Source organism: Pongo abelii, chromosome X (assembly GCF_028885655.2).
Source record: "Pongo abelii isolate AG06213 chromosome X, NHGRI_mPonAbe1-v2.0_pri, whole genome shotgun sequence".
NCBI lineage: Eukaryota > Metazoa > Chordata > Mammalia > Primates > Hominidae > Pongo > Pongo abelii.
This window is the reverse complement of record NC_072008.2, coordinates 69342235-70495667: the sequence shown is the minus strand read 5'-3', so window position 1 is coordinate 70495667 and position 1153433 is coordinate 69342235. Positions and strand designations below refer to the sequence as shown.

General features: G+C 40.1%; 5 protein-coding genes, 1 long non-coding RNA gene and 7 pseudogenes across 28 annotated transcripts; 7 read left to right on the top strand and 6 right to left on the bottom strand.

Annotated features, from left to right (window-relative positions):
* Positions 1–54233: 54233 nt before the first annotated feature.
* Positions 54234–55686, top strand: LOC100461734 (cyclin-Y-like protein 1; annotated as a pseudogene).
* A 25194-nt stretch (positions 55687–80880) lies between these two features.
* On the bottom strand, positions 80881–89858 carry LOC100456955 (eukaryotic peptide chain release factor subunit 1-like; annotated as a pseudogene).
* Positions 89859–103094: 13236 nt separating this feature from the next.
* LOC100461352 (homeobox protein NANOG-like) lies at positions 103095–104019 on the top strand (annotated as a pseudogene).
* Positions 104020–140788: 36769 nt separating this feature from the next.
* On the bottom strand, positions 140789–217254 carry MSN (moesin). The gene is made up of 13 exons (XM_002831744.6): positions 216961–217254; positions 168101–168184; positions 157183–157278; positions 155380–155654; positions 153900–153983; positions 153106–153252; positions 151815–151911; positions 147306–147469; positions 145797–145927; positions 145386–145546; positions 144106–144198; positions 143529–143753; positions 140789–142992 (listed from the first exon to the last, which is right to left on the bottom strand). Exons 1-13 carry the CDS (start codon positions 216970–216972, stop codon positions 142828–142830), a joined length of 1734 nt encoding a protein of 577 aa, XP_002831790.1. The 5' UTR covers positions 216973–217254; the 3' UTR covers positions 140789–142827.
* A 72061-nt stretch (positions 217255–289315) lies between these two features.
* On the bottom strand, positions 289316–343907 carry LOC112130758 (uncharacterized). The gene is made up of 5 exons (XR_002912958.3): positions 343748–343907; positions 332882–332996; positions 332287–332460; positions 305849–305963; positions 289316–289411 (listed from the first exon to the last, which is right to left on the bottom strand). It is a non-coding gene; the product is annotated as an uncharacterized LOC112130758 (long non-coding RNA).
* Positions 325178–326643, top strand: LOC100460616 (FERM domain-containing protein 8-like; annotated as a pseudogene).
* Positions 342781–364954, top strand: LAS1L (LAS1 like ribosome biogenesis factor). 12 transcript variants are annotated; one of them, XM_002831742.5, is made up of 14 exons: positions 342781–343138; positions 343883–344008; positions 344988–345057; positions 346179–346260; positions 347717–348001; positions 348337–348383; positions 349226–349335; positions 352499–352584; positions 352934–352984; positions 353285–353491; positions 353840–353987; positions 359079–359572; positions 362574–362724; positions 364635–364954. In XM_002831742.5, exons 1-14 carry the CDS (start codon positions 342840–342842, stop codon positions 364759–364761), a joined length of 2283 nt encoding a protein of 760 aa, XP_002831788.1. In that variant the 5' UTR covers positions 342781–342839; the 3' UTR covers positions 364762–364954. The 12 variants fall into 12 exon arrangements, 10 of the variants coding, with proteins under 10 accessions (XP_002831788.1, XP_002831787.1, XP_054400640.1 ...); XM_009234927.3 differs by having other exon boundaries at positions 342792–343138; positions 362577–362724; XM_002831741.5 differs by lacking the exon at positions 352934–352984 and having other exon boundaries at positions 342787–343138.
* Positions 364955–369631: 4677 nt separating this feature from the next.
* On the bottom strand, positions 369632–828666 carry ZC3H12B (zinc finger CCCH-type containing 12B). 8 transcript variants are annotated; one of them, XM_054544659.2, is made up of 11 exons: positions 828178–828309; positions 787438–787506; positions 761286–761390; positions 501337–501465; positions 499097–499266; positions 424913–425007; positions 388117–388880; positions 380244–380383; positions 378260–378494; positions 377502–377608; positions 369632–375712 (listed from the first exon to the last, which is right to left on the bottom strand). In XM_054544659.2, exons 7-11 carry the CDS (start codon positions 388722–388724, stop codon positions 374292–374294), a joined length of 2511 nt encoding a protein of 836 aa, XP_054400634.1. In that variant the 5' UTR covers positions 388725–388880; positions 424913–425007; positions 499097–499266; positions 501337–501465; positions 761286–761390; positions 787438–787506; positions 828178–828309; the 3' UTR covers positions 369632–374291. The 8 variants fall into 8 exon arrangements, 7 of the variants coding, with proteins under 7 accessions (XP_054400634.1, XP_054400635.1, XP_054400638.1 ...); XM_054544660.2 differs by having other exon boundaries at positions 501341–501465; XM_054544663.2 differs by lacking the exon at positions 828178–828309 and adding an exon at positions 811274–812000.
* LOC100433890 (AP-1 complex subunit mu-2-like) lies at positions 408625–410186 on the bottom strand (annotated as a pseudogene).
* Positions 467008–477370, bottom strand: LOC100937566 (transducin-like enhancer protein 1). Its single transcript, XM_063721182.1, has one exon. It carries the CDS (start codon positions 468215–468217, stop codon positions 467615–467617), a length of 603 nt encoding a protein of 200 aa, XP_063577252.1. The 5' UTR covers positions 468218–477370; the 3' UTR covers positions 467008–467614.
* LOC100433520 (peroxiredoxin-like 2C) lies at positions 520556–521214 on the top strand (annotated as a pseudogene).
* LOC100458660 (mortality factor 4-like protein 1) lies at positions 552308–555700 on the top strand (annotated as a pseudogene).
* ZC4H2 (zinc finger C4H2-type containing) lies at positions 828620–944120 on the top strand. Of its 5 annotated transcripts, none has more exons than XM_054544669.2 (6): positions 828620–828818; positions 831216–831332; positions 938540–938711; positions 940275–940447; positions 941320–941482; positions 942625–944120. In XM_054544669.2, the coding sequence occupies exons 3-6, from the start codon at positions 938556–938558 to the stop codon at positions 942736–942738; spliced, it is 606 nt and encodes a 201-aa protein (XP_054400644.1). In that variant the 5' UTR covers positions 828620–828818; positions 831216–831332; positions 938540–938555; the 3' UTR covers positions 942739–944120. The 5 variants fall into 5 exon arrangements, with proteins under 5 accessions (XP_054400644.1, XP_063577250.1, XP_063577251.1 ...); XM_063721180.1 differs by having other exon boundaries at positions 828633–828818; positions 938285–938711; XM_063721181.1 differs by lacking the exon at positions 831216–831332 and having other exon boundaries at positions 828700–828818.
* The last annotated feature ends 209313 nt before the right edge of the window (positions 944121–1153433 follow it).

The window sequence follows — 1153433 nt, the reverse complement described above, 5'->3', positions numbered from 1 at the left end:
AGAACTCTTTTTGCTAGGCAGAGTGGGGAATGTGTGGTCCTAGGCAGTGAGAGGTGAGGAATGGAGGGATTGAATGATAGTGGGAGAGAGGGTTAGAAAAAGGGTCAGAGGGAGAAAGAGAAGAGATGGAGAACCACATTAGGGAAGAGTTGTACTGAGATCAGCCATGAGTATAGAAGAAATGGGTGGGGGGCTCCAGTCTTGGAAGAAACTGAAGCTCAGAGAATGTCTTGTCCAAACTTGCACAGTAAATGGTGATGGTTTTTTGACCATTGTGTGATAGGTACTTAGTAGATGGAAAGTACAGTGCAGATGCTAGTTATCATTCATAGTTCACCCTGTGCTATTTCAAGTGGAGATAAATTATCCAAAAAAATGTACTGCCAACACAGTCCCTAGCCAAGACTCTCCTTGGATTTTTCTTTAGGAGGCAATATTGGGTGCATTCTCTCCTTGTGCTGCATTGAAAGTTATTTGGGTCAGATTATTCATATGCAGCATCTGTCAGTCAGCCTCTCAGCAATACACAGGTCTACCTGTCTTTATTGACTTGTGGCAGCAGGACCTCTGGGGTTCCCACACATGAATTGAATGTTGTAGAAAAGATGACAAAAGAGACATATCTCAGAAAGCAGTATAGTACAAGGGGGGAAACTTTGGACTTCAAAGTGAAAGAGGTGTTGCTTTAAATTTTCAGCTGTGTCACATACTGGCTGGGTGACCTTAGACAAGTCCCTCCCCTTCTCTGAGGTTCAGTTTCCTCAGCTGTAAAATATGAAAATAATACCTACCTAGCAAAATCCTGAAAATCACTAATGAGGCAAGAGATATATGGCTTGGAGAAGGTGCCAGTGAAAATAAGTCTCTTTTCTTCCCTACTCTTAAGGAATTCCAGTCTGATTGATGATGACAAGACACACACATCAAATGGATAAACCCTGTTAGGCAGACTAGAATCAAGTTGAAAACTGATTTCAAAAGCACTCTTGAAATTGTCCATGTCTTTTCACCTCAGTTCCCACTACCCTGGTCCAAACCACCATTATATTTCATCTGGGCAATTGCAATAGGCTTCTCACTGAGCCTCCTGCTTCCACTTTTGCCCCCCTCCAATCAAACCACTCTTCCTACAGCTGCCAGACTGATCTTTTAAATATGTAAGTCATATCATGTTATCATCTTTCTTAAAACCCTCCAGTGGGTCCCCATTGGACTTGGCATAAAATCCAAATTCCAGATAGAGGGGAGAAACAAGGACTTTGGCATCAGACTGCCTGAGCTCTGATTCTGGCTCTACCATTTACTAGTTATGTGACCTTGGGCAGTTATTTAATTGTTCTGTGCCTGAAAAAGTGAGATCATTATAGTAGTTTATAAGGCTATAGTGAGGATTACAAGTGTGTGTGTGTATCCACTTAGTATAATACATGATAAGTGCTACATTACCATGATGCTATAGCATCTGGACCCTGCCTTACTCTTCAACTCTGTGTTGCCCTAATTCCTCCCTGCTGGCCTTCCTTCAGTTCCTTGAATATGCCAAACTCTTTCCCATTCTTGGAAATAACACATACATTTCTTCTTGCTTTGGAAATTCTTTCCACATCCTCTTCTTCCTTCCAACCCATATCGCTCTTCCTGTTCTTTTCATGATTGGATTTTTATCTTCTCAGATAAGCCATACTTGATTCCCTGATTAGATTCCACCTTGTTATTCTCTTTGACAGCAACTTATTTTCTCCATAACACATATCACAATCTATAGGTATTTTATTTAGTTATTTGCTTACTTGTTTATTGTTTGCTTCCCTCATGAAAACATAAAGTCTATGTGGTCAGGTCTTTGTCTATCTTGTTAAAGTAGGGTAAAATGCTATGAAGAAAAATAAAGCAAGGTAAGAATGATACTGGCTAGTTAGATGCATAAGTGGAACCTGGGATATTCCAAGTGAGTCACGTAGCACTACAGATGAGGGTACTCAGTAGGCTTGGGGGCAGATAATAGTGTAGTGAAAGTTAAAAGGATTGTGAGAAGGAGTGGGATGTTCCAGGGGAGTCTAGCTGGGAACTTTCTCTGTGGTCCTTTTGTTGTTATTGTCAGGTAGGAAGAGAAGGAGAAGCTGCAACCTCTACCAAGCTGAACTTCCGAAGCTCTGCCCAGCAGCAATGGACTCAAGCTGCCCTGCAATGTCTCTTAGACCAGAGCAAAGTGGAGAGCCTCTTAGGCATTATAGGGCTCAGCACTTCCAGTGATGGGCTGTGTGACCTTGGGTAAATCTTTGGTACTCTCTGATCTGTGCCTTCCACATCTGTAATGTGGGCTTTGGATTACCTCATCTGTGAGGGTGCTTTTGGCCAGGACATCCTACAAGTCTATGAAATCTGAACAGGTAAACTCCCTGACCCCTTACATGGGATCTTCTGCTCCAGTTCTCTCTTCACTTATGCCTGGAATGAGGGCCTCATTCCTCTTCACCATCCTCTGCATAGAATCATACTCCCAGCTCTGGCTGGAAGGATGTGAATGGAGCAGGGGAGGAGGCCATTCTGTGAAGAGATAGCAAGAGTTTTCCATGAAATGAGCAAAGAAGTGGAAAATTAGCAGGCTATGGAAATGACCTTGCTAGCTACAGAACACTTCCCAAGTTCCTTTCAACTTTTAGGGGGAAGGAAGAGAAATGGGAACCAAAACAAGAGATACATAGCAGTTTTTTTGAGGATGAACTCCTGCCGTGGTGACTCCAGGGTTTGAAGGAAATTCTGGGTAACAGACTTTCTAAGAGGTCCTCATCCTTTTGTGTGATATCTGAAGAGCACCCTTTGCTCCACAAAGTTCCAGAGACCAGGTAAGAGTAAGTCTTACCTTCCAATATATTATGCTTCCTATGGGCTCTTCCTTTTGGTCTTCTTCAGTCACCAACTTGTCACTACTATCTGGGGCCTCAAGCCACAAGACTTTACAGGTGACAGGTTCTCGGAAGTAATAATATATCACTGAGATCTAGAATGTGCAGGCTGAAAAGGTGCCTAGAGACCTTCCAGACAGGGGTTCTCATGAAATCTTCCATATGTCTTGGAGTGTGGGGGTAGCAGGGACAAAGCATAGTATCAATGACTCTCAGTGAGTGGTTCATCAGAATCTTGTGCAGAAAGAGCAGAGTTGCATGTCATGTGAAATCAAGGGAATTGAATTCTAGAGTCAGCACAAAAGCAAAAATTGAGACTGGTCAAAATTTCCCTTGAAAATCCTTTAAATCACCAGGACCTAGATAGGCATTTAGAAGCTAAAAAATCAAGATTTAACTTCTGTTTGTTTCTCTGCATATTTTTGTCATGGCCCCTCTTCTCTCTCTGGGTCAGTGGAGATCAGTCTAAATTGGGGAAACAATGACATAGTAAATAAAGCACCGTTTGTCTTTTTGCCAAGCAGCATACAACTAAATTTCTATAAGTTAAATATATGTATGATGTAACAGCACAGTAATAAGGGAAACTACTCCCTCTATTTCACCTCTACATTCATTGGCCCTGACCACAGCCTTCTCTAGGATTGGACCTCATTATTGTTCACATCCCTCTCCTCAACTGTCCTCTCACTTTTCTCATTACCTATCATAATGAACCATATAGGCAGCCTACTATGCTTGTGCTTGGTCTTGGACCCAAGATCTCATTAAACTTGCATCTCATAACAGCCTTATAGGGTATTCAGATCATGGCTCATTACCCCATTTTACTAAGGAAGAAACTGAGGCCTAAGTCACACACTGCCAGTGGCAGACCTGTCTTGGTTCCCATTTTAGTGTTCTTTCTACCACACTATTCTCTCTCTGGACATGTAAAAGAATAATAATAGCTGCAATTTATCAAGCGTTTATTTTTTGCCAAGCTCTGTGCTAAGCCATTTGCATTTATTAACTGAATTGAGAAAATGATAGGTGGTGTATGCAGAATGAATTGGAGAAAAGATTGGGGATCATCACAAGATAGAAGGCTGTTGACATTGGTTAGATGGAATAAAAACACATACTAGGAAGCTTGGTGGGAATGGAAAGGAAAAGTGAGAGACTTTTATTGGATTAGCTAGCAAACAACAGGATCTTGAGGTCACAGGACACATGAGTTTGAATGGAAGGAAAGACAAGTAAATGTGTGATTTAAAGAAGGATGCTGTCTGCCGGGCGCGGTGGCTTACACCTATAATCCCAGCACTTTGGGAGGCCGAAGCGGGTGGATTACGAGGTCAAGAGATCGAGACCATCCTGGTCAACATGGTGAAACCCCATCTCTACTAAAAACACAAAAATTAGCCAGGTGTGGTGGTGGGTGCCTGTAGTCCCAGCTACTTGGGAGGCTGAGGCAGGAGAATCACTTGAACCCTGGAGGTGGAGGTTGCAGTGAGCCAAGATCGTGCCACTGCACTCCAGCCTGGCGACAGAGTGATACTCCATCTCAAAAAAAAAAAAAAAAAAAAAAAAAGAAAAGAAAAAGAAAAAAAAAAGAGAAAGATGCTGTCCAGATTGCTATCCAGCATCTAAGAAGGCTATTCAGCATTTGGGAAGCCACATAGTTTCTGGAAGAATTCCAGCCTAGCATATACACGCTTTAGTTACCATACACCTGTCTAGTCCTCCTTAAAGATGAAATTTCTTTCAAACATAGGTCTTCATTGGTAGCTCAAAATATTTGCCTCACTCCCCTCCATGTGCTGTCCATAAATCCTGCGACACAGACCCTCAAAACGTCATCTGCTTTCACTTATATAATGGGTGTGTCTGAGGAAAAGGGTGAGTTTAACGGGATCATCCTCAAGATTCTGGGTCTACATAATCTAAGTGAGGAGGCTCCTTTCTGTGTCCAGCTCCATCCTATCCTTCAGACACAAATTTTTACCTAAATCTCAAGTTAAACATGCTTAAAGCATGCCCTTCACTCAACCTCCTTGATTTCCTAGTTTCTATAGACAATCTCTCCATCCTCCCAACCCTGACTCCAAGCCTTAAGAATCACGTCACACTTCTCCCTCCCTTTGGCTCCCCACATCAAATCAATCACAGGACCCTGTCAGTTCTCCCACTGCAGCAGGACTGACATCAGTGTGGGTCTTTTCATCTGCACTGCTCAAGTTAAAGCCTCATTACCACTGATCTGGATTATTGTAATAACTGTTTTTCCAGACTCCTGTCTCTCACTACTCTGATATATTCTGTACCAGTTACCTACTTACTGGCCCCTTATGATTATCTGTGTAACAGACTAGTCAATGGAGACACAGAGGTAACAATGGTCTTACCTTCAAGAAACTCACCATCTACTTATGGAATACATGTGAAATAACAATGAAAAAATAACCCCCATTAAGCGTTAGGTTGGAAGCATAAACTAAAATTCTGTAGAAATGTAGAAAACGGAATAAATGCAATATTTTGTTGTGGTTTTGAGGGAAAAGGATTTTACAGAAAGGCTTCACAGAGGAGATGACACTTGAACAGGATATTAAAGGTTAAATAGTTGGCTTGGTGAAGAAGGGGAAGAAAGGTATTGTAGGCAAAGTCAAGTCTGTGTGTGATGGTATGAGGTGTCATACTGTAAAACAGCCTGAATGGCCAAAATACAAGAATCTTGTCAGTAAGGCAGGATACAGGTTTCCGACAAACCTCTTTTGGAGAAAGTGGGGGTAGGGGTGGAACTACAGAGCGACCTCAGACAGAATTCAAGCTCAGGGCACTGTCCAGGTGGCGGCTCGTTTCTTGGCAACAGGATGAGAGCCCAAGAAATGTGTCCAAGGGGTCTGCCAGCAGCAAGCTCCTGGCCCCATTTTACCAGTGACTGGATTGGCCCCAGTCCTGTTTCTGCCAAAACACAGTCAGCTAGCCCCACTTATCTTTCCAGCAGCTGCTCCAGAACTGCTCCCCATCCTAACCCAGGACGTGCTTGCACTTTTTTCAAAAGCTTATCTGGCCCTTACACATTCCTCTCCTGACCTCATCACTGTTCTACAGACACAGATTCGGAGCACCCAGATATTTGCTTTTAATTCCTTGTTACAGTTGGTAGCTGGTCAGACATGAACAGTGCAGGAGAGGACACCACCTCTACCAGGAATGTCAGGCAACTACAAGGTGATGGTCAGGCAGTTGTTACACTGTGTCTCTAAAATAATAACTGGTAGCAGCCAGTGCCAGGGAAAGACAGTCTCCCAATAGAAAAACTCTTGAAAAGTGATCAGCAGCTTCCCGATAAGATCTCAGGAGGTGGGCTCAAGCATGTGCATTAAGAGGAAAAATGGTGGCGTTTAACTGGTATATGACCTTCTGTGAATATTCAGCTGGTAAGGGAAGAACATTTCAAGTGAGCATGCATGTTTACTGGAGCAGTTTACTCCAGTAAACACACTGTGCATGTTCTCCTCCCAAGTGCTAGTAGGCCACTGCACATACAGACAGCCCACCCCAAGGGAAGAATCTGGGGAGAAGGGCTGCAAGACCCCCAAAGTATGCCAACTCCAAGCCAAAAGGTCAAACTGTGCACTTGATCTCTCAAGTTGCCCACTTGGCCCTCTCTCAAGGGTACTTTACTTCCTGTTCTAAAACATTTTAATAAATTTTTGCTCCTGCCCTAGAACTTGCCTCAGTTTCTCCTTCTGCCTTATGCCTTCAGTTGAATTCTTTCATCTGATGAGGCAAGAATTGAGGTTGCTGCACACTCACATGGATATGGATTCACTGCCAGTAACACCCTCATCCCAAAGTGCTCACCCTTGGCTTAAGCCTCTTAGCTCATAGCCTTGCTGACTCATACTCTGAGTGCTGCTTGAACTCACTCCTAAGTGAGATATTTCCACTCACTCCTTCAGAACAGGGATTTTCTGTGCTTTTGCCACTTGTGGATTCCCTATAGCACTCGGTGCAGCGCTGTGTGGATTGAAGGGATCCAGTGATGTTTGCTGAGTAATTGAGAAGGTACTGAGCTCTAAACCTCAGGGCTTCATGTCCTTCTCTGTGATCTTGGAATGTAATTCGTCACTACACATTTGGCCAGAAATTGTCCCCAAACTTGCCAGCCCATGTCTTGATCTCTCAGTGACCCCTCCCTTCAATCATGGCTCTCTTTAATATCACTCACCTAGAGCCTGGACTCACCTAGAGCCTTGACTCACCTAGAGCCTTGACTCACCTAGAGTCTTGCCATGGACTCTCTTTTTCTCTCCTCTGGACCTCCAACCCCAGTCTGTCTCCCCTGGGTTCCCCTAGCTCTTGCCCCTCTCTCTGCAATGGCCCCAGCCTCACCTCCTCCCCTCTCTCAGCCTCCTCTCAGCCCAATTCAATACAGCTTTATTCTCTAGAGCCTTCTCTGCAGCCCCTGTCCCTGTCACTGTGCTGTTGGATTTACGCCAGACTCTCTCCCCTCCCCTTTACAGCTCTCCCGCAGCCCTTCCCCAGGGTGGTCTTAGGGCCAGAGGCTCTCCCCAGCCCAACCGGCACCAACACATTCCAGTCTGGTGCAGCAGGGTCCCAGGTGACTCATGCCCTTATTTAGCAGGCAAGAAGAAGCCTAGCTGGATGGCCAGAAGGCAGGCTACTGGGAAGTTTGAAACCCTTTAACAGAGCCAGCAGGCTGACCACATCATCTCTGGTCACTGAGCTGTTTATGACAGTCCAGGTTGCAGTCCAGGAGCAAGTTGTGCAGTCCAGGAGCAAGTTGTACAGTCCAGGAGCAGGCTGTGCAGCCGTCTTCCAATGCTGTAGGCCCTCTTTTCTCTCTCCCTGTCTCCTGATACCTAGGCCACACTCACTTCCTGGCCTTCCAGGCACTCCCACCAGTCGGGGCCACCAGGACTCTGGGTGGTAGGTTGCCAAAGAGAGCTTTGCAGCTGCGGCATCCCCACCAAAGCTCCAGCTGCAGGCACTGCAGGTTTCTCACCTGCTGGAATTGCAACCCTGTGGTGCACACCTCCCCCATCCTTAAGGTGAAGGTGGCGCAGGACAAGCCCTGCACTAGCCAGCCACATCCCAGATCTGGTTAGCCAAGGCACGTGGACGCCTGCAACAAGGATCCGAGCAAGGTAAGCAGTTGGGGCCGTAAGAAAGGAACAGGTGGCCATTGCGCTCTACGGTGCGACCAGGCTCCCGACGGGAGGATGCATGCAAGGGTGTGGTGGGAGGTAGGGCTGAGGGAGGGAGCACGTCAGGACCAACTCCACCCCTGAAAGCTTTGAAGCCCTGCCAACATCCCACTTTCACACCCCAAACTTGGAGGTGTTGAGGCCACCACCAAGGTGCGAAAAACAATTTTCTTCCCTGCCATGCTGGGAGCGCACCCTGCAGAGTCAGATCCTGAGAGAGTAGGCTGCCAGGGGCCTCTGTAGAGCTGGATTCTCCCTAGTCTGAGAGGTGCAGCCTGGGCAGAGGCGCCTGAGCCCCCTCTCTAGAATGCAGGTGTTGACTCCCTACCCTACCTAACACTGGGAGAGGGCGAGGATTTCCCTCTGCTCCATCCAGCTCCAAGAAGCTTTTCTCCACTAAGCCACAGTTTATTCATATGTCAAATGGGGATACCAAAATCCATGCACAGAGCTACTGTGAGGATTGCATTCGGTAATGCAAGTGAAAAAGCACAACACAGATTTTGGCAGACAGTGTGCACTCACTTTTACTTCTTTCCTCTTGATTCTCCAACCTTTAAATGATAGAATTCTGGCACATTTCCTGCGGGGTTGGATTCTGCACCACCTAAGCACAAATCATGCTGAATTAGCTACCTCAGCATCAGGCTTAGTAGGAAAGTGGGGGTTGGCAGACAAGGTCCAGAAAAAACAACAACAACAACAACAACAACAACAACACCAGAGAGGAGAAACCAAGGTGACTGAAGAAATTCAGGAAGAGAAAGAGACCAAGAAAGTGGAAAGAGACACTAGCAGGGACATAGAATCTGAAAACAAAGTGGAGCTCTGGGGATTTGAACATGGAAACCACAGGAAAAAAATTAGACCCCAGAAAAAAATGGGTGAAGCCTCAGAGATCTAGAGAGGATACTGGAAAAAAAGATGATGCCACAGGGACATAGGGGATAGGGAACTCCAAGAGACCAAGGAACCCCAGAAACCTAGGAAAGAGGTAAGATTACAGAAAATGGATGAAGCACCAGTGATACAGGGAGGGGTCTCAAAGAAACAGGACTGCAGAAAAGGCGTAGAATCATGAGGAGGAAGAGAAGCGTTCGTAAGAGAAAAGAAAACTGCAGAAGAATATTAGAAAGGTATTGTGCCAGGGATTTAGGTAGGGGAACATGGAAAAGAGAAAAGCCCACAGGTCTCAGATGGCAGATAGGAGGCAGGACTAGCTTGCAGCTCCCACTCGGACAGACAGAGCAGCATGTGAAGACTCACATCATTAACTTTTGCTCCAAGAACTACCGCAGGAACATACCAGGAAAACTGAGAGAATTCACAGACCCTCTGAAGGAACTGGAGCCACTGTAGGCTCCCTGAGATGCCAAAAAACTGAGTCTGCTTGCTTTGTCAGCAAGGATGCTGGTGGTCACTCGGTGCTGTTGGGGGTGGGTGGGCACAGCGGGAGTGAGACTGGCCTTTAGAACTGCAGGCTCCTTGGGAGCAAGGTGAGGCCTGTGAATATCTGCTTTCCCCTACTTCCCTGGTTACCAGTATGACTCAGCAGAGGCAGGCATAATCCCCCTGGGACTATAACTCCATTGTCCTGGGAACCACACAATCGCAGTAAGCCCTGCCCAAGGACAGTGTGAGCTCGGGTAGTCCTATCCCTGGCTCCACCTGGTGGTGTTTCTCTACTGGCCTTAGTTGAGGAAGACAAAGGACATAATCTCTTGGGAGCTCTGTGGCCCTGCCCACCACCTGAGAAACCTGAATACTAAACCAGGCGAACCCAAGGCAAGTTTCTCCCTATACTACTCCAGCTGATACACTCTTGAAAGCACTACCTCCTGGCTGGATGCCAACAAACAACCCTCCTAGATTAAAGCAGGAAGAAATAGGAACTCTGAACAGACCAATAACAGGCAATAGGAAAAGGATTCCGTATTTAATACAAGGTCCTTGGAGAACTGGCTAGCCATATGCAGAAAATTGAAACTGGATCCCTTCCTTACACCTTATACAAAAATTAACTCAAGATAGATTAAAGACTTAAATGTAAAACCCAAAACTATAAAAACCTTAGAAGAAAATCTAGGCAATACCATTCAGGGCATAGGCATGGGGAAAGAGTTCATGATGAAAACGCCAAAAGCAAAAATATGCAAATGGTATCTAATTAAACTAAAGAGCTTCTGCACAGCAAAGAAACTATCATCACAGTGAACAGACCACTTACAGAATGGGAGAAAATTTTTGCAATCTATCCATATGACTGAGGTCTAATATCCAGAGTCTGCAAGGAACTTATACAAATTTACAAGAAAATAACAAGTAACCCCATTAAAAAGTGAGTAAAGAACATGAACAGATACTTCTTAAAAGAAGATATTTATGCAGCCAACAAACATATATTATAATTATAAAACATAATTATAATAGAACATGTATGTTCATTGCAGCACTATTCACAACAACAAAGACATGGAATTAACATAAATGCTCATCAGTGATAGCCTGGATAAAGAAGATGTGGTACATACACACTGTGGAATATTATGCAGCCATAAAAAGGAATGAGATCATGCCCTTTGCAGGGACATGGATAGAGCTGGAAGCCATTATCCTTAGCAAACTAACGCCAGAAACAGAAAATCAAGTACTGCATGTTCTCATTTATAAGTGGGAGCTGCATGATGAGAACACATGGACACAAGTGAGGAATGACATACACTGGGCCATTTCAGAGTGTGGGGGGTGGGAGGAGGGAGAGCATCAGGAAGAATAGCTAACGGATGCTGGGTTTGATACCTAGGTGTGGGCTGATCTGTACGGCAAACCACTGTAGCACACATATACCTATGTAACAAACCTGTACATCCTGCACATGTACCCCTGAACTTAAAAGTTGGAAATAAAAAAAAAACAAGGAAATCCTTTTTTGCCCCAGGTCACAAATACATTTTCCTAATTTTTTTTAATTAACTTTACACATTTTTACTAACTTTACAGGTTTCATCTTTAATATTTAGATGTTTAATCAATTTTGAATCCATCCTTGTATGTAGTGTTAGCTAGGGATTCAGTTTTATTTTTCTTAATATAGTGAGCCAGTTTTTCCAACATTATCTGCTAAATAATCCATTCTGTCCCCATTAATTTTTGGTGGAGCCTTTATTGTATATTAGGTTTTCATTTATACCGATTTTTTTTCTTACTTGTCTGCTTCCATCAAATGAGAAGATCTACTTGACAGCAGGGACTGTCTGCCTTGTATGCTCAGGACATAGCACAGTGCCTAATGCATAGTGAGTGCTCCATAAATATTTCCTGATTGAAATAATAAATAAATGCAGCAACCATAATATTTATTCTGAGCCTATTAATTGACCACAACTTGGGAGAAAATATTTCAACTTTAAAATGAACATTTATGTTTCATGTATTTTGCAATAGCCCATTAAAAAATGGCCCCATTCTCTCCTTTCAGCTAGCTTGTGATCTGAGGAAGAGCACACAATGAAGAAAATAAAATAATGATTTTCTTCGTTATTTTATTTTCTGAATATCTCCCATGTGCAAAGCCTTGTGCGAGGTATTTTACATGCATTATCTCATTTAATTAAAATCGAGTTGTAAAAATTAGAATGTGTCCAAGGGCATTTATGTCTCTAATAAATTGAGTTTTGAAATGACATATGATATGAATTTTGTTGTGATGAACATTGGTTTGAAAATTTTTTAGCAGCTGATTAATTTTTATCTTTTAACAAACCCTTAACCAATAGATAAAACAACCAAAAGAGATACATGGATTCCTCAAGCCATTTAAATTTTTGCTGTTTGGTCAGTTGTGAGACAACCCCCTTGCCCTGCCACCAGAAGCCTCAGCTTCTGAGCAGTGCAGTGTGAAAATCACTGCAGTGGCCACGAAAGAACTGTAGGTTCCAATGCTTCATCAAACTAAAGTATTAAGACAGGCCACTTTTACTACTTTTCTCCATTGTCTGATTCCTTGCTGCATTCCAGAACAGGGTTCTTTCTTCAAACCCTGGATTCCAGTGTCTTCTGTCCATCTCTAATATGTTTCTCATTTATTTTGTTACTTTGGTAAAATATGAATAACATAAAATTTGCCCTTTTAACCTTTTTAAGTGTACAGTTCAGTGGCATTAAGTACATTCACATTGTTGTACAAACATCACCACCATCCACCTCCAGAACTTATCATCATCCAAAACTGAAAACCCACACTCATTAAACAATAACTCTCCATTGTCTCCTGACCCCAGCCTCTGGCAACCACTATTCTACTTTCTGTCTCTATGAATTTGACTACCATAGGTATCTCGTATAAGTGGAATTATACAATATTTGTCCTTTCCTGACTGGCTTATTTCACTGAGCATAATGTCTTGAAGGCTCATCCATGTTGTAGCATGTGTTGGACTTTCCTTTGTTTTTAAGATTAAATGATATTCAATTGAAAGTATATACCCCATTTTGTTTATCTATTGATGGACATTTGGGTGCTTCCACTTTTTGGTTCTTGTGATTAATGCTGCTATGAACATGGGTATGCAAATATCAGTTTGAGTCGCTGCTTTCAATTCCTTTAGGAATTACACCGAGAAGTGGAATTGCTGGATCATACAGTAATTCTGTTTAGCTTTTTGAGGAACCACGATACTGTTTTCCATGGCAGCTGTAGAATTTTAAATCCTCACAAGCAATGCATGAGTTCCAATTTCTCCTCATAACTGACAACACTTGTTGTTTTCTGATTTTCTTATAATAGCCATCCTAATAAGTGTAAGTGTGAAGCGGTATCTCATTGTGGTTTTGATTTGTATTTCCTAATGATTAGTGATGTTGAGCATCTTTTCATGTGTTCATTGACCACTTGTATATCATCATTGGAGAAATTTCTATTCAAGTTACTTGCCCATTTTTAATTGGGTTGTGTGTTGAATTATAAGAGTTCTTTATATATTCTAAATACATGACCCTTATCAGATTTATTATTTGCAAATATTATCTCCCAGTCTTAGGTTGTCTTTTCATTTTCTTGATAGTATCCTTTGAGGCACAAAGGTTTTTAATTTTAATTGAATTCAACTTATCTTTTTTTCCTTTTAAATCTTATTTTTTTATGTCATATCTAAGAATCTATTGCCAAACCCAATTCATTAAGATTTACCCGTGTATTTTCTTTTAAGAGTTTCATAGTTTTAGCTTTTACATTTAGTTCTTTGATCTATTTTGAGTTCATTTTTGTATGTGGTTTGAGGTAGGGACCCAAATTTATTCTTTTGCATGTGGCTATGTGGTTGCCTCGGCACCATTTGTTTAAAAGACTATGCTTGCCCATTAACATGTTTTGACAGTCTTATCAAAAATCAGTACTGAAGATATATGGGTTTATTTCTGGATTCTCAGTTGTAGTCCACTGATATATATGCCTATCCGTATACCAGAACCACATTGTTTGATTATTGTATCTTTGTAGTAAGTTTTGAAACCAGGAAGTGTGAGTCCTCCAATTTTGCTGTTCTTTTTAAAGATTGTTTTGGTTATTTGCAATTCCTTGAGATTTTCACATAGACTTTCCTATTTCTGCAAAAAACATCATTGAGATATTGACCGTGGTTGCATTGATACTATAGATCATTTTATAGTATTGACATCTAGATAATATTAAAGTCTTCCAATCCATGAGCTTAAAATGTCTTTCCATTTATGTGTGTCTTTAATTTCTTTAGGCTATGTTTTGTAGTTTTTAGCGTATAAGTCTTCTTTTTTTTTTTTTTAAACAGAGTCTTACTCTGTCACCCAGGCTGGAGTGCAGTAGCAAGATCTTGGCTCACCGCAACAGCAACCTCCACCTCCTGGGTCCAAGCAATTCTCCTAGCTCAGCCTCCTGAGTCACTGGAATTACAGGTACACAGCACCATGCCCAGCTAATTTTATTGTTGTTGTATTTTTAGAAGAGACAGGGTTTCTCCATGTTGGCCAGTCTGGTCTCTAACTCCTGACCTCAAGTGATCCACCTGCCTTGACCTCCCAAAGTGCTGGGATTACAGGCATGAGCCACCGTGCCCAGCCAGTGTATAACTCTTTAGCCTCTTTGGTTAAGTTTAATCCTAATCATTTTCACTATTTTGAAATTTTTATAGTTCTTACACTTTTGCTGTATGCAATGGAATCATTTGTCATTTTTCACAATGTACATAAGTTTTTAAAATATATTTTTGACAATTCTGTTGTGTTCCTCTTCTAGTAAGGGGGTTCTCAAGTTACTCTTGGCTCTAGTTTCAGTTCTGACACTAATATCCTGTGTGGTCTCAGCCAGGCCCCCTTCTACTCTCTAGGCATAAATTTCCCTATGTACCATTAGGAGGTGAAGGGTGGCTTAGAACAGTAATTTTTTTTTCAAACGTGTTTTGCTATTCCTAAGATGTGTTTCTGAGAATATGAAGGCCAGAGTGGGATGATCAATATATTATCAATATATGATCTGTTTAATATATTGTGCATATAATTTTGCTAAAAGAAATAATTTTTTCTTCAAAAGTAGGAGGAATAGCTGAAATTTAAGACTCCTTCTAAGTCTGCAGTTCTGTATTCCTAAGCCAGTATGTGTGAGGAGGAGATGTGTGATGAAGAGGGCATAAACTGGATAAAGGGCAAATACTTTTGGGGAAGGAAGAAAGAAAGGGGCAAAGCAAGTGAAGAAAAATCAAGTGAATATACTTGCTTCCCACCCCCTTCCCCAAACACTCAGAGTTTTCAGGCCCTTAAGAACCATTCTATGGGCTCAGGAAGCATGACTTTAGCCTTCAGAAATACCCACAACAACATTCTTTTCTGGAAAGCCCCACCCCTGTAGCACCCCCTGTCACCATGACTACTACTGCTGCTTGGCTGAAGACATAGATCACTGTAAGGCAAGCTACCACTAAACTTGTCTTTCACTGGCTTTATGACTTGGACTGGGTGTCTCTCATCTTAGGCATCATCTTGCCTAAGGTGTACCTCAGAAGCTAACCACAGCCCTAAACAGGCCCTGGATTGACCTTCAGTACAGGAAACAAGAAGCAAAGCAAGAAACAGACATGAGCAGTACTATTCTGAGGTTTTTCTTAACTTAAAAATATGATTTAAAGAATACATACAGAAAAAGAACATGAACCATACAAGTAGCATGTGATAAAATAACAATGAAGTAAAACACTTGCATAACCAAGACCAGGTCAAGAAATAGAACAATACCAACACCTCAACATTACCTCATGTGCTCCTCCCTATTTCCGTCTCCATCTTTCCCCACTAGAGGTAACTACTATCCTAGTTTTTACAGTAATCATTTCTTTGCTATTCTTTATAATTTTACACCATAAATAGGCAATGTGTTTCCTTATTCTTCTCTCCCTTTGGCCTATAGTAGTTAAAAGCCCAAGCTTTGAAAAAGATGGTTTGAAAGTCTATTTTTGCTATCTATTAGCTGTGTGGCCTTGGGAAAGTTACTTTTCTTTGTATGTTAGATTTCATACCTAACAGGCCAATAATTGTATATTGTACAATTACAATTCTACAATTCTAATAAGACTCTGATAAACGGATCGAAATAAATTAGAAAAGTACTTGATACATAGCCTTGTGCTCGTTAATACTTAGCTATTACTGTTATTCCAACAAAGTGGAAAGGAAAGTATGTTCTTCTCAGAGGAAGGTGCTAGGACATGGAAGGCATCAAAGGGGTGGCAGGAGAGCTACCAGGTTCCTGCCTAAAGGCCTCATTCTTCCGCAGAAAATTAAGCTGACCATAAAACACTTTCAAAGTGGCAGTAGTGCCATAAGAAGTTGTCATACTAAGAGTGACAGTAGCACCAGCAACTGCAGTGATACCAGGAGTTTCAGTGGCCCAAGCAGCTCTAAGATCATGAATACTAGTGGAAACTCCATTGCTAGTGAAATCATAGTAGCCATTGAGAACACAAGCAGCAGCAACATCAACAATGCCAGCATAGAAGCAAGCACCAATGCAGACATGAGCGTCAGTGAAGAGGTGGGCACCTGCAGAATTGAGACTGGCAGCAAAACTGCAAGTGCAGCCAATACTATGATCTTCAATGAAGACATCAGTGTCAATCATAGCTGAGTGTCAATGAAGGCTTGAACACCTTCAGGAGCTTGAGCCTGAGTGCACTTGGGAGTCTGAGTTCCAGTGGGAGTGAGAGTGGCAAAGAGCAGTCCACTATTTTGGCCCTCAACCAGTCATACTGTATCTCCAGGTGAGTACCATGCTTGTCCCTACCTCCTGTGCCCTGGCTTCCTTGCTTACAGGTCTGTCCAAAGGAGCCCAATAAATGAAAGCCCAGGTGAGTAGAAAAACATCATAGGAACGGCAGCTTGGGAGGGTTTGAAGAAGCAGGGGATTAAGCATTTTCACAGGTAATATGCAGTGAAATTTACCAAAATCCTCAGAGAAGTTAGGGCAGAAAGAATCCTCCTTCTTTGCTTGCCCCTAAGCACCCTGACAGCTTCCCACATGAGAAAGATACTGGAAATCTTTTGCTTTGTTTTGACTTATACTAGGACCATCTAACCTAGGTAGAAGGAAAGGCCAACTTGGGAAGAAAGATAATTGTTTTTAGGACCCCTTTCCATCAGCACCAGCTGCCAGCCAGTGTTCATGAATAGGAATGTGGAAACCATGCCTCTCTCCACTCCATATTTCAGAACTCTTTCAATACCCATGAGTAGGGCTCTAGCTTTTTCTCCTTTTTATTCTCCATCTATTACAGTACCCCTACCTACCTAATTTCAGATCCATGCCTACATGGGTTCTTTTTCTGATAATCTCAACTTACTGAGCCCTGGGCTGGGCACCAGTGGTTCCAACCCTTTCCATGCTTTGGGAACCTTAAAATCAGGGATGCAAGCTGAGTGAAGTTGCTCACACCTGTAATCCCCACTACTCAGGATGCTGAGGCAGGAGGATCGTTCAATCCCAGGAGTTTCAGGTTGCAGTGAGCTATGATCACGTCACTGCACTCTAGCCTGAGTGACAAAACAAGACCCTTTCTCTAAAGAAAAAAAGAAAGTTACAAGTGCTAGAGACAGATTGTCAGGGTTTGCACCCTGGTTCCGTCACTAAACACAATGTGAGACTTGAGGCAAGTTATGGGAGTGATAATAGTATCTAGCTTATGAGGTTTAATGAATTTTAAAAATCAGGGCCCCAAGAGTCTAAAGAAGAGAAAGCCCAGCAAGAAAAAGACCCCGTGTTGGGAGGGGAAGAATAAACTATTTGTATGTAGCAGTACCAGGGAGGGCTTTAACATGACATTTGAACTGGCTGGCAAATGATTAGGCATTTACTAGGTGGGAGCAGATAGGCATACCAGGCTGATGAACTACCATGAGCAATGGCCAAGAGGCATGAACCAAGCACATCATGTTCAAAGAAAAGTGAGAAGCTGGAATACAGGATATAAGGGAGGAAAGGGCAGGGGATAAATCAGGAAAAGCAGGATAGGGCCCAGCAAAGGAGCTTGGACTTTATCCTGTAAACAAAGAGGAGCCATTGAGGGATTTTGAACTGGAGAGAGGCATGATCAGAATTGAGGTTTAGAAAGAGGATGGAAATGCATCTGAAACAATCAACAACGTGGTCTCTAGGTGAGGTTGTCTTCAGTGTTTATCTCACCAGTTCATGAAATGTGGATTTTTCATTTCCCATCTCACCTCTCCCAGGGACCAACTCTGGGAGTCCAGTTAGCCAGACAATGCGGCTCTGATGGGAACTCTCCATGGGCCCAGTCCACCTTCGTCATGGATGATGAGACTGAACTGAACAATGGTACACAGATCCAGTGAAGACACCTTATTATCAACAATGATAAGAGTATCATTGTTGAGAATAATGATACTCTTATCATTGTTGAGAATCATATCATTATTGCCAAGTCTAAGTAGGATACTTTTGGTCCCCAAGATAGTGGAATTGGGCAGGGATGGGGGAGGTTGGAATGGTTCCTTCTATAGGAGGCCTTTGCAATAAGGCAAAGTGGCTTATGGGAGCCCTTCAATGGTCCAGTAGGTCAAATTTTCTGTCTCTTTTGTGTCTAGAATACAGATACCACTCCATTTTAGCCAGGGAAGTTACAGAGGGAAACCTAACACCTAAGACAGAAGAAAAGGCACAATTCCAGGCACTCATCAGGATGGGAGAGGGAAGTTAACAAGCAGAAAGCCACCTTTTAGCCTAAGCCCCCAAGGCCCATCCCAGGGTCCATGGGAAGTAGGGAGCAGACTCCTTTCTGCAGACTCAGACTGACCTGCCATGGGCATAAATCCTAGGTCCACCAATAGCCTGAAACTTAAGAAGCAGGTGCGTCTGAGTGAGGTGTGGTTTGCCTCCTGCCTAGAAGTGACAGTGAAAGAGATCTGTGCAGACACCTCTTTCATGATCAGTTGGCATACAACCAACATTGTGGTCGTCTTCTGGTAAGGCAGTCATGAGAGTTACCTTCTTTTCTGTATTATCCATTCCTTCTTACCTTACCTCTTCTTTTAAAATTCTTGTGAAATTATTTTTTTACCAAATTGTGAAATATAAACAGTCATCCCTCAATGTCTGCAAGGTATGAACACTTATTGAACATTCTGTCCTGCCATGTCTGGATTTTAGGAATTACAGGCACCAGAAAAGACACAGAGATAAAAGGAAAAAAAATGAAAAAATAATTGCACTGATAGCTGGTTTTGAAAGGCTACACAGACTTCCTTCATGTACCCACACCTAATTTATTGAGTGGCCACCAAGGCTGTTTACTTAGTGGATGTTTAATAAATACTTTTAGGAAATTAAAAACTGAAACAGCCATACACAGAGACCCAGGAATGCAGTCTCACATGTGAATACACAGTCCTACTCTATACACTGCTGCTTAACAAGCCCATGTGAGCCCAACCACCTCAGTGCCTTCTCACGCACACTTGCATAGTACATATATCCATACTTATGCTTACCCATACACACTTGTAGATGCACACATCTCTGTTTCTACATACCCATACATGTCCATTTATATTTTTCTCATACATTATTCTCACAATAATGCATATTCCTACATATACCATGCTGCAACACTAACCCACACACATGCTTCTCCATCAATGCCCACACACATTCACCCACAAGTACATGCAATCACATATACATATTCTTCTGCTTATATACACACCATATCCAACACATACTAACTCACATTTTACACACACTCACATTTCATGCATGTGTACATTTCCACACACACACTTACACACATACACCTGTATTTATAGGCATGGCCACACTCCTAGACATACCCGTGCTCATGTACTTACGTACATCTCTGATCACATTCCCTACACCTACACATACCTATGGTCATCTACACACTCACACCTGAGTTTTTTCTATTTATTACACATGCATACGCATTTCCATGCACAAGCACATTCACATAATTAGTTCTACATACAGACTCACGCCCAAGGTTTCCCTTTTGTTTTCTTGCTCCTTAAGAAGAAATTATCTCAAAAGAGGAAAATCACCCATCCCTCCTCTCCGTGCTCTTTCTTAGATAACCATTCTAGTTTGTGTGTGTATATTGTCATTATTTCCCGAAAAACCAAGAATTGCTGGCTTCCTGCTCTGTGCTGGTAAGTTGTTTCCTCCTTTCCCTCTCCCCTTCTCAGTCTCTACCTCAAGTTCACCTCAAAGTGGGATCGGCCAGGCCAGTTTTCCTCAGGTGCCATACTCCAAGTGGTGCATTATTTTTCTGATCTAGATACTCTCACAGGACCCTTTACTACAAAGCCAGAAAGGTCTTTGCAATCCCTCTCTGCTCCAGTTAGCCCTTGATATATTATGTAAGAGAAGATAAATAAATGCTGGCTCTTGAGGGTTTTTATTAATAGAAAAGATAATTCCACAACCTCCTAAAGAGTTTAGCAGCCCTCGCTCTCAGTAGGTTTATCCTGAAGTCTGACTCAAATGCTCATACTGTAGCCAAAGTCCATTTCTTTTCTAACAGTGTCTGGAGAGAGAAACTAACCACCTCCCTCCTTTATATAAACACAATAGACTAAAACACTGTTAATCTTTAGGCCTGGTCTTCACTGAGTTAAACATTGGAAACAACAATTTTTCAGTATCTGTGAGAAATTTGTGGTGATTTATGGGATCAGATGAAAAGAGAGATCTTTTAGCCAGAGAACAGCCTTGATCCCACATCTTAGCTTCCTTTAGCTCTCAAACCCAATATTCATCCCTTCTGTTTGGTAATAGAGATTTTGAAACCTTCATTCTGAAATATGAGCAATATAACCCCCTTCAACATATTTGCCACAAGGATTTGTGTTTTCCAAGGGGAGTTCACAGAGGTCAAGGCATAACCCAAGAACTGATGTTCAGGTGTGAGGTGGGTAGGATTAGGGAGGCAACAGATATTTTTTGTCCCCCACAAAGCCCTCCCCCTTGACCAGCCCTATGAGGCCCTTGGTCAGCATTGCTGGCTAAGTCCCTGCTTTCTGCATTCCTACCCACCTCTCCCCACCCCATCCTTTGTCTGCTTCTCCAGACAGTAATATCCAAGAGCAGAAGCAGAATCATTGTCCAAAAAACATGACTCAGGATTCTGCTGATGGAGGTCGATGAACTTACCTCAGTGAGTCCCACTGACTGACTCTACCTGTGAGTGCCCCTGAAAGAGCAGGTTAGCGGGCAGGGGATTAGAGGCCTTGGGGATGCCTTCAGGGAATGCATGCCTGGCTAACAACTCCACATTCTTCCCAAGTGCCCTGGGTGGTCCTACATATACACTGTCAGCCCCATGAGACTCCATAGGGCCCCAACTCTCACCTCCATAAAGGTGACATTGGTGTGTTTTCTGAGATGGTAACTTCTGTTTCTTGCCTTGAACCAGGTCTCATCAGAAGAAAACCTTACCCTGGAGAACATTTGCTGTTGTAAGTAATTTATCAGCTTGTGATTTCTCCACCTAAGAAATTCTCCCGGCCTTCTGTCCTTCCTTGGTCCTTCCCATTGGCCTCTGTACATGAGGAAGCCTAGCATCTGGTCTGTGGCATCTCAATTCATGCTACCATCCAGCCCCGTGGAGATCATGGCAGTGACGCTGGCTGACCTGGTGCTCCATTTGCTCCCTTTCACTAATTTATGCCTTAATCCTACCATGCCCAGTGTGTTATCTTTACCCAGACTATTCTAATAACTGTGATCAATACTGGGACTTCCGAGAAGATCATTGGGAGGGCAGTGCATCAGCTGGGACTTTCTGTAAGTAGATACTGGTTTCAGTAAATTAGGCCTGATGTTCAGCAAGTGCCTCTGATGCACTAGGCACTATGCCAGAGGCTGGGGCGGATGATGGATAGAGAAATCATGGGTCAGTTCTGACCCTAATGTGTGCTCCTTAGGTAATTTCTGGAGAGGGCGGGAGGTAAATAAATCAAGTCCACACAGAACGAGCTTTGACTCAGGAGCAGTAAGAGGGAGGGCAGGTCAGGGAGAGCTTACTTGAGGAGGTGACATTTGAGCAGAACCTCAAAGGACACAGAGAATTGCTTCAGGAGAAAGCGAGGGAAGGACATTCTGACTGGAGAGAGAAACTTATGTAGTGAGATAGAGTTGAAGAACTATGAGAAGTAAAAGTGAGGAACAGCAAGTAGATTTGAAATGTCACTACATACTCCAGAGTTGTGAGGAACAAGATCAGAGAGTTTTGTGATTCAACCAAGATAGGCATCTGAATATGAGGTTGAAGATTGAACTTGATCTGCCAGACAATAAAAAGCCACTGCTTTTTGAGCAGGAGAGTGACATGATTGGAGTTGCACCTTGGGAAAGGCCTGTAATATGTGGAGGTGGCATCCAAAGACAGTAAGAAGCAACTAGATTAAGTCCAAACCCTGTCTCTGAGACAGCAATTTCCTCTATCTTATGACCTCAAAGCAGTTTATAGACCCTGGTAGGACGCCCTGGTGTGTATATGTTTGAGGGGTATGTTAGTTTGCATGTGCACGCTTCTGTATGGATATGTGTGAATCCTTGCTAATATATATCTAAGTATGTGTACATAAAAATGCACTTGCATGGTCTATATGCTGGTGTATCAGTGTGGAGGCACGTATAAATAGAATGCCTAGGTGTGTATGTGTACAAGTACTTGCTTGTTTGTGTGTATGTGAATATATGTACCCATATGGAAGTACACGGGAGGATCCATGTAGGAAGATATATGTGTGTAGTTCTATGAATATGTCTAAAAACTATCTGTCTGCATGTACATGTTGCATTTGTGTGCATCTACTCTCATGTATGTGAGTATGTATCTTGACACACAATTAAGTTTTAATTGCAGAGTATCCCCTTTTGGATTGCAAAGGATGGATTTTCATTCCCAGACTGGTCTTTTCCATACCCTCCACCACCCTCCTGACCCACTTATATCCACTGCAAGCTGCTGAGGGAATGTACATCTTCTTTAATATTTGCTTTCACAAAACAGAATAGGAAAGGTAAAACATTCTCGGGTCCACTTGAGGTCTGAGAGAGTTTGCTCTGGGACCTCCAAGCCCACTGGGGGAACTAAGGCTTTCTGTAAATTAGGTTGGCAGAAAAAAACAGACTACAGCTGGGTACAGTTAGTCAGTGGAGAAAGCCTGCTGATTGCTGATTGTATTAACCATGTGCAAATGGGGAACAGGCTGGGAAACACTGGTAGAGGTAAGGAAAACCCAATATGGAGTTGATCCCTGATCAGAATGCTTCAGTCAGCATTTGACATGTTTTCCCTTGGACAATGACAGCTGGCTTCCACTCACCAGTGACCCTAACCTGCCAGTATACAGGCCCTAGGCCCTTACCCCTTGCCCTCTCTTTCTTTAGATTTGTCCTTCTCTTTAACATTGTCACATCCCTGACTATCAGCACTGGCCCACATACCTTCCTCTCAGCACTAACACAACACTCCTATAGTAGACAGAATAATTGCCTCCCTAATATATCTTTATCCTAATCTCCAGAGCCCAAGAAAATGTTACCTTACATGGCAAAAGAGAATTTGTAGATGTGATTAAGTTAAGAATCTTGAGATGAGGGGATATCCTGGATTATCTGGGTGGGCCCAGTGTAATCACAAGGGTCCTTATAAGAGGGAGACGAGAGAGTCAAAGTTAGAAAAAAAGTAATATGAAGATGTAAGCAGACAGTGGAAGACAGAGAGGGAGGAAGGCAGCAGAGAGATTGGAAGATGCTACACTTCTGCCTCTGAAGATGAAGGAGCGGGGTAGCAGTCAAGGAATGTAGACATTCGATAGACGCTGGAAAAGGCAAGGAAATTTATTTTCCCCTAGAGCTTCAAGAAGGAATGCAGCTCTGCTGAACCATTTTAGACTTCTGTTTTCCAGAACTGTAAAAGAATGCATTTGCATTGTTTCAAGCCACTAAGTTGGTGGTGATTTTTAGAGAAGCATTAGGAAACTAATACAACCTTCTTCAATATTGCCTGGGCTCTCCCTATTAAGAGTTTTCCCAAACCCTGTCCACACTTTGCATTGTCCAGTCCTCCTCCCCTCCATATTATTCTTGACATTTCCCTTCAGCATTGCCCTGCTCCTACCCCAGCCCCCCCTCTAGTAGTCCTGCCCTACCCTGCCTTGGTTTCCTTAGTGGTTCCTGGCCTCAACTCTGATTCTCTTTGGTGACCATGGCTTGGTGTACTCCATGAAGACCCCCACAGTCTACAGAGCCTCGTGGGGAAGGATGCAGGGAAAACATGGCTGCTTTTTTCAGGAAACACCAGGGCCTCTCCTGGTTGTGAAAGGTGAGGAGAAGGCAGTCTTGCCAGGCCCAACCCTGATGTGCTTACACCTGCCTCCTCTTCACATCATTACCTTGCCCTTGACTTTCCTTAGGGTCAATCCTGTGATTTTTTGCTATGGGTGAATTCATCAAAAGAGGCCTGTCTTACCCACTCATTGATAAGATTCCTGAGTTCTATGAGGGCTTGAACTAGGCTCCATTTTGGCCTGAGGAGCTCAGCAGCTTGGGATCTATGTTCAGTGTGCCCCTAGCTGCAAGGATCACTGGTTTAAATATGGGAGAGAAGATCAGGAAGGGGAGGCCACAGGAGTTACAGAGGACTCTGGAAATACAGAGAGATCTGTGATTTACTCAGTGGGCATCTGATAGACTAAGAAGGCAAATTCAAGACAAAGAGAACTGGATTTATATCTTAGCAGCAGGGATTGAAAAGAGACATCCAAAGGACTTATTGAATAGTATTGTTACTTAAAAGCAGTGTTTCCTAAGCCAACTTTAAAAAAATGGGTTTCTGTTCACTGTCATTTTGTAGGGAAAAGGGGACTGTTCAGTGGCCGAGTGAATTGGGAAGTGTTGGTTTAAGAAAGTGAAATGTGGGGGTCTGTTCGAAGATGGCCGAATAGGAACAGTTCTGGTCTGCAGCTCCCAGCGTGATCGAAGCAGAAGACGGGTGATTTCTGCATTTCCAACTGAGGTACCTGGTTCATCTCATTGAGACTTGTCGGAAAGTGGCTGCAGCTCACGGAGGGTGAGCTGAAGCAGGGAGGGGCCTCACCTCACCCTGGAAGAGCAAGGGTTGAGGGATTTCCCTTTCCTAGCCAAGAGAAGCCATGACAGACTGTACTGGGAAAATTGGGACACTGTCACCTAAACACTGCGCTTTTCCAATGGTCTTATCAAACAGCACACCAGGAGATTATATCCTGTGCCTGGCTCAGCAGGTCTCATGGCCATGGAGCCTTGCTCACTGCTAGCCCGACATCAAACTGCGAGGCGGCAAACCTGGCTTGGGGAGGGGCGTCCACCATTGCTGAGGCTTGAGTAGGTAAACAAATTGCCGGGAAGCTTGAACTGGGTGGAGCCCACTGCAGCTCAAGGAGGCCCGCCTGCCTCTGTATACTCCACCTCTTGGGGCAGGGCATAGCTGAACAAAAGGCACAAGAAACTTCTGCAGACTTAAACATCCCTGTCTGACAGCTCTGAAGAGAGAAGTGGTTCTCCAAGCACAGTGTTTGAGCTCTGAGAACTGGCAGACCGCCTCCTCAAGTGGGTGCCTGATCGCCATGTAGCCTAACTTGGAGACATCTCCCAGTAGGGGCCGACTGACACCTCATACAGCTGGGTGCCCCTCTGAGATGAAGCTTCCAGAGGAAGGATCAGGCAGCTATAATTGCTGTACTGCAATATTTGCTATTCTGCAGTCTCTGCTAGTGATATCCAGGCAAACAGTGTCTGGAGTGGACCTCCAGCAAACTCCAACAGACCTGCAGCTGAGGGACATGACTGTTAGAAGCAAAACTAACAAACAGAAAGGAACAGCATCAACATCAACAAAAAGGGCATCCACACCAAAAACCCATCTGTAGGTCACCATCATCAAAGACCAAAGGTAGATAAAACCACAAAGATGGGGAGAAACCAGAGCAGAAAACGTGAAAACTCTAAAAACCAGAGTGCCCCTTCTCCTCCAAAGGACTGTAGCTCCACGCCAGCAATGGAACAAAGCAGGATGGAGAATGACTTTGACAAGTTGACAGAAGTAGGCTTCAGAAAGTGGGTAAAAACAAACTTCTCTGAGCCAAAAGAGGATGCTTGAAGCCTTTGCAAGGAAGCTAAAAACCTTGAAAAAAAGATTAAATGAATGGCTAACTAGAATAAACAGTGTAGAGAAGACCTCAAATGACCTGATGGAACTGAAAACCACAGCACAAGAACTACATGATGCTTGCACAACTTCAGTAGCTGATTCGATCAAGTGGAAGAAAGGGTATCAGTGATTGAAGATCAAATTAATGAAATAAAGTGAGAAGACAGGTTTAGAGAAAAAAGAGTACAAAGAAATGAACAACGCCTCCAAGAAATATGGGATTATGTGAAGAGACCAAATCTATGCTTGACTGGTATAACTGAAAGTGACAGGGAGAATGGAAAAAAGTTGGAAAACACTCTTCAGGATATTCTCAGGAGAACTTCCCCAACTTAGCAAGGCAGGTCAACATTCAAATTCAGGAAAGACAGAGAACACCACAAAGATACACCTCGAGAAGAGCAACCCCAAGACACATAATTGTCAGATTCACCAAGGTTGAAATGAAGGAAAAAATGTTAAGGGCAGCCAGAGAGAAAGGTCTGGTTACCCACAAAGGGAAGCCAATGAGACTAACAGCAGATCTCTCAGCAGAAACCCTGCAAGCCAGAAGAGTGGAGGCCAATATTCAACATTCTTAAAGAAAAGAATTTTCAACCCAGAATCTCATAACCAGCCAAACTAACCTTCATAAGTGAAGAAGAAATAAAATCCTTTACACACAAGCAAATGCTGAGAGAATTTGTCACCACCAGGCCTGCCTTAAAAGAACTCCTGAAGGAACCACTAAACATGGAAAGGAACAAACAGTACCAGCCACTGCAAAAACATGCCTAATTGTAAAGACCATCAATGCTAGGAAGACACTGCATCAACTAACAGGCAAAATAACCAGCTAACATCATAATGACAGGATCGAATTCACACATAATATTAACCTTAAGTGTAAATGGGCTAAATACCCCAATTAAAAGACACAGACTGGCAAATTGGATAAAGAGTCAAGACTCATCAGTGTGCTGTATTCAGGAGACCCATATCACGTGCAAAGACAAACATAGGCTCAAAATAAAGGGATGGAGGAAGATCTACCAAGCAAATGGAAAGCAAAAAAAAGCAAGGGTTGCAATCCTAGTCTCTGATAAAACAGATTTTAAACCAACAAAGATCAAAAGAGACAAATAAGGCCATTACATAATGGTAAAGGGATCAATTCAACAGGAAGAGCTAACTATCCTAAATATATATGCACCCAATACAGGAGCAAACAGATACATAAAACAAGTCCTGAGAGACTTATAAAGAGACCTAGACTCCCCACACAATGGTAATGTGAGACTTTAACACCCCACTGTCAATATTAGACAGATCAAGGAGACAGAAGGTTAACAAGGATATCTGGGACTTGAACTCAGCTCTGCACCAAGCAGACCTAATAGACATCTACAGAACCCTCTATGGCAAATCATCAGAATATACATTCTTCTCAGCACCACATTGCACTTATTACAAAATTGACCACATCGTTGGAAGTAAAGCACTCCTCAGCAAATATAAAAGAATAGAAATCACAACAAACTGTCTCTCAGACCACAGTGCAATCAAATTAGAACTCAGCATTAAGAAAATCACTCAAAACCACACAACTACATGGAAACTGAACAACTTGCTCCTGAATGACTACTGGGTACATAACAAAATGAAGGCAGAAATAAAGAAGTTCTTTGAAACCAACGAGAACAAAGAAACAATGTACCAGAATCTCAGGGACACCTTTAAAGCAGTGTGTAGAGGGAAATTTATAGCACTAAATGCCTACAAGAGAAAGCAGGAAAGATCTAAAATTGACACCCTAACATCACAATTAAAAGAACTAGAGAAGCAAGAGCAAACACATTCAAAAGCTAGTAGAAGGCAAGAAGTAACTAAGATCAGAGCAGAACTGAAGGAGATAGAGACAAAAAACCCTTCAAAAAATCAATGAATCCAGGAGCTATTTTTTTAAAAGATCAACAAACTTGATACACCATTACTAATAAAGAAGAAAAGAGAGAAGAATCAAATAGACACAATAAAAACTGATAAAGGGGATATCACCACCGATCCCACAGAAATACAAACTACCATCAGAGAATACTATAAACACCTCTATACAAATAAACCAGAAAATCTAGAAGAAACTGTTAAATTCCTGGACACATACATCCTCCCAAGACAAACCAGGAAGAAGTTGAATCTCTGAATAGACCAATAACAGGCTCTGAAATTGAGGCAATAATTACTAGCTTACCAACCAAAACAATTCCAGGACCAGATGGATTCACAGTCGAATTCTACCAGAGATACAAAGAGGAGCTGGTACCATTCCTTCTGAAACTATTCCAATCAATAGATAAAGAGGGAATCCTCCCTAACTCATTTTATGAGGCCAGCATCATCTTGATATCAAAGCCTGGCAGAGACACAACAATAAAATACTGGCAAATCGAATCCAGCAGCACATCAAAAAGCTTATCCACCACGATCAAGTTGGCTTCATCCCTGGGATGCAAGGCTGGTTCAACATACGCAAATCAATAAATGTAATCCAGCATATAAACAGAACCAAAGACAAAAACCACATGATTATCTCAATAGATGCAAAAAAGACTTTCAACAAAATTCAACAGCCTTTCATGCTAAAAACTCTCAATAAACTAGGTATTGATGGAACTTATCTCAAAATAGTAAGAGCTATTTATGACAAACCCACAGCCAATATCATACTAAATGGGCAAAAACTGGAAGCATTCCCTTTGAAAACTGGCACAAGACAGGGATGCCCACTCTCACCACTCCTATTCAACGTAGTTTTGGAAGTTCTGGCCAGGGCAATCAGGCAAGAGAAAGAAATAAAGGGTATTCAACTAGGAAAAGAGGAAGTCAAATTGTCTCTGCAGATGACACGATTGTATATTTAGAAAACCCCATCGTCTCAGCCCAAAATCTCATTAAGCTGATAAGCAACTTCAGCAAAGTCTCAGGATAGAAAATCAATGTGCAAAAAATCACAAGCATTCTTATACAACAATAACAGACAGAGAGTGAAATAATGAGTGAACTCTGACTCACAATTGCTACAAAGAGAATAAAATACCTAGGAATCCAACTTACAAGGGATGTGAAGGACCTCTTCAAGAAGAATTAGAAACCACTGCACAACAAAATAAAAGAGGACACAAATAAATGGAATCAACATTCCATGCTCATGGATAGGAAGAATCAATATCATGAAATGGCCATACTGCCCAAGGTAATTTATAAATTCAATGCCATCCCCATCAAGCTACCAATGACTTTCTTCACAGAATTGGAAAAAACTACTTTAAAGTTCATATGGAACCAAAAAAGAGCCTGCATTGACAAGACAATCCTAAGCAAAAAGAACAAAGCTGGAGGCATCACACTACCTGACTTCAAACTATACTACAAGCCTACTGTAACCAAAACAGCATGGTACTGGTACCAAAACAGATATACAGACCAATGGAACAGAACAGAGCCCTCAGAAATAATACCACACATCTACAACCATCTGGTCTTTGACAAACCTGACAAAAACAAGAAATGGGGAAAGGATTCCCTATTTAATAAATGGTGCTGGGAAAACTGGCTAGCCATATGTAGAAAGCTGAAACTGGATCCATTCCTTACACCTTATACAAAAATTAATTCAAGATGGATTAAGAACTTAAATGTTAGACCTAAAACCATAAAAACCCTAGAAGAAAACCTAGGCAATACCATTCAGGACATAGGCATGGGCAAGGACTTCATGACTAAAACACCAAAAGCAATGGCAACAAAAGCCAAAATAGACAAATGGGGTCTAATTAAACTAAAGAGCTTCTGCACAGCAAAAGAAACTACCATCTGAGTAAACAGGCATTGTACAGAATGGGAGAAAATTTTTACAATCTACCCATCTGACAAAGGGCTAATATCAAGAATCTACAAAGAACTTAAACAAATTTAAAGAAAAAAATCAAACAATCCCATCAGAAGTGGGTAAAGGATATAAACAGACACTTTTCAAAAGAAGACATTTATGCAGCCAACAGACACATGAAAAAATGCTCATCATCACTGGTTATCAGAGAAATGCAAATCAAAACCAAAGTGAGATACCATCTCACACCAGTTAGAATGGCAATCATTAAAAAGTCAGGAAACAACAGGTGCTGGAGAGGATGTGGAGAAGTAGGAATGCTTTTACACTGTTGGTGGTACTGTAAACTAGTTCAACCATTGTGGAAGACAGTGTGGCAATTCCTCAAGGATCTAGAACCAGAAATACCATTTGACCCAGCCATCCCATTACTGGGTATATACCCAAAGGATTATAAATTATGCTACTATAAAGACACATGCACATGTATGTTTATTGCAGCACTATTCACAATAGCAAAGACTTGGAATCAACCCAAATGTCCATCAATGATAGACTGGATTAAGAAAATGTGGCACATACACAGCATGGAATACTATGCAGCCATAAAAAAGGATGCATTCATGTCCTTTGTAGCAACATGGATGAAGCTGGAAATCATCATTCTGAGCAAACTGTCACAAGGACAGAAAACCAAACACTGCATGTTCTCACTCATAGGTGGGAATTGAACAATGAGAACACTTGGACACAGGGTGGGGAACATCACACACTGGGGCCTGTCGTAGGGTGGGGGTATGGGGGAGGGATAGCATTAGGAGAAATACCTAATGTAAATGACAAGTTAATGGGTGCAGCAAACCAACATGGTAGATGTATACATATGTAACAAACCTGCACGTTGTGCACATGTACTCTAGAACTTAAAGTATAATTAAAAAAAAGAAAAGAAAGTGAAATGTGTTTCTTTACTATAGGATTTCTCTAAGCTATGAATGTATTAATACGTGTAACAAAGGGACCAGTCCAGAATGCAGTATTTCCCAATTAGTTTAACTCTGTGAATCCTGAGGTCTACTGCTATTGCCACCTCATGCAACAAAAATAATCAGAACACAGTTTGGGGAATAATCATTTAAACTGCTGAAAAAACAGTGACATGAAGAGAAAATTAGACTTTTCTCTCCTCATCCAGAAGGCAAAATTATAAAATTTACCTATAAAATTCAATAAATCCCTTGAATCAGCTACATGCTGGACAACTGGGTAGCTATATTTTTCAGTGTCCATGGAAGGAAAATTGAGGCAGGGCAAGAGAACAGCAAAACAAACTCTCTTTCCTTAAACTTCTCTAAACTAAGCTAACTAATCCCAGCTACTTTAGCCTTTGTTCTGGGACCCCACGAAAATGTTTGTCTCAGTGCTCTCTGTTTTGCATCTCCATAGCTAGAGTCCACTGAGGTATTTCTTAGAGTCTGACATTATCTGACTGATAGCTCCAAGGTTCTGAAAGTGAACCTTGGGCCAAGAAAGGTTAATTTGCATGCCTCCAGATACACAAGGAATTGAGTGCCAGCATAGCCTTAGTACCTACGTTTTGTAAAGATCATTTTTGGGCCCTTAGATGCAAAATGACAGACATATAGCATGAGTTCCCATGTCTTATACCCATGACAAACATCCGAAATTAGTCATAATACTGTTTATCTCTGAGTCTGTACACATCCTCAGAATCCTTCTCCAGACAGCTCTCCTAGTACATGCTACTCATTGATCAGGGCTGGAAAATGAAGGAAAATCTCTCAGCCACTTCTTCCCTAAAGAGAACCTGTCACTAATGTTTGAATGGGGTAAGGAAGACATCAGGTGACAGTGGGTAGCCAAGGAATGTGTACCCTTCTGCTGGGGCAAAGGTGTAAGTGTTTTTTTTTTTCCTTTCTAGGCCATGAGAGCCCATACAACATTGCCCAGACAAACCTGTGCCATGTGCCCCAGCCAATCACCTCCAGGACCACTCAGGGCTACCTTGACCCCACATCTCTGAGTCAGGTGCCTGAGGACAAGCAATTTAAATTTATTTTGAAGCACAAGAGCAAACTACCCAGTGTATTGGAGAGAGGTAAGGGCTGAGTCCCTGCTGCCAGGCTCTGTGTCTCCTAGAAGTACAGAAACAGCATACGGGCCCTTTGATCCAGCCCCTCTCTGAAAGGGAAAAACAATTTTTTTCTCTCTACTCTGCTCAACACACTCACAGCACATTTCTGTGATCAGATGTTTGGGGGTGGGGGTTTCTTACACCAAACAGTTCTCCAGGAGACACCAGCTAGGTGTCCTGTAAGTCAATTACTATCTCCACATAGATTAATGTCAGATCCCACAGTTTAAGAGCTCAGTCCCACAAGACTGCCCCCTACTTCAGACATCAATTACAAGTCTCAGGTTGTGACCTGTACTTCTGACAGACTGGCTACAAACTGAGGTTCCCACAACCCCTTCCTTTGGTTTGATGAGTTTGCTAGGATGGCTCACAGAATTCAGGAAAACTCTTACAATTTCCAGTTTATTATAAAGGATACAGAAGAAGAAATGGATAAGGCAAGTGGGGATGGGGGTGGATCTTCCATGCCCTACCTGGACACACCACCCTTCCAGCAACTCCACGCATGTTCAGCTACCCAGAAACTCATCAAATCTTACTGTTCAACAGTTTTGATAGAGCTTGATCTCTAACCAACCCCATTCCCAGAGATCTGTAGGTGGGGCTGAAAGTTTCAGCCCTCTAATCCTCTAATTGCTTGGTTTTTCCAGTGACTGGTGCCATCCTGAGGCTATCTAGGGGCCCCACCCTAAGTAACCTCATTAGCATAAACTCAGGATGTATCAAATGGGCTCATTATGCATAACAAAAAATGCTCCTGTCATTCAGAAAATCCACAGGTTTTAGGACCTCTATGACAGTAACTAGGGAGAAAGACCAAATCTATTTCATACTATACCACACACCCCCTGCTCTTCTTACCCTGTCTCTGTCCCCACAGTGCTCCCCTACTCCTAGTATCCCTCTCACTGCCATCTAACTCTTCTGGTGTATTCTGGGGGACTACCAACTCTGTGTGTCCTAACTTCATCTCACCCAACTTCTACTCACAGAACTTAGCGTGAAGAAAAGACTAAAGAAAAAGAAAGTCCCTGCTGTACTGGACCCTGCAGAGAAACCCTACCTTACCTTTAGAAAGTTCCATGGTATAATCACCACAGGAAGAGAATTATCACAAGCTCTTTGGCCTGGATCTGTCTACACTGTACCAAACAAGCCACCTGCCAAAGCTTATCATGATAAGTCACTTCTGGCTGAAGGCAAAAGAGCTGTGTCCTAAGGGTTTGGCCTTGGCTTAAGATTCCAAAGCCATTTTAGATCAGGGCTCAGCCCCCTCATGCATTTATGCTCTGCCTTACTAGTGAGGGTACCTCATCCTAACAGCATATCCATAATCCCCATATGTCTCACTCTACAGGCTAAGCCAGTGGCCTCAACCCAGTAGAACACACCCATCTTCTCAGGCAAGAGCTCTCCAACTAGACCTAGCCCCCAATTAATGCTTAGATGTGACAGGTAACTGCTTTCAGAATGTGTTTTGATGGCAATTATCAATGCTCCTTGCTCACCACATAATCTCTTATACAGTCACAGTGACTGACTTGCCACCATTAAGATCATGTGGTCAGGCAAAGACTGAGAAACCCATCTGGAATGTTAGAGTGGAGTTGAGTTCTGCAGCTGGTAAAGAATAATCTACAGGACCCTGTGGATAGAGGGGATATATGGGAGTCTAGGGAATTTGTGGCAAGTGTATTGTCATGTCCCAGGAAACCTTGGAAATTGGATTAGACGGCACCTGCCCAACATCTTGGGATCTTCCAAGAACATGCTGATGCTGTCTTACAAGGAGGGCCCAACCACTGCTGGCATCTTCTGCCGCTCAGCCAGTGCCAAGACTTGCAAGGAGATAAAGGAGAAACCAAATTCTGGGGCCCAGGTGTCCATGGTTGGAGGGTCATTGTTTGTGGCTGCATCTGTCTTGACTGTAAGTCTGCCTGTGTACATGGGGTCCACTCCAAGGTTAGAGGGAATGCCAGGAAGAAACCAAGATACTTCCCTCCCCTACCTCAGGCACACAGCCCTGAACTTCTCAGAACTGTTCATGTGAGCAGAGAGCCATATTATTATTACCTGAACCAACCCTCATATCTTCAGGTGGCAGGTGGAGATGCTTAATGGTCATAGGGCAGGAGCACAGCATGGGCCAGGAGGGCATTTATTTATCCATCAGCTATCCCTTTAGTGGGTGTAGGTCTAGGTCCAGGACATGTGCATTTTATAAGAGTGAATTTACTCAGGAATTCCTGTGCAGCATTCCTGAGAGTATTCTGTCCTCAGGCATGTACACACAACGGATGACAGCCATGGAGGGGCATACCAGCCAGCAGAGAGTCCAGTCTCTCCAGAGGTAAGATTCCTAATTCCAGACTCATACCTGGGACTTGGAGAGAAAAGTGAAAACGGTTATGTAGATGAAGAAAGGAAGAAAAGGGGAGGGAATGTCACTTCTCAATACTTCAAACATTTCCAGCCAGGATTCTTCATGCATCATATATACTTCTATTTCAAGCTCTACCTTAAACCAGTTGTGTGCCCTTAAACAATTAACTTCTTTTCTCTACACTTCAATATTTCCCCACTGCTATATACTAGGGTGAGGAGATTCTCCAAAGTTCTAATCAGCACTAGTGCTCTGACAAAATTAGCCAGACCTTACATGGCTATTATCCCCCAACACTCACAGAGATACACAAACACACATTAAACTGACCTTCCTCTTTCCTGGGTTTGTCCCCCATCCTCTGGACTTCATCTGTCATCCACTGGCAAGACCAGTAGTGCAGCTTCCAGAAGGCAAATGCCTGCTGCTAAAGTACCTCTTTGGTATCCTGAGCCACATTGTGGCCAACTCTGAGGAAAACCAGATAATAGCTGTTGCACCCAACTTGCTATGGTTATCCAACCGCAAAAGACCAGAAGATGAGAGCCAGAATATAGGCAAGGTAAAGAGTTCACTGCCCCTTCCCCCATCGGGCCCTACAAGCCACCTCTCTTTTACCTATAGATGCTTCCTTGCCCCATGTTACGAAAAGAGCACAAGGGCAAGGGTCAATACCAGAAATGCCCCCCTCACTAGCGATGTAAATTCTGACAAGTCATGTGACCTCACTGAGCCTTCATTTCTTCATCTCTAAAATGAGGTTTGTATTAGGGCCTTATGGAGGGAAGAAGAGATGGCATATACAAAAGGGATTTGAAGCGCTAAAGCACTAGCCAAATAAAAGTGAAAGTGATTTTATTTGCCTCTTCTACCAGAATATGAATTTCCTGATACCAGGGACCTTGTTTTATTGCTTTAGATCTCCAAACCCTCACCCAGCACAAGGCACAGAGCAAGCACTTCTTAATGGATATTTGAAAAGTGAAAAAATACATGTCGTATAGCAAAATGGGCCAATCAGTGACTGGCTATATGATCTTGAATAAGTCACTTTACTTTTCTGTCTACATTAGTCAAATGAAAATAATCAGTGTTTGAAATGCCATGCATCTGCTGAAAAATACTTGTTCTTTTGCCTAGTATACAAGGCTCTCCAGGCTAAGTGAGTTGAATTTGATCTGATAGGAAGCAGAGAGTCATCAATTTTTGAGCAGCCCCTTATAGTGGGGCTTCACTCCGGGCCCATCCACTGACCACAGGCCTTGCTCTCAGGTTACCCAACTGGTTCAGTAACTGATTGAAAATACTCCTGAAATCTTTGGAGAATATACCCTTTTGCTGTTACTGAAAACACAGGCTGTAAATGCCAGCTGTGCTGAAGATATGCCATGTAAGAGGGTAGCCCTCAAGCCCTCAAGCCCTCAGGGGCCAGGGAACTTTGTTTTCAATGTGTAGTGTGCTGGAAAAAGCACTAGACTAGAAGCCAGGAGGGCAGAACTGAGTTCCAGTCCCATCTGTGTCACTGGGACTAGATCTTGGAAAGATCCTTTCCTTCTCTAAGTCTTTGCTTCTCACAAGTGGGCCATTGGGAAAATCACAATTGCTGCCCAAAATGGGAACGAATTGTGACTGGATATGTGGAGGGAATGCCTGACCTAGAGAACATGTTCTAGTCCCATCACTAGTAGTTTTGCTTCTTCACTCCCAAAAGATGTGATGAGAAGCACTGTGACCCAGGTAAACAGAGGCACAGTTTTGCAAAGCACCCTGATCCTACAGGCAGAGAGGCATAAATAGAAGTTTTATGTGTTTCCACTGGGAACCATAGGCAGTAGCTGAAGGAGTAGCAGGAGTAGAGTGTCAGCAGCTGGTGGTCAGCCCCAATGCCTCACACATGGCCCACAGCTGGGGAAGTTGTTCCTCTGAGTAGAGAAGTTTAGTGAGCTCATATCCTCATGCATATGTACGCCCACACAGGCACACACGAAGGCAGCACAGATATTACAGGACGGGGTATATATGTATGTCCTGAGCCACTAAGTCCTATCCCCATTTGACCCATGGCTAATAGTAGGATTTGTAAATTTGCCTTCTCAGCTTACCACCTCCCTTCTTAATGGTCTCATTCTTACAATGTGATGCCCACTCTTGATACTTTTCCCCGACAGATAGTCATTACTCTCTACTTTCTTTCCTGGTACATTATTCAGAACATGTCCTGAGATTTAATCCCAGCTCTGAAATGTCCTAGCTACGTTACCTTGGGCAAGTGGCATCATCTCAGTGAGTCTCAGTGTCCTTGTCTGAGAAATGGGGAGAATGAGAACTTTGCTGAAGTGTGGGTGAGCCTTTTAAGTTGGATGATTGTAAAGTGCCTACTGCAGTGCTGGCTGCTAGCAGGGGCTTAGTAAAATGGCAGTTCTCTCTCTCTCTCTCTCTCCCTTTCTCTTTTTATTGAGACAGAGTTTTGCTCTGTTGCCCAGGCTGGAGTGTAGTGGCACGATTTTGGCTCACTACAACCTCTGCCTCCTAGGTTCAAGTGATTCTCCTGCCTCAGCCTCCTGAGTAGCTGGGATTACAGGTTCACACCACCATGCCCAGCTAATTTTTTGTACTTTTGGTAGAGATGGGGTTTCGCCATGTTGGCCAGGCTGGTCTTGAACTCCTGACCTCAAGTGATCCGCCTGCCTCAGACTTCCAAAATGTTGGGATTACAGGTGCAAGCCACTGAGTCCAACCATGACAGTTCTCTCTTCTTCCCTGCTTTCACTCTACCTCTCCATAAAAGGCTGCTCTGAGTGAAGAAGAAAAAGGGTCCTCACCATGTGGGACTTTGAGCCCCCATCCCCTGTTCCATTTCTATCTTCTTTATGTCTTTGACCTTTTTGGAATGCTGAATAAAGGTTTGGGCTTGTTGAAAAAGAGACATCCATAACTCTGGAACAAAGCAAGCCCTGAAAGGAATTAAAGCCTGTGCCTCATCGACCTACTGTTTCATAAAACTTCAAAGCTGGGAGGTTCCTTGCAATTCCTGGTTTTCCCTCCCTAAGTTACAGATGGGCCTGAAGAGAGGCAGCTTTATGCCTGAAGTTAAACAGCAAATTGATGGCAGAATAGATTTCAGAGCCCAGGAAATGCTGTCTCATAAGCCCCCAATACGTGCTCCATTGCCTTCTGAGAGTTCATGACCCTGTTCTTCATGGTATCCAGAACTCTTCCCCAGTCCCTCCTCCCCTAGACATGGGCCATATCCTATGTCAAGACTTATGGGCTTTACTTAGCTCTGAGAGGTAGATCTAGGCCACAAAGCAGAGGCCATGGTAGGAATGGACATGCAGGATCCCAGCAGAGACAGAGATGGTGGTGCTTGGAGGCTTCCTTAGCAATCTGAGCAGGACCTGACACTTGAGTAGCAGATGATTACCCACTATGCCACTGAGCCCAGTACCCCTAATCCTGGCAAAATCCCATTGTCTACCCCTCTATCTCTGATACCACCCTCAACTGCACTCCAGACACCTTCCATATGGTTGCTCCTATGGCTACCACTCTAGCACCCCAAGTTCCTAGGCAAGGGCTTGGAGCCCCACTGTCTTCAGAAGGTAGCCCATGTTAGGTCTCTGGGGACATACACAGAGGTGGCAACATTACCCACCAGCATCTCCACTGCTTCAGACCCCTTTTTGCCTTCTATGTTAACCCCCTGGAGCATGCCTTTTCCTAGTGGTCTAAGCCATCTTACTTCATCCCTCTGACTGTGCTAACCCTGCTCTTCAAGTTGAGCATGTCTACCTCATTTCCGATCCCTTCAACACTGCCAAGCATGTCATCCATCTTAGAGAAGTCAGTGATCACTACTGCCCCCAGTACCTACCCACATATGAAGCTATAACTATGTCCTGAGAAAATTGAAGAGGGAAGGAATGGTGACAGGGAGAAGCCTACAGCATTCTAGAGGGTGCTGAGCACCCAACCATCCACTAAATAGAAGCAGAGGGGGAAGCAAAATAATGCCCTTCAAGGGCTTCTGTAATCAAGTCACCTGACTGTAGTTGACTAGCCACCCTTCAAAGCCAAGAAGGACTCCCCAGAAAGCAGCAGAAAAATCTACCTGGAAATGGCTAAAAAATTAATCAAAACAGGATGTTTGAAATAGGAGTCAGAACAAGGAAGGGCCTAACCACATTCACATCACATGCTATCTGATCCCTAAGAAAGGGAAGGTTAGAACTAATCCTCAGACTCCCTGAAGAACTACTTATGCCTAGATGGCATGATGTTCTATGGGCAGCATAGACCTCTGGAGCCTATGGATACCACTTATACAATGTAGTCATAAGCTTCTGAGCTAAAAGTGGCAGATCAAGCCATCCTCAACAGTATTTATTATGCTGATGTCCACAGAAATGGGGTCAAAAGTGCTTTCAGCAGGTGGGCCTTTTCTTATTTAAGTAAATACCTGCTGCCATCACTGTTTTGGAGAGTCATGTGATACTTGACCCAGTCCAGTACAAGTGAAACCCTAAGATATCAGGTGGCCAAAACCTTCAGTGAAGCTCAAGGCTCTTATCAAGGAAATTGTCATCTGATAGGAAGGAGGAAGGAGGGCTGTGGAAGGAGGGATTGAGGTGGTACAGAGAATAAGTCAGAAATAGCAATGACATTGGTGTATGGTTCAGTTGGGATGCCACCTCAGTTGGGATCTTCATCCCAGAACTAGACCTCCTTTGAGGTGTTCCAGAAGCTACTGAGATCTCACTGCTTCCTCCTTATAGCTTCTGGTTTTAGAGCCAGACAGCACCAGCAAAACGGCCTCCTCCATAACTGGAAGTTTCTTGCAGAAGGGATGTTGATCTCTCCAGGGGTACTTGAACTTGGAGCATAGAGTAGGAAAAAGATTCTTAATTTCTGTTTTACCTATAAAGGGAGAGGTCAGAAGGGCATTTGCAGAATCCAGAGTGTTGGGGGATTTCGGTTAGTAAAGGAGGTAACAGAGGTGATGCAAAAGAGATCCTTATAGTGTGGGAAATAATAGCATAAGAAAGGACATAGAGCTTCTTGAATCTCCTCCACCTAAAATCCTCCCATAAGGGATGCCCCGGGTTTAACCAAGTGTGAGAGACCAAAGAAAAGGTATTGGGGTATCTAGCTCTTTCCTGAGAGCACGGGAGGCCAAGTTATTGGGATATGGGATACGAGGTAAGAAGCCAGCAGTGGCAAGAAAAGCCAGGGAGAAGAGAGGGCTAAATAAATTGGGGACATGCATTGTTCCTACAGCCATCAAAACAGTGGATGGGTAGAGAGATGAGGCTAGAATTCCAGTCACTAGATTTACTGGGTCTATCAAACACAAAGAATCCTGGTCCTCTGTGGGCCCAACAAAAAGCAAACTAACCACTGTTAGCCCTTCCTCCTGTTTCTCCCAGCCAGTGAAAGCCATACATTCCACTGTATATATTCTTGAAGAACAGCCAAGGATCACTGGCAGCGTAGGCTCAAATCCTAAGGCCTTCTGCACCTCCCTCCCTGCATTGGTCAACCCCAAAGTGAGTACTCAACTGGGCCCAAAAGACTCTCCACCCCTGTTCTGTGGGTTATTGCAACAGAGTTAATAATTTAAAAGGACCCATCTGGGCTCTAGGTGGCTATGCATTTGCTGTCAATGTGCTCTTACCATTTATCTTTTCTGGGACAGGCATCCACTGAAAATGCCTGGGAACTACTAGCAAGATGGCTACCCTGTGATGGGAAGACTGACAAAAGAGCACAAAAAGAGACAGTACAAACACAGGTTCAAGCTGCAATACCAGGGCCTCTCCCACTGGACCCATCCTCTTCACCCATACCCATGTCTATACTCAAAGTGAGCTCTAGCCCTCTCTCCCAGAAGCTCCCTCACTTCTCTACTTTTACAATTTCCTCTTCCCACTGCATTTGGCCCTTCCCCATGGTTCCTAGAAATCCCTCAGCCTTCACCAGTACCACATGAGAAGGCCAGTGTTAGCTGGAAAGCAGAGTATTAGCAATATCCTTAACCTTCTGTGTGCTCTTGAGAGTTACTTCCCCTTCTCTGAATTTAAATTTACTTACTTGGAGCCTGAGATTAATAATCTCCATTTTGTGTACTACATATGAGTAGTGACAGTTGAGTTCAAGCCAACAAATGTTTATTAAAACCTGTCTATGATGTGTCAGGTATCAGGGAAGTAGAAATGAAACAAATATTTTCCCTGCTCTCAGGAAGCTTATAACTTAGCTGGATAATTAAGTGAAAGAGAGTCAAAAAGGCAGGACACTGTGGAGGTTGGGTGGGTGAGGTTTCTGAAAGCTTTAGAAGTTTCTAGGCAGTGGTGAGATACAGAAAGGAGTAGAAGCTGCCACTAGGAAGATTTTTTAATCCACTTCCTGCCTCCCAGGCAACTTCACAGCAGGTTTCCTTGGCTCTAAGCCCTCCCACTGCTGCAGAGTCTGGAGGGGTACAATTAAACACAAGTAAGCATTTGAGATCCACTATTTAGGTGTCCAAGATTCAGCCAGTTCTTTGAGGATCTGGAAGTTCAGATTGTCCATACCTTGGTCATATCTCACTGACCAGTGAGGCATGATCTGTAGAGAAAAAGCAGTGAGGTGTCAGGGAGATACCACCAAACTGAGGAGCTGTACACCTAGGTACTAGACCTAGCTCCGGCCCTAAAGTGGGCTTCAGGAGTCCCCATCTGTGTCATCAGCAGGAAGTGCAGGGTTTCATAGTTTTTAAACTGTGCTCTCAGCACCCTGGAGTTCCTCAGGAGCACCTTAGGTAGAGCGAGGGATCATAAAGAATTAATCAGGGAGCTTCTTGGACTGGAGTCTTCATTCTTAATAATTCTACTTGAATTTCTTTCATAGACATCCATGTGTGTTATCATTGGGAGAAAAGCTGAGTCTACACAAGTTGAAAATCACCATGCTATGAATGACTTCTGATTATGCTTGTTTTTGACTTTGCTGGGCTGTGGGCCTAACTCTGTGAAAATTCAAGCAAGTTCTATAACCATTCCAGGCCTTGGTGGCTATCATTTCTTCCTCACAGAGAGGAGAGCTTGGCTCACATCTGTGGCCCCCAACCTCTCCACCACCAGGACCATCTCATCATTTTTCCTGTACTGGGACTCATATTTGGGAAATTTTTGTCTGCTGAATAGGTTGCATTTTTTAATAATCCAATTTCTTACTTTTGCATTATTCAAAGACACATAAAGACCAGTCAGAGCCTTTGATCACCATGAGACAAGCTGTGCTTCTGAGACAAAAAAGAATTGATATTTGAGTGAAGCTCGTGATGCAGCTTTATTGTGGGCAAATGTGCAATTTCTGCTGTTCCTCTTACAATATCAGAAATCTTTCCACACCCTCCACTGCTCTCTTAGAGGGTCTAGGTTGGAATCCCCCAAGGAGGAAGATTTGGTTTCTACGAGCCCTTTCCAGCTTGGGGGTGTTAACGCCTGGGGGTGTTAATAGAATAAGGGACAGGAGTCTGAAGGGAAGGGTTTATTGCTGCCTGTATGAAGACAAATGGTAACAAAGACTATGGGGGCTTAGGCAGGGTCTGTCTCCAGCTTGTTTTGTAGGGAACAGCCAAGCCAGTGTGGCTCCTCTGTTGCTTCTCATATGCTGCTTCCACCTTCCCACTGACTCATTCTGCCCAAATCTTCATTTGCAGTGCTGAAGACCATCAAAGGATTTCATGAGTTTCAGCTTCAGGAGGATGAAGACAAAGAAGCAGAGGCCCAGAAGGACACTGAAGTGGAGGCCCCGCCCACCCAGACAGGCACAGGTTAAGCCAGCCCAGGAGATCAAGAAGCAGGCTCAGCCAGCAGAGATGCAGACTGAACTTGCCCAAGAGATGGCCAATACACAAGCTGAGCCTATGGAAGCACAAGATGAATCAGTTGATGCAAAAGCCATGCTGGCCCAGATGCAGTTCAAGCTAGCCAAGCTAACCACAAAGCTAAGACAAAGGCCAATGCAAAAGCCAATTTGGCCCTGGCACTAACTGAACCAGTTGAGGTACAGGCTAAGTCACCTAAGGCAAAAGTCAAGCTGGCTCTGGTGCTCTCTGAACTGACTGAGGTACAGGTGAACTCACCCAAGGCAAAGGTCAAACTAGCCCCGGCACTTGTTGAACCAGCTGAGTCACAGGCCAAGCCAGTCAAGGTGCAGGCTGAACCCACTGAGTTATGGTTCAAACTATGGGAGGTGCAGCCTGAGGAACAGACTGAAGTAGCCAAGGAGCAGGCCAAAGTAGCTGAGAAACAAGCCCAGATAGCTAGCTGATGAGCAGCCTAAGTCACAGGCCAAAGCAGCTGAGCAGCAGGCCCAGGGGCAGCCTGAGGCACAGGTGGAAACTGCCAAAGAAGCAAACAGAATCTGCTGGATAACAGGTCAAACCAGCCCAGGAACCAGCTAAAGACCAAGTAGTGGAACAGGTCAAATTAGCCAAGAAGCAATCCAAAAATGCCAATAAACAGGCTGAGGCACAAGTCAAGTTATCCAGGGTGTAAGTATGGTCTGTGCCATCCCAGGTGTAAACTGAGGCACTGGCCAAGGCATCCAAGGAACAGGCTGAGACACACATCAAACCAGCTAAAGTACAGACTCAACAAGCCAAAAAGCAGGCCAAGCCTGATAAAAAGCAGGCTGAGGCACAGGCTGAACCAGCCAAGTAACAGGCTGAGCCATATGAGGAACATGCCATACCAGCCAACAAGCAGGCTCAACCACTCAGGAAGGAAGTATGAGCCAGGTGAGAATCAGGCAGAGGCACAGGTGGAGCTGACTGAAGTCCAGGCAAAGAAGCAGGCTGAACCCCCATAAGGTTCAGGGTGAACTCAGTGAGGTATAGACTGAGCTGGGCCAGGCACAGGCTAAGTCAGCTGAAGAGCAGACCAGAGAGTATGCTGAGCTGCAGACCGAAGTATCTAAGATACCAGCTGAGGTGACTGAGGCTCAGGCCAAACCAACTGAGGAGTAGAGCAGGAACAGCATAAACTGGGTGAGCCAACCAAGCCACAGCCCAAGCCACCTGAAAATCAGCCTGAGCCAACAAATGTACAGGTTATGCCAGTCACCACAGCACTGTCACCATCAGAACCTATTGTATGCCCCAAGGAATCAAGCCAGCCAGCACTGAACCACAAACACTCACGTTTCTGTCATTCTGCAGGTCAAGTCAATCATGTCCTGCTCATCCTCAGAGATGGGTCTGAGGCACCAAAAAGCCTTCTCCTCCAAGTTGAGTTGATAGATGGAACCAGGGAGCCCTCACAGGCATCTGCTCAGGCAATGGAGCAAGAAAGAGCACAGGTCAATGCCTGCAATGCAAGGTTTGACATGTTCCACTCTGCTGTCTGATGGTGGCCTTCTCAGCAATTTAAAACCTCAGACCATAAGGACCCTTAGAGAAGTTAACAACCCATTCTCTTGCTAGAGTATGTAAGGGTCTTTAAGGGTCCATTTTAAATGGGGAAAGGGAGTATCCAACTCACTCTGAATCCTGGGCATCCTTTTGGAACTGTTGGGTGCTAGCTAGCAAAGAATCTCACCAGTTGTGGTTGGGTAGACAAGTGGACCACACAGGGCTGCAGGGCCTGAACCTGGCTTAGGGTACCATGGAACGGCATACTGGTGGAGCTGGCTTGCTTCTCTTTCTGCCTTCCTGTTGTGCCAGATGCCTACTGCCTCCCTAGTAGAACCTGGCTTCTTCTATAGGGGTGAGGCCAGCCCATTTCATCCTTCTACGGACTGGAACTGGAAGCATGCATGACTAGAAAGTAGGTAAGAGAGAGAAAGGGGCTAAGTTTGGAGTAACTGCTCTGCACCCAGGGTCCCCCACCCACCCTACCCCATAAAGTGTGTAGACCACAGGTATTTCGAGAATGGTTTCCACAGCTTCAAGAATGGCACTTTGGTTTCAGGCAGGAAATGGCCATTGTTCAGTTTGACTGCAGGCTAGTCGCTAGAAGAGACCATAGTGTTCAGTTGGTTCAAAATCTGCATCTTACAGAAGAGGAAGAAGGCCCAGGGTCACATAGCACATTTTAATTCTAGTGGCAGAGCCAGGTCTGAAAACCAGTAGTCCAGACTCTATAATTTAATCTGGATATTTTTTCTTCAGGAAAGGAAGGTGAATTATAAACAACCAAAGTCTGAGAAGGGGTATTGCATAGTGATTTAAGACACAGGCTCCAGAGCCATCTTGCTTCTATTCAAATATCAGTTATTGTTGCTTTGAAGCTGTGTGACTTTGCGCTATCTACTTACACCCAGCCTGTTTCCTTATCTTGTAAGTGAGGATATTAATACTACTATCTAGGACTATTGCAAGGATTAAATGATATAATACATTTAAGAGCTACTAGAGGACCCCTGGCACAGAATATGCACTCAATGACATATTAGCCAGTATTTGCTGGCCAACTTGGTGATGTATATTTTATTTCAAATAGGGACATGTGAGATAAACATACTCAGCTAGGATGTGGCTGAAGATTCAACATAATAACTGATGTGTTGTGTGATCTTGGATGGGAAACTTTATTTCTCCATGCCTCTGCTCTTCATCTGTGTAATGAGGATAATTACTGATAAGAAGTGATAATGAGAGGTTGTGTATAACAGTATTTTGGGGAATAAAAAGAAGTGAACAGGGGTGAGATAAAGAGTGGTTATATAATTGATAGGGTGATTGGTTGGAAGTGGGAAACACATTTAGCATAGGAGAATTCAGACTTGCAGTGATCAAACCATGTTCGCCTTTTCCGCAGAATAGAAAAGTGTAGGGCACAGAGGAGTAAATCCAGGATTCCCAGTTCTCAGCCACATAATGGCATTGAAACTGGCTCAGGGCAGTTCTGTCAAGCTGGGATGGAAAGAAAAGTATATTCAAAGGCTTCACAAGTCCTCTTCTATCCCCATCATTGGCACTGCTTTCAGACTTTTGTGTTCTTTAATGGTCCTCTCAAACTCCCAGTGGTCCAAGCATATAGCACATAGCCTGATCCTCTTCTTATTCTCCTTCTCTCCCCTCATAATTCCCTTACATCCACTGTCACTCACATCCATGCCCCACCATTATGCATAGGTCAGGCCCTCATCAACTCTCACCTAGACTAATATATCCTAATATAGCTTCTCACACTTCTATCCTCCGTATTAAACAGACTGATTTTCTCAGATAATAGGAGAATTAAAATAAGAGGCAAAAAGGAGAAATTATTATAATAAATAATGAGGAAACATTTTCCTGGAATCTAGAAAAGAGACCACAGATGAATAGCGATCAAAGTGCTCAATAGGGAGATAAAGAAAAACATCTGAACACATTGTAGTAAAATTTAAGCACATTAAAAAGAAAGAGAAAAAAATGTAAAAGCTAGCTAAAGAAAGAAAAGCTCATCTCCAAAGGAACAATAATCAGATTAAACTCAAACTTCTCAACAGGAATATGGGATGCAAGAATTGTAGCTTCTATGACACTGTTCTAAGCACTTTACATATATTAACTCAATCCCCTAGAAAGTCTATGGAGTAGGTACTATTATTCATTTTATAGATGTAAAAACTGAGAAAGAGAAAGGTTAAATAACTTTCACAAGGTTACACATCTAGTAAGTGGCAGAGCCCGGACTTACTTAAATCCAGGCAGTCTCGTTCTAGAATCCATGCTCTTAACCACTATACCCTATAGCCTGTATTGAAGTAACATTTGAAAAGATTTTAAATGAAATAATTTTATGCTTTTGGTTCTTGTCAAAATAACATAAACTCACATTTCTCTGATCTTTCCCCATTACTACACTTAAAAACCCTGGAAGTAACACAACAGACAATTATAAAAGAACTCAGAAAGTTGAAAAGAGGAAGGCAGACTGACTAGATATTTCAATCTTGATGAATGACAATGCAGTGAATTCCCTGAATTTTTTTGTTTTTTTTTTTTTTTTTTTTGTATCTTCTATGTATCCCAGGCTGGGCACTGCAACTAAGAACTGCCAACAGTAATAGATTTTGTTGTTGCTGTTGTTGTTGTGAGATAGATGTTGTGGTCTATTTTTGTAAAAATAGATTTTGTTGAGACTAAAGAAAAGATTGTTCTCTCTAGCCAAAGGAAAGGGAAGGGAACAGCAAAGCAGGATAGAAACCCTTTTTTTTTTTTTAACAATACCAGCCTTACAACAGCGTAACACAGTGGACAATCCTCTTTTTTGCAGTGCCAGCAGAGATCAGATAGAAAGTATTATTTCCCACTCTTCACCTAGTCAGCAGGCAAGCCCAGGTGAGCTCTTTCTCCCTCTGCTAGGAGGGTGCCAGCACACACAAACGGGAGTTCTAACTCCTATACTCCACCCAATAGCAGCAGGCAGGCTCAGGTAAGTACTTTCCTCCCATGCCAGCAGTGTCAATAGAGAAGGAACAGAACATCCATCTCCTTTCCCCTAACTGGAAGCAGTAGATGACCCAGGGTGGTGCCCCCCATCTGTAATGAGCCATTGTCAGGGGAAACATAGTGAAGAGTTTGGACTCTCACCCCTGTTCAGTGGTGGTAGCAATGCCCCTGACTTTTACAACTAGAGAGTAAGAGGAGAATCTAGGAAAAGAAAGGGACACTCTTTAAACCTGCGTAGGAAGTACTGGGCAGACACCTGACAGATCCCAACATGAAACTGATCAGAATCAAGATCTAAAAGGTATGAGAACTGAATCAAAGTATGGAATGCCATCCAGACTTTCAGAGTGGCCTCTGAGTGACACACAAACTACACAGACTCAAATAGAAATACAAGAGATCTGAAATTTGTAACATTGAAACCACAGCTCTCAAAAGTAGGCCAGGATTCAGTTTAAGTTCATTGTTTCTTTGTTGACTTTCTGTGTTGATTACCTGTCTGCTGCTGTCAGTGGAGTATTAAAGTCCCCCACTATTATTGTGTTGCCATCTATCTCACTTCTTAGGTCTTGTAGTAATTGTTTAATAAATCTGGTAGCTGCAGTGTTAGGTGCATATATATTTAGATTGTGATAGACCTTTTATCATTATATAATATCCCTCTTTGTCTTTTTTAACTGTTGTTCCTTAAAGTTTATTTTGTCTGATATAAGAATAGCTACTGCTTTTGGTGTCCATTTGCATGGAATATCTTTTTCCACCCCTTTACCTTATGTTTATGTAAATCCTTATATGTTAAGTAAGTCTCTTGAAGACAGCAGATATTTGGTTGGTGAATTCTTATCCATTATGCTATTCTGTATCTTTTAAGTGGAGCATTTAGGCCATTTACATTCAGCATTAGTACTGAGATGTGAGGCACTATTCTATTCATCATGCTAGTTGTTGCCTGAATACCTTTCAGTTTTTTTAATTGTGTTATTTTTTTATAGGTCTTGTGAGATTTATGCTCTAAGAACATTCTATTTTTGTGTATTTTGACTAAGAAGGTTCTATTTTCATGTATTTTGAGGTTTTGTTTCAAGATTTAGAGGTCCTTCTAGCCGTTCTTGTAGTGCTGGCTTGGTAGTGGCAGATTCAGCATTTGTTTGTCTGAAAAAGACTGTGTCTTTCCTTCATTTTTGAAGCTTAGTTTCACTGAATAAAAAATTCTTGACTGACAATTGTTTTGTTTAAGGCTAAAGATAGGACCCCAATCCCTTCTAGCCTGTAGAATTTCTGCTGAGAAATCAGCTGTTAATCTGATTAGTTTTACTTTATAGGTTACCTGATACTTTTGCCTCACAGCTCTTAAGATTCTTTCCTTCATCTTGACTTTAGATACTCTAATAGCTATGTGCCTAGGCAATAATCTTTTTGCAATATATTTTCTTGGTGTTTTTGAGCTTCTTGTATTTGGATGTCTAGATCTCTAGCAAGGCCAAGGAAGTTTTCCTCAATTATTCCCTCAAATATGTTTTTCAAACTTTTAGATTTCTCTTCTTCCTCAGGAACACCAGTTATTCTTAGGTTTGGTCATTTAACATAATCTCAAAATTCTTGGAAGATTTGTTTACTTTTTTAAATTCTTTTTTCTTTATCTTTGTCAGATTTGGTTAATTCAAAACCTTGTCTTCCAGCTCTAAAGTTTTTACTTCTATTTGTTTAATTCTATTATTGAGACTTTAATTTGTATTTTGCATTTCTCTAAGTGTGTCCTTCATTTCCAGAAGCTGTGATTGTTTTTTATTTATGCTATTTCTCTGGAGATTTTTTATTCATATCCTCTAACATTAAAAAAAAATTTAAGTTGGTATTCACCTTTCTCTTGTGCCTCCTTGAGTAGCTTAATAATTAACCTTCTGAATTATTCATCTGGCAATTCAAAGTTTCATTATTGGTTTGGACCCATTGATGGTGAGCTAGTGTGATCTTTTGGGGTTGTTAAAGAACATTGCTTTGACATATTACCAGAATTGTTTTTCTGGTTCCTTCACATTTAAGTAGACTATATCAGAGGAAAGATTTGGGGTTCAAGGGCTACTGTTCATATTTTTTTGTCCCACAGAGTGCTCCCTTGATGTGATGCTCTCTCCCTTTCTCTAGGGATGGGGCTTCCTGAGAGCCAGACTGCAGTGATTGTTATTTCTCTTCTGGGTTTATCCACCAATGGAGCTATCAGGCACTGGGCTGGTACTGAGCAGTGTCTGCAAAAAGTTCTGTGATGTGATCCATCTTCAGGTTTCTCAGTCGTGGAGACCAGCACCTACTCCAGTGGAGGTAACAGGGGAGTGAAGTGGACCCTGCGTGGGACCTTGACTGTAGTTTTTTTTAGTGTGCTGTTTTTCTCTACTGCTGGTTGTGCTGGCTGTAAAATTGTCATGTGAATAGCCTCAGGACCTCTGGCTAGCCAGGATGTTACAGGTGGTGGGATTAGCTGTTGATTTCTCCTCTCATGGGTCAGGGTTGTTCTGTTATGAGTTGCTGTAGTGGTTTAAGTTGGTTGTTCCCAAGCTAGGAAGTGGCACTTTCAAAAGAGAGCATCAGCTGTGGTAGTATAGAGAGGATACAAGCTTACCCTAGGGTTGCCTGGATAAGTACTTGGGTTTCTCAGGTGGTGCATGGGGCCATACAGCTCCCAAGAGATTATGTTTCTCATCTTTGGCTACCAGGGTGGGTAGAGAAAGACCATCAGGTGGGGAAAGGTTTAGGCATATCTAACCTTAGACTCTTCTTGAGTTGGGCTTGCTGCAGCCAGTACGGGGGATGGGAGTGTGTTTCCCAGGCAGATGATGTTATGTTCCCAGGGGATTATGGTGGCCTCTGTTGTGTTATACAGGTCACCAGGGAAGTAGGGGAAAGCCAGCAGTAACAGGCCTCACCCAGCTCCTACTCAGGCAGAAAGGCCAATCTTACTCCTGCCACACTCCCCCAACAGAAGAAGTTTATATCCAGGCAGCTGGTGAGCAGGGCTTGGAACTTGCCCCAGGCTACAAGCATCTTTGTTAAGAAAGCAAACAGGGATTTTCTTGCTGAGAAAGCAAACAGGGCTTTCAGCTTTGCCCCTCCACACTGTGGCTTCTGTGCTCATATCTGCACTTCTTGTTCACCCCCACTCCTGGATTCTACCCTGGAAAATTTGTGCTTGGTCAAAATTATTACAAAGTTCACCTGGAAGTTTCCTTCTCCCTGTGGTCTTTCCCCAATTCCACTGGTGCCCTCCCCAAAGACCCCTGTGAGATAATGTCAGAAATGGGTTCCCTGGGCTTCCTTGGGTGCCAGGAGTGCCTACAGGGCCCTTCCCACTGCTTCTTCTACTTTTATATTTTGCTTGGCTCTCTAAATTTGTTTCAGTTGTAGGTAAGGTTAAATCCCTCTCCTGTGATCTGGATTTTCAGGCTCCCCATTGAGGATGTGTGTTCAGAGGCAGACTTTCCCCCTCTCACACTTTGGGCACTCAGTTTTTCAGCTCTTTCTCGGAGTTTTCAACAGCACACTGCTTCTTTTAAAGGGTCTATGAATTCTTTGGTTTTCCTGGTATGCTCCTGCAGTAGTTCTTGGAGCAAAAGTCTACATGCTCTTCTGTCCATCCACGTGAAACCTGCATCTTGCCTCCTATCCACCATTTTCCTAAAAGTCTACAAAGGAAATTATTTTTGAGAGAATAGATGTGATTTTTAACTAGTCATGGAATTAATGTTTGTGCATTAGTCACAGCAATACAAAGTCTTCCCAAGAACATAAGTGTAATTTTTATTTATCATCCATGTGTTTTCATATCCTTAGAAGCAAGATGTATACTCAATCAATGTTATTAAAATTTGCAACTACTAATGGAATTATTATTTTTGTTTGTTTGGACCATAAAGGCACAGTAATATTTTGATTTTGCAAGTTTACTCCCAACAATTCTAGGTATTTAGTATGCATTTTAAGCTAATTGTGAATGATAAACAATCACAGAATACCTGTAAACATATTCACACTCCTCTCAGAAAGTCTGTCCTTGTAGAAACTAGGCTCTTTGTCAAAGTGATTGACAAAATCAAGTTTGGTGTCATGTCCTGAAGCTGAGAGGATGTTTAACCTGGCCTGAAAAAACAGACCCCTACTTCACGTCTGCTATCTTTGTCTTTGTCAAAAAATCCTGCAAAAATATGAAACCTCAGAACCTCTCTTCAGAAAACGTGGAATCCATTGAGTTAGAGCAGAAACAAACTACTGTAACCCAACCTCACACTGCAGCATTTAGTGGAGTCCCCCACCTGGTACTGTAGAATCAGAAACAAGAGCTGATTCTAGCTGCAGGGTGCTCTGGCTTTCTCCTTGGCAAGACCCCTATCCCCATAGAAACCAAGTGAGTCAACCAGAAAACCTGCAGCTTGCAGAGAAGGGTCCCTAGAAAAGAAGGTCTGGCACATGGTCCTATCCTCTATCCTGGTTCCTTTGAAAGCCAGCAAAAAATGATATTGGGTCATAAACTGCCTCTTACACTCTGTGCCCACAAAGATGGGAAGCCAGATTTATGGAAGAAAAGGATGAGGTTTCCCTCTATGTCCCAGTTTTCCCTATATGTCCTGAAATAGAAGGTTAGATGCAGAGTTAAATAGGAAAGTTAGGCAGAAAACAATTTTGCCTGGCTCTTGATATCTAAATCCTTACACTACTAACTTACGTAGTATACCAGGCCATCTAATGTTAGCAGCTACTATTTGTCAAGCAACTACTATGGGCCTTGTCACCATCTACACACTTTATAAGCATTGTCTCATTTAAATTTGATTTTTACAACAACCCTCTAAGGTAGCTAATACTCTAAGCCTCATTTTACAAATGAAGAAACCAAGGTTAAGAAAGATGCCCAAGGTCTCATAACCTTGAAAGTGATAAGGCTGGGATTTGAACCCAAATATGACTTCCACTCTGCTATGCTCTCTCTAAGACTGAAGTCCTGCATATCTCTTTGCCAGTTCTCCTACCCAACCTCCCATCTCCAGCAACCCCACATATACTATACCTTATTACACTTCCAATGATCATCTGCTCAGACTATCACCTATCAAACTTTCTCATCTCAACTACCAGCTTTTTGTCTACTTATTTTGCTAGCTATTGAGAGAGGTATATTTATGTCTTTTGGTTTACTAATCATTTCTTTTACATGGTCTAAGCTGCTATTAAATCTATCTGTTGAGATCTTTATTTCAATTTGTGTGCTCCTTTCCTTCTAGAATTCCCATCTGGTTCTTTTAAATAGATTTTAGCTCTCTGGAATTCTCCTTATTTTAGCCATCTTTTTTCTTTTTCTTTTCTATTTTTGTGAACATATTAATCATAATTATTTAAAAGTCCTTGTCTGATAACAATAATATCTGAAACATCTATGGGTCTGTTTTGTTTCTATTGGCTATTTTTTCTCTTTCTCTTTCACGGTAAACCAGAATACCTCTGGTTTCTGGGGTGTTAGCTCTCCAGGGTTTCCAATGGAGAATTTGGCATGTTTACCCTTGATGGGTCCAGAATTGTAATCCTTGACTCGACACAGTTTAATGGCACTTTACTTTCTAAAGTTTTCTATTTAGCTTTTTAGCCTTCTGAGCTCCAGAATTTGGCAAACATCTTAAGGCGAAAACCAGCTATTCATAGGCTCAGTTCTCTACCTTTCCCATGTAACTGTGCTCTGCCATATTCTCCTGTTTTGTTTCTCCAGCACCAAGGCACTACCAAAAGCTCTGTTGGTTTCTCTAACTCTCAACAGCAGCCTTCTGACTGGGGCCATGTCTGTGTTTTCAGCCTACTGCAAACCAGAAAGCAGAAAATACCCACAGAGAAAAAGTAGCTGTACAAATGTTAGTTCACCTCTCTGCAGATTTTACAGGCTCATAGGTGGAAGGAGCTTGCCTTGTCTCAGATGAGACTTTGAACTGTGGAATTTTGGGTTAATGCTGAAATGAGTTAAGAGTTTGGGGGACTGTTGGGAAGGTATGATTGGTTTTGAAATGTGAGGACATGAGATTTGGCAGAGGCTGGGGTGGAATGATATGGTTTGGCTCTGTGTCCCCACCTAAATCTCATCTTGAATTGTACTCCCATAATTGCCATGTGTTATGGGAGGGACCCAGTGGGAGACAATTGAATCATGGAAGTGGTTTCCCCCATACCGTTCCCATGGTAGTGAATAAGTCTCACAAATCTGATGATTCTATCAGGGATTTCCGCTTTTGCGTCTTCCTCATTCTGTCTGCCTACTGCTGTCCATGTAAGATCTGACTTGATCCTCCTTGCCTTCTGCCATGATTGTGAGGTTTCCCCAGCCACGTGGAACTGTAAGTCCAATTAAACCTTTTTCTTTTGTAAATTGCCCAGTCTCAGGTATGTCTTTATCAGCAGTGTGAAAACGGACTAATACACCAACCTACACCACCCTACCTCGGTCTTAAGATGCCTGCATGCACACACACCCTCACCTACACTATTTCTCATTCTCTGATTTTGCAACTTGCCTTGCATCCTAACATCAAATCTAAAATGGTCTCTCTGACATTCCAATTTCTTTTTAGCAGCAACACAGCAACAATATTTTGTTGTCTTACTTTGAACCATGATTAGTTAAAATCCCCAGATATCATGACTCCAAATAGTTGCCAGGTGAGTTCTCCTCCTTTACTTCTCATGGAATTCACTAAAAAAAAAAAAAAAACTTTTATTTTAGGTTCAGGAGTACATGTGCAAGTTTGTTATATAGGTAAACTTGTGTCACTTTTTTTGTAAAGATTATTCCATCACATACATACTAAGCTTAGTACCCAATAATTATTTTTCCTGATCATCTCTCTTCTCCCATCCTCCACCCTCAAGTAGGCCCCAGTGGCCATTGCTCCCCTCTCTATGTCCATGTGTTGGAATCTTTTAGCTCCCACTTATAAGTGACGGCATGCAGTGTTTTGTTTGCTGTTCATGCATTAGTTTGCTAAGGATAATGGCCTCCAGCACCATCCATGTTCCTGCAAAGGACATGATCTCATTCTTGTTTATAGCTGCATATTATTCCATGGTTTACATATACATTTTCCTTATGCAGTCTGTCATTGATGGGCATTTAGGTTGATTCCATGTCTTTGGTATTGTGAATAGTGCTGGGGTGAATATACACATGCATGTGTCTTTATGGTAGAAGTATTTATATTGCTTTGAGTATATACCCAGTAATGGGATTACTGGGTTTAATAGTAGTTCTGTTTTTAGCTCTTTGAGGAATCACCACACTGCTTTCCACGATGGCTGAACTCCCACCAACAGTATATAAGTGTTCTCTTGGCAGACAAGTCAGCTCAGGGGAGGCGGAGGCAGCGTGGCAGCGGGGGTGTGGCCCAGGCCCGAGCCCTGCCGGGGCAGGGCCGCGGGGCGGGCGGGTGAGCCCTGGGCGAGGTGGCCTCTGCTTGCGCAGTGTCGCCGCGCCATTGTTGGGGGAGGGGCTGCTGCTGAGCGAGGCAGAGTAGGGCGCGAGCGAAGGCGCCAGCGCGGCGGAGAGGAGCGGAGGCGCCCCATGGGGAACACGCTGACTTGTTGCGTGTCCCTAAATGCCAGCCCCAAGCTGGGCCGGTGCGCCGGGCCCGCGCGTCCGACATCTACGAGGCGGCGTCCGGGGACGCGGTGGCGGTAGCGCCTGCTGCTGCGGAGCCTCCCGAGTTTGATTTCGGAGAAGGCGAGGGCCACCACCTGCAGCACATCAGCGACCGCGAGATGCCCAAAGATTTAGCTTTGGAGTCAAACCCTTCTGACCATCCAGGGGCAAGCACAATTTTACTGCGCAAATCTCAAACGGATGTGAGAGAAAAGAGGAAGAGCAACCATTTAAACCATGTATCTCCAGGGCAGCTTACTAAAAAGTATAGCTCATGCTCAACAATATTTCTATACGACGGCACAGTCAACCAGCCTAATCTTAGAACCACAGTAAAATGTGTGACCTTAGCAATATATCACCACATAAAGAACAGAGATGCAAATAGATCCCTGGATATTTTTGATGAGAGATCACATCCACTTACATGAGAAAAAGTTCCAGAAGAACAGTTTAAGCATGATCCTGAGCACAAATTTATTTACAGATTTGTTCATACTCCTTTTAGTGCCGCACAGCTAACAGCTGAATGTGCAATAGTAACTTTGGTTTACTTAGAAAAGCTTTTAACTTATGCTGAAACCAACATTTGTCCCACTAACTGGAAAAGGATTGGTCTGGGAGCCATTCTTCTTGCCTCCAAGGTTTGGGACCATCAAGCTGTATGGAATATGGACTACTGCCAGATCTTCAAGGACATTACAGGTGAGGACATGAATGAAATGGAAAGGCATTTTTTGAAGCTTCTTCAGTTTAATATTAATGTTCCTGCCAGTGTTTATGCCAAATACTACTTTGATCTTCGCTCCTTAGCAGATGACAATAACCTGAATTTTCTATTTGCTCCTTTTAGCAAAAAAAGAGCACAGAAACTAGAGGCTATTTCTAGATTGTGTGAAGACAAAGACTTGTGTAGAGCCCTATGAGAAGGTCTTTCAGCACTGATGACTTCATTGGTATTCAGCACTCTAAAGCCATCCTCTCTTAAAGGGAGAAATGAGGGGTTATAACGTCACAGGACCTTTATCTACAAAGACTGGAGAAATATCACCTTTCCTGCTCAAAACCCAGCAAAATTAGTGTTTTCATCAAAAGGATAGATCTCGAATTCAAGAGATTCATGGACAACAAGGATTATACTCCATAGAAAAGAATGGGACCTTGTCAATGCAACAAAACATTCTTCTGTCCTTTTTAATATAAACAGAGTTACAAAAAACACTCCAAAGTGAAGGTTCCTTTCCCACACAGATATTTGCTTACTATATGGGCCGATAGCTGTGAACTATGTAAGGTTTTTTTAAACAATAGTTTAAATTTTTAGACTTTAAAGACACTAACCATATAACTTTTATGTTTTTTCCAATTTTTCTCCCTCCCCACATTTTGCTGCATATGGCTTTGAATCAGTGCAGTATTATCATTAAAACATGGGACTCTAAAGCCACTTAGGAGCAGACTGCACCATTGTTAGGTAATGAAGGGTTCTTCCTCCCTACCATTGAAGCTGCTAGTCGTCGGCAATCATTTTAAGCCAAAAAGCTGCTGGATAACATTTGTCATTCATATTCTTTGCAAACATTACTTTAGCATTTTAGCATGTTTGGGGTCATAAGCAGAGGAAGTATCAGTTATTGATATCTCTTCTTTTATTTATTTATTTATTTTTTTAATTATACTTTAAGTTCTGGGGTAATGTGCAGAACGTGCAGAACCACATGTGCCATGGTGGTTTGCTGCACCCATCAACCCATCACCTATATTAGGTATTTCTCCTAATGCTATCCCTCCCCTATCCCCCCACTCCCCAACAGGCCTCAGTGTGTGATGTTTCCCTCCCTGTGTCCATGTGTTCTCATTGTTCAACTCCCACTTATGAGTGAGAATATGCAGTGTTTAGTTTTCTGTTCTTGTGATAGTTTTCTGAGAATGATGGCTTCCAGCTTCATCCATGTCCCAGCAAAGGACATGAACTCATCCTTTTTTATGGCTGCATAGTATTCCATGGTGTGTATGTGCCACATTTTCATAATCCAGTCTATCATTGATGGACACTTGGGTTGATTCCAAGTCTTTACTATTGTGAATAGTGCTGCAGTAAACATACATGTGCATGTGTCTTTATAGTAGCATGATTTATAATCCTTTGGGTATATACCCAGTAATGGGATCACTGGGTCAAATGGTATTTCTAGCTATAGATCCTTGAGGAATCACCACACTGTCTTCCACAATAGTTGAACTAATTTACACTCTTACCAGCAGTGTAAAAGCATTCCTATTTCTCCACATCCTCTCCAGCATCTGCTGTTTCCTGACTTTTTAAAGATCACCATTCTAACTGGCATGACATGGATTTGCATTTCTCTAATGACCAGTGATGATGATCATTTTTTCATATCTTTGTTGGCTGCATAAATGACTTCTCCTACTTCTATTGGGGTCCATGTTGCATTTCTTGTGAACTAAGAATGATGCTTCTCATTTTCTGATAATTTTTCCCTTGTTAAATAAATGTATTAATACATATTTTCATAATGCCAACCAACATGGTGGCTTAGTGACAATGAAAAAAAAAGTAAAGCAGTTTTAAGCTTTAATATAGTTCGGGCCCTCGAAGGCACTGCAGCATGAGTATAAATGCTATGAACCTTTTAAAAAACATCGTTTGAAAAAATTTTTTTAAGAGATGAGGTCTTGCTGTGTTGTCCAGGCTGGAGTGCAGTGGCTGTTCACAGGTGCAATCATGGTGCACTGCAGCCTAGAACTTCTGACCTCAAGCCATCCTCTAGCATCAGCCACATGAGTGGCTGGGACTACAGGCACAGCTGGCACTTGTCTCCTGAATAGTTTAATTTTTTGTTTCAGTCACTTTTGAAGATAGCAGACATTCACTGAGGCAAACAATTAAAAGCTTTATATTAAAAATTTGCAAAATGAAGCTGGGTGTGGTGGTGCATGCCTATAGTCCCACCTGCTTGGGGGGCTGGGGCTGGAGGACTGCTTGAGGTCAAGTATTAGAGGCTGCAGTGCACCATGATGGTGCCTATAGGAATTGGTACTACACTCTAAACTGGACAACATAGCAAGACAACATCTCTTTTAAAAATGCAAAATTAAATGCGAAAGAAAAGGGCTGGACATAGTGATTCATGCCTATAATCTCCGTACTTTGTGTGGCTGAGGTGGGAGGATTGCTTGAGCACAGGAGTTCAAGACCAGTCTAGGCAACATATTGATACCCTGTCTGTAAAAAAATAATAATAAATAAAAATAATTAGCTGGATGTGGTTGCACGTGTCTGTAGTCCTAGCTACTCTGGAGGCTGAGGTGGGAGGATCACTTGAGCCCAGGAGGTCAAGGCTGCAGTGAGCCATGATCATGCCACTACACTCCAGCCTGGGTAACTTCCAGACCCTGTCTAAAATTAAAAAAAAAGAAAAAGAAAAAGGTTCAAACAAGTTTTTGTAAAGGTTTGTGGTTTGTAGCATTTATACTTCTACATATATCAAAGCTTAAAATTACACTAAACTTTTGAGATACCTTGTATCTCCATAAAATGCCCTCCTCTTTTTAAAAGTAGCTACTTGCAGGGTTGTGCTCTATATGCTTTGATCACCAAAGTTTCTTTAATGTAAAGTAAGATTTTGAAGAGCAGTGTTAATTAGCATGTAATAAAAGGAAATGGACCCTAATGATAGAAGGTGATATGAACAGTTCTTTTATCATCCTACATGTTACCAAGCTGCAGGTGTCCCATTAAGTCCCGCTATTTAAGAAACTACTTACGTAACCCTTAGGAAGTCTTACTTCAGGCTTTAAAAGGCAAGGAGCAAATAATTTTAGGAGACTGATAACAATGTCACCTAAATTTGAAATATTAAAAAGAGATTAGTGTTCTAAACTAGATGAAATCTATTTCTGGCCGGGTGTGGTAGCTCACACCTGTAATCCTAGCACTTTGAGAGGCTAAGGCTGGCAGATTACCTGAGGTCATGAATTCGAGACCAGCCTGGCCAGCATGGGGAAACCCCGTCTCTACTAAGAATACAAAAATTGGCCGGGCGTGATGAGGTGCACCTGTGGTCTCAGCTGCTTGGGAGGCTGAGGCAGGAGAATTGCTTGAACCTGGGAGGCGGAGGTTGCAATGAGCAGAGATGGTGCCACTGCACTCCAGCCTGGGCGACAAAGTGAGACTGTCTCAAAAATAAAATAAAATAAATAAAATAAAATAAAATAAAATAAAATAAAATAAAAAAGCTAATAAACTCTATTTTAATTTTAGAAAAAACTGTTCTCTTTTCTCCACAAGCTTTCCAGTATCTTTTATTTTTTTGATATTTTAATAATAGCCATTCCAACTGCTGTGAGATGGTATCTCATTGTAGTTTTGATTTGCATTTCTCTAGTAATCGGGAATATTGAGCTTTATTTCATATGCGTGTTGGCCACATGTGTGTCTTCTTTTGAAAAGTGTCTATTAATGTTCTCTGCCCACTTTTTAATAGGGTTGTTTGTTTGTTTTTTTCTTGGAAATTTGTTAAAGTTTCTTATAGATGCTGGATGTTAGACCTTTGTATGTTGCATAGTTTGCAAATATTTTCTCCTGTTCTGTAGGTTGTCTGTTTACTCTGTTGATAGTTTCTGTTGTTGTGCAAAAGCTCTTTAGTTTAATTATTTCCCATCCATCAATTTCTGCTTTTGTTGCAGTTGCTTTTGGTGGATTCATCATGAATTCTTTGCCAGTTCTTATGTCCAGAATGGTATTGCCTACATTGTCTTCCAGGGTTTTTATAGTTCTGGGATTTACATTTAAGTCTTCAATCCATCTAGAGTTGATTTTTATATATTGTATAAGGATGAGGTCCGGTTTCAATCTTCTGCATATTGCTAGCCAGTTATCTCAGCACCATTTATTGAATAGGGAGTCCTTTCCCCATTGCTTTTGTCAGCTTTGTCAAAGTTCAGATGGTTGTAGGTGTGTGTCCTTATTTCTGGGCTCTCCAGTCTGTTTAATTGGTCTATGTGTCTGTTTTTCTATGAGTACCATGCTATTTTGGTTGTTGTAGCCCTGTAGTATAGTTTGAAGTTTGGTGATGTGATGCCTCCAGCTTTGTTCTTTTTGCTTAGAATTGCCTTGGCTATTTGGGATCTTTTTTGGTTCCATATGAATTTTAAAATAGTTTTTTCTTTTTCTTTCTTTTTTTGTTTTTTGAGGGGGAGTCTCGCTCTGTTGCCCAGGCTGGAGTGCAAAGGCACGATCTCAGCTCACTGCAACCTCCACCTCCCGGATTCAAGTGATTCTTCCACCTCAGCCTCCCAAGTAGCTGGGATTACAGGTACCCATCATCATGCCCGGCTAATTTTTGTATTTTTGTAGAGATGAGGGTTTCACCATGTTCAGGCTGACCTTGAACTCATGATCTCAGGTGATCCACCCTCAGCCTCCCAAAGTGCTGGGATTACAAGTGTGAGCCAACACATCTGGCCTTAAAATATTTTTTTCTAGTTTGGTGAAAAATGTCATTGGTAGTTTGATATAGCATTGACTCTGTAAATTGCTATGGGCAGTATGGCCATTTTAATGATACTGATTTCTCCTGTCCATGAGCATGGAATGTTTTTCCCTTTGTTTGTGTCATTTTTTATTTCTTTGAGCAGTGTTTTGTAATTATCATTACAGAGATCGTTCTCCTAACTGGTTAGTTTTATTCCTAGGTATTTTATAATTGTGGCAAATGTGAATGGGATAGCATTCCTGATTTGGCTCTCGGCTTGACTGTTGTTGTATAGGAATGCTACTGATTTTCGTAGATTGATTTAGTATTCTGAAATTTTATGAAGTCGTTATTAGCTTAAAGAGCTTTTGGGCTGAGACTATGGGGGTTTTCTAGATATAGAATCATGTTGTCTGCAAACAGGATTAGTTTGAATTTCTCTCTTCCTATTTGGATGCTTCTGATGGTTAATATTGAGTGTCAACTTGATTGGATTGAAGGATGCAAAGTATTGTTCTTGGGTGGGTTTGTGAGGGTGTTGCAAAGGAGATTAACATTTGAGTCAGTGGACTAGGAGAGCAGACCCACCCTCAATCTAGGTGGGCACCATCTATCAGCTGCCAGCATGGCTAGGATAAAAGCAGGGAGAAGACATGGAAGGACTTGAATGACTAAATCTTCTGGCCTCCATCTTTCTCCCATGCCGGATGCTTCCTGACTTAGAACATCAGACTCTAAGTTCTTCTGCTTTTGGACTCTTGGACCTACAGCAGTGGTTTGCCAGGGACTCTTGGGCCTTTGATCACAGACTGAAGGCTGCACTGTTAGCTTCCCCACTTTTGAGGTTTTGGGACTCAGACTGGCTTCCTTGTTCCTCAGCTTGCAGACAGCCTACTATGGGACTTCACCTTGTGATTGTGGGAGTCAACACTCCTTAACAAACTCCCTCTCATATATACATCTGTCCTATTAGTACTGTGCCTCTAGAGAACCCTGACTAATACAATGCCCTTTATTTCTTTCTCTCGCCTGATTTCTCTGTCTAGGACTTCCAATAGTATGCTGCATAGGAGTGGTGAGAGAGGGCATCCTTGTCTTACGCTGGTTTTTAAGTGGAATGCATCTAGCTTTTGCCCATTCAGTATGATGTTGGATGTGAGTTTGTCATAGATGGATCTTATTCTTTTGAAATATGTTCTTTCAATATATAGCTTATTGAGAGTTTTTAACATGAAGGGATGTTGAATTTTATCAAAAGAATTTTTGCATCTATTGAGATAATAATGTGGTTTTTGTCTTTATTTCTTTTTAAGTAATGAATCACATTTATTGACTTGCATATGTTGAACCAACCTTACATCCCAGGGATAAAGCCTACTTGATTATGATGGATTAGCTTTTTGATGTGCTGCTGGATTTGGTTTGCAAGCATTTTGAGGTCTTTCTAACTTTACGATATGGGCATTTACTGCTATATATTTTCTTCATAACACTTTCTTATCTGTGTCCCAGAGATTCTGGTATGTTGTATCTTTGTTCTCATTAGCTTCAAAGAACTTCTTGATTTATCTTAATGTTATTATTTACCCAAAAGTCATACAGGAGCAGGTTGTTTAATTTCCACATTATTGCATGATTTTGAACATTTTTTATTCTTTATTTGTATTTTTATTGCACTGTGGTCTGAAAGTGTGTTTGGTATGATTTTGATACTTTTGCATTTGCTAAGGATTGTTTTATGTCCAGTTGTGTGATCTATTTTAGAGTATGTGCCGTGGGGCAATGGAATGTTCTGTAGAGGTCTATCAGATCCATTTGGTCTAATTTTGAGCTCGGGTCCTGAATATCTTTGCTAATTTTCTGCCTTGATGATCTGTCTAATACTGTCAGTGTAGTGTTGAAGTCTCCCATTACTACTGTGCAGCAGTCTACATCTCTTTTTAGGTCTGTAAGAAGTTTCTTTATAAATGTGGGCACTCCTGTGTTGGGTACATATATATATATGTAGGATAGTTAGTCTTCTTGTTGAATTGAATCTTTTACCATTATGGAATGCCATTTTTTGTTTTTCTTTTTAATCTTTGTTGATTTAAAGTCTATTTTATCTGAATTTAGGATCGCAAGCACTGCTTTTTCTCTGATTTCCATTTGCTTAGTAAATATTCTTCTATCCCTTTCTTTTGAGACTATGTGTGCCATTGTACATAAGATGGGTCTCTTGAAGACAGCATACCATTGGGTATTGCTTTTTTGTCCAGCTTGTCACTCTATGTTTTTTAAATGCGGCATGTAGCTCATTACATTCAACGTTAGTATGGATATGGGTAGATTGGATCTTGTCATTTTGTTGTCAGCTGGTTACTATGCCAGCTTATTTGTGTGGTTGCTTTATAGTGTCACTGGTCTGTGTACTTAAGTGTGTTTTTATAATGGCTGGTGAATTAGTCTGTTCTCATACCACTATAAAGAAATACCTGAGTCTTGGTAATTTATAAAGAAAAAAGGTTTAATTTGCTCACCATTCTTCAGGCTGTACAGGAAGCATGGCAGCATCTGCTCAGCTTCTGTGGAGGCCTCAGGAAACTTACAGTTGTGGTGGAGGACAAAGGGGAAGCCAGCACTCCACATGGTTAGAGTAGGAGGAATCAAGAGAGGGGGGAGGTGCCACACACTCTTTAAACAACCAGATCTCACCATCATGATAACAGCACCAAAGAGATGGTGTTAAACCATTCATGTAGGATCCACCCCCATGATCCAATCACCTCTCACCAGACCCCACCTCCAACATTGAGGATTATAATTGAACATGAGATTTGGGTTGAGACACAGATCCAAACCATATCATTCTTCTCCTGACCTCTCCCAAATCTCATGTCCTTCTCACATTGCAAAGTACTATCATGCCTTTCTGACAGTCTCCCAAAGTCTCAACTCGTTCCTCATTAACTCAAAAGTCCAAACTCTCATCTGAAACAATGCTAGTCCATTCTGCTTATGGGCCCATAAAATTTAAAAAAGATAGCTACTTCCAAGGTACAATGGAGGAATAAGCATTGGTTAAATACTCACATTTCAAGAAGGAAAAATCAGACAAAAAAAGGGCTACAAGCCCCATGCCAAGTCCAAAACCCAGCAGAGAGCCATTAAATTCTAAAACTCCAAAATAGTCTCCTTTGACTCCAGGTCAAACATTCAGGGCATACAGGTGCAAGTGGTGGGCTCCCAAGCCCTTGGACAGTCCCACCCCTGTGGCCTTGCAGGGTTCAGTCACCACTGCTGCTCTCAAGGTCTGGCATTGAATGCCTGCAGGTTTTCCAGGCACAGAGTGCAAGCTTCCAATGGATCTACAATTCTGGGGTCTGGAAAATGGTGGCCCTCTTCTCACAGCTCCACTAGGCAGTGCCCCAGTGGGGACTCAGTGTGGGGAATCCAACCCCACATTTCCCTTCCTCACTGCCCTAAAAGAGGTTCTCTATGGGGGCTGTCCCTGCAGCAGACTTCTGCATGGACATCTAGGCATTGCCATACAGCCTCTGAAATCTAGTTGGAGGCTCCCAAGCCCCAACTCTGGCCTTCTGTACACCCACAGGCTTAGCACCACATGGAAGCCACCAAGGATTGTGGCTTGAGCCCTCTGGAGCAGCACCCTGAGACATATCTGGGGATCTTTTAGCCATGGCTGGAGCTGGAGTGACAGGAACACAGGGATCAGTGTCCTAAGGTTGTGCAGGGCACTAGGACTCCGGGCTCAGCTCACAGAACCATTCTTCCCTCCTAGGCCTGTGGGCCTGTGATGAGAGGTGCTACCACAAAGATCTCTTAAATGCGTTCAAGGCATTTCCCAATTGTCTTGGCTATTAACATTCAGCTTTTCTTTAGTTATGGAAATTTCTACAGCTAGCTTGAATTCCTACCCCAGAAAATGGGTTTTTCTTTTCTACCACATGGTCAGGCTGCAGATTTTCTAAACTTTTATGCTCTGCTTCCCTTTCAAATATAAGTTCCAATTTCAGATCATCTCTTTGCTCTCCCACATATGAGCATATGCTGTTAGAAGCAGCCAAGAAACATCTTGAACACTTTGCTTCTTAGAAATTTCTTCCACTAGATACCCTAAATCATCACTCTCAAGTTCAAAGTTCCACAGATCCCTAGAGCAGGGGCACAATGCTGTCAGTCTCTTTGCTAAAGCATAGCAACAGTGACCATTACTCTAGTTCCCAATAAGTTCCTCATCTCCATCTGAAACCTCCTGAGCCTGGACTTCACTGTCTATATCACTATCAGCATTTTGGCCACAATGATTTAACAAGTCTCTATGAAGTTCCAAACTTTCCCTCATCTTCCTGTTTTCTTCTGAGCCCTCCAAACTCCTCCAACCTCTGCCCATTACCCAGTTCCAAAGCTGCTTCCACATTTTCAAGTACCTTTATGGCAATATCTAACTCCTGATACCAATGTTCTGTATTAACTTGTTCTTGAACTGCTATTAAAAAAACACCTGACATGGGAAATTTATAAAGAGAAAAGTTTAATTGACTTACAGTTCTGCAGATTGTACAGGAAGCATGGCAGCATCTGCTTTGCTTCTGAGGAGGCCTCAGGAAGCTTACAACCATGGTGGGAGGCAAAGGAGAACCAGCACTTCACATGGCCAGAGAAGGAGGAAGAGAGAGAGTGGGAGGTGCCACACACTTTTAAACAACCAGATCTTATGAGAACTCACCATCATGAAAACAGCACCAAAGGGATGGTTTTAAACCATTTATGAAGGATCCACTCCCATGATCCAATCACTTCCCACCAGGCTCCACCTCCAGCATTGAGGATTATAATTGAACTTAAGATTTGAGTGGGGACACAGATCCAAACCATATCAGCTGGTAATAATCATTCCTTTCCATATTTAGTGCTCCTTTCAAGATCTCTTGTAAGGTGGGTCTGGTGATAACAAACTCTCTCAGCATTTGCTTATCTGAAAAGGATCCTGTTTCTTCTTCACTGAGGAAGCTTAGTTGGGCAGAATATGAAATACTCAGTTGTAGATTTTTTTTCTCTAAGAATGTTGAATATAGGCCCTCAATCTCATCTGGCTTATAGGGTTTTTGCTGAGTGGTTCACTGTTAACCTGGTGGAGTTGCTTTTGTAGGTGACCTACCCTTTCTCTCTAGCTGTCTTTAATTTTTTTCTTTCATTTTGACCTTGGAAAATCTGATGATGATGTGTCTTGGGGGTAATTTTTTTTGTAGAATCTTGCAGAGGTTCTCTGTGTTTCCTGAATCTGACTGTTGGCCTCTCTAATGAGATTGGGAAAGTTTTCATGGATAGTATCCTTAAATATACCAAGTTGTCCAAGTTGTTTGTTTTCTCTCATCACTTTCAGGGATGCCAATGATTCATAGATTTGGCCTCTTTACATAATCCCATATTTCTCAGAGGTTTTATTCATTCCTATTCATTCATTTCTCTTTAATTTTGTCTGACTGTCTTATTTCAGAGGGCCAGTCGACAAGTTGCAATATTCTTTCCTCAGCTTGGTCTATTCTGCTTTTAATATGGGTGCGGTGGCTCACACCTGTAATCCCAGCACTTTGGGAGGCCGAAGTGGGTGGATCACCTGAAGAGTTTGAGACCAGCCTGGCCAGCATGGTGAAACCCTGTCTGTACTAAAAATACAAAAAGAAATTAGCAGAGCATGGTGGCAGACACCCCTAATCCCAGCTACTCGGGAGGCTGAGGTAGGAGAATTGCTTGAATCTGGGAGGTGGAGGTGGCAGCTAGCCAAAATTGCACCATTGCACTCCAGCCTGGGTAACAAGAGGGAAACTCCATCTCAGGAAAAAAAAAAAAATACTTCTGATTGCATTCTGAAATTCTTGTAGTGTGTTTTTCAGCTCTCTCTTATCAGTTATGTTCTTTTTTATACTAGCTATTTTATACTAGCTATTTTGTCTGTCAGCTTCTGCATCATTTTATTGTGATCCTTAGTTTCCTTGGATTGGGTTTTGCCATCCTAAATCTTGATGATCTTTGTTCCTATCCATACTCTGAATCCTATTTCCATCATTTCAGCAAACTAATTGTGGTTAAGAACCCTTGTTGGAGACCTAGTGTAATCATTTGGAGGACATAAGACACTCTGGCCATTTGAGTTGCCAGAGTTATTTCATTGGTTCTTTCTCATCTCTGCTTGTGGGTGTTTCTTTAACTACTGGGCTGTCTCTGATTGAAATGGTCAGGCAAGTGCAGGGTGGATGTACTGGGGTCCCAGGTAGGGTGACCCTGCCCAATGAGGGGACGTGAGGACCAGGACCTACATGGAGAAAAGTTGGCCACTTTTCCATGAGGCGGAGGTCTGGACAGGCCCCTGGTTCTCCTGGACTCTCCAAAGCCTGGAGACAGCAAGGATGAGCACTGCAAGACAGCAAATATAGCAACCCACTCCTCCCACTGGGAGCTCTCTCTCTCAAGGAGGTGCAAAGCTGCTACTCGCTTGATATTCCCAATGGGTTGTGGCTGGAGACCCAGGCCGAGAGGACCCACCCAGTGAGGAGATATGGGAATGGGGACCCATGTAACAGTCCGTCCACTTTTCTGTAAAGCTGCTGCAGTATTCTGGGGGTCCACTCCAGTCCCTAGTCACCTCAGATTTTATAGCACCTGAGGTATCAACAGTGAAGGCTGCAAAACAGCAGAGATGGCAGCCTGCTCCTCCCTCTGGGAGCTCTGTCTCAAGGAGGTATAGGTCTATTGCTGGCCCAAACACATTGGTGGGGGTGGTTGTAGACTTTGGCTGGGAGATTCCTCCAAATGAAGTAAAAAGGGATCTGGGACCACGTGAAAAAGCAGTCTGGCCACTTCACTGTAGAGCTGCTGCACTGTGCTGGGGGACTGCTCCAGTCCCTAGTCACCTTAGACTCCATAGAGCCTGAAGGCAACAACAGCTAAGGCAGTGAAACAACAAAGATGGCTGCCCATCCCTCCCCCTGGGAACTCCATCCCAAGGAGGCCCAGAACTGCCACCAGGAAAAGTGGCTGATGACCCCGGTCAGGGGGTCTCACCCAGTGAGAAGAAGCAGGATCAGGGACCCGAATTAAAAAAGCAGCCTGTCCGCTTTTCTGTAGGGTGACTCCAACAACAGCAAAGGCTGCAAAACAGAAAAGATGGTGGCCTGCCCCACCCCTGTCTGGAAGCTCCGTCTCAGAGAGGTGTAATGCCACTACCAGCAGCTGGCTAGAGTTCCAAGTCAGTGGGTCTTATTCTGCGAGGTGACATGGAAGCAGGGCCTGTAGACCATCACTGCTCAGCCCCCTGGATTCAGCCTTTTTCCTAGGGGTATGTATGGCAGTCTAACCTCCCACTTTGCTGAAGTTGCAGCCACTTTTGCTAGGAAGCCCAGATATCTAAGGCTCCCTAGGGCTTTGTGTGTGTCTGAGCATCTGCTCTGCCAAGACTCCACATAGCTCTGCATATCAGACTGCAGACCCCGCTGGAGTGGGTTCATGAGGAAATCTCCTGACCCAAGAGTTGCAAAGACCCATGGGAGAACCATGGGTCCTCGAGGTCACTCACTCACTCATTGCTTTCCTGGGTGGGGGTGGCTTCTCTGGCTCTGTGTTGTTCCTGGGTGGGCAGTCATCCTGCCTTGTTTTTCTCCATCCTCCATGGGTTGAGTTATTTTCTTGATGGCTGGTATTGGTTTTTCCTTTCCATATTTATCCACATTCTGATCATTCTGATGCCACTTCTATTATTCCTTAAGGAGCTCTTGTAAGGCAGGTCTGATGGCAGTGAATTTCCTCAGCATTTGCTTGTCTGAAAAGGATTTTATTTCTCCTTCACTTATGAAGCTTGGTTTGGCCAGATATGAAATTGTGGGTTGGAATTGATGTTCTTTAAGAATGTTAAATATTGACCCCCAATGTCTTCTGGCTTGTAGGGTTTCCACTGAGAAGTCTGCTTCTCAATGCATTAGTCTGATGGGCTTCCCTTTGTAAGTGACCTGGCCTTTCTCTCTGGCTGCCCTAAACAATTTTTTCTTTCATTTCAGTTTTGGAGAATCTGATAATTATGTGTCTTGGGGATAATCTTCTCATGAAATATTTTACTGGGGTTCTCTGCATTTCCTGAATTTGAATGTTGGCCTGTCTAGCATGGTTGGGGAAGTTCTTATGGATGATATCCTGAAATATGTTTTCCAAATTGGTTCCATTCTCCCTAGCTCTTTCAGGGGAGAGCAGAACCAATTTGGAAAACATCTATGACCAATCAGTCATAGAATCGGTCTCTTTACATAATACCATATTTCTCAGAGGTTTTGTTTAATCCTTTTCATTCTTTTTTTCTCTATTCTTGTCTGCCTGTCTTATTTCAGAAAGACAATCTTTAAACGCTGAGATTCTTTCCTCCACTCGATTTATTCTGCTATTAATACACATAAATGCATTACGAACTTCTTGTATTGTGTTTTTCAGCTCCATCAGATCGGTTATACTCTTCTCTATCCTGGCTATTTTGTCAGCTCCTGCAATGTTTTATTGTGATTTTTAGCTTACTTGCATTGAGTTAGAACTTGCTCCTTTAGCTCAGCGAAGTTCATTTTTATCCATATTCTGAGGTCTACTTCTGTTATTTCAGCCATGTCAGCCTCAGCCCCATTCTGAACCCTTTCTGGAGAGGTGATGTGGTCATTTGGAGGAGAGAGGGCACTCTGGCTTTTTGAGTTTTCCACATTCTTGCACTGATTCTTTTTCATCTTTGTGGGCTTATCTACCTTCAATCTTTGGGGTTGCTGGCCTTTGGATGGGGTTTTTGAAGGGAGGGTTCCCTTTTAACAGTCTCACCACTTTACTGTAGTGATACTATGGTTTGCTGGGCATCCATCCCAGAACATAGTCACCTCAGAATTTCTAGTAACTAGAGGTATCATCAGTTAAGGCTGTGAAACAGCAAAGATGGCAGCCTGCCCCTTCTTCTTGGAGCTCTGTCCTGGGGGTGTACAAATCTGTTGCCAGCCTGAACACACCTGTAGGAGGTGGCTGGAGACCCTGGTTGAGAGGTCTCACCCAGCCAGTAGAAACAGGATCAGGTTCCTGCTTGAAGAAGCAGTCTAGCCCCACTTTTGTAGAACAGCTGAGCTGTGCTGGGATACCATTTCTGCCCCTCATGGTGTTGGGTTCTCCAAAACCTGGAAGCTGGAATGGCTAAATTGCAGAAACAGCAAAGATGGCAGCCTGCCCCTCTCTCTAGTAACTCTGTCCCAGGATGCTTTCAAACCCTTGTCAGCCAGAGAACATCAGTGGGAGAGGCTGAAGACCCTGTTTCGGAAGTTCTTCCAGGTGAGGAGGAACAGATCAGGGACCTGCTTAAAGAAGCAGTCTGGCCACGCTTTTGTAGAGCAGTTGTGTCATGCTGGGGTACCACTTCTGCCCTCAGATGGTTTGAACTCTCCTAAGCCAAGAGGCTGGAATGACTGAGTTGTCCAAACAGCAAAGATGGTGGCTCGTCCCTACCCCTGGGCACTCCATCTCAAGGAGAAATCAAAACTCTGTCTGCCAGAGAATATGGGTGGGGTTGGCTGGAGGCCTTGGTTGGGAGGCCCTGCCCTAAGATGAGGAATGGATCAGGTCCCACTTAAAGAAGCAGTCTGGCCACATTTTAGTAGAGCAGCTGTGCTGTGCTGGGAGGCCCCATCAGTCCCCAGTTGGTGTGGTTTGGACTCTCCTACACCCATATGCTGGAATGGCTGAGTTGTCCAAGCAGAAAAGATAGTGGCTTGCTCCTAGCCCTGGGAACTCCATCCTATCTCAGGTAGGCACAACACCATTGCCAGGGGGCTGGCTGGAAATCCAAACCAGTGGGTCTTATCCTGTGAGGTGCCAAGGAAGTGGGAATCACAGGCCAATGCTACTTGGCCTCTGGGATTCAGCTCCCCTCCTAGGGGTGTATATGGAGGTTCAACCTCCCACTTTGCCTGAGTTGCAATCACCCTGACCAGGGATCCTGGGGCCAGAGTATGTAAAGCTCCTGGGACTCTGCACCCCTGGGCAGTTGCTCAGCAGAGACTTCATGCAGCTTTGTGTGTCAGACCAAGTCTTGGTGGAGTGGATTCACGAGGGGATCTCCTGACCCAAGGGTTGCAAAGGTCCATGGAAGAAGTGTGGTTGCTAGGGGTTACATATTCATTCACTGCTTCCCTGGGCAGGGAGAGGTTCCCTTGGCTCCATTTCATTCCCGAGTGGGCTGTCGCCCTGCTTTGCTTTTCTCCTTTCTGCATGGGTTGAGCTCTTTCCTTGATCAGTCTCAATGTGAGAACATGAATGTTTCAGTTGAAGTTGCTGTATTTACTTGCCCCTTTTATTTCTCTCCATGAGAGCCAAGAGTCCTCACTGCTTCTAGTCAGCCATCTTTGGTCCAGCTTTGTTTCCTTGATGAATACCAATGCATGTGCCTGGAAGTAGAGTTAAAGGTGCTGTATTTACTCACTCCTTCTATTTCTCTCCATGAGAACAGTGCATACTAGCTGTTTATAGTCAGCCATTTTCAGAATTTATTTTTTAATCTAAATGTGATAGTTTACACCTATATATGACAAACTTTGTCTTACTGATTTCAGCCAGTCAGCCTTTGCTTATTTAATTCTCACAACTTTGAGGAAAATATGGCTTATTCCCTTTACAAAGAAAGTGAGGCTCAGCAACATGACTTCCCTCAATTTACCCAGCAAGATTGAAGCAGTCAAGGCTGTAACCCAGGTATTCTAACACATAATCCAGCTCATGGGTCTCTCTACTTATCTCTGCAGTTTCCAGCCCTACCATAGGCTTTCAGGACATGCTTAGAAACTGGATTATGCTGAATGGCCAGAGCCCTGCGGCAGAGACTCAGACATGTCAGATGAGACTAATTTACCCCTGTTGTGGACTAGCTTGTGTCACTCCAAAATTTACATATTGAAGCCCTAACCTCCAACATAGTGACATTTTGAGATGGGACCTTTGGAGGTAATTAGGTTAGATGAGATTATAAGGATAGAATCTTCATGATAGAATTAATGCCCTTATTAGAAGAGGAAGAGAACAGAGATCATTCATTGATTCTGTCTCCCCAAACCCCTCCCCCGGCTTTCTCCCTCCCATGTGAGGGCATAGTGAGAAGGCAGTCATCTGTTTGCAAGCCAGGAAGAGAGCCCTCATCAGGACCCCACCATACTGGTACACTGATTTCAGACATCCCAGCCTCCGGAATTGTGAGAAATAAATATCTGTTGTTGAAGCTAGCCGCCCAGCCTATAGTATTTGTTATAGCAGCCCATCAGACAAAGACAATCTCTTCCACAGGATTGCCAAGAGAAGACTTGGAATTAAACCAGATATTTGACTGGTTTAAACTCGATATAGTCTTGTGAATAAACTTGTGAAATATGAAACTACAATAAGACCAGTCAAGTGCCACTGTAACTGGTTAAATGCAGTATCCAAAGAGGGCAACTGTTTGATGGTAACTTGAAAGGTTTTGTATTTGGCTGGATTTGAGAAACACGCTTACACTGCACTTGAATATAGATATGGAAGAAGCACTTAAATATCTGCAGGTGATCTCAATCTGGGACATGCAATAGGCATCAGAAAAGACCCAAAGTGAAAGAGGGGCTTAATTTTTAAAATGGCAATTGAAGAGAATTGTCACCATTTTGTGCTAGTTCCTGGGTGAGGCCCTTTCTATAAATGAGCACATTTAAAATAGATTAACTCAAGACTTGCAAGTAGATCCAGATCCAAAAAAAGAAAGATTAAAATAGGGCATTGTTACATGTGCAATCAATTTTAGAGTCTCCTTGCTCTTCCATGAACTTGCCAAGTATGCTCTTGCCTTAAGGCAAAGCAAAGATGTCCTCTCTATTTGTCAATATTATACCAGAAGCCCTAGCTAGTGCAATAAGACATGAAAAAGAAATAAAAGATATACAGATTGGAAAGGAAGAAGTAAAATTTTCTTTATTTGCAGATAACATAATTCTGTATAGAAAAATCTAAAGGATCTACAAACAAAACTGTCCTGTGAATATAAGCAATTATAGCAATGTCACAGGATACAAGGTCAATATACAACTGTCAAATGCTTTCTTACATACTAGCAAAGGACAGTTAGAATTTGAAAATCTTAAAGCAATAATAGTGATAAAATTAAAAATGATAAAATATGTGTAAGTCTCACAAAATATGTATATAATGTGCTTATGAAAAACTACAAAACGTGTGAAAAAATAAAAAAGATTTACATCTTCAGAATAAACAGAAAGAAATTTCATGATTATGAATTGGAAGATTCAATACTGTTAAGATATCAAAATCTCCCATCTGATGTATATATTCAATGCAATCCAAATGACAACAAGCTATTTTTGGAAAACAGATTCTAAAATATATTTGATGCTTAAAATATGTTTGATTTGGCCAGTGGGACCCCTTTCAAACAGGCTCATGTGTCCTTTTGACATGCCCTTATCATTCTTTGATACTCCCTTAATTTCTAGCACAAAAAGATGTTCTAGGCTCTTGTGTTTTCTTTGTTCCAGGACTGAAATAAGCCATTTCTCCAAGGATCCCTGGTTCAATTTAGTGGAGAATGGTATACACGTCCCTCAACTTATGATGGGGTTACATCCCAATAAACCCATTGTAAGTCAAAAATATCATAAGTCAAATATGCATTTAATACTCCAGTAAGCCCCTCATAAAGTCAAAAATGGAAAATTGAACCATCATAAGTGAGGGACTGTCTGTATGTAGAAATCCAGACATGGGTGCAAGGTGTGCTTAATGCTACTGTGATGTCAATCCTTCTAGTTATTCTCAGTGGGCAGCCCTATCATACACATGCATGCAGATACACACACACACACAATGTGTGTTTAAGTATATGCATATACATTTTATAAGCCATATGTATGAAATAAACCATAAGCTATTCTTACACATCCAATTCCATTCCAACACCATGAGAATTGGGTGGAAACGATTAAGAATTAGAACAAGATGCAAAGAATGGGGGGCATTTCTCTGAATATAATTTTTTGTATAGTTCTGACCTTTCAAACCATGTTGATGTTTCACATTCTCAAAAATAAAACAAAATTCACAAAGACGCAGGTTAAAAAATAGAATATAAATGGAAATAAATGGAAATACATAGCCTTCCTTTTTCTATATTTTTAATTCCCATCTTCAAGAATGAGAAAACTATTTACATTATCCACAACATATTCATAAAGTAATTTGTACATACACAAAGCAATTTGGGACTGCTAACGCATAACTGAAAAACAAACCTATTAACTGGAATCCAATAGTTGTTTACACTTTTTTTGTCTTTATAGAGAATATAGTCAAATTACTATGTTCAAAACTTACTTGGGTTAATTTATTTTCCCCCTGTTTACTCTGATGTTTTTATTCATCTGAAATACTTTTAGATTCATTTATTTCCATTTATATTCTATTTTTAAACCTGCGTCTTTGTGCATTATGTTTTATTTTTGAGAATGTGAAACATCAACATGGTTTGAAAGGTCAGAACTATACAAAAAATTATATTCAGAGAAATGCCCCCCATTCTTTGCATTTTGTTCTAATTCCTAATCGTTTCCACCCAATTCTCACCTACTTTCATAGGTAATCATTCTCATTAATTTCTGGTTTATCCTTACTGTGTTTCATTTTGCACGAATGAACAGATGTATGTATATTTTCTTTTTTCTTTATTTTTTTGCATTATATTTTCCTGTTCAAATCCAGTGCCGCTAACTACCAATGTAGCAAGTATAACAATTCATATACATATATATATAATACTTTCAGTTCTAGGGTACAGGCGCACAACGTGCAGGTTTGTTACATATGTATACATGAGCCATCTTGGTGTGCTGCACCCATTAACTCGTCATTTACATTAGGTATATCTCCTAATGCTATCCCTCCCCACTCCCCCCAACTCACAACAGACCCCAGTGTATGATGTTCCCCTTCCTGTGTCCAAGCGTTCTCATTGTTCAATTCCCACCTATGAGTGAGAACATGTGGTGTTTGGTTTTTTGTCCTTGTGACAGTTTGCTGAGAATGATGGTTTCCAGCTTCATCCATGTCCCTACAAAGGACATGAACTCATCATTTTTTATGGCTGCATAGTATTCCATGGTGTATATGTGCCACATTTTCTTTTTTTTTTGCATTTTTTTATTATACTTTAAGTTTTAGGGTACATGTGCACAACGTGCAGGTTAGTTACATATGTATACATGTGCCATGTTGGTGTGCTGCACCCATTAACTCATCATTTAACATTAGGTATATCTCCTAATGCTATCCCTCCCCACTCCCCCCCACCCCACAACAGGCCCCAGTGTGTGATGTTCCCCTTCCTGTGTCCATGTGTTCTCATTGTTCAATTCTCACCAATGAGTGAGAACATGCAGTGTTTGTTTTTTTGTCCTTGTGATAGTTTGCTGAGAATGATGGTTTCCAGTTTCATCCAGTCCCTACAAAAGAGATGAACTCATCATTTTTTATAGCTGTGTAGTATTCCATGCTGTATATGTGCCACATTTACTTAATCCAGTCTATCATTGTTGGACATTTGGGTTGGTTCCGAGTCTTTGCTATTGTGAATAGTGCCTCAATAAACATCCGTGTGCATGTGTCTTTATAGCAGCATGATTTATAATCCTTTGGGTATATACCCAGTAATGGGATGGCTGGGTCAAATGGTATTTCTAGTTCTAGATCCCTGAGGAATTGCCACTGTCTTCCACAATGGTTGAACTAGTTTACAGTCCCACCAACAGTGTAAAAGTGTTCCTATTTCTCCACATCCTCTCCAGCACCTGTTGTTTCCTGACTTTTTAATGATCACCATTCTAACTGGTGTGAGATGGCATCTCATTGTGGTTTTGATTTGCATTTCTCTGATGGCCAGTGATGATGAGCATTTTTTCATGTGCCTTTTGGCTGCATAAATGTCTTCTTTTAAAAAGTGTCTGTTCATATCCTTTGTCCACTTTTTGTTGGGGTTGTTTGTTTTTTTCTTGTAAATTTGTTTGAGTTCTTTGAAGATTCTGGATTAGCCCTTTGTCAGATGAGTAGATTGCAAAAATTTTCTCCCATTCTGTAGGTTGCCTGTTCACTCTGATGGTAGTTTCTTTTACTGTGCAGAAGCTCTTTAGTTTAATTAGATCCCATTTGTCAATTTTGGCTTTTGTTGCCATTGCTTTTGGTGTTTCAGACATGAAGTCCTTGCCCATGCCTATGTCCTGAATGGTATTGCCTAGGTTTTCTTCTAGGGTTTTTATGGTTTTAGGTCTAAAATTCTTTAATCCATCTTGAATTAATTTTTGTATAAGGTGTAAAGAAGCGATCCAGTTTCAGCTTTCTACATATGGCTAGCCAGTTTTCCCAGCACCATCCGTTAAATAGGGAATCCTTTCCCCATTGCTTGCTTTTGTCAGGTTTGTCAGAGATCAGATAGTTGTTGATGTGTCATATTATTTCTGAGGGTTCTGTTCTGTTCCATTGGTCTGTATCTCTGTTTTGATACCAGTACCATGCTGTTTTGGTTACTGTAGCTTTGTAGTTAGTTTGAAGTCAGGTAGTGTGATGCCTCCAGCTTTGTTCTTTTGGCTTAGGATTGACTTGGCAATGTGGGCTCTTTTTTGGTTCCATATGAACTTTAAAGTAGTTTTTTCCAATTCTGTGAAGAAAATCATTGGTAGCTTGATGGGGATGGCATTGAATCTATAAATTACCTCAGGCAGTATGGCCTTTTTCACTATAATAATTCTTCCTACCCAAGAGCATGGAATGTTCTTCCATTTGTTTGTATCCTCTTTTATTTCCTTGAGCAGTGGTTTGTAGTTCTCCTTGAAGAGGTCCTTCACATCCCTTGTAAGTTGGATTCCTAGGTATTTTATTCTCTTTGAAGCAATTGTGAATAAGAGTTCACTATGATTTGGCTCTCTGTTTGTCTGTTATTGGTGTATAAGAGTGCTTGTGATTTTTGTACATTGATTTTGTATCCTGAGACTTTGCTGAAGTTGCCTATCAGCTTAAGGAGATTTTGGGCTGAGACGATGGGGTTTTCTAAATATACAATCATGTCATCTGCAAACAGGGACAATTTGACTTCCTCTTTTCCTAATTGAATACCCTTTATTTCTTTCTCCTGCCTGATTGCCCTGGCCAGAACATCCAACACGGTGTTGAATAGGAGTGGTGAGAGAGGGCATCCCTGTCTTGTGCCAGTTTTCAAAGAGGATGCTTCCAGTTTTTGCCCATTCAGTATGATATTGGCTGTAGGTTTGTTATAAATAGTTCTTATTATTTTGAGATACGTCCCATCAATACTTAATTTATTGAGAGTTTTTAGCATGAAGGGTTGTTGAATTTTGTCAAAGGCCTTTTCTGCATCTATTGAGATGATCATTTGGTTTTTGTCTTTGGTTCTGTTTATATGCTGGATTACATTTATTGATTTGCATATGTTGAACTAGCCTTGCATCCCAGGGATGAAGCCCACTTTATCATGGTGGATAAGCTTTTTGATGTGCTGCTGGATTCAGTTTGCCAGTATTTTACTGAGGATTTTTGCATCTATGTTCATCAGGGATATTGGTCTAAAATTCTCTTTTTTTGCTGTGTCTCTGCCTGGCTTTGGTATCAGGATGATGCTGGCCTCATGAAATGAGTTAGGGAGGATTCCCTTTTTCTATTGATTGGAATAGTTTCAGAAGGAATGGTACCAGCTCCTGCTTGTACCTCTGGTAGAATTCGGCTGTGAATCCATCTCGTCCTTGACTTTTTTTGGTTGGTAAGCTGTTAATTGTTGCCTCAATTTCAGAGCCTGTTATTGGTCTATTCAGAGATTCAACTTCTTCCTGGTTTAGTCTTGGGAGGATGTAAGTGCCCAGGAATTTATTCATTTCTTCTAGATTTTCTAGTTTGTTTGCCTAGAGGTGTTTAAAGTATTCTTTGATGGTAGTTCGTATTTCTGTGGGATCGATGGTGATCTCCCCTTTATCTTTTTTTATTGCATCTATTTGATTCTTCTCTCTTTTCTTCTTTATTAGTCTTGTTAGCCATCTATCAATTTTGTTGATCTTTTCGAAAAACCAGCTCCTGGATTCATTGATTTTTTGAAGGGTTTTTTGTGTCTCTATCTCCTTCAGTTCTGCTCTGATCTTAGTTATTTCTTGCCTTCTGCTAGCTTTTGAATGTGTTTGCTCTTGCTTCTCTAGTTCTTTCAATTGTGATGTTAGGGCGTCAATTTTAGATCTTTCCTGCTTTCTCTTGTGGGCATTTAGTGCTATAAATTTCCCTCTACACACTGCTTTGAATGTGTCCCAGAGATTCTGGTATGTAGTGTCCTTGTTCTCATTGGTTTCAAAGAACATCTTTATTTCTGCCTTCATTTCGCTATGTAGCCAGTAGTCATTCAGTAGCAGGTTGTTCAGTTTCCATGTAGTTGAGCGGTTTTGAGTGAGTTTTTTAATCCTGAGTTCTAGTTTGATTGCACTGTGGTCTGAGGACAGTTTGTTATAATTTCTATTCTTTTACATTTGCTGAGGAGTGCTTTACTTCCAACTAAGGGGTCAATTTTGGAATAAGTGCCATGTGGTGCTGAGAAGGATAGATATTCTGTTGATTTGGGGTGAAGAGTTCTGTAGATGTCTATTAGGTCTGCTTGGTGCAGAGCTGAGTTCAACTCCTGTTTTTTTTTTCTTAAATATAAAGTAGCATACCATAGGTTTTTTGCAATTTGATTTTTTAATTAACAATATATTCTAGAATTACTCCATAAAAGATCATCCAGATACTCCTCATTCTTTTTATTTTACAAATGTATAATTCTCCATTTTGTGGATGTACTGTAGTTTACTCAACCATTCTTCTATGTATCAGCACTTAGGCTGATTGTAATATTTTCAATTGCAAACAAAGCTAAGATAACTAACATTATGTATGCATATATATTGCTGGAGGTGTATGCCTAGTAAAGGGTTTCTGGATCAAAAGGCAATGGAAATCCCTGCCAGGATCATATTGTTGTGACTGAGAGAAGAGTTGATCTTCTATAACTCTCCTGGAAAAAGCAGGCAGTGCTTCAATTTTCCCACCAGGGTAGAGTCAGTGGGGTCCAACAACCAGCTGAGACTTCAACCCTACCCAGCAGCAAAGAGACATAGGAGGTGAGGTGGTTCAAGGCATAGAGGCTAGTTATCACTACAGTTAACCTTCTCAACCCCAAGTCATTAAGGCCTAATGGAGAGCTGACTGTCCACCTGAATCCAACAACATGTGACTGAAAAAAGCAGTAAGAATTGGTGCTAGTCAGCAATCTACTATCACCAAATGCCTAGTTTCACTGGGACCTAGTGAAGAGCTAAACCTATACAACCACCCAACAGCAAAAAGGCTAAACAAGGCAGTGTGAAGCAGGGATACTGACAATTCTTCTTCTTTCCTGTTATGAACTGAATGTTTGCGTCCTCCCCCACCATTCATATGTTGATGTGTAATCTCTAATCTGATGATATTTGGAGGTGGCACCTTTGGGAAGTAATTAGGTCATGAGAGTGGAGCCCACACAAGTGAGATTATTAGTGTTCTTATAAAAGGCCAGAGAACTAGATCACTCTTTTTCCACCATTTGATGAGACAAGTAGAAGTCAACTGTCTACAACTTGGAAAAGGGATCTCACCAGAACCCGACCATGCTGATACCCTATTCTCAGACTCCCAGCCTCCAGAACTGTGAGAAATAAGCATTTTTAATTCTTAAATATGGTTTAATACTCTTTTCCATTTCTGTACATCACAACACCAAGATTTCGCTGCTTAGGATCTCTCTGCAAAAGCTATAGAGAATGCAAAGGCTACAATTTTCACCCCCTCTTATGTGTTTGTATGTGTAAGTGTAATACATGTCAGTATATATTGATATACACATCAATATATCATGCAATATATATCACCAAAGAGAACAAACTGATTAAAGAAATACAAAAATTTGGCATCTTTTCCAAACTTAAATAGTAAAAATTAAAACTGCAAAAGGAGTTGCATACCCTAAATGTATCATGTGAAACAACAAACATATTCAAAAATGTAAATTTACATCCAATTTCTCTGGTCTTGTCATATCACATCAATCCCATTTACAATGGCAAAACCCTAAGATACTGCTGTGAAGAGAGCATTTTTACTCATTCTTGGGTGTTCTGCAAACAAATAGCAGAGCCTAAAGCAAAGAAAAAAAAAAAAAGCCTGTTCCAATGAAGTCTCCCATGTTGGTGAACACCAAAGAGTCAACTCCTCTCACTGGGGGTTGAGACATCAGGTTAACAGACAGTCATTTGGACCTGAGAGTACAGTGTGAGAACCAGAAGCTTTACATTTAAGACATACTCCCTTCATTTAAGTGAAATAGGATTATTGGAAAGATAGGCAGGTCTGTAACCTGGGAACAAGATGTTGGTTCAGATCAATAAAGCTACGGGTGACTGAGTCAAGTCAGTAAAGAACAGCAGTCAGGCACTAAAGTGTTAAAACTACCCAATTTGAAAACCAAATGCACCCCACTATCCTAGTCAGTGTGGAAGTGATATCAATTGACTTTGGTCCTTCAAAGTCCATTCGTTATACTTTTTTCCATTGCTACCACTGGACACATACTATACACTTTGTTCACTGTCACCACATCAAGCATGACATGCATGCCAGCTGGGTTCAAGTCTGACTTATAGCCCAGATGTGAAGCATAAGCTTCTAGATTTCAGGCCAACTTTTGAATCCAACATAATCTTAAGTCCATGGTGCCAGAAGCTGTGTCCCATCCCTTCCCACCTGCCCCTAATTGCTCACGTGAGAGGTGATTGTAAGTCTCACATTTGAAACAGATGTCCTAACCCCACCAGGAGGTCACGAGTTTGTAATTACATGCAGTTATACATGTCTGTCATTCCTGAAAAACCTTGCCGTTCATTTTAATAAATCAAAACATTCACATAATCTCATGCCATCCAACACAAGGAAAACACACCCACCTTCTTTTAAACAAGAATTGGCCCAAGCAAAATAAAATCATCTTTAAATTTCTTCACTTCCACTTAGATTGCATGTTTTATTTCTCCCAATCCCGGCAATAGACAGAAGCCCCATCATATCCATCCCAAACTGATTTCTAGTAGGCTAGCTAAGTTTATAAGGACCCTTGTCAAAACAATTGATTCAAAGGGCTCCCAAATGCCAGGCACAAATGTATCTGCCAAACAAATGGAAACAAACAGTGCACTGGCCCAAATGCTTCAGGAGTCAGTTTGATTTTGCAATGCAATTTACATCCTTGAAACTTCCAGTCTGGTGGGGGAGTGGGTAGCGTGAGGGAGTGAAGTTGAAATTGCCTCCTAGTAGCTCACCCTTTCAACATTAAACAGAGACCAAGAGAGAAATGGTTCCAACATTTCTCCACATATAGTTCTTCTTATGTAGTCTAAGCTGAGAATGCCATGTAAATGGGTCACTGCAAAATGCAATAATTTAATTTTTCTCCAATCAAAATAAGAAACAAACCAGTCTGATCTCACTTCTATTAACTTTTGAAAGTTTACAACAATTAAAGTATTTTTGATTCTATGTATGAAGGTTAAAAAAACTTTTTTTTTTCATAAAATACAAGGGCAACCAATTTCACCATCGAGTAAAAGTAAAAACTGGGATTCCTTTTTACATTACTCCAAAGTCACATTTAGGAACTTAATTGTAGGCTGCTGTGCTGACATCATGACAAACCAAAGTGTAGGACTGGGTCTGGTTTTGTTTCAGTTTTCTTTTCAATATCCAATGCTCATGGATTAAATTCTGGAAATGTTCCAATTGTGAGGCAGGGATCTGTTTGGATTCCACCATGGGTATGCTTCAACATCCATGTTGGAGGGTGAGGCACATTTTGCTGACTACCTACTAGTCACCAAGGTAAAAAAATTAATCGTCTCCTGGTATTCTATTCCCTGGAAATCTACTCGGTACCACAAGATACTTCCACTTCTACCAAATCCTTTTACAAACTGAAACATTTCTTGTGATTTATCTGTGATAATTTCCAACATAGCTCCAAATTTTTTATAGTTGTTAGCAAACCATTCCAACAGGCGTATGCTCTCAATAAGCTCATGTTCCCATCCAGTCTCTTTGTCTATGAAATGAGATGTATCCTCTTCTGTTCTTTTTTTTTTTTTTTTTTTTGAGACGGAGTCTCGTTCTTTCGTCCAGGCTGGAGTGCAGTGGTGCGATCTTTGCTCACTGCAAGCTCCGCCTCCCGGGTTCATGCCGTTCTCCTGCCTCAGCCTCCTGAGTAGCTGGGACTACAGGCGCGTGCCACCACGCCCGGCTAATTTTTTGTATTTTTTAGTAGAGACGGGGTTTCACCATGTTAGCCAAGATGGTCTCGATCTCCTGACCTCGTGATCCACCTGCCTCGGCCTCCCAAAGAGCTGGGATTACAGGCGTGAGCCACTGCGCCCAGCCGATGTATCCTTTTCTTGCTCTGGAGTTAGATAGAGAATTTTCTCCTCTTCTGTGCCTTGTCAATGAAGAACATATGTCATTATATCCAGATTTTCATAGACTACTAGACTCTACAGCTCCCATTTCCAAAGCCTTTAGCGAATCTTCAACACCAAAACAGTACTTGCCCATGTCCTGGCTGACTTCATCAAACTATCGTCCTATTAATTTCTTCTCTTGAATGAATTTCACATTGGAGAGGACTTCAGTAGATAACTCAATAGGTTGGTTGAATCCATTTTCACCACCATAGGATATACAAACTAACTTTAAAACTTTTTATTGCAACCTTTGATCAAATATATCAAATTGACTTAGTTCAGTTTTAAAGTCAGCAGATCCAGCTAAAACTAGACCAGCCACATTTACTTTGTCTCCAGAAATAAACAGCTACACAGCAGTCTCTGCTACTTGCCAAACGTAGTTGTATCGCTTTTCCATTCTTAAAGAGGCAAAACACAGGGAAGACTGACCTCTTCTACCGTGTTTCTTTGGGAGATCCACAATGAATTTGTGCAGGACTTGTGTTTCCTTGGAGTATGCCAAAAACTGCACCACTACCATCTATTACAATGAAGCCAAATTTGCTATCATCTGAAAGTAGTGCTATAAGAACCTCTGTATGGAATTTGTTGTCACACAAATACAGTGAAGTATTAATTGGTTTGAAAGGTTCAAAGTCAATGTTCACTTTCTTTTCCTTTCCTTCTTCTGTTACAGTTGTTCCACAGCAAACAACCAGACTATTTGAAGGTACTTTGTTATAAAGTTTGAGCCTTTGTTGTACAGATGTAATGGCTCCCAAGACTGAAAGACAGTTTACTCATGACTTAATGTTAGATGCAGTTCCAAACTCATCTGCTAACATTTTTGCCACTCAGAGCATTTGTTTCTTTAAACCACGCAGTGTATAGTACTTTGTTATAGCAGCCTAAACTAAGACAACTCCCCCACCATTCCCCATTGTCAGCAGGGTCCAACTAGAAGCTGAGCTTCCATTTTTACCATGCGGCAACAAAACGGTATGATTCAGTGCTCCACTTCCATACTCCCTGGTGTCAGTGAGGCCAACAGGAAGCTGAACATATCCAGCCCTTGTGCTACTTCAACATAGAGACTATGTGCTTAATGTTAAGTGTAATTAAGCATCTCACAATATAATTTCCAAAATGTTTGGGATACAATAAAATATCACTCATCATACCAACAACCAGGAAAACCACAATTTGAATAAGAAAAGACAATCAAGAGATGCCAACACTGAGTTGATAGAGATGTTAGAATTGCCTGACAAGGATTTTAAGGTATCCGTCACACAATTGCTTTAACAAGGACTTACAAATTTCCTTGAAATAGATGAAAAAATAGAAAATGTCAGAAAAGAAATTCAGGTTATATTTTAAAATAATAAATGGAAATTATAGAACATAAAAATGCAATAAGCAAAATTTTTTTAAATTACTTGATGGGCTTAATAGTAGAGTAGAGATGACAGAGGATAGAATCAGTAAATTTGAAGGCAGATAAATAGAATTTATTCAATCTTAACAACAGGAGTAAGTAGAATTTTTTTTTTAAAGAAGAGGACCTAAGGGACTTGTGAGACTATACATAAAAAAAAAAATCTAACATTCTTATTACCAGAGTTCCAGAAGTAAAGGAGAAACAGAGTATGGCTAAAAGAATATTCAAAAAAATACAGGCTGAAAACTTCCCAAATTTGGTGAAACACATAAACCCACAGATTCAAGAAGTTCAGTGAATTGCAAACAGGATAGATCCAAAGAAACACATGTCAAGACACATGATATCTAGCTTCTGAAAACTAAATATAAAGAAAACATCTTGAAAGCAACCAGGGACAAATAACACTTTTCCTGTAAGATGATATGAATTCAAATGAAAATGTATTTCTCATCTAAAACCATAAAGGCCAGAAATAAGTAATAACGTATTTTAAGTACTGAAAGAAAGGACTTGTCAAACACAAATTGTATATCCAGCAAAAATATCTGTCAGGAATGAAGGGTAAATCAAGATATTCTCAGATGAAGAAAAATAAAAAGAATTTGTTGCTAGCAAATCTATCCTTAAAAAATAGCTAAAGGAATTTCTCTAAACTTTCTTAGAAAGGAAATTATAACAGAAGAAGACTTGGAATTTCAAAAAGGAAGAACATAGGAATACAAAAAAGAGGTGTAATAGCAAGAGATAATCCTACTTCTCCTGAGTTTTTAAATCTTATCTGAAGATTGAAGCAAAAATTATAACACTATGTGATAATGGTGCTCAATGCATGGACAGTAAGTATTTAAGACAATTATATCTTATTTGAATGCACAGGATAAAATGACTTAAGTGAAAGCAAGGTTTCTATATTTAATATGAAGCATTAAAAATTTGATACCAGTACACAGTGAGATGTTAGTATACATATGGTAATCTCTAAAGCAATTACAAAGAAAACTATGCAAAGTGGTATACTCAAAAACAGTATATGGTGTGAGTTGGTTGCAGGTAATATTTTAAAGAGAAAGAAAAAAGGTATAAATAAATCAAGATGTAATCCAAACTTTTTTACTTAACCAACAAGATGTTAAAAATTAAAAGGCAAATAAAAGAATTGAGAAATAAAGAAAACTAGCAGAGCACACATAATAAGGTGGCAGAAATAAGCATTAACATATTAATAATTACCTTATGTATAAATCATCTAAATACACCAATTAAAAGAGAGAGATTTGGGGGAGGGAATTATGTTTAAAACTGTGGTTTACAAGAAATTCACCTTAAATACAAAGGCATAGGTATGCCAAAAATTAGGGAAAAATGCATATTATGTAAACATTAATATCAGATAAAATAGACTTCAAAGCGAAGCATTGAAGGAGGGCCTCAACACAGTGTCCATATTCAAAGACTGGGAGAGTATTTTGGGGGGGTGGGTTTCAGGCATTTAAGAAAATGCTTTCAAAATATGAGTGTCCACTAAGCTAACTGAATGCAGACTTCAGTAGCCACACGTAAAGAATACAGGCTTTATAAAAAATGGTTTACAAAAGTCACTAAAAAGTAACAACAAGCAGCAAAACAAATTTAGGGGAGCAGGGATACTCTGACACCAAGTGCTGCCACATCATAATATACAAAATGTTCAGATTTCAACAATAAATTATAAGACATTCAAAGGCACACTCAGTAAAAAAAAAAAAAAAAAAAAAAAAAGAAGAAGAAGAAATTAATAGAAAACATTTCCTGAGAAAGGCTAAGCATTGGACAAAGACTTTAAACCTAATATCTTTGGCCAGGCACAGTGGCTCACGCCTGTAATCCCAGCACTTTGGGAGGCCGAGGCAGGCGGATCATGAGGTCAGGAGATTGAGACCACCCTGGCTAACCCAGTGAAACCCCATCTCTACTAAAAATACAAAAAATTAGCTGGGTGTAGTGGCACTCACCTGTAATCCCAGCTACTCGTGAGGCTGAGGCAGGAGAATTGCTTGAACCCAGGAGGCGGAGGTTGGTTACAGTGAGCCAAGATCGTGCCACTGCACTCCAGCCTGGGCGACAGTGAGACTCCATCTCAAAAAAAAAAAAAAAATCTACTATCTTTAATCATGGACAAAAAAAATGAAAGGAAACCAGGAGAACAAAGTCTCAACAAATAAAGAATATCAATCAAAAGAAGTCATTTCTTAAAAAGAAACAAACACAAAATCTGGAGATCAAAAGTAAAATAACAGAAATAAAGACTTCACTAGAGGAGCTCAATGGTAGATTAGGGCTGGCATAAGAAATAATCAGTAAAGTTGAAGATAAGTCAAGTAAGAGTGTGCAGTAAGAGGAACAGAAATACAAAGAAAAAATAAAAATAGGCCAGGCGCGGTGGCTCACTCCTGTAATCCCAACACTTTGGAAGGCAGAGGCCAGCGGATCATGAGGTCAGGAGATTGAGACCATCCTGGCTAACGTGGTGAAACCCCGTCTCTACTAAAAACACAAAAAAATTAGTCAGGCGTGGTGGTGGACGCCTGTAGTCCCAGCTACTCGGGAGGCCGAGGCAGGAGAATGGCGTGAACCCAGGAGGCAGAGCTTGCAGTGAGCCAAGATCACGCCACAGAACTCCAGCCTGGGCAACAGAGTGAGACTCCGTCTCAAAAATTAAATTAAATTAAATTAAATTAAATTAAATTAAATTAAATTTAAATTTAAATTTAAATAAATAGAGCCTTAGAGACCTGAGGGAAACCATTAGGCATACCAACATTTGAATAATGAAACCTCCAGAAGGGAACATAAAATAAATGGGCGAAAGAATGTTTAAAGTAATAATGTCCAAAAGTTTCTTGAATAATCATGAAAGATAGGAATCCCCACATCCAAGAAGCATAATTTACTCCAAGCAGGAAAAGCTAAAACATATCCACGCTGAGAAAAATTATGATCGAAGTGTAAAAAGCCAAAGACAAAGAGAGAATCTTGAAAGCAGCAAGAGAAAAGTGACTTTCCACAAATGAACAAGGTATCTTCAATGAGAAACAAATCAATTTCTCTTCAGAAACCATGGACTTCAGAAGATGGGCATAATATATTTAAAGTGCCAAAGGAAAAAAAAACTATGAACCAATAATTCTACATTCAGCAAAACTTTTGTCCTTCAAAAATAAAGGCAAAATTAAGACATTCCCAGGGAACAAAAAACTGAGGGAATTTGTCACTAACAGACCTACCCTAAAAGAAATTATAAGGGAATTGTTCAACCTGAAATGAAAGAACACTAGACAGTAGCCCAAAATCATACAAACAAATAAAGAACAATGGTAAAGGTAGCTGCATTGATAAATATAAAATTCCCTGTTACTGCATTTTTGGGGTTTTTTGTTTCTTTGTTTTTTGTTTTTGTGTTGTTGTTGTTGTTATTTGTTTGTTTTTTGAGACAGGGTCTTACTTTATTGCCCAGGCTGGTCAACAAAGATGTTAATTGTAAGATATTAACTGTAATCTCCAGTGTAAGAAAAAAATTTAAAAGCCATACTGAAAAAAAGATAAGTAAATTCATATAGCACATTTTGGGTGGGGTGGATGATGAGAAATTACTTAATGGGTACAATGTACATTATTTGGTCAATGGTTACCCTAAAAGCCCTGACTTCACCACTACACAGGCTATGCATGTAACAAAATTACACTTGCATCCCATAAATTTATACAAATTTTAAAATTAAAAACAAAGCATAATAATCAAAAATAAATATATATTTATATTTTTTCTTATATTACCAAGTAATTCATATTCATGCTACAAATATTAGAAAATACACACCAAAAATATGTATATATATATAGAAAAGATTCTACAATTTTCTTCACTCAGATCTACTGGTTCCAGGGAGTCTCCCAATGTTTGTCCAAAGAGAATGCACATGATTTGTTTTGGGGCAAGATGGGACTACCCTATCCTCTATCTAGAGATTCCCTCTCTCTACAAGGTGGCTGGAACAGAGCAGTGCTCAGCAAATAACCATGTTTAACATGAGTGATGATAAGTAAACTCAAGAATGCTCTTCTGATGCAAGGATGAACCTGCCTGTCTAAGCACAAGCCCATCGCTGAGTGTTTGGGTTTCTTGCACTTGCAAAAAATGCTAGAATGACGCCCCCCAACATTTGTGGTTTCTTAGGCTACTTTCTTGGGACAAGTCTGAGTCTATCTCAGTTGACAGGATGCCCGCTGCCCCCTGTCTTTTCTAAGTCTTTGCTTAAATATCTTCCCTGACAATGCCCAGCCAGTCCTCTTTCCTCAGCATTGTCCACAACGTGACTCTGCAGTCACTGCTGCATGGGGCCTGTTCTCTCAGGTAGGATGCCGAAGGGAAGGCACCTGTTTCTGGACAGGAGCCAGAAGCTCCTGAGCCCAGGAGCATTCCTAGAAAGGAGGTTTCAAGCCACACCAGCCCACAGTCAGACTGAAGTCATTTGAAGACTAGGAAACTAGAAGGTTTTCCTCTTAAAATATCACAGAATACACATCCACTATAAAAAATTCAGACTATACAGAAAAGTGTGAAGAAGTGAAGACCACCCCCACCCTGCCTCCCTGACAGTCAGGCTGTGCTGTCTGTGCATTTGACAGGCTTTGTTCCCAACATTCACTTTATTGCAAAAATGGGTTTATCATAAATTCTATTTTATAAACTACTTCTCTCAGTTAAGTGAGAATTCCTCTGTCAACAGGGTTGGTGCTGTCTTACCAGGCAGCCAAGCCAGCCACTGCTGTCCCTTCTTATTTCTCAAGTGCCTTGGAGGGCGTCCACGCTGTGTCTGTGGACACCACCAAGTCTGTTCTTGTGGGGTAGGGGCCCAGGACCCCAGGACTGAATGGAGGAAACACAGACTCGGATTCCTTTTGGCCACCTTCTCATGGGGCAGCCTTCCTGGACACTGCTGGGGTTCTGAACCCTGAGCACGTGGATGTGCCATAGGAGGTCAGGACCATAGAGGGCCCATGACACAGGGACATCAGCAGGGGGTCCGGGCACACATCCTGGAGCCAGGAGGTCCTGAGGTACCTAGCGCCACCCCACCCCCAGGCAATCTGTGAAGGCTTAGGGTACTGGGCCCCACCCTGAGAGCTGAGAGTTGTCCTGCCCAGGCCCCCCTGCAGGATATGGGCCAGCAAGTCCCACACACCACTGGGGGACACCTGTGTAGAGAACTGGGGCAGGGAGAGCCCCAGCCGGGCCTCAGGGGGCTGGGAACGCACTGCCCCCTAACTTTCCATATCCTGAAATCAAGGGCTGACCAGTTAGTGACTTGCACTCCAACAACCAAACTGCAAATCCCAGTGGCTTCTAACAGCAAACGTCAATCCGTTTTGCTTTTGAGTCAGCTGAGAGGCTTCACCACCGGGCCAGCTCCACGATTCCTCGGTGCAGGAAGACCCTCGGCTCTGATGTCACCAAAGTGAGATCGTGAGAGACCTGGGCTCAGAGCTGGCAGGAGCAAGGCCTAGCCGAAGGGAGTGGGTACAACAAGTGAGAAAGCAATTGGAGCGGGGGTGCTCACAAGTGCCAACTTCACCCTTGGTGATTGAGAAGGGGTTGAGGGGCAGACCCCAAGGCGGGGAGAGCCCGGAGGCAGCCTCGGCTCCAGACTCCACAGGCCTGAGAGCTCCTGGGCCCCACCAGGGCCGCAGCAGAAACTCAGGCTGAAGCAAATGACAGCGCTTTGTGGCAGAACCCAGCACAGCAGGCCGTCCCCTCCCAGGCGCCTTACTCATGGTTAATAACGCATACAGTGATACAGATTCCTGCATCCAACACGGCCAGGAAGCCATACATCAGTCTAGGAGGGGGGTGCGTCTGCACCTGTTTAGTGACAGAATCAAGGACTTGGCAGGCCCCAAGTTTCCTGCAAGTGTAGCCTCCACAAACCCACCACGTTGGCCATCTTCACTCTGCATGGGAGTTTGGAGGCCCCGAGCTTGGGGCACACAGCTTGCCATCCTGAGGGGAGAGAGGGCAGTTCTCCCAAAGTCGGCCCAGCCCTGAGAAACAGGAGAAGTTCAGCCCCTGGAGGCGCAGGGGAAGTTCATAGAGCACTTGATTGGTTCTCACAAACAGCGTTCTTCACTCATCCCCTAATAAGGCAAAAAGACCAGATAGGAGGGTGCCCACCAGGCTCAGGCCACGGTCTTCAAGATGCCGGCCATCGGCCGGGCGCGGTGGCTCAGGCCTGTAATTCCAGCACTTTGGGAGGCCAAGGCGGGCGGATCACGAGGTCAGGAGATCGAGACCATCCTGGCTAACATGGTGAAACCCTGTCTCTACTAAAAATACAAAAAATTAGCCGGGCGTGGTGGTGGGCGCCTGTAGTCCCAGCTACTCAGGAGGCTGAGGCAGGAGAATGGCATGAACCCGGGAGGCGGAGCTTGCAGTGAGCCGAGTTCGCGCCACTGCGCTCCAGCCTGGGTGACAGAGCAAGATTCCGTCTCAAAAAAAAAAAAAAAAAAAAAAAGATGCCAGCCATTTTCTTGGCATCTGCGCCTACATGTGTGTCCCACATCACCTTCCTGCTGCACCTGGTGGGCCAGTTGCTGCCTTATAGCCAGCAGGGGGATAGCTCTGTTGGCCTGGAGCTCCTGAAACCTGGTCCTTTCTCTGGGCTGCACCCATCTGACTGAGCTCCGTTGACCTGGACTTGCTGCTCACCCTGCCATGAACCTGGTGCTAGGTGCTGGCCTCCAGCCTCAGCAGCTCCGCCAGAGTGTGCCTCAGTGGGTTCAGGTTCCTTACCACCACAGTGGCCCTCTGCCTGTGCTCTTTGCACTTCTGCTCAGCGAAATATTGGCTTCGATTTTCTGCAGCCATCATTGGCTCCTCAGCCTCAGTTTCTCATTCTTGAGCAAAATAGCCGTGGCATCTGCATCTCTCCTGATGGAAGTAATGCTCTTCGTGTCCAGATCCAGCTCCCCCTCACTTTCCCCATTTTCCCATGCGGAGACCTTCAGTTGGCTCCAGCTTCCAGTGCACATGTGGAAGAGCCTTCTTCCAAATATGTATGTAATATATATGTAATTACATATATATTATGTCATATGTAATACAATATATTATATTTATAGGAAGTAATGGAGGAAATGAAGAGCAAAAAAGATTAATACATATAGAAAATAAATAGCGAAATAACAGAACTACACCCTTTCTTACCAATAATTGCTTTCTATGTAAATGGATTTAATTCTCAAATCAAAAAGCAGATATGGCAGAGGGAGGGTTTTTTTTAAGGTTCTATCTATATGTTCACTTTAGATCAAAAAGTTTTCTAAAAGATATATTCATAGTTATTAATGGCCCTATTCCCACTACAAATTTTGAAGTACTCCTAATCCCATAACTTGCCTGTTTTAGCTATGGTAATGGGTGGAAAGAGTAATTCACCAGTTTTAAAGATCAGACTCTGTATCAAAAGCACCTTTGCCCTTAGGAAGAGTGAGTATCAGACTCATCCTGGAGTATATTGGAGTCATCTTATCTATTACTCCAAACCTCTCTTTTTATTTCTGAGCCTTGCTTGGACCTTGGCATTCCATTTGAATTCCTTCTGACTGGAACATTTGTGTTGTATCTGTAACACTGGCACTGAAATAAAGACCACATGGTTAAAGAAATCTTCCCTATATTATACTTTATGGTGTTGGAGTGAAGCCTTGTAGCTTCCTTGCCCCCATGTCAGAGGAAGTCTTACGGACACCATAGGGTAGGAATAGCCTTTCCTGAGTCTGAGAAATTGGTCTCTTTTAAGACAAATCTCAGAAATATCCACAACGAAGACTTGAGCTTTTTAAACTAGTGAGAGTGCCAAGTGCTTTTTAGAAAGGACCCATGTGTTACTAAACTTTGAAATTGAGTTGCTGGAATGAAGTAGATGTGACTCTCTCTGTGGTACATGACGAATGTACTATGTACGTTCAAGTATTCAGGCACCATGTCTTACATACTGAAGAAGAAAGAAAAAGTGAGGCCCACCTTGCTCTTATAACATTTGCAATTGTTACTGTATTGAATACAGTATAATGACTACTTTGGCTTCAATCTTAAACCTGGAAACAAATATCCTTTTTTCCCCTCCATTTCACCAAGCCTTTACTTAAAATCTTCAGTGTCTTATCAAATATAGCTCTGTATCAGATGCTAGACTATTCCTAACATTTGACAAACTGGAGTTTAACTAAAGGCTCCACAGGGGAAAGTTTCTGGTCTTATTAGTATGTATGAGCAAGATCTGCTAAAACTTACTCTGCTGGGTAAATGGTTGACTGAGTCAATCACAGGATATTATCTCCTCCATAGTTTTCAGTAATGTAAGTGTGGACTAGTGCATATTTCAGACAACTGCTCTGCCTGTGCAATGGAAAATAGCCTTTAAGGGTTTCTTTGCAGACTGATTTCACTGGATGGATACTTAATGCTGTGAAACATGATAGGATTAACATAATGTTGGTGGATTTCTTGAATAGAATTTGTCTTAACATTCTTCTTTGTTAGATAAAATAAAGCCTGTTTGTATAGAGGCTTTATTTTTCTCTCCTATATTTGTAGCTAACCAGCTCAGGTTTTTTATTTTAATTTGAACTGGGTTGAATCTCTGAAGAAATCTGTTCAAGACCATGCTATAAGACAGTGTCAGCTAATGGAGCTGGAAAGGGTCTACTCTACTGACAGCATTTCCTTGGATGACCACAGTTTTGAAGTAGAGTTTATGATTATCCAAAGCTTTGTCTAGGAGTAAAATATTATGGCCTTAACACAAAGGTGCTGCATAGCATATGAATTGATTTCGGAAATTGAACACAAGCACCATACTGAAGGACTAGCAGCCAAATAACTGCCTAGGATACTGATGGTTGTGAAGACTAATTCAAATGATTGGATCTTTGAAAACTTCAGTGTACCATAGTTTTTAGGATCAGAATTAGTTTTCCTCTCACTTGGCCTTGCAGCTAAAAGGAGAAATGTTTCAATTTATGTGAATACTTGCACATTTTAATAATTCATTTCCCGAGTATAACCACTCAAAGGGGAGCAAATTTGGATGGATTTACAACTTCAGAGGCATTATGAGGAAAGAGCAATTTCCAAGGCTGTTTTGATAACCCTGGGGTGATAAGCAGTGATCTCTCACACGCTTACTTCAATAATTCCACATGCACTTGTACCTCATTATTTCCCTCCTCACGAGTCAATTTTATTCTAGTCTCTGCCCCATCCCAGGGAATCCTAAAGGAGAATTAATTCATCTAAGTAATCTCAAAAAACTGTAGGAAGGGTGCTCTCCCCTAGAAGCTTCACCCACAGTGCTTTGATGTTGTTACCTTGAGGTGCTTTGGACAGTCATGGAATTTTTAGGCTGTGTATAGTGATCATCTGTTAATTTTAAGGCCTTTCTCATTTAAAGAAACATTCCTCAGTGTAACATTTGGGAAGAGATTCTTTCCTCTTGCTAGTTTAAAGGTGTGATTTACACCTCTTGTTTATTGCATTTATATATGAAAATAGACTTTTAAAACTATCCAACACTAATGGTCGATATAACATGATTTCCATTTTTTTATGTCCTTCTAGAAGAGATTGGAAGTTAGGAAGTACTGCTTTTGAGGTTCAACTTCATTATCTTCTGCATTGAAAAATATTTGGGCCATGAGAACTAGCGGAAATGAGTTTGAATGTGTATTTTTTTTCTAGTGAATGTATTTTAACCACAGCGTTCTAAACTGAGAAATCTAGAGAGGAAAAAGTGGGTGTTCACAAACTTTGTGGTTGGGGGAGTGATTTTACACGTCTGTATATTCATGACTTTGGGAGTGGAGAGGATCATTGAAGAGAGAATTGCACAGAAAGTCCTGAAGTTGAAAACACTTTTGACCAGCTTTGGCTCAGGAGAGTGGGGCTGCTTGTAGAACTGGAAGTGAATAACTTTTTCAAGCAATATGAGTGAGTGGGTCCCATCGACAGGGTTCCAGGACCTGGAACATTTTTAACAGAAGGAATTGGTGAAGCAGCTTACACAGTTGCTTTACAAACTTCCAAGGGGCTGATTCTGGCTTCGAGATGGAGCATTGGAGCTGGTTTTGTTTTGTTTTCCTCAAAGAACCTGTGGTTGTGCTTTGTGTGTTTTGTTTTTGTTTTATATTTGGGGGTCCCAAGGGAAAGAGCTTCTGAACTCTTTCCTTTATGAACTCCCACTGTGTTCCTGTAAAGTTCCTTTTCTTTCACAGTGTTGTAAGTTACATTTTCATTATGTCTCATCACATCTTCTTTACTGTAAAAATATTAAAAACCTGTTTCCAAGTGAGACAGCTAATGAAGCTCTAATTATTACAGACATATTTTTGAGATGTAAAAAAAATTTTAATTAAATGATAAGTCTTAGAGGTCAGTGAGGAATAAAATGGATGTAAAATGGGATGCATTAGAATTCTGCTGTGTGTATTGTCTTCTGGTTGAAATAAATTATGAACGGTGACTAATAATAAAAAGTCAATACTCAAAAATAATTCAAAAAAACTCACTTTAGATCAAAATTTACAAATAAATTGAAAGTAAAATAATACCAAAAGATATTCCATGCAAATAGCAAACCAAAAAAAGAAGAGCTAAGGTGGCTGTATTAATATCAGACAAAATAGACTTAAAGACAGAAATTGTGACAAGAGACAAAGGACATTATATATTGATAAAAAGGTTAATCTATCAAGAAATTAGAAAAAGTATAAACATATATGCACCTAATAAGGAGCCCCAAACCTACGAAGAAAAACTGACAGAATTAAAGGGAAAAAGTAGACAGTTCTAAAATAATATTTGGAGATTTTAATATCCCACTTTCATTAATGGATATAATAACTAGACAGAAGAAAAATAAAGGGCTTAAGCCACACTAAAGCAACCAGACCTAATATCTATGGAACACTACACCCAGCAACAGCAGGACACCATTGTTTTGCTTATTCTATTATTCCGTTTTTCTCAGATGCACATTAAACCTTCTCTAAAATATACCATATGTTGGCCACAAAAAAAAAAGCATATATATTCTCTGACAACAATGTAATGAAACTAAAACTCAATAATAAAAGGGAAACTGGAAACCCGACAAACATAGAAATATTAAACAACATTAAACAAAGAAGAAATTAAAAGTAAAATTAGAAAATACTTTGAGTCAAATGAAAAAGAAAACACAACACATCAAAACTCATGAGAAGGCTCAGAGGTAAATTTATAGCTGTAAGTGACTATATTAAAAAAGAAGAAAGAAATCCAAAATCAATAACCTATCTTTGCACAATAAGAACAAGGAAAAAAAGTAAAATAAAACCAAAGATAGGAGAAGGAAGGAAATCATAAAAATTAGGAGATAACATATAACAAAAAGGTGAGTAGAAAAGCAATAAAGGGAATCAACACAACCAATAATTATCTGAAAATATCAACAAAATGTACAAAGTTTTAGCTTCACTAAGAAAAAAAGGCTCAAATTACTAAAATCAGAAATTAAAGTGAGAACATTACTATAGATTTTACAGAAATAAAAAGATCAATGAGATAATACTTATGAACAACTATACACACAAATAAATAGATAGCCTAAATGAAATGTATAAATTCCTGGAAACATATAAGCTACCAAAACTGATTGAAGAGGAAACAGAAAACCTGAATGAATCTATAGCAAGGGAACAGATTGAGTCAGCAACCAAAACCCTTCCAACAAAGAAAATTCTAGGACCAGATGGCTTCACTGTTGAATCCAACCAAACATTTAAAGAATTCACAACAATCCTTCTCAAACCCTTCCAAACATAAAAGAGGAGGGAATACTTTCTAAAGTATTTCTTGTGGCTAGCATTCCCTGATACCAAAACCAAAGACTCTACAAGGAAGAAAACTATAGCAAAATGAATCCAACAGCATATTAAGATTATATATAATGACCAAATGTAATTTATTCTAGGAATGCAAGTATGATTTAGGAAAAGCAACCAGTGAAATATCAAACATTAATAAAATGAAAAAAAAACTAAAGGATCACCTCAATTGATGCAGAAGAAACACTTTCTAAGATTGAACACCACTTCCTTAAAAATTCAACAAACTAGAAATATAAGGAAACTTCCTCAACATGAAAAAGGACACTTACGAAAAACCCACAACTAGCATTTTATTATTATTATTATTATTATTATTATTATTATTATTATACTTTAAGTTCTAGGGTATGTGTGTACAATGTGCATGTCTGTTACATAGGTATACATGTGCCATGTTGGTTTGCTGCACCCATCAACTCGTCAGTTACATTAGGTATTTCTCCTAATGCTATCCCTCCCCCAGCCCCCCACATCCTGACAGGCCCCGGTGTGTGATGTTCCCCGCCCTGTGTCCAAGTGTTCTCATTGTTCAATTCCCACCTATGAGTGAGAACATGCGGTGTTTGGTTTTCTGTCCTTGTGATAGTTTACTGACAATGATGGTTTCCAGCTGCATCCATGTCCCTGCAAAGGACATGAACTCATCATTTTTATGGCTGCATAGTATTCCATGGTGTATATGTGCCACATTTTCTTAATTCAGTCTATCATTGATGGAATTTGGATTGGTTCCAAGTCTTTGCTATTGTGAATAGTGCTGCAATAAACATACGTGTGCATGTTTCTTTATAGTAGCATGATTTATAATCCTTTGGGTATATACCCAGTAATGGGATTGCTGGGTCAAATGGTATTTCTAGTTCTAGATCCTTGAGGAATGGCCACACTGTCTTCCACAATGGTTGAACTAATTTACACTCCCACCAACAGTGTAAAAGCATTCCTATTTCTCCACATCCTCTCTAGCATCTGTTTTTTCCTGACTTTTTAATGATCGCCATTCTGACTAGTGTGAGATGGTGTCCCGTTGTGGTTTTGATTTGCATTTCTCTGATGACCAATGATGATGAGCATTTTTTCATGTGCCTGTTGGCTGTGTAAATGTCTTATTTGAGAAGTGTTTGTTCATATCCTTTGCCCACTTTTTGATGGGGTTGTTTTTTTTTCTTGCAAATTTGTTTAAGTTTTTGTAGATTCTGGATATTAGCCCTTTGTCAGATGGGTAGATTGTAAAAATTTTCTCCCATTCTGTAGATTGCCTGTTCACTCTGATAGTAGTTTCTTTTGCCATGCAGAAGCTCTTTAGTTTAATTAGATCCCATTTGTCTATTTTGGCTTTTGTTGCCATTGCTTTTTGTGTTTTAGTCATGAAGTCCTTGCCCATGCCTATATCCTGAATGGAATTGCCTAGGTTTTCTTCTAGGGCTTTTATGGTTTTAGGTCTAACATTTAAGTCTTCAATCCATCTTGAATTAATTTTTGTATAAGGTGTAAGGAAAGGATCCAGTTTCAGCTTTCTACATATGGCTAGCCAGTTTTCCCAGCACCATTTATTAAATAAGGAATCCTTTCCCCTTTTCTTGTTTCTTGTTTTTGTCAGGTTTATCAAATATCAGATGTTTGTAGATGTGTGGTGTTATTTCTGAGGCCTCTGTTCTGTTCCATTGGTCTATATATCTGTTTTGGTACCAGTACCTTGCTGTTTTGGTTACTGTAGACTTGTAATATACTTTGAAGTCAGGTAGCATGATGGCTCCAGCTTTGTTCTTTTTGCTTAGGATTGTCTTGGAAATGCAGGCTCTTTTTTGGTTCCATATGAGCTTTAGGTTTTTCCAATTCTGTGAAGAAAGTCATTGGTAGCTTGATGGGGATGGCATTGAATCTATAAATTACCTTGGGCAGTATGGCCATTTTCACAATATTGATTCTTCCTGTCCATGAGCATGGAATGTCCTTCTGTTTGTTTTTGTCCTCTTTTAATTCATTGAGCAGTGGTTTGTAGTTCTCCTTGAAGAGGTCCTTCACTTCCCTTGTAAGTTAGGTTCCTAGGTATTTTATTCTCTTTCTAGCAATTGTGAATGGGAGTTCACTCACGATTTGGCTCTCTGTTTGTCTGTTATTGGTGTATAAGAATGCTTGTGATTTTTGCACATTGATTTTGAATCCTGAGACTTTGCTGAAGTTGCTTATCAGTTTAAGGAGATTTTGGGCTGAGACGATGGGGTTTTCTAAATATACAATCATGTCATCTGCAAACAGGGGCAATTTGACTTCCTCATTTCCTAATTGAATACTCTTTATTTCTTTCTCTTGCCTGATTGCCCTGGCCAGAACTTCCAACACTATGTTGAATTGGAGTGGTGAGAGAGGGCATCTGTGTCTTGTGCTGGTTTTCAAAGGGAGTGCTTCCAGTTTTTATCCATTCAGTATGATATTGGCTGTTGGTTTGTCATAAATAGCTCTTATTATTTTGAGATACATTCCATCAATACCTAGTTTACTGAGAGTTTTTAGCATGAAGGGCTCTTGAATTTTGTTGATGGTCTTTTCTGCATCTACTGAGATATTCATGTGGTTTTTCTCGTTGGTTCTGTTTATGTGTTGTATTACATTTTTTGATTTGTATATGTTGAACCAGCCTTGCACCCCAGGGATGAAGCCGACTTGATCATGGTGGATAAGCTTTTGATGTGCTGCTGGATTCAATTTGCCAGTATTTTATTGAGGATTTTTGCATAAATGTTCATCAGGGATATTGGTCTAAAATTCTTTTTTTTTTGTTGTGCCTCTGCCTGGCTTTGGTATCAGGATGATGCTGGCCTCATAAAATGAGTTAGGGAGGATTCTCTCTTTTTCTATTGATTGGAATAGTTTCAGAAGGAATGGTACCAGCTCCCCTTTGTACTTCTGGTAGAATTCGGCTGTGAATCCATCTCATCCTTGACTTTTTTTGGTTGGTAAGCTATTAATTACTGCCTCAATTTCAGAACCTGTTATTGGTCTATTCAGAGATTCAACTTCTTCCTGGTTTAGTCTTGGGAGGGTGTAAGTGCCCAGGAATTTATTCATTTCTTCTAGATTTTCTAGTTTATTTGCATAGAGGTGTTTATAGTATTCTCTGATGGTAGTTTGTATTTCTGTGGGATCGGTGGTGTTATCCCTTTATCATTTTTTATTGCATCTATTTGATTCTTCTCTCTTTTTTTCTTTATTAATCTTGCTAGCGGTCTATCAATTTTGTTGATCTTTTCAAGAAACAAGCTCCTGGATTCATTGATTTTTTTGAAGAGTTTTTTGTGTTTATATCTCCTTCAGTTCTGCTCTGATCTTAGTTGTTTCTTGCCTTCTGCTAGCTTTCAAATTTGTTTGCTCTTGCTTCTCTAGTTCTTTCAATTGTGATGTTAGGGTGTCAATTTTAGATATTTCCTGCTTTCTCTTGTGGGCATTTAGTGCTATAAATTTCCCTCTACACACTGCTTTAAATATGTCCCAGATATTCTGGTACGTGCCCACAACTAACATTATACACAATGATGAAAACCGAAAACTTTCCCCCCCTAAAATCAGAAAAAAAGACAAAAATGCTCCCTTTCCCAACTTCCATCAAACATTGTATGTGAAGATTTAGCCTGGGCAATTAGGCAAGGAAAAGAAATAAAATACATCAAAATTGGAAAGGAAGACATAAAACTATGTCTGTTTGCAGATAAAATGATCTTATATATACAAAATCATTTAACCTCCACAAACTTCCTGATTTAATGAATTCAGCCATGTCTCAGGATACACAATCAATACACAAAAATCAGTTGTATATGTATAAACAAGCAATTAACAATCTGATAAAGAAATTAAGAAAACAATTTCATTTACAATAGAATCAAAAAGAATAAAATACTTAGGAACAAATTTAACCAAGACAATGCAAGATATATACATTGAAAAACTATAAAACATTGCTGAAAATATTATAGATCTAAATAAATGAGAAGACATCTTGTGTTCATGGATTGGAAAACTTCATATTGCTAAGATGCCAATACTACACAAAGTGACCTAGGAATTCAATGCAATCTCAATCACATTTTCAAAGGCACTTGTTGCGGAAATGAAAAAGCTGATTCTAAAATTCAGGTAGAATTGCAAGAGACCCTGTGTAGCCAAAACAATTTAGAGAAAGAAAAACAAAATTAGAAGACTCACGCTTCCCTATTTCAAAACTTACTACAGAGCCACAATAATTAAAATATTGTCAAACCAGCATAAGGATGGACATATAGATTAATGGGATAGAATAGAGATTCCAGAAATAAACACTTACGTATGTGGTCCATTGATTTTTTATTTTTATTTATTTATTTATTTTTGAGACAGAGTCTTGCCCTGTCACCCAGGCTGAAGTATACTGACCTGATCTCAGCTCAGTGCAACTTCCGCCTCCCAGATTCAAGCTATTCTCCTGTCTCAGCCTCCAGAGCAGCTGAGATTACAGGCACCTGCCACCACACCCAGCCAATTTTTGTATTTTTAGTAGAGATGGGGTTTCACCATGTTGGTCAGACTGGTCTTGAACTCCTGACCTCAGGTGATGCACCTGCCTTGGCCTCCCAAAGTGCTGGTATTACAGGCATGAGCCACTGCTTCCAGCTGGTCCACTGATTTTTAACAAGGATGTCAAAATCCTTCAATATGGAAAAAATATTCAACAAAGAATGCTAGAAAAACTGAATGTCTACATGCAAAAAAAGTGGACATTCTACCTCACACCATATACAAAAATTAACTCAAAATGAAAGACCTAAGTATAAGAGGGAAAAGTATAAAACTCTTAGAAAAAATATGTAGTGAGTCTTCAAGACCTTGGATTTGGCAATGAAGTCTTAGATATGCACCAAATACACAAGAAACAAAAAAATAGATAAATTAGACAGTGTTAAAATTAAAAATTTTTGTGCATCAAAGGTCACTACAAATGAAGTAAAAACACCATCCACAGAATGGGAGAAAATACCTGCAAATCACATGCCTGACAAGGTTCTAGTACCCAGAACTGTTACAACTCAACAACCAAGTGACATTTGACCAAATTAAAACATAAAAAGGATTAGAATAGACATTTTTCCAAAGAAGAAGACATGCAAATGATCAGCCAGCATATGAAAATATTTTCAACATCATTAGCTATTGGGGAAATACAAATCAAAATGACAGCAGGAGACCACTTTATACCCACTATGGTGGCTATAATTTCTTTAAAATAGAAAAAATCAAGTGTTAGGAATGATATGGAAAGATTGCAGCCCTTATACTTTTGTGTTGGGAAATTCTACTTTTAATATATATCCAAGAAACAAGTATTCAAACAGAAACATGTGCATGATGGCCATGGCACTATATACAATAGCCAAAAAGCGGAAAGAATCCAAATGTCAACTGAGGAATGGATGAACAAAATGCAGTATATCCATACAGTGGAATATTACTCGGTCTTAAAAAGAATGAAGCACAGGCGCGGTGGCTCATGCCTGTAATCACAGCACTTTGGGAGGCTGAGGTGGGCGGATCATGACGTCAGGAGATCGAGACCACTCTGGCTAACATGGTGAAACCCCGTCTCTACTAAAAATACAAAAAATTAGCTGGTTGTGGTGGCATGCGCCTGTAGTCCCAGGTACTCAGGAGGCTGAGGCAGGAGAATCGCTTGAACCTGGGAGGCAGAGGTTGCAGTGAGCAGAGATGGTGCCACTGCACTCCTGCCTGGGTGACAGAGTAAGACTCCTTCTCAAGAAAAAAAAAAAAAAAGAAGGAAGCATGAATACATGCTACAATATGAATGAACTTAAAAAACATTATGTTAAGTGAATGCAGCCAGATGCAAAAGGTCACTAATGTATGATTTCATTGATGTGAAATATCCAGCATAGGTAAATGTAGAGAAACAGAAAGCAGATTAGTGGTTGCTCAGGGCTGGGGGTAAAGGGCAGTGGGCAGTGGCTACTTAATGGTTATGTCATTTACTTTTGTAAGTATAAAAATGTTTGGGAACTAGACAGAAGTTATGGCTATACAACATGTTCAATATACTAACTGTCACTAAAATGTACACTTTAAGATGGTTAATTTTATATTACCTGAATTTTACCTCAATTAGAAAATACATAGAACTTAATGAAAACAAAATAGAATATATTAAAATATGTGGGATGAATTAAAATAGTGCCGACAGGAAAAACTACATCATTAAATGTTAATTTAAAAAGGTCTTCTCTTTTTTAAAATGTCTACTGCAAAAATAAAAACTAGTAAAAGAAGAGCAAAGTAAGCCCAAGGTGAACAGAAGGAAGTAATTGGTAAAGAATTTTTTTTTGAGACGGAGTCTTGCTCTGTCACCCAGACTGGAATGCACTGGTACGATCTTGGCTCACTGCCTCCCAGTTCAAGAAATTCTCCTGCCTCAGCCTCCTGAGTAGCTGGGATTATAGACATATGCCACCATGCCTGGCTAATTTTTGTATTTTTAGTAGACACTGGGTTTCACCATGTTGGTCAGGCTGGTCTCGAACTCCTGAACTCGTGATCCACTTGCCTCGGCCTCCCAAAGTGCTGGGATTGCAGGCATGAGCCACCTTGCCCAGCCCAAACACCTTTTTAATTAATGAAATTTAATATTTAAAAAAAAAAAAACAGCTGGGCACAGTAGCACATGACTATAATCCCAGCACTTCATTAGGCTAAGATGGGCAGATCACTTTAGCCAGAAGAGTTTGAGACCAGCCTAGACAACATGACAAAAACCTGTCTCTACAAAAAATATAAAAATTAGCCTGGCATGGTGATGTGTGCCTGTAGTTCCAGTTACCTGGGAGGCTGAGGATCACTTGAGCCCAGGAAGTCGAGGCTGCAATGAACCATGACAACACACCTGCACTGCAGCCTAGGCAACAGAGTGAGGTCTTGAAAAAAAAAAAAAAAGAAAAGAAAAGAAAAAGAAAAATTAATGAAACAAAGAGCTGATTCTCTAGGAGAAAAAAAATGACAAAATTGATAAACCTCTAGCAAAACTGACAAAGATTAAGACAGAGACAATATATCCAAATATTAGGAATAAAGTAGAGAGTATCTCTATAGAACCTGCAACTATTAAAAAGATAATAAGGAATACTATTTTAAAAGTTACACTGAAAAATTTGACAAGCAAAAGGACCAATTTCTTAAAAACCTCAAACTTCCAAAATTCAATAAAGATGAAATGTGCAATCTGGATGTTTCTATAATTATTAAAAAAATTGAAATATTAATTTAAAAGCTCCTGAATGAAAAATCTATAGGATCAGATGGTTTCACTACAGAATTCTTACAAACATTTAAAGTAGAATTAACACTGATTTTACACAAACTCTTTCAGAAAATAGAAAACACTACTCAATTCATCTTATAAAGCTAGTATTACTTTAAAACCAAAATCAGTCAAAGACAGTGCAAACCAAGAAAAGTATAGACCAGCATCTTGTAAACTTAGATGTGGAGATCTTCATTTGAATTTAAGTAAATCTAATCCAACAGTCTATGTCATAGTTCATTCAGGCTGCTATAACAAAGTACTATAAACTAGGTAGTTTATAAATAATACAAATTTATTTTTCATAGCTCTAGACACTGGGAAGTCCAACGTCAAGTCACCAGCAGATTCATTGTCTAGTGATGGCCTATTTTCTGACTGAAAGATGGCACATGATTGAAGAAGATAGCTAGCTCCCTGGGGTCTTTTATGAGGGCACTATTCCCAATAATGAGAATTTTGCCTTCATGATCTAATCACCTTCCAAAATTCCCCACCTCTTAATGGCCTCAACTTAGTGACTAGATTTCAACATATGAATGTTGGAGGGACACAAACATTCAGACAATAGCAGTCTATGAAAAAGAATAATACAACATAAAAGCATAAGAGTTAGTCTATGTCTGCAGCATTCTTTCAATATTTAAAAAGCAGTTTTGCTGGACTGAGCTGGTTGCCTCCTGCTATTGTGGAGGTGACTCACTTCATCCCAACTTCTTGATACTTTTGCTTCTGGAGGTCATATTTCTCTAAGATCCTCCAGAAAAAAAGTCTTAAAGCCACCTTAGCCTTTTTTCCGGTCCAGCTCTTAAATTTTTTCCTCCTCTTCCCCAATAATAACATGAGTGTGGATCCAGCTTGTCCACAAAGCCTGCCTTGCTCTGAAGCATCTGACTGTAAAGAATTTTCACCTACACCTGTAATTTGTGGGCCTGAAGAAAACTATCCATCCTTGCAAATGTCTTTTGCTGAGATGCCTCACACAGAGACTGTCTCTCCTCTTCCTTCCTCCACGGATCTGCTTATTGAGGACAGCCGTGATTCTTCCACCAGTCCCAAAAGCAAGCAACCCACTTCTGCAGAGAAGAGTGCCACAAAAAAGGAAAACAAGGTCCCAGTCAAGAAACAGAAGACCAGAACTCCAGAACTGTGTTCTCTTCCAACCAGCTGTGTGTACTCAATGATAGATTGCAGAGACAGAAATACTTCAGCCTCCAGCAGATGCAAGAACTTTCCAACATCCTGAACCTCAGCTACAAAGGTGAAGACCTGGTTCCAGAACCAGAGGATGAAATCTAGGAGGTGGCAGAAAAACAACTGGCCAAAGAATAGCAATGATGTGACTCGGAAGGCCTCAGCACCTACCTACCCCAGCCTCTACTCTTCCTACCACCAGGGATGCCTGGTGAACATGACTGGAAACCTTCCAATGTGGAGCAACCAAACCTAGAGCAATTCAACCTGGAGCAACCACACCCAGAACATCCAGTCCTGGAGCAACCACTCCTGGAACACTCAGACCTGGTGCACCCAGTCCTGGAACAATCAGGCCTGAAACAGTTCCTTCTACAACTGTGGAGAGGAATCTCTGCAGTCCTGCATTCAGTTCCAGCCAAATTCTCCTGACTTGGAGGTTGCCTTGGAAACTGCTGGGGAAAGCCATAATGTAGTACAGCAGACCAGTAGGTATTTTAGTACTCCACAAGCCATAGATTTATTCCTAAATTACTCCACAAACATGCAACCTTAAGATGTGTGAAGATGGGTGAAGTTGCTATTACTCAATTTCAGTCTGGGCACTGGCTGAATCCTTCCTCTCCCCTCCCCTCCCTCATAGGATTTTTGTTGTTTGGAAACCATGTGTTCTGGTTTCCATTATGGCTATCCAGTCAATTTGATGGAGGGTAGGGTATGCTTGGAGCCTACTCAGAGAGGTTTCTTTCTTTTTTCCTATTAGATCTTCCCGGAGAAAAGACATTTTAATAACCCTGGCTGCTAAGGACAACATGATAGAAGTTGTCTCTGGCTATAGATAAGTAGATCTAATACTAGTTTGGATATCTTTAGGATTTAGAATCTAACCTCAAGAATAAGAAACAAAAGTACAAATTGGTGTGATGAAGGTATATTCCTATTGTTTGGGATTGGGCTTTACTTATTTAAAAAAAAAAAAAAAACTCTGTTGAGGCCAGGTGCGGTGGCTCATGCCTGTAATCCCAGCACTTTGGGAGGCCAAGTCAGGCAGATCACCTCAGGTTAGGAGTGCAATACCAGTCTTGCCAACATGATGAAACCCCATCTCTACTAAAATACAAAAATTAGCCTGGCGTGGTCTCAGGCGCCTGTAATCCCAGCTACTCGGGAGGCTGAGGCAGGAGAATCACTTGACCCCAGGAGGTGGAGGTTGCAGTGAGCCGAGATAGAGCCACAGCAATCCAGTCTGGGTGACAGAGCCAGACTCCGCCTCAAAAAAATAAATAAATAAAATGAAATAAAATAAAATAAAAACTCTATGGAGGTGCAGGGTGAAGGATTCAGGTGAAGAGTGAAGGGTTAAAATGTAACATACTTCATTGATTTCCTCAGCCCTTTATGGCTCTGTTTTACTATACCCCCTATTTTGTTGGTTACGCTAATATTTGTGGAAAGAGGTCTTGCATTTGCTGCGTTATAATGACATCAGTACTACTTTGGCTGGTTTAAGTACAAATGAATAAAACAACCATTTTTCCTTTAAAAATATTTAAAAAGCAACACATGTAATATCAATGGGCTAAAGAAGAAAAATTGTATGATCATATTAATTGATAGAGAAATAACATTAAACAAAACTCAATAACCACTAATAATAAAAACTCTCTGAAAACTAGGAATACAGGGAAATCTGATACAGAGCATCTACATTATACGTACAGTTGACATGATATTTAATAATTAAAGACTGAATACTTTCCCATGAAATTGGGAACAAATCAAGAATGTTCACTCCCTGTTATCCCAGCACTTTGGGAGGCTGAGGCAGGCAGAGCACAAGGTCAGGAGTTCGAGACCGGCCTGACCAATATGGTGAAACCCCGTCTCTACTAAAAATACAAAAATTACCCAGGGGTGGTGGTGGGTGCCTGTAGTCTCAGCTACTTGGGAGGCTAAGGCAGGAGAATCCTTGAACCTGGGAGGCAGAGGTTGCAGTGAGCTGAGATCGCACCACTGCACCCCAGCCTGGGCAACAGAGAGAGACTCTGTCTCAAAAAAAAAACAATATATATATATATATTATATATTGTATATATAATATAATAAATATATATACAAATATAATAAATATATACATATAAAATAAAAAAGAATGCTTACTCTTATCACTCTTTTTGTTGTTTTTGAGACAGAGTCTTACTTTGTCACTCAGGCTGGAGTGCAGTGGTATGATCTCAGCTCCCTGCAACCTCCATTTCCCAGGTTCAAGCGATTCTCCTGCCTCAGCCTCCTGAGTAGCTAGGATTACAGGCACATACCACCACACCCAGCCAGTTTTTGTATTTTTAGTAGAGACGAGGTTTCACCACGTTGGCCAGGATGGTCTCGATCTCCTGACCTCGTGATCTGCCTGCCTTGGCCTCCCAAAGTGCTGGGATTACAGGCATCAGCCACCACACCTGGCCCTTATCACTCTTATTTCTAGCCATCACAATAAGGCAAAAGAGGAAACAAAGAAAACAGATTGTGAAGGAAGAAGAAAAACTGTCCCTATTTACATGTGAAATGATGATCTACGTAGGAAATATCAAGAGATATACAAAAAACGTATTAGAACTAATATGGAAACTCATCAAGGTCACAGGACCCAACATCAACACATAAAAATCATTCGCATTTTTATATAGTAATAATGACCATGTGGAAATCAAAATTTAAAACACAATATAATGTGCAATCACTCAAAGAAAATATTTAGTTATACATGCAAGAAAACATGTATAGTTCTGTAGGCTAAAAATTACCAATGCTAATGAAAGAAAACGATGAAGACCTGAATAAATAGAAAGGCATTTGTATTAGTCCATTATCGCATTGCTATAAAGAACTACCTGAGATTGGATAATTTATTTTAAAAAAGAGCTTTAATTGGCTCATGGTTCCACAGGCTGTACAGGAAGCATGGCTGAGGAGGCCTCAGGAAACTGACAATCATGGCTAAATGTGAAGAGGAAGGAGGCACAACTTACAAGGCCAGGGCAGGATGAAGAAAGGGTGAATGGGGAGGTGCTACACACTTTTAAACAACTAGATCTTGTGAAAACTCGCTCACTATCACAAGAACAGCAAGGGGGAAGTTTGCCCCCATGATCCAATCACCCCCTACCAGGCCCCTTCTCTAACATTAGGGATTATATTTGACATGAGATTTGGGTGGGGATATAAATCCAAACCATATCATTCTGCTCCTGGCCCCTCTCAAATCTCATGTACTTCTCACATTGTAAAATACAATAATCCCTTCTCAACAGTCTCCCAAGTCTTAACTCATTTCAAGATTAACTCAAAAGTCCATAGTGCAAAGTCTCATTTGAGACAAGGCAAATCCCTTTCACCTATGTGAAAGCCTGTAAAATCAAAAACAAGTTAGTTATTTCCAAGATACAATCAGGTACAGGCATTGGGTAAATACAATTATTCCAAAAGGGAGAAATCAGGCAAAACAAAGAGACTACAGGCCCCATGCAAGTCCATAACCCAGCAGGGCAGTCATTAAATCTTAAAACTCCAAAATAACCTCTTTTGACTCCATGTCTTAAATCCAGGCCACACTGATGCAAGGGGTGGGTTCCCAAGGCCCAGAGCACCTGTTCCCCTGTGGCTCGGCAGGGTACAGCTCCCTCAGCTGCTTTCATGGACTGGCATTGAGTGCCTGCAGCTTTTCAAAGTGCATAGTGCAAGCTGTCAGTGGATCTACCATTCTGGGGTCTAGAGGATGATGGCTGTCTTCTCACAGCTCCACTAGGCAGTGCCCCAGTGGAGACTCTGTGTGGAGGATCCACCCCACATTTCCCCTCCTCTCTGCCCTAGTAGAGGTTCTCCATGAGGTCTCTGCTCCTGCAGCAGACTTCCGAATGGACATCCAGGTGTTTCCATACATCCTCCAAAATCTAGATGGAGGCTCACAAGCCTCAACTAGTGCCCTGTGTGCACCTGCAGGCCTAACACCATGTTGAAGCTTTCAAGACTTACAGCTTGCACTCTGTGGAGCAGTGGCCTGAGACATGTCTGGGGCCCCTTTTAGCCACAACTGGAGTTGGAGTGACTAAGATGCAGGGAGCAGTGTCCCAAGGCTGAGCAGGGCAGCGGGCTCTGGGCCTGGCCATGAAACTATTCTTCCCTTCTAGGCCAGGCCTGTGATGGGAGGGGCTGCCACAATTGTCTCTGAAATGCCTTCAAGGCATTTTCCCCATTGTTTTGGCTATTAACATTCAGCTCCTCTTCATTTATGCAAATTTCTGCAGCTGGCTTGAATTCCTCCCAAGGAAATCAAAATTTTTTTCTACCACATGGTCAGGCTGCAAATTTTCTAAACTTTTATGTTCTGCTTCCCTTTCAAATATAAGTTCCAGTTTCAGATCATTTCTTTGCCCATGCATATGACCATATGGTGTTAGAAGCAGTCTGGCTACATCTTGAACATTTTGCTGCTTAGAAATTTCTTCCATCAGATACCCTAAATCATCACTCTCAAGTTCAAAGTTCCACAGATCCCTAGAGCAGGGGCACAATGTTTCCAGTCTCTTTGCTAAAGCATAGCAAAAATGACCTTTTCTCTAGTCCCCAGTAAGTTCCTCATCTCCATCTGAAACCTCCTGAGCCTGGACTTCATTGTCCATATCACTATCAGTATTTTGGTCACAACCATTCAACAAGTCTCTAGGAAGTTCCAAACTTTCCCTCACTTGCTGTCTTCTATTGAGATCTCCAAACTGTTCCAACCTCTGCCCATTGCCCAGTTCTAAAGTTGCTTACAGATTTTCAGGTATCTTTATAGCAATGCCCCACTCCTAGGTACCAATTTTCTGTATTAGTCCATTCTCTCATTGTTATAAAGAAATACCTGAGACTGGGTAATTTGCAAAGAAAGGAAGTGTAATTGGCTCATGGTTCTTCAGGCTGTACAGGAAGCATGGCTGGGGAGGCCTCAGGAAATTTACAATGATGGTGGAAGGCAAATAAAAAGGAAGCATGTTTTACATGGCCAGAGCAGGAGGAAAAGAGGGTGAAGTGGGAGATGTTACATACTTTTAAACAACCAGATCTCATGAGAACTCACTCACTATCATGAGAAAAGCAAGGGAGAAATCCACTTCTATGATCCAATCACCTCTCACCAGGCCCCTCCTCGAACACTGGGGATTACAATTCAACATGAGATTTGGGCGGGGACACAAATCCAAACCATATCAGCATTCTATGTCCATGGATTGGAAGACTAAATATTCTTAAGATGGCAATACTATTCAAATTGAGCTAGAAATTCAACACAATTCCTAACAGAACCCCAGCTAAGTTATTTGTAGAAATTGACAAGCTGATCCTAAAATTTATATGTAAATTCAAAGAGATCAAAATAGTCAAAACAATTTTTAAAAAGAAGAGCAATAATGGAATACTAGCACTCCTCAATGTCAAATTTTACTACACAGCTACTGCAATCAGTGCAGTGTGCTACCTGCATAAGGACGGACATATAAAATTTTTAGTTCTGAAATAAACCTTCATATTTACAGTCAATGATTTTCAACAAAAATGCCAAGACAGTTCAATGCGGAAAAAATAATCTTTAAAAAACAGTACTAGGATAATTGGATAAACACACATAAAAAATAAAGTTGAACCCCCTACTTCACACCATATATAACAATTAACTCAAAATTGGTCAAAGACCTAAATGTAAGAGCTGAAACTATAACACTCTTAGAATAAAATATTAGGAGTAAATCTTTGTAACCTTCTATGAAGCAATGATTTCTTAGATATGACACTATAGGTAAAAGAACAAAAGAAAAAATAGGCAAACTGGACATCATCAAAGTTAAAACCTTTGTGCTTCAAACGATGCTATCAAGAAAGTAGAAAGGCAACCCATAGAATGGAAAAATACATTTGTAAAACATACATCTAATAAAGGACTTAAATCTAAAATATATAAAGAAAATTTTAACATCAACAATAAAAAACAACATAATTAGGTAAAGGATCTATATAGACATTTCTCCAAAGAAGATATTTAAATGGCCAATAAACATATGAAAAGTTTCCCAACATTATTTTTTATTAGGGTATTATAAATTAAAACCACAGTGAGATACCACTTTACATCCACTAGAATAGTATCTTAGTCAATTTTGTGTTACTATAAAAGAATACCTGAGACTGGGTAATTTACAAAGAAAAGAGATTTATTTTGCTCACAGTTCTACAGGCTGAGAAGTTCAAGGGCACAGCCCTGGCTTCTTATGAGGGTTTTTTGCTGCATCACAACATGGCAAAGAGGGTCAAAGGGGAAGCAGGCACCTGTGAAGACAGGAAAATCCGAGGGACATCCTGGCTTTATAACAATCTACTCTCACAGTAACTAATCCATTCCTACAAGAACTAATCCAATCTTGTGAGAGTGAGAACTCACTGCTACGAGAATGTCACCAAGCCATCCATGAGGAATCAGTTTCAATTACCCAAATACCACTCACCAGGCCCCACCTCCCAACATCACTACACTGGGAATCAAATTTCAGCATGAGCTTTACTGGGGACAAACAAACCATAGCAGATGGGTAAAATTTTAAAATGACAAAAATAAATGTTAGCAAGAAAGTATACAATAGGAATGGAAAGAAAGTATATACAATAAGTCACATTCAGGGTAAGGTCATCTGAAAAACATGTCCTTTGACTAATTCCACTGCATTCTTCAAATCTGTCAAAAGACTGATTTGATTTTAATGAAACATTTACTGGGCCCCTGTTATTTGCAAAGTCCCACCATAGACACCATGGAGGATAAGAAAAAATCTAGTTTCTATTTTCGAGGCAGAAGCAGTTGCAAAAGCTAAAATTAAACTCAAATTAAGGAAGAAATCATATATATGCTCCCCCAAAAAAGAAAATATTCTGAATGCTTAAACTCATGCATCTGTGTGCATACACGTACACCATAAACAAAGTTGACAAATGGGATGGAGGGTATATTTAAATTATCTATAACAAAGGATATATTTCAAGAATTATATAAATAATTCTTTTAAATCATAAAAAATCAATTCCTCAATTTAAAAAATGGCAAGGGACATGGAAAGGCAATTCAAATGAGTACAAACACCAGTAATCAGTACACATGGGAGAAACTCATTTATATTTTAAAAAATTTTTTTAAATTTAAATATTTAACCTATTAATTCAGCACCTAATAACATAAAAAAAGATTGTTAGAATTAACCACATGGAAATATAAATTAAGACAACTTTTTGTTATATAAATTAATACAACAGTTTGGCCATACACATTAAAACTTGGTAGGTTGCAGGCAAGGTGGCCAAATAGGAACAGCTCCGGTCTGCAGCTCCCAGTGAGATCAATGCAGAAGGTGAATGACTTCTGCATTTCCAACTAAGGTACCCAGCTCCTCTCATAGGGAATGGTTAGACAGTGGGTGCAGCCCATGGAGGGTGAGCTGAAGCAGGGTGGGGCATCACCTCACCTGAGAAGCACAAGGGATCGGTGAACTCCCTCCCTAGACAAGGGAAGCCTTGAAAGACTGTAGCTTGAGGAATGGTGCACTCCAGCCCAGATACTACACTTTTCCCATGGTCATCGCAACCAGCAGACCAGGAGATTCCCTCTGGTGCCTACGCTACCAGGGCCCTGGTTTTCAAGTACAAAACTGCGTGGCCATTTGGGCAGACATCGAGCTAGCTGCGGGAGTTTTTTTTCATACCCCAGTGGTGTCTGGAATGCCAGTGAGACAGAACCATTCACTCCCCTGGAAAGGCGGCTGAGGCCAGGAAGCCAAGTGGTCTAGCTCAGCGGATCCTAACCCCATGGAGCCCAGCAAGCTAAGATCCATTGGCTTGAAATTCTTGCTGCTAGCACAGCAGTCTGAAGTCAACCTGGGAGGCTCAAGCTTGGTGAGGGGAGGGACATCTGCCATTACCGAGGCTTGTGTAGGTGGTTTTCCCCTCACAGTGTAAACAAAGCCACGGAGAAATTCCAACAGGGCACAGCCCTCCACAGCTCAGAAAACCCTCTGAAGCCAGACTGCCTCTCTAGATTCCTCTTCTCTGGGCAGGGCATCTCTGAAAAATAAGGCAGCAGCCCCAGTCAGGGGCTTATAGATAAAACTCCCAACTCCCTAGGACAGAGCACCTGGGGAAAGGGGCAGCTGTGGGCGCAGCTTCAGCAGACTCAAACACTTCTGCATGCCAGCACTGAAGAGAGCAGCGAATCTCCCAGCACAGTGCTCCAGCTCTGCTAAGGGACAGACTGGCTCCTCAAGTGGATCCCTGACCTCTGTGCCTCCTGACTGGGAGGGGTTGACAGACACCACACACAGGAGAGCTCTGGCTGGTATCTGGCAGGTGCCCCTCTGGGGCGAAGCTTCCAGAAGAAGGAACAGGCAGCAATCTTTGCTGTTCTGCAGCCTCCACTGGTGATACCCAGGCAAACAGGGTCTGGAGTGGACCTCCAGCAAACTCCAGCAGACCTGCAGCAGAGGGGCCTGACTATTAGAAGGAAAACTAACAAACAGAAAGGAATAGCATCAACATCAACAAAAAGGGCATCCACACAGAAACCCCATCCAAAAGTCACCAACATCAAAGACCAAAAGTAGATAAATCCACGAAGATGGGGAGAAACCCATGCAAAAAGGCTGAAAATTCCAAAAATGCCTTTTCTCCTCCAAAGGATCACAACTCCTTGCCAGCAAGGAAACAAAACTGGATGGAGAATGAGTTTGATGAATTGACAGAAGTAGGCCTCAGAAGGTGGGTAACAACCCACCCTCAGAAGGTGGGTAACAACCCACCCTCAGAAGGTGGGTAACAACCCACCCTCAGAAGGTGGGTAACAAACTCTTCAAAGCTAAAGGAGCATGGTCTAATCCAAAGCAAGGAAGCTAAGATCCTTGAAAAAAAGTTAGATGAATTGCTAACTAGAATAACCAATTTAAAGAACATAAATAACCAGATGGACCTGAAAAACACAGCACGAGAACTTTGTGAAGCATACACAAGTATCAATAGCCAAATCGATAAAGCAGAAAAAAAGATATCAGAGATTGAAATCAGCTTAATGAAATAAAGTGTGAAGACAAGATTAGAGGAAAAAAATGAAAAGGCATGAACAAAGCCTCCAAGAAATATGGGACTATGTGAAAAGACCAAACCTATGTTTGATGGGTATACATGAAAATGATGGGGAGAATGGAAACAAGTTGGAAAACACTCTGCAGGATATTATCCAGAAGAACTTCCCCCTGCTAGCAAGACAGGCCAACATTCAAATTCAGGAAATACAGAGAGCACCACAATGATATTCATCGAGAGAGCAACCCTAAGACACATAATCATCAGATTCACCAAGGTTGAAATAAAGGAAAAAATGTTAAGGGCAGCCAGAGAGAAAGTTTGGTTACCCACAAAGGGAAGTTCATCAGACTAACAGCAGATCTCTCTGGAAAAACCCTACGAGCCAGAAGAGAGTGGGGGTTAATATTCAACATTCTTAAAGAAAAGAATTTTCAACCCAGAATTTCATATCCAGCCAAACTAAGCTTCATAAGTGAAGGAGAAATAAAACCCTTTATAGACAAGCAAATGCTGAGAGATTTTGTTACCACCAGGCCTGCCTTACAAGAACTCCTGAAGGTAGCACTAAACATGGAAAGGAAAAACCAGTACCCGCCACCACAAAAACATACCAAATTGAAAAGACCATCGACACTATGAAGAAACTGCATCAACTAATGGCCAAAATAACCAGCTAGCATCATAATGACAGGATCAACTTCACACATAACAATATTAACCTTAAATGTAAACAGGCTAAACACCCCAATTAAAAGACACAGACTGGCAAATTGGATAAAGAGACGAGACCCATCAATGTCCTGTATTCAGGAGACTCATCTCACTTGCAAAGACACATATAGGCTCAAAATAAAGAGATGGAGGAATATTTCCAGAGCAAATGGAAAGCAAAAAATAGCAGGGGTTGCAATCCTAGTCTTTGATAAAACAGACTTGAAACCAACAAAGATCAAAAGAGACAAAGAAGGGCATTATATTATGGTAAAGGGATCAATGCAACAAGAAGAGCTAACTATCCTAAATATATATGCACCCAATACAGGAGCACACAGATTCATACAGCAAGTTCTTGGAGACCTACAAAGAGACTTAGACTCCACATAATGATAGTGGGAAACTTTAACACACCACTGTCAATATTAGACAGATCAACGAGACAGAAAAATTAACAAGGATATCCAGGACTTGAACTCAGCTCTGGACCAAGCAGAACTAATACACATTTACAGAACTCTCCACCCCCCAATCAACAGAATATGCATCCTTCACAGCCCCACATTGTACTTATTCTAAAATTGACCACATAATTGGAAATAAAGCACACCTTAGCAAATGAAAAAAACGGAAATCATAACAGTATCTCAGATCACAGTGCAATCAAATTAGAACTCAGGATTAAGAAACTCACTCAAAACCACACAACTACATAGAAACTAAACAACCTGCCCCTGAATGACTACAGGGGAAGTAACAAAGTTAAGGCAGATATAAATAACTTCTTTGAAACACATGAGAACAAAGACACAATGTACCAGAATCTCTGGGACACAATTAAAGCAGTATTTAGAGGAAAATTTATAGCACTAAGTGCCCACAAGAGAAAGCAAGAAAGATCTTAAATTGACACCCTAACATCACAATTAAAAGAACTAGAGAAGCAAGAGCAAACAAATTCGAAAGCTAGCAGAAGGCAAGAAATAACTAAAATCAGAGCAGAACTGAAGAAGATAGAGATACGAAAAATGCTTCAAAAAAAATCAGTGAATCCAGGAGCTGGATTTTTGAAAAGATCAACAAAATAGACCACTAGCCAGAATAATAAAGAACAAAAGAGAGAAGAATCAAATAGATGCAATAAAAAATGATAAAAGGAATATGACTATTGATCCCACAGAAATACAAACTACCATCAGAGAATACCATAAACACATCTACGCAAATGAACTAGAAAATCTACAAGAAATGGATAAATTCCTGGACACATACACACTCCCAAAACTAAACTAGGAAGAAGTCGAATCTCTGACTAGACCAATAACACCTTCTGAAATTGAGGCAGTAATTAATAGCCTACCAACCAAAAAAAGTCCAGGACCAGACAGATTCACAGCCAAATTCTACCAGAGGTACAAATAGGAGCTGGTACCATTCCTTCTGAAACTATTCCAAACAATAGAAGAAGGACTGCTCCCTAACTTATTTTTTGAGGCCAGCATTATCCTGATACAAAAACCTGGCAGAGGCACACACACAAAAAAAGAAAATTTCAGGCCAAGATCCCTGATGAATATCGATGCGAAAATCCTCAATAGAATACTGGAAAAGCAAATCCAGCAACATATTAAAAAGCTTATCCACCATGATCAAGTTGGCTTCATCCCTGGGATGCAAGGCTGGTTCAACATATGCAAATCAATAAATGTAGTCCATCACATAAACAAACCAATGACAAATTCCATATGATTATCTCAATAGATGCAGAAAAGGCTTTTGATAAAATTCAACACAGCTTCATGCTAAAAACTCTCAATGAACTAGCTATTGATGGAATGCATCTCAAAATAATAAGAGCTATTTCTGAAAAAACCCACAGCCAATATACTGAATGGGCAAAACAAAAGGCATTCCCTTTGAAAACCGGCACAAGATAAGGATGCCTTCTCTCACTGCTCCTATTCAAAATAGTATTGGAAATAAATAAAGCGTATTCAAATAGGAAGATAGGAAATCAAATTGTCTCTGTTTGCAGATGATAGGATTGTATTTTTAGAAAACCTTGTCATCTCAGCCCAAAAACTGCTTAAGCTGATAAGCAACTTCAGCAAAGTCTCAGGATAGAAAATCAATGTGCAAAAATCACAAGCATTCCTACACACTAATTATAGACAGAGAGCAAAATCATGAGTGAACTCCAATTCACAATTGCTGCAAAGAGAATAAAATACCTAGGAATCCAACTTACAAGGGATGTGAAGGACCTCTTCAAGGAGAACTACAAACCACTGCTCAAGGAAATAAGAGGGGACACAAACAGGTGGAAAGACATTCCAGGCTCATGAATAGGAAGAGTTGTGAAAATGGCCATACAGTCCAAAGTAATTTATAGATTCAATGCTGTCCCCATCAAGCCACCACTGACTTTCTTCACAGAATTAGAATTACTACTTTAAATTTCATATGGACCAAAAAAGTGCCCACATAGCCAAGACAATCCTAAGCAAAAAGAACAAAGCTGGAGGCACCATGCTACCTGACTTCAAACTATACTACAAGCCTACAGTAACCAAAACAGCATGGTACTAGGACAAATACAGATATATAGACCAATGAAACAGAACAGAGGCTTTAGAAATAATGCCACACATCTAAAACCATCTGATCTTTGACAAACCTGACAAAAACAAGCAATGGGAAAGGGAAAGGGTTCTCTATTTAATAAATGGTATTGGGAAAACTGGCTAGCCATATACAGAAAACTGAAACTGGACCCCTTCCTTACACCTTATATAAAAATTAATTCAAGATGGATTAAAGATGTAAAAATAAGACCTAAAACCATAAAAACCCCAGAAAAAAGCCTAGGCAATACCATTCAGAACATAGGAATGGGCAAAGACTTCATGACTAAAACACAAAAAGCAATGGCAACAAAAGCCAAAACTGACAAATGAGATCTAATTGAACTAAAGAGCTTCTGCACAGCAAAAAAAAAAAAAAAACTACCATCAGAGTGAACTGGCAACCTACAGAATGGAAGAAAATTTTTGCAATCTATCCATGTGACAAAGGGCTAATATCCAGAATCTACGAAGAACTTAAATTTACAAGAAAAAATCATACAACCTCATCAAAAAGTGGGCAAAGGATACGAACAGACACTTCTCAAAAGAAGACATTTGTGCAGCCAAGAAAAATATGAAAAAAAGCTCATCATCACTGGTCATTAGTGAAATGCAAATCAAAACCACAATGAGATACCATCTCAAACCAGTTAGAATGGCAATTATTAAAAAGTCAGGAAACAACAGATGCTAGAGGGGATGTGGAGAAATAGGAATGCTTTTACACTGTTGGTGGGAGTGTAAATTATTTCAACCATTGTGGAAGACAGTGTGGTGATTCCTCAAAGATCTAGAACCAGAAATACCATTTGACCCAGCAATCCCATTACTGGACATATACCCAAAGGATTATAAATCATTCTGCTATAAAGACATATGCACATGTATATTTATTGCAGCACTATTCACAATAGCAAAGACTTGGAACCAACCCAAATGCCCATCAATGACAGACTGGATAAAGAAAATGTGGCACATATACACTATGGAATACTATGCAGCCATAAAAAGGATGAGTTCGTGTCCTTTGCAGGGACATGGATGAAGCTGGAAACCATCATTCTCAGCAAACTAACACAGGAACAGAAAAGCAAACACCACATGTTCTCACTTATAAGTGGGAGTTGAACAATAAGAACACATGGACACAGGGAAGGGAATATCACACACTGGGGCCTGTCAGGAGGTGGGGGGCTAGGGGAGGGATAGCACTAGAAGAAATACCTAATGTAGATGACAGGTTGATGGGTGCAGCAAACCACCATGGTAAGTGCATACCTATGTAACAAACCTGCACCTTCTGCACGTATATCTTAGAACTTAAAGTATAATTTAAAAAAAGTCCATAGTAGTCCCATTCTACCCAGAGAAATCATTTTTCCAGCCAATCTGCCTAACAAAAAGTAATAAAAGAAATGCACGAGCCCCAAATTCTCCAGCTTGTCGGTGGCTTGCTTCATAATAATAATGATAATTTTATTTAGTATGTATCTTCCTGCTCCTATGCTGTCAGATGTCCCTTCTCTTCTTTGGTGGCTCAGTGCCACTAAATACATTTTGAACACTTATTTGTTTAGACCTGCTGAGGAATCACATTTTGTTTTGTTGAGCAGATCTTTCCCTGTGCTGCTTTGCCTGAGTTGAGAGCCAGCCAACAAATTTGAAGCCCCCTCACCATCTGTTCCAATTTTTATATTTGCATTGTTGGGCATCAATGAAAAGGTGAAAGTGCCACTGTGCCCCCAGGGACAGGGTAACGTGGAATCACCTGGATGCTGCCTGATCTTATGCCAGACAACAGAAAGCACTTAGGCCATGTAGTTTTCACCCCAAATAAGAGCTTCAATTCAGAAGCATTGAACATGTTAAGGGTTCTGACACTGTCTGTAGATAATAAAGTAGTATTAGAGATTGTTGGGGGTGGGGACTGACTGGATAACTTTGGGGATTCTAGGCCTTTGGGTCTGTTTCATGTATGCCTGGTGTCAGCTTCTGCTACCTTTCTTTTTGAGTCACTGATGCCCATCCACCTTCCCAATCTGCTGTCTCACTCTTTCAAAATTATCCTAACCACTAAACCACCATGGACAATTCTTTTTTTAACAAAGCATGTTTTTTATTGTGGTAAATTATACACAGCATAAAATTTATCATTTTGAATGTACAATTCAGTGACATTAAGTGCATTCACAATGTTGTGTAATCATCACCACTCTATTTCCAGAACTTTTTCATGATCTCAAACAGAAATTCTAATCATTAAGCAATAACTCTCCATCCACATTCCCCATCCTCTGATAACATTTTTTCTACTTTTTGTCTCTATTAATTAACCTATTCTAGATATTTCATATAAGAGGACTCATACAATATTTTCATTTGTGTCTTGCTTACTGTTTTTTAAGGCTCATCCATGTTATAGCATGTATCAGAACTTCATTCATTCTTAAGGTTGAATAATATTCCATTATATGTATGTACCACATTTTGTTTATCTATTCGATTGTTGATGGATTCATGGGTTGTTTTCACCTTTTAGTGATTGTGAGTAATGCTGCCATGAACATTGATGTACATGTCCCATTCTTGAACAAATCCCAACCTAGCTTTAAGGTAGGTCAGTGACCTCATACAGTAGGATTGTGACTTAGTTTAGACATGTTATTGGGGTGAGTTCTGAGCAACTTAAAAGCGTGTGAGTAACAACTACCTTCTCTCCTGCAGTCCATACTAACCTTCTGCCTCAGTATCGGTTAAAACTAAAATAATTACCATATAATTCAGAAATTCCACTCATAGAAATAGACCCAAAAAAATGAGTGTACAAGACCATTAAAATACCTGTATCCGAATATTCATAGTAGCTTTATCCATAATAGGCAAAAACTGGAGCCAGCCCAAACGTCCATCAAAAGGAGACTATTCTAGGTCACTGGAATACAACTTGGCATACTGTAACATGGATGAATCTCACAGACATTATGTTGAGGAAAAGAAGCCAAACACAAAAGAGGACATACTGTATATAAAGTTTATACAAAGTTTATATACAAACATACTATACATAAACTTTTTTTTTCTTTTTATTATTATTATTATTATTATTATTATTATACTTTAGGCTCTGTGGTACATGTGAGCAACGTGCAGGTAAGTTACATATGTATACATGTGCCATGCTGGTGCACTGCACCCACCAACTCGTCATCTAGCATTAGGTATATCTCCCAATGCTATCCCTCACCCCTCCCCCCACCCCACAACAGTCCCCGAAGTGTGATGTTCCCCTTCCTGTGTCCATGTGTTCTCATTGTTCAATTCCCACTTATGAGTGAGAATATGCGGAAGCATTCCCTTTGAAAACTGGCACAAGACAGGGATGCCCTCTCTCACCACTTCTATTCAACATAGTGTTGGAAGTTCTGGCCAGGGCAATTAGGCAAGAGAAGGAAATAAAGGGTATTCAATTAGGAAAAGAGGAAGTCAAATTGTCCCTGTTTGCAGACGACATGATAGTATATCTAGAAAACCCCATTGTCTCAGCCCCAAATCTCCTTAAGCTGATAAGCAACTTCAGCAGTCTCAGGATACAAAATCAATGTACAAAAATCACAAGCATTCTTATACATCAATAACAGACAAACAGAGAGCCAAATCATGAGTGAACTCCCATTCACAATTGCTTCAAAGAGAATAAAATACCTAGGAATCCAACTTACAAGGGATGTGAAGGACCTCTTCAAGGAGAACTACAAACCACTGCTCAAGGAAATAAAAGAGGATACAAACAAATGGAAGAACATTCCATGCTCATGGGTAGGAAGAATCAATATCATGAAAATGGCCATCCTTCCCAAGGTAATTTACAGATTCAATGCCATCCCCATCAAGTTACCAATGACTTTCTTCACAGAATTGGAAAAAACTACTTTAAAGTTCATATGGAACCAAAAAAGAGCCCGCATCGCCAAGTCAATCCTAAGCCAAAAGAACAAAGCTGGAGGCATCACGCTACCTGACTTCAAACTATACTACAAGGCTACAGTAACCAAAACAGCATGGTACTGGTACCAAAACAGAGATATAGATCAATGGAACAGAACAGAGCCATCAGAAATAATGCCACATATCTACAACTATCTGATCTTTGACAAACCTGAGAAAAACAAGCAATGGGGAAAGGATTCCCTATTTAATAAATGGTGCTGGGAAAACTGGCTAGCCATATGTAGAAAGCTGAAACTGGATCCCTTCCTTACACCTTATACAAAAATCAATTCAAGATGGATTAAAGACTTAAATGTTAGACCTAAAACCATAAAAACCCTAGAAGAAAACCTAGGCATTACCATTCAGGACATAGGCATGGGCAAGGACTTCATGTCTAAAACACCAAAAGCAATGGCAACAAAAGCCAAAATTGACAAATGGGATCTAATTAAACTAAAGAGCTTCTGCACAGCAAAAGAAACTACCATCAGAGTGAACAGGCAACCTACAGAATGGGAGAAAATTTTCGCAACCTACTCATCTGACAAAGGGCTAATATCCAGAATCTACAATGAACTCACACAAATTTACAAGAAAAAAACAAACAACCCCATCAAAAAGTGGGTGAAGGACATGAACAGACACTTCTCAAAAGAAGACATTTATGCAGCCAAAAAACACATGAAAAAATGCTCACCATCACTGGCCATCAGAGAAATGCAAATCAAAACCACAATGAGATACCATCTCACACCAGTTAGAATGGCAATCATTAAAAAGTCAGGAAACAACAGGTGCTGGAGAGGATGTGGAGAAATAGGAACACTTTTACACTGTTGGTGGGACTGTAAACTAGTTCAACCCTTGTGGAAGTCAGTGTGGCGATTCCTCAGGGATCTAGAGCTAGAAATTCCATTTGACCCAGCCATCCCATTACTGGGTATATACCCAAAGGACTATAAATCATGCTGCTATAAAGACACATGCACACGTATGTTTATTGTGGCATTATTCACAATAGCAAAGACTTGGAACCAACCCAAATGTCCAACAATGATAGACTGGATTAAGAAAATGTGGCACATATACACCATGGAATACTATGCAGCCATAAAAAATGATGAGTTCATGTCCTTTGTAGGGACATGGATGAAATTGGAAATCATCATTCTCAGTAAACTACCGCAAGAACAAAAAACCAAACATAAACTTTATATAACCTCTTTATAGTTTAACATATTGTATATAAACATTATATAAACAATATAAAGTTTATATACAAACTTACTGTATATAAACTTTTAAGTTTATATACAAACACTGTATATAAACTTTTAATATAAAGTTTATATACAAACTTACTGTATATAAACTTTATATAACCTTTATATGAAGTTCAAAAAAGGCAAAACAAATCTGTGATGACAGAGGTCATCAGTCACTACCTCTTGGGGGAAGGCATTGATGGGAGAGTCATGGAGAAGTTCAGCAGTTTTTTACAAAACTAAACATATTCTTACCATATAATTCAGGAATCGTACTTCTTAGTATTTATCCAAATGAGTAAAAACTTATGTCCGTGCAAAAAAGGGTACGCAGATGTTTATAGCAGCTTTATTCATAACTGCCAAAACTTAGAAGCAACCAAGATATCCCTTCAATAGGTAAATGAATAAATAAACTGTAGTACAACCACATAATAGAGTATCATTCAGAGGCAAAATGAAATGAGCTATCAAGCAATGAAAAGACATGGAGGGACCTTAAATGCATATTACTAAGTGAAAGAAACCAACCAAAAATGGTCACGTACTATACAATTCCAACTGTATGATATTCTAGAAAAAACAAAACTACAGAAACAGTAAAAAGATCAGTGGGTGTCAGGGGTTAGGGAGAGGGAAGGATGAATAGGTGAAGTACAAATGATTTTAGGGCAGTGAAAATACTCTGTGTAATTCTATGATGGTGGATACATGTTATACATTTTTCAAAGCCCACAGAATGCACAACACCAAGAGTGAACCCTAATGTAAACTATGGACTTTTAGTGATAATGAGATGCCAAGGTAGTTTCATCAGTTGTAACAGATAAACCACTCTATTGTGAGATGTTGATAAAGTAGGAGGTTATGCATGTGTGGGGGCAAAGTATATAGAAACTCTATATTTTCACTCAATTTTGCTGTGAACATAAAATTGCTGTACAAATAAAGTACATTAAAAAATAATGTTCAAAGAACTAAAGGAAACCTTTCTTAAAGAAAAAAAGGAAGGAGTAAAAATGAAGGAGTAAGAACACCTATATATTCTATCCTCTATAAATGCAATAAGAAAACTGGTTTTAAAATTGTCAGAATCAACTCTTTTGGACATAGACATTAACTAAAGTCTTACAGCAGTCTGGGGACCATTCATTTAAAAAAAAAAAAAATGGCTGAATCTTACTAAGAACAGCAAGCCACAAGTCTTACAGCATTTTTATCTTTAGTGTTCCCACCTCCTCTTTCCCAGTTCCATGGTACTTTTGAAAACCAACAGCCCACTATCATGATGAAAATTGGCAATGTGGTAACAACTACACAGGGCAAAACAGGGTTGAGATGCTTCAAAGCCTCATTCAGAGATAATTTGCTATTATATGACCTCTTTGGTTGTTCCTTTGAAGACCTGACTGAGTACAAAAAGACCTTTCCCAGGGGGTTTATCAGAAACAGAGGCAACTGTTTTACCAGTACACTATCTGAGGTGTGGATAAGAGTTGGTGCAAACACTAAACTAACCAAAAAGTTTAAAAAAAAAAAAATGAAAAATGGGACACTCATAGGGGCTTTGATAATCTCCTACATATTCCTGGAAATGTAGAGGGCCATTCACATGTTTAGGGTTGTATCCATGGTCAGGGCTGAGCACATGCTCGTAAAAGACTTGAGAAGGCCCTAAGCTCTCACCTCCGGCTGTCATTAAGGTGCTGCACAAGCAGGAAGTAAAGGTTAAAATGAAGTTGTAAACTGCCTGGCTGAGGGTTGAAATCGTGTTTCAACATGTACACAGAGCCCTTCAGTGAAGACTGTTAGGCTTATTGGTTCTAGGCATTTCAGTTAATATTTGTCAAATTTTTAGCTGGCCACTAAGATAAGAAAGCAGAGGCTTCAATGGCTACACATGCAAAAAAAAAAAAAAGACTTTGCAGAATTAGTAGTGAAAATTTATGAAATAAACAAATAGAGACAAGAACAAACCCTGGGGAGGAGGAATACCTCATTCCAGCATACTATCTATCTATATGTTTATCTACATTTTAAAAGAAAAACAAAGAAATTAAAAGGATTAAAACCACACAAAATATGTTCTCTGAAAACAATGGAATAAAATTAGAAATCAATAAAAATCAAATTTTGAAAACGTATACAAATATGTGTTAGTTAAACAGTACATTCCTTAACAACAGGAGATCAAAGAAGAAATCACAAGAAAAATTAGAAAATAATTTGAGATGAGTGAAAACAAAAACCTAACTTGGAAAAATGTATGGGAAGCAGCTAAAGCACTGCTTAGAGGGAAGTTTATCGCTGTAAATGCCTATATTAAAAAGAAGAATGATCTTAAATTAATAACCTAGTGTTCCACCTTAAGAAACTAGAAAAAAAGAAAAATAAACACAAGGCAAGCAGAAAGAATGAAAGAGTAATTATTAAAGCAGAAATAAATTAAAAAGAGACTCAACGAACAATAAAGAAAATCAACAAAACCAAAGTTGGATCTTTGAAGAGATCAACAAAATTGACAAAGCTTTAGCTAACCTGACCAAGAATCAAAGGGAAAATTCAGATGACTAAAATCAGCACTGAAAGGGAATATGTTAATCTGAAGCTTACAGAAATAAAAAGGATTATAAGAGGATACAATGAAAATTTGTATGCCAACAAATTAGATAACCTAGATGAAGTGGACAAATTCCTAGAAAAATACATATTACTGAAAGTGACTCAAAAAGAAATAGAAATTTGAATAGACTTATAAGAAGTAAAGAGATTGGATTTGTCTTCAGAAAGCTGCTGACAAAGAAAAGCCCAGAACCAGAAGGTTTTACTGGTGAATTGTACCAAACATTTAAACAATTGAAACCAATTGTTCACAAACCCTTCCAAAAAATTGAAGAAGATACGTTCTCCAACTCAAACAAATGGTAGTCTGACTTTTAGTTTTCTGAGGAATCTTCATACTGTTTTCCACAGTGGTTGTACTAGTTTACATTCCCACCAGCAGCGTAAAAGTAGTCCCTTCTCACATCCATGCCAACATCTATTATTTATTTAACTTTTAATTGTGGCCATTCTTGCAGGAGTAGGATGGTATTGCATTGTGATTTTAATTTGCATTTCCCTGATAGTGATGTTGAACATTTTTTATATGTTTTTATATGTTTGTTGGCCATTTGTATATCTTCTTTTGAGAACTGTCTATTCATATCCTTCGCCCACTTTTTGATGGGATTATTTGTTTCTTTTTCGCTGATTTGTTTGAGTTCCTTGTAGATTGTGGATATTACTCCTTTGTCTGATGCATAGTTTGTGAAGATTTTCTCCTACTTGGTGGGTTGTGTGTATACTCTGCTGACTATTTCTTTTGCTGAGCAGAAGATTTTTAGTTTAATTAAATGCCATCAATTTATCTCTGTTTTTGTTGCATTTGCTTTTGGGTTCTTGGTCATGAAGCCTTTGCCTAAGTCAATGTCTAAAAGAGTTTTTCCGATGTTATCTTCTAGTATTTTGATGATTTCAAGTGTTAGATTTAAGTCTTTGATCCATCTTGAGTTTATTTTTGTATAAGGTAAAAGATGAGGATCCACTTTCATTCTTCTACCTATGGCTTGCCAATTATCCCAACACCATTTGTTGAATAGTGTGTCATTTCCCCACTTTATGTTTTTGTGTGCTTTGTCAAAGATCACTTGACTATAAGTATTTGGCTTTACTTCTGCGTTCTCTATTCTATTCCATTGGTCTATGTACCCATTTTTATACAAGTACCATGCTGTTTTGGTAACTATAGCCTTGTGATATAGTTTGAAATCAGGTAATGTTATGCCTCCAGATTTGTTCTTTTTGCTTAATCTTTTTTTTTTTTTTTTTTTTTTATGAAGTATTTATTGATCATTCTTGGGTGTTTCTCGGAGAGGGGGATGTGGCAGGGTCATAGGATAATAGTGGAGAGAAGGTCAGCAGATAAACACATGAACAAAGGTCTCTGGTTTTCCTAGGCAGAGGTCCTTGCCGCCTTCTGCAGTGTTTGTGTCCCTGGGTACTTGAGATTAGGGAGTGGTGATGACTCTTTTTTTTTTTTTTTTTTTTTTTTTTTAATTTCTGAAGTATTTATTGATCATTCTTGGGTGTTTCTCGGAGAGGGGGATATGGCAGGGTCATAGGATAATAGTGGAGAGAAGGTCAGGAGATAAACACATGAACAAAGGTCTCTGGTTTTCCTAGGCAGAGGACCCTGCGGCCTTCTGCAGTGTTTGTGCCCCTGAGTACTTGAGATTAGGGAGTGGTGATGACTCTTAAAGAGCATGCTGCCTTCAAGCATCTGTTTAACAAAGCACATCTTGCACCACCCTTAAACCATTTAACCCTGAGTTGACACAGCACATGTTTCAGAGAGCAGGGGGCTGGGGGAAAGGCCATAGATCAACAGCATCCCAAGGCAGAAGAATTTCTCCTAGTCAGAACAAAATGGAGTCTCCTATGCCCACCCCTTTCTACACAGACACAGCAACAATCTGATCTCTCCTTCCTTTCCCCACACTTCCTCCCCTTCTCTTCAACAAAACCGCCATCGTCCTCATGGCCCGCTCCCGATGGTCGCTGTCTCTTCGGAGCTGTTGGGTACACCTCCCAGACAGGGCAGCCGGGCAGAGGCGCTCCTCACCTCCCAGACAGGGCGGCTGGGCAGAGGCGCCCCTCGCTTCCCAGACGGGGCTGCCCGGGCAGAGGCGCTCCTCAGTTCCTCCCAGACTGGGTGGCAGCCGGGCAGAGGCGCTCCTCACCTCCCAGACGGGGCGGCCGGGAAGAGGCGCTCCTCCCTTCCCCGACGGGGCGGCCGAGCAGAGGCACTCCTCACTTCCCAGAGGGGGCGGCCGAGCAGAGGCGCTCCTCACTTCCCAGAGGGGGCGGCCGGGCAGAGGCGCTCCTCACTTCCCAGACGGGGCGGCCGGGCAGAGACGCTCCTCACTTCCTCCCAGATGGGGTGGCGGCCAGGCAGAGGCGCTCCTCACCTCCCAGACAGGGCGGCCGGGCAGAGGCGCTCCTCACTTCCCAGACTGGGCGGCCGGGCAGAGGCGCTCCTCACCTCCTAGACGGGGCGACCAGGCAGAGGCGCTCCTCACTTCCCAGACGGTGTGGCGGCCGGGCAGAGGTGCTCCTCCCTTCCCAGATGGGGCAGCCAGGCAGAGGCGCTCCTCACTTCCCAGACGGTGTGGCGGCCGGGCAGAGGTGCTCCTCCCTTCCCAGATGGGGCAGCCAGGCAGAGGCGCTCCTCACTTCCTCCCAGACGGGGTGGCGGCCAGGCAGAGGCGCTCCTCACTTCCCAGAGGGGGCGGCCGGGCAGAGGTGCTCCTCACTTCCTCCCAGACGGGGTGGCAGCCGGGCAGAGGCACTCCTCACCTCCCAGACGGGGCGGCCGGGCAGAGGTGCTCCTCATCTCCCAGACGGGGCGGCCGGGCAGAGGTGCTCCTCATCTCCCAGACGGGGCAGCCGGGCAGAGGTGCTCCTCACTTCCTCCCAGACGGGGTGACGGCCGGGCAGAGGCACTCCTCATCTCCCAGACGGAGTGGTCAGGCAGAGGCGCTCCTCACTTCCCATATGGGGTGGCGGCCGGGCAGAGGCGCTCCTCACTTCCCAGATGGGGCAGCCGGGCAGAGGTGCTCCTCACTTCCTCCCAGACGGGGTGGCAGCCGGGCAGAGGCGCTCCTCACCTCCCAGACGGGGTGGCCGGGCAGAGGCGCTCCTCCCTTCCCAGACGGAGTGGCCAGGCAGAGGCGCTCCTCACCTCCCAGACGGGGCGGCCGGGCAGAGGCACTCCTCACCTCCCAGAGTGGGCGGCCGGGCAGAGGCGCTCCTCACTTCCCAGAGTGGGCGGCCGGGCAGAGGCGCTCCTCACTTCCCAGAGTGGGCGGCCGGGCAGAGGCGCTCCTCACTTCCCATAGGGGGTGGCAGCCGGGCAGAGGCGCTCCTCACTTCCCAGATGGGGCAGCTGGGCAGAGGTGCTCCTCACTTCCTCCCAGACGGGGTGGCGGCCAGGCAGAGGCGCTCCTCACTTCCTCCCAGACGGGGTGGCGGCCAGGCAGAGGCGCTCCTCACCTCCCAGACGGGGCGGCCGGGCAGAGGCACTCCTCACCTCCCAGAGTGGGCGGCCGGGCAGAGGCGCTCCTCACTTCCCAGAGTGGGCGGCCAGGCAGAGGCGCTCCTCACTTCCCAGAGTGGGCGGCCGGGCAGAGGCGCTCCTCACTTCCCATAGGGGGTGGCAGCCGGGCAGAGGCGCTCCTCACTTCCCAGATGGGGCAGCTGGGCAGAGGTGCTCCTCACTTCCTCCCAGACGGGGTGGCGGCCAGGCAGAGGCGCTCCTCACCTCCCAGACGGGGCGGCCGGGCAGAGGCACTCCTCACCTCCCAGACGGGGCGGCTGGGCAGAGGCGCTCCTCACCTCCCAGAAGGGGCGGCTGGGCAGAGGCGCTCCTCACTTCCCATATGGGGTGGCAGCCGGGCAGAGGCGCTCCTCACTTCCCAGACGGGGTGGCGGCCAGGCAGAGGCGCTCCTCACTTCCCAGATAGGGCAACAGGGCAGAGGCGCTCCTCACTTCCTCCCAGACGGGGCGGCCGGGCAGAAGTGCTCCTCATCTCCCAGACGGGGCAGCCGGGCAGAGGCGCTCCTCACTTCCTCCCAGACGGGGTGGCAGCCGGGCAGAGGCGCTCCTCACATCCCAGATGATGGGCGGCCGGGCAGAGGCGCTCCTCACTTCCCAGATAGGGTGGCCGGGCAGAGGGGCTCCTCACATCCCAGACGATGGGCGGCCAGGCAGAGACGCTCCTCACTTCCTAGACGGGGTGGCGGTGGGGCAGAGGCTGTAATCTTAGCACTTTAAGAGGCCAAGGCAGGAGGCTGGTAGGTGGAGGTTGCAGAGAGCTGAGATCACACCACTGCACTCCAGCCTGAGCACCATTGAGCATTGAGTTAGCGAGACTCCGTCTGCAATCCCAGCACCTCGGGAGGCCGCGGCAGGCAGATCACTCGAGGCCAGGAGCTGGAGACCAGCCCGGTCAACACAGCGAAACCCCGTCTCCACCAAAAATACAAAAACCATTCAGGCGTGGCGGCGCGCGCCTGCAATCCCAGGCACTCGGCAGGCCAAGGCAGGAGAGTCACAGGAGCCCGAGGCAGGGAGGTTGCAGCAAGCCGAGATCCCGGCAGTACAGTCCAGCTTCGGCAACAGAGGGAGACCGAAAAAAGAAGGAGAGGGAGACCGAAAAAAGAGAGAGGGAGAGGGAGAGGGAGAGGGAGAGGGAGAGGGAGAGGGAGAGGGAGAGGGAGAGGGAGAGGGAGAGGGAGAGGGAGAGGGAGAGGGAGAGGGCGAGGGCGAGGGCGAGGGCGCTTAATCTTGATTTGTCTATGTGGGCTCTTTTTAAAATCCGTATGAATTTTAGGATTGTTTGTTGTAGTTCTGTGAAGAACGATGATGGTATTTTGTTGAGAATTGCATCGAATATATAGACTGCAGCTGGGCACAGTGGCTCATGCCTGTAATCCCAGAGGCCGAGACAGGCAGATGACTTGAGGTCAGAAGTTCAAAACCAGCCTGGCCAACATGACGAAACCTCGTCTCTGCTAAAAATACAAAAATTAGCCAGACATGGTGGCACACTCTTGTAATCCCAGCAACTCAGGAGGCTGAGGCAGGAGAATTGCTTGAACTCAAGAGGCAGACATTGCAGTGAGCAGAGATTGCGCCACTGCATTCCAGCTTCAGTGACAGAATGAGACTCCATCTCAAAAAAAAAAAAAAAGAAAAGAAAAGAAAGAAAAAGCATATGTAGGTTGCTTTTGGCAGTGACATACTTGTTGTACTTTCTAACTTGTCCTAGACATCCTCTTTTCTTAAGCAACCAGTTATTTTACTTTAGGACAAGAATTTCCCATACAAGATTCTTTGTAACATTTCTTACCATAAATACCTCTTCACCTTTATCATCTTTAAATTAGATGAGCTGCTTTTATTCTGTTAGGAAGTTATGGTTTGTATTACATGTTGTTGTGTGAGTCCTGAGAAGAGGGAGCAGATAAGGAGGTTATCTACATGATGTAGAAGTTATCCCCCATCAAGGGATTGCTCGGTTAGATTTCTTGTTTGTTTGAATAAGTGTGGGCTATATTTAAAACCCCTGAGGTAAGAATATTTAGGTTGAAGTTATTGGTTATAGATCTAGGTAGCTTTCCTGGGAGAAATAGGGCTATTAGAGGGAAAGAGGAATTTAGAGTTTGGGTAAATATAAAGCAGACACCCATCTTAGAAAGTATATTCTTGTCCTAAAGCGGGGTGGGGTATTTAGATATTACCAGAAACTCTTGGGAGAATGGTAATTTATCCTTTAAGTAGAATAAAGTGGTGTGAATTTTTCTACTGAAGGAATGGGTGCCACTTGGCCCCATTACCTGACAGGATTTGGAGGAGAGTTGCTTAGAGAAGATTACTAGAGAGTAGGCAGTTCTTGAACTTAAAAAAGAAATTTATTTTACTTGCCGCCTCCAGAGTTGGCCTTGGCTTTGTCTTGTTGATGATGACTCTGATTTGGAAGCCAGTCAGAGAAGAGAGTACATGCAACTCAAGGCCATTAAGGGTTGGGATTCTGTTCTGGGGAACATTTTGACCCTTAGGGCAGTTTCATTTTCAGTAGCCGAGCTTGTGGCAGAGGGGACAAGCCACGCAGGACTTTTTCACATTTATCCCATTAAGGCAGTTTGCGTTTCAGTGGCCTGGTCTTTTGCACGATGGCAGTTACCTGTAGGAGTGTCCTTAGGGCTACCTGGAGGGGGTTGGGGGCTTGTAAAACAGCCAACAGTTGAGACTGCCTAATGTTCCTGTGTTTTTCTTTTTTCTTAGCTTTGTTCTCCTTATTCTGCTCTCAGTTATAAAAGAATGAGGAGGCTAATTTGAGGATTTCCTGCATAGGGGCCATGCTGTATTACAAAGAAAATTAGACATTTCTTTTTGAGAGTCTGAGGGTTAAATTTATCTCAGTGTTTTAGGAAGCAACCCCGAGGTGAGTCTGAGGGAACAGATGAGATTTGTCCCATGATGGGACTGAAAATGACAAGCTGCTGGGGGGTAATGTCCACTGGGGTCGTGAACCGTACTTTGTCTCAGGGCATCCCGCTGAGGAAAAGGGTTCCACTCACGTCCACTGAGGGACTTCGAGATGCACTTTCCAAAGGGGCATCCTACCTATTGGAAGGATCTCCCAGCATTGTGGCTGATGGCCCTGGGGTTTTATGCTGGATGGCTAGTCCAGGTAGGAGGAATGAGGATGAAGGGAGAACACAGCCTGGAACTAGCCCAGGAGAAGGAATGGGAATGGGGAGATTCACCTGAGGCCGCTTGAGATCATCTGATTTGGCAACATCCAGAGCAGGTTTGGCTATCTTTACAGTAGAATTTAGAATGAGAAAGAGGGGGTCTGAGTTCCCCAAAACATGTGTAGGTTAGCTTTAGTCGAGCTTTAGCTGCCAATCGTGCTACATGTAGGGATTGGGGACTCTGGGGAGAGAGCTTTCCTCTCTTCCAAGCAAGGCAGACAAACCTGTTCACCCTCTGACCTTCAGGCTCCACCAGAGAGTGGCCCTGGCCAGTGACATCAATTGCCAGAAAGATACTGGAATTTTTTCACAGGAAGACTGGAAAGAAAAACAAAACTCTAAACTCCCACCCAATTGGGCAGTGGTCAGACGTGCTATCAGGACCTTCTGGTCTTCTGGGGAGTGGCCTCAGCTGGGATCATCAGTTGTCTCCAGGCTTCGACACTGTCCACCAAGAGGTTGGAGTTGGGGATGAGAAAAGGGAGAAACTAGGAGACATGTTCTTAAGCAGTTCCTAAGCACTCCCTGAGTAGTTCCCGAGCATTCTTCTAGCAGTCTCAGAGCACTCACTGATCAGTCCCACACACTCCCCATATGGGCCACCAAAATGTTGTGGGTGCAACTAGCTGGGGCTGATGTTGTGGGCAGTAAAGGAATTTACCAAGACAGTTAAGGAAAAATAATTTATTAGAGAAAGTACAAAGACATGTTGCAAGAAAGCAATGGGCAGCACAGCAGGGAAGAGGCTGCCTGCAAAGAAGCAGGGGATGGACAAAAGTTTTATAAGGTCGTGCTGGAGGAGGCTATGTGCAAGTGAATTTGTGCTGTATGCTAAGAATATGTTGGGGTAATTTTTAACTGCCAGGTCTTTCCTATCCAGGTGCCCAGGGGAAACACTATGCTGCTTTTAGCTGTCTTGCAACCCACATGCTTTCTGTTTCTGGTGTGGCAAGATACTGACTGTGGTTTTTCACACAAAGAGGTGAGCCCTGCAGACCGGGTTAGGTCCCTGTTCTGCCAGCCTGGCTCCTCCCTGGTTCCTGTTAACTTATTGATTTACTGGGGCCCCAAAGTTACCAGGGACTTGTGGTAAGGAGAGGAGGGTAGTAGAAAGTGACTGATAATGAATATGAAGTTTCTTTTAGGGATGATAAAAATGCCCTGAAATTAGATAGTGGTGGTATTTGTATAACTTTGTTTTTTTTCTGTTGTTGTTGTTGTTGTTGTTGTTGTTTGACATAGTTTTACTCTTGTCACCCAGGCTGGAGTGCAATGGTGCAATCTTGGCTCACTGCAACCACCGCCTCCCAGGTTCAAGCGATTCTCCTGTCTCAGTCTCCTGAGTAGCTGGGATTACAGGAACCTGCCACCACGCCCAGCTAATTTTTGTATTTTTAGTACAGATGAGGTTTCACCATGTTGGCCAGGCTGGTCTCGAACTCCTGACCTCAAGTGATCCACCCATCTCAGCCTCCCAAAGTGCTGGGATTACAGGTGTGAGCCACCAGGCCCAGCCTATAACTTTGTGAATAGACTAACATCCACTGAATTATACACTGAAAGTGTGGAATTTGTAATATGTGAATTTCATCTCAATATTAAAAAATTATAATTAAAAAAGAAAGTAAAAGATGCTATGAGATTTATCAAATAGAGAATATGAATATAGAGGTATAAATTATTTTTAAAAATAACCAAACAGAAATTCTAGGGTTAAGAAAAGTTCTTCATCCTGAAAGAAAGTGACTCTAGACAGCAATTCAAATCCAGACATAGAAACAAAGAGCAGTAGTAAAGTTATTTATGGAATAAAAGACAGTGTAAATTCATATTTCTTCTCTGTTCTCCTTAACTGATTTAAAAGACAATTGTATAAAGCAATATGTATACTGTTGGGTCTATACCATATAGAAATGTAATATATTTAACAGTAATACCCCAAAGGAAGTAGATGAGAGCAAATTTATATTAAACAAAGAAAATATAACAAAATCCATAAATGTATACTTGCTTTCCTCTTTTTCTCCATTTCTTTAATAGACTTGAAATTGTATAAAATGATAATTATAACAATACATTATTGCATTTGTGACTTATATAAATGTAATATATATATATATATATATACACATAACAATAATAGCACAAAAGGGGGAGATAATAGAGCCATGTAAGTGTTTCTTTATCTCACTAGAATTAAGTTTGTATAAGTTGAAGGTGATTTTCACAAGTTAAGACGTATATGGTAAGCCCTAGAGCAACCACTAACAAAATAACTAAAAAAAAAAATAGCAGAAAACACTAAATAAAGTGTTACATTAGGAAATACTTACTGCAAAAGAAAGCAATAAAGAAGGAATAGAGGAACAAAACATGGGAACCAAGATCAGAAGGAATAATTCAGAAGAAGAAATAATTCTGGATTTTCAAGTTTCAAGAGTGGATTTTAGCAAAGACCCTTTGGGCCCACACTGATTGCAAAAAAAACACACAGCTCAGCAAATCCCTAACAGACAGTACTTGGGCAGGGTTTTACTTTGCAAAGATACTGCATTTGCAAGGAGCAGTTTATGGAGCTATCTTTATTTTGGATATTTTTCCACAAGCCCATTTCTATTTGGGTGAGACTAAATTCTGCCACTGGTAATAAGACCCTTACCTTACCTTCTCAGAAATGTAGGCCACTGAACAGTTTTTCACTTATCCAGAAAAGTGGCAGCTGAACCACCCTGCTGCCAAGTTGTTCTATTTACATAGACCCAAAACTCACCAAAGATACCCCTAACCAGGATGAGGAAAAAAGTTGTACTGACAGATAAAGACAAGACAAGGGGCTCAGGCTAAACTAGAAGTTTTCTTGGAAAGGTCAGTGGATATGTAAAAATAGTGGGTGGAATTGACACTTCCTAAACCCCTCTGACAAGATCCAAACCAAGGGCTGTGAGAAAAATTAAGTTATTCTGGGATTGGAAGACTTTCAGCTATGGGTGGGTGAACTGGTTGGGAGACAGAAAACAAGAGGTTAAAATAACAATGTATTTTGACAGCAAATTCTACCACAGGACAGGTCTGCAATTTCACATGGTTATAAATGATCTGAAGAGCCAGGTAATGCATTTAGTGAAATTGAGTTGCTAATTCATACAGCAAGTATTCACGTAGAACCTATGTACTAAGTTTGGTCTGGCAGTGGAAGATTTTGTGATGAAAAAGACATTGCACCTTTTTGGAGGGATTGTATAATCAGGTTGAGATGACATAATGTAGATTCACATGTGAAGAGAGCCACTCAGTGTCATTTCATTCATGAGCTGAAGCCAGGGGAGGAGCAGACAATATGGCACATTAGTGAGGAGGGGAGGATGGACAGGAGGTTTCCAAGGGAAAGCAAGACTGAAGCTGGTCCTAAAAGATTAGATGTTGGGACTTTGGGGACTCAGGGGGAAAGAATGGGAAGGGGGTGAGGGATAAAGGACCACAAATTGGATTCAGTATATACTGTGCTCGGGAGATGGGTACACCAAAATCTCACAAATCACCACTAAAGAACTTACTCATGTAACTAAACACCACCTGTTCCCCAAAAACCTATGGAAATAAGAAGTTAAAAACAATTACAAAATAAATTTTAAAAAAGGTTATATTTTGGAATTCAGAAAGAAAGAGGAAGATCATCCCAACTAGAGAAAGCAGCACATTCCTAGGGAGGAGCCATTAACTCATTCAACAAACATTGAGTACTTACTGTGTCCAGGTAAGTTGTTGGAGAATACAACTGTGAACAAAAAAAGTTCCTGCCTTTGTGAAGGTTATATTCTAGATGGACAGATGGGTAATAAACAATAAGAAATAGATAAATTAGATCATATCAGTTAGTGAGAAATGTTATGAAAAAATAAAACAGGATAATGAAATAGAGAATGAATTCAAATCATGGTTTGCCTTTTTATTAGCTGTGTAACTTTAGGAATGCTGTTTAACTTTTTTGTGTCTTAGTGTCCTTCCTCATCTATAATATGGTGCAGTAACAGTATTTATCTTGTAGGAGCATAGTAAGGGTGATTTAATTTATGCAAAAGGGCTTAGAACGGTATCTGGCACATTGTAAGCCATATAAGTTAGCTATTATAGGTGTGTATGTGAGTTGGGAAGTGGGGACTAATTCAGAAAGGGTGATAAAGGGGTACCTCTGTGAGCTGGGACCTGAATGATGAGGAGCCGGTCATGGGAAATTCTCTGGCAAGAACATTCCAGACAATGGGGCAGTTAAAGGCCTGATACTTGGATGAGCTTGGGATATTAATGGAAAAGAAATAAGGACAATGTGGCTGAAACATAGTAAGCCAGGGAAGGGTGCTAAGAGGTGAAATGAAAAAAGAGGTGAGCAAGGGCCAGATTACATAGAGCCTGGAAGGTAACAGTACAGATTTGAATTTTATTCTGAGTGTGATTAAAGAAAAAAACCTATGGGAGGTTTAAAGTAAGGGAGTGATGTAACCTAATTTACACTTGTAAAAGGTCTCTCTGGCTACTGTGTGAAGAGTGGACTGTAGGAGAGCAACAGTGGAGGCAGAGAGACCTGTTGGGAAGTCATTTCAATTGTCCTGACCAGAGGTAATAATGGCTCAGATTAGGTGATGAATTGGAGGAAGTACAAAGTAGTTGTGTTTGGAGTCATATTTGAAAGTAGACTGGATAGGCCGGGCTCAGTGGCTCACACCTGTAATCCCAGCACTTTGGGAGGACAAGGTGGGCGCATCACTTGATGTCAGGAGTTCAAAACCAGGCTAGTCAACATGGCGAAACCCTGTCTCTACTAAAAATACAAAAATTAGCCAGAAGTGATGGTGCGTGCCTGTAGTCCCAGCTACTTGGGAGGCTGAGGTGGAAGAATCGCTTGAGGACAGGAGGTGTAGGTTGCAGTGAGCCGAGATCATGCCACTGCACTCCAGCCTGGGCAACAGGGTGAGAGTCCATATGGAAAAAAAATAAAATAAAATAAAGAAAGAAAGTAGACTGGACAGGCCTTACTACCGATGGACTGGTTCTAGGAGTGAGAAAAGAGGAATGATGGTGCCTGATTTGGGGGCCTGAGCAACTGGGTAAATGGTGGTATCATTTACTGAGGTGAGGAAGATTGAGGGAGGAAAGGACTTGGGAAGAAAATCAAGAGTTCTGCTTTGACTAAGTAAACTTTAAGAATCGTATTAGATATGCAGGTAGAGGTTTCAAGAGGGCAGTTAGTTGTCCAAATTGAACTTGGAGAGAGTTAGGGACTAGAGAGATAAACATGGGAGTCATTAATACATAGGCCATAATTAGTCACTGAACTGGGTGAAATCACTTGTGCCTTGCAGAGAATGTGAGACCAACTCAGGTAGGAATGGAGAAGCTGAACAAAGAAAAGAAGAGTAGAAGTTTCTGACAAGTTACTGGCAGCAGAGGATAGAAAGTTGACTGGAGATCTAGTGAGGAGGCCACTCACTAGAGGCAACGGTCCCAGCAGCAGAAGAGAAGCAGATATGGCATTAAAAAGCTATTTGCAGAATGAAAGGCAGGAGATTGGGCACAGGGACCGCGCTAGGGAAAGAAAATTGTCAAGGAAAAATATCCAAGTTCTTATTCTGGAAAAAGGTGTGGATAGTGGCGCCACCAAGTGAGAGAGAGGCATAAGAAGATGAACCAAGTGGAATAAGAATAAAAATAACGTATTTGTTATTCTGAATTTGAAGCTCTAGGAAACATTTAAATCTTGCCTCTGTCACTCCAAGCTATGTGACTTTGGGCAAGTTACTTATCCTTTCTGTGCCTTAGTTTCCTTATCTGTAATAACTGCCCTTGTCTCAGAGATACTGTGAAGATATGTGGTAATACCTGTAAAGCACGCTGAACGGTAAGTATTTAATAAATGCTAATTACAATTATTATTACAATGGAACGTCATTATGAGAAAGTCTGGAATTTTGAGGGATGCCAGGTCTAGTATGCCTGGAATGCAAAGTGCTGTGGGGAGATAGATGATGACGGATAGTGGAAGATAAGACAAGTCAAATAGTGAAGAGCCACTAGGCTAAGGAATTTGGGCTTCTTCTTCAAAGAGGATCCAGAGTGAGGGTTGCCTTTTTTTTTTTTTTTTTTTTGAGACAGAGTCTTGCTCTGTCACTCACGCTGGAGTGCAGAGGAGCCATCTCCACTCACTGCAATCTTCACTTCCTGTGCTCAAGTGATTCTCGTGCCTCAGCCTTTCGAAGAGTAGCTGGGACTACAGGCATGTGCCACCACACCTTTTGCCATTACTTTTAATGGCAAAAACAGCAGTAACTTTTGCACCAACGTAATAGATTTTTATGGAGACTTCATTATGTAGTCATGGTTGATTAAACTATTGGCCATTGGCAATCAACTTGACCTTAAGCCCCTCTCCCCTCCCTGGAGGTTAGAGGAAAGTCCCAACCTTCTATTCATGCTTTGTCTTTCTGGTGATCAGTCCCACACTGAAGTTATTAGTCAATCATTAGCATACAAAAAGACAGCACTTTGGAGATCCCAAGGATTTTAGGAGTGGTATGCCAGGAAATAAGAGGAAGACCAAATATATGTATTTCACAATATCACAGTAGTCCATTTATTTTTATTGCTGAGCAATACCCCATTTATGAACATACAATTGTTTTGTTCATTCTCCTGTTGATGAAAGTCTGGCTAGCTTCCAGATTGGCACTATTGCAAATAGCATTGCTATGTCTTTTGGTGGACATAAGCACTCATTGCTCTTGGATATATACCCAGCACCTCTACCCATTATTTTTTAAATTAATTTTTTTTAGGTCTTTGTAGATTCACATACAGTTCATGTCCTTTGTAGGGACATGGATGAAATTGGAAATCATCATCCTCAGTAAACTATCACAAGGACAAAAAACCAAACACCACATGTTCTCACTCATAGATGGGAATTGAACAATGAGAACACATGGACACAGGAAGGGGAACATCACACTCTGGAGACTGTTGTGGGGTGGGGGGAGGGGGGAGGGATAGCATTAGGAGATATACCTAATGCTAAATGATGAGTTAATGGGTGCAGCACACCAGCATGGCACATGTATACGTATGTAACTAACCTGCACATTGTGCACATGTACCCTAACACTTAAATAAATAAAAAAAAAAGAAATTATACAGAGATCCCATGTACGATTTACTCATGTTCTCCCAGCAGTATCATCTTGTAAATTAGCCTTCAATATCACAACCAAGATTTTAACATTGATATAGTCAAGACACTAGGTATCACAAGGACCCCTCCTGTTGCTCTCTCATAGCCATATCCATTTCTCACATGCTCTTCACCCCCTGCCTTGTTCTTTAACTGCAGGCAACCACTAATTTGTTCCCTTCTCCATTTCTATAATATTGTCATTTCAAGAATAAGGAATTTCAAGAAATAGGGAAATGGAGAATAATGCTATAGTGGCTTAAAACAGAACAAATTCTGGAGGTCAGATTGTCAGAGACGTTTGAGCCAGAGCTACTTCATCTAGAATAGGGGCTGGGTAAAAAAAGGCTGAGACATACTGGGCTGCATTCCCAGGAGGTTAGGCATTTTTAGTCACAGGATGAGATAGGAGGTCAGCAGAAGATACAGTTCACAAAGACTCTGCTGATGAAACAGGATGCAGTAAAGAAGCCAGCAAAAACCCACCAAAACCAAAATGGCAATGAAAGTGACCTCTAGCTGTCCTCACTGCTTATTATACACTAATTATAATTCATTAGCATGCTAAAAGACACTCCTACTAGCACTATGACAGTTTACAAATGCCATGGCAACGTTTAGAAGTCACTCTATATAGTCTAAAAACGGGAGAGACCCTCAGTTCTGGGGAAATATCTCCTCTTTCCTAGAAAACTCATGAATAATCCACTGCTTGTTTAGCATATAATCAAGAAATAACTACAAGTATACTCAATCAAGCAGCCCATACTGCTGTTCTGCCTATGGAGTAACCATAATTTTACTTTCTTGATAAACTTGCTTTCACTTTACTCTATGGACTCACCTCAAATTCTTTTTTGTGAGAGGTCCAAGAACCCTCTCCTGGGGTCTGGATCAAACCCCTTTCCAGTAACAAGATGAAAGTCCAAAATGGGCTAAAACTGAGCTAAAACTAAGGTGTCCACAAAGCTGCATTTCTTCTGGAGACTCTAGGGGAGAATCCGTTTCCTTGACTCTCCCATTTTATAGAAGCCACCTGCATTCATTGTTTTATGGTCCCTTCCTCCATCTTTAATATCAGCAACATAGCATATTCAAATCTCTCTGAATCTGACCCTCTTCCATCTTTAATGACTCTTGTGATTATATTGGGCCCGCCTGGATAATACAGCACACTTTCCCTATCTTAAAACCCTTAACCCAATGACATCCCAAGTCGCTTTTGCCACGTAAGGTAACATATTTATAGGTCCCATGGATTAGAACATGGATGTCTTTAGAGGGCCATTATCTTGCCTGCCACATCCATCTTCCTGGAAGAAGTCTACCTGTTTTCCATTTAAAATAAATAAATAAATCATTTACACACATACAACCCAATATCCAAAAACAGACATCCTCTGGTTGTGGCTGGAGGGGATCTAAAACTCCTTCACTTTCCAAGGCAACAACAGTTGGGATAATCATTAGCAGAGACTCCTAAGGCCTCCTCCTACACTGATGTTCTAGGGACTTAGAACTATATCTGCTACCTTAGAATTGAAGCTGTGCAAATGTCTCCTCTTCCTAGTATATGTCTGCCCACCCCCAAGAGGACATACTGGAATCATCAAATACACTGGTGCCTGGATCCCAATACTAGAGATTATAATTTGATTTGAGGATATGGTCTGGGCTTTGGAATCTTTAAAGGATTCTATGTGCAGACAAGTTTTTGAGCCACTGCCTCAAAAGGCTGTTGTAAGGATTTAAAGCTCACAAAACATATGATAACTGGGCCGGGCCTCATGGGCTCCCACCTGTAATCCCAGCACTTTGGGAGGCCGAGGCAGGCAGATCACTTGAGGCCAGGAGTTCAAGACCAGCCCGGCCAAATGGTGAAACCCCATCTCTACTAAAAATACAAAAATTAGCCAGGCATGATGGTGTGTGCCTGCAGTCCCACCTCCTAGGGAGGCTGAGGCAGGAGGAGAATCGCTTAAAGGTTGCAATGAGCCAGGATTGCACCACTCCACTCCAGACTGGGCAGCAGAGCGAGACTCCATAAAAAGAGAAAAGAAAGAAAGAAAGTAAGAAAGAAAGAAGGAAAGAGAGAGAGAGAGAGAGAAAGAGAGAGAGAGAAAGAAAGAGAGAGAGAGACAGAGAAAGAAAGAGAAAGAGAGAGAAAGAAAGAAAGAAAGAAAAAGAAAGAAAGAAAGAAAAAGAAAGAAAGAGAAAGAAAGAAAGGAAAGAAAGAAAGAGAGGAAGGAGAGAAGGAAGGAGGGAAGGAAGGAAGGAAGGGAATATATGATAACATTTCCTTGCAAGTGTTGGCTTACCAGGAAGGAAAGTGGTAAGTGAGAGTGCCAGGTCCAGGACAGTTTAGAAGGTTTGTCTGGCCTCAGTTTCCTCATCTGCAAAATGAGGATAACCATATCTAGGCTACAAAATGTTTTATACATGTTTTATAAACTATAAAGTACTACCCAATAGCTTTTGTACATACACACACTCTCCATCCTCACTTCACACTCCATTCCCCACTGCCTTCTGCAGCAGGGCCCAAGGGAGTTTCCCTGACCTTTATTGGCACTACAATATGTGAGGATAGTAGGAGGTAGGAAAAGCCTGAAGGCCTTCCTGACAAAGAGGCAGGACAGGGCCTGACCATCCCGAGAGAAATCAAGAGATACAAATAAGTACCTCTTAGGTCCCAATGCCAGGCAAGTCCAGGAGCATCACATGGTCAATGCAGGATCCACACCCACAGTAGAAAAGTTGGCCTGGAACTACAGAAAGGGCACAGACTATTAAGTTAGACAGTCCTGTGACCTTGGGAAGTTATTATACTTTTTTGAGCCCATTCTCTCCTATATAAAATGGGGATAGTCATATCACCCCTCTCCATAGAACTGAGGTATAGATGAAATGAGACCAAAGATAAGAAGGTAATATATAAATAGAAATTGCAGTGAAATATCTTACAGCTACCCACTCATACTACAAAGAAAGATTGAGTCACTGTGAAGTCTTCCTAAATTTTATTGGCACTGAAATAGAACATGGATTGAGCATAAACCCCTCCAAAAACAATTTTTAAAAAACCCAAAAAGTACACAAAAAACCCCTGAATACAAAATCTAACCTTTTTCCCCAGCCTCCCTAAGGGTAAGTTACTGACTTTAAGGCAGCTATTAATAGATTGCCCCACAATTCCAGGTTTGAATTTAGCCAATACAGGACATATCACCAAGTGAGTTAATTCACAGCAATGCACACAAGACTCCTCCAGGTCAGGCACAGAGTAGGGGGTGGTGGCCAGGGGGAATTGAGGGAGGCTCTAAGCTAGGGGCACTGCATGGTGGGACAGGATGGCCCCTTGAGGACTGAACCCTGGGGAGAAGACATACAGTAATAATAAAAACAAATAACAAGTACTTTAAGAATGGATTGTATGACCTATAGTGACAGATGACATCACTAATACTGAAAGCTTCTTATATTAATAATTTTGGCAAAATGTCATTTTGTAGTATAGTATATGCTTTCCAGGTGTGGGGGTGGTAAAGGAATGAGGCCAAAATGATCCTGCCCCAAGACTAATATCTTCTAATGGTGCATTAACAAGGAAGGCAGAAATCAATATTTAGATATCAGTAGAATACATAATACTGTAGAAAGAAGAAGAGCACACATGAGACAGAGAAGGAGGTGGATGCTCCTGGATTGAGAGCAAGGGGTGGGGGTGTGGAAGGGACTAGGCCAGAATCCCCAGCAGCTCTCTGGTTTACAGCTCCAAGGTACAGAACAGCTGATGTCAAGACCTGGGTTAGAGGTTTGTCAAACAGAGGCAGGGCCCAGTCACCTCTTTGGAGGGGAGTGATGAGAAGGGGATTTTGGTCACGTGAGAGGGTTGAGTAAACTTGGATCAGGGCACAGGCTTCTCTCACCATACTCAGCTTCTTGCACTCACTCCCTAGTTGAGCCTACTGGCATCAAGCTCTAGATTCCAAGGCTGGGATGGCTGTGGAGCAGGAGCTATGGCCCAAGTAGCTCTAAGAGGGGAAGAGACCTAAAACCCCTGGCAGGGAAAATACTGACACTAGGTGTGAACATATCCTCTCTTTTCACAAGAGTCCTGATGGGGCTGGCTGAGCTTTTGGGTACTCATCCCTACTGTTATTGCTGGAGAGGATTTGGGTATTAAAGCAGGGAGGAGCAGATCCCACGAAGTGACCGCAGATCTGGAATAATAAGTAAGGGGTAGCTCTGCCCATAGAGCTCACTTTAGACAGGCCTATACTCCTATAAGGAATTGGGGTAGGATCTTCTACTCAGCCTTGCCAGAATAGAATGGCCAATGACCTTCTAGTACGTTTGGTGAAGGCTCTTGAAGGCACCATTTCCCCCATTCACCCTGGGGAGAAATTGAGTCCCTAAAGTCAACGACAAGGCTTATTGAGGCTGAGTTTGTAACAGGTCCAATCTGGGAGGTAGAAACAAAAATTACTGAACATCTTTTTATCCCCCAATCATTACAAAGCCTAAATAACTCTAAACGGGATGGGAGGACAAATTTAAGGTCAGGTGACATCCTGGAGCAGATATCCAAGGTCCTGTCTCATTCCCTAGACCGCGTAACACTCCAACCCTGTAAATCTCAGGACCCTGAAGAAGACAGTGGTAAGGGAGGGGAGGGGAGCTAGCTTCCAACCTACTCCACACTTGACTCCCATAGGACAACAGTAAGTGTAAGGGCATTTGCAAAATCAAGTGGAAAGTACCTCTAGGCTGGAGAAGTAGGATATTCTAGCAATACAGATTAAATGGAACAGAGAAGAGAAAGGAGGTTCCATTGGCACCATAGTGAGCCATTCATTTGCCCAGGGAAGTGGGTGGGGGCTAAGGGGCTAGGTTTGGTCCCATGGCTACATTAAATGCTTGGCATGACTCCAGCGCTGCTCTAGTTAGTGGCTCCAGCACAGTATGAGTTAGGTGAGTTAGGTGTAGGAGTGTGGGGACAAGGAAAAAGGGAGGAGGGGTCCCTAGAGGCTGGGTGCCCATTACATAGACTCAAATTCATCAATGCGCTGCTTGGTGTTGCCCTGCCGGATCTGGCGCAGGGTCTTGTATTTGTCTCGGCCCAGCCGCATGTTCTCAGCATGGATCATGTCATTGGCAGTCTTCTTGGACTCATCTCGGGCATTGGCCAGCTCCGAAGTGAGGGCCTGTGAGGGTGCACGGGAACACAGAGGTCAATGGCTTTCTCTCATTTTACCTCCTGTTATTGGACCAGACCTCCCTTCTCTTCTGTTTCCTTCTTTCTTCCTCACCCTTTCTCTCTATATATAAATATTGAGAGTCATTTCCAACTCTGTTAGAACTGCAGTGGGGCAAGAATATTTAAAAAAAAATAAAACAAACTTAGGGGACCAGTTGATAATGGGTATCCTTTAAGAGTAGAACAACATACCAAAGATTCAGGTGGGAATTTTGTCAGCTAGATATTTTCTTAATGTAAGAGGTGAATGGAGTGAGTGGGAGGTGGGGCAGAGAGAAAATCTCAAAAAGGGAAGAGATAGCCCAAGGTTTGATTAATAAGTGAGAGGTGCCTATCCTTAAAGCTGTCACTTAAGAAAGGCTTGGGCTCCCATACAACACTGGGACAGGATCTTATACCTATCCCCCATGATGGTCTAGGGAATGTCATGGGCTACTAAATCAATGCATATAGTTTCCTTGCCCCTTGGCCCTACTTATATACCTTCAGGTGCTTCTGCACACGCTCATTCTTCTCTGCCTCAGTGGTACGTTCCTCCTCACTGCGGTCCTTGGCCATAGCATCAGCCCGTAGGTCAGCACTAGCCTCTGCCCCATTCTCATCCTGCTCATCCTGCTCATTCTCAGCAGGCTCTGCCACATGAGGTGTACTCATGGCAGTCTTCAGCTCAGCACGGGTCTTCTCCAAGTCTTCCTGTACCATCTGGGCCTGTCCAGTGACAGAAGGAGAGAAAGACTGTCAGTGAGACCAGTTAAACTGTGGCATCCTGTATATGCCTAGAACGGTCTGGCAAGAGGCAGGCACCAGGTAGGACAAGGCACTTCATCTGCCTGATCCTTAGTTTCTTCAGCCATAAAACAAGAGCAGTTGTACCAACTTCCTAGAGGTATTAGAGAACTCCAGTAAGTATTTGAGGAAACCATGAGTGCCTTCTCCCATGCTGCCTGCTGTGGGAAGTATGAAAGAGGGAGGGAGCCAAAACATAAGGAATCTAAGGAGCTGTTACCTATGCATATGGTACCCATTCCCTCAATGCTTCGCTTTAGGCCTTGTGTCTTACCTTCTGCTGCCACTCCACAGCCTCACTCTCCTTCTTCTGTCGGGCCATCTCCAGCTGGGAGATTCGAGCTGTCAGCTCTGCCATTTCCAAGGCCTACGGATAAATTGGAAGCCTGTGAGAGCTGGGCCTTCTGGTCCTCAGGACCCAGGTGTCTTCAACCCAAGTCCCCTGGGAGACTAGTAAGGGACCTATTGCTCCACTTGCTTGCTGCCTCAGAGACTCTTTTACCAGACCACTTCATTCCAGTCCCATCTTCCCTGACCACCACTTCCTTTTAAGTCAGAGCTCCCCCACCTAGACTGTAGGCCTCCTGAAGACAAACAATATGCCATCTCTGTCCCTTCCTCATTATCTCTCCCCCTGCCCCTCTTGGCAAGTATGCAGCTGGGGGCCTCAGTAAAGCTTTGGCCATCATTGGGTCACTTCCTGAAGTGGCAGATCCTTTCCTGATATCCTAGAATGCTCAGGATTCAACTAAGAGTCTTCCCAGGACAAGTACAGGAAAGACACTCAAGTGTCACAAGGCGATCTGAACAAGGTAAAAAGCTTATGCACACCTTGGGTAAATCTCCCATGCATGACAGCTTCCTCATGAGAGACAGGTCTTGGTTCCCTCTATTCCCACCTCCAACAGCACAAAGGAAGAGTATATGTCAAGGAGTTTGGACCACAAGTTCTTAACTTCTGAGTCACAGAACCCTTGGAAACTGTGATTAAAGTATGGATGCCAAATGCCCCCAAAATGCATAGACACATAGTTTTGCATGTGATTTCAGGGAGCAAAGCTTTCAAACAGAGGCTGAAATGGGTTCTAATCCTTATTTAGCTACAATTGTGTGACCTTTGGTGAATCTCTTCTCTGAGCTCTAATTTCCTTATCTGGGCATATTATCTCATATGAGGTTAATCCCATAGGGTTACTGGGAAGAAGAAATAAGTAAGGAAAAGGGAAATATTTCCAACACAGCAACATACAGCAGGAACTCAAATATGAGTCCCTTTTGTCCCTTTCTCTTTCCCTTTCCTTTGCCAGGTCAATCAGCTCAGATACCCAAGGGTTAAGAAAGTGAACAGAAACTAAGGGTTAGGGAAGACTGCAAAAATTCCTGGGCCACACTAGTGACTTCTCAGCTTGCTTCTGAACTAGTTATTTGCTGGAGGCCCATGGAGTGGTAGCCTGCTCTAAAAAGCCAGCATGTAAGCAAAAGTAGCTACAAGTAAGTAGGCAAACAAGGAAGAAAGCTCAGTTCCCACAATCCCAGCCCACTCTACAGCTTTACCAGCTGTTCCTGAGTCTTTTTCTGGTCCCGGGAGGCCTGCAGCAAGGCCTCCTTGGCCTCTTCAGCTTCTTGACGCTCCTTGGCTAGCTTTTCAGCCTCGCTCTGGGCACGCTTCCGTTCCTGCTCAAGTTCCAGAGCCCTACGGGTCTGTTCTTCCAGTTCTGAGCAGAAAAGGAGGGGAGAACGGCAGTGAAGAGCACAGAGATAAAGATGACACAATAGCTTCGTTCCTGGAAATGATCCACCCCAAGACAAGGCTGGCAGAAAGTTCTGAGCTCTCTTCTTGCCCACTCTTCTAGTCTGTAGCCACACCTGAACTACATTGTCTGAGTCTACAGCTCAGGCAGAAGGTTCTCCAGCTCAGAGTTGGGCCTGGAAAAATCCAATCTCCAAGGTGACTCCAGGCCTCACCTTGCTGAGCCTTCTTAGTCTGTTCCTCGATCTGCTTCAGCCTCTCCATCAGCTCCTCCTTCTCCCGTTCAATCTTCTCTTTCTCCTTTTCTGCCATTTCACGCTTCTTCTTCTCATTTTCCAGCATAGCACTAGGGAAGGAGATAAAATGGATAGAACAGGATAGCAAAGTTCCATAAAAGCCCGGGGAGGCCAGGTGCAGTGGCTCACACCTGTAATCCCAGCACTTTGGGAGGCCGAGGCGGGCAGATCATGAGGTCAGGAGATCGAGACCATCCTGGCTAACACAGTGAAACCCCGTCTCTACTAAAAATACAAAAAAAATTAGCCGGGCATAGTGGCATGCGCCTGTAGTCCTAGCTACTCAGGAGGCTGAGGCAGGAGAATTGCTTGAATGCAAGAGGCGGAGGTTGCAGTGAGCTGAGATTGCGCCACTGCACTCCAGCGTGGGCAACAAACAGTACAAGACTCCATCTAAAAAAAAAAAAAAAAAAAAAAAAAAGCCTGGGGAATTCCAAGGCTTGCTGCCTCTGGGTCTCTCAACCCAACCTTCCCAACACACTCAGGGATTGTGAGTTTGGGCCACCCTCCCTTACCTCTATACCCTTGTCCTCATATCACAGCCCCACATAGGCCAGTGTACATGCGGCCCTGTCAATATACCCCTGAGTCAGGAATCCTAGCTCTCCCACCAACCCACTGGGTGACCTTAGCTATGTCACTGCTTTGCTCTTGTTCCCCTATCTTGAAAATGGTCCAATAAGACCTGCCCTATCTACCTTGTTAGGGAGACAAGTTTTGGCTCTGTGCTGGGATGAAGTGCTTCAAGTCTAGTAATCTCTACGGCTAGTGCATCAGTCCTCAGGTCTAACGCTGCCTGCCCTAAAGCCCAGCTCTAGGCTTCTTTTTCCCAGAGTTTGTTACAAATCTGGAATAAGTATTTGCTTTTGCTTTTTCTTGCCCTAGCACCTCTTCCAGGAACCTTCTTATCTCCCTTGGCTAGGTATTCTCCATCTGAGCCCTCAGAATACTTGGCTTACCCTTCTCCCCATCCCTCTTCTAAGTTTTTGTCTCCATAGCACTTCTTAACCATCTTATGTACCACATAATTTGCTTATTTATTATGTTCGTCTCCTCCCCACTAGAATGCTAGCTTCACAAAAGCAGAGATTTTTGGTCTTTTCTTATTCATTGCTCAATAAATATTTATTAAGTGAATGATTGACATGGCCTTTGTACCTTGAGTTATGTATATATTGTTTCCCCTCTCTCTGCTACTAGACTGAGTAGACTGTGAGGTCCTACAGGGCAGTTTCCTGCTAGATCCAGCTCTGTAAAAACTGCCCCTCAAACTTGGTAAATGTTTTCTGAATAAATGTGAATATTGGTGTCTAACCTCTCATCTATGAAGTCCTAGGTTGGCCTCATGTCCTGACTTAGCATGCAGGGCACCTTTGAGAAGCTTCCTTGCCCCAGCCCTGGCCCCCCACATCAGTGTGCAGCACCTACCGCTCCATCTGCTTCTGGTGCTTCTCCTCCCGGGCCTGTGCCTTCATCTGCTGCACCTCAATGGTGTCAGGCTTACGACGGCGCATGTATAGTTCATGGTTCCCCATGCACAAGGCCAAGATCCGCTTGTTAATCCGCAGCCGGGGAGCATAGAAGACAAAGTCCTGGTGGGAAATCAGCAATCAGAAAGAATTTGGAAGGACAGGTGAAGGTGATCTTCTGCCTTCTGAAAAGCTAAATCCAAAAGCACTGGAAAGAATATTTAATCTGCCTCCCCCTCCCCCTCCCCCTCCCCTTCCCCCTCTCCCTCTCCCTCTCCCTCTCCCTCTCCCTTCTTCGGTCTCCCTCTCCTTCTTTCGGTCTCCCTCTGTTGCCGAAGCTGGACTGTACTGCGGTGATCTCCGCTCGCTGCAACCTCCCTGCCTCGGGCTCCTGTGATTCTCCTGCCTCGGCCTGCCGAGTGCCTGGGATTGCAGGCGCACGCCGCAACGCCTGACTGGTTTTTGGTGGAGACGGGGTTTCGCCCTGTTGACCCGGCTGGTCTCCAGCTCCTGGCCTCGAGTGATCTGCCCGCCTCCGCCTCCCGAGGTGCTGGGATTGCAGACGGAGTCTCGCTCACTCAGTGCTCAATGTTGCTCAGGCTGGAGTTCATTGGCGTGATCTCGGCTCGCTACAACCTCCACCTCCCAACCGCCTGCCTTGGCCTCCTAAAGTGCTAAGATTACAGCCTCTGCCCCGCCGCCACCCCATCTAGGAAGTGAGGAGCGTCTCTGCCTGGCCGCCCATCGTCTGGGATGTGAGGAGCCCCTCTGCCCGGCCGCCCCGTCTGGGAAGTGAGGAGGGCCTCTGCCCGGCCGCCATCCCGTATAGGAAGTGAGGAGTGTCTCTGCCCAGCCGCCCATCGTCTGGGAAGTGAGGAGCGCCTCTGCCCAGTCGCTCCATCTGGGAGGTGAGGAGCACCTCTGCCTGGCCGCCCCGTCTGGGAGGTGAGGAGCGCCTCTGCCAGGCCGCCACCCCGTCTGGGAGGAAGTGAGGAGTGCCTCTGCCCGGCCGCCCCGTCTGGAAAGTGAGGAGCGCCTCTACCTGGCCGCCCCGTCTGGAAAGTGAGGAGCGCCTCTGCCCAGCTGCCCCATCTGGGAGGTGAGGAGTGCCTCTGCCCGGCCGCCACCCCGTCTGGGAGGAAGTGAGGAGCACCTCTGCCTGGCCGCTCTGTCTGGGAGATGAGGAGCACCTCTGCCCAGCCGCCCCGTCTGGGAGGTGAGGAGCGCCTCTGCCTGGCCGCCACCCCGTCTGGGAGGAAGTGAGGAGCGCCTCTGCCCGGCCGCCACCCCGTCTGGGAAGCAAAGAGCGCCTCTGCCCGGCCGCCCTGTCTGGGAGGTGAGGAGCGCCTCTGCCCGACTGCCACCCAGTCTGGGAGGAAGTAAGGAGCGCCTCTGCCCGGCCACCCCGTCTGGGAGGTGAGGAGCACCTCTACCCGGCCGCCCCGTCTGGGAAGTGAGGAGCGCCTCTGCCCGGCCACCCCGTCTGGGAAGTGAGGAGCGCCCCTGCCCGGCCGCCCATCGTCTGGAAGGTGAGGAGCGCCTCTGCCCGGCCGCCCCGTCTGGGAGGTGAGGAGCACCTCTGCCTGGCTGCCACCCCATCTGGGAGGAAGTGAGGAGCGCCTCTGCCCGGCTGCCCCGTCTGGGAGGTGAGGAGCGTCTCCGCCCGGCCGCCCCGTCTGGGAGGTGAGGAGCGCCTCTGCCTGGCTGCCACCCTGTCTGGGAGGAAGTGAGGAGCGCCTCTGCCCGGCCGCCCCATCTGAGAGGTGAGGAGCATCTCTGCCCGGCCGCCCCGTCTGGGAAGTGAGGAGCGCCTCTGCCCGGCCGCCCTGTCTGGGAGGTGTACCCAACAGCTCCGAAGAGACAGCGACCATCGGGAGTGGGCCATGAGGACGATGGTGGTTTTGTTGAAAAGAAGTGGGGGATGTGTGGGAAAAAGAAAGGAGAGATCAGATTGTTGCTGTGTCTGTGTAGAAAGAGGTGGGCATAGGAGACTCCATTTTGTTCTGACTAGGAGAAATTCTTCTGCCTTGGGATGCTGTTGATCTATGGCCTTTCCCCCAGCCCCGTGCTCTCTGAAACATGTGCTGTGTCAACTCAGGGTTAAATGGATTAAGGGCGGTGCAAGATGTGCTTTGTTAAACAGATGCTTGAAGGCAGCATGCTCTTTAAGAGTCATCACCACTCCCTAATCTCAAGTACCCAGGGGCACAAACACTGCAGAAGGCCGCAGGGACCTCTGCCTAGGAAAACCAGAGACCTTTGTTCATGTGTTTATCTCCTGACCTTCTCTCCACTATCATCCTATGACCCTGCCATATCCCCCTCTCCGAGAAACACCCCAAGAATCATCAATAAATACTTAATATAAAAAAAAAAAAGAAAACTAGTAAAGAGGAAAAGGTCCAATATTTGGAAAAACAGCAGGTTTAGAGGAAGTACATAGAATCTAAGAACAAATGATGTTTATTTTGTTAGACTTGCATGTAATTATTTTGTACTTCCCTGATTTTGCTTTATCTTTGTTAATGCTATAATTAAAAACACATTTGGGTAAAAAAAAAAAAAAAAAAAAGAATATTTAATCTGACCTCCTGCACTACAGATGGGGAAGACTAATTATCAGAGTGGTAAAGTGACTTGCCCAGGGTTAGACAGTAGACAGACCCAAGACTAGAAACCCAGATTTCTTGACTCTGAAACCCGTGTTCTTCCCACAATTTCTTTCAATCTTTGCTTATAAAACCACAATTTCTTTCAATCTTTAAGTTGAAGGATTCAAACTTTCTCTGCTAATTAGGGTACATGCTAGGTCTCAGTTGACCTCTTTTGGAAGCCAAATGACCCCTGAATAATATCCTGGTGGGTGTAGTATGGGTGGCTGGACTGTTTCTACAATCTCCTAAAAGCCTAGACCCAGCCCCTTAAATCCTTTTTGGAACAAGGCAGGCTGTAAATACATATATAAATACATAAATCTCCTGATCACTGCTTGTCCTGGTTGTTGTTTTTAAAATGAGCCCTTGATCTCAGCTGGCTTTGTTACTTAACTTTTTCTGATAACAGCTGAGCACAGCAGCAATAAAAGAAAACACACAAGAAAATCCAGTGAGTACTACAAATACCACTGGACCAAAGTCACCAGCTGATGGGCACCACCATCTCCTCTGCCACTGACCACACACTGCTACTGTTTTATATAGCTTGGGGTGCAGTGGAGGGAGCACAGGCTCTCAAAGTCAAATTACCTAGATACAAATCTCAGCTCTACCATTTTTAGCTGTGTGATCTTGGGCAAATCACTCCATCTCTCTAACTTCAGTTTTGTCAGCCATAAAATTAGTATGCTACTTAATACCTACCTGACCATGTTGCTGAGGGTTTAAGGAGACAACATGTGTAAAGTCCCTAGCAGGGGAAGTTCAGACACCTCAGGGCTGGAGAAGAATGGTTGAGCCTTCATGAAAAGGGTCAGGCTCAGCATTGTCACTGGGCCTTGTTGGCCATGCAGTATCCCAGAAAAGGAGACACTCAGCTCAGTTTCCTACCCTACCCACAATCACCAGCTGTCTGGTCTTGTCAGCTGCAGGCTACTGAGTGGGTAAGAAGTATGGCGAGTGTGTTAGAGAAATGAACGAACTTAAAGCACTTTTTTGGTCTTGGATTGCTCTGGAGAAAAGTCTGAGAGGGCAGCAGTAAAGTTCTACCAAGAAGTTTGTAGGATAATCTTCAGATTTGGACTTCTCTGGCCACAGCCCTTTCTCCACAATAAAAAAAAAAAAAGAAATCAAGGGCTGGGCATGATGGCTCACGCCTATAATTCCAGCACTTTGGGAGGCCAAGGCAGGCAAATCACCTGAGGTCAGGAGTTCAAGACCAGCCTGGCCAACATGGTGAAGCCCTGTCTCTACTAAAACTACAAAAATTAGCCGGGCATGGTGGCATGTGCCTGTAATCCCAGCTACTCGGAATGCTGAGGTTGTAGTGAGCCAAGATTGCACCACTGCACTCCAGCCTGGGCGACAGAGCGAAACTCCATCAAAAAAAGAAAGAAAGAAAGAGAGAGAGAGAGAGAGGAAGAAAGGAAGGAATCAAATATGTGAACAGTGTCCACTTTCTGGGACCCAGGGGCTTGGAAATATGAGATGCATTCGGTTTCCACCCCAGAACCTCAGGGCGGCAGAGGCAATGGCTAAGAAGCAGTACTTAACACTGCCTGTGGCTCTCCCACATCCACAGTGAGGGAGGCAGGTAGCAGAGTAGAACCAGGTACAGGATGTCTGCTGGCCACTTCTTGGCATCAACATCCCCCTCCATTCCCAATCTCTATTTGTGCTTCCTGTTTGTGCACATGCACGCACACACACACACAAACACATCAGAAAAGGAAGAGAAAAAATAGAATAGCATGATTGCTCATTATCCAGGCCTTGGCAAGTATCTGTCTTGGTCAGAGGGAGGAATCACTCACCGGGGCTTTTTTGTCAATGGGCTTGATGACAAATTTCTTATCATTGAAAGAGATGTTCCTGATTTCACTCCAGGGGAAGCCTATCTTGGGAGTTAGTCTGTAGAAATAGAAACCAGTAACATCAGGACAAGGGCAAGACAAGAAGGGCATAGAGAACTGGTGGCTTGCCCTCACTGTCATCTCCAAGCTTCTATGTCTCTCTCTCTCTCTTTTTTTTTTTTAAATAAATAGAGACAAGGTCTCACTACGTTACCCAGGTTGGTGTTGAACTCTTGGGCTTGAGCGATCTTCCCTCCTCAGCCTCCCAAAGTGCTGGGATTACAGGCATGAGCCACTGAGCCTGGCCAAACAAACACTTCTCTCTGGAGGAGGTAGACTCAGTGCCAGCTCAGCCAGTGTCATCACACGCCACCAGGTCAGTTGCCAGCATTGAGAGTTCACTAAAGATCTCCTGATACTACAACTAACATATGATTCCTTGTCTCAAGTTTGTTTTGTTATGTATTTGTTTGAGGTATGGAACTTGTAACAATTCCTCAAGGGAATCCCCAGCCCTATTTAACTGAGTCTCTTCTATCCAAGCTTACAAAAGTTTGAGAGAAAGTAAATAATGAACTCCAAGATTCAGGAGTTATATGGAGCAATAATCTATTGCTCTCCATCCTCACCAAGAGCACACCAAGTGAAAAATATAAGCAAGTGGGATAAGGCTACAGTGAGAGGATTATAGGCCAAAAGCCACTTAATCATCACAGGAGACTAATTACAAATCCTGATAAGATAGTCTAGGCCTGCACGATCCAATAAAAACATAATGACTGTCACATATATAATTTTAAGTTTTCTAGTAGCCACATGAAAGTAAGTAAAAAGAAATGGATGTAATAAAATTATAGTAAGTTTAGTTAACCCAATATATCTAAAATATTATCATTTAAACATGTAAATAAATATTTTTTAAAATATTAAGACATTTTACATTCTGTTTTTCACACTAAGTCTTCAAAGTCCAGTGTGTAGTTTACACTTACAGCACATCTCAATTCAAAGTAGCCACATTTCAAGTGTTCAATAGCCCCATGTGGCTGGTGGCTACCATACTTGACAGTGTGAGTCTAGTCAATACAGGATTTAGAGGCCTAAGGGAAGTTGTGAAATCATCTGGGCTGGACTAAATTAGGTAGAAAAAGAACTGAGATGGGACCCAAGAGCTATAGCCCTGCTCTTCGGTGAAAACTGAGCCCTAGATGTTAACGTGACCTAAATAAACTAAAAGAGATCTGAGATATACCTGTCATTCTGCTCATAGATGTTGAGACCCAGGGCATCCACCCCCAGCCACAGCTCTGAGCCTTTCTTGTTCTTGATGCTGAAGTAGTTCACACCATACATCTCCAGATCTTGAGCAATCTTCAGATATTCCAGGACAGCATCCTCCCTAAATGACACAGAGTTGGGGGTCACAAAGTGGGGCTTGTGAGTCAGATCCAAGGAGATAGAAAGCCTGCTTACTCTGTACTTCTGACAAGGATCTTGCTATCGGGAGTGGGAAAGGGGACAAAAGGCAAGCAGATGATGGAGAACAGAGCACAGCATGACTTTTGCAAAGCAAAATCTCCTAACAAAAAACTAGGGTCTAAGCTCCCAAAGGGAATAAAGGTGGGCTGACCCTTGCTGGCCTCTGGCATGTTGGCTGCCATAGAAGCAATTTTCTTTCTCTCATTCATTGTGACAGCCTCTTATACAGGCACATTCTTAGCAGGGCTCAGAATGTGGTGATGGCAAAATGATGATATTTGTCCTTCAACTAGACAACCCTCAAAAATGCTTTGCCATGTGTAAGAGCTCCCTCCATTTCTTGATAGTCAAAACTGTTTGGGCTACCAGTTACCACCATTCAGCAAAACAAACAAACAAGCAAACAAAAAACAGCCTTATAATGGTCCTAGTTTGCCTTCTATCGTCCCTGTTCCCTCTTTCTCCAACATCCACCAACGTCCCTTGTCATCAGTCTCTTCTCCCTAGAACGCATTCTCATTCACCCTGTAAGGGAAGTGGGGCCCACCACCGCTTGGGCAAGCTTACCTGAGCATGCCACGGTGTTCCTCATGCCACACCTGGATCCGCTCCTCCCACTGGTCCTTGTTGAGTTTGTGCTGTTCCAGGACTCTGGAAAGACAATGGGTGATGAGTAGTTTAAAGCACAAAGTCCCTGTGCAGGAGAGAAGGGAAGCCCATTTAGCTTTCTAAGGGGCTGACGCAAAGAGGATGTAGAGTCAGCCAACTGAGGTCACACTGGAAGCAGACTGAAATTATAGCAAGAAGGTATTAAACTAGACACAAGGAATTGCCTGAAAGGTAAGAGAGCTACAAGAATGGATGATCAAAAACAACAAGGGGAACACCTTCCTTTGTACCTTCATCCACAAATCAAATGATGTGCTGTGGTCCCTAAGCATAGCAGTAATGTGTCAGGAGTTTGTGCTGACTTTAGGGCTAACAGTAGGGATGGACCTCATGGAGCCAGGTACACTCTCTCCTAGATCCTCTTGGGACCAACAGTCTATGTTTGTAAGAATACTGCTCAGAAATGAAAGGATGGCCTTTGGCTACAGAGCAATGAACTGAGTCTTAATGGCTTTGAGAAAAACCAACAGGCCCAACCTCCAAGACCTACTAGATTATAAACAAGGTTTGCTTTAAACATGCCATCTCAGATATCATGGCAATGACTCAGGTAGGGTCCCTAGGGTACAAGCACTATCCCTAATATCTTATGGGTGTGTTGTACATATATGCCATAACTCCAATGGGACTGAGGCTCCCAGAATGAAGCAAAGCTTTTCCTTCTAATCCAAAAGACTATGGAAATGGCCATTGGGTATAGTAGGAAAAAACTTAGTGTTAAAATATTAAGGTGCTAAGCTTCCAGGTCTGGCTCTGGCTCTGCCTCAGATGAGCTGCACCAGATGGGGAAAGTCAGTGTGTGGGTACCTCTGCATCTCTATTTCCTTGGCCAGGAAATAAGGATATTGCCTGCTTTGTTCATTTTGTGTGTTATTGTGATACAAAAACAAAAATAATGAGTGTTTTAGAGCTTTCAACTTTGAAGTTTACAAAAGGAGAAAGCTCTGTACACTAGCTGTCAATATTAAAAGACTATTTGAGCTCCCCATGTCCTTGGTTTGCTTATTTCTCTCTCTCCCCTGTGAACTTCTGATATAAGAAATCTAAATCAGTAAAAAGAACTGAGAAAATGGAACCAGGGAGGGGTGAAAGAAATTACTCAATCTCTGGTTCTATATAAGCACCCGCCTCCAGGGTAATAAAGTTCTGTAACCAGGTAGACAGAGGGAAAACAAAAAGGCTTTTTATTTGGAAAGCCAGAAAAACAACAACAGAGTATGACACTATATGCAAATGTCTCTTGAGCAGCATAACACAGTCTTCAGACAGACTCCAATGGAGAAGAACAGATCTGGCATCCCCTGTGAGGCAGGGATTGGTCAGCTGTGGGCTGCAGCCCCTTATGGCCAAGGCAAAGGAGGGCAGGGAACCACCTCACCTCTGTGGGAGCAACTTGTCTCCGGCCAGGTAGCCAGACTTATGCACTTCCTTGTTGAAGTCGCCATACTTAGACTGGACAGCATACGAGGCCAGCAGCACAGCGGTCTCAGGCGGGCAGTAAATATCATCATTGAGAATGCCCTCTTTCACTTGCAGAAAGAACAGGCGCTGAGTGATGTCCTGAATCAATTCCTCGGACACATCCTCGGGGTAGAACTTGGCACGGAACTTAAAGAGCAGGGGGCTTTCCTTCCGCACGTCCTGGGCAGTCACCTGGGAGGAGTAAGGGTTATGGACTCTCAAAAAATAGGTTTTAAGGGTGATGGAGTGGCTGTAGGGTGGGAAGAAAACACTGAAAGATAAACAATTTGCATAATCTTAGACAGCTGGGTGGCAATCCCCCTGGTAATTAAGAAAAATAATACATTACTTTCACTGGGGACTGAATCCCATGTCTGTAATCACTTTCTGTTGGGAATTTCTTCCTGAAATTACCTTAATACCGACTGATGATCAGAAATCTTCAAACCACTTTTATCTGACTATATCCAACTATCCCCAAATTCTGAGAGTAGGCATAAGCTCTTCTTTTAAGCTCGTCTTATAAGTCTCCTCCAACTTCATGAATGAGCAAAGTAAGGACTAGGATACATGACTGAGGACTGAGAACTGGCTAGACAAGAGCACAATAGACCATTTTTTAAAGCCTGAAATGGAATACTAGTGGCTCCACACTTGTCCAGCAAAAGACTCAACTCTTTAGGAAAACAAGACTCTACCAGCAGAAGGTGGGGTACCTACTCCCTAGACACAATCAGAGAAGCAAACTGCAGGACAGTATGGAGACTTCTAAGGACAAGGCCAGCCAGTTTGAGGATACGAAGATGGAAGGCTACCAGGTTCCCGTGAAGATGCTGCTTGGGGTGGAGAGCTTGCATGGACTCAAACCATCCCATTTGGGGTCCAACTGAGGTAAAAGATCAAGAAAGAGGGAAACATCTATATGGGGTTCAGACATCAGTTGACTACTGGAGAAGGCGCAGCATAAGACTGTGAGATCTTTCAGATTTTTTTTTTTCTAGTTCAAGAATCTGTGGCTCTTTTTAACAAATCCTCGGCCAAGTGCAGTGGCTCATGCCTGTAATCCCAGCATTTTGGGAGGCCGAGGCGGGCAGATCACAAGGTCAGGAGATCGAGACCATCCTGGCTAACACGGTGAAACCCCGTCTCTACTGAAAATACAAAAAATTAGCCGGCCATGGTGGTGGGCGCCTGTAATCCCAGCTACTCGAGAGGCTGAAGCAGGAGAATGGCGTGAACCCAGGAGGCGGAGCTTGCAGTGAGCCGAGATGGCGCCACTGCACTCCAGCCTGGGCAAGAGTGCGAGACTCCGTCAAAAAAAAGACAAAAACAAAAACAAAACAAAACAAAAGCCCACAAATCCCCTAAAGCCATTGAGTTTGGAGAGATGAAGGGGATACCAATCCTCTCTTGAAGAGCCACTAATGGATTTGATCCAAAATAAGTCAAAGTTCAAGCTAGTGTTCCCAGTAGAAAGAAAAGAGTCTCTTCTTCTTTGAATGCTGGCCATTGTCGCTGTTAGAAGTCAAAGTAGAGACAGAGCAAGAGCTTTGCCTTGCCTGTGTCCTCTGTCCTTATTCTGATCCAAGTGGTCAACAGACCACCCAGTCACAAACACAGCCCTAGGTATCCAGGATTTGCCAATTAGCACATGGTACCCTCCCAGGAATGTTCCGGAAAAGAAAAGAATTCTAAACCCAACAGAGGAATAAGCAGTTACCTTCTTATTGAGTTTCAGCCAGGTGGAGAAACCTTTAGTGTCCTGGTACTGCAGACCAAAGAACCAAACTTCCCTCAAGCCAATAGTTTTCACCACCTAGAAGAGAAAACCAAAAAAACCAACCATTGATTGAATACTTCCTCTGTGTGAGGCACAGAGGACACAAAGTTTGAAGTCAATATTATATCTACCCTTAAAGGGTTTAAGGTGCTCAGCGTCTGGCAAGAAAATATACTTGGGCAGCAATCAAGAACTGATGTCGGCATCTCTCTACACAAAGTATTGCTCAGGCAGAAAAGCGATCTATTACTTATGAGCACTGACACATACCAAGAACCTTACATCCATCATCTCCTTTAATTTTCATAATACCCCTATGCTAGACTTACAATTAGGCCCATTTTATAGATATCAAAAATGAGGCTCAAATAAATGAAATAACTTGCCCAAGGTTCAGGTTGTGAGTGACAGAATTAGGGTTCAAACCAGGTCTGTTTGACTCCAAATCCATGCATATCCAGTGATTTCTGCCACCTCCTCCTTCCCTCTACAATGTCATGCCACTTCCCACTTCCATGATGGATTAAAGACTGAAGGTGGAGATTGTTGGATTAATTCCTGCACCTTGTTCTCTTGGGTTGCTCCCACATATTGTCCTTTATCCTTAGCAACTGGGGGTAATACCCACACCCTTAAGACTGAGTTCCATTTACAATACCCCAAATAAAGAATGTTTGAGAAGATAAAACGGGTACTGTGAAGGACTCTGAAGCCATGCTGTGCCTGGGTTCTGAGAGGATTTTTTCCAACCCTGATCAGAGCCCAGCCATGATTCCTCTTACACAGGTTTAGGGTGGAAATGAGGGTAGAAATAGGGTAAGTACCTCAGTGTAGTAGCTGAGGTGCCCCCTGTTGTTCTGAGCCTCCTGGCTGAACAGTGGGCAGGAAAGGGAGGCTTGCCAAGAGAACACAGATGAGCTCTGTTCTCTAGTCCCTGACATTAGCATGTTAATAGTCTGGCCCTCAGCTCAACCCCAGCATACCCACCACTGTCGATGGCAGCAGTGAAGCTGAGCCACATCCTAATGAGGTCAGGCTGGCCTTAGGCAGTCTTTTTTATTTTGTTTTTGGGGGAAGGATGCAAGTGGAGGGTAAGGGTAAGGTGAGAAAGAATCATAGAAATATACCTGGAGATGGAAGCAGGGAACAAGGACCCAGTTTTGCTGATGTCCCTCCCTTATGAACAAATTAATATCTCCCTTCAAAATACACACACACACATGCACACACACACTCACTCACAAAGACACACATACACACACTAACACTGTATCCACAAAGTTTCTATTATGGATCCAAAGTCAGGCCCCACAGTCACACCCAGAGTTTACAATCTAGAGCTTCAGAGGCCCCAAAGAAAAAAGTAGCTCATATTTATTAAGTATCAATCATGCGTCAGGCGCTGAAGAGTAAACAACCCTGTGAGATAGCAATTATACCCATATTATAGATGAGGAACTAAGGCTTAGAGAGGTAATGCATCTAAAATTACAGAGCCATATAGAACCATGATGTGTCTGACTATAAAGCTTGTACCTTTTCTTCTCTAGCATGCTATGTCCTAATGCCAAGTACTCATATGAGCTTAGGACTCCTGAGCTTCTCAAGTGATTAACTGCCTTGTCTCTCCTTTGGCCCAAATTTTCCATCCAGATAATAAACTTTGATCACTTCTGCATCGAGATATGCTTCCTGGCATTCCCACTAGACCCAAGTAACAACCACTTTGGGGAGAAGCCATGTCCCCCAAGTCATCAACCTTCATTGCTCACCAGGTCACCCTTCCCCTTCATAGCTTGAATCAAGTATCAGGAAACCTGAGCAAAATGTTCATGTCTGTCTCCAACTAGCTGTATGATATCAAGGTAGCACATTTCATCTCCGGGCCTCGCCTTCCTTATCTATCCAAATTGGGGAGTATGGCTTCAATGATCTCTTTTTTCTTTTAAGTTCTATCATTGTACTAATTACATTACAAGGTTATTTTGCAAATGGTTAATAAAAACAATCCCATTTCCCAACTACCTCTTGCTGATGTGGATAATTAGAAACATGTTTAGAAAAGATCAGTGGGGGTGGGAGGTAATGAGGAAAAGTTCAAAAGCCTTCCAGAATTCAATGGCCAGCTGATTCCCTGACTCTAAGTCAACAGGCAGCTGGAACTGCCAGAAAGTTTCAGATGGAGAAATGTGAATGCTTATGTTGAAATGTAATATTGGCTTTTTGCAGAGGATGAAGGTAGTGGGTGGGCGTGAACAGAAAAGATTTTTTTAAAGCACCTCGTATATCATCCTAGACCTAAACAGGGCCCAAGGCCCAATTAACAGTTCTAATCATTTTCCACAGGGTTGCAGAAGAATAGTGTGTCCAGATGCAATTGGTGGGAAAAGGCAAGATCCAAGAAACAATCCAGCTGAGAGAGAGAGAAAAAAAAAGAGAGAGAGAGAGAGAGAAGACCCACTAAAGATGCTGAAGAGAAGATGGACCATGAGGGCCAGGATATTAGGTCATGGGGGGAGAACAGACTTGGAACAGAAGTAGTAGAGTAGTGCTATGGTTTGGATGTGGTTTGTCCCCACCAAAACTCATGTTGATGCTTCATTGCCAGTGTGGCAGTGCTAGGAGGTGGAATCATTAAGAGGTAGTATGTAATGAGAGGTGTTTCAGTCATGGAGACCCCGTCCCTGTGAATTACTTGACCTTTTGTCACATTATGAAGCAGCACAAAGGCCCTCACCAGAGGCTGAGCAGGTGCCGGTGCCATGCTCTTGGACTTTACAGCCACTACAATTATGAGACAAATAAGCCTCTTTTCTGTATAAAGTACCTAGCTGCAGGTATTTTATTATAAGAACATAAAATGGGCTGGGCGTGTTGGCTCACGCTTGTAATCCCAGCACTTTGGGAGGCTGAGATGGGCAGATCACGAGGTCAGGAGATCGAGACCATCCTGACTAACATGGTGAAACCTGGTCTCTACTAAAAATACAAAAAAATTAGCTGGGCATGGTGGTGCGTGCCTATAGTCCCAGCTACTCGGGAGGCTGAGGCAGGAGAATCGCTTGAACCCGGGAGGTAGAGGTTGCAGTGAGCTGAGATTGCACCACTGCACTCCAGTGTGGGCGACAGAACAAGATACTGTCAAAAAAACAAACAAACAAACAAAAACAAAACAAAAAAAAAACCATAAAATGGACTCAGACAAGGAGCAACTGGTCTTTGGCTGTACTAACAGACTAATTGTAGAGGCTAAGAGACTCCAAGACTGAAAGGAAGTGAGGTAAGCACAGACTATGTAGCCAGTCCCAGAAATCCCAGGAGTGAGAGCGTTAGCCTCTTTTTGCACCACATTGTCTGTTTCACTATTGGGTGGGGGTAGGGGTGTGATAAGAAAAGGAGGATTGGCCAGGCGTGGTGGCTCATGCCTATAATCCCAGCACTTTGGGAGGCCAAGACAGGTGGATCACCTGAGGTCAGGAGTTCAAGACCAGCCTGACCAACATGGTGAAACCCCATCTCTACTAAAAATAGAAAATTAGCTGGGTGTGGTGGCGCATGCCTGTAATCCCAGCTACTTGGGAGACTGAGGCAGGAGAATCACTTGAACCCAGGAGGTGGAGGTTGCAGTGAGCCGAGATCACGCCATTGCACTCCAGCCTGGGCAACAAGAGTGAAACTCTGTCTCAAAAAAAAGAAAAAAAGAGAGAGAGAGAGAGAAGGAGGATCATGGTGACTAAAGTAGTTCTGAGATCCACAGTAACTGAGGAGAAGTTGGACAAAGTCATACCTAAAGTGATGTCAAAAAAAAAAAAAAAAGAGAGAATTCACGCTCAGTGGTGGGGAGAGGGAGGGTGATCTCTCTGAGCACTGTCTCTTCCTTTGTGAACATAAAGAAATCAGAAACATAAATTTTCCACTTCCTTAGGCTCTAGGGCTTAAAGAGATGAGTAATATCTCTCAGCCTGCACTGAAGTCTCAAAGTGAGAAACTGAGGACGTGGCGGGAAGGAAATATGGTCTGAAATCAGAATTGAAACTGAAAAAGAACAAAGAACAAAAATGGATGACTCCTGACCCCAGGCTACAAGGAAATCTCTAAGGCCCATGGGGGTGCTGTGAACCATTTTATCAGGCAACTCTAAACCCCTTTTCCAAGCCAAGTTTTTCTTGCTTCCAGCTTTGCTTCCAGTTGAGACCTCCATTCCAGAGGAAAGAGAAACCTTATTTTCAAGTGAGAGCTTAGCATCTAGCTTCCAGTTCCAGGAATAACCTCTGTGGCTCCAGTGACTAGGGTCCTTATCATTCCACTCTGAGAAATGGTCCTATCCCTGAGGAAAAAGAAGATTCTTTATTGGCTCCCTTTGAACCGACAGCCAGCTTATCTGATCTGAGCCAGTATTTCTCAAAGCTCCAATGGAAAAAATCCTTAAGCAGCAGAAAATAATGAATACATATACCCAAGGGACATAGTGGGTGTGATAGGATGGGGTAGGGGGAGATAATAGGTAGATGGCTGTAACCCAGCTATAATTTCCTTGAAGCCTCAGGTTTAATTATTTATGCAAATTTTATATTCTACTCCATAAATAATGAATTTTTAAAATTATTGCAAGTAAAATTAATGCTCTAGAATATTAAATCACATTCATCTCACAGCTTTGTATCCCTCCTGGAACCTGCCACATACACCTAAAGAAACCAGGACTTCAGTTTTTAAGACACTAGCTTAAGAAACTGGAGGCTGTGTATTCTACTCATCTCCATGACTGTGGAGAGTTACAGGGTTCAAGCAACATAAACTGGAAAACTGAGGTGCCGTGAAAAGAAAAGATCTGCCTCGGAGTAAATCCTCATTAATTATCAGGAGCTTCTAGAAGCAAGAAAAAAAAACCCTTTACCTCCTTTTGACATGTGGCGGCAACCTACATCTGAGGTCTGTAGAGGGGAGGGGAGATCAGGTCAGCTTAGGAGCCCAGAGATTCTCTTCTTGAATCCCCCATGCATTTATCTGAGTAAACAAACTAGTGATGTCATCAGCCACTTCAAAAGCCCAGAGCATGGCCGGGCGCAGTGGCTCATGCCTGTAATCCCAGCATTTTGGGAGGCTGGGGCGGGCAGATCTTTGGCGCTCAGGAGTTCGAGACCAGCCTAGGCAACATGGTGAGACCCCATCTCTACTAAAAATACAAAAAGATAGCTGGTGTGGGCACCTGTGGTCCCAGCTACTTGAGAGGCTAAAGTGGGAGGATCACTTGAGACTGTGGGGTGTGAAGGTTGCAGTGAGATCACACCACTGCACTCCAGCCTGGGTGATGGAGCGAGACCTTGTCTCCAAAAAAGAAACACACACACACACACACGAGTGTGCACGCCTAGAGAAGAATGAGGGAGTAATGCTGGAGCTACAAGAGAAGAACTGTGTGAGAAACAATGTGCAAAACTTCATCAATGCCCAAACACCTGAGACCCCCAAGATACCATGACAGATTTGGCAGCATCTGCATCAGCCACCCACCTGAAAGCAAATTATTGCACCACTGGAAAGCACCAAGATGGGCTACCACTATTGCTGTTTCTGTTATTACACATTGCCTGTGTCAAGTGGTCACCTGCTCTATAACAGAGAACATACTCAGCTGAGGTTCTAAGTTTCTTTCTTTTATCGTTTTTTGTTTGTTTGTTTAGAGATAGGGTCTTGCTGTTAACCAAGCTGGAGTGCAGTGGTGCAATCATAGCTCACTGTAACCTTGAACTCCTGGACTCAAGTGATTCTCCAGCCCCAGCCACCCAAGTAGCTAGGACTACAGGCATGCACCACCACGCCCAGCTAATTTTTAAGTTTTTGTAGAGATGGGGTCTCGCTATGTTGCCCAGGCTGGTCTGAAACTCCTAGCCTCAAGTGATCCTCTCACCTTGGACTCCCAAAGCACTAGGATTACAGGCATGAGCCACCATGCCCAACCTAGCTAGGGTTCTAAGTTTTAGAAGCAGGTAAAGTGGAAGAAGTTTCCAGAGGACAGTTGACCAAAAGCATTAGAAAAACTGGAAATGCTATGTGCCCTGGTTTAAGCCCCAGCTATACCACTTCCTAGCTATATGACCTTAAACAGATAATTTCACCTCTGTAAGCCTCAGTTCTGCATCTGTAAGATGGAGATCCTCCTACTATAATAGATGTTAGTTATTTTATAAAATGAAAAAAAAAAGGTTTACTGTCCTTATTGCAGAGTATTCAAGTCCTAAGTACTTTACTGAGCCAGAAGAACTTCCTGATTTCATAGCTCCCTCATCTGAACTCTCAGGGCAATGCCACCTACTTTAGTCCTTAATAAGAACCACCAATATTAGAATGCTTGGTATGCACCAGGCATTTTACTTATTTGAGGATTAAATCACAAAATCTGAGATTAGCATGATTATCATTTTACTAAGGAAAGGAAAGTACTGAGAGGCTAAATGAGCCATCCAAGGTCACACAGTGAAGTAACAGGACGGAATTTGAACTCAAGGCTGGTTCTAAATTCTGTGCTTTATATATCACCCCATGGAACCTGACCTCAAGGGCATTTATTTCATTCTTTGTGGGTAGAGAGTTGCATGTGCCTTTCTATGCTTTTATAGGTAAGGAACTCCAAGTTCCTGAAGAACAGAGATGGTGTTTCACAGTGTACACCTTCAGTCAATATTAAATGAATTAGTAAATAGATGAATGAATCAATGCTTTGAGATTTCACACCTCTGTCCTTGAGCACAGCCCTTTAGTGGCACCTAGGTAATCCAAGATCAAAAGCTTTAGAAGTTGAAGCAAGTGACAAAATCACTATAGCAAAACATGTTCTCTCTCCCCTCTAGCTGTAGCACACTCACAAGAAGAGAGGTAAATGAGAGAAACTATGAGTCCTACTTCCCTTTCCCACCAGGCCTTAGACCTCCTCAAGCTATGGCATCCCATTGTTGCCTATTATTTATTGCTGGTGCCAAGGAGTACTTCCTCTCTGGTTGGCTTCCTCTCTGGTCATTGGCCAGATGACTGCTGCGTTCCAGGATGGCCATAAAGCTTTTGCCAATTCCTGCCAAGGAGTCTAGCTCCTTCCTCCCAGGCCCAGGCTCCACCAGGAGGGCCTCCTTGAATGATGGGTCCCAAGGGCCAGACAGAACAGACTTCCTCCCTTATGCCTCATCAAGTTAGAGAGAGAAGAGCTCACATCCCCCAACTGCCTATGAACACATACCTCTACGGATTCCTGACCTGACCTGCCTTGGCCTCAAGAGGGCCAAATGCTCAATTCCTTGAGTTCAAATCTTTTTTCCTGTATTTTTTCACCTGTGGGGTCCACCTCAGTCCCTCTGACTCACAGAATGTGACTGCCCCCCTCCTTCTTATGATAGTCCTTCAGAGGTCTGAAGACAGAAAACATATCTTCCTTGAGTCTTCTCTAAGTTGAATACTCCCAATCACCCCAAACAGAGTAGTGCAGTGCAGGAAAAGTATAGTTTTGTGATCAGAGTTGTATTCAAAATTCCATATCACAACTTACTAACTACATGATCTAGAGTATGTTCTTTCACCTCACAGAAGCAGAAGCATTGTGAGGATTAAAGCGCCTAGCCAGGAATAGTCCATAGTATGTGCTCAATAAATGATACTTCTCAAGATAACAATGATGAGAAGTCATGGACTTCTTGGTTTCCAAGTCTGTTAAAGGCTTTGTTTTGGAAGCAGTAGCATTCAGAACTAGCATACCAATCTGCCCAGGGTTCCCTACTATCTGGGGTTCCCTACTGTCTGGGCTTCCCTCAAATCCACGCCCACAGCACACAAACCAAACACTAACAAAAAACTACCAGGCATTGAGGTTTTTTGAAGTTAATAAACCTCTTTGTTCAAGAATTTTTCTGCCCCCACTAGGCTCCAAATCATGCCTTCCTCATCCTCCACAGCCATCCCCCTGCAATGCACATATACAAAGCCCCCAGTGTTGAGGGTAAAGGATGGCGTCATCTGGTTTGGGAGGGGGAATTAGTAGAATCAGGGCTCTTGGAAGGAGTATAGGTAAATGTCAAAGGAGCCTCTGGCTCCCAGCTGGTCTGTAAAATCTGCACTGACTAACCCCCTCCCTCTCTAATAGCTGCTACCCAGAATGATACTGCTGTCTAAAGCAAAGGGCCCAAAAGCCTATGTGTTCTATGGACACTTCCTCCCTTTTGTCTTAGAGACAGTAAAAAGCCTGTCAAGGACGAGATGATCCCCCTGCCAGCTAGCCCTACCTCCTCACATATGCCAGTAGCTGATCATACTCAGGTGAGGCATTTCCCTCCTTTTTACAGAAAAGGATTGTCTGAAATCCCAATACTAGGAACAGAAATGGGAGAGAAAGAGAGATGGAATGCACAAATAAATGCCAGAGATAAATTTTTTGAGAGATAACCTGATTTGAGAAACAAGTTAGGCATTGTACAGATGAGAAACTGAGGCCCAAAGAAGGGAAATGTTTGTATCACAGGGAGTTAGTGACAGAGCCAGCCCTACAGCCCAAGATTCATGACTTTCTATCCAGGCCCTTTTGCCTTCACTAGGCTGTCCCTTTAAAAGTTCTCCAATATAACCTCCATGTGAAGAGAGAATGCAAAGCACAATTATAATTAGAATGCATTTAGTCATTCCAGACTAGCACCGTAATCACTTGTGAGCTATGTGAATGTAAGCACATCATTTTAATTGTAGTAAACTTGTATTTAAATATTCCTCAGACTAATTTGTATTTTCACAAATTAAGTATCAATGATTACACTTTGCCATTCAAAGTAAAACAAACACAAAACAAACTCCAGAGAAGTAAGTTCCGCCTAAATCTAAAGTTAGATATTCTGAGGATCATTAAGCCTATTTCCCAATTCTCCTAATTCTAGATTATTTTTCTTTACTTTTTTTTTTTTTTTTTTGTAGAGACAGAGTCTTGCTCTGTCACCTAGGCTGGAGTACAGTGGCGTGATCATAGCTCACTGTAACCTTGAACTCCTGGGCTTGAGCAACCCTCCTGGCACAATCTCCTGAGTAGCTGGGACTATAGGTGTGCACCATCATGCCAGGCTAATTTTTAAATTTTTTGTAGAGACAGGGTCTCGCTATGTTACCCAGGCTGGTCTCGAGGCCCTGGGCTCAAGCAATCCTCCCATCTCAGTGTTAGGATTACAGACATGAGCCACCACATCACGTCAACTCCAGCTCAGTTAATAATACAAGAAGCACAATGGTATTGGAAAGGGAGCTATCATTTATTACTTCTCTACTATATGCTGGATGCTTTCTTCCAGCTAATACTTTCTTTCCTATTTGTGTTTTCTTATCTTTTTCACCTATTTCTAATTTATCTTTTTGGATTGGACATCCTTATATGCCACTATAATCAGATTTTTGAGTAACAGGTAAGATACAAACATAATACACTCACAAAAATCCTGTGAGGTAAGTATTAGATTTTTCTGGGGGGGAGGGGATGAAGATACCAACTCAGAGAGTTCAATAATTTTCCCAGGGTCTAACTAGGAAAATGAGGATTTTGTGTCCTCATCTGTAAAATGTGCCAGTACTAATTCATGCACTCACAGAGCTTTATGATAGTCAAATGCTTATCATAATACTTAGCATACACTGAGTCCTGGATAAATGTTAACTCTCATCTGTATTAGCCACAGACAATAATTTTCCCACTCTATGTAATAAGAACTCAGAAGGTGTACCCAAGCTGTCCTCAAATTTCTAGCCCTCTCCTACCCGTCTCCATTCTACTCTTGTCTTTTCTCTCACCAGTCAGGAGTATTCACAGGAATAGAATTAGCTTATTTGAACACAACCTCCTTCTTTTTTTCTTCCTCTCTCCAACCCTGGGGAAGTTCTCATACGGTAGAAGGACACAGAGAGCAAGGAAGAAAGGGAAGCAAGAGGGCCTGGAGAATCCATCAGGGTGATATGCAGCCTAACATCCTGGACAATAACTCAGACCTCCACCTCATCGGAGGCTGGTGGAGAAATGGGATAATGGCCTGTCTGGTGAGGGCCCAGCCTCTGGAAATGGGAGCCTCATTTTTGCTCCTAGAAGTCTGGCCACAGACGGCACATTCCCTTGAATGCTAAAAATGTCTGTAGCTCCCATTTGTTTATTATAGTATACAGTACATCCTTTCCAACAATAATGATTCACAATGAAAGGACACCCCTTGGGTTGGAGATGGGAATGACCACTTCACTATGGCGAGTAAGCAATTATCTTCATGGCATGCCTGCAGGAGATGAAGCAGCCTCCTACTGCATCCATCAACTCCCATGTTATCCTAAGTCCCAACATTCTTTTGAGAGAAATGTACATAGAGCTTACTACCTCAGGGAGAGTAAGTTAGTTTCCTTCTACTAGGAAGCAAAAACATGGGACACAGGCAGTGTGGTGCAGTGGCAAGAATGTGGAGTGCAAATCCCAGCCAAATATCATTTGGGTGCAATTAGGTTATTTAACTTCTGAGCCTCATCATTAAAATGGAGAAGACATCACTTACATGTTTCAGAGTTAAAAGGAAGGCTCCATATGCTAAGATTTTTAAAGCATCTAGCATAGAATATACACCATTTTCTTTTCTCCCTTATTCAGGACCAAAGATAAAATTAATCGGGACCATAGGGTACAGGTTGCCAAAGTTTAACTTTGCCTCCTTTCATATTAAGGCTGGAATCAGCCTTCATTTTGACCTACCTTGGAGTGAACAGGAAGAGAGATTCTTTGACAAGAGGCAAAAGGCATGGATTGTTGGCATTGTGGTGGAAGCTATTCAGAGAAGGAGAGGAGGCTAAGGAGTCTCCGCCTTACCTGGTCAAATAGCTGCTTCCCGGTGGTGTTGGGCTGGATGGCAAACTCCAGCTCTGCATCCATGGTGGTCACACGCACACTGATCTAGGATGAGATCAAAGGAAGCAGGTTAGTAATCTGGCTCTGTGTTCAACAGAGCCTGAGACAAGTGTCTCTGCTCAACCACAGAGGAAGGAGCTAGGATGCTAAGAGCCTGGGCAACTTAGATATTGATGGGGATGAAGGGAGAATATTGACCCAAACACAACCCCTGCTCCCAAGCAGCTTATTGAAGACAAACAACACAGCCACAGAGCAATACTTACCAAAGAACAGACAAGCATGAAGGTCGGGCGCAATGCCTCATGCCTGTAATCCCAGCACTTTGGGAGGCCGAGGTGGGTGGATTGCTTGAGGCCAAGAGTTTGAGACCAGCCTGGGTAACATGGCAAAACCCCATCTCTACTAAAAATACAAAAATTAGCCGGGCATGGTGGTGCACACCTGTAGTTCAAGCTACTTGGGAGGCTGGGGTATGAGAATCGCTGGAACCCAGAAGGTAGAGGTTGCAGTGAGCCGAGATCGCACCACTGCACTCCAACCTGGGCAACAGAGTGAGACTTTGTCTCAAAAAAATTTTAAAAAAAGAATGCAGATCAGCCTACAACTAAGAGCAGGCAAATGATAACTGTACTTCTTCCAGGAAGGCCTTTCGATCTATACTAGACAGCTTCAGCTCACAGGGTTCTCTTCTCACCTCTGATCTACCTGGATTATCTACAGCACTGGTAAACAATTGCAGACGCAAATTAATATCAGGACAAAGAGCACTGGGTTCCACATGATAATCTAAAGGGCAGAAAAAGCTTTCAATAAAATCCAACACCCCTTCATGTTAAAAGTTCTCAATAAACTAGGTATTGAAGGAGCATAACTCAAAATAATAAGAGCCATCTGATAAACCCACAACCAACATCATACTGAATGGGCCAAAGCTGGAAGCATTCCCTTTTAAAACCGACACAAGACAAGAATGCCCTCTCTCACCACTCATATTCAACATAGTATTAGAAGTCCTGGCCAGAGCAATCAGACCAGAGAAAGAAATAGAGGGCAACCAAGCAAGAGGAGAGGAAGTCAAATTATCCTTGTTTGCAGATGACATGATCCTATATCTAGAAAATCCAATAGTCTCGGCCCAAAAGCTCCTTAATCTGATAAATAACTTCAGCAAAGTCTCAGTGTACAAAAATCAACATACAAAAGTCACTAGCATCTGTATACACCAACAACAGTCAAGCCAAGAGCCAAATCAGGAAGGCAATCCCTTTCAGAACTGCCACAAAAGAATAAATACCTAGGAATACAGCTAACTAGGGAAGTGAAAGATCTCTACAAGAACTACAAACCACTGCTCAAAGAAATCAGAGATGACACAAACAAATGGAGAAACAGTCCATGCTCATGAACAGGAAGAATCAATATCGTTAAAATGGTGATACTGCCCAAAACAATTTATAGAATAGATTCAATGCTATTCCTATCAAACTACCAATGACATTCTTCACAGAACTAGGAAAAACTATTTTTAAATTCATATGGAAACAAAAAAACAGCCTGAGTAACCATGGCAATCCTAAGCAAAAAGAACAAAGCTAGAGGCATCATGCTACCCAACTTCAAATGATACTAGAGGGCTACAGTAACCAAAACAGCATTGTACTGGTACAAAAACAGACACAGAGACCAATGGAGCAGAATAGAGAGCCCAGAAATAAGGCCACACACCTACAACCATCTGATCTTTGACAAAGTCGACAAAAACAAGCAATGGAAAAAGGACTCCCAATTCAATAAACGGTGCTGGGATAACTGGTTAGCCATATGCAGAAGATTGAAACTGGACCCCATCCTTATCTCATATATAAAAATCAACTCTATATGTATTAAAGACTTAAATGTAAAAGTAATGTAAAACTCAAAATTATAAAAACCCTCAAAGAAAACCTAGGTAATACCATTCTGGACATAGGAATGGACAAAGATTTCATAACGAAGACGCCAAAAGCAATTGCAACAAAAGCAAAAATTGACAAATGAGATCTAACTAAACTAAAGAGCTTCTGCACAGCAAAAGAAACTATCGACAGAGTAAACAGGCAACCTATGGAACCAGAGAAAATATTTGCAAAGTATGCAACTTACAAAGGTCTAATATCCAGCATCTATAAGGAACTTTAACAAATTTACAAGAAAAAAAACAACTCCATTAAAATGTGAGCAAAGGATATGAAGAGACACTTTTCAAAAGAAGACATACATGTGGCCAAGCAGCATATATAAAAAATTAACATCATTAGAGAAATGCAAATCAAAACCACAATGAGATACCATCTCACACAAGTCAGAATAGCTATTATTAAAAAATCAAAAAATAATAATAATAATAACAGGTGCTAGTGAGATTGCAAAGAAAAGGGAACCTTTATACACTGTTGGTGGGAGTGTAAATTAGTTCAACCATGGTAGAAAACAGTGTGGCAATTTCTCAAAGACCTGAAAACAAAACTACCATTCAACCCAGCAATCTCATTATGGGGTATATATCCAAAGGAATATAAATCATTCTATCATAAAGATACATGAACGCGCATGTGCATTGAAGCACTGTTCACAATAGCAATGACATGGAATCAACCTAAATGCCAATCAATGGTAGACTGGATAAAGAAAATGTATGATACTATGCAGCCATAAAAAACAACAAGATCATGTCCTTTGCAGGAACATGAATGGAGTGGAGGTCATTATCCATAGCAAACTAATGCAGGAACAGAAAATCAAATGCCAGGCTGGGCATGGTAGCTCACACCTGTAATCCCAGAACTTTGGGAGGCCAAGATGGATGCATCCCTTGAGGCCAGGAGTTCGAGACCAGCCTGGACAATATAGCGAAACCCCATCTCTACTAAAAATACAAAAATTAGCCAGGCAAGGTAGCACACACCTGTAATCCCAGCTACTTTAGTGGTTGAGGCACGAGAATCGCTTTAACCCAGGAGGCACAGGTTGTAGAATACCACATGTTCTCACTTATAAGTGGGAATTAAATGATGAGAACACACGGACACATAGAAGGTGGAGGGTGGGAGGAGGGAGATGATCCGGAAAAAATATTTTAATAACTAATGAGTATTAGCCTTAATACCTAGGTGATAAAATGATCTGTACAATGAACCCCCATGACACGAGTTTACCTTATGACAAACCTGCACATGTACCCCTGAACTTAAAATAAAAATTAAAAACAAAGAAGAACACTGGATTCCAAGCCTAGCATGTAACTGGTCAAATCTACAACCTTGGATAACTCCTGTCCTTTTCCTGGGCCTTAGTTTCCCTCACCTGCGCAAAGGCAGGAATGGAATGGAGGGCAGCCAATTAAACTAGATAAATGGTCCAAAGACCATTTCAGTGCTGATGCCGGTGGTTCTATATACTGCCTTGCATTGTTAATGCTTCCTATATTTATGGCTCATTGGCTTCCTTAGGCTCAAGAGGGGAAGGGGGCCTCAGTAGAGGTGGGTATGGGCAGCATAGAGGTGCTACCAAAGCAAACTCAGTGGGAGGACAAAGGTACAGAAACAGGCCCAGACCAAAATAAGAGACAGCCACACACATGACTTCATGGGCACTAGAAAAAATACCACCTTTACAAATAGATCCTGGAACCTAGGTCAATGATAGCTGAAATTTCATAATTAGAGATTTATTCCTTTGGCTGAAAACTCAGTAGTAATGGTAGCAGTAGTAACAGTAACAGGCAGCAACTTTCCTGTATCAAGACTTGCTACGCACCAGGCACTTCATATGTACTACCCCATTTAATATCAATAATCACCCTGTGAAGTAGAGTATTATCTCCACATTGGAGATAAAGAAATAGGTATTTGTCTAAAGTCACATTGCTATTAAGCAGGGGAGACAGGGTTTGAATCCAGGTCTAAATCCAAACCTCACAATGTAAACCAATATGCTAAATTCCTCTTACAGAGTACAAAATTCTCCCATTAAAGGAAAAAAAGATTGATTTTTAGTTGTTAGACATTTTGCTTAAATAATGTATATAGTACAGCCACAAAACAAGCCAGCTTGTTATATGGTCATACAAAACCTTTATGAAGACTATTTCATGCTCAGGGAAGACACTTTAGTAATATTAAGTGAGGAAGTATAAACAGTATTTCATAGAGTCCATGAGCTCAACTTTGTAAAATGTATACATAGAAGGATGATTGGAATCTTGTCCAAGTATTAGTCAGGCTTGGTTTTGGGGTGGTGATCTTATGGGTGCTTTCTCCCTTCTTTAAACTAAAAAAAAAAAAAAAAAAAAAAAATCTAATCTACATTTTCTAAGGTGGTCACATACTACTTATAGTATTGAGGGAAAGCACCAGATATAGTATTGCCAAAGATGCAAATTTCCATGGAGTGAGTAAGACATTAAACCTTATCAGTCTTTGAACCTCTAGGACTTTCCTGAATACACGGGTCAGGAGCAGGGAAGAGGGGGCCAGGCAGCTATTTTGCCAGATAAACAATTATGATGAGGATCAGGCCCAGAAAACAACTTTGTAAATAAATCTCGCTAGGGAGCCAAGGAGGAAATCTATTTTAGGATTGACAATGGGACAGGAAAGGTCTTGAAGGCAGGAACAAGTAAGGCAAGTACCCCAGTGGGAGTAAGGCAAGGTTAGCCACTTTGATTTGGTACTACCCTAGGCTTCCTGCCAAGTCAGTGATCCCTACAGAATGGGCCCTCATAAAGTAGGATGGGGCCATTGGACTGGAATTTGAGGGGCACCATACTATATCCAGCCTCAAATCACCCTTGAGCTGGGTCAGGGGTGACCTCAAAACACCAATGACTGAAGGGACAGGAGAGAATAGAAAGGGGGCAGTGGGCTTTTTAGAACAATAGACTTTATTCTCACCTCAAAGTTTACGTCTTACTTAGAATTACCTTTCCAGTACTCAAGATTCAATGGGTACTCACGCAAGATGTTGGCTAAATGAATGGGTACCAAACAAGGGGATATTGGAGATAGACACAGCATAATATACACATACAAAGATGGGGACATTTGACATTTTGACTTTTTTGTGCCATGAATCATTCTTGCCTGTCTAGTGAAGCCTATGGACCCCTTCTTAGAATATTTGTAAATGCATGAAATAAAGTAGACACAATAAGACAAAATTACATTGAAATAGTTGAAATATAATCAAAATTTAATAATATGTGCTTATGATCATATTAAGTAATTACCGAGCACTAAGTCTTATTAGTTAGTTATTGCCACTGTAATTTCAAACGTATATTGAGCATAAATAATATTTTGAGAAATATACAATAACTAATTGTGATATAAAAATATGTATGTTAGGGGCTGGGTATGGTGTCTTACGCCTGTAATCCCAGCACTTTGGGAGGCCAAGGCGGGCGAATTACTTGAGGTCAGCAGTTCGAGACCAGCCTGGCCAACATGGTGAAACCCCATCTCTACTAAAAATACAAAAATTAGGCCAGGCGCAGTGGCTCACACCTGTAATCCCAGCACTTTGGGAGGCTGAGGCAGGTGGATCCCCTGATGTCTGGAGTTCAAGACCAGCTGACCAACATGGTGAAACCCCATCTCTACTAAAAATACAAAAAATTAGCTGGGCATGGTGGAGCATGCCTATAATCCCAGCTACTTGAGAGGCTGAGGTAGGAGAATCCCTTAAACCTGGGAGGCGGAGGTTGCAGTGAGTTGACATCGCGTCATTGCACTCCAGCCTGGGCAAAAAGAGCAAAACTCCATCTCAAAAAAATAATAATAATACAAAAATTAGCCGGGCATGGTGGTGCACACCTGTAGTCCCAGCTACTCCGGAGGCTGAGGCAGGAGAATCGCTTGAACCCAGGAGGCAGAGGCTGCAGTGAGCCGAGATCACGTCACTGCACTCCAGCCTGGGTGACAGAGCAAGACTTCATCTAAAAAAAAAGTACATTAGATAGTTTCTGTATAAACTTCTATTATTAAGAAACCTTAAAAAAAGGATAGAATCCAGGAAAACACTCCACAGCCTAAGAGTTGGTAACAAGGTCATGGGTACTGCTATTACTGCTGCCTTTATTTTATTTTTATTTTTATTTTTATTTTTATTTGCCTACATTCATAATTGAACAAATGGCTAAATTACAAAGGAGAGGTTGGTAAAAAACAAACAAGTAATTTTCCTCCATCCAAATTCATATATCCTTCCCACTTCAAATTCTATCCATGGACCCCATAGAGGTCTGAGGACTCCAGGTTAAGGAGCTTCCTATAAATTCATTTCAATTCACCCAATATTAATGGAACCCAATGTTTAAGGAACTATGGTTGGAACAGAGCAGTAGAACCGGTCCCTGATCTCAAGGCACTTACTGAAAAACACAAAAACTAAAATGTACAAGGGAGACCCTGAAAAGTGCCATAATAGAAGAACAGAGGAAAACTTTCGTGGAAATTAGGAACCATAGTTCAAAGTAGTGTTTGCACTGATTTCCAAAGAATAAGCTGGATTGTGGAAAAGAAAGACTGTGAGGGTAAGCACAAGAGCACTCAAATGTCCCAGGTAGAGAAAACAACATGTATGATGGCCCAGAAGGAGGCAAGGATGCAGTCCCTTTAGATGTCAGTCCTACTCCAGGGTGAATGAGGCCTGCAAAGTGAAGAGAGGGCAGAGTCTAGGAAGATAGGTGGAGGGCATTGAAGGCTATGCTAGAAGGCTGGGCCTTAATCCTGTTGGCAGTGGCCAGCCAGTCTAGAGGTTCTGGGCAAGGTGGGGCACAATCAGAACCGGGCTTTTTGGAAGAAAACACCCAGGAAGGAAACTAAGCGGGGGTGGGATTCCAGGGACATATTCCAAAGCCTAGGAGTTCCCTTTAATTCACAATATTGGAAATAATTTTCAAAGGAAGCAAGCCAGTGTCTCGTACAGATCATGACAATTGTAGGTCATGCCAATCCAGCGTCTTCAGGGCACTGATCAAGGGTGGAGCCCAGTGCTGGCCCAGAGTACGTAATCAAATATTCGTTAAACAAATATTTATTAAATAAATCAATTGGTAAAGAAGGGCCCATCCTGAGTAATGAATAAGCATGTCAGAGAGGCTAGAGTTGGCCATGCTTCCTCCCTCGTAGAGGATCACCCTGGTACAAGGGCTCTACTAAAATCTGAAGGTGTGAGCTGAAACCCAACCAGAACCTGTTTTTTCTGAATCTCTACTCAGGGTTTCTGCCATTCCACTATGGCTTCTTCCCCAGGAATAGCAGCCTGAGGTTTCCTGAACTTCAATGTGGAGATAAATAATTTTAGGTTTTTAAAAAGTTGGAAAGAAAAACAAACACAAAAGAATTCCCATTCCTGTCTCCACTTAACTCAGAAGCAAATGTTAGTCCTGTTAGCAGCACTGTAAACCAGTACAACCACTATGGACAACAGTATGGAGGTTTCCCAGAAAACTAAAAATAGGACTACCATATGATCCAGCAATCCCACTACTAGCCATTTATCCAAAGGAAAAAAAAATCAGTATATTGAAGAGATATCTGCATCCTCATGTTTACTGCATCACTACATCACAATAGCCAAGTTATGGAATCAACCCAAGTGTCCAAAACCAGATGAATGGATAAAGAAAATGTGGCATATATACATAATGGAATATTATTCAGCCACAAAAAATGAAATCCTGGCCAGGCACAGTGGCTCATGCCTGTAATCCCAACACTTTGGGTGGCTGAGATGGGCGGATCACCTGAACTCAGAAGTTCAAGACCACCCTGGCCAACACAGTGAAACCCCGTCTCTACTAAAAGTACAAAAATTAGCCAGGTGTGATGGCGTGTGCCTGTAATCCCAGCTACTCAGGAGGCTGAGGCAGGAGAATCTCTTGAACCCGAGAGGCAGAGGTTGCAGTGAGCCAAGATCATGCGACTGCACTCCAGCCTGGGCAACAGAGCAAGACTCCATCTCAAAATAAATAAATAAATAAACAAAAATCCCGTCATTTGCAGCAACATGGATGAGCCTGAAAGACATTATGTTAAGTGAAATAAGCCAGGTACAGAAAGTTAAACACCCCACCAAGCATGGTGGCTCACACCTGTAATCCCCGCACTTTGAGAGGCCAATGCAGGTGGATCACCTGAGGTCAGGAGTTCAAGACCAGCTTGGCCAACATGGCAAAACCCCACCTCTACTAAAAATACAAAAATTAGCTGGGCATGGTGGCACACACCTGTAATCCCAGCTACTCGGGAGGCTGAAGCAGGAGAATCGCTTAAACCTGGGAGGCAGAGGTTGCAGTGAGCCAAGATCACGCCACTGCACTCCAGCCTGGGCAATATAGTGAGACCCTGTCTCAAAAAAAGAAATAATAGATGTTTGAGATGATGAGTATGCTAATTACTCTGATCTGATCACTATATATTGTATATATCAAAACACTGCTATGTACCCCATAAATATGTACAATTTATCTATGCATTTATTATTATGTGTCAGGTTAAAAAAATCAAAATTAGGCTGAGTACGGCAGCTCACACCTGTAAATCCCAACACTTTGGGAGACCAAGGTGGGAGGACAGCTTGAAGCCAGGAGCTAGATCATCCTGGGCAATATAGCAAGACCATCTCTATTAAAGAAAAAAAATCAAGTTAAAAAATAATAAAAATTTTAAAATTAAAATTTAAAAAAATATTAAGTCATGAGGACAAGGCCATTGGTCTATGTTCTCCTGTTTTCTGTGTACGTGTCAGAGGTAGCAGGGAGTAAGGGTAGTAACAGCTGGGGCCTGAAAGTGATAGATAGGATAGAAGTCCTGACAAAGAAGGTCCCTTTGTTCTCTCTTAGATTAATCAGGGATTCAAGAGTGCAAGATGGGCTGCAGGCCCAGACCCACTGCCACAGAGGGCCCACTGGATGCTCACCCTTAGTGGGCACCCATGGTCTTCTTTTCGGGCCTAGACGCTGCTCTCTCCCCAAAGAGAAGACAGTGGTCTTGTTTGGGAGGAAAGAACCTAAAAATGAAGTTTCCAAAGTTGGCAGAAAATTCCCAGCCAGTCCTTCAGTTTGACAGGAATACAGAAGCTGACCCAGATGGCGTAGCATTTCAAGATGTAGTCCCCAGAAGAGAACTGTTTATATGGCTAGATCCCTGCCTAAGCCAGGCCCTGAGGATCTAGGCACAGCATGAGGTTAAAGACTGTGTCTCAGGAGAACATTAAGGTTTGAAGGAACAATAACAAAATGTCAGCATGTGTGTTTGGGGAAGGGGGAGTGTCATCCTCTCACATGCACTGGCCCTCCCACCCGTTGCCCAAGAACAATAAGCCCACTGTTATTTACTGAGCAATTCAACATAGACGCTTCCCACACCAAGCACTTCGCTAAGCACAAACTCATTTCGGTGGTACACTGTCCAAAGCCTTCAACAAACCGGGATCTCTCTCATGTCCCCAGTTAGCTGGACTGAGACACAAAGGTAACCAGGCCAGATGCTACCTCTGTCTTGGCACCAGCAGCTGAGGTACTTTGGTCTCTGGGCCTGCCAGTTTCAAATAAGCAACTCTCTCTTTGCCTATCATCAGAAGCACCCAGGTGAGCAGTGGCCCAGCTACAGCAAAAGGGATTAGCAATGGTTTCCCCTCACCTACCCCATGTCACTGAACTATAAGATGGCTCTTTCCTGGAGAGAAGTTTGGAAGAGTCAGAGAGAAAAGCAGAGAGTAAGTCAAATAATTACAAGTAACTTGCCTGAAGCATGGACCTCCAAGCTGAGGGGATGAACATTACCATCCCCACTTAATAGATGAGAAAACTGAAGTGCGTAGAGGCAGGTGACAGAAGGATGGAAATGAACACTTACTGAATGCCAACAATGTGTCGGCCTCATCACACACAGTCTCACTTAACATCACTGAGGTCACATTTACTCAGCCAACAAGTAGTGGAGGCGGGTCTTCTGGACATTCCTGGAGCTCCTTCCACAACTCCACCCACCTCTCCTGTCATGTTGTCTTCAGACACTGGCTTGGCAACTATTTTGGCTAAGACTCAAACATTCTGGCATAGGAAGCCTGGGCACATCTTGGAAGCACTGCTTGGGAAGGTCCCCTTGTCTCACTGGGGCAGAGGTTGTGAGTCAGCCCAGTTGGGTCTGAGCTCAATGACCTCATTTCCACCTGCCACCTCCCCCAGGGGCCACCCCCGCTGGGCTTTCAGTGGGGCTGCTGGTGTAGAGAAGAAGGCAAGTATAAGTGGGGCAGGGGAGCCAGAAGAAGGATGAGCCCTACCAACGCAATCCCAGAGTTCTAGTATCTTCCCTGGCCAGAGAATAGTCATCACAGCGTCACTCACACTGCCTTCATCAGGTCGGAGGCTAAACTCCATTGTTTAGGCTCCAGTTCCCACCATTTCCTGCTACTAAGAGTGGGGCCAAGGCAGGGCAGGGCAGGTCCTGGTCTGTTTTGCCTCTCTGGATGACGGCACTGTCTCAAGTAGCTATTTTCCATAAGGGGAAAAACAAGGTTTGCTTTGAATCTTTAGCCTAGGGGCCATTCTGCTCCTCCTCCTCCTTCACTGACTCACTCACTTCCCAGCAAGTCAGCCTCTTCCCTGTTGACTTGGAAGTGGTAACTGGTACAGTTATCTGCTAGGACCTCTTCCAGACTCTCAATACGGCCCATAAGACCTGCCTGGGGTTAACCTTTCCTATGCCTGTGCCTTTTCCCAGTAGCTTCTAGAAAGGAGAACAACACCCAACCTCACTCACACCTTAATGGGTTAGCAGTAGTTCTTCAACCACTCCAACTCCTCCAGAGGGCGTCAGAGACAAGGGTCCCCTTTCATTTGTTTTGACCCAGCCCTGTCATCCAAAGCTCCTCAAGAAGCATTTCAACTGGAAGACAAGGGCACACTGGAGACTGAGAGTTACTCCTCCAATTACCATATGTGTGAGGGTTAGCAATGGAAATATAACCACCTTGTCCCTGTGGGAGCAGAGCTCAGGTCAGAGGTGAAAATCGAAAGAAAAAAATCAGAAACAGTGATGTCACTTTAGCAAGTTAGTTTCTTCATTAATCCAGCCTTAATTGCATGGCCTTTTGTTCAACCTCAGGCCCAGGTAGAGCCCTCTTGTTTTTCTCTCCACACGTGAAAGTCAGGAAGAAAACCATCTCCTTAGTGTCTGAACCTAACTTCAGTTCTTACTTTCAAAATCACCTTAGCCAAACCATACCCCCAGGGCAAATACTCTCCAGCCCCAACTCATCTCTCCTTCTTAGGCACATGGGCTGACCCACCAGCTCCTTAGCATGGCCATTCCTCTTTTTACATTTTCTCATTATTTCAACCCATGCATCCTAGAATCTCATATGGCTTCTCCCTTCTGAACTTCAATTTGTCCTCTAAGAAAATAAACAGTCCAGAATCCCAAATTGTCAGATCGGAAAAAGACCTCAGAGATCACTCGATTCGAACCTTGCAACATACAGCTGGGGAAACTGAGGTCCAAAGAAGGTAGGCACTGGCCCAGAGCCACACAGCTGCTAGGCAGTGTGGGAGGAGGGCTAAAAACCTGGCTTTTGAGGCTGGGCGCAGTGGCTCACACTTGTAATCCCAGCACTTTGGGAGGCCAAGGTGGGTGGATCACCTGAGGTCAGGAGTTCGAGACCAGCCTGACCAATATGGTGACATCCTGTTTCTACTAAAAATACAAAAAATTAGCCAGGCATGGTGGTGTGTGCCTGTTGTCCCAACTACTAGGGAGGCTGAGACAGGAAAATTGCTTGAACCCGGGAAGCGGAGATTGCAGTGAGCCGAGATTGCGCCACTGCACTCCAGCCTAGGTGACGGAGCAAGACTCTGTCTCAAAAAAAAAAAAAAAAAAAAAAAAACCTGGCTTTTGATCCACTAGCCTATTTAGTAGGCCATAGTGCCAGCCTGATATTTAGAAAACAGGTACTTCAAGCATACTATTATTGATCTAAAAAAAAAAAAAACTATGTGGAGGAGGCTGGATCAATTTGTTTCTGTGAAAAACTCCAAGCTGGCACCGCTTGGAAGTTTAGCTTTCAACAGAGGGCAGGCCTAACTTTCGGGCTCTGAGACAATCACCACCACCCATTCTAGGGACACTAAATATTTTATAACACCGTGGAAGGAAAACTCAGAGAGCCCTGTTTCCAGAACTGTTTCCTTTGGAAAAACTTGAATAGCAACTGGTTGGGAAGGCCCCCAGTAATAGGCATAGCCAAGACTCAAGCTGGGGATTGAGGAGGGCACAGAGCAGAGAAAGAGGAAGGGAATTTGAGTAATGGGTTCATATCCAGGCAGCCAAGAACAACAGATTCCTTCAACTCCCATAAAACTTCAAAGCTGCTGAAATAAAAGGAGTGCAGACCCATCATTAATAAAGTAAGTCTCCAGATGGGCAAAGCCCTTATCCGGGGCCACACCTAGCTGGGCTTCACTCTTTAGCGTCAGTTTCCTGCTTGACCCAGCTTCCTGCCAGCAAGTTTTACAGGAAGTATTTGTAGACTGGAAACTGACCATTTTTGGCTGCCTGACTATGCCAGCTCTGCCCAGGGTGCCAGAAGAGGGCTCTATTCCCTCTGCTTAGGAACAGACTCCAGCAACCTCCAGCATCATACTTCTGAAGCACACTGGAGCTGATCCAAACCCAAACTTGGGTTCCATCTATTGCTCATGGGAATGTTAAAACTGCTGAAGCCAGGATTAGTCAAATATGCAGTTGCAGGGGGACGCTTCTGGCCCTAATCAAAAAGTTCTGTTTCCACCTAAGCGTGATGGCTCATGCCTGTAATCCCAGCACTTTGGGAGGGTGAGGCAAGCAGACCGCTTGAGCCCAGTTAAAGACCAGCCTGGGCAAAATGGCGAAATTCTGTCTCTACAAAAAGTACAAAAATTAGCTGGGCATGCAGTCCCAGCTACTAATACTTAGGAGACTGAGGCATGAGAATCGCTTGCTTGAACACAGGAGGCAGAGGTTGCAGTAAGCCAAAATCTTGCCACTGCACTCTATCCTGTGCAACAGAGAGAGATCCTGTCAAAAAAAAAAACCTCTGTTTTCAACCCCAGGGGTAGGCTAAGGTTGGCTTCCTACCTACCTTGCTGGTAAGCTAAGAACCAAATCTAGTATCTGGGAAACCCACAAAAAACCCAGGAGCCCTTGTCCTGGAAATAATGGTCTCAGCATTTTGAGCTTTGGAGCCTTTTTGACCGTCCTCTTTCTAAAATTCAGTTTCCTAATCTATAAAACAGGTCTAATAATATTGACCTCACTACAGGGTTATTGGGAGATTTAAGTTAACATAACAGACATGTTTGACACTGGAGGAAGAAAATTGAACATTAATAAAAATAAAAATAATAATAATAATAGACATGAAAGTACTTGACACATCATAAGTAGAATGTGATGATTACTAATCCCTCCCCTTTTAGCCATATTATGACGAATATCCTACCTGTCAGGAATAATTTAAAACAAAAACCTGTTTCACTACAGAGGGTTAGGGGCTGCCCAAGAAGACCTCTAAAGAGCCCTTCTAGCATAAAGGACTCTCACTTTCAGGGAAAACTAAAAGGTGATTACATTTCTAGTTGGCGAGACAATGTGAAACCATGCACAACGGTTAAATACACACGTATTCCAGCATTATTTTAAATATTTTATCTCTTGAGAGGGATGGGGATTTCCTCCCCAAGAAGCAGAATCCTATGGAAAGGCAGAGCACAACACAGCACCTATGCTACCTTATTATTTTCAAAGGCTGCCTGATCTTCCTTCCTTATTCTGGACTCTGCCTTGCCATTTTCTCCAGTTATGTCCCACTAACACACACAAGTCTGCAACCCTCAACACAACCCACTGGGACCTCCAAACTCCCTCAGATGGTATCCAGAAGATCACAAACTGGGTTTGCAAACTAGCTTATCAGAATCACCTGAGGTCAATTTTTAAAATATAGATTTCCCAGACTTGTCCACAGAGATTCTGATTTACTAGGTCAGAAGTAGGGACCATGTATCAGAAGTTAAGCAACTCAGGTAATTCCAAGACCCAGCCAGATTTGGGAGCCCATGGCATAGATCATACCCCCCTGAGCCAACCAGCCTCTCATGGAATGGTATTTTGTGGGGTTTTTTGTTTTTGTTTTGTTTTGTTTTGTTTTAGACAGAGTCTCACTCTGTCACCCAGGATGGAGTGCAATGGCGTGATCTTGGCTCACTGCAACCTCCGTCTCCCGGGTTCAAGCAATTCCCCTGCCTCAGCCTCCCAAGTAGCTGGGATTACAGGCACCCACCACTATGTCTGGCTAATTTTTGTATTTTTAGTAGAGAAGGGTTTTCACCCTGTTGTCCAGGCTGGTCTTGAACTCCTGGCCTTAAGTGATCCGCCCGCCTTTGCCTCCCAAAGTGCTGGGATTACAGGCGTGAGCCACGACGCCTGGCCTGGGGTGGTGTTAATATGATTAGAGGGATGTCTGATAGAAGGGAAACACAGCAAGTAAAGAGCAACTGAAAGGCCGGGTGCGGTGGCTCACGCCTGTAATCCCAACATTTCAGGAGGCCAAGGCGGGCAGATCACTTGAGGCCAGAGTTCAAGACCAGCCTGGCCAACATGGTGAAATCCTATCTCTACTAAAAATATAAAAATTAGCCAGGTGTAGCGTTGCATTCCTGTAGTCCCAGCTACTTGGGAGGCTGAGGAAGGAGAATCGCTTGAACCCGGGAGGCAGAGGTTGCAGTGAGCCGAGATTGCACCACTGTCCTGCAGCATGGGCGACGGGCGACAGAGCAAGACTCTGTCTCAAAAAAAAAAAAAAGCCAATTGAATACAGTCCACATCCACAAAAGATCAAGGATGCAAGGATGCAGTCAGTTCTGCTACTGCCCTCAAATCCCTCTGCACCTTGGCCTCCCTATTTGTAAAGTAGTGCAGTGATTATCCCTGCTCCTCCCTACCTAAAATCATCACTACACACCACCACATACACCACTGTGCACTAAAGTAATGTCTCTGTGGTAAGAGGAACATAGCTTTGTATTCTGAAAACCTGATCCCAAGATCCAGGTCTACCAATAATAAACCATGAACTCTTAAATTTCAACTTCTAACATGGGCATAATGATGCCACCATGGCAGGAGTGTTGTGCAGTGCTTAATGAGGTACATCCCAAACTTAGCTTACCATAAGAATTTGGCACTGGTCAAAAAGTCCAGACTTCTAGACACCACCCCAAGCTTACTGAAATTGACTCTCCAGAGAAGACGCTGGGGAATTAGCATTTTAACAAATGCCTCAGGTAATTCTTTCCATCTGAAAAGTTCAAAGAAACAACACATGGCCCTGATGCTGTTGAAATGAGAGAACAGGACCAGGGATCTCTGGTCATCCAAAATGCTTTCTGGCCCAGAGATCCCCATGACAGGGACCTTGAGGTCAGCACCCAGCAAAGTACGGTCTGCAGGCAGGAAGAGGAGGAGACTTTGAAATTACAATCAGAACGCTAAGTGCACCAGACCCTCAGGCCATTGTCCAGGATCTTCAACCATCCTCGCATCTAGCTAAGAATCAAACAATGGGAGAAAACAGACAGTTCAGATACTTCAGCAGCCAAAGCATGATGATCACAATGCTATAATTAGGGCCCCATTCAAAGACCTCTTGAGTTCTCTGCCTCTTAAACACTCCACATTCACTCTTTCCTGGAAGAACTTTCAGGCAAGGAGCAGATCTTAAATGAAGCTCTCCCTTTCCTTGATGCTCTTAGAACTTGAGGAAAAGAAGAGGCATGGTTGAGAGGATGCTGCATTTGCATACAGATGTGAGTACGTTGGAGGGTGAGGGCAGGAGTCTAAAATAGGTGTGACTAGCAATGGTGTACTAGAACCAGCTTGCACTAGAGCTGATCATGCATATCTCTTCCCAACTCCTCCATCAAGGACTGCATATTGGTAGCCTGAAATCAGCCATGGTGGGAGTATTTACACCATGGGAATTGGCAAACAGTAAAAATCATGGATTTGCTAAAGAGTTGATTGTTAAACATTTACCAGCACACTGGACAAGAGATACATGCAAGTTAAGCATTATTAAACCCATTTTATGAATGAGGAAACTGAGTCTCAAAGAAAGGAACCAACTGCTATTTTCTAGCTGCATGACCTTGACCAAGAGCCAAGTCTGTCTGGCTAGCTATAAATCCCTGGCTCTCCTTACCAGCACCCCAGGGTAGCAGGACATCCTTACTATCAGCCAAAAGGTGGCTGACCCAAAGGGCTCCCCATCAGCTAAAGGCCAAACAAGGGCACCTAATTGTGCCCAGTGCACCACCAAGGAAATCTGAGGATAAAGAGTTCAGGACTAAGACATGAAGCCAACGAGAGACAGTCTCATTCCCACCAGAGAGGCTGGAGTGAGGCAGGGAGTGGGCTAGAAAACCCCAGTAGAAACCACAGGACATTCTTAAGATCTCTTCACAAATACCTGACAGAAACCCTGGGCTCTAGAGGTAGTCTCTGGAACATTACAAGTCCCTAGACCTCTTAAAGCCTCAGTTTTCCTACAGGTAAAATGGGAGTAATAATGCCTACCTCACCGGAGTGTTGCAAGGATGACATTTTATCCTTTACAAATAGAAAAGCACCTGGCTTGGTACCTGGCATGTAGTAGATGTTTCATAAATTTTAGTTCCTTTCTCCTGCAATCCCATTATCCAACCCAGATTCTTCCAGGGTCTCTGGCTCACTTGTATACAACAATAATCCTAGCCCCATGCACACAGTGCTCTACAATTTAAAAGATACTTGCCCATATGCATTCTCTCACTGAATTAAACCCTGTAAGAAAAAGACAGGCCCAAGACAAGTACCATTTTAAAGAAGGGAGAAATGGAGGTTCAGTGAGGTAAAAAGCAACATGCTCAAGTGTGAAAGAAATAGAACTAGAACCCTGATCTCCCCAACTACTAGTATTCTGTTCTTTACTTTTCCAAGTTCATCTTATTTAAGGCTACACAAAGGTCCTTCCAAAGGCTTGCCTATTATCATTTGTCTTTTTTTTTTTTTTTTGAAACAGATTCTCGCTCTGTCGCCCAGGCTGGAGTGCAGTGGCACCATCTCGGCTCACTGCAAACTCCGCCTCCCAGGTTCACGCCATTCTCCTGCCTCAGCCTCCCGAGTAGCTGGGGCTACAGGCACCCACCACCACACCCAGCTAATTTTTTTTATTTTTAGTAGAGATGGGGTTTCACTGTGTTAGCCAGGATGGTCTCGATCTCCTGACCTCATGATCCACCCGCCTCGGCCTCCCAAAGTGCTGGGATTACAGGTGTGAGCCACCGCGCCTGGCTTATCATTTGTTTCATCCAAGAAATTGAGCAGCCTCTGGACTTCAGGTCTGTCTTAGGATGCTACAAAAGAGGCTGTCTTTGGGACAGGAGAAGAGCATTGGTAACACAGGGTAGGAACAGCCCTTGTGGTAGAAGGAGCCACATCTTTAGCTCGGAGCAACCAGCCATGAATGGTGGTTCAGAGATTGGGTCTCTGAGTCCAACCCCAGTAAACTTGGGATACTTACTTCCCCCTGTAGGTCTGACTGTTCCCAACTGTAATGGCTGGGTTTTGCTCAGTGGTTTTGACTTTATTACATTTCTAACAGCTTCCTGCCTCCTCAATCTCCCAAACAGAAAATCACACAAAACTTCAAAATACGAAGTACGTAAAAGTAGAGCTGTTCTGGTTGAAGGGAGGCTGTAGCTCACCAGGTAGCCCAGCCACAGTTTGTAACCCACTGGATTAGCAGCTTGACGGGAGGGAGAGAGCCCTAGGTCTGACCTTCTAGAATTCTACTCATCCTAGCTTTGCCACTGATTCCTTATAGGACTTATATGACTTTCTGGACTTCAGTTTCCCCATCTGTAATGTGAAGTGGTTAGACTAGCTGGCCTCTAAAGGTCCTTTCAGCATTGCGATTTCAGGAAAAAAGTGTCCAGCTATTCCCACAGTAGAAAACTGTGGAGAGAGACCAGCATGAGCAAAGGTCAATCTGTATTCTGAAGAAAGCCCTTCAGGCTCTGGTGACTTCGAACTGAACTCTTCAGGCAATTCCTCAAGCACTGGGTGGGTGGGCAGACAGGCAGGAAGGCCGGCGCCCCACCCTCTTTTGCACAGGAAGCTAGCTACATCCTCTTTTCCCCACCCCAGGCAGCACATCACCAAAGGCCCCCAGCAGAAGCAGTGGGGGGCAGGGAGAAGAGAAGGATGGGGCCTGAAAGGAAGTTGAACATGCAAATCACCTCAGCTAAGGAGCCATTTGTGGGGAGGGAAACAACTGGGGCCCTGAGAAAGAGCAGCAAAGCTGCCCATTATCTACTGGGGCCCAGCTCCCCAACAAAGCTTAGCAAAAGTGGCCTGAAGCCACAGGCTGTCATAAAGAATCACAAGGCATGGGTTGGTACAGTGAGCAGCCTAGGCCCACTCACTCCACCTCACTGAATTTCTGCAGGCCAAACAGCTGGGGCTCTTACACAAGGTGTTTCTCAGATACAGTCTTTCTTAGGGTAAGAACACAGACATGCCATGTGCGAGGGTGGGGTGTACACATGAGTGAACAATCAAGAATACAGGAGCTCTTCATGCCTCTCAAAGCCAAGGAGGCAAGCACTAATCCTCACGGCCTTACCACCAGCCCATTTTCCGGTGCCCACCCCCATACCCTGTGACTGGGGCCCAGCCCTCCCCACATCCTGTTCTCAGAGAACACGTGTCTGCCTAAGGAAAGATAATGTCATTACCATACTTCCCCTCCATAGAGGAGGCTTTGGTTGACTGGGGAGGGAACTGCAGTTCTCTGTCTGACCAGACTGAATAATCTACAGTAAATCTCCCAGTTTCACAGAATGGAACAGGAAGGGTAACTAGGTAACATTAGGAGCACCTTCTAAATTGGAGGATCCATGCCTACAGATAGATGATCATGATTCAAAGCACTCTGGAAAAATAAATTTTCTGGAAAAACACAAATTGACAATTTAGCTTACATTTGGAGACTGGAAGATGACATGCCAATGTTCTTCCTTGATTAACAAACCAGGAAATGCAAAAATACAATAAAATTACAGTTTTAAAAAGGTCCCAAATGTCACTCAAGTCTCGCTACACATGGGTTTTAGATGCCAGCATTGGTATTTCTGCTAAAGCACCTTGAATTAAATGTGCCTACAGTGGCTTTGGCCACTTTGAAAAAGAAAATGATCTCAGGCCATAGGAAGGTCCCCTGACAAACTCAAAGAGGAAGGGGCAGCCAGGAGGTACAACAGCCTGAACCTACCCATTGTTGAAACTTCCTTCTCTCCTCTCTAAACAGCTCGGACTCCCTGGCTCCCCCTTGTCTTCCCTCCCCACCCTATAAATATAGCAAAGAATGTGGCTGAACATCCATCTGAATATTCAGGGAGAGCCTCCTTACTCACGTAAGAAGTTGGAAGGCAGATGTCATTCCACAGCACTGCCTCACTACTGTGCAGACCTTCAATGTGGCATGATCCTTGGTTGGGCTTGTATGGGGGACTTTGGCTGGCTACCCCTAAGCAGGATGTCCCCAACCCCCCACCCAGCCTGCTGTTCCCCTAGGCTAATCTTACAGCCTAATCCAATTCTCATCCCCATTAGGGAACAAGGTTTATCACGTAGGCCTTAAGAAAATACCTACTCTCAAAAATACCTACCTCCAGTGGATGTGCTGAAGGTTGAAAGGTGGCCTCATAACCTGCTGCAAGTGTATTTGTTTACAGCCATTAGCTCACAGCCCTCATTTTTGTCATGACCACCTTCCTGGAAGCAGAGGTTCAGAGAGCCCAAAGAATGCTCTTGGGCTGTATGGATCTATGATTGTTTTGGAAGAGTCCCTTGGTAGCAAGGATAAGATAAGAGACCACATGGCATCCAGCTTATTAGTTTTGGTCCCTATGTAGCTTGAGGTAACTTCTCTAAAAGCTGGCTTTGTTTTTCGAGTTGATAAAGCCACATCTTTCCCTCCAAACCACAAGCTCAGCTAACAATTTACTGAGACTAGTAAAAACGATTTAACCTATCCTGCAATAATACAAGGGTTTTTAGCACCCCTACCACCACAAACATATAACCTTCATACCCCTCAATGCTGAGGTGAGCAAGCATGAACCCATCTAGCCCCCCACACACATATTCATGTCAGTTCTTTGGAGAGAGTAAGAATCCTACCCTCAGCCCCGAATGTTTGGTCTAGTTTTTTCAGACAACAGTGAAGAGGCCAACCAGAATCTCTACGAAAATTACCCAGAAGCCTCCTTAATGGTCAAAGCAACATACATTGTTCCATAATCCAAAGCAAAGCCTAAAAATCTACTATTCTAGTAAGATCTGGAAGAACAAGTAAGGCTACCTCTTACCTACCTCAGGTGTTTCAGAAAGAACCCACATCATTGACACAGACATATGTATACACATACAGGTTCTACATACCACCACTTTATCAGACACCCAATATGGATCGGATCAGGCTTTGAAATAATTCGTGTGTGTGTGTGTGTGTGTGTGTGTGTGTGAATGAGCAAGCACGTGAGGGCATTTTTTGTCAGATGGAGGAAATATGCAGATAAATGGATGAGAAATTACCATTCTATACAGCAAGGGCAGAGATAGAGGTAATTAAAGTGGACTGTGGAAACACAAGCAAGAGGCATCCAGGCCATAATGGGGAAGGTGAGGAGACAAGGGGAGGTGAGAAGTCAGAAGGTTTCTTGAGATAGAGCTGACCTCTCCTGAAGGACAAAGGAGACTGTCACAGGAAAAAGATTAAAGTGAAAAGGAACCTCATGGTATTCTGGGTAGAGAGACAGCATGTACAGGGATACAGAGGTAAGAAATACAAAGTATGACTTTCAAATGACACAGAGAAATATATAAGCAAAAACTCTCTCAAAGGCATGAAGTTAAATATCAATGTCTCCTTTCCCAGCTTCCTGACCCTCTTCCCAGAATTTATCAGAAGAAAATGAATTAAAGATCTTCCCACCATTTTGGCATTAGGTGCCAGCTCATAAGATTTGGGGGAGATGGGCCACAATCAGAGACAGAAATCCCTGAAGACAAAGCCAGGCAAGGTAGACTAATGTATAAAATAAAGATAAGAAGCTGATTATGTTCCCACAGCCCCACTGAGGCACCAGCTTAGTTTAATGAGCACTCCCCACCCTAGCTCACACAGACCTCAGAGGAATCACTCTTTTTTTTTTTTTTTTTTTTTGAGACGGAGTTTTGTCTTATAGCCCAGCCTGGAGTGCAATGGCACGATCTCACAATCTCGGCTAACTGCAACTTCCACCTCCCAGGTTCAAGCTATTCTCATGCCTCAGCAACCCAAATAGCTGGGATCACAGGCATGTGCCACCACGCATGGCTAATTTTGTATTTTTAGTAGAGACGGGGTTTCACCATGTTGATCAGGCTGGTCTCGAACTCCTGACCTCAGGTTATCCACCCACCTCGGCCTCCCAAAGTGCTAGGATTACAGGCGTGAGCCAACACACCCGGCCCGACAACATACTTTCAATACACATGGATAACCTGCCTACCTACAGATAGACCTGGAAAGGCAACCAAACTAAGATCCCTCTGCATCTATACTCCACCACCACCACCACACACACACACACACAAAGAAGAAGTGAAAGCTACCAGCATAACAAGGGCCTGAGGTGGGCCCCAGCCAAGGCTGCCTGGCTTCTGCAAAGGGGCGGAGATCCACTGATTTCACAAACTGTTTTGCCTTCTTAAGTAAGGATTCCTCTAATCATTTTCTCCTTCGTACATCCTCCATTCTTCACACCCCATAACCATCCTTTCTACCCTGGGTCTCATTTGCCTCTTCTCCTTTTCTACTACTCCCTCATCCTGGGACTTTGCGATAGACACACCCACATGGATTCTCAGACAACCGTTCCCTCCGACAGACTGCAGCAGAAGGCACGATGGGTTTCACCACAAACTAGGCCAGTCATTGGCATCACTGTTTGAAGTATCAGTTTCCTCATCTATTAAAACAAAATCATAAAGAGTGCCAGGCGTGGTGGCTCACGCCTGTAATCCCAGCACTTTGGGAGGCTGAGGCGGGTGGATTACTTGAGGCCAGGAGTTCCAGAACCAGCCTGGACAACATGGTGAAACCCCATCTCTACTAAAATACAAAAATTAGCCGGGCATGGTGGTGGTGCATGCCTCTAGTCCCAGCTCCTCGGGAGGCTGAGACAGGGAATCGCTGGAACCTGGGAGGCAAAGGCTGCATTGAGCGGAGATCGTGCCACTGCATTCCAACCTGGGCGACAGAGACTCCGTCTCAAAAAAAAAAAAAAAAAAAAAAATCTTAAAGAGATAGTGCAGTACAGGAGGCACACTCACAAATTAAAAGCAGACTTTAGGGTTCCAAAATTATTTGATCTCAAATCCTTAAAGAGGGCAAAATATGATGGAAAAGATTTAGGGAACCCAGCCATTTATCAAGCACTTTCAATATGCCAGGTACTCTCCTAGATATACTCATACTCTTGAGCTCTTTTAACTCTCATAAATCTCAGTGAAGTAGGTACCATTACTATCCTCCATTTTGGGTTTTTTTGTTTTTTGTTTGTCTGTTTGTTTGAGATGGAGTCTTGCTCTGTCACCCAGGCTGTAGTGCAGTGGTGTGATCTCGGCTCACTGCAACCTCCGCCTCCCGGGTTCAAGCGATTCTCCTGCCTCAGCCTCCCGAATAGTTGGGAATACAGGCACATGCCACCATGCCCAGCTAATTTTTTGTATTTTTAGTAGAGACAGGGTTTCACCGTGTTAGCCAGGACGGTCTGGATCTCCTGACCTCGTGATCTGCCCGCCTCGGCCTCCCAAAGCACTGGGATTACAGGCGTGAGCCACCGCACCTGGCCCACTATCCTCCATTTTAAAGATGGGGAAACTAAGGTTCAGAGACATTAAATACATTACCCAAAGTCATGCAGCAATAAATAATGGTTAAAATGATTCTAATATTTGGTCTGTCATTTATCTTATAACTACCACCCTCCTTTCTCTTGAATCAACTTGAGCAATGTTGATCACTCTAGGCCCCCCCGAAAAATCACAGGAAGACCTGAGGCAATTCTGAGGCATCCTAGATGCTCACCATTAATTATCACCTGAAAACCATTTAAGCCAACCTCACTCATTGACTACTCATAAATATTCTTTAGTCCCTAAAGGGAAATTTATAGCACTAAATGCCCGCAAGAGAAAGCAGGAAAGATCTAAAATTGACAACCTAACATCACAATTAAAAGAACTAGAGGAGCAAGAGCAAACACATTCAAAAGCTAGCAGAAGGCAAGAAATAACTAAGATCAGAGCAGAACTGAAGGAGACAGAAACACAAAAAGCCCTTCAAAAAATCAATGAATCCAGGAGCTGGTTTTTTGAAAAGTACAATTTTAATTCTAACCCTAGGTGACCACAGACACCCTGTATACATGGAAGGAGACACAATGGTTTGGTTAGTTAGTAACCAACATGGAAGGTATTTATGATTGGCTACAAGAAGCAGGATTCAAAGGCCTGCAGTGTGTCTGGCTCAGGAAAGAGGTGACTATAAAGAAGTCATGCGTATATAAGAAATAGGTATACAATAAATTGGCAGTCTAAAGCATAGACTAGCAGAGATTGGCAAACTGTCTCTGTAAGCCACTTATAGTCTTGGTTACATATTCTTTTTTCTTTTTTAAAAAAACAACGCTGGCCGAGGTGGGAGGCTCACCTGAGGCCAGGAGCTCTCGAGACCAGCATGGCCAACGTGGCGAAACCTCGTATCTACTAAAAATACAAAAATTAGCTGGGAGTGGTGGTAGGCACCTGTAATCCCAGCTACTCAGGAGGCTGAGGCAGGAGAATCGCTTGAACCCGGGAGGCAGAAGCTGCAGTGAGCCGCGATCATGCCACTGCACTCCAGCCTGGGCAACAAGAGCGAAACTCCATCTCAAAACAAAACAAAACAAAAAAACAAAAACAAACAAACAAACAAAAAATGCTTTTAAAATGGTAAAACTTATTCTTATGATACATACAAAAACTGGTCCAACAGGCAAGTTCACCAATTCCTAGACGAAACCAAATACTAGTAGTCTGATAACTCCACTGACTATCTGCAAGGCCTCAAACCTGGATAAATATCTCTTTCACATTCTACTTTCCAAAAAAGATGGACAGCAAAGGTTTTATCTGAAAGTTAGCCAGAGATAACTGGCCCACATACCAATTAATCATACATAGCAGCCTACTCCCTTCCTATGCAAAGGCACTGGCAGAAAAAATAGATAATAAGCTTAGACCACTAACCATCTTCCCCAAAAGCTCATTCTCATACGAGGAAGGCCCTGGGCCAAGCTGATCCCCACAATAGGAGGCCCCAGGCCAGGGGCTGAGCCGTAAAGTACCTGACTCCCAGGCCTCTGGCTCAAACCCCTGACCTTAGAGAGCAAGAGGCATGCATGAAGAAGAAAGAAGCAAGAAGGGGATACCTCCCAGCTGGCCAATTAAGGGCTCAAGAAGCAAAAGAACATGTGTGCCTTGCTTCTCTCTCTATTCCCTCAGAAAAGGTTTGGAGAATAAAAGGAAATCAAGCTAAGGATGCCAAACTCAATGGGAGTGAGAGGCTAAGAATGAAAGAAGGCCACCACAGAGCTCCACGGCTAATGACCTCCATTAGTGGCCAACACTACACTAAGGCCTTTCTCCTCTGGACTAAGTCTAGGATGTTCATGATCTGCTTGGCCCTTCTCTCAAAAGTGGTGGGAAGAAACAACCATTCAGGAGTGCCTACCTTCTAATCTCCCACCCTGGCTCTTCACACTTGTTCCTCCTCTAGAAAAAGAAAAAAGCCGGGAACAGTGGCTCACGCCTGTAATCCCAGCACTTTGGAAGGCTGAGGTGGGTGGATTACCTAAGGCCAGGTGTTCAAGACCAGCCTGGCCAACATGGTGAAACCCCATCTCTACTAAAAATACAAAAAATTAACCAGGCGTGGTGGTGGGCACCTGTAATCCCAGCTACTCGGGAGGCTGAGGCAGGAGAATCACTTGAACCCAGGAGGCGAAAGTTGCAGTGAGTCGAGATTGCGCCATTGCACTCCAGCCTGGGCAACAAGAGCAAAACTCCATCTCAAAAACAAAAGAAAAGAAAAGAAAAGAAATAAAAAACATCTACATGTGAAAGTATATACACCTGAAAAGTTAACTACTGCTAAGAATTATAGGTGGATTTCTGGATCCAAGAGGTGCCACAGACAGCCAACCGTGGATGCAGCCCTTCCTTTCCTCCCCTGTTAGCTTCCATAGTCTTCAGCCAGGAGATAGGGGGCTTCTAGGGAATCTAATCTGACTCAAGGGAGAGGATAAGACAAAAAATGCCCTTAAACCAATTCAGCAGCTATTGAACCCCTGCAAAGTGTGGGGTATTTTACTCTGCACTGGGAATACAGAGACTATGACAAGTACTACTTCAAGGGGTTCCCCATCTAGTAGGAAAAAGATACAATTCTTGGACCCCAGAGAATGAAGTGTGTACTATATCCACCCTAAAGCTCCCAGTTACCTTTCTCTCCTAAGAAAAGTTCCTTTTGATACTGGCGAGAGAAAAGAAACCCAAAGTGTCCTACTCATGCTGCTTGCTTCTCTCCATTAAGCACCTTCCCATGCCCCTAGGAAGGACTTGGAACAAAGCCCCCTTTCCTACCATAGAAGGAGCTTATTCTCTACTCGGGATACTACATGTAAAACAGTGGAAAAATAATCAAAGACCACACTGTGATACGGTGTGCCCCAACATGTGCGAGAGCTTGATCCACTCTGAAAGGATAGTAGCAGTAGGGGCTGGGGCCAAGGAGAGGCTGCTCTATGGCTGGCCTCACTCCCTAATCAAGTGTAAAGGCCATCCAGCTGAAGCAGGAAGCAGAGAATAAGCAGTTCTCAGTTCCAGCACAAGACACAAGTCTTGGACACTGAGACAGGGCTCCAGCCCTGCGAGTCCACATGGATCTGAGGAGTGAAGTCACCAGGTCCTTGAGCTCACCAACTCCCTATAATGTTCCCACTAACTGAATGTCTTGATGCCCACAGCATTACTCACCTCCTATCCTGTTCTATCCCTCCCGTTTCCCCCAACCACTGGTCTGCTCATGCCCAGACAGTGAACTCACTCTCTAAAAAGGGCTGCTCACCTCCCTTGGGTGCAATTAGTTAACCCCACCCCTTCCTCCAGCACTTGTGGGTTGGGGGCCATAACTACTATCTCCTCCTGGACCTCTGACCAAGTTTAGAGGATGCCCAATTGAACGGTTAGAAGAGTCCAAAGAGCCCTGGAAAAAGCATTAGCTCAGTGCTCAGATCAGCTGTATCCATGCCATATTGACATAGGCACAGGCCTCCCTCCCCTTTCTCTGGTTCAGTTTTGTCACATGTAGCAAGGAGAGGTTTCTATTAGAGATGTAGTAATCAACCTTTGCCCAATGTTAGAATTCCCTGTGGGAGTGCTCAGAAAATATTGATTCCCAAAGCCTTAACCCAAACCAATTAATCAGAGTCTACACGTGCTCCTACAAACTGGTCAAGATCAATTACACAGGCAAGCTGGACTTCCCCGGGTACACCCTGGCCAAGGTAGATCAGAAGGCAGGGAGCCTAGATGGCTCCATGCCAAACTCAGCCCCCTACTATAAGAAGGGCAGCTCTAACAGTCAACATTAAGTTTCATTCTGGTCTCTTAGGGTCATGAGTTCAAATTTCCCCCTTTTTCCAAACCTTGCTTCAAGTCCACAAGAAGAAAAATTAAAATGTATTGGAACTAGCAAATCCAACCCCACATGCTTTGACATCAAGCAAGCATTACAACTTTTCCTTTCTCTAAAGGACCAGTCCTATCTGCCATTGTGAATTGTTTTTTTCATTTGCCACATATGGTCTCTATGGCCCAATTTTAGGAATCTCCCACTCTTCACAGAGGGAATGGCGACAAGAGAGAGCTGCTCTTCCTGCATCCACAGCCTTTTGGCTGCTCTAGTGACACATTCCCATGTGATGGTATCACATTCCTGAGGGCGTACCAACTGCTTGTGACCAGGAATTACCTGGCCACGGACTGGGATAAACCATCTACCTCATGATGTCAGTTTATCACCTGTTTCTGGTGGGTTCTCTATGAACTACCTCTCCAGGCCACCTCTTCCCTCCTCATCCACATCCGGCCTCTAATGATGCCTGCTCACCCCTCCACCCAGTTATACTCCCTTACAAAATTCAGACACAGCTGACCACTTCCAACTTTTCGGAGCTGGTAGAGTTGTCCATTTGGCTCAGTTCCCCACAGAACAAAACCATTTCTGAGATGTGTGCCACCATTCCCGTACCCATGGTGGGGCAGACCAGCCTCCATTGTTAGGGGAGTATAACATTTCTGAATAAATCAGAGCTTCAGAGCAGGAAATAGCCCTCAGAGGTTAGCCAAACTAACCTCTTATGGAACAGGCTATGGCCCAAAAAGGAGCAAGGACTTGGTCAAGATTGCTCTGGAAAGCTAACAGCAGGGCCCAGAATAAACAACAGCTCTTCAACTAAAAAAGAGTGCCCTTTCCATGATTCTCCAATACCTCTTCCTCTCAACAAAAAGTTGGACTGATGCTCTTGCTCCCGCCAAGGTACAAACAAGACTCTACATTAGCTAGGTCTAAGCAGCCCCCAAACAATTCTCACCTACTAACAAGCAACTCCTAAATGTCCAGGAGCATGGCAAAATAAAATAAGTTATTGGCTCAACCAGGTGGAAAGCACAATTAGCCTTGAAGGCAGTGGTCTGACACTACCAAGAATGGATTACACAGGAAGCCAGTTGCAAAACCAGAGTCAGGCCAGGCCCCAAGTAGGCAGGACACAAATATAACAGGTGGCCATCCCCACACAGCCCCCAAGTGCTCTCTCTCTAAACATTAGTCTTGACTTACAATATTTAGAAGAGAGACTGAAAAGAGGTTGGGCAACCACTGGAACGGGGGAAGGGCCAAATGTTTAAAGCTGAAACTTCCTTTCTAGCTTCAGAACTCTGACCTAACCATGACCAGAGCTTAAGTCCAGGCCTTTATGAAACAACACTGCCTTCCCTTCCCACACTCCACCCCGTGCATAGTCGAAAACCAAAGTCTTCTGTCTCCCAATCAAGCCTTGTCTCCATTACTCATTTTGCAGCCACTTAAAGTCTTTGAGCCCCAGTTTTCCCTTATGTAAAAGCAAAGATAATAATTCCTGGCTGGGTGTGTTGGCTCACACCTGTAATCCCAGCACTTTGAGAGGCCGAAGTGGGCGGATCTCTTGAGCCCAGGAGTTCGCAACTAGGCTGGCCAACACAGGGAAACCCTGTCTCTATTTTAAAAAATAATTATAAAAAAGATAATAATTCCTAACCTGCCAACTGTAGAGAGTTGATGAATATCAAATGACATAGTAATAACAATAAAAAAGAGTTTTACAACTATGAAACTTGTTACAAATATAGAGAATTATCATTACTTGGACACTGGAAGAAAATTACAGGGCAATGCCAGCCAACCTGTCAAGAGATTCCTTCAATTCGCATCTGACTTGGCTATTTTAAACAGAAAACTATTTGGAAAATGGGCAGCTATCCCCTAAAATTATAAATCCTTTCCAGCTTCCTAACCCTAGAATTTCCTTTTCTGGGTTGTTAAACAGCTAGAGGTTCCAGAAGAACTTGCCCCAAGAGGTTCCTAATGGCTCTTTTAAGATTTTCTTTAAGCTTGGTTCTTCTTGCCAAAGGACAATCTCAGTAGAGTGTGGTGAAGGGAGAACTACTCGACTCTCCCTGGAATAAAAGTCTATGCAGGGCACACTCAAACATGTCTTCTCAACCTCCAGTCTTTGAAGGATTGCCTCCTTTCCAATCCGATTCTCATAAATGCGCTGCCTCTACCTGAGTTCGCAGCTGGAGGGATGGTCAGTGAAGGCACAAATGACCTGAGAAGTAGAAACCTATCACTTTCCTTGCTCCAGAGTGCAAAGTTCACCATTTTCCTTATAGTTAAGGTCAGTTACCCACATCAACATAAGAGTAATACTCTATGGATTACTCAGCAACAGCAACCTAACCACTTCACCCTGGAAACTTTTAGGACACGTTTGCATAACTAATTATGTGTTATTTGGATTATCAGAAGAGCCTGTATTCCCTGAGCTCACATTATTTAGAACAGGCAGTCCACAGGTAGCTGAGAAGAGAGGGGATTTTTTTGTTTGTTTGTGTGTTTGTTTGTTTTTCGAGAGAGAGTCTCACTCTGTCACCCAGGCTGGAGTGCAGTGGCTCAATCTCAACTCACTGCAACCTCTGCCTCCCGGATTCAAGCGATTCTCCTGCCTCAGCCTCCTGAGTAGCTGGGATTATAGGCACTCACCACCACACCCAGCTAATTTTTTTAGTATTTTTAGTAGAGACAGGGTTTCACCATGTTGGTTAGGCTGGTCTCAAACTCCTGACCTCGTGATCCACCCGCCTCAGTCTCCCAAAGTGCTGGGATTACAGGCATGAGCCACCACCCCTGGCCGAGAAGAGAGTTTTATTATGAATGGTTGAGAGATGATTATATGGCAATGCCTCATTGGTCCTAATGGTCTATAAATGAGCTGTATCACAGAAGTGAACATTTTCTGATAACTGAGGCTCACCCTTTTAAGGATCATAACTATTCTTAGCAGTGAGCTGAAAGTTTTTCATCTACTGATATACTCTACTGCTTTCGTCAACAGAGACTATTAAAACATGATTTAAACTTCTCTGAGCACCTGAACCCTGTACACTTGATTTTCTACGAGCTAACATTTCAGAGCCTTCCACTGCTAACTTATCCAAGTTTCCCACCAATTCTGAGGTTAACACATAATCATTCCCACTTTACCAATGGGAGAAGTGGAGGCTCAGGGAGGTTAAGGGATTTCTCCAAGGTCAAACAGCAAGTAAGTATGGAAACACAGATATTCCTGCAAGCCTGGCCTACAATAAATGCCTGGAGATACTTTGGATCCACACCTTATCAAGTAGCCCAAAAAATTATTTAAAATGTCATTTCCTTTTCCTTTTGGAACCTGATCTCAAACTCCCTGCCCCACAAAGCTCCCGAAAGTGCCAATCACTAAGAGTGTGCAGGCAGCTTCCTGTTTGTCTGAAGGGGAAGGGAATAATGCCTGCAGTGGCCTGTGGGCCTAGCCCAGTCAGGGTCAACCTCTGGTAGCAGAGGTTCCAGGATTAAAGGCTGGGCAAGCAGAACTCTGCCCCACCCACTGTGGAAGTCTGGGAATAAAAAGGCAAGAGAAAGGTGAGGCCTGCCATGAGTGGGCAGAATAGAGCCAGCATTTCTGGTAATTCTGCTTCTCCTCTACTGGCCTGGTTCCTTCAACATAATCAATACCCTTAAGTTAGAAAGCTTCTAAGACCAGGACCAGTGACCACTAGGCTAGAATTTTTCTTTCAAAATATTTGTATTTCACAAATCACTATCTTCCTCAAGTATTCAACTGGTGGCTCACCTACAGCTGAGTGCTCTGCAAAATTCCACTTTCCTACCACCTGGATAAGATTCCTGATGTGTATGTTGTTAGGAAGGGGATTCTAATCTAGCTTCTCTGATAATTGACAGGCCCTTCCACAGCTCTTCTTTGTTTGTTTGTTTTTAAGCCAGTCAAATTTAGCAGTGGGGGGTTGTACACCTACTTCAGTGGCTGAGGCGTGGTGGCTCACGCCTGCAATCCCAACACTTTGGGAGGTCAAGGCAGGAAGATTGCTTGAAGCCAACAGTTCAAGACCAGCCTGGCCAACACAGCAAAAACCTGTCTCTACTAAAAATATTAAAATTGGCCAGGCACAGTGGTGCAAGCCTATACTTGGGAGGCTGAGGCATGAGAACTGCTTGAACCTGGAAGGTGGAGGCTACCGTGAGCCAAGATCATACCACTGCACTCCAACCTGGGTGACAGAGCAAGACTCTGTCTCAAAAAAACAAAAACAAAAACTTTAGTGATGCTAATGTTAATAAGTTCTGACAACCCAGTACCATCGGTAACCCACTACCATCGGACCAGCCTCCACTGCTCTTCTGTGGAGAACATTGGAAAAGCATGTGCCTACCACAAACACACACATATGTACACTCACAAAGTTTCTTTCCTTCACCTCAGACAGCTCCAACAGCCAGAGGTCTTCTGAGGTGCAGGATTCTCAGTCAGGTACTGTCTGGAATCAAACCACCCCAAGCTGGCAAAACCACAAAACAGGAACGGGACCATGCTAAGCATAGAAAATAAGTTTATCCTACCACTAATCACTCCACTGAGCTCATTTAGACACAGGATCTAAAGCAATCTCTATAGGTGGGGCCTACTGAGTGTAGAAAGGGGAGCAGCTACCATCATCTTTCGTCCCAACAGAAGGGTTCACATATCACATCTTCAGAAAGGCTTCCCTCTCAGACAGACAAATCCTCATTACATCTTCTTTATTTTCCACTTAATGAAGAGTATGGCCCCTTTATTTGTGTAGATTTTAAGTATTCCACCAATTTATCCAGGCATTGGTGGCTCACGCCTTTAATCCCAACACTTTGGGAGGCTGAGGTGATAGGACTGCTTGAGCCCAGGAGCTCAAGACTAGCCTGAGCAACATAGCTAGTACCCTGTCCATACAAAAAATAAAAAAATAACTGGGCATGGTAGAATGCACCTGTAGTCTTAGCCACTCAGGGGGCTGAGACAGGAGGACTGCTTAAGCCTAAGAGTTGAAGGTTACAGTGTGCTATGATCACACCACTGCACTCAGGCCTGGGTAACAGAGTGAGACGCTGTCTCTATATAAAAAAACTTTTTTAGCCAGGCACAGTGGCTTACGCTTATAATCCCAGCACTTTGGGAGGCCGAGGCAGGTGGATTACTGGAGGTCAGGAGTTCGAGACCAGCCTGACCAACATGGTGAAACCCCATCTCTACTAAAAATACAAAATTAGTCTGGCGTGGTGGCATGTGCCTGTAATCCCAGTTACTCAGGAGGCTGAGGCAGGAGAATAGCTTGAACCCGGGAGGCAGAGGTTGCAGTGAGCCGAGATCGCACCATTGCACTCCAGCCTGGGCAAAAAGAGCAAAACTCCGCCTCAAAAAAAAAAAAAAAAAAAAGATTTTAATGTTTAAAAAATGTTCTACCTGTTTGCTGATTTGCTTATTAATGAGCCCCTGTAGACTTTAAAATCGGATTTGACATTAAAAGATGGCCAGCACGCACTAAGTTAAAAAAGCAGAACAATACGGATTTGTACTATCTGTGCATTTAAAGACATATATATACAAATGCATGAAAAAAGAGTCTATGGGCTGGGCGCAGTTGCTCATGCCTGTAATCCCCGCACTTTGGGAGGCCGAGGCGGGCGGATCACCCGAGGTCAGGAGTTCAAGACCAGGCTGGCCAACATGGCAAGACCACATTTCTACTAAAAATAGAAAAAATTAGCTGGACATGGTGGCAGGCACCTACAACCCCAGCTGCTCGGGAGACTGAGGCATGAGAATCACTTGAACCTGGGAGGCGGAGGTTGCAGTGAGCCAAGATCGCATCACTGCACTCCAGCCTGGGCAACAGAGCAAGACTCCATCTCAAAAAAAAAAAAAAAGAAAAAGAAAGATAGAAAGAAAAAAAAGAGTTTATGTTCACATAACTAACTGGTTAATGATGGTTGTCTCTGGAGAATACAGTCGGGGCAGAAGACAGGAGGCTTTATATTTTTCAATGCTGTTTCATTTCTTACAACAAATATGTTTAGTTTCATAATGAAAAATTAATCCAAAGTTGTAAAACAAAGTCTGTATTTATTTAAATCTGTCCTACCACACAGCAAAGATTGTGTCTGTTAACTTTCCTTATATGGCTCAGGACTAAAAAAACAGATGGCAAAAGTCCTTTAAAGACTAGGTGAACTTCAGAAGCTCTCTCTATTTTAGGACAGCCAACCTTACCTAGTAAGCATAAACCTACACCTCTCAAATGCTGGCCCTACCCCTCTCTCAGGAGTGGATGGGAGGAAAATATCTCCTACTTCCCCCAAAATTAGCCTACCTTGGCCAAAACATACCAAGTCTGCAAAGATAAGCAGCTCTGGGCCCTAAAGCAGCCTGGGTGGTGGTGGTGGTGGTGGTGGTGGCAACAGTAGCAATAGCAAGAGTGGATATCCACTGGATGCCCCAACATTATGATCGCCAGGACTTCCTTGCTATCCTCCCTGATCTGTGCCTGTCTCTTCGTAGGCCTCAGCACAGGGGCCAACCAAATCCCTAAACCTCAAGTGCACAAACCTCTCAGGATTAAATTACAGAATACAGCCCTGCCTGCTGGCCATGCCATAATGAGCAGCACAAATACAAAAAATAAAAAATTGAGTAATGTCTCAAATATGTACTGTACAGCCAAACTTTGGGCTACTTCACAAAGGTGGACAGAAATGTTTGCATGGCTACCTGTTAGAATCCACAAAAAGCTTTGATTTGAATATTCCCACTTGACACGAACACTACTGTATTATGTGAAGATATGGGAAAAGGGAGTAGAAATGGCTATGAACATGCTGGCCACTCACAGATAAACAGTCTTTCCAAGGTGCACAAGAGAGACAATGCCTTCCCATTCCCCAGTGCTACCCTGTTCCATTCTGCCAGGGCCCAGCTGGATCCACATTAGGTAGTTTCCAGTGGATCAATGGAATTGTTGTTTGGCTATCTGGTAGATTTAGCTAAAGGAATCTAAAGAAGACAGTTCCAACATGAAAATAGTAGCTATTAACATATCTATTCAATAAATATTTGTTGAGAATCTACTTTATGCCAGGCATCATTGTGTTAGGTACCGGGGATACAATGGGTGGTGGGAAACCATCTCTGTTCTCATGAAGCTTACACACTAGTGGGCTAGACTGACATAATGGAAAGAACATACTCCTGAGAGTCTTGCCTTCAATACCAGTTTCTGCTTCTGCCTCAATACATGACCTTGAGCAAGTCCCTTCTTCGTGTTGATTTATAGGTGACCAGTAAATCTTCCACTGGCTCAGGTAATTTGCTTCCTTACAAAACATAAAGTCCTGGGGTGGACTGGGGGTATGCAAATGGCCAAGGCAGCAGCAAGAAACCAAAGGTCCCAACAACAACAATAAAAATAACAAAAGAAGCCATGAGTAGTATGTGGTGAAAACAAAAAGCAATTAATTGAGATTCTCCACTCAAAGACCTTGAATTTGGCTTAGATGGTTCTTCATGAACTGTTTTCCTAAGACAGATGAGATGGGCAGGCCTCTGAAGGGTATACAGTTAGTGACAGACATGAAGATCTGTCCTTCCCACAGTGCATGGCAGGTTTCAGACCAGAAGACCTGAAAGGTGTTCAGTTTCACTGCAGCTTCTATATGTCTACCTATAGCTAAAGGGATGTTAGGAAACCCTCTACTCTAAACCACTTATTTTATACTAAAGAGCTAAGGTGAAGGTGGCACCTCCCTCCCCAGGCACTTGTGGTCATTCTTGAGCAGGGTTGTGCTAGGGCCAGTTGGAGTCATGCTGCTCAAATGCGTGAGGAGATGGTACTTCCCTGCATACTTCCTACTTAAAAAAAAATAAAAAACAGGCTGTAGGGGCACCTATGTGGGGTTCAGAGAAACTGTAGCATCTGGCATTCTGGGTTCAGAGGCTTGATTGGAATCATATATAGGACAGAACTTTAAAAAGCCAACTGGAACAAACATACTGGAGTGTCCTGGGCCTACCTTCCTTCCTTTGTGCCTCACACCTCACAGACCACTTGCAGATGCATTAGTGCACTGAATGAATCCTCAGCATAACCCTAAAAAGTAGGGTGCTATCACTCTTTCCATTCCACAGATGGGGAACTAAAATCTGGAATGGTTTCAGAATTTGCACTGGTGACTCAAGGCCAGCTAGGCTTTCTCTGTACTTACACTCAGGCCTCTCTTCCCCATAGGTGCTAATACACCTGTCCCTTCTCCAAGGTGTATTTTCTCTATTACCAGTGGTTAGTATGCCCTACCAGGTGCTCATCCAACACTGTTGGATCCCCTGCATTCATTGCTACTGCTTCTCCCTCACCATGTATATTACTGACCAAATGCTCCTCGAAGGTTTGTCCATTCCTAACCACTTCCACCTGGAGAATGGCCCCTTCTTGAGGCAGGAAGAGCTAGAAGCTTCCAAATGCACACGTTTAATGAAAGAGCAAGCCTAGGAGCCCAGATGGCTGCAATTCCACATGGTAAATAACATAACAGAAGTTCTTACAAAGTACAATGGGCACATAGAAGATAGTACAATACTATCTGGGAGTAATAAAGAAAGTGGAAGTGACATGGAGTAGTGGGGGAGATGAAGAAGAGGCACCTGAAATTTCAAGCTGAAGGAAAGAACATAGGCTAAAGCAGAAAGAAGAGGTATGGCATTGCTCTCCACAGTTAAAAAAAAAAAATCATGGTCAGGTGCAGTGGCTCATGCCTGTAATCCCAGCACTTTGGGAGGCTGAGGTGGGTGGATCACTTTAGGCCAGGAGTTCAAGACCAGCCTGGCCAACATGGTAAAACCCTGTCTCTACTGAAAAAATACAAAAATTAGCCAGGTTTGGTGGCACATCCCTGTAACCCCAGCTGCTGGGGAGACTGAGGCACAAGAATCGCTTGAACCCAGGAGATGGAGGTTGCAGTGAGCCAAGATTGGACCACTGCACTCCAGCCTGGGCAACAGAGTGAGACTCTGTCTCAAAAAAACAAAACAAAACAAAACAAATTCAACCTGAGAAAGTTGGATGAAAAAAAGAAAAAGGACAGGTATAGCTTACTTGGACTTGGGAAACCTTGGGCCCACAAAGCTACCACATAGCATACATGTGGGAATAAATGGGAGCTGAGTTGGGAGAGGAAGCTAGAATGGGGTGAGGTACCAAAGGGACCTCCCTATATGCCATGCTAAGAGGTTTCAACTTTCTCTTTTCACATTCATGGGAATGTTATCTATACTAGCAAATGCTGGGAGTAATCTAAATGCTCCCCCAAAGGAGAATGGTTTTAAATTATGGCATAGCCTTTGAATAGAATTTTACATGGCCATTAGAATGTTCATTTCTTAAAATTAAATAGCATTTATCTAAGTTTTTAGTGATGTGTTAAGTAGGGGGAAAGAAGGAGAACTTTTTTATGTACACTATGCACCATCGAAAACTAAGGTACATATATGAGATATGACAAGAAATACAAATAATTATTGCCATGTTAAAATGATGAATTTATACACAATTTCTCTATTTGCTAAACTTTGTCATATGCCATGCTGAGTTTAAAAAAAAGGGGAAATATAAAAAAAAGAACCACTCTTCTTCCATTTGACTTTACATTCCTTCTTCCTCCACCTGCTTGCCTACCTTTGCAAACCAACAGCCATTTTGATCCACCACCTACAACTGGCATTGCTAACAACCCATGTGAGGCACCTAGGAAGAATGAGAAGCTTCCAGCAAGGCAGCTGCTTCCAGCAGCAAGCTCCTGCATAGCCCACAGGCCATTCCGGCTCAATGCTGGAGAAGAATCTTCCCCCTAACAGCACTGCCCAGCACTACCCAACTAAGGCTTCTCTGGTTAAACTGCCCAACGATGCCCAAGGAACTTGTTTCTAAAGGAAGGAAAACAGATGCCAAGACTTCTTCTTGTGCTTTCTCCAGGGGGCTCAGAGCAGGTAAGGTTTACGTTCATGGCCAACTCTTAGGTGGCTGAGATCCAATGTGGGATCCTTGTTTTGCAAGCAAGCACTGGATGAAGTGTCAGTGAGAAGGAAGAAAAGGAGGAAGAAGTAGAGGATGGGTAAAAACAGATCCAGTGAAGGGTACACCTTTCCCAGAAACTTGCTTATTCCCTATCAGCCTTGTAGGCCCTCACAGAAAATTCAGAAGTCCCTCTCCTTTGATCTCCAGGACTAATACCAAAGGAAACCATATTTACAAAATACAGGATCAGTTGAAAGCCCAACACTAGGTGTGTGGCAATCTTCCTGACTAGAAATTCTCCCTTTTGCTCCACCCAAGCCCACATCACCTAGCTCTCCCCGTCCAAGGGCAACATGGTCAACAATGACTCAGATAGAGGAAGGGGAAAGGGAGCTTAGCAATTTAAGACTCAGTCAAAAGCAATTTCATAGCCCTACAAAAAGGGATGTTGTGGGGGAGGGAGTAAAGGAAGTGAAATCTCATATGTGCTCAGTTTTAGTTTGTTTCTTTGTCTTCCCTTTCCCTGATGGAACAATGACCAATCCAACGGTCTTCTATTCTTCCTGAGTCACAGATGACCAAAAATAGCCAGCAACTGTAGTCTGCAGGCTGGACTCCAAGACCCCACCCAAGGCATGTAGTCAACAGTTGTCTCTCCAAGCCAGGATCTCCACAATGAGCTCTCTGGTAGGTAGATCCAGTATATCCCAGAGCAGAGCTCACTGAAATAGAGGGGGCTGCTTACATATTGATAGCCAGAGGAGAAAATGACACACTCAATGCCATTCTTAATGGGAAAAGGAAGCTTCTCCAAAAAGTCACCACTCTGCTCTGCTACACGCTTTCCAAGAACTCTTTCCTAGCCTCTTAAAGACTGGGCACAAATAATCAGAATGTCAGAAAAAGCCAATGTCTCTATTTTGTAGATAAGAAAATTAAGCCTCATAAAAGTGACTTGCCCAAGGTCACACAGGCAGAGATTAAAAACCAAATATCTCACTCTTCTTTCCATTGTACCATTTTTAACTAAAAGGTATTTTTAAAGACACCCAGACAAGTGCCCCAAGCTGTAAGTGTTAAAAGCTCAGCTCTTCCAACCTAAAGTTAGACAGCTCAGGACTGGGAAGGGGAGGTAGAGGGAACTTAGACTCAGCCCACCCAGGAAAGCCAAGTGAGAAGGCTAGGCATACAACAGGCATACTTAAAGAACTAGACTTACCAACTGGAAGGCTTTACCTGCTCCAAAGAAATAGTTTCAAATGCTGAAAGCCCTAGCCCCATCCCACCCCCACACTCTGAACCTCTTTAGGCCAATCGAGACCACTCCTAGGCTGTCAGAGATCTAGGTAAGAAGCTAGAGATGAGTGACCAGGCAGTGCCAAGAGGATAAGGGGAGATAAGAAAGCAGGGTGGAGAAATCACAGTCATTCCAGAGCTCTCCCATCTTCCTCTATCCTTCCCCACTCCTCCCCCATATTAGGACTCTAAACAAGAAGAAAAGAAGTTTGCAGGTGGTATTGTATAAACTTGAAGAAGGCATTCCCTGTACTAAAGGAGAACAGAGGACTAGTTGAGGTGGGGTGGCAAGGAGAGGGAGTAACTTGAGGGGGGAGAAAATAGCCAAATAAGGCAGACTTGACTGGTAGGAATCATCAGGAAAGGTTCCAGAAGTTGACGTCGCAGGGAGGAAGTCTTTAGTCATCAGTTTCCTCTGGCAACTGGCCTAAGGCCAGAAGGAAAAAAACTCCCAACCTTAGGAAAATGCCCAGGCTATGGCAGACAGAAAGGCAACTAGTCTAGATTTTCACCAGGCCCACATCAGGCCCTGCTGGAGCAACTCTTCAAGCACTCAAAGCAGAAAGATGTAGTATAACCCTAAAGCAAATGGCAGATGTTCCCACCAAGCATATGCTAGATCTACAATGGCCCAGGCACCAAGGGGAATAAGGAACCTGGGAGGGGGTTTGTTCTTTTCCATTTACATATTTCTTTTTTAGACAGAGTCTTGCTTTGTCACCCAGGCTGGAGGGCAATGGCGTGATCTCAGCTCACTGCAACCTCCACCTCCCAGGTTCAAGTGATTCTCCTGCCTCAGCCTCCCGAGTAGCTGGGATTACAGGCTCCTGCCAACATGCCCGGCTATTTTTTCTATTTTTAGTAGAGACGAGGTTTCACCATATTGGCCAGGCTGGTCTCAAATTCCTGACCTCAAATGATCCACCTGCCTTGGCCTCTCAAAGTGCTGGGATTACAGGCATGAGCCACCACACTCAAACTCCATTTGCCTCTAATATTGCTGATATTTTCATGTTGGAGAAAAGGAAAATTAAAAGGCAAAGAAGGCATGTGACTTTTCTTCTTTGTAAAGGAATTAGTCAGTCTCCCACAAGTATCTACAAGGATGTTTGGAGAGGAGTTTAGCTCACTTAAAACCCTTGAAAATAGCAAAGATTTGTACGACTTAACTAATGATGCCCAGATTGACTGTTACCTTGACCCTCACCCTCCAACTCCGTACCATAGATTAGTCAACCTCAGTCAAAAATTACAACAGATAAAAAAGAGGCTCTTGGTGAGCTTCATCAAACATCCAGGCTGAGAATCTGAAAAAATAAATGGATCGGCCAGGTGCAGTGCCTCACGCCTGTAATCCCAGCACTTTGGGAGGCTGAAGCAGGCAGATCACCTGAGGTCAGGAGTTCAAGACCAGCCTGGCCAACATGGTGAAACCTCGTCTCTACTAAAAAAATATAAAAATTAGACGGGCGTGGTGGCGCACGCCTGTAGTCCCAGCTACTTGGGTGGCTGAGGCAGGAGAATCTCTTGAACCCAGGAGATGGAGGTTGCAGTGAGCCAAAATCATGTCACTGTACTCCAGCCTGGGCAACAGAGCAAGACTCCATCTCAAAAAAAAAAAAAAGAAAAAAGAAAAAAAAGAAATGGATCATGGGTTGGAGGGAAGGCAGATTAGATCAAGAAAGTAAGATCAGGAACCTTATCTAAACACACAACTTGAGAAAAATAAGACTTGATCCTTCTCAGGTATTTAATGGAGGCCAAGGCTAAAGAGAGGGAAAGAAATACTGATCAAGCCTGACAGGTATGCCTTGTCCCCTCCTAGGCCTTGGCCCCAGTCACTTCCCAAATATATACTCAGGAAAAAATTTTCAGGATTATATCTTGTTTTGTACAACCAAACTGTCATATCTCAACTCTTCTCTCATTAGGCCCTGATCACTACCCTGGATGCACAAAGTATCTTTCAAATTCCCACAAGGTAGAAGGGTTGTCAGGAATGGGAAGAAACTTCAATATTCGAAGTCACCAATCACAGAAGACAACTGGCAAAACAGTTCTACTAAGCAAGCACAGAGCCACTTGCCATACTAGTGGCCTAAGAGCTATGTCAACACTTACCTTATGCCACAACAAGCCGATTGAAAGGAGCATCTGATCTGGTATCTGTGTCATTAGGCACAGACAAAGGTCTGTGCTTTGAAAGTTGCCCAAAAGGCCTTTTCTCCAAATTCAAGACCCAGATGCTGCAGCTGTGCCCTGGCCAGAAAACGTCATACTCCTCCACCTCTAACAACCACACACTGAGAAATCCTCCCCGCCATCTCCACCCTTTCCCAAATACCTGATTTTACAGCAAAGTCAATGAGAGAATTAAAAGCTGTTTCTAGGCTGCTGACATAAAGTTATTGCCAAGCTCTATTCTTTGGTTTAGTTCATGTGTAAGCATGAAGAAAAGACCCTCTCACATACCTACTTAGGCAACAAAAGCAACATTTTAAAAAATTAATTTGCCCAGGCCGGGCATGGTGGCTCACACCTGTAATCCCACCATTTTGGGAGGCCGAGGTGGGTGAATCACTTGAGGTCAGGAGTTCAAGACCAGCCTGGCCAACAGGGTGAAACCCCATCTCTACTAAAAATACAAAAATTGGCTGGGCATGGTGGCGCATGCCTGTAATCCCAGCTATTTGGGAGGCTGAGGCACGAGAATCACTTGAACATAGGAGGCGGAGGTTGCAGTGAGCCAAGATTGCACCATTGCACTCCAGCCTGGGCAACAGAGTGAGACTCCATCTCAAAAAAAAAAAAATTAATTTGCCCAATTCTGGAAAACCAAAGGTATGGTCTCCCCCACAGACCCTTTTTTGCCAATTAAGAAAGGATTGTTGGATCCAAATTACCCTAGAAAGAGTAGCTTCATCTATGCTTATATCTGTGGCTCCCGTTGAATCAGTCAGCACCTCAAGCCTCCCTTCACTTCAGATAAAGTAACTTTCAAGAGAGCACCAGTCTAGGGCCATTGGTTTACACCCACATACCAAAAACACATCACTTTCCCACCCAGAACGGCCACTGCTCCCAAGTGTACACACCCTTTAAGGCCCTGTTCGTGTCCCAGTAAACCCTTTCTCCTCAAAAAGTTGTAGAAAATGCAATGCAAAGTATATATTTTTCTCAAGCCGTTTTTAAGTGAATTAGCCCTAAATCCCCAATTAAATAGGAGATAGGAGATCTTTGAAGGCAGCAATTGTATCATCCCTTCATTTATTTCTATCCCTTATGGTAAATAGTACATAGTAACCACTCATTAAATGGTAAGAATTCAACTACCTGTCTTCTTTCTTATCCATCCCATCTAGCACAAAGTTAGGCATATAATAAAATTCAATAAATAATCATAACATTTGTATATCACTTGCTAGATTCTAGGCACAGTTCTAAGCCCTTTACATAAATTACCTCATGTAATCCTCACAGCAACCTTGTAAGTACTATTATTATTTATGGTTAAGGAAAATGAGGTGCAGAAGTTAAATAACTTGTCCAAGGCTATATAACTAGTTGGTCGCAGAGCTCGGATTTGAGTCCAGGCAGTCTAGTTCCAGAGTCTGTTTTTCAACACTACTCTATGCTTCCTTTCCATGGAGGTTTGAAAGGTCTTTTTTTAGCTTCCTGCCCCAGGCTTGGCCTATAAGCACCTAGAGGTGAGGGGTGAACTTTGAGGCCAGGAGATTCCAGTCTGCATTCAAACAATTTGCTACAGCAGCAAATATTGTCACTAAATTGAAAAAGTGCCATACTGTTCTCCTAACTCAAGGGACAGATCAAGCTGGAGTGCTGAGTCAGAATTCAGAATTCAAAGAGGTCAGAGCTCAAAATTAAACAAGGCAAAGAGAAAGCAGGGAACTGGGGTGAGGGGTGGGCAGGAAGAGAAGACAGTCATCAGAGATCCCAGAAAAACCTGCTATAGCAAAACCATTTTAGGGGAACTCCATTGTACCCATCTTGTTAATGTAATCACCACAGAGCCAGTTCTCTGGAAGTCTATGCTCTCTGGGTGGAGTCATCCTTCTAAGACAGCCAAGTCCAGTGGGAGACCACTAACTTGGGAATTAGGAAATCCAAGTTCTCCTTTCAATACTATTACCAACTATATGTGACCTCGAACAAGCTGCCTAACCCCTCTGGCTATGAATACGAGGAAGAAATTACTCCCTAAAGTTTCTTAGGACAGCAAGGCCTAGTCTCAAGCAGGAAAATGTGACTAGTGTCCTCTCTCTACCTCCCTTCAGCCTACACATATGCCTTCCACCACCCGTCACAAGCCAAAGCAAAACACTTACCTTCCTGGGAAGTGCTACAAAGAGTTCCTGAGACAAGGTCAGAGCCTGAACCATTTCCAAATAAAGAAACCCATGAGGTCAGCTCTACACACACAGAAGAACTTGCTCTTCCCATGGCCATAACTCCACGGTCATGTCACCACCAGCACAGAGGGAGAAGACACTGAGCACCTCGCAGTGAGTGCCATTTAGAAGGTAGGCATTCACCGTCCCTCCCCTACACTAGAGCCAAGCAAGTTAGGTTTTAGTCCTGGCACTATAACCAGTTCACTCAAATCCTTTCCCTTTTCTGGACTTTAGTGCCCCCATCAAGAAGATAAAGGCTGAAGCAGAAGATTTCAGGCCAGCTCAGTTGTTCTGTGGTTCAAAACACTCCTGTGAGAAACCCTGCCCATCCAGAACAACCAGCTAAAGGAAAGCTTAAGGCTAGGGAAGCTCTGGGTTGCCCTAGATGCAAATGCCTTTGAAATGCTGTACCCCATACAAAATTAGCCAGGCATGGTGGCGCATGCCTGCAATCCCAGCTACTCGGGAGCCTGAGGCAGGAGAATCGCTTGAACCCGGGAGGCGGAGGTTGCAGTGAGCCGAGATCGTGCCATTGCACTCCAGCCTGAACAATAGCAAAACTCCGTATCAAAAAAAAAAAAAAAAAAAAAAAAAAAAAGCTGTACCCCACAATAGCCAGTCCTCAGCTCACTGGTGGTAGATACTTTAGGAGGTTTGTTTAGGAGCCCTTAGGAAGGCCTCAATATCTACCAATATATCTAACTACCACACTCACCATGTTAGAAGAAAATCTGAAACATAATCTAGTAGCTTCCAGGTCTTCCTTTCAGCAGAAATAAAAGGGACTATTCTACTATCAGGCAGGCGGTCATTGAAAAATGTGGGAAGAATGGCAGGAAAATCTATGAAGCTTCTAGTGTTTGTCCGAAGCTTTTCAGTCAACCCACAGCCTTCATAATATACTCTCACTTGGTTTATTTCTTTCCACAGTAAGGAAAGACACAGCCCTTTCTCTCCCATGACTCGGGAAGAAATGGCCAAGAGTACTCAAGCCAGTATTCTCCTTGGATCTACTAATGAAACAAACCAACTCCCATGTGAGAAACAGTCCATTCTGAACTCAGCACTTAAGAAGAAACAGCACTCAAGAAGTATAATGGGACAAGAGGATATATTTTAATAAGCGCTGTTCAGTTTTGTATTTCCAATACTGCCTGGCACATGGAAGGTGCCCAAATGTTGAAGAAAGAATGTCTGAAGGAATGAACATACATATAAGAGACTCAATGCTATACCATCAAGATTCTCAAAAACATCAGTACTGGAGGGATTCCTAGAGTTTACCCATCACTGGTACAGCTCCCTCATGACAAGCTGGAGAGACAGAGGGCCTGAAGAAAGGACTTGCCTAAAGTCCCACTTCATTTGGCTCACTTTACTGAGGACAGGAGAGAAGTTCTTATATGGAAAGAGAAGAGAAATTCTCAATTCAGTGTTGCTTTCCATTTCCCAGCACCCATCTTCCAAATTCATGGAATCCTGAGCTAATCCTCCAAAGTGACAACTTCTATACCACAGATTAGAACCTGGAATTGAAAAGTTTTTCAGCTCTGTCAAGCATGAAATGGAAGAAGGGATGGACAGCAAAGCCAGTCAATCATGAAAAGACCACCCCCTTCACTTGAACCAACAGACTACCCCAAAGGAGACCACATCTGTACTCTGTTTTTTCCTTTTTGCAAGCAAAGTAATAGAGCAGGTGGCAGGGAAAGAAGATTGTGAGTTAGGAAAGAGGCACACGATAAATTCAATTCTATCTTTGAAAGATTAGAGAGAGACTATTCGCAATCTGTAACAATGCCAAATTTCCAGCAGCTATGGTTATGAAAGGCCTAACTCTGGTAGTGTTGGTAGCCAGATATTCTCCCCTCTGGGGACCCTGAGTCTAGAAATTCCAGTGGGGGAAACTCCCAGAAAGATACAAAGGGACCTAAGACAGGCTGTTGCCATGCAACACTAGAACAGAGTTCAGAATAATTGTAGCTGTCATATTATCTCATCCAGAGAGAATTAGATTTGGAGGCAGAGGAAATAGACTAGATGACTTCCAAATGTCCTTTCCAGCTCCATCATTCGGTAAAGTAGCTTCATGGGAGGAGGAGGTAAGAGAAAAGTAAGAACAACACCCTAAAACAAGCTACTGTTGCAGACAGATAGAGAATGGAAAGTTAGAAGATTAGTGATCAATACTACTTCTATCACTGACTCACAGAGCAACCTTTCCCTCTCCAAGCCTAACACGATAGAGTATAGATTAGTTGGTATGGGTCCCACAAAGGCCTTCCTGCCCCACCAGCCCCCTCCCTACCCAGAGGGCTGTTAAAAGAAAAGCATAAAGGAAATTCCCAAGATGGTTCCTGCTCTGTCTCTATCATCTACACTTTCACAAAGGGCCAAGTGAACTGAAGAACCCAAGTGGAGAGATGCAGGATCCTCTCTCATATGACCTCTCTTCCTGATCCTTTTCCCCACACTTAAGTCTGTAGGCAGGGCTAATTCAAGGGTTAAAAGACTGAGATTCTGGCTCCTATTTACCAAGTACCACTTTAGTGCCACTCGAGTGGCTCAAGTAATGCTAGGAATGGCAGGAGAATAAACAGTCCACATAGCCCCTGTTAAAGTTTAGCTGACTGCCGACCCAAACACCTTCAAATACTTCAAGGATCTAGGCTCTATGTCTGCTCACATTGATGGTCCCACCAAATGACCATTCGTTGCCTTTCCCCTGATCTGTTGATCTATGGCTAAAACCCCAGCAGATCAAAGAGGTGTTTCACCAAGACTGACCCTCCAACTAAGACCTAGATTCAAGTCCTAGCTTTGCAACTGGCATACTGCATCACTCTAGGTTAGTCTCCCCCTAACATGAGTTTCAGTTTCATCATCTATACAATGAGAGGAATTGGACTTTATAGTTGTGGAGAGCCTTTTCAATACTAGCATTTAATAAATCCCAAGGAAGGAAACCAGAAACTCAAGAACATCTCGAAAATTCAAAATACTCTTTTTTTGGGAAATCCAAAAAAGCCTCAAAGCCTTTGTGATCCTAAAAGAAAAAAAATTAAAGAAGGTAGGGAGGGGGAAAGGCCTTTTTAAATATATATATATATAACTGTCATCATCACCAAAAAATGTAGATGGCAATTAATAAGTTTTTCCATTCTGGCTACTAAAGCAGACTCAGGAAACGGGCAACCAGAAGCAGAGTCCAAGGAATGGCAAGAAGGCAAGGGTGGCGGTGGGTAGTGAGACATGTTTTTTTGTTTTTTTGCTTTTTTTGTTTTTGAGATGGAGTCTCAGTCTGTCGCCCAGGCTGGAGTGCAGCGGCGTGATCTTGGCTCACTGCAACCTCCGCCTCCCAGGTTCAAGTGATTCTCCTGCCTCAGCCTCCCGAGTAGCTGGGATTACAGGCACACACCACCACGCCCGGCTAATTTTTGTAATTTTAGTAGAGACGGGGTTTCACCATGTTGGTCAGGCTGGTCTCAAACTCCTGATCTCGTGATCTGCCTGCCTCGGCCTCCGAAAGTGCTGGGATTACTGGCTTGAGCCACCACGCCCGGCCGGCGTGTTTTAACAGATGTAGGGGAGATTGGGCTGACTAGGAGGGACAATTAGCTATAAAAGTGAAACTGATCCTAGATAGACATGCTGCAATATGAATGAACAAGTTTGATTTTCCACTACCTTTCTCTATCTGTCACATGCTAGAAATAGCCTAAAACACATAAATGAAAATGGAGCAGAGAAAGGGAAATTTTTTCCCCTTTTAATTAAAATTAGTGGTTGGTATTCAGTGAACTAGGGTGTGCCCCTGAACACCTTGGCCTTGGTATGAGGAATAAGAAAAGTAACAGAAGGCACCTGGTGACACTACTGAACCTTACCAGGAGACCACACAAATGTCAATCTTGGCCACTTTGCTCAAATTACTCATTTCCTTTTATCTGAGGACCATAAAGTTCTGAGAGCAGGGGGCAATTTGTTTGAAGCAAGAAAGGGAACTCAAATGTCAAGAACTCAATCATTGGGTCAGAATAAAGGGTCAATGAGATGAGCATCAGAAAGCCTGGACCCCAATCTTGGCTCAGTCACCATGTGCCCTTAGGTAGGTCTTTCCCTGTAGGTCTCAATATCCTCATTAGTTTTTTGTTTTAGGTTTTGGTTTTTTTTTAAGAGAGTTGTACTAAACAGTCTCCAAGGTCCCTTTCAGGTTAAGATTCTATGACCTTAACAGACATAATATAGTTGCTTTTCCTAAAAGTTGACCATTCTTTGAGTCAAAGCATAGAAAATTCTCTAATACTTCCAGTCTATCAAAATTCAGCCCTCTCCTTCCAATTTGATTCAGGTTTCAGTCAATCTGCATAAAAATGCCTACAGTATTTAGGTACCCTCATTACTCCAGGCCTGACTACAAACAGCTTATACTCCATTCTCTCTCCATTCCCAGGAAAACAATAAACACGCTGTCTTGTCTTCTTTGCCACTTTGACTCAGATGAGACGGTTAATGCAAGTTTGAAGCAACTTCCAGGCCCATGAAGCTGTGTTTCAAAGTGGACTATCTCAGAACTGAGGATGAGATATGCCACTACAGAAGAAAGGCCGTGGAGCAATGTCTATTCCCAGAGATCCACCCAACTGTTCAGGCAAAGCCGCACCTTAAGAGGAGTCAGGAGTCAACCACAGAGAGAGACCCAAAGAGCCGCTCCTGACAGGATCTTTATAATCCTGTTTTGGCAGACAATGGGATATTCTCCCCTCTCTCCAAAACCATTACTCTCTCTCTTTGGGGGCGGGGGTTAGGGAAGAAAGTGTGTAAAAGCCTCATGTCCTAAAACCACAAGCAATTTAAAGGAGATAGACAGTGAAAGCACATACTTTTTGAAAACTTGGTGTTTCTGAAGGACAAGGTTCTGGAAAGGCAAGAACGACTTGGCAGTGAGGCTGGTATACAGTAACTTGGCAACCAAAGCTCATCACAAACCCAAAAGGCTGGGCCCCCAACTCGCCTCCTCTCATCCCAGGGGCCTTCAGCCCTTTTCAAGGCTACTAGTCACTATCTCACCTCTACAAGGCTCAAGCAGTCCTGGGGAGACATGTCTGGGAGCACTGCATTGCCTAGGCCAGCTCAACAAGCTGTTTGGCCTAAGGGACTCAAGCCAGGGTGGTCACCAGGCCTTTCTGAGCAAGGGAAAGGCCTCAGCAGCCATTTGGCATGACTTGCACAAAAGCAAGCAGAGCTCATTAGTCAGGCACACCCCTCCTCCCCTCTCCCTCCTGGGCATCCGGCCCCCCTATCCCCACTCCCAGGAGGCTTCTGTTCCTCTCATAACAGCCAGTGGGGTGGAGACGCATCCCCAAATCAACCACCACTCTAGAAAGGTGTGGCCCCACGAGAGAACCCACACCACACAAAACAGTCCGGAGGGGATAGGAGGAGATAGAGAGGCATTAAGCAACAGGAGGGGCAGGGATTTGGAGGCAGAGAGGAAGGAGAAACCGGTCCTCTCTCCCAGGAGATGGGGTAGGCCTCTCCTCAGACTGGTGCCTAAATAAGTGTTGGTGCTCTCGGGTGCAGCCTCGATGACGATTTCCTCACATCTCTCTCCTCACCTCCTAGTGGAAAACAGCTGGAGCCACCCGGTGAGGCTGTGGGAAAGATGAGTGGGGGTGCCGGATCCGCCCCGAGCGGCTCCCTCCTTTCTCCCTGCTTCTCTGTTCCCATGTCCCCTCTTGGGCATTGGCAGCCTTGCCCCAGAAAGGTGCCAATTCCTGGGTTGGGGAAAGTGTTGTCTTCTGGACCAGAATCCTCTCCTCTGTGCCCATGGCCCATCAGGGAAAAGGGGAAACCCCAGGCCCCAACGAAGCCGTCCTGACTGTTGCATCTCAGACACAGGGAACTGGAACCTGAGAAAGAGGCAGGCCTCGCCCCGTCCAAACTTCCAGCCTGGACACCCCCTCAACCTCTGAGGGCGCACCAGACCAGGATCCCACTCCGGTCCCCTCCCTACCCTTGGCTATGGCGGAGGGCGCGGCGTCCCAGGCGGGCCGGTGGCTGGCCAAGCCCTCAGCCATCAGCAAAGGGCTATGAGGCTCAGCCAGAGCCTTTGGGGTCGACAGCGCCCACCCCGGGCACTCACCGTTTTGGGCATGGTGGCGGCAAAGGCAGCGGAGTTGGCGAAGTTTAGCTAGGACTGTCGGGCAGTGCTGAGCACGCAGTACACACGGCTCGGATTCGGCTGGCCGGGGACTCAGATTGGGTCCCTCACTAGCGTCGGGGCGACTGTTAGGCTTCCTGCTAACGGGCCACGACTTCACAAACCCCACCCAGGAAAGAGCCGCCCCTGTCGCGCCGCCCGCTCCTTTATGTGGCCCGGCTTCCGCGCCGCTCCCCGCCCTCGCGCCCGCCTCCCCGCCGACCGCTGGCCTTGCCCCGCCCAGCCCCGCCTGGCCCGGCCCGGCGCAGCCAGGCCACAGCGGCCACGTGGGGGGCCCGGCTGGGCCCGGGTGGACCTAGGGTAGCTACCACTCCCCACCCAGACCCACCCGGCTCCTCTCCCACCCCGGTCACAGCCCCTAGCCTTCCACGTCCTGGCCTTCCAGCCCCACCCCCACTCAGGGCCCAGACCTGGGCCCTGACAGATGCTTACTCAGCCCCTGACTGCAACTTTCCACTGATGGGGAGCTCACTACCTATCACAGCTATCTTTTCCTTCTCTAGATAGCTCTGGCTCTTAGAAAGTTCTTGCCGTGTCTGAACTCCTTTTCTCTATGGCTTCCATCCATGGATCTCAGTTCTGCTCCCTGAGGCCACACAGATCCCCTGTTGTCCCTAACAGCTCTTCAAAGGCCTGAAGATCTCAGGTCCACAGGAAACTTCTCTTCTTTTGGCTAAACTGCTTCACCTCTTAAAACACTTCATCCATTCTCTTCCGTAGGACTCTCCCCATCATATTTCCTACCCATCCTTGCTCAGTCCTCATTTATCTTTCCTTCATCTAAATCCCAGTCTTCACCTTCCTCAAATCAGTGACCTGATCCTTTAGCCGCTCCCCCAGTACATTCACTTTCTGATGTCCTGCTGGGGCTGGCTATAATTCCCTCAGGTTAGATGTGACCTCCCTAGTCCACACCCTTGGGGTTTGTCTGCCAGCTCCCTTTCTCCTTCTTGTCAAGGTCACAGAATCCCAGGATGGCAGTGTTCTAGACTGTTGAAGTTGTCTGGTCAAGTCTAAGTTGGCTCATGACTGTAATCTTAACACTTTGAGAGGCTGATGCAGGAGGATTGCTTGAGCCCAGGAATTTGAGACCAGCCTGGGGAAAGACCCCCTCCCATATCTATATATAAAAAAAAAAAAAAAAAGTGAGGGCCGGGCACAGTGGCTCACTCCTGTAATCCCAGCACTTTGGGAGGCTGAGGCGGGCCAATCACCTGAGGTCAGGAGTTCAAGACCAGCCTGGCCAACATGGTGAAACCCCATCTCTACTAAAATTACAAAAATTAGCCGGGCACGTGCCTGTAATCCGAGCTACTCGGGAGGCTGAGGCGGGAGAATCGCTTGAACCCAGGAGGCGGAGGTTACAGTGAGTCAAGACTGAGCCAGTGCACTCCAGCCAGGGCGACAGAGCGAGACTCTGTCTCAAAAATAATAATAATAATAAATAAGTGAGACCACGTGCAGTGGCTTACACCTGTAATGCCACCACTTTGGGAGGCCAAGGCCTGCAGATCACTTGAGGTCAAGAGTTTGAGACCAGCTTGCTCAACATGGCGAAACGCCATCTCTACTAAAAATACGAAAAAAAAAAACATAAAAATTAGCCGGGTGTGATGGCACGTGCCTGTAGTTCCAGGCACTGGGGAGGATGAGGCAGGAGAATCGCTTCTGGGAGGCAGAGGCTGCAGTGAGCGAGATTGGGCCACTGCACTCCAGCCTGGGCAATAGCGCAAGACTCCGTCTCCAAAAAAAGTAAAATAAAATAAGTCTGAGTTTTAGTTTGAAAGTGGCTGGTCATAGTCCTTTTTTCCTCCTCTCCACTGGCAACCATGTGAAGGCATGGTCTGAGTATCCTTTGTGAGGTAAGGCACCACAGATGGTAAGCCAGTTTGAGACAATGGAAAGGATATTTGAGAGGTCGGGACACCTGGCTTCTACATATAGCTCTGCCATTAACTCATCCTGTGACCACTATGTGGCCTTGGGTAATTCCCTCCCCCTCTCTGGGCTTGAGTTTCCATTTCTGTAGCAAGAAAGGACTGGACTCTGGGCTTCCAAGGTCCTTTCCCACTCTGACATTATAAAGGGATGAGAAAGGAAGTATACTCCCTAGGATAATAGATGAGCCTAACAGGATTGCATATGGGCTGGTCTTGCATTTGCACTCAGGAACCAGTAGTCTCATTCCATCCTCTTCCTTTGCCTTCCCAGACCAACAGTGTCCACGATTCAGTGTGCCTCAGTTTCTCTCACTGCTAACAAGATTCATTGATGTGTGCTAGGGTAAACAAAGTTCCCTGCCAAGATCATTTCCTTGAGCTAAGCATTTGTTCAAAGAGCAGCACTCATCAGAAAGCCCAAACAGTCTCCATGAGCAGTTGTCCCCAAAGAAGAGCAGCACTCACCAGAAAGCCTCAGCAGCAGGAGTAGCAATGACAGCTCATCACACGCCTTAATACTTCCATTGGCCCTTTTCCACCAGAAGTTCAAGGAACTCAACTGATTTCTTCACTCATGTTCACCTAGAACCTACAGGGACCTGGCATGAAGCTAAATGCCTAAAGACAAAGAATTTACTTGACGACTCCAACTTTCTGGAAAGTGGAAACTCCCTTGTGTCATTCCCCACCTCCCATGCCAACCACTCCCCACAACACACATACACAGGGGAGAGTTGGGTAGAGAGTATCAAGCAGCTGAAGACACTACTAAAAGGGAAACAGGGACCAGGTGTGGTGGCTCACACCTGTAATCCCAGCACTTTGGGAGGCTGAGGCAGGCAGATCACTTGAGGTCAAGAGTTCAAGACCAGCCTGGCCAACATGGGAAAACCCCATCTCTACTAAAAATACAAAAATTAGCTGGGTGTGGTGGCATGTGCTTGTAATCCCAGCTACTCGAGAGGCTGAGGCAGGAGAATTACTTGAACTCAGAAGGCAGAGGCTGCAGTGAGCAAAAATCACACCACTGTACTCCAGCCAGGGTGACAGAGCGAGACTCTGTCTTAAAAAAAAAACAAAAATGAAAGGGGGCATAGAAGTCCAAGCAGGAGCAGGGGGTGTCAGAGGCTGGGGGAGCTAAGAAATAGGGGGAAGGGGGCTGAGGGAGAAAGATGAGGTTGGACCTCTGGGGAGGAGAGGATGGCAAATAGAGAGAGAGCATAAACTATCAGAGACTAGTTAGTCCAGTCTTACTCCAGGTCAGGAGAACTGGGGATCAGAAAGAGGAAAAGACTTACCCAAGGCCAGATAGCTAATGTACAGAAGACAAAGAGCTCAGTTAAGAAGCTCTAGCAATAGTACAAGCAAGAAATTTTTTAAATATTATTTTCTCATGTTTTATTTTAGATACAGGGGTTACATGTGCATGTTTGTTACATAGATATATTGCACTCAGGTAGTGAGCATAGTACTCATTAGGAAGCTTTTCAACCCATGTCCTCTTCCTTCCCACCTCTAATAGTTTTCAGTGTCTGTTGTGCCCATGTTTATGTCTGTAGGTGCTCAATGTTAAGTTCCCACTTATAAATGAGAACATGCGGTATTTGGCTTTCTGTTCCTTCACTAATTCACTTAGGATTACGGCCGCCTGTTCCATCCATGTTGCTACTGAGGACATAATTTTATTCTTTTCTATGGCTGCATAGTATTCCATGGTGTATATGCACCACATTTTCTTTATCCAGTTGACCATTTCTTTTTTTTTTTTTTTTTTTTTTGAGACGGAGTCTCGCTCTGTCACCCAGGCTGGAGTGCAGTGGCGTGAACTCGGCTCACTTCAAGCTCCGCCTCCCGGGTTCACGCCATTCTCCTGCCTCAGCCTCCCAAGTAGCTGGAACTATAGGCGCCCGCCACCAAGCCCAGCTAATTTTTTTTTGTATTTTTAGTAGAGACGGGGTTTCACTGTGCTAGCCAGGATGGTCTCGATCTCCTGACCTTGTGATCCGCCCGCCTCGGCCTCCCAAAGTGCTGGGATTATAGGCGTGAGCCACCACTCCCAGCCTCAGTCGACCATTTCTTTATCCAGTCAGCCATTTTCTTTATCCAGTCAACCACTGATCATGGGCACCTACATTGATTTTATGTCTTCGTTATTGTGAATAATGCTGCTATGAACATGCAAGTCCATGTGTCTTTTTGGTAGCATGATCTATTTTCCTTTAGGTATATACCTAGTAATAAGAATGCTGGCACAAATGTAGCTCTGTAATAAGTTCTTTGACAAATCTTCAAACTGCTTTCCACAGTTGCTAAAGTAATTCACATTCCCACTAACAATGTATAAGCATTCCCTTTCTCCACAGCCTCGCCAGCATTTGTTGTTTTTTTGACTTTTTAATACTAGTCATTCTGACTGATGTGAGGTGGTATTTCATTGTGGGTTAGATTTGCATTTCTCTGATGGTAAGTGATGATGGACATTTTTTTTCATATATTTGTTGGCCACTTGTATGCCTTTTTCTGAGAAGCGTCTGTTCATGTCCTTTGCTCATTTTTTTTTTTTTTTTTGAGACAAAGTTTCACTCTTGTTGCCCAGACTGGAGTGCAATGGCATGCTTGCGGCTCACTGCAACCTCCACCTCCTGGGTTCAAGTGATTTTCCTGCCTCAGCCTCCCGAGTAGCTGGAATTACAGGTGCATGCCACCACGCCTTGCTAATTTTTGTATTTTTAGTAGAGACAGCGTTTCACCATGTTGTTCAGGCTGGTCTTGAACTCCTGGCCTCAGGTGATCCACCTGCCTCAGCCTCCCAAAGTGCTGGAATTACAGGCGTGAGCCGCCACGCCTGGCCCTTTGCTCATTTTTTAATAGGGTTATTTATTTTTAGATTATTGATTTGTTTAAGTGCCCTATAGATTCTAGATGTTAAGCCTTTGTCAGTTGAATAGTTTACAAATGTCTTCCTCATTCTGTAGGTTGTCTGTTTACTCTGTTGATAGTTTCTTTTGCTATGCAGAAGCTCTTTAGTTTAATTAGGTCTCACTTGCCAATTTTTGCTTTTGTTGTAATTCTTTTTGAGACGTAGACAAAAATTTTTAACCAAGGCCTATGTCAAGAAGTGTGTTTCCTAGGTTTTATTCTGTGATTTTTATAGTTTGAGATCTTAAATTCAAATACTTAATCCATATTGAATTAATTTCTGTATATGGTGAAAGGTAAGGGTCTAGTTTCATTCTTCTGCATATGGCTAGCCAAGTATCTCAGCACCTTTTATTACATAGGGAGTTCTTTCCTATTGTTTGTTTTTGTCGACCTTGTTGAAGATCAGATGGTTATAAGTGTGAGGCCTGATTTCTGAGTTTTCTATATATTCTGTTCCATTGGTCTATGTGTCTGTTTTTGTACCAGTACCATGCTGTTTTGGTTATGATAGCCTTATAGTATAGTTTGATGTTGCATAGTGTGATGCCTCAAGCTTTGTTCTTTTTGCTTAAGATTGTTTTGGCTATTTGGGCTCCTTTTTGGTTCCATGTGAATTTTAGAACAGTTTTTTCTAATTCTGTAAAGAATGACATTGGTAGTTTGATGGGAATAATGTTGAATCTGTAAATTGCTTTGGGCAGTATGGCCATTTTAATGATATTGCTTCTTCCAATCCATGAGCATGGGATATTTTTTCATTTATTTGTGTCATCTCTGATTTCTTTGAGCAGTGTTTTGTACTTCTCTTGGAAGATATCTTTCACCTCCTTGGTTAGCTGCTGTACTCCTAGATATTTCATTTTCTTTGTGGCTATTGTTTGGTTTTGTTTTGAGATGGAGTGTTGCTCTGTCATACAGGCTGTAATGCAATGGCACAATCTCAGCTCATTGCAACCTCCGCCTACTGAGTTCAAGCAATTCTTCTACCTTGGCCTCTGAGTAGCTGGGACTACAGGCATACACCACCATGCCTGGCTAATTTTTGTATTTTTAGTAGAGACAGGGCCATGTTGGCCAAGCAGGTCTCGAACTCCTGACCTCAGGTGATCTACCTACCTCAACCTTCCAACCTTCCAAAGCTAGGATTACAGGTGTCAGCCACAGCACCCAGTCTCTTTGTGGCTATGGTAAATGGGGATGTGTTCTTGAGAAAAACTGGTACCAGTCCTACTGAAACTATTCTAAAAAGAAATTGAGGAGGTGGGGCTCCTCGCTAACTAATTCTGTGAAGCCAGCATCAGCCTAATACCAAAATCTGGCAGAGACAAAATGAAAAAAGAAAACTTCAGGCCAATATCCCTAATGAGCATAGATGCAAAAGTCCTTAACAAAATACTAGCAAATGAATCCAGCAGCACGTCAAAAAGTTAACATGCCATGATCAATCGGCTTCATTCCTGGAGGGCAAGCCTGGGTCAATGTATACAAATCAATAAATGTGATTTGCCACATACACACAATTAAAAACAAAAATTGTATGGTCATTTCAATAGATACAGAAAAAGTTTTCAATACAATTCAACATCCCTTTATGATAAAAACCCTCAACAAACTAGGCATCAAAAGAACATACCACAAAATAATAAGAGCCATCTATAGGTGGCTCATGCCTGTAATCCCAGCAGTTTGAGAGACCGAGGTGGTTAGATCACTTGAGGTCAGGAGTTCGAGACCAGCCTGGCCAACATGGTGAAATCTTGCCCCTACTAAAAATACAAAAATTAGCCAGGCATGATGGCAGACACCTGTAATCCCAGCTACTTGGAAGGCTAAGGCAGGAGAATCACTTGAACTTGAGAGGCGGAGGTTGCAATGAGCTGAGATCACGTCACTGCACTCCAGCCTGGGTGACAGAGGAAGACTCCATCTCAAAAAAACAAAACAAAACAAACAAATAAAAGAGCCATCTAGCACAAACCCACAGCCAACGTCATACTGAATGGGGAAAAGCTGAAAGCCTTTCCCCTAAAGAACTGGAACAAGACTTGGCTGGGCACGGTGGCTCACGCCTGTAATCCCAGCACTTTGGGAGGCCAAGGTGGGCGGATCATGAGGTCAGGAGTTCAAGATCAGCCTGACCAACATGGTGAAACCTCATCTCTACTAAAAATACAAAAATTAGCCAGATGTGGTGGCACGTGCCTGTAATCCCAGCTACTTGGGAGGCTGAGGCAGGAGAATTGCTTGAACCCAGGACGTGGAGGTTGCAGTGAGCCGAGACCACACCACTGCACTCCAGCCTGGCAACAGAGCAAGACTCCATCTCAAAAAAAAAAAAAAAAAAGAACCGGAACAAGACAAGGATGCCCATTCTCCCCACTCCTATTCAACATAATACTGGAAGTCCTGGCCAGAGCAATCAGGCAAGATAAAGAAATAAAAGGTATCCAAATAGGAAAAGAAGAAGTCAAACTATCTCTCTTTGCAGATGATATGATTCTATACCTAGAAAACCACATAATCTCTGCCCAAAGGCTCCTAGATCTGATAAACAGCTTCAGCAAAATTGTAGAATACAAAATCAATAGCATTTCTATACACCAATAATGTTCAGGCTGAGAGTCAAATAAATAAAGCAATAAATTTTGAGGGCTAGAGCCAGAGAAGTAGTGCCTTCCTCCCCACTTCACCAAACAGAAGCTGGTTATGGTGATTATGGTCAATAGCTAGACATTGTTTAGGGGCTAGACATGAAACCCTTTGGCTAGGAGGGACTCATCTCAGTTATGCCCGTCTCCAGAGCAGAGCAGAGGCAGCTGAGGTGCTATCTTGTTCTTTAAGACCGCAGTGAAACAGCTTTGTTTCCTACCTCCTTGTAAACCATTTCATGCCTATATTCCCCAAACTTCTGATAGTCCCCCCACCTTACCCCCTACTGTGATCCTATTTGAACTGAGAGTTAGATCAATCATCCTGGGGCCAGAGTAATATCCATGAGTAGGTTTAGATCTGATGAGGTTTATGTCAGTGTTTCTAGAGAGAAGACATAGAAATAGGAGCCATACATCCACATATAGGTTGGTTACTCTGTGAGAGGAATGTAAGGGGTATGAAGAGATTTGGGTTTTTAGACAAGCTAAATTCAGAAAGTTCTAAGGGAGACAGGCAAGTCTTTTTCAAGCAGTACAGCTAATGAGGGCCAATATGAGCAGAGGTGGTACAGGGACATTCTGGAGCTGGAGTCCAAGAAAGCTGGGGGCATCTGAGTCAGTGGGCAGGAGATGCAAAGGAATATTTGGTCAGGGCTTTAGGGCCAGACTTGGGGTCCAGTTGGAAAGGCTCAGGATTCCCTGGGGGATGGGAATGTTCTGAAGCTGCAGCAAGTCTGGGCATCAAAGTCAAGGGAACAGTAAGCAAGAACTGCATGAAGCTGATTTATGTGATGCCGGGAGTGATGGCACATGCCTGTAATCCCAACACTTTGGGAGGCCGAGGCTGGTGGATCACTTGAGGCCAGGAGTTTGAGACCAGCCTGGCCAAAATGGTGAACCCTATCTCTACTAAAAATACAAAAAATTAGCTGGACAAGTTGGTACGTACCTGTGGTCCCAGCTACTTGGGAGGCTGAGGCAGGAGGATCTCTTGAACCTGGGAGGCAGAGAGGTTGCAGTAAGCCAAGATTGCGCCACTGCACTCCAGCCTGGGCAACAGAATGAGACTCCATCTCAAAAAAAAAAAAAGAAAAGAAAAAAGGTGGCCAGGCACGGTGGCTCATGCCTGTAATCCCAGCACTTTGGGAGGCTGAGGAGGGTGGATCACCTGAGGTCAGGAGTCCAAGACCAGCCTGCACAACATGGTGAAACCCTGTCTCTACTAAAAATACAAAAATTAGCTAGACACGGTGGCATGTGCCTGTAATCCCAGCTACTCGGGAGGCTGAGGCAGGAGAATCGCTTGAGCCCGGGAGGTGGAGGTTGCAGTGAGCCGAGGTTGCGCCATTGCACTCCAGCAGCCTGGGTGACAGAGCAAGACTTCGTCTCAAAAAAAAAAAAAAAAGAAAAAGAAAAAGAAAAGAAAAATTAAGCTGATTTATATGAAAGTCTACGTCCAAGCTCAAGAGAGAAATGAAATTGGACTTTTAATTATCTGCAAATACATTGTTCCCATCCTAGATCTAAGTTCACTGCAATAAAGAAGCTTCTGCATTTCAAGTGGCATTCCTCCTTCAGGGGATGCAGTGCAGTGCAGAGGAGGCAATACCAGAGACAAACTGGTTGGGGAACAGCAAGGGATACTTTGCAAAAAGAATCCCCCCCAACCCAACAATTCACTGAACGGTAGCAATTGAAAGTTCCCCATCACTCAAAACTTTCTGAGGGCTGCTTTTCATTTTCATCATTGTTGGAAAGTCCTTCTGCTTCACTCAGCACATTTGCTCTTGGGTTTTTCTTGCAGGAAGAATTAACTAAGCCCCTGAGATTGCTGTTCTAGCTTCATTCATAGAAGAGAAATGTGTCAGAGACAGATGAGAAAAAATATCAGCTTGGGGCCCCACACTCTGAGACTTTCTCTCTCTCTCTTTTTTCTTCCCCTGGGTCAGTAGTGCAAAGACTTGACTACTTGTGCCCCTTACACAGAAAAGAGAATAAACTAAAGTATTCTTGAGCTTATTCTTTAGATACTGTTGTCTCCCCTAAGGAAAAAGACCCTCTCACAGCATAATGTGGCTGAGAGTACAAACTGCAGTAGTAGGAAAATCATGCTTTTAACCATCCTCAGTCTTGTAGCTACTTCTTAGGAAAAAAAGCTAGCATCTGGGTAAAAGGAGAGAAGATAATATTAAACAAGGCACCTACTATGTGCTGAGCATTAGGGAGGCCATTTCAATATCTAACCTCAATGTAACCCTCACAAGAAATGATGGTTACATTGGTACAAATGAGGACATTGAGGATCTGAGGAGTGATGTGACTTATCCAAAAGTCACAAAAAGATTTGTTGATGGTGGCACAGGGATCTGGGCCCAGGTAGTGTCAGACCAAAGTCCACCTTCATCCCATCAGCCTGAATCTGTGACCTTCTCAGTCCTGAGCTATGACCAGACATACTCGAGGAAGGGGGTGTATTTTAAGATTCGCATCACCCCCGCACCTTGGTGGTCAGACTAATGGCTCGAGATAGCAGGTGGGTAATCATAAGCAGGGCTGATAAGGCGTTTTGCCAGTATCAAGTGTCTGGGAATATTTATTATTAATCACACTAATGGACCACCATGAGAGGACAAAGTTTCTCTCTGGCTTTTCATCTGATAGAGCTGGAAGCTTTTCAAGCACTTTCCCCAGCCAGCCAATATCAATTTAATTTGACCCACTATCCTCTTGGAATATGAAACTGGCTCCATAGACAGGATCTCCCAGTGAAGTCATCAGCCCCCCAGCCCTGCCCCCACTGACCAGTCACCCTGCATATGTGACCAGTCTGCATGTGCCCAGAGAGAAAACAGCCTGCTGAGCTCATGGCCCGTCTGTGAACCATCCGCATCCATCTGTGACCAGGTGCCTGTTAGGTGCCAGGTTCTATGAGAGGCTCTGTGAGGGGTGCTCACCCCCCTCTCCCCTCAAGCTCTCCTTCCCAGCAGCTCTGTATCTGTTGGTGGTTTTGCTGTTGGTGCCGTCTTTTATGTGCACAGTTTTATCATCTTTAACTCTGCCTGACCCCTGCCATCAGTCACCAAGCCCTGCTCTCTGTCTGTCTGTGTTTCCTTCACAGCTTCACTCCATCCCTTCTCCACTGCCAGTGCCCCAGGTCAGCCCTCCCCGACTCTGGCCTCAACTATCAGAACAGGTTCCTCCCTGGTCTCCCTGCCTCCAGGCTGCCTGTCCAGGCCAGCCTCCACGTGGTCACTTGGTGATCTTCAGAAACACAGCCTTTCATGTGTACTCAGAATTGGCAGGTGAACCCTCACACACACACCAATGCACACACTTACCTTCCCAGCCCTCTCTTCCTCCCACGGCTCCTCAGCACAGGCCGTGCCCTCTAGCTGGGCTACTTACTGCACGCAGCAGCACCATGTGCTTGCTCTTGTCTCTGGGCTTCCCGGGCCCTACCTCCTGCACTACGCCCTCCCTTGGTCTTTCCTGCCCTCCTCGTGCTCTCTGTCTCCCTCAGCCCCGCAGTGCCTGCAGTAGGTTTGCAGTGCTCATCTAGCCTCCCTCCCACATCCTGCTTTGTCTTGTCAGCCGCTGCTTTTTTTTATTTTAATTTTCCATTCCAGGCTGGGCTGTAGTTGCTCCCATAAAGGGATCACGGTTTTTGTTCCATGCAGAAGGAGTCCAGAACACTTCTAGGCATAATCTTGGAGCTCATGATAGGTTGCTCAGCTAGGCCAGAGAAGAGAGGGATCTGCTCATTTCCAGCCTTGCAGGCCTATCAACTTGTATTATGTTCAGTTTCTCTAAGGGCACACATTCCCCTTCACATTGCCTCAACTTATCCTGTTAGGAGACGAGACTAATGGAATAGAATCTCCTATGTCATCACTTCCTCTCTCCCAACTCACAACAACAAAAACAACACACACACACACACACACAGGCATAGATCTTTTCAGCTCTGCTCCCAGTCTGCCTTAGATAAACACTATACTGTGTACAAAGAGGCATTTACAAAGACATTCACTGCAATACTATAATAATCAAGGGAAACAACATAAATGTCCATCACTAAAGCACTAATTAAATACATTATGGTATATCCGTACAATAATTCAGCCTTTTGAAAACACAAGGTATCGGCCAGGCATGGTGGCTCATGCCTATAATCCCTGAACTTTGGGAGGCCAAGGCGGGTGAATCACCTGAGGTCAGGAGTTCGAGACCAGCCTGGACAATATGGTGACACCCTGTCTCTACTAAAAATACAAAAATTAGCCAGGCATGATGGTGGGCACCTGTAGTCCCAGCTACTTGGGAGGCTAAGGCAGGAGAACAACTTGAACCCGGGAAGCAGAGGTTGCAGTGAGCCAAGGTCATGCCACTGCACTCCAGCCTGGGCGACAAGAACAAGACTCTGTCTCAAAAAACAAAACAAAACAAAATAAAACAGAAAAACCACAAGCTATCATGAAAAGATGTTTCTGATCTATTAGACCTATTAGAAGATTCAGGGAGACGTCTATGTCTTCTTCTGAATCAGACTTCTGAATGCCAAGAGGCAGAGCTGGATCAAGTGGGAGAAAGCCACAGTGGGACATGAGGGAGAAGGTTTATATAGTCACAGCTGTCCAAAACTGGAGAGAGTCATTCAAAAAGTACTGAGGTCCTCATAATTGAAAGTTTGTTAACAAAGGTTAGATGACCCCGTACTCTGGGAGGTTGAAGAGAAAATTTCTATGCCCTAAGGGTCTATAAAATCAATATGTAAGAAGCCCTCAAATAAAAACAGAGCCATTTTCAAATCATTATGTCATTCACTACCAAGAACATCTTAGGTAATCAGAGTGTCAATCCATATTTGACAGATAAGGTAACTGAGGCTCAAGAAAGTAAGGTCACTTGGCCATGATCTCATTATAAGTAGGGTCTTAAAACAAGTCTATATGACTTTATTATTCATCCTATAATGAAACAAGCCTATCTGACTTTATTATCTAACTTTATTATTCATTCGTTCAATTATCTGACTTTGTCATTCATTCATTCAACAATTTTTTGTGTGTATGCTTACTAAACAAAAGGCACTGTACTAGGCTCTGTGTATACAGACATGAAAAAAACAAAAGTTTCTACCCTTACAGGGCTCACGACCTAGTGAGGGAGACAGACAAAAAAAAGTAATATAATATATTTTTTCACCACTCCCCACATCCTAAGTGTTGAGGTATGGGGATCAAAGACTTCATCTCAGCAGGGCCAATAAAAACTATTACCCCGGCTTAAAAAGCTCCCACCTACAATGCTCTGAAAAAACAGTCATGGGTGACTGGACAAGGAACAGAAAGCAGGATGGCTCAGGGCTTTGAGCAGACCCTTCCCCTCTTACTAAGACCTCCATGAGAACACAACCCAAAAACTCTTGCTGGCCACTGGTGGTATATATGCTTTATTCATACGTATATGTCTTTACGTATATATAGCAAGATAGCTGCACATTTTTTTTCTTTAGTATATGTATGAGGGAAAGAGAGAGAGAGAAAGTGCCACCTTGAAAGCAGTAAATTTTGGAAACAGAACACCTGGTTTTAGTCTGTTTTTCCAATAACTAGTTCAGCAACTTTAGGTAAATCAATTGATTAACCAAAGCCTCAGTTTCCTGTAAAAATTAAGGTAATAATAATAGCTACCTCCCAATATGTTTGGTCAGGAGGATATATAAGGTTGGCTATAAGAAGGGTCTTTGCAAGGCCAGGCGTGGTGGCTTGCCTGTAATCCCAGCACTTTGGGAGGCCGAGGCAGGCGGATCATGAGGTCAGGAGATCAAGACCATCCTGGCTAACATGGTGAAACCCCGTCTCTACTAAAAAATACAAAAAAAAAAAAAAATAGCTGAGCGTGGTGGTGGGCGCCTATAGTCCCAGCTACTCAGGAGGCTGAGGCAGGAGAATGGCGTGATCCCAGGAGGTGGAGCTTGCAGTGAGTGGAGATCGCGCCACTGCACTGCAGCCTGGGAGACAGAGCGAGACTCTGTCTCAAAAAAAAAAAAAAAAAAAAAAAGAAGGGTCTCCATAAAAATGATTGCATAGGGCCAGGTGCAGTGGCTCACACGTGTAATCCCAGCACACTGGGACGCTGAGGCAGGCGGATCACCTGAGGTCAGGAGTTCAAGACCAGTCTGGCCAATGTGGTGAAACCCCATCTCTACCAAAAAATACAAAAAATTAGCTGGGTGTGGTGGCAGGCATCTGTAATCCCAGCTACTCGGGAGGCTGAGGCAAGAGAATCACTTGAACCCAGGAGGTGGAGGTTGCAGTCAGCTGAGGTCACGCCACTACACTCCAGCCTGGGCAACAAGAGCAAAACTCCATCTCAAAAAATAAATACTTGCACATAGAAAAAGTGTGGTCTTAGCTATGTGTATGTGGCATATAAATGTAGGTTCTGGAGTCTTCCTGGGCCCCCAGATGTGCCTTTGTTTGGCCATGTGTATGTTATCCATACACATGGATAACATACACATGGAGCAAACAGGCTCCCATGCTTGCCTGTTTATGTGCCCATTTGCTTGTATGTGTGTTGTTGGGTCTAATCTGTATTTCCAAGTCAGCCTAATATATAGTAGCCCCTTCCTCCCACCACTTACCTTCCTAAAACACTTTTTCTCATTCTTTACTCCCTAGTCTCAGACGAGAACACATTTTAACATTATTTTTTTCTGAGAAATACAGGCCTCAAACATTCCTAACTATTTTTAAGAGACTTCCCCCTACTTCACACTACACCAAAGGCACTGGTTTATATTCAGCCTAGCCCTGTATTTACATGAAGATGTGAGCCCATATGTGGCTGTGTCTCAGTGGGGAAAATGCAGGGCCATCCCTCATGTTTGAAGTGCCCCTTCAAACCAGCCACATCATGTGTTCCTGGGCCTCTCCAGTGGCTCCAGAGAATGTGGTGTTGGCAAAATCATGCTACAGGGGAAGAGGAGAAGCCATTCTCCAGTTTCCTGTCACACACATACCACTCCCAACTCCCCAGCCTCCACTTTTCTAAGACTTTGGGATTGGGGGCCAAGAGGTCTGGTTCTACTTTCTGCAGGCCAACAAAGTCCTAAATATACTGCCATATGACTGGTTCCAAAGACATCCAGTCATTTATTCTGAGGATCAGAATGCTTGGGAGAAGAGAGAGAGCCCCGTGTTTAACTCATAGAGCCTCTGAATCTTAGAGCATGGTCCTTCATCACTGCCTAAATCCACCTCTCCCATATCCTCGTGAAAGAGTAAAAACAGAAAACAGAATCTTAAAATATTACACCTTTAACATCATCTAGGCTACGTGTCCCAATTTTACAAGTGAGAAAACTACGGCCAAGGGAAGTGAATGGACTTGGTCAGGAAAAAGACTAGTTCTCCTGACTCCCAGGTTAGGGTTCTTTCCACTGGGTCTCCAGACTCAAGAGCAATAAGAATCAAGCAAATTAATACAAAAGATTAATGATCCCATGCTCCTGTTGCTTTGGGGGACATCTGAAAATAGAAGCTGAGAAGTTCTTAAGGAGGGAGAAAAAAATTACAGGGGCTTGCTGGTGGGTCTCTCTGCTGAGAGCAGACCTGGACCAAGTACCTACCATGGCTCGGGGCCAGATCTGAGACCCAGGAGAAATGAGAGTTTCTCTTGTTTAGAAGCTGACCTGGAAACTGAAGAAGTCTTACTCTTCCTGTGACATGGGTTCTGGATCTCCAACAAAAGCTCCTGAAGGCAAGGATTGTGGCTTGCATTCTCTTTTCATCTCCCAAAAACTTACCCAGCTCCAGGCCTCCTGATTGATTGATGATGCTTGCCATAGAGATGAAATCATCCTGGCTCTGTGGGCAAAGGTCTCTGTCTTGATTAACCCTCAGACTGGCTGCATCACTGAACTGCAAGTGCACCAGCCTTCCGGTGCTCCACATTCTAATTGCCCCCATCTTCCAGGGGGCTGGATTAGCACAGCACATCCCAAGGGTCATGGGCTTGCCTGCTGGCCTAGGGAGGTTGCTTCCCATCCTCAGGGCTCTGACCTCATAGACTGCACAGGGGATGAAAGTAGAGGCTGGTCTTGAACTCCTGGCCTCAAGTGATCTTCCCACCTTTGCCTCCCAAAGTGCTGAGATTACAGACATGAGCCACCATGCCTGGCCTGGGATGGTGTTAATATGACTAGAGGGATGTCTGATAGAAGGGAAACACAGCAAGTACAGAGCAACTAAAAGGCCAGGTGCAGTGGCTCACGCCTGTAATCCCAACGCTTTGGGAGGCCGAGGTGGGTGGATCACCTGAGGTCAGGAGTTCGAGACCAGCCTGGCCAACGTGGCCAACGTGATGAAACCCCATCTCTACTAAAAATACAAAAAATTAGCTGAGCATGATGGCGGGTGCCTGTAATCCCAGCTACTCGAGAGGCTGAAGCAGGAGAATCACTGGAACCCAGGAGAGGGAGGTTGCAGTGAGCTGAGATCATGCCGTTGCACTCCAGCCTGGACAACAAGAGCGAAAGTCCATCGCAAAATAATAATAATAATAATAATAATAATAAATATTACTTCTTTCCTTGCCTATTTTTACTAAAATAGAATACATCCCCCCAAAAAAGAGCACCATATTCTCAATCTCAGAGATTTGTTTCTTTCACAGCACTTATAGTTTGAAATAACGTATTTTATCTGTGTATTTCCTTGTTTAATATCTACCTCCCTGTAGTAGACAGAATAATGGCACCCTGAACATACATATCCACATCTTAATTTTCTTTTCTTTCTTTCTTTTTTTTTTTTTCTAGATAGAGTCTCACTCTGTCCCCCAGGCTGGAGTGCAGTGGTGTGGTCTTGTATTTTTGGTAGAGACAGGGTTTCACCATGTTGGCAAGGCTGGTCTCAAACGCTTGAACTCAAGTGATCTGCCTACCTCAGCCTCCCAAAGTGCTGGAATTACAGGCATGAGCCACTGCGCCCGGCCTCTAATTTTCAAAACCTATTAATATGTTATGTTACATTACAAAGAGGAATTAAGGTTGCGGATGGAATTAAGGTAACTAATCAGCTGACCTTGAGATGGGAAGATTATCCTAGATTACCCGCCTGGGCACAGTGTAATCACAACGGTCTTTATAAGTGGAACAGTGGAAGAGGGAGGCATGAGAGGATGTCAGAGTGATGCAGTGTGAGGATTTGACCTGCTATTGCTGGCTTTGAAGAGAGAAGGGACCACAAGCCAAGGAATGCAGGCAGTCTCAATAAGCTGGAAAAGACAAGGAAATTTATTCTTCTCTAGAGCCTTCAGAAGGAACTCAGCCCTGCTGACCATTTTGAACTTCTGACCTCCAGAACTGTAAGAAAATTAATTGTTGTTTTAAGCCACTCATAATTTGTTACGGGACACATGGTAAACTATTACACTCCCCCATTAGATCATGATTTTGATGAGGGCAGGAAATAGGTCTGTTCTGCTCACCATCATAGCCCCAGCATACATTGTAGCACCCAGCACAGAGTAGGACCTCAATTAATATTAGGTTAAATAAATGAATGAAACTTGGGCATGCCTTATGGATCCTGCCTCCATAATGCCCCTTAATGTGGGATGCCATTTCATCCAAGGGGCTGAGCCCAAAGGAGGCTGGCACCTCCCCAGCCAGAACCTGGTAGGAGAGAAGCTGGAAGCCTGAGAACACCTACATCTTTTATGTCTCAGAAAAGGAGCCCTTGTTGGCTGGGTGCAGAGGCTCATGCCTGTAATCCCAGCACTTTAGGAGGCCAAGGGGGGGTGGATCACTTGAAGCCAAGTGTTCGAGACCAGCCTGGCCAACATGGCAAAACCCCGTCTCTACTAAAAATACAAAAATTAGCTGGGAATAGTGGCATGCACCTGTGGTCCCAGCTATTCGAGAGGCTGAGGTGCAAGAATCGCTTGAACCCAGGAGGGGGAGGTTGCAGTGAACCCAGGAGGGGGAGGTTGCAGGAGAGGGAGGTTGCAGTACCACTGCACTCCAGCCTGGGTGACAGAGTCTCACTCTGCCTCAAAAAAAAAAAAAAAGAAAAAGAAAAGAAAAAAAAAAGAGAAAAAAGGAGGCCTCTGGAGTCTATATTAACCACCTGTCTATCCACACAACGATGTGCACATGGTTTTTTTTTCATACCTATATATACAGAGAAATGATGATTCTCGTTCCAGAACCTTTTCTGGAGCACCTAGTGTGTGTCATGTGCAGTGCCAGGAGCTTGCACTTATGTTATTTGTGGATGGTGGTGGTAGTGGTCTGTTTCACGTGTTATTTTTTTGTTATCTCATTTGTTCCTTGCTTTGGTGGGGTAGGGATTCCTAGTCCTACTATGAAAAGGCAAAGACAAAGTATGAGCCCAGCTCAAGGCCACATAGCCAGTGAGCTGGAACCCAGCTCTCCAGACAGACACTGTACCCAATTTTATATATATATATATATATATATATACACACACACACACATATACACACACGCATATACACACGCACACACACACACACACATATATATATATATATTTTTTTTTTTTTGAGATAGAGTCTCGATCTGTCACCTAGGCTGGAGCACAGTGGCATGATCTCAGCTCACTGCAACCTCCGCTTCCTGGGTTCAATTGAATCTCCTGCCTCAGCCTCCCAAGTAGCTGGGACTACAGGCACCCATCACCACGCCTGGCTAATTTTTGTATTTTTTTTTTTTTTTAGTAGAGATGGAGTTTCATCATATTGGCAGGCTGGTCTTGAACTCCTGACCTTGTGATCCGCCTGCCCCTGCCTCCTAAAGTGCTGGGATTACAGGCGTGAGCCACGGGATCCTGGCCATATATATACATATATAAATTTTTTTTAAGCTACCACTTACCAGCACTTCTCCCTCACACACAAGATTGTACACATTGGACCTATGTTGTCTCTTCCCTTAGGCCATATCTTGAGCAGTCTACCTTCTCCCTGCTGAAGTAATACACTCTGCCTTTCGGCAACCATTTTTCCTCCTGGTAAAAAGAAGTAGTAAGTTGAGTAGAAAGGTCACAGGATTTGGCATCCCAGCCTAGATTCAGGTGTTTACTTGGCCACTTACGGACAGTGTGATCTTTGGCATTTTCTCCTCATCCACACCCAGGCCTTACCTCTCATTTCCAGCCACATCTTTTATTTTATTTTTTTATTTTTTTTATTTTATTTTATTTCATTTTATTTTTGAGATGGAGGCTCACACTGTCACCCAGGCTGGAGTGCAGTGGCATGATCTCGGCTCACTGCAACCTCCACCTCCCAGGTTCAAGCGATTCTCCTGCCTCAGCCTCCCAAGTAGCTGGGATTACAGACGCGTGCCACCACGCCTGGCTAATTTTTTGTATTTTTTGTAGAGACGGGGTTTCACTGTGTTAGCCAGGAAGGTCTCGATCTCCTGACCTCGTGATCCACCCACCTCGGCCTCCCAAAGTGCTGGGATTACAGGCGTGAGCCACCGTGCCCAGCCCTCTCTTTTATTTATTTTTTATTTTTACTTTTATTTTTGAGACGGAGTCTTTCTCTGTCGCCCGGGCTGGAGTGCAGTGGCACAATCTTGGCTCACTGCAACCTCTGCCTCCCAGGTTCAAGCAATTCTCCTGCCTCAGCCTCCCAAGTAGCTGAGATCACAGGCGCCTACGACCACACTCGGCTAATTTTTGTATTTTTAGTAGAGAAGGGGTTTCACCACGTTGGCCAGGCTGGTCTTGAACTCCTGACCTCAGGCGATCTGCCCACCTCGGCCTCCCAAAGTGCTGGGATTACAGGCATGAGCCACCGCGCCTCCCAAAGTGTTGGGATTACATGCATGAGCGACCACTCCAGGCCTCAAAAACCCTTCTGATCATTCCTCTCCTCAAACTTGTCCCCTTCCAGAGATCTAAGAGTCATCTTTAATATCTTCTTTTTCCTCACGACCCCCCACCCCCTCCGGCCATTTCAACCCATTGCTAAGTTCTATCAATGAGCCATTCTAAAAACTTTCAAATCGGTCTGCTTCTCTCTATGTCCACTGCCACTACCCTGGTCCCAGCCCAGTCGAATGGACAACTACAGCAGGTTCCTGATTTTCCCACATCGTTTTTGGCTCTCCTCCATCCGTTTGTCCACAAAGAAGCCAGAGAAATATTTTCAATATGCAAAATCATGTCATTCTCCAGCTTAAAAACCTTCAATGGCTTCTCCCCTGTGCTTTTATGATGAAAAGAATCTTTGTCGTGGCCTTTAAAAGGCATTTATGATATGGCTCCTACCTATTTCTCTAGCCTCTCTCTACCAACTCTCCCTGTCACTGCTTGCATTCCAGCCACACTAGCCATTTTTCCATCTCTAAAATGTGTTATGCTTCCTCCAATCCATCCCCCATGAAGGTCTTTGAATACTGTTTATTCTACAAGGGAGCACATGTTTCCCCACCTTCACCATTTACGTAGTTAACACCAATTCAATCCTTCCTTTAGATCAAATATCACTACTTGTGGAACTCTCTAAAACCCATCATATGTCAGGATCCCTACCATATGTCCTTAGAGAACTAACCACCTGGCTGGGTGCAGTGGCTCACGCCTGTAATCCCAGCACTTTGGGAGGCCGAGGCAGGCGGATCACGAGGTCAGGAGTTCGAGACCAGCCTGCTAACATGGCAAAATCTCACCTCTACTAATAATCCAAAAAATTAGCTGGGTGTGGTGGCAGGCACCTGTAATCCCAGCTGCTTGGGAGGCTGAGGCAGGAGAATCGCTTGAACCCGGGAGGTAGAGGTTGCATTGAGCCGAGATCACGCCATTGCACTCCAACCTGGATGACAGTGCAAGACTCCATCTCAAAAAAAAAAAGAGAGAACTAACCACCTTTCCCCCATAGAACTTACCAACTTACTACAGTTTGCAAATATACAATTATTTGAGTCTTGAGTTGATTAATGTCTGTCTCCCCAAGTAAACCATAAGTTTCATGAAGGCAGGAACAGTGTTTGCTTTTTATCTCTATTGAACACCAGTGTCTATAATAAGAGTGAATGAGAGGTGGTGAATTCACAAAGGGCCTTGTACCTCATACTAGGGTTTGTTTTTTTGTTTTGTTTTGTTTTGAGATGGAGCTTCACTCTTGTTGCCCAGGCTGGAGTGCAATGGTGCGATCTCGGCTCACCACAACCTCCGCTCCCCGGGTTCAAGAGATTCTCCTGCCTCAGCCTCTCGAGTAGCTGGGATTACAGGCATGCGCCACCACACTCAGCTAATTTCTTGTATTTTTAGTAGAGATGGGGTTTCTCCATGTTGGACAGGCTGGTCTTGAACTCCCGACCTCAGGTGATCAGCCCGCCTTGGCCTCCCAAAGTGCTGGGATTACAAGCGTGAGCCACCACGCCTGGCCATACTAGGGGTCTTGAATGTTATCCTTGGGATAATGTTTTAAAGCAGGGAAGTGACTTGATCAGGTTTTTGTTTTTAGAAAAGATAATGTCACATGCCAAAGGAAGACAGAATTGAGGGGATGAGATGAGATGGGGGATATAGAACTCAGTTTGGAAGCCATTGTAATAGTTCAGGTAAAAAATAATGAGGATGCGAGCTATGTTATCTCCTGTGGGCCAGCTATCTCTCAACTCATTCATCTCTCAACTCATTCCACAAATGATTTGAAGTAACTCACCACAAGAAAGCAATAAAATTGTAAAATTAAATAAATACAACTTTAAAATCAGGATGAGAGAAGTGAAGATCAGGAAGTTAAAACTGAGGAACCCTGTTGAGGGGGGAAAAGGAAAGAGGAGAAATTATTAACAATAGAGTACAGACATGGAAGCCACATGCAACTGAGCTGTGAAAAGGGACACCCAGTTTTTATTGCAGAAAAGGAAAAGACATACTCATGCTTCAGTTATGGACTTGGATGGTAGTAGAGGTTGAATATTCATTATCCAATATGCTTGGAACCAGAAGTGTTTTGAAACTATGATTTTTCCAAATTTTGGGATATTTGCGTTATACCAATTGAGCATCTCTAATCCAAAAATCCAGAATTCAAAATGCTTCAAAATCTGAAACTTTTTGAGTGCCAACTTTTCGGATTAGGGATACTAGACCTATATTAGAAATGGGGAGAAGAGGATAAATTTGAGGGATTAAAGAGGTATTACAGAACAGATAGGAATTAGTGATTAGAAGCCCTATAATAGCACCAACTTGTGGAGCAGAAGGAAGAGAATGAAGTTTTTGGACATGGTGAATTTGAGGTACCCATGAACCATCAAGGTGGAGGCAGCTGGGCAGTTTTATCTCAATGTTTCCTCCTTCATCCCTGCTCTCTTTCACCTCACCAAGCATTTCCTCTATGTTGGAGCCACACCTAAGCATTTCCACATAGATTCAAAGTTCTGTGTCTTTGAGCCTTCTGCTCCTCAGTTTTACAATCTTTTTCCACCTGACCAACTCATACTCACCCTTCACAATACAAGTCAAATGTCATGTTTTGTGAAAAGAAAAGCTGTCCCCCTCACCACCCCCCTCCGCCACGCCCACAGAAACTCCCTTTCTTCTCTGTGCCCCCGCAATGCTTTGGACACTCAACTCCAGACAAACATACTTTAGGGAAAATCCATGGGGGCAGAAAGAAAGGAAAATCTGTGCTACCGAGACCTGGGAGTAGGAGGGTTCATTACATGAATCCCAGAAGACAGGTAGGAAAAACTCCACTGATACAGATGAGAGCAAGAATCAAAGCAGAGACCTTGAGGGATGCTTTGTCAGAGGCCAGCTATCAGCTATCAGAAGCCAGGAGGGTCCTGATATCTCCAGGCTCAGAGCAGCCTGGGAAGCACACTTGGGGAAGGATAGCCTGAAGGCCTGCCAGCCTAGGCCTGGAGTCTACATGGCTCAGCCTAAACCAAGCCCAGACAGGGGAGGGTGGGGCTGGGCCTCCTCCCAGCCCAGTAGCCCAGGGATGACTCAGGGCTTGGCGTCAGCTCCAGTACTTGGCAGTTTGTGCTAGAAGAGTGAGTGTTAGCTCTGTTCTGAGATTGGGGGTAACTAACTTTTCCATTGTTTTCAAAATCCCCCTCTGTTTGCCCTGGAGTTATGAGTGGCTATTTAAATCCCTTCATGGTGTTCTGACACCTACAGGGAAAAGTCCAAATTCCTTAGCAGGGCATATATGATCAGTCTCATCTCTTGTCCCATCACCCTGCTCTCCACTAATCCCAAGCCCTGGATTGGACTGAAAAGCCATGTTGTCTGCCTCCTCTGGGTCATTGGACATGTTTCCACTGCCTAGAATGTCATTCCGCTAATGGCTTCCCCCACTTACCGGGAGAACTATTACTTTTATTCTAGTCTCAGCTCACCTCATCTGAGAAGTCCCTGACCATAGCTGCTTCCCCAGTATGAATTTGATTCCCCCTGCCCTGAGCTGCCACGGTCCCTTTAGCTTCCTTTTTTCTTTGTACTCAAAGAGTATTTGTGGGAGAAATAAAACATAATGTCCTTTTTATGGGATTATGGGGGTCAGAGAGGTGGTTGGGCAAGTGATACGCAGTTCTGAGACGACGGAGCTGGGCATAATGATGTGCTAAGTTTGAACCCCAGCTCTGCCACTAATAAGCTGTATGATCTTGAATCAGTTATTTTACCTCTCTAGGCCTCCATCTTTCCATCTGTTTGATGGTGGGATAGGACTAAGAAGTGTCTATGGTCCCTTCCAGCTCTGATATCCTAAGATTTAGGGGAAAAGGTAAAGGAACTCATGGGAGAGAAGGAAAGAATATATGAAAGCCAGCCTACCACCACAAAGGATGTTACAGATTTAATTGGCAAGCATCCTGTGACCTTTTCAGCCTGGCAGGTACTGCTTATTATTTATAACATTCCATCCTGAAGTGCTATACAGATCACTAAGCCCTTTTGCTAATGTTATTCCATTTTGCAGCAGCCAGTGAGAGAGGCAGAACAAGCATTTAAAGGTTGGCCCCGTTTTACAGAAGAGAAAACCGAGGGAGAGAAAAAAGTGGTTGTCCCAATCAGTGCTCAAATAACTTAAGATCTAAATACTTGCAGTCACCCTGTGTAGGGTGACCGACATTTCCAGTTTGCTGGGAATGCAGAACTTTTCCGTTTCAAAACCAGGAAAGTCCCAGGCAAACCAGAAAGTTAGGTCACCTTACATAGGTAATTAGCTTTCCAGCCCTCGGTCACCCTTGAGACAATGGGTTGTAGCTGGAGAGCAATGGAGTAGTACCATACCTTCCCAGTGGGTCCCACCTGACAGGGGACCAAGAAGCTAATCCAGTTCCTTTTTCTTCTCCCTCAAACTAGATTACATCTAACTAGGCTTCTCTTGGTTTAGTGATTCATAGCCCTGGCTGCACATTAGAATCACTTGGGAAGTTTTATAAAAACAACTATGTCTGGACACCACCCCAGGCCAATTAAATTAGAACTTTCCAGCTTGAGTACAGTTGCTAGAACTTTCTAGCATCAATATTTTTAAAAGCTCTCTGGGTGATTCGAATGTGCGCTGGGCCTAGGAACTATGGAGCCTAGCTGGTTCTAAGATTTAACCACAGAGTACTTGGGCCCTTGAATAGAAAAACCACCTCCCCAAACGTCTCCTCCTACTCTTGCCTTGCCCAGCCTCCCAGCCTACAAATCTTCCTCTAAACACTCAGAAGCAGTCCTGTGCAGAATACAGAAGCCCTTCCCCACCCCTCCCCTTTCCTGGCAGCTTAAGGTGATCCTCTTCCCGGAATTATTGGCATTTTTGCAAAGGAATTTTGGAAAGCATTCAAGATTCAAAGTACAAAGCACTAATGAAAAATCAGACATTGGGGAGGTATCTTGAAACAAGGGAATAGGTCTAGAGCCCTTGGGAATCACACCACCTAGGTAACCACCTACCTATTCAGCCTAATAACAGAGCCAATTTGAGTTCTCTGACTCAGAAGAAGGGAAGAGGAGGAAGGAGTTCTAATCTAAGGGCTAGAAGACCTGCAGTTTCCACAGGTCAGATGCACTGAGATAAGGGAGAAGCCAGTGGGATGGGGTGGCTGGGGAGGGGAGATCTCTCTGAGGGGATAGGGGTGGGAAGCTAAGCTGACTGGCCTTTGCTCTAACTCACAGCAGGTCCCATTGGTCTTTTTTCCCTGAGGCCCCTGCCCTTGCCTTTCCCGTCAGCCTCAGGCAGGCCATGCACGTCCACATTTGTCAAGTCTGAGCCTCTCAGAAACTAGAAAAGAATGGACTCAGAGGTCATCTGACTCCCTGACCATCTCCTTACACACCTTCAGTGATGAGAAGCTCACTCCCAGTCCCTAGCTAGACAGCCTACTCAATCACAGGAGAGCTAGGGATTCAAAGAGCTGCATTTATATAAGTCAAAATCAGTTTCCCTGAGATTTACATTCTCTCTGGCCCAGATCCTTCAACTGTTTCCCTGACTTGAGTTCCACTCCCTCTCAGCTTACTTGCTTCCCTCTGGACAGACTCCAATTTGTCACTTGTTTGTATGACTTGTCTATGACTTGTGTTGCTTTGTGTGATATGCCGTGCCCAAACCTGGACCCTGGAGGACTCTGCCCAATGTACCTCCTTTCTTCCAAAATAATATATTTATTAGTATAATCCAGGATAACACACACACACACACACACACACCATAATGTACACTCTACATTCTGGTTTATAACCTGCTTTTTTTCACTCAACAGTATTCTTGGGCATCTTTGCATGCCAACTAATATAGGTCTATTTCACCATTTTATGTAGCTTCATAGTGTTTCATTGCATGGATGTATTATATTTTTTTTTTTGAGATGGAGTTTCGCTCTTGTTGCCCAGGCTAGAGTGCAATGGCACGATCTCGGCTCACTGCAACCTCCGCCTCCCAGGTTCAAGCGATTCTCCTGCCTCAGCCTCCCGAGTAGCTGGGATTACAGGCACACACCACCACACCCGGCTAATTTTGTATTTTTGGTAGAGATGGGGTTTCTCCGTGTTGGTCACGCTGGTCTCGAACTCCCAACCTCAGGTGATCCACCTGCCTTGGTCTCCCAAAGTGCTGGGACTACAGGCATGAGCCACCGCGCCCAGCCAACACTGAGTTGTTTTCAATTTTACACTATCAAACAATTTTGTGATAAATAACCTTAGGCATATATTTCTACACACTTAGGTACATTTATTCCTCAGTAAACAAATTTTAAATTTTGATACATGATTTCAGTCTCCAGAGACAGTTTTCTAGCTTCCATTTCCATGAGAAATGGATACAAGAGCTATTATCCCCACGTGCTCATCAACACTTGGTATCATCAGTCATTTTAATCTCTGCCAATATGCTAAAATATATATATATACTTCACTTTTTTTTTTTTTTTTTTTTTTGAGACCAAGTCTCACTCTGTTGCCCGGGCTGGACTGCAGTGGCGTGATCTCGGCTCACTGCAACCTCTGCCTCCCAGGCTCAAGTGATTCTCCTGCCTCAGCCTCCCAAGTAGCTGGGATTACAGGCTCACACCGCCATGCCCGGCTAATTTTTGTATTTTTAGTAGAGACAGGGTTTCGCCGTGTTTGCCAGGCTGGTCTCAAACTCCCGACCTCAAGTGATCGGCCTGCCTTGGCCTCCCAAAGTGCTGGGATTACAGGCGTGAGCAACCACACCCAGCCTATCATTTGTCTTTTGAATTTGCTTTAACTTTTGCAACACAAAATAGTTTTTATTTTACTTTTATGTAGTCAACTGTACCACTAAAATAATACTTATTATTTCTGTCTTATGCCAAGATTTATTTATTTATTTATAGACAGATTCTTGCTCTGTCGCCCAGGCTGGAGTGCAATGGCGCGACCTTGGCTCACTGCAACCTCCGCCTCCCAGGTTCAAGCAATTCTCGTTCCTTAGCCTTCCAAGAAGCTGGAATTACAGGCATGAGCCACCACACCCAGCTAATTTTTGTATTCTTAGTAGAGACGGAGTTTTGCCATGTTGCCCAGGCTGTTCTGGGACTCCTGGCCTCAAGCAATCTGCCCACCTCGGCCTCTCAAAGTGCTGAGATTACAGATGTGAGCCACTGCGCCTGGCCCTGTGCTAAGATTATAAAATTATTAATACATATTTCCTTCTAGTACATTTAGGCTACCATACTTTTCCTCCTCCTTTCTCTGCCCTCCATCAGAACTCACCATCTGCTACCCACTACCCTCTGCTTCCGGCTAGGTGACTGATAAATTAAAGCTGATAAACTGAGATATGATAATATCAGGCCACCAAGTATGCTGTTCTGATATTTTAATAGTGAATTATTGGAGAAGCTAGTGTTATCCCACAGAAGTATCTCTCTAATGGTGACATTTTGTTTGTTTGTTTTGTCGAGACGGAGTCTCACTCTTGTTGCTCAGGTTGGAGTGCAATGGCACTACCTCGGCTCACTGCAACCTCCACCTCCCAGGTTCAAGCGTTCTCCTGCATCAGCCTCCCGAGTAGCTGGGATTACAGGTGCCTGCCACCATGCCCAGCTATTTTTTTTAATTTATTTTTAGTAGAGATGGGGTTTCACTATGTTAGCCAGGCTGGTCTTGAACTCCTGACCTCATGATCCACCCACCTTGGCCTCCCAAAGTGCTAGGATTATAGGCGTGAGCCACCACACCCGGCCAATGGTGACATTTTGAGTGCTGAAACAGGAACGTGAGGGAAATGATTTGGAGGAAGCAGATTCAGGGAGGTGGGGTGGTGTAATGGAAAGTGTATCAAGTTTAAAGATGAACAAATCTGCATTTTGAGTCCCCACACTAGCTGTGTGATGTTGACAATTTATGTCCCCTCCTAAGACCCACTTTCTTTACCATAAAATAAGAAGACTACCATGTGTTCTTTACGATTGTCACCTGTTTGCCATGTGTGTCCTTCCTTTCTGGTCTCATTCACTGGGGCACCCCTAGCATCTAGCACACCACCTGGCAGATAGTAGGTGCTCAGTAAATGTTTATAATCTGAATTAATGGATATATGAGAAAGTAGCTAGCAAACAGTAAGTCCTGTGTACAATGGTTCCCATGCTTACCTTCCCTCTCAGAATCCTCCCAGATCAGGCCTAGCCTTCAGCTACCTCTCATGAAAGGAAGCTCCTAAATTTCTACTCCCTCCAACATCAGATAGTAAGGGACTGCCTTCTGCTTCCTGATTAAGATGTTGAGGTAGCCAAGAATCCCTGTACTAAGGAGGATCTGGAGGCAAAGCGGGACTTCACTCTGTTTCCCTTGGTGGAGCAGGTCATGCTGTCCAGGAGGTGCCAGTCTTCTCTAAGAGCAACACACAATACCCACATGCTGGCTTAGAAGCCAGGTTTTCCTGGCAGACAGCAAACCTCCAATCTGGGAGATTCTGATTTGGGTTCTGGCTCTTTCACTTATTTACCCTGCAACCTTATAAAATGAACTTTCAGGCCAGGCATGGTGGCTCACACCTGTAATCCCAGCACTTTGGGAGGCTGAGGCGAGTGGATTACCTGAGGTCAGGAGTTCGAGACCAGCCTGAGCAACATGGTGAAACCCCATCTCTACTAAAAATATGAAAAATTAGCTGGGTGTGGTGGTGGGTACCTGTAATCCCAGCTACTCAGAAGGCTGAGGCAGGAGGATTGCTTGAACCCGGGAAGCGGAGGTCGCAGTGAGCCAAGATTGTGCCATTGCACTCCAGCCTGGGCAACAAGAGTAAAACTCCATCTCAGAAAAGAAAAAAAAGAAAATGAACTTTCTCTTTTCTGGACCTCTATTGATTCTTCTGAAAAATGAAGCTTATAATACCTGCCCTATTTCCCTCAGGAGGAGCAAGTGAGATATCTAAAGGTCCACAAATTTGTTCTAGCATGCAGAGTTATTTCATTGTGTTTTTACCATAACACCTTGCAGTGAGTATCATGATGCCTGTATTATAAGGTATGTAACTGAGACGCAGGAAGTGAAGTAACTTGCTGAAGATCACACTAGGAAATGGCAGAGGTGGATTCATATCCAGGTTTTTCTGGCAGGGTGTGGTGGCTCACACCTGTAATCCCAGCACTTTGGGAGGCTGAGGTGGGTGGATCACTTGAGGTCACGAGTTTGAGATCAGCCATGGCCAATATGGTGAAATGCTGTCTCTTCTAAAAATACAAAAAATTAGCCCAGCATGGGCTCACGCTTCTAATCCCAGCTACTTGGGAGGCTGAGGTGGGAAGATCACTTAAACCCAGGAGGTGGAGGTTGCAGTGAGCTGAGATCGTGCCACAGCACTCAGTCTGGGTGAAGGAGTGAGACTTTGTCTCAAAAGAAAAAAAAAAAAGCAAAAAACCAAAATCCAGGTCTTTCTGATTATAGCTGCTCCTGCTAAATGCCAGGTACTATGCTAGGCACCGCAGATGCCACCATCAATAATTCCTAGTGCTTCAAGGTACTTACAGATTAGTAGGGGAAGCAGATGTATAAATATACTATCAAGTCACAGAGTGGTAAACATAATGGCAGAAAGCAGAAATGCTATGGGAGAATGGAAGGGAAGCACAAAAAAAGATGGAGCTTAAGCAAATACTTAAAGAGTGAGCAGGAGTTCTCCACATAGATCACAGCAAGAGAAACTCATGCTAGGCAGAGGGACCAGCATGTACAGAAGCCAAAAGTATGGCAGCACACATCAAGTACAAAATACTGTTCTACCAAAGAAAGGGCAAACAAATCAAATGATTAGAATACAATCTAGAAGCAATCTGAAATAGGTAACAGAATTTATGGTTATCACCTGTTGAATTTTATGCAATGAGTATTTTTATTGACAATCCATGATCTAGCAGGTACTCTATCATGTACTGGGGAGATAGCCATGCTGAAAAATCACTACCATCATGGAACTTACATTCTAGTGGGGGAAGACGGGCAATAAACAAGTAAATCAGTCTAATGTATAGTATGTTAGATGGTAATAAGTGCTAAATAATAAAGCAGGGAAGGAGGTGTGGAGGACGTTGCAAATGTAGACAAGGAAGGTCAGTGAATGCCTCACTGAAAGGTAACGATTCAATAGAGGCATGGTGGCTCACACCTGTAATCCTAGCACTTTAAGGAGGCCAAGGTGGGAGGATCGCTTGAGCCCAGGAGTCCAAGACCAGCCTGGGCAACATAGTGAGACCCCGTCTCTATTTAAAAAAAAATGAAATAAATAGAGACATGAATGAACTGAGGGAAGAAGCAAGATATTTGGTAAAAGAGAATTCTAGACAGAGAAATTAACAAAGGACAAAGTTCTTAAGGTGGAGCTCATATGTTCTAGGAACAGCAAGGAGGCTCTTTATGACTGGATCACTGTGGGGTGGGGGTTGGGGACAGAGAATATTAGGAGATTAAGTCAGAGAGGTGGGGAGGTCTATCTTTGGATAGGAGTAGGGTGTGGAAAGCTTAAAGAGTTTTACTTTTCTTTTCTTTCCTTTCTTTCTTTTTTTTTTTTTTCTTAAGATGGAGTTTCGCTCTTGTTGCCCAGGCTGGAGTGCGATGGCACGATCTCGGCTTACCACAACCTCCGCTTCCTGAGTTCAAGTGATTCTCCTACCTCAGCCTCCCGAGTAGCTGGGATTACAGGCATGTGCCACCACACCTGGCTAATTTTGTATTTTTGGTAGAGATGGGGTTTCTCTATGTTGGTCACGCTGGTCTCGAACTCCCAACCTCAGGTGATCCACCTGCCTTGGCTTCCCAAAGTGCTGGGATTACAGGCATGAGCCACCACGCACGGCCTAATATTCTTTTCTTTCTTTTTTTTTTTTTTTTGAGACTGAATCTTGCTCTGTCCTCCAGGCTGGAGTGCAGTGGCATGATCTTGGCTCACTGCAAGCTCCGCCTCCTGGGTTCACGCCATTCTTCTGCCTCAGCCTCCCAAGTAGCGGACTACAGGTGCCCACCACCACGCCCGGCTAATTTTTTTTTTTTTTTTTTTTGTATTTTTAGTAGAGACGGGGTTTCACCATGTTAGCTAGGATGGTCTCGATCTCCTGACCTCATGATCCACCTGCCTCGGCCTCCCAAAGTGCTGGGATTACAGGTGTGAGCCACCGCGACCCTGGCCCTTCTTTTCTTTTCTTTCTTTCTTTCTGTTTTTTTGTTTGTTTGTTTTGTTTTGTTTTGTTTTTGAGATGGAGTTTTGCTCTTGTTGCCCAGCCCGGAGTGCAATGGCGAGATCTCGGCTCACTACAGCTTCCGCCTCCTGGGTTCAAGCAATTCTCCTGCCTCAGCCTCCTGAGTAGCTAGGATTACAGGTGCCCACCACCATGCCCAGCTAATTTTTTGTATTTTCCCATAGAGACAGGATTTCACCATGTTGCCCTGGCTGGTCTTGAGCTGCTGAACTCCTGACCTCAGATGATCCATCCACCTTGGCCTCCCAAAGTGCTGGGATTACAGGCATGAGCTACCATACCCAGCCTGCTTTTCACTTCTCTATGCTGTTTGAATTTCTATCTGCAGGCATGTGAGAGAGGAAGAGACAAAGAGAGGAAATAATGTCAGTTTGGGAGAATGGTAGAGAGTTTGGAAGGTTCTAAAGGGAAACACAGCAAGTAAGAAAGAAGTTTGAAAAGGTGAGTGGGGGCTAAATCACAAATAGGCTTATGTTTCAGGCTAAGGGGTTTTGGATTTTATCCAGTAGGTAGTGGGAAACTAGTGAAAACTTGAAGTAGAAGTGATACAGTCAGGGCTGCCTCTCCCCTGCACCCCACCCGAAAATATGATAGGTCTATCTGTCCAGTATAGAAGCTAGATTGCCCAGGGAGAAACTGGAGGCAGAGAAACCAAGCTGTTGCAACAATCCACTCCAGAGAGAGTAAACTAGGGCAGAGATGAAGGAAATGGATTTAAGAGATTCTCTTTTCTCCCTTCCTTCTTGAGAGATATTAATAGTGCCCTCTCTGGTCTTCACATATAAATATTTAAGGAGTGATATTAATAGCGCCCTCTCTGGCTTTCACATATAAATATTGAAGGGGTGATACTAGCTGACCTTTAGGATCCCTTCTAGCTTAGATACTTTGGGGTCTTGGGAATTGAGGCACACGTTATTCATCCCTTCCCACTCTCTGGATGGCTCATGATCTGCTGCTACTACTCTCCTCTCTTCCATGATGTCCCAATCTGGGCACAGCGTTACTGTTGTTTTGTCAGTGGCTGGTGGAAGCTAAGGAAGAATACAGGACAGGCTTCAGTTATGCTATCTTCAGTGAATCCTCTGGCATCCCAGACTGAATGGAGGGGATAGACACGCCTTCTGGGATATTTTGAAAGCTTCCAAAAATAGCCTCAAGGCCTCAGTCAGAGAGTGTAGGGCTGGGACCGCATTGGAACTCACAGTCTTTGCCAAGTTCCCACCCCAGTCTCCATCCCCTGACTGAATAAACCAGCTTTCCCTCCTTTTTCCTTAACGGTCTGCTGGAGGGCCCCCACCCAGGCCTGAAAAGTTTAAATTTAGCCCTAAGTCACCATTTCTATCTCTTCTGGAGAGAAAGCCCAGGATATAACAGCTTACCCTCTGTAAAGGTCCCTGTGGGCTCTGGGATGGGAAAGAAAATGAGACAGACAAAGACAGGGAGAGGTTGAGACTGAGACACTCACCCATAGATGTCAAAAAACAAAAGGAGAGACTGGAGTATGGGTAAGAGAGAGAAGAAAAGACAAGAGGCAGATCGACAAACAGAAAGGATAAGACAAAAGGAGAAACAGTCCAAGAGACTGGGGCAAAGAAGGAGAAGGACTAAGCAATAGGAAAGAATACAGCGGACAAGAAAAAACAAGAGATATGGGAAAAAGTATACAGAGTTGGAGACAGGCAGAGAGGAAAAGGGAGAGTAGGAGCCATAAAGACAGAATAAAAAAGGAGCCTCAATTATTTGTCCTGCCCTAAACCCTTGCATCAGGCCAACAGCCTGGGCTGGAGGGTTGGGCTGAGCCTTGGGAGTGGTCCCTGTGGAGTCCAGTGTCCGAGGGGTACTGACAGGGCTCCCAGGGGCCTTAACAGACAGAAGGCCCAAGGTAGGTGAGCCCAAGCAGCAGTGAGCCCAAGTGGATCAGGCACTCACATCCACCATGTACTGCAGATGTGTAGATAAATAGTCACCCTCAAACAAGTGTACAAAAAACTAGCCCCCAAAATGAGAATACTTTCCTATCTGATATTTAAAAACATTTTATATTAGTCATCATGAAGGTGATCAGAATATTAATAAACTTCCTTGTACTGATTTCAATGGCTTTTTTTTATTTTTTATTTTTATTTTATTTTGAGACCGAGTCTGGCTCTGTTGCCTAGGCTGGAGTGCAGTGTTGTGATCTCGGCTCACTGCAACCTCTGCCTCCCGGGTTCAAGTGATTCTCCTGCCTCAGCCTCCCGAGTGGCTGGGATGACAGATGTGTGCCACTAGGCCCAGCTAATTTTTGTATTTTTAGTAGAGACAGGGTTTCACCATGTTGGCCAGGCTGGTCTCGAACTCCTGACCTCAGGTGATCCACCCGCCTCGGCCACCCAAAGTGCTGGGATTACAGGCGTGAGCCACCGCACCTGGCCTTCAATGGCTTATTGTTGTTTTTCTTTTGCATTATATACGGACAGGAGCATCACATTCTGTTCATCTTCTAGGGCCTCTAAAGCCTTAATCTGGCCCTGCCACCATGGCTCTGGGTTGCACTGTAGGGTGAAGGGAAGGACATGCTCCCCTCCTGGGCCTGTTTCAATGCCTCTCTGACTGTTCTTCTCAGTCCTCTTTGCCAGGCCAAGGATTCTTGGGTCCCTGGACAGCAGTAGATTCTTTTTAGCATAAAACTGTCCTTTGTGGTGTGGTGGTTGGGTCGTGGGAGCTAGTCAGGGGAAACAAGGAGATGAGTGAAAGGAATTGATAAAGAAGGTGAAGAAGGGGATGTGGTCTGGTGGTAAGACGCTGGACCGAGTAAGTTCAAGGCCATACTCTGCTCTTGAACTGATGAGTGACATTGGACACATGACCATTCTTCTGAAACACAGCCTCTTTCTTAATAAAATGAGACTAATATCCATCATGTTAGGGTTCTCATGGCATTTCTGTGAGAATGAACTATCGAAAACTACAAGTGTGAGAAAGGTTCCTTCCTATTATTACAAATACTTTTAGAGAATGTTAGACCATTGAAGGCTGACATGCTTCCTGATACAGATGATGTAACTGAGGCTCAGAGGAAGAAGAGGCTGGCCCAAGGCAACACAGCCCAGTTTACAGGAGACTAGTCCTAGAATGCAGGTTTCCTTATCAGGCCAAAGTTTTCTGAATTTCACTACAGCAGGGACGAAGGAGAGAGCAGGAAAGCCTGTGAGAGGCCTGGGGAAATACAGGTCACACTGGGGCAGTGAGTTAAAGAATGGAAATCTGGGATCTGGGTTTATTGTCTTAATAAGAACTGAGATGTGATTAACTAAGTGTTTATGGCCATGTTTGCGCTTTGTTTGGTGGTAGGTTAGAGAAGAATTGTAAATATGCGTAATACATAAAGAGCTTTTTATAACAGAAGCCCTTGAAAAGGGAGCATGCCAGCCTACCAAGGGTCCCATGAAGAAGTCACCTCCTTTCCAGTGGGCATCTGGGCAGAAATTTCTAGGAGAAAAGGGGTGCAAAAAAAGTCTCCACCTCGGTCAGATATCACTCTTGGGGATTCTGTGGCTCTCCAATGTCTATGGGGGTAAAGTCTAAACTCTTTTTTTGTAACAAGTAGGTCCTTGCTTGATCCCTCACAATGTCCTCCCCAGCTACATCTCTGGCTTATTCCCACTACTACCTCCCTAACCTACAGCCATATTAAATCTGTGGCTACCATAATATGCCCTTTCTGTCCTGTCTGCCTGAAATGCATCCATGCCAGCCCTCCCTTTGCTTAGCTAAGCTAACTTCTCCTTCAAGGCTTAGCTGAGGATTACTTCTCCTGAGAAATCCTCTGTGATGATCCTTCATCTTCAGTCTGGAGTCCCATATTTTTTGGATCATGACTCCTCCATTTAGCAATCTGGATTAACATTATTTGTTTCCACATCTTTGTCTTCCATGAGATAATAACTACTTTGATAGCAGGGACCATGTCATCTCCATCTATGTAGTAATAATTATAGCTAACATTTATCTAGCTGTGCCAGCCACTTTATACACGTGAACCTTCACGAGTCCCACTGAGGTAGGTACTATATGCCCAAGTCATACAAAGAGACATCACTACATAGCTATCAGAATGGCTACAATTAGAAAAACGGTGACAACACCAACGATGTGAAGAAATTTAAGGAACTGAATCAGTGAAGGATGTGGAGAAACTGAATCACTCATGCATCGTTGTTGGGAATGTAAAATGATACAGTCATTCTGAAAAACAGTTTGGTAGTTTCTTATAAAACTAGAAATGCAGCTACAGTGTGACCCAGTATGTCTTAGTCTATTTCATTCTACTATAACAGCATACCACAGATTGGATCATTTATAATGAACAGAAATTTATTGACTCTTGTTTTCTGGAGGCTCGAAAGTCCAAAATCGAGAGGTTAGCATCCGGCAAGGGCCTTCTTGCTGCATCATCCCATGGCAGAAGAGCAAATAAAGGGTAAGGAAGAGACAGTAAAAGGGGCCCAAACTTCCCCTTTTATAATGAGCCCACTCCCACGATAACAGCATTAATCCATTCACCCCAGCCTCATGGCTTAACAATCTATTATTAGGCCCCACATTCCAACACTGTTGCATTAGGGGTTAAGTTTCCAACACATGATTTTTGGGGGACATATTCAAACCATAGCTCAGTAATTGCATACTTAGGCATTTATCCCAGAGTAGTAAACATTTCTGTTCACATGAAAACCTGTACAGGAATGCTCATAACTGTTTTATTAATAATAGCCCAGGCTGGGCATGGGGGGGTGGGGCGGGTCATGCCTGTAATCCCAACATTTTAGGATGCTGAGGCAAGAAGATTGCTTGAGCTCAGGAATCCGAAACGAGCCTGGGTCTTTAGTTTGATTCCATGTCTACAAAATATAAAAATGAAAAAATCAGCCAGGTGTACCAGCACATGCTTGTCCCAGCTTCTTGAGAGGCTGAGGTGAGAGGATCACTTGAGCCCAGAAGGTTGAGGCTGCAGCGCGCCATGATCATACGACTGCACTCCAGCATGGGCAACAGAGTGAGACCCTCTCTCAAAATAAAGTAATAATAATAGCGCCAAACTAGAAACTGTCCAAATGTCCTTCAGTGGGTGAATGGATAAACAAGCTGTGGTGCATCAATAACATGGAATACTATTCAGCAGTAAAAAGGAATGAACTATTGATATAGGTGACAATTTGGATTAATTTTAAAAGAATCATACTGAGTGAAAAAAGTCAATCTCAAGAGTTACACATTGTAAGAATCCATTCATATAACATTTTTGAAATGACAAAATTAAATGCGTGGAAAACAGAATAGTGGTTGTCAGCGGTTAAGAAGGATGTAGGGGGCTGGGCACGGTGGCTCACGTCTGTAATCTCACCACTTTGGGAGGCCAAAGTGGGCAGATCATTTCAGGTCAGGAATTCAAAACCAGCCTGGCCAACGTGGTGAAATCCCATCTCTACTAAAAATACAAAAATTATCCGGGCGTGGTGGTGGGTGCCTGTAATCCCAGCTACTCGAAGCTGAGGCAGGAGAATTGTTTGAGCCCGGGAGGTGGAGGTTGCAGTGAGCAGACATGGCGCCATTGTATTCCAGCCTGCGCAACAGAGTGAGACTCTGTCTCAGAAAAAAAAGAAGAAGAAGAAGGATATAGGGGTAGATGGGAGGTAGGTGTGACTATAATAGGACAACATGAGAGATCTCTGTGGTAGTGAAAATGTTCTGCATCTTGACTATATCGATGTCAGTATCCTGGTTGTGATATTACACAATAGTTATGCAAGATTTTATGAGTGCAGGTAACTGAGGAAAAATGCAGAGGACTATAGTATTTCTTTCAACTGTATGTAAATCTACCATTATCTCAAAATTAAAATTTCAAAAAATTATTAAAAGGAAATATTGACACATGATATGATATGAACCATTCAAAATTATACCAAGTGAAAGAAATCAGTAACAAAAGACCACAACATGTACGATTTCATTTATATGAAATATTCAGAAAAGGCAAATCCATAGAGATAGAAAGTAGACCAGTGGTTGCCTAGCGCTGGGGTAAGGAGGGTGATAGGAATGGGAGTGACTGGTAAAAGGTGCAGGGTTTTTGAGGGGTTTTTTTTGTTTGTTTGTTTTGTTTTGTTTTGTTTTTGAGGCAGGGTCTCATTCTGTTACCCAGGCTGGAATGCAGCGGCTCGATCATAGTTCATTGCATCCTCCAGCCCCTGGGCTCAAGTGATCTTCCCACCTCAGCCTCCCCAGTAGCTGGGATTATTACAGGTACATACCACCATACCCAGCTAACATTTTCTTTTTTGTTTTATTTTATTTTTTAAGAAATGGGCTCTCACTATGTTGCCTAGGCTGGTTTCAAACCCCTGGGCTCAAGCAATCCTCCTGCCTCAGCCTCCCAAAATGCTGGGATTATAGGTGTGAATTACTGCACCCAGCCTTTAGGGTTTCTTTTTAGGGTGACACAAATATTTTACATTTTGATAGTGGTGATGATTACACAACTCAGTGAGGACACTAAAAGCCAATGAATTGTATACTTTTTTTTGTGAGTCAAAGGCTCGCTGTATCACCCAGGCTGGAGTGCAGTGGCATGTTCTTGGCTCACTGCAGCCTCTGCCTCCCAGGTTCCAGCGATTCTTGAACCTCAGCCTCTCAAGTAGGTGGGATTACAGGCACCCGCCACCACACCCAGCAAATTTTTGTATTTTTTATAGAGACAGAGTTTCACCATGTTGGCCAGGCTGGTCTCAAACTCCTGACCTCAAGTCATCTGCCCACCTCAGCCTCCCAAAGTGCTAGGATTACAGGTGTGAGCCATCTCGTCTGAGTGAATTGTACACTTTAAAAGACTGAATTCCATGGTGATATGGTTTGGCTGTGTCCCCACCCAAATCTCAACTTGAATTGTATCTCCCAGAATTTCCACAAGTTTTGGTGGGGACCGGTAGGGGTGTAATTTAATCATGGCGGTGAGTCTTTCCCATGCTATTCTCATGATAGTGAATAAGTCTCACAAGATCTGCTGGATTTATCTGGGGTTTCTGCTTTTGCTTCTTCCTCATTTTGCTCTTGCTGCCACCATGTAAGAAGTATCTTTCACCTCCTGCCATGGTTCTGAGGCCTCCTCAGCCATGTGGAACTGTAAGTCCAATTAAACCTCTTTCTCTTCCCAGTCTCGGGTATGTCTTTATCAGCAGCATGAAAACAGACTAATACAGTAAATTGATACCAGTAGAGTGGGGCACTGCTGAAAAGATACCCAAAAATGTGGAAGCAACTTTGGAACTGGGTAACAGGCAGAGGTTGGAACAGTTTGGAGGGCTCAGAAGAAGACAGGAAAATGTGGGAAAGTTTGAAACTTCCCAGAGACTTGTTGAATGGCTTTGACAAAAATGCTGATAGTGATATGAACAATAAGGTCCAGGCTGAGGTGGTCTCAGATGGAGATGAGGAACTTGTTGGGAATTGGAGCAAAGGTGACTCTTGTTATGTTTTAGCAAAGAGACTGGTGGCATTTTGCCCCTGCCCTAGAGATTTGTGGAACTTTGAACTTGAGAGAGATGATTTAGGGTATCTGGTGGAAGAAATTTCTAACCAGCAAAGCCTTCAAGATGTGACTTGGGTACTGTTAAAAACATTTCTTTTTTTTTTTTTTTTTGAGATGGAGTCTCGCTCTATTGCCCAGGCTGGAGTGCAGTGGCATGATCTTGGCTCACTGACTGCAACCTCCACTTTCCAGGTTCAAGTGATTCTCCTGCCTCAGCCTCCTGAGTAGCTAGGATCATAGACACCTGCCATCATGCCTGGATAATTTTTTGTATTTTTAGCAGAGACAGAGTTTCACCACGTTGGCCAGGCTGGTCTCAAACTCTTGACCTCAGGTGATCCACCCACCTCGGCCTCCCAAAGTGTTAGGATTACAGGTGTGATCCACTGCACCTGGCCAAAAACATTCTATTTTAAAAGGGAAACAGCATAAAAATTCAGAAAATTTGCAGCCTGATGATGCAGTAGAAAAAAAAAAAAAAAAACCATTTTTTTTTTTTTAGGACAAATTGAAGCTTGCTGCAGAAATTTGCATAAGTAGCAAGGAGCCTAATGTTAATCCCCAAGACCATGGGAGAAAATGTCTCCAGGCCATGTCAGAGGTCTTCACTGCAGCCCCTCCTATCACAGGCCCGAAGGCCTAGGAGGAAAAAGTGGTTTTGTGAGCCAGCCCCAGGGTCCCTGAGCTGGGTGCAGCCTAGGGACTTGGTGCCCTGTATCCCAGCCACTCCAGCCATGGCTGAAAGGGGCCAACGTAGAGCTCAGGCTGTGGCTTCAGAGGGTGGAAGCCCAAAGCCCTGGCAGCTTCCACATGGTGTTGAGCCTGCAGGTGCACAGAAGTCAAGAATTGAGGCTTGGGAACCTCTGCCTAGATTTCAGAAGATGTATGGGACGTGGATGCCCAAGCAAAAGTTTGCTGCTGGGGCAGGGCCCTCATAGAGAACTTCTGCTAGGGAAGTGCAGAGTGGAAATGTGGGGCTGGAGCCCCCACACAGAGACCCTACTGGGGCACTGTGAAAAGTGGGGTACCGTCCTCCAGGCCCCAGAATGGTAGCTCCACCAACAGCTTGCATTGTGCACCTTGAAAAGCCACAGACATTAATGCCAGCCAGGAGGGAGGCTGTATCCTGCAAAGCCACAGGGGTGGAGCTGCCCAAAACCATGGGAACCCATCTCTTGCATCATTGTGAACTGGATGTGAGAACTGGAGTCAAAGGAGATCATTTTGGAGATTTAAAATTTGACCACCCTACTGGATTTCAGACTTGCATGGGCCCTGTAACCTCCTTGTTTTGGCCAATTTCTCCTATATGGAATGGTTGCATTTACCCAACACCTCTACCCCCATTGTATCTAAGAAGTAACTAGCTTGCCTTTGATTGTACAGGCTTATAGGCAGAAGGGACTTGCCTTGTCTCAGGTGAGACTTTGGACTATGGACTTTTGGGTTAATGCTGAAATGAGTTAAGATTTTTGGGGACTGTTGGGAAGGTATGATTGGTTTTGAAATGTAAGGATATGAGATTTGGAGGGGCCAGGGGCAAAATGATATGGTTTGGCTGTGTCCCCACCCAAATCTCAACTTAACTGTAACTCCTAGAATTCCCACAACGGGACCCATGGAGAGGTAATGGAATCATAGGAGCCAGTCATTCCCATGCTATTCTCATGACAGTGGAAAAGTCTCGTGAGATCTAATGGGTTTATCAGGGGTTTCCACTTTTGCATCTCTCTCATTTTCTCTTGCCACTGCCATGTAAGAAGTGCCTTTTGTCTCCTGCCATGATTCTGAGGTCGCCCCAGCCATGTGGAACTGTAAGTCCAATTAAACCTCATTTTCTCGACAGTCTCAGGTATGTCTTTATCAGCAGCATGAAAATGGACTAATACATATGGTATGTCAGGTAAATATCAATAAAGCTCTTATTTAAAAATTATAGACCATGCAGCAAAATGGCAGTATAGACAGCTTCAAGTTCTCATCCTTCCACAGAAATATCAAAAAACAAGCAGAAACTGTCAGAACCAACTTTGTCAGAACTCTGGAAAACAGTCAAAATTTTTACAACAACCAAGTAAATCAAGGAAAAGAGGCAGCTGAAAATGGTAAGTAAATTGTGTAGTGTGTTTACTTGTCCGTGTCCCATCTCCTCCAGGATGTAGTGGCAGTCTTAAAGCAGTGGCATCCCATGTTCCCAGTGTGGGACCCTGATCCCTGGTTCCAGCAATAGCATAGCAGTTATTAATCACAAATCATAGTGTAAGTCCATTCTAATCTCTCTGGAGGCTTCCTGAAAGACTGACACAAGGTACTTGTTTTGTTTATTTTAACTCAGAACTTAGACCATACTAAGCATTCACTTCAGGCTCAGTGTAAGCCTGGATAAGTGTTGGATTGTCTCAGCACAGAGACAATCTGCAAAGACTGGAAGAGGTGTTTGGTTTTGATTTGGGGGTTTTTCGGCAGGAGGAGGAGGTTGCTTTTTTGTTGCTGTTGTTTATTGTTTGTTTTTGTTTCTAGCTTCTGGGATTCAAGGAAATCTCTATGAAAACACCAGCTGAACATAAGCTTTTAAAAAACAACCCAGAAACTTCAGTGACCATAAATGACAAGGGATACAACCTTTGCAAAAATAGATTAGAAAAGTTACTAAACATACAGACTACAACAGCCTTCAACAATCAACAAAACAGCAAACCCTGAAAAAAGAGGAGAATCTGATTTCCACAGTTACCACACTATAATATTCAAACGTACAGTTTTCAACGAAAACAAATCACAAAGCATACAAAAAAATGGGAAAGTAGCAAAATAAATGGATAGAAGCCATCCTCACGGAAGTCCAGACAATGGACTTGGGACAAAGACTTTAAGAGGCCAGGCACGGTGGCTCACGCCTGTAATCCCAGCACTTTGGGAGGCCGAGGCGGGCAGATCACAAGGTCAGGAGATCGAGACCATCCTGGCTAACACGGTGAAACCCCGTCTCTACTAAAAATACAAAAAATTAGCCAGGCATGGTGGTGGACGCCTGTAGTCCCAGCTACTGGGGAGGCTGAGGCAGGAGAATGGCGTGAACCTGGGAGGCAGAGTTTGCGGTGAGCCGAGATCGCACCACTGCACTCCAGCCTGGGCGACAGAGTGAGACTACATCTCAGAAAAAAAAAAAAATTGTATTAAATATGTTCAAAGAGCTAAAGGAAAACTTGGACAAAGTACTAAAGAAAATCAGGACAGATATATATTTGAAATTTTTAATATCAATAAAGAGATAAAAATTATTTAAAAGGGAAAAAGGAATACAAAAATCAAGTAGCAAAAAGGTAGAAGTAAGTTCTTCCATATCAGTAATCACTTTAAATGTAAATTGATTAAATCATCCAATCAAAAGGCAGAAATTGGCAGGATAGTTAAAAAACATGATCCAACTATATGTTGTCTGTCTACAACAGTCTCACTTTGTATTCAAAGACACAAATAGGTTGAACATAAAAGGATGGAAAAAAAGCATTCCGTGCAAATAGTAACCAAAAGATAGCTGGGTGGCAATATATGTATCAGACAAAACAAACTGTTACAAGAAACAAAGAATGAAATTATATATTGATAAAAGGGTCAATTCATTAATAATGTATAATTATTATAAACATATGTGCAACAAACAGTTAAAACCTCAAAATATGAAATAAGCTGACAGAAATGAAGGAAGAAATACACTGTTCTAAAATAACAGTGGAAGACACAATACCCTATTCTAAATAATGGATAGAGAGAAGATGAATAAGAAAGTAGAGGATTTGAACAGCACCATAAACCAGCTAGACCAACAAATATAGAACACTTCACTCAACAACAGCAGAATACATATTCTTCTCAAAACACACATTCTTCTCAAGTGCAAATGAAATATTCTCCAGAATAGACCATATGTTAGGTCATAAAACAAGTCCCAATAAATTTTTTAAACATTGAAACCATACAAAGTATCTTCCTCGACCACATGCAATGAAGTCAATAACTAAAGGAAAACTGGAAATTTTGCAAATATGTGGAAGTTAAATGACATAAGCAACCAATGAGTCAAAGAAGAAATTACAAAGGAGGTTAGAGTATACTTAGAGATGAATGAAGATGAAAACACAGCATACCAAAAATTTGGGAATAAAATGAAGACACTGATTAGAGGGAAATTTGTAGTTCATCCCTTGCTTCCTTCCTTCCTTCCTTCCTTCCTTCCTTCCTTTTTTCCTTCCTTCCTTATTTCTTCTTTCCCTTTCTTTCTTTCTTCTTTCTTCTTCTTTCATTTCTTTTCTTTTCTTTTCTTTCTTTCTTCTTTCTTTTTTTTTTGACAGAGTCTCCCTCTGTCGCCCAGGCTGGAGTGCAGTGGTGCGATCTTGGCTCACTGCAACCTCCACCTCTCAGGTTCAAGCAATTCTTGTGCCTCAGTCTCCTGAGTAGCTGGGACTGGAAATTTATAGTTCTAAATGCTTACATTAAAAAATAAAAAGAGAAAGCTCAAGTCAACAACTTCACTTTACCCACTGAGGAAACAAAAAAACACTAAACACAAAACTAGCAGAAGAGAGGAAATAATAAATATTAGAGTGGAGATAAACAAAATGGAGAATAGAAAAACAGTAGAAAGAATCAATGAAACCCAAAGTTGGTTCATTTTTAAAAATCAACAAAATTGACAAACTTTTGCCCAGAATGACAAAAAAAGAAAGAGGGAATACGCATGTAAGTAAGTAAAATCGGCCGGGCACAGTGGCTCATGTCTGTAATCCCAGCACTTTGGGAGGCCAAGGCAGGTGGATCACCTGAGGTCGGGAGTTCGAGACCAGCCTGACCAACATGGAGAACCCCCATCTCTACTAAAAATACAAAAGTAGCCAGGTGTGGTGGTGCACGTCTGTAATCCCAGCTACTCGGGAGGCTGAGAGAGGAGAGTCGCTTGAACCCGGGAGGCGGAGGTTGCAGTGAGCCGAGATTAAGCCATCGCACTCCAGCCTGGGCAACAACAACAGCAAAAAAAAAAGTAAGTAAAATCATAAATGAAAGTGGAGATATTACTACCAGCCTTGCAAAAATAAAAATTATTACAAAAGAATACTATAAACAATGGTTCATGAATAAATTAAATTAAGTGGACAAATTACTAGAAACACAAAAATTCCCTAAAGCAACTCAAGAAGAAATAGAAAACCTTAACCTACCTATAACAAGTAAAGATTGCAATAGTGGTGAAAAACCTCCCAACAAAGGAAAAACCAGAGCCAGATGATTTCACTTATAAATTCCGACAATTTTTTTTTTTTTTTGCGATGGAGTTTCTCTCTTGTCGCCCAGGCTGGAGTGCAATGGCACGATTTTGGCTCACTGCAACCTCCGTCTCCCGGGGTTCAGTGATTCTCCTGCCTCAGCCTCCCAAGTAGCTGGGATTACAGGTGCCTGCCACCATGCCTCAGGTAATTTTTGTATTTTTAGTAGAGACGGGGTTTCACCACGTAGGCCAGACTGGTCTTGAACTCCTGACCTTGGGTAATCCACCCGCCTTGGCCTCCCAAAGTGCCGAGATTACAGGTGTGAGCCACTGTGCCTGGCCAAATTCTACCAAATATTTAAAGAAGAATTAAAGCCAATTATTTTCAAACTCTTTCAGAAAACAGAAGAAGGGGGAATACTTTCTAATTCATTATTTGAGGCCAGAATTAACCTGATACTAAAGCCAGATGAAGACACACAATGTAAAAAAAAAAAAAAAAAAAAAAAAAGAAAGAAAGAAAGAAAGAAATTACAGGCTAACATCCCTTATGAAACTCTTTCAAGACATAGAAGGGGGAATGCTTTCTAACTCATTATTTGAGGCCAGAATTAACCTAATACTAAAGCCAGATGAAGGCATACAATGTTTAAAAAAAAAAAAAATACAGACTAAACTCCCTTATGAATTTAGAGGCAAAGGTCCTCAACTAAATACTAACAAAGCAAATCTAGTCACATATTAAAAGGATTATACATCATAAAAATGTAGGATTTATCACCTGAATTGAAGGAACATTCAACCTAAGAAAAGCCAATCAATGTAATACATTACATTAATAAGAAGGAGGAGGAAAAACCCACATGGTCTTCTTAATTGAGATTGGAAAAGCATTTCACAAAATCTATACGTTTTGATGATAAAAACACTCAGAAAACTAGGAATAAAAGGAAACTTTCTCAACATGAAAAAGAACATTTATGGAAAAACTCCCAGCTAACATACTCAATTGTGAAAAACTGAAAACTTTTCCCCTTTAAGATCAAGAACAAGACAAAGATGCTGACTGGGAGCAGTGGCTCACGCCTATAATCCCAGCACTTTGGGAGGCCGAGGCTAGTGGATCACTTGAGGTCAGGAGTTTGAGACCAGCCTGGCCAACATAGCAAAACCCTGTCTCTACTAAAAATACAAAACCTAGCTGTGTGTGGGGGTGTGCACCTGTAATCCCAGCCACTCAGGAAGGTGAGGCAAGAGAATCACTTGAACCCAGGAGGCAGAGGTGTCAGTGAGTGGAAATCATGCCACTGCACTCCAGCCTGGGTGACAGAGTGAAACTCCGTCTCAGAAAAAAAAAAAAAAGACAAAGATGCCTAGCTTCATCACTGCTATTCAAAATTGTACTAGAAGTTCTGGCTAGAGCAATAAGACAAGAAAAAGAAATTAAAACATCAGAATTGAAAAGAAGAAATCAGGCCAAGTGAGGTGGCTCATGCCTGTAATCCCAGCAGTTTGGGAGGCTGAGAAGGGTGGATCACTTGAGGCTAGGAGTTGAAGACCAACATGATTAACATGGTGAAACCCCACATCTACCAAAAAAAAATACAAAAATTAGCCAGGTGTGGTGGCGGGTGCCTGTAATCCCAGCTACGCGGGAGGCTGAGGCAGGAGAATTGTTTGAACCCAGGAGGCAGAGGTTGCAGTGAGTCAAGATGGAGCTACTGCACTCCAGCCTGGGCAACAGAGTAAGACTCCATCTCAAAAAAAAAAAAAAAAAGAAAAGAAAAGAAAAGAAGAAATAAAACTACCTCTATTCACAGATGACATGATTCCATATATTTTAAAATCCCAAATAATCCGCAAAAAAAGCTATTAGAGCTAATAATCAAATTCGGCCAAATTGTGGGGTACAATGTCAACACACAAAATCACTTGTATTTCTATTCAACAGAATCCAGAAAGGTGATTAGGAAAGAAATTCTGTTAAAATGGCATCTAAAAGAATAAAATACCTAAAAATAAATTTAACCAAGGAGTTGAAAAACTTGTACACTGGAACTAGGAAACTTTGATGAAATAAGTTTAAGAAAACCTAAATATACAGAAAGCATTCCATGTTAATTGGTATGAAGGCTTAATATTTTTTTAAAACACAGTACTATCTCAAATGATCTACAGATTTAATGCAATCCGTATCAAATTCCAACAGGTTTTTTTCTTACAGAAATGGGAAGGCTAATCCTCAAATTTTTTTTTTAATCCTAAAATTTATATGAAACTACAACAGGCCCTGAATAGCTAACACAATCTTGAAAAAGATGAAGAAAGTCGGAGGACATTTTTCTCAATCTCTAAAATTACTATGAAGGTACAAAAATCAAGACAGTGCAGTACTGGCATAAGTATAGTCATATAGATGAATGAAATAAAATTGAAAGGCCAGAAATGAATGCAGCCATCTGTGGCTAACGGCTAATCGATTTTTGATAAGGATGTTGAAACCATTCACTGGGGGAAAGAATAGTCTTTCCAACATATGGTGCCAGGACAATTGAATTTCTATATGAAAAGAATAAAGTTGGACCCTTATCTGACACCATGTACAAAAATCAAGTCAAAATGTATCAACCTTGTTTGCACATGTTACTAAAATTTTAGAAAGTATCAATCTGGGCAGGGCTTGGAGGCTCACGCCTGTAATCCCAGTGCTTTGGGAGGCCAAGGTGGGTGGATCACGAGATCAGGAGATCGAGACCATCCTGGCTAACACAGTGAAACCCCGTCTCTACTAAAAATACAAAAAATTAGCTGGTCGTGGTGGCACATGCCTGTATTCCCAGCTACTCAGGAGGCTGAGGCAGGAGAATGGCTTGAACCTGGGAGGTAGAGGTTGCCATGAGCCGAGATCACACCACTGCATTCCAGCCTGGGTGACAGAGGGAGACTCCATCTCAAAAACAACAACAACAAAGAAGTATCAACCTAAATATAAGACCTAAAACTGTAAAACTCTCAAAAAAAAAAAAAATAAGTGAAAATCTTCATAATCTAGTATTTGACAATGGATCCTTGGAAAGGAAACCCAAAGTAACAAAAGAAAAAAAAATAGGTAAATTGGATGTCATGAAAATTTAAAACTTTTATGTATCAAAAAACATCATGGTTCAGGTGCAGTGGCTCAAACTTGTAATCCTAGCACTTTTGGAGGCTGAGGCGGGTGGATCACTTGAGACCAGTCTGGCTAACATGGTGAAACCCCATCTCTACTAAAAATACAGAAATTAGCCGGGTGTGGGGGCATGTGTCTGTAGTCCTAGCTACTTGAGAAGCTGAGGCAGGAGGATCGCTTGAACCCAGGAGGAGGAGGTTGCAGTGAGCTAAGATCGCAACACTGCACTCCAGCCTGGGCGACAGAGCGAGACCCTGCTTCACAAAAACGAACAAAAAACCATTACGAAGAAACAGAAAAGACAAGCTACAAAATGGGAGAAAATAGTTGCAAATTATATATGATAAGGAGTTAGTATCCAAAATATATAAAGAATTGCTACAGCTCAGCAACAAAAAGATGAATAACCTGAGTCCATTTTGTGCTGCTATAACAGAATACCCGAGAGTAGGTAATTTATGAGGAACAGAAAAGTATTGGCTTACACTTGTGGAGGCTACGAAGTCCAAGATTAAGCAGCTAGCATCTAGTGAGGGCTATCTTGATGTGTCATCACATAGTGGAAGGCTAGAGGGCAAGAGAGGGTGAGAGAGAGAGAAAAGGGGACCAAACTTGCTCTTTTATAATGAACCTTTTCCCACAATAACAAACCCACTCATGTGTTAATACACTTCATGACCTAATCACCTCTCATTAGGTCCCACCTCCCACCTCCCAATTGTTGCATTGGGGAGTAAGTTTCCAACACACTTTTGGAGGGATACATTCAAACCATAGCACAACCCAATTTAAAAAATGGACAAAGTACTTGAATAGACATTTATTCAAAGAAGATATAAAATATCAAATAAACACATAAAAATATGCTCAACATTTTTAGTCATTAGGAAAATGCAAAACAAAACCACAATGAGCTACCATTTCACAACCATTAGGATGGCTATAACCCAAAAAGAGTGGAGTATTGGTGAGGATATAGAGAAATTGGAGCTTCTGTGAACTCTTGGTGGGAATATTAAATGGTACAGGCACTTTGGAAAACAGTATGACAATTCCTCAAAAAATTAAAAACCAAATTACCATGTCATCTGGAAATTTCAATCCTGGGTATATACTCAAAGTAATTGAAAGCAGGGTCTCAAAGAGATACTGATACATCCATGTTCACAGCAGCATTGTTCACAATAGCTGAAAGGTAGAAGCAACCCAAGTGTCCATCAAAGGATGAATGAAATACACTAAATGTGGTATAGACATACAATGGAATATTATTCAGCCTTACAAGGGAAGGAAATTTTGACACAAGCTACAACATGGATGAAGCTTGAGGATATTATGCTAAGTGAAATAAACCAGTCACAGAAATACTGATACTGGCCAGGCACAGTGGCTCACACCTGTAATCCTCGCACTTTGGGAGGCCAAGGTGGGTGGATCACCTGAGGTCAAAAGTTTGAGATCAGCCTGGGCAACATGGTGAAACTCCGTCTCTACTAAAAATACAAAAATTAGCTGGGCATGGTGGCACACACCTGTAATCGCAGCTATTTGGGAGGCTGAGGCAGGAGAATCGCTTTAACCTGGGAGGCAGAGGTTGCAGTGAGCCAAGATTGTGCCACTGCACGCCAGCCTGGATGAAAGAGCAAGACTCCAAAAAAAAAAAAAAAATGAAAGAAAGAAAGAAAGGAAGAAACTGTATGATTTAACTTGTATAAGGTAACTGAAGTAGTCAAATTCACTGAGACAGAAAGAAAAATTATGGTTTCCCTAGGGCTGGTGGAAGGGCAAAATGAGGAGTTGTTGTTTAATGAGTATAGAGTTTCAATTTTGCAAGATGGAAAGAGTTCTGGAGATTGGTTATATAACAATGTGAATATGCTTAACACTACAGAACTGTAAATCTACAAATTGTTAAAATGGTAAATTTTATGTTATGTGTATTTGTTTTTGAGGAGTCTCACTCTGTCACCCACGCTGGAGTGCAGCGGCATGTTAAGTGTATTTTGCTACAGTTAAAAATAAACAAGTATTAAAAGCTTTAAAAAAGAATAGAAAGTAAATGTTGAAAAGTTGTGGGGAAATTCTAAGTTTCATACATTGTTGGTGAGAATGCAAAATGGTGCAGATGCTATGGGAAGCAGTTTGGCAGTTCCTCAAAAAACTAAACGTAGAATTACCATATGATCCAGCAATTCCACTCCTCAATATACACCCAAAAGAGTTTAAAACAGGTATTCAAACAGATACCTGTATGCCAGTGTTCACTGCATACAGCTATTGCATTCACAATAGCCAAAATATGGAAACAACTCATATGTCCATCAACATATCAATGGATAAATAAAATATGGTATATACATACAATGGAATATTATTCAGTTTTAAAAAGGAATGAAGTTCTTATATACGCTGTAATGTGAATGAGCCTTGAAAACATTGTTAATGAAATAAGCCAAAAACAAAAGGACAAATATTATATAAAGACACTTATAAGAACTATTCAAAATGGGCAAATTCATAGAGACAGAAAGTAGATTAGAAGTTACCAGGGACAGGAGGGAGGCCGGGAGTAGGAAGTTATTGCTTAATGGTTACAGAGTTTCCGTTTGGGATGATGAAAACGTTTCAGAAATAGATAAGTGGTGATGGTTGCACAACACTGTGAATGTAATTAAAGCCACTGAATTGAACACTTGAAAATGGTTAAGTTGGAAAATTTTGTGATATGTATTTTGCCACAGTTAAAAAAATACCAAAAAGAAAAAAATGGTAATAACGGCTACAATAAATATAACTCTTATGGCTATAATCTATTGTAACCATTTATGAAGTACCTACTCCATGCTAGGTCTAGGTACCGGGAAAATAGTAGTGAAGAACATTCTAGTGAGAGGAGACAGACAACTTACACACAAATAAGTTGTCAGGAAATCTACTTTTTTTTTTTTAGGTGAAGTCTTGCTCTGTCACACAGGCTAGAGTGCAGTGGTACGATCTCAGCTCATTGCAACCTCTGCCTCCCGGGTTCGAGCGATTCTCCTGCCTCAGCCTCCCGAGTAGCTGGAACTACAGGCATCTGTCACCATGCCCGGCTAATTTATTTGTATTTTTAGTAGAGACGGGGTTTCACCGTGTTAGCCAGGATGGTCTCGATCTCCTGACCTCATGATCCGCCCACCTTGGCCTCCCAAAGTGCTGGGATTACAGACATGAGCCACTGCGCCTGGCCAGGAAATCTACTCTTTATCCTTAATACTGTTATGGCCCTGGGACTATGTGGCTTCTGTTCTCCATGACCACTTGCTGAGCCCTGGCTTGGGTCAAGCCCTAGAGACTAGGTTGTAGAGCTACGTACTTTATATGTGATCAAGTTCACAGCAATGGGCATTTCCCGTACAAGCAGTCTCTGCCCCTCCCTTTCCTCTGCTCTTTAAGGGGTCAATTTTGCCTTGTTCTGGGCAGGCCTGAGCCTTAAACTCAAGAGCTGTCTTGGAATAACGGAGGCCAGGGTAGGCATGGAAGCCCTATATCCCCTTGCATTCTGGACACTTCACTGGCCTTTACTTCTCCTTGACTCAGTTCCTTGGGTGCATAGAGTGTTCTTGGCATCTTCCCCTGGTTTTTGCCCAGGCCTGTCTGATTGGCTTTCCAACCATCTCTTCCCTTCCCTACTCCCCACCAACCCCTTCAGGGACTTTGTATATATAGCTCCAGGGTTCTCAACATAATGAGAGCCCTGGAGCTATAAATATAATAAAAAATAAAATATAAATGAATAAAAAATAATGAGCTAATACAAGCCCCAGTTAAGTTATCAATTGGCTTTTTGGTGTTAAGCAGGCAAAACCAAACCAACAAGTCACTTATTCTTCAGTTTGGTAAACATTTAATGAGCTCTGTCTCAGGTGTTGGCAATTTCATTTCACAACCAGAATCATGGTAGTAACCATTTCTTGAGCACCTATTGTGAGCAGGACAATTCTCATGGATGAACTCACTGAATTTTTATACAACCCTGTATGTGGGTGGGGCTTATCCTTTTTCAGCAGAGAAGTTGAGGTTCAGAGAGACATGGCTGAGGTTATTGAGAATGCCTGGTACACTTAGACCATTCCAAAGCTCTTGTTTACTCCACACAGACAGCATATCATGTACTCTGCCAACACCTCACCTCAATGTTCCCCCATAATCCTCAGCACACACTGCATGCTTAGCCCCATTTTCCTCTTACATGTCTCACATATAAAATCTCCCTGATACACACTGCCTATATCCTGTGTTTCTTGCATTCCACACAAAAACTGAAATGCACATCCAGACTGACTTTACAAGGACACTGACACCCACAACTTTCCCTCCCCTGACACTTCGCATACACACACACACACACACACACACACACACACACACACACACCCCTCACATACACATATTCCTGCATGGGCCTTGCATAAATAAGCCCTACCTTCCACCTACCCACTCAGGTATGAACACATCTCCTAGAAATACACAGTCACAACTGTGTTCTAGCAACAAAACTGGGTACAGAGGTTCTTCACTCACCCTGCCTCATGCTCCTCCCTTTCTCCTCCTCTCCCAGGCCTGCCCTGTCTCCATGCAAAACCGTCTTCATTTAACTCACACACAGTCTCATACCCACTGACAAGCTCTGGCCAGCCCATATCCAAAGATTGTAAATCCCTCCCACCCCCTTTCCTTGTTTGTCTGCCTCACACTGTGGCATTTGGAATCAGTTCGCAGAGGTGACTACACAGACAGAGCTTTGTCCTGCACCTCAGGGAAGGGCAGTCTGGTAGGGCTATGCCCCTTTCCATCTGCCCTTGCACCCTGCCTCCCTTTCAGTGTTGAAGACATTTCCTTATATCTTTTTATTTCTTAATTTTAATTGAGACAGAGTCTTGGGCTCACTTGGGCAGATCACTTGGGCTCAAGTGATCCTCCTGCCTCAACCTCCGGAGTAGCAACAATTACAAGCATGTGTCACCACGCCCAGTGACTTTTCCCTATATTTGCCTGTATGGTGGGAGAGGTTGAGCTCCAGAACCATGTCCCCTCCCTCCTGTCTTTCAAACATTTGGCTCAGGATAGGGCAGAATTGGAAGTGAGGGCAGGGAATGGTCTGGAATAGCAAAGACCTCCTGGGTTCACATAAAGGCATGGAGACAGGATCTTACCCAAGAACCCAGGCTTAAGATTGACAATTGGGTACTTGTTCTGTAGCCACCACCACTGGTCTCCTTCCCGAAGTTAACTCTCCGTGCCTTATTCTATGATATCCTGAATACAAGGGTGCCAGGGTCTTTCTTCACTACTAAATGTGCCTTTGGGTGACTCCTTCCCTGACCCTGTGTCTCTATTTTCCCCATCTGTCAAAGGAAACCCAGTTATGAGGTCTACTCTATCACCATAAGGAATGGAGAGTACATCAGGGTTATATCAGGCCTGGTGTTGGCTGGGAGTTTTCTCCATGGCTTCATTTTCTCAAGATCTCCCTCTGGGTCAAGCGCCCTGCAGGGGTTCCTTTGTATCATTTTAGAGCCAGAACTGACTTGTCAAAAGCAGTATGTTATAGTGTGATGAGTAAGCTGGCAAGCTTTGTGGTCAAACTACATACACTTGACTGCTTACTACTTAACCTAAGGCAAGTTGCTAAACCTCTCTGACCTCAATTTCTCTGTCTCAGAAATGGGGCTAGTGATATCTCTCTCACAGGGTTGTTTCACGGATTAAATGAAAAGATGTATAAAATACCTGGTCCATTGAAAATACTCAATAGATGTTTGTTGAATAAATGAATACACTAAGTAATACAGTTCTACTCAGGCTTAGCATCACAGATCCAATAAATATCAAATATAATTCCTGCCACTCAGTGTGTGTCCCACTGGAATGTAAGCTCCATGAAGGCAAGTCATTTATGTCTGTTTTGTACCTCAAGCTCCTAGAACAGTAACTTGCAAATAGTGACTGTTTGATAAATAGTTTTGAATGAATGAATAAGCAAATGAATTAATACTATATTGCAGCTACTGTGTTAGGCATATGGGACAGAATTCTACGACGGACAGTCCCTGTTCTCATGGAGGTTACAGTCTAGTTAATTAAATTGATGATCAGGCTGAGAGCAGTGGCTCATACCTATAATCCTAGCACTTTGAGAGGCCAAGGCAGGAGAATTGCTTGAGTTCAGGAGTTTGAAACTAGCCTGGCCAACATGGCAAAACCTCGTCCACTAAAAATACAAAAATTAGCTGGGCATGGTGGCACACGCCTGTAGTCCCAGCCACCCGGGGGGCTGAGGCAGGAGAATAGCTTGAACCTGAAAGGTGGAGATTGCAGTGAGCCAAGATTGTACCACTGTATTCCGGTCTGGGGAACAGAGCAAGACTCTGTCTCAAAACATAAAAACAGGCCGGGTGCGGTGGCTCACACCTGTAATCCCAGCACTTTGGGAGGCTGAGGCGGGTGGATCATGAGGTCAGGAGATCAAGACCTGCCTGGCCAAGATGGTGAAACCTCGTCTCTACTAAAAATACAAAAATTAGCCAGGCATGGTGGTGGGCACCTGTAATCCCAGCTACTCGGGAGGCTGAGGCAGAGAATTGCTTGAACCCAGAAGGCGGAGGTTGCAGTGAGCCAAGATCGTGCCACTGCACTCCAGCCTGGGTGACAGAGCAAGACTCTGTCTCAAAAAAAAAAACAAAAACAAAAAACAAAAAACAAACAAACAAAAAAAACAACAAAAAAAAGTATAAAAACAAACAAAAAACAAAAAAAACCTCGGTATGGTGGTGCATACTTGTAGACTCAGTCACTTGGGAAGCTGAGGTAGAAGGATTGCTTGAGCCTGGGAGGTCAAGGCTTCAGTGAGCTGTGATCATGCCACTGCACTCCAGCGTGGGGGACACAGCAAGACCCTGTCTCAAAAATTGATTGATTAATCAATTAATGAAATTAACGATTGAACCTAGGCTTAACGCTGTGAAGGAGAATGACGGGATGCTGTGAGAGTGACACACAGAAGGAATTTCTTAGTCTGGGATATGGAAAAGAGTCTCTCAGAGCCAGTGAATATCTGAGCTGATGCCTGAGGAAGGAGTGAATCAGGTGATAAGTAAGGAGAGGAGGTGGTGATGGGTTTGAGTTGTTCAAATACCAGAAAAATGATCAGAGTGGCTGAATCGTGGTGAGAAAAGGAGTGAGTAGTAGGAGAAGGAGTTGGAAAAATTTGCAGAAACTAGATCTTGTAGGCTCTTTTGGGCTATGGCAAAAAATTTGGCTTGTGGTCCTCATGTGATGGAAAGACACTGGAGAGTTTCATGCAGGGGATTAGCATGATCTATGTTTTACAAAGATTCTTCTGGATTTATTGTAAAGAATGGGTTGTAGGGGGCAAGGGTAGAAGCCAGGAGACCTGTAAGGAGGCTAGGGCAAGTCATCCAGTTGACAAATGATAGGGACTTGGACTGAATTGGTGGGAAGTAAATGAGGAGAGAGGTGGATGTGTTAGGGATATATTCTGAGTGTAGCAGGACTTGCTGATAGGCTGAATGGTTAGGGGTAATAAGAAAGAGGAGGCAAAGCTAACTCTTAGATTTCTGGCTTGCTACCTGGGTGGATGATGGTGCCATGTTTCTTTGGCAGGAAAGATTGTGTAGGAACAAGCTTTGGAGTGGCAATGTTCTGTTTTGGCTGTCTTTGATTTACCAGTGGTAAATGGAGAATTTACCAAATGGAAACGTCAAACCAAATGGAGATGTCAAATTATCAAATGGTAATTTATCACATGGAGATGTCAAACATTAATCTGGAGCCCAGGACAGAGGCTGAGGCATCTTTAATAGGATTGTAAGTCCTGAGTGTGCTGGAGAAGCCATGGGCTAGGTGCGAACAGAGGAATGACATAAACCGACTTTTGTTTTTAACATGATCACTCTGAATGCTGGATTGAGCATTGACTGTTGGGAGGTAAGTATGGAAGCAGGGAGACCAGGAAGGAGGCCACTTCAGTCATATAGGTGAAGTGTGATGATAGCTTAGAACAGGGTATTGGTGGTGGAGGTGGGCAGAAGAGGTTAGGTTCAGGATAAATTTTGAAAAGAGCCAATGGACTTTGATAATAGATTGAATATGACAGGTGAAGGAGATGGAAGAGTTAGAGGTGATCCCCAGGTTCTGGGTTCATCCAATTATGTTGATGGCAGAGCCATTCACTGAGGTAGAGACCACTAGAGAAGAGCAGGTTTGGGGGAAAGATGTTTAGTTCAATCCCTTTCTCTGCCCTTCTTGCTCCCTATGCTTATTTCTGATCTGCTGCCACCTTCAAAAGGAACCTATTCATTCTACCTGAAATCCACTATCAAATAATCCCTCCTTTATGTTGATGCATAGTGTTTCCTAACCTCTATAAACACCGCACACTTTCTCTGTGGGATGACATGGATTCCTGTGGCTTCAACTGCCATCTTTATGCTGATGATTTCAAATATTCTATCTCTCTTCTCTAAGCTTCTCTGAGCTTGAAACCCACTCTTCTCTGAGCTTGAAACCCACATGGCCAGCCATCTACTGGCTATCTCCCTCTGGACATCCCACGTGCACCACAACCCTACCATGAACCAAACCAAAGCTGTCATATTGCTCCCTGGACATTTGTCCTCTGCTCCAGTGCATGATATAGAGTAGTTGTTAAGACATTGGGTTCTAAAACCAGCCTGCCTTGGCTTATATCCTGGCTCTGCAACTTACTAGTCACTTCAACTTTCTGTGCCTCATTCCCTTACCTGCAAAATGGGAATGATGGTAATGGTACCTAAGCCTACTTCATAAAGTTGTTATAAGAATCAAATGAATTAATCTATGCAAAGCACCTAAACCAGTTGCCTGGCACATAAGTAAGTACTTAATCACCTATTAATTTTACTATGATAATGGTGATGATGATGATAGTGATAATAATGATCTCTCAAATATGTTCCCTTCTGTCCCTCTTGACTGTGACTACCATATTGTAGGCTCCCTTTTTGCCTGGATCACAAGAGCCTGCTAACCTAACTGAATTTGAACATAATGGTAGATATGTCATGCACAGTGCTGGGCACTGTAATGACATAAAAGTTTATTAGATGTGGCTCTTATTCTTCTGGAGTCTGAAGAAGCACTATAACCTAGAACCATCCTGTCCAACATGGTAGCCATTAGCTTCAAGTGGCTATTAAATTTTAACTTTAGATTTATTAAAATAAATTATTATTAGAAATTAAATTCCTTAGTCACACTAATCACATTTCAAGTGCTCAGCTGCTTGAGGTCAGACTACTTAGATTCATAACCTGGATCTGTCATTTCCAGCTGTGTGACCTTAGGCAAGTTACCTAACCTATCTGAGCCTGTCCTTTCATCTATTAAATGGATCTAATAATAGTACATACTACCCCTGCTATCGACCTTACAGGGCTACTGTTAAGATAAAATGAGTTAACATTTGTAAAATGTTTTAGTTGTGGTTTTGGAATTCATTTTCTTTCTTTTGTTTTTTGAGATGAAGTTTTGCTCTTGACACTCTAGGCTGAAGTGCAGTGGCATGATCTCAGCTTGCTGCAACCTACACCTCCCAACTTCAAGCAATTCTCCTGCCTCAGCCTCCTGAGTAGCTGGGATTACAGGCGCCCACCACCACGCCCGAATAATTTTTGTATTTTTAGTAGAGACGAGGTTTCACCATGTTCGCCAGGCAGGTCTAGAACTCCAGATGTCAGGTGATCCACCCACCTTGGCCTCCCAAAGTGCTGGGATTACAGGTGTGAGCCACTGCACCTGATCTGGAATTCACTTTCTGTGTAATCTTGAGCATGTTGTTTCCCCTCCCTGGCCTCAGTAGGGGTAATCAGACTCCTCTATATGATCTCTAAGGTCCCTACCAGTTACAATAGTCTTTAAGAGAAAGGAGCCTGTTTCAGATGGCGTAAAGGAGCTGAGCTAGAAATGAACATGACACATCTGAGGCATGGTAATTAGAACTGCCATTTATCAAGTGTTAACTCTGTATGGGGCACCATACATACATTATTTCATTTAATTCTCACAACAGCCCTGTGAGGTAGAATTTATCTTCATTTTGTCAATAAAGAAGCTAAAGCTAGAGAAATAGCGGTTTGGAAAAGCAAAACCACTGCCCACTGTCACACAGCCAACAGTGAATGGTAAGGTACCCACTCAAACCCAGGTCTGCCTGACACCAAGACAAAACTCAAAGCCACCCTGCCACACCATCTAGGAGGCTTGATGAGAAGAGTGGAGCTGGAGAGTGGAGCTGGAGAGCCTTCCTCCATAATTATATCGGAGTCACTTCAATATAATTATGAAGGAAGCATTGGAGGGGAAAGACTGGAAACAGGGAGACCCATCAAAAGACTGTTGTATACAGATGGGAAATGGTGGGTGTTCCTGAACTGGAGCAGCAGCCTTGGGGATGAAGAGATGGAAACAGATGGAGGACATCCTACTGTTACTCTGTCACTCTATCATTAATTCCCTGAGGGCAAGAACTTTTTTATCTTTGTAACTCACCCACTACCTGTGTTGTCTCCCCTGCCACACACAGACAGCACAACACAGCACTTTGCACACAAATCCACTGTTGGTTAAAACGGAATCACAAGGTCAGGAGATCGAGACCATCCTGGCTAACACGGTGAAACCCTGTCTCTACTAAAAATACAAAAAAATTAGCCGGGCTTGGTGGCATTGCCTGTAGTCCCAGCTACTCGGGAGGCTGAGGCAGGAGACTGGTGTGAACCCGGGAGGCGGAGCTTGCAGTGAGCCAAGATCGCACCACTGCACTCCAGGCTGGGCGACAGAGCAAGACTCCATCTCAAAAAAAAAAAAAAAAAAAACGGAATCAATTAGATTTAATTAACAAGATTTGGTAACTGATTAGATCGGAAGAGAATACAAGATAGCTTCCAAGTTTAGAACTTGGGTCTTTGGAAGAATTTTGAAGTTGCTATCCATGGAGCTGTAGAATGCTCAGAGTAGGCCCTAACTGTCTTGCTTCCCTACCCTAAGATCTATTCTTGGCAGGGGCCAAGCTAGGGTAAAGCTGGCCTTCCCTCCCAAGCATCTGACATTCTGGGCTGGGAAGGAGGCTCTTTCTTCTTGGGCCTCCTTTCCACTTTCCCTAGCCTGGGCAATGAGTCCCTCTTCACAGTATTTGAATCAGAGGAAACAGACTGAGGAAGTGAAGAAAAAACAGGCTGCCTGAGCTCTGAGAGCCAATGTAAACACTCAGTGGTTTCCTGTTGTTGCAGCCCAAAGCGTCCCATGACATCATTCCTGGCCTTTCCAGAACACGCTGGTTCAGCCCAGCCTGTCAACCTGCCAGGGCTGAGTGGCAGTCACCTCCCTTCCCAACCAGGGTTAGATCTTCCAGAAATGGGGAACTTCTCCAAGCCAACCATTTCCCACCCGCCCAGCCAGCCGCCTTGGCCTTTCTAGCCCTATAAGGCATTTAGAGGCTGTGGGCTGGGCACGCTGTCCCACTTTCCAGAGGCCCAATGGCTTTTGGGTCAGAGAATGATTTCCCAAACCGGAAAAGTTATTCTACTTCTTTTAATGGAGATTTGGAGTCAGGGGAGAGGGAGGAAGGTGTGACACACAGCTTATGAGACAGGCCCCAACTGCTTCCTCCCCTCCTCACCCCACCCCAAGGGCCCACAGGTTTATATTCTCAGTGTTGGTCACAGATTCCTAGGAGCAGAACTAGAAAGGCCCTCTGAATACCTTGTAGCCTAATCTTCACACAGTGCAGATGAGAGCACTGTGGCCCAGAGGGGTAAAGAGACTAGACCCAGTCACACATTGGTTAGAGCAGTATAAGCCCTCCACTGCCCGAGGTCTGAACCTGAGCTATCACAAGGCAGGATGACATTGTTGCAAGAGTTCTTGACAGGAAATCCAGAAACCAGGATTCAAGTTCAAATCCCTCTGTGAGATCTTGAATAAATTTCTCCTTTTCTCTGGGTTTTGGCTTAGACAGCTATAATTCAATTTCAAGGCAATAAATACTTATTGAGAGCTTACTGTGCTTGGTAGAGCTGATGGCTCTTGAGAAAGAGAAGAAAGCATGATGAGAACACTCGCCATTTCACAGGCTGGAATGGAAATAAAATGAAAGAAATGGTCTAAATTCTATAAGAGACCTTAAGCCTATGTGGACTCCATATCTCTGTCTCTGAGCAAAATCAAACCATAATCAGGGTTGTGGGGTCCTTTAAGGCTGCATTCCCCTCCCTATTACCTTCACAAGGCAGCAAAGCGTTCTTAATGGGCCAGAGTTTTGTTTGCAAAAAAGATTCCCAGTTCCGCTTCTCATTTAGCTGGGTAGATCTGCATAGAAAGGTGGCAAGGTCCTAAATTACTGTCTGGAAAATCAAGCCAAACACATTATGGTAATTCCTGTAGCCAGCAGTAATAGGATTTCAAGCTGTAGCTATGCCACAGAGCACAGGCAATTCGGAATAGCTCTTTTAGCCAATCAAATCCACCACAGCCTAGCTTAGCAAACACAATTTAGAAGCACGTTTGGGAGCAAAGATGCTTATTTCTGCACTTTAAGATGCATGAAGCAATGTGAAGTCATTCCTTTAGCCAATCAGTTTAACCACAGCATGGATTAGGTGAAACACGCACAGAGCAAGGTACAGACGCATTTAGACGCCTGGAGACGCCCATCCATACACAGATGCATATGCAGGAGGTTGCTCATGCACATTGGGAGACACACAAACTCTCAGAGCAGCCAACAGAAATTTTTAAAAAGACACACACACTCCAACCATAAGCTAGGAAAAGACAGCTACCTGTCTGGAGTTTTGGGTGGCTGCCTTTTGGCCCTCTGCTCATCTCTCTCCTTAGTCCTCCAACAATGGTCTGAATTCAGATCCTATGTTTTCTCTAAAGGAAACTTAGAAAGCCACCCCCAAAACCACTGCATCTATACCCACCCCCACCACACCACATCAGATTCTTATTACCTATCTGTCACCTGGACAACAGCAAAGATCTTCTGTCACGGCTCCCTGATGTCAGTATCTTTTCTCCAATCCATCCTCCATAGGGCTGCCTGCCAGAAGGAATCTTCCTAGAACTCAACCCTGTTCTTACTGCATCCCTTCTCAAAAGCCTCCCTTTCCTCCTCACTGTCATCAGAAGCCAACCCAGACACCTGTCATTCATGGGGTGACTAAAATCTTTTTCATGCCCTCTGCCCTCCAGAAGGCAGATGACACCTTGCTCAGCTGCCTATTCATGTCCTCTTCAAGCACTCCTACCCTCTGTGCTATTCCCTCGAACTAGAACCACCCGGTTCTGCACCTATCAAAATCTTACCTACTTTGGATATATTTTTTTAAGATGGAGTCTCGCTCTGTCGCCCACGCTGGAGTGTCATGGCGCTATCTCGGCTCACTGCAACCTCCGCCTTCCGGGTTCAAGTGATTCTCCTGCCTCAGCCTACCGAGTAGTTGGGACTACAGGCACACGCCACTACGCCCAGCTAATTTTTGTATTTTTAGTAGAGATGAGGTTTCACCATGTTGGCCAGGATGGTCTCGATCTCTTGACCTCATGATCTGCCTGCCTCAGCCTCCCAAAGTGCTGGGATTACAGGCGTGAGCCACTGTGTCCAGCCTTACTTTGAATTTTTGTAAAGAATAAGTGCATCTTTGAAATTCATTTTTTTTTTTTTTTTGAGATGGAGTTTTGCTCTTGTTGCCTAGGCTGTAGTGCAATAGTGCAATCCCGGCTCACTGCAACCTCTGCCTCCCAGGTTCAAGTGATTCTCCTGCCTCAGCCTTCCCAGCAGCTGGGACTACAGGCGCGTGTTACCACCCCCAGTTAATTTTTTTTTTTTTTTTAATTTTTAGTAGACATGGGTTTCACCATGTTGGCTAGGCTGGTCTCGAATTGCTGATCTCAGGTAATCCACCCTCCTTGGCCTCCCAAAGTGCCGGGATTACCAGCGTGAGCCAGCACGCCTAGCCGCAATTAAAATTTTGGTTGTTTTCATCCTTCAAGCCCTGACCCACAAGTCACCTCCTCCATGAAGTCTGCCTCTAATCTCCCAAAAGTGCTGTGTAATAGAACCAAACTTACCCTAGTCAGCCTTAATAGGCATGCATGTATGTTGTATGTCTTCGTCCTCAGAGGAAAGCTGATGGGGGAAGATGGCAAAACTCCCTGATGCCAGTGCCTCCTCTGCAGCAGACAATGTGCTAGCACTCTTCCTGTATTATTACATTACCCACAGTCCCTCAAAGACAGACTGACAAACCTCAAGGCCTCTAGACTCTCAGGCCAGTCTGTTTTGAGCTACTCTATCCTAGTCTTGGGTTTGAGTCCCGGCACTTCCACCAGCTTGCTGTGTGACTATGAACAAAGCTCAATTGCTCTCTGGCCTCGATTTTTTCAAGGGTTCTTTCACTTCTAGATTCTATTCAATACGTAGGATTTTATGCAGCTTCTCTCATGCGGCTGCCTGGGACTAGGTATGTCCACTATCATATTATCATATTCATTCATATTTTTTCTCTCTCTCTATCTTTCCTTGTTTCTGTCTCTTTTCCCCTGTTTTTCTCTCCTCGCTCCTCTTCCCTTCTCTGTTTCCTTCTCTCTTCTGTTTCTCTGTCTCTCTGTTTCTTTCTTTTTCTTCCTGTCTCTATCTGTTTCTGTCTCTAATTCCTGCTCTCTATTTTTCTCTCTCCTCCTTTTTTTCCTCTTAGTCTTTCCCTCTTCCCCCCCACCCCACCTCTTTCTTCCTTTTCTCTGTCTCTTTGCCTCTGTCTCTTTGCCTCTTCCTTTATGCCTCTCTCTTCTCCTTCTCTGATTCTGTCTCTGTTTCATGAACTTCAACCTCAGAATCTGGCTAAATAACTTCCAATCCAAAATAGTTCTGGTGCTTCCTGAGTGTTGCTGGTGAGGAGAGGTAGAAATGGGGTCCCTCTGAGGTTTTCAGAAAGCTCAAGTTCCCTGCTCCTTGGGAAGGGTACCTCACAACGTTAAGGAGGAAGGCAGCAGGATGAAAGGTCTCATAACAGGCCCAGCTGGCTCCTACTCTCCAGCCTTTTACCCAAAGAAACAACACTGCCCACAGATTACAAAGTGTCTTCATCTCCTAAATGATCTGAGCCAGAAGTTCTTAGAAACCATATTCCTACTCTCTTCTGACCCCATCCCACAAAATCATTTTGCAGATGTGAAAACTGAAGCCCATGCATAGGAAAGGACTAGCTCACTATTACACAGTGAAGTAGCAGAACTAGAACTAGAATGTTAGTGTTCTGACTCCTAATCAACTTCTGAAAAGGTTATAAAATTGATTCAATGTCACCAGCCAAAAAGCACTATTGGACTGGGCATGGTGGCTCACACCTGTAATCCCAACACTTTGGGAGGCCGAGGTAGGAAGATCGCTTGAACCTAGGAGTTTAAGACCAGCCTAGGCCACATAGCAAAACCCCATCTCTACAAAAAAAATTAAAAATTAGCTGGGCGTGGTGTTGCATGCCTGTGGTCCCAGCTACTAGGGAGGGCCAGGTGGGAGAATCACCAGAGCCCAGGAGGTTGAGGCTGCAGTGAACTGTGATCACACCACTGGACTCCAGCTTGGGCTATAGGGCCAGACCCTGTCTCAAAAATAATAAAACAAGGCTGGGCCAGGTGGCTGACATCTGTAATCCCAGTGCTTTAGGAGGCCAAGGTGGGAGGATCACTGGAGTCCTGGAGTTTGAGACCAGGCTGGGTAACATAGTGGGATGCTGTCTCAAAAAAAAAAAAAAAAAAAAAAAGCCAATCATGGTGGTCCTAGCTACTCAGAAGAGGCTAAAGTGACAGGATCACTTGAGCCCAGGAGGTTGAGGCTTCAGTGAGCTGTGATCAAGTTCTGCACTGCAGCCTGGGGAACAGAATGAGACTCTGTCTCAAATAAATGTGTAAGAAATAAATAAAATAAAATAAAGCACTGTTGGGGTTATTTTTCTAGTAGAAGAAGAGAAAGCTGATGATTGAAATGGGCAGAGTGGTGACCTAATCAATATCCAGGTTATGAACACTTAAAGGCAGGGTCTCTGTCACCTTTGTCTCCAATGAAAGCCCAGTACAGTATCTGGCCCCAGCTCAGTGATTAATAAATGAGGGAGAGAGCTGTCATCAGGCATTTGAGGGACACTGATGTCTCCTCTGGGACTCTGGGTATTTATGCAGACACTCCAGAAAGCTTGAAATCAGAGGACTGGGGATTTAGTCTCAGTCGGTCCAACACTGGTTCAGCTCCCCCCTCATTCCCCCCACCCCTCCATAAATGAGTTTCTTCTTTATAAAAGAAGAGGTAATGGTATCTGCCTCGTCTGGCTCCCTGGAGCTTGAGGAAGCTGAAATGAAAAAAAAAAAAGAAAAATCGGAAAGAGCTTTGACAAAAACAAGACACTACTCTGCAAATGTGATGGCTGGATGCTATGGTGATGTCCCAGCTAGCAATTATGTTCTCAGCAACAACTGTGGGCAATGAGTGAGTCATCTTCTCACTCTGAAAGCCAGAGGCCTTGAAAGGGGAGAAATGAGGTGAGTCTTTTCTTAAGAGTTTTTTGGAGGGGACCAGAGCAGACTCCCTCCCTCCCAACACACACACATACACACTATGCCCCAGATTCCAGCCTCCTGGGGATTCATAGTCAGCTTAAGCAAGGACTGCATCCCTACCTCTGTTATTTAATTCCAAGACACTGGGGTCCCTAAGTTATTGAGGTTTCTTGGAGACTAGAAGTCAGAGTCCCCAGTTTCCATTCAGTCCCAGTTCTACAGCCAGCCTTGGGCTCCGGTTCTGATTTTCACTAATTCACTCTGTGGCTTCAGGTAAATTACATTCCCTCTCTGAACTCTTTTCATCTATAAAGAAAAAAAAAACCAACAGGATGAACTAGATGCCTAACATTATGTTTCTGAATCTGGACTGGGATTCAGAAGACCTGGGTTTGAGTCCTAGCTCCATCACAACGACTGTACAACCTTAGTCAACTTCTTTCCGGGGCCTCAGTTTTCACAACTATAAAATGAGGCATTTGGGTTAGATGCTTGGCAGTGTGTTTCAAAAGTTCTGAACTGGCATTCAGGAAACGTGGATTCTAGCCCTAACTGCCACAGAGTGAATCACTGTCGGAGTTTAGACTGGTCTCATCTCTTCTCTGGGCCTGTTTCTCTATCTTTATCACGAGGATATTCAAATATAAGTTATCTAAACACACCCTCTGATTCTGACAGCCTGTGGTTCTAGAATTTTACAAGCACTGAAAATGAAGTGAAGAAAGGGAGAGGCCACACCCAGAGTAATTTCTCATAAACTGGCAAGTGGTTGCCCTCTATGGATCTGACCTGGAAGTGCAGGCCCAACTAGACCACTTGCTGTAGCAACCGCTAAAGAACTGAGGCCAGATGGGGGCGCAAGAGATCACTGAGTACTTCACTAGGTAGGGCCAGAATCAGGCTGAGGTTGGCCTACAGACCTCCCAGTACCTCACAATGAGAGACATCCAGATAAGAAGTGTGTGCTGGGAGACTGGACCTTCTCTCCTAGTGACTAGAAACAAGAGGCTTTCCAGGGCTGTGCAGAGAGCATGGCCAGTAGGGTCTCTGCCATGGGCAAAGTGAGTAAATGTCGGGGGTGTGGATGAATAGGGGTGGAGTGTGACTGTGCTATGAGAGAGGGTATGGGAACAATTTAGTTCCATGGCTGAGAAGTTTTCACATGTGGGGCAAAGATATGGCAAGAACTGCTCAAATTAAAGTGTTTTTCAGCATCCCCATCTACTCCCTTCCCTCCTCAGAGAAGATAGAATTTATGCCCGGGCAGAAAAAAGGAATGACCTTAGTGTGAGAGTGAGAACCTAATAATGAGAAAGACTAGGGAGTGCTTGGTATTCAGGGAAGGCCCTACTGTCTAGAGGATTTGTAGTCTCAGTCTTGAGGTATTACTAAATTTGAGGGGCTTCTTGGACTCAGTATTGCAGGGCATTACATGCTGGAGGTGTAGGGTGGGTTCAGATATAGGGTTATGTTACAGAAACAGGTGTATACTAAGGCTTTCATGCTGTCATTCTATAATGTTTAATTATATAAGTAGTTCTAGGCAGGCCATGAAACACTGGGCTCCCCTCCCTCATCTCTCTTTCTTGGTTAAAAAGTCTGACCATCCAACTCAGATGCAAGGGAAACAACAAAGGCAGCCAGTGTTTCTTCTTGTGTGACAGGGATGGTTGCAGCCCTACTTCTCTCCTGATTCACTGTAGAAACCAGGTCAAGTTTTCAGCCTCTCTCTAGGCCTCAGTTTCCCCACCTGAAACAGGAGTGAGCTGGACTTGATGAGCTTCCAGGTTTCTCCCAGCCCTGACATTCTATCTGTTTATTTTTATAATGTTCTGTGGTATTCCATGCTTCTCTGCCCCTACCCAAGTAGGGGCCACCAATTCCCAAAGGTCCTTTCAACCCTAATATCCAAGCCTACTCATTCAAGCTTCCAAGGCTTTCCATTACATCCTAGTTCCACCCCCACCACTTCATCCCACCACCATCTCCTCATGCCACTACCACCATTGCTGCTGCCTAGAATAGGGTACAGTCTTCTCTACTTTTGTTTGGAAATTCTAACAACCCACCTCTGATGCTAATGAGTTGACAAAGATTGATACAGTATTGCTCTGAGGTAACAGAACTCCCAGTTCTGCCACTACTCGCCTTTGTGCCCTTAGGGAAATTCCCCCACTTCTCTAAACTTCATTTTTTCCCAACTCTAAATTAAGGACGGTGGACTAGAATGGTCTCTGAAAGCAGCAAATTGCTCCAACACCTTTCACTTCTAGGCAATGAGAAGGTCGAGATTGTCTTTGATGTTTTGCCATAATTCTGATCCTCTCTCAGTGTTCCTTAAACGGAAAGCTCTCTGCCTACAACCTCCCACCTCTGATAAGTACCCACAGTTTCCACCAGCAACTCCTAGACCTGTCTCCTTCCCTTCCTCAACCTGGTCCCAACACAAACAAAAAGTTTTTTTCTCCCAATCAAGGTGTCTGTGAGTGATAATAGTTTATTGTGAGGAACAGACTCAATGAAGATAACAAACTGCTTTTTACCCTATCAAATAATTTGCCTGCCGGGCGCAGTGGCTCACGCCTGTAATCCCAGCACTTGGGCGGGTGGATCACCTGAGGTCAGGAGTCCAAGACCAGCCTGCGCAACATGGTGAAACCCTGTCTCTACTAAAAACACAAAAATTAGCCGGGAGTGGTGGCATGCGCCTGTAATCCGAGCTACTCAGAAGGCTGAGGCAGGAGAATCACTTGAACCTGGGAGGCAGAGGTTGCAGTGAGCTGAGATCATGACATTGCACTCCAGCCTGGGTGACAGAGCAAGACTCCCTCTCAAAAAAAAATAAAATAAAATAAAATAATTTGTCTATAAGGTCTTGTCATTAATTTATTGCACCACTCCACCACTGCTGATTCCCACAAGCCTCTCCCAGAAAAACCACAAACAGACCCTGGGATGGAGACTTTGAAGGATATTTTGAAGGATATTTTATTTAAAAGTTTTGTAAACAGAATTATTCTCACAGCTTCAGCAACAGCAAGGACTCAATTCAACCTCCCAGTCCAGACTAGTTGCTTGGGGTACTTCTCAGACAACTCAGTGGCTTGATTTGAAGTCAGACCTGAGATGGTCCCTTCTCTTCCTCCTGGAAGCCATTTCCAAAAGATGTGTATGGTGGGAAGCACCACAGGAAAAGGAGGGAGGAAAAAACATACAGGTAGTTAAAAAAAAAATAGAAGAGGTGGGAAGGTAGCAGCGAGGATTGGGGTAGACCCATTGTAGGTACTAAAAAGTGTTTGGAAAAAATAATAAAGAATTAATAAATAAGCAAAATCAAAATTGGTCTTGGTTTGAGATGGAGTCCCTCTCTGTCTCCCAGGCTAGAGTGCAGTGATGCGATTTAGGATCATTGCAACCTCCTTCTCCTGGGTTCAAGCGATTCTCCTGCCTCTGCCTCCTGAGTAGCTGGGATTACAGGTGTGCACCATCATGCCTGGCTAATTTTTGTATTTTCAGTAGAGACGAGGTTTCACCATATTGGACAGGCTGGTCTCGAACTCCTGAGCTCAAGTGATCCGCCCGCCTCAGCCTCCCAAAGTGCTGGGATTACAGGTGTGAGCCACCGCACCCAGCCTCAAAATTGTTTTTTTAATCTGGAAGAGGAAATTGCTTGCCGATTGTTGCCAAAAATCCCAGTTTCTTCATTCCTGTCCATGTGATGTGCAATGATAACATTTCATATCTATAGGTGATTACATACTGTTATCATGGCTGAGATATTGTGACTAATACTGACTAATACATTATGATCAATGATGGCTAATACTATATCTAAAATATTATGAAAAAGTCACAGAGATGAGGACGAGTGGGCAAGGATAAAATGGGATGAAGAGAGACCAGGCACAGTGGCTCACACCTGTAATCCCAGCACTTTGGAAGGCCGAGGTGGGCAGATCACGAGGTCAGGAGTTCGAGACCAGCCTGGCCAACGTGGTGAAATCACGTCTCTACTAAAAATACAAAAATTAGCTGGGTGTGGTGGCACGTGCCTGTAGTCCCAGCTACTCGGGAGGCTGAGGCAAGAGAATCGCTTGAACCTAGGAGGCAGAGGTTGCAGTGAGCCAAGATGGCGCCACTGAACTCCAGCCTGGAAACAGAGCGAGACTCCATCAAAAAAAAAAAAAAAAAAAGGGGGGATGAAGAGGATATCATGCAGTTACAGTACTTTGGTTCAGACCTGACTGACCCGCATCTGCCTGGAGTCTCTGAGGACCTTCAAAGGCCTTCTTATAGCTCTAAGGAGCATTTGTCCCAGGAGCAGTAGGGGGAGCAATGCTACAATCTGGCTATGCTTGGGCACTGAAGGTACCAATTGTCATCAATAGCCATAACCAGTTGCTGTCAGATCTCACAAACAATTAACTATCAATACCCACAGACAATCACAATTAATACTCATAGGCAATTGATGTTGATATCCTGTGGCCACCATCACTCAGAAGTCTCTCATCTGGACCCTAGTCTAGATGGCAGGGGCAGGGATGAGGGGATGGAAGGGGAGAACTAGTTGAGAGGGAGATATAACACTAATCCAGGAAGAACTACTTTCTATCCTTTCTGGTCACTCCAGGGTTAAGAAAAAGGCCTGGGGTAGGGTAAGGGAAAGCTGAAGCCTAGCTAGCCTTGCCCCAGGCCCCTTCCTTCAGGGTGTTCCCTTGATAATAGGGAAAAGTATGACCTGCAGGTAATGGTTAGCTGATCCTGACTAGCAGGAATTGCCATGATCTGGGGCTCCTTCGTATCTGTAACCAGAAACTGGCAAAAGGAAAGAAGGGAAGGTGGGGTCCATCCCTCTGGATCAATAGGCCTATTTACAGGGTCCTACTGGGCCTTAGTTTCTGGCGAGCCAGGGCCACAGCATAATAGTGCTGGAAGTGGACCAGGAGCACAGGAACCAGCAAGACACCAGTGCACATGCCTGCAGTGGCTGTGACAGCAGCAGTGAGCTGGCCCAGAGCAGAGAGGGGATAGACATCTCCTTAGCCGACAGTGGTAAGAGTTATGACAGTCCACCAGAGACATGTAAAGATGTCTCCCAAGTGGGGCTCACTTTGACCTGAGATAGACATGCCTAAGAGCTCCCCATAGAGGAAGAGCAAGCCAAAGGATAAGATTTCAGCCACCCAAATCAGGAGAAAGGCAGACACCTCTTTCCAGGAAGAATGGAGGGTATGAACAAGGACTCTCATGGCCAAGGACTTCTCAAGGAAGCCCAGGAGACGAACCAGCTTGAGGACATAGAGAGAATGAATGGCCCCAAGGATTAGGCTAAGATAGAGTTGCCGTACAGCCTTGTCACCTACCACCAATTCCAGCAATGCAGGCAACAAACAAGATATCAGCTAGACTGAGAGGGCTACACAGGAAGCACACCTTATTAGGGCAGGAAATGGTCCGGGCAAAGAGGTCAGTTCCAAACCAAAGGGGACAGACAGCTCCGGGTATAGCAGATGTGGGGCACGGCGGTAAACAAAACCATTGTTCTGCTGCTACTGCTGCTGCTGGTTTTCCCCCACCCTCATCCCATGTTCCATAGTAGTGAAGTTGCCAGAGAAGTAATTCAGCTGGACTTCCATCTCCTGGAAGAAGATGCCCAGGGTACACACAGCAGAGTGTGGAGATCAGGGAAAGGCACTAGAGAAAAAGATGCTTGTCAGAAATCCCATTTGCCAGCATCTCCACCTCTCTAACTATACTTCCACCATTCTTGGCTTCCCTTTTTGAGGGATGCCCTCAAATTGTGCCGGAAGTCTATAGATTCGAGTCCCAAGCACCATGCCAAGTGTGTAGCCATTGTGGCATTTTGGGAGGGTCCTTTGGGGGTAGGAGTGTCTAGCATGGTGCCACACACTGTTAATGAGCTACCCTGGCCCCTAAGGAAGACTGAGGTTGGTCAAGAAGCACCCAGAGCCACGGTTTCCAAGTATTTTGCAGTCCCTGGCCTTCTATGTGGTTCAGCAGAAGGCATTCATGCATGCAGGCATTCTCACAGGCCTCTCAGGACAGAAAGTCCTGGGTATGGGTCTCCTTGCCACTTAGCTTGAGCCAGCAGCAAGGTGCCAGGGGTGCTTCCGCCAGGCCCCAATAAGCCAACTCCTCCTCTAGGACATCCCAACAAATGTTGGCAGGGCAGTGCAGCTGCTGAATATGGTAGTAGCCCAGCAAGTAGCCAAAGAGCTCAGGATTACAGTCAAAGAAAAACTCTTGGCCGGCCCTGGTGGCTCACACCTATAGTCAGGAGTTCCAGACCAGCCTGACCAACATGGTGAAACCTCTAAATACAAAAAAATTAGCTGGGCATGGCGGTGTACACCTGTAATCCCAGCTACTTGGGAGGCTGAGGCAGGAGAATGGCTTGAACCCAGGAGGCAGAGGTTGCAGTGAGTCGAGATTGTGCCATTGCACTCCAGTCTGGGCAACCAGAGCAAAATTCCATCTCAGAAAAAAAAAAAAGAAAGAAAGAAAGAAAGAAAAGAAAAGTAAAGCTCTTGGACCAGTGGGCCCTGAGCAGCTGGGGTGCCAGGTGGGGATGGCTCAGTCGGCTTGTAGAGGCGGGTACCTGGAAAGGCCCTCATGGTGCTGATGTAGATCAGGTGGCGTATGCCACCAACATCCAGGATCAGTTTATTATCCAAGCCCTCCATGGAAAACTGTGAGCCTGCTTCTAGGCTGGCTGGGATCTGCTGACAAGAGGAGGGATGAATGACAGGGGTTAGGACATGGCCCTCCTGCCTTCCTCTCCCTTCCCAGGTTTGGCCAGGGCAGAAAGGGGGCTGAGAGCCACAGAGGTGATGTGACAGCCCAGGCACCCAGGCAGGGAGCTGGAGTGCCTTTTCCTCCTGGGTCTTCAGGAATCAGGAGGACAGTGAGCTCTCAAGTGTGGTCACAGTGACTGGCCAGTCTCTCCTGGGCCCAGCGGTTCCAGGAGAAAAACCAGCCTAGCCTAGAAACAGATGTCTTTCAGGGGCTCTTGGGAGGCACCTGGTGGCTCTGAGAGAATAGTTGTGCCACGGTATACAGCAGGGGAAGTTACAGACAGGCAACTGCAGACTAAATGGCCAAGATAGGAATGGGGCGTCTCTTAATCTTCTGTCATCACTTTGAAAACTTGGGACTGGAGTGGGGTGGGATGGGGAAAGAAGTAAATGGAAGAGCTACCAAGGGAGGCTAAGTGCAGGGGATAGAGAGTGGAGTGAAAATGGGAGTGACAGGGAAGCTGTAGGGCCTTAGAGATCCCCAGGCCTCCACAGGGAGTAGGAGGTACCTGACGGGAGAAACTGGCTTGGGGGTCAGTAGATCTGACAGTGATGGTTATTGACTCCAACTCCCCTGGTGCCTGGTCCTGGGCACTCCTCAGCAGCAGCACCAGCAGCATTGGCACTAGCAGCCTCTGTGAGTCTCTCCACTGGGCACCCTAAAATTGCTTTGGGCTTAATGAGTCCCTTGCCTGGGAATAGAAAGGAATAAGAACAGGGTGGGGAGTTGGGGAGGAGAGAGAGAGAGAGAGGGAGAGAGGGCAAGAGGAACACAGAAAAGCAAATGGTTGGGGGGTGGGGGTCAAAACACCTACACTGATCAACATTTCAGTGACCCCTATCCCCTGAGAAGAGTTTGCTTAAGCCTCCCATGTTTGTCCCTGAGGGCAAAAAAGAGGGCACAGGCTGGCACTTCCAGTCCAGGAACCTCTCCCAACCCCTAGCCAGCCCCGGTTCACTCACTTGGTTGTTTTGCATGGTCCACGAACACTGGCAGTTAAGGGACTGATGGCTGGTCGAGCGGTGGGGCCGGAGGTGGCTGGGCGGGTGGTGTGGCCAGCCTTGCTGCTGCCCCCGGAGCTCATGGCTGCCCCTGCATGGAGAGATCTCAGGCCCCAGGGCCAGGGTGTGCTCAGGGAAGAGATAGCCAAGAGCTAGGGTTTTCCGGGCGCCTCTTGTTCCTGCTGTGGCCAGATGAGTAAGGGCAACAACTCAACCCAGGGCTATATGTGCCCCTACCTGCTTGTTTAGGGAGGCAGTCCTGGCCCCCAGCCAGAAGGACCCTGGCCAACTTTGCTTCTCCTCCTTCCTCCCCCTCCTGCCACTCGCCGCCCTTAGTTCCAGCCTGCAGCAGAGGGAAAGGAGGAGGCAGCAGCTGGAGGAAAAACAGTAAGTTAGGTGGTCAGGCTCCAGCCAAGAAGACATCTCACAAGACCAGTTAATATTTAGAACAACTTTCTCCCCCATCACCCAGCCCCACTCTAATTCCCCACCCTTCCCCCAGCTCTGCTACAGTCCTCCTATCAGAAGCCTGCAGAGGAGGAAGGGGCGTGGGGGGAGAAGCAAAACAAGGACCAGGAGACAGTCCGGGAGGCCAGATGTGTTCCTGACTGTATCCAGCTGTTTCTGCCCACTCATTTTTCTTTTCTTTTCTCTAGAGGCCCTCATGCCAAGGCAGGGGATAGAGATTGGAGAAGGGGAGGTGCAGAGGAACAAGAGAGAATCCTGCTTGCCTGTGGCCTGTGCCAGAACTGGCAGATACTCCAGCCCCTTTGAGACAAGCCATAGCCCCTCCTTCCACCCTTCCCCGACTCCTGCCTCCAGGACCCATCCCTGAGGATTGGGCCAGTCTCCTATTTTGCTGAGAGTTTGCTAATGGAGCACCCAGATGAATCTAAATTCCAAGGTAGCCCCCACCCCTTGGCCCAGCCTCCATGCCTCTCTCCCTTCACCAGACCAGAAATTTCTATGAGGAATAAAAATTCCTGCCACAATCCAACACCCTCCCTAACTCTTCCTTTTCAGCCCATTCCTCCCTCAGAGCCAGGGCTGAGCTGAATTGAGAGTTACAAGACATGCGAGCAGGCTCCTGGCTCCTCTTCTCTCTTCATTACTGACTTGCTGTAAGGCTGGTGCAGCGGGTGGTTTCCTCAGTGGACTTCATGGCTAGAATGAGAGTGGAGGGGAGTGGTGACAAACATAAAGGTATACAGGGACCTCTGAGTTCAGCTCTACAGAGCTGGATTCTTAACAAAAAATGGCAAATAAGAATTTGGACACTTGGAGATTTTCAGAGTGGGGAGGGTGGAAGCAGCTGCTCCCTCTCTCTGCCCGCCCCCTTTCCCTTCCCCTCACCTGTGCTTCTCCTCAACCACTCCAGCGCATTTGCTTCTTGCTTCCCTAAACCTGCCAGTCTCTTTTATGCATGGTGCTTTTCTTCGGGACACTGCTCTATCCCCTCCAATTGTATATCAACTACTTCTTCCATATCCATCTCTAATGTCTCACCACTTTGTGGGAGCCTGCCTTGATACCTTTCCTCCAAGACAGGGTCCTGTCCTCTGCATTCTCATAACCTGCTTTGGTTTTTTTTTTCTTAGAGTACTTTTCATACTCCTCCCTCCAGCCGTGCTCCTGGCATTGAGTGGGCACTCATCGGCTATTGAACAAACACAAGTTATAACCTCTTAAGGTTACCAGATCTCTCACTCTTCAGAATACAGTCTTCTGCTTTCCTTAAGTCTGACCTAAATCCCACCTGCTTTATTATCCTAACTAGATTGATGCCAGCTCCCATAATGCCTCAGCCTTTTCCTATTTGCCATGGGCTGGTGAGGTCTAACTGGAAACAAACTGTTTCTGCAAATGCCTAGTTCTGCAAATGCAGCCACAGCAGAGGCAGTTTGCCAGGTTTCCTGGAATGACTCTTCCATCCTTGAAGCAGGACCTCTTCTTGTTCCTCATAGGTCAGACCTTTAAAGCTTCTACCAAGTTGCCAAAAGCAATTGCAAAAATAAAAATTAAAATTGCCTGTAATCCCAGCACTGTGGGAGGCCAAGGGGGGGTGGATCACTTGAGCTCAGGAGTTCGAGACCAGCCTGGCCAACATGGTGAAACCCCATCTCTACTAAAAATACAAAAATTAGCTGGGCATGGTGGTGGGCACCTGTAACCCCAGCTACTAGGGAGGCTGAGGCAAGAGAATCGCTTGAACTTGGGAGGCAGAGGTTGTAGTGAGCCGAGATTGTGCCACTGCACTCCTGCCTGGGTGACAGAACGAAACTGTGTCTCAAAAGATAAAATAAGGCTGGAAGCGGTGGCTCATGCCTGTAATCCTAGCACTTTGGGAGGCTGAGGCGGGCAGATTGCCTGAGCTCAGGAGTTCGAAACCAGCCTGGGCAACATGGTGAAACCCTGTCTCTACTAAAAATACAAAAAAATTAGCCAGGTGTGGCAGCGTGCGCCTCTAGTCCCAGCTACTCGGGAGGCTGAGGCAGGAGAATTGCTTGAACTCGGGAAGTGGAGGTTGCTCGACAGAGCAAGACTCCGTCTCCAAAAATAAATAATAATAATAATAATAATAAAACAAAAATAGAAAATTAAAAAATAAAAATTGGCAAATAAGACCTAGTTAAAGAGTTTCTGTATAGAAAAATAAACTATCAACAAAGTAAACACAATCTACAGAATGGGAGAAAATATTGGCAAACTGTGCATCCAACGAAGTCTAATATCCACTATCTATAAGAAACTTAAATTAACAAGAAAAAAACTACAACCCCATTAAAAAGTGGGCAAAGGACATGAACAGACAGTTTTCTTTTTGTTTTTTGTTTTTTTTGTTTGTTTGTTTGTTTGTTTTGTTTTGTTTCTGAGATGGAGTTTCACTCTTGTTGCCCAGGCTGGAGTGTAGTGGTGCGATCTCAGCTCACCACAACCTCTGCCTCCCGGGTTCAAGGGATTCTCCTGCCTCAGCCTCTGAAGTAGCTGGGACTACAGGTACCTGTCACCACGCCTGGCTAATTTTTTGTATTTTTAGTAGAGACGAGGTTTGACTATGTTGGCCACACTGTTGGTCTCGAACTCCTGACCTCGTGAACAGCCCGCCTCAGCCTCCCAAAGTGCTAGGATTACAGGCATTATCCACTGCGTCTGGCTGACGCTTTTCAAAAGAAGACACGCATGCAGCCAACAAGCATATGAAAAAACGTTCAACATCACTTATCATTAGAGAAATGCAGATCAAAACCACAATGAAATACTATCTCACACCAGTCACAATGGCTAGCATTAAAAAGCCAAAAAATAACAGATGCTGGCAAGGCTGTGGAGAAAAGGGAATGCGAATACACTGCTGGTGGGAATGTAAATTAGTTCAGCCATTGTGGAAAGCAGTGTAGGGCCAGGCATGGTGGCTCACTCCTGTAATCCCAGCACTTTGGGAGGCTGAGGCAGGAGGATCACTTGAGACAAGGAGTTTGAGACCAGTCTGGGCAACATAGCAAAACCCTGTCTCTACAAAATAAAAAAATAATAACATTAGCCAGACATGGTGGCACACACCTGTAATCCTAGCAATTTGGGAGGCTGAGGTGGGAGGATCACTTGAGCCCAGAAGTTTGAGGCTGCAGTGAGCTATGATCATGCCACTACACTCCACCCTGGGTAACAGAGACCCTGTCTCAAAATAAATAAATAAACAAATAAAAGCAAGCAGTGTGGCAGTTTCTCAAAGAACTCAAAACAGAATTCCCATTTGACCCAGCAATGGGATTGCTGGGTATACACCCAACCAAAGGAATATAAATTGTTCCATTATAGAGACACATGCATGCCTATGTTCATTGCAGCACTATTCACAATAGCAAAGACATGGAATAAACCTAAATGACCATCAACGATAGACTGGATAAAGAAAATGTGGGGCCAGGTGCGGTGGCTCATGCCTGTAATCCCAACACTTTGGGAGGTCAATGCAGGAGGATTGCTTGAGCCCAGGAGTTCAAGACCAGCATGGGAAACATCGTGAAACCTTATCTCTACTAAAAATGCAAAAATTAGCCAGGTGTGTTGGCACACGCCTGTAGTCCCAGCTACTTGGGAGGCTGAGGCACGAGAATCACTTGAGCCCGGGAGGCAGAGGTTGCAGTGAGCTGAGATCATGCCACTGCACTCCAGCCTGGGTGACAGAGTCAGACCTTGTCTCAATAATAATAATAATAATAAAGAAAATGTGGTGCATATAAACCATAGAATACTATGTAGACATAAAAAGCCTGCATGCAGTGGCTCATTCCTGTAATCCCAGCACTTTGGAAGGCCAAGGCTGGTGGATCACTTGAGGCCAGGGGTTCAAGACCAGCCTGGGCAACATGGCAAAACCCCATCTCTACTAAAAATACAAAAAGTAGCCGGCCATGGTGCTACACATCGGTAACCCCAGCTATTCAAGAGGCTAAGGCATGAGAATCCCTTGAGCCCAGGAGGTGGAAGTTGCAGTGAGCCGAGATCATGCCACTGCACTCCAGCCATGTCAATAGAGCAAGAATCTGTCTCAAAAAAAAAAAAAAAAAAAAGGAATACCACGTAGTCATTAAAAGGAGTGATATCATGTCCCTTGCAACAACATGAATGGAACTGGAGGCTATTATCCTAAGTGAACTAATGAGGAACAGAAAACCAAATACCGCATCCTCTCATTTATAAGTGGGAACTACATGATGAGAACACATGGACACAGAGAGGGAAACAACAGAAACCAGGGCCTACTTGAGGGTGAAGGGTGGAAGGAGGGAGAGGATTGAAAAACTACCTATCAGGTACTGTGCTTATTACCTGGGTGACTAAATAATCTACAATCAAACCCCCGTGACATGCAATTTACCTATATAACAAACCTGCACACGTACCCCTGAACCTAAAATAAAAGTTAAATAAGCCAGCCACAGTGGCTTACGCCTGTAATCCCAGCACCTTGGGAGGCTGAGGCAGGTGGATCACCTGAGGTCAGGAGTTGGAGACCAGCCTGGCCAATATGGTGAAACTCTGTCTCTACTAAAAATACAAAAATTAAACAGGCATTAGTGGTGAGCACCTTTAATCCCAACTGCTCAGGAGGCTGAGGTTGCAGTGAGCTGAGTCTTTCATGCCATTGCACTCCTGCCTGGGTGACAGAGCGAGACTCTGTCTCAAAAAAAAATAATAATAAAATAAGTTAAATAATTTTTAAAAGCTTCTACTATGTAGGTTTTAGGACAGAGGAGAGTGGAATACTCGCTGTTGGAAGACTGCCCTCCTTCAGAATGCCCTCTCAGGCTCCCTTCCCCTTTAATCTACCATACTTTCAGTCAGGCTTGCCTGCCTTGTTCACCTTAACTGTCCCTTGGTGGCCTTGTATACGTGAGAAGTACTAGGTCTGGGTCTTGCCCTCTCCATACGGGAGGGCTAGAACTCTGTCCATATCTTGGGAGCCTGTCCCATACACTCTGTACCTTATTTGGCCAGGTGAAAAGTCTCTGTAAATCCAGAATCTGGCCCCAAACCATTTTTGTGAACTCTTTTCCTACTCCATTTCTCCTGCCACCTCAGACTACTCCTTATTCCCCCAAAACAGCATAATATACCCATCCCTCTGTTTTTCCTTAAGCCATTCCTTCCGCCCAGAATGCCTGCCTTTCCCTCCCCCTCCTGCTCTCCCTTTCTCCAAACCCCGCCCCCACCACACACAGACATCTGTTCATCTTTCAAAGCCCAGTTAAAATGGCTCCTCCTCTTTGAGACCTTTCTTATCTGGTCAGAATATATCCCTCCTTCCTCCCTGTCACCTCCAGCAGTTTATAGTTCTATTTAGCACAGACTCCATTCTCCCTTGTGTACTGGTTATTTGTTTATTCATCTATTCCCCACTGGCTGGTAAACACTTTGAGATTTACTCATCTTGGTGTCCCACTCGCCATTCACTTCTCTCCCACCCACCACCGCAGCCTTGCCTCTATCACACAGTGCCTGGCATCTAGTTTGTGATCAATGTTTACTAAGCAAATGAATGGCTCCTTATCTTTTCCCTAGCGCCGTGGAAGGCTCAAGAAAAATCCTGGCCCATGTGTTGTAGAGGATCCCTGCTTCCATGACCACCCCCTTCTCACCCTCACCCCCAAACCCATGCCTTGGCCCTTGTGCGCTTTTTTTTTTTTTTAACCCACCCTGTGTGTGACCCAAAGGCCCAAAATTGCATCGCTTGGATGATCATTGGGAATTCACTCACATAGTTGCAAAATTATGAAGCTGGAAGGGATTTCAGGGACCCTCCATCTGTCTCCTATTTCACAAAATGAGGAACTGAGGCTCCTAGAGGTCAAGAGATTTGCCGAAGTACCCTCAGCATATTAGGAGCCTAGTCAGAACTAGATCCCTGAAAAGTTTTGATATTTGGTTTGCTTTGCGTGTAGCCACCGCCCACTAACCTTGCACAGAAAAATGGGTAAATGGCGCCACATAGTGGCTAAGAGGCTTAGCGTCACCTAATGGTCCTGTTCCTTAAAAGTGTAATTCCCAACCACATCCTGCTTTGCCTTTGTCTCCGAAAGAGGAGGATACAGGGAGGTCACCTTCCAGGAATATCCCACAGGATATTCACGTAGCCCCAGCTGCTCCAGGCAGGAAACAAGACACAACCGTGTTCTTCAGTGTCTGCACCAGAAAGAGAGGGATTGGGGACAGCAGGCAGCTTGAAAGCCAGAGAGTCAGGCTTCCTAAAGGGGCTTGGAAGAAGGGTCTCAGACCTTCTGTAGCTGAATCAGCTCCGAAGGCTGCCTCCTGGGCCTGTGTTGCTGGGCTAGCTGCTTTACTGAATGGTTCTTTGCCACATTTGGCCTGCCAGGAACTGGCTTCACAGCCTGACACAGGCCCTTCTACCCAAAATACGCAGGTCTGAAAACTCAGCGTCCAGAGCTGAGAGGTAAATACCCCTAGATTCTTTCAATAGAAATTTTAAACAAGCTATCTTGGAGGTTCGGAAGCTGGGCTTTTCCCTCTTCGCACACAGAATTGCACTCTAGTTGATGCGACCCACCACTCCCCTGCCCCGCCCCACCCCACGAAACCTTCCTCATCCAGCAAGAATCTTCTACATTGTTGGTCAAAGGAAAAGGGACATTTAGACTCAGGCAGAAGAGGGAAAGGGAGACATGTTTGGTGTCATATGCCAAGATCTGACAGCATGCCTCATCTGGGAATGGAGATTCTTGGAAGTTCAGGAGAAAACAAGAAGCTCCCTAGGGCTAAACCTAGGGCAGGGCCACCTGCTTGGCCCTGCCAATGAGCCGTCATCCTTGACCCCCATTTGGCCTATGGCTTGAAGCCTGGATGGAAGGAAAATGGGGGAGGAATTGGGCCCCCAGGAAAATGAGGCTTGGCCCTCGCTGGCTCTGGGAATAAAATTGGGGGCTGATGACTGAAAATCAGGCAGAGGCTCAATAACAAATCAAGCAAGAGTCCTGGGGTAAATGAATCTTCATTATTCTCCCATCTGGGCTGTGAGTTCTAGGAATTTGTCCAAAGGATGAGGCCCTGAGTGAGCTGGCTGCTGGCAGGCTGGTTGTGGTGCTTAGAAAATTGGGTGAGGGGAGGAAAGGATAATAAATGAAGGGAAAATGGAGAGCAGTGGGGGTAACAGGAGCTTAGGCAGAGGTCAAAGCATATTTTGTGGGCTGGGATGGAATTTATGCAGCCAAATGATGTTTAAATGAAGTGATCTTAGAAATCAATTTCCTGGTTGGCTTGGAACTCCTAGGAGTAAAGCAAGACAACTTTCCACACATGAAGGGCTCAGACCACAAGTTTCTCTTCCATCCATTCCCCTCTTCAGACCTGGAGCATACAATGCCATTGTCCCCTGGAGTTGTCCCCTCACCCCAAAGGGGTGCTGATTCTGGAGCTGGGATGATTCTAATACTTGTTTTCTAACCTATTTACATCCATGGAGTATTCCATATACTTCAGCTACTTTTCAACATCTAACAGTTAGAATACCAGGGCAATCTGGCCATAATAGGTTACCACCTGGATGGCCATCTAATTAGCACCCCCATAGCTTTGTGAAGTTGGCAGGATGTCGAGAGCTCTCTGTCTCTCTCTCTCTGTCTAACAGAGATGGAGTCTCTCTGTGTTGCCCAGGTTGCTCTTGAACTCCTGGGCTCAAGTGATCCTCCCACCTCCCAAAGTGCTGGGATTACAGGTGTGAGCTACTACACCCAGTGGAGTTATCTCTATTTTGCAAAAGAGGAAATTGAGGTTCAGAGAGATGAAGTTGATTAGATGCAGAATATCAGTACTGGATAGATCTCAGATCATTCTAGTCAAAATCACATTTTGATAATCAAGGCCCAACTCCTCCTACCCCTCAATGCCCATTTCCAGTGACTAGGTACTCAAACACCTGCAGCAACTTGGAAATCTCTATGATCTAAGGCAAACTTTGTCCTTAACCCATAGCCTATTAGGTATGGGGCTTGAACTAGGAACCCAGGGTTTTAGAGAGGAGCTGGCACCTGACTTTGGGGAGCTTAGTGTTTCCCAAGTTGAAAGCTTTTACATGGTTTTAGCTAGTTTGCATCAGACATCCTCTTATGCTGTAGCCAAATCAAGACTCAAGGCGGGAGGGGGCAAAATCACCTGAGCAAAAGAAAGAGATAACAAGCAATAGAGTGCTGAAAATAAGCCTTTATCCTAGAAAAGTGTCTGGGCCAGGTAAAGGATGGGAGAGATGGGGTAGGACTGGAGGTGGGAGGGAAATGAAAAGTCTAACCAACTCCATGGAACCCAGAAGATTTGAAGGATATCCAGCCAGCCTAGGATTAGAAGTTTGGGTGCTGGTTAGAGGAGGCAGCATTGGGGTCTGATCCCAACTGGAGTGCTACTCCAATTGGGCCACTTTGTGCAGACCTTCCAGGTTAACAGCTGCCATGTTGCAGATAAACTCCTCATCCTTCACTGGAATGTCAAAGAATGAAATTTTAAGAGGAGGAATGCATGCCTGGGTGCGGTGGCTCATGCCTGTAATCCCAGCACTTTGACAGGCCGAGATGGGTGGATCTCCTGAGATCAGGACTTCGAGACCAGCCTGGCCAACATGGAGAAACCCCGTTGCTACTAAAAATACAGACATGAGTTGGGCGTGATGGTGGGCCCCTGTAATTCTAGCTACTGGGGAGGCTGAGGCATGAGAATCACTCGAACTCAGGAGGTGGAAGTTGCAGTGAGCCAAGATTGCACCACTGTACTCCAGCCTGGGCAACAGAGTGAGACTCTATCTCAAAAAAAAAAAAAAAAAAAAAAAAAGGTATGTGGGGGGTATAATGCAGCTCTCTTCTAGCTCTGAGTAGCTGTTAAAAAAAAAGGAATGCAGCTCTCTTCTAGCTCTGAGCAGCTGTTTTGGAATTGAAGGTGGGGGAGAAGTATGTCCCGAACCAGAGAAACTAACCTAAGAAATAATCCTGTAGTGTTGCTATTATATAAGTAATAGGCATCATACATAAGACTAGTATTAGTAGGAAAACTGGGGCCCAGGGAGAAGTTATTGTTTACATGACATCAAAACTAAGCAGACCATTTGGTCCGTTTTGGTCAAATTGGTTCACCTGATTGATTTAGTGGAAAACAATCAGCTGAGCTTCTTGGCATGAAGCTTACCAAATAAAAAGTTCCTTCAACTAAATTTTTTGCTTTTCCACTCCATATTTTTGATTCATGGAGACACTAAGTCTGGTTCTCATCTCACCTTGAATCCTCAGCACAGAGGACAGAGGCACTTTTGTACGCATCCCATGCCCACCACTGTTCCCTCTGCCCACCCTGCCCTTGCCAGACCTGGACTTACATCTAAGCAAGAAAAGGGTTCTGTAGGAAATAGCTTAGAATATACTACTTCTTTTTCCCTCTCTCTCCCTCTGCCTCCTTCTCCCTCTCTCCCTGTTTACCTCCCTCCTATGGATATATAAAGGGCTCTGGACTCCTAATCCAGGGCCCAGCCCTCTATACTCTGCTAGCAGGGGCTTCCTCTCAACCAGCTTATCCACTCACTGGTTTTGACAGTAACCATCTGTCCCTGGGGAGACCTAAGGAAGCAGTAGGAATGGAAATGGTTTCCTTGCTCTCTCTTCAGTTAAAGAAACGTGAGGAGGAGAGAGTCATTCCACACAGTCCTCTTATTCCTTGCATGGCCCTGCTCTTGAAAGTCACCCCTGGTGAGGGAGACTTTGTCATATTTAAAGAAAAGGAAAGCAAGGAATTTTTCAAAGGAGTAAGAATAAGGAAGAGAAAAAACAAAAAAGGAAAGGAAAGGAAAGGAAGGGAAGGACATGGGGTCTTTCTCAACCGAGGTTGGCTAGCCTGATCCCTGAATTCTCACTAGGACCTCTGCTGAGTTTTGAAGACCTTGGGAACAATGAATTGCTCTACAACATCTATATCCTCTTCACCCTGCTCAGCATTCCCCCAGGAATTAGAGAGCCATCTTTTGTACAGCTGGGTATAAGTGAATGCATTTGTGAGTATTCATTTTAGGTTTTTTTTGTTGTTGTTGTTGCTGTTTTTTCCGAAAGAGAGTCTTGTTCTGTCACCCCAGGCCAGAGTGCAGTGGCGCCATCTCAGCTCACTGCAAACTCTGCCTCCCAGGTTCAAGTGATTCTCCTGCCTCAGTCTCCCAAATAGCTAGGATTACAGGCACACACTATCGCGCCTGGCTAATTTTTTTTTTTTTTTTTTTTTTTTTTTTTTTTTTTTTTTTTTTTTTTTTTTTAGTAGAGACTGGGTTTCACCATGTTGGCCAGGCTAGTCTCGAACTCCTGACCTCAAGTGATCCACCCACCTCGGCCTCCCAAAGTGCTGGGATTACAGGCGTTAGCCACTGCGCCCAGCCGAGTATTCATTTTGGATGCTTATGGCCAGGGAATGATAGGCAGGAAGCAAAACAATGGAAGAATGGTAGAGAGGGCTGTTGGGGAATGAGAGGAGTAACAATCAAGAGACAAAAGAAGTTAAGGGAAAAAAGGAAAAGAGAAGGTTGTACAGAGGGAGCTTTAAGAAAGGTATGAAGCTGAACCCTCAGCCTGGAGCCACCCCCACAACCCCTCACCCCATGTGGTACTGCCATCTAGTCTAACTAGAGGATGGCACCTCAATATCTGGATACATAGGTCCTGCCTCCTCAATGAGGAGGAGACCAAAGTGTGAAGGCTTCTTTCCAACTTCCATGAAAACACTCCACCAAGAAGATACCTAATGAATAGGCCCTGATAAACTATGCATTCATGAGATAGACACTTATCTCTGGAAAAATAATCTCAGGGCCTGTCTAGGTCAATGCTCCTCTCTGCTCTCCACCACCACTGACTTGAAGGTGAAGAAGCCTAAAGGGAAGTTGCTCCTGCAAGTCAGCCACAGTTTATCTCACATTTGGGGATAAAGAGCCCCTAAATACTCCTCTAGCCATGTTAAAGGACTCTGGAGTAGTCAGCTTTAGGGTGCAGAGCCCAAATTATGGGCCCTGAAAAAGCAAATGAGGACTCTATACACACTCTGTCCTCTTGTCCTCATCCCAGCAATCCAGATAACCCACTGTTCAGGCCTCACCTTCAAGCAGGAGTGCCACACCACTTTTTAAACAGAACCCTGGAAATGGCATAAGACAGCAAGTTGACTGCATATCCTCAAAGGATCAAAAAGCAATGAATGGGCCGGGCACGGTGGCTCATGCCTGTAATCCCAGCACTTTGGGAGGCTGAGGTGGGTGGATCACTTAAGGTCAGGAGTTCGAGACCAGCCTTGGAGACCAGCCTGGCCAACATGGTGAAACCCCGTCTCCACTAAAACAGGCATGGTGGCGGGTGCCTGTAATCCCAGCTACTTGGGAGGCTGAGGCAGGAGAATTGCTTGAACCTAGGAGGTAGAGTTTGCAGTGAGCTGAGATCATGCCACTGCACTCCAGCCTGGGTGACAGAGTGAGACTGTCTCAAAATAAATAAATAAATAAATAAAATAAAATAATTAAAAAGCAGAGAATGAAAAGGTTAGGGAAACATCTTTGCTAGTCATTTTCCTTCAAGTCAGAGGTTCCCAAATGTTGCTTGAGCAACCAGAGCCAGGCTCAAAACCCTAGAAGAATGTGGTAACAAATTGAGAAGGAGTTTCAGATTAGAACTAAGAATTTCCCTAAAGAGGCAATGTGCTATGAGCAAGGCTATACAGAATATTTCAAAAATTAACTGTGCTCTCAAGCTCAAGACCAGAGAAATCATTTGCCTATTGTTCTGCAAGGATGTTCACCTTCCAGATACATTGTTCAGTGCTCTGATACCCACAATCTAATTTCTGTAGGAAACCAGGTCTACATGTCATCTAGTTTATTTTGCATGCAGACATGTCTATACCCAACCTTCAAAGACTGTTCTCCAATTGCCCTGGGAAGTGGGCAGGGCAACTTACAATGAATCCATTTTATAGCTGGAGGAAACTGAGGCCAGAGCAGCAAAGAGATTTGCATCAGATGGCAGAATTGGGAAGGATGAAACTTAAGTTATCCAAAATCCTAAGCCAGTTTTCTATCCCTATATTTTCACTTCTAGGTAGAGGCTGGAGAGAATGAGACCATACAAGACTTGTAAACAGCCCAAAAAAAATAGAGGAAGGAGCTTTGTGGGTGTCAGGAACTGAAAGGTGGAGATTATGTGGAAGAGGAAATCTGTGTATCAACATACAGACTGCCTGCATATCTGCCTAAATCAGCTTGCTTGCAATGAATATAGTTGATGGCCTGGTAGAGGAAAATGTCCACTTTGCAGAACATGAACATCATTTTCTGCCTATATAAAGGAGATAAAAACAGGCTTGAACTCAGGACTAAGGCTCAGTTATCTTTGGGCCAAGTCAGGCACCCTGGTTGCCATGTCATGGGTCCTTAGCATGGGCCCCAGGGATCCCAGAGAGGTAAAAGAGAATCCAAAGCCCAGACCCTTGACCAAAACCTTGTCCAGTCTCAACCATTAAATCCACCCTTATAAAGGACTTTCAGACATTTGCAGAGCCCACAGGTCTCTATCCCAGGCCATCTGGCAAAAGAACTTCTAGAGCTCTGACAACTGGAGGAAATAGGCACAGTGGAAGAAGGTGAGTTTGACAGTCTGTGGAGCAAGAAAAGGGAGGTGATGTGAGGGAATCAGGCAACTGCTCTGGCCCCAGGCTCTGATAATCTTCCGACAATTCCTCTCCCCCAGACATGCACTGGCCTCTTTTTCTGTTTTCTGGGAGGAGGGGGTAAGGTACGTGATACAGTTTGGCTTTTTGTCCCCTCCAAATCTCATGTTGAAATTTGATCCCCAGTGTTGGAGTTAGGACCCAATGGGAAGTGTCTGAGTAATGGAGGTGGATCCTTCAGGAATGGCTTGGCGTCATCTTCATGGTAATAACTGAGTTCTCTCTCTATTAATTCACGTGGAAGCTAGTTGTTTAAAAGAGCCTGACACCCCCTCACCTTCTTCCTCCCTCTCTCGTCATGTGACATATTTGCTCCCCCTTTGCCTTCTGCTATGATTGAAAGTTTCCTGAGGTCCTTACCAGAAGCAGATTCCAGCACCATGCTTCTTGTACACTCTGCAGAACCTGTTTTCTTTATAAGTTACCCAGTATTAGGTATAGCAATGCAAAATGGACTAAGATAGTGGACCTCTAGCCCAGTCCTAACCAGGGGAAATAAGAAGGGGAGAAAGGAAAAGGGATAGGATAGGACAAGAGACCTTTGATTCCTGGAGGAGACAAGTGAAAAGGCAGTTGGGTGGGTATCAACCAACTTAGGTTTTCAGTGAGCTGAGCCCCAGGAATAGAGGTGGGCTTTGCCCAGGCATCCCTGCTTACAGTAACAGGCCTGAGACAACCACAGGGAACAGAGCATCCAGTGACTTTAGAGGCCAACTTGGAGCCTGCTGCTCATAGACACTGGGGGTGTTGCAAGGGGAAGAAGGGGGCAGGAAGACGGGAACATAGGAGAAATTAGCTGAGGGCTGTGAGTTCACCTTCACCACTTCCTTATTCTTATCTATGAGGTGGAAGAAAGAGCAGGGGACTAAACCTGTGGCAAATCTGATCATGGAAGAAGGTCACATTCCCTTTGTTCTCCAGACTACCCACGAAGTTTCTAAACATGACCACAGTTCTTGCGTGGACACGGCCTTCCTCCTGTGCAGATTAAGGCTGTGTGTCTACAGCCTTGTGTGCCTGGGCCCCAGCCCAGCCATGACAGCCTATTTCTGTAGCACTCAACCTCTGTTCCCCAGGCAAGTGGTACAGGACATAGTACACTCAGATTCACAGCCCTGAGTAAGTCACCATTACTCCTTTGGCACACACACACACAAGTTTACCATTAAATACTCACATGCAACTTGCTCCTTGATCAGAAACACATGTACCTACCTCCCCCGAAGATGTATGTGTGTATGACGCACACATACACTATCATAAAATATCCACAAGTACACACACCTGGACATACAGACTCTCACACACTACATATGCATACACTCAACTAAACCTGTACATATACATCTAGCCACACTCAGAGCATTCATATTCATCTCCTTTGGACATAAACATGTCCACAGTCTCTCACAATGAAACCTCCTTTGCAAACACACACAACTATGTTTCTTTACACACTCACATAATGATATACAGACACAGAGACACACAACCACACTCATTCACACAGGCTCTCACCCTCTGTGCTTACCTATACACATCCAGTACTTCCTACATGTACTCAGCAGATTGGTTTGCAAGTACTAATGCTTTATGTTGCTTTGCAAGTTCTCCTAGGTCTGTGTGATATCCTTCCTTCTGGCTCTTTGTCTTATACTCTTTTTCTTTTTTAAAACTTTTCCATATGAAAGTTTTCAAAACTATACAGAAGTAGTAAGAATAGTAAAATGAAGGCCCATGAACCCATCACCCAGCTTCAAAAATTATTTATGCATGTTTTAAGTTAAACAATTCAACAGACATTTCCCATGTTTCAGTTCTCTGCGTGTGTATGATGTTAGGACATAGCGGGGTGGCGAAGGGGAGCTGAAGACATAGTAGGTATTCAATAAATATTAGTTGAGTTGAAAATTTCCAGTCCCTGGATGGGCCTCTGAGGTTAAAGAAATGATGACTAAGTCACTATCCCTGCCCTTGGTGTGGTAGAGGAAACAAACATGAACACAAAATGCCCATAATTCATAGGGCTCAGTATTACACTAGAACAGGGGTTGGAAAATTATAGGCTGGGGACCAAGTCTAGATGGAAAATAAAGTTTTCATTTTGTTTGATTTTCTTTTCTTTTCTTTTTTTTTTTTTTTTTGGAGACAGAGTCTTACTCTGTCACCCAGGCTGGAGTGCAGCGGCACAGTCTTGGCTCACTGCAATCTCCACCTCCCAGGTTCAACCTCAGCCTCTCAAGTGGCTGGGATTACAGGCGTGAACCACCATGCCTGGCTAATTTTTGTATTTTTAATAGAGACAAGGTTTTGCCATGTTGAGCAGGCTGGTCTTGAACTCCTAGCCTCAAGTGATCTGCCCTCCTCGGTCTCCTAAAGTGCTGGGATTACAGGCGTGAGCCACCGCACCCAGCCTGTTTTGGAAAATAAAGTTTTATTGGCACATAGCCATGCCCATTCAATTACATGTTGTCTGTGGTTGCAATGGCAGAGTTGAGCCGTTGTCATAGAGACCATATAGCCCACAAAGATGAAAATATTTACTATCTGGCCTTTTACAGAAAAATTTTGATGACCCCTGCACTAGAGGGCTGGGGAAAAGACTCTGGGAGCTAATTTGATTCTGCCTTGGAGGGAACGTGGTAGTGGTAAGGGTCAGACAATGCCTCCCAGGGTGGCATGTGGACCTGGGTCTCAGAGGCAGAGTGTGAGTCATCATCTCTCCACTGTACCCATGCTCTGTACACTTGGTTCGCCCACCTACAACCTCCATGGAACACATTTGAAGAGCCCCATGTACCCCCCAAATACACATGCAGCCATTCCCTTTTCACATTTTACATCATCAAAGAAGAACTTTGAGGAAAGAGTGACGTCAAGGCCCAGGTTCCCATGCGTTACTTACCCAATGGGTAGAATATGTCTGACAGGACACTCATGCTGGCCAAAATCACCTACTCATTGGTCTCAAAGAATGCATTCAGAAGGGCTGGCAGCTAGGCCTGATGGAAACTACTCTGGGTCATCAAGCACAGACACACGGAAAGTTAGATCAGGAAGGCACCTCAGAGATCCCTGGATCCAAATGCATCCCTCTCTACTGACAGGTGGGAAAACTTACATGAGGCCCAAAGTGATTTGAACAAGGTCACACGACAAATTGGTAGCAAATTGGAACTGAGACTAGAACTTAGGTGTCCTGACTCTTGAAGCAAAGTGCTAGGCATCTATTAATAGTACAAACCTTTTACAGATGGGAAAAATAAGTTCCAGGGAAATGAAGATATTTTCCCAGTGTCACACTGCATGTTAGGGACAGAATTGTAGTGAGAATCCAGGGTGACTGAATCCCAGACCAAGGTTCTTTCAAGTATTAAACATCTAACTCGAGTGCCCAGAGGAGGCCTAAGATGCCCCAGATATTAACAGAAAGGCCAGGGGTCTTTCCACTAAGCCACACTGCCTATCATGGAGCACACTAATGCTTTCCCAGCAAGGGGAGGAGGGTGATGAGAAAATCCACCTTCCCCAGCTTCCCCATTCCTGGAGGATGGCCTTTGCTAAGGGAAGGTCTGAGGTAGTGGTGCTAAAGCATTCCTCCCTTCCTCCCTCTGCTCAGAATCGCACCACACATTTGGGCCCTGTGCACCCAATATACCTAGGGTGTGGAAGATGTTATTGAAGCCATGCAGACTCACTAGCCTCACCATCATGCTCCTGGCACAGATGCCTTTACACAGACAGCTCAGAAACGAGTCTCAAAACAACAACTTGGACACCAGAGAGCTTCAAAATGCTGGAAGAGTCAGTCCCTGAGGTTTTTGGCCCCTGAAAGGCTTTCCAGCTCATATTCTGCCAGCTGAGATGAGTCCTCCCCAAAGCAGGAGGCACTTCTGCCCTCAGTGCCCCTGTTACCAACCCACAACTACCCTGATCTCAGAGGAGAAATGACCATTGGAACCACATGCTGGTGAACTGAAGGAACTGTATAAGACTTGCACCTGCTAACCATAATCTGGGTCATCCCAAGTCTGTCCCTACCAGAGTAGGAACAGAGGCTTGGTGTCTGTTCTCTTCAAGGAGATAAAAGGTTTCAGGAGGGCAAGAAAAATTCTACAGGATCTCCCCAGGAATCTTCTTGTCTTAAATACTATGGATTTCCATATTCTCTAGTCTGAACCCCTCATTTTCCAGATGACCATACCAAGTCCCAGAGTCAATGGCTGGTTAGAGTCATACAACAATACAGACAATGAGCAATGTCCTGCACAAAAGCAAGTTACATTTGGAGGAAGATATACATGTCTGTCCTAGGCCAGCTCCTGGCTTCTGTGGGGTGGAGGTAGTTCTTACCTTGGTGAAGAAGACCATGGCTGCAATTCTGTGCTTCTTATCCTCAGTCTGGTATACGATGATGGAATACAAGAGAATTCCTGGAATCTGGAGACAGCAGAACTCCACCATGGCCCTGGAACAGAGAAACTTGAGCCATAAGACTGGTATCAAAACCAGCATTTAAGAAGGCTGGTATACTGTCTCCATAGCTGAATATGGCCTGGGGACAGTGGCAGCCTGAGGAATTCTTGCAGGAGCTTTTGGGGAGGGACTTGGGAGCTTGGTTTTTTTTTTTTTTTTTTTTTTTCTATAGAGAAGCTGAAGGTTCTCAGATTTGACCCCAAACTCCTAGACTGAGGCCCCTGCTGGCTCCCTCTCTGAGCCAAGCAGAGCCCAAGAGTAGCTGCTAATGGCCAGGGTCCTGCCTGTGACCCAGCGTTTAGATCTGTCTTGCAATTTCAAGGAGTAAAAAGTCTAACGCTTTTGTTTCCCTAGGGTAGACCCTGGGGACATCACATCCCTTCGTTTTTTCACATCTAAGATACAGGATTATTGGGCTCTCATACTACCTCCATCTTGCCCATGGGCACCAAGAGGAGTGAGAAAACAGCCAGGTTGTCTCTTGTTCAATGAATAGGGGTCGGGGTGGCTTTAGGATCCAGAGGAGAAATGAATAGAGAAGTATAACAAAAAACTGACTCTTCAGCCAGCCCCCTTGAATCCTTCTCATGGATCCTGGGGTTACAGCCAGGATACAGAGGCTGACCGTCAGGGTTTCCTCTCTTTTTCTGCTCCTCTCTTTCTCCACTCCATTGAACAGTGCTCAATGACTCCCTGTGTCTGTTTATTGAACGAGCTGCTACTCTCTATCTACTTCCTCAGGGGAGGGGGTGGTATTCCCAGGCCCTCTTGGTACCAGGTTATGTATGAAATAAATGCCATGGCTGAAGGTTATAGGGCTGGCAAGATTTGTTCAGGCTTCTTGAGCTTCAGAAAAATGAATTCCTCCAAGAGGCCTATTTTGCAGAGGAGACTGTACCACTTCTATGGAAATGCTGCAGCCACGTCCTCACCTGGGTAGTGTCAGCCAAAGTGCTCCTTCTGCCCCGCCCTCCTTTAGTGATGCCCGTTCTCCCCCAAATCTCCAGGGCTCAGATAAGGTGAGTGAGGATTATCTCTGAGAGCAGTTCTGCCATGGGCAACTGTCAGAGGACAAATTTGGGGAAAATCATAGTAGTTTGGAAGCCAGAGACCTGAGTTTACAAGGGCTGATTTGTAGTCAGTTTTGATACTCACTCACTGTGGCTTTGGAGGGCCTCTTCCTTCTTGAGACTTAATTTCCTCATCTAACAAGTAGAGATGAAAGCACCCACTTCACTGATGGGCATTAAGAATATGAACATAGCTAGACTCAGGCAAGATGGCCGAATAGGAACAGCTCCAGTCTGCAGCTCCCAGCGAGATCAACGCAGAAGGCGGAAGATTTCTGCATTTCCAACTGAGGTACCTGTTTTGTCTCACTGGGACTGGTTAGACAGTGGGTGCAGCCCACGGAGGGCAGGCCAAAGCAGGGTGAGGCATCATCTCACCCGGGAAATGCAAGGAGTTGGGGGACTCTCTCCCCTAGCCAAGGGAAGCTGTGAGCAACTTTGCCATGAGGAATGGTGCACTCTGGCCCCAACACTATGCTTTTCCCATGGTTTTCACAACCCACAGACCAGGAGATTCCCTCGAGTGCCTATGCCACCAGGGCCCTGGGTTTTGAGCACAAACCTGGGCAGCCGTTTGGGCAGACACTTAGCTAGCTGCGGGAGTCTTTTTTTCATATGCCAGTGGTGCCTGGAACCCCAGTGAGACAGAACTGTTCACTCCTCTGGAAAGGGGGCTGAAGCCAGGGAGCCAAATGGTCTAACTCGGTGGATCCCACACCCATGGAGCCCAGCAAGCTAAGATCCACTGGCTTGAAATTCTCACTGCCAGCACAGCAGTCTGAAGTCAACCTGGGACACTGGAGCTTTGATGAGGAGAGGGGCGTCCGCCATTACTGAGGCTTGAGTAGGAGTTTTTCCCCTCACAGTGTAAACAAAGCCCCTGGGAAGTTCCAACTGGGCAGAGCCCTCCATAGCTCAGCAAAGCCACTGTAGTCAGACTGTCTCTCTAGATTCCTCCTCTCTGGGCAGGGCATCTGTGAAAAAAAGGCAGCAGCCCCAGTCAGGGGCTTATAGATAAAACCCCCATCTCCCTGGGACAGAGCACCTGGGAGAAGGGGCTGCTGTGGGCACAGCTTCAGCTGACTTGAATGTCCCTGCCTGCTGGCTCTGAAGAGAGCAGGGGATCTCCCAGCACAGCACTGGAGCTCTGCTAAGGGTCAGACGGCCTTCTCAAGTGGGTCCCTGATGCCCGTGTCTCCTGACTGGGAGACACCTCCAAGCAGGGGCAGACAGGCACCTCATACAGGAGAGCTCCAGCTGGCATCTGGTGGTTGCCCCTCTGGGACAAAGCTTCCAGAGGAAGGAACAGGCAGCAATCTTTGCTGTTCTACAGAGTCTGGTGGTGATACCCAGGAAAATAAGGTCTGGGGTGGACCTCCAGGAAACTCCAGCAGACCTGCAGCAGAAGGGCCTGGCTGTTAGAAGGAAAACTAACAAACAGAAAGTAATAGCATCAACATCAACAAAAAAGGATGTCCACTCAGAAACCTCATCTGAAGGTCACCAACGTCAAAGACCAAAGGTAGATAAATCCATGAAGATGGGGAGAAACCACTGCAAAAAGCTGAAAATTCAAAACACCAGAATACGTCTAAAGGATCACAACTCCTTGCCAGCAAAGGAACAAAACTGGATGAAGAATGAGTTTGACAGATTGACAGAAGTAGGCTTCAGAAGGTGGATAATAACAAACTCCTCCGAGCTAAAGGAGCATGTTCTAACCCAATGCAAGGAAGCTAAGATCCTGAAAAAAGGTTGGATGAATTGCTACCTAGAATAACTAGTTTAGAGAAGAACATAAATGGCCTGATGGAGCTGAAAAACACAGCACAAGAACTTCGTGAAGCATACACAAGTATCAATAGCCAAATCAATCAAGCAGAAGAAAGGATATCAGAGTTTGAAGATCAACTTAATGAAATAAAGTGTGAAGACAAGATTAGAGAAAAAAGAATGAAAAGGCACGAACAAAGCCTCCAAGAAATATGGGACTATGTGAAAAGACCAAACCTACATTTCATTGGTGTACCTGAAAGTGACCAGGAGAATGGAACCAAGCTGGAAAACACTCTTCAGGATATTATCCAGGAGAACTTCCCCAACCTAGCAAGACAGGCCGGTTGGGAGCAGGCCCCCCAAAATCTGGCCATAAACTGGCCACAAAACTGGCCATAAACAAAATCTCTGCAGCACTGTAATATGTTCATAATGGCCCTAACACCCACCTTTAGTTATTGTGGGTTTATGGGAATGAGGGAAAGGAACACCTGGCCCACTCAGGATGGAAAACTGCTTAAAGGCATTCTTAAGCCACAAACAATAGCATGAGCGACCTGTGCCTTAAGGACATGTTCCTGCTGCAGTTAACTAGCCCAACCTATTCCTTTGATTTGGCCCATCCCTTCATTTCCCAAAAGGGATACTTTTAGTTAATTTAATATCTATAGAAACAATGCTAATGACTGGCTTGCTGTTAATAAATATGTGGGTAAATCTCTGTTAGGGGCTCTCAGCTCTGAAGGCAGTGAGACCCCAGATTTCCCACTTCACACCTCTATATTTCTGTGTGTGTGTCTTTAATCCCTCTAGCGCCACTGGGTTAGGGTCTCCCTGACCGAGTTGATCTCGGCACAGGTCAACATTCAAATTCAGGAAATACAGAGAACAACAGAAAGATATACCTTGAGAAAAGCAACCACAAGACACATAATCATCAGATTCACCAAGGTTGAAATGAAGGAAAAAAACGTTAAGGACAGCCAGAGAGAAAGGTCAGGTTGCTCACAAAAAGAAGCACATCATACTAACAGCAGATCTCTCTGCAGAAACCCTACAAGCCAGAAGAGAGTGGGGGCCAACATTCAACATTCTTAAAGAAAATAATTTTCAACCCAGAATTTCATATCCAGCCAAATTAAGATTCATAAGCAAAGAAGAAATAAAATCCTTTACAGACAAGCAAATGCTGAGAGATTTTGTCACCAATAGGCCTGCCTTACAAGAGTAACTAAAGGAAGCACTAAACATGAAAATGAACAACCAGTGCCAGCCACCATACCAAATTATAAAGACCATCGACACTATGAAGAAACTGCATCAACTAACAGGAAAATAACCAGCTAGCATCATAATGCCAGGATCAAACTCACATATAACAATATTAACCTTAAATATAAATGGGCTAAATATCCCAGTAAAAATACACAGACTGGCAAATTGGATAAAGAGTCAAGACCCATCGGTGTGCTATATTCTGGAGACCCATCTCATGTGAAAACACACACATAGGCTCAAAATAAGAGGATGGAGGAATATTTACCAAGCAAAAAAATAAAAAGCAACAACAACAATAAAAAACAAGGGTTGCAATCCTAGTCTCTGATAAAACAGACTTCAAACCAACAAAGATCAAAAGAGACAATGAAGGGCATTACATAATGGTAAAGGGATCAATGCAATGAAAAGAGCTAATTATCCTAAATATATATGCACCCAATACAGGAGAACCCAGATTCATAAAGCAAGTTCTTAGAGACCTACAAGGAGACTTAGACTCCCACACAATAATAGTGGGAGACTTTAACACCTCACTGTCAATATTAGACAGATCAATGACACAGAAAATTAACAAGGATATTCAGGACTTGAACTAAACTCTGGACCAAGTGGACCTAATAGACATCTACAGAACTCTCCACTCCAAATCAACAGAATATACATTCTTCTCAGCACCACATCACACTTATTCTAAAATTCACCACATAATTGGAAGTGAAACACTCCTCAGCAAATGCAAAAGAATAGAAATCATAATAAACTGTCTCTCAGACTACAGTGCAATCAAATGAGGACTCAGGATTAAGAAACTAACTCAAAAACGCACAACTACTGGAAACTGAACAACCTGCTGCTGAATTACTACTGGGTAAATAATGAAATTAAGGCAGAAATAAATAAATTCTTTGAAACCAATGAGACCAAAGATACAACGTACCAGAATCTCTGGAACACAGCTAAAGTAGTGTTTAGAGGGAAATTTATAGCACTAAATGCCCACAAGAGAAAGCAGGAAAGATCTAAAATTGACACCCTAACATCACAATTAAAAGAACTAGAGAATCAAGAGCAAACAAATTCAAAAGTTAGCAGAAGACAAGAAATAACTAAGATCAGAGCAGAACTGAAGGATATAGATACACAAAAAAAAACCCTTCAAAAAAATCAATGAATCCAGGAGCTGGTTTTGTGAAAAGATCAACAAAATAGATAGACTGATAGCCAGAATAATGAAGAAGAAGAGAGAGAAGGAGCTGGTATCATTCCTTCTGAAACGATTCCAAACAATAGCAAAAGAGGGACTCCTCCCTAACTCATTTGATGAGGCCAGCATCATGCTTATACCAAAACCTGGCAGAGACACAACAAAAAAAGAAAATTTCAGGCCAATATCCCTGATGAATATCAACGCAAAAATCCTCAGTAAAATACTGGCAAACCGAATCCAGCAGCACATCAAAAAGCTTATCCACCATGACCAAGTCGGCTTCATCCCTAGGATGGAAGGCTGGTTCAACATCCGCAAATCAATAACTGTAATCCACCACATAAACAGTACCAATGACAAAAACCACATGATTATCTCGAAAGATGCAGTAAAGGCCTTTGGCAAAATTCAACACCTTTTCATGCTACAAACTCTCAATAAACTAGGTGTTGACGGAATGTATCTCAAAATAATAAGAGCTATTTATGACAAACCCACAGCTGATACCACACTGAATGGGCAAAAACTGGAAGCATTCCCTTTGAAAACTGGCACAAGACAGGGATGCTCTCTCTCACCACTCCTCTTCAACCTAGTATTGGAAGTTCTGGCCAGGGCAATCAGGTAAGATAAAGAAATAAAGGTACTCAAACAGGAAGAGAGGAAGTCAAATTGTCTCTGTTTGTAGATGACATGATTGTATATTTAGAAAACCCCATCATCTCAGCCCAAAATATTTTTAAGCTGATAAGCAAATTCAGCAAAGTCTCAGGATACAAAATTAATGTGCAAAAATCACAAACATTCCTATACACCAATAATAGACAGAGAGCCAAATCATGAGTGAACTCCCATTCACAATTGCTACTAAGAGAATAAAATACTTAGGAATACAACTTACAAGGGATATGAAGGACCTCTTCAAGGAGAACTACAAACCACTGCTCAAAAAAATAAAGAAGGACACAAACAAATGGAAAAACATTCTATGTTCATGGATAGGAGGAATCAATATCGTGAAAATGGCCATACTGACCAAAGTAATTTATAGATTCAATGCCATCCGCATCAAGCTACAATTGACTTTCTTCACACAATTAGAAAAATACTACTTTAAATTTCATATGGAACCAAAAAAGAGCCCGCATAGCAGACAATCCTAAGCAAAAAGAACAAAGCTGGAGGCATCACACTACCTGACTTCAAACTATACTACGAGTCTACAGTAACCAAAACCACATGGTACTGGTACCAAAACAGATATATAGACCAATGGAACAGAATAGAGGCCTCAGAAATAACACCACACATCTACAACCATCTGACCTTTGGCAAACCTGACAAAAACAAGCAATAGGAAAAGGATTCCCTATTTAATAAATGGTGTTGGGAAAACTGGTAAGCCATATACGGAAAAATGAAACTGGACCCCTTCCTTACACCTTATACAAAAATTAACTCAAGATGGATTAAAGACTTAAGCATAAGACCTAAAACCATAAAAACCCTAGAAGAAATCCAAGGCAATACCATTCAGGACACAGGCATGGACAAAAACTTCATGACTAAAACATCAAAAGCAATGGCAACGAAAGCCAAAATTGACAAATGGGATGTAATTAAACTAAAGAGCTTCTGCACAGCAAAAGAAACTATCATCAGAATGAACAGGCAACCTACAGAATGGGAGAAAATTTTTACAATCTATCCATCTGACAAAGGCTAATATCCAGAATCTATAAAGAACTTAAACAAATTTACAAGAAAAAAACAAACAACCCCATCAAAAAGTGGGCGAAGGATATGAACAGACACTTCTCAAAAGAAGACATTTATTTTTGTTTTATTTTATTTTATTTTATTTATTTATTTTTTGAGATGGAGTCTCACTCTGTCACCCAGGCTGGAATGCAGTGGTGCGATCTCGGCTCACTGCAACCTCCACCCACCCAGGGTTCAAGTGATTCTCCTACCTCAGCCTCCCAAGCAGTGGGGATTAGAGGTGCCTGCCACCGTTCCTGGCTAATTTTTGTATTTTTAGTAGAGACAGAGTTTCAGCATCTTGGCCAGGCTGGTCTTGAACTCCTGACCTCTTGATCCACCCACCTCAGGCTCCCAAAGTGCTGGGATTACAGGCGTGAGCCACTGCACCCAGCAAAAGAAGACATTTATGTAGCCAACAAACATATGAAAAAAAGGTCATCATCACTGGTCATTAGAGAAATGTAAATCAAAATCACAATGAGATATCATCTCATGCCAGTTAGAAAGGGGATCATTAAAATGTCAGGAAACAACAGATGCTGGAGAGGATGTGGAGAAATAGGAATGCTTTTACACTGTTGGTGGGAGTGCAAGTTAGTTCAAACATTGTGGAAGACAGTGTGGCGATTCCTCAAGGATCTAGAAACAGAAATACCATTTGACCCAGCAATCCCATTACTGAGTATATACCAAGAGGATTATGAATCATTCTACTATAAAGACACATGCACACATATGTTTATTGTGGCACTGTTCACAATAGCAAAGACTTGGAACCAACCCAAGTGTCCATCAATGATAGACTAGATAAAGAAAATGTGGCACACATACACCATGGAATACTACGCAGCCATAAAAAACGATGAGTTCACGTCCTTTGCAGGGACATGGAAGAAGCTGGAAACCATCATTCTTACCAAACTAACACAAGAACATAAAACCAAACACCTCATGTTCTCACTCATAAGTGGGAGTTGAACAATGAGAACACATGGACACAGGGTGGGGAACATCACACACTGGGGCCTGTCAGGGGGTAGGGGGCTAGAGGAGGGAGAGCATTAGGAGAGATACCTAATGTAGATGACAGGTTGATGGGTGCAGCAAACCACCATGGCACATGTATACCTATGTAACAAACCTGCATGTTCTGCACATATACCCCAGAACTTAAAGTAGAAGAAGAAGAAGAAAATTGAAAAAGAAGAAAGAGTATGAACATGGCCAGGCATGGTGACTCACGCCTGTAATTCCAGCACTTTGGGAGGCCAAGGTGAGTGGATCACCTGAGGTCAGGAGTTCAAGACCAGCCTGGCCAACATGGTGAAACCCCGTCTCTATCAAAAATACAAAAAAATTAGCCAGACATGATGGTGCACACTTGTAATCCTAGCTACTGGGAGGCTGAGGCAGGAGAATCACTCGAAGCTGGGAGGCGGAGGTCGCAGTGAATTGAGATCACGCCACTGCACTCCAGCCTGGGCAACAAAGAAAGACTCCATCTCAAAAAAAAAAAAAAAAACCAATGTGAACATGAACAGGTTTTGTTGGATAAAATGCCCACTACTCACAGGAAGGGTTGTTGTGAACTGTATTCTCTTGATCCTTTCCTGGCCAGGCCCTGGTCCTTGTTTTTGCCTAGGTCAAGACTCAAATCCCAGCCTTCAAGCCTACAACTTGAACCAGCCTCTGACAGATGGATAAGATGCTTCAGCTCAGAGTGTATGTGTAAGGGAAAGGCGTGTACAGGCAAGGGAGGAATGTCCTCCTGAAGACTAGGAAGATGGACATGAATCTTACTATTTTCTCTATTTATTTATTTATTTAGAGATGGACTTTCACTCTTGTTGCCCAGGCTGGAGTGCAATGGTGCAATCTCAGCTCACCGAAACCTCCGCCTTCCGGATTCAAGCAATTCTCCTGCCTCAGCCTCCCAAGTAGCTGGGATTACAGGCATGCGCCACCATGCCTGGCTAATTTTGTATTTTTAGTAGAGACAAGGTTTCTCCATGTTGGTCAGGCTGGTCTCGAACTCCTGACCTCAGATGATCTGCCCGCCTCAGCCTCCCAAAGTGCTGGGTTTACAGGCGTGAGCCACCATTCCCAGCATATTAATATTACTTTTAAAAAATAGAGATAAGGTCTAATTGTGTTGCGCAGGCTGATCTCAAATTCCTGAACTCAAGCAATCCTTCTGCCTTGTCCAAAGTGCTGGGATTATAGGAATGTGCCACTGTGCCATTTCTATTTTCTCAAACATTTACCAGAGAAACTCTTCTCTATGCCTAGTTGAAATTGGAATTAGATTGTGATTAATCCCAGTCCATGCCCCCTGAATATCTGTGTTCCAAGGAGATGGAACATAGATGTGCCCTATCAACCATGTAGCCTTTCTTTGGGTGATTAAAGTTGGATCCCAAAGAGGCCAGCTTCACTACCACTTCTGCCAGGATCCTTCACTCAGCCTTCTGTTCCTCATTTTGTTTAATTTTCCCCCAGGAGACATGAACCTCAGCTTAGATTAGGAAAATCTACAATAAAGACACATGCACACGTATGTTTATTGCGGCATTATTCATAATAGCAAAGACTTGGAACCAACCCAAATGTCCAACAATGATAGACTGGATTAAGAAAATGTGGCACATATACACCATGGAATACTATGCAGCCATAAAAAATGATGAGTTCACATCCTTTGTAGGGACATGGATGAAATTGGAAATCATCATTCTCAGTAAACTATCGCAAGAACAAAAAACCAAACACCGCATATTCTCACTCATAGGTGGGAATTGAACAATGAGAACACATGGACACAGGAAGGGGAACATCACACTCTGGGGACTGTTATGGGGTGGGGGGAGGTGGGAGGGATAGCATTGGGAGATATACCTAATGCTAGATGACGAGTTGGTGGGTGCAGCGCACCAGCATGGCACATGTATACATATGTAACTTACCTGCACATTGCGCACATGTACCATAAAACCTAAAGTATAATAATAATAAAAGAAAAAAAAAAAAACAAAAAACAAACAAAAAAAAAGAACAAGATTAAATACTCTAAAAAAAAAAAAAAAAAAAGCTAAGTGTTTGTTTGTTTCCCACAAAAGAAATTCTTTTTATTTTATTTTATTTTATTTTATTTTATTTTATTTTATTTTATTTTATTTTTTGAGATGGAGTTTTGCTTTTGTCGCCTAGGCTGGAGTGCAGTGGCGTGATGTAAGCTCACTGCGACCTCCGCCTCCTGGGTTCAAGCGATTCTCCAGCCTCAGCCTCCCGAGTAGCTGGGATTTCAGGTGCCCATCACCACACCTGGCTAATTTTTGTGTTTTTAGTAGAGACGGGGTTTCGCCATCTTGGCCAGGCTGGTCTTGAACTCCTAACCTCAAGTGATCCGGCCCCCCTTGGCCTCCCAAAGTGCTGGGATTACAGGTGTGAGACACCGCACTCAGACAAAATGACTTAAAATTTTTTTTTTTTTTTTGAGACAAAGTTTCACTCTTGTTGCCTGAAGGCTGGAGTGCAATAGCACGATTTCAGCTCACTGCAACCTCTCCCTCCTGGGTTCAAGCAATATTCCTGCCTCAGCCTCCTGAGTAGCTGGGATTACAGGCATGCTCCACCACCCCTGGCTAATTTTATATTTTTAGTAGAGACGGGGTTTCACCACGTTGGTCAGGCTGGTCTCCAACTCCTGACATCAGGTGACCCACCCACCTCAGCCTCCCAAAGTGCTGGGATTAGAGGCGTGAGCCACCGTGGCTGGTGATAAATTATTTTAGAAAAGCTTCTAGTGTATCCTGAGATTGATGGAATTCTATGATTATTGTCAGAAGCAACTTTTTAAAATTGATAGTTAACAACAATGTATTGTATATTTCAGGAGCAACTCTTTGAAAGTAGCTAGTTCTAAAGAGAATTAAGGAGGAACAATTAATTTTCTAGAAGGTCTAGCTAAGGAAGTTAAAAAGTTAATTAAGGCAGCAGTCTGACTCAAAGATAGGTTTCAGAGAGAAGCTGAAAGAATTCAGTCTTAGGGGCTGATAGGTAAGGATTTGCAATGAAGTTGCTGGGGCTTGGCACGTTCAATGAAAATTTCTCATGCAGTCCCCACAAATTACTGATGTTAATGAAAGCATCAACTTCTTTTCTTTTCTTTCTTTCTTTTTTTTTTTTTTTTTTTTGAGACAGGGTCTTGCTCTATTGCTCAGGCTGAATGGAGTGCAGTGGAGCAATCATAGTTCACTGCAGCCTCAAAATTCTGGGCTTAAGCAGTCCTCCCACCTCAGCCTACTGAATAGCTAGGACTGCAGGTGTGCGCCACCACACCTGGCTATTTTTTATTTTATTTTCTTTTTGTAGAGACAAGTTTTCCATATGTTGCCCGGGCTGGTCTAGAACTCCTGAGCTCAAGCAAACCTCCTGCTTCAGCCTCCTAAGTTGCTGGGATGACAGGCATGAGCCACTGCATCTGGCTAAAACATCAATTTATTAAACGGTCTTCATAGATTGTTTTATGTCAGGGAAATTTAAAAACTGATTTTTTATGATATTAAGGAATTCTTTAGTGTGTAACAAGAGCAAATATATATATAATATATTATATAATATATATATAATATATTATATATATTATATATATATTTTTTAATAATCCTTATCTTGGCTGGTCGGGGTGGCTCAAGCCTGTAATCCCAGCACTTTGGGAAGCCAAGGCAGGTGGAACACTTGAGGTCAGGAGTTCGAGACCAGCCTGGCCAACATGGTGAAACTCCTTCTCTATTAAGAATACAAAAATTAGCTGGGTGTGGTGGCAGGTGCCTGTAATCCCAGCTGCTCAGGAGGCTGAGGCAGGGGAATCTCTCGAACCAGGGAGGCAGAGGTTTCAGTGAGCTGAGATCACACCACTGCACTCCAGCCTGGGCAACAGAGCAAGACTCCATCTCAAAAAAAAAAAAAAATGTTGATCCTGTAGCTGGCACCAAATCTCTCCAGATCCCCAGGGTTTCAAGGACACTCCTCTCCTCTGAGATATCCTTTTGTGGAAATATTTGAAAAGCACTAGTCTGAGGGAAATAAGCAGATTCAGGGGTGCTAAGCTTGAAATGTTAACTATAAAGTAGGGAAAATTCCAGATGGATCTAAGATTTAAATGCTAAGAAAGAAAGAGACTAATGAATGCATAAGAAGAAGATTGTATAACCTTTAAGTGAAGAAACTCTAAACGTCATACAAAATCCAAAAGCCATACAAGAAAATATTGATGCATTTCACATAACATTTAAAACTTTTGCATCACAAAAATATATATGACAAAGTCAAAACACAAACAACAAAGTGGTATCAGATTTTATAATACATAAAACAAGTAAGAGAGGGGCTACTTTTCTCAATAACAAAAAGATCATATAAATCAGTAAGATTAAGATGAATAACAATGCAAAATGGGGAAAGGGCATGCACAGTAAGTAGACAGTAAGAGAGATGAATTACTGATAAAGATGCTCATCATTGCTCATAATGAAAGAAATTAAAATTAAAGTGAGATACAACTTTTCACGTATAAGATTATTAAGTTTGTTAATACTTAGTGTGAGTGACAGTGTGGGAAAACAGTCCATCTTCTACACAGCCTATTAAGAGTATAAATTGGGCAATCTCATTGGAGGGCAGTTTGTCAGTATTAATCAAAAAATGTTAAGTGTGTGCCAGGTGTGGAAGCTCATGCCTGTAATCCCAGCACTTTGGGAGGCTAAGGTGGGCAGATCACTTAAGGTCAGAAGTATGAGACCAGCCTGGCCAACATGATGAAACCCCGTCTCTACTAAAAATACAAAAAAATTAGCCGGGCATGGTGGTGCACGTCTGTGGTCCCAGCTACTCGGGAGGTGGAGGGACGAGATTCGCTTGAACCCGGGATGCAGAGGTTGCAGTGAGCTGAGATCACATCACCGCACTCCAGCCTAGGTGACAAAGTGAGACTCTTGTCTCAAAAAAAAAAAAAAAAAAAAAGTTAAGTGTGCATACTCTTTGATCCAACAGTTATATTTCTAGGAATTTAGCCTGCAGATATATCATACCTGTGCATGGACATGTGTACAAGGATAGTCACTATAGCATTGTTTCTAGTAGCAAAAGACTGGGTGGAGGGGGTGGAATCCCTAAACATTCATCATTTAGGGACTGATCAGTTAAACTACAGTATAAATTCTACCTCCATCTATATCTCTATTAAAAAGAGTGAGGTGAATATGTTTGTACTGATATGGAAAGTCATCCAAATAGTTAAGGGAACAAAGTAAGGCAGAGAACAGTGTAACTGGTTTGAGTCCATTTGTGTGAATAAAAAAAAAGGTTGTTCTGTAGAAATATTAACATTTTTTCAAAGGAACACACAAGAGACTGTTTTCATTGGGTACCCTTGTGGAATGAACCTGGTAATCTGGCTGTTTGTACTGTTTAAATGCTTTACTATGTGCGGGTATTGTTTTTAATATTTAAAAAAAAACTAGTTAATTTTAAAATAACTTTTACCTACTGCCCAAGAAAAGAGAGTACAGTAATGCCTAAATCCTTTAGTTATTGTTTTTGCCACTTTCAGTGGGAGGGGGACAGGACTAAAGTCAAAGTGTGTGTGTCCCTTGGTAAAACCCAAACAGGAGATTTTTTTTCCCAGTGACAACCAGTTTAATTTAGCAGAGCTTGGAGGCAGAGCACTATACTGAGTATTCTATAAAGATGTATTCTCAGGCCGGGCACGGTGGCTCAGGCCTGTAATCCCAGCACTTTGGGAGGCCGAGTCAGGCTGATCATGAGATCAGGAGTTTGAGACCAGCCTGGCCAATATGGTGAAATCGCGTTTCTATTAAAAATACAAAAATTAGCCGGGTGTGGTGGCATGTGCCTGTAATCCCAGCTACTCGGGAGGTGGAGGCAGAAGAATCGCTTGAACCTGGGAGGTGGAGGTTGCAGTGAGCCGAGATCATGCCATTGCACTCCATCCTGGGTGACAGAGAGAGACTCCGAAAAAAAGAAAAAAATATGTATTTTCAAGGACAAGTAAGACCTATTTCTCTGCACCCTCACCCTTGGAGGCACAAAGGCACAGGAGTGCTGCTAGACTCCTTGCTCTACATGAATTCATCCTTCATAGTGAGGAAGTTTCTGAGGGGGATATCTGATATTGGTGACCCCCAAACATCTCAAAGATGTGACACTATAAAGCAACCACATAAACAAGTGTACAAAATAACCAGCTAAAATGATGACAGGATCAAATCCACACATAACAATACTAACCTCAAATTGAAACAGGCTAAATGACCTAATTAAAAGACAGAGAGTGGCAAGCTGGATAAAGAACCAAGACCATTGTTTTGAAGAGACCCATCTCACATGCAATGACAAACATAGGCTCAAAATAAAGAGATGGAGAAAAATGTACCAAGCAAATGGAAAACAGAAAAAAAGCAGGTGTTGCAATCTTAGTTTCTGACAAAACAGACTTTAAACCAACAAAGATTTTTAAAAAGACAAAGAATGGCATTACATAATGGTAAAGGGTTCTATTCAACAAACTTAACTATCCTAAATATAATATGCACCCAACACAGGCGCACCCTGATTCATAAAGCAATTTCTTAGAGACCTTCAAAGAGACTTAGACCCCCACAGAATAATAGTGGGAGATTTAAACATCCCACTGACAATATTAGACAGATCATTAAGACAGAAAATTAACAAAGATATTCAGGATCTGAACTCAGCACTGGATCAAATGGATCTGTTACATATTTACAGAACTCTCCACCCAAAAACAACAGAATATACATTCTTCTCATCACCACATGGCACATGCTTTAAAATCAATTGCATAAGGCTGGGCACAGTGGCTCACACCTGTTATCCCAGCACTTTGGGAGGCCGAGGCGGGCGAATTACCTGAGGTCAGGAGTTCGAGACCAGCCTGTCCAACATGATGAAACCCCATCTCTACTAAAAATACAAAAATTAGCCAGACATAGTGGTGCATGCCTGTAGTCTCGGCTCCTCGGGAGGCTAAGGCAGGAGAATCGCTTGAACCCAGGAGGCGAAGGTTGCAGTGAGCCAAGATTGTGCCATTGCACTCCAGCCTGGGCAACAAGAGTGAAACTCCATCTCAAAAAAAAAAAAAAAAAAAATCATCACATAATAGGAAGTAAAACACTCCTCAGCAGATGGAAGAGAACTGAAATTATAACAATCTCTTGGGCCACAGCACAATCAAATTAGAAACCAAGACTAAGAAATTCACTCGAAACCATACAATTACATGAAAATTGAATAACCTGCTCCTAAATGGTTTCTCGGTCAATAATGAAATTCAGGCAGAAATCAGGAAGTTCTTTAAAACTAATGAGAACAAAGATACAACATACCACAATCTCTGGAACACAGCTACGGCAGAGTTAAGACGGAAATTTGTAGCACTAAATGCCCACATCAAACAGTTAGAAAGATCTCAGATTAACAACCTAACATCACAACTAAAAGAACTAGAAGTAGCTGAGGTCTAGAGAAAATGAGGGTCAGTGAGCCATCCCTTAGGAGGCAGAGGTAAAAGGAGGAATGACTTCTCTCAGGCTTACTGGCCCCAATCCCAAGAGGCAAGGCTGAAGGTGGAAGCTGGAAGGAAGAAGCCGGTCCATTCCCCTACCCTACACCACCTTCACTGACTCAGAGACTCAGGAAGATAGAGCAGAATGGATCCCACAGAGACCAAGAAGTCCCTCCCTGTCTCATGTTACAGAGATCTAAGAAGAAATTTGCCCAAGTCACACAGCAATTCAGTGGCAGAGCTGGAGCTAGAGCTCAGACTATGTGGCTCCAAATTCAGTGCTCTTTCCATAATATTAGGCTGCCCTAGCAACTCAATGGTGGACAAACAAAATGCCCCCACTAGCTTGCAAGGGAGTCTGGCTGAGATCCCATGGTTCCATCAAAGAGAGGAGATGAAACTGAATCACCCCGGCCTCCCTAAACCCGCATCCCAGCAAACATTCCTCATAACCACTACCTTCACAATCTGGGAGCTGTTTATAAGAACTTTCTCAAATGTTCTGGGATCTCTTGCTCCACTTCCAAAGTCACCTCTGACTGGCTGCCACCGTGATGGACCTTTTTCTTCTCTCTCTCTGTTTGGCTGCAGCTTTCCAGAAGAGCCCTGCTGGACAGCCCCAGGAATGCTGAGGTAGTGAAGCTGACTACACCCTTCATTTAGGTTTTGCTAAACTATCCGAGGCTTGGGGTCAGTAGCCTGCCCTGAAATCTCATATTATCCCTCTTGGCCTGGGTTCCCATTAAGGAACCCCCAATGCTAAGGAAAGGCTCTGCCCCTACCCCTTTCTACCAACTTCCCAAAGATGAGGTGGGCACTTTGGGAGGCTGAGGCAAGCAGATCACCTGAGGTCAGGAGTTTGAGACCAGCCTGGTCAACATGTTGAAACCTCGTCTCTACTAAAAATACAAAAATTAGTCAGGCGTGGTGATGGGCTCCTGTAATCCCAGCTACTTGGGAGGCAGAGGCAGGAGAATCACTTGAACCCAGGAGGCGGAGGTTGTAGTGAGCTGAGATCATGCCACTGCACTCCAGCCTAGGCAACAGAGTGAGACTCCATCTCAAAAAAACAAAAACAAAAGAAAAATGCAAAGATGAGTCAGGAGATAAAGAGGTGTGGAGAAGCGGCCCTCAGTCAAGAGACAGGAGGCAGACTTCTCTGGCTTCCTTGCCCAAAGATGGCTCATTTCTGGCCCCTGGGGAAAAAGGGGAATGGGATAAAATGGATGTCAAGGTCAAGAAAGAGTCTCCTATGAGGGAGAGAGATGACTCTAACTTGACTACTGTTCAAGTTCCTTTCTGCTCTCCAGCAAAAGCTTTCACAGAGCATTGAACTGTCCAGACCCTTGTAGGACAAAGGGAAGAGTGAAGTCCACCAAGAGAGGGAGATGGTGAGGAGGCAACTAAGCCCAGACTGTAATCTTAGCCTTTTGCTACACTGTAACGGTGTAGATATAAAACAGTCTACACCATTCCAGGGCATAGAAATGGGTGTCTTGCTACACTGTAATGGTGTAGACATAAAACAGTCTACACCATTCCAGGACATAGAGATGGGTGTCTTTCTTGGAGCCCCTAGAGACTGATATGGTTTGGCTGTGTCCCCACCCAAATCTCATCTTGAATGGTGGCTCCCATAACTCCTATGTGTCATGGGAGTGTTTGAAATGCTTGTTCCCCAGTGCCATAAAGAAATAGCACTTGAACATAAATTTAATTTTCTCAACAAGGCCATTTTTATACTTTCTGCAGAAAGGGTACACTTGCCAGCAGTTTTGCCACGAGAGTACACTGAACAAGAGACAGGGTCATTTACAACCTGACACGTCCACCCTTCTGCTGTATCCAGTTTCCATGGGGTGGAACGGGACCTCAAATTCTGTATTTGTCCCGACTGGCTAGCAACTTAGAACTTTCTAAAAGAAGCAAAGGCAGAAGAGAACAAAGGAAGGAGGAAGTAACTTGTGGAATGCTGAGAAAGGTAAAAACACCTTCAAATAAGGAAGAGGAACAGGCTATGGCCTAATGCTTTGCTTGGACCAGTATAAACATGCCAGGGCAAATATTTAGGCTAAATTGTGGGAGCTAAGAACATAAAGTACATTGATGTCTTTATTACAGCTAGCAGATATTTAAGAATGTTAGCACAGGTCTTTGAATAAATTTTGCTTCTAAGAGAAGTTACTATTTATTCCTAATTAGACGGGGAGGAAAGTCTTTGAAGAGGAACCTCTACTTTACTTTTTGCAGGAGAGACCTGGTGAATCATGGAGGTGGGTCTTTCCCTTGCTGTTCTCATGATAGTGATTAGGTCTCACGAGATCTGATGGTTTTATAAAGGGGAGTTCCCTTACCCAAGCCCTCTTGCCTGCTGCCATGTAAGATGTGACTTTGCTCCTTATTTGTCTTCAGCCATGATTGTGAGGTCTCCCCAGCCATGTGGAACTGTGAGTCAATTAAACCTCTTTCCTTTATAAATTATCCAGTCTCGGGTATGTCCTTATTAGCAGTGTGAGAACAGAATAATATAGAGACTATGCCCCAAACAGCCACCAGCTACCCTATCTTGGTAAACTCCACAGTGTATGAGAGAGGAGAAAAGAGCTCTTCAGCATTGGGGCAGCTGAGTTTTTGAGACCCTAGAATTGGGCCTGATAGGATTTCTTTAGAGAAACCAAGGTGAGTGTTTGGAGAAAAGATCAACATGTGTGTGTATAACTACACTAATAAGGTAGGCATTAACTCTACTGGGACTGATATTTGGGTAGTATGCAGGGATAGAGCTGTACAGGCTGTTAAAATATTTAAAAACTTCTATACTGATTGGTATCACTCTTCACTTGCACCACCACCGCCTTGATTCCTTCATGAGAACTCCTCCCCCTAGGACCTCCCCATATAATTCAACAACCAAAGGATTAATGCCTGGCATAGCAGGGGCCTCCAGGACTCTGCTCTAACACTAGGGCCACAAGAGTTTGTAGGTTGTCAGACTCCCTTCCAGGTGTCAAATATTTAGACTATCATCCCTAATTATCTCTACATACCCTGGGGAGAAACCAAGGTGCAGAGAGGTCAAGGTCACACAGCTAGTTCTATGGCTGATTGTATCCCTTCAAAATTCGTATGTTGAAGCTCTGACCCCCAGCACCTCAGAATGTGACTGTATTTGGAGACTGAGTCTTTAAATAAGTAATTAAGTTAAAATGAGGCCGTTGGACCGGGCATGGTGGCTCACTCCTGTAATCCCAGCATTTGGGAGGCTGAGGTGGGCAGATCACGAGGTCAGGAGTTCGAGACCAGCCTGACCAACATGGTGAAACCCTGTCTCTATTAAAAATACAAAAAAAAATTAGCCGACTGTGTTGGCGCATGCCTGTAATCCCAGCTACTCAGGAGGCTGAGGCAGGAGAATCGCTTGAACCAGAGAGGTAGAGGTTGCAGTGAGCCGAGATCGCGCCACTGCACTCCAGCCTGGGTGACAGAGCAAGATTCCTCGGGCTTGGCAGCGGGGCAGGATTCCGGGCAGGAGCCTTGACTCTCAGGTGGCGGGCTCTGCGACCCTGCGAGATGGACGGGACGGAAGGCAGTGCCGGGCAGCCCGGCCCCGCTGAGCGGTACCACCGAAGCAGCGTGTCCTCCGTGGGAGCCCGAGCGGCTGACGTGCTGGTATACCCGGCGGATGACACGGTGGTGCCCCTGGCTGTGGAGAACCTGCCCTCGCTCAGTGCCCATGAGGGGCACCGCGCCGTCCGCAAGATCCTGCAGCTTCCAGACATCGCCCTGGATGTCTTCGCACTCTGGCTGGTCTCCCCTCTGCTGGAGGTGCAGCTGAAACCCAAGCACCAGCCCTACAAGCTGGGACGCCAGTGGCCGGAGCTGCTGCTGCGCTTCACCAGTGCCCCGGACGACGACGTGGCCACGGATGAGCCTTTCCTGCGGTTCCGAAGGAACATGTTCTTCCCAAAGCGGCGGGAGCTCCAGATTCGCGACAAGGAGGTCCTGCGGCTGCTCTATGAGGAGGCCAAGGGCAACGTGCTGGCTGCACGGTACCCGTGCGACGTGGAGGACTGCGAGGCTCTGGGCGCCCTGGTGTGCGCGTGCAGCTCGTGCCCTACCAGCCCGGCTGGCCGGCAGCCTGTGACCTGAGGGAGAAGCTGGACTCCTTCCTCCCTGCCCACCTCTGTAAGCGGGGCCAGGGTCTCTTTGCTGCCCTCCGGGGCCATGGGGCCAGGGCCGGGCCCGGCCGGGCGAGCAGGGCCTGCTGAACGCCTACCGCCAGGTGCAGGAGGTCAGCAGCGACGGTGGGTGCGAGACCGCCCTGGACACCCACTACCGCGCCTACCTCCCCAAGTGCCACGAGCTGCCCTTCTATGGGTGTGCCTTCTTCCATGGTGAGGTTGACAAGCCAGCCCAAGGCTTTTTGCACCGGGGCGGGCACAAGCCAGTTTCTGTGGCCATCAGTCTGGAAGGTGTGCACGTCATCGACAGCAGAGAGAAGCACGTCCTGCTAGGCCTGTGCTTCCAGGAGCTGTCATGGGACCACACCTCCTCTGAGGAGGAGGAGCCCATCCTGTGGCTGGAGTTCGACGGGGACAGCGAGGGCACACCTGTCAACAAGCCCCTCAAGATCTACTCCAAGCAGGCTGAACTGATGAGCAGCCTCATTGAGTACTGCATCAAACTGAGCCAGGCGGCGGAGCCCGCAGGCCCCCAGGACAGTGCGACTGGCTCGCACTCAGACCCCAGCTCCTCGCCGGCTCCTGTTCAGCGCCCCAAGCTGCAGAGGCAGGGCAGTGTGGTGTCCAGCCGGATCCAGCATCTCTCCACCATCGACTACGTGGAGGACGGCAAGGGGATTAGGCGAGTGAAGCCGAAGCGCACCACGTCCTTCTTCAGCCGGCAGCTGTCCTTGGGCCAGGGGAGCTACACCGTGGTGCAGCCCAACGACAGCCTGGAGCAGGGCTGAGGACGCTGTACCCCACAGGAGGAGGGCAACTGGGGGCCCTGGCCCGGCACTGTCCTCCTGAGGGGCAGGGGCCAGCTGCAACAGTCTCATGGGTCACCACAGGAGGAGGGCTGCCTCAGCAGATTTCTCAGACCACGGAGAAGTGACTTTTGGGCCCGGGGCCATGCCCGGGCTGTGCAGAGCTGGCCAGGGCCTCCCGCAGGGCCCCTCTGCAGCTTGCCCTCCCTTCCCCCCATTCCCCCGGATGCTGGGCCCTGCTGCTATCTCAGGACCATCCGATCAAGCTGCAGCTGCCACCCTCACCTAGAAACATGCCTTTGTGCCCACCTCAAGATGGGCAGTGTCCCCTGTTCTGAAGTGCCCGGTGGCAGCTCCAGTGGCAGAGGACCAAGGATTGAGGTTTGGGACCTGAAGGTCCAGTGTGTGCCTTTGGCCTCTTCCCTGGACTTGGGTGACCAGTCCCCGCCTTCCTCCTGGTAGTGCTCCAACCCCTGGACTTGGATGATCAGTTTCCTGCCTTCCTTCTGCTGGTGCTCCACCCCCCACTGCCAGGCTGGGCCACCACCCTGAGGAGGGTGGGAGGGGCCTCCCTGGATTGAACCCGGACAGAAACATGGTGAGGGCCCCCACCACACCTCCCTGTTGAACCAGGAATGGAGGGAGCCAGGTAAGCCCCTACCTGGGGTCCTGTGCCCCTCGTTCTGGTCTCCTTTGCAGGCACGAGACACCAGAAAGAGCATGCCTTTCTGATAACCTTTGGTGATGTCACTGCTGGAAGGTGGCTGTCCTGTGGACCACCTGGCCTCCAGACCCACACTCACAGTCTGTGAAAAACTCCTGAAAATCCCCTGGTGGGCACTCCTTGGAGCCCAAGCAGCTCCCCTAGGGGACTGACCGGATCTGCCCTCTCCTCCCCGTGTCTGGGTCTTCAGGTTTTAGTTTGGTCTTTGTTCATCTGAGTTGTGCCGGGGCAATGCCAGGAAGTGCCCTGGGTAACCTCTGGTGCGCGCTCCTTCTCAGGTGGCACCATGGATTCCTCTGGGGGCCGGTGCATGCCTGGAAAAGCCTGGGCCACACGGGACAGTCTCTCTTTTCTCGAGGACACTTGGAAAGGTGACTGATGTGGGTGCTTGGCTTCTCTGGTCCCAGCTTGCCCTCCAGGGAGCAGGGGCTCTGTCTTGTCCCAGGTGAGCTGAGCTCCTGAAAGGAGGGCTTTCCCAGCCCTGGGACCCTCCGAGGTGGGTGTATGGGTCTCACAGGTGCTTCCTGGGATTTCCTGTGGCAGCACAGGGCTTGGTTTTGTCTTCCGTTCCTGGTGGAAAACCATGGGAGAGGAAGCTCAGACCTCTACTCTAAGTATCAGAGCCTGTTCACCCTCTTCCCTTTGGTAGCTTGTGAATGTGCCAGGAGTTTTGAGGTGGGCTTGCCTTCTGGCAGCATGGACTTTATTTGTTAAAATAATAGGCGGAAAGAAGAGGCCTCTTTTGGAATGTCCTGGCCACAGGGTCATGTCAGCTGCCAGTTCTCGTCTGCCATCCTGGAGTTGCTCGGTCTCACCGAACTGCCTGCCCGCCTGTTCTGGCGGCTCCAGCGCAGGTTGTCCCTGCTGCTTTGATTCCAGGTGATTTTATTATTTTTTTTTATTATTTTTTTTGAGATGGAGTCTCGCTCTGTTGCCCAGGCAGAAGTGCAGTGGCGCATCTCGGCTCACTGCAACCTCTGCCTCAAGCGATTCTCCTGCCTCAGCCTCCTGAGTAGCTGGGATTACAGGTGCATGCCACCACGCCCCGCTAATTTTTGTATTTTTAGTAGAGACGGTTTCACCATGTTGGTCAGTCTGGTCTTGAACTCCTGACCTCATGATCCGCCCGCCTCAACCTCCCAACGTGCTGGGATTATAGGCGTGAGCCACCACCCCCAGCTGATTCCAGGTGAATTCTTCTCTGATGGGCGGGCGAGGGTGTGTCCATGTGATGGGTTGGAGTGTGTGTGTCTGAGTACACAGATGATGTGTTTTCCCTTCAGCTTCTTACGTTTTCTGAGCATCCATTGTGCCTTAACATTTTCTGCTTGTCCTTTGGGACAAAGCAGTATTTTACTCATTCTTTGAATGTTCTCATTCTGTTGTATCATGTGACTTATTAATAAAATCAGTTTCTACCAAAAAAAAAAAAAAAAAAAAAAAAAACACTGAAGCTGTTAGGGTGGGCCCTAATCCAATCTGACTGACATCGTTTTAAGAAAAGAATATAGGCTGAGTGCCGAGGCTCATGCCTGTAATCCCAGCACTTTGGGAGGCCGAGGTGGGAGGATCACGAGGTCAGGAGATCGAGACCATCCTGGCTAACATGGTGAAACCCCATCTCTACTAAAAAATAGAAAAAATTAGCTGGGTGTGGTGGCGGGCGCCTGTAGTCCCAGCTACTCAGGAGGCTGAGGCAGGAGAATGGCATGAACCCGGGAGGCAGAGCTTGCAGTGAGCCAAGATGGTGCCACTGCACTCCAGCCTGGGAGACAGAGCGAGACTCCGTCTCAAAAAAAAAAAAAAAAGAAAGAAAGAAAAGAATATTAGGCCTGGCGCGGTGGCTCATGCCTGTAATCTCAGCACCTTGGGAGGCTGAGGTGGGTGGATCATGAGGTCAAGAGATCGAGACCATCCTGGCCAACATGGTGAAACCCCGTCTCTACTAAAAATACAAAAATTAGCTGGGCGTGATGGTGCATGCCTGTAGTCCCAGCTACTTGGGAGGCTGAGGCAGGGAGAATTGCTTGAACCCGGGAGGTGGAGGTTGCAGTGAGCTGAGATTGCACCACTGCACTCCAGCCTGGTGACAGAGCGAGACTCCGTCAAAAGGAAAAAAAAAAAAGAGAATATTGGAAAAGACAGACAGACACACCAGGGATGCATTAATACAGAGGAAAGACCATGTTGAAGACAGAGCAAGAAGATAGCCACTGGCAAGCCAAGGAAAGAGGCCTCAAAAGAAACCAACCCTGCTAACACCTTGATCTTGGACTTCCAACCTTCACAAGTGTGAGGAAATAAATTTCTGTTATTTTAGGCCACCAATTCTGTAGCATTTTGTTATGGCAGCCCTTACAAACTAACACAACTAGGTAATAACAGAGAGAGAAATTCATCCCAGGTCTATTTGCCTGCAAGCCCATGCTCTGAGCAGGTCTTGCTTTCTCCATTTATACAATGAAGGGAGCCAGCTCTTATGAGAATTCAGTGAGAGAAACGATTTAGGATAATATTGAGAGACATGACTCCTCAGAGAGTATTCTTATCTGCCAGGAAAGATCTAAGAGTAGTGCCTTGTGCACAGTAAGTGCTCATAAAATGTGTATGGAGCTAAATGAGGGTATACCTCAACAAAGGGCCTGAAAGGGAAAAAATAACAAGTTTCCTAACCCTAGAGTGCCCAAATCCCAGAAACTGCTGCTGAAAGGAATTCACTGGAAAGCCTTTACTGAATGATGCGAACTAAGGAGTAGAACCAGGGTTGCCCAATTAACCCACTAATTTATTCTCCATACCCACACACTCACATGAAACAATGTAAGCCCTCCCCTCCCCATACCATACACACTCACCTCAAACTCTGACATACACTCTCACTCACATACAGGTACTTGCAAAGCTTACATGAGCTCCCATAGACACATCTTGCCCACACTTTCATATATATTCCACCATAGTCTTATGCCCTACACTCTGATACAAATGCATTTATTCATATATATATTCTCCCAGACACCATAACCTCCTGCCATTCACATATATTCCACATACTCACATACAACTCCACTACAAGCTCCCATATTTTCACATGCATTTCCTTTGTTTACATACAGTTATATGCTCACATATACACATATGGATATTTGAACATACATAGAAAATAATCTAGCTGGGCACAGTGGCTCACACCTGTAATCCCAGCGCTTTGGGAGGCCAAGACAGGAGGATCACTTGAGCCTGGGAGCTCGAGACCAGCCTGGGCAACATAGGAAGACCCCATCTCTAAAAATATTTTTTAAAAATTAGCCAGGCATGAGAGTGTACACCTGTGGTCCTGAGTACCCAGCTACTCAGGAGGCTGAGGGGGGAGGATCACTTGACCTCAGGTGGTCGAGGTTGCAGTGAGCTGTTATCATGCTACTGCACTCCAGCCTGGGTGACAGAGGAAGACTCAGTCTCAAACAAAACCAAACAAACAACTCATATGTTGGACCTTAAACCCCAAGGTGATGGTATTAAAAGGTGGGGACTTTTGAGATATGATTAAGTCATGAGGTCTCTGCCCTTGTGAATGAGATTAAGGTCCTTATAAAATAGGCTTCAGATAGCTGCCTGGCGCTTTTATGTCATCTGCCATGTGAGAACACTGTGTTCATCCCTTTTGCTCTTCTACTATGTGAGGATGAAGCAAGAAGAAGCCATCTCAGATGCAGACAGCAGCCCTCACCAGACACTGAATCTGCCAGTGCCTTGATCTTGAACTTCTTAGCCTGTAGAACTACGAAAAATAAATGTATGTTGTTTATAAATTATCTGGCCTGTGGTATTTTGTTATAGGAGCAGAAATGAACTAGGGCACCTTCACTGTTGTTCAGAGATGGAACTGATCACTCCTTCTTTCGCATTCCCTCTGGCTTCTCTTACAGTACTCATATTCAGCCCCGATTTCTACTTATTTAAGGAGCAAAGCCCAGAAATGCTAAACAACTTGCTGAAGAATTCATTGCTAGTAAGAGGCAAAGACCTGGGTTGGGGAGGTGCTTATCTCATTGAGGGCAGGGATTCCATCTGATTTCTTTGTTTTCTTAGTTCCCAACACAAAACCTGGCACGTAGAAGTGGCTCAGTTTGAAAGGATGGAAAGAAGAGGGATAGAAGAGGAAAGAAAGAGGAAAAGCAAACTTGCTTCTGGGATTAGTTTGGTATTTGGCACTAGTTACCTTCCCTGAAAACTGTCAGACAGAGGGCACTTTGCAAAGGATCATGAACCAGACCATGTAAGGTACCTCCATCCTAATCAAACTCAGCAAGTTGAGGAGAAGGAGGCAGTAAAGGAAAGTGGAGGATATTCTAAGAGAAGCAGAAAGGCTGAGAAGAGTTTGAGAAAAACAAAAAGACAGATAGAATCCTGAGGTGCAAATATAGACTTATTCAGGAGGCCGAAAAAGAGGCCAGGATGTGGTAAGAGGGATGAAGATTAGAAAAGGGCCAAAGATTAGCCAGATTCACATCGTGGCCAAAGTGCTCCATGACAAACTTGAGAAAAAAGGCACCAGTCCAGCCCCGGCTTGAGCTTATAGGGGAGTGCAGAACTCATCCAGGATATCAGTTGCTAAATGTGAGGGGAAGGAGAATCAGGGAAATTAAGGCTCAGAGCCTCCCAGCTCAGGCCTATGTAATCACCTCTGCCCTAACTGGTATACCACAGTAATTGAAGCCAGGGGTCAACTAGCAAAGGCCCAAGGAACATATAACCCAAATAATGAAAGGCTTGAGGCAGGCTCAGAGGACATGGTCAACTCTCAGTTATCCATATGCTAATAAACAGTGGATTATTCACAAGGTTTTTTGTTGTTGTTTGTTTTGAATTCAAACCTGGTTTTAACCACTTCAACGTACCACCTCTTCCTCCTCCTACCACCTTCCCCAGGCAGCCAGCATCCCCTGAGAGACTGACTGTGACTCCTTCTGGGTCTTGAAGGCCTGTACCTATACCTCGCTGGAGTCAGGGTTCTCAGGGAGGAAGCTTTGGAGCACCTGATCCAAGACCTTCGCCGTCTGCCCATAGAGAACCTGGAAGGGAAAGAAGATTAAACAGTCATGGAATGGTTGAGGCTCTAGGCTCTCAGTGGGAGTAACCATAGGTGTGGAATGCTGTTATTGAGTTCCTGTCAGATGCCATAAACACCTTTTCTTTTTTCAAGCTTTCCTCACAAATCACCCTAAAAGTTAGCATGCATTGACAACATTTTGCAGGTTGAGGAAACAGACTTAGAAGGGGACGTAATTTCAGCCAAAGTAATAGAGCATTTAAGTAGGAGGTAGATTCTGCACCCATGGTTCCCTGAGTTCTAACTTCATGTTCTTGCCAATATATCTGTTGCTTCTGAAAGACCTTTCAAATCACAGAGAATTCTTTCTTTTCTTTAATCAACACATGTAGCGATGTATATTATTTCTTTCTGTCCCTTTACTTTTTTCTCTTTTTTCTTACCTTTCATTTTGTTCTTCTACTTTAGTTTTCTTCTTGCCAGCCTTCCATTATTTTCTCTGTCTTCTTTCCTCCCTTACTTTCCATATACATTTGCTTCCTAATATGGAGGATCCTGCTGTAAGAATTGTGGAAATCAATCAGCTCATAACCCCTGTTTTCAAGGAGTTCCCAGTAAAGCACCTACAGATACAAATTCACATGTCCACAGGATCACATGGGATATAAATAAATTCACCCCACTGCTTCTAGTACAGCATAATAAAAAGAGAACTTGGGTTGGAAATCTGGGTCTCAGTCTCTGCTTTGTCACTTACAGTATGACCTTGGGAAAATCACACTACTTTCTTGAGCCTCTGTTTTCTTATCTAGAAAATGGAAACAATAAAACTTGGTCTACAGCCTTCACAAAGGAGCTTCAAGGCTGGGCGTGGTGGCTCATGCCTATAATTCCAGCACTTTGGGAGGCCAAGGCAGGAGGATCACCTGAGGTGAGGAGTTTGAGACCAGCCTGGCCAGAGTGGTGAAACCCCGTATCTACTAAAAAATACAAAATATATATTGGGTGAGGTGGCAGGAGCCTGTAATCCCAGCTACTCAGGAGGCTGAGGCAGGAGCATCACTTGAACCTTGGAGGCGGAGGTTGCAGTGAGTCGAGATTGCACCATTGCACTCCACCCTAGGCAACAAGAGCAAAACTTCATGTCAAAAACAAACAGAAAAATTAGCCGGGCGTGGTGGCACATGCTTGTAATCCCAGCTACTAGGGAGGCTGAGGCAGGAGAGTTGCTTGAACTCAGGAGGCAGAGGTTGCAGTGAGCCAAGATTGTGCCACTGCACTCCAGCCTGGGTAACAGAGCAAGACTCTGTCTCAAAAAACAAACAAGCAGACAAAACACACACACGAGAAAGATAAGAAGATATAAATAAGGAAGAAAGTGTTATGTAAAGCATCCAGTCTATAGTAGAGAAGTAATAAATGATAGCTCCTTTTCCAATACCATGATGCTTCTTGTGTCATTAATTGAGCTGGAGTTGACCTGGCATGGTGGCTCATACCTGTAAACCCAGCACTTTGGGAGGTCAAGGCAGGAGGATTGCTTGAGTCCAGGAGTTCATGGCTAGCCTGGGCAACATAGTGAACCCCATATTGAAAACGCTGTTGCAAAATTGTAACAGAAAATTGTTACAGTGAAAGAGATCTGACCTAACCAATTCCATCTTGCTTCTAACCTCCAAACTGTCTTTGTTCATTCCTGGGCATAGGCCGAACTAACTCTGGGAGGAACTTAGTTTACAGTTTAACTTTGGAACAAAGATGATAACTGCCCTTTCCCAAAACAAACCCCCTTCCTGCCTGGGGAGTAGACTGTTTTCGTAGGACTAATAAATTAGCCACAAGATTAGAAATCATGGTTTAGGGCCGGATGCGGTGGCTCATGTCTGTAATTCCAGTACGTTGGGAGGCCAAGGCAGGTGGATGACTTGAATCAGGAGTTAGAGACCAGCCTGACCAACATGGTGAAGCCCCGTCTCTACTAAAAATAAAAAAAATTAGCTGGGCATGGTGGCACGTGCCTGTAATCCAGCTACTCAGGAGGCTGAGGCATGAGAATCGCTTGAGTCCGGGAGGCAGAGGTTGCAGTGAGCCGAGATCCTGCCACTGCTCTCCAGCCTGGGCGACACAGCAAGTCTCTGTCTAAAAAAAGGAAGAAAGAAGGGAAGGGAAGGGAAGGGAAGGGAAGGGAAGGGAAGGGAAGGGAAGAAGGGAAGGGAAGGGAAGGGAAGGGGAGGGGAGGGGAGGGGAGGGAAGGGAAGGGAAGGGAAGGGAAGGGAAGGGAAGGGAGAAAGAAAGGAAGGAAGGAAGGAAGGAAGGAAGGAAGGAAGGAAGGAAGGAAGAAAGAAAGGAAAGAAAGAAAAGAAATTATGGTTTAGGAGTCATGAAGCTGGAGGCTACAAGATTCTGACCCTCCCCAAATTGCTCCTGGGAAGCAATAACATCACTATTGTAAAACCTGTGAACCCTGAATAGCTGAGACAGGTCCCAGTCAATTTAGAAAGTTTATTTTGCCAAAGTTAAGGACATGCGCACCAGTGAAACAGTCTCTGAAGGTCCTGACGACATGTGCCTAAGGTGATTGGGACACAGATTGGTTTTATACATTTTAGGGAGACATGAGACATCAATCAATATATGTAAGATGAATAATGGTTCGGTCCAGAAAGGCGGGACAACTGGAAGCATAGGTGGGACAACTCGAAGCAGGGATGGGGCTTCCAGGTAGTAGGTATGTAAGAGACAGATGGTTACATTCTTTTGAGTTTCTAATTAGTCTTTCCAAAGGAGGCAATCAGATATGCATTTATCTCAGTGAGCAGAGGGATGACTTTGAACAGAATGGGAGGTGGCTTGGCTGGACAAGGTGGCTCATGCCTATAATTCCAGCGTTTTGGGAGGCCGAGTTGGCGGATCACTTGAGACCAAGAGTTCAAGGCTACAGCAAGCTATGGTCACACTATAACTGTCCAATGGGTTCTACTTGCCTGCTGCCCAGATAGAGCCATTCTATCAAGATAGGAGAATTGCAACAGAGAAAGAATTCAATACACGTAGAGCTAGCTAAACGGAAGACATGAGTTTTATTATCACTCAAATCAGCCTCCCTCAAAATTAGGAGGCTAAGGTTTTCAAAAGGAGAGTTTGACAGGCAGAGGGCTAGGGTAAGGATCCTGCTGATTGGTTGGAGATGCAATCATAGGAGCATGGAAAATGGTGCTTGTATGTGGAGTCCACTTCTGGGTGGGGGATCACAGGGGAATTGCTGGTCTAACTGGGGCCATGCAACAGTCAGAAATGCAAAAGTCAGTTGGGCACGGTGGCTCACGCCTGTAATCCCAGGACTTTATGAGGCCAAAGCCAGGAAACTGTTTGAGCTCAGGAGTTTGAGACCAGCCTAGGCAACATGGTGAAACCCCATCTCTACCCAAAACACAAAAAGGTAGTCTGGTGTGGTGCTGCATGCCTGTGGTCCTAGCTACTCTGGAGGTTGAGTGGGGAGGATCACTTGAGCCCAGGAAGCAGAGGTTGCAGTGAGCTGAGATGGCACCACTGCACTCCAGCCTGGGTGACAGAACGAGATCCTGTCTCAAAAATAATAATAAAATAAAATAAAATAAATGCAAAAGCCTGAAAAGACACCTCAAAAGGCCAATCTTAGGTTCCACAATAGTGATGTTATTTACAGGAGTAATTGGGGAAGTTGCAAATCTTGTGACCTCCGGAATAATGGCTGGTAATCATTTAATTATGCCTACATCTTAGCGGAATTCAGGGCCTTCTCATCCTCCTAACTTGGAGGTCTTTCATTAGTTTTACAAAGGTAGTTTAGTCTTGAGAAGGGCTATTATAATTTAAACCATAAAGTAAATTTCTCCCATAGTTAGCTTGGCCCACACCCAGGAATGACCACGGACAGTTTGTAGGTTAAAGGCAAGATGGAGTGGGTTAGGTCAGATCTCTTTTACTTTCACTGTCATAATTTTGTTACTGCTATAATTTTTTGCAAAGGTGCTTTTAGCACCACTATACTGTAGCCTGGGTGACAGAGTAAGACCCTGTCTCAAAACAAACAAACAAACAAACAAAGGCTGAACTCAGTAACTTACGCCTGTAATTCCAGTAATTTGGGAGGCCTAGGTTTGTGGCCAGGAATTTGAAACCAGCCTGGGCAACAGGGTGAGACCCTATCTCTACAAAAAAAAAAAAAAAAAAAATTAGCTGGGTGTGGTGGCATGCCTACCCAGCTGGTAGGTAGGGGTCCAGTCCTAGCTGTTTGGGAAGCTGTAGCGGAAACATCTCTAAAGCCCAGGAAGTTGAGGTCGTAGTGAGCTATGGTGGCCTCACTGCACTCCAGCCTGGGTCACAGAGTGAGATCCTGTCTCAAAAAACAAAAGAAAACAAAACAACAACAACAAAAAAATTTTTTTTTTTTTTTTAAGACAGAGTCTTGCTCTGCTGCCTATGGTGGGGTGCAGTGGTGTGATCTCAGCCCATTGCAACCTCCGCCTCCCAGGTTCAACCAATCCTTGTGCCTCAGTCTCCCAAGTAGCTGGGATTACAGGCTCGCTCCACCATGCCTGGATAATTTTTGTATTTTTAGTAGAGACAGGGTTTCACCATGTTGTCCAGGCTGGTCTTGAACTCCTGACCTCAAGTGATCCACCCGCCTCGGCCACCCAAAGTGCTGGGATTACAGGCGTGAGCCACCATTCCAGGCCAAAAAACAAAACTTTGAAAAGCTATTTAATGCCTACTATTTCAGGAAAAGAGTCTAGGGATTTATTATTCTAACAAGATAAGTTTCCAGTTTATAGGACCCCTTCTCTTCTATGTAAGGGATGGAAGCAGAGAGACCAGTTAGGAAGATAGTACAGTGATCCAGAGAAAACCAAGGCCTGAATTAGAACAGTGGCCATGAGAATGTAAAGAAGAGGACTGATTAAAAAGATAGTAGATTACGTAGTCTTGGGGGAGGGTGGCACCAAGGGTGAGGGAGAAGATGGAACAGTGGAAGTGAGTGAGGAGGTGAAGTAGTGGAGAATGATAATACTGTTACAGGACCCCACCACTTACCCAAAGTTAGCCTTTTGGTAGGGGATTTCCTCACCAGAGTTCCTTTGAGGTTTGCCAGAAAGATGTTACAGGAAAGGGGTCCAGATCCAGTCCCCAAGGGAGGGTTTCTGGATCTCGTGCAAGAAAGAATTCAGGGCGAGTCCATGGAGTAAAGTGAAAGCAAGTTTATTAAGAAAGTTAAGGAAGGCTGGGCGCGGTGGCTCACGCCTGTAATCCCAGTACTTTAGGAGGCCGAGGTGGGTGGATCACAAGGTCAGGAGATCGAGACCATCCTGGCCAATATGGTGAAACCCTGTCTCTACTGAAGATACAAGAATTAGCCAGGCATGGTGGCGGGCGCCTGTAGTCCCAGCTACTCGGGAGGCTGATGCAGGAGAATTGCTGGAATCCGGGAGGCGGAGCTTGCAGTAAGCAGAGATCACACCACTGCACTCCAGCCTGGGTGACACAGGAGACTCCGTTTCAAAAAAAAAAAAAAAAGAAAGAAACAGAAAAAAAAGAAGAAAGTAAGGGAATAAGAGAATGGCTACTCCAGAGACAGAGCAGCCCCGAGGGCTGCTGGTTGCCCATTTTTTTTATGGTTATTTCTTTTCTTTTCTTTTTTTTTTTTTTTTTTAGAGACAGAGTCTCACTCTGTCACCCAGGCTGGAGTGCAGTGGCTTGATCTCGGCTCACTGCAACCCCCAACTCCTGGGTTCAAGTAATTCTCCTGCCTCAGCCTACCAAGTAGCTGGGACTAGAGGCACACGCTGCCACGCCTGGCTAATTGTTTTGTTTGTTTGTTCTGTATTTTAGTAGAGACAGTGTTTCACCATGTTTCACAGGCTGGTCTCGAACTCCTGGGCTCAGGCAATCCACCCACCTTGGCCTCCTAAAGTGCTAGGATTACAGGTGTGAACCACCGAACCCGGTCTGATTATTTCTTGATGATATGCTAAACAAGGGGTGGATTATTCATGCTTCCCCTTTCTAGACCATATAGGGTAACTTCCTGACTTTGCCATGGCATTTGTAAACTGTCATGGCGCTGGTGGGAGTGCAGCAGTGAGGAAGACCAGAAGCCACTCTCATGGCCATCCTGGTTTTGGTGGGTTTTAGCCCGGCTTCTTTACTGCAACCTGTTTTATCAGCAAGTTCTTTATGAACTGTATTCTGTGCTGACCTCCTATCTCATCCTGTGACTTAGAATGCCTTAACCATCTGGGAATGCGGCCCAGTAAGTCTCAGCCTTATTTTACCCAGCCCCTATTCAGGATGGAGTTGCTCTGGTTCACATGCCTCTGACAATACGATTAACAATATAGGCAAGGCTGGGCGAGTGGCTCACACCTGTAATCCCAACACTTTGGGAGGCTGAGGTGGTTGGATCACCTGAGTCAGGAGTTCGAGACCAGCCTGGCCAACATGGTGAAACACTGTCTCTACTAAAAATACAAAAATTAGCCAGGCGTGGTTGCATGCCTATAGTCCCAGCTACTTGAGAGGCTGAGGCAGGAGAATCGCTTGAACCTGGGAGGTGGAGGTTGTGGTGAGCTGAGATCGTGCCACTGCACTCCAGCCTGGGCGACAGAGCGAGACTCTGCCAAAGGAAAAAAATATATATATATATATACATATATATATAGCTTAACTAACAGCTGCAAGTGCTTACAGTGTGTCATGCACTCTTCTAAGAAGTCCCTCCCCCCTCTCCCACCAGCTCTTCTTTCCTTTCTGAGACAGAGTATCCCTCTTTCGCCCAAGCTGGAGTACAGTGACAAGATCTTGGCTACATAGTCCTAAACACATTTTAGCCAACCTGTAAAATCAGAAGGACTTCACTGCAACCTCTGCCTCCAGGGTTCAAGCCATTTTCATGCCTCAGAATAGATGGGATTACAGGCGCATCACCACACCCGGCTAATTTTTGTGATTTTTAGTAGAGACAGGGTTTCACCATGTTGGCCAGACTGGTCTTGAACTCCTGGCCTCAAGTGATCCACCCTCCTCGGCCTCCCAAAATGCTGGGATTATAGGTGAGAGCCACTGCACCTGGCCAATGCTCACCTCTTTTAATCCACATACCAGTCCTTTGAGACTATTATGCCAGCAATATTAATAAGTGCTCTTATTATTTCCGTTTACAGATGAAGTAAACGAGGCATAGAAAAGTTAAGTAACTTGCTCAAAGTTTCAAATAGTAAGTGGTGAAGACGCAATTCAAGCCCAAGCTACCTGAGTGCAGATACTGAGATTCAGATGACTCTGAATACTGTTGCCATGTATTGAATGACATAGGAGGAGGGACAGATTTTGGGGGAAAGTATTTAAGATTTAGACAGGTTGATATTGGGTTGCCTGCGGGATCACATGAGTGCAGCAGAAAGTTGATTAAATGTGTCTGGAGCGCCACAGAAAACTTAGCTAGAGACTTGAAGAACATCAACATATAGGTGTTTGCTTAGCCGGGGCCACAAGACTGCTCTAGGTGAACTAGATAACACAAAAGTGGAGGTTGAGGTGAAGTGAGGGGGAAGGAAATGGTGGAATAATGAAGGGGAAGCAGTAGCTTGAAGATACATTTGATTAACTTCAGGATTTCACAGACAATGCCTTGGACTTGGAGACTTTATTTAATTCATGCCCACTGGCACTGCTAGGAGTGTCCTACATCACTACAAGCCTAGGGATTCTTAGGATTCTTGAGCATCTGCCGGGACAGATCCATATTCCCTGTGGTAAGTTGAAATCATTGTCCCCCAAAAGATACTCACATCCTAATCCCTACAACCTATGAATGTTACTTTATGTGGTTAAAAGAAAAAGAAAAAAGAAAGAAAAACATTGGACTTCATTGCAATTAAAGATCTTGAGATGTGGAAATTAGCCTGCATTATCTGGGTGGACTCTGCCACCACATGTATCCTTTTAAAAGGGAGGCTGGGGGAGATTTTACAAACACAGAGGGGAAGATGGAGCAGAGAGAGATTTGAAGATGCTGGTCTTGAAGTTTGGAATAATATGCTCCAAGCAAAGGAATGCTAGCAGCCACTAGAAAAGACAAGGAGTGTATTCTTCCCTAGAGCAGCTGGAGGAATCACGAACCTACCAGTACCTTGATTTCAGCTCAGTGATACTGTTATCAAACTTTTGGCCTCCAGAACTATGAGAAAATAAATGTCTGTTGTTTTAAACCACCAAGTTTGTGGTAATTTGCTATAGCAACAACAGGAAACTAACGCAGTGCTTCTTCAAAATTACCACTATTTAACACACTTTGTCCACTAATTCCTAATTCTCAATAGGTCTCAGGCCCCATTTGCCACATGTTAGACATAATGCTCTTGTTATATGCTTTGGTCATGTTTTCTTAGAACACACGGAATAGACAGAACTTCAGCTCTATGTGGATGGAATGGGGATAAATAGGGGTCTTTGCCTGAAAAGTACTATGCAAAATTTTTAGCCTATAAACCCCAAAATGTGTGTGAATGATTGCCACAGATCTAGCAGCTCCTCTGACTGGACTATATCTTGAGGAGTCATAGAAACCACTCCCCAGACTTCTTTGACAGCACACCGTCATGATCCTGAAGGAAAAAGGTTATCTGGTTTCAGGCAGACACCTGGCCAACTGGTTGGCATGGCTACTTGGGACAGAGTAACTGTCAGTCATGAATCATAGGCAGGCCAGGCACGGTGGCTCATGCCTGTAATCCCAGCACTTTGGGAGGTCTGGGCCGGTGGATCACTTGAGGTCAGGAGTTCCAGACCAGCCTGGCCAACATGGCGAAACCCTGTCTCTACTAACAATACAAAAATTAGCCAAGCATAGTGGCAGGCGCCTGTAATCCCAGCTACTCGGAAGGCTGAGGCAAGAGAATCACTTGAACCCTGGAGGTAGAGGTTGCAGTGAGCCTAGAATTGTGCCACTGCACTCCAGCCTGGGCGACTGGGCCAGACTCCATGTCAAAAATAATAATAATAATAAAAGAAAAATAAAAAAAAGAAAAATAAAATAACCATAGGCAGACTATATCTGAGGAAAAGTTGGCTGGAGAAAGAAGCACACATAGAGGATGAATTGGGATTTGTTGCTGTGAAGCGTAAAAGTGCCACTCACAGCAATGCTGTTAAGATCGTTAGCAACAGTTCTCTCTCTCTCTCTCAAGTGTTACATTGGAAAATAACTTCTGCAAGAAGGATTGGGACATAGTCCTAAACATATTTTAGTCAACTTGTAAAATCAGAGGAACTTCATAATACTGCTTTTCTCCCAGAACTCCAAAATACCAAGGAATTTTGCAGAAAAACTAAGTATACCTTGGTGGATGTTGAAACCAACATAGCAGTGGAATGTTGGCAGAGTAAAATTCTACAATTTTCTGCTATGACAGAGAATCTAGAGACCAGTCTACACCTCTCACTGTACAGATGGGAAAACTGAGACTAGTCTAAGTCCACATAGTTAGTGGCAAAATTTAGAGTAAAACTCAGGTCTCTAGGCTGGTACTTATTTACTTATTTATTTATTTTATTTTATTTACTTTTGAGACAGAGTCTCGATCCGTCACCCAGGGTGGAGTGCACTGGTGCCATCTTGGCTTGTTGCAGCCTCCGCCTCCAGGATTCAAGCGATTCTTGTGCCTCAGCCTCCTGAGTAACTGGGATTACAGGCATGTGCAACCATACTAAGCTAATTTTTGTATTTTTACTAGAGACCAGGTTTCACCATTTTGGCCAGGCTGGTCTGGAACTCCTGACCTCAAGTGATCCGCCCGCCTGGGCCTCCCAAAGTGCTGGGATTACAGGCGTGAGCCACCACGCCTGGCCAGGCTGGTACTAATTTAAAAGGCAGGGCCCCTGGTTACCTGCCACAAAAGCAGATTTTTTCAACCCAACTGTAACTATTTCGATATGAGATATTTCCTCTGTAGCCCTGCTTCAGTGTCCAGTGTTTTACTAGGTTAGATCCTGATTCACGGCAATAAAAACATTCTTAAAATCGCATTTTCAGTTCACTGGATGACTACAATCAAGCTGCCACCCGCCGAGGGGAGCAAAATAAAGTTCCTCTTGCAGTGAAGACACACCGTTTCCGGTCTGGTACAGAAGCCGGTTAGCAACCAGGAAATTGGCGGAACCTAGAGGCTGAACTCTTGCACCTAGTGGGTTTACTTTGTGAAAAGCACACTTCCGGCCGGCGAGTTTTTAACCCCACACGTCATTAGGTCGGCGCCCAACTCTCACGTTCCGATTGGCCATGCTGACGCTGGAAGGCGGGCTTGCGTATGGGGTCACGCTCTCCTATTGGCTGCTGGTGCGGTGGCGGTTCGGAGTGAGGGTAGCATGTTGAGGGGAAGGCTGTGCGGAGCGGCGCGGGGCGGCACAGAGCTTGGTGTTGAGCTCAGTATGTCGTGGGAATCCGGGGCCGGGCCAGGTCTGGGTTCCCAGGGGATGGATCTCGTGTGGAGTGCGTGGTACGGAAAGTGCGTTAAAGGGAAAGGGTCGTTGCCACTCTCGGCCAACGGCATCGTGGTCGCCTGGCTCAGCAGGGCCGAGTGGGACCAGGTGACGGTTTATTTGTTCTGTGACGACCATAAGTTGCAGCGGTACGCGCTTAACCGCATCACGGTGTGGAGGAGCAGGTAAGGTGGCGGGTTCGGCCCTTTTGCCTGCGTGCTGGTGGCGCTGCACCTCTTCCTTTGTCGAGTTTCTATAAGGCCCTGTTCTCCAGTCTTCCCCTAAGTCGCCTAAAGTTGTCCCTCTCCCAGATGCCTGGGGGAACGCGGCAGCCATCTCTTGCGCTAATCCCGTTAGCGCAATGGAAAGTAAGGGGTTGTGCCTCAACAATTCTCTTGTTATATCTGTGAGGTTTACCCATTACCTCCAAAAAGTGACCTTCTCCCAACTTGGAGAGGATGCCGAAGGGACTAGTGAGGCCTGAGCCAGGGCTTAAGGAGTAGGTTAGTACCCTAGGGTAGATTTCCGATTCCAATGGGGAGGAAGTCTTGCCTGCAAGACAGTGTTTGAGTGGGGCACCTCAATCCAGTTGGTAAGATTGAGTTGGGAGCCGACTAACAAGGGATAAGGGGCTCCTCTAGCTCAATGAGTTAATTTGGGGGTGAAAGAAAGGGGTGTGTCCACACAACTGTTGATTGACAGTCTACCAGTTAGGTGTCCTGTATACGGCCTAGTCAGCCCCTCATGCCCTGTATACTGTTGGATCCCACAGACATTATCCTGTCTCCTCCTACCTTCTTGTTTTGTGTCTGTTCATGCTCTCTTGAACCAGAATATGATGGGTGTAGCCTGCAACAACCTAGGTTCTGAGGTGGAGGGTGGACCAGTGTAAGGTCTCTTTATGACGGTGCTGGACTGTGACCCTTTAGGTCAGGCAACGAACTCCCTCTGGCAGTGGCTTCTACTGCTGACCTGATACGCTGTAAGCTCTTGGATGTAACTGGTGGCTTGGGCACTGATGAACTTAGACTGCTCTATGGCATGGCATTGGTCAGGTAAGACCTGCATGGGGTAGGGGTGGAGGTTGGCTTTGGGGACTGGAGGCAGGGGAGGCATGTGATAAGCAAAACTTGGCTTCAGGTGTTACCTGAAGCAAAACCCTGCGTGTACCTCATTGTGGATCAGCCTGTGATTATTGCTTGACTTAACAGCTTTTGTTACCCTCGTCAACACATTCCTCTTTTTCTTCCTTTTTCCTGAAAGCCTTCTCTTCCATTTTTCTTTCTATCTTGGAATGTGGAGGAGGGGATTCAGACCAGGTGATCTCTGTGGGTCTCTTGGTGGTCTGATATTTTTTCTTACCTTTGAATTCCTCACCCAGAGGAACTTGTCTGAATGGCTCAATGTCCTCGCCTGTGATTTAATGTGGACTTTCCAACCCTGTCCCTGTCTATTCCTAGCACCACCCTTTTCCCCTTCTCTCCCTCATGAACACTGAAAGATTGCTGAGTTATGGAAGTGGAGACATGGGCTGGGAATTCCTGACTTACAAAGTGACTCATAATGGTTCTAGCTGTATACACGTCGGAAACAAAGGTTGCTACTGAGTTTTCATATCTGTCAAAGTCTTTGTTTATCTATTTTCCCCGTGTCTGCCTTGAGATCCTCCCTTTCTCTTCTTATTTTCTCCATTGGTTAGCTGTGCTCCCCATTATCTGATGTAGTCCTTTGCAGCATTTATAACATATTATGTTCTAGCCTAATACGTTACATTATATCATGATTATTTATCCTAGACCGAACTGTTCAAGGCTAGAGCAGTGTCTTATTTGTCTGTATGGCTTCATTATAGGGCAGACTCTCATTAAATGTTGGAATGGATGGAACTGTCCCTGCTCTGGCTGACACCAACTTGTAAGAATAGGACAGGACAGTCAGTGGAAAAGTGGAAATGCAGGGTTTCAGTAACTCAGCAAAGCGTTTGGAATAAAATGGTTCCTTGGGTTGTGCCACTTATTTCTCCCTCAACTCCAGGTTTGTGAATCTTATCTCAGAGAGGAAGACAAAGTTTGCCAAGGTCCCCCTCAAGTGTCTGGCTCAAGAGGTGCGTATGATTCAGTGAACTTGCTCAATTCTCTCTCCAAGACTGCTCAACAAATGGAGCATGGGGTAATGTGGGCACACAGTCAGACTAGCTCTTCCCATCACTACCAGCCAAGCCCAGCAAGAATCCCAGAGCCTCAGCTTCCAGCCTGAAGGAGGCACAGTTGCTCCCTTGCTCTCATATGACTGGTATCTCAGAGGGCTTGGCCTGCCCAGCTTGCTGGGAGGAGCCCAAATGTAGCACTGGGTGGGGACAGGAAAGATGTGACAGTCACAGCGCCTGCCCTCAGGGAGCTGACAGTCTGAGGGAGGAGACAGCTCAGCTACTTTGAGTCACTTTGTAAATCAGGAATTCCCATCCCATGTCTCTACTTCTGTAACTCAGACATTCCTACCCTGAGGAGTATGTGAAGTGTGTAGAGGCCCAGAGGGCAGGCATACTGTCAGTCATTAGCGCTTCCCGGAGGAGGTGTAGGAGGGAAGCAGGGGTAAAGGATACTCAGGGAGAAGGACAGGGGAGAGGGAGGCTGGAGAATGTGATTGTTAATGCTCATTCACAGGTATTTCTTTGTTGTAGAAGGATGGTTGGTGGTTAGGGGAGGTGTGTGCCTTTTCTGTTTCTGATTTTCTTTTCTTTTTTTGAGACAGAGTTTTGCTCTGTTGCCCAAGCTGGAGTGCAGTGGCATGATCTTGGCTCACCACAATCTCCGCCTCCCAGGTTCAAGCAATTCTCATGCCTCAGCCACCCGAGTAGCTGGGATTACATCTGTATTTTTGGTAGAGACAGGGTTTCACCATCTTGGCCAGGCTGGTCTCCAACTCCTGGCCTCAAGTGATCCACCTGCCCTGGGCTCCCAAAGTGCTGGGATTACAGGATGAGCCACTGTGCCTGACCCACTTTTCTGACTTTCAATACCTCCTCCATAGAGCAGTAAAAAAAGAATAAGGAGAGCTAGTTTTTTTTCTTGGCTCTATCACTATGATTGGAATCTTCTTTCAGGACCTCAATTTCTCTAGTTGTAAAATGGGGCAGGGGGTGGTCAGGATAATTAATCTCTGGCTCCCTTCCAACTTTAATAATTATTTTCCAATTTCTGTACTCACACCCTCCCCTGTAATCAGGTAAACATTCCGGATTGGATTGTTGACCTTCGCCATGAGTTGACCCACAAGAAAATGCCCCATATAAATGACTGCCGCAGAGGTGAGTCCTCAGAGGGTATACCTATCACAGTTAAGCCCAGGGGCCTGGGCTTGGTGGCGCTGAGGGTAGAGGGATAGGCAGGAGGGTCTCCACCTGGAGTCAAGGCTGGGACTAGGGTGAAAGAAGTGAGTCCTCGCCTTGGGCACAACATTTAAAGTGGGGAGAAGTCAAAAGTTCCATAATCAAGATAAATAACATATTAATGTGGAAAAATTCATGATAAACATAATATCAAAACTTTAAGTAAAACAGGATTAGTATTACTGATTTCTCCTTTTGTTTCAGCTTCCAACATGGCTTGGCATATTTTGATACCTTGACTACAGAGGTTTTTTTGCCTGCCCTTAAGTTGTTTTTTGTTTGTTTGTTTTGAGACGAGTCTCACCCTGTTGCCCAGGCTGGAGTGCAGTGGCACGACCTTGGCTCACTGCAGCCTCCACCTCTCAAGTTCAAGTGATTCTCCTGCCTCAGCCTCTTGAGTAGCTGGGTCTATAGGCACATGCTACTATGCCTGATTAACTTTTTTTTTTGAGACAGAGTCTCACTCTGTCACTCAGGCTGGAGTGCAGTGGCACAATCTCAGTTCACTGCAACCTCCACCTCCTGGGTTCAAGTGATTTTCCTGCCTCCGCCTCCTGAGTAGCTGGGATTACAGGCTTGCGCCTCCACGCCTGGCTAATTTTTTTTTGTATTTTTAGTAGAGATGGGGTTTCACCATATTGGTCAGGCTAGTCTTGAACTCCTGACCTCATGATCTGCCCGCCTCAGCCTCCCAAAGTGCTGGGATTACAGGCATGAGCCACTGCACCTGGCTGTATTTTTTTAGTAGAATTGGGGCTTCATCATGTTGGACAGGTTGGTCTCAAACTCCTGACCTCAAGTGACCTGCTCACCTTGGCCTCCCAAAGTGCTGGGATTATAGGCGTGAACCACAGTGCCCGGCCACTCCCCTTAAATGTTGTTCCTGAGGTAGTGCCTCATTAGTCTTACATACCTCTCCATAGTTGAGGTGGGGAGGTTGCCAGGCATGAGCCATCAGCAGTGTCATGAACCCAGGGGTTCCTTGGACATCCACCCCATCCCGATTAAGAATCCTGGATTTAGCCTCACTCTTTGTGATGGGAAAACAGATCTAGAAAAGGGGAGACTTGGCCAAGGCCATGTAACTAGCTAATGGGGCTGATTCCTGCTTCTCCCACTTACTAGCCCCTTGTTTTTGGCATCCCGTCTCTAAGTCCAATAATAGGTTTTTTTCTAGAAAAAGTGCTGGTGAGCAGGATAAAGCAAAGAACAGGGGGATAACCCAGAATGAAAGAGGCTGCTTCTGGGTATTTGAGATTTGAACCTTGGAGCCAAGCCTTTTCCTGGGGCCTTCCCATAATACCCACAAGATGAGGCTGGAGGTCTGCTAGCTGCCTGCCTGATCCTGTGGCACTGCCTGCCTTCCCCCCTCTAGGCTGCTACTTTGTCCTGGATTGGCTCCAGAAGACCTATTGGTGCCGCCAACTGGAGAACAGCCTGAGAGAGACCTGGGAGTTGGAGGAGTTCAGGGAAGGGATAGAAGAAGAGGATCAAGAGGAAGATAAGAACATTGTTGTTGATGACATCACAGAACAGAAACCAGAGCCTCAGGATAATGGGAAAAGTACGGAGTCAGATGTAAAGGCCGATGGAGACAGCAAAGGCAGCGAAGAGCTGGATTCTCATTGCAAAAAGGCCCTGAGTCATAAAGAGCTATATGGTAGGTGTTTTGGAGGGCAGAAAGGGGCCCATGAGCCCAGAAGGCTCAGGCTTAGAGTTAACGCTGTTTATTTCCCTGGCTCAGCATTTCACCTGGGGCTGTGGTGAATCTTAGCTTAAAAAATTACTGTCACAAACCATCTTCCTGGCTAGTTGCTGTAGTATAATGGCTGTCACATTCGCCTCACAAACCATCTTGAGCCCTGTGAAGTAGTTGGGGAAGGAATTCTAGTTCCTCAATTACAACTCAAGAAATGAGGTGAGAGAGGCTCAGAATCCCATCAGGAGAAGGGGTCTGCGCTGGCAGTCCTATCTGTCTCCCCATTCTGTTTTCAGAAAGAGCCCGAGAACTGCTGGTATCATACGAAGAGGAGCAGTTTACGGTAAGAAAGTGCCCTGGACTTGGTGTGCTCTCATCTGCCCCAGCCATTTCTTCCCTCTTGCCAGCTACCTGAGAGAAGTCTTGAGAAGGAATTTGAAAGAAAAGTGACAAAGCATGAGGGAACTTCTCGGAAAGAGAGAGGGGGGAACTAGGAAGGAAACAAGAGGAGCAGAGTCCAATTGGCTGATCCTCCACACCGATGGAAGGGAACAGATGATGAAGTTTGCGGATAATCTGCCCCACTGGGTGGTAGGGAACAACTGGGAATGGGTAGTTGCGCAGTCCTGCAATTCTGCAGCTGACCGGTAGATGGGGCCCAAGAGCTTCCCTAAATCAGGTGAGCTGGAGGGGTGCTGTTTTTAGGGAGGTCACTCAGAAACCATTTAGCTCAGCCCTTCCTTTTCACAGATTAAGAAATTGAAGCCATGGATGAGTGAAGGAACAGGCCCAAAGTCACATATACAGTTAATGATAGAACCAGGATTAGCACCTGGATCTCCCAGTTATCTTTCTTCTATAACTCATTGCCTCCCCTCATCCCTGGCCCTTTGGCCTAAGAGTCTCTGTCTCCAGCCAAATTCCCCCATTGAACATCTCAGTATTTACCCACAGGAAATTCAGTTGGAGGAGGGAGGGAGGGAGAAGGAGGAGAAAGTCTCACATTTGAGAATCAGGCTATTTTTAGTTGCAAGGCCAATAGGGGAGTTGTGGGCCCACCCCTGCATGCCCTGCCCTGTCCCCTGCAGGGCAGTGCTGAGAGGTCCTATGGGAAGGGATCCTGGAGGGGTGGAGGTGGGTTGCTTGGCTGAACGAGCCTTCTGATGGGACCCTCTTTGCTGGCAGGTGCTGGAGAAATTTAGGTATTTACCTAAGGCCATTAAGGCGTGGAATAACCCGTCCCCACGTGTAGAATGTGTCCTGGCAGAGCTCAAGGGCGTTACATGCGAGAACAGGTGTGTAACTAGGTAACCGGGAGCTGCGTATTCTCTAGGATAGAGGGTAGCAGCCTCATTGAAATCGGTTTCCCTATCCTAGCTTGCCAACCTCTGCTCTACAAAATCCCAGGGATAATCCTGATCCCCTCCACAGTGACCCTACATTTGGCAGAACTGTCTGCCCTCAACCCTGCCAACTTCCAGGTGGGGGTTGCCTATACTAGAATGGCCAGAGGCAGGAATGCCCACTATCATCCATCTCCTGACCAGCTGCTTTCCTCTCTGTCAGGTGGCATGTGGAGCTCTTGACAACTAGGAAAATCCCTTGATAATTACCACCTCACTCACTGCCTAGCCCTTGTCTAAGTTTGAGGTAAAAGATATATGTATGGTGGGCACTGCTAGTCTTGTCTTGTTTTTTGTTTTTTGTTTTTTGTTTTGAGACAGTGTCTTGCCCTGTTACCCAGGCTGTAGTGCAGTGGCGCAATCTCGGCCCACTGCAACCTCCACCTCCCAGGTTCAAGTGATTCTCATGCCTCAGCCACCAGAGTAGCTGGGACTACAGACGTGAGCCACCACACCTGGCTAGTTTTTGTATTTTCAGTGGAGACAGGGTTTCACCATGTTGGCCAGGCTGGTCTCAAACTCCTGGCCTCAAATGACCTGCCTGTCTGGACCTCCGAAAGTGCTGGGATTACAGGCATGAGCTACTGTGCCTGGCCTTTTCTCTTTTTTTACGATAGGGTCTTGCTCTGTCACCCAGGCTGGAGTGCAGTGGTGCGAACATAGTTAACTACAGCCTCAACCTCGCACGCTCAAGAAATCCTCCCACCTCAGCCTGCTAAGTAGCTGGGACCAACAGGCATGAACTACCACATCTGGCTAATTTTTTAATTTTTTGTAGAGATGGGGTCTCACTATGTTGCCCGGGCTGGTTTCAAGTTTTGAGATTCAAGAGATTGTCCTGCCTTGGCCTCCCAAAGTGCTGGGATCACAGGTATAAGCCACTGCAGCCGGCCTGGTCTTTTTTTTTTTTTGAGATGGAGTTTCGCTGTTGCCCATGCTGCAGTGCAGTGGCACAATCTTGGCTCACTGCAACCTCTGCCTCCCGAGTTCAAGGGATTCTCCTGCCTCAGCCTCCCGAGAAGCTGGGACTACAGGCACATACCACCACACCTGGCTACTTTTTGTATTTTTAGTAGAGACGGGGTTTTGCCATATTGGCCAGGCTGGTCTGGAACTCTTGACCTCAGGTGATCCACCTGCCTTCGCCTCCCAAAGTGCTGAGATTACAGATGTGAGCCACCACACCTGGCCTGGTGTTTTCTTTTGAACTGCCATTGGAGGGTATTAGCATCCCTTGGATAGTCATGGTTAGGGGAATAGAGGCGGGACCTTCTCAGGGTCTGGCTCCTAGAGACTAAGTTCCTTGTCTCTCAAGTATGGCTGTGAGCCTTTGTTTCCGAAACAAAGTGCTCAGCTCAGTCCAGAGCAGGCGCATAGTATGTCTACCATTCTTTCCTCCCTAGCTCTTGGGGGCTTTCTACCTAAATTCAGCTGGAAGGGCTTTGGGAGACTTTCCGCTAAGAACCTGTGGAGGCAATGCTAAACCTCAGCTAGAGAGAATTTGGAGAGTATAGGTAGGTGGTGTAGGTAGCAGCGTAACCCTGGGTGAGAACTGCAGTGTAGGCTGGGATTGCCCCTGGAGTCTTTTCGTCATGTCCAGGATACTCGTTCCAAAAGTATTTTATCAGTGTTTGTCCAGCCTAGGTTTCTTGGCTCTACCCTTCAGCAAAAGGGTTGGTGGTGGCTTCATTAGCAGCTGGGAAAACTGTGCCCCTAACACAGTAGTGTCTGCTGGTAATGCTGGAGGGAAGGATCTAAGTATGTCAATTTTCCAGGCATTAGGACAACTTGGGAGCTCTTTTTTCCACGTCTAGGCTTGGTCAGTTAGGAGAATGTCTATTATCTGTTTAGTGTTGCTATAAAGGAATACCTGAGGCTGGATAATTTATGAAGAAAAGAGGTTTGTTTGTCTCATGCTTCTGTATCCTGTATGAGAAGCGTGGTGCCAGCATCTGCTTCTGGTTAGAGCTTCAGGCTGCTTCTTTCCCTCATGGCAGAAGGCAAAGGGGAGCCCACATGTGCAGAGATCAAATGGCAAGGTGGAGGGGGAGATGTCAGGCTCTTTTTTAACAACCAGCTCTTGCAGAAACTAATAGAACAAGAACTTAATACTGTGGGAACAGCACCAAGTCATTCATGAGGGATCCGACCCAATGACCCAAACCTCTTCTACAGGCACTAAGGTCAACATTGGGGATCAAATTTCAACATAAGATTTGGAGGGGACAAACATCCAAACTGTAGCAGAGAGCCTCTTGGGAAGCCACTAACTCTGGAGGAATCAGCTTGCTGTTGCTGGTGTAGGTTTGCGCTATTAACCCATTTATGCCAGAGGTTGCAAAATTTTTTTTTTTTTTTTTGAAAAATCAGACCTTGGTGAAGACCTTGAGCAGTAGGATATAAATAACTCCCACAAGCTTAGCATTCCAATAATGGAACACTAGGCATAAATGGGTTAATAGATAGGGATGAGAGATTACCCCTACAGCCTACTCCTGCAACCCCTCTAACTATGTTCTGGGTTTTTAGAACCCCTGGTAATAAGGCCTATGGACCATATTTGGTCTAGCAGTTGGGTCCCCAAGGTTTCTACTTCTAGGATCTAAAAGAAGGTAGCCAGGGAGAAGAGAAGGGGTAGGGTACTGGAGAATGGTCAAGAGAAACAGACTGCAAGAACTGAGTCTAAAAGCCCTTGACCCCATATCCCAGCATTTAATTCCTTCTGTGGATGTGGAACTTTTTCCTGTCTGTGTGTTGAAGTGTATTCAGACACTACTGCTCTTGTTATGGGCCATAGATCAGCATTAGTGCTTGGTAAGCGCTTGTTCAAAACCCACTGATCCCAGCCTCTAACCAGCCCCTGCCCGAGGAGGCTGAAGCCTAAGATCCAATTGTCAACTCCCTTCCTCCCCACTCCTACCCACCCACCACCCCTCTCCCTGTGCTGCTTCAGCCACTTGAGCCAGAGGCATTAGCTGCTTTGGAGGTGGGTGGAGGAGTAGGAGAGGGTCTTCTGCCAGCATCACTTTGCTAAAGTACTGTCCTTTTGTTCCAGGGAGGCTGTGCTGGATGCTTTTCTGGATGATGGCTTCCTTGTCCCCACATTTGAACAGTTGGCAGCTTTGCAGATAGAATATGAAGGTAGGGTTCTGGGGACTCACTGCACCCTTAGGGTTCTGATTCCTGGGTGGGAACACCTGGGGTGGGCTGGGGGCCCTGGGTTGGGGTGTGAAGGCTGTTTCTTGCCATTCCATGGCCTCTGAAAGTCCCTCAGCCTTCCTGGCTGAGCAGAACAGGTAGCCCCACTGACAGTTGTGGGGCTGTCCTTAAGTGGTCTGGAATGGGGTGGAGTGGGATGGGGTGGGGTTGGGGAGTCTTAATGACATTATTGTGCCATGTTCGTTGTGATTTAGCTGCTAGCTAGAGAGCTAGAACAGCAGAATTGGAGGGGCCTTGTGAGGTCATCTAGTCCAACATCCTCATGTTACAGATGGTCAGACTGAGGTCCAGAGAGGGGAAGGTACTGACCCAAAGTCACACAGTGAGTTATTGATAAAGCTGAAGCTAGAACCAGATCTCTGTTTTGTTTATACTTTATTTTGAGTCAGTTGTTGGTTGCCAGATACTAACTGGTTTCTCTCTCCCCACTGTTCTGCTCTCCTCTTTCCTTTGTTCTGCGGTGGCAACTCTGTTGTTGGTGGGGGGCTTGGCTCATGCGCGCGCACACATTCTCTTGCTCTCACTCTCACTTCCTTTCTCTTGCTGTCTCTTGCTCTCTCTTCCGTGCTCTCCTGCTCTCTCCCTCCTATTGCCCCCCAAATGGGTGTCCCTTACAAACCAGAAAACGTGGACTTGAATGACGTCCTGGTGCCAAAGCCGTTCTCTCAGTTCTGGCAGCCCCTGCTCAGGGGCCTGCACTCCCAGAACTTCACGCAGGCCCTATTGGAGAGGATGCTCTCTGAACTGCCAGCCTTGGGGATCAGCGGGATCCGGCCTACCTACATCCTCAGATGGACCGTTGAACTGATCGTGGCCAACACCAAGACTGGTGAGGGAGACTAGCCCTAGCCCTAGGGCCTAAGGCAGCCCAGGCAGGAGCCTCTGCCACTGTCCTCAGCTCTCTGCTAAGAAGCACCAGGCAAACACCTCCCGTGATAAAGGTTTAGGTTTGCCCAAGAGGGCCCCACGGCAGCAGTGGACAAATCTCCCTTTTCCTTTTCTTCTCAGAGCCAACTAAACTGGGCTGGGGCAAAGTGCCCTGAATTCTTTGAGCAGTTGGGAGGTATAGGTGGGGAGTCTGGGGGGATGGGGAGGGACAGAGCCAAACTTTCTGAGGTGAAATGTTGGGTGGGGGGCTCACTGCTTCCTTCTCCTTAGATCCTCTCTTCTCTCTCAGGACGGAATGCTCGCCGATTTTCTGCAGGCCAGTGGGAAGCAAGAAGGGGCTGGAGGCTGTTCAACTGCTCTGCCTCCCTTGACTGGCCCCGGATGGTTGAGTCCTGCTTGGGCTCACCTTGCTGGGCCAGCCCCCAACTGCTTCGGATGTAAGTCTCTTGAATTCCATCCGGTAAGAGGGTGAGGCCCTTCAAGCCTCAGGGCCACACTGCCCTAGAATGACTGAGTTAGAAGGGCCCTTTGGGGACAGTCTAGCCCAGTCTCACTCCCACTGACAGATGGGACAACTGAGTCCAGAGAGGGGAGGGGTAGGGTTTTCTTACCTAAGATCATACAGCTTAAGACCTGACTGAACTGAGTCCAGTGTGGGAATGGATAAGACAATCCCCCTAGAGTGCTTAGCACAGTGGCCTGCACAGAGTAAGTGCACAATAAATGGTAGCTGCTGTTATTATTGAACCCAGGTCTTCTGACTCCAAGCCCAGTGCTGTTTCCTCTATTATCTTTCCAAAGTATACCTCTGATAGTTGTTTAGCAACCTTCAGTTGCTCCCTATTGCCTTCCTGTTAAGTCTAGGCTTCTTAGCCTGACATTCAAAGATCTTTCTGATTCTGGCCCAACTTACCATGGTAGCCATACCTCCTGTGAGTCTCCTTTACCCTATCCACCCTGGGTTCTATGGTCAAACTGAATATTGCACTGGTAAATACCTGTGGTTGTCTCCCTTTCCTTTTCTCTGTCATTTCCTGACCCTGAGCCACTTCCCTCATAATCATGGAAGCCTTTAGCACCTGATTCCCTTCTTGCTTTCTTGAGCAATATCTGTTTCATTTGGATGACTCATCTGACACTCTACAGCTCCTCAACTCCAGTGACTTTCATTCTCCACTACACTCAGCAACCCATTTCCATCATTCGGAGCTATTCCACCTCTGAAAGCTCACATCCCAGCATCCCACTCGGTGACCACCACTTCTCGTCCTTCTAGTTCTCACCCTTGCATCCCATGACATCTGCTCTTTGCCTGCATCCAGATCTCCATCCCTCCATTTCCTGCATCCCTTGACCTTGCTTCCCCTCTATTCCTGTCTGTGGTTGCTCAGTTCGGCCACTCATCATCAGCACCTTCAGCTTCGCCCATCCTTTGGCCATATCTGACTTGCAAACCCCTGAGCTGGAATTGATCCTCCCCATTCTGCTCCCCTGCTCCTCAGCCCGGGTAGCTGAGCTCTGCTGGAGAAAACCACATAGCCCTGCGGATTGCTGCCACTGCAGAGGTATGATTTTTAATCTCGGGCGAGGCCTCAGTTCTGCTTGTCTGAACTTTTACTTGTTTTCTGACCACTTTCTCTCCCATTTCCTCACTATTCTAAACCCTTACCGCTCACCTCAAGCCCCTCCCCCTCTCCCATTTCACCCTAGCTTCCTCGAGCACATGGAGGCATCCGGCAGGGCCCCCTCGACCTGAGGTCCAGCCCTCGTGAACTGATCTGCGGCTGCACTCAACCTTCTCGCCAGTCTCAGGATGAGGTGGCCTTGCCCCACCTCAAAGCCTGCTCCTCCACCTGTGCTCTGGAGCCACCTCTGCCAGCATCGCTGGGGCCTCACCCCAGCCTCTACCTTGCTCTGCTGGCTCTTGCTCTTCAACCTAGGAACGTGCCTGAGCTTTTCTCATCTTAAACAAAACAACAATAACAGCAACACAAGCAAAATCTCCTTTGACCCTGCATCCCTCTGTTGGGTTATCATCAGCTTATCATTCCCACCCTTCCCATCAAAACATCTCAAAAGAGTAGTCTACACTCAACACTCCATTTCCTCACTACCCTCTTACTCCTCAACCTGCTGCAATTTGACATTCACCCCCAGAGTTGCTTTGACCTCCTAATTACCAAATCAGTGGGCCCTTGTCAGTCTCTGTGTCTGCTGCATTGATGCTGTTTACCACCCCCTCCTCGAAAAATGCCTGTGCTTATTACTAGTTCCTATAAAGTGCTGAGACCCAAATCTGTCTAGCCCTGGCCCCTCCCCCAAGATTCAGCCTCCTGTACTCGACTGCATGTCAGACATCTCCCCTTGGATGGCCCACAGGCACCTTACTGTGACCAAAAGAGAATTGGTCGTCTCAGTCCCCATCTCAACTCTAAAGTGATCTTCCTCCTCTGTTCCCTATCTCACTTGGTGGCGGCACCATCTACCCTGTCCTGTTGACTCTCGAATACTTCCCAAATCTGAGGTTTTGTGTTGCCGTGTCTACTTCCCTTAGTGTCTCCTTCCCTCTATCAGACTAAGCTTTTCAAGGGCAAGGACTCTACATCAGCCGTCTGTGCCCCAGCACACCACACAAGTCTAGGCACCAAACAGGCCTCAGTAAATGTCGTTGAATTGAACCGTGCTCTGCTCTCTCATTCCCAGCAGTGCTGTCCTTGGTGGGAGCTGACCCAGTGCCTGGGGAATGAATGAAGTGGGAGTCTGGATGCCAAGACCCTCTTAGTCCCTGATCCCCCTATTGAGTCCAAAAGTCTTTCTTTAACCCTGATGGCATTTGGGACACAGAGGTATTTGTAAGGTTTTAAAAGTGGCTTTGTAGACAAAGTCAGTCAAGACAAGACTTCCAGGAGTTGGAACTGAACAGCCACATTGCCAGATGTGTGCTCCAGACTAGAAGTGATGTGGATGGGTGGGAAATTGGGAGGAGAACCAAAAGGGCCTGGATGAGTCAGAGTTTCGAGAGGAGGCATTTGAACAATTCAAGCAGGAGAAAGAATAAAGCAAGTTTCAAAGTCCAGAAGGAACATGGCATGTGTATATAATGGGAGGGAGGGAGTGACAAGAGCAGCATGGAGAGGTTTGGATAGGTGGCCTTCAAGGTACTTTCCAATCCTAAGTGCCTGCAGAGTGGAAGCTGCTGGTCTCGGAGAAGTCTGGACCACAGAGATCTTCTCCCAACCCAAGCATACCAGAGGGATGCGACACATGCCAGCAGTAACAGCGGCTCACTTGGGTACGATTCCTTGTGCACAGATCCTGCCTTTCCCAGATAAGCAGTCAATCTAGTCCTAATCGCCCCGTTACACAGAGTGGGGAACAGAGGGGGTTTGCCCAGGTATTATGCTGCAAGTCGGAGCTGGGGCCAGAATCCAGATAGCCTGTCCTTAGTCCCATGCTCTTCTGTAATACTCCACTAGATTGTATTATTGCAGAAAGCATCTGTTAAACACAGAACTTGGCTTTTGTTTTCCCCAGAGAAAAAATAAAAGATACTATTGGAAATTAAGTGTCAGGCATGGTGCTGTGTTTTTTTGTAGAGGTTAACTTCATTTACTTTGACACAGCAGTCTTGGGAGGTGGAAGTATTATATATTATACCCTATTTGACAGATAAGACATTGAGGCTCTAAGGAGTGATGGGACTTATCTAATAGCCACATATTTGTTGTTGGTGGGACAGGGATCTTGGCCCAGGTGGTGTGAGCCCAAAGTCCACCTTCATTCCATCAGCCTGAATCTGTGACCTTCTCAGTCCTGAGCTATGACCAGACATACTCGAGGAAGGGGGTGTATTTTAAGATTCGCATCACCCCCGCACCTTAGTGGTCAGACTAATGGCTCGAGATAGCAGGTGGGTAATCATAAGCAGGGCTGATAAGGCGTTTTGCCAGTATCAAGTGTCTGGGAATATTTATTATTAATCACACTAATGGACCACCATGAGAGGACAAAGTTTCTCTCTGGCTTTTCATCTGATAGAGCTGGAAGCTTTTCAAGCACTTTCCCCAGCCAGCCAATATCAATTTAATTTGACCCACTATCCTCTTGGAATATGAAACTGACTCCATAGACAGGATCTCCAGTGAAGTCATCAGCCCCCCAGCCCTGCCCCCACTGACCAGTCACCCTGCATATGTGACCAGTCTGCATGTGCCCAGAGAGAAAACAGCCTGCTGAGCTCATGGCCCGTCTGTGAACCATCCGCATCCATCCGTGACCGGGTGCCTGTTAGGTGCCAGGTTCTATGAGAGGCTCTGTGAGGGGTGCTCACCCCCCTCTCCCTTCGAGCTCCCCTTCCCAGCAGCTCTGTATCTGTTGGTGGTTTTGCTGTTGGCGCCGTCTTTTGTGTGCACAGTGTCATCATCTTTAACTCTGCCTGACCCCTGCCATCAGTCACCAAGCCCTGCTCTCTGTCTGTCTGTGTGTCCTTCACAGCTTCACTCCCTCCCATCTCCACTGCCAGTGCCCCAGGTCAGCCCTCCCCGACTCTGGCCTCAACTGTCGGAACAGGCTCCTCCCTAGTCTCCCTGCCTCCAGGCTGCCTGTCCAGGCCAGCCTCCACGTGGTCACTTGGTGATCTTCAGAAACACAGCCTTTCATGTGTACTCAGAATTGGCAGGTGAACCCTCACACACACACCAATGCACACACTTACCTTCCCAGCCCTCTCTTCCTCCCACGGCTCCTCAGCACAGGCCGTGCCCTCTAGCTGGGCTACTCACTGCACGCAGCAGCACCATGTGCTTGCTCTTGTCTCTGGGCTTCCCGGGCCCTACCTCCTGCACTAAGCCCTCCCTTGGTCTTTCCTGCCCTCCTCGTGCTCTCTGTCTCCCTCAGCCCCGCAGTGCCTGCAGTAGGTTCGCAGTGCTCATCTGGCCTCCCTCCCACATCCTGCTTTGTCTTGTCAGCCGCTGCTTTTTTTTTCTTTTCCTCCATTCCAGGCTGGGCTGTAGCTGCTCCCATAAAGGGATCACAGTTTGTGTTCCACGCAGAAGGAGCGCAGAACACTTCCAGGCATATCCTTGGAGCTCAAGACAGGTTGCTCAGCTAGGCCAGAGAAGAGAGGGATCTGCTCATTTCCAGCCCTGCAGGCCTGTTGGCTGTTTTGTGTATTTATGTAGCTTTTAAGTGCAGACTAATAGCTATCATTTATTGCATGCCCACTATGTGCCAGGCACTGTGCCAGGCATTCTATGTGAGCTTTCTTATTTACTCCTCCCAACAATCCTATACATTAGGTATCATTATTGCCCTCATTTTACCTGAGAATGGAAGTGAGGCACAGAGATGAACCACAGAGCTTGTTCTGGGTCCATGGTCCTGTTGTTTCTATGTTCTGTCTGCTCTACTACACTGCCTTTCAGAGGCAGGTCTGGAAGTTCAGAGACCAAGTTCAAACCCTGGAGTGTTGGGGTATGAAGTGGCTTGAGATTTTGAATCTTTCCTACCCCATCCCTCCCTTTGCTCAGCATCTTCAAAGCCATGGGGCAGGGCCTGCCAGACGAGGAGCAGGAGAAGCTGCTGCGCATCTGTTCCATTTATACCCAGAGTGGAGAAAACAGCCTGGTGCAGGAGGGCTCTGAGGCCTCCCCCATTGGGAAGTCTCCATATACACTAGACAGCCTGTATTGGAGCGTCAAACCAGCCAGCTCCAGCTTCGGGTCTGAAGCAAAGGCCCAGCAGCAGGAGGAGCAGGGCAGTGTTAATGATGTCAAGGAAGAGGAGAAGGAGGAGAAAGAGGTCTTGCCAGACCAGGTAGAGGAGGAGGAAGAAAATGATGACCAAGAGGAGGAAGAGGAGGATGAAGATGATGATGAAGATGATGATGAAGATGATGAAGAGGAAGACAGAATGGAGGTGGGGCCTTTCTCTACAGGGCAAGAGTCCCCCACTGCCGAGAATGCTAGGCTTCTGGCCCAGAAAAGAGGAGCTTTGCAGGGCTCTGCATGGCAGGTTAGCTCAGGTAAGAACTACTTTGTCCCCACATGAACTTCTTTTCTCTTTGGCTGGCTCTTGAGGCTTCCTTCTACCCTAGGAAGAGATGGAAAGTAGCAGGAGGTAGCCAATGTGAGGCAAGCCTGGAAGGCAGCCTGGTGCATAGATGACAGCTGGTTTCCCCCACCTCTTAGGATGGAGCCTGTGAGTGCCAGGGACCACTGTCAGGCTGCTGGCTACCTCACATAAGAGCACATTCTGAGAGGATGACATGGGTATGAGCCCTGGGCAGTAACAGAGGCAGAAGATAGCAAGAAGTAGGGAGTGTGTACATATATGGTTCTGCACGTGTTTTTCACTTGCAGTGAGACAGTGCTTTCTGTGTATGTGTGTGTGTGCCTTGAGGCTGGCTGGTGGTGAGACAAGATTTTGCTGTGTGTATTAGAAAGAAGGAACCTAGGAGGCCGGGCGCAGTGGCTCATGCCTGTAATCCCAGCACTTTGGGAGACCGAGGCGGGCGGATCACGAGGTCAGGAGATCGTGACCATCCTGGCTAACATGGTGAAACCGTGTCTACTAAAAATACAAAAAAAAAAATTAGCCGGGTGTGGTGGCGGGCGCCTGTAGTCCCGGCTACTCGGGAGGCTGAGGCAGGAGAATGGCGTGAACCCGGGAGGCGGAGCTTGCAATGAGCCGAGATCGAGCCACTGCACTCCAGCCTGGGCGACAGAGCGAGACTCCGTCTCAAGAAAAAAGAAAGAAAGAAGGAACCTAGGGCATTAAGTCAGAGAAACAGGAAGTGAGATCACAAGAGAGAATAAGGAGTGCTGTGATTTTTAGGTGAGCACACAAATTAGTGAGGCCAAAGCTAGGAAGAGGCTGCAGGGAGGGTTAGTGATAGGGATCTGCTCTTCCTTTTGAGTACCCTTGCTTAGGTTAATGAACAGGTTAATGAACCTCGGAGGCCGGAACACCCAGAAGGGATGACAGAACAGTGTGGTGTCTGTGTGCTGAAGCCTGGGGAGGGAGGGAGAACAGCTGGGCCTGTGTGATGTGGGGTGTGCAGTGGCAGAGAGTGAGAGGGGAGGCAGTGAATGAGTTTATAGAGAAAGATACTATGGCCTTTGTTTGTCCTTGTATGGACAGGGTGGAAGGGCTGGAACATAAAACATAAAGTCTGTCTCTGTGTGTGTGTGTGTATGGGCGTGTGCCTGTACCTGCTGGCCAAACCATAGCCCAGTGACAAATAACTTAGGGCAAGGAGGGCTGTGTTGGGGGGTCTTTGTAAATATTGAAAGGGAGGGGCATTGACATAAGCAGAATTGTGTGTGCGTGTGTGTGTGTGTGTGTGTGTGTGTGTGTATAGGAAAAAGGGAAAAGTAGGGGCAGTTGAAGAAGTCATGGCCAAGCAGGCTGTCGTACAGCTTTGTGAAGAGGAGGCAGCGTTGCTGAAATCCATGAGGGCTAATAGGTAATCTGTGTGAGAGAGAAGTGATAGCATTGAGGTTGGCGGCTATGGAGGGGTAGTGGGAATAGGCAGTGAGATATAGCCATCCAGAGATGGCCTGTATGTTCACGCCGTCACTGGGGACATGTACAAGGGTATCAGGCTAAAGAAGCAGGGGTAGTGATGTAGACAGCATTGGGGATATTAGTGATGATAGAGAGATGATCGGGTCAGTGACAGAGCCTATGTAGGTAGTGGCCCCTGTGCACGAAGGTGTTTCTGTATCATGGAGTAACGCAAGACATTAAGACAGGCACAACTTCCAGTAAGAGAGCCAGGGGAGGGGGATGGACAAGTAGAGGAACAGTCCTTCCTGAGGAGCTCTGGGTTACATAAAAAGCTGGTCCAGGGTTGACACATTATAGAATGCCAGGGGCATCATGACAGGGAGAATTCTTTGAGTACCAGGGAGATGCAGAAGGCCAGAAATGGAATCTACATGGAATGCACCAGTGAAGGCTTCATTTGAAAACACTGAATGCATTTGTGGAAGGATGGGGAGGGACATTTAATATAATACTGTGTGGTAGGTGTCTCAGTGATAGGACAGAGGGGGATGGGGGATGCCCGGCATCCCCATTCTAAAGTGGAGCATCTGTATGTGGGGGGATGTGAGTTGTGAATGTGGAAAGTCTAGAACGTTAACTCTTTTCCTCTCTCCTTTGCCATTGCTCCTTCTGTGTGTACACATGTGTGGGAAGGTAGGGACAGGAAGATTCCTGGTTGTATGCCAGTGAATGAGGGGTGTGGGAGGCAGGGAGTGAACAGGACAGTCACTGAGTGAAGGGCTTAGGTATGTGTGCTTCTGTATACATATTTGGGTGGCTGTGAGGGGTGGGATGTGTGGTGAGACAGCCATTCCCTAGAAAAGGGGTGTACCTTGTGCATCTTGGGGCAAGAACTGCAGGGGGCAGGGGAACATATTATCTCAGGGAGTCCACCCTGAGATGGGCATGGGGGTGTGTGTGTATCTCTGCATTAAGAAAATATGTGGTATTCAAATAGGCAGGGGAGTGTGTGTGTAGATTTGTAGGAAATCTAGGTCATTCAGCTACTCTGAGGTACTGGTGGGTTTGGGGTTTGGCGGGGAGGTGCTTTGGGAATTCTGGGACATCCAGACCCTCCATGATGTGTCCCTGTGTGTGTGTCTACAGACAGGGAAATAGGGATGAGGATGAAAAGTTGAAGCAGTGATACAGCCAGGTCAGAAGTTGTTGTTTGTGTCCGTGTGGAACATGCCTGGGGAATTAGGAAAAGAGCAAAGAGGGACAAAAATGTCTGTAGTTGTATACTTGTATATGTAAGCACATAGAGGGGGAGAAGGACCATAAAGAATGTGTGGTGAAGCACTCTGGTGGAGAGGGGCTCATGAGAAGTGATACCGAGAGCAGTGAAGCTGGAGATCCTGAGAGAGCCCACCTGTGCTAAGTGGGGTGGGTGGATGGACAGGGTGAGCAGGCCTGTGCGCCAGTCGGAGAACCAGCTCATCAGCCCAGTCTTGCCACTTCCCTTTGCTCCACAGAAGACGTGCGATGGGACACATTTCCCCTAGGCCGAATGCCAGGTCAGACCGAGGACCCAGCAGAGCTCATGCTGGAGAATTATGACACCATGTATCTTTTGGACCAGCCTGTGCTAGAGCAGCGGCTGGAACCCTCAACATGCAAGACTGAGTGAGTGCCCATGGCAAAAGGATTTCTCACCCCCTTTCTCTGCCACCTGTGGGAGGGAGAGAAGACAAGGTGAGGTGGGTGGGGGAGGTAGCTGTCCCCAGTCAGGGCCTAAATGAGTGAAGTGTAAGCCTCAGTCCCTGGCTGGGCCCTTGCCAGCTCTCCCTGTCCCTAGTGTGGAGAGCCAGTGAAGTAGCCACACACAGCTGGGCTTGGCATCCCTCTCAGATTGCATACAGTTTGTGCTTATGGATGGATGTGTGTGTGTGTGTGTGTGCACGCACACACACACATTTTGGGAGGAGAAGGGTCCATAGCTTTCAGCAGATTCTCTAACTGGTCCACCACTCCTAAAAAGTCAAAAATAGATGCTCTCATCCAGCTTTTTCATGTTCCTGAGGAGAAAACTGAGGCCCAGAAAGGGGAAGGGATTTGTCTAATGGTGCACAGAGTAATCAGTAGGCCTCCCCACACTGTCCAGGCACCTTGGTAGCAAGGCCTGCACAGGGCTTCGTGCTCTCCCTCAAAACTCGCCTCTGGATCACAGGCGTTGGGAGCCCTTGGGTCACCAGGGAGCCAGGAACCAAGCAGCCCTTGCTGAGGGGCTATGCTAGTAACACAAAGGAGCCCATCCAAAGGGCCTGTACATTCCAGAATGCTGGGCCATTCTGACCAGAGAATCCTGTGAGTACTAGAGAGGAACCCCTGCGGGCCCCTGAAACTGAGTCTTTCTCTTTGCTGCCTGCCCACTCCCTGGGAGATGAACCCCTCTTCATCTGGGCATTCTGGGAAAGGGCTATAGAATCCAGGGGCCCCAGAAGCAGGCCAGACCCAAGGCAATGCAATGGACTCTGTCCAAGGCCACGGGCCAGCAGGCCTCTTGGAGAGGAGAGGTGGCAGCTGGGGAAGCCAGGAGATCTGTAGTTGGGAGTGGGATTCACATGTCTGAGAGAGAGGTGCCCTTACCCCTCCTTCCCAACCAGCCTGGCCCTGGGTAAGGATGGCTTATTGAGTACCATGGATATCAAGGGTGAAGTGTGGGCAGCTGGAGCTGTTCAGTCAAGAAGGAAGCTGATTCACCCCAGCTCCCACACCCACTGTAGTAGGGAGGTTTCCTCTGCTGTGGAGGGGCATGCCCACCCCTGCTTCTTATCTCAGCTCCACCCCTGACTTGGCTATGTGGCCTTGGGCAAGTCCATTCCCATCTCTGGGCCTCAGTTAACTTGTCTGTAAGATTGTGGGTGATGGGAGGTGGTGGGACTAGATTATCCGTAAGGGTTCTTTCAGCTGCAGTAGTGTAACCATGGATCTGCCTGAGGGTAGGGTGATGGCTTTGCTCTCAGCTGTCACCCTCACCCAGCTGGAAGGACCTTGACTTGTGGGAAGCAGGGGAAGCAAGAGTGTTATGAGCAGGGCCAGGGAGAAGGAGGGCAGAGCCACCCTCCCTAAAGCAATCTTGCGATCGTGGACCTAGTCTTATAGCCCAAGCCTGGCCTTGGGCCCCTTAACCAGCTATTGGGTGTGGGAGGGATCCAGGCCCCCAAGCTGTAAGGCCTTGAAAGGATGCCCTGTTAAGGCAGCTACTTTCAATGTCTTGGGAGTCAGGTTATGTGGGGCCCCCTCCCCTACCTCAACCCAAACAGCTCTGCTTGAATCTGGTTTATCTACTAGGGCTCTGCATAAAGCTTCATTTGAAAAGTTCTTGCCTCCTTCCCTCCCTTCCCCAACTGAGGAGAGGGCCAAGCCAATCCTGGGGACCACACGAAGTCGTTTCTTGGATTTGCTCCAGTCTCTGTGTAAAGCCAGGCAGGAGAGTGGGCCCGTCCCACAGATACACACATGTCAAGCACTCTTGGCCCCTCCAGAGCCTAAAGCTGCCTCCTTCCCTGACTGACCTCCCACTCTCTCCTCAGCACCTTGGGCCTGAGCTGTGGTGTCGGCAGTGGCAACTGCAGCAACAGCAGCAGCAGCAACTTCGAGGGCCTTCTCTGGAGCCAGGGGCAGCTGCATGGGCTCAAAACTGGCCTACAGCTCTTCTGATGGCCATCCCTGGTGCAAGTGTTCATCCAGCCCGGCCAGGGCAACAGCCCACCCCCTAGTACAACTGATGCTCCCTGAGACAACCTGGGAGACAGCCTGGATCAGCCACATCAACTCAGTTGTCCACCACAGGGGAATTTTGAATGTCTTCTGTTTTTGTTTTGTTTTGAAAAATAATAAACAGGCAACTGTAGTTTTGGTGTTTGTGAGATGAAGAGTGTGGGTGCTGGGGCAGACCAGTATAGTTTTCCCTTTACTGTGGAGGCTCCAGACAAGGCTTTGACCAGGAGCTAGGTCCTGAGGTCCTTTGGGCCTCTGGCTTTGATTGCTCCTATAACCAGGCTCCACCCATATCTTATTCCGGACTCCTCAAACCATTTCTGTTCTCAGCTGTAGTATGAGGCCAGCTCACTTGGAAGCATCAGGCCCCAGAGGGATTGCTGGCTACAGAGCCTAGCGAGTGGCCAGGTGGTTTGCTTAGAGCCTCCCTGACAGTGGGAAGAGCCAGGCCACCTTGCTGCTACCCAGCAGGCTTCCTGCTGTTCTCCACACCTGCCCTCACTATGCACCAAACAGCAGTTGAAAGCCAGAGAGAATATTTTCTTTGTCACTTCTGCACTCTTTTGGCCTAGAAAAGTTGAGAGTGGGCTTCCCTGTGGTGTGCATTAGAGCCAGAGAAATATCTTAGGGACTGATCCAGAGCCCCTTCTCTGTGGTCACCAAATCCCCTCAGAAACTCACCTCACCTTAGAGTGCCTACCCCATGTCAGCCGTGAGCTACCAAGAGATAGGGATGAATAAACCATGTTTTCATTCCTTAGAGCCTTCAGCCTGGTGAGGAAGGACAGAGTGACCAAATGATAACCTAATGCCTCTGCTAGGTGCCTTAAGGGATTTCTGTAAATGGCCGCACCAAGAAATGACGGAGAGAGCTTATGCTAAGAAAATGCCAAAGAGGAATTTGGTAAAAGTGCTGTGCTAGAGCCCAGTCAAGAGTTTTAACTTGGATTAGGACCCCTAGAGTGTCTACAACACTTGAAAGGATATACTAAGTATCATTGTGGGTATATGTATAATCATTTTTCTAGCTTTTATCAAGTTGTCAAAGGGATCCATTAGTCCAACAGCCCAGCAGTGTTAAGATCTTTCCTGTGTATGATCCAAGCATTAGGCATGGGCAAAGCAGTCTTGTGCAACATCAGTTTCCTTCCAGCTCTTCCCTGTCCCCTCACAATGGCAAATGCTAGAAGTCTGTTGGCATCTTGGAATGGCAGAGCTGGAAGAGTCCTCAAAGAACATATAGGCCACATCTAGTGAAGGGATTTGCAGATGTGTACTCCAGGAGGTACTCCAGTGCCTGCTCTGTGGGGAGATAGGTGCCATAAGCTCTGGGTTCCCATCCAGCACTTCACCAGATTCTTATGTACTGGAATCATATATGAGATTTCTTTGGAAAGATGTTTTGGTTTGGTTTGGTTTTTGTTTTTTTTTGAGACAGCCTCACTCTGTCGCCCAGGCTGGAGTGCAATGGCACAATCTCGGCTCACTGCAACCTCCGCCTCCTGGGTTCAAGTGATTCTCCTGCCTCAGCCTCCCAAGTAGCTGGGATTACAGGTGCCCACCACCAAGGCTGGCGAATTTTTTTGTATTTTTGGTAGAGACGGGGTTTGGCCATGTTGGCCAGGCTGGTCTCAAACCCCTGACCTCAGGTGATCCACCCGCCTTGGCCTCCCAAAGTGTTGGGATTACAGGCATGAGCCACCGCACCTGGCCAGAAAGATGGGTTTTGCTGCTAAAAAAAAAAATAAATAGGGTCTGGAAGTCACAGTTCTAGTCTACGCCCCCCCACCCCCGATTGTATGCATTGAGACAGTGGGGCAGAAAAAAAAGAAGGGATTTGCCTAAGGCCGCAGAGCAAGTTAATAGGTCAGTATAGATCAGTGTTTTCTAGCAACTGTCAACATCACCTGGGTACTTGTTAGAAATGCAAATTATTGGACCCTATTGCTGACCTGAATCAGAAAGGGTGAGATTGGACAGCAATCTTTGGCTTAGCAAGCCCTTAAAGTGATTCTGATGCACACTGAGGTTTCAGATGCACTGGTATACAGGAAAAAGCTCGCCAAAGACCTGGGTTCCAGGCAAGCTCCACCACTTAAGAGGAGCAACCTTGGGCAAATCATGCCACAGTTTTTTCACCTGCAGGGAGATAATATTTGCCTCACATGCTTGTAAGGATTGAAACAGACAATAGATGGGAAAGTGTTGTCTAAAGCATATCATGCTTTGTACGTGTGAGTGGTGTAGGTTCATGCCAGGGTCGGTAAGCCTTGAAATTGGGACTCAGGTCTCTATATAACCCATTGTCATGCTTTCCCCTGGCCCTCAAAGACTGATCTAAAGATGAGGAGCAGACTACATGAGCTCATTTCTAGTCTAGGTCCAGAGAGTAAGAGCCAAGGGTCATTGTTGGCTGGTATCCTTCTGGAACCTGGGAATTCTGAGGCCAGGTTGAAGGGCTTCAGATGGCAGGGATTGGTGGGTGGGGAGTGGAGCTGTCAGGAAGCAACCTTACTTAGCCTAGTGCCCATGGACCTTTTCTTTCTGATTAGAGATAAGAGCCTGATTAGAAAGTCAACTGCACACAATTTTCATTTTTGTTTCTATTTTTGGAGACAAGGTCTTGCTCTGTTGCACAGGCTTGAATGCAGTGGCACAATCATGGGCCACTGCAGCCTCCAATTACTGGGCTCAAGTGATCCTTCCACCTCAGCCTCCTGAGTAGCTGTGACTACAGGTGTTCACCACCACACCTGGCTAATGTTTGAATTTTTTTGTAGAGACAGGGGTCCTCCTGTGTTGCTCAGGCTGGTCTCAAACTCCTGGCCTCAAGTGATTTTCGTGTCTCAGCCTCTATAGTGCTGGAATTATAGGTGTGAGCCACTGTCCCCAGCCTGAAATGCACACATTTAACTGGGAAACAGGGATAGGGGTCAAGGAAAGAGAGCATAGATTATATTATTATTCAACAACAGTAATTCAGAGATTCCCCTCTGATTGATAGGTAATTCATCAGTGGCAAAGAACATGGTTCCCGCGCCCAAGGAACTCCCTGTTTTGTGGTAGAGACGGTGTGCCAAAGTGAGTGACAAGAGCTAAGAGGTATTGCTCAATATTCCTGCAAGGCCCACCGTTGGGAGGGACTAACAGTAGCTTGACCAGGGGGTTGGACAGCTTGATAGAGGAGGTGACATTGGCACTGGGTCTTCAAAGGCAAGACTACTAGTCAGAACAAGGAGTAGAAGGAAGGTCAAAGTCTGGAGAGGTTGAGAAAGCATGGTTGGGGGCACCAATGCAGGATACAGGATAATTGGAACATGGTAATATGAAGGACTTGGTATTACATGAGGCTTGAGGGGAGGTGGAGAGGGATATGACCAGACTAGTTCATTTTCCACCTGAGATTAGGGCAGAAGCACTGGACGTTTGTTGATTGTCCCTTCTTGGAATTCTAGTAGTTCTTACCACTCTCCTTACCCTCATGCTGCCACTGCCCTCCAAGGAAGTCTTAATGTCTTACTTTATTCTCTGAGTGTGCTTCATTCCCCCACTGAGTGCAAGTTCCCCAAGATGGACTATTCCTCTTCTGTCTGCCTAGCTTAGTATAGGCCAGACCCCTATCGGGTACTCAGTAAGAACTTGATACATGTATGTCCAAGGAATGTGACAGGAAGAGTAAGAGACAGAACAGGAAAAAGGTGGGGAGAGATAAGCACTCTTAGTCCCGTGGAGGATGATAACAAAAAAAGATTCTCAGATTCACAAATAGCCTCTTCTAAAGGCTCATAGACTGGGCTCTGCTGCAACCATCATGGCCACCTCTACCTTTAGAATGAGACTGGCTTGGGGTGCGGTGGAGGGTGGGTAGGAGGCTCCAGAGAGAAGAACCAACTCCACCATGATAAAGGGCTTACCGGCCTGGGAGTCATGAGGCCTGGGCTTCCAGTACCTGCCTTTGCCACTAATTCTGTTCGGCCTTGGTCAAATCTCTTCAGTGCTCTTGGAGCCTCAGTTCATGCACTATACCCTGAAGAGGTTGATGCAGCTGAGCGCTCTGAGTGTGAAGTGTAGGATAGTAGGCTCCTTTTGGCTCTGATATTCTGGCTGAGACAGCAGATGATGTATCGTTGGACCTGAGGCTATTCATTCAGGGGAGAAACTACAGGCTGCGTACAAAAATCAAGTCTGGGCCCTAGGCCCACCACTTGGTTCTGACTGGTGGGCAAAAGCAGGCCCAGCCCTGCCCTGCGGGGAGCACCAGTTCAATTAGCACTTGGAACTGTTAGTCTTCAAAATTTTGAGGACATATACTTACTGTGGTAAAATTCAGATGAACACATTTGGGGAAATCCCTGCCTTTATAGTTTATCTCAAAATATAAGTCACAAGGACATAAATCTAATACTTAGGAGCAAACTAGAGTATATGTATATGTATGTGTGGTATGGCTTTTGTTGTTGTTGTTTTTTGTTTCTTTGTTTTGTTTTTTGAGATGGAGTCTCACTTTGTCGCCCAGGCTGGAGTGCAGTAGCACGATCTCGGCTTACTGCAACCTCCAACTCTTGGATTCAAGCAATTCTCCTGCCTCAGCCTCCCGAGTAGCTGGGATTACAGGCGCGGGCCACGACACCCGGCTAATTTATGTATTTTTAGTAGAGACAGGGTTTCGCCAGTTGGCCAGGCTGGTCTCGAACTCCTGACCTCAGGTGATCCGCCTGCTTTGCCTCCCAAAGTGCTGGGATTACAGGCATGAGCCACCATGCCCGGCCCATTGTTGTTGGTATTCTTAAAGAAACAGAGCCATGAGTGGTTAGTAGACAAATAGTTTATGCAGTAAATAACTGTGGTTACAGTTCATTGTTGTCAGCAATACAGCATTTTCCATCACAATTATAGGTGAAACAAAACCTCATGAAGTAGTCATAGCACATTCATGCTAGTGAGGGCATATTACAAAGCAATGCACGTGCATTATAGGGGCAGACAAAACTGGGGAAGGGCTATATTTTCACTCACCTCTGGTTAACTTTGTGTATTTTGTCATTAAGACTTACATTATGTTTGGGTCAAACAAAAAACCCAAAGAGATTTTATAAAAGTTTACAACCATTAAACAGTATTGTTTAATCCCACAAATGGATAAAGCAAACTACTATAGCTCAACAATACACAAACCAGGACTAAAAATAGTCAATCTATGTATATAGCTAGCTACCGTACAATAGATATTGAATATGCTGAGTCTTTACAAAGGCATTGACTATTTTAGACAAGCAGGTTCCAGAAATACACTTGTTTGTTTCCAATGAGAACTAACTGTAGTGCCATTTCAGTTGAAGACTATGCACTCCTCAGTGTCAGACGTGAGGATAAACAAACTAGGGGAAGGCAGAGGAGGGTTAGGAGGGAGACCTGAGCGGACTCTTTGGACAGCTCAGCATTACTTTCTCTGTGCAGATCCAGACCTGGTTCACAAAGTAGAACAAAGTGTATTGAAATTTTTGGCCCTCAAAAAGGGCATTTGTACAAAGTCCCATACTTACAGCACAGATTGAATGGTAACTGAGTGCCTCTCAAAATTAACTCTTCTATGTTAGAAGAAAACTCAGGGCCAAAGGTTAATGGAAATCAGTGTTTGAATTACTGTATAAAGATAATTTATTCCAAAATAGAAAAAAATGAATTTTAGAGAAGTATTCTCCTGGAAACTAGCAGGGGATGGGCAGAGAGAGAGAGAGAGGGAGAGAGAATCATGCTATGTGTTTTATTACTTAGAAGAAGAAAAGTTTTGTAGACCATTTCCATAAGGCATCTGTCATTCTCCCATACCTGGCACCTTAAGAGAGAGTGCAATGGCTCGATATTACCTTTGAAAAGGCTTCTTTTCCTTTGAGTTGTCTTACAGAAAGGGTGCCCTGGATTGACCATGCCACTCCGGGGTCACACTTCTCCTTTAGATCAAAATGAAAACAACAATAAAATCACAAAAAGAAGAAAAAAAATCAGAAAAGCTACAAAATTGAAGGCCTCAACAGGCACAGACTTCCTATGAGGTCAGAAAATCAGTGAAATAATTAAAATTACAAAGCACCTCTTGCAAAATACACTGTTTCTTGAAAACCACACAAAACGCTTTATAGTAACCCCTGCTGAGTGCTTAGAAGTAAGTATCCTGAAGGACACATGCTTAGTCCCATGAAGGAAGCTTGATTTTATTATCAAGGCAGCCGAGGGGGTCCCAATGCTTCTTTGTTATTTGCTGTTTTATAATTACAGACAAAATGGAAAGTCAAGAAGTGCGTAGACCTCAATATAAAGAAAATGTTTCTCTAATAACTAGGAACCATGCTGTATTTATGTATTCATAGTTGTATAGCTCCATTTGCAGATTCTTGCAGATGAGTCACTAACACTGACACTTTTTACACAAAATCCCTTTTGCAAGGACATATTAAATTTAATAGGCTAAAGAGAACTTATGCAATGTAATGCTTGAAATTGTACACATGATAGCTGTGCAGTGGTAATAAAGAGGCCTTGAAAAATTGTTTTTGTCTATAAATTACTACTGCCCTTTAGAAATAAAAGCTCCCTCACAACCCCTGAGCTACTTCCCTGTGACACACAGTGCCACAAACCTCATGGTGAAAATTCAGTGCCAAACCTAGCTTAAGATGAGTTTTGTACATTTGTTTCTATACAATCAGGAAAAAAAGAGATACAATTTGTATCAACAAAAGGTCATTTCTGGTCATTTGAGGCATTGCTCCTAGCCGCTTTTGGTTCATACCAAAAAGAAGAATGAGAGGAGAATGACAATCGTTTTTAGTAAATCAGAAATACATATGCTGCCTTAAAAAATATTTTCTGTATTGGGAGGAGCTTACACACTTTTTGAGTACTAAATATGAACATGTTCAAGACAAATTGTAGGTGACAAGATGAATCTTGTGCTTCTCTGTAAATTGTACAGCTAGTGGATAGTGTGGTGCCATTCATGATCTTGGTAGGAAGATGAACTAACTGGCACATAGGCAGTAGCATCATCTGAGATTGTCAAATACCCTGATTTAGACACGGGTCCGATTTAGAAAGTCCAAGAAGTTGAAGGTATGAAATGGTGTTTGTGTGAAATAGCAAGCACTGCAGTGGCAACTGTCACTCTGTGGATCTACCTGATAGAAAATACTTTTACTCTTTTTCAATATGCTGGGGTATATGAAGATCAGAGGATAGGAGATAGAATGTAAAGCTGTGGTTAACTCAAGTGAAACATTGGTTAAGATGCAGTATTGATCAACTTGGACAGAGACAGAAAGCCAGAAAGCAGCATGCAAGCCATTGTCAAACCACCAGAAACAACCCTGACTACAGCCTCACATTCAGAGTGTTTCACAGTAAGAAACATTTATAGGCAGTGTCACACCTTCTCATGAAGAAACAAAAGGCCAAGGCCCGGCCTTCTCAACTTTCATGAAAAAACGATCATAGAAGTTAGCAAGTTCCAGCTCAGGAAACAGTGAGCTGATCATGGTTGGAAATATTGAAATATACAATGGATTCAAAAAGGGAATTCGTTCAGTGCAGCTTAAAAAAAACAATAAACACCTCTTCTAGAGGCATTTAGCTATGAAGTTTTCCACCCTGAGCAAGATACAAGTTGCGCAAATGGTGTCGCCCAAACCAAAAGTCCTGCCTTCTAATAACTCATCTAACAATTATTTAACAGCAAGTGCACTCTTTGCATGGATTTAAAGTGCATAACTGAGCCAGCTATTAGTAAAGATGCAGTATCCCCTTTTGGAAACTTCCTTTTTCCACAAAGAAAATCCCCTGGTTTTGTTTCCTAGAGAAATTCTGTTCCACCAATGGTTGACCTTATTACCCAAAGGGTGGACAGGAAGAGAAAGTGGATACATGGCTGTGCACTGTCCTCCATTACATTTCATCCAATGATGTTGAATACTGCATAGGTCAGAAGTCCAAAGAGCATCCAATAGTCCCTCCTTGAGTGAAGCTTTTTTATTCACCATTTAATGCCACATGGGTTTGGCCATCTCTCCTGGGATAAGGGAAGTGGATTGTGGTAGTAAGTCCCCTGGTCCTTGTCAAACTCTTCTGAGCTTGTGTAGCACACACATACTATGCTTGGAACTTGAGCTTAACCATCAGTTTCTCTGCAGAAGACTGCAACCTGATCCCTAATTTGCTAAGGTGAAGAGACTTGGAAGGTAAGAACTGTTAATAAATGTTGGCAGGTAAAATGTGCAAAGGAAACAGAGTTGCTTTGCTCTGGTGCCTAAGAAAGCAATGTTCAAATATTGCCATATAATTTCACTCTCATAACTAGTTGAAACTATGAAATGTGACTTAAAATCATCAAGTCAGATTAGTGACCTATACAGCTATAGATGGACTGTGTAGAGCCTACCCTCTCATTATCACTATATAAAACGTTATACAGAGATACACATACATCTCAAACCAAATATATATATTCATACATGCAATATAGTTGTTAATAATAGATTTAAAATATAGTTCTAGAAGCTTCAATGTGACCCTATAGCTTCGTTAATAAAGATTGAATGATCAGATATCCATGCAATAAAGTATGCATTTACTTTTAAATAGCTTTAAATATTTCTATTAGAAAAAACCTAAAAGGTTAATTCAACATATGATCTGATCCTGATGCTTTTGCTCTCTAAAATTGGATATATCATCCATACTTTGTAATATAGAATATGTGACTATGAAAACTCTGGTAGGCTGGGCGCAGTGGCTCACACCTGTAATCCCAGCACTTTAGGAGGCTGAGGTGGGCGGATCACTTGAGGCCAGGAGTTTGAGACCAGCTTGGCCAACATGGTGAAACCCCGTCTCCACTAAAAATACAAAAATTAGCCGGGCATGGTGGTGCAAGCCTGTAATCCCAGCTACCTGGGAGGCTGAGGCCATAGAATCGCTTGAACCCTGGAGGCGGAGGTTGCAGTGAGCAGAGATAGTGCCACTGCACTCCAGCCTGTGTAACAGAGTGAGACTCTGTCTCAAAAAAAAGAAAGAAAAAAGAAACGAAAAGAAAAAAAGGAAAACTCTGGTAATGGAATCCTCTGGGATTTCTTACATCTAGACCTCTCCCCCTGGGTTTTGTCCTCCATTACCTGCATGGTGCAGTGCAAAGGGGCATGGGACTTGGATTTAGAGGACTTGGGTGTGTGTCTTGAGTTAGTCATTTGCTAGCAGTGTGACCCTGGCTAGCCACTTAATTTCACTGACCTTCACCTTCCTTCTCTATAAAAGAGGTTGTTAGTAAGACGTACCTCACAGGGTTGTTAAGCGCTTAAATGATATAAACACTCTGTAACTTGTAAAGCGCAACACAAATTATTAGTTACTATAATTATTGTATTAGTGTATTATTAGTATTAATATTCATATTTGTATAAAGAAATCAGTACTATGTCATATCAACGTGCAGCCCTAAGCTTAGCAACAATCAAGGCTGCCAGTTGCTGGGCATCTGCTGTGTGGGGATTCTTCTCCATCACTGCAAGGACGATGTTAGAAGGGAAAATATTGCAGAGGTTCTTGTAGGTCTGATACTGGTGCTCTGGGATCATATGCTCCCTGGAATCATTGCACATTCCAACCCAAGGATTCCTCCAAAGCTGCTCCATCTTTTCAGGCACACTCCGTACCATGACTGGCTCATAACATGGTTGCATGAGGCTGTTACTCAAGGGATAGGAGTGGTAGCCATAGGAGTCAGTTGCACAGGGCAGCGGGTCCCAGCTGGCATGCTGTTCCCGGCACAGGGGAGGTCGTCTTTGCCTCACGGGGTTGCTCTCATAGAGGCGGGAGTCAGAAATGCTATCCATCCGAGTCATCACCAGGGCACGGCCTGGCTGGGGGGTTGCCCCAGGATGGATATTGGGAGGCATGGGGTAGTCTGCAGGACAGCTGGAACGTGTTCCAGTTGATGGGTGCTGGGCATGCAGAGCTAAGTGGGGGACTGACTGTTTGTGGGGGCCTTGCTTAGAATCCTCTGGGCCATAGCTCTGCACTCGTGTTAAGGCTTCATGGTAACCATGAGGAAAAGGCTGAAGTCGGTTCTGGGATGCTGAGCGGTGCAGCTTCAAATTGCCTTCAGGATGGGTATCAGCTACAGCCAAATACACGTTGTTGTAAGAGGAATAGTTGTCATTCCTGGTATGGCTCACACGGCTGTCAGAACAGAGGTTAGGATTCCGGGCATACACCCCCCGGTCTACTTCAGCCATGTAATACTCTCGGTTGTGCATGCTGTTGATGTTCAGTTTGGAGAAGTCACCTAACATTGAATAGTAGCCATGGTCCCCCATGGATTCAAACTTTGGGTATTGCTCAGCATAGCTAATAGGGGTCCCATGGCTGTTGGTAACCAGGATGGGAGGATACTGCATGCTGGCCATATGCTCCAAAGAGGCCTTCTGGTGGGGGAAATGGGAGGATCCTGGCACTGGGCTGCTGGCCGAACGGGTGTTGAGTGCACCCACTGCATGGCTTTTGGGGGGTGGGATTGTGGGAACACTTAGGGCAGTCACCAGCGAGGGGACAGAACTAGCCTCAGGCTTACGGGCAATGGACAGCCATTCCTCAGGCTCCACAGCCACAGACCGGATGCTGGGATCTGATTGGCGCTTGGGGGCCACACGTTTGACCTCTGAGGTTATCTCACCTTTGGCACTAGATATCCCTGTGCCACACTTGGCCAGGGTGCCTTCACTCATAGTTTTCACTGTGGACAGTTTGGCACTGATGCGGAGCTCATCAGCCACCGAACGCTGGGGTTGGTTGGCCCGCTCCGGATGGTAGTATTTGCACTTGTGGCCGTAGGTGCATTTTTTGCCTGAAAAATAATGCCTTGGGGTAAGACTCTCTCTCAGTGATGGAACCCTCTGTGCCAGAAACTGTTGTAATAATCTGGTCATTCAGGTTAGGGTTTTACTGTTTGGGGTAAAGGCAGAAAATTAACTGTCCACAAAGATGAGAGACAGACAACACCAAGGAGGCATCATACACTGTGATGGGAGAGAGAAGGTGGAAAGCTATGGAGAAAATTGCAGCATAAAAGCTAAGAGCTGGCTGGATGCGGTGGCTCCTGTCTGTAGTCCCAGCAATTTGGGAGGCTGAGGTGGGTGGATCACTTTAGCCCAGGAGTTCGAGACCAGCTTGGGCAACATTGTGAAACCCCGTCTGTAAAGAAAAATACAAACAAAATTAGCTGGGCATGGTGGTGCACGTCTGCAGTCCCAGCTACTCAGGAGGCTGAGGTGGGAGAATTCTTGAGCCTGGAAGGTCAAGGCTGCAGTGAGCCATGATCATGCCACTGCTCTGCAGCCCAGGTGACAGAGCAAGACCCTGTCTCAAAAAAAAAAAAAAAAAAAAAAGCTAAAGCTGAGCAGTTGAGCAGTTTTAATTTTTCGATAATGTACAACTTTGCCTAGGCATAATCTGCATGCTGAAGCAGTGTAGAGTAACAGAAAGCAGCATAGTGCAGTGCAAAGAGCACAGGTTTGGAGTCCAGTCAGATCTGAATTTCAATTCCAGCTACGTCCCTTACTAGCTGTGTGACCTTGGTAAGTGACTTTATTTTGTGAGCTTCATTTTCCTCTTCTGTAAACAAAGTTCATCATCATGCCTATATTATAGGGTCATTGTAAAGATTAAATGAGATAATGAATACGAAAGTACTCTGTGACTTAAATGTTAATTGAGGACAAAAACCAAAACACCCCACAAAACAAATGATCATCCAAAAAAACAGACATTCAAAGTAGCCTCAGATCAAGCAGCCCATGTCGCAATGTTAGGCACACAAATGTATCAGAGGGACTGGGGTAAGAGCATGAAACACTCTAGAAAACTATATTTATTAAAAAAAAAAAAAAAACTGGAAAGGGGCCGGGCATGGTGGCTCATGCCTATAATCTCAGCACTTTCTGAGGCCGAGGTGGGTGGATCACTTGAAGTCAGGAGTCCGAGACCAGCTTGGCCAACATGGTGAAACCCCTATCTCTACTAAAAGTACAAAAATTAGCTGGGCTTGGCATCATGCACCTGTAATCCCAGCTACTGGGGAGGCTGAGGCAGGAGAATCGCTTAAACCCGGGAAGCGGAGGTTGCAGTGAGCCAAGAGTGCACCACTGCACTGCAGCCTAGGTGACAGAGCGAGACTTTGTCTCAAAAAACAAACAAACAAAAAAACTGGAAAGGACAGATCTAAAGGAAAGGTTACTATTAATTGAAAGAGGGTGCAGTCACCTGCCTGAGACACATGTTCATCTTAGGGCCAAACTCAGTTTTGGTATTGCCCTTTCTACTTCCACAGGCCATATAGATTTCTTCATTTCCCTGCTCCCAGCAACATAGTTCAGGACTTAGGCAGCTAGAACACATGTGCTATTGTCACAAGTGACAACCAGTCTTCCCTTCAATTCTAGCTACCTTTTCCTCATTCAGTTTCTAAGATTTTTCTTTAAATACCTAACAGTGTACATGCAGACACAAACTTTAACTCAAAGACAGTGGACAAGCCAGGATTTCCCATTTGAAAGGGAAACCTGGAAGGGAAAAGTGTTCACAGAATCCTTATGTTTCCGGTGGTACAGAACTCAGTTTTGTATGTAGGTACTCACCATAAGGACATGGTTGCTTCTTATGCTCAGGAACAATGGGTCTCTTTCTTAAGAAATTTTCAAGGCTTGGGCCATGGCGTCCTAGTGGATCATCTGGAGGCATAAATCTGAAAGCAAGTAAGCAAGAGGTGACTGTCTTCCTTTCTGTCCCCTACTCCTTACTAGGAGTTCAGATTTTCATTACCTCTTGCCTGTACTGTTGTCACAGCCTTCTAATTGCCCTTCCTGCCTCAAGTCTATCCTCTGCTAATCTAGCAGTTCTTCCCTTTGTTGCCACTTTATCACATAGAAAGGATGATTTTCCCTGTTCATCATTCTTCCATGAACTACATGTTTGAGCCATGCTGGCATGTCTGCTGGTTCCCCCAACATGCTACCCACTTTCACACCTTCATAACTTTATTCATGATGTCCCCCTCACCTCTCATGCCTAGCAGCCCCCTTTCCTCCATCTGTAAACTTGATCTGAAATGTCATCTCCTCTGGGATGCCTTTTTCTATTACTTCACATAGACAAAGCAATTTTTAAAAAACAAATTTTAACTGTAGCTCTTATAACAAAACATTGTGGTTGTCTCTTTCGCTCCTCCACTACACTTTGAGTCCCTTAAGGGTGAGTCCTTTTCCTTATTCATCCTTTTATCTCTGTGGCAACTAGCAAAATGTATGATACACAGTAAGTGTTTGGTAAATGTTTGTTAAAATGTAATCTATTTCTACTGATAACTTGGTTATAGGCCTACTGGAAAGAAACGCACTTGTCATTCACAAAAGAATACATCAGCAACCGCTCCTCTATAAACTTCTTCCATTCTGGCTTTTCAACTTGAAGGTCTCGGTAGTTATCATTGGACACAATGATGCCATCAGAATCAAAAGCCAGTTTGACTATGAACCGGTCATCATAGCAGACAACCCTCCTGCCTTGGACTCTTCGGGATGGTGTGAAGACAAGAATCTTTTCCTTCTCCAGTTTTCGTAGAATATCTTGATCTGTCAAAATATGATCATATGCCACAGGGCAGAAATCATCTTCGGAAATTAACAATATTACCCCAATATTAAAAAGGCAAAAGTTGGTACTGGATGAAGATATTATTTGCCCTTAGAGGGAAAGTAGGCCCTGTTCCTGGCTACGATATCAATCTGGATTATGACCTTAGGCAAGTCATCTTCCTCTTTGGACTTCAGTCTTCTTTTTGATAAAATGAAGGAACTGGATTCAATGACATTTGAGTTTTAAAAACTACCATGAAGAGTGAGAGTGACACTGATATCTTAGCATTCTTGATGCTTGTTTTGCCCTTTGGCCAAAGCACCAGCTTTTTGGTTGTTGATTTCTAACAGGGAAGTACTGAGGATGTGTCTGCCAGGAGGAAACTAAAGCATCTCTCCTAGGGACTTACATTTTTGCCTTCTGCCTGAGGGAAGGCCAAAACTAGGGTGAAACATCAAGATATAGCAACTGAGTGCTGACCCCCTTTCCTTTTGGTCGCCTAGTTGCTGAGGCAAGAAAGCCTGCTGGCTGGGCTTGAGCAGGGCTAGGATCTATTCTCAGACTGAGGCTCAAGAGCCTGTTCAGCAGAGGGCAAATAGCTTCACACACAGCTCAGACAGCCATTCACGGGACTTTCTCATTAGGCACATCAGGCAACAGCTGATGCTCAGAAGACTGTTGTAAATGAACGTAGAGACCCCTCTGCCATTAGGACTGCGTCATGACTTTTGAAAACCTTAGGCATTTTTGCTTTCCTGAGCCCCTTCCTCCATAAGAAATGTTAAATATTGGCTGGGCATGGTGGCTTATGCCTGTAATCCTAGCACTTTGGGAGGCTGAGGCGGGCAGATAGCTTGAACCCAGGAGTTCAAGACCAGCTTGGGCAACATGGCAAAACTCCATCTCTACTAAAAATACAAAAATTAGCCAGGTGCGGTGGTACGCGCCTGTAGTCCCAGGTACTCAGGGGGCTGAGGTGGGAGAAAAACCTGAGCCCAGGGAGGCAGAGGCTGCAGTGAGCCATGATCACACCATGGCATTCTAGCCTAGGTGACAGAGTGAGACCCTGTCTCAAACAAAGATAAATATTAAATATTGAAAATTTCATTTTCAATTGCTTCGGTATAAAGCCAAGGATAACCCAGCTAGATACAGCATTATACATGCATTGCTATTATATTCAATTTTTTCTTCTGATGTGAGAAGAAAATAAAATTAAGACATTTCCATGGGACCTTAGCAATATCATTGGCCCTAGGTGCCAGACCTACTGTGTCTCCTGGATAAGTTGGCTCTGACTGCTGTGGGACTTTTCTTTCTCTCTATTTTATTCCCTAATTTGCAGACCCCACAATCACTTCTTTGGTACGGAATGAGATCCATTGTCCACCATGGTGTTTTTACTGTCTTGAAAACTTAGTCATGCTCATAACCAGATTCATCTCCCTTTAGTCGGAAGTCATCTCCCTTTAGTCGGAAGTCTATGGTCAAATAGAAAAGCACTCCTTTTTTTAAAAAACTATGTGCTTTATCTTTTGCCGAATTGAAGTTTTCTTTATTTAACTGTCAGATGCTACAAAATAATGATGACTTTCTTTGAATCTTTTTTCAAATATATGCTTAATAAAAATACTTTAAATATACTTAACAACTTTGAAAAATAAATATCTAAATTGGGACCATCCCCAAACTATCTTTCCAGATTTGCCTCTAGATGCAAAGAAATGTCTTATTTGACACAGTACCTGTAATTGGTGCATCAGGGCGGGATTGCTCCTTTCTCCATGCAGGCACAAATACAGTAATATCTTTATGGCCTTTATCTAGAAACCAATCCACAGCAAGTTGTATTCCTCTGCAGGAGAATTCTTCTTTATTCCCATGGCTTTAGGAAGATACAGAATAAGAGGAGAGAAGATTGATAATAGATAGCAAAGAAATATCTGAAGCAGGCTTTTTCTTAGTACCAAGGTATTAATGATAGACATTTACATTATTTTCCTTCTCTCTCTCTTTCTTTCTTCCTTTTGCTTCTTTTCTTTTCTTTTTTTCTTTATTTTGGCCTCACTTTGTCACCCAGGCTGGAGTACAGTGGCACGATCTCGGCTCACTGCAACATCCACCTCCCGGGTCCAAGTGATTCTCCTGCTTCCACCTCCTGAGTAGCTGGAACTACAGGCGCGCACCACCATGCCCAGCTAATTTTTGTATTTTTAGTAGAGACGGGGTTTTGCCATGTTGGCCAGGCTGGTCTCGAACTCCTGACCTCAGGTGATCCGCCTGCCTCGGCCTCCCAAGGTGCTAGAATTACAGGCATAAGCCACTGCGGCCAGCCATGACATTTACTTTCTTGATAATGCCAAGTAACATGCTTTTTAAAGAGCAAATCAAGATATTTTTATGTAATTATTACAAATTTGCCATTATTATTACAAACTTCATTCAAGGCCACAGATGGTTAGTAACAACTCCCAATTTATTGCAGCCCTGATGGCTATCTCCTATCACTAGTTCCATTTTCTCTCTTCTCTTTCTGTTTCTCCTACCACTTTCTTTTCAAAGATTAAGATATTCACAAAAAATGAAAAAAGTAAAGGTATCACCAGAGGTTTAAAGTTTATATAGAGTATTAATCGGGGATAAGTCTTAAGCACATATATATTAAGCTTCAAAAATAACATCGACAGCGAAAAAGATATGCACATAAATGCTCACTGAAAATTCTTATTACATATATCCATTTAATACAATGCACCAACAAAAATCATATTCATGAAAATTTTAAGATGTAGGAAATGCTCATAATTCTGAAAGAGAAAAGAAAAAATACAGACTATATATAATGTAACACCAATTTTGTAGAAGAAAACCTATGTATAAGCTTAGAAAAAATATGAGAAATAAGTACATCGAAATATTAATAAATATTGTTGTTCTGTGTGAGAGGGTTATAAGTGATCTATTTTCTTCCTCTAGTTCCAAAATATCCTCAAAAAATCAAGTATTTCTGGCTGGGTGCGGTGGCTCAGGCCTTTAATCCCAGCAGGTTGGGATGCCAAGGTGGGAGAATTGTTTGAGCCCAGGAATTTGCGACTAGCCTCGGCAACATAGCGAGACCCCATCTTTATTAAAAAGAAAAAAAATTCAAGTATTCTTTCTATAATCAGAACATGATATAAAGGAGAAGAAATTCTATCAGAATTACTTATAGGAATAAACATTGTGAAAACTTAAAAAGCCAAACAGAATTCATTTAAATAGAAATTGGAAGAGGGAAAATTTGCAGATAAATTGGGAAAAGATGCACTAGATTTGTGCCTCGTTTGGCTGTGAAAATTACGATCTCTTAGCATGGTATCTAGTGCTCTGACATATACATAAATCACACTAAATTATAGTTAATTAAACAGCTTGGATGGTAACAAATGGGCATACATGTACCAATTCTACTACAATCAAGTGGCTATTGTCTGTTAAGACTGATCAGAAGAAAATAATTGTTTTGTTAGAAGGCTAATTAAGACAATGTGATGGGGCTTCTCGCTTTGGATTCCTCACCTTCTCACTGGCACTAGCTCACTCAACTACAACAAAAATGAACTCCAACGTATTGTTCCCTTTCGATGAATTCATATGTAATATCCAGGGCCTCATCAATTCTTGTACTGCAAGACTTCCCACTGTCTTATCACTCTTGAGGCAAATTGCAAAAACTTATTAAATGCTTTTATTAACATTTCCAAGCACATGCTAATCATGTTTAAAGCTCCCCAGTGAGTACCATAAAACAATTATACTACTCAACTGAAAGTTGAAAGCACTTAAGAAACAAAAGGAAAATATATTTAGCTGTCAATACACTCTAAGGTAGCCTTAGAGATAACTACCACTGACTCCTAAAAAGTTGAACAATGGGGAAATTATGCAAGACCACACTGCTTAAAGGGTTAATATTGGATGAACTCTGGAAGAGAAGACATTCAGTTGTGAATTTTCCCACTGCTACAGTGCTGGTAAGTATAAAGAATAACAGAACTTGGGAAAATTATCAGAATTGCCATTAGAGAGGATTTGAAGGAAAGGGATGGAATTTCATTTGGCTCTGCAGTGCTATGATCTTCTCCCAAACAGTCTAAGTCCAGAAATAAATATGAGAGTAACATTTGCTGTTAGATACTGCAACTTTATATTTTATTTATTTATTTATTTATTTATATATTTTTTGAGACAGAGTCTTGCTCTGTTATCCAGGCTGGAGTGCAATGGCACCATCTTGGCTCACTGCAACCTCCGCCTCCCGGGTTCAAGCGATTCTCCTGCCTCAGCCTCCCGAATAGCTGGGATTACAAATGCACGCCACCATGCCCAGCTAATTTTTGTATTTTTAGTAGAGACGGGGTTTCACCATGTTGCCAAGGCTGGTCTTGAACTCCTGAACTTGTGATCCACCCGCCTCAGCCTCCTAAAGTGCCGGGATTACAGGCGTGAGCCACCACGCCCAGCCAACTTTATATTTTATACTGCCAAATTCTGTGTTAAAATTTTTTTTTTTCAGCCTTGGCAACATGGTGAGACCCTGCCTCTACAAAAGATTAGCTGAGTATGGTGATGCACACCTGTAGTCCCAGCTACTCGGGAAGCTGAGGCAGGAAAATCACTTGAGCCCAGGAGTTTGAGGTCACAGTGAGCTATGATCGTGCCACTGCACTCCAGCCTGGGTGACAGAACAAGGCCCTGTCTCTAAATATATATACATATAATCATTAAAAATGTAATATATGGTTATAGTATAAAATGTGGAAAATACATAAAATATAAAGAAAAAAACTCCAAAATCCAACTGTTTTACTACAATCCAGAGACAAACACTGTTAATATTTTGATATATTTATGTTCTGATATCAATTTCCTAACATACTGAGAATTATGTTAAGAAAAAATGTAACATACCTATAGCATCCCATTAAAATATATTAAAAATATGCCATTGAAGCATTTCATGAGGCACACCAAATGCCCAATAAGAATCAGAAGGCACTTTCAACATTTATCAAGGTGGCAATGAATACCTACACAACAGCCAAGTATGCAAAGTTTATTGCCCCCCAAACATTTAAGGAATGAATAATTTAAAAAAAAAAAAAAGAGGAAAATAAAGTAAAGCTTTTCAAGTGGCTTGTTTTTGCTTAAACCCATACAATGTCCTTTTGCAATCTAAAAAATGCCGAAAACCCTGGGACCTGCAAATTCACAGAGTATCTTGGTGACACTACAGTTCACTTTGTCTTGTAAACTTGCTTAGGAACCTCTCATGATCCAGGTTCCCAAGCCAAATTCAGCTTAGCAGATAGGTCATTTGCCCCACCCTCTGCAGTTGTTTTCTCTGGGGTTCAAATGTTTGGGCTTCTCCTAGACTTAACAAAGAATATGGTTGTATTTACACTTCAAAGCCTTAATTCCTCTGAAATGGATTTCTCCTCCCAAAAGAGACAGCTCTCAGAATGAATGTACGCTTTAGGATCTTAGCATATATCAATCAGTATGTGGACCGCAGGTGCACTACTACTGCAAATGTTAACCAAATGCTGCTAATGGCAAACGAAGCACCATAATTTTTTCTTTTTTTTTTTTTTTTCCAGACGGAGTCTCACTCTGTCACCCAGGCTGGAGTGTAGTGGCGCAATCTCGGCTCACTGCAACCTCTGCCTTCTGGGTTCAAGCGATTCTCCTGTACAGGCATGCCACCACCACATCCGGCTAATTTTTGTATTTTTAGTAGAGATGAGGTTTTGCCTTGTTGGCCAGGCTGGTCTCGAACTCCTGACCTCAAGTGATCCTCCTGCCTCAGCCTCCCAAAGTTCTGGGATTACAGGTGTGAGCCACCAGGCCCGGCCCATAATTTTATTTTATTTTTGGAGACAGGGTCTTGCTCTGTCACCCAGGTTGGAGTGCAGTGGCGTGATCATGGCTCACTGCAACCTCAACCTCCCTGGGCTCAAGCGATTCTCCCACCTCAGCCTCCCAAGTAGCTGGGACTATGGGCATGCACCCCCACGCTGGGTTATTTTTTGGTATTTTTAGTAGAGATGGAGTTTTGTCATGCTGCTCAGGCTGGTCTCGAACTCCTGGGCTCAAGCCGTCTGCCTGCCTTGGCCTCTCAAAGTGCTAGGATTACAAGCATGAGCCACTGTGCCTGGCCAGCATCATAATTTTAATGCAGGATAATCCAACAGGCTGAGAAACAACAGACATTAACATGTAGTTTGTCTAAGAAATACCAATCTCACCATAAACTTACAGCTAACTAATGAGGAAAACAAACCAAATTTAGATGAACAGTAATAACAAATCCATAAGTAGACTACAGCGCTGAACTTTGAGCATGTGAAATGTGATTGCAGAATAAATGGGACTCATCAGTAATTTACTACTCAGACAAAAGAAAAAGATGCTAACAAGGACTCAACTGGCAATTAAAAAAAAATTACATGGTCTACTCTGCACTATTTTAATATGCTCATAACAATAAGGTTGCACGCTATTTTTTGGCTCTATTTAAATCATGCGAGATGCCTTTAATTTAGCAAAGTAACTCATACAGGAGATCAAAGTTCATTTTCCTGTCAGTATAATAGCTTGCTACTGACATAGACCAGATATGTTGAAACTAATTATCCAAGTAATTAATCTCTGCATTATTCCTTAAAAAGCGAAAGAACCAGAGTGTCCTTCGTGATCAGCAATCCTTGAATAGAAGTCCAAAGAGAAGGAAGATATTACATTACCATGAAGCCAAAGTCCCCAATAATGCCTTAGGTTCTTCTCAACCTTAACTCCGAAACACAAAACCAGACCAGAGCAAAAAAAACAAAACAAAACCAAAAAAATGGTAGGCCTTGGGAATCAGGTCCGATCTAGGGTGTGCCGGGTGGTCTGGTTTGGTGACAGATTGAGTTGGACACATCCCAAACTCCTTCCCCTCAAGAATCACTCTTTCTTATGCCTGTTAGGAGGGGAGCAGAGACACCTTTGGCCTTTTGAACACAGACATTATCCTCTGCTTTTCACTGGCCCACTGCATCATTCTGATTGCTGTAGTATTGTGTGCAGGCCATTTAACTTTCTTGTTACTAATCTTTTGGTTTCCCCTCATTAAAACAAAGGAGCTGTCTAGCCTGCTTTACGTACCTTATAATTATGATGATGTCATGATTTTAAAAAATTGAAAAAGGAAATCTGTAAATGCATTCTCTGATACTAGCAAATATGCCATATATATATATATATATATATATATATATATATATATATATATATACATATTTTTTTTTTAATAGGGTCTCACTCCGTCACTCAGGCTGGAGTGCAGTGGCGAGATCACTGCTTACTGTAGCCTTGACCTCCCGAGCTCAAGAGAACCTCCCATCTCAGCCTCCTGAGTAGCTGTGACTACAGGCATGTGCCACTATGCCTGGATAATTTTTGTATTTTCAGTAGAGACAGGGTTTCGCCATGTTGCCCAAGCTGGTCTTGAACTCCTGGGCTCAAGCAATCCTCCCACCTTGGCTTCCCAGTGTGTCGGGATTATAGGTGTGAGCCACTGTACCTGGCCCAAATATTCTTAATAACACTAATAGCCACATAATACTGTGTGATATTATGAAAAGAGAATTGGAGTCAGATTAGTGTTTTAATTTAAGCTTTGTAAGCTTGGGTAACCTTGGGTAGTTACTCAAACTCTCTGAACCTGAATCTCTTCACCTGCAAAGATGAACCAAATTAGTTTATTCTTATAGGGTCTCCAGTGGGGATTAATTCACATATGTAAAAGAATCTGGCACAGAATCAGTATTCGTAAATGTTAGCTTGTTTCATTTCATTCATTTGAAGTCAGAGGACTTAAGTTCGAGTTCTCACTTTACTGCTTACTAGCTATGTAAACTCAGGGAAGTCACTTACCTTTGCTGAGCCTTATTTTTTCATCTGTAAGATAAAGTTGATGTGAGGATTAAACAGGACTATATACTAAAGTGTATTTCCAGATAGTCTGCTAAGCATTTCCTGTATACAGCAATGGTACGGTTCATGACTTTCTCCCATCCTCACTCTCTCATGTCTCTGTGGGAGCACCCAATACCGTGGGAAAACAAGGCAAGATCCCTGCTTTCAAAGACAATGGCATAATCTAAGTTAAAACTTGCTAGACTAAGGCTTTCACTTTGCTCTGATTGCCTACTGTCTAGGGATTCTAGTGAGTCCATCAAGCAATGATAGACTCAATAGGAAAAAGGCTCCTGATTACTGGGGTTTTTTAAGCAAGGCTGGATTACAATTCATTTGAGAAATAGAAGAAGGGATTCCTATGGCTCTCTGACACAAAATTTAAAAAATGATATGAGAGAGTATGGAATAAATTATGAAGGCACTATAGGTACTATGTTAGTCTACTACTGCTGCTGTAACAAATTATCACACATTTAGTGACTTAAAATAGCACCAATTTATTCTCTTACAAGTTCAAGAGGTCAGAAATCTAAAATCAAGGTGTTGGCAAAGCTGTGTTCTTTCTGCAAGCTTAAAGAGAGAATCTGTTTCCTTGCCCTTTTCAGCTTTCTAGAAGCCACCCACATTCTTTTTTTTTTTTTTTTCCTGAAACAGTCCAATGGGTGAGAAAGGCCACCCACATTCTTTGGCTCATAGTCCCTTTCTTACGTCACTCCATCTTCTTGTTTCTGCCATTCCATCTCTTTCTACTTATTCTGATCTTGCTGCTTCCCTCTAATAAAGACACTTGTGATTACATTAGGCCCACTTTGATAATCCAGGGTAATCTCTCCCATCTCAAAAACCTTAATCACATTTGCAAAGTCCATTTTACCATATGAGATAATGTATTCAGAGATTCCAGGGATTAAAATGTGGACATCTCTAGGGGGCTATCATTCAGCCTACCACAGATATTGTAGTTCAGAGATCATCATTGGAATCAGAAAAATTAGGAAGTTCTTTGTGGAGATGGTGCATTTTGAAGGCTATGAAGATACAAAGGAGGCCACTTCTAAGTTGGGAAAAGACATGAACACAGGTAGTGGGGATAGAAATCAGCATAATTTTCATGGAGACCATTAAAGAGATAGATGTAAATGCAGTAAGCATGAGAGATGCAATCAAATAGGAGGAGGGACAGGCCAGATCACAAAGAGCCTTAAAGCCAGGGAAAAGGATCAAAATTTTGTATAATAACAGTTGAGAGTTACTGAAAGTTCCTAAGTAAACCCCAAAGTGACTTTATAAAAGGAGCATTTTCAGGATGGTTAGTCTAGTAAAGTAGGGGTAGGACAGCAGACCACAAAAGGAACAAAGCTGAATGGCTATGTCTCCTCTGAAGCATCATCACTGATGTTGAAGCTGCCTTTAGAACACCTGAAAACAAGTTGGCAGCAACTTCAGTGGAGGAAGAAAAGGCAAGGGCAGGATAATTTTAGTCTCTGGCCACCTTCAGAAACACATGCCACAGTCAATAGCCATGCTCCTCTTATAATGATTTGCAAAGGAAGAAAATTTCTATGAGCTCAGGGCAGTTTTTTAAAATGAGAGAAAAAAACATACCAGGCTTACCTCATTGCCACATTACTTCCATCAATGACAACTGGCCTCAAATTGTCACTGTTATCTATTTCATCTTCAAGAGACAATTCAGGGCTTGCAATCTCTCTGGAGCTGGGCCCACGAGGCACTAACAGACTCAAGTTGATCTGCCCTTCTGAATCACCTTTGTTCCCAAGTCTGACAAGTTCTGCCAATACATCATTAATAAGTGATTCGGGGCCCAGCTTGTTTAGCACTGATTGAATCTGTTCCTCTGCATAGCCCAGCTTTAGCGCAAACTCCATCTTAGCTTGGTATTCCTTCTCCAAGTCAAGTTTACCATCCTGTAAAATGCTGCTCTGGGAGAAACTTGGACGATCTAGGCAGGGTGATCGACAGAGCTGGCGGTGTGGCTTGGAGTGCATCTCCTTTTTCTTCAACTGACCATCCCTAGGTTGGCAGCTCTTGCTGTTGTCACTACTCTTAAGGCTTATCTGTTCAGGGTCACTCTCAGAGCTCATCCACTCTTCAGAATCAGCATTGCCCTGCTCTGTGCTGTCCTGCTTAGGCTGCTGCTTCTCTTCCTTGGAGGCACTCTTCTCCATTTTTGGTGTCTCTACCTCAGCTGTGGCCGTCATCCCGTTTAGTGGGTTGTCTGAGGTCTAATCAGTTCTTTTTTTTTTTAGCCTGCTTGGAATCCACATGCAGTGGCATTCTTTTGTAGTAAAATGTCGTGGTAGTGATGGTGCAAGAGTTTGACTGTGTGGTTTGGTATGTTCAGATGTTACCAGTCCCTACAAATAAACACACATACCACATCATATTTAGTAAACTTTAGGAAAAGCATTTTAGAATACAGAAGTTTCTTCTTAAGAAACTACAGGTTTTTTGGCATTTGATTTTTCTGCTTACAACTTACATTAAAGATAAAGAGTCCCTAATTCTATAATAATTCTAGACATAAAAATTTCAGTGGTGGTAATAATGCTGTAATTCCCGCACCCCACCCCCTCCTGTTGCCCCCCTACCCCGCCCTGCGACATGGACACAACAGCTAAAGTTATCTGCTTATCACAACAATTTGGAGAAAGAGAAACATCATATTTCAACAAGGTGCAAGAATATATATATATATATATATACACATACATATATATATACACACATACATATATTTCCATGGAAAGACTCTCTTTCTTCCTTTCTGCCAGGAAGTGTTTCCAGATCCCACACCATATCCTTCTTGCTAAGGCTAAAATCCACTCCTGAAAAGCACATGCGGGCTGGGCACAGTGGCTCATGCCTGTAATCCCAGCACTTTGGGAGGCCGAGGCGGGCGGATCACAAGGTCAGGAGATCGAGACCATCCCAGCTAACACGGTGAAACCCTGTCTCTACTAAAAATACAAAAAATTAGCCGGGCATGGTGACAGATGCCTGTAGTTCCAGCTACTCAGGAGGCTGAGGCAGGAGAATGGCGTGAACCTGGGAGGTGGAGCTTGCAGTGAGCCAAGATCGCGCCACTGCACTCCAGCCTGGGTGACAGAGCGAGACTCTGTCTCAAAAAAAAAAAAAAAAAAAAAGAAAGAAAAGCACATGCTCTCCAGCATTCCTCTTACTCTTTACAAAATATCAGGAACCCCATCTACTAGGGAGACTAGAAAACCATTAAAATTGCTTCAGACAATGGAAGCAGGCTCTAAGGGTTAACAGAGAGGTGTGTTTCAGATAAGAAAGGGTGTGTGTGCACTTTCCTGAATGTGTCTGAAATCTCTTTTTTAATTGTAATTGATAAACAAAAGGAGAAAAGGATAAAATCAGCTCAACTTGCAAGAGAAACCAGAACATAATAAAAAGTATTAATTACGAAGAGAATTAGGGACAATTTTTTTTCTTTTTTTTTTTTAAGACGGAGTCTTGCTCTGTTGCTCAGGCTATAGTGCAGTAGCGCGATCTCGGCTTACCACAACCTCCGCCTCCTGGGTTCAGGCGATTCTCCTGCCTCAGCCTTCCGAGTAGCTGGGACTATAGGCACATGCCACCATGTCCGGCTAATTGATGTATTTTTAGTAGAGATGGGGTTTCACTATGTTGGCCAGGCTGGTCTCAAACTCCTGACCTCGTGATCCGCTGGCCTTGACCTCCCAAAGTGCTGGGATTACAGGCGTGAGCCACCTTGCTCAGCAAAAATTTTATTTCTAAACTCCTTCTCTAACCTATCTCATCTGTCCCAGCAGGTTTCAGTTCTAACCTGGCCTAAGTGTGTTCTTTCCTTTGAGCCTCAGTTTCTTCATATGTAAAGTGAGGATATTGATAGCTACCTCATTGGTTAATTGTAAGGATTATATAATATATGTTAGGAAAATGCTTAGAAAAGTGAAGAGAACACAATAGTTTCTGAATATACATAAAGGGGGTAATGATACAAGCATGGGTTTGGTTTTCTTTTTAAAAGAAGACTGACAGTGAGATAAGGCTATAGACCCGTGAGCACTGATGAGGTCTTCAGGCAGAAGCTGTGCTCACTCATCTAAAAATAGGCTACTGGCTGGGCACGGTGGCTCATGCCTGTAATCCCAGCACTTTGGGAGGCCGAGGTGGGTAGATCACTTGAGGTCAAGAGTTCGAGACCAGCCTGGCCAACAAGGCGAAACCCTGTCTCTACTAAAAATACAAAATATAGCTGGGCGTGGTGGGGGGTGCCTGTAATCCCAGCTACTTGGGAAGCTGAGGCAGGAAAATTGCTTGAACCTGGGAGGTGGAGGTTGCAGTGAGGTGAGATCACACCACTGCACTCCAGCATGGACGACAGAGTGAGACTCCGTCTCAAAAAATAAATAAATAAATAAATAAATAAATAAATAAATAAAACCAGGCTACTTATGTGACCAGTGTGCTAGAGATTTCTAGTTACACCTCAATTCTGTTTCTTTTTGTGTGTGTGAGACGGAGTTTCGCTCTTGTTGCCCAGGCTGGAGTGCAATGGCATGAGCTCAGCTCACTGCAACCTCCACCTCCTGGGTTCAAGCAATTCTCCTGCCTCAGCCTCCCAAGTAGCCGGGATTACAGGCATGTTCCACCATGCCCGGCTAATTTTGTATTTTTAGTAGAGACGAGGTTTCACCATGTTGGCCAGGCTGGTCTTGAACTCCTTACCTCAGGTGATCCACCTACCTCGGCCTCCCAAAGTGCTGGGATTACAGGCGTGAGCCACCACACCCTGCCTCGATTCTGTTTCCACAAACAAGAAAAACCTCTAATGGTTTGAAGAATGCTATGGATAACTGCATGCTTACTTTAGGAATCACATTTGGAAACAGAGCCAAATGTAATCAACATCTCAGAAACGACATTCAGTCAACATATAATGACTCCTGGAATGATTACATTACCATTTGCGACTTTAAAAATTTCCCTTAGTGAATTAGTCAACACATAGACACCAATTTCCTTATAAGTTCCACATTTACTATCTGACTTACAATTTATTTTCTTCAGAATAATTTCTAGTGTACACAGGATATTGAAATATTTCCCCTGGATTTATTCAAAGCTTCAAAATCACTTAAAACCAACTGTTTATAAGATTAAATGTATATTTTCTTGGCAAATGGGAGGTACCTATAAAATATAAGCTAGACTACTCTTAGCTAGTGGACTAGCTAGTATGAATGTTAGATAGTATGAATGTTTATTTCATACTATCAAATATTTAGTTCTGTCCAAATTGTCATTGGTGTGAATAATTTCACCATGCTTATGTAGACATACAATAGCAAATTTAAATTCAGGGAAAATATCACAAACATAGGAAACCCTTATTGAAATTACTTATTATTATGGAAGTTTCCTACTCAATAACCTAAAGTAGAAGAGAAATAAGTGGCTTAGCAGAAATAAACTCGGATTTCTCTTTCAAAACCTTAAGCAAGAATATCTGAAGTAAAATGTTGGTGATCTTTCCTAAAACCTGTGTAAGTGTGAAGGTGTCATGTGTTTGTCTATGTGTGTGTGTTTCTTTTATAATGCAAAAATCCTTGGGACAAGATAGCAAGAGTGTGTTTTTATTCAAAAGAACAGTCCCTGAGTGCCAGAGACTGTGCTAAGCCCCAGGGTGAGAAAGATAAACCAGAACCAAGCCTGTCCTCAAGAACTCAACCAACTAGTAAAACATTGGCTAGAAGTGACCCTAGAAATGCACTTCTATAGAAGATGAATATTTCAATTACAGTTCAAGCTGGGATACTCTTGTGAATGAAGGGAGTGTTTACTAATAGTTATGCAAGAACAACAGGCATAAACTAGGGATGTCTCAGGTAAACCTGGGTATATGATTGGTCACCTAAGTTACTTGCAAATTTTCATTGACATACAGAAGAGGAAATACTCAACTCTGTCAGGGTGGGAGATAGGTGTGGTGGTTGAAGAGATTAGGAAAGAATTCAAGAAGCATATAATATCTAGTCATCTGCTGACATTACTTAATTAATTCATTCAAAAATATTTATTTAGTGCCAACTATGCACCAGACAACATGTTAGAAGCTGAGGATATAAAATAAGATGAGGACTCTGATCTCAAGGAGCTTATAGCGATGTGGTGAGGAATGGGGAGACAGACAATAATCAAATAATCATATAATTCATAATTATAAACTGGCTAAGTGATTAAGCATTAAAAAGCACAGGGAGCTATGAGTTGAGCCTTAAAGGAAAGAGTTAAAATTTGCTGGGCAGGGAAGACTTTTTAAAATTACAAGTATATGAAGATTAATATGATATAGTGCCCTAGTCAACACCTCATGCCTAATATTATTGGCAAGGAGTAACAAATGAAAGCATTGAAGATGGCTAAAGCAAAAGAGTCACTTTTGCTCAAAAAAGAAAGGTGATTGGGAAGAAAAGTTTCAAAGATGTTGTTTTAGCTTATGACGTGTTAAAAAGGGTTGTTGGCTGGGCACAGTGGTTCAAGCCTATAATCCCAGCGCTTTGGGAGGCCAAGGCAGGAGGATCGCTTGAGCCCAAGATTTGAGATCAGCCTGGGCAACAGATGGTGAAACCTTGTCTCTACAAAAAAATACTAAAATTAGTCAGGCATGGTTGCACAGGCCTGTAGTCCCAGCTACTCTGGAGGCTGAGGTGGGAGAATGGCTTGAGCCCTGGAGGCAGAGGTTGTAGTGAGCCAAGAGGGCACCACTGTACTCCAGCATGGGTGACAGAGCCAGACTCTGTCTCAACAACAACAAGAAATAGAATTGTTACCTTTTATTGTTACTGTTTGAAAAAATCCACAAATGAATGCATTAAAGACTGGCATACTTTGGAAAATCACATTAGTCAGATGAAATTATAGAACTGGATGTAATTTGTTTTAAGAAGCTAAGAGCTTTGTAACCAGATAGCCACGTGTGGAAGATACAGAGCTTGCCTATAACTTGTTTAAGAATATGATCAAGCAAATGATTGCAAATTTGCATCTGAATCTAAAAAAAGCAGAGAAACATATGCAGGCAAAATCTGCTAAAAGTGACCTCGAGGAGGAATTTCCACCAAGAAAAAAAAGATCAAAGTCTTCTACTTTCTTTTCTCTCCCACTAATCTTTTTATGAGGAAATACAACTTATTCAGCTTGCATTTGCATAGAGAAATTTTCCAAGATGAGTCTTCAGGTTCTACTAAAAACTTGACTTCATCTTTTCCAGAATCTGCCAAATGACATCCTATACAGAGGCAGAAACATCTGGCCATTTCTAGTGAGCCAAAACCTTTGGAAATGTTCAAGAAAGCCCATTAACCACATAGAACAGAGTTACCCAGCAGTAATCAAGTCAAGAACAAAATAGTAAGTTCTCAATTATCTGCAGGTGGCCAAGCCACTTGTTATTGTGTTTTGTAAATGCATGTTTTGATAGAGACTTAGGGATGCCTACTTAGACAGCTGCCCTTCCCGCCACTTCTAGCAATTTTTTTTCATGAAAGGCATTCTCAAAGAAAATACACATATCAAAAATTATCTGCTGTGTGGGATTTCTGGTGGGCCCAGATAATTGAGAAATGACTATAGTTCAATCATCATAAGAATACTAAGCTTTATTTTCTTGGTTTCTCCTCTGAACTGGACCACTGTTTTTAGAATTACTTTTTTTGTTAACTTTTATTTTAAGTTCAGGGGTACATGTGCAGGTTTGTTACATAGGTAAACTTGTGTCATGGGGATTTGTTGTACAGATTATTTCATCACCCAGGTATTAAGCCCAGTACCCATAGTTATTTTTCCTGATCCTCTCCCTCCTCCCATCCTCCACCCTCTGTTAGGCCCCAGAGTGTGTTGTTCCCCTCTATGTGTCCTCAAAGACCTAAAGACAGAAATACCATTTGACCCAGCAATCCCATTACTGTGTACATACCTAAAGGATATAAATCATTATATTATAAAGACACATGCACGTGTATGTTCATTGCAGCACAATTCACAGTAGCAAAGACATTCAACTTAAATGCCCATCAGTGATAGACTGGGTAAAGAAAATGTGGTACATATACACCATAGAATACTATGTAGCCATAAAAAAGAATGAGATCATGTCCTTTGCAGGGATATGAATGGAGCTGGAGGCCGTTATCCTTAGCAAACTAACATAGGAACAGAAAACCAAATACTGCATGTTCTCACTTATAAGTGGGACCTAAAGGATGAGAACACATATAATTAGCTTCTAAGAGAACAAATTCAAATCTGTATCGTATCAAATAATCACATTTTACTTTAAAATGGCAAATAAAATAAGTTATAAAACTTCGATAACAGTAATAATATATAAACAATCATTTACATTTGCATTACATCTTAGAGTTGCCTAAGAGCATTCACATATATGCTCTCAATAGAGCCACATAATTACCTACACAATCCAGTTTTGAGATGTTATGACTTATATAGCCCATCTCCAATCCCCTGTGTCAAGCACATCAGCTAAAGAAGTTACACAAGCCCCTGAAAGAGCTATAAAGTAAAGGCTTTCTCAGATACTTTGGAGATAAAAGAGTTTGAAAACTTTACTGATTCTCAAAATGAAAAGGTTCACATAAAGGCACTCTGAGAAAATTGAAAATTCAAATCTTTCCATTTTTATTTATAATAAATAAATCACATGCAGGAATTATATCATAAAGGAGGTAAAGATTGTTTCTTAACCTCCAACTATACCCATCTGTTTGTGTGCTCTTGAATAGTTTATAGGTAGTAACACTTAGCAAAGAAACAAGTCTAAGAAAGCATATTTTCTGTGGTTTGTAAAAATGGGATTTCCCTCAAGCAATTAGAGCACTCTTGTCAGCCTATCTGGTTTTACATTACCGTCCAAACAAAGTTGTTTTTTATATTTTACCTTCAATGCATTCTCAAAATGATACATGTCACAGCAAAAACTGTCACAATCAGAGCTAAAAACAACTGAGCTTATTCAAAATTTAGGATTTCATTTCAAAGGAGACCCAAGAGCTTTGTATGATTAAACTACGTCAATTCTTGTCCTCCCACTCCCGCACCAAATGTTGACGCTTTAGACAAAATGTTTACAAAAAAGTAACAGTCTGTTGATTTTCATTACTCATTCATTTTTTTCAGGACTTCAAGCAAAGTAGACACACAATATTTTGATTTCAAGACCCATTATTCCCAGGTTTTGAACAGGGGCTCATTTTTCTGCTACCTTCCACAGTCACATGTTCCATTAGAAAGGACGTATGTCTCCAGGATATCTAAAACATTTAGTACTACACACACTCTGTTGTCCAAACTAATTAAAACCACATTGTTAAATGTAACCTCAATTTATACTTGATTCAATCTTCCCCCACAAAAACATTTCTAGTGCTTGACACTCCAGAAGGACAAGAAAACTGTAGGTTACATACTTACTATTTTCTTCTCTCTACATAAAGAAGGTCTAGGAAAAGATCATTTCAAATTCATGCAGAGAAGCTGCATCGTATGCTACAGGAGACGGTCTCTGCTAGAGTAAGGGTTCAGTGAATGTGTGTTCTCTGGCCATTAGTGACAGCTGAGGAGCTGTTATGAAAGTGGCTTCTTCAGAAAACACACCCACTTCTATGATTCATTGGTGAAGTTTATTTTTTTTCTCTCTCTCTCCTCCTCTTCTGTCTTCTTTCTCTCCTCCGTCTCTTTTTCTTTTTGTGCCACCTATCCCCATCCCAAGACCCTTAGTCAAAAGCTATAGGGAAATATGGCTATGTCATTCTATAACTTATAGTAAATTGGAAAAAAAGAGTGCCTTTCTTATGACTTTCATAGTGATAAATATATCTTGAGCATCTCATTCAGTTAACAACACTGGGCTTGATCTTTCTTGATTCTCTCCAATTTAACTGCTTTGTTAAATGTATGGAATAGAGTACACCCTATTTTCTCTCTTTATAATTAAATCATTAGCCAGAATGAGAAAGGACACAAGGTTCGGGGCAATTCTGAGGGGTAGCGGCAGGATTGTAGCCATGACATCATCAGCTGAAGTCTAGTTAGTTCCAAAAATCTCCCAGATGAAATTCGAGATATATTGGGTGGCAAATAGGAGTAGGAGGGAAAGAGGGAATAGAAGGATCATAGAGGTTACAAGTTTTAATTGTTATTATTTCAACTAACATGCTGTTTGTTGTCACTTCCTTTCTCAAACAATTATATATTGCTTTTTTTCAAGAGCTGCTCTGTTTTATCTCAGCTGCAGGAGTAATTCTGTGGCCAGCAAAGTACATAAGAAACACAGTTTTAAAAGTATTTCAGAGGCTTTCAGAACAAGGAATGCTTAATAATGCATTCTTGTTATATTAAATATGTCAACCATGTAATGACATAGGTACACTCTTGGCTGTCCCCCCATGAGTTGAGGATGCTGGTAATCCTTGAAGGCTCCCTGCAAGAATGGTAAGAGGTGTCTTAGTATAGTGAGAAATCTGCATTTGGAGGAGGAGTCAGGGTATTTGGGTTCAAATATTCCCTCTACCACTAATTTTTAATTCCCATCGTGGATACTAGGTACTTAGCACTGCTCTAGGTGCTGAGGCTTCTAAAATAAATAAGATGCAGTCCCTGTGAGGTGCTCACATTCTGGTAGGTGAGATAAACATGTAAACAAATAATCACAGAGCATAGAATATGTTCTCGTAAGGTTGTTTATAAATGCTAGGGGAATACCAAGGAGGTGTAAGAGGTAAGTAATTCTTCTGTCTGAGGTAAGAGAGGTGAAATTTGAGCTGGTTTTATCAGGAAAGGGGGAGTGAAAATGGGGAGGACATGCTAGGCAGATGGTATCGCATATGAAAGGGCATGGAGGTGTGAAAGACAATGGTGAGGTCAAGATTAGTGAGTAATGCTCTCCACACTAGTTCTCTCCCCTCTAGTTCACCCACTTAACTCCTGCTAGTTGTAACATTTGTTTCTCTCCCCAACTAGACAGTGAACTCTACTAGAAGTAAGAACTGTCCACATTCATGTTTGTATCTCTGCTTTCCCCAATCCCAACACCTAGCATACCTTTATGTATGTGATACGTTTTCAATGAATATTTTATTAAATATTTCATCCTTGTAGTACTCTTTTTTTTTTTTTTTTTTTTTTTGAGACAGAATTTCACTCTTGTTGCCCAGGCTGGAGTGCAATGGCATGATCTCGGCTCACTGCAACCTCCGCCTCCCGGGTTCAAGCAATTTTCCTGTCTCAGCCTCCCGAGTTGCTGGGATTACAGACATCTGCCACCATGCCTGGCTAATTTTGTGTTTTTAGTAGAGATACGGTTTTGCCATGTTGGTCAGGCTGGTGTTGAACTCCTGACCTCGGGTGATCCGCCCCCCTCGGCCTCCCAAAGTGCTGGGATTACTGGTGTAAGCCACCGCGTCTGGCCCATCCTTGTACTCTTATAGCCTCTGGCATACTCATAGAAGCCTGAAGTGAAGTTCAGCTGATCAAAATTATAAAGACCATTTGACATTAGACTAGTTATATATAGCCCTGGCTTTTACTCAAATAGTGGTAAGTTGGGTTAAAATGATTTCTTGTGAGTCATTGATTATCCAGGAAAGATATAATTAAAAATCTGTCTATGAGTGACTTTGTATTTCAGTTAACATTAATATCAGCTTGTTTAGAAAGCACTTTTTTTCCCACAGTAGAAATTAAAAATAGTGAAAACGATGTACAGTAACAAACCTCCAAATGTTTAAAAGTTCATGTAATTATATTTATGCCATGAAATCTTTTGATAGTTATATAAATTTAAATATACTAATGATGATGTCAGTGGGAACGACAGTGAAAGGACCTTAAAAAATTTGCTTATCAGTAAAAGCAATGACAACACTGGCAAATTGTTAAAATCAACTTTTCCAGAATTCTGTTAGGCAGGAGAATAGGGTCTGGAAGTAGGGAACATAAGGCGAATTCATACTTCAGCTATGGCAGGAAATATCATCTCCATAGGGTGTAGGCCAAGTAAATAACTTTGTAACTCTACTTCATCCTCTTCATTTACATAGGGTGTACCCCAAGTAATCAATGGAATCCTCTAGAGGGTATTTAAACTCACTAAAATTCTGTAATGGGGCCCTTGAGGCCCTGTGCTCTGGCCCGCTCCCACACTGTGGAGTGTACTTCAATTTTCAATAAATCCCTTCATTCCGTCCTTGCTTTGTTTGTGAGTTTCGTTCAATTCTTTGTTCAAGACACCAAGAACCTGGACACCCTCCACTGGTGACATCTGGAACTTAACGAAAGGTTTTCAATAACCCAAATAGTGTTTATTTAGTCAGGTGCGGTGGCTCTCACCTGTAATCCCAGCATATTGGGAGGCTGAGGCAGGCAGATCACCTGAGGTCAGGAGTTCAAGACCAGCCTGGCCAATGTGGTGAAACCCGTTCTCTACTAAAAATACAAAAATTAGCCGGGTGTGATGGCAGGCACCTGTAATCCCAGCTACTTGGGATGCTGAGGCAGGAGAATTGCTTGAACTCAGGAGGCAGAGGTTACACTGAGCTGAGACTGTGCCATTGCACTCCAGCCTGGGCAACAAGGGTGAAACTCTGTCTCAAAAAAAAAAAAATACAAGTAGTGTTTATTTAAACAACAACAAAACAAAAATTCAAAGGCCTGGCTGAACCTCAGTAAGAATAGGAAAATTTGTGGCATTTGAATGTGCTCTATTCCCGTCTCCTCTTCCCAGAAACATGGTGGCCTTGAAAGCCAACAGCCTCACAATCACAGTAGCCATGAGAATTAGCAGCCTAGAAGCCAACAGAGGAAACTCAACAAATTTAGAGCTTCTCCAAAGTCCCATCTCTATAGAATTATTATTATCTGACCTGTCTGAAAGTTCCTTGGAAAACCTGACTTTTTCAAGGGCTTGTGTTTATTTTATGTGATTTAGAGCTCACTAATAATGAACAGCTTTTTCCTCAGGGATGTTTGTTGAAAACAATTAGAGACACTTTAAAAAAATATCACAGCTGCCTGAGGGGGTAATGACAGCTAGAGCAAACAAGAAGTTGACCAAAAAAACTTTAAAGGAAAAGCTGGGAATCAGATGTCCATAAGGGGCTTTGAAAAGCTTCCACATATTCCTGGGGATCTAGAAGGACACATGCTTGTGTAAGGTTGTGCATGTGTTCATGGAAGACCTGAAAAGTCCCTTATCCCTCACCTTTGGTTGACATTAAAGGTTTATGTAATCAGGAAGTGAAGGCTATAGCAAAGTTGTCAAATGCTTTCTAGGTGTTGAGAGTGTGCCACAATATGCATGCAAAGCCTCTTGGCAAAGGGAGGAAGACTTACTGGTTCAAGGCATTTAAGAGAAATGTTTTTGAACCAATAGCTGACAAATAAGCTATTCCAAGAAGAGATGTCAGTGGCCACACACAACAAATAATACAGACGTTTAAGAATTACTTCACAGGTCACTAAACAACAATTACAAAAACAAACCTTAGGAAGAAGAGAGAATCTGATTTCCAAGGTTGCCAATTATATTATTTAAAATGTTCAGTCTTCAACAAAAAAATTATGAGATATGCAAAGAAACAAAAAAGTATGGCCTATATAGAGGGAAAGAAAAAGTCAATAGACATGAACAGACACGTCTCAAAAGAAGTCATTTATGCAGCCAAAAAACACATGAAAAAATGCTCACCATCACTGGCCATCAGAGAAATGCAAATCAAAACCACAATGAGATACCATCTCACGCCGGTTAGAATGGCAATCATTAAAAAGTCAGGAAACAACAGGTGCTGGAGAGGATGTGGAGAAATAGGAACACTTTTACACTGTTGGTGGGACTGTAAACTAGTTCAACCATTGTGGAAGTCAGTGTGGCGATTCCTCAGGGATCTAGAACTAGAAATACCATTTGACCCAGCCATCCCATTACTGGGTATATACACAAAGGACTATAAATCATGCTGCTATAAAGACAAATGCACACGTATGTTTATAGCAGCACTATTCACAATAGCAAAGACTTGGAACCAAGCCAAATGTCCAACAATGATAGACTGGATTAAGAAAATGTGGCACATATACACCATGGAATACTATGCAGCCATAAAAAATGATGAGTTCATGTCCTTTGTAGGGACATGGATGAAATTGGAAATCATCATTCTCAGTAAACTATCGCAAGGACAAAAAACCAAACACTGAATGTTCTCACTCATAGGTGGGAATTGAACAATGAGAACACATGGACACAGGAAGGGGAACATCACACTCTGGGGACTGTTGTGGGGTGGGGGGAGGGGGGAGGGATAGCATTAGGAGATATACCTAATGCTAAATGACGAGTTAATGGGTGCAGCACACCAGCATGGCACATGTATACATATGTGACTAACCTGCACATTGTGCACATGTACCCTAAAACTTAAAGTATAATAATAATAAAATTTAAAAAAAAAAGTCAATAGAAACCATCCCTCCTGAGTTGGGCATAGTGGCATAAGCCCATAGTCCCAGCTACTCGAGAGGCTGAGGTGGAAGTATTGCTTGAGCCAAGGAGCTCAAATCTAGCCTGGGCAATAAAGTGAGACCCCATTTCTTTAAAAAATATTTTAAAAATACTGTCCCTGTGCAGGCCCAGATGTCAGGCTTACTTGACAAATATTTTAAATCAGCTATTTAAAATATGCTTAAAGATTATAAGAAAGTATGTCAAAGAACAAAAGGAATGTAAGATGTCTTATCACATAGAGAATATTAATGGAAATTCTGAAGTTGAAAAGGACAATAACTGAAATAAAAAATCCACTGGAGAGATCAACAGCAGATTTTAGCTGGCTATAGAAAGAAGCATCAAACTTTATGTTGATAGGTTAAATGAGATTACCTAGTCTGAAGGGCAGAAAGAGAAAATAAAGAAAAATGATCAGAGCCTAAGAGACCTGTGATATATCACCAAGTGTATACACACACACACACACACACACACACACACACAGGAATGTTTTTGAGTTTTTCCAACTTTGAGTTTATTGAATTTTTTTTTTTTTTTGAGACAGAGTCTTGCTCTGTCACCCAGGCTGGAGTGCAATGGCATGATCTCAGCAGCTCACTGCAACCTCCGCCTCCCATGTTCAAGTGATTCTTCTGCCTCAGCCTCCGGAGTAGCTGGGATTACAGGCACCTGCCACCATGCCCGGCTAATTTTTGTATTTTTAGTAGAGACCTGACCTCAGGTGATCCACCCACCTTGGACTCCCAAAGTGCTGGGATTACAGATGTGAGCCACTGTGCCCAGCCTATTGATCTTCTTGAATGTGCGGATTAAAGTTTTCCATCAAATTTTGGAACTTTTCAGCCATTAGACATCAAATATTTTTTGTTTTTTATTTTTCCTCTACTTCACACAACTCCTGTTTGTGTGTGTGTGTGTGTGTGTGTGTGTGTATAATGCTTGTTTAACCTCCTTGTAAAGTTTGTGTCTTCTAGGTTGCAACAGTCCCACACCAAATGATGGTCATGCAAGGATTCCAATCAATCCCTGCCTCAGATTTAGACTCTCCTGATGACCCTGCCTTGGATCCCCTAGACCAGTCAGCCAGAGATTTCCATGCCCTTGCTAGGCAGTGCCATTACCCCTAATCATCAGGAAGGAGGATGAACAAAGAATTCCAGGCAGGCTGTTCATGGTGGCTCATGTCTGTAATCCCAGCACTTTGGGAGACTGAAGCAGGCAGGTCATTTGAGGTCTGGAGGTTGAGACCAGCCTGGCCAACATGGTGAAACTGTGTCTGTACTAAAAATACAGACAAAAAAATTAGTCAGGAGTGATGGCGCATATCTGTAGTCCCAGCTACTCGGGAGGCTTAGGCAGGAGAATCGCTTGAACCTGGGAGGCAGAGGTTGCAGTGAGCTGAGATCATACCACTGAACTCCAGCCTGTGTGACAGAGTGAGACTCTGTCTCAAAAAAAAAAAAAAAAAATTCCAGTCAGCAGTTTCACATGACTAGAGGCTATGGGCTGATAAAACCATGAAAAACAGGGTGTGGAACAAGTTGGCTAAGACTGACTGAATCCAATATGGTGCTGGATTTGACCTAGGTTTCACCTAGGACCTCTCTATATACTCATTAACATACTAAATCACACACCCACCAGCACCATGACAGTTCTGAGATTACCTATTATTGGTGTAAAAATGAGTGGCACCACAGTTCTGAGAAATCTTCACCTTTTTCCAGGAATCTTCATAAATATTCTACTCCCTGGTTAAATAAACCCATAAAAGTAGAAGCTGAAAACTCTATTGTGTGACTGACTCTTGAATATGCCTGCATGCCTCTTTCTTGAGTGTGTACTTTTCACTTTGCAATAAGTCTCTGTACTTTCAAAAAAAGAGAGAAAGAAATTAAAAACCCAATAAAGAACTTCAACAACATAATTGATCAAGAAGAATCTGTGAACTTGAAAATAATTGAAATTATCCAGTTAGAAAGACAAAAAGTAAAAAGAATCAAACAGACTGAAGAAAGTCTGTGTGACTTACAAGATAGTATAAAAATATAATGTATACATTATAGAATTCAGAAGGGGCAGTGAAAAAAAGGAGTAGAAATCTCATGTAAAGAAATAAATGAAAGAAGACTTTCCAAATCTAGGGAGGAAAATGAACATGTAGATCCATGATGTGAAAAGAATCCCAAATAGATCTTCACTGAGACCCATTATAATCAAATTGTCTAAAGTCAAAGATGAAGAAATCATTTTGAAAGCAGCAAGAGAAAAGTAAAATCTTGACATGTAGCGGATTCCTGTAAGACTATCAGTGGATTTCTCAACAGAAACCTTGCAGTCCAGGAGATCTGGTTTGGCTCTACGTCCCCACCCAAATCTCACCTGGAATTGTAATAATCCCCACGTGTCATGGGAAGGACCCAGTGGGAAGTAATTCAATCACAGGGGTGGGTGTTTCCCATGCTGTTCTTGTGATAGTGAATAAGTCTCAGGAGATCTGATGGTTTTATAAAGGGGAGTTCCCCTGCACATACTCTCTTGCCTGCTGCCATGTAAGACATGACTTTGCTCCTCCTTTGCCTTCTGCCATGATTGTGAGACTCCCCAGCCACGTGGAACTGTATGTCAATTAAACCTCTATATAAATTACCCAGTCTTGGGTATGTCTTTATTAACAGCCTGAGAATATACTAAAACAAACAAGGATGAAGAAATAATTTTGAAAGCAACAAGAAAAAAGTGAATCTTCACATGTAAGGGATCCTTGTAAGACTATCAGTGGATTTCTCAACAGAAACCTTGCAATCCAGTAAAGAGTAGGAACACATATTCAAAGTCCTGAAAGAAAAAAAAAAAAAACTGCCATCAAAGAATACTATATCCTGCAAAATTATCCTTTAAAAATAAAGAAGGGAAACCTTTTCCCAGACAAACAAAAACTGAGGGAGTTCATTGCCACTAGATCTGCCTTACAAAGAAATATTTATGGGAACTCTTCAAACTGAAAGAAACACATGCTAAATAGTGATATGAAAGCATAAAATAGAGATATATAGATTAATGTAACAATGTAATGGTGGTGCATAATTTACTTTTAGCCTTTATATAAAACTTAAAAGATAAAAATTTTTAATGGATACAAAATATAAAAAAGCAGATTCTGAGTACACGAACACAAAGTGTGTGTGTGTGGAGGGATGTAAAAGTATAGTATTCTTTGTATGATATTTAAGCTACATTGTTATCGACTGAAAATCAAAGCATAAAACTAGAATATATTTTATGCAATCCTCAAGGTAACTGCCAGAAAACCTTTAATAGACACACAAAAGATAAAGAAAAAGCATCAAAGCAAATCACTACCAAAATAACTCATCAAACAACAAAGGAAGAGGCTGGGTGTGATGGCTTATGCCTGTAATCCCAGCATTTTGGGATACCAAGGCAGGCGGATCACCTGAGGTCAGAAGTTCGAGACCAGACTGGTCAACATAGTGAAACCCTGTCTCTACTAATACAAAATTAGCCAGGCATGGTGGCATGAGCCTATAATCCCAGCTATTTGGGAGGCTGAAGCATGAGAATCACTTAAGCCCAGGAGGCAGTGGCTGCAGTGAGCCCAGATTGTGCCACTGCACTCCAGCCTGAGCAACAGAGCGAGACTCTGTCTCAAAAAAAAAAAAAAAATGGAAGAGAGCAAGATAGAAAAGAGAAACAAAACGTCTGCAACATAGACAGAAAATAATTTAAAAATAGCAATAGTAAGTACTCACTTATCAGTAATTACCTTAAATGTAAATGGATTAAACTCACCAATCAAAGGCAGAGTATGGCTGAATAGATTTTTTTCTTTATTATAGAAATCCATTGCTTGCTAATGAATAGATTTTAAAAAAACAGGATCTAGTAATATGCTATCAATGACAGTCACTTTAGATTTAAGGGCACACATAAGCTGAGAAGTGAAGGGGTGGAACAAATATTTCATGCAAATGGTCACCAAAAGAAAGCAGGAGTGGTCATACTTATATCAGACAAAATATATTTTATGTTTAAAACTCTAGAGACAAAGAAGGTCAACTATGTAATGATAAAAGGGTCAATTCAGCAGGAAGATAAAACAATTATAAATATATACACACCCAACATCTGAGAACCTAAATATATAAAGCAAATATCAACAGATCTGAAGACAGCCATTGACAACACAACAATAGTAGAGGACTTCAATACCCCATTCACAATATCAGATACAGCATCCAGACAGAAAATAAATGAGGAAACATCTGGCTTGAAAAACATTACAAAACAAATGAAACTAATAGACATACATGGAACTTTCTACACAACAGCAGAAGAATACACATTTTTCTCAAGTACACAGGGAACATTTTCCAAATAGATCACATGTTAGGTCACAAAACAAGCCTTAACAAATTTAATAAGATCAACATCATTCCAGGTATATTTTCTGACCATAATGAAAAAAACTAGAAAGCAATAACAGCAATATATATGCTATGGGAAACAAGAAAAGGATAACAAGGAAAGGATGAAGATTATCATCACTTCTACTCAACGTGGTACTGGAAGTCCTAGCCAGAACAATTAGGCAACAGAAAGAAATAAGAGGCATCCCAATCAGAAAGGAAGAAGTTAAATAATCTCTGTAGGTGAAAGACTTATACACTGTAAATTATAAAACATTGATGAAGGAAATTAAATAAGACACAAATGAAAAGACATCCCATATTTTTGGATTGAAAGAATTAATATTGTTAAATGTTAAAATGTCCATACTACCCAAAGTGAGCTATACAGCAAACTTAATCTCTATCAAAATCCACTGACATTCTTTACAGAAATGGAATACACTCCATAAATCATATGGAACCATAAAAGACCCTGAATAGCCAAAGAAATTTTGGGCAAGAGGAACTACGATGGAGGTATCATACATCTCAATTTAAAAATATATTACATACTGGGTGTGGTGGCTCATGCCTGTGATCCCAGCACTTTGGGAGGCCGAGGTGGGTGGATCACCTGAGGTCAGAAGTTCAAGACCAGCTTGGCCAACATGGTGAAACTCTGTCTCTACTAAAAATACAAAAAAATTAGCTGGGTGTGGTGGCATGTACCTGTAATCCCAGCTACTTGGGAGGTTGAGGCAGAAGAATTGCTTGAACCCAGGAGGCAGAGGTTGCAGTGAGCCAAGATCGTGCCATTGCACTTTAGCCTGGGCAACAACAGTAAAACTCTGTCTCAAAAAACAAACAGATATATATATATATATATATATATATATATATATATATATATAAAACAAAGGTATGGTAATCAAAACAGTATGGTACAAGCATAAAAACAAACATAGGCCAAAATAACAGAATTGAAAACAGAGAAATAAATCCACACCATTACAGTCAATTGATTTTCTACAAAAATGCCAAGAATGCACAATGGGGAAAAACAGTCTCTTCAATAAACAGTTATGGGAAAACTGAATATCCACATGCAGAATAATGAAGTTAGACTATTATCTCATACTATACAAAAACCAACTCAAATTGGATTAAAGACTTAAACATAAGATACAAAACTGCTGAATTAACAGAAGAAAACATAGGAAAAACATCTTGACTTGGTCTGGGCAACGATTTTTTGGTTATGATCCCAGAGGCACAGGCAACAAAACCAAAAGTAGACAAATGGGATTATGACAAACAAACAAAAACAAACAAACAACAAAAAAACAAAAAAAACCCAACTTCTGTACAGTAAAGGGAACAATCAACAGAGTGAAAAGGCAACCTATAGAAAAGGAGAAAAATATTTGCAAAACATATATCTAATAAAGGATTAACATCCAAAATATATTGAGAACACTTGCAACTCAATAATAATGAAAATAAATAACTCAATTTAAAAATGAATAAAGGACCTAAATAGACACTTCTCCGGATAACACATATACTCAGCAGAAACCTTACAAGCCAGAAGGAACTGGGGTCCTATTTTTACCCTCTTTAAACAGAATAACTGTCAGCCAAAGATATTTTTATGCAGCAAAACTAAGTTTCATAAATGAAGGAGAAATAAAGACTTCAGACAAGCAAATGCCGAGGGAGTTTTTCACTACCAGACCAACCCTACAATAAATGCTAAAGGAGTTCTAAAATTTAAAACAAAAGATAGATATGTGCCAGGATACCTTTGAGAGCATAAAACTCACAGGTCCTATAAAATAATAACACAATGAAGAAAACAAAACATCTAAGTAACATTCCTCATAATGACTGGAACAGTACCTCACATTTCAATATTAATATTGAATAAAATGATCTAAATGTTCCACTTAAAAGATACAGATTGGCAAAATGTATTAAAAAACACAAACCAGCTGGGTGCGGTGGCTTATCCCTGTAATCCCAGCACTACATGAGGCGAAGGTGGGCAGATCACTTCAGGTCAGGAGTTTGAGACCAGCCTGATCAACATGGTGAAACCCTGTCTCTACTAAAAATATAAAAACTAGCCAGGCATGGTGGTGCATATCTGTAATCCCAGCTACTCAGGAGGCTGAGGCAGGAGAATCACTTGAACCTGGGAGGGAGAGGTTGTGGTGAGTTGAGACTATGCCACTGCACTCCAGCCTGTGTGACAGAGTGAGACTCTATCTCAAAAAAAAAAAAAAAAAAAATCACAAACCAAATATCTACTGTTTCAAGTGACTCACCTAACATGTAAAGATTCTTTAGACTCAAGATAAATGGGTAGAATAAGATATTACATGCAAATAGAAACTAAAAGCAAGCAGGAGTAACTATTCTTATATCATAGAATAGACTTTAAAGCAACAACAGTTAAAAAAAAAAGACAAAGAAGGTCATTATATAATGATAAAAGGATCAATCCAACAAGAAGATATATGTACCTAGCTCTGGAGTCCTCAGATTTATAAATCAATTATGAGACTTAAGAGAAGAGAAAGCAACATAATAATAGTGGGGAACTTAATCCACTGACAGCACTAGACAGCTCACTGAAGCAGAAAGTAAATAAAAAAACACTGGACTTTAATTGCCCTCTAGAGCAAATGGACCTAAGAGATATTTAAAGAACATTCTACCCCCAAACTGCAGAATATACATTCTTCTCATCAGCACATGGAATATTCTTCAGTATAGACCATATGATAGGCCATAACACAAGCCACAATACATTTTAAAAAATCAAAATCATATCAAATATATTCTCAGACCACAGTAGAAAAAAACTAGAAATCAATTCCAAAAGGAATCCTCAAAACTATACAAAAATGTGAAAAATAAACAATTTGCTCCTGAATGATTTTTGGGTTAAAAACGAAATCAAGATGTAAATGACATCCTAAAACTCAGACCAGTGGGCCAGCAGGGCCTCTGGGCTCAGCAGCTATGAAGGAGGGACCCACAACACCCCCTAAGGCAGGTCATTGCTAGAAGGCACTCAGGATGGGGTACTTCAAGCCCCTCTTGTATTTCTTCGAATAAAATCAGGGGGACAAGGGAAAGCCCCAAGGGTGAGGACGGCAGGGAGACTCCCTCCTAGCCTATGGATTAAGGAAGAGGTGAGGAGGGGGCGGGTGCTGGGAACAATAAATTGCTAAGTCCAGAGCCCATCCTCACACACACATACACACCCACATTTCCTCCCTCTCTAAAATCTGCAGCAGGGACTATACAGAGGCCCCGTGTTCCAGCCCCCATCTCTTCTCCCTTTCTGTTGGTAGGAAGTTCCCAATGACCACTCTGCGTGATGTAGCGAAGCCAGGGCAAGACCTGATAACCTCTTTTCTCGATGATCTTCATATATCAGACCTGGATCCCAGAGACCGTGGAGTAGGGGATCTCAAACTTGACCCTAATAAGGGGCTGGCCCTCCACCTCCTTTTTCTCCACTCTAGGGAGGCCAAAGTAGGCTCACATCAGGTACTTCTTGCCCCCTCAGAAGGACTTAATACTCCAAATAACGATGTTTTTCTCCAGCACATACTTGGCACTGCACACGCTGGTCTTCAGGTGCGGGGAGTCGGCATCGTTGGGTATGGGTACAGACATCTCCACACTATTGGCCACTGACTGTTTCTTAAACTGCCTCTTGATCTTTTTTGTTTTTTGTTTTTGTTGTTGTTTTGAGACGGAGTCTCACTCTGTCACCCAGGCCGGAGTGCAGTGGCGCAATCTTGGCTCACTGCAACCTCTGCCTCCCAGGTTCAAGCAATTCTCTTGCCTCAGCCTCCCAAGTAGCTGGGATTATAGGCACGTGTCCACACCCAGATAATTTTTGTATTTTTAGTAGAGACGGGGTTTCACCATGTTGGCTAGGCTGGTCTTGAACTCCTGACTTCAAGTGATCCACCTGCCTCCGCCTCTCAAAGTGCTGGGATTACAGGCGTAAGCCTCCGCGCCTGGCCTGCCCCTTGGTCTTGACAATGATCTCCACATGGCTGTGGGAGAACTTCCCAAGGACAGAGTCAATCCAGGTCAGTGGCTAGACCTGGGTGCTGAGGCAGTAGTACGTGAGCTCAAAGTCATCAATGGGCGAGATGGTGTGGTCATTGCCAAAGCACGAGAGCAACATGCTGGAATTTTACATCCTCCAGCTCTACCAGTTTGTTCTTGTGGCAGCCAGTGAGCTCGAAGAGCATGTAGTCATTGAGGCCCAGCCGCAGCTCTGGCATTCCCGACAGAAACACCTTGAGCTTGATGGTGCCAAAGATCTCACTCAGCAAAATGCTGCCTTTGGCATGGACCAGCAGGTTGGCAGACTCTATGACATCGATGAAGACCTCATTCCTCTTGTATTTGATGCCCTCGGAGCACCAGGACACAGCGTTGTTGATGGTGAGTGGCACCTGTGACTTGCCCCTTTGCAGCTTGTTGCTCTGCTGTGTGGCGTACTCCTGCAGGATCTTGCTGTTGGTGGTCTGCTAGAAGCCTAAGTCAATTAGCTTGTTCAGTAACTCCTAGGCAATGACAAAGTTGTCCTGGATGCTGTCCTACTGTAGCTCCTTAAAGAGCGAGGTCTTTATCGATGTCATAGAGCCTGCCAAAGAACTGGTTGTATGAAGAAATAAAAGAGGGGCTTGATATCCCCCTCGTTAGTGCCTTCTTGCAATGACCTGACTTAGGGGGTATTGGGGGTCCCTCCTTCATAGCTGCTGAGCCCAAAGTCCCACTGGCCCAGTGCTCGGAGTTTTAGGGTGTTGTTAAAAAGATGAATCTAAAAAATAAGGAAAAAAAAAAGAGAGAAAATTTCCATACTGCACAAAGCAATCTACAGATTCAGTGCAATTCCTATCAAAATACCAACATCATTTTTCACAGAATTAGAAAAAACAATCCTAGGCCAGGAGCGGAGGCCAAGGCAGGCGGATCACGAGGTCAGGAGATCGAGACCACAGTGAAACTCTGTCTCTACTAAAAATACAAAAAAAAAAAAAAAAAAATTAGCTGGGCGCAGTGGTGGGCGCCTGTAGCACCAGCTACTCGGGAGGCTGAGGCAGGAGAATGGCGTGAACCCAGGAGGTGGAGCTTGCAGTGAGCCGAGATGGTGCCACTGCACTCCAGCCTGCATGATAGAGTGAGACTCCATCTCAAAAAAAAAAAAAAAAAAAAAGAAAGAAAGAAAAAACCATCCTAAAATTCATGTGGAATCAAAAACAAACCTGAATAGTCAAGGCAATCCTAAGCAAAAAGAACAAATCTGGAAGCATCACATTATCTGACTTCAAATTGCTCTACAAGGCTATAGTAATCAAAACAGCATGGTAATGGTATAAAAGTAGATACATAGACCAAAGAAAAAGAATAGATAACCCAGAAATGAAGCCAAATACTTACAACCAACTGATCTTCAACAAACCATATGAAAACATAAATTGGGGAAAGTACACCATATTCAATAATTGGTGCTGGGAAAAGTAGACAGACACATGTAGAAGAAAGAAACTGGATCTCTATCTCTCACCATCTACAAAAATCAACTCAAGATGGATCAAAGACATAAATCTAAGACCTGAAAACATAAAAATTCTAGAAGAAAACACAGGAAAAATACTTCTGGACATTGGCCTAGGCAAAGAAGTTATAAGTAAGACCCCTAAAACAAATGCAACTACAACAAAAATAAATGGGACCTAATTAAACTAAAAAGCTTCTGCACAGCAAATGAAAGAATCAATAGAATAAGCAGACAACCCACAGAATGGGAGAAAATATTTTTAAACTATTCATCTGACAAAGGACTAATATTCAGAACTACAAGGAACTCACACAAATCAGTAAAAAGAAAAATAAACAATGCCATCAAAAAGTGGGCAAGTGATATGAGTAGACATTTCTCAAAAGGAGATATACAAATGGCCAACAAACATATGAAAAAATACTCAACATCACTGATTGTCAGGGAAGTTCAAATTAAAATAACAATAAGGTATCACCTTACCCTAGCTAGAATGGCCATTGTTAAAGTCAAAATGCAAATAGATGTTGGCTTGGATGCAGTGAAAAGAGAATGCTTATACGCTGCTGGTGATAATGTAAATAGTACGTTCTCTTTGAAAAATAGTTTGGTGATTTCTCAAAGAACTAAAAGTAGATCTGCCATTCAATGCAGCAATCCCACTACTGGGTATCTATCCAAAGGAAAAGAAGTCATTATATCAAAAATATACCTGCACATGTATGTTTATCACAGCACAATTCACAATTGTGAACTGTGGCACATAAGTGCCCATCAACAATTGAGTGGATAAAGAAAATGTGGTACCTGTATATCATGGAATACTACTCAGCCATAAAAAGAATAATAAAATAATGTCTTTTGCAGCAACTTGGATGCAGCTGGAGGCTATTATTCTAAGAGAAGTAACTCAGGAATGGAAAACCAAATATCGTATCTTCTCACTTATAAGTGGGAGCTAAGCTATGGGTATGCAAAGGCATACAGAGTAGTAAATGGACACTGGAGTCTCAGAATGGGGTAGGTTGTGAGGTTAGTGATGAGAAACTATTACCTGGTACAATGTCCATACTCTAGTGATGGGTGCACTAAAATTTCAGACTTCACCACTATACAATTCATCCATGTAACCTAAAAACATTTGTACCAAGAAAACTATTGAAATATATATATATATATACTTTTATATATATATCGTTACATATATAAATATATAGAGAACAAAATTTAAAAAATACAAATGCCCAAGAAGTATAAGAAAAGGTGCTCAAAATTATTAAACAGGAAAATGCAAATCAAAAGCACAATGAGATAACACCTCACACCTGTTAGAAAGGCTATTATCAGTATGATGAACTATAACAAGTTTTGGGCAGGAAGTGAAGAAAAGAGAACCCTTATATATTGTTGGGAGAAATGGAAATTGGTATGCTTTATGGAAAATAGTATGGAGTTTCATTTCAAAATTAAAAATAGAATTACCTTACAATCCAGCAATCTCACTTTTGAGTACATAGGCTAAAGAAATAAAATCAGTATCTTGGAAAGAAATCTGCAATCCAATGTTCATTTGAGCATTATTCACAATAGCTGAGATGAAGAGAAAACCTTAATGTCCACTGATGGATAACAGGATAATGATAATGTGAGATCTGTCTATTTATCTATCTAATAATAATAATATGATATATATAGATAATGTGAGAGATGTGAGATATATAATGGAATATTGTTTAGTCCTATAAAAGAAAAAATCATTCTATTTGTGAAAACTTGGATGAATCTGGAGGGCATTATTCTAAGTTAAATAAGCCAGATGTAGAAAAATATATACCCCATGATCTCACTTATATGTAGAATCTAAAAATGTCAAACTAACAGAAACAGAGAGTAGAAGAGTGGTTACTGGGGGCTGGAGAGAGGAAGATGTGGGAGGATGTCTGTCAAGGGGTATAAAGTTTCAGTAATAATGAAAGACAAATAAGTTCTGGTGATCTAATGTACAACAATATCACTATAGTTAACAATATTGTATCATATACTTGAAATTTGTTCAGAGGGTAGATTTCAAGTGTGCTCATCACACATAAAAATGATAACTATGTGAGGTGATAGATATGCTAATTAGCTTTTTTGGGTGACTATTTTACAATGTGTGTGTACATATATATATGAGTATATTATATCAAAAATATATATATAATCATGAAGTTGTATGCCTTAAATGTATATAACTTAAAAATGTTAAATATACCGAAATTTGGAAAAAATAAAAGATATTAATATAACCTGCAGAATAATCTCTATGAAAATAACTCAAAAATATAATAAAAGAGATAACAAGAGATTAAAATAGTACACTAGAAAATCACTATTCAACACAAAATAAGGCAGTATTGGATGAAAAGAGTAAAAAAATTATCATAATACATATAGGAAATAGAAAGCAAAATAGCAGAAGTCCTTCAAAATCAGTAATTACATTCAATGTAAATGAATTAAACTCTCTAATTAAAAGACACAAATTGGAAGAATGGATTAAAAGACATGATCCAAATAAATGCTGTCTGCAAGAGACATACTATAGGTTAAAAGGCACAAATAGGGTGGAAGTAAAAGAATGGAAAAAGATATACCATGCAAACAGTAGCAAAAAAAGAGCTGGAATGGCTATACTAGTATCAAATAAAATACACTTTGAGAAAAAAATGTTACTAGAGAAAAAAAGTGGCACTTTATAATCATAAATGGATCAACCAGTCAAGAAGACAATGCAATTATAAATATATATGTACCTAGTAACACAGCCCCAAAATACATAAAGCAAAACCAGACAGAACTGAAAGGAGAAACCAACAATTCAACAATAATATTTGAGATCTTTAATACTCTCTTTCAATAATGGAAAGACCAACTAAGCAGAAGATTAATAATAAAACAGATGATTTCAACATTTCTACAAACCAACTAACCACAACAAGAATCTACAGAACATTAGATTTGACAGCTGCAGAATGCTTATACTCCTCAAATACATATGGTAATATGTTAGGGCATACATAAGCATCAATAAATTTAAAAAGATTGAAATAATATAAATTATGTTCTCTATAAAATGAAATTAAATATACAATTAATGATGAAAGGAAGTTTTTAAAATTCAAAAACATGAAAAATATGTGGAAATCAATCAGATGATTCTAAATAATCAGTGGCTCAAATCAGAAACCACAAAGGAGATTAGAAAATACTTTGAGATTAATCAAAACAAAACCACATTATACCAAAATTTAGGAAATGCAGCAAAACAGTGCTTAAAGAAAAGTTTTCTACCTATAAAAACCGACATTAAAAAGAATAAAAATATCAAGTCAATAACCTAACCATTCACCTTAAGAAACAAACAAACAAAATCACAACAAAAGAAACTAAACTCAAAGAGAATGAAGAAAATAATAAATATTAGAACATAAATAAATACATACAATAAAACAGAATAAATCAATAAAAAGTAGTTTTTTTTGACAAAAATCAATAAAATTGACAAACCTTGGCTAGACTGACAGAGATTAAAAAAAGGAAACATAAATTACTAAAATCAGGAATAAAAGGGGATATTAATGCTGAACTTACAGAAATAAAATTATATGGAAATGCTATAGTATGAATATTTGTATGCCAACCAATTATATAATTTAGACAAAATGTGCAAATTCCTAGAAAGACAAAATACTAAAATGGACTCAGGAAATGACTCGAAATCTAAACAGACCTATAATAAGTAAAGAGATTGAATTCATAATCAAAAAACATAAGAACCCAGTTAGGAAGTCAAAGTATCCCAGGGAAGCTCAAAGCTAAGAACAGCTGCATTGAAATAGGTATGAAAATGCTTTTAATTTTATCCATATCAGGCCCTCTCTCAGGTTAACACATCTCCCATTGGGAGCAAAAGTCCAACATACATTTTCTCCTTTGAGAGAGTAAGAAAATAGTAGAACATATATCTAACATTCTGACTTTTTGGGAAGCTGCTGTTTTTGTCTCACTTGACTCAAACAACTTATGGGAAACAGGAATAATTTGGATGGTTAGGAGCCACTAAGAAAAAAGAGGGCCCAGCAGCTGTGGCAGCACCAAAGAACTTGTAACAACAAAGACAGAAGCTGATACAGCTTGGCAAAACTGGGAAAAAGCAACTAGCTCATGGCTTCAGCAGTGGGAGAAGAGAAAAGTGAAATGTATATTCAATGGTCTGGCTTCTCGGGGAGCTGCCTAAAAAGACTGGTTTCTGTCTTGCGTGACTTAGAGTGGTGACAAGAAACCAGCATATTTTGAATGCCTGGGAGCCACTGAAAACAAAAGAATGCGCAGTGGGAGACACATATACAAAAGAGAAGGTGATGTAATGACAGAACAGGGAAAGATGCAGCTGCAAGCTTAGGAATGCCAACAGTCACCAAAAGCAGGAGAGGCAAGGAAGAAATTCTCTCTTATAAACTCTGGAAAGAGTGCAGCCCTGCCAACACCTAGATTTCAGACTTCTGGCCTCCAGAATTGTGAGAAAATAAATTTCTATTGACCTAGCTTGTTACAGCAACCTCAGGAAATGAAAATAAGAAACTTTCTGAAAGCCCACTAATTCACTTTTTATTTTTTAAAAGGAATCATAGATGACATAAAGAAATGGAAAAACATCCCATGCTCATGGGTGGGTAGAATCAATATTGTGAAAATGACCATACTGCCAAAAGCAATCTACAAATTCAATGCAATTCCCATCAAAATACCACCATCATTCTTCACCATTTATTTTCGATTCAAGGGGTACTTGTGCAGCTTTGTTACATGAGTATATTACATTATGCTGAGGTTTGGGGTATGTTTAATCCCATCACCCAGGTAGTGAGCATAGTACCCAAGAGTTAGTTTTTCAACCCTTCCCCACATTTCTTCCTCCCCCCTCTAGTAGTCCCCAGTGTCTGTTGTTCCCATCTTTATGTCCATGAGTACTCAATGTTTAGCTCCCACTTATGTGTGAGAACACACACTCTTTGGTTTTCTGTTCTTGCATTAATTCACTTAGGACAATGGCCTCCAGAAGTATCCATGTTGCTGCAAATGAAATGATTTTATTCATTTTTATGGCTGTGTAGTATTCCATGGTGTATATACACCACATTTTCTATATCCAATCCACCATTGATGGACAACTAGGTTGATTCCATGTCTTTGCTATTGTGAATAGTGCTGCAATGAACATGTGAGTGCACGTGTCTTTTTGGTAGAATGATGTGTTTTCTTTTGGATATATACCCAGTAATGGGATTGCTGGGTCAAATGGTAGTTCCGTTTTAAGTTCTTTGAGAAATCTCCAAACTGCTTTCAACAGTGGCTGAACTAATTTACATTCCCACAAACAGTTTGTAAGCTAGAACCTGCCTTTTAAGGTCAAGCTATACTTCTTTCAAGCTACACAACTTCAGGGATGTCTTTTAAGTTCTCTGAGCAAATAAAACATTACTTTTAATCTATCTGATTAATGAAGTTTTTTATTTTACTTTTATTTTATTTTATTTTATTTTATTTTATTGAGAAGGCGTCTCGCTTTGTCCCTCAGGCACAGTGGCTTGATCTCACTGGAAATTCCACCTTCCTCGTTTAAGCAATTCTCATGCCTCAGCCTCCCGAGTAGCTAGGATCACAGGGGCCTGTCGCTACGCCCAGCTAAGTTTTGTATTTTTTAGTAGAGATGGGATTTCACCATGTTGGCCAGGCTGGTCTTGAACTCCTGACCTCATGTGATCCACCCGCCCCAGCCTCCCAAAGTGCTGGGATTACAGGTGTGAGCCACTGTGCCTGGCCTTGAAGTTTTTAAAAATGTGGTAATACCCAGTGCATAACAGGGTGAAGAAATAGGCACCTGAATATGCTCTTGGTGGCATTTTATTATATTTTTAATAGGCAATTGAATCATATTTATTAGGGTGGATTGGAAAAACAGCCAAATTCTTTTGATCTTTTTTCTTCAATGTTATAATTAACCACATCATTTAATTTTTTTAAGGTAGAGCTTTTTATATTTATTTATTTATTATTTTTTATTTCAATAGGTTTTTGGAGAACAGGTGGTGTTAGTGGTTATTTCTGAGATTATTCTTTTTTTTAAATCCTGAATTATTTGAGTATAAATTATTTTTTTATTATTTTATTTTATTTTATTTTATACTTTTAGGGTACATGTGCACAACGTGCAGGTTTGTTACATATATATACATGTGCCATGTTTGTGTGCTACACCTATTAACTCATCACTTAACATTAGGTGTATCTCCTAATGCTATCCCTCCCCCTTACCTAGACCCCACAAGAGGCCCCAGTGTGTGATGTTGCCCTTCCTGTGTCCATGTGTACTCATTGTTCAATTACCACCTATGAGTGAGAACATTTGGTGTTTGGTTTTTTCTTCTTGTGATAGATTGCTGAGAATGATGGTTTCCAGCTTCATCCCTGTCCCTACAAAGGACATGAACTCATCATTTTTTATGGCTGCATAGTATTCCACGATGTATATGTGCCACATTTTCTTAATCCAGTCTATCATTGTTGGACATTTGGGTTGGTCCCAAGTCTTTGCCATTGTGAATAGTGCCACAATAAACATACGTGTGCATGGGTCTTTATAACAGCATGATTTATAGTCCTTTGGGTATGTACCCAGTAATGGGATGGCTGGATCAAATGGTATTTCTAGTTCAAGATCCCTGAGGAATCGCCACACTGACTTCCACAAGGGTTGAACTAGTTTACAGTCCCACCAACAGTGTAAAAGTGTTCCTATTTCTCCACATCTTCTCCAGCACCTGTTGTTTCCTGACTTTTTAATGATTGCCATTCTAACTGGTGTGAGATGGTATCTCATTGTGGTTTTGATTTGCATTTCTCTGATGGCCAGTGATGGTGAGCATTTTTTCATGTGTTTTTTGGCTGCATAAATGTCTTCTTTTGAGAAGTGTCTGTTCATGTCCTTCACCCACTTTTTGATGGGGTTGTTTGTTTTTTTCTTGTAAATTTGTTGGAGTTCATTGTAGATTCTGGATATTAGCCCTTTGCCAGATGAGTAGGTTGCAAAAATTTTCTCCCATTCTGTAGGTTGCCTGTTCACTCTGCTGGTAGCTTCTTTTGCTGTGCAGAAACTCTTTAGTTTAATTAGATCCCATTTGTCAATTTTGGCTTTTGTTGCCATTGCTTTTGGTGTTTTAGACATGACATCCTTGCCCATGCCTATGTCCTGAATGGTATTGCCTAGGTTTTCTTCTAGGGTTTTTATGGTTTTAGGTCTAACATTTAAATCTTTAATCCATCTTGAATTAATTTTAGTATAAGTTGTAAGGAAGGGATCCAGTTTCAGCTTTCTACATATGGCTAGCCAGTTTTACCAGCACTATTTATTAAGTAGGGAATCCTTTCCCCATTGCTTGTTTTTCTCAGGTTTGTCAAAGATCAGATAGCTGTAGATGTGTGGTATTATTTCTGAGGGCTCTGTTCTGTTCCATTGATCTATATCTCTGTTTTGGTACCAGTACCATGCTGTTTTGGTTACTGTAGCCTTGTAGTATAGTTTGAAGTCAGGTAGTGTGATGCCTCCAGCTTTCTCCTTTTGGCTTAGGATTCACTTGGCAATGTGGGCTGTTTTTTGGTTCCATATGAACTTTAAAGTAGCTTTTTCCAATTCTGTGAAGAAAGTCATTGGTAGCTTGATGGGGATGGCATTGAATCTATAAATTACCTTGGGCAGTATGGCCATTTTCATGATATTGATTCTCCCTACCCATGAGCATGGAATGTTCTTCCATTTGTTTGTATCCTCCTTTATTTCATTGAGCAGCGATTTGTAGTTCTCCTTGAATAGGTCCTTCACATCCCATGTAAGTTGGATTCCTAGGTATTTTATTCTCTTTGAAGCAATTGTGAATGGGAGTTCACTCATGATTTGGCTCTCTGTTTGTCTGTTATTGGTGCATAAAAATGCTTGTGATTTTTGTACCTTGATTTTGTATTCTGAGACTTTGCTGAAGTTGCTTATCAGCTTAAGGAGAATTTGGGCTGAGATGATGGGGTTTTCTAGATATACAATCATGTCATCTGCAAACAGGGACAGTTTGACTTCCTCTTTTCCTAATTGAATACCCTTTATTTCTTTCTTCTGCCTGATTGCCCTGGCCAGAACTTCCAACACTATGTTGAATAGGAGTGGTGAGAGACGGCATCCGTGTCTTGTGCTGGTTTTCAAAGGGAATGCTTCCAGTTTTTGCCCATTCAGTATGATATTGGCTGTGGGGTTGTCATAAATAGCTCTTATTAATTTGAGATATGTCCCATGAATACCTAATTTATTGAGAGATTTTAGCATGAAGGGTTGTTGAATTTTGACAAAGGCCTTTTCTGCATCTATTGAGATAATCATGTGGTTTTTGTCTTTGGTTCTGTTTATATGCTGGATTACATTTATTGATTTGCATATGCTGAATCAGACTTGCATCCCAGGGATGAAGCCCACTTGATCATGATGGATAAGCTTTTTGATGTGCTGCTGGATTCGGTTTACCAGTATTTTATTGAGGATTTTTGCATCGATGTTCATCAGGGATATTGGTCTAAAATTCTCTTTTTTTGTTGTGTCTCTTCCAGGCTTTGGTATCAGGATGATGTTGGCCTCATAAAATGAGTTAGGGAGGATTCCCTCTTTTTCTATTAATTGCAGTAGTTTCAGAAGGAATGGTACCAGCTCTCCTTGTACCTCTGGTAGAATTCTGTTGTGAATCCATCTGGTCCTGCACTTTTTTTGGTTGGTAAGCTATTAATTATTGCCTCAATTTCAGAGCCTGTTATTAGTCTATTCAGATTAAACCTCTTCCTGGTTTCGTCTTGGGAGAGTGTATGTGTCGAGGAATTTATCCATTTCTTCTAGATTTTCTGGTTTATTTGTGTAGAGGTGTTTACAGTATTCGCTGATGGCAGTTTGTATTTCTGTGGGATCGGTGGTGATATCCCCTCTATCATTTTTTATTGCATCTATTTGATTCTTTTCTCTTTTCTTCTTTATTAGTCTTGCTAGCAGTCTATCAATTCTGTCGATGTTTTCAAAAAACCAGCTCCTGGTTTCATTGATTTTTTGAAGGGTTTTTTGTGTCTCTATTTCCTTCAGTTCTGCTCTGATCTTAGTCATTTCTTGCCTTCCACTAGCTTTTGAATGTGTTTCCTCTTGCTTCTCTATTCTCTAGTTCTTTTATATGTGACGTTAGGGTGTCAATTTTAGATCCTTCCTGCTTTCTCTTGTGGGCATTTAGTGCTATAAGTTTCCCTCTACACAGTGTTTCGAATGTGTCCCAGAGATTCTGGTATGTTGTGTGTTTGTTCTCATTGGTTTCAAAGAACATCTTTATTTCTGCCTTTATTTCGTTATGTACCCAGTAGTCATTCAGGAGCAGGTTGTTCAGTTTCCATGTAGTTGAGCGGTTTTGAGTGAGTTTCTTAATCCTGAGTTCTAATTTGATTGCACTGTGGGAGAGGGAGAGCATCAGGAAGAATAATGGGTGGTAAGCTTAATACCTGGGGTGGGATGATTTGTGCAGCAAATCACCATGGCACATGTTTATCTATGTAACAAACCTGCACATCCTGCGCATATACCCCTGAACTTAAAATACATGTTGAAGAAAAAAAAGAAAATGTGGGCCAGGCATGGTGGTTCATGCCTGTAATCCTAGCACATTGGGAGGCCAAAGCGGGTGGATCACCTGAGGTCAGGGGTTCGAGACCAGCCTGGGCAACATGACAAAACCCCCTCTGTAGTAATAATACAAAAATTAGCCAGGCATGATAACATATGCCTGTAGTCCCAGCTACTCAGGAGGAGGAGGCAGGGCAATCTCTTGACCCAGGAGGTGGAGGTTACAGTGAACCAAGATCACACCACTCAACTTTAGCCTGGGTGACAGAGTGAGACTCCATCTCAAAAGAATTAAAAAAAAATTGATATGTATACAAATGGAATACTACTCTGACATAAATGAGAATGAAATAATGTCTTTTGCAGCATCTTGGATGCAGCTGGAGGCCATTATTCTAAGAGAAGTAACTCAGGAATGAAAAGCCAAATACTGTATGTTCTCACTTATAAGTGGGAGCTAAGCTATGCATACACAAAGGCATATGGAGTGATATAATGGACTTTGGAGACTCAGAAGCATGAGGGTAAGAGGGGGCTAACAGATAAAAAACTATATGTTGGGTTCAATTTACACTACTCAGGTGACCAGTGTGCTAAAATCTCAGATTTCATCACCATACAATTCATTCATGTAACCAAAAGCCACTTGTACCCCAAAAGCTATTGAAATAAAAAATACATATTTTTTAGGCTGGGTGCGTTAGCTCACGCCTGTAATCCCAGCACTTTGGGAGGCCGAGGAAGGTGGATCATGAGGTCAGGAGTTCAAGACCAGCCTGGCCAAGATGGTGAAACCCTGTCTCTACTAAAAATACAAAAATTAGCCGGGCATGGTTGCAGGCACCTGTAATCCCAGCTACTCTCTGATAGGTCCTAGTGTGTGTTCTTCCCCACCATGTGTCCGTAACACATTTTCTTTTCTTTCTCTTTCTTTCTTTTCTTTTCTTTTCTTTTCTTTTCTTTTCTTTCTTTCTTTCTTCCTTTCTTTCTTTCTTTCTTTCTTTCTTTCTTTCTTTCTTTCTTTCTTTCTTTCTTTCTTTCCTTCTTTCCCTCCTTTCTTTCTTTCCTTTCTTTTTCTTTCTTTCTTTCCTTCCTTCCTTCCTCTCTCTCTTTTTCTTTCTTTCTTTATTTCTTTCCCTCCTTCCCTCCCTCCCTTCCTTCCTTTCTCCCTTCCTTCCTTCCTTCTTTCCTTCCTTCCTTCCTTCCTTCCTTCCTTCCTCTTTCTCTCTTTCTTTCTTTCCTTTTCTTCTTTTTTTGGAGTATCATTCTGTCGCCCAGGCTGGAGTGCAGTGGTGTGAATCTCGGTTCACTGCAACCTCCACCTCTTGGGTTCAAGCAATTCTCCTGCCTCAGCCTCCTGAGTAGCTGGGATTACAGGCATGTGCCACCACGTCCAGCTAATTTTTATATTTTTAGTAGAGATGGGGTTTCACCATGTTGGCCAGGCTGGGCTTAAAATCCTGACCTCAGGCGATCCACCCACCTCAGCCTCACAAAGTGCTGAGATTACAGGCATGAGCCACAGTGCCCGGTCCCACATCTTCTTTATCCACACATTTGTTGATGGCCACTTAGGTTCTTTCTATATCTTTGCAATTGTTAATTGTGCTGTGATAAACATACACGTGCAGGTGTCTTTTTGATATGACTTATTTTCCTTTAAAGGGGTAGATACCCTGTAGTGGGATTGCTGGATTGAATCATAGATCTACGTTTAATTATTTAAGACATTTCCATAGTATTTTCCATAGAGATTATAATAATTTGCATTTCTACCAGCAGTGTATAAACTTTGCCTTTTCACCACATCCATGCCAACATCTTTTTTTTTTTTTTTTTTTTTTTTTGAGACAGAGTCTTGCTCTGTTACCCAGTCTGGAGTGCAGTGGTGCGGTCTTGGCTCGCTTCAAGCTCTGCCTCCTGGGTTCACGCCATTCTCCTGCCTCAGCCTTCTGAATAGCAGGGACTACAGGTGCCCACCACCACACCCGGCTAATTTTTTTTGTATTTTTAGTAGAGACGGGGTTTCACTGTGTTAGCCAGGATGGTCTCGATCTCCTGACCTCGTGATCCACCTGCCTTGGCCTCCCAAAGTGCTGGAATTACAGGCGTGAGCCACCATGCCCGGCCCTTTTAACTTTTCAATAATGGTTATTCTGGCTGGGATAAGGTGGCGTCTCATTGTGTGGTATCTCATTGCGGTTTTAATTTGCATTTCCCTCATGATTAGTGATGTTGAGCATTTTTCATATGTTTTTCGGCCATTTGTACATTTTCTTTTGAGAAATGTCTATTCATGTAATTTGTCCGCTTTTTGATGGAATTATTATTATTATTTTTTCTTGCTGATTTGTGTGATTTCCTTGTAGTTCTGGATATTAGTCCTTCATCAGATGCATAGTTTGCAAATATTTTCTCCTATTCTGTGGGTTGTTTGTTTACTCTGATGATTCTTTCTTTTGCTGTGAAGAAGCTTTTTAGTTTAATTAGGTTTCATTTATTCATTTTTGTTATAGTTGGATTTGCTTTTGGGGTCTTAGTCATAACTTCTTTGCTTACACCAACATTCAGAAGAATTTTTCCTAGGTTTTCTTCTAGAATTTTTATAGTTTCAGATCTTAGATTTAAGTCTTGGATTTATCTTGGGTTGATTTTTGTAGATGTTGAGAGATAGAGATCCAGTTTCATTCTTCTACATGTCTCTATCCAGTTTTGCCAGCATTATTTATAAAACGGGATGTCCTTGAATTATTAAATTAAAAAAATCACAAAGACAAACAACAGACTTGATCAAACAGAAAAATAATGTCAAATTTAAAAGACAGGTCATTTGACATTATCTAGTCAGAAAAAAAGGAAAAAGAAAAGAAAAAGAGTGAAGACAGTCTACAGAATTTATGAATCACCATCAAGTGGGTTAATATACATATAATAGAAGTGCAAGAAGGAGAAGAGGGAGATTAGATTGGGAAGAGGGCTTATTTGAAGAAATGATTGCTGAAACAGCCCAAATCTGAAGAACCAAATAGACATCTAAATTAAGAAGCTCAAAGGACTCCAACAAAATTTATCCTAAGGAAGTCCATACTGAAAAGCATTATAATCAAATTGTCAAAAGTGAGAGGCAGAAGACAGAGTAAAATGGCTGAATAGAACCCCCAGTAATTGTCCCCACACCACAGGAACACGAAACTGAACAACTATCGACACAAGAAAGCACTTTCATAAGAACCTCCAATCAGGTGAATGGTCACAGTACCTGGTTTTAACATTATATGAAGGAAAGGGGCACTAAAGAGGATAAGAAAGAAAATCTTGAATTGCTGACACCATCCCTTCTGTATTCCTCTGCAGTGCCTGTGAGGCACAGAGAATGAAACTGTGTGTTTGAGGGAGGGTGAATACAGTGATGATGCGACTGTACATTGGAACTCAGTGCTACCCTGTCACAGCAGAAAGCGACACAGGACAGAATTTATCCAGTGCCCGTGAAGGGAGCATTTAAACTAGCTCTAGCCTGAAAGGAATCATTTATCCCATCCAGCCATTGGAACCTGAGTTCTGGCTAGCCACACCACCAAGCATTAAAGCGCTCTGGGATCCTAAATAAATTTGAAAGGCAATTCAGGGCACGAGGACTGGAATTGCTGGAGAAATCCTGGTGCTGTGCTGGGCTTAGATCCAGTGGATTTTGAATGCACGTGACCCAGTAAGACATCAGCAGGAACAGCCAAGATAGTGCTTGTGTCACCTCTCTCCTAACCCCAGGCAGTTCAGCTTGCAGCTCTGGAAGAAACTCCTTTCACTTGAGGAAAGAGAGAAAAAGGTAAAGATGACTTTGTCTTGCAACTTGAATGTCAGCTCAGCCACAGTAAAATAAAGCACCAAGCAGTGTCCTCAGGCCCCCATTCCAGGCCCCAGTTCCCACATGACATTGCTAGACACAACCTGGGCAGAAGGGAACCTGCTGCCTTGAAGGAAAGAACCCAGTCCTGGCAGGATTCATCACCTGCAGACTAAAGAGCCTTTGGGCCTTGAATAAACATCAGCAGTAGCCAGGAAGTACTCACCATGGGCCTTGGGTGAAACCTGGTACTGGGATGGCTTCAGGTGTGACCCAGCACATTCTTAGCTGTGGTAGCAATAGAAAAACACTCTTTATGCTCTAGGAAAGAAGAGGAAAGAGTAAAAAGCACTTTACCTTGCAACTTGGGTATGAGCTTAGCAACAATAAAATAAAGCAACAAGTAGATTTCTAAAATTCCTGACTCCTAGCCCCAGCTCCCAGACAGCATTTCTAGACCCATTCTGGGCCATTAACAGAATATGCCATCCTCAAGGGAAAGACATAAGCTTGGCTGGATTCACCAACTGCTGACTAAAGAGCTCTTGTGCCTTGAATCAAAATCAGTGGTACCCAGGCAATAGTTGCCACAGACCATGGGTGAGACCCACTACTTTGCTGACTTCAGGTCTGACCCAGTACAGTCCCAGTGGTGGTGGCCTTAGAGGTGTTTGTGTAAATCCACTTCTAACTCCAGGGAGCTCATTATGGAAAGAGAGACTCCATTTGTTTGGGGGAAAATAAAGGAAGTGAACAAGAGACTCTGCCTGGTAATCCAGGGATTTCTCTTGAATCGTACCCAAGACAACCAAGGCTACAGTGACCAAAGACTTAGATCACAACACTCAATTCCCTTTGAATACCTGAAAGCCTTCTCAAGAAGGATGAGTATAAACAAAGCAAAGCTGAAGATTACAATAAATGCCTAACTCTTCAATGCCAGACATCAAAGAACATCCTCAAGCATCAAGACAATCCAGGAAACATGACTTCACCAAATGAGCTAAATAAGGCACCAGCAACCAATTTCAGAGAGATACAGATATGTGGTCTTTCAAAGAGAGAATTCAAAATAGTTATTTTGAGGAAGCTCAGTGAAATTAAAAATAACACAGAGAAGGAATTCGGAATCCTATCAGATAAATTTAACAAAGAAATAGAAATAATTTTTAAAAACTAAGCAGAAATTTTGGAGCTGAAAAATTCAATTGGCATACTGAAGAATACATCAGTTTCTCAATAGCAGAACTGATAAAGTGGGAAAAAGAATTAGTGAGCTCGAAGACAAGCTATTTGAGTATACACAGTCAGGGGAGATAAAATAAAAATACTAATAAAAACAACAAAGTATGGCAACAAGATATAGAAGATAGCCTCAAAAGGGCAAATCTAAGTTATTGGCCTTAAAGAGGAGATAGGGAGAGAGATCAGCATAGAAAGTTTATTCAGTCTGTAGGAAGTTCCAAACTTTTCCACGTTTTCCTGTCTTCTTCTGAGCCCTTCAAACTGTTCCAATCTCTGCCTGTTACCTAGTTCTAAAGTCGCTTTCACGTTTTCAGGTGTCTTTTCAGCAACACCCCACTCTACTGGTAGCAATTTACTGTATTAGTCCATTTTCATGCTGCTGATAAAGATATACCTGAGACTGGGCAATTTACAAAAGAAAGAGGTTTAATGGACTTACAGTTCCACATGGCTGGGGAGGTCCCACAATCATGGTGGAAAGTGAAAGCCATGTCTCACATGTTGGCAGACAAGAGAAGAGAGAATTTGTGCAGGGAAATGTCTGTTTTTAAAACCATCAGGTCTCGTGAGACTTATTCACTACAATGAGAACAGCATGGGGCAGACCTGCCCCCATGATTCGATAACCTCCCACCAGGTTCATTTCACAACATGTGGAGAATTCAAGATGAGATTTGGGTGAGGACACAGCCAAACCTATCAGCTTGCTTCTTTGTTTTTAAATTTAGTGTGAAATTTTTATTAGTTTAAAGTAATGGGTTATAAGATGTAATTTGCAAGCCTCATGGCAGTCTCAAATAAAGAAACCAACAACAAATACACAAAAAGAGAAAGCAAAAATTAAAATGTAACACAAGAGAAAATCTTTCTCACAAAAAGGTAGATAAGAAAGAAGGAAGAAAGAGAAGACCACTAAATGAGCAGAAAACAGATAACAAAATGACAGCAGTAAATTCTCAATTATCAATAATAACATTGAACATAAATAGAGTAAACTCTTCAATCAACATACATAGAGTGGCTCAATGGATTAAAAAACAAGTCCCAACTATCTTCTGCCTACAAGAAACACATTTTACCTGTAAGAACACACATAGATTAAAAATAAAATGATGGAAATAAATATCTTGGTGTTGGAAGCAAGTCCCCCAAAGTCTGGCCATAAACTGGCCCCAAAACTCGCCACAAATACAATCTCTACAGCAAAGTAATATGTCCATAATGGCCATAACACCCAAGCTGGAAGGTTGTGGGTTTACAGGAATGAGGGCAAGGAACACCTGGCCCGCCAAGGGTGGAAAAGAGCTTAAAGACATTCTTAAACCACAAACAAAAGCCTGAGCGATCTGTGTCTTAAGGGCATGTTCCTGCTGCAATTAATTTGGCCCATCCTTTCATTTCCCTTAAGGGATACTTTTAGTTAATTTAATATCATCTATAGAAACAATGCTAATGACTGGTTTGCTGTTAATAAATATGTGGGTAAATCTCTGTTTGGGGCTATCAGCTCTGAAGGCTGTGAGACCCCCGATTTCACACTTCACACCTCTATATTTCTGTGTGTGTGTCTTTAATTCCTCTAGCGCCTCTGGGTTAGGGTCTCCCCGACCGAGCTGGTCTCGGCAAGTGGTGTCCATTCGTGGGGGCTCGAATCTAGGTTGAAGGGTCACCAGAGTGATGGTTGGAATGGAAAACTAGCTAGAGGACACCTGAGTACTCTTAAAGTAATCCCCATGGTGAGTAAGAAGGGGAGCTCGGAAGTGTCAGGGTAACAATGGGACAGGTATGGGGTCTGGCTCGTTTCACCTTGGAACTTTTTCACACTGATAATGAGGAGGAACAATTATAGCAAAGTGACAGAAGAGGTTACAGAGCATGTTTATTTGCCAGCTAAAGCTAAAGTGGCAAAGGAAGGAGAGGTTCATCCCTACCCTTCTGCACCCCCCTCCTTATTATTTTGAGGAAAATGACCCCCCAGATCTTTCTTTTCCAGGGGACACTGGGTGAAAAGTAGTTGCCCCAGTGACTGTTCAAGCAGTACCTTGAGCGACAGCTCTTAGTTCTATTCAGGCAGGAATTCAGCAAGCTAGATGAGAGGGTGATTTAGAGGCTTGGCACTTCCCTGTTAGAATACATCCCCCAGATCAAGAGGGAAATATTACAGCTACATTTGAGCCTTTTCCTTTTAAATTACTCAAAGAATTAAAACAAGCAATAAACGAGTATGGACCAGGTTCTCCTTTTGTAATGGGACTGTTAAAGAATGTTACTGTTTCCAGTTGGATGATTCCTACTGACTGGGACACTCTTACTCGAGCTTGTCTAACTCCTGCTCAGTTCTTACAATTTAAAACTTGGTGGGCAGATGAAGCTTCCATTCAGGCTGCTCGCAATGCCCAGGCCCAACCTCAAATTAATATAACTGCAGACCGACTTCTGGGGGTTGGCATCTGGGCTGGTTTAGATGCATAACTGGTCATGCAGGATGATGCCATAGAACAGCTTAGAGGAGTGTGCATTAGAGCTTGGGAAACAATAACTTCAGGTGGAGAACAATACCCTTCCTTTAGTGCTATAAAACAGGGACCCAGAGAACCATATGTTGATTTTATAGCTCGGTTATAGGAGTCTCTTAAAAAGGTGATTTCAGATTCAGCTGCTCAGCATATAATGTTGCAGTTATTAGCTTTCGACAATGCTAATCCCGATTGCCAGGCTGCTCTGTGACCTATCAGAGGGAAAGCACATTGAGTTGATTATATCAAGGCCTGTGATGGTACCGGAGGTAATCTGCATAATGTTACCTTGTTGGCACAGGCAATGGCAGGACTGAGAGTGGATAAAGGAAATACTCCATATCCTGGAGCTTGTTTTAACTGTGGGAAGCATGGTCATACTAAAAAAGAATGTAGAAAAAATCAGTGAGTCAGGCCACCAGATAGGCGAAAAAAGAAAATTGATGAGCCTGAAATATGTCCAAAATGTAAAAAAGGAAAACACTGGGCTAGTCAGTGTCACTCTAAGTTTGATAAACAAGGGGACCCGATTTTGGGAAATGCCATGAGGGCCCCATTCTAAACCAGGGCATTTCTGGCTCAGGCCATTCCCTCACCCCTGTACAATGTCTGTCCCCCGCCACAGCTGGTAGTGCCACAGTAGATTTATGCTGCACAAAAGCTGTGAGCCTTCTGCCTGGGGAACCCCAGCAAAAGGTCCCAACTGGAGTCTGTGGACCCTTACCAGCAGGGACAATGGGATTACTTTTAGGAAGGTCTAGTTCAAGTTTAAAAGGCATACAAATACATACAGGAGTCATTGATTCAGATTACAATGGGGAAATTCAAATTGTTATATCTACTTCTGTTCCCTGGAAAGCAGAGCCAGGAGAGCGCATAGCACAACTCCTGATTGTGCCATATGTGGGAATGGGAAAAAGTGAAATTAAATGAACAGGAGGATTTGGAAGCACAAATAAACAAGGCGAAACAGCTTATTGGGTAAATCAAATTACTGATAAACATCCTACCTGTGAAATAACTATTCAGGGAAAGAAATTTAAAGGTTTGGTAGATACAGGAGCGGACATTTCAATCATTTCTCTACAGCACTGGCCGTCTATGTGGCCAATTCAACTCGCTCAATTTAACATAGTCAGAATTGGTAAAGCCACTGAAGTATATCAAAGTAGTTATATTTTGCATTGTGAGGGGCCTGATGGACAACCTGGGACTATTCAACCAATTACAACTTCTGTACCTATAAATTTATGGGAAAGAGATTTATTACAGCAATGGGAGGCACAAGTTCTAATTCCAGAACTATTATATAGCCCACAAAGTCAACACACAATGCATGAAATTGGGGTATGTCCCTGGCATGGAACTAGAAAAAAATTTGCAAGTTTGAAAGAACCGCTTCAAGCAGAAAAAAAAGTTCCCACCAAAGATTAGGAAAAAAATTTTGATGGCAGCCATTGTTAAGCCTCCAGAACCTATACCTTTAAAATGGTTAACAGATAAGCCAATTTGGATAGAACAACGGCAGCAAAGTAAAGAAAAACCGGAGGCTTTAGAGAAATTAGTTGCTGAACAATTAGAAAATGGGCACATAGCTCCAACATTTTCTCCTTGGAATTCTCCAGTTTTCATAATTAAGAAAAAATCAGGTAAATGGAGACTGTTAACTGACTTAAGAGCCATCAATTCAGTTACACAACCTATGGGAGCATCACAGCCAGGATTGCCTTCTCCAGCTATAATTCCAAAAAATTGGCCTTTAATAGTCATAGGTTTAAAAAACTGTTTCTTTACTATCCTTTTAGCTGAGCAAGACTGTAAACGGTTTGCATTTACAATTCCTGCAGTAAACAACCTGCAGCCTGCTAAGCGTTTTCATTATTTTACAGATGGGTCTAGTAATGGTAAAGCTTCTTATTCTGGATCAAAAAGTAAAGTTTTCCAGATGTCCTGTACTTCAGCTCAAAGAGCAGAGCTTGTAGCTGTAATTGAGGTATTGACTGCTTTTGATATGCCTGTTAACATGATTTCTGATTCTTCATACGTGGTTCATTCCACACAGTTAATTGAAAATGCTCAGTTACGATTTCATATAGATGAACAACTGATGACAAAAACAAAAAAGGAGGAAAAATAGAGATTACAGGACAGCCCATACACAGTTGAATCTAGCATTATTTGGTGAAAAGATCCAATAACAAAAAGTTGGGAAATAGGTAAAATAATAACTTGGGGTAGAGGTTATGCTTGTATTTCTCCAGGCCAAAATCAACAGCCAATTTGGATACCATCAAGACACCTGGAACCTTATCATGAGCCAGATGCCAAGGAAGAGACTCCAGGAGGATCTCAAGTATCCCCCAGTTGCAGCCATGTTGAGACTGATGCTGAGGAGGACCCCAACTGTCATGAGCAACACCTGTCGAACACAGCCACCCACCTAAGGACAGATCAAGAAGCTGTCGCAGATGGCAGAAGAAAACCTGAGGAAAGCGGGACAACCAGTCACAATGAATAATTTAATGGTAGCTATGATAGCGGTTATCACCACTGCCATGAGCATTCCTTCAATAAGGGCTGGTAATAATGCCTGGATGCAACCATTCTATGACACAGTAACACATGCTTTCTGATCTCAGTATTTACCATAATAAATCTGCTCCTATAATTGAGGCATACTGCCCTCAAAAACCTATTTGGAAACAGGATTGGACCCAGTCAGAAAAAATGAATGTACTTGTTTAGGAAGATTGCTTTGTAGAACAGGCAGAGGTGCTGCACAATGATTCCTATGGAATCATTATTAATTGGTCCCCTAAGGGGATGTTTAGATCAAATTGCACCTCTCAGTCTGCTTGCCACTGCCACACTATGTTCAGATGATCTGAAGAAAATGGTAAGATGGTAGGTATAATAAGAAGTATGGCAAAAGTTCTTATTATCTAGAACCATGGTGGTACAGTGGCACCTCAACCTCAAATGATATAGCTGGCTCTAGGAGCTTAACATAAGGATTTAAAATTAAAAGAACAAATATTTAAAGCATCCCAGGCACACCTGACCTTAATGCCAGGAACTGGAGTGCTTAAAGGAGCTGCAGACAAATTAGCCACTAGTAACCCATTAAAATGGATAAAAACACTTGGAAGCTCTGTGATTTCAATGACTGTGCTTTTAATCTCTGTTGTTTGTCTTTGTATAGTCTGCAGATATGGATCCTGACTCCTGTGAAAAGTAGCTCACCATGACAAAGCTGCCCTTGCTTTTATCTCTTTGCAAATCAAAGAAGGGAGACATGTTGGGAGCAAGCCCCCAAAAGTCTGGCCATAAACTGGCCCCAAAACTGGCCATAAATACAATATCTGCAGCAATGTAACATGTCCATAATGGCCATAATGCCCAAGCTGGAAGGTTGTGGATTTATAGGGATGAGGGCAAGGAACACGTGGCCCGCCCAGGGCGGAAAACTGCTTAAAGGCATTCTTAAGCCACAAACAAAAGCCTGAGCGATCTGTGTCTTAAGGGCATGTTCCTGCTGCAATTAATTTGGCCCATCCTTTCATTTCCCTTAAGGGATACTTTTAGTTAATTCAGTATCTATGGAAACAATGCTAATGACTGGTTTGCTGTTAATAAATATGTGGGTAAATCTCTGTTTGGGGCTTTCAGCTGTGAAGGCTATGAGACCCCTGATTTCCCACTTCACACCTCTATATTTCTGTGTGTATGTCTTTAATTCCTCTAGTGCCTCTGGGTTAGGGTCTCCTCGGCTGAGCTGGTCTTGGCATTAGGAAAAAAGTTAAAGAAATGAAAGACCTCTATAATGAAAACTATAAAACATTGATGCAAGAAATTGAAGAGGACATAAAAAAGGAAAGATATTCCATATCATGGATTGGAAGAATATTGTGAAAATGTCCATACTACACCAAGTAAGCTACAGATTCAGTGCAATCCGTATCGAAGTATCAATGACATTCTTCACAGAAATAGAAAAAAATACTTTAAAAATATATATGGAGACACAAAGGACCGAGAACAGCCAAAGCTATCCTGAGCATACTGAATGAAACTGGAAGAATCACACTGCCTGACTTCAAAATATACTACAGAGCTATATTTAAAAAAACAGCATAATACTGCCACAAAATCAGACACATAGACCAATGACACAGAATAGAGAAACCAGAAATAAAACTAGACATTTGACAAAGGTGTCAAGAACGTATAATGGGGAAAGGACAATCTCTTCAATAAGAGGTACTGCGAAAACTGGATATCCATATGCAGAAGAATGAAACTAGACTCTTATTTCTTGCTGCATACAAAAAGGCAGATTAAAGACTTAAATATAAGACCTCAAACTATGAAACTATTAAAAGGGAACATTAAGGAAACTCTCCAAGACATTGGTCTGGGCAAAGATTTCTTGAGTAATACCCCATAAGCACAGGCAATAAAAGCAAAAATGGATGAATGGGGTTATTTCAAGTTAAAAAGCTTCTGCACAGAAAAAAAAAGAAAGAATCAACGAAGTGAAGAGACAACCCATAGAATGAGAGAAAATATTTTAAAACTTCATCTGACAGGGGATTAATAACCAGAATATATAAGGAGCTCAAACAATTCAATAGGAAAATAATCTAAAAATATAATTAAAAATTAGGCAAAAGATTTGAATAGACATTTCTTAAAAGAAGACATACAAATACCAAACAGACATATGAAAATGTGCTTGACATTATTGAAGATCAGAGAAATGTAAATTAAAACTACAATGCGATATCATCTCACCCTAGTCAGAATGACTTCACCTAAGCCAGGCATGGAAAGACAAATATTGCATACTTGCAGTTATTTGTGGGAGTTAAAACTTAAAACAGTTACATTCATGGAGATGGAGAGTAGAATTATTATTATCAGGGGTTGGGAAGGGTATAGAGTTGGGGAGCAGGGATGGTTAATGGGTACAAAAATATCATTAGAATGAGCTGGATGTGGTAGCTCACACCTGTAATCCCAGCACTTTGGGAGGCCGAGGCGGGTGAATCACTAGAGGTCAGGCTTTCAAGACCAGCCTGGGCCACATGGTGAAACCCTGTCTCTACTAAAAATACAAAAATTAGCTAGGCGTGGTGGTGCACACCTGTAGTCCCAGCTATTTGGGAGGCTGAGGCAGGAGAATTGCTTGAACCCAGAAGGTGGAGGCTGCAGTGAGCCAAGATTCCACCACTGCACTCCAGCCAGGGTGATGGAGCAAGACTCCATCTCAAATAATAATAATAATAATAATAATAATTAAAAATAAATAAAATGAATAAGATCTAGTTTTTGATAGTACAACAGGATGACTAAAGTCAATAACCATTTGTTGTACATTTTAAAATAACTGAAAGAGTATAATTGGAATGTTTGTAACACAAAGAAATGATAAATGCTTGATATGACGAATACTCCATTTACTCTGATGTGATTATTACACATTGTATTCCTGTATGAAAATATCTTAGGTACCCCATAAATATATACACCTACTATGTACCCACACAGTTTAAAAATTAAAAGTTTTTTAAAAAGCGAAGGGCCAAGAATCTTGAAAGCAGCAGGAGAAAAAGTGGCTTATCACGTATATGAGCTCCCATTTGATGGTTAATTTCAGGTGTCAATTTGACAGTGTAAAAGCATACTAAGATAGCTGGTAAAGAATTATTTCTGGTTATAGCTGTAAGGGTGTTTCCAAAAAAGGTTGGCATTTAAATTGATGGACTGAGGAAGGAAGATCCACCTCACCCAATGTGTTTGGACACCATGCAATTGGTAAAAAGTCCGGATAGAACAGAAAACAAAGGAAAGTTGAATTTATTCTTTGATCTGGAGGTGGGACATTCATCTTCTACCTTTGGAGAATCATGTTGAGTTGTGGTTCCCAGTGTTGGAGAAGGGGCCTAGTGGGAGGTTATTGAATCATGGGGGCAGACATCCCCCTTGCTGTTCTTGTGACAGAATTCTCACAAGATCTGGTTGTTTGAAAACTGTGTGGTACTTCCCTCTTTACTCTCTCTTCCTCCTGCTACAGCCATGTAAGACGTGCTAGCTTCCCCTTGGCTTCTGCCATGATTGTAAGTTTCCTGAGGCCTCCCCAGACATGCTTCCCATACAGCCTGTTTATCCATGAGTCAATTTAACCTGTTTCTTTGTAAATTACCCAGTCTCAGGTAGCCATCTGTAGCAATGTGAGAACGGACTAACACAAGGTTCTCTTGCTTTTGGCCTCTGGGACCTGCATGAGCAGCTCCCCATATTCTCAGATGTTTAGCCTTTGATGGAAGAGTTACACCATTGGTTCTTCTGATTCTGACTTTCAGATTTGAATTGGGCTAACCTACTGTCTTCTCTGGTTCTCTAGCTCACATACAGTATACTGTGGAACTTCTCAGCCTCCCTAATAGTATGAGCCCATTTTCATAATAAATCCCCTCTCATCTATCTGACTATCTATCTATCTATCTATCTATCTATCTATCTATCCTATTGGTTCTGTTTCTCTAGAGAACATTGACTAATACAGAGTTTGGCACCAGGAGTGGTTCTATAGAAACAAAATTTTAAGAATGAGTTTCATAAATTGGTTTTGGAAGATTTTTAGAACTGGCTCTCTAATGTCATTAAACTTAAAAATGCTAAGGACTCTATTTCCAATAGTACAGAAAGCACTGATTGTCCATTGTATGAACTGTATATAAAGATACACAAAATATTTGCCTTTGATATTCCTAATCAATCACTTATAAGAGGCAAGAAACTCAGTGACTCTGTATATGATACTTTCAAGTATTTGTGGAAAACTAAGAGATATAATGATGGTTGTTTGCTCTGAATGTTGCTGGATGAAGTGATAAAATAAAAGGATTAGCTCAGGGATTTAAATTCCTAGCTCAAGCACTGTATAAATAATCTAAGAGCTTCTAGGTGTGCCCTGAAGGAGAATCTTATCTCCTATAGCCACAGTGCTAAAACTGTTAAAAATCAAACACAGTTCCTTATCATGCAAATGGTTGAATTACAATGAAAGATGAACCCCCAACCTTGTAGGTTGTCTACTGTTAAAGTGAGGGCTTTGATTGGCAAATAATAGGATTCTGTAAGTTGGGAAGGAGATGTGTGAGAAGATAAAGCTGGGGACACAGCTTCTACATTCTGATAAGCCCTTTTTTTTCTTTTTGCCAGAGAAAGTGGCCTCTCCACTCCTAGTAGCAGCAGCCTCCACATTCCTAGTGATATTGGCCTTACCACCTCTGCCTAAGGGATCTAACTGCACTGCCTGAAAAGACAGTAATGGCCTCCAGGGAGGCAGTTATCAAGCCAGACAATGATTCTCCTCAGGACTCACCCACTACCCTTCTTTTCTTCTAGACTCATAACTAGACTCAAGTTCTAGCAGGCCCCTATAGATGAGGTACAAAGTGTGACACATGAGTAGGTTCAGCACACTGCAAAGAACTACTTGAGTCTTCTAATTTATACAAGTGAAAATCTGGGTAAAATGTAATAACATGGAAATTAAGGGTATGGGATAATGATGGAAGGAACATAAAGTTAGATCAGACCAAATTTATTGTAATAAGCCCACTTAGCAGTGATTTTGCATTTAATACTGCAGCTCAGGGAGTTAGAAAGGGCTCTAACAATTTGTTTATTTGTTTAACTGAATGTGCATTAAAAAGTGGTCCACTATGAACCAGTTGGAGATGCCCAATCTCCCTTGTTTTAACATAGAGGAAGGGATTCAAAGGCTTAGGAAGATTGGAATGCTACAGTGGATTTGTCACTTAAAACCTAATCATCTATACTGGGAGGGTCCGGAAAACATATATTTTACCAATACTATGAGAAACATATTTGTGAGGGGAACCCCAGCACCTTGATGAGCTCTGTGGTTTCTTTTCTCTGCAGGCCAGACCTTACAGTGTGAACTTCAGTCACTCAAATGAAAAACTTAAATGTAATGGGAGTAATAGGATCCCAAGGAGGCAGGAGCCAAGTAACAGCACTCAACTGCCAAAGACAAGATTGGCATACTTACTATAATGGACATCAGAGTCAGAGAAACAATCAGGATAGTGTGACTTACATGGACCTATGGCATCGATCATGATATTACTGGAAGTGAAATATAAAAAGCCTACTAAAGTCTTACTTGACCAATATGAGGAGAAAACTTCCATGTCAAGTAAAGAAAAGTCTCACTCAAAGCATAAAATCAGAGAATCATGACCCTTCAAACAATTCTAAGAATTCAGATAGCTTACAGAAACAGAAACTCTTGAATGAAGGATAGGCCAGCTCCTCATGATGAAGAGCATAAGATACATTACTAAAAATGTATACCTTTAGTCTTTCTCCCAGCCTTCTCCAATTGGTCTTATGGCCATTTACCAGGGAAACTGTACATTGGGTAAAAGAAAATAATCAGACCTTCTAGCGACTACTAGACATTAAATCTGAAGTGATCCTAATTCTAGGAGACTAAAATTGTGGTTTATAAGAGTAGGAGATTTAGAGGTCAAGAAATCAATCGAGTTTTAGCTCAGATTCATCTCACAATGGGCCCAGTGGATCTTTGAACTCATCCTGTGGTTAGTTCCCCAGTTCCAGAATGCATAACTGGAATAGACATACTTAGCATCTAGCAGAATCCCCACATTAGTTCTCTAACCTGTGAAGTGAAGGCTATTATGGTGTGAAAGGCCAAATGGAAGCCATTAGAGCTGCCTCTACCCATGATAATAGTAAACCAAAAGCACTATTGGATTTCAGGAGGTATTGCAGAGATTAGTGCTATCATCAAAGACTTGAAAGATGCAGGGGTGGTGATTCTCATCTCATGACTATTCCACTGGCCTATTTGCCCAGTGAAGAAGACAGACAAATCCAGGAGAATGACAGAAGATTATTATAAACTTAAACAAGTGGTAACTCAAATTCAAGCTGCTGTACCAGATGTGGTTTTATTGCTACAGCAAATGAACACATATCCTGGTACCTGTTATGCAGCTAATAACTTGGCAAATGCCTTTTATTCCATATCTCTCCATAATACCCGCAAGAAGCAGTTTGCTTTCAGCTGGCAATCCCAGTAATACAACTCTACTGTTCTACTTCAGGGGTATATCAACTCTCCAATCCTATGTCCTAATTTAGTTTGCAGGGATCTTGATTTCTTTCTTCTTCCACAAGATACCACACTGATCTACTATATTGATGACCTTATACTGATTGGACATAGGAGCAAAAAGTGGCAATGACTCTAGACTTACTGGTAAGACATTTGCATGCAGAGGGTGGTAAATGAATTTGTCCTTCTACCCAAGTCAAATTTCTTGGGGTCCAGTGGTGTGAGGCATGTCAAGATATTCCTTCTAAGGTAAAGGATACATTGTTGCATCTGGCCCATTCTACAACTGATAAAGAAGCATAATGTCTAGTGGGCTTATTTGGATTTTAGAAGTTACAAATTCCAAATTTGGTTGTCTTATTCTGGTTCATTTACGGGGTGACCCAAAAACCTGCTAGTTCTGAGTGGGGCCCAGAACAGGAGAAGGTTCTCCAATATCATCAGGTTGCCCTCCAAGTTGCTCTTCCACATAAGCCATAATATATAGCAGATGCAAAGGTGCTTGAGGTGTCAGTAGCAGATAGAGATGCTATTTGGAGTATGTGGCAGGCTGTTATACATGATTTGCTGTGCAGGCCTTTAGAATTTTGGAGTAAGTCACTGCCATAATCCACAAATAACTACTCTCTTTTGGGAGATCACTCTTGGCCTGCTACTGGGACTGAGAAGAGACTAAATGCTCAACCATAAGTCACCAAGTTACCATGCGACCTGGGCTGCCTATCATGAATGGAGTATTATCTTACCCACCAAGCCATAGAGTTGAACATATACAGCAGTACTCCATCATAAAATGGAAGTGACATATATGTGACCAGCTGCAAACAGGTTCTAAAGGCATAAGTAAGTTATATAAAAAAGTGGCCCTAATACCCATGGTGTCTACTCCTGCTGTGCTGTCTTCTCTCTCTTAGCTTATACCTGTGTCCTCATGGGGAGTACCCTAGGTTCAGTTGACAAAAGAAGAGAAGACTCAGGCCTGGATTACAGATGGTTCTTCATGATACACATGCACCACTCAAAAGTGAACAGCTGCAGCATAACAGCCCGTTTCTGGAACATTCCTGGAAGACAGTGGTAAAAAACAAATCTTCCCAGTGGGCAGAAACTTAGACACAGCATTGTACTTGGTTGTTAATTTTGCTTGAAAGGAGAAATGGCCAGACGTGTGATTACATAACAATTCATGGGCTATAGTCAATGGTTTGGTGAGATAATCAGGGACTTGTAAGACATATGATTGAGAAATTGGTGACAAAGAAATGTGGGGAATAATTACATAGATAAGTCTCTCGGAATGGGCAAAGAATGTGAAGATGTGGCCCATGTGAATGCTCACCAAAGTGTGATCTCACTAGAGGATAATTTCAATAATCAAGTAGATAGAATGACTCATTTTGTAAATATCCATCAGCATCTTTCACCAGCCACCCCTATAATTGCCCATTGGGCTCATAAACAAAGTTGGTGTTGGTGAAAAGGATGAAGATTATGTATCAGGTGAGCAACATGAACTGCAACTCACCAAGCCCAACTTGGCTAAGGCCACCACTGAGTCCCCAATCTGCCAGCAACAAAAACAAATACAAACCTCTGATATGACAACATTCCCAGAGTAATCAGGCATCTACTTGGTGGCAAGTTGATTACACTTGACTGCTTCTATCATGGAAGGAGCAGTATTTCATCCTTACTGGAATAGACACTTACTCTGGTTGTGGATTTGCTTTCCATATAGTCAATGTTTCTGCCAGAACTACCATCCATGGACTTACAGAATGCCTTAATCAACATCATGGTATTCCACACAGCATTGCTTCTGACCAAAGAACCCACTTCACAACAAAAGAAGTATGGTAATAAGCTCATGCTTAGATATTTCTTTTCACTGTGCATGTCTTACCATGTTCCCTACCATCTTGAAGTAGCTGGCTTGATAAAACAGAGGAATGGGGGGAGTTGGCGAAAGTGGCCAATTAGAAGCAGCTGCAGTCCATGGCACTCATGGAGAGGAACAAAATGGGTGAGTGAATACAGCACCGTCAACTGAAATATCCTGATTCTTGCATTGGGACTGATTAGGCAAACAACTCGATCCTTGGAGAATGAAGAAAAGCAGGATGGGGTGACAGCCCACCTGGGAATAACATGGAGCCAAGTGAACCCCCATCCTCAGCCAAAAGAAATGGTGAGTGCAATAGCAAAGACTTGGAACCAACCCAAATGTCCATCAATGATAGACTGGATTAAGAAAATGTGGCACATATACACCATGGAATACTATGCAGCCATAAAAAAGGATGAGTTCATGTCCTTTGTAGGGACATGGATGAAGCTGGAGACCATCATTCTCAGCAAACTATTGCAGGGACATAAAACCAAACACCATATGTTCTCACTCACAGGTGGGAATTGAACAATGAGAACACCTGGACACAGGAACGGGAACATCACACACCGAGGCCTGTTGTGGGGTGGGGGGAGGGGGATGAGATAGCATTAGGAGATATAACTAATGTAAATGACGAGTTAATGGGTACAGCACACCAACATGACACATGTATACATATGTAACAAGCCTGCACATTGTGCACATGTACCCTAGAACTTAAAGTATTAAAAAAAAAAAAGAAGAAGTGGTGAGTGATTGTGCAACTCTGCCAGGAAACCATGCTTCTCCCATGGATCTTTGCAACCTGTGGATCACGAGATCCCCTTGTGAGCCCACACTATGAGGGCCTTGGCTCCAACACACAGATCTGTGTGGAATCTTGGCAGAGCAGCTGCTCAGGCACACACAGAGACCCATGAGCTTTACATAATCTGGCCCCAAGATTTCCAACAAATGTGTGTGCAACACAGGCAAGGTGGGAGGTTTGTACATACCCCTAGGAAGGGGGCTGAATCCAGGGAGCCAAGCAGCATCATTCTGCAGGCCCCCTTTCCATGGCACCTCACAAGATAAGAACCCCTGGCTTGGAATTTCAGCCAGCCAATGGCAACTGGGTGGAGTCTGCCTGAGATTAGAGGGAGCTCCTGGTGGGAGAGGTGGCCACCATCTCTGTGGTCTAGTTGACTCAGCCATTCAAGACTGCTGGCTTTGGAGAGTCCAAGTAGTCTGAATGAGAAAGGGATCCCTCTAATGCAGCAGAGCTGCTTTACGAGATCATGGCTAGACTGCTCCTTTAAGCAGGACCTGATCCATTCCTCTTCACTGAATGGGACCTCCCTGCCAGGGCTTCAGCCACTCCAGCCATTTATCTATGGACAGAGCTCTGATATCTCCATGGGACAGAGACCCCAAAGGGAGGGGTGGTCTCATGGCGAACAGTCTCTGCAGTTTGGTTGACTCAGCCACTCAAGCCTGCCAGCTTAGGAGAATCCAAATGGTTCAGGTGAGAAAGCCCCCCACCCTCTTCATTGCAGCACAGCTGCTTTGCCAGATTGTGGCCCGACTACTTCTTTAAGTGGGACCCCAATCTATTCCTCCTTACCGGTTGGAACCTCCCAGCCAGGGCTTCAGCCATCACAGCCAGTTTTCTACAGACAGAGCTCTGATCTCTCTCTGGAATGGAGTGCATGGGGGATGGGGCAGGCTGCCACCTTGGCTGTTTCAGCTTCTCTGTCAATCTAGCCTGTGGGCCCTGGAGAGCCCACATCAATTGCAGGCTGAAGAGATCACCAACACAGCATGCCTGCTCTACCCAAAAGCAGCCAGATTGCTTCTTTAAGTGGTCCCTCATCCTGTTCCTCCTGAATGGATGAGATCTTTCAACAGAGGTCTTCAACCACTCCTATAGGCATGTTCAGGCTGGCAATAGGGCAGTAACCTCCTGGGATGGAACTTCCAGAGGAAGGAGCAGCCTGCCATCTTTGCTATTTCACAACCTTCACTGGTGATACCACCAGGTAGGAAAAAAACCGAGGCAACTAGGGTCTGGAGTGGAACTCCAGCAAACTGCAGCAGCACTACGGAAGAGTGGCCTGACTGCCAAAACAAAAACAAACAGAAAATAACAACAACAACAGCATTAACAAAAAGACCCCCCAAAACCCCATTCAAAGGTCACCAATCTTAAAAATTAAAGGTAGATAAGCCCACCCACAAGGATAAAAAAGAATTAATGCAAAAATGCTAAAAACTTAAAAAGTCAGAGTGCCCTGTCTCCTCCAAATGACCACAACACCTCTCCAGCAAGGGCTCAGAACTGGGCTGAGGCTGAGATGGCTGAAATAACAGAAATAGGCTTCAGAAGGTGGGTAATAACAAACATCACTGAGCTAAAGGAACATGTTGTAACCCAATGCTGGAAGCTAAGAGTCATGATAAACAATACAGGAGCTGACAGCTAAAATAGCCAGGTTAGAGAGGAATGTAACTGACCTGTTAGTGCTAAGAAACAAACTACAAGAACTTCACAATGCAATCATAAGTATTAATAGCAGAATAGACCAAATGGAGGAAAGAATCTCAGAGTTTGAAGACTCTTTCTGAAATAAAACAGGCAGACAAGAATAGAGAAAAAGGAATTAAAACATGAACAAAACCTCCAAGAAATATAGGATTATGTAGAGACTGAACTTAAGATTGATAGAAGTACCAGAGACAGGGAGAATGTAACCAAGTTGGAAAACATACTTCAAAATATCATCCAGGAAAACTTCCCCTATCTAGCAATACAGGTAAACATTCAAATTTAGGAAATGCAGAGAACCTCAGTAAGATACTCCACAAAAAGATCAACCCCAATACACATAATTGTCAGATTTTCCAGGGTTGAAATGAAAGGAAAAATGTTAAAAGCTGCCAGACATAAAGGCCAGGCCACCTACAAAGGGAAGCCCATCAGACTAACAGCAGATCTCTCAGTGGAAACCTACAAGCCAAGAGAGATTGTAGGCCAGTATTCAACATCCTTAAAGAAAAAAGTTTTCAACCTAGCATTTCATATCCAGCCAAACTAAGCTTCATCAACAAAGAAGACATAAGATCTTTTAAGACAAAGAATGATGAGGGAAATCATTACCAGCAGATGTGCCTTACGAGAGCTCAAGAAGGAAGCACTCAATATGGGGAAAAAAAAACATTACCAGCCACTACAAAAACACACTGAAGTACAAACACCAGTGACACTATGAAGAAACTACATAAACAAGTCTGCAAAACAACCAGCTAGAATCATGATGACAGAATCAAATCCACATATAACAATACCAACCTCAAATCAAAATGGACTAAATGCCCCAATTAAAAGACACAGAATGACAAGCTACATAAAGGGCAAATACCCATCAGTATGCTGTCTTCAAGAGACCAATTTCATATGCAAAGATGCACATAGGCTCAAAATAAAGGGATAGGGCCGGGTGTGGTGGCTCATATCTGTAATCTCAGCACTTTGGGAGGCCAAGGTGGGTGGATAAGCTGAGCTCAGGAGTTTGAGGCCAGCCTGGTCAACATGGTAAAACCCCATCTCTACTAAAAATTCAAAATTTAGCCAGGCATGGTGGCATGAACCTGTAGTCCCAGCTACTTGGGAGGCTGAGGTGGAAGAATCTCTTGAACCTGGGAGGCTGAGGTTTAAGTAAACCAAGATCATGCCACTGCTCTCCAGCCTGGGCGAGAGAGCACGACACCCTCTCAAAAAAATAAAAATAAAATAAAGGAATGGAGAGAAATCTACTCTGCAAATGGAAAACAGAAAAAAAACCAGGATTTGCAATCCTAGTTTCTGACATAGAAGACTTTAAACCAACAAAGATCAAAAAAGACAAAGAAGGGCATTACATAATGGTAAAGAATTCAATTCAACAAGAAGAGCTATCTATCCTAAATATATATGCACCCAATATGGAGCATAGATTCATAAAGCAAGTTCTTAGAGACCTTCAAAGAGACTTAGACTCCCACACAATAACAGTGGAAGACTTTAACACCCCACTGACAATATTAGACAGATCATCGAGACAGAAAATTAACAAAGATATTTAAGACACGAACTTACCTCTGGATCAAGTAGACCTGATAGATATCTACAGAACTCTCCACTCAAAAGCCTCAGAATATATATTATTCTCATTGCCACATGGTACTTACTCTTGATCACATAATTGGAAGTAAAACAATCCTTAGCAAATGTAAAATAACTGAAATCATAACAGTCTCTCAGACCACAGTGCAATCAAATTAAAAATCAAGATTAAGAAATTCACTTAAAACCACACAACTACATGAAAATTGATCAACCTTCTACTGAATGACTCTTGGGTAAAAAGTGAAATTAATATAGAAATTAAGAAGTTCTTTGAAACTAATGAGAACAAAGATACAACATAGCAGAATGTCTGGGATGCAGCTAAGTCAGTGTTAAGAGGGAAATTTATAGCACTAAATGCCCACATCAAAAAGCTAGAAAGATCTCGTTAACAACCTAACATCTCAATTAAAAGAACTAGAGAACCAAGAGAAAACAAACCCCAAATCTAGAAGGAGACAAGAAATAACCAAGATCAAAGCTGAATTGAAGGAGATAGTGACACAGAAAACCCTTCAAAAAATCAGCGAATCCAGGAGCTGTGTTTGTTTGTTTGTTTGTTTGTTTGTTTTTGGAAATAATTAACAATATAGATAGACTGCTAACAAGAATAATAAAGAAGAAAAGGGGGAGGAGCCAAGATGGCCGAATAGGAACAGCTCCAGTCTACAGCTCCCAGCGTGAACAACGCAGAAGATGGGTGATTTCTGCATTTCCATCTGAGCTTTGAAGAGAGCAGTGGTTCTCCCAGCATGCAGCTGGAGATCTGAGAACAGGCAGACTGCCTCCTCAAGTGGGTCCCTGACCCCTGACCCCCGAGCAGCCTAACTGAGAGGCACCCCCCAGTGGGGGCAGACTGACATTTCACACGGCCGGGTACTCCTCTGAGACAAAACTTCCAGAGGAACGATCAGACAGCAACATTCGTGGTTCACGAAAATCTGCTGTTCTGCAGACACCGCTGCTGATACCCAGGCAAACAGGGTCTGGAGTGGACCTCTAGCAAACTCCAACAGACCTGCAGCTGAAGGTCCTGTCTGTTAGAAGGAAAACTAACAAACAGAAAGGACATCTACACCAAAAGCCCATCTGTACATCACCATCATCAAAGACCAAAAGCAGATAAAACCACAAAGATGGGAAAAAAAAACAGAGCAGAAAAACTGGAAACTCTAAAAAGCAGAGCGCCTCTCCTCCTCCAAAGGAATGCAATTCCTCACCAGCAATGGAACAAAGCTGGATGGAGAATGACTTTGATGAGTTGAGGGAAGAAGGCTTCAGACGATCAAACTACTCTGAGCTACAGGAGGAAATTCAAACCAAAGGCAAAGAAGTTGAAAACAATGAAAAAAATTTAGACGAACATACAACTAGAATAACCAATACAGAGAAGTGCTTAAAGGAGCTGATGGAGTTGAAAGCCAAGGATTGAGAACTACAGGAAGAATGCAGAAGCCTCAGGAGCAGATTCAATCAACTGGAAGAAAGGGTATCAGTGATGGAAGACGAAATGAATGAAATGAAGTGAGAAGGGAAGTTTAGAGAAAAAAGAATAAAAAGAAATGAACAAAGCCTCCAACAAATATGGGACTATGTGAAAAGATCAAATCTACATCTCATTGGTGTACCTGAAAGTGACGGGCAGAATGGAACCAAGTTGGAAAACACTCTGCAGGATATTATCCAGGAGAACTTCCCCAATCTAGCAAGGCAGACCAACATTCAGATTCAGGAAATACAGAGAATGCCACAAAGATACTCCTCGAGAAGAGCAACTCCAAGACACATAATTGTCAGATTCACCAAAGTTGAAATGAAGGAAAAAATGTTAAGGGCAGCCAGAGAGAAAGGTCGGGTTACCCACAAAGGGAAGCCCATCAGACTAAGAGCGGATCTCTCAGCAGAAACTCTACAAGCCAGAAGAGAGTGGGGGTGAATATTCAACATCCTTAAAGAAAAGAATTTTCAACCCAGAATTTCATATCCAGCCAAACTCAGCTTCATAAGTGAAGGAGAAATAAAATACTTTACAGACAAGCAAATGCTGAGAGATTTTGTCACCACTAGGCCTGCCCTAAAAGAGCTCCTGAAGGAAACACTAAACATGGAAAGGAACAACTGATACCAGCCACTGCAAAAACATGCCAAAATGTAAAGACCATCGAGACTAGGAAGAAACTGCATCAACTAACGAGCAAAATAACCAGCTAAATTCATAATGGCAGGATCAAACTCACACATAACAATATTAACTTTAAATGTAAATGGACTAAATGCTCCAATTAAAAGACACAGACTGGCAAATTGGATAAAGGGTTGAGATGCATCAGTGTGCTGCATTCAGGAAACCCATCTCACATGCAGAGACACACATAGGCTCAAAATAAAGGGATGGAGGAAGATCTACCAAGAAAATGAAAAACAAAAAAAGGCAGAGGTTGCAATCCTAGTCTCTGATAAAACAGACTTTAAACCAATAAAGGTCAAAAGAGACAAAGAAGGCCACTACATAATGGTAAAGGGATTAATTCAACAAGAACAGCTAACTACCCTAAATATATATGCACCCAATACAGGAGCACCCAGATTCATAAAGCAAATCCTGAGTAACCTACAAAGAGACTTAGATTCCCACACAATAATAATGGGAGACTTTAACACCCCACTGTCAATATGAGACAGATCAACGAGACAGAAAGTTAACAAGGATACCCAGGAATTGAACTCAGCTCTGCATCAAACAGACCTAATAGACATCTACAGAACTCTCCACCCCAAATCAACAGAATATACATTTTTTTCAGCACCACACCAAACCTATTCCAAAATTGATCACATACTTGGAAGTAAAGCTCTCCTCAGCAAATGTAAAAGAATAGAAATTATAACAAACTGTCTCTCAGACCACAGTGCAATCAAACTAGAACTCAGGATTAAGAAACTCGCTCAAAACCGCTCAACTACATGGAAACTGAACAACCTGCTCCTGAATGACTACTGGGTACATAACAAAATGAAGGCAGAAATAAAGATGTTCTTTGAAACCAACGAGAACAAAGACACAACATACCACAATCTCTGGGACACATTCAAAGCAGTGTGTAGAGGGAAATTTATAGCACTAAACACCCACAAGAGAAAGCAGGAAAGATCTAAAATTGACACCCTAACATCACAATTAAAAGAACTAGAGAAGCAAGAGCAAACACATTCAAAAGCTAGCAGAAGGCAAGAAATAACTAAAATCAGAGCAGAACTGAAGGAAATAGAGACACAAAAAACCCTTCAAAAAATTAATGAATCCAGGAGCTGGTTTTTTGAAAGGATCAACAAAATTGATAGACTGCTAGCAAGACTAATAAAGAAAAAAAGAGAGAAGAATCAAATAGGCATAATAAAAAATGATAAAAGGGATATCACCACCGATCCCACAGAAATACAAACTACCATCAGAGAATACTACAAACAGCTGTACACAAATAAACTAGAAAATCTAGAAGAAATGGATAAATTCCTCAACACATACACTCTCCCAAGACTAAACCAGGAAGAAGTTGAATCTCTGAATAGACCAATAACAGGATCTGAAATTGTGGCAATAATCAACAGCTTACCAACCAAAAAGAGTCCAGAACCAGATGGATTCACAGCCGAATTCTACCAGAGGTACAAGGAGGAACTGGTACCATTCTTCTGAAACTATTCCAATCAACATAAAAAGAGGGAATCCTCCCTAACTCATTTTATGAGGCCAGCATCATCCTGATACCAAAGCTGGGCAGAGACACAACCAAAAAAGAGAATTTTAGACCAATATCCTTGATGAACATCTATGCAAAAATCCTCAATAAAATACTGGCAAACCGAATCCAGCAGCACATCAAAAAGCTTATCCACCATGATCAAGTGGGCTTCTTCCCTGGGATGCAAGGCTGGCTCAATATAGACAAATCAATAAATGTAATCCAGCATATAAACAGAACCAAAGACAAAAACCACATGATTATCTCAATAGATGCAGAAAAGGCCTTTGACAAAATGCAACAACCCTTCATGCTAAAAACTCTCAATAAATTAGGTATTGATGGGATGTATCTCAAAATAATAACAGCTATCTATGACAAACCCACAGCCAATATCATACTGAATGGGCAAAAACTGGAAGCATTCCCTTTGAAAACTGACACAAGACACGGATGCCCTCTCTCACCACTCCTATTCAACATAGTGTTGGAAGTTCTGGCCAGGGCAATTAGACAGGAGAAGGAAATAAAGGGTATTCAATTAGGAAAAGAGGAAGTCAAATTGTCCCTGTTTGCAGATGACATGATTGTATATCTAGAAAACCCCATTTTCTCAGCCCAAAATCTCCTTAAGCTGATAAGCAACTTCAGCAAAGTCTCAGGATACAAAATCAATGTACAAAAATCATAAGCATTCTTACACTCCAATAACAGACAAACAAAGAGCCAAATCATGAGTGAATTCCCGTTCACAATTGCTTCAAAGAGAATAAAATACTTAGGAATCCAACTTACAAGGGACGTGAAGGACCTCTTAAAGGAGAACTACAAACCACTGCTCAATGAAATAAAAGAGGATACTAACAAATGGAAGAACATTCCATGCTCATGGGTAGGAAGAATCAATATTGTGAAAATGGCCATACTGCCCAAGGTAATTTACAGATTCAATGCCATCCCCATCAAGCTACCAATGACTTTCTTCACAGAATTGGAAAAAACTACTTTAAAGTTCATATGGAACCAAAAAAGAGCCCGCATCACCAAGTCAATCCTAAGCCAAAAGAACAAAGCTGGAGGCATCACGCTACCTGACTTCAAACTATACTACAAGGCTACAGTAACCAAAACAGCATGGTACTGGTACCAAAACAGAGATATAGACCAATGGAACAGAACAGAGCCCTCAGAAATAATGCCACATATCTACAACTATCTGATCTTTGACAAACCTGAGAAAAACAGGAAATGGGGAAAGGATTCCCTATTTTATAAATGGTGCTGGGAAAACTGGCTAGCCATATGTAGAAAGCTGAAACTGGATTCCCTTCCTTACACCTTATACAAAAATTAATTCAAGATGGATTAAAGACTTAAACGTTAGACCTAAAACCATAAAAACCCTACAAGAAAACCTAGGCATTACCATTCAGGACATAGGCATGTGCAAGGACTTCATGTCTAAAACACCAAAAGCAATGGCAACAAAAGCCAAAATTGACAAATGGGATCTAATTAAACTAAAGAGCTTCTGCACAGCAAAAGAAACTACCATCAGAGTGAACAGGCAACCTACAAAATGGGAGAAAATTTTTGCAACCTACTCATCTGACAAAGGGCTAACTAATATCCAGAATCTACAATGAACTCCAACAAATTTACAAGAAAAAACAACCCCATCAAAAAGTGGGTGAAGGACATGAACAGACACTTCTCAAAAGAAGACATTTATGCAGCCAAAAAACACATGAAAAAATGCTCACCATCACTGGCCATCAGAGAAATGCAAATCAAAACCACAATGAGATACCATCTCACACCGGTTAGAATGGCAATCATTAAAAAGTCAGGAAACAACAGGTGCTGGAGAGGATGTGGAGAAATAGGAACACTTTTACACTGTTGGTGGGACTGTAAACTAGTTCAACCATTGTGGAAGTCAGTGTGGCGATTCCTCAGGGATCTAGAACTAGAAATTCCATTTGACCCAGCCATCCCATTAGTGGGTATATACCCAAAAGACTATAAATCATGTTGCTATAAAGACACATGCACACGTATGTTTATTGCGGCACTATTCACAATAGCAAAGACTTGGAACTAACCCAAATGTCCAACAATGATAGACTGGATTAAGAAAATGTGGCACATATACACCATGGAATACTATGCAGCCATAAAAAAGGATGAGTTCATGTCCTTTTAGGGACATGGATGAAGTTGGAAACCATCATTCTCAGCAAACTATCGCAAGGACAAGAAACCAAACACCACGTGTTCTCACTCATAGATGGGAATTGAACAATGAGAACACATGGACACAGGAAGGGGAACATCACACTCTGGGGACTGTTGTGGGGTGGGGGGAGGGGGGAGGGATAGCATTAGGAGATATAACTAATGCTAAATGACAAGTTAATGGGTGCAGCACACCAGCATGGCACACGTATACATATGTAACTAACCTGCACATTGTGCACATGTATGCTAAAACTTAAAGTATAATAAAAAAAAAGAAATCCTCCTCTCCCCAAAAAAATTCTGCATTGTATTCTTACAGTTAAATACCTAAACATCATCTAAAAATAAAGTTAATTAAATAATAAACATAGTACCTTAAAAAAAGAAAAGAGAAGTATCAAATAATCAGAAATGATAAGGGGGATATCACCACTAACACCACAGAAATGCAAACAACCATCAGAGAATACTATAAACACCTCTAGGTAACCAACTAGAAAATCTAGAAGAAATGGATGATTTCCTGGACACATACAGCCTCTCAAGACCGAACGAGGACGAAACTGAATCCCAGAACAAACCAATAATAAGTTCTGAAATTGAGGCAGTAATAAATACCCTATCAAGAAAAAAAAAAAATCCAGGATAAGAGATATTCACAGCTGAATTCTACCCAAGGTACAAAGAAGAGCTGGTACCATTTGTACTGAAACTATTTCAAAAAACTTAAAAGGATGGACTCCTACCTATCTTATTCTATGAGGTCAACATCATCCTGATACCAAACTTGGCAGAGATACAACAAAAAAAGGAAACTTAAGGCCAATATGCTTGATGAACATCAATGCAAAAATCCTCAGTAAAGCACTGGCAAATCAAATCCAGTAGCATATGAAAAAGCTTATCCACCATGATCAAGTTGGCTTCATTCCCCAGGATGCCAGGTTTTTTCAACATACACAGATCAATAAATGTGATTCATTGCACAAACACAACTAAAGTCAAAAACCACATGATTAACTCAACAGATGCAGAAAAGGCTTTTGATAAAATTCAATATCCCTTCATGTTAAAAACTCTCAATAAACTAGGTATTGAAGGAACATACATAAAAATAATAAGAGCTATATATGACAAACCCACAGCCAATATCATACTGAATGGGCAAAAGCTGGAAGCATTCTCCTTGAAAACTTGCACAAGACAAGGATGCCCTCTTTCACTATTCCTATTCAATATAGTATTGGAAGTTCTGGCCAGGGCAAGAGAAAAAAAATAAAGAGTATTCAAAAAGGAATAGAGGACATCAAATTGACTTTGTTTGCAGATGACATAACCCTATATCTAGAAAACCCCATAGTCACAGCCCAAAAGCTTCTTAAGCTGAGAAGAAACTTCAGCAAAGTCTCAAGGATACAAAATAAATGTGCAAAAATCACTAGCATTCATATACATCAACAACAGGCAAGCAGAGAGCCAAATCATGAATGAATTCCCATTCACAAATGCCATAAAATGAATAAAATACCTAGGAATAGAGCTAACAAAGGAAGTGAAGGATCTCTTCAAGGAGAGCTAGAAACCACTGCTCAAAGAAATCAGAGATGACAGAAACAAATGTAAAAAACATTCTATGCTCATGAATAGAAAGAATCAATATCATGAAAATGGCAATACTGCCCAAAGCATTTTATAGACTCAATGCTATTCCCATTAAACTACCATTGACATTCTTCACTGAATTAGAAACAACTATGTTAAAATTCATATGGAACCAAAATAGAGCCCAAATAACCAAGACAATCATAAGAAAAAGGAACAAAGCTGGGGGCATCACACTACCCAACTTCAAACTATACTACAAGGCTACAGTAACCAAAACAGCATGGTACTGGTACAAGAATGAAACATAGATCAGTGAAACAGAATAGAGAACCCAGAAATAAGACCACACATGTACAACCATCTGATCTTTGACAAACCTGACAAAAAAGGCAATTGGGAAAGGATTCCCTATACGAAAAATTGTTCTGGGAGAACTGGCTAGCCATATGCAGAAAATTGAAACAGGACCCTCTCCTTACACCATAAACAAAAATCAACTCAAAATGGAATAAATACTTAAACGTAAAATCCAAAAATATAAAAACCCTAGAAGAAAATCTGGGCAATACCATTCAGGATATAGACACAGGAAAAGATTTCATGACAAAGACACCAAAAGCAATTGCAACAAAAGAAAAATTGACAAATGGGATCTAATTAAACTAAATAGCTCCTGCAGAGCAAAAGAAGCTATCATCAAAGTGAGCAGACAACCTGCATAGTGGGAGAAAAATTTTGCAACCTATTCACCTCACAAAAGTCTAACATCTAGCATATACAAGGAACTTAAAAAATTTAAAAGAATGGAAAAAACAACCCCATTAAAAAATAGACAAAGCACATGAGCAGACACTTCTCAAAAGAAGGTGTATGTACGGCTAACAAACATTTAAAAAATACCTCAATATCACAGCTCATTAGAGAAATGCAAATCAAAACCACAATGAGATACCATCTCACATTAGTCAGAATGGCTGTTATTAATGTCAAGTCGGCTTCATCTCTGGGATGCAGGGTTGGTTCAACAGATGCAAATCAATAAGCACAATCCACATAAACAGAACCAATGACAAAAACCATGTGATTATCTCAATAGATGCAGAAAAGGCCTACAATAAAATTCAACACCCCTTCATACTAAAAACACTGAACAAACTAGGTATCAATGGAACACATCTCAAAATAATAAGAGCTATTCATGACAAAACCCAAAAGGCAATTTGAACAAAAGCCAAAATTGACAAATGGGATCTAGTTAAACTAAAGAGTTTCTGCACAACAAAAGAAACTATCATCAGAGTGAACAGACAACCTACAGAATGGGAGAAAATTTTTGTAATCTATCCATCTGGCAAAGGGCTAATATCCAGAATCTACAAGGAACTTAAACAAATTTACAAGAAAAAAAAACCCCATCAAAAAGTGGGCAAAGGATATGAACACATACTTCTCAAAAGAAGACATTTATGTGGCCAACAAACATGAAAAAAAGCTCATTGTCACTGGTCATTAGAGAAATGCAAATCAAAACCATAATGTGATATCATCTCATGCCAGTTAGAATGGTGATCATTAAAAAGTCTGGAAACAACAGATGCTGGAGAGGATGTGGAGAAATAGAAATGCTTTTACACTGTTGGATGTGTAAATTAGCTCAACCATTGTGGAAGACAGTGTGGTGATTCCTCAATGATCTAGAACTAGAAATACCATTTGACCCAGCAATCCCATTACTGGGTATATACCCAAAGGATTATAAATCATTCTACTATAAAGACCCATGCACATGTATGTTTATTATAGCACTATTCACAATAACAAAGATTTGGAACCAACCCAAATGCCCATCAGTGATAGATTGGATAAAGAAAATGTGGCATGGCCGGGCGTGGTGGCTCATGCCTGTAATCCCAGCACTTTGGGAGTCCGAGGCGTGCAGATCACGAGGTCAGGAGATCAAGACCATCCTGGTTAACAAGGTGAAACCCCATCTCTACTAAAAATACAAAAATTAGCCGGGTGTGGTGGTGGGTGCCTGTAGTCCCAGCTACTCAGGAGGCTGAGGCAGGAGAATGGCGTGAACCTGGGAGGTGGAGATTGCAGTAAGCTGAGATTGCACCACTGCAGTCCAGCCTAGGCAACACAGTGAGACTCCGTCTCAATAAAAAAAAAAAAGAAATAAAAAAAAGAAATAAAATGTGGCACTTATACACCATGGAATACTATGCAGCCACAAAAAAGCATGAGTTCCTGTTTTTTCAGGGACATGGATGAAGCTGGAAACCATCATTCTCAGAAAACTAACACAGGAACAGAAAACCAAACATCCCATGTTCTCATTCATAAATGGCAGTTGAACAATTAGAAGACATGGACACAGGGAGGGGAACATCACACACCAGAGCCTGTCAGGGGTGAGGGGCAAATGGAGGGATAGCATTAGGAGAAATACCTCATGTAGATGATGGGTTGATGGATGCAGCAAACCACCATGGCACGTGTATGCCTATGTAACAAACCTGCATGTTCTGCACATGTATCCCAGAACTTAAAGTATAATAAAAAATAAAAATAAAACATCAAAAAATGTTTAGTCAAATATCTGAACATCCCGTGACCCAGTCAAGTTGATTCAAAATTTACCATCACAGGTCCACACCTTTGTCAATTTGGGACCATATACATTTTAAACTATACTTAATCTCCAAATATAGACCAACAAATGGTCAGAATTCCACCTAACAACTAATCGATATTGTGTCTCCTAATGGAAACATTCCCCTCTTGGGAACTAAGACCTTTCTGTCAGCAGAGCATAAGGTCTTAGGTACAGGAAGAGGCCAAAATTTTGCTAGCTGTTCACTAGGGGGTATCGTGAGTGGTGCCACTCTCATTTCCACCCTTTGATACTTGGATCCATGAATGCTGGCTATGGGAGAAAGAGCAATGTATATTGAATGCTGATTCTGAGCGTATATAGTCCTATGGAGAACCTCGCCTCAGCCCTGAAAAGTGTTCCCACCTAGCTGACAATGTAACTGCAACTCCAAAAGGCCATTCCACCATGCTATCAAACCAGCTGCTTCAGAATGGTGTGGAACATGGTAAAACCTGTGAATTTTATGAGTATCAGCTCATTGCTGCACTTCTTTTTTTTTTTTTTTTTTGAGACGGAATCTTGCTCCGTCGCACAGGCTGGAGTGCAGTGGCGCGATCTCGGCTTACTGCAAGCTCCGCCTTCCGGGTTCACGCCATTCTCCTGCCTCATCCTCCCCAGTAGCTGGGACTACAGATGCCCGCCACCACGCCCAGCTAATTTTTTGTATTTTTAGTAGAGACGGGGTTTCACCGTGGTCTCGATCTCCTGACCTCGTGATCCGCCCGCCTCAGCCTCCCAGTCTTGGGATTACAGGCGTGAGCCACCGTGCCTGGCCCATTGCTGCACTTCTTTTGCTGTGAAGTGAGTTCCTTGATCAGAAGCAATGCTGTGTGAAATACCATGATTGTGGAGACAAGGCATTCCATAAGTCCATGGATGGTAGTTTTGGCAGTAGCATTGAGTGTAGGGAAGGCAAATCTGTTTGTGATTATTCCAGTAAGAACAAAATTCTGCTCCTTCCCTGGTAAAAGTAGTCCAATGTAATCAACCTGCTATCAGGTAGCTTGGCTGACCGTGCCAATAAATAATGTTGTATTGAGGACTCAGGGTTGGTCTCTATGGCTGGCAGATTGAGTAGAGGTGGCTGTACATAGGTTGGCCTTGGTGAATGGAAGTCCATGTTGCTGAGCCCATGCATAACCTCTACTCCTACCATCATGACCATTTTGTTCATAATCTCATAAGGTGGTGACAGAAGTGGCTAAGAAAAGAGGCTGATTGGTATTCATAGAACAGATAATTTGACTTTTAGTAAGATTTATTTCCCTCAGTCTGACACACAAATATCTTACCAATAAGTCTAGTGTTGTTGCTACTTCCTGTTCACTAGGTCCAGTCAGCATAGTGTCATCAATGTAATGAACCAATCTGATATCTTATGGAGGGAAAAACAATCAAGATCCCTGTGAATTAAATTATTGCATAGGGCTGGCAAGTTGATATACCCCTAAGATAGGACAGTCAAGGTGTATTGCTGGCTTTTTCAGCTGAAAGCAAACTGCTTCTGGTAAACTTCATTGACAAGAATGGAGAAAAAGTCATTTTGCCTGATTAATAGCTGAATATCAGGTACTAGAGAATGTGTTAATTTGCTCAAGCAATGAAACCACATTTGGTACAGTAAATGCAATTGAAATTACCGCCTGGTTAAGCTTATGATAATCCTTTGTCATTCTTTCAAATTTTTGTTTGGCTTTTTTTTTTAATGGTTTCTATTTATTTATTGAACTTCTAATTTTGTTCATGTATTGTTTTCCTGATTTCATCTAATTGTCTATTTGTGTGCTTTTGGAGCTCACTGATCTTCTCCAATTGACAGGCAGTCTGTAGGTCTCTGTTTCTTTAGGGTTGATTGCTGGTGTTTTATTTTGTCCCTTTTGGTGTTGTCATGTATCCCTTACTGTTCATAATCCTTATAACCATGTGTTGGTACTTGTGCATTTGAAGAAGTAGATGCCTATTCTAGTCTTTAAAGACTGGCCTTAGCAGAGGAATCCCTTCACCAGTCTGCCCATCCAGATTCTGGATGGACTATCTGGTAGGTTCTACAAGCAGCCTGCTGCTAGAGTCCTCAGGTGGGATGGCCTATTGTATGGATCAACAGGTGGGTGAGCCTGGATCCTGGGCCCATGGCAGCTGGAGTTGCTTTGGGTCCCATTGGGGTTGATCTGCTGACAGGGTCCTTGGGTGTAGGACTGAAGTCTGTGTCTGTGAGGGGTGGTATGAAGCCTGGATTTGTAGGGGCCAATGTGGTACCAGGGCAGACTCAAATGTGGTGCCAGGGCAGGCTTTGGGGCCTGTCCTAACACTGGGATAGGCCTTGTGCCTGGGTCCATGCAAATGAGCCTGAAGACTGAATCTATGAAAGCTGGCCTGGCACTGGGGTAGGCCTGATGCCTGAGTCCATAGGGGCTGGCCTGGAGCCTTGGTCCACATGGGCAGTCCTGGACCCTGGGTATTTAGGGGCTGGCCTGGTACCATAGTATGCAGGGGTATAAGTCTGAAATTTGTATCTGGTAGAATGAGCCTGGATCCTGGCTCCACTGAAGCCTGAGACTACTGGGACTGGCCTGAAGCTTGAGGCTGGGCTGGAGTCTTGATCTACATTGGCCAGTCTGGAACCTAGGCCCATGAGGGCGGGCCTGGTGCTTGGATCTGTGGAGACTAGCCTGGAAGCTAGATCCATGGGTGCTAATCTTGATCCTAGGGCCATAAAAACTGGCCTGGGGTCAGGGTCTACGGGAGTGGGCCCGGGTTCTAGGGCCATGGGGGCTGCCACGGTGCTGTGTTTCACTGTGGTGGGCCTGGGGCTGGAGTTGGAACAAAGCCATTTGTTTACTTCATTCTCAATGCTGTGCTCCCTGGACTTTGGGGAGGGGTCATATGTGTAATGTGAAACTGTCCTTCCTACCCTATTCAATTTGTCTTTTATTATTTCTATGCACTCCCAGGTGCTGTAATCCCTTACCTAGACTTACCATGTTTCTTCAAAAGAACAATCACTGAAGTGTCCTATTATACCATTTGCTGACCACAATTGTGAATCCCCTGTCACTCTCCAAGATTCAGGCCAGTTGAATTGGGATGTAGTGCGAATCACCACCCCTGCATCTTTTAATTCCGTGATGGTGGCACTAATCTCTACAATCTCTCCAGAAATGTAATATTGCTTTTGGTTTATGATTTTCCTAGATAGAGGCAGTTCTAATGGCTTCCATTTAGGCCTCATTCCACAGGCCAGGGAACTGATGTGGGGATTCTACCAGCTGCTGAGTATATTTATTCCAATTACACTATCTGGAACTGAAGAAATAATCACAGGATGGATTTGGGGCTGCATGGGCCCACCATAAGATGAACCTGAGCTAGAACTTCATTAATCACCTGACTTCCATAAGCCCCTACTCTGTCTGAGGGGCCACAGTTACATTTTGGGTCTCCTAGAATTAGAGTAAGTTCAGATCTAATGCCCAGTAATCCTTAGAAGGTCTGATAATTTTTTCTCCCTTGCACAGTTACCCTGGTAAAAGGCCATAGGTCCCTTTGGGGAAGGCTGGAGAAAGATGAACAGTACAGGTTTTCAGTAGTATACCAGGGTTCTTCACCAAGGAGCCCTCGTCTTCCCTTCATTCTAGGGGTTCTGGGTCTGTATGCTGGTTCAAGTCTTGAAATGGACTTAGGGGCAATGTCGCTTAGTTTTCACTATTCAGGTAAAACTTTTGTTCACTTGACCTAGAACTATCCTGCTTATACAGATCAAGTAAGAATTTAGGAGTCTTCTTATCTATTTCACTTCTATTAATACCATGATCAGTGCCATAGGTCTGTGTGAGTCAGGCTATTCTGATTGTTGCTTTGACTTGGTTGTCCATTAAGGTAACCACACCCACTTTGCCTTTGGAAGTCGACTGTTATCACTTGGTTCCTGCCATCCCAGGTCCAATTACTCCTATTGCATTTAGGTTTTACCATTCAGTTACTGCAGTTCCCACTCTTAAGGCCTGGCCTACAGAGAAGAGTAGTGACAGAACTCAAGAATACTCATTTAAAGTGCATAGGAGTACAATAGATTTTTGTATTTAAAATTATCCATTACAGGATGTCTAACTTTTGGAATGATAGGCCAGTGTATCTCAAATTCCTCCATCAGAGCACTGGAATTGTACACAATGAGCTAGGGTATTCCATTATTTAAATAAAATAGTAATCTTATCTCAATTAATTAATTAATTATAAAACAATTAAGGTAGCATTCTCTCAACTTGAAATTCCCCTTCTGTATGTATTTTTAATCTTTTGACACTTGCTATAACTTCTCTGTATTAAAATATAAAATAAAATAGTAATGTATCTTCATAATTATATACTTAGCCCTTTATGTTTTGTTAAGCTAGTTCATAAAATTCTAAAAGACCTCAGGTCTCTGCAATCTGAACACAATTTGAAACTCACTGGGATAGGTGAAAGACATGAAGTAGATGGATAACAGCATGAGAATACAATAAGAAAAAGCATTAGATTGTACAATGAGAAGACCCACTTGGAGTGGATAGTATGTATCTTCTGGATTAGTAGAAAATAATGTTGGTTGGGTAATAATAAGGTACAGTACTATCTACCAAGGTCTGTCTCAGAGTCCCATTCTCTCCTGAAAGAATGAAATGCTCAGGATGCTCATTCAGAGGGAACAAAGGGCTTTGCCCACGCAAAAAGGCTGGGACTACTGATCAAATCCTTTAGGGGAGGAGATAAATGCTGACAGGAGTGCTTAGACTAGAGAAAGGCCAGAAATCAATTAGCTCCAGAGAGAATAATTTAATCTGCCATAGAATGTGGACCCTTTTGGTACAGAAGCTTTCCTACCCATTCCCTACTGAAGGTACACTTAAAATCCAGAAGGACAAAATAAAAGGCCTCTGAGAAGCCTAAGATGATTGAGTCTAGGAAATAAAGCTCATACACCTTTACTCATAGGAGAACTCCTTCATTCTGCTTATAAAGCCAACTAACTCATGGTATATAATTAAATTTTAATTCAATTTTTGTATGTAAAAGTATAAATAAACATGTTTGATTTAGGAGAAAATGACATCTTTTATAAAATCAAGAAAGGCTGATACTGTTTTCACTCAAAGGAATAATTATGGATAAAAGACATAAAAAACAAAATAAAATAAAAACACTTATAAAATACCTACTATATAAGGTTCTAGGAAATTACTACTCAGAGTGTGGTTTACCACCATGTACATAGGTATTACCTAGGAGCGCATTAAAATGCTGAACCCCAGACCTATTCGAACAGAATATGCATTTTAGAAAAATCCCCAGGTAGGTTTGAGAAGTAATGGTCTAGGCTTGGGAAATATTTCTCCAAGTGTGCCTTTTGAATACTTTCATCAGAATAATCTGGGGAATGGGTTAAAAAATCAAGGCTGTTAAGTTCTACCCAAGATATACTAAATCATATCTCTTGGAATGAGACCTAAGAGTTTGCAGTATAAACAAGTATAGTCAGGCAATAAATATCAAACTTGAAAATAATCAGAATCTATTGAAGGTCTTGTTAACAAATTGTGGGGCTCTGCCCCAGAGTTCTTTGATTCAGTAAGTCTGGAGTGGGCCTAAGATTTTGCATTTCTTTTTTTTTTTTTTTTTTTTTGATGGAGTCTCGCTCTGTCACCCAGCCTGGAGTGCAGTGGCGGGATCCTGGCTTACTGCAAGCTCTGCCTCCCAGTTCACACCATTCTCCTGCTTCAGCCTCCCGAGTAGCTGGGACTACAGGCGCCCACCACCACACTCGGCTAATTCTTTTTTTTTTTTTTTATTTTTAGCAGAGATGGGGTTTCACCATGTTAGCCAGGATGGTCTCGATCTCCTGACCTCGTGATCCGCCCACCTCAGCCTCCCAAAGTGCTGGGATTACAGGCATGAGCCACTGCACCCGGCCTGATTTTACATTTCTAATAAGTGTCTTGGTGATGTTGATGCTACTGTTCTGGGGATCACAATAGGAGAAACACTGCATTAGACATAATTTTCATAAGTTTTGTTATCTGGGTTTCCAAGTCTATAGTAACAGAAAGAATTAGAAGGGGAGTAGCCAGAGGCAGGTATACCAGTAACAGCAAGAAGCAACTTCTGACAGGCCGAGAATGAGGGGGAAAAACAGAAATTATAAAAAAGAGACATAAGAAATAAATATTTTTCTGAGGCTATTGAGTGTAAATGCAAATAATCGTCTGTGTCTCAATCCTGCCCCTCTCCCATGACTGCCAGTCTTCCAGTCCTTGGGGGCTAAGATCGTACCTTATATAATAGAAATGTGTGGTCATGGGTGTTAATTAATATTGAACCCCAATCATCATGAAGAAGTTTAATTCTGTTCAGACTACTGTTTAAGAAGGTATAGAATTGTACAATATATTTTAGAAATATTTTCATCAAGGGTCAATTTTTAAACACTAATTTTTAAATTGTCTGAAAAATTTGTTTTTGGAAAACATGCCCCCATTTCAAATGATGCAGGATAAATGAGGATTACTTGAAACTGAATCTCAAGTGATCTAAAGACAGTAATAACGATAACTGAAAATTTAAAAGCAAGTTAATTTTTTCATGTAATATCCACAGTAATACTTTGAAATATATTATCACAATTTCATAGAGGATAAGTATTTAAACTAAGGTTCAGAGAAGTTAATTAAATTTGTAAAACAAAAATAAAATTCTAAGCCCCTCAACCAACTGAATGGACCCCTCCTCTCAGCCAAGGGCATTCTATTGTTAACCTGAAAAACTAATTCAGGCCATGATGGGAAGTCAGGGTCGGACAAGCCTCATTATGCCCTACTCCCGTTGGAGTTAAGACACAGCTGACCAGCATTAACATTAAAACAGAGATTTTTAAGACTGATGAAACAGACTGTAGCAATAAGACACAAAATTCCAACCTAACTTTACTAGAGTATCACATAATAGATAGCAGGCCCTGAAATAAATAGAAGTATTTTACCCCAAAATATACTTCTTTGTCATATTTTGAAATGGCACTGCAAAGCTGTCTCTTGTGGAGAAAATCTACATTCTGTAGAGAATCTCCATTCCTTTCCATGTCTTTCCCCCCATCCAGGGGAGAATTAAAAAAGTTGGGTAATTTTTAGGTTTGCTAAGAGCTCTGAAGCCTGCTCCCTGGAGCCTTCATCAGCATGATAAAACCTTTGTCTTCACAATCCCTTATCTTCACCTAGACATTCCTTTTTATTGATTCTAGGTCTTTGGATAATAACTATTTTAACCAATTGCCAATCAGAAAAATATTTGAATCCACCCATGACCAGAAAGCTCCCACTTCAAGTTATCCCTCCTTTCTGGAGCAAACCAATGTATATCTACAGGTATTAATTGATGTCTTATGTCTTCCCAAAATGTATAAAACAAGCTGTAGCCCAACCACATGTTGGGCACATGTTCTTAGGTTTTCCTGAGGCTCTGTCACAGTCCATTGGTCACTCATATTTGGCTCAGAATAAATCTCTTCAAACATTTTACGAGTTTGACTCTTTGTCAACAAATCATTATGTATGCCATAAGTACATACACCTACTATGTTGCTGAAGATCACACAGCTAGCTAACCAGTGGCAGGTCCCAGATTTGAACTTAGATCTATCTGATTCCATCTCTCTATGTCATTCTGCTTTCTTAACAGTGAAAAAAGAAGCGAAGGTAGAGAATCTGGATACATAGACAACTCTGCTGGGTCTCTGAAGGCCATACTCCTTGTGGAGCTTCTTGTAAGACAGGCATCCAAAGTTTATTAACATGAGCAGTTTCTCTCACTTACAGAGGAATGACCAACCAAGAAACCACAGGGACTCCCCTAATGCTCCTGTGTGCCATAACTTACAATATATCTTCTTCCTCCTTCACCTTGACAGAATCAATAGAAATAGATAGTTCTATACTCTACATTTTATAACAAACAGAAAAATTACACAAAAAATCAAGAAGGCAATAGAGAACTTGAACAACACCATAAACCAACTAGAAACCTAGTAGAAAAACATAGAACACTTCCAGCAAAGAAAAGCGCAGAACCAGATGGCTTCTCTGGGGAAATGTAGCAAACATTCAAAGAAGAATTAATATCAATACTTCTCAAACCCTTCCCCCCCCCCAAAAAAAAAACAGAAGAGGAGTGAACACTTCCCAATGTATTCTATGAGGCCAGCATTATCCTGATTCCCAATCCTGCTGACAAAATCACAAGTACACAACAATATTCCTTATTTCTATAGATGAAAAATTCCTCATCAAAATTCTAGCTAATCAGATCCAATAGCATAATAAAAGGGTTACACACCAGCAATTAACATCTGAAAAAGAATAAAACAATTCAATTTACAATAGCACCAAAATGAATGAAATACCTAGAAATAAATGTAACCAAGGAGGTAAAAGACTTGTACACTGAAAACTGGTAATTAAAGAAGACCAAAATAAATTAAATGACATACTGTGTTCATAAAATGGAAGAAATAAAATTGTTAAGATGGTAATAATACTCACCTAAAGTGATCTACAGATTCAATGGAATGTCTACCAAATTTACAATGATGCTTTTTGCAGATGTGGAAAAGCTGAACCTCAAGTTCATATGGAATCACAAGGGTCCTCAAATAGCCACACATACAAAAAATCTTTAAAAAGTAAGAAAAAAGTTGGAGGACTCACACTTTCTGGTTTCAAACTTTACTATAAAGCTACAATAATCATAACAGCGTGGTACCATATAAAACTAAGCAGATAGACCAATGTAACAGAATTGGGAGTAGAGAAATAAGTCCATAAACCTATAGTCAATTGATGTTTGACACAGGTGCCAAGACTATTTGAAGAGAAAAAATAATTGCTTTAACAAATACTGTTAGAACAACTAGATAAAAACATAGAAAAGTTTGACCCCTACTTCACACCATAAACAAAAATTAACTTAAATGGTTCAATGACCCATATATGAGTGAAAACCATAAAACTCTTAGAAGAAAACAGGGGTAAAATTTCACAACCTCAGATTTTGCAATGGATTCTTAAATATGACACCAAAAGAAAAGCAACAACAAAAAAATAAATTAGACCTTACAAAAATTAAAACCTTTTGTACTTTAACAAACATGATCAAGAAAGTGGAAAGGCAACCCATAGAATGAGAGAAAACATTTGCAAATCATGTCTGATAAGAGACTAGTATCCAAAATATATTTAAAAATGTTTAAAATTCAACAACAAAAGGACAAACACCCCGATTTTTTAAAAAAAATGGGGAAAGGATTTGAAATAGATATTTCTCTACAAAGATATACAAAGGCAAACAAGCACATGAAAAGATGCTTAACATCATTAGTCATTAGGGAAATGCAAATCATAACCACAGTAGAGTACAACTTCACTCTCACTAGGAAAAAAAACCCCAGAAAATAACAAGAGAATGGTTGGTGAGAATGTGGAGAAAATGGAATCCTTAAACACTGCTGGTGGAAATGTAAATTGGTTCAGACACTGTAGAAAACAGTTTTATAGTTCCTCAAAAAAACAAAACAAAACAAAACATAGAATTTACATAAAATCTCACAATTCTAGGGCTAGGTATATAATAGAAAAGAATTGAAAATAAGACCCAGTGCAGTGGCTTATGCCTGTAATTCCAGCACTTTGGGAGGCTGAGGTGGGTGGATGGCTTGAGCTCAGGAGTTCAAGACTAGCCTGGGTAGCATGGTGAAACCCTGTCTCTACAAAAAATACAAAAATTAGCTGGATGTGGTGGTGCATTCCCGCAGTCCCAGCTACTTGGGAGGCTGAAGTGGGAGAATCAATTGAGCCCCGGAGGTCAAGGTTGCAGTGAGCTGTGATTGTGCCACTGTATTCCAGCCTGGGGGACAGGGTGAGTGAAACCCTGTGCCCTGCTCCAAAAAAAACTTGAAAATATGTACTCAAACAAATACATGTACACATGATCATTGCAGCATTATTCACAATAGGCAAAATGTTCATCAAAGGATGAATGGCTAAACAAATGAATATTACTCAGACATAAAAAGGAATGAAGTACTGACACATGCTATAAGTATCGATACATGCTATATTTCAAAAGAATCTTGAAATAATGGTAAATGAAAGAAGCAAGGCACAAAAGGTCACATATTGTATAATTCCATATACATGAAACATTCAGAATAGATAAATACACAGCGACAGAACATAGATTGGTGGTTGTCAGGGGCTAAGGGCATTGGGGAATTGAAGAAACTGCTTAATGGGTAAAGGATTTTACTTTAGAGTGATAAAAATGTTTTATGAAGGGAATAGAAATGGTTGCACAACACTGTGAATACATTAAATGCCACTGAATTTTTTGCTTTAAAATGGTTACTTTATATTATCTAGATTTCACCTCAATAAGTTAATTTTGAAAAATTATATATGTATTTATTATTTGTAATATTGTTTTCATTTATTTTATTTTTATTTTAAATTTTTGTGGGTGTCTATATTTGTGGGGTACATGAGATATTTTGATATAAGCATGCAATGTGAAATAATCACATTATAAAAAATGTGGCATCCATCCACTCAAGCATTTGTCCTTTGTGTTACTAACAATCCAACTACACTATTATTTATTTATTTATTTTGAGATGGAGTCTTGCTCTGTCACCCAGGCTGGAGAGCAGTGGCATGAACTCGGCTCACTGCAACCTCTGCCTCCTGGGTTCAAGCGATTCTTCTGCCTCAGCCTCCTGAATAGCTGGGATTACAGGTGTGCACCACCACGCCCAGCTAATTCTAGTATTTTTAGTAGAGATGGGGTTTCACCATGTTGGTCAGTCTGGTCTCGAACTTGTGACCTCATGATCTGCCCACCTTGGCCTCCCAAAGTGCTGTGATTACAGGCGTGAGCCACCAAGCCCGGCCACAATTACATTATTTTACTTATTTAAAAATGTATGATTAAGTTATTATTGACTAAGGTCACCCTTCTGTGTGATCAAATAGTATGTCTTATTCATTCTTTCTAACTATATTTTCATAGCCATTAGCCATCCCTATCTCCTCCTAGCCTCTGGTAAACATCCTTCTACTCTCTATGTCCATGAGTTCAATTGTTTTAATTTTTATATCACACAAAAGTGAGAACATGTGATTTCTCAGTCTGTGCCTGGCTTATTTTACTTAACATAATCATCTCCAGTTCCATACATGTTATTGTAAATGACAGGATCTCATTTTTGTGGCTTAATAGTACTCCATTTTGTATATGCACCACATTTTCTTTATCTGTTCATCTGTTGATGGATACTTAAGTTGCTTCCAAATCTTAGCTATTGTAAACAGTGCTGTGATAATCATGGGAGTGCAGATATCTCTTTGTTATACTGATTTCCTTTCTTTTAGTTACATATTCTGCAGTGGGATTGCTGGGTCATATAATAGCTCTATTTTTAGTATTTGTAGCAGCTTCCAACTATACAATATAGTGGTTGTGCTACTGTACATTTCCACCAACAGTGTACAAAGATTCCCTTTTCTCTACATCCTTGTCAGCACTTGTTATTGCCTGTTTTTGGATATAAGCTATTTGCACTGGGGTGAGATGATATCTTATTGTACTTTGATTTGCATTTTTCTAATGATTAATTATGTTGAGCACCTTTTCATATGCCTGTTTGTGGGTTATGTGTCCTTTGAGAAATTATTCAAATCTTCTGCTGATTTTTTTGTCAATTTATTATGTTTTCCTATAGAGTTCTTTGAGCTCCTTATATATTCTGGTTATTAATCCCTTGTCTGATGTGTGGTGTGCAAATATCTTCTCCCATTCTGTGGGTTGTCTCTTCACTTTGTTGATTGTTTTCTTTGCTGTGCAGAAGCTTTTTAGCTTGATGTAATCTCATTTGTCTATTTTTGCTTTGGTTGCCTGTGCTTAAGGGATATTGCTCAAAAAATTCTTGCCTAGACCAATGTCCTGGAGAATTTCCCCAATGTTTTCTTGTAGTAGTTTCATAGTTTGAGGTCTGATACTTAAGTCTTTAATCAATGTGGATTTGATTTTTGTACATGGTGAGACGCAGGGGTCTAGTTTCATCTTTCTGCACATGGATATCTAGTTTTTCCTGCACCATTTATTAAAGAGACTTTTTCCCCAAAGTATGTTGGCACCTTTGTTGAAAATGAGTTCACTTTAAGTGTGTGAATTTGTTTCTGGGTTCTCTATCATGTTCCATTTTTTTTTCTGATTTAATACCAGTACCATGCTGATTTGATTACTATAGCTCTGTAATATAATTTGAATTTGGATGTGATTTCTCCAATTTTGCTCTTATTGCATAGAATAACTTTGGCTATTCTGGGTCTTATGTATGCCTATATAAATTTTAGCATTTTTTTCTATTTCTGTGAATAATGTTGTTGGCATTTTGATAGGGATTACATTGAATCTGTAGATTGCTTTGTGTAGTATGAATATTTTACCAATATTGATTCTTCTAATAGATGAACATGGAATGTCTTTCCATTTTTTGGTGTCCTCTTCAATTTCTTTCATCAGTGTTTCATAATTTTTGAGAAATCTTTTTCTTCTTTGATTAATTCCTAGGTATTGAATTTTATTTGTGGCTATTGTAAGTGGGATTACTTTTTAAATTTCTTTTTAGGATTGCTCACTGTTGGGATGTAGAAATGCAATTGATTTTTTTTGTATGTTAACTTTGTAACCTCCTACTTTACTGAATTTGTTTATCAGTTCTAATAGTGTGTGTGTGTGTGTGTGTGTGTGTGTGTGTGTGTGTGTGTGTGTGGCCTTTAAGCTTTTCCAAATATGTGATCATATTGTCTGCAAACAAAAATAATACTACTTCTTTCATTCCAAGTTGGTTGCCATTTATTTCTTTTTCTTGTTTGATTGCTCTAGCTAGGACTTCTGCTACTATATTGAATAACAGTGGTGAAAGTGGGCATTCTAGTAATGTTCCAGATCTTAGACAAAAGGCTTTCAGGTTTTCTCCATTCAGTATGATACTTGCTGTGGAGCTGTCATATGTGGCTTTTATTTTTTTCAGTTTTAAAAATGGCTTTTATTTATATAAGTCATTGCACATTCCTAATACAGTGATTTCCTGAAAATTACAGTATTTGGTAAACATAAGATTTACAGTTTAGCCATACACAAAGCCTATTTATTTCTTGACAGAATAAAATACTTTTTTTCAAAAAATTAGTCAACTGCAATTTTGCCCAATATTTAATGCATACTAGAATTAAAGCCTATGAAACTAAGTAGTAACAGACGCAATTATCAAACCTTTCATTTGAACACATTCACTTTCAAATTTAACTTCTTATTTCGCCCCATTTAACATTACTTTCTTTGAAAATTACCCAATTAAGCAGTTAACAGTTTTCCATAATATGGTACAGGCCACTGGCATTAACTAGGCAGTTGCCAAGATGTCAAGATGCCTGCAATCTAACCAGATTGAGAAATCTACATATGCCCACAGCAAACCCTGCAAACTTCCAGGGTGACCTGTGTTTCAGTGGAAAGCTTTGCGACAGTTCCTCTTATCTCATTGTTTGCTCTCTGTATACGTTGGGGCTCTCTTTAGCGATGCACACAACTGTGCAGCACTGTAAGAGTATGAGGACAAAGTCCTAATCTGGCTTGCCGGGCCTCTCACCTCTGTGGTGCTCTGCATCGTGATGCTTCTTGTCATCTTTTATTGCCAAGTAAGACTGCCCACTCAGAGCACTAGACAGTGCAAGAAGGCCGGCACTGCCCCCGAGGGGCGGGATTCCAGGAGGCTGAAGTCCCGAAGGGTGAGGCGTAAGGGGAACTGGGGGTCTGTGGCCATGAGAACGATGCTGAGCTTGCAACTGCTGCTGCCCGATGATGGCATTCAACTCTGCCATGGTCACCTGTTTGGCACGTTCGACAGCCTGGGCCACCTGTTGTTGATGTTCCTGAGACAGAAATGGGATGACTTGTGCACAAATCGTATTCAATCTCTTGGCGATTTCAGTCTGTTTGTGCATTTCAATGTTTAATCCGTGTAACATTTTGTAATACATCACATAGTGCCTCTGCATTTCTGTCTTTTCACTTGCCAGTTTCTCACATTCCAATTTAAGGCTGCGACACTGCGCCTGCAGGAACTGGAATTCCTCTTTAATCTGGTCCAGGGACTCCGGGATAGTGAACTTGAAGGGCTGGCCTGCAGCCTGGTGCGGCGTCGGGTGCCTGCTCTGCGGGAACATCGCTCTGGAGGCGGCTGGGGCTCTGTTCCCCGGCAACTCAATTCTCCGGTCAATTTCCAACTTTAATCCCGCCGAGGAAAATTAAGCCGGAAAGCCAGGCAGAAACGGGGAGCGCGCTGGCCACGCACGCAGGCGCGCTCGGCCGGGCGCACCGGCCACTCGGCGACCGCAGTGCTCCGGCTCCAGCTCCCGTCGGTGCGGGCTCCGGCCCTCAGGGCCACATTAGTGGGCGCCCCAGGCCCAGCTGCTTCAAGAACCTGCACGGAGACGTCGGGCGCTCCGGGACTGTGCGCGGGGGCAGTGCTCCAACCCCCCGGCCTCAGCCGCCCGGGCGGGGAGGCGGGGGCGCGGTGACTCCGACCGCACTCCCCTCGGCGATCCGCGTGCGCGGCGCCAGTCCTGGGCAAACAAATCCAGACGAGCTGCTTTTCTTTGCTCTTCTCCTGGTCTGCCTCCTCTTCGGGTTTTCCCCGAGGCGGCGGCGGGCGAGGTGCAGGTGGCGCGGCGGCCCCCGCTAACCCCACACAAACCCGACGCTTTCGGGGCGACTCCCGCAAGACTCGGCTGCGCCCTCGGCCGGGTGCTCGCAGGCTCCCGGGACGCAAAAGGGAGCGAGGTTGAGGACGCGGCGGAGGCTCCCGGCCGGGGAGCGAGGGATGACGAGGCGGAGAAAGTGCGCAGGGCGCGCCGGGAGGCGGCTCGGCACGGCCCGTGCGACCAGCACTCGGTGTTCTCCGCGGTTGTACAAACCCTGCGGCCCGAGGGGGCTACTCCACCGAGAGCAGTCCCGCAAGTGCCCGCTGCTCCTCGAGCCCAGGGAGCATCGGGGCGCTGCGCCTCGCGCGCACTCGCCCTGCACTGCCGGCCCGGCCGCTCCGGACCCTTCTTCCGAGCCCGTTCTTCCTCGGTCTTCTTTCTTTCCTTCCTTCACCTTCGTGTGCTTCGCCGCAAAGGGCGCTCCAGCCCACTGCAAAGTTCTCCCACCACCCGAGGGACTACATCCACGAGATGGTGGGGAAAACAGCAGGAGTGCGCTCCGCCAATCGGCCACCCTCCCCGGCGGGCAAACTCTGCGGGCGAGTCCGGAGTAGTCACAGCGGTGGGGCCAGCGGGGATTTTGGTCGCCGCGGGACGACGGTGGTCTGGGCTGGTGGCGCGGGTCCCGCCCGGCCGTGCGACGGTGGGGTGGCGCAGTCGGCTGCCTCCGAGACGCGGGGCACAGAGTTCCCGCAGCTGCTTCTGCTGCTGCTGCTCCTGCAGCCGCCGCTCCCACCACCACCGCCGCCGCCGCCGCCGCCCGTGCCTCTGGCGCCGGTTACATTAACACGCGGTTTCACACTCCCGAGATAACCAGCGCCGGCCCCGCCCAGCCCCGCTCGGGCGGGGGACGGGAGCGCGGCGCCCTATCTGGATTTTATTATGTGGAGGTATGTTCTTTCTATCCCGTTTTATGAGAGCTTTTTTTTTTTAATCATGAAGGGATATTGAATTTTATCAGAAGCTTTTTGGCATCAATTGAAATAATCATATGGTTTTTATGCTTCATTCTGTTGCTATGATGTATCGCATTGATTGATTTGCATATGTTGGACCATCCTTGCATCCCAGGGATGAATCCCACTTGGTTATGATGAATTTTTTTTTTTAAATTAACACTGAATTCGGTTTTGCTAGTATTTTGTTGAGGATTTTTGCATCAATATTCATCAGAGATATTGGACTGTAGTTTTCTTTTTTTGATGTGTCTTTGTCTGGTTTTGGTTTCAGGGTAATGCTGACCTCATATAATGAATTTAGAAGTATTTCCTGTTCTTCTGTTTTTCGCAATAGTTTTAGTAGGATGGGTACCCGTTCTCTTTAAATGTTTGTGGAAATCAGCAGTGAAGCCACTGGGTCCCTAGCTTTTCTTTACTGAGAGACTTCTTAATATGGCTTTGATCTTATTACTTGTTATTGGTCTGTTCAGGTTTTAGATTTCTTTCTGGTTCAATCTTGATAGGTTGTATGTACCTAGAAATTTGTCCATTTCTTCTAGATTTTCCAACTCATTGGCATATAGTTGCTCGTCATAGCCACAAATGATATTTGAATTTCTGCAGTATCAGTTGTAATGTCTCCTTTTTCATTTCTAATGCTTTTATTTGAATCTTCTCTCCTTTTATTAGTAAGTTCGGCTAAAGTTTTGTCAATTTTGTTTTACTTTTCAAAAAACCAACTTTTTGTTTCATTGATCTTTTGTATTATTTTCTTCATTTTAAATTCATTTATTTCTGTTTTAATCTTTATTTTATTATTATTATTATTATTGAGACGGAGTCTCCTTCTGTCACCCAGGCAGGAGTGCAGTGCTGCTATCTTGGCTCACTGCAGCCTCCGCCTCCTGGGTTTGAGTGATTCTCTTGCCTCAGCCTGCAGAGTAGCTGGGATTACAGGCACCTGTCACCACACCTGGCTAATTTTTGTATTTTTAGTAGAGGCAGGGTTTCACCACGTTGGCCAGGCTAGTCTCAAACTCCTGACTTGAATTGATCCGCCTGCCTCGGCCTCCCAAAGTGCTGGGACTGCAGGCGTGAGCCACCACACCCAGCCTATTAGTTCTTTTCTCCTACTAATTTTAGGTTTGGTTTGCTTTTGCTTTTCTATTTCTTTAAGATGTATCATTAGATTATTTGAAGTTATTCCTCTTTTTTGATGTAGGGACTTACAGCTATAAACTTCTCTCTTTGTACTGCTTTTGCTGTATCCCATAGATTTTGGTATGTTGTGTTTCCATTGTCTTTTGTTTTAAGAAGTTTACAAAAATTGTTTCATCAACCCACTCGTCATTCAGGAACATATTGTTTAACTTCCATGTGTTTTTATAGTTTCCCAAATTTATCTTATCATTAATTTCTAATTTTATTTTATTGTGGTCAGAGAAGATGCTTGATGTTATCTCAATTTTGTTGTATGTTTTCAGACTTTTTTGACCTATCATATGGTCTATTTTAAAGAATAATCCATGTGCTGAAGAAAAGAATGTGTATTCTGCCACCATCAGATGAAATGTTCTGTAAGTATCTATTAGATTCATTTGATCTATACTGCAGATCAAGTCTGATGTTTCTTTGTTGATTTTCTGTCTTGACGATCTGTCCAATGCTGGGAGTGGGGTGTTGAAATCTCCAGATATTATTGTATTGGGAACTATCTCTCTCTTTAGCTCTAATAATGTTTCCTTTACTTATCTAGGTGCTCTAGTGTTGGGTGCATATATATTTAAAATTGATATATCCTCTTACTGAATTTACCCCTTTATCATTATATAGTAACTTTCTTTGTCTCTTCTTATAGTTTTTGTCTTGAAATCTATTTTGTTTGATAAGTATAGCTAATCCTGATCATTTATTGTTTCCATTGGCATGGAATGTCTTTTCCATCACTTTTCTTCTAATCTATTTGTGTCTTTATAGGTAAAGTGTGTTTCTAGTAGGCAACAGAATCTTATTTTTAATACACTCAGCCACTCTATTTATTTTGATTGCAGACTTTAGTTCATTTACAGTCAACATTATTATTGCTAAGTAAAGACTTACTCCTGCCATTTTGTTATTTGTTTTCTGGTGTTATTTCTTTATTTTCTTCTTTAGTGAAGGTGATTTTCCCTGGTGATATGATTTATCTTGCTTTTTGTTTTTCTGTTTCCATTGTATTTTTTTTGTTTGTTTGAAGTTACTGTGAGGCTTGCACCTGCTATCTTATAACCTGGTAACTACTCAACCCTGTTTTCATAAACAAATAAAGAAACAAAAAGAAAACTAATACAAAATTCTATGCCATAACTTTATTTTCAAGTTTTTTAACTTTTTTGTTTCTATTTAGATCTTATTGTACTATGTCTTAAGAAGTTGCTGTAGTTATTATTTTTGTTTGGTTCATCATTTAGTTTTTCTAGCTAGCATTTTAGTTGATTACATGTCACAGTTGCAGTATTATAGCACTGAAGTATTTGGTGTTTTTTTCTGTGCACTTACTATTACCCATGAGTTTTGTACCTTCAGATGATTTCTTGTTTCTCATTAATGTCCTTTTCCTTCTGATTGATGTACTCCCTTAAACACTTCCCATAGGACAGGTCTCTTATGAATGAAATCCCTCAGCTTTTGTTAGTCTGTGGAAGTCTTTATTTCTCCTTCATGATTGAAGGGAATTTTTGCCATATATACTATTCTAGGGTAACAGTTTTTTCCCTTCAACACTTTAAATATGTCATGTCACACTCTCTTAGCCTGTAAGGTTTCCACTGAAAAGTCTGCTGTCAGACATATTGCAGCTCCATTGTATTTGTGTCTTTTTTCTTGCTGCTTTAAGCATCCTTTGTTTATCCTTGGTCTTTGAAAGTTTGATTATTAAATGCCTTGAGGTAGTCTTTGAGTTAAATATGCTTGGAGATATATAACTTTCTTGTATTTGAGTGTTAATAACTTTCTCTAGGTTTCAAAAGATCTCTGTTATTATCCTGTTGAATAAACTTTGTACCCCTATCTCTTCCTCTATCTCATTTGTAAGGCCAGTAACTCTTAACTTTGACACTTTGAGGCTGTTTTCTAGATCCTGTAGGCATGCTTTACTGTTTTATATTCTTTTCTCTTTTGTCTCCCCTAGCAGTGTATTTTCAAATAGTCTGTCGTCAAGCTCACTCTTTCTTCTTCTTGATCAATTCTGCTATTAAGAGACTGATGCATTCTTCAGTATGCCAGTTGTACTTTTTAGATCCAGAATTTCTGCTTGATTTTTAAAATTATTTCAATTTCTGATAAATTAATTTGATAAAATTCTGAATTTCTTCTTTGTATTATCTTGAGTTTCTTCAACACAGCTATTTTGAATTCCCTGTCTGAAAAGTCACATATCTCTGTTTCTCCAAGATTGGTCCCTGGTGCCTTATTTAGTTCATTTGGTGAGGTTATGCTTTCCTGGGTGGTGTTGATGCTAGTAAATATTCTTTGGTGTCTGGACATTGAAGTGATTGATATTGAATTTTAGTTTTCACAATCTGGATTTGTTTATACCTGTCCTTATTTGAAAAGCTTTCCAGAAATTAAAAAGGACTTGGGTGTTTTGATGTAAGCTGTATCTGCTTTAGGGAGCACCCAAATCTCAGTAATGCTGCAGTTCTTGCAGACTCATAGAAGTTGCACCTTGATGGTCATAAACGAGATTAGGGAGAATTTTCTGGATTACCAGGCAGAGACTCTTGCTCTTTCCCCTTATTTCTCCTAAACATATAGAGTCTCATTCTCTGTTCCAAGCCTCTTAAACCTGGGGTTGGAGGTACACAAGCATCCCTGTGGCCATCACCACTAGGACTAGGACCGTGCTGGGTCAGACCTGAAGCCAGCACAGCACTGGGTCTCACTCAAGGCCTGTTGTAACCACTTCCTGGCTACTGCTTATATTCACTGAAGGCCCTGGGACTCTATAATCACCAGGTGGCAAAGCCAGCCAGGCCTGTGTCCTTCCCTTCAGAGAAGTGAGTTCTCCCAGGTCCCAGGTGGGTCCCTAGGTGTCATCTAGGAGTCAGGAAATAGAGTGACAAAACTTAGAAGTCTACCTTGTGTTCTATTGTATTGTGGCTGAGCTGGCACTGAAACCATGACACACAGTTCTTTCAACTCTTCCTTCTCCTTTCTAAAAGAAGAGAACCTTCACTCTGTAGCAACCACCACCTTAGGCCATGAGGAGTTCTGCCAGACTACCACCAATGTTCTCTTAAGGCCCAAGAGCTCTGACATCCGCTTTTGGTGAATGCTGCCTGGCCTGCAACTTACCCTTCAGGGAAGAGGGTTCCCTTCTGGCCCAGGGCAGACCCAGAGATGCCATCCAAGAGTGAAGTCCTGAAATTGAGGACTCCAAGAGCCCACTTGGTGTTATATCCTCCTATAGTCATGCTGATATCTGAAGCCAGCAATTTCAGAGGCTTGCTCAAGGCCCTTGATGTAGCTCAGGGTCCAAGGCGTCTTCAGTTATCAGGTGATAAATGCTGCCAAGACTGGCTCCTTCCCTTCAACGCAGTGGGTTCCTTTCTGGCTCAGGGCATGTCTTGAGATGTCATCAGGAAACTAGAGCCTGAAATGGGGGCCTCACAATTCTGGTCATTGCCCTATCCTGCTGTGGCTGAGGTGGTATCTAAGATGCAAGGCAAAGTTCTCCTCACTTTCCCCATTACTCTCCTAAAGCAGAAGGAAAGGATCTGTTTTGGAGCCTCAAGCTGTGCAGCCTGGGGTTAGAAATGTGGTGATTTCAGAACTCCCTTAACTGTGCTGGCTGGTGTTTCAGTAGATCGTGTGGCCTCCCAGTCCACCGTCTCTGGGCTCAGTTTAGCCCTAGGACTTGCCTAAGAATTGCAGTCCTGATGACCTAGAATGCTTTTCAGGTTTACTTAGAGATACAGAGCACTTTGTCTCCCAGTAGCGATGTGTGAGGGAACTCAAGTTCAGACCACTAGGCTAGGTGACTCCCCTCTGGCTAAGGTTTCTTTAAATGCTCCCTCCATTAGTTCGACATGCATCAGGTAAGTTTGGTCCGGTTTTCCTCTCTGCTCTAAAAGGATTGCACTGAGATTAATGTCTCACAATTGCTGTGCTCACCTTCCCCCACCATCCAAAGAAGCTCTCTGTACCACACTGCTGCTGCCAAGGGTGGGGAAGGGGTGGCATTCGAGATTCAGGAATGTTTTTTCTGTCTCTTCAGTGCGTCTTTCAGCAGTATAGAGTTAAAAGCAGGTATTATGAGGGCTCACCTGATTTTTGGTTCTAATGAAGGTGTTTTTTTTTTTTTTTTTTTCCTCTGTAGATAGTAATTAAATTGGTGTCCTTGCGAGGGTGACGATTGGTGGACCCTTCTATTCTGCCATCTTGGTCCTCTCTGAAAATGCATTTTGTAATATTGTTGTTTCCTTGGAAAATATGTTTGCAGCTGCAGAAAAATAACTAACATTACCTTTGGATTAAACACCTATACTGAGTACTTCCTTGAAATGATTACCTACTGTGAAGTACAATCTGATCCAAAATAGTGGTAAATTCTTCCCTGAGATGAATTATCACCTAGGTAGATATTATTATCCAGATTAAGTAAATTGAAAAATGAAGCTGTTGAATCTTCTTTTCATTTTCTGTGCTTTGTGTTAGAACATCTCCCCAAAGAGTCAGGGTTTTTATTGAGGAATAAAATGACTGTGGGCTTCACTTTTAGGAGTATAATTCAGTAACAATGAGTAGAAGAACTAAGCAGACTGCTTTCCCGTCTTCCCCTTGCAAATTTTTTGAAGATTCTGCATTGAAATAATTATAACACTTTGATTTCAATCAACATTATTAAAATCTTTACAAGCATAAAAAAGGTGAATTCAATACAATTTGTTAGACTTATGAAAAATCTGTAGTGTTACTGTCTAAAAATAACAGAATTTGGGAAGAGAATGACAATAACAAGATATAGATAAGTTCCCTCAAGAGATTCCAGAGTCTTTTTACAAGCACCAGATGAGGCATAGATCTGATGACCTTTGAGTTTATTTCCTACTCTGAAATTTTAAAATTCTCTGATTTCTAAAATTCTCTGAGTTGTCCATCCATAAACCAGTTTCTCACAGCCAGCTCTATGGGCATATATAACATATATTCCCACTTTCATACTTTGGCAAAATAACAATAACAGCATTGATAACATCGATTGATGCTTTGGTATTTTTTATTTTAAATATTTTTTATTTTAAAATATTGTTTACTTTTTACTATAGTCACCCTGTTGTCCTAGCAAATACTAGTTGTCATTTATTCTTTCTATTTTTTTTGTGCTCGCTAACCATCCCCATTTTCCCTATCCCCCAACTGCCATTCCCAGCCTCTTGTACCTACTCTTCTACTCTCTATTCCCGTGGGTTCTGTTGTTATTTTTAGATCCCAGAAATAAGTGAGAAAGTGGGATATTTGTCTTTCTGCCTGGCTTATTTTACTTAACATAATGACCCCCAGTTCCATCAATGTTGTTGCAAATGACAGAATCTCATTCTACTTTTATGGCTGAGTAGTACTGCATTGTTTACATATATTACATTGTCTCTACCCAGTCATCTGTTCAACACTTTGGTTGCTTCCAAATCTTGGCTATTGTGCATGGGGCTACAATAAACATGGGAGTGCAGATATATTTTTGATATACTGATATACTTTCTTTTGGGTATATATCTAACAGTGGGATTGCTGGAACATATGGTAGTTCTATTTTTCTTTTTTTGAGGAACTTCTAAACTGTTTTTCATAGTGGTTGTACTAATTTACATTACCACCAACACTGTATGAGGTTTCCTTTTTCTCCACATTCTCGCCAGCATTTGTTATTGCCTGTCTTTTGAATAAAAGTCATTTTAATTGAGGTGAGATAATATTTTATTGCAGTTTTGATGTGCATTTCTCAGATGATCAATGATATTGAGCACCTTTTCATACACCTGTTTTCCATGTGTATGTCCTCTTTTGAGAAATGCCTATTCAGGACTTTCACCCATTTTAAAATCTGCTTATTATATTTTTCCTTTCCTATAGAGTTGTTTTAGCTCCTATATATTCTGATTACTAATCCATTGTCATATGAATAGTTTGCAAATATTTTCTCTAATTCTGTAGGTTGTCTGTGCATTTTGTTGATTGTTTTCTTTGCTGTGCAAAACTTGTGATCGCATTTGTCCATTTTTGTTTTGGTTGCCTGTGCAATAAATAGCACTTAATAGTGTATTACTCAAGAAATCTTCACCCAGTCCAATGTCCTGATGAATTTCTCCAGTATTTGCCTTTAGTAGTTTCACAATTTGAGGTCTTATATTTGCATCTTTAATATGTTTGGATTTGACTTTTGTATATGGTGAGAGACCGGGATCTAGTTTCATTCTTCTGCATACGGATATCTAGTTTTCTTAGCACCACTTATTGAAGAGACAGTCCTTTCCCCAAAGTGTGTTCTTAGCACCTTTGTCAAAAATGAGTCCACTGCAGGTGAACAGACTTATCTCTGACTTCTCTATTCTGTTCCACTGGTCTATTTGTGTGTTTTTGTGTCAGTACCATGTATTTTGGTTACTATAAGTATTAGTACATTTTCATGCTGCTATAAAGAACTAACTTAAAAATGGGTAATTTACAAAGAAAAAAGGTTAAGTTGACTCACAGTTCTGCAGGCTTAACAGAAAGCATGACTGGGCAGCCTCAGAAAACTTATAATCATGGTGGAAGGTGACTGGAAAGCACATGCATCTTCACAATGTTGGAAGCATGCACATCTTCACAATGGCAGGACAGGAGAGAGAGTGAGGGTGTAAGTGTCACACTTTTAAGCCATCAGATCTCATAAGAACTCACTCACTATCATGAGAACTGCATGGGGGAAATCCACCCCAATGATCTAATTACCTCTCACCAGGTCCCTTCCCTGACACATGGGGATTACAATTCGAAACGAGATTTGTGTGGGGACACAGCCAAACCATATCACTATAGTTCTGTAGTATAATATGAAATAAGGTAATGTGATCACTCCAGTTTTTTTCTTTTTGCTCAGGATAGCTTTGGATATTCTGGGTCTGTTATGGTTCCCCATAAAATTTAGAATTGTTTTTCTATTTCTGTAAAAAGTATCAATGGTATTTGGAAAGGGATTGCATTAAATCTATAGATTGCTTTGGGTAGAATGGACATTTTAAAAATATGGATTCTTCCTATCCACAAACAGAGAATAACTTTCCATATTTTGGTGTTCTTTTTCATTTCTTGCATCCATGTTTAATTTTAAAAAATTTCACTTCTTTGGTTAAGTTAATTAATTCTATGTATTTTATTTTATTTGTAGCTATTGTAAATGGGATTGCCTTCATGATTTCTTTTTTTAGAAATGCTACTGATTTTTAATGTTAAATTTGTATCCTGCAAATTTATTGAATTTGTTTATCAGTTCTAATAGATTTTTGGTAAAGTCTCTGGGTTTTGTGAAGTATAAAATGATATCATCTGCAAACAACAATAGTTTGACTTCTTTCATTTTAATTTGGATGGTCTTCATTTCCTTCTCTTGTCTGATTGGTCTAGCTTGGACTTCTAGTACTATGTTGAATAACAGTGGTGAAAGTGAGCATCCTTGTTGTATTCCTGATCTTAGAAGAAAGGCTTTCAGGTTTTCCCCATTCAGTATAATACTAGCTATGGGTCTATTGTATATGCCTTTTATCATATTGACATATGTTTCTTGTATACCTAGCTTTTTGAGGGTGTTATTCTTTATGAAATGATGTTGAATTCAATGGATCTCTCTGCAGAAACCCTACAAGCCAGAAGACAGTGGGGCCCAATATTCAATATTTTTAAAGAAAAGAATTTTCAACTCAAAATTTCATATCCAGCCAAACTGAGTTTCATAAATGAAGGAGAAATAAATTTGTTTACAGACAAGCAAATGCTGAGGGATTCTGTACCACCAGGCCTGCCTTACAAGAACTCCTGAAGGAAGCACTAAATATGGGAAAGAAAACCGGTACCAGCCACTGCAAAAAGACACCAAAATATAAAGACCAGTGACACCATGAAGAAACTGAATCAACTAATGTGCAAAATAATCAGCTAGCATCATGATGACAGGATCAAATTCACATATAATGATATTAATGTTAAATGTAAATGGGCTAAATGCCCAAATTAAAAGACACAGACTGGCAAGTTGGATAAAGTCAAGACCTATCATTGTGCAGTATTCAGGAGACCCATCTCAAGTGCAAAGACACACATAGGGTCAAAATAAAGGAATGGAGGAATATTTACCAGGGAAGTGAAAAGCAAAAAAAGCTGAGGTTGCAGTCCTAGTCTCTGATAAAGCAGACTTTAAACCAACAAAGATCAAAAAAGACAAAGAAAGGCATTACATAATGGTAAAGGGATCAATGCAACAAGAAGAGCTAACTATCCTAAATATATATGCGCCCAATACAGAAGCACCTAGATTCATAAAACAAGTTCTTAGAGACCTACAAAGGGGCTTAGACTCCCACATAATAATAGTGGGAGACTTTAACACCCCACTGTCAATATTGAACAGAACAATGAGACAAATTATTAATAAGAATATTCAGGACTTGAACTCAGCTCTGGACCAGGTGGACCTAATAGACATCTACAGAACTCTCCACCCCAAATCAACAGAATATACATTCTTCTCAGCACCCCATAGCACTTATTCTAAAATCAACCATATAATTGGAAGTAAAACACTTCTCAGCAAATGCAAAAAAAAAAAAAAAGACAAAAACGAAAAACCGGAAATTATAACAAACGGTCTCTCAGACCACAGTGCAATCAAATTAGAACTTAGGACTAAGAAACTCACTCAAAACCACACAACTCTATGGAAACTGAACAACCTGCTTCTGAATGACTACTGGGTAAATAAATAAATTAAGGCAGAAATAAATAAGTTATTTGAAACCAATGAGAATGAAGACACAACATATCAGAATCTCTGGAACACAGTTAAGCAGCATTTAGAGGAAAATTTATAGCACTAAATGCCCACATCAGAAAGCAGAAAAGATATAAAACCAACACCCTGACATCACAGTTAAAATAACTAGAGAAGAAAGAGCAAATAAATTCAAAAGCTAGCAGAAGACAAGAAATAACTAAGGTCAGAGTGGAACTGAAGAAGATAGAGACATGAAAAACCCTTCAAAAATCCATGAATCCAGGAGGTGGTTTTTTGAAAAGACTAACAAAATAGATAGACCACTAGCCAGACTAATAAAGAAGAAAAGAGAGAAGAATCAAATTGACCCAATAAAAATGATAAAGGGGATATCACCACTGATCCCACAGAAATACAACCTACCATCAGAGAATATTGTGAGCACCTCTACACAAATAAACTAGGAAACCTAGAAGAAATCAATAAATTCCTGGACATATTCACCCTCCCAATATTAACCTGAGAGAAGTCACATCCCTGAATAGACCAATAACAAGTTCTAAAATTGAGGCAGTAATTAATAGCCTACCAACCAAAAGAAAGGCCAGGACCAGACAGATTCACAGCCAAATTCTACCAGAGGTACAAAGAAGAGCTGCTACCATTTTTTCTGAAACTGTTCCAAACAATAGAAAAAAAGGGACTTCTCCCTAACTCAATTTATGAGGCCAGCATCATCCTGATTCCAAAACCTGGCAAAGACTCAACAAAAAAAGAAAATTTCAGGCCAATATCCCTGATGAACATTGATGTGAAAATTCTCAATAAAATTCTGGCAAACCAAATTCAGCAGCAAATCAAGTTGGCTTCATCCCTGAGATGCAAGGCTGGTCCAACATATGCAAATCAATAAATGTACTCCATCACATAAACAAAGCCAACAACAAAAATCACATGATTATCTCAATAGATGCAGAAAAGGCCTTTGACAAAATTCAACAGCCCTTCATGCTAAAAACTCTCAATAAACTAGGCACTGATGGAACATATCTCAAAATAATAAGAGCTATTTATGACAAACCCACAGCCCATATCACACTGAATGGGCAAAAGCTGGAAGAATTCCCTTTGAAAACTGGCACAAACAAGGATGCCCTCTCTCACCACTCCTATTCAACATAGTATTGGAAGTTCTGGCCAGGGCAATCAGGCAAGAGAAAGAAAGAAAGGGTATTTAAATAGGAAGAGAGGAAGTCAAATTGTCTCTGTTTGCAGATGACATGATTTTATATTTAGAAAACCTCATCATCTCAGCCCAAAAACTCCTTAAGTTGATAAGCAACTTCAGCAAAGTCACAGGATAGAAAATCAATGTGCAAAAATCACAAGCATTCCTATACACCAATAATAGACAGAGAACCAAGTCATAATTGAACTCCCATTCACAATTACTACAACAAGAATAAAATACCTGGAAATACAACTTAACAGCTTAGAAGGGACCTGAAGGACCTCTTCAAGGAGAACTACAAGCCACTGCCCAAGGAAATAAGAGAGGACACAAACAAATGGAAAAACATTCCATGCTTATGGATAGGAAGAATGAATATCATGGAAATGGCCATACTGTCCAAAGTAATTTATAGATTCAATTCTATTTCCATCAAGCTACCATTAACTTTCCTCACAGAACTAGAAAAACTACTTTAAATTTAGTATGGAACCAAAAAAAGAGCCTGTATAGCCAAGACAATCCTAAGTAAAAAGAACAAAGCTAGAGGCATTAGGCTACCTGACTTCAAACTATACTACAAGGCTACAGTAACCAAAACAGCATGATACTGGTACCAAATCAGATATGTAGACCAATGGAACCGAATACAGGCCTCAGAAATAACACCACACATCTACAACCATCTGATCTTTGACACACCTGACAAAAACAAGCAATGGGGAAGGAATTCGTTATTTAATAAATGATGTTGGGAAAACTGGCTAGACATATGCAGAAAACAGAAATTGGAACCCTTCCTTACACCTAATACAAAAATTAACTCAAGATGGATTAAAGACTTAAATGTAAAACCTAAAACAATAAAAACCTTAGAAGAAAGCCTAGGCAATACCATTCAAGACATAGGCATGGGCAAAGACTTCATGGCTAAAACACCAAAAGCAATGGCAACAAAAGCCAAAATTGTCAAATGGGATCTAATTAAATTAAAGAGCTTCTGCACAGCAAAAGAAACTATCTCAGAGTGAACAGGCAACCTACAGAATGGGAGAAAATTTTTGCGATCTATCAATCTGACAAAGGTCTAATATCCAGAATTGACAAGGAACTTAAACACATTTACAAGAAAAAGAACAACCTCATCGAAAATTGGGTGAAGGATATGAACAGACACTTCTCAAAAGAAGACATTTAGGTAGCCAACAAGCATATGAAAAAAAGCTCATCATCACTGGTCATTAGAGAAATGCAAATCAAAACCACAATGCGATACCATCTCACACTAGTTAGAATAGAGATTATTAAAAAGTCTGGAAACAATAGATGCTGGAGAGGATGCAGAGAAATCGGAATGCTTTTACACTTTTGGTGGTTATACAGTGTGGTGATTCCTCAAGCATCTAGAACCAGAAATACAATGTGACCCAGCAATCCCATTACTGGGTATATACCCAAAGAATTATAAATCATTCTACTATCAAGACACATGTACACATATGTTTATTGCATATGTTGTACTTATACACCATGAAATATTATGCAGCCATAAAAAGGATGAGTTCATGTCCTTTGCAGGAGTATGGATGAGGCTGGAAACAAAACCAAACACTGCACTTTCTCACTCATAAGTGGGAGTTGAACAATGAGAACACATGGATACAGGGAGGGGAACATTACACATTAGAGCCTTTTGGGGATTGTGGGGCAAGGGGATGGAGAGCATTAGGACAAATACCTAAAGCATGCGGTGCTTAAAACCTAGATGATGGGTTGAAAGGTGCAGCAAACCACCATGGCACATGTATACCTATGTAACAAACCTGCACGTTAAGCACATGTATCCCAGAACTTAAAATAAAATTAAATTAAAAAAGAAAGGATGTTGAATTTTATCAAATGCTTTTTCAGCATCAATTGAAAGGATCATCACTGCAGGACTCAGTGTCCATGGAGCAACTACCTTGTTCTCTACTAGCCCCATACCTACAGCCCAAGGGACCAGCAAACAATTGCCCTCCATCATGTTGGGTCCCATATCCCCCACTGGCTCACAGCCTCAGTCAACCAGGGACCTGACATCATTGCATGAATTATCACAGTATAATTCACTGTAATTCACATAATCACACCATTGTTATGAATCAAAATCTGCCCAAAAAGAGATATCTTAGTTTTCTCAAAATCAAAGAATGTTTTAAAAGACCACACAGCTGCTGAATAATCAACTTGTGAAACTGAGATGTTTCTAGAATGAAACAGTAAATGTGCCTGTAATAACTTAATTTTTTTATGTCAGAAAATTATATTTGTCTCCATCTTTTTTCCCACAGTATATTAAATAAAAAGGGAAATAAGGTATAAATAGACTTTGTAAACTTTTTACATTGAAAAAGCCATGAAGTAAGCAGATAAGACAGATATTCTGTAAATTGGAGGGGCATATAGGATATTTTTGAAAAGGCACAAAGTCCTCAGATGGGCTTAGAAAATTCACTGTATAATCCATATATCATTTTACTTGACTTGCACGTCTTCAGGTGCTTGTGTTTACTGTGTTCTTGCCATTAACTAAATGTCTCAGTCTGTCACAGTGTATAATATTCTGTGAATTTTCTTGTATTATAGTTTTATTGTTGGTCTCTTTGCATCGATGATACAGCAGCAACAACATTTTAAAATTATTGTTATTATTGATTCCTAGTTTTATTCTGTTTTGCCAGAGAAGATGCTTGATATTATTTCTATTTTGTTGAATACTTTAAGACTTACTTCTTGACCTAACATATGGTCTATCCTTGAGAATGATCCATGTGCTGAGGAAAATAATGTGTATTCTGCAGCTGTTGAATGAAATGTTCTGTAAATATCTCTTATGTTTATTTGATCCATAGTGCAGATTATTTCTGGTGTTTGTTGATATATTTTTAATGGTCTAGAAGATACATCCCATGCTGAAGGTGGTGGGGGGCAGTTTGAAGTCTCCAGGCATTATTGTATCTCTCTTATTCTATAAGAATATGTGCCTTATATATCTGGGTGATCAAGTGTTAAGTGCATATAAATTTACAATTGCTATATCTCCTGCTGAATTGACCACTTTATGGTTATATAATTATGGTCATTGCCTCTTCCTATAGGTTTTGTCTTGAAATCAATCTGAATTCAAGTATAGCAACTCCTGTCTTTTCTTTTTTTTTTTTTTTTTTAATACTTTAAGTTCTAGGGTACCTGTGCACAACATGCAGGTTTGTTACATATGTATACTTGTGCCATGTTGGTGGGCTGCACCCATTAGCTCATCATTTACATTATGTATATCGCCTAATGCTATCCCTCCCCCTCCCCCCACCCTACGACAGGCCCCGGTGTGTGACATTCCCCTTCCTGTGTCCAAGTGTTCTCATTGTTCAATTCCCACCTATGAGTGAGAACATGCAGTGTTTGGTTTTCTGTCCTTGCAATAGTTTGCTCAAAATGATGGTTTCCATCTTCATCCATGTCCCTACAAAGGACATGAACTCATCCTTTTTTATGGCTGCATAGTATTCCATGGTGTATATGTGCCACATTTTCTTAACCCAGTCTGTCATTGATGGAAATTGGGTTGGTTCCAAGTCTTTGCTATTGTGAATAGTGCCACAATAAACATACGTGTGCATGTGTCTTTATAGCAGCATGATTTATAATCCTTTGGGTATATATACAGTAATGGGATGGCTGGGTCAAATGGTATTTATAGTTGTAGATCCTTGAGGATTCACCACACTATCTTCCACAATGGTTGAACTAGATTACAGTCCCACCAACAGTGTAAAAGCATACCTATTGGGGGTGGAGCCAAGATGGCTGAATAGGAACAGCTCCAGTCTGCAGCTCCCAGCATGAGCAATGCAGAAGAGGAGTGATTTCTGCATTTCCAATTGAGGTACCGGGTTCATATCACTGGGGAGTGTCAGAAAGTGAGTGGAGGACAGTGAGTGCAGTGCACCGAGCATGAGCTGAAGCAGAGCGAGGCATCGCCACACCTGGGAAGCACAAGGGGTCAGGGAATTCCCTTTCCTAGTCAAAGAAATGGGTGACAGATGGCACCTGGAAAATTGGGTCACTCCCACCCTAATACTGCGCTTTTCCAATGGTCTTAGCAAACGGTACACCAGGAGATTATATCCCCTGCCTGGCTCGGAAAGTCCTACGCCCACGGAGCCCTGATCATTGCTAGCACAGCAGTCTGAGATCAAACTGCAAGGCGGCAGCGAGGCTGGGGGAGGGGTGTCTGCCATTGTCGAGGCTTGAGTAGGTAAACAAAGCAGCCGGGAAGCTCGAACTGGGTGGAGCCCACCGCAGCTCAAGGAGGCCTGCCTGCCTCTGTAGACTCCATCTCTGGGGGCAGGGCATAGCCAAACAAAAGGCAGCAGAATCCTCTGCAGACTTAAATGTCCCTGTCTGACAGCTTTAAAGAGAGTAGTGGTTCTTCCAGCACACAGCTGGAGATCTGAGAACGGACAGACTGCCTCCTCAAGTTGGTTCCTGACCCCTGAGTAGCCTAACTGGGAGGCACCCCCCAGTAGGGGCAGACTGACAGCTCACAGGGCTGGGTACTCCTCTGAGACAAAACTTCCAGAGGAACAATCAGGCAGCAACATTTGCTGCTCACCAATATCCACTGTTCTGCAGCGTCTGCTGCTGATACCCAGGCAAACAGGGTCTGGAGTGGACCTCTGGCAAACTGCAACAGACCTGCAGCTGAGGGTGCTGACTGTTAGAAGGAAAACTAACAAACAGAAAGGACATCCACACCAAAACCCCATCTGTATGTCACCATCATCAAAGACTAAAGGTAGATAAAACCACAAAGGTGGGGAAAAAACAGAGCAGAAAAACTGGAAACTCTAAAAATCGGAGGGCCTCTCCTCCTCCAAAGGAATGCAGCTCCTCACCAGCAATGGAACAAAGCTGGATGGAGAATGACTTTGACGAGTTGAGAGAAGAAGGCTTAAGACGATCAAACTACTCTGAGCTAAAGGAGGAAGTTCGAACCCATGGCAAAGAAGTTAAAAACTTTGAAAAAAAAATTAGACAAATGGCTAACTGGAATAACCAATGCAGAGAAGTCCTTAAAGGACCTGATGGAGCAGAAAACCAAGGCATGAGAACTACGTGATGAATGCACAAGCCTCAGTAGCCGACTCGATCAACTGGAAGAAAGGGTATCAGTGATGGAAGATCAAATGAATGAAATGAAGCAAGAAGAGAAGTTTAGAGAAAAAGAATAAAAAGAAATGAATAAAGCCTCCAAGAAATATGGGACTATGTGAAAAGACCAAATCTGTGTCTGATTGGTGTACCTGAAAGTGACGGGGAGAATGGAACCAAGTTGGAAAACACTCTGCAGGATATTATCCAGGAGAACTTCCCCAATCTAGCAAGGCAGGCCAACATGCAAATTCAGGAAATACAGAGAATGCCACAAAGATACTCCTTGAGAAGAGCAACCCCAAGACACATAATTGTCAGATTCACCAAAGTTGAAATGAAGGAAAAAATGTTAAGGGCAGCCAGAGAGAAAGGTCAGGTTACCCACAAAGGGAAGCCCATCAGACTAACAGCAGGTATCTCGGCAGAAACTCTACAAGCCAGAAGAGAGTGGGGGCCAATATTCAACATCCTTAAAGAAAAGAATTTTCAACCCAGAATTTAATATCCAGACAAACTAAGCTTCATAAGTGAAGGAGAAATAAAATCCTTTACAGACAAGCAAATGCTGAGAGATTTTGTCACCACCAGGCCTGCTCTAAAAGGGATCCTGAAGGAAGTGCTAAACATGGAAAGGAGTAACCAGTACCAGCCACTGCAAAAACATGCCAAATTGTAAATACCATCGAGGCTAGGAAGAAATGGCATCAACTAACGAGCAAAATAACCAGCTAACATCATAATGACAGGATCAAATTCACACATAACAATATTAACCTTAAATGTAAATGGACTAAATGCTCCAATTAAAAGACAAAGACTGGCAGATTGGATAAAGAGTCAAGACATATCAGTGTGCTGTATTCAGGAGACCCATCTCACATGCACAGACACACATAGGATCAAAGTAAAGGGATGGAGGAAGATCTACCAAGAAAATGGAAAACAAAAAAAGGCAGGGGTTACAATCCTAGTCTTGGATAAAACAGACTTTAAACCAACAAAATCAAAAGAGACAAAGAAGGCCATTACATAATGGTAAAGGGACCGATACAACAAGAAGAGCTAACTATCCTAAATATATATGCACCCAACACAGGAGCACCCAGATTCATAAAGCAAGTCCTTAGAGTCCTAGAAACAGACTTAGACTCCCACACAATAATAATGGGAGACTTTAACACCTGACTGTCAACATTAGACAGATCAACAAGGCAGAAAGTTAACAAGGATATCCAGGAATTGGACTCAGCTCTGCACCAAGCAGACCTAATAGACATCTACAGAACTTTCCACCCCAAATCAACAGAATATACATTCTTCTCAGCACCACACCACACTTATTCCAAAATCGACCACATAGTTGGAAGTAAAGCTCTCCTCAGCATATGTAAAAGAACAGAAATTATAACAAACTGTCTCTCAGACCACAGTGCAATCAAACTAGAACTCAGGATTAAGAAACTCACTCAAAACCACTCAACTACATGGAAACTGAACAACCTGCTCCTGAATGACTACTGGGTACATAATGAAATGAAGGGAGAAATAAATATGTTCTTTGAAACCAACAAGAACAAAAACACAACATACCAGAATCTCTGGGACACATTCAAAGCACTGTGTAGAGGGAAATTTATAGCACTAAATGCCCACAAGAGAAAGCAGGAAAGATCTGAAATTGACACCCTAACATCACAATTAAAAGAACTAGAAAAGCAAGAGCAAACACATTCAAAAGCTAGCAGAAGGCAAGAAATGACTAAGATCAGAGCAGAACTGAAGGAAATAGAGACACAAAAAACCCTTCAAAAAATCAATGAATCCAGGAGCTGGTTTTTTGAAAAGATCAACAAAATTGATAGACTGCTAGCAAGACTAATAAAGAAGAAAAGAGAAAAGAATCAAATAGATGCAATAAAAATGATAAAGGGGATATCACCACTGATACCACAGAAATACAAACTACCATCAGAGAATACTTTAAACACCTCTACGCAAACTAGAAAATTTAGAAGAAATGGACAAATTCCTGGACACATACACCCTCCCAAGACTAAACCAGGAAGAAGTTGAATCCCTAAATAGACCAATAACAGGATCTGAAATTGTGGCAATAATTAATAGCCTACCAACCAAAAAAAGTCCAGGAACAGACGGATTCACAGCTGAATTCTTCCAGAGGTACAAAGAGGAGCTGGTACCATTCCTTCTGAAAGTATTCCAATCATTAGAAAAAGAGAGAATCCTCCCTAAGTCATTTTATGAAGCCAGCAACAGCCTGATGCCAAAGCCTGGCAGAGATACAACAAAAAAAGAGAATTTTAGACCAATATACCTGATGAACGTCAATGCAAAAATCCTCGATAAAATACTGGCAAACCGAATCCAGCAGCACATCAAAAAGCTTACCCACCATGATCAAGTAGGCTTCATCCCTGGGATGCAAGACTGATTCAACATACACAAATCAATAAATGTAATCCAGCATATCAACAAAACCAAAGACAAAAACCACATGATTATCTCAATAGATGCAGAAAAGGCCTTTGACAAAATTCAGCAGCCCTTCATGCTAAAAACTCTCAATAAATTAGGTATTGAAGGGATGTAGCTCAAAATAATAAGAGCTATTTATGACAGACCCTCAGCCAATATCATACTGAATGGGCAAAATCTGGAAGCATTCCCTTTGAAAACCGGCACAAGACAGAGATGCCCTCTCTCACCATTCCTATTCAACATAGTGTTGGAAGTTCTGGCCAGGGCAATCAGGCAGGATAAAAAAAAAAGGGTATTCAGTTAGGAAAAGAGGAAGTCAAATTGTCCCTGTTTGCAGATGACATTATTGTATATTTAGAAAACCCCATTGTCTCAGCCCAAAATCTCCTTAAGCTGATAAGCAACTTCAGCAAACTCTCAGAATACAAAATCAGTATGCAAAAATCACAAGTATTCCTATACACCAATAACAGACAAACAGAGAGCCAAATCATGAGTGAACTCCCATTCACAATTGCTTCAAAGAAAATAAAATACCTAGGAATCCAACTTACAAGGGATGTGAAGGACCTCTTCAAGAGGAACTACAAACCACTGCTCAACGAAATAAAAGAGGACACAAACAAATGGAAGAACATTCCATGCTCATGGATAGGAGAATCAAAATCGTGAAAATGGCCATACTGCCCAAGGTAATTTATAGATTCAATGCCATCCCCATCGTGCTACCAATGACTTTCTTCACAGAATTGGAAAAAAAACTACTTTAAACTTCACATGGAACCAAAAAGGAGCCCACATTGCCAAGACAATCCTAACCCAAAAGAACAAGCTGGAGGCATCATGCTAACTGACTTCAAACTATACTACAAGGCTACAATACACAAAACAGCATGGTCCTGGTACCAAAACAGAGATACAGACCAATGGAACAGAACAGAGCCCTCAGATATGATACCACACGTCTACAACCATCTGATCTTTGATAAACCTGACAAAAACAAGAAATGGGGATAGGATTCCCTATTTAATAAATGGTGCTCAGAAAACTGGCTAGCCATATGTAGCAACTCCTGTTCTTTCTTTGTTTCAAATATCATAGAATATCTTTTTCCATCCCTTTATCTTCAGTCTGTCTGTGTCTTTACAAGGGAAGTCTGTTTCTCATAGGCAACATATCATTGGGTCTTTTTAAAATCAATTCAGCCACTCTATGTTTTTTGATCGTAGAATTTAGTCCATTTACATTTGATGTTATTAGTAATACTGAATAATTAGTAACATTCAATGATAAGTGAAGACTTACTCCTGCCATTTTGTTATGTGTTTCCTGGTTGTTTTGTAGTCTTATTTCTTTCCTTCCTTCTCGTCTTCCTTTTAGTGAAGGTAATTTTGTCTGGTGGTATGCTTTAATTTCTTAATATTTTTTTGTATCTGTTGTTCATTTTTTTGATTTGAGGTTACCATGAGGCTTGCAAATACTATCTTATAACTCATTATTTTCAGGGTGATAATGTCTTAACACTCTTTACTTAAACAAACAAGAATAAAGTAAACTAAAAAACACTCTACACCTTAAATTAATCTCAAGTCTTTTTAATCTTTCAATTTCTATTTATATCTCACTGTACTGTCTTTGACTTGAAAAGTTGTAGTTCTTTTTGACTGGTTCTTCTTTAAGTGTTTCTATTTAAGATAGGGGGAGTTTACAAGCCATATTTATTGTGTTATAATATTTTGAATTTTCCTTTGTGCTTATCAGTGAGTATTGTAAGGTTAGATGATTTCTTTTTTTTTTTTTTTGAGACAGAGTCTCACTCTGTCACCCGGGTGGGAGTGCAGTGGCATGATCTCCACTCACTGCAAGCTCCACCCCCCAGGTTCATGGCATTCTCCTGCCTCAGCCTCCCGAGTAGCTGGGACTACTGGCACCAGCCACCATGCCCAGTTAATTTTTTTGAATTTTTAGTAGAGATGGGGTTTCACCGTGTTCGCCAGGATGGTCTCGATCTCCTGACCTCGTGATCTGCCCGCCTCAGCCTCCCAAAGTGCTGGGATTCAGGCTGAGCCACCGTGACCGACCTCCAGATGATTTCTTATTGCTCACTAATGTACTTTCTTTCTGATCGAAGTACTTCCTTTAGCATTTCATGTAGGGTAAGTCTGGTGTTGGTAAAATTCCTCAGCTTTTGTTTGTCTGGGAAAATCTTTATTTCTTCATTATGTTTGAAGAATATTTTTGTTTGGTTAACCGTTTCTTTTTTTTCCCTGAAGCTCTTTAAGTATGTCATGTCACTTTTTTGTTGCTTGCAAGGTGTCCACTGAAAAGTTTGCTGCCAGGTGTATTGTGGTGCTACTGTATATTATTTGTTTCTTTTCTCTTGTTGCTTTTAGGATCCTTTCTTTACTCTTGACCTTTGGGAGTTTGATTATTAAGTGCCTTGGGGTAGGCTTCTTTGGGTTAAATCTACTTGGGGTTCTGTAAACTTCTTGTACTTAGATATCGATTTTTTTTCCAGGTTTGGTAAGTTCTGTGTTATTATTCTTTTGAATAATCTTTCTAATCATATCTCTTTCTCTACCTCCTCTTTAAGGTCAGTAACTCTTAGATTTGCTCTTATGAGGCCGTTTTCTAGATATTCTAAGTGTGCTTCATTGTTTTTTATTCTTTTTTTTGTCTCCTCGGACTGTACATTTTCAAATAGCCTACCTTCAAGTCCACTAATTTGTTCTTCTGCTTGATTAATTCTATTAAAAGACTTTGGTGCATTCTTCAGTATGCCAATTACATTTTTTTCAGTTCCAGAATTTCTACTTGATTCTTTTTAATTATTTTAATATTTTTATTAAATTTATCTGATAGAACTTTGAATTCCTTCTCTGTGATATCTTGAATTTCTCAGTTTTCTCGAAACAGCTATCTTGAATCATCTGAAAGGTCACATATCTCTGTTTCTCTGGGATTGGCTCCTGGTGCCTTATTTAGTTTGGTGGAGTCATGTTTTCCTATATGGTCTTGATGCTTGCAGATGTTCTTTGGTGTCTGGGCATTGAAAAGTTATGTATTTATTGTAGTCTTCACAATCTGGGTTTGTTTGTACTCAGTCCATCTTGAGAAGGCTTTCTGGGTATTTGAAAGGACTTGGGTGTTGTGATCTTAGCTGTATCTGCATTAGAGGGGAACCCAAGCCCAATAATACTGTGGTTTCTGTAAACTCATAAAGGTATCACTTTGGTGGTCTTGGATAAGATCTGGAAGAATTCTATGTATTAAGGCAGAAACGCTTGTTTTCTTTCCTTACTTTTCCCAAACAGAATATCTCTCTTTGCTGAGCTGCTTGGAGCTAGGTGTCGGATGGCTTAAGCAGCCCAGTGAGTACCAACACTGGATATATGCTGGGTCAGACCTGAGGCCAGCAAAACACTCGGTTTCACCCAAGGCCCATTGTAACCACTGTCTGGCTACCACCTATTTCCACTCAAGGCTGGAGGGCAATACAATCTGCCGGTCATAGAGCCAGCCAGGGTTGCGTCTCTCCCTTCAGGGCAGCAAGTTTCCCCAGTACCAGGGCGGTCCAGAAATACTGTCCAGCCACCAAAGACTAGAGTCAAAAACCTTAGAAATCTACCTGTGCTATTGTACTATGGCTGAGTTGGTGCTCAAACAATGAGATGCTTTCCCTATCCTCTCCACAGGAAGCAGAGCCTCAGCTCATTACCACCACCATCACAGGCCCACTGGAAGTATTTTCAAGCTACCACTGATGTTCACTTAATGCCCAATGGATCTTTAGCATGTGGTGAATGTTGCCAGGCTTGAAACTCACCCTTTAGGGCAGTGGGCTCCCTTTTGGCCCAAGGCACGTCCAGAAATGCTGTCTAAGAGCCATGGTCTGGAATCAGAGACCCCAAGAGCCCACTTGCTACTCTACCCTCCTGTGGCCAAGCTGGTACCTAAGGTGCAAGACAAAGTCCCCTTTACTTTTTCCTCTGCTTTTCTCAAGTAGGAGGAGTCTCTCACTGTAGCTATCACAGCTGAAAATGTGCTGGATCTCACCTGAAGCCAGCATGTCCCAGTCTCACCCAAGGCCTATGGTGTACTACCTGGGCATTGCTGTGGGTTATTCAGGGGCCAATATATCTTTAGGCAGCAGGTGATGGGTCCTGCCTGGATTGGGTCGTTTCCTTCAAGGTGGTGGGTTCCCTTCTGGCTCAGGATGTATCTAGAAATGTCATCCAGGAACTAAGGCCTACAATGGGGGACTCAAAACTTTGATCAGTGCTCCCCCCTACTGTGGCTGAGCTGATATTCAAGGTTCAAGACAAAGTCCTCTTTACTCTTCCCTCTCATTTCCACAAGTGGAAGAAAGGCGTCTCTTTTGCAGCCATGAGCTATGCTGTCAAGGGTTGGGGGCGATGTGGCATGTGCTCCCTTAGCCACTATGGCTGGTGTCTCAGCAGGTCACATTCCCCCGATGTGTACTGGCTCTTTGCTTAGCATAGCACTAGGACTCAGCTAGGAGTTGTGGTCCTTGTGTCCTACACTGCCTTTAAAATTTATTTAGAACCCCAAAGCACTTTAGTTTGCAGTGAACTCAAATTCCACCTGCTGGGTTGGATAATTCCCCTCTGGCTGGGGCTGGTCTAAATGCCTCCTCCATTGGCGGGCATCAGCTGAGTTCAGTCCTGTTTTGCTTTATGCTGTGACAGGGCAGCAAAACTCAAGTCTCACTGTGAAACTTGAGCTCAATGCAAGGTTTCACAACTGCTGTATCCTCCCTTTCCCAAGAGCACAGATTATTTTCTCACACCACACATCTACTGCTAGAGGATAGTGGAGAAGGAGTGGCATTAGAGATTCAAGACTTTCTTACCTACTTCAGTGCCTCATATGATTTGGCTGTGTCTCCTCTCAAATCTCATCTTGAATTGTAGTTCCCATACTCCCCATGTGTCATGGGAAGGACCTGATGGGAGGTAATTGGATCATGGGGGGCAGCTACCCTGCTTTTCTCATGATAGTGAGTGAGTTCTCACAAGATCTGATGGTTTTATAAGGGGCTTTTCCCCCTTTGCTGGACACACATCCTTGCTGATGCCATGTGAAGAAGGACATGATTGCTTCCCGTTCCCCCATGATTGTAAGTTTCCTGTGGCCTCCCGAGCCCTGCAGAACCTGAGTCAATAAAACTTCTTTCCTTTCTAAATTACCCAGTATCGGGCAGTTCTTTATAGCGGTGTGAGAGTGGACTAATACAGTGCCTATTTCAGTGATATAAAGTTAAAACCAAATACTATGAGTGCTCACCTGATTTTTTCTTCTTATGAATGTGCTATTTTTGTTTAGATAGTTATTACATTTGGTGTTCCTGTGGGAGGGATGCTTGATGGAGCCTTCTATTTGGCCATCTTACTCCATCCATAATCAATTAATGCTTAGTAATTTTTTTTTTTTACTTAAAAAATTTCAACTTTTGTTTTGGATTCAGGAGGTATATTTGCAAGTTTGTTACATGGGTATGTTACATGATGCTGAGATTTGCGGTATGATTGATCCTGTCACCCAGGTAGTGAGCGTAGTACCCAATAGGTAGTTTTTCTATATATATTACTATACTTTAATTTCTAGGGTACATGTGCACAACGTGTAGGTTTGTTACATGTGTATACATGTGCCATGTTGGTGTGCTGCACCCATTAACTCGTCATTTACATTAGGTATATCTCCTAATGCTATCCCTCCCACCTCCCACCACCCCACAACAGGCCCCAGTGTGTGATGTTCCCCTCCCTGTGTCCAAGTGTTCTTATTGATCAATTCTCACCTATGAGTGAGAACATTCGGTGTTTGGTTTTTTGTCCTTGCGATAGTTTGCTGAGAATTATGGTTTCCAGCTTCATCCATGTCCCTACAAAGGACATGAACTCATCCTTTTTTATGGCTGCATAGTATTCCATGGTGTATATGTGCCACATTTTCTTAATCCACTCTATCATTGATGGACATTTGTGTTGGTTCCAAGTCTTTGCTGTTGTGAATAGTGCCACAATAAACATACCTGTGCATGTGTCTTTATAGCAGCATGATTTATAGTCTTTTGGGTATATACCCAGTAATGGGATGGCTGGATCAAATAGTATTTCTAGTTCTAGATCCCTGAGGAATCACCGCACTGTCTTTCACAATTGTTGAACTAGTTTACAGTCCCACCAACAGTGTAAAAGTGTTCCTATTTCTCCACATCCTCTCCAGCACCTGCTGTTTCCTGACTTTTTAATGATCACCATTCTAACTGGTGTGAGATGGTATCTCATTGTGGTTTACAAAATGGTTTTATATATGCTATCTCTTTCAATCCTAACAATTGTACTGTGGGGTGAATGGCATAATGCCTGTTGTATAAATGAAGAAACAGACTCAGATACATTATTCTTTCTTCCTTTTTCTCTATTTAGACAATCTACAAGGCCCACCATAGGAACTATATTCTTCACAGGAAAAACATAGACTGATTAACGTCCAACTTGAATTCAGTTCACCCTTCTCTGAATTCTTACTGTAAAGTCAGTTTTATGTATTTTACTACTGACATGCTATTTTTTCTTTTCAGTCTTTTCCTGTGTATTGTAATTTAGCAATGTAAAAAGACAAGCATAGATTTTACATTTAATGAATTTGATTCCTAACTGACCTTGATGCATACTTGTGTGATTTTATGCAGGATATCTAGTTCTCCAAACCTCAGTTTCCCCACCTGTGAAATGTGGATAACAATGCTTACCTCCCAATATCGTTTGGTTTATCAAATAAGAAAATTGAAAGTTTTCCTTCCTTCCTTTCTTTCCTTCCTTCCTTTCTTCCTTCTTCCTTCCTTCCTCTCTCCTGTCCTCTCTTCTTCTTTCCCTTCCTTTCTTAAAATATGTTCGCATTCAAATTGACGTTTTCCTTCCTTCTTCCCTTCCTTCCTTCCTTCCCTTCCTCTCTCCTGTCCTCTCTTCTTCCCTCCCTCCTTTCTTAAAATATGTCCGCAATCAGGCTGAAAGCCCCATGATGTCAGTGCAGATATCTTAAACCTCTGTTTCTTCCCCAACAGAGTTGAATTCATAATATTTGATACCTACATTTACTTGGAATTGGAAGGCTTGGAATGCATGTTTTTGGAGTACTAGGCTTCTACATATAGTCTCATCATCTAAGATCAACTTTCAGAGCCTTTGAATCTAAAATACTTTTGCTGGATCTAATTAAAATTTCAACATGCTGATAAGCAAGTTAATGGCTTCCATCTTCACAAATCATTTATTTGTCAAAAAGGGAAATGTAGTTTCTTTGATTTTAATGAATAGGTTTCCCCAGAAATTACACATTTTCTGAAATCATTATTAATACCAATTTTAAACACAAACTCTCCATTGGTGGCTTTTATCGTTGCTATGACACCAATAACAAGCAGTCACTACACTCATTGACAGAGAGAACTCACTTTAAATCCCTTAAAGTCTGCAATTACTTTTGGTTGGAGGTTAGTGAAAGAAGTGTGAGGTACACTTCAGCAGTTTCTAAAAAGTCTACACTAACACAAGGACTATGATAGACAATCCCCTAGAAAAATTGACATCTTCTTATATTCCATTCTTTATTCTTTCTCTTTCTGTTGTATGCCTGAGGGCTACAGCTCCAAATATTATATTTAAATAACCAGTTTCTTCAAATGATATTAAAGTGCTTTACAAATACTATTTCTTTAATCTTTCATAATGTCTAGAGCTCTGAAAGATGCATTAATATTTATTTGTACATTTGCTTGCATCTTGTTCAGAGCTTCAGTCTCAAGTCGGAAGAATTTTTTAAAAGAATATAAAACATTATCCTTATTCTTAAGTATTCTTACCTGTTCGTACTTTTAGCATACATAAATAACAGTGACTCTTCCCTTTTTAATTCATTTTCCAGATGAGTTTCATTTATTCTAAGCCTGGATAAAATAATGTACAGCTTGCGGTAGTGGAAAAAAAAATGGGCTTAGAAATAGACCACAGATGGATTTCTGGATCCATCATATACTGGCTATGTGACTTTATACAGACCTTTAACCTCCTTGAGGCTCAATTACTTAATTTAGTACACAAAGATAAATAATAAAATGTGGTCATTATTATGAGACTCAAATGAGATGGTGGATCTTTGAAATACTTTGAAAATGTAAAGGATTATGCTAATTCTACCTCCGATAAAGCTATTAATGTAAGTGAATGTGTATTGTAATTCACAACAGAGAAATAATTTGTGCATTTTTTCTTTTTCCTTTTGAGGTATAAAATAGCATCCTAAAAATTAAATATATAATTTAAATCTTTCTATTAAAATTAAGAATAGGATATTAGAATATCAATGTTGGAATAGACCTTAGAGATAATCTAGTCCATCCCACATTACTGTATAAAAGGAGACAGGGAGGCCAAGAGGAAAAATAAACTTTTTTTTAGGTTATACAATTAGGCAGTGGTAAAATCAGGATTGGAACTCTGGTCCCCTTTCTTCCCATTCAATGTATTTCCTACTCTACTACAATGTCTTACCTAAATGGTCCTGTTGGGCTTTGTTATGAAGCTACTGTTCATCTCCAACTTTTCATTCATTGCTTTGAGCCAAGATTTTAATATGAACTGTTAAGCAGGCTTCTCCTTGGTGGGAGATTACTTTTCACAAAGAGAATGACCTAGAAGGCAATTCTTTCACACATTTTACCTTTCTGCCAGTAGATTGTAAACTATTGCATGGCTACTGGGGCAATAGGTAGGACAACCAGAAAATGTGACCCAAGGCTGGAGGTCATGTTATTTTTTCCTTAGGGATATATAGATATTGGTCTTGCTGGAGCAACAATAGAAAATAAGTTAGTGACTAGTATATGGTAAATATTCCTTTAGTGTTCATTTTATTCCATTTCTCCTCACATTATGCTAGAATGTTATTGCCTACAAAGTACTTTCATATTTTTTATTTCAAGTTATTTTCACAACAAATACATGAGGTAAGGATTATTCTCATATTACAGATGAGAAAACTGAGACTCTGAGAGAGTAAATTAATAGCCAAACTTCACACAGTAAACAAGAGAAGTAAGAGTTCAACCTAGATTCTCTGACCTCAAGTGAAGGGATCTTTCCACTATACCATAATGGCCTGCGATTTTGCCGTACTTAGTCAATTTTGAAAAATATTACTAAAGATGCGACTACAAATTAATAAATGCCATGTGGAAGAGGTTCTAAAGATTGTAACTAAACAAAAACAGACATATCTTAACCTTTCTTCGAAACTATATGAATACTTTTTTTCTTCCTCTTCTTTTTTTTTTCAATACAGACGAGGTCTCACTGTGTTGCTCAGGCTGGTCTCGAACTCCTGAGCTCAAGTGATCCTCTCACTTTGGCCTCCCAAAATGCTGAGATTGCAGGAATGAGCCACCATGCCCAGGCAGCCACCATGTCTGGCCAACTACCTAAATACTTCTAAATTATAACAAGAGGCTTCAATTGCTTAGCCTGATCAAGTGTCCAAAAGTATGCAACACAAGTCTAGAATCAGTCAGAATTAACCTTGCAATGCTGATTTAGCTAAACAAACAGATCTCAAAAGTTGGAAGGGCTTGATTCTACACTTACAAAGGATACTCTTATTCTGGAAATTTTGGTTCTCACTTATGTATTAATAATATATGGAAAAATGCAGAAGGAAAAATTAAAAAAAAGAACCATAGATGCTTCATTCCTGAGAATGGTTGCTTCTTTCTCTAGTGCAATTTTTTTAAAGTTGCATATATTGTGGTTGTGAAGTATTTTCTGAACATACCACGTGAAAAACTTTCCTCCAAAAACTATATAAAGTAGGGGCACAATGAAGTAGAGGTAGAATTCTTCATAAGAAAAGTATGAAATGATACAGTCACAGTTTTCTCTTAGATATTTAGATCTTTCTAAGCACAGTGTTAGAAGTCAGAGAGATCTGGATATAAAACAAAACCCTAAACTTAATAGCTATATGATCTTAGGCGAGTCAAATAACCTGCTTAAGATAGTTTTTTAATTTGTAAAATGGAGATGATAATACTTACATCATAGGATTGCTATGAGGATTAAATGTGATAACACATGTAAAGCTCTTGGTTCTTGATTTGTAAAGTTCCATAAGTGATATTCCCTTTCATCTCACTGCTTCCTATGATGATTTCCTGTTAATTCCAAAAGCCTACATATTTTCAACCTAAGAAGATAATTTTATTAGCTGTGTTGTTCAAATTTTCACCACTGATTTGATGCCTCAATCTTTCTGGAAGGAAGCTTCACTTTCTTATAAATAAAATGCCTTAACTTTTCATATTACACAGATTACCTCACTATAGTTTACTCTTTCAAACACACACACACACAACAACAACAACCACCACCACTAAAGTACCCACCTCTTAACACCTCAAAAATGTCCAATGTCTGGCATCGATCCTCAGCATGCTCAATTCTTCTTTGGAGGCCTGTAGTCCATGTCTGTATTTTTTACTTTTGTGACTTATCCATCACAACATGGCTTTTATCCTCTGTTGCTGAGGCAGAAATGCCGAAAGTAGTCCATAGCCTTGGGTAAAATAGATTCAATGAGCAGAAGGCAAACCTATGATGAGAACTTGATAAATCGACCACTGAAACACCTTTTACCCATTTAAAGTTCAGTATTATAATTAGGGCAGAAAGATATTTGGATCTCAAAGGCTGAGATAATTGTGCTAATTATTCAATAATTGTGCTAATCCAAGATGTAGCACTTTTTTAGTCTTTTATACATATTGACCCTGAGAATATTCCACAAGCCTAAGAAAACTTACTTTGTGACTGTAAGATTCAGTCTAAAAGAATAATAGCTGAGTTATATGTATAATTTTGAATTATATTTACATAAATTATAAATAATACCATTTTTAAAAAGAGAACCACGGATGAACAGTGAATTTCATAACTATTATCTAAATTTTATTAAGTAGCAAAATGTTTTTATATATATTCTATCTATGATTTACAGATTAGGTATGACTACTTCCTCTTTTTGACCTTTTATGCAAAACAAAATAAGATCATAAATCTTAAAAGACCACAATTTAGAATAAACATGAATTCATAACTCCTTGAAATACACTACATTTTCACCATGAGGAGAATTTTCTGATCTAATTAAATGAAAAGACATGTGCAGTTTACAAACTTGACAGAAACATACAAACAAAAAAACACTTGAATAAGAATAGCCATCCCTTTCTACCTCACTCCAAAATAAAATAATGTCATTTTGAGAACATTAAAATTAAAATGTTAATCATTACACTAATAACCACTTGACATTTTATAATTTTAGGTGGTTCAAAAAATGTTTTCTATCTGGAAGTCAGATCATTAAACTATGGTCCAGAAGCAAAGTGTGGCCTAACAAAGGTTTGTGGAGGGTCTTTTTATTCTTCCCACTACCCAGCTTTGGGAATTTTTCCATTCCTTAAAGATTTCTTTTAGTAGTATAGTGTCTGTGTTTTCCAAACTCCAAATCAGGCCATAAATTCTGACACATGAGGGTTTTGTATTGTTTCTTGGTGCCGGATGCAATCCAGGAGGTGTAACTTAGATATCAAAAAATTAGAATTTCAGGACACATGACATTAGGACCTCCTAAGGGTGTGTCAAGAAAATAAATAGATAAAACAAAAGAAAAAAATTAGAAGTTTTGGGATATTCTGAAGGTTTATAAAGATAATAAAAGGGAATGTTTGAAATTAAAGAATGCCTTGGAAAATTTGTTTACTGTGTGAATAAAACATTTGAGTCAAGGTTACTGGATAGGTAAAAAAAAAATCAGTTAAAATCGAGAAGAAACTGGAAATCTTATTTAATCTGAAATTATTAGAAAGTATATTCTACAGTTCATTTATACATAAGCAAATTTCAAAAAAATGGTATGTAGCTTTATGTAAATATACTCATAACTCTCTATTAGATGTGTGACATGTTCAAGAGTGAGGTGCTTTTCTAGAGTTGATATTGTAGGGATCTTAGGGTTACTGCCCAACTTTGTATTATCAACCTGTGGAAAAATCTGTTCCCATGAAGCACTGAGATTTGAGCTGGCTATACTAGCAAACATGTTATTTGCAGCTCCTTTTTGCCACAGCTGTCATGATGAAAGAGTCAGTCTTGTGTACCTATATCTGCTCCTGAGAAGTCCCCTTCTGATTCTACAGTTGTAATGATTTATAGATGCAATAACAATATCTTTGTAGGTAGCCAAGAAAAGGGTCACAAGTTGCCTCCACAGTCAGGAAGGACACTAAGAAGAAAGTTCTGACTAGCTTTCATTCTGCTATACTGAGCTTCACGAGGACAGGGTGAGTGTTATTCATCTCTAAGGCCCTGTACTAAGCCTTACATGTAGTAGATGCTCAATAAATGTCTGCTAAATAGCTTGTAAGATCCTCAAGAGAGAAAGCATTTTCCTGATCTTCCAAGTTTTTCATTATGTACTCATCACTGAATAGCAGCTATTTTTGTGAGTTGACTATCATCACATAGGTAAACATAATAAGAAGCAATGTTTTGAAGAAGCAGATAAAGTGAGTCACGTAATAGTGCAAATGTAGATATGTATCCTAGAGGAGCTGCTACTCACCTACCTTCCTGTGTGACCAGGATGAAGGAGATAGGTGGTCATTATCTCTTCTTTCAAGTATCACCTGGAAAACCCATCATTCTTAAAAGAAGCAGTGGCATCTTGCAACTTGGCTATTTAGTCTATTTCCTTGTAGAGGGGTAAAAACAAGCAGAATTGGTGACTGTTAATTACATAACCCCCTCAGAGTTAAATCTTTATAGAAGACAGAGGTAGTGAAAGGGATTACAAAAGAATATTAGCCTTTGCTAGCTTTTCAGAAATTAATCCTCACGATTGTCTGACTAGACAGACGGAAAGAGAGAGGGAGGTAAACTAAAATAAACATGGCATAGCAATGACAAAGAACAAATACATATACAAACACAACATGATCCAAAGAATTTTCTAAAATTCATAAGCAAGTTAAAGGACTATCTGTCAGGACAGATGACCATCATGAAGAAGAAATAAGCTTCTATTAAAAGAAGAAGCCAAATAAGCCTACTTCCACCACTTGGAAAAAAGCAACATTCTCTTTGGTAGAACCGACAAACCAGAAACCATTTCTCCCCCGATGGGGAAAACCACCTTTCTTCTGCTTGGGCTTTTTTTTTTTTTTTTTTTTTTATTCTATATTTACCAAGAAATATATCGCTGCGATAGACAGTTCATGTATACTAAATCATCAATATAGTTTAAGCCAATAAAAGCCAAACTGAGACTATTAAGTAGCCTAATGCTGTGTAACAGTCCAATGCTTGACTTACTTAAAAATATATATATATATATTCTTTGGTGAAATCAGCTTCATTCAGTTTTATGTTTTTTTTTGTTCTTTTTTTTTTTTTTTTTTTTTTTTTTCCAACAAGGCTGTTTATTTCCCCTGGGTGCAGGAGGGCTGAGTCCGAAAAGAGAGTCAGCAAAAGGAGATTGCAGTGGGGCCGTTTTATAGGATTTGGGTAGGTAATGGAAAATTACACTCAAAGGGGGTTGTTCTCTGGCGGGCAGGGGCGAGGGTCACAAGGTGCTCAGTAGGGGAGCTTCTGAGCCAGGAGAAGGAATTTCACAAGGTAATGTCATCAGTTAAGGCAGGAACAGGCCATCTGGATATATACGTGCAAGTCACAGGGGATATGATGGCTTAGCTTGGGCTCAGAGGCCTGACATTCCTGTCTTATATTAATAAGAAAAACAAAACAAAATAGTGGTGAAATGTTGGGGTGGCAAAAATTTTGGGGGATGGTATGGAGAGATAATGGGCGATGTTTCTCAGGGCTACTTCAAGCGGGATTAGGGGTGGTGTGGGAACCTACAATGGGAGAGATTAAACTGGGGAGATTTTGTGGTAAGGGGTGATATTGTGGGTTTGTTAGAAGTAGCATTTGTTGTATAGACTCATGGGTGATAGACTGGATGTGGTTTTGTATGAATTGGGAAACTAAATGAAAGACACAAGGCCCAAATAAGAGAAGGAGAAAAATGTATGAAAGGACTAAGAATTAGGAGGACCCAGGACATTCAATTAGAGTACTCAAGAGGGTTCAGTGTAATTACTTGCTTGGTTGGTGAGTTTTTAGGCTCTATCCTTGACAGAATCCTCCTTTTTAAGTTGGAGGCTGAGCTTGGTGAGGTATGCTTTTAAAAGACCATTAGTCAGTTCTACCTTTCCTGAAGATTGAGGATGGTAAGGGGTATGAATGTTCCACTGAATACCAAGAGCCTGAGAAACTGCTCGGGTGATTTGACTAACAAAGGCCAGTCCGTTATTGGACTGTATAGAGGTAGGAAGGCCAAACCCAGGAATTGTATCTGACAGAAGGGAAGAAATGACTGTGATGGCCTTCTCAGACCCTGTGGGAAAGGCCTCTACCCATGCAGTGAAAGTGTCTACCCAAACCAAGAGGTATTTTAGTTTCCTAGCTTGGGGCATGTGAGTAAAGTCAGTTTGCCAGTCCTGGGCAGGGGCAAATCCCCGAGCTTGATGTGTAGGGAAGGGAGGTCACAGGGCCTGAACAATCCCTGAGGAGTAGTAGAATAGCAGATGAAACACTGAGAAGTGATTCCCTTGAGGATAGATTTCCACGATGGAAAAGAAATGAGAGGTTCTAAGAGGCGGGCTAGTGGCTTGTAACCTACAAGGAAGACGTTATGAAATGACAACAGAATAGAATGGGCCTGTGTGGCTGGAAGGAGATATTTTCCTCGGTCCAAGAACCATTTGCTTTGTGTGTGAAGAGACTGATAGGTGGAAGTTTCAGTGGGGCAGTAGGTGGGAGTGACCAGTGACAAGGAGAAAAACTGCTGTGAAGGATAGAAGTTGGAATGCTAGCTGCCTTTTTAGCTACCTTATCAGCATAAGCGCTGCCCTGAGTGATGGGATCTGATGCCTTTTGATGGCCCTTGCAGTGAATGACTCTAGTTTTTTTTTTTGGAAGTAAAGGTACCTTGAGAAGAGTTTTTATTAAAGAGATATTAATGATGGAGGACCCTTGTGTAGTGAGGAAACCTCTTTTTGCCCATGTAACAGTAGGGTGGTACAGGATATGGAAGGCATATCTAGAGTCAGTATAAATATTGATGTGTAGTTCCTTTGCAAGAGTGAGGGCTCGAGTTAAGGCAATGAGTTTGGTTTGCTGAGAAGTAGTGGAGGGGGGCAGAGCAGTAGCCTCAGTGATAGATTTCGAATATACTATAGCATAGCCTGCCTTTGCTGGTGTGTAGCGATTAGACCTGGTGGAACTGCCATCAATAAACCAGGAGTGATCAGGGTGAGGAACAGAAAGAAGGAAATATGGGGAAATGGAGTGAATGCCAGGTGTATCAGAGAGATACAGTCATGGGGGTCAGGTGTGGTATCAGGAATAATGTGGGAGGCTGAATTGAAGTCTGGGCCAGCAAAAATGGTAACTGTGGGAGACTCAACAAAGAGTGAGTACAGCTGAAGGAACTGGGGAGCAGAAAGTATATGTGTCAGGTGTGAGGAAGAAAATAGATTTTGGAAGTTATGAGAACTGTAGAGAGTGAGATGAGCAGTTTGTGATTTTGAGGGCCTCCAAAAGTATTAGGGTGGGAGCGGCCGCTGCATGGAGACATGATGGCCAGCCTAAAACAGTAAGGTCAAGTTGTTTGGACAAAAAGGCTACAGGGCACAGTCCCGGTCCTTGTGTAAGAATTCCGACTGCATAGCCCTGCACTTCAGCTGTGTGTAATGAAAAGGGTTGGGATGAGTCAGGGAGAGCTAGTGTGGGAGCAGTCTCTAAAGCTGTCTTCAAGGAATGGAAAGAGGAGTGGGGAAAGGATTTAGGATCCATGGGATCAGCTAGATTTCCTTTTGTGAGTTTATATAATGGTTTTGTTAGGATGGCAAAAACAAAAATGGTTTTGTTAGGTATCCAAAGGTGAAAGTATCCAACCATGCCCAGGAAGGAAAGGAGTTGTTGTTTTGTAGAAGGGGTCAGGGTTTGAGAGATCAGTTGGACATGAACGGCAGGGAGAGCAGGTGTGTTTTTATGAAGAATTATGCCGAGGTAGGTAACAGATGGAGAAGAAATTTGAGCTTTGGAGGGGGATACCCGATATCCTTTGGAGAATAAATGTTGAAGGAGCAGGAGGGTGTCTTGTTGAGAAGATTCAAAGGAGGGGCTACAAAGTAGAAGGTTATCAATATATTGAATAAGGTGAGAAGCAGAGGGGTGGAAAGAAAGTAAATCACGAGAAAGAGCTTGGCTGAAGTAATGAGGGCTGTCCCTGAAGCCTTGCGGCAGTACAGCCCAGGTAAGCTGCTGGGACTGATGGGTGTCAGGGTCAGTCCAAGTGAAAGCGAAGAGGGTCTGGGATGAAGGGTGCAAAGGAATAGTAAAGAAAGCAAGTTTGAGATCAAGAATGGAATAATGGGTTATGGAGAGGTTGTGGAGGGAGGTATTGAGGATAGGAGAGTATATGGGTTTGGCTCCACGGGGTGGATAGGCAAGACAATTTGGTTGATAAGGCGCAGATCCTGAACTAACCAAGATTAAGGCTTGTCCAGTTTTTGGACAGGTAAAATGGGGGAGTTGTAAGGAGAGTTTATAGGCTTTAAAAGGCCATGCTGTAACAGGTGAGTGATAACAGGCTTTAATCCTTTTAAAGCATGCTGTGGGATGGGATATTGGTGTTGAGCAGGGTAAGGGTGATTAGGTTTTAATGGGAAAGTAATGGGTGTGTGATTGGTTGCCAGGGAGGAAGTAGAGATGTCCTATACTTGTGGGTTAAGGTGGGGGGGATATGAGAGGAAGATGTGAAGGAGGCTTTGAACTGGGGAAAAGGGCAGCAATGAGGTGTGGCTGTAGCCTAGGAATAGTCAGGGAAGCAGATAATTTAGTTAAAATGTCTCGACCTAATAAGGGAACTGGGCAAGAGGGGATAACTAAAAAGGAGTGCATAAAAGAACACTGTCCAAGTTGGCATCAGAGTTGGGGAATTTTAAGAGGTTTAGAAGCCTGGCCGTCAATACCCACAACAGTTATGGAGGCAAGGGAAACAGGCCCTTGAAAAGAAGGTAATGTGGAGTGGGTAGCCTCCGTATTGATTAAGAAGGGGGCGGACTTACCCTCCACTGTAAGAGTTACTCAAAGTGTCTGTAGGCTTTTGAGGTGATCGGGCAGTGTCAGTCTTCAGCCACTAAGCCAAGAAGATCTGGGAAGGAGTCAGTCAGAGAGCCTTGGGCCAGAGTTCCAGGGGCTCTGGGAGTGGCTGCCGGGTTGGACAGTCCAATTTCCAGTGGGGTCCCACACTGATGGGACATGGCTCAAAAGGAATCCCAGGCTGTGGGCGTTTCTTGGCCCAGTGGCCAGATTTCTGGCACTTGAAGCAAAATCCTAGGGTAGGCAGTCCTGGAGGAATGCCTGGCTGCTGCGGTTCAGATGTTTGGAAGTTATTGTGTGCTGGAGATGTGGCTGGGGTTTGTCTCGCAGTGGAGGCAAGGAATTGCAACTTAGAAATATGTTGCTACTTGGCTGCCTCTACTCTATTATTGTACACCTTGAAGGCAAGGTTAATTAAGTCCTGTGGTGGGGTTTGAGGGCTGGAATCTAATTTTTGGAGCTTTTTTTAATGTTGGGAGTGGGCTGGGTAATAAAATGCATGTTGAGAGTAAGATGGCCTTCCTCTGGGGCCTAGGACAGTAAAGTGTCTAAGGGTCGTTGCCAAATGGGATATGAGCTGGGCTGGGTTTTTATATTTGATGAAAAAGAGCCTAAATGCTAACTGCAGTTTTATGTTTTTACACAAAAATGTTTTTAAGAGGAACAGTAAACCAGAGAGAAGAAACCTGCAGAACTTTGGAGCCTTACTTACATGTGTTATTTGTAATTATATTTTCTAACAATAAAGATATGTTCCAATTTGAAGGCATTATTCGAGTTTGGCCTTGTAAGAGTAAAAAATGGACTGGATATTTGAGTGCCCAAAATCTTTTATTGGGGGCAAGAACCCAAAAAATATAATTCAAAGACTGAGTATGAATATTTGTTAATGTGCTAAAAAAATCAACAATCAGTCATGATGATATTCTTGTCACCCCTTATACTAGCCTTCTGTGTTTCACAGGAAGTAAATTATCAAACACAAATGAACCTTCCAAGAATGTCAAAATGTATCAGTTATTAGCTAAGGACTTAAAGAAAAACTTCTAAGGCTATAGCCTTCTTTAATATGATAACACATCTGAAGAAAGAAAAATTAAAATTTCAGAAAATATAATTTCATAGATGCAATCAGAAAAAAATCAAGAAAAGTTAAAAACTAATAAAATGTCATAAAATTATAGCTTACCAAATAATTCCATATATTTACCTCATTTGAGTTTTAGAACCAACATATAAAACAGGGAAATATTATTTCCTTCATTGTCTAAATAAGAACAGTGACAAATTTTAACGTTACTGTACTTATTCTAACTCATGAAACTCCAGAACTGGAATACAGGTCTTCTGATCTCTAGTACACTTTTTCTTCTGCCTGCTAGAATGCATATACCACAATTTGTTGACTCATTCAACTGTGATGAACCCTTGAGTTATTTCCAGTTTTCCAAATTAAGTTGCTATGATTATTTGTATACAAGCCTTTGTGTAGATATATTCTCTTATTTGCCTTGATTAAATATCTAAGAATGAAATGACTGATCCATGTGGTAGTTGTATGAGTAACTGAAGAAGCTGCCAAACTGTTTTCCAAAGTAGTTGTATCAATTTATATTTCCATCTGCAGCGTTTGTAGGAGTTCTAATTGCTCTATATCCTTGCTATTGTTTTATATGGTCCATTTTTCAGCCATTGTAATAGGTAAGTGGTGGTATCTCACTGTGGTTTTAATTTGCATTCCCCTAATAGCTAATGATACTGAGCTTCTTTTCTTGCATTTATTTGCTATTGCTATCTCTTTTATGGTGAAGTGTCTATTCAGATATTTTGTGTTTTTAAAATTGTTTTCTTATTGTTGAATTTTCACAAAACAGGTTTATTGAAGTTTAATTCATATAACATACAATTCATCCAGTTAAAGTACAAGAATACCTTGAAAATATTGCATATTCAGTTCTAGACCACTACAAGAAAGCAAATATTGTAACAACGTAAATATCACAATAAAGTGAGTCACATGATTTTTTAGTTTTCTATTTCATTTGAAAGTTGTTTACACTATATTGTAGTCTATTACGTGTGCAATAGCATTATGTCTAAAAAATGCACATTTTTTTGAAAATATTTTATTGCTTGCCTGAAAATGCTAACTATCATCTGAACCTTCGGTGAGTTGTAATCTTTTTACTGATGGAGGGTCTTGCCTTGATGTTTATGGCTGCTGAATGATCAGGGTGGTGGCGCCTGAAGAATGAGGTAGCTGTGGCAATTTCTTAAATTTAGAAAACAATAAAGTTTGCCAAATTCATTGACTCTTTCTTTTATACCATTTCTCTACAGCATGTGATTCTGGTTGATAACATTTTATCCACAGCAGTACTTCTTTCAAAATTAAAGTCTATGTTCTCAAACCCCACCACCACTTTATCAAATAAGTTTATGTAATATTCTAAATCCTTTGTTGTAATTTCAACAATGTTCACAGCATCTCCACCAAGAGTAGATTTCATTCCAAGAAACTGCTTTCTTTGCTCATACATAAAAAACAATTCCTCATTTATTAAAAAGTTTTATCATGAGACTGCAGCAATTGTTACATCTTCTGGCTCCGCTTCTAATTCTAGTTTTCTTGCTATTTCCATCAAATCTGCAGTTATTTTTTCCAGTGAAGTCTTGAACCCCTCAAAGTCATCCATGGGGTTGGAATCAACTTATTCCAAACTCCTGTTAATGTTGATATTTTGACCTCCTCCCATGAAGTGCAAATGTTCTTAATGGCGAGAATGGTGAATCACTTCCAGAAGGTTTTTAATTTACTTTTTCCCAGATTCATCAGATGAATCATTATCTCTGGCAACCATAGCCTTATGAAATGTATTTCTTAAATAATAGGACTTGAAAATCAATATTACTCCTTGATCTCTAGGCTGCAGGATGAATGCCGTATTAGCAGGAAAGAAAGCAACATCAATCTTCTTATACATCTCCATCAGAGCTCTTGTGTGACTAGATGCATTTTCAATGAGAAGTAATATCTTGAAAGGATGTTTTTTTCTGAGGCAGTCTCAACAGTAGGCCTAAAATATTCAATGAACCATGTTGTAGTGCTGTAAACAGATATGCTGTTATATGGACTTGGTTCCATTTATAGAGAATAAGCAGAGTAGATTTAGCATAATTCTTAAGGGCACTAGAATTTTCAAAATGGAAAATGAGCATTGGCTTCAAATTAAAGTCACCAGCTGCATTATCCCCTAACAAACAAGTCAGCCTGTCCTTTGAAGTTTTTTTTTTTTTTTTTCTTTCTCATGTTTTATTTTATCATTTTTTTCTTTAGGTTTTTTCCATTTTTTCTAATGTTTATTATTTTATTTTTCCATAAGTTATTGGGATACAGGTGGTATTTGGTTACATGAGTAAGTTCTTTAGTGGTGATTTGTGAGGTTTTGGTGTACCCTTCACCCAAGCAGTATACACTGCACCATATTTGTAGTCTTTTATCCCTCACCCCCTCCCAACTCTTTCCCCCAAGTCCCTAAAGTCCATTGTATCATTCTTTTTTCTTTTTTTTAAATTTTATTATTATTATACTTTAAGTTTTAGGGTACATGTGCATGACGAGCAGGTTTTTTACATATGTATACATGTGCCATGCTGGTATGCTGCACCAATTAACTCGTCATTTAGCATTAGGTATATCTCCTAATGCTATCCCTCCCCACTCCCCCCATCCCAAAACAGTCCCCAGTGTGTGATGTTCCCCTTCCTGTGTCCATGTGTTCTCATTGTTCAATTCCCACCAATGAGTGAGAACATGTGGTGTTTGGTTTTTTGTCCTTGCGATAGTTTGCTGAGAATGATGGTTTCCAACTTCATCCATGTCCCTACAAAGGACATGAACTCATCATTATGTATGGCTGCATAGTATTCCATGGTGTACATGTGCCACATTTTCTTAATCCAGTCTATCACTGTTGGACATTTAGGTTGATTCCAAGTCTTTGCTATTGTGAATAGTGCCGCTATAAACATACATGTGCATGTGTCTTTATAGCAGTATAATTTATAGTCCTTTGGGTATATACCCAGTAATGGGATGGCTGGGTCAAATGGTATTTCTAGTTCTAGATCCCTGAGGAATCGCCACACTGACTTCCACAATGGTTGAACTAGTTTACAGTCCCACCGACAGTGTAAAACTGTTCCTATTTCTCCACATCCTCTCCAGCACCTGTTGTTTCCTGACTTTTTAATGATCGCCAATCTAACTGGTGTCAGATGGTATCTCATTGTGGTTTTGATTTGCATTTCTCTGATGGCCAGTGAATAAGTGGTGCTGGGAAAACTGGCTAGCCATATGTAGAAAGCTGAAACTGGATCCCTTCCTTACACCTTATACAAAAATTAATTCGAGATGGATTAAAGACTTAAATGTTAGACATAAAACCATAAAAACCCTAGAAGAAAACCTAGGCAATACCATTCAGCAAATAGGCATGGGCAAGGACTTCGTGTCTAAAACACCAAAAGCAATGGCAACAAAAACCAAAATAGACAAATGGGATCTAATTAAACTAAAGAGCTTCTGCACAGCAAAAGAAACACCATCAGAGTGAACAGGCAACCTACATAATGGGAGAAAATTTTTGCAACCTACTCATCTGACAAAGGGCTAATATCCAGAATCTACAATGAACTCAAACAAATTTACAAGAAGAAAACAAACAACCCCATCAAAAGTGGGCGAAGGATATGAACAGACACTTCTCAAAAGAAAACATTTATGCAGCCAAAAACACATGAAAAAATGCTCATCATCACTGGCCTTTGAAGTTTTAAAGCCAGGAAATGACTTCTCCTGTCTAGGTAGATAAGTCCTAGGTGGCAGCTTCTTTCAGTACAGGGCTGTTTTGTCCACATTGAAAATCTGTTGAAAAGCTTGCCTTCTGCTAGCTTTTGAATTTGTTTGCTCCTGCTTTTCTAGTTCTTTTAATTGTGATGTTAGGGTGTTGATTTTAGATCTTTCCTGCTTTCTCTTGTGGGCATTTAGTGCTATAAGTTTCCCTCTACACACTGCTTTAAATGTGTCCCAGAGATTCTGGTACGTTTTCTCCTTGTTCTCATTGGTTTCAAAGAACATCTTTATTTCTGCCTTAATTTCGTTATTTATCCAGTTGTCATTCAGGAGCAGGTTGTTCAGTTTCCATGTAGTTGTGCGGTTTTGAGTGAGTTTCTTTTTTTTTTTTCTAGATAAAGAATTTATTTAAATATTTACAAAACATTTTATTACAATTATTTACCTTTCTTAAAATACGACATAATAGTTTTTGAAGGAAAAACTGCTTATATACACAAATCATATCAATGAACTGGAAAACACTACCGATTAATATTTAATTGTAGCACTAGGCTCACTGAAGGGAGCAAATGGAAGGCATGATGTCTGTTTATAAAGGAGTTTAGAACTTATATGGGGAGACCAAAGTGCCATAATCATTCTTCAATAACTTTGAATAAAAATGGAAAAACCAAACAAGGAAAAATTAAATGTCTCCACAGTGAGCTGAATATTATTTTCAAGGAGAATTCAGTACACATATGCTCCTATAAGCATTTAAACACAAGCATTTAAAACACCTAAGCTGTGGTGTTGGCTTAGCATTTTAACAAATATTTTATGTAGCAGTAAGGCTTTGACTTGGAATTTGAGAAGATAAATAGGTGAATATTTTATTTGTGAAAAATGCTAACATTTAGGACCTCATTTGTTTAATCGCTGTGTATAAATAATTTTATGACTATTAGGTTTTTGAAGATGCTTTGAAAAGATATTTTATTAGCAGCTCAAATCAAAGCAAAATATTAAAATTATTCTTTTTTTTCTTTTTATTATTATTATTATTATTATTATTATTATTATTATTATTATACTTTAGGCTCTATGGTACCTGTGCACAACGTGCAGGTAAGTTACATATGTATACATGTGCCATGCTGGTGCACTGCACCCACCAACTCATCATCTAGCATTAGGTATATCTCCCAATGCTATCCCTCCCCCCTCCCCCCACCCCACAACAGTCCCCAAAGTGTGATGTTCCCCTTCCTGTGTCCATGTGTTCTCATTGTTCAATTCCCACCTATGAGTGAGAATATGCGGTGTTTGGTTTTTTGTTCTTGAGATAGTTTACTGAGAATGATGATTTCCAATTTCATCCATGTCCCTACAAAGTACGTGAACTCATCATTTTTTATTGCTGCATAGTACTCCATGGTGTATATGTGCCACATTTTCTTAATCCAGTCTATCATTGTTGGACATTTGGGTTGGTTCCAAGTCTTTGCTATTGTGAATAATGCCGCTATAAACATACGTGTGCATGTGTCTTTATAGCAGCATGATTTATAGTCCTTTGGGTATATACCCAGTAATGGGATGGCTGGGTCAAATGGAATTTCTAGTTCTAGATTCCTGAGGAATCGCCACACTGACTTCCACAAGGGTTGAACTAGTTTACAGTCCCACCAACAGTGTAAAAGTGTTCCTATTTCTCCACATCCTCTCCAGCACCTGTTGTTTCCTGACTTTTTAATGATTGCCATTCTAACTGGTGTGAGATGGTATCTCATTGTGGTTTTGATTTGCATTTCTCTGATGGCCAGTGATGGTGAGCATTTTTTCATGTGTTTTTTGGCTGCATAAATGTCTTCTTTTGAGAAGTGTCTGTTCATGTCCTTCACCCACTTTTTGATGGGGTTGTTTGTTTTTTTCTTGTAAATTTGTTGGAGTTCATTGTAGATTCTGGATATTAGCCCTTTGTCAGATGAGTAGGTTGCGAAAATTTTCTCCCATTTTGTAGGTTGCCTGTTCACTCTGATGGTAGTTTCCTTTGCTGTGCAGAAGCTCTTTAGTTTAATTAGATCCCATTTGTCAATTTTGGCTTTTGTTGCCATTGCTTTTGGTGTTTTAGACATGAAGTCCTTGCCCATGCAAATAATTACTTCTTGAATACTAAATTCTGATGGAATTTTATTGTCACAGCTACAATAGAAATTGATGACATCAGCTCTGTATTTCTAATAGAATTATAACAATGGTAGTGTAATTTCTGTAGTATTCAATAAACATTGAGATATATGAATATAATCCTACTATTAATGAAGATTATGAAAACAGGTTAATCTAAGTTCCAAGCTAGTGAAAAGTATTTTGTCTTTCTAACCACTTTATATAATAGAAAATATATTATTCAATGTTACTGAATAAAACCTTTGTTCTGAGGCTTTTAACAAATTTAACAGACTTCACATTTACAACTGGAAATATAAATAAGAATTTCCTCCTCTTTGTTTTTTTGGTAATTGCTTATTGCTAGTATAGGTTATAGCTGCTGATTTTTTTTGTTTTAATCTTCTACCTAGACAATTTACCACATTCTTTTATTTCTAAAAAAATTTTAGTAATTTGTTTCTATTTTCTATTCTTTTTTTTGAAAAAAGAAAAAGTTTTACAATTATGGTTTGCAGTTACTAAAGAGCATTGTATACAACTGACAGTGTCAGTATATATAGATAAACAGTTGCTTAATAAGCTTTTTAAAATTTTATTATTATTATTACACTTTAGGTTTTATGGTAAATGTGCGCAATGTGCAGGTTAGTTACATATGTATACATGTGCCATGCTGGTGCGCTGCACCCACTAACTCGTCATCTAGCATTAGGTATATCTCCCAATGCTTTCCCTCCCCACTCCCCCCACCCCACAACAGTCCCCGAAGTGTGATGTTCCCCTTCCTGTGTCCATGTGTTCTCATTGTTCAATTCCCACCTATGAGTGAGAATATGCAGTGCTTGGTTTTTTGTTCTTGTGATAGTTTACTGAGAATGATGATTTCCAATTTCATCCATGTCCCTATAAAGGACATGAACTCATCATTTTTTATGGCTGCATAGTATTCCATGGTGTATATGTGCCACATTTTCTTAATCCAGTCTATCATTGTTGGACATTTGGCTTGGTTCCAAGTCTTTGCTATTGTGAATAATGCTGCAATAAACATACGTGTGCATGTGTCTTTATAGCAGCATGATTTATAGTCCTTTGGGTATATACCCAGTAATGGGATGGCTGGGTCCAATGGAATTTCTAGTTCTAGATCCCTGAGGAATCGCCACACTGACTTCCACAAGGGTTGAACTAGTTTACAGTCCCACCAACAGTGTAAAAGTGTTCCTATTTCTCCACATCCTCTCCAGCACCTGTTGTTTCCTGACTTTTTAATGATTGCCATTTTAACTGGTGTGAGAGGGTATCTCATTGTGGTTTTGATTTGCATTTCTCTGATGGCCAGTGATGGTGAGCATTTTTTCATGTTTTTTGGCTGCATAAATATCTTCTTTTGAGAAGTGTCTGTTCATGTCCCTTGCCCACTTTTTGATGGGTTGTTTGTTTTTTTCTTGTAAATTTGTTTGAGTTCATTGTAGATTCTGGATATTAGCCCTTTGTCAGATGAGTAGGTTGCAAAAATTTTCTCCCATTTTGTAGGTTGCCTGTTCACTCTGATGGTAGTTTCTTTTGCTGTTCAGAAGCTCTTCAGTTTAATTAGATCCCATTTGTCAATTTTGGCTTTTGTTGCCATTGCTTTTGGTGTTTTAGACATGAAGTCCTTGCCCATGCCTATGTCCTGAATGGCAATGCCTAGGTTTTCTTGTAGGGTTTTTATGGTTTTAGGTCTAATGTTTAAGTCTTTAATCCATCTTGAATTGATTTTTGTATAAGGTGTAAGGAAGGGATCCAGTTTCAGCTTTCTACATATGGCTAGCCAGTTTTCCCAGCACCATTTATTAAATAGGGAATCCTTTCCCCATTTCTTGTTTTTCTCAGGTTTGTCAGAGATCAGATAGTTGTATATATGTGGCGTTATTTCTGACAGCTCTGTTCTGTTCCATTGATCTATCTCTGTTTTGGTACCAGTACCATGCTGTTTTGGTTACTGTAGCCTTGTAGTATAGTTTGAAGTCAGGTAGTGTGATGCCTCCAGCTTTGTTCTTTTGGCTTAGGATTGACTTGGCGATGTGGGCTCTTTTTTGGTTCCATATGAACTTTAAAGTAGTTTTTTCCAATTCTGTGAAGAAAGTCATTGGTAGCTTGATGGGGATGGCATTGAATCTATAAATTACCTTGGGCAGTATGGCCAGTTTCCACGATACTGATTCTTCCTACCCATGAGCATGGAACGTTCTTCCATTTGTTTGTATCTTCTTTTATTTCCTTGAGAAGTGGTTTGTAGTTTTCCTTGAAGAGGTCCTTCACATCCCTCGTAAGTTGGATTCCTAGGTATTTTATTCTCTTTGAAGCAATTGTGAATGGGAGTTCACTCATGATTTGGCTCTCTGTGTGTCTGTTATTGGTGTATAAGAATGCTTGTGATTTTTGTATATTGATTTTGTATCCTGAGACTTTGCTGAAGTTGCTTATCAGCTTAAGGAGATTTTGGGCTGAGAAAATGGGGTTTTCTAGATATACTATCATGTCATCTGCAAACAGGGACAATTTGATTTCCTCTTTTCTAATTGAATACCCTTTATTTCCTTCTCCTGCCTAATTGCCCTGGCAAGAACTTCCAACACTATGTTGAATAGAAGTGGTGAGAGAGGGCATCATTATCTTGTGCCAGTTTTCAAAGGGAATGCTTCCAGTTTTTGCCCATTCAGTATGATATTGGCTCTGGGTTTGTCATAGATAGCTCTTATTATTTTGAGATATGTCCCATCAATACCTAATTTATTGAGAGTTTTAGCATGAAGCGTTCTTGAATTTTGTCAAAGGCCTTTTCTGCATCTATTGAGATAATCATGTGGTTTTTGTCTTTGGTTCTGTTTATATGCTGGATTGCATTTATTGATTTGCATATATTGAACCAGCCTTGCATCCCAGGGATGAAGCCCACTTGATCATGGTGGATAAGCTTTTTGATATGCTGCTGGATTCGGTTTGCCAGTATTTTATTGAGGATTTTTGCATCAATGTTCATCAAGGATATTGGTCTAAAATTCTCTTTTTTGGTTGTGTCTCTGCCTGGCTTTGGTATCAGGATGATGCTGGCCTCATAAAATGAGTTAGGGAGGATTCCCTCTTTTTCTATTGATTGGAATAGTTTCAGAAGGAATGGTACCAATTCCTCCTTGTACCTCTGGTAGAATTCGGCTGTGAACCCATCTGGTCCTGGACACTTTTTGGTTGGTAAGCTATTGATTATTGCCACAATTTCAGCTCCTGTTATTGGTCTATTCAGAGATTCAACTTCTTCGTGGTTTAGTCTTGGGAGGGTGTATGTGTTGAGGAATTTATCCATTTCTTCTAGATTTTCTAGTTTATTTGCATAGAGGTGTTTATAGTATTCTCTGATGGTAGTTTGTATTTCTGTGGGATCGGTGGTGATATCCCCTTTATCATTTTTTATTGCATCTATTTGATTTTTCTCTCTTTTTTTCTTTATTAATCTTGCTAGCGGTCTATCAATTTTGTTGATCCTTTCAAAAAACCAGCTCCTGGATTCATTAATTTTTTGAAGGGTTTTTTGTGTCTCTATTTCCTTCAGTTCTGCTCTGATTTTAGTTATTTCTTGCCTTCTGCTAGCTTTTGAATGTGTTTGCTCTTGCTTTTCTAGTTCTTTTAATTGTGATGCTAGGGTGTCAATTTTGGGTCTTTCCTGCTTTCTCTTATGGGCATTTGGTGGTATAAATTTCCCTCTACACACTGCTTTGAATGCATTCCAGAGATTCTGGTATGTTGTGTCTTGGTTCTCGCTGGTTTCAAAGAACATCTTTATTTCTGCCTTCATTTCGTTATGTACCCAGTAGTCATTCAGGAGCAAGTTGTTCAGTTTCCATGTAGTTGAGCGGTTTTGAGTGAGATTCTTAATCCTGAGTTGTAGCTTGATTGCACTGTGATCTGAGAGATAGTTTGTTATAATTTCTGTTCTTTTACATTTACTGAGGAGAGCTTTACTTCCAAGTATGTGGTCAATTTTGGAATAGGTGTGGTGTGGTGCTGAAAAAAATGTATATTCTGTTGATTTGGGGTGGAGAGTTCTGTAGATGTCTATTAGGTCCGCTTGGTGCAGAGCTGAGTTCAATTCCTTGGTATCCTTGTTGACTTTCTGTCTCGTTGATCTGTCTAATGTTGACAGTGGGGTGTTAAAGTCTCCAATTATTAATGTGTGGGAGTCTAAGTCTCTTTGTAGGTCACTCAGGACTTGCTTTATGAATCTGGGTGCTCCTGTATTGGGTGCATATCTATTTAGGATAGTTAGCTCTTCTTGTTGAATTGATCCCTTTACCATTATGTAATGGCCTTCTTTGTCTCTTTTGGTCTTTGTTGGTTTAAAGTCTGTTTTATCAGAGACTAGGATTGCAACCCCTGCCTTTTTTTGTTTTCCATTTGCTTGGTAGATCTTCCTCCATCCTTTTATTTTGAGCCTATGTGTGTCTCTGCACATGAGTTGGGTTTCCTGAATACAGCACACTGATGGGTCTTGACTCTTTATCATATTTGCCAGTCTGTGTCTTTGAATTGGAGCATTTAGTCCATTTACATTTAAGGTTAATATTGTTATGTGTGAATTTGATCCTGTCATTATGATGTTAGCTGGTTATTTTGCTCGTTGGTTGATGCAGTCTCTTCCTAGTCTCGATGGTCTTTACATTTTGGCATGATTTTGCAGTGGCTGGTACCGGTTGTTCCTTTCCATGTTTAGCACTTCCTTCAGGAGCTCTTTTAGGGCAGGCCTGTTGGTGAGAAAACCTCTCAGCATTTGCTTGTCTGTAAAGGATTTTATTTCTCCTTCACTTATGAAGCTTAGTTTGGCTGGATATGAAATTCTGGGTTGAAAATTCTTTTCTTTAAGAATGTTGTATTTTGGCCCCCACTCTCTTCTGGCTTGTAGCGTTTCTGCCGAGAGATCCGCTGTTAGTCTGATGGGCTTCCCTTTGTGGGTAACCCGACCTTTCTCTCTGGCTGCCCTTAACATTTTTTCCTTCATTTGAACTTTGGTGAATCTGACAATTATGTGTTTTGGAGTTGCTCTTCTCGAGGAGTATCTTTGTGGCATTCTCTGTATTTCCTGAATCTGAATGTTGGCCTGCCTTGCTAGATTGGGGAAGTTCTCCTGGATAATATCCTGCAGAGTGTTTTCCAACTTGGTTCCATTCTCCCCATCACTTTCAGGTGCACCAATCAGACGTAGATTTGGTCTTTTCACATAGTCCTACATTTCTTGGAGGCTTTGCTCGTTTCTTTTTATTCTTTTTTCTCTAAACTTCCCTTCTCGCTTCATTTCATTCATTTCATCTTCCATGGCTGATACCCTTTCTTCCATTTGATCGCGTCAGCTCTTGAGGCTTCTGCATTCTTCACGTAGTTCTTGAGCCTTGGTTTTCAGCTCCATCAGCTCCTTTAAGCACTTCTCTGTATTGGTTATTCTAGTTATACATTCTTCTAAATTTTTTTCAAAGTTTTCAACTTCTTTGCCTTTGGTTTGAATATCCTCCCATAGGTCGGAGTAATTTGATCGTCTGAAGCCTTCTTCTCTCAACTCGTCAAAGTCATTCTCCTTCCAGCTTTGTTCCGTTGCTGGTGAGGAACTGCGTTCCTTTGGAGGAGGAGAGGCACTCTGCTTTTTAGAGTTTCCAGTTTTTCTGCTCTGTTTTTTCCCCATCTTTGTGGTTTTACCTACTTTTGGTCTTTGATGATGGTGATGTACAGATGGGTTTTTGGTTTGGATGTCCTTTCTGTTTTCCTTCTAACAGACAGGACCCTCAGCTGCAGGTCTGTTGGAGTACCCGGCCGGCCGTGTGAGGTGTCAGTCTGCCCTGCTGGGGAGTGCCTCCCAGTTAGGCTGCTCCTGGTTCAGGGGTCAGGGACCCACTTGAGGAGGCAGTCTGCCCATCTCATATCTCCAGCTGCGTGCTGGGAGAACCACTGCTCTCTTCAAAGCTGTCAGAGAGGGACATTTAAGTCTGCAGAGGTTACTGTTTTCTGTTTGTCTGTGCCCTGCCCCCAGAGGTGCAGCATACAGAGGCAGGCAGGCCTCCTTGAGCTGTGGTGGGCTCCACCCAGTTCAAGCTTCCGGGCTGCTTTGTTTACCTAAGCGAGCCTGGGCAATGGCGGGCGCCCCTCCCCCAGCCTCGCTGCCGCCTTGCAGTTTGGTCTCAGACTGCTGTGCTAGCAATCAGCGAGATTCCGTGGGTGTAGGACCCTCTGAGCCAGGTGCGGGCTATTATCTCCTGGTGCACCGTTTCCTAAGCCCGTCGGAAAAGCACAGTATTCGGGTGGGAGTGGCACGAATTTCCAGGTGCCGTCTGTCACCCGTGGAAAGGGAACTCCCTGACCCCTTGTGCTTCCTGAGTGATGCAATGCCTGGCCCCTGCTTCGGCTGGCACACGGTGCACTCACCCACTGACCTGCACCCACTCTCTGGCACTCCCTAGTGAGATGAACATGGTACCTCAAATGGAAATGCAGAAATCACCCGTCTTCTGCGTCGCTCACGCTGGGAGCTGTAGACCGGAGCTGTTCCTATTCGGCCATCTTGGCTCCTCCCTTGAGTGAGTTTCTTAATCCTGAGTTCTGATTTGATTGCACTGTGGTCTGAGAGACTGTTTTTTATGATTTCCGTTCTTTTGCATTTGCTGAAGAGTGTTTTACTTCCAATTCTGTTGTCAATTATAGAATAAGTGCGATATGGTGCTGAGAAGAATGTATGTTCTGTTGACTTTGGCTGGAGAGTTCTGTAGATGTCTATTAGGTCTGCTTGGTCCAGAGCTGAGTTCAAGTCCTGAATATCATTGTTGAGTTTCTGTCTCATTGATCTGTCTCATATTGACAGTGCGGTGTTAAAGTCTCCCACTATTATTGTGTGGGAGTCTAAGTCTTTTTGTACATCTTAAGAACTTGCTTCATAAATCTGGGTACTCTTGTATTGGGTGCATATATATTTAGGATAGTTAGCTCTTTTTGCTGCATTGATCCCTTTACCATTATGTAATGCCCTTCTTTGTCTTTTTTGATCTTTGTTCGTTTAATGTCTGCTTTATCAGAGACTAGGGTTGCAAGTGCTGCTTTTTTTTTTTTTTTACTTTCAATTTGCTTCGTTAATATTCATCCATCCCTTTATTTTGAGCCTATGTGTGTCTTGGCACATGAGATGGGTCTCCTGAATACTGCACACTGATGGGTCTTGACTTTTTATCCAATTTGCCAGACTGTATCTTTTAATCGGGGAATTTAGCTCATTTACACTTAAGGTTAATATTGTTGTGTGTTAATTTTACCCTGTCATTATGATGCTAGCTGTTTATTTTGCACATTAGTTGATGCAGTTTCTTCATAGTGTTTATGGCCTTTACAATTTGGTGTGTTTTTGCAGTGGTTGGTACCAGTTTTTCCTTTCCATATTTAGTGCTACCTTTAGGAGCTCTTGCAAGGCAGGCCTGGTGGTGACAAAATCTCTCAGCATTTGCTTGTCTGTAAAGGATTTTATTTCTCCTTTGCTTATGAAGCTAGTTCGGCTGGGTATGAAATTCTCAGTGGAAAATTATTTTCTTTAAGAATGTTGAAGTTCAGCGGTGGTGTTGCCCCTGTCCAGGCCCTGAGCAGCCCTGAGCATGGGCAGCCCCTGGTGGCTGCCATAGCCGAGCTGCCAGTGCTGGACTCTCACGGGTAGTTGGTGCCGTTTGGGGCTCTCCTCTGGGAGCGCCACACTATGGTAGTGTTTGTGTAACATTTCCTGTTTTACATTTGCAAGGAATATGTAGAGGATCTGCCCAAAATACCGAAGAGTTTCCTACAAGAAGCAAATGTCACTCTTATAGTGATTGAACAGTCATCCTACCATCCTACTGAGTCTTTTTGCAAACTGCCTGGATATTCTCATGAAATCTATTTCATCCTGAGAGGGAAATTTATAAAAGATTGGGAATGAAAAGAGGTGAAGAAATGGCCTCCTCAGGACAGAGATCCCAGGTAAAGTCAAATATACTCTCAGGAAGCCTTTGGAGCTTGTGGTTGGCAGTGACTGGCCCTCTCTTTTATTTTCAAGGAGACCCAGCTCAGCAAGGTGGAACTCTCATTTTAGGTCCAGGTAACAACATCTATTTTATACACCGTGAGAGGAATATGTTGGATCACAAACCTGTCAACTCTGTTTTACAGCCTGTAGCAGTTTAGCATGTGAACTTTACAAACAGACTTTCAATTATCCATGTGTGAGTTAACATGGTATCTCACTTTCGACTGGACCTCCTGGAATGTGACCTTCAATGCTGGGTGTAATATCCCTGTGTAGTGTCTAACCTGCTGTTTCTTCCCAGCCTTTGAGGATTTAGGAAAGCATAAAGAGGCCTTGAACCAGTTGAACTGCATGCTGAGAAGCATCAGTTGTCAAAAATGTGATATATACTTTCATTTTATAGCTTTTAAAATTTTATACAAAATAACATATATGAATATAAAAAATATAACTTTAAAAATTATAAAATCATAAATACCATTTAATTATTTTACATTATGGTATATACAGTTAATGAAGGATTTTTTTTGGCAATTAATACAAATTCTGATGAAGAATATATAAAGGGAAGGGAGAGCAACACAAGAACATTTTATTCAGTGAAGAAAGCAAAATATTAAATTCTGTCAACAATATAACTGCATTTTTATATGTATATATTTGCATTTTTGTGTGCTTTGGAAAAAGACAGAAAATAAACACCAAAATGTTGCCATTAGGTATCTCTGTGTTAAGATGTCTTTTCTGCATTTCCCGACTGTTCTATAATGAGCATGATTAATATTGTGGGGCCAGGAAAAGGTCTTTAAACATTATCTGACAATTTTATGCCTAGAAAACAACCTTCAAAAGTGCAAATTATACAGGTTGCAGTCCATGTTTCCACCCTAATTGCTTTACTCAGAGGAAGTGTGGCAATCCGAACATCTCACATATAGCCAGTGTCCACAGCACCTTCTCACTACACACTTGCTATCCATTTCACTAGGATTTTTGGGAATTGGGGGAGCTATGGAGAAAAAATTTTTTTTAGATATTTAAGATATGTATTTAAAATACGGTTAGTGTGCCTTTTGAAAGGGGACTATAAGAATTTTATTTTATTTATTTATTTATTTTTGAGACAGAATCTTGCTCTGTCACCCAGGCTGGAGTGCAATGGTGCTATCTCAGCTCACTGCAACTTCTGCCTCCTGGATTCAAGTGATTCTCTTGCCTCAGCCTCCCAAGTAGCTGGGATTACAGGCACCTGCCGCTACACCTGGCTACCTTTTGTATTTTTAGTAGAGACAGAGTTTCACCGTGTTGGCCAGGCTGGTCTTGAGCTCCTGACCTCAGCTTCCCAAAGTGCTAGAATTACAGGCATGTGCCACCATGCCTGGCCAAAAATTGTTTAAATTTTTTAAAACTTTATGACTTAAATGTACACTATGGTTTAGTGTGCATTCCTAGAGAACTGGTATTTCTCACCCCCAAATTGCTCTTATTTGGAAGACTGTTGTCATTTTTATTTTTCTAGAATCTTAGTTTAGTTGGGAAGTGTCCCAGAATTCCTGATGAAAAAAGTGTAGCAAAATCAGAATTTTGGTAATTATTAGCAAGTATAATACTGCTTTGAACTCAATGCTTTTATATGAAGCATATGAAGTTACAAAAAATTAATGTATTAAAATATTTAAATATATTTTCATGTTTGTATAATCATGTTTTTATTCAATAAAAATGAAATTTCTCATTTAAATTATTTTAGAAAAAGAATGTTGAATATTGACCCCCACTCTCTTCTGGCTTGTAAGGTTTCTGCAGCGAGATCGACTATTAGTCTGATGGGCTTCCGTTTGTAGGTAACCCAACTTTTTTCTCTGGCTGCCCTTAACATTTTTTTCTTCATTTCAACCTTGGTGAATCTGTCGATCATGTGTCTTGGGGTTGCTCTTCTCGAGGATTATCTTTGTGGTTTCCTCTGTATTTCCTGAATTTGAATGTTGGCCTGTCTTGCTAGGTTGGGGAAGTTCTCCTGAATAACATCCTGAAGAGTGTTTTCCAACTTGGTTCCATTCTCCCCATCACTTTCAGGTACAACAATCAAATGTAGGTTTGGCCGTTTCACATAGTCCCGTATTTCTTGGGGGCTTTGTTCATTCCTTCTCATTCTTTTTCTCTAATCTTGTCTTCACGCTTTATTTCATTAAGTTGGTCTTCAATCTCTGATGTCCTTTCTTCCACTTTATCAATTTGGCTGTTGATATATGTGCATGCTTCATGAAACTCTTGTGCTGTGTTTTTCAGCTCCATCAGGTCATTTATTTTCTTCTCTAAACTGGTTATTCTAGTTAGCAATACCTCTAACCTTTTTTCAAGGTTCTTAGCTTCCTTGAATTGGGTTAGAACAGGCTCCTTTAGCTCAGAGGAGTTTGTTATTACCCATCTTCTGAAGCCTAATTCTGTCAATTCATCAAACTCATTCTCCATCCAGTTTTGTTCCCTTGCTGGTGAGGAGTTGTGATCCTTTGGGGGAGAAGAGGCATTCTGCTTTTTGGAATTTTCAGACTTTTTGCGCTGGTTTTTCCTCATTTTTGTGGATTTATCTACCTTTGGTCTTTGATGTTGGTGACCTTCGGATGGTGTTTCTGTGTGGACGTCCTTTTTGTTGATGTTGATGCTATTACTTTATGTTTGTTAGTTTTCCTTCTAAAAGTCAGGCCCCTCTGCTGCAGGTCTGCTGGAGTTTGCTGGAGGTCCACTCCAGACTGTTTGCCTGGGTATCACCAGCAGATGTTGCAGAACAGCAAAGATTGCTGCCTGTTTCTTCCTTTGGAAGCTTTGTACTAAAGGGGCACCCGCCAGATGCCAGCTCTCCTGTACGAGATGTCTATCGAGACGCCTGCTGGGAGGTGTTTCCTCATCAGGATGCACAGGAGTCAGGGAGCCACTTGAGGAGACAGCCTGTCCCTTAGCAGAACTCGAGCGCTGTGCTGGGAGATCTGGTGCTCTCCCTTCAAAGCCGAGAGGTAGGAACATTTAAGTTTGTTGAAGCTGCGCCCACAACCACCCCTTCCCCTAGGTGCTCTGTCCCAGGGAGATGGGAGTTGTATCTATAAGCCCCTGACTGGGGCTGCTGCCATTCTTCCTGAGATGCCCCACCCAGAGAGGAGGAATCTAGAGAGGCAGTCTGGCTACAGTGGCTTTGCCAAACTGTGGTGGGCTCTGCCCAGTTTGAACTTCCTGGTGACTTTGTTTACACTGTGAGGGGAAAACTGCCTACTCAAGCCTCAGTAATGGTGGACACCCCTCCCCACACCAAGCTCAAGTGTCCCAGGTCGACTTCAGACTGCTGTGCTGGCAGTGAGAATTTCAAGCCAGTGGATCTTAGCTTGCTGGGCTCCGTGGTGATGGGATCCACTGAGCTAGACCACTTGACTCCCTGGCTTCAGACCCCTTTCCATGGGAGTGAAGAGTTTTGTCTCACTGGCATTCCAGGCGTCACTGGGGTATGAAGAAAAACTAGCAATTTTAATTATATTCAAATCTTTCCTTTGCATTCACAACTTGGCTGAATGTTTGGTGCAAGAGCCTTGCTATCTTGGTTGTCAACATGCCTTCCTCATTAAGTTTAATGACGTCTAGTATTTGTTCTAAGGTTAGAGACATGCGACTGACTTTTCCTTTCACTTGAACACTAATTGTAGGATTATTAATTGACCTAATATCAACATTGTTTTGCCTCAGAGAATAGGGATGCCCAAAAAGAGGGGGAGATATGAGGGAACAGTTGGTTAGTGGAGCAAGTGATCTTTGTTTTTGTTGTGTGTTTCAGAACACACATTTATTAAGTACCCTGTCGTATATGGCTTGCAGTCCATGGCATCCCAAAACAATAGCAATTGTAATATCAAAGATCACTTATCGCCCACACACAGTGGATCATGCCTGTAATCTGAGCACTAAGAAGGAGGCCAAGCGGGGGCAGATAGCTTGAGCTCAAGAATTTGAGACCAGCCTGGACAACATGGTGAAATCCCATACACACACACACACACACACACACACACACACACACACACACAAATTAGCTGGGGGTGGAGGCGCGCACCTGTAGTCCCAGCTACTTGGCAGGCTGAGGTGGGAGGATCACTTGAGCCTAGGAGGTCCAGGCTGCAGTGAGCCATGATCGTGCCGCTGCATTCCAACCTGTGTAACAGAGAGAGACCCTATCCCAGAAAACAAAAACAAAAACAAAGATCTCTTATCGCAGATCACTATAACAGATACAACGATAGTGAAAAAGTTTCAAATGCTATGAGAATAACCAAAATGTGACACAGAGACATGAAGTGAGCATAAATTGTTGGAAAAGTGGTGCCAATAGACTTGCTTAACACAGGATTGTTACAAACCTTCAATTTGTAAAAAAGGCAGCATCTGGGAAACATAAGGAAGTGAAGCACAGTAAAAACATATGTATGTATAAAGCTTAGTGAGTTTTAGTATATAGAGAGTTGTAAAACTGTTATCACGATTTAATTCCAAAAAGATTATATCACCCCCCAAAATAAACCTATACCCGTTGGCTATCACTTCCCTTATTTTCTTTTTTTTTTTAAATTATACTTTAGTTTCTGGGATACATGTGCAGAATGTGCAGTTTTGTTACATAGGTATGCACATGCCATTGTGGTTTGCTGCACTAATCAACACATCACCTACATTAGGTATTTCTCCAATGTTATCCTTCCCCTAGCCTCCCACCCCCCAGACAGGCCCTGGTGTGTGATATTCCCATCCCTATGTCCATGTGTTCTCATTGCTCAACTCCCACTTATGAGAGAGAACATGCAGTGTTTGGTTTTCTGATCTTGTGATAGTTTGCTGAGAATGATGGTTTCCAGCATCACCCATGTCCCTGCAAAAACATGAACTCATCATTTTTTATGGCTGCATAATATTCCATGGTGTGTATGTGCCACATTTTCTTTATCCAGTCTATTATTAATGGACATTTGGGTTGGTTCCAAGTCTTTGCTATTGTGAATAGTGCCACAATAAACATAATTGTGCATGTGTCTTTATAGTAGAATAATTTATAATCCTTTGGGTATATATCCAGTAATGAGATTGCTGGGTCAAATGGTATTTCTAGTTCTAGATACTGGAGGAATTGCCACACTGTCTTCCACAATGGTTGAACTAATTTACACTCCCACCAACAGTGTAAAAGTGTTCCCATTTCTTCTATTCCTCTCCAGCATCTGTTGTTTCCTGACTTTTTAATGATTGCCATTCCAACTAGCGTGAGATGCTATCTCATTGTGGTTCTGATTTGCATTTCTCTAATGACCAGTGATGATGAGCATTTTTTCATATGTCTGTTGGCTGCATAAATGTCTTCTTTTGAGAAGTATCTGTTCCTATCCTTCACCCACTTTTTGATGGGGTTGTTTGTTTTTTCTTGTAAATTTGTTTAAGTTCTTTGTAGATTCTGGATATTAGCCCTTTGTCAGATGGATAGAATCCAAATTTTTTCTCCCATTTTGCAGGTTGCCTTTTCACTCTGATGATAGTTTCTTTTGCTGTGCAGAAGCTCTTTAGTTTAATTAGATCCCATTTGTAAATTTTGGCTTTTGTTACCATTGCTTTTGGTGTTTTAGACATGAAGTTTTTGCCCATGCCAATGTCCTGAATGGTATTGCCCAGGTTTTCTTCTAGGATTTTACAGTCCTAGGTCTTTTAAGTCATTATTCCATCTTGAGTTCATCTTTGTATAAGGTGTAAGGAAGGGGTCCAGTTTCAGTTTTCTGCATATGGCTAGCCAGTTTTCCCAACACCTTTTATTAAATAAGGAAAGATTTCCCCATTGCTTTGTCAGGTTTGTCAAAGATCAGATTGTTGTAGATGTGTGGTGTTATTTCTGAGGCCTCTGTTCTGTTCCATTTGTCTATATATCTGTTTTGGTACCAGTACCATGCTATTTGGTTACAGTAGCTTTGGAGTATAGTTTGAAGTCAGGTAGCATGATGCCTCCAGCTTTTTTCTTCTTGCCCAGGATTGTCTTGTTTATGCGTGCTCTTTTTTGGTTCCATATAAAGTAGTTTTTTTTCCAATTCTGTGAGGAAAGTTAGTGGTAGCTTGATGGGGATAGCAATGAATCTATAAATTACTTTAGGCAGTATGGCCATTTTCATGATATTGATTCTTTCTATCCTTGAGCATGGAATGTTTTTCCATTTGTTTGTGTTCCCTCTTATATCCTTGAGCAGTGGTTTATAGTTATCCTTTAAGAGGTCCTTCACATCCCTTGTAAGTTGTATTCCTATGTATTTTATATTCTTAATAGCAAATGTGAACGGGAATTCACTCATGATTTGACTCTCTGTTATTGGTATATAGGAATGCTTGTAATTTTTGCATATTGATTTTGTATCCTGAGACTTTGCTGAAGTTGCTTATCAGTTTAAGGAGATTTGGGGCTGAGACGATGCGGTTTTCTCAATATAAAATTATGTCATCTGCAAAAAGAGACAATTTGACTTCCTCTCTTCCTATTTCAATACAATTTTTTTCTTTCTCTTGCCTGATTGCCCTGGCCAGACCTGCAAATACTGTGTTGAATAGGAGGTGTGAGAGAGAGCATCCTTGTCTTTTGCCAATTTTCTAAGAGAATGCTTCCAGTTTTTGCCCATTAGCTGTGGGTTTGTCATCAATAGTTCTTATTATTTTGAGATACATTCCATTAATAGCCACTTTATTGAGAGTTTTTACCATGAGGGGGTGTTGAATTTTGACTATTGAGATCATCATGAGGTTTTTGTGATTGCTTCTGTTTATGTGATGGATTACATTTATTGATTTGCGTATGTTGAACCAGGCTTGCATCCCAGGGATGAAGCTGACTTGATGGCATTGGATAAGCTTTGTGATATGCTGCTGGATTCGGTTTGCCAGTATTGTATTGAGGATTTTCACCTTGATGTTCATCAGGGCTATTGGCCTGAAATTTTCTTTTTCTGTTGTGTCTCTGCCAGGTTTTGGTTTCAGGATGATGCTGGCTTCATAAAATGAGTTAGGGAGGATTCCCTCTTTTTCTATTATTTGGAATAGTTTCAGAAGGAATGGTACCAGCTCCTCTTTGTCACTCTGGTAGAATTTCATTGTGAATCCATATGTTGTTCCTGGACTTTTTTTTTTGGTTGGTAGTCTATGAATTAGTGCCTCAATTTTAGAACTTGTTATTGGTTTATTCAGGAATTCAACTTCTTCTTGGTTTAGACTTGGGAGGGTGTGTGTCGAGGAATTTATCCATTTCTTCTAGATTTTCTAGTTCATTTGTATAGAGGTGTTTATAGTACTCTTTGATGGTAGTTTGTATTTCTGTGGGATCAGTGGTGATATACCCTACACTTTTTTTATTTGATCTATTTGATTATTCTCTCTTTTCTTTTTTATTAGTCTGGCTATCTATTTTGTTGATCTTTTCCAAAAAACAGCTCCTGGATTCATTGATTTTTTGAAGGGTTTTTCGTGCCTCTATCTTCTTCAGTTCTGCTCTGGTCTTAGTTATTTCTTGTCTTCTGCTACATTTTGAATTTGTTCGCTGTTGCTTCTTTAGTTCTTTAAATTTTGATGTTAGCGTGTCAAATTTACATCTTCCGTGCTTTCTCTGGTGGGCATTTAGTACTATAAACTTCCCTCTATACAGTGCTTTAAATGTGTCCGAGAGATTCTGGTACATTGTGTCTTCGTTCTCATTGGTTTCAAAGAACATCTTTATTTCTGCCTTCATTTTGTTATTTACCCAGGAGTCATTTAGGAGCAGGTTGTTCAGTTTCCATGTAGTTGTGTGGTTATGAGTTAGTTTCTTGATCCTGAGTTCTAGTTTGATTGCACTGTGGTCTGAGAGACTGTTATGATTTCCATTCTTTTGCATTTGCTGAGGAGCGTTTACTTCCAATTACGTGGTCAATTATAGAATAAGTGTGATGTGGTACTGAGAAGATTGCATATTCTGTTGATTTGGGGTGGAGAGTTCTGTAGATGTTTATTAGGTCCACCTGGTCCGGAGCTGAGTTCAAGTCCTGAATATCCTTGTCAATATTCTGTCTCGTTTATCTGTCTAATATTGACAGTGGGGTGTTAAAGTCTCCCACTATTATGGTGTGGTAGTCTAAGTCTCTTTGTAGGTCTCTAAGAAGTAGCTTTATGAATCTTGATGCTCCTGTATTGGGTGCATATATATTTAGGGTAGTTAGTTCTTCTCGTTGCATTGGTCCCTTTACCATTATATAATGCTCTTCTTTTTCCTCTTTTGATCTTTTTTGGTTTAAAGTCTGTTTTATCAGAGGTTAGGATTTCAACTCCTGCTTTTTTTTTTTTTTTTTTTGCTTGCTATTTGCTTGGTAAATATTCCTCCATCCCTTTATTTTGAGCCTATGTGTGTCTTTGCATGTCGATGGGTCTCCTGAATACAGGACACTGATGGTTCTTGACTCTTTATCCTATTTGGCAGCCTGTGTCTTTTAATTGGGGCATTTATCCCATTTACATTTAAGGTTAATATTGTTATGTTTGAATTTGATCCTGTCATTATGATACTAGCTGGTTATTTTGACAATTAGTTGATGCAGTTTCTTCATAGTGTCAATGTTTTTCACAATTTGGTATGTTTTTGGAGTGGCTGGTACTGGCTGTTCCTTTCCATGTTTAGTGCTACCTTGAGGATATCTTGTAAGGCAGGCCTGGTGGTGACAAAATCGCTCAGCATTTGCTTCCCTGTAAAACATTTTATTCCTCCTTAGCTTATTTTTTTATGTCTAGAAATTTTATGATTATTTTTAAATTATACTTTAAGTTCTAGGGTACATGTGCACAACGTGCAGGTTTGTTACATATGTATGCATATGCCATGTTAGTGTGCTGCACCCACTGACTCGTCATTTACATTAGGTATATCTCCTAATGCTATCCCCCCACTCCCCGCACCCCACAACAGGCCCCGGTGTGTGATGTTCCCCTTCCTGTGTCCAAGTGTTCTCATTGTTCAATTCCCACCTATGAGTGAGAACATGCAGTGTTTGGTATTTGGTCCTTGTGATAGTTTGCTGAGAATGATGGTTTCCAGCTTCATCCATGTCCCTACAAAGGACATGAATTCATCCTTTTTTATGGCTGCATGGTATTCCATGGTGTATATGTGCCACATTTTCTTAATCCATTCTATCATTGATGGACATTTGGGTTGGTTCCAAGTCTTTGCTATTGTGAATAGGGACACAATAAACATACGCGTGCATGTGTCTTTATAGCAGCATGATTTATAATCCTTTGGGTATATACCCAGTAATGGGATGGCTGGGTCAAATGGTATTTCTAGTTCTAGATCCCTGAGGAATCGCCACACTGACTTCCACAAGGGTTGAACTAGTTTACAGTCCCACCAACAGTGTAAAAGTGTTCCTATTTCTCCACATCCTCTCCAGCACCTGTTGTTTCCTGACTTTTTAATGATCACCATTCTAATTGGTGTGAGATGGTATCTCATTGTGGTTTTGATTTGCATTTCTCTGATGGCCAGTGATGATGAGCATTTTTTCATGTGTCTGTTGGCTGCATAAATGTCTTGAGAATTGTCTTTTCATATCCTTTGCCCACTTTTTGATGAGGTTGTTTGTTTTTTTCTTGTAAATTTGTTTGAGATGTTCTGGTTTTTGGAATTTTCAGCCTTTTTGCACTGGTTTCTCCCCATCTTTGTAGTTTTATCTACCTTTGGTCTCTGATGTTGGTGACCTTCGGATGGGGTCTCTGAGTGGATGTGCTGTTCGTTTCTGTTTGTTTGTTAGTTTTCCTTCTAAAAGTCAGGCCCCTCTGCCGCAGGTCTGCTGGAATTTCCTTGAGGTCCACTCCAGACCCTGTTTGCCTGGGTATCACTAGCAGAGGCTACAGAACAGTAAAGGTTGCTGCCTGATCTTTCCTCTGGAAGCTTCGTCCCAGAGGGGCACTTGCCAGATGCCAGCCAGAGCTCTCGTGTACGATGTGTCTGTCGGCCCCTAGTGGGAGGTATCTCCTAGTCAGAATACACAGGTTTCAGGTACCCACTTGAGGAGGCAGTCTGACCCTTAGCAGAGCTCAAGCGCTGTGCTGGGAGGTCCACTGCTCTCTTCAGAGTCATCAGGCATGGACGTTTAAGTCTGCCGAAGCTGCGCCCACAGCCGCCCCATTCCCCAGGTGCTCTGTCCCAGGGAGATAGGGTTTTTATCTATAAGTCCCTGACTGGAGGTGCTGCCTTTTTTTCAGAGATGCCCTGGCGAGAGAAGGAAAATCTGGCAGTCTGGCCACAGCAGCCTTGCTGAGCTGCAGTGGGATCTACCCACTTCAAACTTCCCAGTGGCTTTGTTTACACTGTGAGCATAAAACTGCCTACTCAAGCCTCAGTAATGGAGGACTCCCCTCCCCGCACCAAGCTCAAGTGTCCCAGGTCAATCTCAGACTGCTGCTGTGCTGGCAGCGAGAATTCCAAGTCAGTGGATCTTAGTTTGCTGGGTTCCATGGGGGTGGGACCTGCCAAGCCAGACCACTTGGCTCCCTGGTTTCAGCATCCCTTTCCAGGGGAGTGAATGGTTGTGTCTCGCTGTTATTGCAGGCACCACTGGGCTATGGAAAAAAAGAACTCCTGCAGCTAGTTCGGTGTCTACCCAAATGGCCGCCCAGTTTTGTGCTTGAAACCCATGGCCCTGGTGGGGTAGGCACCAGAGGGAATCTCCTGGTTTGCAGGTTGGGAAAACCACGGGATAAGCACGGTATCTGTGCTGGAGTTCCTCAGGCTCAGTCTCTCATGGATTCCTTTGGGTAGGGGAGAAAATTCCCCGACCCCTTGTGCTTCCTGGGTGAGGTGTCACCCCACTCTGCTTCAGCTCGCCCTCCATGGGCTGCACCCACCGTCCTACCAGTCTGAATGAGATGAACCGGGTGCCTCAGTTGGAAATGCAGAAATCACCCGCCTTCTGCGTCTATCTTGCTGGGAGCTGCAGACCAGAGCTGTTCCTATTCGGCCATCTTGCCAGCCTCCTATCACTTTCCTTATTATCCCTTATTATTTTCAATCTTTCTTTATATATTTCATATATGAGTCCTTTATTAGGAATGTAATTTGTAAATATTTTCCCCAGTGTGTGGCTTGTCTTTTCATTCACTTGGCAGTATTTTAGGAAGATGAGCAGTTCTCAATTTAATGAAGTCCAACTTATCAATTTTTTCTTTCATGTGCTGTTCAACTTTTTCCTCTTTCAAATAGGGATAGTGATTGTTTAGGTCTTTTTGGAAAATTCCCCAATCCAAACTTCAAACCCCTGTACCAATTTGCACCAATTTTTTTTTTTTTCTTTTTTGAGACAGAGTCTCGCTCTGTCACCCAGGCTGGAGTGCAATGGCGCGATCTCAGCTCACTGCAACCTCTACTTCCCAGGTTCAAGCAATTCTCCTGTCTCAGCCTCCCAAGTAGCTGGAATTACAGGTGCCCACCACCATGCCTGGCTAATTTTATGTATTTTTAGTAGAGATGGGCTTTTGCCATGTTGGCCAAACTGGTCTCAAACTGCTGACCTCAGGTGATCCACCCACCTAGACCTCCCAAAGTGCTGGGATTACAGGCGTGAGCTACTGTGCCCAGCCCAATTTGCACCAATTTGAAGGTAGGCTCTAGCCAGTTACATAGATTGTTTGATCCATGGTGTTGCAATTAATGTATGTATAGGGATTAGCACGAATTGGGTTCCAATTTTTTGTTAAGAGCTATTTATTTGTCCCAAGTCTTAATAAGTGGATTATTTCCAAAACCATGTGACAGTCACCCAAATTACTGGGCAAAATAATTTATGAAGGGACAAACAACCCAGAGATAGTAGTATGGAATCAAGTAACTCCCAATGGTCTGCAACAATTTATAAACAATCTTGAACCTAATTTACTAAGAAGGAACACAGGCTAGCAAAAACAGAGTAATCACCTAAATCTACAGAAAGTGCCACTGGATTTAATTTTCACTGGCAAAACCTATCAGAAAAGAGCAATAAAAATCTTAAATTCAAACCTTCTTCAAATGACTATAGCTCCAACTAATAAAATGTCAAGTATGAAATCAGTACATATTTTAGTTACCTGGGAATTTCTTACAAAACCTTGTTTAACCATATAGGATCTGGGCTTTTGTTTTGAAACCAACCAGCACACAGAACCATAAATAGCTGATATGAGTGGTTAAGAAGACAATATTTGAAGAAGAGACTTATTATTTTACAAAATGAAAACATTTAAAGCCAAAATGGTTTACAAAATAAAAAAGGACTTGCCTTATATTTAAATCTAGAAGTGATTGTGATTAAAAAAATACTTTCAACTTTTTATTGACTAGTGTTCTACTTTAGGACAATATAGAGACATAGTTGAAGAACTCTAAACTTTATTAGTTATTTCATCTGTAATAAATATTCCCACATTTTTTAGTAAGAAAGAATTTATTAACATTCAAAGATATATACTTTATTGCATATTTACCGTAAACTCTTCCAAAAGTCTTTTATACTTGTAAATATCAAGAAGGGTATATCAGCACATGAATTCTGCTTCAATTGCTATGCTCACCAAAGAAAATAGTTACTATTTTAGACTAATACTGATGACACATAAGTAGATTTGCTGTGGTACACAGTGCTTATTTCCACATATTCTTTGTTGTAGTGATAAGCAGCAAGTAAAACAAAGAATAATATTAAGTGAGCTATAAATAGAGTAACCATTTCTATTAGATTAGGATTTAACAATACACATTACTGACAAAAGTTTAAAAGGCTTGGCTTGAATTATTATGAAAGGAAGTTCTTTTGAAAGAAAAGAAACACTGTATAATGCAAATATTCCAAAATCTGAAAGATTCTGAACTCTCAAACACTTCTGGTCCCAAGCATTTTGGATAAGGGATATTCAACCTTTACTAAAATCAGGGAAGGGAAATGGAGACAAAACTTCACAAACTTAAGCTCAGGCTTTCAAATTAAATGCTAAGTATTTCAGATTAAATAGTCTCCAACTCCATCGGATACCATTGGAAGCAAAAAGGAAACTAGATCCAGGAAGGTCAGAAAAACATGGAATTTTTTTTTACCACAGAATGCCACATAGAAAAACAACATAGAGAAAGTTTGGGCAAATTTTGATAAATGTTGTTTGGGTAGAAACCTATTTTTAGGTAACAAATGTGGTTTTTATTAATAATTGCTGGGGGAGATGTATGGAAAGAAAATGTGTGCATTAGGTCACTTCAAAAATTCTGTTTAACTTAGAAAGGGTGTATCTCTAAAGATAATTTAAAGAAGAACAGAACACATGCAAAAAAAAATAATGGGGACTTGATAAAAACTCAGGAATACTCTTTGGTAAAAACCATATAACTAAAACTATGAAGTATTAATAATCTGAAGTGGTACATCTAAGTTTAGTATATTTACTGCCATTTTAATATTCCATGCCTAGAATATACCAATTTAATAGAAACAAACGTTTTGCCAACCAGTAATGGCAGAAAAACTTTACATATTTTTAAAAAACATTAATTTTGTGAAAGTGGATGAAGTAGCACTCAGTAGTGAGCAATGAGTTTTGCCAAAGTTATCATCTTTCATTCTCCATTGTCAGCCCACTGTCTACCTTCTCTATTAATGTAGGTTAACCTAAATTGAGTGTTTCTGTGGCTTAAAGTTGTCAGAAGTCGATCACTGTATATTTCTATTTAAATGAGGCATGCATTTTTTATGTAGCAGTACAAAAACCCCTGTCATTATTCAGTTACCAAAAAATATACATATTTACATATGTATGTTACATGACACTGAGGTTTGGGGTATGAAAGATCCTGTCACCCAGGTAGTGAGCATAGTATGCAATAAGTGGTGTGTCAGCCCCAACCCCTCTGCCACTCTTCCTTCTCTAGTTGTCCTCAGCGTCTATTGTTCCCATCTGTATGTCTATATGTACCTAATGTTTAGCTTCCACTTATAAGTGAGAACATGTGGTATTTGATTTTGTTTCTGTGTTAATTTGCTTAGTATAATGGCCTCCAGTTTTCATGTTGCTGAAAAGGGCATGGTATTCCTTTTATGGCTGCATAGTAGTCCATGGTGTGTATGTACCACATTTTCTTTATCCAATCCACTACTGATGGGCACCGAGGTTAATTCTGTGTCTTTGTTATTGTAAATAGAGTTCTGATGAACATACAGGCACATGTGTCTTTTTGGTAGAATGATTTACTTTCCTTTGGGCATATACCAGGTAATAGGATTTCTGAGTCAAATGGTAGTTCTGTTTTGAGTTCTTTTAGAAATCTCCAAACTGCTTCCCACAGCGGCTGAGATAATTTACATACACAACAACAGTGTATAAGCATTCCCTTTTCTCCACAGCCTTGCCAGCATCTGCTGATTTCTAACTTTTTAATATTAGCCATTCTGACTTGTATGAAATGGTATCTCATTGTGTTTTTGATTTGCATTTCCCTGATGATTAGTGATGTGAAGGCTTTTACCTTTTTTTTTTTTTTTTTTTTTTTTTTGCCTCTTGTATGGCTTTATTCTTTCCAATTTTATTTCAGGTTCAGGGGATACATGTGCGGGTTTGTTACATGAGTAAATTGTGTGTCATAGCGGTTTGGTGCACAGATTATTTCATCACCCAGGTAATATGCATAGTACCCAATAGGCAGTTCTTTGATCCTCACCCTCTTCCTATGCTCCAACTTCAAGAAGGTACTGGTGTCTTGCTTTCTTCTTTGTGTTCATGTGTACTCAATATTTACCTTCCACTTATAAGTGAGAACGAGAACATGCCATATTTGGTTTTCTGTTCCTGTTCACTGAGGATTATGCCTCCAGCTGGATCCACATTGCTAAAAAGGACATAATTTCATTCTTTATAATGGCTGTGTAGAATTTCATGGTGTACATGTACTGTATTTTCTTTATCCAGTCACCATTGATGGGCATTTAGATGGAATCCATGTCTTCACTGTTGTGAATAGTGCCACAACGAACATATGTGTGTATGTGTCTTTATGTCAGAGTGATGTATATTCCTTTGGGTGTATACATAGTAATGGGACTGCTGGGTCGAATGGTAGCTCTAAGTTCTTTGAGAAATCTCCAAACTGCTTTCTGCAATGCCTGAATTAATTTATATTTCACCAGCAGTACATAAGCATACCTTTTCTCCAAAATCTTCCCACATTTGTTATTTTTTGCCATTTCCATAATAGTCATTTGAACAGGTGTGAGATGGTATCTCATTATAGTTTTGATTTACATTTCTCTGATGATGAGTGATGTTGAGTATTTATTCATATACTTGTTGGCCTCATGTATGTCTTCTTTTGAGAAGTGTCTGTTCATGTCCTTTACTCACTTTTTGATGTGGTTACTTGCTTTTTTGTCTGTTGAGTTGTTTAAATACCTTATAGATTCTAGACATTAGTCATTTTATTATTTATTTATTTATTTACTTTTTTTGAGACAGAGTCTTGCTCTGTTGCCCAGGCTGGAGTGCAGTGGCACGATCTCGGGTCACCACAAACTCTGTCTCCCGGGTTCAAGCGATTCTCCTGCCTCAGCTTCCCAAGTAGCTGGGACTACAGGCATGCGCCATCATGCCCGCCTAATTTTTGTATTTTTAGTAGAGACAGGGTTTCACTATGTTGGCCAGGCTGGTCTCCAACTCCTAACCTCGTGATTCACTGGCCTCGGCCTCCCAAAGTGCTGGAATTACAGGCATGAGCCAACGAACCAGACTAGTCCTTTATTGAATACATACTTTGCAAAATTTTTCTCCAATTCTGTAGGTTGTCTGTTTACTCTGTTGATAGTTTCTTTTGCTGTCTAAAAGCTCTTTAGTTTAATTAGGACCCACCTGTCAATTTTTGGTTTTGTTACAATTGCTTTTGAGGACTTGGTCATAAATTTTTTGTACAGAATGTAAAAAATGATAATTTTGGGGTTTTCTTCTAGGATTTTTATAATTTGAGGTCTACATTTAAATCTTTGAATCATCTTGAGTTACTTTTTGTATATAGTGAAAGATAGGGGTGCAGTTTCATTCTTTTGCATATTGCTAGCCAGGTATTTCAGCACAATTTATTGAATAGGATTCCTTCCCCCATTGCTTGCTTTTATTGAGTTTGTCAAAGATTAGATGGCTGTAGGAATGTGGTTTTACTGCTGGTTTATGTATTCTGTTCCATTATACTATGTGTATTTTTTTTTTTTAGTAGTATCGTTCTGTTTTGGTTACTGTAGCCTTATAATATAGTTTGAAGTCAGGTAACAGGGTGCTTCTGGGTTTGTTCTTTTTGCTTAGCATTGCTTTGGCCATTTGGGTGCTTCTTTGGTTCCATATGAATTTTAAAATATTTTTTTCTATTCTGTGAAAAATGACGTTAAAAGTTTGATAGGACTAGTTTGAGTCTGTATATTGCTTTGGGTTGTATAAGCATTTTAACAATATTGATTTTTTTCCAGTCCATGAACAGGGAATGTTTTTCCATTTGTTTTTGTCATCAATAATTTCTTTCAGCAGTGTTTTGTAGTTCTTCATGGAGAGATCATTCACTTCTTTGATTAGATGTATTCCTAGGTATATTTTTATGTGACTATTGTAAATAGAAATGCATTCTTGATTTGGCTCTCAGATTGAGCACGGTTGATGTAAAGAAATGTTACCAAATTTTGTACATTAATTTTGTATCATGAAATTTTACAGAATCGTTTATCAGTTCTAAGGGATTTTTGGTGGCGTCTTTCTTTTTATGCTTAAACTTTATTTATTTAAGTTTTATTTTAAGGTCGGAGTACATGTGCAGATTTTTTATGTACCTAAACTCATGTCATGGGGGTGTGTTGTACAGATTATTTTGTCACCCATGTATTAAGCCTAGTACCCATTAGTTATTTTTCCTGATCCTCTTCTTCCTCCCAACCTCCACCCTCCAGTAGGCCTTAGTGTCTGTTGTTTCTGTCAATTTGCCCGTGTGTTATCATTTAGCTCAAATTATAAGTGAGAACAAGCTATATTTGGTTTTCTGTTTCTGTGTAAATTTGCTAAAATAATGGACCCCAACTCCATACATGTTTCTTCAAATGACGTGATTGCATTCTTTTTTATGGCTGCATAGCATTCCATGGTGTGTATGTACCATATTTGCTTGATCCAGTCTACCACTGATAAGCTCTTAGGTTGAGTCCACGTCTTTGTTATTGTGAATAGTGCTGCAATGTACATATGCATGCATGTGTCTTTATGATACAATGACTTACATTCCTTTGGATATATACCCAGTAATGAGATTGCTAAGTTGAATGGTATTACTGTTTTTAGCTCTTCATGGAAATGATACACCACTTTCCACAACGGTTGAACTAATTTACTCTATCACCAACAGTATACTTGTTCCTTTTTCTCTGCAATCTCAGCAGCATCTGTTATTTTTAGCCTTTTTAATAATTGCCATTTTGACTGGTGTGAGATGGTATCTCATGGTGGTTTTGATTTGCATTCTCTAATGATGAGTGATGTTGAGCTTTTCCTCATATGCTTATTGACCTCATGTATGTCTTCTTTTAAAAAGTGTCTGTTCATGTCCTTTTGTCCACTTTTAATGCGGTTTTTTCCTTGTAAATTTATGTTTCTGATAGATTCTGGATATTAGACCTTTGTCAGATGCATAGTTTGCAAAAATTTTCTCCCATTCTGTAGGTTGTCTGTTTACTGTGTTGATAGTTTCTTTTGCTGTGCAGAAGCTCTTTAGTTTATATCTCAGTTTTCAGTTTTTGCTTTCATTGCATTCACTTTTGGTGTCTTCATCATGAAATCATTTCCCATTCTTTTGTCCTGAATGGTATTGCCAAGGCTGTCTTTGATAATTTTTATAGTTTTGGTTTTACATTAAAGTTTTTAATTAATCTTGAGTTGATTTTTGTATATGGTGTAAGAAATGGGTCCAGTTTCAGTCTTCTGCATATGGATAGCCAGTTATCCAAGCACCATTTGGTGAATAGGGAGTCCTTTTCCCATAGCTTGTTTTTATCAGTTTTGCTGAAGATCATATGGCTTAGGTGTGCAGACTTATTTCTGGGAACTCCATTCTGTTCCATTGGTCTATGTGTCTGTTTTTGTACCAGTACCATTCTGTTTTGGTTACTGTAACCTAGCTTTTTCTAGTTCTTTGAAAAATGTCATTGCAGTTTGATAGGAATAGCATTGGATCTATAAATTGCTTTGGGCAGTGTGGCCATTTTAACGATATCAATTCTTCCTAAACATGAGCATGGAAAGTTTTCCTATTTGTTTGCATCATCTCTGATTTCTTTTGAGCAGTGTTTTGCAGTTCTCATTGTAGAAATCTTTCAACTCCCTGGTTAGCAGTATTCCTAGATATTTTATTTTTTTGTGGCAATTGTGAATGAAATTGTGTCCCTGATGTGGCTCTTGGCTTGACCGTCATTGGTGTATAAAAATTCTAGTTATTTTTTACATCAATTTTCTATCCTGAGACTTCACTGAATTTGTTCATCAGCTTAAAAAGCTTTTGGGCTAAGACTATGGGATTGGGATGTTGTAGATGTATAACCATATCATCTCCAAACAGGGATCACTTGACTTTCTTTCTTCCTGTTTGGATGCCCTTAATTTCTTTCTCTTGCCTTATGGATCTGGCCAGAACCTCCAATACTATGTTGAATAGGAGTGATGACAGAGGGCATCCTTGTCTTGTGCTGGTTTACAAGGGGACTGCTTCCAGCTTTTTCCCATTAAGTATGATGTTGGCTGTAGGCTTATTATAAATGGCTCATTATTTTCATGTATGTTCTTTCAATAAATGCATTATAATGAGTTTTTAAAAGGAAGCGGTGTTAAATTTTATCAAAATCCTCTTCTGCATCTTTTGAGATAGTTATATGGCTTTTGTCTTTAGTTCTGTTTAGGTGATGAATCACATTTATTGATTTGTGTGTAGTGAACCAACTGTTTATTCCAGGGATAAAGCCTCCCTGATGGTGTTGGATAAGCTTTTTGATGTCCTGCTAGATTCACTTTGCCACTATTTTGTTGTGGATTTTTGCATTAATGTTCATCAAGGATATTGGCTGAAGTTTTTGTTGTTGTTGTTGTTGTTGTATCTTTGTCAGGTTTTGGCATCAGGATGATGCTGTCCTCATAGAATGAGTTGGGAAAGAGTCCCTCCTCCTCAATTATTTTGAATAGTCTTGGTAGGAATGGTACCAGCTCTTCTTTATACATCTGGGCAGAGCTTGACTGAATCAGTCTGGTACTGGGCTTTATTTTTTTTTTTAATTTGTTTGTAGGCCATTTATTACTGAACCAACTTCAGAACTTATTATTGGTCTCTTGAGGGATTCAATTTCTCCCAGGTTCAGTTTTGGGAGGGTGTATGTGTCCAGGAATTTATCCATTTTTTCTAGATTTTCTAGTTTGTTTCCATAGAGGTGTTTATAATATTCTCTGATGGTTATTTGTATTTCTGCGGGGTAAGTGGTAGTATCTCCTTTGTTGTTTCTAATTGTATTTGGAATGTCTCCCTTTTCTTCTTTATTAGTCTAGCTAGTCATGTACGTATTTTATTAACTTTTCTAAAAAACAAATTCTTGGATTCCTGGATCTTTTGATTTTTTTTTTTTTTTTTTGGTCTCAGTCTCCTGCAATTCAGCTCTGATTTTGATTATTTCTTGTCTTCTGTTAGCTTTGGGGTTGGTTTGCTCTGCTCTTTGTTCTCTAGTTCCTTTAGTTGTGATGTTGGTTGTTAAATTGAGATCTTTCTAATTTTTGGATGTGGGCATTTAGTGCTATAAATTTTCCTCTTAGTACTACCTTAGCTTTGTCCCAGAGATTCCAGTATGTTGTATCTGTGTTCTCATTAGTTTCAAACAACTTGTTAATTTCTACCTTTTGTTATTTACTCAAAAGTAATTCAGGGGCAGGTTATTCAATTTCCATGTAGTTTCATGATTTTGAGCTATTTTCTTAGTCTTGACTTCTAATTATATTGTGCTGTGTTCCAAGAGAGTGGTTGTTATGATTTCAGTTCTTTTTCATTTGCTAGAGTGTTTTATGTCCAATTACGAGGTCGATTTTAGAGTATGTTCCATGTGGAGATGAGAATAATGTATGTACATTCTGTTGTTTTGGGGTGAAGAGTTCTGTAGATGTCTATCAGGCCCATTTGATCCAGTGCTGAGTTCAAGTCCTGAATATGCTTTCTAAATCCAGGTGCTCCTGTGTTGGGTGCATATATATTTAAGATAGTTAGGTCTTCTTGTTGAACTGAACCCTTTACCATCATGTAATGCCCTTTTTTGTCATTTTTTGATCTTCGTTGGTTTAAAGTCTGTCACTTTCTGAAATTAGGACTGCAACCCCTGTTTTTTTTTTCTGCTTTTCATTTGCTTGGTAGATCTTTCTCCATACCTTTATTTTTAGCCTGTGTGTGTCATTCCAGGTGAGACTGGTCTATTGAAGACAGCATACTATTGGGTCTTGGTTCTTTATCCAGGTAGCCACTCTGTGCCATTTAATTGGGGAATTTAGCTTGTATACATTCAGGTAGCCACTCTGTGCCATTTAATTGGGGAATTTATCTTGTTTACATTCAAAGTTAGTACTAATATATGTGGATTTGATCCTGTCATCATGATGTTCATTGGTTATTATCCAGATTTTTTTTTATGGTTGCTTTATAGGCTCACTGATCTGTGTACTTATGTGTGCTTTTGTAGTGGCTGGTAACAGTCTTTTCTTTCCATATTTAGTGCTTTTTTCAGGGGCTGTTGTAAGGCAGGTCTGGTGGTAAGTAATTCCCTCAGTATTTGATTGTTTGAAAAGGCTCTTATTTTTCCTTTGCTTATGAAGTTTAGTTTGGCTAGACATGAAATTCTTGGATGAAATTTCTTTTCTTTAAAAATGTTTAATATTTGTCCCTAGTCTCTTCTGGCTGGTATGATTTCAGCTGAGAGGTCCACTGTTAGTCTGATAGGCTTCTCTTTGTTGGTGACCTGACCTTTCTCTATAGCTGATTTTAACATTTTTTCTTTCATTTTGACCTTGGAAAATCTGACGGTTATATGTCTTGGGGATGATCTTCATGTGAAGTATGTTACTGGGGTTTTCTACATTTCTTTAATTTGAATGTTGGCCTCTGTATCTATATTGGGAAAGTTCTCATGGATGATATTCTGAAATATGTTTTCCATGTTTCTTCCATTTTCCCCATCTTGTTCAGAGACACCAATGAGTCATAGTATTGGTCTTATTACATAATTCTATATTTCTCAGAGGTTTTATTTGTTCCTTTTCATTCTTTTTTCTCTATTCTTGTCTGACTGTCTTATTTCAGAAAGCCAGTCTTTAAGCTCTGAGATTCTCTCCTCAGCTTGGTCTATTCTGCTATTAATACTTGTGATTGCATTATAAAATTCTTGTAGTGTGTTTTTTTAGCTCTATCAGGTGGGTTACATTCTTTTCTATTTTGGCTATTTTGTCTGTAAGATCCTGGGCCATTTTATTGTGATTTTTAGCTTCCTTAGATTGGGTTTCAATATATTCTGCATCTCAATGATCTTTGTTCCTATTCATATTCTGAATTTTATTTCTGTCATTTCAGCTACTTCAGCCTTGTTCAGAACCCTTGCTGGAGAGGTAGTGTGGTCATTTGAGGAAAGAAGGCACTCTGGCTTTTTGAGTTGTCACAGTCCTTGCACTGGTTCTTTCTGATTTTTGTGGGTTTATGTTCCTTCAATACTTGAAGTTGCTATCCTTTGGATGAGTCTTTTTCTTTTATCCTAATTGGTGACCTTGAGGGTGTGATTGTGGTATAAAGTAGGTTCAGTTGATTTGCTTCATTTCTGGAAGATTTTAGGGAACCATGGCTAAGCTCCTAACTCCTGAACTGCCTGCTCTAAATCTGGGAGACCTGTATTGGGCCCTAACTTTGTTCTTTGGTTCCTTGAAGTTAGAAACCCACTGCATTGGGGAATGGAGGTGCTGCCAGACCACTGGTAACTACACTCTGATGGGTGGTCCTAGCCAGAGTGTTTCATAGGGTGGTGGCAGCAGGATCCATTTTGCATGTGTCAGCAGCAATGGCAGTGTTAGGACAATGTGGTGCATGACTGTTGGCTGTGGCAGGGTGCCATTAGATGCTGAGATACCTGCGTATGTGTGGGTGTTCACAGCAGTAGTGAAGGCAGCATGGCTCAAGTAATCAGGGTGCCCCCACCGGCAACTGTGTAAGTGGTTGTTCTGGTGGTGGTGTTAGCACAGAAGCAAGGAGCTGGCAGGTGCCATTCTGTGGGATCCTTCTGTGCATTCATGGAGGTGAGGGTGGTCACTCACGTGAGGGAAGGTTCACTGTTCTCTTTTGCTTGTTTCACTCTGGCAGCAGTGTTGGTGCAGGAACGGGTCACTGGTAGGGGTTTGGGGTGCTGGTGGGCTCTTTGCCCATCAAGGCTCTGACTGCAATGGTGGTATGTTGGTTGTGGGGGTGAAGTGCACTCCCACCAGCAGTAGTGACAGGTCAGGGTGTGTGTGCACACATGCTCTATCAGAACATTAAAGCCAAAACCCAGCCCCCCACCATGCCAGAAAAGCAATGCGGGGGGTGGCTGTGGGCCTGGGGGAAGCTGCAGTGTAGAGAGGAAGTGGGTGGGCTTGTATGTGATCATGGGGGCCACCCCACTTGAGCTCTCTGCCAGTCAGGCATGGTTCATCATTGCAAGAGCTATGATCTGAGCCCCCAAAGCACTGCACACAGGCAAATCTAGGCTGGGGTCCCAGGAAACCCCAGCACACCAAGGGCTGCTCAGGTCAGACTGGCCTTGTCTGATGAGCAAGATCACCCTGTAGAGTTCAGGTCTGACATTTCCCCTAGGGCTAAAATCTCCTATGGGAGCAAATTGAGCCTAGGAGGATGGGCATCGCTGGCCATGCTCTGCTACAGATGCTCCTGCAACAATACTCTGGGACCAATATCAACTGACATGCTGCCCTTACCACTTCTCTAAGCAGCTCTCTTTGCCAACTCAAGTGTCTGTGATGTTTGAGGGGTCTTCTCTTGCCAGAATTCCAGAGGCCTGTGGTGAGAGCAACTTGCTTTTTCCCAGTTCAATTCATCCATTTCCCCAAAGTCACTGGGGGCCAGAAATGACTCCTGGTGCACTGTAGACCCATGCAGTGTTCCCAGCTTCCTCCCACTTCAGCCCAGCTTCTGTGTCTTCCCTCTGTCCATTCTCCATGCCTTCCCTCTGGAGATCTGTTAGGAGTGTGCTAGTAATCCTAATTCTAGTCTCTTGGTGGCAATTGTTGCTCCTGGTTGTGTGTAGTTGGCCATATTTTCCCTGCTTCTTAATGGAGTCTTTAGGGGTTTCTTTACGTATAGATTCCTTGTCAGGAAAGAAAGATGATTTGACTTCTTTTACTATTTGGAAGCTGTTTATTTCTTTCTCTTGCCTTATTGCTCTGGCTAGGACTTTCAGTACTATGTTGAATAAAAGTGTGGGCATTCTTGTCTTGTTCCAGTTCTTATGAGGAATACTTTCAACTTTTGTCCATTCAGTATGATGCTGGCTGTAGGTTTGTCATAGAAGGCTCTTATTATTTTGAGATATTTTCCTTCAACACCAATTTTGTTGAGGGTTTTTGTCATAAAGAGATATTGGATTTTATTGAAAGATTTTTCCTGCATATATTGAGATGATTTTATGGTTTCTGTTATTAGTTCTGTTTATGTGGTGAATCGTATTTATTGGTTTGCATGTGTGGAACCGACCTTGTATCCCAGGAATAAAGCCTACTTGATCATGGAAAATTAAGTTTTTGATGTGCTGCCAGATTCAGATTGCTAGTATTTTCTTGAGCACTTTTGCCTTATGTTCTTCAGAGATATTGGCATAGAGTTTTATTTTCTCTTTGTGTCTTTGCCTGATTTTGGCATCAGTGTAATTCTGGCTTTGTACAGTGAGTTAAAAGGAAGTTCCCTCCTTTTCAATTTATTGGAATAGTTTCAGTAGAATTGGTACCAACTCTTCTTTGTATGTCTAATGGAATTCAACTGTGAATCTATCTGTTCCAGGACTTCGTTTGGTTGGTGGGTTTTTAACTTACTGATTCAATTGTCCAATTTAATATTGGTCTCTTCAGGGTTTCCATTTCTTCCTGATTCAATCTTGGAAGGTTGTGAGTTTCCAGAAATTTATTCATTTCCTGTAGATTTTGTACACAGTTTGTGTACATAATTACTGCTAGCCTACCCTTATGAGAGAGCCTCATGGGAGTTCTAAACATGAAAATGAAAGAATAATACCTGCTACAAGAAAAAAATAACACTTAACTACACAGCCCAAAGACTCTATTAGAGCAACCATACAATAGAAACTATAAGGCAATCAGCTAACAACTTCAGGATAGGATCAAAACCTCACATATCAGTATTAACCTTGAACGTGTAAAAGGTGTAAATATCCCACGTAAAAGGTACAAAGTGGTAAGTCAGACAAAAAACAAGACTGATTCATCTGCGGTCTTTAAAAGACCCATCTCACATGTAATGACACCCAAAACATTTTTGAATGCCAAATATCCCCTTGTGAGTACTAAGGATTGTTCTGAAGACACAGAATGTGAGCTGGTGGCAGAAAGCTAGAACATTACTATGTATCCAGAAGGAACTTAATAGATATTTTCAAATCATGTAATAGTTTCTGATTAATTTTCAAAAAGGTCTTTTATCTGTTTCTCCAACTTTAGGATCACTTTTGTACTAGAGAATCATGCACGCTATCAATACCCTTCTAGTTAATTTTAAATTGTATATTGAAAAACTATAATTGTATCTATTTGTGGAATAGAAAGTGATGTTGTGATTTTTAAATATAAGGTGGAATAATTAAGTCAAGTGAATGAACATGCCCATCACCTCAAATCGCTAACAATTTTAGTAATGGAAACATTTGAAGTTACTTTCAGTGATTTTGAAATGTATAGTACTCGATTATTAGCTATATCTACCACATTGTACAATAGCTCTTAAAAAAGTCAGGCTATTCTGTCTATGGAGTAGCCATTCTTTTATTCCTTTACTTTCTTAATAAACTTGCTTTCACTTTACTGTATGGATTCACCTAAAATTCTTTCTTGCACAAGATCCAAGAACCCTCTGTTGTGGTCTAGATTGGGACCCCATTCTGGTAACATCTTTCTGATGAACCCCAAAGGGATGATACTGAGGAGACCCTTGGCTGAAAGGAAATAGACTGCAGCACCAATTGGCTGACTTTGGGTAAGTGGTGGGGTAGCCGGGTAAAGAATGGGATTGGGTTAGAGGTTCAGCTTAGAGGAGTTGGAGTCTCTTCTAAGACAGAGAGAGTTAAAAGACTCCTCTTAATAAAAGGCAAAAATGCTTGACCGAACTTGGGTTCAGGGCCCAACTTAGGAAGATTATAGCCCTTCCAAATATTTAGGGGGGTGGAGGCCCCCTTCTCAGTAAAGTCCCTTTTGGCTAAGAGTGAGTTTGGCAGTATGAGATGTTAACTCCTATTCTTTTTGGATTAATCTGCCTTGCACTCTTTGCTGATGTCTGTGGATGACAGGATTTGGCATGTACGGGGTCATGGGACATGAGAGCTTTTCTTTCCCAAAGGGGAAACTTGAGAGCTAATGGAACTGGTGGAAGGGGTCTCTTTGCTACTGACAAACCTGGACTTTTGATTCAGTGTTGCTGCAATAGGTGGGCCTTTCTCTGGCCTCCCTGAGATCCTTGCCTTTCCCACTCTGCCACAGGCAATGCTTCTCTACCTTCCTCTCCTTTCTCTTTTCTATATTTTCTGTTACTCAGGGTGACCATCTTGCCCAGAGACCACATGTTGAAACTCCTTCAATTCACTTCGAATAAATTAAAGATGACAGGACACAACCTGGGGCAAATTTAAGTCTTGCCAGTTCGATATTTGGTGCTAAGCAGCATGGATAATATCTGTTTTGCCACATGTATTTTGCTCTGGCTGGAATGGAAAATGTTAATCTAGCTTCCCCAGGCAGTCCACTGGGGGACAACTTGCCAAACTTAGAGGGTTTTGCTTTTGGTTCCATGATTTTCCTTTGTGTTGTGGCTTGGCCCCCAGGGCAATGGTGTAGCGGCCTGGGTTGCCAGGGTCGCTCAGGGAAAGAAAACCCAGAAGCCTGGCAAGCCAGCAAAAGGGTATGAATTTCTTACCAGTCATGTTTCCAGCTTCTCTGTTTGTGCAAACTTGTTGAAGGAATGATAAAAATCACTATTTATCTTCTCTGTAAAGTTTTAATTAATAAGAAAAAGGATTCAAGAGGTTAGTCTTAAGCTGTAGTGAATTTGTTGTACTTTGTGTTATGAATTTGTCTTTCTGTATCTTTCTGTCAGAAAGAGGGGTCCCTTAGGATAGAACATGGGCCTAGGACCCCTGTAAGCCTGCTGTTCAAGATGGCCTAGCAAACTGGTCAGTTACAAACTATGCTACACTTCCCTGAAAAGAAAACAAAAACAAAAACAAACAAACAAAAAACCTGGATGAAGTTTCCTTCTCGTCTTTTTTCATGTCCTTGGGAGCTTGACCTTGAAACGATTTTGTGGTACTTTCTCTTGGTCTCTGCCATCCAGGGAACAGGAATTTTGGGGTTCATGTCGTAATTAGCCCTAAAAATTATCTCGAGCAGTTAAAAGTCTTTGCAAGCTCAAAATTGTCCTGCTCTAGGCTCTCTCTGGGAAGAGCAATGAAAGCTGCCCAATGATGTAGTCTGGCAGTTAAGGCTTTGCCATTTTACAATGGTACCCAGGTTCTTTTCTCAGCTTAGGGAATGAGTCGTTTCTCATTTGATATCTGTGTGACCTTTACAATTTGTTGATTCTATTCCCCTCCAAGAACTGTCTTGAATTTTCCCTTCTCTGAGCTACCTTTGAGGAGTCTAGATTTTGTAAAAACTCTTACCACCTCTTTGAAAATACCTTGGACACTCGTGGTTAAGTTATGACCTTAGTAAAGGCTTATTGGTTTCACTTGAGAGGTTAACTTTGGTAAAGCTAAAAAGCCAGAAATATTGGCTGTTTGGCCTGGCTAAAGATGGGTAATAGATTTAAAAGGACTTTCTTTTTTAAGCACTATGGTTAAAAGTCAGCTTAATTAAAAGTGGATATACGAGCTCTAACAGCCTGGGACTCCTTCAGAAAAAAAGAGGAGGCGCCACAGACCCCATTTTGAAAAAAATCCTCTGTCTTCCTTATGAAACCCTAGGAATTAGAAGTGGATAGATCCTTCTCAAAATCTAAGGCTTTGTTCTAGTTTGCATTGCATTATCTGATGTATAATACTTTAGGGGTATCAGAAATTACTTCATATTATGAGAGAGCTTTCATGTATAATAACTAGGTAGGAAATATACTTTTGGGGATAGCATATGGCAGTTATGAGGGAATACTTCAATCTCTGCACGTTTGGATCAGGGAAGCATGCTCTTAGCCACCTGGAAGGTACAGAAGTTTCCCCACACTGCCACTGAGAGATAAGACTCCCATGGGGGATGGGGCAATCACAGAACTGGCTGATTGGGTTGCTTTGTAATGAAATGCATGATAAAATCATTGCACTGTCTTGTTTCATAGCATTTCTCTTTTTGGAGATCTAAGATTTGATATAAAAATGGGACCCTTAATTTTGGGGGATCTGTTTTTGCCTTCAAGTTGTGCCTGCTTATTAGGTCAGAGAAACTGGCACTGTTCCTCCAAGAGCTCCACCCTGAAGCCAGTAATCCAATTAAAAATTGGCAAATGAAAAATCTTATAACTACTGGATTTTCTTCTGTCTCTCTCTACATTTATATGTGTTGTGTGTGTGATGTTTATATATAAAGGTGCTCCAATTAATTGGCTTAAAAATATTTTTTTCAGAAAAGCAAAAAATGTAATGCTCTTTAGTTTACATGACTTAAGTAATCTTTGAAAAATAAAAACAATTTTACATGCAAGATGTGCAAGGAAAGTGAAATATGTTTTTGGTAAAATATTATAAGAAGGTATGGGAATGTAGATTTTTCTGCCTAGATTAAAGGGTTAAAGGATTGTTTTAAGTTAGAGGGGAAAAAGCTGAAGGTTTCAGCAAGTGAAAGGTTTGTGAAAAATTAATCTTGTAAAAGAAATTCTGCATGTGAACATATTAGCTAAAGTTAAAGGAGTATTATTCAGTTTTTTCATAAATTGAACATTGGAATAAAAGCACAACAGGGTTTCCTGAGAGCAATGACCTGATCTTTAATAAAAAATTGTAAAGGGTTATAAAAGTTTATAAGAATATTACCTATAGTCATACTGATTAAGATTGGATACATTTGTCTATAAGGTTTTATTAAGAATTAGGTTTGACATCAATAGTACACTAATGCAATGGTGAAATATGGCTTATGTGGTATAAAAATCATACAGGAAACATTGTCAAAAATGGAATGGTTTTTGGCTTTCTTTGGACTGTATTTGTGTAAATATGATATTGGTATGTGTTCCTAATTTGTGAGAAACTCCTATAATTCTGATATGACTTACTGTATGTTATTAATAGTTATAATTGTTGTGTAAAATTGTTGTATGCTACAGAAGAACCAAAGTTTCCTTATCAATTGTGGTTTTAATAGTGGCTGTCCTAAGACATTTTGTCATACACAGACAATTGACTTGTTTTGGTCCTCTTTAGAAGGTTGTTTCATAATCAACTATAGAACTCTAACAGGTGTTTTTAAATGCAGGTTTCTGATAACTTTGGAGATAGTGACATTAGAATAGAGGAAAAAAATTTTGAGGACTCTGTCTGTTGGAGAGCTGAAATGTTCATGAATGTCAAGCAGGACAGGTGATAACTGCATGGACTGAACTAATAGAAGACTGAATTAATCTTTTTGACTTTTTGCTTAAAATATTGCTGATCCTTTGTTTTGTTTTTCAGTCAAGAAAACTTTTTTTGGGGAGCTATATACAGCTTTTAACATTGAGTAAACTATACTGCTGTGAAAAAAATTTGGAGGATTTTTTTCTCTCTACCTGATTTCTCCAGAATTTGGAAACTAGTTGTGATTATACTTAACTTATTGCAACATAGTTATTTGCATAAGTACAATAAGAATCTATTTTCCTTTGCAACAGGACACAGTTGGAGAAACTGGTTATTTTACCAAGCTTTGACTGGAATGGTGTGCTTTTCTTTAAGAAATTAAACTTGACTTATACAGCCAATAAAAGCCCCTTGGTAAAACTGGCCTCCTACCTTGTCTACACAGTACCTGTGCTTAGTTCCTTACCTGTAGTAAGTAAAGATTGTCACTTTCTGACAGGCCCAGGAGCCTCAAGTTTATATTAGGACCTCAGGAGGAGAAGAATTTACCCAACTCACAGGTATTTGATGGCACAAAACCATGACTAGGTTCAGCTTTTAAAAAAAAAGTCATATCTGAGATTCCTTATGGAACAGAGTTCCATTAAAGTCAATTTAAAAAGAGCTTATGTGACAAATAATTATTCTTGCTGCACTTATACAAATAAACAGGCCAAGTATAATAAGCCAAATTGGTCTTACCATGATTTATCTTTAGTACAAATGGAAGACTGGAGAGAGAAAAATTATGTTTCAAAAACTATGTATCTAATAACAGATACTATGTATCTAATAACAGGTTTTTGAAACCTGTTATTAGATTCTAATCTCATCAGTTGTTTTTGAGTTTCTTTTTTCTGCAATTTAGGCTGATGGCTTATTTCTGTGAACCAACCAGTGATCTCTGGCTGCATCTCAGAAGAAACAAGAGGGATAGGTAATATAAAAATCCAGATCAGTATCAGTATTCTAATTCTAAACACATACTGGACTCATCTAGCAACCCCATATCAGTTTGATTCCAACAGTTGCACAGTTCATGGAAGGCCTTCTTATTTAGTTTACTTTGGATGATTTTGCTTATTTTGCTTTATTGTTGTAGGATATAGTGCAGTTGTACTCTTTGTGTAGGAACACAAGATAAGCTTACTGAATGTTTTCTTAAATTGAACATTTATTAATCTTCCAGATATCACCTTTTGTTGGAACTCAGTTATGCATGCCCCTGGACATAGCGATGCTTTCTGACTGATCTCCTCTCTATCCCAAATATGAGAGACCTTAATAATTAGGGAGGAACGTTATTGCCCCTGTTCAGCCTGAAGAAGTTACAGAAGACAAATTTTCATCCCTCTACAACCCTTAGGATTAAGGGTTCTCTTATAAAAGGGAGGGGAGAAATATGTAAGAGGTGTTCAAACCAGAGCAACTCCATCTTGAATAGGGGCTGGGTAAAATAAGGCTGAGACCTACTGGTCTGCATTCCCAGGATGTTAAGTTATTCTTTACAGGATGAGATAGAAGGTTGGCATAAGATACAGGTCATAAAGACCTTGCTGATAAAACAGGCTACAGCAAAGAAGCCCGCTAAAACCCACCAAAATTAAGATGGCAACAAGAGTGACCTCTGGTCATCCTCACTGCTCACAATACACTAGTGATAATGCATTAGCATGCAGAAAGACACTCCCACCAATGCTGTAAAAGTTTACAAATGCCATGGCAACATCAGGAAGTTACCCTATATGTTCTAAAAAGGGAAGAAACACTCAGTTTTGGGGATTGCTCACCCCTTTCCCAGAAAACTCATGAATAATACACCCCTTGCTTAGCATATAATCAAGAAGTAATAATAAATATCTTCAGTTGAACAGCTCAAGCCACTGCTCTGCTTATAGAGTAGCCATTATTTTATTCCTGTACTTTCCTAATAAACTTGCTTTCACTTTACTGTAAAAATAAATAAATAAATAAATATATATATATAAATAAATAAATATTAACATTATTTTTCCTGTCTCACAGGCTTTGTATCCTTAGACTACAATCTTTCCATTCTGTCTACCTCCAGCCTTTGGTAACCAGCATTCTACTCTCTGCTTCTATAAGTTAAATCATTTTAGATTCCATGTATAAATGAGAATATACAGCATTTGTCTTCCTGCGTTTGGCTTATTTCACTTATCTCAATGCTCTCCGATTTCATCCTTGTTGAAAAAAAAAATTCTTCCTTTTAAAAAGCTAAATTGGAGCAAGTAGGAGTAATAGTCAGGGGTGCTGGAAGAAGGAGGAGGCAGTGAATCACTTATAAATGATGCCAAAGGAGGAGCCAAAGCCTAAACTCCAGGAGGGTGAGTGAGTGCTGCACTCTTTTGGACCCCTTTTTTATGAAGCAAAGTGTGTAGAGGTTGCCATAAAGGACAAACAAGTGAAATACTTTGTACATTACAATTGTTGGAATAAAAATAGGGTTGAATCATTCCAGAGAACAGAGTACTCAAATACGTGGACACCAATATGCAGAAACAGAACTTCAAAAACTCATTCAGGAACAATATGCAGACGGAAAGATGAGAGGGGCTGCCCCAGGAAAGAAGACATCTTGTGTGTAACAGAAACATGTTGAAGTAAAAGAACAAAAGAAGAAACAGAAAAAACCTGGAAATAGAGATGGTGGCAGTAACAATGAGATTCTGCAGCCTTTTTGGAAGAAAAGGGCCTGGGTAGATAAAATACTGGCAAACCGAATCCAGCAGCACATCAAAAAGCTTATCCACCATGATCAAGTGGGCTTCATCCCTGGGATGCAAGGCTGGTTCAACATACGAAAATCAATAAACGTAATCCATCACATAAACAGAACCTAAGACAAAAACCACATGATTATCTCAATAGATGCAGAAAAGGCCTTTGACAAAATTCAACAACGCTTCATCCTAAAAACTCTCAATAAATTAGGTATTGATGGGACGTATCTCAATATAATAACAGCTATCTATGACAAACCCACAGCCAATATCATACTGAATGGGCAAAAACTGGAAGCATTCCCTTTGAAATCTGGCACAAGACAGGGACGCCCTCTCCCACCACTCCTATTCAACATAGTGTTGGAAGTTCTGGCCAGGGCAATCAGGCAGGAGAAGAAAATAAAGGGCATTCAATTAGGAAAAGAGGAAGTCAAATTGTCCCTGTTTGCAGATGACATGATTGTATATCTAGAAAACCCCGTCGTCTCAGCCCAAAATCTCCTTAAGCTGATAAGCAACTTCAGCAAAGTCTCAGGATACAAAATCAATGTGGAAAAATCACAAGCATTCTTATACACCAATAACAGACACACAGAGAGCCAAATCATGAGTGAACTCCCATTCACAATTGCTTCAAAGAGAATAAAATACCTAGGAATCCAACTTACAAGGGATGTGAAGGACCTCTTCAAGGAGAACTACAAACCACTGCTCAATGAAATAAAAGAGGATACAAACAAATGGAAGGACATTCCATGCTCATGGTAGGAAGAATCAATATCATGAAAATGGCCATACTGCCCAAGGTAATTTATAGATTCAGTGCCATCCCCATCAAGCTTCCAGTGACTTTCTTCACAGAATTGGAAAAAAACTACTTTAAAGTTCATATGGAACTAAAAAAGAGCCCACATTGCCAAGTCAATCCTAAGCCAAAAGAAGAAAGCTGGAGGCATCACGCTACCTGACTTCAAACTATACTACAAGGCGACAGTAACCAAAACAGCATTGTACTGGTACCAAAACAGAAATATAGACCAATGGAACAGAACAGAGCCCTCAGAAGTAATGCTGCATATCTACAACTATCTGATCTTTGACAAACCTGAGAAAAACAAGCAATGGGGAAAGGATTCCCTATTTAATAAATGGTGCGGGGAAAACTGGCTAGCCATATGTAGAAAGCTGAAACTGGATCCCTTCCTTACACCTTACACAAAAATTAATTCAAGATGGATTAAAGACTTAAATGTTAGACTTAAAACCATAAAAACCCTAGAAGAAAACCTAGGCAATACCATTCAGGACATAGGCATGGGCAAGGACTTCATGTCTAAAACACCAAAAGCAATGGCAACAAAAGCCAAAATTGACAAATGGGATCTAATTAAACTAATGAGCTTCTGCATAGCAAAAGAAACCACCATCAGAGTGAATAGGCAACCTACAAAATGGGAGAAAATTTTTGCAACCTACTCATCTGGCAAAGGGCTAATATCCAGAATCTACAATGAACTCCAACAAATTTACAAGAAAAAAACAAACAATCCATCAACAAGTGGGCAAAGGATATGAACAGACACTTCTCAAAAGAAGACATTTATGCAGCCAAAAGACACATGAAAAAATGCTCACCATCACTGGCCATCAGAGAAATGCAAATCAAAACCACAATGAGATGCCATCTCACACCAGTTAGAATAGTGATCATTAAAAAGTCCGGAAACAACAGGTGCTGGAGAGGATGTGGAGAAATAGGAACACTTTTACACTGTTGGTGGGACTGTAAACTAGTTCAACCATTGTGGAAGTCAGTGTGGCAATTCCTCAGGGATCTAGAACTAGAAATACCAATTGACCCAGCCATCCCATTACTGGGTATATACTCAAAGGATTATAAATCATGCTGCTATAAAGACACATGCACACGTATGTTTATTGAAGCAGTATTCACAGTAGCAAAGACTTGGAACCAACCCAAATGTCCAACAGTGATAGACTGGATTAAGAAAATGTGGCACATATACACCATGGAATACTGTGCAGCCATAAAAAATGATGAGTTCATGTCCTTTGTAGGGATATGGATGAAGCTGGAAACCATCTTTCTCAGCAAACTATCACAAGGACAAAAAACCAAACACTGCATGTTCTCACTCATAGGTGGGAATTGAACAATGAGAACACATGGACACAGGAAGGGGAACATCACACTCTGGGGACTGTTGTGGGGTGGGGGGAGGGGGGAGGGATAGCATTAGGAGATATGCCTTATGCTAAATGAGGAGTTAATGGGTGCAGCACATCAACATGGCACATGTATACATATGTAACAAACCTGCATGTTGTGCACATGTTCCCTAAAACTTAAAGTATAATTTAAAAAAGACAAATAAATACAATGTGGTACACATAAAAAAGAAAGAAAATGAGGAAACATTTATGAACAGAGTTGAAGATAAAGATTCCTGAAGAGCTAAAACTATGGCTTGTTGATGACTGGGACTTAATTACCAGGCAAAAACAGCTCTTTTATCTTTCTTCCAAGAAGAATGTGGGTTTCATTATAAAGGATTATGCAAATTACAAGAAATCTCATGGAAACACAGATAATGACTATGCTGTTAAAGAATTTATGCCAGGGATAAAAGAATACTTCGACTTAATGTTGGGCACCCACCTACCCTACAAATTTGAGAGCATAGTATGCTGAAATTCTTGCAGATCACCCTGATGCAGCCATGTTCCAAGTGTATAAAGTGCCATATCTACTGAGATTATTTGTATAAATTGGAGCAATGTTGGCCTAGACACTGCTGGATGAGAAGATCCCTGCTTTATTACTGAATTATCTTCCTTATTTCCTAAAGTACCTGGCAAAGAATTCTGCAACTTTGTTTAGTGCCAGCAATTATCAAGTGGTTCCTCCTGAGTACCACTGTAAAGCTGTGTGAGAGGCACTATCGCTCAGTTATGTTTGGATCTCTGTAAACATATTTTTGTTGTTAGTCTTTCTCTTGTACAAATGATGTACTTTGAAGATGTTAGTGTATAACAGAATTGATGTTTGTTTTCTGTTTGATTTTAAACAGAGAAAATAAAAGGGGTTATAGCTCGTTTTTTCTTTTCTTTTTAAAATTTCAAAGTTGCTAGTGGTGTATTCAGTGATGGATGACAGAGAAACATGATATAGAGTGTTTTATTGCCTAGTTTATGAAGCTGTTTTTGAATGCTGTTGTTTCTATTCCTTTGATACTATGCCTTTTTATAATACCTGGTAATCCTATATGACAAAATGCTCTCATTCCTAATACCAAAGGTTCAATTCATTGTAACAACTGAACACACTCAATCATTTGTGCTTCTTTTTTTATGGTGCATAAAGAGCTCATCCTTTACAAGTCATCCATGTTGTTCTTTAGAGATTTTATCTTTGCTCAAATTGTTGGAGAATGGTGGCTTGTTTCATGGTTTTTGTATTTGTGTCTAATGCAAATTTTAACATAATAGACACAATGTATGCATACCTAGTTTTCTGGAAGAGTCAATCTTTTAGGAATTGTTGTAAAAATCTTCAATAAAATATTTTTAAAATTCCCAAAAAGCTAAACAGTATTACACTGTATGTATATCTATATATAGATATGTAGATACAGATATAGATCTATGTATATTTGTATAGATCTATATGTATCACATTTTCTTCATCCATTCATGTGTTGATGGACACAGGTTGATTCCATAACTTGGCTATTGTGAACAGTACTGCAATGACATCTCTGAAATACTAATTTTAAATATTTTGGGTAAATTCCTAGAAGTGGGAATGCTGGATCATATGGTAATTTTATTTTTAGCTTCTTGAGGAGTCTCTACACTGTTTTTCATAATGACTGTACTAATTTATATTTCCCCCAACAATGTACAAGGTTTCCCTTTTCTCTCCATCCCTGCCAAAACTTAATCTTTGTCTTTTTGATAATAGCCATTCTAAGAGAAGTGAGGTGATATATCACTGTTGTTTTAATTTGCATGTCCTTAATGATTAGTGATTGTGAGGGCTTTTTCATATATCTGTGGGCCATCTGTATGTCTTCTTTTAAAAGTATCTATTCAGGTTTCTAGCCCATTTCTTTTTAAAAATTGAGTTAAATTTTATTTTATTATTTGAAGTTAATGTGATTATTTAATACATTCATATAATTTGTAAAGATGTAATCAGTGTGCTTGGTATATCTATCACTCTAAAAAAGTTGTGTTTTCTTCATGTTAGAACCATTCAAATTCTTTCTTCTATCTATTTTATAGTAATACATAAGATTATTGTAAACTATGGTCATGCTGACAATCTATCTAACACTAGGTCTTATTTTTTTTTTCTATCCAAGCATATATTTGTACCTATTAATCAACTTCTCTTTATCGTCTCTACCTTATACTATTCCTGGCCTGTGGTCACCCTTTATCTGCTCTCTGTCTTCATGAGATCCACCTTTTTATCTTCCATGTATAAGTGAGAACATGCAGGATTTGTCTTTCTGTGCTTGGCTTATTTCACTCAACAATAATGACCTCCAGTCTCATCCATGTTTTTTGCCAATTTAACTGAATTATTTGTTTTCTTTCTATGGAGTTTATTGAGTTGTTTATAGATTTTGGTCATTAACTGCTTATCAAATACATGGCTTTCAAATATTTTCTCCATATGAGTAGGTTGTCTCTTCACTGTACCAATTGTTTCCTTTGTTGCACAGAAACTTTTTATTTCAATGTAATCCCATTTGTCTATTTTTGCTTTTGGAGTCAAGTATTAAATAACATTGCCCAGGCCCCTATGCTTTCTTCTAATGGATTTTGTAGTTTCAGTTCTCATGTTTAAGTCTTTATTTTGAGTTAATTTTTTATAATGTGTCAGACAAGGGTCAAATTTTATTGTTTTGTATATGGATATTTGGTTTCCCCAACATCATTTATTGAAGATATTGTCCTTTTCTCATTGTACATACTTGAAACCTTTGTTGAAAGTCAATAGACCATATATGTATGAGTTTATTTATTTATTTCTGGGCTGTATAGTCTGTTCAATTTTTTGATGCATCTATTTTTATCCAGATCCATGCTGTTTGAATTACTAGCATGTTGTAGGATAGTTTGAAATCAGGTAGCATGATATCTCCAGCTCTATTCTTTTGCTCATAATTGTCTTAACAACTGGAGATTTTATGATTTTTTTATATTTTTAAGAAAAATGACATTGGAATAGTGCTGAATTTGTAGATCACTTTGAGTGGTATAAACATTTAAAAAATAATTCTTCAAATCCATAAACATGGTCTAACTTTTTATTTACTTATTGTTTTTTCAATTTCTTTCATAAATGTTTTTATAGTTTTCATTATATAGATCATTTGCTTTGGTTAAATTTACTCCTAAGTAATTCATTAATTTATTTTTTGGAATAGTTATTGTAAATGGAATTTATCTCTTGATTTATTTTTGGGATAGTTCATTGTTAATGTAAAGAAAATCTATTGATTTTTGTTTCTTGATTTTGTAGCCTGAAACTTTATTAAATTTGTTTACCAGTTCTAGCTTTTTAGTGAAATATTAAGAATTTTTTCCATATAAGTTCATGACATCTGCAGATAGCAATAGTTTTATATCTTTCTTTCTCATTCAGATGGCTTTTATTTCCTCTCTAGCCTTATTTCTCTGACAAGGACTTTCAATACTATGTCGAGTGGAAGTGGCAAAAGTGGGCATTTTTCTATTATTCTGGATATTAGGATACATGTAGAGTGAAAGTCAAAGAATAGAAAAAGGTATTCCATGCAATGAAAACCAAAAGAGATTTGGGGTAGAAATATTTATATAAGATAAAATAAACTTTATGTAAAAACAACTGCAGAAAGAGACACAGAAACATTATGTAATAACAAAAAGACCAATTTGTTAAAAGAATATATATGAAATTGCAAATTTACATGTACCTAATACTGGAGCACCTAAATATTAAAAGCAAATACTAAAGAATCTGAAGACATAGATTGCAATACAATAAGAGTAGGGTACTTAAATACCCCACTTTCAATAATTATCAGATATTCAAACAGAAAATTAATAAAAAACAGAAGACTCAAACAACAGTTTTGATCAAATGGAAACAAAAGACATACAGAGAATAGTCCATCAAGCAGGACTAGAATACACACTCTTCTCAAGTACCCACGAAACATTCTCCAGGATAGACCATAGGTTAAGCCACATGAGGAGTCATAGCAATTTTAAGAAAACTTAAATCATATGAAGTAACTTTTCAGATGACAATGGTATAAAACCAGAAATCAATAACAGAAGAAATTTTTAAAAATTCAAAAATACATGGAAATTAAACATGTTCATGGGCAACCAAGGAGTCAATAAAAAAATTGAAAAGGAAATTGAAAAACATCTTGAGACAAAAATGAAAACATATTATACCAAACTTATGGAATGCAGCAACAACAGTTCTAAGGGAAAAGTGTATTATAATAAATGCTCACATGAAAAAAGAAAGGTCTCAAATAAACAACCTAACATTATGCCTCAATGAAATAGAAAAAAAGAAGAAACTCAAGATGGATTAAAGACTTAAATGCAAAACCTGAAACCATAACCCTAGAAGAAAACCTAGGCAATACCATTTAGGACATAGGCATGGGCAAAGACTTCATGACTAAAACACCAAAAGCAATTACAACCAAAGCCAAAATTGACAAACGAAATCTAATTAACTTAAAGAGCTTCTGCACAGCAAAAGAAACTATCATCAGAATGAACAGGCAACCTACAGAATGGGAGAATATTTTTGCAATCTGTCCATCTGACAAAGGTCTAATATCCAGAATCTACAGGGAACTTAAACAAATTTACAAGAAAAAAACAAACAACCTTATCAAAAAGTGGAAGAAGGATATGAACAGACCCTTCTCAAAGGACAACATATATGCGGCCAAAAAACATATGAAGAAAAGCTCATCATCACTGGTCATTAGAGAAATGCAAATCAAAACCACAGTGAGATACCATCTCATGCTAGTTAAAATGGCAATCATTAAAAAGTCAGGAAACAACAGACGCTGGAGAGGAATAGAAGAAATGGGAACACTTTTACACTGTTGGTGGGAGTGTAAATTAGTTCAACCATTGTGGAAGACAGTGTGGCAATTCCTCCAGTATCTAGAACTAGAAATACCATTTGACCCAGCAATCCCATTACTGGGTATATACCCAAGGGATAATAAATCATTCTACTATAAAGACACATGCACACATGTGTTTACTGCAGCACTATTTACAATAGCAACGACTTGAAACCAACCCAAATGCACCTCAATGGTAGACTGGATAATGAAAATGTGGCACATATATACCATGGAATACTATGCAGCCATGAAAAAGAATGAGTTAATGTCCTTTGCAGGAACATGGATGAAACTGGAAACCATCATTCCCAGCAAAGTAACACAGGATCAGAGAACCAAACACCACATGTTCTCACTCATAAGTGGGAGTTGAACAATGAGAACACATGGACACAGGGAGGGGAACATCACACACCAGGGCCTTTCGGGGGATGTGGGGGCCCCCCACAACCTGGTGTTGGGTCTGATCACCCCATCACTCAACACAATAATAACTGTATATGATAAGGCAACAACATTATACTCAATGTTGAAAAACTAAAACCCTTTTATCTAAGATCCAGAACAACACAGGGATGCCAACTCTCACCACTTAAATTCAACACAGTATTGGATGTCCTTGCTAGAGTTATCAGGGAACAGAGAGAAATAAAACGTTTCCATATAGGAAAAAAGAAGTTAAATAGTTGCTGTTTGTTGACAACTTAATCCAAAATAAGAATACAAAATACCAAATACAAAATCACCACACATAAATCAGTAGTGTTTCTATGTACCAAAAATTAACTTTATAATAATTCCATTAAAATCACTAACACAAAAAATATAATACTTAGAAATAAATGTAACACTGAAAACCAAAAAACATTAATAAAAAATTGAAGAAGTAAAAAATAATTGGAAAAATTATTCTATGTTTACGGATTGGAAGAATTTATATTAAAATGTTCATAAAACTTAAGGTCACCTCCATATTCAATGCTATTCTGATCAAAATTTCAATATTTGTAAACAGAAACAGAAAAAAAAATCCTAAAACTTTGCATGGAATCAAGAAGAACCCTAAATAGCCAAAGCAATCTTGAGTGAAAGAACAAAGCTGATGAAATCACACTACCTGATTTCAAAATCTACGACAAAAATATAGTAATCGAAACAACATGGTACTGGCATAAAAACAAACACATAGACAAATGGAAAAGAATATAAAACCAATAAGTAAATCCATACATGTATGGTTAACTGATTTTCAACAAAGATGCCAAGAACACAAAATGAAAAATGAGCAGTCCCCCCAATAAATGTTGTTTAGGAATGTGAACATCCACACATGCAGAAGAATGAAATTAGTAGCTTGTGTCACACCACACACAAAAATCAACTTGCTTTAGTTTTGTCTGTTTAACTCCTCAAAAACTCGGGTGGAAATTTAATTTCCAATATCGGAGTTGAGGTCTAATGGAAGCTGTTCCAGTCATGGGGCCAGATTCCTAATGTATAGATTAATGCCATTCTTGAAAGGTGGGGGATGGTGAGTGAGTTCTTGCTGTATTAGTTCCTGTGAGAGCTGTTTAAGAGAAGCTGGCACTTCCCTCCCATCTCTATTGCTTGCTCTCTCACCATGTGATCCTTGCATGACAGATCCCCTTCAAGTTCGAACATGACTGGAAGCAGCCTGAAGTACTCACAAGAAAAAAATGTTGGTGACATACTTTTTGTCGTTGCTGTTTTTGATTTTATTTTAGGTTTACGGGTACATGTGCAGGTTTGTGATATAGGGAAATAGCATGTCATGGAAGTTTGTTGTATAGATTACCTAATCACCCAGGTATTAAACATAGTACCTGATAGGTAATCATTCAACTCGCTCCTTCCTCCCTCCCTACACCCCTAAGTAGGCTCCGGTGATATTGCTCCCTTCTTTGTGTCCATGTTTTCTCATCATTTAGCTCCCACTTATAAGTGAGAACATGTGACATTTGTTTTTCTGTTTCTGCATTTGTTTTTAAGGATAACAGCATACAGCTCCATCCATAATGGTTTTACATTAAGTCGTTAATTCATCTTGAGTTTATTTAGTTTATTTTAAGGATAACAGCATACAGCTCCTACCATGTCCCTGCAAAGGACATGTTCTCACTCTCTTCTATGGCTGCATGGTGTATATGTACTGTTTTCTTTATCCAGTCTACCATTGATGAGCATTTAGGTTGATTCCATGTCTTTGCTATTGTGAAAACTTCTGCAATGAACATACATGTGCATGTGTCTTTATAATAGAATTATTTATATCTTGGGGGCATATACACAGTAATGGGATTGCTGGGTCAAATGATAGTTCTGTTTGTAGGTCTTTGAGAAATCGCCACACTGCTTACTTCAATGGCTGAACTAATGTACACTCACACCAACAGTGTACAAGCATTCCTTTTCCTCTGTAAACTTGCCAGCACCAGTTAATTTTGACTTTTAAATAACAGCCAGTCTGACTGGTGTGAGACAGTATCTCATTGTGGTTTTGATTTGCATTTCTGTAATAATCAGTGATGCTGAGCTTTTTTGTTTCCATATGTTTCTTGGTCGAATGTGTGTCTTTCTTTCTTTCTTTTTTTTAAAGTGACTGTTGTGTCCTTTGTCCACTTTTTAATGGAGTTTTTTTTTTGTTGTACATCTGTTTAAGTTCTTTATAGATGCTGGTTATTAGACGTCTGTCAGATGCATAATATGCAAAAATTTTCTCCCATTCTGTAGGTTGTCTGTTTACTCTGTTGATAGTTTCTTTGGTGGTGCAGAAGCTCTTTAGTTTAATTCGGTCCCATTCATCAATTTTTGCTTTTGTTGTGACTGCTTTTGCATCTTTGTCATAAAATTTTTACCAGGTCCTATGTTCAAAATGGTATTGCCTAAGTTGTCTTCTAGAGTTTTCATAGTTTTTGGTTTTACATTTAAGTCTTTAATTCATCTTGAGTTTATCTAGTTTATTTTTGTATACGATGTAAGGAAGGGGTCCAGTTTCAGTTTTCTGCATTTGGCTGACCAGTTATCCCAGCACCATTTATTGAAAAGAAACTCCCTTCCCCATTACTTATTTTTGTCAGCCTTGTCAAAGACCAGATAGTTGTAGGTGTGCAGCCTTATTTCTGGGCTCTCTATTCTGTTCCATTGGTCTATGTGTGTGCTTTTGTACCAGTACTATGCTTTTTAGGTTGTTGTAATGCTGTAGTATAGCTTGAAGACAGGTAGCGTGATGCTTCCAGCTTTGTTCTTTTTGCTTAAAATTGCCTTGGCTATTCAGGCTTTTTTTGGTTCCACACAAATTTTGAAACAGTTTTTTTTTTCCTATTTCTTTGGAGAATATCATTGTTAGTTTAATTCGAATAGTACTGAAACCACAAATTGCTTTTGGCAGTATGGCCATTGTAATGATATTGATTCTTCCTATTCATGAGCATGGAATGTGTCTCCATTTACTTGTGTCATCTCTGATTCCTTTGAACAATGTTTTGTATTTCTCATTGTATACATTTTTAACCTTCCTGGTTAGCTGTATTCCTAGGTATTTTAATCTTTTTGCGGAAATTGTGAATGAGATTGTGTTGATTTGGTTCTTGGCTTGACTGTTGTTGGTGTAACGGAATCCCAGTAATTTTTGTACACTGATCTTTGCATCCTGAGACTTTTCCGATATTGTTTATCAGCTTAAAGAGCTCTTGGGGTGAGACTTTGAGGTTTTCCTAGACATAGGATCATGTCGTCTGCCAACAGGGGTAGTTTTACTTCCTCTCTTCTTATTTGTGTGCTATGTCTTTCTCTTGCCTGATTGCTCCGGGCAGGATTTCCAATACTATGTTTAATAGGAGTGGTGAGAGAGGGCACCCTTGTCTTGTGCCAGCTTTTGTCCATTCAATATGATATAGGATGTGGGTTTTCCACAAATGGTTCTTATTATTTTGAGGTATTTCCTTCAATGCCTAGTTTACTGAGGGTTTTTATTTAACACGAAGAGATGTTAAATTTTATCAAAAGCTCTTTTTTCATCTGATACAATCATGTGGTTTTTGTTTTTAGTTATGTTTATGTAATGAATCACCTCTATTGATTTGTGTATGTTGTTCCTAATTTGTATCCCATGGATAAGGCACACTTGGTCAAGGTGGATTAGCTTTTTGATGTGCTGCTAGACTCGGTTTACTAGTATTTTGTTGAGGATTTCTGCATCTTTGTTCATCTAGGATATTGGCCTAATGTTTCCTTTTTGTGTGTGTGTCTCTGCCAGGTTTTGGTATCAGGATACTGCTGGCTTTATAGAATGAGTTAAGGAGGAGTCTTTCCTCAATTTTTGGAATAGTTTCAGTAGAAATGGTACCAGCTCTTCTTTATACATCTGGTAAAATTTGGCTGTTAAGCCATCTAGGCCTGTGCTTTTTCTGCATAGGAGGCTTTTTATTACCAATTCAATTTGGAACTCGTTATTTGTCTGTTCAAGAAGTCAATCTCTTCCTGGTTCAATCTTGGGAGGTTGTATGTTTCCAGAAATTTATCTATTTCTTCTAGGTTTTCTACTTGGTGTGCATAGGGTGTTTATAGTAGTCTCTGATAATTTTTTGTATTTTTGTGGGTTCAGTGGTAATATCCCCTTTGTCATTTCTGATTGTGTTTATTTGGATCTTCCTCTTTTTTCCCTTTATTAATCTAGCTAGCAGTTTGTCTAACTTATTCTTTCAAAGAACCTACTCCAGCATTCTTTGACCTTTGTATGGTTTTTCACAACTCAATTTCCTTGAGCTCCACTCTGATTTTGGTTATTTCTTGTCTTCTTCTCTGCTAGCTCTGGGGTATGTTTTCTCTTGTTTCTCTAGGTCCTCTAGGTGTAATGTTAGGTTGTTCATTTGACATATTTTTAACTTTTCGATGCCAGCATTTAGTGCTATACTATTCCATCTTAACCATACTTTAGCTGTGTCCCAGAGATTCTGGTATGTTGCATTTTTGTTCTAATTAGTTGAAAATTATTTCCTGATTTCTGCCTTAATTTCATTGTCCACCCAGAAGTCATTCAAGAGTAAGTTATTTAAATTAGCAAACAAAACAAAACAAAAAAAATCCCAACAAAAAGTGGGCTAAGGACATGAATAGATAATTCTCAAAAGAAGATATAAAAATGGGCTGGATCCAAATGAGAGAAAAGTTTCACAACCTACTCATCTGACAAAGGGCTAATATCCAGAATCTACAATTAACTCAAACAAATTTACAAGAAAAAAACAATCAACCCCATCAAAAAGTGGGCAAAGGACATGAACAGACACTTCTCAAAAGAAGACATTTATGCAGCCAAAAGACACATGAAAAAATGCTCACCATCACTGGCCATCAGAGAAATGCAAATCAAAACCACAATGAGATACCATCTCACACCAGTTAGAATGGCCATCATTAAAAAGTCAGGAAACAACAGGTGCTAGAGAGGATGTGGAGAAATAGGAACACTTTTACACTGTTGGTGGGACTGTAAACTAGTTCAACCGTTGTGGAAGTCAGTGTAGTGATTCCTCAGGGATCTAGAACTAGAAATACCATTTGACCCAGCCATCCCATTACTGGGTATATACACAAAGGACTATAAATCATGCTGCTATAAAGACACATGCACATGTATCTTTATTGTGGCACTATTCGCAATAGCAAAGACTTGGAACTAACCCAAATGTCCAACAATGATAGACTGGATTAAGAAAATGTGGCACATATGCACCATGGAATACTATGCAGCCATAAAAAATGATGAGTTCATGTCCTTTGTAGGGACATGGATGAAATTGGAAATCATCATTCTCAGGAAACTATCACAAGAAGAAAAAACCAAACACCACATATTCTCACTTATAGGTGGGAATTCAACAATGAGAACACATGGACACAGGAAGGGGAATATCACACTCTGGGGACTGTTGTGGGGTGGGGGGAGGGGGAAGAGAGAGCATTGGGAGATATACCTAATGCTAGATGACAAGTTAGAGAGTGCAGCGCACCAGCATGGCACATGTATACATATGTAACTAATCTGCACATTGTGCACATGTACCCTAAAACTTAAAGTATAATAATAATACAAAAAGTAAAAAAAATAATAATAAATAAAAATAAAAATGGGCTGGATGCGGTGGCTCACACCTGTAATCCCAGCACTTTGGGAGGCTGAGGTGGGTGGATCACCTGAGGTCATGAGTTTGAGATCAGCCTGGTCAACATGGTGAAACCCCATCTGTATTAAAAGTACAAAAATTAGCCGGGTGTGGTGGCATGTGCCTATAATCCTAGATCCTAGTTACTTGGGAGGCTGAGGCAGGAGAATCACTTGAACTCAGGAGACAGAGGTTTCAGTGGGCTGAGCTGAGATCACACCACCACACTCCAGCCTAGGCAACAGGAGTGAAACTCTGTCTCAAAAAAAAAAAAAAAAAAGAAGAAAGAAGAAGAAGAAGAAGGAAGAAGAAGAGAGAAGAAGGAAGAAGGGAGAAGAAGGAAGAAGAAGGAAGAAGGAAAGAAGAAGGAAGAAGAAGAGAGAAGAAGGAAGAAGAAGGGAGAAGAAGGAAGAAGAAGGAAGAAGGAAAGAAGGAAGAAAGAAGAAAGAAGAAGAAAAAAGGAAGAAGAAATACAAACGGCCAGCAAATACATGAAAAAGTTCTCAATATCACAAATGACCAGGGAAATGCAAATTAAAACCACAGTGCGATACCACATTACTCCTGCAAGAATGGCCATAATCAAAAAATCAAAAAAATAATAGATGTTGGCATGGATGCAGTTAAAAGAGAACACTTCTATCCTGCTGGTGGGAATTTAAACTAGTACAACTACTATGTAAACAGTGTGGCAATTCCTTTAAGAAACAAAAGTAGAACTACCATTTGATACAGCAATCCCATTACCGGATATCTGCCCAGAGGAAAAGAAGTCATTATACAAAAAAGATACTTGCACATGCATGTTTATAGCAGCAAAACTCACAATTGCAAAAATGTGGAACCAGCCCAAATGATGACCATCAATCAGTGGATAAACTCTGATATATATATATATATATATATATATATATATATATATATATGTATATAGTGTGTGTATATATATATATAGTGTGTGTATATATATATAGTGTGTATATATGTGTGTGTGTGTATATATATATATATATATATATATATACAGTGTGTGTATACACATACACACAAAATAGGATACTACTCAACTATAAAAAAGTAATGAAATAATAGCATTTGCAGCAACCTCGATGGAATTGGAGACTATTATTCTAAATGAAATAGCTCAGGAATGGAAAGCCAAACATTGTACGTTCTCACTCATAAGTGGGAGCTAAGCCATGAGGATGCAATGGCATAAGAATAATACAGTGGACTTTGAGGACTCATAGGGAAATGGTGGGAAAGGGGTATGGGATAAAAGACTACAAATTGGATTCAGTGTATACAGCTCGATGATGGGTGCACCAAAATCTCACAAATCACGGCTAAAGAACTTACTCATGTAACCAAAGACCACCTGTTTCCCCAAAACCAATGGAAATAAAAAAATTTAAAAGAGTAGGTTGTGTAATTTCCATGTAATTTTATGCAGTTCAGCAATTATCTTAGTATTGATTTAAATTTTTGTTGCACTCCTGCCCGAGACCCTGGTTGCTATGATTTTTTTTTTTAATTGGTTGAGGATTGTTTGATGTCTGATTTTTTGGTCAATTTTAGAGTATATGCCATGTGCTCTACTATTATTTTGTGGCTAAGTCTCTTCGTATGTCTCTAAAAGCTTGCTATATAAATCTGGGTGCTCCTGTGATGGGTACATATATTTAGGATAGTTAGGTTTTCTTGTTTAATTTACCCCCTTACCATTATATAATGCCATTCTTTGTCTTTTTTTATTGTTGTTGGTTTAAAGACAGCTTTGTCTGAACTTAGAAGAGCAACCCCTGCAATTTTCTGTTTTCCATTTGCTCTGTAGATTTTTCTCCATCCCATTACTTTGAGCCCATGGGTTTCACTGCATGTGAGATGGATCTCTTGAAGACAGTATAACCTTGGGTCTTGATTCTTTATCCTACTTGCCACACTGTGCCTTTTAATTCAGTTATTTAGCCCTTTTACTTTCAAAGTTATTATTGATATGTGTGGGTTTGATTCTGTCATTGTTTTGTCAGCTGATTGTCATGCAGACTTTATTGTGTACTTGCTTTATAGCATCAATGATCTATGTAATTAAGTGTATTTTTGTGGTGGTTGGTAACAGTCTTTCATTTCCATGTTTAGCATTTTCAAGGACTTTATTTAAGGCAATCCTGGTGGTTATGAATTACATTAGTACATACTTCTCTCAAAATAACCTTGTTTTCCTTCACTTATGAAGCTTAGTTTGGCTGGATATGAAATTCTTAGTTGAAATTTTTCATTACAAATGCTTAATATAGGCCCTAATCTCTTCTGGCTTATCGGGTTTCTGTTGAAAGGTCCACTGTTAGCCTAATGCTGTTACCTTTTAGGTCACCTTTCTCAACCCTCTAGGTGCCTTTAACATTTTGCTTTCATTTCAACCTTGCAGAATCCGATGACTATTTTATAGTACTTCACAGGGGTTCTCTCCCTTTCCTGATTTTAAATGTTGGCCTCTTTAGTGATATTGGGAAAGTTTTCATGTACACTACCCTCAAACATGTTTTCCAAGTTGCTTGATTTATCTCTCTCTATTTCAATGCTGATATGTTGTAGCTTTGGTCTGTTTATATAATCCCATCTTTTTTGGAGGCCTTGTCCATTCTTCTTTATTGCTTTTCCTTTTTTTTTTTATTTTTGTCTGACTGAATCGTTTCAGAGTATTGGTCTTAAAGCTCTGAGATTCTTTCCACAACTTGGTCAATTCTGCTGTTATTACTTGCAATTATATTATTAAATTCTTGAAGCCAGTTTTTCAGCTCTATCAGATCAGTTTGGTTCTTTCTTAAAAATGACCATACCGTTTTTCAGCTCGTGTATGATCTTATTTTACTCCTTAAGTTCATTGGATTGGGTTTTGACTTTTTCCTGGATGTGGATGATCTTCATTCCTATCTATATTCAGAATTCCATTTCTGTCATTTCAGCCATTTCAACTTTGTTAAGAGCCATTGCTGTAGAACTGGTGTGGTTGTTTGGAGGTAAGAAGACACTCAGGCTGTTTAAGTTGCCATAGTTCTTGTGCTGGTTCTTTCTCATCTGTGTGGCCTGATGTTCCTTCAATCTTTGACGATGCTCTCCTTTGGATGGATTTTTTTCTTTTTGGTTTTACCTTTTCTGATGTCTTTGGGGTTTGATTGTGACATAAGATGGGTTCATTCAACTGGCTTCATTTCTGGATGATTTTAGGGGGCCTAGGCTCAGCTCAGCATTCCTGATCTGGGTGCTCCAGCTCTGGGGGGCTGCTACAGGCCCCTGGCTTTTTTCTCTGGCACGTGGAGCTTAGGTTAGTGATTGTCACATCATTTACAGTATCCTTCTTTTGCTTCTCAAATGTATTTTCAAATGGTACTTTATCATTTCAAATATAATGCAAGAAACCTAAAACTGTATACTTCCACTTTTCTTCTCCCATTCTTCTGTGCTGTTGTCATATATTTTACTTCTACAAATGCTAAAAACCATAAAATTTATTATTTTTTCTACTTATTTAGAAAAATCAGTTATTTTATCATACTTCTACTTTTAATCAATCCATATCATAATATTTAAAGTGGGTTTATTGTATACCACATATAGTTGAGATATTTAATTGTACAAATTAAATAAAAATTAATTGTATCTGAATTTAGAGCTGCCATTTATATATTTATGTTTTCTCCTTGTGTTATTTGTTCCTCTACTCCCTGTTTTAAGAACTTCTTTTGGATTTTAAAATAATTTTTAGTATTCAATTTTAATTAATTAGGTTTTTTGCTATATCTCTACCATTTTAATGATTGTTCTTGAGATTATAATACAGATACTTAACTCCTTACAGTTAATTTAGAGTTAATATTTTACCACCTAAAATAAAAATATAGAAGTCTTATTACCATACAGTTTCCTTTATTCTCTCTTTTATATTGAAGTTGATATATGTCTTATGTCTACATACACAAAAATTTTCCCAAATTATATTTTACTTTCAATAGATAGTTATATATATATACTAAGGAAATTAGTCTACAAGGTTTACCCAGAAATGTACCATTTCTGTTGCTCTTCATTTCTGAATTATCAGTTTTCTTCTGGTATCATTTCCCTTCAACTTAAAAAAATATTTTTGGCATATCTTTTATGGAAGGTGTGCTGGAAACAAATTCTTTTAGATTTCCTTTCTCTGAGAATGTTTTCTATTTCACTTTCATTCCCGAAGAATATTTTCTCCAGATATAAAATTTTAGATGGATAGTTCATTTATTCAGCATTGTAACAATGTTGTTTCCATCTTCTGATCTTCATGATTTCTGGCGAAAAATCAGTAGTAATTTAAATCACTGTCCGCTGTACTTAATGTGTCATTTTTCTCGGTCTGCCTTCAACATGTTTCATTTATCTTTGATTTTCCAGCATTTTGATTGTAATGTGTCTGGGTGTGATTTTCTTTGTATTTCTCCTAAGCTTCTTAAATGTGTAAATTTACATATTTCACCAATTTGGGGTAAATTTCAGCTTTTATTTCTTCAAATTTTTTTCTGTACTCCTCTCTTTCTTCTCTCTGCCAGGAACTCAATTAATACCCACATTAGACCCTGTGATATTGTTCCACATGTCCCTGAGAATCGGGACTTAATTTTTTTTTTCTCTGTGTTCTTCTGAATGCATTAGTTCTACTGCTGTATTTTCAAAATCCAAGATAGTTCCTTCTATCATCCCAACTCTTCTATTAATTTCATCCAGTAGTTTATCTAAAATATCAGATTCTGTATTTCTTAAATTCTAAGATTCTTATCTTTCAAAAATAGTTTGTATCTCTTAGCTTAGGACTGCTGTTTCAATTCATTTCAAGAGTATTCACCTTGGCCTCACAGAGCATGGTTATAATATCTGATTTAAAATCTTTGTCTTTTAATTCCATCATCTGAGTCATTTCAGAGTTGGCATCTGTTGATTGTTGTTTCACTTGAGAATTTGTCAAATTTTTCTGGTTCTTTCTAAGCAAAGTAATTTTGGGTTGTATTCTTAAAATTTTCAATATTATACTATTAAGAATGGTATTAAAATTCTGAAAAAAACTTAATTTGTGTGTGCTTTAGCAGGCAGTTAACCTGGTTATATTTGGATCACAAATTCTGTCTCACTTTCTGTGCTTGTTACAATGTCATTTAAGTTTTCAAAACCTTTGATAAGCTGTTTGGGCCTGCCCTTTGTAAGTGCGAATCATAGTTTGTCTGCAACTTAGGCATTAGTTTACATTATAGTTCAGTTCTTAAAGCCTTTGCTATGCTTCCCTGGACATATTATGTGCACCCACAAATAGAAGATGAGTCTGAAGTTGTATAGGGTCACACACAAAATTAAGAGATCAACTCTTCAGCTCTCTCTTCTCCAGAATTTTTCCCAAATAATGTGAATAGCAAGAGCCATTTTCCTGATATTTGACGTAAAAATAAAATTCTCCCATAATTTTAGACTCCACACTTAAAATAGAAACCATCATTAGTGTAATGTAGTAAGAGAAAATACAGAAAAATAATTATATGGGTTGAATGTTTGTGTCCCCCTCAAAATTCATGTTAAAAACTTAACAACCAGGCAGGGCATGGTGGCTCATGCCTGTAATCCCGCCCTTTGGGAGGCCAAGATGAGCAAATCACTTGAGATCAAAAGTTCAAGACCAGCCTGGCTAGCGTGGTGAAACCCCACCTCTACCAGAAATACAAAAATGAGCCAGGTGTGTTTGCATCTGCCTGCAGTCCCAGCTACTCAAGAGACTGAGGCAGGAGAATCACTTGAACCCAGAAGGCGGAGGTTGCAGTGAGCTGAGATTGCACCACTGCACTCCAGCCTGGGCCATAGAACGAGAGTCTGTCTCAAAAAACAAACAAACAAACAAAAAAAACAAACAGACAAAAAAACAACTTAATAAGCAAAGTAAGAGGTGATTAGGTCATGAGGGTGGAGCTCTCATGAGAGGGATAAATGTCCTTACAAATAGATGTCCCAGAGAGCTGCTTTTCCCTTCCACCAGGTGAGGACACAGAGTGAAGACATCATTTTAAACTGGGAAATGAGACCTCACTATATATTCAGTCTACTGGAACCTTAACCTTGGACATCCTATTCTCCAGAACTGTGACATAAATTTTTGTTCTTTATAAACTTCCTAGTTTATGGTATTTTCTTATAGCAGCCTGAGAGGGCTAAGACAAATAATAATTGTGATTTCCCAAGCTTTCACAAGAGGGGCTCATTTTTTTTTTTGGCTCCTTTATCCAAAGAGATGGGTTTTTCCTCACAGTTTTTGGTGCCTGTGCTGCCAGCACAGAGGTGCAGATTCATTACTGTGGCAGGCATTGGAGAAGGGCTGAAAAAAAAAAAAAATAGAACCTCAGTGATTCCTTTCACACTATCCAACCCACAGAGGCCACTGTTCTGAATGCTCTGACCAGAAAGATGGGTTTCTCCCAGAGGTATTGTCTGTTCCCTTTATGCAACTCACCATTCCAGCCTGTCTTCAGATTAAATTTATGGGATAGTAGAGGGAGAAAACCAAGAAACATATTGCTACTATATTGGTTGTTCTTCAAGTTTTATTTCACTCTCCAATATGCCAGCTATTAGTTACTTTTTTTTTATTATACCTTAAGTTCTAGGGTACATGTGCACAATGTGCAGGTTTGTTAAATAGATATACATATGCCATGTTGGTTTGCTGCACCTATTAAGTCGTCATTTATATTAGGTATTTCTCCTAATGCTATCCCTCACCCTGCCCCCACTCCCGGACAGGCCCTGGGGTGTGATGTTCCCCACCCTGTGTCCAAGTGTTCTCATTGTTCAATTCCCACCTATGAGTGAAAACATGTGGTGTTTGGTTTTCTAATCTTGTGATAGTTTGCGGAGAATGATGGTTTCCAGCTGCATCCATGTCCCTGCAAATGACATGAACTCATCCTTTTTTATGGCTGCATAGTATTCCATGGTGTATATGTGCCACATTTCTTTAATCTAGTCTATCATTGATGGACATTTGGGTTGGTTCCAAGTCTTTGCTATTGTGAATAGTGCCGCAATAAACATACGTGTGCATGTGTCTTTATAGTAGCATGATTTATAATCATTTGGGTATATACACAGTAATGGGATAGCTGGGTCAAATGGTATTTCTAGTTCTAGTTCCTTGAGGAATCGCCACATTGTCTTCCACAGTGGTTGAACTAGTTTACAGTCCCACCAACAGTGTAAAAGTGTTCCTATTTCTCCAGATCCTCTCCACACCTGTTGTTTCCTCACATTTTAATGATTGCCATTCTAACCAGTGTGAAATGGTATCTCATTGTGGTTTTGATTTGCATTTCTCTGATGACCAGTGATAATGAGCATTTTTTTTCATGTGTCTGTTGGCTGCATAAATGTCTTCTTTGGAAAAGTGTCTGTTCATATCCTTTGTCCACTTTTTGATGGGGTTGTTTTTTTCTTGTAAATTTGTTTAAGTTCTTTGTAGATTCTGGATACTAGCCCTTTGTCAGATGGGTGGATTGCAAAAATTTTCTCCCATTCTGTAGGTTGCCTGTTCACTCTAATGGTAGTTTCTTTTGCCTTGCAGAAGCTCTTTAGTTTAATTAGATTCCATTTGTCTATTTTGGCCTGTGTTGCCATTGCTTTTGGTGTTTTAGACATGAAGTCCTTGCCCACGCCTATGTCCTGAATAGTATTGCCTAGATTTTCTTCTAGAGTTTTTATGGTTTTAGGTTTAACATGTAAGTCTTTAATCCATCTTGAATTAATTTTTGTATAAATTGTAAGGAAAGGATCCAGTTTCAGCTTTCTACACATGGCCAGCCAGTTTTCCCAGCACCATTTATTAAATAGGGAATCTTTCCCCATTTCTTGTTTTTGTCAGGTTTGTCAAAGATCAGATGGTTGTAGATATGTGGTGTTAATTCTGAGGCCTCTGTTCTGTTCCATTGGTCTATATATTGGTTTTGGTAGAAGTACCATGCTGTTTTGGTTACTGTAGCCTTGTAGTATAGTTTGAAGTCAGGTAGTCTGATGCCTCCAGCTTTGTTCTTTTGGCTTAGAATTGTCTTGTCTATGTGGGCTCTCTTTTGGCTCCATATGAACTTTAAAGTAGTTTTTTCCAATTCTGTGAAGAAAGTCATCGGTAGCTTGATGGGGATAGCACTGAATCTATAAATCACTTTGGGCAGTATGGCCATTTTCACGATATTGATTCTTCTTATCCATGAGCATAGAATGTTCTTCCATTTGTTTGTGTTGTCTTTTATTCCGTTGAGCAGTCTTTTGTAGTTCTCCTTGAAGAGTTCCTTCACATGCCTTGTAAGTTGGATTCCTAGGTATTTTATTCTCTTTGTGGCAATTGTGAATGGGAGTTCACTCATGATTTGGCTCTCTGTTTGTCTGTTATTGGTGTATAGGAATGCTTGTGATTTTTGCACATTGATTTTGTATCCTGAGACTTTGCTGAAGTTGCTTATCAGCTTCAGGAGATTTTGGGCTGAGACGATGGGGTTTTCTAAAGTATGCAATCACATCATCTGCAAACAGGGACAATTTGACTTCCTCTTTTCCTAAATGAATACACTTTATTTCTTTCTCTTGCCTGATTGCCCTGGCCCGAACTTCCAACACTATGTTGAACAGGAGTGGTGAGAGAGGGCATCCATGTCTTGTGACAGTTTTCAAAGAGAATGCTTCCAGGTTTTGCCCATTCAGTATGATATTGGCTATGAGTCTGTCATAAATAGCTCTTATTATTTTGAGATACAGTCCATCACTACCTAGTTTATTGAGAGTTTTTAGCATGAAGGGCTGTTGAATTTTGTCAAAGGCCTTTTCTGCATCTATTGAGATAATCATGTGGTTTTTGTCTTTGGTTCTGTTTATGTGATGGATTATGTTTATTGATTTGCTTATGTTGAACCAGGCTTGTATCCCAGGGATGAAGTCGAGTTGATCGTGGTGGATAAGATTTTTGATGCGGTGCTGGATTCAGTTTGCCAGTATTTTATTGAGGATTTTCGCATCAATGTTCATCAGAGATATTCGTCTACAATTCTCTTTTTTGTTGTGTCTCTGCTACAGTTTGGTATCAGAAGGATGCTGGCATCGTAAAATGAGTTAGGGAGGATTCCCTCTTTTTCTATTGATTGGAATAGTTTCAGAAAGAGTGGTACCAGCTCCTCTTCGTACCTCTGGTAGAATTCAGCTGTGAATCCATCTGGTCCTGTACTTTTTTTGATTGGTAGGCTATTAATTATTGCCTGAATTTCAGAGCCTGTTATTGGTCTATTCAGAGATTCAACTTCTTCCTGGTTTAGTCTTGGGAGGGTGTATGTGTCCAGGAATTTATCCATTTCTTCTAGATTTTCTAGTTTATTTGCATAGAGGTGTTTATAATATTCTCTGATTCACTGATTTTTTTGAAGGGTTTTTTTTTGTGTTTCTAGCTCCTTCAGTTCTGCTCTGATCTTAGTTATTTCTTGCCTTCTGCTAGCTTTTGAATGTGTTTGCTCTTGCTTCTCTAGTTCTTTTAATTGTGATGTTAGGGTGTCGATTTTAGATCTTTCCTGCTTTCTCTTGTGGGCATTTAGGGCTATAAATTTCCCTCTACATACTGCTTTAAATGTGTCCCAGAGATTCTGGTATTTTGTTATTTACCCAGTAGTCATTCAGAAGCAGGTTGTTCAGTTTCCATGTAGCTGTGCAGTTTTGAGTGAGTTTCTTAATTCTGAGTTCTAATGTGATTGCTGTGTGGTCTGAGAGACAGTTCGTTGTGATTTGTCTTCTTTTACATTTGCTGAGGAGTGCTTTACTTCCACCGATGTGGTCAATTTTGGAATAAGTGTGATGTGGTGCTGAGAAGAAGGTATATTGTGTTGATTTGGGGTGGAGAGTTGTGTAGAGGTCTATGAGGTCCACTTGGTGCAGACCTGAGTTCAAGTCCTGGATATCCTTGTTAACTTTGTTTCTCATTGATCTGTCTAATATTGACAGTGGGGTGCTAAAGTCTCCCATTATTATTGTGTGGGAGTCTAAGTCTCTTTGTAGGTCACTAAGGAGTTGCTTTATGAATCTGGGTGTTCCTGAATTGGTTGCATATATACTTAGGATAGTTAGCTCTTCTTGTTTAATTGATCCCTTTACCATTATGTAATGGTCTTGTCTCTTTTGATCTTTGTTGGTTTAAAGTCTGTTTTATCAGAGCCCACACTTGCAACCCCTGCTTTTTTTTTGCTTTCCGTTTACTTGGTAGATCTTCCTTCATCCCTTTATTTTGAGCTTATGTGTGTCTCTGCACGTATTTTTATGGTTTTGAGGGTTTCTTTTGGAGTTGTTTTCTAATTTTATTCCAATGTGGTCTGAGAGAGTACTTAATATAATTTTGATTTTCTTAAATTTACTGAGACTTGTTTTGTGGCCTATCATATAGTCTGTCTTCGAGAATGTTCCATGTACTGATGTAAAAGCATGTATCTTGTAGTACAGGTCTTCTTATGAGGAATTTCCACAGCATTTGTTTGACTAAAAATGTGTTTGCTTCACATTTGTTTTTGAAGAATATTTTTGCTGAATATAGTAAACTTAACATGCCAGTTTTGCTTTATTTTAGTGTTTTATTAAAGGTTGCATTCTATTGTCTTTTGCCTTTCACTTCTTCTTACAAGAAATCAAAGTAAAATTTTATCTTTCTCCCATAAAGAAATGTGTTTTCTTTCTGGTGACAACTTTAAATGTTTGTGTTTAACACTGATTCCAACAATTTGCTTATGGTATGCTTCAGGGAGTGGCTTTCTTGTGTATTCTACTACAGGTTTGTTTAGCTTCTTGATTCTGTGAACAATAATTTATTCAAAAAATCTGTACCTTGTTTTGGACTACACATATATATTAGACTACTTGATACTGTCTCACAGATAATTAAGGGTCTAGTCATTTTTTTCCCCAGGATCATTTTATTCTGTAGTTTATTGTGGATAATTTGTTTTCCTATGTTTCCAATTAACTGGTTGTTTATTTTCACTAATAGTCTGTAAAAATCTTCAAGACTTTTGATTTCTCTTATTGTATTTCTTAGTTTGAAAAGTCCCATTAGGTTCCTTTTCCATTGCTCATTTATCTGTACAAAAAGTTTATATTTTATCTTATATCCTAGATTATACTTAAATTCAAGTTTTAAAGTCTTCAAGAATTCTAAACCTTAGGCATTTGAAGATGCTTTTCTATTGACTGATTTTTATTCTAATTCATGGACACATATCTCTGCTTTTTGAGTTATGGTAATTTTTGACTGGATACTAGACACTTTATTTACATTGTTGAATATCTGGATATTGCTATATTACTTTAAAGACTGTCAAAACTCTAAACGCCTTCACTAAGATATAAGTACATAACAATAAACTAAATATTTACACTCTACAATTTTATAAGTTTTCACATACGTGTATGCCTAGAATACTATCACCACAAGCAAGAAGATGAGTATATCTACTATCCTTAACAATTTTCTCATGCTTCAATATAGTTAATTCTTCCAGCCTCTCACCATACCCACTTATCTGCTTTCTATCATGGGAGATTAGTTTGCATTTTCTATATTTTCATGTGAATAAAATCACACAAAATATTCTAGTTTGTCAGGCTCGTTCACTCAGCATAATTACTTGAGATTTATCTAATTTATGGCATGTATCCATGGTAATTCCTTTTTATTGCTGAGTGGTATTCTACTGAAGGAATATACAACACCTTTCTTATTCAATCGTTAATAGACTTTTGGGTTATTTTCCTTTTTAGAGCTGCTATAAATATGTGTATAGTAATCTCTGTATGCACCTATGCTTTCATTTATCTTAGTTAAATATCTAAGATTAGGCGGGGCACAGTGGCTCATCCTGTAATCCTAGCAGTTTTAGAGGCCAAGGTGGATGGATTGCCTGAGCTCAGGAGTTCGAGACCAGCCTGGGCAACACAGTGCAACCCCGTCTCTATTAAAACACACAAAAAATTAGCCAGGTGTGGCAGAGTGTGCCTGTAGTCCCAGCTACTCGGGAGGCTGAAGCAGGAGAATTGCTAGAACCCGGGAGGCAGAGGTTGTAGTGAGCCGAGATCGCACCACTGCACTCCAGACTGGACGACAGAGCGAGAATCCATCTCTAAGAAAAAAAAAAAATACATAAATAAATCTAAGAGTGGAATGGCTGAATCTATATCAGTGTACATTTAACATTTTAGTAATGTCAAACTTTTCCCCAAAATGTTGGACAATTTACAATCCCCCTAACAGTGTATGAGAGCTCTAGTTGTCCCATAACCTAGCCAACATTTCTTATAATCAACTTTTAAAAAATATATTTGTAACAAAAAGTTCATTTCTATTGATGGATTTGCAATTATCACAGGCAAAAGAAAATCAGAACTGCATGCAGAAAATTACTTCTTTCCTTATGCTACATCTGTAGACATTTGATTTTTATCATGATAGAGAAGGTATGAGTTCTTATATTGCTTGGCACAGTAGAAATAGAAGAAATAAATAAATATAACAAAAGGTCATTTCTCAGTGATTTCTATGTATGCTTTTTACTGGCAGTAAAACAGCACTTGGGTAAATCAGACAACAGTAGATTTAGAAATAATATTGGAAGCTATCTAGCCCAACATCCACTATTTACAGAAGAGAAAATAGAGGTTCGGTTAAATGACTCATGTAGTTATAGTGTTCTTGCCATTATAACACACTGTCCATTTAATAGGCATAAATGAGCGATATCACCCATTTATTAACCCACTGACCATGAGCTACAATTGTGAAGGGCACTGAGGAGTTCCTCCAGGAACTCAAAATCCAATTGGGAAAATGAACATTTAAATAACGAATAATAACATAACAAATTTCTTATCGATACAAACTGCAAAGAAAACACAATAAGAGCAATGAATTGTTCAAAGGATTAAAAGAAAGAGTGAGGAAAGGAAAAAGAAGAGTGGGAGTTTATCAGGCAGAGAAGGAGAGAAATGCTTTCTAGATAAGAGGGAAACCTTGATAGTGTTACCAAATAACTAACGATCCCAAGAGATGCTTTAGACTGATAGATCGTTATCTTTTAATGAGTCTGATTTCCAACACTAAATAAAAATAAAACCACTATTTGCTTAGTTTCAACTTCCTATGCTACCTCCAATATATTAAGTGAATGGTAATATCTTCTTCTTCTTTTCTTTTTAATGTTGCAGATTGGGAAAGGATTGTGGAGTGAGATAGACCTGGAGTTCAATCCCTGCTCTGTTTAATATTTGTATGGAGTTTGGTGATTAAATTGTAGTTCCCCATTTCTCTGAGATTTAAAGTTTAACTAAATAGTACTTAATCCCTAGGGTTATTATGTATTCCAGAACTTAAAGTATAATCAACTTTTTAAAGCTAAGACAGTGTAATAGATGTGTGGTGTTATATCACTGTGACTTTAATTGCATTTCTTTAATGAGAAATAGTATTTATCATTGTTTCTTGTGTTTATTTGCCATCTCCATATCTTCATTGATAAAATACCTGTTCAAAGCTTGTGTCCATTATTTATTTTTTTATTACTTCTTATTGAGATTAAAATATTTATTACACTTGTACAATGTAAATATTTTTTCCATGTCTATAGCTTGTCTTTACAATATTTTTAAAATGTCTTTCAAATAGCAGAAAAATTAATTTTGATGAAGTCCAATTTATTATTTTTCTTTATTGATCATTCTATGGTGTCACGCCTAATAAATTTTTGTCTAACCTAATAACACAAAAATTATTTCCCTTTTTTTCTTCTAAAAGTGTACTTTTTTATTTTTGGTTTTACATTTAGGTTTATGACTGGGTTGGATTTAATTATTGTACACTGTGAGATATGGGTAAATGTTCTTATTTTTTTTTTGAGATGGAGTGTCGCTCTGTCCCCCAGGCTGGAGTGCAGTGGCGCGATCTTGGCTCACTGCAAGCTCTGCCACCCGGGTTCACAACATTCTCCTGCCTCAGCCTCCGGAGTAGCTGGGACTACAGGCGCCCGCCACCACGCCCGGCTATTTTTTTGTATTTTTAGTAGAGACGGGGTTTCAGTGTACAGGTCTTGCACATTTTTTTATCAGATTCATCTCTATGTATCTGGTAATTTTTATGCTATTGTAAACAGTATTGACTTTTAAAATTCTCAAAGTTTATTGCTGGTATATAGAAATATGTTTGAGTTTTGTAAATTTACTTAGTGTCCTTCAAACTTTCATGTTTGATTGTACTGACTAGAAGTTATAGTACAATGTTAAATAAAAGTGTTCAAATGGAATTCTTATTTTGTTGCAGACCTAAGTAGGATGGCATTCAGTCTTCCAACATTAAGTTTTATACTAGCTATATAATTTTCAAAGAAGGTAAAGAAAGTTTCCTTCTGTGCCTAGATTACTGAGATATTTTATTAAAAATGGATGATGGATTTTGTCGAATGCATTTTCTGCATCTATTGGAATGATCAGACGGTTTTTCTTTAACCTGTTAATATAGCAAATAACATTGTTTAATTTTTCAAATGTTAAACTATTATTATTTTAAAAACTTTTATTTTAGGTTCGGTGGTACACATGCAGGTTTGTTATATAGGTAAATTCGTGTCACAGGGTTTTGTTTTACAGATTATTTTATCATCCAGGTACTAAGCCTGATACTCAATAGTTCTTTCTGCTCCTCTCCTTCCTCCCGTCCTTTGCCCTCAAGTAAGCCCTGACTTTAAGTTCTTGAAAAAAACTTAAAGTTTTTAATTTAAATGAAGTCCAGCTTATCAATTATTTCTTTCATAGACTGTGTCTTTGGTATTGTTGAAACCATCACAATACTCAAATTAACTTAGATTTTTTCAGTGTTATTTTTAGGAGTTTTATACCTTCACATTTAACCTTTAGGTTTGTGATCCATTTTAAATGTATTTTTGTTAATAGTGTGAAATCTGTGTTTAGATTTTTTTGTGTTGCATGCAGAGATCCAGTTATTCAAGTACCATTTGTTTAAAACGTTATTTGAATCACTGTATTACCTTTTGCTCCATTTTCAAAGATCAGTTTACTGTATTTATGTGAGTTTATTTACAGGTTCTCCATTCTGTTCCACTAAATTATTTGTGTATTTTCTAGACAGTATCATCCTGCCTTGATTACTGTACTTTATAGTAAGTCTTGAATGCAGGTAATGTCAGGCCTCTGACTTTCTTGTTCTTCAATTCTAAGTTGGCTATTCTGGGTCTTTTGCCTTCTCATATAAACTTCAGAATCAGTTTGTCAATATTCACAAAACAACTTCCTGGGATTTTTATTGAGACTGCACTGAACCTATAGAATAATTTGCAATGCAGTGACATCTTCAAAATATTTTCTTACTATCCATAAACATAAAATGTCTTCCCATTTATTAAGTTCTTCTTTAATTTTTTTCATCAGAGTTTTGTAGTTTTACTCCTATATCATGTACTTATTTTGTTTTATCTGTACCCAAGCATTTTATTTATTGGGTGCTGATGTAAATGGAATTGTGTGTTTAGTTTCAAATTCCACTTATTCATGAGATGTAGGAAAGCAATTGACTTTTGTATATTAATCTTGTATCCTGAAACTTTGCTATAATTGCTTTTTAGTTCAAAAGTTTTTTTGGTCAACTCAAAATTTTCTGTATAGACAATTATGTCACCCGTAAAAAAAAAAAAAGCAGTTTTTTCTTCCCAATATGTATATAATCTATTTTCTTTTCATGTCATATTGCATAACCTAGGACATCCAGTATAACATTGAAGAGTAGTGGCTACCAAGGACATTCTTGTCTTATTTCTTATCTTAGCAAGAAAGCTTCTAGTTTCTTTCCATTAAGTATAACGTTAGGTGTAGGTTTCTTGTACATTTTTCAGAAAGCAAGTTGAGGAAGTTCTCTATTCCTGGTTTGCTAAAAAGTTTTTTAAAAAAATCATAAATGGAATGTGGATTTTGAGAAAGGCTTTTTTTTAAGCTATGTATATGAATATGGCATTTTTCTTCTTTAGTCTGATAATGTAATAGGTTACATTAATGATTTTTAAAACATTTGTTATTTCAATAGGTTTTGGGAAAACAGGTGGTGTTTGGTGAAATGGATAAGTTTCTTTAGCAGTGATTTCTGAGATTGTGGTGCACCCATCACCAGAGTGATGTACACTGTACCCAATGTGTAGTCTTTTTCCCCCACCCGTCCCACCCTTTACCCCAAGTTTCTCAAGTCCATTGTGTCATTCTTATGCCTTTCAATCCTCATAGCTTAGCTCCCACTTATGAGTGAGTACATATGATGTTTGATTTTCCATTCCTGAGTTACTTGACTTAGAATAATTGTCTCCAATACTATTCCAGGTTTCTGCAAATGCCATTATTTCATTCCTTTTTTTATGGCTGAATAGTATTCCATGGTGTGTATGTATATGCGTATGTGTATATATATATAATTTTCTTTATCCATTTGTTGATTGATGGGCATTTGAGCTGGTTCCATATTTTTGCAATTGCAAATTGTGCTGCTATAAACATGAATGTGCAAGTTTCTTTTCTGTATAATGACTTCTTTTTCTCTGGGTAAATACTTAGTTGTGGGATTGCTGTATAAAATAGATCTACTGTTTGTTCCTTACTAAATCTCCATACAACTTTCCACAGTGGTTGTACCAGTTTACATTCCCACCAGCAGTGTAAAAGTGTTGCTTTTTCACCACATCCACACCAACATGTATTGTTTTTTTTTATTTTTATTGTGGCCATTCTTGAGGGAGTAAGGAGGTATTGCATTGTGGTTTTGATTTGTATTTTCCTGATCAATAGTGATGTTGGGCATTTTTAAAAATATGTTTGTTGGCCATTTGTATATCTTCTTTTGAGAATTGTCTGTTCATGTCCTTAGCCCACTTTTTGATGGGATTTTTTTTTTTTTTCTTGATGATTTGTTTGAGTTTCTTGTAGATTCTGGATATTAGTCCTTTGTCAGATGCATGGTTCGCAAAGTTTTTCTCCCATTCTGTAGGTTGTCTGTTTACTCTGTTGATTATTTCTTTCACTGTGTATAAGCTTTTTAGTTTAATTTAAAAAGTAGCAGGGGAGTGAAGTGGACTCTGTGAGGTTTTGGTACTAATTTTGTTTAGTTCGGTAGTTTTGTGTTGGTTGGCGTTTGGTGGTTTTGTGTTGGTTTAGTCAGAAGATGGCACTTTCAAGACAGCATCAGCTGTGGTGGTATAGGTAGGATACAAGCTTGCCCTAGGATTATCTGGATAAGTACTCAGGTTCCTCTTGTGATGGGCAGGGCCATAGTCTTCCCAAGAGATTAAGTCATTTATCTTTGGCTACCAGGGTGGGTAGAGAAAGACCACCAGGTGGGGGCAGGTTTAGGCTATCTGAGCTCAGACTCTCCTTGGGCGGGGCTTGCTTTAGCTGCTGTGGGGGATGGGGGTCTTTTTCTCAGGCTGATGAAATTGCATTCCCGGAAGGATTATGGCTGTCTCTGTTATGTCATACAGGTCGTCAGATGAGTGGGAGAAAGCCAGGAGAGGCCTCACCCAGCTCCCACACAGCCCAAAAGGCAAGTCTTACTACCACCCTGCCCCCTCAGCAGCACCAAGTTTATATCCAGGCAGCTGGTGAACAGGGGAACTTGCCCCAGGCTACAAGCCCTCCAGCTGAGAAAGCAAGCAGGGCTTTCAGGTTTCTTGACTGCCCTCCTGCTGTGGTTTCTGTGCTGATATCTGCATGCCCCATTCACCGTTCCCCCAAATTCTGTCCAGGAAACTTCGTGTTCAGTTGAAATTGTTACAGAGTTCATCTGGAAGTTTCCTTCTCCCTGTGCTCTTTCTCCAAGTCTATTGGCAGCCCTACCCAAACACCCCTGTGAGACAAACTCAGGAATGACTTCTCTGGGGACCAAGAGTGCCCACAGGGCTCATCCTGCTGCTTCCCTCTACTCCTATATTTCACTTGGCTCTCTAAATTCATCCCAGCTCTATGTAAGGTCAAATCCTTCTCCCATAATCTGGAACCTCAGGTTCCCCAGTAAGGATGTGTGTTTGGGAGTAGACGTTCCCCCTCTCACACTTTGGGCACTCACAGTTTTTTAGCTATCTCATGGAGCCTCTAGCAGCAAGCCACTTTCTTCAAAGGTTCTGAGATTCGCTCAGCTTTCCTTTTCCGGAAGTAGTTCTTGGAGCAAAATTTCATACTGGGATTCTCCACACACTGCTCTGTCTGTTTGAGTGGAAGCTACAATTTAGTCCTGCCTGTTAGCTGCCATTTTTCTCCTAACGTTTAATTTAATTTAAATGCAGAATTTGAGCTCTCAGACCGAGGGCATTCCATCTTTGATGCTTATATTATTATTGGTCGGTTCAGGAACCTCCCCTCTTTCTGTCCATTCAGGCTTTCCAGTTCCTTTGTAATCTCACATTAATGACTTTTGAATGTTAAATCAGCCTTGCATGCCTGGAATAAATACCACTTGTGCTAAATAATTATTTTTTATATATAGTTGGACATCATCTGCTAATATTCTGTTGAGAATTTTTACATCTGTTTATGAGAGACATTGGTCAGTAGTTTTCCTTTATTGTGTTTTTCTGTGGTGTAGGCCTTATAGTAATGATGGCCTCACAAAATGAATTAAAAAATATTCCTTTTTCTTGCAAAATCTAAAAAACACTGTAGAGAATTCACACAATTTCTTCCTTAAATATTTGAGAAAATTCACTAGTCAACCCATCTGAACTTCATGCTTTCTATTTTGAAATGTCATTATGTAGTTCGTGACTGTATATCACTATTCATTTATCGTCACCTGTTGATATGGTTAGGCTTTTTGTCCCCACCCAAATCTCATCTTGAATTATAATTTCCATAATCCCCATTATCCCCACATGTCAAGGGAGAGACCAGGTAGAGGTAATTGAATCATGGGTGCAGCTTCCACCATGCTATTATTGTGACAGTGAGTGAATTCTCATGAGATCTGATGGCTTTATAAGGGCTATTTCCCCTTTGCTTGGCACATCTCTTTCCTGCTGCCTTGTGAAGAAGGTGCCTTGCTTTCCCTTTGCCTTCCATCATGATTGTAAGTTTTCTGAGGTTTCCACAGCTATGTTGAACTGTGAGTCAAATAAACCTCTTTCTTTTATAAATTATCCAGTCTCAGGCAGTTCTTCATAGCAGTATGAAAACTGACTAATATACCAGTCAACAAATCTTAGTTTGTTTCCATATTTTGGCTCTTATGAATGAACAATGAGCATAGGAGTGCAGATTTTTCTGTGAGGTCCTGATTTCATTTCCTTTGGGTATATACCCAGAAGAGGAATTTCTGGGTCATATGGTAGTTCCATTTTTAACATATAGAGGAACCTCCATACGATATTCCACAATGGCTTGAATTTAATTTGCTAGTCTTTTCCTAGTATCCTCTGGTAGAAGAAGCTCAGATCCTCAATTTTAGATCTTCATTGTTGTATAATATATGCATTCAATGCTATGAATTTCCCTCTAATCACTTCTTTTACTGCATCCCACAAATTTTAATAATTAGTATTTTCATTTTTGTCTAGTTAAAATTATTTTTAAAATTCTCTTGATGGGATTTTTTTTTTCTTGGTAATTTGTCTGAATTCCTTGTAGATTCTGGATATTAGTCCTTTGTCAGATACATAGATTGTGAAGATTTTCTCTCACTCTGTGGGTTGTCTGTTTACTCTGCTTATTGTTTCTTTTGCTGTGCAGAAGCTTTTTAGTTTAGTTAAGTGCCACCTATTTATCTTTGTTTTTGTTGCATTTGCTTTTGGGTTTTGGTCATAAAGTCTTTGCCTAAGCCAATGTCTAGAAGGGATTTTCCCATGTTATCTTCTAGAATTTTTATGGTTCCCAGTCTTAGAAAATTTAAATCTTTGATCCATCTTGGGTTGATTTTTATATAAGGTGAGAGATGATGATCCAGTTTCATTCTTCTACATGTGGCTTGCCAATTATCCCAGCACCCTTTGCTGAATAGGGTGTCCTTTCCCCAGTTTATCTTTTTGTTTGCTTTGTTGCAGATCAGTTGGCTGTAAGTATTTGAGTTTATTTCTAGGTTCTCTATTCTGTGCCATTGGTCTATGTGCCTACTTTTATGCCAGTACGACACTGTTTCGGTGACTATAGCCTTATAGTACAGTTTGAAGTCAGGTAATGTGATGCCTCCAGATTTGTTCCTTTTGTTTAGTCTTGCTTTGGATTTGTGGGGTCTTTTTTGGTTCCATGTAAATTTTAGGATTTTTTTTTTCTAGTTCTGTGAGGAATGATAGTGGTATTTTGATGAGAATTGCATTAAGTTTGTAGATTGCTTTTGGCAGTATGGTCATTTTCACAATATTGATTCTAGCCATCCATGAGCATGGGATGTATTTCTATTTGTGTCATCTATAATTTCTTTCAGCAGTGTTTTGTAGTTTTCCTTGTAGAGGTCTTTCACCTCCTTGGTTAGGTATATTCCTAAATATTTTATTTTATTTTGCAGCTATTGTAAAAGGAGTTGAGTTCTTGATTTGATTCCTCTTGGTCGCTCTTGGTGTATAGCAATGCTACTGATTCAGGTACATTGATTTTGTATCCTGAAAATTTACTGAATTCATTTATGAGTTCTATAAGCCTTTTGGATGAGTCTTTAGGGTTTTCTAAAGATATGATTATATTATTGGCAAACAGTGACAGTTTGACTTTCTCTTTACTAATTTAGATTACCCTGATTTCTACCTCTTGTCTGATTGCTCTGGCTAGGACTTCCAGTACTATGTTGAATAAAGAGGTGAAAGTGGGCATCCTTGTCTTATTCCAGTTCTCAGGTGGAATGCTTTCAACTTTTTCCCATGCTGTATAATGTTGGCTCTTGGTTTGTCATAGACGGCTTTTTTTTTTCTTTTATTATTATTATTATTATTATACTTTAGGTTTTATGGTACATGTGCGCAATGTGCAGGTAAGTTACATATGTATACATGTGCCATGCTGGTGCGCTGCACCCACCAACTCGTCATCTAGCATTAGGTATATCTCCCAATGCTATCCCTCCCCCCTCCCCCCACCCCACAACAGTCCCCGAAGTGTGATGTTCCCCTTCCTGTGTCCATGTGTTCTCATTGTTCAATTCCCACCTATGAGTGAGAATATGCGGTGTTTGGTTTTTTGTTCTTGCGATAGTTTACTGAGAATGATGATTTCCAATTTCATCCATGTCCCTACAAAGGACATGAACTCATCATTTTTTATGGCTGCATAGTATTCCATGGTGTATATGTGCCACATTTTCTTAATCCAGTCTATCATTGTTGGACATTTGGGTTGGTTCCAAGTCTTTGCTATTGTGAATAATGCGGCAATAAACATACGTGTGCATGTGTAGACGGGTTTTATTACCTTAACTATGTCCCTTCTATGACATCATTGCTGAGGGTTTTGCTCATAAAGAGTTGTTAGATTTTGTCTTCTTTTTCTGCAGCTATTGAGACAATCACATAATTTTTGTTTTTAATTATGTTTATGCAGTGTATCACATTTATTGACCTGTATATGTTAAATCATTCCTGGATCTCTGGTATGAAACCCACTTGATCATGGCAGATTATCTTTTTGATATGCTGTTGGATTCAGTTAGCTAGTATTGTGTTGAGACTTTCTACATCTATCTTCATCAGGGATATTGGTCTGTATTTTCCTTTTTTTGTTATGTCCTTCCCTGGTTTTGGTATTAGGGTGATACTGACTTCATAGAATGATTTAGGGAGGATTCTCTCTTTCTTTATCTTTTGGAATAGTGTCAATAGAATTGCTACCAATTTTCATTTGAATGTCTGATAGAATTCAGCTGTGAATCTCTCTGGTCCTGGACTGTGTGTGTGTCTGATTATTATTATTATTTATTTCAATACGTTTTTTGGGAACAGATGGTGTTTTGTTACACGAATAGTTGTTTAGTGGTAATTTTTGAGATTTTGGTGCACCCATCACCTGAGCAGTGTATACTGTACCCAAATGTGTAGTCTTTTATCCCTCGCCAATCTCTGCCCTTTCCCCAAGTCCCCAAATTCCATTGTATCCTTCTTATGTCTTTGCTTCCTCATAGCTTAGTTCCCACATCTGCGTGAGAACATAAGATATCTGGTTTTCCATTCCTGAGTTACTTCACTTAAAATAAGAGTCTCCAATTCTATACAGGTTGCTGCAAATGCCATTATTTCATTCATTTTTATGCCTGAGTAGTATTCCATGGTATACATATACTGCATTTATTTATTCATTCGTTGACTGATGGGCAAAAGAGTTGGCTCCTTATTTTTGTAATTGCAAATTGTGCTGCTATAATCATGCATGTGCAGGTATCTTTTTCGTATAATGACTTTTTTCCTCTGGGAAGATACCTAGTAGTAGGATTGCTGGATTAAACAACAGATGTACTTTTAGTTCTTTAAAGGATCTCCACACCCTTTCTGGATATATTTTTGTTGGCATTTTTTTTTTATTACTGTTTCAATCTCGCTACTTCTTATTGGTCTGTTAAGAGATTCTATTTCTTCCTGGTTTAATGTAGGAGGGTTGTATATTTCCAGAAATTTATCCATCTCTGCAAGGTTTCTAGTTTGTGCGTGTAAAGGTGTTCATAGTAGCCTTAAATAATCTTTTGTATTTCTGTGGTTTTAGTGGTAATTTCTTTCATTTCATTTCTAATTTAGCTTATTTGGATCTTCTCTATTCTTTTCTTAGTTAATATCACTAATGTTCTCCTAATTTTGTTTATCTTTTCAAAGAACCAGCTTTTTGTTTTATTTATCTTTTGTCCTTTTTTTGTTTGTTTCAATTTAATTTAGTTCTGCTCTGATCTGTGTTATTACTCTTCTTCTGTTGGGTTTGGATTTGGTTTGTTCCCATTTCTCTAGTCCCTGGAGGTGTGACCTTACTTTGTCTATTTGTGTTCTTTCAGACTTTTTGAGATGGGCATTCAATGCTCTGAACGTTCCTCTTAGCACTGCTTTTCCTGTATTCCAGAGGTTTTGATAAGTTGTGTCACTATTAGCGTTCAGTTCAAATAATTTTTTTAATTTCCATCTTGATTTTATTGTTGACCCAATAATCACTCAGGAGCAGGTTATTTAATTTTCATGTATTTGCATGGTTTTTAAGGTTCATTTTGGAGTTGATTTCCAATTTTATTCCACTATAGTCTGAGAATACTTAATATAATTTCAATTTTCTTAAATTTTATTCCACTGTAGTCTGACAATACTTAATATCATTCCAATTTTCTTAAATTTACTGAGACTTGTTTTGTGGCCTAACCTATGGTCTATCTTGGAGAAATTTTCATGTGCTGATGAATAGAATGTATATTCTGCAGTTTTTGGGTAGAATGTTTTGTAAATATCAGTTTAGTCCTTTTTTTTCTAGGATATAGGTTAAGTTCATTGTTTCTTTGTTGACTTTCTGTCTTTATGACCTGTCTAGTGCTGTCAGTGGAGTAATGAAGCCCCCCATTATCATTGTGTTGCTGTCTATCTCATTTCTTAGGTCTAGTACTTATAGTTTTGTAGATTTGAAAACTCCAGTGTTAGTTGCATATATATTTAGGATTGTGATATTTTCCTGTTGGACAAGTCCTTTTATCATCATATAATGTCCCTCTTTGTTCTTTTTGACTGTTGTTGCTTTAAAGTCTGTTTTCTCTGATATAAAAATAGCTACTCCTGCTCACTTTTGGTGTCCATTTGCATGGAATATCTTTTCCCACCCCTTTACCTTAAGTTTATGTGAGTCCTTATGTGTTAGGTGAGTCTCCTGAAGATAGCAGATAGTTGGTGAATTCTTCTCCATTCTTCCATTCTGTTTCCTTTAGGTGGAGCATTTAGGGCATTCAACGTTAGTACTGAGAAGTGAGTTACTATTCTATTCATTGTTTTAGTTGTTGCCTGAATAACTTGTTCTTTTTTGTCATTATGTTATTGTTTTACAGGTCCTGTAGGATTTATGCCTTTAGGAGGTTCTATTTTGATGTATTTCAAGGATTTGTTTCAAGATTTAGAGCTCCTTTTATCACTTCTTGTAGTGCTGGCTTGGTAGTGGTGAATTCTTTCAGCATTTCTTTTCTGAAAGGGACTATATCTTTCCTTTATTTATGTAGCTTAGTTTCGCCGAATACAAAATTCTTGGCTGATAATTTTCTTGTGTAAAGACGCTAAAGATAGGACCTCAATGTTTTCTAGCTTGCAAAATTTTTGCTGAGAAATCTGCTGTTCATCTGATAGGTTTTCCTTTATAGGTTACATGATGCTTTCACCTCATGGCTCTTAAGATTCTTTCCTTCATCTTGACTTTAGAGAATCTCATGATTATGTGGCTAGTTGATGATATTTTGGCAATAAATTTCCTGGGTGTTCTTTGAGCTTCTTGTACATAGATGTCTAGATCTCTAGGTATGCCTGGGAAGTTTTCCTGAATTATTCCCTCAAATACATTTTCCAAACTGTTATATTTCTTTTTTTCCTTGGGAACACCAATTATTCTTAGGTTTGGTCGTTCAACATAATTTCAAACTTCTTGGAGGCTTTGTTCATTTTTTAAATTCTTTGTTCTTTGTCTTTCTTGGATTGGGTTAATTCAAAAGCCTTGTCTTCGAACTCTGATGTTCTTTCTTCTACTTGTTTGATTCTGTTGCTGAGACTTTCCAGTGGATTTTGCATTTCCCTAAGTATATCCTTGATTTCCAGAATTTGTGATTTTTTATTTATGCTATGTATTTCTCGGGAAATTTTTCTGTTCATTTCCTGTATCTTTTTTTTTATTTCTTTAAGTTGGTATTCACCTTTCTCTGGTCCCTCCATGAGTAGCTTAATAACTGACCTTCTGAATTATTTTTCTGGCAATTCAGAATTTTATTCTTGGTTTGGATCCATTGCTGGTAATCTACTGTGATCTCTCGGGATGTGTTAAAGACACTTATTTTGTCACATTGCCAGAATTCCTTCTCTGGTTTCTTCTCATTTGGGTACACTATGTCAGAGCGAAGATCTGGGGCTCAAGAGCTGTTGTTCAGATTTTTTTTTGTCCCAAGGTGTGATCCCTTGATGTGGTGCTCTTTCCCTTCCCCTAGGGTTGAATTTTCCTGAGAACTGAACCGCAGTGATTGTTATTTCTCTTTTGGGTCTAGGCACCCAGCAGAGCTACCAGACTCCAGGGTGGTACTGAGGAGTGTCTGGAAAGAGTCCTGTGGTGTGATCCATCTTCCAGTTTCTCAGCTGTCGATACCATCACCTGCTTTGTCTGTGTTTATTTAGATGATCATGTAATTTCTCTTGAGAATTCTTCTTTGACCTATGAATTATTTACAGGAATGTTGCTTCATGTCAAAGTATTTGAATGATGTTTCAGCTATCTTTCTGTTATTTTATTCTATTTTTTGAGACAGGGTCTTGCTCTGTTGCCCATGCTTGAGTGCAGTGGTACAGTCATGGCTCATTGCAGTTTTGACTGTTCAGGTTTAAGTGATCCTCTTACCTCAGCCTCCTCAGTATCTAAGACCACAGGCAAGTACCACTATGCCCAGATAATTTTTTTATTATCTGTAGAGACAAAGTCTTGCTATGGTGCCCAGGCTGGTCTCAAACTCCTGGGCTCAAGCAATCCTCCTACCTTGGCCTCTGAAAGTTCTGGGATAACAGGAATAAGCCACCATGCCTTGCCTCTTTCCATTATTGATTTCCAGTTATTCTCAATAGTAAACTGAGAATATATATTGTATGCTTTAAAAAAAAAAACTTCTATTTTAAGTTCAGAGGTACATGTGCAGGTTTGTTATATAGGTAAATATGTGCCAGAGTAGTTTGCTTGTTGCACAGATCATCCCATCACCCAGATATTCAGCCCAGTATCCATAGATCCTCTCTCTCTTCCAACCCTCCACCCTCCAGTAAGCCCCAGTGTATGTTGTTTCCCTCTATGTATCCATGTGTTCTCATCATTTAGCTCCCACTTATAGTGAGAACATGCTGTATTTGGTTTTCTTTTCCTGTGTTGGTTTGCTAAGGATTATGGCCTCCAGCTCCATCCATGGCCCTGTAAAGGACATGATCTCATTCTTTTTTGCATGCTGTTTATTCTCTTAAACTATTTAATGTGTTTTATGGCCCAGAATGTGATTTTTCTTGAATTTTCCATGTGAGATGAAGAATTGTGTTCCGTTGTGACTAATAGTCTATAGATGTTAATTACATCAAACCGATTGATTTTGTAGTCCAGTTAAATTATGTCTTTACTGACTTCTGCCTCATCTTTCCATTTCTAATATAAAACTTTTAAAGTCTTAATATGTAATAGCAGATTCATCTGTTTCTTCTTGTATTTCTCATAATAAGTTGTCACCTCACATATTTTGACATCCTATTGTTAGTTTCATACATATTCAGGATTGTTATGTCTTTAGAGAATTAATCCCTTCATCATTATGTAATGCTCCCTTTTATCCCTGATAATTTCCCTTACTGTAAAATCTGCTATGTCTGAAATTAACGCAGGTAATGTTCTTTTAATTGGTGTTAGCATTGTATATATTTCTCCATCTGTTGTTTAAAAACTATTATTTTGGTAAAAGTACTTAACTTGAAATCTACCCTTTAACAAATTTTAAAGTATAGCATACAGTATTAACTATAGGCATAATATTGTAGATATCCAGAATTTAATTATCATCACTAACTAAAAAATTATACCCATAGAATAACAACTACCCATTCTCACCAGCACCCACTCCTTAGCAACCACCATTTTACACTCTGTTTCTATGTGTTTCAATATTTTACATGCCTTATATAAGTAGAAGCATATAGTAATTGTCATTCTGTGACTGGACTATTTCACTTGGAATAATTTCCTCAAGGTTCATTTATGTTGTCACATATGGCAGCATTCCTGCTTTTTGAAGAGTGAATAATATTCCATTGTGTGTACATACTACATTTTGTTTATCTATACATCCACTGATGAACACTTAAAAGTTTCCACATCTTGGTATTTTCAATAGTACTGCAATTCACATGATAGTGAAAATATCCCATTAAGATCACCATTTTAATTCTTTTGAATAAATACCAAGAAGTAAATTTTTAAATATTATTTCTTAATATTTCTATTTTACTGTTTCGGGGAATTTCCATACTGTTTACATAGTGGTTGCACAATTTTACAGTTCAATAAGCACTGTACAGGGACTCAATTTCTCCACATTCTAGCCAACACTTATTTTTGTTTGTTTGCTTTATAATGGCCATCGCAAAAGATGTGAAGTGATATCTCATTTTGTTTTTTCTTATTTATATTTTAATTTGTTCAAATTCAGAGACTACATAAGAATTTTTTTACATGTATTTAAGGCATAGTGATCAAGTCACGGTATTTAGCATGTCCATCACCAAAATCAAATACATTTTTATAGTCATCCTACTCTGCTATCAAACATTGAATTTATTCCTTTTATCTTACTTTATGTTTGTACCCTTTAACACACTTCTCTTCATCCTTCCACATCCCCCCATTCACCTTTCCAGTCTCTATTATGTATTTTTCCACACTCTACCTCCTTGTGTTCAAATTTTTTAGCTCCTACATATAAGTGAGAATATGTGGCATTTGTCTTTTTGTGCCTGGCTTATTTCATGTAAGATGATGACCTCTAGTTCCATCCATGTTGCTGAAAATGATGTGATTTCATTATTTTTTAATGGATAAAACTATTCCATTGTGTATATGTACATTTCCTTTGCCCATTCGTCTATTGAGAATACTTGAGTTGAATCCATATCTTTGGTATTGTGAATAATGCTCCAATTAACACGAGTGCAGGTATTCCTTTGATATATTGGTATCTTTTCCTTTGCATAGATACCCAGTAGTAGGATTGCTTAAGTGAATGGTAATTCTACATATAGGTTTTGTTTATTTATTTACTTTTTTGGGAAGTCTCAACATTGTTTTCCATAGTGTTTGTATCAGTTTACATTCCCTCCAACAGTATATAAGCAATTCTTTTTCCCCACATCTTTGCCAAAACGTGTTTTTTTGTTTTTGTTTTGTATTTTTTTAAATAGCCACTCTGCCTGGCATAAGATAACATCTTACTAGGTTTGATATTCATTTTTGTGGTGATTAGTGATGTTCAGCATTTTTCATATATCTGTTAGCTATTTTGCATATCACCTTTTAAGAAATATCTATTCATGCTCTTTGCCCATATTAAATGGAATTATTTGTGTTTTCCTGTTGATTTGTTTGAGTTCGTTTTATATTCTGGATATTGGTCCCCTGTCAGATAAATAGGTTGGAAATATTTTCTGCCATTCAACAGGTTATCTCTTCATTCTGTTATTATTATTATTATTTTTTACTACATAGAAGCTTTTTAGTTTAAGCCCCATTTCTCTATTTTTGCTTTTGTTGACTATGCCCTTGAGGATGGATAATAAATTCTTTGCTTACGACAATGTCCAGGACAGTTTTATCTGTTTTCTTCTAATAGTATTATAGTTTTGGGTGTTATGTTTAAACTTAAACATTTTGGGTTGATTTATGTACATAGTGTGAGATAGAAGTCAAGTTTCATTCTTCTGCATATGACTTTCCAACATTCCCAGCACCATTTATTGAAGAGTGTCCTTTTCCCCAATGCAAATTCTTGTCAGCTTTGTCTAAAATTAGTTGGCTGTATGAATTTATTTCTTGATTCTCTATTCTGTTCCACAGATCAATGTCTCTATTTTTTACCAATACCATGCTGTTTTGGTTACTATAGCTTTTATATATAATATTAAATTAGATATTATGAATATAAAAATATTTATAATTATATAATATAAAATATATACATAATAATATATAATATATCACATACTCCCTGAACCTAAAATGAAATTTGAAATAATTTAAACATATACAGGTTTGTTACATGGGTAAATTGCATGTCACTGAGGTGTGGTTATGAATAATCTCATCATCCAGGAAGTGGGTATAGTATCTGATAGGTAGTTGTTCAACCCTCGCCCTCCTCCCAACCTGTAATATATTTTCAGGTTAGATAATATGATGCTTGCATTTTTGTTCACTTTTCTCAGGATTGCTTTGGCTATTCAGGCTCTGTGTCCCATGTGAATTTTTAAATTGTCTTTTTTCTAATTTTGTGAATAATGCCACTGGTATTTTGATTGGGATTACATTGAACTTGTAGATAGCTTGGGCAATATGGTCACTTTAATAACGTTAACTCTTCTGACCCATAAACATGGGATATTTTTTCATTTGATTATGTCATATTCAGTTTCTTTCATCTGTATTTTGTAGTTTTCCTTGCACAGATATTTTACCTCCTATATTCAATTTATTCTTAAGTATTTTTTTCTTTTTGTAGCTATTGTAAATGGGATTGTCTTCTTCATTTCCTTCTCAGCTAGAACATTTTTAATGTATAAAAATGCTAATATTTGTATGTTGATTTTGTATCCTGTAACATTACTAAATTCATTTATTAAATCTAAGAGTTCTTTTGTGAAGTCTTCAGATTTTCTAAATATAAGACAATATCATAAGCCAAGAGAGACAATTTGACTTTCTTTTTTCAAATTTGGATACTTTTTACTTTTTTCCCTTGCCTGACTATGCTGAAGAGAAGTGGTGAAAGTGGGCATCCTTGTCTTATTCGAGATATAAGACGAAAGGCTTTCAACTTTTCCCCACTCAGTATCACGTTAGCTGTGGATTTATCATATATGGCATTTTGTTGAAATTTATTAAGTGCTTTTTCTGCATCTATTGAGACAGTCATATTGTTTTTGTCCTTTATTCTGTCATGTGACATATCACATTTATTCTTTTATACGTGTTAAACCATAACTGCATCCCTTGCATAAATCCAATCTGATTTTGGTGTATTATCTTTTTTATGCACTGTTTTATTTGGTCTGCTAGTACTTTATTCAGAATTTTAGCATCTTTGTTCATCAGGGATATTGGCCTGCAGTTTTCTTTTTTTCTTGTGTCCTTGTCTGATTTTTGCCTCAGGGTAATTGCTGGCCTTATTGAATGAGTTATGGAGAATTCCCTTCTCTTCACTTTTTTGAAATAGCTTCAGGAGGATTGGTATACGTTCTTTGTACATTTGGTAGAATTAAGTGAATCCACCTGGTACTTGGCTTTTCTTTGTTGGAAGACATTTTATTATTAAGTAAATCTCACTACTTGTTATTGGTCTGTTCACATTTTCGGTATCTTCCTGGTTAAATATTGGGAGGTTGTATGTTTCCAGGAATTTATCCATTTCCTCAAGGTGTGCAAAGTTGTCAGCATGTAGCTGTTCATAATAGTCTGGTGATATACATATATATATACATATATATATATATATATAAAAATTTCAGTGGTATCAGCTGTAATGTCTCTTTTTCACTTCTGATTTTGCTTATTAGGGTCTTCTCTCATCTTGTTTAGTCTAGCTAGTGGATTGTGAATTTTGTTTATCTTTTTGAAGAACCAACTTTTTGCTTCATTGCTACTTTGTATTTTTTAGCCATCATTAATTCTGCTCTGATACTTATTATCTCTTTTCTTCTACTAATTTTGGTTAGGTTTTTTCTGGTTCCTTGAAGTGCATTGTTACATTGTTAATTTGCAATTTTTTGCAGTTTTTAAATGTAGGCATTTATTTCTATTAACTTTCCTCTTGCCACTGCTTTCGCTGTATCTCACAGATTTTGAAATATTTCCATTTTCATTTGTTTCAAGGAATTTCTTTTTGTAAAGATGGGGTCTCACTATGTTGAGCAGGCTGATCTCAAACTCCTAGACACAAACAACATCCTAGACCTGCCTCAGCCCCCCAAAGTGCTGCGGTTACAGGTGTGAGCCATCACACATGGCCTCAAGGAATTTCTTAATTTCTATCTTCATTTCTTTCTCGACTCAATAGTTATACTCAAGCACATTTAATTTCCCTGTGTTTGTATAGCTTCCCAATTTCCTCTTGGTATGAATTTCCAGTTTTATTCCATTGTGGTCTGAAAAGATATTTGATATAATTTCAAATTTTTAAAATATATTGAGACTTGTTTTGTGCCTCAAGATATAATCTACCCTAAAGAATGTTCCATGTGCTGATAAACTAAAGTATATTCTGCAGTTGTTGAATAGAATGATCTGTAAATGTTTGTTAGGTCCACTTGGCCAAAAGTCCAGTTTAAATCTGACTTTTTTCTTATTGATGTGCTGTCTAGATAATCTGTCTAATTCTGGGAGTGGGGTGTTAGGGGTCCCACACTGTTATTGTATTGCAGTTAATCTCTCTAGATCTAGTAATATTTGCTTTATGAATCTGAGTGCACCGGTGTTGGGTACTTACATATTTAGAATTGTTATATCCTCTTACTTGATTGATTCATTTATCATTATATAATGATTTTGTCTTTTTTGCTTACCGTTTTGACTTAAAATTTGTTTTACCTGGTATGAATATAGATACAACTACTTGCTTTCGGTTTCCATTTGCGTGGGATAACTTTTTCCATCTCTTTACTTTCACATGTGTATACATGTGTGTTTGCTGGTAAGGACAGTTTTTTGTGAGCAGCATATTATTGAATCATGTCTTAATATATATATATTTTATACATATATACACCTATGTATATATGTAGAGAATATATATGTATATGCATTTGATTGTTGGAAATGCTTTATTTTTCCTTCATTTCTGAAGATTATATGTATATGTATGTATTAGATACGTGTGTGTGTGTGTATACACACACATCCAGATATTCTATATTTTTTTCTCAACTTTTATTTTAGGTTCAAAGGGTTCATGTGCAGGTTTGTTACATGGGTAAATTGTGCATCACTGATATTTGCTATGTAAATTATCCCATCACCCAGGTAGTAGGCATAGTACTTGATAGGCAGTTTTTCAACCCTTCCTTCCCTCCAACCTCCCCGCTCTCATATTCTCCAGTGTCTGTTGTTCCCATCTTTATGTGTACCCAACTTTAGCTCCCAATAATCAGTGAGAACATGTGGTATTTGGTTTTCTGTTTCTGTGTTACTTTACTTAGGAGAATGGCTTCCAGCTGCATCCATGTTGCTGCAAAGGACACAGTTTCATTATGTTTTTATGGCTACATAGTATTCCATGGTTTATTTGTACCACACCTTCTTTATCCAGTCCATTGTTGATGGGCATCTAAGTTGATTCCATGTCTTTGCTATTGTGAATATTCATATGTTTAACATATGAGTGCATGTGTCTTTTTGGTAGAATAATGTATTTTTCTTTGGGTATATACCAAGTAATGGGATTTCTGGATTGAATGGTAGCTCCGTTTTAAGTTCTTTGAGGAACCTCCAAACTGCTTTCTATACTGGCTCTCTTTTAAAAGGAAAATTGAACCCATTTACATTCAAGGTTGTTATTAATATGTGAGGATTTATTCTGTCATATTCTTAATATTTTTGGTTGTTTTCTATATTCTGTGTTCCTTTCTTTTTCTCTTATTGCCATTGTGGATTGGTAAATTTCCATAGCGGTGCCATTTGGGTCCTTTTTGTTCTTCCTTTGCTTGCTTGCTTTCCTAAAAAATTTTATACTTAGTGTGATTACATAATGGTGAATGCTGTCCTATCGCTTCTAGGTTTAAGACTCCCTTGAACATCTGTTGTAGTACTAGCGTAGTGGTAACAAATTCGCTCAGCATTTGTTACTTGGAAATGCTTTATTTTTCTTTTGTTTCTGAAAAATAATTTTGTTGCTGGGTGGCAGTATTTTTTTGTCAGCACTTTGAATATATCATCCCATTATCTTCTGGCCTATAAGGTCTCTGCTGAGAAATCCACTGTTAGTCTGATGGGGTTTACTTTTTAGGTGACTAGACACCTAAAAAGTAGGTTTTATCTTGCTGTTTTTAGAATTTTACTTTTAAACTTTTACTTTAGACAGCTTGATTATCATATGGTGTGGGGAAGACTTTTCTGCACTTGAAGTTCTATGCCTGGGGTTCCCTGAGGCTCCCGTATCTGAATGTCTAAATCTCTTGCTAGAAGGCATAAGAATGATGCCATGGACTTTGGGCACTCAAGGGAAAGGGTGGGAGAAGGGTAAGGGATAAAATACTATACATTATGTACTGTGCACATTACTCAAGTGAAGGGTGTACCAAAATCTCAGAAATCACTGCTAAAGAACTTATGCATGTAACCAAACACCACCTGTCTCCCAAAAACTATTGAAATAATAATAATAATAATAATAATAATAATAATAATAATAATAATAAATCTCTTGCTAGACTTGGGAAGTTTTCTTCTATTATTTTATTAAATAGGTTTTCTAATCCTTTCTTTGTTTCTTTGACCTAGGGGATAGCAATAATTTGTAAATTTCGTCACTGTATGTTTTCCCAAAAGTCATGAAAGATTTGCTCATTCCTTTTCATTTATTTTTATCTAATTGGATTATTTCAAAAAACCTTCAAGTTCTAAGATTCTTTCTTCTACATGGTTTCATCCATTATTGCAGCTTTCAAATATAGTTTTTATTTCTTTCAATGAATTCTGCAGTTTCATAATTTCTATTTGGTTCTTTTAAAAAATATCTGTCTCTAGTAAATTTCTTTTCTTTTCTTTTCTTTTTTTTTTTTTTTTTTTTGAGATGGAGTTTCACTCTTTTTGTTTAGGCTGGAGTGCAATGGCACAATCTCAGCTCACTGCAACCTCTTCCTCCCAGGTTCAAGTGATTCTCCTGCCTCAGCCTCACAAGTAGATGGGATTACAGGCACATGCCACCACACCCAGCTAATTTTGTATTTTTAGTAGAGACAGAGTTTCACCATGTTGGCCAGGCTGTTCTGGAACACCTGACCTCAGGTGATCTGCCTGCCTCAGCCTCCCAAAGTGCTGAGATTACAGACATAAGCCACCGTGCCCGGCCTTGTCTCTGGTTAAATTTCTTATTCATATCCTGAATTGTTTTTCTGATCTCTTTATATTGTTTTTCAGAATTCCCTCTATCTCACTGAGATTGTTTAAAACCAGTCTTTTAAATTCCTTATCTGGGATTCCAAAAATTCCTTCTGATTAAGATCTATTACTGGAGAATTGTTATATTTCTTGGAAAGGTTTCATATTTCCTTGCTTTTTCATTTTTTTGTGTGTGCTTACATTGATATCTGTACATCTGGTATAATAGTTACTTCCTATTTTTGAATTTACTTTCTTAGAGGAGGACTATCATGAAGATGTAGCTATGGTAATGGCTGGGTTGGGTACTTTGTCTTTGATTCTAGGTGCAAATAATAGCATACTCTCTGTATAATTTATTTGGCTGTAAGATGAAAAGTGCACATCCCCCTCACTCCTCAGTCCTGCTGGGGATCGATCCCCCATCCTGGCTGAAAGAGCCCACACTCAGCTGAGAACCAAGTCCAAGTAGTAACTCGAACACACTCACATCCTTGTATCAAATATCAGCAGCACAGTGCTCAATTATTGACACTGGGAACTGCTGCCCAGGCTTCACCCACTTCCTGACCCTGGCTGTAGGATTGCTCCCAGTTTGCTCCCCATCCTCGTAGCAACAGCCCAAGTTTCCATAATGCTCCAGTCTCAGTATCACTGGGTATCATGACACTGTACAGTTGCCACTGGCTACTTTTGAAAATGACACCTTTCTTTAGCGGCTTCTGTGTCAGAAAAGGTGTGGAATCTAGTGCTAGCTCCCTTCCTGGAGCAGTTCTGTCCCAAGGCCTCCCAGCAGCCTCCAATGTTAGTTTCAGGGTTTGCACTCATTCTTTGCTCACTTTCAAGCCCCAGATGTGAGAGCACTCCCAGATCATTTCCCTGTCCCAGTTGTGATAGCCCAGGTTTCTATAATACTGTAGTGCTGGTGCTGAGGGGTCCCAGGACTTTGTGTAGTTTGCCAGAGGCAAGTTTACAAAATGGTTCCTTGCTTAGCCACTTAGGTCTCAGAATGGGTATGAGACCCAGCATGAACTCCCTCCCTAGAGCAGGTCCCTCCCATGGTCTCTCAGCAGCTTCCCAAGTTAGTTTCAGGGGTTGGGAAAGACAAGGGGTTCTCCTGAGGCTAATAATACATAATTCCATGGTTCAGATGTGGGCCACTCAAACTCTCTTCATCTCTTCTTTGCATTAGGAAGTCAGTCCTGGCTTCCAGCCAATCCCATTCAGACAGGCCTCCTCTCTCCCTAATGCCCTTCTTTTGGCATACCCTGTCACTTCTTTGTTAAATTCCAGCATTCTATTTTGGATAAAGTACTCAAGTATGATTGTCTATACACTACTTTGGTCCTTCTAAGTGAAGAAGGCAGGCATGAAATGCTTCTAGTCAGTCATCTTGAATGCCCTTCTCTCATTGTAGTTTGATTTGCACTTCCCTGATGATTAGTAATGTTGAACATTTTTTTTCATGTACCTTTCGGCCATTTGTATGTGTTATTTGGAGAAATGTCTATTCAAGTCTTTTACTCATTTTAAACTAGGTTATTTTATTTTTCTTATTGAGTTATAGGAGTTTGTTATGTGTTTTGAATATTAACCTTTCATTACACATATGGTTTGCAAATATTTCCCTCTCATTACACAAGTAGCTTTTTTACTTTGTTAACTGTTTCCTTTACTGTGCAGAGATTTTTGATGCAATCCCACTTGTCTATTTTGACTTTTGGCTGTGCTTTTGGTGACACATCTGAGAAATAATTACTAAAACCAATGACATTAGCTTTTCCCCTATATTTACTTCTAGGAATTTTAGTTTCATGTCTTATGTTTAAGTAATTAGTCCATTTTGAGTTGACTTTTGTGTATGGTGAAAGATAAAAGTTAAGTCATTTTTTACATGTGGATATCCAGTTTTAGTAATACATGTGGATATCCAGTTTTCACAATACCATTTGTTGAAGAGATTATTATCTCCCCATTGTGTACTCTTGTCATCCTTGGTAAATACAAATTGAGTATATATGCATGCATTCACTTCTGGGCTTTCTAGTCTGTTCCAATGGTGCCAATATCTTTTTCTCAGTACCATACTGTTTTGATTATTGTAGTTTTGAAATATAATTTAAAAACAGAAGGTGTGAGGCCTCCAACTTTGGTCTTCTTTTATTTTTTTTAATCTCTTTCTTTTTTTGAGATAGAGTTTCACTCTTTTTGCCCAGGCTGGAGTGCAAAGGTGTAATCTTGGCTCACTGCAACCTCCACCTCCCAGGTGCAAGTTATTCTTCTGCCTCAGCTTCCTGAGTAGCTGAGATTACAGGCATGTGCCACCAAGCCCAGCTAATTTTTGTATTTTTAGTAGAGAAGGGGTTTCTCCATGTTGGTCAGGCTGGTCTCAAACTCCTAACCTCAGGTGATCAACCTGCCTTGGCCTTCCAAAGTGCTGGGATTACAGGCATGAGCCACCACAACAGCCTCCAGCTTTGTTCTTACTGCTGAAATTGCTTTGGTGATTTGAAGTGCTTGGTGTCCATATGAGTTTTATTATCATTTTTGTATTACTGTAAAAAATGCCATTGTGATTTTGATAGGAGTTACATTGTATCTGAAAAATGCTTTGGGTAAACACTATTAAGTCTTCCAGGGCACGAACATAGGATATTTTTCACTTACTTCTGTTCTTAGTTTCTTTCATTAATGTTTTGTGTTTTCTTAGGATAGAAATCTTCTGCCTCCTTAGTTATGTTTATTCCTGCTTTATTCTTTTTGATGCTTTTGTAAATAGGATTTTCATTAATTTTCTTTTCTTACAGTCTATTTTTTAGTATATAGAAACAAGACTGTTTTCATGTCGACTTTTTATCTGGCAATTTTACTGAATTCATTTATTTCTTCCAATGGATTTTTTGTGTGAAACCTTTAAGGCTTTCTACATATAAGATCATATCCGTTCCAAAAAAGAGATACTTTTATTTATTTATTTATTTCTTATTATTATACTTTAAGTTCTAGCATACATGTGCACAACGTGCAGGTTTGTTACATATGTATACATGTGCCATGTTGGTTTCCTGCACCCATTAACTCGTCATTTATATTAGGTATTTCTCCTAATGCTATCCCTCCCTCAATCTCCCACTCCACAACAGGCCCTGGTGTGTGATGTTCCCCACCCTGTGTCCAAGTGTTTTCATTGTTCAATTCCCCCACCTATGAGTGAGAACATGCAGTGTTTGGTTTTCTGTCCTTGTGATAGTTTGCTCAGAATGATGGTTTCCAGCTTCATCCATGTCGCTACAAAGGACATGAACTCATCCTTTTTTATGGCTGCATAATATTCCATGTTGTATATGTGCCACATTTTGTTAATCCAGTCAATCATTGATGGACATTTGCGTTGGTTCCAAGTCTTTGCTATTGTGAATAGTGCTGCAATAAACATACGTGTGCATGTGTCTTTATAGTAGCATGATTTATAATCCTTTGGTATATACCCAGTAATGGGATCGCTGGGTCAAATGATATTTCTAGTTCTAGATACTTGAGGAATCACGAGACTGTCTTTCACAATGGTTGAACTAGTTTACAGTCCCACCAACAGTGTAAAAGCATTCCTATTTCTCCACATCCTCTCCAGCACCTGTTGTTTCCTGACTTTTTAATGATTGCCATTCTAACTGGTGTGAGATGGTATCTCACTGTGGTTTTGATTTGCATTTCTCTGATGACCAGTGACAATGAGCATTTTTTCATGGGTCTGTTGGCTGCATAAATGTCTTCTTTTGAAAAGTGTTTGTTCATATCCTTTGTCCACGTTTTGATGGGGTTGTTTGATTTTTTCCTGTAAATTTGTTCAAGTTCTTTGCAGATTCTGGATATTAGCCCTTTGTCAGATGGGTGTATTGCAAAATTTTTCTCCCATTCTTTAGGTTGCCTCTTCACTCTGATGGTGGTTTCCTTTGCCCTGCAGAAGCTCTTTAGTTTAATTAGATCTCATTTGTCTATTTTGGCTTTCATTGCCATTGCTTTTGGTGTTTTGGTCATGAAGTCCTTGCCCATGCCTATGTCCTGAATGGTATTGCCTAGGTTTTCTTCTAGGGTTTTTATGGTTTTAGGTCTAATATTTAGATCTTTAATCCATCTTGAATTAATTTTTGTATAAGTTGTAAGGAAGGGATCCAGTTTCAGCTTTCTACATATGGCTAGCCAGTTTTCCCAGCACCATTTATTAAATAGGGAATCCTTTCCCTATTGCTTGTTTTTGTCAGGTTTGTCAAAGATCAGATGGTTGTAGATGTGTCGTGTTATTTCTGAGGCCTCTGTTCTGTTCCATTGGTCTATATCTCTGTTTTGGTAACAGTACCATGCTGTTTTGATTACTGTAGCCCTGTAATATAGTTTGAAGTCGGGTAGCGTGATGGCTCCAGCTTTGTTCTTTTGGCTAGGATTGTCTTGGCAATGCGGGCTCTTTTTGGGTTCCATATGAAGTTTAAAGTAGTTTTTTCCAATTCTTTGAAGAAAGTCATTGGTAGCTTGATGGGGATGGCATTGAATCTATAAATTACCTTGGGCAGTATAGCCATTTTCATGATATTGATTCTTCCTATCCATGAGCATGGAATGTTCTTCCATTTGTTTGTGTCCTCTTTTATTTCGTTGAGCAGTGGTTTGTAGTTCTCCTTGAAGATGTTCTTCACATTCCTTGTAAGTTGGGTTCCTAGGTATTTTATTCTCTTTGTAGCAATTGTGAATGGGTGTTCACTCATGCTTTGGCTCTTTGTCTGTTATTGGTGTATAAGAATGCTTGTGATTTTTGCACATTGATTTTGTATCCTGAAACTTTGCTGAAGTTGCTTATCAGCTTAAGGAGATTTTGGACTGTGATGATGGGGTTTTCTAAATATACAATCATGACATCTGCAAAGAGGAACAATTTGACTTCCTCTTTTTCTAATGTAATATCCTTTATTTCTTTCTCTTGCCTGATTGCCCTGGCCAGAACTTCCAACACTATGTTGAATAGGAGTGGTGAGAGAGGGCATCCCTGTCTTTTGCCAGTTTTCAAAGAGAATGCTTCCAGTTTTTACCCATTCAGCATGATACTGGCTGTGGGTTTGTCATAAATAGCTCTTATTATTTTGAGATATGTACCATCAATACCTAGTTTATTGAGAGTTTTTAGCATGAAGGGCTGTTGAATTTTGTCGAAGGCCTTTTCTGCATCTATTGAGATAATCCTGTGGTTTTTGTCTTTGGTTCTGTTTATGTGATGGATTACGTTTATTGATTTTCATATGTTGAACCAGCCTCGCATCCCAGGGATGAAGCCAACTTGATCTTGGTGGACAAGCTTTTTGATGTGATGCTGGATTCAGTTTGCGAGTATTTTATTGAGTATTTTTGCATCGATGTTTATCAATGATATTGGTCTAAAATTCTCTTTTTTGTGTGTGTGTCTCTGTCAGGCTTTGGTATCAGGATGATGCTGGCCTCATAAAATGAGATAGGGAGGATTCCCTCTTTTTCTATTGATTGGAAGAGTTTCAGAAGGAATGTTATCAGTTCCTCTTTGTACCTCTGGTAGAATTCAGCTGTGAATCCGTCAGGTCCTGGACTTGTTTTTGTTGGTAGGCTATTAATTATTGCCTCAATTTCAGAGCCTGTTATTGGTCTATTCTGCAATTCAACTCCTTCCTGGTTTAGTCTTGGGAGGGTGTAGGTGTCCCAGAATTTATCCATTTCTTCTAGATTTTCTAGTTTATTTTTGTAGAGGTGTTTATAGCATTCTCTGATGGTAGTTTGTATTTCTCTGGGATTGGTGGTGATATCCCCTTTATCATTGTTTATTGCATCTATTTGATTCTTCTCTCTTTTCTTCTTCATTAGTGTTGCTAACAGTCTATGGATTCTATTGAACTTTTCAAAAAACCAGCTCCTGGATTCATTGCTTTTTTGAAGGATTTTTTTGAACCTCAAAAAGAGATAATTTTACTTCGTCCTTTTTGACTTAGATGCCTTTTATTTTTGTACGTTGTCTTATTGCTCTGGCTAGGACTTCCAGTACTGTTAAATTCAAGTGACATAACGGAAAATCCTTTCCATCTTTATGATTTTAGATTTCACTTAATTTTGTTGTTGTTGTTTTTGGTTGTCTTTTTTTGTTGGTTTCTTTTTTTCTTTTTTTTTTTTTTGAGAGATGAGATCTTGCTGTGTTGCCCAGGCTGTCCTTGAACTACTGGCCTGAAGCAATCATCCCACCTTACCTTCTAAAAGCATTGAGATTACAAGTGTGAACCACTGTGCCTGGCTAAGATTTTGCTTTCTAAGTACTGAGTATAATATTAATTGTGAGCTTTTCATATATAGCCTTTATTATGTTAATTTCCTTCTTCATTAAAAGTTTTTCTTTTTTTAATCATGAAAAAGTGTTGAATTTTCCCAAAAGCTTTTTTGGAATCTTTTGAGACAATATATTTTTAAATCATTCTTTAATGTGGTCCATCACATTTATTGGTTTCCCTATGTTTAACCGTCCTTGCGTCCTAGGGATAAATATCATTTCATTGTTGAACTTTCTTAACATTCTGTAGGTTGTCTTTTCACTCTGCTGATTGTCTCCTTTGCTGTGCAGAAACTTTTTCGTTTATATTAATCCTACTTGTTCATGTTTGCTTTTGTTGCCTGTGTTTTTAAGGTCTTATCTGTCAAATATTTTCACAGACCAATATCCTGAAGTGTTCACCCTGTGTTTCTTTCTAGCAGTTTTCCATTTCAGCTATGACATTTAGGTGTTTGGTCAATTTTGAGTTGATTTTTGTATAACGTAAGAGGTGGGAGTCCAGTTTCGTTCTGCTGCATATGAATGTAGTTTTTCCAGCATCATTTACCAAAGACACTGTCCTTTCCCTAAGGAGTGTTTGTGAAACATTTGTCAAAGAACAATTGGCTATACAGCCAGGTGCAGTGGCTCATGCCTGTAGTCCTAGCACTTTGGGAAGCCGAGGCAGGTGGAATGCTTGAGGCCAGGAGTTGAAAACCAAACGAGCCTGGCTTACATGACGTAACCCTATCTAAAAATACAAAAATCAGCCAGATCACACCTGTAATCCCAGCTGCTCAGGAGACTGAGGCATGAGAATCGCTTGAACCTGGGAGGTGGAGGTTGCAGTGAGCCGAGATCACTCCTCTGCATTCTACCCTGGGGGTGAAAGAGCAAGACTCTGACTCAAAAAAAAAAAAAAAAAGTTGGCTATAGATATGTGGATTAATTTCTAGGTTCTTCATACTATTTCATTGGTTTATATGTCTTTTTTAATGCCAGTACCATGTTGTTTTGGTTGTTACATCTGTTTAGTATATTTTGAGGTCTGGTAGTGTGATACCTTAGCTTTATTCTTTTTAATCAGAATTACTTTGGCTATTTGTGGTTCCATACAAATTTTGCAATTACTTTTTTATATTTTGTAAGAAATGTCATTGTATTTTGATGGAAATTGCATTGAATCTGTAGATTTCTCTGGGTTGTATTGCCATTTTAACAATATTCTTCCAGATCCATGAGCATAAAATGTCTTTCCATTTGTTTGTATAATCTTTGATTTCTTTTTTCCAAGTTTTATAGTTGTCCATGTAGTCTTTCACCTGCTTGGTTAAATTTATTCCTAGGTATTTTATTTTTTTGGTAGCTATTGTAAATGAGATTGCCTTCTTGATTTCTTTTTCACATAGTTTGTTGTTCGTGTATAGCAATGCCACTGATTTTTGTCTATTAACTTTGTAACCTGCAATCTCCTGAATTTGTTTATCAATTCTAAAAATTTTCTGGTAGTCAGTCTTCAGGTTTTTCTGTATATGTGACCATGTTGTCTGCAAACAGGGGCAATTTGACTACCTTCTTTAGAATTTGGATACCCTTTAACTCTTTTTGTCACCTGATGGACTTTCAGTACTATGTTGAATAAAAATGGTGAGAGTGGGCATCTTTGTCTTGTTCTAGTTCTTAGAGAAAAAGCTTTCAGGTTTTCCCCATTCAGTAAGATGTCAGCTGTGGGTTTGTCATTTATAATCTTCATCATGTTGAGATATTTTCCTTCTGTACCTAATTTATTAAGAGTTTTTATAAGAGTTTTTATTATAAAGTGATAATGAATTTTACCAAAAGCTTTTTATGCATCTATTGAGACGATCATATGGTTTTTGTTCATAATTCTATTGCTGTGATGCATGATGTTTATTGATTTGCATGTTTTAAACCATACTTGCTGTCCTGGGATAAATCCCATTTGGTCATGGTGTAATCTCCAATGCGTGGTTGAATTCAGTTTCACAGTAATATTTTGAGGATTTTTGTGTGTATATTTGTCAGGGGTATTGGCCTGTGGTTTTCCTTTTTTGTTGTGTCCTTGCTGCTTTTGGTTTCAGAGTTATGCTGGCTTCATAAAATGAGTTAAAAAGAATTCTCTCTGCTTCAGTTTTTTGGAATATTTTCAGAACAACTGGCATTAATTTTTTGTTAAGTGTTTGGTAGAATTCAGCAGTTAAGCCATACGATTTCTTTTTAGAAGTGTCTTTTCATGTCCTTGGCCCACTTTTTATTGGGGTTGTTTGTTTTTCTCTTGTAAATTTGTATAAGTTCCTTATAGATGGTGGATAGTAGACCTTTGTAAGATGCATAGTTTGCAAATATTTTCTCCCATTCTGTAGGTTGTCTGTTCAGTCTGTTGATAGTTTCTTTTGCTGTGCAGAAGCTCTTAAGTTCAATTAGATTCCACATGTCTATTTTTGCTTTTGTTGCAATTGCTTTCCGTGTCTTTACCATGAAATCTTTGCGTGTTCCTATGTCCAGGATGATATTGGTTAGGTTGTCTTCCAGGGTTTTTATAGTTTTGGGTTTTACGTTTAAGTCTTTAATCCATGTTGAGTTGACTTTTGTATATGGTGTAAGGATCGGGTCCAGTTTAAATCTTCTGCATATGGCTAGCCAGTTATCCCAACAACATTTATGGAATAGAGAGTCTTTTCCCAATTGCTTGTTTTTGTCAGCTTTGTCAAAGACATACATGTGGCCAACAAGCATATGAAAAAAGCTCAATATCACCAATTATGAGAGAAATGCAAATCAAACCAAAATTAATACCATCTCACAACACTGAGAATGGCTATTGTTAAAAAGCAAAAAAAAAAAAAAAAAAAATGCTGGTAAGGTTGTGGAGAGAAGGGAACACTTAGACACCATTGGTGAGAGTGGAAATTACTTTTCAACCACTTTGGAAAGCACTTTGGCAAGTTTTCTTCAAGAGTTAAAAGCAGAAGTACCATTCGACCCAGCAATCCCATTACTGAGTATATATGCAGATGAATAGAAATCATTCTACCATAAAGACCCACACACACAAATGTTCATTAATCACAATAGCAAAGGAATGGAATCAATCTAAATGCCCATCAATGATAGATTAAATAAAAAAATGTGGTAATACACACCATAGAATACTATGCAGCCATAAAAAAGAAGATCATGTCTTTTGTGGGAACATGGATGGAGCTGGAGGCTATTATCCTTAGCAAACTAATGCAGAAACAGAAAACCAAATACTGCATGTTTTCACTTATAAGTGGGAGCTAAATAAGCACTTATGAACACAAAGAAGGAAACAATAGACACTGGGGTCTACTTGAGGGTGGAGGGCAGGGGGAGGGAGAGGAGCAGAAAAGATCACTATTGAGTACTGGGCTTAATACCTGGATGATAAAATAATCTGAACAAACCCCAGTGACATCTGTTTACCTATGTAACAAACTTTCACATGAATCCCTGCAGCTAAAATAAACATTAAAATAAAAGCCACATGATCCTGGACTTTACTTGTTGAAAGACTACATTACTGATTCAGTTTCATTTTTATTGTCTGTTTAGGTTTTCTATTTCATCTTAGTTCAATTATTTTTTAAGTGAAGGCAAGATTATCAAAAAAGTAAAGGAATAAAAAATGGCTATTCCGTAGGCAGAGCAAAGGCTTGAGCTGCTCAACTAAGGATACTTATTATTATTTCTTGATTATATGCTAAACAGGGAGATTATTCATAAGTTTTCTGGGAAAGGGGTGTGCAATTCCTGGAACTGTGGGTTTCTCCCCTTTTTAGACCATATAGGGTAACTTCTTGATGTCGTCATGGCAGTTGTAAACTGTCATGGTACAGGTGGAAGTGTCTTTTAGCATGCTAATGCATTATAATTAGCATATAATGAGCCACGAGGACAACAGAGGTCACTCAATGTGTTGTATGTGTCCAGGAGTTTATCCATTTCCTTAGGTTTTCAAATTTATTGGCATGTATTTGTTTATATTAGTCTTCATTACTCTTTTGTATTTTCATGTTATCCATTGTGATGGATCACACACAATGTTGAAAACACAGTGTTATCTATTGTGATGGATATTATTTATTTTTGAAGTTGGGTTGCCTTCTTTTAGTTTGTGATTTTATTTAGGTCTTTCATTTTTTTTCTTATTTATTCTATAAATAACGTTTGTCAATTTTGTTTACCTTTTCCAAATGACAACTTTCCTTTCATTGATCTCTTACATTCTTTATTGTCAATTTCATTTATTTCTGCTGTAATCTGTATTAGCTCCTTCCTTCTACTAATTTTGGATTTTGTTTACTTTTGTTTTTCTATTTACTGGAAGTGTATTATTAAATTGTTCATTTGAAATCTTTCCAGTTTTTTGATGTGAGAATTTATTGCCATAAACTTGCCTCTTAATACTGCTTTTACTGTTTTTCATAGGTTTTAGTATCTTGTGTTTCTATTTTCATTTGTTTCAAAAAATTTTTATATTTAATTGTTAATTTCTTCCTTCACTAATTGCTTATTGAAAAGCATGCTGTTTAATTGCCATGCACTTGTATCATTTCAAATGTTCCTCTTGTTATGGATAACTAGTTTTATTTTATTGTTATTAGATTAGATATTTGACATGATTTTGATTTTTTAAATTTTTTTTGAAACTTGTTTCTGTCCTAACATATGGCCAATCCTGTAGAATGTTCCATTTGCTGATTAAAATAATGTGTATTCTGCAGCTATTGGGTGAAATATTCTGTAAACGTCTCTTAGGTCCATTTGGTCTATGTTACAGTTTAAATCTGATGTATCTTAGTTGATTTGCTGTCTAAATGGTCCGTCCAATGCTGACATTAGGGTGTTGAACTCCCCAACTATTACCCTATTATAGTCTATCTCTCTCTATAGATTTAGTAATATTTGCTTTATACACTTAAGGGCTCCAGTGTTGATACACATATATTTACAACTGCTATTTTCTCTTTCTTAATCGATCTCTTTATTACTATATAACTCATTTTTTGTCTCTTTTTAAATCTTCTTGACATCAACTTTGTCTGACATAATTATAGCTATTCTGCTCGCTTTTTGTTTCTGTTTGCATGTAGTACCTTTTTCCATTTCTTCCCTTTCAGTCTATGTGTGTCTTTACAGATGAGGTGAGTTTCTTGTCAGAATATAGTTGGGTCTTGTTTTTTCATCCATTCAGCCAATGTATATCTTTTCAATGAGAAATGTACATTCAAGGTTAATATTGATAGATGAGGACTTGTGCTTGTCATTTTATTGATTGTGGTCTCACCTTTTGTTCTTTACTCACTCTCCTATTATTTATTTTTGAAGTTGGGTTTCTTTCTGTAGTGATAAGTTTTGATTCCTTTTCCTTTCTCCTTTGTGTGTCAGCTCTACCAGTGAGTTTTATAGTTTCCAGAGGTAAGACTCACTTGAGCATTTCTTCTAAAACTAGTCTAGTGGTGATGAATTTCCTTAGTTTTTGCTTGTCTATGGAATATTTTATTTCTCCTTCATTTCCAAAGGATAGCTTTTCTGGAAATAAAATCCTTGGCTTATAGTTTTTTTTTCTGCCAGACACTTTAAATATATCATCTCACTTTATCCTGGCCTGTAAAGTTTCTGCTGAGAAATTCACTGTTAGTCTAATGGAGATTCCCTTATACGTGACTTGATGCTTTTCTCTTGCTGGTTTTAGAATTCTTTCTTTTTCTTTAATGTTTTACAATTTGACTCTAATGTGTCTTGCAGAGGACCTGTCTGGGTTCAATCTGTTTGGGGTTGTTTGAGCTTCCTGGACATAGATGTTCATATCTGTCCCAAGATTTGGAAAGTTTTCTCCTATTATTTCATTCAATATGTTTTCCTCAGCTTTTCCCTTCTCTTTCTGAAACACCTGTAATACAAATAATTGTTCACTTAATGGTAATTTATAAATCCTGTAGGCTTTCTTAATTCTTTTTATTCCTTTTTCTTGCTTTTTTGTCTACCTGCGTTATTTCAAAAGTCCTATCTACAAGTTCAGAAAACCTTTCTTCTGCTTGGTCTAGTCTGTTGTTGAAGCTCTTAACTGTATTTGTTACTTAATTCATTGAATTAATCACTGCGGAATTGCTATTTGGGTTTTCTCTACATCTATCTCTTGGTTGAATTTTTCATTAAAATCATGGATTGTTTTCCTGATTTTATTGAACTGTCTAACTGCATTCTATTGTATTTCATTGAGTTTCCTTGAGATTATTATTTTGAATACTTTTTTTGAAATCGTGTATGTTTTCCGATGATTGGAGTCTGCAGAATTACTCTTTTCCTTTGGAGGTGTCATGTTATTTGGCTTCTTCATGTTTGATGTATCCCTATGTTGATTTTCATGCATCTGGTGTAAAAGTTGTCTCTTTCAATTTTATGGATTATATTTTGTAGGAAAAGAGATTTGTATAAATGGGTCTTGAAGTGTTGGTTTTGTGAAGTGCACTCACCTTTCTTCCAGGTGGACACAGTAGTGTGGCCTCTGTAATTTCTTCAGCTGTATTTCAAACTAGTAGCATCTGTGAGTTTCTCAGTTGCTTAGGCTGAGTGTGTGGTGGCAGTTGGGCAGCTTGCTAGGCATAAGCTTGCTAAACTATTTCTCAGGTCAGGAATACATGCATGAAGATAGTGGGTCAGTCAACTTTAGCCTGCTTCACTGCACTTGGGACATGGTGCTATTACTCTGATTGGGTGCATAGGCACACAGTTGCTTGACCTGCCTGGAGATATGCCTGCCAGGAGCAGCCTGCAGGGCTGTTTCTCAGTTCTGGCACTTGGACTGAAGGCTGTTTGGCTGGCCTGGGGGCTTATATGCCAGTGGTGGCTTATCGTGCTGTTTCTCTGGCTTGGAACATGGGTTCAAGACTACGTAGCCAGCCTGAAGTCATGTCTGCCTGAAGTGAGCAGAGGGTTGTTTTTCTCAGACCCATGACACAGTTGCACAGCTGCTTAGCTGGCCAGTGGGGCATTTCTATGGAAGGTAGTCCACAGGGCTGTCTTATAGACCTTGGATGTGGGCACAGAGCTGCTTGAGTAATCTGAAGATGTGTCCACCACAGGCGGCCTCCAGGGTTGTTTCTCAGTCATGGAATATGGATACACTGCTGCTGGCCAGCCTGTGGGTGTGTCTACCAGGGGTGGCCCAAGGATCTATTTCTCAGGTCTTGGATGTAGGTGCTAGGCTGCTTGGTTGGCCTGGAGCTTGTCTGCCAACAGTCCCTCGGGGCTGTTTCTTAGGTCCAGGACATAGGGTATTGGATGCTTGGTCAGACTGGGGGACTGCCTGCAAGAGGTAACCTGCAGGACTGTTTCTCAGCCCTTTTTGGGGGCACATGGCCATTGGACAGGATAGGAGTGTGTCTGAGTTGGGAGGGTGCTGTGGGGATGTTTATCAGGTTCTGAGTGGGAGCACATAGCCACTTCACTGGTCCAGGAGCATGTCAGCTTCTTGGAGTCTCAGAGGTCTCTTCTGCTTGGGGTTGGGTATGCAGCAATCTGTCTGGCTCAAGAGTGGGTTCATCATGTGTGGGACTGCAGCTCTTGATAGAAGTGTGGCAATGGGGGTTGGTTTTCTTGCTGTGTAGAACCAGAGTCAAAGCCTATTTTGGACTCAGGCTCCACACAGCTGAGGTTGTGGCATTCAGTTACCCACGTGGGCTTGGGAGTAATAAAGATGGAGCCTCAGTGCTGGAGAGATGCAGTAGCTACTGGCCCCTAGAGCAGGCTGCACTCGGGCTCTGGTCTCAAGATGGTGCTGAGCTGTTGCAGCTTAGCTCACAGAGCAGGGGAAGTGCACATCTTGGGCTCCTAATCTGGGGCAATGCAGCTGCATGAATTCTCAGCAACTCTCCAAACTTGGCCCAGGACATGCAAGGATTGTGGAATTCTCCTAATGTAAGGACTGTAAGTGTTTGCAGTAGAAATGGGGAGTAATGAGGATCTTCTGCTTACTTTTTCCCCACAATGGGGAGTCCCTCCTGACTCCAGGAAGATCCAGTCTGAGTGGGGGAGACAAAGCTGCAGAGACTGGGTGACTCCATGCTGTCCTCCTATACTTCCAATAACCACAGCTGCATCTCCACTCTCCTGCTGCACTCCAACAATCTCCTTTGACACTGCAGTAAAATCTTAGCTGTTTATTAATTGCTGTGTTCCCTTCTTGGGTAAGGAGGATGAATACAAGTCATCTCTAGTCAGCCATCTTGCTGATGTTACTCCTATTTTTAATTTCTGAAGTTTAGTTTTGGCAGGCATTGTATCCATATTTGGCAAGTTTTTTTTTCCTTTCAGTATTTTGAATCTATCATTCCACTCCCTTATGTTTTGCAATGTTTCTGATTAGAAATTTCCTGATTATCTTATGGGTTTTCTTTTATGTCACAAGTCATTTTTCTCTTGCCGCTTTCAAAACTCTTTGTTTCTAACTTGACAATTTGATTATAATGTGTCTTACTGTGGATGTCTTTGGGTTCATCTCATATGGGACACAGTGAGTTTCCTGGACTTGACTGGCCATTTGTTTCTCCAGACTTGGGAAGTTTTTATCCATTATGCCTTTAAATAAAATTTTTACCCCTTTCTCTTTCTCTTCTCTTTCTGAGACTCCATTATGCATATATTTGCTTGTGTGATCATGTGCCACAAGTCCCTTAAGCTTCTTTACTCTTTTCCATTTTTTTTCTATTCAGACAGGATAATTTCCAACGACCTGTCTTCTACTACACTGGCATTTCTTCTGCTTGATCTAGTCCACTGTTGAAACCCTCTAGTGAATTTTTCAGTTCAGTTATTGTATGCTTCAGCTCCCAGATGTCTATCTGATACATTTCTTTTTAAAACTTTGGAAATATTTGCTACATTTCTTTTAACATTTTGGAACTAAACACTTAATCTTTTCTTTAGATTGTGTCAATATAATTTCAAGTAAGTGCTAACTGGAAGACCAATCCTGGAAATTCATAGAGAAAATATCATTCCAAAAATCAAGGATAACCAAGATACTCTTCTTCCACTGAAGTCACACTGTTAGTGGCCATAACAGAACAGTCAGCCAGTGTTATCCAGAATGTTAAGTGTTTGCCATATCATCCAGTTTTAGAATGTCTCAGAGACTTTCAGTTGCTAAAGTCAGAACACCAATTGAAACCAACAGAGGTTGGGCAGTAATTTCTTCTAAAATGTTAAGAATGCCACCTTTTTGGACAGTAATGCCTACAGTATTTACTTCTTGTAGATATTGATTTCCTAGTTCTGCTAATGAAGAAATGTGATTCAGGGCAGTGTTTTTAGATAGTGTAAATGAAGTTACCTCCATATCATCTGTAAAGTCATAAATGCAGTAGGATTCTATACCTCTCAATGTTCATGAATATTCAGGTAATTTTAGAGCTAGCTCTGATTTCTGGAGCACCATATCTTGTAATAAGAGCTCTATTCTTCACTAAATAGGAAATAAAACATAGGGCATCATAAATGGAGCATTTAGCTTTCCAATCATCAGTTTATTAGAATCATGAACAACAACTATAACTGCTTTTCCAGGGCCTGCACATCCTGCAGTCTTGAGCAATTTGCCGAACTATTTAAATGGACCCCTTTGGCTAAAGGAGCAGCACCCAGCATGTTAGTAGTGAATTGGTCAATATAAGCAACTGGCTTGTTTCCAATTGTTTTACAAATAAATTCGATGCCCTCTTTTCCAATATCCTTAATCACCATAATCTTCATTTTGTTTAGAAAGTGTAATTCAAGATCACTAAGAGCACCAATTAGAAGAGACTTCTGTGTGAGCAAGATGTTATCTCCAGTTTTTTTTTTTTTTTTTTTTTTTTTTTTACTAAATTTAGTATTAGGCTCTTTCTTTTATTTTTAATTTTTTTTGAGACAGAGTCTCCCTCTGTCGCCCAGGCTGGAGTCCAGTGGCGTGATCTCGGCTCATGGCAAGCTCCGCCTCCCAGGTTCACGCCATTCTCCTGCCTCAGCCTCCCTAGTAGCTGGGACTACAGGCACCTGCCACCACGCCTGGCTAATTTTTTGTATTTTTAGGAGAGACGGGATTTCACCGTGTTAGCCAGGATGGTCTCGATCTCCTGACCTTGTGATCTGCCCGCCTTGGCCTCCCAAGGTGCTGGGATTACAGGCGTGAGCCACCACACCCGGCCTAGGCTCTTTCTTTTCACAGCACTTGTTCCATGTGGGTAAGTCTGAAACCATTTGATTATCCATCTCTTCTGGGAACAGAGAAGCAAAACTGAATAAGCCCAATTTTAGCCTTTTCAACTCTGGCTATCCCAGAATTTTCCACCTTTTGGGTGATAATCCCTTTCACTAACTCATTGCAATCAATTGTCCTGCCAAGTTACTTAACTACTTTAATATCCCTAAGATCCACAATGGTAGCTGTGGCTAGATCCATATCATCTGTAAAGTCAAAATCAAGGATAACCAAGATACTCTTCTTCCACTGAAGTCACACTGTTAGTGGCCATAACAGAACAGTCAGCCAGTGTTATCCAGAATGTTAAATGTTTACCATATCATCCAGTTTCAGAATGCCTCAGAGACTTTCAGTTGCTAAAGTCAGATCACCAATTGAAACCAACAAAGGTTGGGCAATAATTTTTTCTACAATGTTAAGAATGCTAACCTTTTTAATCACTGGATTTACACTCATTGGAGAAATTAGACTGGAATGCTGAATAATAAGCATTGAGTTCAATAAATTGGTTGTACTATTTTAAAATGTTTCTTTGTCATTTACTTCCATAGGTTAAGACATGTCAGTTATAATTTTAATACCATTTCCCAAAGCCTTCTAGAATGACTCAGAGATGATGGCTAGATTAATCCCTTTCTGAAGAAGCTTATTATAGGAATATAAGAGAGATCCAGCAATAATGACCACTGATGTGGTGTCATCTCTGGCTTCTATATCTTGGAGCCTTAGACAGCACCACTAGGATTCTGGCTGCTGCATGTAACACTTAACATTTGTTTCAGAATGGTGGCAGCATCATATGTAATGGTCATATCACCTTCTCTATTTTTACTTTTTTATCCTTTCCTTTTGGTTGAAAGCTTGTTCTAAGAGCATTAGCAACCCTTTTACCATGTAGATGTTTCCCAAATTGATCTGAAATGACTTTTCAGTCTTTATAGGAACATTTCCTGTAGCCTCCAGCAGTCCTGGTGGGGATGGTGCTCCAGGATGCCATGGTCTGAGGCATGACAAACTTGGCTGGGTCTTCATGGGCTTGGAAATGATAGATGGACATGGATTCCAGCCAGCCATAAAATAGTGGTATAATCCTATTGCCTTCATGACTCTTCCAGAAGTCAGTGCCAATGCCAAGAGGAGAATGTTTTGTATTTTTTAATATTTTCTATCTCTTTGTTAAAATTCTCACTTTGTTCATGCATTTTTTTCTATTGAGTTGTACAGTTTTAACCCTCTATCAGTTATGTGGTTTGCAAATAATATTTTCCCAGGCTGTAGGTTGGCTTTTTATTGTGTTGATTATTCTCCTTACTACACAGAAGGTTTTTAGTTTGATGTAGTCCCATTTATTTATTTTTGCACCGGAAGTCTGAGCTTTTGGTATGATATCCAAAATATGATTGCCAATGCCAGTGTCAAGGACTATTCTCCTTATGTTCTCTTCTAGAAATTTTATAATTTCAGGTCTTACATTTAGGTCTTTTATCCATTTTGAGTCGTTTTTGTGTATTTTGTAAGTTAAGGGTCCGATTTCTTGCTTTTGCATGTTGAAATTTAGTTTTCCCAATACCATTTATTGAAAACATTCTCCTTTCCTCATTGTGTCCTCTTGGTGCTCTTATCAAAAATTAGTTGATCATATGTGTTTGGATTTATTTCTGGGCTCTCTATTCTGATTCACTTGGTCTATATTTCTGTTTTTATGCCAGTACCATACTATTTTAGTTACTATAGTTTTGTAATATAATTTTAAATCAGAAATTATGATGCCTCCTACTTAGATTTTCTTTCTTAGAATTCCTTTGGCTATTCAGGGATTTTTGTGGTACCATGCAAATTTTAGAATTTTGTTCTATTTCTATGAAAAACAACATGGAGATTTGATAGAAACTACCTTAAATCTACATATTGATTTGGGTAATATGAACATTTTAATAATATTCATTCTTATTATCCAAGAACATGAGATATCTTTCCATTTATTCATGTCTTCTTTATTTTATTTCAACAATATTAGTTTTATAGTTTCAGGTATATAAATCTTTCACTTCCTTTTTTTAAAAAAATTATTCCTATGGTGGGTATGGTGGCTTATTCCTTTAAGCCCAGCCCTTTGGGAGGCTGAGACAGGAGAATTGCTTGAGACCAGGAGTGCAAGACCAGCCTGGGCAACATAGCAAAACCTTGTCTCTACAAAAGAAGAAAAAAAAGCCAGGTGTGGTGGTGCATTCCTGTAGTCCCACCTACTCAGGAGGCTGAGGCAGGAGGATTGCTTGTGGCCAGAAAGTTGAGGCTACAGTAAGTCATAATCACATCACTGCACTCCAGCTTGGGTGACAGAGTAAAATCCTGTCAAAAAAAACTAATAATAATAAAAATAAAATTTTTATTTTTAATATTTTAACTTTAAATACTATTTTAAATTAAATTAAAATAGTATTTAAATTTTATTTAAATTTAATTTAAATATAATTTATTTAAATTTAATTTAAATTTAAATAAATAATATTTAAATTAAATTTAAATAAATAAAATTTAAATTAAATTTAAATAAATAAAATTTAATTAAATTTAAATTAAATTTAAATAAATAAAATTTAATTGAATTTAAATTAAATTTAATTAAATTTAAATTAAATTTAAAGAAATAAATTAAATTAAATTAAATTAAATTTAAAATATTTAAATTAAAAAATTAAAATACTGCAACCTCCACCTCCCGGTTTCAAGCGATTTTCCTGCCTCAGCCTCTTGAGTCAATGGGACTACAGGCGTGCACCACCACGTGCAGCTAATTTTTGTATTTTTAGTAGAGATGGGGTTTCACCATGTTGGCCAGGATAGTCTTGATCTCTTGACCTTGTGATCCACCTGCCTCGGCCTCCCAAAGTGCTGGGATTACAGGCATGAGCCACTGTGCCTGGCTGAGATAATACTGATTTTTCTATGTTGATTTTGTATCTGCAGTGTTACTGAATTTATTTATTAATTCTAACAGGCTTTTTATCTCTATGATTTTCTAAATTTAATGTCATGTAATCTGCAAACAGACATACTTTTATTTCTTTCTAATTTGAATGCCTTTTTGCATTTGCTTGTCTGATTGCTCTTACTAATACTATGATAAATAGAAGTAGTGAGAGTGGGCATTTTTGCCTTGTATTATATCCTAGTGAAAAACTTTCCAGTTGTTTCCCAATGATTATAGTAGGTTTTTAATATATGGCCTTTATTATGTTGAAGGACTTTCCTTCTATACCTAAATTGTCAAAAGTTTTCATCAAGAAAGGGTGCTGAATTTTGTCAAATTATTTTTCTGTTATCAATTGAGATGATAATGTGAGTTTTATATTTGGTGAATGTAATGTATCACATTGATTTGCATATGTTAATGCAGCCTTGCATGCTAGACATAAGCTTCAAATAATCACAATGTATAATGTTTTTTATATATTGAATTTGGTTTGCTAATATTTCATTGAGAATTTTTGCATCAATGTTCATTAAATATATTGACTTGTAGTTTTGTTTTCTTTTGGTGTCTTTTTTTTGGTTTAGGTATCAAGGTGATGTTGGCCTCATAAAATGTGCTTGAAAGTGTTCCCTGTAGCTCTCTTTTTTGAAAGAGTTTAAAAATTATTATTGGTAACAATTCTTCTTTGAACATTTGGTAGAATTCAGCCATAAAATAATATGTCCCTGGGCTTTTCTTTGAAAGGTTTAAAATTACTTCTTCAATCTCTTTGTTATTGACATGTTCGAGCTTTCTAATTCTTCCTCATTCAATCATGGTAGGTTATATTTTTCTAGAAACGTATTTGTTTCCTCTAGGTTATCCAATTTGTTGAAATATAACTGTTCATAATACTCCCTTATATTCCTTTTTATTTCTGAGGTATCTGTTGTAATGTCTCCATTTTCATCTCTGGTTTTATTTATTTGAGTGTCATGTCTTTTTTTCTTTGTTATTCTAGCTAGGGCCTTATCGATTTTAGTTTTTCAAAGAACCAACTCACAGGATTATCATTTTTTCCTGTGGTTTTCCTGCTACTTGATTTTTTGCTCTGTTCTGATCTTTATTATTTCCTTCCTTCTGCTAACTTTAGGTTTAGTTTGTTCTTCTTTTCCTATCTCCTTGAGATATAAGGGTAGCTTATTTATAATATCCTTTAAAAAATTAGGCATTTATTGCTACAAACTTCTTTCTTAGAACTGCTTTTCTTGAATCATAGCGATTTTGATATGTTGTGTTTCCACTGTCACTTTTCTCAAGATACTTAAAAATTCCCCTTTTGATTTCTTCTTTGACTCACTGGTTGTACAGGAGAGATATTCTATATTTAGTGAGACATTGCTCTTGTGGTTATATTTAGATTTTTGTATACTGTACCTTTCAGATCTTTAGGCATATTTAGCACAGACGATTTAATTTTTTTTCTAATGAGTCCCATATCTGAGCTTCCTTATAGACAGGTTTTTTTTTTTCCTTTTTTCCCCTGTGTATAGACCATATTTTTATAGCATACTTCTTCATTTTTTGTTGAAACCTGAAATTTTTGCATATTGTTTTTTTTTTTTTTTTTTTTTTTTTTTAAATGTAATAATTTTGTATTTGTTGTAATTTCCACTTTATAAAGCTGATTTCTCATTGGTAACATTAGTATACACATATTTTTAAAGAAAAACATGAAAAATTAAATAATCACAATAATTTATATATCTAACTTACCAAATATATCTTAGTTTCTCCCTCCAAATTATGTAATTAACTAGACTCGTTCTATCTGACATGAAAAAAAGTCTCCTAGATTTAAATGTTTGGAAATAATTCAATAATTCTGTCATGTAAGAAACAAGGAAAAAACAAGATCTTCCCAGAGGTGAGGAAGAGAAAACAATATTGTGCTATTCTAGACAATATTAAGACAATATTGTGCTATTCTAGATACAAGTTAACTTTATAAGCCATGTCAGTTCACTAACTTTTCACGACTCTCTTCTATATCACATCATCAATTTGAGAGCACTTTCTCCAAACGTAACACCTTTTTATGGCAATTTAAAAATTAATACATTTTGCTGGAACAGTAATTTAAAATAAGTCAGCGTATTGCTTGAATAGTCTTGGCTTTGACCATGCTTGACTCAGACAATTTCCATTGGTAATGAATCAAACAGATCACATCGTAATTGTTGAGACATGAAACTCCATACTTTGAACAATGGCCACCTTCAGGGAGTAGAGTCACATTATGATTTCCTCTTTATTCCCTACAACTAGCGCTTCTAAATTTGTGAGACTTGAGAGTCCAGTGTAGTCAAATTCCATCATGTATTTTTTCAATTAATGAAAATATGTTTAAATATGGTTAAGCTTTCTATTTATATGACCAGAGTCTCTCTTTGTTTTTTTTTTTTTTTTTCTTCTTTTATTATTATTTATTATTATTAAACTTAAGGTTTTATGGTACATGTGCGCAATGTGCAGGTAAGTTACATATGTATACATGTGCCATGCTGGTGCGCTGCACCCACCAACTCGTCATCTAGCATTAGGTATATCTCCCAGTGCTATCCCTCCCCCCTCCCCCCACCCCACAACAGTCCCCAGAGTGTGATGTTCCCCTTCCTGTGTCCATGTGTTCTCATTGTTCAATTCCCACCTATGAGTGAGAATATGCGGTGTTTGGTTTTTTGTTCTTGCGATAGTTTACTGAGAATGATGATTTCCAATTTCATCCATGTCCCTACAAAGGACGTGAACTCATCATTTTTTATGGCTGCATAGTATTCCATGGTGTATATGTGCCACATTTTCTTAATCCAGTCTATCATTGTTGGACATTTGGGTTGGTTCCAAGTCTTTGCTATTGTGAATAATGCCGCAATAAACATACGTGTGCATGTGTCTTTATAGCAGCATGATTTATAGTCCTTTGGGTATATACCCAGTAATGGGATGGCTGGGTCGAATGGAATTTCTAGTTCTAGATCCCTGAGGAATCGCCACACTGACTTCCACAAGGGTTGAATTAGTTTACAGTCCCACCAACAGTGTAAAAGTATTCCTATTTCTCCACATCCTCTCCAGCACCTGTTGTTTCCTGACTTTTTAATGATTGCCATTCTAACTGGTGTGAGATGGTATCTCATTGTGGTTTTGATTTGCATTTCTCTGATGGCCAGTGATGGTGAGCATTTTTTCATGTTGTAATGTGGTAACCCTGGAACTTAGGTTCACTCCCTTCTACAGCGTTTGTTGTTGCTGCTTTTTGTGGGTTGGTATTAGCCTGTTTAGTGGCTTTTCTAAACTAAGTTTGTAAATTCTGAATTCTTTTTCTTGTGTAGCCAGTGAATTCTGTTTTGTTAGCTTAGCAGCCAGCTAGTATTTTAAACATAGTTTTCTTAAACAACTAAAGCCAAAAAAAAAAAAAAAAAAAAAAAAAGAAAGAAAAAGAAAATACTCTCACTCTTTGCAGATTGGTCTGTTTTGGGGTACTCCTTCAAAACTTAGGCAGGCTTTTTACAACCCTGCTTTAGTTTTCATATCCTGCTCGTGTGGAGCCCGAATGTCAGCCAGAGGTGAAAGCTTAGTGTCTTCTCAGGCCTTTTCTGAGCATTTGTCAAGCTCTGAGGATGCATGTGGACTTCTTAATTTCCCAGGGAGCTTTCAAACGTCCTTATTCCTCTATGTGTTGCCTCTCACAGACTCTTCCTTCCAGGCTTTTCAGTCTATTGCTTGTCCTGAGTATTGTTCCTTGCCCTGGTGTGCTGTGACCAATATTTGTACCTTTAAATCCTTTCAACAAAAGCTGCCCATGAAGCCACCTCAACCATTAAAATTCTGATTGAGAGGAAACAAAGGCAAGCCCTTGCACTGGTCAAGTAGTTGTCAGAGAGGTGGAAAACCCACAAACACAATTCTTTGAGAATAGGGTTTGTTGTGCTCCCTCTGGCAGTAGCAACTTGCATCAGGAACATAAGCTTTTGCCCTCACGGCCACTACTAATCTAAGGTGTGGGGTATGGTAGGTAACTATTCAACAAATAAGCTGTTGTTACTGCAAAACAACAGCTTATTTATTCAAGCCTCTTTTTGGTTGTTTTAAGTTTTTTCATAAATTCCCTAACTTTGCAAAAGTTGATTCTGATGGTTATCTTCAGCTCATCAGTTGCTTTTGTGGAGTAATAGAGCCCTCGAGTTTCCTAATTTGCCATTTCCAGTGATGTCAGCCCCTTCTAGGTTTGTTTTAAAGCTTTGACAGGGCAGATCTGGAGTGGCTTTCATTCTTGGGATAGTTTGGTATTACAATTAAGACTTGACTCTTTGGGGATCTCATTCCTGAATGCCTGAGACTGTAATAAGGATATTTCTAATCTGTCTAATTGGAATTTTAGTTCCATGTACCTCTGTGTGAGTTCTGAGAAGTAGATTACAGTTCCTGGTAGTTGTCTTTACCAGGCATTGCTGAATTTCACTACATGTATATGCAGCTTTTTATTTGGCCAAATACTCAAGAGAATTTTTAACCAATTTTCTGGAGCTTTTTCTCTCTATAGTTATGGCCTCTCTAATACTCTCCTGCAAAATTCCCAGCCATTTCAGCCTCCTCAAATTCTGATCTAGCTTCTCAACTCAGGGAGACCACTGTGCTCTAGTTGTGTTACCACCCACTATGCCACAGTCTGGAAACTGCCTTCATGTACAAAGTTAGGGTGAACATTGGGCTCACTTGATTTGTTTCCCTTTTCTCAGGGATTATGGTCTTGTGCTGTTGGTTGTCCAATATCTGATAACAGGTTTCATTTATTCCCCTCTCCCTGCTGGTTTTCTTATTATTTATGTCAACAAGGCAAGTTGAATTCCAATTACTTTGTCATGGCCAGAAGCAGAAAGTTACAAACAACAGTAACAATAACAAATGATGTGCTCACTTAATATCTTTGACATTAAAATAAATTGATTAGGACTTCAGAAGGTTAAAAAAACTGGCAGAAATACAGCTACAGTATGTGGAATGGTGGCAACGATGTAAATGGTCTATAGACCTATTTTCATACATTAGGAAATGTTTACAAGCCTTTCCTTTGCTCATGAGATGAGACCGCTAATGGTTGCCATAATACAGACATTCAATTTTCACTAAAATTCCTACTAAGAAGTAGTATAAAGGCTGCCACCTGGCTGCCAGTAGGCTGGATATGGCTCACTAATTAATTTTGTTTGACCAGTACACTAATTTAAAAACTTGAATTTCAATGTCTTTTGGTGGACCATGCGCACTCCAGTTGCCCATAATCCTTATTTTCTTAGACACACTGTATCAGATATTTGTTATTTCATTAGTCTGTAAATTTGGAATTAGGCTCCTATGTTTAAATCTTGATTATCTGCCTACCTTTATTCTTGTACAAGCTAATTAACTTCTCTGAGCATCAGGTTTCTCTGAACAGCGAAGGAGATAATATTACTTACCTCAGAAGATAAAATGTACATATCTACATAAAATAGTACTTGACACTGATTATGTTAGAGATCGTAATTATTATGCCTCTGGAAGGTTTTGCCTAAGGCCGTCTTAATCGCAGAGAGGAAGTCTGCAGCCCCGAATTCTAGTGTTCGCTCTACCACTGTTTTGCTGTGTGACTATTTCTCCTCCCTAAATCTCAGTTTCCCATCCATACACTAAATGGTCTGATGCTGTATTCAACTTGTACATTCTATGATTCTATTTATTTGGGGGTCTCCTTGACTAATATGAATGAGAAGAAACATTTATACACATGAAAATGATCCTAACCTGATCACAACTAATTCTACCAGCAGACGTGTACTATAGTGGAAAGTACACAGACATTTTGACTTAGAAAATGTGGGCACAAGACTTGCTTTTACTATTTAACCCTGTGTGACCTCCAGCAAGTGTCACTTTTCTGGACTTCAGTTTTTTCATCTGTAAAATGAAAATAATAATAATCTCTGACTTCTTCACAAAGTAGTTGGCAGGACCAAATGATACAATGAATATAAACATAGGCAATGAGCTATAAGATGTTTAATGAATATTATTGGTTATTTAAAATTTTTTTTTACCTATGTCTGCCACTTCCCTTCTGGTGTGGAAATGAGATATGGGTCAATTCTGTATAGATAAAAATTAGGTAAATAACAAACTGAGTACATAAATGTTTTGTAAAAATTTAAAGCAATGACAAATTCACAGTAAGCAAAATAAAATTTGAACTTGAAACTGACTGAATGAATTGTATGCACTTGTCTTCATTTCCATTACACTTAAAACACTCAATTTTTTTTTACTTCAATAGCTTTTGGGGTACAAGTGCTTTTTGTTCACATGGATGAACTGTATAGTGGTGAAGTCTGAAATTTCAGTGCACTCATCACTTGAGTAGTGGACATTGTACCAAATATGTCATCTTTTATTCCTCACTTTCATCCCACTCTCCCTGCTTCTGAGTTGCCAATATTCATTATACCACTCTGGAACCCTTTGAGTATCCATAGCTTAGCTCCCACTTATAAGTGACAGGGTATTTGGCTTTTCTTTCCTGAGTTACTTCATTTAGAAGGATGGCCTCCCAGCTCCCTTCAAGTTGTGCAAAATACATTATTTCATTCTTTTTTATGGCTGAGTAGTATTTCATGGTTTATATAGAGTACATTTTCTTTTTCTACTCATTGGTTGATGGGCACTTAGGTTGATTCCATATCTTTGCAATTGTGAATTGTACTGTGATAAACATATGTGTGCAGGTGTCCTTTAGATATATTGATTTATTTTCCTTTGTTAGATAGCTAGTAGTAAGATTTCTGGATTGAATAATAGATCTACTTTAAGGAATCTGCACAATGTTTTCTATAGAAGTTGTACTAACTTACATTCCCAACAGCAGGAAACATCCACTTTTAAGGCCATATCCCTGTAATATCTTGCTATCACTCAGATTACCTGCATATTAAAAATCTTGATATTCTGATATTACTATCTTATATTACATTTTTAGGCCATAATCTCCTATTCTTCTAGTTTCCTCATTACAATTACTCTTTTACTTTACAGAGTAAAAGTAAATGTTCCAGTTTCCTGGAATATTTATCCATGTTACCATGGTTCCATTAATTCAGCCCATGCATTTTTTTAATTTGAGGACTTTTCTCATGCTGTTTGCTCTACCTAGGATGCTCTTTTGCTTGCAAACTCATCTATTAAGTCCCAGATAATATGTAATTTCTATACGAGACATATACTCTCCCTACTAAGCACAATTAACCATCCCTCTTTTATGATCCCAAAGCAGTTTTAAAAAGATACCTATCAAAGCCCTATCACAAGATATTATAATTATATATGTGTTGCTTCTGTTAGTCTGTGAATTGCTCCAAAATTTTTTTATTGATAATAGCATGACTATTTATCAAGTGATTATCTGCCAACCATTGTACAAATGAACCTTATGCATATTATTTATTTTTAGGCACATAAAAGTCTCATGAGAAAGAATATTATCCCATTTTAAAGGTGAGAGAAAAAAAGCTTAGTGAAACTAATGAATTTGCCCAAAGTCATACAGTTAGTAAGCTCTAGGACGTGAACTCAGGTTTATATGACTTCAAAAATGGTACTCTTAACCACTATGTAATATTTTACAAACTATGTAGACCATGTCTTAGTTGTATCCCTATAACATATATTATAAGGAGGGGAGGGAGTGAGGCAGAGCGAGTAACAGGGGGTGGAGTGGGAGAGAAAGAGAATCTAGCAAACAGCAGATATTTAATATATTTACTGACTGAATAAAAATAACAATGCATGAAAATTAATGAATACAATAGACTGTTTAATGAGGGAGAAAATGACCTTGCTTTACTAGCATTGTGATCTTGGACACATTGTGTCACCTCTTGGAGCCTGTGTCTTCAAGTCTTAAAACATAGCTACTATTTATATTCCAATGTTGTGAGAATTAGATAAAATAATTTAAAAACCTACATAGTTTATTTTTCCATTCTATATCATGGTATTGACAGGAATTTGTTTTTATAGTAGGAAGATGGAACTTATTATGTTTTTATCCTTACCACGATAAAACTATCAAACAAGTTACACAACATCACCCAAATTGACCAAAATGATTAAATTTCAAACACTGCAGGCTCAGAAAATAGAGAACCATTGAAATCATAAGTAGTCTGCCAGAGGCTGCTGCTGGCAGAATCTGCTTATTTATTTGGGAACATGAATGATTCCTCAGAAGATAATATCGACTTCCTTCCAGATGGTCACTACTGAAGGTTTTTCACTCAACTTAGTAACCTAACTTAATGCCAATTAAGATCTGTAGGTAGGTACCAAGTCCATATAATTGAGGTCAAATGAATGACTTGAAAAACTGAGTTTCCTGGTTATCAGAAAACTTTGCATTTTAAAACAATTAAAATACTAAATTGATTATATAGTAGGTTATATTTGGGAAAGAGATAGTGTGAAAGTACTTCCTTTCAAATAAGTCTACTTCTAACCATAGACTTTAAAGACCCTATAAAAAAGGAGCCTATAATAAAAGAGGGTGCCGGTAGAAATGAATACTATAAAATTTACTAAGGACACATGAACTCTTCAAAGACTGACAGACCAAAAAAATGAGCTATACTAAATTACATCTAGGGAGTGAAACCTAAGATATGTGCTAAGCATCTGCATATTTAGGCACTTTTCTCTTTAGATAAGTGACTCCTATGTTTCAGTTTTTTTCAAACCACCTTCCCAAGTTTTGACATATCTAGATATTTACTACCTGCATTATAGTATCTGGGTATTACCTGTATTATGATATTTTTTTGAGTTGACTCACTTTTATTTAACCTTTTCTTAAACTTTCCTTAAAATACTTTTCTTAAATCTTTTGCTTAGCCTTTTGTTAATTTCATTCATGAAATTATGGGTTTGATGTGATAGGTAGATAATTTTTCCTAATAAATATTAAATAAACACATAACTATTATAGGTAAAACAAAATAAATCCATCTAAGTATTACTTCAAATCATCTCAGGTGCCAGCAGTGGTATGGATGTATACCACACTCTGGGCAACACTGCCTCAGATTAAGAGAGATCACTGAAAGTCTATATACTTTGCCCATATTAAGTCAATGTCTTAGAGAATCATCACTGGAAAGTGTACTTTAATGCTATGCTGCCATAACATTATGGAAGGCTATTTCTGGAAATAGTCATATAAAATGACTAGACATACAAATTGAAATTGCTGTGAAAGGGTTAAAGACATTGCTGATTATCTTGTTTAATATCTGTGCAAGGTCCCAAATGAAAACTTTACTTTCAAATTTAGTGTCAGAAAACACTTAGTTATCTCTGTTCTCTTTCATAATGAAAGCTCTGTTACTATACATTTTTTTTTAACTTGGTTGCTAAGAAGCTCTACAACACCTCTGATGCTCAGTCTTAGCAACTATGTTAATCTCTGTGGTTAGCATAATGTGGTTTTTATAATTTGATTTAATGAATTTACTTTATATGTTTTATTTTAAGCACTTAAAATCATTCTTGTAAGAAAAGGTGATGAAAAGCAGAGAAAGAAAATATTACTGAATGCTTATAGTATATAACAGGCACTGTGCTATGACTTTACATTAGTTATCTCATTCATTGCTTAATAATTCTACAAGGCACATACTATTTTCTTAACTCTATAGATAAGCAGTATGAGATTCAGATAATTTTCTAATTTGTCCAAAGTCAAACAGCTAATAAGTGACACAGTTGTGAATTTATCCCAGTCTCTGAATGCAAAGGTGAATTTCTTTTCAGTATATTATACTAACCTCCATGTAAAAAGGTAGAACATCAACAAAAGGATTTAAAGAGAAGAAATTTTAGTTATATTTAATTTTTAAAAATCTCCCCACAGTTATCTATAGATGTTGCACTAGTTTACATTTCCACAAACAGTGTATGAGCATTCTCTTTTCTCCACATCCTCACCAATATCTGTTATGCTTTGTCTTTTTAAACATTTATTTTAGGTTCAGGGTACACGTACAGGTTTACTATATAGGTAAATTGCATGTAACAAAGATTTGATGTGCAGGTTTATTTTGACAGCCAGGTAATAAGCATAGTAATCTACAGGTAGTTTTTTGATCCTTAACCTTCTTCCCGCCCTACACCCTCAAGTAGTCCCTAGTGTCTACTAATTAAGAATACAACCCCATTCTAATTTTCATTGTAGAGTTCTTTTGACCTTCCTGATTAGCTGTATTCCTAGGTATTTTATTTCTTTTTGGTGGCTACTGTGTTCTTAATTTAGTTCTCATCTTGCACATTCTTGGTGTAAATGAATGCTACTGCTTAAAATTTTTTTTATTTCAATAGGTTTTTGGGAACAGGTGGTGTTTTATTATATTAATAAGTTCTCTAGTGGTGATTTCTGAGATTTTGCTGCACCCATCACCTGAGCCATCTACACTGTACCCAATGTCTAGTTTTTTTATCCCTCTCCACTTCCTACCCTTTCCCCCGAGTTCCCAAAGTCCAGTGTATCATTCTTATGCCTTTGCATCCTCATAGCTCAGCTCCTACATATGAGTGAGAACATATGATATTTAGTTTTCCATTCCCGAGTTATTTCACTTAGAATAATGGTCTCCAATTCCATCCAGGTTGCTGCAAATGCCATTATTTCATTTCCTTTTATGGCTGAGTAGTGCTCCACTGTGTATATATATATTTTCTTTTTCCACTCATTCATTGATGGGCATTTGGGCTGGTTCCATGGTTTTGCAATTGAAAATTGTGCTGCTATAAACACGTGTGTGCAAGCATCTTTTTCGTATAATGACTTCTTTTCCTTTGGGTAGATACCTGGTAGTGGGATTGCTAGATAAAACAGTAGATCTACTTTTAGTTCTTTAAAGGAATCTCTACACTGTTTTCCATAATGGTTATACTACTTTACATTCCCATCAACAGTGTAAAAGTATTTCCATTGCTGTGCAGAAGCCCTTTTGTTTAATTAGGTCCCATTTGTCAATTTTATTTCACTTGCACTTGGTTTTGGTATCTTCATCATGAATTCTTTGGTAGGTCCTATATCCAGAATGGTATTCCCTAGGTTATCTTCCAGGGTTTTATAGTTTTAGGTTTTACATTTAAGTCTTTAATCCATCTTGAGTTGATTTTCATATAAGGTGTAGAGAGGAAATCTAGTTTCAATCTTCTGCATATGGCTATAAAGTTATCTCAGCACAATTATTGAATAGAGAATTTTTTCCTCATTGCTTGTTTTCATTGGCTTTATAGAAGATTGGATGGTTGTAGGTGTGCAGCATTATTTCTGTGCTCTCTATTCTGATCCATTAGTTTATGTGTCTGTTTTTGTACCAGTACTATGATGTTTTGATTATTGTTGCCTTGTAGTATAGTTAGACACTGGGCACTGTGATGCCCCCAGTTTTGTTCTTTCTGCTTAGGATTGCCTTGACTATCAAGCTTCGTTTTGGTTCCACAGCATTTTTAATTTTTTTCTAATTCTGTAAAGAATGTCACTAGTAGTTTGATAGGAATAACATTGAATCTGTAAATTGCTTTGAGCAGTATGGGCATTTTAATGATATAGATTTTTCCTACCCATGAGCATGGAATGCTTCTCCATTGATTTGTGTTAATTCTGATCTCTCTGAGCAATGTTTTGTAATTTTCCTTGTAGAGTTCTTTCATCTCCCTGGTTAGCTGTATTCCTAGGTATTTTATTCTTTTTGTGGCTATTGCGAATGGAATTGTGTTCTTAATTTGATTCTCATCTTGCATATTGTTGGTGTATAGGAATGCTACTGATTTTTGTACATCGATTTGGTATCCTGAAACTTTGCTGAAGTTGTTTATAAGATTGAAGAGATTTAAGAAAGAAACTACGAGTTTTTCTTAGTATAGAATCATATAGTCTGCAAGGAGAAATAGTTTGACTTCCTCTCTTGCTATTTAAAAGCCTTTATTTCTTTCTTTTGCCTGATTGCTGTGGCTAAGGCTTCCAGTACTATGGGGAATGGAAGTGTTGAGAAAGCACATCCTTGTCTTGTTCCAGTTTTCAAGGAGAATGCTTACAGCTTTTGGCCATTTAGTATGATGTTGGCTGTAGGTTTGTCATGGGTGGCTCTTATTATTTAGAAGTATGTTCCTTTAATGTCCAGTTTGTTGAGGGTTTTCAACATGAAGGAATGTTTAATTTTATCAAAAGCCTTTTTTACATCTATTGAGATAATCATGTGATTTATGTTTTCAGTTCTGTTTATGTGATGAATCATTTACTGAGTTGAGTATATCAAACCAGGCTTGCATCTTAGGGACAAAAAGCCTGCTTGATTGTGGTGGATTAGCTTTTTGATGTGCTTGATTGTAGTAGATTAACTTTTTGATGTGCTGCTGGATTTGGTTTGCTAGTATTTTGTTGAGGATTTTGCATCTACGCTCATCATGGAAACTGGCCTGAAGTTTTCCTTTTTGTGTGTGTGTCTGCCAGGTTTTGGTATCAGGATGACACTGGCCTCACAAAATGAGTTAGGGAGGAGTTTCTCCTCCTCAAATTTTTGGAATAGTTTCAAGTAGGAATGGTACCAACTCTTTTTTCTATACATATCTGGTGGGATTCAGCTGTGAATTTGCCTGCTCTTGGGCTTCTTCCAGTTGGTAGTCTTTTTATTACTGATTCAATTTTGAAACTCATTATTAGTCTGTTCAGGGCTTCAGTCTCTTCCTGGTTCAATCTTCGGTGGTTGTATGTTTGCAGAAATTTACCCATTTCTTCTAGGTTTTCTAGTTTGTGTGCATAGGAGTGTTTTAGTAGTCTCTGAGGTTTTTGTTTGTTTGTTTTTTGTATTTCTGTGGGGTCAGTGGTAACATCCCCTTAGTCATTTATGATTATTTCAACCTCTCTTTTTTATTTATTAGTCTAGCTGGCAGTCTATCTTTTTTTTTAAAGGTTCTTTTTTTTATTATTATACTTTAAGTTCTAGAGTACATGTGCACAATGTGCAGGTTTGTTACATAGGTATACATGTGCCATGTTGGTTTGCTGCATCCATCAACTCGTCATTCACATTAGGTGTTTCTCCTAATGCTATCCCTCCCCAAGGTCCCCACCCCCCACAGGCCCTGGCATGTGATGTTCTCTGCCCTGTGTCCAAGTGTTCTCACTGTTCAATTCCCACCTATGAGTGAGAACATGCGGTGTTCGGTTTTCTGTCCTTGCGATAGTTTGCTCAGAATGATGGTTTCCAGCTTCATCCATGTCCCTGCAAAGGACATGAACTCATCCTTTTTTTATGGCTGCATAGTATTCCATGGTGTATACGTGCCACATTTTCTTAATCCAGTCTATCATTGATGGACATTTGGGTTGGCTCCAAGTCTTTGCTATTGTGAATAGTGCTGCAACAAACATGACACGTGCATGGGTCTTTATAGTAGCATGATTTATAATCCTTTGGGTAGATACCCAGTAATGGGATCACTAGGTCAAATGGTATTTCTAGTTCTAGATCCTTGAGGAATTGCCACAGTCTTCCACAATGGTTGAACTAATTTACACTCCCACCATCAGTGTAAAGGCATTCCTATTTCTCCACATCCTCTCCAGCATCTGTTGTTTCCAGACTTTTTAATGATCGCCATTCTAACTGGTGTGAGATGGTATCTCATTGTGGTTTTCATTTGCATTTCTCTGATGAGCAGTGATGATGAGCATTTTTTTCATGTGTTTGTTGGCTGCATAAAGGTCTTCTTTTGAGAAATGTCTGTTCATATCCTTGTTGGCAGTCTTATCTTATTAATTCTTTCAACAAACAAATGCCTGGATTCTTGAATCTTTTGTATGGTTTTTCTTGTCTCAATATCCTTCATTTCAGCTCTGATGTTAGTTGTTTTTTGTCTTCTGCTAGCTTGGGTGTTGGTTGGCTCTTGTTTCTCTAGGTCCTCTAGGTGTAATGTTACGTTGTTAATTCGAGATGTTTCTAAGTTTTAATGTGAGTGTTTAGAGCTATAAACTTTCCTCTTAGCACTCCTTTAGCTGTGTCCCAGAGATTCTGGTATGTTGTATCTTTGTTCCAATTAGTTTCAAAGAATTTCTTATTTTCTGCTTTGATTTAATTATTTATCTGAAAGTCATTCAGGAGCAGGTTGTTTAATGTCAATGTAATTATATGACTTTGATTGATTTTCTTATTATTGATTTCTATTTTTATTGTGCTGTTGTCCTGGAATGTGTTTGGTATAATTACAGTTTTGTATTTAATTTGCTGGAAATGGTTTTATGTCCAACTGTGTAGTTAATTTTAGACTATGTGCCATATGTAGATGAGAAAAATGTATATTTTGTTGTTTTAGGATGGAGAGTTCTGTAGATGTCTGTCAGGCCCATTTGTTCAAGTGTCAAGATCAGTTCCCAAATATCTTTGTTAGTTTTCTGCCTCAATTATCTGTCTAATATTTTCAATGAGGTGTTGAAGTCCCCTGCTATTATTGTGTGGTTATGTATATATCTTCATAGGTTTCTGAGAACTTGTTTCATGAATTGTGTCCTACTGTGTTGGGCACATATGTATTTAAAATAGCTATGTCTTCTTGTTAAATTATGCCCTTTACTATTACGAATTGGCCTTCTTTGACTTTTTTGATTATTGTTGGTTTAAAGTCAGTTTTGTCTGAAATTAGAATAGCAACCCCTGATTTTTTCTGTTTTCCATTCATTTCATAGATTTTTCTCCATCCTTTTACTTTCAACCTGTGTGTGCTATTGCATGTGAAATGGGTCTCTTTAACACAGCTTACTGTTGGGTCTTGCTTCTTTATCGAACTTTCCACTTTGTGCCTTTTAATTGTGACATTTAGCCTGTTTACATTCTAAAGTTAGTACTGACTGGTATGGGTGTGATTCTATTATGTTGCTAGTTGGTTATTATGCAGACTTTTTGTATGGTTGCTTTATAGTGTTAATGGTCTATGTGCATAAGTGTATTTTTGTGGTGGCTGGTAACGGGTCTTTCATTTCTATATTTAGCACTCTCTTAAGGACTTTATTTAAGGCAGTCCAGGTGGTAATAAATTCCTTTAGTATTTGCTTTTCTCAAAAGAACCTTATTTCTTCTGCACTTATGAAGTTTAGTCTGGCAGGATATGAATTCTTTTCTTTACAAATATTGCTTATAGGCCCTCAATTTCTTCTGGCTTGTAGGGTTTTTATTGAAGGTTCCACTGTTAGCCTGATACTTTCCCCTTTGTTGGTGACCAGCCTCTTCTTTCTAGCTGACTTAACGTTTTTTCTTTCAATTTGACCTGGGAGAAGCTAATGACTATGTGTCTTGGGAATAGTCATCTTGTATAGTATCTCACAGGGGTTTTCTCCATTTCCAGTGTTGGCCTCTTTAGTGAAGTTGGGAAAATTTTATTAGATGATATCCTGAAATATGTCTTCCAAGTTGCTCAATTTCTCTTCCTCTCTTTCAGGGACACTGATGAATCACAGATTTGGTCTATTTATATAATTCCATATTTCTCAGAGTTGTTTTTTATCCTTCTTTATTTATTTTTTATTTTTATTTTTTGGTCTGAGTTATGTCAGAGAACTTTTCTTCAAGCTGAGATTCTTTCCTCAGCTTGGTTGATTCTGCTGTTAATACTTGTGACCGTATTCTGAAATTCTTGAAGTGAGGTTTTTCTGCTCTATCAGGTCAGCTTGGTTTTTTCCTAAAATGGTCATTTCATCTTTTATCTCCTGTATCATTTTATTGTATTTCTTAGAATTCCTGGATTTGGTTTAGACTTTTTCCAGAATCTTGGTGATCTTCATTCCTATCCATATTCTGAATTCGATTTCTGTCATTTCAGCCATTTCATCCTGGTTAAAAGTTATTGCTCAGCATCTTGTGCATTCTTTTGGAAGTGTGAAGACACTCTGGTTTTTTGAGTTACTAGGGTTCCTGTGCTGCTTCTTTCTCTGTATAGGCTGATGTTCCTTCAATCTTTGAAGTTGCTATCTTTTGAATGTGTTTTTCCTTTTGCTTTTATCTTCTTTGATGTCCTTGGTGGTTTTATTGTATTATAAGATGGGTTCAGTTGACTGGCTTGGTTTCTGGAAGAGTTTATCAGATTAAGGCTCAGCTCAACACTGTTGTGCTGCCTGCTGTAATTCTGCGAGGCTAGTGTTGGCCCCGAACTTAGTTCTCTAGCTCCTTGAGATTAGAAACCTGCTCTGATGGAAGGGTTGACGTGTTTCCAGACCACTGGCCACAACAGTGCAATGGGTGGTGACAGTCAATATGCTCCATTGAGTAATTGCAGTGGCATCCATAGTTGTTAGCATGTGGTTGCAGCAGCAGCAGCATGGCAAGGTGGGGTACCTGCTTGTCACCTGGGGCGGGATACTAGCAGGTGCAAGGGTGTTAGCATCCATTCAGGTGTTTCCAGCAGTGGCAGTGGCATGGTGGCAAGGGGCCACTGGTGTCTGTGCACATTTGTGCTGGCAGCAGTGACTGGGGGGGGGGTGGAGTGCTGGCAAGCACTGAGATGGAGGTCTCCATTTGTGTGTTCACTCTGGCAGCAATGGCAGTGCACGGTGGAGCTGGGGCCGCTGGTCTCCTTGTGAGCATTTCCACAGGCAGTGGTGGTGCAGCAGGGTGGAGTGGGGTAGGGCAGGGTGCACTCGCGCTAGCAGCAGCAGCATGGTGGGGTGCACAGGAAGACCTGAACTGGTGGAGAACTGGAGTCAATGTCTGCCTCTGCTCACGGTGCACTGCCAAAATGATCTGGGGCCTGGCTGTGGGTGTGTGCCAACAAAACAGCTTGGGGGAGGCTGCAGTGGGAGAAAGATGCCAGTGTGCTGGTGCACATCGGTGTGGGCCACTCTGCTGGAGCTCTTTCATGGTCAGGCATGGTCTTCCAGCACAAAGCTATGATGCGGGCCCTTGGCAGACACCCTATTTGGGCATCAAAGACTGTACTGCAAGCAGGCATGGCCAAGCTGGGGCCCCATAAGAGGCCAGCAGACGGGGGGCTGTCAGGTAGAAGGGGTCACATCTCATCAGGAAGATTCCCTTGTTCTGTTCAGGTCAGACAGTTCCCCTAATGCTGAAGTGTACTAGGGGAGCATGGAAAACCTTGGGGTTATGGGAGTCCCTGGCTGTGCTTCACCACGGATGTTATTCCTGCACCAAGCCCTCTGGTCTGTGCGCCAGCTGGAGTTCTGCCCCTGTCAACTCTCTAAGCAGGTTTCCTTGCCACTTAAGTGTCTGTGGGGGTCATGGGTTCTCCTGCTGCCAGTATTCTAGAGGTAGTGGTGAGAAAAGGTTGCTCCCCATCTGCTCAACTTACTCTTTCCCTAGGAGTTGTTGGGGACCAGGAATGAATCCCGGTGCATGAGAGATCTATGCAGGGTTCCCTGCTTCCTTCTCCTTCAGCCCAGTATCTGTGTTCTCCCTCTCTCCATTCTCAATGACTCCTCTCTGAAGATCTGGTTTGAGTTCACCAGGCTTCCTGATGTCCTGGTCCCTCGGTGGCAGATGTTCCTTCCGGCTGCATTTAGTCAGACTACTTCCCTCAAGAATGAATTTTACTTTTATGTGAGGGGATAAATTGGCTATAATAAATACTTCATTAGTTTCTTGCTTCAAAAATTAAAATTTCTTAATGAATTTACTAATTTATTGCTGCTCTACATGTTCACCTAACTTCTAACATAATCCCAAAAAAGTATAATTTAAAGGCAAAGCAAATAAGGTCTAATGGAAGAATAATGTTAACAACAATATTATTTTATTTATTCTTGAGGAAATTTACCATGGGAGTTTATGTAAATGATCATATACTCACAGTACTTTTCTGAACTTTCTCCTAAAACACATACACGTAATGGTACAGGGTACTTTTAATCACTGACAACATATAATAATGAGAAAAAAGCCACCAAAAAGATCTGTATTAGACCAATGTAAATGGCCAATTTAAAAACTGACTGGTATTATATTGAGAGGCTAAATGGAGAGGTGAAAGGCTATAATAGAGACAAGGGCAAACTCCAGAAACAGGCTGAGCTCACTATACAGCCCTAACACTTGCTTGATATTTGACCTTTGGAAATTCCCTTAAGTTTTCTGTGCTTTGGTTTCCCAATCTGGAAAAAGAGGGTAATAATAGTATTTACATCATAGGGATTTTGTGTGTATTAATTTTTTAATACAGATAAAATGCTTAGAATAGTGCCTGACGCTGGCAGAGACACAATAAAAAGAGAGAATTTTACACCAACATCTCTGATGAACATCGACGCAAAAATTCTCAATAAAATACTGGCAAACCGAATCCAGCAGCACATCAAAAAGATTATCCACCATGATCAAGCGGGCTGCATCTCTGGGATGCAAGGCTGGTTCAACATACACAAATCAATAAACGTAATCCAGCATATAAACAGAACCAAAGACAAAAACCACATGATTATCTCAATAGATGCAGAAAAGGCCTTCGACAAAATTCAACAGCTCGATAGGGAGCCAAGATGGCTGAATAGGAACAGCTCCAGTCTACAGCTCCCAGCGTGACCAACACAGAAGACGGGTGATTTCTGCATTTCCATCTGAAGTACCGGGTTCATCTCACAAGGGAGTGACAGAAAGTGGGCACAGGACAGTGGGTGCAGTGCATCGTGCGCGAGCCGAAGCAGAGCGAGGCATTGCCTCACTCAGGAAGCGCAGGAGGTCAGGGAGTTCCCTTTCCTAGTCAAAGAAAGGGGTGACAGACAGCACTTGGAAAATCGGGTCACTCCCACCCTAATACTGCGCTTTTCCGACGGGCTTAAAAAACGGCACACCAGGAGATTATATCCCGCACCTGGCTCAGAGGGTCCTATGCCCACGGAGTCTCGCTGATTGCTAGCACAGCATTCTGAGATCAAACTGCAAGGCGGCAGCGAGGCTGGGGGAGGGGTGCCCGCCATTGCCCAGGCTTGCTTAGGTAAACAAAGCAGCCGGGAAGTTCGAACTGGGTGGAGCCCACCACAGCTCAAGGAGGCCTGCCTGCCTCTGTAGGCTTCAGCTCTGGGGGCAGGGCACAGACAAACAAAAAGACAGCAGTAACCTCTGCAGACTTAAATGTCCCTGTCTGACAGCTTTGAAGAGAGGAGTAGTTCTCCCAGCACCCAGCAGGAGATCTGAGAATGGGCAGACTGCCTTCTCAAGTGGGTCCCTGACCCCTGACCCCCGAGCAGCCTAACTGGGAGGCACCCCCCCAATAGGGGCAGACCGACACCTCACACGGCCAGGTAGTCCTCTGAGACAAAACTTCCAGAGGAACCATCAGACAGCAGCATTCACGGTTCACAAAAATCCACTGTTCTGCAGCCACCACTGCTGTTACCCAGGCAAACAGAGTCTGGAGTGGACCTCTAGCAAACTCCAACAGACCTGCAGCTGAGGGTCCTCTCTGTTAGAAGGAAAACTAACAAACAGAAAGGAAATCCACACCAAAACTCCATCTATACATCACCATCATCAAAGAACAAAAGTAGATAAAACCACAAAGATGAGGAAAAAATAGAGCAGAAAAACTGGAAACTCTAAAAAGCAGAGTGACTCTCCTCCTCCAAAGGAATGCAGTTCCTCACCAGCAACGGAACAAAGCTGGACGCAGAATGACTTTGACGAGTTGAGAGAAGAAGGCTTCAGACGATCAAACTACCCTGAGCTACAGGAGGAAATTCAAACTAAAGGCAAAAAAGTAAAAATCTTTGAAACAAATTTAGATGAATGTATAACTAGAATACCCAATACAGAGAAGTGCTTAAAGGAGCTGATGGAGCTGAAAGGCAAGGCTCGAGAAATACGTGAAGAATGGAGAAGCCTCAGGAGGCAATGAGATCAACTGGAAGAAAGGGCATCAGTGATGGAAGATGAAATGAATGAAATGAAGCGAGAAGGGAAGTTTAGAGAAAAAAGAAGAAAAAGAAATGAACAAAGCCTCCAAGAAATATGGGACTATGTGAAAAGACCAAATCTATGTCTGATTGGTGTAACTGAAAGTGACGGGGAGAATGGAACCAAGTTGGAAAACACTCTGCAGGATAATATCCAGGAGAACTTCCCCAAGCTAGCAAGGCAGGCCAACATTCAGATTCAGGAAATACAGAGAACGCCACAAAGATACTCCTCAAAAAGAGCAACTGCAAGACACATAATTGTCAGATTCACCAAAGTTGAAATGAAGGAAAAAATGTTAAGGTCAGCCAGAGAGAAAGGTCGGGTTACCCACAAAGGGAAGCCCATCAGACTAACAGCGGATCTCTCAGCAGAAACTCTACAAACCAGAAGAGAGTGGGGTCCAATATTCAACATTCTTAAAGAAAAGAATTTTCAACCCAGAATTTCATATCCAGCCAAACTCAGCTTCATAAGTGAAGGAGAAATAAAATCCTTTACACACAAGCAAATGCTGAGAGATTTTGTCACCACCAGGCCTGCCCTAAAAGAGCTCCTGAAAGAAGCACTAAACATGGAAAGGAACAACCAGTACCAGCCACTGCAAAATCATGCCAAATTGTAAAAACCATTGAGGCTAGGAAGAAACTGCATCAACTAATGGGCAAAGTAACCAACTAACATCATAATGACAGGATCAAGTTCCCACATAACACTACTAACTTTAAATGTAAATGGACTAAATGCTCCAATAAAAAGACACAGACTGGCAAAATGGATAAAGAGTCAAGACCCATCAGTGTGCTGTATTCAGGAAACCCATCTCACGTGCAGAGACACACATAGGCTCAAAATAAAAGGATGGAGGAAGATCTACCAAGGAAATGGAAAACAAAAAAAGGCAGGGGTTGCAATCCTAGTCTCTGATAAAACAGACTTTAAACCAACAAAGATCAAAAGAGACAAAGAAAGGCCAATACATAATGGTAAAGGGATCAATTCAACAAGAAGAGCTATCTTAAATATATATGCACCCAATACAGCAGTACCCAGATTCATAAAGAAAGTCCTGAGTGACCTACAAAGAGACTTAGACTCCCACACAATAATAATGGGAGAATTTAACACCCCACTGTCAACATTAGACAGATCAACGAGAAGAAAGTTAAAAAGGATACCCAGGAATTGAACTCAGCTCTGCAACAAGCGGACCAAATAGACATCTACAGAATTCTCCACCCCAAATCAACAGAATATACATTTTTTTAGTACCACACCACACCTATTCCAAAATTGGCCACATAGTTGGAAGTAAAGCTCTCCTCAGCAAATAGAAAAGAAAAGAAATTATAACAAACTGTCTCTCAGACCACAGTGCAATCAAACTAGAACTCAGGATTAAGAAACTCACTCAAAACCGCTCAAATACATGGAAAATGAACAACCTGCCCCTGAATGACTAGTGGGTACATAACGAAATGAAGGCATAAATAAAGATGTTCTTTGAAACCAACGAGAACAAAGACACAACAGACCACAATCTCTGGGGTACATTCAAAGCAGTATGTAGAGGGAAATTTATAGCACTAAATGCCCATAAGAGAAAGCAGGAAAGATCCAAAATTGACACCCTAACATCACAATGAAAAGAACTAGAAAAGCAAGAGCAAACACATTCGAAAGCTAGCAGAAGGCAAGAAATAACTAAAATCACAGCAGAACTGAAGGAAATAGAGACACAAAAAACCCTTCAAAAAATTAATGAATCCAGGAGCTGGTTTTTTGAAAGGATTAACAAAATTGATAGACCACTAGCAAGACTAATAAAGAAAAAAAGAGAGAGGAATCAAATAGACACAATAAAAAATGATAAAGGGGATATCACCACCGATCCCACGGAAATACAAACTACCATCAGAGAATAGTACAAACACTTCTACGCAAATAAACTAGAAAAATCTACAAGAAATGGAAAAATTCCTCGACACATACACCCTCCAAGACTAAACCAGGAAGAAGTTGAATCTCTGAATAGACCAATAACAGGCTCTGAAATTGTGGTAATAATCAATAGCTTACCAACTAAAAAGAGTCCAGGACTAGATGGATTCACAGCCGAATTCTCCCAGAGTTACAAGGAGGAACTGGTACCATTCCTTCTGAAACTATTCCAATCAACAGAAAAAGAGGGAATCCCCCCTAACTCATTTTATGAGGCCAGCATCATTGTGATAGGCAGGCAGAGACACAAGCAAAAAAGAGAATTTTAGACCAATATCCTTGATGAACATTGATGCAAAAATCCTCAATAAAATACTGGCAAACTGAATCCAGCAGCACATCAAAAAGCTTATCCACCATGATCAAGTGGGCTTCATCCCTGGGATGCAAGGCTGGTTCAATATACAACAATCAATAAATGTAATCCAGCATATAAACAGAACCAAAGACAAAAACAACACGATTATCTCAATAGATGCAGAAAAGGCCTTTGACAAAATGCAACAACCCTTCATGCCAAAAACTCTCAATAAATTAGGAACTGATGGGACGTATTTCAAAATAATAAGAGCTATCTATGACAAACCCACAGCCAATATCATACTGAATGGGCAAAAACTGGAAGCATTCCCTTTGAAAACTGGCACAAGACAGGGATGCCCTCTCTCACCACTCCTATTCAACATAGTGTTGGAAGTTCTGGCCAGGGCAATTAGGTAGGAGAAGGAAATAAAGGGTATTCAATTAGGAGAAGAGGAAGTCAAATTGTCCCTGTTTGCAGATGACATGATTGTATATCTAGAAAACCCCATTGGCTCAGACCACAATCTCCTTAAGCTGATAAGCAACTTCAGCAACGTCTCAGGATACAAAATCAATGTACACAAATAAGAGGCATTCTTATACACCAATAACAGACAAACAGAGAGCCAAATCATGAGTGAACTCCCATTCACAATTGCTTCAAAGAGAATAAAATACCTAGGAATCCAACTTAAAAGGGATGTGAAGGACCTCTTCAAGGAGAACTACAAACCAATGCTCAATGAAATAAAAGAGGATACAAACAAGGAAGAACATTCCATGCTCATGGGTAGGAAGAATCAATATCATGAAAATGGCCATACTGCCCAAGGCAATTTATAGATTAAATGCCATCCCCATCAAGCTACCAATGACTTTCTTCACAGAATTGGAAAAAACTACTTTAAAGTTCATATGGAACCAAAAAAGAGCCCGCATTGCCAAGTCAATCCTAAGCCAAAAGAACAAAGCTGGAGGCATCACGCTACCTGACTTCAAACTATACTACAAGGCTACAGTAACGAAAACAGCATTGTACTGGTACCAAAACAGAGATATAGATCAATGGAACAGAACAGAGCCCTCAGAAATAATGCCACATATGTACAACCATCTGATCTTTGACAAACCTGAGAAAAACAAGCAATAGGGAAAGGATTCCCTATTTAATAAATGGTGCTGGGAAAACTGGCTAGCCATATGTAGAAAGCTGAAAGTGGATCCCTTCCTTACACCTTACACAAAAATTAATTCAAGATGCATTAAAGACTTAAACGTTAGACCTAAAACCATAAAAACCCTAGAAGAAAACCTAGGCATTACCATTCAGGACATAGGCATGGGCAAGGACTTCATGTCTAAAACACCAAAAGCAATGGCAACAAAAGCCAAAATTGACAAATGGGATCTAATTAAACTAAAGAGTTTCTGCACAGCAAAAGAAGCTACCAGCAGAGTGAACAGGCAATCTACAAAATGGGAGAAAATTTTTGCAACCTACCCATCTGACAAAGGGCTAATATCCAGAATCTACAATGAACTCAAACATATTTACAAGAAAAAAACAAACAACCCAATCAAAAAGTGGGCAAAAGACATGAACAGACACTTCTCAAAAGAAGACATTTATGCAGCCAAAAGACACATGAAAAAATGCTCACCATCACTGGCCATCAGAGAAATGAAAATCAAAACCACAATGATACCATCTCACACCAGTTAGAATGGCAATCATTAAAAAGTCAGGAAACAACAGGTGCTGGAGAGGATGTGGAGAAATAGGAACACTTTTACACTCTTGGTGGAACTGTAAACTAGTTCAACCATTGTGGAAGTCAGTGTGGCGATTCCTAAGGTATCTAGAACTAGAAATACCATTTGACTCAGCCATCGCATTACTGGGTATATACACAAAGGACTGTAAATCATGCTGCCATAAAGAGACATGCACACATATGTTTACTGTGGCACTATTCCCAATAGCAAAGACTTGGAACTAACCCAAATGTCCAACAATGATAGACTGGATTAAGAAAATGTGGCACATATACACCATGGAATACTATGCAGCCATGAAAAATGATGAGTTCATGTCCTTTGTAGGGACATGGATGAAACTGGAAATCATCATTCTGAGTAAACTATCGCAAGGACAAAAAACCAAACACCACATGTTCTTACTCATAGGTGGAACTTGAACAATGAGAACACATGGACACAGCAAGGGGAACATCACACTCTGGGGACTGTTGTGGGGTTGGGGGAGGGGGTAGGGATAGCATTAAGAAATATACCTAATGCTAAATGATGAGTCAATGGGTGCAGCACAGCAGCATGGCACATGTATACATATGTAACTAACCTGCACATTGTGCACATGTACCCTAAAACTTAAAGTGTAACAATAAAAAAGAAAAAAAAATTCAACAGCTAAAAACTCTCAATAAATTAGGAATTGATGGGAAGTATCTAAAAATAATAAGAGCTATTTATGACAAACCCATAGCCAATATCATACTGAATGGGCAAAAACTGGAAGCATTCCCTTTGAAAACTGGCACAAGACAGGGATGCCCTCTCTCACCACTCCTGTTCAACATAGTGTTCGAAGTTCTGCCAGGGCAATCAGGCCGGAGAAAGTAATAAAGGTATTCACTTAGGAAAAGAGGAAGTCAAATTGTCCCTGTTTGCAGATGACATGATTGTATATCTAGAAAACCCCATTGTCTCAGTCCAAAATCTCCTTAAGCTGATAAGCAACTTCAGCAAAGCCTCAGGATACAAAATCAATATGGAAAAATCGCAAGCATTCTTATACACCAATAACAGACAAACAGAGAGCAAAATCATGAGTGAACTCACATTCACAATTGCTTGAAAGAGAATAAAACACCTAGGAATCCAACTTACAAGGGATGTGAAGGACCTCTTCAAGGAGAACTACAAACCACTGCTCAATGAAATAAAAGAGGACACAAACAAATGGAAGAACACTCCATGCTCATGGATAGCAGAATCAAAATTGTGAAAATGGCCATAGTGCCCAAGGTAATTTATAGATTCAATGCCATCCCCATCAAGCTACCAATGACTTTCTTCACAGAATTGGAAAAAAACTACTTTAAAGTTCATATGGAACCAAAAAAGAGCCCACATTGCCAAGTCAAGCCTAAACCAAAAGAACAAAGCCAGAGGCATCACGCTACCTGACTTCAAACTATACTACAAGGCTATAGTAACCAAAACAGCATGGTACTGGTAGCAAAAGAGAGATATACATCAATGGAACAGAATAGAGCCCTCAGAAATAATGCCACACATCTACAACTATCTGATCTTTGACAAACTTGACAAAAACAAGCAATGGGGAAAGGATTCCCTATTTAATAAATGGTGCTGGGAAAACTGGCTAGGCATATGTAGAAAGCTGAAACTGGATCCCTTCCTTACATCTTATACTAAAATTAATTCAAGATGGATTAAAGGCTTAAATGTTAGACCTAAAACCATAAAAACCCTGGAAGAAAACCTAGGCAATACCATTCAGGACATCAGCATAGTCAAGGACTTCATGTGTAAAACACCAAAAGCAAGGGCAATAAAGCCAAAATTGACAAATGGGATCAATTTAAACTAAAGAACTTCTGCACAGGAAAATAAACTACCATCAGAGTGAACAGGCAACCTATAGAATGGGAGAAAATTTTTGCAATCTGGTCATCTGACAAAGGGCTAATATCCAGAATCTACAAAGAACTCAAATAAATTTACAAGAAAAAAACAAACAACCCCATCAACAAGTGGGCAAAGGATATGAACAGACACTTCTCAAAAGAAGACATTTATGCAGCCAAAAGTCACATGAAATAATGCTCATCATCACTGGCCATCAGAGAAATGCAAATCAAAACCACAATGCGATACCATCTCACACCAGTTAGAATGGCTATCATTAAAAAGTCAGGAAACAACAGGTGCTGGAGAGGATGTGGAGAAATAGGAACACTTTTACGCCATTGGTAGGACTGTAAACTAGTTCAACCATTGTGGATGGCAGTGTGTCGATTACTCAAGGATCTAGAACTAGAAGTGCCATTTGACCCAACCATCGCATTACTGAGTATATACCCAAAGGATTATAAATCATGTTGCTATAAAGACACATGCACACGTATGTTTATTATGGAACTATTCACAATAGCAAAGACTTGGAAACAACCCAAATATCCATCAATGATTGACTGGATTCAGCAAATGTGGCACATATATACAATGGAATAGTATGCAGCCATAAAAAAGTTGACTTCATTTCCTTTGTAGGGACATGGATGAAGCTGGAAACCATCATTCTCCGCAAACTATCGCAAGGACAAAAAACCAAACACTGCACGTTCTCACTCACTGGTGGGAATTGAACAATGAGAACACTTGGACACAGGAAGGGGAACATCACACACTGGGGCCCGCTGTAGGATGGGGGGAGGGGGGAGGGATACCATTAGGAGATATACCTAATGTAAATGATGAGTTAATGGGTGCAGCACATCAACATGGCACATGTATACATATGTAACAAACCTGCATGTTGTGCACATGTACCCTAGAACTTAAAGTATAATAAAAAAGAAAGAATTCAGCAAAGTTTCTTCATACAAAAATCAGACAAATGTACACAAATCAGTAGCTCTTCTATACACCAAGAGCAACCAAGTGGAGAATCAAGTCAAGAACTGAACCCCATTTACAATAGCTGCAAAAAAAAAATTACTTAGGAATATACCTAAGCAAGAACTTGAAAGACCTCTACAAAGAAAACTATAAAACACTGATGAAAGTAATCATAGACAACACAAAGAAATGAAACATAGTCCAAGCTCGTGGATGGCTAGAATCAATATTGTGAAAATGATCATACTGCCAAAAGCATTCAACAAATTCAACACAATTCCCATCAAAATATCACCGTCATTCTTCGCAGACTTAGAAAAAATTCTAAAATGAATATGGAACCAAAAGTCAGCCCACATAGCCAAAGCAAGACTAAGCAGAAAGAACAAAACAGGAGGCATCACATAACCTGATTTCAAAGTATACTATAAGGCCAAAGTCACCAAAACAGCATGGTACTGGTATAAAAGTACCAATTAGATCAATGGAACAAAGTGGAGAACCCAAAGGTAAAGCTAACTGATCTTTGACAAAGGAAACAAAAACATAAAGTAGGGATAGGACACCATTTTCAACAAATAGTGCTGGGATAATTGGCTAGCCACATGTAGAATAAAACTGGATCCTCATCTTTCACCTTACACAAAAATCAAGATGACTTAAAGACTTTAATATGAGAAGTGAAACTATAAAAATTGTAGAAGATAACATTGAAAAACCCCTTCTAGATGTTGGTTTAGGCAAGGATTTTATAATCAGGAATCCAAAAGCACATGCAATAAACACAAAGATGAATTGCTAGGACTTAATTAATCTAAAGAGCTTTTGCACTGCAAAAGAAACAGTCAGCAGAATAAACAGAAAACCCACAGAGTGAGTAAAAAACCTTCATGATCTAACCATCTGACAAAAACTAATATCCAGAATCTACAATGAAATCAAAAAAATCAACAAGAACGAAACAAACAATCCAATCAAAAAGTCAGCTAATGACATGAATAGGCAATTTTCAAAAGATATACAAATGACCAACAAACATAAAAGAATGCTTAACATCACTAATGATCAGGGAAATGTAAATCAAAACCACAATGCGATACCACCTTACTCCTGCACGAATGGCCATAATCAAAAAATCAAAAAAATAGTAGATGTTGGCATGGGTGCGGTGAACAGGGAACACTTCTACACTCTTGGTGAGAATGTAAACTAGTACAACCACTATGGAAAACAGTGTGTAGATTCCTTAAAGAACTAAAAGTAGAACTACCATATGATAGTTTGACATGCCATGAAATGTAGGCTCAATGAGAGCAGAGATCTTGTTATACTCACTGTTGTGTCCATAGTGCCTTTTAAATAGTGCCAGCATCGTAAGCACTGAATAAATATTTGCTGATTTAATATGCTAGGGTTTCTATCCAGGCTAAATATTGTATCCATTGAGTAATATATCAGTTCTTATTCCAAGACTACATTTTTTGAGTATTTTAGCCTGAAAAGTCACTTTAATACCTGATGAGGGAAGCTTTCCCAAATACTCCTTTCTAAAAAATGTTCTGGCTTGGTGCAGTGGCTCACGCCTGTAATCCCAGCACTTTGGGAGGCTAAGGTCACCTGGAAACAGGAGTTCGAGACCAGCCAGGACAACACGGCCAAACCCCATCTCTACTTCAAGAAATACAAAAATTAGCTGGGCGTGGTGGCGGGCCTGTGGTCCCAGCTACTCAGGAGGCTGAGACAGGAGAATCGCTTGAAACTGAGAAGTTGCAGTGAGCAGAGATCATGCCACTGCACTCCAGACTGGGCGACAGTGCGAGACTCCACGTCAAAAAAAAAAAAAAAAAATTCGTGGCTAATCTTTCCTATTTGATCTTCCAAACAGAATTTCAAAACAATTCTGTCAATTTTCAAACATTTTCAAACTTGCCTTTTATTATAAGTTTTTAAGGCATGTTAGCAATTTCAAATAGGCAAAAATAAAAGTACACTAAACACTTTTTAAACGTTTATTATAATTTCAAGGCTACAAGTACAGATCTGTTACACAGGTAAACCTGTGTCATGCAGGTTTGCTGCACAGATCATCCCATCTCCTAGATACTGAGCCTAGCATCCATCAGCTATTCTTCCTGATGCTCGCTCACTCTCTCTCCTCCCCAGCAACAGTCCCCAGTCTGTGTTGTTTCCAACCATGTGTTCTCATAATTCTGCCCCCACTTATATGTGAGAACATGCAGTGTTTGCTTTTCTGTTCCTTCATTAGTTTGTTGAAAATAATGGCTTCCAAATCCATCCATTTTCCTGCAAAGGAAATTATCTCATTCTTTTTTACAGCTTCATAGTGTTCCATTGTGAATATGAACCACATATTCTTAATCCAGTATCCCATTGATAGGCATTTAGGTTGATCCCATGTCTTTGCTATTGTAACTAGTAATGCAATGAACATACGTGTGCATGTGTCTTTATAGCAGAGTGATTTATATTCCTTTGGGTATATACCCAGTAATGGAATTGCTGAGTCAAATGGTATTTCTGTCTTTAGGTCTTTGAAAAATCACCACACTGTCTTCCAGAATTGCAGAAGTAATTTACACTCCTGCCAAAATTGTATAAGCATTCCTTTTTCTACACAACCTCACCAGCCTCTGTAATTGTTTGACTTTAATAATAGCCATTCTGATTATTGTTACACGGCCTTCATTGCGGTTTTGGTCTAATGATCAATGATGTTGAGCTTTTTCTCATATGATTGATGGTCGCATGTATTGAAGTGTCTGTTTGTGTGCTTTGCCCACTTTATAATGGGGTTGTTATTTGCTTGTAAATTTGTTTAAGTTCCTTTTAGATGTTGATCTTTGTCAAATGCATAATTTGCAAACATTTTCTCCCATTCTGTAGGTTGTCTGTTCACTCTGTTGAGTTTATTTTGCTGTGCAGAAAATCTTTAGTTTAACTAGGTCCCATTTGTCAATTTTTGTTTTTGTTGCAATTGCTTTTGGTGTCTTCGTCATGAAATCTTTGCCGGTGTCTATGTCTTGAATGATATTGCCTAGATTGTCTTCCAGGGTTGCTACAGTTTTGGGTTTTACATTTATGTCTTTAATCCATCTTAAGTTAATTTTTGTATATGGTATAAGGAAGGGGTTCAGTTTCAGTCTTCTGCATATTGCTAGCCAGTTCCCCAGCACTATTTATTGAACGAGGAATCTTTTCCCCATTGCTTTTGTCAGGTTTGTTGAAGATTGAATAGTTGCAAGTGTGCAATCTTATTTCTGGGTTCTCTATTCTGTTCCATTGGTCTGCATGTGATTTTTTGTACCAGTACCATGCTGTTTTGGTTGCTGTAGCACTGTAGTATAGATTGAAGTCAGGTAGCATTATGCCTCCAGCTTTATTCATTTTGCTTAGAATTGCCTTGGCTATTCAGGTTTCTTGGTTTCATGTGAATTTTAAATTACTTTTCTCTAGTGCTGTGAAGAATGTCAATGGTGGTTTAATAAAAATAGCATTGAATCAATGAATTGCTTTGGGAAGCATAGCCATTTTAATAATATCGATTATTCCTATCTATGAGCATTAGATGTTTTTCTATTTTTTTGTGCCATGTATGATTTCCTTCAGCAGTGGTTTGTGGTTCTTCCATAGAGATCTTTCACCTCCCTAGTTACCTGTATTCCTAGGTATTTCATTCTTTTTGTGGCAATTGTGAATGGAAGTTCATTCATGATCTTGGGTTGACTATTGTTGGTGTATAGGAATGCTAGTGATTTTTGCACATTGATTTTGTATCCTGAGACTTTGCTAAAGTTGTTTATCAGCTTAAGTACCTTTTGGGTGAAGGCTATGAAGTTTTCTAAATATAGAATCATGTCACCTGCAAACAGGGATAGTTTGACTTCCTCTCTTCCTATTTGGATGCCCTTTCTTTTTTTTTTTTTAATACTTTAAGTTCTAGGGTACATGTGCACAATGTGCAGGTTTGTTACATATGTATACATGTCTCTTGCCTGATTGCACTGGCCAGAACTTCCAATACTATGTTGAATAGGAGCGGTGAGAGAGGGCAACCTTGTCTTGTGCCAGTTTTCAAGGGGACTGCTTCCAGCTTTTGCCCATTCAGTATGATGTTGACTAGGGGTTGCTCATACATAGGTCTTATTATTTTGAGGTATGGTCCTTTGATGCTTAATTTATTGAGAATTTTTTTTTAACATGAATGGATGTTGAATTTTATCAAAAGCCTTTTCTGCATCTATTGAGATAATCATGTGGTTTTTGCCTTTAGTTCTGTTTGTATGATGAACCAAACTTACTGATTTGCGTATGTAGACCCAACCTTGCGTTCCAGGAATGAAGCCTACTTGGTCGTGGTGAATAAGCTTTTTGATGTGCTGCTGGATTCTGTTTGCCAGTTATTTTTTAGAGGATTTTTGCATTTATGTTCATCAAGGATATTGCCCTGCAGCTTTTCTGTTATTGTATCTCTGCCAGATTTTGGTATCAGGATGATATTGGCCTCATAGAATGAGTTAGGGAGGAATCCCTCCTCCTTACTTTCTTGGAATAGTTTCAGTAGGAATGGTCCTGGGCTGCTTTCGGTTGGTAGGCTATTTTTTACTGCCTCAATTTCAGAACTTCTTACTGATCTGTTCAGGGACTCAATTTCTCCCTGGTTTAGTCTTGGGAGGCTGTATGTGTTCAGGATTTTATCCATTTCTTCTAGATTGTTGAGTTTATGTAGATAGAGGGGTTCATAATATTGTCTGATGATTGTATGTATTTCAGGGGAGGGTCAGTATTAACATCACTCTTGTCATTTCTGATTGTGATGATCTGAATCTTCTCTACCTATCAAGATGTCATATTTCAGGCAACTGTAACCAATAGTAAAGAGAAAAAAGACTTCAAATGAAGACCCTAAGATAGCTATCCTAAAGACTGAGCTTTGTAACCATATCAGGTATCATGGTAAAACACTGAAAAGTTTGGACTTTGTTGCCATTTCTTAATCGAATACACATAATAAGTATTAGAAACTATAATCTACAATACAGACATACCTTGTTTTATCATAATTTGCTTTATAGCACTTCAAAGAATTTGCGTCTTTTTTTTTTTTTTTTTTTTTTTTTTTTTTTTTTTTTTTTTTTTTGGCAAGGTATTGTTCTGTCACGGAGACTGGTGTGCAGCAGTGCAGTCATGGTCCACTGCAGCCTCAATTTCCCAGGCTCAAGCAATTCTCCTGCTTCACTCTCGAGACCACAGGTGCACACCACAGGTGCACACCATCACACATGGCTATTTTTTTTTTTCTTGTACAAAAAGAACCTCACTATGTTACCTGGGCTGGTCTGAAACTCCAGAGCTCAAGCGATCCTTCTGTCTCAGCCTCCCAAGGTACTGGGATTACATTTGTGAGCCACCACACCCAGCATTTTTTTTTTTTTTTTTTTTTAAGAATTAAGTATTGTGGCAACTCCGTGATGAGCAAGTCTATTGGATCCATTTATCCAAGAGCATATGCTCACTTCATGTTTCTGTGTTATGTTTCGGTAATTCTCACGATATTTTTTCATTATCATTACATCTGTTATGGTGATCTTTGATTACCGTTATTTGTATTTTTTATTTTTTTAACTGTTATGGATACATAACAGCCATAAATATTTTGGGGGTATATTTGATATTTTGATACAAGTATACAATGTATAATGATCAAATCAGGGTAACTGGGGTAGCTATCATCTTAAACATATATCATTTCTTTGTGTTAGGGATAGTACCATTCCACTCTTCCAGTTATTTTGAAATAGGTAATAAATTACTGTTAACTATAGTCATGCTATTGTGCTATTGGACACTAGATCTTTTACCCTCTAACTATATTTTTGTCCTCATTAACAAATTTTTCTTTAAAACTCCTTCCTGCTACTATTTCCAGCCTATGGTAAGCATCATTCTGCTCTCTGTCTCAATGAGTTTAATTTTGTATTAGCTCCAACATATGAGCATCAATAAGTAGTATCTGACTTTCTGTTCCTGCCTAACTTTGTTTAATATAATGTTCTCTAATTCCATCCATGTTGCTGAAAATAAAAAAAAAAACTTCATTATTTTTATTGGTGAATAATATTCCATTGTGTATTTTTGGCACATTTTCTTTATTCGTTTATCCATTGATAGACACTTAGGTTGATTCCTATCTTGGATATTGTGAAAAGTGCTGCAATAAACATGGAAGTGCAGATATCTCTTCAATATACTGATTTTCATCCTTTTGAATATATTCCCAATTGTAGGATTGCTGAATGATATAATAATTCTATTTTTAGTTTTTTGATGACCTTCTATACTCTTTTCCATAGTGGCTATACTAATTTACATTCCCGCAAAGAATGTACAAAATTCCCCGTTTCTCTGCATCCTTGCCAGCATCTCTTATTATTTTTTTGTCTTCTTGATAAAAGACATTCTAACTGGAGTAAGATAATATATCATTGTGGGTTACATTTGCATTTCTCTGATAAATAGTGATGTTGAACATTTTTCATATACTTCTTGGTCATTTCTATGTCTTCTTTTGACAAATGTGTATTCAGATCTTTCACCCATTTGTAAAACAGAACATTTGTTTTTCCTATTTTCTTACATATTCTGGTTATTAATCCATTGTCAGTTGTATAGTTTGCATATATTTTCTCCAATTCTATGTGTTATCTCTTCCGTTCGTTGATTGTTTCCATTGCTGTGCAGAAGCTTAATACCTTGATATGATATCAATTGTCCATTTATAATTTGATTGCCTGTACTTTTTGGGTCTTACTCAAAACATCTTTGCCCAGACTGACGTACTTGGGAATTTCCCCAGTGTTTTCTTCTAGGAGTTTTATAGTTCCTGGTTTTACATTTAAGTCCTTTATCCATTGTGATTTGATTTTCATATATGGCAAGAGACGGGAGACTATTTTCTTTCTTCTGCATGTGGACATCTAAGTTTCCCAGAAACATGTATTGAAGAAATGGTCCTTTTTCAAATATGTTCTTGAAACCTTTGGCAAAAATGAGTTGACTGCAAATGTGTGGATTTATTTCTGGGTTTGTATAAACTATTCCATTAGTCTATGTGTATGCTTTTATGACAGCATCATGATGTTTTGGCTACTATACCTTTATAGTATAATTTGAAGTTAGGTAATATGATGCTTCCAGCTTTGTTCTTTTTGCTCAGGATTGGTCTGGATATTTTGGGTCCTCGTGGTTCCATATAAATTTCAGCATCTTTTAATATTTGCAAAAAATGTCATTGGTATTTTGACACAAACTGCATTAAATTTGTAGATCACTTTGGATGGTATGGATATATTAACAACATTGATACTTCCAATCTGTTAACACAGAATATTTCCATTTTTATGTCCTCTTTAATTTTGTTCATTGTTTTATACTTTTCATTATAGAGATCTCTCATTTCTTTGATTACGTTTATTTCTAGGTACTTTATTTTATTTGTAGCTATTGTAAATGAAATTAATTTCTTGGTTTTTCTGACTGTTCACTATTGGTTTATGAAATGCTACTGACTTGGGGAAACAAGCCAAAATGGCAAATTAGAAGCAGTTGCCGTCCGCGGCTCTCACAGAGAAGAATGAAAACTTCAAGTGAATTCAGCACCTTAGACTGAAATATCCAGGTCCTCGCATTGGGACCTGGTGACTAGGTGAATGGCTAAACCCACAGAGAATGAAAAAAGGCAGGGTGGGGTGATAGCCCACCTGGGAGTGGCACCAACCCAAAGTAACCCACGCCCATAGCCAAGGAAAGTGGTGAGTGATTGTGTAACCTTACTCGGGAAACCACACTTCTTCCACAAATTTTTGCAACCCACGGATAAGGAGATCCATTCGTGAACTCACTCCACCAAGGCCTTGGGTCCAATACAAAAAAGTGTGCAGAGTCTTGGCAGAACACTAGTTCAGGCTCACAGAAACCCAGGAGTTTTACTGACTCTAGCTCCACGAATGCTGGCAAGGTAGGAGATCCATTGGTACATTCTACTGAAAAAAGGGCTGAATCCAGGGAGCCAAGCATTGTTGTTTTGTAGGTCCCACCTCCATGGTACCTCACAAGTTAAGACCCACTGGATTGGACAATAGGCTGGAGACTGCCTGACACAAATGAATTTCTGGTGAGAAGGACGGCTGCCATTTCTGTGGTTAGGTTGAATCAGCCATTCTAGCCTGCTGGATCCAGGGGTTCCAGGCAGTCTGCCTGAAAACAAATCCCACACAATGCAGCACAGCTGCTGTGCCAGATCATGGCCAGACTAATTTTTAAAGTGGAACTCCAATCAATTCCTCCTCACTCAGGGGCGACCTCCCTGTGGGAATTTCAGCAACTCCAGCCAGGATTATACAAACAGAACTCTGACCTCTTCCAGGGATGAAGCCCCAGAAGGAGGGGCAGCTGCCATTTTTGTGGTTCAGTCAACTAGGCAGTTCTAGTCCGCTGGCTCCAGGCAGTCCAGGTGGTCCTCATGAGGAGTCCCGCCACAATACAGCACTGCTGCTGTTCCAAATGGTGACTAGATTGCTTCTTTAAGTAGGACCGCAATCCATCCCTCCTCACTGGGCAGGGCCTCCCTGTGGGAATTTCAGCAACTCCAGCTAGGGTTATACAAACAGAACTTTGATCTCTTCCTAAATAAAAGCCCCCAGGAGAAGAGGTGGCTGACACCTCTGCAGTTCAGTCAACTCAGCCTTTCCAGACTGCTGGCTCTGGAGAGTCCAACAGGTCTGGACAAGGAAGAGTTAACACCCAATGCAGCATACCTGCTCTACCCAAAACCAGCCAGTCTGCTTCTTTAAGTGGGCCTCTGATTCTGTCTCTCCTGACTGGGTGAGAGCTCCCAAAAGGGGTCTCCAGATACCTCCTACCGGAGCATCTGGGTGACAACAGGTCAGTACCTCCCCTGGGACAGAGCTCCCAGGGAAAGAAGCACCCTTCACTGGTGATAACTCCAGGTAAGGGGAAAACCGAGGCAACTAGGGTCAGGAATGATCACCCTACAAAACACAAGAGCCCTATAGGAAAGTGGCTTGTTAAAAGAAAAACAAACAAATGAAAGCAACAACAAAAACATTATTAACAAAAACTGCTACAAATATCCCATTCACAGGTCAGCAGTACCAAAAACCAAAGATAAATAAGCCCACAAGGATGAAAATGAATCAGTGTGAAAATGCTGAAAAATGAAAAAATCCAGAGTGCCTCTTCTCCTCCAAATGACCACAACAGCTCTCAAGCAAGGGCTCACAACTGGGCTGAGGCTGAGGTGGCTGAATTGACAGAAGTAGGATTCAGAAAGTAAGTAATAACAAACTTTGCTGAGCTAAAGAAGCATGTTCTAGCCCAATGCAAAAACACTAAGAATCATAAAAAATATACAGGAGCTGAAAACCAGAATAGCAACTTTACCCAGGCATATAAAAGACCTGATGGAGCTTTAAAACATATGAGAAATTGACAATGCCATCGCAAGTATCAAAAGCAGAATAGGCCAAGCAAAGAAAATAATCTCAGAGCTTGAAGACTATCTTTCTGAAACCAGACAGACAAAACAAAGAGAGGAAAAAAAATTAAAAAACAAACTAAACCTCCAAAAAATATGGGACTATGTAAAAAGACTGAACCTATCACTGATTGGTGTACATGAAAGAGATGGGAAGAATGGAACAAACTTGGAAATCATACTTCAGGATATCATCCAGGAAAACTTCCAAAACCTAACAAGAGGTGCCAACATTCAAATTTAGGAAATTGAGAGAACTCCAGTCAGAAACTCCACAAGAAAATCAACCCCAAGACACATAATCATCAGATTCTTCAAGATTGAAATGAAATAGAAGATGTTAAGGGAAGTGAGAGAAATGCCAGGTCACCTGCAAAGGGAAACCCATCAGAATAACAGCAGAGCTCTCATTGGAAACCCTGCAAACAAGAAGAGATTGGGGGCCAATATTCCACACTCTTAAAGAAAAAAAAATTCTAACCCAGAAATTTATATTAGCCCAAACTAAGCTTCACAAGTGAGAGAGAAATAAGATCCCTTTAAGACAAGCAAATGCTAAGAAAACCTGTCACTACCAGCAAGCCTGCAAGGGTGCCAAAAAAAGCACTAAATAAGAAAAAGAAAAATTGCTATCAACCACCACAAAAACACACTGAAGTACACAGACTAGTGACACTATCAAGAAACCACATAAACAAGTGTGCAAAATAAACAGCTACCATCATAACATGATCAAATTCACACATAAAAATATTAACCTTAAATGTAAATGGGAGAAATGCCCTAATTAAATAACATAGAATGGCAAGCTGGATAAAGCGTCAAGACCCATCCATATGCTGTCTTCAAAAGGCCCACCACATGTGCAAATAAACACACGTGCAAATAAACTCAAAATAAAGGGATGGAGGAAAAAATATCAAGCAAATGGAAAAAAAAAAAAAAAAAGAGCAGGGGTTGCAATCCTAGTTGCTGAAAAAACAGACTTTAAACCAAGATAAACCAAAAAAGACAGAGAAGGGCATTACATAATGGTAAATGGGGTCAATTAAACAAGAGCTAACTATCCTAAATACATATGCACCCAATATGGGAGCACCAAGATTCATAAAGCAAGTTTTTAGAGACCTACAAAGAGACTTAGACTCTCATACAATAATAATGAGAGACTTAAACACTCCAATAACAATATTAGACCACTGAAAAAGAAAATTAACAAAGATATTCAGGATCTGAACTCACCTCTGGATCAAGCAGAACCATCTACAGAACTCTAAACCCAAAAACAACAGAATGCACATTCTTCTCATTGCCACATGGCACTTAATCTAAAATTGATAACATAATCGGAAATAAAACACTTCTCAGCAAATAAAAAAAACCCTGAAATCATAAGAAAGTCTTTCAGACCACAGCACAATCAAATTAGACCTCAAGATCAAGAAATTCATGGAAAACCAAACAACTACATGAAGATTGAAAAATCTGCTCCTGAATCACTCCTGGGTAAGTAATGAAATTAAGGCAGATATCAAGAAATTCTTTGAAACTGGTGAGAAGAAAGAGACAATGCACCAGAATCTGAGATGCAGCTAAAGCAGTGTTAAGAGGGAAATTTATAGCACTAAATGCCCACATTACAAAGCTATAGAATCTCAAATTAACAATCTAACATTACAACTAAAAGAACTAGAAAATTAAGAGCAAACAAACCCCAAAGCTAGCAGAAGACAAAACATAACCAAGATCAGCGTGGAATTGAAGGAGATAGAGACACAAATAAAACTTCACAAAACTCAGTGAATCCCAGTGCTGGTTTTTTGAAAAAAATATTGATATGTTAGCTAGACTAATAAAGAAGAAAAGACAGAAGAATCAAATAGCCACAAGCAAAAACGATAAAGGAGATATCACCACTGACTCCACAGAAATACAAACAACCATCAGAGAATACCACGAACACCTCTATACACATAACATAGAAAATGTAGAAAAAATGGATAAATTCCTGGACACACACACCTCCCAAGACTGAATGAGGAAGACATTGAATCCCTAAATAAACCAATAACAAGTTCTGAAATTGAGAAAGTAATAAGTATCCTACCAACCGACAAAAAAGCTAAGGACCAGGCAGATTTACAGCTAAATTGTTCCAGAGGTACAAAGAAGAGCTGGCAACTTTTCTACTGAATCTATTCCAAAAAATTGAGGAGGGACTCCTCCATATTTTCTACTAAATCTATTCCAAAAAATTTAGGAGGGACTCTTCCTCATTTTATGAGGCTAACGTCATCCTGATATCAAAACCTGAAAGAGATAAAAGAAAACTTCAGGCCAACATTCCTGATGAACATCGATGCAAAAATCCTCAATAAAATGCTGGCAAACTGAATCAAGCAGCACATCAAAATGCTTGTCCTCCACAATCAAGCTGGCTTCATCCCCAGTATGCAAGGTTGGTTCAACATACACTAATTAACAAATGTAATTCATCACATAAACAGAAATAAAACCAAAAAACACAAGATTATCTCAATAGATACAGAAAAGGCCTTCAATAAAATTCAACATCACTTCATGTTAAAAACTCTCAATAAACTAGGTACTAAAGAAACATTCCTCAAAATAATAACAGCCATATATGAGAAACCCACAACCAATATCATACTGAATGGACAAAAGCTAAATGCATTCCCCTTAAAAACTGGCACAAGACAAGTATGTCCTATCTCACAACTCATATTCAATAGAGAATTGCAAGTTCTGGACAGGAAAATCAGGCAAGAGAAAAAAAAAGGCATTCAACTAGAAAGACAGGAAGTCAAACTATCCCTGTTTGCAGATGACATAATCCTATATCTAATAAATCCCATCATCTCAGCCCAAAAGCATCTTAAGCTGATAAGCAACTTCAGCAAAGTCTCAGAATACAAAATGAATGTGCAAAAATTGCTAGCATTTCTACACACCAACATGCAAGCAGAGAGTGAAACCACAAATGAACCCCCATTCACAAATGCTACAAAAAAATCAATTACCTAGAAATACAGCTAACAGGGGAGGTGAAGGACCTCTTCAAAACAAACAAACAAACAAACTACAAACCACTGCTCAAGGAAATCATAGAGGACACAAACAAATGGAAGAACATTCCATGCTCATGGATAGGAATTGATATTATGAAAATGGCCTTATTGCACAAAGTAATTTATACATCCAATGCTATTCCCATTAAAATACCATTGACATTCTTCACAGAATTAGAATAAACTACTTCAAAATTCATACTGAACCACAAAAGAGCCCAAACAGCCACAGCAATTCTAAGCAAAAAGAACAAAGCCAGACACATCATGCTACCCAACATCAAACTATACTCCAAGGCTACAGTAAGCAAAACAACATGGTACTGGTACAAAAACAGACACATATACTAATGGAAGATAATAGAGAACTCAGAAATAAAACAACACACCTACAACCATCTGATCTATGACAAACCTGATGAAAACAAGCAATGGGAAGATGATCCTCTATTTAATAAATAGTGTTGGGAGAATTGGCTAGCCATATGCAGAAAATTGAAACTGGAAGCCTTCCTAACACCTTATACAAAAATTAACTCAAGATGGAGTAAAGACTTAAATGTAAAACCCAAAACTATAAAAACCCAGAAGAAAATCTAGGAAATACCATTCAAGAAATAGGCATGGGCAAAGATTTCATGATAAAAATGCCAAAAGGAATTGCAATAAAAGCAAAAATTGACAAATGGGACCTACTTAAGTGAAAGAGCTTCTGCACAGCAAAAGAAACTATCTTCAGAGTGAATAGACAACCTACAGAGTAAGAGAAAGTTTTTGCTATCTGTCCATCTGACAACAGTCTAATATCTAGATTCTAAAAGGAATTTAAACAAATATAAAAGAAAAAAAAACCCCATTTAAAAGTGGGTAAAAAACATGGACAAACCCTTCTCAAAATAAAACATTCATGTGGCCAAGAAACATATGAAAAAAAAGCTAAACATCAGTGACTGATAGCCACAGGAAACAGAGAAATTCCAAGGCAGACAGGAACAGGTCCCTGGTGAAACTCGACCTTCAAACCAAAGAGAGCTGAAAGCCTGAAATCTGAGCTGCCTGTTCCAGATACAGCCCACAACCAGAGTGAAAACTTCTATCCCTGTCTTAGCCTCCCTCTCTTGTTTATTTCCTTCTGATAGATACCTTTTACAAAATAAAATGGTGTTTTTCCCAAAGCCCAACCATAAACCAATCAGCAGGCATTCCTCCATTCTAAGCCCATAAAAATGCTAGACTCAGCTTCAAAGACTACTGCATGCTTTCAGGTCCACTCTCAGAGCTGAGAGCTTTCCTTCTGTTGCTCAATAAAATTCTGCTCTGTGTTACTAACTCTCTGGTGTCCATGTACTTTATTCCACTTGGTCATGAAACAAGAACCCAGAACGTGACAAAAGGTGGAAGTAAAAACTGAGGTAACACCGTCCCACTTGCTGAGCTATGGAAGTAAAGAGCTGTGACATCTCTTGGAAGCTCAGACCTCAGGATTCCCTGATCAAGAGCTGTAACACCCTTGAAGCACCGTGATTGCTGGCATCTTCAAGTTTTGGGGCACCACCATGTTTCCCTGATATAGATATAGGCACCCAAGTTGGAATCTGCTTGCAGCATGCCCAGGCTAGCTGTGGGCTGAGTGCAGAGCCACAGCAGGCAAGCAATCCAGGCGGGGATGCAAGCTGAACTCAGCCTGCCAGGCTGAGTGGGCAAAGTGAGCCCAGCAGGCCCTGAGGGAGGCCCAGGCAGAGATGGCAGTGGCTGGAGAGATTTCCAGCTGGTGAAATTGCACCAAAGGAATCCTGTAACATGACCATTAGAGAAGTGCAAATCAAAACCACATCATGCCAGTAAAAATAGCAATTATTAAAAAGTCAAAAAACAACAGATGCTGGTGAGGTTGTGGAGAAAAAGGAACGTTTTTACACTGTTGGTTGGAGTGTAAATTAATTCAACCACTGTGGAAGACAAAATGGTAATTCCTCAAAGATCTAGAGGAAGAAATACCATTTGACCCAGCAATTCCATTACTGGGTATATACCCAAAGAAATATAATTTATTGTAGTATAAAGATACATGCATGCATATGTTCATTGCAGCACTATTCACAAAAACAAAGACATGAAATAAACCCAAATAGCTATCAATAAGAAACTGGATAAAGAAAATGTAATACATATACATGAAAAATATACTATGTAGCCAAAAAAAGGAACAAGGTCATGTCCTTTGCAGGGACATGGATGGAGCTGGAAGCCATTATCCTCAGCAAACTAACGCAGTAACAGAAAATAAAACACTACATGTTCTCAGTTATAAGTGGGAGCTGAATGATCAGAACACATGGGGAGGAAACAACACACACTGGGGCCTTTTTGGAGAAGTGGTGGGGGGAGAAAGAGCATCAGAAAAAAAATAGCTAATGGATACTGGCCTTAATACCAAGATGATGGGTTGATCTGCGCTGCAAACCACCATGGCACACATTTGCCTATGTAACAAACCTGCACATCCTGCACATGTATCCTGGAACTTAATAAATGCTACTGATTTTGTATACTGAAACTTTACTGGTTCTCTTTGTCAGTTCTAATAGACTCCTTTTTTTTATTATTCTTTTGGTAGAGTCCTTAGATTTTTCTAAATATGAAATCATACTATCTGAAAACAAAAATAATTTGACATCCTCCTTTCCAAATTAAATACCTTGTGTTTATTTCTCTTGCCTAACTGCTGTGGCTAGGACTTTCAATACTATGTTGAATAATAGTGGTGAAAGTGGGCATCCTTGTCTTCCTCCAGATCTTAAAGAAAAGGCTTTCAGTTTTTCCCCATTCGGTATGATACTAGTTGTGGGTTTGTTATATATTGACTTTATCATATGGTGGTATGTTCCTTCTGTACCAAGTTCTTTAAAGAGCTTTTATCATGAAGAAATGTTGAATTTTATCAAGTATTTATTTGGCATATATTGAAATGACCATATGTTTTTTGGCCCTTATTCTGTTGATGTGATGTATCACACTTATTGATTTGCATATGCTGAACAATCTTTGAATCCCTGAAATGAATTCCACTACATGATGATGGATAATCTTTTTCTTGTGGGTTGAGTTGAGTTTGCTAGTATTTTTGCATGCATATTCATCAGAGATCTTGGCCTGTAGTTTTGTTTATTTTGTTTTTGTCCGGTCTTAGCATCAGGGTAATACTGTACTGGTAGAATGAATTTAGAATTAGTCCCTTCTCAGAATAGTCTGAAAAGGATTGATATCAGTTCTTCTTTAAATAATTGGGTTGATAATACTCTCTCATGATGCTTTCAATTTCTGTGGTATCCACTGTAATGTCTCTTTTTTTGTCTCTGGTTTTATTTTTGTCTTCCCTGTTTTTCATAGTCTGGTGAAAAGTTTATCAATTTTGTTTATCTTTTGAAAAAACAACTTTTCATTCCATTTATCCTATATTTTTTCTCTCAATTTCATGTATTTCTTTTTTGATGTTTATTATTTCTTTTCTTCTACTAACTTTGGGTTTGCTTTGCTCTCCTTTTTCTAGTTCTTTAAAATGCACTATTAGGTTGTTTATTTGAAGTTTACATTTTAATATGTAGATGTTTATTGTTATAAATATCCCTGTTAGTACTGCTTTTTCCATATCCCATAAGTTTTGGTATGTTTTGTTTTAATTTTCATTGTTGATTTTTTTTTAATTTTCTTCTTAATTTCTTCATTGGCCCAATGGTCATTCAGGAGCACATTTGTTTAATTTCCAAATATCTGTATAATTTCCAAAGTTCTTCTTATTATTGATGTGTAGTTTTATTCCATTGTAGTCAGAGAAGATATTTAATATGATTTCAATTTTTTTGAATTACTTAAGACTTGCTTTGTGGCCTAACATATAGCCTATCCTTGAGAATGTTTCATATACTGGAGACAAGTGTGTATTCTGTAGCTGTTGGATAAAATGTTCTGTAAATGTCTATTTGGCCCATTTGGTCTATACTCCAGATTAAGTACAATGTTTCTTTGCTAATTTTTTGTCTACATGATCTATCCAGTGCTGAAAGAGGGGTTTCAATGTCCCCCACTGTAACTGTATTGGGGTGTATATCTCTCTCTTTAGCATTGATAATATTTGCTTTAAACATCTGTGTGCTCCGGTGTTGGGCACATAAGTATTTACAATTGTTATATCTTCTTGCTAACTTGACCCACTTATCATTATATAAATCACATCCTTGTCTTTTTTAATATTTTTGGCATAAAAACTATTTTATCTGATATAAGTATAGCTGCTCCTCCTCATTTCTGGTTTCCATTTGCAGGGAATATGTTTTCCATCCTTAATTTTCAGACTATATACATCTTTACAGTTGAAGTAAGTTTCTCCTAGACAGCATATAGTTGAGTCTTTTTTTTTTTCCCATACATTCAGCCACTCTATGTCTTTTGGTTGGATAATTTAGTTCATTTACATTCAATGTTAATATTGATATGTAAGGACTTACTACCGCTATTTTGTTATTTGTTTTAGTGTTGTTTTGTTAGCGCTCTCTTCCTTCCTTCTTGTCCTCCTTTATGTATGAGTGATTTTCTCTGGTAGCATGTTTTAATTTCTTGCTTTTTATTTCCTGTGAATTTATTATAATTTTTGCTTTGTGACTACCATGAGGCTTGCAAATAACATGTTATAAGCAATTATTTTAAACTGAGGATAACTTTGATCACAATGAAAAGCAGAATAACAAGCAATGAAAATACTAAAAACCCTGCACTTTAATTCCATCCGTACCACCTTCTGATTTTTTGTTCTTTCTTCATCTTTTTATATTGCCTGTTGCGGGAAGTCAGGGACCCTGAATGGAGGGACCAGCTGAAGCCATGGCAGAAGAACATAAATTGTTAAGATTTCATGGACATTTATTAGTTCCCAAAATCAATACTTTTATAATTTCTTACACCTGTCTTACTTTATTTTATTTTATTATTTTTTTGAGACAGAGTCTTGCTCTGTCACCCAGACTGGAGTGCAGTGGTGCAATCTCAGCTCACTGCAAGCTCTGCCTTCTGGGTTCACACCATTCTCCTGCCTCAGCCTCCCAAGTAGCTGCGACTACAGGCACCCGCCACCATGCTTGGCTAATTTTTTTTTTTGTATTTTTAGTAGAGACGGGGTTTCACCGTGTTAGCCAGGATGGTTTCGATCTCCTGACCTCGTGATCTGCCCGCCTTGGCCTCCCAAAGTGCTGGGATTACAGGCATGAGCTACCACACTCGACCTCCTGTCTTACTTTAATCTCTTAATCACGTCAACTTTGTAAGCTGAGGATGTATGTCACCTTACGACCCTGTGATGATTGCGTTAACTATACAAATTGTTTGTAAAACATGTGTGTTTGAACAATATGAAATTTGATTGTAAAACATGGGTGTTTGAACAATATGAAATCAGTGCACCCTGAAAAAAACAGAATAACAGCAATTTTCAGGGAACAAGGAAAGATAACCATAAGGTCTGACTGCCTGTGGGGTCGGGCAGAATAGAGCCATATTTTTCTTCTTGCAGAAAGCCTATAGATGGATGTGCAAGTAGGAGAGATATCACTGAATTCTTTTCCCAGCAAGGAATATTAATAATTGAAACCCTGCAGAAGGAATGCATTCCTGGGGGTAGGTCTATGAATGGCCGCTCTGGGAGTATCCGTTTTATGCGGTTGAGATAAGGATTGAGATACACCCTGGTCTCCTGCAGTGCCCTCAGGCTTACTAGGATTGGGAAACTGCAGCCTGGTAAATTCTCCTCAGACTGGTTGTCTGCTCTCGAACCCTGTTTCCTGTTAAGATGTTTATCAAGATAACGCGCGCCCAGTGAGACATGGACCCTCATCAGTAATTCTAATTTTGCCCTTGCCTTGTGATCTTGCTCTGCCCTTTGCCTTGTGATCTTTTATTGCCCTTTGAAGCATGTGATCTCTGTGACCCACTCCCTATTCATACACCCCCTCCCCTTTTGAAATCCCTAATAAAAACTTCCCGGTTTTGTGGCTCGGGGTCCGCCATCATGGTCCTACCAATATGTGATGGCACCTCCGGAGGCCCAGCTGTAAAATTTATCTCTTTGTACTCTTTCTCTTTATTTCTCAGACCGGCCAACACTTAGGGAAAATACAAAGGACCTATGGTGAAATATTGGAGGCTGCTTCCCCCAATAATTGCCCACCTTCTAACAAATTGTTATAGTTATTATCTCAAATAGGTTTATCCTTAAGTCTTCATACTAAAGATAGAAGTGGTTGACACACCAAAATTACAGCATTAAAGTAGTCTATCTTGGCCTGTGTAGTTACTTTTGATAATGAGTTTATAATTTCAGAAAAATTTGTGATGTTCATTAGCATTCTTTTCTTTCAGACTCAAGAATTTCCTTAAGCATTTCCCTATAATAAAGGTCTGATGTTGATATAAATCCATAGGTTTTATTTGTCTGGGGAAATCTTTACTTCTCTTTCATGTTTGAGGAATAACTGCTGAATATAATATTTAGGCTAGAATTTTTTTTCTATGCTTTTTAAAATTTCAATTGTTTTTTTTTTTTTTGGCGCTGGGGGAAGGTGACATTTGTTTATAAGAATAATTTCTTTACTGGTGATTTCAGAGATTTTGGGGAACCCATCACCCAAGCAGTGTAGACTGTACCCAACTCATAGTTTTTTATCCCTCACTACCTTCCGACCCTTTCCCGAGTACCCAAAGGCAATTGTATCATTCCTATGTCTTTGCATCCTCATAGCTTAGCTCCCACTTATGAGAACATATGATGTTTGGTTTTCCATTCCTGAGTTACTTCACTTAAAATAATAATCTGCAATTCCATCCAGGATGCTGGGAATTCCACTATTTCATTCCTTTTTATGGCAGAGTAATATTCTATTGTATATAAATACCACAGTTTCTTTACACCTTCATTGACTGATGGGCATTTGGTCTGGTTCAATATTTTTGCAATTGTGAATTGTGCTGCTATAAATATGCATGTGCAAGTATCTTTTTCATATAATGACTTCTTTTCCTCTGGGTCGATACCCAGGAGTGGGATTGCTGGATCAAATGGTAGCTCTACTTTTAGTTCTTTAAGGAATTTCCACACCATTTTCCATAGTGGTTGTATGAGTTTACATTCCCTCATCATCATATCCATGTCACAATAACATCTATTATTTTTTGATTTTGTGATTATGGCCGATGTTGAAGGAATAAGATGGTATCACATTGTGGTTTTGATTTGCATTTCCCTGATCATTAGTGATGTTGAGCATTTCTTCATATGTTTGTTGGCCATTTCTATATCTTCTTTTGAAAACTGTCTCTTCATATCTTTGGCCCACTTTTTGATGGTATTGTTTGTTTACTTCTTGCTAATTTGTCTGAGTTCTTTGTAGAGTCTGAGCATTGATTGTTAGAAGTATAGACTATAAAACTTTCTCCCACTCTGTGGGTTGTCTGTTAACTTTGCTGATTATTTCTTTTGCCGTGATGAAGCTTTTCAATTTAATTAAGTCCCATCTATTTATCTGTTTTTGTTGCATTTACTTTTGGGTTCTTGGTCATGAAGTCTTGGCCTAAGCCAGTGCCTAAAAGGGTTTTTCTGATATTATCCCCCAGAATTTTTATAGTTTCAGATCTTAGATTTAATTCCTTCAGCTGTCTTGAGTTGATCTTTTTTTTTTTTTTTTTTTTTTTTTTTTTTTTTTTTTTTGAGACGGAGTCTCCCTCTATCACACAGGCTGGAGTGCAGTGATCTGCAGTGATCCACAATGCCCGGCCGAGTTGATTTTTGTATAAGTTGAGAGATTAGGATTCAGTTTCATTATTCTACCTGTGGCTTGCCAATTACCCAATACCATTTGTTGAATAGAGTGTCCTTTCCCTACTTTATGTTTATGTTTGCTTTGTCAAAGATTGGTTGGCTGCAGTGGCACGATCTCAGCTCACTGCAACCTCCACCTCCTAGGTTCAAGCGATTCTCCTGCCTCAGCCTCCCGAGTAGCTGGGAATACAGGCATGCACAACCACACCTGGCTAATTTTTGTAATTTTAGTAGAGACAGGGTTTCACCATATTGGTCAGGCTGGTCTTGAACTCCTGACCTCATGATTTGCCTGCCTTGGCCTCCCAAAGCGTTCAGATTACAGGCATGAGCCACAATACCCAGCCGAGTTGATTTTTGTATAAGGTGAGAGATTAGGATTCAGTTTAATTCTTCTACCTGTGGCTTGCCAATTACCCAATACCATCTGATGAATAGGGTGTCCTTTCCCTACTTTATGTTTACTTTGTCAGAGATCAGTTGGCTGTACGTATTTGACTTTATTTCTGGGTTCTCTATTCTGTTCCATTGGTCTATGTGCCTATTTTTATACCAGGACTATGCTGTTTTGGTGACTATAACCTTATACTATAGTTTGAAGTTGGGTAATGTGATGCCTCCAGATTTGTTCTTTTTGCTTAGTCTTGCTTTGGCTATGTGGGCTCTTTTTTGGTTCCATATGGATTTTAGGATGATTTTTTTTTCTAGTTCTGTAAAGAATGATGCTGGTATTTTGATGTGAATTGCATTGAAGTTGTAGACTGCTTTTGGCAGTATGGTCATTTTCACAATATTGATTCTAGCCATCCATGAGCATGGGATGTTTCCATTTCTTTGTGTCATCTATGATTTCTTTCAATAGTGTTTTGTAGTTTTTCCATGTAGAGGTCTTTCACAGCCTTGGTTATGTAATTTCCTAAATGTTTTATTATTATTATTATTATTATTATTTTGCAGCTATTGTAAAAGGGGTTGAATTCTTGAATTTATTCAGAGCTTAGTTGCTGTTGGTGTACAGCATGTCTACTGATTTGTGTACATTAATTTTGTATCCAAAAACTTTGCTGAATTCATTTATCAGCTTTAGAAGCTTTGTGGATAAGTCTTTAGAATTTTTAAGGTATACAACCATGTCATCAGCAAATAGTCACAGTCTGACTTCCTCTTTACTGATTTGGATGCCATTGATTTCTTTCTCTTTTCTGATTGCTCTGGCTAGGACTTCTACTACTATGTTGAATAGAAGTGGTAAAAGTGAACATCCTTGTCTTGTTCTGGTTCTCAGAGGCAATGCTTTCAACTTTACCTTGTTCAGAATCATGTTAACTGTGGATTTGTCATAGATGGCTTTTATTACCTTGAAGGATGCCCCTTCTATGATGCTGCTGCTGAGGGTTTTAATCATAAAGTGATGCTGGATTTTGTAAAATGCTTTTTCTGCATCTATTGAGATGATCATGTGAGTTTTATTTCTAATTCTGTTTATGTGGTGTATTACATTTATTGACTTGCAGATATTAAACTACTCCTGTGTCCCTGATATAAAACCCACTTGATCATGGTGGATTATCTTTTTGGTATGCTAGTAGCTTTTGTTAGCTTGTATTTTGTTGAAGATTTTTCTATCTATGTTCATCAGGAATATTGGTCTGTAGTTTTTTTTTTTTTTTTTTTTTTTTGTTATGTCATTTCTTGGTTTTGGTATCAGGGTGATACTGGCTTCATAGAATGATTTAGAAAGGACTTCCGTGTTTTTATCTTGTGGAATATTGTCAACAGGACTTGTACCAATTCTTCTTTGAATGCCTGACAGAATTCAGCTCTGAATCCATCTAGTCCTGGATTTTTTTTGTTGGAAATTTTTTTTTTAATTAAAATTTCAATCTTGCTCCTTGTTATTGATCTGTTCAGAGTTTCTATTTCTTCTTGGTTAAATTTAGGAGGGTTGCATATTTCCACAAATTTATCCATTTCCTCTAGGTTTTCTAGTTTGTGTACATAAAGGTGTTCACAGTAGCCTAGAATGATCTTTTATAATTCTGTGATATTGGTTGTATTATCTCCCGTTTTGTATTTAATTGAGCTTATTTGGAACTTCTCTCTTCTCGGTTAATTTTGTGAATGGTCTATCAATTTTATCTTTTCTAAGAATCAGCTTTTTGTTTTATTTATCTTTGGTATAGTTTTTTGTTTGTTTGTTTCGATTTCACTTAGCTTGGCTCTAATCTTAACTATTTATTTTCTTCTGCTAGATTTGGGTTTGCTTCTCTAGCTTCTTGAAATGTGACCTGAGATTGTCTATTTCTGCTTTTTCAGATTTTTTGATGTAGGCATTTAATGCTATGAACTTTCCTCTTAGCACCACCTTTTGCTGTATCCAAGAGGTTTTGATAGGTTGTGTCACTATTATAATTCAGTTCAATTAGTTTTTTAAATTTCCATCTTGATTTCATTGTTGACCCAAGCATCATTCAAGGGTAGGTTATTTAATTTCCATGTATTTGCATGGTATTGAGGGTTCCTTTTGGAGTTGATTTTCAATTTTATTCCACTGTGGTCTGAAAGAGTACTTGATATAATTTCAGTTTCCTTAAATGTACTGCAACTTGTTTTGTGGCCTATCATATGGTCTATCTTGGAGTATGTTCCATGTGCTGATGATTAGAATGTATATTCTGCAGTTGTTGGGCAGAATGTTCTGCACTATCTGTTAAGTCCATTTTTTCTATGGTATAGTTTATTGTTCATTTGTTTACTTTCTGTCTTGATAACCTGTCTACTGCTATCAGTGGTGTACTGAAGACCCACACTATTATTTTGTTGTTGTCTGTCACATTTCTTATGTCTAGTGGTAATTGTTTTATAAACTTGGGAGCTCCAGTGTTAGGTGCATATATATTTAGGATTGTGATAGTTTCCTGTTGAACTAGTCCTATTATCATTACATAATGTCCCTCTATGTCTTTTTTATCTGCTGTTGCTTAAAACTTTGTTTGTCTGATATAAGAATAGCTACTCCTGCTCCCTTTTGGTGTCCATTTGCATAAAATATCTTTTCCACCTCTTTAAATTTATGTGAGTCCTTATGTGTCAGGTTAGTCTTTTGAAGACAGCAGATATTTGGTTCGTGAGTTCTTATCCATTCGGCCATTCTGTATCTTTTAAGTGAAGCATTTAGGCCATTTACATTCAATGTTAGTATTGAGATATGAGGTCCTATTCTATTCATTATGCTATTTGCCGTCTCAGCACCTTGGGTTTTTTTCATTGTGTAGTTGTTTTATAGGTACTGTGAAACTTATGCTTTAGGGAAATTCTGTTTTGGTGTATTTTGATGATTTGTTTCAAAATTTAGAGCTCCTTTTAGCAGGTTCTGCAGTGCTGGCTTCATAATGGTGAATTCTCTCAGCATTTGTTCGAAAAGGACTATATCTTTCCTTCATTTATGTTTAGTTTTGCTGGATAGAAAATTCTTGGCTAATAATTGTTACGTTTGAGGAGGCTAAAGATTGGACCCCAATCCCTTTCAGCTTGTAGGGTATCTGCGGAGAAATCTGCTGTTAATTTTATAGGTTTTTCTATACAGGTTACCTGATGCATTTGCCTCACAACTGTTAAAATTCTTTCCTTCATCTTGAATTTAGATAAGCGGATGACTATGTGCCTATGTGATAATCTTTTTGCAAAAAATTTCCCAGGTGTTTTGTGTGTGTGTTTGTGTGTGTATGTGTGTGTATGTGTGCTTCTTGTATTTGGATGTCTAGATCACTAGCAAGGCTGCAGAAGTTTTCCTTTATTATTTCCTCAAATATATTTTCCAAACTTTTACACTTATTTTCTTCCTCTGGAACACCAATTATTCTTAGGTTTGTCATTTAACAAAATCCCCAACTTCTTGGAGGCTTTTTACATTTTTTACAATTCTTCTTGTCTTTGTTGGACTGGGTTAATTCAAAAGCCTTGTCTTTGAGCTCTGAAGTTCCTTCTTCTACTTGTTCAATTATACTTCTGAGACTTTACAGTGCATTTTGCAATTCTCTATGTGTGTCCTTCATTTCCAGAGTTGTGATTTTTTAAATTTATGCTATCTATTTCACTGGACTTTTTCCCCTTCATATCCTGTATCATTTTTTGATTTCTTTAAGTTGGACTTCACTTTTCTTTGGTGCCTCTTTGATTAGCTTAATAGTTGACCTTCTGAATTCTTTTTCTGGCAATTGAGACATTTTATCTTGGTTTGGACACATTGCCGGTGAGCTAGTGTAATCTTTTGGGGGAGTTAAATAACCTTGTTTTGTCATATTACCAGAACTGTTTTTCTGGTTCCTTCTCGTTTGGGTAGACTATGTCAGAGGGAAGATCTGGGGCTCAAGTGCTACTATTCAGATTCTTTTGTCCCACAGCATGCTCCCTTGATATGGTGCTTTACCTTTTCCCCTAGAGATGGAACTTCTTGAGAGCCAAACTGCAGTGACTGCTATTTCTCTTCTGGATCTAGCCACCCAGTGGAGCTACTAGTCTCCAGGCTGCTACTGGAAAGCATCTGCAAAGAATCTTGTAATATGATCTGTCTTCAAGTGTTAAAGCCATGGATACCAGCACCTGCTCTGTTGGAGGTAGCATGGGAGTGAAGTGGACTCTGTGAGGGTCCTTGATTTCATTTTTTATTAAGTGCACTGTTTTTGTGTTGGTTGTCTTCCATCCAGGAGGTGGCACTTTCAAGAGTGCATCAGCTGCAGTAGGATAGAAAGAATCATGTGGCAGGTGGGGCCATAGAGCTCCCAAGAGATATGTCCTTTTTCTTTTCCTACCAGGGTGGGTAGAGAAAGACCATCAGGTGGGAGCAGGGTTAGGTGAGTCTCAGATCAGACTCTGCTTGGGCAGGGCTTGTTGTGGCTGCTGTGGGGGATGGGGGTGTGGTTCCTGGGGCAATGAAGTTATGTTTCCAGGAAGATTATGTCTGCCTCTGCTGTGTCACACAGGTCACTAGAGAAAATGGGGAAAGCCAGCAGCCACAGGCCTCACCCAGCTCCCATGCAGCCTATACCCCAAAAGTCCTGTCTCACTCCCCCCCACCCCACGAACAGCACCAAGTTTATTTCTCAGCAGCCAGTGAGGAGGGCTGAGAACTTTTACCAAGCTACAAGCCTCCTAGCTGAGAAAGCAAGCTGATTCAGTTCCTCGGCTGTCCCATGTAGCCTGCAGTGGCAATCCACTTCCTTCAAAGGGTCTGTGAATTCTCTTGGCTTTCTTTGTATGTTCATGCGGTAATTCTTGGAGCAAAATTTCATGATGTAGATCTCCACATGCTGCTCTGTCCATCTAAGAGGGAGCTGCAAGTTAGCCCTGCCTCTTATCTGCCACTTTCTTCCTTCTTTTCCTTCAGTACTTAGAATACATCACATCATTCCCTCCTGGCACATAAGGTTTCTGCTGAGAAGTAAGATGTAACAGAGTCCCTTTATATGTTACTTGCTTTTCTTTTGCTGCTTTTAGAATTATTTATTTTATCTTTGAGAGTTTGATTATTACATTGAACATTTGATATAGTCTTGAGTTAGTCTTATTTGTGTTGAATCTTCTTGGTGTTTCTTGACTTTCTGGTATCTGGGTCTTCATACGTTTCTCTAGCTTTGGGAAGTTCTCTGTTATTATTTATTTGAATAAAGTTTCTACCCCCATCAATTCTCCACATCCTCTTTAAGGCCAATAGCTCTTAATTTTTCCCATTTGGGCTTTTTCTAGATCTTATAGGCATGCTTTATTCTTTCTATTCTTTTTCCATTTTTCTTTTCTTTCTGTGCATTTTCATACAGCCCATCTTACAGCGCAGTAATTATTTCATCTTTTGATTAACTTTGCTGTTGGAAGACAATGATGCATTTTTCGGTTTAGTTGAATTTTATAGCTTCAGAATTTCTACTTGTTAAAATTATTTTAATATCTTTGTTAAATTTATCTGATTGAATTCTGATTTCCTTGTCTGTTATCTTGACGTTTGTCAAACTTCCTGAAGAAAGCCATTTCAGATTCCATGTCCAAGAAGTCACATATCTCCATAACTACAGGATAGGTCACTGGTGCCTTATTTAGTCTGTTTGTTGAGGTCTTTTTCTTGTATATTCTTGGTTCTTGTGGATGTACATAGATGTCTGGGCAATGAAGAGTTGGGTATTTATTCCAGTCTTCACAGTTTGGGCTTCTTTGTACCCGTACTTCTTGAGAGGGCTTTCCAAAAATTCAAAGGACAATGAGTATTGTTAACCTACGCCTGTGGTTCCTGCAGCCATTTCAGCACTAGGAGAACCCTCCTAAACCCTGAAACACTGCGACTCATGCAGATTCCTGGATATGCAGGCTTGGTGGATTTCGAAATGATAAAGAAGAATTCCCTGGGTTCCCAGACAAAGGTTTGCTTTTTTCCATCTCTTCCCCCAAGCAGGAGTCTCTCTCAGTGCTGGGCTGCCTGGAGTTGGAGGAGAAGCAATATAAGCACTCCTGTGGCCACAACAGTTGGTACTGCCCTGGGTTGCTCCTGAAGCCTATGACCTGGACCAGCCAAGTAAGGGCACCAGTCTAAGGCCTGTGGCTGATACTACCTAACTGCCACTAATTCAAGCCCCAAAGCCATTTTAGTCGGCACGTGGTAAATACTCCCTGAACTATATCCATCCCACCAAGGCAGCATATTCTCTTATGGCCTGGGGTGGGTCTAGAAATGCCATCCAAAGGAAAAGACCTGGAATATGGGGATTAAGGAATCCCTCTGATATTTTTAGCATGGCTCAGCTAGTACACATGTTGTAAGAAAAAAGTCTTCTGATCTCTTCCTTCTCCTTCCCTCAGGCTGAAGGAGTCTCTCCCTGCACTGCACTGCCTGGTGGTGAGGAAAGAGTGAAGTGGGCACTCCTGTGATTACTGCAGCAGGTGTTGCACTGGGTTGTATCTCAAGCCCACTGCCTCAGAGACCAATGCCGTACCAGGGCTTTTCCAAGGACAACGTTCTCTGTAGCCTGACTGACACTCAAACTCATTTAGAGCCCCAGGACACTTTAGTCAGCCAGTGGTATTAGGACTCAAATTCCTTCCTCTGGGGTGGAAGGTTCCCCTCTGCCCCAGGGCTGTTATAAATGCTCCCTCCATGGACACCAGCAAGGTTCTGCCCAGTGTTGAGTTCTGTGACAGGGCTATGCTGAGTTCCAGTGTGAAGTCCCACACTCACTTTGCTCTCTCTCCCTCAAGAACACATATACTCTCTCAGTGCTTTACTGCCTAGGATTGTGGTATAGGCAATATAAAACTGTCCTTCCTACCCTTTCCAATAACCCTTTCCTTGTTGTTATGTTGAAACCAGATACTGTGACCACTTGTCTGGCTTTGCGTTCATATGAAGGTGCTTTCTTTTGCATATATCGTTGTTTAATTCAGTGTTCCTGTGGGGAGACAACGGCTGGAGGATTTTATTTGACCATGCTGCTCTGCCTTCTTCCTTGATCAGTGTTCTTTGATGATATAACAATTATATGGGTGCTACAAACCACACCCATATGTGGCAAACTTAATCATTAATTGTTGGGCTATAATGACCGGCCATTTCCACATCTCTCTTCCTCTCATCAGGCTTCTCTATTCCCTGATACAAAAATATATTGTAATTAAAATAATTGATAACCCTATAACAGCCTCTAAGTGTTCAAGTAACAGATAGAGAAGCACATCTCTCTCTTTAAATCAAAGGCTAGAGACGATTACACTTAGTGAAGAAGGCATGTTGAAAGCTTAGATAGGCTGAAAGCTAGGCCTCTTCTGCCAAACAGTTAGCAGTTGTGAATGCAAAACAAAAGACATTGAAATAAATTAAAGTGTTACTCCAGTGAACATGCAGATGATAAAAAATTGAAACAGCCTTATTGATGTTAGTGAGAAAGTTTTAGTGGTCTGGATTGAAGATCAAACGAGCAACAAAATTCCCTTAAGCCAAAACCCAATACAGGGCAAGGCTGCAACTCTCTCCAACTCTATGAAGGCTGAGAGAGGTGAGGAAGAAAAGTTAAAAGCAAGCAGAAGTTGATTCATGAGGTTGAAGTAAAACAGCCATCTCCATAAGATTAAAGTGCAAGGTAAAGCAGCACATGCTAATGGAGAAGCTGCAAGTTTCCCAGATCTAGATAATAGATGATGGTGGCTACACTGAAAGTGTAGACGAAACAGTCTTCTATTTGAATAAGCTGCCGTCTACGACTTTCACAGATAGACAGAAGTCAATGCCTGACTTTAAAGCTTTGAAGCTTCAGGATGACTCTTGTTAGGGGCTAATGCAGCTGATGACTTTAAGGTGAAGCTAATGCTCATTTACCATTCCAAAAGCTCTAAGGCCATTAAGAATTATGTCAAATTTACTCCACATGTGCTTTGTAAATGGACCAACAAAGCCTGGATGACAGTACATCTGTTTATAGCATTGTTTACTGAACATGTTAAGCCCGTTTTTGGGACCTACTCATCAGAAAAAAGAATTCTTTTCGAAACATTACTGCTCATTGACAATGCACCTAGTCACTCAAGAGCTCTGACGGACAGCTATAAGGAGATTAATGTTGTTTTCATGGTGTGTGTGATATTAACACAACATCCATTCTGCAACTCATGAATCAAGAAGTATTTTTAACTTTCAAGTATTATTATTTAAGAAATATATTTTGCACAGCTATAGCTGTCAGAGATAGTGATTCCTCTGATGCACCTGGATAAATTAAACTGAAACCCTCTGGAAAAAAATCACCATCCCAAATGCCATAAAGTACATTCATGATTCATGAGAAGACGTAAAAATGTCAACATTAACAGAGATTTAGGTAAGTTTATTCCAAACTTTATGGATGACTTTGAGGTGTTCAAGACTTCAGTGGAGGAAGTCACTGAAGATGTGGTAGAAATAGCAAGAGAACTGCAATTAGAAGTGGAGACTGAAGATGTGACTGAATTGCTGCAGTCTCATGGTAAAACGGATGAAAATTTGTTTCCTATGACTGAGAAAATGAAGAAGTTTTTGAAGTGGAATCTACTCCTGGTAAAGATGATGTGAGCATTGTTGAAATGACACAAAATATTTAGAATATTACATAAATTTATACGACAGAAACTCAGTTCATAAAGAAGCAGCAAAATTTTAGAAGATTGACTCTAATTTTGAGAGAAGTTTGACTGTGGATAAACTGCTATCAAACAGCATCACATGCTACAGAGAAATTTTACATGAAAGGAAAAGTCCATTGATGTGGCAAATTTAATTGTTGTTTTATTTTAAGAAATTGCTACAGCCACCCTAATGTTGAGCAACCGCCACCCTTATCAGTCACCCTGATCAGTCAGCAGCCATTAACACTGAGGCAGAACCCTCCACCAGTAAAAATATTACAACTCACTGAAGACTGAGATGATCATTAGCATTTTTAGCAATAAAGTACCTTTGAAATAAGATATGTACATTTTTTAGACACAATGCTATTTCACACTAAGAGAATACCATATTGTGTAAACATAACTTTTATTTGTACTGGAAAATCACAATATTCATGTGACTTGTTATATGTGTGTGCGTGTGTGTGTGTGTACATATATGTGTATGTGTATATATATATGTGTGTATATATATATTTTTTACCTTGTTGCCTCCAAATGATTTACTTTATAGTGACATTAGCTTTAATACAGTGGTCTGAAAGCAAACCTGCAATATCTCTAAGGTATGCCTGTATATTTAATGAATGCCTACAAATCAGTAATAAAGATGAAGAGCCACAGGTATTTCAAAAAATAAGTAATCATTAAAACTAAAAACGTGACAACATGCTGAAATTCATCAGTAATTTGAGAAATATACACAAAAACAAAGTAACCACTTTATAGTTATCTGACTAGAAAAAACTAGAAAGGTGGAGCCTCCCACCAGACTCCATCTCCAACATTGAGATCACATTTCAACATGAGATTTGGAGGGGACAAACATTCAAACTATATCAACCATGTATAGTGCAAATATTTCAAAATCCTCAACATCTGAAATCTGAAACACTTCTTGTCCCAAGCATTTTAGATAAGAGATACTCAACCTGTATACCCTATGAGCCAAGTGATCCCGTTATGAGAAATTTTCACAGAGTATTGGGACACATATGAGAATTTTAATTGCAATAATATTTGTGGTGTTGGAGTGTTAGAAGCAAATTAGGTGCCCATCACTAAAGTAGTGAATAAATAAAATGTGGTAGATAGAGTATAAAAAATATTAGGCAGCAAGCCAAACAATGGACTTGGTATACTCATGGACACATTGATAGATTTTTTTTAAGTGCTGAATAAAAAGCAACAATTAGATATATAATATCATTCGTATAAATTTTATAATATATGCACAGAAAAAAATAAACAATTTACAAGGATTCACACATAAGAATATAGTACATATCAGAATAGTATAATATGGGGAGGTGGAGAAGAGAGTAGGGAATGGATAAAAGATAAATAAGTGAAGAAAATTCAAAAACCAACAAAAACAAAAACAAATAATGGCATTACACAGACCAATGACGGTAAGTGCCATGAACTAAGAATAATTAAGTGAACAAACTGGTTGGACTTTATTATCATTTATTAGTTCATAAAATATTTACAGACTATTCAGTACATTCCAGGCACTGTGCTAGATGCTGGAGATACAATGTTGAGCAAACCAGATATAGTCGATGTTCTCATAGAGCTAATAGTCTAACTAAGGGAGACAGAAAAACATTAAGAGAAATATATGTACATAATTACAGGCATAATTATAATTTTAAGTTGTTACGCCAATCTGTGTTTGGCATCCAACTCTATCAATTACTAGATGTATGACTTTGAGCAAGTTAATTAACCTTTCTGGAATTTAGTTTCTCTGTTTCTAAGATGGAAATAGTACCAACTAACTGATAAGGCTGTTGTGAAGATTAAACAATATAATGCATATTAAAGAATTTAGCATGGTGCCTAGAACATACTAAGTGCTCAGTAAATGGCAACAATTATTATTATTATTATTACCTAGCAACTCTTTGGTTTTTAAATTTTATTTTATTATTGTTATTTTTTATTCCCATAGGTTTTTGGAAAACAGGTAGTTTTTGGTTACATGAATAAATTCTTACAGCAAAAGAAACTATCATCAGACTGAACAGGCAACCTACAGAATGGGAGAAAATTTTCGCAATCTATCCATCTGACAAAGGGCTAATATCCAGAATCTATAAAGAAACAAATTTACAAGAAAAGAAACAAACAACCCTATCAAAAAGTGGGCAAAGGATATGAACAGACACTTCTAAAAAGTTCTTTAGTGGTAATTTCTAAGATTTTGGTGCACCCATCATCCGAGCAGTGTACGCTGTACCCAATGTATAGTCTTTTATCCCTCACTCCCTTCCCACCATTTCTCTTGAGCCCTTTAAGTGCATTGTTATCATTCTTATGCTTTTGCATCCTCATAGCTTAGCTGCCACATATCAGTGAGAACATATGATGTTTGGTTTTCCAATTCAGATTTACTTCACTTAGAATAATAGTCTCCAATTCCATCTGGGTGGCTTCAAATGCCATTATTTTATTCCTTTTTATGGGTGAGTAGTAGACCATGGTGTGTGTGTGTGTGTATATATATATATATATATATATATATATATATACACACACACATATATGTGCTGCTATAAACGTGTGTGCAAGTACCTTTTTTGTATAATGACTTCTTTTTTTCTAAGTAGAAACCCAGTAGTGAGATTGCTGGATCAAATGATAGTTCTACTTTTAGTTCTTGAAGGAATCCCCATACTGATTTCCATAATGGCTGTATTAGTTTTCATTCCCACCAGCAGTGTAAAAGTGTTTCCTTTTCACCACATCCATACCAACATTTTTTTTTTTATTTTATTTTTTGATTATGGCCATTCTTGCAGGAGTAAGGTGGTATCATACTGTGGTTTTGATTTGCATTTCCCTGATAATTAGTGTTGTTGAGTATTTATTCATATATTTGTTGGCCACTGCTATATCTTCTTTTGCAAATTGTCTCTTCATGTCCTTAGCCCACTTTTTGATGGGATTGTGTTTTTCTTGTTAATTTCTTTGAGTTCCTTGTAGATTCTAGATATTAGTCCTTTGTCAGATGTACAGATTGCAAAGATTTTTTCCCACTCTGTGGGTTGTCTGTTTACTCTGCTGATTGTTTCTGTTGCTGTGCAGAAGCTTTTTAGTTTAATTAAGTCCTATCTATTTATCTTTGTTTTTGTTGTGTTTGATTTTGGGTTCTTGGTCATGAAGTCTTTGCCTAAGCCAATGCCTAGAAGGATTTTTCTGATGTTACCTTCTAGAATCTTTATAGTTTCAGGTCTTACATTTAAATCCTTAATCCATCTTGAATTGATTTTTGTGTAAGGTGAGAGATGAGGATCCGTTTCATTCTTCAACATGTGGCTTGCCAATTATCCAAGCACCATTTGTTGAATAGGGTGTCCTTTCCCTACTTTATGTTTTTGTTGCTTTGTCAAAGATCAGTTGGCTGTAAGTGTTTGGCTTTATTTCAGTGTTCTCTATTCTGTTCCATTGTTTTATGTGCCTATTTTTATGCCAGTACCATGCTGTTTTGGTGACTATGACCTTATACTACAGTTTAAAGTCAGGTACTGTGATACCTCCAGATTTGTTCTTTTTGCTTAGTCTTGCTTTGGCTATGCGGGTTCTTTTTTGGTTCCACGTGAATTTTAGGATGATTGTTTTCTAGCTCTGTGAAGAATAATGTTGGTATCTTGATTCAAACTGCACTGAATTTGTAGCCTGCTTTTGGCAGTATGGTTATTTTCTCAACATTGATTCTAGCCATCCATGAGCATGGTGTTTCCATTTGTTTGTGTTGTCTATGATTTCTTTCAGCAGTGTTTTGTAGTTTTCCCTGTAAAGGTCTTTCACGTCCTTAGGTATATTCCTAAGTATTTTACTTTTTTTGCAGCTATTGTGAAAGGGGTTGAGTTCTTGATTTGATTCTCAGCTTGGTTGCTGTTGGTGTAGAGCAGAGCTACTGATGTGTGTACATTAATTTTGCATGCAGAAACTTTGCTGAATTCATTTATCAGCTCTAGGAGCTTTTTGGATGAGTCTTTAGGGTTTTCTAGGTATATAATTATATTACCAGCAAACAGTGACAGTTTGATTTCCTTCTTACCAACTTGGATGGTCTTTATTACTTTCACTTGCTCTGGCTAGAACTTCCAGTACTATGTTGAAGAGGAGTGGTGAGAGTAGGCATCCTTGTCTTGTTCCAGTTTTCAGGGACAATGCTTTCAACTTTTCCCATTCAGTAGCATGTTGGCTGAGGATGTGTCATATATGGCTTTTATTACATTAAAGTATGTCGATTCTATGCTGATTTTGCTGAAGGTTTTAATCATAAAGGATGCTGGATTTTGTCAAATGCCTTTCCTTCATCTATTGAGATGATCACGAGATTTTTGTTTTTAATTCTATTTATGTTGTGTACCAAGGAGCCCTTTGACTGTCATTCAAGTCTATTCACTTTTATTAACATACAACTCTTTAAAATTCTGGTTACTTCTTTTGCTGGTAAGTGCTAGATTTAGTTAAACAAACTAGAATTGGGTTTAATGACAATGACAAGTGACAGCTATGAAAGAAGGGAGAAACTGGAAAATAGCATTAAAGAATGTTAATGATAATCTGGCTGAATAAAAAAAAGTCAAAATACATTTGGTATTTTCTATTGTTAAATCAAAGATTCTATAAGTGCTCATCAAAATTGAAAATATTTTCTCCATGAAGTGAAAAGCTACCATTCCTACAATACATATATTTACATGTAACAAGTTATTCTACAATTAAGCTAGGCAGATAATGGATTACTACAGTTCCAAGGCCGGAAGAATAGTAGTTTTGAATAACAACTGTGAAATACTAACACTAAATTGTCTTAAAAATAAGATCTTGCTCCTTCCCAAAATCTTTCGTATAAAAGCTGCAGAGAAAAGAAGTAGGAAATGATCAGCAGATAACAGCTTACTGACAGTTTCTCAAATTCAAATATATAGAAAATCCATTGAAACACAATTAAGAAATAAAGAAAGAAAAGAGTTATTTCCAAAATATGTGAGGTTTTTAAGAGCTAATTTTGTTAACATTGATGATGCATGTTCAGTTTAGAAATCGAGCTACTTTTATAACCAGGAAAATATATCTCAAAAGGTAAGTCTACCACTTTGTAAATAAATCTTAATTACATGTTGCCTACCCATCTTAATTTTCACTGTGTTAACAAGCCAGGGAAAAGAACATCCACAGTTTGCTGATATGAGTTTGTGTTGTGTCTTTATAGGTATTTTAAGCTAAAGTCTAGGAAGAATGAAAATGTGATTTTCTCTGTCAATAATTATCATTATTTTATAATAGATACTAATCATTGATAATACTATACTTTTGAAAAATGACAGGCATTTTAGAAGGAGCAAAAAATAAAGCACATAATTCTAGTTAAATCTAAACTCGCTCTCTCCAAACCTCTAACTTACCCATTTAAGAATAAAATAATTCAGATGAAAGAGGGAGAACTAGATGGCTGAATAGAAGGATCCACCGATCAGCTTCCCAACAGGAACACAAAATTGAACAAGTATCCACATAGAAAAGCGCCTTCATGAGAACCAAAAATCAGATGAATAAATGCAATACCTGTTTTCAGCTTCATATTCCTTAAAAAGGCACTGAAGAGGGTAGAAAATACAGTTTTGAATTGACAACACTGCTCCTCCTCCATATCCTGGCAGCAGCCACAGGGGATAGAGAGAGAATGTGCATTTGAGGGAGAGAGAACACAATGATTGTGGGACTCTGCATTCGAACTCAGTGTTGTACTGTAACAGTGGAAAGCAACATGAGACATAACAAAGCTGGAACACATGGAGGAACCATTTATAACATCCCTAGCTAGAGGAGCATCACTCATCCCAGCATTTGGAACCTCAGTTCAGGAAAGCCCCACCATGACAGGCTACAGTGCTCTATGGTCCTCAACATAATGTGAAAGGCAGCCTAGACCATAAGGACTGGAATTCCTGGGCAAGTCCTGGTGCTGTGCTGGGCTTAGTGCCAGCGCACTTGCAGGGCATGCAACCTAGTAAAACTCTAGCCAGGGTGACCAAGAAAGTGCTTGCCACCCCAATCCCGCAGCTCCAGGCAGTGCAGTTTGCAGCTCCAGGAGGTAATCCTTCCTTCTGCTTGAGAGGAGGAGAAGGGACAGTAAAGAGGACTTTGTCTTGCAACTTGGATACCAGCTCAGCTACAGTAGGATAGGGCAGCAGGTAGAGTCTTGAGGCTCCCATTCCAGGCCCCAACTCCTATACGACACTTCTAGACCCACTCTGGGCCAGAAAGGAATGTGCCACCTTGAAGAAAAGGACTCAGTCCTGGCAGAATTCATTACCTGCTGACTAAAGAGCCCTTGGGCCCTGAATGATCAGCAGTAATAACCAGGCAGTACTTGCATGGGCCTTGGCTGTAACTTAAGGTGTGCTGGCTTCAGGTGTAACACAGAACATTTTGGGCTGTGGTGGCTATGGAAAGAGATTCCTTCTGTTTTAGAAAAGGAGAGGAAAAAGTAAAGGGGACCTTGTCTCACACCTTAGGTACAAGAGGTGGAAGAGCTGTAAGCAACTCCTGGAGTCCTCAGTTTTAAGCCTTGGCTCCTGTATGGCATTTCTGGCATGCCCTGAGGCAGAGAGGAGCTCACTGCCCTGAAGAGAAAGTTCCAGGCTGGGCAGCTTTCAACAAAAGCTGACTGAAGAGCACTAGGGCCTTGAGTGAACATTGGCGGTAGCCAGGCAGAACTTGTCATGGTCCTGGGGCAGTGGTGGCCAGAGATTCTTCTGATTGAAAAAAAGGGGACAGTGGGAAGGACTTTGTTTGTGGCTTGGGTGCCTGCTCAGTCACAGTAGAACAGAGAACCAGGTAGGTTCCTAAGGTTTTTAACTCCAGGCCCAAGCTCCTGGACTACAGCTCTAGACCTTCCCAGGGCTGGGGGGAACTTGCCACCTGGAAAGGAAGGACACAAGGCTAGCTGGCTTCACCAACTTCTGATTGTAGAGTCCTAGGGCCTTGCAGGAATATAGGCAGTAGCCAGGCAGTGGTTACCACAGGCCTTAGGTAAGATCCAATGCTGTGCTGGCTTCAGGTCTGAACCAGCACAGTCTCAGTGGTAGTGACTACAGGAGTGCTTGTGTCACCCTTGCCCAATCTCCAGGAAGCTCAGAACAAAGACACAGACTCCATTTTTTTTTGTTTGTTTGTTTTCAAAGACAGGGAGGAGAACAAGAGTATCTGCCTGGTAACCCAGACACATCTTCTGGTTGTTATCCAAGACCACCAAGGCTGTATTCTGAGTCTGCAAAGCCACAACACCACTGGGATTTGAGTGTCCACTTATGCTACAACGACCAAAACCTTAGATCACAACAACCAAGTGCCTTTGGATTCTAGAAAAGCCTTCCCAAGAAGGACAGGTACAAACAATACTAGACAGTGAAGACTAAAATAAATTTCTAACTCTTCAAAGCCCAGAGACTGATGAACATTCACAAGCTTCAAGACTATCCGGGATAAAAAGACTGTATTCATCTGTTTTCACACTACTAATAAAGTCATACCCAAGACTGTAATTTATAAAGAAAACTTATATTATATTATATAATATACAATATATAATATAATATATAATATATATTATAATATATAATATGTATTATATAATATATAATATATAATATGTATTATATAATATATAATATATAATATGTATTATATAATATATAATATATAATATAATATATATTAATATAAACCATATAATATAATATAATATATATAATATATGTTATAAAGTAATTTATAAAGGAAAGAGGTTTAATTGACTCACAGTTCTGTATGGCTAAGGAGGCCTCAGGAAACTTGCAATCATGGTAGAAGGCACCTCTTCACAGGGTGGCAAAAGGAGAATAAGAGCTGAGCGAAGGGAGAAGCCCCTTATGAAAGCATCAGATCTCCTGAGAACTTGATGACACGAGAATAGCATGGAGAAAACCAACCCTATGATTCAATTACCTGTCACTGGGCCCCTCCCACAACATGTGGAGATTATGGGAACTACAATTCAAGATGAGATTTGTGGGGGGGACAGAGCTAAACCATTTCAAGGACCTTAACAAACAAACTAAGGCACCAGGGACAAATCTTCGAGAGAGAGAGAGAGAGACAGATGTGATCTTTCAGACAGAGAATTCGAAATAGCTGTTTAAACAAACCCCAAAGCTAGCAGAAGACAAAAAAATAACCGAGATCAGAACTTAACTGAAAAAAATAGAGGCACAAAAAATCCCTTCAAATAATCAAGGAATAAAGAAGCTGTTTTTAAGACAAAATTAATAAAATAGATCACTAGCTAGACTAATAAAGAATAAAAGAAAAAAGTATCAAATAAACAAGAACAAAAATGATAAGGGGGATAGCACCACTGACCACACGGAAAAACAAACAACCATCAGAGAATATTATAGACATCTATATATACATAAACTAGAAAATCTAGAAGAAATGGATAAATTCCTAGACACACCCACCTTCTCAAGACTGAACAAGGAACAGATTGAATCCCTAAATAGACCAATACCAAGTTCAGAAATTGAGGTGGTAATAGCCTACCAACCAAAAAAATAAAAATAGCTCAGGACCACAAGGATTCATAGCTGAACTTTTCCAGAGGTATGAAGAAGAGCTGGTACTATTTCTTCTGAAACTATTCCAAGAAATTGAAACAAAGGGACTCCTCCCTTACTCATTCTATGAAGCCAGGATCATCCTGATACCAAAACCTGGCAGACATACAACAAAAAGAGAAACTTAAGTCCAACATCCTTGATGAACATCGATGCAAAAATCCTCAATAAAATACAGGCAAACCGAATCTAGCATCACATCAAAATGCTTAGCCATCACAATCAAGTCGGCTTCATCCTCTTGATGCAAGGTTGGTTCAATACACACATATCAAAGATTTCATGACAATAATGCCAAAAGCAATTGCAACAAAAACAAAAATTGAAAAATGGGATCTAATTAAATGAAAGAGCTTCTGCACAGCAGAAGAAACTATAATCAGAGGCCAGGCAAGGTGGCTCATGCCTGTAAACACAGCACTTTGGGAGGCTGAGGTGGGCGGATACACTGAGACCAGGTTTTCTAGACCAGACTGGCCAATATCGTGAAACCTCATCTCTACTAAATATACAAAAAAAAAAAAAATTAGCCTGGTGTGGTGGTGTGCACCTGTAGTCCCAGCTACTCGGGAGGCTGAGGTAGGAGAATTGCTTGAACCTAGGAGGTGGAGGTTGCAGTGAGCTGAGATGATGCCACTACACTCCAGCCTGGGCAACTCAGTGATACTCTGTGTCAAAAAAAAAAAGAGGAAACTATCATCAGAGTGAACAGACAACCTACAGAATAAGAGAAAATTTTTGCAATGTGTCCATCTGACAAAGGTGTAATATCCAGAGTCTACAAGGAACTTAAACAAATTTACAAGAAGAAAACAACCCCATTAAGATGTGGGCAAAGGATATGCACAGACACTTCTCAAAAGAAGACACACATGCGACTAACAAACATATGGAAAAGAACCTCAACATCACTGATCATTAGAGAAATGGAAATCAAAACCACAATGAGATACCATCTCACACCAGTCAGAATGGCTATTATTAAAAAGTCAAAAAATAACAGATACCAGCGAGGTTGTGGAGAAAGGAATGCTTTTACACCATTGGTGGGAGTGTAGTTCAACCATTGTAGAAGGCAGTGTGGTGATTCCTCGAAGACCTAGAGGCAGAAATATCATTTGAAATTTGACCCAGAAATGCCATTACTGGGTATATACCCAGATAAATATAAATCACTCTATTATAAAGATACACACACACATATGTTCACTGCAGCACTATTCACAATAGCAAAGACATGGAATCAACCTAAATGTCCATCAGTGATACATTGGATAAAGCAAATGTGGTTCATATACACCATGGTATACTGCAGCTACAAAAAAAAAAAAAAAAAAAATGAGATCAAGTTTTTGCGGAAACATGGATGGAGTTGGAAACCATTATCCTCAGCAAACAAATGCAGGTACAGAAAACCAGACACTGCATGTTCCCACTTATAAGTGGGAGCTGAATGATGAGAACACATGGACACATAGTGGAGAACAATACAGACTGGGACCTGTTGGGGGAGGTGGGGTTAGGGAGAGCATCAGAAAGAATAGCTAATGGATGATGGGCTTAATACTTAGGTGATGGGATGATCTGTGCAGCAAACCAGCATGGCACATGTCTACCTATGTAACAAACCTGCATATCCTGCTCATGTACCCCTGAACTTAATATAAAAGTGAAGAAAAATAAATAGCTGCCTTGAGGAAACTCAATGAAATTCAAGATAACACAGAAAAGGAATTCAGAATTCTATCAGATAAATTTAATGAAGAGATTGAAATATTTAAAAGAATCAAAGAGAAATTCTGTAGAAGAAAAATGCAGTTGAAATACTGAAGAATGCATCATAGTCTCTTAACAGCAGAATTGATCAAGCAGAAGAAAGAATTACTAAACTTGAAGACAGGCTACTTGAAAATACACAGTCAGAGGAGACAAAAGAAAAAAATTAATAAAAAACAATTAAGTATGCCTATGAGATCTAGAAAATAGCCTTTTAAGGGCAAATCTAAAAGTTATTAGTCTTATCTTTGGGGGGCCAACGTGGGCAGATCATATGAGGCCAAAAGTTTGAGACCAGCCTGGTCAAAATGGCCAAACCGCATCTCTACTAAAAATACAAAAATTATCTAGGTGAGATGACGATGCATGCTTGTAATCTCAGCTACTCGGGAGGCTGAGGCATAAGAATCGTTTGAACCTGGGTGGCTGAGGTTGTAGTGAGCTGAGATCATGCCATTGCACTCCAGTGTGGGCAAGAGTGAGACTGTCTCAAAAAGAAAAAAACAAAGTTATTGGTCTTGAAGAGGAGGCAGAGAGAGAGATTGGTGTATAAACTTTATTAAAAGGGATAATAACAGAGAACTTCCCAAACCTAGAGAAAGAAATCAATATCCAAGTTCCAGAAGGTTACAGAACAGCAAGCAAATTTAATCCAAAGAAGACAACCTCAAGACATTTGATTTTCAAACTCACGGAGGTCAAACATAAAGAAAGGATCCCAAAAGCACATCTGGCAGCAGACTTTTCAGTAGAAACCTTAAACGCCAGGAGACAGTGGCATGACATATTTAAAAATCTGTACGAAAATAACTTTTATCCCAGAATAGTATATGCACCAAAAATATTCTTCAAACAAGAAGAAGAAATGAAGACTTTCCCACCCACAAAAATGTTGAGGAATTTCATCAACACTGGACGTATCCCACAAGATATATTAAAGGGAATTCTTCAATCTGAAAGAAAATGATGTTAATCAGCAATAAAGATATCATCTGAAGGTACAAAAACTTATTGATAATAGTAAGTACACAGAAAAACACAGAATGCTATAAAACTGTAAATATAATGTGTAAACTATTCATGTCTTGAGTCGGAAGTCAGATAATCCAATAAAAAATCCAATAAAAAATAATAAAGTGAGCTGGCAATCTGGGCATTGTAGGATAATTTGTTTTGCCAGCCTCTTGGTAAGTTGAAATTGTTTAGATAAGTTTCTCCAAATTTGGTGGAAAAATTGATGCGATTGGGTGGCTTGGTCTAGCAGTGATATCATAACCTGAAGGTCGGCTTAATCACTGCCATAAGCCAATGGCCAGGCAGAGAGCTGTGGGATCGAATGTGTGTAATAAAAACGGCTGTGTACGTTGATCTAGCAATTGCTGAAGTTGGAGAAAAAGAGTGAACAGGGCTGGCTCAAAGACTGGACTAAATCAGTGCTGTCTCAAGGTTTTGTAGTAAATAAACAATATGCAGAGTCACTAGCCATATTTATGGGCTGAGAGGAAAAATTTCCCAAGGCCAGAATCAGAGCCCCAGTTTCAGCTCTCTGAGTGCTAGTAAACCTAGATCGAGTGATTGAATTGTGTGGTCTCCATCAGGATGCCGCTTTTCCATGTTTACCAGACCCATCAGTAAACAGTGTTAACGCATTAAGTATGGGACAGTAAACTATTTTTGTAGGTAAAACATTTACTAGACTTTTGGGGAATGACATAAATAGGTAAATTTCAAGGGCTGTTAGTAGAATATCACCCATAAAATGAATAAACCTGTAATTAGGAAACTTTTCTTACTGGGGAGCAAAGTTTGCTTTTAATTAGTCCTTAATTAACTCATTGGCCTTTTGTAATGTCTCTCCCTTTAGAGGTTGGTTTACTTAAATTGAATTTGGAGACAGATAATAATAGTGGCCATTATTAGAAACAGGTCTTTCAAATTCTTACATTTTACTTAAATTTTGGCAGAGAATTATAATCTGGGATGTCGCTTGTAAACAAGGAGCACAGGAGATTTTGCCTTGGGTTGCCTGCTGAGCTAGAGAGCTGAGCAGGCGGGTCCCTGGGCGGCAGCTGTTTTAGGTTTGTGAAGGCGCAGCTTTTTTCCTGTGCCATTTTTTGCCTGTGCTGGCTCCCTCCCCCAGCCGCCGGGTGGCTGTTGCCAGCCAGGGCGGACGCCGTAGTGCACGCCTCTGCTGGGGTGGACTTTGTCTCGCGCCTTTTGCCTTTCCCCAGTAGGCTCTTTGTTGCAGCTGCTGCCCTGTGGGTGGAGTTCCTGGGGGCACTTGCTGGCTCCATTTCTGTGAACTTCCCTGCTGCCAAGCCTTTCTTTTTTACTTACTGCTTGCTCTGCTTTGGCTTTGGCTTCTAATGCCTTTTCTTAACCCTTTAGGTACCTGATCGCTTTGCCAATCTTGCATTATTGGGCAGGCTAAGAGCCTTCCTTTTAATTCAGCCTGCTTAAGACAGGGACTGATAGCTGTAGCATATCCTCTGTCTTTTTTTCTGTCTATTGGAGGAGGAAGCTCCGGTAAAACCTCCGTTTCCTCTTTGTTATTTTGGCCTGGTGATATTAGGGCTGAGGGAAGAGGAGGTGATAAGGCAGGTGCCATTTTCTCCTCATCTCCCTTTTTAGGCTCTTGTGTGTGTAACGGAGCCAGGGCTACTCTAATTAAAGCCCATAACATTAAAGCTGTTACTGGGACCTGTTGTCTTTGTGCCTGATGTTGTTTAAGATTTCTCCCCATTGTTCCCAGAGTTCTATGTCTGGTGGTCCTTCTTCTGGGAACCATGGGCTTTGGGTTACAACAGTTGGCATTATAATTGAGCCTGTGAAACTGATGCTCTGCTAGCCTTAAGCAACTGCTTCAACACTTTTATATACTGTTTATGTTGCGCTAATAACTGTTGTCCCATGATAAAACCTCAGCTTGACCCAACTTCCCCCCAGAATTTGGTAACTTCGAGTGGGCACCTATGACTTACTGATTACTCACTGACTGGACCCCGCAGTTCCTTTTTTTACCCTCATTTTTCGGGGGGTCGCATTTCCTTCACGCTTCCTTCATAGCTTTCCTCATGAGGGCGGTCCTCACACTTCCTTCCCAGCTTGCCTCACGAGGGGCTCCAACTGCAGGGGGACTGTTTCTGCAGACCCCTGGATGTCCTCACAGGGGGCACCAGCTGAGACAGTGCTCCTTTCGGGGGGGCACGAGCTGTGGGGGGTGGGGGGAAGGGGCTGTTCCTGCAGACCCTTGATTCAGCGACCGATGAGTAAAGTCCGCTGACACACAGATATTCTGCTCTGCCAGTCTAGCTGAGGGTCTGAGCCACTTACTGGCTGCAAGCTGAGTTCTGTAAACAGTTCCACTTGGCCCTCATCAAAAAGTGAGGCTTGCATTTATTCAGTAAGACTAATTAATAAAAGCTGTGAGTAAACACCACTAGAGAGTAAAGATTAAAGGCCAGGTTCCAGGCCTAAAGCAAACAGCATTTGGGGGCAATAAACTTCTGCCAACTACCTGAGTAGGAGGCAGTAAAGTAACAGTCAATAGGACAAAGGTGTTAGTCTTAAGCCCATATAAGTAAACAGGTTAGTAAGGTAAACTTCCCACATTCCTTTGTACTTGCAACCTAATCTTTCTGGCTCCTGCAAAGAGACCCTGGCTGCTTTCAGCCAAGCAATCTGAAGCTATGCAAACTCTCAGGCATTCCGAGAGAGTTTTTGACTATTACTATAACTACCTTTAATATTTTTTCCACCAGCCTGATCGAATCCCAACAAAATACAGTAACTTTTCAAGACATAGATAGTACAATAAGACATACATAGAAACAACAAAAAGTTAAAAAGCAGGGTATGAAGTTAAAGTGTAGAGTTTTTATTAGTGTTCTCTTTGCTTGTTGGTTTATACAATCAGTGCCAATTTGTCATCAATTTAAAATAATAGGTTACAGGTATTTGCAAGCTTCATGGTTACCTCAAATAAAAAAACCCACAAAGATACACAAAATGTAAAAAGTAACAAATTAAAGCATAACACCACAGAAAATCACCTCCACTGAAAAGGAGACAGGTAGGAAGAAAGAAAAGAAAGAAGACCACAAATCAACCAGAAAACAAATAACAAAATAGCAGAAGTAAACCCTTACTCATCAATAATAACATCAAATGGAACTTGATTAAACTCTCCATTAAAAAGACAGAGTGGCTGAATGCATTAAAAAAAAATACCCAATGATCTATTCACTACAACAAATACACTGCATCTTTAAAGGCGCACTAGACTGAAAATAAAGGAAAAAGATATTCCATACAAATAGAAACAAAAAAAGACAAGGAGTAGCTACAATTATTGCAGACAAAATAAATTTCAAGACAAAAACTATAAAAAAGATAAAGATGGTCACTATATAATGATGAAGGATTCGTTGAGAAAGAAGATATCACAATTTTAAATATATATGCATCCAACACTGGAGTACCCAGATATATAAACCAATAAATTATTAGAGCTAAAGTGACAGGAGACAATACAATAATAACTGGAGACTTCAACAACCGAAGTTCAGCACTGGACAGATCATTCAGACAGAAAATCAACTAACATTGGAGTTAATCTGCACTATCGACCAAAAAGACCTAACAAATATTTACAGAACATTTCATTCAAAGGCTGCAGAATAGACATGATTCTCCTCAGCACATGGATAATTCCTAAGGATAGACCATATATTAGGTCAAAACCAAGTCTTAAAACATTCACAAAATTTGAAATTACATCAACTATCTTATGTGACCACAAAGGAATAAAACTAGAAATCAATTACTAGAGGAGTTTGGAAACTATGCAAACACAGAAATTAAACAAAATATTTCCCTGAATGATCAGTGAGTCAATAAATAAATTAAGAAGATAATTAAATTTTTTGAAACAAATTATAATGGAAATGTGACACATCAAAATCCATGGGTGATATGATTTGGATCTCTGTCTCTGCCCAAATCTCATGTCAAATTATAATTCCCAGTGTTGGAGGTGGGGCCTGGTGGGAGTTGATAGGATCATGGGGGTGCATTACCCCCGTGCCACTGCTCTAGTGATATCTGGTTGTTTAAAAGTATGTGACACCTCCATCCTTCTTCCTCTTGCTCCAGCCACATGAAGTGTTGGCTCCCCATTTGCCTTCTGCCATGATTGAAAGCTCCCTGAGGCTGCCTCAGAAGCAGAAGCCACTATGGTTCTTGTACAGCCTGTGGAGCCATGAGCCAATTAAACTTATTTTCTTTATAAATTTCCCATTCTCAGGTATTTCTCTATAGCAATGTGAGAACAGACTAATACAATGAGATATAGAGAAAGCAACACTAAGAGGAAAACTTATAGGTAAAAATTCCTACATCAAAAATGTAGAAAAATTTCAAATAAACCACTTAATGATTCACCTTAAAAAACTAGAAAAGTAAGAACAATTGAAACCCCAAATTAGTAGAAGAAATAATAAAAATCAGAGCAGAAATAAATGAAATTAAAATGAAAAAAAAAAAACCAACAACACAAAAGATCAATGACAGGAAAAGTTGGTTTTCTGAAAAGACAAACAAAATTGACATACCTTTAGCTAGAATAAGAAAAAAGAGAGAAAACCCAAATAAATAAAATTAGAGATAAAAGGAAACATTACAGCCAATACTGCAGAAAGTAAAAGGATTATTAGAGGTTACATTGAGCAACTATGTGCCAATAAATTGGAAAATTTAGAAGCAAGGGATAAATTCCTAGACACATATAACCAACCAAGATTGAACCATGAAAAAATTCAAAACTTAACAGACTAATAACAAGTAATGAGATTGAAGACAAGATTAAACATCTTCCAGCAAATTGGCTTCACTGCTGAATCTCACCAAACATTTAAAGAACTAATGTCAACCCTCCTTAAACTATTCCAAAAAATTGAGGAGGAAGGAAGACTTCTATACTCATTCTATGAGGCCGGAACTACCCTGATAACAAAATCAGACAAAGACACATTAAAAGAAAAAAAAAAAAACCTTCAGGCCAATATCACTGATTAATATTGATGCAAAAGGCCAGGTGTGGTGGCTCACAACTATAATCCCAGCACATTGGGAGGCTGAGGCGAGTGGATCACGAGGTCAAGAGCTCGAGACTATCCTGGCCTACATGGTGAAACCTTGTCTCTACTAAAAATACAAAAATTAGCTTGGCGTGGTGGCACGCACCTGTAGTCCTAACTACTCAGGAGGCTGAGGCAGGAAAATCGCTTGAACTGAGTCGAGATTGCGCCACTGCACTCCAGCCTGGCAACAGAGCGAGATTCCATCTCAAAAACTATCTATCTATCTATCTATCTATCTATCTATCTATCTATCTATCTATCTAATTTGTCTATCTGGGAAAATCCCCAATAAAATATTAGCAAAACAAATTAAAAAACATAAAAATATCATTCATCATGACCAAGTGGGATTTATCCTAGGGAGGGAGGAATGGTTCAACATATGCAAGTCAGCCAATGTAATCCATTGTATCAAAAGAATGAAGGACAAAAATCATATGATAAATTCAACTGATGCTGATAAAGCATTTGATAATATTCAACATCAATCCTAAATAAACCCCCCAAAAAACTGGGTATAGAATAAACATACCTCAACAAAATAAAAGCCATATACCACTGACCCACAGCTACTATCATACTGAGGAAAAACTGCAAGCCTTTTATCTAAGATCTAAAACATGACAAAGATTCCCACTTAACACCACTATTATTAAAAATGGCATTGAATGTCCCAGTTACAGCAATCAGACAACAAAAAGAAACAAAGGGTATCCAAATTGGAATGGAAGAAGTCAAATTATCCTTGTTTGATTATAGGATCTTATATTTGAAAAAACGTAAAGACTTTAGAACTAATATTAAAATTCAGCAACATTGCAGCATATAAAATCAACATACAAAAACCAGTAGTATTTCTACATGCCAATAACAATCTAAAAAAGAAACCAAGAAATAAACTCATTTACCGTAGCTACAAATAAAATAAGATACCTAAGAATAAATGTAACTGACATTTCTCACAAGAAGACACGCAAATGGCAAACAGGTATATGAAAAGGTGCTGAATATCACTGATCATCAGAGAAATGCAAATCCAAACTGTAATAAGACATAATCTCACCCCAGTTAAAATGGCTTATATTCAAAAGACAGGCAATAACAAATACCAGCAACAACATGGAGGAAAGGGAAACGTTGTACACCGTTATTGAGAATGTAAATTAGTACAACTGCTATGAATAATAGTTTGAAGGCTTCTCAAAAAAAAAAAAAAAAAATAGAGCAACCACATGATCCAGCAATTTCACTGCTAGGTATATAGACCAAAGAAAGGAAATCAGTATATTGAAAAGATAGCTGCACTCCTGTGTTTATTGCAACACTATTCACAATAGCCAAAATGTGGAAGCAACCTAAGTGTCCATCAACAGATGAATAGATTTTTAAAAATGTGGTTCATATACACAATGGAATAATATTCAGCCATAAAAATGAATGAGATCTTATCATCTGCAACAATGTGGCTGGAATTGGAGGTCATTATGTTAAGTGAAAAAAGCCAGGTACCAAAAGACAAACTATGCATGCTCTCACATATTACTGAGTGTTAAAATTAAAACAATTGAACTCATGTAGATCAAGAGTAGACTGATGGTTACCAAAGGCTGAGAAAGATAGTGGTTGGAGGGTAAGGTTAGGGATGATTAATGCATGCAAAATTATAATTAGATAAAATGAGTAACATCTAGTATTGGATAGCACAACAGGGTGGCTACAGTCAACAACAGTTTATATTTTAAAATAACTAAAAATATAATTAGACGGTTTATAACACAAAGAATGAATGAATGCTTGAGATCACAGATACCCCATGTATTCTAATGTGATTATTATGCATTGTATACCTGTATCAAAACATCTCATGTGCTCCATATATGTATACCTACTACGTACCAGAAAAAAGTAAAAAAAAAAAAAAAAAAAAGTAAAATCAATAAAAATATTTAGGTTGGGTTGGTGCAAAAGTAATTGCGGTTTTTTGCCATTAATAATTATAAAGTCATTCTACCATAGACTTGACTAAATACTGTCCAAATCACTTTTTCCATTTGGTAGATATTTTTCTCTCTTCGGTAATCTCCTCTGAATTAGAAATGTATTTTCCCACCATGGTAGAGTCTCTTACCATTTTCCGTACATCATTAGAAAATCAAAAGATTAGCTCTGAAAACTTTTATAGTTTAGAATTTTAAAGCATTTTTTTTTCAGCCATCCAGAAAGAGCTGACCTGAGGCCTGTGAGCCCTGACCCTTTTACCCATAGAAACTGAGCCAGATCCACACTATCTTCTAACTTTTTCCCAATGGTCTAAAATTACATCCACCAATGTGAAGGGCAATTCACCAGCTGTCCACCTTAACAGGTGCAAGAACAAAGAGAAAGAAGAGAAATCACACAATAGTGCATAGAAGTTAATATGAAACTGAGGAAAGCTAAGAAAGATAGGTGGGATGCTAAAAAATGAAAAACAGTGGGGAGATTCCTTAAAGAACTAAAAGAAGATCAATCATTTGATCCAGCAATCCCACTGCTAGGTATCTACCCAGAGAAAAAGAAGGCATTATACGAAAAAGATACTTGCACACACGTTTATAGCAGCACAATTTGCAAGTGCAAAAATATGGAACCAGCCCAAATGCCCACCAATCAATGAGTGGATAAAGAAAATGTGGTATATATATACCATGGAATACTACTCAGCAATAAAAAGGAACGAAATAATGGCATTCGCAGCAACCTGCATTGAATTGGAGACTATTATTCCAAGTGAAGTAACTCAGGAATGAAAAACCAAATATCATATGTTCTCACTCATATGTGGGAGCTAAGCTATGAGGATGCAAAGGCATAAGAATAATACACTGGACTTCAGGGACTTTGGAAAAAGGGTGGAGGGTGGTGAGGGGTAAAAGACTACACATTGGGTACAGTGTACACTGTTTGGGTGATGGGTGCACCAAATTCTCAGAAATCAACAATAAAGAACTTATTCATGTAACCAAACACCACCTGTTCCACAAAACCGTATTGAAATTTAAAAAAAAAAAAGAAAGAAATATAAGCTATTTTCCTGTCACTTTTTTTTTTTTTTGAGACAGAGTCTTACTCTGTGGCCCAGGCTGGAGTACAGTGGTGAGATCTTGGCTAACTGCAACCTCGGCCTCCTGGGTTCAAGGGATTCTCCTGCCTCTGCCTCCTGAGGAGCCGGGATTACAGGCACCCTCCACCATACCCAACTAATTTTGTATTTTTTTGTAGAGATGGGGTTTCACCATGTTGGCCAGGCTGGTCTTGAACTCCTAACCTCAAGTGATCCACCCACCTCGGCCTCCCAAAGTGCTGGGATTACATGTGTGAGCCACTGCACCCAGCACCTGCTACTTTTCTATCACAGAAAAACCATAGCAACTAGGGCTTTGTAAATTGTTCTGTTGATGTCACTGTGAAAGACACAAAGAGTAATAATTTGGTACTCCAACTCCAAGCTACCCAAGGTGCTAGAAAGTTATTTTCTATGGAAAACCCTCCATAAACAATATAATCCAGACTGGTTTGATTCCGAAATGCGTGCCTTTCTCTGATTGTAGTACTGTTAAACTTTAATTTGTTTAGGTGCACTTGCTAATATAGATTTTGGGAAATCACAATAGACCAAAGCTGTGGTAGATGAAGCACATTCATTGCTCTGTTGGCATCTTACCATTCACACATCAATAAATAAGCTATATGAGCTTTAGGAAATCTTTCAAGATTTGGTTATCAAGAATGGTGCAATAGATACTTTACTAATTCTGCTTGCAGTTCCTGATATGCCATCTTTGGTGTGTGGTTATTTATATAATTTTACCTGGACACTTTCCAACTTTTGTTGTCATAAAAAATCCAACTCTACTATAAGATGCTGTTAAGCAAATTCTCTGTACTTTAGTTTATCTTCTGCATCATATTGATCTTGAGGTATTTATGGATATTTGGAGACTATTTCCTACCTCACTGATGGTGCAAATGAACCAACTTAAATTGTTTTAAAAACAAGAGTTTTGCCATAGCTCATAAAGGTTTTAGGAGCTACTGAATTACCAACTATGCAACTAGTCTAAAGAGACATAGGAAATACTGTCACTAGAACAGACTAACAGAATCAGGTTGTAGATGCACTTTCACTTTTCCCTAGCCTGCTTACTAAAGCAAAAACTAATATTTTGAAGAAAGCTGCAAGAACAATGTCAAAAATCACAGCTATCTGTCAGGACCCCATACAAGTTCCATTCTTTTTGCTTTCCTCTAGTCATTATTTGTTGGCTATTTTGACCTTCTCTTAAAGGCAGATTTGAAGATACACAAACAAGCTGTATGGTTAGTCACTATTTATACAAGTGAAGAAATAGGTGAACAGATTGTATACCATCCATATCCATTATGGCATGATGGAACCACTAAAAAACCTTTGAAGTTTAAAATATATTGTGATTGTCCTAATTATGCTTTACAGCTGTTGAGAAACTAGCTGAAACTGGAAAAAAAAAATCTTAGTACGGTGAAGAGCATGGAGATCTGGACAAAACTGAAGCTCTTCAAAACCGGAGAAAAAGTCTATGTAGATTTCATTAAGCTTAATTGAGACATTTTCTGTATAAATGAAGAAAATAATATATACAATGCACATATGTATGAAAACATCACTCAGTACCTCATAAATAGGTACAATTATTAGGTGTCAATTAAAAACAAAGTAAAACATAAAAATGAATATTATGTCAAAATCTATTGCTGATGGGCTACAGTTCAGGATTATACGCCTTAGACTTTCAGTTTTACATATTACTAATGAAATAGTTTGCTGTATACCATGTTTCTCTAGTAAGATCTCTTTTTACATGTGATTTGTAGTGCAGCACTTTTTACAACTCAAGTACACTTCAACAGTTCCAAACTATACATACCTTTAATAACCCCTCTCTAATCCCTTTCCCAAAGGTTTCTATTCTCAATTTACATATTACTGTTTAAAAGGTCCTAGTATCCACCAATCTCTGACTGCCCTTTTTACTAGTTTACAAATTCCATCCATCACAAAATCCACCTTCTGCAATATCTCACAGATTCAGTCAGTTGGTATGTATTGAGATCTATTATCTAGCAGGATGTGGAGTTCTGTTCATCCATCTGCTTGCTGTGAAACCCACAGCAATGTTGCTCTAAAGATCAAATGAGATGATCTGCAAAAAGACTCTGTAAAATACAACATGGTATACTATACATGAGTTTGCTAATGTTGCTATTGTCATCATTATTCTGTCAAAAGGGGAAAGGGGGTTGAGAAAACAAAAAATAATATAAGACATGTTCTCTGCTATCAAGATATAAACAACGTAGAAATATCAAGATAACATACCTCAAACAAGTTAAATTCTAAAATGCCTCATGGTATCAGGAAAAGGAAGAGGAAGGCAACTAACATTTATCTGATACTTACTATATATTAATGTGTTGTATGCTTTACATACATAATATCAATAGGAGTTCAAAACTGAACAAGTTCAACCTCACCTGGAATTCCAAATATGCTGGGCAGTCCATTTACTTCCTATTTCAATTCTTCTCAGAGTTGACTTTAAAATTATCCCACACACCACCCTCATTTACCCACAGAATGCCTCTTTTCTACTTTGCCAACATAATAAAGGGCATCAGGTAAAAACTTCCCCAAATTATTTCCTAATTTCCAACTTATCTATAAATATTCCTTGAACCATTTACTTGAATGCATTTACTACATATTAGGTATGATCAAGACACCAAGGATTCAACAATGAACAATAGGGATAAGTACCTTACATATTCTATTTGGGAAGACAGATAATAAACAACCAAACCTGTAACTATAAAAATATATTCATCTTTACTACCTTTATTTCCATCAGGAAAACATAAGTATCTCACCAATAAAAATAACTTCTCCAAGTGTAACGTTGATTCTACAACCATAAGACTGTTTTCTTCATATATGTATAATCTTCTTAACTTTTATTTCAGGATCAAAGGTACATGTGTAGGTTTGTTATGTAGGTAAATTGCGTGTGACTGGGGTTTGGTGTACTCAGATGATGAGTATAGTACCCAATTAAGTAGTTTTTCGATCCTCACCCCCTCCCACCCTCCAACCTCAAATAGACCCGTGTCTGTTGTTCTCTTCTTTGTGTCCACATGTACTCAATGTTTAGTTTCCACATGTAAGTTAGAACACGTGGTATTTGTTTTTCTGTTCCTGTGTTAGTTTGCTTAGGATAATAATACCCAACTCCATCCATGTTGATGAAAAAGACATGATCTCATTCTTTTTTTATGGCTGCATAGAATTCCATTTTCTTTATTTTCTTTATTCAGTCTACCACTGATGGGCATCTAGATTGATTATATGTCTTTGCTATTGTGAATAGTACTGTGATGAACATATGTGTGCATGTGTCTTTAGACTGATTTACATTCTTTTGGGTACAAATACAGTAATGGAATCTCTGGGGCAAATGGCAATTCTGTTTTAAGTTCTTTGAGAAATTGCCAAACTGCATGCCACAATGGCTCAACTAATGTAAACTCCCATCAGCAGTGTATAAGTGTTGCCTTTTTTTCACAACCTAGCCAGCAACTGTTCATTTCGACTTCTTAATAATAGCCATTCTGGCTGGTATGAGATGATATCTCGTTGTGCTTTTGATTTGCATTTCTCTAGTAATTAGTAATATTGAGCAATTTTTCATATGCTTGTTGGCTGCATTTATGCTTCCTTTTAAAATGTGTCTGTCCATGTCATTTGCAAACTTTTAAATAGGGTATTTTGGGTTTTTTTTGTTTATGAAACTGATAAAGTTCCTTAAAGATTCTGGATATTAGACCCTTGTGAATGCACACATTGCAAATATTTTCTTCAATTTTGTAGGTTGTCTATCTACTGATAGCTTCTTTGCTGTGCAGAAGCTCTTTAGTTTAATTGGATCATATTTCTTAATTTTTGTTTTTGTTACAATTGCTTTTGGTGTCTTCATCATGAAATCTTTGCCATGGCCTATGTACAGAATGGTACTGACAGAGCAGGAGCATCATGATCTTGGACAAGCACTGCCATTTTATTTTTATTTATTTATTTATTTTTTAATTAATTCACTTTAAGTTCTGGGATACATGTGCAGAACGTGCAGGTTCGTTACATAGGTAAACATGTGCCATGGTGGCTTGCTACACCTATCAACACATCATCTAGGTTTTAAGCCACACATGCATTAGGTATTTGTCCTTATGTTCTCCATCCCCTTGCCCCCACCTCCCAACAGGCACTAGTGTGTGATGTTCCCCTCCCTGTGTCCATGTGTTCTCATTGTTCAACTCCCACTTATGAGTGAGACTGAGCAGTGTTTGGCTTTCTGTTCCTGTTTTACTTTGTTGGGAATAATGACTTCCAGCTTCATCCATGTCCAGGCAAAAGACATGAACTCATTCTTTTTGATGGTTGCACAGTATTCCATGGTATACATGTGCCACGTTTTCTTTATCCAGTCTATCATAGATGGGCATTTGGGTTGGTTCCAAGTCTTTGCTACTGTACACAGTGCTGCAATAGACATACGTGCACATATTTCATTATAGTAGAATGACTTATATCCTTTGGTTATATACACAGTAATGAGATTGCTGGGTCATACGGTATTTCTGGTTCTAGATCCTTGAAGAATCGCCACACTGTCTTACACAATGGTTGAAGTAATTTACACTCCTACCAACAGTGTAAAAGCGTTACTATTTCTTCACATCCTCTCCAGCATCTGCTGTTTCCTAACTTTTGAATGATCACTACTGTAGCTGGTCTGAGATGGTATGTCATTGTGGTTTTGATTTGCATTTCTCTAATGACCAGTGATGGTGAGCTTTTTTTCATATGTTTGTTGGCAGCATAAATGTCTTCCTTTGAGAAGTGTCTGCTCATATCCTTTGCCCATTTTTTGATGAGGTTATTTTTTTTTCTTGTAAATATGTTTACTTTTATTGTAGATACTGGATATTAGACCTTTTTCAGTTGGATAGATAGCAAAAAAAAAAAAAATTCTCCCATTCTGTAGGTTACCTGTTCACTCTGATGATAGTTTGTTTTGCTGTGCAGAAGCTGTTTAGTTTAATTAGATCCCATTTGTCAATTTTTGCTTTTGTTGCAATTGCTTTTGGTGTTTTAGTCATGAAGCCTTTGCACATTCTTATGTCCTGAATGGTATTGCCTAGGTTTTCTTCTAGGAATTTTATAATTTTAGGATTTATATTTAACTATTTACATCATCTTGAGTTAATTTTTTGCATAAGGTATAAAAAGGGGGTCCAGTTTCAGTTTTCTGCATATAGCTAGCCAGTTTTCCCAGCACCATTTATTAAATAGAAAATCCTTTTCCCATTGCTTGTTTTTGTCAGGTTTCTCAAAGATCAAATCATTGTAGATGTGTGGTGTTATTTCTGAGGCCTCTGTTATGTTCCATTGGCCTATGTGTCTGTTTTGGTACCAGCATCATGCTGTTTTGGTTACTGTAGGTTTGTAGTATAGTTTGAAGTCAGGTAGCGTGGTGCCTCCAGTTTTGTTCTTTTTGATTGAGATTGTCTTGGCTCCATGGACTTTTTTTTTTTGGTTCCATATGAAATTTGAAGTAGTTTCTGGTAATTCTGCGAAGAAAGTCAATGGTAGCTTGATGGAAACAGCATTGAATCTATAAATTACTTTGATCACTATGTCCATTTTCACGATCTTGATTCTTCCTGAAATTTTTTTTCAACTTCTTTGGGTCCTCTCTTATTTCCTTGAGCAGTGTTTTGTAGTTCTGCTTGAAGAGGTCCTACACGTAAATTCTAAGTTGTATTCCTAGTATTTTATGCTGTTTGTAGCAATTCTGAATGGGAGTTTACTCATGATTTGGCTCTCTGTTTGTCTATTATTGGTGTATAGAAATGCTTGTGATTTTTACACATTGATTCTGTATCCTGAGACTTTGCTGAAGTGTCTTATCAGTTTAAGGAGATTTTTGGCTGAGACGATGGGGTTTTCTAAATATACAATCATGTCATCTTCAAAGAGAGACAATTTGAATTCCTCTCTTCCTATTGTCTTGTGCCAGTTTTCAAAAGGAATGCTTTCAGGTTTTGTCCATTCAGTATGATACTGGCTATGGATTTGACATAAATACCTCTTATTATTTTGAGATATGTTCCATCAATACCTAGTTTATTGAGAGTTTTTAGCATAAAGAGATGTTGAAATTTATCAAAATCTTTTTCTACATCTATTGAGATCATTATGTGTTTTTTGTCATTGGTTCTGTTTATGAGACAGATTATGTTTATTGATTTGCATATGTTGAACCAGCATTGCATCCCAGAGATGAAGCCAACTTAATCATGGTGGATAAGCTTTTTGATGTGCTGCTAGATTTGGTTTGCCAGTATTTTATTGAGGATTTTTGCATCAAAGTTAATCAGGGATATTGGCCTGAAATTTTCATTTTTTGTTGTGTCTCTGCCAGGTTTTGGTATCAGGATGATGCTGGCCTCATAAAATAAGTTAGGGAGAAGTCCCTCTTTTTCTATTGTTTAAAATAGTCTCAGAATGAATGGTACCAGCCCCTCTTTATACCTCTTGAAGAATACGCCTGTGAAGTCGTCTGGTCCTGGGCTTTTTTTGGTAGATAGACAATTAATTTCTCAATTTCAGAAATTGTTATTGGTCTATTCAGAGAATTGACTTCTTCCTTAGTTTAGTCTTGAGAGTGAGAATATGTCCAGATATTTATTCACTTCTCCTAGATTTTCTTTGTAGCAATTTGCATAGAGTTTATTTGCATAGAGGTTTTTTATAGTATTCTCTGATGATAGTTTGTATTTCTCTGGGATCAGTGGTGATATCCTATCATTTTTTATTGTGTCTATTTCACTCTTCTCACTTTTCTTATTAGTCTAGCTGTTGATCTATCTATTTTGTTAGTCTTTTAAAAAACCCAGCTCCTAGATTCATTCATTTTTTGAAGGGATTTTTGTGTCTCTATCTCCTTCAGTTCAGCTCTGATCTTAGTTATTTCATGTCTTCTGCTAGCATTTGAATTTGTTTGCACTTGCTTCTCTAGCCCATTTTTTAGATCTTTTTTTAAAAAAAAATAACTTTAAATTATGAGATACATGTGCAGAACATGCAGGTTTGTTACACAGGTATACACATGCCATGGTGGTGTGCTGCAACCATTAACCCGTCATCTACATTACGTATCTCTTCTAATGCTATCCCTCCCCTTACCCCAAACACCCCGACAGGTCCCATTCTGTGATGTTCCCCTCCCTGTGTCCATGTGTTCTCATTGTTCAACTCCCACTTATGAGTGAGAATGTGTGGTGTTTGGTTTTTTGTTGCTGTGTTAGTCTGCGAGAATGATGGTTTCCAGCTTCATTGATGTCCATTCAAAGGGCAGGAACTCATCTTTTTTATGGCTGCATAGTATTCCATGGTGTATATGTACCATATTTTCTTTGTCCAGTCTATCATTGACGGGCATTTGCATTGGTTCCAAGTCTTTGCTATTGAAAATAGTGCTGCAATAAACGTACATGTGCATGTGTCTTTATGGCAGAATAATTTACAATCCTTTGGGTATATACCTAGTAATGGGATTGCTGGTCAAAAGGTAATTCTGGTTCTAGATCCTTCAGGAATCGCACACTGTCTTCCACAATGGTTGAACTAATTTACACTCCCACCAACAGTGTAAAAGTGTTCCTATTTCTCCACATCCTCTCCAGCATCTCTTGTTTCCTGACTTTTTAATGATCGCCATTCTAACTGGCATGAGATGGTATCTCATTACAGTTTTGATTTGCAATTCTCTAATGACCAGTGCTGATGAGCTTTTCTTCATATGTTTCTTGGCAGCATAAATGTCTTATTTTGCGAAGTGTCTGTTCACATTCTTCACCCACTTTTTTGATAAGGTTGTTTTTTTCTTCTAAATTTGTTTAAGTTCCTTGTAGATTCTGGATATTAGCCCTTTGTCAGATGGATAGATTGCAATTATATTCTCACATTCTGCAGGTTGCCTCTTAAATCTGATGATAGTTTGTTTTGCTATGCAGAAGCTCTTTAGTTTAATTAGATCCCATTTGTCAATTTTGGCTTTTGCTGTCATTGCTTTTGGTGTTTTCATCAGGAAGTCTTTGCCCATACATATGTCCTGAATGGTATTGTCTAGGTTTTCCCCTAGGGTTTTTATGGTTTTAAGTCTTACATTTAGGTCTTTAATCCATCTTGAGTTAATCTTTTCTATTGTTTCCCAACCCCTTGAGCTTCCCAGGTGAGGCAACGCCCCATCGTGCTTCATGAGTTTTTGGCTCATCCTTTGTGAGCTGCACTCACTGTGCAACCAGTCCCAATGAGATGACCCACGTACCTCAGTTCAAAATGCAAAAATCACCCACCTTCTGCATTGATCTCCCTGAAAGCTGCAGACCAAAGCTGTTCCTATTCGGCCATCTTGCCAGCTAACAGTTTGACTGCATTTTGACTGTAACCCATCACATGAGTTCAGGTATAGAATATTTCATTTGCTCAAAAAAGTTTTTGATTTTGGAACATCTCAATCTTTATATTTTCAGATTAGCAATTCTTGAGCTGGATAGTCATTACATTGGTTCTTATATAGCCATCAAAAATGTTTACAAATAAATTTCATGACATGGGGGAAATTTTTAAGTAAAAAAAAAAAAATGTTACATGCAAAATGAAGAGAGATGTGGCAAGAAGGCCAAAGGAACAGCTCTGCTCTGCAGCTACCAGAAAGACCAATGCAGAGGGGGGGTAATTTCTACATCCCCAAATGAGGTATACAGTTCATCTCACTGGGACTGGTTAGGCAGTGGGTGCAGCTCACGGAGGGTGAGCAGAAGAAGGGTGGGGTGTCACCTCACCTGGGAAGTGCAAGGAGTTAGGGACCTCTGTCCCCCATCCAAAGGAAGCCACGAAGAACTGTGCTATCTGGCCCAGATACTGTGCTTTTCCCACAGTTTTTGGAAACCCAAGACCAGAAGATTCCCTCATGTGCCTACACCGAAGGGGCCTGGGTTTCAACTACAAACCTGGGTGGTTTTTGGGGCAGAAAGTGAGCTAGCTGCAGGAGTTTTTTTTTTTTTTTTCCCTCCATTGGCACCTGGAACCCCCGCAATACAGAACCATAAACTCCCCTGGAAATGTGGCTGAAGGCAGGGAGCCAAGTGGTCTCACTCAGCAGGTCCCACTTTCATGGAGCCCAGAAAGCTAAGAACCACTGGCTTGAAATTCTCACTGCGAGCACAGCAGTCTGAAGTCAACTTGGAACAATTGAGCTTGGTGGAAAGAGAAGTGTCCACCATTAGGGAGGTTTGAGTAGGCGGTTTTCCCCTGACAGTGCTAAGAAGGCCAGGAACTTCAGATTGGGCAGAACTCACCACAGCGCAGCAAAGCGGCTGTGAACACAGTACCTCTCTAGATTCCTCCTCACTGGCAGGGCATCTCTGAAAGAAAGGCAGCAGCCCTTGACAGGGGATTATAGATAAAACTCCCATCTCCCTGGGACAGAGCACCTGGGGAAGGGGCGGATGTGGGCACAGCTTCAGTGGTTTAGTGGACTTAAACATTCCTGCTTGCCGGCTCTGAAGAGAGAAGCAGATCTTGGCACATCTTCAGAGCAGCTACTGTTATTCTGCCAAAAGGAAGTGGAAATTTAGATAAATCTTTCAATCCTTGGATGGAAAAAAGTCCATTTTTACACAACGTCACTTTTGAAAAACAAGGAGTATTCTTCCAACACAGGACTTGAGCTCTGCTAATGGACAGACTACCTGTTCAAGTGCATCCCTGATCCTGTGCCCCCTGACTGGGAGACACCTCCCAGCAGGGGTCAACAGACACCTCATACAGGAGAGCTCTGGTTGGCATTAGGGTGGTGCCCCTCTGGGACGAAGATTCCAGAGGACAGAGCAGGCAGCAATCTTTGCTATTCTGCAGCCTCCACTGGTGTTACCCACGCAAATAGTTTCCGGAGTGAACCTCCAGCAAACTGCAGCAGACATGCAGAAGAGAGGCCTGACTGCTGGAAGAAAAACTAACAAACAGAAAGCAATAACATCAACATCAAAAAAAAGGACCCCCACATAAAAACCCCATCCAAAGGTCATCAGCCTCAAAAATCAGAGACATAACAAAAAAGAAAAACTTCAGGCCAATATCCCTGATGAACATCAATGCAAAAATCCTCAATAAAACACCAGCAGCACATCAAAAAGCCTATCCACTACAATCAAGCTGGCTTCATCCCTGTGATGTAAGGCTGGTTCAACATACAAAAATCAATAAATGTAATCAGTCACATAAACAGAACAAATGACAAAAATCACATGATTATCTCAATAGATGCAGAAAAGGCCTTTGATAAAATTCAACATCCCTTCATGCTATTAACTCTCAATAAACTATGTATTGATGGAACATATCTTAAAGTAATAAGAGCTGTTTATGACAAACCCATAGCCAATATCATACTGAATGGGCAAAAGTTGGAAGCATTCACTTTGAAAACTGGCACAAGACAAGGACGCCCTCTCTAACCACTCCTATTCAACATAGTATTGAAAGTTCTGACTAGCACAATCATGCAAGAAAAAAAAAAAATAAAGCGTATTCAAACAGTAAGAGAGAAAGACAAATCGTCTTTGTTTGCAGACGACACGATGTTATATTTAGAAAACCCCATCATCTCAGCCCCAAAACTCCTTAAGCTGATAAGCAATTTCAGCAAAGTGTCAGGATACAAAATCAATGTGCAAAACCCACAAGCATTCCTATACACCAACAATAGATAAGCAGACAGACAAATCATGAGTGAACTCCCATTCAGAATTGCTACAAAAAGAATCAAATACCTAGGAATACAACTTACAAGGCACATGAAGGACCTCTTCAAAGATAACTACAAACCTCTGCTCAAGGAAATGAGAGAAGACACAAACAGATGGAGAAACATTCTATGCTCATGGACAGGAAGAATCAATAACGTGAAATTGGCCATACTGCCCAAAGTAATTTATAGATTCAATGCTATTACCATCAAACTACCACTGACTTCGTAGGCAGAATTAGAAAAAACTACTTTAAATTTTAAATGGAATAAAAAATGAGCCCATATAGCCAAGACAATCCTAAGCAAAAAGAACAAAGCTGGAGGCATCACACTACCTGATTTTAAAGTATACTACAAGGCTACAGTAATGAAAACAGCATGGTACTGGTAGGAAAACAAATACATAGAACAATGGAACAAAACAGAGGACTCAGATGTAATGCCACACATCTAGAATCATCTGATCTTTGACAAACCTGACAGAAACAAACAATGTAGAAAGGATTCCCTATGTAATAAATGGTGCTGGAAAAACTGATTAGTCATATGCAGAAAACAGAAACTGGACCACTTCCTTACACCTTATAGAAAAATTAACTAAAGATGGATTAAAAACTTAAGTGTAAAACCCAAAACCATAAAAATCCTAGAAGAAAACTTAATACTATACAAGACATAGGTATGGGCAAAGTCTTCATGACAAAAACACCAAAAGCAGTTGAAACAAATGCCAAAATTGACAAATGGGATCTAAATAAACTGAAGTGCTTCTGCTCAGCAAAGGAAACTATCATCAGAGTGAACAGGCAACATATAGAATGGAAAAATTTTGTACCCACCAGAAAAAGGTCTAATATCTAGAATCTACAGGGAACTTAAAGAAATTTACCAGGAAAAAACAACCCCATCAAAAAGTAGGCAAAGGATATGAACAGACACTTCTTAAAAGAAAACATTTATGTGGCCAATAAACATATGAAAAAAAGTTCGTCATCACTGGTCATTATAGAAATGCAAATCAAGAGGTTCCAAGATAGCCAAATAAGAACAGCTCCAGTCTACAGCTCCCAGTGTGAGTGACACAGAAGAGGAGTGATTTCTGCATTTCCAACTGAGGTACCGGGTTCATCTCACTGGGGCTTGTCAGACAGTGGGTGAAGTCCACAGAGCAGGGCGGGATATCACCTCATCCGGGAAGTGCAAGGGGTCGGGGAATTCCCTTTCCTAGCCAAGGGAAGCTGTGACACATGGTACCTCGAAAATCGGGACATTCCCAACCTAATACTGTGCATTTCAAATGGTCTTAGCAAACAGCACACCAGGAGATTATATCCATCGCCTGTCTCGGAGGGTCTCATGCCCATGGAGCCTCACTCATTGCTAGCACAGCAGTCTGAGATCAAACTGCAAGGTGGAAGCAAGGCTGGGGGAGGGGCGTCCGCCATTGCTGAGGCTTGAGAAGGTAAACAAAGCAGCTGGGAAGCTCAAACTCGGTGGAGCCCACCGCAGCTCAAGGAGGCCTGCCTACTTCTGTAGAGTCCACCTCTAGGGGCACAGCATAGCTGAACAAAAGGCAGCAGAAACTTCTGCAGACTTAAACGTCCTTGTCTGACAGCTTTGAAGAGAGTAGTGCTTCTCCCAGAATGGAGTTTGAGATCTGAGAACGTTCAGACTGCCTCCTCAAGTGGGTCTCAGACCCCCAAGTAGCCTAACTTGTAGACACCTCCCCATAGGGGCCGACTGACACCTCATACAGCTGGGTACCCCTCTGAGACGAAGCTTCCAGAGGAAGGATCAGGCAGCACTATTTGTCGTTCTGCAATATTTGCTATTCTGCAGCCTCTGCTGGTGATACCCAGGAAAACAGGGTCTGGAGTGGAACTGCAGCAAACTCCAACAGGCCTGCAGCTGAAGGTCCTGACTGTTAGAAGGAAAACTAACAAACAGAAAGGACATCCACACCAAAACCCAACCTGTACTTCCCCATCATCAAAGACCAAAGGTGGATAAAACCACAAAGATGAGGAGAAACCAGAGCAGAATAGCTGAACATTCTAAAAATCAGAGCACCTCTTCTCCTCCAAAAAAACACAGCTCCTCTCTAGCAATGGAACAAAGCTGGATGGAGAATGACTTTAACAAGTTGAGAGAAGAAGGCTTCAGACAATTGGTAATAACAAACTTCTCCGAGCTAAAGGAGGATCTTCAAACCCATTGCAAATAAGCTAAAAACCTTTAAAAAATATTAGATGAATGGCTAACTAGAATAAACAGCATAGAGAAGACCTTAAATGACCTGATGGAGCTGAAAACCGTGGTAAGAGAACTATGTGACACATGCACAAGCTTCAGTAGCTGATTTGATCAACAGGAAGAAAGGATATCAGTGATTGAAGATCAAATGAATGAAATGAAGTGAGAAGAGAAGTTTAGCGAAAAAAGAGTGAAAAGAAATGAACAAAGCCTCCAAGAAATATGGGATTATGCGAAAAGACCAAATCTATGTCTAATTGGTGTACCTGAAAGTGACAGAGAGAATGGGACCAAGATGGAAAACACTCTTCGGGATATTATCCAGGAGAACTTCCCCAACCTAGAAACACAGGCCAACTTTCCAATACAGGAAATACAGAGAACGCCACAAAGATACTCCTCGAGAAGAGCAATTCCAAGACACATAATTGTCAGATTCACCAAAGTTGAAATGAAGGAAAAAATGTTAAGGGCAGCCAGAGAGAAAGCTCGGGTTATCTACAAAGGGAAGCCCATCAGACTAACAGCAGATCTCTCGGCAGAAACTCTAAAAGCCAGAAGACTGTGGGGGCCAATATTCAACAATCTTAAATAAAATAATTTTCATCCCAGAATTTCATATCCAGCCAAATTAAGCTTCATAAGTGAAGGAGAAATAAAACACTTTATAGACAAACAAATGCTGAGAGATTTTGTCACCAACAGGCCTGCCTTAGAAGAGCTCATGAAAAAAGCACTAACCATGGAAAGGAACAATTGGTACCAGCCACTTCAAAAACATGCCAAATTGTAAAGACCATTGGTGCTAGGAAGAAACTGCAGCAAGTAACGAGCAAAATAACCAGCTAACATCATAATGACAGGATCAAATTCACACATAACAATATTAACCTAAAATGTAAATGCGCTAAATGCTCCAATTAAAAGACACAGAGTGGCAAATTGGATAAGGAGTCAAGACCTATCAGTGTGCTGTATTCAGGAGACCCGTCTCGTGTGCAGAGACACACATAGGCTCAAAATAAAGGGATGGAGAAAGATCTGCCAAGCAAATGGAAAACAAAAAAAGCAGAGGTTGCAATCCTAGTCTCTGATAAAACAGACTTTAAACCAACAAAGATCAAAAGAGACAAAGAAGGCCATTACATAATGGTAAAGGAATTAATTCAACAAGAAGAGCTAACTATCCTAAAAATATATGCACCCAATACAGGAGCACCCAGATTCATAAAGCAAGTCCTGAGTGACCTACAAAGAGACTTAGACTCTCACACAATAAAAATGGGAGACTTTAACACCCCACTGTCAACACTGGACAGGTCAATAAGACAGAAACTTAACAAGGATATCCAGGAATTGAACTCAGCTGTGCACCAAGCAGACCTAATAGACATCTACAGAACTCTCCACCCCAAATCAACAGAATATACATTCTTCTCAGCACCATATTGCACTTATTCCAAAATAGACCACATAGTTGGAAGTAAAGCACTCCTTAGCAAATGTAAAAGAACAGAAATTGTAACAAACTGTCTCTCAGACCACAGTGCAATCAAACTAGAACTCAGGATTAAGAAACTCACTCAAAACCACTCAACTACATGGAAACTGAACAACCTGCTCCTGAATGACTACTAGGTACAAAAAGAAATGAAGGCAGAAATAAAGATGTTCTTTGAAACCAATGAGAACCAAGACACAACATACCAGAATCTCTGGGACACATTTAAAGCAGTGTGTAGAAGAAAATTTATAGCACTAAATGCCCACAAGAGAAAGCAGGAAAGATCTAAAATTGACACCCTAACATCATAATTAAAAGAACCAGAGAAGCAAGAGCAAACACATTCAAAAGCTAGCAGAAGGCAAGAAATAACTAAGATCAGAGCAGAACTGAAGGAGATAGAGACACAAAAAACCCTTTAAAAAATCAATGAATCCAGGAGCTGGTTTTTTGAAAAGATCAACAAAATTGACAGACCGCTAGCAAGACTAATAAAGAAGAAGAAAAGAATCAAATAGATGCAATAAAAAATGATAAAGGGGATATCACCACTGATTCCACAGAAATACAAACTGCCATCAGAGAATAGTATAAACACCTCTACAAAATAAACTAGAAAATCTAGAAGAAATGGATAAATTCCTGGACACACACACCCTCCAAAGACTAAACCAGGAAGAAGTTGAATTGCTGAATAGACCAGTAAGAGGCTCTGAAATTGAGGCAATAATTAATAGCCTACCAACTAAAAAAGTCCAGGACCAGATGGATTCACAGCCGAATTCTACCAGAGGTACAAGGAGGAGCTGGTACCATTCCTTCTGGAACTGTTGCAAACAATAGAAAAAGAGGGAATCTTCCTTAACTGATTTTATGAGGCCCACATCATCCTGATACCAAAGCCTGGCAGACACAACAAAAAAGAGAATTTTAGACCAATATCCCTGATGAACATAGATGCAAAAATCCTCAATAAAATACTGGCAAACCGAATCCTGCAGTAAAACAAAAAGCTTATCCACCATGATCAAGTGAGCTTCATCCGTGGGATGCAGGCTGGTTCAACATAGGCAAATCAATAAATGTAATCCAGCATATAAACAGAACCAAAGATAAAACCCATATGATTATCTCAACAGATGCAGAAATGGCAATAGACAAAATTCAACAGCGCTTCATGATACAAACCCTCAATAAATTCGGTATGGATGGGACATATCTCAAAATAATGACAGCTATTTATGACAGACCCACAGCCAATATCATACTAAATGGGCAAAAACTGGAAGCATTCCCTTTGAAAGCTGGCACAAGACAGGGACGCCCTCTCTCACTACTCCTATTCAACATAGTGTTGGAAGTTCTGGCCAGGGCAATCAGGCAGGAGAAAGAAATAAAGGGTATTCAATTAGGAAAAGAGGAAGTCAAATTGTCCCTTGTTGCATATGACATGATTGTATATTTCGAAAACCCCATCATTTCAGCCCAAAATCTCCTTAATCTAATAAGCAACTTCAGCAAATTCTCAGGATACAGAATCAATGTGCAAAAATCACAAGCATTCTTATACACCAATAACAGACAAACAGAGAGCCAAATCATGAGTGAACTCCCATTCACAATTGCTTCAAAGAGAATAAAATACCTAGGAATCCAACTTAAAAGGGATGTGAAGGACCTCTTCAAGGAGAACTACAAACCACTGCTCAAATAAAAGAGGACACAAACAAATGGAAGAACATCCCATGCTCATGGATAGGAAGAATCAATATCATGAAAATAGTCATACTGCCCAAGGTAATTTATAGATTCAATGCCATCCCCATTAAGCTACCAATGACTTTCTTCACAGAATTGGAAAAAAACTACTTTAAAGTTCATATGGGACCAAAAAAGTGCCTGCATTGCCAAGACAATCCTAAGCTAAAAGAACAAAGCTGGAGGCATCACGCTACCTGACTTCAAACTATACTACCAGGCTACAGTAACCAAAGCAGCATGCTACTGGTACCAAAACAGAGATATAGACCAATAGAACAGAACAGCGCCGTCAGAAATAATACCACACATCTACAAACATCTGATCTTTGACAAACCTGACAAAAACCAGAAATGGGGAAAGGATTCCCTATTTAATAAACGGTGCTGGGAAAACTGGCTAACCATATGTAGAAAGCTGAAAGTGGATCCCTTCCTTACACCTTATACAAAAATTAATTCAAGATGGATTAAAGACTTAAATGTTAGACCTAAAACCATAAAAACCGTGTAAGAAAACCTAGGCAATACCATTCAGGACATAGGCATGGACAAGTACTTCATGGCTAAAACACCAAAAGCAATGGCAACAAAAGCCAAAAGTGACAAATGTGATCTAATTAAAATAAAGAGCTTCTGCACAGCAGAAGAAACTACCATCAGAGTGAACAGGCAACCTATAAAATGGGAGAAAATTTTTACAATCTACCCATCTGACAAAGGGCTAATATGCAGAATCTACAAAGAACTTAAACAAATTTACAAGAAAAAATCAAATAACCCCATCAAAAAGTGGGCAAAGCGTATGAACAGACACTTCTCAAAAGAAGACCTTTATGCAGCCAAAAGACACATGAAAAAATGCTCATCATCACTGGCCATCAGAGAAATGCAAATCAAAACCACAATGAGATACCATCTCACACCAGTTAGAATGGCGATCATTAAATGTCAGGAAACACCAGGTGCAGGAGAGGATGTGGAGAAATAGGAACACATTCACATTTTTGGTGGGACTGTAAACTAGTTCAACCATTGTGGAAGACAGTGTGGCGATTCGTCAAGGATCTAGAACTAGAAATACCATTTGACCCAGCCATCCCATTACTGAGTATATACCTAAAGGATTATAAATCATGCTGCTATAAAGACACATGCATACGAATGTTTATTGCAGCAGTATTCACAATAGCAAAGACTTGGAACCAACCCAAATGTCCATCAATGATAGACTGGATTAAGAAAATGTGGCACATATACACCATGGAATACTATGCAGCCATAAAAAACGACGGGTTCATGTCCTTTGTAGGGACGTAGTTGAAGCTGGAAACCACCATTCTGAGGAAACTATTGCAAGGACAGAAAACCAAACACCGCATGTTCTCACTCATAGGTGGGAATTGATCAGTGAGTACAGTTGGAAACAGGGTGGGGAACATCACACACTGGGGCCTGTCGTGGGGTGGGGAGAGGGGGAGGGATAGCATTTGGAGATATACCTAATGTAAATGATGAGTTAATGGGTGTAGCACACCAACATGGCACATGTATAACTATGTAACAAACCTGCACGTTGTGCACATGTACCCTAGAACTTAAAGGATAATAAAAAAGAAAGAAAAAAAAAGAAATGCAAATTTTTTTGTTTGAAAATTTCTACAACAAATGTCTAGTTTTATAACATCAAAATATAACTTTGTTTAAAGCACTTCATTTCCTCTATGTTCTCTAAGTTTTTCTTGTAAGTTTTCTCATCTCCCTCCCCAACTAAACTGCATAATGCCTGAGGACAAATAGTATGATTGATTTTATTTTCTGATTTATGTGAGAAACTTTGCTATGAGACTCTTGTTAATATTTTCAAGAAAGCTTCCTAATCCTGTGCTCTAACATTATTTAAACATACTATGGGCACATCAGTATTCACACAGGGCTACTTTTGAGGGGAAAGTGCCAGTATCTCTTTTTTCAGAGTACATAAGCCAGACCAACAATTTGAAAACTCTTTATGATAGATGTTGATGAAAGTGTCTTTTCAAAAATTATGACAGTAAAAGAAATCTAACATAGCAGACTCCACCTTGCTTCTAACCTTATAAGCTGTCCTTGCTCATTCCTGGACAAAACAAAGCTAACTATAAGAAGCATTTAATTCGTTCAACTTTGAAACAAAGATACTAATCTCTTCCTAAAACTAACCTACTTCCTTTCTCAGGGACTGAAACCACCTTTGTAAAATGAACAAATTGGCAAAAAAGTTAGAATCATGCTTCAGGAGTCATGTAGCCAGAGGTCACAAGAGTTATATCCTCCCTAATTGCTCCTATAGATATTATCATTATTATAAAACGTGAGTGGTGTTTGAGGTGTTTTTCAGATCTTGCATTCTGATGGATCAACTGATACCACCCAGCCAAGTAACCACACCAAAAAACTGATTCAACCGGTTCTGTAACCCACACCCAGTAACTGATTCAGTGCAAAAAGACATCTTTGACCCCCTGTGATTTCATTCCCAACCCAAACAATCAGCATTCTCTATTCCCTAGTCCCTGGCCACCAAAATGTCCTTGAAAAACCCTAGCCTCCAACTTCTTGGAGAAGTGGATTTGAGAAATATCTCCCATCCTCTCACTTGGCTACCTTGCAATTATTAAACTATTTCTTTGTTGCAACACCTGTGATTCTCAGTGTATTGATTTTTATGGGCAGTGAGCAAAGAGAAATCATCAGGCTATAACAATAGGTAGTTTTTAACAAGCTAGGATAAATTTAATATTCAAATGAAATAAAATATTTGCTTACATTAAAAATCTGCCTATATAATAAAAGATATTTTATTTTCTCTGTATGCTTTTCTTAAATCAGTGTATCACTTCCTACTTCCCCTGAATCTGATAAAAGAAACCCATCAATTTATATCAGTGGTGGAAAGCTAGGAAAGAGAAAAAAAAGAAAAAAAAAAAACAAGGAAATTCAGTATATATTAGTTGGTGATGTTTATGGTTAAATGGTAAATTCTGGGCATTTCCCCCAAATTCAACACGGTATGAGGAGGAAGACTAGGTGGGACAGTGTTAGGAGTTCAGTGAAAACTGTTCTTCCTCTCCTGTTAATCTTTTATCTTATATTAATAGTTTAGTTAGGAAGGTTGACTAGACAATTTCTCCATCCTTTTCTAAAAGTGAAGAAAGAAACAGGAATGAAAACTGTAACAATAAGAATACAATCAAGGTATGGCATTTCTTGTAAATAATAGTTTTATACCTATGTTTATAAGAAATAGAGGCATTATGCTATGCAATGAAATTCTTCAGGTATTTTATAACCTCACGGATACACATTGAAATGTAATATTTATTAAAATATAGGTTAGGCTTTTAAAAATTAAACATTGGTAAACCAGATAAATAATTAATTTTAATATCATTGAGGAAGCACTACAAAGAAGGAAATGCATTCTGGGAATTTTTTTTAACAAAAAAAATACTTTTCATAAAGGAATACAGTAATATGATGCTCAAACATAAAAATAAAAGATATTTTCCATAGGTGGTTTATATAAAACATCACCTCTCCTTTTGTACTTTTTTTATAAATAGCTATTTTTAATTAATTATATTTAGTTTCAGAATATTAACTTTCCAGTTTGGGTGGGGGCCATTAACAGAAGCTTCCCATGAATCCTTTCTATTTGTCAGGTTATTAGGATTCAGTTTAACTACCTGTAGAATACCAGGAGTAAAGATAAATACTTTGTCCTGACTTATACCATAAATTTCTTAGAAGCAAATGTTCTAATTACATGAAATTTTATATGATTCCCTTACATAATTATAGTTTCAAATGCAGTATTTATATGATGCAATATTCAAATTATAATAGTGGACTATTTAGGTTTTCAGGGGAAGAGAAATAATTCTCAAAATGGTAAAAGAAACAAATTTGCAGTATATTGGGTCATAATTTATTAAATATTTTTGATGCTTGAGAAAATAACATAATGTGAGGAAACATTCCGAAAGTAGCAATCTTAGGAAGGGTAGAGGTCTCAAGAGATGGATATAAACCCATCCAAATGATCTTAGAGTTGGGGAAAATACCCATTTCAGACTAGTATATTATTCTTGGAGAAAAAACCCAGTTGAGACTAGGATATTATTCTCCATCTACTACTCAGGTTTCCAAGCAGAGAAGCTTTGTGGAAGAAGCCAGTGTGCCCTTGGTATTCACTGTTGACGAATTGAAGAAAAAAACGGCAAAATTATATCTTTTAGGAGTTTATATCTGAAGTCACACCTTTAAAGATTAAGGGAATTGCTAGATTCCTTGGTAATCTGAGTAATTAAAAATTTAAAATTTATAGGGATAGCTTCATTTCCATTAAACAAACTTATTTCTTGCTATTAGTGGGTATAACACAATTTGATGCTGTCACATACAGTTAATTTTGACAGGATGAACATACCCTACATGTCAATTTTTTCTATAAACTTGGTTTATTCCGAATACCTTATTAACAAGAAAGTCTCCACATTTTGGAGTGACATATTTTCAGTTGAACAATGTTTTAAGCCTTTATTTGTACTTTTATCATTTTGTAAATTGCATTGAGATTCTGAATGGAAAAATTTGTTTCTTGGTTTCTGATTGTATTTGTAGGAAGAAATGTAACCCTCATTTTGAAATATTCTACTGAAAAAGAAGTCTGTTATATTTTTTAGTGATGTTGTTTTTACAAGACATAGAAATCTTAAACAAAAATTAACTGCATAACAAATTTCTTCATAGTTATGAAAACAAAATTACAAAGGACTAAATTTTGATGTCAAAAAACATTCAATAACAAATGCTTGCATAAATGAATCATTATACATGTTATTTTTCAATTCTCTGTCCTCCAGAGTGATCAGAATAAAACCCCATAATAAAATGGGATTGTGTGCTTATCATTGGAAACAACTAGGATGGGAAGGCAGGGGAGAGTACATAGCCACTTTGCAGCCAGATTTATGGAGACTAGAATGCCAAAAGACAGAAAGAGTAGTGATAGGTTTCATTAGTAAAAGCAAGCAAGCAAAATCTCATCTGCAAAGAAGAAAGGGGAAGCAGGAAGGTAAGACAAATGGCACAAGACATGAAAAATAGAAAATCCTGTGTGGTTTTACAAAACTAAAATATTCAGACTATGCAGCCATGAAATGAAATGAGATCATGTCCTTTGCAGGGACATGGATGAAGCTGGAAGTCATCATCCTCAACAAACTAACACAAGAACAGAAAACCAAACACTGCATGTTCTCACTTATAAGTGGGAGTTGAACAATGAGAATACATGGACACAAGGAGGGAAACAACACACACCAGGGCGTGTTGGGGGGTCGGGGGCAGGGAAGGAACTTAGAGGATGGGTCAATAGGTGCAGCAAATCACCATGGCACACGAATATGTAACAAACCTGAACGTTCTGTATATGTATCCCGGAACTTAAAGTAGAATTAAAAAAAAAAAAAGAAATATTCAGTCTTTGTCTCAGCAACTATGAAGGTCCAGAAGGAGTGGGTTCATTTGATGTAGGTGCTGAGAAAATATTTATTTCTAGCAATAAATGAGTAATGTTCATATTGCTTCATTATGAAATCTCCTTGAAGATTCCTGCCACCTTTATGTTCAGTAATAATAACAGTATAAATATAATAAATTTATATAATAAATATATTATATATTATATATTATATATATAAATATAATAAATATAATAAATATAAGCAGTAATAATAACATATAGTAAAACTGCAGCAATAGGAAAGGAAAGGGAAAAGAGATACGACAAAGTTAAAATTCAAAGGACTTCTCAACTTATTAGATATAGTGGAGTAAAATAAAAATAAAATATGACACTGGGGTTTCAAATGAAGAAAGAATATGCTCATAGATATTTAAGTTGTTATGGTAATAGTTTATAATAAAGTCAGGTACTTAAGGAACTCAATCAGTTTACTGGCTTTCTGTTGATTTTTACTTGGACAATGTGTGGTATATTGTTAAGTGGTTTCAGAAGTAAGATCTAAACATTACTATAAGTAGCATTATACAAGGGTAGTTACTGAAGATGCCCATAATACTTTACGTTTTATTTATTATTATTATTATTTGAGATGAAGTCTCACTCTGTGGCCCAGGCTGCAGTGCAGTGGCGCGATCTTGGCTCACTGCAAGCTTCGCCTCCCGGGTTCACGCCATTCTCCTCCTGCCTCAGCCTCCTGAGTAGCTGGGACTACAGGTGCCTGCCACCATGCCCAGCTAATTTTTTTTTTTTTTTTTTGTATTTTTAGTAGAGACGGGGTTTCACTGTGTTAGCCAGGATGGTCTTGATCTGACCTCGTGATCCGCCTGTCTTGGCCTCCCAAAGTGCTGGGTTTACAGGCATGAGCCACTGCACCCGGCACATAATACTTTACTTTTAAAAGTGCTTTTGTCCTAAGGGAATGTTAAATAACTATCTGCTATGTAATTTTAACCTAATAACAACCTCAAGAGCTAGAAAAGTGTTATTCACATTTTTATATAACTGACAAAGAAACCTGCGCACAGAAAAATCAAATAACTCAAGTTCACACATTCATCAGAGGCAGAGACCAGGTGAGGATGCAGCCCAGCTGGTGTTCAGAAAAGCAAATGCTTTGTCACAGGACTGGAGATTATGTGGGCTTGGTAAAGCACAGGTAGATGTCTCATAGGGAACACTTGATGCATCTTTCCTCCAAGCTTAAGGCTTCTGAGATTTTAGATACCTTGGGGGCCTGAGACAGGATGGATAGTGTGGGAAATGAGAGCAATGGGGCCAGGTAGTCTCTCCTTCACAAGTCCTAACCAAAAAAACACAGAGAAACACACTTTAAACCCAAACAACTAAAGCTTCTATTAACCAGTTAACACTAGTATGGATTTGTGGAAACATAAAAGGAGACAAAATAAAAAAAGAGAGAGAGACAGGAGACATGAAGAAGAAGAAAAAGAGCACTGACAGGTCCAGACATCAGCGAGATGGCGGAATAAAATTTTCCAGTGCTTATCCCCACACAGTAACATCAATTTGAGTAACTGTCCATACATGAAAACATCTTCACAAGAACTAAAGAAACCAGATGAGACATTACAACATCTGGGTGTAGCACAGAAATAAGAAAAGACGCAATAAAAGGGTAGTAAAGACAGTTATGCATTATCCATGTAACCCCTCCCCAAACCCCAGGCAGCATAGTGCACAGGGAGAGATACCCTCTGCTTGGGAGAAGAAGAGGGAAATGAGCACTAGACTTCGCCTTGGACCCCAGCACTGGGTCTGCCCTAACAAAGCCAGTGCTGTGCAGGCTAGACTACTCAGACTCCAGACTGGTACCCATATACTGAGCCTCCAAGCCCAACCTGGTCTCCAGATGCATGCCAACACTAGGCTTGCCTCCAAAGACTCAGGGTCTAGGCATGCCCCAGGACCAGACTGGCCCCAGCAGCTTTGGGCTCTGGACCACCAGCAGTACTAGGCTGATCCCACAGCCCCAGGCTTCAGGCCAGCCTCCATGAACCCAGCCTCCAGGCTAGCTCTGCAAATACAGTCTCCAAGCCCACGGAGCATTATGCCATCCCTCACAGTCCCAGGCTCCAGGCCCGTCCAAGATTTCAGATCAGCCCAGAGCCAGGTCAGCCGACATAGCCTCACACTTCAGGCCCACCTTAGCATCAGATTGGTACTCCTGGCCTCAGGAACCAGGCTGGCACCTGTGGATATAAGTCCCTGGACTGCCCAATGCCAGGCCAGTCCCTGTGGCCCTATCCTCCAGGCTGGCCCCTATAGCCCCATGCTCCAACAGACTTAGGGTCCAGGCTTATCCCATTAGACCCCAGTGTTTGACCAGCCTCCAGAGACCCAGGTTCCAGGCCAGCCTACATGGCTTCATTACCAAGGCCTTGAAAACCTAGCCTCCAGGCAAGTACTCACATACCCAGCCTGCAAGCTCCCCCCAGGAAACTCAGGCTCCAGGCCTGTCCCCATAGCCCCATGCTGAAGGCCAGCCCATGAACCCAGGCTCCAGATAAGCCCCCACAGACCCAGGCTCCATGCTTTCCCCAGCACCAGGCAAGATCCAGGCTCCAAGATGATCTCTATGGCCCCAGACTCCAGTAGACCTTGGGTTCAGGGATACTCCAGTAGATCAAGGGTCCAGGATCATCCCTGATGACTCAGGCTCTAGGCCAATTCCCACAGACACAAAACTCAGCACTGCCTCCATGGACTCAGGCTTTAGACCTGCCCTAGAACTAGGCCAACAAACATGGATTCAAGCTGCAGGCCTGTCCCAGTGGACCCAGGTGCCAGGTCAATCCCAAGACCTACCTTATTTTTGCAGACTCATGCTCAAGGACCATCAAAGAACCAGGTCAGCCCCTATAGACCCAGGCTTCAGGCTGGCTCCTAAGGACACAGGCTCCAGGCCCACTCTCATAGGCCCAAGCTCTGAGCCCAACCACACACACCCAGTCAACAGGTACATCCTAATAGATTCAGGCTTAAGATCCAATTCCACATACTCAGGCACTGGGCCCATCCAAATTCTGACAAAGGTACCAGATCAGCCTTCCTGAAGACTGCAGCAGCAAGCCTGCCAGCAGACTGTACCAGACAGCCTGCCCAGAATCTCTGGATGAGCTGACTGGTGAAGGGCTTTCCCAAAGTCAGTATGTAAAAACTGGAATAAGACGCCACTTCTTCAAATGTGCAGATCATATCAAGCATCTTTTCCAACCACGATAGTATAAAACTCAAATTCCATAACAGGAGGAATATTGGAAAGTTTACAAATACATAAAAAGTAAACAACATGCGAAAGGAGGGATCATTGCGGATGAGAAACAGGACTAGATTTCAGCTTCAACTCGGATGGACACAGCGGCATGTGGAGGCTTGTATCATGAACTTTTGCTCCAGAACAGCTGCAAGAATAAATCAGAAAACCTGAGAGGACCCACAGACCCCTGCTGAAGGAAGCAAATTGCTCCTGCAGGACCTGGGAGACATTCCAAATACTGTGCTTGTATCTATGGCTGACAGACTCACAGATGGTTCACATCACAGGACTCTGAAAAAAATCCCCAATACCAGCCTGGAGCCTGGCAAACTTGCTGGGTAGCTAGATCCAGGGGAGAGATAATAATCACTACAGCTTGGCTCCCAGGAAGCCACATCAATACAAAAAGGGGGAGAGTACTTCATAAAAGGAACACCCCATGAGACAAAAGAATCTGAACAACAGCCTTCGGCCCAAAACCTCCCTTCTGACAGAGACTACCTAAATGAGAAGAAACTAGAAAACCAACTCAGGTAATATGACAAAAAGATGTTCTTTAACACCCCCCAAAAATCGCACTAGCTCATCAGCAATGGACCCAAACCAAGAAGAAATCCCAGATTTACCTGAAAAAGAATTCAGAAGGTTAGTTATTAAGTGAATCAGGGAGGCATCAGACAAAGGTGAAGCCCAATGTAAGAAAATCCAAGTGAAGGGAGAAACATTCAAGGAAATAGCATAAATAAAAAACAAAACATCAGGAAACAATGGACACACATAGAAATGCAAAATGCTCTGGAAAGTCTCAGCAATAGAATTATACATGTAAAATAGAGCACTTCAGAGCTTGAAGACAAGGTCTTTGAATTAACCAAATCCAACAAAGACAAAGAAAAATGAATAAGAAAATATGATCAAAGACCCCCAAAACCCTGGGTTTATGTTAAATGACCAAACCTAAAAATAATTGATGTTCCTGAGGAAAAAGAGAAATCTAAAAGTTTGGAAAACATATTTGGGGGAATAATCGAGGAAAACTTCCCTGGACTTGCTAGAGACCTAGACATCAAAATACAAGAAGCACAAAGAACACCTGGGAAATTCATTGCAAGAAGATAATCACCTAGGCATTGCCATGAGGTTATCGAAAGTTAAGATGACGGAAAAAATCCTAAGAGCTATGGGACAAAAGCACGAGGTAACCTATAAAGGAAAACCTATGCGATTAACATCAGATTTATCAGCAGAAACCTTACAAGCTAAGAGGCATTGGGACCCTCTCTTCAGCCTCCTCAAGCAAAACAATTATCAGCCAAGGATTTTGTACCCAGCAAAACTAAGCTTCATAAATGAAGGAAAGATACAGTCTTTTTCAGACAAACACATGCTAAGAGAATTCAGCACTACCAAACCAGCACTACAAGAACTGCTTTAAATCTTGAAGTCAATCCTGGAAATACATCAAAACAGAACCTCTTTAAAGCATAAATCTCACAGGACTTATAAAACAAAAATACAATTTAAAAAACAAAAACATAAAACAACAAAAAAGAAGGTATACAGGCAACAAATAGCATGAAGAATAAAATGGTACTTCACATCTCAATACTAACATGCAAAGTAAATGGCTTAAATGCTCAACTTAAAAGATACAGAATTGCAGAATGGATAAGAATTCACCAACCAATTATACACTGCCTTCAAGAGACTCATCTATCACATACAGATTCACACAAATTTAAGGTAAAGGGGTGGAAAAAGATATCATGCAAGTGGACATCAAAAGTGAGCAGGAATATCAGACACAACAAACTTTAAAGCAACAGCAGTTAAAAAAAAAAAAAGAAAAAACGAAGAGGGACATTATATAATGATAAAAGGCCTTGTCCAACAGGAAAATACCACAATCCTAATCCTAACTATATATGCACCTAACACTGGTGCTCCCACATTTATAAAACGATTAATAGCAGACCGAAGAAATTAGACAGCAACATAATAATAGTGAGGGACATCAATACTCCACTGACAGCACTAGAGAGGTCATCAAGACAGAAAGCCAACAAAGAAACAATGGATTTAAACTATACCCTGGAACAAATGGACCTTACTGACAAATACAGAACATTCGATTCAATAACTGCAGAATATACATTCTATTCAACAGCGCATGGAACTTTCTCCAAGATAGACCAAATGATAGGCCACAAAACAAACCTCAATACATTTAAGAAAATCAAAATTATATCAAGCACTCTCTCAGACCACAGTGCAATAAAACTGGAAACTCCAAAAGGAACCTCCAAAACCATACAAATACAAGGAAATTAAATAACCTGCTCCTGAATGATCACTGGGTAAAAAATGAAATCAAGATGGAAATTAAAAAAAATTCTTCAACTGAATGACCATAGTGACAACCTATCAAAACCTCTGGGGCACAGCAAAGGCAGTGCTAAGAGAAAAGTTCATAGACCAGAACACCTACATACAAAAGTCTGAAAGAGCACAAACAGACAATCTAAGGTCACACTTCAAGGAACTAGACAAACAAGAACACACCAAACCCAAAACCAGGAGAAGAAAGGAAAAAACCAACATCAGAGCAGAAGTAAATAAAATTGAAATAAAAAAATACAAAAGATAAATAAAACAAAAAGCTGGTTCTTTGAAAAGATAAATAACATTGGTAGACCATTAGCAAGATTAACTATGAAGAGAGAAAATCGAAATAAGCTCAATAAGCAACAAAACAGGAGATATTACATGTGACACCATGGAAATACAAAAGAAGGCTACTATGAACACCTTTATGTAGACAAACTAGAAAACCTAGAAGAGATGGAAAAATTATTGGAAAGATACAAACCTCCTAGCTTAAATCAGGAAGAATCAGATACCTTGAACAGGCCAATAAAAAGCAGTGAGATTGAAATTGTAATTAAAACATTACCAACAAAAAAATCCCAAGACCAGACTGATTCATAGCAGAAGTCTACCAGACATTCAAAGAAAAATTGGAACCAATCCTACTGACACAATTCCACAAAATAAAGAGGGAACATTCCCCAAATTATTACATTAAGCCTGTATCACCTTAATAAGAAAACCAGAGAAGGACATAACCCAAAAAAGAACTAAAGACCAATATGCCAGATGAACATAGATGCTAAAATCCTTAACAAAAATACTAGCTAACCAAATCCAAAAACATATAAAACAGATAACTCAAGGCCAGGTGCAGTGGCTCACGCCTGTAATTCCAACACTTTGGGAGGCCAAGACATGCAGATTACCCATCGTCAGGAGTTCCAGACCAGCACGGACAACATGGAAAAACCCCATCACTACTAAAAATTAAAAAAAAAAAAAATTAGTTGGGCATGGTGGTGTTCACCTCTAGTCCCAGCTATTCAGGAGGGTGAGGCAGAAGAATCACTTGAACCCAGGAGGTGGAAGTTGCAGTGAGCCGTGATCGCAGCAGTGCACTCCAACCTGGGCAATAGAGGGAGACTCCATTTCCAAAAAAAAAAAAAAAAGATAATTCACCATGATCAAGTGGGTTTCATACCAGAGATGCAGGGATGGTTTAACATACACAAGTCAATAAACGTGATACACCACATAAACAATATTAAAAAAAATCACTTGATCATCTCAGTAGAGGCAGAAAAAGAGTTTGACAAAATCCAGCATCCCTTTATGATTAAAGCTCTCAACAATATCGGCATGCAAGGAACATACCTCAATATAATAAAAGCCATCTATGACAAATCCACAGCCAAGATCATACTGAATGGAGTAAAGTTGAAAGCATTCCCTCTGAGAAATGGAACAAAACAAGGATGCCCACTCTCACCACTTATCTTCAACACAGTACTGGAAGTTCTAGCCAGAGAAATCAGACAAGAGAAAGAAACAAAGAACATCTGAATTATTAAAGACGAAGCCAAACTGTCACTGTTGGCTGATGATATGATTGTTTACCTAGAAAACCCTAAAGACTACTCCAGAAAACTCCTAGAAATGATAAAAGAATTCAGCAAAATATCTGCATAAAAAATTAATGTACACGAATCAGTAGCTCTGCTGTATACCAACAGCGACCAAGTAGAGATTCAAATAAAGAACTCAACCCCCTTTAAAATAGCTGCAAAAACAAACAAACAAAAAAATCTTAGGAATATACCTAATCAAGAACGTGAAAGAGCTCTACAAGGAAAGCTACAAAACACTACTGAAAGAAATCACAGATGACACAAACAAATAGAAACACATCCTATGCTCATGGATACGTAGAATCAATATTGTGAAAATATCCATACTGACAAAAGCAAGCTACAAATTCAACACAATTCCCATCAAAATACCACCATTATTCTTCACAGAATTAGAAAAATAAACAATTCTAAAATTTTTATGGAACAAAAAAAGATTCCATGTAGCCAAAGCAAGAGTAAGTAAAAAAGAACAAATCTGGAGGCATCACATTACCTGATTTCAAACTATACTATATGGCCATAGTCACCAAAAAAGTGTGGAACTGGTATAAAAATAGGCACATAGACCAATGAAACAGAATATAGAACCCAGAAATAAAGCCAAATAGTTACAGCCAACAGATCTTTGACAAAGTGAACAAACACCCAAAGTGGGAAAGAAACACCCTTTTCAACAAATGTTTCTAGGATAATTGGCTAACCACATGTAAGAGAATGAAAGTGGATCCTCATCTCTCACCTTATACATAAATCAACTCAAGATGGATTAAGGACTTAAATCTAAGACCTGAAACTGTAAAAATTCTGGAAGATAGCATTGGAAAAACCTTTCAAGACACTGGTTTAGGCAATAATTTCATGACTAAGAAGCCAAAAGCAAACGTAATAAAAACAAAGATAAATTGCTGGGAATTAAAGAACTTTTGCACAAAAAAAGGAACAGTCGGAGGGGAGGAGCCAAGATGGCCGAATAGGAACAGCTCCGGTCTACAGCTCCCAGCGTGAGGGATGCAGAGGACAGGTGATTTCTGCATTTCCATCTGAGGTACCAGGTTCATCTCACCAGAGAGTGCTGAACAGTGGGTGCCGGACAGTGGGTACAGCGCACCATGCACGAGCCGAAGCAGGACGAGGCATTGCCTCACTTTGGAAGTGGAAGGAGTCAGGAAATTCCCTTTCCTGGTCAAGGAAAGGGGTGACAGACAGCACCTGGAAAATCGGGCCATTCCCACCTGAATACTACACTTTTCCAACGGGCTTAGGAAACGGTGCACCAGGAGATTATATCCTGCACCTGGCTTGGAGGGTCCTATGTGCACAGAGTCTCACTGATTGCTAGCACAGCAGTCTGAGATCAAACTGCAAGGCAGCAGTGAGGCTGGGGGAGGGGCCCCCACCATTACCCAGGCTCGCTTAGGTAAACAAAGCAGCAGGGAAGCTCGAACTGGGTGGAGCCCACCACAGCTCAAGGCCTGCCTGCCTCTGTATGCTCCACCTCAAGGGGCAGGGCACAGACAAACAAAAAGACAGCAGTAACCTCTGCAGACTTAAATATCCCTGTCTGACAGCTTTGAGGAGAGCAGTAGTTCTCCCAGCATGCAGCTGGAGATCTGAGAACGGGCAGACTGCCTCCTCAAGTGGGTCCCTGACCCCTGACCCCCAAGCAGCCTAACTGGGAGGCACCCCCCAGTAGGGGCAGAATGACACCCCACACGGACGGGTACTCCTCTGAGACAAAACTTCCAGAGGAACGATCAGACAGCAGCATTCACGGTTCACGAAAATCTGCGGTTCTGCAGACACCACTGCTGATACCCAGGCAAACAGGGTCTGGAGTGGACCTCTAGCAAACTCCAACAGACCTGCAGCTGAGGGTCCTCTCAGTTAGAAGGAAAACTAACAAACAGAAAGGACATCCACACCAAAAACCCATCTGTACATCACCATCATCAAAGAACAAAAGTAGATAAAACCACAAAGTTGGGGAAAAAACAGAGCAGAAAAACTGGAAACTCTAAAAAGCAGAGCGCCTCTCCTCCTCCAAAGGAACACAATTCCTCACCAGCAACGGAACAAAGCTAGACGGAGAATGACTTTGACGAGTTGAGAGACCAAGGCTTCAGACGATCAAACTACTCCGAGCTACAGGAAGAAATTCAAACCAAAGGAAAAGAAGTTGAAAACTTTGAAAAAACTTTAGATGAATGTATAACTAGAATAACCAATACACAGAAGTGCTTAAAGGAGCTGATGGAACTGAAAGCCAAGGCTCAAGAAATACATGAAGAATGCAGAAGCCTCAGGAGCCGGTGCGATCAACTGGAAGAAAGGGTATCAGTGACGGAAGATCAAATGAATGAAATGAAGTGAAAAGGGAAGTTTAGAGAAAAAAGAATGAAAAGAAACTAACAAAGCCTCCAAGAAATATGGGACCATGTGAAAACACCAAATCTGCGTCTGACTGGTGTACCTGAAAGTGACGAGGAGAATGGAACCAAGTTGGAAAACACTCTGCAGGATATTATCCAGGAGAACTTCTCCAATCTAGCAAGGCAGGCCAAAATTCACATTCAGGAAATACAGAGAAGGTCACAAAGATACTCCTCGAGAAGAGCAAATCCAAGACACATAATTGTCAGATTCACCAACATTGAAATGAAGGAAAAAATGTTAAGGGCAGCCAGAGAGAAAGTTCGGGTTACCCACAAAGGGAAGTCCATCAGACTAATGGCTGATCTCTTGGTAGAAACTCTACAAACCAGAAGAGAGTGGGGGCCAATATTCAACATTCTTAAAGAAAAGAATTTTCAACCCAGAATTTCATATCCAGCCAAACTAAGCTTCATAAGTGAAGGAGAAACAAAATACTTTATAGACAAGCAAATGCTGAGAGATTTTGTCAACAACAGGCCTGCCCTAAAAGAGCTCCTGAAGGAAGCACTAAACATGGAAAGGAACAACCGGTACCAACTGCTGCAAAATCATGCCAAAATGTAAAGACCATCGAGACTAGGAAGAAACTGCATCAACTAACGAGCAAAATAACCAGCTAACATCATAATGACAGGATCAAATTCACACATAACAATATTAACTTTAAATGTAAATGGACTAAATGCTCCAATTAAAAGATACAGACTGGCAAATTGGATACAGTCAAGACCCATCAGTGTGCTGTATTCAGGAAACCCATCTCACGTGCAGAGACACACATAGGCTCAAAATAAAAGGATGGAGGAAGATCTATCAAGCAAATGGAAAACAAAAAAGGCAGGGGTTGCAATCCTAGTCTCTGATAAAATAGACTTTAAACCAACAAAGATCAAAAGAGACAAAGAAGGCCATTACATAATGGTAAACGGATCAATTCAAGAAGAAGAGCTAACTATCCTAAATATATATGCACCCAATACAGGAGCACCCAGATTCATAAAGCAAGTCCTGAGTGACCTACAAAGAGACTTAGACTCCCACACAATAATAATGGGAGACTTTAACATCCCACTGTCAAAAGTACACAGAACAATGAGACAGAAAGTTAACAAGGATATCCAGGAATTGAACTCAGCTCTGCACCAAGCGGACCTAATAGACATCTACAGAACTCTCCACCCCAAATCAACAGAATATACATTTTTTTCAGCACCACACCACACCTAATCCAAAATTGACCACATACTTGGAAGTAAAGCTCTCCCCAGCAAATGTAAAAGAAAAGAAATTATAACAGACTGTCTCTCAGACCACAGTGCAATCAAACTAGAAGTCAGGATTAGGACACTCACTCAAAACCGCTCAACTACATGGAAACTGAACAACCTGCTCCTGAATGACTGGGTACATAATGAAATGAAGGCATAAATAAAGATGTTCTTTGAAACCAACGAGAACAAAGACACAAAATACCACAATCTCTGGGACACATTCAAAGCAGTGTGTAGAGGGAAATTTATAGCACTAAATGCCCACAAGAGAAAGCAGGAAAGATCCAAAACTGACACCCTAACATCACAATTAAAAGAACTAGAAAAGCAAGAGCAAACACATTCAAAAGCTAGCAGAAGGCAAGAAACAATTAAAACCAGAGCAGAACTGAAGGAAATAGAGACAAAAAAACCCTTGAAAAAATTAATGAATCCAGGAGCTTGTATTTTGAAAGGATCAACAAAATTGATAGACCGCTAGCAAGACTAATACAGAAAAAAAGAGAGAAGAATCAAATAGACGCAATAAAAAAAGATAAAGGGGATATCACCACTAATCCCACGGAAATACAAACTACCATCAGAGAACACTACAAACACCTCTACGTGAATAAGCTAGAAAATCTACAAGAAATGGATAAATTCCTCGACACATACACTCTCCCAAGACTAAACCAGGAAGAAGTTGAATCTCTGAATAGATCAATAACAGGATCTGAAATTGTGGCAATAATCAATAGCTTACCAACCAAAGAGTCCAGGACCAGATGGATTCACAGCTGAATTCCACCAGAGGTACAAAAAGGAACTGGTACCATTCCTTCTGAAAGTATTCAAATCAATAGAAAAAGAGGGAATCCTCCCTAACTCATTTATGAGGCCAGCATCATCCTGATACCAAAGCCAGGCAGAGACACAACCAAAAAAGAGAATTTTAGACAAATATCCTTGATGAACATTGATGCAAAAATCCTCAAAAAAATACTGGCAAACCGAATCCAGCAGCACATCAAAAAACTTATCCACCATGATCAAGTGGGCTTCATCCCTGGGATGCAAGGCTGGTTCAATGTACGCAAATCAATAAATGTAATCCAGCATATAAACAGAACCAAAGACAAAATCCACATGATTATCTCAATAGATACAGAAAAGGCCTTTGACAAAATTCAACAACACTTCATGCTAAAAACTTTCAATAAATTAGGTATGGATGGGACGTATCTCAAAATAATAAGAGCTATCTATGACAAACCCACAGCCAATATCATACTGAATGGGCAAAAGTGGAAGCATTCCCTTTGAAAACTGGCACAAGACAGGGAGGCCCTCTCTCACCACTCCAATTCAACATAGTGTTGGAAGTTCTGGCCAGGGAAATTAGGAAGGAGAAAGAAATAAAGCGTATTCAATTAGGAAAAGAGGAAGTCAAACTGTCCCTGTTTGCAGATGACATGATTGTATATCTAGAAAACCCCATCGTCTCAGTCCAAAATCTCCTTAAGCTGATAAGCAACTTCAGCAAAGTCTCAGGATACAAAATCAATGTACAAAAATCACAAGCATTCTTATACAGCAATAACAGACAAACAGAGAGCCAAATCATGAGTGAACTCCCATTCACAATTGCTTCAAAGAGAATAAAATACCTAGGAACCCAACTTACAAGGGATGTGAAGGACCTCTTCAAGGAGAACTACAAACCACTGCTCAATGAAATTAAAGAGGATACAAACAAATGGAAAAACATTCCATGCTCATGGGTAGGAAGAATCAATATTGTGAAAATGGCCATACTGCCCAAGGTAATTTATAGATTCAATGCCATCCCCATCAAGCTACCAATGACTTTCTTCACAGAATTGGAAAAAACTACTTTAAAGTTCATATGGAACCAAAAAAGAGCCTGCATCGCTAAATCAATCCTAAGCCAAAAGAAGAAAGCTGGAGGCATCACGCTACCTGACTTCAAACTATACTACAAAGCTACAGTAACCAAAACAGCATGGTACTGGTACCAAAACAGAGATATAGATCAATGGAACAGAAGAGAGCCCTCAGAAATAACACCGCATATCTACAACTATCTGATCTTTGACAAATCTGACAAAAACAAGAAATGGGGAAAGGATTCCCTGTTTAATAAAGGGTGCTGGGAAAACTGGCTAGCCATATGTAGAAAGCTGAAAATGGATCCTTTCCTTACACCTTATACAAAAATTAATTCAAGATGGATTAAAGACTTAAACGTTAGACCTAAAACCATAAAAACCCTAGAAGAAAACCTAGGCATTACCATTCAGGACATAGGCATGGGCAAGGACTTCATGTCTAAAACACCAAAAGCAATGGCAACAAAAGCCAAAATTGACAAATGGGATCTAATTAAACTCAAGAGCTTCTGCACAGCAAAAGAAACTATCATCACAGTGAACAGGTAACCTACCAAATGGGAGAAAATTTTTGCAACCTACTCATCTGACAAAGGGCTAATATCCAGAATCTACAATGAACTCAAACATATTTACAAGAAAAAAACAAACAACCGCATCAAAAAGTGGGCAAAGGATATGAACAGACACTTCTCGAAAGAAGACATTTAGGCAGCCAAAAGACACATGCAAAAATGCTTATCATCACTGGCCATCAGAGAAATGCAAATCAAAACCACAATGAGATACCATCTCACACCAGTTAGAATGGCAATCATTAAAAAGTCAGGAAACAACAGGTGCTGGAGAGGATGTGGAGAAATAGGAACACTTTTACACTGTTGGTGGGACTGTAAACTAGTTTAACCATTGTGGAAGTCAGTGTGGTGATTCCTCAGTTTTCTAGAATTAGAAATACCATTTGACCCAGCCATGCCATTACTAGGTATATACCCAAAGGACTATAAATCATGCTGCTATAAAGACACATGCACACGTATGTTTATTGCGGCGCTATTCACAATAGCAAAGACTTGGAACCAACCCAAATGTCCAACAATTATAGACTGGATTAAGAAAATGTGGCACCTATGCACCACGGAATACTATACAGCCATAAAAAATGATGAGTTCATGTATTTTGTAGGGACATGGATAAAATTGGAAATCATCATTCTCAGTAAACTATCGCAAGGACAAAAAACCAAACACTGCATGTTCTCACTCATAGATGGGAATTGAACAATAAGAACACATGGACACAGGAAGGGGAACATCACACTCTGGGGACTGTTGTTGGGTGTGGGGAGGGGGAGGGATAGCATTAAGGGATACACCTAATGCTAAATGACGAGTTAATGGGTGCAGCACACCAGCATGGCACATGTATACATATGTAACTAACGTGCACTTTGTGCACATATGTCCTAAAACTTAAAAGTATAAAAATAATAAAAAAAGAAAGAAAAAGGAACAGTCAGCAGAGTATACAGACAACTCATAGAGTGCAAAAATTCTTTAACAATCCATACATATGACAAAGAAATGATATCCAGAATCTACCATGAACTCAAACAAATTAACAAGAAAAACAATCCCATCAAAAAGTGGGCTAAGGACATGAACAGACAATTCTCAAAATAAGATGTACAAATAGCCACCAAGCATATTTAAAAAATGTTCAACATCACTAATGATCATGGAAATGCAAATCAAAACCAGCATGTGATACCACCTTACTCCTGCAAGAATGGCTATAATAAGAAAAATAGTAGATTTTGGCATGGATGTGGTGAACAGGGAATACTTCTACACTGCTGGTGGGAATGTAAACCAGTACAAGTACTATGGAAAACTGTAGAGATTCCTTAAAAAACTAAAAGTAGAACTACCACTTGATTCAGCAATCCCACTACTGGGTATCTGCCCAGAGGAAAAGAAGTCATTATACAGTAAAATTGGTTGCACGCGCATGTTTATAGCAGCACAATTCACAATTGCAAGAATGTGAATCCAACCCGAATGCCTATCAATCAAGTGGATAAAGAAACTGTGGTGTATATATAGTTGACTACTACTCGGCCATGAAAATGAATAAATTAATGGCATTCACAGCGACCTTGATGAGATTGTGGACTATTATTCTAAGTGAAGTAACTCAGGAATGGAAAACCAAACATCGTATGTTGTCATTCATATGTGGGAGTTAAGCTGTGAGGGTGTAAAGGCATAAGAATGACACAATGGATGTTGGAGACTTAGGGGAAAAGAGTGGGAAGGGGGATAAAAGACTACAAATAGGGTGCAGTGTATACTGTTCAGGTGATGGGTGCACCAAAATCTCACAAATCATCACTAAAGAACTTAGTCATGAAACCAAACACCACTTGTTCCCCAATAACCTATGGAAATAAAAAATAAATAATAATAATAGAAAAAAAAACAGAGGGCATATGTAGCTACTGAAGGGAAATAAATAGAACTCTTATTATAACAACACTATTATGAGGGTAAACTAAAGAGCCCATGTATGTGTAGTATGCCTTCAAAATGCTATTGTGATTTATATTAATAAATTATTATAAATTAAATTTAAAAAGTAAGCAACATGCTCCTGAACAAAAATGCATCAAAGAAGAAATTAAAAGGAAATTTTTTTAAAATCTTGAGACAAATGAAAATTGACATGCAACATACCAAAACATGAAATTCAGTAAAAACGGTTCTAAGAGAAAAGCTTTTAGTAATTAATGCCTACATTAAAAGGAAGAAAGCTCTTAAATAAATAACTTTACACCTCAAGGAGCTAGAAGAAGATTTAAAAAAGCCCATTGTAAAAGGAGATCAATAATAAAGATTAGAAAAGAAAGAAATGAAAAAGAGACTAGAAAACAGTAAAAGAAAAAAAATCAATGAAAGTAAGACTTGGGTTTTGAAAACATAAAACAGAATCAACAACTTTTAGTTTAACAAATAAACAAAGAGAAGGTTCAAAATCAGAAATGGAAGAGAAGACATTACAAACAATATGATAAAACTGCAAGGATCATAAGTGACCACTAAGAACAACTATGTACCAACAAATTAGACAACCTAGAAACATAGGTAAATTCCTAGATGCATACAACCTAACAAGTCTGAATAAGGAAGAAACATAACATCTGAACAGATCAATAACAAGTAAGGAGATTAAATCACTAATAAAAATTATCCAATCAAAGGAAAGCCCAAGAACTGATGGCTTTACTGCTGAATTCTACCAGATATTTAGAGAGAAACTAATATTAATCCTTCTCAAACTTTTCCAAAAAATTGAAGACGTAATATCAAAGCCAGTGGACACTACAGTGGACACAAGAAAATAATAGAAAAGAAAATTATGGCCAAAATCTCTGATGAATATAGATGTAAAAAGTCCTCCATGAAATACTAGCAAAATAAATCCAGCAGCCCATTAGAAGGTTTATTCATCGAGATCAAGTGTGATTTATCACAGAACTTCAAGGATAGTTCAATATATACAAATTTATAAATGTGATATGCCACAATGACAGACAAAAAGACAAAAACCAGTTGATCATCTGAATAGATGCAGAAAAAGCATTCAACAAAACTCAACATCCCTTCGTAATAAAAACTCTCATCAATGTAGGTATAGAAGGGAGGTACCAGAAGACAATAAATAAAGGCCATATATGAAAAACCTACAGCTAACATCATACTCTTCTCAACAGTAAAAAGATGAAAGCTTTTCTTCTAAGATCAAAAACAAGACAAGAATGCCTACTCTCAACACTTTTATTCAACATAGTACTGGAAGTCCTTGTCAGAGCAATTAAGCAAGAAAAATAAATAAAAAGCATCCAAATTGGAAAGAAAGAAGCTAAACTGTCCCTGTTTATAGACAACATGGTCTTATATAGAGAGAAAGCTAAAGATTCCAACAAAAAAAAACTTTTAGAACTAATATAAGGATTCAGTAAATTTGCAGGATACAAAATCAATGTTCAAACGTTAATTGCATTCCTATATACTAACAACAAATTATCAGGAAAAATAAATCTAGAAAGCATTCCAATTTATAATAGCTACACAAAAAGTAAAATGCTTAGGAATAAATGTAACCAAGAAGGTCAAATACCTCTATACTAATAACTATAAAACATTGATAACAAACTGAGAATGATACAAATGAATAAATGAAAAGCTATCCTGTATTCATAGATTGAAATCATTAATATTGTTAAAATGTCCATACTACTCAAAGCAATCTATATATTCAATGTAATCCCTATGAAAATTCTAATGACATTTTTTCACAGAAATATTAAAAGGAATCCTAAAACCCATAAGGGACCACAAAAGGTGCCAAACACACAAACGAATCTTAAGCAAAAATCACAAAGCTGGAGACATCACACTACCTGACTTCAAAGTATACCACAAAGCTATAGCAACCAAAACAGCATGCTACTGGCATTAAAACAGACATATAAGCCAATACAGAAAAATAGTCTAGAAATAAATCCACACATTTATAGTCAAATAATTTCCCACAAATGTACCAGGAATGCATAATGGAAAAAGGAAAGTCTCCTCCATAAATGGTGTGGGCAAAATTGCATATCCATATGCAGAAGAATAAAACTACACTCTTATTTCACACAATATGAAGAAATCAACTCGAATGGATTAAAGATTTAAAGATAAGACAGGAGACTCTAAAAGTAATGGAAGATAACATAGAAGACTAGTTTCTTGACATTGGTGTTGGCAATGATTACTTGAATATAATACCAAAAGCACAGACAACAAAAACAAAGTAGACAAATGAAACTATGTGAAACTAAAAATCTGCTCAGCTAAGTAAACAATCAACACAGTGAAGAGACAACCTATGAAATGGGATAAAACATTTGTAAACCATAGACCTGATGAGAAATGAATCTTTAAATTTTTACTTATCTTTAAATTTAAATGATTTAAACATTTTCATTAGAAAATCTAAAGTGCATGTGATTGTCTTTATAGCCTCACAGCTGATATTTTATAAATTTTTTATAAATTTTATATATTTTATATATTTATTTATATTATAAATATATTTATAATATACATTATAAATAAATAAATTATAAATAAATAAAATTATTTATAAAAAATTTATTTTTGCTAATAAATTTTATAAATTTTATAAACATTTCTTTAAATGAAAATCTTTAAATCACATGGTCCACTTTTTGCTTTCAGGAAGACAAAACAGACATTCTTTTCCCTATTTCTCCTGCTAAGTACAAACGAAACTCTTGAACATTATATATAAAACAAAAATAAGAAGACTGAAAGGTAATGAAAAGAAGGCCGCCTAGCTAGGGACTTCATGAGTTGAGGGACAACATAGCAATGAGTTCCCCTGGGTTCTCATTTTGTCTGTTATAGCCCAGACTTGGAAATGAAGAAGCCAGCATTCCAAAAATGCCATTGGGACAGACAATAAAAGTCTCAACAAAAGCCTGCTCTCTCTAGCCAAAAGATCATAAAAGGGGCAGTCTAGCAGGACAAAAATCTTTTAGCAAAACACCACAGAAAAAAACTGTGAGATTACCCCAAACCATGCAAGCAAAAATTGAATGGGGGGCCTAGATAGCCACTCTTGCAAGTCTATAACAAGTAGCCTCAACACTCCTACCAAGACAGTGTCTCAGAAGGCCAAGTAGGAAGCCAAGACTTTCATCTCATCAGCCAGTAATAAACCTCTCCCACCAAACACACACAGTGTCAGTAAAGGCTATATGGGGATACAAAACTCTCACCCCTACCCAGGAGTCATGAATGGCCCTCCCCATTGGTCCTCTGTCAACAGAGGCTCAGTGAGAAACCTGGACTATTACCTCCACCTATAAGTAATGAGGTAGTTCTCCCATTAGCTGTTGTAGTATCAGTGAAGTCCAGTTTTAAAACAGAACACTTAACCAAGGCCCAAAGTCTCATAACATAAAGCAAAAATTCTGAGGTTTCAATTGAAAATCTTTCATCATATTAAGACCAGAAAGGTCTCAACCAGAATTTCAAAAGACAATTAATAGATGACAACACTCAGAAAATAGAGAAATTGCAATAAACTGACAAACGTTTGAAAGCTGATATAATAGAAATGCTTCAGTAAACAACTATGAAAACACTTGAAAGAAATGAAAATAGAGAACTTCAGCAAAGAAACAGAAGATATAATGAAGAACCAAATGGGAATTTTAGAACTGAAAAATAACTGAAATAAGGCCAATGGATGTGCTCAACAGAATGAAAAGGATGATGAAATAAAAACAAAATCAGTAAACTGTAAGGCAGAAAAAATTACTCAAAAAAAAAGAAAACAAACAAATAGAGCATCAGAGACATGTGTGGCTAAAAAAAAAAAAAATATCTAACCAACACTTGTATCATTGAAGTTTCAAAAGGAGAGAAGAAAAAGGCTGGGTCTGAAAAAGTACTACAAGAAATAACTGGCTGTAAACATCCCAAATTTAGCCAGCGTTACAAAATTACAGATTCAAGAAGGTGAGGAAAACCCAGAAAAAATAAGCTCAAATATATCCATTATAATATACATTATAATTAAACATGTGAAAATTAAGACAAAAAAATCCTGAAAGCAACCAAAGAAAAAGAACACCTTATTTAAGGTAAGTCCAAAAGAATGAATGAAGGAAGTCTCTAAACAGAAAAGAAATTAAAAAAAATAAAATTTGGACTTTCAGGAAAAAGAAAAAACAACCTAGTAACAAAAAATATGAGTAAATAGGTTTCCCTTCTCCTCTTGAGTTTTCCAAATTATGTTTGAGAGTTTAAGCAGAAATTACAACATTGTGTGATGTGCTTCTAAATTTACATAGAGGGAAGAAAACTATAAATGTGGGAAGGTTAAGGAACATAAAAGTTGGTAGACTTTATACACTTCACTAGGAAAAAAATAATAACACTGGTAGACTGTTTTTGCATATATGTGTGTATACATACTTCATTATATATATTGTCAGGCCTCTGAGCCCAAGCTAAGCCATCATATACCCTGTGACCTGCGCATACGAAGTGGCTGAAGCAAGTGAAGAATCACAAAAGAAGTAAAAATGGCTGGTTCCTGCCTTAACTGATGACATTACCTTGTGAAATTTCTTCTCCTGGCTCAGAAGCTCCCCTACTGAGCACCTTGTGATTCCCGCCCCTGCCCACCAGAGAACAACTCCTTTGACTGTAATTTTCCATTACCTACCCAAATCCTACAAAACTGCCCCACCTCTAACTCCCTTTGCTGACTCTTTTCAGACTCAGCCCGCCTGCACCCAGGTGAAATAAACAGCCTTGTTGCTCACACAAAGCCTGTTTGGTGGTCTCTTCACACGGACGCACATGACATTTGGTGGCGAAGACTCGGGACAGGAGGACTCCTTCGGGAGACCGGTCCTGTGTCCTCACCCTTACTCTGTGAGGAGATCCACCTATGACCTTGGGTCCTCAGACCAACCAGCCCAAGGAACATCTCATGAATTTCAAATTGGGTAAGTGGTCTTTTCACTCTCTTCTCCAGCCTCTCTTGCTACCCTTCAATCTCCCTCTTTCGCTACCCTTCAATCTCCCTGTCCTTCCAATTCCAGTTATTTTTCCTCTCTAGTAGAGACAAAGGAGACACATTTTATCCATGGACCGAAAACTCCGGTGCTGGTCATGGACTAGGGAAGACAGTCTTCTGTTGGTGTTTAATCACTGCAGGGACGCCTGCCTGATTCTTCATCCACACTCCATTGGTGTCTGATCACTGAGGGGATAGCTGCCTTGGTCATTCACCCACGTTCCCTTTGTGGCAAGTCAATTGCAGGGATGCTTGCTTTGGCTGCGCACCCACATTGCAGCCCAGGGCTGCTCACCACCCCTCTTCTCTGTGTCTCTACCCTCTCTTTTCTCTGGGCTTGCCTCCTTCACTATGGGCAACCTTCCACCCTCCATTCCCCCTTCTTCTCCCTTAGCCTGTGTTCTCCAAAACTTAAAACCTCAACTCTTGCCTGACCTAAAACCTAAGCATCTTATTTTCTTCTGCAACACCGCTTGGTGCCAATACAAACTCGATAATGGTTCTAAATAGCCAGAAAACGGCACTTTTGATTTCTCCATTTTACAAGACCTGTGTGATTTTTGTCGAAAAAATGGGCAAATGGGTCTGAGGTGCCTGACGTCCAGGCATTCTTTTACACATTGGTCCCTCCCTCATCTCTACTCCCAGTGTGACTCATCCCAAATCTTTCTTCTTTCTCTCCTGTCTGTTCCTTCAGTCTCCATCCCAAGCTCTGAGTCCTTTGAATCCTCCTTTTCTACAGACCAATCTGACCTCTACCCTCCTCCCCAGGCTGCTCCTCGCTAGGCCAAGCCAGGTCTCAATTCTTCCTCAGCCTCCGCTCTCCCACTCTATAATCTTTTTATCACCTCTCCTTCTCACACCCAGTCCGGCTTAGTTTCTTTCCACAACTTGCCGTCACCTACCTGCCCAACAATTTCTTCTTAAAGATGTGGCTGGAGCTGAAGGCATAGCCAAGGTTGATGTTCCTTTTTCTTTATCCGACCTCTCCCAAATCAGATAGCGTTTAGGCTCTTTTTCATCAAATATAAAAATTCAACCCAGTTCATGGCCCATTTGGCAACAACGCTTAGACACTTTACCGCCCTAGACCCAGAAGGGCCAGAAGGCCATCTTATTCTCAATATGCATTTTATTACCCAATCCACTCCCGACATTAGAAAAATCTCCAAAAATGAAATTCCGGCCCTCAAACCCCACAACAGGACTTAATTAGCCTCACCTTCAAGGTGTACAATAATAGAATAGAGGCAGCCAAGTAGCAATGTATTTCTGAGTTGCAATTCCTTGCCTCCACTGTGAGACAAACCTCAACCACATCTCCAGTACACAAGAACTTCCAAACACCTGAACCACAGTGGCCAGGCATTCCTCCAGGACGGCCTGCCTGAGGATTTTGCTTCAAGTGCCAGAAATCTGGCCACTGGGACAAGGAATGCCTGCAGCCTGGAATTCCTCCTAAGCCATGTCCCATCTGTGCAGGACCCCACTGGAAATCGGACTGTCCAACTCACCCAGCAGCCACTCCCAGAGCCCCTGGAACTCTGGCCCAAGGCTCTCTGACTGACTCCTTCCCAGATCTTCTCAGCTTAACGACTGAAGACCGACGCTGCCCAATCACCTCGGAAGCCTCCTAGACCATCACAGACACTGTGGGTAACTCTTACAGTGGAGGGTCAGTCCGTCCCCTTCTTAATCAATACGGAGGCTATCCACTCCACATTACCTTCTTTTCAAGGGCCTGTTTCCCTTGCCTCCATAACTGTTGTGGGTATTGACAGCCAGGCTTCTAAACCTCCCCAATTCTGATGCCAACTTGGACAACATTCTTTTATGCACTCCTTTTTAGTTATCCCCACCTGTCCAGCTCCCTTATTAGGTTGAGACATTTTAACTAAATTATCTGCTTCCCTGACTATTCCTAGGCTACAGCCACACCTCATTGCTGCCCTTTTTCCCCAGTTCAAAGCCTCCTTCACATCCTCCCCTTGTATCTCCCCACCTCAATCCACAACTATGGGACACTTCTACTCCCTCCTTAGTGCCGACCATGCACCCCTTATCATCCTATTAAAACCTAATCACCCTTACCCCACTCAATGCCAGTATCCCATCCCACAACAGGCTTTAAGGGGATTAAAGCCTGTTATCACTCACCTGCTACAGCATGGGCTTCTAAAACCTATAAACTCTCCTTACAATTCTCCCATTTTACCTGTTCAAAAACCGGACAAGTCTTACAGGTTAGTTCAGGATCTGTGCCTTATCAACCAAATTGTTTTGCCTATCCACCCTGGGGTGCCCAACCCGTACACTCTTTTGTCCTCAATACCTTCCTCCACAACTCACTATTCTGTTCTTGATCTTAAAGATGATTTTTTCACTATTCCCCTACACCCCTCATCCCAGCCTCTCTTTGCTTTTACCTGGACTGACCCTGACACCCATCAGTCCCAGCAGCTTACCTGGGCTGTACTGCCACAAGACTTCAGGGACAGCCCTCATTACTTCAGCCAAGCTCTTTCTCGTGATTTACTTTCTTTCCATCCCTCCGCTTCTCACCTTATTCAATATATCAATGACCTTCTACTTTGTAGCCCCTCCTTTGAATCTTCTCAACAAGACATCCTCCAGCTCCTTCAACATTTATTCTCCATTATTTTGGAGGGGGATATTGGGTATCCCCCTCCAAAGCTCAAATTTCTTCTCCATCCGTTACCCACCTTGGCATAATTCTTCATGAAAGTACACATGCTCTCCCTGCTGATCATGTCTGGCTAATCTCCCAAACACCAACCCCTTCTACAAAACAACAATTCCTTTCCTTCCTACGCATGGTTAGTTACTTCCACCTTTGGATACCTAGTTTTACCATCCTGACTAAACCATTATATAAATTCACAAAAGCAAACGTAGCTGACCCAACAGATCATAAATCTTTTCGCCACTCCTCTTTCCATTCTGTAAAAACGGCCCTAGAAGCTGCTCCCACACTAACTCTCCCTAACTCATCCCAATCCTTTTCATTACATAGAGCCAAAGTGCAGAGCAGTGCAGTCAAAATTCTTACACAAGAGCTGAGACCGCACCCTGTAGCCTTTCTGTCCAAACAACTTAACCTTACTGTTTTGGGCTGACCCCCACCCCCATGACTGTATCTCTCTCATCCACCTGGCATTCACTCCATTTCCTCATATTTCCTTCTTTCCTGTTCCTCACACTGATCACACTTAGTTTATTGATGGCAGTTCCACCACGCCTAATCACCCCTCACCAGCAAAAGCAGGCTATGCTATAGTATCTTCCTCATCTATCATTGAGGCTACCACTCTGCCCGACTCCAACACCTCTCAGCAAGCCAAACTCATTGCCTTAACTCGAGTCCACACTCTTATAAAAGGATTACAGGTCAATATTTATACTGACCGTAAATATGCCTTCCATATCCTGCACCACCGTGCTGTTATATGGGCTGAAAGAGGTTTCCTCATTATGCAAGTGTCCACCATCATTAATGCATCTTTAATAAAAGCTCTTCTCAAGGCCACTTTATTTCCAAAGGAAGCTGGAGTCATTCACTGCAAGGGCCATCAAAAGGCATCAGATCCCATCACTCAGGACAATTATGCTGATAAGGTAGCTAAAAAAGCAGCTAGCATTCCAACTTCTATCCCTCATGGCAGTTTTCCTCCTTCTCATTGGTCACTCCCACCTACTCCCCCACTGAAACTTCCACCTATCAATCTCTTCCCATACAAGGCAAATGGTTCTTGGACCAAGGAAAATATCTCCTTCTAGCCTCACAGGCCCATTCTATTCTGCTATCATTTCATAACCTCTTCCATGTGGGTTACAAGCCACTAGCTCACCTCTTAGAACCTCTCATTTCCTTTCCATTGTAGAAATCTATCCTCAAGGAAATCACTTCTCAGTCTTCCATCTGCTATTCTACTACTCCTCAGGGATTGTTCAAGCCCCCTCCCTCCCCTACACATCAAGCTCAGGGATTTGCCCCTGCCCAGGACTGGCAAATTGACTTTACTCACATGCCCCGAGTCAGGAAACTAAAATACCTCTTGGTCTAGGTAGACACTTTCACTGGATGGGTAGAGGCCTTTCCCACATGGTCTAAAAAGGCCACCACAGTCATTTCTCCCCTTCTGTCAGACATAATTCCTAGGTTTGGCCTTCCCACCTCTATAGAGCCCAATAACGGACCCACTTTTAATAGTCAAATCACCCAAGTAGTTTCTCAGGCTCTTGGTATTCAGTAAAACCTTCATACCCCTTACTGTCTTCAATCTTCAGGAAAGGTAAAACTGACTAATGGTCTTTTAAAAACAGACCTCACCAAGCTTAGCCTCCAACTTAAAAACAAGGACTCTGTCAAGGACAGAGCCCAAAAACTCGCCAACCAAGCAAATAATCACACTAAACCCCCTTGAGCACTCTCTAATTAAATGTCCTGGGTCCTCCCAATTCTTAGTCCTTTAATACCTGTTTCTCTCCTTCTCTTATTTGGACCTTGTGTCTTCTGTTTAGTTTCTCAATTCATAAAAAACCATATCCTGACCATCGCCAATAATTCTACATGACAAATGTTCCTTCTAACAACCCCACAGTATCACCCCTTACCACAAAATCTTCCTTCAGCTAAATCTCTCCCACTCTAGGTTCCCATGCCACCCCTAATCCCACTCGAAGTAGCCCTGAGAAACATTGCCTATTATCTCTCATACCATCCCCCCAAAATTTTCGCTGCCCCAACATTTCAACACTATTTTATGTTATTTTTCTTATTAATACAAGAAGACAGGAATGTCAGGCCTCTGAGCCCAAGCTAAGCCATCATATACCCTGTGACCTGTGCATATACATCCAGATGGCCTGAAGCAAGTGAAGAAACACAAAAGAAGTAAAAATGGCTGGTTCCTGCCTTAACTGATGACATTACCTTGTGAAATTTCTTCTCCTGGCTCAGAAGCTAACCCACTGAGCACCTTTGACCCCCGCCCCTGCCCGCCAGAGAACAACTCCTTTGACTGTAATTTTCCATTACCTACCCAAATCCTATAAAAGTGCCCCACCCCTAACTCTCTTTGCTGACGCTTTTTTCAGACACAGCCTACCTGCACCCATGTGAAATAAACAGCCTTGTTGCTCACACAAAGCCTGTTTGGTGGTCTCTTCACACAGAAGCATATGACATATATACTCTAGTGTGTACGTATATATATATATATACACACACACACACACACATATACACACATACATAATAGAGCCATTAAAATTGATATACAAAGAGATACACTCAAAAAACACTATAGATATATCAAAATGAAACTCCAAAAAATGTTCAAGTACCTCAAAGAAGGCAAGAAAGGGTGAACAAAAAAAAGAAACAAAGAACATTCTGAAGCAAACAATAAAAAGGAAGACTTATAGGCCCTAACATGTCAATAATTACATTAAATGGAAATAAATTAAATACACCAACTAAAAGAGAGATTGATAGAGTAGATTAAAAAACATGACCTAACAATATGCCACCTACAAGATGATCACTTCAAATATAATAGACAAGTTGAATGTAGAAAGACAGAAAAAGATACAACATGCAAACCTTAACCAATGGAAAGCAGGAGTGCCTCTGTGTCAGAGTAAAGAAAATACAAGAGACAAGAAAATTATGCTATTATAAAAGGTCAATTCACCAATAAGTCTCAGCAACCATAATTGTGAATGCACCAAATAATAGAGCTTTAGAATGTGTGAAGTGAACACCGACAGAATTGAAAAGAAAAATAGACAAATCTTATAATTTTAGTTGGAGACTTCAACAACCCTCTCTTAACAAGTGATAGAACAATTATAAAATAAACAAGGATATAGGAGAATGCAAGAACACTACAAACCAACAGGAATTAATCAATATTTATTTAGAATAATCCACTCCAAAACAGAATACACATTCTTTCAATGCACCAACAAAACATATATTAATATAGACCATATCTGGACCACAAACAAAATTCAAAATATTTAAAAGAATTGAAATCATACCAAGGGTGTTTTCCAACCACAATGAAATCAATCTAGAAATTGATAACAGAAAGTTAATAGGAAAATCTACAAACACTTTGAAGTTAAACAACAATCTTCATATTCCATAGGTCAAGAAGAAAATCTCAGTAGAAATAAAATATATTGAACTGAGTAAAAACAAAAATATAACATCAAAATTCCTAAGATACTACCCCATTCTCCATGATGTGATTATTACACATTGCATGCTTGTATCAAAACATCTCTGGGCTTGGATTAAGATGGCAGATAGGTGGCAGAACTAGCTTGCAGCTCCTACTTGGACAGACAAAGCAGCATGTGGAGACTGACATTGTGAACTTTCATCCAAGAACTACCACAGAAGCATACCAGGAAAGCCAAGAAACCACAAACCTTTTGAAGGAACTAGGTCACTGCTACAGGCTCCCTAAAATGCCAGAAAAACTGTGAGTCTGCTTGCTTTTTCAACAAGGAGGCTCATGGTCTGAGACAAGTTCTCAGTCTTGGTAGCTGGCTGCCTGAAAACAGACTGGTGCTATTGGTAGGGAAAATGATTAAAGTGAGACTGACCTTTGGGAATGTAAACTGTGTGGGAGGGGGGTGAGGCCCGTGACTGCCAGCTTTTCCCCACTTCCTGACAACTGTATGACTCAGCAGAGGCAGCCATAATCTCCCTGGGAATATAACTTCAGTGGACTGAGAACCATATCATCATCCTCCACAGCAGCCACAGAAAGCCACACCCAAGAAGAGGCTGAGCTGAGACATACCTATCCCTGCCACAACCAGGTGGTCTTTCTCTACCTACCCTGGTAGCCAAAGACAAAGATCATAATCTCTTAGGAGCTCTGTGGCCCTACCCACCACCTGAAAAACCTGAATACTTAACCAGGTGTCCCTAGGGCAAGTTTGCATCCTCCCTATAGGACTGCCACCTCCTGGCTGGAGGTCAACCAACACAAAACCAATGCACTAAGCAAAAACACAACCAAGAACCATGCCAGAGTCCACTTCACTTTCCTGCTACCTCCACTAGAGCAGGTGCTGATATCCACAGCTGCAAGACCTGACGAAGAATCATGTCACAGCTTTCTTTGCAGACATTTCCCAGTACTAGCCCGGAGTTTGGCAGCTCTGCTGAATGGCTAGACCCAGAAGAGCAAAAGCAATCACTACAATTCGGTTCTAAGGAAGCCCCTTTCCTAGGGGAAGGGGGAGAACACCACACCAAGGGAGCACCTTGTGGGAAAAAGAATCTGAACAGCAGCGCTTGAATTCCAGATCTTCCCTCTGACATATTCTACCCAAATGAGAAGGGACCAGAAAATCAATTCTGATTAATATGACATAGCAAGGTTCTTTAACAGCCCCAAAAGATCATACCACCTCACCAGCAATGGATCCAAAACAAGACTAAATCTCTGAATTGCCAGAAAAAGAATTCGGAAGGTTGAATATTAAGCTAATCAAGAAAGCACCAGAAAAAGGTGAAGTCCAACTTAAATAAAAGCATTACACAAAATATAAAAAGAAATTTCTTCAGTGAAATAGATATCATAAATAAAAAAAATCACAATCTTGATTTCTGGAAATCAAGGACACACTTTGATTAAATGCAAAATATGTTGGAAAGTCTCAGCAATAGAATTGAACAAGCAGAACAAAGAGCTTCAGAGCTTGAAGACAAGGCTTTTGAACTAACCTAATCCATCAAACCAAAGAAAAAAAAGTAAAAAAAATAATTGAACAAAACCTCCGGAAGCTTTGGACTATGTTAAACGTTCAAACCTAAAAATAATTGGTGTACCCAAGAAAGAAGAGAAATCAAAAAGTTTTGAAAAAAATATTTGAGGGAATAATCAAGGAAAACTTCTACAGCCTTGCTAGAGATCTAGACATCCAAATACAAGAAGCTCAAAGAACACCTGGGAAATTCTTCACAAAAAGATCATTGCCTAGGCACACAGACATCAGGTTATCTAAAATCAAGATGAAGGAAAGAATCTCAAGAGATGTGAGGCAAAAGCGTCAGGTAACCTATTAAAGAGAACCTATCAGATTAGTAGCATATTTCTCAGCAGAAATCATACAAACTAGAAGGGATTTGGATCCTATTTTTAGCCTCCTGGAACAAAACAATTATCAGCCAATAATTTTGTATCCAGCAAAACTAAACCTCATAAATGAAGGAAAGATACCGTATTTTCCAGATACACAAATGCTGAGAGAATATGCCACTATCAAGCCAGCACTACAAGAACTACTAAAAGGAGCTCTAGATCTTGAAATAAATTGACTCAAAATATACCAAATATACTCAAAATATACCAAAACAATCTCCTTAAAGGTTCTGAATGAAAAAAAAAAAAGAAAAAGAAAACACACACAAGGTATTCAGGCAACAAATAGCACAATTAATAGAAGAGTACCTCAAATCTCAATACTAACTTTGAAAGTAAACGGCCTGAATGTTCCACTTAAAAGATACCGAATGGAGGAACAGATAAAAATTCACCAACCAAGTTTATGCTATTTTCAGGAAACTTCCCTAACACGTAAGAATTCACACAAACTTAAGATAAAGGGGTGGAAAAAGATATTCCATGCAAATGGACACCAAAAATGAGCCAGAGTACCTATTCTTATATCAGACAAAACAAACTTTAAAGCAACAGCAGTTTAATAGACAAAGAAGGAAATTATATAATGATAAAAAGGCCTCATCCAACAGGAAAATTCTAAATATATATGCACTTAACACTGGAGCTCCCAAATTCATAAAACAATTACTATTACACCTAAGAAATGAGACAGATGGCAACACAATAATAATGGGGGACTTTAATACTCAATTGACAGCACTAGACAAGTCATCAAGACATAAAGTTAACAAAAAACAATGAATTTAAACTATACTCTACAACGAATGGACTTAACAGATAATTACAGAACATTCTACCCAAATATACATTCTATTCATCAGCACATGGAACATTCTCCAAGATATAAGATAGTCCATAAAGAAGTCTCAGTACATTAAGAAAATCAAACTTATATCAAGAACTCTCTTAAACCACAGTGGAATAAATTTGCAAATCAACTCCAAAAGGAACTTCCAAAACCATGCAAATAAAGCAAATACATGGAAATTAAATAACCTGCTTCTCAACAATCATTGGGTTAACAATGAAATCAAGAAGAAAATTTTAAAATTCTTTGAACTGAATGACAATAGTGTCACAACTTATCAAAACCTCTGGGTTACAGCAAAAGTGGTGCTATGAGGAAAGTTCATAGCATTAAATGCCTACATCAAAAAGTCTGAAAGAACACAAATAAACAGTCTAAGGTCACCCCTCAAAAAATTGGAGAAAGAAGAAAAATCCAAACCCAAAGCCAGCAGAAGAAAAGACATAATGAAGATCAGAGCAGAAATAAACGAAATTAAAACAAAAAAATTACAAAAGATAAATGAAACAAAAAGTTGGTTCTTTGATAAGACAAAAAAATTGATAGACCATTAATGAGATTAACCAAGAAAAGAAGAGAGAAAATCCAAATGTCAATAAGAAATGAAATGGGAGACATTAAAACTGATACAACAGAAATATAAAAGATTGTTGAAGGCTACTATGAACACCTTTACACGCATATACTAGAAAATCCAGAGGATATGGATAAACTTCTGAAAATAAACAACCCTCCTAGATTAAACTAAGAAGATATAGAATCTCTAAACAAGCAAATAACAAGAAGCAAGATTGAAATGGTAATTAAAAAATTGCCAAGAAAAAAAAAAGTCCAGGACCAGACAAATTCAAAGCTGAATTCTATGAGATATTCAATGGAGAGCTGATAACAATCCTATTGACACTATTCCAAAACACAGAGAAAGAGGGAATCCTCCCTAAATCATTCTAGGAAGCCAGTATCACCCTAATGCCAAAACCAGGAAATAACATAAAAAAAGAAAACTACAGACTAATATCCCTGAAAAACATAGATGCAGAATCCTCAAAAAAATACCAGCAAACTGAATCCAACAGCATATCAAAAAGATAATCTACCATAATCTGGTGGGTTTCATACCAGGGATGCAGAGATGGTTTGACATATGTAAATCAATAAATGTGATGATATATCCAATAAACAGAATCAAAAACAGAAATCACATAATGATCTCAATAGACACAAAGAAAGCATTAAAAAAAATCCAGCATCCCTTTACATTGAAAACTTCCAGCAAATTGGTATAGCATGGACATACGTTAATGTAATAAAAGCCATCTATGACAAACCTACAGCCAACATTATAATGAACAGGGAAAAGTTTGAAAGCATAGCCACTGAGAACTGAAACAAGACATGATTCCCACTTTTACCACTTCTATTCAACATAGTACTGGAAGTCTAGCCAGAGAACTCAGACAAGAGAAAGAAATAAAGGGCATCCAAAACAGTAACGAGGAAGTCAAACTGTCACTGCTTGCTGATGATATAATCACGCACTTAGAAAACCGTGAAGACTCATCCAAAAAGCTCCTACCTCTGGTGAATGAATTCAGTGAAGATTCAGTATAAAAAATTAATTTACACAAATCAGTAGCTCTGCTATACACCAACAGTGAACAAACTGAAAATCCAATCTATAACTCAACCCCTTTCACAAGAATTGCAAAAAAAAAAAAAAAAAAACAACAACTTAGGAATATACCTAACAAAGAACATGAAAAAACTCTACGAGGAAATTATATTACACTGCTGAAAGAAATCATAGATGACAAAACAAATAGAAACACATCCTATGCTCATGGATGGGTAGAATCAATATTGTGAAAATGACCACACTGCTAAAAGCATTCTACAAATTCAACGCAATTGGAATCAAAATACCACCATCATTCATAACAGAACTAGAAAAAAACATGGTATTCAAATGAATAGAAGAAGGGGGAATCCTCCTTAACTCATTTTATGAGGCCAGCATCATCCTGATACCAAAGCCTGGCAGAGACAAAACAAAAAAAAAAAAAAAAGAGAATTTTAGAACAATATCCTTGATGAACATTGATGTAAAAATCCTCAATAAAATACTGGCAAACCAAATCCAGCGACACATCAAAAAGCTTATCCACTATGATCAAGTCAGCTTCATCCCTGGATGCAAGGCTGGTTCAACATACACAAATCAATAAACGTAATCCATCAAATAAACAGAACCAAAGACAAAAACCACATGATTTTCTCAACAGATCCAGAAAAGGCCTATGACAAAATTCAACAGCACTTCATGCTAAAAACTCTCAATAAACTAGGTATTGATGGGATGTATCTCAAAATAATAAGAGGTATTTATGACAAACCCACAGCCAATATCATACTGAATGGGCAAAAACTGGAAGCATTCCCTTTGAAAACTGGCACAAGACTTGTTAACTTTCTGTCTCATTGATCTGTCTAACATTGACAGTCAGGTGTTAAAGTCTCCCATTATTATTGTGTGGGAGTCTAAGTCTCTTTCTAGGTCTCTAAGGACTTGCTTTATGAATCTGGGTGCTCCTGTATTGGCTGCATATATATTTAGGATAGTTAGCTCTTCCTGTTGAATTGATCCCTTTACCATTATGTAATGGCCTTCTTTGTCTCTTTTGATCTTTGCTGGTTTAAAGTCTGTTTTATCAGAGACTAGGATTGCAACCCCTGCCTTTTCTTGTTTCCCATTTGCTTGGTAGATCTTCCTCCATCCCTTTATTTTGAGGAGGGAGGAGGGGGAATCTAGCATTAGGAGATGCTAGATTTATTTTGCATCCCTTTATTTTGGGGAGGGGGGAGGGGGAATCTAGCATTAGGAGATATACCTAATGTAAATGACGAGTTAACAGGTGCAGCACACCAACATGGTGTATGTATACATATGTAACAAACCTGCACGTTGTACACATGTACCCTAGAACTTAAAGTATAATAAAAAAAGAAAAAAAAATCCTAAAATTGAAATGGAACCAGAAAAGAGCCTGCATACCCAAAGCAAGACTTAGCAAAAAGAACAAATCTGGAGGCAACACATTATCTGACTTCAAACTATACTATAAGGCCATAGTCACCAAAACAGCATGGTATTAGTATAAAAACAGGCACATAGACCAATGGAACAGAATAGAGAACCCATAAATAAACCCAAATACTTACATCCAACTGATCTTAGACAAAGCAAACAAAAACCTAAAGTGAAGAAAGGACACCCTATTCAACAAATGGTGCTGGGATAATTGGCAAGCTATATGCTGAAGAATCAAACTGGATCTAATCTCTTACCTTATACAAAAATCAACTCAAGATGGCTCAAAGACTTAAATCTAAGACCTGAAACTGTAAAGATTCTAGAAAATAACATCAGAAAAACCCTTCTGGAAATTGGCTTAGGCAACAACTTCATGACCAAGAACCCAAAAGCAAATGCAACAGAAACAAAGATAAATAGATGGGACCTACTTAAACTAAAAAGCTTCTGCATAGTAAAATAAATAATCAGCAGAGTTAACACACAACCCACAGACTGGGAGAAAATCTTCACAGGCAATACATCTGACAAAGGACTAATATCAAGACTCTAAAAGGAACTCAAATGAAGAAGAAAAAAACAATCCCATCAAAAAAGTAGGGAAAAGACATAAAGAGACAATTCTCAAAAGAAGATATACAAATGGCCAAAAAGCATATGGAAAAATGCTCAATATCACTAATGATCAGGGAAATGAAAATCGAAATCACAATGTGATACCATCTCACTCTTGCAGGAATGGTTATTATCAAAAAATTTAAAAAATACATGTTGGCATCAATGTAGTGAAAAGGGAAGACTTTTATATTGTAGGTTGGAATGTAAACTGGTACAACCACTATGGAAAACAGTGGGGGAGATTCCTTAAAGAACTAAAAGTAGGTCTACTGTTTGATTCAGCAATCCCATTACTAAGTATGTACCCAGAGGAAAAAAAGGCATTATACGAAAAAGATACTTGCACGTGCATGTTTATAGCAGCACAATTAGCAATTGCAAAAATATGGAACCAGCCCAAATGCCCAACAATCAATGAGTGGATAAAGAAAATGTGGTAAATATATACCACTGAATAGTATTTAGCAATAAAAATGAATGAAATAATGGCATTCACAGCAACCTGCATGGAAGTGCAGACTATTATTTTAAGTTAAGTAACTTAGGAATGGAAAAGCAAATATCATCATGTTTTCACTCATATGTGGGAGCTAAGCTATGAGGATGCAAAGGCATAAGAATAATTCATTGGACTTTGGGGACTCGGGGAAAAGGCTGGGGCATGACGAGGGATAAAAGTCTACACATTGGGTACAGTTTACCCGGCTCGGATGATGGGTGCACCAAAATCTCAGAAATCACTACTAAAGAACTTATTCATGTAATCACATACCACCTGTTCCATAAAACCTATGGAAACAGAAAAATAAAAAAAATAAAAATTGCATGTACCCCCTAAATATATAAACCTATTATGTACTCACAAAAATTTAAAAACTTTTTAACGTAGAAAATACATTGTAAACATCTGTGGAAAGTAAAAAAAAAAAAAAATCCTGAGATACAACTAATGCAGTGCTGAAAGAGAAATTAATAGCACTAATTGAATAAGTCAAAAAAGAATAAAAGTCTCAAGTTCATAATCTGAGCTCCCACCTCAAGAACCTAGAAAGAGAACATAATCCCAAAACAAGTGAAAGAAAGGAAATAGTAAATAAAATCAGATAAATCAATGAACTTGAATAAATTATTTTAATATTAGAGAAAAATCAATTAAACAAATATCTGGTTCTCTGAAAATATCAATAAAATTAGTAAATCTCAATCAAGATGGACAAAGAAAAAAGTAAAAAACACAATTTATTAGTATCAAGAATGAAACAGGGGATGTGACTATAAAACCTGCAGACATGAAAAGAAAAATATGGTAATACTATGATGAGCTCTTCACACAGTCATCTGACAACTTAAGTAAAATAAACTGTTTATTATAAAATAGAAACTCTCACAAGAAATTCAATATGAAACATATTATTAGAATAGCTCTAGAACTCTAGAGAAAATTGGATTCATAATTTTAAAACTCCCAAAAAGAAATCTCCAATCACAGATGGTTTCACCAATTAAGTCTACCAAGTATTAAAAGAATTACAAGCAATCGTTTATAATATTTTCCAGAATGTAAAGAACTCTTTCCAATTCATTTTATGAAGCTATTATTTCACTGATATCAAATTTAGGAAAAAAAAAGTAGAAGAAAACTGCAGACCAATATCCCTCATGAACAAAATACAAAAATATTTAGCAGACTACTGGCAAACAAAATTCAGCAGAAAATTTTAATATGTATCATGACCAACTGGCCTTCATTCCAGTGGTATAAGACTTGCTCAATATTCAAACAAACAAAAATCAATGTACTTCACCATATTAACAGGCTAAAGATGAATATATATATATATATATATATATATATATATATATAAGCATATCTCAGATATTGCGGTTTCAGTTCCACACAACTGCCTAAAGCAAGTATCGCAATAAAGTGAGTCACATAAATTTTTCGGTTTCCCAGTGCATATAAAAGTTATGTTTATACTACACTTCAGTTTCTTAAATGTGTAATAGCATTATGTCTAGAAATGTACATACCTTAATTTAAAAATACTTCATTGTTAAAAATGCTATCTGAGCCTTCATTGAGTTGGAATGTTTTTGCTAGTGGAGGGTCTTTCCTCAATGTTGACAGCTGCTGACTGATCAGGGTGGTGGTTCCTGAAGGTTGGAGTGCTGTGGCGTTTTCTTAAAATAAGACAACAATGAAGTTTTCAACATCAATGGATTCTCATGCAAGATTTCTCTCTAGCATGCAATGCTGTTCGATAGCATTTTTTTTTTTTTTTAAACAAGGTCTCATTCTCTCACCCAGGTTGGAGTGCAGTGGTGTTATCATGGCTCGCTGCAACCTCAAACTCCTGGCCTCAAGTGATCCTCCCACCTTGGTCTCCAAAATCGCTGAGATTACAGGCATGAGCCCACACACCTTGCCTGATAGCATTTTACCCACAGTAGAATTTCTCTCAAAACTGGAGTCAATCCTCTCAAATCCTGCCACTGCTTAATCAACTAGGCTTATGTAATATTCTAAATCTTTTGCCGTCATTTCAACAGTGTTCATAGCATCTTCACCAGGAGTAGATTCCTCTCAAGAAACCACTTTTTTTGCTTAGCCATAAGAAGCAACTCTTCATCCGTTATAGTTGTATCATGAAATTGCAGCAATTCCATCACATCTTCAGGCTCAACTTCTAATTCTACTTGTCTTGCTATCTCCAGCACATCAACAGTGGTTTCCTCCACAGAAGCTTTTAACCTCTCAATGTCATCCATAAGGGTTGGAATCAACATATTCCAAATTCCTGTTAATGTTGATATTTTCACTTCCTCCCCTGAAGTACAAATGTCCTTAATGGCATCTATAACACTGAATCATTTCCAGAAGGTTTTCAATTTATTTTTCCAAGATCCATCAGAGGAATCATTATCTCTGGCAGCTAGAGCCTTATGAAATGTATTTCTTAAATAAGACTTGAACGTCAGAATTACTCATTGATCCACAGGCTGTAGAAGGGATATTCTGTTATCAAGCATGAAAACAACATTAATCTGTTTGTACATCTCCATCAGAGCTCTTGGGTGACTAGATGCATTGTCAATAAGCAGTAATATTTTAAGAGGAGTCCTTCTGAGCAGTAGGTCTCAACAGTGGGCTTAAAATATTCAGTACACCATGCTGTAAACAGGTATGCTGTCATCCAGGCTTTATAGTTCCATCTATAGAGCTTACACTGAGTAGATTTAGCATAATTTTTAATGGTCCTAGGATTTTAGAATGGTAAATGAGCATTGGCTTCAACTTAAAATTCACCATCTGCATTAGCCCCTAACAAGAGAGTCAGCCTGTGCTTTGAAGTCAGACATTGACTTCTCCTAGATGGCAGCTCCTTCCAATAGAAGGGTGTTTATCAACATTCAAAATCTGCTGTCTATTGTAACCACCTTCCTCAACTATCTTAGCTAGTTCTTGTGGAGTACTTGCTGCAGCTTTTCCATCAGCACTTGCTGCTTCACCTTGTATTTTTATGTTATGAAGACAGCTTCTTTCCTTAAACCTCATGAAACAACTTCTGGTATCTTCCAATTTTTATTATGCAGATTCTTCACCTCTCTCAGCCCTCATATAATTGAAGACAGTTAGGGCCTTGCTCTGAATTAGGCTATGGCTTAAGGGAATTTTGTGGCTTATTTGATCTTCTATCCAGACCATTAGAAGTTTCTTCCTACAACCAATAAGACAGTTTTACTTTTGTGTCATTTATGTGTTTACTGGAGTAGCACTTTTAATTTCTTTTAAGAACTTTTAGTTTACACAACTTGGCTGTTTAGTGCAAGCAACCTGTTTTCAGACTATCTTGGCTTTCAAAATGCCCTCTTCACTAAGTGTAATCATTTTTCGCCTTTGATCTAAAGTGAGAAATATGCTACTCTTCTTTTCACTTGAACATTTAGAGGCCATTGCGTCTCAGAAAATAGGGAGACAAGACGAGAGGGAAAGAGACAGGAAATGGGAGGGGAAGGGGGTTAATGGCCAGTCCATGGAGTAATCAGAACACACACATTTATTGATTTAGTCTGTTGTCTTATATGGGCATGGTTTGTGGCACCTCAAAACAATTAGAATATAGCATCAAAGATAACTAATCACAAATCACCACAATAGATATAATGACAATGAAAAAGGTTGAAATATTGTGTGAATTATCAAAATGTGACACATGCTTTTGGAAAATGGCACCCATAGACTTGCTTGACATAGAGTTACCAAAACCCTTCAATTTGTAAAAAAATAAAAAAATAAAAAAATTGCAATACTTGCAAATTGCAATAAAGTGAAGCACAATAAGACAAAGTATATATATCCTTCAGTGCAGAAAAAGCATTTGCTAAAATTCAACACATGTACATGATAAAGACTCTCTGAAAACCAGGAATACATGGGAACTTCCTCAACTTGATAAAGAACTTCTACAAAATGCCTACAGCTAGCATTATACTTGATGGTGAAAAGCTGAATGTTTTCTCCCTACAATTGGGAACAAGGCAAGGATGTATGCTCTTACTACTCCTAATTGATATAGTTCTAGTCATTCCAGACACTGCAATAAGGCAAGATAAGGATATAACAGTATACAAATTGGAAAGGAAGAAATAATAGTATCCCTATTAGCAGATGATATACTGTCTATGTAGAAAATCCCAAGGGGCCCACAAAACACTCCCAGAACTAGTAAGTGAATTCAGCAAGGTCTCAGGATACAAGATCAACATAAAATCAAATGTATCTCTAAATATTAGCAATGACCATGTGAACAACAAAATTAAAAATACAATACCATTTATAATTTACATTTGGCCAAAAGGCTGAAATACTTAGGTATAAATATAACAAACTATAGAGAGGATCTGTATGCTGAAAACTACACGAGGCTGATGAAAAAGTATTAGGGGAGATTTAAATAGATGCAGAGATATGAATTCATGGATTGGAATACTTAAAATAGAAATATGTCAATTTTACACAATTCCTACAATAACCCTAGCAAGATATTTGGTAGATATAGACAAGATTATTCTAAAATGTATATGGAAAGATAAAGAAATGAAAACAGTTAAAACAATTTTGAAAATAAGAAATTGGAAAGAAACATTCTTCCTAATTCGAACAGTAATCCAGATTGTATGGAATTAATGCTGGAATAGACAGGCTAGTGGAACAGAAATAGACCCACATAAATATGCCTAATTTTTGACAGAGGTGCAAATTCAAGTTGCCTTTTCAAAAATGGAATGCTGGAGCAATTGTGCATCCATAGGTAATAAACCTCTATCTGATTCTTATGTCTTATACCAAAGTTACTCAAAATGGATCAAAGACTTAAATGTAATACAACAAACTATAAAAATTTTAGCAAAAAAAAAAAAGGGCAGAAGAAAATACATAGGATCTAGGACTAGGTGGAATTTTTAGACTTAACACCAAAAGCACAATCCATAAAAGAAAAATCGATAGACTGAATTTTTTCAAATATAAAATTTTTGTTCTGCAAAATACCCTGTTAAGAAGATGAAAGACAAACTACAGGCTAGGCGAAAATATTTAACTGCATATCCAATAAAGGACCAGTATCTAGAAAGTAGTCTCAAAACTTAAGAGTAAAAATAAATCAAATTAGAAAGTAAGTAAAAGGCATGAAAATACATTTTAGCAAAGAGGATATACAGATGGCAAACACGCACATAAAAAGATGATCAACATCACTAGCCACAAAGGAAATGCAAATTAAAAACACAAATGAGATATCACTGCACACCTGTCAAATGGGCTAAAATACAAAGTAGTCCAAAAAGCACAGGAAAAGATGCTCAGCATCATCGCTCATTAGGGAAATGCAAAACAAAACCATGAGATACACTTCATGCCCACTAGGATGGCCATTAACAAAATGATAATAACAAGTGTTGATGAAGATGTGGAGAAATTAGAACCCTTATACATTTGCTGGAGGGAATATAAAATGGTACATCTACTTTGCAAAACAGTCTGACAGTTTCTCAGTAAATTAAATATAAAGTTAGCACATGACCCGGCAATTCCACTCCCTGGGTGTACACTCATGAGAACTGAAACAATGTGTCAACAAAAAGACTTGTACAAAAATGTTCATAGCAGCATTATTCATAACAATCAAAAGACAGAAACAACCCAAATGTTCATTAACTAGTGAATGGATAAACTACATGTAGTATATCTACAAATGGAATATTGTTTGGGCATTAAAATGAATGAAGTACTGATACAGGCCACCACATGCATCAACCTAGAAAACATACAAAGTGGAAGAAACTAGTCACAAAAGACCACAAATGTTATGATTACATTTAGATGAAACACTCAGAACAGACAAATCTGTTAAAACAGAAAGTAGATTAGTGGTTGCCTTGGGCTGGAGGAAATGCGTTGATTAGGTGATGATGGCTAAGAGATGCAGGATTTATTTTTGGGGTAATGAAAATGTTCTAACATGAATTGTTGTAATGGAATCATAACTTGGAAAACATTAAAAGCCATCAAATTGTACACTTTAAGCAGGTGCATTGTATGATGTATAAATTATATCTCAGTAAAGGTGTCCCCAAAGTAAAATATAATGATGAAGGCAACAATAATCTGGCAGCTAATAAGAGTATTTTAGTCATGAGGGAGGAGCCAAGATGGCCGAATAGGAACAGCTCTGGTCTACAGCTCCCAGCGTGAGCGACTCAGAAGACAGGTGATTTCTGCATTTCCATCTGAGGTACCAGGTTCATCTCACTAGGGAGTGCCAGACAGTGGGTGCAGGACACTGGGTGCAGAGCAGTGTGTGTGAGCCAAAGGAGGGTGAGGCATTGCCTCACTCGGGAAGCACAAGTGGTCAGGGAATTCCCTTTCCTGGTCAAGGAAAGGGGTGACAGACAGCACCTGGAAAATTGGGTCACTCCCACCCAAATACTGCGCTTTTCCAACGGGCTGAGGAAACAGCGCACCAGGAGATTATATCCTGCACCTGGCTCAGAGGGTCCTACACCCACGGACTCTCACTGATTGCTAGCACAGCAGTCTGAGATCAAACTGCAAGGCAGCAGTGAGGCTGGGGGAGGGGCGCCCGCCATTGCCCAGGCTCGCTTAGGTAAACAAAGCAGCCGGGAACTAGAAATTCCATTTGATCCAGCCATCCCATTACTGGGTATATACCCAAAGGACTATAAATCATGCTGCTATAAAGACACATGCACACGTATGTTTATTGTGGCACTATTCACAATAGCAAAGACTTGGAACCAACCCAAATGTCCAACAATGATAGACTGGATTAAGAAAATGTGGCACATATACACCATGGAATACTATGCAGCCATAAAAAGGATGAGTTCATGTCCTTTGTAGGGACATGGATGAAATTGGAAATCATTCTCAGTAAACTATCGCAAGGACAAAAAACCAAACACCGCATGTTCTCACTCATAGGTGGGAATTGAACAATGAGAACAGATGGACACAGGAAGGGGAACATCACACTCTGGGGACTGTTGTGGGGTGGGGGGAGGGATAGCATTAGGAGATATACCTAATGCTAAATGATGAGTTAATGGGTGCAGCACACCAACATGGCACATGTATACATATGTAACTAACCTGCACATTGTGCACATGTACCCTAAAACTTAAAGTGTAACAATAATAATAATAATAATAATAATAATAATAATAAAAGAGTATTTTAGTCATTATGTACTCTAGGAATATACTGAAGGAGGTTGCCTATGTTGAATTGTACTAGTACCTGTATTAACCCTGAAATACTGGCACCATGGTGAAACTGGATGTTTCAGGAAAAAGCTGGGGCAAACCCAGAAAACCTTGAAGATATGTATAGTCAGCATTACATAATCATGTTTTGGTCAACAATGGATCACATATATGATGATGGTCCCATAAGATTATGATAGAGCTGAAAAATTCCCATCACCTAGTGACTCTGCAACCATTATAACATTATAGCATAAGATTTTACTCATATGTTCGTGGTGATGCTGGTGTAAACAAACATACTATGCTGCCAGTCATACAAATGTAGAGCATATGCAATTATATACAGTAAATAATACCTGACAATGATAATAAACAACTATGTTACTGGTTTCTGTATTTACTTCACTATACTTTTTATTGTTATTTTAGAGTGTACACTTTCTACTTAGTTTTTTTTTTTTAAAGTTAAGTGTAAAACAGCCTCAGGCAAGTCCTCCAGGAGGTATTCCAGAAGGCATTGTTATCATAGTAGGTGACAGCTTCATGTATGTTATCGCCCCTGAATATCTTCTAGTGGCACAAGATGTGGAAGTAGAAGAGAGTGATACTGATGATCCTGGCCCTGCGTTGGCCTACGCTAATGTGTGTGTGCGTCTTTGTGTTGACAAAGAGTTTTAAAAGTTAAAAAAAAATGAAATTAAATTAAAATTGAAAAGCTTATATACAATGTGTTTGCATTTTAAGCTAAGTGTTACTATAAATAAATTAAAAAGTTAAAACGTTTTTAAAATTCACGAAGTTATAAGTTATAGTAAGCAAAGGTTAATTTATTATTAAATAAAAATTTAAAAATAATTTTTCTGTAGCCTAAGCATATAGTGTTTATAAAGTCTACAGTATATATAGCAATGTCCTAGGTTTTCACATTCAATCGCCACTCACTCACTGATATACCCAGAGCAACTTCCAGTTCTGCAAGCTCCATTCACCCAAAGTGTCAAAGACAGGTGTACCATTTTTAATCTTTTATACCATATTTTTACTGTCCATTTTCTATGTTTAGAGACACAAACACTTGTCTTTGGGTTACAACTACCTGCAGTATTTACTATAGTAACAGCTGGAGAAGTTTGCAGCCTAGGAGCACGAGGCTATACCATATAGTCTAGTTGTGTAATAGGCTTGTAATAGTCCATTCTAATGCTGCTATAAAGAACTGCCCTAGACTAAGAAAGAGGTTTGACTCACAGTTTCACAGGGCTCGGGAGACCTCAGGAAACTTACAATCATGGTGGAAGGGGAGGCAAACATGTCCTTCACATGGCAGCAAAAGGGAAAAGTACCAAGCCGTAGGGGGAAAGCCCCTTATAAAACCATCAGATCTCGTGAGAACTCACTCAATATCATGAGAATAGCATAAGGGTAACTGCTCCCATGATTAAATTACCTCCCACCAGGTCCATCGCATGACACATGGGGATATGGGAACTACAATTCAAGGTGAGATTTAGGTGGGGACACAGAGCTAAACCATATCAAGGTATACCATCTAGGTTTGTGTAAGTATACTCTATGATACTCACATAATGACAAAATTGCCTAACAATCCATTTCTCAGAAAGAATCCCTACAGTTAAGTGATACATGACTGTACTCCAATGGTGCCCACCTGATGACTAGACACCCCTTTTTTGCGGTAGCCTCTTTGTTAACACTGACCTAGGTCTTTATTGTCTCATAACTGATGACCAAAATCTACTAATTGGTCTTTTTCCTTTTATTCTCTGCCCCACAAAGCTTTTGCTTACATTTACAGCCATCCTGCACATCCCTGCCTCATCTCCTTTTGAGTTAAAAAGTTCTAGTAGCACTCCACTCTCAAGAGCTAAACATGCAAAGTTTGTCATTCAAGGTCCTTCCTAATCTGATCACCTCCTAACCTTTTGCACTCTTTAACATACTCCCCAGGTGATCTCATTCACCTCTTCTTTTTTAAACTATCAACTAAGTTACTAATGGCTTCCATATCTAGATCTCCAGTCTCAACCTACATTCATGTGAGTATCCATCTCCACGTGAATGTCTTCCATAGGCACTTCACAGGCTCTGGAACCAGACTGAGTTTGAATCTCGGCTTCAACTTGTGCTGTGTGACCCTGGAAAAGTTACATAATCTTATATGAAAATTGGAATACTAATAATTGTACCTACCTTATAGGATTGTTATGAGAATTAAATTAATTAATACATGTAAATTGCTTAAGACACTGACTGCACTGTGGTAAGTGCTCAGTTCATGTTGGCTTAAATTATAATTACTATTATTCACCAAACTGAATGTATCATCTTCCTGTCTTACTTGGTCCTTCCCATGTGTTCTTTCCTTGTTATCTCTCCAGGCTCTGCAACCAAAAACTTGGGACTCTTAATTACCTCCTTCCTTTTCTTCTTATTAAATCAAGAACCAATACGAAATGGTTTTACCCGTATTATTCTTAGTCTTTTTTCTCTCTCTATCACTATTACCTATACTCGATTTTAGGCATTCATCTCCTTTAAGAACTATAATACCTCCCACACAATCTCCCTTCCTCTGATCTTGTCTTCTTCAAATCCATCCTCTACCCACAGAGCAATGTACATAAAAGGTAAATTAAAACAAATAAATGAAATGCAAGTCTGACCAAGTCATGTCTATATTTACAATTCTGTAATGGCAAGCCATACACTTGTTTAAGTCCAAGCACAATGCCCTCCATGCTCCTCTCTACTTATCTAATTCATTACTATATCTACCAATATATCTACTTATCTAATTTATACCTTTCAATGCTATTAATGATTAGTGGATGCCCATGAGACCATAGCATTTGTGCAACCCTTGATCTATATTACTTTACATTTCATTTCTTTATGAAAATATTTTCTTGAAATATTGGGTTTTAATGCTCCCCAAAGTCAAGGACCATTGCTTACATCTCTCTATATATTTTATCTCATTATTTTCTAAACTACAGGCCACAACCAATTAAATCAATTAAGTGTGTCACACTAGCATTGTTTTAAAAAATAAAACAGAATAAAGGATATCAGAGAGCACTGCATGTAATAAGAATAAAATGCCAGTTATCAATTTATTGACTTCAGTTCCAAGAGCCCTTCTCAGCAGACTCATCCAGGAAATGGTGAACAGCAGCGTGCAGCATCACCCCATGGGAAGCTTCTCTCTGGCAAACCTTTAGGCATAGAGTGCCATCAGTGTGGCTTCTTCCCATAAAATGCTTCCCTATCACCACCCAAGCAGTTTCCCAAAAAATGCTGCTCGCATGTCACCACATGAATGGCTACCCCTACTACCTTCTCAGGCAGCTTTGAAGTAGGCTCCAAGGCAGGGTACCTCTTCACGAATAATTCCCCATAGGATTCCAGAAAACAAATTTCCCCAGATTATCCGTGAGTCATTTCAGTGTAGCATCTCAGCTAATTTCTCTACCAACCAGTGAGTCATGACCACGCCCTTTCCAGCAAGGTCTAGATCTCAGTCCTCAGTCCCTCAGCCAAGGGAAAGATGGTCTTCTAGTTTTATTCCTTCCCTGGGCACTCTATCCCAGCACTAAGAGTAGTAGCTGCTCCCTATGTCCGCTATTCCTGTATTCTTTTTTTAAATTTTACTTTAAGTTCTGGGATACATCTGCTGAATGTGCAGGTTGGTTACATAGATTTACATGTGCCATGGTGGTTTGCTGCACCTATCAAACAGTCATTTAGGTTTTAAGCCCCACATGCTCTAGATATTTGTCCTAATGCCCTCCCTCTTCTTGTCCCCCACCCCCTGACAGGCCCTGGTGTGTGATGTTACCCTCCCGGTGTCCATGTGTTCTCATTGTTCAACTCCCACCTACGAGTAAAAATTTGTGGTGTTTGGTTTTCTGTTCCAGTGTTAGTTTGCTGAGGATGACGGTTTCCAGCTTCATCCATATCCCTGCAAAGGACAGGAACTCATTCTTTTTTACGGCTGCAAAGTATTCCATGGTGTATATGTGCCACATTTTCTTTATCCAGTCTATCATTGATGGGCATTTGGGTTGGCTCCAAGTCTTTCCTATTGTAAAAATTGCTACAATAAATATACATGTGCATATGTCTTTATAGTAGAATGATTTATAATCCTTTGGGTATATACACAGTAATGGGGTTGCTGGGTCAAATAGTATTTCTGGTTCTAGATCCCCAAGGACTCGCCACACTGTTTTTCACAACTGTTGAACTAATTTACACTCCCACCAATAGTGTACAACCATTCCTATTTCTCTACATCCACCCCAGCATCTGTTGTTTCCAGACTTTTAATGATCACCATTCTAAATGGTGTGAGATGGTATCTCCTTTTAGTTTGATTTTCATTTCTCTAATGACCAGTGATAATGAGCTTTTTTTCATATGTTTGTTGGCCACATAAATGTCTTCTTTTGAGAAGTGTTTGTTCATATCCTTCATCCACCGTTTGATGGGTTTGATTTTTTTCTTGTAAATTTGTTTGAGCTCCTTGTAGATTTTGGATATCAAACCTTTGCAGATGGTTAGATTGCAAAAATTTTCTCTCATTATGTAGGTTGTCTGTTCACTCTGATGATAGTTTCTTTTGCTGAGCAGAAGCTCTTTCGTTTAATTAGATCCCATTTGTTAATTTTGGCTTTTGTTGCCATTGCTTTTGGTGTTTTAGTCATGAAGTCTTTGCCCATGCCTATGTCCTGAATGGTATTGCCTAGATTTTCTTCTAGGGTTTTAATGGTTTTAGGTTTTAAGTTTAAGTCTATAATCCATCTTGCATTAATTTTTGCATAAGGTATAAGGAAGGGGTCCAGTTTCTGTTTTCGGCATATGGCTAGTCAGTTTTCCCAGCATCATTTATTAAATAAAAATCAGTTCCCCATTTCTTGTTTTTGTCAGGTTTGTCAAAAATCAGATGGTTGCAGACGTGTGGTGTTATTTCTGAGGCCTCTGTTCTGTTCCATTGGTCTATATATCTGTTTTGGTGCCAGTATCATGCTGTTTTGGTTACTGTAGCCTTGTAGTATAGTTTGAAGTCAGGTAGCATGATACCTCCAGCTTTGTTCTTTTTGCTTAGGATTGTCTTGGCTGTGCAGGCTCTTTTTTGGTTCCATATGAAATTTAAAGTAGTTTTTTCTAATTCTGTGAAGAAAGTCAATGGTAGCTTGATGGTAATAGTACTGAATCTACAAATACTTTCGGTAGTATGGCCATTTTCACGATACTGATTCTTCCTATCCATGAAAATGGAATGTTTTCCCATTTGTTTGTGTCCGCTCTTATTTCATTGAGTGTTGCGGGAAGTCAGGGACCCCGAAAGGAGGGACTGGCTGAAGCCATGGCAGAAGAACATAAATTTTGAAGATTTCATGGACATTTATTAGTTCCCCACTTTTATAATTTCTTACACCTGTCTTTACTGCAATCTCTGAACATAAATTGTGAAGATTTCATGGATATTTATCACTTCTGTAATCAATACTCTTGTGATTTCCTAGGCCGGTCTTTACTTTAATCTCTTAATCCTGTCATCTTCATAAGCTGAGGATGTATGTCACCTCAGGACCCTGTGATGATTGCGTTGACTGCACAAATTGTTTGTAAAGCATGTGTGTTTAAACAATATGAAATCTGGGCACCTTGAAAAAAGAACAGGATAACAGTAATGTTCAGGGAACAAGGGAGATAACCATCAGGTCTGACTGCCTGAGAGACAGGTGTAACAGAGCCATATTTCTCTTCTTACAAAAGCAAATAGGAGAAATATTGATGAATTCTTTTTCTCAGCAAGGAACAGCCCTGAGAAAGAGAATGCATTCCTAGGGGGAGGTCTCTGAAATGGCCGCTCTGGGAATGTCTGTCTTATACGGTTGCAGATGAGGGATGAAATAAGCCCCAGTTCCCCATAGTGCTCCCAGGCCTATTAGGATGAGGAAATTCCCGCCTAGTAAATTTCAGTCAGACGGGTTTTCTACTCTCAAACCCTGTCTCCTGATAAGATGTTATCAATGACAATGCGTGCCTGAAACTTCATTAGCAATTCTAATTTTGCCCCAGTCCTGTGATCTTGCTCTGCCCCCATTTGCCTTGTGATATTTTATTGCCCTTGAAGCATGTGATCTCTGTGACCCACATCCTATTCGTACGCCCCACCCCTTTTGAAATCCATAATAAAAACTTGCTGGTTTTGCGGCTCAGGGGGCATCACGGAATCTGCCGACATGTAATGTCTCTCCCGGACACCCAGCTTTAAAATTTCTCTCTTTTGTAGTCCTTCCCTTTATTTTTACATTGAGTTATCAGGGACGGGTTCCTCTGATACTTGAGAAGTGGTTTTTGTTCTCCTTGAAGTAGTCCTTCACGTGCCTTGTAAGTTGTATTCCTAGGTATTTTACTGTCTTTGTAGCAATTGTGAATGGGAGTTCACTCATGATTTAGCTCTCTGTTTGTCTACTATTAGTGTATAGAAATGCTTGTAATTTCTGCACATTGATTTCTGTATCCTGAGACTTTGCTGACGTTGCTTATCAGCTTAAGGAGTATTTGGGCTGAGATGATAGGCTTTTTTAAATATACAATCATGTCATCTGCAAACAGAGACAATTTGACTTCCTTTCCTCCTATTTGAATACCCTTTATTTCTTTCTCTTGCCTGATTGCTCTGGCCAGAACTTCCAATACTGTGATGAATAGGAATGGGGAGAGAGAGTATCCTTGTCTTGTGCTGGTTTTCAAAGGTAATGCCTCCAGCTTTTGCCCATTTGGTATGATACTGGCTATGGGTTTGTCATAAATAGCTCTTACTATTTTGAGATATGTACCATCAATACCTAGTTTATGGAGAGTTTTTAGCATCAAGGTGTGTTGAATTTTATCAAAGGCCTTTTTTTCACCTATTGAGCTAATCATGTGGTTTTTCTCATTGGTTCTGTTTATGTGATGGGTTATACTTATTGATTTGCATAGGCTGAACCAGCCTTGCATCCCAGGGATGAAGCCAACTTGATCATAGTGAATAAGCTTTTTGATGTGCTGCTGCGTTGTTTGCCAGTATTTTATTGAAGATATTTTCCTCGATGTTCATCAGGGATATTGGCCTAAAACTTTTCTTTTCTTGTTGTGTCTCTGCCAGGTTTTGGAATCAGGATGATGCTGGCCTCATAAAATGAGTTAGGGAGAAGTCCCTCTTTTTCTATTGATTGGAATAATATCAGAAAGAATGGCTCCTACTAGTACTTCTGGAAGAATTAGGCTGTGCATCCATGTGGTCCTGGCTTTTTTGGTTGGTAGGTTGTTAATTACTGCCTCAATTTCAGAACTTGTTATTGGTCCATTCAGGGATTCAATTTCTTTTTGGTTTAGTCTTGGGAGGGTGTATGTGTCCAGGAATTCATCCATTTCTTCTAGATTTTCTAGCTTATTTGTGTAGAGGTGTTTATAGCATTCTCTGATGGTAGTTTGTATTTCTGTGAGATCAGTGGTGATGTCCCCTTTAACATTTGTATTGTGTCCATTTGATTCTTCTCTCTTTTCTTCTTTATTAGTCTAGCTAGTGGTTATTTATTTTGTTAATCTTTTCAAAAAACCAGCTCCTGGATTCATTGATTTTTTTGAATGGTTTTTCTTGTCTCTATCTCCTTCAGTTCTGCTCCGATCTTAGTTATTTATTGCCTTCTGCTAGCTTTTGAATTTGTTTGCTCTTGCTTCTCTAGTTATTTTAATGTGATGTTAGGGTGTTGAGTTTAGATTTTTCCCGCTTTCTGATGTGGGCATTTAGTGCTATAAATTTCCCTCTAAACCCTGCTTTAGCTGTATCCCAGAGATTCTGGTACATTGTAACTTTGTTCTCATTGGTTTCAAATAACATCTTTATTTCTGCCTTAATTTCATTATGTGCCCAGTAGTCACTCAGAAGCAGGACATTCAGTTTCCATGTAGATGTGCCATTTTGAGTGAGTTTCTTAATCCTGAGTCCTAATTTGTTTGCTCTGTGGTCTGAGAGACTGTTTGTTATAATTTCCATTCTTTTGAATTTGCTGAGGAGTGTTTTACTTCCAACTATGAAGTCGATTTTAGAGTAAGTGCTATGTGGTTCTGAGAAGAATGTATATTCTGTTGATTTGGGGTGAAGAGTTCTGTAGATGTCTACTAGGTCTGCTTGGTCCAGAGCTGAGTTCAAGTACTGAATAGCCTTGTTAATTTTGTCTCGTGGATCTAATGTTGACAGTGGGGTGTTATAGTCTCCCATTATTATTGTGTGGGAGTCTAAGTCTCTTTGTAGGTCTCTATGAACTTGTTTTATGAATCTGGGTGCTCCTGTATTGGGTGCATATATAATTAGGATAGTTAGCTCTTCTTGTTGCATTGATCCCTTTACCATCATGTAATGTCCTTGTCTTTTTGATCTTTGTTGGTTTAGTCTGTTTTATCGGAGACTAGGATTGCAACCCCTGCTTTTTTTTTTTTTTTTCTTTACCTTTGTTTGGTAAATATTCCTCCATCCCTTTTTTTGAGCCTATGTATGTCTCCGTATGTTAAATGGGTATCCTGAATACAGCACACTGATGGGTCTTGACTCTTTATCCAACTTGCCACTCTGTGTCTTTTAATTGGGGCAATCAGCTCTTCTTGAGGAGTATCTTAGTGGTGTCTTCTGTATTTCCTGAATTTGAATATTGGCCTATCTTTCTAGGTTGTGGAAGTTCTCCCAAATAATATCCTGAAGTGTATTTAACAACTTGTTTCCATTCTCCCCATCACTTTCAGTGACCCCAATCAATCATAGGTTTGGTCTTTTCACATAGTCCCATATTTCTTGGAGGCTTTGTTTGTTCCTTTTCGTTCTTTTTTCTCTAATCTTGTCTTCACACTTTATTTCATTAAGCTGACTTCAATCTCTGATATCCTTTCTTCCACTTGATCAATTTGGCTATTGATACTTCTGTATCCTTCACGAAATTCTCGTACTGTGTTTTTCAGCTCCATCAGGTCATTTACGTTCTTCTCTAAACTGGTTATTCTAGTTAACAGTTCCTGTAACCTTTTGTGAAGGTTCTTAGCTTCCTTGCATTGGGTGAGAACATCCTCCTTTTGCTCAGAGGAGTTTGTTATTACCCACTTTCTGAAGCCTACTTCTGTCAATTTGTCAAACTCATTCTCTGTCCAGTTTGCACCCTTGCTGGAGATGAGTTTCAATCATTTGGAGGAGATGAGGCTGTCTTGTTTTTGGAATTTTCAGCGTTTTTGAGCTGGTTTTTCCTCATCTTCATGGATTGATCTACCTTTTATCTTTGAGGCTGATGACCTTTGGATGGGGTTTCTGTGTGTGTGTGTGTGGGGGGGGGTCCTTTTTGTTGATGTTGAAATTATTGTTTTCTGTTGGTTAGTTTTTCTTCCAACAGTCAGGAATCTCTTCTGCAGTTCTGCTGCAGTATGCTGGAGGGCCACACCAGACCCTATTTGCCTGGGTATCACCAGCAGAGGCTGCAGAACAGCAAAGACTGCTGCCTACTCCTTCCTCTGGAAGCTTTGTCCCAGAGTGACACTGGTCTGGTGCCAGCCAGAGCTCTCCTGTATGAGGTGTCTGTCAACCCACTGGGAGGTTTCTCCCAGTCAGGAGGCACGGTGGTCAGGGACCCACTTGAGAATGCATTCTGTCCCTTAGCAGAGCTTGAGCACTGTGGTTGGAGAACTCCCCTTGTCAGGATCCGCTGCTCTCCTCAGAGCTGGCAGGCAGGAACATTTAAGTCCACTGAAGCTGCACCCACAGCCACGCCTTCCCCCAGGTGCTCTGTACCAGTGAGATGAGAGTGTTATTTATAAGCCCCTGACTGGGGTTGCTGCCTTTCTTTCAGAGATGTCCTGCCCAGTCAAGAGGAATCTAATGAGGCAGTCTGGCCACAGTCACTTTGCCTCACTGTGTTTAGTTCCGCCCAGTCCTTAGCAGGGTCATGGCAAAGCCACCTACTCAAGTCTCAGTAATGGTGGACACCCCTCCCCCACCATGCTCAATCATCTCAGGTGGACTTCAGACTGCTCTGCTGACAGTGAGAATTTCAAGCCAGTGGTTCTTAGCTTGCTGGGCTCTGTGGGAGTGGGTCCCACTGAGTGAGACCACGTAGCTCCCTGGCTTCAGCCCCCTTTTCAGGGGAGTGAACAATTCTGTCTTGCTGGGGTTCCAGGCACCACTGGGGTAGGAAAAAAAAAACTGCAGCTAGCTCTGTGTCTGCCCAAACAGCCGCCCCATTTTGTGCTTGAAACCCAGGGCCCTGGTGGTGTAGGCACATGAGGGAATCTCCTGGTCTGCAGATTGCAAAAACTGTGGGAGAAGTGTATTATCTGGGCCAGATAGCACAGTCCCTCATGGCTTCCCTTGGCTGAAGAAGGGAGGTCCCTGGCCCCTTGCACTTCCCCGGTGAGGTGACATCCCACCCTGCTTCCGCTTGCCCTCCGTGGGCTGCACCCACTGCCTAACCAGTCCCAATGAGATGAACAGGGTACGTTAGTTGGAAATGCAGAAATTACCTGCCTCCTGCATTGGTTTCTCTGGGAGCTGCAGACTGTTCCACCACCTTGCCACCTTGCCAGATCCCCCTGTTCCTGTATTCTTTGGAATTCTCTTTATCCCCTATCAGTCAGTCTCCCACTACTCCAGTCTTTTGTTATAGTTGTTAATTCCTTATAATAACTGTCTGTGTTCAAATTACTTTGTGGTTCCTATTAGTATCTCTTGATTGTTATTTGACACAATAAAATTATTTTCTGAACTTTTGTTCCAGTTGTGTGTGTGTGTGTGTGTGTGTGTGTGTGTGTGTGTGTACTAAGACATGACTGTAAAATGCATTTATAACTATGGGTCACAGTTTAAAAGTTTGAAATTTCTCCCTCATTCATATCAGGTACTTAATAAATGAGATGCACACACATTCTAAGAGCTAGTTTAAGAAAGGCATTTTTCAAAAGCAAAATTTTCCCAAAATAATTTTAAAGGATCCTGATAAAAAACAAAATTGGTGTTTTAACAAGACATATGACCCATCAAACAGCCCTTAAGCAGCTCTTTAATGAAGTCATATTTAAAAGAAAGATATATAAAAATGGAAGAAGGACATTTGACAAAGGATGAGAACACAAAAGTCACAGTGCAGTAACTCTAAGAATTGTATTAAGGCTAAAGCCCAGAGTGACATAAGGGTTACAAAGATGCTAATTACAATACAAAATGACTTATTAAAAGAAGAATCAGACCAAAAAGTCCCATATAAGTAATGGGCTCACTCTTTTTAAAATACACTATCACATTATCAGATAAAAAAGCAGGACTATTCAACCTCTATTTGTTTCATTTTCTCTACAAAAATGATTATCAAACTAGAATGTGTGAACAAATATGGTTATGAGAGAACTGAAGTACATTATGATATATGAGGACAGAGTAAAGGAATATTCAGCTATTCTAAAATAATATAATTTCCAGGACCAGATACATTATAAACTTGGACACATAAAATGGCTGATAGGACTTTGAAAGTAGAAGAGATACCTGAACACTGTATATAACATTTTCTGGCTTTTCTAAAATGGAGAAGAGGGAAAAACCAACAACTACATAAACTATAGAATGTCAAAAATAACATGAAAGCCCAGAAAAATTCTAGAATAAATTACTATTATAGATGATTCATGAATAACCTAGAATGGAAATTGGTAGTAGCCAGCATGAACCCAATAAAACTAGTAATGCTAAATTAACCTCTTTTGGTTGATTAGACTGAAAGAGCTAACACACACCAGAGATATGCTCTATCTTGTTCAGTTAAAGATTTGACATATTTTTCAAGATGCCCCAAAGTTAGATGAATTTGTAATTAGTAGGTTACAAAGAAAGGATAAGATTAATTAATTCATGTCAACTTGGAGAAACGTATCTAGGAACAAACCAGTAAAGGCTCCACTTTTGTCCTTTTCTTCTAAAAAATTTTAACAACTTATGGACAAAGGAGGCACGATTGCCAAATCTGGGTTGGATGGCTAGTAGGATGCATAAGGCAACATGGTGTAGTATAATAGTTCTCAATCTTTTTGGTCTCAGGATCCCTTTACACTCTTGAAAAGTTTACAGGACTCCACAAAACTTTTGTTTATGTGAATTCTACCAATAGTAACCATATTATAATGGATCAATTTTTAGTTATTAATATATTTTCAATAACAATAAGCCCTTTACATGTTAATATAAAAACAATTATTTTTTACAAAAAAAATTTAGAGAGAAAAGTGGTACTGTTTTACACTTTTACAAATCTCTTCAATGTCTCACTTGTGTAGTTGTGGCAAAATTCTTGGATATTCTACTCCATTTGAACTTGATCTTTCTTAGCCAAAAGGCCAAAAAATGATTCTCTGCTCCATTTTCTTCAATGTTTCTTCTTTTTGCTTTTCAGTTTTGCAGTTTTCTACTGATATATCCTCAAGCTCAGAGTGTCTTTTCTCAACCATACCCATTCTATTAATAGGCCCATTAAAAGCATTCTTCATTTCTATCCAGCCTTTCTTTTTGATTCTTAGAATTTCCATGTCTCTGCTTACATTACTAATCTATTCTTACATGTTGTCTATTTTTCCATTAGAACCCTTAGTATATTAATCATCGTTTTTTAATTTGATTTTTAATTGCATTCCTTTGCCCCTTCCTCCATCTTCAAAGCCATCAGTATCATATCTTGTTTTAGTCACCACATTGCCTTCGTCTTTGATCACACATCTCCTTCTGTCTCCCTCTTATAAGGACATGTATGACACCAATAGAGCTGTATTAGTCCATTCTTGCATTGCTATAAAGAAATACCTGGGAGTGGATAATTTATAAAGAAAATAGGTTTCATCAGCTCACAGTTGTGCAGGTTGTACAAGAAGCAGAGAGGCATCTGATTCTGGGAAAGCCGCAGAAAGCTTATAATCATGGTGTGAAATGGCAGAAGCCACATCACATGGCAAAATCAGGAGCAAGAGAGAGACGCAGGGAGATGCCATACACTTTTTAAACAACCAGGTCTCATGAAAACTCACTAATGCAAGGACAGCAACAAAGGGATAGTGCTAAAACATTCATAAGAAATCTTCTCCCATGATCCAATCACTTCCACCAGGCCCCATCTCCAATACTGGGGATTACAATTCAGTATGAGATATAGGTAGGACTACATATCCAAATTGTAACAGGGCCCACTCAGATTGTCTAAGGATAATCTCCCCATCTCGAGATCCTTGATTTAAAAGGGACACCTGCAGAGTCCCTTCTACTATATAAGGTAACATTCACAGGTTCCAGGGAGTAGGGCTGGATATCTTCTGGAGCCAACCACAAGGTATAAATGTAAAGTCACCATCTAGGTTACAAAATAAACTGTTTAAAAAAAAATGTTTCATGTTCAGAGGAGGGAAGAAACCTAAACAGCAGATTATTTAAAAACAAGATTAGTAGATGCAATCAATGTGATCATTAGTGTGACTTGGTTACAAAAAAAACCTACATCTATTTATCAAAAGAAGTAGAGGGTGCAGAATATGAGACAAGAGGCCTAGCTATATCACACTTAGAATATTATACAGCCATGTACCACACAACAATGTTTCAGTCAATGATGGACCACATACACAAAGGTGGTCCCATAAAATTATAATGGAACTGAAAAATTCCTATCCCCTGGTGACATCATAGTCACTGCAACATTGTAGCACAAGGCATTACTCACATGTTTGTGGTGATGCTGGTGGAAACAAACCTACTGTACTGCCACGCATATAAAAGTATATAGCACATACAATTACATATAGTACATAATACTTGATAATAATAAATGACTGTTATTAGTTTATGTATTTATTATATGATACTTTTTATCATTGATTTATAGTGTACCCCATCTACTTATTTTTAAAAGTTAACTGTAAAACAGCCTCAGGGAGGTCTTTCAGAAGGCATTCCAGAAGAAGGCATTGTTATCATAGGAGATGACAGCTCCATGTGTGTTGTTGTCCCTGAAGACCTTCCAGTGGGAAAAGATGTTGAGGGGGAAGACAGTGAAACTGATTATCTTGATCCTGAATAGGCCTAGTCTAATGTATGTGTTTGTGTCTTAGCTTTTAAAGAAAAGTTTAAAAAGTAAAATATAAATAATTTTTAAAAGCTTATACAATAAGAATATAAAAAGGAAATATTTTGTACAGTTGTACATGTGTTTTTATTTCAAGCTAAGTGCTATTACAAAAGAGTCAAAAAGTTTAAGAAAATTAAAAGTTTATAAAGTAAAAATGTTATACTAAGCTAATTCTTACTGAAGAAAAATATTTTTAATAAATTTAGTATAGCTTAAGTGTACAGTGTTTTATAAACCTTACAGTAGTGTACAGTAATGTCACAGGCCTTCACATTCATTCACCACTCACTTGTTGACTCACCTAGAGCCACTTCTAGTTCTGCAAGCTCCATTCATGGTAGGTATCCTATAGAGAAGTACCATTTTTAATGTTTTATACTACACTTTTATTGTCCCTTTTCTATGTTTAGATACACAAATACCATTGTGTTACAATTTCCTATAGTATTCAGAACAGTAACGTGCTGTACAGGTTTGCAGCCTAGGAGCAATAGGCTATACCATATAGTCTAGGTGTGTAGTAGGCTATACCACCTAGGTTTGTGTAAGTACATTCTATGATGCTCATAACAATGACAAAATTGCCTAATAATGCACTTCTCAGAATATATTCCCAACACTAAGTAACACAAGACAGTAGTTTGTTACCACAATTTAAAAATAAACAATGAAAAACTGATGCATTTCTAGGGGGAAATAACTATGATCATGAAAGAACTAAAAAGTTTGTTCCATAAAAAATAACTAATATTTATGGTAAATACGCCAGGGACTGTTCTAAATATATTACTTATATTAGCTAATTTAATTATTTCAATAACTCTATGATGTAGATACTATGTGTTAATTGTCCCCATTTTCCAGAAGAACCAAGGCACAAATTAAGTAACTTGCTCAGAATCACATACAATAGTAAACTTCAAGGCCAGATTCAAACCCAGGCAATCCAGCTCTGGAGCCAACAACTTAGCTATATTGCTTTACTAACATACCAGGAAATGGAAGAGCAATTTCAGAAGGTGAAAAAAGTCATCCTTAAATAACTGAAGGATTATCAGGTAGAAGGGGAATTAGAATTAGTCTGTGTCATTATAGAAAGCAAGACCAAGACTAAGCATTGAAAATTACCAATTTGAAGGAGTTCAACAGGTCATTCTGAATCTGCTTTGTGAGGTTATGAGTTTCCCATTAATAGAAAAGATTAAGCAGAAGCTGAAAAAGAACACATGGTAAGTATCCTATGGAGAAGTAGCATTTTTAACCTTTTATATAGTATTTTTTACCATCCATGGAGCTTGCAGGACTAGAAGTTGCTCTGCGTGGGTCAATGAGTGAGTGGCAAGTGAATGTAAGGGCATCCATCCACTGCTGAAAATGTTCTAGTATCTAGATGGTGTTCTGAGTACAAATCACTGCTAGCACTAAAGAAAACCCCACTATTGCAACCATGGTGGAAAGTAAGTCTGGGTAGTTTGCAAAAGCCCCCCCCTTTTACTACCACACAAAAGGGCAGTCTTATCTCTCTTTTGAGAGTACTATCATAGATGATTTTTAAAGAGAGATTATAAGATTCAGCAGTAACTTGAAAGATTTTATGAATGTTAATTTTATCCAGCAGGCTAGGAATCTTACACAGGTTAATGTAAACACTGTCACCGTCACCATCCCAACGATATATCTGGAGGCCACAGACTATATTAAGGCAATGGTTTCCAAATATTTTTAAACATGACCCATAATAGCCAATACATTTTACATCATTACTAAGTGCAAGTGTTTCCGAAATAGTACTTCTCCTTACTATGTCCCAATGCACTCTGATATTTTCTATTCCTATTTCAACTTTTAAAAATTACTGACCATAACACATGAAATTGATTTCATGACTCCAACCAATGGGTTTCAACTTGTGGTATGAAACATTTTGAGCTAAGAGTAGTATTTACCTGTTGCTTCCCAAGTATTTCTGAAGTTTTCTACTGACAAAAACAACAGTTTTCTGTACTCTCAGTTCCTTTAATGACCTAATCTTCCTCCACCTTAGCTTAGCTACCCTGTCCTATGTCAGATCCTAGACCTTTATCTGCAATGGATCACTTCCAAAGTCTCATTTTCATGCATACTACTTTCTATCACCCTTGTCTTTACTGGCTCTCTAGAATACGAGCACTCCTAAAATTCTTTGATTTCACATCTAATCCGTTCACCTTGCCACCTTTGACTCTCGATCGCCCCTGTGTCCTCTCATGTCTTTATTCAGTTTAGATTCGACAATCCATCACCTTAGTTATCCCTTGTATATATCTTCAATTCCCATGCCAGTCTCTGGCTTTGCCATATTGCCTTGGGAAACTGCCAACTTCAGTTAAATTCAATTAACCTTTCTCCTTTTTGAAACAATTCAGTACTAAAGCCATTAGGTGGAATAAAGCAAAAGCAAGAAAGATGTCCACAGTAGGGGGTGTGCCTGTGTTGGCTTAGCATAGGGTGTCAGTGCCCTGACAGGATGAGGAGGGCATTCACCTAGAGGGCATCCTGGTATGCCAGAGCCCAAGGGAGGTGAGAAGGGCATCAATGATGAGGGAAATGCACCTGTTGTGGGTATCGGAGCTAAATGTAATGATGAGGTCATCCATTAGACTCAGAGAGCAGACCTAAAGAGAAGACTCAGAGCCTGGGTGTGTTAGAGAGGGCCAGCCAGAGCATCAGAACCCAAGCAGGATAAGGGAGGTATTCATGCTCAGGGTGCTCTGGCATGGGATATTAGAGCCCAAGCAGAGTAAGGTGGGTATCCATGTTGCAGGCCAGCCCAGCATTGTGTATCAGAGCTGAAACAAGCTTAGGACCCTATCCTTGTGGAGGCAAAGCCTGGCATGAGTTGTCAGCATCAAAGAATGAAGAATGTCTTAGTCTGTTTGGGCTGCTATAACAAAATACCATAAATTGGGTAGCTTATAAACAACATAAATTTATTTCTCACAGTTCTGGAGACAGGAAAGTCCAAGATCAAGGCACCCACAAATTCAGTGCCTGACGATGGCCACTTCCTGGCTCACAGACAACCATCTTTTCTCGGTAACCTCATATAGCAGAAGGAGCAAATAAGTTATCTTGGATCTTTTATAATGGTGATAACTAATAACATTTGTGAAAACTCTGTGCTTATAACTTAATAACCTCCTAAAGGCCCCAACTCCTAACAGCCTCACAATAGTAATTAGGTTTCAACATATGGATTTCGGTGGGGGGCACAAACATTCAGACCACAGCAGTGAAAATGGTAACTGTGTGGAAAGGGTGTGCTGGAATGAGAGGTCAATTGCTGAACAAGATAAGGAGATTATCTGCATCCTGGTGGAAATGGAAGATCGGTTACAAGGAAATTTCTCAAACAAGTAAATATATTAAGGAAAATAGAAGTCAGGTTTCTTATTGTTACAAAGAAAAAGAGAAAACAAGAACAAATCCTGTGATATAGGACTGGCTTTAGAATTCATGGTTTTTAATATTTATAGATAAAAATAAATATAGATGTAAATACTGTGTGTGTAATCTTCAAAAGTGCCAAGGTCATAGAAGGCAAAGAAAGAGTAGGAAACTGTACCAACTGAAGGATACTAAAAAGACATGACAGATAAATGTAACACATGATTTTGAAGTGATCCGTGTTCCAAAAAAAAAAAAAGACATTATTAGCACAATTGGTAGAATGTGAATTAAATCTGAGGATTAGATTGTTATCTAATATCTAATATCTGATATCATTGTTACTTTGCTGTATGCTCTGTGATCATGTAGGAGAATGTCCTTGTTTGTGGGAAATATGCATTAAAATATTCAAGGGTGATAATGAATCAGGTCAGCAACTGACTCTCAAATGGTAGTTTTAAAAAGTTCTTTGTACTAGATGTCCAACGTATCCCTAAATATGTGATTCTTTCAAAATCTTTTTTTTTCTTTTTTTGAGACAGGGTATAGCCCATACTGAAGTGAAATGGCACAATCATAGCTCACTGTAACCTCGAACACCTGGGCTCTTGCGATCCTCCCATCTTATATTTCCGAGTAGCTGGGATTACCAGTGCTTCAAACCAGGCCTGGCCAATTTTTTATTTTTTGTAGAGATGGGGTCTCACCATGTTGCCCAGGCTGGTCTTCAACCTCTGGCTTCAAGTAATCCTTCAGCCTCGGCCACACAAACTGGGGTAATATAGGTGTGAGCGATTACACCCAGCCTCTAAATCTTAAGAATAAAAACAAAATACCACAAAACCATGGTGATTTGGTTTCACATTTTTGAATTTTTTTATTTTTAATTTTTGTGAGTACATAGTAGGTATATATGTTTACGGGATAAATGAGATGTTTTGAAACAGGCATGCAATGTCAAGTAATCACATCAAAGAGAATAGGGCATCCATCTCCTCAAGTATTTATTCTTTGTGTTACAAACAGTCCAATTACTCTCTTTTAGTTATTTTTAAATGTGCACCTAAGTTATTATTCACTACAATCACCCTGTTGTCCTAGCAAATAGTAGGTCTTATTTATTCTTTCAACTATTTTTTGTATCCATCACTCATCTACACCTTCCCACTCCCATCTCCTCACTACCCCTCTCAGCTTCTGGTAACCATCCTTCAACTATGTCCATGAGTTCAATTGATTCAATTTTTAGATCCCACAAACAAGTGAGAACATGTGATGTTTGTCGTTCTGTGCCTGGCTTATTTCATTTAACATAATGACCTCTAGTTCCATCTACCTTGTTGCAAATAAGAAGATCTCATTCTTTTTTTTAATTATTATTATTATACTTTAAGTTTTAGGGTACATGTGCACAATGTGCAGGTTAGTTACATATGTATACATGTGCCATGCTGGTGTGCTGCACCCATTAACTTGCCATTTAGCATTAGGTATATCTCCTAATCTCATTCTTTTTATGGCTGAATAATACTCCGTTGTATATATGTACCATGTTTTCTTTATCCCTTCATCTATTGATGGACACTTAGGTTGCTTTCAACTCAGTTATTGTGAAAAATGCTGCAAGAAACACGAGAGTGCAACTATCACTTAAATATACAGACTTCCATTCTTTGGGTATATACCCAGCAATGGGGCTGCTGGATCGTATAGTAGCTCAATTTTCAGTTTTGTGAGGAGCCTCCAAACTATTCTGCATAGCGGTTGTAATAACTTACATTCCCACCAACAGTGTACAAGGGTTCCCTTTTCTTCACACCCTCACGACCATTAGTTATTCTCTGTCATTTAAATATATGCCATTTTAACTGGGGTGAGATGATATCTCATTGTAGTTTCTATTTGTATTTCTCTGATGATCAATGATGTTGAGCAACTTATCATATGCCTGTTTGCCATTTGTATGTCTTCTTTTAAGAAATGCCTACTAAAATATTTTGCCCATTTTTTATTTTGCCCATCAGATTATTAGATTTTTTTTCTATAGAGTTGTTTGAGCTCCTTATATATTCTGCTTATTAATCCCTTGTCAGATTCATACTTTGCAAATATTTTCTCCCATCCTGTGGATTGTCTCTTCACTTTGTTGGTTGTACCCTTTGCAGTGCAGAAGCTTTTTAATTTGATGTGATCCCATTTGTTTATTTTCGCTTTAGCTGCCTGTGCTTGTGGAGTACTGCTCAAAAAATCTTTGCCCAGACCAATGTCCTGCAGATTTTCTCCAATGTTTTCTCAAATAATTTCATATTTTGAGGTCTTAGATTTAAGTCTTTCATCCATTTCTATTTGATTTTTGTATATGGCAAGAGTAGGGGTCTAGTTTCATTCTTCTGCATATGGATATGCAGTTTTCCCAGCACCATTAATGGAAGAGATTGTCTTTTCCCCAGTGTATGTTCTTAGCATCTTTGTTGAAAATGAGTTCAGTGTAAGATTGCGGATTTAATTCTGGGTTCTCTATTCTGTTCCATCGGTCTGTGTGTCTGTTTTTATTCCAGTACCATGGTGTTTTGGTTACTATGGTTCTGTAGTATAATATAATTTGAAGTCAAGTAATGCGATTCCTCTAGTTTTCTGCTTTTTGCTTAGAATAGCTTTGCATATTCTGGGTCTTTTGTCATGCCACATAAATTTTAGGATTGTATTTTCTATTTATGTAAAGAATGTCATTGGTATTTTGATAGGGATTGCATTGAATCTGTAGAGTACTGGGAGTAGTATGGACATTTTAACAACATTGATTCTTCCAATCCATGAGCATGGAATATTTTTTCCATATTTTGGTTGGTTGTCCTCTTCAATTTCTTTCATCAGTGTTTTATAGTTTTCATTATAGCAATCTTTCACTTCTTTGGTTAATTTGAGGTGTTTCATTTTATGTGTGGCTATTGTAAATGGGATTACTCTTTCCATTTCTTTTTCAGATTGTTCACTGCTGGCATATAGAAATGCTACTGAATGTTGTTATGTCGATTTTGTATCCTGAAACTTTACTGAATTTTTCATCATTTCTAGTAGATTTCTTGTGGAATTTTAAGGTTTTTCTAAGTATAAGATCATATCATCTGCAAACAAGGATAATTTGATTTCTCCCATTCCAATGTAGATGCCCTTTATATCTTTCTCTTGTCTCATTGCTCCAGCTAGGAATTCCAGTAATGTGTTGAGTAACAGTGGTGGCAGTGGGCATCCTTGTTGCATTCCAGAGTCTAGAGGAAAAGCTTTCAGTTTTTCCCCATTTAGTATGAAACCAGCTGTGGGTCTGTCATATATGGCTTTTATTATCTTGAGGTAAGTTCCTTCTATCCCCTGTTATTTTGCAGGTTCCTATCATGAAGTGATGTTGAATTTTATCACATGCTTTTTCCGCATCAATTGAAATGACCATATGTTTTTTATCCTTCATTCTGTTGATATGATGTACATCATTGATTGATATGTGTATTTTGAACTATTCTTGCATCCCAGAGATAAATCCAATTTGGTCATGATGAATGATCTTTCTAACATACTGTTGAAGTCAGTTTGCTAGAGTTTGTTGAGGATTTTTGCACCAACGTTCATCAACAATATTGACCTCCAGTTTTATTTTTTTGATATGTCTTTGTCTGGTTTTGGTAGGGTAATACTGACCTCATAGAATGATTGTGGAAGTCTCCCCACTTCCTCTAATTTTTGAAATAGTTTGAGTAGGATTGTTTTTCATTCCTTAAAGATTGGGTAGAATTCATCAGTGAAGCCATCAGGTCCCAGGCTTTTCTTTATTGGTAGACTTGTTATTACAGCTTCAATCTCATTACTTGTTATTGATCTGTTCAGGTTTTGGATTTCTTTCTGGTTCAAACTGGATAAGTTGTATGTGTCTAGGAAACTGTCCATTTCTCCTAAATATTCCATTTTACTGACATTTGGTTGCTCATCATAGCCACTAATGATCCTCTGAATTTCTGCAGTATCAGTTGTAATGTATCCTTTTTCACTTCTAATTTTATTAGTATCGTCTCTCCTTTTTCTTAGTTTGGCTAAACGTTTGTAAATTTTGCTTAACTTTTCAAAAAAGTAACTTTTTGTTTCTTAGGTCATTTGTATTGTTTTCTTCATTTCAATTTTATTCATTTCTACTCCGATCTTTATTATCAATTTTATTCTACTAATTTTGGGTTTGGTTTGTACTTGCTTTTCTAGTCCTTTAAGATGAATCACTAGATTATTTATTTCAAAGATTTCCTCCTTTTTGATGTAGACACTTACAGATATATACTCCCCATTAGGACTGCTTTTGCTGTATCACATAGGTTTTGGTATGTTGTGTTTCCATTTTCATTTGTTTTAAGATATTTTTCAATTTCCTTCTTAATTTCTTCATTGACCACTGGTCATTCAGGAGCACACTGATTAATTTCCATGTTATTTGTGTAGTTTCCAGAATTCCTCTTGTTATTGATTACTAGTTTTATTCCATTGTGGTCACAGAAGATGTTTGATATTCTTTCAATTTTTTGAGACTTGTTTTGTGACCTAACTTACGGTCTATCCTTGAGAATAATCCATGTGCTGAGAAAAAGAATGTGTATTCTGCAGCTATTGGATGACATTTTCTATAAATATCTATTAGATCCATTTGGTCTACAGTTTAGATTAAGTCTGATTATTTTTGTTGGTTTTCTGTCTGGAAAATCTGTCCAATGCTGGAAGTGGGATGTTGAAGTCTAGCTATTATTGTATTGAGGTCTATCTCTCTCTTTACCACTAATAATATTTGCTTTATATACCTGGATGCTCCAGTGTTGGGTGCATATATACTTTAAATTGTTACATCATCTTGTTGAATTGACCCCTTTATCATTTTATAGTGATCTGTGTTTCTTCTTACAGTTTTTATCTTGAAATCTATTTTGTCTGATGTAAGTATAGCTATTCTTGCTCTTTTTTGGTTTCCATTGGCATTGAATATCTTTTTCCATCCCTTCATTTTCAGACTATGTGCGTCTTTATAGGTAATGTGTGTTTCATGTAGGCAACCAATCAATGGATCTTCTTTTTTCATCCAATCAGCCTCTCTACATCTTTTGATTCAGGAGTTTAGTCCATTTACATTTGATGTTATTATTGATAAATAAGAACTTACTCATGTCAGTTTGATATTTGTTTTCTGGTTGTTCTGTGATCTTCCCTTTCTTCCTCCTTTTCTTGCTGTCTTTCTTTACTGAAGGTGACTTTCTCTGGTGATATAATTTATTTTATTTTATTTTTATTTTTTGTGTATCCATATGTTTCTTAGTTTGAGGTTTACCATTAGGATTGCAAAACTATCTTGTAATCCATTATTCTAACCTGATAACTTAATGGTCTTTGCATTAAAAAAAAAAGCAAAAAGAAAATTAATAGAAACTCTATTACTTAACTTTGTACCCCTGCTTTTTAACTTTTTACTGTTTTATTGATATCTTATTATACTGTCTATGTCTAAAACAACTAAAAAGTTGTTTTTGTTATTATTTATGATTGATTCATCATTTAGTCTTTCTACTTAAGATATGAGTAGTTTACACACCATAGTAACATGTTATAATATTCTGTGTTTTTCTGTGTACTTACTATTACCAGTGAGTTTTGTACCTTCAGGTGATTACTTGTTGCTTATTAACATCTTTTTCTTTCTAGTTGAATTACTCCCTTTAACATTTCTTGTAGGATAGGTCTGTTATTGATTAAATCCCTTAGCTTTTATTTGTCTGGCAAAGCCTTTGTTTCTCCAGGTTTGAAGGATATTTTCACCAGATATACTATTCTAGGGTGAAAGTTTTTTTCCTTATGCACTTTTAATATATCATGCCCTCTCTCCTGGCCTGTAAGGTTTCCACTGAAATGTCTGCTGCCAGATATTTTCGCATTCCATTGTATGTTAATTGTTTCTTTTCTCTTGCTGCTCTTAGGATTTTTTCTTTATCCTTGATCTTTGGGAGTTTGATTATTAAATACCTTGAGGTAGTCTTCTTTCAGTTAAATCTTCTTGGTGTTCTATAAACTTCTTGTACTTGGATATTAATATCTTTTTCTAGGTTTGAGACTTCTCTGTTATTATCTTTTTGAATAAACTTTCTATTCCTATCTCTTTCTTTCTCTACCTCTTCGTTAAGGTCAATAACTACTAGATTTGCCCCTCTGAGGATATTTTCTAGATCCCATAGGTGTGCTTCATTGTTTTTTTTTTTTTTCTTTTGTCTTCTCTAACTGTGTACTTTCAAATAGCCTGTCTTCAAGCTCATTACTCTTTCTTCTGCTTGGTCAATTGTGCTGTTGCAAGACTCTGATGCATTCTTTAGTTTGTCAACTGAATTTTTCAGTTCCAGAATTTCTGCTTAATTTTTAAAAATTATTTTAATCGCTTTGTTAAATATATCTGAGATAAATCTGAATTCCAACTCTGTGTTATCTTCAATTTCTCTAAGTTTCCTCAACACAGCTATTTTGAATTCTCTGTCTGAAAGATCATATATCTCTGTTTATTGGGATTAGCCCCTGGTGGTTTATTTAGTTCACTTGGTGAGGTCATGTTTTCCTGGGTAGTGTTGATGCTAGTATGTGTTCTTTGGTGTCTGGGTATTGAAGAATTAAGGATTTAATGTAGTCTTCACTGTCTGAGCTTTTGTTCTTTTCCTTCTTGGGAAGGCTTTCCAGGTATTTTAAAGTACTTATGTGTTGTGTTCTAATCTGTATCTGCTTTTGTGGGCAACCCAAGCCCAGTAACACAGTGGTTCTTGCAGACTTATAGAGGTACTGCCTTGATGGTCTTGGACAAGATCCAGAAAAATTATTTGGATTACCAGGCAAATACCTGTTCTTTTCCCTTTCTTTCTCCCACACAGATTCTCTTCCTGCACTCTGAGCCACTTATAGGTGGGGGTAGAGTGACACAAGCACCCCTGTGGCCACAACCACTATGACTGTGCTCTGTCAGACCTGAATCCAGTATAGCACTAGGTCTCACCCAAGGCCTGATGTAACCACTCCTTGGTTACTGCCTATGTTCACTCCAGGCCCTGCAGCTCTTTAATCAGAAGGTGGCAAAGCAGGCCAGGCCAGGCCTGCATCCTTCCCTTCAGGGCAGTGAGGTCCCTCGGGTCCCAGGTGGGTCCAGAGGTGCCATCCTGGTGTCAGGGACTGAAGTAAAAAACCTTAGACGTCTATCTAGTGTTCTCTTTTACTGCCACTGAGTTGGCATTCAAACCACATGACACAGTCATTATGTAAAGTGAAATAAGCCAGGCACAGAAAGAGAAACATCACATGTTTTCACTTATTTGTGGTATCTAAAAATCAAAACAATTTAACTTGTAGAGATAGAGAGTAGAAGGATGGTTACCAGAGGCTGAGAAGGGTAGTAGGGGTTTTTGGGGAAATTGGGGATGATTAATGGGTATAAAAATTAGAAAGAATGAATGAGCCCTAATATTTGATAGCAAAAAATGGTGACTATAATGAATAATAATTGTACCTTTTTAATTAACCAAAAAAGTATAATTGGATTGTTTTAACACAAAGGATAAATGCTTGAGGGTATGGATGACCTATTTTCCATGATGTGACTATTATGTGTTACATACCTGTATCAAAATATCTCATGTACCACATTACTATATACACCTACTATGTACCCACAAAAATTAAAAATTAAAACAAAAGAAAATTCCTCCAAAGAGTTATCTATTCTCCGTGTCTCCACACCATGTATTGTCACTCTCTTGTCACACCTCAATCAATCTTTGATTTCAAGCCTCCACTGAGATCTCTCTCACTAAGGTCACTGATAATCTCCATATTGTCATATCCTATAGTCAATCCTCAAATCACATCTAGCTTGATCGCTCAGCAACATTTGTGACAATTGATTATGCCCTCATTCTGGAAATACTTAGTTCACTTGGATTTCATGACAATCATTTCTTCTTATGTTCCTCCTACCTTACTAGCTACTCATTCTCATCTCCTTCACTCGATTCTTTTACTTCCTGAACTTGAAATGTTGGAATGTGCCAGAGCTGGTCCTTGGACTCATTCTCTATCTATACTTATTCACTAAGTCTGTACTGAGTCTCACAGCTGTATTTACAATTTATAATCTGATGACTTCTAAATTTATATCTCCATCCTTGAAATACATATTTGTAAATCCAACTGTGTAAAAGACATTATCACTCACATATCTCAAACTTAACATTAATTTCCAGCCCTAGTCCCATCAAACCTGGTCTTCCGCCATTGTCTCCCTTCTTGGTAGATGCTGCCACCACTAACTTTGCTGCTTAGGATAAAATCCTTGGAACAACCCTTGAATCTCTTTCTCTCACATTCAAAATGCAATCCATCACCAAATCTTGTTAGTTTTGCCATTAATATATATCCAGAATCTCTGGAACAAGATGTTGTAAACTTACTTTTCCATGCTACCATCCTCTAAATTCAACTAAATACTCTGGAAATTACTGAACAGAAAAAATAAAATGACTCTGAAATATGGTAAGAAACTATATGAGTTAGCAACCTAAAGATTTGAGGAACAAGAATGCTATGAGTTCCCTGAGTTTTCTTTTTACCTCCTAAATATCCCAGACTAGGCACTGGGGAGACCTGCAATCCAGAACTGCCAACAGGCATAAAAAACAACAACAACAAAAACAAAAACAAAAACAAATTTAACCTTGCTTTCTCTGGCCTATGTTCTAGTAAAAAGCCCAACAGAGACCTAGTGGAGAGCCCCAACTCCTGTTCTACAACCAAGGTACCCGAGAATAACCTGATTTGCACAGAGAGGCAGCTGCAAAGCTCCTGGAAAATCCAGCTTCCACCCACAACGAGGTCATCAGCAGGTGAGCTGATCTGTCCACATAAGTAGCTTCAGAATCCTGATGGGCCATCCTGATCCACAAGGGCCTCCTGATCCACAACTAGGACACTGTCAGCTCACAGGAGTAGCAGTGAAGCTCCAGCAGTCCAACCCAACCCTGGCTCAACACCTGTAGTGCTTGCAGGCTGGTCTACCTGCAGTGGAAGCAGAGAAGGGCTGGTCCACCCAATTTCCATTCCAAACCCAGGGCACCACCATCTCCTAGTCTTCTATTAATTGACACAAGACTCAGTACCAGTAGCTTCTGCCTCAACCCCTGCAGGATAAGGTGGCTCAATGACACCAAGTGGCCCAGCAGAGTGCTTTGTGCCATGGCAGATGGCACTAATAGGGAATAAATGGGAGCTGAAGCACCATCAGAAAGACAAAACACATCAGAATGGCTCTGAAAACTAAACTGTCATTAGACCTAAGACCCACAAAAAATAGGCCAGAACCTGTACTCTAAACCTAAACAAGATCATTGCTTGCTAAAATAGATTTAAGAATCAAGAGATTCCTAAAATAGTAACCAAAATATTCATGATAAAATGGAAAATCATTCCTTATGCAAAGAACTAGGAAAACTACAATTTGACTGAGAAAAGATAATTAACTGATACTAATACCAAGATTATTCTGAAGTTGGAGTCACCTAATAAGAAAGTTAAAACTGATAAGAAAGTTAACTTTCATAAAAGTGCTTCAACAATTAAAAATATCTTTAAACAAATGCAAACAGCGTATCTCAACAAAGATATAGGAATTATTTATTTTTAAAAAAGAACCAAATGTAAATTATAAAATTAAAAAAATACAACAGCCAAAATAAAATTTAAAACTCACCAGATGGACTCAATACTAGATTAGAGGTGAGGAACAGAATCAGTGAAGTTAAAGACATATCAACAAAACTTATTCAATCCAAACAAAGAGAAAACAGCATGAAAAAGAAAAAGAAGAAAGCCTCAGGGATCTGTGGAACAATAACAAAAGACAGGACAACTGTCTGTTATCATCAGAATCCCAGTAGGAGATGAGAAAGAATGTGGGGCTAAAATAGTATTTAAACAATAACAAGAAACAGGGGTAACAAGCCAGGCATGGTGGCTCATTCCTGTAATCCCAGTGCTTTGGAAGATTGAGGTGGAAGAATTGCTTGAGGCCACGAGTTTGAGACCAGCCTGGGCAACATGGTGAGACCTGATCTCTATAAAAATGAAACAAAAATCAGCCAGGCATGGTGGCACATGCCTGTAGTCTTAGCTACAGGGTCACTTGAGCCCAGGAGTTCAAGGCTACAGTTAGCTCTGATCACACCACTGCACTCCAGCAGCCTAGGTGATGGAGCAAGACCTTGAAGAAAAAAAAAAGAAAGAAGAGAAGAAGAAACAAAAAGAAAACAAATAATAAAATAGAGACTGGTGATGTCAGGAAGATGGCAGAATAGAAAGTAAGAAAACTTCCTTCCCCCAAAGGAGACACCAAGTCAACAAGCAAAAATACACAGATCAATTCCCTTCAAGAGAAATCCAGAAACTAGTTAAAAGGCTCCTGCATCACAGACAAGCTAAAACCAGCCACACGGAAGCTGGTAGGAAAATTCATGGTACTCACTCGCCATGGTCTCTCTGCCCAGCTTAGCATAGCATGATCAGCAGAAAACTCCCAATTCTTGGCTTCTTCCTAGAGAGAAAAAGAAGAAGGCTGAAACATATGTCCAACATGAAGACTTTTTAGGGGGAAGGCTGAGGAAATAATTTCTGTCTTCCCTGTATCTGGAGACTCGTGAAAAAGTGTGCTAGATTGAAGGCTACTGAGAACAAGGGCAAAAGTTTAGGCAAAAATGAAACAAAAATCAGCCAGGAGTATCACTCACCATACTCCCTCCTCCCAACTTGGCATAGAACAAGAGGGTGAAAACTCCCAATTCTCAGCTTCTCTCTAGGAAGGGAAAAAGTTGTGGCATGTGTCCCACATTCTGTCTTTTTGGGGGGGACTGCTTGAGAAATGGGTTTCTATCTCATCTCTCTCAGAAGGCGGACAGGGCTGGCATAGTCTAGATGTCTGGGGGATGCTGAAAACAAAAGAGATGTAAGTGATTTGCTGCTATCCCACAGGACATGCAGTAGAGAAGACAGATGTTAACACAGCTCAAAGGCTTCTCCCTCAGGGAGGGGAGACAGAAGAGTAAAGTGTATGTTCAACATTATAGCTTTTTGGGGTCTGACCAAGAAACTTCTTTTACTTTAAAACAGACTTTAATCTATTTTACTAGATTAAAAGCACTGATATGGTTCAGTACACTCTAGAAGCTTGGGGGAAACTAAGAACTAAAGAGAGATGTGAACTAATAAATCTCTTTAATTGAAAATTTGCATATACAAGTCCAGAGAAGAAATATACACATAAAATGTCTCAGAGGACCTCAAAATCTCTAATTAGGCTGATTTGTGAAGGTCTTTCCTTGCACAAAGCCAATCTATAAAGATTTGGCGAGGTGGTCATTTTCTTAAATGCAAGGATCCAACATAAAGGTACAAAGCAAACGAAGAAACAAGGAAACATGGCACAAAGCCAAAACAACAAAATAAGTCTCCAGGAACTGACACTAAAGGAGATACATGAATTATCTGACAAACAATTCAAATATCCATCATAAAGATGCTCAACAAGCTCAGAACAATAGGATAAATAAAATGAAAATAACAAATCAACTGAAAACATAAAAAGACCCAAACAGAAAATTTTGAGCTAAAGAATACAATAAGTGAACTGAAAAATTCACTAGACAGTTTCAATATCACACTTGATCAACCAGAAGAAAGAAGCCGCAAACTCGAATACAGGTAATTTGAAATTATTAGTCAGAGAAACAAAAATAATAAAAGGACTTATGGGACACAATCAAGTGACTCAATATACACATTATGATATTAAAAGAAAAAGAAGAGACATAAAGGGACAAACATTTATTTAAAGAAATAATGGCCTAAATATCCCAAATCTAGGAAAGAATATGGACATCTAGACTCAAGAAGCCCAACAGAACCCAACTAATAGGAAACCAAAGGACTTCAAACTGACTACATTATGACTAAATTGTCAAATGTCAAAAACAAAGAGAAAATTTTTAAAGAAGTGGCTCATGACACACAAGACAGTCCCATAAAACTATCAGTAGATTTATCAGCAGAAACCTTGCAGGTCAGAAAGGAATGATATGATAGATTTGAAGTAATAAAAAAACCCTGTTAACTAATAATATTATATCCAGAAAAACTGTCTTTCTAAATAGAAAGAGAAATGATTTCCCATATAAACAAAAGCAGAGAGAGTTCATCACAACTACATGCGCCTCATGAAAAAATGCTAAAGTGAGTCCTTTGAAGTTGATATGAAAAGATAATAGAAAACAGCACAAAGACAAATGAAAATAAAATCTCCACTGCTAAAAGTAAACATATAGACAAAACAAAATATTATAATACTGGAGAAGCTGGGAAAGATGGCTGACTAGATGCATCCAGGTGAACCAGCTGCCACTGAGGGACTGGGACAACTGGTGCACTCCTAGCAGATCTTCAGAGGTATGGCACTAAGAGTGGATGGAGGAAAGACCAGAAGCTTGGCTGAAGGAGGAGGAAGCTGGGAACCCTGCACAGGGCTACAGTACACCAGGACTTGTTCTTGGTCTCCAACAACTCTGGGAGAATGGGTGAGTTGAACTGGCAAGAAGCAACATGCTCTACAATGGGCTTCTGGAGTTCTGGTAGGATGAGACCCCTCTCCCACCATGGACACTTGAGTTGGCAGGGGAAGCCATTAGAGAAGTGGTAGGGGGAGCACTCCAGTTGGTGTAGAGCCCAGAGGGTTTGATGCTGGAATATCTATAGTGAAGTGCAGCCAGGGATGGCCATCTTCCTAGGCTCAACTTGCTTCCATAGGAAACTTTAGCTCTAGGGGAACTGTCATACCTGAACTCTACAGAATTTTCTTGCCCATTACACAAAACCAGTCCAATCTGAACACTCCTTGGTCTGCTGGCCTCTCCCAGGGCCCCAGCCTGGCTGCACTTGCTTGCAGTGTGGCTTCAGGTGCCCTGGGGGCCTACATTGTAGCTCTTGCACTGGTGAACCATGCCTGACCAGAAAAGAGTTCCAGCAGAGTGGCCCCCACAGACATATAACAGCCTGTCCCCTCCCACACTCCACTGCAGCTTCCTACGAGAGCATGGCCACCCCCACATTGCTTTGCCACTATGCATGTGCATGGACAGACTTTGCCTTCTCTGTCCCACCAGCGTATGTGTGTGTGTGCGTGTGTGTGTGTGTATGTACACCTTGCACTGCCACTGCTGCCAGTGTGATTGCATTCTTCCTCCCATCCCCCAACCATACCGCCATTGCAGTCAGAGTCTTTGCAGGCACAGAGCCTGTCAGCACCACTCATATCAGCATCTTGCCTCTGGGCTAACACAGCCACTGGAGTGAAACTAGGCTTAGAAAACCGAGGACACTCTGCCACCCTGAGAGGCCACCTCCACCTGTGTGAATGTGCACAGGGGGCACACACAGTACTGCTTCTGCCAACACCCCACCTCTGTGCTGACACCAACACTGGCATGACCAGGTGCACAGTAACAAGTAGGGATCTCCCCAGTGCCCAAGGCATGCTACCTCCTCTGCTTCTGCAAACATCCATATGGAGGCCTGCACCCTGGCACCTGCTAATGCCCTATAGTAGCCAACAAGCATGTACCCCACCATGTTGCTGCTGCCACTGCTGCTAGGACATGTGAACAAGAACAGATCTCACTGCCACGGCCCTGTGAAATTCTCTGGCCGCCACCAACCATCAGAGTGAGCCCTGCCCCCCCAATATCTTCAGAAACAAAGCAAGTTGACTGTACCCACCAAATACCACAAACTATCAAGGTCATCAAATAGGATAAATGAAAAAAAAAACTCATCCATAGGACAGCAACCTCAAAGACTAAATGAACATCAGCCCATAAAGATGAGAAAGAACCAGCACAAGAAACCTGACAGCTCAAAAAGCCAGAGTGCTTTCTTTGCTACAAATTATCACACTAGCCTTCTAGCAAGGGTTCTGAACCAGGCTGAGATGGTTGAAATTACAGAAACAACATTAGAAATGTGGACTGGAATGTTACAGAAACTGATAGGCAAAATAGCCAGTATAGAAAAGAATATAACTAACCTGATAGAGCTGAAAGCACATGATACAAGAATTTCCTAATGCAATCACAAGTATTAATAGCAGAATGGACCAAGAGGAAGAAAGAATCTGAGAGCTTGAAAACTGCCTTTCTGAAATAAGACAGTCAGAAAAGAATAAAGAAAAAAGAATGAAAAGGAATGAACAAAACCTCTGAGAAATATGAGATTATGTAAAGAGACCAAATCCATAACCCACTGGTGTCCGAGATGAGGAGAATGGAAGCAACTTGGAAATTATATTTCAAGATATCACCCATGAGAACTTTCCCATCTTAGCTAGGGAGGTCAATATTCAAATTCAGGAAATGCAGAGAACCCACACAAGATAATTCACAAGAAGATCATCATCAAGACACATAACCATGAGATTCTCCAAGGTCAAAATGAAAGAAAAAATGTTAAAGGCAGCTAGAGAGAAAGGTCAGTTTACATACAAATAGAAGCCCATCAGACTAACAGTGGACGTCTCAGCAGGAACCCTACAAGCCAGAAGAAATTGGGAGCCAATATTCAACATTCTTAAAAGAAATGCCAATCAAAATTTTCATATCCAGCAAAACTAAGCTTCATATGCAAACAAGAAATAAGATCTTTTCCAGAAAAGCAAATGCTTAGGGAATTCGTTACCACCAGACCTGCCTTACAAGAGCTCCTGAAGGAAACACTATATATCAAAAAGAAAGATCATTACGAGCCACTTCAAGAACACATTTAAGTACATAGACCAGTGACAATAAAAAGCAACCACAAAAGCAAGTCTGTAAAATAACTAGCTAACATAATGACAGGAGAAAATCCACACATATCAATATCAACCTTGAATGGAAATGGGCTAAATTCCCCAACTAAAAGGCACAGGCAGGCTGGATAAAGAAGCAAGGCCCAATGGTATGCTGGTTTTCAAGAGACCCATCTTCCATACAATGACACCAACAGGCTGAAGGATGGAGAAAAATCTACTAAGAAAATAAAAAAAAAAAAAAAAACTGAAAAAAAGCAGAGGTTGCAATCCTAATTTCAGAGAAAACAGATTTCAAACCAACAAAGATCAAAAAGAACAAAGAAAGGCATTATATAATGGTAAAGGGTCCAATTTAATAAGAAGATCTAACTATCCTAAATCTATATGCACCTAACACAGGTGCATTCACATTCATAAAGCAAGTTCCTTGAGACCTATGAAGAGACTTTGTTTCACACACAATAATAGTGCGACACTTCAACACCCCACTGCCAATATGAAAAAAAAAATCATTGAGGTTAAAAAAAATAACAAAAAAATTCAGGACCTGAACTCAACACTTGACCAAATGGACCTAAAACACATTTACAGAACTCTCTACCAAAAGACAATAGAGTATACATTATTTTCACTGCCACATGATACATACTCTAAAATCGACCACGCAATTGGACATAAGACAACCCTCAGCAAACTCAAAAAAAAAAAAAAACAGAAATCATACCAGCCACACTCTTGGACCACAATGCAATAAAAATAGAAATCAAGGCTAAGGAAATTGCTCAAAATCACACAATTATATAGAACTTAGACAAGCGGCTCCTGAACCACTCTTGGGTAAATAATCAAATTAAAGCAGACATCAAGAAGTTCTTTGAAACTGATGAGAACAAAGACACAACAAACCAGAATCTCTGGGACACAGCTAAGGCAGTGTTAAGAGGGAAATTTATAGCACTAAACACCACATCAAAAAGTTAAAAAGATCTCAAATTAACAACCTAACATCATAATTACAAGAACTACAGAAGCAAGAGGAAACCAGTTTCAAAGCTAGCAGAAGATAAGAAATAACCAGAATCAGAGATGAAATAAAGGAGATTGAGATACCAAAAAAAAAAAAAAATCAATGATCCCAAAAGTTGAAAAAACTAGACCAACCAGTAGCTACATTAATAAAGAAAAAAAGAAAGAAGATCCAAATAAATACAATCAGAAATGACAAAGGGAACATTACCACTGACCTCACAGAAGTAAAAATAACCATCAGGAGCTACTATGAACAACTCTATGCACATAAACTAGACACTCTAGAAGAAATCGATAAATTACTGAACACATACAACCTCACAAGACTGAAAATAAAAAAGACATTGAATCCCTGAAAGACCAATAACGAGCTCTGAAATTTAATTAGTAATAAATAGCCTACAAACAAACAAACAAAAAGCCCTGATTCACAGCTGAGTTCTATGAGATGTACAAAAAAAAAAAAAAATCTGTACCACTCCCACAAAAGCTGTTCCAAAAATTAAGAATGTGAGACTCATCCCTAACTATTTATATGAGGTCAGCATCATCTTGATGCCAAAGCCTGGCAGAGACACAAAAAATAAAACTTCAGGCCAATATCCTTGATGAACATAGATGCAAAAATCTTCAACAAAATACAGGCAAACTGAATCCAGCAGCATATCAAAAAGCGAATCCATCATAATCATGTAGGCTTCATCCCTGGGATGCAGGGTTGGTTCAACACATGCATCAATTCATGCAATTCATCACATAAAAAGAACTAAGGAGAAGCATCACATGATTATCTGAATAGATGAAAAAAAGGCTTTCAATAAAATTCAACATTGCTTCATGTTAAAAACTCTCAATAAAGTAGGAAGACACAGGCCTGGCTTGCTTTGCCACCTGTTGACTTCAGAGCCCCAGGGCCTTGAGGAAACTCAAAGAAAATAAAGATAACGCAGAGAAGGAATTCAGAATTCTATCAGATACATTTAACAGAGATTGAAATAATTAAGGATAATCAAATGGAAATTCTGGAGCTGTAAAATGCAATTGGCACACTGAAGAATGCATCAAAGTCCTGCAGTAGCAGAACTGAAGGATTAGTGATTAGAAGAAAGAATGAGTAAGCTTGGACACAGGTTATTTTAAAATATACATTGAGAGGATACAAAAGAAACAAGAATAAAAAATGATGAAGCACACCTACAAGATCTAGAAAATATCCTCAAAGGGGCAAATCTAAAAGTTATTGGCCTTAAAGAGGAGGTAGAAAAAAAGACAGCAGAAGAAAGTTGATTCATAGGGATAATAACAGAGAACTTCCCAAACCTAAAAAAAAGATATTGTTATCAAAATACAAGTTTATACAACACCAAGCAGATTGAACCCAAAGAAGAATACCTCAAGGCATTTAATAATCAAACTCCCAAAGATCAAAGATAAAGAAAAATCCCTAAAAGCACAAGAGAAAAGAAACAAACAATATACAATGGAGCTCCAATACATCTGACAGCAGACTTCTCAGGAGAAACCTTACAGGCCAGGAGAGAGTGGCATGATATATTTAAAATGCTTAAGGAAAAAAAAAAAACTTTTAACCTAGAATAGTATATCTGGCCAAAAAATCCTTCAAGCATAAAGGAGAAAAAAAGACTTTCCCAGAAAAACAAAAGATGAGAGGTTTCATCAATACAAGACATTCTCCAAGAAATGTTAAAGGGCATACTTCAACCAGAAAGAAAAAGATGCTAATTAGCAATAAATAATCAACTGAAGGTACAAAATTTGCTGGTAATATTAAGTACACAGAAAAACACAGAATATTATAACACTGTCACTGTGGTGTGTAAACTACTCTTATATTAAGTAGAAAGAATGAACAATGAACAAATCGAAAATAATAACTCCAACAACTTTTAAGACACAGTACAATAAGATATCAATAGAAGCAGCATAAAGTTAAAAAGCAGAGGGACAAAGTTAAGGCATAGAGTTTTTGTTAGTTTCATTTTTGCTTGTTTTTTTATGCAGAGTGTTAAGAAGTTATAGGATTAAAATAATGAATTATAAGATAATATTTCCAAGCCTCATTGTAACCTCAAACCAAAAATCAAACAAAGGATACACAAAAATAAAATGCAACAAAGTAAATCATATCACCAGAGAAAAGAACCTTCACTAAATGAAGACAGGAAGCAAAGAAGCAAGAGAAGACCAGAAAACAACAAAATGGCAGGAGTTCTTACTTATCAGTAATAACATTGAATGCAAAGGGACAAAACTCTCTAATGAAAAGAAATAACCTAGCTGAATGAATAAAAAAGAAAAAAGCAAGACACACTGATCTGTTCACAAAACAAGTTTTAAAACACTAAAAAAAAAAAAAAAAAAAGTAATATCAAGTACCTTCTCTGACCACAATGGAAAACTGGAAATCAATAACGAGAAATTTTGGAAATTACACAAATAGATGGAAATTAAACAAGCCCACTAAATGACCAGTGATCAATGAAGAAATTAAGAAAAAAAATTGAAAAATGTCTTGAAACAAATGATAATGGAACATAACATACCAAAACTCAAGGGATACAGCAAAAGCAATACCAAGAGGGAAGTTCATAGTTCAAACGCCTACATCAAAAAAGAGAATAAACTTCAAATGAACATTCCAATGATGCATCATAAAGAACTACAAAAGCAAGCGCAAACCAAATGCAAATTAGTAGAAAAAAAGAAATAATGAGGATCAGAGCAGAAATGAATGCAATTGAAATAAAAAAAAAAAGATGAATGAAACAAAAAGTTGATTTTTTGAAAAACTAAACAAAATTTAAAAACCTTTAGCCAGACTAAGAAAAAGAGTGAAAATACAAATAAATAAAATCAGAAATGGGATCTGGCAAGACGGCTGAACAGGAACAGCTGCGGTCTGCAGCTCCCAGCGAGACCAACACAGAAGGAGGTGATTTCTTCATTTCCGACTAAGGTACATAGTTCATCTCATTGGGACTGGTTAGACAGTGGGTGCAGCCCACAGAGGGCAAGCAGAAGTAGGGTAGGGACTCACATCACCCAGGAAGCTCAAGATGCTGGTGAACTCCCTCCCCTAGGAAACGGAAGCTGTGCGAGACTGTGCTGTGAGGAATGGGGCTATCCAGCCCAGATACTACACTTTTCCCAAGGTTTTTGCAACCTGCAGACCAGGAGATTCCTTTGGGTGCCTACACCACCAGAAACCTGGGTTTCAAGAACAAAATGGGGCAGCTGTTTGGGCAGACACTGAGTTAGCTGCAGGAGTTTTTTTTTTTTAACACAAAAAAGAAACTGAGTTAGCTGCAGGAGTTCTTTTTGGAACCCCAGCGAGACAGAACAATTCACTCCTCTGGAAAGGGGGCTGAAGCCAGGGAGCCAAGTGGTCTTGCTCAGTAGGTTGCACCTCCACAGAGTGAAGCAAGCTATGATCCACTGGCCTGAAATTCTCACTGCCAGCATAGCAGTCTGAAGTCGACCTGGAACAATCAAGCTTGGTTGGGGGAGGGGCATATGCCATTACTGAGGACGGAGTAGGTGGTTTTCCCGTCACAGTGTAAACAGAGCCACCAGGAAGTTCAGACTGGGTGGAGCCCACCGCAGGGCAGCAAAGCTGCTGTAGCCAGACTGCCTCTCTAGATTCCTACACACGGGGCAGGTCATCTCTGAAAGAAAGGCAGCAGCCCCAGTCAGGGGCTTATAGATAAAACTCCCATCACCCTGGGACAGAGCACATGAGGGAAGGGGCAACTGGGTGCAGCTTCAGCAGACTTAAATGTTCCTGCCTGCCAGCTCTAAAGAGAGCAGTGGATCTCCCAGCACAGCACTCGAGCTCTGCTAAGGGACAGACTGCCACCTCAAGTGGATCACTGACCCCCATGCCTCCTGACTAGGAGATACCTCCCAGCAGGGGTCGACAGACGCCTCATACAGAAGAGCTCAGGTTGGTATCTGGTGGGTGCACCTCTGGGAGGAAGCTTCCAGAGGAAAGAATAGGAAGCAATCTTTGCTGTTCTACAGCCTCGATGGTGACACCCAGGGAAACAGGGTCTGGAGTGGACCTCCAGCAAACTTCAGCAGACCTGCAGATGAGGAGCCTGCTGTTAGAAGGAAAACTAACAAATAGAAAGGAATAACATCAACATCAATAAAAATAACACCCACAAAAAACCCATCCAAAGGTCATCAGCATCAAAGATCAAAGGTAGATAAATCCATGAAGATGAGGAAAAACCAGTGCAAAAATGCTAAAAATTCCAAAAACCAGAATGCCTCTTCTCCTCCAAAGGGTCACAACTCCTTGCCAGCAAGAGAACAAAACTGGATGGAGAATTAGTTCGAAGAACTGACAGATGTAGGATTGAGAAGGTGGGTAATAACAAACTCCTCCAAGGCGAGAAGCATATTTCAACTCAATGCAAGGAAGCTAAGAACCTTGAAAAAAGGTTACAGGAGCTGCTAACTAGAATAACCAGTTTAGAGAACATAAATGGCCTGATGGAGCTGAAAAAACACAGCACGAGGACTTTGTGAAGCATGCACAAGTATCAATAGGCAAATTGATCAAGCGGAAGAAAGGATATCAGAGATTGAAGATGAACTTAATGAAATAAAGAGTGAAGACAAGATTAGAGAAAAAAGAATAAAAAAGAACAAACAAAGCCTCCAGGAAATATGGAACTATGTAAAAAGACCAAACCTATGATTGATTGGTGTACCTAAAACTGACAAAGAGAATATAACCAAGTTGAAAAATACACTTCAAGATATTATCCAGGAGAACTGCCCTAACCTGACAAGACAGGCGAACATTCAATTCGGGAAATACAGAGAACACCACTAAGACACTCCTCGAGAAGAAAAACTACAAGACAGATAATTGTCAGATTCACCAAGGTTGAAACAAAGGAAAAATTGTTAAGGGCAGAGAGAGAGATAAGTCAGGTTACCTACAAAGGGAAGCCCATCAGACTAACAGTGGCTCTCTCTGCAGAAACCCTACAAGCCAGAAGAGAGTAGGGGCCAATATTCAACATTCTAGAAGAAAAGAATTTTCAACCCAGAATTTCATATTCAGCCAAACTAAGCCTCATAAGCAATAGAGAAATAAAATCATTTCCAGACAAGCAAATGCTGAGAGATTTTGTCACAACCAGGCCTGCCTTACAAGAGCTCCTGAAGGAAGCACTAACTATGGAAAGGAAAAACTGGTACCAGTCACTGCAAAAATATACCAAATTGTAAAGACTATCAACACTATGAAGAAACCGCATTAATTAATGGGTAAAATAACTAGCTACCATCATAATGACAGGATCCAATTCAAACATAACAATATTGACCTTAAAAGTAAATGGGCTAAATGCTCCAATTAAAAGATACAGACTGGAAAACTGGATAAAGAATCAAAACCCATCAGTGTGCAGTATTCAGGAGACCCATCTCATGTGCAAAGACACACATAGGCTGAAAATAAAGGGATGGAGAAATATTTACCAAGCAGATGGAAAGAAAAAAAAAAGCAGGAGTTGCAATCCTAGTCTATGTAAAACAGACTTTAAACCAACAAAGATGAGAAAAGACAAAGAAAGGCAATACGTAATGGTAAAGGGATCAATACAAGAAGAAGAGCTAACTATCCTAAATATATATGCACCCAATAAAGGAGCACCGAGATTCATAAAGCAAGTTCTAAGAGAATGAAAAAGAGACTTAGACTTCCAAACAATGATAGTGGGAGACTTTAACACTGCACTGTCAATATTAGAAAGATCAACGAGACACAAAATTAACAAGGAGATTTCGGACTTGAACTGAGGTCTGGACCAAGTGGACCTAATAGACATCTACAGACTCTCCACCCCAATTCAATAGAATATACATTCTTCTCATAGCACTTATTCAAAAACTGACCACATGATTGGAAGTAAAACACTCCTCAGCAATGCAAAAGAATGGAAAACATAAGACAAAGTCTCTCAGACCATAGTGCAATCAATTTAGAACTCAAGATTAAGAAACTCACTCAAGACCACACAACCACATGGAAACTGAACAACCTGCTTCTGAATGACTACTGGGTAAATAACGAAATTAAGGCAGAAATAAGAAAGTACTTTGAAAACAATGAGAACAAAGACACAACATACCAGAATCTCTGGGACACAGCTGAAGAAGTGTTTAGAGGGAAACTTACAGCATTAAATACCCATATCAGAAACTGGGAAAGATCTAAAATCAACACCCTAACATCATAATTAAAAGAACTAGAGAAGCAAGAACAACAAATTCAAAAGCTAGCAGAAGACAAGAAATAACTAAGATCAGAGCAGAACTAAAGGAGATAGAGACATGAAAACCCCTTCAAAAACTCGATAAATCCAGAAGCTGGTTTTTTGAAAAGAGTAACAAAAGAGACCGCTAGCCAGACTAATAAAGAAGAAAAGAGAGAAGAATCAAATAGACATAATAAAAAATGATAAAAGGGATATCACCAAAGATCCTACAGACATACAAACTACCATCAGAGAATACTATAAACACCTCTATGCAAATAAACTAGAAAATCTAGAATAAATGGATAAATTCCTGGACACATACATCCTACCAAGACTAAACTAGGAAGAAGTCGAATCCCTGAGTAGAACAATAACAAGTTCTGAAATTGAGGCAGTAATTAATAGCTTATCAACCAAAAAAAGCCCAGCTCCAGAGGGATTCACAGACAATTTCTACCAGAGGTACAAAGAAGAGCTGGTGCCATTCCTTCTGAAACTTCTCAAAACAATAGAAAAAGAGGGACTCCTCCCTAACTCACTGTATGAGGCCAACATCACCCTGATACCAAAACCTGGCAGAGAAACAAAAAAAGAAAATTTCAGGCCAATATCCTTGATGAACATCGATGTGAAAATCCTCACTAAAATACTGACAAACTGAATCCAGGAGTACATCAAAAAGCTTATCCACCACGATCAAGTTGGCTTCATCCCCAGGATGCAAGGCTGGTTCAATATATGCAAATCAGTAAACATAATCCATCACATAAACAGAACAAATGACAAAACCTCGTGATTATCTCAACAGACGCACAAACGGCCTTCAATAAAATTCAACAGGCCTTCACGCCAAAAACACTCAATAAACTAGGCATTGATGGAATGTATCTCAAAATAATAAGAGCTATTTATGACAAACCCACAGCCAATATCATACTGAATGGGCAAAAGCTGGAAGCATTCCCTTTGAAAACTGGCACAAGACAAGGATGCCCTCTCTTACCACTCCTATTCAACATATTATTGGAAGTTCCGACCAGGGTAATAAGGCAAGAGAAAGAAATAAAAGGTATTCAAATACAAATAAAAAAAAGTCAAATTGTGTCTGTTTGAAGACGACATGATTGTATATTTAGAAAACCCCTTGGTCTCAGTCCAACAACACCTTAAGCTGATAAGCAACTTTAGCAAAATCTCAGGATACAAAATCAATGTGCAAAAATCACAAGCATTTCTATACACAAATAATGACAAACAGAGAGCCAAATCGTAAGTGAATTCCCATTCAGAATTGCTACAAAGAGAATGAAATACCTAGGAATACAACCTAGAAGGGACATGAAGGACTTCTTCAAGGAGAACTACAAACTACTGCTCAAGGAAATAAGAGAGGACACAAACAAAAGGAAAAACATTCCATGCTCATGGATAGGAAGAATCAATATCGTGAAAATGGCCACACTGTCCAAAGTAATTTATAGATTCAATGTTATTCCCATCAAGTCACAATTGGCTTTGTTCACACAATTACAAAAACTACTTTAAATTTCATATGGATCCAAAAAAGAGCTCATATAGCCAAGACAATTGTAAGCAAAGAAAACAAAGCTGGAGGTATCATACTACTTGACTTCAAACTATACTACTAGGCTACAGTAACCAAAACAGCATGGTACTGGTACCAAAACAGATATATAGACAAATGGTACAGAACAGAGGCCTCAGAAATAACATCATACATCTACAACCATCTGATCTTTCACCAACCTGACAAAAACAAGCAAAGGGGAAAAGATTCCCTATTTAATGAATGGTGCTGGGAAAACTAGCTAGCCATATGCAGAAAACTGAAACTGGAACCTTTCCTTACACCTTAAACAAAAATTACCTCAAGATGGATTAAAGACTTAAACATAAGACCTAAAACCATAAAAACCCTAGAAGAAAACCTAGGCAATACTATTCAGGTCATAGCCATGGGCAAAGGCTTCATGGATAAAACACCAAAAGCAATGGCAACAAAAGCCAAAATTGACAAATGGGATCTAATTAAACTAAAGAGCTTCTGCTCAGAAAAGAAACTATCGTCAGAGTGAACAGGCAATCTGCAGATCGGGAGAAAAATGTTGCAATCTATCCATCTGACAACAGTCTAGTATCCAGAATCTACAAGGAACTTAAACAAATTAAAAAAAAAAAAACAACCCCATCAAAAAGTGGACATAGGATATGAACAGACACTTCTCAAAAGAAGACACTTATGCAGCCAACAAACATATGAAGAAAAGCTCATCATCACTGGTCATTAAAGAAATGCAAATCAAAACCACAATGAGATACCATCTCATGCCAGTTAGAATGGCGATCATTAAAGAGTCAGGAAACAACAGATTCTGGAAATGATGTGGAGAAATAAGAATGCTTTTACACTGTTGGTGAGAATGTAAATTAGTTCAACCATTGTGGAAGATACTGTGGTGATTCCTCAAGGATCTAGAACGAGAAATATCACTTGATCCAGCAATCCCATTACTGGGTATATACTCAAAGGATTACAAGTCATTCTACTATAAAGACACATGCACATGTATGTTTATCGCAGCACTATTTACAACAGCATAGACTGGAATCAACCCAAATGCCCATCAACGATAGACTGGATAAAGAAAATGCGGCACATATACACCATGGAATGAATACTATGCAGTCATAAAAAAGAATGAGTTCATGTCCTTTGCAGAAACATGGATGAAACTGGAAACCATCATTCTCAGCAAACTGACCCAGGAACAGAAAACCATACACTACATGTTCTCATTCATAAATTTGAGTTGAACAATGAGAACACATGAACAAAGGGAGGGGAACATCACACACTGGGGTCTGTTGGGGGATGTCAGACAAAAGGAGGGATAGCATTAGGAGAAATATCTAATGCATGTGGAGTTTAAAACCCAGATGATGAGTTGATGGGTGCAGCAAACCACCATGGCACATGTATATCTACGTAACAAACCTGCATGTTCTGCACATGTATCCCTGAACCTAAAGTATAATAAAAAAATAAAAATAAGAATAAAAATAAAAAAAACAGAAAAGAAAAAGGATACATTACAACTGATATTGCAAAAATTCAAAGGATCACTAGTGGCTACAAAGAGCAACTATATGCCAAATAATTGGAATATCTATAGTAAATGGAAAAATTCCTAGATATATACAACCTACCAAGATTGACACAGGAAGACATCCAAAACCTGAATAGACCAATAACAAGTAATGAAAATGAAGCTAAAGTAACAAGTCTACGAGTACAGAAATGCCTGGGACCTGATGGCTTCACTGTTGATTTCTACCAAACATTGAAAGAAGAACAAATAACCAATCCTACACAAACTATTCCAAAAAATAGAGGAGAAGCGAAGACTTCCAAACCAGTGATGATGAGCTTTTCTTCATATGTTTGTTGGCTGCATAAATGTTTTCTTTTGAGAATATCTTCTTTATGATGCCAAAGACAGACAAAGATAGATCAAAAAAAGAAAACTACAGGTGAATATATCTGATGAATATTGACGCAAAAATCCTCAACAAAATACTAGCAAACTGAAATCAACAATACATTAGAAAGATCATTCATCATGAGCAAGTGGGAGTTATCCCTGTGATGCAAGGGTGGTTCAACATATGCAAACCAATCAATGCAATACATCGTATCAACAGAATGAAACATAAAAATCATATGACCATTTCAATTGATATGGAAAAAGCATGTGATAAAATTCAACATCGTTTCATGTTGAAAACCCTAAAAAAACGGGGGATAGAAGGAACATAAAACCTCAACATAACTAAAGGCAAAAACAGCAGACCTATAGCTAGTTTCACACTGAAAACCTTTCCTCTAAGATCTGGAACACAACAGGGATGCACCCTGCCATCACTGTTATTCAACACAACACTGAAATTCCTAGCTGGAACAATGAAACAAGAGAAATATATGCAGTGCATCCAAATTAGAATGGAAGAAGTTAAATCATCCTTGTTTGCAGATGATATGATCTTATATTTTGAAAATCCTTAAAATTCCACAAGAAAACTATTATAAATGATAAACAAATTCAGTAAAGTTGCAGGATACAAAATCAACATAACAACACTAAGTAGCATGTGTATATGGCAACAGTGAACAATCTGAAAAAGAAATTGAAAAAGTAATCCATTTACAATAGCCATGCATAAAATTAAATGCCTAGAATTAACCAAAGAAGTGAAAGATAGCTGTAATGAAAACTATAAAACACTGATGAAAGAAATTGAAGAGGACACCAAAAAATGGAAAAATATTCCATACTTATAGATTAGAAGAATCAATATTGTTAAAGTGCCCATACTAACAGTAGTCTACATATTCAATGCAATCCCTATCAAAATACCAATGACTTTCTTCACATAAATAGAAAAATCAATCGTAACGTTTATATGGCATGATAAAAGAACTAGAATACGCAAAGGTATTTTATGTAAAAATCAGAAAACTAGAGGAATCACATTACCTGACTTCAAATTATATAATACTACAGAGCCATAGTAACCAAAACACCATGGTACTGGCATAAAAACAGACACACAGACCAATGGAACAGAATAGAGAACCCAGAATCAAATCCCCGATCCTATACTAAACTCATTTTCAACAAAGGTGCTAAGAACCTACACTGGGTAAGACAGTCTCTTCCATACATGGTGCTGGGAAAACTGGATATCCATATGCAGAAAAATGAAACTAGACCTCAACTCTTCCCATATACAAAAATCAAATTGAAATTGATGAAAGACTTAAATCTAAGACCTCAAAATTTAAAACTACTACAATAAAACATTGGGGAAAATCTCCAGGACACAGGTCTGGGCAAAGATTTTTTGAGCAATACCCCACAAGCGCAGGCAGCCAAAGCAAAAATGAACAAATTGGTTGGGGGGGGGGTGTCCAAGATGGCCAAATAGGAACAGCTCCAGTCTACAGCTCCCATCGTGAGCAATGCAGAAGACAGGTGATTTCTGCATTGTGAACTGAGGTACTGGGTTCATCTCACTGGGGCTTGTCAGACAGTCGGTGCAGGACAGTGGGTGCAGTGCACCAAGCGTGAACCGAAGCAGGGCGAGCCATCACCTCATCCGGGAAATGCAAGGGGTCAGGGAATTTTCTTTCCTAGCCAAGCAAAGCAATGACACACGGCACCTGGAAAATCGGGTCACTCCAACCCTAATACTGCACTTTTCCAATGGTCTTAGCAAACGGCACACCAGAAGATTATATCTCATGCCTGGCTTGGAGGGTCACACGTCCACGAAGCCTCGCTCATTGCTAGCACACTCTGAGATCCAACTGCAAGGTGGCAGCGAGGCTGGGGGAGGGGCACCCACCATTGCTGAGGCTTGAGTAGGTAAGCAAAGCGGCCAGGAAGCTTGAACTGGGTGGAGCCCACCACAGCTGAAGGAGGTCTGCCTGACTCTGTAGACTCCACCTCTGCAGGCAGGGCATAGCTGAACAAAAGGCAGCAGAAACCTCTGCAGACTTAAATGTCCCTGTCTGACAGCTTGGAAGACAGTAGTGGTTCACCCAGCACGGAGTTGGAGATCCGAGAACAGACAGACTGCCTCCTCAAGTGGGTCCCTGACCCCCAAGTAGCCTAACTGGGAGGCACCCCTGAGTACAGGCAGACTGGCACCTCACATGGCTGGGTACCCCTCTGAGACAAAACTTCCAGAGGAACGATCAGGCATCAACATTTGCTGTTCAGCAATATTCGCTGTTCTGTAGCCTCTGCTGCTGATACCCAGGCAAACAGGGTCTGGAGGGGATCTCCAGCACTCTAACACACCTGCAGCTGAGGGTCCTGACTGTAAGAAGGAAAACTAACAAATAGAAAGGACATCCATACCAAAACCCCACCTGTATGTCACCATCATCAAAGACCAAAGGTAGATAAAACCACAACGATGGGGAAAAAACAGAGCAGAAAAGCTGAAAATTCTAAAAATCAGAGCACCTCTCCCCCTCCAAAGGAATGCAGCTCCTCACCAGCAATGGAAAAAACTAGATGGAGAATGACTTTGACGAGTTGAGAGAAGAAAGTTTCAGATGATCAAACTTTTCCGAGCTAAAGGAGGAAGTTCGAACCCATTGCAAAGAAGCTAAAAACCTTGAAAAAATATTGGACAAATGGCTAACTAGAATAACCAGTGTAGAGAAGTCGTTAAATGACCTGATGGAGCTGAAAACCATGGCATGAGAACAACGTAACGAACGCACAAGCTTCAGGAGCCGATTCAATTAACTGGAAGAAAGGGTATCAGTGATGGAAGATCAAATGAATGAAATGAAGTGAGAAGAGAAGTTTAGAGAAAAAAGAATAAAAAGAAATGAACAAAGCCTCCAAGAAATATGGGACTATGTGAAAAGACCAAATCTACATCTGATTGGTGTACCTGAAAGTGACAGGGAGAATAGAACCAAGCTGGAAAACACTCTGCAGGATATTATCCAGGAGAACTTCCCCAATCTAGCAAGGCAGGCCAACATTCACATTCAGGAAATACAGAGAATGCCACAAAGATACTCCTTGAGAAGAGCAACTCCAAGACACATAATTGTCAGATTCACAAAAGCTGAAATGAAGGAAAAAATATTAAGGGCAGCCAGAGAGAAAGGTCGGGTTACCCACAAAGGGAAGCCCATCAGACTAACAGCTGATCTCTCTGCAGAAACTCTACAAGCCAGAAGAGAGTGGGGGCCAATATTCAACATTTTTAAGAAAAGAATTTTCAACCCAGAATTTCATATCCAGCCAAACTAAGCTTCATAAGTGAAGAAGAAATAAAATACTTTACAGACAAGCAAATGCTGAGAGATTTTGTCACCACCAGGCCTGCCCTAAAAGAGCTCCTGAAGGAAGCACTAAACATAGAAAGAAACAGCCAGTACCAGCCACTGCAAAAACATGCCAAATTGTAAAGACCATCCAGGCTAGGAAGAAACTGCATCAACTAATGAGCAAAATAACCAGCTAACATCATGACAGGATCAAATTCACACATAAAAATATTAACCTTAAATGTAAATGGGCTAAATGTTCCAATTCAAAGACACAGACTGGCAAATTGGATAAAGAGTCAAGACGCATCAGTGTGCTGTATTCAGGAGACCCATCTCACGTGCAGAGACACACATAGGCTCAAAATAAAGGGATGGAGGAAGATCTACCATGCAAATGGAAAACAAATAAAGGCAGGGGTTGCAATCTTAGTATCTGATAAAACAGACTTTAAACCAACAAAGATCAAAAGAGACAAAGAAGGCCATTACATAATGGTAAAGGGATCAACTCAACCAGAAGAGCTAACCATCCTAAATATATATGCACCCAATAAAGGAGCACCCAGATTCATAAAGCAAGTTCTTAGAGACCTACAAAGAGACTTAGACTCCCACACAATAATAATGGGAGACTTTAACACCCCACTGTCAACATGAGACAGATCAATGAGACAGAAAGTTAACAAGGATACCCAGGAAACGAACTCAGCTCTGCACCAAGAGGACCTAATAGACATCTACAGAACTCTCCACCCCAAATCAACAGAATATACATTCTTCTCAGCACCACACTGCACTTATTCCAAAATTGACCACATAGTTGGAAGTAAAGCACTCCTCAGCAAATGTAAAAGAACAGAAATTATAACAAACTGTCTCTCAGACCACAGTGCAATCAAACTAGAACTCAGGATTAAGAAACTCACTCAAAACCGCTCAACTACATGGAAAATGAATAACCTGCTCCTGAATGACTACTGGGTACATAACGAAATGAAGGCAGAAATAAAGATGTTCTTTCAAACCAGCGAGAAAAAAGATAAAACATACCAGAATCTTTGGGACACATTTAAACCAGTGTGTAGAGGGAAATTTATAGCACTAAATGCCCACAAGAGTAAGCAGGAAAGATCTAAAATTGACATCCTAACACACAATTAAAAGAACTAGAGAAGCAAGAGGTAACACATTCAAAAGCTAGCAGAAGGCAAGAAATAATTAAGATCAGAGCAGAACTGCACGAGATAGAGACACAAAAAAACCTTCAAAAAGTCAGTGAATCCAGGAGCTGGTTTTTTGAAAAGATCAACAAAATTCATAGACCGCTACCAAGAATAATAATAAAGAAAAGAGAGAAGAATCAAATAGACACAATAAAAAATGATAAAGGGGATATCACCACCGATCCTACAGAAACACAAACTACCATCAGAGAATACCATGAATACCTCTACGCAAATAAACTAGAAAATCTAGAAGAAATGGATGAATTCATGGACACATACACTCTCCCAAGACTAAACCAGGAAGAATTTGAATCTCTGAATAGACCAATAACAGGCTCTGAAACTGAGGCAATAATTAATAGCTTACCAACCAAAAAAAGTCCAGGACTAGACGGATTCACAGCTGAATTATACCGGAGGTACAAGGCGGAGCTGGTACCATTCCCTCTGAAACTATTCCAATCAACAGAAAAAGAGGAAATCTTCCCTAACTCATTTTATGAGGCCCGCATCATCCTGATACCAAAGCCTGGCAGAGACACAACAAAAAAAGAGAGAATTTTAGACCAATATCCCTGATGAACATCGATGCAAAAATCTTCAATAAAATACTGGCAAACCGAATCCAGCAACGCATCAAAAAGCTTATCCACCATGATCGAGTGGGCTTCATCCCTGGGATGCAAGGCTGGTTCAACATACAAAAATCAATAAACATAATCCAGCATATAAACAGAACCAATGACAAAAACCTCATGATTATCTCAATAGATGTACAAAAGGCCTTTGACAAAATTCAACAGCCCTTTATGCTAAAAACTCTCAATAAATTAGGTATTGATGGGACATATCTCAAAATAATAAGAGCTATTTATGACAAACCCACAGACAATATCATACTGAATGGGCAAAAATTGGAAGCATTCCCTTTGAAAACTGGCACAAGACAGGGATGCCCTCTCTCACCACTCCTATTCAACATAGTGTTGGAAGTTCTGGCCAGCACAATCAGGCAGGAAAAGGAAATAAAGGGTATTCAATTAGGAAAACAGGAAGTCAAATTGTCCCTGTTTGCAGATGACATGATTGCTTATCTAGAAAACCCCATTGTCGCAGCCCAAAATCTCCTTAAGCTGATAAGCAACTTCAGCAAAGTCTCAGGATACAAAATCAATGTGCAAAAACCACAAGCATTCTTATACACCAATAACAGACAGAGAGCCAAATCATGAGTGAACTCCCATTCACAACTGCTTCAAAGAGAATAAAATACTTAGGAATCCAACTTACAAGGGATGTGAAGGACATCTTCAAGGAGAACTACAAACCACTGCTCAAGGAAATAAAAGAGGATACAAACAAATGGAAGAACATTCCATGCTCATGGATAGCAAGAATCAATATCGTAAAAATGGCCATACTGCCCAAGGTAATTTATAGATTCAATGCCATCCCCATCAAGCTACCAATGACTTTCTTCACAGAATTGGAAAAAACTACTTTAAAGTTCATATCGAACCAAAAAAGAGCCTGCATTGCCAAGTCAATCATAAGCCAAAAGAACAAAGCTGGAGGCATCATGCTACCTGACTTCAAACTACACTACAAGGCTACAGTAACCAAAACAGCATGGTACTGGTACCAAAACAGAGATATAGACCAATGGAACAGAACAGAGCCCTCAGAAATAATGCCACATATCTACAACTATCTGATCGTTAACAAACCTGAGAAAAACAAGCAATGGGGAAAGGATTCCCTGTTTAATAAACGGTGCTGGGAAAACTGGCTAGCCATATGTAGAAAGCTGAAACTGGACCCCTTCCTTACACCTTATACAAAAATTAATTCAAGGTGGATTAAAGACTTAAATGTTAGACCTAAAACCATAAAAACCCTAAAAGAAAACCTAGGCAATACCATTCAGGACATAGGTATAGGCAAGGACTTCATGTCTAAAACACCAAAAGCAATGGCAACAAAAGCCAAAATTGACAAATGGGATCTAATTAAACTAAAGAGCTTCTGCATAGGAAAAGAAATTACCATCAGAGTGAACAGGCAACCTACAGAATGGGAGAAAATTTTTGAAATCTACACATCTGACAAAGGGCTAATATCCAGAATCTACAAAGAACTCAAACAAATTTAAAAGAAAAAAGCAAACAACCCCATCAAAAAGTGGGTGAAGGATATGAACACACACTTCTCAAAAGAAGACATTTATGCAGCCAAAAGACACATGGAAAAATGCTCACCATCACTGGCCATCAGATAAATGCAAATCAAAACCACAATGAGATACCATCTCACACCAGTTAGAATGGTGATCATTAAAAAGTCAGGAAACAACAGGTGCTGGAGAGGATGTGGAGAAATAGGAATGCTTTTATACTGTTGGTGGGACTGTAAACTAGTTCAACCATTGTGGAAGTCAGTGTGGCGATTCCTCAGGGATCTAGAACTAGAAATACCATTTGACCCAGACGTCCCATTACTGTGTTTATACCCAAAGGACTATAAATCATGCTGCTATAAAGACACAGGCACACGTATGTTTATTATGGCACTATTCACAATAGCAAAGACTTGGAACTAACCCAAATGTCCAACAATGATAGACTGGATTAAGAAAATGTGGCACATATACACCATGGAATACTATGCAGCCATAAAAAAGGATGAGTTCATGTCCTTTTAGGGACATGGATGAAGCTGAAAACCATCATTCTCAGCAAACTATCGCAAGGACAGAAAACCAAACACCGCATGTTCTCACTCATAGGTGGGAATTGAACCATGAGAACACGTGGACACAGGAATGGGAACATCACACCCTGGGGCCTGTTGTGAGGTGGGGGGAGGGGGGAGGGATAGCATTAGGAGATATACCTAATGTAAATGACGAGTTAATGGGTGCAGCATACCAACATTGCACATGTATACACATGTAAGAAACCTGCACATTGTGCACATGTACCCTAAAACTTAAAGTATAATAAAAATAAAAAAGACACACAAATAGGCACACAAATAGGTAAACAGGCACTTGAACAATAGAGCAGGAGGGAATACTTCTAAACTGTGAAAAGGGGCTCAATGTCATCGATCATCAGAGAAATGCAAATCAAATCTATAAGGAAATATTATCTTACTCCAGTTAAAATGGCTTATATTCAAAAGACAGGCAATAACAAATGCTGGTGAGGATGTGGAGAAAAGTGAACCCTTATATACTGATGGTAAAAAAGTAAATTGACAACTACTATGGAGAACAATTTGGAGGTTCCTCAAAAAACTAAAAATTGAGATAGCAAATACAACAGCAATTCTATTGTTGAGTATATACACAAAAGAAATGAAATCGGTACGTCAAAGAGATATCTGCACTTCTATGGTGGTTGCAGCACTGTTAACAATAGCTAAGATTTGAGAGCAACCTATTTGTCCATCAACAGATGAATGGATAAAGAAAATGTGGCATATGTACACAATGGAATACTACTCAACCATAAAAAAGAATGAAATTCAGTCATCTGCAACAACATAGATGGAACTGGAGATCATTATGTTAAGACAAATAAGCCAGGCACAGAAAAACAAACATCATATTTTCTCACTTATTTGTGAGATCTGATAATCAAAACAATGGAGGCTGGGAAGTAGGGTTCTGGGGGGGAGGTGGGTATGTTTAATGAGTACAAAAAAAAAATAAAAAGAACAAAGAAGACCTACTATTTGATAGCACAATAGGGTGACTATAATCAATAATAACTTAATTGTACATCTTAAAATAGCTTAAAGAGTGGAATTGTATCGCTTATAACTCAAAGAATAAATTCTTGAGTGGATAGATACCCTATTCTCCACAATGTGCTTTTTCACATTCGATGTCTGTATCAAAACATATCATGTACCCCAAATATATAAATATCTACTATGTACCCACAAACATTTTAAAAAATAATAATTAGAAAAAGAATTATGGTGGGGCCTTGAACTTTGCTAAACGATAGACATAGTTAAACAATTACCTGCCATTGCTTTATGTGTTTTTCTATAAGTTGCTTACAGCTGCCGAGTCATGTAACTGGGGGTCACAAGTTTTACACTTCTCCAACTACTCCTATAGATAACATCACTATTATGAAACTTAAAAAAAACTGGTCTTTGAGATATTTTTCAGATTTAGCAGCAGACCAAGAGCTGACCAAGAGATGCTACCTGGTCCTGAGACAGCCCCCTCCCAGGAACTGACTCAGCTAAGCCAAGACAGTTTTAGGTACCCCTGTGATTTCATCCCCAGTCAATCATTTTTTAAAAGTTTCCTATTCTCTGCCTGCCAAAGTATCCTTAAAAAAACCGAGCCTCCAAATTCTCAGAGAGATGGGTTTGAGAGGTTTTTTCCCTTTCTCCTTATTTGCCTGGCCTTGCAATTATTAAACTACTTCTTTGCTGAAAAAAAAGTCTTAGGCTGAATCAATTATTTTTAATTTGTTCCTATTGTTAGGTAATGTATTCTTCCTTATTTGGATGTTTGGAGGATAGTTTCTTTGCTCATATGCTTTTTAAAAATTGCAAAATTTAATCTAGGTGAAATGTCCCTTTTCATTGATTTTTTTTCTGGTTCATGATGAATCCTTTCAAATAGAATACAGCATATCCATATTTCTTCCACCTAAAAAAGAAAGAAAGATCTCAATTAACAACTTAACTTTACATCTGAAGGCACTAGAAAAAGAAGAGCAAACTAAGACTAAAGTGAGCAGAAGGAAAGGAATGATAAAAACCAGAGCAGAAATACATAAAGAAGAAAAAAAATAGAAAAGATCAATAAAATTAAAAGCTGCTTTTTTGAAAAGATAAAAAATATTGACAAATCTTTAGCTAGAGTAAGAAAAGAGAAGACTCAAAACAATCAGAAATGAAAGAGGAAACATAAAAACTGATGCCACAGAAATTAACAGGATTAAAAGAAACCAATATAACCAACTATTTGTCCATAAATTCAATAACCTGAAAGAAATGGATAAATTCCTAGAAATCTATAACCTACCAATGCTGAATCATGAAGAAAGAGAAAATCTGAACATACTTATAACTAGTAAGAAGATTAAATCAGTTAATAATCCCCCTACAAACAATCCTTCTTAAAGTCTTCCAAAAAAAATTGAAGGGGAAGGCATACTTCTAAACTCCTTTTATGAAGACAACGTTACCCTATTAACAAATCCAGACAAAGACACAACAAGAAAAGAAATCAATAAGCCAATATATTTGATAAGAATAGATGCAAAAATCTTCAACAAAATACTAGCAAGTCAAATTCAACAGCATATTAAAAAGGATTATAAATCATGGCCAAGTGAGATTTATCCTTGTGAATCCAGGATGGCTAACCATATAAAAAATCACTTAATATGATACATCACATTAAGAAAGTGAAGAATAAAAATTCCATGGTCATCTCAATAGACACAGAAATATTTTTTGACAAAATTCAACACCCTTTTTTGAGAAACTCTCAACAAACTAAGAACAAAAGAAAATTGCCTCAACAATTTTCAGCAAAACCATATATGGTCAACAAAATCATATATGAAAAGTCCACACCTAACATCATACTTCACGATAAAAAAACTGAAAGCTTTTCCTTTAAGATCAGGAACAAGGCAAGGATGCCTGTTGTCACCACTTCTATTCAACATAGCATTGGAAATCCTCTCCAGAGCAATTAGCTAAGAAAAAAAAAATGAAAACATCCAATAGGAAAGAAAGTAGAAAAATTATCTCTTTTAGCAGATGAAGTGATCTCATATATTAAAAATCCTAAAGACTCCACAAAAATACCTGTTAGAATTAATAAACAAATTCAATAAAGTTGAAGAACACAAAATCACAAATAAAAAGCAGTTGCACTTCCATAGACTAGCAATTAACAATCCAAAAAAATTAGGACAATTGTATTTTCAATGGCATCAAAAGAATATAATACTTAGAAATAAACTTAACCAAGGTGACAAAGAACTTTTATAATAGCTTAAAGAAAGTTGGAAAATTCTAAATATGTACATTAAAAAACACACTTTTGAATAACCAATAGGTCAAACAGGAAATCTTAATAAAAATTTCAAAATATCTTCAGACCAACAAAAATGAAAACACAACATACCCAAACTTATGAGATGCAGCAAAAGCAGTACTAATAGGGAATTTTATAGAGATAAAAACATACATTAAAAGAAAGAAAGAAAGATCTCAATTAACGACCTAAGTTTACATCTACAAAACTACAAAACATTGTTGGAAGAAACTAAAGAAGACATAAGTAAGTTGGAATACATCTGTATTAATGGATTGGAAGACTTAATAATGTTAAAATGTCCATACTATCCAAAGCTATCTACAGATTCAATGCGATCCCCATCAAAATCCCAATGGCATTTTTTACAAAAATAGAAAACAATCCTAAAATTCACATAGATCCACAAAGGACTCCCAATAGCCAAAACAATATTGAGAAAGAGCAACAAAGTTGGAGACCTCACACTCCAAGATTTTAAAACATATTACAAAGCTACAGTAATAAAAACAGTATGAAACTGACATAAAGTGAAACACACAGACCAATTTCGAAAAGAATAGTGAGCCCAAAAACAAACACACACACATGCAGTCAAATGATATTCAACAATGGTGCCAAGACTACATGATAGGAAAATGATAATCTCTTTAACGGATGGTGCCGGACAAACTGGATATCTACATGCAAAAGAATGAAATTGGACCCTTATCTTATACAATATACAAAAATCAACTCAATATGGATTAAAGACTTAACTGTAATACCTGAAACTATAAAACTCCTAGAAGAAAACATAAGGAAATAGCTTCATAACATCAGTCTTGGGAATGATTTTTTGGATAAGACACCAAAAGCACAGGCAACAAAAGGAAAAATAGACAAGTGAGACCAGATCAAACTAAAAACCTTCTGCATAGCAAAGGGACACATCAATAGAGTTAAAGGAAACCCACGGAATGGGAGAAAATACTTGAAAACCTATACAACTGATAAGGAGTTTATATCCAAACTATAAAAGGAACTCGTACAACTCAATAGAAAAAATGAACCAATTATAATATGAGAAAAGGATTTGAAGAGATATTTCTCCAAAGAAGACATACAAATGACTAACAAGTATATGAAAAGATGCTCAACATCACTAATCATCAGAGAAATGCAAATCCAAACCAAAATGAGTGATCACCTCATGCCTATTAAAATGGCCATGATTAAAACAAAACAAAACAAAAACCAGAAAGTAACTAGTGTCGTATATTAGGTCTTACAAACATGACATCTATAGGTAATAGTAGTGCACTGTATTCATGATTTTTGCCAAATGAACAGATTACAGCTGCTCGTGCCACAGGAGGGAAAACAGGTAACTATATGAGATGACCCAATATGTTGATTTGTTTCACTATAGTAATATTTTTACTATATATGTGTACCTCATAACATCATTATATATGTATACCTCACTTATGTATAATAAAATTTACTTTAAAAAGAAAATAACAAGAGTTATTGAAAAATTGGAACTCTTGTGCACTGTTGTTGGGACTATATAATGGTGCAGCTACTTTGGAAAACAGTATGGAGGTTCCTCAGAAAATTAAAAATATAACTACCATATGATCTTGCAACCCCACTGCTGAGTATTTATCCAAAAGAATTGAAAACAGTATCTAGAAGAGATATTTGCACGTCTATCTTCATTGTAGCATTATTCACAATAGCCAGGATGTGTAAACAACCTAAATGTCCATCAATGGATGAATAGATACAGAAAATGTGGCATATGTGCATAATAGAATATTATTCAGCTTTTAAAAAGAAGAAAATCCTGTCATATCCAGTCATACAATCCAGGCATACAACATGAGAACCCTGAGGACTTTATGCTAAGTGAAATAAACTAGTCACAGAAGGACAAATACTACATTATTTCAGTTATAGGAGGTACATAAAAGTAATCAAATTGATAGAACCCAGGGAAACGGGGAAATGTGGAGATGCTGTTCAATGAGTATAGAGTTTTAATCATGCAAGATACAAAGTTTTAGATATCTTCTGGACATTAATGTGCATATAATTTATAATACTGTACTGTACACTCAAAATTTTCTTAAGAGGGTAGATACCATGTTATTTTTTACCATAATTTTAAAAATTAAAGACTTAGCCCCAACATATGAATAATTATTTTAATATAAACTAAGTCTAAATATACCAATTAAAAGATAGAGACTGGCAGAGTAGTTTTTCTTTTAAAAAAAAATCGTAGCCCAACTATATGCAGTCTACAAGAAATTCACTTCAAATACACCTACAAGGGTAGGCTGAAAGTAAATGGATGGAAAAATATATATCATTGAAATATGAATTTTTAAAAAACACTAGTACATATACTAATATCAGATAAAGAAGACTTCAGAGCAAAGAAAATTACTAGGAAGAAAGAGGGACATTATATAATATTCATGAAATAGCAGAATTACAGAGAAAGACAGAACAAATTAGAGATCAGATGTTTGAGGAGGAAAAGGAGGTGAGTGTGTCTTTATAAAGTGTTAGGCTGAAAGAGTCTTTGGAGTGGTGACAATTGTTAGAAACTATACATGTGAGAAAATGAGTAGAGCTATACACACACACACACACATACACAAAGTGCTTACAAAAGTAAGGAAAACTGAATAAGATAAACATTAGTTTCCTGGTTTCTGTATCATACTGTAGTTATGCAACATAACATTGAAGTGGGCTAGGTGAGCTACGAACAGGATCTCCCTGTACATTTATTGCAACTTTCTATGAATCTTCATTTCAAAAATAATATGCAGGGGTTCCTCATTTTATCACGATTTGCAGATACTGTGTTTTTTGTCTTTTGTTTCCAAACTGAAGTTTTGTGGCAACCCTGCATTGAGCAAATCTATTGGCACAATTTTTACAAAAGCATGTGCTCACTTCATGTCTCTCTTACATTTTGTTAACTCTCACAATATTTCAAACTTTTTCATTATAATTATATCTGTTATGGTGATCTGTGATCAGTGATCTCTGATGTTACTATTGTAATTGTTTGGGGGCACCACAAACAAGTGCCCATAGAAGATGGCAAACATAATCAATAAATATCTACATGTTCTGACTGCTAAACTGATTGGCCATTCCCCCATCTCTCTCCCTCCCCTCGGGCATCCCTATCCTGTGAGACATAGCAGTATTGAAATCATGATAATTAATAACCCTACAATGGCCTTTTAAGTGTTCAAGTGAAAGGAAGAGTAGCACATCCCTCACTTTAAATCAAAGGCCAGAAATGATTACGCTTAGTGAAGAAGGCATATCAAAAGCCAAGATAGGCCAAAAACTAGGTCTCTTGTGCCAAACAGCTAGCCAAACTGTGAATGTAAAGGAAAAGTTCTTAAAGGAAATTAAAGTGCTACTCACTGAACACATGAATAATAAGAAAGCAAAACAGCCTATGGCTGTTAAGAAGACAGTTTTAGTGGTCTGGATGAAAAACCAAACCATCCACATTTCATTGAACCAAAGCTTAATACAGAGGAAGGCCCTAACTCTCTTTAATTCTATGAAGGCTGAGGGAGATGAAGAAGCTGCAGAAAAAAAGTTGGAAGCTAGCAGAAATTGATTCATGAGGTTTGAGGCAAGAAGCTGCAACCATAACATAAAAGTGCAAGGTGAGGCATCAAGTGGTGCTGAAGAAGCTGCAGCAAGTTATCCAGAAGATCTAATTAAGATAATGGATGAAAGTAGCTATATTAAACAATAGACTTACAATGTAGATAAAACAGCCTTCTATTGGAAGAAGATGCCATCTAGGACTTTCACAGTTAGAGAGAAGTCAATGTCTGGCTTCAAAGCTTCAAAGGACAGGCTGAATCTCCTGTTATGGGCTAATGTAGATGGTGATTTTAAATTGAAGCTAATGCTCATTTGCCATTCCAAAAATCCTAGGGCCCATAATAATTATGTTAAATCTACTCTGCCTGTGCTTTATAAATGGAACAATAAAGCCTGGAGGATAGCACATCTGTTTATAGCATGGTTTACTAAATATTTTAAGCCCACTGTTGAGACCTACTGCTCCCAAGAAAATATTCCTCTTAACATATTACTGCTCATTGAAAATACACCTAGTCACCCAAGAGCTCTGATGGATGTGTACAAAGAGATCAATGTTGTTTTCATGCTTGATAACATAACATCCCTTCTGCAGTCCATGAATCAAGGAGTAATTTGGATTTTCAAGTTTTACTATTTAAGAAATACATTTCATGAATCTACAGCTGCCAGAGACAATGATTCCACTGCTGGATCTTGAAAACCTGGAAACAATACATCATTCTAGATGCCATTAAGAACATTTTGCTTCATGGAAGGAGTTCAAAATATCAACATTAATGGGAATTTGAAAGAAGTGGATTCCAATCCCCATGGATTATTTTGACAGGTCCAAGACTACACCAGAATAAGTAACTAGATTTGGTAGAAATAGCAAAAGAACTAGAATCAGAAGGGGAGACAGAAGGTGTAATTGAATTGCTTCAATTTCATGCTAAAACGATAATGGATGAGGAGTTGCTTCTTATGAATGAGCAAAAAAAGTGGTTTCTTGAGATGGAAACTACTGCTGGAGAAAATGCTAGGAACACTATGGAACCAACTACAAAGAATTAAGAATATTACATAAACTTGGTTGATAAAGTAGCAGCAGGATTTAATACGACTGATTCTAATTTTGAAAGAAGTTCTACAGTGGGTAAAATGTTGTCAAGCAGCATCACATGCTACAGATAAACCTCTTGTGAAAGAAAAAGTCTATTGATGCAACAAACTTCCTTTTTTGTCTTATTTTAAGAAAATGATGTAGCCACTCCCACCTTCAAGAACCACCACCCTGATCAGTCAGCAGCTATCTACATCAAGGAAAAATCCTCCACCAGCAAAAGGATTACAACTCACTGACAGCTCAAGTGATTCTTGGTATTTTATTTAGTAATAAAGTATTTCTCAATTAAAAGAATTAAGATTTTTTAGACATAGTGCTATTGCACACTTCAGAGACTGATGTATAGTATAAACATAACTTTTTTTTTTTTTTAAGTAGGGATGAGGTCTTGCTATGTTGCCCGCCCTGGTATCAAACTTCTGAGCTCAAGCAATCCTCCCACCTCAGCCTCCCAAAGTGCTGGAATTACAGGTGTCAGCCACCACTCTGGGCCATAAATATAACTTTTATATGTACTAGGAAACCGAAAATGTGTATGACTCACTTTATTGTTATATTCACTTTACTGTGGTCGTCTGAAACTGAACCTGCAATATCTGAGATGTGACTGTACATATGTATGTGTGTGTGTGTGTGTGTCTATACCTTCATAATCTGACGAATTTTCACTTTCCCCAGTACTACTACCCTAATCCAACCATTTTCTCTTACCTGGGTTACGGTAACAACCTCTTTAATTGGTCTCCCTGCTTATTCTCTTGCTCTTTCCGTGTGGAAGCCAGAATATTCTCTTTACACATAAATCAAATCAAGTTAATATTCTCTCTTTACATATAAATCAAATCAAATCACCCTCTCTCAATTTTTCAATGCCTTCCCATCATGTATAATAAAATCCCAAATTCCTATTTTGTCCTACAAAAGTCTAGATGTTTTGGCATCTGAATACATTTCTGGCCTTATTTTCTCCCACTGTCTCACTCACCCTCTACATTCTGGATACATTAACCTCCTTGTTATTCATTGAACATACCAAGCAGGCTCCCACCTCAGGGCCTTTGCATATTCTATTCTTTCTGCCTGAAATGTTCTTCCTCTAGATATTCACATGTCCTACGCCCTTGCTTCATTCAGGTCTTTGCTTAATGTCACCCCATCAGATATCCTTTCTTGACCACTGTATCTAGAATAGCATCATCTATTGCTCCTTATTCCCTTATCTTGTTTTATCAGCCTTATAGCTCTTATCATTATCTGATGTTATACATTACGTATTATTTGTTTATTCACTGTCTGTATCATCCTCTAGATTGCAAACTTCATGAGCGTAGGGTCTTTGTTCTGTTTACCACTGTATCCCTAGTGCCTAAAACAGGGCTGTGCATGTAGCAACGCTCAATAAATGTTGAATGAATGTATAGATCAAAAGGAAAAAACTGATTTGATTACAATCTAGGTTTCCCAGTAGCCAAGATATCATGTTTATATCATTGCTTCTTTAAGTGTAGCAACTTTATACTATATAATCAAATTAATTATTTGTTCTTCAAACCTTTTCTTATATCTTTTAAGATTTTATTTTTGAAAAAATCAGATATTACCTATGGGCTTCTGATATTATTTCGGTTTCACTGTATTGACATGGGGAAATTGTTTTGCTTTACCTCTTTATTTACTTGCTTAGACAAAAATATCTATCAAACATTGCTGCATATTTTATGAGACTTCTTTTAAAGTGTGTTAACATTTTATCAGATACTCTGGTTAATGGGATGCTAGTATCTAGGAAAAACTAGAAACCACAAGGTTCAGATTATAGTCACAGCTTTTCTATTAATATTTTGTATTAATTTATATAATTATATATAGAAATTTATATATAAAAACCTTAGATAAGTTTTCATATTTTTATTAATTATCTCTGGGCCTCAATTTGCTTCTCCTTAAAATGAGGAGGGTAGATAATATGATCTCTAATGTTCATTATTGTTCTATGAATGAAGATAAACATATGGCAAATGTGCTCTATTTTGCTTTTTTTTTAAGAAACATACATGTGTCTTCATATAGTTTATTCCATGCACCACAGTTTATACTTCATGGTAGACACTACTTGAGATTCTGTTTAGCCCACAATCTTCGCTTCTCTGGGAATTGTATGTCCTCTCCCTTAGGGTTGGGGCCTAATAACCATATTTATATGACATGATCTTGCCCCTCTAGCCATGGATAATCAGATCCTGGCTGGACATATAGCCCAACCTATGTCAATCAGAATTGGGAATTGGAATTCGTAGATACTGAGTCTCTTCTGATTGCCTGAATTTAGAATATGTAGACTTGGGATCTCTTGAATAAACCAGTTTTGGCTGTGTGCTGAGGACGTGAGAATAATGAAGTAGATACACTGAAAGAAACAAAGATAAACAGAAGACCCTATAGACCCAGGGGTGGTGAAGGGGAAGAGAAAGAGGGAGGAAATTTCCCTTAGCTATGGAGAGCTCGTCAACCTAGTTGAAGTCTCTCATGCACCTAGACTACACTTTCTGCACTTTCTTTTTCCTCTTATACTTAAACTCTTTTTTTCTTTAAACTAGTTTGAAGTACACCTTTATTATGTACAACCAAAAATCCTTAATCAAGACACACACAACTGGGTCAGTGGTTCACAAACAAATTATGAGTAAAGTACAACCTAAAATTTTGGACATCTTATGCAAAGCATTTCTGCTTCAGTTTCATTACATACTTAAATTAATCCTTAGTAATTAGAAAATTCATGAGCCAAGTTATTGTATTCCATAGCCTTTAGTTAACTGAGTTTCAGGGCTATCTAGATTAGAAACAGTCGTATTCAAATGTAAATATAAAATTATCTTTCAAAATCAAAAGTTTTTATTTTTTTCTAAGCTTATACTCCCGTTAGCACAGATTACTAAGAATCAAATAGATTTCACTAATTCCTATTCTGCATTCAGTGTTCAGCTGTGAGAAAACTGTTACATGAATACTCAGTCTCTCTTCTTCTCATCCATAAATACACAAAGTGCCAAGTTTTTTCACACATGTCATAGGAATGGAAAAGGGAGTGGGAGACGGAGAAAATTATAGTTAGTTTTCCAAACAGCTAAGTTTTTATTCTAGTCAATCCAATAACCTGTGTACTATTCCTTCCCTTGCTCTTACTTTTAAGATCTAAAATCTGTAAGTAAAGAGCAACGAGTTACACAATAGAGGCAAATTATCATTACTGTGATAGGCATGAAACAAAGGACTAGCTTTTTTTCCCCTCTTAAAAGAGCATAAGTAGTAAATAACATGCCTCTAGCAACTCTAGTATTAGGTGTAGTTGTGCTCTATAGACAGCTTCACCCTAGTTCAAGTCTTTAACAAGTTAACCTTGTAACTTTAACAAGTTAGCCAGACCGGAAGTTCCAGTTTATTGTCAGAAGAATTTCATCTCAGAACATCAGAAATGCTGGATTTTAGTGCTTCTTGCATCATAACAAAAATATAACAAATCAGTACCAATATGCATGCATTCATTATATGATTATTATTTCAGAACTGGGGAACAAGAAGGTCCTGAAGTTTTACTACTTTTAGAGCTGGAGCAACACCATCAACATACAAAGACTAGACTACTAAGTATAACTTTTAATGCACACTTTACTTTCTTACTCTGATTAATTGATAGGAAGAGTTTGTAAGTGCACAGAATTTACATGCAGATAACATTGCTACTACAGTTTTTAAAACATCTGAAAGCAGTTTACCATAACCTGCCTCTATTTTGCTTACACTAAGTGATGTTCAAATCCCTTTTCTTGTAAATAGCCCAATACAATTAATGGCTCTGATTAGTAATACAGCACTTAGAAGATTTTTTAAATACACAAAACCTAGATGTTCCTCCCTTCTTATAACATATTTTAATCAGTATCATATGCAGATACCCAGTAAAGAAGCTCCAATACTGCCTAACCTCTGGTAGGACTCTGGCTGCTTCTCCTGTAGAGTGTAATTCATTTTTAGCACAACTACTATATATATCTAGCCTATAACAAGTCCTTGGTTAGTGGGGCCTGAATTAATGAAATTTTGTTGTACTGTAATTTGGACCCTACTGATTCAGAATTTGTAATAATTCAGAAAGAAGCTGAAATTAAAGTGACTTTAGGGTTATTTTTGAATAAAGAGTTTGCTGAACAAATTTAAAAACAAGATAGTAGAAAGGATATTAAAACTACTGAAAAGAAAAAATGTGGCTGGGCACGATGGCTCACGCCTGTAATCCCATCACTTTTGGAGGCCGAGGTGGGTGGATCACTTGAGCTCAGGAGTTCAAAACCGGCCTAGGCAACATGGTGAAACCTGGTCTCTACTGAAAATAGAAAAACTAGCTGGGCGTTTGTGGCGCACACCTGTAGTTCCAGCTGCTCAGGAGGCTGAGGTGGGAGGATTGCTTGAGCCAGGGAGGTGGAAGTTGCAGTGAACCGAGATCATGGCACTGCACTCCAGCCTGGATAACAGAGTGACACACTGTCTCAACTCCCCCCTCGCAAAACAAAACAAAAAAACTAAACAATGCTTCCAAGCAACTTTAAGTACTTTAGAAATATAATATCTCTTTACATATAATCCATTGATACACTAACGATAAATCATTCTCATATATTTATTAAATCAAGATCTCTAAGGGATCTTGTCCTAATCCTGGTTAATATATGTACAAGAAAACTGTAAAAACTGCAGTTCATAAAAAAATTCTAAAATTCAAAACTTCAACTATTTTAGACTTCTCCCTAAATTATTGCAAATTAAGAAAAATTTGAAACATGTAAAATCTAAGACTCATTTTTCTCATACCCCTATTTTTTTTCCTTGTTTCTACAGACTCACAGGTATCTGAACCAATTTGGCAGCAACAACTATGTAATCCAAGATTAAATCTATTGATAATAAGCAAAAAAAAAAAAAACAGTTAATAATGATAGTCCTAAAAGAATGCAGGAAGAGAAACAGAATATAAGGATCTATGTGCACATTTAAAGATTAAACTCAGCAAGAACCATTATATATTAGTACATAATATATACCCAGCCCTGAAAAGGGCAAGGAGCAACTTAAAAGTAATGAGACTGGCTTATATATGACCTGTGGAATCAAACTTATTACTTATGTCACACCCCCATATGTCAACTAGTATTCAATTTGAAAGAAAAATTAAATTAATTCCAAAAAGATGGTAAGAAATGTCACATGATATAAAAATAACTATTTGAATTCATCTGGTGAAAGATGCTATATAAATACAAAGCAGTAGTAATAAGACAGCCTGGAAGAACAGAGAAGTTATTCCTCTTTATTCTAAAATGAAAAAGTTCCTAAGTATAACTACATAAAGTTTAGATGGTAAAAACGCAATGAAGAAATCTGAAGCAATCCAAATGAAAGGATCCCTACCTTCTATTCCAGAAGGACCCAACCCCTTCTGACTTTTTACTTCCTAGGATAAAGAAAATAAATTATTTTTGAAATAAAAACCTAGTGACTCAAAAATTGCCTGATTTAGTCACAGTATTTTAAAAGAACCTGGACAATTCTTCCTCTCAATACCACTTCCAGTCAAATCACCCAGTTTTAAATGCAGTTTATCCAATATGGGTTTGGCTTTTTAGACAATCACAGAAAATCTTTCCCAAATAACTTTATAAAAAGATAGATATCTTTTATGAAACTAATTTAAAGGCCAAAGAAGCAGCTGAAGAGTGACAGTGAGAACAAATCTATATACACAGTAGTTAGGAAAAGTAGAAGTGAGGTACAGAAAGTGAGCATAATGAGGAGCTATGTAATTCAAGGCTGTGAAAGGTTATAGTGATAATAAAACTGTACAATGGCTTTAAGTGAATATTATTTTAGAAATATATCCATTTTCACATTATTAGTCATGTCAAAATTCAATTTCAGGTTTCAGTTAATATTTATTGCGTTTTAAAAATTGTTACAAAAAACTTATTACAGTAGAATACTATCAGTAACAAAGTTAATCTCCCTGTCAAATCCCAGTGGTGCACTTGTCAATAGGAAAATACGAATGAGTCAGACTACAAGGGAACTTTTGGACACCAAGAGTCTAAAAGGGATTAACAATTCATAAGATATGATATTGAGACAATAACTGTATATGAGACAGCTCCTGTGGATATTAGTTTACAACTTATATATGAAGGTGTTTGTTTTATTTTCTTTGTAGATACCACACTTTAAGAAGGAATGCTAGTCTCCACTTTTTTTTTTCCTACATTGAATTGGCTATAGGTATCTTTCACTTAGTAAAAAATGCTATGTTCCAGGAAAACTTGTTCTTAAAAAGAATCGCTGGGAAAAAGACATTTATCTCATAAACTTCCATCATACAATTGAGAGATCTGTGCTCAGCTGGGAAAATTTTTAGTCCAATGATATAATAAGGATCATACTTTAGAATATGATAATTCTTTTAAAACTACATATTTAAGGAAAATTATAACTTATAGATGCATCAGTGGTACTCAATGTAATACTGTCCTACCTCCAGACTCAGTCATTAGGTAAAAATATTGAGAATGACCCTATGTTACTTAACAGAAACTGACAGTTCTTTACCCTATTTTACATGCTGCCACCACTGAGGTTTAGCAATTTAACTAACATATGTACCTGCCTTAAATCGCCACAGTACTTACAATTGGACATACGACGTAATTTTAATTTTTTTGGCAGTTTCCCTCCTCTTTCCAAAGATCATCCCTTTGATACTGTCATAAGACCAGAAATGTACAATACTTACTTAGCAAAAATGATTTACTCCAATGCCTTCTGCATATATTTTGTTATCTGTTAACTGGTTAATTTCCAACAATAATCATAGCTATTTGCTGACTGTGTCCAGATAAGCCATTCTGTTCTCTAATAACTTGTTTATTTAATAGCTAATGTGCTAAGCAGAGGATGTTCAAAATAACAATTATATTTGTTGAGCCTAGAAACTATTAGCTACTGTGAATTAAAGTTAACTTTAATCAAAGAAGACTACTGCTGGCAGCAAAAGACACCAAAAAAAAAAGGACAGAAGGTGTATAAAGCCTCAAAAATGTCAAGTTTGAGTATATTGTTCCTCAGAGTAAATCTGTGAATTCTTTATATTTGGAATTCTAATATGTGAATTTCTGTTAGGAGACATACCTCTCTACGGATGGAATAACTCCATACCTTGTTATTTTTCTGTGTAAATGTCAACTTACAATGGCTGACTAAAACCTAGGAGACAATTAGTCATCTGACTAATTTTCAAATAGCAGAAGGTTGTTAGAAATGTACCAAAATAAGCTTTGCAGAGGTTTGTAATTGCAGTTTAAACATTGATGTTGTCAATTATTAATATATACATTAATAACATGATATTAGAACTTTGACAGATATGAATTTGTGGGACTCTGACATACCCCTCCCTTTGTTTTCAGAAAATGGTAGCAATAGCAGTACTAAATGTAGTACTAAAAACTAAGTTATCATATACTAATGAATCAAAATGAATGTTGCTTATAAAATTTCCCTAATTTATTTTATCAAGAAATAGTCTTTGGAGCATATTAATAATCTAATGGACTATCAGACCAGTGTTGTATGAAACACTTAGAATATAACTGTCTCTTAGTAGACAGTAAAAAAAATGTACAGGTTACAAAAACGTGAACTTAACACTCTACCTATATCTGCTTAGAAAACATTCTCACTTGCTTCAGGAAATAGGATGATTATTTTAAAGCCTGATTTCTATAGCATGTATATCTGTGAAATTATATTTAATTTGTTAATTTAGTATGTAGTTTATCATAGAAAATTATGCCCACTACAAAGAAGTTAATTGCCGCTGACAGTCCTTTTCTCCTTTAGGTTTATCTAGGAGAAAGTATGCAAAAGGATTAGAAAATCAAGTGCCTTAGCTCATGTTATGCTGAACTCTTCCACCTTCTACGAAAGCTTATACTTCTATTAAGAGCCAAATCAAGTATGACTTTCTCTACAAAGCTTTCTCAGAAAAATCCAGCCTACAGTATTCTCCCTTTACTCTTAACTCTTTTAGTCCTTATTCAATATGACTCTTCCAATTGTTGACCATGATGACTCATATACGTATTTTCCTTTTTCCAATGGTTAAGCAATTTACCCATCGGTAATTTACCGTTGGGTAAGCAATTTACCCAACTGGTAAATTGCTGTTTCTGTTCTATTCTCCACAATACCTGGTATAGTAGTAGGCATTCATTAGAAGCTAGAAAATAAAAACTTGTTGAAAGTCACTTAAAAAAAAAAAAAACAAAACTTCATTCCAGAGTTCACTGATCAAGTGCTTTGATAGCATTTGCAAAATAAGCCATCAATTTTATTTTATAATGTGATTATGACACCCTAGGTAAATGCTCTTAGAGTATGTGGCATCTTCATAGTCATACTCATTTCAATGGAATACTAGATTGGATTCAAATTACCGGAAGGTTCTCTAAGTATGTGAAGGTGAAGAGCAAGTATTCATATGATACACTATTATTTCAAATAATTCAGACTTAAATTCATCAAAAGCTTTTCCAAAAAAAAAAAAATTACCTTTGGAATCTAGCAACTAGAAGCATGTCAGCTTGCTAGAAGCATGTCAGCTTGCTAATGCACAAAACAAACAATACTCTCTGAGGTCCGAGATTATTTTGCAGTGGTACTAGAATTATACTGTGCTTTAATTTAAACTATACCCCCAAAGAACTTCAAACAACATGAAAGCTCCCAAAGCAAAGCATTTTACCCCAAACTAACAAAGTTTGCTGTCTTGACAGATTCACCCAATAAATTTAATCATAAATGGCATCTATATATCCTTTTAAAAAATCTTTAGCTCAAAAGCATTTACAAAAAAAAAGAAAATTTAGCTTTTCCATTATTACGCTTCTCTCTCGCCACGTCTTATCAGATAAAAGAAACCTGAAATGGCTTAAAAACCAATAGGGAGGGAAAAGAACCCATCTTTTATTGTCTGCTCACAGAACTATCTTACAATCAAAATTACTAATCTAAATTCAGTATGCTTTTGATAGGTGTCATCTGTGAACTGTAAGTTTTTTCAACCATTTACTTTTAAGAAAACAACCTCAATCGTCAAAGATAATGTTGCTAATTTTCAAAAAAGCACCTCACAACTTTAGAACCTCATCTAATCACCTTGTCCAGAATATCACTTCCGGTGCCAATGTTTTCTGGAACCGACTATCTTCAACTGCAAGCTACCTCAGGAAGAACAGATATATCACAACCCATCCTCCCTTTTATTGGGGATATTTTAGGTTTCATCATCGTATTTATAATAAAAAAGAAGTGTGCCATGCTGGATGAAAAGTAGTTTGTAAAACCAATTTCCCCTATTATCAATCAGCCATTCTGCCTACTTCTCAAGTTTGATGGCACTTTAGAAGTCAAGTGGAGTGTGTGTTTGTTTTATTATTTTTATTATTTAATATAAGTACTATCTTCCTAACGTACATGTCAGGAGTAAGAAGCCAGGCACAAGGCTTTCGGGAGCTCTCAGCACACGAGTAGCAACAACACTGAAAAGTAAGGGGCCACTGCAGCTATGTGTTCAAGACTTGAGGCATGGAGCGGCAGCAGCCCGGGGAATGGGCTCCTGAGAAGCCCGCGGTCAGGCTGAGCCTCCTGAGAGCGAGAGCGAGAGCCACAGCCAGAGCGAGGGGAAAGGGGCGAGCACGGCACTGGGAGAGTCTGTCCACGAATCAGGAACCAGGCTGCGTGACTGTACGTAGAATTATCAGCATCTATGGCATCTAAGAAGCAAAGCCAGGCCTTAGGCACCCACCCCGCATTCCTGGACGCCAGGGTTGAGACCAAAAAGTGGTGGCTATGAGAAGGAAAACTACCTCGAAGGGAATAGAGAGCCGCTAGCAGATGTGGGAGAGGCGTCAGAAGCTTCTGCAGGAGAAAGCAGCGATTCGCTCGCCTCCCGGGGCCCCGGAGGCCGGAAAGGCGCCCTAGAACCGAGCGAGTGCGATGCCACTACTCACCCCTACTCTCCTATGGTCCCCGTCGTCGCCCTGCTCGACGCAGCCCCTGCAGGGGGGAGCCCCTCCCCCGCCCGCCGCCGGGGGTGGGCTCGGCGGGCGAGAGAAGGCGGCGGCGCAGGTGTCCAACAGCCGGGGCCAGAGAGGAGCTGGGTGCAAGGGAGACAGCTTGGTGCCTTGCGCTCCGTGGCGCCGCCAACTTCACCACCATCGACGTGGAGGGACGAGGGGAGGCGATGGGGGGAAGGCGCTCGCCCAGCGGCCCGGACCCTCCTAGGGTACTAGGCCTGAGCCTCTGGAGGGACCGCCGTTACCAGTCCCCTCAGCGACGCGACCCCCAGGCCTGATTCCAGTACCTGGGCCCCCCTGGCCACAGAGCAGCGGCGGCTCCCTCTTGGGGCCGCGGTCGCAGCTGCATTCTCCTGCTCCTCCTCCTCTGGCGCCGCTGCCTACACACACAGCCCCGGCGCGGTTATCGCCGCGGCGCCCGGCCGCCGTTGCCTAGCAACTGTGCGCATGCGCCCCACCCCTGTCGGCGACTGCTGCCACCGCTGGCGCCTCTGTCGGAGCTCAGACCAGCAGGCCTGCGACCCAGAAAGTGCTCAAAACCCCACTTCCTAAGGCCTAGAAGGAGCGACATGAAGGTAAGGGTGGGTTAGGAGAGGTCCAGGATGCTCTGCAATTCGAGAGGCCCGAGGACTTGGGATACGACCGTCTCCCAGCCCCTCGACAGGCACCTCTGCGGTTAAGAGTGACAGTCCCAACAACCTCGCTACTTGTCTCACTGCCTTTTATTTGTCTTTTATTTGTTGTTATTTTATTTGCCTACTTATTTGTCTTGGCTCCTCCAATTCATCCTTCACAAGGGCTGCCAGGGTAATTTTCTAAATAACTTCTCTGACTATGTCACTCGTCTGCATAACTCAGGTGGTTAAGGGTCACCTCCCTTAATAGGGCCTAACAATTCTTGACTACTGCAACAGCATACTTTCTGGTTTCTTTGCCTTTAGACTTGTCTTTCTGCAATTTGTGCTCATACTTCTACCGGTGATCAAATGAAAATCTAGTCTCACTTCCTTCTGGCTTAGAGAATGGGCTTTGAAATTACAGCCAAGTTTGAATTTCTGCTCCACCACCAAGTAGCTCTGTTTCCTTGAGCTAGGATTTTTTTTTTTTTTTTTTTTTTTTGACAGAGTCTTACTCTGTCGCCCAGGCTGGAGTGCAGTGGCGCCGTCTCAGCTAACTGCAACCTCTTCCTTCTGGGTTCAAGCAATTCTCCTACTTCAGCCTCCCAAGTAGCTGGGACTACAGGTGCAAGCCACCATGCCTGGCTAATTTTTGTATTTTTAGTAGAGACAGGCTTTCACCATGTTGGCCAGGCTGGTCTCGAACTCCTGACCTCAAGTGATCCGCCTACCTCTGCCTCCCGATGAGTTGGGATTACAGGCGTGAGCCACCGCGCCCGGCCTGAGCTAAGATTCTTAATCTGTCTAAATCTGTTTCCTTATCAGTAAAATGGGGATAATTATAATACCTATAGAGTAGTTATGAGGATTAAATGGAAAAGTGAATGTAAAGCACTTAACATACATAACTTACTGTGGCGCAGAGTAAGTGCTTAGTAAGAATTGGAGTTATTTTTCAATAGATTCATTATCTATAATAAAGGAGAAAATACAGATTCCCTAGCTTAACATTCAAAGTCCTCTAAGATCTTGCCTCTATTTTTCTAGCCCTAGCTCCTTCCACACCCCCTTAGGCACCCAGCCACAGACCAGTTTTTACCTTTTCTGAGACACATCTAGATCTATAAAGTGCTTAGACATATTTCCCAAACGTTCAGCTGGGTAAGAAATCTGCATAAACCCTCCAGTTAATTAACATGTAAATATCCAGTGATTCTTCTAAAACTACACTTTTTAATTTTAAAATATTGACACTGAAAATTGACATGTAGGCAATGGCTATGTACAAACTTGTGTGATATTCTAGGGGCTTATTTACTTGATCTTTTTGAAATTAGGTTTAGAGGTTCTGTATTAAACTTAATACAATGTATAAACATATTTACAAAATGTGCCCTGCTGGATGTTTATTTAATAAAATATTTAAACATTTTAGAAAGTGTAAAAATAGCTATGCCATGTGTAAGAACTTTAAGAAGCCCTATAATAAGTGCCAGTGAAACATTAGTGGAGGGCCAGGCGTGGTGGCTCACGCCTGTAATCCCAACACTTTGGGAGGCCGAGGTGAGCAGATCACCTGACGTCAGGAGTTCAAGACCAGCCTGGCCAACATGGCGAAATCCCTCCTCTACTAAAAATACAAAAATTAGCCAGGCATGGTGGCACTTGCCTGTAATCTCAGCTACTTGGGAGGTGGAGGCGGTAGAATCACTTGAACCTGGGAGGTGGAGGTTGCAGTGATCCGAGATGGCACCATTGCACTCCATCTGGGCGACACAACGAGACTCCATCCCCCAAAAAAAAGAAAGAAAGAAAAAAGAAACATTAGAGGAGAGCTCAAACGGACTGTCAAACTAAAATGAAACTTTATACAGACCAGCCAAAAAGTACTGAAGAAAGAGAAGAACAATTGGAAAGGCGAAAAAGAGTGAATCACTCTAGAACTAATTAAATAGAAGTATCAGATTGGAGATCATCAACAAGCTGTAACCAATGTGGAAGACCATAACATAGGGAATATATATTACAATTATGAATGTGGAAATGAGCTTGGACAGAGTTCTCACACAGCTCATACCTTTCCTTCCGTATGAAACAGACATGCCTTTCAGGTTCAAAGGAAAACAATTCCCTAGTATTCAGCCTTTTCTAATGACCATCAGTAACTCACAGGGACAGATTTTTACAAAATTTGCTTATATCTTCTAAAACCTGTATTTTACCACATAAAACCTATATTCTCTGTTCACTTATTGAACTAATCACATTCTATCACACATTTTTTTATCAGTGAATAGAGAAATACATATATAAAATGTTGCTAGTCATCTTTAATTCTTCTGTGTTCCTTTCTAGATAAAGAACTGTGTCGCTGCTGTACTTAAACTCCTTAAGTATCTTTCCTGGGGTTTCAAGATAAAATTGGAGCTCCTTTGCCCACATCAGTGCATCTGCCTTTACTACGATAGAAAGGTAAAAACTCCTACAACGAACAGACATCTCTATATCAATATGGAAAAAAAAGAAAGCTGATTTATTATTGAGCAAGCACAACAGAGTACATGCATATAAGTAGCCTTCAAGAGACAGCAAATACAAAATAAAATTCTACACAAGTTATATATTGCAACAGTCCACTTGAGAATTGAGGCAGCTATTTGTTTGGTTAATTGAATTCTTCCAACAGAATAATAAAACTTTTCTTACCTCCCCAAAGATACCTCTAGTCTTCCTGAAAGACAAATGGTCACACCTTGAGATGGGCTCCTACATTAACTTTGAAGACATGTCTTTACATTTCAAAGAGAAATGTGACTTTGACCTTGGAAATATGTGTGCGTTATAAAACTGGAGACTGAGACTTTGTAGTCTCTGGAGAGATTTATCTACATTCCAAAAGTTAGAGAAAGGGTAAAGGTTCACTCTGTCCCCCAAGGAGATACATTAAGAAGCTAAGGAGGAGAAAATAATATATTTCTCTTTATTCACCTTCTTTTCATTTCTTTTTTTTCCTTATTCACCTTTATTTACCTTTACAATTACAAATCAGTGAGTTCTTCAAAAACAGAACTCTGTGCTGGCACAGTAGATGCACCTAGTAAATCAAGAGTAGGTCTTCCTTGAATAAATAAAGTCATAGAAGAAGATGTCAACAGATGAGTGGGAATTTGCCAAAAGGGGATAAAAATATCCCATTCAAAGGAAAAAGTATATTCAAAAGCCCAGAAAATTTGAAAGTGCATGATGTGTTCAGCAAAAGTAGAAAAGTGTGACTTATACGTATTTTATCTGTATTTATGGGCTGGGAAGTGTAAAGTTGTAATGGAGTTGAATATAGAGAAGTAGGTTGAGCAAAAGATTATGAAATGCCTTGTATGCCATGCCAAAGTTTGGAAAAGGTCTATATCTGATGGCTAAATACGGTGTTAAAGAAAATTTTTTCGTGATACTTGTTAAAGATGGTAAGAAAGACTTAATTCAAGGAGGATTATTGTTATGGAGTTTTACAGTAGGGGAGAGAGATGAGGCTCAACTCTGAGTCCAACAAGGGAGGGAGTAACATTTATAAGTGGGAATTTGTAAACAAGGAGCACAGTGGAGGCATCAATTATTGGAAAATTACTAAGAGGAAACATTAAGTCTAGGGGAATTCTTGCTAAACCAACATGATGGAAATCTTGCTAAAGGCAGACCAGGGTAATAAGATATCACCTGATATCACCTCATCAGGGAGATGAGATATCTAATCAGATATCCAGAATGATCAGATACCAAGGGTAGGGGATTTCCACTAAACTGACTCAGCAGGATTCTTGCTAAAACTGAACTAAGCAAGCCAAGCTTAGTTGAGAAGAAGGCTCACAAGGGCCTGACTCAAATTTGGTCAAAGAGAGAGTCTTTGTCAAAGGCAAGGTACTATTACTTGTTTAGGAGTCTAGCACAAATATTAGACAGTGCTCCAGCCCCAAAGATCTTATAATCTAATGATGCAAGAAGACAAGTTAATAAATAATTTACATAAATGAAATCATAAATTGACAGATGTATTTGTGGGAGAGGGTATAAGATTGGAAATAGACTTTGAGTAAAGTTTCTGAGAAAGCTCCTTGGATGAGTTCATCTTGACATATAATATAAAGGGTCAGCTAGACACAGTGGCTCACTCCTGTAATCCTAGCACTTTGGGAGGTCAAGGCAGGTGGATCGCTTGAGCTGGAGACCAGCCTGGGCAATGTAGCAAAACCCTGTCTGTACAAACAAATACAAAAATTAGCTGGATGTGGTGGCATGTGCCTGTAGTCCCAGCTACTCGGGAGGCTGAGGTGGGAGGATGACTTAAGCCCAGGAGACAGGTTGCAGTGAACTGCAATTGCTCCACTGCACTCCATCTTAGGCAAGAGAGCCAGACCCTGTCTCAAAAAATAAAAAAGAAAAATAAAATAATAAAGAGTCTCCAGAATTGAAGTAATTCCTAGAATTTCAAACACTTGAACCCTTTGTGTCTGTATGCTATAGATCTTCATCTTTTGTTCACTATTTCCATTCAAGCTCCTCTGAAGAAAATCACTATGACCTTTTAATGCAAATTGATGTTGCCACAGATTTAGTTTCTCATCTCCAAACTACTTGGCAGTCCTTTTTCTTGGTCAGTCCTTCTCCAGTTCCCCTCAGCTATTTCTCCAAACTTTAACCATTCTCCACTATGACAGATGACCTCATCCTTCACTCAGCAAATCTGCCACCCAACTGGTGACTTTATTACCTATATTCCTTAAAAAAATTGCAGGTAACAGGAATTTTTCTCACCTACAATCTGCATCTGCTCCCATATTATACCCTTATTCCTCCAGTCTCATATAGACTAAATCTCCTATTAGAGCTCCTGATCTTTGTCTCATGTAGCACCTCAGAGGTCTTACCCACTTTTTCTTTCTAGCTCACGTACCTTACAACTCTCCCTCTCAACTATATTATTCTCCTCAGCCTGTAAACATACTCAAGACTCTTCCCTTCTTAAAAGACATACTCACCTGTGATCCTGGAGCCTCCTTCAGTTTCCTAGAAGTGTCTCCTGTTACCCTATCATGTTTCCTTCTCACCCAGAGGTCTCAAAAGTGGTTATCTTACATTCACTGCCTCTATTTCTTCACTTCCCATTCACCTTCCAACCACTGTAATAGGGATTTAACCTCTACCTCTCCACTAAACCTATTTTGTTAAGAACACCAGTTACTGACAAATTTCTCTATGCAATGGACACTTTTCAGTACGTTTGTTATTGGACCTCACTGCTACCTATGATAGTATTGATCATTTGGGTCTGCTTGAAAGTTTCTGCTCCACTTGATTCCAGACATACATTCTCTGTTCTTTTCCTTCCTCTTTATATTTTTTATTTATGTAACTTTCATGGACTCTTCTCCTTCAACCTACCCCTAAAACGTTAGTTTTCCCCCTCCCATAGTTCCACTCTTGGTCTATTTCTTTTGTTCTACTCTCCATGCTCTATTACCTGCACATGGATGACTTTAAAATATATATTACTAGCTCAGACCACCATCCTGAGATCTAGATAAATAGGTCCAACTGTCCACTCAACATCCTGACTTGGATGCCACCCAAGCAGTTCAAATTCAACCTGTCCATGCTTGAATGTATTTCCACATGCTAATGGGTTATTTGTCTTTGTTGGGGTAGATTCCCCAAAAAAATTCCCCAAAGAGAGGCCTGGCACAGTGGCTCATGCCTGTAATCTCAGCACTTTGGGAGGCCAAGGCAGGTGGATCAGGAGTTTGAGACCAGCCTGGCCAACATGGTGAAACCCTGTCTCTACTAAAAATACAAAAATTAGCCAGGCGTAGTGGCTTACGTCTGTGGTCCCAACTATTCAGGAGGCTGAGGCATGAGAATCACTTGAACCCAGGAGGCAGAGGTTGCAGTGACCCAGGATGGCACTACTGCACTCCAGCCCAGGCGACAGAGCAAGACTCTGTCTCAAAAAAAAAAAAAAAAAAAAAAAAATCCCCGAAGGGAGACCCTGGTATTGTCACATAATGATTTCACCTTCTCACAGAAACAGATGAAATGACTGGATTGTGATCATTTTATGTGAGTCAAGCCAAGACTTCTGTACTTTTCCTGAAAAATAAGCTGCATATATGCACCAAGGAAGAATAAGTTGAATCACTAGAATTGAAACTTCATGAAGACAGGGATTCTTGCCTACTTTGTTCACTGATGTATCTCTAATGCTTAGAATAGTACCTGCCACATAGTAGGCTCTCAATAAATCTTTGTTGAATAGATGAATGGATGAATTTGTATATCCTCTTCTTAAAGGCCCTTTGGGAATTCCACTATATTATAGCAGCTAGCTAGCTAGATAGATAGATAGCTGGCTAGACAGATATAGATAGATATCAATATATATACATAGATTAGGGAGGTATATATCTTTTTGTGTCTGAAATAGGACAAAATGAAATTATAACTGCACCTCACCCAGATTTCTTCCTATTGAAAGTAAAGAAAAAGGAGGCAGAGAGGGATAAAAACACTTTATCTGCCTCTTGGAATAGCCATTTGGTAGTTCTTCAGCTCTTCCAGGTGCTCAGATCTCTGCTTTAGGAAAATCTCCTTTGTAGTATGCCTTCAATTCCCGCATGAGGAATGTCGTCTTCTGGAATCAAGACAATTCAGACAACTGAAGATGCCCACTTCAAACAGAAGGTTGATCTGGACCTCGTTTGGCATTATATTCAATAGTGAATAAAGGACACATGAAACCCTTTGCCTGAGCTCTGTCTCTTGGTGTGCTGAAATTTCTGTCTCACTGAGACCAAACAAAGCAAAGTATGATCTAATCCCAAGAGTGGATGCACTTCCAAGTTTGGCAGGCCCCCAACAGTCCTATTGTCCCTCTCTGGGTAGGTGTATTTTACCTTGTCTCCCAAACCAAAAACATAAAGGTCACCTCAGACTTTCTCTTCTAACCTCCTACATCTAATTAAGTTAATAAGCCTTGCTGATTCTATCTCCTAAATATCTCTCATATTCATTCATCATTCCTTTACACCTGCACCACCACCAATTTTGCCTTAATTTATTTATTTCCTCCTAATTTTTTCCAGGAGTATTTCAGCAACTTCCTAATCAGGCTCCTTACCTTCATTCTTACCTCTCTTCCAAACCATCTTCTGCACTGCCTCTTGAATAAGTTATCTAAAAATGCAAACCTTACCAAATTATCTCCCTGCTTAAAAATGTTTCAGATCTATTCCCCATTCCTTATTGATTACATTTCAAGCTCCACATTACTTTTCATAATCTGTCTCTTTTCCAGCCATATCCCCTACCATTCTCTACATTCTACTTCATGCTCAGGAATCTAATACTACTTGCAATTCTGTGCTGAGCATCGCTCTTCTTGGAGCTTCTCTTTCCATCACTTCCATCCTAATGTTACTGTAGAAGTTTTTAATGTTATGTGACCCATTGGCCACAGTTAACCAATCTGGAACTATTATAGTCCTTCCTTGGGAGTCTGGAATCTAGATTAAGATATTTCATCCTGGTCTGGTTGCTTTCTTATGCTGAGCAGTATAAACTTCATAGCTGTTGGCAGCAGCAACTTTTCTACCATATGGTCTGGGGAAAAAGAAAATGCTGGTCTGCTATAAAAGATGAGGCAGAAACACAGAGAGATGCAGCAGTGAAAGAGGGAGAGTGTCCAGATAGCAGCTGAGTTCCTAGCTGCAGCTTATTCCTTGAAGCCCACCTGCCTTCTTGCTTTTGGGTTCCATAAGACACTTCTCTATCCTTGTGCTAAATTCCTTTTTTTTTTTTTTTTTTTTGAGATGGAGTCTCGCTCTGTTGCCCAGGCTGGAGAGCAGTGGCACGATCTCAGCTCACTGCAAGCTTTGCCTCCCGGGTTCATACCATTCTCCTGCCTCAGCCTCCCGAGTAGCTGGGACTACAGGCGCCCACCACCACGCCTGGCTAATTTTTTGTATTTTTAGTAGAGACAGGGTTTCACCGTGTTAGCCAGGGTGGTCTCGATCTCCTGTCTCGTGATCCACCCATCTCGGCCTCCCAAAGTGCTGAGATTACAGGCTTGAGCCACCGCACCCGGCCACTAAATTCCTTTTGTTGCTCAAGCTAGTTTGAATTGAATAGCGGTACAAACATTCTACTCTCCCATATTAAACTACTTAGCTCTTCTGCATCTTTGCTTATTCTTTTCCCTTCGCCTGAAAAACAGTAGTTCTTTCCACAACCATTTTGCCTGAATAATTTATATTTGTAATGGTCCTTTTCCTGTATCTGGAAGGTACCTATATTTCTACTCTGCCCTTCATTCCTTCCTCCCCAAAGGGAAATATTTATATTATAGGTCAGATGGCATGACACTGATTAGGTCAGATTTAATAAAGGATGGGGTTGATATTTGCAAATAGGTCTCATGCGCATTCGTGGTCCTTCCATTCCTATTCCTCCTCTGTCCCTGTGGGTGGATACTGTAAGAGGGCCAGGGCCTACCTTGAGGCAGTTTCAGCAATGCTCTCTCTCTCTCTGTACCTAAGAAGACTGGCATCGATTCAGATTTATGTGTTATGTGGCTGGGTCAGAGGACAGTAACATTTGGATTTGAGCTTGGGGACAGGAATGCCATTGGGGAACCTCATTAAGGCTTCAAGTGAGCCACTTTTTAATCACATTTTCCCGTAGCTCTACACAGAAAATATTTTGTGCAGCATCCTATGTTTAGTAATCAGTGTTGCAGCTGGTATTTAGAGGGAAAGAGATTCTCTCCTGAAGTAAGAGATCCTTGGGGGATGTAGACTGAAGAGGAGAGCTGCACTTAAGCTAGATTAGAAGGCAGAGTTCCACATGGAGAAAGCAAAATTCTCCTTATGGCCTCTATGGATAAAAAATGATTTTGGTTTGCATATTTTGGGGCATTGGTTGGAGGGATGGCATCTCGCTTTCCCCAATCCCACTCTCTCACTCAGAACTGAGGAGTAGTATATTTCTCCAGAGAGATCACATCTTGTTGTGGCAGGAATTTAAATGGTAGGAGAAATGTTTATATTACCATTTAGATAACCAAAGTCTGGAGAATTCAAAATCTGAAGGAAAGCAATACGATTATGGATGTTTGATAAGTGCCAATAGTAGCAGCACAGAACTAGTAAAGATTTGCAGCCTGGGCACCATATTGAGACCTAGTCTCTACCAAATATTTAAAAAAACTAGCCAGACATGGTGACCACCTGTGGTCCCAGCTACTTGGGAGGCTGTGGTGGGAGGATGGCTTGCGCCTAGGAAGTGGAGGCTGCCGTGAGCTGTAATTGTGCTACTGCACTACAGCTTGGTTGACAGAGCGAGACGGTGACTCAAAAAAAAAAAAAAAAAAAAAAGGCAAAAAACAAACCAACAAAAAAACCATGGATTTGAAATTTCATGAAGCTTTTAGAAAATAAATATGACAGCTCAACTGCTCTCTCCACAGGCAATTTCTTTCAGTTGAATTTTATTTTATTTTATTTTCAGCTTTTATTTTAGATATGGGGAGTACATGTGTAGGATTGTTATATGGATATATTAGACTGAAGTAATGAACATAATACTCAATAGGTGGTTCTTCAACCCAAGCCCCTCTCGTTTTCTCCCCTTTCTAGCAGGTCACTGTGTATATTATTCTCATGATTACGTTCGTGTCTACTCAATGTTTAGCGGCAACTTACAAGTGAGAATATGTGGTATTTGGTTTTCTGTTTCTGCATTAATTCACTTAGGATTATGGCCTCCAGCTCCATCCATGTTGCTGCAAAAGACATGGTGTCATTTGTTTTATAGCTGTGTAGTATTCCATGATGTATATATACCACATTTAATTGATCCCATCTACCATTAATGAGCACCTGGGTTGATTCCATGTCTTAGGTATTGTGAATAGTGTGGCAATTAACATACAAATGCATGTGTTGTTTTTGTTTTGTTTTGTTTTGTTTTGTTTTGTTTGTATAATGATCTATATTCTTTTAGGTATATACCCAGGAATGTGATTGCTGTGTCAAATGGTAGCTCTGCCTTAAGTTATTTGAGACATCTTTAAGCTGTTTTCCACAGGGGCTGAACTACTAATAATTTAAAAATTTACATTCCAACCAACGGTGTATAAGTGTTCCTTTTTCTCTGCAGCCTCAACAGCATCTGTTGTTTTTTGACTTTTTAATAATAGCCATTCTGACTGGTGTGAGATGGTATCTCATGATGGTTTTGACTTGCATTTCTCTGATGACTAGTGATGGTAAACATTTTTTTATTATACTTTAAGTTCTGGGGTACATGTGCAGAATGTGCAGGTTTGTTACATAGGTATACACATGCCCTGGTGGTTTGCTGCACCCATCAACCCGTCATCTACATTAGGTATTTCTCCTAATGCTATCCCTCCCCTAGCGCCCCCCACCCGCCGATAGGACCCAGTGTGTACTGTTTCCCTCACTGTGTCCATGTGTTCTCATTGTTCAACTCCCACTTATGAATAAGAACAGGTGGTGTTTGGTTTCCTGTTCTTGTGTTAGTTTGCTGAGAATGATGGTTTACAAATTCATCCGTATCCCTGCAAAGGACAGGAACTCATCCTTTTTTATGGCTGCATAGTATTCCATGGTGTATATGTGACACATTTTCTTTATCCAGTCTATCATTGATGGGCATTTGGGTTGGTTCCAAGTCTTTGCTATTGTGAACAGTGCCACAATAAACATACGTATGCATGTGTCTTTATAGTAGAATGATTTATAATCCTTTGGGTATATACCCAGTAATGGGATTACTGGGTCAAATGGTATTTCTAGTTCTAGATCCTTGAGGAATCACCATACTGTCTTCCACAATAGTTGAACTAATTTACACTCCCACCAACAGTGTAAAGCATTCCTATTTCACCACATCCTCACCAGCATCTCTTGTTTCCTGACTTTTTAATCATTGCCATTCTAACTGGCATGAGATGGTATCTCATTGTGGTTTTGATTTGCATTTCTCTGAAGACCAGTGATGATGAGCTTTTCTTCATATGTTTGTTGGCTGCATAAATGTCTTCTTTTGAGAAAAACTGAAAGCATTCCCTTTGAAAACTGGCACAAGACAAGGATGCCCTCGCTCACCACTCCTATTTAACATAGTATTGGAAGTTCTGGCCAGGACAATCAGGCAATAGAAAGAAATAAAGCGTATTCAGTTAGGAAAAGAGGATGTCAATTTGTCTGTCTTTGCAGATGTCATGATTGTATATTTAGAAAACCCCATCATCTCAGCCCAAAATCTTCTTAAGGTGATAAGCAATATCAGCAAAGTCTCAGGACTACTATTGACTTTCTTCACAGAATTGGAAAAAACTACTTTAAATTTCATATGGAACCAAAAAAGAGCCCTCATAGCCAAGACAATCCTAAGCAAAAATAACAAAACTGGAGGCATTATGCTACCTGACTTCAAACTATACTACAAGGCTACAGTAACCAAAACAGGATGGTACTGGTACCAAAACAGATATATAGACCAATGGAACAGAACAGAAGCCTCAGAAATAGCACCACACATCTACAACCATCTGATCTTTGACAAACCTGATAAAAAGAAGCAATGAAGAAAGTCATTGGTAGTTTGATGGGGATGGCATTGAATCTATAAATTACCTTGGGCAATTTGGCCATTTTCATGGTATTGATTCTTCCTATCCATGAGCATAGAATGTTTTTCCATTTGTTTGTGTCCTCTCTTATTTCCTTGAGCAGTGGTTTGTAGTTCTCCTTGAAGATGTCCTTCACATCCCTTTTAAGTTGTATTCCCAGGTATTTTAATCTCTTTGTAGCAATTGTGAATGGGAGTTCACTCATAATTTGGCTTTCTGTTTGTCTGTTATTGGTGTATAGGAAGGTTTGTGATTTTTGCACAATGATTTTGTATCCTAAGACTTTGCTTTCAGTTTTTACCCATTCAGTATGATATTGGCTGTGGGTTTGTCATAAATAATTCTTATTATTTTGAGATGCATTTCATCAATACCTAGTTTATTGAGAGTTCTTAGCATGAAGGGGTGTTGAATTTTGTCAAAGGCCTTTTCTGCATCTACTGAGATAATCATGTGGTTTTTGTCATTGGTTCTGTTTATATGATGGGTTACATTTATTGATTTGCATATGGTCAACCAGCCTTGCATCCCAGGGATGAAGCCAACTTGATCGTGGTGGATAAGCTTTTTGATGTGCTCCTGGATTTGGTTTGCCAGTATTTTATTGAAGATTTTCACATTGATGTTCATCAGGGATATTGGCCTGAAATTTTCTTTTTTTGTTGTGTCTCTGTCAGATTTTGGTATCAGGATGATGCTGGCCTCACAAAATGAATTAGGGAAGATTCCCTCTTTTTCTATTGTTTGGAATAGTTTCAGAAGGAATGGTATCAGCTGCTTTTTGTACCTCTGGTAAAATTCGGCTGTGAGTCTGTCTGGACCTGGACTTTTTTTGGTTGCTAGGCTATTAATTTCTGCCTCAATTTCAGGACTTGTTATTGGTATATTCAGGGATTCGACTTCTCCCTGGTTTAGTCTTGGGAGGGTGTATGTGTCCAGGAATTTATCCATTTCTTCTAGATTTTCTAGTTTATTTGCATAGAGGTGTTTATAGTATTCTCTGATGGTAGTTTGTATTTCTGTGGGATCGGTGGTGATATCCCCTTTATCATTTTATATTGCAGCTATTTGATTCTTCTCTCTTTTCTTCTTTATTAGTCTGGCTTCTGGTCTATCTATTTTGTTAATCTTTTCAAAAAACCAGCTCCTGGATTCATTGATTTTTTGAAGGGTTTTTCATGTCTGTGTCTCCTTCAGTTCTGCTCTGATCTTAGTTATTTCTTGTCTTCTGCTAGCTTTTGAATTTGTTTGCACTTGCTTCTCAAGTTCTTTTCATTGTGATGTTAGGGTGTCGATTTTAGATCTTTCCTGCTTTCCCTTGTGGGCATTTAATTAGTGCTATAAATTTCCCTCTACACACTGCTTTAAATGTGTCGGAGAGATTCTGGTATGTTGTGTCTTTGTTCTCATTGTTTTCAAAGAACATCTTTATTTCTGCCTTAATTTCGTTATTTACCCAATAGTCATTCAGGAGCAGGTCGTTCAATTTCCATATAGTTGTGAGGTTTTGAGTGAGTTTCTTAATCCTGAGTTCTAATTTGATTGTACTGTGGATTGGGAAACTGTTATTATTTCCATTCTTTTGCATTTTCTGAGGAATGTTTTACTTCCAATTAAGTGCTCAGTTTTAGAATAAGTGTGATATGGTGCTAAGAAGAATGTATATTCTGTCGATTTTGGGTGGAGAGTTCTGTAGATGTCTATTAGGTCCACTTGGTCCAGAGCTGAGTTCAATCCTGGATATCCTTGTTAATTTTCTGTCTCATTGATCTGTCTAATATTGACAGTGGGGTGTTAAAATCTCCCACTATTATTCTACGGGAATCTAAGTCTCTTTGTAGGTCTCTAAGAACTTGCTTTATGAATATGGGTGCTCCTGTATGGGGTGTATATATATTTCGGATAGTTAGCTCTTCTTGTTGCATTGATTCCTTACCATTATGTAATGCCCTTCTTTTCTCTTTTGAGCTTTGTTGGTTTAAAGTCTCTTAGAGTCTAGGATTGCAACCCCTGCTTTATTTTTGCTTTCCATTTGCTTGGTAAATATTCCTCCATTCCTTTATTTTGAGCCTATGTATGTCTTTGCACGTAAGATGGGGCTCCTGAGTACAGCACTTCGATGGGACTTGACTCTTTATCCAGTTTGCCAGTCTGTGTGTTTTAATTGGGCATTTAGCTCATTTACTTTTAAGGTTAATATTGTTATCTTTGAATTTAATCCTGTCATTATGATGGTAGCTGGTTATTTTTCCCATTAGTTGATGCAGTTTCTTCAGAGCGTCAATGGTCTTTACAATTTGGTATGTTTTTGCAGTGGCTGGTTTTGGTTTTTCCTTTCCATGTTTATTGCTTTCTTCAGGAGCCCTTGTTAGGCAGGCCTAGTGGTGACAAAATGTCTTAGCATTTGCTTGTCTGTAAAGGATTTTATTTCTCCTTCGCTTATGAAGCTTAGTTTGACTGGATATGAATTTCTGGGTTGAAAATTCTTTTCTTTAATAATGCTGAATTTTGGCCCCCACTCTATTCTGGCTTCTAGGGTTTCCACCGAGAGATCTGCTGTAGTCTGATGGGCTTCCCTTTGTGGGTAACCCGACCTTTCTCTCTGGCTGCCCTTAACATTTTTTCTTTCATTTCAACCTTGGTGAATCTGACGATTATGTGTCTTGGGGTTGCTCTTCTCAAGGAGTATCTTTGTGGCGTTCTCTGTATTTCCCGAATTTGAATGTTGACCTGCCTTGCTAGGTTGGGGAAGTTCTCGTGGATAATATCCTGCAGAGTGTTTTCCAACTTTGTTACATTCTTCCTGTCACTTTCAGGTACGCCAATCAGACGTAGATTTGGTCTTTTCACATAGTCCCATATTTCTTGGAGGCTTTGTTCATTTCTTTTCACTTTTTTTTCTCTAATCTTGTCTTCATGCTTTATTTCATTGAGTTGGTCCTCAATCTCTGATATCCTTTCTTCCACTTAATCGATTCAGCTGTTGATACTTGTGTATGCTTCACGAAGTTCTTGTGCTGTGTTTTTCATCTCCATCGGATCATTTATGTTCTTCTCTAAACTGGTTATTCTAGTTAGCCATTCATCTAACCTTTTTTCAAGGATCTTAGCTTCCTTGCATTGGGTTAGAACATGCTCCTTTAGCTCAGAGGAGATTGTTATTACCCACCTTCTGAAGCCTGCTTCTGTCAATTTGTCAAGTTCATTGTCTGTCCAATTTTGTTCCCTTGCTGGTGAGGAGTTGTGTTCCTTTGGAGGAGAAGGGGCATTCTGATTTTTGGAATTTTTAGCCTTTTTGCACTGGTGTCCCCATCTTTGTGGATTTATCTGCCTTTGGTCTTTGATGTTTGTGAACTTTGGATGGGGTCTCTGAGTGGACGTCCTTTTTGTTGATGTTGATACTATTCCTTTCGGTTTGTTAATTTTCCTTCTAACAGTCAGGCCCCTCTGCTGCAGGTCTGCTGGAGTTTGCTGGAGGTCCACTCCAGACCCTGTTTTCCTGGGTATCACCAGCAGAGGCTGCAGAATAGCAAAGATTGCTGCCTGTTCCTTCCTCTCGAAGCTTCGTCCCAGAGGGACACCTGACAGACGCCAGCCAGAGCTCTCCTGTATGAGGTGTCTTTCGGCCCCTGCTGGGAGGTGTCTTCCAGTCAGGATACATGGGGGTCAGGCACCAACTTGAGGAGGCAGTCTGTCTCTTATTAGACCTTGAATGCTGTCCTGGGTGATCTGCTTCTCTCTTCAGAGCTGTGAGGCGGGGACATTTACGTCTGCTGAAGCTGCGCCCACAGCCGCCCCTCACCTGGGTCCTCTGTCCCAGTGAGATGGGGGTTTTATCTATAAGCCCCTGACTGGGGCTGCTGCCTTTTATTCAGAGACGCCCTGCCCAGAGGTGAGGAATCTAGAGAGGCCTTCTGGCCGCAGTGGCCTTGCTGAGCTGAGGTGGGCTCCATCCAGTTCAAACTTCCTGGCAACTTTGTTTATATTCTGAGGGGAAAACTGCCTACTCAAGCCTCAGCAATGGCAGACACCCCTCCCCCCACCTAGCTTGAGTATCCCAGATCGACCTTAGACTGCTGTACTGGCAGTGAGAATTTCAAGTCAGTGGATCTTAGCTTGCTCAGCTTCATGGGGATGGGACCTCCCGAGCCAGACTACTTGGCTCCCTGGCTTCAGCCCCCTTTCCAGGGGAGTGAACGGTTCTGTCTCGCTGGCATTCCAGGTGCCACTGGGGTATGAAAAAAAAAAAGAAGCTCCTGCAGCTAGCCCAGCGTCTGCCCAAATGGCCGCCCAGTTTTGTGCTTGAAACCCAGGGCCTTGGTGACGTAAGCACTGGAGGGAATCTCTTGGTCTGCTGGTTGTGAAGACTGTGGGAAAAGCACAGTATCCGGGCAAGAGTGCACCATTCCTCAAGGTACAGTCTCTCACGGTTTCCCTTGGCTAGGGGAAGGAAATCCCCCAACCCTTTGTGCTTCCCAGGTGAGGCAATGCCCCACTCTGCTTCGTCCTGCCCTCCATGGGCTGCACCCACTGTTCAACCAGTCACAATGAGATGAACCAAGTGCCTCAGTTGGAAATGCAGAAATCACCCACCTTCTGTGTCAATCTTGCTGGGAGCTGCAGTCCAGAGCTGTTCCTATTCAGCCATCTTGCTGGCAACCAATGAACATTTTTTCACGTTTGTTGGCAGCTTGTATGTCATCTTTTGAGAAGTGTCTGTTCATGTCTTTTGCCCACTTTTTAATGGAGTTATTTAGTTTTTGCTTGTTGATTTAAGTTCCTTCCTTATAGATTCTGGATATTAGACCCTTGTCAGATGCATAGTTTGTGAATATTTTATCCCATTCTGTGAGTTGTGTTTATTGATGTTTTCTTTTGCTATGCAGAAGCTCTTTAGATATTGGCATTGGTGGTTCAGTGGTAGAATTCTCAGTTGAATTTTATTTAATGGGTTATAAACACTGCACAATTAGCACAAATTGACAGGCATACAGATGAAGTTAAAACCCCAGTTTTTTTCTGTTTCACCCTCTATCCTTGTTATCTGAACAATAGGCTTGGTAACAGCAATATGATAATGTTATTTTTGCTTAAGATTGTCGTAAGCATTTGATCCTACATTTTATGAGTGTGGAACTGAAACTTGAGAAAAGTGGTATCCAAGGGAGACTTGAATTTGTATCATTGCAACTTCAGAAGTGCTGGAGGAGTTACAACCCTAGTGAAATATAGCCAAGCATGCAGCTGCTGAAGGAAAACAGACTCCACCTAGGAATCTGGGTGAAATCTCCTCTGGCTGAGATACAGCAAAATAATACATTGGGGAGAAAGTTATTTTTGGCTTTAATTTCTTTGGGAATTCAATTTCTACATAGTACATAGATTTCAGCATGAAACTTTAACTTTCCTGAAACTTAATACTTAGAGTGGTTTCATATTGTTCAAATGTAGACATTCTGATATTGCTGTGCTGATGTTGCATTATTTGGACTATGCTACCAGGCAGTACTCATTGAACCAGGTTGGACAATTGTATATATGTATAATTTCGTATGTGAAATAAAATAGCAAGTAAATATTTGAACTGCTGTGCAGCTTTGGTCCTGGGAGGATAAACAAAATAATTGATGAGTGTCAGGGAGATGGTGTTAGAAAAGGAGGGGTAGAACTCATGGGTCTTCCCTCACAAGGGGGATGGTTATGGCTGACCATCATCTTGACTATTAAGCCCAAAGAGGTGAGAGAAAAAATGCAGAATAATCTAAGGGGAGAGGAGTCCTGATGCCTCTTTTCACATCAGAAATAACTCTAGCAGATGGTTTCCACATAGTTTCCTACTATTTTCTTCCCTCTTTCTAAACGGAAGGGAACATCAAACCAACAGATCAGAATGTGAGACATGCCTGGATCACATTTACTTGTAGGCCAAAGAATGGGAACACTAGACTACAGACCAGGCAGCTGGGCAAAGCCTTGGTCTCAGCTGCTCCTCCTTCCATTTTGCTGGAATCATCAAAGTTCTTTCTTTTTAGCTATATGCAGCTGATAGAAAGGTAATATTTTTATTCATCCTTAGTTAGGGAAATACTAGACTCTCTTAAAACTCTAGCCATGTACTTCAAATCAGGTTTCCCAGAACTCTGTATTAGACATATTTAGCTCTGGTCCAACTAATAATAACATGATGCTCTGTTCCCAGTTTTTTAATTGTTCTGTTCTCAGGGAACAATTGAGAATTAAGAGTAAGGCAGAATCTGAGCATTCTTGGTTATTCTAGCCAAAACCAACAAAATCTCTTTACATTCCCAATACTATTCATCTTCTAACTTTATTCTAGCAGGTACTTATGGGATTATCTACTCCAAAACTCTCTCTAAAAAGTCTGCTTTCATCTTTTTTGTGCATCCTACAACCTACATGGTTGCAACAAGAGTTGTTATATTATTACAACATGATCATACTCCCTAAACATAGTTGATTGGACCAGGGAATAAATATATTATTTCAGGCAGGCCAATCAGTACTTTCCCTAGGGTAAAGAAGCAGCATCAGCTGCATCTGTCTCTTTAATCAGAAAAGCAAGAGCTTTTCCGTAAGCTTCCCCAGGTTATTCCCACTTAAGATCTTTGGTCAAAACTGGGTGCATGGCCACCCTGACTTGAAGGAAGCTGGAAAAGTTAGTATCTCACCTGAAACTGGCCACACTGATGCCCAGAACCAATTTAAGTCTCTTTTGGCAAAGAGTAAAAGGGGAATGGGTATTAGGAAGGCAATTAACAGGGTCGGCCACATTGATATATTTATTTATAGATATAATGCAAAAATAAATTTGCTAAATATAAACCTAGCTGCCTTGCAAGGAGAGTAATTCATTTTAAAAATGAACTTTTTTGGCTATATATCTTTATGGATTGGGGTAAGCAAGCTAGTAGAAGGAATTGGGGAGGATAAAAGTGTTCTGCATAATAGAGGGGAATGTGTTTGAAACTATGGGAGCAATCTTGGAGGGAGAAGACTAAGAGAAGAGATGGGAAGAGGAGAAAGATGATGTAAAGACACATGGTTCCTGCTCTGAGCTTTCTCTTTACCTCCAAATCTTTAACAAAGTCTAGAACTCATGAAAGTATTATTGTGAATAGATTTCTTGTATAAACTAGTGAAGGGTTGAGGTCCATATGTATATTGTATTAAAGTGAAATATGTATAGGAAGTGCAGATGCAGGAGGCAGAGAAAAGAACCTGAGAAAAGAGTGTATAAGCCTCAGGGATTATCATAGAATCATGAGGAAAGTCAGGAGTTCACATATCATGGAATGAGAGAGGCCTAAACCAATTATTCCAAGATCTTTGAGGAGTAAGGCTAACCCAGCCAACATTTGGATTTTATGTGTTTCTTGTCCTTACCAAGTGGTGATCCCCTTGAGGCATGAGCTACCATCATACCCATCATTGCATGGAACATAGTAGATAATCTATAAATACTTGTTGAGTTAAATTGAATAGACCTGACCTATATTGAATTTCTCAATATGCCTATTTTAACTCCTTTAGTAAATTAGACTGTCCATTAAGAGTGTGTCTGATTCAGTGTTTTATTAAATGAGATGCCTAAAACATAGCAGGTGCTTAAAGGGCCAATTTTCAAAGCCCTGCTTTTATGGAGAGAAATAATGTTCCGGGTAATCTGAGTCCTATTTTTAGCATGCTCTGGAATACTGGCTCTGATTTCTTGGCATTTTGTTTCCCTTAGGCTGATATGAAAATGAATTTTTATTCTCAAGCAAATATTAATTGATGGCAGGGGGAGGCCGCACAGATACATGCTGTGTGGCAGAGGGAAACCAGTTTGGGATTTTAATTTGCCACCAATGATTAGCCAAATGGATAATCAAGAATTGGCAGTGTACAGCCATTACTCACAATTAGAAATTGTTTAGGCAGTTCATTTATTCTAAGTATAACTGGGTACAGAAACAAGACTGGAATGATAGACACATAATGTTGAGAATTATATGAAATTGTAGGTGATTTTTGCTTTCTGTATTATTTTGTGCAATTTCAAGCTACTGAATATGTTCATAAATGCTCTTTAAAATAAGTTCAGTTCAGTTTTGTTGATGGGACTAGAACTAACATTTACTGAATAACTATTATGTGTTGAGCACTACACTACACATTTTATAAATATATCATTTAATCTTTGGAGATAGTTTATTCACCCAGTTTTATGGATTATATAACTGAGTTCCAGAGAGGCAAAGTGACTTTCCCACAGATTACAGCCAAAAAGTACAAATATGAAGACTTAAACCCAGTTTTTTCTGTAGAGCTGGGTGAAATATGAATTGCTGGGCTCCTACAGTTCCTCCCATGAATTGCTCCCATAGTTTCTGACTTAGTAGGTTTAGGGAAAGGCTGAGAGTTTGCATTCTAAAAGTGCCCAGGTTATGCTGACCGTGCTGTTCTTGGAATGACACCATGGGAACCATAGCTCCAGGGAATCTAAGTATATAAAAGCCTTAAGTCATCTCATCTTGGGTTTCCAAATCAGTGGACCAAGACACACTGGTGTGAATTATAAGTGTGCAGAGGAATCCCTTTTGCCCTCAAAATGGTTGTGTAGGACCTAGGGAAACTAGTCACTCAAGCCACAAGCAGCCCTGTTGTTTACCTCCAGTGTGCTATACATACAAATATTATTTTCTATCATGTAAAAGGAATTAGAAAGCACCCATCTAGTCCATCCACTCATGAGGCCTGAATCCTTTCCACAAAAATCTCTAACAGATAGTCAGATTCTGCTTGAATTCCTTCAAAGATGAGGAACTCATTCACCTATGAAATATTTAGTTCCAATTTTAGACTGCTCTAACCTGATTATTATAAAGCTTTTTTTTTTCTACACAAGCAGACAGCTGTGAGAAGAGAGAGCAGGAGAGAAAATATCTGAATCATGAGTTGTTAGCCCGTGGCAGAATGTTTAAATGGATGTTCTGGAGATGTCCATCATTTCTTTTCTGTAATTGTTTTGCTGCATAACAAATTACCCCTAAAATCTAGCAGCTTAAAAGAGCTGACATTTATTATCTCACTGTTTCTGTGGGTCAAGAATCCAAGCATACCTTGACTGAGTCCTCTGCTTCATGGTCTTTCACAGGTAACTATCAAGGTGTTGGCTTGGCTCTAGTCATCTCAAGACTCACCTTTGGTATAATCTACTTTCAAGTTCAGATGGTTGTCGGCAGGATTCAGTTATTTGTGGATTGTTGGACTGAGGGGCCTCAGTTCCTTGCTTGCTATTGAAGAGAGACTGCCATTAGTTCCTTGTCACAAGAGCCTCTTCAACATGGCAGCATGTTTGATCAAGGCCTGCAAGCTAAAAAAATCAATAAAGAGAGTCTGCTAGCAAGAGGGAAGTTGCAAACTTTTGTAATCTAATCTAGGAAATGACATCCCATGAGTTTTGCTATATTCCGTTCATCAGAAGCAAGTCACTAAGTCTAGCCCACCCCTAATAGGAGGGGATTACACAGAGAAATGGATACTAGAAGGCAGGAATCACTAGAGCCACTTTAGAAATTTACCTATTACATGAATACTTCCACACTCCTTAGAATAGCTATCCCTGGCAAAGCCCCAACAAGGCACTGTTCCTTCTCACTGTTTCCTGATTGCCCTGGGTTGGAGGTTAGACACTGACTTGGATTAGACCACACAGAGACTGTCACTTGCTGCAGGGATTTGAGCTGGCAGGTCCTTGTATCAGAGACTTGTAACTGCCAACACAGTATCCATTTCCATATTCTTCGTTGCTAGCACGCCTGAGATTTTTTTCAGATCCACCATGTGCCTAGTTCACTTCCCCTGCTCCCTTTGCATGCAGCTTGGGGTGGCCATAAGTCTAGTTCTAGCTAATGAAATGTAAGGGAAAATTTGATGGGCATTTCTGAAAATGCTTTTCTTTCCCAATAAAAAGAGACAAAAACAGCTAGAATTTCTTTCTATCTCCTTCTTTATCTTTCCTGCCACGAATGTGGATATGATGGCCGGAATTGAGGTAACCACCTTGCAAGCACATGGAGAAGGTCACTGAAATGTTGGTCCTGCTATCATTGTGCTAATCTATCAACATTGATAACCCCCTGCATCTATACTTATTGAATGAGAAAAATCCTTGTTTAAGCCACTGTAGTTGGAATTGTTTATTGCTGCTGAAACCATGCCTACCTGATGTAGTCATGTAGAGAACTGGGACTTACATTTTTGGGCAACTATGATTAGCTAAGCACACTCGGATAGTGAACAGAGGATAAATTTAAAAATATGATTGTTGAGCACATGTTTTGAGAGAGGAAGAAGTAAGATTATGTAGTACAAGAGAGAGTGAACGAGAGCAAGAGATGGAAAGGTTTTCCAGTTCTCTGAGACATAACTGGGTTCTTCTAAGTGTGTTACGCAAGATTCTCTACTGTATCATTACAATAACCCTCAATTACTTGAGCTAATTTCTGTAACTGGCAACCAAACATGCCTTGCATGAATACTTGAGTTATTTTTTTAAAGCATGTGACTTAAAGATTGCAATTAATGTACTAGATTTCTTTCTTTTTTTCTTTTCTCTTTTCTTTCTTTCTTTTTTTTTTTTTTTTGAGACGGGGTCTTCCTCTGTCACCCAGGCTGGAGTGCAGTGGCACAATCCGGCTCACTGCAACCTCTGCCTCCCAGGTTCAAGTGATTCTCCTGCCTCAGCCTCCCAAGTAGCTAGGATTACAGGCTAATGTACTAGATTTCTTTATGGCTTTCATAGCTGTAGAGCTACCTAGACTGAAGTCTACCAAACAACTACATTAATGTAGGCCACTCAAAGATGGCATACCTTCATGCCTGTGTGGTGGCACGTGCCTGTAGTCCCAGCTACTCGGGAGGCTGAGGCAGGAAAATCGCTTGAACCCAGGAGGCGGAGGTTGCAGTGAGCCAAGATTGCACCACTGCACTCCAGCCTGGCAACAGAGCAAGACTCCGTCTAACAACAACAAAAAAAATACAAAAAAAAAAAAGATGGCATACTTTATCCCCTGCATCTGGCCATTATTGGCCCCAGTCACTGCAGATTGACTCAATAGGGAACTCGTTCACTTCCACAAAATATTCGTTGATGTTCATCTCAGTTTGTGTCCCAGATCTATGGGGTTGTAATTTTCTTGGTTTACCACCATAATCTGATTGTCAAAAAAGACTGTAAATTGCATCCTGGGAGAAGAACTTCACTGCCACCATACCTTATACAAATATTGAAATTGGGTTCCAGACCTCTCCCTCACCCAGGGCCTTGCTAAATCCAGCTAATTCTCTCACAGACCAGAATCACATAAGAATTGAGCCAGGAAAATGGATTGAGTGAAGGGGGAACATGGTGTAACACAGTGGAAAGAATATGGGTTTTAGAGTCAGACAGACTCAAATCTAGCCTCAGTCACTTAGCTAAAGTGATCCTGAGACAAGTCACTCACCTTTTTGAGCCTCGGCTTCCTCAACAGTGATACAAGGATAATAATACCTATCATAGAATTATAGTGAGTAACAAAACTATCAACATTTGTAGAAAAGCTCTTTGCCTTACACTTGGCATGATGAAGTTTGTTGTTGTTTTTTTTTTTTAATCTAAACCTTAGAAGAAAAAGACTGTTTATTCTGTTTCTCGGCTACCAACTCAAGATCCAACTGAAATCTCATTTATTCTGAAAGTCTCAGCATTAAGCTGAAAAAACTAATTCATCAAAGAGGTTATCTACATTTTTTAATTTCTCTGAGTTTATGCAGGTATAATCAAATACTACTTTCAATAATTGAAATAACAGTTTGAAAATAGTAACTATGAAAATAAATTCTGTATTTATATTAAATAATCTCTCCATGTCCTATCAACAAAAAGTTCATCATATTGGCTTTAAATTATGTTTTACTGAATATATTTAAAGAAATGCATATTCTAAAATATGTCAATAAAGGAACATGTGGTCTTTTCCCTAATTATTTTATGTGGCTTAAGAAATATTTTGGAAAAAATCTTACTGACATACTCAGTCTAAAAGATAAAGTTCATCTGAGCTCCAGTAAGAGGAGAGATTTGGGGAGGAATAAAAACTAATTTGTGGCTCTTTTACAAAGTACCTCATCCCCTAATCCCACCTTTCCCCTACTATGGGATAGCTTCAATAGGAGTGGAATCCCAAAAAAGATTGGAAATATTCCTTATGGGAATTTAAGTCAATCCCAAAGAAAAAAAAAAGATTTGAAAGTCCTGAATTATTTGAGTATAACTGAGAAAAGCCCTAATGTGACTTAATATATCTGGACTTTACTAGGCTAAGTTTTCTGTCACTGGACAGGAAGCGGACTTGAGGTAGTACTGTTTGATTGTAAGTAAAGTTACAATGTTTGCACATCTGAGCGTGCAGATTGAAAATAAGGTGTCCATTACACATGTGAGCAGAAACACAAACAATAAGGGTCTTCAATTAAGAAAATAGACAATTCCATTGTGGAGACCAACAGAACCAGAGTGAAGAGAAATTTAAAAAAGACCAAAAGAGAAACTAAAGGTTTATCCTAATTTGTGAGTGATGGGCACTTGGAAGTTGATGCATCCTTTTTATGGTTGTTTTATACATTGGTTTAGGCTAATAGATAGTAAAAAGTCATATTGTCTTTATTCGAGAATGTGAGTTCAATAATTCGCAATATGTTCCTTTGTCTTCACAAATTCTGGCATTAAATGTGACTGCTCCAGGCATTCCTACCTAGGTTATGTAGTGTCAGGAACTCTGGAGAGTATGAGATTTTACCCTATGTGCAGGATAACAAGTTAGGCTGACACAGTTTCATTGGTGCTAACTGAAGACATGACGCTCCTGGGTCAAAGGCAAAGGACTTTATTACTTACAGCACAGCAAGTACCATAAACATCACATTTATGTTGATTACCCTTGCCACCCAAGTCTCACAGGAGTAATTTAAAAGGGCCCAGGTGTATGGATGCACATGCAGTGGATTTGTGCCATGCTGAAGAACCCTGAACTTAGGGAACCTGAATCTTTCATAATACACAGCAAACAAACCTGCCTGACTTTTGCTTTGCAGGGAAACATTACCTTTATTATACTGAAGAATAAGCAAACCTTCTATGCTCTGAATGAAGACACTATCTCTGTTTTCCAACATTGTTTGCTATACAAATATCCTTGAAAAGATGGTTGGCACAGGATAGAGGATTCTGGGGCGATGGTGGAGTGGAAAGCATCACGAATCTGTCTCCCCACCTAGACAGCAGTTGCACTGGCAGAGTCTGCCTGATAGTAACTATTTTCAAACTCTGGAGTCTATTGAAGGCTTGCAACTTCTGAGAGAAGGCTTGGACAGTACGGTGCAGTTAATTTGGGTCAATTTCAGGTCTTAGCACAGTAGCAGCTACCCATTCTCCCTGCATTCATCCGTGTGGCAGGCAGCTGTGCCCTGTGTTCCTGAAGTAGCTTGCAAAGAGCTTGTGGGAGTCTGCAGGGCACAAAAAGGACCTTGTCTTCCAAATACTGGAGAACTTTGCTTGTATTGCCAATTACTTTATAAAAAAAATATGGTAAATTATTATGGATACATAATAGTTGTACATATTTATGGAGTACATATGATGTTTTAATACTATTGTAAAATGTGTAATGGTCAAATCAGGGCAATTGCAGTGTCCATCACCTCAAACATTTATCATCTCTCTGTTTTAGGAACATTTTAATTCTACTCTTTTAGTTATATTGAGATATACAATAAATTATTGTTAACAATAGTCACCCTATTGTGCTACCAAACACTAGATCTTATTCCTTCTGTTTAACTGTATTTTTGTACTCATTAACAATACCATCTTTATCCCAACCTCCCCACTACCCTTCCAAGCCTCTAGTAACCATTATTCTACTCTATCTCCATGAGTTCAATTTTTTTACCTTCCACATATTAGTGAGAAAATGTGATATTTATCATTCTATGCCTGGCTTACCTCACTTAACATAATGGCCACCAGTTCCATCCAGGTTGTTGCAAATTACATGATTTCATTCTTTTTTATGGTTGAATAATATTTCATTGTGTGTATGTACTACATTTTCTTTATCCATTCATCTGTTGATAGACACTTAGTTTGATTCCGTAGCTTGGCTATTGTGAATAGTGCTCCAGTAAACATGGGAGGGCAGCTATCTCTTTGATATATGGATTTCCTTTGTATTGGATGTATACTCAGCATTGGGATTGCCCGATCATATGGTAGTTCTATTTTTAGTTGTTTGAGGAACTTGCATATCGTTCTCCATAGTGGCTGTACTAATTTACATTTCTACCAACTGTGTACAGGGGTTCTCCTTTCTTCACATCCTCACCAGCGTCCATTATTGCCTATATTTTACATAAAAGCCATTTTAACTGGGGTGAGACAAAATCTCATTGTAGTTTTGATTTCCATTTCTCTGATAGTGATGTTGAGCATTTTTTTTTTGTATCTGTTGGCTGTTCGTGTCTTCTGAAAACTCTCTTGTCACTTATTTTGCCTATTTTTTAATCAGATTATTTGTTGTTGTTGTTTTCCTATTAAGTTTTTTGAACTCCTTCTGTATTCTGGTTATTAATCCCTTATCAGATAGGTACTTTGCAAATATTTTATCCCATCCTATGTGTTGTCTCTTCACTTTGTTGATTATTTCCATTGCTGTGCAGAAGCTTTTTAGCTTGATGTGATCCTGTTTGTCCATTTTTGTTTTGGTCACCTGAGCATTTGGGGCCTTACTCAAGAAAAGCTTGCCCAAACCAATGTTCTGGAGTGTTTATCCAGGGTTTTCTTCTAATACTTTCATACTTTCGGGTCTTATATTTGAATATTTAATCCCATTTAATTTGATTTTGATTCTTGTATATGGTGAGAGATAGGGGTCTAGTTTCATTCATCTGCATATGGATATCCCATTTTCCCAGCACCATTTATTGAAGAGTGATGGATTCTTCTGATCACAGAGGTACAAAGAAGCCAGAAGGCATTATTGTTGCACCTCCCCAATTGTTACAAGTCCCTTCTCCTCTGGCTGCGGTGACTTCCAAGAAATTTGAAGGGCTGGCACCCTTTTTATTTTCCCCTGTTACTTTTCTCTTTTTCCCCTCTTCAGAGCCAGATATTAAAGACTGGGACATTCAAAAACAACTGTATATATGGGAAAAATTAGAAAATGACTGTGCCTGGCCAGGGAAAGGCTCAAAAATTACCCATGAAGACTTTAGATTTACACTTCAGGCTGATACTTGGCATAGAGACAGTCTACAACAATAAAAACTTCAAAGCAATAAATAAAAACAGTAACAAAAACTAGAAAACCCTAGGTAAGGGAGACAATCTGCTTTTCAGAGTTACCAACATTACTAGATTCAAATGTCCACTTTTCAATGATAAATCACAAGGCATACAAAGAAAGAGGAAAGCGTGGCCCTTTTAAAGGAAACGAATGAACAGAAACTGTCCCTCAGAAAGATCTGGTGGCAGGTATATCAGACAAAGACTTTAAAACAGTTGTCTCTTTTTTTTTTTTGAACAACAAGTATTTATTAGTGCCTACTATGTGCCAGACATTCTTCGAGACACTTCAGATACATCAGTGAACAAAGCAAATAACTCATCATGCCTGCATGAAACTTACATTTTAGTAAAGTATAGCTGGTTTAAATATGTAACTTTACTAATACTAAACAACTATGGAAATTATGATTACAGAATAAAAGGCAAATATTTCAAATCTGGATAAAATAAATATCATGTAACTGGAAAATTGTTAAGGAGAGAGGAGACAAAGCTAGTAGGTACTTATTTTTCACAAAGTGTCTACTTTTACTGTTTAAAATTGAAAAGCAGTTTAAAATACAATTATATGCTGCATAATGATGTTTTGGTCAACTGCACGTGCAAAGGTCACCCCATAAGATTATAATGAAGTTGAAAAATTCTTTTTTTAATTATTATACTTTAAGTTCTAGGGTACATATGCACAATGTGCAGGTTTCTTGCATATGTATACATGTGCCATGTTGGTGTGCTGCACCCATTAACTCGTCATTTACATTAGGTATATCTCCTAATGCTATCCCTCCCCCCTCCCCCCACCCCACAACAGGCCCCAGGGTGTGATGTTCCCTTTCCTGTGTCCACGTGTTCTCATGGTTCAATTCCCACCTATGAGTGAGAACATGCGGTGTTTGGTTTTCTGTCCTTGCGATAGTTTGCTGAGAATGATGGTTTTCAGCTTCATCCATGTCCCTAAAAGGACATGAACTCATCCTTTTTTATGGCTGCATGGTATTCCATGGTGTATATGTGCCACATTTTCTTAATCCAGTCTATCATTGTTGGACATTTGGGTTAGTTCCAAGTCTTTGCTATTGTGAATAGTGCCACAATAAACATACGTGTGCCTGTGTCTTTATAGCAGCATGATTTATAGTCCTTTGGGTATATACCCAGTAATGGAATGGCTGAGTCAAATGGTATTTCTAGTTCTAGATCCTTGAGGAATCGCCACACTGACTTCCACAATGGTTGAACTAGTTTACAATCCCACCAACAGTGTAGAAGTGTTCCTATTTCTCCACATCCTCTACAGCATCTGTTGTTTCCTGACTTTTTAATGATCACCATTCTAACTGGTGTGAGATGGTATCTCATTGTGGTTTTGATTTGCATTTCTCTGAAGACCAGTGATGATGAGCCTTTTTTTCATATGTTTGTTGACTGCATAAATGTCTTCCCTTGAGAAGTTTCTGTTCATATCCTTCACCCACTTTTTAATAGGGTTGCTTTTTTTTTCTAAATGTGTTTACATTCCTTGTAGATTCTGTATATTAGCCCTTTGTCAGATGGACAGATTGCAAAAATACTCTCCCATTCTGTAGGTTGTCTGTTCACTCTGATGATAGTTTCCTTTGCTGTGCAGAAGCTCTTTAGTGTAATTAGATACCATTTGTCAATTTTGGCTTTTGTTGCCATTGCTTTTGGTGTTTTAGTCATGAAGTCTTTGCCCGTGCCTATGTCCTGAATGGCATTGCCTAGGTTTTCTTCTAGGGTTTTTATGGTTTTAGGTCTTATGCTTAAGTCTTTAATCCATCTTGAGTTAATTTTTGTATAAGGTGTAAGGAAGGGGTCCAATTTCAGTTTTCTGCATACGGCTAGCCAGATTTCCCAACACCATTTATTAAATAGGGAATCCTTTTCCCATTGCTTGCTTGTGTCAGGTTTTTCAAAAATCAGATGGTTCTAGATGTGTGGCATTATTTCTGAGGGCTCTGTTCTGTTCCATTGCTCTATATATCTGTTTTGGTACCAGTATCATGCTGTTTTGGTTACTGTAGCCTTGTAATATAGTTTGAAGTCAGGTAGCATGATGCCTCCAGCTTTGTTCTTTTTGCTCATGATTGTCTTGGGTATGAGGGCTCTTTTTTGGTTCCATATGAAATTTAAAGTAGTTTTTTCCAATTATTTGAAGAATGTCAATGGTAGCTTGATGGGGGTAGCATTGAATCTATAAATAACTTTGGGCAGCATGGCCATTTTCACGATATTGATTCTTCCTATCCATGAGCACAGAATGTTTTTCCATTTGTTTGTATCCTCTCTTATTTCCCTGAGAAGTGGTTTGTAGTTCTCTTTGAAGAGGTCCTTCACATCCCTTTGAAGTTGTATTCCTAGGTATTTTAATCTCTTTGTAGCAATTGTGAATAGGAGTTCACTCATGATTTGGCTCTCTGTGTGTCTATTATTGTTGTATAGGAATGCTTGTGATTTTTGCACACTAATTTTGTATCCAGAGTCTTTGCTGAAGTTGCTTATCAGCTTAAGGAGATTTGGGGCTGAGATGATGGGGTTTTCTAAATATACAATCATGTCATCTGCAGAGACAATTTGACTTCCTCTCTTCCTATTTGAACACCCTTTATTTCTTTCTCTTGCCTGATTGCCCTGGCCAGAACTTCCAATACTATGTTGAATAGGAGTGTTGAGAGAGGATATTCGTGTCTTGTGCCAGGTTTCAAATAGAATACTTCCAGCTTTTGCCCATATAGTACAATATTGGCTGTGGGTTTGTCGTAAATAGATCTTATTATTCTGAGATATGTTCCATCAGTACCTACACTATTGGGAGTTTTTAGCATGAAGGCATGTTGAATTTTATCAAAGGCCTTTTCTGCATCTATTTAGTTAATTATCTGGTTGTTGTCATTGGTTCTGTTTATGTGATGGATTACGTTTATTGATTTGCATATGTCAAACCATCCTTGCATCCCAGGGATGAAGTTAACTTGATCGTGGTGGATAAGCTTTTTGATGTGCTTCCGGATTCGGTTTGTCAGTATTTTATTGAAGTTTTCTGCATCGATGTTCATCAGGGATACTGGCCCGACATTTTCTTTTATTCTTGTGTCTGTGCCAGGTTTTGGTATCAGGATGATGTTGGCCTCTTAAAGTGAGTTATGGAGGAGTCCCTCTATTTCTACTGTTTGGAATAGGTTCCAAAAGAATGGCACCAGCTCCTCTTTGTACTTCTGGTAGAATTAGGCTGTGAATCCATCCTGGGCTTTTTTTGCTTGGTAGGCTATTAATTACTGCCTCAATTTCAGAACTTGCTATTGGTCTATTCAGGGATTCAACTTCTTCCTGGTTTAGTCTTGGAAGTGTGTATGTGTCCAGGAATTTATTCATTTCTTCTAGATTTTCTAGTTTATTTGTGTAGAGGTGTTTATAGTATTCTCTGGTGTTAGTTTGTATTTCTGTGGGATTGGTGGTGGTATCCCGTTTATAATTTTTTTTTTTTGAGACAGAGTCTCACTCTGTCACCCAGGCTGGAGTGCAGTGATGCGATCTTGGCTCACTGCAAGCTCTGCCTCCGGGGTTCACGCCATTCTCCTGCCTCAGCCTCCCAAGTAGCTGGGACTACAGGCGCCTGCCACCTTGCCCAGCTAATTTCTTGTATTTTTAGTAGAGACGAGGTTTCACCATGTTAGCCAGGATAGTCTCAATCTCCTAACCTCGGGATTCGCCCATTTCGGCCTCCCAAAGTGCTGGAATTACAGGCATGAGCCACCACGCCCGGCCCCCCTTTATCATTTTTATCATGTCTATTTCATTCTTCTCTTTTTTCTTCTTTATTAGTCTCGCTAGCAGTCTATCTATTTTGTTAATTTTTCAAAAAACCAGCTTCTTCATTCATTGATTTTTTGAAGGGTTTTTCATGTCTCTATCTCTTTCAGTTCTGCTCTGACCTTAGTTATCTCTCGTCTTATGCTAGCTTTTGAATTTGTTTGCTCTTGCTTTTCTAGTTGTTTTCATTGTGTTGTTAGTGTTTGATTTTAGATCTTTCCCACTGTCTGATGTGGGCATTTAGTGCTATAAATTTCCGTCTGAACATTGCTTTAGCATTGTCCCAGAGAATCTGGTACGTTGTCTTTGTTCTCATTGGTTTCAAAGAACTTATTTTCTGCCTTAATTTCGTTATTTACCCAGTAGTCATTCAGGAGCAGGTTGTTCATTTTCCATGTTGTTTTGCAGTTTTGAGTGAGCTTTTAAATCTTGAGTTCTAATTTGATTGCACTGCAGTCTGAGGGACTGTTTGTTATGATTTCCATTCTTTTGCATTTGCTCAGGAGTGTTTTACTTCCAATTATGTGGTCAATTTTAGAATAAGTGTGGTGTGGTGCTAAGAAGAATGTATATTCTGTTGAATTGGGGTGGAGAATTCTATAGATGTCTATTAGTTCCACTTGGTCTAGAGCTGAGTTCAAGTCCTGAATATTCTTGTTAATTATCTGGCTCTTTGCTCTGTCTAATATTGACAGTGGGGTGTTAAAGTCTCCCACTATTATTGTGTGGGAGTCTAAATCTCTTTTTAGGTCTCTAAGAACTTGCTTTATGAAAGTCAGTGCTCCTGTATTGGGTGCATATATATATTTAGGATAGTTTGTTCTTCTTGTTTTATTGATCACTTTACCATTATGTAACACCCTTCTTTGTCTTTTTGATAATTGTTGTTTTAAAATTTGTTTTATCAGAGACTAGGATTGCAACCCCTGCTTTTTTTTCTTTCAATTTGCTTGGTAAATATTCCTCCATCCCTTTATTTTGAGCCTATGTGTGTCTTAGCACATAAGATGGGTCTCCTGAATATAGCACATCAATTAGCTTAACTTTTTATCCAATTTGCCATTCTGTTTCTTTTAATTGGGGCATTTAGCCCATTTACATTTAAGGTTAATATTGTATGTGTGAATTTGATCCTGTCATTATGATGCTAGCTGGTTATTTTGCCCATTAGTTGATGCAGTTTCTTCATAGTGTTGATGGTCTTTACAATTTGGTATGTTTTTGCAGTGATTGGTACAGTTTTTCGTTTCCATGTTTAGTGCTTCCTTCAGGATCTCTTGTAAGGCAGGCCTAGTGGTGACAAAATCTCTCAGCATTGCTTGTCTGTAAAGGATTTTACTTCCCTTTTGCTTATGAAGCTTAGTTTGGCTGGATATGAAATTCTGGGTTGAAAATTCTTTTCTTTAAGAATGTTGGATATTGGCCCCCAATAACCCTACAATCTTCTGGCTTCTAGGGTTCCTGCAGAGAGATCTTCTGTTAGTCTGATGGGCTTCCCTTTGTGGGTAACCTGACCTTTCTCTCTGGCTGCCCTTAACATTTTTTCCTTTGTTTCAGCCTTGGTTAATCTGATGATTATGTGTCTTCTGGTTGTTCTTCTTAAGGAGTATTTTAGTGGTGTTCTCTTTTTTTCTGGAAGTTGAATGTTGGCCTGTCTTGCTAGGTTGGAGAAGTTCTCCTAGATAATATCCTGAAGAGTGTTTACCAATTTGGCTCCATTTTCCCCATCACTTTCAGGTACACCAATCAAATGTAAGTTTGGTCTTTTCACATAGCCCCATATTTCTTGGAGGCTTTGTTCATTCCTTTTCATTCTTTTTTCTCTAATCTTGTCTTCATGCTTTATTTCATTCAGTTGATCTTCAGTGTCTGATATACTTTATTCTGCTGATCAATTTGGCTATTGATACCTGTGTATGTTTCACGAAGTTCTCGTGCTGTATTTTTCATCTCCATCAGGTCATTTATGTTCTTCTCTAAACTGGTTATTCTAGTTAGCAATTTGTCTAACCTTTTTCCAAGGTTTTTACCTCTCTTGTATTAGGTTAGAACATGCTCCTTTAGCTTGGAGGAGTTTGTTATTACCCACCTTCTGAAGCCTACTTCTCTCAGTTCATCAGACTCATTCTTGTTTGGTTTGGTTCCCTTGGTGGAGAGGAGTTGTGATTCTTTGGAGGAGAAGGGGCATCCTGGGTTTTGGGATTTGCAGGCTTTTTGCGCTGGTGTTTCCTCATCTTCATGGATTTATCTACCTTTGGTCTTTGATGCTGGTGACCTTCTGATGGGGTTTCTGTCTGGATGTCCTTTTTTTGTTGATGTTGATGCTATTCCTTTCTTTTTGTTAGTTTTCCTTCTAACAGTCAGGCCCCTCTGCTGGAGTTTGCTGGAGATCCACTCCAGACCCTGTTTGCCTGGGTGTCACCAGCAGAGGCTGAGGAAGAGCAAAGATTGCTGAGTGTTCCTTCCTCTGGAAGCTTCTTCCTAGAGGGGCACCCACCAGATGCCAGCCGGAGGTCTCCTGTATGAGGTGTCTGTTGGCCCCTGCTGGGAGGTTTCTCCCAATCAGGAGGCATGCAGGTTAGGGACCCACTTTAGGAAGCAGTCTATCCCTTAAGCAGAGCTCACATGCTGTGCTTGGAGATGTGCTGCTCTCTTCAGAGCTGGCAGGCATGAACGTTTAAGTCTGCTGAAGCTGTGCCCACAACCGCCCCTTCCCCCAGGTGCTCTGTCCCAGGGAGATGGGGGTTTTGTCTATAAGCCCCTGACTGGGACTGCTGCCTTTCTTTCTGAAATGCCCTGCCCAGAGAGGAGGAATCTAGAGGGGCAGTCTTGCTATGGAGGCTTTGTCGAGCTGTGGTGGGCTCTGCCCAGTTTGAACGTGCTGGAGGATTTATTTACACTGTGAGGGGATAACTGCCTACTCAAGCCTCAGTAATGGTAGATGCCTGTCCCCCTACCAAGCTCGAGAGCCCCAGGTTGACTTCAGATGGCTGTGCTGGTGTGAGAATTTCAAGCCAGTGGATCTTAGCTTGCTGGACTTCATGGGAGTGGGATCTGCTGAGCTAGACCACTTGGCTTCCTGGCTTCAGCCGCCTTTCCAGGGGAATGAATGGTTCTGTCTCGCTGGCATTCCAGGAGCCACTGCGGTATGAAAAGAAAGCTCCTGCAGCTAGCTCAGTGTCTGCCCAAACAGCCACCCAGCTTTGTGCTTGAAACCCAGGGCCATGGTGGCATAGGCACCCGAGGGAATCTCCTGGTCTGCAGGTTGCGAAGATCATGGGCAAAGCATAGTATCTGTGCCGGAATGCACCGTTCTTCAAGGCACAGTCCCTCAGGGCTTCCCTTGGCTAGGAGAGTGAGTTCCCCAACCCTTTGTGCTTCCTGGGTGAGGCAATACCCCACCCTGCTTCAGCTCGCCCTCTGTGGTGGGCTGCACACAGTGTCTAACCTGTCCCAGTGAGCTGAGCCGTGTACCTCAGTTGGAAATGCAGAAATCACCTGCCTTCTGCGTTGATCTCACTGGGATCTGCAGACCGGAGATGTTCCTGTTCGGCCATCTTGCCAGCCACCCCAGTAATTACTTTAAATGCAAACAGATTCAACTCTTTAATCGAAGGACAAAGATTGGCAGAATAGATTAAGAAAAAAACAAACAAACAAACAACAACAACAACAACAACAACAAAAAAAACACATAATCCAACTGTATGCTGTCTACAAGAGACTCATTTTAATCCAAAGACATAAATAAAAAAATGAAAGGATGGAATAATGTTCATATTAAATGCAAATAGTAACTCAAAGGGATCAGGATTGGTTATGCTAATATCAGACAAAATCAATTTAAAAAAATGATTATAAGAGACAGAGAAAAATATTATATATTAATAAAGCATTTAATATAGCCAATATAAAATTATAAAATTTATATACTTAATGATGAATCATCAAAATATATGAAGTAAAAACTGATAAAATTGAAGGAAGAAAATAGATAATTCTATAAAAATATTTGGAGACTTTAATATCCCCCTCTCAATAATTGATAGAACAACCAGACAGAAGATAAGTAAGGATATAGAGGACTTAACACAACAAACTAGATCTAACATATGCAGAACACTACACAACAATAGCACACGCATTTTTCTCAAGTGCATATATTTTTGAGGATAGATGATATGTTAGGCCACAAATTTAGCCAGTCTGTCAGTGTTTGCTTCATATGTTTTGAGGTTCTATTGTTTGGTGTGGATATGTTTATAATTGGAATATGTTTCTGACCTTTTTCTCAATGTATAATATCCTAGTTTTTCTCTTATAATAGAAATATTTTTGTCTATTTTGTCTGACATTAGTATAGCCACACCAGCTCTCTTTTGGATATTATTTGGATGGAATATATTTTCCATCTTTTCATTTTCAGTATGGTTGCATGTTTAGGTCTAAAGGAATTCTCTTGTAGACAGCATATAATTGAATCATGTTTGTAAATACATTCTGCCAATCTCTGCCTTTTCATTGAGAGTTTATTTATATTTTGTGTTTACTTCTGCCATTTTGCTATTTGCTTTCTGTATGTCTTATATCTTTTTTGTCCCTCATTTCCTCCATTACTGCCTTTTCTGTGTGTTTAGTTGACTTTTTTGCATGCACTGTTTCTATTGCCTTCTCATTCCCTCTTGTTTATACTTTTAGATATTTTATGGTTACCATGTAGATTACATTTATCAACCTAAATTTATAACAATTTAGTTTGAATTGATACTAATTTAACTTTAATAGCCTACAAAAAATGCTACTTGGCTAGGCATGGTTGCTCACACCTGTAATCTCAGCATTTTGGAAGGCTGATCCAGGCAGATTGCTTGAACCCTGGAGTTTAAGACTAGCCTGAGCAATATGGCAAAACCCCTATCTCTGCCAAAAAAGAATATATATATATTAGCCAGCCATGGTGGTGTGGTCCTGCCATGCCTGTAGTCCCAGCTACTCAGAAGGCTGAGGTGGGAAGAACACCCGCACCTAGGTCATCGAGGCTGCAATGAGCTGTGATTGTGCCACTGCACTCCATCCTGGGCAATAAGTCAAGACCTTGTCTCAAAAAAAAAAAAATGCCACTATATATCTTTGCCCCACACTTTATATTGTTGTCACAAATTACTTCTATGTATATTGTGTGACCAATAAGAGACTTATAATTCTTTTTACGAGTTTGTCTCTTAAATCATGTAGAAAATAAAAAGAAGTGTTAGAAACCAAAAATACGATATTACTGACTGTTAGATTTGCCTGTTTGTTTACCTTTACCAGAAATCTTTATTTCTTCATATGAGTTACTGCCTAGTTTTCTTTAATTTCAACCTAAAGGACTTCCTATATGTTTTCTCATAGGGGTGGTCCAGTGTTAATGAATTCCCTCACCTTTTGTTCATCTGGGTGTGTCTTGATAGTGCCATCATCCTTAAAGTATAGTTTTGTCAAATATAAAATTCTTGATTCACAATTTTTTCTTTTAGCACTTTAAATATGTTTTCCCACTGCCTTTTGGCCTCCATGGTTTCTGATGAGAATCAGCTGTTAATTTTATTGAGGATCCCATATACAGAATGAGTTGCTTTTCTCTTGTTGCTTTCAAGATTATCTCTTTGTCTTTGGCTTTCAACAATTTGATTACAGTATGTGTCAGTTTGTATCACTTTGAATTTATCATATTTGGAATTTGTTGCGCTTATGGGATGTATAGAATCATGCCTTTCATCAAATTTTGGAAGTATTCAGTCATTATTTCTTGAAATATTATTTTTACCATTTCTCTCTCTCTCTTTTTTTCATTCTTGGATTCCCAAATTTGTATGTTGGTCCACTTAATGGTGTACCACAGGTCCCTTAGGCTCTATTCACTTTTCTCTATTATTTTCTGTTTGTGGTTCTTAGGACTGGGTACTTCCAGTTGTCCTATCTTCAGGTTTGCTGATTCTGACTTCTGCCTGCTCAAATTTGCTACTGAACCCCTGTACTCAATTTTTTTTATTTCAGTTATTATACTTTTCAGCTTAAAAATCTGTTTGGTTCCTTTTTAAAATTAATATTCCTATATGAATATTTTAATTTTGTTCATACATTGTTTACTGATTTCCTTTAGTTCATTGCTCATGGTTTCCTTTAGCTCTTTTAGCATATTTATGACAGTTATGTTAAAGTCTTTGTTGCTTCCTCAGGGATGGTTTCTGTCTGTTTATTTTCTTTTTGAATAAGTCTTCTTTTCCTGTTTATTTTTTATGCCTTGTGCTTTTTTGTTGAAAACTGGACATTTGAATATTATAATATGGTAACTCTGGAAATCTGATTATTTCTCTTTCTCAGAGTTGGGTGGGTTTTTTTTTTAACACTGTAATAGCCTGTTTCATTACTTTTCCTATTTTTGCAGATACTCTATTTCTTGTCTGTGGTTACTGTAGTTTCTGTTTCTGAGCTTGTGTTCACCTATGGTTTTGACATATTTCCTTGAATTCCAGGAGCTAAAACAAACAAACAAAAAATTCACCCATTTCTGTCTTTACAAGTTTTCTTTATGCTGGGCTGCTCCTTCATCACTTAGCCTGATCTTAGCCTTTGAACACTGAGCCTAGGGATCAGCCCACAGTGGAAATCTGTGCTCTTATCAGGTTTTTTCTGAGTATGCATCTTGTCTTGGGCATAAGTGTGGCTCTGTAAATTATTTCATATACAGATACTTTGAATGCCCTGATTTCCCAAGCAAACACTCCCAGATTTTTCTCCCAGACCTGTTGCATATTTCATTGCTAATCTTTTGCCTCAAGCATCTTCGTGTTATTTATTTGCCTTGCTTTACGATATTTTTAAGCAATGCTCACAAGTTTTCTGCCCTGAGTGGATTCCAAGGTAGGTAAAACAGAAAATAGCACCTTGCATCATTCCTTCAGGCAGCCCCCAGACAGTTAGAAAATAGTTTGCATGTGAGGTCTGCTATGCTTCTTCCAGAACCAGAGTCCAGTGTTCCACACTTAGAGTGTAGCTGCCATCTTCAAGATGTAGCTAAGTGTACCTAAGGCCTGATGTAGTGGCTCACGCCTGTAATCCCAGCACTTTGGGAGGCCAAGGCAGGTGGATGGCTTGAGCTCAGGAGTTCGAGACCAGCCTGGGCAATATGGCGAAACCCAGTCTCTACCAAAAATACAAAAATTAGCCAGGCGTGGTGTCACATGCCTGTGGTCCCAGCTACTGGGGAAGCTGAGGTGGGAGGATCACTTTAGCCCAGGAGGCATAGGATGAAGTGAGGCATAGACTGTACTCCAGCCTGAGTGACAGAGTGAGACCCCATCTCAACAAAACAAAACAAAAGACCACTGCTAAGCTTGAGAGGCAGTGGGGCAAAGGCAAGTAAAAACATCACAAGATATCCTACCATTTTAAAGTTGCCTTTTTCTTGATTTGGCATGTTCTCAGCTACTATAAACCACTCTTTTTGGGAGCCTGATAAAGTTGATTCTGACAGTTTCTGCTTCTTTTTAAATATTCCTGTAAAGGGATGGGAATGGAGTTGTTTACTCTGCCATTTTCCTGATGTTACCTAGAAAATCTTTTTTTTTTTTTTTTAAACGACAAGGGGATTCTGTGAAACTGATTTGCTTTTTTCCCCATGAATCCTAGAAAAGCATGACTGATTTTGTAATTTCCTTCTGACTTTGGCTGTTAAGAAGCTCTGAGATAGATTTGTGGCTACCACTAGCAGTTATGTAAGATTTTGTTTTCTAGTTCTACTTCTGTATGTATCTTACTTTACGCTTTTATTTCCCATTTGTCCCTCTTTACTCTTTCATTTTCTTTGTTTTTTTGTTTGTTGGTTTTGCAATGTGTGTATCTTTGTAAACTGCATGAAATTCTTTTTGTGGAAGAAGGTGAGAGACAAATAAGGGACTAGGGTTAAGATTCTAATATTTTCACCTACTACTGGGCCACCTTTAAACTGTTAAAGAATCTACCATAAGTATTTGTTGAAATTCTGTTGCTTTAACTCCACAATGTTGCTTCAGTAAATAAAAAAGCCAAGCAGAGCACAAAAAGTATATCACAGATAATAATTCATGATTGTGAAATGAATTCCTGAACCTGACTTTCAACCATGAAGTTCATAGGCTGTAAATGGTAAAGTTAACAGGAACAAATTGGAAGTAAAAAAAGAGTGCAGGGTTCCTGAAACTTGAATAATATAAAGCAAAACTTTTCATGGATCCCTAAGAATATCCTAATTTGAACAATATAGATATAATAACGTTTTATTTGTCTTGTTTATATAAAGTATTGCATAGTGGTCAACACATGAGCTCTGTAGTCAGATTGCCTGGCTTTGACCCTTGCTGTGTCACTTATGAACTTGGTGACCTTGACTAGTTACATTACCTCTCTGTGACTCTGTTTCTGCCACTTTAAAAATGAGAATAATAATAGAGCCTAATTCATAGCATTGTTGTGAGAATCATACTAATAATACCTGTAAAGAGTTAACTGTGCCTAGGCTGTATTAATCACTCAATGAAAGTTACTTATTATTTAATGATGAATCATCATGCAAAAGTGAAGTTATGTTTCCATAACTGGCAAAATAAAATACTTCAGGCATTTTTTTAAGTGGAGACACAAACATTTTAAAATTCTGATATAGACCTTTTTAATGGGAAATAATTATCTTGGACACGTGAAAATACACCTAAGTAGGATCTTGATTCTGCCATTTAGTAAGTGGTTTTGGCAAATTTACTTCACCTATTTGCATCTGAGTTTCCTCATCTGTAAAACGAGAGTTGAACTAATAACTGCCTTGAGGATGAAATGAAAGACTGCAGGAAAAGCACCAAGCAGAGTGTTTGCACATAAGTGCTCAAACGTTTCTTCTTATTATTCTGAAATAAAGAGTTGGCAGGTTTAAAATGAAGAGGAGGGGAGGCTCTGGGGGAGTAGGGTAGAGAAAGACCCTTAGCAATAAGTAGAGTCTTATTCCATTTGCACTGTTATAACAAAGTACCATAAGCTGGGTGCCTCATTAACAACAGAAATTTGCTTATTGCGGTTCTGGAGGCTGAGAAATCCAAGATCAAGGCACTAGCAGATTCCATGTCTAGTGAGGGCCTGCTTCCTCATAGATGGCTGTCTTCTCACTGTAACTTTACATGGCAGAGGGGGAATGAACCTCTCTCTGGCCTCCTTTATAAGAACGATGACCTAATCACCTCAGAAAGGACGCAGCTACTAATACCATCATCTTGGGTGTTAGGATTTTAACATAATTTTTTTAGGGGGACACAAAGACTCAGGTCATAGCAACTAGGAAACCTGAGATTAAGAACTAAAATCAATAAATCAGACAACACACGAATGGCAGGGTGATAACACCAAGACAGGGAGCTTGAAGGGAAGAGGTGGCTAAACTGATGCCATCTCCACTGGGGGAATGTTGTCAAATAAAATACAAGATGGCTGTTAAATTTGAACTTTATATAAACAAAAAAACCTAATATGTCTGAAATTTTGCATGACACATACTTGTACAAAAAAAGTATTTGATGTTTATCTGAAATTCAAATTTAACTGGGCATCTTGTATATTTGCTAAATCTTGCAACTCTATGGTGAAGGATGCAACAGCCTTGCTTGCAGAAGTTGGCTAATGAGAGCACAGTGAAGTGGCCCAGGACCGGGGTCCAATACCTGATGTGACATCACTAAGTTTAGCTTTCTAGTAGGTGTGTCAGGCAGCCAAGGATCCAGATTCCTGTGAAATACTCAGGAATCACCAAGGAAGTAGGACCTGGGATTTTGGAAGATTCTGCTCCAGGACACAGTCTGCATCCAGGAGGTGCAAGGATTAGATCTGTCTTAAGTAAAGGTGTTGGCAGACAGTGAAAGCAGGATGGAGAACGATGAGCCTTGATAGTGCTTGGTATGTGTGGGAGGGAAAGAGGGAATGGAACTTGGCGGTATCAACCACAGTATACCATCAGCACAAAAGATGGGAAAAAAGCAGAAATCTAGCCCTGAAGACTGGGCACACCATGAGGCAGAGCAGACAAGTCAGAGTTAGAGAATGACGTACCAACATGACTAGTTCTGGTCCCTGGGATAACTGAATTCTGGGTATGCTTGGGATAAAGGAAGCTTGGGGAATTCAGCTATTGTGAGGGATGATCCCAAACCCAAGTTTGAGAATGTGAATAAATTCTGAACCCCACAAGGCAGTGGGCAAAGGTTATTATAACGCTTGCTGATGAGCTTATAAACTGGAGCATATTTGAGCCTGGATGTGGGCATTAGTGGATTCAGCTACAATCTTAGCAGATGTGTAGATGACATAGATTGAGGGATGTTTAATCTGAGCCTGTCAGAGATTGGAGTAAGGAGGGGAAGGTGAACAAGAATGCCCATTTGCTCTGAATGTCTCATTTATGAAAGGTCTTAAGTTGAGACTGAAGGGTTTATATTGTCACTGAAATAAGGCATGGTTTGACATTTTTATGAAGATATAACTCACCATAAATTTCACCAATAAAAATATACAGTTATGTTTTAAGTGTATAATTTAGTACATTTTCAATGTTTTGGAACCATCATGACTATCTAATTCTTGAACATTTTCATACCTCATACCCATTAAGAAGTCACTCCCCATTTTTTCCTCCCTGCAGCCCCTGGCAACCATTAATTTACTCTCTGTCTCTATGTACTTGCCTATACTGTATATTTCACATGAATGGAATCATAAACATATAGTTCTTTGTGTCTGACTTTTACTTAACATCATATTTTCAAGGTTCATTTGCTTTAGCATGTGATCAATACTTCATTTGTTTTATGGATGAATAATGTTTCATTGTAAAGACAGACCACACCTTATTTATCCACGCATCAACTGATGGGTATTTGGGTTCATTTCTACTTTTTGGGCTCTTAAGGTTAATGCTGCTATGAACATTCACATACAAGTTTTTGTGTGGATTTATGTTTTTATTTCTCTTGGGTATATACCTAGGAATAGAATTAATGAATCATATGGGTAATTCTATGTTTAACTTGTTGAGGAACTGCTAGTGTTTCTACTTCTTTTCTTTCACTCCTGGCAAGCTGTGAGAATAGTTTTGTTTGTTTCATTTTGAGACAGGGTCACGCTATGTTTCTCAGCCTGGTCTTGAACTTCTAGGTTCAAATACTCCTCCTGCCTCAGCCTCCCGAGTAGTTGGATTTACAGGCTCTCACCACTGCACCCCTCCACTTTGTAATATGTCAGGATTCTTAAAAAATAGAAATAAATTTGAGCCTTTCAACCACTGATAAGTCCTATGCTTAACCAGTATTGACCACTGGGATGATCTTCAAGGTCTAGTGGAGATAACTGTGACAATGTAGCACCAGACGCCTAAATAAACTCTTATACAATCACCATTACATCTTCTCTTACCTTCCCTCTTTTATCTTAATTTCGCAGAGATAGGGAGATTTAAAATGAATATTCAGATCTTTCAGCTATACTGAATTTTCCAGGTAATGATACTTTCTTCACAGGAAGACATTATTATTTTCCCATTTTTGCAGATGGGAAACTGAGGCTCCAAGAAGTAAAGTGCCTTGTCCAAGGTCCCACATCCAATGAGTTGTTAAGCCTACATTGAATACTAGGATTTTCAATGCCTGGTCTAGGATCCTTTCAGTGTAGTCTTTGCCCCTATGTGCCTCTGAAAAAGGTAGAAGATTGCTGATATATTTGGGCTCCCAAACTGAATTCAGACAGCCTCAAAAATGTTGAAAGTTGATCATTAACACCAGAGTGGAAAGAAAGAAATTGGGGAGGAGGAGAGAAGGCATATTGTTTCTCTCTGTGAGCATAGTATGACTGGTAATAATTCATCTGAGGGGAAGCCGTTAACTCCCCATCTGTACAGCATTAATTCACTGAGGGCTGGGTCTATACTAGGCCCTGGAGATACAGAAAGAGAAGGAACAGGGCTGAAGCTAGAGTGAGGTGAGTGGAGGTAGTTGCCTTGAGCATAATTTTAAGGGAATGCTGAAAATCTCAGTAATCAAGATAAACAATATTTTTTCTTAGTTAACTTGTTATTTTTATTATAGATTCACATGCAGTTGCAGAAAAATGATACAGATAGATCTCATGTAAATTTTACTCTGTTTTCCCCAATAGTAACCCCTTGCAGAACTATAGTACAATACCACAGAGAAGATATTGACGTGAATATAATCAAGATACAGAACATTTCCACCAGCACAAGGAACCCTCATATTGCCCTTTTATAGCCACACCTACTTCCCTCCCACTACCATTCCCTCTGTAACCTCTGGTAACCACAAATCTGTTTCCCATTTCTATGATTTTGTCATTCCCAGAATGTTACATGAATAGAATCATATTGTATGTAACCTTTAGGGATTGACATTTTTTTACTCAGCATAATTATCTGGAGATTCACCCACAGATGTATCAATAGTTTTCTTTATTGTTGAGGAGTATTCCATGGTATGGATATACCAATTTGTTTAAACATTCACCTGCTGAAGAACATATGGGTTGTTTTCAGTTTTGGGCTATTATAAATAAAACTACTATAAATATGTATAGATTTGTTGTAAACATAAATTTTCACTTTTTTTCTGGGGTAAATGTCCAGGATTGCAATTACTAGGTCATGTGGTAGTTCCATGTTTCTCTTTTAAAAATACAAAACTGACAAACCATTGTCCATAATGGTTGTACCATTGTGCATGCTCACCTGCAATGTATGAGTGACTCCGTTTCTCTGTATCTTTGCCAGCATTTGGTATTGTCACCATTTTTTTATTTTAGTCTTTCTGATAGGTTATAGCAATATTGCATTGTGGTCTTAATTCGCATTTCCCAAATGGCTAATGACTTTGAAGAAATTTTCATGTAGTTACCATCTGTATAACCTCTTCAGTGAAATGTTTCTTCATATCTTTTGACAATTGTTTAAATTGTATTAAGTTTTTACTGTTGAACTTTGAGGGTTCTTAATATATTTTAGATGCTAGTCTTTTGTTGAATATGTAGTTTTCAAATATTTTCTCCTAGTGTATACCTTGTATTTTCATCTTCTTTCACACAGAAAAAAATTTCAATTTTGATAAAGTCCATTTTATCAGCTTTTCCTTTTATGGATTATGCTTTTGGTGTCAAATTAACTCCCATTCACAATTGCTTCGAAGAGAATAAAATACCTAGGAATCCAAATTACAAGGGACATGAAGGACCTCTTCAAGGAGAACTACAAACCACTGCTCAATGAAATAAAAGAGGATACAAACAAATGGAAGAAAATTCCATGCTCATGGATAGCAAGAATCAATATCGTGAAAATGGCCATACTGCCCAAGGTAATTTATAGATTCAATGTTATCCCCATCAAGCTACCAATGACTTTCTTCACAGAATTGGAAAAAACTACTTTAAAGTTCATATGGAACCAAAAAAGAGCCCACATTGCCAAGTCAATCCTAAGCCAAAAGAACAAAGCTGGAGGCATCATGCTACCTGACTTCAAACTATACTACAAGGCTACAGTAACCAAAACAGCATGGTACTGGTACCAAAACAGAGATATAGACCAATGGAACAGAACAGAGCCCTCAGAAATAATGCCACATATCTACAACTATCTGATCTTTGACAAACCTGACAAAAACAAGAAACGAGGAAAGGATTCCTTATTTAATAAATGGTGCTGGGAAAACTGGCTAGGCATATGTAGAAAGCTAAAACTGGATCCCTTCCTTACACCTGATACAAAAATTAATTCAAGATGGATTAAAGACCTAAATGTTATACCTAAAACCATAAAAACCCTAGAAGAAAACCTAGGCAATACCATTCAGGACGTAGGCATGGACAAGGACTTCATGTCTAAAACACCAAAAGCAATGGCAACAAAAGCCAAAATTGACAAATGGGATCTGATTAAACTAAAGAGCTTCTGCACAGCAAAAGAAACTACCATCAGAGTGAACAGGCAACCTACAGAATGGGAGAAAACTTTTGCAATCTACTCAAGGGCTAATATCCAGAATCTACAATGAACTCAAACAAATTTACAAGACAAAAACAACCCCATGAAAAAGTGGGCAAAGGATATGAACAGACACTTCTCAAAAGAAGACATTTATGCAGCCAAAAGACACATGAAAAAATGCTCATCATCACTGGCCATCGGAGAAATGCAAATCAAAACCACAGTGAGATACCATCTCACACCAGTTAGAATGGTGATCATTAAAAAGTCAGGAAACAACAGGTGCTGGAGAGGATGTGGAGAAATAGGAACACTTTTACACTGTTGGTGGGACTGTAAACTAGTTCAACCATTGTGGAAGTCAGTGTGATGATTCCTCAGGGATCTAGAACTAGAAATACCATTTGACCCAGCCATCCCATTACTGGGTATATACCTGAAGGATTATAAATCATGCTGCTATAAAGACACATGCACAGGTATGTTTATTGCGACATTATTCAGAATAGCAAAGACTTGGAACCAAACCAAATGTCCAACAATGATAGAGTGGATTAAGAAAACGTGGCACATATGCACCATGGAATACTATGCAGCCATGAAAAAGGATGAGTTCATGTCCTTTGTAGGGACATGGATGAAGCCGGAAACCATCATTCTGAGCAAACTATCACAAGGACAGAAAACCAAACACCACATGTTCTCACTCATAGGTGGGAATTGAACAATGAGAACACACGGACACAGGAAGGGGAACATCACACCATGGGGCCTGTTGTGGGGTGGGGGGAGGGAGGAGGGATAGCATTAGGGGATATACCTAATGTTAAATGACGAGTTAATGGGTGCAGCACACCAACAGGGCACACGTATACATATGTAACAAACCTGCAACAAACCTGCACGTTGTGCACACGTACCCTAAAACTTAAAGTATAATAATAAAAAAAAGAATTCAGAGGTGATAATTTTGAGATGAGTCCAAAACAAAAAAAATCCTTTGCTTAGTCCTAGATCCAAAAGGTTTTCTCCTTTTTTTTTCTAAAAGTTTTATAGGTTTACATTTTACATTTAAATCCATCATCCATTCTGAGTTAATTTTTGCATAAGATGTGAGGTCTTTTGAGTAAAATTTTTTTTCCTAACAGATACTCACTTTCTCCACCATGATTTGTTGAAAAGATCATCCTTTCACCTTTGTGGAAAAAAAAAAAAAAAAAAACAGTAAACCAGTTTGGCATATATATGTGAGTCTATGTCCGGGTCCTGTATTCTGTTCCATTGATCCATATGTCTGTTCCACCACCAATACTACACAGCCTTGATTACTGTAGCTATCTAATAAATGTTGACATCAGGTAGAATGATTTATCCCAGTTTATTCTCTTTCAAAATTGTTTTTAGCTATTTCAGTTCCCTTGCCTTTCTATATAAATTTTAGAACTATCTTGTCTGTGTCGGCCAGGCGCGGTGGCTCATGCCTGTAATCCCGGCACTTTGGGAAGCTGAGACGGGTGGATCACGAGGTCAGGAGATTGAGACCATTCTAGCTAACACATTGAAACCCTGTCTCTACTAAAAATACAAAAAAATTAGCCGGGCTTGGTGGCGGGCGCCTGTAGTCCCAGCTACTCGGGAGGCTGAGGCAAGAGAATGGCGTGAACCCGGGAGGCAGAGCTTGCAGTTTGCCTAGATTGCACCACTGCACTGCAGCCTGGACGACAGAGTGAGACTCCATCTCAAAAAAAAAAAAAGAACTATCTTGTCTGTGTCTACAGAAAATATTTCTGGATTTTGATATCAGTTTCCATTAAACTTGTATGTCAATTTGGAGATAATTGACATTTTGTCCCAGTCTTTATCATTAGGCTCCTGCCTTGTTCTTTATGCCCCAATTTGCTGTCCAGGTCACCAGGTCGTCTAAAATGAAGACCTGCTTTTCTCTCACTGGACAATCTGTCTACCTTCCTCCATTGCTTCCATCTTGGAGACTACCTGAAGTCTGGTAGCTGGAACCCCTGTTTCCATGGACACACCATCTTGGAGCCAACTGCCCACTGGGACCTTCAAAACATGGACTGCCTTGGAGCCCTTCTTGTTCTGCATCTCCTACCTCTTGGGATGCCCCTACTAATTTATGTCACACTCCACTGGCTCCCTGAACTGTGGCTTGCCACTTAATATACTGTAGTCCAGCTTTATACCTGGAGCCTGAGTCTTCCCTCCTCACTCACTAACTCCAATGTCAGCATGTAGTAGCAGGGAGATGGGGGGATCTGGCCTTAGATTTTGGCCGCTTTTAGCTTGACCTGGCTTGCCACTGCTAATAAAGCTATACCAGGCCACATCTTGAAACATGGAAGGCAGAGCATCTAGCTTGGGACTGGAGGACTAATAGACCAAAAGGCTGTCTTTGACAAGTAAAGGATAGGCATGTTTGTCTTAATAGCACTTTTTTTCTTGTTGCATTTCTTTGATCTTTGGCCAAGCCTTGCTTACTTTGATCCTGTTTTTCTGTCTTTAAAATAAGGACAAATTGGAATAAATCACTTTTTCAATTTTTTTTTTTTTTGCAGTCTGAACATGTTTTTATTTTGTCATAATATTTAAATAGTTGATTGCATATAGAATTTAGGTTCAAAATTATTTTGTCTTAGAACATTGAAATTATTTCTACAGTGTGTTCTTTTTAATATATATATATATTTTTATGGTGACATTTCTTTTTTTTATTTTTTTATATTTTTTTAATTTATTATTATTATACTTTAGGTTTTAGGGTACATGTGCACAATGTGCAGGTTAGTTACATATGTATACATGTGCCATGCTGGTGCACTGCACCCACTAACTCATCATCTAGCATTAGGTATATCTCCCAATGCTATCCCTCCCCCCTCCCCCCACCCCACAACAGTCCCCAGAGTGTGATGATCCCCTTCCTGTGTCCATGTGTTCTCATTGTTCAGTTCCCACCTATGAGTGAGAATATGCGGTGCTTGGTTTTTTGTTCTTGCGATAGTTTACTGAGAATGATGATTTCCAATTTCATCCATGTCCCTACAAAAGACATGAACTCATCATTTTTTATGGCTGCATAGTATTCCATGGTGTATATGTGCCACATTTTCTTAATCCAGTCTATAATTGTTGGACATTTGGGTTGGTTCCAAGTCTTTCCTATTGTGAATAATGCTGCAATAAACATACGTGTACATGTGTCTTTATAGCAGCATGATTTATAGTCCTTTGGGTATATACCCAGTAATGGGATGGCTGGGTCGAATGGAATTTCTAGTTCTAGATCCCTGAGGAATCGCCACACTGACTTCCACAAGGGTTGAACTAGTTTACAGTCCCACCAACAGTGTAAAAGTGTTCCTATTTCTCCACATCCTCTCCAGCACCTGTTGTTTCCTGACTTTTTAATGATTGCCATTCTAACTGGTGTGAGATGGTATCTCATTGTGGTTTTGATTTGCATTTCTCTGATGGCCAGTGATGGTGAGCATTTTTTCATGTGTTTTTTGGCTGCATAAATGTCTTCTTTTGAGAAGTGTCTGTTCAATGCCATCCCCATCAAGCTACCAATGACTTTCTTCACAGAATTGGAAAAAACTACTTCAAAGTTCATATGGAACCAAAAAAGAGCCCGCATCGCCAAATCAATCCTAAGCCAAAAGAACAAAGCTGGAGGCATCACACTACCTGACTTCAAACTATACTACAAGGCTACAGTAACCAAAACAGCATGGTACTGGTACCAAAACAGAGATATAGATCAATGGAACAGAACAGAGCCCTCAGAAATAATGCCGCGTATCTACAACCATCTGATCTTCGACAAACCTGATAAAAACAAGCAATGGGGAAAGGATTCCCTATTTAATAAATGGTGCTGGAAAAACTGGCTAGGCATATGTAGAAAGCTGAAACTGGATCCCTTCCTTACACCTTATACAAAAATCAATTCAAGATGGATTAAAAACTTAAACGTTAGACCTAAAACCATAAAAACCCTAGAAGAAAACCTAGGCATTACCATTCAGGACATAGGCATGGGCAAGGACTTCATGTCTAAAACACCAAAAGCAATGGCAACAAAAGCCAAAATTGACAAATGGGATCTAATTAAACTCAAGAGCTTCTGCACAGCAAAAGAAACTACCATCAGAGTGAACAGGCAACCTACAGAATGGGAGAAAATTTTCACAACCTACTCATCTGACAAAGGGCTAATATCCAGAATCTACAATGAACTCCAACAAATTTACAAGAAAAAAACAAACAACCCCATCAAAAAGTGGGCGAAGGACATGAACAGACACTTCTCAAATATTTTTTAAGCAACAGATCACTGTATTGAAAAATATCTTCCACAAAATCCCCAAATATGAAAATAATACCAATTACGTTCTAGTTAAAAAAGGAATAGGGGTGGCTTCTCTTCACTCTAAAATCTTAAAGTTCTGCCAAACCCAGTTTGAAAACCATGGATATAACTGTCTTCTGAGAAGCCTTTCCAGCTTTGATGCCCACTAACATTTATAGGGTTAAATAAGCTGAGGAAGTAAGAGGGTCAAGTGGAGAAATGTTCAGGGAGCCTTTACTCAAAATGTGATGGCTTAGAGGAGTGTGGGCTCTAGCAACTAGCATGCCTCTGCTTGCCATAGGAAAATTGATTCAAGGTTTCTAACGGTGCCTACAACAGATCTAGTTCTGAAAACACCTGTCTGGAAAACCCTTTCAGATTCTCCCTGGTAGAGTTTCTTAATCCCTCTTACGTTATCCCAGAGTTTACTATTCACTCCTCCATTATAACACAGTGCACATTGTATTGTCATTGCTTATTTACTGGCCCATCTCCAAATAAGCTATGAGCATCCCCAAAGCAGGAACTGTTCTTATTTCTCTGGATCTCCAGCCCCTAGGACAGCAGGCAAAGGACATGTCTTCTCAAAAGAAGACATACAAACAGCAAACAAGCATATGAAGAAATTTTCAACATCAGAAATATTCGGAGAAATGCAAATTAAAACTACTCTGAGATACTATCTTACACCAGTCAAGATGGCTTTTAATAAAAAGTCAAAAAACAACAGATGTTGGAAAAAAGGGAATGGTCATACACTGTTGATGAGAATGTAAATTAGTTCAACCGCTATGGAAAACAGTACGGATATATCTCAAAGAACTAAAAACAGAACTACCATTCAACCCAGCAACCCCACTATTGGGTATCTATCCAAAGGAAAAGAAGTCATTATAACAAAAAAGATCCCTGTACTCATATGTTTATTGCAGCACTATTTACAACAGCAAAGTCATGGAACCAACCTAAGTGTCTACCAACAGTTGATTGGATAAAGAAAATGTGGTATATATACACCATGGAATACTATGTAGCTATAAAATAACAAAATCATGTTCTTTGCAGCAACATGGATGGAGTTGGAGGCCATTATTGAAACCAGCTTTGTGAACATTGTGACAGTGAGGAAAATCTGACATATGAAAACTCTAATAGTGAAAGAAATCTGACCTAACTGCCAACTCCATTTTGCTTCTAACCTCCAAGTTGCCCTTGCTCATGCCTGTGCATATGCCAAGGTAACTATGGGAGGAATTTAGTTTGTAGTTTAACAAACAAAGATGCTAATAGCCCCTTCCCAAAACAAATCCCCTTCTTGCTTGGGGATCAGGCCTGTTTTGTAAAACTAAGTAGCCACAAGATAAGAAATAATGGCTCAGGATTCATGCAGCCAGTGGTCACAAGATTGCTAGCCTCCCCAATTGCTCCTATAGATAACATCACTGTTGTAAAACCTAATATTGGTGTCTGAGATGTTTTTCAGACCCTGCATTCTGATGGACCAGCTGGGCCACCCAGACAAGTAAACTGGCTCATCTGGTCTTGTGCCCCAACTCCCAGGAACTGACTCAGTGCAAGAAAACAAGCTTTGACTCCTTATGAATTCATCCTTAATTCAACCAAACAGCATTCCCCATTCCCTAGCCGTCTGCCCATCAAACTGTTCTTAAAAATCCCTAGCCTCTAAATTTTGACGGAGGCTGATTTGAGTAATAATAAACTCTTGTCCTCTTGTTTAGCTGGCTTTGCATTTATCGAACTCTTTTTCTATTGTGAAAACCTTCTGTTCTCAATGCATTGGCTTTTCTGGGAAGTGAGCAAGATGAACCCCTTGGGTGATTACATTATCCTAAGTGAACTAACACAGGAGCAGAAAATAGAATATCACATGTTCTCCCTTATAAGTGGAAGCTAAACAAAGGGTATACATGGACATAAAGGTGGAGAAAATCGACTCTGGAGACTCAAAAACCATGGAGGATGGGAAGGAGGTGCAGGTTGAAAAACTGCCTGCTGGGTACAATGTCCAATATTTTGGTGATGGGTATGCTAGAAGCTCAACCCCCACCATTATGCATATAATATCCATGTAACAAACAAGCACATGGACCCCCGAATCTAAAATTTCAACAAAGAAAACAAGGAGGGTACTAATAAACGTGTTGAAGTGAAATGTTGGGTCAATAAGACATTCCTTGAATTCCTTTGTTTCTTCAATTACTCTTTTTCCCTCAAGAAACCCAAAATCATTCAAATTATTCCCCAAAAAGCTTATCTAAATATTTAGAAGGTGAAACTTTTTTAAGTTAAATGTTTGAATAGTGTTCCGTAGAGCTACATGCTATTTTTTGATCTAGTTTATGATATAAGCTGAGATATATTTTTATGTGCTAACATACACGATATATGATTTATCTTATTATTGGAAGAGTAGAGGGGAAGTTATTTGCCCTTGAGTCAGATAGCTAAAAATAGTAGAGACCACAGGTGAACTCAGGCAGCCTGACTGAAGAGTCTGGGTGCCTCACCACTATGCATACTGTCACCTGTGCTAGGAAAGGAAGGGCTATCTGGGAAGTCAAGCTGGGCAATTATATGTGATATATGCAAGGGGATTTTGAAGGCCCAGGAGAGGACATCTGCCTTCCCACTCCTCTCCCAATCCATTTACTTGCAGATACCAGATGTTTCATTCATAGGCATAAGGTTTGATCTATTGTTTACAAAGCAACCAACCCCTGGGTGGGGTACTACTAAGATTTATGAGTTATTTTTATTTTCCCAATCTGTTTCATTTTTATTTTATGAGTGTCATTTTTCAATGTACATTTTTATACGGTTGAATCTGTCCATCTTTTCCTTGGGGTTGCTTATCTGTCATTGTGGCTTTATAAGTTATCATCCCTCTAATGCTTCTACTATAATTGAAGACATTTTTGCCCCAGACTTAGGGGAAATAATGGCTACAACCTTCATATCAAATGCTGCCCTGCCCATTTTGAGATTTCTAAATGAAGCCTCTGTCATTGTCTTCTCAAGCCTAAATCAAGACAACTTATAGTTTTTTCATGCTTCTCTCCTGTTTCTATTCACTGAATTATCCCCAAATTTGGGTTCTCAAAATGACTCTGAGAATTAGGGCAAGTGGTGAGAAGGATGAGGGATATTGACCTGTAATGAATGCCTACTATAATTCAACCAATGTGCTAGGTGCTTTCTCATAACTTATCTCTTTTCATTTAATCATTAAACAGCTCTATGAGGGGGACAAGGGCCCTATGAGTAGTTCTAAAGTACCCCAGCCTGGGAAAGATGTGCAGGGAACCTGGTAAGACTCAGCCCTTTTGGAAACTCAATCCCATACTTAGTTCTGGTGATATAAAGGAGGCTGTTAGAAATGGAAGGTCATTGGAGCTAGACAGTCAGTTCTGGTCACTCTCAAAGAGGTGGGAATGGAAGAAGAGGGGAGGGTGTGGATGAAAGTTAACTAAGAAAACGCAGTAGATGTACACTAGACTGCTTTTATAATAGGATTTTTTACACTAGGGTTTTTTGGACTTGCAGAGGGGAAAAGTGGGGCTCCCCTACTTCCACTGCCAGATCTTTGTTCCCTGAAATTTGCATTTGGGGGATCTTGGTCAGTGACATTGGGTAGGTGAGAAAGAATAGAGGAGTGAAAGTTCAATGACATAAAGCCATCAAAAACAGCAAGAATCTCAGCTGAAACATTGCCTCTATGGTCTGACAAATTCTTAGTCATTCTTGAGACCTATTTACATCTTCTCTGCACAGGTTACACCTTATCTATTCCCGTATTTTGACACCACACTGTACTGTAATTAATAGGTAAATTTTCAGCCTCTTCTGTTCCTCAAAGGCAAGGATTTGCTTTTATTTATCTGCCTTGCCCGGTGACTCCTACGGTACTTCTTCCATTGACTGGCAAAGTCCGAGCTTAAGTAATTGTTTGTTGAATGGGTAAGTAGCTGGAAGTAACAAGGTTCTCCTTCCCACTCTCCTTTCCCTCAGCTTTTGCAGCATCTCCCTCCTCCCATCCTCCTCTTCCCCACCCCCGCCCCACCCTAAATTGAATGCCAAAGTTACTGGTCCCCAGGCAGCAGCTAGCACATTCAACATCTCCAAAGCTACTTTCCCTGCAGGGTTTCTTTCCATCCCCAAGGCGTAATTAGCGACTACCGCTAATCTTTTGCGGGTGGGTAGGTGCGAGGGCCCCCGAAGGGAGCGAATGGGTACGTCTCTCATCTCTCCAATTGCCTTCAGGAGTATTTTTTTTCCCCATTTTCCCACACACGGGCCAGACGAATATCCCCATTCCTTTGCACTCTTCACAACCTTTGACATAATTATCTATAACAAATTGATTTAAAGTGTGGCTGCAGAAAGGGAAACAGGCATGTCTCACTTGGCCTTCTGGGAGTTGTAGTCCTACAGGCCCCCGGGCTTCCTGGCTGGCCCTGAAGCTGCGGACTACAGCTCCCAGGCCTCTCCAAGCCCCTACCGCACAGGCTCATAGCCCCAAGCCCGGAGGAGGTGGCTACATTGTGTCTATTGTATCCCTTGGCTGGTGTATTTGTACATCTCTCGGGACGTGAAATTGACAGCGAAAAGTATGGCAGATGAGCAAGAAATCATGTGCAAATTGGAAAGCATTAAAGAGATCAGGTAAGTGTCACGTTGTCCCCCTCCCTGCCCCTCTCCAACCAACCCTTCGTTGCGGGAGAGGGCTAATTATCTATTGTTGGGCTGTTTGTCTAGAGGAGCTGGAAAGGGGCCCATTCACCACAGACTTGCCGGAGAGGTGAGGATGGGAGGGGCGCTGAGGAGAGTTGAGAGAGAGAGAGACCTCTTGCCGGATGTGACTGAGAAAACAAAGATGAAGAAACACGGGGTTGTTACCAAGACAGTTTTATTCTTCTCGAGGTGGAGGTCAGGGCTCTGCATTCATGGACACGTTTTTTAAAAGTACTTGTGTGCCCCAAGGTGTCTTTGGCTCCTTGCTCTTTAGGAATCGAGATTTTTTCCCAGTCTCTTGTTCAACTTCAGAACCTGGAGTTCGGGAAAGGCTTTTGAGAGCCAAGTCTAGCGCATCGGGGCTGGTGGCTGCTACCAGGGGCTGCCAAGTGGGGGTTGCAGAGGAATCTCAGCGGGCGGAGCTGGGAGAATGGCGCGCGCTCGTTTTCCTTTCACTCACTCGCCACTTTCTTCCTTCCTATCCCGCGCTTGGGAGGGGGATGGGAGCAATGGGGACTGGGGACGCTGTCGCTGCGCTGATGGTGGCATCGCGACAGCTGCTCTGAGGAGCTGGAGGTGACAGGCGGGCTGGCAAAGTGGGAGTTGCCGAAGTGGAGTCCGCTACCCGGTTGCTCCTGGAGCAGCTTTTGGCAAAGCGATGATATTGTCCTTGCTCAGAACACAATAGCGCCAGGCGGGCTGTGTGGGCTGGCACAAGGTCTTTCTTCACCTCCCTTTCTCAGCGTGAGCCCCTGCTTTGGCTTTTGCTCTCACTCTGAGAGTGGCCTGGGTCAAGCTCTCTCCCTGGAGTGTTTTCTGAGAACCCAAGGTGGAAGATGTCAAGTGTGTTTCTTTAAGAAATAAGACTTTGATCATGAGATTTAACCCTTAGAGTGCTGGATGAGACCTACACATGGTGATTAGTGGTGGTAGGTAAAGCACCTTGGTTTCTTCTTCTTCTTGAGGAGTGGCATCTCTCTTTCTACAAGAGAGGTAAAAGAAAGGAACTATCATTTATTGAGCCCCTTCCTGCCCCTGTGTGCCAGGCCCTTTGACCTACTTTTGCTCATTCAGCGAGTCCTGTGAGCTTCCCACTCCTCCTTTACAGCTGGGGAAATAGGGGCCCACAGAATTTGAGTGATTTTCCCACAGCCACACAGCTTGAAATTGCCACATTTTGTTGGTCTGCCCGCAAAGGTATTCCTTTTCCCACTATGTCCCAGGCAAAGTCTGGAAAGGAGAAGGGAATATGTTGCAATTTTTTTTATTTTTTATTTTATTTTTATTTTTTTTTTTTTGCAAAAACATCAGAAGCTAGCTAGAAAGTGAGACACCTTAGTACAGTAGAATGCCAGCTGTGATAATAACGATGCAGCTAGTCAGAAGCTTAGGCTTGCAAATGGAGAGCCTAGACTTCCACTCTCACCAAGCTTCAAAGGAACCACCACCCCATGCCCAGAGAAAGACCAGTTGTGAGCAAGGACTTTAATACTCAGTGAAAATAGACCTCTCCCAGTGAAAACCATATGGAGAACCATGACTTCTACCCTTACCAGTGGTAACTAGGAGTTTCTACCTCAACCAGCTAGGATGGAATCAGCATAGGCCCAGAGAGAAGGCCAAACTTTCACCTCTAAACAGCAGTAACAAACAGCCCCTCCCCAATCTGGATGTCAAGAGACAGTGGAGAAACTGGACTTCTACTGTCCCTCTTCCATCCAAGAGAGTGGTAGAGGACTGCTACAACAAAAGATTTAAGTAAGATCCAGAGTATCCAACTTTTAATCAAAAATCACTTTCCATACTAAGATATCCACTTGAATGAGAAGAGAAAATAAACAGATGCCAATACTGAGATGACACCCATGTTAGAATTATCTGATAAGGATCTTAAAGCACCTGTCCTAAAAACATTTCGGTGAGCAGTTACAATACATTTGAAACAAATGATAATGTAGAAAATCTCAGAAAATGAATAGAAAGTCTCAACAAAGAAATATAAAACATAAAGAAGAACAAAGTGACATTTTTAGAACTGAAAAATACAGTAACATAAAAACCCCAAAAAACTCAATGGATAGGTTCAACAGTAAGGTGGAGAAGACAGAGGGAAAAAATAGCCTACAAATATAAAACAATAGAAATCACTGTGGAACTATAACAAAAGCTTTAACATTTATGCCAACAAATTCCCAGGAGAAAGAGGGCAGGATTGGAAAAGTATTGGGAAAAATAATGACGAAAAACTTCCCAAACTGTGCAAAAGACATAAACATTTAGATTCAAGAAGAGGAGCAAACACAAACATAATCGACACAAAGAAACACACTCCAAAACACATTGTAATCAACCTTCTGAAAATGAAAGAAAAAGGAAACTTCTTCAAAACAGCTGAAGAGAAACAATTCTACAAAGGAAAAAAAATATTAGAATGACAGATTTATCATCAGAAACTGATGATGCCCTAGCATTTTTTAAGTGCTGAAGGAAAAGAAGTGACAACCCATAAATCTATGTCCAATAATAATATCCTTCAGTATTGAATGGGTAATCAAGACATTCTCCAATGAAGAAATACTAAGGAAATTTAGACACACCCTAAAAAAAGATGATAGTAAGCTCTGAAAACAGAAAAGAAACAATAAACAGTAAGCAAAAACATGGTTAATACAATAGACTTTATCTTTCCTCTTGAAATTTCTTATATTTTGATAATTGAAGCTAAATTTATAATGTTATCTAGTGTGGTCTCAGCATATGTAGAGGAAATATTTAACACATTTATATTGTAAACTGGGGAATGTAAAGAGATGTAAAGGGGAGGACATGCTTCTACACTTCATTCAAGCATGTAAAGTGGTGATGTCAGAAGACTATTAAATAAACTATGTATATATAATATATTACTGAGAGAAAACACTGAAAATGCTATACAAAGAAATGTACTCAAAACATTATAAATAAATTAATATGAATTTTTAAAAAATGCTCAAGTCATCCACAGGAAGGCAGGGCAAAGAAAATGGAGAAACTAAAATTACGGAGAATGAACAGAAAACAAAAAATAAAAACGCAGACTTAGCCTTCATGTATCAATAATTATGTTCACAACAAATGGTCTAAATACCTTGCAAACATTAATCAAAATAAAGCAGGAATGGCCATCTTAATATCAAATAAAACAGACTTCAGAGCAAAGAAAATTCCTAGGGACAGATTACATAATGAAAAATATTCAATCTACCAAGAAGACATAACAATTCCAAATGTGTGTGTTCCAAAAGTGACTTAAATTAAACTGCTTTTGACAATTTTACAGTAATATACAAAGGTCAAGCCACTTGGTTTAAGAATTTAAAATGGAGAAAGTACTATAAATATATACTTGATGTTCACATATGGACAGATAAACATGTATGAGAGGTAGAAAGAAGGAAGGAGCAAAGGGTCAAAGAAACTGAAGAAAGGAACATTTGTCAAGCACCTTTTAATTTAAAAGCTCCTGGCTCATTTACTCTTTAGTCTTCCCAAAGGAAATCTGGGATAGGAATTATTACCCCCATTTTATGGATAAGGACATTGAGGATCAGATAGATTAGGCAACTTTCCCATGGTTACACAGCTAGGAAAGAAAAAATAATATATCCTCCTATTCACATGGCATGCGCATTTCAATGTTATTAACTGCCCTTACAAATGCTGATTATCTGATTAACCATTATTCACAGTTCTTCAACTGCTCTAATCCTAAATCTCCTGAAGTATAAGCATAGCAGCATATTTCTGTTAAAGAAATAATGTTTGCTGGACAGAAGCAGGAATGATGACGGCAGCATCATCTAATGACCTATTGAAGTCAAGCTGAGAGCCTTACACACATCCAGACACGAGCCCAGAAATATACACATTCATACTCAGCACTCACACCAATAGCAGAATTTGCAGTGGGAAAAACATCAGAAGCAGATTCTCCCACCACAGACCATTTTCTGCTTCTAACTCTGAACACACGCCCACCCCTGTCTTTCCTCCCAATCCCAATCACACTCCCACATTATGTTCCCAACCTCAGCCTCCAAATCCTACACTAATCTATTTTGCCCATGTTTTCCTTGGACTTTTAAAGGTGATGAAGGAGCATGTAGATAAGTGGAAGAAGAGAGACAAGAATGGAACAAAAGAAGGGAGATAGAAAAGAGAGAAAGGGAGGATAACAGTAATAAAACAGAGACAGTGAGTACAGGCACCAGTAAATGGACCAGAGCCCTACACCAGCTCCCCAAGTACATAACAATATTTCCTTAAAATGCACATGCCATCCATTCATGCGTATTGCGTACACTCACACCCTGATGTACACATATCCATACACAAAGAGCTTTCCTCACTTAAAAAAAGAAAAAACCATTTTGGAAGGAGATGTTGAATTAAGTAGATACTCTTAAATGAATGTTTCTCGACTGGGTCCTTCTTTTCTTTTTTTCTTTCTACACACTCTTTTGAGTAAATTCCTGTACTTCCATGGCTTCAAATATTATCCTCCAAATCTCCAACCTCTATACCCCACCCACATTCATGCTTTAGCCCATACATATGACAGCCTACTGGGCTTGTCCGCCTGGAAGTTTCACAGATAAATCTCAGCTTTATATCTACGTCTCTTCCTACAGCAATCAAGCTCCTCCCCTTAAACCTTTGGTTTAATACCACCATTCTCTGCACACTTACCTCAGATGGCAATCTGAAAGTCAATGTTGACTCCTCTTTCTCTTTAATGACTCACCTGCAATCATTTAGCAAATTCTATTTCTATCCTGAATATCTTACTCAATACCTGCTCCACTCTCCACCTCCCAGTTCACTGCTTCATTTCAGGCCTTCATTATGACTGGCGTGGATATTTGTAATGCAGTATCCATTTCCATCTGAAGAATTACTTCCCTGTCTACAGTCTCTCCTCTATCTGCAATGTCATCCACATTGCTATGAGAACTACCTTCCTAAAGCATGGTTGTTATTTTATTTCTTAAACATCTTCACTAACTTTTCATTGTGTATGACAATCTTTTTGAAAAATACAAGCTGCATCCCATTATTAGCTCATAAAAAGAATTTAGTTGGTCACTAGTAGCATTTTTAAAAAAACTTTTTTAAAATAGAAAGGAAATTATCAACATACGTTGCATATGAAGTAGTAGGTATACTTTGGAGAAGGTTTTGTTTAGTTTTAAATATGTGTATGTGTGTATTGTGTCATGAGGTGAAATTCATTTCTCACTTATGTCATTTCTTACCATGTCTCTGTTGAACACACATTTGCCTATCGGTGTTTCCATGGCATTCATGCTGCCTCCCCGGAAATCTGTCCCGTACCCACCATTCTGACCTTATCTGCTGCTACTGCTTTTTATTCATCCTATCCTTTAGCCATATAGAAGGTCTTACTGTTTTATATATTTCCATTCCACCAGACCTTTGCCTCTGCAGATTCCTCATTCTAGAATGCCACTCTCCCATTCCAAGCATCTAAATCCTACTCATTTTTCAAGGAAGACCCATATGAAATGCCTCATCTTCTCCAAAACCTTCTCGAGTTCCCCAGTCAAAATGAATTACAATACCCCCACCACAGACTCCACAGGGAGATTTATTATAGCACTCAAGTTATCCCGTCTAATGATGGAATTTTGAATTGATATCCTCCCCCTTCCTTCCTTCCTCCCTCCCTCCCTCCCTCCCTTCCTCCCTTCCTCTCTTCCTCCCTTCTTCCTTTCCTTCCACCATTGGTGTGGCAGCCTTGGTAGGCTCCTCTGTTACCTGGCTTGGGGATTGACTCAGAACCAGTGCTTACTCAAGAGCAAGGCACAGGACAACTGGAACCTCTGGGACTTATGGATGGGCAAATTAAGCCAAACAATGCTGGCCACAGGAGAGAGAGTGAAAAGGTGTTGGCATTTGGTATTGAGATGTAAGAAAGTTTTCAGAATGAACTGTCATAAGAAACCTACTTTGCTGACAGTAGCTTTGTTTCCAGTTGAGCAAATAAATATTACTTGGAAGAATGCTTAGTACTTAGGCAATATTCTCACCAGACTGGAGTAAGCAGTCTAGCTCCTTTGTGTTCATTCAGTGACATTTACTGAGCATAAATCTGGGCCATAATCAGAGCTGGGCTATCCTTTGGTGGCCCATCACTTAGGATAAATTAGACCCATCGGAAGGATCTTCTAATCAAAGTCAATAGCTCTGATCTCTCTCTTGAGTTCCAGACTCACATATCTAACTGCCCATTTAACTTACACCCTTGCATGTGTCACTGGCATCTCAAACAGGCCCTCAACTCCAGCCCTACCCCTAAACATTTTTCTTTCCCAGTCTTCCCCATCTCAGTAAATGCCTCACTATGCTGAAATCTGGAAGCCATTCTTTATTCCTCTTTTTATGTGACCCTGTCCATTCACACCATTAGCATAGTGGTTATTATACTTGACCATGCAGGAGGTTCCACCTAAAGGGCTGTTAAATCATTGATTTCTGAGCCCCATTTCCAGGGTCTCTGATTCAGTAGATATGGAGTGGAGCCTGAGAATTTACATTTCTAACAAGTTCCCAGGCAATGCTGCTGCTGCTGGTGCAGGGACTACATGTGGAGAACAATTGCATTAGTAAGACCTGGCCAGTTATACCTATACAATATAATCTGGAACTGTCCACTTCTCATCATCCCCTCAACTTATTAACAAATACCAGCACTTTTCCATCAATCTCCAGTAAACAGTATCTTTTCACTTAATTTTCCCATCTTCAAGGCCTACAGGTCCCAGCTGTCCTACCCTGCGTTTTGACTGCGCACTGGGGCTGAGTCACCTCTGAAGCTGGGTGACAGATGAGCCTGCCAAGTTTGTCCCAGCAATGGATGATCCATGGCCCTAGAACTTCTCCTTCTTTGCACCTGTCCTCTTCCATATTTGCCAGAAAGAAATCGTTGAAAAGAAGGTATCCAGCTGAATGTTTTAGTCTTGGCTCAGGAGTCTGTCTGGAGAACCTGTGGCCTAGCAATCTGCTATGATTTGAATGTACCCCAAATTTCATGTGTTGAAACATAATCCTACCATTTTGATGGTATTAAGAGGAGAGACCTTTCGGGAAGTAATTAAGTCATGAAGCCTCTGCCATTATGAATGGATTAGTGCCTTAGAAAATGACTTGGAACAAGTTTAGACCCTTTTTTGTACTTCTGTGATTCCACCATATGAAGACACAACATTCATTCCCTCCTGAAAATGCAGCAACAAGGTGCCATCTTGGAAGGAGAGACCAAGCCCCTCACCTGACACCAAATCTGTTGGCACATGGATCTTAAACTTCCTAGCCTTTAGACCTGTGAGAAATAAATTTCTGTTCTTTACAAATTACCCAGTCTGTGGTATTGTGTTACAGAAGCACAAACAGACTAGGATAGGAGCTCAGGAATACTGGTCCAAAAGTTACCTAAGACTGTCATGCTGGTGACTGTAGAAACCCCAAAGTACCCTGAAAACCCTGTGGTTTCCCTGTGGTTAATGAGTCATACTAGCTGTGCTTTAGCCTCTTGGAAAAATCTCATTAGGAAATTTTATATATAAAATTGCATCTTTAATGATCTGGATGGCTTCCTCACTTATAGGGCCAAACATTCCACAGATTTCATCTCATTGAATCATCCAACAATTCCATGCAAGGCTACACTGAGTCCTATTTTACAGGTAGAATTTCCAAGGTGTCAAGAGATTCCATGAAGTGCACTATTTCACCCTGAAAATTGATGACTGAGCCAGGACAATAATTCACCCTACTGGCCTGTTTTTTATGGCTTTAAATCCATCATATGATGAAAGTTCCTTGGTGTGATGGAAAGGTGATCAGATTTACAGCACTGGATTTTCCACTTCCTGAATTTGTCTTCTTGGGCAAGTCACTTCTCTCAGCCTCAAATTCTTCATGTGTGAAAATGAAGTGAAATATACCTGCCGGTGTGGTTCTTATGAAGACTACATTTTGATAGCATGAAAAGTGCCTAATACAGTTGCTGGAACATAGTAGGCACCACAAATATAATAGCTATTGTTATTAAATAAAGCTATTATTAAATAAAGCCTTTCTTAACAGACAGTTGCTTTCAGTTCCTGGCACTTAGATAGATTCTTAATAAATATGAACCAAATGAATGAAATCCTTGCCACCCATGGTAATGTCTTTTCTTCTCTGAGGCTACTGATGCTATAATCACTCCCCTGGATTTACCACCTACCATTCAGTAGTTTTTCATTCCAAATGTAATGATTGAGCCCCGCTTATGACCAATGATAGGTGATGTGGAGGTTAAAGAGAGAAATATGGTATAGTGCCACTGTCTAGAAAGCTCTCGTGTATATAATTACTCTGATTTCAAGTTGCTTCATGCATAAATCTGTACCTTTTAGAGGACCCAGAGGACCATGACTATGTATGTGCCTTATGCTAGTTCCTTTCCCATCCTGGAACTTTATTTATTCACCTCTGAAATAAAGAGGATAGATTTCATGGGTGACTTTGAAATAACGTTCTGACGAGCCCAGGGAATTCTAGGGAGGGTTATAAAGGGCCACTGTGATAGAGTCAAGTGATGGTTGAATTTGAGGACAGATTAATGATTCTGGGGGTCCCACTTCCACTTTAACCATAACAGTTATGATTTGTTCCGTTTTCTGTATTGGATCTCAATCAGTTATTTTATTTGAAGGAAGGGATCTTATCATTCATCCACAAGAACCAGCACACTTCTGGATAAATGGTGCTTGCTTAATACAATTTTTAAGTCTGCTTGATTGATGGAAGTTTGTAAAGAGGGAATTTGGTATTGTGAGTACATCTAAGCAGTGACTGGCATGACACTGTGTAGATTAGAGAGACGAAGGGCCTTTTATTTAGATTCAGTCTTAGCTCAAACTTCTCAATTGCTGGACAGAGAATGGAAGGCTGGGAATTAGATGCAAATCCTGAAGGGCATAGTAAAGGCAATCTACCTCAGATGCAACAAATTATTTATTTATTTATTATTAAGCCATTAAGCTCCTTCTCATTTCTCCTGGCTGCCTTAATCAGCAAACTTAAAAAAAATCTATTCCCTCTACGTAAGCCTTTTGACAAGTCATTTATTTTTCTGGGAAAACATGAGCATGCTTAGAAGTTATGTTTAGTGGGAGTTGTAGGTTTAGATTTAATTCTGGGTGCAGTAAGAAGTCATTACAGGATAATTTGAGTTGTATTTTATATACCATAGGAAACATCCATTTCAAGTGTACAATTCAGCATGTTTTAATAAATTTAAAGAGTTGTACAATCATCACCACAATATTTTAGAAAATTTCCATCATTCCAAAATTAGCTCTTTGTTCAGTTTCAGTTGATCTTTGTTCTTATCCACAGCCCCAGGAAACCTGTAATATATTTTCTGTCTAAATAGAGTGGCTTTTTCTTGATGCTACATATAAATAGTTATACAAATGTAGCCTTTTTGGTCTGGCTTCAGTCACTTAGCTTATTGTTTTTGAGATTCATTCACATTGTAACATGTAACAGTATTTCATTCCTTTTTGTTGACAAATAATATCCCATTGCATGGATATCCCACATTTTGGGTGTTCACTCACAAGTTGAGGAGCATTTCAGTTATTTCCACCTTTTTGGCTTTTATGAATAATGCTGCTCTGCACATTTGTGTACAAGTCTTTGTGTGGAAAAATGTTTTCATTTCTACTGCTTAGATTCTCAGGAGTGAGATTTCTGTTTCATATTGTAAGTATATGTATAACTTTTTAAGATACAAGTGTTTTTGAAAGTGGATGTCCTAGTTTCCATCCCAAGAGGAAGTGTATGAGGGTCCCAGTTTCTCTACATCCTCAACAATACTTGTTAGTGTCTGCCTCAAAAAGACATTATAGCCATCCTAGTGGTGTGATGTGATAGCTCGCTGTAGTTTTAACTTGCATTTTCCTAATGACCAATCTTGTTGAGTATCTCTTCATGAGTTTATTTGCCACCTATATATCCTCTTCTGTGAAGTGTTTATTCAAACCTTTTGTTCATTTTTTAACTGGGCTGTTTGTTTACTGATTGTGAGTTTTGAGTGTTATTTACATTTTCTGGAAACACATTTTTACCAGACACTTGATTTGCAAACATGTTCTCCCAGTCTGGGACTTATCTTTTCATTGTCTTAACAGTGTCTTTTGAATTACAGACATTTTTTTTGTTTTGTTTTGTTTTGCTTGTTTGTTTGTTTGAAACAGGATATCATTTCGCCACCCAGGCTGGAGTTCAGCAGTGCCATCACGGCTCACTGAAGCCTTAAATTCCTGGGCTCCAGAAGTTCTCCCACTTCAGCTTCCCCAATAACTGGACTACAGGCTTGTGCCACCATGCCTGGCTAATTTTTCTTAAATATTTTGTAGAGACAGGGTCTCACAATATGACCCAAGCTGGTCTTGAACTCCTGGGCTCAAGCGATCCTCCCGCCATGGCTTCCCAAAGTGTTGTGATTATAGGTGTGAGACACCGCACTGAGCCAGAAATTTTTAATGTTGATGAAGAAATCCAATTTATCAGTATTTTTTATGGATTGTGAATTCTTGTGCCATTTAGGAGAAATCTTTGCCTAAGTCATATTCACAAAGATTTTCTCCTATATTTTCTTCCAGAAATTTTATTTTTAGGTTTCACGTTTAGGTCTATGATCCATTTTCACTTATTTTTTTTGTATGTTGCAAGGTATGGGTTAAGGATTTTCTTTTGCATTTGGATGTTCAGTTGTTTCACTATCATTTGTTTGAAAGACTTGTCCTTACATCTGTGGGTTTATTTCTGACCTATCTGCTTCATTGCTTTATTTGTGTATCTTTATGCCAATAGTTTGCTGATTTGATTACTATATCTTTTTAATAATTATGGAAACCAGGTCATGTAGGTTCTCCAACTTCATTATTCTTCCTCAGAAATAATTTTGGCTATTCTAGGCACTTTGAATTTCTATGAGTTTTAGATTCCCCTTGTCAGTTTCTACCAAAAACCATACTGGGATTTTAATAGAATTTTGTTGGATCTGTAGATTAGTTTGTTAGATTTCACCAGTGTGAAATGAAATAATGTCCTATTTCTGTTCTAGGATCTAACCCAAGATACCACATTGCATTTTTATGATTCCACTTAACTTATTTTATGACTTATTAGCTATAATGCTGTTTTATTATTTCAGTGGCTGCTTTAGAGTTTATCATATACATCCTTAACTTATCACAACCTACCTTCAATTGAGTACATAATACTGCACATATAATGTAAGAAACATACAACACTATATTTCTCCCTTTCTGGCCTCTGTGCTATTGCATTTTGGTAATTTTTGGTTTAAACTGTTGATTATATTTTTAAGTAACTTAATTAAGGAAGAAAATAATCATGATATTTTTCTATGTAGTTACCATTTTCAGTGCTCTGTATTCCTTTGTTTTGATACATTTCCCTCTGCTATCATTTTCCTTTTGCTTGAAGGACTCCCTTTAACATTTGTGGTAGTGCAGGTTTGCTGATGATATAGTATTTTACCTTTCCTTGTGTGAAAAGTTCTCATTTTACCTTTGTTTTCAAAGTTGTTTTCCCTGGGTAAATAATTCTATATTGGCATGGATTTCGTCAGTACTTTAAAAGTGATACACCACTGTCATCTTGCTTCCAACATTCTTTGATACTCTGTGTAACATATCCTTTGTTTCTGACTCCTTTACTGGTTTTGAGAAATTTGATTATGATATAGCTTGGTGTGATGTTCTTTATGGATTTTATGCTTGGAATTTGATGAATCTATTGGATCAGTGGGCGTATAGCTTTAATCAAATCTGAAAGATTTTTGGCCATTTATTCTTCAAATATTTTTATCTTCCTCTTTCTTCTTGGTCTTGAGTTACCTGTATTTTTAATTTAATTTAATTTAATTTGATTTAATTTAATTTAATTTAGTTTTACTGTGGTAAGGTCACAGAACTTGAGATCTACCCTCAACAAATTTTTATATTTACAATACAGTATTGTTAACTAGAAGCATAATGTTTTACTGCAAATCTCTTGCAGTTATCATCTTGCACAACTGAAACTTTATACATATTGAATAGCAGCTCTAAGTTTCCCCCTCCTTCAGTTCCTGGCAACTGCCATTCTACTCTCTGCTTCTAAGAATTTGACTATTTTAAATACCTCATATAAGTGGAATCATGCAGTATTTCTCATTCTGTGATTAGCTTATTTCACTTAGGATTATGTCCATGTTATCTCATATTGTAGGGCTTCCTTCTTTTTTAATGCTTAATAATATTCCATTGCATAAATATACTACATTGTTAATTCATTCATTTAGGTTGTTTTCATATCTGGCTATTGTAAATAATGCCATGATAAACACGGGAGTGCAGATATCTCTTTGAGATCCTGATTTCAATTCTTTTGGACAAATACCTAGAAGTAGGAGTGCTGGATCATATAGTAGTTGTATTTTATTTTTTGAGTAACATTCATACTATTTTCCATAGTGGCTGTGCTATTTTGCATTCCCACCAACAATGAACACAAGCTTCAATTTCTTGTCATTTTTGGCAACATAATTTTTTAAAAAATAATACCTATACTAGTCAGTGCAAGGTGATATTTCATTATAGTTTTGATTTATATTTCCCTGATGATAAGCAACATTGAACATCTCTTTTTATACCTGTTGGCCATTTTTATGTTCTTTGGAATAATGTTTATGGAACTCCTTTGCCCAGTGTTCAATCGGGTTAATAGTTTTTGTGCTATTGGTTTGTAGGATTTTCTTATATTTTATACAAATTAATCTCCATTATCAGATATATGATTTGCAAATATTTCATCTTTTATGCAGGTTGCCATTTTACTCTGTTTATTGTTTCTTTTGCTGTGCAGAAATATTTTAATTTGATGTAATCCTACTTGGTCATTTTTGCTTTTGTTGCCTGTGCTTTTGGTGTCATATCCATTAAATCATTGCCACAAGCAAAGTCTTGAAGCTTTTCTCTTATGGCTTCTTGTAGGAGTTTTGTAGTTTCAGAAGTTATGTTCAGTGTTTAATACATTTGTAGTTAATTTCTGTGTATGGTATAAGATAAGGGTCCAGTTTTATACGTTTGCATGTGGACATAGTTTTTCCCATAGCATTTATTGAAAGGACTATCGTTTCTTGCATTGTGTATTCTTGTAAACTTTGTCAAAGATCAAGTGACTGTATGTGGGTGGATTCATTTCTGGGCTCTATTTTTTCCCATGGCCTCTATGTCTGTTTTAATGGCAGTACCATACTGTTTTAATTACTGCAGCTTTGTAGTATATTATAAAATCAGGGAATGAGATTGTTCTGGCTACTTGGAGTTTACATGAATGTAAAAAAAAATGCCATTGGGATTTTTATAAGGATTGTATTGAATCTGTAGATTGCCTTGAGTAGTATGGTTAAGTCTTCCAATCCATGAACATGGATGTCTTCCCATATGTTTGTGTCTACCTTAATTTCTTTCATCAATACGTTATAGTTTCATTTATTGCTAATTATTTTGTTCTTTTCGGTGCTATCATAAGTGGGATTGTGTCTGAATTTCCTTTTCAGATAGTTTGTTGATAGTGTACAGAAACACAACTGACTTTGTATGTTGATTTTGCATCTTGTAACTTTAATGAATTCATTTATTCTAACAATCTTTTTGGAATTTTTTGGGTTTTGTACAAATAAGATTATGTCAACTGAAAAAAGCAATAATCTTACCATTTCCTTCTCAATTTTGGTGACTTTTATTTCATTTTCTTGTCTAATTGCTCTGGTTGGTCTCTAGGGTCTATGTTGAATAGAAATGGCAAGAGTGGACATCCTTGTCTTTTTGCTGATCTTTCAGTGTTTTACCATTAAGTATGACTTAGCTGTGAGCTTTTCATATATGGCTTTTATTGTGTTGATGTAATTTCCTTCTATTTTTAGTTGTTGAGAGTTTCTATCGGGAAAGGGTGTTGAATTTTGTCAAAGGCTTTTTCTGCATTTATTGAGATGATCATGTGACTGTTATCTTTCATTCTGTTGATGTGATATAGTACATTAATTGATTTTTGCATGCTGATCTATCCTCACATCACAGGGATAAATTCCACTGGCCATGTTGTATGATACTTTTAATGTGCTGTTAAATCAGTTTGTTAGTCTTTTGTTGAGGATTTTTACATGTATATTCATCAGAGATAGTGTCCTCTAGTTTTCTTTTCTTGTGGAATCTTCATCTAGCTTTATCATTAGGGTAATGCTAGGCTCATAAAATGAGTTTGGAAGTGTCGCCTCTTCACTTTTTTGGAAAAGCTTGAAAAGGATTGGCATTAACTCTTCTTTAAGTGTCTGTCAGAAGTCACCAGTGAAGCCAGCTGGTCCTGGCCTTTTCTTTGTTGGGAAGTTTTTAATTACTGTTTCAATCTCCTTACTAACTACAGGTCTATTCAGATTTTCTATTTATACAGGACTCAGTCTTGCCAGATTGTATGCTTATAGGAATTTATCCATTTTTTATGTTATCCAATTTGTTGATATGTGATTCTTCATAGTAGTCTCTTATGATCCTTTCTACTTCTTTGGCATCAGTTGTAGTGTGTAATCATTCATCTCTGATTTCAATTAGTTGATTCTTTTCTATTTTCTCTTAGTCTAGCTAAAGATTTTTCAATTTTGTTTATTTTTTCAAAAAAAACCCCTCTTAGTTGAATTTAAAAAAATTTGATTCTTTATTTGGCTTATTTCTGCTCTCTCTTCATTATTTCCTTCAAAACTGACCAATAAATCACAACGGTTAATAGAATTATTAGCTGATGACATTAAAAGTTATTATAAATCCATTTCATATGTTCAAAAAGCTTGAGGAAAAACTGACCAAGTAGAGGCATGGCAGAGATAAAAAAGATTCAGATAAAAAGTCTATAGATGAAAACTATTATGTCTAAGATCAAAAAATTTCTTAGTTTAGAAAAAGAGGGAGAAAAGATTAGTGAACTTCCAGAAATAGTAATAGAAATCATCCCAAACAAAATACATAGGGTTAAAGATTTTTAAAATTAAACCGTATCAGCAAATTGTAAGACAACTTCATTTGGTTAAAAATACAGGTAACTGTCATTAAAAAACAAAGAAGAACATTATGTAATGATAAAACAGTCAATTCACCAGAAATATGTAACAATTATAAATATATATACACCCAATATCAGAACACTGAAATATATAAGGAAACATTGACAAACTGATGGTAGAAATAGACAGAAAGAAAATAATAGTAAGAGACTTCAATACCCCACTTTTAATAATGGATGGAACAGTCAGACAGAAAATCAATAAAAAACAGCAGGCTTAAGAAACACTACAGACCAAATGGACCTTACAGACATATAAAATATTAAACCCAAGAGCAACAGAGTAGATGCTCTTCCTGACTGTACACAGAACATTCTCCAGGATAGAACACATTAGGACAATGAGCACATCTTAACAAATGTAAGAAGATCAAAATCCTACCAAGTATCTTTTCTGACCACAGTGAAATTCAACAGTAGAAGGAAAACTGGAAAATTCACAAATACCCATCTTAAGGGTTATATTTTTCCTGCTTATTTGTACATCTGGTAATAGTAAAGTGTGAATGGATGCCAGAAATAGTGAATTTTATCTTGTTGGTTGCTGCATGTATTTGTATTCCTATACTTAGTATCAGTTTTATCCCTATAAGTCTTGCTGTTAAGCATAGTTAAGTGGAACCAAAGTAGTGCTTTGTCTAGAAGTCATTTCCCCAGTACTAACGCAAAACGCTTCTTTGTACTTTAATGCTTTATGAATTGTGAAGTTCTTCTACCTTGGCTATTGGAAATAGTCACTCTTCCTAGGTCCATGTGGGCTCTGATCACTGTCCCCTTTGGGTGGTTATTTTCCTGGCCTTATGTAGTTTTCTTATATACATGTGCTAATCAATATTTAACTGAATAATTGGTGGAGGTGGAACCTCTGAAAATTGAGAGAGTCCCCTTTTTTTTCATTAAAAAAAAATAAAAACAGTGCTATTGCAATAGAGTTCTCTTTCTACATAGGTCTACACTCCCCAAAACTCTTTTCTGAAAATTTTTGATACCTTGGCTTCCCCAGAGTCATGGCTCAATTTTTTTCAATTGAAGGAGACTAGCAGGCTCTGACTGAGTTTCCCTTCCCTGCAGCCTAGAATATTTATCTAGGCATGAATATATAGCCATCTTAGGGCTCATCTAAGCCTTTCCATCTTTTAGAGATCACTGACCTTACTTGCCTGAAGTCCAGTGACTTAAGTGCTATTTTTTCATATATTTTGTCGGTTTTTTTCTGTTTTTAGTTATGTCTGGGAGGGTAAATCTGGTCCCTGTTACTCTATCTTGACTAGAAGTAAAAGTCAAGGTTATTTCTCAAATATGGTTTCAAAAGATCAGATTTTGTCATTTAAGAAACATATTTTACATTCAAAAATGTAAAGTCAGGGTGTGTCTTAAAATCCATTGGTGTTTTAATCATGCTTAAACATGTGACTGCTGTTGGCCAGGATGCAGTTGTGGTGGTGCTGTCAATATCTGAGCACATGTGAACTTTGCCATGACTATTCATATTGTCTTCTCTTAAACTGAATTATGTCCATGGTTGCCAACATGTACTGTCCATGGTTGCCACCATGTATTTAGGTTAATTGTCATTTAAAATGTCCTCAAAAAGATTTCACCATGATTCTCCATCAAAATAGAAAGCTATTTTGTATGAAGAAGAACTCAGACCAGAAAAGTCTGATAAAAATAATCTCTTAAATAAATCTACATTAGGTCTTTCAATTTGTATAAAATGTAAATTTTGAATTATAAGAAAACAATTTGTTATAATGTAATTGGTAGCATTTTTTCTTAGTAGTGTAGAAAATAATGTGTACCTTACATTCAAAGGCATCCTAGATTCAATTAAATAAAATAACTGATTAGCCAGGATGTTAATAATGCTAATCTAAGAAAGTCCTAAAATAACAGTGTTTAAAACAAGACAGTTTTAATTCTCCCTCACATTATTGATCTGGGAACAAGTTATTTGTGGTTTGTGGTGGTGTTTGATATTGGGGACCTAGGCTATTTTTATATTGTTGCTTCACTGTATACAGGGTATCGCCCTCATCTATATGATTCAAGATTGCCCACTGTTGTGTACACATTTTATCCAATAGGAAAGTAGCAATGGGAATGGTTCTTCCATTTATAGTCACAATCCAGAAGTTGTAGACATCATTTCTCCTTCCATAAAATTGACCAGAAAGTTGTCATACGGTCACAAATAGCTGCAAAAGGGATGGGGAAATATAGTCCTTATTTCAGACATCTTCATGCCCAGCTGAAAATCAGAGGGTCTATTACTATAGAAAGAGGGGAGAATGAATTTGGGGAGACAGGAAGTATTGTGTTGTTTAAGAGAGAAATGAGATCAGTTCAGGGTATATTCTGCTACATGTCTCCAATTGGGTGCCACCCCCAGTACCTTCTTAATTCTCCAGCTTTCTGAATGCAAACACAGATACAAGAGCCCCTATGCACTGCTTGTAAGAGTGTGAACTGTTATAGCCATCCTGCTGAGCAAATTGGCATTGCTTAATCAAAGTAAGAATGCACATTACCTGGGCCCCTGAAATCCAACTCCTGGGATAAATCACCCCCTACTACCACCAAAAAAAAATTACTGAGACAGGTACAAGGCTATTCACTTAAATGTTATTTTGGAGGTGGGGAGATAGAGGCAAAGTGGGAGTCTGTCCCTGGAAGAGTCAACAGATAAAATGTGGTTGATAGCCATATATAGAAGCAAGGAATTCTGGATATTAACTTGAGATTGCTGTTTGAAAACCATATTTTGGAAATTGGCCAATATAACAATTTTTATATACACATATATGTACATATATACACACACACATAAATACACACACACACACACACACATATACAGGCATGTGCCATATAATGATGTTTCAGTGAACAATATACCATAGTGTGGTCCCTGAAGATTACAATGGAGCTGAAAAACTCCTATCACCTAGTGACGTATCCACTGTAACATCATAGTGCAATGTATTACTCACGTTTGTGATGATACTGCACTGCCAATCATATAAAAGTCTAGCATATAAAATTATCTACAGTACATGATACTTGAAAATGATAACAAATGACTATGTTACTGGTTTATGCATTTACTATACTATAGTTTTTATCATTATTTTAGATTGTGCTCCTCTTACTTATTAAAAAAAAAAAAAAACTGTAAAACAGGTTCAGGCAGGGCTTTCAGGAGGTATTCCAGAAGAAGGCACTGTTTTCATAGTGGATGACAGCTCCATGCCTGTTACTGCCCTTGAAGACTTTCCAGTGGGATAAGATGTAGAGTTGGGAGACAGTGACATTGACAATCCATACCCTGTGTAGGCCTAGCTAATATGTGTGTTTCTGTCTTTATTTTTATTTTTATTTTTTTAATTTTTGAAACCTGGTCTCACTCTCTCACCCGGGCTGGAGTGTAGGGGCACGATCATGGCTCATTGAAGCCTTGACATCCCAGGCTCAAACAACCCTTCCACCTCAGCCTCCCAAGTAGCTAGGACCACAGGCATGCACCACCACACCTGGCTAATTTATCATTTTTTTTTTTTTAATAGAGACGGGGTCTTCCTATGTTGCCTAGGCTGGTCTCAAACTCCTGGCCTCAAGCGATCCTCCTGCCTTGGCCTCCCAAAATGCTGGGGTTACAGACTTGAGCCACTGTTCCCAGCCTGTATCTTTGTGTTTAACCAAAAAGTCCAAAAAGTAAAAATAAATAATACAAACATAGAAAAAATGCTTATGAAATGAGGATATAAAGAAAAAAAATATTTTTGTACAGCTGTACAGTATGTTTTTGTGTCAAGCTAAGTATTATTGCAAAAGAGTTGTTAAAAGAAAAACTTCAGCCAAATTAAATTTAAAAGAGGTTAATTGAGCAATGAATGATTCATGAATTGGGCAGCCCTTAGAATTACAGCAGATGCAGAGAGACTCCAGCACAGCCATGTGATGGAAGAAGATTTATAGACAAAAGGGAAGTGACATACAGAAATCGGAAGTGAGGTACAGAAACAACTGGATTGGTTACAGCTCAGTGTTTGCACTATTTGAACACAGTTTGAACCCTCAGCAGTGTATGAGTGGTTGAACTATGGCTGCTAGGACTGGCCAAAACTCAGCTATTGTTACAGGCACATACTCCTAAGTTACGTTTTCAATCTTGTCTACCTATTAAGTTAGGTTATGCTTTGTCCTCACGGTCTCAAATGTAGAAGTAGAGTCCTTCTCAGGCTATATTTAGTTTGCTTTAACAATTCCTCCTTTTGGTTACTTTCTCAATTTTGAGATGTTGACCAAAACTTTAGTCAATGATGTCACTATCACCATTGTAAATGTACTTATTTGGTCTTGAAACCCACTGGAAAACAGTAGAACAGTGGGTTTTACAAGGTGGGAACAAGGACAGAGTAGAGGGTACCTCCTTATGCTGGAACATACTGTTTGCAGGAGAAAAATAAAATCTGGTCTGTTCTAGGATCTATGTGTTTCCTTAAAGTCTTAGTTTGATGATGTCACATTTAGCATGAGCAACTCCATGTTTGTTTGGTTTGGTCTGTTAGGGCCTAATGCAAGAGCTCAGTCCAAAACAATGGCCTCCCATAATTTTGTTTAAAAATTCTACTTTTTGGGTCAGGTTCTCACTTAGGTGATAGTGTGACCAAAACTTAGGGCCTTAATGCCACTCTCAGTTACCATCATTTTGGGTTTCTGCTCTCAGCATGTAATTCATAAGTTACCATGTCTTCATGGTTGCATATTTTTTTCAGCTCTTGTCATCCCAGTTGAAGAGAGACCATTTGATATTCTATAGATGGCTGCATGCAAACATTTAAAACTTTTGAGAGAATGCAGCGCACAAGGAAGACTACTATTATGACTATTGGGAGGATAACACCAACAGTTTGTAGTATGCTCCTTACCCAGGGTTCCCATGAATCAAACCACCTAAAATTAGATTAAAGAGTGGGCTAAAGAGTCTACTCACTTAACTAAGCAGTCTTTCCATTAATCCCCTACAACTGAATTTTTATAGTCTACATTTGATGTATTTCTCCATAGGCGACAAGTGCCAGCAGCTGCACAGATATTTTTCCATTGAGCCAATGCTAATATTTAGTATAAATTTCACAAGAGAATTTAAAGTCTGTTGTGTAGCCATAGCCTTTACAGTAAAATCTGCTATAGAGCCTATCATGAGGGATACATTTTTAATCATTGCTTCTTTTACTCCAAATGAAGGAAAAAAGATCTAACAAATGATGTCCTCTAGAAGAGTAAAGGCCTCCTCATAATGTTCACTTTAACCCATGATGTGGGTTAAGAGGAGTGAACCAATGTTCTCTTTCTGACTGATTATGAGGCAACGTGTGTACTGTTAAAGCTTCTTATCTACATTGAGCCTTCATCTTTTATCTGTCAAAGTATAAGGTTATCCATGTATAAGTCTGGCTGCAAAATCCTTCACAAATAAAAGTATACCCCATAAGTACACATAAAACAGACCCTCTTTTCACTTCTATTGTTCATAGAGGCATAAGCAAGGAAAAAAAATAGTTAGACAAGAATCTCATGATGCTAGAGAAGTCTTGATCTTTGATCTTAGGAAAAGCTATTCACATCAGGGATGCCATCTTCTTCTGGGGAGAAACTTCCCAGGTTAACTTTACTTTAAGGGCTTCACTTGGTGTACAATTCCATGAGTGTGGAGGGAACCTTCTCAGTTGTGAGATTATGAACTTAAAATTCAAGGTCCTGAAGTTTTGCTGTAGTGTGGATGGCAAATACAGCCTTTATCTGATATTCTCAGAAGATCCAATTTTTGGGTTATAGATTGTGAAGGGGTTGATTGTCCTCAGTCAGTGATCCATAAAAACTTTCTTTACCTGGTGAAAATACCCTGTAGCATAATAATCTACTGTTATAACAGCAACGCTCTTACATGGGAAAACTTTTATACACCAGAAAACATGCATTGAAAATGACAATTGAATGAAATTCCTATATAAATTGTTTAAATTGCCCATCAGCTAACCAAATGCACCTGAAGCTTTGATTGTTTTCCCAGGAATATGGGTGTGACAAACCAAATATTGATCATAAACTATTTTAGGAATTTAGAAAACACCACATTAATATATAATTAATTTGGATCATTTTATCTTTTCCATGATGAGTCATGGAATACAGAACCTTTAATAACAAAAGCTTTAACGACTCAGGGAGGACAAAGTGGCTATCCTGCTTCTCCATGAGTCCATGCTTAATTAACATTAGACTTTATGTCCTCTTGAATACCAGTTATTTCTCCAAATTAGGTACATAGCACTGATAACTGGTGGGTTATCATAGGTAATTTGACTTAGACCATGGAGTTTATTCAAATTGTATACCTAAACAATTTCAGTATTGGCTGATTCAGCATTCAAATCTGGCAGAGTATTTTCTTGTTATTCAATCATTTTCTGTTCTACTTGGGGTAGTAGTTTTATAAACCACTCCATCTTTTCATTAAAGTTTCAGGAATTCTTATCCAGTCCAAATGATAGGATTTTATAGAAACCTGTATTCAAGAGTGATTTTCAGGGACCTTTCAATCCTTTCATGACCTCCTAAAAGGCACCATATTATAGGATTTTGCATGCTTGTGAATTTTTCAGAAACAGCGTCAGCATTAAGCAACTAACTGTGGAAATGACTTCAAAGGGTTGTAGTTAAAAACACAATTAAAAGGAAAACTTGATTCTTTCTGTTGTCTACAATAACTTAATAAGCATAATAATGATTAATAGCAAGCACTCAAACATATTAGAAATTTTGAAATCCCATACAATTTTGGAACATATATATATATATATATATATGTATTTTATTCTACTTTAAGTTTTAGGGTACATGTGCACAACGTGCAGGTTTGTTACATACGTATACACGTGCCGCGTTGGTGTGCTGCACCCATTAACTCGTTATTTACATTAGGTATATCTCCTAATGCTATCCCTCCCCACTTCCCCCAACCCCACAACAGGCCCCAGTGTGTGATGTTCCCCTTCCTGTGTCCATGTGTTCTCATTGTTCAATTCCCACCTATGAGTGAGAACATGCGGTGTTTGGTTTTTTGTCCTTGCGATGGTTTGCTGAGAATGATGGCTTCCAGCTTCATCCATGTCGCTACAAAGGACATGAACTCATCATTTCTTATGGCTGCATAGTATTCCACGTATGTGCCACATTTTCTTAATCCAGTCTATCATTGTTGGACATTTGGGTTGGTTCCAAGTCTTTGCTATTGTAAATAGTGCCACAATAAACATACGTGTGCATGTGTCTTTATAGCAGCATGATTTATACTCCTTTGGGTATATACCCAGTAATGGGATGGCTGGGTCAAATGGTATTTCTAGTTCTAGATCCCTGAGGAATCGCCACACTGACTTCCACAATGGTTGAACTAGTTTACAATCCCACCAACAGTGTAGAAGTGTTCCTCTTTCTCCACATCCTCTCCAGCACCTGTTGTTCCCTGACTTTTTAATGATTGCCATTCTAACTGGTGTGAGATGATATCTCATTCTGGTTTTGATTTGCATTTCTCTGAAGACCAGTGATGATGAGCATTTTTTCATGTGACTTTTGGCTGCATAAATGTCTTGTTTTGAGAAGTGTCTGTTCATATCCTTCGCCCACTTGTTGAAGGGGTTCTTTGTTTTTTCCTTGTAAATTTGTTTGAGTTCTTTGTAGATTCTGGATATTAGCCCTTTGTGAGATGAGCAGATTGCAAAAATTTTCTCCCATTCTGTAGGTTGCCTGTTCACTCTGATGGTAGTTTCTTTTGCTGTGCAGAAGCTCTTTAGTTTAATTAGATCCCATTTGTCAATTTCAACTTCTGTTGCCATTGCTTTTGGTGTTTTAGACATGAAGTCCTTGTCCATGCCTATGTCCTGAATGGTATTGCCTAGGTTTTCTTCTAGGGTTTTTATGGTTTTAGGTCTAACATTTAGGTCTTTAATCCATCTTGAGTTAATTTTTGTATAAGGTGTAAGGAAGGGATCCAGTTTCAGCTTTCTACATGTGGCTAGCCAGTTTTCCCAGCACCATTTATTAAATAGGGAATCCTTTCCCCATTTCTTGTTTTTGTCAGGTTTGTCAAAGATCACATAGTTGTAGATGTGTGTCATTATTTCTGAGGGCTCTGTTCTGTTCCATTGGTCTGTATATCTGTTTTGGTACCAGTACCATGCTGTTTTGGTTACTGTAGCCTGGTAGTATAGTTTGAAGTCAGGTAGAGTGATGCCTCCAGCTTTGTTCTTTTGGCTTAGGGTTGACTTGGCAATACGGGCTCTTTTTTGGTTCCATATGAACTTTAAAGTAGTTTTTTTCCAATTATGTGAAGAAAGTCATTGGTAGATTGATGGGGATGTCATTGAATCTATAAATTACCTTGGGCACTATGGCCATTTTCATGATATTGATTCTTGCTATCCATGAGCATGGAATGTTCTTCCATTTGTTTGTATCCTCTTTTATTTCATTGAGCAGTTGTTTGTAGTTCTCCTTGAAGAGGTCCTTCACGTCCCTTGTAAGTTGGATTCCTAGGTATTTTATTCTCTTTGAAGCAATTGTGAATGGGAGTTCACTCATGATTTGGCTTTCTGTTTGTCTGTTATTGGTGTATGAGAATACTTGTGATTTTTGCACATTGATTTTGTATCCTGACACTTTGCTGAAGTTGCTTATCAGCTTAAGGAGATTTGGGGCTGGCATGATGGGGTTTTCTAGATATACAATCATGTCATCTGCAAATAAAGATAATTTGACTTCCTCTTTTCCTAATTGAATACCCTTCATTTCCTTCTCCTTTCTGATTGCCCTGGCCAGAACTTCCAACACTATGTTGAATGCGAGTGGTGAGAGAGGGCATCCCTGTCTTGTGCCAGTTTTCAAAGAGAATGCTTCCAGTTTTTGCCCATTCAGTATGATATTGGCTGTGGGTTTGTCATAGATAGCTCTTAGTATTTTGAGATATGTCCCATCAGTACCTAATTTATTGAGAGTTTTTAGCATGAATGGTTGTTATATTTTGTCAAAGGCCTTTTCTGCATCTATTGAGATAATCATGCGATTTTTGTCATTGGTCCTGTTTATATGCTGGATTACATTTATTGTTTTGCGTATGTTCAACCAGCCTTGCATCCCAGGGATGAAGCCCATCTGATCATGGTGGATAAGCTTTTTGATATGCTGCCAGATTTGGTTTGCCAATATTTTATTGAGGATTTTTGCATCGATGTTCATCAGGGATATTGGTCTAAAATTCTCTTTTTTTGTTGTGTTTCTGCCAGGCTTTGGTATCAGGATGATGCTGGCCTCATAAAATGAGTTAGGGAGGATTCCCTCTTTTTCTATTGATTGGAATAGTTTCAGAAGGAATGGTAGTAGCTGCTCCTTGTACCTCTGGTAGAATTCGGCTGTGAATCCATCTGGTCCTGGACATTTTTAGGTTGGTAAGCTATTAGTTATTGCCTCAATTTCAGAGCCTGTTATTGGTCTATTCGGAGATTCAACTTCTTCCTGGTTTAGTCTTGGGAGGGTGTATGTGTCAAGGAATTTCCAAGGTGGCCAAGTAGGAACAGATCCAGTCTACAGCTCCCAGCATGAGAGACGCAGAAGATGAATGATTTCTGCATTTCCAACTGAGGTACCGGGTTCATCTCACTGGGGATTGTGGGATAGTGGGTGCAGGATAGTGGGTGCAGCGCACTGAGTGTAAACTGAAGTAGGGTGAGGCATTGCCTCACCCAGGAAGCGCAAGGAGTCAGGGAATTCCCTTTCCTAGCCAAGGAAAGGGGTGACAGATGGCACCTGGAAAATCAGGTCACTCCCACCCTAATACTGCGCTTCTCCAATGGTCTTAGCAAACGGCACATCAGGAGATTATATACCGTGCCTGGCTCGGAGGGTCCTACACCCACAGAGCCTCACTCATTGCTAGCACAGCAGTCTGAGATCAAACTGCAAAGCAGCAGTGAGGCTGGGGGAGGGGCACCCGCCATTGCTGGGCTTGAGTAGGTAAACAAAGCAGCCGGGAAGCTCGAACTGGGTGGCGCCCACCGCAGCTCAAGGAGGCCTGCCTGCCTCTGTAGACTCCACTTCTGGGGGCAGGGCATAGTTGAACAAAAGGCAGCAGAAACCTCTGCCATCTTAAATGTCCCTGTCTGACAGCTTGGAAGACAGTAGTGGTTCTCTCACCATGCAGCTTGAGATCTGAGAACAGACAGACTGCCTGCTCAAGTGGGTCCCTGACCCCTGAGTAGCCTAACTGGGAGGCATCCCCCAGTAGGGGCAGACTGACACCTCACATGGCCAGGTACTCCTCTGAGACAAAACTTCCAGAGGAACGATCAGGCAGCAACATTTGCTGTTCACCAATATTCACTGTTCTGCAGCCTCCACTGCTGATACCAAGGCAAACAGGGTCTGGAGTCGACCTCTGGCAAACTCCAACAGACCTGCAGCTGAGGGTCCTGACTATTAGAAGGAAAACTAACAAACAGAAAGGACATCCACACCAAAACCCCATCTGTATGTCACTATCATCAAAGACCAAAGGTAGATAAAACCACAAAGATGGGGAAAAAACAGAGCAGAAAAACTAAAAATTATAATGATCAGAGCGCCTCTCCTCCTCCAAAGGAACGCAGCTCCTCACCAGCAATGGAACAAAGCTGGATGGAGAATGACTTTGATGAGTTGAGAGAAGAAGGCTCCAGACGATCAAACTTCTCTGAGCTGGAGAAGGAAGTTTGAACCCTTGGCAAAGAAGTTAAAAACCTTGAAAAAAGATTAGACGAATGGCTAACTAGAATAACCAATGCAGAGAAGTCCTTAAAGGACCTGATGGAGCTGAAAACCATGGCACGGGAACTACGTGATGAATGCACAAGCTTCAGTAGCCGATTCAGTCAGCTGGAAGAAAGGTTATCAGTGATGAAGATCAAATGAATGAAATGAAGCGAGAAGAGAAGTTTAGAGAAAAAAGAATAAAAAGAAATGAACAAATCCTCCAAGAAACATGGGACGATGTGAAAAGACTAAATCTACGTCTGATTGTTGTACCTGAAAGTGATGGGGAGAATGGAACCAAGTTGGAAAAACACTCTGTAGGATATTATCCAGGAGAAATTCCCCAATCTAGCAAGGCAGGCCAACATTCAAATTGAGGAAATACAGAGAAAGCCACAAGGATACTCCTCAAGAAGAGCATCTCCAAGACACATAATTGTCAGATTCACCAAAGTTGAAATGAAGGAAAAAATGTTAAGGGCAGCCAGAGAGAAAGGTCGGGTTGCCCACAAAGGGAAGCCCATCAGACTAACAGCTGATCTCTCCACAGAAACTCTACAAGCCAGAAGAGAGTGGGGGCCAATATTCAACATTCTTAAAGAAAATAACTTTTAACCCAGAATTTCATATCCAGCCAAGCTAAGCTTCATAAGTGAAGGAGAAATAAAATCCTTTACAGACAAGCAAATGCTGAGAGATTTTGTCACCACCAGGCCTGTCCTACAAGAACTCCTGAAGGAAGCACTAAACATGGAAAGGAACAACCGATACCAGCCACTGCAAAAACATGCCAAATTGTAAAGACCATCCAGGCTAGGAAGAAACTGCATCAACTAATGAGCAAAATAACCAGCTAACATCATAATGAGAGGATCAATTTCACACAAAACAATATTAACCTTAAATGTAAATGGGCTAAATCCTCCAATTAAAAGACACAGACTGGCAAATTGTATAAAGAGTCAAGACCCATCAGTGTGCTGTATTCAGGAAACCCGTCTCACATGTGGAGACACACATAGGCTCAAAATAAAGGGATGGTAGAAGATCTACCAAACAAATGGAAAACAAAAAAGGCAGGGGTTGCAATCCTAGTCTCTGATAAAACAGACTTTAAACCAACAAAAAACAAAAGAGACAAAGAAGGCCATTACATAATGGCAAAGGGATCAATTCAACGAGAAGAGCTAACTATCCTAAATATATATGCACCCAATACAGGAGCACCCAGATTCATAAAGCAAGTTCTTAGAGACCTAGAAAGAGACTTAGACTCCCACACAATAATAATGAGAGACTTTTAACACCTCACTGTCAACATTAGACAGATCAATGAGACAGAAAGTTAACAAGGATACCGAGGAATTGTACTCAGCTCTGCACCAAGCAGACCTAATAGACATCTACAGAACTCTCCACCCCAAATCAACAGAATATACATTCTTCTCAGCACCACACCGCACTTATTCCAAAATTGACCACATCGTTGGAAGTAAAGCAATCCTCAGCAAATGTAAAAGAACAGAAATTATAAGAAAGTGTCTCTCAGACCACAGTGCAATCAAACTAGGACTCAGGATTGAGAAACTCACTCAAAACCACTCAACTACATGGAAACTGAACAACCTGCTCCTGAATGACTACTGAGTACATAACAAAAGGAAGGCAGAAATAAAGATGTTCTTTGAAACCAACGAGAACAAAGACACAACACACCAGAACCTCTGGGACACATTTAAACCAGTGTGTAGAGGGAAATTTATAGCACTAAATACCCACAAGAGAAAGCAGGAAAGTTCCAAAATTGACACCCTAACATCACAGTTAAAAGAACTAGAGAAGCAACAACAAACACATTCAAAAGCTAGCTGAAGGCAAGAAATAACTAAGATCAGAGAAGAACTGAAGGAAATAGAGACACAAAAAAGCCTTCAAAAAATCAATGAATCCAGGAGCTGGTTTTTTGGAAAGATCAACAAAATTGATAGACTGCTAGCAAGACTAATAAAGAAGAAAAGAGAGAAGAATCAAATAGACGCAATAAAAAATGATAAAGGGGATATCACCACTGATCCCACAGAAATACAAAGTACCGTCAGAGAATACTAGAAACATATATTAATATCATTCACTAAAAGATAACCTGAAGAAAGTTAATTTTTTTGACAGTGCTTCCCATGTAACTTACTATGTCAAATAATTCTGTTTACCTTTCCTCTGGGTGCTTAAGGGTCCCTCTGGAGCATTCCAAAGTTAGAGGTCACATAATATAATTTTGAAGCTGTAATTTGATTTTGGGAAGGCTGTCAAATATGGTACAGGTTTAAAACAGTTTGATATGAAATAGAATTCTAGGTACTGTAAATCATTCATTTAGCTAAAATGATGATTCAAAAAATTTAAGAAGGCAAAAACTGTTACTCATTGATAGGCAGAAACCTTAGCTTTCTGAATAATCTGTCTCTTGTCTTTCTCTTCTTTTTTGGTAGTTTATTCAAAAGGCAAACAAAAATCTTTTATTGTCCTTTACTATTGCATGAAAATCTTGTTCAAGAGAGAAAGCAAAATTTCACCCTTGCATTAGTGTACCATGAATGTTAACCCTAATTCTTAAGAAATCTTATAGACAAATTGATTCAATCTTAATCATTTGGACCATTAGGTGAGATTCCCATAAACCTTTTATTACCCTTTACAAATTTTTGTTGAAGAGCAGATTAGTGCACTAAGAAAACCCTGTTGTGCTTTTATTTCAATGTTCAATTTATGGAAAAAAACAAATAATAATACTTCTTTAAATTTAGTCAGTATGTTTACACACAAAATTTGTTTTACAATATTAATTTTTACGAACCTTTTACAACTTGGTCAAACGTTTACCTTTATCTTATCTAATTTAAAGCAATCATTTAGCCTTCTAATCTAGGCAAACATTTACATTTCCATGCCTTCTTATAATATTTTACCAAAAATGCTTTTTATTGTCTTCACACACCTCACATATAAAACTTTTTTCAGTAGTCTCAAATACATGTTATAATGGTAACTCTCTAGAATTTTTATTTTTGTTGGAAAACCTGGCAAGTAAGTCATTTTAATTATGTAGTAGGTTTGGATCCTAGGAAATCAGACAGAGTACAGATAAGGTGTGACTCTTTCATCATTTCTGTTAGACTTTGCTGCTTTCCAGGTTAACATTTATGCATGTGTAAGCCAGAGGAACTCAGTTCTTCAGAAATTAAAAATTCAATTTGTACCTAAAATATTGGCTTTGCTCTCAGGTTCCCCTGATGAACTTAGCCAATGAGTTTTCCTACCTAGGTGTGCACAAAAAATGTGAAACAAAGGGGTAGAACGTAAAAATCCTCATGAATATTCAGAAGCCAATTTTTTTCAATTTCTACAATATTGCCATTTACTGCCTGTTTTTTTCTGACCCAGTCAGGTGTAAGAGTCCTCTAACTGTATCCAAGCCAGTTAATCACTGGAACAAAGCCAATCCTGGACCAAGTCCAGTTTCTATAGTGACTTACAAACCAAGTTTGGATGAGAAATTCGCCCAAAGAAACTCAAAGAGCTCAAAACACAAATCCATGAAGCTCTGAAACCCAAAAGAGAACTTAACCAAGATCTCTAGCTCCTCTGATAGATCACACAACACAAATGGGTCCTTGCAGGTACCTTGCTTGTTCACTTAGTTCTCCTGGTGGTCATGAGAAGTTCTACTTCAGATCCCACTTCTAACATCATCTGTTAAAAGAAAAAATTCAGCCAAATTAAATTTAAAGGAGTTTAACTGAGCAATGAACAATTCACGAATCAGACAGCCATCAGAATCACAGCAGATTCAGGGAGGCCAGCACAGCCACTTCATGGAAGAAGATTTATAAACAAAAAAAAGAGAAGTGACATACACAAATTGGAAGTGAGGTACAGAAACAACTGGATTGGTCACAGCTTGGTGTTTGCATTATTCACAGTTTGAACACTCAGCAGTGTATGAGTGGTTGAAGTATGGTTTCTAGGATTAGCCAAGGCTCAGCTATTGTTATAGACACATACTCCTAAATTAGGTTTTCAATCTTGTCTACCTATTAAATTAGGTTATGGTTCATCCACAAGGACTCAAATATAGAAGTGCAGAGTCTTTCCAAGCCATATTTAGTTTGCTTTAACAGACTAAAAATGTTTTTAAAAAGTTTAAAGTTTATAAAGTAAAAGCATTACAATAACCTAAGTTTAATTTATTATGGAAGAAAGATATTTTTAAAGATAAATTTAGTTTAGCCCAGGTATACAGTCTAACTATAGCTGGAGTCTTCAACATACCTCTATCAACATTTGATATAACAAGCCAGAAATCATCAAGGATATAGAACCATCACCATCAACGAGCAGAATCTCACTGATATTTATAAAACACTTCACCCAGCAGCAGGATACACATTCTTTGCAAGTGTTCATGGAACATATACAAAAATAGATAGACCATTTCCTGGGATATAAAATAATCTCCAACAAATTTAAAAGAACAGAAATACAGAAATGTGTTGTCTGACATTAATAAAATCAAACTAAAAACCAGTAAGCCAGAAAAAAATACCAGAAAAATCTACACACACTTGGACACTAAACAACATATATCTGAATGATGTGCATTTCATAGAGAGTCTCAAGAAAAATAAAAATACACTAAACTGAGTGAGCTGAAAAATATCAAAAATTGTGAGATGCAGTAAAAGCAGTAATGAAAAAAATTAACAGCACTAAATGCTTACATCATAACAGAATAGATGCCTTAAAACTATAATCTAAGCTCCCACTTTAAGAAACTCAAGGAAGAATAGAAAAATAAGATGAAGGCAAGCAAAAAACAGAAACTAATAAAGGTAAGAACAGAAATTAATGAAATTGAGCCTAGAAAACAACAAAGAAATGAGTGAAACATTTATATATTTAAAACAACATATACACATTTCATGCACATTACCTGTGCTGTGAAATCCCACTCCTGAGATGAATCCCTGGTTGTTTTAAGAATCTATCTATCTATTTATCTATCCAAACATATATATTTAATATATATAAAACAACCAGGGTTTATCCCGAGTGAAATTTATATTTAAATAGATATGTGTGTGTGTGCACGCATTTAAAACAACCAAGGGGTTTTTCCAAGATGGCTGAATAGGAACAGCTCTGATCTGCAGTTCCCAGCAAGACCAAAGCAGGAGGTGGGTGACTTCTGCATTTCCAACTGAGGTACCCAGTTCATCTCATTGGGACTGGTTAGACAGTGGGTGCAGCCCACAGAGGGCGAGCAGAATCAGGGTGGGGTGTTGCCTTACCCAGGAAGTGCAAAGGACCAGTGACCTCCCTGTTCTAGCCAAGGGAAGCTGTGAGGCTGTGCTATCTGCCCCAGATACTACACTTTTCTTATGGTTTTTGCAACCTGCAGACTAGGAGATTCCCTCATGGACCTGTACCACCAGGGCCCTGCAATTCAAGCACAAAACTGCGTGGCTGTTTGGGCAGACACTGAGCTAGCTGAAGGAGTTGTTTTTTTTTTTTTTTTTTTTTCCCGCACCAGGGACACCTGGAACCCAAGCGAGACAGAACCGTTCACTCCTCTGGAAAGGAGGCGGAAGCCAGAAAGCCAAGTGATCTCACTTAGCAGGTCCCACCCCCACAGAGCCCAGCAAGCTAAGATCCACTAGCTTGAAATTCTCACTGCCAGCACAGCAGTCTGAAGTTGACCTGGGATGCTCGAGCTTGGTGGGGGGAGGGGCTTCCACCATTACTGAGACTTGAGTAGGTGGTTTTCCCCACACAGTGTAAACAAAGCCACCAGGAAGTTTGGACTTAGTGGAAACCATCATAGCACAGCAAAGCAGCTGTGGCCAGACTGCCTCTCTAGATTACTCCTCCCTGGGCAGGGCATCTCAGAAAGAAAGGCAGCAGCCCCAGTCAGGGGCTCATAGATGGAACTCCCATCCCTGGGACAGAACACCTGGGAGAAGGGACGGCTGTGGAGGCAGCTTCAGCAGACTTAAATGTTCCTGCCTGCCAGCTCTGAAGAGAGCAGAGATCTCCCAGCAGAGTGCTAGAGCTATGCTAAGGGATGGACTGCCTTGTCAAGTGGGTCCCTGACCCCTGTGCCTCCTGACTGGGAGACACCTCCCAGCAGGAGTCGACAGACACCTCATACAGGAGAGATCAGGGTGGCATCTGGCAGGTGCCCCTCTGGGATGAAGTTTCCAGAGGAAGGAGCAGGCAGCAATCTTTGCTGTTCTGCAGCCTCCACTGGTGATACCCAGGCTAATAGGATCTGGAGTGGACCACCAGCAAACTCCAGCAGACTGCAGAAGAGGGGACTCACTGTTAGAAGGAAAACTAACAAACACAAAGCAATAACATCAACATCAACATAAAGGACTCCCACACAAAAACCCCATTTAAAGGTCATTAAAGTCAAAGATCAAAGTTAAATAAATCCATGAAGATGAGGAAAAACCAGTGCAAAAAAGATGAAAATTCCAAAAGCTACAATGCCACCTCTCCTACAAAGGATCACAACTCCTCGCCAGCAAGGGCATGAAACTGGATGGAGAAAGAGTTTGATGAATTGACAGAAGTAGGCTTCAGAAGGTGGGTAATAACAAACTTCTCTGAGCTAAAGGAGCATGTTCTAACCCAACGCAAGGAAGCTAAGAAATTTTATAAAAGTTGACAAGAACTGCTAACTAGAATAACCAGTTTAGAGAAAAACATAAATTACCTGATGGAGCTGAAAACACAGCACGAGAACTTCATGAAGCATGCACAAGAATCAATAGCCAAATCAATGAAGCAGAAGAAAAGATATCAGAGATTAAAGACCAACTTAAAGAAATAAAGTGTGAAGACAAGATTAGAGAAAAAAAAAAAACGAAAAGGAATGAACAAAGCCTCCAAGAAATATGGGACTATGTGAAAAGACCAAACCTATGATTGACTGGTGTACCTAAAAGTGATGGGGAGAATGGAACCAAGTTGGAAAACACTCTTCAGGACATTATCCAGGAGAACTTCCCCAACTTAGCAAGACAGGCCAACATTCAAATTCAGAAAGTACAGAGAACACCACTAAGATACTCCTCAAGAAGAGCAACCCTAAGACACATAAGTGTCGGATTCACCAAGGTTGAAACAAAGGAAAAAATGTTAAGGGCAGACAGAAAAAGGCAGGTTACCAACAAAAGAAGCCCATCAGACTAACAGTGGATCTCTCTGCAGAAACTCTAGAAGCAAGAAGAGAGAGGGGGTCAATATTCAACATTCTTAAAGAAAAAAATTTTCGAGATTGAGACCATCCTGGCTAACATGGTGAAACCTCATCTCTACTAAAAAAATACAAAAAAATTAGCTGGGCGTGGTGGCGGGCACCTGTAGTCCCAGCTACTCAGGAGGCTGAGGCAGGAGAATGGCATGAACCCGAGAGGCTGCGCTTGCAGTGAGCCGAGATCACACCACTGCACTCCAGCCTGGGCAACAGAGTGAGACTCGGTCTCAAAAAAAAAAAAAAAAAGAAAAAGAAAAAAAAGAAAAAAATTTTTAACCCAGAATTTCATATCCAGCTAAAATAAGCTTCACAAGCAAAGGAGAAAGAAAATCCTTTACAGACAAGCAAATGCTGAGGGATTTTGTCACCACCAGGCCTACCTTTCAAGAGCTCCTGAAGGAAGCACTAAATATGGAAGGGAAAAACTGATACTAGCCACTGCAAAAACGTACCAAAATATAAAAACCAATGACACTAGGGAGAAACTGCATCAACTATTGTGCAAAATAACCAGCTAGCATCATGATTACAGGATCAGATTCACTCATAACAATAATAACCTTAAATGTAAACAGGCTAAATTCCCCAATTAAAAGACACAGACTGGCAAATTGGATAAAAAGACTCAAGACCCATCGCTGTGCTGTATTAAGGAGACCCATCTCATGTGCAAAGATACACATGCGCTCAAAATAAAGGGATGGATGAATATTTACCAAGCAAATGGAAAGCAAAAAAAAAGCAGGGGGTGCATTCCTAGTTTCTGATAAAACAGACCTTAAACAACAAAGATCAAGAAAGACAAAGAAGGGTATTACATGATGGAAAAGGGATCAATGCAACAAGAAGAGCTACCTATCCTAAATATATATGTACCCAATACAGGAGCACCAAGATTCATAAAGCAAGTTCTTAGAGAGCTACAAAGAGACTAAGACTTCCACACAATCATAATGGGAAATTTTAACACCCCACTCTCAATGTTAGGCAGATGAATGAGATGGAAAAAAATACAAGGATATTCGGGACTTGAACTCAGCTCTAGACCAGGCAGACCTAATAGACATCTACAGAACTCTTCACTCTGGATCAACAGAATATACATTCTTCTCAGCACCACATAGCACTTTTTCTAAAATCAACCACATAAAGGAAGTAAAACACTCAGCAAATACAACAGAACAGACATAATAACAGTCTCTCTGACCACAGTGTGATCAAATTAGAACTCAGGATTAAGAAACTCATTCAAAACCATACAACTTCAAAAGAAGACATTTATGCAGCCAACAAACATGAAAAAAAGCTCATCATCACTGGTCATTAGAGAAATGCAAATCAAAACCACAATGAGATACCATCTCACACCAATTAGAATGGTGATCATTAAAAAGTCAGGAATCAAAAGATGCAGTAGAGGATGTGGAGAAATAGGAATGCTTTTACACTGTTGGTGGGAGTGTAAATTAGTTCAACCCTTGTGAAAGACAGTGTGGCGATTCTTCAAGGATCTAACTAGAAATACCATCTGACCCAGCAATCCCATTACTGGGTATATACCCAAAGGATTCTAAATCATTGTACTATAAAGACACATGCACATGTTTGCTTATTGCAGCAGCATTCACAAGAGCAAAAACTTGGAACCAATGCAAATGCCCATCAATGATAGACTGGATAATGAAAATATGGCATTATACACCATGGAATACTATGCAACCAGAAAAAAGAAGGAGTTCATGTCCCTTGCATGGACATTGATGAAGCTGAAAACCATCATTCTCAGCAAACTAACACAGGAACAGAAAACCAAACACCACATATTCTCACTCATAAGTGGGAGTTGAACAACGAGAACATACGGGCACAAGGAGGGAAACATCACACACCGGGACCTGTTGGGGGGTGAGGGGCAAGGGGAGGGATAGCATTAGGAGAAATATGTAATGTAGATGACAGGTTGATGGGTGCAGCAAACCACCTTGGCACAAACCTGCACATTCTGCACATGTACCCAGAAATTAAAGTATAATAAAAAAAAGTAAATGAATCCAGGAGCTGGTTTTGGGAAAGATTAACAAAATAGACGGCTAGCCAGACTAATAAAAAAGAAAAGAGAAGAATCAAATAGACACAATAAATAGTGATAAAGGGGATATCAACACTGAACCCACAGAAATAAAAACTACCATCAGAGAATACTAAAAACACCTCTATGCAGATAAACTAGAAAAATCTAGAAGAAATGGATAAATTTCTGGACACAAACACACTCCCAAGACTAAACTAGAGGGAAGTTGAATCCCTAATTACACCAATAACAACTTCTGAAAATGAGGCAATAATAGCCTACCAACCAAAAAAAAGTCCAGGGCCAGGCAGATTCACAGCCAAATTCTATCAAAGGTAAAAAGAGGAGATGGTACAATTTCTTCTGAAACTATTCCAAACAGTAGAAAAAGAGGGACTCCTTCCTAACTCATTTTATGAGGCCAGCATTATTCTGATACCAAATCCTGGCAGAGACACAACAGCAACAACAATAAAGAAAATTTCAGGCCAATATTGCTGATTAACATCAATGAGAAATACTGGCAAACCAAATCCAGCAGCACATCAAAAAGCTCATTCACCACGATCAGGTCGGCTTCATCCCTGGGATGCAAGGCTAGTTCAACATATGCAAATCAATAAACATAATCCATCACATAAACAGAAACAATGACAAAAACCTCATGATTATTTCAATAGATGCAGAAAAGACCTTCGATAAAATTCAACACCTCTTCATGCTAAAAACATTCCGTAAACTAGGTATTGATGGAACATATCTCAAAATAATAAGAGCTATTTATGACAAACCCATAGCCAATATCATACTGAATGGGCAAAAGCTGGAAGCATTCCCTTTGAAATTCAGCAAAAGACAAGAATGACCTCTCTCACCACTCCTAGTCAACATAGTATTGGAAGTTCTGGCCAGGGCAATCAGGCAAGAGAAGGAAATAATGGTATTCAAATAGGAAGAGAGGAAGTCAAATTGTCTCTGTTTGCAAATGACATGATGGTATATTCAGAAAACCCCATTGTCTCAGCCCAAAGCTCCTTAAGCTCATAAGCAACTTTAGCAAAGTCTCAGGATACAAAATCAATGTGCAAAAATCACGAGCATTCCTATACACCAATAATAGACACACAGAGAGCCAAATCATGAGTGAACTCCCATTCACAATTGCTATTAAGAGAATAATATACCTAGGAATACAACTTACAAAGGATGTGAAGGACTGCTTCAAGGAGAACTACAAACCACTGCTCAAGGAAATAAGAGAGGACAAACAAAGGGAAAAACATTCCATGCTCATGGATAGGAAGAATCAATATCATGAAAATGGCCATACTGCCCAAAGTAATTCATAGATTCAATGCTATTCCCATCAAGCTACCATTGAATTTATTCACAGAATTAGGAAAAACTACTTTAAATTTCATGTGGAACCAAAAAAGAGCCCGTATAGCCAAGACAGTCCTAAGCAAAAAGAACAAAGCTGGGGATATCACGCTACCTGACTTCAAATTATACTACAAGGCTATGGTAACCAAAACACCATGGTACTGGTACCAAAACAGATATATAGACCAACGGAACAGAACAGAGGCCTCAGAAATAACACCACACATCTACAACCATCTGATCTTTCACCAATCTGACAAAAACAAGCAATGGGGAAAGGATTCCCCATTTAATATATAGTGTTGGGAAAACAGGCTAGCCATATGCAGAAAACTGAAACTGGACCCCTTCCTTACACCTTATACAAAAATTAACTCAGGATGAATTAAAGACTTAAATGTAAGACCTAAAATCATGAAAAAGAAAACCCTAAAAGAAAACCCAGGCAGTACCATTCAGGACATAGGCATGGGCAAAGACTTCATGACTGGAACACCAAAAGCAACTGCAATGAAAGCAAAATTGACAAATGGGATCTCATTAAGCTAAAGAGCTTCTGCACAGCAAAAGAAACTTTCATCAAAGTGAACAGGCAACCTACAGAATGGGAGAAAATTTTTGCTATCTATCCATCTGATGAAGGTCTAATATCCAGATTCTACAAGGATCGTAAACAAGTTTACTAGAAAAAACCAACCCCAATAAAAAGTGGGCAAAGGATATGAACAGACACTTCTCAAAAGAAGACATTTATGTGGCCAACAAACATATGAAAAAAAGCTCATCATCACTGGTCATTAGAGAAATGCAAGTCAAAACCAAAATGAGATAGTATCTCATGGCAGTTAGAATGGTGATTGTCAGGAAACAACAGAAGCTGGAGAGGATGTGGAGAAATAAGAAAGCTTTTATAATAATTGCAAAAATTTTCTCCCATTCTTTAGGTTGCCTGTTCCCACTGATAATAGTTTCTTTTGCTGTGCAGCTCTTTAGTTTAGTTAGATCCCTTTTGTCAATTTTTGCTTTTGGTGCCATTATTTTTGGTGTTTTGGACATGAAGACTGTGCCCATTACTATGTCCTGAATGGTATTGCCTAGGTTTTCTTCTAGGATTTTTATGATTTTAGGTGTTATGTTTAAGTCTTTCATCCATCTTGAGTAAGTCTTTGTATAAGGTGTAAGTAAGGGGTCCAGTTTCAGTTTTCTGCATCTGGCTAGCCAGTTTTGCCAACACAATTTATTAAATAGGGAATCCTTTCCCCATTGCTTGTTTGTGTCAGGTTGGTCAAAGATCAGATGGTTGTAGATGTGTGGTTTTATTTCTGAGGCCTCTGTTCTGTTCTATGTATCTGTTTTGGTACCAGTACCATGCTGTTTCTGTTCCTGTAACCTTGTAGTATAGTTTGAAGTCAGGTAGTGTAATGCCTCCAGCTTTGTTCTTTTTGCTTAGGAGTGTCTTGGCTATGCGGGCTCTTTTTTGGTTCCATATGAAGTTAAAAGTAGTTTTTTTCCAATTCTGTGAAAAAAGTCAATGGTAGCTTGATGGGGATAGCATTGAATCTATAAATTACTTTGGGCAGTATGGCAATTTTTATGATACTGATTCTTACTATCCATAAGCATGGAATGTTTTTCCATTTGTTTGTGTCCTCCCTTATTTCCTTGAGCAGTGGTTTGAAGTTCTCCTTGAAGATAACCTTCACATCCCTTGAAAGTTGTATTCCTAGGTATTTTATTCTCTTAGTAGCAACGGTGAATGGGAGTTCACTCATGATTTGGCTCTCTGTGTGCCTATTATTGGTGTATCGGAATGCTTGTGATTTTTGCACATTGATTTTGTATCCTGAGACTTTGCTGAAATTGCTTATCAGCTTAAGGAGATTTTGAGATGAGACAATGGGGTTTTCTAAATATATGATCATGTCATCTGCAAACAGAGACAATTTGACTTCCTCTTTTCCTATTTGAATACCCTTTGTTTCTTTCATTTGCCTGATTGCCGTGGCCAGAAATTCCAGTACTATGTTGAATAGAAGTGGTGAGAGAGGACATCCATGTCTTGTGCCAGTTTTCAAAGCAAATGCTTCCAGCTGTTGCCCATTAAGTATGATATTCGCTGTGGGTTTGTCATAAATAGCTCTTATTATTTTGAGATACATTTCATTGATACCTAGTTTATTGAGAGTGTTTAGCATAAAGGGGTGTTGAATTATGTCACAGGCCTTTTCTGCATCTAGTGAGACAATCGTGATTTTTTGTCTTTGGTTCTGTTTATGTGATGGATTGCATTTATTGATTTGCGTTTGTTGAACTAACTTTTCATCCCAGGTATGAAGCCAACTTGATCATGGTGGATAAGCTTTTTAACGTGCTGCTGGATTCGGTTTGCCAGTATTTTATTGAGGATTTTCACATCGATGTTCATCAGGGATATTGACCTGAAATTTCCTTTTTTTGTTGTGTCTCTGCCAGGTTTTGGTACCCGATGATGCTGGCCTCATAAAACGAGTTAGAGAGTATTCCCTCTTTTTCTGTTGTTTGGAATAGTTTCAGAAGGAATGGTATCAGCTGCTCTTTGTACCTCTGGTAGAATTCGGCTGTGAATTCGTCTGGTCCTGGACTTTTTTTGGTTGGTAGTCTATTAATTACTGCCTCAATTTCAGAACTTGTTATTGGTCTATTCAGGGATTCAACTTCTTCCTGGTTTAGACTTGAGGGGGTGTATTTGTCCAGGAATTTATCCATTTCTTCTAGATATTCTAGTTTATTTGCATAGAGGTGTTCTTAGTATTCTCTGATGATAGTTTATATTTCTGTGGGATCAGTAGTTATATGCCCTATGTTGTTTTTTACTGTGTCTATTTGATTCTTCTGTCTTTTCTTCTTTATTAGTCTGGCTAGCAGACTATCTATTTTGATGATTTTTTTCAAAAACCAGCTCTGGAATTCATCGATTTTTTTGAAGGTTTTTTCATGTCTCTAGCTCCTTCAGTTCTGCTCTGATCTTAGTTAATTCTTGTCTTCTGCTAGCTTTTGAATTTGTTTGCTCTTGCTTCTCTAGTTCTTTTCATTGTGATGCTAGGGTGTCGATTTTAGATCTTTTCTGCTTTCTCTTGTGGGCATTTAGTGTTATAAATGCCCCTCTACACACTGCTTTAATTGTGTCCCGGAGATTCTGGTACGTTGTGTCTCTGTTCTCATTGGTTTCAAAGAACATCTTTATTTCTGCCTTCATTTCATTATTTACCTAGTTGTCATTCAGGAGCAGATTGTTCAGTTTCCATGTAGTTGTGTGATTTTGAGTGAATTTCTTAATTCTGAGTTCTAATTTAATTGCACTGTGGTCTGAGAGACTGTTATGATTTTCATTGTTTTGCATTTGCTGAGGAGTGTTTTACTTCTAATTATGTGGTAAATTTTAGAATAAGTGCAATGAGGTGCTGAGAAGAATATATATTCTTTTGGTTTGGAGTGGAGAGTTCTGTAGATATCTATTAGGTCAGCTTGATCTAGAGCTGAGTTCAAGTCCTGAATATTCTTGTTAATTCTCTGTTTCGTTGATCTGTCTAATATTGACAGTGGGGTGTTAAAGTCTCCCACTATTATTGTGTGGGAGTCTGTGTTTCTTTGCAGGTCTCTAAGAACTTGCTTTATGAATCTGGGTGTTCCTGTATTGGGTGCATATATATTTAGAATAGTTAGCTCCTCTTGTTGCATTGATCCCTCTAACATTATGTAATGCCCTTCTTTGTCTCTTTTGACCAACAAACACAACCAACAGGTTGGTTTCAAGTCTGCTTTACCAGAGATTAGGATTGCAACCCCTGCTTCTTTTTTTTTTTTTTTTTTTTGCTTTCCATTTGCTTGGTAAATATTACTCTGTCCCTTTATTTTGAGCCCATGTGTGTCTTTGCATCTGAGATGGGTCCCCTGAATACAGCACACTGATGGATCTTGACTCTTTATCCATTTTGCCAGTCTATGTCTTTTAATTGGGGCATTTAGCTCATTTACATTTAAGGTTAATATTGTTATGTGTAAATATGATTCTGTCAATTTGATGCTAGCTGGTTATTTTGCCTGTTTGTCGCAGTTTCTTCATAGTGTCAATGGTCTTTACAGTTTGTTGTTTTTGCAGTGGCTGGTACCTGTTGTTTCTTTCTATGTTTAGTGCTTCCTTCAGGAGGTCTTGTAAGGCAGGCCTGGTGGTGACAGAATCTCTCAGCATTTGCTTGTCTGTAAAGGATTTTTTTTCTCCTTCACTTATGAAGCTTAGTTTGGGTGGATATGAAATTCTGGGTTTAAAATTCTTTTCTTTAAAATGTTGAATATTGGCCCCCACTCTCTTCTGGCTTCTAGGGTTTCTGCAGAGAGATCTGCTGTTAGTCTAATGGGCTTCCCTTTGTGGGTAACCCGACCTTTCTCTCTGGCTGCCCTTAACATTTTTTCCTTTGTTTTAACCTTGGTGAATCTGATGATTATGTGTCTTGGGGTTGCTCTTCTCAAGGACTATCTTTGAGGTGTTCTCTGTATTTCCTGAATTTGAATGTTGGCCTGTGTTGCTAGGCTGGTGAAGTTCTCCTGGATAATATCCTGAAGAGTGTTTTCCCTGTTGGTTCCATTCTACCCATCACTTTCAAGTACACCAATGAAACGTAGGTTTGGTATTTTCACATAGTCCCATATTTCTTGGAGGCTTTGTTCATTCCTCTTTATTCTTTTTTCTCTAATCTTGTCTTCACACTTTATTTCATTAATTTGATCTTCAGTCTCTGATATCCTTTCTTCTGCTTGGTCGATTCGGCTATTGATTCTTGTGTATGCTTCACGAAGTTCTTGTGCCATGGTTTTCATCCCCATCAGGTCATTTATGTTCTTCTCTAAACTGGTTATTCTAGTTAGCAATTCTTCTAACCTTTCTCAATGTTCTTAGCTTCCTTGCATTGTGTTAGAACATGCTCCTTTACCTCAGAGGAGTTTGTTATTACCCACCTTCCAAAGCCTAATTCTGTCTGTTCATCAAACTCATTCTCCGTCTGGTTTTTTTCCCTTGCTGATGAGGAGTTGTGATCCTTTAGAGGAGAAGAGGCATTCTGGTTTTCATCTTTGTAGATTTATTTACCTTTGGTTTTTATGTTAGTGACCTTAGAATGGGGTCTCTGAGTGGATGCGTTATTCCTTTATGTTTGTTAGTTTTCCTTCTAACAGTCAGGCCCCTCTGCTGCAGGTCTGCAGGAATTTGCTGGAGGTCCATTCCAGACTCTGTTTGCCTGGGTATCACCAGCGAGGCTGCAGAACAGCAACGATTGCTGCCTGTTCTTTCCTCTGGAAGTTTTCTCCCAGAGGGGCACCTGCCAGATGCCAGCCTGAGCTCTCCTGTATGAGGAGTCTGTTGGCCACTACTGAGAGGTATCTCCCACTCAGGAAACATGGGGGTCAGGGACTCACTTGAGGAGGCAATCTGTCCCTTAGCAGAGCTTGAACGCTGTGCTGGGAGGTCCACCGCTCTATTCAGAGCTGTCACACAGGGACCTTTAAGTCTGCTGAAGCTGTGTCCACCGCCGCCCCTTCCCACTGGTGCTCTGTCCCAGGGAGATAGGGGTTTTATCTATAAGTCCCTGACTGGGGCTCCTGCCTTTTTTTCAGAGATGCCCTGCCCAGAGAGGAGAAATCTGGCAGTCTGGCCACAGCAAACTGGCTGAGCTGCCATGGGCTCCGCCCAGTTCGAACTTCCCTGAGGCTTTTTTACACTGTGAGGGGAAAACGCCTACTCAAGCCTCAGAAATGGCAGATGCCCCTCCCCCCACCAAACTCGAGTGTCCCAGTCCATATCAGACTGCTGCTGTGCTGGCAGAGAGAATTTCAAGCCAGTGGATCTTAGTTTGCTGGGCTCCATGGGGTTGGAACCCACTGAGGAAGACTACTTGGCTCCCTGGCTTCAGCCACTTTCCAAGGGAGTGAACTTTTTTTCTCGCTGGTGTTTAGGGTATGGGGGAAAAAAAAACTGCAACTAGTTCGGTGTCTGCCGAAAGGGCCACCCAGTTTTGTGCTGGAAACCCAGGGTCCTGGTGGTGTAGGTACCGAAGGAGATCTCCTGGTCTGCGGGTTGTGAAGACTGTGGGAAAAGCACAGTATTTGAGTTATAGTTCACAGTGCAGTCCCTAATGGCTTCCCTTGGCTGGGAGATGGAGTTCCCCGACCCGTTGCACTTCCCAGTTGAGGCAATGCCCCACCTTGCTTTGGCTCGTCCTTCTTGGTCTGCACCCACTGTCCAACCAGTCCCAGTGAGATGAACTGTGTACCTCAGTTGGAAATGCAGAAATCACCCACCTTCTGTTTTGATCTCACTGCGAGCTGCAGACAGCTGTTCCTATTTGGCCATCTTGCCAGCAATCAAGACACAAATTTTCTGATATCAGGAATGAAATAGAGGATATTGCTGCAGACCCCACAGGCATCAAAAGAATAACAACTATGAACAACTGTGTACATGTAAATTGGACAAATTGCATGAAATGGACCAGTTCATCCAAACACTACCACAGTTCACCCACAATATATTAGAGAATTTGAATAACCCTATGTCACTATTTAGGAAATTGAATTTGAAATTTAACAGTTTCCAAAAATTGAATCTTCAGGCCCAGATGTTACAATGGAGTAAAAATGTTAAAAATTTTGGAGAATATTCCAAATGTTTAAGGAGAATCTTCCAGTCACTGCAATCTGTTTCTCAGGAAGCCACAGTCCTAGGGGAAGGGGGAGAGCACCACAACAAGGTAACACCCTGTGGGACAAAAGAATCTGAATAGCAAGTCTTCTCTCCCTGGTCTCTCTGCTGATAGGAACAGAGGTGTCCATCTGATCTGAATAGCCAAAACACTGGGACAAGGGTGAGGCTGTGAGGTGGATAGCTTTCCTGCTCGCCTGGCAGGGGAGTTGAGGTAGCTTCCACTCTTCACCCTTATAAAACCTCAGCACATCTAATTGAGAGCTCCTCCAGCACCCTCATCAAGTCTGGGGTCTTAGCCTACCATTATGTATGACATCTACTCACCTGCCTTAGCTACAACTGGTGCCTATACAGGGATCCCTTTCCTCTTGACCTGAAGCCTGAATCATCAACTCAGCAAGTATAAAAATGGGAGAAAATTAAATAAACAAATAAAGTGTACACCATGAGAGAAGGAAATAAGCTTTAAGAGATCCCTGCCATTCTGACCCCATAAGAAACAGTGAACTTGCCCACTTGCCCACACACCAAGAACTTAACTACTAAAACCATCATCTGGGGAAGCCAGTTGGAAAAGATTCTCTATAAATAAGGAACTCATACAGAGTTTTCATCCTAAAATCACCAAGAATCAAACTAAGCTAAAATAAACATTAAAGTATGATCCTTAAGAAAGAAAAAAGGAAGTTAAAAAAAAACACAGTCCAATAAAAAATAAATTCAAGAACAATTTGATTAGTCTACCCAAATGAGAAGGAACCAGAAAAGTAATTCTGGTAATATGACAAGACAGGGTTCTAAATCATCCTGAAAAGATCCTACTAGCTCCCCAGCATTGGATCCAAACCAAGAAGAATTCTCTGAAGTGCCAGATAAAGAATTCATAAGGTTGATTATTAAGCTACTCAGGAAGACAACAGAGAAAGGTGAAAACCAACTTAAATTTTAAAAAATCAGGATATAATTAAAATTTTTTCAGAGGAATAGATACTATAAAGGAAAAAACAATGAGAGCTACTGGAAATGAAAGACACACTTAGGGAAATACAAAATACAGTGGAAAATTTTAACAATAAGCTAGAACAAGTAGAAGAAAGAATTTCAGAGCTTGAAGACAAGACTTTCAAAATAACCCAAACAGACAAATACACATAAAAAAGAATAAAATAAATGAACAAAGTCTCCAAGGAATATGGGATTATGTAAAATGACCAAACCTAAGAATAAGTGTTGATTCTAAGAAAGAACAGAAATCTAAAAGTTTGGAAAACTTATTTGAGGGAATAATTGAGGAAAACTTCCCTGGCCTTGCTAGAGGTCTAGACATCCAAACCGAAGAAGTCAAAAGAACTCCTGGGAAATTCATTCCAAAACAATCATCATTAAGGCACAGGGTCATCAGGTTATCTAAATTCAAGATTAGAAAAACATAATTTTAAGAGCTGTGAGATAAAAGATAACCTATAAAGCAAAACCTATCAGATTAACAGCAGATTTCTCAGCAGAAACTTTACAAGCCAGAAGGGATTGGAGTCTTACCTTTCACCTCCTGAAACAAAATAATGGTCACCCTAAAATTTTCTATCTAGCAAAACTAAGCTTCATAACTGAAAGGAAGATAAAGTCTTCTTCAAAAACAAATCCTGACAGAATTTGCCGCCACCAAACAAGCCCTACAATAAATGCTAAAAGGAGTTCTAAATGTTGAAAGAAAACCTTGATATACACCAAAATATAGCCTTCTTAAAGCATAAATCTCACAGTGCCTATAAAACAATAACACAATGAAAACAATCCAAAGCATATAGGCAACAACTACATGATGAGTACAACAGTACCTCACATTTCAATACTAACATCGAATGTAAATGGGCCTCAACGCTACACTTAAAGATACAGAATGGCAGAATGAATTAAATAAACTTCCAACCAAGTATGTGTTGTTTTTAAGAGACTCACCTAATGCATAAGGACTCATGTAAGCTTAAGGTAAAGGGGTGGTAAAAAATATTCCACACAAATGGAAACCAAAAGCAAGCAGGAGTAGCTATTCTTATATCAGACAAAACAGACTTTAAAGCAACAACAGTTTAAAAAAAAAAAAAAAAGACAAGCAAGGACATTGTATAATGATAAAAGGATTAGCCCAACAGGAAAATATCACCATCCTAAATTATATGCACCTAACACTGGAGCACCTAAGTTTATAAAACAATTGGTACTAGACATAAGAAATGAGATAAACAACAACAAAATAATATTGGAGGACTTCAATACTATACTTACAGCACTAGACAGATCATCAAGACAGAAAGTCAACAAAGAAACAGTGGACTTAAACTACACCCTAGAACAAATAGACTTAACATATATTTACAAAACATTCTTTCCAACAACTACAGAATATACATTCTTTTTTTCAGTGTATGGAACATTCTCCAAGATAGACCATATCATAGGTCACACAACAAGTTTCTATAAATTTAAGAAAATCAAAATTATATCAAGCATTTTCTCAAACCACAGGGGAATAAAATTGGAAATCAACTTCAAAAAGAACCCTCAAAACTATAGAAATACATGGAAAATAAGTAATCTGCTCTTGAATGAGCTTTGGGTCAACAATGAAATCAAGATAGAAATTTAAAAATTATTTGAAATGAATGATAATAGTTACACAGCTTACAAAAACCTGTGGGATACAGCAAAAGTGGTGCTAAGACAAAAGTTCATGGTGTTAAATGCCTAAATCAAAAAGTCTGAAAGAGCACAAATGGACAACCCAATGTCACACCTCAAGGAACAAGGGAAACAAGAACAAACTGAACTCAAACCCAGCAGAAGAAAAGAAATAACAAAGATCAGAGCAAAACTCAATGAAACTGGAACAAACAAAAACAATGCAAAAGATAAATGAAACAAAAAGCTGATTCTCTGAAAAGATAAACAAAATTGATAGACTGTTAGTGAGATTAACCAAGAAAAGATCCAAATGAACTCAATCAGAAATGAGACTGGAGATATTACAACTGATACCACGGAAATACAAAAGATTATTGAAGTGTACTGTGAACACCTTTTCACACACAAACTAGAATGTGTAGAGGATATGGACAAGTTCCTGGAAATATACAAGCCTCCTAGATTAAATCAGGAAGAAATAGAAACCCTGAACAGACCAATAACAAAAAGCAAAATTGAAACTGTAATTTTAAAATTGCCAACAAAATAAGTTCAGAACCAGATGGATTCACAGCTGAATTTTATCAGACATTCAAATAAGAATTGGTACCAATCCTACTGTAACCATTCCAAAAGACAGAAAAAGAAGAAATCCTCATTAAATCATTCTATGAAGCCAGTGTCACCCCAATACCAAAACCAAGAAAGAACAAAACCAAAAAAGCTACAGACCAATACCCTGATGGACACAGATTCAAAAATCGTCAGCAAAATACTAGCTACCCAAATCCAACAGCATATTAAAAAGATAATACACCATGATCAAGTCAGTTTTATCATAGGGTTGCAGGTATAGTTTAACATAAACAAGTCAATAAATGTGATACATCACATAAACAGAATCAAAATAAAAAATCATATGATTATCTCAATAGATGCAGAAAAAGCATCTGATAAAATTGAGCATCCCTTTTTTTTTTTTATAAAAACACTCAAAAAAGCTGGCATAGAAGAGACATACCTCAAGATAATAAAAGCCATCTATGACATTCCCACAGGCAACATTATACTGAATGGGGAAAAATTGAAAACATTCTCCCTGAGAACTGGAACAAGACAAAGATGCCCATTTTCACCACTTCTATTGAACATAGTACTGGAAGTCATAGCCAGTATAATCAGACAAGAGAAAGAAGTAAAGAGCATCCAAATTGGAAAAGTGGAAGTCAAAATGTCACTGTTTGCCAATGATATGATCATATGCCTAGAATACCCTAAAGAATAATCCAAAAGCTCCTTGACCTGGTAAATGAATTCAGTAAAGTCTCAGGATACAACATCAATGTACACAAATCAGTAGCACTGCTATATACCAACAATGACTAAGCTGAGAATCAAATCAAGAAGTCAACCCCTTTTACAACAGCTGCAAAAATAATAATAATAAAATACTTAGAAATAACCAAGGAGGTGAAAGATATCTACAAGGAAAACTACAAAACACTCCTAAAAAAGATCATAGATGACACAAACAAATGGCAACATATTCCATGCTCATGGAGGGGTAGAATCAATAATATGAAAATGACCATACTGCCCAAAGTAATCCACAGATTCAATGCAATTCTAATCAAAATACCATCATCATTCTTCACAGAACAAGAAAAAAGCGATCTAAAATTCATGTGGAACCAAAAGAGAGCCCACATGGCTAAAGCAAGACTAAGAAAAAGGAACAAATGTGGAAGCATCACATTTCCCGACATCAAATTATACTACAAAGCTATAAGCTACCAAAACAGCATGGTAATGGTATAAAAATAGGCATGAAGACTAATGAAAGAGAATAGAAAACCCAGAAATAAGGCCAAATACTTACAGCCTTCTGTAAGTATTGACAAAGCATACAAAAACATAAAGTGGGGAAAGGACAACCTATTCAATAAATGGTGCTGGGAAAACTGGCAAGCCACATGTAGAAGAATGAAACTAGATCCTCACCTCTCACCTTATACAAAAATTAACTTAAAATGGATCAAAGACTTAAATCTAAGAACTGAAACTATAAAAATACTAGAAGATAGCATTGGGAAACTTTTCTGGACATTGGCTTAGGCAAAGAATTCATGACTAAGACTCCAAAAGCAAATGCAACTAAAACAAAAATAAATAAATGGGACCTAATTAAACTAAAAATCTTCTGTACAGTGAAATTATCAGCAGAGTAAACAGACAGCCTATAGAGTGGGGGAAAATATTTGCAAACTATGCATCTGACAAAGGACTAATACTCAGAATCTACAAGGAACTCAAACAAATAAGCAAAAAAAAAAAAAAAAAAAATCCCATCAAAAAGTGGGCAAAGGGGCAGGCGCAGTGACTCACGCCTGTAGTCCCACAACTTTGGGATTCCAAGGAAGGTGAAACCCTGTCTCTACTAAAAAGAAAACACAAAAATTAGCTGTGCACGGTGGCTTATGCCTGTGGTCCCAGGTATTTGGGAGGCTGAGGCATGAGAATTGCTTGAGCCTGAGAGGTGGAGGTTGCAGTGAGCTGAGATCATGCCACTGTACTTCAGCCTGGGTGACAAAGTGAGACTGTGCTTCAAAAAAAAAAAAAAAGAAGAAAGAAGAAGAAGGAGAAGGAGAATAGAAGAAGAAGAAAAGAAGGAGAAGAAGAAGAAGAGGAAGCGGAAGAAGAAGAGGAAGAAGAAGAAGAAGAAGGCAGGCAAAGGACATGAATAGGAAATTCTCAAAAGAAGATATAGAAATGGCTAATAATCATATGAAAAACCCGCTTAACATCACTATGCTATACTGCAAGGCTGCAGTAACCAAAACAACATGGTACTAGTACCAAAACAGATATATAGACCAATGGAACAGAACAGAGGCCTTGGATTTAATGCCACACATCTACAACCATCTGATCTTTGACAAATCTGACAAAAACAAGTAATGTGGAAAGGATTCCCTATTTAATAAATGGTGTTGGGAAAACTGGCTAGCCATATGCAGAAAAATTAAACGGGACACCTTCCTTACACCTTATACAAAAATTAACTCAAGATGGATTAAAGACTTAAATGTCAGACCTAAAACCATAAAATTCCTAGAAGAAAACCTAGGCAATACCATTCAGGACATAGGCATGGGCAAAGACTTCATGACTAAAACACCAAAAGAAATGGCAACAAAAGCCAAAATTGACAAATGGGATGTAATTAAACTAAAGAGCTTCGGCATAGCGAAAGAAACTATCATCAGAGTGAACAGGCAAACTACAGAATGGGAGAAAATTTTTGCAATCTATCCATCTGACAAAAGTCTAATATCCAGAATCTACAAGGAACTTAAACAAATTTACAAGAATAAAACAAAGAACCCCATCAAAAAGTGGGTGAAGGACATAAACAGACACTTCTCAAAAGAAGACACTTAAGTGGCTGTCAAACATATGAAAAAAGCTCATCATCACTGGTCATTAGAGAAATGCGAATTGAAACCAAAATGAGATACTATCCCACACCAGTTAGAATGGTGATCATTAAAAAGTCTGTAAACAACAGATGCTGATTATGTGGAGAAATAGGAATGTGTTTACACTGTTGGTGGAAGTGTAAATTAGTTCAACCATTGTGGAAGACAGTGTGGTGATTCCTCAAGGATCTAGAACCAGAAATACCATTTGACCCAGCAATTCCATTACTGGATATATACCCAAAGGATTATAAATCATTGTACTATAAAGACACATGCACACATATGTTTATTGCAACACAGTTCACAATAGCAAAGACTTGGAACCAACCCAAATGTCCATCAATGATAGACTGGATAAAGAAAACGTGGCACTTATACACCATGGAATACTATGCAGCCATAAAAATGGATGAGTTTATGTCCTTTGCAGGGACATGGATGAAGCTGGAAACCACCACTGTCAGCAAACTAACACAGGAACAGAAAACTAAACACTACATGTTCTCACTCATAAGTGGGATTTGAACAAAAAGAACACATGGACACAGGGAGGGGAACATCACACACTGGGGCCTGTTGGGGTGGGGGGCTAGGGTAGGGATAGCATTAGGAGAAATACCTAAAGTAGATAACGGGTTGATGGGTGCAGCAAACCACCATGGCATGTGTATACCTATGTAACAAACCTGCACGTTCTGCACATGTATCCCAGAACTTAAAGTATAATAATAAGAAAGAAAAAATTGATAAATTGGACTTTTAAAAAAAATTAAATACTCTTCCAAAGACCCTTTCAAGGTGACAAAAAGGCAAGCTACTGAGTGGGAGAAAATATTTTCAAGCCACGTGTCTGTGGAAGTACTCAAATCTAGAATATATAAAGAAGTATTAAAACTCAACAGTGAGAAAACAAATACGGTTGTCCCTCATTGTATAGAGGTCCTAGGCCTCTACCTGTACCAAAATTTGCACATATCCATACTCAATCTTACAGTCAGCCCTGGGCATACAAAAAGTCAGCCCTCCATATATGCAGGTATTACATCCTGCGAATACTGTATTTTTGATCCATATTTTGTTGAAAAAAATCCATGTACAAGTGAATCTATGCAGTTCAAACACATGTTGTTCAAGGGTCAATGGTAATCCAGTTAGAAAATGAACCAAAGACATGAGCAGACATTTCATAGAAAAGGATATATGTATGGCAAAGAAGTATGTGGAAAGGTGTTCCACATCAATAGGCATTAGGGAAATGCAAATTAAGATCACTTTGAAGTATCACTACATATTTATTATGATAGTTAAAATAAAATAGTTGGCCAGGTGGAGGGACTGGATCACTCATATTTTGCTGGTGGGCATGTGAAATGATACACTCTGGAACAGTTGGGCAGTTTATTGAAAAGCTAAATGTGCAATTATCATATAACCCAGCAATACTCTTGGATGAAAACTTAAGGTTACCCTAAAACTTGTACATGGATATTCATAGTGGCTTTATTCATAATTATCAAAAATTAGAGTCAGTCTAGATGTCCTTTAATAGACATGTTTGAGATTGCCATTGCATGGTGGTAATAAAGAATAGACCAACTTTAGTTGGTTTTATTTTTATATTTTAATTTTCTACACACAGCATACCCCCTTATTGTCTTCACCCCAGGGTAGACTGTTGTTACTGCCCTGCACTTGATGCACCACTATTGAAAGATATTAGCGGCACCATCAAAGCCTGCAGTGACATTGTTGTCCCTCCGCTAAAGCAAGGACCAGGCTTCCCTCAGAAACTGACTTTACAAATAGTAAATAGAGGCTCTTTCTGAAACCTATCTTCATAAACATATTTCCCTCTCCTAACAAGGAGTCTTGGCCCTTCTGCCCTTTAGTCAGGGTCTTGGTCCTTGGTATTTCTTGCCACAGGGGGCAATAGACAAAGGCTCCCAAACACCTTGAATGGAGGCAGACATTGTGGCTATGTACCTTGTACCCAAAGGATTAAGCTGCCATCTTGCTGGTGGCAGCCCTCCACCCCAGAGAGAGGAAATGCCACTGGTGCTTTGAGGAAGGCTTTGCGCCTTTGATTTTCCATGTCAAGTCAGCACTTAACTGTGACCCTGGACACATGAGGTGAAAAATCTTTGGTTTATTTTGGCATTAATGTATCTTGCCCAACAACATGGGTTTCTGTAAACAGAAGTAGGCATGGAGGGAGGATTAGATAAAAGGGACTCATCCAAGCAGGGATAGCTGCACTATGCTGATTTCTATTAAATGGCAATGGGAGAGACCCTCTTACCCCTGATTTCAGTTAGTGGTAGTTACTTTCATCTTAATAGAATTAATTACAAATTGGAAAGGCTTGGGTCAGCTTCATAAAATGCTGTTATTTATGTTGACATTTTTATGTGGCTTTAGCTAATATATTTTTTAATTTTAGATTCAGGGGCTACATGTGTACATTTATTATATGAATATATTGCATAATATTGAGGTTTGGGCTTCTAGTGTACCCATCACCCAAATAGTGAACATTGTATCCAATAGGTAATTTTTCAACATTTATTCCCTTCCCATTCTCCCACTAATGATAATTATTTTAATCTCAGTAACCAGCAATATACCTGGCCACTCATGCATGTGTACACACACAAACCCTATTTGCTGTAGTGGAAACCATTATGGTGAAGGAGATATCCATGGTGGAAGAGTTGGGCAGAGTGGAGAAAGAAGGACCCTATCATTTGTTGACTGTATGTGCCACATACTCTGCTTGGTGACTTTACATGTCTTAGCTCATTTAATCCTCACCACATAATGTGTAAAGTAGATGCTATTATTATTCCTGTGTTACTGATGAGGAAGCCAAGGCTGAGGGAAGTGAAGTGAGATGATCAGATAATGTCACTCTTCCGGTGCTTAAATTTATAAAACTTCCCCTTCCACTGAGGATAAAAGTCCCAACTCGTCCCAGTCTCCAAGCTGTGTTTTAGGCCCTGTCAACCTCCCTAGTTTTATCTAGGCCCCTCTCCCTCTTGCAGTAGGTGCTCCAGCCACACTGCTCTTTACTCAGTTCCTTTAATGTGCCATATTCTTCTTCTGTGGGGCCATTACTCATGCTATTCTTTTTGTCTGGACTGTTCTCCTGTGTGCCCACCTGCACTCACCAGCGAACTCCTATTCATTCTTCAGGTCTCAGATTTCACATCCTCAGTTCTCAGGGAAGCCTCCTCTGACTGTCCTCTTTACCCTGTAGTGTCCCTCAGACTATGTTAGGTCCCTTTGTTGTATCCTTCTATCACATTCTGCATCTCCTCCCTACCACTAATATGATTTTACATACAACCTTGTGTTCAGGATCGATTTTCTTCATTAGATGAAACTTGCTGTCTATATACTGTCTTGTTCTCTGCTCTATCCCTACTACCTAGTACAATGCCTGACACATGATAGGTATTCAATAAATAATTATTGACTGAATATATATTGAAACCCTCTATAATTAATACATAGTAAGTGCTCAATAAATATAGTTAAAATACAGTTGTTATTATTGTCCAAAAGCAAATAGTTAATCAGAGGCAGAACCAAGATTTATAATCGAAGTCTGAGTCTAAAGTGCATGCTTCTTTTATGATATGACTTTGTCTGCAGAAATAGGTTCTTGGCCCAGCACTGCCCTAACTGGTTGTAGGACACTTAGGGTAAGACACTATACTACTCTGAATCTTAGTTTTTCCATCAGTAAAATGGTTATGGGAGTAGGCAAAGTTCAGATTTATCTTCATGTAACCTAGAAAAGGAGGAGAATAGAAGTCTAGATAGATGGGGATATAAGCAAATAAGTAATTAACCAATACAAATCAGTATCTTCCCTCTGCAAGACAGTTGATGAGCTATAACAAGAACCCTTGATGTTTTTATGCCCTTCAGCCTGGTAACCCTGTTCAAAGGCAATATAGAGTAGTGGATGGTATGTCGGCTTCGGTGTTAGAGAGCCCTGGTTCAAATCCCAACATCCAATTTACTAGCTCTGTGGTACCGGGCAAGTTACCATCCTGAACCTCACTCAATTCCCTTCTCTACAAATGGGATAACACCCACCTTTTAACCTATTTCTAAGGTTAAAAAAAAATACAATAGCATGAAAAGATGTTTTCTTAGTATAGAAAGAGAAACTTCTCCCACCATCCTACCCACCTAACAGTTCTTTCTGTAGTTCTGTGCCATTGAAGGCTACCTCTTGAGGCAAGAGGCACAGGCAATGTTGAGAAAAGAGAGACTGAAGACAAGCAGGCTGATGTCAGAAGCCAGAGTCCAGTGTGTGGAGTTGAATCACCCGTAGGATAGACTGGGGCGGAGGGGAAGATCAGCTTCTGAGGGAGAAGAAAGGAGACTACAAATCTGAGTAAGGGGATAATGGCTAGGCAGATCCTGAGAAGCATGGTAGGGAGCCAGTGGGAAGCCACATGCCTTAGAGGGGACCCCTTTCAAAACTTTGTAGCCCTTTCCCAGAGGCAGGCTTCAAATAATCTTATTAAAGACCCTTGAAACTGTGTTTCTTCCAAATCTTTTTCTTATTTAGTCACATGCATGTATGTTTTGAAATTGTAATCTTAGTGTGTACACTTTTTCAGCGAGTATCTTATCTTCAACATTTTCTATGTCACAAGTCTTCAGTGGCTGTCAAATATCCTAATTTTGCTGAAAGCCCAGAAAGTACATCTCTGTGTATGAACTTTTTGCTTCCTTGAATTACCTCCTTAAAATATATTCCCAAGTATAGGATTCCTGAGCCACAGGGTGTACAATTGGGATTTAATGACCAAAACCAGGTTTTTGTTTTTCTAAGAAAGAAATTACCCATAATATCCTTTCCCCTTCCTTTTCTGGAACTGATAAACACACCCTCTAGAGTTGTGCTGTCTAATATGACAGCCATTAGCCACACGTGGCTGTTTAAATTTTAAGTTTGATTAAATAAAATTCAAAACTCAGTTCCTCAGTAGCACTGGCCACATTACAAGTGCTCAGTAGTCACATATGCATAGTGGCTATTATACTGGACAGCACAGATACAAAACATTTCCATCACTGTAGTAAGTTTATTGGACAGTGCTTCCTTAGAGTTTCTCAAGAGATCATTTTTGGTTTCTTGGGTGGGAGTTCTTTGTGTTCAGGACTTTCCTGGGCATTGAGAGGCTATTTAGCATCTCTGGCCCATGTCCACTAAATGCCAGTAACACATTTCCTTGAGTCAATCTAACAGCCAAAACACTCCATATTTGCAAATGCCCCATAAGGGAACAAAATTAACCCCATTCGAGACCCACTGAGCTTTTAGAGGAAAACATCTCCTAACTTTTTCTTGAGACAAGGTCTTGCTCTGTCACCTAGGCTGGAGTGCAGTAGTACAATCATAGCTTAAGCAATCCTCCTGCCTTAGCCTCCTGAGTAGTTGAGACTACTGGCATGTACCACCATGTGTGGCTAATTCTTTCTTTCTTTCTTTCTTTTTCTTTTTCTTTTTCTTTTTCTTTTTTTTTTTTTTTTTTTTTTTGTAGATATAAGGTCTCACTATGTTGCCCACGCTGGTTTCAAACTCCTGGGCTCAAGTGATCCTCCTGCCTCTGTCTCCCAAATTGCTGAGATTACTGGCATGAGCCACTGCACCTGGCCTTCTTTTTTGAGATGGCCTCAGGTTGGCTCTGCCTGGAGAGGGGGAAGCTTGTAAAGATGGCTTAGAAAAAAAGTCCTGGCTCCATTTCTATTTTCTCCCTTCTTTTGCTGGCCTGTTTCCTGCTTTTTGCAAATTGCAGGAACAAGACCCTGCAGATGGAGAAGATCAAGGCTCGTTTGAAGGCTGAGTTTGAGGCACTTGAGTCAGAGGAAAGGCACCTGAAGGAATACAAGCAGGAGATGGACCTTCTGCTACAGGAGAAGATGGCCCATGTGGAGGAACTCCGACTGATCCACGCTGACATCAATGTGGTACGTGGCTGCCTGGAGCCTATCTCTAAAGCCCTTGAGAAAGAGGTAGTGGTGAGTGATAGGGCCTCTCCTTGAGATGTGGCTCTGGCCAAGCTCAGGGAGCAGGCATCAGTGCAGGCTGTGGTAGAGTAGAAGAATTCAGGAGTTGTGAGATCCAGCCCTGGCTCTGTCACTAACTGACTATATATCACTGGACAAGTCCCTTCTCTCTGGGCCTCATTTTCCCTCTCTGCACTATAAGAGGGACTCAGTACCCTCTAAATGTACTGATTTGATGTGCTCTCATTCTGGGATTCTGGGAGTTGAGAGCTAGTCTTGGGGAAAAGCAGAGCAGGCAGCTGCCTCTAGAATGTAGTTTAAAGTGCTCCAAGCTTTCAGTCAGACCAAACAAATCATCTCTGCCTGCTACCAAAGTGAGACTTCCTCATTGGTATCTCCTTTGGAAACTCTTGGAACATGGAATATGAACTGTCTGCTAAGGTGGTAAGCTCCCCTCTTTTGGAGTTATTCAAGCAGCATCTTAATGGACACTTGTATGAACTGCTGTACTGATGATTCCTTCACAAGGAAGGAGGTTGGCAGTGCTGACCAGTAAGGTCTTTTCAAACCTTTATCGCCCATAACCATGAGGAATATATTTTTTAAATTTACTTTCAAAGGAACTAAGTTTATATTTCTGGGAAACTCATTTCTGTGGCAATACTCATTTTCTGATGTTGTCAGACCTAGGATCATAAAGGAAATATGAATGAGGTTTGGACAGTAAGCAATTGGGATTTTCTGTGTTAGAGATCGCAGAATTCTAGATCTCGTAAAGTATTGACAGTTTGGCTGCCAGCTAACCAATGATACAGGGCCAGTTAAATGAGGAAGCTATTTGCCAGAAGGGCTAAGAATATAAGCCAGTGGATCTCAAACTTGAGCATGCATCAAAGCCACTTTGAGAGCCTAAGACACATATTGTTAGACTCCAGCCCCGATTTTCTGACTTTGTATGTCTGAGGTGAGCCTAAGAATATGCATTTCTGAGTTCCCAGGTGATGCTGATGCTGCTGATCCCTTGGCCACATTTTGAGAATCACTGATCTAGGAGAAAGACTGCTGGCCTGGGAGGCAGAAGCCCTAAGTCTTTATGCAGGATTTGATGCTAAGAAGTATTTCCCCAGGAAAGTCTCTTTTTCTCTTTGAGCCTCAGTTTTCTGTAAAATGGGAGTAAGGTGGACTAAATGAGCTCTGAAGGACATTCCAGCTCTAAGATACTATATTTGAACAATACCATTTATTTAGCAGTAAATATTAATTTAGCCCCTTTACTGAGTACTTTATATGAATTCTATCATTACATCTTCACGAAGATTGCATGAGTTAAGCACTAGATTATCACCATTATACAGATGAAGAAACTGAGGCTTGACCAGAGTTACATAGAGAGGGCATGGGAGATCAAGGACTTGAATATAGACTGAATAAGTTCTGGAGCTTGTGCTATTATTCACTCAGCTATAGAGCCTCTCCGAGAACCTTAGGATCTTTTCTCTGTGCCTTTCCCACTCTATGTTCCAGATGGAAAACACTATCAAACAATCTGAGAATGACCTAAACAAGCTGCTAGAGTCTACAAGGAGGCTGCATGATGAGTATAAGCCACTGAAAGAACATGTGGATGCCCTGCGCATGACTCTGGGCCTGCAGAGGCTCCCTGACTTGTGTGAAGAAGAGGAGAAGCTTTCCTTGGAGTAAGCTACCTGTCCCCAGTCCCTACAACATACCCTCCCTCTGACCCACATACATACCTACATACCTACACACACACGGGCATGTATACATACACAAAGCCTAGCCTGAAAGTCAGAGTACCTAGTTTTAGTCCCAGGCCTTTCAGTGGCTGACTCATTGTGTGATCTTGGGCAAGTCTCTGTGCCAGCTTGTTAAAACAGAAGGAGGATTATTAAACTGGATGAATTACTAGATGAATTAGAACAACTACTAGGTGGCTTTTTAAATTCTTTGTGTGATATTGACAATACAAGACTATGTCTATAACTCTTAAGAGATCATTTCCCAAGTCAGGGTCTAGAAGGGGATATCTAGAAACCTCTAAAAACACAAAAGACTGAGCTTTCCTGGTCTTCAGGAAGTAGGCTGGGACTTCATCTCCTGGCTCAGAGTTAAGAACTAGGCTTCCCTTGCAGAGAGACAGAATTTGACCTGGTAGAGGAAATCATTTCCTAAAGGTAGAGCAAGGTGTCTGTGGAGTTTGTGAGCTTCCTATTCTTAGAGATATGTCACCAGAGGCCTTAGGACACTTAATAGGAATACTCAAAAGAGCATGAGATAGCAGATAGGACTGAATACCCTTTAAGGACCTTGCTAGCCCTAAGATTTCTTGGTCTTCTTGGCCTATCAGAGCTAAGGACCAAGAGGATTATCCTTCTCATCAGACATTGGGCCTAGTACCCAGGGACAATAGCCTTGTGCTTGGGAAGGTGTGGGGACCTTCTAGAATGAGCCACAGCTCAACCCTTGGTTGTATGGCATGGAGTCTTCAAGAGGAGCAAGGTTCTCGTTGCTTTCAGAATGATCTAGCCAGTGTCTCTCATCTCCAAAGTTACTTTGAGAAGCAGAAAGCAGAATGGCAGACGGAACCTCAGGAGCCCCCCATCCCTGAGTCCCTGGCCGCTGCAGCCGCTGCCGCCCAACAGCTCCAAGTGGCTAGGAAGCAGGACACTCGGCAGACGGCCACCTTCAGGCAGCAGCCCCCACCTATGAAGGTAAGTGAGCTGGGTAATGGTTGTGGAGGAAGCAAAGTATCCTCCCATGGAAGGGCTGTGGAAGGCTAGTTCTGGGTCTTTGGCTTTATTTATGCTGGGCCTTCTTTTAATAGCCTTTGCTTGTGACACAGTGGAAGGGGTGACATGGGTGTGCTGTGTTGGACCCACAGGTTTTGTTGCCCCATGTTCCCAGAGGTGTTAGAATGCAGGGAGATTTTCAGGCCCTGCTAAAGTGCAATTCTAAAAGTTAGAAATGACTCTTACACAAATATGTAATTAGCATGTATCATAAATGAGGGAACCAGCAGGATTATAAAGCTGGTTCCAGGAGGATTTGAGGAACAAATATCTATATAGTCAAGAAAGGAGAGGAAGGCTGAAACAAATTTGCAAAGTTAGATACAAAACTGGTTTACATCCCACAGGACAATAAAACTGTAACCTTTATAGTTACTTTTTCTTCCAAACAGAAGTAATTTGCATCTCTACTGGGCAAAAGCCATTTGCAGCTTATCAGTGTAACATCACAGAGCCTGGGTCCTAATCAATTGGTAAATAGTCAAACAAAGAGACATACTTCTAGAGCAGGGGTCATCAAACTACAGCCTACAGGTCAAATCTAATCTGTTCCCTGTTTTTGTTAAAGTTTTATTGGCCCACATGCATGTCTGTATTTGCAAGCTGTTGCAAACAACATGCATACAAGCTATTGTCTATTACTTCTTTCATGCAAAACAGAATTGAGTAGTTGCAGCAAAGATTATATGATGTAAAAAGTCTAAAGTATTTGCTGTCTTGGCCTTTCCAGAAAATGTTTGTTGACCCCTATTCTAGAAAATTAAATAGTCCTTAAGTGGGCCTGTTAGACAATGCTTCATTATAATGATGAATAGATGTGTAGTTATCATTTTGCCTTACTTTCTAGTTTTGTATACTTTTTCTCAACACCCTTCTCTGAACTGGGTTATGTCCTTCCTTCCCATCTTCTATGGCATCCAAGAATACTTGAGTCTACTCACTGATTATTGCTCCCTTCTAATGGGAAATCACTTTGCTTTCTGGGCCCCTGGGGAATCAGAAGTCTAAGCTGTTGCCTGGAAGAATCTGACCACTAACTTTCTTTTTCCTGTGTCCCTCACCAGGCCTGCTTGTCATGTCACCAGCAAATTCACCGGAATGCACCTATATGCCCTCTATGCAAGGCCAAGAGTCGGTCCCGGAACCCCAAAAAGCCGAAACGGAAGCAGGATGAATAAAGAAAGGGAGAGCACATGAAGCTTTGCTAATTATAACCCCTCACCTTGACCAGAGTCATTGATGTCCTGATGTGAAACGACCCTTGCCCAACCCCACGAAGTCTCCTATTTAATGTGATGGAAGCACAACCCCTCTCTCACTTTGCTCCTGTTTCTTTCTGCTCTTGGGATTTCTGGTTTAGGAAGAGATGTGGTTCAGGTGCTAAACAGTGTGTCTGATGATCCCTTCTCTCCCACTCACATTTCAACCCCTGCCCTTGTTTGGAGCTAAGGGAAGGGCAAAAGGCTCAGATATGATTCTCTATCTCTTGTGCCTGAGGCCTGGAGCCTAAGGAGCTGTAGGGTCTGAGGGGCAGGGGAGGCCCATATCTTGTTTCAGGTAAAGGACCCAGTATTTTCCCTCCTTGTACTTTTGCCTTAGGTTCTGAAGGGACAATAGTCTTCATGTTGGATTCTCCAACAGGCTGGGTGCATGTATCCCCCTACTCTTACCCTCATCTCATCCTTAAGGCCCATAGGTAGCTTGGACAGGCCCTCCTTTTCATAATCATTTGGGAGGCATGGCTGTAATTCTTTAGCTTGCCCCACTTCTGTCTCCCAGACATACTAAAATTCTTAGGTACTAGGCTGTTTGTCTTGGGATCTTAAGATCAGTGAACCTTTCCCCAATATCTAGTCTTTGCAAATTCTAGTAGAAGATTTCCACAGTGAAATCAGTAAGCCAGACCAACTCTACATCTCCTGCCTAACCTACTGCCTAAGTCATTAGGGCTGAGGGCTCAGCTGTAGGGGCTTCCTTAGGCTGAGATGGCCCCCTGGCTGACATCTGTGTTGGCTTTTGTTCAGAACCATTACTCTGGCACATGCTCAAGGAGTAGATTTAGATTTGAGTAAATGCCAATCACTTTACACGTGAAGGTGGGTGGGACTTTCCTTCCATTCATCCCTTGCTCTCTTGGATCTGAACTCTTCTGTAGCCTCAGCTCAGGGCAGCTGCTGGCCTCTCCTGTCCTGTGGATTGTGCAGGTGGCCTTTCCTCCCAAAAGAAAAGGCATCAGGCTCCCCAAGCCCCACAGCTCTCCTTTCCACCAAAGCCAGGTTTCCTGGTAAGGTCACTCAAAGATAAGGGATGGGGATGGGGGCTGACTGACAAAAAATTTTAGCCCCAGGTCTCAGTACCTGGCTGGGGAGGGGGATATTTTTCCTTCCTTAAGTAGTTTTACATTGCCACAGTGTGTATGTGTTCACAATATAAAATGTTCCTCTGCTCTTTGAAAGTAAGAGTGTTGTGTCTGTACAAATCCTTTTAACATGCATTAATTGGAGTAAATTCTGAGTATCTACTGTGTATTGGGTAATACAAAAGATGTAATGTCATTTACCTTTCTGGGTAGCTCTTGTTTGCTCTTATTCATTCCACCTTACAGATGAGAAAGCCAGGCACCAAGGACAATAATTTACCTAATTATCACAATAATTTCCATTTATTTAGCACCTACTCTGTGCCAGGTCCCTATGCAAGTTGCTTAGTATAAATGATTGTATTTGACTCTCAAAATACCTTACAAGCTAAGTATTCTTATCACCATTTAAAAAAAAAAAAGGATACTGAACCTCCAAAAACTTAAAAGCTTTTTCAGAGTTAAACAGCTAGTAATAGGAAATTGCAGGATTTGGAGCCAGCTTTGTCCAACTCCAGAGCTCATTTTTTTCTACTTCTTCTCCATGATCATTTTTAAGAAAACCTTTCTCCCTTTTGGAATGGCTTGATGATGAGAGTGGTTGAAATAACTTTGGAACTGAAATCAATGACTGGGTGTCAAATGACTGATTCAGGGATGTAAAGGCCTTGTTGCCTGTAGGGATACAATAGGGAACAACTTTAAATGGATATCCCAGCTTCAGAGCTCCCTTAGAGTAAGCTGAGTTTGCCATTAAGACTGCACCACAGATAAGCATCTCCCTCTGTCTAATCCTGCTTCTTTACCTCCCCTTCCCTTCCACAGGTGTTAATCCCAAGGGCTCCCTGAGTAATATCCTGTATACTAATCTGTCTCTGTGCTTGTCAGGGAATTCAACAGCTAAATAAAACCTCTCTGTGCCTCAGTGTCCTCATCTGGAAAATGGGGAAAATATTAGCACTTATTTCATGGGATTGTGAACAATGTGAGGCACATAGTAAGCACTCATAAGTATTAACATCCTTTTATCCACTGTGCCTCTGGGTTTAGGTAGATTGGAACACTAGTCAAAAATTATACTACTCATCTTCCCTGATATCACCCCAGGTTTTGTATAGCTACAGGCCTGCTTTTGAAGTGACTCAGGCTCACTCTGGGCAAAGGGAGGACACTCATCTGTGCAACTTGGAGTACATCTTAACCTGTATAGGCCGTAGTGAGTCCCTGTAAAGTTCAGGAGGCATGGCCATAGCTCTGCATCCTTGGCACAATGGAGGTCAGGTCTGTCAATTATGTTGTAGTGATGGTAACAGGTTTTGAACTCTAAGCACCAACAGCCAGGAAAGCCATTTCCTAGGGATGCTTTTGAAGGGGAAGAGAATAATCATGTGTTGAGCACCTACACCTGCCAGCCACTTGGTGGGGCACTACTATCTCATGTAGTCTTTCTGGTTCATTTATCTATTGCCGTGAAACAAACCACACAAACACTTAATGGCTTAAAACAACCATCTTTTATTTGCTCATGACTCTGCAGTTTGAGCAGAACTTGCTGGGAATGGCTAATTTCTGTTCTATGTGGTCTTGCCTCAGACAGCTTGGCTAAGGCTGTAAGATCCAAGATGGCTGCACTCTCATCTGGCACCTCACCTGGGGTGGCTGGAACAGTAGTGGGCTGGATGTCTTAATACCAACTCCAACCTTTGTAGTCTTTTATCCTCCAGGGCCTTTCTCCATTTGGCATTGCACTTCAATAATCAGACTTTTTTACCTGGCAACTGGCATCCAAGAGGGTGAAAACCAAAGCAGACTGACTTACCCTTCTCTTCCTTCTTCTCTGTCTCTCCTAACCCCCTTGTATTATTTTTTTCATTATATTTTTGTTCCTTCTCTTAATTCTTTATTCTCCCTTAAGCAAGTCTTGGGTTCACCTGCTCCACTGCACTTAGGCAAAAGAAACACAGACTTTTGAGGTAGACAGACTTGAGTCTGACCTGGCTTTGCCCCTTCCTACTTGCTGGGCAATTACTTTACCCTTTTTGAGCCTCAGTTTTATCATCTGTAAAAATGGACACATATAACACATGTAAACAGCAAGGTCTTTTGTGGCATAAAACCAGAAGTCATATAGCAATACTGCCTCTGCACTCTATTGGTCAAAGCAAGTCACAGGGCCAGCTCAGGTTTAAAGGGTAAAGGAAATATATACTCCATGTCTTGAAGGGAGGAGTTACATGCATGTCAGAGATGGGAGGAATTGTTGCCAGCCATATTTACAGACAATCTATCACATTTTCTGACAACAGTATTTTAAGGAAGGTGTTATTAGATTGATGCAAAAGTTGTGGTTTTTGCCACTACTTTCAATGGTAGACACCACATTTACTTTGGTACCAATGTAATATGCATCCCTTTTTACAGGTGATAGAACTGTGGCTCAAAAAAGGTAAAGTTGTTGCTTAACAAACAAGTAGGAAGGGGCAAAGCCAGGTCAGACTCAAGTCTGTCAACCTCGAAAATCTGTGTTTCCTTTGCCTAAGTGCAGTGCTGCAGGTGAACCCAAGACCTGGTTAATGGAGAATAAAGAAAGGAAGAAAAGGAACAAAAAATGTAGTGAAAAAGAAGACACGGGGCTTGGGAGAGAGAGAGAGAAGAAGGAAGAGGAGGGTGAGTAAGAAGAGTAACAGAAGTAAGGCAAGGTATCCTTTATATTTGCTTTACATTGAAAGCAGTTTCTTCAACATTTCCATTTCATGCTCACCTTGTTCTGTTGGTAAAGAATGTATTATTAACATACACATTTTACAGATGAGGTTAAGGGAACCAACTTGCCCAATAAAGATTACATAGCAGGTTATGAGCAAAGCCATAACTAGAACCTAGGCCTTCCAATCTGGGAATCACTTAGGCTGTCGCATTCTCTATATGCCGCACAGAGCAGAGATTAATTGTATGCATGTTTTGTGCCAGAGGTGGCTGCCTTTATATATATATATATATATACTTTAAGTTCTGGGGCACATGTGCAGAACATGCAGGTTTGTTACATAGGAATACACATGCCACAGTGGCTTGCTGGACCCATCAACCCATCATCTACATTAGGTATTTCTCCTAATGCTATAGCTCCCCTAGCCCCCCACCCCCTGACAGACTCTGGTTTGTGATGTTTTCCTGTCTGTGTCCATGTGTTCTCATTGTTCAGCTCCCACTTATGAGTGAGAACATGTGGTGTTTGGTTTTCTGTTCTTCTGTTAGTTTGCTGAGAATGATGGTTTCCAGCTTCATCCGTGTCCCTGCGAAGGACATGAACTCATCCTTTTTTATGGCTACATAGTATTCCATGGTGTATATATGCCACATTTTCTTTATCCAGCCTATCATTGATGGGCATTTGGGTTGGTTCCAAGTCTTGCTATTGTGAACAGTATTGCAATAAACATATGTGTGAGTGTGTCTTTATAGTAGAATAATTTATAATCCTTTGGGTATATACCCAGTCATGGGATTGCTGGGTCAAAAAGTATTTCTAGTTGTAGATCCTTGAGGAATCGCTACACTGTCTTCCACAGTGGTTGAACTAATTTACACTCCCACCAACAGGGTAAAAGCATTCCTGTTTCTCCACATCCTCTCCAGCATCTGTTGTTTCCTGATTTTGTTAATGATCACCATTCTAACTGGCACGAGATACCATCTCATTGTGGTTTTGATTTGCATTTCTCTAATGACCAGTGATGATGAGCTTTTCTTCATATGTTTGTTGACTGTATAAATGTCTTCTTTTGAGAAATGTCTGTTCATATCCTTTGCCCATTTTTTGATGGGGTTGTTTTCTTCTTGTAAATTTATTTAACTTCTTTGTAAATTCTGGATATTAGCCCTTTGTGAGATGGATAGATTGCAAAAATATTCTCCCATTCTGTAGGTTGACTGTTTACTCTGATGATAGTTTATTTTGCTGTGCAGAAGCTCTTTAGTTTAATTAGATCCCATTTGTCAATTTTATTTTATTTATTTTTTATTTTTTGCCATTGCTTTTGGTCTTTAAGTCATGCAGTCTTTGTCCATGTTTATGTCCTGAATGGTATTGCCTAGGTTTTCTTCTACAGTTTTTATGGTTTTAGGCCTTCTGTTTAAGTCTTTAATCCATCTTGAGTTAATTTTTGTATAAGGTGTAAGGAAGGGATCCAGTTTCAGCTTTCTACATATGGCTAGCCAGTTTTTCTAACAACATTTATTAAATTCCCCATTACTTCTTTTTATCAGGTTTCTGAAAGATCAGATGGTTGTAGATGTGTGGTGCTATTTCTGAGGTCTCTGTTCTGTTGCATTGGTCTATATATCTGTTTTAGTAAGAGTACCATGCTGCTTTGGTTACTGTAGCCTTGTAGTATAGTTTGAACTCAGGTAGCATGATGCCTCCAGCTTTGTTCTTTCTCTTTGGGATTGTCTTGGCTATGCAGGCTCTTTTTTGGTTCCATACAAAATTTAAAACAGTTTTTTTCTAATTCTGTGAACAAAGTTAATGTTAGCTTGATGGGGATAGCATTGAATCTATGAATTACTTTGGGCAGTATGGCCATTTTCACGATATTGATTCTTCCTATCCATGAGCATGGAATGTTTTTCCAATTGTTTGTGTCCTCTCTTATTTCCTTTAGCAGTGGTTTGTAGTACTCCTTGAAGAGGTTCTTCATATCCCTTGTAAGTTGTATTCCTAGGTACTTTATTCTCTTTGTAGCAATTGTGAATGGGAGTTCATTCATGATTTGGCTCTCTGTGTGTCTATTATTGATGCATAGGGATGCTTCTGATTTTTGCACATTGATTTTGTATCCTGAGACTTTGCTGAAGTTTCTTATCAGCTTAAGGAGATTTTGTGCTGAGATGATGCAGTTTTCTAAATATACAATCGTGTCATCTGCAAACAGAGACAATTTTAATTCCTCTCTTCCTATTTGAATACCCTTTATTTCTTTCTCTTGCCTGATTGCCCTGGGCAGAACTTCCAATGTTATGTTGAATAGAATTGGTGAGAGAGGGCATCCTTGCCTTGTGCCAGTTTTCAAAAGGAATGCTTTCAGTTTTTACCCATTCAGTATGATATTGGCTGTGGGTTTGTCATAAATTGCTCTTATTATTTTGAGATACGTTCCATCAATACCTAGTTTACTGAGCGTTTTTAGCATAAAGAGGTGTTGAATTTTATCAAATGCCTTTTCTGCATCTATTGAGATAATCCTGTGGTTTTTGTCATTGGTTCTGTTTATGTGATTGATTACGTTTATTGATTTGGATATGTTAAACCAGTCTTGGATCCCAGTTATGAAGCTGACTTGATGGTGTTGGATAAGCTTCTTGATGTGCTGCTGGATTCGGTTTGCCAGTATTTTATTGAGGATTTTGGCATCGATGTTCGTCAGGGATATTGGGCTGAAATTTTCTTTTTTGTGTGTGTCTCTGCCAAGTTTTGGTATCAGGATGATTCTGGCCTCATAAAATTAGTTAGGGAGGAGTCCCTCTTTTTCTATTGTTTGGAATAGTTTCAGAAGTAATGGTACCAGCTTCTCTTTGTACCTCTTGTAGAATTCAGCTGTGAATCCCTCTGGTCCTGGACTTTTTTTGCTTGCTAGGCTATTAATTACTGCCTCTATTTCAGATCTTATTTTTGGTATATTCAGGGATTCTACTTCTTGTTGGTTTAGCATTGGGATGGTGTATGTGTTGAGGAATTTATCCATTTTTTCTAGATTTTCTAGTTTATTTGCATAGAGGTGTTTATAGTATTCTCCAATGGTGGTTTGTATTTCTGTGGTATCAGTGGTGATATCCCCTTTATCATTTTCTATTGTGTCTATTTGATTCTTCTCTCTTTTCTTCTTTATTGTCTGGCTCATCATCTATATATTTTGTTGATGTTTTCAAAAAACCAACTCCTGGCTTCTTTGATTTTTTTGAAGGGTTTTTCATGTCTCTATCTTCTTCATTTCTGCTCTGATCTTAGTTAATTCTTGTCTTCTGCTAGCTTTTGAATTTGTTCCCTTTTGCTTCTCTAGTTCTTTTATTTGTGATGTTAGGGTATCAATTTTAGATCTTTCCTCCTTTGTCTTGTGGGCACTTAGTGCTATAAATTTCCCTCTAAACAATGCTTTAGCTGTGTCCCAGAGATTCTGGTACTTTGTGTGTTTGTTCTCATTGGTTTCAAAGAACTTATTTATTTCTGCCTTAGTTTAGTTATTTACCCAGTAGTCATTCAGGAGCAGGTTGTTCGGTTTCCATGTTGTTGTGCAGTTTTGAGTGAGTTTCTTAATTCTGAGTTCTAATTTGATTGCACTGTGGTCTGAAATACTGTTTCTTATGATTTCCATTCTTTTGCATTTGCTGAGGAGTGTTCTACTTCAAACTATGTGGTCAATTTTAGGATAAGTGTGATGAGGTGCTGAGAAGAATGTATATTCTGTTGATTTGTGGTGGAGAGTTCTGTAGATGTCTATTAGGTTCGCTTTGTCCAGAGCTGAGTACAAGTCCTGAATATCCTTGTTAATTCTCTGTTTTGTTGATCTGTCTCATTGACAGTGGGGTGTTAAAGTCCCCCACTATTATTGTGTGGGAGTCTGTTTTATTGCAGGTCTCTAAGAACTCGCTTTATGAATCTAGGTGCTCCTGTATTGGGTGCATATATATTTAGAATAGTTAGCTCTTCTTGTTGCATTGATCCCTTTACCACTACGTAATGCCCTTCTTTGTCTCTTTTGATCTTTGTTAGCTTCAAGTCTGTTTTAACAGAGACTAGGATTTCAACCCCTGCTTTATTTTTTATTTATTTATTTATTTTTATTTTGCTCTCCCTTTGGTTGGTAAATATTCATCCATCCCTTTATTTTGGCCTATATGTGTCTTTGCATGTGAAATGGGTCTGGTGAATACAGCACACCAATGGGTCTTGTCTCTTTATCAAATTTGCCCGTCTGTGTCTTTTAATTGGGGCATTTAGCTCATTTACATTTAAGGTTTATATTGTTATGTGTGAATTTGATTATGTCATTAAGTTGCTAGCTGGTATTGCCCGTTAATGATGCTCTTTCTTCATAGTGTCGATGGTCTTTACAATTTGGTATCTTTTTGCAGTGGCTGGTACTAGTTGTTCCTTTCCATGTTTAGTGTTCCTTCAGGATCTCTTTTAAAGCAGGCCTGATAGTGACAAAATCTCTCAGCATTTGCTTGTCTGTAAAGGATTTTATTTTTCCTTTGCTTGTGAAGCTTAGTTTCGCAGGATATGAAATTCTGGGTTGAAAATTGTTTTCTTTAAGGTTGTTGAATATTGGCCCTCACTCTCTTCTGGATTTTAGGGTTTCTGCAGAGAGGTCCTCTGTTAGTCTGATGGGCTTCCCTTTGTGGTTAACCCAACCTTTCTCTCTGGCTGCCCTTAACATTCTTTCTTCATTTCAACCTTGGTGAATCTGACTATTATATGTCTTGGGGTTGCTCTTCTTGAGGAATATCTTTGAATTGTTCTCTGTATTTCCTGAATTTGAATGTTGGCCTGTCTTTCTAGCATGGGAAAGTTCTCCTGGATAATATCCTGAAGAGTGTTTACCAATTTGGCTCCATTTTCTCCATCACTTTCAGGTACACCAATCACACGTAGGTTTGGTCTTTTTCCATAGTCCCATAATTCTTGGAGGCTTTGTTCATTCCTCTTCATTCTTTTTTCGCTAATCTTGTCTTCATGCTTTATTTCATTAAGCTGATCTTCACTCTCTGATATCCTTTCTTCCACTTGATCAATTCATCTATTGATACTTCTTTATCCTTCACGAAGTTCTTGTGCTGTGTTTTTCAGCTCCATCAGGTCATTTATGTTCTTCTCTAAACTGGTTATTCTAGTTAGCAAATCCTCTAAATTTTTTTTTCAAGGTTCTTAGCTTCCTTGCATTGGTTAGAACATACTCCTTTATCTCAGAGGACTTTGTTATTACCCACCTTCTGAATCCTATTTCTGTCAATTCATCAACTCATTCTTTATCCAGTTTTGTTCCCTTGCTTGCAAGGAGTTGTGATCCTTTGGAGGAGAAGAGGTGTTCTGGTTTTTGAAATTTTCAGCTTTTTGCACTGGGTTTTCCCCATCTTCGTGGATTTATCTACCTTTGGACTTTGATTTTGGTGACCTTCACATGGGGTTTCTGCGTGGACCTCCTTTCTGTTAATGTTGATGCTCTTTTTTTTGTTGTTTGTTTGTTAGTTTTTCTTCAAAGAGTCATGCCTTTCTGCTCAGGTCCGTTGGAGTTTTCTGGAAGTCCACTCCAGACCCCTTTTGCCTGGGTATCACCAGCATAGACTGCTGAACAGGAAAGATTTCTGTCTGTTCCTTTTTCTGGAAGCTTTGTCCCAGAGGCACACCCACCACATGCCAGCTGGAGCTCTCCTGTATGAGGTGTCTGTCGACCCCTGCTTGGAGGTGTCTCTCTGTCAGGAGGCACAGGAGTCAGGGACTCACTTGAGGAGGGAGTCTGTCCCTTAGCAGGGCTCAAGAGCTGTGCTGGGAGAACTGCTGCTTTCTTCAGAGCCGGCAGGCAGGAATGTTTAAATCTGCTGTAGCCTGCGCCCACAGCTGCCCCTTCCCCCAGGTGCTCTGTCCCAGGGAGATGGGGGTTTTATCTATAAGCCCCTGACTGGGGCTGCTGCTTTTTTTCTAGAGATGCCCCGCCCAGAGAGGAGGAATTTAGAGAGGCAGTCTGGTTACAGTGGCTTTGCTGGCTGACTCTTACACTAAAGGTAGGACCTCACTCCACAGGGAAAGGTCAGATGATTTTAACGGTCCTGCTGTTAAAGTCCAGTTTCCTGTTATCATTATGCTCTCAGCTTTCCCAAAGCAACTATCAGTATCTTTACAATGATCAACATCTCCCAAGCTGAACATGGGGAAGGCTATTAGCTCAAGTCCATGTACTGTTAGGCTAGTTACTTAACCTCTCTGGGCCTCAAATAGTCCTTTTCTTATAGCACTGTCATGAAGATTCAGTGAGCTAATACTTGTTAAGCGCCTAGAAGAGTACCTGAAAAGTGTTCAATTAGTGGTAGTTATGAGGAAGATGTTAGTAATGATGATTAGCTTCCTGAGAAGCCAAGGATGATGATGATGATGATGATGATGATGATGATGATGATGACTTACTCAGAATTCCAAATGTACAAAATCGTAGGGTTCAATAGGTGAGGGGTTGTCCTTGTATAGGTTCTCCCATAATGGGCAAGCAGACAGCTAGGAGTTATGGTGCCTTTCCTGAAGATTGAGAAGACTCTGAGGCTCACCTGCCACCAGCCATTTAACCTGTGTGATGGTTGTAAAGGACGCAGACCCTTCCTTAAAACTAAGTAAAATTCCCCTTTTTTACTACATTCTGTTCTGCTTGTGGCTGGGAAGGGAAGTCCATCCTTAAACAAGTACTCCCCATCAGTAGTCTAGGATCTCATGCACTTCAGTGATTTCCATATTGCACAGTACAGGGAAATGACACCGACTCAGGAGCCAATTGTTTCTGTGTTCAAATCCCACATCTTCTATTTAGTAGCAGTGCATTCTTGAGCAGGTTATTAAACTTCTCTGATCTCCCATTTTTCTCATTGGTAAAATTTAGATAATACCTGCTCTGTGGGGTTGCAGTGAAATGTTTAGGAGTGATGGAGAGAATCATCATTCATTGGATATCCATAATGTGGTGGATTTTGTCCTAAGTGCTTTCACATACTTAATTACATATGGGGTGCAGCATAGTATAATCGCTAAGAGCATGGATACTAAAGCCAGATAGTCTGGATTCAAATCTCAACAAATTCCATTTGCTAACTATGTGACCTTTGGTGAACTCACTAACTTCCTGAAATCTCAGTACCCCAATCTGTAAAATGGAGATAATAGTAGAATCTACCTTATTGGATTGTTATGGAGAAAAAATGAGTTAATATTGTGAACATAAAAAGCATTGTTTGAGTGTTTGATAAATAACTAACCAAATCAAATATTCCTACCAACACTCAGTGTCATCAACGTAGAGACAAAATTATTGAGGTTCGGAGAGGTCAAATGTCTTTATATTTGGGTGCGTCTGATCCTACTGTATCCCAAAAGTGCCTGAAAGAGTATCTGATACCAATTAGGTCCTCAAAAACATTTCATTCCCTTCCTCTAGACTTGGAGTTTGAAGGCTTGAATCTTGTCTTGGCTCAGAGTCAATGAGGAGAGGAGGGAAATTGATGAGACCAAGTCACACACTACAATAAGAAGCCACTGGGGGTTAATTCTCCCTACCCAGTGTTCAAGCTAGCATTTGCCTTCTTGACAGGCACATATATTAGTGATTCTCCTGCTTGTCTGCCTTCATTCTCCACTAAACCTGAGCTCCCAGAGAATGGATTCTGTATCCCCAACTGCCTAGACCACTCTCCTCTACCAGTAGGTACTGAGCTTCTGAGACTGAGAACACAGCCTTTCAGGATCATATTACAGACAAGCTCCTTTATTCCTAAAAAAATAGTTTCTCATCTGTCTCTCAGTTTGGGTCTCTAATTGAAGCTGGAGATAGGAAAATGAGAACTGGCACAGGTCATCCAACCACTGCTTCCCCTAGGACACTGCCCGGCAGATTTCACCTAAATTAGACTGCAATTGTGGAGGACAGTAGACGGGGGGCAGTAGGAAGGGGCACCATTAATTGTCCAATCCCAGACTTACTTCCAGCTGCCTTGGTACTAAGCAATGACAAGAAAGAGATGCCTTTAAGGAAAGCAGGACTAACCCTAATTCAACTTAATTACTGTTTTCCAGGTTATAGTAAATGGCATTCCAATGCATTGCTAATTCTGATACGTGTACACACATGCATACTACACACACAACTCTCTTCACCCTCTGGCTTTTTGCCCCCTCATGTCCCTCATTCCTCAGCCCCAATATCAGGCTTTATCATCTGTGCATTGGGAAATTCTTTTTTTTTTTTTATATATTTTTTTTTCTTTTATTATTATTATTATTATTATTATTATTATTATACTTTAGGTTTTATGGTACATGTGCGCAATTCTTGTGATAAATAAAAGTTCCTATTCTGGCATTCTGGCAGCTTGTCTCTCCACAACTTTCCTTAGTACTTTGTCACTCTGCCATTTCCTACAGGACTACTGCATGTCAAGTGCATATCACTCCCTGCATTGCTACGTTTTGGAGAGTCAAAGACATATGAGACACATTTTCCTGTATCCATACATACTCTTCCCTCTCATCTCTGGACCAGCCAAAGCCAATCCCTCCATCTTTGTGTGGACCCACCTTTTACTGCTCACTCAAGCCCTACTAATCCCATGACATATCCATCCTCTTTCCCCCAATCCCAACCTTTACCCTGGATTATGAACAAGCTCAATTAGTGCTCATCTTTTAGAAAAAAAGGAAAGAAAGAAATAACGGAAGGAAAGAAAAAGAGACACCCCTCATAAGACTTTATGTTTCTCATATCCCACCCTCTCTCTTTCTGTATTTTAATCAAACTTCTACATAGACTTCTAGATAGTCTGTGCCAACTGTCTCCACTTCTTTATACACATCTCCATCACTATAGTTTACCTCTGTTTTCCAATCCATGAAGAACCTCTGAGCAATCTCAGATCACTTTCACATTGTGAAAGTCAATGGACTTGAGTTGATCCTACTTGACTTTTCTTTGCCTACTGTATGATTAACTCTTCTTGCGCTGAAGACACTCCCTGGCTTCTTGTAATGCTCTGTATAGGTTCTTTCTCCTACCATGGCCACTCTTTTGTATTCTTCTTTGTAGACTCTTGTACCTCTGACTGCTTTCTGGAAGCTGATCTACCTTGAAGTGTCAACCTCATCTCTCTTCTTTTTGCATGTTACAAAAAATTCTTTGAGAGATATCATCCACCTCCTGATTTCAACAGCCCCTCTACAACAATCACCTGCATATCTGTATGCAGATTTCCCACCTGAGCTCTAGACAAATAGGAGAATAATGACAATGGGCATTTATTGAGCACTTGCCGTGTGCCAAAAATCATGCCTAATATTTTACCTGCATTTTCTCATGGAATCTTCACAAAAGCTTTATGGAGGCAGAAATTTTTTTTGTTGTCCTCCCCATCTTAATGATTAAGAAAAGTGAGGCTCAATTGCTTAATTAATTTGCCTAATACCACAGCTAATAAGTGGTAGAATTAGTATTTAAATTTGAATCTGTTCAACCTCAGAGTTTTTGTTGTTAACCACTTTACTACTAGGTAGGAAATAACCCCATCATTTCCCAAGAGAATGGTACAGAATTCTTCACATGGAGAGCTTGTTTTCAGCTTTTGCAGAAAGGCTGGGAAATTAAAGATAAATCCATGCAGAAAGCACTGTGAAAGCTGGGGAAAATTTGGACAGGTGGAACCAAAGAAGAAAGGGTTTTCAAGGCTAAGGGAGCAACAAAACCCAAAGGCTGAGATGCAGAAAAACATACAGTTCTCATGCTGGGCGAAACAGTTTGGCCTTTTCTTCAGAATAGTTTTACATAGCAACATGGAAGGTGGATGTGAGGGAGCAACAAAGGCAGAGAGATCATCTAGGAGGCTACTGCAATAGTAAAGGCAAAAGAGTCTTAACTAAGACAATGCATTAGGGATTGTGTGAGAGGAAGAGATTTAGCCAAAATTCAGAAGGGAGAAAAAGGGCTCCTGGGGGAACGAAGAGAACAAAAAACGATTGCCATGATGAGGGAGAAGGTTTAATTCAGAACCTGAGGCCCAGAGTCTTCCTCCTCATGTTTAGCAAGAGATGAAGATAAAATTAATGACTAGAGCATTTCTGGACTGTAGCATTAGGAGGTTTAGTGCAGGCTTGTCAATGCTTCAGGAATCTAGACCTGAATCCCAGCCCCTGAGTAATGTTATTTTTTTTCCCTGGGGTCAAATGTGTAGTTATGAAGAGGTACTTTGCTAATTGGGAACTGTGACTTCCACAATATAATCAGTTGCTAGAAGCTAGAGTTTTTCTCCATAGAAATCACCCCACATAGAAGTTGGTTATATTGGCCAGTATAGGGGAGGGAAATCCAGGCCTGGAGCCTCTGCTGACAGAGGGGGGAGATATGGAGGGGCTAGGTCCAAAAGCCAGGCTTGCTTTCCCAGCAGGGAACTTTACGGCCTGGGGCAAGGTCTGAGCAGGGCATTGAGGGAGTGAGACCAGCCTGGCCAACTGCATGGGAGCTGGATGAGGCCTCTTGCTACTGTCTATTTCCCACTTCCCTGGCACACTATATGAAACAGAAGAGGCAGCCAAGATCTCTGGAACATAACTCCACTGGGCCCGAGAACCACCTCCCATATCCCCCACAGTGGCCATGGCAAGCCCTGCCCAAGGAGAGTCTGAGCCCAAACCTACCTAACCCTGTCCCCACTTGATGGTATTTCTCGGCCCACCCTGATAGCCAAACACAACGGATAGAAACTCTGGTGGTCTCTTGAAAGTGCCATTGCCTGGCTGGAAGCAAACCAACTCAGATCATTACAGCAACTCATGACAGGATAACCCTGATCCTAGGAAGGATAAGATAATACCTAATTCTGCTTCCTGCAACGTCCTGGCTAACCAGAGGTCCTGAGTGTCTCCAGAGGACAACTGTACTGCTGGCATAACCAGCATTGGAGATAGCCAGCACAATAAACATATCTACAGCCGAGGACTCTTACAGAGTCTAACTTCAATTCCCTGCCAGCTCTACCAGTGCAGGTGCTGATATCCATGGCTGGGAGACCTGAAGATGGATAACATCACAGGACTCTTTGCAGACATTCCCCAGCACCAGCCTGGAGCCTGGCAGCCCCACTGGGTGGGTAGACCAAGAAGAGCAATAATGTTCACTGCAGTCTGTTTCTCAGGAAGGATCATCTCTAGGGGAAGAGGGAGAGCACCACGTCAAGGGATCACTCAATAGGACAAGAGAATCTGAGATGACCTTGAGTTTCAGACCTCTCCACTGAAATAGTCTACCCAAATGAGAAGGAACCCAGAAAAGTAATTCTCCTAATATGACAAAACAGGGTTCTATAACACTCCCAAATGATCACACAAGCTCCCCAGCAATGGATCCAAAACAAAAATAAGTCTCTAAATTGCCAGATAAAGAATTCAGAAGGTTGATTATTAAACTACTCAAGGAGATACCAGAGAAAGGTGAAAACAAAGTTAAAGAAATTAAAAAAAAAAAAAACAGGATCTGGATGAAAAATTTTCCAGATAAATATATATCATAAAGAAAAAATAATCAGAGTGTCTGGAAATGAAAGACACACATAGAGAAATAAAAAATGCAGTGAAAGTTTCAACAATAGACTAGAACAAGTAGAACAAGTAAAAGAAAGACAGAGCTCAAAGACAAGGCTTTTGAATTAACCCAAACAGACAAAGACAAGTAAAAAAATGAATAAAGTATCCAAGAAATTTGGGATTATGTAAAGTGGTCAAACCTAAGAATAATTGATGTTCCTGAAGAAGAAGAGAAATCTAAAAGTTTTGAAAACTTATTTGAGGGAATAATTAAGGAAACTTATTTGGCCTTGCTAGAGACCTAGACATCAAATACAAGAAATTGAAATAACTCCTGGGAAATTCATTGCAAAAAGATCATCACCTAGGTGCATAGCCATCAGATTATCTGAAGTCAAGACAAAGGTAAGAATCTTAAGAGCTGTCAGACAAAAGCATCAGATAACCTATAAAGCAAAACCTATCAGTTTAACAGCAGGTTTCTTGGCAGAAACCTTACAAGCCAGACGAGATTGGGGTCCCATTTTTAGCCTCTGAAAACAAAATAATTGCCAGCCAAAAATTTTGTATTCAGCAAAATTAAGCTTCATACATGAAGAAGAGATAAACTATTTTTCAGACCAAGAAATGCTGAGAGAGTCACCATTACTAAGCCAATACTACAAGAAATGCTAGAAGGAGTCCTAAATGTTGAAACAAAAGCTTGATATAAACCAAAATAGAACATCCTTAAAGCATGAATCTCACAAGGCCTACAAAACAATATCACAATGCAAAATAAACCGAAGTATTAAGGCAACAACTAGCATGATTAATAGAACAGCCCCTCACATCTCCATACTTACATAGAATGTAAATTGCCTAAATGCTCCACTTGAAACATACAGAATGGCAGAATGGATAAAAATCCACCAACCAAGTATCTGCTGTCTTCAGGAGACTCATATAACACATAAGGACTCATAAACTTAAGGTAAAGGGGAAGAAAAAGATATTCTACCCAAATGGAAACCAAAACTGAGCAAGAGTAGCTATTCTTATATCAGACAAAGGAGACTTTGACGCAACAACAGTAAAAAAAAAAAAAAAAAAAAAAAACATTAGTCCAACAGGAAAATATCAGAATCCTAAATATACATGCACCTAACACTGGAGATCCCAAATTTATAAAACAATTACTATTAGACCTAAGAAATGAGATAGACGGCAACAAAATAATGGCGGGACTTCACTCCACTGACAGCACTAGACAGGTTATCAATACAGAAAGTCAACAAAGAAAAAATGGACTTAAACTATTCCCTAGAACAAATGGACTTAACAGATATTTACAGAGCATTTTATCCAACAACTGCAGAGTATACAGTATTTTCTTCAGCACATGGGAGATTCTCCAAGGTAGACCATATGATAGGTCACAAAACAAGTCTCAATAAACTTAAGAAAATTATATCAAGTATCAAGTATCCTCTTTGATCACAGTGAAATAAAATGGGAAATTAACTACAAAAGGAACCCACAAAACTATACAAATACATGGAGAAATTAAATAATCTGCTCTTGAATGAGCTTTGAGTGTACAATGAAATCAAAATGGAAATTAAAAAATTATTTGAGCAGAATAACAGTGACACAATCGATCAAAACCTCAGGGATTCAGCAAAAATGATGCTTAGAGGAAAGTTCATAGTATTAAATGTCTAGATCAAAAAGTTTGGAAGATTACTAATGGACAACCCAATGTCACACCTCAAGGAACCAGAGAAACAAGAATAAACCAAACCCAACCCCAGCAGAGGAAAAGAAATAACAAAGATCAGAGCATATTCAATGAAATTGAAACTAATAAACAAAAAATACAAAAGATAATAAAACAGAAAGCTGGCTTTTTGAGAAGATAAACAAACGTGATAGACCATCAGTGAGATTAACCAAGAAAAGAAAAGAGAAGATCCAAGTAAGCTCAATTAGAAATTAAATGGAAGACATTACAACCAATACCACAGAGATACAAAAGATCATTCAAGTCTATTATGAACACCTTTACATAAACAAACTAGAAAATCTAGAAGAGATGGACATATTTCTGGAAACATACAACCCTCCTAGATTAAATCAGAAATAAATAGAAACTCTGAACAGACCAATAAAAAGTAGCCAGATTAAAACAATAGTTTTAAAAAATTGCCAAAAACAACAACAATGACAAAAAGCCCAGGACTTTTTTTGGAATACTTTCAGTATTGCTTTATGATGAAAACCCTCAACAATGTTTGCATAGAAAGGACATACCTCAATGTAATAAAAGCCATCTATGACAAACTCACAGCCAACATTATACTCGATGATGAAAAGTTGAAATTATTCCCTCTGAGAACTGGAACAAGACAAGAATCCCCACTTTCACCACCTCTATTTACATAGTATTGGAGATCCTAGCCAAAGCAATCAAAGCGAAAGAAATAAAGGACATCCAGGCCAGGTGTGGTGGCTCATGACTGTAATCCCAGCACCTTGGGAGCCAAGACAGGTGGATCATTTGAGGTCAGGAGCTCGAGACCAGCCTGGCCAACATGGAGAAACTCCATCTTTACTAAGAATACAAAAAAATTAGCTGGGTGTGGTGACACATGCCTGTAATCCCAACTAATTGGGAGGCTGAGGTAGGAGAATCACTTGCACTTGGGAGATGGAGGCTGCAGTGAGCTAAGATCACTGCACTCCAGCCTGAATGACAGAGTGAGACTCTGTCTCAAAAAAAAAAAAAGAACATAAATAAACGGCATCCAAATCAGCAAAGAGAAAGTCAAATTCTCACTGTTCACTGATAATATGATCATATACCTAAAAAACCCTAAAGACTCATCTAAAAAGCTCCTAGACCTGATAAATGAATTCAGTAAAGTTTCAGGATACAAAACCAATGTATACAAATCAGTAGCACTACTATACAGCCCCAGTGGCCAAGCTGAAAAACAAATCAAGAAGTCAATCCCTTTGACAACAGGTGCAAAAAATAAAATACTTAGAAATATACCTAACCAAGGAGGTGAAAGATCTCTACAAGAAAACTACAAAACACTGCTAAAAGAAATCATAGATGACACAAACAAATGGAAACACATCCCATGCTCATGGATGAGTAGAATCAATATTGTGAAAATGACCATACTGCCAAAAGCAATCTACAGAGTCAACGGAATTTCCATCAAAATAGCATCACTATTTGATATGGTTTGACTGTGTCCCTACCCAAATCTCATCTGGAATTGTAGCTCTCATGATTCCCACGTGTCACCATAGGGACTTGGTGGGAGGTAATTGAATCATGGGAGTGGGTCTTTCCTGTGCTGTTCTCATGATAGTTAATAAGTCTCATGAGATCTGATGGTTTTATAAAGGGGAGTTCCCCTGCACACCCTCTCTCCTGCCTACCACCATGTAAGACATATCTTTGTTCCTCATTCACCTTCTGCCATGATTTTGAGGCCTCCCCAGCCATGTGGAACTGTGAGTCAATTAAACCTCTTTCCTTTATGAATTAACCAGTCTCAGGTATATCTTTCTTAGCAGCATGAGACAGAAAAATGCAGTAAATTGGCACTGGGTAGTGGGATGCTGCTGTAAAGATACCAGAAAATGTAGCAGCAACATTGGAACTAGGTAACAGGCAGAGATTGAAACAGTTTCAAGGGCTCAGAAGAAGATAGGAAGATGTGGGAAAGTTTGGAACTTACTAGAGACTTGTTGAATGGCTTTGACCACAATGCTGATAGTGATATGTACAATAAAGTCCAGGCTGATGTGGTTTCAGATGGAGATGAGGAACTTGTTGGGAATAGGAGTAAAGGTCACTCTTCTATGCAAGGAGGCTGGCAGCACTTTGCCCCAGCCCTAGAGATCTGTGGAACTTTGAAATAGAGAGATGATTTAGGATATCTGGCAGAACAAATTTCTAAGTGGCAGAGCATTCAAGAGGAAGCACAGCATAAAAGTTTGGAAAACTTGCAGCCTGACAATGCAATAGAAGAGGAAACTTCATTTTTCTGGGGAGAAATGAAAGCCACCTGCAGAAATTTGCATAAGTAAGGAGGAGCCAAAAGTTAATCACCAGGACAATGGGAAAAATGTCTCCAGGGCACGTCAGAGACCTTTAAAGCAACCCCTCCCATCAAAGGCCTGGAGACCTAAGAAGAAAAAATGGTTTACTGAGCCAGGACCAGAGCCTTTCTCCTTCGTGTAGTCTCAGGATGTGGTGCTCTGTGTCCTAGCTGTGGCTAATAGGGACAAATATAGAGCTCAGGCTATTGCTCAGAGGGTGCAAGCCTCAAGCCTTGGCAGCTTACACGTGGTGTTGGACCTGCAGATGCACAAAAGTCAAAAATTGAGGTTTGGGAACCTCTGCCTAGATATCAGAGGATGTGTGGAAATGCTTGGATGTCTAGGCAGAGGTGTGATGCAGTGGCATAGCCCTCATGGAGAACCTTTGCTAAGGCAGTGCAGAAAGGAAATGTGAGGTGGGAGCCCCCACACAGGGTCCCCCCTGGGGCGGTACCAAGTGGAGCTGTGAGAAGAGGGCCACTGTCCTTCAGACCCCAGAGTGGTAGATTCACTGACAGCCTGCACCGTGTGCCTGGAAAAGTCACAGACATGCAATGCCAGCTCATAAAAGCAGCCAGGATGGGGACTTGTACTCTGCAATGCCACGGGGGTGTAGTCGCCCAAGACCATGGGAGCCCACCTCTTGCATCAGCATGCCCTGGATGCCCTGGATTCAAAGGTTATTTGGGAGCTTTAAGATTTGACTACCCCACTGAATTTCTGAGTTGCATGAGGTCTGTAGCCCCTTCATTTTGGCCAATTTCTCGCATTTGAAATGGGCGTATTTACTCAATGCCTCCATTGTATCTGGGAAGTAACTAACTTGCTTTTGATTTTACAGGCTCATAGGCAGAAGGGACCTGCCTTGTCTCAGATAAGACTTTAGACTGTGCATGTTTGAGTTAATGCTGAAATGAGTTAAGACTTTGGGGGACTGTTGGGAAGGCATGATTGGTTTTGAAATGTGAGAACGTGAGATTTGAAGTCGGGGGCAGAATGATACAGTTTGGCTGTGTCCCCACCCAAATCTCATTTTGAATTGTATCTCCCATAATTCCCACATGTTGTGGGGGGACCCGGTGGTAGGTAATTGAATCATGGGGGTAGGTCTTTTCCGTGCTCTTCTTGTGACAGTAAGTCTAACAAGATCTAATGGTTTTATAAAAGGGAGTTCCCCTGCATACCCTCTCTTTTGCCTGCTGCTCAGCCATAAGAAGAAATGAAATAATGGCATTCACAGCAACCTGGATGCAGTCGGAGACCTTTATTCTAAGTAATGTAACTCAGGAATGGAAAACCAAATATCTTATGTTTTCACTTATAAGTGGGAGTTAACTTATGAGGATGCAAAGGCATAAGAATGATATAATGGACTTTGGGGACTCGGGTGGAAGGGTGGGAGTGGGGTGAGGGATAAAAGACTACACAATGAGTACAGTGTACATTGCTCGGGTGATAGGCATACCAAAATCTCAGAAATTACCATTAAAGAACTTATCCGTGTAACCAAAAGTCAAAATCATGTTCCCCAAAAACTATTGAAATTAAAAAAATGGATAAGCAAACTATGACACATTTATATAATAGAATACTATTTAGCAAGAAAAGAAACAAATTCTTGATATATCGGACAACACATGGATCTTAAAAAAAATTATGCTGACTGAAAGAAGTCAGACACAAGGGTAAATCCTGTATGATTCCATTTATAAGAAGTTCTAGAAGAGGCAAAATGAATTTATAGGGAAAGATATTCGAACAATGTTTCTGAAGGATGGAGGGTTAGGATTAATATAGAAGGGGAATGAGGAAAGTTTCTGGGATGGTGGTTTTGATGGAAGTTCTCAAGACCACTTCCATGTTAGAAGATTTTATAGGAGGACTCACAGGTTTCAGCATCATGATTTATTCCAGTCCATGTTCATGGTTTATTACAGTTAAAAGATACAAAGCAAGAGCAGCCAAATAAAAGGGAGATGGGGTAAAGTCAGAGGAAACCAGGTATAGGCTTCCAAGAGTCATTTCTTAGTGGAATCACAAAGGATGCGCTTAATTCCACCAGCAAGTAGCTGTGACAACACTGTAAAATATTGTCTACCAGGAAGGTCACTGGAGACAGTGTGCTGATCTTTTTTTTAATTAAGGGCTCTGCCTAGCATGTGCCAAAATTCCACACTCCCCAAAGGAAAGCCGATGTGAAGCATAAACCATACTATTTGCATGGAGCTAGACACAATGAGCCATCCTTACCATAGAATGGTGGGAACTATCCTAAAATTCAACTTCCCAGATGCCAGCCAAGTGCCAACCTTGTGAACAGTTCTTTTGAAGGATAACAGTCGAGACGAATAAGTTAACTCTTTCTGGCACAATGGTAGTTCTATATATTCATAGAGTTAGGATTACATAAGTGTATCACTCTCTTAGAGGTACACTTAAGTTCTGTATATTTAATTGTATGTAAATTTTACCTCAAAAGAAAAAAACTCTGTAAGCAATAGTAATGCTATACATTAATATACATATCAATTTTATTAATAAGCATATTTAAAGATGGAGTGTACTGATGATGTGTGCAAATATTTTGAAATGCATCAAAATTTAGGTGGATTGATGGATGAATAATAGAAGGATAGATATGTGATAAAAATAAGTCCAGCAAAATGCTAATTGTAGGATCTAGGTGGGAATATATGGCTGCTAACCATAAAATTTTCTGTATTTCATTGTAATTTAATAATATTTCATAGTACCTTCAAGATGAAATATCGGGGAAAGATAATATCTATCTGGCAATATTACTTCATTGCCCCAAAACCTTGATTTACTTTCCAGCGTTCAATATACTTAATAATTTGACTTCATATAATCAGCATAGCGCTCACTTACTTCCAAGGAATTTGAAGAGCACCAGGGAGAGCAAGTGAGTAATGGAGAGAGGCATAGAAGGTGCCTCTCTGCACTCCCACTTAGGGTGACCAAGTTGTCCCAGTTTTCCCAGGACTGTCCTGGTTTTAAAATGTAAAGTCCTACATCTTGGGAAACCCCTCAGTTCTAGGCAAACTGGGATGCTTGGTCACCTTACTGCACCTGTGTGCCCAGCTGTGCTGTGAGTCTATTATTTTTCTGTTAAGAACAGCTGTCAACTATTATTTCTAATCCATGCTCAGGGGCTGTGGACAGTTGGAGGTCTGGTCCTGACACACTCATTCTGCCATATGGGCAGATGCTGCCCCCTGCTGGTGATAGAGTGTACCTGTTACAGAACCTCTCCCACAGGGCAGTAGCATTTATACCTGCTTTTTTTTTTCTTTTATTATTATTATTATTATTATACTTTAGGTTTTATTGTACATGTGCGCAATGTGCAGGTAAGCTACATATGTATACATGTGCCATGCTGGTGCGCTGCACCCACCAACTCGTCATCTAGCATTAGGTATATCTCCCAATGCTATCCCTCCCCCCTGCCCCCACCCCACAACAGTCCCCGAAGTGTGATGTTCCCCTTCCTGTGTCCATGTGTTCTCATTGTTCAATTCCCACCTATGAGTGAGAATATGCGGTGTTTGGTTTTTTGTTCTTGCGATAGTTTACTGAGAATGATGATTTCCAATTTCATCCATGTCCCTACAAAGGACATGAACTCATCATTTTTTATGGCTGCATAGTATTCCATGGTGTATATGTGCCACATTTTCTTAATCCAGTCTATCACTGTTGAACATTTGGGTTGGTTCCAAGTCTTTGCTATTGTGAATAATGCCGCAATAAACATACGTGTGCATGTGTCTTTATAGCAGCATGATTTATAGTCCTTTGGGTATATACCCAGTAATGGGATGGCTGGGTTGAATGGTATTTCTAGTTCTAGATCCCTGAGGAATCGCCACACTGACTTCCACAATGGTTGAACTAGTTTACAGTCCCACCAACAGTGTAAAAGTGTTCCTATTTCTCCACATCCTCTCCAGCACCTGTTGTTTCCTGACTTTTTAATGATTGCCATTCTAACTGGTGTGAGATGGTATCTCATTGTGGTTTTGATTTGCATTTCTCTGATGGCCAGTGATGGTGAGCATTTTTTCATGTGTCTTTTGGCTGCATAAATGTCTTCTTTTGAGAAGTGTCTGTTCATGTCCTTCACCCACTTTTTGATGGGGTTGTTTGTTTTTTTCTTGTAAATTTGTATACCTGCTTTTTTCTCTTCCCCAACTCACAGTAGTCCTGGTCTTTGTCCTGCCTCCAATTCCATAGCGCACCATCTCTAAGGCCAGTGAAACACCATCCTTGGTTTCTAAGTCCTACTGCTAACTCTGACTCCAAGCATTCTTCAGCACCTGACCATGTACGTGTAACTACACTGCCCACCAGGAGGCATCTCAGTTCCATTCAGAAGATGGAAGAGCTAGCAGTTGATACTTAGTAACACCTGGGCAAAATGAAGAACCAGCCCAGGAGTTCCCCGAAAAAAAACAAATGGCTGCTATGCGTTTCCAAGATAGAAATGTCGGCAGGGCGCGGTGGCTCACGCCTGTAATCCCAGCACTTTGGGAGGCCGAGGCGGGTGGATCACGAGGTCAGGAGATTGAGACCATCCTGGCTAACACGGTGAAACCCTGTCTCTACTAAAAATACAAAAAATTAGCCAGGCGTGGTGGCAGGCGCCTGTAGTCCCAGCTACTCGGGAGGCTGAGGCAGGAGAATGGTGTGAACCCGGGAGGCAGAGCTTGCAGTGAGCCAAGATCGCGCCACTTCACTCTAGCCTGGGCAACAAAGCAAGACTCTGTCTCAAAAAAAAAAAAAAAAAGTCTGCCTTCCTTCTGCCTATGCTACTCTGGTAGGGTGTCAACTCACTTTAAAAATATGGCTTGGCCAGGCATGGGTGGCTCACGTCTGTAATCATAGCACTTTGGGAGGTCAAGGCGAGCGGATCACCTGAGGTTAGGAGTTCAAAACTAGCCTGGCCAACATGGTGAAACCCTGTCTCTACTTAAAAAAAATACAAAAATTAGCTGGGCGTGGTGGTGCACGCCTGTAGTCCCAGTTACTCTGGAGGCTGAGGCAGAAGAATCACTTCAACCCGGGAGGCGGAGGTTGCAGTGAGCCGAGATTGCACCACTGCACTCCAGCCTGGGTGACAGAGTGAGACTCCATTTCGAAAAAATATATATATATACATAAAACATATATATATAAAACATATATATAACACATATATAACACATATGTAACATATATATAACATATATAACATATATATAACATATATACACACATATACACACATATATAACATATATAACATATATATAACATATATACACACATATATAACATATATACACATATATAACATATATACACATATATAACATATATACACATATATAACAATATATACACATATATGTAACATATGTATATACACACATATATATAACGTATATATACACACATATATATATAACATGTTATATATATGACTTGCCAGGACTTTTGACGGCCCTACATTTGGACTGACGCTTTCTAACCTATTTTCCTCTGTGGTACACACATGGGTGGGGGGCAGGGTGCGCTGAAGACAGATCAGAGACAAAATATAAAAACTATTTATTTATTTAGTTAGAGGCAAGGTCTTGCTCTGTCACCCAAGCTAGAGTGCAGTAGCACGATCATGGCTCACTGCAGCCTTCACCTCCTGGTTCAAATGATCTTCCTGCCTCAGCCTCCTGAGTATCGGGGACTACAGGCAAGCCACCATGACAAGCTAATTTTTTTTTTTATTGTTTGTAAATATGAGGGATCTTACTATGTTGCTCAGGTTCATCCCAAACTCCTGGCTTCAAGTCATCCTCCCACCTTGACTTCCCCAAATGCTGAGATTACAGTCAAATAATAGCTTTTGAAACAAATCCCACGGCATTCTGTTTTCAGCTGTCATTGTCTATGAAGATTAACTTACCTGCCACTGATGGCTGCACTACCTGGTTTACCTAGAGCACATGACCATCTTTTAGCCCTGTGTTTAGCCCCAGCTAACTGAGATGGAGAATTGGAGAGCAGACTGGAATAACTCTGGATTTCCACTAGCACCAGAGCCAGCTCCAACGTCTAGTGCAATAAAAAATTAGGGGCCATATGAAAGCTTGTGAAATGCCACCTTTCATCTCAAGAACACTCAAGGACACATTAGATTCAAGAAATCCAACAAATCAAAAGAAGTCCAGAGCCATTCACTACTAGAGAAAAGCATATATATGTTGGTGATGGAAGGTACTCCGTTTTTGCTCTGGCCATTTAAGCCAAATAAGAGATGCACACACTAAGCACCTGATGCCTCAAAAATATCTCAAGGCTGTTTATGACATGTCCCCAAGGCACTCCCATCCTTGTTCCTGATTTATATTTTCTCAAATCATATCCTTTTGGGATGCACATTATAGGCTCTGCAATCTTGATCTCCATTCTCCCGCTGGTCCTCCTTGGACCCTAAGGTTTAGAGTGACTGAGCCAGTGTTAGGACCCGTGTTTACCCCCTCCATGCTGCCTTGGTGCTTTGTGTTCTGACTGCAATCTCTCTGATTACATCGTTGACCTCAGTCACTAGGCTTTCTAGACTGGCCAGGCCTGCTCTGACCCTATCATATAAGGAAGGGGCAATCAGACAGTTCCTTTCCCCTTCCCCTACCCTACCTCCCAACCACACCATGCCAAGCACTGCAACAGCCAAATAGTGGTACAGCTCTGGCTGAAAATCTCTATGACTCTCAATCCTTCCCTTCTCTGACTCTATGCTTTAGTAGTTATTGGCAGGGGGACAGGAGCTGGTAGACATTAAGCTTAATTCCAGGTCCAGCTTAATTCCAGGTCCTGCCTTTGATAATTTTTTCTCCCGTACACCAGTAGGCAGCTCTGGAGATCTCTAAACTCGTTTTTTAATTTCCCCAGAAGCATTATGCAGGATGAGTCATGATCAGTCACAGCATGGGGGAGGTGTTGACTGGGATAAGAGGACCTAAGGCTATGCTGGAATTCTATCTGAAGGGTAACTACTGGAAGATTGATGAGGTGTCTAAATGTCAGCTTAGACACATTCATCTTTCTTTTGCTGAAGTTCAGGGTTGGAAGATGGAGGAAGAGAGGAAAACTAGTCTCAGTTTCTCCTGGAAGCCTAAGAATACGATGGGTGTTCAACAAACCTAGGGCTCTTAGAAGCCTCCAATATATAATTCAACCAGCTTGATCAACATATATGAAGAAACTCAGCAGCTATTCTCTGTCAACCAGGGGAGTAAACTACAACAAACACTAAAGCTTCAAAAACAAATTCAATAATCCCTGTGTGATCCCATTCAAATCTCTTTAATATCTTGCCGGACATTAGAACCCATTTCTTATACAGCTGACCCTGTTACAAAATAGGAATTTAGAGCTGGAAAGGTACTTAGAGTCATTTCATCCAACTCATCCTTGTATGAATGGGAATATTGAACCCAGACAGGAGAAGGGACTAGCGCAAGGTACAAATCAGTCTATTACTGAGGCAGGGCTAGAACTGAGGTCTCCTCCTGAATTCCATGTTATTCCAAGTTTTTGATGCTACTTATGTCCTGATTCATCTAAACAGACAGATGTCTACCTACTGGCTCCTCACTCTTCTGGGGGCATCCAGAAATGGCCCTGTCCACAACATGATCAAACAAAGCCTCTGGCCATTGTTGCTGCATTCCATGCCATGTAAGGGACTCACATGCCAATTAACTGTGGTAGAGAGTTAGGCATAAAGGAGTTCAGCACTATAGGACAGGTCAACCCTGTTTTGGGAGAGATTCAGCACCATATGCCATCTAAGAAGCCTGAGACTGAATCACTCCCAGGGACAGGATGGTCTCACTGGCCAAAACCCATCTCTTAAGAGAAGACATTTTTTCCTTCCGTTCCAAATAAAAGCCTGTTAAACCTTCATCTCTGTTCCATTTCAACTCCTAATACCCAGATCTGTCCACACCCAAAAGGACTCTACCTCTGAAATTTTATGATTTCATGTCTCCTCTCTGCCCAACAGAACCCTGTCACATTTTCTAGTCTTACTCTTTTCTCCCACAGTCCCTCCTTCTCACCTTCTCCTGGACTTCACAGAGGCCTCAGGCCTGTGACCCTCTCCTGGTCCATCCATTGCATCCTGACAGTTTTCCACAGCTTGGACCCCCTGGTCCATTGCTTCAACATTTCACTTGGCAATACCATCAGCTCTCCTTGTCCCCATCCTTCCTCTATGCTGCCCAGAGAAATCCAAGTCAAGGATCACTGCTGCTGTTGTCCTGGACAGTCAATGATGCTGGAATCACTTTCCAGCCCCATGTTACCTGGCCCAATTTAGCATTCATGGTCCCCAAACCCATTTGGACCTCTAGCATTTCCCTGTTAGCTGCTAGTTACCTTTTCTCCTGCTCTCTCAGTGAAGAGGACTGAGGGTTGTCACTTTGAGGCCATGTGGTGCTTAGAATCACGTGTGGTAAGGCAGCATAGGAAGTATAGGTGAAGAACAGTTTGCATTTATGCTGATCTGAGTTTGAAACTTGGATCTTCCACATATTAGTTGTATGACAATGGGCAAGTCAATAATCTTTTAAACCTCATTTCCTTCTGTAAACTATAAAACGTAGTGTTGTAAGAAATCCATCTAAGTTCTTAGAAAAAATGTTTGGTAGGCACTCAATAAATGGTGGCTGTTATTCCATAGTGCCCTGGGCAGCACTCTGATTGGCAATACATATTAATTTCAAGTCTGATTTCTTGGTGGGCAAAAGCTGCTGAGTGAGTTACTGCCCTGATTGGGGATTGGCTCAGGAACTTGGGTGGGCTTGGGCCTGTATGTGGGCACATGAGGGGCATAGGAAATACATGAGTGGAAAATCAAACTGCAAAATGTCTGGGGTCAGACAGATCTGACATCTTTGTGACTTGGGTTAAGCGAATTTATCTCTCTGAGCCTCTCTGTTGCTCGTATGTAAAATGAGGATAATAGTCTTTATTCATCACACATCCCAGGGTTTCAGGGGGGATTGAATAGCTTAGTGGATGGTAAAGTGCTTTTGTAAACTGTAATGAACTCTATTTATATTAGTTATATGTGTGTATATGGGTGTGTGTGTATGTGTGCATGCACGTGTGTGTGTGTCCTTTCTCATAAGAGCTATGATCCTGGACTCTGAACCAGAGGGTGCAGGAGACAGTGTTGGGGTAACCATTCCAGGATGTCATTCTTTTCTGCTTCCTTTTTCCACTTTTCAGAAGTCTTATGATGACATTGTGCCTACTCAGATGACCCAGAGTAATCTTAATACCAACTGATTAGGAACCTTAATTCTGTCTACAACCTTAATTTCTCTTTGTCATGTAACCCGACATATTCACAGGTTTCAGAGATTAGAATGTGGGAATCTTTGCAGAGAGGGTCATTACTTTGCCCACCACTAGTAATTTACAGGTTAAAGGACAGTTAACATATAAATCAACCAAATATTATCTCTGGATTTTGGATTGGATCCCAATTCAAACAAACCAACTGTAAATATAAGAAAATCAGAGAAATTTGAATACTAAGTGGACATTTGATGATATTAAGAAATTACCGTTAACTTTTTAATCTGTGATAATATTGTGGTAATGTTGGGGAAAAAAGAATCCTTGTCTTTTACAAATATGTACTGAAATATTTGGGGATGAAATGAGATGATGTTTGGGATTTGCTATAAAATAATCTAGTGAAAAGATGAATTAGTTAAGGGGGAATACAGTGGCCATGTGCAGACAAATGTTGAAACTGGGTAATGGGAAGATAAAAAATTATCATACTATTTTTCCACTTGTGTATATGCTTGAAAATGTTTATGAAAAATCAATCTGGATTTTTAAAAATATATAGATGCTCAGGCTCTGCCTCCAGGAGATCCTGACTCATTAGCTCCAAGGTGAAGCCCAGGAATATGAATTTTTAAAACTCTTCAGGTGACTCTGATGCCTAGCAGCTCACCTTGGCAACCTCCAAATCAGATTGTCTCCAATAATGATTTTTTTTTTATACTTTAAGTTTTAGGGTACATGTACACAACGTGCAGGTTAGTTACATATGTATACATGTGCCATGTTGGTGTGCTGCACCCATTAACTTGTCGTTTAACATTAGGTATATCTCCTAATGCTATCTCTCCCCCCTTCCCCCACCCCACAACAGGCCCCGCTGTGTGATGTTCCCCTTCCTGTGTCAAAGTGTTCTCATTGTTCAATTCCCACCTATGAGTGAGAACATGCGGTGTTTGGTTTTTTGTCCTTACGATAGTTTGCTGAGAATGATGGTTTCCAGCTTCATCCATGTCCCTACAAAGGACATGAACTCATCATTTTTTATGGCTGCATAGTATTCCATGGTGTATATGTGCCACATTTTCTTAATCCAGTCTATCATTGTTGGACATTTGGGTTGGTTCCAAGTCTTTGCTATTCTGAATAATGCCACAATAAACCTATGTGTGCATGTGTCTTTATAGCAGCATGATTTGTAATCCTTTGGGTATATACCCAGTAATGGGATGCCTGGGTCAAATGGTATTTCTAGTTCAAGATCCCTGAGGAATCACCACACTGACTTCCACAATGGTTGAACTAGTTTACAGTCCCACCAACTGTGTAAAAGTGTTCCTATTTCTCCACATCCTTTCCAGCACCTGTTGTTCCCTGACTTTTTAATGATCGTCATTCTAACTGGTGTGAGATGATATCTCATTGTGGTTTTGATTGGCATTTCTCTGATGACCAGTGATGATGAGCATTTTTTCATGTGTCTTTTGGCTGCATAAATGTCTTCTTTTGAGAAGTGTCTGTTCATATCCTTCACCTACTTGTTGATGGGGTTGTTTGTGTTTTTCTTGTAAATTTGTTGGAGTTCATTGTAGATTCTGGTTATTAGCCCTTTGTCAGATGAGTAGATTGCAAAAATTTTCTCCCATTCTGTAGGTTGCCTGTTCACTCTGATGGTAGTTTCTTTTGCTGCGCAGAAACTCTTTAGTTTAATTAGATGCCATTTGTCAACTTTGGCTTTTGTTGCCATTGCTTTTGGTGTTTCATATGTGAAGTACTTTCTCATGCCTATCTCCTGAATGTTATTGCCTAGGTTTTCTTCTAGGGTTTTTACGGTTTTAGGTCTAACATTTAAGTCTTTAATCCATCTTGAATTAATTTCTGTATAAGGTATAAGGAAGGGATCCAGTTTCAGCTTTCTACATATGGCTAGTCAGTTTTTCCAGCACCATTTATTAAATAGGGAATCCTTTCCCCATTTCTTGTTTTTGTCAGCTTTGTCAAAGATCAGATAGTTGTAGATATGCGGCATTATTTCTGAGGGCTCTGTTCTGTTCCATTGGTCTATATCTCTGTTTTGGTACTAGTACCATGCTGTTTTGGTTACTGTAGCCTTGTAGTATAGTTTGAAGTCAGGTAGCATGATGCCTCCAGCTTTGTTCTTTTGGCTTATGATTGACTTGGCGATGCGGGCTCTTTTTTGATTCCATATGAACTTTAAAGTAGTTTTTTCCAATTCTGTGAAGAAAGTCATTGGTAGCTTGATGGGGATGGCATTGAACCTACAAATTACCTTGGGCTGTATGGCCCTTTTCATGATATTGATTCTTCCTACCCATGAGCATGGAATGTTCTTCCATTTGTTTGTATCCTCTTTTATTTCATTGAGCAGTGGTTTGTAGTTGTCCTTGAAGAGGTCCTTCACTTCCCTTGTAAGTTGGATTCCTAGGTATTTTATTCTTTTTGAAGCAATTGTGAATGGGAGTTCACTCATGATTTGGCTCTCAGTTTGTCTGTTATTGGTGTATAAGAATGAAAAAAAAACATTGCAAAGTGGACCATGTGTATTTTAAACTTGTTTATACACAACATTTTCTTATGAGCATTTCCTCAAGGAAGTTGATTTACCTTAATATTTTATCTTCATAAGTTGTAAATTTAAATTTCTCAATGTTTGTAATTAAAAATATACATTAAATAAACCTCAGGTCATTTCCATTAAAAAAAAGAATGCATGTGATTTTTGCACATTGATTTTGTATCCTGAGACTTTGCTGAATTTGCCTATCAGCTTAAGGAGATTTTGGGCTGAGACGATGGGGTTTTCTAGATATACAATCATTTCGTCTGCAAACAGGGACAATTTGACTTCCTCTTTTCCTAATTGAATACCCTTGATTTCCTTCTCCTGCCTGGTTGCCCTGGCCAGAACTTCCATCACTACATTGAATAGGAGTGGTGAGGGAGGGCATCCCTGTCTTGTGCCCGTTTTCAAAGGGAATGCTTCCAGTTTTTGCCCATTCAGTATGATATTGGCTGTGGGTTTGTCATAGATAGCTCTTATTATTTTGAGATACATCCCATCAGTACCTAATTTATTGAGAGTTTTTAGCATGGAGGGTTGTTGAATTTTGTCAAAGGCCTTTTCTGCATCTATTGAGATAATCATGTGGTTTTTGTCTTTGGTTCTGTTTATATGCTGGATTACATTTATTGGCTTGTGTATGTTGAACCAGCCTTGCATCCCAGGGATGAAGCCCACTTGATCATGGTGGATAAGCTTCTTGATGCGCTGCTCTGATCTTAGTTATTTCTGAGAATAATTTTTGCCATGAAGTTCAAAATCTGATAACACTAGCTAGGCCAGGCTGTCACAGTGTCTGGAGTATAAAGGCACAGAGCAGTGTTTGCTGGCCCCAACTTCTCTACCACCATATCTTGAGCACAAGTCCCACAGCTCCTCTAGAATTGGAGGGAGTACAGGTCCTGGTCTTTTTATACCCATATTTTTATTCTCCATAATCTGCCTTCATTCTAGGTTACAGGGAAAATAATGCCAATTTGTATTTGTAATTCTTACCCCATGTTATTATACCAGGCTGGGTTTTCTTTGAATTTTTAATTTCTCTGTGTATATAGGAGGTGTACATATCTATAGGATACATGAGATGCTTTTTTTTCTAGGTATCGGAAATGCGTTCTATATCATCGGAAACCAAACCCAATGAGAGAGTCTATGGAGTTAAGGAAAAATTAGTTGCTTCTCCAATGTCTTCAGAAGACGTACAGGATGGAGTTAAGTTGCTGGAGCAGGTCAATTGCTAAGAACCATCTTATGTGATGCAGACCAGAAAAATTAACAACAAATAATACGTAAAAACTAGGCTTCATTAAAAACAAAACCAAAGCAAAAAATCCATCCATTTGTTCTTTCTTTTAGAATCATTTAAACATTTTTTTAAATGAAGCAAAATTTACATAACATGAAATTAACCATTTTCAGTGAACAATTCAGTGGCATTTAGTACATTCACAACATTGTGCAACCACCATCTTCAGCCGGTTCCAAAACATTTTCATCATCCCCAATCGGTCTCCATTAAGCAGTTACTCCGCAGTTCTGGGCAACCAACAGTCTTCTTTCCATCTGTATGGGTTTCACTATTCTGGATATTTCATACGAATGGAACCATGCAACATGTGACTTTTTGTCTGGCTTCTTTCACTTAGCATAATCATCCACACTGCAGTATGCATCATTACTTAATTCCTTTCTATGGCTGAATAATATTCCTTTGTATATCTGTACCAGAGTTTGTTTATCCATTCATTCCATCGATAAGGATTTGGCTAGGGTGAATAATGCTACTATGAACATGTGTGTTCATGTATTTGTTTGGGTACCTGTTTTAAATTTCTTTCGTGTGTAAGCCTAGGAGTAGGATTGTAGGGTTATATGATAATCCTATGTTTAACTTTTTGAGGAACCAGCCACTTATTTATAACCAGGATATTGCTTTAGACCTGCCAAAAATTGTAGAGAAAAAGGAAAATAGGACTTCTAGAAGCCCATTCCTGAGGAGATGGAGGTATGTACTGCTGACTGGTCATCAAACCCAATTCTTCATCTTCCTGAACACACAGCTAGGTTACATTTCCCAGCATCTCCTGCAGCTGAGGGGTGGAGGCATGTGTCTCCATTCCTGCCAGTAGAATATGAGCAGAAGTCATGTGTGGTAATTCTAGGCTTGGTTCATGAAAACCACGTGCAGGCAATCCTCCATGCCCTCTCCTCTTCTGCAGACTCCATACGGAAAAACCACATGATGAAGACGGAGAAGCCACCAGATGAAAGGAGCCTAGGGTTCAGAATTACCACTTGGAGGACACCTGCCATCGATCGGTACCATTGGTTTTAGCCTGTAAGTGAGTGAAAAAGCAACTGTTCTTCTCTGGAACCATGAGCGTTAATGAGAACTCCATCACAGCTTCTAGCATTACTTGACCCTTACTCTAAAGGCAAAAGAGAAGGCCACACCTTGCTCAGAAAGACCTGATGTGTGGGGCTAGTGCAAGGGGTCAAAGACTGAGGAGAGGCCAGAAGGCCAAAACAGCTTGAGACTGGAGTGATTTGAGCCCATGGTCTTTCTGGGTCACACCCAGAAAAAGATCCAGAGACTGGCCTCTAGAAAGCTTAAACATACTACCAGGACAGTATCAGGGCCAGCCTGAGCTATGACTGGCTGTAGTGTCCTTAGCATAAGGAAAGAAATGAGGCCTCTGCACCTAGTAAATTGTTTCAATCAGGAAAATTGTGAGTTAAAAAAAATGACTAGATTAAATAGACTTGAGCTTCCTTAGCCTCAGAAATCTGTTGATGCTCCTCTGTTTTTATGGTTTGTTGCTTTCTTTGATAATTTCCCATCTGTCTTCTTAGTTTCTTTAGAAATTTCCATTTGAAAATTCCAAATCAGGCTGAGTCTGATAAGGGATGGCAGAGTCAGGCCAAACTCAGGCCAGCTCTGCAGGGGAGAAGAGCACCCCTAGAGACTAGGTGAGGTAGTGCAGGGACTGGTGTTTCTCAATCTGGTATCTTGGTCTTTGGGACAGGCAATTTTTTCACCTGCAAGACCAAGAGCTTCAGGCTTCTTAGCATCCCTGGCCCTGCCCCCTACATGGCAGTAGAGCCCCAGTTGTGACAACCACAACTCCCCTAGGCATTTACAAACACTCCTAGGCAGGGCCATTCCTCTAAACCCAGGTTGAGGACGAGTGAATGGAAGATGGGAAGACCAGATAAAAATAGAAAATTTAGAAATCTAAAGAAGACCACAAGGGACTCCTGAAATGTGCCCTACCTTCCTAATAGCAGGGCTCTTCTGTAGCACCATCATAAAGACTCTCTCCTCTTTTTGTTTTTGGTTTTGTTGGTTGGGTTTTGTTTTGTTTTTGTCTTTTGCTTTGAAACAGAGTCTCGTTCTGTCACCCAGGCTGGAGTGCAGTGGCACCATCATAGCTCACTGTAACCACGATCTCCTAGGCTCAAGCAGTCCTTCTGCCACAGCCTCCTGAGCAGCTGGGACCACAGGGGTGCCCCACCACGCTTGGCTTTTTAAAATTTTTTGTTTTTTTTGTTTGTTTTTGTTTTTGTAGAGACAGTGTCTCCTTATGCCGCCCAGGCTAGTCTCGAAATCCCGGGATCAGGTGATTCGCCCACCTCAGCCTCCCAAAGTGCTGGGACCACAGTCATGAGCCACTGCATATGGCCTCTCTCTCTTTCTCTCTTTCTTAAGTTTCTCTCTAGACTAGTCCATCCTCCTTGTTGTTCACTCAGTTTCTAACCAGTTACTCCCTACCCCAATGTGGATCAAAATTTTCTGATTTTCAGCAGGGCGCAGTGGCTCATGCCTGCAATCCCAGCATCTTGGGAGGCTGAGGTGGGCAGATAGCCTGAGGTCAGGAGTTCAAGACCAGCCTGGGCAACAGAGTGAGACGTCATCTCTACAAAAAATACAAAAATTAGCCAGGCCTGATGGCGCATGCCTGTAGTCCCTGCCACTCAGGAGGCTGAGGCTGAGGTGGTAGTCCCTGCCACTCACCTGAGTACATGGAGGTCCAGTCTGTAGTGAGCCGTGATTGTGTCACTGCACTCCAGCCCAGGTGACAGAGCGAAGCCTTGTCCCCAAAATAAAAAAATTCTGATTTTTATTTTCTCGAAAATGTGCTTTTTCCCCAGCCTTAGACTAAGCTTGTCAAACCCATGGTCTGCAGGGCACATGTGACCCCCAGATGGCTTTGAATGCAGCCCAAGTTAAATTTGTAAACTTTCTTAAAACATAATGAGTTTGCTTTTTTTTTTGCAATTTTTTTAAGCTCATCAGCTATTGTTTTTGTTTACTTTTCCAAATCATATAGCATTTTATTTTTTTTTATTATACTTTAAGTTCTAGGGAACATGTGCACAATGTACAGGTTTGTCACATATGTATACATGTGCCATGTTGGTGTGCTGCACCCATTAACTCATCATTTATATTAGGTATATCTCCTAATGCTATCCCTCCCCCCTTCCCCAACCCCACGACAGATCCTGGTGTGTGATGTTCCCCGTCCAGTGTCAAAGTGTACTCATTGTTCAATTCCCACCTATGAGTGAGAACATGCGGTGTTTGGTTTTTTGTCCATGCGATAGTTTGCTGAGAATGATGGTTTCCAGCTTCATCCATGTCCCTACATGAACTCATCCTTTTTATGGCTGCATAGTATTCCATGGTGTATATGTGCCACATTTTCTTAATCCAGTCTATCACTGATGGACATTTGGGTTGGTTCCAATTCTTTGCTATTCTGAATAGTGCCGCAATAAACATATGTGTGCATGTGTCCTTATAGCAGCATGATTTATAATCCTTTGGGTATATACCCAGTAATGCTATTCCTGGGTCAAATGGTATTTCTAGTTCAAGATCCCTGAGGAATCGCCACACTGACTTCCATAATGGTTGAACTAGTTTACAGTCCCACCAACAGTGTAAAAGTGTTCCTATTTCTCCAAATCCTCTCCAGCACCTGTTGTTTCCTGACTTTTTAATGACCGCCATTCCAACCGGTGTGAGATGGTATCTCATTGTGGTTTTGATTGGCATTTCTCTGATGGCCAGTGATGATGAGCATTTTTTCATGTGTCTTTTGGCGGCATAAATGTCTTCTTTTGAGAAGTGTCTGTTCATATCCTTTGCCCACTTGATGGGGCTGTTTCTTTTTTTTTTTTCTTGTAAATTTGTTTAAGTTCTTTGTAGATTCTGGATATTAGCCCTTTGTCAGATGAGTAGATTGCAAAAATTTTCTCCCATTCTGTAGGTTGCCTGTTCACTCTGATGGTAGTTTCTTTTCCTGTGCAGAAGCTCTTTAGTTTAATTAGATCCAATTTGTCAATTTTGGCTTTTGTTGCCATTGCTTTTGGTGTTTTAGACATGAAGTCCTTGCCCATGCCTATGTCCTGAATGGTATTGCCTAGGTTTTCTTCTAGGGCTTTTATGGTTTTAGGTCTAACATTTAAGTAAGTCTTTAATCCATCTTGAATTAATATTTTGTATAAGGTGTAAGGAAGGGATCCAGTTTCAGCTTTCTACATATGGCTAGTCAGTTTTCCCAGCACCATTTATTAAATAGGAAATCCTTTCCCCATTTCTTGTTTTTGTCAGGTTTGTCAAAGATCAGATGGTTGTAGATATGTGGCATTATTTCTGAGGGCTCTATTCTGTTCCATTCGTCTATACCTCTGTTTTGTTACCAGTACCATGCTGTTTTGGTTACTGTAGCCTTATAGTATAGTTTGAAGTCAGGTAGTGTGATGGCTCCAGCTTTGTTCTTTTGGCCCATGATTGACTTGGCAATGCGGGCTCTTTTTTGGTTCCATATGAACTTAAAATAGTTTTTTCCCAATTCTGTGAAGAAAGTCATTGGTAGCTTGATGGGGATGGCATTGAATCTATAAATTACTTTGGGCAGTATGGCCATTTTCACAGTAGTGATTCTTCCTATCCATGAGCATGGAATGTTCTTCCATTTGTTTTTGTCCTCTTTTGTTTCATTGAGCAGTGGTTTATAGCTCTCCTTGAAGAGGTCCTTCACATCTCTTATAAGTTGGACTCCTAGGCATTTTATTATCTTTGAAGCAATTGTGAATGGGAGTTCACTCAGGATTTGGCTCTCTGTTTGTCTGTTATTGGTGTATAAGAATGCTTGTGGTTTTTGCACATTGATTTTGTATCCTGAGACTCTGCTGAAGTTGCTTATCAGCTTAAGGAGATTTTGGGCTGAGATGATGGGGTTTTCTAGATATACAATCATGTCATCTGCAAACAGGGACAATTTGACTTCTTCTTTTCCTAATTGAATACCCTTTATTTCTTTCTCCTGCCTGACTGCCCTGGCCAGAACTTCCAACACTATGTTGAATAGGAGTGGTGAGAGAGGGCATCCTTGTCTTGTGCCAGTTTTCAAAGGAAATGCTTCCAGTTTTTGCCCATTCGTTATGACATTGGCTGTGGGTTTGGCATAAATAGCTGTTATTATTTTGAGATACAGCCATCAATACCTAATTTTTTGAGAGTTTTTAGCATGAAGGGCTGTTGAGTTTTGTCAAAGACTTTTCTGCATCTATTGAGATAATCATGTGGTTTTTGTCTTTGGTTCTGTGTATATGCTGGATTACATTTATTGATTTGTGTATGTTGAACCAGCTTTGCGTCCCAGAGATGAAGCCCACTTGATCCCAGGGATTAAGCTTTTTGATGTGCTGCTGGATTCGGTTTTCCAGTATTTTTATTGAGGATTTTTGCATCGATGTTCATCAGGGATATTGGTCTAAAATTCTCTTTTCTTGTCGTGTCTCTGCCAGGCTTTCATATCAGGATGATACTGGCCTCATAAAATGAGTTAGGGAAGATTCCCTCTTTTTCTATTGACTGGAATAGTTTCAGAAGGAGTGGTACCAGCTCCTCCTTGTACCTCTGGTAGAATTCGGCTGTGAATCCATCTGGTCCTGGACGTTTTTTGGTTGGTAAGCTATTAATTATTGCCTCAATTTCAGAGCCTGTTATTAGTCTATTCAGGGATTCAACTTCTTCCTGGCTTAGTCTTGGGAGGGTGTATGTGTTGAGGAATTTATCCATTTCTTCTAGATTTTCTAGTTTTATTGCATAGAGGTGTTTGCAGTATTCTCTGATGGTAGTGTGTATTTCTGTGGGATCAGTGGCAGTATCCCCTTTACCATTTTTTATTGTGTCTATTTGATTCTTCTCTCTTTTCTTCTTTATTAGTCTTGCTAGCAGTCTATCAATTTTGTTGATCTTTTCAAAAAACCAGCTCCTGGATTCATTGACTTTTCTGAAGAGTTTTTTTGTGTCTCTATCTCCTTCAGTTCTGCTCTGATCTTAGTTATTTCTTGCCTTCTGCTAACTTTTGAATGTGTTTGCTCTTGCTTCTCTAGTTCTTTTAATTGTGATCTTAGGGTGTCAATTTTAGATCTTTTCTGCTTTCTTTTGTGGGCATTTAGTACTGTAAATTTCCCTCTACTCACTGCTTTGAATGTGTCCCAGAGATTCTGGTATGTTGTGTGTTTGTTCTCGTTGGTTTCAAAGAACATCTTTATTTCTGCCTTCATTTCGTTATGTACTCAGTAGTCATTCAGGAGCAGTTTGTTCAGTGTCCACGTAGTTGAGCAGTTTTGAGTGATTTGGGGTGGAGAGTTCTGTAGATGTCTTTTAAGTCTGCTTGGTACAGAGCTGAGTTCAATTCCTGGATCTCCTTGTTATTTTATGTCTCGTTAATCTGTCTGATGTTGACAGTGGGGTGTTAAGTCTCCCATTATTATTGTGTGGGAGTCTAAGTCTCTTTGTAGGTCTCTAAGGACTTGCTTTATGAATCTGGGTGCTCCTGTATTGGGTGCATATATATTTAGGATAGTTAGCTCTTCTTGTTGAATTGATCTCTTTACCATTATGTAATGGCCTTCTTTGTCTCTTTTAATCTTTGTTGGTTTAAAATCTGTTTTATCAGAGACTAGGATTGCAACCCCTGCCTTTTCTTGTTTCCCATTTGCTTGGTAGATCTTCCTCCATCCCTTTATTTTGAGCCTATGTGTGTTTCTGCATGTGAGATGGCTCTCCTGAATACAGCACACTGATGGGTCTTGACTCTTTATCCAATTTGCCAGTCTGTGTCTTTTAATTGGAGCATTTAGCCCATTTACATTTAAGGTTAATATTGTTACATGTAAATTTGATCCTGTCATTATGATGTTAGCTGGTTATTTTGCTCGTTAGTTGATGCAGTTTCTTCCTAGTATCAGTGGTCTTTACAATTTGGCATGTTTTTGCAGTGGCTGGTACCAGTTGTTCCTTTCCATGTTTAGTGCTTCCTTCATGAGCTTTCGTAGGGCAGGCCTGGTGGTGACAAAATCTCTCAGCATTTGCTTGTCTGTAAAGATTTTATTTCTGCTTCACTTATGAAGCTTAGTTTGGCTGGATTTGAAATTCTGGGTTGAAAATTCTTTTCTTTAAGAATGCTGAATATTGGCCCCCATCTCTTCTGGTTGTAGATTTTCTGTCAAGAGATCAACTGTTATTTTGATGGGCTTCCCTTTGTGTTAACCCCATCTTTCTCTCTGGCTGCCCTTAAGATTTTTTACTTCATTTTAACTTCGGTGAATCTAACTATTATGTGTCTTGGAGTTGCTCTTCTCGAGGAGTATCTTTGTCGTGTTCTCTGTATTTCCTGAATCTGAATGTTGGCCTGCCTTGCTAGATTGGGGAAGTTCTCCTTGATAATATCCTGAAGCATGTTTTCCAACTTCGTTCCATTCTCCCCATCACTTTCAGGTACTCCAATCAGACATAGATTTGGTCTTTTCACATAGTCCCATATTTCTTGGAGGCTTTTTTCATTTCCTTTTACTCTTTTTTCTCTAAACTTCTCTTGTCACTTCATTTCATTCATTTGATCTTCAATCACTGATACCCTTTCTTCCAGTTGATCGAATTGGCTACTGAAGCTTCTGCATGTGTCACATAGTTCTCGTGCCATGGTTTTCAGCTCCATGAGGTCATTTAAGGACTTCTCTACACGGGTTATTCTAGTTAGCCATTTGGCTAATCTTTTTCCAAGGTTTTTAACTTCTTTGCCATGGGTTCGAACTTCCTCCTTTAGCTCAGAGAAGTTTGATCATCTGAAGCCTTCTTCTCTCCACTCATCAAAGTCATTCTCCATCCAGCTTTGTTCCACTATTGCTGGTGAGGAGCTGTGTTCCTTTGGATGGGGAGAGGCGCTCTGATTTTTAGAATTTTCAGCTTTCCTGCTCTGTTTTTTCCCCATCTTTGTGGTTTTATCTACCTTCGGTCTTTGATGATGGTGACATACAGATGGGGTTTTGGTGTGGATGTCCTTTCTGTTTGTTAGTTTTCCTTCTAACAATCAGGACCCTCAGCTGCAAGTCTGTTGGAGTTTGCTGGAGGTCCACTTCAGACCCTATTTGCCTTGGTATCAGCAGCGGAGGCTGCAGAGCAGCAAATATTGCTGAACAGCAAATGTTGCTGCCTGATTGTTCCTCTAGAAGCTTCGTCTCAGAGGGGTACCCGGCTGTGTGAGGTGTCAGCCTGCCCCTACTGAGGGATGCCTCCATCTTAGGCTACTTGGGGGTCAGGGACCCACTTGAGGATGCAGTCTGTCTGTTCTCAGATCTCAAACTCTGTGCTGGGAGAACCACTACTCTCTTCAAAGCTGTCAGACAGGGACATTTGAGTATACAGAGTATTCTGCTGCCTTTTGTTCAGCTATGCTCTGACCCCAGAGGTGGAGTCTATAGAGGCAGGCAGGCCTCCTTGAGCTTCAGTGGGCTCCACCCAGTTCGAGTTTCCTGGATGCTTTATTTACCTACTCAAGCCTTTACAATAGTGGGCACCCCTCCCCCAGCCTCGCTGCCGCCTTGCAGTTTGATCTCAGACTGCTGTGCTAGCAATGAGTGAGGCTCCATGGTCATAGGACTCTCTGAGCCATGCGTGGAATATAATCTCCTGGTGTACCATTTGCTAAGACCATTGGAAAAGTGCAGTATTGGGGTGTGAGTGACCCGATTTTCCAGGTGCTGTCTGTCATAGCTTCCCTTGGCTAGGAAAGGGAATTCCCTGACCCCTTGCACTTCCTGGGTGAGGTGATGCCTTGCTCTGCTTCAGCTCATGCTCAGTGGGCTGCACCCACTGTCCTGCACCCACTGTCTGACAAGCCCCAGTGAGATGAACCCGGTACCTCAGTTGGAAATGCAGAAATCACCCGTCTTCATTGTCACTCATGCTGGGAGCTGTAGACTGGAGCTGTTACTATTCGGCCATCTTGGAACCTCCCCTGACCCCCCAAGATGTTTTAGTACAGGCATTGCAATGAGTAACAGTCACATCAAGGAAAAGTGGGTATCTATTTCCTCAAGCATTTATCCTTTGTGTTACAAATAATCCAATTATACTTTTTTGATTATTTTCAAATGTAGAATTAAATTATTATAGACTATAGTCACCCTGTTGTGCTAGCAAATACTTGGTCTTATTAATTCTTTATATTTTTAGTGTAGCATCCCCACCTGCCCCCACACTCCGTTACCCCTCCCAACCTCTGGTCACCATCCCTCTACTCTCTATCTCCATGGGTTCTATCATTTTGATATTTAAATCCCACAAATAATTGAGAACATGTAATGTTTGTCTTTCTGTGCCTAGCTTATTTCACTTAACATAATGGCCTCCAGTTCCATCCATGTTGTTACAAATGACAGAATTTCATTCTTTTTATGGTTGAATAATATTCCATTGTGTGTAGGTACTGCATTTTCTTTATACATTTATCTGTTGATGGACACAGAGGTTGATTCCATATCTGCATTATTGCAAATAGTGCTGCAACAAACATTGGAGTGCAGCTATCTCTTTGATATAGCGATTTTCTTTCTTTTGAGTATACATATGGCAGTAGGATTGCTGGATCTTATGGTAGTTTAATTTTTAGTTTTTTGAGAAACCTCCAAACTGCTCTTCATAGTGGCTGTAGTAATTTATATTCCTACCAACAGTGTAAAAGGGTTCTCTTTTCTTCACAACCTTGCCAGCGTGTGTTATTGCCTTTCTATTGGATATAAGCCCTTTTAACTGCTCTGAGATGATCTCTCATTGTAGTTCTGATTTGCATTTCTCTGATGATCAGTGATGTTGAGCACCCTTTCATGTGCCTGTTTGCCATTGTATATCTTCTTTTGAGAAATGTCTATTCTATTTTTTTGCCCATTTTATGATCAGATTATTAGATATTTTCCTATGGAGTTGTTTGAGCTCCTTATATATTCTGGTTATTAATCCCTTGTCAGATGGGTAGTTTGCAAATATTTTCTCACATTCTGCAGGTTGTCTCTTAGCATTGTTGATTGTTTCCCTTATTGTGCAGAAGCTTTTTAACTTGATGTGATTCTATTTGTCCATTTTTGCTTTGGTTTCCTGTGCTTGTGGAATACGACACAAGAAAGTTTTGCCCAGACCAATGTCCTGGAGAATTTCCCCGATGTTTCCTTGTAGTGGTTTCATAGTTGTAGGTCTTAGATTTAAGTCTTGCATCTATTTGGGTTTATTTTTGTATATAGCAAGACATAGAGGTCTAGTTTCATCCTGCTGCACATGAATGTCCAGTTTTCCAAGCATCATTTATTGAAGAGACTGTCTTTTCCCCAATTTATGTTCTTGGCCCCTTTGTCAAAAATGAGCTCTCTGTAGATGTTTGGATTTGCTTCTGGGTTCTCTATTCTGTTTCATTGGTTTATATGTCTGTTTTTATGTGAGTACCACATTATTTTGATTACTATATCTCTGTAGTATAATTTGAAGTCAAGTAATTGTGATTCCTCTTGTTTTGTTCATTTTGCTCAGTATAGCTTTGGCTATGCTGGGTCTTTTATGGTTCCATATAAATTTTAGGATTGTTTTTTCTATTTCTGTGAAGAATGTTATTGGTATCTTGACAGAGATTGCACTGAATCTGTAGATTGCTTTGGGTAGAATACTCGTTGTCACAATATTGATTATCCCTATCCATGAACATGGGATATTTTTTCCATTGCTTATGCCCTGTTCATTTACTTGCATCAATGTTTTATAGTTTTCATTGTAGGGATATTTCACTCTGTTGGATGTTTGTTTTCTGCTTCTTTTGTGGGTTTCTTTTCCTTCTTTGCTGTCTTCCTGTCTTCCTTTTAGTGAAGATGGTTTTCTATGGTGGTATGCTTTAATTTCTTGCTTTTTATTTTTTGTATATCAATTGATTGCTTTTCAATTTGAGGTTATCATGAGACTTTTAAATACTACCTTATAATCTATTATTTCAAACTGCTGACAACTTAACACAGTTTGCATAAACAAGAAGACACACAAAAAGAAAACTAATAAAATCTCTATGCTTTAACTTCATTCCTCCATTTTTTAAACTTTTGATTGTTTCTCATTATGTCTTATTGTACTATGTCATGAAAATTTTTTATAGTTATTATTTTTGATTGGTTCATCATTTATTCTTTCTACTTAAGAAAAGAGTAGTTTACACAGCACATTTACAGTGTTATAATATTCTATGTTTTTCTGTGTGCTTACTATTACCAGAGAGTCGTGTATCTTTTGATGATTTCGTCTTGCTCATTAACGTCTCTATCTTTCAGATCAAAGAACCCCCTTCAGCATTTCTTGGAGGACAGGTTGGTGTTGATGAAATCTCTCAATTTTGTTTGTCTGGAAAGTTATTTATTTCTTCTTCATGCTTGAAGGATGTTTTTGGATATACTATTATAAGATAAAAGATTTTTTCTTCAGCATTTCAAATATGTCATGCCACTCTTGCTCTGTAAGTTTTCTACTGAAAAGTCTGTTGTCAGACGTATTGGAGCTCCATTGTATGTTATTTGTTTCTTTTATCTTGCTGATTTTAGAATCTTTTCTTTATCCTTGACCTTTGTGAGTTCGATTACTAAATGCATTGAGGTAGTTTTCTTTGGCTTAAGTCTGCTCAGCAGTCTATAACCTTCTTGTGTTTGAATGTTGAATTTTTCTCTACATTTGGGATGTTTTCTGATATTGTCCCTTTGAATAAACTTTCTACCCCATCTCTTCCTCTACCTCCTCTTTAAGGTCAATAACTCTTAGATTTTCCATTTTGATCCTACTTTTTAGATTTTTTTTGGCATGCTTCATTCTTTTTTATTCTTTTGTCTCTTCTGACTGTGTATTTTCAAATAGCATGTCTTCGACCTCACTGGCTTTTTCTTCTGGTTGATCAATTCTGCTATTAAGAAAGAGACTCTGGTGCATTCTTCAGTATGTCAGCTGCATTTTTTAACTCCAGAATTTCTGCTTGATTCTCTTTAGTTATTTCAATGTCTTTATTAAATTTATCTGATAGAATTCTGAATTCCTTCTCTGTGTTGCATTGAATTTCTTTGAGTTTCCTCAAAACAGCTAGTTTGAGTTATCCGTGTAAAACTTCACAGTATTGGTCCCTTGTGTCTTATTTAGTTTGCTTCATGAGGTCATGTATTCCTGTACAGTCTTGATACTTGTGGATTTTCACTGGTGTCTGGGCATTGAAGAGTTAGGTATTTATTGTAGTCCTCACAGTCTGAGCTTGTTTGTACCCATTCTTCTTGGGAAAGCTTTCCAGTTATATAAAGGGACTTGGGTCCAAACCCCAATAATGCCATGGTTTTTGCAGACTTTTAGAGGTAACTCTGTGTTGGTCTTGGATAAGATCCAGAAGAATTTTCTGTATTACCAGGCAGAGACTCTTTTTTTCCGTTACTGTCTTCCAAACAAATGGGATCTCTTTATCTCTGTGCTAAGCCACCTGGAACTGGGGGTGTGGTGATGCATGCAACCATGTGGCCAGCACCACTTGGACTGCATTGGGTCAGCCCTGTAGCCCAAATGCCACTGGGTCTCACCCAAAGCCATGAATGAATTTTATGAGCCAGTTTCTTTTCATTGAAAATAATTGGGGGCAGCATGCCTTGGTCTGATTTGAAGAGCAAGATACATCTTGATGTACTCCTTAAGCAGACAAGCTCTCATTGAAGCAAAGCCTACCCCTAATTGCTCATACTTGGAAAAGAAAGCACATTTTTCAAGTGATAGGTTCTAGGTAGAAACTTTGTTAGGTGCTGTCTCACTAAATCTTCATATCTTCCATGTTTCTCCCTGGTCACACCAGCTTGGGAGAAAACTGGACTACAATTAAAACAAAACTTTTTTTTTTCTAGCTGTATTAAGATGCCTTAAGTGGAAAATCTAGTCCCTTAAAATGCCTCTTAAAACGATCTTGGAGTTCTCCTGGGAGGCAGAGATTGCAGTGAGCTGAGATCGTGCCGTTGCACTCCAGCCTGGATGACAGAGTGAGACTCTGCCTCAAAAAAAAAAAAAAAAAAAAAAGAGATCTTGGAGTTCTCAGTAGGTTCACACAGATATTTTTTGTAATATGTTCTTTCTAGTTACCACATGTCATTAGTCATTTAACCCCATTTTTCTCTGTCTCCTGTTTGTTTGCTGTTTCAATTACTTGCACTTTAAAGGGAAAAGTAGACCTTCGTTTACTAGTTTCACTCACCACAGGCAAACAAGCTGATGAAATCTCTAAGCCTCTTCTTTCTAAGTGTTAGAAATGAGTCCTCAGGGACAAGGCAAATATGAGTGACAGACCCTATACTGTAATTAGAATGCTTCCTCCAAATGCTGAGTCATTATTCTTGATTTTCCCATCCTTTAGGGTAACCGTTCTTCCAGAAGTCACCTTGGCTTCACGTGCAAACAGGCTTCTGCTCCTGTGGAATTGAAGGGACCATCCTATTGGCATTTCGGTTCTATCTGACTTTTAGAGTGAAGACAGATGAGATTCCTGTTACAAAAACCGTTCTAGTTAGACATTACTATCTCTACTTTACTGACAAAAGACTAAACCTCAGAGATTAAGTAATTGCATAACGTCACACCACTAGTGAATGACAGTACTGGGATTTGAGCCCAGGCAGTCTGATTCCAGGCTCTAAACTCTTTCTCCTTTTCTACACTACTATACACCCACATTGAACTTAATTTCATTTGCTTAATGCTTTGTTTTTTTCATGTTATAAATGTTGTGTCAAGGAGCGTGAAGAGAATGGCCTAAGACTAATGAAAGGTCTGTATTTTATCTTAGCTTCCTTAGTAGCTAGGATTATAGGCACAAGCCATTGCACACAGCTGACAATTATCATTAGCAAACAAGTTATAATAAGTGATTTATAAATGTACATAATATAATAAACATATAGTTTACTGTGCTATTGTGTCATGCAAATTTTGATAGTGAGTAAATTAAAATATGTTGACAGATAAAAAAAGAAATATAATTGGATAGGTGGGCTGGACCTGATTTCAGATGGCTTGGGAAGCCAGGCTGAAAAGGATTGAAAAGGGTGGGTTCACATTGACAGAGACTGAAAAGATCTTGTGATATCTGGAATAAGATGGGGTTGATGCAACCAAAATCTTGAGAATGTGAAGAGGTTGAGGGAAATAAAGATGAAGCTTTGTTGTTTTGGTTGTTGCTGTTTTCAGTGTCATAGAGACAGGCCTCAATTAGACTGGGTACTCAAGTCAAAAGGATTCCAAAGAAATTATGTCATAAGTAGAAAACAGTCTCTAAGGAGTAACTTTTATTTATGTCTCTACTCCACATTCACCGCGACTTCCTTCCAAAACAGATTCTAGGAAGCAAATTGAAAACTTAAATGTGAGAGGATAATATACTCCTGGGTATTTTTAAGTGCTCAGTGTACATAGGAACCCATAACCTTAGACTCAGAAGAAAATTCTTCTTTCTTGCTTTCAAAATCTACATACAACCCCCATGCAGAAGCTCTGAGAAGGGGCTCTCACTTTCTTCCATACCATGTTACAACACTGTGTAGTTCAGTGTGGGAGAAAGCTACATTTTTAAGCTGAACTGAAATCTTCCCCTGGTAGCTTGGTTTGCATTTATTATGTCTTCCTTATGCTATATGCTGAATCTATTTAGAAATCATCAGCAATTTATTCTCTGTGGCAGCCTTCCATATCTGAAGACAGCTCTTGCTGCCCTTGGCTACAACTTACACCACTCACTTGTGCCATAGAACAATCAAATATTATCTTTCATTTTGTGAAATGGCAACAAAAAAGTATAAGCTGAATTTCTTCAGGAAACAAAATTGCATATTTACCCAAAGATTATTTAATCCCAAACTTTCACTGACACACACACACACACACACGCAAAGCAAACACGATTTCATGGTTTTTATACAGTGTTGAGTGGACTTGGTGAAAGAGAGAATTAGGTTGTATTTTCAATGGAAAGTTCCATTTCTGTGGCCCTTTCTTGAACAAAAGAGAGTTGTTGCATGAGCCCTCTTGTATATATAGATGCCATGTGCAGCTCTGGCACTTTATTTATTGCAATTTGTTCTTGATGGAATAGTACAGTTAGCTGATCATATTGGAGAAAGAGAACTCAATTATAGCCTTGCTATTCCATAATTCTTGGTGATGGTTTGTTCACCCTTTCATGGATTGAGGTCCTTTAAGAAATAAGCCTTTAAAAAACCCTTCTTTGAACAGCTCTATCTCCTTGCCAGGGTATACAAGCCACATCATGCTCCCCATGGTAACCTTGAAAACCAGCAGCTTGGCAACCATGGTAGCTGGGAAAATAAGTGGTCTAGCCGACTGGGTTTGGACTTCCTAAAAACAAAAACCCTGTCTCCAAAAAATTGTCACCAGTTTACCTGTCAGGAAGTTCCCTAGCAAAACCCCATTCATAGGGCTTGCCATTATTTGACCTTATTTAGAGCTCAGGCTCAGGAGGAAAATCTCTGTTCCCAAGATTTTCACTGAAATCAATCAGTGGCAATTGTTTAACATTGCAGCTGCCTGAAGCAGTAATACTATTTGGGTCAGATGAGAGGCTGGTTTAAATACTTAAGAAAATCTACAGAATGAATTATTCACGGCAGGCTTTAAAAAACTCCAACACAGTCTTCTGAATCTAGAAGACAACAAACATATTCAGGGCTGTGTGTCTGCAAAGGAAAGACCTGAGAAGGCCCTAATGCATCACCTCTGGCTGGCCATGAGGGTTTGCACAAGAAGGAAATGAAAGCTAAGGCTGAGTTTTCAACTGCCTGCCAGAATATTGAAGGTACGCCCCAAAGCTTACACAGAACTCCTCAGCAAAGGCTGACAGGCTTATTGGTTCAAGCTAACCATTAAGCTAAATGAGAAAGATTGCAGTGGCTGCACTTGACAGGGAATGAAGACTTTACATAATTAGGAAAATTCATGAAGCAAAGAGCAACAACAGCAACATTATTATCATCATCATCAACAAAAACAAAACAACGTATCAGCAGGGACAGGGAAATTCTGATTTCCAGAGTTGCCACATTATTTAATGTAAAATGTCCAGTTTTTAACAAAAAAATATGAAATAGTCAAAGAAACAGAAAAAGTATAAGCCATACACAGGGAAAAAGAAATCAATAGAAACTGCCCTTGAGAAAGCCGAGATACTGGATGCAGTAAATGAAGACTTTAAATCATCTGCTACAAATATGTTCATAGTATTACAGGAAACCTCATCTAAAGAATGAAAGAAAATTACAAAAACAATATATCATTAAAGAGAGAATATCAAGAAAGGGACAGAAATTTTTTAAAACATCAAATAGATATTCTGGAATTGAAAAGTGCAATAACTGAAATAAAAAATTTCATAGAGGGGCTCAATAGCTGACAATCCGGCAGAAAAAGAATCAGTGAACTTGAATATAGGCGTTAAAGACTGACAATGGCTTCCAAAATATGCCCATGTCCTAATCTCTGGAAGCTGTAAATATTACATTATTTGGAAAATAAGTCTTTTCTGTTGTAATTAAGTACACGATTTTGAGATGAGAAGATTATTCTGATGTGCTCTAAATGCCATCACAAGGATTCTTATGAGAGAGATTCAAAACACACACACACACACACACACAGACACATACACACAAAACCACACACGTGAGAAGGTGATGTGAAGATGGAGGCAGAGATTAAAGTGAGGCAGCCTCAAGCTAAAGAATGTCAGTAGCCACCAGAAGCTAAAATATTCAAGAAATAGATTCTCCCATAGAGCATCTAGAAGAAACACGGCTCTGCAAACACCATGATTTCAGACTTCTGACCTCCAGTACAGTGAGAAAATAAATTTCTGTTATTTAAGCCATCAAGTTTGTCGTAATTTTTTTTACAACATTTGTAGGAAACCAATAGAATAAATCAATTGAAATTATGCAAGCAGAGAAACAGAAAGAAAAAAGAATGAAAGAAAATGAACAAAGCACTAAACACGTATGGGACAGTATACAAATATATTTATTAGAGGGGACCCAGAAGAAGAGAAGGGAGAAAAAGACAGAGAGAATATTTGAAGAAGGATAGCCAAAAACTTCCCAAATTTGATGAAAAATATCTGTAAATCTAAAATCAACAAACTTCAAGTAGCACAAATACCAAGGGGTTCAGACTTAGACACATCATATTAAAACTGTCAAAAGATGAAGACAAAGAGAGCATCTTTAAAACAGCAAGAGGAAAGCAACTCATTACATAAAAAGGATTCTCAATAAAATTAACCATTGACTTCTCATCAGAAACCATTGAGAATAAAAGACAGTGGATTGACATATTCATAGTGCTGAAAGGCAATATTTGTCAATAAAGAATTCTATATCCAGAAAAAAATCCTTCAAACAAAGGTGAAATGACAACATTCCTAGATAAACAAAAACTGAGACAATTTTTTCACTCAGACCCGTGCTACCAAAATAAATAAATAAGTAAATAAATAAATACATAAATTCTTTAGGCTGAAATATAAAGACACTAGACAATAACTTAAATCCACAAGAAGCTATAAAGATTACCAACAAAGGTAACTACTAATTTGTACATATAAAATACAGTAAGAAAATATATTTTTCTTTGTACTCTTTTTTATCCAACATAACATAGAAGACAACTGTATAAAGCACTTATTGTAAAACTATATTGATAAAAATTAAAACTATAATTTAAAAAAATGTAATATATATGACAATAATAGCCTAAAGGAGAAGGCAGAGAATTGACCTATATTGGAGCAACGTTTTTATGTTCAATTGAAATGTGGTTGGTATTAATTCAATTTTGATTGCATTAAGTCAAGATGTTAATTGTAATCTTCACAGGAAATACCAAGAAAATGACTCAGAAATAGAGTAAAAGAAACAACAGGGTATTAACATGATACACTAGAAAATATATATTTAACACAATAAAACAGTAATGAAAGAACAGACGAACAACAAAAGATGGAAGAAATAAAAAAAATAGCAAAATGGCAGACATAAAAATTACCTTATTATTACTCATATGAATGTAAATGTACTGAAACCTATGACAAAAGGCAGAGATTGGTAGATAATGGATAAGAAACATAATGCAACTCTATGTTGTCTCTAAAACACACAGCTTAGATTCAAAGACACAAATAAGTTGAAAGTAAGAGGATAGAAAACAGATATGCCATGCAGATAGTTACCAAAAGAGAGCCGGAGTGCTGTACTAATAGCAAACAAAATAGACCTTAGGGCAAAAACTGTTATTAGAGACAAAAACTGGACATATTTTGATGATAAAATGATCAATCCATCAAGAAGATATAACAATGACAAACACACATGTATAGGAAAACAGCCTAAAAATACATGAGGACAGAATTGAAAGGAAAAGTGAACAATAGTTGAAGACTGCAGTATACCACTTACAATAATGGAACAATTAGGTAGAAGGTCAACAAGGAAATAGAAGACTTGAACAACACTATAAACCATCTAGACCTAGCAAAAATTTATAGTACTGTTTATCTAATATCACCAAAATACACATTCTTCTCAAGTGCCCATGGAACATGTGTTCCACATGTTAAGCCACAAAAGCCTCAATAATTTAAATGAATTGAAATCATACAAAATATGTTCTCTGGCCACAATAAATTTTAGTTAAAAATCAATAGGAAAAGGAAATTTAGGAGAATCTCAAATATGTTGAAATTAAACAACACACCTCTGACTAGTCAGTAAGTCAAAGACGAAATCACAAAAGAAAGTAAAAAAAAAAATGCTTTGAGTTGAAGAGTTGAAGTGAAGATGAAAACACAGCACACCAAAACTTATGGGATGCAGTGAAGCAGTGCTTAGAAGGAAATTTATAGCTGTGAAGAACAAACAGTTCAGACCAACAATTTAACCTTCCATCTTAGAAGCTGAAAAAAGAATAAGCTAAACCAAAAGCAAGAGAAGGAAAGAAAAAGTAGATTACACCAGAAACAAATAATATCACTAATAGAAAATTAATAAGAAAATCAACAAAACCAAATGCTGGTTCTTTGACAAGATCAGCAAAATTGACAAACCACAAGTCTTAACTAGAATTACCAAGAAAGAAAGTGAAAAGACTTAAATTACTAAAGTTGAGAATTAAAGAGGAAACATTACTATCAACCTTACAGAAATAAAAAATATTATGGGGGAACACTAGGATAACCGGTATGCCAACAAATTAGATAACCTGAATGAAATGAACAAATTCTTATGAAAACTTAAATACATTGCTGATAAGAATATAAAATGGTTCAGCCACTTTGGAAAGTGGTTTGGCTGTTTCTCAAAATATTAAACATAATGTTACCATATGATCTAGCAATTCTACTCATAGGTATGTATCTAAAAGGAATAAAAATATATATTGACACAATTGTTCATAAGGGTTAAAAAGTATAAATAACTCCCAAATCCATCAACTGATGAGTGCATAAATAAAATGCATATCCATATAATGGAATAATATTCATGCAATGAAATATTATTAAACAATAAAAGAAATGAAATATTAATACATGCTACAACATGGAAAGCCTTGAAAACATCATGCTAAGTGAAAGTAGCCAGTCAGCAAAGACCACATATTGTATAATTCCACCTACATGAAATGTTCAGAATAGGCAAATCCATAGAGACAGAAAAATAGACTAGTGGTTGATAGAAGCTGGATGGATGGAGAATTGGAAGTGATTACTTATATGTACATGGTTTCTTTTTGTAGTGATAAAAAGTTTCTACACTTAGTGGTAATGTGAATACCACTAACTGTGTGAATATACTAAACCATAAGTAATTTTACACTTTAAAAGGGCTAAGTATGTGGTATGAAAATTATATCTCAATAAATGAAAAGTATATTGTATACAACCCGCTACTGCTAAATTTTACTGGCTAAAAATTTTAAGAAAATTAAAAAAAAATAAAGAAGGGAAAGGCAAAAAAATGGGTGTTGGAACTGAAGAGTCACATGCATTGAGTAGCTGAGACAACTGGGGCAACAGGCCCAGGAGAAAATCCCTGCCCCGACCCTGCCTGAGGTTTGACTAGCAGTAGTTAAAGCTTTCCAGTGGCTTCTGTTTAAATTAACCAGAGAAAAAAGATGAGCACCATTTCACCTGAGAACCTTCTGGAGCTCAACGGAAATCAGGCAGAGACTGAAAGGGAGTCAATTAAATGTGACTCCTCTTTGCTATTCCCATTGGGTCTTACTGCTGCTATGTTCCAAGCTGGAGGAGGTGGGGTAGTAGAGGTGGGGGTGCAAAGAGAGAATGAAGGAAAGAATCGGACAAGTTCTACCTTGCCATACTGATCCTGAGGTGCCATGGCTGAAACTCAGGAAACCCTAAATTGTTCCCAGGCCACCTCTCTATGTTCACAAGTATAGATTGGGAACAGCTTTAACAACCCCTCACCACCTGCTCCCAGAGCCCTCCCTGCCCTCCAGAAGACATTGCCTTCTGTTAATAAGGTTTGACTTCTGAGGACTTTGAGATTTTGCTTAAAAAATTATTAAACTCCTACTATAGACCAGGCACTGTGGTGTTTTTTTAAGCACTCCACTCCATTTAATTTTAAAAAGAGCACAACAGCATGGGAGGTGTTATTATCCTTATTTTACAGACATTTATTCAGATCGGGTCCTTTCTGTGTCTTTTCTATTTAAATCAATCAATAAATATTGACTGAGTACTCATCACATGCCAAACACATGTTCTAGGTACTGGGAAAGCAGCAGTAAACAAAGCAGACAAAATCCCTGTCTTTTTGATGCCTTCATTATAGAGGGGGTGACAAAGAATTAACAATTAAATATATAATGTCAGTATAATGTTGTTCTGTGAAGACAAGTAGAGCTGGATGAAGAGATAAAGTGACTGAGAAGTGGTATATTAAGAAAGTCAGAAAAGGCCCCTCTGAGGAGAGGGAGACCTAAATGAAGAGCAGAGACATAAATGAAGGAAGCTGGAGGCTGGAAGAAAAGTATTACTGGCAGAGAGAACAGCAAGTGCAAAAGCTCTAAGAAGGGAGTGTGTATTGTATATTCAGTAAACACACATTGAAATAACTTTGCTTTTACTTTATTTCTATTCTGAATGATATGAGAGTCATTGGAGAGGTTTGAGTAAGAGAGTAACATGAGTGGAGTTAACAGGATAACTTTAACTGTTCTAAGAACAGACTGTAGGGGACAACAATAGAAACAAAAAAATCCACTAGGAGGTAACTTCAGGTAACGAATTAGAACTAGTGGAATAATTTCTTCTTGCTATCTACCTAGAGACAGTGATGTTATCCTCCAACACAGATGTATCCCACATACAATTACAGTCAGACATAGATAAAAACATACAAAGCCCAATACAAAGGCACTTCAAGAAGACATATGTACATGTAGATATGGAATACACCAATGTAAGCACCAAGACCCACACGTATACACACACGGATTCCCAACAAACAATATTGCACATTCAGGCACAAGCACATGCATAGAGAGGTATGCAGTAATTCACAAACATAAACACTCATAGACACAAATAAATACAAATTTACATATATATCTACCGTATGTATATACACATGTATACATACATACATACATGGGCTGTTATCTGTCTGGTACTGCCAAATGAGTTTTTCATGGCTAGCATCTGTTCTGACTGGTCAGTGTCTATGCTGTCTTGATTTTTAAATAGTCTGTCTATCACACAGACATATATGCATGTGCATGCACGTGTACACACACACACACACACACACACAACCTCTTCCTACCCTGATACTAGAGAAAAGTATTAAAATGGTGGCGCCTCACTTATACAAATTTTTGACCAGTGTGTGTGTAAACTTCTACTCTGGGTGGTTTGACATATGTCCCAGAAGCCGGTAGTCTTGGGAAACAGGATTCCCACCCCATTTGTTGTCAGGAGGATGTACAATCAAATGGCTCCTACTGATCCTATATCAGAAGACCACACAGGGAAACAGGGACAGTGGAATCTATGGAGTAATTAAAAGCCAGGAATACCATTATTCTCACTCATAGGTGGGAATTGAACAATGAGAACATGTGGACATAGGAAGGGGAACATCACACTTCGGGGACTGTTGTGGGGTGGGGGGAGGGGGGAGGGATAGCATTGGGAGATATACCTAATGCTAGATGACGAGTTGGTGGGTGCAGCGCACCAGCATGGCACATGTATACATATGTAACTTACCTGCACGTTGTGCAGATGTACCATACAGCCTAAAGTATAATAATAATAATGATAAAAAAAGAAAAAAAAAGATCACAAAAGAGATACTGTAAGGCCTGCCTGACATCATCAATGGGAAATGAGAATAAGATGAGGGCTGAGGGATGAGTGTATCTTTCATTGAAAGGAGAGAACACAGATGAGCTCATCTGACATTTTCACAGGAAGGGAGAGACAGAAAATATTTCTCCTTTCCTAGCAGGTTTTTTCAGCTCTTTATGAGTTGAATAGCTGATACACATTGTGTCTAATAAAGAGATCACAGAAACCTCACTGGGAAAAAAAAAAAAAAAAAAGCCAGGAGTAAGCTTCGTGCCTTTTGATAATGCAGTGATCTGCAAGATATATTGCTAACAGAATATATCTGTTAAAAGAGCAAAGTATAGAAAGGTTTAATGGTACACTCTCGTTTGGCTGAAAAGATTACACACACACACACACACACACACACACATTGGTAAAACTTTCTTTTAACTTTACAGAACATAAATGTAAGAGATTAACAATATATAAAATCTTTGCCCTTACAATATTATTCCTTTTGATTGTTTCAAGGGTTGATTTAGTCACTTCTGAAACCTACCTTCACAATGTTGTACTCTTTTCATAGATAGATTGGTAAATAAATATGATGCATGTTCATATTCTCTTCCATTGCCATAATTTAGCTAGCTCTTTTCACATATTCACTTGTAATATTTTTTAAATGTTTGGAAGTCATAATAGGGGTCTCAAAAACAAATGTTTACAGCAAGGTCATCTACAAAGCATTATAAAAACAAGTGTAAAATGTGAAGAAATAAATTACAAGCAAGAAAACCTTATATTCATAGAAAACCTGTAAAATCTCTTCAGAGCAACACAGCTTGATTGTTTCTACAACATGCATGAAATTCAGATGGTGGTGAAAATACAATAAATTGATCTCTCTCTCTCTGCACAACCTCTTAGAACAACCCCCACACACTTACACTCAAACACAGAATATGGGGAAGGGCAAGGAATAATTGCCATTGTCTTCTTTTCTACTGGAAATCTTTACTAAACACTAAATAGATGTTTTAACTGTTAAAATTTACAGTTTGCATGTACAAGTATAAAGTCTGTTCTCTTCAAAATCAATTTATTGGTGAACTATATATTTACCAATATAAACAGCAGCACCAAAGCAGAGAAGAAATTGGTAGAAGGGGCTAGACTGAGAACAAGAGCCAATTCCTGGGTCAGAACTGAGAGGTGAGGAAGAATGGGTGGAGGAAAGGAAGGTGGCTGAGAGGAACAGTACTTATTTTCTGGTGCCTTTTTATAACAACCTGACAACAATTCTGAGGTGGGATGCAGGATCCCAGACTTGTGCTTTTAGTCTGAACTTCTCCCAGTGGACCAGGTCCTGGAGCTGACTGAGGGATGGGCCACTGGAAATCTAGTACCTCCTCAATTTACCCATGTTCCTTCTCTTGGGTCAGCTGGAGTGCCACTACCCCACGTGGCCCTTTTGGAAATTAGAAAGATCAGAAAAATTGTAAAGATTAGAAGATTGCTCTTTAGGGAAGACACAGGCCTGGATAAGAACAGATAGCTTGGTAAGTGGAGTCTGGGCTGATCTCATCTCTCAATTACCAATATCCATGCCTTTCTTTGGGACCAGCACTCAGTGTAACAAGTTCTTTACCTAGTCCCTGGTGTACCAGAAAGAAGCCTAAGACAGGAGCTGAGTGACTCACAGCAAGAAAAACATTTTACCTGGCAACTATGTATATACACACCTAAACCCCTCTGCACACACATTTATACTTGAAACAAAGGGAAAAAACTCACTTAATTTGATGTACTCTGGTATTTTCTATTCTGTTCTAAAATGTGGTTATGATTCATGAAAATGTTTGCATGCTATTCACAATAGCAAAGACATGGAATCAACTTAAATGCCATCATTTAAGTTGATAGACTGGATGAAGAAAATGTGGTACATGTACACCATGGAATAGTATGCAGCCATAAAAAGGAATGAGATTATGTCCTTTGCAGGAACATGGATGGAGCTGGAAGCCATTATCCTTAGCAAACTAAAGCAGGAATAGAAAACCAAACAACACATGTTCTCATTGATAAGTGGGAACAGTGAAAACACATGAACACATGGATGGGAAAAAAACACACTAGGGCCTGCTGTCGGGGAGGTGGGGAGAGGGACAGCACCAGGAAAAATAGCTAATGCATCCTGGGCTTAATGCTTAGGTGATGGATTGATAGGTGCAGACATGGCACACGTTTACCTATGTAACAAACCTGCACATCCTGTACAAGTATCCCAAAACTTAAAATTAAATTACATTAATATACCTGGCCAAACAAAGCTTCATAAGTGAAGAAGAAATAAAATCATTTTCAGACAAGCAACTGCTGAGGAAATTGGTCACCACTAGGCCTTCCTTGCAAGAGCTCTTGAAGGAAGCACTAAATATGGAAAGGAAAAATGCTTACAAGCCACTGCAAAAACACATTGAAGTACACAGACCAGTGACACTATGAAGAAACTACATAAACAAATCTGCAAAATAACCAGCTAGCATCATGATGGCAGGATTCAATTCACACATAACAATATTAACCTTAAATGTAAATGGACTAAATGCCCCAATTAAAAGAAACAGAATGGCAAACTGGATAAACAGTCAAGATCCATCAGTTTGCTGTATTCAAGAGACCCACATCACATGCAAAGACACACATAGATTCAAAATGAAAGGACAGAGAAAAATTTACCAATCAAATGGAAAACAGAAAAGAGCAGGGGTTGCAATACTAGTTTCTGACAAAAGAGACTTGAAACCAACCAAGATAAAAAAGACAAAGAAGAACATTACATAATGGTAAAGGGGTCAATTCAACAAGAAGAGCTAGCTATCTTAAACATATATGCACCCAACATAGCACAATCAAATTAAAACTCAACATTAAGAAACTCACTGGAAACCACACAAATACATGGAAATTGAACAACCTGCTCCTGAATGACTCTTGGGTGTGTGATAAAATTAAGGCAGAAATCAATAAATTTTTTTTAAACCAATGAGAACAAACAGACAACATGCCAGAATCTTGGGGACACAGCCAAAGCATTGTTAAAAGGAAAATGTATAGCACTAAATGCCTACATCAAAAAGCTAGAAAGATCTCAAATTGACACACTAACATCATAACTAAAAGAACTGGAGAACCAAGAGCAAGCAAACCCCAAAGCTAGCAGAAGAAAAAAAAAAAAACAAGATCAGAGAGAAACTGAAGGAGATAGAGGCACAAAAAACCCTTTAAGAAATCAATGAAGCCAGGAGCTGTTTTTTTCAAAAATTAAAATAGATGGACTGCTAGCTAGTTTAATTAATAAAAAGAAAAGAGAGAATTAAATAGAAACAATACAAAATGATAAGGGGAATATTACCACTGACCTCACAGAAATACAAACAACCATTAGAGAATACTATAAACACCTCTATGCAAATAAAGTAGGAAATTTAGAAGAAATGGATAAATTCCTGGAAACATGCACCCTCTCAAGACTGAAACAGGAAGAAGTGAATTCCTGAATAGACCAATAACAAGTTCTGAAATTGAGGCAGTAATAAATAGCCTACCAACAAAAAAAAAGCTCAGGACCAGTTGGATTTACAGCTGAATTCTACCAAATATACGAAGAAGAGCTGACACCTTTTCTTCTGAAACTATTCCAAACAATCAAAAAGGAGAGACTCCTCCAAAAGTCATTCTATGAGGCCAGTATCATCCTGATACCAAAATCTGGCAGAGATAAAACAACTACAAAAAACTTCAGGCCAATGTGCCTGAAGAATGTTGATGCAAAAATTCTCAATAACATGCTGGCAAATCAAACAGAGCAGCACATCAAAAAGCTTATCCAACAAAATCAAGTTGGCTTAATCCCTGGGATGCAAGGCAGTTTCAACATAGGCACATCAATAAATATAATTCATCACACAAACAGATCTAAAGACAAAAACCATATGATTATCTTAATAGACACAGAAAAGGCCTTCAATAAAATTCAACATCTCTTTATGTTAAAAACTCTCAATAAACTAGGTATTGAAGAAACATACTCAAAAGAGCCATTTATGACAGACCAACAGCTAATATCATGCTTAATGGGCAAAAGCTGGAAGCATTCCCCTTGAATATCAGCACAAGACAAGGATGATCTCTCTTAATACTCCTATTCAACATAGTATTGAAAGTTCTTCCCAGGGCAATCAGGCGAGAGAAAGAAATAAAGGTATTCAAATAGGAAGAGAGGAAGTCAAATTGTCTGTTTGAAGATGACATAAACATACATCTAGAAAACACCATCGTCTCTGTCCAAAAGCTTCTTTAGCTGATAAGCAACTTCAGCAAAGTCTTCAGAGACAAAACAAATGTGCAAAAGTCACAAGCCTTTCTATACACTAACAACAGGCAAGCCGAGAGCCAAATCATGAATGAACTCCCATTCACAATTGCTACAAAGAGAATGAAATACCTAGGAGCACTGCTGAAAATGGGAGTTAAGGACTTCTTCAAGTAGAACTACAAACCACTGCTCAAAGAAATGAGAGGACACAAGAAATGGAAAAACATTCCATGATCGTGAATAGGAAGAATCAATATCATGAAAATGGCCATACTACCCAAAGTAATTTATAGATTCAATGATACTCCCATTAAACAAACATTGACTTTCTTCACAGATTTAGAGGAAACTATTTTAAAATTTATATGGAACCAAAAAATAGCCAGCATAACAAAGAAAATCCTAAGCTAAAGGAACAAAGCTGGAGGCATCATGCTACCAGGCTTCAAACTACACTACAAGGCTACAATAACCAATACAGCATGGTACTGGTCAAAACAGACACATAGACCAATGGAACAGAATAAAGAACTCAGAAATAAGACTGCACAGCTACAGCCATCTGATCTTCGACAAACCTGACAAAAACAAGCAATGGGGAAATGATTCCTTATTTAATAAACAGTGTTGGGAGAACTGGCCAGCCATATGCAGAATATTGAAACTGGACCCCTTTCTTACACCTTATACAAAAATTAACTCAAATTGGGTTAAAGACTTAAATGTAAAACCCAAAACTATAAAAACCATAGAAAAAAATCTGGACAACGCCATTCAGGACATGGGCACAGGCCAAGATTTTATGATGAAATCACTGAAAGCAATTGCAACAAAAGCAAACATTGACAAATGGGACCAAATTAAACTAAAGAGCTTCTGCACAGCAAAAGACACTATCATCAGAGTGAAGAGGCAACCTACAGAGTGGGAAAAAAGTTTTGCAATCTATCCATATGACAAAGGTGTAATATCCAGAATCTACAAGAGTGTAAACAAATTTATGAGAAAAAAAGCAAACAACCCCATCAAAAAGTGGGCAAAGGACATGAACGTACACTTCTCAAAAAAAAAAAAAAAATACATTCATGTGGCAACAAACATATGAAAGAAAGCTCAACGTTACTGATTATTAGAGAAATGCAAATCAAAAACACAATGAGATACCATCTCATGACAGTCAGAGTGGTGATTATTAAAAAGTCAAGAAACAACAGATGCTGGTGAGGTTGTGGAGAAATAGCAATGCTTTTACACTGTTGGGGGGAATGCAAATTAGTTCAACTATTGTGGAAAACTGTGTGGTGATTCCTCAAACATCTAGAACAGGAAATAGAACATTCAATTCAGCAATTCCACTTACATACCCAAATGAATATAAATCATTCTACTACAAAGATACATACATGTGTATGTTCCTTGCAGCACCATTCACAATAGCAGAGACATGGAATCAACCAAAATGCCCATGAGTGATAGACTGGATAAAGAAAATGTGGTGCATATACACCATGGAATACTATGCAGCCATAAAAAAGAATAAGATAATGTCCTTTGCAGGGACATGGATGGAGCTGGAAGCCGTTATCCTCAGCAAACTAACCAGGAACAGAAAACCAAACACCACATATTCTCACTTGTAAGTGAGAGCTAAATGATAACACATGGACACATAGAGGAGAGCAATGCACATTGAGGTCTATCAGAGGGTGGAGGATGGGAAGAGGGAGAGCAGTAGAAATAGCTAATTCATGCTGGGCTTAAAACCTAGGTGATGGGTTGATAAAAGTAGCAAACCATCATGGTACATGTTTACCTATGTAATGAACCTACACATCCTACACATGTACCCCAGAACTTAAAATAAAAATTAAAATTAATTTAAAAAATAAATAAAATAAAATAAAATTATACTAAGAAAAAAAAAAAGAAAATAGTTGGATGACCTGTTAAGTTGTAAGCTACTATTTGAAAAATGCAGTTTTACTGTGGCTCAGAGCTTGAGGAAGACATAGCAAGAATGAGTTTCCTTAGTGGAGATAATAGGGGTACACACCTCATATGGTTGTGGTGGGTACTGAATGAAAATCATACAGAACACTCAACACAGGGCCTGGCACATACTAAGTGCTCAATAAACTGTTTCAGTTGGAAGTTACACATTTTGTGGCAGTGACCTGAGTGGACTGGTCATGTTATCAGCTAGGCATCCAATATCAAGGATTTTTTCCCCAGGCCAGAGGTTTTTAAACTGCTCTAAAGATCCCCAGATGGTTTCTTTGGATATCCTTGAGTACAGCCATCAAGGTCATGGTGATGTCTCAAGTGAACAGGGCCCCAGGTTGTCACTCATTTCAACAAAGTATTTCTGTTTATTAATTATTGTTTATGGTTCCACTTGATGACCTTTGAATGGAAAAACTCTTTCCAAAAACACCTGAGGGGGAATAAAAGTTGGTTTCTGTCTGAATAGCTGAGCAATCCTTAGAGACTAGAAATCCTTGTGGTGAGCAAAATATCTATGTCTGTTTGCAGGTTGGGGAGTAGGGTGGAGGCAGGGTAAAAACACATCATTTTCCTGAAGGCACACACCATAATCAATATGGTATCATGGCTGGGCCAGGAGGTGGGTTAGACATCAACTAAAAAAGAATTGTCAAAATACAAATCAGCAAGTCCTTTGTTAACATATTGGCAATAACTGAGGATTTCTTCATCAAATAAGTTAATTGCTTTTGTATCAGAAATTGCAGTTGTGTAGGGAAAGAGACAACATTTCAGAGGTATGTACTTGGCATAAAATGGTGCCATTGCTTGAACAGTTCCTAGACCGTGAAAGAGGCTGAGGATGGACTTAAAAGGCGAATGTGAGCCCAAGGTTTCAGCCTGGAGAGTCACTAGCTGTGTCTGCCTAAGACCAAAGAGCTGAATGAGATCAGTCAGTTGTTTATTCAACATCCCAGAGGAACAGCCAAAGGTTTGGTAACAGGGGCTGAGAGTGTGGCTTTGTGAAACCTTCCTCTGTTGGTGGCATTCAAATAGAGGATATGATGGTTAATATTGAGTGTCAACTTGATTGGATTGAATGATGCAAAGTATTGATCATGGGTGTGTCTGTGAGGGTGTTGCCAAAGGAGATTAACATTTAAGTCAGTGGACTTGGAAAGGGAGACCCACCCTCAATCTGGGTGGGCACAATATAATCAGCTGCCAGCATGGCCAGAATAAAACAGGCAGAAGAACATTAAAAGACTAGACTGGCTTAACTTCCCAGCCTACATCTTTCTCCTGTGCTAGATGTTTCCTGCCCTTGAACATCAGACTCCAAGTTCTTCAGCTTTGGAATTTGGACTGGCTTCCTTGCTCCTCAGCTTGCAGACAGCCTATTGTGGGGCCTCACCTTGTGATCGTGTGAGTCAATATTCCTTAATAGACTCCCTTTTATATATACATCTATCCATTAGTTCTATCCCTCTAGAGAACCCTGACTAACACAGAGGCTCAACAAATCAGGAAATGAAAGAGGTGTTCTCTGGCTTGCCTCTTTCTCAACTTAGCCCCTGGCCCTGAGATCATAAGCTGTTTTCTCAACTATGTATAAGTGGGGGCAGGGAGGGGCTGTGCTATAACCTGCCTCATAGGATAAGGGGTGGTTTTTAATATGTTTGTGGTCAATTCAGACTTATTACTGATGATTAGTGATACTAATCACATGCTGAGAGAAAAAATGAGAGGTAAGTTGCAACCTCCACAGTTGGCAGAAAGGCTGTTTATTCAACTCAATGGGCAAAGATGATACCAGAGGTTGAGGAGTTTGATAGGAGGGAGTAAAATGGAAAGACCTCAAAGTTTACAGGACTCAAGAATGTCCTAGGTCTCCCTCTTAGTAGCTGAGCATTTCTGCACAAGTTCAAGTTTATTCATTCATTCATTCAACAAACATTAACTGAGTACCAGCTAAGTGCCAGGCACTGTGCTAAGAGTGATTAGATAAATAATCTCACAATTTTACCATGGTAAAGACCATCAGTCAACAAGTATTAGCAAGTACTTTTTTCTGCCAAGCTCTGTGTGAGGTGCTGAGAATGGAACAGTGAACAAGTCAGACAAAGGCTTTACCCCCTAAGGAGCTTACATTCTAGTGGGTTGTTGGTGGGGGGGCATACAAGAAACAAGTAATAAATAAATAAACAAACACTTAGGTAATTTTCTGGGGGGGAAATGGAATATCATAGTACAGCGTAACTGAAAGGGGGATGGCAACTTAATATAGGGTAGTCAGGAAAGTGTCTCAGCTGAGACCTAAAGGGTAAGAGGAAGCCAAGTATGCAAAGAGGCAAGGAAAGAGTACTTCAGAAAGAGGGAACTTCTATTAAAAAGTCCTTGAAATGGGAAGGTGGTTGAGCTGTTAGGGGAAAAAGAAGTAGGCCAGTGTGGCTGGATCATGGTGAGAAAGAGTAGGTGGATGGAGGAGAGTGGTGCCAGAAGTGTTAGTGGAGATAGAGAAGGGACTCCTTCTAATCTCATTTTCTTATGTGTAAATTGGAGATAAAAAGAATAGCTAGTTAATCTCTCTAACCCTAGTGCCTAGTACAGAGGGTGGCACAGAGTGGACACCCTCTCTACTACTAGAGAGGACACCCTCTCTAATGGGTGTCTACTAAGTGTATTCTTTGCCTGATAGATAAGTCAAATTGAGGAGAGGAGGGAGAGACCTACTTAAAAGTATCCCTCTTAATACCTGTGACAGGTAGTGCTTGGCATAGTGGGAAATGCATGGCAAAAATACTCATGGAGTCACAGGAAAGTCAGCCTATGGCCATGCTCAATGCTGGCTCCAAGAAAGAAAACTTGGTGCTCTGGGCTTGTTACAAAACCAAATTTCCTGGGACCAGAAGTGGTTTCTGCTGATGCTCCTGGAGCTTGGGGAAAAGCCTAGTGACTAGGCCATTGTCTGCATAGTGTGCTGGGCTATAAAAAGTGTTCAGTTAACAAGTTTAATATTGGTGGCACATGAGGCTCAGGAGGAAGGTTTCTCAGAATCTATTTTCCATCTAACAGTGTAAAATACCTGATCAGAACCATTGGAGATGACGATCACATATTAGCAACTAGACTTTCACTTCCTTTCCAAGCTCCAAATCAGATATCATTTTCCTCATTTCCCAGGCTTGAAGCCTCAGATCCTAGAGTCATAGAACCTCTGGGCAAGAAGAACCCCAAAGGTCACTTAATCTAACTGCTATGGTATGAATGTTTGTGTTTCACCCCCGACCCCCAAATTCATATTTTAAAACCTAATCACCAGGCGTGATGTCAGCAAGATGATGGAATAGGAGGATCCTGACTATCCCCGCTCCCATAGACATGCCTAGTAAATATCTATACATGGATCAATTTTCTCCAAGAGAAAGCCAAAATCCAGTTGAAAAACTCCTACACATTTGACAATTGATAAATTATCCACATCAAAACAGATAGGAAAAGTGGAGATACACTCATGTGTTAACTCCACCTTAAGCACACCACTTCACCATCAGGAAGGAAATCTCAGCTCCCAGCTTTTTCTTGAAGGGTGAGGGGTTTGTACCACACATATAGTTTCCAATATTTATAGTTCCCGATTGGAGGGATTGGCTCTTAAAATCAGCTTGCTTGAGGAATGGCAGGGAAAGGTCATTGGAGCATTCCCCTCAAGCACAAAGAACAAAGGGGAGTTTTGAACCACATGAGCACTCTCAGCAGCTGTAGCCCCCAGGATTAGCCCAACTTCTAATTTTCCCCTGTAAAAGATTTGGCTGTGCAATTTTCAAACAGCTCCCTGTGGTTCTATTCTATAACAAGCCAATGTCTGGGAGTCTAGATAGCAGATAAAGAATAAAACAGCCACTGCATAGCAAAGGAAACAACGAACAGAGTGAAGAGAGAGACATCATGCAGTATGGGAGAAAATATTTGCAAACTTAATGATCCCGAATATGTGAAGAACTCAACTCAACAGCAAAAAACAAATGAACACAAATAGTCCCTTTAAAAGAAGGGCAAAATATCCGAATAGACATTTCTCAAAAGGAGACATATAGATGGCTAACAGGTATATGAAAAAATGCTCAACATGACTAAACATCAGTGAAATGCAAATTAAAATAACAATGAGATATCATTTCCAGCCCAGTTAAAATGACTATTATCAGAAAGCTGCGGATCATGGCTGACAGGAGATAGGATTAGATTGTAGCTCTGGATAGAGCAGCATTGCAGAGGCTTGCATTGTGAATTTTAGCTCCAGATTGGCTGCAAGAACAAACCAGCAATCTGAGAGGACTTACAGATCTTCTGAAGGAAGTAGCCTTCTCCTTCAGGACCAGGGAGACACCCCAAATATCGTGAGTGCCCCAACTGCAGAAGTGGGAAAGGGAGATCCTCAGCTTTTCTGAACACACACCTCCACTGGAGAAGCTGAATGTCTGTTTGTGAGAGACATTCCCAGCTTTACCTGGAGCTAAGTCAAGTTGGAAACCTAAGCCCAGTGAAATACAGGGGTGAAGGGGGTGGCAGGGAGGCCCTGGGAACTCATTGAATCCCCAAGCAGCCCATTCTTGCCTGACACCACAGGGATCGATCAAGAGGGAGGCCAGAGGAGCAGGGGGTAGAACCCCACCAGGGAGAAGGACTTTTCCAGCTGAACTCTTAAAAAATTTTAGTGGGGCCAGAAGCCTCCTGGCCAGAACTTGGGGGAGGGTGTGAATCCAGCTTGCAGACTTCACAGGTAGGGAAAGAACTAAAATCCTTTTCTTTCACAGCTGGGAGGTGGAGAGCCTCAGGCAAGTTTTCAAGCCTGTCCTCCATCTGGAAACAGACTTGGGGCTGTTGCAGGTGGCACAGTGGGAGTGACACCAGCCCTTTGGTTTGCATGGGAGCTGGGTGAGGCCTATGACTGCTGGCTTTTCCCACTTCCCTGACAACCTGCATGACTCAGCAGAGAGCCATAATCCTCCTAGGTACACAACTCCAGTGACCTGGGAATCTCATCCCATCCTGCGCAGCAGCTGCAGCAAGACGTTCCCAAGGATCCTCAGTTGAGACACACCCAGCCCCACCTCCACCTGATGGTCCTTCCCTACCCACCCTGGTAGTAGAAGACAAAGGACATATAATCTTGGGAGTTCTAGGGTCCTACCCACTGCCAGTTGCTACAGCTGCTGCTTTCTGGAAAGCACTATCTCCTGGCAGGAGTTCAACAAGCACAAAAATAAAGCATTAAACCACCAAAGCTAAGAACCCTTATGAAGTCCATTGAACACTCTGCCACCTCCACCAGAACAGGTGCTGGTATCCATGGTTGAGAGACCCATAGATGGTTCACATCACAGGACTCTATGCAGAAACCCCCAGCAGCAGCTACGAGCTGGGTAGACTTTCTGGGTGACTAGACCCAGAAGAAAGACAACAATCACTGCAGTTTGGCTCACAGGAAGCCACAACCACAGGAAAAGGGTGTGAGTACTACACCAAAGGAACAGCCCTTGGGACAAAAAAAAATATGAACAACAACCTTCATTCCTAGACCTTCCCTCTGACAGAGCCTACCTAAATGGGAAGGAACCTGAAAACCAACCCTGGTAATACGACAAAAGAAGGCTTGTCAACACCCCCCAAAAATCACACTGGTTCACCAGCAATGGATCCAAACCAAGAAGAAATCCCTGAGTTACCTGAAAAAGAATTCAGGAGGTTAGTTATTAAGCTAATCAGGGAGGGACCAGAGAAAGGTGAAGCCCGATGCAAGGAAATCCAAAATATGATACAAGAAGTGAAGGGAGAAATATTCAATAAAATAGATAGCTTAAAGAAAAAAACAATAAAAAATTCAGGAGACTTTGGACACACTTTTAGAAATGCAAAATGCTGTGGAAAGTTTCAGCAATAGATCTGAACATGTAGAAGAAAGAATTTCAGAGATTGAAGACAAGGTCTTTGAACTAACACAACCTATGAAAGACAAAGAAAAAAGAACAAGAAAATATAAACAAAGCCTCCAAGAAGTTTGGGATTATGTTAAATGACCAAACTTAAGAATAATTGGTGTTCCTGAGGAAGAATACATTTCTAAAAGCTTGGAAGACATTTTTGGGAAAATAATGAAGGGAAACTTCCCCAGCCTTTTTAGAGACCTAGACATGCAAATAGAAGAAGCAAAAAGAACATCTGGGAAATTCATTGCAAAAAGATCTTCATCTAGGCATATTGTCATCAGGTTATCCAAAGTTAAGTTGAAGAAAAGAATCTTAAGAGCTGTGAGACAGAATCACCAGGCAATCTATAAAAGAAAACCAATCAGATTAAGAGCAGACTTTTCAGCAGAAACCCTACAAGCTACAAGGGATTGGGTCCCTATCTTCAACCTCCTCAAACAAAACAATCTTCAACCAAGAATTTTGTACCCAGCAAAACTAAGCAACATATATGAAGGAAAGATACATTTGTATTTCAGACAAACAAATGCTGAGCGAATTCACCATTACCAAGCCACCACCACTACTAAAATGAGCTCTAAATCTTGAAACAAATCCTGGAAACACATCAAAACAGAATATCTTTTTTTCTTAATCAATCATTTATTTTCAACAAGTGCACTATAAAGAACCTAAGAAATTAGAGAATTTTAATAACCCATAAACATGTTGAATCCATTTGCAGATTTAAATTTTGTATAAATAGTCATTGCATACATATATCAAGTGTACTTTGTTTATAATCACATTTATGCTATCGATACTCCTCAGAAGAAAACAGATTCTGCTTGGTTCTAACTTCAGTATTATGAACTCCAAATAATGCTTTGAGGACCTCCAAAGGAAAAACAGATTCTACTAGGTTCTAGCTGAAGTATTATCAACTCCAAATTGAAGCTGAAGTATTATCAACTCCAAATAATACTTTGAGGACCTCCAAAGAAAAAGAGATTCTGCCTGGTTATAGCTGAAGTATTGTCAACTCCAAATAACACTTTGAGGACCTCCAAAGGTAAACCACTAATCCCTTTGGCCATTCATTGAGAGAGAAAGAGAGAGAGAGTTTTGAAGCAACAATGTACCATTAGTAAAGTTGCTGTGCAAAATTACCCCTCAGTCCTATTCTAAGCTCTAAGCTTACAGTTCAGTTGATTTTATTGTCCTCAAATAAGTATATACAATTCACATATGGGAGAAAAACACTAAATCAAGATGGCTATTTTCACTATTTTGCTTAAGATTCATATTTAAATATAAATCAGGAAGTTAATCCACAGTTTGAGAGATACTTATATTAGAAATGTTTTTTAAATGTTAAACTGATACATAATTGTAAATATGGTGTACGTACTGTTTCACATACAATGGGTATCGATCAAATCAGTGTAATTAGCACACCCATCAGCTCAAACATTTATCATTTATTTGTAGCAAGAACATTCAATACATTAACTATAGTCGCCCTATTCTCTCTCTCTCTCTCTCAATAAATGGCCAAAGGGATTAGTACTTTTACCTTTGGAGGTCCTGAAAGCATCATTTGGAGCCGATAATACTTCAGCTAGAACTTATTCCTCCGAATTTAACTTTGTACCCATTAAAAGTGATTTTGTGTGCAATTAACAGACAGATGTTCTACCCACACGTTGTTTTCCAAAATTATTATAACTTTAAAGCATAAAGCACACAGCACCTATAAAACAAAAATACAAGTTAAAAAGCAAAAACAAAAAACAAAGTATGCAGGCAACAAAGAGCATGCAACAGTACCTCACATTTCTATACTAACATAGAAAGCAAATGGCCTAAATGCTTCACTTAAAAGATACAGAACTGCAGAATGGGTAAGAACTCACCAACCATCTGCTGCCTCCAGGAGACTCGTTTAATACACAAGGACTCATGTAAACTTTAAGTAAGTGTAAGGTTAGCCAAGAGAAGGAACAAGTAGACCCCAAAGTCAGGCAAGCAAGTTTTTATTAACCTGCTGGGCTGCTCCACTGTGGAGGAGGCAGCCCTGCTTACAGGCTGCTGTGGGGTTTTATAGGGCAAGGGGCTAGGTTGGGGTGGGGGAAACTGAGTAGAGTTGCAGGTGTTTCAACCATTTCCTGGAAATGTTTTTGCCTGCTTGGCTAGGCAAGGTTGGCTAGGCAAGGTGGGCAGATGTCTTAACCACATCTTGGAACTGTTTACCAGTTCTACTGAAAGTCTTGCAGAAGTGGCTGTAGAAAAAGTGGGGAGGTGTTTGTAGGTGGTCACAAAGGACTGTATTGCAAAGGTCACGGAAGAGGAGGAGGGGTAGCTTGGTTCTCTAACATTCCAGCCTTTAATAGGTGATAAAGGAAGAGAAGTGACTTTATCATCTGACTGCTTCTAGCTGTAGAGGGGCAGTGTGCAAGGGGAAAAGCTAGGGGGCATTGGGATGGTTGTTTTTGAAGCCGCTGGTATGCTTGAAGAAGCAGCATACCTCGCACTGTCTCAAGGGTAAAGGTTTTGATGTGGTCCTGTAAAAACTGGGTAAGGAGACACATGAAGCAGGGTCCAAAAGCTAAGAGAAGAAAGATGGTTATAGCTGGGCCAAGGAGGGGTAGTCACCAGGGAACCCAGGAGCTAAGGGACCATGAGGACCAGAGGGACCAGGTAGCAGATGTGTTTTCTTTTATTTTTTGGGCTCAATCTTTGAGTTTTTTGACTGCATCTTGAACTAGGTCTGATTGATTGAGATAAAAGCAGCACTGTTCATCTAAAAAGATGCAGAGCCCTCCTTTTTCAGCAGTGAGCAAACCAAGGCCTCTGCGATTTTGAAGGACAACTGCTGCTAAGGAGTCTATCTGTGACTGGAGGGTTGAAACAGTGTTAGGTAAGTCTTCCAAACTGCTTGTAAGATCTTGTGAGAGGGAGCAATAGTACAGAGGGAAGTAGAAAGCCCGACCACTCTGGTTCCAACAACAGTAGTCATTCCTAGTCCTACTAGGATGGGTATTAACTGAACGGCCCTGCATTGGCACACTTGAGTTTTTACAGGGATTGGTAGGCTTTGGTTTCCTGGGACAATGTCGATTTTTGGGCTTAGAAAAACCAGAGTACAGGTACCAGTCCAGTTGGTAGGGTAGCAGAGGTAGGTGGAGGTACCGCACAGGAAGAATATGCCTTGGCTAGGTAAGCAAAATTGGTTGTGTATGTTAAAAAGGTGTGTAAGCTTGTGGTCTTTGTATATCCATGCTCCTAGGGTGCTTGCTAAGGTGGCTGTGTTGAGTGGCTGTAAGGGGGTATTGGGAGACTGTTGGGTTGAACCTGGATTTATGTTTTCCAAGTGGAGGAGAAACCATTTTTTGTCTACCAGAAGGCTGTGGTTATTGTTTAATAGAGGAATTAGGAGACATCTGTTTGTGGTGGGGGGCGGTGAACCTTACAGGGAGATGGAGTCCAGGGTTGAAGGGATAGGCAGTATAGGTGTCTTCCATTGCAGTAACCTGAATTTATGTTTTATAGTAGAGTGATATTAATTTTTTTGGGGGGGGGCAGAAAAGTACATGGTGACCCTAAAGATGGGAAGGCTAGTATGGTCAATTGGGCCTCGGAGTTGCACAGTGAAATTCCAGTGATTTGAAGGTAGGTGCCCTAAGAGGTGACCTGAGGGGAGGTGGCGTTGCATGCATAGAAGGGCTTGAGAAGTTAAGAAGGTGTTAGTGATTATGGTTCTGAGGATGGGCTTGGTATGGTTGGTATAAGGGGCTAGATAATTGAAATAGGGGCACATTAGCAGAACTGCCTGCCCTATTGTGGTGAGAGGTTTGTTTCGGAATAGGAATTGGAGAGACGTATTAAGGACTGTAAATCTGGGTATTGGTAGGGACTGCCCAGTTCATAATGGGAGTGGAAAGTTACTTGAGTAAAAACCCAGCCATGGGTTGAAGCAGGAATTGTGGTGTAAGCTGTAGTTGATAGAAGCAGAGCCAGCAGTCACTGGCTAGGGTAGGATTGGCCTGTTTAAGAGTGTGTAAGATTTAGGGTTTTGTGAGGTTAGTTAGGCATTGGTGGGGGAATGAGAGCTAGAGTGTGGGGGAGTAGAAGGGGTAGACAGGCAAAGGGTAAATAGGGAAGTAAAGAAGTGCATTTCATCTGGAGAAAAATCGCACAAGGCACCTTGGAAGAGAAGATCATCTATCCACTGTAAAAGAGAGTTGAAAGTGGGAGCTTGGGGATAAAACCAAAAACTATCTTGGCAAACGGAGGCGAGAAAGAGGATGAAGTGGCAACATAGGCATGGACAGGGCATTTAAGAGTGGTGATTATTTATTATAAACTGTGACTCCAGTTATGAGAATAATTGATAGGCAAGAGGTTAGAGTGACTGGGATTTTTGTCTGTTAATGTGCTACAATATATAATCCAACTGCAAAGAGTATGGTTAGAATGCTGCTTATTGCGATGGTGGCATAGTGAAAGACTTCCATTACAGATGGTGGGGGTGGAGGTAGAGGAGATGCTGAAGATTAAGTTGGGTGTTACTTATCTTTTATAGCTTCGTGAAAGACTTCCATTACAGATGGTGGGGGTGGAGGTAGAGGAGATGCTGAAGATTAAGTTGGGTGTTACTTATCTTTTATAGCTTCAGATGGAAAGTGGTTCTTCTGAAATATGAGTAAGGTGAAGCCGGGTTCATCCAATGGGAGTGCTGAGATATTTGTGGAGGACATTTGGTGGATTGGCTGTGGGTGGGTCAGGTGCAGGAGCCCTCTTTCATCTGGAAAGATGGTACCAAAAGGTATGTCCTGAGAGTTTGGCTGCAGTGGGAATTGTGATAGTAACTTGGAATGGACCTTCCCACTTGAGCTTGAGACTAGTTGGGTTGAGGGTCTTTAGGAAAATGTGTTCTGGTAGGAGAGTCTGGTTGGTGGGGCGTTCATGGGGTTTTGTGGGAGCTTAGTCCACTTGTTCATGGAGGAGATGGCAGATAAGGGAGAGTGTGGGGAGGTATTCTCCTAACTGAGAATCAGATGGGGGCCTGTTTTGTAGGAGGAAGGGATGTCCATACATTAATTCGAATGGGCTGAAGAAGGAGGGTGCTCTTGGACTGGCTCTAATGCAGGCTAGAGCTATGGGCAAAAGAGAAGTCCAGGGTTTTTGAACTTCAGGAGTGAGTATAGTTAACTGTGTTTTGAGAATTCCATTTGCCCTTTCAACTTTCCCTGATGACTGGGATCGGTAGGGTATATGGAGGTGCCACTGGACATGGAGGGACTGAGAAATCTGTTGGGTGATTTGGGAGATGAAGCTAGGGCCATTGTCTAATTGTATGGAGTGGGGGAGGTCAAATCTAGGGATGATTTCTGTTATAAGAATTTGGGAGACTACTGCAGCTTTTTCTGAAGAGGTAGGAAATGCCTCTACCCACCCAGAGAAGGTGCCTACAAGGGTAAGAAGAAATTCTGTTTTTTTGATGGGAGGCATGTGGGTTAAGTGCACTTGCCAATCTTCCCCTGGGAGTGTTCCTTTTAGCTGATGTATGGAGATGGAGGGAGAGCAGAGGGCCCTTTGGGAGGAAGTAACAGAGCATATATGACAGTTGGAGGTTATATTTTTAGTGAGGTGAATAAGTTGGGGGAGGAGAAATAAGGATGAAGGAGTAGGTAGAGGGGGCATGCACCGATATGGAAGGATTGCTGAAGAGAAGTTAGAATTTCTTTGGTTTGCTCTTTCGGAAGGGAGAGCTTTTTATTTTTCATTACCCAGTCCCCTTGAAGGGAGGCTCCCTCCTGTAGTAGCAAAGTCTTTTCTGTGGGACAGTACTTAGGTTGAATTCCTGGAGTAATGAGGAGGAGAGGGGCAGGGGCAGACAAGAGGGAGGCTTCTTTTGCTGCCTCATCAGCCTTTCTATTCCCTCTTGAGATTCATCTGATCCTGTTTGATGTCCTCTACAGTGTACAACTCCTGCTTTAGTTGGGAGGTGGGCAGCCTGAAGGAGTTGATAAATAAGGGGGCCGTTAGTGATGGGGGTTCCTTTGGCAGTAAGGAATTGTCTTTCTTGCCAGATGGCAGCATGGGAATGAATGTGGTAGGCAAAATTGGAGTCTGTATAAATGTTGACTCATTTGCCTTTGGAAGGTTTAGGGCCCTGGTGAGAACTATGAGTTCTGCTTTTTGAGAGGAGGTTCTTCGGTGTAGGTGCTTGGCTTCAATTACTCAGTCAAAGGAAGCAACTGCATATCCAGCAATTTTGGGGGAGTTGGTGGTTCCAGAAGAGGAGCCATTTATGAATAGTTGGTCATTGGGGATGGTGAGAGGCTTGGAGGAAATGTTTGGGAAATGTGGCTGTAGGTGGTCCAAGATGTCAGTGCAAGAATGAGTAGGAGGGGAAGAGGATATGGGGAGTAAGGATGCTGGGTTGAGGGTAGCACTTTTGGCAAGACTGAATTTGGGATTTTCAATAAAGAGGGCATGGAGTGACTGAATTTGGGAAGAAGAGAGGGAGTTTAACATCCAGGAGAGGAGATCCTGTAAATTGTGAGGGCTGTGGATGGTGGTGCTTTGGCTCAATGTTAGTTTTTTGCTTTCCAGAGCTAAAACAGCCACTGTTGCTAATGCTTTAAGACAGGTTGGCCACCCTTTGACAGTGTTGTCTAACTGTTTAGAGAGTAGGCTACAGGGGCAAAGGAAGGAGGATCCCCTTTCTGTTGCCATAAGACACCAAGGGCTATCCCTTGGCTTTCGGCAGTGTAGAGAATGAAGGGTTGGGAGATATCAGGTAAGGACAGGGCAGGTTCAGTAACAAGAACAGTTTAGAATTTATGGAAACTGGGAAGTATGTTGTGTGTGGGGCTTAGGGGTTCATTGAGGGAGCCAGGATGGCAAAGTTCCTAAAGAAACCTGCCAGTCCTAAGAAAGAGATAATTTCATTTTTTGAGGAAGGTGGAGGCTAGCTGTTTATTAAGGCTGCCTGTGCTGGGGTCATGGCTTGGGCCCTGGGGGAGAGTTGGACTCCTAAGTATATTACTGTTGGGTGGACTGTTGGGCTTTGAAGGGGGAGACCCTACATCCTTTGTTAGCAAGAAAGTTTAGAAGGGTAATTGTGTGAGTTTGAGAGTCTTTTAGAGAGGGGCTGCAGAGAAGAAGATCATCTACACATTGAAGGAGACAGCTGGGGGAAAGGTCTAAGGAGGTGAGGTCTTGGGCTAGAGCTTGTCCAAATAAGTGAGGGCTGTCTGTGAAGCCTTGATGGAGGACAGTCCATGTGAGTTGTTGTGATTAAAAGGTGTCAGGATTAGTCCAGGTGAAGGCAAAGAGGTTTTGGGAATCAGGGTGTAGGGGAATGGTAAAGAAGGCATCCTTTAAGTCAATCACAATGTAGTGGGTGGTGTTGGAGGGGATGAGAGAGAGAAGTGTATAGGGATTAGGGACTATGGGATGAATAAGGAGGACAGCCTGGTTGATGGCTTGGAGGTCCTGGACAAGTCAGTACAAGCCATCTGATTTCTTAACAGGGAGGATGGGGGTGCTATATGGAGACTGAGTTGGTCTAAGGAGACCGCACGAGCAGAGTTTGTTTATAATGGGCTGAAGGCCTTTTTGGTGGGTGAGAGAGATGGGGTATTGGGGTAGGTTGTGAAATTTGGAGGGGTGTTTTAAGTGGATTTTGATGGGATCATGGTGAGCAGCTAGGGATGGGTGGTGGTGTCCCACACTACTGGGTTAACAAGAGAGGCAGGGAGTGGGTACTGGGGAAAGGGGTCAAGTGTTGGACTAGCAGAAAGGAGCAGGAGACGCTGGTTGAGGGAGGCAGGAAAAGGTGATAAAAGCCTTAAATTTGGCTAAGAGGCTTCAGCCTAGAATAGGGGTTGGGCAGTGAGGCATGATAAGGAAAGAGTGTGAGAAAATGGTATTAAACAGGGAACAGTACAGGGGTCTGGTGGCACGGGGATTGGAGATAAGTCCATCAACTCCCACAACTGAGACTTGAGGGGGATGAGTTGGTCCTACAAATTCAGGTAAAGCCAAATAGTGGCCCCAGTATCAATTAAAAAAGAGATCAGCTTACCTGCCACTAGTAGAGTTACCCTGGGCTCTGATGCAGTGATGGCAGAGGGGGCCGGGGCCATGGGCCCCATCAGTCTTCAGTGGCCAGGCCAAGGAGTTGCAGGAGTATGAGTGATTCTCCACTCTTCAGCTTGATGAGGGGACAGTGGCTTGGGGGGCCAGGCTTTTGTGTTTGTGGGTTAAGAGGGCAGTCAGATTCCCAGTGGCCTGTTTGTTGACAGACTGGGCAGGGGCTTTTCGGTACTCATGGGTTAGGACATGCCCATGCCCAGTGGCCTTCTTTGCCACACTTAAAGCAGGAGGAAGACTGCTATTGGGTCTTTTGTTCCTTTGGGTGCTGCTGCCAGGTTGGCGAATAGCCATGGCTAGTAGCTGGTATTTGGTGCAATCTCGTTAGGCCTTATTTATTTTTTCCTGCTCATCCTTATTATTAAAGACTTTGAAAGCCAGGTTGAGAAGGTCTTGTTGTGGGGTTTGAGGGCCTTCTTTAGCTTTTTAAAGTTTGTGCCAGAGGTCGGGAGCTGATTGGGAGATAAAATGGGTATTAAGAACTATAGTCTCTTCTTGGGAAGCAGGAATACATGGGTGTATTTTTGGAGAGCCTCTGTAAGGTGGGAGAGAAGTTCAGCAGGATTTTCATCTGCCCTCTGGGAAATCTCTTTGAGTTTTTCAAAATTTACAGCTTTATGGGCAGCTTTGTTAAGGCCTGCAATGAGGCAAGTAATCATATGGTTATGGGATGCCCAGCTGGGGTCTGCACTTTAGTATTCCCAAGGGAGCTCTTCTCAGGGGAGTGCCGTGGCCCCTACTAGCTTAGTAGGATCTTGCCGATAGAGGTAATTAGCGTGTGCTTGGGCCGTGAGCCACACTCTCCTTTTCTTCTGGAAGGAAGGTAGAAGAGAGAATGACATAGAGATCATGCCAAATAAGTTCATAGGACTGGGTAAGACATTTGAACTCTTTGATATAAGTATTGGGATTGAAGGAGAAGGACCTGAGACACATCAATTTGGGAAAGATCAGTAAGAGAGAAAGGAACATGGACATGGACAACTTCTTCAGCCCTTGCAACCTCCCGGAGGGGAAGTATGGGATCTGGTTGTTGGGCATGTTGGGTCTGAGAGTGGGTACAGGGTAGAAACAGGACTCAGAATCAGAAGTGGGGTGGTTAGAGAGAGTGAGTAAGAGGGGCAATGCTGGGACAGGAGTGTATGGTGGAGGGTCACGATGTTCTGGAGGAGGAACAGGATGAGGCCAGGGAATGAAAAAGTCTGCAGGGTCAAAGAAGGAGTCATCAGTTAGTACAGAAGGGGGGTCTGCTGAGAGCAAGTCAGGTTTAGAATGGGTGAGTAGGATTTGGAAAGTGGAGCAAGATTGGCAAAGTGAAGGGCAGTTATGGAAGGTGAAGAAAGCCTGAACATAAGGAATTTCAGACCATTTCCCATTGCAATGACAAAAATTGTCTAAGTCCCTGAATATATTGAAATCAAAAGTACTATTTTTAGGCCACTGGGAGCCATTGTCTAATTTACATTGTGGCCAAGCCATATTACAGTAGAAAATAAGCCTCTTGGGATGAACCTCTGAATGAAGCCTGAGAGTGTTAAGGTTGAGCAAGAGGCACCCCAGAGGGGTGGTTTTAGACAGAGTAGACTGAGAGGTTCCCATAGTGAATGGAGGATGGGGCAGAGGAAGAAGAGACTGCCAGTGGCAAGGACAGTGGGAGAGGGTGTCCCCGTCCCGTGGGCCTTGTTTAGTATACAGGAGGCAACTACAGAGTCAGGTGTCACTGAAATGGAGGAGCCATAGGCCTAGAGGCTGGAGGGAGCCCTTGGCCCACCACTGGGTTTTTCAGGAAGACAGAAATGGTCAAGGGTCCTGGGTGAATGGCAAGAGTCTCTCTAACTCACTCCTGTGTAGACTGTAGTGATGAATGAAGTTGTCAACAATGGAAGTGTCCAATAAATCCTCCAGGTCTTTGGCAGGTTCAGGAAGGGGAAAGTGGCTGGAAAATAGGGAAGGGAACCAAGGCTCTAGCGCATCCCAATGAGTGAGCCCAGGAGTGAAAGGGGGAGGGAAAAGGAGCTAGAGAGTATGCTCTAGGGACACCTGGCCAGAGCCTACCCCTTCCCGGGTTTTGGCACCAAAATGTAAGGTTAGCCAAGAGAAGGAACGAGTAGACCCCAGAGTCAGGCAAGCAAGTTTTTATTAACCTGTTGGGCTGCTCCACTGTAAACAGAGGTGGCAGCCCCACTTACAGGCTGTTGTGGGGCTTTATAGGGCAAGAGGCTAGGGTGGGGTGGGGGAAACCGAGTAGGGTTGCAGGTGTTTCATCCGTTTCCTGGAAATGTTTTTGCCTGCTCAGATAGGCAAGCTTGGCTAGGCAAGGTGGGCAGGTGTCCTAACCTCCTCCTGGAACTGTTTACCAGTTCTACTGAAAGCCTTGCAAAAGTGGCTGTAGAAAAAGGGGAAGAGGTGTTTGTAGGTGGTCACAAAGGACTGCATTGCAAAGGTCATGGAAGAGAAAGAGGAGGGGTAGCTTGGATCTCTAAGAGTAAGTGGGTGGAAAAAGACATTTTATGTAAATGGACACCAAAAGCGAGCAGAGGTAGCTATTTTTATATCAGACAAAACAAACTTTAAAGCAACAGAGGCTAAAAGAGACAAAGAGGGACATTATATAACGGTAAGAGGACTTGTCCAACTGGACAATATTACAATCCTAAACAAATATGAACCTAACACTGGAGCTCCTAAATTTATAAAACAATTACTATTATACCTAAGAAATGAGATACATGGCAATACAATTATAATGGGGGAATTTAATACTACATTGAAAACACTAGAGAGGTCATCCAGACAGAAAGTCAACAAAGAAACAATGGATTTAAACTATACCTTGGAACAAATGCACTTAACAGATATATACAGAACACTTCATCCAACAAGCACAGAATACACATTCTATTCAACAGCTCATGGTACTTTCTCCAAGATAGACCATAAGATAGGCTATAAAATGAGCCTCAATACATTTAAGAAAACTGAAATTATGTCAAGTAATCTCTCAGATCACAGTGGAATAAAACTGTAAATCAACTTCAAAAGGAACCCTCAAAACCATGCAAATACATGGAAATTAAATAACCTGTTCTTGAATGAGCATTGGGTCAAAAATGACATCAAGATGGAAATTAAAAAAAATTATTCAAACTGAATGACAATAATGGCATAACCTATCAAAACTTGTGGGATACAGCTAAGGCAGCGCTAAGACGAAAGTTCATAGCCCTAATTGCCTACATCAAAAAGTTTGAAAGAGCACAAACAGGCAATCTAAGGTCACATCTCAAGGAAATAGAGAAAAAAGAACAAACCAAACACAAACCCAGCAGAAGAAAGGAAATAACCAAGATCAGAGAACAACTAAAGGAAATAAAAACAAAACAAAAAAAATTACAAAAGATAAATGAAAGAGCTGGTTCTTTGAGAAGATAAATAAAATTGATAGACTATTAGCAAAATTAACCAAGGAAATAAGAGAGAAAATCCAAATAACCTCACTGAGAAACAAAACAGGAGATATTACAACTGACATCAGTGAAATACAAGAGATCATTCAAGGCTACTATAAACACCTTTATTTACATAAACTAGAAAACCTAGAAGATTTGGATAAATTCCTAGAAAGATACAACCCTGCTAGCTTAAATCAGGAAAAAGTAGATACCCTGAGCAGATCAATAACAAGCAGTGAGATTCAAATGCTAATTTATAAATTACCAACAAAAAATTAGAGGACTAGAAGGATTCCCAGCAAAATTTTACCAGACATTTAAAGAAGAAAGATTGGTACAAATCCTTTTGACACTATTCCACAAGAAAGAGAAAGAAGGAATTCTCCCTAATTTATTCTATGATGCCACTATCACCCTAATGCCCAAACTGGGAAAAGATACAACCAAAAAAGAAAACTACAGATTGATATCCTTGATGAACATAGACTCTAAAATCCTTAACAAAATACTAGCTAACTGAATCCAACAACATATCAAAAAGATAATCCACCATGATCAAGTGGATTTCATACCAGGGATGCAGGGATAGTTTAACATACACAAGTCAATCAATGTGATTCACCACATAAACAGAATTAAAAACCGAAGTCACATGATCATCTCAATAGATGCAGAAAAAACATTTGACAAAATCCAGCATCCTTTATTATTAAAACCCTCAGCAAAATTGGCTTACAAGGGACATACCTTAATGCAATAAAAGCCATCTATGACAAACCCACAACCAGCATAATACTGAATGGGGAAAAATTCAAAGCATTCCCCCCTGAGAATGGGAACAAGATAAAAATGCCCATTCTTACCACTTCTCTTCAACTTACCACAACTCTTCAACTGGAAGTCTTTGCCAGAGCAATCAGACAAGAGAAAGAGATATAGGGCATCCAAATCGGTAAAGAGGAAGTCAAACTGTTTCTGTTTGCTGATGATATGATAGTTTTACCTTGAAAACCCTAAGGACTCCTCCAGAAAGCTCCTAGAACTGATAAAATAATTCAGCAAAGTTTCTGGATACAAGATCAGTGTACACAAATCAGTGGCTCTTCTATACACCAACACTTACCAAGCAGAGAAACAAATCAAGAATTCAACCCCTTTTACAACAGCTGCAAAAAGAATTAAAATACTTAGGAATATACCTAACAAAGGAGTTGAAAGACCTCTACAAGGAAAACTACTAAACACTTCTAAAAGAAATCATAGATGACACAAACAAATGGAAACATATCCCATACTCATGGATGGGTAGAATCAATATTGTGAAAATGACTGTACTTCCAAAAGCAATCTACAAATTCAACACAATCCCCATCAAAATACCACCATCATTCCTCACTGAGCTAGAAAAAACAATTCTAAAATTCACATGGAACGAAAAAAGAGCCCACATAGCCAAAGCAAGACCAAGCAAAAAGAACAAACCTGGAGGCATCACACTACCTGATTCCAAACTACACTATAAGGCCATAGTAACCAAAACAGCTTGGCACTGCTATAAAAATAGGCACATAACCAATGGAATGGAATAGAGAACACAAAAATAAATCCAAATACTTACAGCCAGTTAATATTCAACAAAGTAAACAAAAACATAAAGTGGGGAAAGGACACCCTTTTGAACAAATGGTGCTAGGATAATTGGCTAGCCACATGTAGGAGAATGAAACTGGATCCTCATCTCTCACCTTATACCAAAACCAACTCAAGATGGATTAAGGGATTAAACCTAAGACCTGAAAATATAAAAATTCTAGAAATTAACATTGGAAAAACCCTCCTTGACACTGGCTTAGGCAAAGATTTCATGACCAAAACCCAAAAGCCATTGTAATAAAAACAAAGATAAATAGCCTGGACCTAATTAAACTAAAAAGCTTTTGCATGGCAAAAGCAACAGTCAGCAGAGTAAACAGACAACCCACAGAATGAGCAAAAATCTTCACAATCTATACATGTGACAAAGGACTAATATCCAGAGTCTACAATGAACTCAAACAAATCAGTAAGAAAAAAAAATCAATCTCAACAAAAAGTGGGCTAAGGACATGAATAGACAATTCACAAAAGAAGATAGAAAAATGGCCAACAAACATATGAAAAAATGTTCAACATCACTAATAATCAGAGAAATGCAAATCAAAACCACAATGCGATACCACTGTGCTCCTGTAAGAATGGCCATAATCAAAGAATTAAAAAACTGTAGATGTTGGCATGGATGCGACCATCAGGGAACACTTCTACACTGCTGGTGAGAATGTAAACTAGTTCAGCTGCTATGGAAAACAGTGTGGAGATTCCTTAAATAACTAAAAGTAGAACTACCATTTGATCCAGCAATCCCACTACTGAGTATCTACCCAGAGGAAAAGAAGTCATTATTCGAAAAAGATACTTGGACATGCATGTTTATAGCAGCACAATTTACAATAGCAAAATGGTAGAACCAACCCAAATGCCCATCAATCAACGAGTGGAGAAGAAAAAACTCTGATAGATATATATATGATGGAATACTACTCAGCCATAAAAAGGAATGAATTAACAGCATTTGCAAAGACCTAGATGAGATTAGAGACTATTATTCTAAGTGAAGTAACTCAGGAATGGAAAACCAAACACTGTATGTTCTCACTGATATATGGGTACTAAGCTATGAGGATGCAAAGGCATAAGAATGATACAATGGACTTTGGGGACTTGCGGGGAAGAGTGGGAGGGGGCGAGAGATAAAAGGCAACAAATATGGTGCAGTGTATACTGCTTGGGCGATGGGTGCACCAGGTTCTCACAAGTCTCCACTAAAGAACTTACTCATGTAACAAAATACCACCTGTACCCCAATAAATAATTTTTTTTAAAATGGCTATTATCAAAAAGACAAAAAAAAAAAAAAAAACCCAGGATTTGGTGGATGTGGAGAAAAGGGAACTGTATATACACTGCTGGGAAAAATATAAATTAGTACAGTCTTTATGGAAAGCAGTATGGAGATTTCTAAAAAAAAAAAAAGTAAAAATAGAATTATCATATAATTCAGAAATCCCAGTATTGGGTATTTATCCAAAGGAAAGGAAATAAGTATATCAAGGGGAAACCTGCACTCCCATGTTTATTTCAGCACTATTCACAATTGCTAAGATAAAAAAATCAATCTAAGTGTCCATCAATGAATGAATAGATAAAGAAAATGTAGTATATGAGAGGACTTAAAAGTTTGTGGAAAAATAAAATTAAAAGATAAAAATGAAAAATATGAACTTTATTTTTTAACATAACCTAGAAGAAAGAAGTAAAATTTCCAGAAACAAGCATTTAAAGAATAACTAATATCTATATTTCTCCAACTCCTTCAGAAAAATGAAGAAAAAATACTTTCAAATTCATTCTACAAGGCCAGCATCACCCTAATACTCAAGCCAGACTATGACACTACAAGAAAAGAAAACTACAGGCCTATATCTCTGATGAATTTAGATGCAAAATGCTCAAGAAAATATTAGCAAACTAAATTCAACAGCACATTAAAAATACTATTCATCATAATCAAGTGGGAATTATTCTAGGGATGCAAGGATGCTTCAACATATGCAATCAATCAATGTGATACTTCACATTAACAGAATGAAGGATGAAACCACATGATAATCTCAATATATGCAGATACAGCTTTTGACAAAAATCCAACATCCTGTCATGAAGAAAACTATCAATGGGTATAGAAGGAATGTACCTCAACACAATAAAGGCCATATATAACAAGCCCACAGCTAATATCATACTCAATGATTAAAAATGGAAAGCTTTCCCTTTAAGATCAGGAAAAAGACAAGAATGCCCACTCTAGCCAAATATATTCAACATATTATTGGAAGTTTTATGGAGAGCAAATACACAAGAAAAAGAAATAAAAAGGCATCCAGATAGAAAGGGAAGTAAGGCCAGGCACTGTGGCTCATGCCTGTAATCCCAGCACTTTGTCAGGCTGAGGCAGGCAAATCACTTCAGTTTGGGAGTTCAAGATGATCCTGGCCAAAATGGAGAAACCCCGTCTCTACTAAAAATACAAAGATTAGCTGGGCGTGGTGGCAATCACCTGTAATCCCAGTTTCTTGGGAGGCTGTGGCAGGAAAATAACTTAAGCCCAGGAGGGGGAGGTTGCAGTGAGCTGAGATTGTGCCACTGCACTCCAGCCTGGGTAACAGAGTGAGACTCCATTAAAAAAGACATGTAAAATGTTCTGTGCTTGCTAATGACATAGTTTTATATATTGAAAACCCTAAAGACTTTACCAAGAATTGTTAAATAAGTTTAATAAAATTACAGAATACAAAATAAATATTAAAAAACCAGTAGCATTTGTACACACCAACAGCAAAGTATTTGAGAAGAACTTTAAAAATGCAATTCCATTTAAAATGACATCAACAAATAAAACACTTTTGAGTAAATTTAAGCAAACAGGTGAGTGATCTGTACACTAGAAACTATAACACATCGAAGAAAGAAATAGAAGAAGACCCAAATAAATGTAAAGATGAACTGTGCTCATGGATTGGAAGAATAAATATTATTTAAATGTCCTCATGGATTGGAAGAATAAATATTGTTTAAATGTCCATACTACTGAAAGCTACATACAGATTCAATGCAATCCCTTTCAAAATTCCAATGTCATTTCTCACAGAAATAAAAAAGTACTATTCTGAAATTCATATGAAATCACAAAATAGCCTAAATAGCCAAAGCAATCCTGAAGAGAAAAAATAAAGCTGAAAGCATCACACTCTCTGATTTCAAAATATAAACTTTTTGTACTCAAAATATCATGGTACTGGCATAAAACCAGACACACCAACCAATAAAAAAGTATAGAAAGCCAAGAAATAAACCCAAGTATTTACAGTCAGTTGATTTTTGACAAAGATGCCAAGAACACCCAGTGGAAAAAGGACAGTCTGAAATATAAATGATGTTAGAAAAACTTAAATATCCACACACAGAAGAATAAAATTGAATCCCTGTCTTACACTGTATAGAGAAATGAACACAAAATAGATTAAAGACTTCAACAAAATCTTGAAACTGTAAAACCACTAGAATAAGGCATAGATCAAAGCACCACAACACTGGTCTGGTCTTGGCAATGATTTCTTGGATAGGACTCCAAAAGCAGAGGCAGAAAAAGCAAAAATTGACAAATGGGATTACACCAATATTTCAGTGTAGAAAATAAAACAATTAACAGAGTCAGGAGACATCACAGAGATTGGGAGAAAATACTTGCAATCCATATATCTGATGAGATTATATAAAAAATACATGAGGTTCAAGACTAAATCAGGAAGAAATTGAATCCCTAAAGAAACAAATAACAAGCTTTGAAATTTGGTTGTATAGCCTACCGACCAAAAAAAGTCCAAGACCAGATAGTTTCACAGCTGAATTCTACCAAAAGTAGAAGAGAAGGTATCATTTCTTCTGACACTATTCCAAAAAATTGAAGAGAAGGGACTCCCCTGTAACTCATCCATGATATCAGCATATCCTGATACCAAACTCTGGCAGAGAGAAAACAATAAAAAAAATTTCTGGCCAATATCTTTGATGAACACTGATGCAAAATTCCTCAACAAAATACTGGCAAACTGAATCCAGCAGCACATCAAAAATCTTATCCACCGCAATCAATTAAGCTCTATTCCTAAGATGCAAGGTTGGTTCCACATAAGCAAATCAATAAATGTATTAATCATATCAGCAGAATTAAAGACAAAAAGCCCATGATTATCTCAAAGATACAGAAAAGGCTTTTGATAAAATTCAACACACTTTCACATTAAAAACTCTCAATAAACAAGTTATTGAAGGAGCATTCCTTAAAATAACAAAAGCCATCTAAGACAAACCCACAGCCAACATCATACTGAACAGGCAAAATCTGGAAGCATTACTCTTGAAAAGCAGTACAAGACGATGATGACCTCCCTCACCACTTTTATTCAACATAGTATTTAAAATCCTGGCCAGAGCAATCAGGCAAGAGAAAGAAATAAATGGCAGCCAAATAGGAAGAGAGGGAGTGAAACTATTCCTGTTTTCATATTACATGATCTTATGTCTACACACTCCATAGTCTCAGCACAAAAGCTCTGTAAGCTGATAAAAAACTTCGTTCACAATTGCTACAAAGAGAATAAAATACCTAGGATTGCAACTTACAAGGGATGTGAAGAAACTCTTCAAGGAAAACTACAAACGACTGCTCAAGGAAATAAGAGAGGACACAAACAAATGGAAAAACATTCCATGCTCGTGAATAGAAAGAATCAATATCATCAAAATGACCATACTGCCTAAAGGAATGTATAGAATCAATGCTATCCCAATCAAGCCACCATTGAATTTCTTCACAGAATTGGAAAAAACTACTTTAAATTTCATATGAAACCAAAACAGAGCCCACATAGCCAAGACAATCCTAAGCAAAAATAAGAAAGCTGGAGGCATCACACTACCTGACTTCAAACTATACTACAATTCTACAGTAACCAAAACAGCATGGTAGTGTTATCAAAACAGATATATAGACCAATCGAACGGAACAGAGGCCTCTGAAATAATGCCACACATCTACAACCATCGGATCTTTGACAAACCTGACAAAAACAAGCAATGGGCAAAGGATACCTTATTTAATAAATGGTGTTGGGGAAATTGGCTAGCCATATGCAGAAAACTGAAACTAGATGCCTTCCTTACAGCTTATACAAAAATTAACTCAAGATGGATTAAAGACTTAAATATAAGACCTAAAACCATAAAAACCCTAGAAGAAAACCTAGGCAATACCATTCACGACATAGGCATGGTCAAAGATTTCATGACTGAAACACCAAAAGCAATGGCAACAGAAACCAAAATTGACAAATGGGATCTAAATAAACTAAAGAGCTTCTGCACAGCAAAAGAAACTATCATCAGAGTGAACAGGCAACCTACAGAATGTGAGAATATTTTTACAATCTAGCTATCTGACAAAGCCCTAATATCCAGAATCTACAAAGAACTTAAACAGATTTACAAGAAAAAAATAAGCAACCCCATCAAAAAGTGGGCAAAGGATATGAACAGACAGTTCTCGAAAGAAGATATTTTTGTAGGCAAAAAACATATGAAAAAAAGCTCATCATCACTGGTCATTAGAGAAATACAAATCAAAACCAAATGAGATACCATCTCATGCCAGTTAGAATGGTAGTCATTAAAAAGTCAGGAAACTGATGCTGGAGAGGATGTGGAGAAATAGGAAGGCTTTTACACTGTTGATGGGAGTGTAAATTAGTTCAACCATTGTGGAAGACAGTGTGGTGATTCCTCAAGGATCTAGAACCAGAAATACCATTTGACCCAGCAATCTCATTACTGGGTATATACCCAAAGGATTACAAATCATTCTAATATAAAGACACATGCACATGTATGTTTATTACAGCACTGTTTACAATAACAAAGACTTGGAACCAATGCAAATGCCCATAATTTACAGACTGGATGAAGAAAATGTGGTACTTATACACCATGGAATACTATGCAGCCATAAAAAGGATGAGTTCATGTCCTTTGCAGGGACATGGATGAAGCTGAAAACCATCATTCTCAGCAAACTGACACAAGAACAGAAAACCAAGCACTGCATGTTCTCACTCATAAGTGGGATTTGAACAATGAGAACACAGGACACAAGGAGGGGAATATCACATAGTGGGGTCTGTCGGGGGGTGGGGGCTAGGGGAAGGGTAGCATTAGGAGAAATACCTAATGTCGATGATGGGTTGATGGGTGCAGCAAACCAACATGGCATATGTATAACAATGTAACAAACCTACATGTTCTGCACATGCACGCCAGAACTTAAAGTATAATGATAAAAAAAGACTTCAGCAAAATCTCATGATAGAAAATCAATGTAAAACTTTTACTAGCACTTATATACATCAAAAACAGTCAAGCCAAGAGCCAAATCAGGAAACAATCTCATTCAAAATTGCCACAGAAAGAATATAATACCTAGGAAAACAGCTAACCAGGGAGGTGAAAGATCTTTACAAGTAGAACTGGAAAACCCTGCTCAAGTAAATCAGAGATGGGGCAAATAGAAAAACATTCCATGTGCATGGATAGGAAGAATCAATATTATTAATATGGCCATACTGACTAAAGAAATTTATAGATTCAATGCTATTTCTACTAAACTACCAATCACATTCTTTACAGTACTAGTAAAAAACTGTTTTAAATCTCATAGGGAACCAAAAGAAGCCTGAATAATCAAGGAACTCTTAATCAAAAAGGACAACACTGGAGGCATCATGCTACACAACTTCAAACTACAGGGCTACAGCAAACAAAACAGCATGGTACTCGTACAAAAACAGACACATAAACCAATGGAACAGAATAGAGAACCCAGAATTAAGGCCGCACAGCTACAACTATCTGATCTTTGACAAAGCTGACAAAAACAAGTAACAGGGAAAGAATTCCCTATTCAATAAATGGTGCTGGGAGAACTGGCTAGCCATATGTAGAAGATTGAAACTGGACTTTTTCCTTACCTCGTATACAAAAATTAACTCAAGATGGATTATAGACTTAAATGTAAAATCCAAAACTATAAAAGCCCTGGAAGACAACCTAAGATTTCATGATGAAGACACCAAAGAAATTGCAACAAAAAGCAAAAATTGACACTAATTAAACTAAACAGCTTCTGCACAGCCAAAGAAACAGATTGAACAGAAAGCCTACATTATGGGAGAAAATTTTTGCAAACTATGCTACTGAGAAAGGTCTAATATCCAGCATCTACACAGAACTTAAACACATTTACCACAATAATCTGAACAACCCCATTTAAAAGTGGGCAAAGGACATGACCAGACAGTTCTCAAAAGAAGACATACATGTGGCCAACAATCACTTGAAAAAAAAAAAAAGCTAAACATCGCTGATCATTAGAGAAATACAAATGAAAACCACAATGAGATACCATCTCAAACCAGTCAGAATGACTATTTTTTAAAAGTCAAAAAATAACAAAGGCTGGTGAGGTTGTAGAGAAAAACAAATGCTTATACATTATTGGTGGGAGTGTAAATTAGTTCAGCTATTGTGGGAGACAGTGTGGTGATTCCTCAAATACCTAAAACAAGAAATATCATGCAACACAGCAGTCCCATTACTGGATATAGACTCAAAGGAATATAAATAGTTCTTTCATAAAGACATGCATGCATATGATCATTGCAGCACTATTCATGACAGCAAAGGCATGGAATCAACCTACATGCCCATCAATGGCAGAGTGAAGAAAGAAAATGTGGCACATATACACCATGGAATACTATGCAGACATAAAAATGAATGAGATCATGTATTTTGCTGGGACATGGATGAAGCTGGAGGGCATTATCGTTAGCAAACTAATGCAAGAACAGAAAATCAAATACTGCATGTTCTCACTTATAATTGGGAGCTAAATGATGAGAATGCATGGATACATAGAGGGGAGAAACACACACATTGAGGCCTATCAGAGGGTGGAGGGTGGGAGGAGGGAGAGGATCAGAAGGTTAATAACTAATGGGTACTAGGATTAATACCTGGATATGAAATATTCTGTACAACAAACTCCCATGACACAAGTTTACCTATATAACAAACCTGCGCATATACCCCTGAAATTAAAATAAAAGTTAAATTTAAAAAACACCTTTAGTAATGTAGTACTTCTTAAAAGATATGTATGCTATATATATATATATATATATATATACTGTACATGCTATGTATAGTGCAATATATATATAAATATATGCTGTATATGCTATATATAGTGCAATATATATAGCATTACTATTCTATGTATACAGAACTCAAGCAACTCAATATCAAGAAAGCACATAACCCAATTTAGAAATGGGCCAAGGAGCTGAAAAGACATTTTACAAAAGAAGACATACAAATGGCCAACATATAAATGAAAATATGCTCAACATCACTAATCATCTGGGAAATGCAAATTAAAACCACAATGAGATATCACCTCATACCTGTTAGAATGGCTACTATGAGAAAGATGAAAGATAATATGTGCTGGCAAAAACGTGGAGAAAAAAGGACCCTGGTACACTGTCGTTGAAAATGTAAATTAGCACAACCATTATGGAAAGAACTTTGGAGATTCCTAAATAAACTAAAAATAGAACTATCTATGGAAAGCACTTTGGAGATTCCTAAATAAACTAAAAATTAGTACAGCCATTATAGAAAACACTTTGGAGATTCCTAAATAAACTAAAAATAGAACTATCTTATGACCCAGCAATCCCACTTCTGAGTATATATCCAAAGGAATTGAAATTGGTATGGCAAAGAGATGTCTGAACTCCCATATTTATTGCAGTATTATTCACTATACCCAATATATGGAAGTAATGTAAGTGTCTAGGAATAGATGAATGAATAGAGAAAATGTGGTATATATTAACAATGGAATACTATTCAGCTTTAAAATGGAAGGAAATTCTATTATTTACAACAACATGGATGAACTTGGAGAATATTATTCTAAGCAAAATAAGCCAGGCATGGAAAACAAAATATTGTATGATTTTACTTACATGTAGAATCTGAAAAAAGTCAATCTCATAGAAACAGAGAGTAGAAAGGTTACCAGAGGCAGCGGGGACAGGGAGAAAAAGACAAATGGGACACAATGATTAAAGGGTACCAAATTTCAATCAGACTAGAGAAATAAGTTTTAGGGATGTATTGCACTGCATGGTGACCACAGTTAATAATAAAGTGTTGTATATTTCAGAATTGCTAAAAAGAACAGATTTTTAATGTTCTCAGCACAAAAACATCATAAGTTGGTGATATGATAGATATGTTAATTAGCTGGATTTAGTCTTTGTACAATGTGTACATGGATTAAAGCATTACATTGTAACACATAAATATACAGAATTATTTGTTAATTAAAAATAAAGAAAAATCTCTGTCCTCACCTTTGAATGTTCTCATTGAGTGTTATGTCACAAGTGAAGACAGTAAATTCACTAAAAATATATATATTTTAAAAAAACATAGTTACCACTCTGATGGTGTTGAAAGGTGGGGCCTTTAGGAAGTGACTAGGTCATGAGAGCTCCACCCTCATGAATGAAATTGGTGCCCCACTGAAAAAGAGACCTCAGAGAACTATATAATCTCTTCCACAATTTGAAAACACAGCAAGAAGGTGCTGTGTGTGAGAAATAGGCACTCACCAGACACTGAACCTGCGGGTGTCTTGATCTTGGACTTCTCTTGCTCCAAAACTGTAAGAAATAAATTTATGTTGTTAACATGCTATCAAATATATAACTTATGAAGGTTTTATTTAAGATTTTTCAACTTTATGATAGTGTAAAAGCAATACACTTCCAGTATAGAATTCAATAAATGACATAAGATATTCAACATTTTATTCTAAAATCAGCTACATGTTAGAAAATTTTGCCCAACTGTGGGTGCATGTGAGTGTTCTAAGCATGTCTAAGGTAGGCTAGGCTAACCTATGATGTTCAGAATGTTAGATGTAAATGCATTTTTGACTTAGGATATTTTCAACTTACAACAAATTTAACAGGACATAACCCATCATAAGTCAAGAAACATCTGTATTTTGTTATAGCAGCCCAAAAGGACCAAGACACCAACCTCCCCACTCTCAGCTGGATGTAATCACTTCTCTCTTAGACACTGATTATGCCTCAATTTATTCTATATCTCTGCTGAAGAACGAGAGTGGTCATGAATGATGTGCTTCCTGTGTTCCAGACTCTTGGCTAGGCACTTTGCACACATTATACCACATGGACCTCAAAAAAAACTCCAATTCAGCAAATGTGGAAACTGAAGCTTAGAGAGGTGGAGGGATTTGTGCAAGGATACACAGTCCATTTCTGCACCAGTATTCATGTTTTGTTTTCCATGACATCATACTGTCACTAGTTGTCAAGCTTTCAGATTTCTCCAGTGACCGGGAACTCATATCTCTCCAGAGGAATCTAATTTCATTCATGGATACCTCTGAGAGTAGAAAGCTGAAATTGGTTCCCTACGTCTTCCACTCTTAGGGGTCTCATAGAATGAATGATTAGACTTTAGAGACCTGAAGACAAAGACCATGCTCTTCGAGGGTTTATCCTAAATCCTGGACTTGAGTCCTCTCTACAGTTTGCTCCTTTCTTTCTGAACTTGCACCGGTGTCCTTTGATTCTTGTACCTTAATTACACCCTTTCCCTTTGCCTCCCTATATAATGAATTCTTACAATTTTATTTTCCTTTGGCAATCATTTTAAATACAAAATTCACTTTCCTATATCAGAAGCAGTGCTTGGTTATCCTTTTACTTTTGCAGACATAGGAAAGATAAAACAATATACCATCATAAAGCCTGCATTGTAAGAAATGTTAAAGGAAGTCCTTCAAGCAGAATAAAAATGATAGCAGAGGAAAACATATATTTAAGCAAAGGAACAAAAAGCACCAAAAATGGTAACTACGTTTATTAAGTAGCATTTAAAAACTACTTATTATTTAAAACAGTTAAAAAGGTAATCAACACTTTAAACCAAAAAGTATAATAATGTAATGGCATAGAGGACAGAAAGGGAGAAATATAGTGCTGCAAGTTTTTTACAGTATATGTGCGGTAGTAAGCTCAATTGAAGTTAGGTTATGATAAGCTAAAGATCAATATTATAAAACCTGAAGCAACCACTAAAATAACAAAAGAGAGTCATAGTTAATAAATCAAAAAAGGTGATAAAATTAAATTATAAAAATGCAATGTGGTATCTTGGATTGGGTCGTAGAACAGAAATAAGTCGTTTGTTTTCACACTGGTGAAATCCAACAAATTAATTTACAAATGCAATGGAATCCTATCAAAATCCAAGCATTTTTTTTTGTGGAAACTGACAAGTGGAATCTAAGCAAAGGGCCCAAAATAGCCAAAATTAAACCTGAAGAAGAATAGCAAAGTTGGAAAACTTATACTACCTGATTATAGGAATTATTATAAAGGTACAGTAATAAAAGCAGCAAAGTATTGGCATAAAGATAGACAAATAAATTAATGAAGCAGAAAGTTCACCAATAAACATACAAATATATGGACAACTGATCTTTGATAAAGGTGCAAAGGCAATGCTGTGGAGAAAGGATAGTCTTTCAAACAAATAGCTCTGAAACAACTGGACATCCATATGCAAAACAAATCTTCAACTCATATCTGTTACCATATACATGATGTAAGTAAAACTGGATCATAGATCTAAATGTAAAATTTAAAAATAACTTTCTGGAAGAAATTTTAGGAGAAAATGTTTGTGACTATGGCTTAGGCAAATAATTTTTTATATCGTACAAAAAGTCATTATCCATAAAATAAAATACTGATGAGTTAGAATGGCGATCATTAAAAAGTCAGGAAATAACAGGTGCTGGAGAGGATGTGGAGAAATAGGAACACTTTTACACTGTTGGTGGGACTGTAAACTAGTTCAACCATTGTGGAAGTCAGTGTGGTGATTCCTCAGGAATCTAGAACTAGAAATACCATTTGACCCAGCAATCCCATTACTGGGTATATACCCAGAGGATTATAAATCATGCTGCTATAAAGACACATGCACACGTATGTTTATTGCAGCACTATTCACAATAGCAAAGACTTGGAACCAACCCAAATGTCCATCAATGATAGACTGGATTAAGAAAATGTGGCACATATACACCATGGAATACTATGCAGCCATAAAAAATGATGAGTTCATGTCCTTTGTAGGGACATGGATGAAGCTGGAAACCATCATTCTAAGCAAACTATCATAAGGACAAAAAACCAAACACTGCATGTTCTCACTCATAGGTGGGAATTGAACAATGAGAACACATGGACACAGGAAGGGGAACATCACACACCGGGACCTGTTGTGGGGTGGGGGGAGTGGGGAGGGATAGCATTAGGAGATATACCTAATGTAAATGACGAGTTAATGGGTGCAGCACACCAACATGGCACATGTATACATATGTAACAAACTTGCACGTTGTGCACATGTACCCTAAAACTTAAAGTATAATAAAAAAAAAGAAAGAAACTACTGATGAATTGGATATTACAAAATCAACATTAAAAACTTTTGCAATTCAATAGACAGTTAGGGGAATAAAAATGTAAGTTCCAGACTGGGAGACTATATTTGCAAAGTGTCTGATGAAGAACTTGTATTTAGAAAATACAAAGAACACTCAAAATTCACAAGCAATAACTAAACAACCAAACTGTAAAACAGGAAAAGTTTGAATATATACATCATCAAAGCAGGTATATGGGTGAAAAATAAAGTCATGAAGAGATGCTTGACAGGGTTAATCATTAAGAAAATGTAAGTTAAAACTGAAATGAGATACTACTTAATACCACTAGGATGGCTATAATGCCTTTTTGAGACAGACACTACCAAGTATTGTTGGGGATGTAGAGAAACTGGAAGCCTCATACACTGTTTCTGGAGATGAAAATTGGGCAAACTCTTTGGAAAACATGTTTTAAATATATTAAAAAGTTAGGCATGCATTTATCATATGAAACAGAAATTTTACCCTGGGAATCTAAGAAGGAGAAAAGACATATTTCCACACAAAGACCTGTGTGAAAATGTTTAGAGCAGCATTATTCATAAATGCCAAAAATGTGGAAAGAACAGAAATCATTGTGAAGTAATGAATAAATAACCAAAATGTGGCATATCCATTCAATGGTATATTATTTGTTTTAACAAAAGGGGCAAAATTCTGATACATGCTACAAGGTGGATGCATCTCCAAAACAATATGCTAAGCAACAGAAAAACGGGACCCAAATGATCACATTTATATAACTCGATTTATATGCAATGACCAGCAAAAGCAAATCTGTAAAGGCAGAAAGTATATGACTGTTTTCCTGAAGCCGTGTGTGGGAACAGAGATTGACTGAAACTGAGCATTAGAGCTCATTTGGGGATGATGGAAGTGTTTTAAAATAGTATCATGTTGATAGTTGTACAACTCTGTAAACTTTTTAAAAAAATAATTGAATTTTACACTTGAAATAGATGGTTTCTCTGGTATGTGAATTACAACCCAATAAATATCCTGCAATGGCTTCTTTTTTAAAATTTTACTTTAAGTTCTGGGATACATGTGCTAAACATGCATATTTGTTACATAGGTATACATGTGCCTGTAGGGAGACCCCCTGAAACTATTGCCGTTGTATTGCAGGCTGCTGGCCAGATCCCGCAATATGTCCCATAGTGGTTTGCTGCATCTATCAACCCGTCATCTAGGTTTTAAGCCCTGCATGCATTAGGTATTTCTCCTAATTCTCTCCTTCTCCTTTCCCCCAACCCCTTTTCCCCCAACCCAACCCCTGGCAGGCCCCAGTGTGTGATGTTCCCCTCCCTTTGTCCATGTGTTCTCATTGCTCAACTCCCACTAATGAGTGACAATATGCAGTATTTGGTTTTCTGTTCCTGTGTTAGTTTGCTGAGAATGATGGTTTCTGGCTTCATCCATGTCCCTGCAAAGGACATGAACTCATCCTTTTTTATGACTGCATAGTATTTCGTGGTGTATATGTGCCACATTTTCTTTATCCAGTCTATCATTGATGGGCTTTTGGGTTGGTTCCTTGTATTTGCTATTGTAAATAGTGCTGCAATAAACATACATGTGCATGTGTCTTTATAGTAGAATGACTTATAATCCTTTGGGTATATACCCAGTAATGAGACTGCTGGGTCAAATGGTATTTCTAGTTCTAGATTCTTGAGGAATCACCACACTGTCTTCCACAATGGTTGAACTAATATACACTCCCATCAACAGTGTAAAAGCCTTCCTATTTCTCCACATCCTCACCAGCATCTCTTGTTTCCAGGCTTTTTAATGATCACCATTCTAACTGGTGTGAGATGGTATCTCATTGTGGTTTTGATTTGCATTTCTCTAATGACCAGTGATAATGAGCTTTTTCTCATATGTTTGTTGGCTGCATAAATGTCTTCTTTTGAGAAGTGTCTATTCATATCATTCACCCACTTTTTGATAGAATTGTTTTTTTCTTGTAAATGTGTTTAAATTCCTTGTAGATTCTGGATATTAGCTCTCTCTCAGATGGATAGATTGCAAAACTTTTCTCCTATTCTGTAGGTTGCCTGTTCACTCTGATGATAGTTTCTTTTGCTGAGCAGAAGCTCTTTAGTTTATTTAGATCTCATTTGTCAATTTTGGGTTTTGTTGCCACTGCTTTTGGTATTTTAGTCATGAAGACTTTTACTGCACCCTGAGTTAAAACTAAACCCACAGTTCCTTCTGAAACCAAATTCTAAGCGTGCTTGTATTTTCCCAGAAAAATAAATGAGTTGTCAAAAGGCTTGTGTAGAGGGAATGGGCTTTTAATAAGTTTGTTGATTAAATAATCCAGGAGGAATGAGAAGGGGCTTAATGATTAAAAAAAATAAATGAGGACTTATTAGATTTGAGATAGATTGCTTTTATCATGTTCTTTGGACTTAACAGCTAATTCCTATCCTTTCATTCTCTGTCCAGCAACTGAGAAGTTTGAGCTAAGATTAAATCTAAATAAAAGGCCCTAACTCTCTCTTATCTAGACATAGAGCATCATGCCAGTCACAGCTTAGATACACTCACAATACTAAATTCCCTCTCTTTACAAATTTCCATCATTCAAGCAGACTAAAAAATTGTATAAAGCAACTACCATATATCCAGCAGTGTGCTGGTTCCTGTAGGTGAATGAAGAGAAGCTCTCTTCCTTCAAATGTAATTTTTTTATTGAGACCAAATATAGAAATAGAACAAGTCATAACTGTTATGGCAGAAGTGCAAGTGGAAGTGGAAGTGGGCCCCCAGAGTTCTTAATCTCTCTACAAATCCAATCCTCACCTGAATTTACCAGAGTGACCCTTGATGAGCCTCCCTGGAGCTCCTTGGGTTCCTCAGAACATTATCTCAAAGCCACTAATCAAATCTGTCCTCATTATTTTAGAAATGAAGAGACAAATGTCCATAATTGAGAAGGACTAGCAGAAGGCAAACAGTAATGGTCCTCTGGGTCCTCTGAAAGTATAGACTTATGCATGGAGCAACTAGAAATCAGAATAATTATATATATGAGAGTCTTCTCAACACTGGCACTACACTATATCATTTTTATTTTTAGAGATGGGGTATTTTACATTGTTCAGGTTTGAACTCCAGTCCTCAAGCAATCCTCTTACATCAGTCTCTCAAAGTGTTCACAGGCATGAGCCACTGTGCATGGTTGAAATTGGTATCTTGATAGAGATTGCATTAAATCTGCATATTGCTTTAGGGAGTATGGTCATTTTAATTATATTAACTCTACCAATCCATGAACATGGAATTTCTTTTTATTTGTTTGTGCCCTCTTCAACAATTTTGTTCATCGGTGTTCTGTAATTTTTCCTGTAGAGGGCTTTCAGTTCTTTTGTTAAATTTATTCCTAGATATTTTATTTATTTATTTATTTATTGGTAGCTATTGTTAATAGGACTGCCTTCTTAATTTATTTTTTAGCTAGTTAATTATTGGTGTATAGAAATGCTACTAATTTTAGATATGACCCTCCACTGACCCCACTGAGGGCTTTCTTGTTACTACCAGATATGAATGGAAGTCCATGTTCCACCTGTGGTCTCCAGTGACACCATGGCAGATGGGCTCATTACTGCTGAGCAGTGATGACAATTATGACACCCCTACTAATCGTTCTCTGACAACTCTCTAGTAGGTAGGTTTGGACTCCTCATTACAGCCTGGTAAGGGTGGAAGTCTAGGCTCTCCATTTGGGCCTTTCTTGGTGAGGGTGGTGTGAGGCCCTAGTTTTTTTCTGTGATGTTTGCTTGGAGTAGAACAATTATTATCTAAAAGTTGTTTGCCTTATTAGCCTGCCCCTTTCGTGGTCCTTTGGCTGCAAAGAGCAGGCTTTTCTTTTTAGTCTGTGCCCATTGGTGTTTCTGGGTTATTGGCTTCTCCAGTATCCATTCTGGGATATATGAAAAGAAAACTCTGGGAATTTACCAACCATGTAGTTCTTCAGGTTCCAAAACCCCTAGCTCATCTGTCTTCTTTCTACACTTCAGAGTCTTCTTATGGTTTTAAAAATGTTACATCCAGTGTTTTGTTGTACTTAGCAAGAAGTATAGGAAAAGTACCTCTATTCCATTTGCCCTCTTAAACAGGGCTTGTGGCAGGGTTTTGATGTCCTTTAGTAGCTCCTGATAAATATGAAAGCTCCTTACATGATGAAAGGCAGGTGAAGCATAGGTGATCAATGTGTAGACACTGGATGCAGATTTTATAGGTTAAAATTCTGGTATTGCTACCTTCTATTCAAAAGACACAGGTCAAATTTCTTAACCTGTGCAAACTGCATTTATTCTCATCTGGAAAACAGTGTCAATTTTATCTGCTATCATAGGGTGCTGAGACAATACAATACAAATCCATCTTAGCACAGAGCCTACCAAATATTACGAACTTAATATAGGTTAACTATTATTATTGTTGCCCTTAGAAAGGAAAGCTGAAGTTGAGTTCAGGTAGGGAAGCCTTGCTTGACGTGGGTAGGGCAGTGGAACAAGCACTGAGTGGACTCAGAGTCAAGTACTACGATTTTAGCCCCAACTTTGACATTAACTCTCTATTGGACCTTGGTTCATCCCTTCCCTTCTCTGGGCCTCAGTCTCCTCATCTGTAAAACAAAGGGACTGAGCTTCTGTGAGTCCTTGTAAAATCCAAGTTTCTCTAGCTTTATTGTTCTTCTCACTAGTGTTAAGGGGGGATTTTGAAGGAGCTCGTCTTTTCCTCCAGGCCTCTGTAATTTTAATCAATCCATTATCCCATTGGATATATATATATATTTTTCTTCAAAAAGCTTAAAGACCTTGGAGAAGCCAACTGGCTTATCATGCCCTGCTGAGGTGATCTTGCTGGATGTCAGGAGGTACCTAATAATCAGGGGAAATTTGCTTGCACTTACCAGCTAGAGGGCATGCTGTTTAGAGTCCTGAGAAAACCTCAATCCATCTATAAGAAGAAAGGTGTCTCAGAATCCATGAAAGCATGGGCTAGAGCAGACTAATTCATCAGACTCAATGTGTTGACATCTTTGCCAAGGTGCATGCTTTTCTTCAAGTGCTCTGGGAAAGAAATTTCATCATTGTCTTTTCACTCTAACTGTTCAGGCTGTGAATCAGAGCCAAGTATTACATGGGGATGGATACAGAAGTGTGTTTGTTTGCTAGGGCTGCCATAACAAAGTACCACAGACTGGGTGACTTAAACAATAGAAATTTAATTTCTCACAGTTGTGGAGGCTAGAAGTCTGAGAAAGAATTGTTCATGGTGATGATTTTTTCTGAGGGCTGTGGTCTCTTCCAGGCCTCTTTCTTTGATTTGTAGATGTCCACTTTTTCCATGTGTCTTTGCATTTTCTTCCTTTTGTGCATATCTGTGTCCAAATTTCCTCTTTGAATAAGGAAACCAGTCAAATTAGATTAGGGCCCACCCTAATTATCTTATTTTAATCTATTTACCTCTTTAAAGACCCTATTTTCAAACACAGTCACAATCTGAGATACTGGAACTTAAGACTTCAATACATGTTATTTATTTATTTATTTACTTATTTTTATTATTTATTTATTATTATTATTTTTTCTCACTCTGTCACCAGGCTGGAGTGCAGTGGCACTATCTCTGCTCACTGCAACCTCCGCCTTCCAGGTTCAAGTGATTCTCCTGCCTCAGCCTCCCGAGTAGCTGGGACTACGGGTGCACACTGCCACGCCCAGCTAATTCCCAGCTAATTTTTTTTTTTGTATTATTAGTAGAGACGGGGTTTCACCATGTTAGCCAGGATGGTCTCGATCTTCTGACCTCGTGATCCACCCACCTTGGCCTCCCAAAGTGCTGGGATTATAGGCGTGAGCCACCGCGCCCAGTCTAATACATGAATTTTTAGGCGGCGTCTTCAGCCTTCATCAACCCACTGGGAGAAAGTGTAACTATTCAACCCACTAACCGAAACCCTTGTTCTCAAGGAAGTTTAGCGTGTGGAAGAGAGGGCTTTGGGTAAAATAATAATTAGGCTTAGTCCGCTTTCCTGCCATACCCACATCTATTCCAAATTTTCTTGATAATTATCACTTTGGGGTTTCCAAAGCCATAGGTCTAGAGAATTTCTAATGCCACAAGACACAGTCTTATAATACATCAGGGCAGGTGCACTAAACAAAAGGCCCCATTCTGATCTGTTTCCAGCTATTGCTACATGATCTTGGAGCCAGTAGACTTTAACCTAGAGGTTGGGCACGGCCTAAGTGATGAGAGTAATTCTTAGAGATTAAAGCAACCAGGAAAGTAAGAATCAAGCCCCTGGCCATCAACAACAGTCCTGTAACTGGGCTTTAGGTTTTCCTCAGTTCCCATCTTAGAGACCAGGATTGGTTAACTATGTGTATCCTTAGTTACCTGGGTGTACCTGGTACCCTGATATTTGAGAGTCAGTTCTCAGGCTTCATTTACGCAACCTCTCAATGTCATTTGACATGACTGATCACTCCCTGCTCCTTAGAATTCTTTTCTGACTTAGGTTCCAAGATACCATATTCTCCTGCTTTTTCTCCTCCCTGTCATGGCTGCTCCTTCTCAGTCTCCTTTGCTAGTTCTTTCTTATTACCTTGACTTTCAAATATTGGAGGGTCCCAGGGCTCATTCTTGCACCTCTTTTCTTCTCTATCCATATTCTCTTGATGATCGTATCCAGTATTATGGTTTTAAATGCTATTTACTTCTGTCTCTCAAATTTCTCTCCCCAGCCAAAAACTCTCTCCCAAATGCCAAGCATATATATTCAACTGCCTTTCCATCACATCTACTGAATGTCCTAGAGTAACTTAATTTTAACACATGCAAATTCAACTTCTGATTGTATCCCTCTAACTACTTTCTTCCAGTCTCCAACATCTTAGAAATGGCAGCCTAATCCTTCCAAGTCCAGGTTAAAAACCCTGTACTCACACTTCATTCCTCTGTTTCTCTCATACCCCACACTCAATATATCAGCAAATCCTATTTACTCTTTGTAAAAGTCAGGCTTAATGAAATATAATTTACATATAATAAAATTCACCCTTTTAGATGTACAATTCCATGAATTTTGACAAATTCTTCGATTCATGTAATTACCACCCCAATCAAAATATGGAACAGATGTATCAAATTCAGAAAGTAACCTTGGGTTCTTTTGCAATCAACTTCTCTGAATCCAAGCCCCTGGAAACCACTATTCCTGTTTTCTGTCTGTACAATTTTGCCTTTTTCAGAATATCAGAGAAATGCAATCATACATTTAGTTCTGGTTTCTTTTGTTTAGCACAATGCTTTTGATATTCACCAATGTTGTTACATGCATCAGTAGTTTTTCTTTTTTTATTGCAGAGTAGTATCCCATGGTACGGATGTACCACATTTTTTTCATTCACCAAGTGATAAACATTTGTATTGTTTCCAGATTTGGTTATTATGACTGAATATGAGATAAATATCCTCAGGATTTAATGAGGACATATGTTGTTATTTCTCTTGGGTAAATATCTAAGAGTGGGATTGTTGGATCATATGGCTGGTGTATGCTGTGGCTGTAGCACTTTGGATTCCTTTCAGCTATGCATAGGTGTTTTATCTTCCTCACCAGCACTTGGTATTTCCAAGTTTTTTAAAAAGAATTTTCTAATGGATATAAAGTTGTATCTCACTGTGATTTCAATATGTCTTTTCCCTGATAATGCTGAAGACCCTTTCATGTCATTGTTATTCATAATTTTTTTATTTGTATATATATTTATATTTTATAATATATAATATATAATATATAATATATAATATATACTTAATTTTTTTTACTTTAAGTTATGGGATACATGTGCAGAATGTACAGGTTTGTTACATAGGTAAACATGTGCCATGACGGTTTGCTGTAATTATCAACCTGTCACCTAGGTTTTAAGCCCCATATGAATTAACAATTTGTCCTGATGCTCTCCCTTGCATCACCCTTCCCAATAGGCCCTGGTGTGTGTTATTCCACTACCTGTGTCCATGTGTTCTCATTGTTCCACTTATGAGTGAGAACATGCAGCGTTTGGTTTTCTGTTCCTGTGTTAGTTTGAGAAGGATGGTGGCTTCCAGCTTCATTCATGTCCCTGCAAATGACATGATCTCACTCCTTTTTGTGACTGTATAGTATTCCATGTTTTATATGTACCACATTTCTAAAATCCATTCTATCATTGATGGGTGCTTGGGTTGGTTCCATGTTTTTGCTATTGTGAATAGTGCTGCAGTAAACATACTTGTGCATGTATCTTTATAATAGAATGATTTATATTCCTTTGGGTATATACCCAATAATGAGATTCCTGGTTCAAATGATATTTCTGGTTCTAGATCCTTGAGGAATCGCCACACTGTCTCCCACAATGGTTGAACTAATTTATATTCCCACCAACAATGTAAAAGTGCTCTTATTTATTCACAGCCTTGCTAGCATCTGTTGTTTATTGACTTTTTAATAATAGCCTTTCTGACTAGCGTGAGATGGTATTTCATTGTGGCTTTAATTTGCATTTCTTTAATAATTAGTGATGTTGAGCTTTTTTTCATATGTTTCTTTGCCCCATAAATGTCTTCTTTTGAGAAGTATCTGTTTATTTCCTTGCCCACTTATTGATGGGGTTGTTTGTTTGTTTGTAAATTTGTTTAACTTTTTTTTTCAATTATTTATTTATTTATTTATTTTTATTTACTATTATTATACTTTAGGTTTTAGGGTAAATGTGCGCAATGTGCAGGTTAGTTACATATGTATACATGTGCCATGCTGGTGCACTGCACCCACTAACTCATCATCAAGCATTAGGTATATCTCCCAATTGTATCCCTCCCCCATCCCCCCACCCCACAACAGTCCCCAGAGTGTGATGATCCCCTTCCAGTGTCCATGTGCTCTCATTGCTCAATTCCCACCTATGAGTGAGAATATGCTGTGTTTCGTTTTTTGTTCTTGTGATAGTTTACTGAGAATGATGATTTCCAATTTCATCCATGTCCCTACAAAGGACATGAACTCATCATTTTTTATGGCTGCATAGTATTCCACGGTGTATATGTGCCACATTTTCTTAATCCAGTCTATCATTGTTGGACATTTGGGTTGGTTCCAAGTCTTTGCTATTGTGAATAATGCCACAATAAACATGCGTGTGCATGTGTCTTTATAGCAGCATGATTTATAGTCCTTTGGGTATATACCCAGTAATGGAATGGCTGGGTCAAACGGCATTTCTAGTTCTAGATCCCTGAGGAATCGCCACACTGACTTCCACAATGGTTGAATTAGTTTAGAGTCCCACCAACAGTGTAAAAGTGTTCCTATTTCTCCACATCCTCTCCAGCACCTGTTGTTTCCTGACTTTTTAATGATTGCCATTCTAACTGGTGTGAGATGGTATCTCATTGTGGTTTTGATTTGCATTTCTCTGATGGCCAGTGATGGTGAGCATTTTTTCATGTGTTTTTTGGCTTCATAAATGTCTTCTTTTGAGAAGTGTCTGTTCATGTTCTTTGCCCACTTTTTGATGGGGTTGTTTGTTTTTTTCTTGTAAATTTGTTGGAGTTCATTGTAGATTCTGGATATTAGCCCAATAACCCTTCATGCTAAAAACTCTCAATAAATTAGGTATTGATGGGATGTATCTCAAAATAATAAGAGCTATCTATGACAAACCCACAGCCAATATCATACTGAATGGGCAAAAATTGGAAACATTCCCTTTGAAAACTGGCACAAGACAGGGATTCCCTCTCTCACCACTCCTATTCAACATAGTGTTGGAAGTTCTGGCCAGGGCAGTCAGGCAGGAGAAAGAAATAAAGGGTATTCAATTAGGAAAAGAAGAAGTCAAATTGTCCCTGTTTGCAGATGACATGATTGTATATCTAGAAAACCCCATCATCTCAGCCCAAAATCTCCTTAAGCTGATAAGCAACTTCAGCAAAGTCTCAGGATACAAAATCAATGTACAAAAATCACAAGCATTCTTACACACCAACAACAGACAAACAGAGAGCCAAATCATGAGTGAACTCCCATTCACAATTGCTTCAAAGAGAATAAAATACCTAAGAATCCAACTTACAAGGGATGTGAAGGACCTCTTCAAGGAGAACTACAAACAACTGCTCAAGGAAATAAAAGAGGATACAAACAAATGGAAGAACATTCCATGCTCATGGGTAGGAAGAATCAATATTGTGAAAATGGTCATACTGCCCAAGGTAATTTACAGATTCAATGCCATCCCCATCAAGCTACCAATGACTTTCTTCACAGAATTGGAAAAAACTACTTCAAAGTTCATATGGAACCAAAAAAGAGCCCGCATCGCCAAGTCAATCCTAAGCCAAAAGAACAAAGCTGGAGGCATCACACTACCTGACTTCAAACTATACTACAAGGCTACAGTATCCAAAACAGCATGGTACTGGTACCAAAACAGAGATATAGATCAATGGAACAGAACAGAGCTGTCAGAAATAATGCCACATATCTACAACTATCTGATCTTTGACAAACCTGACAAAAACAAGAAATGGGGAAAGGATTCCCTATTTAATAAATGGTGCTGGGAAAACTGGCTAGCCATATGTAGAAAGCTGAAACTGGATCCCTTCCTTACACCTTATACAAAAATCAATTCAAGATGGATTAAAGACTTAAACATTAGACCTAAAACCATAAAAACCCTAGAAGAAAACCTAGGCATTACCATTCAGGACATAGGCATGGGCAACGACTTCATGTCTAAAACACCAAAAGCAATGGCAACAAAAGCCAAAATTGACAAATGGGATCTAATTAAACTAAAGAGCTTCTGCACAGCAAAGGAAACTACCATCAGAGTGAACAGGCAACCTACAAAATGGGAGAAAATTTTCGCAACCTACTCATCTGACAAAGGGCTAATATCCAGAATCTACAATGAACCCCAACAAATTTACAAGAAAAAAACAAACAACCCCATCAAAAAGTGGGTGAAGGACATGAACAGACACTTCTCAAAAGAAGACATTTATGCAGCCAAAAAACACATGAAAAAATGCTCACCATCACTGGCCATCAGAGAAATGCAAATCAAAACCACAATGAGATACCATCTCACACCAGTTAGAATGGCAATCATTAAAAAGTCAGGAAACAACAGGTGCTGGAGAGGATGTGGAGAAATAGGAACACTTTTACACTGTTGGTGGGACTGTAAACTAGTTCAACCCTTGTGGAAGTCAGTGTGGCAATTCCTCAGGGATCTAGAACTAGAAATTCCATTCGACCCAGCCATCCCATTACTGGGTATATACCCAAAGGACTATAAATCATGCTGCTATAAAGACACATGCACACGTATGTTTATTGCAGCATTATTCACAATAGCAAAGACTTGGAACCAACCCAAATGTCCATCAATGATAGACTGGATTAAGAAAATATGGCACATATACACCATGGAATACTATGCAGCCATAAAAAAGGATGAGTTCATGTCCTTTGTAGGGACATGGATGAAATTGGAAATCATCATTCTCAGTAAACTATCGCAAGAACAAAAAACCAAACACCGCATATTCTCACTCACAGGTGGGAATTGAACAATGAGAACACATGGACACAGGAAGGGGAACATCACACTTCAGGGACTGTTGTGGGGTCAGGGGAGGGGGGAGGGATAGCATTGGGAGATATACCTAATGCTACATGACGAGTTAGTGGGTGCAGTGCACCAGCATGGCACATGTATTCATATGTAACTTTCCTGCACATTGTGCACATGTACCATAAAACCTAAAGTATAATAATAATAATAATAATAAAAAACCCTAGAAGAAACCCTAGGCATTACCATTCAGGACATAGGCATGGACAAGAACTTCATGTCTAAAACACCAAAAGCAATGGCAACAAAAGCCAAAATTGACAAATGGGATCTAATTAAACTCAAGAGCTTCTGCATAGCAAAGGAAACTACCATCAGAGTGAACAGGCAACCTACAGAATGGGAGAAAATTTTTGCAACCTACTCATCTGACAAAGGGCTCATTTGTTTAATTTTCTTGTAAATTCTCGATATTAGACCTTTGTCAGATGGGTAAATTGCAAAAATTTCTCCTATTCTGTAGGTTGCCTGTTTGCTTGCTCTGATGGCAGTTTCTTTTGCTGTGTAGAACCTCTTTGTTTAATTAGATCCCATTTGTCAATTTTAGTTTTTGTTGCAATTGTTTTTGATTATTTCATCATAAAATCTTTGCCCATGCGTATGTCCTGAATGGTATTGCCTATACTTTCTTCTAGGGTTTTTATGGTTTTGGGTTTTACATTTAAGTCTTTAATCCATCTTGCATTAATTTTTTGTGTAAGGTGTAAGGAAGAGGTCCATTTTCAGTTTTCTGCTTATGGCTAGCCAGTTTTTTTCGACATCATTTATTAAATACGAAATCCTTTCTGCATCGTTTGTCTTTGTCAGGTTTGTCAAAGATCAGATGGTTGTAGATGTGTGGTCTTATTTCTGAGGTCTCTCTTATGTTCCATTGGTCTATATATCTGTTTTGGTACCATTACCATGTTGTTTTGGTTACTACAGCCTTGTAGTATAGTTTGAAGTCTGGTAGTGTGATGCCTCCAGCATTGTTCGTTTTGCTTAGGATTATCTTGGCTTTGTGGGCTCTTTTTTGGTTCCATATGAATTTTAAAGTAGTTTCTTTCTAATTCTGTGAGGAATGCCAATGGTAGGTTGATGGGAATAGCATTGAATCTACAAATTACTTTGGGCAGTATGGCCATTTTCGTGATATTGATTCTTTCTATCCATGAGGATGTACTGTTTTGCCATTTGTTTGTGTCCTGTCTTATTTCCTTGTGTAGGCTTTTGTAGTTCTCCTTGAAGAGGTCGTTCATGTCCCTTGTAAATTGTATTCCAAGGTGTTTTTTTCTCTTTGCAGCAACTGTGAGTGGGAGTTCATTCATGATTTGGCTGTCTGCTTGTCTATTGTTTGTGTATAGGAATTCTTGTGATTTTTGCACACTGATTTTGGATCCTGAGGCTTTTCTGAAGTTGCTTATCAGCTTCAGGAGTTTTTGGGCTGAGATGTTGGGGTTTTCTAAATATAGAATCATGTCATCTGCAAACAGAAGGCATTGACTTCCTCTCTTTTTATTTGAATACCCTTTATTTCTTTCTCTTGCCTGATTGACCTGGCCACAACTCCTAATAATATGTTGAATATGAGTAGTTAGAGAGAGCATCCTTGTCTTGTGCCAGTTTACAAAGGGAATGCCTCCAGCTTTTGCCCGTTCAGTATGATATTGGCTATCAGTTTGTCAGTAACAGCTCTTATTATTTTGAAATATGTTCCATCAATACCTAGTTTATTGAGAGTTTTTAACATAAAGCGATGTTGAATTTAACCTAAGTCCTTTTCTGCATCTATTGAGATAATCATGTGGTTTTTGTTATCAGTTCTGCTTATGTGATGGATTATGTTTATTGATTTGCATATGTTAAACCAGCCTTGCATCCCAGGGATGAAGCTGACCTGTTCATGGTGGAGAAGCTTTTTGATGTGCTGCTGGATTCAGTTTCCCAGTATTTTATTGAGGATTTCTGTATCTATGTTCATCAGTGATATTGGCCTGAAGTTTGTGTGTGTGTGTGTGTGTGTGTGTCTGCCCAGTTTTTCTATCATAATGATGCTGGCCTCATAAAATGAGTTGGGGAGGAGAATTCTATGTTTTTCAATTGCTTGGAATAGTTTCAGAAGGAAAGGTCCCAGCTCCTCTTTGTGCTTCTGGTGGAATTTGGCTGTGAATCCATCTTGTCCTGAGCTTTTTTTGGTTGGTAGTCTATTTATTACTGCCTGAATTTCAGAACTGGTTATTGATCTCTTCAGGGATTCAATTTCTTCCTGGTTTAGTCTTGGGAGAGTGTATGCATCCAGGAACTTATCCATTTCTTCTAGATTTTCTAGTTTATTTGCTTAGAAGTGTTTATAGTATTCTCTGATGGTATTTTGTATTTCTGTAGGGTCAATGGTGATATTCCCTTTATTATTTATATTGTGTCTATTTGATTCTTCTCTCTTTTCTTTTTTGTTAGTCTAGATAGCAGTCTATTTTCTTAATTTTTTTAAAAAATAGTTTCTGGATTAATTGATTTTTTGACGGGTTTTTCATGTCTCTCTCTTTTTCAGTTCCGCACTGATCTTAGTTGTTTCTTGTCATCTGCTCGCCTTTAGATTTTTTTGCTCTTGCTTTTCTAGTTCTTTTAGTTGTGATGTTAAGGTTTCAGTTTGAGATAATTCTAGCGTTTTGATGTGGGCATTTAGTGTCATAAAATTTCCTTTTAACACCACTTTAGCTGCTTCCTGAGATTCTGGTACTGTGTCTTCTTGTTCTCATTGGTTTAAAAGAACTTTTTGATTCCTGCCTTAATTTCATTATCTATCCAGAAACAATTCAGAAACAGGTTATTCAATTTCCGTGTAGTTGTGTGGTTTTGAGTGAATTTCTTAATCCTGAGTTCTAATTTGATTGCACTGTGGTCTGAGAGACTGTTTATTATGATTTCATTTGTTTGCATTTGCTGAGGAGTATTTTTCTTCCAATTGTGTGATTGATTTTAGAGTAAGTGTCATATGGCATTGAGAAGAAGGTATGTTCTGTTGTTTTGTGGTGGAGAGTTCTGTAGATAACTGTTAGGTCCACTTGATCCAGGGCTGAGTTCAAGTCCTGAATACCTGTGTTAATTTTCTGTCTTGATGATCTGTCTGACAGGGGGTGTTAAAGTTTCCCTCTATTATAGTGTGGTAGTCTAAGTCTCTTCGTAGGTCTCTAAAGACTTGTTTCATGAACCTGAGTGCTGTATTGCGTGCATATATATTTAGGATAGTTAGCTCTTCTTGTTGAATTAATTTCTTTACAATTATGTAATGTCCTTCTTTGTCTTCTATGATATTTGTTGGTTTAAAGTCTGTTTTGTCCAAGACTAGAATTGCAATCCCTGCTACATTCTGCTTTCCATTTGCTTGGTAAATTTTACTCCATCATTTTACTTTGAGCCTATGTGTGTCTTTGCATGTGAGATGGGTCTCTTCAATACAGCACACTGATGGGTCTTGACTCTTTATCCAGTTTGCCAGTTTGTGTCTTTTAATTGGGATATTTAGTCAACTTACATTAATGTTAAAATTGTTACGTGTGAATTTGATCCTGTCAGCATGATGCTAATTGGCTATTTTGCACATTAGCTGATGCCTTTTCTTCATAATATCATTGGTGTTTATATTTTGGTGTGTTTTTGGAGAGGCTGGTACCAGTTTTCCTTTCCATATTTAGTGCTTCCTTCAGGAGCTCTTGCAAGGTAGGCCTGGTGGTGATGAATTCCCTCAGCATTTGTTTGCCTAGAAAGGACTTTATTTCTTCTTCACTTATGAAGCTTAGTTTGGTCAGATATAAAATTCTGGATTCAAAATTCTTTTCTTTAAGAATGTCAAATCTTGGCTCCCACTCTCTTTGGACTTGTAGGGTTTCTGTTGAGAGATTTGCTGTTAGTCTGATGGGCTTCCCTTTGTAGGTGACCTGACCTTTATCTCTGGCTGCCCTTAACATTTTTTCCTTCATAACAGCCTTGGAGTATCTCATGATTATGTGTCTTGTGGTTGACCTTCTCATGGAGTATCTTAGTGGGATTCTCTGTATTTCCTGAATTTGAATGTTGGCCTGTCTTGCTAGGTAAGGGAAGTTCTCCTGGATAATATCCTGAAGTGTGTTTTCCAACTTGGTTCCATTTTCCCTGTCTCTTTCAGTTAGTCTAATCAGTTGTAGGTTTTGTCTTTCTACATAGTCCCATAATTCTCAGAAGTTTTGTTGTCCTTTTAAATTATTTTTTATCTAATCTTTTCTGTCTGCCTTGTTTCAGCAAGGTAGTCTTCCATCTCTGATATTCTTTCTTCTGCTTGATTGATTTGGCTATTGATACCTGCGTATGCTTTGCGAAGTTCTCATGCTGCATTTTTCAGCTTCATCAGGTCATTTATATTCCTCTCTAAACTGGTATTCTTTTTTTATATTATTATTATTATACTTGAAGTTTTAGGATACATGTGCACAACCTGCAGGTTTGTTACATATGTATACATGTGCCATGTTGGTGTGCTGCACCTATTAACTGGTTTTCTAGTGAGCAGCTCCTCTAATACTTGATCAATGTTCATAGCTTTTTTGCATTAGGTAGAACATGTTCCTTTTCCTCAGTGAAGTTTGTTATTACCCACCTTCTGAAACCTACTTGTGTTAATATGTCCAGCTTATCCACTGTCCAGTTCTGTGCCCCTGCTGAAAAGGTGTTGTGATCATTTGGAAAAGAAGAGGCATTCTTATCTTTTAGGGTTTTCAGCGGTTTTTGTTGTTGCTCTTGTTGATTCTTTCTCATCTTCATGAGTTTGTCTAGTTTTGATCTTTGGATGAGGTTTTTATGGGGATTTATTTTATTTTTTAAAGAATTCAATAAATGTTTATTATTAGGAAACAAAAATATGGTATTTTCTTCTTCTTTTTTTATACTTTAAGTTCTAGGGTACATGTGCACAATGTGCAGGTTTGTTACATATGTATACATGTGCCATGTTGGTGTGCTGCACCCATTAACTCGTCATTTACATCAGGTATATCTTCTAATGCTATCTCTGCCCTCTCACCCCACCCCATGACAGGCCTCGGTGTGTGATGTTCCCCACCCTGTGTCTAAGTGTTCTCATTGTTCAATTCCCACCTATGAGTGAGAACATATGGTGTTTGGTTTTCTGTCCTTGTGATAGTTTGCTGAGAAGGATGGTTTCCAGCTTCATCCATGTCCCTACAAAGGACATGAACTCATCCTTTTTTATGGCTGTATAGTATTCCATGGTGTGTATATGCCACATTTTCTTAATCCAGTCTATCATTGATGGACATTTGGGTTGGTTCCAAGCCTGTGCTATTGTAGATAGTGCCACAATAAACACACATGTGCATGTGTCTTTATAGCAGCATGATTCATACTCCTTTAGGCATATATGCAGCAATGGGATGGCTGGGTCAAATGGTATTTCTAGTTCTAGATCCTTGAGGAATTGCCACACTGTCTTCCACAATGGTTGAACTAGTTTACAGTCCAAACAACAGTGTAAAATTGTTCCTATTTCTCCACACCCTCTCCAGCACCTGTTGTTTCCTGACTTTTTAATGATCACCATTCTAACTGGTGTGAGGTGGTATCTCATTGTGGTTTTGATTTGCATTTCTCTGATGGCCAGTGACGATGAACATTTTTTTTAATATGTCTGTTGGCTGCATAAATATCTTCTTTTGAGAAGTGTCTGTTCATATCCTTTGCCCACTTTTTGATGGGGTTGTTTGATTTTTTCTTGTAAATTTTTTTACGTTCTTTGTAGATTCTGGATATTAGCCCTTTGTCAGATGGGTAGATTGTAAAAATTTTCTCCCATTCTGTAGGTCGCCTGTTTACTCTGATGGTAGTTTCTTTTGCTGTGCAGAAGCTGTTTAGTTTAATTACATCCCATTTGTCAATTTTGGCTTTTGTTGCCATTGCTTTTGTGTTTTAGACATGAAGTCCTTGCCCATGCCTATGTCCTGAATGGTATTGCCTAGGTTTTCTTCTAGGGTTTTTATGGATTTAGGTCTAACATTGAAGTCTTTAATCCATATTGAATTAATTTTTGTATAAGGTGTAAGGAAGGGATCCAGTTTCAGCTTTCTACATATATCTAGCCAGTTTTCCCACCATCATTTATTAAATAGGGAATCATTTCCCCATTGCTTGTTTTTATCAGGTTTGTCAAAGATCAGATGGTTGTAGATGTGTGGTATTATTTCTGAGGGCTCTGTTCTGTTCCATTGGTTTGTATCTCTGTTTTGGTACCAGTATCATGCTGTTTTGGTTACTGTAGCCTTGTAGTATAGTTTGAAGTCAGGTAGCGTGATGCCTCCAGCTTTGTTCTTTTGGCTTAGAATTGTCTTGGCAATGTGGGCTCTTTTTTGCTTCCATATGAACTTTAAAGTAGTTTTTTTTTTCCAATTCTGTGAAGAAAGTCATTGATAACTTGATGGGGATGGCATTGAATCTAAAAATTACCTTGGGCAGTATGGCCATTTTCATGATATTGATTCTTCCTATCCATGAACATGTAATGTATTTCTATTTGTTTCCGTCCTCTTTTATTTCCTTGAGCAGTGGTTTGTAGTTCTCCTTGAGGAGGTCCTTCACATCCCTTGTAAGTTGGATTCCTAGATTTTTTATTCTCTTTGAAGCAATTGTGAATGGGAGTTCACTCATGATTTGGCTCTCTGTTTGTCTGTTATTGGTGTATAGGAATGCTTATGATTTTTGCACATTGATTTTATATCCTGACAATTTGCTGAAGTTGCTTATCAGCTTAAAGATATTTTGGGCTGAGACCATGGGGTTTTCTAAATATACAATCATATCATCTGCAAACAGGGACAATTTGACTTCCTCTTTTCCTTATTAAATACCCTTTATTTCTTTCTCCTGCCTGACTGCCCTGGCCAGAACTTCCAACACTATGTTGAATAGAAGTGGTGAGAGAGGGCATCCTTGTCTTGTGACAGTTTTCAAAGGGAATGCTTCCAGTTTTTGCCCATTCGGTATGACATTGGTTGTGGGTTTGTCATAAATAGCTCTTATTATGTTGAGATACGTCCCTTCAATACCTAATTTACTGAGAGTTTTTAGCATGGAGGGCTGCTGAATTTTGTCGAAGGCATTTTCTTCTATTGAAATAATCCTGTGGCTTTTGTCTTTGGTTCTGTTTATATGCTGGATTACATTTATTGATTTGCATATGTTGAACCAGCCTTGCATCCCAGGGATGAAGCCCACTTGATCATGGTGGACAAGCTTTTTGATGTGCTGCTGGATTCGGTTTGTCAGTATTTTATTGAGGATTTTTGCATCGATGTTCATCAGGGATATTGGTCTAAAATTCTCTTTTTTTGTTGTGTCTCTGCCAGGCTTTCATATCAGGATGATGCTGGCCTCATAAAATGAGTTAGGGAGGATTCCCTCTTTTGTATTTTTTGGAATAGTTTCAGAAGGAGTGGTACAAGCTCCTCCTTGTACCTCTGGTAGAATTTGGCTGTGAATCCGTGTGGTCCTGGACTTTTTTTGGTTGGTAGGCTATTAATTATTGCCTCAATTTCAGAGCCTGTTATTGGTCTATTCAGGGATTCAACTTCTTCCTGGTTTAGTCTTGGGAGGGTGTATGTGTTGAGGAATTTATCCATTCATTCTAGATTTTCTAGTTTATTTGCGTAGTGGTGTTTATAATATTCTCTGATGGTAGTCTGTATTTCTGTGGGCTTGGTGGCAATATCCCCTTTATCATTTTTTATTGCATCTATTTGATTCTTCTCTCTTTTCTTCTTTATTAGTCTTGCTAGTGGTCTATAAATTTTGTTGATCTTTTCAAATAACCAGCTCCTGGATTCATTGATTTTTTGAAGGGTTTTTTGTGTCTCTATCTCCTTCAGTTTTGCTCTAATCTCAGTTACTTCTTGCCTTCTGTTAGCTTTTGAATGTGTTTGCTCTTAGTTCTCTGGTTCTTTTAATTGTGATGTTAGGGTGTCAATTTTAGATCTTTCCTGCTTTCTCTTGTGGGCATTTAGTGCTATAAATTTCCCTCTACACACTGCCTTGAATGTGTCCCAGAGATTCTGGTATGTTGTGTCTTTGTTCTCATTGGTTTCAAAGAACATTTTTATTTCTTCCTTCATTTCTTTATGTAGCCAGTAGTCATTCAGGAGCAGGTTGTTCATTTTCCATGTAGTTGAGCAGTTTTGAGTGAGTTTATTAATCCTGAGTTCTAGTTTGATTGCACTGTGGTCTGAGAGACAGTTTGTTATAATTTCTGTTCTTTTACATTTGCTGAGGAGTGCTTTACTTCCAACTATGTGGTCAATTTTGAAGTAAGTGCAATGTAGTGCTGAGAAGAATGTATGTTCTGTTGATTTGGGGTGGAGCCTTCTGTAGATGTCTATTAGGTCTGCTTGATACAAAGCTGAGTTCAATTCCTGGATCTCCTTGTTAACTTTCTGTCTCATTGATCTGTCTAATGTTGACAGTGGGGTGTTAAAGTCTCCCATTATTATTGTGTGGGAGTCTGAGTCTCTTTGTAGGTCTCTAAGGGCTTGCTTTGTGAATCTGGGTGCTCCTGTATTGGGTGCATATATATTTAGGATAGTTAGCTCTTCTTGCTGAATTGATCCCTTTACCATTATGTAATGGCCTTCTTTGTCTCTTTTCATCTTTGTTGGTTTAAAGTCTGTTTTATCAGAGAGTAGGATTGCAACTCCTGCTTTTTTTTTGTTTTGTAGCTCTTCCTCCATCCCTTTATTTTGAGCCTATGTGTGTCTCTGCACGTGAGATGGATTTCCTGAATACAGCACACTGATGGGTTTTGACTCTTTATCCTATTTGCCAGTCTGTGTCTTTTAATTGGAGCATTCAGCCCTTTTACATTTATGGTTAATATTGTTACATATGAATTTGATCCTGTCATTATGGTGTTAGCTGGTTATTTTGCTTGTTAGTTGATGCAGTTTCTTCCTAGCCTCAATGGTCTTTACAATTTGTCATGTTTTGGCAGTGGCTGGTACCGGTTGTTCCATTCCAGGTTTAGTGCTTTCTTCAGGAGCTCTTGTAAGGCAGGCCTGGTGGTGACAAAATCTCTCAGCATTTGCTTGTGTGTAAAGGATTTTATTTCTCCTTCACTTACAAAGCTTAGTTTGGGTGGATATGAAATTCTAGGTTGAAAATTCTTTTCTTTAAGAATGTTGAATATTGGCCCCTACTCTCTTCTGGCTTGTAGACTTTCTGCCAAGAAATCTGCTGTTAGTCTGATGGGCTTCCCTTTGTGGGTAACCTGATCTTTCTCTCTGGCTGCACTTAACATTTTTTCTTCATTTCAACTATGGTGAATCTGACAATTATGTGTCTTGGAGTTGCTCTTCTCGAGGAGTATCTTTGTGGCATTCTCTGAATTTCCTGAGTTTGAGTGTTGACCTGCATTGCTAGGTTGGGGAAGTTCTCCCGTATAATATCCTTCAGAGTGTTTTTCAACTTGGTTCCATTCTCCCTGTCACTTTCAGGTACACCAATCAGATGTAGATTTGGTCTTTTCACATAATCCCATATTTCTTTGAGGCTTTGTTCAGTTCTTTTTACTCTTTTTTCTCTAAACTTCTTTTCTCACTTCATTTCATTCATTTGATCTCCAATCACTGATACCCTTTCTTCCACTTGATCGAATCAGCTTCTGAAGCTTGTGCATTCATCACATGGTTCTCATGCCATGGTTTTCAGCTCCATTAGGATATTTAAGGTCTTTTCTATGCTGTTTATTGTAGGTAGCCATTTGTCTAATCTTTTTTTGAGGTTTTTAGCTTCTTTGTTATGGGTTGGAACATCCTCCTTTAGCCCGGAGAAGTTTGTTATTACTGATCATCTGAATCCTTCTTCTGTTAGCCCATCAAAGTCATTCTCCATCCATCTTTGATTCATTGCTGGTGAGGAGCTGCATTCCTTTGGAGGAGAAGAGGCACTCTGATTTTTAGAATTTTCAGCTTTTCTGCTCTAGTTTCTCCTCATCTTTGTGGTTTTATCTACCTTTGGTCTTTGATGATGGTGACGTACAGATGGGGTTTTCATGTGATGTCATTTTTGTTTGTCAGTTTTCCTTCTAACAGTCAGGACCCTCAGCTGCAGGTCTGTTGGAGTTTGCTGGAGTTCCACTCCACACGCTGTTTGCCTGGGTATCACCAATGGAGGCTGCAGAACAGCAAATATTGCAGAATGGTAAACGTTGCTGCCTGATCCTTCCTCTGGAAGCTTCGTCTCAGAGGGGCACCCAGCTGTATGAGGTGTCAGTTGGCCCCTACTGGGAGGTGTCTCTCAGTTAGGCTACTCAGGGGTCAGGGACTCACTTGAGGAGGCAGTCTGTCCGTTCTCAAATCTCAAACTCCATGCTGGGAGAACCACTACTCTCTTCAAAGCTGTCAGACAGGGACGTTTAAGTCTGCAGAAGTTTCTGCTGCCTTTTGTTCAGCTATGCCCTGCCCCAAGTTGTAGAGTCTACAGAGGCAGGCAGCCCTGCTTGAGCTCCGATGGGATCCACCCAGTTCGAGCTTCCCAGCTGCTTTGTTTACCTACTGAAGCCTCAGCAATGGCAGTTGCCTCTCTCCTAGACTTGCTGCCACCTTGCAGTTTGATCTCAGACTTCTGTGCTAGCAGTGAGTGAGGCTCCGTGGGCGTGGAACCCTCCAAGCCAATCGTGGGATATTGGTGTGCCGTTTGCTAAGACCATTGGAAAAGCACAGTATTAGGGTGGGAGTGTCCCGATTTTCCAGGTACCATCTGTCATGGCTTCCCTTGGCTAGGAAGGGAATTCCCCGACCCCTTGTGATTTCTGGGTGAGGCGATTCCCTGCCCTGCTTCAACTCACAGTTCGTGGATTGCACCCACTGTCCAACAAGCCCCAGTGAGATGAACCTTTTACCTCAGTTGGAAATGCAGAAATCACCCATCTTCTGCATCACTCATGTTGGGAGCTGTAGACTGGAGCTCTTACTATTTGGCCATCTTGGAAGGAGTCGCTTATGGGGATTTTTTGTTGTTGTTGATTCTGTTATTGTGCTTTTCTGTTTTTGTTTGTTTTATGTTTTCTTTTTTCTTTTTTTTTTTTTTTTTTCCAATAGTCAAGTTCCTCTTCTGTAGAACTGCTTTGGTTTTCTGGGGATTCACTTCAGGCCCTATTCATCTGGTTTGCTCCCATGCTTGGAGATGTCACTTGAGAAGGCTGGAGAATAGCAGAGATGGGTGCCTTCTCCTTCCTCTGTGATCTCTGACCTCAAGGGGCACTTACCTGATGTTGGTAGAAACGTTCCTGTAAAGGATGTCTGACAACCCCTGTTGGGAGGTCTCACCCATTTGGGTAGCTGGGGAAGCAGGACCCATTTAATGAAGCACTTTGGCTGTTTCTTGGTGGAGGGGCTCTGCTGCGCTGGGGGAAACCCACTCCTCTGGGGTTCCTGGATTTCTCAGAGCTAGCAGGAGGAAAGACAAAGTCTGCTGGTCCAAAGGGACAATGGCCACCCCTCCCCCTAAGGGTTCATGCCCAGGGAGATTAGAGTTCTGTTCCTGAGCCCCTGGCTGGAGTTGGAGTTCCTGCAGGAGGCCCTGCAGCCTCAGTGTTGGCTGCTGTCCCTCCCCCACGGAGCTAATATGGCTTAGACTGCAGGCAGCCACAGCAGTGGTGATGGCCACCACTTCCCCCAGGAACTTGACAGACTTAGGCTGATTCCAGCCCAGTGGCTGTTGAGAATCTGTGCAGCTCTGTAGTTGAGACCCAAGGTCCCAGTGGCATGGGCTCCCGAGTGGCATCTTCCAATCTGTGGGTTGCGCAATTCTGTGGAAAAAACATGGTTTCCCAGGCTGGGTAGCACGCTCACTCACCACCTCCCTTGGCTGGGGTGAGGATTACCCTGCCCTGTGTGGCTCTCAGGTGGTCTGCTGCACTACACAGCTTTTCCTTCCTCTCCGTGGGTCATGACAGCCACCTAGTCGGTTCTAATGACAAAACCTGGATACCTCAGTTGCTGGTGCAGGATTCACATACTGTTTTGGATCTTTTTGTTGGAAGCCTCCAATCGCCACTGCTTCTAGTTATCCATCTTGGCCCTGCCCCCCATAAATCTTAAGTGAAGGCCTGTTTAAATATTTTGCCTACTTAAAAGTTGGGGTTTTTATTGTTTAGTTGTATTCAGTTATATATTCTGGATATAAGCCCTTTATCATATATGTGTTGTGCAAATATTTTCTCCCAGTCTATAGCTTGTCATTCCATTTTCTGAACAGTGTAAGATGTAAGCTGTAAACTCTACTTTTAAAATGTATTCACAATCTCACCACTTCTCATGTCTTCTATGCTGTTATGCTAGTCCAGGTCACCATCATCTCTTGCTTAGACCACTGCAATACTATCCTATTTGATCTCCTTGCTTCCACTTTTGTCTCCATTAAGTGTATTCTCCACATAGTAGCAAGAGTGATGCCATTAAAACTTAAAACATATTATGTCATTACCTGTTTAAAACCATTTAAATTTCCATTTCGGAGTAAAAGTCAAAGTCCTTAAAATGGTCTATAAAGTCTTATATGATCTGCAAAACCCTTTCTACTTGTCACCCCTCTGACCTCTTCTACTACTCTCCTCTTCATCCATTTTATTCCAAATTCACTTTTTTTTTTTTTTTTTTTTTGCTATTCCTCAAAATTCTAAGCACGTTTATATCTTTGCATTTGCTGTCTTCCTTGGAACAGTCTTCTCCTAGATATCTTCATGGCTTACACTCTCATCTTTTTTAGGTGAGGCTTTCTCATTGAAGCCTTCTCTGTCTTTTGTCATCTCCCTTTTCTGACTTACTTTTCCACAGCATTTATCATCATCAGACATATTATATAATTTACTTATTTGTTTAAGTTTACTATATATCTTTCTCCCACCAGAGTGTAAGTTCCATAAGGAGAGATTTTTTTTTTCTGTTCTGTTCAAGGCTGTATACTAGTCTAGAATAATTCTTAGCAAATAGTAGATGCTCAATGATGATTTTCCTAATGAATGAATGATTTTCTCTGTGTAGCTTCCTGTCCCAATTTTCTAACACTGTGCTCTGCTAAACACCTTATCTCAGACCCAAATGCCAAGAATCTGGCTTATCTGTCACCTATTCTGGTTGTATTCCTTAGAATCCAATTCATTGCCAGCTGGACTGAACTTCCTTCAGATACCTATCTCTTTGAAAGAAGGGATCTAGTTCTACATCCCAGCACCTTTCTTTTCATCCTTCCCTATTGTAGTCAAACAGGGCTTATAAGTCTGCTTCCTAAGATATCTGCAGAATATGGAACATTATGTTTTCACTTTGTGGCAGGGAAGCTGACAAAACTCCATAGTAGAGTGAGCATCCTTTCAGAGAAAAGCCTCCAGATTTTCCCTGGCCCAGCCTGTCTTCCACGATGCAAAGAGCAAGAAACCACTGACACTTGCCAAGAGTCTTTGTACAGTCTTGATAAATCACAAACCACTTTATTTCTCAAGTCAGATATGGTACAGCTAGTGTAGCAGCTTGTAATTTAATGATCAAAGGTGAACCACATGACTCTCACTGTTGAGAACCACAAAACTCAACCATATGACCCTCACTTTTGAGACTCTTCTATACCTCTAATGACAGGAAGCGTCGACTTAAAGGCTCCAGATGCAGAGAGCAGATGGATTTGAAGGTATAACTCACAAATATTACAGATTTGGTTTCAGACCACTGCAATAAAGTGAATATTGCAATAAAGTGGTTCATGGAAATTTATTGGTATCTCAGTGCATATAAAAGTTTTATTTACACTACACTGAAATCTATTGTGTGCAATAGCATTATGTCTAACAAATGTATGTATCTTATCAAAAATAGTTTATTGCAAAAAATGCATATGATCATCTGAGCCCTCAAGGAATTGTAATCTTTTTACTGGTGGAGGCTTTGCCTCAATGAAGCCTCAATGATGGTGGCTGCTGACTGATCAAGGTGGTGTATGCTGAAGGTTGGGATGGTTGTGGCATTTTCTTAATGTAACAGTGAAGTTTGCCACATTAATTGGCTCTTCCTTTCACAAAATTTTTCTATGTAGCATGTGGTGCTGTTTGATAGCACTTTACCCACTGTAGAATTCCTTCTTTTTTTTTTAATTATTATTATACTTTAAGTTTTAGGATACATGTGCACAACGTGCAGGATTGTTACATATGTATACATGTGCCATGTTGGTGTGCTGCAACCATTAACTCGTCATTTAACATTAGGTATAGCTCCTAATGCTATCCCTCCCCCCTCCCCCCACCCCACAACAGTCCCTGATGTGTGATGTTCCCCTTCCTGTGTCCATGTGTTCTCATTGTTCAATTCCCACCTATGAGTGAGAACATGTGGTGTTCGGTTTTTTGTCCTTGCGATAGTTTACTGAGAATGATGGTTTCCAGCTTCATCCATGTCCCTACAAAGGACATAAACTCATCATTTTTTATGGCTGCATAGTATTCCATGATGTATATGTGCCACATTTTCTTAATCCAGTCTATCATTGTTGGACATTTGGATTGGTTCCAAGTCTTTGCTATTGTGAATAGTGTTGCAATAAACATACGTGTGCATGTGTCTTTATAGCAGCATGATTTATAATCCTCTGGGTATATACCCAGTAATGGGTTTGCTGGGTCAAATGGTATTTCTAGTTCAAGATCCCTGAGGAATCGCCACACTGACTTCCACAAGGGTTGAACTAGTTTACAGTCTCACCAGCACTGTAAAAGTGTTCCTATTTCTCCACATCCTCTCCAGCACCTGTTGTTTCCTGACTTTTTAATGATTGCCATTCTAACTGGTGTGAGATGGTATCTCATTGTGGTTTTGATTTGCGTTTCTCTGATGGCCAGTGATGATGAGCATTTTTTCATGTGTTTTTTGGCTGTATAAATGTCTTCTTTTGAGAAGTGTGTGTTCATATCCTTCACCCACTTTTTGATGGGGTTGTTTTTTTTTTCTTGTAAATTTGTTTGAGTTAATTGTAGATTCTGGATATTAGCCCTTTGTCAGATGAGTAGGTTGCAAAAATTTTCTCCCATTCTGTAGGTTGCCTGTTCACTCTGATGGTGGTTTCTTTTGCTGTGCAGAAGCTCTTTAGTTTAATTAGATCCGATTTGTCAATTTTGGCTTTTGTTGCCATTGCTTTTGGTGTTTTAGACATGAAGTCCTTGCCCATGCCTATGCCCTGAATGGTAATGCCTAGGTTTTCTTCTAGGGTTTTCATGGTTTTAGGTCTAACATGTAAGTCTTTAATCCATTTTGAATTAATTTTCATATAAGGTGTAAGGAAGGGATCCAGTTTCAGCTTTCTACGTATGGCTAGCCAGTTTTCCCAGCACCATTTATTAAATAGGGTATCCTTTCCCTATTTCTTGTTTTTGTCAGGTTTGTCAAAGATCAGATAGCTGTAGATATGTGGTGTTATTTCTGAGGGCTCTGTTCTGTTCCATTGGTAGTCTTTTAATCACTTAAGTCTTAAATCTGCTTCATTTCCTGTAACCATTTTGTAAGTGAATGTTGATATCTTTCTCTAGGTTTGGAAATTTCTCTGTTATTATCCTTTTGAATAAGCTTTTACCCCATCTCTTTCTCTACCTCCACATTAAGTCCAATAAATCTTAGATTTGCCCTTTGGAGGCTGTTTTCTGGATCTGTAGGTGTGCTTCATTTTTTTTTTTTTATTTTGTCTCCTCTGACTGTGTATTTTCAAATAGCCTATCTTCAAACTCACTAATTCTGTCTTCTGCTTGATCCATTCTGCCATTAAAGAACTCTGATGTATTCTTCAGTATGCATTTTTCAGCTCCAGAATTTCTGCTTGATTTTTAATACTTATTTGAATCTCTTTGTTAAATGTATCTAAGAAAATTTTGAATTTCTTCTTTGTGTTATCTTGAATTTCTTTGAGTTTCTTCAACACAGCTATTTTGAATTCTCTGTGTGAAAAGTCACATATCTCTGTTTTGCCAGGATTGGTCCCTGGTGGCTTATTTACTTCACTGTTTGAGGTCATGTTTTCCTGCATGGTGTTGATGCTAGTAGTTGCACTTTGGTGTCTGGGCATTGAAGAATTGGGTATTTATTGTAGTCTTCACTGTCTGGATTTATTTGTAGCCATACATCTTGAGAAGGCTTTCCAGCTATTTGAAAGGACTTGATTGTTGTCATGTTAGGTGTTTCTGCCATAGTGGGCACCCCAAGCACAGTAATTCTGTGGTTCTTACAGACTCATAGAGGTACTGCCTTGATGGTCTCAGACAAGATCCAGGAGAATTTTCTGGGTTGTCAGGCAGAAACTCTTGTTCTCTCCCCTTACTTTCTCCCAAACATACAGTCTCTTTTTCTGTTTTGAGCCACCTAAGGCTGGTAGCAGAGTGACACAAACAACCTTGTGGCCATTACCACTATGACTGCACTAGGTGAGACCTGAAGCCAGCACAGAACTGTGTCTCATGCAAGGTCTGCTATAACAACTCCCTGGCTACTGCTTATGTTCACTTAAGGCCTTAGGGCTCTACAATTAGCAGATGGCAAAGCCAGCTAGGCCTGTATTCTTCCCTCCAGGGTGTTGAATTCCCCTAAACCACACATGTGTCCAGAAGTGCCATCCAGGAGTCAGTCAAAAACCTTAGAAGTCTACCTTGCATTGTATTGTATTGCAGCTGAGCTGTCACTCAAACCACAAGACATGGTTCTTCCCACTCTTTCCTTCCCTTTCCAAAGACAGAGGAACCTCACCTTGTAGTCACCACCACTTCTGGCCATGAGGAGTACTGTCAGATGACCACTGATATCCCCCTAAGGCCCAAGGTCTCTTAAGTTAGCTTGTGATGAATGCTGCCTCACCTGGGACTTACCCTTCTGGCCTAGGGCAGGTCCAGAAATGCCATCCAGGTGGATTCAAGTCCTGAAATTGGGGACTTCAGGAGCCCACTTGGTGCTCTATCCCCCTGTGGTGGTGTTGGTATCTAAGGTGCAAGACAAAGTCCCTTTTACTTTTTCCTCTGCTTTTCTCAAGCAGAATAAATTTTGCCCCATAGCCACCACAGCTGGTAATATGTTGAGTCTCACCTGAAGCCAGGAAGTCTCAGAGGCTTATCCAAGTCTCTTGATGTAGTACCTGGGTATTATTGCTGGTTTTTTAGGGCCCAAGGGCTCTTCAGGTAGCAGGTAATGAATGTTGTCTGTACTAAGTCCTTTCGTTCAAGGCAGTGACTTCCCTTCTGTCCCAGAAGGTGTCTGGGAATGTTGTCTTGGAGCTAGGCCCTGGAACAGGGGCCTTACAACATTGACTGTTGCCTTCTTCTGCTGTGGCTGAGCTGGTACTTAAGACGCAAGACAAAGTATTTTCCACTCTTTCCTCAAGTGGAAGGAAGAGGTCTCTTTTGGCGCCTTGAGCTTTGTAGACTGGGGCTATGGGAGGGGGTATGCCAGTACTCCTTTGACTGCCCCAGCTGGTTTCTCAGTATGTCACATGGCACCATCCACAGCAGTCCACTGTCTTTGGACCTAGTTCAGCCTCTAGAACTGCTGACGAGTTGAAGTCTTTATGGCCTAGACTGCCTTTTGCGTTTACTTAGAGACCAAGAGAACTTTGGCCCTTGGTGATGAGGTTTGCAGCTACTCAGGTTCGGATCACTGGGATCAGTGATTCCTCTCTGGCTGGGGCTAATGTAAATGCTCCCTGTGTGGGTGGGCCTCAGCTGAGTTTGGTCTAGTTTCCCTTTCTGTCTTAACAGGACAGCACTGAGTTCAAGTCCTCAGAATTGCAGTGTTCTTCCTCTCCCCATGCCCAGAGATGCTCTCTACAACATGCTGCTGCTGCTGGGGGTGGGAAAAGGGTAGGATTGGTGATTCAGGGCTTTTTTCTATCTCTTCAGTGCCTCTTTCAGCAATACCAAGCAAATGGAAAGCAAAAACAACAACAACAACAAAAGCAGAGGTTGCAATCCTAGTCTCTGATAAAACAGACTTGAAGCCAACAAAGGTCAAAAAAGACAAAGAAGGACATTACATGATGGTAAAGGGGCTAATTTAACAAGAAGTGCTAACTATTCTAAATATATGTACACCCAATCCAGGAGCCTCCAGATTCATAAAACAAGTTCTTAGGGACCTACAAAGAGACCCAGACTCTCACACCATAACAGTGGGAGACTTTTACATTACATTGTCTGTATTAGACAGATCAACGAGACAGGAAATTAACCAGGATATTCAGGACTTGAACTCAGCTCTGGACCAAGCAGACCTAATAGACATCTACAGAACTCTCCACCCCAAATCAACAGAATATACATTTTTCTCAGCACACATAGCACTTATTCTAAAATCAACCACATAAGTGGAAGTAAAACACCCCTCAGCAAATGCAAAAGGATGGAAATTATAACAAACAGTCTCTCAGTCCACAGTGCAATCAAATGAGATCTCAGAATTAAGAAACTCACTCAAAACAGCACAATTACATGAAAATTGAAAAACCTACTCCTGCATGGATACTGGGTAAATAGCGAAATTAAGGCCGAAATAAAGAAGTTCTTTGAAACCAATGAGAACTAATAGAGAACATACTAGAATCTCTGGGACACAGCTAAAGCAGTGTTAAGAGGGAAATTATAGCACTAAGTGCCCACATCAGAAAGTAGGAATGACCTAAAATCAACATACTAACATCACAATTGAAAGAACTAGAGAAGCAAGAGCAAAAAATTTCAAAATATAGCAGAAGACAAGAAATAACTAAATCAGGGCAGAACTGAATGGGATAGAGAAACGAAAAACCCTTCAAAAAAATCACTGACATCCTGGCTAACACGGTGAAACCCTGTCTCTACTAAAAATACCAAAAAAAAAAAATAATAGCCAGGCATGGTGGCGGGTGCCTCTAGTCCCAGCTACTCGGGAGGCTGAGGCAGGAGAATGGCGTGACCCCAGAAGGCAGAGCTTGCAGTGAACTGAGATCCCACCACTGCACCAGCCTGGGTGACAGAGCGAGACTTTGTCTCAGAAATAAAGCAAAAAAATCACTGAATCCAGGAGCTGTTTTTTTGAAAATACTAACAAAATAGATAGACTGCTAGCTAGACTAATAAAGAAGAAAAGAGAGAAGAATAAAAAAGCACAATAAAAAATAATAAAGGGCATATCACCACTGATCCCACAGAAATAAAAACTACCATTTGAGAATACTATAAACACCTCTATGCAAATAAACTAGAAAATCTAGAAGAAATGGATAAATTCCTGGACACCTACACTTTCCCAAGACTAAACCAGGAAGAAGTTGAATCCCTGAAAAGACCAATAAAAAGTTGTATAATTGAGGCAGTAATTAATAGCCCACCAACCAAAAAAAGCCCAGGATCAGATGGATTCACAGCCAAATTCTACCAGAGGCACAAAGAAGAGCTTGTACCATTCCTTCTGAAACTATTCCAACCTTTAGAATAAAAAATATTACCCCCTAACTCACTTTATTAGGCCAGCATCATCCTGATATGAAAACCTGGCATATACACAACAACAACAACAAAAATTTCGGGTCAACATCTCTGAAGAACATCGATGTGAAATTCCTCAATAAAGTACTGGCAAACTGAATCCAGCAGCATATCAAAAAGATTATCCACCATGATCAAGTTGGCTTCATCCCTGGGATGCAAGGCCGGTTCAACATATGCAAATCAATAAACATAATACATCACAGAAAAACAGAACCAATGGCTAAAATCACATGATTATCTCAATAGATGCGGAAATGGTCTTTGGTAAAATTCAACAACCTTCATGCTAAAAACTGTCAATAAACTAGGTATTGATGAAGCATATCTCAAAATAATGAGAGCTATTTATATTCAATACCATACTGAATGGGCAAAATCTGAAAGCATTCCCTTTGAAAACCAGCACAAGACAAGGATGCCCTCTCTCCCACTCTTATTCAACATAGTATTAAAAGTTCTGACCAGGGCCATGAGGCAAGAGAAAAAAATAAAAAATATTCAAATAGGAAGAGAGGATGTCAAATTGTCTCTGTTTGCAGTTGACATGATTCAATATTTAGAAAACCCCATCATCTCAGCCCAAAAACTCCTTAAACCTATAAGCAACTTCAGCAAAATCCCAGGATAGAAAATCTACGTTCAAAAATCACAAGAATTCCTATACAACAGTAATGCACAAACAGAGAGCCAAATCATAAGTGAACTCCCATTCACAATTGCTACAAAGAGAATAAAATATCTAGGAATAAAACTTACAATGGACATGAAGGGGATCTTCAAAATGAACTACAAACCACTTCTCAAGAAAATAAGAGAGGACAAAAACAAATGGAAAAAATTCCATGCTCATTGATAGGTAGAATCAATATTGTGAAAACGGCCATCTTGCCCAAAGTATTTTATAGATTCAATGCTATTTTCATTAAGCTACCATTGACTTTCTTCATATTATTAGAAAAAACTACTTTAACTTTCATATGGAAACAAAAAGAGCGCATATAGCCAAGACAATTCTAAGCAAAAAGAACAAAGCTGGAGGCATCACTGTACCTGACTTCAAACTATACTACAAGGCTACAGTATTCAAAACAGCATTTTACTGGTACCAAAACAGATATATAGACCAATGGAATAGAATAGAGGCCTCAGATATAACACCACACATCTACAAGCATCTGATCTTGGACAAACCTGACAAAAACAAGAAATGGGGAAAGGATTCCCTGTTTAAAAAATGGTGCTGGGAAAACTGGCTAGCCATATGCAGAAAACAGAAACTGGACCTCTTCCTAACACTTCATGCAAAAATTAACTCAAGATGGATTAAACACTTAAATGTAAGACCTAAAACTTAGGTCTAAAATTTAATTAGATCCCATTTGTCAATTTTGGCTTTTGTTGCAATTGTTTTTGGCATTTTCATCATGAAGTCTTTTCCCATGCCTATGTCCTGAATGGTATTGCCTAGGTTCCTTCTACGGTTTTCATGGTTTTAGATTTTACTTTTAAGTGTTTAATCCATCTTGGGTTGATTTTTGTATATGACGTAAGAAAGTGGTCCAGTTTCTGTTTTCTGGATATGGCTAGCCTGTTTTCCCAGCACCATTTATTGAATAGAAGATCCTTTAACCATTGCTCGTTTTTGTCATGAGGATGAAATGTTTTTCCATTTTTTTGTGTGTATGCTTTCTGATTTCCTCGAGCAGTGGTTTGTAGCTCTCCTTGAAGAGATCATTCACATCCTTTGTTGGCTGTATTTGTAGGTATTTTATTTTCTTCATAGCAATTGTGAATGGGAGTTCATTCATGATTTGGCTGTCTGCTTGTCTATTGTTGGTGTAAAGGAATGCTTGCAATTTTTGCACATTGATTTTGCATCCTGACACTTCACTAAAATTGGTTGTAGGCTTAAAGAGTTTTTGGACTGAGATGATGGAGTTTTCTAAATATACAATCATGTCGTCTGCAAACAGAAACAATTTGACTTCCTCTCTTCCTATTTCCATACCATTTATTTATTTCTCTTGCCTGATTGCCCTAACCAGAACTTCCAATACTATGTCGAACTGTAGTGGTGAGAGATGGCATCCTTGTCTTGTACCTGTTTTCAAAGGGAATGCTTCCAGCTTTTGCCCATTCAATATGATATTTACTGTGGGTTTACCATAAACTTCTTTTATTATTTTGAGATATGTTCTATAAATAACTAGTTTATTGACAGTTTTTAGCATGAAGAGATGTTGAATTTTATCAAAGGCCTTTTCTGCATCTATTGAGATAATCATGTGTTGCCTTTGGTTCTGTTTTTGTGATGGATTATGTTTATCGATTTGTGTATGTTGAACAGCCTTGCATCCCAGGAATGAAGCCGACTTGATCGTGGTGGATAAGTTTTTTGATATGCTGCTGGATTCGGCTTGCCAGTATTTTATTGAACATTTTCTCATGGACGTTCATCAGGGATATTTGCCTGAAGTTTTCTCTTTTTTGTTGTGTCTCTGCCCGGTTTTGGTATCAGGATGATACTGTCTTCATCAAATGAGTTCAAGAGGAGTCCCTCCTTTTCAAGTGTTCGGAATAGTTTCAGAAGAAATTATATCAGCTCCCCTTTGTTAGATATGTACTTTCAGTGCCTAGTTTGTTGCAGATTTTCTTTCTTGAAGGGATGTTGAATTTATTGTTTTTGTTTTTAATTCTGTTTATGTTTTGAGTCACATTCATTGATTTGCGTATGTTGAACCAACCTTGAATCTCAAGAATGAAGCCTACTTCTTTATGGTGAATTACCTTTTTCATGTGTTGCTGATTTTAGTTTGTGAGTATTTTATTGAGGATTTCTGTGGCTATGTTCATCAGGGGTATTGGCCTCTATTTTTTTTGTTTGTTTTTTTTTTTTTGGTTGTGCCTTTGCCAGGTTTTCATATGACGTTGATGCTGGCTTGTTAAAATGAGTTAGACAGGAGTTCCTCTTTGATTTTTTGAAATAGTTTTAGTAGAATTGGTACCAGCTCTTCTTTGACTATATGGTAGAATATTTCTGTCAATTAATCTAGTCTGGGGCCTTTTTTGTTTGGTAGGTTATTACTGATTCAATTTCAGAACTTGATATTGTTTTGTTCAGAGTTTCAATTTTTTCCTGATTCAATCTTGTGAGGTTGTATATTTCCAGGAATTTATCCATTTCCCCTAGATTTTCTAGTTTGTGTGCACAGAGGTGTTCATAGTAGTGTCTGAAAATCTTTTGCATTATTGTGGGATTGGTTGTGATGTCACCTGTGTTGTTTTGGATTGTGGTTATTTGAATCTTCTCCCATTTTTTCTTTGTTAATCTAGCTACTGGCCTATTGATCTTATTTATCCTTACAAAAGCCAACTTTTTTTTTTTTTGATTCTTTGCATGAATATTTGAGTCTCAACTTCATTCGCTTTTGATTCCATTTTACCCATTTCTTTTTTTCTCCTAGCTTTGGTATTAATTTGTCTCTATTCTTCTAGTTCCTCTAGATATGATATTATATCATTAATTTGAGATCTCCTAACTTTTTGAGATAGGTGTATAGTGCTACAAACTTTTCTGTTAGCACTGCTTTTGCTGTATCCCAGAGATTTTGATATGTTGTGTCTCTGTTTTCATTAATTTCAAATAATTTTTGATGTCTGCATTAATTTAATTTTTTTACCAAAAAGCCATTCAGAAGCAAGTTTTTCAATTTCCATGTAATTGTGTAGTTTTGAGAGATTTTATTGGTATTGATTTGTACTTTTATTGCACCATGGTCCCAAAGTATATTTGGTATGACTTAAAATTTTTTAAATGTATTGAGACTTGCTTTATCGCTGACCATGTGATTCATCTTGGAGTATATTCTGTGTGCAGATGAGAAGAATGTATATTTTGTGGTTAATGGGTGGAACATTTTGTGGATGTCTATTAGGTTCAATTTTGGTCAAGTGTTGAATTTAAGTCCAGAATTTCTTTGTTAGTTGTCTGCCTTGATGATCTGTCTAACGTTCTCAGTGGGGTGTTGAAGCTCTCCACTATAATTGTGTGGCTGCCTGTGCTTTATTGTAGGTCTGGAAGTACTTGTTTTATGAATCTGGGTATTCCAGTGTTGGGTACCTATCTAGTTAGTATAGTTAAGTCTTGTTGAACTGAATCCTCTATAAGTATGTGATGCCCTTCTTTCTTCTTTTTTACTGTTGTTGGCTTAAAGACTGTTTTATCTGATATAAGAATAGTAGCCCCTGTTCTTTTTTGTTTTCTATTTGTGTGATAGATCTTTCTCCAATCCTTTACTTTGAGCCTAAGGCTGTCATTACATGTAAGGTGGGTCTCTTTTTTTGTTATTGTTGTTGTTTTTTTCATACTTGCCACTCATGGCTTGTAAGTGGGGCATTTAGATCATTAACATTCAACATTAATATTGATATGTGCAGTTTTTATCCTACTATGAAGTTGTTAGCTGGTTGCTGTGTGGTTTCTGTCGTGTGATTGCTTTATAGGGTGAATGGGCTATGTACTGAAGTGTGTTTTTGTGGAAGCAGGTATTGTTATTTTATTTCCATGTTTAGATCTCCCTTAAGGATCTCTTGTAAGCCTGATCTGGTGCTAATAAATTCCTTTACACCTTGTTTACCTGGAAAATATTTCATTTCTCCTTCACTTCTGAAGCTTAGTTCAGTGGGACAAAAAATTCTTGGTTGGAATTTCTTTCCTGAAGAATGCTAAAACTAAGCCCCCAGCTTTGAATCTTCCTGCTGAGAAATCTGTGGGTTCCTTTTGTACATGATGTGACCTTTTCTTCTAGGTGTCTTTAAGATTTTTCTTTAGTGTTGACCTTGAACAGTCTGGTGACTATGTGCTTTGGTAATGTTTTGTTTGTATGGTATCTCATAAGGTGTTCTCCAGATCTCTTGTATCTGGATTCGTACCTATCTAGCAAGGTTAGTGGATTTTAAAAAAAATTATTCTCTCATACATGTTTTCCAAGTTGTTTACTTCCTCTTCCCTCTCAAGAGTGCCAATAATTTGTAGGTTTGGTAATTTTACACAATCTCATACTTCTCAAAGATTTTCTTTATTGTTTTTTAATTCAATTTTCTTTATTTTTGTCTGACTGGGTTAGTTCAAAAGAATGGTCATCAAACTCTGAAATTCTTTCTTCTGCTTTGTCCAGTCTATTGATGAAGTTTTCAATTGGTTTTTGAAATTTCTTAAGTAAGTTTTTCAGTTCCAGAAGCTCTAATTTATTTCCTTTTGCAATGTTTATCTTTTCCTTTATTTTCTGGATTGATTTAGAAGGTTCTTTGTGTTGATTTTCAATCTCTTTTGGATCTCATTGAGCTTCCTTTTATTCCATGTTTTGAACTCTTTGTCATTTCTGAGTTTCCATTTTGGTTAGAAACCATTTGTGGACAACTAATGTTATCATTTAGTGGAGTCATTACACATAGATTTTTCATGATGACATAATTTCTGCGCTGGTTTCTTCTCATCTGGAGACACTGACACTTCTAATTTTTGTAATTATTTTCCTGGATAGAGATTTTTTTCTTTCCTTCTCAATAATATTGTCATTTTGCATTTTCCTTCCCTTTCCATTACTTTGTAAGGGATATGACTATATAGAAGGCTGGGTATGGTCTTTTGGCTTTGCTTCTGTAGCCTTATGTACTTCTCTTGGCAAGTTTTATATTGGGCTTTATGATTCAACATACAAGCCAATAGATGACACTTATGGATAAAAGCCAGCTGTGGCCATTGTGGCTGGGAATATACTTGATTTTTGCTTACTGGGAGAAGTTATATGTTGACTCAGGCAATGGGCTGATCCATGGAGCGTACAGTGATCTGAGCTCCCTGCTCAGCTCCAAGCAGTACCAAGATGGGTGGGTCCAGAGTAGGCAGGCCTACTCACAGGCCTCCCAATGGCAGGCACAAGCACCAGCACCAAGGAATAATCCAGTGTGCCCAGATGCGTGCCTAATGTGGATAACCAAGTGCCCAGATGTGTGCCTAAATGTGGATGCGGAGCTAGTAAATCTCCTTGGTCTCAAGTACTCTTTATGGGGGGTGGCCTAAAGTCCTAATCCAGGAGAGTGGGTGCTCCTGCTGCTTGCAGATCTGCCTGGATGTGTAGTATAGAATGCCCAAATGTACCAGAATCTCTGTTTAGGAAGGGTTGGGTGGTTCAGGCTGCTAATCCAGGCAAGCAGCTGTTTTGAATGCAAGATATACCTCGAAGTGAAGTGTGGACAGCCCCACTTCACCACGATCTCTTCGCAGAAAGGATAGGGCTACTCAGGCTACTAATTCAGGTGAGCAGGTCCTTCAAATGCCTGGAGATCTGCTTGGGCATGGAGTGGAGAGGGCCCTGTTTCACCACAGCCTCTGTACAGGAAGGATGAGTAACTCAGGCTGCTGATCCACCCAAACAGGTGCTCTGACAACCTGGAGATCTACCTGGATGTGAAGCAGAGAGGGCCCCAATTCACCACAGTCTCTGCACAGTAAGGGTGGGGTGACTCAGGCTGCTGATTCAGGCAAGTGGGTGCTCCAAATGCCTGGACATCTGCTGGGTGTGAAGTGAAGAGGGCACTCCTGCACCACAATGTATGCCCAGGAAGAATGGGGCAACTTGAGCTGCTGTTTCAGGCAAATGGGTGTTCCAAATGGTTGGAGTTCTGCCTGGGGATGGAATGGAGGGAGCTGCACTACACCACCATCTCAGGGAAACAGGCTGGGACACCTATCAGTGACACACCAACCTTACCAGGTTACCAAGCTGGCCCTTGCTGCAAGTCTTCTTGCCCAAAAGAAACCCTGGCTTTAGCGGCTCCCAGGGAGACAGGATGGGGAAGAACACATTCTCACATTCTGCAATGCGGAAGAGCACAGTTTTGGCACCTAATGCTTAGGTGCTTTCCACAATTCTGTCTGGGAAAGCCCCTACCCTACTCCAATCTTTGGCCTGAAACTAAAATGCTGGCACAGCCATGCTGTTGGGTCACCAAGGAATAACTGATTTCATATTTGCCTGGATTAAAAGTGACATCCTGCTCTTAGTCCCAGGTCTGGGAGGATACCTGCAGCTTTTCTCAGTGTCTTTCCTTCTGAGCACTTTCAAGCTTCTCCAGAAATTAGCTCCAAGGCTGAAAGAAATAAAGTGCTTCCCTTGTCCTGGTTTGCTCAGATCTCCAGGGGAAAGATGAATCACAGCAGGAGGCTTTTTGCCTCTCTCATCTATTGGGGCTTCATGCAATTTTATCAGTTGGATGCCATCAAAGGAGCTGTTTTCTTATTATCTTCTTTCCAGGTTCAGCAGTGTCATTCACAATTCTGGTAGATTTCTGTTTTCCTTCTTAAATTAAAGCTCTTAGAATTGATCTTTACGCACTTTTTACTATTTCCAAGTGGCTGCGGCATGATAAAAGCATCTAATTTACTGTCTTGGAAAAAACTTTTTTCAAAATTGGAATCAATTTTCCCATACCTTTCCACTGCTTTGTCAAAAAAGTTTATGTAATATTCTAAATACATATATTTATGTATTTATGTATATATATATTTTATTTTATTTTATTATTATACTTTAAGTTTTAGGGTACATGTGCACAATGTGCAGGTTAGTTACACATGTATACATGTGCCATCCTGGCGTGCTGCACCCATTAACCCGTCATTTAGCATTAGGTATACCTCCTAATGCTATCCTTCCCACCTCTCCCACCCCACAACAGTCCCCAGAGTGTGATGTTCCCTTTCCTGTGTCCATGTGTTCTCATTGTTCAATTCCCACCAATGAGTGAGAACATGCGGTGTTTGGTTTTTTGTCCTTGTGATAGTTTACTGAGAATGATGATTTCCAATTTCATCCATGTCCCTACAAAGGACATGAACTCATCATTTTTTATGGCTGCATAGTATTCCATGGTGTATATGTACCACATTTTCTTTTTTTTAATATTGTTTGTATTATTATTATTATTATTATACTTTAGGCTCTATGATACATGTGCACAACGTGCAGGTAAGTTACATATGTATACATGTGCCATGCTGGTGCGCTGCACCCACCAACTCGTCATCTAGCATTAGGTATATGTCCCAATGCTATCCCGACCCCCTCCCCCCATCCCACAACAGTCCCCGAAGTGTGATGTTCCCCTTCCTGTGTCCATGTGTTCTCATTGTTCAATTCCCACCCATGAGTGAGAATATGCGGTGTTTGGTTTTTTGTTCTTGCGATAGTTTACTGAGAATGATAATTTCCAATTTCATCCATGTCCCTACAAAGGACATGAACTCATCATTTTTTATGGCTGCATAGTATTCCAAGGTGTATATGTGCCACATTTTCTTAATCCAGTCTATCATTTTTGGACATTTGGGTTGGTTCCAAGTCTTTGCTATTGTGAATAATGCCGCAATAAACATACGTGTGCATGTGTCTTTATAGCAGCATGATTTATAGTCCTTTGGGTATATACCCAGTAATGGGATGGCTGGGTCAAATGGAATTTCTAGTTCTAGATCCCTGAGGGATCGCCACACTGACTTCCACAAGGGTTGAACTAGTTTACAGTCTCACCAGCACTGTAAAAGTGTTCCTATTTCTCCACATCCTCTCCAGCACCTGTTGTTTCCTGACTTTTTAATGATCACCATTCTAACTGGTGTGAGATGGTATCTCATTGTGGTTTTGATTTGCATTTCTCTGATGACCAGTGATGGTGAGCATTTTTTCATGTGTTTTTTGGCTGCATAAATGTCTTCTTTTGAGAAGTGTCTGTTCATGTACTTCGCCCACTTTTTGATGGGGTTGTTTATTTTTTCTTGTAAATTTGTTTGAGTTCATTGTAGATTCTGGATATTAGCCCTTTGTCAGATGAGTAGGTTGTGAAAATTTTCTCCCATTTTGTAGGTTGCCTGTTCACTCTGATGGTAGTTTCCTTTGCTGTGCAGAAGCTCTTTAGTTTAATTAGATCCCATTTGTCAATTTTGACTTTTGTTGCCATTGCTTTTGGTGTTTTAGACATGAAGTCCTTGCCCATGCCTATGTCCTGAATGGTATTGCCTAGGTTTTCTTCTAGGGTTTTTATGGTTTTAGGTCTAACATTTAAGTCTTTAATCCATCTTGAATTGATTTTTGTATAAGGTGTAAGGAAGGGATCCAGTTTCAGCTTTCTACATATGGCTAGCCAGTTTTCCCAGCACCATTTATTAAATAGGGAATCCTTTCCCCATTTCTTGCTTTTCTCAGGTTTGTCAAAGATCAGATAGGTGTAGATATGTGGCATTATTTCTGACGGCTGTGTTCTGTTCCATTGATCTATATCTCTGTTTTGGTACCAGTACCTTGCTGTTTTGGTTACTGTAGCCTTGTAGTAGAGTTTGAAGTCAGGTAGCGTGATGCCTCCAGCTTTGTTCTTTTGGCTTAGGATTGTCTTGGCAATGCGGGCTCTTTTTTGGTTCCATATGAACTTTAAAGTAGTTTATTCCAATTCTGTGAAGAAAGTCATTGGTAACTTGATGGGGATGGCATTGAATCTGTAAATTACCTTGGGAAGGATGGCCATTTTCATGATATTGTTTTTTTCTACCCATGAGCATGGAATGTTCTTCCATTTGTTTGTATCCTCTTTTATTTCCTTGAGCAGTTGTTTGTAGTTCTCCTTGAAGAGGTCCTTCACATCCCTTGTAAGTTGGATTCCTAGGTATTTTATTCTCTTTGAAGCAATTGTGAATGGGAGTTCACTCATGATTTGGCTCTCTGTTTGTCTGTTATTGGTGTATAAGAATGCTTTTGATTTTTGTACATTGATTTTGTATCCTGAGACTTTGCTGAAGTTGCTTATCAGCTTAGGGAGATTTTGGGATGAGACAATGGGGTTTTGTACATATACAATCATGTCATCTGCAAACAGGGACAATTTGACTTCCTCTTTTCCTAGTTGAATACCCTTGATTTCCTTCTCTTGCCTAATTGCACTGGCCAGAACTTCCAGCACTATGTTGAATAGGAGTGGTGAGAGAGGTCATCCCTGTCTAGTGCCAATTTTCAAAGAGAATGCTTCCAGTTTTTGCCCATTCAGTATGATATTGGCTGTGGGTTTTTCATAGATAGCTCTTATTATTTGGAGTTACATCTCATCAATACCTAATTTATTTAGAGTTTTTAGCATGAAGAGTTGTTAAATTTTTTCAAAGGCCTTTTCTACATCTATGGAGATAATCATGTGGTTTTTGTCTTTGGTTCTGTTTATAAGCTGGATTACATTTATTGATTTGCGTATATTGAACCAGCCTTGCATCCCAGGGATGAAGCCCACTTGATCATGGTGGATAAGCTTTTTGATGTGCTGCTGGATTCTGTTTGCCAGTATTTTATTGAGGATTTTTGCATCAATGTTCATCAAGGATATTGGTCTAAAATTCTCTTTTTTGGTTGTGTCTCTGCCCGGCTTTGGAATCAGGATGATGCTGGCCTCATAAAATGGGTTAGGGAGGATTCCTTCTTTTTCTGTTCATTGGATTAGTTTCAGAAGGAATGGTACGAGTTCCTCCTTGTACCTCTGGTAGAATTCAGCTGTGAATCCATCTGGTCCTGGAGTCTTTTTGGTTGGTAAGCTATTGATTATTGCCACAATTTCAGATCCTGTTATTGGTCTATTCAGAGATTCAACTTCCTGTTTTAGTCTTGGGAGGGTGTGTTTGTGGAGGAATTTAACCATTTCTTCTAGATTTTCTAGTTTATTTGTATAGAGGTGTCTCTCAGACCACAGTGCAATCAAACTAGAACTCAGGATTAAGAAACTCACTCGAAACCACTCAACTACATGGAAACAGAACAACCTGCTCCTGAATGACTACTGGCTACATAACGAAATGAAGGCAGAAATAAATATGTTCTTTGGAACCAGCGAGAACAAAGACACAACACACCAGAATCTCTGGGACACATTCAAGCTAGTGTGTAGAGGGAAATTTATAGCACTAAATGCCCACAAGTGAAAGCAGGAAAGATCCCAAATTGACACCCTAACATCACAATTAAAAGAACTTGAAAAACAAGAGCAAACACATTCAAAAGCTAGCAGAAGGCAAGAAATAACTAAGATCAGAGCAGAACTGAAGGAAATAGAGACACAAAAATCCCTTCAAAAAATTAATGAATCCAGGAGCTGTTTTTTTGAAAGGATCAACAAAATTGGTAGACCGCTAGCAAGACTAATAAGGAAGAAAAGCGAGAAGAATGAAATAGATGCAATAAGAAATGATAAAGGGGATATCACCACCAATCCCACAGAAATACGAAGTATCATCAGAGTATTTAAGTATATTTGTGTATGTTTATTTATATATTATGTATTTATGCATGTTTATGTAATATTATAAATATTCCACTTTTGTTTTCATTTCAAGAATATTCATGTAATCTTCACTAGTAGATTTCATCTCAAGAAACCACTTTCTTTGCTCATCCAGAAGAAGCACCCACTAATTTATTAAGATTTTATAATGAAATTGCAGCAATTCAGTCACATCTTCCACATCTGCAGTGACTTCCTTCACTGAAGTTGTGAACCCCTCAAACTTGTCTATGAGAGTTTGAATCAACTTCTTCCAAATCTCTGTTAATATTGATATTTTGAACTCCTCCTTTGAAGCATCAATGTTCTTAATGGCATCTAGAATGGTGAGTCTTTTCCAGAAGGTTTTCAATGCACTTTTCCCAGATCTGTCAGAGGAATCACTATGACAGTTATTGCCTTATGAAATGTATTTCTTAAATAATAAGACTTGAATGTAGAAATTAGTCTGATTCATGAGTTGCAGAAAGGATTTATGTTAGCAGGCATGAAACACTATTAATCTCCTTGTACATCTCTACCAGAGCTCTTGGGTGCCTATGTGCATTGCCAGTGATAAGTGAGATTTTGAAAGAATTCTTTTTTTTCTGAGTAGTAGGTCTCAACAATGGGCTTAAAATATTCAGTAAGTCCTGCTGTAAACAAATGTGCTATCATCTAGGCTTTGTTTTTCCATTTAGAAAGCATAAGTGGAGTAGAATTAGCATAATATTTAAAAGTACATAAAATTTTGGAAATGATAAACAAGCATTGGCTTCAACTTAGTCACCAGCTGTGTTAGCCCCTAACGAGTGAATCAGTCTGTCTTTTGAAGCTTTGAAACCAGAGATTGAGTTGTCTTCTCTAGCTATAAAATTCATAGATGGTAACCTTTTCCAATAGAGGGCTGTTTTGTCTACATTGGAAATTTGTTGCTTAGTGTAGCCACCGTTACCAATTATCTTAGCTAGATATTTTGGATAACTTGCTGCAGCTTCTCCAACAGCACTTTTTGCCTCACCTTGTGATTTTTATGTTATAAAGATAGCTTTATTTCTTAAATTTTATGAACCAACGTTTGCTAGCTTCCAATTTTTTTTTCTGAGGCTTCTTCACCTCTTTCCTTTCACAGAATTGAAGAGAGTTAGGGTCTTGCTCTGGACTAGGCTTTGGTTTAAGGGAATGTGGTGGTTTGTTTAATTATCTACCCAGACCCCTAAAGCTTTATCCCTATAAGGATGTTTTACATTTCTTTATCATTCGTATGTTCATTGGTGTAGCACAATTAATTTTCTTTAAGAAATTTTCCTTTGCATTTACAGCTTGGCTAACTGTTTAGTGCAAGAGTCCTAGCTTTCAGCTTACCTAAACTTTCAAAATGCATTAATCACTAAGCTTAATCATTTATAGCCTTTGATTTAAAGTGAGAGATGTGTGAATTTCCCTTTTACTTGAACACCTAGAGGCCATTGTAGGGTTGTTAATTGGCTTAATTTCAATATTTTTGTGTTTCAGGCAATAGGAAGGCCCAAGAAGAGGAAGAAAGATTGAGGAAATGGTCAGTTTGTGCAGCAGTCAGAACATATGCATTTACTGATTAAGCTTGCTGTTATATATGGATGCAGTTTGTGGCACCTCAAAATAATTACAAAAGCAACATAAAAGATCACTGATTACAAATCGCCATAACACATATAATAAGAATGGAAAAGTTTGGTATATTGCAAACATGACCAAACTGTGACACAGAGACACAAAGTGAGTGCATGGTGTTGGAAAAAATGGTGCAATAGACTTACTCAACACAGGGTTGACACATATCTTCAATATGTAAAAAATGCAAAGTCTGCAAAGTGCACTAAAGAAAAGCATAATACAATGAAGTATGCCTACAGATAATTGCCAATGACTCATGCTCAGAATTACAGAAAAATGAGTGTTGTTGCTTTGAGAAGGAAATGTTCCTGGGTCTGGGTTATCATAAGAAGTCATATCAGGATGGATAGAAACCAGAGGCTTGGTAAGACGCTTCCCTTAAAATGTCAGAAGGTAAAACTGTCAGAAACACCATTGCCAGCACTCCTGAGCCTGGCATGAGACTGAGGACCCTAAATGTAGTGGCTATATATCTCTCGTGTTCTGCTGTAGCCCTGAATCCTGGCACAGATCTGGAGTTCAATAAATCTTTGCTGAACTTTTTAATAATCCTACTACATTCTTTGTGAGCCATTTTCTTAGCTTTTTAATCAATTTGCTTAGATACTTAGAGTTACTCTGACTTTCAAGGGTATTCATGACTGCTCCATACCATAGTGTATAGGTTAAAGGAGTAAAAGAAGACTGAAATCCAGTCTGCACTCCACTAGCCAAACTGTGTGTCCTACAACTAGGCTGTGCCCCCGAAGAGGAAAAAAGTACTTTTTAATTTGCACAAAGGTACTGTGTGGCCTAATGACATTCCTAGGAGTATTCATTATTGGCTTTGGGATGCATCAGGGTACATTAAGGAAAACATTAGGTTAGGCCACAGACTAGTAAGAGAGCTAGCTATGACATGACATGTGTCACGATAGAAGGAAGAAAGTGAGCTGTGTTCCCAGATAGGCATAAAGTGCTATTGGGGCACAGATGTAGGAAAGATCCACTTCCAGGTGGAGTGATCATTAGAAGGTTTTAAATGACATTTGAGCTGGTGATTTAAAAATAAGTAGGATTTGAGTAAGCAGCTAAGTAAGGGTAACATGTGGAGGACATTACAATTAGAGGCAATAGCACAAGTAATAGCACAGAGACAAGAAAGTGTCGAGATTGAAGTGGAGAAAATTGAGTAGCTCAAATGTCTGATAAAATTGTTGGGAGATACTAAGTAGTTGGAAAGAGGTCAGGAAGGACTTTGAATGCCAAACTAAAAGGACTGAATTTTATTTAGTAAGCCAATGTTTTTTTTTTTTTTTTTCAAGTATAGCAATTAGAACCTGCATTAGAATCACCGAAAAATGTATGAGTCTCCTCCACCAAGACCTACTAAAAGAAAACCATATAGGTCAAGGGTTTAGGATCTACAATTTTACTAAGCACACTCTCAGGCAATTCTGCTGTTTCCTAAATATTGATAACTGCACTCTGCCGCAATGGACTATCCTTGAATAAGGAAGAACCATAATATAAGCAGAGTTAGGGAAGATGTATGTAGAAGACATATAGGAAATGGATCAGATTGGTGGTATGAAGATTTCCTTTGTGTTCCACATTCCTTGAGTGCCTGCAATACAGCCATCATATGTTAGGTCCTAGAGCTACATAGATTGCTAGAAACTCCTGCCCAGGGAGGTTAAAGGCATAGCCACTGCCTGGATTCCCAAATGCCCACTTCCAAGGGAAAGTTTGCTATCTCTTAGGTCTATGGCTCCAAGAAGACTTAACAAACCTCTGCACCATTAAGTTTGTATATATTTTCATAGAGAATATAGTACTTCTATGCCTACAGAAATTAGGCATGAGGGCTCTCTAAAGCTCCACTGTTACTTTTGTTTCTGGAAACTTCCAAAGGAGAAAATAAATTAGGAGCAGTAAGTTGGGAGTGAACTCTGCATGCAGGGTACTTAGCTTTAGCTTCAGAAGCTTCTGATGATGTGTGTGTGTGTGTGTCTATCCTTTCTTCTGTTCTCATGCTAGATTTGGGGAATCCAGGGTCTCCAGTGAATACTTTGGAAAGGGCTTGCTCACACTGAGCATTCTCTGTCTCTCTTCTACCCTCTATCTGGTCTCATGACTCTATCTCTTTGAAAGACTGAGTCTCAAGGGCTATCCATGTTCTGATGAGAGGAAGGCCTAAAGAGAGGCTTTTGTTTTCCTGCCAGGAAATACCCACTTAGCAATTTGACCAGCTGAGAATCCAGCTAAATGTTTGGGGTTACAAACACAAGTCACAGTTCCTGGGGATTCAAGGCCAAATGATAAAGTGGAAATATTATTAGGATTAGAGCTCTGACACTTCCAAATTGTGTGACCTTCAGCTTAACCTCACAGAGCCTCAGTTTCATCAACTCTCTAATGGCAATACCAATTGCTAATCTGCCTTTTCTAACAGGGTAGTAGTGCAAATCAGTGCAGTAAATGTTTGTCAGCCATGCAGTCTGGAGCGCAGGGTTATTGGTCCCACGGCCACCACCTCCATTCAGGTCCACACTGCCTTGTCTAATGTATGACATGGCAGAACGTACCCTCTCTCTCTCCTCCTTCCTCCCATTTCACTCCCCTCCCTCCTCCCATTTCACTCCCCTCCCTCATTTAACTCCTTTACCAGCTTCAGGATCACACATTATCTGCATGTTGGACTGCACTTCATAGCCTCGGCTTTGATCTGTGAATTCCACAGACTCTTCAAACCTGTCTTCTTCATAACCTGCTTAATAGTTCATTGTTTGGGCATTTTGAAACATATTGGAGGCTCTAGAGAGCAGGAATGTGAGGATTAACTTGTTAGATGTTGACTCTGAAGGGGAGAAAGAGAGCAAGGCTTAGTGCCAGGAGACCTAGATGGAGCTGCTCAGGGAGGAGCAAAATGGAAATTTAGCCACTTTTGCCACATAGTGGGGCTGCTTGCATCCAGAAGTTTTCACAGGGACAGCTACCTTCCTCAGTGAGGGCCAGCTGATGCAAGGCCATTCTGAGCCTTCACACAAATTAGTAAGAAATGTTTTGCCCTACTACCACCCTATTTCTATAGATGAATTTGACAAAGGTGTCCCTTCTGAGCAGTTGTAGCCTTAGCTAGAGGACTATGCCTTTGTTCTCTAGGTAGAAGTTGCCCGACACCAGGCTGCAAATACTGGTGAGTAGATTGTGGGCTGAATTCCATCTGCTGTTCACCTCTCAGTTGTGAAACTTTAGGTAATTAAACACAGTGTTATTGGGCCTGAGTCCATGGTGGTTCCATGTTGTCCCTGTTCCCACCCCAGCCCAATTGTTACCACTGGGAAGTGAGCCATTCAAGTCTGAGGACAAAGTTCTTCTGTTCCCTAAGGCACTGGGCAGGACCTATACAGGGTGCTTGTTGAGGGAGGAAGAGCTAAAGGTAGGGAGATAGAAGAATGTCATAGGACTCGGCTTTCCACAAATATCTCTTTATGTCAACTGAGCCTGGAAATCTGACCAGAGGCCTAAGGGTCTCCCAAGAAAATAAGTAGGCTGCAAAATGGACTGTTACACTCCCAACCAAGAAGACTGTTGGAGAGGAAATAATTATAAAAGTGCTGGAATCTATTTCTGGCTCTGTCACAGGCTCCCTGGGAGCCAGTCACTTCCTTTCCTGCATCTTGGTTTGCTCATGTGTGTAATGAGGCAGTTGGATAAAATCAGGAATGTTAAATATGTGGTGCTACTCTCCACACCCATGTCTATGGAAGAAAATGATAATAAATAATTGCTTTTTTTGTAGAGCCATGATAACTGCTTTGGAATGTCTGTCAACACAGTGTTTTTCTACCAACCATTTATAGGTGCCATGAAAGATAAAAGTTAGAAAGGTAGCTTAGTATAACAGTAATGAGACAAGCACTCTTGAATCAGATTTCAGTTTCAATTCCAATTATAATTTTTTAAGCTATACGACCCTGGATAAATTTATTGACTTTCTCGAAGCCATTAACTTGTTCTGCTACAGAATTATACAATAGTAGAACTCACCTTCCTGGGCTGTTGTGCAAATTTTATTATAACAGCCCTGTGAGGTGGGCACTATTATCATCTCCAGTTTATAAATAAAAAATTTGAGAAACAGGAAAATTAACCAACTTTCCCTTGGATTTAAACTCAAAATATATACTATGTTAAGGCAGTGGCCAATCACTTAGTGTTCTTGGTCTGCCCTGCACAGGAAGCTATCTGAAGCAGAGGAGTGATAGAAGAGACTTGAATATGAGACAGGAAGCTCTGGATAGTAGTAAGCTTACAGCTAATATACTCTACCACCTCAGAGACAGTTGGAAAAATGGAAGTCTAAATCAAGAGAGCAGGTTGGGAACTTTCCAAAGTCCTATTTGAAGCTGTTTCTAATCCCAGGTAGCCTGCCTGGGACAAGGGTGCTCTGGGGACTGGAGGGTATCGAGTGAAATAGGCAGTGTTTGTAGGGATCCTTGAGGAGGAGTGAGAAGTTGGTAGCCTATCAAAGGTAATGGGAGTGAACTCTGTATAGGAACCCAATGGGGGTACGGTGCTTACTCGCTATATCAATGCTATAGTAAAATCAACTGATTTTAGTAAGCCAATGTTCAGTAAAAATACATATAATATTTTATATATGGTATAAATATTTATAACAATGATGACAAATGCTCCAAAATGCTAAGTGTGGTTTAATATTTGGATAAAACTATCAATATACATTTCTTATTATTATTATCTTATTTTTTAAACATTTTATTGCAAACATATCTAACATTTCTAATTGGATACAGATAAATAAACTTTATTATTTTAAAAAATGTTTTTTGGGGTATTAACTCACTGTTTGATATTGTCTTTCCTACGTAAATCACACACATGATGTACTCTCCAAAACTTATGTTGCATTAAAATGCTACAAGAACTTTAAAAATATTGATTTTAAAAATTCTCAGTGAGACACGAAAGAGTTCTGAACAATAATGCAAAGAAATTAGAAAAAAGCAATTCAGGATTTAAATGAGAAATTTACCAAAGAGATAGATATTTTAAAAAGGAACCAAATAGAAATTCTGGAACTGAAGATCTCATTGAAGGAAATACAAAATACATTTGAAAGCTTCAACAGTGTACTATATCAAGCAGAGAATCTCCAAACATGAACTCAGGTATTTTGAAATAGTTCAGTCAGAAAAAAATAAAGAAAAAAGGATAAAAGGAATGATAAAAACTTTTGTGACATTTGGGACAACATAAAGCAACTGAATATTTGAATTATCAGTATCCCTCAGGGCAAAGACAGTACTAAAACATTACAAAACCTATTTAATAAAGTAATAGACAAAAACTTTCCAAATCTAGCAAGAGATTTAGTCAACTAGATAGAGGAGGTTCAAGGACCCCCAGGAGGATACAATGCAAGGAGTTCTTCTCCATGACGCATTATGGGCAAACTGTCTAAAGTCAAAAATAAAGTCCAAATCCTAAAAACAGCAAAAGTGCCTAGTCACCTATAAAAGAAACCCATCAGACTAACAGCAAATTTCTCAGCAGAAACCTTACAGGCCAGAGGCGAATGGGATGATGAAAGGAAAAAAGTCTCCCAAGAATACTATACCCAGCAAGATTATACTTCATAAATGAAAGAGAAATAAAGTATTTCCTAGGCAAGCAAAAATTGAGGGAATCCATCACCACAAGAACAGTCCTACAGGAAGTGATTAGGCGAATCCCACATCTGGAAGCAAAAAAAGAATATATACGATTTGGGGGATCAGTCAGAGTCATGGAAGAAGCTATAGGGAGAGAAGCAGGACTTTTGAAAGGTCAGAGGGCTCTGCAAAGTTTCAGGGAAGAATAAGCTGAAGGCGGCTGTTCTCTTACCCTGGGACAGAGAGCAAGGAGTAGGTACAAGGGAACATAAAGAAGTTTATCTAAATAGGCTTGTTTACTTATGTTGTCCACAAACTGACCTTTTATCATCCGTGCAGAAGACTGCTCCCTGCAAGTGGGAACAACAGTGTTAATTACCCACAGACTGTTATCTCCAGGCTTTCAGCATTATGTCTGTACTGAATAAAAGCAAAGAGCTTCAGCTTATTGAGACCTCTCTCTCTCTTTGGCCCCTAGTGCCAGCAGTCCCCTAGCAGTTCTTACATGGTATACCTGTATCTGAGTACTCCTTTTATCCATCACTCAGCCAGGGTCTGTGGGACAGATCCGGCACATGGTGCCCCATGTGAGGAATGCTGCAACGGATTGTGACAGAACCCTCAAAAATGAAGGTGAAGAGACTGTACAGTCAGTAAGTCATTGGTGCCCACTTGGGATTTCCAAGATTGAGGGAATTTTCAAGCTAGGGTTCATCATGGGACAACGGTTATCAGCTCAACAGCAACAGTATATAAAAGTATTGAAACAGCTGCTTAAAGCTAGCAGAGCCTCAGTTTCAGAGACTCAATTAAGGGACCTAATGCAAATTGTTATTTCCCATGGTTCCTGGAAGAAGGCATGCTAGAACTAGAGCTCTGGGAACAAGTGGGGAGAAATCTTAAACAACATCATGCACAAGGGCAAGAGGTCCCAGTAACATCTTTAACATTATGGGCCTTAGTCAGAGCTGCTTTGGCCCCACTCCACACAGAAGAGCATAAAAAGAGAAGGGAGGAGGAACCATCACCTACCTTACCGCCTCATCCTCCACCCTCAGCCCCGCCATTACCGGGTAAAGATACAAAAGAGGAAATGGAGGTTTTCCCTGAGCCCCTCCCCCAATAAATTGGAAGAAAGACAAGGGATACACTACAGTTATGGGACCCTGTCTTAGGCAAGTGGCATTAAAAGGGGAGCTCTTGGCCTGCCCGATGATGCAAGATCAACAAGGCAATCGGGTATATGAACCCATTACTTTAGACACTTATGGAGAGATAACAAAAGCATTACAGAAAACAAAGTCACTAGCCCATTTATGAAAGGATTAATTGAGATCATAGAAGATAACTTCCGTATGACCCCATGGGACTGGTCAGTGCTAGCTAAAACAACTTTAGAGACCAGTCAGTACCTCCTCTGGAAGGCAGAATATGATGAGTTGTGCAAACAAGCCAACCAGAAACAATTGGCAGGGCAAAACATATGAGTCACACAGAAACAAAACATTATTGGCATTGGGGAAGCACACACAGCTAAGCAGAGCATGTGCCCCCTAACATATAGTTATTCAGAGGGGAGGAGAGCAGTCATACAATTGCTAATCATGCCCATCTCTGGTAACCTTTGGGGACAGGACCTGTTAGCCTGATGGGTGGGTCACTCTGCAGACCCCTTTCTAATTATGACCACTGTTGTAATTCCTCCCCTACCCCTGACGTGGCTCTCTCACAATCCGATTTGGGTAAAACAGTAGCTTTTAAAGAAAGAGAAATTATAAAGAGCCCATGAATTAGTTGAGGAACAATTAAAAGCTGGCCATATAGAACCATCAACCAGCCCTTGGAATTCACCCGTTTTCGTTATTCCCAAAAAGTCTGGTAAATTGAGAATTTTGCATGATGTATGTGCTATCAATGCTAATTTGCAACTTATGGGGCCCCTTCAACAGGGGCTCCCTTCCCCTGTGGCAATTCCTTGAGATTGGCCTATAGTCATTATTGGCTTAAAATACTTGTTTTTATGCTATTCCTCTTGCAAAACAGGACAGAGAAAAACTTGCATTTACAATACCAGCTACCAATAATGAAAGGCCAGCTTACCAATTTCAATGGAAAGTACTTCCTCAAGGAATGCTAAATAGTCCTACCATGTGTCAATATCATGTAACTCAAGCTTTTCTCCCCAGTAGAAAAGCATTTCCTAATTGCAAGATCATCCATTTTATGGACGATATCTTACTGGCAGCCCCAACAGAGCCGATACTTTTAAATTTATATGCCTCTGTCAAAAAGAATACACAGTTAAGAGGTTTAATCACAGCACCTGAGAAAATACAGACGTCCTCTCTTTGCAAATATCTTGGATGCATACTAACTTCTCAGTCAATGAGAAATCAAAAGGTTAAATTGAACACTGACAACTTACACACCTTAAATGTTTATCAAAAATTACTGGATGATATTAACTGGCTTCACCCCACCTTGGGCACAACTACTGTCAAATTAAAGTACCTGTTTTCTATCCTAAAGGGCAATGCAGCCCTAGACTCCCATAGGTATTTAAACCCTGCTGCAAAAAGGGAAATTGAGGAAATAGAGGAAGCCATTTTTCAGAGGCAACTAGATCACATAGACCTATGATATTCAGTCCAATTGTTTGTTTTTCCTACTAAACATTCCCCAACAGGATTAGTAGTACAGATGGCCCCAGGGCTATGCTTCCTAGAATAGGTGTTTTGCTCACATACTGGGACTAAAACACTATCTCCTTATGTCCAGCTAGTTAGTAAAGTCATCTATAGAGGCCACAGATGATGCAATCAATTGCTGGGTTATGACCCTGATGTCATAAGAATATCCTTAAGTAAAAAACAGTTTGAGACAGTCCTGCCTCTATCTCTAGACCCTCAGATAGCACTCGTTGATTATGTGGGCCATATAGTACATGCCTTTCCTGCTGACAGTCTACTGCTGTTCTTATCTCAGGAGTATATCTCTAGACCTTCAGATAGCACTCGCTGATTATGTGGGCCATATTGTACATGCCCTTCCTGCTGACAGTCTACTCCAGTTCTTATCTCATACTCCTGTAGTTATGCCTACAAAGATAGTTCACTCCCTCATACCTAACGCTTTAATGCTTTTCACTGATGGCTCTGGTAAAAATGGAAAAGCAGCTTTTTTGTGGGAACTGCCTAGATCTCTCATTCGATGTGGATTTACTAGCACTCAGAGAGCTGAGGTTGGAGTCCTAATATTGGCCCTAAAAACCTTTTCTGCTCAGCCTATCAATATTGTCAGTGACTCTGCTTACTCCATTTATTTATTGCAGAACCTTGAGACAGCCCTCATCAAGTCCACTCTTGAGCCCACCCTGTGTGCACCTTTTGTTTGACTTCAGCAATTGCTAGGTCAACGAACACATCCTATTTTTATTACACACATTTGAGCCCGCAGCTCGCTGCCTGGCCCACTGGTTTATGGCAATGATCAAGCATACCTGCAGGTTATGACATCACCACTTGACCAAGCCACCCAATCACATCAATTTTTCCACCAAAATTGGAGAATTTTAACTGAACAATTTCAACTTACCCAAAGACTAGCTAAACAAATTATTTTACAATGCCCAGATTGCCAGCTCACAGACACATCCCTTTTTACAATAGGCATTAACCCTAGAGGACTAGAACCTAATCAGTTACGGCAAACAGATGTTACACACATCCCTGAAGTTGGAAAACTAAGATATGTACATGTTTCCATTGATACCAATTCCCACTTAATTAGCACTCATGCTCTTGGATATTCCACCTGATATGTCATTAAACATCTTCTCTTAACTTTTCTGTTTCTGGGGTGGCCCACACAAATTAAAACTGATAATGGTCCAGCTTATATCAGCTCACAATTTCAACAATTTTGTCACATGTGGAACATCCAACATTCCACAGGCATCCCATGTAACCCCCAAGGATAGGCCGTGATAGAACGTGTCCGTGTCCACTCGACTTTTAAAAATATGCTCAGAATACAAAAAAGGGGGAATATGAGTAAGGACCCTGCAACGCTATTGGCACAAGCCTTATTTACCCTTAATTTTTAAAACTTAGATGATAAATTTTAATCAGCCACGGAAAAGCATTTTCCAAAAGCCCCTCAAGACATAAAACATCGGTTTTATGGAAAGATGTAAATAGTAATCTATGATGTGGTCCAAATAATTTGTTAACGTGGGGAAGAGGATATGCTTGTGTTCACATCCCCTCAGGTCCTCTTCAGATTCCAGCACTATGCATCAAACCATACCTTAGTGTGGCTAGGACGCAACCTGGTACCAGAAATGAAGGAAATGATCCTGCCGGACATGCAGCCCCAGACAATGCAGCTTCCTTGGACAACACAGACTCTGAACATTATCTGGGGGAATGGTTAAGAAAACAACTCAGGAGCCTGAGTGAATCCTGCTCCAGAAAAAGACACCATTCACTCCAGATAATTTGTTCCTTGCTATGCTTTCTGTTGTACATTGCAACTCTTGTAGATTAATTAACCTTTCTTATTCTCTCACTCTGCCAGCAATCCACACTTGCTACTCTCTATTGGGCCAAGCTTCTGGAGTCACCTTTCTTCTGCCCTCTTACTTGGGCAGACACTCCCTCCCCATCCTCTAAAAATGCCACTGCTTGGCTGGGAGCAGATGACATACCCCCAGTGGGGTTCCTTAATAATGACACACATTGGACTGAGGTGCCAAGTAACACTACATATCACTCCTTGATTGGAAAATAATATAATTAATTATACTCACGTTTATCTCATGTTATTTACTAATTCGAGGATGCAAAGCTGGAAAACGAGCTATAACTGCTATGCCTGACAAACCTGTTGCTGCACCCATCTGTACTCTTCAATCAACAAGACCTGATACAAAAAAAACAGAAAATGGGAAGTTGTGCGGGATAGGTCAGAGTGGTGGAAGAAGCTATAGGGAGAGAATCAGGCTTTTTGAAAGGTCTGAAGGCTCTGCAAAGCTTCGGGGGAGAATAAGTTAAAGGCAGCTGTTCTCTTACTCTGAGGCAGAGGGTGAGGAGTAGGTACAAGGAAATGTAAGGAAGTTTATCTAAATAGGCTTGTTTACTTATGTTGTTCAGAAACTGACCTTTTATCATCTGTGCAGGAGACTGCTCCCTGCAAGGGGGAAAAACAATGTTAATTACCCACAGATTGTGTTGGCTTCAGGTTTTCAGCATTATGTCTGTATTGAATAAGAGCAAAGAGCTCCAGTTCATCAAGACTGCTGTCTCTCTTCGGCCCCTAGTGCCAGCACTCTACTAGTGGCTCTTACATTGTATATCTATGTCTGAGTACTCCTTTCATCTGTCAGTTGGCCAGGGTCTGCAGGATGGACGCAGCATACCATAATGCAAATACACAAAACTATAAAACTTACTGGTAAGGCAATCACTCAAAGGATAAAGAAAAAGGACTCAAATTATACCATTACAGAAAAAAAAACCCACAATGACAAAGAAAAATAAAAAAAAGAAGAACAAATATTATATAAAACAACCAAGAAAATAATAAGCACCATGACATGAACAAAGCCTCAAATATTAATAATCTTGAACATAAATGGATTTAGTTATCCACTTAAAAGACATAAGATGGCTAAATAAACTTAAAAATTCAACTATAAGCTGTTTCCCAGAAACTCACCTTACTAGTAAAGACAGATATAAACTGAGAGTAGAGGGATGGAAAAGATATTTCATGCAAACAGAAACCAAAAGTGACCAAGACTAGCTATATATGTATCAGATTAAACAGGCTTAAAGTTGGAGACAGTTAAAAAAAAGAGAGACAAAGAAAATCATTATATAAGGAGACCAATCCAGCAAGAAGATATAAAAATTCTAAATTTATATGCACCCAACACTGGAGCATCCAGATTCATAAGGCAAATATTACTAGATCTAAATACAGAGATAGAGGGCAATACAATAAGTGGGCGACCTCAACATCATATTTTCAGCATTAGAAAGATCATCTAGACAGAAAATCAACACAGGAACATTGAATTTAAACTAGACTTTAGGTCAGTTAGGCGTAACAGACATTTACAGAACATTTTATCAAGCAAATACAGAATATATATCTTTTCAATTCTAGGAAAGGCCATATTTTAGGCAACAAAACAAGTCTCAATAAGTTTAAAAAACCAAAATTGTATCAAATATCAGACCACATTGAAATCAATAACAAGAGAAACTTTGAAAACAATTTCAGTGACTGGAAATTAAACAATATGCTCCTGAATGACCACTGGGTCAATGTAGATATTAAGATGGAAATCAGAAATTTCTCCAAAAAAATGAAGTAGAAACACAATATTCCAAAACCTATGGGATACAGCAAAAGCAGTGCTAAGAAGGAGATTTATAGAAATAAATGCCTACATCAGAAAAATAGAATGATTGTAATTAACAATCTAACAATGTTCCTCAAGAAACTAGACAAGCAAGAATAAACCAAACCCCAAATTAGCATACTAAAGATCAGAGTAGAACTGAATAAAATAGAGACCAAAAAAATACAAATGATAAATGAAATAAAAGTTGGTTCTTCAAAAAGATACGCAATACTAATAAAATACTAGCTAGACTAACAAAAAGAAAAAAGAAAGAAGACTCAAACAAAATCAGAAATGAAAAAGGAGACATTAAAACTCATTCCACAGGAACACAAAAGATCATCACGGGCTATTACGAACAACTATATGCTGGCAACCTGGAAAACCTAGAGGAAATGGACAAATTCCTGGAAACATGCAAACTATCAAAACTCAATCAGAAAAAAAAAAGAAGAAAACTCGAGTAGCAAATACAAAATGAAGAACTACTACCTGAAACTCTTCCAAAAAAATTGAAGAGGAGAAAATTCTCCCTAATTTATTCTACAATGTCATCATAACCCTTATACTGAAACAAAAATACAATAAAAGAAGAAAACTACAGGTCCGTATCCATGATAAACATATAACAAAAATCCTCCACTGAATACGAGTAAACCAATCCAACAACACTTGGAAAAGATAATACACCATAATCAGATTGAATTTGTATCAGATGCAAGGATTTTTCAACATATGCAAATCAATAAAAGTGATAGATAATATCAACAGAATGAATAAAAACCATAAATTTATCTCAATAGACATGGAAAAAGTATTTGACAAAATCCAACATCTCTTCACTATCAAAACTCTCAAAAAACTAGGCATAGAAGAAACATACCTCAACATGAGAAAGGTTATTTATGACAGACACACAGCTAACATCATACTGAATGGGGAAAAGCCTTTCCTTTAAGAATTTAAACAAAATAAGGTTTCTTAACTTCACTACTCCTATTCAACATAGTACTGGAAATTGTAGCCAGAGTATTCAGGCAAGAGAACAAAATAAAATGCATTTGAATTGAAAAAGAAGTCAAATTGTTCCTCTTTGCTGATGATATAATCTTATGTCTAGAAAAACCTAAAGACTCTACTAAAACTTTTAATTTTAGTAAATGAAGTCACTAAAGTTGTAGGATACAATATTGACATACAAGAATCAGTAGTATTTATAAACACCAATAATGATCCAGCCAAGAAATAAATAATAAAGCTGTCTCATTTACAATAGATGAAAAAATAAAATTTCTAGTAATAAATATAATAAAAGATCTCTGCAAGGAAAACTATAAAATACTGATGAAAGAAATATAAGATGACACAAGTGAATGGAGAAATATCCCATACTCATTGATTAAAAGAATTAATATCATTAAAATGATCATATTGCCCAAATCTATATACAGATTCAGTGCAATTCCTATGATAATACAACATTGTACTTTACAGAACTGGAAAAAACAATTATAAAACTCATATGATACCAAAAAAACCCAGCTCAGATAGCCAAAGCAATCCTGCGTAAAAGAGCAAAACTAAAGGCATCACATTAACTGACTTCAATATATATTTCAAGGATATAGTAACCAAAACAGCATGATGTCAGTATAAAAGTGACACACAGACCAATGAAAAAGAGTAGAAGACCCAGAAATAAAGCCACATGTTTATAATCAACCAATCTTTGTCTAGCCAAACAAAGTTATTTTGAGGAAAGGGCACTCTTTCTAATAAATGGTACTTGGAACATTGGATAGCCACATGATGAGGAATGAAAGTGGATCCTCATCTCTCACCATAGACAAGAATCAACAAAAGATGAATTAGAGACTTAAACATGAGCCCCAAGACTATGTAGCTACTAGAAGAAAATATAGGAAAATCTCTCCTGGACATTGGTCTAGGCAAATAATTTATGACTAAGACCTCAAAAGTACAGACAACAAAAACAGACGTAGACAAATGGGACTTAAACAAAAAAGCTTCTGTACAGCAAAATAATAGATTGACGAGATTTTATTGAGTGGCAGAAAATATTTGCAAGCTATTCATGTAACAAGGTACTAATATCCAAAATATACAAGCAACTGAACTCAACGGGAAAAAAAAATCCCATTAAAAAGCGGGCAAATAATATGAATGGACATGTCTCCAAAGAAGATACACAAATGGCCAATACATGTACAAAAATGCTCAACATCACGAATCATCAGGGAAATGCATACCCAAACCACAATGAGATATTACCTTATCCAAGCCAGTATAGCTATTGTTAAAAAAGACAACAAAAAAATTATCTTGGTGAGTATGCAGAGAAACTCTCATATGCTGATTGGTGGAATGCAAACTAGTAAAGCCACTATGAAAAATACTACTGTGGCTCATTCAAAACCTAAAAATAAAACTACTATTCTATCTAGCAATCTCACTACTAGGTATCTACCCAGAGAAAGAAAAACCAGTATATCAAAAAGATATCTGTACCCTCATGTTTATTGCAGCACTATTCACAATAGTAAATATATAAAATCAAACTAAGTGTCCATCTACAAATAAACAGTTAAAGAAAATGTGGTGTATGTATACATGGTAGAATACTATTTGGCTAAAAAAATGAAATCATATCATTTGCAGCAACATAGATGGAACTGGAGGTTATTATGTTAAATTAAATAAGCCAGGCATAAAAAGACAAATATCACATATTCTTGCTATATGTGGGAGCTAAAAAGTTTCATAGCATCAAGTTATCTAAGTAGAGCATGGAAAGACAGATAACAGATACTGGGAAGGGTGAGTGTGGGGGATGTGGGTGGATAAAGATAAATGGGCTAAAGTGTACAAACATAACCAGCCAAACTAAGTTTCATAAGTGAAGGAGAAATAAAATCCTTTACAGACAAGCAAATGCTGAGTTTCTGTCACCACCAGGTCTGCCTTACAAGAGCTCCTGAAGGAGGCACTAAACATGGAAAGGAACAACCAGTACTAGCCACTGCCAAAACATGCCAAATTGTAAAGACCATAGATGCTATGAAAAAACTGCATCAATCAATGGGCAAAATAACCAGCTAACATAATAATGACAGGATCAAATTCACACATAACAGTATTAACCTTAAATGTTAATGGCCTAAATGCCCTAATTAAAAGACATAGATTGGCAAATTGGATAAAGAGTCAAGACCCATCAGTGTGCTGTATTCAGGAGACACATCTCATGTGCAGAGACACACATAAGCTCAAAATAAAGGGATGGAGGAAGATTTACCAAGCAAATGGAAAGCAAAAAGAAGCAGGGGTTGCAATCCTAGTCTCTGATAAAACAGACTTTAAAACAACAAAGATCAAAAGAGACAAAGAAGGCCGTTACATAATGGTAAAGGGATCAATGCAGCAAGAAGAGTTAACTATCCTAAATATATATGCACCCAATACAGGAGAACCCAGATTAATAAAGCAGTCCTTAGAGACCTGCAAAGAGACGTAGACTCCCACACAATAATAATGGGAGACTTTAACACCTCACTGACAACATTAGACAGATCAACGAGACAGAAGGTTAACAAGGATATCCAGGACTTGAACTCAGCTCTGGACCAAGCAGACCTAATAGACATCTACAGAACTCTCCACCCCAAATCAACAGAAAATATATTCTCCTCAGCACCATCATGCACTTATTCTAAAATTGACCACATAATTGGAAGTAAAGCACTCCTCAGAAAACTTGAATGAACAAAAATCACAACAAACTGCCTCTCGGACCACAGTGCAATCAAATTAAGACTCAGGATTAAGAAACTCACTCAAAACCACACAACTACATGGAAACTGAACAACTTGCTCCTGAATGACTACTGGGTAAATGAAGAAATGAAGGCAGAAATAAAGATCTTTCCTGCTTTCTCTTGTGATCATTTAGTGCTATAAATTTCCCTCTACACACTGCTTTAAATGTGTTCCAGAGATTCTGGTACTTTGTGCCTTTGTTCTCATTGGTTTCAAAGAACATCTTTAAATGTTTAATTTTCAACCCAGAATTTCAATTATATGGAAGGAACAAATTTGATGTCTGATAGCAGAGTAGAGTGACTAGTTAATAATATATTGTATGCAGGTAATGGACACCCTAGATACCATGACTTGACTACCCATGATTTTCAGGTACACCAATCAAAGGTAGATTTGTTCCTTTCACATAGTCCCTTATTTCTTGGGGGCTTTATTCATTCCTTTTTACTCTTTTTTCTCTAAACTTTTCTTCTCACTTTATTTTATTAATTTGATCTTCAATCACTGATTCCCTTACTTCCACTTGATCGAATCAGCTACTGAAGCTTGTGCATGCATCATGAAGTTCTCATGCCATGGTTTTCAGCTCCAACAGGTCATTTAAGGTCTTCTCTACACTGTTTATTCTAGTTAGCCATTCGTCTAATCTTTTTTCAAGGTTTTTAATTTCCTTGGGATGGGTTAGAACATGCTCCTTTAGCTCAGAGAAGTTTGTTATTACTGACCTTCTGAAGCCTACTTCTGTCAACTTGTCAAAGTCATTCCCTGTCCAGCTTTGTTGCATTGCTGGTGAGGAGCTGCAATACTTTTGAGGGAAAGAGTCACTCTGATTTTTAGAATTTTCAGCTTTTCTGCTCTGGTTTCTCCTCATCTTTGTGGTTTTATCTACCTTTGGTCTTTGATGATGGTAAATTACAGATGGGGTTTTGGTGTGGATGTCCTTTTTGTTGATGTTGATGTTATAGTTCCACCTTAGACCCTGTTTTCCTGGGTATCACCAGTGGAGGCTACAGAACAGCAAATATTGCAGAACAACAAATATTGCTGCCTGATCCTTCCCCTGGAAGCTTGCTCTCAGAGGGGTACCTGCCAGTATGAGGTTTCTGTTGGCCCCTACTGGGAGGTGTCCCCCAGTTAGGCTACACAGGTGTCAGGGACCCACTTGAGGAGGCAGTCTGTCTATTCTCAGAGCTCAGTTTGAGCGTCCCAGCTGCTTTGTTTACCAACTCAAGCCTTACCAATAGTGGATGCCCCTCCCCCAGCCAGGCTGCCACCTAAAAGTTTGATCTCAGACTGCTGCTGTAGCAGTGAGCAAGGCTCCAAGGGCATGGGACCTGCAGATCCAGGGACAGGAGAGAATCTCCTTGTATGCCAGTTGCTAAGACTTTGGGAAAAGCACAGTATTTGGAAAGGAGTGTCCCCTTTTTCCAGGAACAGTTTGTCATGGCTTTCCTTGGCTAGGAAAGGGAAATCCACTGACCCCTTGCACTTCTCAAGTGAGGTGAAATCCCGCTCTGTTTTGGCTTGCACTCCATGGACTGCACACACTGTCTAACCATTCCCAATGAGAAGAATCAGGTACCTGAGTTGCAAATGCAGAAATCACCTGTCTTCTGTGTGAGTCACACTGGGAGCTGCAGACCGGAGCTCTTCCTATTTGACCATCTTGGATCACAAGCCATTAATGTTTTTTATCTGCACAAATTATGGGGTATATGTGAAAATATACAACATTAAAATCAAAGAAATACACAGAACACCACAAAGATACTCCTCGAGAAGAGCAACCCCAAGACAGATAATTCTCATAATCACCAAGGTTGAAATAAAGCAAAAAAGGTTAAGGGCAGCCAGAGATAAAGGTCGGGTTACACACAAAGGGAAGTCCATCAGACTAACAGCAGATCTCTCAGCAGGAACCTTACAAGCAAGAAGAGAGTGAAGGCCAATATTCAACATTCTTAAAGAAAACATTTTTCAACCCAGAATTTCATATCCACTCAAACTAAGCTTCGGAAGTGAAGGAGAAATAAAATCCTTTACAGACAAGCAAATGCTGAGAGATTTTGTCACCACCAGGCCTACCTTACAAGAGCTCCTGAAGGAAGCACTAAACATGGAAAGGAACAACCTGTACCAGCCACTGCCAAAACATGCCAAATTGTAAAGACCATAGATGCTATGAAAAAACTAGATCAATTAATGGGTAAAATAACTAGCTAAAATAATAATAACAGGATCAAATTCACACATAACAATATTAACCTTGAATGTAAATGGGCTAAATGCCCTAATTAAAAGACATAGACTGGCAAATTGGATAAAGAGTCAAGACCCATCAGTGTGCTGTATTCAGGAGACCCATCTCACATGCAGAGACACACATAGGCTCAAAATAAAGGGATGGAGGAAGATCTACCAAGCAAATGGAAAGCAAAAAGAAGCAGGGGTTGCAATCCTAGTCTCTGATAAAACAGACTTTAAACCAACAAAGTTCAGAAGAGACAAAGAAGACCATTACATAATGGTAAAGGGATCAATGCAGCAAGAAAAGCTAACTATCCTAAATACATATGCACACAATACAGGAGTACCCAGATTCATAAAGCAAGTCCTTAAAGACTTACAAAGAGACTTAGACTCCCACACAATAATAATAGGAGACTTTAACACCCCATTTTCAATTTTAGACAGATCAACAAGACAGAAGGTTAACAAGATATGCAGGACTTGAACTCAGCTCTGGACCAAGCAGGCATAATAGACATCTACAGAACTCTCTACCACAAATCAACAGAATATAGATTCTTCTCAGCACCATCTCGCACTTAATCTAAAATTGACCACATAATTGGAAGTAAAGCACTCCTCAGAAAATGTGAAAGAACAGAAATCACAACAAACTGTTTCTCAGAACACAGTGCAATCAAATTAGAACTCAGGATTAAGAAACTCACTCAAAACCACACAACTACAAGGAAACTGAACAACCTGCTCCTTAATGACTACTGGGTAAATAACAGAACGAAGGCAGAAATAAATATTTTCTTTGAAAACAATGAGAACAAAGACACAACATACCAGAATCTATGGGACACATTTAAAGCAGTGTGTAGAGGGTAATTTATAGCACTAAATGCCCACAAGAGACAGAAGGAAAGATGTAAAATTGACACCCTAACATCACAATTAAAAGAACTAGAGAAGCAAGAGCAAACAAATTCAAAAGCTAGCAGAAGGCAAGAAATAACTAAGATCAGAGCAGAATTGAAGGAGATAAAAACACCAGAAAACCCTCAGAAATAAATGAATCCAGGGGCTGGTGTTTTCAAAAGATCAACAAAATTGATAGACTGCTAGCAAGACTAATAAAAAGAAAAGAGAGAAAAATCAAGTAGACGCAATAAAAAATGACAAAAGGATATCACCACTGATCCCACAGAAATACAGACTACCATCAGAGAATACTATAAACACCTCTATGCAAATAAACTAGAAAATCTAGAAGAAATGGATAAATTCCTGGACATACATACCCTCCCAAGAATAAACCAGGAAGAAATTGCATCTCTGAATAGACCAATAACAGGTTCTGAAATTGAGGCAATAATTAATAGCCTACCAAGCAAAAGTGCCCAGGACAAGATGGAGTCACAGCTGAATTCTACCAGAGGTACAAAGAGTAGCTGGTACAATTCCTTCTGAAACTATTCCGATCAATAGAAAAAGAGGGAATTCTCCCTAACTCATTTTATGAGGCCAGCATCATCCTGATACCAAAACCTGGCAGAGACACAGCAAAAAAAGAAATTTTTAGACCAATATCCTTGATGAACATCAATGTGAAAATTCTCAACAAAATTCTGGCAAACTGAATTCAGCAGCACATCAAAAGCTTATACACCACGATCAAGTTGGCTTCATCCCTGGGATGCAAGGCTGGTTCAACATATGCAAATGAATAAATGTAATCCATCACATAAACAGAACCAATGACAAAAACCACATGATTATCTCAATAGATGCAGAAAAGGCCTTCGACAAAATTCAACAGCCTTCAAGCTAAAAACTCTCAATAAACTAGGTTTGATGGAATGTATCTCAAAATAAGAAGAACTATTTATGACAAACCCATAGCCAATATCATGCTGAATGGGCCAAAACTGGAAGCATTCCCTTTGAAAACCAACACAAGACAAGGATGCCCTCTCTCACCACTCTTATTCAACGTAGTGTTGGAAGTTCTGGACAGGACAATCAGGCAGAGAAAGAAATAAAGAGTATTTAATTAGGAAAAGAGGAAGTCAAATTGTCCCTGCTTGCAGATGACATGATTGTATATTTAGAAAAGCCCATCATCTGAGCCCAAAATCTCCTTAAGCTGATAAGCAACTTTAGCAAAGTCTCAGAATACAAAATCAATGTGCAAAAATCACAAGTATTCCTATACACCAATAACAGACAAACAGAGAGCCAAATAATGAGTGAACTCCCATTCACAATTGCTACAAAGAGAATAAAATACCCAGGAATCCAACTTACAAGGGATGTGAAGGACCTCTTCAAGTAGGACTACAAACCACTGCTCAGTGAAATAAAATAGGACACAAAGAAATAGAAGAACATTCCATGCTCATGGGTAGGAAGAATCAATATCATGAAAATGGCCATACTGCCCAAGGTAATTTATAGATTCAATGCCATCCCCATCAAGCTATCAACTACTTTCTTCACACAATTGGAAAAAACTACTTTAAATTTTATATGGAACCAAAAAAGAGCCTGCATTGCCAAGACAATCCTAAGCAAAAAGAACAAAGCTGACGGCATCACACTACCTGACTTCAAACTATACTACAAGGCTACAGTAACCAAAACAGCATGGTACTGGTACCAAAACAGAGATATAGACCACTGGAACAAAACAGAGGGCTCAGAAATAACACCACACATCTACAATCATTTGATCTTTGACAAACCTGACAAAAAGAAGAAATGGGGAAAGGATTCCCTATTTAATAAATGGTGCTGGGAAAACTGGCTAGCCATATGTAGAAAGCTGAAACTGGATCCTTTCCTTACACCTTATACAAAAATTAATTCAAGATGAATTAAAGACTTAAATATTACACCTAAAACCATAAAAACCCTAGAAGAAAACCTAGGCAATACCATTCAGGACATAGGCATGTGTAAAACTTCATAACTAACACCAAAACAATGGGAACAAAAGCCAAAATTGAAAAATGGGATCTAATTAAACTCAAGAGCTTCTGCACAGCAAAAGAAACTACCATCAGAGTGAACAGGAAACCTATAAAATGGGAGAAAATTTTTGCAATCTACCCATCTGATGAAGGGCTAATATCCAGAATCTACAAAGAACTCAAACAAATTTAGAAGAAAAAAACAACCGCATCAAAAAGTGGGCAAAGGATATGAACAGACACTTCACAAAAGAAGATATTTATGCAGCCAACAGACACATGAAAAAATGCTCATCATCACTGGTCATCAGAGCAATGAAAATCAAAATCACAATGAGACACCATCTCATACCAGTTAGAATGGTGATCATTAAAAAGTCAGGAAAATACAGATGCTGTTGAGGATGTGGAGAAATAGGAACGCTTTTACACTGTTGATGGGAGTGTAAATTAATTCCACCATTGTGGAAGAGAGTATGGCGATTCCTCAAGGATCTAGAATTAGAAACACCATTTGACCCAGTCATCCCATTACTGGGTATATACCCAAAGGATTATAAATCGTGCTGCTATAAAGACAAATGAATATGTATGTTTATTGCAACACTATTCACAATAGCAAAGGCTTGGAACCAACCCAAATGTCTGTAGGTGATAGACTGGATTAAGAAAATATGGCACATATACACCAGAGAATACTATGCAGCCATAAAAAAGGATGAGTTCATGTCCTTTGCAGGGACATGGATGAAGCTGGAAACCATCATTCTCACCAAACTATAACAAGGACAGAAAACCAAACACTGCATGTTGTCACTCACAGTTGGGAATTGAACAATGAGAACACTTGGACACAGGATGGGGAACATCACACACCGGGGCCCATTGGGGGCTGGGGGCTGGGGAGGGATAGCATTAGGAGAAATACCTAATGTAAATGATAGGTTGATGGGTGCAGCAAACCAACATGGCACATGTATACCTATCTAACAAACCTGAACGTTGTTCACATGTACCCAAGAACTTAAATTATATTTAAAAAAAAAAAGAATTAACAACAGATAAATAAATAAATAAATAAAACCTTTAGTCCTTCTAACTGAAAAAACAAAACATAACAAACAACGAAAGAAACATTAATGGCTCACTTTTACTAAGCCCTCTGTGTCAGATGCTGCTAAGTGTTTCATACTCATTATCTTACTTCATTCTCATAGTAGCTCTGTGAGTTAGGTAATAGTATTTGTGCCACTTTATAGGACAATAGACATTCAAAATGGACGTGAATCTTATCCCAGGCCATACTTAACAAATGGCTGGCCTATTTTTGCCCATCTTGTTTTTTTAAGACAGAGCTCTAGCTTTTTCATACTTTTATTCAGAGCTTAGCACATTGTAGATATTAGATTAATATTAAACAAGGGTGACAAAAAACAAGAGAGGCAGCTGAAAAAGCAATAGTTTAAGAATATGATCACTTCTAAGGAATAACATTAAGGTGGTATGATGTTTCATGTCAACATTTTTTTGAATTCTACCTTTTGAGTTAGCTTGCTCAATCTCTCACATATTCTCTTGCTCTCACTGCCATTTTACAATCTGACAAAATAAATTTTAAGACAGTGAGGAACACAACTGAGTATTCATGTCCTGCAGCATATGCAGATCTAAGGTGGTTTCCTTCAGTGTCCCCCAATCAGTTCTATACAAGAGCTAGAAGGTATTCATTTTGATTACTGGAAAGGGAAAGAGTGATGATGTAGCTAAACTTGATTTTCAAAATGTTAACGGCTTATTAAGTCAAAAGTACATTATTGGTCATTTAATTTATAACCTCAACCGAATGTAAGGATCTCCTTTGACTTCTATGTCTTGATGACAAGAAGCTCACTCTTTGTCCAGGTTGACAAGAAGCTCACTCTTTGTCCAGGAAGCTCACTCCCCAAATGAATATTTCTAAGTTTTAGAAAGTACTTTTTTAATTTGGATTAAAACCTGTATGTAGGAGTTAATAGAAAGAAAGAAGTAAATCTTAATAACAGTAGCAGCTTCCATTGGCTGAATGCATTTTATATGCTTAGCTCTTTGTTCATTTTCACCACTTCAAGGATGGTTAGGATTTACCCTATGGCAGGGGCTCAAATGCATTCAGTATATAAATTAGTCTATTTAAGCCATGGCCATTTTTAAATCTTATGTGATTAGAAATACAAAAAGTGACCTTGTATCTGATTGATCTCAAAGCCTCTTTTTGTTCTTCTTTTTTTTATTGTGTGTTGAATGAATATGTTTATTTTCTCTTTTTTAATTATACTTTAAGTTCTAGGGTACATGTCAGACTTGAAGAACACTAGGATCAAACCCACTCATTTTACAAATCAGGAAACTGAAACCCAGAAAAAATAAGTGATTTGCTCAAGGTGACAAAGTTACAAAGGGGAAGAGCTAGAACTTAGTTTAGTTGTCTCTGTCTGACGTTTTGCTCTTAATTCGAGGACTTCATGTCTTCTAACTCTTCAAGGCTGTTGAATGGCTTCTTGAAATCCTCTAAATTCTGTAACACATTATTGTCAGATGTATGCTCTTTATTTGAGTCTCTCACATGTTATTGGAAATTTGTTATTGACTCATAATTTCTCTACTGGTAACTTCCACTTGTGGCAACAATATGTATATGTATATATACAGATAATCAATTTGCTTACTTCTGAAATTTATAAATAACTCAGGGTCATTATATAAGGCTGTTCATGCATTGCTATAAAGAAATACCTAAGACTGAGTAATTTATAAGTAAAGAGGTTTAATTGGCTCACAGTTCTGCAGCATCTACAAGAAGCATAGTGGCATCTGCTTCTGAGAATGCCTCAGGAAGCTTCCAACCATGACGCAAGGCAAAGGGGTGTGGGGCAGGCACATTACATGGTGAGAACAGGAATGAGAGAGAGAGACAGAGAGAGAGTGGAGGGAAAGAGCCACACACTTTAAAATGACCAGATCTTGTGAGAATTCAGAGCTAGGTCTGACTTATCATCAAGGGATCAGCCCAAGCCATTCACAGGGGATCTGTTCCTAGGATCCAAACACCTCCTACCAAGCTCCACTTCCAACACTGGGGATTACAATTTAACATAAAATTTGGGCGGGACATCCAAATCATATCAGTCACCATCAGAAAATTTGGAGCTAATAAAATATAAGCAAAACTGAGTGATTATATTGCATTCTGAAATTTCAAGGAATCCAGTTTTTTGTTTGTTTGTTTGTTTTGAGATGGAGTCTTGCTCTGTGGCCTGGGCTTGAGTGCAGTGGCTCGATCTTGGCTCACTCTAACCTCTGCCTCCCAGACTCAAGCAATTCTCCTGCCTTAGCCTCCCGAGTAACTGGGATTACAGGTGCATGCCACCACACCTGGCTTATTTTTGTATTTTTATTAGGATGGGGTTTCACCATGTTGGCCAGGCTGGTCTCAAACTCCTGACCTCAAGTGATCCACCCACCTCAGCCTCCCAAAGTGCTGGGGTTACAGGTGTGAGCCACTGCACCTGGCCCAGGTGATTTTATTTATTTGTTTTGACAGAGTCTTGCTCTGTCATCCAGGCTGGAGTGCAATGGCACAATCTCTGCTCACTGCAACCTCTGCCTCCTGGGTTCAAGTGATCCTCCTGCCTTAGCCTCCCGAGTAGCTGGAACTACAAGTGCACTTCACGATGCCCAGCTAGTTTTTGTATTTTTAGTAGAAACGAGGTTTCACCATGTTGACCAGGATGGTCTCGATCTCTTGACCTTGTGATCCACCCATCTCGGCCTCTCAAAGTGCTGGGATTACAGGTGTGAGCCAACGCTCCCGGGCCCAGATTTTTTTAAACTTTACTACTTTCCTCCTAAAAAGGGCTTTCATTATCTCAAAGTCTCAGTTTTAACCTCCTCTTTCATCACTTTTCTGCCATTCCTCATTCATCCCTTTAGCATTACTTTGAGATGACACACCCTTTCTATTCCAAAGTTCTATTCTCTCCCCTACTTCTGCTCTTAACTCTTCTAAAAATAAAATGTTCTGAATCTATAGCCTCTTTCCTACAAGCTTCCAGCTTTAGTTGAGTATCCAGCCTCTGCTAAACCAGTGTCCTGAGTGGCTAAAATACTGGCCCCATTTATAGAGGCAGGCACTTATTCATGCTCATAGACTCTTCATTCTAAAAAATGATCTGAATAATGAAGTGATGTAGAATGCTAAGAATCTCAGGAGGAGTGTCATATTTCCAAAAGGAACTGGGGTTTCATTGTTGCTGTAAGTAATGACTCTTAGTATTAGGCAATTCTGTAGTGTTTTCTGTTTCATTTTAGCTTATGAAGGTATCATTCTACAGTTAGATATTACCTGTTCTTTTTATGCTCTGCCTGGGATCTCAACAGGATACAATTAAAGTTTAAGATTTCATGAGATCATAAAGACAGAGGAAGAGAGTGAAGTATTGGATTCTTGTGTAATTAATAATATCCCCCACTCATGGTCATCAATCAGTTAGTCACAAAGGGTTTATTGACTTTAGGAAGGGTAATAATCATAATATTAAAGTAGAAGATCTCTGTATTCTTACATTTTAGTTAACAGAATACAAAGAGACATTTCCCATATGAAATCACATTGAGAAGGACCATTTCACTTTCCCCAAATATAAAAATTTAACCAATACCATCAAGAGGTTGTTCTATTACATCTTGTTTTATAGTGGTAGCGAAATGAATGACATCAGCTTTTTCCTACTCCTAGCATAAGTCATTTACTTTACTGGCTTAGTAGATGAGTGGCTATTTCCAAAGTTACATGAACCAGACTCAATCTGTTGTCTAGACACCCTATTACATCTGCCTTCAAACAACTGTCACATTTGTTTCAGAGATTTGTCATTAGTTCTGTATTAATAATTGCATCAGATTTGTCTGCATTAGACCTTGAAGATAAAATCAGGGCTATACTTGAGACAGAAGCTATGTCAATCATGTAATAATAATAATAACATTGCTAGAACATGTATAAAGTTTATAAGGCAATTTACATCCTTTATGTCATCTAATTCTCATAACAATCTGCGTGGTGTCATCATCCCTCATTTACAGTTTGTGAATCTGTGTCTCAGGAATTTGCCTAAGGTAATTATAATAAATAATTAAAATGCATACAGGTTATCATGCGGGATGCTTTAAAATCAGTGTTTCTTTTAATCCCCTCAATATGGTTCAGAGATATGTATTATCAATATCCCTATTTTACAAATGAGGGAACAAAGCATAGGAATATTAGTAAACTGTGTAAGATTAGAGAGCTGTAAAGTACAAATCTGAACTTGAATCTTGGTTTGACTCAAGAGACTGTCTTTTTGTTTGTAAATAAAAGTGGACATTATTATAAAAGTCTTTCTTTTCCATCTCCATTCTCATTCTTGAATAACTCACTCCATAGAAATGGATATTATCCTGGATTTAATGTGTATCCTTTCACACAATGTTTCTATAATTTATAGATAGTTATATATTCAAATGTAGCAGGTAGAATTGTTTTGTTGTTAAAATTACATGAATGATATTATGCTGTAAACATTGTTCTATTAATGCTTGTTTTTTAATTCAATGTTTTACATCCGTTGATACAAAGAGTTAGAGTTCATTCACTTTTACCTGCTGTGTAGTATTCTGTTGATTGGCGATATCACTACTACTACATTCTCCTATTGATGAAGAGGTAGATTGGTCCTAGTTTTTCACTGTTATTGACAATGATGCTAGGAACACTGTTTAATGTGCTCCCACCTTCAGTCTGGTACTCACTATCTCCTTTATAACTTTGTTTTCTATATCATTTTATATACATTAAATTACTTGTCATATTTTTTGTCTGTCTTCTTCAAACTTTATTAAGCTGGTGACTTTGTTTTTTTCACTAATTCCTCAGTACCTAGAACAGTTTATGGCACATGTAGGTTCATCATATATATGTGTTAAATAAATTAATAAATGGATTTAAATATTTAATCTATCTGAAATATATGTTTGTGCATATTATCTAATTATCTTTTGCCTGCAAGAATAGTCAATTATCTTGAAACAATTTTTGTACATTTATTTATAAAACAACACCTCTCCCATATTGTATGTTCTTGTATATGTGTGGATCTGCTTCTAGTCTCTCTTTTTCATTCCACTGATTTATTTGGGTATCTCTATAATAATATCACAATATTTCAATTGCCAGAACTGCATTATAAGTTTTTGTATATTAGATAGTACAAGATCCCTTCTCCTTGTTCTTTTCTCAGAATTGCCTAAGATGTTCTTAGGTCTTTATTCTTCCATATAAATTTTCAGAATCTGTCAAGTTCCAAATAAAATATTTTTGAGGTTTTTCCTAGGAGCCTGTATAGCTCATCACTATAACACACTACCGGGAAACAGCAGTACCATACTGACTGCTGACTCTAAAGATCTACAAGCTCCTATCATGCCCTGGTGCCTCTCTCTAGAGTGGCAGACACAGCAGCAACAGCAGAAGCTAGTCATCTTCTACCAATAAGGACTGAGTGGAGCCAGGAAAATGCCAGGTGCTGCTTTCTACCACTAAGACGTCTCCACCTTCCTCTGTAAAGTTGAAAAGAGTTTACATAGTAATAAAACCTTAGGTATCTGATCCCCTCTTTAATAGTAATTCAATCTCTCTAAGCCTTAGTTTGCTCATTTGTGTATTTAGTAAACTAAAAGAGTAATATATAAATGTTAGTAGTAGTAGCTGTTATCAGCCCATCTTCTGGAAGCTGTTGTCAGGTCTACATCAGTTCTCAATAGAAATTTTGTTTTGTGCTTAGCCTTCTCTATACGTAAAAATTGTCAGTGTAATAAGATAATATTAGAGAAATAGCTTGGTGATGATAGAAGGCACATTATATGACCCAAACTTCTTTACCTGTACTAATTGGGGAAATGTTAGTCTAAATAAGCAAGCAACTATCATTATAAAATAATTTAAAGTAAAATTTAATTACAATCAAGAATAGAGTATCTAGAAACAACTTATAATAAAATGCTTTTTAGTAAACATTTTCAGCTTCCTTTATTGAAAAGAGTATGCTTATTTCCAATTAGTGAAATCAATTTGTGGAAAAAGAGTATTGTCATTTTTTTCAAAGAAATATTTGCAAATTTTATTATTGTTTCACTTTATTAAAAAGGCAATAGATGTTTGTTATAAGAATTCAACAGTTTCTATCGATAGCATAATAGAACAAGTGGAAGAAAGGATATCAGAGATTAAAGATAAACTTAATGAAATAAAGCCTGAAGACAAAATTAGAGATAAAAGAATAAAAAGGAATGAACAAAGCATCCAAGAAATACGGGACTATTCGGAAAGACAAAACCTACGTTTGATTGGTGTACCTGAAAGTGATGAGGAGAATGGAACCAAGTTGGAAACCACTCCTCAGGATATTATGCATGAGAACTTCTTCAACCCAGAAGACAGGCCAATATTTACATTTAGGAAATACAGAGAACACCACAGAGTTATTCCTCGAGAAAAGCAACTCCAAGACACAATCATCAGATTCACCAAGGTTGAAATGAAGGAAAAAATGTTAAGGTTAGCCAGAGAGAAAGGTCGGGTTACCCATGAAGGGGTGCCCGTGAGACTAACAGCAGATCTCTCTGCAGAAACCCTATAAGCCAGAAGAGAGTGGGAGCCAATATTCAACATTCTTAAAAAAAATTTCAACCCAGAATTTCATATTCAGCCAAACTAAGCTTCATAAGTGAAGGAGAAATAAAATCCTTTACAGACAAACAAATGATGAGGGATTCTGTCACCAAGAGCTCCTGAAGGAAGCACTAAACATGGAAAAAAAGAAAAAACTATGATACTAGCCACTGCAAAAATATACCAAATTGTAAAGGCCATCAATACTATGAAGAAACTGCATCAACTAAGGGGAAAAATAACCAGCTAGAATCATAATGACAGGATCAAATTCACATGTAACTATATTAACCTTAAATGTAAATGGGCTAAATGCCCCAATTAAAAGACACAGACTGGAAAATTGGATAAAGAGTCAAGAGCCATCAGTGTGTTGTATTCAGGAGACCCATCTCATGTGCAAAGACATACATAGACTCAAAATAAAGGGAGGGAAGAAGATTTACCAAGCAAATGGAAAGAAAAAAAAAAGCAGAGGTTGCAATCCTAGTCTCTGATAAAACAAACTTTAAACCAACAAAGATCAAAAAAGACAAAGAAGGGCATTACATAATGGTAAAGGGATCAATGCAACAAGAAGAGCTAACTCTCCTAAATATGTATGCACCCAATACAAAAGCACCCAGATTCATAAACCAAGTTCTTAGACACCTGAAAAGAGACTTAGACTCCCACACAATAATAGTGGGAGATTTTTACACCTTACTGTCAATATGAGACAGATCAATGAGACACAAAATTAACAAGTATGTTCAGGACTTGAACTCAGCTCTGGACCAAATGAAGCTAATAGACATCAACATAACTCTCCACCCCAAATCAACAGAATATACATTTTTCTCACCACCACATCACACTGATTCTAAAATTAACCACATAATTGGAAGGAAAACACTCTTCAGGAAATGCAAAATAACAGAAATCATAAAAAATGGTCTCCAGACCACAGTGCAATCAAATCAGAACTCAGAATTAAGAAACTCACTCAAAACTGCACAACTACATGCAAATTGAAAACACTGCTCCTAAATGACCACTGGGTAAATAAAAAATTAAGCAGAAATAAATAAATTATTTAAAACCAATGAGAACAAAGACACAACATACCATAATCTCTGGGACACAGCTAAAGCAGTGTTAAGAGGGAAATTTATAGCACTAAATGCCCACAGGAGAAAGCAGGAAAGATCTAAAATCAACACCCTAACATCACAATTTAAAAAACTAGAGAAGCAAGAGCAAGCAAATTCAAAAGCTAGAAGAAAACAAGATATAACTAACATCAGAGCAGAACTGAAGAAGACAGAGACACGAAAATCCCTTCAAATAATCAATGAATCCAGGAGCTGGTTTTTTGAAAAGATTAACAAAATAGATAGACCACTAGTGAGACTAATAAAGAAGAAAAGAGAGAAGAATCAAATAGACACAATAAAAAATGATAAAGGGGGTATCACCACTGACCCAACAGAAATACCAACTACCATCACAGAATACTATAAACACCTCTATTCAAATAAACTAGAAAATCTAGAAGAAATGGATATATTCCTGGACACATACACCCTCCAAAGACTAACCCAGGAAGAAGTTGAATCCCTGAATAGACCAATAAAAAGTTCTGAAATTGAGGTGGTAATTAATAGCTTACCAAGCTAAAAAAGCCTAGGATCAGATGAATTCAGAGCTAAATTCTACCAGAGGTACAAAAAAGAGCTGGTACCATTCCTTCTGAAACTATTCCAAACAATAGAAAAGGAGGGAATTAAATTTCAATATTCTGAGCTTTGGGAAAGAAATTCCTGAATTAGCTTTCCATTAAAGTTGCACAAATCAGTGATAAAAAAAAAAAAAAAGAAAAGGAGGGAACTCTCCCTAACTCATTTTATTAGGCCAGCATCATCTTGATTCCAAAACCTGGCAGAGAAACAACAAGAACAACAACAACAAATACAACCAAAAACTTCAAGCCAATATCACTGATGAACATCAGTGCAAAAATCCTCAATAAAATACTAGCAAACAGAATACAGCAGCACATTACAAAACTTATCCACCACGCTCAAGTTGGCTTCATCCCTTGGTTGCAAGGTTGATTCAACACATGCAAACCAACAAATGTAATTCATCACATAAACGGTGCCAATGACAAAAACCACATGATTAACTCAATAGATGGAGGAAAGGCCTTCAACAAAATTCAACACCCCTTCTTACTAAATCTCTCAATAAATCAGGTATTGATAGAACGTATCTCAAAATAATAACAGCTATTTATGACAAACCCACAGCCAATATCATACTGAATGGGCAACAGCTGCAAGCATTCCCTTTGAAAACCAGCACAAGACAAAGATGACCTCTCTTATCCCTCCTATTCAACATAGTATTGCAAGTTCTGGCCAGGGCAATCAGGCAAGAGAAACAAATAAAAGCTATTCTAATAGGAAGAGAGGAAGTCAAATTGTCTCTGTTGGCAGATGACATGAGTATCTATATAGAAAACCCCAAAATCTCAGCCCAAAATCTCCTTAAGCTCATAAGCAACTTCAGCAAAGTCTCATGATAGAAAATCAATGTGCAGAAATCACAAGCATTCTTATACAGCAAAAACAGACAAACAGAGAACCAAATCATGAGTTAACTCTCATTCACAATTGCTACAAAGAGGATAAAACACCTAGGAATACAACTTTCAAGGGATATTAAGGACCTCTTCAGGGAGAACTACAAACCACTGCTCAAGGTTGTGAAAATGGCTATACTTCCTAAAGTAATTTATATATTTAATGCTCTCCACATCAAGCTACCATTGACTTTCTTCACAGAATTAGACAAAACTACTTTAAATTTCATATGAAACCAAAAAAGAGCCTACATAGCCAAGACAATCCTGAACAAAAAGAACAAAGCTGGAGGCATCACGCTACCTGACTTCAAAGTATACCACAAGGCTACAGTAATTGAAACAGCATGGTACTGGTAACAAAACAGATATATAGACCAATGCAACAGAACAGAGGCCTCAGAAATAATGCCACACATCTACAACTATCTGATTTTTGACAAACCTGAGAAAAACAAGAAATGGGGAAAGAATTCCCTATTTAATAAATGGTGTTTGGACAACTGGCTAGCCATATTCAGAGAACTGAAACTGGATCCCTTCCTTACACCTTATACAAAAATTAACTCAAGATGAATTAAAGACTTAAACCTAAGACCTAAAACCATAAAAACCATAGAAGAAAACCTAGGCAGTACCATTCAGGAAATAGACATGGGCAAAGACTTCATGACTAAAACAACAAAAGCAATGGCAATGAAAGCCAAAATTGACAAATAAGATCTAATTAAACTAAAAAGCTTCTGCACAGCAAAAAGAAACTATCATCAGAATAAACAGGCAACCTACAGAATGGGAGAAAATCTTTGCAATCTACCCATCTGACAAAGGGCTAATATTCAGAATCTACAAGGAACTTAAACACATTTACAAGAAGAAAACAAACAACTCCACCAAAAAGTGGGTGAAGGATATAAACAGGCATATCTCAAAAGAAGACATTTATGTGGCCAAAAAATATACGAAAAAAAGCTCATCATCACTGGTCACTAGAGAAATGCAAATCAAAACCACAATGAGATACCATCTCATGCCAGTTAGAAAGGTGATGATTAAAAAGTCAGGAAACAACAGATGCTGGAGAGGATGTGGAGAAACAGGAACACTTTTACACTGTTGATGGGAGTGTAAATTAGTTCAACCATTGTGGAAGACAGTGTGGCAATTTCTCAGGGATCTAGATTTAGAATACCATTTGACCCAGCAATTTACTGGGTATATACCCAAAGGATTATAAATCATTCTACTATAAAGACACATGCACAGGTATGTTTATTGTCACACTGTTCACAATAGCAAAGACTTAGAACCAACCCAAATGCCCATCAATGATAGACTGGATAAAGAAAATGTGGTACATATACACCATGGAATACTATGCAGCCATAAAAAAGGATGAGTTCATGTCCTTTGCAGGGACATGGATGAAGCTGAAAACCATCAGTCTCAGCAAACTAACACAGGAATAGAAAACCAAACACCACATGTTCTCACTCATAAGTGGGAGCTGAACAATAAGAACACATGAACACAGGGAGGGGAACATCACACACTGGGGCCTGTTGGGGGTTAGGGGTGTAGGGGAGGGATAGCATTATGTGAAATACCTAATTTAGATGATGAGTTGATAGGTGCAGCAAACCACCATGGCACGTGTATTCCTATGTAACAAACCTGCACGTTCTCCACATGTTTCCTAGAACGTAAAGTTTAATAATTCAAAAAAACGAATTCAACAGTTTCATAAATAGATTTTGTAAAAAGTAAAAATCATTCATAATTCTGTTCTCCAGAAAAATAAACTTTTTTTGTAAATCCTGATTTTTAAAAATGGTATAATACTATTTTACAATTTTTTTGCAGTTGGCCATGAAATCCACCACACACAGATCTATTTCATTTGTTTTAACTGCTATGTAATATATTAAATGCTATAAGTCATTTTAACAATAGTTCTCTTAGAATGCCCTTGTTTTCAGGAAATATTCACTGGAGGATTTAGGGAAAAAAACTCATGTCTACAAGTTTCACAAGTTTCAAAAGAAAGATGTATGTGTATGTGGAGGAGTGGAGAATTAAGAATAAAGATGGTAAAATGCTCACATTTTGATGACAGGGGTTAAGGGTCATATGGGATTTTTAAACAATTTATGCAACTTTTTTTATAAAACTGAAAATATATCAGAACAACAAGCTAAAAATAATCCGGCACTTTGGGAGGACAGGGTGAGAGTTTTGGTGAGCCCAGAAGTTCAAAACTGTACTCCCTTGTCTGGGAAAAAAAAATAGTGATTGCCAGGAGTGAGATATAAATAATGAACAAAGGATGTTTAGGGTGGTGAAACTCTTCCGTATTGTACAATAATGGTAGATAGATGATCTTATGCATTTATCAAAACCTATAGAACTTTACTACACTGAGTAAAACAATATAGGCAAATTTTTATTTTATTTTTATTTATTTATTTATTTATCGAGCCAGAGTCTCAGTCTGTCACTCAGGCCGAAGTGCAGTGGCACAATCTCGACTCACTGCAACCTCTGCCATGTTCAAAGTATTCTCCTGCCTCAGCCTGCCAAGTAACTGGGATTACTGGCACCCACCACTATGCTTGGCTAATTTTTGTATCTTTAGTAGAGACATAGTTTCACCATGTTAGCCAGGCTGTCAAACTCCTGACCACAATTGATCCACCCGCCTCAGTCTTCCAAAGTGTTGTAATTATAGGCATGAGCAAGTTTAAAAAGGTTTCCATATATGAACTCTACAATCTTATTTACATAAGAGTAAAATTTTACTTTTTTTTTTAGGACTGTGTTCATTCTCATTTCTTCAAGCCTAGGAATTTCAGCTGTGGAGATACAGAGAATCTGAATTTCAGTACTTCTGAGAGGTACTGGCTGCCTGTATTAGTCCATTTTTATTACTGATAAAGACATACATGAGACTAAGAAATTTATAAAGAAAAAATAGGTTTAATGGACCCAGAGTTCCATGTGGTTGGGGAGGCTTCACAATCATGGTGGAAGGCAAAGGGCACAGCTTACATGGCAGCAGGCAAGAGAGAATAAGGGCCAAGTGAAAGGGGTTTATCCTTATAAATCCATCAGGTCTTATGAGACTTATTCACTACCATGAGAACAGTATGGAGGAAACTGTTCCATGATTCAGTTATCTCCTACTGGGTCCCTCCCACAACACATGGGAATTATTGGAGCTACAATTCAAGATGAGATTAGGGTGGGGACAAAGCCAAACCATATCACTGCCTATACACAAGTTAACAAACTCAATATTGCCTCACTTTAAAAAACTGGTACTATCATTGGCTATTGATGACAGTGTAAGTTAGTACAATTTTAGTGAAGGGCAGTTTGAAAATACCTATTGCAAGGAAAAATGCACAAGTTTTCAACTCAGAAATTCCATTTATGGATATCTTTTCTAAAGAAAAACATGTATGTACACAGTGAGAAAGGTACAAAGGTGCTTATGATAGCACTGGTTGAAAAAGTAAAAGATTGACAACAGCTTAAATGTTCATGAATATGAAACTAGCTAAATAAATAATAGACTATCTTCTTTGTAGAATACTATGTAACAGTTCAAAAAAATGGGAAGGAACAGAGCAATAGAAAGATCCTCTGATCATGCCCTCCCACGGGAACACCAAATTTAATAACTATCAGTACAGAAAAGCACCTTCATAAGAACCAAAATTCAGGCGAGGAGAGTGAATCTGTGAGCTTGGTAGAGGGAGAACACAGTGGTTGTGAGACTTTGCATTAAATTCAGTGCTGCCCTGTCACAGCAAAAAGCAAAACCAGGCTGAATTCAGCTGATGCTTGCCCATGGAGGGAGCATTTAGACCAGCTCTAGGCAGAGGAGTATTGGCCAGCCCAGTGGTCAGAATTTGAGTTCCAGCAAGCCTTACCACTGTGGGATAATGTGCTCTGGGATTCTAAATAAACTTGAAAGGCAGACTGGGCCAGAGGAACTGCAAATCCTAGACAAGTCCTAGAGCTGAACAGTGCTAAGAGTCAGTATACTTGAGAGGCATGTGAACTATTGAGATACCAGATGGGGCAGCTAAGGGAGTGCTTGTGCAACCTCTTGAACCCCAGGCAGCACATCTTATGGCACCAAAAGAGATCCCTTCCTTCTGCTTGAATACAGGAGAGGGAAGAGTAAAGAGGACTTTGTCTTTTATTTTGAATACCAGCTCAGCCATAGTAGGACAGGGTAACAGTCAGAGCTGTGAGGCCCCCATACCAGGCTGCAGCTTCCAGATGACATTTCTGGACACATCTTGAGATAGAAGGGAAAGCACTGCCTTGAAGGGAAGAATCCAGTTTTTACCAGGACTCATCATCTGTTGACTAAAAAGCCCTTGGGTCCTGAATAACCAGCACTAACACTCAAGTAGTATGCCATGGGTCTTAGGTGAGAATCTGAGTTATGCTGGCTCTGGGTGAGATCCAGCACATTTCCAGCTGTAGTGGATACAGTGAAAGACTCGTTCTGCTTAAGAAAAGCAGAGGGAAAAGTAAAGAGACCTTTGTCTTGCATCTTAGGTACCACCTAAGCCACCAAGTGGGCTCTTGGTGAGTTCAATCCATATATTGGCTTAAGGACAGCATTTCTGGAACTGCCCTTGAACAGAAGAAAAGCCACTGCCATGAAGTGTGAGCTGCAGGCCTATCAGTATTCACCCCAAGTTGACTGAAGGGCCCTTGAGACTCGAGTGAACATTGGCAGTAGCCTGGCAGTACTCTCCTTGGGCCTGTTGGCTGAAGAACATGAAAAGAGACTCTACTGCCTGGAGAAAGGAGAGAAGAAAGTGAGGACTTTATTTTGTGGTTTGGGTGTCAGCTCATAAACAGTAAAATAGAGCACCAAATAGATTTCTAAGGTTTCTGACTCCAAGACCCAGCTTTTGGATGGCATCTCTGGACATATCCAGGGCCCAGGGAAACTTACTGCCTTGATGTAAAAGATGTAAGTTCTGCTTGCCTCAGCATCTGCTGATTGCATAGTCCTAGGGTCTTGAATAAACATAGGTGGTAGCCAGGTAATGGTTACAGCAGGCCTTGGGTGAGACCTAGGGCTGTACTGGCTTTAAGTAAAAACCAGCACAGTCCCAGTGGTGTGGTAACAGGGGTGCTTATGTCTCCCATTCTCCAACTTCAGGTGTCTCAGCACAGAGGCAGAGACCGTTTGTTTGGGAGAAAGTAAGGAAAGAAAACAGGAGTATCTGCCAGGTAATGCAGAGAATTATTCTAGATATTAAGACCATCAAGGTATCACCTCTAAGAGTCTGCAAGAACCACAGTGTCACTGGGCTTGGGGAGCCCCCTAATGCAGATATGGCTGAGAACACAACACCCAAGTCTTTTCAAATATGTGGAAATACTTCCAAGAAAGACAGGTACAAAGAGGCCCAGACTGTGAAGACTACAAAAAATACCTAACTCTTTAATGTCTGGACAATGACAAACATCTTCAAGCATCAAGACCATTCAGGAACACAACCTCACCAAACAAACGAACAAACTAACTAGGCATCAGAAATCAATCTTGGAGAAACAGAGATATGTGAACTTTCATACAGAGAATTCAAAATAGCTGTTTAGAAGAATCTCAAAGCATTTCAAGAAAACAAGGAGAAGGACTTCAGACTTCTATTAGATAAATTTAACAGAGATTAAAATAACCAAAAAGTGTCAAGCAGAAATTCTTAAGCTGAAAGATGCAATTCACATACCGAAAAATGCATCAGCCTCATCAGAAGAAAGAATTGGTGAGTTTGAAGGTAGGCTATTTAACAATAAACAGTCAGGAGAGACAAAAACAATTAAATGAAGTGTGCCTACAAGATCTAGAAACTAGCCTCAAAAAGGCAAATATAAATGTCATTGGCCTAAAAGAGGAGGTAGAGAAAGATAAATAAGCAGAAAGTTTATTCGAAGGGATAATAAAAGAGAACATCCCAAACCTAGAGAAATATATCAATATCCAAGCACAAGAAGGTTAAAAAAAAACAAGAAGACTGAACCCAAAGAAGACTACTTCAAGGCATTTAACAATCATACTCCAAAAGGTCAAGGATAAAAAAAGGATCCTAAAATCAGCAAAAGAAAAGAAACAAATAACATAAAATGGATCTTCAATACATCTGGCAGCAGATTTTCAGTGGAAACCTTATAGGCCAAGAAAGAATGGCATGACATATTTAAAGTGCTGAAGGAAAAATCTTTTACTCTAGAATAGGATACCCCATGAAAATATTCTTCAAATATGAAGGACAAATAAAGACTTTCCCAGGCTAACAAAAGTGAGAGATTTCATCAACACCAGACGTGTCCTACAAGAAATGCTGGGCGCCGTGGCTCACACCTGTAATCCCAGCACTTTGGGAGGCTGAGTTGGGTGGATTATGAGGTTAAGAATTCGAGAGCAGCCTGGCCAACATGGTGAAACCCTGTATCTACTAAAAATACAAAAATTAGCTGGGCATGATGGTGCACACCTGTAATCACAGCTACTGGGGAGGCAGAGACAGGAGAATGGCTTGAGTCCAGGAGGCAGAAGTTACAGTGAGATGAGATCGTGCCACTGCACTCCAGCCTGGGTGACAGAGCAAGACTTCATCTCAAAAAAACAAAAACAAACAAACAGAAGAAGTGATAAGGGAGTATTTCAATCAGAAAGAAAAAAAGAAAAGGATGCTAATGAGAAAAAAACAGATATTTATATGAAGATACAAAACTCACTGGTAATAGTAAGAAGACAGAAAAACAGAATATTATGAAACTGTTACCATACAGTGCAAACTACTCTCAATTAGAAGGATTAAAGAATAAACCAATTAAAATTAATAACTACAACAACTTTTCAAGGAACAGACAGTACAATAAGTTAGAAACAGAAACAACAAAAAGTGAAAAAGCAGACGAAAATGTTAAGGTATAGAATTTTTATTAGTTTTTAGTTTTGTTCTTTGTTTCTTTACGCAAACAGTGTTAAGTTGTTATCAGGTTACAGCTGAATGAGTTGTGAGATTGTATTTGCAAGCCTCATGGTTAACTTAAATCTAATATCATAAAATGGATACCCAAAAGATTAAAAGGAAGTAATAAAAGCAACTTTTTGGAATAGTTTCAGTAGGAATGAGAATAGATCTTCTTTGTACATCTAGTAGAATTCGGCTGTGACTCTGGTGTTATTAGTATTATTATAAAATAAATATGGTTATTGAAACTAACTGTATCTTAGGAAATCATAAAAAAGCATTAACATTAAAGAAATTCAAAGCACTCCACCTTTCTTGAGAGCATATGAGGGAGATATTAGTTATTACATGGCTCATTCTGAGACTATCTATATTATATAGTGTAATCTTCAATTTGAGCTTATTCAAAACTTATGATTATGGACAGAGGTACTGGAAAAGTATATCTTTTCTCGACAAACTTTCTCTTCATACTGAAAACTTATTATATGAACAAGATTGGCAGAGGTGTACAGAAAGGAATAGATAAAAGCTAAGAGAATAAGCTATTTTTAGGCATCCTTGACAATGTTAAGAGCTGCTGGGATCGTTACATAGAATTAACTTGCTCGCAGAAAATGCCTTTGACAAAATTCAACAACCATTCATGCTAAAAACTCTCAATAAATTAGGTATTGATGGGACATATCTCAAAATAATAAGAGCTATCTATGACAAACCCACAGCCAATATCATACTGAATGGGCAAAAACTGGAAGCATTCCCTTTGAAAACCGGTGCAAGACAGGGATGCCCTCTCTCACCACTCCTATTCAACATAGTGTTGGAAGTTCTGGCCAGGGCAATTAGGCAGGAGAAGGAAATGAAGGGTATTCGATTAGGAAAAGAGGAAGTCAAATTGTCCCTGTTTGCAGATGACATGATTATATATCTAGAAAACCCCATTGTTTCAGCCGAAAACCTCCTTAAGCAGATAAGCAACTTCAGCAAAGTCTCAGGATACAAAATCAACGTACAAAAATCACAAGCATTCTTACACACTAATAACAGACAAACAGAGAGCCAAATCATGAGTGAACTCCCATTCACAATTGCTTCAAAGAGAATAAAATACCTAGGAATCCAACTTACAAGGGATGTGAAGGACATCTTCAAGGAGAACTACAAACCACTGCTCAATGAAATAAAAGAGGATACAAAGAAATGGACGAGATTCTGGTAGATGGCTAAATAGGAACAGCTCCGGTCTACAGCTCCCAGCGCGAGCGACACAGAAGACGGGTGATTTCTGCATTTCCATCTGAGGTACCGTGTTCATCTCACTAGGGAGTGCCAGACAGTGGGCGCAGGTCAGTTGGTGAGTGCACTGTGTGCCAGCCGAAGCAGGGGCGAGGCATTGCCTCACTCAGGAAGCGCAAAGGGTCAGGGAGTTCCCTTTCCAGGGGTGACAGACGGCACCTGGAAAATCGGGCCACTCCCACCCGAATACTGTGCTTTTCCGACGGGCTTAGGAAACGGTGACCCAGGAGAGTATAGCCAGCACCTGGCTAAGAGGGTCCTACGCCCACGGAGTCTCACTGATTGCTAGCACAGCAGTCTGAGATCAAACAGCAAGTTGGCAGCGAGGCTGGGGGAGGGGCGCCCGCCATTGCCCAGGCTCGCTTAGGTAAACAAAGCAGCCAGGAAGCTTGAACTGGGTGGAGCCCACCACAGCTCAAGGAGGCCTGCCTGCCTCTGTAGGCTCCACATCTGGGGGCAGGGCACAGAAAAACAAAAAGACAGCAGTAACCCCTGCAGACTTAAATGTCCCTGTCTGACAGCTTTGAGGAGAGCAGTGGTTCTCCCAGCACGCAGCTGGAGATCCGAGAATGGGCAGACTGCCTCCTCAAGTGGGTCCGTGACCCCTGACCCCCGAGCAGCCTAACTGGGAGGCACCCCCCAGCAGGGGCAGACTGACACCTCACATGGCCGGCCAGGTACTCCAACAGACCTGCAGCTGAGGGTCCTGTCTGTTAGAAGGAAAACTAACAGAAAGGACATCCACACCAAAAACCCATCTGTACACCACCATCATCAAAGACCAAAAGTAGATAAAACCACAAAGATGGGGAAAAAACAGAGCAGAAAAACTGGAAACTCTAAAAAGCAGAGCACCTCTCCTCCTCCAAAGGAACGCAGTTCCTCACCAGCAACGGAACAAAGCTGGACGGAGAATGACTATGATGAGCTGAGAGAAGAAGGCTTCAGACGATCAAATTACTCCGAGCTACAGGAGGATATTCAAACCAAAGGCAAAGAAGTTGAAAACTTTGAAAAAAATTTAGAAGAATGTATAACTAGAATAACCAATACAGAGAAGTGCTTAAAGGAGCTGATGGAGCTGAAAACCAAGGCTCGAGAACTACGTGAAGAATGCAGAAGCCTCAGGAGCCGATGCGATCAAATGGAAGAAAGGGTATCAGCCCTGGAAGATGAAATGAATGAAACGAAGCGAGAAGGGAAGTTTAGAGAAAAAAGAATAAAAAGAAACGAGCAAAGCCTCCAAGAAATGTGGGACTATGTGAAAAGACCAAATCTACGTCTGATTGGTGTACCTGAAAGTGACGGGGAGAATGGAACCAAGCTGGAAAACACTCTGCAGGATATTATTCAGGAGAACTTCCCCAATCTCACAAGGCAGGCCAACATTCACATTCAGGAAATATGGAGAACACCACAAAGATACTCCTTGAGAAGAGCAACTCCAAGACACATAATTGTCAGATTCACCAAAGTTGAAATGAAGGAAAAAATGTTAAAGGCAGCCAGAGAGAAAGGTCGGGTTACCATCAAAGGGAAGCCCATCAGACTAACAGCGGATCTCTCAGCAGAAACCCTACAAGCCAGAAGACAGCGGGGGCCAATATTCAACATTCTTAAAGAAAAGAATTTTCAACCCAGAATTTCATATCCTGCCAAACTAAGCTTCATAAGTGAAGGAGAAATAAAATACTTTACAGACAAGCAAATGCTGAGAGATTTTGTCACCACCAGGCCTGCCCTAAAAGAGCTCCTGAAGGAAGCGCTAAACATGGAAAGGCGCAACCGGTACCAGCCACTGCAAAATCATACCGAAATGTAAAGACCATCGAGACTAGGAAGAAACTGCATCAACTAACGAGCAAAATAACCAGCTAACATCATAATGACAGGAACAAATTCACACATAACAATATTAACTTTAAAAGTAAATGGACTAAATGCTCCAATTAAAAGACACAGACAGGCAAATTGGATAAAGAATCAAGACCCATCAGTGTGCTGTATTCAGGAGACCCATCTCACATGCAGAGACACACATAGGCTCAGAATAAAAGGATGGAGGAAGATCTACCAAGCAAATGGAAAAGAAAAAGAGGCAGGGGTTGCAATCCTAGTCTCTGATAAAACAGACTTTAAACCAACAAAGATCAAAAGAGACAAAGAAGGCCATTACATAATGGTAAAGGGATTAATTCAACGAGAAGAGCTAACTATCCTAAATATATATGCACCCAATACAGGAGCACCCAGATTCATAAAGCAAGTCCTGAGTGACCTACAAAGAGACTTAGACTCCCACACATTAATAATGGGAGACTTTAACACCCCACTGTCAACATTAGACATATCAATGAGACAGAAAGTCAACAAGGATACCCAGGAATTGAACTCAGCTCTGCACCAAGCAGACCTAATAGACATCTACAGAACTCTCCACCCCAAATCAACAGAATATACATTTTTTTCAGCACCACACCACACCTATTCCAAAGTTGACCATATACTTGGAAGTAAAGCTCTCCTCAATAAATGTAAAAGAACAGAAATTATAACAAACTGTCTCTCAGATCACAGTGCAATCAAGTTAGAACTCAGGATTAAGAATCTCACTCAAAACCGCTCAACTACATGGAAACTGAACAACCTGCTCCTGAATGACTACTGGGTACATAACGAAATGAAGGCAGAAACAAAGATGTTCTTTGAAAACAACGAGAACCAAGACACAACATACCAGAATCTCTGGGATGCATTCAAAGCAGTGTGTAGAGGGAAATTGATAGCACTAAATGCCCACAAGAGAAAGCAGGAAAGATCCAAAATTGACACCCTAACATCACAATTAAAAGAACTAGAAAAGCAAGAGCAAACACATTCAAAAGCTAGCAGAAGGCAAGAAATAACTAAAATCAAAGCAGAACTGAAGGAAATAGAGACACAAAAAACCCTTCAAAAAATTAATGAATCCAGGAGCGGTTTTTTTGAAATGATCAACAAAATTGATAGACCACTAGCAAGATTAATAAAGAAAAAAAGAGAGAAGAATCAAATAGATGCAATAAAAAAATGGTAAAGGGGATATCACCAGCAATCCCACAGAAATACAAACTACCATCAGAGACTATTACAAACACCTCTACACAAATAAACTAGAAAATCTAGAAGAAATGGATAAATTCCTCAACACATACACCCTCCCAAGACTAAACCAGGAAGAAGTTGAATCTCTGAATAGACCAGGAAGAAGTTGAATCTCTGAATCGACCAATAACAGGAGCTGAAATTGTGGCAATAATCAATAGCTTACCAACCAAAAAAAGTCCAGGACCAGATGGGTTCACAGCCGAATTCTACCAGAGGTACAAGGAGGAACTGGTACCATTCCTTCTGAAACTATTCCAATCAATAGAAAAAGAGGGAATCCTCCCTAACTCATTTTATGAGGCCGGCGTCATCCTGATACCAAAACCTGGCAGAGACACAACCAAAAAAGAGAATTTTAGACCAATATCCTTGATGAACATTGATGCAAAAATCCTCAATAAAATACTGGCAAACAGAATCCAGCAGCACTTCAAAAAGCTTATCCACCACGATCAAGTGGGCTTCATCCCTGGGATGCAAGGCTGATTCAATATACGCAAATCAATAAATGTAATCCAGCATATAAACAGAACCAAAGACAAAAACCACATGATTATCTCAATAGATGCAGAAAAGGCCTTTGACAAAATTCAACAACCCTTCATGCTAAAAACTCTCAATAAATTAGGTATTGATGGGATGTATCTCAAAATAATAAGAGCTATTTATGACAAACCCACAGCCAATATCATACTGAATGGGCAAAAACTGGAAGCATTCCCTTTGAAAACTGGCACAAGACAGGGATGCTCTCTCTCACCACTTCTATTCAACATAGTGTTTGAAGTTCTTACCAGGGCAATTAGGCAAGAGAAGGAAATCAAGGGTATTCAAATGGGAAAAGAGGAAGTCAAATTGTCCCTGTTTACAGATGACATGATAGTATATCTAGAAAACCCCATTGTATGAGCCCAAAATCTCCTTAAGCTGATAAGCAACTTCGGCAAAGTCTCAGGATACAAAATCAATGTACAAAAATCACAAGCATTCTTATACATCAATAACAGAGAGCCAAATCATGAGTGAAGTCCCATTCACAATTGCTTCAAAGAGAATAAAATACCTAGGAATCCAACTTACAAGGGATGTGAAGGACCTCTTCAAGGAGAACTACAAACCACTGCTCAAGGAAATAAAAGAGGATACAAACAAATGGAAGAACATTCCATGCTCATGGGTAGGAAGAATCAATATCATGAAAATGGCCATCCTTCCCAAGGTAATTTACAGATTCAATGCCATCCCCATCAAGTTACCAATGACTTTCTTCACAGAATTGGAATAAACTACTTTAAAGTTCATATGGAACCAAAAAAGAGCCCGCATCGCCAAGTCAATCCTAAGCCAAAAGAACAAAGCTGGAGGTATCACACTACCTGACTTCAAACTATACTACAAGGCTACAGTAACCAAAACAGCATGGTACTGGTACCAAAACAGAGATATAGATCAATGGAACAGAACAGAGCCCTCAGAAATAATGCCACATATCTACAACTATCTGATCTTTGACAAACCTGAGAAAAACAAGAAATGGGGAAAGGATTCCCTATTTAATAAATGGTGCTGGGAAAACTGGCTAGCCATATGTAGAAAGCTGAAACTGGATCCCTTCCCTACACCTTATACAAAAATCAATTCAAGATGGATTAAAGACTTAAACGTTAGACCTATAACCATAAAAACCCTAGAAGGAAACCTAGGCATTACCATTCAGGACATAGGCATGAGCAAGGACTTCATGTCTAAAACACCAAAAGCAATGGCAACAAAAGCCAAAATTGACAAATGGGATCTAATTAAACTCAAGAGCTTCTGCACAGCAAAAGAAACTACCAACAGAGTGAACAGGCAACCTACAAAATGGGAGAAAATTTTTGCAACCTACTCATCTGACAAAGGGCTAATATCCAGAGTCTACAATGAACTCCAACAAATTTAGAAGAGAAAAACAAACAACCCCATCAAAAAGTGGGCAAAGGACATGAAAAGACACTTCTCAAAAGAAGACATTTATGCAGCCAAAAAACACATGAAAAAATGCTCACCATTACTGGCCATCAGAGAAATGCAAATCAAAACCACAATGAGATACCATCTCACACATTTAGAATGGCAATCATTAAAGAGTTAGGAAACAACAGGTGCTGGAGAGGATGTGGAGAAATAGGAACACTTTTACACTGTTGGTGGGACTGTAAACTAGTTCATCCATTGTGGAAGTCAGTGTGGCAATTCCTCAGGGATCTAGAACCAGAAAAACCATTTGGCCCAGCCATCCCATTACTGGGTATATGCCCAAAGGACTATAAATCATGCTGCTATAAAGACACATGCACACGCATGTTTATTGTAGCACTATTCACAATAGCAAAGACTTGGAACTAACCCAAATGTCCAACAATGATAGACTAGATTAAGAAAATGTGGCACGTATACACCATGGAATACTATGCAGCCATAAAAAGTCATGAGTTCATGTCCTTTGTAGGGACATGGATGAAACTGGAAATCATCATTCTTAGTAAACTATCGCAAGAACAAAAAACCAAACACCGCATATTCTCACTCATAGGTGGGAATTGAACAATGAGAACACATGGACACAGGAAGGGGAACATCACACTTTGGGGCCTGTTGTGGGGTGGGGGGAGGGGGGAGGGATGGCTTTAAGAGATATACCTAATGCTAAATAACAAGTTAATGGGTGCAGCACATCAGCATGTCACATGTATACATATGTAACTAAGCTGCACATTGCGCACATATACCCTAAAACTTAAAGTATAATAATAAAAAAAAATTAACTTGCTCACTTTAATCTCATGATTGTCTATTCTTGTAAACATTTATCAGCTGATTTATTTCTACCAATTGATTCAATTTAACATCTGCTAATTAATACTCAATATTTACGAGGTACTTTGCTTGACCCAGAGAGTCTACAGAGTGGATTTACAATCTAGTGAGTGAGACACAAGTATAAATACTTTCCAGTACCATACTATAGAATGTCATAAGTACTTAATAGGGGATAGGTGTACATTGTGAAAGAATAAAAAAAAGAAATGATTCTTTCTGACTGGGGGTATCAGGGAAGGCTTCACAATGAAGAGGTAGCACCTGAAAGACACAACTTATTTTGATTGACATAAAAGAGCTTTGTGAACTTAACGAAAGTTTTTACATCCTCTTGAAAGTAATATAATTCCATATTTTAAATCTGGCCGGTAATTTAGACATCTAAATATTTGTTCAAACTGCCGTCTCCTTTCACCCCCCTACTTCATCTTCAATTACACCTAATTAGTTAAAATTTACTATGTAATGTTATCCAAAAAATACACAATTTGCTATGCTTTTATATAAAGCCATAAGCAAGAATCACTTTCTAGCTGGGCTTGATGAGCTTTGTGGGTTTGTAAAATGTGTATCTGTGGGATCAGCATGAGGAAAGCAATCTGAGAGTTTGCAAAAGACATATTGTAAGCTAGTGATTCTCCCAATTCTCTGGTAGTTTACCTTTACAATTTTATTTCTCAGAATCCACCTGACTGATCTCAATTTTTCCCTCCTTCTTTGCTTCCAGTAGCTTTTTAAAATGACTTTTTAAGGCTTATCTCTTAAAGTCTAACCAATTATTTCCTTTTGTGTCTCCCTTAGTTGTAGTCATACAATATAAAATTGGAAAAATTGTTAAAAATAGTTTAGTTCACTCTCCCATTGCTTTCTTTCAGAGAAAGAAACTGAAGTCTGGAGAGGTTAAGATTTTACACAAGATCACATGATTACTTTGGAAAAAGGAACCTGCTAGATGGTCAAATGAGCAAGTTTTCTTGCTAATTTAATACCTAATTTTTGATCTTGTTAAATTGAGTTCTGAATAAGCTTCCTATTCTTTGTATTGGGATTTGTAAGGAAGTTAGTAAAATACAAAAGACCTAGGGAATCCTTCGAGGGGACACTTATCCTTCATCAAGTTTTAATCATGAATTGCTTAATCTGCAACAAATCTTGGGAATTATCTAATTAGAGTAATGTAATGTGTTGATTCCAGACAAGGGTATTGTAGTTCACCTTTCTTTGTAATCTACAGATGATCTACATAATTTACCTGTTCAGAGTAGAATCATTTTTATTCCTCAATTCTTCTACCTCACAAGAAAATCTCATTGCTTTTGTTCTGCCTTTAGTGAGTTTGAAAAGAGATCCTGTCTCTCTTATATACTAATGACTCAAATTAATTTTTAAAGTGCTTGGGAACACTAAGTTATTAGAATAAATAGCTGTATAACTGTATCAGTCAACCCTTCTTTTAAAGGTTTGATTCTCATTTTATTGTATTGTTCCTAATATTTTTAAAATTTTTGTGGGTACACAGTAGGTGTATATATTTGCAAGGTACACAAGATATTTTGATACAAGTTTGCAAAGTCAAATAAACACATCATGGAGAATGAGGTATCTATCCATTCCTAAAGTATTTATTCTGTGTGTTACAATGAAGTTAAATTATTTAAGTAACTCTAAAACATGCAATTAAGTTATTATTGATTATAGTAATCCTATTATGCTCATCAAATAATAGGTCTTATTTATTTTTTCTTATTTTGGTACCTATTATGATTCTCATTTTAAATAACAGCATTAGAGATTGAAATTTCTGGACACTTGATTGACTAGCGACTTATATATTTGGTAGAATGAAGATAAATTTTTCACTGTTTGATTTTTAGTTCTCTTAGCACCTACTGCATCAACATAACCACATCCTGCTTGATTCCTGGGTGTTTGAGCATTGATGATTAAGAGCAAGAAGCCACTGTTTGCTAAACTTGTTGAGGTGCTCTTGAGAAATAGTATTAGTCTGGTGTATACAGCAATTATTCCCTAATTAATATATTAATGTCTTTGAATCAGGAGTTTAAGTAGTACTCACACCTATCATCTGTTTTGCATTAGACTGAAAATTTACTCCAAGGTTAACTGCATTTCTGCCTCACACTGAATCGTATTTCATATATATCCATATAATTAAACAAATACGAATTTGTCACATGCAGTGGTAGTTCCATTTATGTAAGTGGAAGTTTTGAAGTCAGGCCTTAATTTGAACTCCCAAAATGTTTGCTAGGTTTCTCCTACTATCCTGTAGTTTTATGCTATGGAGAATAGTAAGCTGACACCTGCCTTACTATAAATCAGATGTTGTGCAGCTACCTAAAAATTTAATACTAGCCCTTGTAATTAGATATGGATGAAATAAGATAAGTAACATTTTACAAAGATTTTCTCCTCATTGATGCTTTGAAAGTGGGAGGGAAGTGAACTTTCTTAAAAATAAAGAACTTCGGGCTTAATTCCCTATTCCATATCCAAGACTGGATGATTTGCACATGACTATGAAATCAAAGAATTTTACACTCAGAAGAGACCTCAAGTATTATGTAAGCCAATTTTCTCATTTACCTATAATGAAACTAAAAGATGGATAAGTGATATAGCATTTTTAAAATCACAAAATTAGGTAGGGACAAAGCTTGGACTGAAACCAAGGTCTACAAATGCTTAAAACCATTGGGCATAACATCAACTTACCTGCTTTAGCTACAACCATTGCCTACCCAGGGCTCCTTCCCCTACTGACCTGAATCTTGAATCATCAACTCAGTAAATAAAATACTGGGAAAAAATAACTTAAAATTTTGTGCACTATGGGAGAATGAGATAGGCTTTAGAACATTCTTGCCATTCCAACTCCGTAGGAGACAATGAACTTGCCCACACACCAAGTACGTAACTACTACAACCAGCATCTGGGAAAGCCAGTGCACAAAGACCTTCTATAACTAAGAAATGCATACAGAGTATTCACCCTTAACAGCATCAAGAATCAAATCAGGCTATGATAAACTGTAAACATTAAAATCAGATCCTTAAGAGGAAAAAAATAAAATATGGTCAAATCAAAAATAAATTCAAAAACAATTTGAAGAAATAGTCTACACAAATCAGAAGAAACTAGAAAAGTTAATCTGGTAATGTGAGAAACCAGGGTTCTATAAAACCCCAAAAAGGTTACACTAGCTACACAGTAATTAATCCAAACCAAGAAATATCAGATAAATAATTCAGAACGTTGATTATAAAGCTATTCAGGGAGCTGCTAGAGGAAGGCAAAAACAAACATAAAGAAATTTTAAAAATTAGGATACAAATAAAAAATTTACCAGAGAGATATGTATCATAAAGAAAACAACAATCAGAACTTCTAATCAAAGTTAAAAAATAGACTCAAAACAAACAAACCAAGTCTTCAAGAAATATGAGATTATGTTAAATGGCCAAACCTTAGAATGATTGGTGTTCCTGAGGAAGAAGAGAAGTCTAAGTGCTTGAAAAATTAAAGAAATAATTGAAAAAAAGTTTCCTGGCCTTGCTAGAGATCCAGATATTGAAATACAAGAAATTCAAGGCACCCCTGGGAAATCTATTGCAAAAAGATCATTACCAAGGCACACAGTCATCAAGCTATCTGAAGTCAACACAAAATAAATAATTTTAAGAGCTATGAGACAAAAGCATCAGGTAACTTCTAAAGTGAAATCTATCAAGCTAATAGCAGATTTCTCAACAGAAACTTTAGAAGCCAGAGGAAATTAGAGTCCTATCTTTAGCCTCCCGAAACAAAACGATTCAGTCAAGATTTGTATATCCAGCCACATTAAGTTTCATTAATGAAGGAGAAATAAAGTCTTTTTCAGACAAACAAATGCTGAGAAAATTCACCACTACCAAATGAGCACAACAGGAAATGTTAAAAGGAGTTCTAAATTTTGAGCCAAAAGGTTTATATGCACCAAAGTAGTAACTTAATAAAGCATAAATCTAGTTTTTTCTTTTTTTGAGATGGAGTTTTATTCTTGTTGCCCAGGCTGGAGTGCAATGACATGATCTTGGCTCACTACAGCCTCTGCCTCCCAGGTTCAAGCGATCATCCTGACTTAGCCTCCCAAGCAGCTGGGATTAGAGGTGATCACCACCATGCAAGGCTAATTTTTTGTTTGTTTTTAGTAGAGCCAGGGTTTCACCATGTTGGTCCAGAGATAAAGTATAAATCTTACAGGGCCTATAAAACAATAACACAATGAAAAAAAGTACCTAGGTAACAACTAACATGATAAATAGAACAGTACCCCCCATCTCAGTATTAACATTAAATGTAATGGCCTAAATGCTCCACCTAAAAGGTACAGAATGGCAGAATGAATAAAAAAAAAAAAAAAAATCCACTAACCAAATATCTGTTGTCTTCAAGAGACTCATCTAACACGTAAAGACTCATATCAATTTACAGGAAAGGGATGGAAAAATATATTACATACAAATGAAAACCAAAAGCAAGCAGGAGTAGCTATTTTTATATAAGACAAATAGACATTAAAGCAACAGCAGTAAAAAAAATACATTATATAATGATAAAAGGATTAGTCCAATGAGAAGATATTACAATCCTAAATTTATATCAAGCTAACACTGAAGCTCCCAGATTTATAAAATAATTACTACTAGACTTAAAATATGTGATAGACAGCAACCCAATAATAGTGGGGAAATGAAAATGTACTGATAGCACTATACAGGTAATCAAGACAGAAAGGCAACAGCAACAAAAAAAAATGGACTTAAGCCATACCCTAGAGCAAATGGATTTAACATGTTTACAGAATATTCTTCCCAACAATTGCAGAACATGCATTCTTTTCATCAGCACATGAAACATTTTTCAAGATAGACTATATAATAGGCCACAAAACACATCTATATAAATTTAAGAAAATCTAAAGTATTTTCTCAGTCCACAGTGGAATAAAACTAAAAATCAACTCCAAAAGGAACTCTCAAAACTATACCAATAAATGGAAATTAAATAATCTGCTCTGGAATGATTTTTGGGTTGAATATAAAAGATAATAGTGACAAAACTTATCAAAAACTCTGGAATACAGCAAAAGCAGTGCTAAGAGTTTATAGCATTAAATGGCTACATCAAAAAGTTTGTAAAAGCACAAATCGACAACCTAATGATACACCTCAAGGAACTATAAAAACGAGAACAAACTAAACCCAAAGCCAGCTGAAGAAAAGAAACAACAAAAATCAAAGCAGTAATAAATGAAATTGAAACAAAATAAACAATAAAACAGATAAATAAAACAAAATCTGATTCTTTGGAAAAATAAACAATATTGATAAGCCATTAGCAAGATAAAGCAATATAACAAGAAACAAGATCAAAATGAGCTCAATTAGAGATGAAACTGGAGATATTACAAAGAATACCACAGAAATATAAAACATTATTCCAGGGTACTATGAACATCTTTCTGTGCACAAACTAGAAAATCTAGAGAAAATAGATAAATTCCTGGAAACATACAACCCTGATAAATTAAATCAAGAAAGAATAGAAACCCTGAACAGACCAATAACAGGCAGTGAGATTGAATCAGTAATAAATAATTACCAACAAAAAAAGTCCAGGACCAGAGTGATTCACAGCTGAATACTATCAGATATTTGAAGAATTGGTACCAATCCTACTTAAACCATTCCAAAAGATATAGAAATAAGGAATTCTCTTTAAACCATTCTATGAAGCCAGTAACCCTAATACCAAAACGAGGAAGGGACATAACAAAATAAAAAGAAAATGAGAGACCAATATCTCTGATTAGCATAGATGTAAAAATCCTCAACAAAGTACTAGCTAACTGATATGATTTGGATTTCTGTTCCTTCTCAAATCTTATATCGCATTGTAACACCCAGAGTTGGAGGTGGGCTCTGGTGAAGATGTTTGGATCATGGGGGCCGATTTTCCCCTTTGGCTCTGTTCTTGTGATAGAGTACTCAATGAGATCTGGTTATTTAAAAGTGTGGGGCCCCTCCCCCTTCACTCTCTCCTGCTCCTTATCTACCATGTAAGATGCCTTGATTCACCTGCTCTGCCAAGATTTTAAGATTCCTGAGGCCTCCCCAGAATTTAAGCAGATGGCAGCATCATGCTTCCTGTACAGCCTGTGGAACTTTGGGCCAATTATACTTTTTTTCTTTATAAATTACCCAATCTCAGGTATCTACTTATAGCAGTGTGAGAATGGACTAATACACTAACCGAACTCAACAGCACATCTAAAATATCATGATTAAGTGGGTATCATTCCAGGGATGCAGAAATGGTTTAACATGTGCAAATCAATAAATGTAATACATCACATTAGTAATAGAATTGCAAACAAAAACCATATAATTATATCCATGGACAGACAAAAAGTATTTGATAAAATCCAGTATCCTTTTATGATAAAAACCCTCAACAAAATAGGCATGCAGTGGACTTACCTGAAAGTAATAAAAGCCATATATGACAAACCCACAGCCAACATTATACTGAATGGGGAAAAGTTTAAAGCATTCTACTGAGAACTGGAAAACACAAGGATGTCAACTTTCACCACTTCTATTCAACATAGTACAGGAAGTCCCAGCCAGAGCAATCAGACAAAAAAAAAAAAAAAAAGAATTAAACGGTATCCAACTTAGAAAAGAGGAAGTCAAACTGTCATTGTTCACTGATGATATAATTGTATACCTAGAAAATCCTAAAGACTCATCCAAAAATTTCTAGATCTGATTAATGAATTCAGTAGATTTTTCAGGTTACAAAATCAATGTGGACAAATCAGCAGCACTGCTAAGCACCAACAACAACCAAGCTGAGAATCAAATCCAAAACTTAACCTTCTTTATAACAGCTACAGAAAAATACTTAGGAATATACGTAACCAAGAAGATGGAAGATTTCTAAAAGGAAAACTACAAAACACTGCTGAAAGAAATCATAGATGACACAAACAAATGGAATCACATCCCATGCTCATGGATGGGTAGAATCAATAATGTGAAAATGACCATAGTGCTAAAAGCAATCCACAGATTCAATGCAATTCCCATCAAAATGCTATCATCATTCTTCACAGAAGTAGTAAGAGAATCCTAAAATTCACATGGAACCAAAAAAGAGCTCACATAGCCAAAGCAATACTAAGCAAAAAGAACAAATCTGGAGGCATCACATCACCTGACTTCAAATTATACAACAAGGCTACAGTTACCAAAACAACATGGTACTGTTATAAAAATAGAAACATAGACCAATGGAACAGGATAAAGAACCTGGAAAAAAATCTAAATATTTACAGCCAACTAATCTTTGACAAAGCATACAAAAATATAAATTTGGGAAAGAACACTTTATTCAATAAATGGTTCTGGGAAAACTGACAAGCCACATGTAGAAGAATGAAACTGGATGCTCATCTTTCACCTTATACAAAAATCAACTCAAGATAAATAAAAAAATTTACATCTAAGACCTAAAACCATAAAAATTCTAGAAGATAACATAGAAAAAAACTCTTCTGGACATTAGATTAGGCAAATAATTCATTACTAAGTCCCCAAAAGCAAATGCAACAAATCCAAAAATAAATAGATGGGACCAGATTAAACTAAAAGTCTTCTGCATAGCAAAAGAAATAATCACTAGAGTAAAGAGAGAACCCGCAAAGTGGGAGAAAATATTCTCAAACTATGCATCTAACAAAAGAATAGTATCCAGAATTTACAAGGAACTCAAACAAATCAGCAAGAAAAAAAAATCCCATCAAAAAATAGCGAAGGACATGAATAGACAATACTCAAAAGAAGATATACAAACATCCAAGAAACGTATAAAATGCCCCAAATTACTAATCATCAGGGAAATGTAAAATAAAACCAGAATGAGATACCATCTTACTCCTGCAAGAATGGCCTTAATTAAAAAGTCAAAAATAATAGATGTTAGCATTGATATGGTGAAAAGGCAACACTTTTACACTGCTGGTGGTAATGTAAATTAATATAACCACTGTGGAAAATACTATAAAGATTCCTTAAAGAAGTAAAAGTAGAACTACCATTTGATTCAGCAATCCCACTACTGTGTATCTACCCAAAGGAAAAGAAGTCATTACATGAAAAAGACATATGCACACACATGTTTATAGCAGCACAATTTGCAGTTGCCAAAATATGAGACCAATCTAAATGCCATTCAACAAATGACTGGATAAAAAATGTGGTTCATATACACTATAGAATACTACTCAACCATAGAAAGAAATAAAATAATGTCTTTTGTGGCAACATGAATAAGCTGGAGGTTTTAATTCTAATTAAAGTAACTCAGGAATGGAAAACCAAATATCGTTGGTTGTCACTTATAAGTGGGAGCTAATCTATGAGGATGCATGAGGCATGACTGATATAATGGACTTTGGGGACTTAGCTGGGGGAAGGTTTGGAGTGGGGTGAGGGATAGAATATTACATATTGGGTATGGTGTACACTGCTTGGGTGATGTGTGCACTAACATCTCAAAAACCACCACTAAAGAACTTATCCACGAACCAAAAACCACCTGCACCCCCAAACTATTGAAATTTTTATAAATTACAAATAAAAATAAATAGAAATAAAATAAAATAATTCAAAATGTATTAAAGACCTAAGTGTAAGAACTAAAACCATAAAACTACTACAAGATAACCTAGAGGAAAATCTCTATAACATTGGTCTGGGCAATGATATTTTTATATATTACCCCAAAAGCAAAGGCAAAAAAGCAAAAATAGACAAACGAGAGTACATCAAACCAAAAAGCTCCTGTAATGTCAAGGGAACAATCAACAGAATGAAGAGGCAACTGACAGAATGAGAGAAAATACTTGCAAACTATACATCTGATCAGGGTTTAATATGCAATCTATACAAGGAACTTAAATAAATTAATACTTAGAAAAAAATAACTCAATTATAAAATGGGCAAAGGACCTGAACAGACATTTCACAAAAGAAGGCATACAAATGCCCAATAAACATATAAAAAAACCCAACATCATTAATAATCAGAGAAGTACACATTATAACCATAATGACATATGACTTAAAAGCTGCAAGAATGGCTATCAAAATGAAAGAGAGCAAGTGTTGGAGAAGATGTGCAGAGAAGAAAACTGTGGCAAACTGTTGCCGGAAATGTAAATTTGTACATTCATATGTGTGATTGTTAATACTGAGTGTCAACTTGATTTGATTGAAGAATACAAAGTATTGGCCCTGGGTGTGTCTGTGAGGGTATTGCCAAAGAAGATTAATATTTGAGTCAGTAGGCTGGGAAAGGCAGACCAACCCTTAATCTAGGTGGGCACAATCTAATCAGGTGTCAGCATGGCTAGAACATAAGCAGGCAGAAAAATTTGAAAACAGAGGCTGGCCAGGCCTCCCAGCCTACATCTTTCTCCCATGCTGAATGCTTCCTGCCCTTGAACACTGGACTCCAAGTTCCCAGCCTATTGTGAGACCTTGTGATAGGGTGAGTTAATACTTAATAAGCATATATATATTCCATTAGTTTTGTCCCTCTAGAGAACCCTAATACAGAATTTTGTACCAGGATTGGTTCTAGAGGAACAGAATATTAAGGACGAGGATAATCCATTGGTTTTGGGTTTCCTGGAGATGGTTGCTTATTATGATTAGACCCCAAAATGCTAATGACTCTACTTCTAATAATAGGGAGAACACTGATAGTCCTTGGCATGAGCTTTTTAGAGATTTATGCAAAAAAAATGCATTTGACACCCGATTCATTGCTCATGAGAAGCAAGGAATTTAGTGACTCTGTAGATAATACCTTTGACGATACGGGGAGAACCAAGAAACATAATGAAGCTGGTTGGTTTCTTCTAAGTTTGGTGGACAAACTGATGAAAGAAAATGATGAATGATAAACTCAGAGATGCTATCTCCCAGCTTCAGAAGTAGATACTGAACTTCAAATCTGCTAAGATTTCCCTGAGTGAGTCTTATCTCCTGTAGAGAAATAGCTGAAACTGTAGAAAAACAGACGCAAGCTCTTATGTGAATGGCTGACCTGAAATGAAACGTGCATGCACAACCTTGCCAGGTGTCTACTGTTAAAGTGAGGTCATTGATTGGAAAAGAATGCGCCCTTGCAACTTCTAATGAAGACAGGTGGGAGAACCCTGATGAAGCTGAGGACTCTGAGTTTGTTAATTCTGATGAATCTTTTTTGCCAGAAAGAAAAAAACAGCTTCCCCATCCCCAGTAGTGGAAACATCCTCTCCCCGATCCATACTGCAGTCAGCTTTTCCATTTTTGTCTGAGGAGATAAACCCTGTGCTGCCTGAGGCAACAGTGATGGCCTGCCTTGAGGCAGTTGCCAGGCAAGATAATTTTGATTCTGCTCAGAAGCCACCACCAACACCTCTATTTGCCTCTAGACCTATAACTATACTCAAGTTCCGGTGGGCCCCCAGAGTTGAGGTTGACAGTGTGACCCATGAGGAGATGTGCTGCACTCAAAAAGAACTGCTTGAGTTTTCTAATTTATATAAAGAGAAATCTGGAGCACAGTCATGGGAATGGGTATTAAGGGTGTGGGATAATGGTGAAAGGAACATAGAGTTGAATCAGGCTGAATTTCTTTATTTGGGCCAACTAAGTAGGCACTCTGCATTTAATGTTGCAGCTTGGGGAGTTAAAAAGTTCTAATAATTTATTTGCTAGGTTAGCTGAAATATGGATTACAAGATGGCCCACTGTGATCAAGCTGGAAATGCCTGATCTCCCTTGGTTTAATGTAGAGGAAGGGATCCAAAGGCTTAGGGAGATAATGATGGTGGAGTGGATTAGTCACTTTAGACCCACTTATTTCAGCTGGGAAGGTCCAGAAGATATACGCTTGACCAATGCCTTGTGAAACAGATTTGTGAGGGAGGCACCTGCATCTTTGTAGAGCCCTGTAATTGCTCTTTTCTGTATGTCAGATCTAACAGTTGGAACTTCAATCACTGAACTACAAAATTTAAATACGATGGGAATAATTGAGTCCCAAGGTGGCAGGCACCAAGTGGTGGCACTCAACCATCAAAGGCAAGTTGGACAAAGCTACTGTAATGGACAGCAGAGGCAAAGCAGTAATAAGAGTAGTCTGATTCATGTAGAGCTCTGGCATAGGCTCATTAATCATGATGTTCCTAGAAGTATAGTTGATAGGAAGCCTACTGCATTCCTACTTAATTTATACAAGCAGAAAACTTCTAGGTCAAATGGACAAAAGACTAATTTGAATTATAAAAACAGAGAATCATGGACCCTCAATCAATTTTTAGACTTGAGCCAGTTTATAGACCCAGAATGCCTTGAATGAAAGACAGGCTGTGTCCCCTTGAGGAAGGACCCCACTACATTACCAACAATGTACGCAGTGAATCTTTCTTCCATCCTTCCCCTAGGAGACCTCTGGCCTTTCACCAGGGTAACTGTGCATTGGATAAAGTGAAATGATTGGACATTTTGGGGACTACTCGTTACTGGCTCTGAGCTGACATTGATTCCAGGGGAACCAAAATGTCATTGTGATCCTCCAGTTAAAGTAGGGACTTATGGAGGTCAGGTAATTAAAGGAGTTTTAGCTCAGGTCCTACTTATAGTTGGTCGAGTGGGTCCCCAGATTCATCCCGTGGTCATTTTCCTAGTGCTACAATGCATAATTGGCATAGACCTACTTAGCAGCTGGCAGAACACCCACATGGCTCCATGATTGGTAGGGTGAGGGATATTATGGTGGTAAAAGCCAAATGGAAGCCATAAGTGCTGTCTCTACCTAGAAAAATAGTAAATCAAAAAGAATATTACATCCCTAGAGGGATTGCAGAGATTAGTGCCACCATCAAGGACTTGAAAGAGTCAGGGGCAGTGATTCTCACCACATCCTTGTTCAACTCTCCCATTTGGCCTGTGCAGAAGACAGATGGATCTTGGAGAATGACAGTGGATTATCATAAGCTTTGGATTATCATAAGCTTAACCAATTGCAGCTGCTGTACCAGATGTGGCTTCATTGCTTGAACAAATTAACACATCTCCTGGTACCTGGTATGCAGCCATTGACTTGGCAAATGCCTTTTTCTCCATTCCTCTTTATAAGGCCCACCAGAAGCAATTTGCCTTCAGCTGTCAAGGCCAGCAATATACCATTACTTTCCTAACTCAGATATATTTCAACTCTCTGGCTTTGTGTCATAATCTTATTCAGAGAGACCTTGATTGCTTTTCACTTCCACAAAATATCATATTGGTGTATTACATTATGCCAACTGGATCCAGTGAGCAAGAAGTAGCAAACACACTGGACTTATTGTCGAGACATTGTATGCAAGAGGATGGGAAAAATATCTGAATCAAATTCAGGGGACCTTCTACCTCAGTAAAATTTCTAGGGTTCCAGTGGTGTGGGTCCTGTCGAGATATTCATTCTAAGGTGAAAGATAAGTTGCTGCATTTGTCCCCTCCACAGGAAAAAAAAAAAAAAAAGGCACAATGCCTAGAGGGCCTATTTGGATTTTGGAGGCAACACATTCCTCATTTGGGTGTGTTACTTTGGTCCATATGTCAAGTGACCCGAAAGGCTGCCAGTTTTGAGTGGGGTCCAGAACAGGAGAAGGTTCTTTAACAGGTCCAGGCTGCCGTGCAAGCTGCTCTGCCACTTGGGCCATATGACCCAGCAGATTCAATGGTGCTTGAGGTGTCAGTGGCAGATAAGGATGTTGTTTGGGGACTTTGGCAGGCCCATATAAGTGAGTCACCACGGAGGGTTCTAGGATTTTGGAGCATAGCCCTGCCATCTTCTACAATTAACTACTCTCCTTTTGAGGGACAGCTCTTGGCCTGTTAATGGGCTTTAGTGGAAACTGAACATTTGACTATGAGTCATCAAGTCACCATGCAACCTGAACTGCCTATCATAAATTGAGTGCATTGTGACCCATCTAGCCATAAAGTGGGTCATACATAGCAGCATTCCAGCATCAAATGGAAGTGGTATATATGAGATCCAGTTCGAGCATGTCCTGAAGGCACAAGTAAGTTACATGAGGAAGTGGTTCAAATGCCCATGGTCTCCATTCCTGCCACACTGCCTTCTCTCCCCCAGCCTGTACCAATGGCCTCATGGGGAGTTTCCTATGATCAGTTGACAGGCAAAGAGAAGACTAGGGCCTGGTTCACGATGGTCCTGCATGATATGCAGGCACCACCTGAAACTGAAGAGCTGCAGCACTACAGCCCTTTTCTAGGACATTCCTGAAGGACAGTTGTGAAGGGAAATCTTCCCAGTGGGCAGAACTTCAAGCAGAGCACCTGGTTGTGCACTTTGCACGGAAGGAGAAATGGCCAGATGTGTGATTATATACTGATTCATGGGCGGTAACCAATGGTTTGGCTGGATTATCAGGAACTTGGAAGAAGCATGATTGGAAAATTAGTGACAAAAAAGTTTGGGGAAGACATCTGGGATAGACCTCTCTGAGTGGTCAAAGACTGTGAAAATATTTCTGTCTAACGTGAGTGCTCACCATCGGGTGGCCTCAGCAGGGGAGGATTTGAATAATCAAGTGGATAGGATGTCACATTCAGCAGACATCACCAAGCCTCTTTCCCCAGCAACCCCTGTCATCGTCCAAGGGATCCATGAACAAAGTGGCCATGGTGGCAGAGATGGAGGTTATGCATGGGCTCAGCAACATGGACTTCCACTCACCAGGGCTGACCTGGCTATGGCCACTGCTGAGTGACTAATTTTCTGGCAGCAGAGACCAACACTGAGCCCTCAATATGGCACCATTCCTCAGGGTGATCAGCAAGTTACCTAGTGGCATGTTGATTATATTGAACATTTTCCATGATGGAAAGGCAGAGGTTTCTCTTCATTGGAATGGACACTTACTCCAGATGTGAGTTAATCTATCCTGCATGCCATGCTTCTGCCAAGACTACCATCCAAGGACTCACGGAATGCTTGTCCAATGTCGTGGTATTCCACACAGCATTGCCATTGCCTCTGACCAAGGCACTCACTTTACAGCTAAAGAAGTATGGCAGTGGGCTCATGCTCATGGAATTCACTGGTCTTACCATGCTCCCCATCATCCTGAAGCAGCTGGATTGATAGAACAGTAGAATGGTCTTTTGAAGTCACAATTACAATGCCAACTAGGTGACAATACTTTGCAGGGCTGGGGCAAAATTCTCCAGAATGCCATGTATGCTCTGAATCAGCATCCAATATATGGCACTATTTCTCCCATAGCCAAGATTTGCATTTCCAGGAATCAAGGGGTGGAAGTGGAAGTGGCACCACTCACCATCACCCCTAGTGATCCATTAGCAAAACTTTTGCTTCCTGTTCCTGTGACACTACGTTCTGGTGGCCTAGAGGTCTTTGTTCCAGGGGGAGAAAGGCTGCCACCAGGAGACACAATGATTCCATTAAACTGCAAGTTAAGATTGCCACCTGGACACTTTGGGCTCCTCCTACCTTTAAATCAAAAGGCTAAGGAGGGAATTACAGTGTTTGCTGGCATGATTTACCCAGATTATCCATACGAAATCAGTCTACTACTCTACAATGGAGGTAAGGGAAAGTATGCATGAAATACAGGAGATTCATTAGAGTGTTTCTTAGTATTACCATGTCCTGTGATTAACGTCAATGGGAAACTACAACAGCATAGTCCAGGCAGGACTACAAATGACCCAGACCCTTCAGGAATGAAGGTTTGGGTTACTCCACCAAGAAAAAAACCCAAGACCTGCTGAGGTGCTTGCTGAAGGCAAAGGGAATACAGAAATGGGTAGCAGAAGAAGGTAGTCATCAATACCAGCTCAGACCACTTGAGCAAATGCAGAAACAAAGACTGTACTTGTCTTGAGTATTTCCTCCTTCTTTTGTTAAAAACATGTTTGTGCATATATACACTTGTACTAAGAGAATATCTTCATTTTATTTCCTTTCTCCTTTATCAACTGACATAAAATGTATTGACTTCACATCAGCATGTAAGTATTGTAAACTTTATGTAATAGTATTTGGGTTGGGGATTGGTGAGTTTCTGCTTGTATGAAGGATAGTTGTATTATGTTAGACATAATCATGTACTTATCATTGTCTTTATTTCAAGGTTATATGTGATCTCAGGAGATATGTATGGGTTTAAGTTGGCAAGGGGTGGACTTGTGATGGTTAATACTGTCAACTTGATTGGATTGAAGGATACAAAGTATAGATCCTGAGTGTATTTTTGAGGGTGCTGCCAAAGGAGATTAACATTTGAGTCATTGGGCAGGAAAAGGCGGACCTACCCTTAATCAGGATGGGCAGAGTCTAATCAGGTGCCAACGCAGCTAGAATATAAGCAGGCAGAAAAATGTAAAAAGAGAGACTGGCCTGACCTACCAGCTTCAAACTTTCTCCCAAGCTGGATGTTTCCTGCCCTCAATACCAGACTCCAGAGTTCAAGTTCTTCAGTTTTGGAATTTGGATTGGCACTAATGGAATAGAATATGAGTATACATATTAAATATAATAGTATACATCTAATAGTATCTATCAGATCTATTAAAATATAATAGTATACAAAATATACTATATATTATGTACTATATTTATACTAACTATACACTACAAACTATATATAATATATAGTATATATACCATATATAATATATAGTATATATACTATATAAAATATAGTATATATATGGTATATACACTATATACTATATATATTATATATGTGGTATATACGCTATATACTATATATATTATATATGTGGTATATACGCTATATACTATATATATTATATATGTGGTATATACGCTATATACTATATATATTATATATGTGGTATATACGCTATATACTATATATATTATATATGTGGTATATACGCTATATACTATATATATTATATATGTGGTATATACGCTATATACTATATATATTACATATGTGGTATATACGCTATATACTATATATATTATATATGTGGTATATACGCTATATACTATATATATTATATATATGGTATATACGCTATATACTATATATATTATATATGGTATATACGCTATATACCATATATTATATATATGGTATATACGCTATATACCATATATATTATATATGGTATATACGCTATATACTATATATTATATATGGTATATACGCTATATACTATATATATTATATATGGTATATACGCTATATACCATATATATTATATATATGGTATATATACTATATATACCATATATATTATATATATGGTATATATACTATATACTATATATATTATATATGGTATATATACTATATACTATATATTATATATATGGTATATATACTATACACTATATAGATATTATATATAGTATATACACTATATACTATATATATTATATATATGGTATATATACTATGTACTATATATATTATATCTATGGTATATATACTGTGTACTATATATACTATATCTATAGTATATATACTGTAAACTATATATATTATATCTATAGTATATATACTGTATACTATATATTATATCTATAGTATATATACAGTATACTATACATATTATATCTATAGTATATATACTGTATACTATAGATATTATATATAGTATATATACTGTATACTATATATTATATCTATAGTATATATACTATATACTATATATCATATCTATAGTATATATACTATATACTATATATCATATCTATAGTATATATACTATATACCATATATTATATCTATAGTATATATACTATATATAGTATATGTATTGTATTGTATATATATTGTGTATATATATAGTATATATATATATTGTATATATATAGTATATATATTATATATATAGTATATATATATTGTATATATATTGTATATATATATTGTATATATAGTTTATATACTATGTATTATATATATAGTATATATACTATCTATTACACATATATTATATGTACTATATATTATATATACACTGAATAAACTAAACATTATATATAGTATATGTACTATATAGTATATATTATATGTATTGTATATATACAATACACTACCTAGTATATATAGTATATATACTATATACTACCTAGTATATATATACTATATATACTATATACTACATAGTATATAGTATATATAGTATATATAGTACATATACTATGTATTATATATAATATAATGAGAACACCTAATATCTACTAGATATAAGTAACAATATATAATAGTAATCAAATACTATATATATATTATATATAGTATTATATATTATATATATTATAAATATATAATATGATAAATATGTTATAGATATATTATATATTATATATATTATATATAATGTATCTTACATATATAATATATTATATATATATAATATTCTATATACAATATATAATAAATATATGTTATATATAGAATATTATACATAATTATATTATATATAATAATACATTATGTATATATAATATATAATAATACATTATGTGTATATAATATATAATACATATAATATAATATATAATTATATTATACTATACTATATATAATATATATTATACATAATATAATATTATATAATATAATAAGAGTACCTAATATCTATTAGATATAAGTAACAATATATAATAGTAATCTAATACTATATATATTCTGTATTAGAATTTATATATTCTACATTAGAATATATATTCTACATTAGAATATATATTCTATATTAGAGTTTCTATTCTACATTAGAATATATATTCTATATTAGAATTTCTATATTCTACATTAAAATATATATATTCTACTATATATATTCTACTATATATATTCTGCTATATATATATTCTACTATATATAGTACATACAGCATATATACATACTATATATACTATATATATTCTACCATATATATTCTACTATATATAGTATATATATACTATATACTATATATATTCTACATATATATACTATATATATACTATATATAAAATATATATAGAATAGTATATATAGTATATATATAATATATATATAGTGCATATATACTATATATACAATATATATATAATATATATATACTATATACATAGTGTATATATAGTATATATAGAATATATATAGTATATAGTATATATATATAGTATATATATAGTATATATATAGTATATGTATAGTATATATATAGTATATGTATAGTATATATACTATCTATACTATATATATACTGTATATATACACTATATATAGTACAGATATATATACTATATATATCTATACTATATATAGTATGTATACTATATATATGGTATATTTACTACAGTTAGTATATATACCATAGATAGCATATATATGGTATATATACTATAGATAGCATATATACTATGTATAGTGTATATATATAGTGTATATATATAGTTTAGATAGTATATACACTATATATATACACAATAAATGTATATATATACATATACACTATATATAGTATATATATACAGTATATATACATATACACTATGTATACACATATATACAGTATATATGCACATACACTATATATACACATATATATACATATACACTATATATATACATATACACTATATGTAGTATATATATACAGTTTATATACATATACACTATATATATACTATATATAGTGTATATATAGTATATATAAGGTATAGTATATATATAGTGTATATATAGTATACATATAGTACTATATATTATATACTCTATACCTATGTATGCTATATATACTACCATATACTACTGTATACAATAGTATACATATAATATATGCTATTATATATAGTATATATATAGTATATACGACATATATACTCCATATATAGTATCTACAACATATATACCATATATAGTATATACTACATATATACTATGTATAGTATATACTACTATATGTAGTATGTATATATATTCTATATATATTATATATAGTAGTATATATATAGTATATATATACTACTATATAAAGTATGTATATATATTCTATATATATTATATATAGAGTATATTTATAGTATATATATACCACTATATACACCTACAATATATAGTATATACAGAGTATAAATATATACTCTGTGTATACTATGTATACTGTGTATACTACATATATATTCTACTATATATTCTACTACATATAGTATTCTACTGTATATACTATATATACTATTTATGCTATCTATAGTATATATATATACTATATATAGTATAGATATATAATATATAGTATCTATATACTATAAAAATATGCTATATATACTACATTTACTATTTATATAGTATATATATACTCTATATATCTATATATACTATTTTTACATACTATATATACCATATATAGTATATTAGTATATATATAGTGTATTATATACACATTATATATACTACATACTGTATGTATACTATATATACTATATACTATGTATGATATATATACTATATATACTATATACAATATATGCTATATATACTATATACAATATACAATATATACTGTATATATTATATACCACATATAATATATATATTATACTATATATAGTCTTCTTGTATATTTTCTACTGTAAATATATTCTACTATATATAGTAGAATATATTTATTCTACTATATGTGTATTCTACTATGTATATTCTGCTATATATATATTCTACTAGATACTATATATACAATATATACTATATATGCTCTATATATACTACATATTATATATAATATACAATACATATATTATATAGAGTATATATAGACTATATATGGTATATTATATGTGCTACATATATAGTGTATATTACACAGATTATATATATACTATACATATATTATATATATACTATATATATTGTAGTATATATGTAGTATATGTAGTATATATAGCATATACAGTATATATGCTATGTACTATATATATACTATATACTATATATACTATATATACTAAATATTATATATACTAAATATACTATGTATACTTTACTATATATAGTATTCTACTATATATATTCTACTATATATACTACTATGCATATATTCTGCTATATATATATTCTACTATATCGTCTACTATATATGTATTCTGCTATATATATATATTCTACTATATATATTCTACTAGATTTATTCTGCTATATATATATTCTACTATATATATTCTGCTATATATAATACATACATAGTAGAATATATATATAGCAGAATATATATATATAGTATATAATATATATATATTCTACTACGTATATATAGGATATATATATTCTATTATATATATTCTACCAGATATATATAGGATATATATATATTCTACTTCATATATAGGATATATATATATTCTACTATATATATTCTACTATATATTATATATATATTATATATAACACATAGTATATATTTTATATATACTATATTGTATATATTATATTCAATATATAGTATATATAGTATAAAATATATATGATATATAGTATATATTATATATAGTATATATATGATATATATTATATATTATATATAGTATATATATGACATATAGTATATATTATATATAGTATATATATGATATATAGTATATATTATATATAGTATATATGATATATAGTATATATTATGTATAGTATATATATGATATATATTATATATTACATATAGTATATATTATATATAGTATATGTATAATATATAGTATATACATAATATATGTAGTATACATATATTATATATAGTACATATATTATATAATATATATACTATATAGTATGTAAAATATATATACTATATTATATATAATATATAGTATATAGTATGTATACTATATATAATATGTAGTATATATACTATATACTACATATTATATATACTGTTATATGTATAATATATATAATATATCGTAGAAGGTATATATATTCTACTATATATATACTATATATAGTGTATATATATACTATATATACTGTATATACTGTCTGTAGTTTGTATATATATACTGTATAGATACTATATATACTATATATAGACTATATATATAGTCCATATATAGTATATATACATAGACTATATATTGTTTATATACTATATATACTATATATATACTATATACAGACTATATATACACTATATACAGACTATATATATAGTGTATATACTATATATATACTATATATATAGTATATACACTATATATATACTCTATATAATATATACTATACATATTATATATAATGTATATAATACAGATATTCTACTATATATAGTAGAACATATATAATATAGAATATTTAAATTCTAATATAGAATATATATATTCTATTAGGATATATATTAGAATATTTTAATCTACTTCTAATATAATTCTCTTCTAATATTGTAATATAATTTTAATCTAATATTCTAATATAATTCTAATATTCGAATATATTTCTAGTATTCTTATATATATTAGAATATTCTAATATTCTCTTCAGTTCTGTCCCTCTAGAAATCCCTGACTAATACAATGTGGAAAACTTTATGGATGTTCCTCATAAAATTTAAAGCAGGATTACTGTATGATTCAGAAACCTCATTTTTCATTATAAAGCCAAAGGAAATGAAATCAATTTGTTGAAGAGATATGTGCACTCCCGTGTTCACTGCAGCTGTATTGACGATAGCCAAGATATGGAAACAACCTAATTGGCCATCAACAGATAAATGAATAAAGAAAACGTGGTAGATATACAAATTGGAATACTATTCTGCCTTTAAAGAGAAGATAATACTGTCACTTTTGAGAACATGAATGAACCTGGAGGACATTATATAAAGTGAAACAAGACAGGCACAGGCACAGAATGATGAATACCACATGATTTTCCTTATATGTAGAATCTAATTAACATTTCCTCTTCAACAAGCCACTGGTAACTACCATTCTTCCCTCTGCTTCTATGGGTTTTACTATTTTAAGTAAATGTTAAGTAAATAAATGTTAGTAAAAAGGTACAAAGAAAAAAGTTCAAGTGATTTCTTGTACAATATAATGACTGTAGTTAATAACAAAGTATTGTATACCTGGAAATTGGTAAGAGAGTAGATATTAAGTGTTCTCACCAAACATATAATTAGATGAGGTAATTCTTAAGTTGATTAACTCAATTTAGGCATTCCACATTGTATACGTATTTCAAAATATGTTGTACACCATACACTGATATAATTTTTATTTAATTTAAAAATACGTAAATACATAAAAATTTTTTTTAAATTGTGAGATAAATGAGTTAGTAAGAATTGGAGCCTGCCACTCACAGCAGCCAATGCAGTCATGAATGTAGAAAATTTTCACTGAGCCCTATTTACCTTGAAATTCAAACAATTATAAATGTTACATCTGTTTTATTTCATTTTTGAGACTGCAATGTAACTACAATAATACAAAACAGTAATAGTTCTAAAGAAAGATTTAAAATAAAATGCATAAATACTTGCATCTGAACTTGAATTAAAAGTTTCTTCAAAACTGAACAAAGAATGGTGCTTCATCATTCAGATTTATTACATTTATAATAATAAACTCAAAACTAAATGTAAAACTTAATAAATAAATAAATAGAATTATTTGTCAAGCGCCTCACAACTAACCATGACACACTGAGAGTTTACATCACTTTTAGTACCTTAATGCTGACCTACAGTGGTGGTCATCATGCTTGTTGATGCTGCAATTATGCATCCCTTTCAGTGAATCCTTTTTGAGAAGGCATCCTCATAAATATTTATTCATTTATAAATTATATATCATAGTATGAACATTATAAACAGTATAATAATGTACACAAAAGATGACATTTTTAATGACAGGATGATGAAAATGATAGTATTGAAATTTTAAATTTATGTTTATTGATGATAAAATAAAACTTTTACTCTCACTGAAAAATTATCTTAGATGTAGCAATGTGATTGAATATGCTTTTTTTAGATCTTGGTATAACATTTGGTATCATAATCCAAAGCTCTGATAATATATTCAATTTGTTTCAGCAGTTTAGTATTTATTTTAGAAAGACTAAAGACAACGTGATACATTTTGCATCTGTGTCCCCACCAAAACCAAAACTTTTGTCAAACTGTAACCCCCTGTGTTGAAGATGGGGCCTGGTGGGAAATTGGATCATGGGGGCAGAGTCCTCATGAATGGGTTAGCACCACCTGCTTGGTGCTGTTCTTCTGTCAATGAGTGAGTGAGTTATCATGAGATCTGGTTGTTTAAAAGTACGTACCACCTCCCACCTCTCGGTTTTGCTCCTGCCATGTAAAATGATTGCTCCCAGTTTGTCCTCCGCCATGAATAAGAGTTCCCTGAGGCCTCCCCAGAAGCAAATGCTGCCATGCTTCCTGTACAGCCTGTGGAATCCTGAGCCCAATTAAACCTATTTTCTTTATAAATTTACCAATCTCAGGTATTTTTTATAGCAGTGTGAGAACAAACAAATACACAGTTTACTGTTAATAGGTGTTTAGATATTAATTTTTACTGTTCATACACCTGTCTTGATAATTTGAAATTTATGTCCAAATTTATGAAATCTGGTTGGATCAGTACTTTTTTAATTTGCTTGCTTTTACTAGTAGAGTGGCTGAAGGATCACTAGAAATATTAATATAAGTGTTAGCTCTGCCATTTTCTTATTACTGTTACAATTCATTTTTAAGTAAGGAGAAAAACATGTTTTAATAAAAATGATGTTTTTAAATTTTAATTTTACACTATTAATGGACTCCAAATTATTGGCTTTATGTCTATCAACATTTAATGCAGTGTTACTCATCTGCTTTTAATTTTACTATGTATTATTCATTTGTTCAGTTGTTTTCTGATACAGTATTTCAATACGTTAATTCTGTAGTATACTTTTTTCAATTTTTATTGTGAATTAAGCATACATCATAAAATTATCTATAATGTATGTACAGTTTAAAAAATAATAAAATTAATATCCCTATACTTACTACCTAGGGCAAGAAACAGAATATGGCTAGTAGTGCAAAAGTCCTCTGTATAACCCACCCAGAATGCACTGCCCTTTCTTGCCAATGGTGATAAACACTATCTGAAGTTTTTTATTAATTATACCTTTTTTCTTTATAGTTTGACCACTGTGTTTATATCTCTTCTTTTTTTTCTTAACTTACAATACATGAAACCATACTGTATGTGGTTTTTAGATGCTTTTTTCACTCGACATTATTTTCTGGAGACTCATACATATCACTCAATACAGCTATAGTTTAGTTTTTCAGGCTGTGTACTTTTCTGTCTTTATTTATACATTAATTTATTTATCTATTCTACTATTGATAGACATTTGGGTTGTTTGCATATATTTAATATTACAAACAGTGCTGCTGAAACATTCCTGTATATGTTTCCTGGGAGCAAATACGTAAGAATTCATTTAAGGGGAATTGTTGGATGAAAGGGTATGCAAATGCTTGACTATGCTGGGTGATACAAACAGTAAGTTTTGGAAGTGGTTACCAATTTAAATTCTCTTCAGCAATATGTGAGAGTTCCCATTGTTCTACATTTTCACCAAAACTTGGTTTACAAAACTTTTTGATATTTTTTCCCATCTGGTTTTGGTAAAAGATTATCTCAGGAACTCATCTTTCATTTTCCTCATAACCAATGAGATTGTATATATTTGTATATATTTATGTATCATTTTTATTTTCTCTTCTGTCATGGGCATATTCTTGCTTTTTGTCGATTTTTCTATTGTGTTTGTCTTTTTCTTATTGCCTTCTAGAAATGTGTTGTATTTCTGGTTACTAATACTCTGGCTGGATACATTGCATATTATTCTCCCAGTTGTAACTTACTTATTTCCATTCTTTTTATGGTGATTTTTAGATGACAATAGATTCTTATTTTAAGATAGTTGAACTTGTTACTCTCTTTCATTATTGTTTGGATGTTTAGTGTCTTGTTTAAGAAAAGTTTCTCGTGGAAGAGGCCAAGATGGCTGACTAAAAAGCGCTGTGGTCGAAGGCTCCCACCAAGAAGAACAAAAGTGGCAAGTGAATCGTGCACCGGCAACTGAGGTATCTAGGTTCTCTTATTGAGGCTGATTAGGTGGTAGGCATGACTCACAGAGAGTGATACAAAGCAGGGTGGATTGATGGCCCACCTGGGAACTGCACAGGGCAAGGGAAGGACCCACCCCTGCCAAGGGAGGCACTGAGTGATTGTGCTACCTTGCCCAGGAAGCCACATGTTTTCCATGGATCTGTACACACCATGGATCAGGAGATCCCCTTGTGAGCCCATATCACCAGGGCCTTGGGCCTTAAGCACAGAGCTGTGCAAATTCTCAGCAGCTGCTCTACTGGAGACTGCCTAAGACTACTAAGATCCTGTGGGAAGAAGAAGCCACCATCACTGAAGCTGCCAGCTGCCTAAAATGATTGAACTCCTTAGGTGAGGTGTGGCTGCCATCACTGTGGCTGCCTGCTGCCTAACACAACTGAGTTTCTGAAGGGAGGGGCAGCCACCATCACTGCAGCTGCCTACTTCCTAAGATGACTGAGCTCCCAAGGGGAGTGGCAGCAGCCATCACTGCAGCTCAGCTCCAGTCTGTGGTTTTCCCCTGCTGGTGCTGGGGACACTGGGCAGTTTGGACCCAGGAGGAATTCCCACAGTGCAGCACAGTGGCTGTGGCAGATTGTGGCCAGACTGCCTTCTTAGGGTGAACTTGGGTCCATCCCTCCTCAGCAGGCAGGGCCTCCCTGTGGGAATTTTAGCAACTCCAGCCAGGAGTTTACAGATAAAACTCTGATCTCCCTGGAATGGAACCCCTAGAGGGAGGGGTGGCCATAATGTCCATGAATCAGCAGACTTAGTCTTTTCCCCTGCTGCCTCTGAGAAATCTGGGCAGTCCAGACAAGTGGAATTCCCCCTAGTGCAACACAGCCCCTCCACCAATGGATAGCCAGAGTGCTTCATTAAGTGGGTCCCTGATACCATGCCTCCTGACTCAGTGAGATCCCCCAAGAGGGGTCACCAGACACCTAATACATGAACATTCCTGCTGGCATCAGTTTGGTGCCCCTCTGAGACAGAGCTCCCAGAGAAAGAAGCAGGCAGCCATCTTTGTTGTTTTGCAGCCTCCACTGGTGATATCACCAGATGCAGGAGGGACCCAGGTTAATAGGGTGTAAAGTGGTCCCCAGGACACCCTGCAGCAGCTCTATAGAAAAGAGACCTATTAAAAGATAAACAAACAGAAAGCAACAACAACAACAGCATCAACAAAAAGTCCCCATAAAACCCCATCCAAAGGTCAGCAGTTTCAAAGACTGAAGGTAGATAAAGTTATAAAGATGAGAAAGAATCAATGAAAAAATGCTGAAAACTATAATTGCCAGAGTGCCTCTTCTCCCTCAGATGATCACAACACCACTCCAGGAAGGGCACAGGACTGAGCTGAGGCTGAGATGGATGAACTGACAGAAGCAGGCTTCAGAAGGTGGGTAATAACAAACTTCACTGAGCTAAAGGAACATGTTCTAACCCAATGCAAATAAGCTAAAAACCATAATAAAATATTAAAGGAGCTGTTAACTAGAATAACCAGTTGGGAGAGGTACGTAAATGACCAGATGAAGCTGAAAAACAAAACAAGAGAACTTTACAATGCAACTGCAGGTATCAATAGACAAGTAGACCAAGTGGAGGAAAGAATTTCAGAGCTTGAAGACATTCTTGCTGAAATTAAGACAGGCAGACAAGACTAGAGAAAAAAGAATGAAAAGGAACAAACAAAACCTCTGAGAAC

Bases quoted from the DNA above. Each gene is read 5' to 3' on its own strand.
- MSN (XM_002831744.6), bottom strand. The intron at 155,655-157,182 runs GTAACTGCTTAT...TACTCCTCCCAG, and splicing joins GGCTGAAACTCAATAAGAAG to GTGACTGCCCAGGACGTGCG. The intron at 153,253-153,899 runs GTAAGCTTGCCC...TGTGTCATTTAG, and splicing joins GAACACCGTGGCATGCTCAG to GGAGGATGCTGTCCTGGAAT.
- LAS1L (XM_002831742.5), top strand. From the start codon at position 342,840: ATGTTGAGGGGAAGGCTGTGCGGAGCGGCGCGGGGCGGCACAGAGCTT. The intron at 348,002-348,336 runs GTAGGTGTTTTG...TTCTGTTTTCAG, and splicing joins GAGTCATAAAGAGCTATATG to AAAGAGCCCGAGAACTGCTG. The intron at 353,988-359,078 runs GTAAGTCTCTTG...CCCTTTGCTCAG, and splicing joins AGCCCCCAACTGCTTCGGAT to CATCTTCAAAGCCATGGGGC.
- ZC3H12B (XM_054544659.2), bottom strand. From the start codon at position 388,724: ATGACGGCCACAGCTGAGGTAGAGACACCAAAAATGGAGAAGAGTGCC. The intron at 377,609-378,259 runs GTGCGTTTCTTT...ACTTGCTTTCAG, and splicing joins TATTCTTTTGTGAATGACAA to ATTTATGCCTCCAGATGATC. The intron at 375,713-377,501 runs GTGAGTACCTAC...ATTATTTTTCAG, and splicing joins GAAGCAACCATGTCCTTATG to GCAAAAAATGCACCTACGGC.
- LOC100937566 (XM_063721182.1), bottom strand. From the start codon at position 468,217: ATGTTCCCGCAGAGCAGGCACCCGACGCCGCACCAGGCTGCAGGCCAG.
- ZC4H2 (XM_002831734.5), top strand. From the start codon at position 882,836: ATGGCAGATGAGCAAGAAATCATGTGCAAATTGGAAAGCATTAAAGAG. The intron at 940,448-941,319 runs GTAAGCTACCTG...TCATCTCCAAAG, and splicing joins GAGGAGAAGCTTTCCTTGGA to TTACTTTGAGAAGCAGAAAG. The intron at 941,483-942,624 runs GTAAGTGAGCTG...GTCCCTCACCAG, and splicing joins AGCAGCCCCCACCTATGAAG to GCCTGCTTGTCATGTCACCA.